This window comes from Saccopteryx bilineata, chromosome 6 (genome assembly GCF_036850765.1).
Source record: "Saccopteryx bilineata isolate mSacBil1 chromosome 6, mSacBil1_pri_phased_curated, whole genome shotgun sequence".
NCBI classification, from domain to species: Eukaryota; Metazoa; Chordata; class Mammalia; order Chiroptera; family Emballonuridae; genus Saccopteryx; species Saccopteryx bilineata.
In genome coordinates this window covers 130,975,973-132,122,527 of record NC_089495.1, presented here as the reverse complement: position 1 = coordinate 132,122,527, position 1,146,555 = coordinate 130,975,973, and the positions used below count along the sequence as shown (strand labels likewise).

The 1,146,555-nt window shown below is 49.2% G+C and overlaps 5 protein-coding genes, 1 long non-coding RNA gene and 2 other non-coding genes across 16 annotated transcripts; 4 read left to right on the top strand and 4 right to left on the bottom strand.

Annotated features, from left to right (window-relative positions):
* Positions 1 to 84,176: 84,176 nt before the first annotated feature.
* EN2 (engrailed homeobox 2) lies at positions 84,177 to 90,552 on the bottom strand. 2 transcript variants are annotated; one of them, XM_066235738.1, is made up of 3 exons: positions 89,866 to 90,552; positions 89,067 to 89,758; positions 84,177 to 85,706 (listed from the first exon to the last, which is right to left on the bottom strand). In XM_066235738.1, the coding sequence occupies exons 2-3, from the start codon at positions 89,755 to 89,757 to the stop codon at positions 85,390 to 85,392; spliced, it is 1,008 nt and encodes a 335-aa protein (XP_066091835.1). In that variant the 5' UTR covers position 89,758; positions 89,866 to 90,552; the 3' UTR covers positions 84,177 to 85,389. The 2 variants fall into 2 exon arrangements, with proteins under 2 accessions (XP_066091835.1, XP_066091834.1); XM_066235737.1 differs by having other exon boundaries at positions 89,067 to 90,552.
* A 65,865-nt stretch (positions 90,553 to 156,417) lies between these two features.
* INSIG1 (insulin induced gene 1) lies at positions 156,418 to 172,786 on the bottom strand. Of its 2 annotated transcripts, none has more exons than XM_066237968.1 (6): positions 172,594 to 172,786; positions 171,754 to 172,197; positions 169,053 to 169,177; positions 167,759 to 167,925; positions 167,420 to 167,531; positions 156,418 to 157,364 (listed from the first exon to the last, which is right to left on the bottom strand). In XM_066237968.1, exons 2-6 carry the CDS (start codon positions 172,169 to 172,171, stop codon positions 157,149 to 157,151), a joined length of 1,038 nt encoding a protein of 345 aa, XP_066094065.1. In that variant the 5' UTR covers positions 172,172 to 172,197; positions 172,594 to 172,786; the 3' UTR covers positions 156,418 to 157,148. The 2 variants fall into 2 exon arrangements, with proteins under 2 accessions (XP_066094065.1, XP_066094067.1); XM_066237970.1 differs by lacking the exon at positions 156,418 to 157,364 and adding an exon at positions 163,237 to 165,146 and having other exon boundaries at positions 167,432 to 167,531; positions 172,594 to 172,775.
* Positions 172,787 to 252,285: 79,499 nt separating this feature from the next.
* HTR5A (5-hydroxytryptamine receptor 5A) lies at positions 252,286 to 259,850 on the bottom strand. Its single transcript, XM_066237291.1, has 3 exons — positions 259,728 to 259,850; positions 258,251 to 259,460; positions 252,286 to 253,401 (listed from the first exon to the last, which is right to left on the bottom strand). Exons 2-3 carry the CDS (start codon positions 259,043 to 259,045, stop codon positions 253,057 to 253,059), a joined length of 1,140 nt encoding a protein of 379 aa, XP_066093388.1. The 5' UTR covers positions 259,046 to 259,460; positions 259,728 to 259,850; the 3' UTR covers positions 252,286 to 253,056.
* Positions 258,782 to 278,817, top strand: LOC136309184 (uncharacterized). The gene is made up of 6 exons (XR_010726255.1): positions 258,782 to 258,905; positions 267,243 to 267,474; positions 269,582 to 269,676; positions 275,544 to 275,824; positions 277,744 to 277,877; positions 278,667 to 278,817. It is a non-coding gene; the product is annotated as an uncharacterized lncRNA (long non-coding RNA).
* Positions 278,818 to 279,092: 275 nt separating this feature from the next.
* Positions 279,093 to 317,093, top strand: PAXIP1 (PAX interacting protein 1). 3 transcript variants are annotated; one of them, XM_066237289.1, is made up of 21 exons: positions 279,093 to 279,171; positions 284,006 to 284,140; positions 286,431 to 286,474; positions 288,065 to 288,128; positions 298,322 to 298,513; positions 300,438 to 301,067; positions 304,821 to 305,310; positions 305,697 to 305,791; positions 306,801 to 306,896; positions 307,638 to 307,775; positions 308,127 to 308,248; positions 308,634 to 308,818; positions 309,639 to 309,682; positions 310,215 to 310,285; positions 312,685 to 312,787; positions 313,606 to 313,774; positions 314,781 to 314,881; positions 315,867 to 316,001; positions 316,086 to 316,161; positions 316,245 to 316,305; positions 316,887 to 317,093. In XM_066237289.1, exons 1-21 carry the CDS (start codon positions 279,100 to 279,102, stop codon positions 316,900 to 316,902), a joined length of 3,039 nt encoding a protein of 1,012 aa, XP_066093386.1. In that variant the 5' UTR covers positions 279,093 to 279,099; the 3' UTR covers positions 316,903 to 317,093. The 3 variants fall into 3 exon arrangements, with proteins under 3 accessions (XP_066093386.1, XP_066093385.1, XP_066093387.1); XM_066237288.1 differs by lacking the exon at positions 279,093 to 279,171 and adding an exon at positions 279,787 to 280,031; XM_066237290.1 differs by lacking the exon at positions 279,093 to 279,171 and adding an exon at positions 279,796 to 280,031 and having other exon boundaries at positions 298,322 to 298,435.
* A 12,012-nt stretch (positions 317,094 to 329,105) lies between these two features.
* On the bottom strand, positions 329,106 to 919,113 carry DPP6 (dipeptidyl peptidase like 6). Of its 5 annotated transcripts, none has more exons than XM_066235792.1 (26): positions 918,762 to 919,113; positions 532,244 to 532,358; positions 520,201 to 520,299; positions 505,021 to 505,115; positions 480,380 to 480,454; positions 454,375 to 454,427; positions 438,043 to 438,124; positions 394,428 to 394,548; positions 379,277 to 379,431; positions 376,214 to 376,311; positions 369,760 to 369,883; positions 368,094 to 368,132; positions 366,292 to 366,399; positions 363,271 to 363,362; positions 362,157 to 362,204; positions 359,701 to 359,816; positions 352,240 to 352,287; positions 345,977 to 346,075; positions 343,004 to 343,073; positions 340,158 to 340,352; positions 337,017 to 337,071; positions 334,171 to 334,282; positions 332,535 to 332,593; positions 331,729 to 331,801; positions 331,545 to 331,618; positions 329,106 to 329,753 (listed from the first exon to the last, which is right to left on the bottom strand). In XM_066235792.1, the coding sequence occupies exons 1-26, from the start codon at positions 918,819 to 918,821 to the stop codon at positions 329,604 to 329,606; spliced, it is 2,415 nt and encodes an 804-aa protein (XP_066091889.1). In that variant the 5' UTR covers positions 918,822 to 919,113; the 3' UTR covers positions 329,106 to 329,603. The 5 variants fall into 5 exon arrangements, with proteins under 5 accessions (XP_066091889.1, XP_066091892.1, XP_066091888.1 ...); XM_066235795.1 differs by lacking the exon at positions 918,762 to 919,113 and adding an exon at positions 855,473 to 856,021; XM_066235791.1 differs by lacking the exon at positions 918,762 to 919,113 and adding an exon at positions 759,381 to 759,728.
* On the top strand, positions 334,717 to 334,791 carry TRNAT-UGU (transfer RNA threonine (anticodon UGU)). Its single transcript has one exon. It is a non-coding gene; the product is annotated as a tRNA-Thr (tRNA).
* Positions 447,701 to 447,776, top strand: TRNAS-CGA (transfer RNA serine (anticodon CGA)). The gene has a single exon. It is a non-coding gene; the product is annotated as a tRNA-Ser (tRNA).
* Positions 919,114 to 1,146,555: the final 227,442 nt, after the last annotated feature.

The window sequence follows — 1,146,555 nt, the reverse complement described above, 5'->3', positions numbered from 1 at the left end:
AAACCATTGTCACCCCAAGAAATTTAATTTTTTTTTAATTTAAGGCAAAGCTTAAATTTTTAAAGCTAACTTTCTAAAATCAATCTTTTCCAGCATTGGGTTAAGAAGAAATATATCATGAGCTAGCAGTTCCACATCAAGTATATTCAGTTTGTGTGGTAGGTAGCAGATACATTTAAAGGAATTTTATAAAATAGGGTACAATGACCAAAAGAAATAAATTAATGGTAGAATCTGGTGGCCAAAAGAATGTTTACTTTAAAACATGTTCAGTTTTTTTTATATGTTTGAAATTTTTCATAATAAAACATTTGAAGAAACAAACAATCCTGGCTTAATAAAGAATGTAATACTCATCTAAAATATAAAAACCAAAAAAAAAGTATTTAAAGACACTTCAGTTTGATTCAACTGCGTGTAATCACTACAAAAATAAATAAACAATATGTTTGGCAAGCAAGGTCAGATAACTGTCTCCATCCCAAAGCACATTAACATACACAGATTTAAAGTGGCTTGCATATTTAATTACCCTCCCTGATTTTTTTGAGCCATGAAGGATATAGAACTCCTAACTCAGAAGATATTTTCTAGAATGGTTTCACTGGTTATCTTGAGAAGGATGCTTCAAAAAAACTCATAGGGACAAAACAAGTTCATAGATACTTTGTAGCCGTATTGTACTTCAGGAAAACTATGTGTCTTGATTATAAGCTACTTGAAGCTAAGTTTTTCAGGGACAAGAATCTCTAAACATTTTTGGCCCAACACCCATTGGAAAAATGAGCATGGACATCAAATATTTGAAGATCTTGATAAATTATTGTGAGTAAAGGTTTAATAACCCCATTTTTCTTCTCTACTGACATATGGCTCTGCGGCTTGCCTTTCTACCTTCTTCCAGAAACCTGACAAAGGTGGAGTGTCAAGTGGGTTATAAAATAACATATGTGTCACCAGTGCCCTGTGGCTAGAAAACTGCTTTTCTGGTGTGGGAGGAATGAATACTTACTACACACTTGTCAGAAAGCCACACCTTTAGGCTGTCTTTTAACTGAGTGCAGCAATCTAATAAACTCAGGTAACTATTATACGAGATATGGGTTCCCATGGTTGAAGGGTTTCTAAGCCAGAGCAGCTCCCACACCCTAATCTTGCTCCTAAGTTGCATTTTGGGTGCCAGAAGACCCCTTCTGCATGGGGAGCTCATGCACACCTGTATGGATTGCAGCAGAGAGCACCTGGTGCTGCCCGGCCAGCATCAAGGGGTTCTTCTCTAACTTCCTAAATGAAGCTGCTACCACGTGGGCATGTAAATGCCTCCAAGTGAGCACTTAAAATTCCACGCACATCTGCCTGACCTGTGGTGGCACAGTGGATAAAGTGTCAACCTGGAAACTGAGGTCGCGGGTTCAAAACCCTGGGCTTGCCTGGTCAAGGCACATATGGGAGTTGATGCTTTCTGCTCCTCCCCCCTTTTCTCTCTCTCTCTCTCTCTCTCTCTCTCTCTCTCTCTCTCCTCTCTCTATAATGAATAAATAAAATCTTTAAAAAAAAAATTCCACGCACATCTTACTGGATTTTTAACAGCTTGGCTTTGGGTTTCTTGTTTTGTTTTTATGTTCAAAGTGAACAGAGAAGCTTTCCCCTTCTTGTCAATACGTTGAACTGAGAATTCTAGGCCCCCTCTCTTGCCCTACAAAACAGATGCTGCAGAAACCTTTGTCATTGTTGTGTTAGTGGGGTTTAGAAATTAGAACTCCAAGGGAGCAAGAAAGAAAGAAAAAAAATCCTGAGCAATATGTAGTGAGCATACAAGAAGAGGGGTCCCCTTTCCCTGGGGACTCCCCCTTTTAGTACTGCTGATAGGAAATAAATCCTTGGCCTCTGTTGTGGAGAGAGAAGATGAACATGGGTTCCCAGATTAAGCCAGAGAGATTCTGGAAGGGCTGCCTCCAAGGATAGTTCCCATGTTTTTCACGGTTTAAGATCAACTATGAACTTACAGCCAACTATCACAACACACACAAGGGAAGAAACTATGATAAGAGTAAAAAAACACAAAATACAGTATAGATTGACCTCTCAAGGACCTCAAATATTGGAATTATTCGACACTATATGAAATATTTTAGGAAATAAGAGATGGAAGTGAGAAATCAAGAGGAGACTCCGCACTGAGCAGAGAGCCTTGTAGCTTCCCTTTTTTCCAACCCTTCCCTCTCAATGGTCTCGTCCTAAAGCCGTTGGGAGGCACTGATGGCTAGAGAGCAGGTGTGAGGGTGATGGGAAGTGTGTGCTGGCCCAAACTAGAGAATCAGATCCCAAACCCTGTAAGATGGCTGCCCTGTATGGGTTATCAGAACTCCACACAGTGAGGAGCACATTCCTGCAGACTGGCAGGTTAGAGTGAGGCTTCCCTGGCCAGAGGAAGGGAGGGGTCCTCCCATGGGTGCTGTCCTGCACAGGGGTCACAAACTGGGCGGGTGACAAGAACATCACCCCCAGGTACTGTATTTGTATCCATGGCAGAAGTAAAATTGAGGAAGGAGAAGAAAGGAGTGCCTGATCTGACCTGTGGTGGCACAATGGGATAAAGTGTCAACCTGGAACACTGAGGTCACCGGTTCTAAACCCTGGGCTTGCCTGGTCAAGGCACATACAGGAGTTGATGCTTCCTGCTCCTCCCCCTTCTTTCTCTCTCTCTCTCTCTCTCTCTCTCTCTCTCTCTCTCTCTCCACTCTAAAAATTGAATGATGTCTTTTAAAAATATTTTTTTAAAAAGGAGTAAGGTCGGTTTTTCCCATTTTGGATATATTGAGTTCCCACTGGAAGAAAAACTCACAGGCATGATGTCGGGAAGGTAGACAGAAACACTGGACTTGGGTCCTGACCCTGTGTCTAGGCAGCAGAGGCACAAAAGTGATGAAGGTGCTGCCCTGCACAGCCCAGGGAACCCAAGTCTGGCTTCTGCCACAGCTCTGCATAGTCTCTGTGAGAACAGCCCAGTCCTGGAGTGAATCTGCAAAACCAAATCATTAACAGCTGTTCTCATTGAAAGAAGTCACTGAGCCCCCAGACAAAACATGCCGTGCTCCAAAGATGCCACTGTCGTTCTAACAATACCCATGCATTTAATTCGTCAGTCATTGACTGTTGATCAGTGGAGGAATAGGGCCATGGATTATTACAGCTAAAAGAAATTAAGCTTTTGTTTATCATTGTGATTTAAGGCAAGTCTCAGAAAGGCATGCCTCCACAGGAGCCCTGAGCATTTGTGGGTGCCTTTTATGGTGTCTGACCTCACAGCAGTCCTTAGCTGCCTCATTTACATGTGAAAGGGAGACACTAATGTTTTGAAGGCACCTAGCAATGGACCAGGGTCACCTAAGCGCACTATGGAGTTCCTGTGGCTTTGAAAACTTGAGGAAGGGAACATGCCCTGGAAAGCTTTTGAAAAAGGAAGAGACCCTGCCCTGGCCAGTTGGCTCAGCAGTAGAGGATTGGTCCAGCATATGGAAGTCCAGGGTTTGATTCCCAGCCAGGACACACAGGAGAAGCACCCATCTACTTCCCCTCTCCTTTCTCTCTATCTCTCTCTTCCCCTCCCACAGCCAAGGCTACATTGGAGCAAAGTTGGCCCAGGCGCTGAGGACAGCTCCATGGCCTCTGCCTTAGGCGCTAGAATGGCTCCAGCCACAATGGAGCAATGCCTCAGATAGAGCATCGCCCCCTGGTGAGCATGCCAGGTGAATCCTGGTTGGGTGCATGCGGGAGTCTGTCAGACTGCCTCCCACTTCTAACTTCAGAAAAATACAAAAAAACAAAAATTTTTTTTAAACAGGGAGAGACCCTTTGTCCCATTTCTTCTAGAAGATTAGGAGTGTGAAACAGAAGGCACCACCACATCTTACGCCCCTCCCACCATCATCTTTGGAGACTGCCCTTAGGGGTGAGCATGTAACCCAAGCAGGGTGGAAGCTGGGGGTGGAGGATGGCTTCCTCAGGACACTGGACAAGCTGGGAATGGAAGTCCCTTCCTTTCAAGCAGCGAGGCTGGAAGGAGTGTGGTCTGAAAGCTGGCCCTGGCCAAGTGCTTTCCCTAGGAACCCTAGGCTCCGCAGAGGGGAATGAAGAGGCAGGAAGGAGACACAGAGAGCCCAGAAATAATTTCTGGGAACTTCAAAGACAGGCTGATAACTTGTGCAACTTAGGGATGGAATTTTCACCAGCAGAAAATGAAAGGGAGGAGGGTCACGAGTTTCTCAGCAGAAGGTAAGTACCAGCTGTGTACAGTCTAAACAAACTTGTCCAAAAAGCATTCCCCTAATGTTTGTACAACATTTCACTGACCGCCAGCCACTTGTCACCCAGCACTTGCAGTGCTGGGTCGTAACAGCAGTGTGCGAGGACTCTGGCCAGAGGAGTCTTCACTGTGGCTAAAGAAAGGAGGAAAAAAAGAGACGGATACGGAGCAAGTGACATCAGTAGCGGCATGGCGGGGAGGTGTTTCAGGGGGTAACGGCACAACTGGGTAATCTGTGAAATCTCCAAACTCTGAAGTAACCCTCAAACAGGCCATGAAGGTCTTCTATGGGGAAAGTTGATCCAAAAAAGTTGGGGGTCCAAATTCTGTCCATCAAAACAAACAAACAACTTGTGCACCTTGCATGTTTGCCAAGCGAGGGCTTATATGCCAAGCACCTGAATAGGTGTGAAATGGACTAATAAGAACTTGTGCCATGGAGAATCACCAAGGTCACCCGGAGATAGACAAACAGGAAACAAATAGGGACACAATCCCAGCTTGATGGGAGCCTTAGGAGGCACCAACCCAACTGGGGCTGTCAAGAAAGGCTCCCAGAGGGTTTGAGGAACCGAGATTTGCAGAAAAGTTGTAAGCACCTGGATGGAGGGAAGGGCGGTCCAGTGCAGTGTTACGGGCATGGTAGACAGCCATCATTTCTCAACCCTGTGACCCAATATTTTTTAATACTTTAAAACAGGGGTCCCCAAACTTTTTACACAGGGGGCCAGTTCACTGGCCCTCAGACCGTTGGAGGGCCAGACTAAAAAAACTATGAATCTCTATGCACACCGCACACATCTTATTTTAAAGTAAAAAAACAAAACAGGAACAAATACAATATTTAAAATAAAGAACAAGTAAATTTTAATCAACAAACTTACCAACATTTCAATGGGAACTATGGGCTTGCTTTTGGCTAATCAGATAGTCAATGTCCGGTTCCATATTTGTCACTGCTAGCCGCAACAAATGATGCAAGTGTTCATTGGTTAGTCTAGATTGGGTTGGACATTTTAAATTTTTCATCCTAGAAAATGTCTGTTCGCAGACATAAGTGCTGCCAAAAATTGTTGACATTTTAAGAGCATGGTTCCTGATATTAGGATATGTCTCTGATGAGAGAGAGGCATAGAAATTAGGCAAGTTGTTTGACTTGAATGCGTCTTTCAGAGAGTCACAATTCTGCAGTTCAGCCAGTTCCATTTGGTAAATTGAATCCACATTTTCAATGTCAATAGAAAATGGGTTACGGAAAAGCTGAATGTCCTGTTCATGGAGATGAAGCTCTTTAAATCTAAATTGGAACTCCTTTTGCAACTTTTCCAGTGAATCCACACATACTTCTTTTGGGAATGCAATCAAGGGTTTTTCAGCTAACAGATTTTGAGTTAAGGGGAGATGGCAGAAATTTTTCTCCTTCACTTGTTTAATAAGGAGGCCTAATTTTACTTCAAATGCTTTTACATGTGATTGCATATCACAGATGAGCTTCCCTTTTCCTTGAAGTTGCACATTGAAACTGTTGAGTAGCTCTGTTACATCTGTCAGAAAGGCGAGGTGCCATTTCCATTCTGCATCATTGAGCTCTGGTACTTCTTTGTTTTTTGAAAGCATAAAAGCTGTAATCTGTGGAAGTAAGTCATAGAAATGTCTCAAAACTCTCCCTCGACTCAGCCAATGGACTTCGGTGTAGTACAGAACATCTTCATAGGCCACATTTAGCTCAGACAGAAATTTCTGAAATTGCCTGTGGTTTAGTGCATTAGTTCTAATGAAGTTAACACAACGTACCACAATTTTCATAACAGAGTCCCACTTCAGTGATTTACTACATAACGCTTGTTGGTGGATGAGGCAGTGTATGGTTATTGGATGAGAATGGTTAAGTTTGTCCATCTCTAGGTTAATGCGAGCAATTACTCCTTTCTTAGGCCCCACCATACTAGGCACACCATCAGTTGTCACACTGGATAGTTTAGCCCAGTCCAGCTCCAAATCCTTCACAGTTTGGGAAACCTTTTCATAGATATCCTTTCCCGTAGTTGTTCCTTTGATGCTTTGCAGTGAAGCAAGCTCTTCTGTGACTTCGAAATTGTCATTCATCCCACGAATAAAAATTAGAAGTTGTGCAGAATCACGAACATTATTGCTCTCATCGAGTGCCAAGGAAAAATAAGAAAGTTTTCTCGCAGAGTTTTGCCATTGCTGATGCAAATTGTCCCCCATTTCTTCAATCCTTCATGTTATTGTAGATCCTGAAAGACTAACTGTACTAAATAAGTCTTCCTTTTCTGGACACATCTCTTTGGCAACAGAAAGAAGGCACTCTTTAACAAATTCTCCCTCCACGAATGGTCTGCCAGTGCACGCTATTAGCTTGGCAACTTGAAAACTTACTCGCAGTGATGAAATATTTAGCTGCTTCTGCTTCACAAAAGTATTTTGCTGAGTTATAAATGAATTTTTCAGTTTTAATATTTTATCTTTTCTCATATCTCCAACCAAACAATCATATTTATCTTTATGTTGAGTTTGATAGTGTTGACGCAAATTATACTCTTTGAACACAGACACTATATTCTGACATATCAAACACACAGCTCTTTCCTTGTACTGCATGAAAAAGTAATCATAAGTCCACTGTTCTTTGAATATCCTACACTCTGAGTCAATTTTTCTCTTTCTTGACGTCATTGTTTCCTAGGGATTCCAAATTGATAATAGTTAAATACCAATATATATATATGCTCTCTGCCCTTCATGTAGGTCCAGGCCTCTGCCTCCCATGTAGGTCCAGGTTTCTGCCCACAATGTAGGTCCATGCCCTCTGCCCCCTCCCATGTAGGTCCATGCCCTCTGCCCCCCATGTAGGTCCAGGTCTCTGCCCTCATGTAGATCCAGGTCTCTGCCTCCCATGTAAGTCCATGCCCTCTGCCCCCTATGTAGGTCCATGCCCTCTGCCCCCTATGTAGGTCCATGACCTCTGCCCCCTATGTAGGTCCATGCCCTCTGTCCCCATATAGGTCCAGGTCTCTGCCCCCTCATGTAGATCTAGGTCTCTGCCCCTCATGTAGATCCAGGTCTCTGCCCCTCATGTAGGTCCAGGTCTCTGCCCCCCATGTAGATCCAGGTCTCTGCCTCCTATGTAGGTTCAGGTCTCTGCCCACAATGTAGGTCCATTTTTAAAATCCAATTAAAAAATAAATAAAAAATATACTTACCTAGTACGGCAGCCGCTGCCGCGCTATGGACCCAGCGCCTCAGTCTTCAGTCTGTCAGGCCTAGATACGCACGTCGCACTACAATGTTGCTACGTGATCATCTAGCTAGGACAGTAAGCGCCGAGCGCAATACAGGAAAGAGAGTTCCTGTATAGCCGCGGGAGCAAATGAATCAGGGAACCAGCTGAATCCCCGTAAGTGCGACAGGGGCCAGGTAAAAGGCCGTCGCGGGCCGCATACGGCCCACAGGCTGTAGTTTGGGGACCCCTGCTTTAAAATAATTTATTTAAGCCCTAGCCAGTTAGCTTAGTGAAGAACATCTTTCCGATATGCCAAGGTTGTGGGTTCGATCCCCAGGTAGGGCACAAACGGCAAGTGACCAATGAACGCACAACTAAGTGGAACAACAAATGAATACCTCTCTCTTCTCTCTCTCAAATAATAATAATTATTATTATTTATTTAAAGGAGGAACTGAGGCCTGCATGGTGGAGGTGTGAAGGCAACCACTCAGCCTCTGCTTCAGAGTTTAGGGCAACGTACAGCCCCCACAGGAGTGTATGTCTCACAGGCAGGTAAACTAGAATGACAGGAGCCAGGTGTTAGGTAGTTTTCTGGGTTGGGGAGGGAGTGGTTTGAGGATATCTGTATCTACAAGTAGTATTCATCTCTAGTGGAATTCTAGTAGACATGATTTTTGCCTACCCCTCGACATTTCTACTGAGGTTTTGTGTGTCTCAGATAGGTCAGCACCTCAGGATGGTGACCAGCTGGTCCACCCTACAGGCTGTGTGCCTCAGGCTTTCCTGTCAGCACAGTTATTCTTCATTGGTAATTACTAAGTATCTTGTGGGGAAATACTTGGAGACTGTACAAATATTTTGTTTCTGATCAAACACACACCCATTCATTTAGTATGTGTTGATGACTCTTGCCTGAATGGTAGTTATTATGTTTCCTGCTAAACCATGCTTTTGTAACTCATTGAAAGTCTACAGTTATTACTTGTAAGAAAGAGCTTTCCCAGTTTTCCATTTATTTGATTATTCAATCATTTATGGATGTCAGTATTGACTCATGGATTCTTATTCTACGAGTATAACCTATTATTATATTCAAATTGTCAAATATGGCCACTGAAAAACCCTTCAATGTGGCTCTGGAATCCTTTCACTTTTAGCTTTAGAATATGTTGTGAAGCAAATGTTTGTGTCCCCCCCCCAATGTATATGTTGACACCCTAACCCCCTGTGATATGGTATTAGGAGAAGGGAACTTCAGGAGGTGGTTAGGTTAGATGAGGTCATGAGTATGGGGTCCGCATGATGGGACTAATGTCCTCACAGAGAGAAGACACCAGAGCTCTGTCTCAGGCTTGCAAACACTCACAGGAAGGAGGCTGTCTGCAGCTAGAAGAGGGTCCTCACTGAGAACTGATTCTGCCCGCACCTTGATCTCAAACTTCCAGACCCGGGAGCAATAAATATGCCTATGTAGTGTAAGCCACCCAGATCTACAGCAGTCAAATTATTGTTGTCCAAAATTACTTGGGCAAGTTCTTTTCTCACCCACCCCCTTTCCACATCGCCATGTTGTTTGTTCGTAATGCACTCAGGTTCACGGTTTTTGTTTGTAGTTCATTGGGGTTCTTTCCAGTCTGTACTGATTGGTGGACTTTGGTGAAACACCCACTCATCTCTAGAGTCAGAGCCATACAAAGGGTGGACCCTGAGAGGGCTTCCGCCCCTCCTTGGCCGGGTCCCACTCCTCTATATTTTCACTCCCTCCACCATCTTCCATAGGAACAATCTCATTCAGTTCTGATTTCTCCTTCCTGCATTTCTTTCTTTCTTTTTTTTTATTTTTGCACCCATGAACAGATAACATTTTCTTTTTCTCCTTATTGCTTACGTGAAAGGAACTCCAGCATACACACAGACATACACACACACATGCACACATACACACACAGCACATACATGCATGCACACAATGCACAGTACACATATGCACACACATGCACACACACATGCACACATACGCACAAGTCCATACACACACATATTCACACTCATGTTCTCTCTCTCTTTTGCTAGCTCCCTGTGCTGTCGGGGATCTGGGAACTGTTGGTGGTACACTCCTCCCCCTCGGGTAGGTGACGGCCTGTGGGTCTCTGCCCCTTCTCCTGCTCTTTTCCTTGGGCACGCACCTCTGCCTTGGGTGCCATCAGCCCATGTGGGGAACACAGAGACCCCTCCGAGACATGAGAGCTGCAGTGGGACACTCCCTAGTGGGGCTCTTTAAAGCATAATGCTCCCAACAGCAGGAGAAGTACTCCGGGAGAAGTCCCATTATCTCGGAAGCCCTCCTACAGAATGATAGAAACAGATGGTTATGAGGCAGTGCCAGGGAAGCCCTCACCCTCAGCCCGATCTAGACACATGGTTGCACAATCCCATGCTGTTCGCACAGCGCTCAGCCACAGACCACGTGTCCTACTTACCCATGAAACCACGAGAGCGTGGAGATGAAGACTTCTAAGGAAGCAGAAGGGAGAGGGGTCCTGCAACCCATAAAACACTTTTAAGGTGTTTCCCAGCAGTGTCTACGGCTCCAGGATGGTGTCTGGACAGGTACTCTTGGTCATAGGGAGGTACTCCTGTCACCGCAGATACTTCGGGAGCTTAAAGCCACCAGACTTGTTCTTCAGTTGTGCATCACTTACTACTTGTACTTGTGAGTGATAAAATCAACCCAGTGGGTCACGACCAGCATTTTTTTTAAATGAAACAGTGTAGAACAGATTAAAATGGATCAGAGTTTATTGCATTCAACTATGATACTAGTTCATGAAAAACAATTGCTTCCTAGGTATAATGGAAAATTAACAGGACAGAGGCACTGGTCAAAAGTGAGCTTCGGATCCTACTACTCAAACCTCTGCTTGGGCTGCTGAATGAAATTAATTAGTGATCGGAACAGCTCTGTTTCCCCCCTCTCGCCCCCCAAAGTACACATTGTAACCTCAGACAACACCTCTGTCCTTACCCAACAAAGTGTAAGGAAGCCTTCCTTATCTTTTCTGGTGGTGAAAGGGGCCCTTTGGTGCTGATGACACGGAGGAGGAGGGCGCCACCTGCAAGCTGCCTGGGCAAGGTCACTGGGCCCCCAGGACTGTTTTCTGACCTGTTACAGGGGCTCATTCATGTAAAGCCCAGTGGACTACCTTGGAGTGGTATAAGGACCCATTATGAGACAGAGACAGATGTGCCTTCGAATAAAATTGCTGCCCAAAAGGAAAATAGGCTATGTTAAAAAAATTCATAACTAGCTATTGTGAAACTTCGCATACTGGTAAAATACACAAACCATAAAATCTCCATTTTAACTACTCTGAAATGGATAATTCAGTAGTATTATAAACATTCACATTGTTGTACGGCTGTCATCATCACCACCCATTTCCAGAACCTTTTCATCTTCCCAACCACCATGAAACTTTGGGAAGTTAACACATAGTGTGTACAAGTCTCTGAGTTCTGACAAATGCAAAGTTATATACCCACTGTGTCATTCAAGACGTAGAATAGTCCCCGATCTCCCCATATTCCTTGCCCAACCCCAGTCCTTGGCGACCACTGGTCTGCATTTTGTTTTGGTTTTTGTTTGCCTTTTCTAGGATGTCATGTAAAATGGAACTGTAGAAAATGACTCACACGCTACAGCATCTCCTGACTCTGGCCTTTTCTGCACAACATGGTGCATTTGAAACTCATCTGCATCGCTGGGCAGCTTTGTGTGGTATTGCACTTCATCAGAAAGATGAACCCTGGTTTTGTTTTGTGCTCACCGGCCGATGTGAGGGGTGTCCAGCGGTCGGTCGAGGATTAGGAGTAAATTGCGATGCACATTCACATAGAGGTTTTTTGGGTGAACATATGTTTTTCACTTCCCTTGGGTAAACAGGAGAGGAACCACTCTGTCATATTAGAAGCATATGCCTAACTATATAGAAAGTTCCATGCTGGCTTCTGGCATGGCCGGACCATTTTGTATTTTCAACAGCCGAGTATGAGCTGTACAGGTGCTCTGGGTCCTCCCTCGCACTTGGTATTGTGGTGTTTTTCTTTTCTTTTTCTTTTTTTAAATTTTTAACCATTCTAACAGATGTGTAGTGGTATTTCCTTATGGTTTTGTCTGCATTTTCCTAACATGCCTAAGGATGTTGAACATCCTCTCATGTGATTTCTGCACCACTCATATATCTTAGGTGTAAACCTTTTGACCTATTTTTAAACTGGGTTGTTTGTTTTTTAGTATCAAGTTTTGAGGGTTTTCTTTTTATATCACAGATGTAAACCACATTTGTGTTTTTCAAATACTTCCTCCCAGCCAGTGGCTTCCTGGTGTTTTCTAAGTCATCAGCCTCTTTCCAAAAGCAGTTCTGAATTCTGATGAGGTTTAATTTATCAGGTTTTTTTTTCTTTCATGGGTTTTGGTTTTGGTATCCTAAGTAATCTTGGCCTCACCCAAAGTCACAAAGATTTTCTCTTAGATGTTTTTATGCATTTAGGTTTTGTGTTTGTGTGTGTGTATGTGTGTGTGGCAGAGACAGAGAGAGTCAGAGAGTGGGACAGATAGGAGCAGACAGACAGGAAGGAAGAGTGATGAGAAACATCAATTCTTCATTGTGGCACCTTAGTTGTTCATTGATTGATTTCTCATATGTGCCTTGATTGGGGGGCTACAGCAGACCAAGCAATCTTGGGCTCAAGCTGGTGAGCCTTGCTCAAACCAGATAAGCCCACACTCAAGCTGTTGATCTCGGGGTCTCGAACCTGGGTCCTCGGCATCCCAGTCCTACACTCTATCCACTGCGCCACCGCCTGGTCAGGCTATGCATTTAGGTTTTAACATTTAAGTCCATCATCCATTTTGAGTCTGTATTTATTATGGTGCAAATTATGGGTCAAGGTCCATTTTTTATTTCATTAAAATATTTCTGATACTAGAAGCAATACATGCTCATTGTAGAAATTTTGAAAGAGTGAAAAGAATAAAATTACCTGCAATAATAATCACTGTCCAATTAGTGTATTTTCTTCCTTGCTGTATAGGATGTTTACAGTTGTAATAAAAATAAACAATACAATAATTAATATATAAAAATACAAGAATAAACTCTGTTTTGTTTACCTATAACTATAAGCCTATTTTTACCCAACCCAGGATATTATTTTCCCATAGCTGAGCTTATACTGTCGATAAAATTCTCTCTCCTTTACTTCCACATACTATTTCATCATAAGCACTTGTTCATAAACACTTAGTTAATATATTTCTTAAACATAGTCTCTTTTAAGAGTTTTCTTTATTACTGAAATAAACATGCTTATTGCATAAAACTGAAAACTATAGGTAGCAATAGAATCTCAGGAAAGATGTCCTTCCTCATACTTTTTGGTGACAACTTGCCTATCTCCTGTTAGGGGCTCATCTCTGAAAGTGTGTCTAGGCCAGGTGTCCCCAAACTATGGCCCGCGGGCCGCATGCGGCCCCCTGAGGCCATTTATCCGGCCCCCTGCCGTACTTTCACTTCTGGAAGGGGCACCTCTTTCATTGGTGGTCAGTGAGAGGAGCACTGTATGTGGCGGCCCTCCAACAGTCTGAAGGACAGTGAACTGGCCCCCTGTGTAAAAAGTTTGGGGACCCCTGGTAGACGTTACAGTATTGACTAATTACATATAACCCTATGACTATTTTATAATGTAGTTAACTATTCTGGCAGTGGTCATTAGAATGTGTCTTGTGTTTCTGCTACATATATCACTGGAATCAGCAACCTTGTCCGTGTATCTTTGGATTTTTTTTTTCTTTTTGTATTTTTCTGAAGCTGGAAACGGGGAGAGACAGTCAGACAGACTCCTGCATGCGCCGACCGGGATCCACCCGGCACGCCCACCAGGGGGCGATGCTCTGCCCCTCCGGGGCGTCGCTCTGCCGCGACCAGAGCCACTCTAGCGCCTGGGGCAAAGGCCAAGGAGCCATCCCCAGCGCCCGGGCCATCCTTGCTCCAATGGAGCCTTGGCTGCGGGAGGGGAAGAGAGAGACAGAGAGGAAGGAGAGGGGGAGGGGTGGAGAAGCAGATGGGCGCTTCTCCTGTGTGCCCTGGCCAGGAATCGAACCCGGGACTTCTGCACACCAGGCCGACGCTCTACAACTGAGCCAACCAGCCAGGGCATATCTTTGGATTTGAGATACTTTTTTTTCTTGAATTGGAGTCCCAAGAGGGTCACTCACAAGTCATAGCCTATGGACATTTTTAATGTTCTTGAATCACTGGCCACACACCCCCCAGAAAGGTTGGGTCAATTTATCCCCTCTCATACAGAAATGGTGATTAATATATATATATATTTTTTACGTGTGATACTTTGATTGGGGAATCATGACATCTCAGTTTAAACTTTCACTTGTATCTGATTGCTATTGAGGTCAAACATGTTTTCCAATGTTGGTTCTCCTTCGTAATGACCTCTCTTATGATTTCTGTTTGTCCTTTTACCTGCAAAGTAGTATCTCTTTTAGTTGTCATACTAAAGCACATTCACCTTTAATAGGAAACCATCATGAGGTCCTGTCAGCCTGACATCTTTTCTGGCTTAGTATACTGTACACAAGAGGTAAGGGAAATGTCTTTCTATCAATCTCTGTGTGGTTGGCCTCTTGGTTTCTTGAAAAATAAGAAAAACAAAGTAGCATTATTGACCTTTGAATTTTTCAATTACCATGCCAAGCTTTCAAGACAATTAAGACATAAATATTTTTTATGTAGGATCTGGTCCCTTCTTAGTCCATGATACCCAGTACAGAAGTAAGCACGGGATACAAAAATATCATCTCAAAGGAAGCAAATGTTAAAGGACGGGTTGTCCGGGTGCTGGGGATGGCTCTGTGGCCTCTGCCTCAGGCGCTAGAGTGGCTCTGGTCGCAACATGGCGACGCCCAGGATGGGCAGAGCATCGCCCCCTGGTGGGCAGAGCGTCGCCCCATGGTGGGCGTGCCGGGTGGATCTCGGTCGGGCGCATGCGGGAGTCTGTCTGACTGTCTCTCCCTGTTTCCAGCTTCAGAAAAGTGCAAAAAAAAAAAAAAAAAGGACGGGTTGTCAAATATGTTTAAAGAGAAAACAACAAAGAGAAAATGTAATTGGCCTTTCTCAGATATCCTGACAAATATCACAGTCAACACCTAACATCACCCGGACTTCCCTCTTGGTGACCGTCATGTGTGAGCCTTGGAGGTGGCTTCTACCGGCGGCCGTCAGCACTGCGTGTGGACAGCTCCCTGAGAAAGGCCCCGTTTTTGGAAACTTGGGCTGAAATGATGTTTGAGGGTTTAAGCCTATTTCGTATATCTGGGTAATATATGACAACATTTATGAACATAAATTGTCAAAGGCTTGTTCATTGGCTTAATAATTGAGTTAAAGCCCCCCAATTGCCTGGATAAAGTGTCGACCTGGAACCCTGAGGTCGCCGGTCTGAAACCCCAAGCTTGCCTGGTCAAGGCACATATGGGAGTTGATGCTTCCTGCTCCTCCTCCCTGCTCTTTCTCTCCTCTCTCTCTCTCTCTCTCTCTCTCTCTCTCTCTCTCTCTCTCTCTCTCTCTCCCCTCTCTAAAAATGAATAAATAAAGTCTTTTAAAAAAAACCAACAACAACTCCCAAACCAGCCAGGTCCACAACTTGATTTTCTAAACACTGCCAAGCTACTTTAGTGTTGATGATGATGATGATGATGAGGAGGAGGAGGAGGAGAAGGAGGAGAAGGAGGAGGAGGAGAAAAAACATCTAGAGAATTGTTGATGTTATAGGAAGGGTCCTTGAATAGCAGAGGCTTCCTGTGGTCCTTTGGAGAATGTCGAGAAATCTGAATGCCTGAACCAGCCATCGATCAGGTGGGAAGTTATCTGAGTTTAAGCCATGCAGTGTAGACTATTCTCTTCGGGAAAACAAGATTTCCAAATTTCACATTCATGAGGTGGATCATTGAAAAAATTAGAATCTAATGGATTGCATCACAAAGGAATTCTTCCATTTGCAAAAAGTACATATACATGTCTTCTAAAATCAGCTCTTCCTGTTTGTTTAAAACAACTCAGTTGACACGTTTTTCATAAGATCATTTTATTCCCCAGTGCATCAATGCCAGTATCTTGAAACTTATTAGAAATGCATAACCTTATAACCTGCTATTTTCTTTTCTGCTCACACACAAATTTTGCATGGGTTTCATGGTGAGAAAGAATGGGGACACACGCTGTAAGTCACTTTCTACCTGCAATATGACTCATCAGATATTTGTCTTCTAGTATTTAGTAAAAGTTGCTGCACATTTTCTGCCTTCCTTCCCATTCTGAATGATCTTTTTCTTTCGTGATACATTTCCTGCTGGCAGAGCAGGAGGCTAGAGGTACATGAGCAGGGCAGACCCAATTTAGGTCACATCAATCAATATGCTTGTCACAACCGCTGTGGGCCTGCTAATAATTAATTTGCCACTTATAAAGATACACCTATTTGGATGGACAAGTTCTAGGCTTAACAGTTCATTTTTTTGAAGGCTGTTCTTTTCATTAGGAGCTCTCAGTCCACCAAGTGGGTGCTCACCACAAAACAAAAGAGAAGTGAGTCCTGACCGGTTGGCTCAGCGGTAGAGTATCGGCCCGGCGTGTGGAATTTGGGGTTCGATTCCCAGCCAGAGCACACAGGAGAAGTGCCCATCTGCTTCGCCACCCTTCCCCCTCTCCTTTCTTTTTATCTCTCTCTTCCCCTCCCGCAGCCAAGGCTCCATTGGAGCAAAGTTGGCCCAGGCACTGAGGATGGCTCCATGGCCTCCGCTTCAGGTGCTAGAATGGCTCTGGTTGCAATAGAGTAATGGCCCAGATGAGCAGAGCATCGCCCCCTGGTGGGCATGCTGGGTAGATCCCAGTCGGGCACATGAGGGAGTCTGTCTCTCTGCCTTCCCGCTTCTAAGTTCGGAAAAATACAAAAAGAAAAGAAAAAAAAGAGAAGTGAGCTTTGCAGACCAAAGATCTATACAAGCTGGATGTTCCAATGGTCATGTGTTTTCAGGGCATGGAGAGCCCTTCCCTAGGGTACGTTTGGGGGATCCTGGGACCCAGGGGGTCAGTAAAGACACACCCTAACTGCACAGAACTGATGGGCACTGGTGGGTTCGCCCGTGTGGTGGTGAAGAAGCTCGAAGCTAGATGCCCTGTCTCTCTCTGACTGTGGTGTGATGTCTCTCCTGGGTGGGGACTGGGAGACTCTGGGGACACAGCAGCCTGTAAGTAGCATTTTGGCATTGAAGAAACTGTCATGACCATGAGTCGGAAACCTACCTGCTTCGTAAAGTAATAAACCGGCCACCTCCACCCTCTGGAGAGGAGGCTTTGACTGGCCTTGTCAACAGAGGGAAGAGCTGTGATCCCTTCAGATGTGCTCCTTTTGGGGGACTGGGAAGGTACATGAGTATGTACATATTTCAACTTGCAAAACATGTTGAAATAATTTCAAAATCTTTTTTTTTGCATCTCTCTGACTCCTTGAAGCTGCCACAGATGCCAATGCAGCCGTCTTCCTAGGCACTCGGGGAGTTTATTGATCTAGTTGGACAAAAGACAGAACGATGAAAAATTACTCCGACAAGCATTCCTTTCATCTTCAGGCAGCATGGCACCTTTAAAATCTGATTAAAACACGCTGAAACAAATAAAATTGCTTTTGGTTTAATGGCAGCCCTGGACGTGGCAATCTCACAGGAAAACCCTCCACAGATTCCCCACCCCCCACTCCCCAATGTGCTCAGTTCCAAGAATGCACATTGGAGAGTCATAAGACGGAGGTTGTAACATCACAAGCTTGAATTCTTGACTCTTTTTTTTTCCTCCGCTGCTCTTTGGCAACCCTTGTTGAAATCTATTTAACTGTATGTAACATTTCCAGTAACTGTCTCCTGCTTCTCCTCCTGGGTTCCATGCAACCCAGGTCCAGGCACCGCACCGGTCACTCTGAGGGTCCTAGCTTCCTTGCAATCCAAGAAATGGAGTCAAACTGTGTGAGTGACTAGGACTGAGGGGTGCGAGGGATGGTCCAGCACTAAAGGCGGGACCTGGCTGCAGAGAAGCAACCCCAGAGCTCATGCAAATGATGACAGTACGGGGGGGGGGGGGGGGGGGGTGTGTTAAATCCTTTAGTTGTAAAACGAACTGTTTGGAGCTTAAAATGAATGTTACCCAAGGAAAATGACTCCAAGTGTTGGGCGGGCTTCCTGCTGAGTGGGAAACCTGGTTGGCCCTTTAATCATTGGCAACCAGTGGCCAGAACTGACTGGGAGGAAACCACCCTGCTGTGCTCCTGGCCCGTGTGACTCTGTCAGGAGGGCTCAGAGAAGGACTGAGGGGCTGGCAGTCAGCCCTGCTCCTCTGTGGATGCAGTGACCTCAGGCAGAGGATGCTGGGAAAACCCCGGGCTGGAGCACCTGTGGAGCAGGACAGATTTCTGGTGGGAAAGGTGCAAAGGTGTGCCTGTTGGAGGCTGTTGCCTGGGGACCCTGGGCTGACTCGTAGGAGCGGGGCTGACTGTTGAGGGGAGCGTATTTGGCTCTCCTCAGCTGGAAGCAGGGACAAAAATATTAGGGAAGCTGGCAGTTATGGATCAAGTCCAACCATTTGGCCCAGTTGTTACAAGGTGATGGTGTGGCTTCCTGTGCTGGTCACCAAACAGTGGGTCGTCACCAGGCTGTCTGCTACGAGTTGTGGGCAGAGCCCTGTGCGTATACACAGTTTGTGTACACGTAGGTCCACTGACTGCTTCTTTGGCCTTCCATAAGCCACATGGTCACCCTGGCCCTCTGTCTTCTCATATATAAAATCCATATGTTGAGGATGCATGATCCCAAGATATTTGCTGTTTTCCAAATTTTATAAAAAATTAAAATAAAATCTTAGCCTGAGACAGGAAGAAACAGAAAATCTAAACAGACCAATGACTAGCAAAGAAATGGACTCAGTAATCAAAAAAAGAAAAGAAAAACTCCCAACAAAAAGAAATTCAGGACCAGACAGCTTCACGGGTAAATTCCATCAGACAGTGAAAGAAGAATAAATACCAATTTTTCTTAAATTATTCCAAAAACCTGAACTCATTCTGTACGGCCAGCACCACCATGATACCAAAACCAAGGGCCCACACACAAGAAAGAAGACAGGCCAATACCCCCAACAGAAACAGAGGACAACATTCTCCACAAAATATTAGTGAACCGAATTCTGAGTCTTCCATTGAAATGTCAGGACATGGCTGCAGCACGGAGTTATATAATCGGGAATCATGGAGCTCCACTGCGCAAGACACAACCCTTTAAGTTGGAGCCTCTAGGGGTGAGTGTTGCTGGGACACCGGGGGCAGAGTTACTGCTTCTTAGGGGCAGTCTTGAGGAGTGATTGGGTTTAAGCTGTTGACAGGTGCCTTTTTGATCAATGTTAAAAGAATATATAATATGCCCCCCCAAAAAAAAAACATGCAATATGGAACACCCACCTCTGGGTGCAGCATGGAAAATCAAAGGATCAGTGCAGAGAGAAGGTGAGCCCCACACCCTGCAAGCGGGACAACAATGGGTCCTGTTGGAGGAGAGAGGCTGGTACCCACCTGGGTTTCCTCCTGGCCGGCATGTGGCTGTGAGTCCTTTCTCTGGAGCCCACAGCCATTTCAGCAGTGTGTCACGCAGGACAGGTTTTCTTCCCTACATGCTCCGGGCAACACCGGGCAGGATGTATTTCCAGAAAAGACCATCCCAACGCTGTGGACTTTGATTATGTCCAGAGGACACCAGGAGAACATGCAGAATGCAAACGCAATGCAGTTTACAGGTCGATTTGCACACTGTCTTCCTGGTGTGAGCTTGTTAAACACCGCCCTGTGTGCTGCCTCGGGCACCGTGGCCCACATGGACGCAAATATCCATGGCAGCTGAGATCACAGTGCAGGTTCACGCCCATCATTTCCCTGTTTGGAGGATGCTTGATGATGCCCAGAGAGGCCTGGTAACTTGCCCTTTCTCCTCCTCCTCTCCTCCCCCTTCCTCTCTCTCTCTTTCTTTTTCTCTCTGTCTCTCTCTCTCTCTCCCTTTTCCCATTCCCCTCTAAATCCTCCCCCCTTTCATCTCCAATGGGCCAGCATTGTTTTTGTGCACAGGCTCTGACACCAAACCAGACAGAGTCAGCTGGTATCTTCTGTGCACTCACAAACAATGGACGGATGGCAGGTGCATCGGAAGCGAGGGAAGAACCCAGCTGACTTGGAGGAAATATGAAAAGCATTTTCCCCACTGCTGTCCTGAGATACTTATCCTCTCTCTGCCCTCACTCTGCCCTTCCATCACAGCTGGGGGGAGAGTGATGGGGCGGGGAATGGTGTAGGTGGAGATCCCCCATCCTGAGGCTCCCTGAGGCTTAGCTGCTTTTCATATTTGCATGTTCCTCAGACTCATTTGAGGGAAAGGGATGTTCTGTTGACTTTTTTAAGGCATTGTCCTATTAGAATACAAATGTGATCATTCATTCCACTGGTCCACTGTCTTCAGGTTATGGGTTGGGGGTGGGGATAAGGAGGGCAGGAACCAGCTAAGGGAAGGGTAGAGGGTGCAGTGGAGGGAGAGGCAGCCTTAGAGTCTGGAAAGAAAACCAGGCACTGGGGTGGGGGGATTGACCCTTACCAGGAGGGACTTCTCCTGCCTGTTTAGCCCTGTCCAGGACAAGACCCACAGGGATTCTGTGGCCTGTGGGAACTCACCGTCACCTGTAGAAGAGGCTCTGTGCCTGCCCCGAGCCAGCGGTAGCTCATATGGGCCATGGCCCCCGGAAGGCCAACCTGCCACAGCAGATGCACACAGGGCCAGGTGGGGGCGAGGGGGGGCAGGGACAGGGAAAGGACAGGGCCGTGACCAGCAGTGGGAGGAGGCAGCTTCGCGCACCTGGATGGACACAGGTGTAGCTGCTGCAAGATGGCTCTGGTCTCTGGGGCAACACAGCCGTGGCCAGGCCCGTGGCGGCCACTCCTTGCCAGTCACATGAGGCCAGTTAGAGCGATGGGGCCTGTGCTTCTGTCTGTGGTCCCTCTGGTGCTCCTAGTGTGGCCGGCGTCTGCCCAGGACTCTGCTGTGTTCTGCGGAGGTGAGTGTCAGTGAGGAGACAGTGCAGACTGCCCATCCCCACACGGGGCAGCTGCTGGACAGGCCACCCCACCTTGGGACACACAAACCTCTGGGATCTGACTCAGCCCCTGTCAGCTCAGCCTGGGTGTCCAGAGATTGCAGGAGCTGCTGGGAGCTGGCAGGGACTGAGTCCCCTCGGGCATCCCAGGTCTGGGGTCTGTGGCTCTACTTCTCTCTGAGCCTCATTTTGGGGGCATTGGCTGTGGGGATCAGGCTGGCATATCTACCGTTGGGCACTTTGGTGACATCTTGGGGCTTCTAGTTACAATTGACTTGATTAAATGCACCCCTCCCCTCCCAGTTTTCTGGCTGTAAATCTGCCCTTTGGAACAGAGAATCCACAGGTGGGTTTTGGTCACTTAGAATATAGAAAGGGGAGAAGAGGCATTCTTTCGGTCTTACTGGGGTAACGGGTGTCCGAAGCTGTCCGCCTCTCATCTCTGCCACTGCAACCCGGTGACGTCGCCATTAACTCATGCCCCGGTTAACTAGCCTCCACTCCATTCCTGCACCCTGCACCCCCGATGTCCCTGCGATGGGGGAGTCCTGAGAGAACAGGACCTGTGTCTCCTCGCCGTCACCTCTGAGCCTGGCCCCGTGCCGACGGGACAAGTGTGATGCAGTCAGGAGAACGGAGATGAGGGTCCACTGAGCCTGATCACCTGGTCTCTGATAAGAAGCAGTCCTCCTAAGGAGGACACCACAGGCCACAGAGGACAAGTCCTGCTCATGAATGTTCTTGCCTCGGTGTGCCTGGCTGGGACCTCCCCAGCCCCACACTCTTCCTCTCAGAATCCACTGCGGCCCAAGAACCACTCTCAGGCGATCAGCCCTTTCCGGCCAGCACTTCCTAACGGACTCTCTTAAGACAGCTGACAAAGGTGTGGCTTCCAGACCTGGTTTGGGCATTTCTGAAACCCACACTTCTGGTGGAGGTGTTAGCTGTTGTGGGGCGGGGGACTGCCCTTGGAGAGCAGAGCTTTGCATCGGCGCGTCCGCAGGGCTCACCTCTGGCCCCTACCTTCACCGTCCCTGTCTCCCAGCCCGCTCATTTGCAGAAGAGACAAGAGATTAAGGTGGAGAAAAAGGTGAAGACACCACTGGTATGCACACAGGACAAAGCCTGGTCTTGTCCTCTGCCTGAGTGGGGTCATCTGTACAGACCCCTCTCTTGACAAAGCACTGTCGCCCCCGCTCCCTGGGCCCGTAGACAGCCACCTTTCCCCTCTTCTCAGGGGCCTCAGATCGGCAGACATCACGGGCTTCATCTCCTGGAACTCCGGCCCTGCTGCCTGCCGCCCCTCGGCCCTCACCACAGCCACCTCGTAGAGGGTACCATTGTCTGCAGACCTTGCCTTGTGCGTGCGTGCGTGCGTGTTAGCCGTCAGCGTGATGGATGACCCAGGCTATTGATTTCATGACAACCATTACTGCTAGGAATTGATCTAATGTTTTCATTACACTAAAAATGCTTTAACAAGTTCATTTGGACTCAGGCCGCAGTGAGGATCTGCTGGGTTCTGGTCACGTTCCCTGAAAGGAGGGTGACTTTCAGAGGACCTTCTGGGATAGGAGCTGCCCCACCACATGGCCATGCTCAGATCACCCCCGCCACCCTCCTCCACACACACACACACACACACACACACACACACACACACACCAGATGCCCCCCCTTCCCTGTCAGACCTGTTTGTTTAGAAATAGGCAGTGTGGATGCCAGGACAAAGAGGCTCCCTTAGGGTCCCACTGTCCCTGTCCACGGGCCTTTCCAGCCCCTCCCCCAGCACACAAGCCTTCAGGTGGCCCCTGGAAGCCTGGGCTTCGGTTTTGCTGTCCAGTCTGCACCTGGGCGTTTAGCTTTTTCTACCTGGTGTCCTGTTCTTTCCAGCCAGCTTTTCCAGCCTGTGTGCCTCAGTTAAAGCCTGTTCTTTATATACCCCTAGGTCCCTGGTCAGGTCAGCAAACTGCGGCTCATGAGCCACATCTAGCTCTCTGGCCCCTTGAGTGTGGCTCTTCCACAAAACACCACATGCGAGTGCTACCTCGATAAGGAATGTACCTACCTATATAGTTTAAGTTTAAAAAATTTGGCTCTCAAAAGAAATTTCAATCGTACTGTTGATATTTGGCTCTATTGACTAATGGGTTTGCAGACCACAGTCCTAGGTAATGCCCGGGTTCATAGGGAAGGAAGAAGGAGTGTTGGGGGGGTGGAGCCTGGCTGGGCCCGCCCACCTACCAGGTGCCAGGTGGTGCCCTGACCCGGTACCCCCCCCACCTCCACCTCTCTGAGCTGCTAGTGTGATCACCGCTGGGCCTAGCAGAACCACAATGCCCGTCTTCCCTGCCTGGGTGCCCTCCTCTCCGAAGCCCAGGTCCGCAGCCCAGCCAGGTGCACAGGGCCAGCCTCTGGCTTTAACCCGTCCTGAGCTGTCAGCCAACTGGTCACTTTGTTCCATGACCATTGCAAAGGTCCAGGATGAAATGAAAATGCAGGGTCCCTGGTCACAGTCAGTAAGAACTTCAAGACAAGCAGAGGGCTGATGACGCCAGTCCTGCCGCGAGGCCCCCACTGGCCAGGGGTGGGGAGCTCTGGAGGCTCCTGGCCAGGACTGCAATGAGTGACCACCACACCTCCACCCACAGTTCACTGGTCGGGACAAGTCACATGCCAGGGACATGACAACTGTAAGGCTGGGGGTTGCCGCCTCCATCGTGGCCATTCACATGCAGGTTCTCACTGAATTCGGGCAGACGGTAAAGAAATGGCAGAGTGGGAGGATGGTGGGCCATTCTGTTTATTGGTGTCTCACCAAGACCGGCAAGCCACAAGAAAAGCCAAGGGGAAAGCAGAAAACCTGCTTTCCCATGGAGGGCAAGGGATCAGGGAGAAGAGAAAAAAGAAATCCTCCTGCACCTCTCCATGATGGAGCAGAATCTCTCTTCCAGTAAACATTAGCAAGACAATGGCCCCTCCCAGCAGGAAGGCGACCTGCAACTTCACAGACCACTATTGCTAGCATTGCCCAGCCCCCAATGCAAACTATAAGCAAGCAAACATATACATCGTATTTACCAACTTATTTGACCAACAACGACCCACACAATTGGCACTCATGACCCACCCATCTCTAGAGACGTGCCCAGGCCTAAGCACAGTCCCAGATGCCCATGTGACCCACGCCATTCCTGTGGACATCGGCGTGGACCAGCCTCCTCCACTTAAAGGAAATAAAGTCACATTGGGGGTCTTTCTGTGCAACCACTTTCCCTGTGTTGTCCTATAGCCTGCTGGATCTAAAAAAAAAAAAAAGGAAAGAAAAAACAAAACAAAAAAACAGAGCCCAGCCTCTAAGTGCTAAATTTTTCATTGATTTGGACATACACTTCAAAAGAGAGCTTTTCCAGGTGTGACCAATGAAATGTGTGTGAATTCAGGGTGGTGGTGGTGAGATGACACCGTCTACCTCACTTTCCCTCTTTTACTGTTGCTTCTGCTTGTGGCTCTATAGTCCCCTCCGGGAGATGTCTACACTCGACCTACGAACAGCCTCCGTGCCCTGGAATCTCATCATGGTGGTTAAAACTGACGGGGACCCCCTCCAAGGGCTCTGCCCCACACCTTGTGAGAACAGGTGTGGGAGGCACACTGTGCCATCTTTCCCAGATGGCTCCCGACATGGTCCAGCAGCGTTACAGAAGAAGGAAGTCCACACTCAGAAAATGTAGAATAACAAACCTTCCAAGTCGTCTGAAGAGAATTATCTGAAGAAAAAGAGATGGAAAAGGTATGCTAGATTTCTGGTGACCTGAAGGCTGATCGAAGACTCTCCCCTATTTTTTTTTTTTTGGGTGTATTTGTCCCCATCTCTTGTGGAGTAAAAAGCATTTGCTGAGCCCAGTGACACTCTCTCCTGGTGATAAGAGTCCGCTATTATCTTGAACACCAAGGAGGGCCGCGTTGAGCCTGAAGGTGAAGAGAATATTCCTGGAAAACGAGTGTTGCCACCACTGAACCTTAAGGTTGCTTCTCCTTCTTAAAAGAATATAGGAGGAAAATAAAAAAGAGCCTGTCTTGAGGGGGGGGGGGGCTGAGTATCCAGGGTTTGCCTGTTTAATTTTTTAAAAAACATATTATTTTTTAGCTCTTTCTTTTCTGCTGTCTACCTCTCCTCCTTGCCTCCCATCCAGGGCAGCCCGCATTCAGGTTGTTCACAGTGAGTTCTTCCTCTCACAGTGACTCCCGGTTTTTAGACCTGGAAAATGTAATTTGGGTTAAAACTCAATGGGGAGTCTCTGGCTGGCGGATGGGTTGCCGTGGTGATGGGCCAGGGAGGGGATGCATGGTTGGCGGGATTTGGGTATTTGCGGAGCCTCCAGGCTAGGCTTTGTCTCAGCACCAGCTGGTGGGCCTCCTCTTTCCACCCCCACCCTCCACCCGCTGCCTCCCTGAATCACTGCCCAGTGCTGAGATTAGCGCTGACCAGAGGGCACTTCCTGGGGTGTCGGCCTGCAGGCCCACATGCCTTCTTGCTCGTGGAACCCTGAATCTGCCTGGGGACGAAGAGTGGCCATGTGTGCTTCCTACGACAGGTTGTGCCCTTCCAAGCTGCGGAGGGGGCATCTCAACGAGTCTAAGCTGAACATAGTCATGTTGTGTCCCTGCCCAGGGAACTGGTTGGCTAGGCCGTGGTGGGGGGCAGTTCTGGCCAATGACAGTGGGAGGAAGCGTGCCAGGGGCACCTGAGACCGACCGTGTTCCCTACGAATAGGAGTGGACAGGTAAGGGGATGCTCATCTGCGACTTCAGATGTAGGAGTCTGAGGATTTGATGCTTAGAACTGCAGATTACATTTCACAAGCGTGCTGGGGAAGCCAAGAGCTTACAAGGAGGGAGAGCCAGAGGTGGGTAGCACCGAGGTGCCCAGTTAACCACCTGTGGGCACGCTGCCACGTGGAAATACACTGTTCCCCCCAGAATTTATACGTTGAAGTCCTGCCCCTTTCTACCTTACGAAATAATCCTATACGGGATAAGGTCTTCAAACAGATCATGAAGTTAAAATCTCTGCCTTGCTGTCTGTCACATGACACTCTCCCTGTATGCCTGCATGTCACCTCCCACTCTGGGCATCTATCGATTTCTGAGCCTCTCCTTTTTTATAAGGACGCCACTCATATTGATTAGGGTCTCCATTTTAATGTGACTATCTGCAAAGACCCTCTCTAGATAAGATCTCATTCACAGGAACCGGGGGTGAGGACAAACTCATACTTTTTGGGGGGAGAGGGACACAATTCCATCCTTATTGGAAAGGGAGGGAGAGAGGGAGGGGAGAAGCCACACAACCTGGGGGCTTGTGAAGCTGAGATTTGCTCCCTAACCCCAAGCTGCTCCCTGTGCCCACCTGGTTGGCATGCACCCCCATTCGAGGCTCTAGGCTACTCCTACAACACCCCGTCCTGAAGGGGACCCAGGCGTGGCAGCCTCAGACCACTGATCAAGTACCTCTGAGGCTGTGTGACCTGGCTCTACGTCTTAACTTCTTCCTGGGTTGAGTCTGGTGGTCACCTGTACTTGTAGCCAGAGGATCAACTACTGTGTGAGGTCTTTACATCATACTGGCTCCGGTTCACATCAATGCGTTCTCTGACCCCCAAGTCAGCTGATTCCCCCCTGGGCTGTGACTTCTTCTACCTGATCATCCCCATGAAGACAGCAGGTGCTTAAGCACTGGGGCCATTCACCAACCTCTTGGGCATGTGTGGAGCAGGGGTTGGGGTGGGAGGGGTGTCCCGATTGTGTGTAAACAAACTCATACCACGGTGGGTTCAGGCCACCTGTGTGATGTCCTTAACGGCAGGGCTGGAAGGAGATGTGCATACAATCTGCCCCTCTGAGCCTCTGTGCAGCCCCTGGGGACCATCCAAATCTCCCGTGACACCCGCTGCCATCTCTTCTCCATTTCCACATCTCAGAGAGAAAGTCAGAGACATAGAGACATAGAGACTGAGAGGTGAAGGGAGGAGGCAGACAGGCGGCAGAAGTGGGGGGTGGCCCAGCAGGGAGGAGGGCTCACCCCCACCCCTGGCAGACAACATGACCTGCCAACCCCCCAGGAGGCCCCACTGCTCTGCCTGCTCTAATAAACTCGAAACTCCAGTGACTGGAGTGAAGATTTCAGATTAACATTTAAATTAACACCGGACTAGAAGAAGTCTGGAGGCCCGGGTAGCTTGCTACAGTGACTCTGTTAACTTGTTCTGTGACCTGGGGCGGAAATTTAAAATGATCTTTTCTCATCAAGCCTCCTCCCCCCCTACCACCTCCCATCCCCTCACCCCTGCCTTCATGGGGAGGTCAGGGCGGCAGACCAGGTGGCAGACCTTCCATGTGGGTGGGGTCAGCTTTTCACCTGAGATGTTCCACTGGGCGAGTGACTATGGTCCCTCTTCTCCCCTTGGGGCTAGGACAGCAGGAAGCTGGTGCCAGAGAAGAAAAAGGCAAGTCCCCCCCCCCAATGACCAACCTAACCACCAAAGAAGTTTGGGGACATTGATGACACTGTCATCAATGGTCACCACAGGGGGAGCCTCACCTAGGAGCCCTCCATTGCTGACCTGGTGCTCAGAAAGCTGGGTGCTGAGCCCATGGGACCCCCAGACCACACCCACTGCCAGCCCTCCAGCCTCAGGGACTCCAGAGAGATCAGAGCTCATGAGATGCACCAGGGTCTGGGACACAGGTCAGCAGACTCAGCAGAGAGCTGCTCAGACCCAGGTTTCCAGGCAGGTCACCAGATCAAGTCAGGGATCCCAAGAACCTGGGCTCTTCCAGAGGAGGACAGTGGGGAAGGGACCTTCTGAGGGGCTGCATGCAGGTTGTAGGTGCTTTACAGACTCTTTTCCTCCCTGGGACGGGGACAGGGCTCAGCAGAGAGCAGCTGGACAAGAGCACAGAGCTGCCCAGCCCCCTGGTGGTGCCCTGAAACCCTGAACACCAGTCTGCCCTCCCCTTTCAGGTCAGCGCAACCCAGGGGCCAAAGCGGCCATGGCTCCTCACACCAACGCTCCCTTCTCTGCTTCTGAGGGACCTGTTCCCACAGTCTTCCCTCTTGTGGAACAGGAGTCAAGGATGTCAGAAACCTCCAGAAAGTCACGCCCCTCCCTCCCCCCACACCTGTCTGGCCTGGACACAGGCCCACACTCTTGTCTATCTGCAAGGACCGGGAATGGCTTTCAGTTTGCAGTGGTCACCTTCGCTTTCCCCCCAAGAGATCTCAGCAAGCCCTGCGGTGGCCCTGACAAATACTCTGCCCCTCAGCCCAGCCCGAACCGGTGGGCTTCCCATGGCTAGTTGGGGCTGACAGGGGGACATCGTACCTGATTCCGACCCTGGGGCAGAGGACTCCAGTGGTCTAAGGCGTCCAGTAAACTGAACAGAGCCATGCTGAGCAGTCTCACGGGTGGGGGGGACTCCCTGTCCAGGTGGGCATTGTTCATTCACTGGCCTTTGCTCGCTGTGCCTGGTCCTGGTGGCCCCAGCTGAGCTCCATTCAGGCTCTCTGTTTAGGAAATTTCCAGAATAGGTGATTATACAGCAACTTCTGTGGCCATGGCCGGCTCTGAGGCGCTGGTAAGGAAGTAGGTTCTCCAAACGTGTGAGTACACATTCCTTTACTGGGAATGAGGACTGGGTGCCCCTTGTCGGACTCACCATTCCCTCATATGTCATCACGTGACTGACTACAGCTCACACTGATCAGGAGCCATTCAGCCAGTAAGGGATGGAGTCAAAACAACCACCGGCGCTTGTCCCATCCTGGGCCTGAGCCCATGATCCAGGTGCTGAAATGGTGGTCAGACTACTGACTTCTGTGGACACACTCCTGGGCATGAACTGGGTACCTGGGGAGAGAGAGCTGGGGCAGGTTGTACATACCTGGAAGGCAGGAAGTTGTCAGCAGCTCTTGCAGTGATTTTTTTTTTTTTTTGTATTTTTTTGAAGTGAGAAGCAGGGAGGCAGTCAGACAGACTCCCACATGCACCCGACTGGGATCCACCCGGCATGCCCACCAGGGGGCGACGCTCTGCCCATCTGGGGTGTTGCTCTGTTGCGGCCAGAGCCATTCTAGTGCTTGAGGCGGAGGCCGTAGAGCCATCCTCAGCTCCCAGGCCAACTTTGCTCCAATGGAGCCTTGGCTGTGGGAGGGGAAGAGAGACACAGAGAGAAAGGAGAGGGGGCAGGGGGGAGAAGCAGATGGTTGCTTCTCCTGTGTGCCCTGACCGGGAATCGAACCTGGGACTTCCACACGCTGGGCCAACGCTCTACCACTGAGCCAACCGTCTTGCAGTGATTTTGATTGACCTTTTTGTTACCAGTGAGGCCTGAACCATCAGCCACTGAGTTCTGATGTATAATTAGGAAGTGGCACTAAAGGTCAGGGTCAGGTCAGCAGTCCTGAATTCCAATTCTGGGAATGTCAGGGTGATGCCGTTCTCACAAAAGGGCTCTGAAATGCAGTGGTTGGGGGAGGCAGACCATGTGAACATACATCTCAATTACACCCCGATGGTCCGTCATCTACAGTCAGGGGATGAGACAGCAAGTCCCAAATCAGCTTCCCGTTGAGCATTCTCAGCTGGGCCACGAGGCCTGGGAAGAGGGGGCAAGATCAGCCTCACGCGTGGCCCACAAGAGCTGAGTTTCAGAGGTCCCGGCGATTTCAAACCCAGTGAAAGTATATCTTCAGGAGCAGGGTCTCCTTGGGTATAATTAAGGCAACTCAGTGGGCGCTGGGATCTCTGAGAGACACAGAGCATGGGACTCTGTTCTTTGAAAAAGCCGATTTTTGATTGAAAAAGTAAAACATACTCAGTTTAAAGAAACACAAAGGCCACAGAAGAGAGGGTTGTGCCCAGAAGACTGGTCCCTCCACCATCCAATTCTCTTTGAAAGCCGCCCATTTCTGCCAGTACGGAGGCAGAAACGTGCGTGCCGTGCGTGCGGAGAAGGACAAGAGGGAGGAGGACAAGAGTCCGTCGGGTTCCCCCGGGGACCCCAGACCAGCGGAGGTTGCAAGTCAAGAGCCCTGCGTCTGGAGGTAACAGACGCTTTGTACCTTGTTCAGCCTTCGGGGCCCTGTGGGAGGAGGGGGAGCACGCTGTCACCCAGGCTCAGAGGACGCAGATCCAGGTGGGCTCCTTCCGAATAAATCCTGATGGGGCGCAGGAGAGGAGAAAGGTATATCACAGGAAGGAAATTCTGTGTCAGTGTATAATTGCGGATATGGGCAATTACCAACCATTTATCCAAACAGCAGTTGGTCTTAATCTTCTAACCTTTCTCTTGTTCAGGGTATCAGCTCTAAATTGCTTCTGAGTCCTAGGGGACCCAAAGTAATCTTTACGCTTGAAATTGAAGTATCTCTCCCAGCACCTAAATTTTGTGTCTTGTCAAATCGGAAGACGTTTCGGAACTATTGTTCATCAGAATAAATAATAAAAAAAAAAAGCCCTTCATGGTTCTTGGGCGAGGCCAGCAGGGTGCCCAGTGTTGGCCACAGGGGCTGCTCAGAGGTGCTCAAAGGCTGAGCACCTAACCCCTAAGCTCCCCACTAAGATCTGCAGAGATTTCTTGGGAGGTCAGGATGCAAGTTGCATCTCTGAGACAGATGCCAGGTCCCATGTCCTTCTTGGGGGACAGAAGGATTGTCTTCCTCCATGGGGACAGAACAGAGAGGGGCCCACCCCTGAGCATCTGATGGTGGGAGGCTTGGGGGACAGGTCTGAAACGTAAAAAGGTAAATTCGAGCTCCGGTCTCATCCCTCCATCACTCAGCACGCGGGTGCTAAGTGCTCAGAACAGGTAGGCTGATGTTGAAGTCATCCTAAGCAAAACATCATGGGGAACATTGTCCCATGACTTCTCCTCCCTCCCTCACTCAGAGCTAAGCAGAAACTGGTTTGGGGTTTCTTCCTGTTTTGTCCCGGCATGACCCCTCTCCCCACATTTTATAGCAAATCTTCGAGGCAAGCTGTTGACTCTCTCACCTCTCTCTGGAATCATGTGCCCTTCGAAAGGAACGGGAGTGAGCAGACCAAGTGGGATGTTTTAGTTTGCCTGAGTTAGGAGGGGTGCAAGGGACATTCCTCTCCACGGCAGCAGCATCAGAAGAGGAGGGTGGGAGCTCAGGGGTCTCTCTGGGGCTCATCGCCTCTCAAAGTCACACAGACCATTGAAATCTCTCGTTCAGACAGTTTCCTCGGACGGATGGTGAGGAGTCCTGACAGTTGGGCTCCGTCCTGACCTCTCCTCCCCGGGGTCTTTGTGGTCACGGTGACCCTCAGGGAAGAAGTAGCCTTGGCCCCCGACCCCAGCTGTGAAGCCCCAAGGTCAGGCAGGGCCTGCGAGGCCCCTGACCCCAGCTGTGAAGCCCCAAGGTCAGGCAGGGCCTGTGAGGATGGGTGTGCAGGCCAACACAGCTTCCACAGGGAATGGAGTGTTGATCGTACAAACTGGTTAAAATGTGGGTTGTCTGCCCTTCTCTGTTTATGCACCCGGACCAGGAGGGAGGAAGAAGACATCTTTCTCTAGAGGATTCAAGGGCGAGAGAGGGTCACGGATGGAAGGAGTAGGGGGGGCATAGGACATGGGTTCCTGAGGAAGGCGTAAGGGGAAGGAAACGGGGGTCCTTTCTTGAGAACCTGCTGTAGGGACAGGCAGCCCCTTTTTAAAAAGATTTTATTTATTCACTTTATTCATTTTATTTATTCATTTTATTTATTTATTTATTAGAGAGAGAGGAGAGAGAGAACAGGGAGAGGAGCTGGAAGCATCAACTCCCATATGTGCCTTGACCAGGCAAGCCTGGGATTTCAAACCGGCAACCTCAGCATTCTAGGTTGATGCTTTATCCACTGTGCCACCACAGGTCAGGCAGGATGGGCAGCCTTTAAGTAACTTTGCAGACCAATCAGCCAAGTAAACATGATGCTTGTTTTCAGATGAGCCCATGCAGAGCTGGCGGACATCCACGCAGAGGCTGGGCCGCTACAGGCCCAGGCCCTTCGTCCTCCCTGTGGCTTTGAGGTGGGGCCAGAGGTCAGTTTTCCTGCCTCTGGCCAAGTCACAGCCGAGCAGCCACAATGGCTTCTGCTCTTTAAAGAGCCCAGGGTCCTCCCCAGTAAACCACTGAATTTCTGGCTTTCCGGCCTCTCAGAAAACCCTCCCCTGCTGTGATTCAAACATATGGCCTTGTGTTCTTGGGCCAGCAGGCTGCCCAGCCAAACTTGAAATGCAGAGTTGGGTGGCAGCATAAAGTCGGGGCCTTGCGCTGCCTGTCCTGGCCTGGGGCCAGGCGGGTCTGCCCATGGAGTTTGATCTGGAGACACCTCTGTCTTTCTGCTGTGAGCTCCAGGGTGCGCATACTTCGCAGGGTAGTTGGGAGACAAAAGAACCACGTGGCCTGGGCTGGAGAGGCCTTCGATGCCAGGGGCATTTCCTGCATCCCAGCGACATGGCCAGCCAGAGGGGACAACGTACATCTTCCTCCTCAATTCTGCTTCTTTCTTTTCCTTGTCTGTTCTGTTTCCCCTGGGGATGGAAGGAAACACTGATCCATGCATGCACTGTGTCCTCAGAGCTGAGCGGCCACCCTCCTGTATCTATGCAGGGTCATTCCCACCATGTCTGCCGGGCAAAGTGGACAGAAGGGACCTGGTGACCAGCTGCACGGGGCTGGGTCTTGCTTGGTGAGGAGATTCGAGGGGGGTCCTATTGCATATTCTGCCCTGTGCAGTGGCCGCTGTCCCAGCTGCTGGTTCCCTCACCCCGGGGAATGTGGGCTTGGGAGGACACAAGTAGGAGTGGGAACAGATGCGCAAGGGGCCCACATGCCCTCCAATCAGCATGTGGATTCTATTGTCCCTGTTGGCAGAAGTGCCCTGTGACTGTGGGCTCCTGCCTCACCTCCTATCCCTCATATTTCTCTCTCTCTGTCTGTCTTTCTCTTTTTCTCTTCAGTGTTTTCTCCCTATCCATACTCAGATATGAGCAGCACTGTGGCCTGTCGAGAAATCTCTAGGCCAGTTCCCTTCCCTGCTTCCTGTCAGGGGGAGTCCAGGGGTCAGAAAGCCTGGGGGAGCCCTGGCGGCACACAGAGACCCCCAGGGGTTGGGGAGCTGCAAGCCCAAACTGCATGTAGGTCTGCCAAATTCTTCTTCACGTGAGGCTGGGGTTTCACCCACCCTACAAACCCCTGTCGGCCCCTCACCCTTGCTAGAAGAGACAACTCCTGAATGCCAGGACCAGCCCAGGGCTGTGTGCAGATCTGCACCCCAAGCTATAACTGCTATCTGTAGCCAAATCCTCTTCCTTCTCAGCCTGAGAGGGTTCCAGAGAGGCCAGGGTGAAAATGCAAGGCTGAGGGCAAGTGTTTCCATGCTGTGTGTTTGTGTGTGTGTGTGCAATTGTGCATGGGTGTGTGTGCACGTGCATGTGCGCACACAGGCGACCAGGAAACTGTGGCCTCGGAAAAGGCACATTTGTTCTGGTAACTGTTGCCACTGGCTGCCTGCGGCCCTGGTGGCGCTACGATGGACGGTCTTCATGGGGGCTCGGTGCTATTCCTGAAGGGGCCAGCAGGGGGACCTTTTCCCCCAGGGCTCCAGTCCTGGCCAGAGACTCAACAAGGGGTTAAGCCCCCTCTCCCGCCCCTAACCACAGGGATGAAAAATTCATGCAGTCCCCAGGGGACATGGAGAGGAGGGGTGAGCAAAATTAAAAGGGAGAGAGATTATTTTTCTTTTAATTAATTAATTTATTTTGTGACAGAGTCAGAGAGAGTAACAGACAGAGTGGAAGGGAGAGAGATGAGAAGCATCAACTCCTCGCTGCGGCACCTTAGTTTCTCAGCGACTGCTTTCTCACATGTGCCTTGACCAGGGGGCCACAGCAGACCGAGTGACCCCCTGCTCAGACCAGATGAGCCCACATTCAAACTGGCAACATTGGAGCCTCGAACCGGGGTCCTCCATGTCCCAGTCCGACGCTCCATCCACTGCGCCACTGCCCGATCAGGCAGGAGGGAAATTATTTTTAATCCTCTTGGTGGGTGTTGGGACAATGAAGGAAGAACAACCCCAGAAAGTCTGTCCCGTTGGCTTGAGTGAGGCATGAAGGACCGACAGCCACCAGGTCAACGAGAAAGCGGACTGACCCCATCAAGATTGCTTTTGTGGTCAGAGGTGCTCAGGTTGTCCTAACGCTTGACACAGGGGCCAGGGGAGGGTGGAGCTGACATCAGCTCTGCCTGCCCCAGACAAGAAACAGGCTGAGAGTCCTGACGGCACCGGTGAGGGTCCCCATGCTCATCGGGTCCTCACGCCTGGGTTTCTCTCTGCCTAGCTGTGAGCTGGGCGGTCTGCGGCCTCACTTACCCCCTCATCCAGGGCCTACACCTAAGAATGAAGCAAACAAACACTAGCTTTGCTTTAGGAATACTTCTGGAAAATGGCCCCGGCCACATTTCTCCTCCCTCTCTGATTAAGGAGAGTGTTCCAGGGTTGAATACAGAGTATTTCACTCGTTTGCCGACTAAAGGCATGTAAGGTTCTGAGGTGGACAGTTGGGGGGCTGAGAGGCACACGGACCTCGGACTAGAGGGCATAGCAGGTCAGGGGGTGCTTGCATAAGGCAAAGCCAGACACCCTATTTCCATAGTCACTGTAACTGGTGTGTGCACCAGTGGCCAGCTCCCTGCCACATTGCTCTGGTGGTTTATTCTCAGTCCCTCTCGTGGCAGCACCAGGTCCCTAGGGGTGTCCTGCCATCCTTTATCTGTAAGTAAGCACACCAGGATGGAGAGCCATCGGAGAATGGTGGGCGGTTACTGAGTGATAAAGGTGACATTTTGCGTACTCTGTGTTCTGAGGACAGACTGAGGTGGGCGATAGAGGAGGAAATGGATTTTCATATCTGATCCATGAGATGAACATTGTTCATGACGTTCCCCAAGGCCACCGAGCACCAGGAGGAAGCACACGCTTGCAGTCAGACGGAAAGGCACTCTGTTGGCCCGGCAAGCTTCCCACTTTTGAGGTAGGGGGTCATCTTTAGGGATAGCGTGGGATTTTTTTTTTGTAATGCAAACTCTCTGCAGTTGGATTAAAAAATTTTTATTTATCTATTCATTTTTAGAGAGTACAGAGAAAGAGAGAGAGAGAAGGGGGGGGGGAGCAGGAAGCATCAACTCCTGTATGTGCCTTGACCAGGGAAGCCCAGGATTTCAAACCGGTGACCTCAGCATTCCAGGTTGATGCTTTATCCACTGCGCCACCACAGGTCAGGCTACCATTGGATTTAAGGGGGAAAATTCCAGCTACCATAGCCCTGGCCAGGAGTCAGGTTGGTTAGAGCGCCGTCCTGACACGCCCAGGTTGCGGGTTTGATCTCCAGTCAGGGCACAGACAGTAATAACCAATGAATACATGAATAAGTGGGACCACAAATCCATGTTAAAAAAAAAAAGAAAGAAATTCCAGCAGCCTTTTTAGGAGGAGAAGGTCGGTGACATAATATAAAGCATTGCTACATAAAGGTGTCCTGGCTCCAAAACTGTGAAGAATTCCTTGCAAAGAACAACGTAAGAAAAAACAACCCATAGAAAGAAACAGCCCTCAGGACTGTCCACCCCTCTGACTCTTCTTCTGCGAGTGCACAGAGGAAACGTTATTTGTTATAAAGCAGCTATTTCAAAAACAATCCGGCTGAACTTTCAGGAACCAGTGGTTTTGTTTTTTTCTTCCCCAAAAGTTCAGTCTCGTTTTCACTTCCGGTGTCTCCTGCGGGACGCAGAACTGAGCGAACACCTTTGTGTCTTTTGGAACCGACGTTGACATACACACAGAGCCTGTTTTGTTTGCTCACGCTGTGGTCCAGACTCCACACTGGCTGGCTCAGTTCTCACCCTTTAACATACAATTCATAGCAGGAGAGAAGGGGCGCTAACTGTGAGGAGGCCACTGACCTCTCTGAGGCCCTTTCTAAAGGTTTCGGGCATCTGAGGCGAATAGCATTGATGGCTTAAGGCTCTGACTTCCAGGGAAGTGACCAGGCAGAACCCTCTTTCAGCACTCCCTGAGGCGTCTCCCTGGAACTCTGTCCCTGCAGCCAGCACCCACTGGCCAGACATCCTGGCTGGGAGGTCCTGCAGGAGTCCGCTTGCTGGATTGAGTTCCCCAAGGCTCTGCTGAGCAGGCTGTAGGACACAGAAATATGAAGAATGAATTGTGCCATCTCTGGACAGGGGGGAGCACATTTCCATCAGGCATAGAAGCGACCCACCCTAGAGTGCAGAGGGGCAGGATGGGAGAGGCAGCCTGCCAGAAACACGGGCCAGGCAGTGGAGGGCCAGGTAGTGGAGGGCCAGGCAGCTTGACATCGAGGTGCTGTCCGAGCACGCTGCCTCTGAAGTCTCCAGTGTCTGGTGGCTCCCGGCCATCCTTGATGTCTGTGGCTCGTCACTGCCTCATCTCCCTTGAATGGGCCTCTGAATCTGCAGACCTTCTTATCGAATGACACTCACCTTCTTCAGTGTTTGGGTCAGGGTTTGGGGAGTGGGGAGGTTCTTATTCATGATGTTCAAGTGTCGGATTTGAACTTCCCTTTGTTCCCATTCCAACATGACCTCCACGTTGGTGACAACAGCCGAGTCCCCACCAGCAGAGCTTAATGTGTGATGAAGAAATAGAGAAGACTCACAAGTGACAGAACCAGCATGTCAGAGCTGCGTGTGCCCACCTGTCTGAGTTCCAGCTGGTCCGGCCCCAGACCTGGCCCCCGAGGGGTCCTGCAGGCCAACAAAAGGAAACATTGGTATGGACAAAGGTCCACTTGTGACGCTTTTGTTCTCCAATTGACGACACTTACAGAAAGAGGGCCTTATGCCCCTGCCCACTGTTGAAGTCAAGTGAAACAAGAACTAGGCTCTTCGGGCCTGTCTTGTGGCCCTTCTTCCAGAAACTTCCAGAAACATCAGAAGGAAGGAGGCCTCTCCAGCTATGTTGAACTGAACTGTCCAAGTTTGGACTGTCTGGGTGCTCTGCTCTAACTTATATGTGAAAATGGAGAGTGAAGGGTCATCTCTAATATTTGAAAGGCCTAGTGGATCCCACTGAAATGATTATATATTTAGTTCTCAAGGTACCACATCCCCAACGACACAAGGAAAGATCCAAGTTGTGTGTGTGTGTGTGTTTCTGAAGTTAGATGTGGGGAGGCAGAGACAGACTCCTGCATGCACCAGACAGGGATCCACCCATCATGCCCACTAGGGGGCGATGCTCTGCCCATCTGGGGCATTTCTCCGATGCAACCAGAGCCATTCTAGTGCCTGAGGCGAATGCCACAGAGCCGTCTTCAGAGCCTGGTCAACTTGGTCCAGTGGAGCCTTGGCTGCAGGAGGGGAAGAGAGAGATAGAGAGAAAGGAGAGGGGGAGGGGTGGAGAAACAAATGGGTGCTGGCCAGGAATTGAGTCCAGGACACCTACATGCTGGGCCGACGCTCTACCACTGAGCCAAGCAGCCGGGGCCAAGATCGAAGTTCTTGATGAAAGAAGTCCAATGCTGCTGCCCAGAAGCTGCGTCCCCATGGGATCCTTGGATCCCCAGGCCATGGGCTCACAGGGGGGCCAGGAGTCCCCGTGGGCTTTGAGCAAATTCCAGGGGGATATAGGTCAGTTTAAGGGACACTCCTGGGTCTGATGGCTCTATTATGGGTTTTCAAATTTTTTCTTCATTAAAAATTTTAAATTACTACCCTGGCCAGATGTCTCAGCGGATAGAGCGTCGTCCTGGAGAGCTGAGGTCCCGGATTTGATCCCCGGTCAGGGGACTATGAGAAGCAATCAATGTGCTCCTAACTAAAAATAAAACAGCTAAGTAGAGCAATGAGTTGATGCTTCTCTCTCTCTCTCTCTCTCTTTCTCACAAATCAATGGAAAAACTAAAAAAAAAGCATTTTTTTTAATTCCCAAAGTAACGTGGCAATTTTAACTAAAAATACACAGAGAAAAAGGTTTTAATCCAATCATCCTCCACCCTACCCCACCCCATCCCTGGCCCCTCAGAAAGCGACAATAAGAACACACCCTCCCCAGCCTCCTCCATGTTCACTCAGACTTGCATAAACACACAGTCTCCTAATTTTATTTTTAGTTTCTGGATTTTCGTCATTTAAAACCATAGTAAAATCATGCTCTGACAGATGTGGAAACATTAAGCACACTTAAATCCTGTTTAAATGCGTTCCTGGTGCCACAGACTGAACTGCGTGTGTCCCGTCCCAAGCCCCCGACTGTACCTTACCAGAGATGGCACGTAAGGAGGTGATTCAGGTTAAATGAGTCAGGAGGGTGGAGCCTTCATCCAAAAGGACTGGTGTCCTCCCAAGAACTAGAACGACATTTTGTTGGCTTTTTTATTGAATACAAAGATGATGTTGCCACCAACTGAAAGGCAGACATGTCCCCTCCCACCACGTTTGGAACATCAGGAGAATCTTTGTACCTTTTTAGCTCAGGTGCTCCATTCTACAGTTTATTCTCATCATCTGTCTATAGTCGCTCCCCCCAACCCACGGTTTCGGTTACCTGTGATCAACAGTGGCCCCCAAATGGTAAACAGGAAATTCCAGAAGGAAACAGTTGGCGGATTCTAAGTCACATGACAAAATCTCGCACGGTCCCCTTCTGTCCCACCCATTTGTCTCCCAGTCCATTGCCTCCACCTGTAGCTGTTACCTGCCTCACCTTGGCGGCTGTCTTGGTCATCAGATAAGGTGAGGGGCTGTGGGAGAGAGAGAGAGAAGAGGGCAAGTTCTGATGATTTTTACTACAGCCTATTGTTATCACTGCTCTATGTTATTTCTCGTGGTTACTGTTAATCTCTTACTGTGCCTAACTTATGCATAAGAAAGAAACATAGTATATCTAGGGTTTGGTACTATCCATGGTTTGGGGCATCCACTGGGGTGTCTTGGCATGTATCCCCCATGGGGAAGGGGGGATTGTACATCTGCATCCCAAATTACATCTTTTATCTGCTACCCCAACCCCTATGCCACACAGCACAATAATTTGCCCGTAGCTCATTCTCAATTGAATGAATAAAAATAAATAAGTGTATGCTTGCTAGGTGTGTCACTTCTCTGATGGTTCTGCGAGAGGTTTAGACAAAATTTCCCCAATGTTGTGAAGACCTTAGGAAAGACCACGGAACATTGAAGAAGGAGGGGCTGCCACCTGTTAACTTCCTGGTGTGTCATTTGATGACACGATTGTGTCTGTGTGTTGGGCTCGTGTTGAGGAAGACTCACAGGGCATCCACAAGCCTGTAGGGTCCGAGCTGGAGTTTCTATATGAGACGCGGGCTGTGTGGCTCTGTGCTCTGGTCCATCCTGTCTCCCCAGCGAGCAGCTTCAAGCCCTATCCAGTCCCCTGGTCCAGGAGGAGAGCCTGTGATGGGTCTGTGTCCCTGGCATCGCCTTCTTTCCTTGGCTCTCTCACACACGCTGCTGTTCTCAGTGCCAGCCAGGGCTGTACTCAAAAACCAGTAACAGTGTCCACAACACAGAGGGAGGCACGATGTTCCAATTAAATCAAACATTCCGGTTAAGAGAGAGAAAACAGCGCCTTGGGCATCTGGGCTCACAGGAAGATGAGATGTTATTCTATCCTCGGGAGAGGAAAAAAACCAGGTGATTCCAAAGCCTCGAACAGAAAAAAATAAAAAAGCAATGATCAGAGGGCATTAAGTGATAGGAGAAAAATGACAGATCAGAGTAGCTCAGCCCAGAACTAGGGTCCCTTGACCACAGGCTGGCCGCACCTGCATTCCATTTTATCAATACGACGGAAAGGGGTGGTCGAAATCAGTCTGTGCTGGTGACCCCCTGGTGACAGTAGGAGGCCTGTTAACTGCTCCCTAACTGAGCAAAGTCCTCCCACAGGCCCCAGAGGAGGATGGAGACTCCTCCGGGTGTCACCCGGACCTCAAAGGGAGGGATCTAAGCCCCTGCACTGTGGCTGGAGCGTCCACACGGACAACCTACCTCCAGCCCCGACAGGGACTGGGCCCGAGCTCCATCCATGGGTTCTTCGTCTCTGGACCCAGACTTTGTGAAGCTTAAGGGTACTGTAACGGCACACCGGGCGTTTCGACAGAAACCAATTCTCCCAAGTTCAAGAAGCCAGGAATCCAGAACCAAGCTGTTGGCAGGGCTGCATCTTTCTCCGGGAGCATCGACTCTCTGCCCCTTTCAGCTGCTGGAGGTGCTGGCGACCCTCAGCACTCCTTGGCTTAGAGATGTCTCCCCTCTCTTCTGCCTTCCGGCTGGGTTTCTGTACCTTGTGTTCGGGTTTTAAGCGACAACGTCTTTTTTTTTTTTTTTTTTTTTTTTTTTGTGACAGGGACAGGGACAGAGAGAGACAGAGAGAGGGACAGGTAGGAACAGACAGACAGGAAGAGAGAGATGAGAAGCATCAATTCTTCATTGTGGCATCTTAGTTGTTCATTGTTTGCTTTTTCATATGTGCCTTGACCGTGGGCCTTCAGCAGACTGAGTAACCTCTTGCTCGAGCCAGCAACCTTGGGCTCAAGCTGGTGAACCTTGCTCAAACCAGATAAGCCCGTGCTCAACCTGACAACCGTGGGGTTTCGAACCTGGGTCCTCCACGTCCCAGTCCAACGCTCTATCCACTGTGCCACCGCCTGGTCAGGTGACACCGTCCTCTTGAACAAGGACCCACCTTATTTGAATATGACTCATGCTAACTCATTACATACACAGAGACCCTGTTGTGAAATGAGGCCACATTCCCAGATACCAGGGCTGAGATGTGGGGGACACAGTTGCCCCCGCTTTTTGGGGGGAGAGGGACAGAGTTGGACCCACCACAGGCTCTTGAGTTGATGACTCCAGCTCTGTCTTTCTGATTCCCTGAGGCTGAGTGGGTTCATCTTCTTACCACCTGTTCTTGGTGGTGGGGGTCCCACAAAGGTGGGGTGACCAGCTTTCTGTTGTACCTCCTATGTGTTCACAGGATGCTTTGTGGCTGCAGCCTCAGGGCCACCCCGTTGGGGCTGCACTTCCCCTCGCAGAGAGTGCAGTGGCCACTGTGCCCTCTCCCTCCAGCTCCATGATAAAGGTGTTCAGGAAACCACCCAAACAAATGCTGACCTGCATGGCCCCTTGTGAACCACCTGCCCCACTGCTGACCCCGGGGGGTGCACAGCTGAACCCCTGTCACCCCTTCCTCCTTGGCCCCGGAGTACATTTCCGGCACGTGCGACTCATTGTCATCCAGGCTGGCTCAGACCGTTTGGCAAGAACACTTCTGCAAGCGTGGAACGGTATTAGAGGCGGAGCGCGTGTCTTAAACCTATAATGCAGTTTTGTAATTCTGCCACACTCGAAACAAGCTGTCAAAACTGTCTGGCATGACTTATCCTTAATAAATCCCTCGTCCTGTTAATTGCTCCTTATCCCACTGACTAAGAATTGTGTGAATCCACAAATCGGATGCCGAATGGGGGGATAATGGGGACACAATCAGAGGGTGGGCACAGCGGCTCCCCCAGGGCGGAGAGCGTGGGGCCTGCCATGGTGCCGCTTGGCCCCCACAGAGGGAGGCTGCGTTGAATGTGCTGAAGCACTGAACCTTTGGGGTGAGGAGAGGGACGCATTGATTCTTCTTTTTTTTTTTTTTGTATTTTTCTGACGTGAGAAGTGGGGAGACAGAGAGACAGACTCCCTCATGCGCCTGACTGGGATCCACTGGCACGCCCACCAGGGACGATGCTCTGCCCATCTGGAGTGTTGCTCTGTTGCTGCTAGAGCCATTCTAGCGCCTGAGGCAGAGGCCATAAAGCCATCCTCAGCGCCTGGGCCAACTTTGCTCCAATGGAGCCTCGGCTGCAGGAGGAGAAGAGAGATACAGAGAGGAAGGAGAGGGGGAGGGGTGGAGAAGCAGATGGGCGCTTCTCCTGTGTGCCCTGGCCGGGATTTGAACCCGGGACTTCCACATGCCGGCCAATGCTCTACCACTGAGCCAACCGGCCAAGGCCATGTTGATTTCCCTTTTGAGAAAGATCACTAGGAGGAAAGACTGAGCTTCGTGAGAGTAACCATTCTAGGAACAGTGTGGCTCTGGGGACACCTTTGGGGAGGGAGAGGCAGCAGACACGCAGCGGTGTGGACACAGGCCGATGGCTCTTGGGAGGACACCCCCAGCCTGGAAGGGGCTCCCCTTGGCCCCGATGCCCAGAGAAGGGCTTTAGCATCAGATGGACCTGGTCGATCTCCAGTTTCAGCTACAGACATGCTGTGACCTTGAGCAAAAGACCTGCTGGGAGCAGGACAAGAGACAGGCTGGGGTCCTTGCTACTTTGCAAGGCTGCACACTTATATTGTTTTCACATCAGCAGAGACAAGTCTTGATGAGGAGCAGAGGGGCTTTCACTGCAACCAAGTTGATTCACTGATAGTCTCTTTTCCTTTGCTACAGATATAGGTTGGGTTTGGTCTTGGTCAGTCCTTACATTTTTCACACTTTTTTTGAGGCTATAAAAAAAATGATACAGACCTGGAACCGAAGAGTCATTAGAAAGGTGAAGACAGCCCCGGCCAGGTAGCTCGCTTAGTGGGAGCATTGTCCCAGAGCGCAGAGGTTGCCTATTTGATCCCAGGTCGGGGCACATAGAGGAACAGCTTGATATTCCTCTATCTCTCTCTCTCTCTCTCTCTCCCCCTGCCTCCCTCTGAATAAAAAACTTAATTAATTAAGTTAGGAAAGAAAAAAAGGTGAAGATACAGACAATCGCTTTTCTCTGGCCTAGGAGGGCCTGGTGTTCTTCTCACACAGCAGGAGTTGATCAAGGACCCGCCCCACTCCGCACCCGAAGCTGTAACAGGTCTGGTCGCTGCCCCCTCCCATGTTGAATGGGTCCAAACCGGATGTTTCTGAGACAAAGAAACTTCAGAACCAGGAGGAGAGGTGATCTTCCAGTGTTAAGTTTTTGCACTGCTTGGAGCGGGACCTGAATTCAGCGCAGCAGAGAAAACACTACCGTCTCCCCTTCCCAACCCTCTCAGCCGAGCGTGCCTCCCTCCGTCCCATGGGCAGCAGGCACTGGCAGCCCCCCACACCCACCAGCCCTGAAGCCCCTCCTGGCATCAGCTGGTCCAGCAGAGTCAGACATGGAACTCCACTTGACAGCCTGGTGCAGGGTCTGCAGAACGGGAGGAAGACCAGCAATCGCATGAGAAGAATCACATCGCAGAGAATGATTTTTCTTTAGAGCACTCCAAGCCCTGTAACGTCATAAAAGATCTTCCTCTCAAGACAGGTGCCAGGGATATGCTGTGAGGCCCTGTCTGAAGGCATCCTTCGTGGCTTCTCTCAGCTTTCTCTGGGTAGCGATGAAAGATCTGGAAACATGTACTCTGAGCAATGGGTGTCGCCCTAAGCTGAGCACTTGTCAAGATCACGGGAGTGTCTGGCTCTCCCAAAGGTGCTGCCATATGCGATTTGGGTCTGAGGACAGGCCATCTTTTTCAAATCGCAACACCTTGTGTTTCTAAGGACAAGGCTTTGGATTGGCGCCCACGCTGAATGGCCCGTCCTCCAGCCCGTCCTCAGTGGTCATGTTCTCTCTATGTCAAGCACAGCAACAGAAAATAAAAAAGGCAGCCCAGGTAGCTAGCTGCCCATGTGTCGTTGTCACCACCACGATCATCATCATCGGGAATCCAAGCCACTCTGCTTGAACTTGTCAGCACGCAGGATCTGACGTGGCAGGCCTGGGAGGCCACTGCCGCTGGTCCACAGACCATACTTTGAGCGCCAAGGGTTCCAGATGCCCGTCCTGGCCGCGTTCAGATTCTGAGGAGATGGGAAGGGAATGAGGGGTGGCAGCGAGCACATCACAGTAAACTTCTCAGGGCGCACTGCGTGGAAGTGGCCGGGCTGCCTCACTTCTCGAACAGGCAAAGGGGTTCGTCTCCTCTCTGTCTAGCCCATCGTCGGTAAGACAACAGAGATCCATCTGTGGTCCTTACGTCTGCATCACTTTCAAGGTGGTTATGCACTAACACAGGTAGCCTTTCTCCAAGGTGATCTATTAATAACACTTCACATTTATCTGCTGCTACTTGACCTGATCGGTTACAGGGGAGGAGTTGATCTTTGCCCCGGTTTCACAGGTAAGGTCTCTGGAGTCCCGGAGAGGCCACAGAAGTTGAGGGTGATGCACGATGTGCATGGAGGTGTTGGGAGGCCCTGGGCAGGGCTGCCCTGCCCAACATGACACCTTGAAAGATGGAGGAGGTAGGCTCACCTCCACGTGCACCAGCACGGACCAGTCTGCACTTGGCACCACTCAGTGGCCAGGGTCCCCGCCCTGTGACATAGGGGTCTCCAGCCCTCATCATCTCTTTGTAAATATTCGGTCTGATGGGCTCGGGTTGCCACTAGCAAGGCTCCCAGACGAGGACTTCGTGGTCTGTGAGTGAAGTGGTGGTACGGGCAGCCAAGACCAGGTACCACAGACCAGGAGGCTTAAACAGCACAGGGTTTCAGAGTCCTGGAGACTGGAATTCCACGATCACAGGGTGGGCAGGCTCGGTTCCTCCTGAGGCCTCTCTCTCCTTGGTGTGTAGACAGCCGTCCTCTCCCTGTGTCCTCACATGGTCATCCCTCTGTGTGTCTGTGTCCTAATCTTCTTTTCCTCTGAGGACACTGGTCAGATTGGATCAATGACTTCATGTGACCTTAATCACTTCTTTAAATGCCCTGTCTCCAAAGAAGGCCACATTCTGAGGTCCTAGGGCTTAGAGCTTCAACACAGACTTTTTGGGGGGACATAACTCACCCATAAGAATGGCCCTGTCTGTCCTTTGGTACAGGGAAATCAGATGTCCTAAGACCTAGCAGGTTTGTTGCACCACTGGGTTCCAACCTTGGTCCTCCCTGGGGCGCTTACTAGGGCAAGAGACTCCTCGTGTGCCTCAGTTTCCTTGCTCAGCATGTGAGCAGTACGCTGTGTGGTCTTCAAGATTCTTCGCAGCCCCACTCTCTGTGCTGTGTGTCCTCATGTCCAAGAGATGGAAGGATGTAGACAGCAGTGGCCAGTGTAATAACAGCCACAGAAGAAAGACTCTGGGGTCCAGGCCATGGTGGGACGGTCAACACCTGGGAAATGGACTTCAAAACAGTCACCCTAGCCCACTCAAAACTATTTATCCAAATAAGGAAACTTTATTCAAAAACGGATTTGTAACAAATATTTCAGAGAGGTCCTGTGGTAGCTCACAGCAGTAGGGACCAATCCTTGGGGTGAATTCTGCCCTGGGGGAGGGATGGGCATTCTGACACAACCACTATTGGTGTGCCTTCCTTCAGTGACTGGCCAGTAGATGGTCCCCAGCCTCCTGGACATGACTGAACACACTTATCCCAAGTGTGTGCTCTAGTCTGTATAAAAAAGGAGGGGGCACTCACACACGCATACACACACAGACACACGCAGTCATACACATGGACATATGTACGCACAAACACACATGGACACACACAGAGACACACATATGCACACATGGGCACACACAGGAACACAAGCATATGTGCATGCACGCACACACCTGGACATACACACACAGGAACACAAGAACGTGCAAGGGCACACATATGCACAGGAACATGCATGCTCACACACATGCACACATGGACATGCTGTGAATACACACATACTCATTCACACACATATAGCCATGCACTAGACTATTTCTAGACTATTTCGGGTGTGAGGACAGTGAGGCTGTAGGGTCTGGGATAATTATTGGCCTTACTTTTTACTCCACTCTTTAGTTTCTTTTGGATTTTTAAAAAAAAATTTAAATCAAGTGAGTATGTTACTTTTCCTATTAAAAGCTGTTCTTAAAGAGTACGAGTGCTTTCTGGCCAGTGAGCACCAGCGTGTGCATGTTTCCACATCTGGGGAGATGGAACCCAGAGCCTCTTCGCCTCCGTCTGGCTCACCTGTCCTGTTCCCCTCCGAGACCCCTCACATCTCCTAAGGAGATCTGACCACTGGCCCATAAGTCCACCCAGGGGAACATCGGAAAACTCCACAACAGTTTCCCAAATGTGACTTTTTATCTCTTCTTCTCTTTGGGGAAAGAAAGAGTTTTGCAGAGGCGGTTAGAAACAGGGCCAGTGCTGGACCATTCTGTGTTCCAGTAACACAGTGGCAGAAATGATGCGTCTTGTGGGGAGGGGAACAGAAAACCATAAGGTCAGCACAGAGACATGGCAGTATGTGACCTTCGGCTACACTGATAGACAAAGAGTCACGGAGCCCTCTAGGGAGCACTGAGCCTCCACCAGCCACATGGTCTTCTGCTGGTATTTTGTTTTCTTTTTCATTTGAACCCACAGAAAAATCCTCTTTCAAAGGTGTGAATGCGAGGGGTGTATTTGTCTGACATGAGAATGCAGTTCAGCAAGATTTATTGAAGGGAAAAAAATCCATGTTTACTCTATTCATTAGGCTTCTGCTTTCATAAGTGCTCTCACTTTATTATTATTATAATTATTTTACCTTTTTATTTAAATCTGCAAAATCTTTCCAGGGTATGCAGGGAGGGCAGAGCTCAGAGACAGTGAGTGTCAAAAGGGCGCCCACAGTCCCAGTAGAGAGTGATGTTTATCAAAGCCGACAAACTAACGTTTGTAGACAGATGCATTGCTTTGTGTCTTACCTAAAACGTTTAAAAAGTAAAGGTTTTGGAGGGAGGCTAACAGAGGGCTCTTTAAAATGAGAAACCAAAGGGCAGTGCTAACTTTATATTTAATCATGAGACTAAAGCATTTTTATGGGTTGTTTTATTTTAACTTTTGGAAAAAATCAAATGAGTCAGATGACCCCAATTTGGAGTTCATGCATGGAGATCTGTTATGCGATTTTTCTCGAATTCTGTTTTGTCACTGTTAAGTTGAAAATTGGCTCCAGGAAAATAAATGTAATTAAAACTTGAATAGTTTTGAAGTCTGGCAAAACTTCCCTCCAAAATCATATTGCTCTTTTCTTACTCTTTCTATTTTTCTCACATCCTGAGCATATACTTTGTGTTACCGACAGAATGCATCCATAAATAAGGACAGGAAAGGCGTGTAAAGTATTTTATTGTAAGCTTTTTTATTGTTCACATTAAAGGAGGCAACATTTTTACATTTTTTAAAAAATAAATGCACCGGGTTATTCATAGTAAATTATGCTGAAATCTTTGTATTTTTGTCCACAAAGTTTAATTGACTGCACAAAGTCAGCTGTTCTAACATCGAATTTGGTAACTGGAAAAGCTAATATTAATTCTGTCCTATGTTGGCTGGCTTTGGCTCCAGAAATGAAGGCTACGTGAAATCTCTCTTAATTGAGTAAGTCCAGGAACAAGTTGTTGTGTTTTTTTTGTGTGTGTTTTTCTGATATACAGAACACTAGAAAATGTTTCAGCCTTTATTACTCCTCAATGAAATGAGCACCTTTGGATTTGTAATTACATTGTCTAATAAAACTAAACAGTCAATGCTATTTGCATATTATATGAAGAAGTGTCATACAACAAACTCATAGCAGTCAATTAACATAAAAACTAATTATATATCTCATAAACTTACGAGAGTTTCTGAATTTGTGCTTCCCCTGTTGTACCCTAGAGCGAAGGGGAGGGAGTTTGAATTTTCACTTCTCAATACTGACTTTTAACTCATATATCAGAAGTGATTTCAATATTTTTATGGATGGAAAGTTAGTGATGAAACTAGATGCCATACTTACTATGATGCAATCACATTTTCTACATCAGCTGAACCTCTAAGGAAGAAATGTTTTTGCAATAATGTGAAATTAATTTATTGGTTCAAGGACTGGTTTCGTAGCTAAAGGACACTCTAAAATGACCATAAAGATAAGTGAGATTTATCAGAAACTGCCAGGCTACCATGAGAAAGACAGTTACACCACAAGGACGGTTGCTAGGCCCCACTGTACTCTGTGACATAATTGTATTCCTGCCTGATGCTGGTGGCTATCAAGCAAGAAATTTGAGACAAGATTAACAGAGACATAGTAATGAACAAACATGGAACCAGCCTGTAATTGACTGTTATTAAAGTGTTGTTGTAGAGGTCGGAAATAAACACTAACTCTAGCTTTCTAGGGAAACCAAAGCCGAAACTTTCCACTCCTTGTTTCTTGGTTTCAAGTTGGAATGGGGAGGAGGACTTCCTCCCATCCCCCCTGTCATTGCACATTAAGTAACAAGCACATGGTCAGAAGAAGCCTAAAGGGTAAAAAAAAAAAAAAAGACATTACATATACTAAGTATGATTTTGAGTGGTAGGTAGGTTTCCAAATGAGAAAAGTTAGGGTTTTCTTGGAGCAAGTTGCTTTGAGAAAGCAATGAAATTATAACCGATCATTTTTATATTTGTAACTCACACCAAGTGAGTCTGTGTGTAAAAGTCACGGCTATATATAAAAATCAAAAACAAACAAAAAAAAAACAGTACCAGGAAATCTGTTTCCTCCTGAGACAATGATGGCGGCCTTTTCTATTCATATTTTAATGAGGTTAGCATCTCTTGAGACAGTCATCCCAGGTCGGAGGCAACCATCCCCTAAGATTACAATAGGACTTGCTCTGCTGACAAGTACTATTCAGAATCGTCATAGTCCAGAGAGAAAGACTTGGTTTTATTCTACTTGTCCTAATACTGACTGCGTTCTTACAACTGAGACCATTTTGAGGGCTTGGTTCTTCCACAAACAACCTTTAAATTTACTGAAAGGCAGTTCAGCTAAGTGGAATCATTTAAACCTCTGACCCTATGCGTTTTGATAAACATCTGAAGAGCTGCAGTGCACACACGTCTTTTTCTTACCTTTTCTTCCTTGCAAAATTGGATGTTTTGGGATTTTTTTAAGATCAATTTTGTTTTGTTTTTTTGGATCTTCTGTAACATGAACTCTACTAAGTCTCATTCTGGGTGTTTTTCCTTTCTTGTTTTTAGTGAAGATTGTAATGTAGCATTTTCAGAGGTATCTACCAAGCAAACATTTCCTTACATTAAAGAATGCTTATTCAAAAGAGCCTGCTAATTACATCAAAAAAGCCAGTCCTTCTTTAAAGACAGAAAATTTACAAGTCGATCCCTTCTAATATAACATATCTGTGTTAAAACAGGCACAATCCTAGTGTATTCGCACGTGTGAAATTACACTTTCAAAATAAGAACAGCCTGGTTCGGTGGAAAGTTTTAACATAGGGGATCTGTTTTTGGAAAGCACCAACCCAGGAAATATGTAGATAAATGGCTGCCCAAAGTCAGTGTGGAAGGCAGGCATCTTCCTTGCAAAGGTCCTAATTTGCTCCAATATTATGAGGCTCAGCAATTTTGCACACAGCTCTGGCTGTTGCTCAAGTTTGGAAAAAAAAAAAAAATTCCAAGAGTGGTTTCACCTCCGAGTGAAATCCTGGGAAGTCTTAGGACAGGGTTGAGTTCCAAAGGCTCTCTACCACCGGCTGGCAGACAGAAGCTCACCCTCTGTGGTACACACTCCCCCCCCCCCCACCTCCTCCATGTATACTTTTCCGATTGGGGAGGGAGGAGGGAAAGATTGGGGGAGAATGGTTCCTGATTACTGTTAGATTTTATTTTTAAAATGAGAGTCTTCCCTTCTCTTTGAAGTAAAATGCTGCTTTGTGGGCATCCAAAAGATGCTCTTGAATATATTTCATGTACTTAAAGCACGAGCATGGCAGTGGGGAGAGAAAAATAAAAAGGAAAAAAAGAAAGAAAAACATGATTGTTCTGTTAACAACCTGCTTAACAGAAGAATCTAGCTCAGTGGATTGCCCCTTTTTTAGCCCAAATATGCATTTAATAAACCGTCGTTTCTGTAAGTGAACAGAACACGTTCAGTTTGTTTGCTAACCGGTGTTATTTTCTTCTTTTCCAACAACTTAGGAGGCTTGAGTGGCATCCTCAAATCTGTAAAGAAAATGCAACTTGCATGTGTGTGGATTGGGGGTTGGGGGGAGTGGGGGTGAGCTTTAAATCACTCCCTTTTGAAGGCAGCCATTAAAAAAAAAATAACAGGCTTAAAAAAAAAAAGTTGATATTTTGGTGAAGTAAAATGAGGTGCTTGTGTGCCCATTCCATAAACGATTTCATTGCAAAACCGGAATGCAAATGTATGTGTCTTGACAGCAAGTCAAACTCCAACTGAAGTCAAGTTTGGGGGGGGATAGGGAGGGATGCTGTTACCCAGCGCACTGGTGGGGCCGTTGGAAGTCAATCTGTTGTTTTTTCTTTTGCTTCTAGACTCTTCCCAAGTTTCTTTGAATTTTTTTCTTTTTTAACAAAGTTGATTCCTGAAGAGACGGAGGAGGGCGGTGGTGGTGTGGAGCGGTCTGCGGGAGACCTGGACCTCAGGCCGGGGCGCCGCCCGCCCGGCGCTCTGGCCGGGTCCCCAGCGCGGCCGTGTGACTGGCGGCCAGATGGCGGCGAGGCGCGGAGACCCTTTGTGAGCCCGGAGCGCGCCTGTGAATACCGCGCGATCGTCGGCACCGGAAGGGTTCACACTGCGTCTGAAAGGGGACAATGGAGGCTGCAGATAGTAAACATCGCCGAAATCGAGACCATTTGTGATTCAGCCCCTTTCACCATGGTTGTCATGCAAACTTCCTACTTTGATCAGCGGAGGGTGGAGAGGCAAGGAACCCGCGGAGGCCGGGCCACGGCGCGTTCGGGTGCCCTTGGCGGGTCCCCGCCCCCTTCCGGAAGGAGCCGGGGACAAGCCTCCTGCACTTTGACCTGTCTAGAGGGCCCCCAAGTTTTTGTCTCCGTTACCAAGAGCGAGGGGTGCTCTTTGACCCCCACGCGGGGCGTAGGTGGTGTCCAGAGGGTCCTCTGAATCCTCGCTGGATTCGGAGGGAGAGGGGCGCACGGCGACAGGCACCCGCTGTTCCACGGGGACTGGGGCATGTAAGCCTCTGTGCACCCCGCTCCTCGCCACGCGGGGGCCGTTCCACGGTGCAAGGGGAAGAGGCGGCAGAGAAGGACAAACTTGTGGTTTTGCCCAAGTTCTCCAGAATTGATGTAAAGTTCTGGAACCAGACAAGAGCAGCCGTCTCTTCTCTCTCTTTCTATTTCTCTTTCGTCTCTTCTTTTTTTTTCCTGTCTTCATCTTCCTCCTCCTCCTTCTCTATCTCTGCCAAGTGGCTGAATAAGAACAACCGTGTTCCATGCTTACTGCCTTATTCTGCCTGTGCGGTGACCTTTACATAGTATATAACTAAGCAGGGTCTGCAGTTGAACTCTGCCTTTTCCTGTCCCCTTGAAAAAACATACGCACTATTGAAACCAGATTTGAAGCTCACTTCTCAAATTATGTAAATAATGCAATCGCACAGACCGTTTTTATGTTAGGAACTGAATGCTGGTACCCGTTCTTGGAGGTGGGGGTGGGGTGGAATGGGGTGGGGTCGGGTAGGGGTTCCCTATGCTTTTACTGGAGTGTCTTTTGAAATAACATTCACATTTAGTTTTTCCTTCCGCGTGTTTTCCTTGGCCCGGTCGGAGGCGTTCCTCGCAAACCTGCTAGACACCGTGTGCGAATGGATGAATGACTACACGCTGCAGGAGGACCCTGGGACCAAGGAGAAGACGTTCAAGAGATTCGCTCCAAGGAAAGGAGACAAAATGTACCGAGAATTCAGAAGATTCTTCTTTTACTCGGATGCTTACAGACCTTTGAAATTTGCGGTAAGCTCCCTCTGCAAAGTCCTGTGCTCCGTAAACACGTTTCTGACTTTCTGGCTTTTTTTACTTTCTTTTCTTTTTTTTCCGTTTGTTTCGATGGCTGTTCAGTGTCAGGACGCTGAGTGCGTTTAAAAGGCTCTGTTTTGTCCTGCTGCGTTCCCCGTGGTGACGGTGCATTTAGTAATGTGCCTTTTTGAGACTACCTTAAGGGCTTTGGTATTTTGTCTCAGTGGAGACTTTGAAGTGATATTTCCCAGAAAGTGCTGTTACAAATCCCAGGGACTTTAAGACACAGTTTGCAGGTTGCTTTGCTCCCGCAGGGACTCAGGAGGGGCCTTAGTGTGTCCCGTGGCCCGAAGTACGTCCCTTACAAGTTCCCACATAGACTCAGAGGCTGCGTGGGTCCTGGGTTCACATCCAAATGAAAATGAATGTTGTTTTTTGAATATTTATGCCCAAATGGGGAGGGAGAGCAATGCACCCTGGCCTTTTCCCTCCCCCTCTGGTTTCACAGAAGATAGAATTTTCCCCTGAGTTAATTCAAGTATTTGAATTAACACAAACTAAGTTAAACAAAGGCGTAGGTATGGTGGTTGGCTTCATGCCAGACTTCTTCCCAGCATAATGTTTATTTTACATGAATGCCGGGCCCCGGGCCTCTCTGGCTTTACCAAAGTGTGTGCCTGGCAAACCGTATTGCAATATATTTCACTTTATTTAACGCTGTGGAATCAAAGTGATGGGAAAGCCTGTTTAAAAAATGTATTAAGTTCACGCATCGGCCAAAATGTCAGGCAGGCTGAAGCCCTGAAATGAGGACTTTAGCTGACTTGTGAAGATTTCATTTTAATTTAAAAAAAAAGAGTAAAGGCAATAATTCAGGGTTCAAAAGGACTGTGGAATAGAAATTTGCATTGAGTAAGAGTGCTTGTGTTTCATAGGCTGTAAATAAACGTAGCAGAGTGTAATTTAAATATTCTTAAATCCCATTATAAATTTTTTTAGAGTCTTGCTTAATGAATTCAGAAAATGATTTACAGGTCTCTAGCAGATGACCCTATCTGTAGCTTCTCAGTTCCTAAAAATGTAACCTTTGTGGTTCCCTAACACTGTCGCACAGACTCCAGGTAGAATCTAAGATTTTTAAACTCACGGGCAAATTTGAGCTGCCTCTTCACTGCAAAGTCAAATTTGGGGGGAGCAGCAGAGTGAAATTACGGCTGGATCTGGGAAAGGAACGAAAAGACAATTCCTTAAGTAACTATCAGGCATGTTGTCGACAGTGAAACTGAAGATGCATCCGTTTTGATTGCTGAGAAGCTTAATGATTATCACACTTCAGGTCCTGGTTTAAAACCACAGAATGGATGGATTATTATGTTCAGTCTGAGGGGAAACTGGTTTAACCATGTCAAGGAGCTGGCTTCCTGAAAATATTCTTTTTTTTAAAAAGGCAAAAACAAAAGCAGGAAGACTTTTCGGGTCCATCAGTAGGAAACGTGTTTCTTCCTACGTCTTGCATTCCAGTATAAGGAAGAGAAACAAATATAGAGAGCTGCTAGTTTACTTCCTCACCCCCCCCCCATCTTTCAACAGGACTAATCAGTTAGTTTAAGTCCGAGGAAAACCATGCCATTAATGGACGGGGGGGAGGGAGGGTTAATCTGGTGCAACAACGTCTTGAACGAAAGGTCTGATCAAAACAGACCACTTTGGAAATACGGTCATATATATATATATATTTAGCTAATAAGATGTTGCCACGATGTCCTGTGAGTGCATGTCTACCCACCCGTGTTGTGATGTTGTTTCCGCAGTGCGAAAATCCTCTCACTCATCGACCAGGAGGCACGCCACCTCGCCGACAAGCTGAGCGCTGAAAAGTCAGGTACTGTGTCTGATGTAACACGCGCTCTCTCTCACTCATCCACCCCTCCTCTCCCTCTCAGCATCTTTTTTTTTTTTTAAACTGAGCCTAGCTGTCTCCTGGCCACCAGAGCTCCTCCACTGTATCAGAAACAACACCCTAGGAGAGAAAACAAACCAGCACATTCACAGGGCTGCCTGGCCTGGCGGTTCAGACTTCCAGTCCCTCCACATGTTAAGGGGATTCAAAAGGACATGATTTCTTATTATTAAGGGGCACTGACTCGGTTAGCATCGGGTGAACCCAAAGCACTTTCTCAGTTTAAACTTGGAGAGATTGGCAGTCTTCAACCTGGACCTGGGAAAGGAATCTCTCTGACCTGCCTAGTCCCTACTCCAAGGGAAGGTGGGGGGTCTTTATTGACTAAGACATTTCAAATGTTTGCTTTGTTTATTTGGCAATGGTGCTGGATATATATATATATATATATATATATATATATATATATATATTTTAAGTTCTTTTCTCCAGAATATCTACTTCTTAAAAAAAAATTTTTTTTTCTAGCAGAGAGTGGAAAATAATTCTTGACTCATATTCTTAAACACACACACACACACACACACACACACGTGCGTGTGCGTGTGCGTGTGCGTGCACTCAGAAGCTAGAGAAAACATTGCCAGAACTTTACTGACCACAAACAGAGTTGAAACCTACTACCACCATTGACTCCCATCAGTTCGGTTGTACATGCAGCTTCTAACATTTTCATACTTGTTTAATAATTTACAAGAAATAATACACACTGTGCGTTCTTTTCAGATATTTTTAAATGAATTTTGTGTGTGTATATATAGTATATATGTATGGTGTATATATATATACTATATATATATATAATTCATCTTGTTCACATATGTATGTGTGTGATTTAGAGCCACGAGAGTACTTTTTATGCAATTGTGGAAGTTTGCAACATTTAGCATTTAGCAGTTGTTTATAGTCCAGTATAATACATCTCCATCCACATGATCAACTTTCTGACCAAAGTTCGTAAAATAATACTATACTTTTATAGCTAAATATCTTTATCATCACAAGTTATTAAACAAGGGAGTGAGTTACGCATCCCCATCAACAGGACAGAGTTTTCTTCTCCTGAGTAATTAATGGGATGGTTTTCTGTTTCGAGTACAGTTTGAGGAAAACAGTGAAACAACACAGTCAGGATTATTCAGGGGTTTGAGAGATCTTTTCTTGTTTTCTTTCCATTGATTTTGGACCTGTAATGTCATTTGGGAAATTCACATAAATGAGTGCATACCTGCAATTTCCCAAAGAAAGTATTTTTGAAGTTTTCCCCAACGATTCAGAGACACACATACACATTAAGGTATCAGCAGAAGTGTGGTGAGAAATATTGCAGATGCTCGTTTTCCTGTCCATCCTCACGAAGGGTTTGCACTTGTCCTGGGCATGCACGGCAAATGCAGATAATTTGCTGTAAGGATACCTCCTCAGATATTACGGAAAGAGTTGAGAAAGTTCCACCAACTCTATAGGGGCAGTCATTGCCCCAAACAACAAGACTTTAGGGAAAGACTTCGTCCCCAGGCGCAGCAATTTGACTATGTTTCAGTCATATGAAACAATCTCTTCCTCCCTTCTGCCTATTTATAGCTGGAAGTAAAAATTAACATAAACCTTAGGAAAATGCCTACCTACAGCATAACCCTGTGATTTGTGCACTATATTATTACCTAGTATACAATAAAAACATGATTGGATAATTAGTCCTTAATAGCATTTAACTTTTTAAAAACTAACTGGTTAGGTACTCACACTATAAAACAGAAATATCAGTACTGGGGAGAGAGTACAAGGTGACCATCCCAAGGAGGGGACAGTCACAGCTGCTGCAGCATAGTGGAGTGGAATGGGTTTCTTCACATTTTGTTTCTCTATTAAACATGTATGAATGTTCTAAACCATTTATATATTTCAAAATGAGGATATATATTAATTTGACAAAGAGCCCCCCAACCGCCTTACTGTTGAAGTGAGTTAACACCACAGAACAAGGCAAAAAGCATTTTCAAACTTCAAATTTATCACCAGAAAAGAATTCCAGTTAGTGACTACAGCAGCCGAGAATGGACGTGCTTTAGCATATTACAATGGTTTCAGATAACTGTGTCAAAGGTGAGACCCAACATATTGGAGAAAAATGCCAGATGCTTTCAAATATAATTAAAAATTCACATACAGTCATTTCCTGGGTTAGCGTGTCCCGCAGGCTGTGTTTTGTAAAGGCCATACTTGACCTGGCTCTGTTGTCCCAACACCTCTGCTGTGATTTAAATGATGTTTGCAAGATATGGCCGGTGTGTGCTTGTGTGTGTGAGATTATAAAAGTACATTAACCAATAACTCTGCCCAGTGAATACTCCATGCGAGGTGCTATACTCAGAGCTGTTAAAAGGTCTATGTTGTTACTTTTAGAGAGATAAATACTTTTTTCATAACTAGATAGTTCTCAAACTAGAGGTGTGATTGGAAAGGTTCTTTATACTTTTCACATACCTTACATGTATGTGTATGTATATAATATACCTTTATGAATTTTGCTTAATATTCCCTTCATTCCCTTAATTTCCCTTTATTTTTAACAATTACATGGGATCAGATGAGGGCACACTCGCAAACTTTTAAAAATTTCAACCTTATTGAGGTATAATGGACGTGTAAAGTTGTAAGGTAGTTAAAGGGTGTGTTGAAGTGACTTGCTATACGTAAGGCTATGATAAAAGGATCCCTCCTCATCCAGCTAATTAACACGTATGTGACTCTTTCAATTATTAAGATGCCAAGATGTATCCTCTCCACGCAAGCAAACAAATGGGGGAGAATAGAGAAAACATATCTTAAGTTAAATGTAAGATGTCTGTGGTTTGATTTGAAAGTAACACATCAATGAGATTTCCATAAACACTGTACGTCATTTTTCTTCCATCATTGAAGAAATCTCAGTGAAAATCAAGAGGGTTGCAGATGGGTCCGTGGATACCACTGCAGTCTGAATTACTGAGTAGAATAAAAGTTTTCCAACACACCTGTCTTTGGGGTGAGATGGAGTGGTGGGGGAGGGGCCATACCTATGTAATTTTTTTTTCAAGGAAAAAAATAATAAAAGTGAATGCATTCAATTTTCCTCACAGAATATTTTGGGGGCACATAACCCAGGCTTCTCCAGATCTTTATTTTAATGTCTTGAAGTCAAAAGGATGTTTTAAAATCTTAATAAGACATAAGAGAATGATTACAAGGATAGCTATATTCTATTTGAGTTAAATAGAGGACGTCAGCCCAGATTATGAATGAGTGAAGACGCTTAGGTTTGTGGAAGTATGTGTCAAGTCGAACATGTGAGGGTATAAATATAAAGGCATACACATGTCCTGTATACACATCACTTTGGCTTTGCTATCAGAGCTTAACATGGAAAGACATCAGGGAATACATTTCTCATATGATCATTTTTAATGCAACCTATGGAATACAAAGTAGCAAGTGTCTGTACATGTGTAGCCCACACTTAAGCTGAAAGCATTTTTAACCTTTCTCTATAGACTTGCTGGGGGTGTTAGATTCTAATGTACAAAATAATTGCTCTCAGGCCTCGCATATTTCCTATTTTAAATAATTGTGTAGCTAAATGAACCTGCAACCTTTCTAAAGAGAGATGGTGTGAACTGTTTCTAGTTGGTAAAGTTGTATGTATCAGAAACACCTCTGTGCCTTCGATTAAATGTCAAGTGCATCGTGTAAATGTCTTTTAAAGTGTCTCTTAAAGACTCCACAACCATGGATAAACAATACAGTCCCTAGGCTTGGCTTTAAAATACTTTAGGGGAAAAAATATATATATAAAAATAAAGTAAAATATATAAAATAAAATATTCCAGGAAAAACACTGAAGGATAAGGTGAGAATTACAAAGCATTGGCCAGCGTTGAGCCTGGGATTGGGGGTATAGGGGTGTAGGTGACATCTTTCTCTTTATTTTGTATATATTTGAAATTTCCCACAATATAAAAGTCTTAAAAATGTACTTCCACAAAAATGTGCTTTTTTGCAGAAAAGTTGACACATGGGCTAGTCTTATATTTGAGAGTGGTGCTGTCTATCTTTTATTTTTATTTTTTATTTTCCAGGTCTGTGTGCAATATCTACTAATCCTACTGAACTCTAGAAACAAACAACGTGCTGCTAGTTATGAAGGAGTCAAGTTCCAGCCCAAGGTCAATGTCTACATTTATGTCTTCCCATTTCTTCGTGGGAAGAAATGTTATGTCTCTTGTTTATATCATGTCGTCTCATACATGATATGTTGTTGAAAATCTGTTATTTGGCATCATAAAAAAATATACCTGATTCTTTCTATAAGTGAAGCTGAGAGCATAAAACAAATTACCTTGGTGGGTTTTGATAAAAATTGGCATAGCAGTAAAGCATTTAATTTGGTAATAAGAAAAAGGTGAAACAATTTCACAAATGAGACAAGGATTTAATAATGTGTACTGTGTATTTTATGTGCCAATACAAGTATTGTGTCCTATTTAGTAAGAACTTGATTTGATTTCTTAAATACTTGATGGGTCATGAAATTAATAAAACATACTGCCAAAAATGCCAGATTAGGTCTTCTGGGTTATATATGGCTGTCAGTGAAAGAAGCAAGCTCACTCTTATAAGGAATGAAATTTAAGTTTCTGGCCTGACCTGTGGTGGCACAGTGGATAAAGCGTCTACCTGGAAATGCAAAGGTTGCCGGTTCGAATCCCTGGGCTTGCCTGGTCAAGGCACATATGGGAGTTGATGCTTCCAGCTCCTCCCCCCCTTCTCTCTCTCTGTCTCTCTCTCCTCTCTCTCTCTCATCTCTAAAATGAATAAATAAAATAAAATAAAAAATTAAAAAAAAAAAAAGAAATTTAAGTTTCTAGAAACCGTAATTTTAAAAACTTTTTAATCTAACAAATTTAATTGAATGCATAAAAAGCAATGAATACTTTTACAGTGAACATGACGGTGGCCTTTCTTATGTGTATATTCTGAATTCAAATGATTTAAAAAGTTGATTAATTATTACATCATGGACTCTTAAAAGACAACACAAGGATCAAGTTCTGTCTTGCTGCAAAACTCTCCTGTTGTGTTTTTGTTCTTAAAAGACTTTCCGCTAACATGTTGTATGTAGATCTTACTCCTCCCTCTTCTAGACATGTGTTTTTGAAGGTGTGGAGATGGAAGGGGGGGTGGGGCCTTTGTCAAATTACCTTTTGACCACCCTTAATATCTGTGTATAATAATCACCTCACTCTTGAACATGTCATTGTTTCTGTTAAATTTACAGTCAGTGGAATCTGACTTTATTTAAAACGCCAGCGTGTAGTCTACACTTGCTTACTTAAGAAAGAAGTCCTCATTGTTGTCAGTGAGAATTGATTGGGAAGGATGATATAGATTCTTCCCAGAAAGAGTAAAAACTATTGGCCATGTTTCACAATTGCCTATGACGAACACTATTTACACCAGTCAACAACTGACTACTCTTCAGTAAGAAATAATTCTTAAATTTAGGAAAATTGACTGTTTCCGTCTTCCTCTCCCTGACTTCAGCTCTTCTTAAAGCCAGATTTTTACGTTAACGTCTCAGAACTGAGGAGGTATGTGCTGATTTGGTGTGTCATTAGCTGGTTAAGTAGTGGGGATCCCACACATCCTAACTCAAGGATAGAAAATAAAAACAGGATTTCAGAATAAAAATAAGCACCATTTTTCCAGTAGGGTAGTAAAATTGTTGTTTAAAGCATAGTCCCTACATCCCCTACATAAACTTTGTTTAAGATGAATGTAGCATTTCAGATAGTAGGTCATCCAACATTTTATTAACTTGGGCTTTCTTGGTAAAAACTGCACCAAAAAAAAAAAAAGAAAGAAAGAAAAGAAAAAGATAAAAAAACATTGTTTCTTCCTGGGACCATGGTCCCCTGGAGAGGCAGGCAAAAAAGCATCCCCTGAAACTGGAACATTTGTGGGAAAGTGTTAACCACAGTCCTTTTGAGAATGCCATTGATAATTGTTCTGAATTCTCAAATATAAACAGTATGTATGCTGACCGTTAAGATTGAAGAAAATGAGGCTACTGTTTCCAACCTGCGTTATGGTGGACAGGTGTGCTATGGCATGTGCCATGACCAGAGAGAACTGTGCCTCTTGCTTCTGCTAGCAAATAGCTAAGCTTTTGCTAAACATGGCTTTTCAGTTCTTTTTTCCCTTGCTGCCTAGTCAAAATAGCCTTGCCTCTTATAAGATTTTTGATATCTCAGGACTTATATATAGATTTTTTTCCAGCAATTTTTTTCCAGATCAAACTTTAATTAAAGTCGTGTAAGCTATTTGTGGTTGACAACCTTACCAACTGAAACTACATTTGAGTGATAGAAGAAACCATGGTTATTTCTTAATGGCCTCAGCGATTCCTAAGTTTCTTTCTGGGTCTCGGAGAGGTTGGGCTGCTTGTGCTAATGAGCAAACATGAGACATAGTAGTTGCTTGCTCTAGTGTCCCTCCTAACCGCATGCCTGCCTTTTTAAATGACATTATTGACCAAAAGCAAATGCAAAAAAAAAAAAAAAAGCCAGGAACAAGAGAACCAACGACACCTAAGATGTGACAGAAAAGTTTCTCAGAATCCAAGAAAAGCAACCTAATTCTAGGTAAAGATACAAATAAAAACTCCCGAAGGACAGGAGTAGGGGTGATGCTTATTAAAATAGCAAGGTAAGAAGACATGTTTGAGGGTGGATGGCTTCAAATTGTGCTTTTATGAGATGGTTTCTTTGAGTCTCCATGGAAGACTTCTGTGGACCTGTTTTCATAAAGAAAAGACAAAATTGGCTGAGATGAAGAGTGTATGTATGTTACGTGAGTTACTATTTGCTAAGAATAAGCCAAGACCAGTGAATCCATTTCACTGAGGAGTGTGGGGTGGAATTGAGCCCAAGTCCCAAATGAGAAAGATCAATACTTTATTTACTAAGACAGGCCCTTAAAAAAAAGAGTCAATATCTGGTTATATTTCTTTATACTTGTTTCTCTGCTTAGGTTGATTATGTATTCATGTCTGCAGTAGCTTGATCTAAATAAAACATTTTTAAATTACATATCAATCTTAAAATTCAGATGGTGATGGAATATGAAAGGCAAAGCTATTCTTTGATGTAGCTTTGTGGCCTGTTTTAAAATTGGATACAAATCTGCAAGCTAATCTTGAATCTTGACACCCGCTCCACGGCATATGGCGCAGCTTTGTGCCAACATGCAATTAACATTGATATTAAATTGTCACCACAAAAGGATACCTGTGTTAGAAGCAGGTGTGTTTTTATTATAGTTTCCTAACTAGGATTCAATGCCCCTTTATAAGTTGTTTAAATTCCTCAAATTATTTGCTTTTAGAACCAGGAACGAAAATAGTTGAAAGACCAAATGTGATCAACGAAATTTAAAGATGAAAGTTGTAAACAAAACAAAACTCATTGCCATTAAAACTGCCTAGGAAAAGATGCAGCAAATGACATTATTCTTTTGGGGACCAGACTTCCTGCCCTTTGCCCTACATTGTGCATTTGCTGAGGAGAAAGAAGGCTCCCCTCTTTTTGACCGTTCTTCATGGGAAGGAGGTGGCAATTACATTTAATATAATATTAGCTCATTTCTCTATAGGGCTAATCACCTGAAATATCAAACTCTGCTTCCTAAGGACAGTGTGGAGCACTGGGGTGTGCACACAAGACACAGCTCTTCAGCTTTGCGAAGGATTCTGGGGACTCGGGAGATGGATGGGTAGGTAGCAATGTACAGAGATGCTCACGTAGAAACCTACACTCACAGAAAGAAATCACGTTGGGACACAGGGAAGTCGCCCATAGCTTTGACCGCTGCTGGCGGAGATCTCAGAGGAAAAGGGTCTAAAATTTCGTTAGTTCCTCAAAGAAAAACAAAACAAAACATGTTATTTCTATGCACCTCATCTTACTTGTCAAGATGTTAAAAAAAGAAAATACCCTTAAGTTGCTTGCAGTACACATAGAAAATCATCTTCTCCACCGTGACAATGTCATTACAAAGCACATTCAACCTGTTAAGTTATTGGGGGAGGGGAAACAAACACCATGAGGTGACATTGGAAATGGAGTAGAATCTTATTATCATACGTTTCATTGTTAGGGAACACAGATTTCAAGATACCTGGAGTCAAAATTGTGTCCCCCCCAAAAAAAAACATTATAAGACCCAAGTAAAAGCCAATGCAAGGAGGGAAGCAATAATATAGTTAGAACAGAGAGGATTGTGTCTCATCATAGCACCGTGTAAGAGAAAGTTCCCAAACGGTGGGCTTGGTTAATCTAAGAAGCCACTCAGAGGCGTACATTTCTTCCCTCTCCTTCCAGGAATGTTAATAAACCTATATCTGAGTAATGCAAGGCACAAAATGAAGCGTTGGATGCCAATGTCACCTCATTAAACCTGGCTGAGACACGGGGGAAGATTCCATAACCGATAAGTTAAAATATTAATACCAATTTCAAACTTTATGAACAGCAAGGCTGTGGCACCCGAAGTGTTCGAATGTTCTCCTGACATTTTCTATGAAGGGTTTTTGCCCCAAAGCTGCTTTCTGAACAGGTAGGAAGGGATGTCTGTGCCTCGTCGTCTCTGATAGCAGCCAAGAGAGGGAGACGATAATCCTTGAGGTGGTGACACGCCGTTGTCAACGGAGAGGAGATTTCAATCGGGTGATTTTCGCCATCTGATAGAAATGATCTTTTGATTACAGCACCTTCATGCCCTGTGGTTTGTAGAAGAAAGCAGAGAACCAAAAAATAAGATTATTTGGTCCCCATTTAAAAAAAATGAAATGGGCCCTCATTAAAGTAACATGGTATTAAAACCCAGTGAAATCTAAGACAAGGTTCAATACATGTTGTTAAATGATTAGACCTTTAGGTGAAAATATACCCTTCAACTACCTTTATACGCAATCAAAGCCGTGATTAAATATTAATGCCCTAAGATGAAAGGGTCACTCGAATGGGTTGCTGTTTTTGTTTTTGTTTTTTTTAAAAAAGAGCAAACCCCCAAATGATGAACAGGAGGTGTGGTGAATGAGCTACATGGGTATCTTTTGTGGATGCTAAAATGTAGGCCAGTTTTGAGAGTAAGAACCCTTAGGCTCTGCACCAGCCCTGCATGGGCTGTAATCCTAAGTGCCCGAGGTGTGTTGAGATCCTTTCTTGCCAAGCCACGAAAAGCTTGGTGGCTCCGGGACCCATGCTCTGTCCATACCGCAGGGTCCTCTGCAGAAAGGTCTGAGCAGTTCGGAGAGGCATTTCTGTTGCAGCAAACACCCGTTAAACTAAGTTGAATTAGAGCAGCTGATTTTCCATGCTAATGGATCGAGCACATTGAACCTAAGAAAGAACTATTTAAAAAAATTTTTTTTAATTTTTCTTTTTTTTTTTTGTATTTTTCTTAAGCTGGAAACGGGGAGAGACAGTCAGACTCCAGCATGCGCCCGACCAGGATCCACCCAGCACGCCCACCAGGGGCGACGCTCTGCCCACCAGGGGTCAATGCTCTGCCCCTCCGAGGCGTCGCTCTGCCGTGACCAGAGCCACTCTAGCGCCTGGGGCAGAGGCCAAGGAGCCATCCCCAGCGCCCGGGCCATCTTTGCTCCAATGGAGCCCCGGCTGCGGGAGGGGAAGAGAGAGACAGAGAGGAAGGAGGGGGGGTGGAGAAGCAAATGGGCGCTTCTCCTATGTGCCCTGGCCGGGAATCGAACCCGGGTCCCCCGCACGCCAGGTCGACGCTCTACCGCTGAGCCAACCGGCCAGGGCCTAATTTTTCTTTAAGCAATGCCTTTCCCTCTTCTGATGCCTGCGTCTCAAATCCTGGACAAGGCTTAGTCCCTCTAGTGCAGCAGTTCTCAACCTGTGGGTCGCGACCCCTGTGTTTTGGTCGTTCGACCCCCGCCAGGGTCGCGACCCACAGGTTGAGAACTGCTGCTCTAGTGCCCCTAACGTATCTCCAAACCGTGGAAGTTTCCCCTTAGGTACAAACATGGTGCTGAGTCACTACATGGTCACCCATGACTCAGGGCGTCAAGCAGGAGGACCAAGGATGCTCCAGGTCTTCTCGTGCCTGGCACCCCAAGGGGCAGGCAGGTGGGGGCAGCTGGGCCAGGCCAGCAGCCCCTTTGTGGTGTCCAAGATTCCCACACTGTCCTGCCTCCTGGCTCTGAGCCAGCGTGCGCCTTGGAGCCCTGGCTGTCCCTCCCCTGGTCCCTGAGCAGCAAACACCTGGTACTGTTTGTTAGGCTGAAACAAAGCCTTATGGAGGGGAGAGGCGTGGTCAGCTGCTCCCCCCACCCATTTGTTCTCTCTGATGTGAACCTGGGGTGGGGAATGGGCTTCTCTTGGGCTGGCTGGTAAATCCAGTCTCCTGTTGAGATCTGACCTCGCAGCATGTGGCCCTGGAGAAATCTTTCCCCTGCAGCTCTCTCACCTAGCCTGGCAGGCTCCTGGGTAGGGGCATCAGGGGCCTCTCACCGCCTGCAGTAGCCCCCAGGTTGTGGGACACCCACGGGAGCCCTCACCACGGCTGGCTGAACACTTGGAACTTGCCTTTGCCTTCCTACCTTAAGGATGCCTCTTCTTCAACCCCACCCAGAGCTGAAACCCACGTGGTGCCCGAACACCTGGATGCACAGGGGGGCTTGGCCTACTCTCTCTGCATATGTGAGTTCTAAGGCCCCGTGGTGGGTGCTGAACAGGACAGGACAAAAAGGTGGAGGTGACCCTTCACATTCATAATGGATGCGGCAGCTACGCCATTTGGGGATTGGTTGTGGACAGGTGGAGATGTGGAGAGAGAGACCCCGCAGCGATGGTGAAAGCTGGTGCCACCTCTTGCTGGACAAGGACAGACTGCGATCTTCCGCCTCCCCTGTGGGCCACCTGTCCCATGCACAAAAAATACACGTCCAAGCTACTGTTCTGTGACCTGACCTTCCCGCTCAATAGATGAACTTTCCATGCTGTCCAATATTTCTTTCTACACCATAGATCCTAACGGCGGCAAGTGTGTTCATTTCGCATATTATGTCACACCGATTTTACTAATCTATATAAGGCTGTTTAGATTATTTTCACTTTTTTTGTCATTGTGAATAACGCGGAGATGAATCTTGTCCGCGGAACTTCTGAGACTCTCTTCAGAGGCACTTGGAGACGTAGGGTGCCAGGGACGTTGGGTCCACTCCGTAAACCAGTGCCATGGGGATGGGGGACGCTTCTGTCGAGCCCATCTGGGTTTATCGTCGTGCTGGAAGGTCTTAGGGAGACCTAGATCCATGTTCCGATGACGGTCTCAGAGTCTGGATCAGCGCCTGGCGTCCCAGGATGAATTGGCACCCCTGTAAAGTGAGATGTACAGAAAAATCCTTTCTGGTTTGGGAATGCCCTTGACTTTCAGTCCAAGGGCAAGAGAACCTGAACCAACCTAAGCTCCGCCTGGCATGGTTTTTGAGCTGCGGAGCGACGGGCTGGCTGAGCCCCCGGTGAGCACTGTGCTGCTCTAGTATTAGCTGCTGATGGACGTGAGTACAGCCCTTTACCGTTTGCAAATCTCCTCCACGGTCACCATTTCCTGTTGCCCTCACAGCAACCTCATGCAGAAATACAATTTTTATCTCCACCTTGTTGATGAGGAGACCAGGGTCTGGAGAAACATGAGTGACCAGGGTCAGAGGCCCAGGTGTCCTGGCTGTGGCCCCAGCAGGCTCTCAGGGGCTGTTTGGACAGGACAGTCCCCACGGTGCCCTGGGCTCTGATGCAGGCTGCTGGGCTTAGGGCTGAGTGCTGTGGACAGCCCTGTATCAGCGCACCCACCAGGAGTTTCCTGTGCAAAGAGCAGGACTTTAGGGGCAGCATTGCTGCTGCTCATTAAAGCCGATCAGACCTGGGCTTGTCCAAGGGTGACAGCTCTCTTCAAGATCATGACAGGGCAATGTATGCCCTCGAGGGGCAGACACAGCCCCAACATGTACAGTGTGGGTGCATGCGATTGAGCATGGGATGGAGTCACATGGCCACTTGCCGTCCTCCTGTGGCAGGTGGGGTGTATGGGTCCCTGAGACCAGATGTGGCAGGTGGTGGCCACACACAGTGTCCACGTCTGCCAGCACAGCCAGACTCTAGACTGGGGCAGCATAGCCCAGAAACCACCCATTAAATGACGGGCTGCTCTGAACACAGTAATGTAGGTGTTGCCCCAGGGCCAGCCTTTCCACACCTGGCCACTTCGTTGGTTATTGTCATTGAGAGGACAGCTCCATTCTTTGAACTTGCCTTTTCTTTCCAGCGAACCTCTGGTCCTTTAGCAAACGTTCCCATCCCTCTGCCGTGGAGCCTGCTGGCCACCCGGGGAAGTCTTGGCCATGCCCTTCTTTGATGATATATTTAAACACAGGCAATGACACACACATGATCATGAGGAAACCCATATGATGGAAATCGTTATCAAAGCCCTGGCTGGTTGGCTCAGCGGTAGAGCGTTGGCCTGATATATGGATGTCCCGGGTTTGATTCCCAGTTGGTGCACACAGGAGAAGTGACCATCTGCTTCTCTATCCCTCTTCCTCCCCCTTCTCTCTCTCTCTCTCTCTCTCTCTCTCTCTCTCCTTTTCTACTGCAGCTATGGCTCTCTTGATTGGAGCGAGTTGGCCCTGGGCGCTGAGGATGCCTCTGCCTCAGGTGCTAAGAAGAGCTCAGTTGCTGAGCAATGGAGGAGCAGCCCCAGATGGGCAGAGCATCGTCCCCTAGTGGGCTTGCCAGGTGGATCACGATCTGGGTACTTGCAGGAGTCTGTCTCTGCCTCCCCTCCTCTCACTGAGTGTTAAAAAAAAAAGAGGCCCTGGCCGGTTGGCTCAGTGGTAGAGCGTCGGCCTAGCGTGCAGAAGTCCCGGGTTCGATTCCCAGCCAGGGCACACAGGAGAAGTGCCCATCTGCTTCTCCACCCCTCCCCCTCTCCTTCCTCTCTGTCTCTCTCTTCCCCTCCCGCAGCCGAGGCTCCACTGGAGCAAAGATGGCCCGGGCGCTGGGAATGGCTCCTCGGCCTCTGCCCCAGGCGCTAGAGTGGCTCTGGTCGCAACAGAGCGATGCCCCAGAGGGGCAGAGCATCGCCCCCTGGTGGGCAGAGCCTCGCCCCCTGGTGGGTGTGCCGGTGGATCCCGGTCGGGCGCATGCGGGAGTCTGTCTGACTGTCTCTTCCCGTTTCCGGCTTCAGAAAAATACAGAAGAAAGAAAGAAGAAAGAAGAAAGAAAGAAAGAAAGAAAGAAAGAAAGAAAGAAAGAAAGAAAGAAAGAAGAAAGAAAGAAAGAAAGAAAGAAAGAAAGAAAGAAAGAAAGAAAGAGAAAGAAAGAAAGAAGAAAGAAAGAAAAGAAATCATTATCAAGTACATTTGAATTGAGATGCATGTTTCTTTCCTGGTATATTAACTAGCACAACCTAGCCGTGGGTCTAAATAACTGATTTTGAAGTGGGTGACGAGCAGAAAGGGTGTCCCGTGATACCTCCTGCAACAGTGGCATCATGTGAACGTGTCTATGATTTAAATGGGCAATTTCATCTGTGATTTAAACAGGCAATAGCTTCATGTCCATCTCGCAAGGAAAAGATCCAGTGCATTTCAGCTGGAGCTACACTAGCCAGAGTCTGAGGGCCCGGATGAATGTCTCCCACCCCCGTTCACAGAACCCCAATTCAGAACTCCCGCCCTAAAGTACACCGCACTAAGGAAAGGAATCCTGTGTAGAGGGGAAACTGAGGCACAGAGAGGCTAACGGCCACCCGGGGCCCCCATCCAGGATCACCTGCTGAATGCGTTGACTAGCTGGCCCTCCTTGGTGCCTCTGACTTAAAATGATAGCAGCCCAGAGATTTCATCTTTCCAAAAAGATTAGTTGGCAGCATTCACCACTCGGCAAAGGAGACTACCAGTAACACGACAGGATGTTCTGAAGAGCATGTTAAGAAAGGGTAAATATGAGACCCATACCCAAACCTTATGGTCAGAATTGTTCACCCAGGGAGAATGAGAAGCTTCATTTTACCTGAGAAACATCACAAAGATCCAATTTCCAGGGCTCGTTTTGGGGAGCACTATAGAATCAGTAATCAGACAGATAAGGTGCCCCAAGGGAACCAACACTCGTTCCCCTGCCGTCCAGACTGTCCTCCTTTCCCATGTCCCCTGGGACCTGCATCTCCACTGCCCTCACCCCAAGTCCACCACCTCTGCCACCAGACTGCTCCCTGCTCACCCAGGCTTCAAAGACCTAGGGCTCATAGACCAAGATGGTGCCCAATGCACCTTGACTTGCCCACTGTCCTCCCTGCAGGCCACCCCCTGATCAGCCCCAGGTCTCTGGCAGCCTCAGCTCTGCCTCTTCTTGCTTGTCACCCATGTTAACCCTTCCCACCCCTTCAACACCACTCCTGCCCCTCCCAGTTCTCCACACCCGTCTTCCCTGGGACCACGTGTTCAAAACGCAGGCAAATGGGTGGCAATCTGGTCGCCACAATATGTCTCCTTCGCCATCGTCAGCACACATGATGATTGCACTGCTTTCTGTGATGAGAATGTGTGGGATCTGCTCTCTCAGCAACATCCAAACATGCAACCCGCCGCTGTTAACTGTATTACCCCTTGCTGTCCAACCCATCATTTCTCAATGTTCACAAATCGCGATGCCTTATGTTGCATGCTGGAGACGGACATAACATCCTCTGTCAGTTATACTTCAATAAAAGTAGTGACTAAATAAATACTGAGTAGAGAAAGCCCGGGCCATGTGGCACCAGGGGAAGAGCTTGTGCAGAGGGGCCTGTGACCCGGCGGGGGGTGTCACCTCGGGCCAGCACCTTGCTCTTGTCAGGACTGAATGAACGCTAAGCTCTGTGGATTGTCGCCACTCTCCTGGTGGTGGGGGGGGGTTGTTGGCGTAGATGTTGCCTGCCTGTTTGTTTCGCTCAATCAACCCCCCCCCCCCCGCTCTTCTGTCTCCTCCACCCCAGTCCGGGGTTGTTGAGTCTGCTGGCTTCTGTCACTCTGCAGCCCCACGTTAACCCCCCCTGTGCCCGGGAGTCCCTCATGGATGCAATCCCGTTTTTCTCCTCCCTAATCTACACCCCTGCCCCTTCCCACCTCCCTCCCTTCCTTTCATCCCATCACTGCATCTGGTCGCCTCCGGGTCCCCCCACCCCCTTTGGCTCTTCTGGTCTTTGACGGATTTCCCCTTTTGTTTCTCTGGGCTTCTCTAAACTGTTTGCACATTTAAAAATAAAAGATTTCCGTCTTCCTCCTTCGCCCATTCTCCCCTGCCAGCACCCGAGCGCTGCGACCATGTTTCCTGTGACCCGCTGTGGCTGCCTGCAACTCACCATGGCAACGGCCGGGCCAGGCTGCTGTTGGACCGCCGCCTGCCTGTGCCCGCTTCCAGCCTCAGCGTCCCCTTCCTGGTGGAGGACAGGCTAGAAGGATCAGCCCAGGACTCCCCAGGCGACAAAGGAAGGACGTTCCAGATAGCTGGCCTCCACTTCAGGTGTGGAGGCAGCTCTGAGCTCAGGTGTGGCGAGGCCAGAGGACTGCTGGGCAGCAGAGGGGAGTTTGATGAACACAAAGGCCCTGGCTCATTCGTGACATGTATTGCTAATCATGAGCAGGCAGTTGATAAGTAGGTGAAAAGGACACCTTCACCCCAAGATGAAAAGGACCCCTTGTCCTGGGGAGTCCCAGGGCTGAGGGGGAGTTCGGTCTTGGCCAAAGAGCCCCATGTGTCCTCCATGCTAACTTTACCTCTGGCCCTTTTTTGTCCTCAGCCCCTGCGACCCTGCCTGGCCACACGGTTCCCTGGATCCTTGAGCTGGGGCAGGGGCAGGACAGTCCCTGCCTGGCCCCTGATGGAGAGTGAAACAGTGTCCCCAGTGAGAGCAGATGCCCTGCCCCCTGGGATGTGCCTGGTTTGCTCTGTAGCAGCAGCTTTGTCCACTTTTAAAGCTGGTCGCTCACAGAGAGCGCAGCCAAGCGTGCAGCGGGCGGCCCCTCGGGCCCCCGGACTCCGGGAGCAGCCACCGTTCTCCCCGCACCTCTGAAGCTTCTGAACCGTGAAGTCCTGGTCAGCGGCACTCAAGACAATTCCTGGGAGCCAGAGGGCTTCCCAGGCCATGCTTTCCGAGTCCTCACGGCTGGCCTGGGGCTGTGACCAGAAGAGGCTGAGGATGACACCCAACGACACTGCCCTCTGCTCACAGCGTTGCCACCCCTGGACCCTCGTCCTCCTGGGCTGTGTGGAAGCAGTGGGAAGGAGCTGGGGGTGGGCATGGGGTGCTCTGTCCCCAGCCCAAGGAGGACAGTCTGCACCCAGTGGGGACAGATGAAGGCCCGGTAGCCTACTCTGCCTGGTACGACTCCCTAGTGTCGCCCACATAAGTCGGGCCCTCTTGCCATCTTCCTGGCTTTATTTCCTCCGTGCCCCCACCTGCACCAGGCGCAGAGGCGCCCCTGCACTCCTACCCCACGCCTCGCTGGCACACACAAATTCTCATCGTGCTCCGTGTCCAGGGACCCACAGGAGATGCGGCCCTGCCCTGTTGTTGGGCACTTACCCAGAGCAGGGCAGACAAATGGACGGAGGATGACATTGCTCCAGGGAGTGTGACCTGGATGGGGGTCTGAGCTCCAGGCTGAGCACCGCACCAGGACCGCCCTGCGCGTGAGGCTTCTCCCTCCTGGAGAACCGGCCTCCCTCCCGTCCCTGCCTGGTGCTCTGCTTGTTGAAAGGAAACATGCTTGGACCTGAAATCCCAGCTCTACACTCTGAGCCTCAGTTTCTCCTCCTGTGACGTGGGTCTGAAATGGTATCAGGGCCTGACCTGTGGTGGCGCAGTGGATAAAGCGTCGACCTGGAAATGCTGAGGTCGCCGGTTCGAAACCCTGGGCTTGCCTGGTCAAGGCACATATGGGAGTTGATGCTTCCAGCTCCTCCCCACCTTCTCTGTCTCTCTCTCCTCTCTCTCTCCCTCTCTGTCTCTCTCTCTTCCTTTCTCTCTCCTCTCTAAAATGAATAAATAAAATTAAATTAAAGATTAAAAAAAAACTATATAAAAAAAAGAAATGGTATCAGCCACATAGTTCCTGCTGTGAGGGGTCGAGGAGTACCCTGAGAGGGCCTGTGTCACGTCAGTTACAAGGTGATCACAGAGCGAAGGACCAGGTGGTATGGGCACAGCAGGGTTCTGACCAGTGGTCTCAGATAGCGGGTCCTCGAGCCTGACTCTCAGAGTAGAGGACTCAAAGCAAGATGTGCAGGTGCCTTGCTCCGGGGTGCCATCAGTCATCCAACAACTTCATGAAGAAAGCACCATGAGGGGGAAACTGAGGCATGGGTAGGTTGAGAAACTTTCCCAGACTCACACACACTGGGCAGTGGCAGATTTGAGAGTCAAACCCAGCATCCTGCTCTCAGCCTTCCAGCTGTGCACCCTCCCAGAGGCACTGGGTAGGGGGACAGTGCGGACACTTTCCCCAGGCCTCCCATGCTGCCTTCCCCTGCGGCCTTTGTTCAGACTGTCAAATCATGGGGCGATTGTGTGCATCGTTCTCTCTGATGTGCAAACACATCCCCTGGGAGTCCCTATGACAGCCAAGAAATTCATCTTGTCTAGCTTACCCAACACCTTTCACGAAGTGACAATAAGTCACGGTCCTCCCTATGCCTCAGTGACGGAATGCCATGGGCAGGGTCCGACAGTGCTCAGCAAGGTCTACCATATGCGTGTGCCCCCTCCCGCAGCCCTGGACCCCCACAAGCAAGTGTGTTTGGGACAAAGAACCTGGTGTGTGACCTCCCTCACAGCCCTGGGAGAATTCTTTGCAGGAAGAGCCCCCTCCCTGATCTCCTGCTCAAGGTTCAAGCCAATCTGCTGAGAACAGGGACAGTGAGAAGCCTGAGCAGAGGACAGGGAGGGACCCTTGGGTGGGGGCAGGGGCTGGCGAATCCAGGTCAGAGTCCTGGAGGGGCTCCTGACTTTTCAGAGGGACTGTGGCCATAGGAGAGACAGGCAGCCCAATTGGGGTGGTGGGTTGTAAGAATGAGGGGAAGGACTTCCACAGAGGTTGGGCCAGCAACAAGGAAGGCGTGGGACCCAGGGCAGAGGGGCATTTGCTGTTTGAAAGGTCCAGGTGGTGGCTGCGCAGGACACTCAATTACCTGCAGGGTTCTAAAGCCAAGAGAGACCCAGTCACACCCTGCTCACGAGAATGGAGCACCCATCAGAGGAACTCCAGAGGTCGGCCAATTTTCGTTACAGCTGTGCCCTGAGGCAGATGGCCTGGAGCCCAGATAGTAAGAGGGTTTTTGCTCTTTCTTCCTGGAGTGAAAAGGGGGCTCTGGGGAATGGTGACAAGGGGCAGGGAGCTCGCCCGGGCATATCCATGGTTCTGTGACACCACGGTCCCCACCGGGGGCCTAAGACATTGGGGAACCTGCCTACTATCTTCCTGGGCTGGAGCTTCTAGGAATTCCTCACCCCACACTGGGGACCCTCAACTCCTTTGGTCTGGGGGACTCTCTGTGTTCTGCACCCTCCAGGTTCCCCTCATTCTTGCCACAGTGGGGCTGATGGTGCCCTGTCCCAGAGCGGCTGGTCAGAAACAGACCACATGCTTCCCAGCACTCAGACAGGGAGCTGGTATGGATTCCTGTCACACTGTCCATGTGAGGTTGAGCCAAGTCCCAGGCACAGCAGGACAGAGCCCCAAGATGCTATTGACTGTCCCCTGTCGCTGGGCTCAGAGGGCAGTCCCAGCACAGCTTCTCGATGCAGCAGTGTGGCCCCACGGCAGGCCACGGGGTTCTGCTCCCCACGGTGCTGGGTTTCGCTCCTCCTCCTCCTCCTCCATTCAGAAGAGGCTCTGCTACCTGCTGGGCTTTGAGAGCCAGACGCACCAAAGAGGAGTCATGGGAACTCACTTGCTGACCGTACGTGGGGGTGGGGGGGTCCCTGCTCTTACTGATGTTGGGAAAATCCCACCCTTCCTCCCTCCTTGAGGGTCTGTGTGGGGGAGATGAAACCCCGTCTCACACTCATACCCTGGTTGAGAGTGACAGAGAAGAGACCGCTCTTCCTGCCTTTTACCATTTCCACAAGTTTACATACAACAATGTTCCAAATCTGTGTAAAAAGACAGTAACAAAATGACCACTTATAGTAAAGGAGCCTGAGCTGTCATGGGCCCAGACAGAGCTGGGGCTGGGAGAGGGGGGGCATGACCTGCAGAGGGTTTTGCCTCCCCACCCCTCACTTCCTCATGGCCCTGATATCATGCCCCCAACCCCATGCTGTGTCTCCTTCCCCAGAATGAAGGCATTAGATCCCCAAAGGTCAGTGATGGGAGGGCCAGCTTGGCTCCACACAGTCATTTGGGGATCCAGGTGAATGCAAGCTTCACTGTTCTATGACATCACAGGCCAACCCGGGACATTCCGAGTTGTGGAGATGGGAAAGAGAGAACCTGGGGAACTCCCACCGCTCTTACGAGCCTTGGACCCGAGCATCTAAGTGGTTTACTTTGCCCCAAGATCGTCGATCAGTGCTAATCGGGTCTCTCACTTAACTACTAAGGAGGCTGGGAGATACATGGGCATCCCCCGTTCCCACCCCAGTCTTCCTGTCCAATCACAGTCCTCACAAGCTGACATCTAGCATCCATCACGGGAGGGGGGGGCTCGCTCTTTGGGATTAGCCAGCCGCACCTCTGCCTGCCTAGGGACCCTCCTTAATCAGACACCTACCTCCTGTTCTGTCTAAAACAATCTATAACACCGTGTCCTATTGGGCGTCTGACGCCAGGGGATAGGTCCCCGCTGTTTTCGTGCCTGTCAGGTCTCGCAGTGAGGACTGTAGCTTCCGGTTCAAGAACTTCGGCTGCAGACTTTACCGGACCATGTATGTGAACTAGATTCACTCACACGGGGGCAGGGGGGAGCTTGTAAGACAGTAAAAATGACAGTGATGACGACAGCTTCCTATTAACCCTATGTGCTTGGGACCTAACTGGGCACGGTGAACCAAGGGCAGAGTTCCTCTGAGCCCCACTGTTCACTTGCAGAATTTCAATCCCTCGGAGGCAGGTGGGATTCTTCCTTTCCCGGGGATAGCAGGGCACAGGGCAGACGAGGGTCTTGCCTGGGGTCCACGTGGCCTACTGCAAAGCCCACATTCCTCTAACCCTGTGGCCTGAGGCCTTGGGGAGGGCAGAGAAGGGGCTTGGAGGCTTACCTAAAACAGGAAAACCCAGAGGACAGCACACAACAGTTTATACCTCAACATGTTTACCATTAAAAAGAAACAACAAAACATGGGCAAGTTTAGCAAAGAGGAGTGGGAAGTCTGAGTATGAATTACAACTGACATCGGGGGCGCTCACGCACCATGGGGTGCCTCATGAGGCGGGGACAGGATGATGGGATAGGAAAGCAGCATGCTTTGCATCTGTGTTGCCCCGCAGGTGACAAAGCGAATTCATGTGAATTGTGTTGCTGAGTGACACAGAGGTGGGCTGGCTATGCCCCAACTAAAGTCAGGGTCATGTCGCCGATGGCACAGACCAGTAGAGGAAGCCAAAGGGCACCCTTTCCCACTGGGACCTCGCTTCTCGGTCCCTTCACCCCCGAAATGGTAGCAGTGACAGAATTCGCTCACTGTGTAGGGTTTCTGGTGAGAATTACTTAAGATAATTCATATTAAATGCTAAGTTTGGCTCTTGCCCCAAATTCATGGGCATGCATGAACCCCATGAGTGTGACCTGATTTGGAAATAGTCTTTGCAGATGGAATCAAATCAAGAGGAGGCCATGCAGTATGAATTGGGGGTCCCTAGTTCAATGGGACTGATGTCCTTATAAAAAGGGAAGTTTGGATGCACACACACACACACACACACACACACACACACACACTGGAAGCCATGTGAAGGTAAAGGCAGAGATGGAAATGGGTAGGAATTGATGGCCAGAGGCTGGAAGAGGTATAGGGCGGTCTCTCTGGGAGCCCTAGAAGTAACCAGCCAATACCTCCCCTTCTGGCTTCCAGTCCCTGGAACTATGACAGTAAATTCCAGTTGTTTTAAGCCTGCCAGTGTTTGGAACTTGTTGTGCAGCCCTGGGAAACACCAGCACCAGCACACCATAGGACCTTGGGACTTGTTAGATATGGCGGTTGTTAAAGACAGAAAGAGATCATAGACCAGATGTTTGGGAAACCTGACTACTAGAATAAAAAAGCACAAAGAGATGCCCTGAGCGAATAGCTCAGTAGGTTAGAGCATGTTCCCAAAGTATAGAAGCTGCCGGTTCGATCCCCAGTCAGGGCACATACAGGAACAGACATGTTCCTCTTTCTTTCTCTCCATCCAACTCTCTCTAAAAACAATAGATATTAAAAATTAAAACAACAACAACAAAAATAATCCACAAAGAAGTAATGGTCTGACCTGTGGTCACACAGTGGATGAGGTGTGACCTGGAATGCTGAGGTCCTGGGTTTGAAGCCCTGGGCTTGCCCCATCAGAGCACATGCAGGGAGCAGCTACAAGTTGGTGCTTCCTGTTCTTCCCCCCTTCTCTCTCTCTCTCTTTCTCCAAAAATTAATAAATAAAATCTTTAAACACACATACATACACACACACACACACACACAGAAGTCCTAAAGACATTCCTTTCAGGGAACCGAGAGAAATGTCAGAGAAAGGGAGGGACCCCAGGACATTTCTTTGCTGGTGTCTCTGGCTGCTGGCCCTGGAAATGTGACACATCCCACGTACCAACTGGGGACACGTACAGAAATTACAGCGCAGGTGAATGGCTTACTAACTTGAGAGAGACCCAAATGATGTCAGAAATGGAGATTCTGAAGTCCTGGAAACTAGTCTTGAGAAAAGGGAACGTGGAGGCAGCTGCAGGGGCGGGGTGGGGGGCAGGCCTTTCAAGTCCTGCGGTGGGGGCTGTTTCCAGGCTTTTCTTCTCCCGACTGTGTCACCTCCCCCACCTTTGTCTCCCCTGGGGAAGCTGGGTCAGCCGGGATCCAGCGGACCAAAGGCTCCTCTTTGGAATACAAGGATGTGATGCACCGTTAGTGGAAGTCAGGTTTTATGCCCCAGGCGGAGGGAATTCTAACACATACTAGAGCAGAGAAACAGAAATTGCCTTTTAGGTGGCTGCCATCAGCAATATTTAGCAGACAGGTACTGCGGGGCCGTTTAACCCCTGTAACCTTACAGTTCAGCTCCCTTAACACTCTCTCTCCCTCCCTCTCTCTCTCTCTCTCTCTCTCTCTCTCTCTCTCTCTCACACACACACACACACACACACACACACACACACACACACACCCATGCTCAGATATAATAGCATAGCTGCGGTTGTGGACAACCTTTGAACCATCACGATCTTCTTGGATGTGGTTTCTTCTATAGGGACTCACACCTGCCTGCACATCTCCTCCTACGGAGCCCCCACGCATCAGGAATTGAAACCTAGGGGAGGCGAGACCCTGGGAGTTTCTTGCTAACCAGGGTGACATGGCATGGACGTTTGGAGTTCAGCCAATAATTAATCGTAACGAAAATGGACGTTGTAAACATTGAAGTGAGGGGGGGAGGGCACGAGGACACAATCTGGTGGTCAAACCTGGGGACCAAAAGGGACACCGACAGCTTTGGAGAATCTTTCTGTTAATTCCAGAGTTTCCTGGTTTCTACCCCTCACCTCCCTCCCAAGGATCCCGAGTTTCTTTCTGGGCCCAGGGAAGATGCTTTGCAGAAAGACAGAAGTCACAGAGAGAAATGGTTGGTGTCAGAGATCATTCTATCCCAGCAGCCTCCGGAATTCCCCCCCCCCCCAGTGCGGAAAGCCCAAGGTGGGGGCGACTCAGACCCAAGAGGGGTTCAGTCTGTCGATTCACATTGACTACCTTAGGAACCAACCCAGGTCCACTGGCTGCGTTCGGTGCCAAAAATAAAAAATAGATCTCTACCATAAGTCTAACCAAGTTCAGCCACTGAGCTGCAGCATTAACTTGTATTCTAACAAGATTAAAATATATTTGTCCTGGGGATTAGCATACTTAAGGCCCCTTTTTGCCTTTTTAGTGGTTGCAGGGCACTTTGATCTGCCTTGCGTGGCCATAGCACGGCTTGGGCCCAGCTCTCCGACTGCCAAGTGTGAAATCGGTCTGATGTCATCCCTTCTCCCTCCTTTACTTCTTTCACCAGTTTAATTATATTTCCGCCACAAAGCTCTGGCATCTCATTGCATATTCAAGTTGGACTAGGAAGCATTAAAAAAAAAAGATGCGATTGAAATACCCCTTTGGAAGGGAAGGAGGGAGGAAGGAGTCCCCCCTATCATAAATCTCTTCTTGCAAAGGCAATGAGCCTCCCCCAACCCTCAGCTTGTCCTTCGTGGACATTCTTACCTGCGTGGAAATGTATGTCCCAACTCCAGCCCCAGCTCTGCACGGTGCCCAGTCCCCTCCTTCCTTCAATGCCTCATGGCACAAAGGCCACAGTCACGCCCAATGTTCTGTGTTTGGGGCTGTTTGGCTTGTGACTCCTGTGGGTCTGTACTATGTTGATCCTCTGATGCTAAGGTTCTGTTTCCTTTAGGCCCAGGAATCAACAGGGTGGCTCCTGTCCCTACATGAAGGCAGCCTTTCTCTGTCCCCAGTCAATCAGCACCCAGGTTGGGGACAATAGGGCAAAGGGTCCAGATAAAAATTCTAGGACCCACTCAGTGCCAGGAGGGAACATGTCTGGAAGATTTTCGATTACTTCAGAAGACTCAGACAACGTATCCCTCCCTCCAGACAAGATCTGCTGGCCTTCCAGTCTTTCGCAAATCCCCCAAGACCTGTTCAGACAGGTCAGCCTGCCCGCAGACTAGGCCTGGCGTTGGCCCCAGCATGGCACCTCCTCATGTATCTTGCTTCCAGTGCCACTGGGGGCCTCCTTCTGATGACTAGGGGGTTGGGGGACAGAGGGAGGGAGAAGGAAGGGGAGACTGATACAGAGTTACAGGGACAGCTCTCCCGGTCCTGCGGAATGCCATGCACCAGGGCACCCTCCGAGGGCACCAGGGTTTGGGACAGGAAATGAACCACCTGCAGAGGTGGCTGGGGTTTTGACCTTCACACCAGGCCCTGGCCCCAGGCTCCATTCACACACCCCACTGGAGTGTCTCAGAGACCCTGGGGCATTCTGCTGGGGGGGGGCCCTAGGGACGTTGGATGTGACTTCCACATACAAGTCGGACAGAATAGAAATGCAGATGGCCTTCTTTAGCATTTGAGAGCAGGTCAGTGCTGGGAAAGGAGCTCCTTGGACAGCCCCCTTTGTCTGAGATTATCCAGGGTTTTCTACTTTGGGGGAGGGAGTACCCGCAGGTAAAGAGACAATAGGTGGCCTGAGTTGACTGCCACTCTTTTGCCCTTTGGGGAAAATGGAGAGACAGCCCCTGTTTGGTCTTTTAAAAGATCCACATTGAGGAGCTTTTTTTTTTTAATTTAAAAAAAAATTTTTTTAATTTTGGATCCTCACACTCCTGTGAAAATGGGAGGTTAACAGCACACTGCTTCTCCAACTGAATGATAGAATTATAAAAATTATCTCCACATAATTAATTCAGGATTATGTTTCATTCTCGTTAGCATGTCATCAGAGCCTGTTATGCTTTTAGCTATAGGAACAGCAATTAATTTAAAAGCGTTACTTACACCCTCCGCGATTTAGACAAAATAAGCTCCAGCACCATTTAGGATGCCCACTTGCTCTCTCGGAGGAGGACGAACTCCGCACGGGGGAGACTGAATGGGGGTCCAGGGCCAGGGTGGGCCATATGCCCGGGCCAAGTGTGGCTTCCAAACCTCTCTGTCTACTTGGATGCCCCCACACACCCTTCTTCTGCTTTCCCTCAAACACATCTGGTGGCCATGGGACGCCAGGTGTAGTACAGTAACCTCAATTGGAACAGAAAATGGAGTGGTGTCCAGCTTGGGGGGTTCTATAGAAACCCAAGGCATGCCTAGCACCTCACATGTTTTGAGGTTCAGGAAGGGAGAAGGGTCCTGAGATAAAGATGTGTGTGCATCTGTTGGAGCCCTGAGATACAATGCCCAATTAGCAGTGTTTCAAAACAGGGGTGGGTGGGTGTTTCTGGAAAGTGCTAGAATCTTCAATCTGGACTGGCCCCCTGGTCTTCTGCTCCCCCTCAGCCACCATCACCATTCCAGTTTGTTATAGCCATGTGGATGTCGTCTCTTGTGATTTTTCTCCCCCCCTTTTCTCCCCTATTCTCTTAAACAACTAAGTAGAAATCAGGAAGGTGTGGTGGTCCTACCATCAATAGGACTGGGCTCATTTGTGGGGAGAGCGTTTCCCCCCCTAGAAAGCCTGCCCCCCAAAAAAACCACTCTCACAGAAGTCCTACTAGGTAAATGTCATTTCTACTCTAGAGTTGAATGATTGGTCTGGCAGTTCCGGTAGGGGGGTGTAAGTTACACCCTGAACTCCTGATTACAGAACTCATGTACTTTCTACTTTCTTTGGTGCTAGGTGATATTTTATAAGTATGTGCATGAAAAAACAAACAAAAAACCGAAACGTGAACCCTGAGCTGTTCCAGAGACAAGGTGCGTGAGGTGGACCTTGGGCCTCTCTCCGAACACTAGCTGGCCACAGTGCTTTCTTTGTAGGCTTCAGCCTTCCCCCCAAGACCAAGTAGGAGTTTGGCAGCCAGCATAGTCCTCCTGCGTTCCAGGGACAAAGAGCTTCCCAAACCCCATCCAGATGTTTTAGCACGGAAAGGCATAAATGTGATAGTTACCACCCAGCCATGGTGGAAGCAACCTGCTGGGCCACCTTACCTGCGGTAACACTCGCTGGACTCACCTTGGCAGTGGTCAAATTGTGCAACAGGCTGGGTGATCCTGCCCTGTCTCCCAACTGCCTGCATCTTAAAGAAATAAAAGCCACTTTGCAGGATTCACTTTTTTTTTTTTTTTGCTGAGGGGCGTGGGAGAGTAATCCTATCCAAAAGCTTGGGACAAAGTTTTGGCCCAAAAGCAAAAAAACTCAGAGGCTACGTGCCAGGGCCATGAAATCACTCCAGCGGGCGGCCGGGGCCAGGGCCGGGCCGGGGCCGGGGTCCTGGCAGAGTTGGAGGGAAGCGGCCAGTCTGCTGCCAGGAGGGGCAACAGACACACACAAGGACCGGGCAGCCGCTCTTCGGGCGCCTGTGATTAGCCATCCAAAGAGGAGAGAAAGGGAAGTTAGTGGAGGGGGTTAGGAGGAGGGCAAACTGCGGCGGCAGAGCCTGACAGTCCCCTTGCAGACAAAGGACTTGGCGGGAGCAGGGAGCCCCGAACGCGCCGCTCGCTGCAAGGCGTAGGCGGCCCTGCGGCGGGGCTGCGCGCTCGGACCTGTGCGGCCAAGTTTCCCAGCTGGACAGAGGGGGACGAGCTGTTGTCTGCCCGATTCTTCCGGACGCTCGGTGCTCTTGGTCATCACCACGCTCCTCGACCCCCCACGTAGGACCTCGGCTGTGTCAGGGTCTCTTCCGGGCCTTCCCACCCGCTCTCTCCTACCAGACCCCGCCACGGAGGAGGCAGCATAGCGAAAGGCTGCTACTGGGCAGCCCACTGGGTCCTGGCTCCTCTTCCCTCCCAGGACGCCTTCCAAGCCGAAGGGGAGGCTGATCGCGGCCACTCTTTGTTCCTGCTTGGGCAAAGCCCGGGGCTCACCAGGAAAGGGAGACAGAGCTAGTGGGGCCGGTCCCTGGCTCTGCACCCAAGATTCCCCCGTCCAGAAAACCGAGCCTGACGTCCCTAGGGGACACGGAAGGCTTAGAGGTCTGACTACACCCTTACCTGCACCCAGAGTCGTTGCCCAGAACTTGTACAGCCTGGCTGGGTCGGCGAAGGGCAGCAGGCCCGAGGCACACCTGTTCCGCGAGCCTCTGGAATCCTTGTATCCCCTCTTTCATTTTAGGGCTCCCCCAAATCTCCCTGCGGGGGGGGGGCTGGGCCTATGGGGTTAAGCTGCCGCGGTGGCCCTCACCACAGCGACTAAGCACGAGGCCGAATAGCAACAACAACGGTAATAATAACGCCCTCATCGTCAGCCTCACCAGCGCGCGCCGAGCGCGCCCGATCACACTTGATTAAATCTCGTAATTAACAGTCACTTTAATGAATATTATATTTCAGGCGATTTCAAGAATGGCCTTTTATTTCCTGTGGGCGGATAGCATAAAAAGAAGGGAGTATTCAAGGTGAATGAAACCGTGGATGGTGGGCTCGGGACTCGCGCGGCAAAGGCATCACCGGGCGGCGGAGCTTGCGGCATGAGGGATCCCGAGACCCTGAGCGCTGTCCTGCCTATGGCGGCCGCTCTCCACGCACCACCACCCTCCTCCGGTACTTGGAGAAGGCCTCGCCATGGAGAAGCGAGAGAAAGGGGCCCCTGGCCCCAGGCCAGGCTCGGGGGCTGCCAGCATGTGTGCAGCGGGTGTTGGGTGCGTTGTGTGATGGGGAGGCGGGGAGGAGAGGACACGGACACGTCAGTCTCCCCAGAGACCTTCGGCAGAGTGGCCCTCGGTCTCGCCAATTGCTACGAACTCCCCAGCTTGTGCGACTCGGCCGGGCCGACTGCAGTTTTCGGCGGAGCCGGGACCCTTCCGAGGGCGCTGAGGGAGCTGCTTGGCTGGCAGAGAATACAAAGGTCGCTTATTAAACCAGCGGGAGACAGAACGACTGTGTAGCCGAGAGCGAGGGAGCACCCGGGCACCTCCTAGCCGGCCCGGGGCGCTCTCGGGCGTATTTGCATAGATAGTGCCAAGGCGTTTGTGTGCGCGCGGTGTGCCCGGGCACACCTGTGCCGGGCGGTCCGGAAGCCCCATCGATTTGTCCTTTTCACTCAAGGGGGGAAAAAAGAAGACAGAGTCCTCTTGGCGATTAGACTTGTGTCATCCGTCTGGTTCCCTTCTTGCGTCCCTAAAGAAAGCACCCGGGCGGCCCGTCCTGCCCGTGTTGACCTTCCGACTCTGACCCCTTCTAACAGCGAAGGAGGAAGGCCTTCGGAGCACCCTGCAAGAGCGCAGGCCGGGGCAGGCCCGGGAGCGGCGGTCCTCGCCACTGGGCTTCCAGCCCTGGGCTAGTCTCAGCCCGGCTAGGGAGGACGATGGACGCAGCCAGGCTTCAGGGAGGAGACTGTTCAGCTCGCAAGAGCAAAGACCTTCCTTTATAAAAGAGCTTGCATCTGAGGAGCGGTTAGAAAACCGGCCTCCTGCGGGCGCGACAACCTGGTGGAGGGTGGGTTAAAGGGTTAGCCTCCTTTCCTGCTGCAGGCCCGGCCCAGATCCGAGGCACTCAGAGGTCCAGGGGGAACCGCTAAGGCCCCCCCAGGCTTCAGAAAGAGTCTCGCCTGCCGGATAGGCCTGGCTCTGGTATTCACTCGCCTCTCAGAAGGGGTTGGCTGGCACAGCAGGGAGTCTCCATGAATTGAGCTTAGCTGGTATGCTGTTGATTTTTTTCTAATGTAATAAACATAGGAGGGAAAACAGAATCTCAGGGTTTCAAGGTTCTGAAGTCTCATTCAGTTGAATCCCCCCCCCAAGACAAAAAGGAAAAAAAGAAAAATGTCCCAATGCCAGGGTAGGCCTAGTATCTGCTTGCATGCCTCTGGGGATGGGGATCTCATTACTTTGCAAACCTGTACCTTGCCCCTTAATGGTGTTATGATTTGCAAACACAGTTAAAAACCAAAATGATTGTTCAATGAGGTTATATCGTTCTTTTATTTTTTTAAAAAAGAGTCCAATAGGGTAATAGGAGTTATGCTAGTGAGTTCTTGTTTTTAGTCTGAGAAACCTTAGAAACGTGCAAAAGTGGGAAAGGGAGAGGGAGCGAAGCACTGGGAATGGCGCTCCATCCACGAAGGCCTCCGAAACTCTCCAGGACTGGCATCTGGTGTTCCTGGACCTCCGTGCTAAGACAGGTCTTTGCAAATCTGGGGAGCAGACGACTCCGGACAGGGGGTCCAGTGTTGGCTCAGGAAGCTGGAGTGGAACCGAAATCTCCTGAAAGTTCCCCTTTGGCAACACATGATCCTCTGAGTAGTCTCTGAGTTTCTTTTACTGGAAGAAGAAAACTTTTTTATTTTTCCAGGCAAGAAAGTTTGGCAATGGACAAGTGGGCCACGTGGGCTATTCTGCGTGGCCTTGCTGGGGTGGATCCCGCCGCCTCTCCGCTGGCTGGCCAAGGGGCCTCCGGGACCCAGGCATCCATCCGGTCAGCTGGACAAAGCTGGTCCTTTCCCTGCAGATGTCAAGAGATGTTGTCCCCCTCCTTTACTTTGCGGGTACATGCAACAACAAAATGTAAAATAGTAGAGCCTCCATGTGGGGTAGGACAAGTTCCTCCACCCCAGGCGGATGGATACCTGTTACTTTCTGCAGAATTCTAAACATTCAATGGAATGGCACCATACTTTTGAACACTTCTTTCTGGTCCAGAGACGTGTGCTTGAATTACTTTGGTTCTGCTCACAGAGGAAATATCCACAATGTCTTCGTTACTTTAAAAAAAAAAAAAAAAAGTACCTATGAAGGTGCGCTTGTGCACCCCTGGTCCGACTGAGGCAAAGGTCACCTGTGCCTGCGTGGTGGGAGGAGGCCAAAGGCAGTCACCTGGATTCAGAAACACGCCGAGAAAAACTAGTCCAATATTTTACCATAAAGTGGATTTATTATTATTTAGCGTAACTTCCAAGATTTTCAACACACAAAAAATGCAGAGGAAGTGTTCACAATGTCAGTAACCACAGCTAGAAAAAGAAACATTCATTTCTCATAAGATTATAAATACTTGATACTGGAACCGTAAAATGCACGTTTGGTCAACTAAAAAAAATTTTTTTAATTAAAAACCAAAAACTTTTGCTTTCTGCTAAAAAGAAAAGGCATATCATGTCATTGAGCCTCTGAAGCAGCAGACGGTTATTCACAGAACAAACGTTAAATTACAACATTTTGTTTATATAGTTCCCTTTTTAAAAAGGTTCACACTCGTACATAGAGTGAAGCTGTTGTCGCAGTGACATAAAGAGGTTTAAGGCAAAGAGAGAAGTTCACCTTCAGTCCTCAGGGGGACACCCATGACTTCTGCCTCAGCCATGGGCACACCCCACCCCGGGCTGTTCCAGCCACAGACAAACATTTTGACAGGATTCTTTCTTTCCCCTACACAAAACAGAAGACAGTGTGCAGTTCTATATAGAGATAATGTGTTCATATATATATATATATATATATATATATATATATAGTACCTGGCGGGGATATATTGATTATATTTAATTTACATTGTACCTTCAAAAAATAAAATGTATATTTTAAAAAGAAAAAAAAACAAGAAAAGACAAAAAGCGATCAGAAATGATTATTTACACATTTTCTTCCTTCCTCTGGATTCAGAGAGCCTTTGAAAGTCAAGATTAGCCACATGTTCCAAAACTGGGGGACCCGTGTACACCTGCCCGAACGTGGGCATGCAGCCATACACGAGTATACACACACATTGTACTCTCTGTAGCAGAAGTGGCCACATACAAAAAAGGAAGGGAAGAAAAAGAAAAAGGAAAGGAAGAAAAGGCCAACACTTGTCTGGAGCCCTCGGCCTGCTCAGAGGTGACGGACCTCTGCCCATCTCTGAGGCCTGAGCAGGCATCAAAGAGATGGTGGAGCCACCAGAGAAGCCTGGAGACACGAAGGTAGCACAGGCTGGAGAGTTGGTGCTGGTGGTTGCGGGTAGAGGGACAGGGGACAGTGACACAAATACAGACGCAGCACGCTGGTTCAGACGAGGAGGAAGTTGGACAGAGAGAGATGGCCAGGGGAGGGGTGGAGCGGCGTGGAGTGAGTCCAAGGACCCCTGTAGGCCCACTGCCCAGTGAAGGTCCTGGGCACGGCCACTCTCCAAGGCCAAGGTCCCACACGGCTGGCTCCTCAGAGGACCCTGGCAGCCCAGCCCCCTTCCAGGGACCTGGCTGAGGCTGGGGAGTGGCCCCTCCTGCCAACCTCACCAAGCCCACACAAACAAAGTGGCAGAAGTCATAGACCAAGTAGGAGCTATTTATTCGGTTCACAGTCATGTGAAATGCAGCAATAAAAAATCTTTGGACTTCAGCAAGTGGTTTTAATTTTTTTTCTTCTTTTGAAATTAAAAAAAGAAAAAAGTGTCCCATGTCCCATAATGATGAAGCTTAGGGGATTAAAAAAAAAAAGAAAAAAGAAAAAATAGGATACTCTAAGCAGCCCCCTTAGCAAAAATAAAAAAAAATCATAAAATTAGCATAATCTTATAAACACAAAAAAATTAAAAATTATTTTATAATCAGATAGTTTGGATTTCACATCACCTGTAAATTATATACACATAGAATATTGCAGAACCGTAGCTAATACATGATTTTTTTTCACTAGGAATGCTGGTATAATATTTATACACTGGCCCTTTTTTTAAAAAAAAAAGACTTTAAATTATTGCATTGTTCAGCGCACATGGAGACAGGCACCCTGCGCGGCCTACTCGCTATCCGACTTCCCCTCCTTGGCGGTGGTGGAATGGTTGTACAGGCCCTGTGCCATGAGGTGCACCGCCAGCGTGTTCTTGTTGCCCGTGGCCTTCTTGATCTTAGCGCGCTTGTTCTGGAACCAGATCTTGATCTGCGACTCGTTGAGGCTGAGCTCCTGGGCCAGGCTCTGCCGCCGCTGCTCTGTCAGGTACCTGTTGGTCTGAAACTCGGCCTTGAGCCTCTGCAGCTGCTCCGCCGTGAAAGCCGTGCGTGGCCGCTTGTCCTCTTTGTTGGGGTTCTTCTTCTTTGGTTTGCGGGACCTGGGGCCTGGGGAGGCAGGGAGGAGAGAGAAAACATGAGTTAGGAGGGCTGCCGTCTTGCCTGCTGGCTCAGACGTGGGTCACCCCCAGAGGCACCAAAGGATGCAGGCTGCGAGAGGGAGGTGCCCAAGGTCACCCAGATGACCTGAGGTGTGTGTGTGTGGGGGGGCTGGATTTGGGCGTGGATGTGGGGCAGACTGGAAGTGGGCTCAAACCCACCTCCCTGACCCACCCTTGGGGAGTGAGCCTATGGGCAGATGAAGTCTGGGTGAGGGTGGGAATGGGCCTATAGGGCCAACTTCATGGGAAACTCCTGCAGGAAAGCAAACCTCACAACTTCCTGGTGTAGCTTTTTCTAGCCCTTTCTGGGGCTCTGACTGGGAATCATGACAGCCTGGACATAGATGCTGCTCGAGAGGTGAGGGGAAAGAATGGGGGGGGGGCTAGAGTGGCAGGAAGCACCCACAGGAACCCTACAGGGTTCCCCCACAGGGTGCAAGGGCTGTGAGGGCCAGGGGCAGGTGGGTCTTGAGGATGGGAGGGTCCCAGAGATCCGCCTCCACCTCAAACCTCTTTCTGCCTGCCCCAACGGCCCTGTGGGCCCAAGTTCATTGTTTCCTTAAGGAACAGGCACACAGGCGTCCTCTGGGTGGGGAAGCAGCCCTGCCAGTCCCAGCCCCCCCTCCAGCAGCAGCAGCACCTAGTCCCCTCAGGCCCCCAGCATGGGAGAGTGAGCCTGTCCTTGCCCGGAAGCTGACCTCAGAGGTCTGTCCCTTTCCCAGGACTGCAGACCACAGGGAGCTGAGCTGCCTGGGAGCAGAAAATTCCCACTTCTGACCCTCATCCACACGCCCTCCCTCTAGGACACCTCACAGCACTTGGAGTTAGTTGGCTTGGGACTGTGGTAGTAAGGCATCCGAAAAGGCCGGAGCTAGGGGCTCAGAGGGAAGCATTTCCTTTTTGTTCCATTACGCTCAACTCCCTCCAAGAGAAGAGGCCATAAAGGTTGCTGGTCAGAGGTTGGGGTAAAGGAGGGAGCAGGACTGGACCCCTGGGTCTCAATCTGTTAAGTGAGTGAGTCAATCAGCTTTGGGAAGCTCCCGATTCCAACTTCTACTGAGGTGTCTGTGGCTGAGGACTGCAGAAGGCTAGAGACCTCAGGAAGCAAGAATTACAGGTTCTCACCTCCATCTCCAACCAACCTTGCAGGGCTGAGAGGGCTGCCCGGGGCCACCCTGAAAAGACTCAATATCTCACTGGGTGGGGCTCTCCAGCTACACCCTGACAGGAACGGTGTGTGTGTGTGTGTGTGTGTGTGTGTGAGAGAGAGAGAGAGAGAGAGAGAGAGAGTTCCGGATTGTGTTGAGGGGTTTGGGAGAGTCCGGGGACCCAGTGTGAGTGCAGAGAACTGCCTCGCCTTTGACCCAGCCAGCCAAGTGCACTCTCAGGGGAAAGCAAACTCCCAAAGAAGGGTTCTGAGCACCGGAGAGGGGACACCAAGAGCCGCTGAACTTAAACCCCCAGTCTTTTAGTATAAAACTCACTCACACTCCTGCCCGAATCCCAATGCGCCGAACACTCCCAGTCACCATCGCTCCCACCGAGGGTGCCAGCCCAGCGGCCGCGGGCCTGGCCTTGACCCGGAACGCACGGATTCCGGGCAGTAGGCCGGGCTCCGGAGCAGCGTAGTGAAAGCGGACAGGAGGTGGCTCTGCAAGGCCAGGGTGGCCCCCACTTGCTGAATGGACCACAGCCTCCAGCTCCAGCAGCCCCGTCCTGGGTCTCCAATCCCTCCCACCCTCCACCCACCCCCAGGATGGCATTCCTTATCCTCCATACCCTTATCCTGGGGTTCCTGCAGATACGCATCAGCCCGCAAACACACACAATTTTATGGAAAGGAAAATCTCCCGGAAAGCAGAATTTTGTTTCCTTTCTTCCTGGATTTTCTTTCAAAACGAAACACTTAGGAGTCTGGGAAGCAGAACCAAACCTCAGCAAGAAAACTCTCTGCCTTGCTCTTTTCTTAAACGCCAAGAAACATAAACACGATCTTACAGGGGGATTTTTTTTTTTTTTTTTTTTTAATTCCAGGAAGACCAGAGACTCAAACCAAAGCTACCTAGCTCCTGTGGGCCACTGGGGTCTGGCGGGCTGCGACTTGGGCCGCACAAAGCTGGCAGAGGCTCCTCGCCGCCGGCCCCATTGTGAGCCTATATGTTAATTAAATATTAACAAAGAAGGGAGGCAAGAACAATGGAGCAAATTTCAGATTTAACTAGAGAAATTCGGGTTTCATTAGAGACAGACACACAACATTTCTGTGGGAAGGCAGCCAAGGGGTGTCTCAGTTGTGCTGTGGTCTGGGTAAATGACCCCCGCAAAAACAGTTGAGGGTTCCAAGGGGGCAGGGAGTCCGGTTGGAGCTACCAGCTCGGGGACAAATGGAGTCTGTTCCTAAATGGCGGGTTGCAGCCGCAGACCCGCATCTCACGCGGCTGGCTGATGTTTTCACAGGACTTGGACTTCGCTTTTTAAAATCCCAGACCTATGAAAAAAAAAAATACACCCAGCACCTCTGCACACTTCCTCTCCGAAATCCGCTTTGTCTCAACCCTGGAGCAGCCCGGGAAACCTCACGGTTCCCTTCTACGAGAGTACTGCGCCCCCACACACACACATACACACGCTGTAGGAGAGATGGGTGCTGCACCTCTCCGTCACTGGCTTAGCAAATCCAACCCAGCTGAGCGCAACGGGCACCTCTGTCGTCCCCACCCCCCCGGGCCGGATCCCCTCCCCAACACACCCCCTCGGCAGCAGGCGAAGGGCGAGGAAGGAGCGGCAGCCACGCTCTTTCTTCCTTGGCCGCATCTGGGGTTTCTGGGTCGCAGGGTGAATCTAGGTCTGGGGGTGGGCTTCGCGTGGGTTCCGGGTCTGGGTGGAGTTGGAAGGACCCGAGAAGGGGTTGAGCGGTGCGCGTCTGGGACTGTCTTCCAGCCACCCCCTCACCCTATTCCCACCAAATAAACTCCATCCTGGGTAGGGGGCTAAGGGCTGCACCTAGAAGCCCCAAAGGCGAGAGAGAGAGAGAGAGAGAGAGAGAGAGAGAGAGAGAGAGAGAGAGAGAAAACAGGTCCTGTAGCTCCTGCCGTTCTAAAAAGTCTGTACACCCGGGCGAATCGATCCTGCCCCCTCTCCTCCTGGCCGAAGCCCGGGCCAGCGGTAGCCGCACACAATGTCGCTGTGTGTTCGTCTTTGTGTGTGTTGGGGGGAGGAGGGGACGGTGTCCTGGGGTCTTCTTCCTCCCGGTTAGATCCCGCACCAACGCCGCCCCCGCAGCGCCGCGGGCTCCCGGCGGGCTCACCTGAAGAAGGCCGGTCCGAGTAGCGCGTGCAGTAGACCCAAGCCGGCCAGAGCATGGGCTGCGCGCCCAGGTTGGCGCTGGCCTGCGAGCTGTCCGAGTCCGAGCTCAACGACAGGTCGCCGCCGCCCAAGCCGCGGGCCTTGAGCGCCCCGTCCAGGGAGCCAACGGGGTCGCCGCCTTTCTTGGCGCCGCCGTGCAGGGACAGCACCTTGGAGCCACCTTCCCCGTCTCCCGGAGAGTCGCCGCCACCGCCGCCGCCGGGCAGCGGTCCGCCGGCACTTGGCGTACAGGGTGCGCTCTGCCGGGGCTCCGGGCCGGACCCCAGGAGCTGTTCGGCGCTGCCCGCGCCGCCCGCGCCGCTGCCTCTCTCCGCACCTCCAGCGCCTCCTTCGCTGCAGCCTCCGCCGCTTCTTCCTCCTCCCGCGCCGGCACAGCACGTCCCTGCGTCCTTTCTTCGGCCGAACTCGGGCCTCAGGATGTTGTCGATGAAGAAGTTGGTGATGCGGTGCGGGTGCTGGTGGTTGCCGGGCGCCTGCAGGACCGCGGGCAGCATCAGAGCCCGCCGGCGGCCAGTGTCTGCGTCGCCCGGGCTGCCACCGCTGCCCGAGCCGCCGCTGGGGCTAGATTCCGGCTGCCGCTGCCCGTCCACCGCCTCCGCCGCTTCGCTGGGCTTGGGTTCATTCTCCTCCATGCTGTTCACAACAAATCCCAAATTCGTTCTCCGGGGACTCCCCTCCAATCAGCCCTCGGCCCGCCCGTGGCGCCCACGGAGATCCCCAAGGCCGGCCTGCGCCCCTACCCCTCCGAGTCTTCCGAGGACGTGCGCAGTGGTCACGGCCAGGGCTGGAGTTCGACAAGTCGCCAGCTGCGCTCAGAACCCAGCCGTTTCAATCCACGAGTTGAATTCGAAAATACCGAGAGTCGTCCCGCGCGCAGAGCCAGGAGATTCAAAAGAGTCCGGTTCCTCTCTCCTCTCCGGCGCACGCGGGCGCAGGACAGTCACAATGGTCCAGAGAGGACCCGGGGCGCCTCCGGGCTCCGCGCTCCTCTCCGCGCGCAGCCGCCTCCGGCTCTGGCGCTGCCGCCGCAGCAGCCCAGGGCTAGAGCTGCGCGCATGCAGGCAGCGCACTCCTCGGCGCTCACGCCCGCCGGGGCCCACTGGGTCCGCCGCCGCCTCCCGGCCGCCCCCGCCCGCGTGTCCGGGCCGGCCCTCGAGAGTGCGGGGCGCGAGTGGTCAGCGCGCCCGCCTCCGCCTGCATGCACATGGAAGCCCGCTGGCCTGCGCTGCGATCGGCCGCCGCCCCGCTGCGAGCCGGGGCGCCCCACCGGCGTGCGGCCGCGCCCCCGCCGAGCCCCACTGAGCCCCGCGGCCCGAGTCGCATGGGTAAGAGGCGGGAGGCCAGGCCGGGCCGGGCCGGGCTGGGCCGCCCGCGCTCCCTCGACGTCTGCGCGCCCTCGCCGCCAAGACCTCCGCGCGGGCTCGGAAATTTCCAGGCCACTTAGCTCAACCTGAGACACTTTCACTCTGGATTTTGTTCTTATTTTTAACAGAGCCCCCTCGAGTGACGTAGCAGGCCGGTCTCCTGGACACGTGCCTCTGGCCAATGGCCGCGTCGCCGCGCGCCCACGTGACGCGCAGGCTGCCGCTGGTGACAGGAGACTCCTCTCGCCCCTCCCCCCCTTAAAGCAGCCGCATTCTCCGGCTCCGGGTGCGGGAGTCCCGAACCCGCAAGACTGCGACCGCGTACCCTGCGCTTGATCGCGCTTTCCCGGTCGAAGTGCAGTTTGCAGTTCAGGGATCGAAGAAGCCCCGGCCGTAGTAGCCTCTTCGGGTCACCCTGGTGTGCGGCTGCAGACAAGCGCTGGGGGATTTGCTATTTTTGACATTTCCATATTGTTTACCGTGGGGGAAAATCCCACAATTCCTTGCACACAAAAGAAAATGCATAAATCATATTAAATGAGCTGCCGAGATACAAAGGGACTTTTGTAGCCCGCGCTCCTTGCTGCTGGAGAGGGAAGTTGTCACTTACATGTTTGACTTTGGTGACCCGGCAGATTTCCTGTGTTGAACGCAGAGCTGGCGCGCAAGACACTTATTGTAAGTGTGCATGTGTGTGCGTGTGCAGGGCGGCGCGTGCATACGGCAGGATCCCACCAGGGATCCCTCCTCATGATACATGCATGTGGATCCGGAAGAGCAGGGGTGGGGTGGGGTAGGGCACAATTTCGGGCTCTGCGTGGAGTGGCGGGGAATCAAGGAGTGTGGGGGTTATAGCTGAATCATCTTGTTTGGAAAGGAGAGGAGGGCTGACAGTTGAGCCAAACCTTGAAAACGGAAGAGAAAGTGCCACAGAGTAGTCCCCCCGCAACTACGTGCACATACACACAATTCCTAGCCAATCACACGCCCCCCCCCCCGCAGCCTCAACCCTAATTGAGGGGCTACCAGGCCTTTCTCCTCATTTTCTTTTTCCTTGTCTTAATATCCTTTAAACTAGTTTCACAGGAGAGCAGGGCCCATCTGGAAGGGGAGTTAGGAATTAAACGGTGGGGGTAGTTGTTTCTCCTCTTCCCTCCTTTCTCTATCCCTTTCTAAAATTCCTTTCCAGCTGCTGTCAGATGTCCACCTTGAACTTCTGTTTCCTCCTCTCTCCCTACTCCTCTCAAGCTCCTTCTTCTGTGCTCTTTTCTTCTTGCCTCAGCGGCAGACACACACACACACACACACACACACACACACATCTCCCCAACACCCTTGTTACCCCAGGTGTGCCTGTTCATCATTTAAAAGGCTTTTGTATGGACATTTGCAAACTTCCAAAAACACCCAACAGGGCAATTCTGGGGATGTGAGAGCTGCGGCATCATCAAAGTGCCCCTTGGTGGAAAGAGAGTTGGAAGGGGAGTCGGGTGCCCTAGTCCTGGCGGCCGCAGGGTGCCAAACAGCTGAGGCCCATTAATCTGGGCCTGGGCGGACACTGGGTGCTGGCAGGCCAGGAGAGATGGGCTAAGGTCTGGGCAAGCAACCCTCCGGGCCATGTAATTGTCAGGAGACCTCGAGGTCTGAAAGCCCCTTTAGCCTTCCCCAGCTCAGTTCTCCCTACCCAGGTCCTGTCTTCTCTCCACTCCGGCTCTGTTCACGCACGGCAGGCTCCAGGCGCAATGGTCACTACAGCCTCTCCGGGTGAAGTTAACTGAAGCAGGAGGAGAGGGGGTGGGGTGGGGTGGGGTGGGGGAATACCCCAAAGGTGGTAGAAGCAGGTTAGGTGCTGGGTGTGGGTAGGCTCTGGAGGCAGCTTAGGCGAGCCACTTCTCACATGGGGTGACTCACATCTCTTCCTTGTTGGTTCTCCCCACCCCATTTGGAGGGGTGTTTACCAAATTACCCAGCTTAGACACACACCTGCCAGGGACCCTGCCCGAGTCTCAAACACTGAGACCCTCATCGTTTGCTCGCCCCTGGGAAAATGGGTATGAGAAAGTTTGTGGGAAGACCCTATTGACCCATGTTTAGGGTTTAAGAGAAATTTCCTGCAGCTCCGGGAACCAAAATCATCACCAGCTAGGGAAGGTCCAACTACTTTGGGGTCTCCAGAAAGTGGAGTGGGTGAAGGTAGAGCCCAGGGCTCATCTGATTCCTGCAAACCCTCCAGAAGGTAAATTTCTTAGTCCTCCCTTGAAAACCAATTAGACTGCCTCCTGAGAAATATTTTCCAGTTACTTGGGCACTGTTGCTTCTGAGTGTCTTAGCATTAAATGAGCCCAAGGCAGAACTTCTGCTATGTGCTTTCCTGCGACCCGGACCCCAAATGATGGCTGCAACACAAATTCTGCCTACAGCAGAGTATTGCAAGGCCAACCTGGGCTGGGGGTCTCCAGGCTGCACCAGCATGCTGGTCTGAGGAAGGAGGGAAACTCCTAGATTACTATCCGTGTGGTGTGTGTTGGGGTGTTGTGTGGGGAGATCGATGTGTGGCACCGGAGGTGCAGAAGCAGAGGAAAGAGAAAGGAATGAAGATAGAAATAATTATGAAGGAGGGTGTCTCAGGCTTCCCATAGCCACCCAAACAGTGTAAAATAATCCCAGAGAAGCACCCCTTGAGAGTAGGCACTATCCAAACGGCCAGGTTTGGGGAGTCGGGTGGGGAAGAGGCTGTTGGCAATTTGGGCCAAAGCTGCACAGACCTAGTTTGCTCCGGGGCAGAGGGTGAAGCCCTTTCTTACACAGAGATCTCAAGCTGTTTCTGGAAGCTTCTAAAGCGTGTGTGCTTGGAGGCCCAGCTTGGCCTCCTGCGGGATCTGGGCGACTGCCCTAGATGAGCTTTCTGGGGGCTCGGACGGGTAGCCTGCATTTCCAAGTCTCTGTTTCCGAACCAGAGATGCGGCCCGTGTCCCCGCGGCTCTGTGCCCAGCCAGCCGCGCTGCCCTCTCTCCTACCTGGACCCACTGCGGCCCTCAGGGTCGGTCTCTCTGTGCAATCATGCAAGCCACCCCCCATGTGTGTGTCCCCAACACCCAGTGAGGTTCTGGCCAGGAAACCCCATCCTTTCTTCTCCTCTGGCGGGGTTCAGAGAGTGCCCGCTTACAGAGAACAGCCCTGCATTCTTCCTGGGGCCTCACAGAGCTGGGAGAGGCTTCTAGACTCCAGAGCAGGGGGTGGGGGGATTTGTAACCTCGGTGCTGCCGGCCACAAATAACATCTCACAACTGCGGGTGGCAGGGCACTTGCGGAGAATCCGGGTGCCTGGCTGCAGGTCCAGCCTCCCGCTTTTTCTCAAAGGGAAACTGGAGGAGGGTGGCCTTGCCCGCCACTCTGCTGTCCTCTCACTTCCCACACTCTAGATGCACGTGAGGACCCTTGGAGGAGAGGAGCGAACGCAATAACAGTAGGATTTGCTTGCGGGCATACAGGCGCCCGGCTGGTAGAGGTGCCCCACGATTCTGGAGAATGAAATCTCGACCCTACCAAACCCAGACTGGAGCACCGTTGGGCCACCTCGGCCCTGTGGGTGCTGGCTGAGACATTGGGGCTGGGCCGGGAGAAACATCTCCGGCCCTGCAGAGAGCCACCTTTGCTTACTTGGGAAGCACAGTGACCTAGCCTGTAGACAAAGGCCGAAAGGAGGGGCAGGACGTGGGCACCAAGATAGCGCTTCTGTGCTCGCCTTTGGACAAATCATAGGTCTGCAGACTTGGGGGTAAAGGTTGGGGACACATGGGGACCTGGGGTGAGGGACTGCCTACCAGTAACCCCAGGAAGAAAGGGGTTAAACACAGCAGTGGCAGGCAAGCCAGGAAAGGGGAGAGCAGCCATTCCCCTTGTTCTCTGGATGGGGGAGCCTCTCCCGCCCCAGGCGACCAAGGGTGCCCAGCTCCCCAGAGGCACCCTGTGGCCACAGAGAACCTGGTGGGTAGGTTGTCACCCATGAAGCCTGGCTTAGGCGAGTGGGGGAGGGCATTGGCACTGCCAGTCTAAGCCCTGCTCCAAGGGCTGGAGCAGAAGCAGCATGTGCTCAACCAAAGCTCCTAGGGTGCTGGGTGTGCAAGGTGAGTGAGGCATCCACTGGAGACTGCCTCTCCTGCCCATGCCACAGGGAAAAAACCAACTTTTCTGATGTCCAGCCCCCAGGATAACCTGGGCAAGCCAGGGAGCTGTGCTTAGCGTGGGCACGTCTTTAGTGGTGGAAGCTACGATGCACAATCACCTATAATATCCTGTTTTCTCCCGAAAACAGAGGCTTCTAAAGGAGATTCTGAAGAATGACTCTACTTGTGTCTGTGAACCCACACCCGAGAACTCACTTCTCTGTCTTGACCCCATGGCCCAACCTCCCTAAGGGTTTCTCCAGGGCTGGGGACTCTTGCCTTGAACATCTTGACTGTCCTTGGGAATCACCTCATACCCTGGGAACCCCTTTTGGGGGCTCTCACTCTGTTTCTCTGCTGTTCTTAATCCCAGTAAGATTTGGCCCCTCTGGAAACTGAGCGAGCCACTCCTGCAGGAGGTCCATCCTTGTGTCTTCCTGGGAGAGACCAGGGCTATGGGGTCTGGCTGGGGTCTTCTTTGATCAGCCTTTGCAGGATCATAGTTAGGAGTCATATGAACAATTCCACAACCAAACACCTCTCCTGGAAGGGGAATGTCCCCGGAGAGTGGCAGGGACCCAGAGAAAATGACACATTCTAAATAACCCAGAGGCAAACAGTAAGGCTAGTTTGGGGAAGGCACTAAGTACACCCAAACCAGAATAAAAACCTGTAAAGAGATAATGAATTGTGAGGAAAGTTTGACACTCTCTCCCATCTCACAATTACTTACAAACAATGCAAGAAATTCTGTAGCATCGATTCACCATCTTCCTTTGACCTTTGGAAGGAAAACAAGATTTTCAAAAGAACCTCGGGCAACACCTGCTACCCCTCACAGGGTACGAGGTTTCCTTTCTTCCTTTCCCCAACGGCACAGGTCAGCATAGAGGCTAGTGCACCATAAACTCTGGTCCCCAGACTTCACAGTATTTTCAGAAATACAGTTTGAGTGGCTGGAGAATTTTAGACCAATTCAGGAAGAAAATATCTAAACCGCGACCCCCTCCCCCAATTAACAACTGAATACTGTGTCACAGGGGTAATCCATGTCTTAAGAGTGTACTGAGTAGGCTGGGGGAGAATGGATTTCCTTGTTCCTTTACCAAATAGAAAGATATTAAGATAATAGGGTTGATGATAAAGTGTGGCACTGAATGGTGAACCCCACTTAGGATTCCTTGTACTGGATTAGAGTATTGATTGAATCCACTGAGTTGGACAAAGTTTGGCTGGCCATTTCTTTAGCATGCGTATCTCACTGGTAAATATTCACCATCTTTTTTTTATATAGTATAGTATGGGGGGAAAGGGGCTTTACCTCAATAGGGTCAATTCCAATGCAAAAAGTATAGAAGTGCTCTCAGTCCTAAGCTCCATGAATGCACACACCAGGATTCGTCAGGATTCATACTGGTATCAGCTAGCGTGACGGGTGCCTGCCCTATTTACTGCACTCAGGGTGTGTTGACTGAGGCCCAAAACACCCTTCCCAGGACAGCTATAGAGTTCGCTCCCTTTAGGGCCTGGACTCACTCTCAGTACCGTCCACCTGCAGCCCCCCCATGTCTCATCCACTTGGGAGAGGGGGGAGGAAAGCCCATCAAAGCAATTATTTTTTTAGTTTATTTATTTTAGACAGAAGAGAGAGAGAGAGAGAGAGAGAGAGAGAGAGAGAGAAGAGGGATAGGAGCGGGAAGCATCAACTCCCGTACGTGCCTTGACCGGGCAAGCCTGAGGTTTTGAACTGGTGATCTCAGCTTTCCAGGTCGAAGGTTTACCCACTGCACCACCGCAGGTCAGGCCAGAGCAATATTTTTAAGTTAAGACACACCGTAGAAATAATCTTTCTCCTCCGAAACCATCTTACCCCTTCCCGATGGCCCTATTTTTTTTCTTTTTTTCATTTCTCTACAAACAGCCTCTTTGTGGTGTTCTTCACGCGATAGAGTTTCGGACTTTTGTATGTGTCTCATATCCGTTAATCCCCTAAGACACAACAGCCTCTGGGACGATGGCAAAGTTCGGGAACTCTATACCCTCTGGAGTCTTAACACCGGCTAGCAGAGAGAAACGGGAGAGGCACGAGGATTTCCCACATATGTAGCTAATGCCCTGAAATTCCTGGGGATTTACATCTCTCCATCTACCGGGAGCCGGAACGGCGAAACTGCTCTAATTAAGCGCCTACTTTCGCATTGCCAGGGCTAACTTGGGCACGGGCGCCGCCTCGGGGTTCCTGAAGTTGGGGAGGGGGTGCTCCGCGCTTAGGAGGGGGACTGAGACCGCCTCAGTCGGAGACGTGCCCACAGGGCAAACCTCGGGTTCCCTCCAACAAGCGACACAGTTTCGCGACGCTTACGTTGTCTGTCTTTGCAGATCAACTTCAGCTGCTCCTCGTGGGACAGCAGCCACGGAAAAGTCCAGGCTTGAAAATCGTATGTAAAACCCAGTCGCGGGCGGTTGGAAACCTCGCTCCGCGGTCGCGGGTCAGAACGAATGTTTGATCAAGATCGCCAAACAGGCGGGCTTCTGCTCAGGTCCAAGACTGGCCCGAATGCAGGCCTCAGCCATCCTGCCCCGGCGGGAATCTCCTTATAGCAGCGGAAACAACCAGTACACACAAAATCGGGGGTGTGTGTGGGGGAAGACAGGACAACAACCCCACAAAATCGAGAGAAAAAGGAAGCAGTGACGCCCGCCTGCGCCAGGGCACAAGGAGAGCTCCGTCTCCGGGAACCGAGGCTCCTCGCGTTCTCTGGCTCCCGGGCTCGTGGGGGTGGGGAAGGCCTTGCTCGGGTCTGGAGAGAGCGAGGCACATTCCCGGGCACCCACGCGTCTAGTCCGTTCTGCGGAGCGGCAGAGGGGAGGATCCGCTCCGCGGCAACACCCAGGAGCGCCCTGGAGGTGTCTGTGGCGAGCGCGAGGACCGGGCTTTCCGCCCGGGGGAAAGAGGTCCCCGTGCCGGAGGAGGAGAGGGGAGCCCCACGTCGGCCTGGCCGAGCGCGCACGGGGGCCGGAGCGGGCTGTGTGCCGGTGGGATGAGTGGGCACGGGCCTTTGCTCGCTGAGGTGTGGCTGGGTCTCTTCCTTCCAAAATTGGCAGCCTTAGTTGGGGCGCGGCTACTCTACCCTTCCCCGAACTCCCCGCCCCACCTCGCGGCTGCAGCAGTTTGGGTGAGGGCATCCTTCAGGGGAGCTTCGAGTGCGAGCCTCCCCCTCAGGTAGCCCCAAGGCAAGTTTCCTCCCTTGGGCATCTGAATAAGCAGCGAGCCCCTAGAGGGAGAGAGGAGGCCGGGTGACTCCGGGCCTGCCCTGCCGGGGGAGGGGGGATCTACGCCCGCGATCGCTGGCGGGGACTAGGGCAAAGGGGTTGCGTCCTGGCCACGCTTCTGACGAGAAGGAGATCTCGGCCCCGGCGGGATTCTTGGGTCGACAGCCGAGGCCCGGGAATCAGAGCCCGGAGCCGTGGGGTGTACTCCTGGGGGCCGGGCTTTCTCTCGAAACTAAGAGCCTGTGCCCCCCCGCCCCGAGCTCCCGCGGGAGGCGCAGCCCCCGGGGGAGCGTCAGCCCGCCGGGCGCGCGATGTCAATGAGCCGCTGAGCTCTTCGCAGCTCAGAGATCAGAGGCCGCCCCCTTCGGCCGCCGTGGTCCACTGAGCCGCGGAAGTGAGCGCGCAGCGACAAAGCGGTGGCACGACCCGGGACGCGGATCCGCGAGGTGCGGGCGGGAACACGGGAGGGGGCCGAGTCCAGCAGCGACTTCAAAGCCGCTCGTCCCAGCTCAGCGAAAGAGTGGCCTCCCGGAGTGGGGGGCATGATCTGAAATTGCGTCCTCGGCTCCCTCCCCACTGGAATGCCCCTAGGCGGGCCTATACACAGTGACCCTGAGCTTCTGGCAACCTCGACCCCCGCGCGCGTTCTTGGCGTCCACGAACCCCTGGGCGCCATCACTTAGCCCTGGCCGGTGACTTCCCCGCGCGGGTCTCCGCCGCTAAGCAGCTCTGTTAGTCCAAAATCTCTCCCACTACCACTTTTTAAATTAAAGTCTACTACCCCTTTTTTAAGTAAAGTCTTCTGTCGCCTCCTTCTTGTTCCCGGTGCTCGGGAGGGGACTGGGGGGGTGGGGGGAGAATGGCGCGGGTCCGGGCAGGATCGTCAGCAAGGCCGGCCGCCCTGTCCACAAATGGCGACCTGCTTCCCCGCTACGAAGTCGGCACTGCGTTTCTGAAGCGCGCACCTTGAAGAGGTGCTGTCTCCGTGGGTGTCCTGAGCACCCCACACCCGCACTTGAAACGCCGGCGCTATATGCGCTATATTTCCGTCCAGGGGAGAAGGAGGAGGGGAGGCTGAGAGTGGGGGGCGGGCGCGGTGTGGGGCTGGGGAACTTGCTTCAAGGGATGGAAAAAGAGGTCAGAGGTTAGGTTAGGAGGGATTACCGCTCAGTGATCCCTCTCATCCTCCGTGGCCCAGGGAGGGAATCACTGAAGCAGGGTGTCTGGAACTGCACTCTCCCTCAGCCATATGTGGCGCTAGCCTTCATAAAAAAACCAAATCTGGGGGGAGGGCGTTGGTCCAGCACTGACACAGAAAAAAGTAGAAGTGATGTCAAGGTCTGAAATGGGAGAGAGAGAGCAGAGGACAGGGTCTAGGGGTGGAAGCCCAGGAAAACAGGGACTGAGTTCCCTTTTCTGCTGACTCTTTGGTTCATGGTGACAAGGGCACCCCCCCCCCCTGCAGAAGTGATAGCTCTTCTACTGGCTGGCATCTTTTGCACATTAGTGCCAATGTCTGAGCAGTGACAGGGGTAAATAAGGACTCAGCATCACTGTAAAAATAGTTGCATGTGGACCCTCTGAAGGGGTCTCAGAGACACCCCCCCCCAGGATGCACAGACCATATTTTGAGAACTGCTGCCCTGAGCAGTATTTCATGAACAACACATCGATGAATGAGTGAATAAATGCACAGATTGCACTACGGTCTGGTCTTGTGAGGCAGACGCTAGAGGCCCACGTCCCTTTGCTCTTGATGTGTTCCAGAACTCCCTTGATTTTGTAAAGGTAGCTCTGTGTGGGTACCGTGGAGGATCTGACCCAGTGGGTGCTGACTGTGCCCTGTGCCCATCATCAGACACAGTAACGGTTCCATAGTCAGAGGATCGTTACCTCAATGGTTCCCACCAGGCTTTGCCAGCAAATGAGATTTGAAAGTGACTTTTGGTTTTGAAACGTTTGGATATTTGGAATTGTAGGTGGTTTTGTTTATCTGCACCCCCCAGATGCAGCCGGGGACAGAAGGCTAACACTCACCAGTTGGAGGTCCACTGATGGTGAAGGGGAGGGACTGCTCTACTTTCCCTACACTGCCTTGAGCAAGCGGCCCTCCTGACCCATGGCTCTGATGGCAGCCTGGCCTGGCACCCAGGTCTAGGGGCTGCTCTCAAGGCCTTCCTAGCTGTGGGTGCCTCGGGCCATCTGATTCCTGAACACACCAGGCACTCTGCAGCTTCCAGACTCCCCCCACACACACACACACACCCCCATATTACCCCTGAGAACCCAAGTTCCACTGGGGCTTTGACAGCAGCGAAGACTGTAGCATCAGAGATTGAAAAGGAAATTTTTGCCTCTTGGCAAATTTGAGTTCCGCATGTCTGATCACTGCTTGCCTGGGAGACGGTGACGCTCTTCAAAATGTTAAGAAGTATAAATGTCATCCACTCAGATGGCTAGGAGAAACATCCACGAGTGACAATTGTGTGTGTGTCTGATCAAAAATTTGATTTCATATATTATTGACATGAGGTTAATTTTTTTTAAATTATGAATATATGTTTTGAATGTATCATCTTAATTCTTTTCAAAGCAGCAGCCCAATGACATCAAGCACAGTCGTACTGTTGTGCGGCCATCACCACCTTCATTTCCAGGACTTGATCTTCCCAAACTGAAACACTGTCCCCATTGAACTATAATTCCTTCTCAGATTTTATTATTGATTTTTAGAGAGAGAGAGAGAGAAAGGGGAAGGGGAGAAGCAGGATGCAACAAATCATAGCAGTTGCTCTGTATGTGTCTTGACCGGGCAAGCCCAGGGCTTCAAACTGGTGACCTCAGCATTCTAGGTCAACAGTTTATCCCACTGTGCCACCACAGGTCAGACAGTTTATGTCCTTTTGTGTCTGGCTTATTTTACTCAGTGTAATGTCCTGGAGATTCATCCATGTTATAGTATATGGTTGCATTTCCTTCCATTTTAAGACTGAATAATATTTCATTGTGTGTAGGTACCGCATTTTGTGTATCCATTCATTCATTAACGAATGCTTGGGTTGTTTCCACCTCTTGGCTATTATGAATAAAGCTGCTATAAACAGGGTGTGCAAATATTTCTTTGAGACCCTGTTCTCGATTTTGGGGGGTGTCCTATACCCAGAGGTGAGACTGCTGGATCATAAGGCAATTCTATTTTTAAAAATTTTAAATTAAAAAAAATTATTTTGGAGAGGGGGGGGAGAGAGAGAGAGAGAGAAAGAGAGAGAGAAGTAGGGGAGGAGCAGGAAGCAGCAACTTCCATATGTGCTTTGACCAGACAAGCCCAGGATTTTGAACTGATGACCTCAGCATTCCAGGTCGACATGTTATCCACTGTGCCACCACAGGCCAGGCGTAAGGTTATTCTACATATTTAAAAATTTCGGAAGAACTGCCATCCTGCTCTCCACTGCAGCTGCACCATTTTGCATTTCCACCAGCAGTGTACTGGGGGGTCCAATTTCTTCACATCCTTGACAACACTTATTATTGTCTGGTTTTTGTTTTTTTTTTTGCTTTCTTTCTATAGTAGCCATCCTAGTGGGTGGGAAATAATACTAGTTTCCAGGTTTTTGAAAAATGTTCCTTCCACCTAGACTACCCTCCCCAACACACACAGATATACCTACCTGAAGAACTCCCTAACCTGGCTCAGGGGCCCCGATTTAGTGTCAGTGCTGCCCCCCCCCCCACAGAGGAGTTTCCTTCTTCCTCTCCAGTGCCTCCCAAGCTCCTTATTGATCCCGGGCCACCGGCTGGGTGACAGCCAGAGCAGAGCTACATAGAGGGTGGGTTGTGCCTCAATGCCTTCAATGCCTCTGTCCCACTCACTTTTTTAGACAGAAGGATGATGGGAGGAGAGGTGGAGACATTAGGGATGTTGACACTTGAAGTGGCTGAGGAACTGCACTCTCCCTCAGCCATATGTGGCACTAGCCCTCAAAATTCAGCTAGAGGGGCCCTGGCCGGTTGGCTCAGCAGTAGAGCGTCGGCCTGGCGTGCGGGGGGACCTGGGTTCGATTCCCGGCCAGGGCACATAGGAGAAGCGCCCATTTGCTTCTCCACCCCCCCCTTCCTCTCTGTCTCTCTCTTCCCCTCCTGCAGCCAAGGCTCCATTGGAGCAAAGATGGCCCGGGCGCTGGGGATGGCTCCTTGGCCTCTGCCCCAGGCGCTAGAGTGGCTCTGGTCTCCGCAGAGCATCGCCCCCTGGTGGGCAGAGCATCGCCCCTGGTGGGTATGCCGGGTGGATCCCGGTCGGGCGCATGCGGGAGTCTGACTGTCTCTCCCCGTTTCCAGCTTCAGAAAAATACAAAAAAAAAAAAATTCAGCTAGAGGGACTGAGAAATTGAATTATTATTATTTTTTTATTGATTGATTTTAGAGAAAAAGGAAGGGTAGGGAGAGGAGAGAGAGAGAGAGAGAGAGATAGAACAAGGGAGATAAACATTGATCTGTTTCTGTATGTGCCTTGACCAGAGATTGAACTGGCAACCTCTGTATAACAGAACGACGCTCCAACCAACAGAGCTATCTGGCCAGGGCAAGAATGAAATTTTAATTTTAATGAACTGAAATGTCAATTTTTTAAAACATGATTTTCAGCTGCACTCCCGAGAAACACACACATACGTTTAAAACAACTTGGGTATGGGAATGCCTCCCAGCTAGAAACTACATCAATGTTAACTGCATGCATATCGGGTATTTCAGACGAATACTTAGAAGCGTGTACGTGTAAACTGCACAAGCTTGAGACTTACTGGAGGTGTAAAATGCACACTGAAATTTGAAGTTTTATGGCCAAAACCCTCCCCCCAAATACTATAAAATACTCTATTGATAATTACATGTTGAAATAGTATTTTGGATAGATCTAGCCAACTAAATATATTATTAAAATTTATTTCACTTGTTTCTTTTTCAGTTTTCTTCATGACTATGAGTGAACTTACAATTGCAGAGAGGTGGCATTTTATTTCTTTTGGACAGCTCTGGGGTCCAGAAGAATGAGTCTGAGTCCATCAGGGGAAGAGAAGGAAGGGAAGAAAAAGATTAAGCACCCCAGGCAACAGCAGAGGGAGGGGGAGCCCCTGAGGTGACCTCTAAGCAGTCAGTGACAGCAGGCTTCCTTACTTGCTTTTTTGAGGTGATGTGCAGGGTGGTCAGTGGCTGCTGGCACAAAATCCCACAACCTGGGGGTTTTAAACAATAGAGATTTGTTCTCTCATAGTTCTGGGGCCAGAAGTCTAAGATCATGTCCCTTTGATGACTCCAGGGGGATCCTTCCTGCCTCTTCCAGCTTCTTGTGTCACCTGCAATCCTCGGCATCCCTTGGCTTGTAGTCACATCACTCCATCTCTGCCTCTAGTGTCATGTGGCCATCTTTCTCTGTCCTTTTCTTATACAGACAGTCGTGTTGGAAGTGTCAGTGTTCACATTGTCCACTGCCTGCCTCCCCAACCCCCTCTCTGCACTGTCTCTGCCCCCAACCTCCATGCTCTCTGATCACAGCCCACCTGTCCTGTGGTTGATTCAGTTGTCCTCCACTCTGATCTAAGAAACAAATCCACACATGTTCAGCCCACATTTGCAGGCACTGGGGATTGGCACAGGAACATCTCTGGGGACTCACTGTCCTGTCTGATGTAGCAGGTCTGCCGGGATCCAGCGGGAATGTCCTGAGAGCCGCACACTTTACTTCAGGTTACAATGACCAGACTGCACCAGGAGCTGAGAGTCACTTCTCCGCCTCTAGACAAGAGAGAATCTTCTCTAGGCCATTGTTTCTCATGTTGCGAGGATCACCTGGGCAGCTGTCTACAAAGCACAGTCTCGGCTGCACAGGGGACCTTCTGAGTCAGGAGCTCCGCTTCCCAGAGTGGGCGTCTGCCTTTTTAATAAGTCCCTTGGGTGGTTTTCACACACACAAAGACCTGATCATCTCTCTTCTAGACAGAATGAGTTGTTGACTAGCAAACTGGGCACTAGCACAGCTGATGCTCCCTGACACCCTATGTTCATTCCCCAGCCACCAGGGGCCACCCCGTCCCCCTCACCCCACTACCTGTGTGTTGTTGGTCTCTGACTACACCATGAGGCCCAGGAGGGGAGGGCCTTTTCCACTCTGCCCCCAGCGGCAGCCCCTAGCTTGCTCCCGGTGAAGGAACACGCCGCCGCCGTCTGGCTGCGCGCCTGCTGAGTTGGCCAAACCTGGGGCACCCATGATACGCCCCGCTGACCTGAGGGGACTCCAAAAGCAAAACTGACCGTGATCTGTATTCAAAACTTCCTCCAGGCCCTGGCCGGTTGGCTCAGCGGTAGAGCGTCGGCCTAGCGTGCGGAGGACCCGGGTTCGATTCCTGGCCAGGGCACACAGGAGAAGCGCCCATTTGCTTCTCCGCCGCGCTTTCCTCTCTGTCTCTCTCTTCCCCTCCCGCAGCCAAGGCTCTATTGGAGCAAAGATGGCCCGGGCGCTGGGGATGGCTCTGTGGCCTCTGCCTCAGGCGCTAGAGTGGCTCTGGTAGCAATATGGCGACGCCCAGGATGGGCAGAGCATCGCCCCCTGGTGGGCAGAGCGTCGCCCCTGGTGGGCGTGCCGGGTGGATCCCGGTTGGGCGCATGCGGGAGTCTGTCTGACTGTCTCTCCCTGTTTCCAGCTTCAGAAAAATGGAAAAAAAAAAAAAAAAAAAAAAAAAAAAAAAAAAAAAAAACACTTCCTCCAGTTTGGAATGCCAGGTAGACTCCTGCTCCCTTATTTCAGGCTGATGTTAAAAATGTCTTGCGTACGGAACCCTTCCAAAATCTGCCTCCTCAGACAGGGGAGGTGCCCTGGGCTAGGGTCCAGAGGGGGCATCTAGTTAGGGCTGTTATTAAAAAGTGAGCAGCTTTGGGTGAATACCCACTCCTCCGTCAGCTTCCAGGAGAAAGGTGGGAGAAGACTCCCCTCTACTCTCTCTCTCCACCCCCACCCCAGGAATGCTCTCTTCCACAGGTGGCAGGTGGAGGGGATATTTTCTAGGCTAATTGAGCCTTGCTTCCAATTCCACCCTCTCCCAGAGAAGGCTCTTGTTATCCACGTATGAGAACTGGGCTTTAAATAGCACCTCAATTTTCTTCCTCACCCATCAAGCTGGGTCTCTGTGGAGAAGTTGTGGCCCATGGGAAACCCTCTCTAGTCACATCCAAGAAGAGTCCGGCGGTGGGAGCTGTCTCCCCCCTCCACACCTCCACCCCACCCCACCTCCGCCAGCCCCACCAGGGAAGGGACCTGCTACCATCTTATTTCCAGGTGGGGTGGTGAGTCTCATGCTATGACAATTAAAGAGAGGGGAGAAACCATTTGCATTTTTCCTGGGTGTTAATGACCTTCCAAACCAGTGTTCAATTGTCTAGTTTAAAGCGCACGTGGCATGAATTATTCAGCGGTGGCAGTAGAGTTCTCCTCTGCCCTGGCTGAGGGTGCCCGCCTCGTCTCTGACCTAGTTCCTGAAGTTGAATCCAGCATGTGTTATCTCCACATACATGCGGTCCCATGGGGGGGGGGGGGCTGAATGTTATTTTACTTCGATATACCGCATCCGAAGTAAACCTCGTTGTCAAGGTTGGGGGGGTTGTAAGTGGATGAAGCTGAGATCTCATTTGCATTACTGCACCCGAAGCTTTAAATTTAATTAACTTTCCATCTTGGGCACAGAGGTTGGTTGTCTGTGATCTGGCTCAAGTAGGCGTTGTAGGTGCACAGACAAAAGGGGATGCAGGAAGACAGGGGGTGGGGATTCAGGATTGACCTGGGGAGTCATGGTGGGTAGTGGTGGGGGGCTGCTGGTGGGCAGGTGGGTGAGAGTTGGGGGGTCAGGGCTGAGAAGGTGTGGGCTGAGAGGGTACCAACATCAGGGCCCTCACCGTCACTCTGCTGTTGCTCTCATCGTATAGATGAGGAAATGGTAAGTCACTTGACTTAGTGACACCACCACCAGGGAGTAGATGTCAACTGAGGTCCTTCCTGCTGGCTCACAGCTGAAGACCCCAATGGCTGTGTGTCCCTGTCATCTACTGCAAAGCTGCAAGAAACCAAGCACAGAACTGGCTGACATTCCCCACACCTGAGGAAAACATAAAGGCTTTCGTGTGCAGTCTCCCACTGTCCAGGTCAGACATCCGTCCCTGGTCCGGCCCGAGGGGATCCGAGGTTCCATGGGCACGTGGCAGGCAGGATGGGGAGACACAATAAAGCAGTATTGGGTGGTGTCTTCCTTTGTCCTTTTGGCTGGTGATAGCGCAGAACACTGCGGGGGGGGGGCATATGAACAGCAAAAGTTTTATGCTCAGAGTCTGCAAGCTAGACATTCAAGATCAGGGTGCCGGCAGGGTTGGGTTCCTGTGGGAGCTGCTTCTGGGCTGCAGATGGCCACCTTATCATTGTGTCCTCTGACAGTGGAAGGGGCGAGGGAGCTCTCTGGGATCCCTTTATAAAGGCACTGGTTGGATTTATGGGGGCTCCACCTGCATGACCTCATCACCTCCTAATATCATCACCTGGGAGGTTAGGATTCAACGTGAGAACATTGGGACAAAGGGGGGAAGGACAAGCATTCAGACCACCGCAGATGGGAGTTAGGATTGGGGGGAAATGGTATCAAGCACACTGTGATTTCAACCCAAAGGGAATGGGCTGGCAGGGCCATTGGCAGATGTGGATGGGCACCTGCAAGCAGAGGGCAGAGCCGGTGCAGCCCTGGCATCCGCCCCTGGCCGAGGAGCTGCAGGGAACCACAGAAGGCTGGAGGGCAGTTGAGAAGCATGCCCTCTGAGAGGGTGGCTCTGTGCGAACCATGGGCATCACCATGGTAAGGATGAGGGTGGCAGCCTGGAGACAGGCTGAGGGAGGGCCCTTGTGCCAAGGGCGAAGGGAGAGACAGTTCTCTCTCTCTCTCTCCATGTTAAGGCCTTGCGCTGCTTGCCTACTTGGGCACGGGCCCTGGGAGGACCTTGACGTGTGGGATCCTGGAATTGGAAGGCAAGCTGCCCTCACCTGAGGCAGGTTTGAGTGGGTGGGGAAATCCTCGGCACCTCTGAAAGAGCATGGTCTTGGCATTTCTCAACTGTAACGAGAGGACTTTCCACCCTGAGAGATTTCTTGGTAAAGCCTTCCTTGGCCCGGTTTCCTGCCAGGCAGCCTAGGTCTCAGCAGTTAATGCTCCCCTCCTGCCTGGGAGCTGGGGAGCTCAGCTTTGATAAATCTATCAGCTCTAACGGTGGATTCAGGCCACTTGTCAGATGAGTGGCAAGTCTGTGCACACGTCCTTAGCACTGAGTCCCAGTGAATCCACAGGTAAGCCCTGGGTACTTATTAAAACGGGAGGCCTTACAGGAAAAAGGCATCTTCTTTTCAATGCAATACAGTTCCTTATGAAACATCCCCCGTGTTGATTTGCCAAGTGGCTGGCAGCTGGGCCGCCGAAAGTGCTCCCGGCAAGTAGGTTGTCCTATTTCCCCACGGCCTTCAGCCTGCCTGTGGCAGCGCAGATTTAGCTGGTGTAAGAACTCCGGTGCCTTCCTCATTTTGTCCAATTCCTTTGCTTGCTTGTGCTTGGAGATTTATGGTGTGTGTGCATGCATGTGGGGGCGTGCAGGTGCAAGCTATTGCATGTGTGTGTACGGATCACTTCTAAAGGAATTGGGGGTGGGGGGGATACAGGAATTGGCCATGTGAGATCAGCCACATCCACCTTGCTCCACCCACATGCACAGCCCATGCCTGGCCTTCCACCAAAATCAAAGCCAACAGGTAGAGAGATCCGCCCACCTCCCCTCCCCCAGTCATCACAGACACGCAAGGAGGAGACCCTGTTTTTCACCCAACTGACTGATAATTGGTGACGAGAGCAATAGTGCATTTGCTGAGATGAAGAAATTTATCTTACCTTGAGGGCAGTAGTTATGTTGCTAACAAGTCTTTTGTTGCATTAGAAAGGCATGGGAACATATTGGAGGGGAATGCCTGCATGTGGGAGATTTGTCCTCAATGTGTTCCAACCAAAGATGGCAGATATTGTAGATGGAATGCCATTGGACCCATGCCAATGATGCTCAAAGCCAGTGATGAGCACCTTTCAGCTCCTTGTTCCATTTTCTGGACTTTAGTATATGCTTGGGATTGTCCTTAATAAGAGTTTTAAACAGATGGAAGAATCCCATGCATGTCTGGTTAGCCTGTGGGGACAGTATTCTCCCTTATGTCTGAACCACGTGCCTTATGGTTTTGGGGAAGTAGTTTGATCCTTTATTTTTTATTTATTTATTTTTTATTTTTCCGTAGGGGGGGAGGCAGACAGATCAATTCCCACATGCACCCGACCGGGATCCACCCAGCAAGCCCACCACGGTGCAATGCTCTGCCCATCTGGGCCCTTGCTCCGCTGCAACTGGAGCCATTCTAGTGCCTGAGGTGGAGGCTATGAGCCATCCTCAGCACTTGGGCCAACTTTGCTCCAATGGAGCCTTGGCTGCAGGAGGGGAAGAGAGAGATAGGGAGAAATGAGAGAGGGAGGGCTGGAGAAGCAGATGTGCACTTCTCCTGTGTGCCCTGGCTGGGAATCAAACCCGGGAGTTCCACACGCTAGGCCGATGCTTTACCACTGAGCCAACCAGCCAGGGCCGATCCTTTTTTATTAAATGAGAGGAAGGGAGTCAGAGAGACAGACGCTCACATGCACCCGGACCAGGATCCACCCAGCAAGCCCACTAGGGGGTGATGCTCTGCCCATCTGGAATGTTGCTCTATTGTTCAGCAACCAAGCTCTTCTTGGTGCCTGAGGTGGAAGCCATGAAGCCATCCTCAGCACCCAGGGTCAACTTGCTCAAACCAGTCGAGCCATGGCTGCAGAAAGGGAAGAGACAGAGAGAGAGAAAGAGAGAAAGAGGAGGGGTGGAGTAGCAGATGGTCACCTCTCCTGTGTGCCCTGGCAAGGAATCAAACCTGGGACATCACATGCCAGGCCAATGTTCTACCACTGAGCCAACTGGCCAGGGCCTAGTCTAGTCCTTTTAACAAGATATGTAAAAGAACACTTACCCCTTGGGGCAGAAATCCATTCTACTACAGTAAGTCATTCTGTAGAACAGAGGCATGGGCACCAGAGGACACGAACACAGGAGGCGAGTGGGTGCTGCCATGACAGACTGTTGGTAATATAGTTTGCCCCCCAAAAGGCTCACCTTTCACGTGGCTGCATCAGGGTGGATGGCAGGGGTGGGCTGGCCCAGAGGGGCATGTGGTGTGTGGTTCGGTAACATCCAACCTTGGGATGGATTCTCACTCCTCCTGGCTTTTGAAGCCATGCATGCCAGTCAAGTCTGGGAGTCTCTGTTTCCTCTCCCTTTGGAATGAACCCGTCCCTGCAAGTTCCCAGTCTCCTCCCCCAGAAGCCCCCCAGTCAGAGGGGGTTTGCCTTCCCAAGAGGGGTGACAGAGCCCGGGGGCAGACACACACCTGTCCTTTCTTAGGGGATCCAGCTCCTCTCCATGTTCACACACTTTAATAGCACACCGAGACTTTTCATGACAAAACCCTCCTAGCACAGAGTTGTTGTTTTTTAATCATATCTTGGGAATAAAGACCCAGACACAATATAGAACCAGCACATGCTAAACATGGAAATCAAAACTTGACAATGCAGAATGTGTCAGAGGGAGAATATGTTATGTTTTCATTTATTTCTAAGTGTTTATTTCTAGTTTGAGACACAACTTCACCCATAATTGGTCAGTTATTCTCCGGAGCTAATCAGGCAGCTAATTTGGTGTCTTTTTTTTTTTAATTTCTAAGTCGAGCATAGATTCATACCTGTTGTTGCTGGGAAAAGAAACAAGAGAATGCTGGTAATTGTTACCCGCATATTCATGGAGTTCAAGTCCCGGGGCAGACTTTTCCCTCTGTTCACTGCTGTATTCATAGTGCCCAGAATAGAGGAGGTCCCCAGGAAATGTCCATCATAGAAGTCAATGAATGAATGAATGAATACCAAATACATGAACAAGAGTGAGTTCTTTAAAAAGTATTGAATGCGCCTGACCTGTGGTGGTGCAGTGGGATAGAGCGTCAACCTGGAACACTGAGGTTGCCGGTTCGAAACCTTGGGCTTGCCTGGTCAAGGCACATATGGGAGTTGATGCTTCCTGCTCCTCCCCCTTCTCTCTCTCTCTCTCTTCTCTCTCTAAAAATCAATAAATAAAATATTTTAAAAAAGTATTGAATGCCGTATTATTCGTTTATTCATTCAGCCAGTGAGAGGAGATGGCACTCCGGTACCTGGCCCAGGGCTGGCAGGTGGTTGGCACTGACTGCTATTTGTGGAATGAAAGGACATTGTAAATTGGGTACAATCCCTAACCTCAACTGGCTCCTATCCTGGTGGGTGTCCCCAGCGTCCTGAAGAAGGTACAGGTGCACCTGGGGCCATAGCTGGAGCTTCTTTCCTACAGTCCTGCCTGGGGATGAGGTTGCTTTGGGAGGCAGATTGGTGCATGAACACCCATGTGCCCTCTGACCCTCTGTGACTTCGAATGGAGACCAAACTCTTGTCCCACCTGCTCTGCTTGACTCAGGCGTTCCTCCTCTGTGGTCCCTCCTGTGCCTCCAGTCCAGCCGCATGGGGTGCACACCCACCACAGCCTTGTATCCTGTGCCACACGTCCCCACTGGAGTCTGCCTCAGGGTGCTGAGGTTCCCCAGTGCAAGGACAGTGCCTGAGCCACCCTCACAGTCCTTCTCTGCAGATGGGGGTACTTCCAGGGACAAGGTGTGACAGAAGGAAGCAGGGATAGAATCTGGCACATGGAGCCCTGGCTTGGGGGGGGGGTCTTTGGGGTCAGCATAACTGGACATGGTCAGCAGAATAATGCTCCCCAACATGTCCACGGCCCACTCCCCAGAACCCCTGGCATTGTTGTGGCTTTGTTACTCTATGTGGCAAAGGGGACTTTGCATGTGTGGTCAAGGACTATGACTGGGAGAGGGCGCTGGGTTACCCAGGGGGCCCCATCTGGTCACCAGGGCCCTGGGAAGTACAGAGCCTTTCCCAGCTGTAGTCAGAGGGGAACATGATCAAAGCACAGAGGTCAAGGTCAGATGGATGCGGCTGGTGATGCTGACTTTGAGGATGGAGGAAGGGCCCCCGCCAAGGCATGTGGCCACTTCTAGAAGCTGAAAAGGACCTGACCAGGCGGTGGCACAGTGGATGGAGCATAGGACTGGGATGTGGAAGGACCCAGGTTCGAGACCCTGGGGTCGCTGACTTGAGCGCGGGTTCACCTGGTTTGAGCAAAAGCTCACCAGCTTGGACCCAAGGTCGCTGGCTCGAGCAGGGGTTACTCTGCTGAAGGCCCACGGTCAAGGCACATATGAGAAAGTAATCAATGAACAACTAAGGTGTCGCAGCGAAAAACTAATGATTGATGCTTCTCATCTCTCTGTTCCTGTCTATCTGTCCCTGACTATCCCTCTCTCTGACTCTCTCTGTCTCTGTAAAAAAATAAAATAAAATAAAAATATTTAAAAATAGAAGCTGAAAAGGACAGGATTCTACCCTTAACTTTGGCTCAGTGAAGTCAAGTCTGACTTCTGACCCACAGAACCACAAGATAAAAAACAAACAAACAAAAAACAATTGCCTTGTTTCAAGTCAGGAATTTGTTACAGTAGGAACCAGCAACAAATATAATATGGAGCTCACAGCCCAGAACGGTTCCTCCTGTGCCTTCTGCCAGGATTTGGAGAAGTTTACTGTATTCCTGGTAATTCCAAAGCTGGTAGGACTTGGGTGAGAAACCATTCCTTTCTCCCAAGGCAAGGCAGCTTCAAAGGATTCCTACCTTCCTCCGGAACAGGTGGGTACAGAAGGGCAGGTTACCCATTCCGTCTCTCCAGCCCCCAGGTCCAGGTGTGGGTTCAAGGAGAGATTTTATCTGAGCAATTTCCTCTGAGTGTGCCGCTTGGGTGGCTCACCGGCCAAGTGGTAGGGCAGGGGAGGCTCAGGGCTCTGTGATTTCCCAGGTCCTGCCTTCTCTCTGGGCCTCTCGAATGGGATCCACAATCCAGACCTCACACGGCAGTTGGGAGCCCTTGGGGAGGGCAGGGGCAGCCCTGGGGTCCCTGGTGGAGTGGAGTTTTGAGGTCGGAACTCTGGCCGTCTCTGGGGGGAGGGCACCGGTGTGTCTAGAGGAGGCTGATGGGACACAGCGGAGGGTTGTTTGAAAATGTGTCCAAGTCAACTACCCGACTGCGTTTCCTCCGAGTTTGGGACTTAGAGAGATTTGTGACAGAGACCAGCAGAACGGAGCCAACCTCCTTGTGATGGCAGGAACCCTCCCGTGCCCAGGTCGTCCCCAGCACTGGGCTTAGGGGATTGGCCAGCAGATGGGAATTCTCATTAGAGGAGACTTGTTCCTGAGACAAGGACTCGCTCACACACTCATGTATACACACTCACACCCGCTCCTGCCCATCCTGCAACCATCCTGAACCACGGAGCCGATAGGACCTTCGCTCAGCATCTGTGACCAAAGTCTCCATGCCAGAGGCCTGGGGTTCCTTCTTGATCTTTTGTAAATGAAGCAGCTGCACCCATAGGAATTCGATGTCTCACCCAGCTCCTGGGGCCCTGGGTTGGGTGCTGAACTCACCCAAGTCAGGTCAGAGTCTGGGGTGGGGCCCCCGACCACTGTTAAGGAATGACGTGACACAGTAACCCCGTCTACCGTGTGCCCAAGCCCTGAGCCCCTAGCCTTTCTCCTCCTTGCTCTCCAGGTGATGTGAGGTGACACTCTGGACCCTGAACCTCCCTGGATGAATTCTGGGCCTGTTTTCTTTGCTGTGCAGTGTTGGCGCCTCTACTGGGTGCCCCCAGGGATGATGGCACAGAGAGGACGCCAGTCCCCACCGGTCAGCACCAGTGGCCTGTAGTGGCCAGAGGACTCAGAGGAGTCTCAGGTCCTCCACCGCTAGTCTGGGGCCATGGCCGTGCACTGACCCCTCCCGCGGTCCCTGTCCTGCCTCCCACACTCCCCTCCCATGGCCTCACATGGTCCCTGCTCGGAGTCTCTGAAATGGTATGAAGTCATGTGCCCGAGGAGTTGACAGCAGCCTCCAGGCTCCGTGTTTGATCCGCCTGTCTGCTGACAGCTTCAAAACAGAGTGGCTTCTGACCCCTGTTCCCGCAGTCAGCAGTGGCGGCTCTCCGGAGGGGGTGTGGCAAGGACTTAAACTACCACCGGTAAGCACAGAAAGAGCCAGGAGGCTGCTGTCACATGCTCAGGGCCACTCTGCCTGGCAGAGAAGATTCGGGGGACAGCCACCCCTCTCTTCTCAGCCTCTTCTCTCCTGTCCGAGACTCCTACCTGTCCCTCCCTGGACGCTGGTGGCTCAGGCTCAGGAAGGCAGCTAGTGTGTAGGTGCAGGTCAGAGGGGGGGGGCCATGTGAATGAGCCTTCAAGTGGTGGCCTCTGGGGCGTGGGGTGGCAGGAAAGGGCTGACCCCAGGGTAAGTGTGCATTCTTGTGGCAGTTTAGGAGTATCTCCTGTGTCCTTGATAGGACGAAAGATGAAAGGGTCTGGCTGAGTGTGGTGGTGGGGATGTGGAGGGAAGGTGGGCGGGGATAGATGGTTGCGGGAAGTCTGCGCTCAAGGTGTCGGCAGGCTGCTTCCTCCTGAGGCCTCTCCCTGGCCTGGAGACAACTGTCCTCTCCCCGTGTCCTCACGTGGCCATCCCACGCGGAGGGAAGGTACACAGTTTGAACACCTTCCGCTGCCCGGGGAGCTGTGAGCATGGAGAGCTGGGAACGGGGCTCGCAGGGCGTGTGCAAGTGGGTCTTAGGGGGCGGTGGGCACTGTGCTGGGGCTGGAATTCGTGACTTATTTGGTTGCCAAGTGAGACCCCTGCTAGGAGATCTGGGGAGAGGGAAGGAAGCCAAAACAGTAACCAGTGGTCAACAGCCCTTCAAGGACGCTGGCTGGGGTCCGGGATGCAGACTGGTGTCCCCACCTGATGGATGGGCCCCAGCTGAAGCTGCCTGTCCTGGGCGGAAGTCTGCAGCTTGGACAACCATAACCATCATTGTTAGCACAGAAGAACGTTGTGCTTTAAGAGGAAGAGGAGAAGGGAGACCCAAGCGAAGGCAACTAGACTTCCTTCTGCAGCTGTAGGGACTGGTCAAAGGTTTGGTATAGAAGGTGGCGTTGTGAAGTTACGGGGGAATCAGTGTGCTGGGCTCTGTAGACCCAATGGGGGAGAGAACCTAGATTTTTATGACCTCTCTTAAGTTCAGTGGGATGCCCTACCTCTTCAAAGAATTTTCCTCTTTTTTAAAAAATTGATTTTAGCGAGAGAGAAGGGAGAGAGTCAGAGACAGGAACACTGAGCTGCTCCTGTATGTGCCCCAATCAAAATTCAAATTGGCAACCTCTGTGTTTCGGTACGGTGCTCTAACCAACCAAGCTGTCCGGCCAGGGTGCCTCTTTGGTTTTAATACTGTGTTTCCATCACACGTTGAATGATATTCAAAGCTGTCATTTCCAGCCACCAGCCGTGAGATCCTTAGCTGGTGGGCGGTGGGGTGAGGAGCAAGGCTGTGAACACACGGTCCAGCTCCACCCCTACCTGACCCATCACAGAGCCATAATCTGGTCCCCAGAATGGTGCCAACTTCTCTCTAAGACGTCCTGTTCCTCCTCCCATGGTCCCAGGGACAGTGAGTCCTGCTTTAGACCTCTACATCCACGCAGAGAATGCCTGAACACAGAAGGCTACTCCGGGCTAGACCGAAAGCCCGCATTCATGCCAGCTGGGCTCCTGACAGAAGTGCCACCAGCTGGCATCTGGCAGGGTTTCTGGGCTGGCAGAGTCGGAAAACTTTGATTCTGTGAAGGGTTCACAGTGGAGAGCCTTCAGTTTGTTCAGACTTTCTCACGTGACCTGCCGTTTTGAAAAATGAGCCAGCGGCCTGACCTGTGGTGGCGCAGTGGATAAAGCGTCGACCTGGAACACTGAGGTCGCCGGTTCGAAACCCTGGGCTTGCCTGGTCAAGGCACATGTGGGAGTTGATGCTTCCAGCTCCTACCCCCTTCTCTCTCTCTGTCTCTTTCTCCTCTCTCTCCCTCTCTGTCTCTCTCTCTTCTCTAAAAATGAATAAATAAAATAAAATAAATTAAAAAAAAAAAGAAAAAGAAAAAGAAAAATGAGCCAGCGTGGAAAGTCACGTGAGGTCACACCTATTGTGATTCAGAGGGAAGGGGGTGACTGGAGGTGCCAGGGGCATTTGAAGGGAACATGGCCAACTGCTGAAGGTCTCAGCCCACGTGCCGGGAGCCAGGATCCCTGCCCGTCAATCAGTAGATGCAGTTCATGTTGATTCTTCGAGGGAGGTCCCGGCACCCTGAGGAGTAGTCAGTGCAAGTTCAAATCCTGGCTCTCTTAAGGTATAGATCACTTGACCAGGAACAGGCAAGGTGCTCCCCTGTGAAAATCATCTCGGAAATGGGTTGCTCACTGAGCCTCCCGGGGGCAAGCAAGCATCTAACTGAGGACAGAGAGGCCAGCACGATGGCTGTTTGTGGACTGGCAGGCCGATGGGTGAGCAGACTCCGCTGATGAGAGGAATTCTCAGTAGGGGACATGTCACAGAGATGTAGAGTCCCCGGGCTAGGGCTGGACACCGGCCCACATTTCCTTTCCCCACAAGGCCATCCTCACCTTCAAGAGGGTGACACTTTTGTGCTTCCCACTCTGTGGCTGAGTTTGATTGTCCCCCAGGGTCTATCACTTCCTCTTCCATCAAATAACAGAGTCTCCACCCCAAGAAATGTTGGCGAGACCCTTGACCAGAGAGAGACCGTGACTGGGGTGGCCCGTGAGGGAGCTCTGACCCATGGGAAGAGCAGATGCTCATCACCCCCAGGACACGTCCTCACACAGGCAGCTGCTTGCCCGTGACTTCACTCTTCCTCCTTCCTCCACCTCAGACCAGTGACAAGTGCCACATAGGTATGAACAACACACGGGGGCAGGGCACACAGAGCAACAGGGCAGAGGGGCCCGGACACTGTGTGACCTCTGGGGAACAGCCACTGCTCCCAAGGGCCTCTTGCCTATTGGGGCCACTGGACGGGGGCACAGGGGGACGCACCTGTCCCAAAATACACAACCCTGGACAAGAACACCTCATCCAGGTGTTCATTACTACTCAATTGCTTGTCTGTTTGTTTAATGCATGGGAATATGAGCTTTCCATTCCCCAGCTCTTTGTAAATGTCCATCTTTTCCATCTCACAGGTCAGTACTATCACTATCCCCTCCATGAATGGAAACTGGGGCAGCATGGGTCCCATGACTTGTCTAAGGACACAGTGAGTTGGTGGCAGAGGCAGGACTTGGGTTCCTAAGCACCAGGCTCACCTTCCTTAAGCATCTTCCCATACCATCCCTGTGCAGCCCTCAGAAAACAAAGGTGAGCTCCCAGTGCCCGCATGCCACTGAGGGGAGACCCAGGCTGCTCTGGGGGACAGGGAGTGGGCAGCATTACAGCCGGGAGGGGACACAGCCTCCTGGGAATCCCTGCCTTTGTCTGTGCCCTGTCTCCGCGGTCACTCTGGGTTCTGTCGCTTAAACGAGAACTGATCAGATGTTAGATGAACATGTAAAATGGAGACGTCTTTTCTGGTCGGAAGAGAACCAAGTACAGACAGTTGCATGGAGAAAGACGTTTGAAAGACAGGAAAAATGGTCTATCTGTTCTTGGAATCCTGAGAGCCTGCAGAAATCCCTGAAAAGAGCCTGTAGGCAGGGCAGTGGGTGGGGACAGAGGCCAGACTTGGGAGCAGCAGGACGAATCAAATGTAGCCCAGGAGGGCATCTGGGACCCGGGACAGAGCCACCGAGGCAGGTTCCAGTGAGCAGGGCACAGCGCGGTGAGTCAGTCTAGAGTCTTAAATTCATGTTCTGGCCACCAGCCATGTGACACTTGGTGGGTCACGGCCGTGCCGAGCGTCAGTCTCTTCCCCGTAAATGCAGGGGCTGGACCGCAGGCTTCAGAAGGGCCCTCGGGTTCTCACACTCTGTGATCCTGTCTCCTGGGCTCCTGTGACAGGGCCGACCCTGCTGCCCTCTCCTCATCTCCAGCCTCTTGGATGCTTCACAGTCCCCTTATGGCTCTAAGTCCCCCACACACACCCCATGTTTGTTCCCAGGGCTGCGGCAGCAAAAGCCCACACACACCAGGGGGGCTTCAAACAACAGACATTTGGTCTCTCAGCTCTGGGGGCCAGAAGCCCAGGATTGAGGTGGTGGAAGGGCTGGTTCCTTCCGACGCTCCGAGGGACCATCTTCCCAGGCTTCTCTGTCAACCCTCGGCTTGTAGACGTATCACTCCATCCTCACATGGCCCCTCACTGTGTCTGTGTTCAGACTGTTCCCTTTTTAAAAGGATGTCAGTCCTGGCCCTGGCCGGTTGGCTCAGCAATAGAGAGTTAGCCTGGCATGTGGAAGTCCCGGGTTCGATTCCCGGCCAGGGCTCACAGGAGAAGCGCCCATCTGCTTCTCCACCCCTCCCCCTCTCCTTCCTCTCTGTCTCTCTCTTCCCCTCCCGCAGCCAAGGCTCCACTGGAGCAAAGTTGGCCCGGGCACTGAGGATGGCTCCATGGCCTCTGCCTCAGGCGCTATAATGGCTCAGGCAGCAACAGAGCAAAGGCCCAGAATGGGTAGAGCAAAGGCCCAGAATGGGTAATGTTGATCGCCCCCTGGTGGGCATGCAAGGTGGATCCTGGTCAGGTGCATGTGGTAGTCTGTCTCTCTGCCTCCCCACTTCTCACTTCAGAAAAATATTGATACAAGAATAAATAAATAAATAATAAAAAAATAAAAAGATGTCAGTCCTATCAGATGAAGGGCTCGCCTGTCCCTGGTCTACGCTCATCTGAACTAATTACATTTGGACCAGGACCTGGCATATAGTACGTGCTAAATAGACACTAGTTATTCATACTGTTGTCCTGTGAAGTTGTATGAGACTCCGTGCCGAGTCCACAGGGAGGTTGGGGTAAAGTGAATGGCCATCATCTGGCCACAGGGGACAAGACTGCTGGCTTAAATGGGGACAGAGGTCCAGTCAGGTGGTCAGGGTTAGCAAAATAGCAACCTCTCAAAGCCACATCCATGACAGGCTCAGGTGGTACCTTGAAAGCCAGTCCCAGAGGCTGGGAGGATGTCGGACAGCTCCTCGGGCAGCCCTGATGCTGGCTATGTGTGTGCTGATATCCGAGGTGGAAACATTTCCCCCCAAGGCCAACTTCAAAACTTGGAACAAAGAGCTACAAAAAGACAAGCATGAAGGAAACGTTGTTGGCCTGTTCTGTCTGAGGGACAGTCCCACCTGCATCCTTCTGGATCCCAGTGGGCACCAGGGTGCTGGGCAGGTGCCATGATTCACCGTCAAGTCCCTCTGTCTGGCATCTTCAGCACGTGGAAGTGTGGGTGGAGGTTGTCTGTGGTTTAAAGAAATGGCCCAGGTGGTGCGGACTCAACCTCCTTCTTTCCCTCCACCCCATCCTTTTCTTTCCTTCAGATGAGATCCGGGCCCCCACTCTCCATGGCTGCATTTTCGGGTTGAACGACCTGAGCTCAACCGCTTTCCAAAAATACTGAACAGAAAATCTCACCCACAAACAACACCTCGATTTTAAGTTTCTTGCTGGCCTGAGTAAAAGCGTGATGGACTCCCACACCCTCCCCATTGCATCCCATGCCCCGGGAACCAATCCTTTCCCTGTCCGGCCCCGCCACACTGTATATAGGGGACAGTGAGGTGATTCGACAGGGAGACCATTCACTGAACCTTGCTGGCAACCTCTTGTGATCATTGCTCTGCTTTATGGTCGGTTGTTGTTGATCTCTCCCTGCGCTGCGTTTATAAATTAAACCTCAGCGTCAGTGTGTGTGTTCACAGGAAGAGCCATGGCACATCTTGAACTTGGTGTGACAGTTGTGGAGGAAGCTACGGAGGTGGCAACACTGACCCCAGCTCTCACCTCCTGTTAAGACTAATAGTAAACTCTTAACTGTGGGGAGATAGATTTTAAAAGTACAGCCGAGTGGGACTGCTTCCCAGTGGAGGGGAGGTCGCCGATCCTGTTGAGATTAGGGCAGCAGGGACCCTCTGCCCACCACAGTCACACAGGCCTCCTGTTTAATCACAGCCAGCTCCAGGCTCCAGGCGCCCCACTAAAACCTTCCTCAGCGGCCCTCATTTTCCTCATGCCCCAAAAATCAAATATCATGCATTTGGGGCGACAGTGGGAGGCACGAAGGGGATCAGGGAAGCAGCCAGCGATGTCCTTGGACAAGGCTGATGCCATCTGGTCCTCTGTCAGCCCCCATGGGCAGACGGGCACCCTTTGAGCTGGCTTTCTGGGGTGGGATGGGAGCCAAAACATCCTCAGCAGAAAACAGCGTTGGGGTGATGCCTGCCCTGGGCACCTGCCCGAACCTCCCTCCCGGGCATCACCCCTCACCGGCTGCGTGGGAAAGAAACCAAGCTGCTGTTTCCAGAAGACCTCCTCAGAGAGACACCCTGTATGGGGCAGCCCTGCAGATCAGGGTGACGGTAAGCTGTGCCCACGCCCCAGGCCACCTGCGCCCCGGAGGTGACAGACTCAGGAATCAGCCCCAACTTCCGTCCCGACCCAAGTGACTTTGGATTCTCAATGCTGCTCAGCCTCTCCATTCGCCCCCTTGGGTTCCCGGGGAAGAGAACACTGGGCGCAGAGACTAGACACGTCGTCCTGGCTGCTGTTGCCCAGGTAGAAGGTCAGCATGAGACACTGCATCCCCGGGCGGGTCTGAGCTCAGGAAACTAGAATTAAGCAGCTGCTTTCAATGGATGCTGGGACGTCTGCTCCTGAAGCAACCCACCACCCCTGGGGTGGGGGAACTCCTCCGCCGTGACAACCTCCAGATCACCGGGGAGCACACCCCCACACATACACGGAGCCCTTCCAAAAGTGAGTCGGGAAAATGTGTCTCAGCCCCAGTTCTGTGCACAAACTGTGTTTTTCACCATCCCAGACACACGACAAAATGGCTGCCCATTGCCAGGACATGTCACAGGCTGTCGCTGAGTGAACCATGGAAGGAGGCCCCTGACCCTCCGGGGTGATTTCCTAGTTTCCAAGTCAAGCAATAAACTTGGTACCTCGGGAAAAGGGGACCCTGTGTGGGGCTAGGGCACTGGGCACCAAGTGCAGACCCTGGAGGAAGCATCTCTAATTTACAGTCGAATTTTAAATGATTTTTTTTCCCCCAGCTTTCAAAGTGCAGCCAGCCAATTCCTGAACAGACACACAGAGAACGGTTTTTCAGTTTTTCTTTCTTTCTTTTTTTTTTGGACTTTCTAAGGAAAATAGATGGTTCATTTTTTACTCCGTGTTTTGGGTGGCAGTGGACAATTCTTTCCTTGTTTTACTTTTCATATTCATTGCTGTTTCGAATATCTACTTTTTGACACTTCTTTCCACTGTTTAGGACATGCGTTCACAACCTTGGGGCAGAGCTTCCTTGCCCCCTGGCTTCCTCCTTTGAGAGCCTTTTAGAATGAACCCAGGACCCACGTGCCTCCTGTCTGAGTGTTTTCCTTTCCCTGAAGAACCCTTGGCACTCTTTCTGTTCTTCCCTGCAGAGGATTTCCTGCCCCCCCCAAACATACACACAGATCCCTTGTGGGGCCCTTTCAGCCAGCACCCAGAGAAGGAAGGGCTTTGGGATGGCACCCTGGGACCTTCCCGCATCTCACTGTGCTCATAAATGTTTGGGTTCTATCTAAAACCATCCTGCAGCCTTGGCTGGTTGGCTCAGCGTGTAGAAGTCCTGGGTTCAATACCTGGTCAGGGCACACAGGAGAAGCTCTCATCTGCTTCTCCACCTTCCCCTTCTCCTTCCTCTCTGTCTCTCTCTTCTCCTCCCGCAGCCAAGGCTCCATTGGAACAAAGTTGGCCCAGGTGCTGAGGACAGCTTCATGGCCTCTGCCTCAGGTGCTAGAATGACTCCGGTTGCAGCGGAGCAATGGCCCAGATGGGCAGAGCATCACCTCCTGGTGGGCATGCCAGGTGGATCCTGGTCGGCAGCATGCAGGAGTCTATCTGACTGCCTCCCCTCCCCCACCCCACTTCTCACTTAGGAAAAATACCAAAATAAATAAATAAATAAATAAAACAAAACCATCCTGCTTCCCTACCTACATCCACGCACCCCCAGATACACAGGGAGATGCAGAGAGACCTCAGGGTTTTTTAAAAACCTGCAGATTTTCTGAGGCCTCCCTCCCCCCACGTCTGACCCCTTCTGCTTGGGTCCCGCCATCTGACTCCTGGCCACTGGCTGGCATGGCAGTGACCTGGGCCTCCCTGGCTACACGGCCTTGGCAGCTTTAGGACCTGTGGCCTCGATGGACGCTGCAACAGCACTAACCCTGCATCCCAGGCTGAGCATACTGGACCTCGCTCTGTGACGTCTCAAAGACTGCAGCAGCCTTGGGCCCTTCCCAGAAGGTGGACCCGACTGTTGGACCACCGAGAGGGACTGTGGACTGTGAGCTCCCTGGTGCAGCAGCCTGCATGGTCAGCGTACTCCCCTCACATGTGCGGTGTGGGGGGGTCACACACATAATTTAGTGAAATCGGAAAATAGATGCCCTGTTCTTTTTGTCTCACAATATTTTTCAAGGGAGCCCATGCTGTGAGGTTCTTCTTCTGCTTAATGACTTTTCCACTTGAACATATGTGATCAGAGAAGATGCTCCTGCTGTTCCTATGAGGTAATGTTGTCCTCGTTTGCACATGGATGTCTGTTAGTCGCTCCATTGATTAGACTGCCCCACCCTCTGTCCTTGGTGCACAAGGCACAGAGCCGAGTACTGGTTTTGTGAAGGGTTCAGGCGTGTCTCTGTCCATTCACCCCGGTACCTCTGGAATGCTGAGGAGTGAGTGCACTCCATGTTGCTGATCTGAGGAGGAAGTGGAATGCTGTCAAACACACACAAGTGACCCAGAGAGCTTGGGTCTCCCTGCCTGAGTTCAGAGGGTGTGTCACTTCAGGGGCTGACATGGCGAAGGGTGATGGCATCACACGTGACAGTCTGGGACCCTGTGCTGCCCTCTCCCTGACATCTGTCACCTGTCACCTTTACTTTGCACCCCACCTCCAAGCCAATAAAGAAAGAGGAAGATAGGCACCTGCTGAGCTGGTCCAGGATGGGCAGAAGGTGCTGTGTGGTCCTGGGGAAAGCAGCTCCCAGGGGCTGGATCCTGCGTCCCTGTGCGAGAGCACCTGCCTGTATGCTGGCAGCAGGGTCAGGATGGTTGTCATAGCAATGACAAGGCAAATGACAAAGGTGACTGGAAAGATGTGGGTGGACAGGGCTCCTCCCCAGGGGCTGGTGCTCCTAGTGGTTTTCTCTGAGCAAGCCATTGAATGGTGTTTTTCTAGAAGGGTCATTCTTACGGCCAGCGGGTGACCTCCGGGATTGATCTCTTTTTGCATAGTGGGGACTGAGACCTGGCCAGGAGAAGAGACTTCCCTGTCACAGAGGCAGCCCCACAGGCTCTGAGCTGAGTCATTCCAACTTGCCTTCAGCACCCTTGTCCACCTGCTCCTACTCACCAAGAAGACTTACTTGGACACCACCAATGGCCTCCCTTGGTGGCTGTTTGGGGTCCCTAGACCACCCCCAGCCTGGATAAGGGGCACTTTCAGCCTCCACAGAGCATCCTGAAGACCCAGCACCAGAGATTTAGAACAGCGGCAGGGCCTGACCAGACAATGGCGCAGTGGATAGAGCATCGGACTGGGATACTGAGGACCCAGATTCGAAATCCCGAGGTCACCAACTTGAGCATGGGCTCATCTGGTTTGAGCAAGGCTCACCAGCTTGAGCCCAAGGTCGCTGGCTTGAGCAAGGAGTCACTTGGTCTGCTGTAGCCCCCCGGTCAAGACACATATGAGAAAGCAATCAATGAACAACTAAGATGCCGCAACAAAGAATTGATTCTTCTCAACTCTCTCCCTTCCGGTCTGTCTGTCCCTGTCTGCCCCTCTCTCCATCTCTCTCTGTCACACACACACACAAAAAGAACAGCAGCAGGGTGTCCCCCACAGGGAACCAGCCAGATGGAGGAAGTCCTGTCCCCTGTGGGTGAGGCAGGGGCGCTCAGAACAAAACACACGTTTATTTCATGAAGGCTTACAACTCATATGCCCAGTTGGCCCAGCAGATACGGGGAGCCACTCCAGCCCTGCCTCCTCTCTGGGCTGCAGTCTCCTGTCTCAGTCTGTCTCTGGTTTGGGTTTGTTTCATTTGGAGAAGTGATGTTGCTTTAGCTTAACTTCATTTGCTCATCTAAAAAAAATGTTTTTATTTATTGATGTTAGATAAGAAGGGAGAGAGACAGAGACAGAGATAGGAACATCAGTCTGTTCCTGTACGAGCCCTGACTGGGGATCGAACTGGCAGCCTTTGCGCTTTGGAACAATGCTCTAAGCAATCGAGCTAACTGGCTAGGACTGGTCATTTCTTAAGCAAGCTGTCCCCATTCCCAAGGTCATTTGCTATGTTGCTTCCCCCCATACATACGCACACACACATGCACACAAAGAGTCCAGGTGCCTGGGAACACATATGTCAGTGAAGTTGAACCAATATGAGCTCCCACCAGAAAATGTGTTCCAATCGGAAGACTCAGCTCCTCTACAGACGAGGCCATGGAGGACCAAAGTGCGGAGAGGACTGGCTCAAGGTCATGCTCAAGGTCATAGGGTAGTTAGCGGCAGAGCGTTGTCAATGGTGAATCTGTCCCTCCCCCCCCCCTCCTCCTCCTCCTCCTCCTCCTCTAGCCCTGGGGACCTCCACCCACTTGGGGCACCTTAGGAACTCCAGGGATGGAAAACAGGCCCCCAGGCCACAGGCCAGGTCCCAGTGCTGCCTGTCATGTCCAGGCCACCTGTGTGCCCGCTTCTCCTTCCCGTGGTTGGCTGCAGTGCGGAGGGGAGGCATATTCTTAGATGACACCTTTTCCTCCTTCCCCCCATCACAAAAACTCAACTGCAAGGTAAAGGAGGGCTGACAAGAACCTTTCCTGCCTCCTTACTGCTGAAATCCCTGTCCTCTGAGGCTTGCCTTCAGCCTCCCGCCTGCTGCATAGGGCCTGCTCACCAGCGTGCGCCCCAAAGGCACATGGCCCAGGTGTGGCTGGCGTGGGCTGCGGGCTCCCTGGCCACCCTTTTCCCCACCCAACTCCTGGTCCCGTCCAACATGACCGACTAGCTGCCCTTGACCATGAACTGGGACAGACTAGGAGCAACTTTCGGCCAAGAGCTTGGGTCCCTCTAGCTGGGTAGGTGGAGTGGGTGCCCTGGGGAGGTAAGCCATGAGCTCAGGGCTGAGAAGGGAGAGAGACAGCAGCCCAGCCCACCCCTACCACTGGCAATGGCACAGGGTATGGCTGCTAGAGAGAAACGCCCCAGACACTCACCGACGGCGCCTGGGTGGCGGAGTTCCAATTGGAGCATCAGGAACCATACATAGCAGGCTTGTTTTTCCCTCGGAGACCCTGTGAGAGTCAGCCTGACACCCCTGCACACACATACACGTACTTGCACACGCACACATCCACAGGTTCCTCCCAGGTCCCTGCACAGGACCCCAGGGACTTAGTCCTGGGAGATGTGGAAGGAGGGTCTACAGCTCCTTGGGGGCAGGGGTCACAGAAAGCAGGGCCACAGCCACTTCCATGTACCTAAAGGAACCCAGAGGCCTGGCCCAGGCTGATGACCCCGGAGCAGATGGGGCAGCAGCCTGGTGAGGGCATAGAAATGAGGTTGTCCTGGGAGATGAGGGGTGGTAGGAATGTCAGGGTGAGGCCAACGAGGTGGGGTAGGAGAGGACTGGGGAGGGGGCTGGGACCCCCACCTCCCCACCAGCCCTCACGCCATGGGGCGACCCACTGCCGTCTCCCGGCTTTGCTCAGAGCCCCTTGGAGGCGGAAGATGGAAGTTGGCTTTTGTCTGACCGGGTCAGACTCAGACGGGGCCGTTTTGTGGGATAAAGGCTTAACGCCGGGTGAGCACGCAGAAAAAGCTCAGTGCTGGCTCTCTGACAATCCCATTGTCTGGGGCCTGAGCCCAGGCGGGTTGGTTTGAAAGCGCCAAGTTCACGACATTTCAAAGAGAACTGATAGTGGAAAGAGGGTGGGGAGGGGAGGGGAGGGGAGGGGAGGGGAGGGGAGGGGAGGGGAGGGGAGGGGAGGGGAGGGTGGGCAGCAAGAAACAAAACCCTAAAACACCATGATCATATTTGACTCCTTCACTGAGGTGCCCCTGGGTTCCTCCTGGGCACACCTAATTCAGACCAAGTCCCTTTCTGGGACCAATCTGGGGACCCGGGCCTGGTAGCCAGGTGAAACAGTCACCAGGGGCAGCCATCTGCAAGGTAAAGGTGTGAAAAGCCAACCCAAGAAGCCATGTGGTGCTCCCAGGACTATGGGCAGAGTTGTTGTGGCCAGGCCATCAGCACAAACTCCCATTGTCCACCAGAAAGGGCTTTCGGTAGAGGCAAAACTAGTTTATCTTATGAGCGCCGGAGTGTTATTGTTATCTTTCATTTTTATTCTTTGTTATTATCATGGTCTTTAAAACAAAACGCACACACACACACACACACGCACACATGCACACACAAAGACTTTTCTGAGCCAGGGAGCAAAGAGGGACACCATGTTTAGTGTTTAATTTGTTTAATGTGGTTCTGCAAAAGCAAATAATTCCAGGAGAGAGAGAGAGCCAAGGAGTCAGGAAATTGAATGTGTTTTGTCTCCAGCAAAGTTTCCCTTGAGTGGTTTCGTTTGCTTTCTGTCTGGCTGGGCAGGCTGCATGGCGCTTGGACCCCCAGCGCGTTGCTCCCCACTTTCAGTGTGGGGGGGCCTCTGCTCCCCTTGGGCCCAGCAGCCACTAGAGCGTCCTCCCCAGAAGAACAAAACAGGGGCCTTGCAGAATCATTCTAATGTGAGGAGAAAATAGGATTAGGCCGGAGTATCAGCAAGGTAAGTCGGATTACCGGCAAGGTTCAATACCTTTTGGCAGCCTCATGCGTGCGGGTTTTTTTTTTTTTTTTTAATTTTAATTGTACAAAGGTAGATGTTTCCCTTCCTTGGTTTTATTTAAAGAGGCTGTTTTGTTTGTGCCCAAGAGGTAAAAGTCTGAGCGATAAGGCTGTGCGCGGAATTGGAAATGGATAACCTTGCAAAGTGACATTTCGCCTTGTAGCCCGGGACACGCACGGGCAGGCATGGGCCAAGCGCCGCGCTGCTCTTCATTAATGCCTCTTGCCCCCTGGCGTCGCTTTGATGGAAGGACACCCCAGGCTGCCGCCTTTTCTTCAGAGGAGGCTGCAAACCAGCTGCTTCCCCACTGGCCACAGGCAGGCCACAGGCAGGCCACCGCTAGTCCACTCATTCTTCAACACCCAATGCCGCTGTTGTAAAAACTCATGAACGAAGCCATAAGTCATTCAACAAGGGAGAAGAGTTTGATAGCCAAAACCGGTTTGTTTATACTATGGAAAAATTATATATATATATATGCACCTGTATTGCATTTTGCTACAGGCACATGTGGTCTCTATGTGTTACTCAGGCTTGTGCGTGTCTTAAATTCAAACAATGTCTTTAGGGGAAGGTGGCGAGGGAGCATATATGGGTGTTGATAATCATTTGGCCTTGAACTTTGGGAAGCAGAGGGCTGTCATTCTCTGGGTAACCAAAGCCTGTCTGTCAACTCTTGGGAAGTAATCGGCTCTGATTGTTGATGGCATTTGTGAAGGTCTTTTCCAGGATGCACTGCAGGCTTTCAAGAAAGCCAGAGGGGACAGAATCAATTCCAACGGGTTTTTTTTTGGGGGGGAGGGGTCGGCTGAGAGTGAGACACTTGGCAGAAGCTTGGAGCCAAAGGAGAAAAACTCATGGGGGGGATCCAGGTGCCCTGGTTTGGGGATAGGCTGGGAGAGGCCAGCAGTGGGGTTTTGGCTTACATTTCAAACTCTGCGTAAGGTGGTCAGCATGGTGTTGGAATATCCATTTCCACAAACAGAGACAGGCGACCGCCGAAGAATAGTGCAGGGCCGGAACTCTGGGAGAGTCGGGGTGAGGGGTGTCTGTGAGGGCCCCTGCCCACCCTCTGCCCCGGGAGGAAGAAGCATGCTGCTTTCTGCTGCAGGGACAGACCGAGAAGTTTGCTTCGCCTGCCCAGTGTAGCTGCTGTCTGAGAGCTTCTTGCAGCCCAACGAGAGTTGCCTCCCTATAGCTCGCTCTGCTCGGGTGATGCACTCAGACCAACGCAGGGCACCTGTCATTCCATTTTGGCTAATACCATAAAGGGGAAAGAGGCAGGGCTTTTCTCGTTTTCAAATTTTTCTTCCTCTTTTTCACATTTGAGGTACACATGTGGGTGTGCATCTAGCTGGGGCTGTAGGTGAGCGGCTTGGTGGGAGAATTCATGCGTCAGCGCTTCTTTCACAGCTGATCAATACTGAGCTCATTGCTCAGGTTATGGGAGCGGCGTCCTCTCCCGGGACCTGGCATTTTCTCTTAGAGGAGGATGAGATCCCCCCTGTCCTGTTTGGGCTCAACTCTGTTCTGGTTACTGGGCACAGTTCACTTCTAAAGTCCTAAAGGCCTTGGAGAGTCTGACCTCCTTGCCTCTCTGCTCCCTATCTATAAGCTATGAACACGAAAACTTTGAGGGGTTTTCCTTGACTTGAGACCATGTGCATGCATGGGATTTTCATTTTCCCAGGGGTCCCCTCCAGTGCCTGAGACAGGGGTGGGGGAGGAGCACAGGTATGTGTGGCAGCAGGGAGTGGACCCACCACTCCTGGTTCCTCCCTACCTGCACCCTGTTTTCCTCCTCTGGCTCATTTTTGCTGGAACCCTGAGCTTAATGGACTCGGAAGGGTCCCCAGAGCGGGAGGGGAGTGGGGAGGCACAGTGAATAAATGTCCCCAGGGAGAGCTGACCCAGAGAAGGGGAGTTCTAAAGCATCTGTGAGTTCAAATGTGAAGCAAACATCAACATGTATGTTCGTTTGGGCCAGGGGTGTGTAGCCGTCTGAGGATTCCCCTAGGTGTGTTCTTGCTGGCACACGCATTTATTAGGGGGAGAGTGTCCTTAGGCCTATTAATAGCATTCCTCATTTAGTTAGAAATTAAAAGTAGAGGGGAGCCACCCTCCAAGGGGAAGAAGGATCTGAGGAAACTCACTGAACAGAGACTAAGCGATGACTCCTCCCCGCCACACACACACACACACACACACACACACACACACACACACACACACACGTGTATTCTGAGCAGGACAAGCAGTGGGAAGAAGGGGTTTTCCTTACAAATGGGCACTGTAGAGACCCAGAAACCTGGCCCTTTTCTTGGGGCCTTTTAGTCTGCACCCTCCTCCGCCCCCATCTTCCACTATATGTGTGCCCGGGGGACAGGACCCGCCTGCAGGCACGCTCCAACAATCCTGGGCCTGGGGTCTGGACACCGGTTCGGCTGCCAGCGGCACCGTTGCGGCCCTGGGGAAGCGTGAGCTGCTACTGGGCGTGCCACGCACCAATAACCAAGGGGCTGGGGGTCCTAAGCAGCAAAGCGGCTCCTGTGTGCAGAGGCTCTCCCCCTGGATCAGGTCGGATCCTGAACCAATTCCTTCCCCTACGTCTGTCTGTCCTCTGTCATTAGGCTTTTGTTTTTGTTGGGAAAGGGGGTTTGGGAACGGGAAGTGCGCTGGTGAGTTGGGGACTAAAAGGAACCTATTAGAAAACACTTAGGAAGAATTCAGCTCCAGAGCCAGGAGGCCCACTAAGCCAGATTGTAAGGAAGCCCAGCCTAGTGTCTATACAGGGACGGGAAGGGACTAGTTAGGTCTTCCCAGTTGACACTTCAGGTGGCTGGCCACACATTAGAAACTGCCTTCCTTGGCGAGCCCCACGGATAAGCACGGAGCGCAGGAGAGGCTTGGGCAGCCCTCATGCCGGCTTCCCCGGCCAGCCTGGTCAGGGACAATGAGGAGACCCACAAAGCCATAGGCCCCTGTACCAGGGGAGAGCCCCACACAGAAAGGGAGAAACGAGAGGCTTTGGAAACCCACCACATTGCTGATGAGAGGTGGGAAGTGCGGATTCAGTCTCTGTAGACCATGGCAGAGGTAGCTTCGAAAGAAAACAAAGCAACACTGTTTTGTGTTGTCAGTTTCTATGTGCATTTCATAGCTGTCTTCTCTAAATATTGTTTCCATCTATGTCTAAAAAAACCCCAGACTGTGCAAAGTCCGAAAGTTGTCTTATGGCCAAGCTCGAGCTTACCAGCTTCTCCCTGGGCTTCCCCACATTTTATTTTCCCCTCACAGTTGACTCAGAATTATATTTGCACCACACAAAGGCCATATTTTGTTTGGCTAGGGGAAGATGGTGTTTTAACTCATTGCCTATGCATTGTCAAAGTTTCCCAGTCGAATAAATGCCAGTCTTGATTCCAAATTGGGAGGTTAAATATTTGTTTTTAATTTTCTGGTTCAAAAAATGTGAATGAACAGAAATGAATCTTTTCTGCTCTGAGGTTCTCGAACGTAAATGGGTTTATTTATTAGAACCTTCCGCTGGGCCAGCATGACTTCCTGTCTTGCCCCATGGTGCTGGGAAACTCCACTATCAGAAGAAATTTTAACTTGTATAAATCAAAGGCAAGTGCTTGATTTCGGTGCTATTCGGTACAGAGGCTTAGAGGACACAGGACAATGAGAACACGCATTCACAAAATTATTTGAGGAGCTCGATTACGGACAAGTTAACACGAAAGAATGTATTTTGGAGGGAGACATGGCACAAGAGCTTGCTTTACAGGAAATAGGGGCACCCAAGGATCCCCTCCTCTTAAATGATTGTCCTTTTTTTAATGTAATAACTGAAGGTTGAATAAATAACTTAAAATTTAGAATTTTGTAAAGAGCTTCCAGGTTTAATTTGCCAGACACCTTCCCTTCTTTGCATGGTTTTGCATCTTCCCATTTACACCTGCACTGTCTTAAAGGAAACAAATTGCTCTTTTCTTCACTGGACGCAACCGAATGACAGAGAATGTAGATGCGTTTGGAAATAACCTCACACTGGGCCCACACACCGTGTGGGGATCGCCTTCTTTGGTTCATTCCCAGGTACGTCAAACCACACAGTTTAAAACACCCTGCTCTAAGATCTGCAGACGGTGGTGTAAATCAATTTTCTGATCATAAACCAAGATGCGGCCCATAATAAAGAATTGGTATTTCAACAGTCCTCATACCTAACTTTAAAAAAAAAATGTGCTTTGGGGGAGTAAGTATGTCTAAAACTTGGGGAGATAAGAAACACACACCTGCAGCAAGCAAGTGCTAATCGTGCCCTCACCAGTGAGCCGCCTACTGCCTTTTGGCTTTATTCTCTTACACATAGTAAAGGAAGCCAAGATGCCTCCTACCTGAGTTGGGGTCTCCAACAGCGACCAGCCCAGGACCACAGCTGCCTCCCGTCTCTTGTGGACTGCAAGCACACCGAGTGCACACCTTTCCCTGAACTTGGTGCTAACTCCCCGAGAGAATGCCTCCTGCTCCTCCCAGAGTGACTCGAACTACTTACATTTTTTCAGCCTAGTAGTGTGTGTGTGTGTGTGTGTGTGTGTGTGTGTGTGAAGTCTGTCCTTTAAGGCATTCACTCATCTCCTATGGGAGACACGTGTGCACGTGTGTGGAAGGTGGCCACTTGGAACCACAGCTACACAGGTTGTAGCGGCCCCCAGGCCTCCTCCTCCTCACTGTGGGACTCCTGGAAAGGAAAGAGGCACGGCCTTCTGGTTGCCAAGGTGGGCAGGGATGGAGGGGTCTTCTAGGGGACGGGTCATTTCCTTTCAGCAAACTCAGGGATTTTAGGAGGTCACCGGGTAGTTCCTTCCTCAACCATGTCATTTATAGCAAGCATCATTTAGAATCTACCAGGAAGTGCTTTTTCCCTCCCTCCCTCCCTCTCTCTGAGCTCCGGGACCCCATTGGGGAAGCCCTGTCTACCACACAGCTGTGGAGGCAGCCTCCCTCTCTGGGCACCCGCTTCCTGGAGACAGCAAGTCCTGTGTGCTTCTCTCCTGTCCCTGTCCTGTCCTGGTGGGATTGGAGACAGAAAGATGGGGGGAGGGATCCAGTGGGAAGGGTAAAAGGGTGTTTCCCTTTTATTTTTACTTAGTGCTTTCTCTTAAAAACAGTGGAGAGGGTAGGTAGCAATCTTATCTATCAACTTTCAAGACCTTGCCGTACGTAGAAGACTCCTGTATTAAAAAAAAATAATAACATTAGCCCAGTCCTCTTCCCCACACTGAAACTCGGCTGTGAGGTTTGGGGGAACTGAGATGCATTTGCTCCTAGCACCTGCATGGATCCCAGGAGTGGGTGTGTCCTGTATCCACAGGAGTTGGGCTGCCTCTCTGAACCAGACCCCTTTCCCCACCAGAGAGAGCAGGGCACACTGGTCAAGGGAGAGCAGAAAAACAATTAGGACACTCGGGCACCTGCATTTCGCCGCCTTCCCTAAGTGACCTTTACGCTTGCGACAGCGAAGACACACCAGCATTAATTAAGTTCTTTCCTCCTTGGGTTTTGCGCGCCGCGCTCCGCTGTGCAGAATGAACCGTAGTGGACGCTACTGCCCCAGCGCGCTGGCAGCCTCTCGCCATTCACGTGTCCCCGCGTAATGAATTCCTCCATTTAGAAACATTACAAGGAATATTGGAGATTGATTGCCAGAGGAAGTGACACTTGACCCTTGCATCCTGCGCCCCAGAGGGGACAGCCGCCCTGTTTCAAAATAACAGTCTCCGAGCAGCGCCGCGAGGCGGTGATCCGCCGTCGCCCTCCCAAGCCTCTCCAGGGCCCCATCCCCATCCGGTTCTTCTTTCCTCTCTGCGTCCCCTTCCTCGCTCCTCCCGCCTTGCACGCCACGTTTCCTGCTCGACACCTTCTCGCAGCCGCGTTTCAATCAAACTCACTGGAATGGCACCGAGCAGGCGCCAGGGACAAGGAACACCGCGCGGGCGACAACGCGCGAACAAGCCCAGCCGCGCGCTCCAGCGCCCCCATCCACATACGCGCTGCTCACGCGGGGGGGGGGGGGGGGGGCTGCAGCACGCGCCGGTGGCAGAAATAGCTTGAGGCCCCTCAGAGTCTCCCTAGGCTTCGAGCTCTTTCTCCAGTCCGGTGGCTCCGGAACAAACCGTCCGAAAGCTTCCCCTTGGGGAGCCGCGGTCTGGGAAGGGGAGGACAGGAAAGGAGAAAAAGGGATGTCGCTCCCCAAGTGCCGCGTTTTTTAGTTCGTTCCCACAGGGACCCGCGCAAATAAAGGAACGAGGGGCAGAGAGGGTGGAGAGAGAGAAGAAAAGAGAGGAAACGGGAGAAAAGAAGGACCTCCGTGTGCATCCTTACCCTCGGGGCCCTAGACTCCGGCGTCTGGAGCTAGGCTGGGGAGTCTCGGAGACTGCAGGGAGCGGGTTTGGGGCACAGGGGAGGACATTCAAACTATAAACGGGAGCCAGAGTGGGCTTCTCAATTTCGATGTTGGGGCAGACAGGTGTGGCTGGGGCACACAGAGACCTGGAACCCGGTCGGTTTGCTCTGGTCCACTCAAATCTCCCGCTAGCAGCGCGACCTGCCAAGACCACTCGGCCTGGAAGTTCCGCTGCGCCTTTTGTTCTGGCCAGTGGCCGTAATTTAACATCAAATGCCTATTAGAATAACTGCTGCTGCAACACGAGTTTCTCCTTGTTTTGCTACCAAGTAACAGGGTTAGCCAACAAGAGTGAGATTTCAAATTAACCATAAAAAATTACAAATTGCAATTCATTTAGCTGCCCATTTACTACATTAAAAAAACATAAATAAATGAGTCCTTGTGTTTGGAGGATTGAGATGCCCGCGAGGAGGCCTGGACGGCAGAACCTAGGCCTCAAACCACAGAGCTAGGTCCTGGGGCAGGGAGTGCATGCTGCACACCACCGCCGGGCAGCGTCCTCCAAGGTTCAGGAGATAGGCCCTTTGGGCTTGGGGGGTCATCTGGGGACTCAGGTAGAGACTGGAGGCCGCTGAGTCAGAGCATTTTTAGCACTTGAGTTGTTCCTAGGAAGGGGCTGTGTGGTGGAGGAGCTGTGGGGTATTGAGGGGTGGTCTATGGCACAGGGCTGGACCCAAACCAAGCTCCTCAGAAGGAAAGTCCAGAAAACCGGCAAACTTGATCTAAAATTCTGGGTGAGGATGGTTCTCAGTGTAGGAGGGAAATGGCTGGCAAATTTTGGGCTGCATTGGGAAGTGGACATGCCCTGGCCACCTTATTCATTCCAGTCCATTTGCATGGTCACCCCAGGCCTTTATAAGGAAGTAAGGCCCTGTGGCCCTGCACTGCAGATGTGGGGAGCCCATGTGGCCCCTAAAACCCAGCTTCATCTCTCACTATTATTGAGGTTTCTCCTTACAGAGACCCAGAATGCCAAAGTTCTGTCTAAGTGGTAGACTCAGCAGGAAGCCTGATTTGTGGGGTCCAGAGGGATCACCGCTTTGCTGGAAATGGAGGCCTGGATGGGAGTCTCCATCTAACCCCCTGGCCAACCATCATTCAGCAGAACACTGACCATGCTTCACTCCCACCAGGTAAGTATTCTTTGTTTTTCGTTTGTTTGTTTACTTGGGGAGATTGCGTTCCAAAAGCAGGTGATTGTTGGTGACAGACATGTGTGGACTTTCTTCCACTCTGCTGCGGGCACCAGGCCTCCCCGGTGGAAGTGGCGTTGCCCCCAGTAAGGTGGGATCGGCAGGGGGCGCACTGGGATGCGCTCGGCTTGGGGAGCTGGCCTCCACTCCGGACGCCCTGCAGGCAGCAATGTGGTGGGAAGCCTTGCGCCTCTCTCTACCCAAGAAGAAAAGACCCCCGAGCAAGTAGACCTGCGCGCCCGGGGGTGCGGGGTTCTACCAGACCTCAAGGACCTGCCCTGAGCGGCAAGTCCCGGATGGCGAGGAGCGCTGGCCAGGGAGCCGCCGGCGGGTTTTGGGATCCGAGCTGGAGACGTGCGCAGTGTGGTCCCGGCTCCAGTGCCCGCGCCGTCTCAGGAAGGGAAGAAAGAGTGCTGGGTTCCCCTGGTCACCTCCAAGATGTGTGATTTCTTTCTCCCTCTCCCACTCTCGCCGCCACTCCTGCTCTACACTCCAAACCAAGTCCAGAGGCCGACGTTCTCGAATAAATCCGGGACGAATAGTCTGATTCCTGCCCGAGCACGGGACTCCAAGGGTAACGCCCGGGTAAGGAAGGCCCGGAGAGGAGAGAGACTCTTGGGGGTGCCAGGAGAGCCTGCGTGGAGGCGGCGCCGCCCGTGTTCCACCCAATCTGACCTTTTCGCCTTCCCGAACGTGCTCACGGGTTGGAGCAGGAAGGACGCCTCCAGCCTGGGGAGGCCGGGACGCAGGGGCCCAGACTTCTCCAGAAACTCTGCGGAGACGTGGAGCAGTTGGTATCGCGGTGGTGGAGGCCGTGGCGCCTTTGGTGATTCCCAGGAAAGGGTGGGCAGGCGCCCCGGGTGCGCCCCCCGCACCCAGCAGAGAGACGCGTTAAAGTGTTCCCCAACTGTTTCCACCCTCACCGCCCTACCGACCTCCGGGCCCCCGGAGAGAGGGGCGCGCCCAGCGAAACGCAGCGCAGAGCTGCGTGCTAGCCCTGGAAAAGCGGCGGCAGCGGCGGCGTGAGGCCACCAAACTGTTTTCCATTTTCCTGGCTCGTGTCCTCGTCCCCGTCCACGGAGCCAGATGACACAAAGGGGGTTTGTCCTTTAAGTCTCCGCCAACGACTGCAGCTCAGATTATGTATCTTCCTCTCTCCTTCGCCTGGCTCGCTGTGATCCAGGTCTCTGGCGCACGGAGCGGTGAAACGCCTTTGTTCGGCTGACAAAGACCAGAAAGCTCGCCAGCCAGGGTCGTCGCAGCCTGGATGGGGTCCCCGCAGCCCTCTGCAGGTCTCGGGGCTGCTGAGCTGAACCTTCGCGAGTGGGATACCTCCTTGGATCCGGACCGGGTTCTTCCGGGGCTGGAGCTGTCCCCCTTGAGCCTGCCACAATCCTTGCAGAATCCTAGCAAAAATACTTCGCCCATGCAAAACAGGGCCTTCCGCTGGGGTTGAGGGGTCTGGGAAAAATTCCTGTGGCCACAGGAGGGGTCTGCTTCCCAGTCACCAGGCAAAGGGTGAACAGTGATGGGGAAGGATGGAACCACCCTCTGTTAATAACAATGACAAGAGGTCATCCGCACCTGGAGCACAGGTGGCTTTTCATTCCTGAGTTAATGACTTCACTTAATCCTTCCAGCCACTCAAGGAGATAGGTTTGTTTATTACCTCCATTGTATCAACGAGGAAACTGAAGCACAGAGGAGTAAAATAACTTTTCCAAGGCCCCACAATCAGTCAACAGCCAAAAATGGACCAAGGTCTGCCTTTAGGACAGCTACAGTGTGCTGCTCACTCTTGTGTGCCCACCTTGCAGACCCCACAGGGAGCCTCCTCTGTACCCACCCTCCATCGCACAGGGGGCCTGCTCTGCACTGGGATTCCCAGCCATGATGAAGATGACCAGCCTACTTCATCGTGGAGCGAAGCCCAGACTAAAAGGAGGTGAGAGAATGCTCCGCAGAGGATGATAAGTATCTTATCAGACAGGATTTGCTCACAGGGGGATCACACAGGGTATGATTTGCATCTTGACTCCTGATGTCCAAGTGCGTGTTGGACTCCTCCCCGCAGCAGCTGCTGTGGCCCTGTCCCTCTGAGCAATGGAGTGCTTTGCACTCTGATGAATTTTAAACTGTTGGTGTGATCAAAGAATGTCTGTGGGAACTCCCCAGTCAGCACCTGAGTCAAGGGGCTGAGATGAAGAGAGGAGTGGTGGGATCAAGTGCTATTATAGGAGACGCAATGCTGGAACCGCAGAGATTTCTGGGGACCAGCCATCACCAGATTTTATTAAGCACGTGCTATGGGCCAAACATCGCATTAGGTGCACGGGGGCTGTGCACAGATGTTGGCGCAAGTGTTGGCCCTGTAGCGCCCACCCCCAAGCTTGTTCCAATGTCTGTTCTTTATTCAGAGAAGGTGCCTGTGAGCACAGCCTCCTAGTCACAGCTTAAATGAAGGCAGCTCCACAAGCCTATCTAGAACCTTACATGCTAAAGCAAAAACACCTGCCCATGTCCTGTTACTGGTCTAACAGAGTCCAGGTTGCCACCTGGATGAGTGAAAGACAAGCGAAGGGTGGTAGCCTGGGGGACATATGTGAGTGTATGGCACAAGACAGACGGTCACTTTCCGGAACATTCCGAGGAAGGCTGACCTTCGGGAATCTGTGTGCCGTGCCGCCTGGTGCTGCTTCTCTGGTTCCTAGTGGGGATTTACCTGTACCCTCCTCCACCTGCTCTACCTGAGTCTTGACCCCTCAAGACCACATCCACTGACCAGCCGCCTCTGGCCTGGGAAACAAAGATCTCCCCGTCTCCCGCCACTCCAAGTGCATCACCTATGGAAGTGAGCAGCCTGCCCAGGGCAGCAGCTGCAGAGAAATGAGCGGCAGACATGGAGGCAGCGGTCTCCCCGGCCCTTGCTGTGGGCCAGAGGATGCCTGTCCATGCATCTCCACTTCCTAGATGGAGAAGTGAGATCCTAGAAACACCCAAGGATGAATTTCCAGGGGCCTGGGGGAGCGGAGCCCTGTCAGCTGACAGGTATCTTTCTCGCCACTGTTTGAATGCAGCCCCACACTGAGCCCAGAGATAGGTTCTTGCCCACGCTTCCCATTTTACAGAGGAGAAAACCAAGGTACCACAAGGTTTGGTGACTGGTTCAGTGTGGGAGCCTTGATTAGTCACCAGACATCTGGCCCTGCACAGGGGCCACCTGTCAAAGAGATGGCTGGCCAGAGGAGGAGCCGTGCTCTCCAACGTGGAAAGATGAGAACAGAAAAGAGGACAAAGGAAGGTCCAGCCACCCCTATGGCTGCTGTGACCCGGCCCTAATCCCCCGAACCTGCCAGTCCCAGACCTGCAGACAGACTGGATGAAGAACACCTCAAATCTTCCCAGATAAAGGGCTGCAGCTGGCCCCACCTGCCATTGGCCCGTAACCCCTGAGGGGAGAGGTTCCAGATGCTGACCCCAACTCCACACCTCCTTTTCCTTAGCTTTGATCTAATGAGTCCTAATCCCAGTTGGCGACCTGACCTCCATCCATCTGTTTCCGCCCACTCTCTGGGCAGCCCCACCAGCCTCTGAGATTCTTTGGCTTAAACACCTGTTTCCAACAGTGACTTTTATTCCTGAGACTTCCAGCCTTCCCACAGGCTGGCACAGCTGGAGTGAAGCTGGCACTGTCCCCTAGGTGAGCTGTCCCCTGACCCATCGGGAAACAGTCAAGAGTTTTTGCTGCCCTGCAATGAAAAGTCAGGAGGCGTGTTTCATGGCACGTGAGCTATCTCCTCCAAAGTGGGTAAAGTGACTTTCCAAGTTGAGATGCTTTCTTGTGAGACATCTAGAAAACCTTCCTTCTTAAGCAACAAAGGGTTCTGCCATCATTCACACCAAGACCTTGTACCTGGAAACAACACAACCAGCAGAGACAGCCCCCTGGTGGTGGCCTTGAGTATGGCTATGGCCCTGGTTGGCACTCACTGGCTGTGCGGACTTGGACAAGTCTGCAGGCCTCTCTGAGCCTTGCTCTCCTGCCTCCACGTGGGGCAGTGAGAGTAACTAGAGGGCTGCTGGTGACACATGAGAGGCCATCATAAAATGCTTAGGACTTCGTCCCGGTCACAACGCCCATGTGCCGTCACAGGTGGGGGTCAGGGCCAGGCTGCAGGGGAGGAGAGGAACCAGGCAGGAGAGGGGTGTAGTAGAAGACCTGATGATGGAGAACACTGTGCTGCCGACTGTCATGTGGTTCTTTCGTGGGTGGACCCTCAGACCGCAGTGTCCGTTCCATTCTGCCTCCCCTGGATGTTGACAGACTTTGTGTGATATTTTACCTGCCTCCTGAGCCTTGCTTTATCTGCTATGTGTCTGTCCCTCCCCGGGAGCCCCGGGAGGTCAAGGTGCCGTCTTTATATCTGTGCTGAGATTGACATCTCATCCGTGTTTCTATGTTGTCTGCGTTGAGCAAAGGATCTACACCTCCCCCCCCCCCTCGTGTGACCAAGCCCTGAGGGTACCCACCTTACCTGCCTGGCTTGACAACTGCGTCCCAGTTGCCTAGAAAATGAAACTGCACTTTCTTTTTTAAAAAAAATTCCTAGAGCTTCAGATCCCTTGGAGTCTCAGGGACCTTTCATTTCATTTTTTTAGTTTTTTTTTTTCCTTCCACATCTCTCTGAAGCCGGAAATGGAGAGAGACAGTCAGACAGACTCCCGCATGCACCCGACCGGGATCCACCCAGCACGCCCACCAGGGGGCGATGCTCTGCCCTTCTGGGGCGTCGCTCTGTTGTGACCAGAGCCACTCCAGTGCCTGGGGCAGAGGCCGAGGAGCCATCCCCAGCGCCCGGGCCATCTTTGCTCCAGTGGAGCCTTGGCTGCAGGAGGGGAAGAGAGAGACAGAGAGGAAGGAGAGGGGGAGGGGTGGAGAAGCAGATGGGCGCTTCTCCTGTGTGCCCTGGCCAGGAATCAAACCCGGGACTTCTGCACGCCAGGCCGATGCTCTACCACTGAGCCAACTGGCCAGGGCCTGTTTTTTTAGTTTTTGAATTTACTTTTATTGGTTTTTACAGAGAGAGAAAGGGAAACATCAATTTGTTGTTCCACTCATCTATGCATTCATGGGTTGATTCTTGTATGTGCCTTGACTGGGGGTCAAACCTGCAACCTTGGCATATTGGGATGATGCTCTAACCAACTGAGCTACCCGGCTAGGGCATGAGACTGCACTTTTCATTAGGATTCAGGTTTCAAAACTTCAGAGACTGCGAGATGAAGGATATAAGGAAATTACATGCCTCAAACAAGCCTTTATCCATAGCTGCGTGAATGGGTGGGTTCCCCAGCTCCCTGCCTTTGGACTCTGTGTGTCTCCCTATCATCTAAAAGAAATGAAAACCCGTGGGCATCTACTCGACCTTCTTGCTTCTGGGGTCACCTGCCCCCAGCCTCCAATGACTTTTCCTGGGGAAAAAAAACAAACAAAAACCCTCTTGACATGGACTTCATCTAGAATTGCAAAATAAAAGTCCAAATCAGCCCTGGCCAGTTGGCTCAGTGGTAGAGCATCAGCCTGGCGTGTGGAAGTCCGGGTTCTATTTCTGTCCAGGGCACACAGGAGAATGCCCATGCTTCTCCACCCTTCCCCCTCTCCTTTCTCTCTCTTCCCCTCCCACAACCAAGGCTCCATTGGAGCAGAGTTGGCCAGGGCACTGAGGATGGCTCCATGGCTTCCACCCCAGGCACTAGAATGGCTCCAGCCACAATGGAGCAACACCCCAGGTGAGCAGAGCATCGCCCTCTGGTGGGCATGCCAGGTGGATCCTGGTCAGGTGCATGCGGGAATCTGTCTCTCTGCCTCTCCACTTCTCACTTTGGAAAAATACAAAAAAAAAAAAAAGTCCAAATCAAAAGGGCCAAGCTCTTGCTGTGAAGAGAAGGCACCTGCAAGGGGGCGGGGGGCTGGGGCCTTTGGCATTTGGGAGCTGAGTGCCATAGTCCCCTTGTAGGTGGCAAATGGACAATCATTCAGAGAAAGTCAAACTCCTTTGAGGGTGCCCGGTGTGAGGCAATGGGGCAGAGTCTGAAGTCTGGTCCTTTGGGTGGCATGTGGCGGTCTCCTAGTTAGGGATGTCCGGCTGAGGCTGTTTAGAAGCAATGCTCAGATGCCACCACCCTCTCTGCTCAGGGTCTCTCCCTCTCCTCCAGTCCCTGTCCCCTGGTGGCCAGCTTCCCTGCGGGGACTTGCTGACTCCTAAGGTGACCAATCATCCTCCTTTAGGAAGACAGTCCTTCTTTTGTAAGTTTTGTCCTCCCTGGAAAAGTGTACTCCTACATGTCCTCCTTTTTGATATTGGAAGACTAATCTGTCAATGTCCATATTCGATCGACGCAGAGTCGATTCACTGCATGTGATGTGACTAATCTGTATCTAAATGAGTACTTTTTTCTTACAATTATTTAAAATGAATAGGCATGTAAGCATAATTACAATATAAGATATTACAAATGTTTTTATTATGCATTTACCATATTATAGCGTATTACTGTTGCAATGAATAAAATGTTTCTTTTATTTACGGTATTGTTTTGTTCCATTTATTTTTGTCCTCTTTTTCATTGTAAAAAAAGTTGGTCACCTTATGACTCCACCCTGAGGTTGCTTACATTGAAACGCGGTCTGTAAATGCAGGCTGTTTCTTGAGATCCCTGGAGCTGCCGCCTGGTGGAGTCTGCCCCCCACCCCAGTGCAGCCGAGGGGCTGGCCTCTCTGCTTTTCGCCCCCTGGGCGTGTGCACTTCCAGAGGGCAGGTCCACCTCAGGCTATGAGGCTGGGTTGGAGAAGCAGCTGCATTTTTGTCATCTGGGCCATCCATGAGGGAACATCTAAGCCACTCAGGCTGAGCTCCTGCCGTCTGACCTGGAGGCTTGCTGCATACTCAGCTCGAGGTCCAAAGGGCAGCAGGAAGGCTGGGGTTTGCAGGCCCCCTGGAGTGCCTGATTACACGCATGCACCTGGTGCATGCTTCGGTGATTGACGGCACCCAGTCTGGCTCAGGAAAGTGATGAAGCCACACCCAGGAGCCTGGCACAAACAAGCAGGTGTAACCAGCATAGACTCAGGAAGAGAGAGTTGGGGCTTTTCCTCTTTCCTGAAACCTGGGGACTCTCTCCCTTTCCGGGAAGTTCTGTAGGAGTGGGAGTGGGGGGGGTGGCAAAGGCTATTCTGGATGATTCTGTCCTGTTGTTTGGACTGAACTGCTGCCCGTGTCCAGACAGACACTAGAAACACAGCAGAGGTGAGGGGTCACAGAGGGAGAGACAAGGACTGATGGAGCCAGGAGGGGAACCACTCCCTAAGGGCTTGTGTATGGGGGAGTGTCATGCCACAGTGAGCCAGCCCTTACCGCAACCTGAGAGGTCAGCGGTGTGCCTGCCCTGTGGAAGTTGACTGTGGAAGGGGACCTTGGACAAGGCAGTAACTTCTCTAACGCTGATGTGGTTAGAACTGTGAGTCTGGAGGAAATGGAGAAGTGATCACCTACTTCAACTTTCTCTTTTTCTAGGGGGGGCCCAGAGGAGTGGGGTTCACCTTCAGAAAGCCCGCTGCTGGTGATCCCCTGAACCCCTGCGCTTTTGGGCCCCGCTGACTCTGGTTTTGGTGGACATGGCTTGGCACTGAGTCCCACTTTTGGGTTTCTAACTTGCCCATCCCACAGAAGACGGCTTGTACAAGGGTGAATAATACCCCCCTCAAATCACATCCTTCCCAGAACCTCAGAGTGTGGCCTTATTTGGAAATAAGATCTTTGTTTTGTTTTTGTTTTAGTTTGTATTTTTTCAAAGTGAGAAGCAGAGAGGCAGTCAGACAGACTCCCACGTGCACCTGACCGGATTCCACCTGGCATGCCCACCAGGGGGCGATGCTCTGCCCATCTGGGCCGTTGCTCCATTAGGCAACCAGAGCCATTCTAGTGCCTGAGGCAGAAGCCATGGAGCCATCCTCAGTGCCTGGGCCAACTTTGCTCCCATGGAGCCTTGGCTGTGGGAGGGGAAGAGAGATAGAAAGGAGAGGGGAGGGGTGGAGAAGCAGATGGGCACTTCTCTTGTGTGCCCTGGCCAGGAATCAAACCCGGGACTTCCACACACCAGGCCAACACTCTACCTTTGAGCCAACCAGCCAGGGCTGATCTTTTTTTTTTTTTTTTTTTTTAAGAGAGAGGAAGGGGGAGAGAGAACTCTCACTGATCGCTTCTCATAGGCGCTCTGACTAGAACTCAAACTGGTGACTGTGGGGTTGAGCCAGAGATCACAGGAATGAACAGGTGACCTCAGAGCTCCAGGACGGTGCTCTATTCGCTGTGCCACTGGCTGGGGCAGAAGAGAATCTTTGCAGATGTCATTAATTAGGTTAGGATGAAGTCATCCTGGATTAGGATGGGGTCTAAATACACTGGTGTCCTTGTAAGAAAAGGACACAGAGCATTACCCAGAGGATAAGGTCACGTTACAACGAGGCAGAGATTGGGGTGACGCGTCCACAAGCCACGGAACACTGAGGGTCGCCAGCCCCCACCCGAAGCCCAGAGAGGCAGGAAGGACTGTGTCCTACAGGTGTCAGAGGGGGTGTGGCCTTGCCTACCCCTTGACCATGGACTTCCGCCTGCAGACCCTGCAGATGGGAGTGGGGTACGGGGGGGGGGGATTTACTTCCGCTGTCCCAGCCTCTCAGGGGTGTGTGGCTTTGTCACAGAGGCCTCGGAAAACAATGCCAAGGGGAATGGAGCCTGAAGTGCAGGGAAGCCAAGCCCGTGCTCCGGAGCCCCCTTCCTGGTGCGACGTCACTGTGCTGTGTCCTACCTGATGGAGGCAAGTGCCAGGCCCATGGCGGATGAGGAGGTGAGTCAAGATGCTGGCACCTCCCTCTGCTTTTGCCTTCCTCCAGCCCCCACCCAGAGACATGTGCCCGGCCTGCCTCAGTACTCCAGAGCGTCTGTTGGGTGTGGTGGGGTACAGCCCACAGGAAGAGACCTTTCTTTTTTTTTATTTTTTGTATTTTTCTGAAGTTGGAAACAGGGAGGCAGTCAGACAGACTCCCGCATGTTCCCGACCGGGATCCACCCAGCACGCCCACCAGGGGACGATGCTATGCCCCTCCGGGGAGTCACTCTGCTGCAATCAGAGCCATTCTAGCGCCTGAGGCAGAGGACACAGAACCATCCCCAGTGCCCGGGGCCAACTTTGCTCCAATGGAGCCTTGGCTGCGGGAGGGGAAGAGAGAGACAGAGAGGAAGGAGAGGTGGAGAAGCAGATGGGCGCTTCTCCTGTGTGCCCTGGCCGGGAATCGAACCCAGGACTCCAGCACGCCAGGCCAATGCTCTACCACTGAGCCAACCGGCCAGGGCCAGGAAGAGACGTTTCTTATACCCACAGGGCCCAGAGTGGGGTCACTGCATACCTCCCAGGGTCACTGGGGAAACACAGGGTATCAGAAGGCAGAGGCACCCAGGGAGGGCAGGGCAGGGGAACCTGCATAGGACTGGCTAGTTTGGTAATTCCAGTGGACTTGAAGCCACAGGGATGGTCCTGCTGGGCACGTGCCCCAGGGGTGCGTCACACAGAGGACTGTGGCCCTCCCGGGGTTTCCAGGGCAGATAAAGGAAACCTTGGACCTGGAGTGTTGGTTTGCTGGTCAGAGGGCCCTTGGCTGTCTCTCCCCAGCCAGGAAGGCTGTAAGATGCCAAACGCCATGATGGGCATAGTGCATACCGCCCAGGGCTCCTGCATGGGGGTGTCAGGGCTTTCGCCAGGACCTGCCCTGGAGCAGGGCTGTGGAGTCACGGGTGTGGTCACCCACCGGCACCCGTGTCGCCCGGCACGGCTTGCAGAGCTCTGCTGCCCACAGGGGAGGGCGTCCAAGGCCCATAGGAGCTGACTCCTGAGGGTATTCGAGGTCAGGGCAAGGAGGTGAGAGGGGGGGCCAGGGAACATGCCACGTGCCGGTGACATCTGCCGTGTCTGTAAAGCTCTGCTCGCAGACAAGAGTTGGGACTGCCCAGACGCACTCAGCATGCCCATGGTCCGGGTCCTCGTGCATCACCGGGTGCCCAAGAACGTGACATTGCTGCCCATCTGCTGCTGCCTGCTGCTTGGCCCCCTCCCAGCATTCAGAAGGAGGTTGCCCAGAGCAGGGAGAGCAAGCCCGTGACCTTGAAAGGAGGACACAGCCTCACAATATGCCAGGCTCCCTTCTGGAAGGGCAGGCTGGGTCTGGCTGCACATCTGTCCTGAAATAAGGGGATGAAAGGTGTTGTTGTAGGAGCAGTGACAGCACAGCAGGGAGGGGACCGAGCACACCGGGCCTCCAACCCTGGTACCTCCATGGCCAGACTGCTGTGGGCTTCAGGAGGGACAGGGGGCCAAGAACCAGGGAGGATAAGGGAGGTGCCCTGCTTCAGGGCAGCATAGGGGTGCCGGACACCCCACTGTGCCCAGCCTCCTCCACCCCCTCTCCTCTTGCCCCTCTTCCCTTCAGGAGGTGGAAACCGTGACCGAGCTGCATGTGCCACTTTTTTCTTTTTCATGTTTCTCGGGGTTGGCAGCGTCTTTGCAAAAATAACTGACACTGTCATTCAGAGTCAACATACACTCAGGTCACCCTGTGCCTAATTACCCAGAAGGGAGGCCAGGGGATGTTCCACTTGGTCTGAACCTCGGTGTTAGTATTTCCTGAACGGTGCTCCCCAGAATCTTCATCTCTCCAGCCATTAGTGTTGTATGCTCTGCGAAAACAAGGGCCAGGTCCCCTGGGAGGAATAGTCAGGGCAGGCCACCAGCTGAGGCTCCTCACGTGAGCATATTAAAGGCTCTGATAAGTTCTGAAGTAAATAAACCTGTGTGGCTTATGTTGCCTGGGCATGTCCCTTGGAATCTTGTTCCCGTGGGGCCCCTGACCCTTCAGTGGCTGGTGTCCTGGGACTTTTTAAGAGAATCCTGTTTTACAACATTGAGAGGAAGTGGTCTGGGAGCAAGCCACCAGGCCATATGGTTTCCATTTTTGTGGCCACAAGCAGTTTCCTGGAGAAAATGATGGAGAGACAGTTTGTCTTCCATGCCGGTGGCCCTTCCTTTTGTCCACTTCTTCCTTGTCAGTGTCCCCTCTCTGCCACCTGCTCAGCTACCTGGTGTTCCGATTCTGCCTGCTTTGAAATGATCTTTCATGACTGGAATGGAAAGCTTAGTTATACTAACGTGTGAATGACTATCCAGCCGATATCATTACAGTGCAGTGTGGGCAGGAAGCGTGGTGCACATTGCCCACCTGCCTTGGGACATTTGCTTTTCTGTCCTGCCCTCGGTGTCCTGGGAGGCAGCAGGGGTGCAAAAAGAAGCATCTGAGAGGGTTCAGTGAGAAGGTATGTGTGCACTGGGTGCACCTGTGTGCATGTGCATGCTCTTCCTCTTGGAGGCTGAAGATCCTGGGAATCAGACCAAGGAAAAAGTTAGTGGGGCAGCGATGAACAGAGTGCCACAAACTGAGGGGCTTAAGAGACAGAAACTCATTGTCTCAGAGTCTGGAGGCCAGAAGTCTGAGACCCAGGTGCTCACTGGGTCTCACTCCCTCCGAAAGCCCCAGGGAAAGATCTGTTCCTGTGTCCCTCCTGGCTCTTGTGGTCCCTTGGCTGATGATGGCAGAACTCCAACCCTTGGGAGACTTCTCCTTGTGTGTGTGTCTGTGGGTGTCCACATTTCCTCCTTTCTGTAAGGAGACCAGCCCAATGGACCAGGACCCGCCCTACTCCAGGGGGGTCCCATTTTAACTAATTATTGTATTCATCTGTAATGACACTAATTCCCAATAAGACCCTATTCTGAGGTACTTGGCGTTAGAGCATAAGCATATATCCATTTTGGGGGACACCTGTAACAATGGTTACATCCAGGTTGTTGGGAAGGTGGCCAGATGTGAACAGGGGAGCCCACAGGGGTTAAACTGTGTTGCAAAGTTTTATTTCTTAATGGGGTTGGGGATGTATATCTGTCTCAGGCCTTGCCCCTTGCCCCTTGCCTCTTTTTGGGAGAGGCAAGGTTGTCAGCCACCCAGGTAAGGCAGGAAGGGAAGAGGTTTGGGATGAGGAAACAACCTGAACACACAGCTGAGAGTATCTTTCTCATCTTTCCATGAGGCTTAGCCAGGGTCTTGATTTGTCCACACTGCTGGGCCTTGTGGGGCAGCCCCCACAGCAGGGTCTCTAGCCAGAAACTGACTCTGGACCCCTTGGGGTCTATATCTGAAACCACCCTCTCCCTGGCACACAGCTAGGCCTGTGTCAGTTTCCCCCTACGGGGGGCGTGGCTTGTGGAGACCTCAGGTGGCCTCAGTGTCCTCGGAGCCTGTGGGCAGTGCTTGGGGACCCTGACTCCTTTACTCTAAGAGCTCAACTTCCATTCCCAGCTCCTTCTACGGACCTCAAATAGCTAAGAGTGTCGGGCTCGGCAGACTCTGTCACTGTCTCCAGACCACTGATCTGTCCTTGGCTGTGAAGGGCAAAGAGCTTCAGAGTGACAGGGTGGGGACACAGAGAAATGCCAATGTGCCGAAGGGCTGGAGCCAGGTTGTCACCTCCCACTACCCTCCGGCACAACCAGGGCGCCTTGGCCTTTTCTCTTGTTCCCTTACTAATAGGATTTCCAGATGTTTAACCCCATGAATTAAAAAAAAAAGTAATGGTGTAGTTTTCTTCACTCATGTGCCTGCTACCCAGTGATTCATTTAAAATTCACTTGGCAAAGGCAGCAGCATCTGTTAGCATTTTCGCCGGGTCCCCGAGGGCAGAGGCACTTACCTCCCTGGCTTCAGGTGATACAGTGCAGAAGCATCTTCCTGCCCTTCCCAGGTTTTGACAGCGGGCGGGTGTGGCTGGGGACTCACGAAGGTCCTTTTCTCCACCAGGTCCAACAGACAACTTGGCAGCCAGAGACACCTGAAGGCAGGTGCACACACCTGGCGCCCTCCCCTTGTAGCTGAGCCCTGACAGTGCCCACTGCCATCGATTCCTTGGGGTAGAGCCCCTCAACATAAGCAACAGGGCTCTGGAGTCCCTGGAAACCTCCGGGAGGGAGAGGCTGCCAATTGTAAACAGGTGTGAGCATTCTAGTTAAAAACAAACAAACAAACAAAAAAACAACAGACTCGAAGGTGGCTGGGGAGGGTGTCTGGGTGGACCCAACGGCTATTTCCACTGCATTATTCATTCGACCTTCTGGTGGTTTGTGCTTTGGCCACTTCTGTGCCATTCCTTTTCTTAAAGCACTCATTTTTCCTCAATCTGGACAAGCAGCCCCAAGTCCCAGGCAGTGAATAAATTGCCCAGAGCTCCGTCTCATTTCCACGCAGCTTCAGAAAGAGGCCAGCTTGCGAGCAATGTTTGTCAACCTGCAAACGGCCAAGGCTTGGGGAAAGGCGCAGGGGCGGCCGCGGCCACCAGGGGGCGCGGGCGGGCACCGTTCAGTAGACATCACAAAGCGCATTGTGGAAACCCGGGCTCTCCTGTGTCTGTGGCAGGTGTTCAGATTGGGGAGGGCGGTGGGGGAATCGGTGGCAGGGTGGCGGAAGGAATGGAGAGAGATTCCTGGGCCTGACCTTCTCTGCTCAAATACAGCCAAGTCGTGTCCTGGAAAACCCCAACCAGGGGGCAACTTCTGATGTCTGTGGGAACATTTCAAAGCCAACCAAGTTCATTCAGGTCCCTCTCTGATGTGAGCAATTGTTTTCAGAGACCAGACTCATTCAGGGTGGTTCTGCCACTTATTGTTGGCTTTGGGTCTCCTGAGGAGGTACAGGTGATCCTGGAGCAGTTGTCATCGGGGTCAGCAGCAGGTTAGTTAACTGGAGGTTCACCTATCTCGGGCCGTATTGAAATTCTATCCGGTCTGTGCTGCTGTTCACCTAAGTCGGCCATGATTACACAAACGCTAGCCAATGTTTCCCTTGTTGACCGAATGGAGCCTCTGCTATGTTTGGCTGAGTGTCCTGTGGGGTATGCAGGTAGAGCTCTTCTACCATCTCCAGAGCTCCAGGGTAACACCTTGCCTCTCTCCTTCCTGGGAAAGAGAGAGGGTCCCTTTATGGCCAGGAGCCGCCATCATGGCCATTCATATGCAGGTTCCCATTGGATTCGGGCAGATGGTAAAGAAATGGCGGAGTCGGAGGATGGTGGGCCATTCTGTTTATTGGTGTCTCACCAAGACAGGCAAACCACAAGAGAAGACAAGGGAAAAGCAGGTTTTTTCATGAAGGGTAAGGGATCAGGGAGGCCCCTGCAATGGTGATAGAAGGAACTGAGAAAGAGTAAGCTTCCAGTCTGCCCCACTTTATAGTATAGAAATCAAAACCTTTAATCCAATATACAAACAAGGAAATCTCTGATACAAAGTCACTTATCTGTGGCATAATGGGATCCCTCATGACAGTGCACCGCCCACATCATGCAATCAGTCAAGGGTGTGGGGAAAAGCTTAGTCTTAAAATTAGCCTCAGGCTATAATGACCCGGCCTGCTTACAGCCTGTCCCCCACACACAATGCAAACTATAAGTGAGCAAACATATATATCAATTTACAAACTTATTTGACCAACATTCCACCCCTTTTGCTCACTTCACAATCTAAACCACAGGTATCTTCCATGATGGTCACTGTGCAAGGAATGGGGTACATTGCATAAACAGAAACAGTACCAACTACAGCAATAGGATTAACAAATCAAAAGCTATGGGCGAAATGAGAGAGCTGTCAGAGGCACTAAGGAGGCAAATCTTTTCCCACTGGCAGAATACAGGCCGGAGTTTTGTCTGCAGACAGCACCGTAGTTGGTGCCAGAGGCCGCCCTGAGAGGGCATACCAAACCTTATTGGCCAATACACCAGCATCTGCTAGTTCTATGTGTAGTAAAATAGGAGAACTCATTATTGGCCATAAAGAAATTACGAAGGTGCCCTTCATAATGCTGTCCCCCTGAGCACTCAAGGGGTAATTCAATTCTACCTTACTTAGGTGGCCAGGTGCTGGTTTCCCAAGGAGTTAACTGGAGGTCCACCTCTAGCCCCTTTCCCCATGGTGCCAACAAGGCCACTGTAAAGCCAGTAGCCACAGCCACCATCACAGCCACCTGGCCCATGCAGGTTCGCATTCGATTAGGACAGATGGTAATGAAACAATGGAGCCAAGAACTGGTGGACCATTAGCTTTAATCCTAGCTTGCACCCGGCGGGCAAGTAAAAACACACACTGGGCTCCAAAACCCACTCATTCAGTGCTCACAAAGCTACTGACTTATCTGAGTTTCCTAGAATCAAAGGTTTCTACCTCACCAGTCTTATTCACCTCTGTTTCCCATCTCCTTCTCTCTGCACAAACTGGCTTCTCCTTCAGCTCTCTGCCATCTTGGCTGCTTCTCCTGGCCTCCTCCACGTGGCTTTTCTCTGCTCTCCTACAGCATGGGCTCCTCCTAGAATGCAATCACTCTTCTCCCCAGAACAACGTGATCTCTCTTCCTTTTAAAACCTTTTGGCATGAAAGCCCTCCCACGACACACATTTATATAATCACTCCCATCCCAAGCAAGAAGGGCAAATAATATCACCTGGGCGACAGGCTTCCACGTGGGCAGCGCCATCTTTAACAAAGTGAGCATAATATATTTTATCTGCCCAACAGCCACCCATCTCAGATGGGGGGCCTGTATAGTCCAGGGCCATCCATTGAAGCTGTTGTCCTTTAAGAAGGGCTGTTGGGAAGGCAAGAGCATGTTGCCCTGCTGTCCAAAACCTGGCTTGAGTAAAATGTCCTTGGTGCATATCTGCAACTTAATGGGGGCAGCTGCCCCATGCAGGAGGGCCTCTACTGGAGCTGGGCTCCCCAGTCAAGGTCTCTCATTCAAAATCCGGAGTACTGTCTGTTAGGTTCGGGGAGGTGTGCTGTGGCTGCCAGAGTCTAATTCTTGGAGGAGCAGGAACAGGGAAGTGCTGACAGGGTCCCTGTGAGGCTGAGAACAAAGAGATCAGCACAAAGTTGGGCAAACATCCTGCATTCTATTGGTCAGAGACCCTTATCAGAAGTTTATGTTTGAAATTCACCACTGAGCTAAACCCTTCCCCTGTTGCTATGTTGTGCGCGACCCCCCCTAGCGAATAGCGAACCGCCACATCTGCTTCTGTATAATGCTTGCTCACTTAGGATATATAAGGACCTAGTTGTAAGCACCAGGCGCAACTCTCGTTTGCAGCCCCTTGTGGGTACGGTATCTCCGGACGCCTTGAGAGTTCGTCCCTGCGCAGGTTAAACTTGGCCAATAAAGTAAGATCTAACCCCCTGAAAGTCTCCAATGTTTGTTCTTGCGCTTGGTGGATGCAACACTGTCCATAAGCAGCATGTCCATCCAGTAAGGGGGTCAGTGCCCCCCTCCTATCGCAGTCCCTGCTTTAAGAGTCCATTATACCGCCCAATGATACTAGCAGCCTGGGAGTGGTAGGGAACATGGTACTTCCAGTCCACCCCTAGCTCTTGAACCCATTGCCTCACCACTGAACCAGTGAAATGGGTACCATTGTCACTTTCAAGGACCAGGAGTCACCCATATGCAGCACTCAGGTGGTCCAGAGCCTGTATGACTGCCCTCTGGTCAGGGTTATGGGCAGGGTAAGCAGCAAGCAGCCTGGTGGCAGTATCTACACAGGTGACTGCATACTGGTACCCTTCTGACTTTGGTAAGGATCCAATGATGTCTATCTGCCATCATGTCAGTGGAACATGACTCTTCTGTATCTGTCAGGTGACACCAGTGGTCTCCGAGGGTGCTCCTTGGAACACACTGCACATTGCTCACAGGCTGCAAGTACCTCTGCATAGGACATAAGCAAGTTCCACGCCTTAATCATAGCCCACATAGTTTTCTGTCCCGCATGGAGCAGGCACGGGTAGAGCCACTGCACCATATCACCAGCAGGTGCAGTCTCCAACCATCGCACCCTTGCCAACGTATCTGCCTCATCATTCCCAGGATGGGCTAGAGGGGCATGCCCCATGACATGGTATACTGTCATCTGCTCCTGGTGTCCTATTTCCCATAAGTCCTGCCACATGGCCTGACCCCATAGTGGACAATGCATTACCATCCACTGGTTAATGTACCAAGTAGCAATCCAAAGGGCCAGTCCATGATAGACAGCCCAACTGTCAGTACAGATCACCAGAGGTGAAGGTTCATTATGGGCAACTAGCCAAACAGCTCTTAATTCTGCCCATTGGCTGCTTTAGCCTATACCCATGTCCATCCAAATAGTCTCAGTGGCTGGATGGAAGGCGATAGCCGTTCATTTGGCAGGTTGGCCCCTGCTAGAACCATCAGTATATCAGGCATCCTCAGGGATGGGCACCCGCTCCTCCTGGTAGGGACTGACTTCAGGTTCTGCCTCCTGAGCCCCAGGTGCACCTGACTCTAAGGTCGCATAGGTGACTGGACCCAAGACTCCCTGCAGTTCTACCCTCAACAGGCTGGTGCTGAGAGCACAGCGTTGTTGCAGGTTGGTACCCCACTTGGCCAGGGTGGACATTTGGGCCATACCACTACGTGGTTTGGTCACCTAATCTCTCAGCCATCCTGCAATAGGGTATATTGTCTTGACTGTAACTGGTGTTGTGGTTGTAATGCTCTCAGTGGCCAGGGGGGCAGCATACACAGCTGCCAGCTGCTTCTCCACTAATGAGTAACGAACTTCAGCACCTTTCCACAATTGGTACCAAAACCCAATAGGTTGCCGTGAGCGCTCTGTCTACTGCCACAAGCCCCATCCAAACCCCTCCGAGGTTACATGAACATCCAGCTCACAGGGCCTGGCAGGATCAAACACATTCAAGGCCTGTGCCACCTTGACAGCTCTCTTAGCTGCTGCAAATGAACCTTACACCTGCTCAGTCCAATCCCAACGAACCCCCTTCCGAATAAGGTTGTACAAGGGGCGTAGTAACTGAGCCAAATGCGGTATAAATGCTCACCAATACCCCAACAAACCCTAGAATTCCTTTAACTGTTTTACTGTAGTGGGTACAGGGTATGCTTGGATCTTATCTATAACTGCATCAGGGATAACTTTTGTCTTACCCAATCAGACAACTCCCAAGAATTTAACAGATAATCCAGGTCCTTGTAATTTGTTCTCGTTGACTGCCCAGCCACATGCTTTCAAATGGGATAGCAGGGTAGGAACTGCTTGCTCCAATTCTGAAACAGAATCACTAGTTAGCAACATATCATCAATGTAATGGTTCCTGTGAACTGCCTCTGGCTGTTTCCATTTAGCCAGGTCAGCAGCCACCAGCCCATGGCACAAGCTGGGGCTATGCAAATAGCCCTGGGGTAACACTGTAAAGGTCCACTGTCTCCCTTCCCAACAGAAGGCAAACTGGTCTTGACTCTCTGCAGCTATATCAATAGAAAAAAGGCATTGGCCAAATCTGCCACAAAGTGGTATGTCCCTGTTGGGCAGATAAGATATATTATACTCACTTTGTTAAAGATGGCGCTGCCCACGTGGAAGCCCATGGCCCAGGTGATATTAATGTGTGTTGGGGGCGGGCTGTGGGCCGGCAGGATCCTTATAGCCTGGGGCTTGGTTGTAGGACTAAGTCTTTCCCATTCTTTTTGATGTGGGGTGGTGTAATCCCATCATGCCTCAGATAAGTGACTTTGTATTAGAGACTTTCCTATTTTGTATATTGGATTAAAGGTTTTGATTTCTGCACTATAAAGTGGGGCAGACCGGGAGGTTGCTCTCTCGGTTTCTGAGATTAGCATTAGAGAGGAGAGCAGAGAAAGGCCACATGGAGGAGGCCAGGAGAAGCAGCCAAGATGGCAGAATGCTAAAGGAGAAGCCAGTTTGTGCAGAGTTTGTGCAGGGAGAAGGAAGGAGATGGGGAACAGAGGTGAATAAGTCTGGTGAGCTAGAAATCTTTGATTCTAGGAAACTCGGATAAGTCAGTAGCTTTGTGAGCACTGAATGAGTGGGTTTTGGAGCCCAGTGTGTGTTTTTACTTGCCCGCCAGGTGCAAGCTAGGATTAAAGATAGTGACCCACCAGTTCTTGGCTCCATTGTTTCACTACCGACTGTCCGAATCTAATGTGAACCTGCATGGGCCAGGCAGCTGTGATGGTGGCCGTGTATACTGGCTTCACAGTCCCCAACTCATGGCTTAGCCGATCCATCATGTTAGCTATCGAGGAAACAGCAGTGTGCAAAGGGGAAACAACTTTATTAAGTTCTCTGTAATCTACTATCATTCTCCAGGTTCCGTCTGGTTTGCACACAGGCCATACCGGGGAATTGTAAAGACTGTGAGCTGGCCGGATGATCCCCACCTTTTCTAGGATTGTCCCTGTGACTTTTTCATAACCACCTGGCAGGCGGTACTGCTTAGTGTTAGTCACACGCCGAGGGACGGGTAATTGCAAAGGGGAATGTGATGCGTGTCCCCGCAACACTGCCTTCACAACCCTGATCCGCAGCCGGAACTCCCCAGCTGTAGTTTCCAACCACAGTCCTTGCAAGACATCTACCCTCAACATATATTCAGGAATAGGAGATACGTACACCTTATATGGCTTAGGAGGCAGTCTTCTTATCCCCAGTGGAATAGTTATTGGCTTCACTTGAACAGTTTGGCCCCCATAACCGTCAATGGCCACTGGGGTCCCAGCAAACTGCTCTGGGTTCCCATAGAGGAGGGACCATTCTGCATCTGTATCCACCAAGGCCAACACCCGTTGTACATTGTCTTAGGTTTCATTTCTTCAACCCTTCCAGCACGAGTTTCATTTCAGTGCTTGCAGCAGATGACCAGCCACAAAGGAATGTCTGATGTCACAAGCCGAGAAGTCCTGGATGATTGAAAACCGCTAGAAGTTAAACATACTCAAACTTCCATAAAAGACCATCCTTTGTCCAGCAGCCAATCGGCTAATGCCCCACAGCCCTTCCTACTCCTCCTCCTTAACCCTTAAAAAACCACGGTCCTAGCCTGTGCCTGGCGCGACTCTCCCTTACGAGACAGCCTGGCAGGTTTCCTTTCATAAAGCCTGTTACACTCGTCTTTTCGGATTCCGATTGATTCTAACACATTGGAAGGGGACCAGTGGATAGCCAGTTCCACGTGTGGCCTCCAGTCCCCGCCCATCCCCATTAGACGGGTCCCTTGGCCCTTTTCCTATTCAAACTGGTACAATGGATCTTGGGAGTTCTCCTCTCCCTCGGCCATCTCTATCATATAATCTTGTAACCGAACTGCCTGCACACCAAACGTTTTATTGGTAGCTGCTGGGGCCTTTCGTCTCAGTGGCTGGAACTTCTGTTCCGGTTTAAGCTGCCACCAAAGCTCCAAAAGAATTTGGAGCCACCCAACTTCCCCTTATCTACTCCAGCCGCAGTCAAATCTACCCACACCTGCATTCGGGTAACCTTTACAGGCCCGTTTCCCTTGTTAGTTGTGGGGACAACATAGGCAGCAGCCCTCACTGCTTTATGATCCCGAGCAGCCTCCAGCTCTCCCAAATCTGCTACCATCTGTGTAACTGCATTGATGGGCTGCCCCACATAGGGGCCCAGGATAGCCACAAGTGACCCAAAAAGGGCTGATGGGGCGCTAGCAAGGACAAATTCCCTCATTTTTGCCGTAAACACTTCCTCATCTGGCCCATGGGACCCAGGGTTGAAAACAGCATTCTTCATACCTAGTTCCCAAAGGACCTTTACTAACTCACTGTAACACTGCCACCGACTCATTGCCCCTGGCAATTCTCCAGCATTCTGCCAGACCATACGAATGGCAGCCATCACCCATTCTAATAGGGTATGGTCTCCTGGGTTGCCATGGCAGTTCTGAAGATGCTGCCTCAAGGAGGAGTGTGTGGTAATTGATAGATATATGGATTTACCAGAACTTCCAACTGCCCTTCTGTTGTCCCCCGCTGGCTGCCTGACCTCACCCTTACTTACTGGACTATCGCCCCTGAGGCAGAAAAGTTCCAGAAAGCTGATCAACCGTCCAAGGAGGAGCATTCCAGAAAGCTGAAATCCTAAAACTGCAGAAGGGAACATACCAAAACTTCTGTCTCAGTACCCCTCAGGATCTCTCAAACCCTATAAAATTTGCCTCATGATCTGTAACCGGTGCCCTTCTCCCCGGAGAAGTGCCCGGCAGGGTTCCTTTCTTCCTTTCAATAAAGCCTGTTGCTCTGGTCTTTTTGGACTCCCATGGATTCCAACAGTAATGGCAGCTAATTTCTCCACCTCTGTTCTGAAGAGCATGATGCCATCCACCCCTATGTCCCATAATCGTAGTAACCAGGCTACCAGGGATTCAGTAGGTTTCTGCCTAAATTGTGCCCCCAACTCCATCAGCTCTGCCTGAGAATAGGGCCGGACCACAGAGTGCTCCATTATCCGGGCAAGAGGCTGTGGTTGCCCCTGAGGAACTCTTTGCTGCTGGGTTTTTACCTTCTTGCAGACCACTGGTCGGGCTCTCAGTGTGCATATGGCAGCTTCAGCCTGAGCCTTCTCATCCTCAGAAGAGGAGTTGTAAGTGCCTGTTCCGCTGACTCAAAGCCAAACCACCGGCACGGATGCTGCTGCTCCTTTGGCGACCGTTTAGGCTCCTGTGGCAGCTGGCTTTTGGCCAGAAGCTGAGACTTGAGCTCTTGAATCCGCCGGTGCAAACGTTCAGCTTCCAGGGCAAACTACAACTCGTGAACACAATTCCTTCTCCAGTGCTCGCTCCAATTCCAGCCTTTTCTGCCGTTCGATTTGCAATTCATACTGAAGCTTTCGACCTTGGGCGGCTTCTTGCACAGAACTCCTGGTTTCCTCTTGAGTATAAAACACGTAGCCCATGGCCCCTAAAAGGACAGCCATAGGGAGCCAGAGCAGCAACCAGTCCTCTACCCCACCCCTCAAGGGTGATGGTCTCATACCGATCTCCAAATCTTGCTGCAAACTACACCAGCTGTAAGGCCAGGAGCCGCCATCGTGGCCATTTACATGCAGGTTCTCATTGGATTCGGGCAGATGGTAAAGAAATGGCGGAGTCGGAGGATGGTGGGCCATTCTGTTTATTGGTGTCTCACCAAGACAGGCAAACCACAAGAGAAGACAAGGGAAAAGCAGGTTTTTTCATGAAGGGTAAGGGATCAGGGAGGCCCCTGCAATGGTGATAGAAGGAACTGAGAATGAGTAAGCTTCCAGTCTGCCCCACTTTATAGTATAGAAATCAAAACCTTTAATCCAATATACAAACAAGGAAATCTCTGATGCAAAGTAACTTATCTGAGGCATAATGGGATTCCTCATAAGAGTGCACCTTCCACATCATGAAACAGTCAAGGGTGTGGGGAAAAGCTTAGTCTTAAAACTAAGCCTCAAGCTATAACCACCCGGCCTGCTTACAGCCTGTGCCTCATACACAATGCAAACTATAAGTGAGCAAACATATATATCAATTTACAAACTTATTTGACCAACAGTCCCCCTGTGAGAATTTCCCAAATTAACGGACATCTAGAACGATGAATTCTGTAGCAAATCTCAAACTGTCCTTGTCAACTCTCCTTGTAGTGTTCTAAGTAGCTCAATCCACAGGTTATATAGAGACACCAAGGCAGGATACAAAAGAAATTTTAGGAGATTTATTAATAAGCTGGCTACATATATGACTTACACGGGATATAGCCTACCCAAATCATGCAGCCTTGAATATAGCTCTGAGGCTAGTTATATAGACATGATCACATACAGGTTGGGGGGAAAAAGAGGGGGTGCCTCGATACAGAAGTTATTTACTGATTAGTTTGCAACATTTATCTGTAGGATCTGTTAAAAGGAAAAAACATTCCTACATATCAAAACTTACAAGATAACGCAATAGTGATAAATGTGTTACACAGTAGTGATAAATGTCATTTTACATATCAACACAGTAGGGATAAATATTGTTTTACATATCAAAGACATTCCCAAATCTTCTAGGGTATATACATTTATCCTTGTTGCCACAATAACGAAAAGTTTTAACTTAGGATAAGGAAATTATTTTTGCTAAAGTGTTGGGGCTTACTTTAGTTTACAAGTTTTATACATATAAAGAATTCCAAGAGGGATGATTATTAGAAAATATATAAAATGTTACAGAATGCAGGTTTTTCAAGCAAGGGGAGTGGGCTCGTGATCCCTTTGTCTAATGGTTTGTCTAGAGCAGTGATTTTCAACCTTTTTTGAGCCACGGCACATTTTTTACATTTACAATATCCTGGGGCACACCACCTGCCAAAATGACACAAGCCTGACCTGTGGTGGCGCAGTGGATGGAGTGTTGACCTGGAAGTGCTGAGGTCGCCGGTTCGGGGCCCTGGGCTTGCTTGGTTGGGGTGCGTGTGGGAGTTGATACTTCCGGCTCCTCCCCTCTTCTCTCTCTCTGTCTCTCTCTCCTCTCTCTCTCCTCTCTAAAATGAATAAATAAAAAAAAATGACACAAAATGACACTCTAACACAGTACATATTATGTATATAGTTAATAATATAGTTTCTAAATGTATTTATACTCACTTAGTGTGAAACCTGGGCCTGTTTTGATGAACACAAGAGGGATATCCTGGCAAGAATGGTAGAAGGACACACACGAAGCTCTTCCTCAACAGTTCTCAGTCTCTCTCTGTTTTTAGTTTTTATCTCAGTCAAGCTTGAGAAGCTCAGCTCACATAGATATGTGGTTGAAAACGGGAGCAATGTCAAAATAGCTTTGTTGGCCAGAATGGGGAACTCCTTGGCAATAGATAACCAAAAACTGTCCAAAGGAAGATCAGCAAACTTTAGCTTTAAAGTTAGATAACATTGTGATGCATTGTATATCACCCTCTGCAGGGGCCTCTTTTAAAAAGAAAAAGGTAAAATATCTATATACACCATCAGGATAGACATAACCAGCTGAGGCTGAGGCTTCATCTAGTGGTGGCAACATTTACCTCCAGTCCTGACCAGGATTAGAAATCTGGACCATGGGGAGGAGTAGCAACTTCAACTACTCGCCCCAGCCACACAATGACAAGTGTGCGGCAGCCGGAACGGGGACCTTCCTGGGTGTGGATGAGAGGCGGCCTGCTATTGGTTCATCACTAGTGGTCGGGATGAATCCTAGGAGGTGATTGGTCAGTGATCGTTCCCTGTGCCTCCACTCTTTCTGTCGCTGATAGCTGGAGGGATTGTGAGGGGAATGTTTATGTTTGGATGGAGGCGGCTGGCGGCAGGCCGGATAAATAGCCTCCGTGGGCCATATCCAGCACGCGGGCCGTAGTTTGGGGACCCATGTTTAATTTCCCCATGGCACACCTGACCATGTCTCACAGCACACTAGTGTGCCGTGGCACACTGGTTGAAAAACACTGGTCTAGAGGTATACGTCACTCTCAGGACTCCACGAGGGGAGGAAGAGTTTAGAATCAGTGTAAGATATGTAAACATTGTCTCCTAAAGGATCTTATTGAAGGGGAAGAGGAAGTTTTCAGATAACTTTTATCTTCCTTGCTGTCTAGCAAGTGGCCTTAGTCCTTCCAGAGAACTAACTATAGTTAAACTATGATTAGTTACTAACTTTTGCCCCTTTAATCTCTTTCTCTGGGTTGTTTTTTTTTTTTTTTTTCTGTTCAGAAAGGAGGGTTAAGGGGCCTGACTCTTCCTTTTTTTTTTTTTTTTTTTTTTTTTTGCATTTTTCTGAAGCTGGAAACAGGGAGAGACAGTCAGACAGACTCCCGCATGCGCCCGACCGGGATCCACCCGGCACGCCCACCAGGGGGCGACGCTCTGCCCATCCTGGGCGTCGCCATGTTGCGACCCTCCTGGGTGTCGCCATGTTGCGACCAGAGCCACTCTAGCGCCTGGGGCAGAGGCCACAGAGCCATCCCCAGCGCCCAGGCCATCTTTGCTCCAATGGAGCCTTGGCTGCGGGAGGGGAAGAGAGAGACAGAGAGGAAGGCGCGGCGGAGGGGTGGAGAAGCAAATGGGCGCTTCTCCTATGTGCCCTGGCCGGGAATCGAACCCCGGTCCTCCGCACGCTAGGCCGACACTCTACCGCTGAGCCAACCGGCCAGGGCCTGACTCTTCCTTTTTAAATACTAATGTTAACAATTTTTGCAATTCTTCAGCACCATATCACCGTCGGATGGCACGGAGGTCTGTCCTCGGGACACTGTGGATAGTGTGGGTGAGAGTTCGATACCCTGGGGGAGAGACAAGAAAGGAGTGTGGGCCCAGCTGGGGAAACTCCCAAAGTCCAGATGGAATGGGTCAGTAAAGAGGACCCTTTGGACCAGTATTGTCATAGGAAACAGCAAACGAACAAATAAATGACTGAGATATATTGTCTCCTGGTTCCGAAGGCCAGAAATGAGAAGTCCTGGTATGTGGGGACCCCACACACCTGAGGGGTATGTCCCCAGCTCCTCTCCTGTCTCTGCAGCCTCAGGCCTCTCTCACTTCAATTCTAGGTCTTTGTATCCTCTTCCCTTTGCCTATCTGTGTCCACGGTTTCCCTTGGACAGGCACACTAGTCCTATTAAATCCGAGCCAGCTGAAGACCTCATCCTTAACTTGCTTAAATCTGCAAAGATCCAGTTTCCAAATAAGGTCACATTGGGAGGTACTTTCTTTTTTTTTGGCGGGGGGGTTGGGGGGAAGTACTTTCTTATGGGAGTGAAGACCCAATTTAGCGCATGACACAATGACACGGAGGATACAGAACAGTGACCCCCTGGAGAAACAGCTGCAAGCGGAAGGAGAATTTGGGGGTGAAAACAATAGGCTGCATGATTTAGAAAAAGGAAGTTTTTCCTTGCTTTCTTTTTCTTCCTTGTTACTTCTGTAGAGAGCCAGGGTCCTCGATGGTAATTATCTGATGCTTTCTTCTGACAACCAGGTGCCGAGTTCAGGTGCTAAATTCCAAACCATAGATTCTATAATGCCTGGCACCCAAATGTTTGACTCCCCTTCCTTCCCTTTTCCTTCCTTCCTTCCTTCCTTCCTTCCTTCCTTCCTTCCTTCCTTCCTTCCTTCCTTCCTTCCTTTCTCCCTCCCTCCCTCCCTCCCTCCCTCCCTCCCTCCTTCCCTTCCTTCTTGTTTTCCTTCCTCTGAATACCAGTGATGGACAGGAATTGGGGTTACTAAGATGTAACAGAAACCTGTGGTCCCAAAGCACCGTGTCTCCCTAGTGGGCTTTGCCAGCTGCCATCAGGGCAGGAATTATTTTGTTCTCAGAGCACATTGAGCAGGTTCTGGCACACAGGTCTTCAGTAACATTTTGTCTAATGTGTTTTTTTGTTTGTTTGTTTTTGTGTTTGTGTTTTTAGAGTGGGAGAGAGGGACAGACAGGAAGGGAGAGAGATTAGAAGCATCAGCTCATAGTTGCGGCTCCTTAGTTGTTTATTGATTGCTTTCTCATATGTGTCTTGACTGGGGGGGCTACAGCAGAGCGAGTGACCCCGTGCTTAAGCTGGTGACCTTAGGGTTTCAAACCTTCAAACCTGGGTCCTCACCATCCCAGGCCAATGCTCTATCCACTGCGCCACTACCTGGTCAGGCTCGTCCAATGCTTTCAAATGATCAGTTGTACAATGGCGAATACCTGTATGCAGATCATGGGAAACACCACGATTGCACTAATGAGAAACCTCCCTATGGGGGTTTTCTCATGTACCCCGATTTCTAAAAGGACAAGACGCTTGTTCCTAAACCTGGAAGGTGTCATCAGGGCGGGCGCTGCCCCCTTTGGATGTGTGAAACTTTGATGTGATCTCTGAAACAATGCGTTGGCATGTTGACCTTCCTTCAAGTATCGGCAGTTGTCTGGAAGTTTGAGTGGTGACGGGTAGAGCAGTAGGTGAGCCCAGAGCTCGTCCAGTGGGTCAGTCTTGTGGAGAGCTTTGGATTACACAGCCCCTGCCCACACCTGGGCTGGCAGGACCAGGTGTCAGGAAGCTATCTGTGAGCAGCCCATGCTGACTTGCAGGGTCCCATCAAGTCTCTCTCTTCCCTATGGACCTGTCTCAGGCCTGCTCCATTCCCACTCACCCTGCCCCAGTTGGGTCTTTGCCGCTGATGTGACAGATGCAAAATTAGGGGAAAAGCTGATGCCAGCTGTTCCAGCTGGTGTGGGTCTAGAGGCCCCCTCTGGGCATGAAAGATTTGGTCTGAAAGCAGTCAGACGGCATGTGTCAGAGTACACAGCATTCCACCATGAAAAGACAACTCCTGGGGTGAAAATGTGCTCATGAGAAGGTCAGGCAAGTAGGAAGGGATGGACGCAAGGCGCTCACGATACCCACTGAGTTGGCAGCTGGTGTGGCCGGGCTGATCACTGCAGCCCAGTCCGCCTTGGCCAGCAGAGGCTAGTACCAGGGCACAGGGAAAGAGGGGGTGGATGGCCCAGTCACCCCGGGGAAATCGCCCAAGTGCTGACCAGCGCACTTGCATGAGACTCTGCCTGATGCAACTCGGTCACCCAAGACCAGACCCTCTTTGAGGTGAGGGAAGCACGCCAAGGTCACTGAGAGCCCAGCCTGCGCTGACACACGGCCCTCCTCCTAAGAGCCCGCCCCAAAGCACTTACTGGGATCTGTGTTCCTGTGGGATCCTATAGACTCTTCCATGCTCCATGCACAGCGGATCAGATCGAAGGCTGCACATCAGGGGGTTTAAATCGGTGGCCCTTCCTCATCCCTTTTACCACCCAATATGAGGGAAATGTCTATAGCTCAAGGGCGGGACCCAGGGCACAACATGGCTTGATTATTACTATATCTGATCCAAATCTTTAATCTGCTGAAAATGTCCTCCAGGTAAGACGGCAGATGACTTTGAAAACTGGCTAAACAAACAGCGTGCCCTGGGTTCATCCCAAGTTCCACTTCCTGCGCCTTCTGCGTCTTCACGCATGAAAAGAGGCCGGGAACCTTTTTGTAAACGCCACCCAGAACCTGTAACAGAATACTGTCGTTCAGTTACTTGCTCGGGGGTCAGAAAAATGCCAGGAAACATTCTACTCCCCAACTTTATTCTAAAACACGAATTTGGATGAGTTCTAAATAGGCATGGCTCGGTTAGATGCTCACATAGATGCACACGTATGGCATTAATCTCAGCCCAAATCTTCAGAATCCACACCCGTGACAAGGGGTGTTCTGGTCACCTTCCCTTTGTGTGACAGGTGGGAGGGACCGGTGGTTGTGAAATGCATTGGGCTGAGTGTGAGGCAGTGCTTTGTCCCTGTGGGCTGTCATTGGAATGTTGTTTCACAACTTCTAAGGCATTTTGCAAGACTTGTGTTAAACGCAGCCTGGTTGTTGGGGGAGCCCACAGCAGCTTTTCGGTTCTGAGGGCAACATGATTACTTTCTGGGCAATCTGCCACGTCCACACATACACAACCCCGGTGGCATCAACAGGGCAGTGGACCCCAGCCCCATATGGGCCAGATCCCTCTCTCTGCCCCCTCCCACTTCCCCCGCAGATCCCTTTCTGGGAAGCTTCCTGTCACAGCCAGGGGCAGGTCAAAAGCACAGGACAGAAAGATTCCTAAATGCTTCCTGGAGCATCCCTCGGGGAGTCCTGGTACCCCAAGGTCGGGTAAGGTCCATAACAAAATCAGGGATGATGCTCCCAAGCCCCGCAGTAAGGCTTCTCGGGCTGCTCTGCTCGAGGCAGCAGTTCCTGTTTAAAAATGAATGAAACGTCACTACACCCCCTTCTCCCTTATCAGCTGCTTGCTTTTCTCACAGACACTTGTCCCAGCTTGGCACGGTCTGCCTGACCCCTGCCACAAAGGCCTCTGAGGCCACCTCACTCTTCCCCAAGACCGTGAACCCCGCATCCAGCAGAGGAGGCACCCCTAGACCTGGGCAGCGACCGGATTTAGAAAGCGGCCTGCCCGATGGTGAAGAAGACACCTCCAGCCATCTGGTGCAACTTCCTATCCAGGTCTCCAGAGGGAGCACACCTCGCTGGGGGCTCCTGCATCCTGGTGTCCGGCCCATTTCCTGGGAGCCCGGAGGCCCCCAAATGCCCACCTAGACCAGGCAGAACGGGCCTCTCACTCCAGGACAGAGGGCAGAGGGCAGCATGCCTGGCGGGAGAGGACAGGGCAGGAGGGGTGAAACGTGGCTCCGACCACAAGGAAACAGCATCCTTGTGCGGTGTTTTCCCCCGAGAGTTTGTGTGGAAGCTGGAGTTTGAGGAGCTACCAAATTATTTCCATTCCAAATGCTGACACACCCCCACCTTTGAAAGAAAAGACCATCAAGACAAAGGTTGTTTTTTAACCTTTAATAGAAATTAAAAAATAAAATTAAATTAAATGAACGCCAAAAAGAAACAGCTCTGGAAACTTAGTGTGAATGTGAATCTTGCTGGCTGCTGCACTTGGTGTAGTGGAAACCGTTCATGTTTGTTTACGTCTCTGCAGACTCGGGGGCACACTCTGGTGCGTACACTTGCTATGGAGTACATTGGCAAAGGAAGTCTTCAGATTCACCTTTTTTTTGGGGGGGCTATATTATTTCTAGCAGATAGATTTACTTCCCGTTGAAGAGAAAAAAAATACTTGTCTGTTCGTCATCACCTGTATTGAAGGATTCGATGACTGCTTTCAACTAGCGGCTCCTGGATTCTCAGAATGCTGACACCTCCACAGAAAGTTATCTCCGCGTTCTAACTATTCACCTTCAGAAAATGCCACGAAGTGTCATTGCAAAGTTCAGAAAGATCTCATTTTCCTTTCAACAAAAGTCCCCTAAAATGAATTGGCCACAGGAACTTAAAATTTACTTGGAGAGATCCCCCCCCAAAAAAACAACAAAACCACCACAACAAGGCTCATCAGGAGAATCCGCGAGCTCTGTCTACATTGCTGGTGGGCCCGTCAGCCAGTCCACTGACGGCCCCGCTCACACCCAAGGAGTCTTTCGAGAATTAAGCCGCTTCCATACAATTTAAACCAAAAACATTTAAATTTCAAAATACAGAGAAAGATAAATTTGTAAGTAAAAAAAAAAAATTACATGTTTACTAAAACCCACCAAACTGGAGTATTTCAAAGGACTACGGCTCAGTGGAAGGCATGACACAAGACAGTCACTTCAAACCTGAAAGAAATTATTGCTGAATTCTTCCTCCATGCAGGAATGAAATGGATGGGGAACCCTCTCTTTAACATCTCAGATGTTAAAAAACAAACAATAAATATGTAAGAGAATACAAGGCTCAGATTGGTTTTTGTACACATTGCACTTGAAGTTAACGACCCAAACTGGGTCTGATGTGGCCTATGCCATTCAGTGAATATATTTTTGTGCTCACCAACACCCTTGGGATTAGAGACACCAAGTGCTCAATGCAGTAACGACACACTCCTTTTTACAAGGCAATCACAGATTGCAGATTGTTATAGGGCCATGGGAAACAGTCACCTCTCTGCCGGAGTTTCGAGAAACAAGTCTGGCTCACAAAGACGGAAGTGCAGGGCAGACAAAACTTGTAACCATGTTGCAGTGGAGCTAACCTTTTGCCGCCCTCAGCCCTTGGGGAGATTGTCTGCTTCAAGCCCCACCGCTGCATGGAGCCCAGCAGCGCTCTGAGACACACACGTGTGGCTGCACGAGCGCGATGGGCCCTGTGTGGCAACCGCTAGGTTCATCCCAGTTACTGTTTACTTTTCTTATTTTCTTTTTTTTTTAAAACACAACCCTATTTTTAAAGACCTTTTGGATAAATATCATTCCTATCTTATCACACTCACCTGTGGTAAGCACCACCAGTAAAACTCTCCCCCGTGGGCAGGACCCACAGTGAAGAGCTGTGACTTGGGCTTTAGTTCAAGGCTTTGAAATATGGCAGCTTGCTTTTTATGACATAAACGGTACCGAACACTCAGAAATTGCCCACCTGCTGCCCACCTGCCCCAGGGGGGCCCGGGGTCTGTGGGGCAGGTGCAGGCGTGAGGGCAGTAGAGATGGCGTTTCCAGGCGGGTCCTTCCCCTGTCCACCTGCTAATCTACATGGTGAGTTTCCCCGGCAGTCCCTTGTCAGCCCAATCCAAGCAGACCACAGGGGAGGACCATCTCCATCAGAGTCCAAAGCCCAAGGGTCTTGTTCCACACCTGGCTGTCCTTCAGGAGCAGTGGGCAGAGGACTCAGTCACTGTGTGGCTTCTCAGGGACACCCTAGAGTACAGGCAGAAAGAGCAACAAGATGAGCATCAGAGCACGTGGACTAGCTGGCAGGGAGGGGCCCTGGGAGGTGAGAGGATGGAGAGGAAGAGGGCCTGGATGGGGGGAGGTGATGGAGACGAGGTGACGAAGACAGGGAGACGAAGACAGGGTGACGGGGACGGGTGACGATGACAGGTGACAAAGACGGGGTGCTGGAGATGGGGAGAGGGGGATGAAGCCAGAGACGAGGTGACGGAGACGGGAAGCCAGAGATGAAGCTGGAGACGGGGTGACAGAGACAGGGATGGGGTGACAGAGACAGAGATGGAGTGACAGAGAGAGGGATGGGGTAACAGAGAGAGGGATGGGGTGACAGAGACAGGGATGTGGGGAATGCAGGCAGAAGACAAGCACCCGGCCCCGGTGACCTTCCTGGTGCCCCTAGCCCATGACGCCTCAGCCAGCAGAGCTGTACATTGGAAACCCCTCTCCATCCATATCCTGGGCCGACCCTCCCACACCTGAGCAGACCCTGCAGTCGTTACGGCTCTCCAGCCCTGCAGGAAATTCTGCTTCACTGAGGGAGGAGCACATTCCAAGAGCGAGTGACCTTCCTGAGGTTACAAAGCTGCTGGGGGACAGCTGAGGGACTGGCCAATAATCCAGCGCCTTTCTACTGCCCCCCACTTAAGCAATCATGCTGTGTGGTGAAGGAGCCAACTATGACGCATCTTATCTACAAAGGTAGACCTCTTCCTGGGAACAGGAGGTGTGCTGTCACCCAGGACTTATGGAGGCAACCTCTGCGCTGGGGACACACCCCTTGAAGAACTGGTCATCTGAAGGCATCACAAATATTATACAGGAAGAGGACAGTCCTGAGCAAACATCAACAGAGAACTTGAGTAGGAACCCTCAGCACAGCCCGGACACAAGTCTGTCTCACAAAGCGCTGACACACAGAGGGACCGGCACTTGTAGCTACGTGTGCAGGAACCAGTCAGGTCTGGCATTAGAGTGGGAGCACAGACGAGCAGCCAGGGGACACCAACCAGGGTACACGTCTGCATACGCTCTCCATTAGTTCCACCTGAAAGCAGTTTTCCAGTAGCGAGAGGGCATGGATCATGCAGCCAGCCCAGGACAGCGGAGCAAACTCCAAACATCTGCTTACAGGATGAATGACAGGTATGTGCTGTCCTTCAGGAGGCTATAGGGCATACTCGTGACAAGCACAGTCCCAACCCTCTCTGCACCCACTAGGGCCGGTTATCAACCTTCCAAGCATCTATCTCCCCACCTTGAAAATGGTAAGAACAGTCCCTGGTGTTGAGGCCTAAGTCAGCTAACAAATGTAGGAGAGTGTCCCGTGCACAGCTAGCTGGCACAGTAACCGCGCTGCCATCATGACCGTTAGCGGCAGAACTGGGTCAGTCATAGACAGGAAAGTGAATTCCGTCCTCAGCCAGGGACAAGCTGCAACCCGGTGACCTGGGGCCCTGGGAGGCAGAGACCATTCATGGCCACAGCAGCTGGAAAGCCTCACCTTTCCTGAGAAAAGACTTCAAGGCTACAAATAGCCACAGATGCAAATTCTATAAGATGATGCCACAGACTTGTGACTTCTTTCAGACACACTGGCTGACAGAAACCACAAAGATGGCCACTCAAACCATCACTGAAGCAAAGCCCATGTGCGGCTTTGTCCACTGCGGTCCCCACAGTAGCGACAGCTGACCTTCAAGAACCCTCATTATAGCACTGATGAGATAGGACCTTAACCCCTGTTTGTATTGGTTAGCCTGTGGTCAAACTGGAATCATCCTATGTCATGTGGCTCAAAGTCGCAGGACATGTCGAGAGTGTTAGGTGAGGACTGACTATGCTTCTGCGTAAGGGGAAGATACCTAGGCAAGGACAGACAGGCATTGTAAGAGGACTGAGAAGGAACAAGGGACAGGGATGCAGGGACCACAGAGAAGCATCTTCTGGGCAGTGACTCTAGTAGCTGGACTTTTGAGGAGCCGCTGTCTGGACCTGTGCCTCAAGGGGCTGCCCCACACGCTGCTCCTTCCTACATCTACTTATGGGTTACAGATCTCAGCATCTTTGCAATCTAGCAAAGAACTACCTGGGTATCTTTTTTTTTCCTTTTTAAATATATGCTTTTCTCAATAACTGTTGCTGTTGAGTCTCAACTAGACATTTGTCAAATCAATGGAAAATGTGTTATGTAAAACGATCCTAGCAAACTAAGGAAGTATGGGGTCAGGAGCGAATGTGACCATCTTATGTACCATAGCCAGCTGTCGTCCTATGTTCCCAACTGTCACGCCTCCCGAGAAGAAGATGCAGGGTAGCCAGGAGCGGATGTAGAGGAAGTCCGGGGATGTGTACCTGCGGGAGGAGAGCCAGTGGCCACTTGGTTTCTCTTTATGTTAAGTGGCAGACAGTGCGTTTTTAACACACGAGTCAGTAACAGGCAGCATTTCTGAGAATTTCATGCCTAAGTCTATGGCGTGCACATATAGATGAAACATGAACATCTCAACTAAGTGGGTGTTCTTAACTGGACTGAAGGAGCGGCCAGCGGACGGGGCTAACCACTGAGGGCGCGTGCTTACTGGTAGACGCCGTTGTATACCAGCAACTGGGTGATCAGCGTGGCGAGGAAGGCAACAGTGATCCCAAGCCCGAGGCCACTTCTTGAACGGTCAAACGTCCACCAGAGGCCCAGAGACAGGGCTGCTAATGTCAAGGACAGCTGAATGTTATTGGCAAAATCCAATTTCTGGTGATGCAGAAGTTAAGGAAACGTTAGCAATTTCTAATAAGATGAGAAAGCACAGAAGAACCCAGAGCCTACATGGCTTTCCTCTCATGCACACAATTCTCATTCATAAAAGCTGCCCAGGGCGCTGCACAGAGATCTGCTGGACACAAAGTGTCCCGTGATTAAGATGACCAGAAACTTCTCTGGAGTCACGGGGTAAAAACTCAGCTTCCTGGGCAAAGCCCTGTGTGAAATCCTTGCGTTTCAACCAGAGAAAAACAACTCTCCTGGGAAGTTATCAGCAGTCCTGTTCTTATCTCTCATTTTATCAGTGGCTTGAACTGCGTGAGCAAGGGGCTCTTCACATCTGCACAGGGGGCACTCAACAGGGCACACTGCTCTGTGGGAACACAGCCAACTTCCATCACAGCTCAGCTTGTCACCAGTGACAGAGGGAACTTGTGAAAGCAAGATACCCATGAAAACAGAGGGAGAGCAGATTTAACAACGGGCAACTCTAAGAATACCTCTCTCTAAGATCTGAGAATATAATCTAGTTGTGCAAAAGGAGCCATACATCTTCTGAGACCCGGGATACTATGGACCCTCGTCCTAAAATCCCACTTACATTCCATGTAACGTGCTCCACCTGGGGACACCAGAGGTTAGTGGCCTAGTAGTAAGAATCTTTTTCAAAGATGCCACTGTGACCGGCTCGGGGACCACCGTCGTGGTCACAGCCAGGCCTCTCAGCCTCTGGGAAGAACCTCAGAAAAAGTGACCCTGTCACTGCTTGTCACCACTGGGTCATACGAACCAGGTCTTCACGGTGTAAGGGCATCAGGTCAAAATGCAAAGGAAATTTATAGAACAGACTCTGAGGAGGCGAGATACTGTCTGACAGAGGAGGGAAAACAGTCCACTGGGCCTCAAGCAGTCCCACTGTCCACGAAGATAAACTGGAAACGCTCAGGACCACATTGACACCTCCTGCTGAGTGTAACTAAGCAGCCACTTTAGAATAAAACACACAAAAGGACAGTCCCATCAACCCATCAGACAGCACACACTCATCCAAAGTGCCTAAATGCTACCACACACAACCTGAGAGAACGCTCTGGATGCGGCACAGCCCAGAAGGATACAGCACTGGCGTGGTTGATGCCCACGAAGACTGCCACGCAGCGCATCACGCTGGCCCACTCCCTCTTAAACTTGTGGGGCTCCCCCAGGTGACTGTCAATGCAGGGGTACAGCAAGCCTACAACCGCTGTCAGACAAGAAGAGAGAACAGTGTCAGGATGACATGAACAACACAACACGAGAAATAACAGCTTAATACGTCATGCTTTCTGTGTGGCAGTTAACATATTATGTAAACCAGTTCTTTTTCTTACATTTATCTGCTATCACATAAATATTGAAATTCAGACTAACTGTATAGTTCTGTTCTCCCTAAGAGCAAACAAACAAAAATCACAGTTTTGAGAAGTTCAAAGCAAAACCACCATTCTTTGGTTTAAACACAGATGTGAGTTGAGCACGGGCTTAGCCACATGGGCCTCAAGTGCCGACCGTTTATCGGCCTGCGGAAATAGCTTTCCTCTGCTTTACCTATGTGACTGCCTCTTAATGTCGAAGAGGTAAGCTTCTACAAGCACTCAGGACACAAGTCCTGATAGTCCTCCCAGGCCAGCACTGAGGTGGGCACGTTTACACTGGACTAGAAGGCGAGGGGTGTCGGCAGTAACTAAACCACGCAGGAGCTGGCGCTGCGACAGGACAAGCAGACTCTTCTGTCCCCATGAGCCCATCAGGCCCTGGGCTGTGGCAGAAGTGGACCAGGCACCGGAGGCCAGGCCTCCGTTTCCCAGCCGCTGACGGGACCGCTCTCATGTTTGTTTCCTCATGTGTAAAATGAGAGTTATGTAACAAGAAGATGGGGGAGGAGGAGCTCGTGGGATATGAACAGTTAGGAAGTTTTCTGACACACGATTTTAAAGCGTGAGAGAGAAGAGAACTGAGACGGGGAAGATGTGGCATTCCAGGGGAGAAGCCGGTGGAGCCGGGGAGGCATGTGGGGACAGGTCAGGATGCCAGGACTTCATGCAAGACCCTGGCATGGACACTGGAGAACCAGGCAGAAGCTGCCCCATGCTGTCCTCTAGAAGAGGTAACCATTTTAGGTTCTTGAACGAAGAAACAAGAGACACGGCACTAGCCAAACATGCAAACAAGGAGATTTTCAGTTTCAATTTCATATTCCATTTCAGCAAGTTCTCATTTCGGTGCTTTGAAAAACAGAACCCCAAACTCTGTGACTTACTGCACTGTCACTGAACTTTGCCTTTCCAAGTTTAAGCAAAGTAGGTGAAAACTTCCTGTGGAATGTTTCCCTGTACTCTTGGCTGATGGTCAAAACAAACAAACAAAAAAAAAAACCATATATACACACAAAAAAAACAGAGGGTATGAGGAATTGTTTCTGGTATTCCTGGAATTTCCTGACCCTTCCATTACAAAGAAAACCTAAACTCAAGCTTTCGTTTTTAATATCAAGCTTTTGAGTCAAAGAAAAAAAACTATTGAGCTATTTCTCAAACAAGGTTTTTACCAATATAGCCGTATAGTTAAAGAGTTTAAAGAAACGAAGCAGGACCCGACCTCTAAGGACAAAGATGGAAACATCCTACCCCTGCTCAGAAACCAGTGTCCCCCGGCCCCCATGTGTCCTGCCTAGAACACACCTGCACACCAAGCCTCCCGCCTCCCTGCTGTCTTCCTGGAGTCTGCAGAGCAGGTGGGGTGTTCCCAGGGGGCAGGGGACACACTAGACTCCAGGGAGAGCATGCAGAGTTAAGAACACTGGCCCAGACACTTGCTAGCTATGTTCCCTGGACATGGCCGCCACACCTGTGGGTCAGTGTCTACATCTGTAACACTGGGCTGTAGCGGAGCATGCTGCAAGGACTCACCAGCACAGACAACAGAGGGAGCAGGCCAGAGGTGCGGGCTACCACACCATCACCCGGCACTCCTCCTCTGGGCTGTCCTCAGGAGTGCGAATGCCCACCAGACCCTAGGGTGCTCAGGCTGGCACAGCGGAGGCAGCGGGAAGGTCTTGTTAATGGGCAGATGCTGTGTGTGACAGGTACTACATATGTGATTTGGACCACGGACAATTCTACATTCCTACCGAGCCAGGTATATAACTAAGAATTCCACTATAAGAAGGGACTGTCCGCCTGTGCCCAGTTATGACTGGGCCTGCGTTCTGTTCAGAGTTCGGTGCCCAGCCAGGGGCACTGAGGCCCACACTCTGCACCAGGGGTCACTCCCCCTGGTGCAGAGTGGGGCGGGCCTGGCTTCCAGCCGCCTGAGGAAGTGGGGAGACAGCTCCCTGGCAACTCTCCTCTCTCTGTCCACCCACGTGACGGTTTGTTTTCAGTTACCAGCCGAGTAGCGTGTTTGCAGGCGTAGCCAATGGCCGCGCGGGGCCTCCGCTCACCAGTTCCCCAGGCCGCCAATCCGGGCGGTCTGCCCCGGGGGACAGCCCAGCGCGCCCCGAAACGCGGCCCTCGGTACCCAGGCAGCACTGGGAAGGGCTGGCCCCGGGTTATATCCTGCCCTCATCTCCATCACTGCCTGGTAGCCAGCGTTTGGGGGCCCAGAGTCCTCCCTATGCCCCGCCTTCCCCAAACACCAGCCGCGGAGACGCACACCTCCCCTCAGGATGGCTCCATTTTCAAATCAATGTTTCTCCCAGTCTGAAATGTTTCTGCCCTCCGTTTTTGATCAAACAGGCATTTTTTTTTAAAAAAAAAATTATTATTGGTTTCTACTCACCAGCTGCTGTCCCACAACAGGGGGGCACCCACCAGGCGGAGGAGAAGATGGTGGCGATCACCTCCTCGGGGAACAGGGTGACGTTCCTCTGCACCTGCAGCAGGTTGAGCACCAAGGCAAGCACGACCCCAACGGAGAAGAGTACCAGGCTCCTCTGCAGCAGGTGGTGGTGCCAGCTGGTGGTGTGGCCGCTGCCGCCCCCGTCGTCTCCCACGCCGGGGCCCCGGGCCCTGCGGGCGGGGTCAGTGACCGGGGCGCCGCGGGCCGCCAGCACCGAGGGGCCAGACACCGAGGAGCTGAGCATCTCGCCCACTTTGGCTGCCAGCCCTCCGGCGCGGACGCAGGAGGTCGGGTGGCCTCGGAGCCTGGCGCCCTGGGCACAGGAACAGCTCCAGAAGTGGTCGTCCAGTCTGGGCATCAGTCACCGCAGGAGGACGGGCTTTCCTGCCAGGGGACAGGGCGTCGGGGAGGCGGGGTCACCACCAAGTTCGTGTCCGAGGCGCAGGGCAGGCGCGCAGGGAGGCCCCCCGCGGGACGCTGCGGTCTCCTGCACCGCCGGCACGTCCAGGAAAACTCGGTCCCTACCCGGAGCCCAGGGGACCGGGCGCCCGGCGGCGGGGGGCGGGGTGGCACAGCTGCAGAGCCGCTCCGTTCTCGCCCGCGCGCGCCCCCTCCACGCCGCATCCGGTCCCAAACTTTCCCAGACCCCGCGTGCCCACGAGGGTCAGGGACGCAGCCCCTCCCGGGGAGGGGTCGGGAACGGGATCGGGGCCGCAGATCCCCCGCGAAACTGGCCGGCTGGATGTCCCGGCCCCGGGACCCCTGCGGCGCCCCGCCTACCTGGCCGAGAGGCGCCCGCCCGCGGGCTCGCCGACGGAGGAGGTTCTGGAGGAGACGGCGCGCAAGGGTCCTGGCCCCGGACCGCCTGGAGTTGGGCCCGTGGCGCCCCTTCGCGCACGCCGCGGCTTATAAGGCGGGCCGCGGGGGACCCGGGTCACATGACCCCCGGCGCGGCCCACCGTCCAGACCGCGTGCCTGAGGGGCGTGGCCTTCGCCAGCACCGCCCCGCCCGCGCGCCCGGGCGCTTGTGGTCTGGTGAGGCGGCGGTGGCCAATCGCGGCCGGGCGGGCCATTTGACGTCGGCACGCGCCACCGCCGGCCCGCGGGCTCGGGAGCGCGGACGGGCGCGCGCGGGCTCGCGAGCTGGGAGTCCGTGCGGTGCTGTGGGGGGAATACCGACGGACGCGGCGGAGGACACCAATGGGCTGGCGGAGCGCGGGCGTCGCGGGCCTCCCTCGCCGGCCCCCCCGTACAGCCGCGTCCCTCGGGCGCGGTGGGAGGCGGCGCTGCGCGGATCGCAAGGCGGGAGGGAAAATGCGCCGCCGCCGGCGGTCCCCGGGATTCAATCTCTGGAATCTCGACCCTGACCCGCACGTGGCCCGAACCTAAACTTGCCTTTTGACTTTTTCCCCTTCTCTCGGTCGTCGACAGGTGGGCGCTGCACCTGTCGGCTCACCTGATGGTGATGCTCCGACCTGGATTCTGCGCCCCGCCCGAGGCTGCCGCGGGTCACCGCACCTGCCGCTGGAAAGCAAGCTGTCTGCTGTCTGCGCAGGAGTGCACGGAGGGTGCAAGGCGCTTTGCGTTTGCGGGTGCGCCAAAGCGGTCCTGAAGCCCTTTGGGAACGCAAAGTCCTTGGTGAAAATGTCAATGAGAAAACTGTCTTTCATTCATACAGTCCTTTCTTTCCGTTCCCCCTTCTTTCCTCGCCATCAAAACCACTCAGGAAAAAAACAACAAAAACAAACCACTGTTTGGTCTGCCATGGAGTTGAGTCAGATTTGCAACACGGACCAACACCCACTAAATAGGAAGGCAGGCCCCATGCCAGTTGAAAACCCACGTGTCGTTGAGCAAGATCACTGTTCTTTAAGATGTTTTACATTAAAGAGTCTGTGGTCTTTTTGTACTGTCGCTAGATGAGCAGATATATATAGATGGGGTTTGCTCTAAATACCAGATGGTCTCAGTCAAGAGATGGTACAACCCCGGGCAGGTCTATAGCAAAGGGTAAAAAAAAATTTTTTTTGAAACTCTTCTTGACATATCCGTTTTTCACAAAGTTCATTTATTTGGGGGTAGGGTGTACGTGGATTTGTAATGGTTAAGCAGCAGACCTCCAGGAAAAGTAAAGCTTATAGTGGCTGTAAGGAAGTGGAGGAAACTGCAGGAAGCTTGAGAAGTGCTGTGTAAAGACGTTTGACGTTCATGAACTGGTCACTCTTGCTCAGGGTCAGTCCTGGCTTCTCTTTCTTGCCTGGCTGGGCTGTGGATGTCCAACACCTAGTGCGTGATGCCAACATGGCATGAACTTAACCTAACCTCTTCTGCTTCTCTGAGCACATGAGTTTTAGAAAGTGTTGTCACTCTAGGTAGTAACAGAAAATTGTTCTCAAACCCTTCTGTTCCAAGCAAGGCACAAGGCACGGTGTTTCTTTTCTTTTTTAATGTTATTTATTCATTTTAGAGAGGTGGGGGGGGAGGGCAGAGGGAGGAGCAGGAAGCATTGACTCCCCTATGTGCCTTGACTGGGCAAGCCCAGGGTTTTGAACCGGCGATCTCAGCGTTCCAGGTTGGCGCTTTATCTGCTGTGCCACCACAGATCAGGCCAAGGTACAGTGTTTCTAATAACTTTGTTACTTGTTTTCATTTCCTGAGCGCAATGCAGACAGCAGGGTTGACTGAAGTGGTGGACTTCCATCTTCACCTATCCCTGTGGCTTGGTCAGAGACCGGTTTCCACTCTCAATTTTCCTCTCTAAGCCCTGCTTACCATTATATCCTGTGTTCCTAAAGTTTCAGCACAGTTTTGACTTGAAGGAACATTGTAATCAGGTCTTGGTCATGATCTTCACTCCACCTCATGTAAGTGTATGAAGAGATATAGACTGATCATCTATCTATCATTTATCTATATATCTATTATCTATCTATCTTTCTGTCTATCATCACGCTAACATTGGAATGCTGTAATAGCAAAAAATAAACAATAGATGTACTATTTATTACACAAGGACCTCAAGGAACATTTACAAACTGATGCAAAACCATACAGTCTCCTCACATCACTTACCAAAGACAATATCTCCGTAGCTCTTTGGAGAAGGAAGAATCAAGGATCTTGGCAGAGGGGAAGGGTGAGCTGGGTGGGGAACAGTCCTAAGTACTTTGACACATCTGTCGTAAGCAACCTACTGCCCTCAGTCTGTATTCCTGCTAGTCTTTTTTTTTTAATTATAACACTAACAACCATATATAATAAATAGTTTTTAAAATAGAATAGATGACAAAGTATATTGCTTTGTGTGTCTGTGTGTGAAAGACAGAGAGAGGCAGGGACAGACAGACAGGAAGGAAGAGAGATGAGAAGCATCAGATTGTAGTTGTGGCACCTTAGTTGCTCATTGATTACTTTCTCATATGTGCCTTGAGGGGGAGGGAGGAGAAGGAAGGGAGGGGAGGGGAGGGGGTTGCTCCAGCTGAGACAGTGACCCTTTGCTCAAGTCAGTGACCTTTGGGCTCAAGCCAGTGACCATGGGGTCATGTCTATGATCCCACACTGAAGCCAGCAAACCTGCACTCAAGCTGGTGAGCTGCGCTCAAGTTGGGGACTTCTGGGTTTCGAATCTAGGTATCTGGGTCCTCAGCCTCCCAGGCTAATGTGTCCATCCATTGCGCCAACAACTGGTGAGGCAAGTCTATTGCCTTTTAATTAAAACATCACATGTTGATTATAAAACATTCAGGAAACATGGGAAATTATATCTTTTTTTATTTTTATTTTTTCTTTTTTTTTTCTGAAGTTGGAAACGGGGAGGCAGTCAGACAGGCTCCCGCTTGCGCCTGACCGGGATCCACCCGGCACGCCCACCAGGGGGCGTCACTCTGCCGCAATCAGAGCCATTCTAGTGCCTGAGGCAGAAGCCACAGAGCCATCCTCAGCACCTGGGCAAACTTTGCTACAATGGAGCCTTGGCTGCGGGAGGGGAAGAGAGAGACAGAGAGGAAGGAGAGGGGGAGGGGTGGAGAAGCAGATGGGCGCTTCTCCTGTGTGCACTGGCCGGGATTCAAACCCGGGACTCCCACACACCAGGCCAACACTCTACCACTGAGCCAACCGGCCAGGGCCGGGAAATTATATCTTTTTTAAATCCCTAATCCCATCACCTAGAGATTCTCATCTATAACATTTTGGGGTGTATATTTCCTGCTATTTTTCCTATGAATGCATGTGTGTATGTGGTTTTAAAAAACATAAGTAAGGTTACACTTCACATGTAAATGGAACTAGGTCTTCAGAGATCCTGATTACCCTATAAAGTCCATTGGTGTAGATGATGCCATTATTTTGGAATGACTTTATTGAGATATAATTCACAAACCATGCAGTTCACTCGAAGTGCACAAGTCAATGGCCTCTAGCCTGTTCACAGAGTTGGGCTACCATGGCCACAGTTGATTTTAGGACGTCTGCATAGACCCCTAAAGAAACTCCCCTCCCCACTTCCACTCCCAGCCCCAGGCAACACTAATCCACTTCTTGTCTGTGTAGGTTTCCTGTTCGGGCGTTTCACGTGAATAGGATTGCATAATATGTGGGCTTTAGTGTTTGCCTTCTTTAAAGCTCAGGGCAGTGAAACAAGGAAAGACCTAGGGTAGAAGAAACAACAGGAGAGAGAATCTCAGTGGGGCTGTCGTGGCTCTCGGGGAAGCCAGAGACAAGGGGGTCTTGGAGACAGGAGCAGGGGTTAACCCCTGGACCAGCCGCCCATGCCCACTGCTGCCCTGGTTGCACCTCGAGATGAGGACCTTTAGAGTTTAGGAGATGCACGCAGGTGGGGGAGGGAGAGGGGGAAGGGGGAAGGCACAGGAGTGCTCATGGGAGGGATAGCACCTGCCTTGCTGCAGTTAGCACAGTGCTCCCCGTCGCACCATCCGTCAGCATGCCTTCCTTTTTACCAACCAATAACATCCCAGCGCATGGAGATACCACCTGGTCTTGATCCATTCTCCGGCTGATGGCCTTGTTTTCACTTTCCAGTGATGATGAATAACGCGTCTGTGACCCTGTGTGGGTCAGTTTCTGTATGGACATACGTTTTCACGTCTCTGGGTGGACTGCCGGCAGGGGACTGGCCTGCTGTGTGGGGACTCCCGTTTTTAACCTCCTGTGGGGACAGCTGGCTGTCGTTTTTAACCTCCTGCCAGCCAGCTGTATGTGTGCGGGTTCTGACTTCCCTGCATCCCCGCCGCTAACACCCACTGTGATACGACCTTTTCTTTTTTTTCATTCTAGTCATCCCAGTGGATGTGGAGTGGTTAGGTCATCGTGGTTGAGAGCGGGATAGTATTTCTACACGTGGGGAGTCTCTTGGCTGTCTTGCTAAGACTTTATTGGTGTCACCTCCCTCCAAGTGTGAAGGAAAGAGTGAAGAAGGAAAGAGCAAATTCAAGGTGTTTGCTCCACAGTCTTAACTCCTCTGCTGTCCTGGGTCTGGTTCTCAGCATGTCCGTGCAGCTGCTGGGTGGCTGACAGCAGACACACATCAGGATTGGGGGCTGGAAGAGCCCAGAGCTGCTCTGTGGGTCCAGCTGGGTCACATGGTCCATTTCTATGACAGGGTGTAGGAGAGTGACGATTAGCCCAGAGACAGCTCCCTTGATGTGGGATATTGTGTTCTGGTGACTCTGCATTTCAGTGACAGAGACTGAGGAAGGAAGGGCAGGCCCCCTCCTCCCTGAGGAAGAAGAAATGAAAAGAATATGAGGGAAAGGAGCCAGCAGGAATAACTGAGTCAGCCAGTGATAAATTAACTACATCTTGTAGTTCTCTAAACGGTTGCTTAGAGTCACTTACAATACAAAGCAAGAGAAGCAGGATCTGTATGTAGCTATGACCAGTGATCTGGAAACCGCTTCCTCCTTGCTGATCCCACCAAAACTCCCCACCCCCTCTCCTTGAGTCCTGGGAAATTTTAAACAAAGAAATCACATGCCCATTGCTTAGATACTGTAAAGGCATATAACCTGTGAGAAAATCTAATTCGAGGAGCTCGTATCTTTGGAGCTACTAGTCCTAAGTGCTCTGCCGGCTTTTAATAAATTCTCTTTCTCCGATCAAGTTATGTGAGTGGTATCTTATCCTCCATTGGGTCACTTCCTGCTACAAGACCACTGCAAATGGTGACCAGACCCACTGGAGGAGGGGCCAGGGAAGAGGATGGGGGGTGGGTGACTGATCCGTGAGCTTTCGACAGCCCTGGCGAGGAGAAGGCACAGATGGAAGGGACAGGGGGTAAGAAGAAGAAGGTACCAATCACAGAACCCAGGGGCGCGTGTCCTGGAAGGAGGGTCAGCAGCAGCAGCAGCGGAGACCATGAAGCCTGCCACGATATGGGACGGGAACCCCAAGGACCAGGGGTAGGCAGGGAGATTGCTTTTGGTCTTGAACTTGGAAGAGGGACAGGAACAAATTTATTTTATTTACTGAATTTTCTTTCTTTATTTTTTTTTTACTGAGAGAGAGACAGGAAGGGAGAGGGATGAGAAGCATCAACTCATAGTTGTGTTAGATTAGTCGTTCATTGCTTGCTTTTGATATGTGCCTTGACTGGGGGACACAGGCCGAGTCAGTGACCCCTTGCTCAAGCCAGTGACCTTGTGCTTTGAACCAGCAACCATGGGATTGTGTTGATGATCCTATGCTCAAGACGGTGACCTCAAGGTTTCAAACCTGGCATCTCAGTGTCCCAGGTCAGTGCTCTATCCACTGCGCCACCACTGGTCAGGTGGGACGGGAACAAATTGTGACAGAAGATTCCAGGAGAAAGGGATTAAAATGAGACAATTCAGGCCAGGTGTCTGGGACCAGAGGCAGGTGTCTGATGACCAGGAGAGCCACTTCCGTCCAGAAGAGGAAGTCTGGAGGCCTTGCCTCAGGCAGTTTCAGTTTCTGCTGGAAGAGAAGTGGCGACAGTTAAGCTGATTAGAAGTGACAGCTTGTGTTGAGGACCTAGTTGAGTTTTGTGACAAGATTCTACAGGATCTGCAGGGTGAGAGACCTTCCTTGTTGCCTCACTCTGGGTAGGGAAGGTCCTCCATTTGGGGCATTGAGAACTGGGTTTTTCCAGGGGGACCGGAAGGAGAACAGGTCAAGACCTGGTGGCTGATGGAGCCATGGCATGCAGAGATGAGGATATTGGGTTTCCCTACAGGACCAGAGGGCATGCTGCCACTCTGGGCAGCAGCTCTGCCACAGCAGGCATCTTGTTTTGTTGACTGAGGTAGCCTGGCACCAACAAACTTGTCACTGGATATACAATGGGGAGGAGAAGAGAGTCCAGTCACATGGGAAGTTACGGTTTCCGGGGACAGCAGTTGTTGATAACAAAGTCTATGGATCAGCCCTCTGATTGGGTGGCTAAAGAGATGTTGAGATGGGATGTGTGTCAGGTGCCCAAGGGACTAAAGTCCCACAGATGACCTTCTGAAACCTCAGAATAATACAACCTCATTGGGTCATTGCACATGTGATTGGTCAAGACAAGTTCACACTGGAGTAGGACTGACCCTCAATTCACTCTGACTTGTGTCCTTACAAGAAGAGGAAGAGGCACACAGACAGGGGACACAGGAGAGGCCATCGGACAATGGGGATAGAGACTAGATGGATGTGTCTACAAGCCAAGGGGTGTTAGGATGTGCCAGAAGCCACCGAAAGCTGGAAGAGGCAGGAGAGCTCCTCCCCCAGAGCCGGCAGAGGGGGCGTGAAGCTGATGACACCTCCACCTAGGACACCTGGATTGCAGATTCTGGTTGCTACAACAAATGTCTATTGTTTTCAAGTCACCTCAGGACACTTTGCAGGCGGGGGTGGGGCAGGTGTCTACTGAAGAGCCAGGTTTCACTGGGGCCGGATGGTGTGGGAGAGTGTGGAGAAGAGGGCGAGATCGTGGGCCAGTTTATCTTCAGCAGCAGCATTTCTAGAGGAAGAGTGAGGAGAAGGAAAGGGGAAGTGGGGGGTAGACAGGGTAGGAAGGTCCCAGGGCACCTCACTGCCCCCTTTTTCCTTGGTCCCAGAGCACCTCACTGCCCCCTTTTTCCTTGGCTATCCTGCCAAATAGAAATGCCTTGATATTTCACTTTCACAGACAAGATGTTTAAACTGCTACATGGGGCATCTGGGTGCATGTATATGTGTGCGTGTGTGAGTGTGTGTGACAGATCTCATAGCCTATGTCAGGGGTCCCCAAACTATGGCCCGTGGGCCGCATGCGGCCCCCTGAGGCCATTTATCCAGCCCCGTCGCACTTCTGGAAGGGGCACCTCTTTCATTGGTGGTCACTGGAGTACTGTATGTGGTGGCGCCGCAAAGTGCGGTGTCACTTCCGGTGATGCGGGACGCACGCGTCACGTCATATCACTTGTTACGGCTAGCAATGACAAATATGGAACCGGACATTGACCATCTCATTAGCCAAAAGCAGGCCCATAGTTCCCATTGAAATAATTTGTTGATTTAAATTTACTTGTTCTTTATTTTAAATATTGTATTTGTTCCCATTTTGTTTTTTTTACTTTAAAGTAAGATATGTGCAGTGTACATAGGGATTTGTTCATAGTTTTTTTTTTATAGTCCGGCCCTCCAACGGTCTGAGGGACAGTGAACTGGTCCCCTGTGTAGAAAGTTTGGGACCCCTGGACTATGTCATCATTGGACATTTAGAGATCGCCTCCTCTTTTTTCAATATCATTCCCGAAGCATCAACAAACACCTTCATCGCTAACTGCTTACCCTGACTCTCTCACCTTAGGGTACATTGCCGCACGGTCCAGGTAAGATGATCCAGCTGCACAGTCCTCCCACGGTTTGTGCCATGCTTGACCACGTGTGACCATTCAAGGCAGATTTCTGATTCCGGAGTTTCTTAATAATTTGTATCCCCAGCTCAGTGCTCCTCAGGCTCCTCAGATGTGCAGATGATGTCATCAGGGATAATGTCCCTGTGCATTCTCATCTGACAAACACTCTTGCTCTGCTTTCACTCACAGTGATGTCCCGTGTCCCTCTATCTAACAACAACAACAACAACAACAACAAAAATCCTAGCTGAGCTTTGATCACTAAACCTGTGGTTTGACAAGAAACCCCGGGACAGTTTATACTTTTAAATATTCAGCTGCAGTTTTACAACAAGATTGTGGAGGAAGCTCGTGGCTCTGCGTGAACAGGACAGGCACACTTCACTGGTGTGGATTAAATCTGCTTTTGCTACATATGTAACTTTGCTGAATAACAAAAATCCAAGCTAGCTAATGGAATTCTTCCTCTTTTTTTTCTGCAATAAATGACATTTTAGGAAGTTTCACTTGGTAGGTCTGAGTATTGGCCTAATTTCCTCCTTAGATATGGGGGTTCTGGGTGTCAACTTCCTATGTCAAAGGTTGAGGAAAGAGGCGAATGTCTGCCTGGTTCACACTCAGGGTCATTGCTCCTCTCTGACTAGAGAGGGTTGCACCCAAAGGGGAGGCAACCATTAGGAGTGTGGGCGTGTGGGTACCGTGTGAACACATCACCAAAATAGCAGATAACCTTTAGGCTAAGGAACACTGGTCACCAGAGTGACTTGTGGCCGTGCCCAGAGTTTGTGTCAGCTTACCAGAAAGCCTGGTACAACCACGGTGACCCCACCTTGCATCTCTTGAAGATGCCAAATTTTCTCACTCACTTCTCTCACTCCTACCTTTAAAACCTCCCTTTTGGCTGGCTCATCTACCTGTGAGATTTTACTTCTAGGAAGGATAACAGAGGGTAGGAGAGTGGACGACTTTCTCCCTGGCCTGAGCCCTACTCACAACAGGGAGAACGGTTTTCTCTTGATTGGTGGGCGGCTTGGTGCAGGGCACACCACCAGCTACAGCCGCGGAACTCAGAGCTGTGTACCAGTGCGCAAGCGTGGGTGCCAGGGCAGCTGCCCCTTTTGGCTCTGTTCAGTGCTGTCGCTTGTATTTTGAAGCTCTGTTATTAGTCGTGTACACTTTTTGTTGTTGTTATTATTGGGACTGTGTGATAAATTGATCTTTTTTAAAAAAAAAATTTTTTCAGACTTTATTTGTGGCAGAGACAGAGAGAGTCAGAGAGAGGGACAGATAGGGACAGACAGACAGGAAGGGAGAGAGACGAGAAACATCAATTCTTCGTTGCAGCTCCTTAGTTGTTCATTGATTGATTTCTCATATGTGCCTTGACCGGGGGGCTGCAGCAGACCAAGTGACCCCTTGCTCAAGCCAGTGACCTTGGGCTTAAGCTGGTGAGCCTTGCTCAAACCAGATGAGCCCGCGCTCAAGCTGGCGACCTTGGAGTCTTGAACCTGTGTCCTCCACATCCCAGTCCGATGCTCTATCCACTGCACCTCCACCTGGACAGGTTCAGACTTTATTCATTTTAGAGAGGACTGTGAGAGAAAGGAAGGGGGAGGAGCAAGAAGCATCAACTCCTGTATCTGCCATGACAGACAAGTCCAGGGTTTCAAACCAGAGACCTCAGCGTTCCAGGTGTATGCTTTATCCACTGTGCCACCACAGGTCAGGGGTTGAGCCTCTTATTATCATGAAATGTCCCTCCTTATTTCTGGTAATGCTCTTGGTCTCTTCAGTGTCTCTGATCTGATGTTCATGTAGCAATTCCAGCCTGAGTTTTCCATCCCTTTTGCTTCTGGCTAATCTGTGTATTTATATCTAAAGTGCACTGTCTGTTGATAGCGTATTCCTGGGTCTTGCTTTTTTAAAACTCACTGTGCCTATCTCTCTGCCTTTTCTCTGGAGAATTTAACCTTCCACATTTATTGTAACGATTGACACCATTATGCCATGTGTCTTCGATTTGTCTTTCTTTTTCTTCTTCTTCTTCTCTTTTCTTCCTGTCCTATCTTTGGAGTTGGTTTACTTTTAAAAATTTGTTTTCAGTTATCTATTGTCTTTTGAAGCTCTCACTTTTTCTTCTTTTTTTTTTCTTTTGTTTGGTTGGCTGCTCTACAGATTGCATTATATGCCCTTCCCTTTAGGCACAGTCTGTTTGGAGTTCATATTGTATCATCTCCCATAAATGTACAAACTTAGCCACTGTGAAAAGAAAAAATCCATTCACCACCTGTCCCACTTATGCTACCATTGTCACGTGTGTTACATTTACATAGATAGCAACCGCATAATACATTGTAGCTTTTTGATTCCATACTCTGTTGAAGGCAAGAGGAACTATAAAGCCCTCCTCTGCGCTTGGTCTGTGCCTTGCACTGTGGCCTCATGCTATGTCCTCTGTTGTTGGCTCTGGCACGTTGTCACGGGTGTCCTGGAGGCTGTTCCCAGGGCTGGTGGATCTTACAGAACCTGTGATGACCACGTGGTTGGGGCACAAGTCAAGAGCGGCGGCTTCCCCACCCGTGAGCATTTGGGAAGTGTGTCTCAAAGTGATGTGATTGATCCACACTGGTTCTGAAACACGTGCCGTAAGAAAAGCACGTTATTCATAAGGCTGGAGACTGGTTTTGAATTCTTGCTGTCGATACGTTTTATTTTTAAACCGGGGTACACAAGCCTTTGATTTAGCAGCAGGAGTCTGAGGATACGGCTTGCGGTCTAGGATTTATGTCAGAAAACAAAAAGCAGCATCCCGCAAGCAAATGAAAAGATGAAACTAATAGAGGCATCAGAGCCATAAGCCAACCCCTAGTAAAGCCATGAATAATAGAACAGATGGGCGAGGGCATTTTTCTCACTAAAGAGGATTTTTAGATGCATTTGCTATGAAGTGGGGTACAACCGCCCCAGCAGAGCAGGCCGGGCTGCGCAGCAGGGCTGCTTTGAGTCCTTGCAACCAAAACCTTGGATTCATCACCTTGCAAAGCTGTCTGCGTTCTCACCTCTTGTGTCCAGTGTATGGCCAGTGGCCATCACTGTCGTGACCATGCAGGTTCTCATTGGATTCAGGCAGATAGTAAAGAAACAGTGGAGCCAAAAAATGGTGGGCCATTCCGTTTATTAAAGTCTCGCACCAGCCGACAAGCAAACAGGCAGGGAAAACACCTCCCTTTCACTCAGGGCTCCCAAAGCCCTGACACATTCTCCTGTTTCACAACCAGGAGAATCTCCAGTTTCTCCTTGAATCAAAGGCTCCACCAGTCTCAGCGGAGCTCACAAAGCCCCTCACCTCTGGTTCCCCATCTGCACACCTCTCTCTCTCTCTGCTAATTGGCTTCTTCCTCAACACTCTGCATTCTCTCTGCTCTCCCTACAAAACTGCCTGAGCCCTCAAAGACCCCTCCTCCAGGAATTAATAGCGAAACAACGGCCCCTCCCAAGCAGGAATGCAATCTGCAATTTGCAATTAACTGCCCTGCTCTGAGGGCAAGCACATACGTGGCTGCCCAGCACCATTTTTTTTAACAATAAAAGTGAGCAAACTCAAAAAAATAGAAATTTTACAAACTCATCTGCCCAACATCTAGGTAACAGGGCAGAGCCTAGGAAGTACCCGCAGGTCCCTGCTCTTGGTTAGCTCAGCCCCCACTGCTGAGTGGCACTCTTTCTGGGCCCTGACCCCAACCCCAGCCCCTCAGGGTCTGCTGAATGCACCACAGTCGTCACAAATGATCTCACCCTTTGACTTGACCAAATCAAGGCTGTAAAGCCAATAGTCGCGGCCGCCATCGTGGTTCTCACTGAGAACATGCAGGTTCTCATTGGATTCAGGCAGATGGTAAAGAAACAGTGGAGCCAAAGAATGGTAGTCCATTCCTTTATTCAAGTCTCATACCAGCCGGCAAGCAAACACATAGGGAAAAACACTTCCCTTTCACTCAGGGCTCCCAAAGCCACTGACACATTCTCCAGTTCCACAACCAGGAGAATCTTCTCTGGTTTCTCCTAGAATCAAAGGCCCCATCAGTCTCAGTGGAGCTCACAAAAGTCCCTCAGCTCTGTTCCCCATTTCCTTCTTCAAACTTTCTGCACAAACTCTGCAAAATGGCTTCTCTCTCTCTCTCTGCCTCTCCTCCAGCAAACATTAGCAAGATAATGGCTCTTCCCATTTGCAGTTTCACTAATCACATACTTGGCACTGCCCAGCGCCATTTTTTAACACTAAAAGTGAGCAAACTTGGCCCTGGCCGGTTGGCTCAGTGGTAGAGCGTCGGCCTGGCGTGCAGAAGTCCCTGGTTCGATTCCCAGCCACGGCACACAGGAGAAGCGCCCATCTGCTTCTCCACCCCTCCCCTTCTCCTTTCTCTCTGTCTCTCTCTTCCCCTCCCACAGCCAAGGCTCCATTGGAGCAAAGATGGCCCGGACGCGCTGGGGATGGCTCCTTGGCCTCTGCCCCAGGCGCTAGAGTGGCTCTGGTCGCCGCAGAGCGACGCCCCGGAGGGGCAGAGCATCGCCCCCTGGTGGGCAGAGCGTCGACCCCTGGTGGACGTGCCAGGTGGATCCCAGTCGGGCGCATGCAGGAGTCTGTCTGACTGTCTCTCCCCGTTTCCAGCTTCAGAAAAATACAAAAAAAAAAAAAAAAAGTGAGCAAACTTAAATAATACAAATTTTACAAACTCATTTGCCCAACATAGGCTGTTGACTCAGAGGGTAGCCTGTTTCCTCACTTCCCTCCTCAGCTCCCCCCCCCCAACACCCTCTACCTGTGTGCAGAGGCCTGAGGTGATCCCACCCGCATCTCGTGAAATGCCAAGTTTCCCCGGTCACCTCCGCACTCCTACCTTCAAAACCCCCCTTTCAGTGGCTCCTGAACATCATGTTCCCTTTTGCTTCAAGAAATTGGGCAAAGCCTTCTTTCTTCAAGAGACTTTTCAAAATCCCCCCCCCCCGCCCCATCCCCTCTGTGGCAGAGTAGCCAGTAGTTATTTTAATTGAAATCAATCTATTTGGGAAGTATGCATAGATTCCTCTTTTCTAAAAGTCACCTTCTCCAGCACCACACAGAAAGCCTTTTATCATTCATTGCTCAGTACTGACGTGGAGGATCCGGGTATACCTCATTAACAGCAGCTGGTTTTCCCTGGCATTCAAGATGCACCAGGGTAGGACATTCCACATCTCTAACCAGCATTTATCAAGCCCCATCTAATGCCTTACTTCTCGGATTTCAATGTGAATACAGTTCTCCTGGCCTCCTGTGAAAATGTACATTCTGACACCTGGGTCCCGGCCAGGGATCCTGGGACTCTGCACTCCTAGCAAACCCCAACCGATAGGCACTCTCTCCCAGGAACCAGGGAGCAGCCTCCAGATCTGGGCACCACAACACCCCCACCCCTAGGACGCTTCTCTTCAGAGCCTGAATTTTCAACTCTTGGCATGGAGCGAGGCAACATTTTTGTCACTGCATCGCTGTCTACATGGTTTGTTCCTTCCATACGTGATCCTGAGGCTCCTTCATGCCTCTAGATGACTATTTCACCTTCCTTTTGTGACAGATGGCTCCATCATGGGACCTGTCTGACGGCAATCTCTTAAGCAAAGAGAAGCCTGTGGTTCTCGCGGGGGTGAGGTGGTGGGTGATGGACGCCTGTGAAAAGGGTACCTCCAGAGGCTCTGGCCAGTTGGCTCAGCAGTAGAGCATTGGCCTAGCATGTGGAAGTCCCGGGTTCGATTCCCAGTCAGAGCACACAGGAGAAGTGCTCATTGCCTTTTCTACCCTCCGCCCTCTCCTCCCTCTCTATCTCTCTCTTCCCCTCCTGCAGTCACAGCTCCATGGGAGCAAAGTTGGCCTGGGCACTGAGGACGGCTCCATGGCCTCTGCTTTAGGCACTAGAATGACTCCAATTGCAGTGGAGCAATGCTCCAGGTGGGCAGAGCATCACCCTGTAGGGGGCTTGCCAGGTGGATCCCAGTCGGGCGCGTGTGAGAGTCTGTCTCTCTGACTCCCTGCTTCTTACTTCAGAAAAATACACACACACACACAAAAGGGTACACTCAGACCACGGGCATTTTTCTCAGACCCACCACATGCAGAAAGTGGAAACCTCACTAATATCAGGGCCACAGGTTCTCAAACTGGAGCCCACAGGGGGGACAACATCATGGGGTTTGGATGAGGCTCGTGACGACATAGGTGGAACTGGTCCCACGCTCAGCCTATCCCATCATTTCTGAAAAGCCCCACAAGGTGCATGGACCAGTCACTCAGGCCTGTTGCCTCCCAGGGCACTTGGCATAATTATTCCGCAACCTTCTGCTCATAAGCTCTCTCTCTCCGCTGCTACCTCAGATAGTGAATATTGGATGACAACTTCTTTCTCAGTGTTTAACCACATTCCTCTTTTCATGGCATGTCTGGAAAAGCTCTAAACATTTTTATTAATAAGTTTCCGACCTGATATTTTTGCAGAGGAAACAGAATCTCATGTTTAGTTCAGGATATACCCCTCATTTCCTGCTCTTAACAGAACAGGAAAACTAGGAAAGCAGGACTTATCTCTACTCTGCTGCTCCCTTGAGTATGTCTAAGAGTCAGGTGGTGTGTTATCCTTACTGACTAAAACATTGCTTTTATTCATTCAATCATTCATTAATTTTAAAGATTTTATGTATTACTTTCAGAGGGAAGGAGCAAGATCACAGTTGCTTTACTTTAGCTGTTCACTGATTGCTTCTTGTATGTGCCTTGACTGGGCAAGCCTGGGGTTTTGAACTGGTGACCTCAGCATTCCAGGTTGATGCTTTATCCTCTGCGCCACCACGTCTTTGGGTTTCTGTTTCCTCAAATATCAGGAGGCAACTTGGGAATCGTCAGATCAGGTTAATGACTGTGCCCAGCTCCAAGAATCTGTTTCTCTCACTCCACCCATTCTCAGGTGTGTGTGTGTGTGTGTGTGTGTGTGTGTGTGTGTGTGTGTGTGTGTTGGGGAGGCGCTAAGCATCTTTTACACAGATGTAGCTAGAGATAGATATATTTATGTGTTTTAAATTAAAAATAGTTAACGGAGGTCAGAAATACTTTTTTGGTTTTGCACTTGAGAAATGGACATACTGGAAGTCCTCATGTGCTGAACTTGACATCTGTGGTAGCCGGTCCCTTGGTTGTGTTATCCACTCCCTACTCTGCATGGGGGGTGTTGTCACTGTATTAAACAGGAACAGGTACAGGCACAAATACTGGCTCCCACATTCACCTGGGTGCCCCTGTGGACGAGCGAGTTCATCTGGCTGTCCTCTGAGAACTCATCTGTGTCTCAGAACGGTCCTGGGCTGAGGGAGGGGGCGTGGAGAATGGGGGGGGGGTTGGGGACAACTGGGAGGGGAAAGCCCTGATGCAAGCTAGCTCCTCCCCAAACCCCCTGTCTTCTCCCCCACTTGCTGCAAACCCCACCCCACTCCGCCTTCTCTCCCAGTAAAATGTAGCTGCAGAGACCAAAGCCCCTCTAACAGAGCAGAGCAGAGGGGCTCCGTGAAACATGACAGCGGCAGGCCCCAGGGGACTCTTAAGGGAGCACCTGTGTGTCTAGCAGGTGTGACCTTTCCTGCCCTCCGTCAGGTCATGACCCGCAGTTCCTGCGTCAGAGGGTTTATTTGGATCAGAGTTATCGATCAACCCCATGGAGTGTCTCTCTTGAGCTGGGAGAGCTTGAGAGGACAGATGCCTTCCAGGAGTTTGGCCCCAGAGTCCCCTTCTTGCCAATGGCACCGCAATCCTTCCGAATGTCCGCAGTGGGCATGACATTTGGGGGTCGACGGGGATGTCTGTGCTTCCCACGGCTTCTCCTCTCTCTCTCTCTCCTTCTTTTTTAGTAATGATAAGGGAGCAAACCTGGAAACGGAAGCTTTTTAAAATGGTGCGGTTCGCACACGTCAGGGTCCCTTCATGTGACCTGGTCAACCTGCAGTCTCAGTAAGCAGGTGCCACTTTCTGGCAGGTCCCCAGGACCATGCTTGGAGCAGCAAGCCTTTAGGAGAAGCCTCATCATAACCCTTGGCACTTTCCCCCCACCGTCTTTCCACTTTATGTGCTAGAGTACCATTTTGGTAAACATAAATGCTTGAATAAAAAAACCAACAAAACACTCATCCAAAAACCATAATGATGCTGTCTTCCCTGGATCTCATCTGACTTTTTCCTGGGTCTCTGTCCCTCTGACCTTCACAAGCAAGCTGGGAGATGATAAAAAGATCCTTGTCTGTGATGTATTTCCTTGTGAAGTAGCGAGTCCGGGAGGCCCTTCAATCCCACAGCATGTTTGCGCATCGACTGGAACCAAATCACAAACAGATAGAAGATGGGCACCTCCTCTGGGCTCAAGTCTGTGTCGGGGTGCAGGGTGCAGACCTGCCACAGCTCCCGATCCCAGGGAACTCCCCGAGAGGCACCCCATCAGGAGACAAAGAGTTATCACATCATGTTGGCTATTATGACAGAGATACACCCAGTTTCCCATGAACGTCCTCTATCAGGAGGCAGAAATGAAGAGTTCACTGACTGACCCGCGGTGGCGCAATGGAGAGAATGTCAACCTGGCATGCCCCGAGGTGTCTGGCTCAAGGGTGAGCTCACCATCTTGAGCGTGGCGTCGTCAACATGAGTGTGGGATCACAGACATGACCCCATGGTGGCTGGCTTGAGCAAGGTCACTGGCTTGAAGCCCAAGTTTACTGGCTTGAACAAGGGGTCACTCGCTCGGCTGTAGCCCCCCCCCCCAAGTCAAGGCACATATAAGAAAGCAATCAATGAACAACTAATGTGCCGCAACTACGAGTTGATGCTTTTCATCCCTCTTCCTTCCTGGCTCTCTCTCTCTCTCTTTCTCTCTCACTAAAAAAAAAAAAAAAAAAAAAAAAAGAGAGAGAGAGAGACAGAAAAACAAGATTTCACAGAGTTGATTAAAAGTGTGTTTCTAGAACCCGGGCTGGGCACAATGCACCAGGACTCAAGGCTCCGCTCAGCTGTCCTACTGGGATCCTCCTCCCAGATAAAATGGTTTTCCCTTCTGCCCTGACATCTTTCTATGCTCTTTTTGATCCTTAGGCATTTTTCAAACCAGCAATGGAAGTATGTGGTGCTTCCCTATTAAACCATAACCCCTTGGACAGCAGGGCTGATGTCTTAGCCATCTGTATTTCCCCACGATGCCCAGACAAAGACGAGCTCAAAATCCGTCGGGTGGCACCAGCTTGACCACAGAAGGGGAGAGGGCTCCCCTCCATCCTGCTCCCTGTGATCTTTAGGCCTAGTGAATGTTCAGAAACAGACACCTCCAAACTCAGTGCCATCTGCTGGAGATGCCGTCATTCTGGGTGGTGCGAGGCCGGCGGCCAGGAAGGGTGAGCAGAGTCTCGGGATGGGTTTGGTGTTAGTGGTTAAGTTACAACACCAAGGATTATTGACATTTTAAAGGAATGTACTCTCTTCTTTACCTTGATGGAGAAAAACAAGACATGGGGAGGTGTCTCAGAGCTCAGGTTGTTTTTAAGCACATATCTGTTGGCTTCGGGTCAACTTCTATAATCCCAATTCTAAGGGGGGGACAGTCACAGATTCAAAAACCTGTTTTCACTTAGAAGAGAGGAGAGAAAACCAAAGTGGGAAAGCACAGGCCATCTAAAGCTTGGAATTTCCTGTGTGGAGGTGGGGCAGAGTGACCAGAGGGGGTGGAGTGGGCACAAAAACAAAAGATGGGGAGTCCTAGGACACTGTGAGAGGGAACGTCTGGAAGAGGCGATGAGGGGTGTCAGACAAGCTCCATGCACCTGCCGCGTGTAGCTGGCCCAGCCCCACACTGGCAACAGGTGTTGGGTCAGTCATACCAGCTGGGCCTTGCTGAGCTGAGCCTATGCAGTCCGGTGGACCGTGGCTCAGAACTTTTTTGGAAAGACCTGGGGTTTCTCCTGAATAGCGCTGCTGGATGGTTCGGTGACCACGCCGTGGCTGAGAAGCTCAGCGTGTTCCTGCAGCCCTCACTCCATCCCGCTTCCGGCACTGTGGCCAGAGTGTCCTTCTGTGGTTTTGTTTACTCTCCCGGGAGCCCTCCCCGCTTACTTTCAGACCAGTGGTGCCTTTCCTTGTCCCATCCTTAGCCTGGTCTCTGGGAGACCTCTGGCAACATTGTAACACTTCTCCTCTCTGAACTTGCTTTCTCTTGCTCTGCTCAACTCCGCTCATGCCTGCCTCCTCTGACATTCCTGAGACAGAGACCGTGTGAAGTCTCGTCAGGGCGTGAAGGGTTAAGCCTGCTCAACTAGATTGGACTCAGTGGCCGGGGCAGTCATCAAGGGTGCAGGTTTAAGTTTTCCGTCCCCCATGCCAACAGAAACACGGAAGCTGTAGATCAGGTATATCAGATTGTGCTCGGATTAATCCTAGGGTCCTCTGTTTTTACTCAAGGACTTTTCCTGGTTCCCGGGCAGGTACTTCTTATTATTTGGGTTAATCATTTTCATATACATTTTATGAATCTAGAAGCACAGGCATCCCTCGACACGGCTCAGCCTGGTGTGCAGGAGGCACTGGTAACAACGGCCAGTGGTGATCATTTGAGACAAGCCTTTTCTAAGTTTGCCAGTTTTTTCTTCTGACTCACAAATCCTGACCTTGAGGAGGTTTGGGACCTTTCTGTCACTTAGGTCAAAACTAAGCAATTACATTTTTTAATGGTCTCAGGGCTGGGCATATTTATTTATTTATTTATTTATTTCCCCCCTTTTTTCTTATCAGTAGAAAGACATAGCAATGAAGAATATTAGGGAACAAATTGGTATGTGGCCCAGGGACAACTTGAAATAGTGGGTGAAGGGCCCTGGTCGGTTGGCTCAGTGGTAGAGCATTGGCCTGACACGTGGAAGTCCTGGATTTGATTTCCGGTCAGGGCACAAAGGTGAAGCAACCATCTGCTTCCCCACCCCACCCCCCCTCTCTCTATCTCTCTCTCCCCCTCTCCCTCCTGCAGCCATGGCTCATCTGGTTTGAGTGAGTTGGCCCCGGGCACTGAGAATGGCTCCATGGCCTCTGCCTCAGGTGCTAAGAAGAGTTCCATTGCTGAGCAACAGAGCAATGCCCCAGATGAGCAGAGTAAACCCCTAGTGGGCTTGCTGAGTAGATCCTGGTTGGGGCTCATTCGGGAGTCTGTCTCTCTGCCTCCCCTCTGTTCACTAAAACTACAAAATTAAAAGAAAAAAGAAATAGTGAGTGAAGGTAAAGTCCCATTTGATGTGACATCGTACTGTGGATGAGTCCTGCCTGGGGACATAGTTCTTACCTGTGCTGGCAGATGGCCTTTCAATGACATCTAACATTCTAGGTTGTCAATCGTAAGGGGCAGAAGCCGTGGGTTCCTTCCGCCTGACCCCTCAGATAATTCCATTTCCACCTGGATTCCTTACTACTTGTTTCCTTCCGGGAGCTGGTGGTCCCGTGGCCACCAGTCACACGGGGCTCTTCAGACTTCCATTCATGCAAACGGAATGAAATGGACGCTCCAGTCCTGAGTCACCCCAGCCACATTTCATGGACATAGAGGATCTAGAACATTCCTGTCATGGCAGAAGGTTCTGCTGGACAGGCTGCCCTCCAGTGTGTCCACTGCAATCTGCACCCAGGACCCACCTGTCAATTTCTCCCCAGTGCCTAGCTCTGCGTCCAGCCAGTGTGCACGAAGGTTCTGACCCACAAACTGGAGGCCCTTCCAGGGTCATTTTAGTTCCCCTTTGCTCCCTGCGACATGACAGTCCCACCCCAACCCTACCCACACCCCCCGCCACAAGTTCTGGTCAGAAATTCCTGAGGCTGGCAGCCAGTGGAAGATGTGGTTCTGGGCTGATGGTGGCACCACTGTGGTCTGGAATGTTCCGCCTCCCGGCATGAGGTTGGCTCAGAAGCAGGACCAGGCCAAGAAGGGGCCCCAGGGAACAGGCAGGAATCTGCAGTGCCTAGGATGCCTGGAACCGTCTGGTGGCAAACCTCCAGGGCCACACGCACCTGGAGCTGGAGCTCCCCCTTCCAGAAACATCTGGGAAGCCTGTCTCCACGCTCCTCACTAGGATCCCGCTAAGGGTGGAATGTCAAGCGTTTCGAACACTGTTTTGGGGGGAAGCCTGGTGCTTCCAGCTCATGGAGCTGTGTCTAGTCGCTTCTTTGTCTCATTCTTTGCGCTTAGGTGATTTTGTTCACAGCTGCCTGTGTTTTGTGGCGGTGACAAGTTAATCATGCAAATGAGGATATTATTAACGAAGGGGAAATTAATTCCTCAACAGCTTCTGGGTTCTCTGTAACAGCTTTGTTAATGCCCCCCCCCCGCCCGCTTACTTGTTGCTGACACTGCCAGCGACTTCTCCTTAACAACACATGACATTTTGGTGAAAGGTCAGGGGCCCGAGCACACAAGCCCTTCTCTCTGCGGAGTGGGTGTTGCAAGCGTGCATTGCGACACCTTCTTTTCCTGGGACCGCGTCCACAGTCTCTGGGTGGGAGGACTATGCCCCGCCAGCCAGCGTCTCCTCCTGGACCGCCCTGTGTATGCTGCCTCTAAGATGTCTGAGTCCTAGCCTTTTTGTGTGCTAAGCAAACATGGCCCCTCGTGTGTCCCCAGCAAGTACCCTGTCCCCTCCTGACCCCGCTGTGGGAATAGGAGCTGGGTGCAGCCAGCCTTCCCAGCTGTAGGGGTGTGTCCTCACGACACCAGAAAGGGCAGATAACTTCCCAGGTGCCCGTTTCCAGATGCTGCCCCTGTCTGTGTCAGTTGCTGCTCTGGCAGCGGCCCCCAGGTGGAATGCTGTGCTGTGTGTACCCATCTGTGTTTGCTGGTGTGAAGCTCCCGCTCTCTGGGGAGCCCAGTGTGGAAAGAGGATGTTTGGGAAATTTGGCTCTCACACACCCCTCCCCCCACTCCTGTGCAAAGCAGGAACACCCCCTCTGGAAGACTGTGCCACTGGGAAGCTGACTGAGTCACACTGCTCTTTGTCATGAGACTTGGCTGACCCTGAGCAAAGAAATAGTCACTCTGTTCTCCCTGCCCTGTAATCCCGAGAGTGCTGGGGGTGGTAGGGAGGCTGTTGGGCCCTGGGGAGACCTGTGGAAACCCCCAGAGTGTTCACCAGGTGGGCTGTCTGCTTGAGAGCAGGCTAGTGTCTGTGCTTCTCTGATCCTGCTAGGGGAGAACAGTCCCCTGGCTCCACCCCGAGGCCACCAGGCGCAAAAGGGAGGAGACAGACAGGTTGCAGGGAGCTGGCCCAGTCACCTGCTACCTGGAATCATCACTCTCTCCTTTCGATATTTTTCAAGGTGTCCAAAGCCTTGGCCCTGACCCTGTGTCACCCAGCTGTACGAATTCTCATAATTGTCCCCTTCCTGGGAGCATTCCACCCATTCCCCCATGGGTGTCACTTGCCAGAGCCCTGTCTTCCCCTCCTCCTGCCCCCTCTCCCATTTCATGGACCCTGTGTGGTCAGTCCCACACATGGACAGACTCACGGGTCCATGGGTATCCGTGGGGTAATTAATATGTAATTAAACCACTTATAAATTGAGAGAGCAACAGCTTGGCCTCTTTGGGGTGGGCACCGGAGACGTTGACACCTGTATGTCGTCCCTGTGATTGTCGCTGGGCTCCCACTTCCCTTTCCAGGTAGTGCCCGATGATGACAAGAATGATACTCACCAAAAGCGAGCTAGTGTGAGCTACCAGCTCAGCGGAGAGCAGGTGGACCCTGAACTTAGCCACTGCTGCTCAGCGTGTTGGGCAGTCTCAGGCCTCTAAGCGGGGATGAATGGCTCCGTCCTCTTTGCTCCTCCAACGTGACCAGGACACACAGCCTTTGCAGCTGTCCCCTACCCTGGAACCCTCTTTCTCCTGTCCCTAGAAGGGTTTCTCCCCATTGCTCCGTTCTGGCTCAGAAGATCTTTCCTCCGTGAGACCTTTTCTCCATCCTCCCTGCTCTACTCACTCACCTGGCTCCATTTTTCTTCTATTTTTAAAATTACATTATCTTATTTATTACTCTTTTTTATTTTGAGAGAGAGAGAGACAGGAAGGGAAGAGAGAAAGAGGAGAGAGATGAGAAGCATCACCTCCTAGTGGCTTCATTTTAGTTATTTACTGATTGCTTCTCATACCTAACTGGAATGGAGGGCTCAAGCCAAGCCGGTCGCCCCTTGCTCCACTAATTACCTCCTGATTGTACTGTACGACTCCACATACAGCAGTTCCTCATCCAACGCAGGGGTTAGGTTCTGGAACCCCCGCAATAGGGGGAAATCCGCAAAATAGCAACGTTATATTTATTTTATTATTTATATACATTTCAAGGTTTTATAAACCCTCCCCACACTCTTATAAACCTTTCCCACACTATTATTAACCTCTCCCACACTTATTTTGCTTATTTTACCACAAGAATAGTTAAAATAATAAATATATAATCCCACAATATAGCAAAAAATTCATGATACAAAATTAGATATATACAATTTAAAAATCCGCGATGCAGTGAGGCCGCAGAAAGTGAGCCGCACTATGGCGAGGGACGACTGTGTTGTAATTGTGTGACTTTCTCCATGAGTGCAAATGCTTCCTGAGCAAGGATGTTGTCTTGTCGCTGACATCTCTGGGTTCCTAGGATTTGCCTGGCGCGCAGTGGCAAGGAGGAGACCTCCCCCTGGAAAGATTGAGGGTGTCTGCCTCACTGGGGCACCATCACTGCCATCAGCCAGGACCCTGACCTCTGATCCCTCTGGCCCCAGCAGGTGCTCAGTGCCCCGCACGCTCTTGTAAGTGCCTGGGACAACCCCTAACATTGTCTGCTTTTAAGTGTCTCAAAAGAGCACTGCCCAGAGGTCTTTCATGTTGGATTCTGATCGTCGAAGCCACCACCTTGGGCTTTATACATTGGTGTGCTTTCTTAGCCCTCATGATCAAGATTGGCTTTAGGCCCTGGCTGGCTGGCTCAGTGGTAGAGTGTTGGCCCGGCATGTGGAAGTCCCAGGTTAGATTCCCAGGCAGGGCACATAGGAGAAGTACACATCTGCTTCTCCACCCCTCCCCCTCTCCTTCCTCTCTATCTCTCTCTTCCTCTCTTGCAGCCAAGGCTCCATTGGAGCAAAGTTGGCCCAGGCACTGAGGATGGCTCCATGGCCTCTGCCTCAGGCACTAGAATGGCTCCGGTTGCAGTGGAGCAATGCCCCAGATGGGCAGAGCATTGCCTCCTGGTGGGTATGCCGGGTGGATCCCGGTTGGATACATGTGGGAGTCTGTCTCTCTGCCTCTCTGCTTCTCACTTCAGAAAAAAAATTTTTTTTTAAAAAGATTGGCTTTTACATTTTAAGAGCACATGGGTTCTCTGAAGCTAGTGAATTTCTTTGAAGCCACACAGGAAAGATCCACACCGCTGGGAAGACACCTGGCCCCTCCATGGCCCTGAGGCGTGCAGAGCTTGTCTGGAACTCACCCAACAAGAGAACGATACTGATGGTGTGACATCGCCAGCCCTCGTCATCATCCCCGGCCCACCACTTCTTCAGAGGTCACTGAAGTGGTGGGACCCCAAGATGCAAGCCTTGGACCCTTCCTCCCAGGCCTGTCTCTGCAGAGAGCAGCTATGATTACTCGTTGGGGGAGTCAGACCACGGAAGCTGTGGGCAGAGAGCCCTTCCCCCTACCCCATCCTCTCTGGGGCAGCGATGCTTTCAGGAGTTAAGGAATTGACTCAGGAGAGAAATGGCATTCCGGGTGGAAGGCAGAGCACATGCAGGAAACAAAGACAGGAAGAGGAAGTGCACTCAGGGAGGGGTCAGTGGTGGGGAGGCCGGAGCTGCAGGGCCCAGACAAGCTGCAGGAGAGAACACAGTATGTGTGAGGAAGACCTCACAGGTGACTGTGTGACAAATAGAAGACGGCGGCAAGGGACCAGCTAAGAGGCTCCTGTGTGGTCTGGATGAGCAGATGAGAGCTGTACCCAGGATGGAGGGGACACATGCCACCTCCTGGGTGGCTGAGACCATGTGTGGACTTGGTGACCCGCTGGACATGGCAGAGGGGAGAGAGCAGATGAGTCTGGGATGACTGACCCCTGGCCTGAGCAAGCAGAAGCACGTAGCGCCATCCAGTGAGGTCAGAGGTGTAGGCAAGAAGCAAGTCTGGAGGGGAGCAGATGAGTTTTGGGTTTCTTTTGAAATTTTGATGAAATACACAGAATATAAAATTTACCAACTTGACCACTTTGAAGTGCACAGCGCATCAGCATGAAGCACACTTGCACAGTTGTACAGCCATCACCCCCATCATCTCCGGAAATTTTGTCATCTTCCCAAACTGCAACTCCATCCCCATTAACAACAACCCTCCCTTTCCCTCTGCCCAGTCTCGGGTTCCCCTCATCTATGTACACTCTGTCTATAAGCCATCAGTTCTACTGTGTGTGGCTTACACCCCACAATGTTACTTCATGGTCAATATTGCTGCCAGAGCACCAGCCATTACGTTTACATTCCAGGCAGAGGAAAGAAAGAGCAAGGAAAGCTATACCTTTAAGCACTTTCTGGAAGGTCTGCAGGCCCATTCTACTTTTACCTCATTGCCCTAAACTTGGACATAGCCATGAGTCACTACATGAGAAGCTGGGAAAGAAATCTTTATTCTTAGGTGGCCGTAGAGATCACGAGAAATCAAGCCTTCTCTCACCAAGGAAGGACGAGTAGAATGGATGTTAGAGACTATTGCCAAAAAAAGAGACTGGAAGAATGCAATGTGAACATGGTAGAAGGTGACTCCAAACAAAACACACACATAAAAATGCACTGTCGCTGCAAATTCTTTTTTGGAAAAAGGGCGATGGTTAAAAAAGGCAGGGATGGACGTTGACTCTGAAAAGAATTCGCCTGCCTGAGCCAACTCATACATGGGAAAATAACCTCCACGCCTAGGAAGGACGGGCGGCCCTCCAATGTCGGGTCTGCGATTCCCTCCGCAGCCAGCCATGAATGACGTGACAGGCCATGGGTCACCAGCCCAATGGCCCCACCAATGCCGCTCCTCTGGCGAGACCCCAAAGAATGTCTCCACATAATGGCCTGCCAAGGCTGGCTCCTTCCTGCCTGGCCCACAGAAGCTGTGGTCCCCTGCTGAGACCATCACTGCATCCATCCCTTTGGCTCTCCAAAGGGACTTGGGCGTGAGCCCTGACCAGCCGCTTCAGAAGCGCTGGGCATCTTTCCTGCTGACAAAGTCGATTTCTGGGTTCCAGCTCAGACAGGTCATCAGAACTTCCAGGTGTGCTGTCTGGCATGCTGCCTTTTAAACAAACAAGCGCCAAAGTTTGAGAACTCATGTTCCACCAGTCAACAGACGTAACTATAGACCACACGTGCGAGCGCGCTTGCACACACACACACACACACACACACCATATTTTCACTCCATAAGACACATCTGACCATAAGACACACCTAGGGTTTTAAGGAGGAAAAATAAGAAAAAAATATTCTGAACCAAATGGTGTGTTAAAATATTTAATAAACTATTACCACAATAATATTTCAACAATGTAAACTCAACAGTATATAATAACCGTTAGCACTGTTATTAACAAATGACAAGAGACTTTAATGTCCAAATACTCTTCTAGTTGTCTGGGAACCTGCAGCAGCTAAAAAAAAATGAACATTCACTCCATAAGACATGCAGGCATTTTCCCCTCCACTTTTGGGGGGGAAAAGTGTGTCTTATGGAGCAAAAAATATGTATATATATTTTTTAGGATAAGAAGAGAAGTCTAGAGTTAAGAGCCAGAACTGATGTCTCCTGCCTTTTATGCTAGAGCTTTTTCTCCTTATGGCTGTGTGACTGAGAAGGTTTAGGCTTGAGCCCAGGTGAACTGTGACCAGGGCCCTCAGAGGGAGCTGAAAAGGACCTCTACACTGTCACCTTGTGGGGTCACTGTCAAGGTCAGACGAGGTATCAATTTTAAAAGTGCTTTGCCACGTTCAAAGCTGTCCAGGGGGAGGGGGAGGGCTCCATGGTGATCATCCTGGTATTTTGTTGTTTAGATTTTTGTATTTATTCATTTGAGAGTGAGAGAGAGAGAGAGAGAGAGAGAGAGAGAAGGGGGAGGAGCAGGAAGCATCAACTCCCCTATGTGCCTTGACCGGGCAAGCCCAGGGTTTTGAACCGGCAACCTCAGCCTTCCAGGTCAACGCTTTATCCACTGCACCACCACAGGTCAGGCACATTCCGGTGTTTTTGAGGGTGGCTGCGTTTCTGCATATTTAACTTTTTCTTGAATGGCCTGAGTGAGAGGAAGAAATAACTTAGGCACACTGTTGGGTGTGCCCTGGAGTAGCCTTCTGGCTCTGTGTGCATTCCTCTGATGACTCAGAGGTCGAGGCTGATTACCCCAAGCCAAATGCTGGGCCGAGAGGTCACCGGGGCTGTGAAACCAGTTGGCCCACAGCCCAGCCTCATTACTGGGCTGGACATCCCCTCTAATTATCCATATAATTAGATACGCAGTGCCGCCGCCCAGGTCCTTTCAGGAGCCTGTCCTGGCACACGGTCCTGCCTCTCAGAGGTCTCAGCCAGGCCCTGGTTTGGTGCTGGGTTGGAGCTCAGTCCACAGGCCAGATCCCAGCCCCGTCTGCCTGCTCAGAGTACTCCTCGCGAACATCTCTTTTCTTCATCATTGTAAAGCCAGGAGCTGTGGCCAGGGCCACCATCACAGCAGCCTCCTGGCCCATGCGGGTTCGCATTGGATTCGGACAGTCGGTAAAGAAACAACGGAGCCAAAAACTGGTGGGCCATAGTCTTTAATCCTAGCTTGCACCCGGCGGGCAAGTAAAAACATATACTGGGCTCCAAAACCCACTCACATTCAGTGCTCACAAAGCCACTGACTTATCCGAGTTTCCTAGAATTAAAGGTTTCTAGCTTACCAGACTTATTCTCCTCAGTTCCCCATCTCCTTCCTTCTCTAGCATCAAACTGCACAAACTGGCATCTCACTCAGCACTCCGCCATCTTGGCTGCTTCTGGCCACATGGCCTCTTTCCGCTGCTCTCTGCTCTGCTCCCTCTGCTCTCTCATGCTAATCATCCCAGGAACCAAGAGAGCAAGCTCCTGTTCTGCCCCTATTTTATAGTGTAGAAATCCAAACCTTTAATCCAATATACAAAATAGGGAAGTCTCTAATACAAAGTCACTTATCTGAGGCATGATAGGATTGTACCACCTCACATCAAAAAGGGTGGGAAAGGCTTAGTTCTAAAACTAAACTCCAGGCTACAACGATCCCCAACACACATTAATATCACCTGGGCGACGGCCTCACGTGGGCAGCACCATCTTTAACAAAGTGAGCGTAATACATTTTATCTGCCCAACAATCATGAAAAGACAGTAACTTATTGGAGCTTCAGTCACTGAATGTAACCAGCAGTGACATTCCTGGGACAGCAAAGAGTCAGTAGAAAAAACTGATCAACATGGGTCTGTCTGGTGGAAATCCAAAAACTTCTGGAAGAAAGCTCTCTTTTTTTCCATTTGGTGAATGTTCAGTGAACATTCTAAAAAAATAATAAAATTTAGTAGGAAATAACTTGTTCTAGATGGCAGCACAGTCCTTCTTCCCAGAACCTCTGGACAAAGTCTCTGGTTACGAATCTGGGACTACTTTTATTGGGGAAGCCTCCGTGCACTGGACCAACATCAGAAGTTGTGATAATGCAGATACACGTTGATCTGAATTTGACTTTATCACTCCCGCTGACGTAAGAATCACCGGGCAAACATCTCAATGATCCGGCAGACAAAGGGCATTCAAGTACTTCAGAAAAAGCAGTTTTTTCAGAGCCCCAGCCAGTGGCACAATTGAGAGAATATCATCCCAAGCACAGAGATTGCCAGGTTCAAGCCCCGGTCAGGGCACAGATGAGAAGCAATCAATGGGCACACCACTAAGTAGAACGACGAGTTTATACTTCTCTCCCTCCCTTTCTCTCTGCCTCCTCCCCTTCCTCTCTCTCTGAAAAAAAAAAAATCTTTCAGTGTCAGAACTGGAATGTCACCTGATGAAAGGCCCTTGGTCACTTGATCCCTGGGCGCTGTTTACTCACCTGTCAGCTGGGAGGGCAGTCACTTCAAAGGCTGCTTTGTCACAGCTGAACTTAAGGCACCATAATAAATGTTCATGACCTCTGCTTCCACACCGTCCACAGGATTCTGTTTGTCTGAGCTGGGGACATCTAGAGGGGCCTTTATTCATTTCTGACACCAGTCATAGTGATGGTGTTGTTGTACTGAGTTAATCTAAAACCTCCAAGAGGCCCTGGCCGGTTGGCTCAGTGGTAGAGCATTGGCCCGGTGTGTGGATGTCCCAGATTCAATTCCTGATCATGGCACACAGAAGTGCCCATCTACTTCTCCACCCCTCCCTCTATCGCTCCTCTCTCCCTCTCTCGTCTCCTCCTGCAGCCATGGCTCAATTGGAGTGAGTTGGCCCCGGACACTGAGGATAGCTTCACGGCCTCCGCCTCAGGCACTAAGATGAGCTCAGTTGCTGAGCAACAGAGCAACATCCCAGATGGGCTTGCTGGGTGGATCCTGGTTGAGGAGTCTGTCCCTGCCTCCCTTTCATTCACTAAAAAAAAATAAAAAATAAAGAAATAAAACCTTTAAGAAACAAACAGGCTGCCAAGGAAAAAAGGAACACAAAACAAGCCAGCGGTCGATGCCGGGGCAGAACTGACCTATCGGGCACAGCCTCTGTCCTCATGGATATCCCTTTCATTTCAGCAACACAGCCCTGCTGGGAGCCAGGGCTTGGGAGCTCTCTCTCACCATTTTAGCAACAATCACAAATTAATAATCTTGCAGTTCTGAAGACCAGAGGTCCCAGAGGGCCTCGTTGGGCTAAAATCAGGGCATCAATAAGGCCAACTCCTTCGGGGACTCTAGTGAAGAATGCCTTTTTGACCTTCATCCAGCATGGAGAGGTGCCTGCATTCCTCGGAGTGCAGCCTGGTCCATCTTCAAAGCAGGCATGGCATCTCCTGGTCCTGCATCTGTTCCCTGCTCTTCCAGCCCCACCTCATGCTTCTCTGACTTCTCCTGCCTCCCTCTTCCACCCTGAAGGCCCCTGGCGATTCTGCCCATGTATGCCCCTCTGATTAGCACCCTCAACATTCCCTTCGCCTGTGAACCCCTAGGTATTCGGTTTCTGGCCTTGGGATGGGGACGTTGCTGGAGACCGTTATGCTGCTGGCCCCAGAGAGCAACCTTGTGTGAGCCGGTCGGCTTCCCGCTGGTCAGGGCAGAAACGCCACATGGCTTGGCCGCAGTCGCCAGCCAGGACCAACGGTGTGTGACCTTCACTTTGAGACTCTGGTTAAGTATTTCATTCCTCACTCTGGAGCAATCCTCAGTGACTGACCTAGTGTTTGATCTGGTAGGCCACCAGTGCCTGAATCCCACCTACCCCACTCCTGCCGCTACTTGGTCACCAGAGCCCTGCTCTCCATTCCAGCCCTGCAGACTCAGGGTCTCTGTTGGCGGGGCCTGGGGAGCGGCCACTTCTATCACCTTCCCGTGGGATCCTCACAGACGATGGAGTTGAAGGACCACCAGTGTACGGACAGAGCCCCCACCAGTCAGCAAGGCCGATGCACCGTGAAATGGGACAGAGGAAACCTCAGGAGCCGCGCCGGTATGCATCCACGTTGACACGCCTCTCCACCTCGCCTGGCTGGCACAACATTGACTTGGAGGAGGGTGACACCTCACCAGTTCCTGAACCTTGAATTGAGGTTAGAATAAAACCAATTTAAGGAACAAGGGTGGTATTGCAAAGAATGGGCCCTTGCTGTGGTTTTGATAGTGAGGGTTGGAGGTAGAATTAGCCATTCTGGACACTCCTAAGAGATGGACCACGTGCAAGACATCCTTCCACCTGCCCAGGTAGCCTTGTAGAGTCTGTGCGGTTTTCTTTCTTTTCTTTGTAGGTACCATTGTTTTCTTTTTCTTTTCTCTTTTTCCTTTTTGTGAGAAAGAGACAGGGACAGACAGACACGAAGGGAGAGAGATGAGAAGCATGAACTCAGATTCGTGGCACATTAGTTGTTAATTGATTGCTTTCTCATGCGTGCCTTGACGGGGAGGGGGGGCTCCAGCTAAGCCAGTGACCCCTTGCTCAAGCCAGCGACCTTGGGCTCAAGCCAGTGACCTTGGACTTCAAGCCAGTAACCATGGGGTCACGTCTATGATCCCATGTTCAAAACCAGTGGCCTGAGGGTTCAAACCTGGGTCCTCAGCCTCCCAGGCCAAAGCTCTCTATCCACTGTGCCACCACCTGATCAGGCTGTACCATTGTTTTCTAACCTTTTTTTTTTCTTTTTTAAAATTTATGGGCATTTCCCATGTCAACAAAACATCATCCTCAAACTAATCCCTAACAGCTGCCTAGTATATCATCGTGTGACTCTGCTATAATCGACCTAAATAAACATCCTCCTTCTGTTGGGCCCTTAGGTAACACCACACAGTCTTCCTGACCAAGGCCCTTTGGTAACAAGCGCACGTGGAAGTGATGGCCTGCAGATGGCGCTGTGACCTGCCAAATGCGGTGTTTGTTCCACGCTGTCTGGGAGACAACCTTGGGGAACCACCGTGTGGTGGTTTTGGATGTGTTACCGGTTCCTGCTGTTTTTCTGAACATTGCTGACGTCAACCCCCACAGAATATTCCTCCCCTCCACGAGTAAATAAATAGCAGACAGACGGCCTATGGGTGCCCGCGTGACTCTGCCAGCTTGTGGTTGGACGGCACACCCCACGTCCAGAGGCAACTGGATTTCGACCGAGTGGCACTGGGGGGGGGGATGATGACTTCGGTTTGGGGCAGGGGTGGAGAACTTCTGGGAAGGGTCAGAGAGTCGCTATTTGAGGCTTTTCTCTCCTTTTTCATGAATTCAGGATCAGACACTCAGAGTCCCTCCTGGCCCCTGTGGGTCAGCTCAGCTGCACCTCTGCAGGGAAAACCGATAGTCCACCTGGGTGGACTGCTGGTCACTGGGCTCTCATTACCACTCCTCGTTTCATTTTTAAATTGAGATCTAATCGACAGGTAGCACTGTATCTGTTGCAGATGTACAGTGTGATGCTCCAGTGTTTTTATAGACAGACGTACTGTGAAGTGATCACCACCACGGTCAGTTTATTTCACAGCCGTGACCCGTACAGTGACAAATTTAATTTTTCTTGTGATGAGAGCGTTTGAGATCTGGTCTCCTCGCAACTTCCAAATACACGAGATTGTATTGTTACTGTGATCACACCGCACATACATTCAGGGGCTGGAAGTCTGTCCTTTTCACACCTTTCTCCCCCTGTGTCACCCCTTACCAATGTCCTCGAGGTAGTCACTTGCAGGCCAGCAGCAGCTGTGGGAAGGATGCATGACGTGGTGGTGGGTGGTTCCAGAGCCCAGCGTGGGGCCCTGGGATTGGCTCCTGCAGGTGGAGGTGCGCGAGTTCACCTTTACGGCCTTCGTCTTTGCTCTCCAGAAAAAAAAAAAATCCAAATACCCCTCCTTCTGAGAGCCCAGCTCATCTCTGAGTTTCCAGTGCAAGTTCAGTGGGAAGATTCTGTTCATCTGCTTTGTTTTGTAGCTTATCCACAGTGACATGTCCTTCTGTGTCAGGAACTCCTAAAGAAAAAAAAGCAAATGGTAACACTTTATTTTTCTTTAACAGCCACAACAGAGTACAAGGTGGGACTTGGGTTTCTTGTGCCGGAAAAGCAGCCAGTCAGCGTGTCTCCGTGGTTCAGACAGATGTGAGAAGTTTATGCAACATGAACGAGGGTGCTTCTCCAGGGTGGCCAGTGCTCACAGACAGGCCTGGGAGGCCTCCAGAGAATGGAGTGACAGCCAGGCATCCCCTCCCCAGAGGCCATCGGCCATGATTTCTGGAATGTTCTTTCAGAGGCGGAACAAGGTCTTCCTCACCTTTTTCTGGCCGTGTTTTTTCAAGGCTCCCTTCTGCCTACCCTTCAAGGGTGGTTACAAGTGTCTAGAAGTCGACATGGCCCTGAGCAAAGATCCGACTGCTTGATTACCTTCACTAATTCCTCCACATCGACCAGGTAAAAATAGCTCGCAGGGCCAGGGGTGAGTGAGGGCCCCCCCATGCGGGTTAGCGGGGGTCGGGTGGAGGTCTCCCCAGCTCCTCAAGGCAGCCTGAAATCATCGCCCTAATTAAATAAACCAACCTGCACTGCCAGGGCTGTGCAAACATCTTAACACCAGGTTTTAGCTTATTTACTTAGAAGTGTAAAGCGAATGGGGGAGAAAAACTTCCTGATAAAAGTTCCAAGTTGTTTTTCCTAAGAGCTCTGCTCCCCAAGTGAGAAGGAGGCTCCCGTCTCTCTGTCTCTATCTCTGTCTCTCCTTCTCCCCTCTACCCTTCCCTCTCTCTCTTCTTTTAATATATATATATATTATTGATTTTAGAGAGAGGAAGGGAGACAATGAAAAGGAGACAGAAACGTTCATCTGTTCATCTGTTCCCGTATGTGCCCTGAGCAGGGTTCGAACCGGCAACCTCTGTGCTTCAAGATGATGCTCTAACCAACCAAGCTATCCAGCAGGGCCCCTCCCCTCTCTTAAAAGCACACTTCTGAATGAGACTTCTAATTCTGACTGCTGCCTATGGCCTCCTCCTCACTTTGGAATGCCCCTCTGGTCACCAGTTCATGTCCTGTAAAACCTAGCTTGAGACTCACCTCATGCAGGAAGGCTTCCAGGATTATTCTCATACGTCTGGGGTGAACTTGTCATCCCTTCTTCTCGGCCCTCAAATGCAGCCAGGCTGGAACAGGTTGTTTGGCACCGACAGGTTACTCACTTTAGCGGCTCAACAGGTGTGTCTCAGATCTGTCAGCAGAGGGCGCTCTACCCATCTGAAAGGATGTCTTCTGTCTCCTATTTCTCAGAACTGAACTCAGGTCACCTGCCACGGGGGCATCTTCCCTAGGAACCTTGGTATGCAGGTCTGTGGTGCTGTCATCTCCCAGCATCCCAGGCTCGAAACATCTCCCTCCATCTCCACACCCCCAGTCACCCCTTTCCTAGGATACTTAGTCCTCTCTGCCCCCGACACACCAAATCTCAGTGGTCAAGAGGATTTCCCCAGTCCAGCCGTCCCTGCCCCCATCACGCTGACTTTGGTCTAGGCTCCTGGACAACAATGACCCCTAGCCCTGGGCACTGGGCAGGCCCCACGGTGGGCACTGAGAAACGCTGCTCAGACGATGCCTTCTTCTCGCCCCCAGCATGGGGCTCTGCCATTTAAGAACTTCAATACCAGCTTCCTGACCTCCGAAAGCCAGTGACCTGAGTGGTTTCCCTGTTCTCAGGTGGCTGGGACTAGGGGCGCTCTTCTCAACCTGTAGGGGTTTGCAAATCTTTGACCACTCCCTCTGAACTTTCCCCGGGGCCACCCACAGAAGCGTTCCACAGCTTCTCCCCCTTTCCCATGAGCGTTCCACACCCTCAAACCCCCAAGGTCCTAACAGGGTCTCGCTTAATGAGCATGCATGGTCCCAGGATCTGAGACCACAGAGGTACAGGAGGCCGAGCTGAAACCGTTTGCAGGGGCCTGAGGGAACACCTCCCAGGGACCAAGTAGTGGTTGTCCGTCCACAAAGACGGACCTACTACCGATATTTATTTCACCGATATCTGCCGCAGCTTGCTGGGAATAGGCAGGAATTGTACCGGAATAATAAAGTATGCTGCACCGGAAGCAGCCACCCCAGCAGGCCGCCACCCCTGCGACCCCAGGAGCTAACCTCTTGCACCTCGACTACATGCCTTTCATCTACAGGCAACAAACGGCAAGTGAGCCCTGAACTTGACTTGTCGGTGTGATTGCACTGTGGTTACTTGGCAACCATGATGAACGTCTTTTCTGGGTGTTGCAGGACCGAACGAACCAGAATATTCTGGGGAGACTCCCACCCTTGGAGAAGAGGGGGTACCCTGCTGGGGTCTTCATTCTTTCCATAAGCAGTGTGTCAGCAAGCTGATCCAGGGTCTGTCTGTGAGCATCCCAAGGCTGAGATCAGGTTAGGGGGATCCAGGAATCGAGGGAACTCGCTACAAGTGACAGGAACACCCCATTCAAATGCATCTAAATAATTAAGGACAATGAGGTGTCAGGAGGCATCTTTGGCTTTGGGCGCAGCTGTGTCTAGGGCCTAGTCACCTGGCAGCTGGATAGACAGATAGACGGTGTGCGCAAAGGACCTCCAGAAGGCCACGCCCTGCGGAACTGGGTCATGGGCACGTTCTCTTGGCCACGGTAAACCATAGGACCAGCCCAGGTCAGCGGGTGGGGGAGCTGTGGGGTCCATTGCACAGATGAGGGCAGAGGGCAGGGAAGTGGGGACTTCTTGTTGCAACCTCTTGGGCCTAGGGTCCTGTGCTGGGCACTGTGGTAACAGCAGGACGTCCTGAGGACAGAGGTAGTTCCTAGGTAGCTCTCATCTCCTAGGTTTCTCCCTCACACCTCCCTGGGGGGAGAGAAGCAGCTTTCTGAACTGGGATGGTGTCTGTCCCCTCAGTAAGGTTGGCTACACACGTCAGCACATCGAAGGTGTGGTCTAGTTCTTTTTATTTTACTTTTGTTGTTGTTTTGAAGTCCACTGGGAAGCCCTGCCCACCTCCACAAGTCTCTCTTTCCTTACCAGTGGGGTCACCCACACCCTGAATGCCACCCTCACAACCAGGAGGGGCTTCCTTGTTCACAGGGGCCTCTCCCATTCATTAAGCAGCTCACCCAGAAAGTCAGCTGGTTGTTTGCACAAAAGGACACGTGAGAGGAACAGGAAGCTGGAGAAAGGAATGAGTTCATCTGCAAGGAGACCCATGGCTTTGACTGTGTTCCCAAGGGGAAAAAAATCGTCCCATCAGGCCAAGGTTTTAGATGAAGTGAGACTTCTACAAGGTTTCTCAGGGCGTGGCTGCCTGGCAGACGGGCCTTCGCGGAGGTGATCCAGGTAAAATGAGGTCCTACAGCTGGGTCTTGATCCACTCTGACTGGTGCTTTTATAAGAGGAGGAGGTGAGGACCCTGGCACACAGTAGGACAACCACATGAGGATGCAGGGAGGGGACAGCCATCTATATGCCAAGGAGAGAGGCCTCAGGAGGAACCAGCCCTGCCCACACCTGGACCTCAGACTTCCAGCTACCAGAATGGTGAGGAAACAAACGTCTGCTGTTTGAGCCTCCCCATCTGTGGCATTTGTGATGACAGCCTGAGCAGACCACACACACACACACACACACACATACACTTCATACATTTGGACACAGCATCTGTGTCTCAAAACCACTGAGCAGGACATCACAGACTGCTATTAAAATGCAAACGCAGTTGAAGAGGACGTGGGCTTGCGCACCCCAATACCCTATCATTTGGAGCGGGAGACAGCACAACCTAGAGGGTGGAGAGCCCGGACTCTGAAGCCCGATGGCCAGGATTGGGTTCTGACTCTGCCCTTTTGCTAGCTGTGTGATCATGGCCAAATGTCTCAACCTCTCTGTGTATCCTCTGGAAACAAGGGGGCGGTCCCAGTGCTTCCCTCGGGCATTATGTGAGGATGAAATGAGTTACTATTTGTGGAAGGGCTTAGAACAGTGTCCTGAAAGTGCTGGTGTGTCTGCTGTTCTATCTCTCACCTGAGAGGCCCGGGGGCAAGTGACAGGAACACAGGATGTTGGTTCTCTGGAGGGGCCACTGAGCAAGAACCCGGAGCACGAGACTCAGGCATTTGGTTTCAGGTCCTTGCCACACTCTCAGACATCCCAAAGGACCCCACAGAGCATGTGTCTCCATTGTGGCTACCCTCTGAGAAGTCACCGATGAAGACTCCTTACATGTTAGAAAAGAAAACCCAAAACAGGTCAAGATACGTGTTCATCCGTCTAAGAACAACGATTCCCAGCCACTTCTATACTAACATATGTGTGGCATGGCAAACCACTCTCCTGACATGTTGGCGGACCTCTTTGCTGTCTGGCTGTTGCAGACCACCAGCAGGGATTGGATGGAGGCCAACCTCCCTCCTAACCTGGGCCTTGTCTGCCGACCTGTACCCCTCACCAAGTCCCCGCCCTGCGTGATGAAGCTTGTGCCTGACTTGTTGGGGACCCCATGCTGAGCTGCTCTCTCCCGTGTGCACATCAGTGAGACCGAACGCAGAGAGAGTAGCCCAATACCGATAATGTTAGAGACAGTTCAGCCTCTGTGGATCAATCCTCTGGCAGTCAGCAGATGTCACTGTTGTATCTCTTGCCGCTCCAGGGACCAGCAGTAGGGGCCGAGAGCTTTCGACTACAATGGGGAAGCACAGGACAGCCCTCCCGGGGCCTGTGGCATCATTGTCTGTACATCAGCCTGGCTCCGGCTCTGTGGGGACATGGGCCCGACCCAGTGAAAGATGCTGATGTGTTTCTGTGCATTGTCAAGAATGGGCTCACATGTTTGGGAAGGCTGACAAGTCCCACAATTGGATGCCATCTGCAAGCTGGAGCCCCAGGAGGGCGGTGGTGTCAGATACAGTCTGGGTGCAGGAGGAGATGAGGTCCCCAGCTCCCAAACAGTCAGGCCAAGAGCGACATTCCGTCACCTGCTTTTGTTCTACTCAGAGCACCTCCCCACATGCCCCCCCCCAAGATCTGATGAGGCTCATGCACCTGCTTGGCTCGATCTACAGATTCTTCAAGTCCTGATCTCACCCAGAAACATCCTCTCAGACACACCCCATATAATGTCAGACCAGATGTCAGTGCCCGCCACCCAGCCCAGTGGAAACATAAAAAACCCCAGCTGCTGCACAGGCTGCCCACACCCACGTCCCTCCCTGGCCCTGGGTCCACACAGTGGGCTCGGCACAGAGCTAAGAAAACGCTGCCGTCCGGGAGGCAGGGAACTGGTCCCAGCCTCCATCTCTGTCCTCAGCAACTGGACTGAGGGTTTAGACTGACTGATCCCCCATCCTCCACCCCCACCGGGCTGACTCCAAAGTTCCTTCAGACTGAGAGGCATTGCAGAGGCCTCCCTGCTTCCCCCAGAAGGCCCCCCAGTGGGAACCGTAACCCCCAAATCCTCAGTCCCACTGAACGACCATCTAACTGTTTTTCATCACTTCCCCCCAGAAATCCGCTTCCTAGAGGTGCTGGCTGAGGTCAGTGCCAATGTTTTTGTAGTTCCTCCAAATGCAAAGGATATTTTGTTCTGCAGGCACTGTCATTCACCAACCTGGGGCAACGGGCCATGCTATCCCTCTCACTCTGCAACAGTGGGATGGTCACATGCCAGGAAGGAAGGGACCTTGGAGCCAACCACACAGGACACTGAAGCCCAAGGATACAAAGGGATGGAGCTGTGAGGACACTTTCCCAGTTGGGGACATGTCCTTCCAGCCAGGCCCAACCCAAGGCAAGGTCACCAAAGTGAGAGCCAACACCAAGCGAGCACCCATATGTCTAAGACAAGCATGAGGCTTTACTGACGTGGAACTCAAATACCAAATCAATATGTACTTCCCAGACTCGTGTAGCCTAACACTGGCATATGTTCTGCCTAAACACGGACCCCATCCCCCTGGGGTCTGACTTCGGTGGGCCCAGCCACACCGGTGACACTTCGACCCAAGAAAAAAAGACATGTGGTGGTGGAAGATTTCTAGACGCACCCACGTGGTGTCTCGGCAAGAAGTGATTGACCAGTCACAGAGAGAGAGAGAGAGAGAGAGAGAGAGAGGATTAGCAGAAACCATAACGATCAAGATCTAAAAAAACTGTGTCACTGCCCCAAAATGAACCAGGAAAGCAGCTGCTTCTTGGTTTTTTCCAGCCGGAAATGCACCAAGTTGAGGCCTGCCTGCCTGGTCTTGGCCATGACCGCTGGGTGTGTGTGTTCAGTGCCGGGCAGTATGCTGAGCACGGTGCCCCTGACCTTCCGCGTGGGCTTTCAGAGACCCCTGAGGATTGGGAGCACAGCTCTGTCACACATTACCTGCCCCCCGGCCTCCCCAGCCTTCTTGGAAGGAAGAAAGAGATGTTGATTGTTTGCTTTAGAAAGAGAGGCTGCAGCAGGTGTCCTGAGGCTTAAGGGAAGATTATCCAGGAAGAGAGACCAGAATTTAAAGTTGGGCTATTTAACCCATGAGCGTCCCTCCCACACCGTGATTCAGGGAAAGGTAGACATTACTCAGTTTGGAAGGGATGCTCCCCCTACCCCATCTCCCAGCAGTCCTGAGAGATTATCTGCCAACACTTCCTCTGTTCCCTCCCTTCGGGGGGCAGGTGGATGCTTAGGCTCAGAGAGTCGCCCTTGAGGTCACAGTCTCCTGCACAGAGTCACCAGAGACATTCCACGGGGACCCCCTGGGAACAGTAAAAAATGCTGATGCAACCACGCACTTCAGGGCCCCAAATGTCATCGGCTTGACTCTTCATAACAAACTTCGGAAGGCAGGGTGGCCAGAGCTTGTGCATGGACCAGGGGACTTTGGGCTCAGAGAGAGGGGACAAGCATGAAGGGCCCCCTCACCCACCTCCCCCATTCCCCTCACCCAGCGATCAGCCCTGATTACACTGCATGCATTCGCCGGAGGGGGGGGCAGCCCACCCCACAGATGACGTCTAACTGCTTTAACCGCAGTGTCTCCATAGCAACCTTATCACCATGGTAACGGGAGATGGGTCTGAAGAGTACTAGTTACAGTACTGCGGACCTCAGGGGTCATCGGGTACCACCCTGCAGTTCAAAGGGGGAGCAGAGACCAGCAGAAGCTGTCACCTCCCTGATTGCAGGCCACTGTGCCCCTCCGTGCAGACGGCAGCATGCGGGCCTGGCCCTGCCTGAGTCCTCAGAGCTGAGCAGGGTCCGGGTGGGCAGGTTATCTTCAACACTCCCCTCCTCTGACACCTACAGGGAACCCTATCTTGCTAATCTTGACTTGTGGTTGAAAGTGACCCATAACAGAAGCTCAAGAAGGGTTTGGGGCTAGGGAATGATGTAATCTGATTTATATATTAAAATAAAAAACAACAACAATAGCATTCAGGGGTGGGGGAACCCAGAGGATGCATGAGACAAGCATGGGGGCAGAAAGAACAGTTAAGAAGCTTCCGTGAGGGGCCAGAACAGAGGTGCTGGCAGTGGGGGGCGGGAAGATGGGTTGGTTTTGAAATTAGCACCAAAAGGACTTGCCCAGCATCGGATGTGGGACGTGGAAGAAAAAAGGGAGGACGAATACCAAGGTTTGGGTCCGAGCCATTGGCTGAATGGAGGTGCTTTTATAAACAGGCCCGTTTGAGCCTCTAGCTTTAGACGCGAGTTCCAGTGCATGTCTGTGTGGGGGAGGGGGAGACAAATTTGCAGGAAGCTTGCAGGACAAGAGTGTGAGCATTTCCGAGGGAAAGCGATGGCTGAGCAGAGGTCCTGGCTCCATCACTCCCCCTCAAAGTTCAAGTCTACGCCTCACTCCTCTTTCCTGATTTGGAAATAGGGTTCTTTTCAGAGGGAATCGGGCTAAAATGAGCTCCCACGAGATTAGGGAGGGCCCCCCAAATCCAATAACGGTGTCCTTATGAGGCGAGAGAGACACAGAGAGAGGTACACAGGGAGCCTGCATGAGGCTGGGGCAGAGACTGGCGTGACGAATCTACCAACTGAGGAACAGCAAGGGTCAGGGCCAACAGAAGCTGGCAGAGGTGGGGGCATCCCTTCCAGAACCTTCCATGCAGGGGCATGACAGCTCCATGATGTTTTGATCTTGGACTCTTGGCTTCCAGAACAGTGAGAGAATTTGCGCACACGCGCGCGCACACACACACACACACCGGGTTTGGCAGTGTGTTACATCAGCCCGAGTAGGCCAGTACAGGTAGGTGCCTTGGCCAAAGCTGGTTGTAGTCCAACTAACTTTCCTGCCCATACTGGCTGGGGGTTCTTGAGAGGTTGGTGACTATAATTTGCATTCACTGATTATTCTTTTTTTGTTTGTTTGTTTTTTGTTTTTGTATTTTTCTGAAGCTGGAAAGGGGAGAGACAGTCAGACAGACTCCCGCATGCGCCCGACCGGGATCCACCAGGCACACCCACCAGGGGCGATGCTCTGCCCACCAGGGGGCGATGCTCTGCCCCTCCGGGGTGTCGCTCTGCCGAGACCAGAGCCACTCTAGCGCCTGGGGCAGAGGCCAAGGAGCCATCCCCAGCGCCCGGGCCATCTTTGCTCTAATGGAGCCTTGGCTGCGGGAGGGGAAGAGAGAGACAGAGAGGAAGGAGGGGGTGGGGGTGGAGAAGCAAATGGGCGCTTCTCCTATGTGCCCTGGCCGGGAATTGAACCCAGGTCCCCCGCACGCCAGGCCGACGCTCTACCGCTGAGCCAACCGGCCAGGGCCTCACTGATTATTCTTGAGGTCGGGCAGCTAGCTCTTTCTCTGTTTATTGGGCAAAGGTCTGATTGTTTTCTTCTGGTTACCTAATCGTCTCTTGCTCATTTATTTTTTCTCTTTTGGGTTGTTTGTGTCTCCATTTGTAAACACGTCTATATTCATCCTTGCTTCGAGATAGATCTAGTTTCCTCTGGGGGATTTGAACCTCCGGTGTGGGTATTGCGTGTTCGGCTTCAATCGATCTGGAACAGTTTGGGGGGCATTGTGGGAAGTCGTTCTCTATTTTGTTTTTCCCAAACGGAGACGAGTGTTTCCAATACTGTCTGTTGAAAGGGTCTATCATAATCGCATCATGCAGCTGGCAACCGAGAGCCAAGGGCATTCACGCGTTTAATTTATTTTTCCCAGACCCAAGCCCCCCCCCCCACTCTGTCTCAATTAACTAAGCGAAGAGCAGTCTAAGACGGGCATCACGCCGTCCTCCAGGGTCAGTGCCTCACTAACCGCTTTCCTGCATGGGGAAGAAGTAGGGCTGTATTTAGAAGCCGGTGTCTGTAAGCACGTCGATCAGAGTGGTCCTGGACCCAGAGAGCGGGGAATGCCGCACTGAGAGAGGACCACATGAGGCAATCAGCCCCTTCTCCTACATCCAGTGTGTCACCATCCTTAGGATGGAGACTGTGGTATTCAAGCATCAGGGCATCAGCCAGATAGTGTGGGTTTGCGTTGCAGCTGGTAGTATTCTGGGATTGTTGGAGGAGTCTACACCATAGCATGTGGGAAGGTCAAGGGTTACATCACCCTTGTCATTCTTCCCTCCCTCCCTCCCTCCCTCCCTCCCTCCCTCCCTCCCTCCCTCCTTCCTTCCGACACTCGAATCAACTGAGCCCTTGGCTGTGGGAGAAGAAGAAGGAGAAAAAGGGGAAAGGGTAGGGGAGAGAAGTAAATGGTCACTTCTCCTGTGTGCCCGGACCAGGAATTGAACTTGGGACATCCACATACTAGGCTGATGCTCTAGCCACTGAGCCCACTGGCCAGGGCCACCCTTGTCATTTCTTGTTTGGTATTTCTAAATTCTCTCACTGTTTCTTTGATCAGGAATTAACCAGTGTTTTGATCCATTCACCATTCCTGTGTTCTAGGCGAGACCATTTCCTCCTCTATTATCGGCTCCTTATATTGCGGTCCCAACATTTTGAGCACAATAATGAGTTAATTTATTTTTCCTGATGGAGATATTCAAGTCTGCGAGCATGCTTTATTTGTATTCCGTAAAATCTCACTGCCTTGTTCGCTCTTACTGCTTCCCAGAAATTCTGCGATTCCATTTTGCATTTTCCCCCTGATTCAAAAGGTGATGGTTTCCATGGAACTGTGAAGGTTTCAGGTGAAAGCCTGTGTGGTTTTATCAATGCCTAGTTTTATTATGACACGATGACTTGAAACTCCTTTCTGTCTTCAACCACTGGCCCACGAACAGGTACTGGTCCACCAGAAATTCTGTCCCAGTCCGTGAAAGAGTTAATCACCCTGAGGCTGTATGTATGAAGATGACAGACCCCAGTAATCTTAGTCAAATTCATTTATGCTCAGAGTGATTTCTGCTTTTGCTGTCCCTGAAATAATTCTCCTATTTTTCACCAGTCCCCAGGAGTTAAAAAAAAAAGGGTTGAAAACCAACTGTTTTATGTTATTTCTCCTTCTTTGAAATTGTTCAGTGGTTTATAACTTGGCCAATTTTTGTGAATGAGGTTAGAGCAATAGAAAAGGTAAATAGACTAGACTGTGGGGTTTTCTTTCTTTCTTTCTTTCTTTCTTTCTTTCTTTCTTTCTTTCTTTCTTTCTTTCTTTCTTTCTTTCTTTCTTGAATTCCTTAGCATCTCCATGACTCTGAACAGCAAACGTTATCACATTTTCTGAGCTTATTAATTATGTGATGCTATAAATGGGACTGTATCGATTCGGGCAGGGGAAGGGGCCAGGGTGATGGCAAAGCTTCTGCAGTTTTTTAGAGATGGTAACATAGGAATGCTAATCGCCTGAAATGTTTGCTGAGTATTCTGCAATTGCCTAGAGAAATGGCAAATAAAATGATCTAAAAAGAGACAGCCCCGAAATGTCACTTACATTGAAAGACATGGGGGGGATTACATCCACATAATCCAAAGAAAGACAGGAAAAGGGGAGCAAGGGGAACTTAACCAGAGGGGCAAAGATAATCTTCTCTAAATCACCTGTCTGCCTGTTATCCTGGCATCTTCAGCAAGGTTAACCGTTTGAACATTCCTGGTACAATATAGGGCATTGTGAATGTTAACATTCACAATGGTGACATCTTTGTTGTCAATTCCATGCCGATGAGTTCGAGGTGCTTTTCTTTTGTCTCGTGTCTGTGTTTTGGCTGAGCAAAGACCTCATCTCACATGTTTTTGTTTTTTATTTAAGTGAGAGGAGAGGAGGTAGAGAGAAAGACTCCCGCTCGCGCCCCAACCAGCGACCCCGTTTGGAGCTGACACTTCGTCCATCTGGAGCTGCATATTTGTTTGTTTTTAAAGATTTTGTTTATTGATTTGAGAGAGAGAGAGAAAGAGGGGAACAGGAAGCATCAACTCATAGTAGTTGCTTCTCGTATGTGCCTTGACTGGGCAAACCCAGGGATTCGAACCTGTGACCTCAGCATTCCAGGTCCATGCTTTATCCACTGCACCCCCGCAGGTCAGGAGGACCTTATCTCATATTAAAGGGAGACCTCTGACATTTTTTTAATGCCTTTGCCTATCCTTTAATTTTTAGGCTGGAGCAGTTGCCATTTCGGTGACTCTCCTGACCAGGGCCATAGGGATGGCCTTGCTTCCTGACCACCATAGCCCACCTCCCATGGGCCCTAGTGAGCCTCTCCCTTTTGTTTTTACCCCCTCCTCATGTGATCTCTCCTCCTCCCCGGTCTGTGCCACCAGCCAGAGATGGCAGAAATAAATGACTGATGGCGTGTGACTCAGGTGAGGTGGTAAACATCACTGCTGCTGCTACTTAGAGCTCCGGCTTGCCCGTTCTGGGGACGGTGAGATGCCAGTGTCAGATCGTGTCGCTGCATTCACATAGCCATTTGCCATGCTCACGGGTCTTCCCATGCCCCTCACCGTTCAGCCCCTGACCAGTGGGAGACTGCTTCATGAGCCTCATCCCGGTGCGACTGGGGTGCTCGGCACCCAAACAGAGACCCTGCCACATTCATCCCACCTTCTTGGTCTCACTCTATTTCAGGCGGCTCTGCAAGACTTGTTCCATTTGGAAAGGTCTTCGACTTTGCAACTAACTCTTTTGCCCCAGCTTATTGGTAGAAAGTTCTGGCCCCTCCCAGACCCAGAACAGAGTCCTGAGCGACAGAGCCTCCTTTCTGGGGACAGCTGTCACTTAGCTAAGCTGATTATTCTCCCCTGGGTTGCAATTATTCCCCACTCCCTACCCCATTACAAGTGTGCCCCCACTCCCTGCCAGCCTGTCTCACCAGCTCATGGATACAGCTAGGATGCTCATTGAGTGTGTTGGACTGGAGGTTACGTGAGGTCCGCCCACATGGGCGTGAGCAATTAAATGTATTAACAACAGGTGGAGCACCTTCTGCTGGCTTTCTCAGCCTCGGTGGTACAGACACTTGGGGTCAGCAGCTCTTTGTTTGATTCTGGCTGGGATAAGGTCACTCTTAACGGGAACCACTGGGCTAAACCACTGGCATGGGGTTAGAGCTGCCATCTCCGTGCAAAACTGCTGTCGTGGTGGTAGGGCAGGCGGTCTTGTTCCTTTGTCCCTGCTGTCACTGATACTATTATGATGTTCCCATGTATCCACGCTTCCCCCGGCTGACAGGACTCGCCAAACATCTTGCTAAATCCAAGCGTCAGCCGCCACACTTGACATCTCTTGACCAAGCCCGTCGGCAGCCATCTTGCTCCACCCCACAGGTGGCCACATGGGCACAGAGCTCAGGTAAGACGTCAGGTGTGAAATCGCTCTAGTGCAGGAGGTGCCGTCCACACGTTTGTGCTGTTACTCAGCCCCGGACAGCGCTGGACAGAGTTGGGAGCAGAAAACACACCGCTTGGCTTGTTTCTCCAAGAAAAGTGGAGAGACTGCCACACAGTCTCCCGCTGAGAGTAACCAGGCCAGAGCAGCCAACCTCTTTGAAGATCCTGTCAGGTAAGCTGGGCACTTATTGAGCAGTAAAGCACCAAGCAGATGAGTTATAGACAGTCACACTCGGGTCTGTTCCCCAGAGGACCCCAGGCTTCCTGAGACCAAGTCGGAGAAAGTGCATTCAAATTGTTTCTTGTTGCTTTAGGGTTATGCCTCACAACCTCTGTCATGCCCAGACTAGATTTAATGCCACCAGATTCTTTATAAGCCAAGAATGATGGGGTTAACAGCTGTGGCGTGACCATGGGGTGGCAGGACCAGGACTGGGGACAGTGAGGGAAAGGCTTCCTGCTTCCTTGATGCTGTAGCTCAGAGCTCGCTGCTGCAAGCATCGGCCTTGGCGACCTGCCCTCTGTTACTTTGTCTCCTTGTTCAGTTTGGTGGACACAGTATCACTGTTATACCCTCTTCCACTTCCTTCTCGGGAAATGAATAAAATGTATCTATTAGAAAAGAAAACCCGGCAAGAATGTATCTGTCAGTCTGGGCTCAGGGCCTGTTCTATTCGTCCATGTCCTTAAAGGGGCCTGGGCAGTCAGAACTCACCCCCGTGGTTTTAGAGTAGAGGATGCTCTGCTGGCCAGAAGGCACAGTAGGGCGCGATGTGACCACCGGCGTGGGCCGGCCTGTGGTCAGAATGGCCACACAGAACCAGTGGGGCAGTCTTGGCTCCCATCCCTGTGTACGGGCTAACCCTGTAAACTGCTCGAGGGTAGGAGGGATGCTGTCAAAGTCCTCCTTCAGTGAGTGACCAGGGCTGTTTTCCACCCCTGGGGTCCTCTCATGGAGGCCAGCAGCTGTGTAAAACTGGAGGGCGCCATGCTGGGATGGAGCCCAGGCTAGCCACAGGGGGTGAGGCCATGTCCAGCCAGACCCCCTGCTGAGGAGCAGGCACAGAGTGAGCACTGTACAGATGGCCACAGTCAGCTTCAGAGTGAAGGGTGTGCAGTCTCCATTGGCCTCATTGCCAAGACCCTGAGCTGCCTTAGTTATTCAGGTCCTCTGACTTTATCTGACTTGTGTTTACTATTGATCAGGGCCCCACCTCTGTGATGTTACATGTTAATCTGTGGGAGTTTTGTCAGTAGAGAGGCCAGTGATGTCTGTCTGGTAGACAAGATGACTATGAAAGTGGCAGTCCCATTTCACTCTGACCTTTGATTCAGAAAGGCAGAGTGGGGTGAAGACCTGAGGAAAACTTCACAGGGGGTTCAGACCCAGGGCTGATATTCCAGATGCTGACAAGGACCCCTGAGAGGGAAAGAGCCAACCAGAAAGGACTCCCCTGTGGCCCAAGGCAGTCAAGGTTAACACTTGAGTTTCTGGATGATGAGTGGTGTGATGACAAATATTATGTGTCAACCTGACTGGACCACAGCTCCCAGATATTTGGCCAAACAGCAGTCTAGAAGTTTCTGTGAAGGTTTTATTTTTTAAAGATAAAATTAATCCTTAAATCAGTAGACTGAGGACAGCAGATTGCCCTCCATAATATGGGGTGGGCCTGGTCTAACCCGTCAAAGGAGCTAAGAGGAAAAGACTGAGGTCCCTGACGAAGGGGGATTTTTTCAGCAAGGGGGGGGCCTTCATACTGTAGCTGCAGTGCCACTCAGCTTTCCCTGGGGTCCCCAGCCTGCAGACCTGTCCTGCCAATCACAGACCCCCCCACAATCACACGAGCCAATTCCTTAAGATAAGCCCCCTCTGCCACCCTTTCCCTTCCTCCCTCTCTTTCTCTCTGGGTCTCCCACCCTCTCTGAGTACAGAGCCTTTCTTCCTGGCACAGGAGAAGGCCCTCTGTCTGCACCCCTGGCTTCGCCGGCTTCCAGCTGCCGCACTGCGACTTCAGAATTGGGTTTGTATTTCATCATTTCAGCCTCTCAATTCAAATGCTAAAATTTCAACCCCTAAAGGGAAATATAGTGGTTGCAGAACAATAAAGGTGCATTCGGAGGAAAAATAACTTATGCCGCCTCATCTGTCATGCTGAATGGATTGAAATGAAGAATTCAATGCAGCCCTTCCTAACCCAAGGTCTGGGCGATGGCTCCCAGGACCACCGTGCTGTGTGTGCACATGCTAGTCAGTGCAGGGTCCTCCCTGGGACGAACCCTTCTTGAAACCGGGGTGTGAACGGTTGTTCACTTGACTATCCATGAATATTTTTAGGGTGCAGGGAAAGAGCTGTGTAGAGGAGGAGAGTGCAAAAGAAGGATGTTTTGTGTGTGTTCACTTCAGTTCTGGTTCTTAAATCAACGTTGCGACAGTGGGTAGCATTGAATCAGTCACCTGATTATAGTAACTGTGACCTTCTGAACACCTGGAGGGCCCCTGAGCTCCCCGAAGACAGAGAGGGGCTCTCTCTACCAGCGTGCCTTCCCAAGTGCCCTGTGCAAACGGGGGAGGAGGGGAAAGATCACTCCAAACAGTGGAAGAAAACAATGGCTTAATTTGCTTACATTTTGTGGCCAGGGTCACGTTTTCTAAGAAACTCCTTGAGGACAAGACCTTGGGATTCCTGGGTCAGCTGTCTCCCCCCACTAAGCCCTGAGGAGGATGATTTTGTCCCTGTATCACTTGGTAAGAAATCTATAACCGTCGCAGGACCCGGAGTTCGGAGCCCAGGGAAATCAGGTTAATGAATATGCAGGGGGACTCAGTGTAAAGGTGACCCCCCCACACAGTCTCCTTGGCTTTCCCTTCGTGGTTGACTAGGACTCTCTCAGTGCTTTCAATGCCATTTAGGCCAGCTCTTGAATCTACTTTGTAATTCTCTTTGCAGAGTGAAACTTTGTTTTTTCACCCATGCTGTCTGGTCTTTTTGAGAAACTCTTCTGAGTTAATAACATTTCTTTAGTTCGTGTTTGTTAGATGGATGACTAAAATGTGAATAAAGGCGTTATTTTTGGCCGGTGCCGCTGTCACCAGCCTCCAGGGGTGAAGAGAGACGCACACGGTGACGATAGCTCCCTCCTCTAGAACAACACCAGGATGAGTCACTCGGGGAGAAACTCTCTGTGGCTTCAGAAGTCGTGATGGTGGCTAATTTCCTGGATCACTCAAGAGAGGGTGCAGCAGCAGAGCATTCTGGGGGCTTTTAGCCCACCTGCTGGTCACATTCCATTGTCTGCTGGGACCCTCCCCTGAGCCCCAGGGCCCCTATCTCTCCCTGATATGCTGTGAGGTGAGGGAAAGGGTCACAAGGATGAGACCAAGGCCATCGTCGCAAGGGGCCCTGAGCCCAAGCTGCTCCAAGGAACCCCTCCTGACCACACTGTCCCTCAGCTCAGCCTGATGCCATGTCTGTCTTCACACACACACACACACACACACACACACACACACACACACGGGGTTGTTTGAGTATCTCAGCACAGATACCCAATGCCATGCCAGTTTTAGGATTTTAGTATTTCTTCCAGGTAGGTATTGGGCACACGTCACCAGGGCTGAGCCAGGCTCACAAACTGGGCCTCGGGTCCTTGTATCAGTGTCTTTGCTGGCTCTGAGGGGCCACACATCCGCACTCCAGGGTCAGGTTGGGGATGCAGCTGTCTGGCCTCCTCTGCCCACTTCAGACGTCACCTCTGCAGCATATCTCTCATCCAGCTGGACCCAGAGGTGGCCCAGGATTCCTTCTCTAGCTCCATCTTGACAAGGGAGGCTCCTGGCAGCCCCACCAGCTGAGGGGGGTGCCCTCAAGTCTGCTTATCCTTCCTGGGCCAACGACCACTGAGGTTCCCTTGGGGTGACCACGTCACCATGTGTACTAGTGTTGTAGGAAGGCTGTAACAGACTACCGCAAACTGGGTGGCTTAAACCCACAGACTCACTCTCAGGGCTCTGCTGTCCTGACGCTGAAGTCCAGGTGTGGCAGGGCTGACTCCTTTTGGAGACTCGGAGGGGGACCTCTCTCTGCCTGGCCTCTCCTAGTTTCAGTAGTGGCCCACAATGCTTGGTGTTTGTTGGTCTGTCGATGTATCACTCTGCCCTCTGTCTCCATTACCACAGAACCTTCTCCTCTGTCATCTTCCTCCTGTCTCTTTGTTTATTAGGATACTTGTCATTGGATTTAGGGCCCACCCTAGTCCAGGGTAATCTCATGCCAAAACCCTTAACCTAGTCACATCCACAAAGACCCTTTTCCCAAATAAGGTCACGTGTGCAGATTCTGTGTGGACATACCTGATGGGGACACCTTTCTCCCTACCCATCGGGTCGGCACAGTGCTTAGAGAGTGGCTTGTCCACACCCCATAACCAGCGATGGCTGCAGTCGACCTTCAACTCACCATGAGGACTTAGTCTCTCTCTCATGGTTCTGTGGTTGGCTGGGGTGGCTGGACTGGTGGCTTTTCCCAGGGCACATTCTCCTGGGGGCATGAGAGGTGAAGACAAAATCCTCATGCTCACTGGAGCCTCTGCCTTTGCCATGTCCATTTTAGTCCACTGCCAAGGCAAGTGTCCACCACTGGACGTCCCCAAATCTCTAGCTTCGGCCGGTTAAGTGAGTGCAGACTATCATCACCACACTTCACTCTGGGTTTCTCTGATTTCTGGTAGCGTGGACACTTTTTTATTCGCTTGATGACTCTTGAATTCCTTTACTGCAAGTTAGCCTGGTAAAAGTCCTGGACCCATTCTTTTGCTGGAGTTACCACTCCTGTCCCAGGCCAAGAGTTCTTTTAAGTTGTTTGTCCCTTATGAATGTGGTGGTATCTTCCTCCCTTCCTTCTGCTGTGGCCGGCACTGCATCCTTTGTTAGGAGAAACTCTTACTTTTGAATCTAATCAAACACACATTTTCATGGTGTGTGTGTGCATGCGCGTGTGCATGGGGGGGGCATGCATGTGCCTTGTGGTTTTTGACTTGAGAATTTTGTTTAAGCAGTTTTTCCTCTCCCTTCAGGGTCCCAGAAACTGTCTCCTGAATTCTCAACAGTGAACTACAGACATGAACTTCCACCAGTAGATCACTCTATTCACATAGGTCCTTTTTCACAGGCAGGATTAGGTGGAGGGGGCAGGGGGGGCTACGGTGTTCATTTTCCTCTGGGAGAACCCATTTTAATTCACTTTAACTTCTCAATTGAGTCCTGGGGAGAGCATTTTCCCCACCGAACTCATTCAGTTGTGTCTCTCTGTGGCACTGTTTTTGCAGAAAAGCAAAGAAAGCTTGTCGCCGGCAGCTGCAATTTCTCGTGAAGATCCAGTGTCTGACGGCGACCCAGCAGTGTTACGATAAATGAGTTTTAAAAATTGATTTCCAGCTTCGTAGTAGGAGGGACCATTGAACTTGACATTTTGTTCTGTTTGAAGTCAGAGCCTCTGTGAAAACAAGAACAACTTCCCATTTACTTCCTGCCCTGTGACCTGGGAGGGTGACTTCATGGCCTAAATACAATGCAAGGAGATCACGTGGCATTCCCTGAGCCTAATGGCAGGGACGTCGTTTGATCCCAAGAGCTGCCGGGACACAGGACACAGGATTGCTTCCTTCTCCTTTGGTGTCTTAGGCTGTTTTGCTGCTTTCAGTAAAGATAGTGAATGAAAAAAATATTTTTTTCTCCCTTCTTTCTCTCTCTCTCTCTTTTTTTTACCCTTGGATGCACATATCAACCTCCCACTCTTTTCTCTCCAAATGGGTGAGTTAATTGTAGAATGTGGAGGAATTTGAGTAAGCACATGTCTGAGGGAGGATGTCTTCCCTTCCGTGGGCCTAAATTTAACTGCAGAGCAGCGTACACACGGGAAAGCACCCAAGTCATCAGTTTACACAACTCAGCGAATTTCACAAAAGTGAGCATGTCATCTAACGGGCTCCCTAGATCAAGAAACAGATGTGGCCTGACCAGGCGGTGGCATAGTGGATGGAAGCATTGGCCTGGGAGGCTGGGGACCCGGGTTCAAAATCCCAAGGTTGCCTGCTTGAACGTGAGCTCATCCAGCTTGAGCGTGGGGTCGCTGGCTTGAGCCCAAAGGTCACTGGCTTGAGCAAGGGTCACTGGCTTGGTTGGAGCCCCCGGGTCAAGGCACATATGAGAGAGCAATCAATGAACCACTAAGGTGCTGCAACTATGAATTGATGCTTCTCATCTCTTCCCCTTCCTGTCTGTCTGTCCCTCTCTCTTTCACACACACACACACACACACACACACACACACACACACACAAATAAATAATGAAAGAAAAAGAAACAGACATTAGCAACCTCTCAGCAGCTGTAGCTGACACCTTTTAGTAACTGCCCCTCCCCCAGGGGGCACTGTCCTGTTTGAGCAGCAGAGTTTAGCGTTGGCTGAGTTTTGAGCTTTATATCTAAGGAGAGTCATAGAATATGTCTCTCTCTGCACTTGGCTCCTTTTGCCTAATATGTTCGTGGAGTTCACCCATGTTTTCTTGTGAGTTGGCATTTTGGGGGACAGTCCTTGGCATGTGTGCCTGTGTGTACATGCGTGTGCATGTGCATGCACACCTCCGTAAGCAGGTGGATTTCACTAGATTGGTAGATGAATTACTTCACTAGATTCTCGGTGAGGTCTGAAACCCTTCTCCTCAAAGTTTATGAAACACCGCTTATATAGACATCCTAAGTCACCCTTCCCAAATATTTTATTTGTAGGGTGAAATGCTGAAGCTGTCAAGGGTCTCATAGGCCCTTTAATTAAAACATATATATATATTTAGTTCTTTTTTATTTTAAAATATTATTTTTATTGGTCAATTTTAGTAGACATTCAATATTATTTTGTTAGTTGCAAGTGTACGGCATCCTGATTGGACATTTATATAGTTTACAAAGAGACCACCGAATAAGTCTAGTCCCTGCCTGGCCCCATCCGTAGTTATTAGAATATTATTGACTGTCTTCCCGTGCTGGACTTGACATCCCCGTGACTATTTTGTAACATCCACTTTGGGCATCTTCACCCCTTTCTCCTTTCCACCCCGTTGATGGCCCTTCTCGACACACGCAAACCACTCCGGACATTCTGGGTGTGGATGACACTGAGAGGGTCCCTGCTTCCCAATGGCATGGGTGGTATCAGGTACTCATCCTATGGGAGCCCCTAACTGGAAAGACCCCTGACTCTTCCTCCCCACAGGCCCAGAGCAACCAGCAAACGAGGAGACTTGTGCATTACTTGGGGTGAGCTGCCCAGACCAGTGCCTGCAGACTCAGAGCTCAGTGTTGGGATGGACAAACCCAGCCAGGGCTCGGGATGGAGCTGGGTAAACAGGGCAGGCTGCGTGTGCCTCTATAGGAATGCAAGGTCAGAGGACTTGGGATTTCCCATGTATTTGCTTCCCACACAGCTTTGACAACTCTACCTTTATCACCAGCGGTGTCTACGCCAAGAGCAGGACCCGCCAGGGTTGACGAGCCCACAGGACCATGGCACTTCCTGAATCCTTCCCATGTGCAGTCTTTCTTATTTACCTTCTCCACTGCCTTCTGTGTGTAGAACTGTTGCTGCTGATTTTTTTTACAGATGAAGAACTGAGCCTTACAGGGGACAAGCAACTCGCTCGAGGTCATCCAGGGAGTGAGGGCACGTCCAGGGTAGGCGCCAGGCTGTGTCTGACATGCCGGCAAGCGGTTGGAAGGCCCCAGGCCCCAGGAGGAGGCCTGTCATCCCCGGAACCCCTGGAGTCATCTTCTATTTTTCATTTTTCCTTCTGTTGACTCCAGCAGCTTTGGCCATATGGTGACGTCAAGTTCCATGCAGGTTCATTTTCTTCTCAGGAAGGGGTGCTCATGTGCCAGGGGGCATTGATCACAGAGGCAAAGTGGAGGCAGTGCCCTGGGCGATGGGGACAGGGAGGGAAGGCTCAGGGCAGGGGCCCATCGGGGTATGGCCATAGACACATGGCATGCCACAGAAGAGGGGTGGGATGTCCCTGTCAGTCTGTCATCCAGGATCCAGTGGCTGACGAGAGTTGTGGCAGAATTAGGATGAAGGACCCAGGGTCCTGAGCCTTTCTGTACTCCATATTTTTTTATGTTTTTTGTATTTTTCCAAAGTGAGAAGCAGGGAGGAAGACAGACTTCTGCATGCGCTCAACCAGGATCCACCCGGCCTGTCCACCAGGGGGCGATACTCTGCCCATCTGGGGCATTGCTCTGTTGCAGCTGGAGCCATTCTAGCACTTGAGACAGAGGCCACTGAGCCATCCTTGGGGACCGGGCCAACTTTGCTCCAATGGAGTCTTGGCTGCGGGAGGGGAAGAAAGAGAGAGAGGAAGGAGGGGGGGAAGGGTGGAGAAGCAGATGGGCACTTCTCCTGTATGCCCTGGCTGGAAGTCGAACCCAGGACATCCACATGCCAGGCCAACACTCTACTGCTAAGCTAACCGGCCAGGGCCTCTACTCCATGTTTTTTGACTGGATGCTGGTGTGATCTGCTTGTCACCAAGACACAGCGAGTCCCAAAGATGAGACTGGCCAGCAAAGGTAGCCGAGCAGACCGCCAGCCATGCTCTGAACTAGGAAACTGGTCCAACCTGGGTCCTTCTAGCTATTCAGCACACATCATGGGCTCTGTCCCGTGTCCCCTTATGACTTGGGACCTTAGAGAGACTCTTGCTGAGGCCTGGCCCCCAATGCAGGGCAAGCAGAGTCACCAGAGAATGCCTTGGAGGAGGGTTGTGACCAGGGAAGGCAGATACTGGGTGCGTCTAGGCTTCCACGGGGGGGGAGGGGGCAGCTGCTCTGCCCACATGGAAGTCTCTACACTTAAAAGTCCGGGAAATGCACATGGGGTGCCCAGCTGAGGGCATGCAGGTTAAGGTGGGGAGTGGCTCTTTCCTGACCTTGCCTCACTGCTTCTATTGGAGCAGGTCCATGTCCTCATGGGCCTCGAGCACCCTGGCTTACGCCACTGTTCCCTTTTTGAGTCCTCCATTACCCTGGTCCTTCCTAGGACTTCAGGGTGGGCACCCAGGAACCAGACTGTGCCCGTCTTTTCTATGGCAAGTCTCAAGGGGAGTTGAGTGGGCATCTCTGCTGACGATCATTGCCTTTATTATCAAGGGTCTCTACCTGTGCCCATGGCAGTGGTGTGCCTGATGTATATAAGTGTTAGAACGTGGGGAAGGAAAGAAGGCTTATGGGTCAGCCAGCCAGTCCAGACAGGACCGGCGGCTTCATTGCCTGGCCCCCCCTGGAGTGGACTCAATTATGGTGCATTAGACTGTAACCTGCAGGGACATGTAAACAGTTCAGAGAGGTACGGTCCAAGTGATACCGGGGCTAATCAGTTCTTGCCATTTATGTAATTTCACATTCGGTTCCAAATGTTGCAATGACCGGCGGGCAGGAATCAGGACACCCCCCTCCTCTCCCCGCCCCTCCCGGCGACAGAGCCCGACACCAACTTTTTTTATAATTGCCTGCTTTTTGCCCATTATTTCCAACAATCAACTGACGCCCCTTAGCTCCCCAGCCTGGACATTTTCTGATGAAGTCAGGGGTGCCTGAGACTTGATGACTTAATTTTCTCAGAAATCGCCATACAGTCTGTCTCTGCCCAAAATGGTGGCAATCAGAGCAAACAGAACAATCACTTCTTTTTAAATTTTTTTTTTTATTCATTTTAGAGAGGAGAGGGAGAGACAGAGAGGGAGAGAGAGAGGAGAGACAGAGAGAGAGAAGGGGGAGGAGCTGGAAGCATCAACTCCCATATGTGCCTTGGCCAGGCAAGCCTAGGGTTTTGAACCGGCGACCTCAGCATTTCCAGGTCGATGCTTTATCCACTGCGCCACCACAGGTCAGGCCAGAACAATCACTTCTGATTTGAGGACGATGGGAAGTTGGGCACATCTGGATGGGTCTGGGCCAGCAGGAGTGATGGCAAAAGGTACAGGACAGCCCTGAGACCTGGAGCTGTTCCACATCCTGGTGAAACACTCCCCCTGCATCGAAACACACGCAGACCCCTGCGGGCCACCCAGAAGCAGAACAAGCAAGGGGCTGGGGGTGCTTTGTGCTTACTCAGAAAATGTTGATCATTGAAATATTGGTTTTCCTCATTGGTATCGACTCTGGGGGGGGAGGGGAGCATGGGGCAGAAGAGAGTTCCAAACACAGATTCCAAGTAAAGAATCTTCCCAGGACATTGTTGCTACCTCCAGAGCAGGACAGAGACATCCCAGTGGATGGCGATGCCTAGGGTGTGTGTGTGTGTGTGTGTGTGTGTGTGTAGTGGGTCCAGGAGGGCTATGGGCTGGACTCCAGACAGTATGATGGGCTGACCAGGCTGCATGAGGCCTGGATGTTGGGGCCACCCTTGGTCAGAGAGCCAGGATACTGTGAGAAGTCCTTCCAGTCATGGACAAGGTGGATTAGGACGTAGGAGTGAGAACATCCATGAAAACCTAACACGAGACCTGAAACAACTCCTAAGACCGGGTAGGTAGCATCCCCTTGCTTCTGTCACCCAGGCACTGACCTCCTGCAAGACCAGGAGGGTTTTACGCCAACATGTAAGGTGACCCTGTTTAGGTGGTAAGTGACAGAAACTGAAGTTGAACTAATTGAAGTAGAAAGAATTTATGCTTCCCACATGGAAGGCCCAGGGGGTGGTATTGGCCTCAGGCAGGTGTGGATGCCTCGGATATGACATCAGGGACACTTGTCGTACCTTGGTCCTGTTCCTTTCTGCATTAGCCTTGCTCCTGGGTGGTCCTGCCACACAGATGGGGACGTTGCCCACTGGAAGGACCAAACCTAAATCCTTCCACCTTGAAATCCAAAAAGGGAAGAGCCCTCCTTCTTCCTATCCACTGGGACAGGACTGGTCATCCTGCCACAGGTGGTCAGTTTTGTCAAAAGCCCCAAGGAAGAGAGATAGATGTCCAGTTACTGAAACAGGGCTTGATGCCACAACATTCCCTAGCAAGGAAGCATTTGTTGGGCCCTCGAATCCACTCATAGGAACAGTGTCCTGGGTTCAACACGAGGCCAATCTGTCACTGAGCCCATCATAGGGCGGAGACGATGCCCATGTGTGGTGATTTTGTGACCTCCCACCCCCCACCCCCCGTTGCTCGCATTGCCTAGAAGGGACAATTTCTTGCCCATATTTTTTTCCCTTTGAAAAACTGTTGAATTAAACGTCTAGTCACCTGAGACTGTCTCACCGAAATCAATAAGCCAGTATGTAACTTGAAGAGAGAAAAAGAAGTGTCATGATCAGATCCTATAGTCTTAGAGCCGAAGGGACTTTGAGTAGATTTTTATAAAATAGACAGTTGACCGGGAGTTGTTATTATCTTGGTGAGGAAAACAACAAAAACCTTCCCGGGTCTGTGGTTCCGTGAAGGGAAGGACTTGAAGACAGGCCTGTCGGACAGCTCAGTATGAAAGCACGGTGGCTACCATGGGCAGGCTCATCCACGGGCGTATCTTCCTACAAGACCAGCTTGTGTAGCCTGTTGAAGCGTCTCGCCCCAACATGGAAGGTAGGAATTCAGTCCTATCTGCATCTTCTGCAGAAGTCATCATAGAAGAGAAAAGCATGTATGGACTATGAGGCCATCACTTTGGAAAAACAGAGAACACCGTGTGCAGTCAATAATTCACTGAAGGCAATTATATTTGGGGACTCTAAATCTACTGTGCAGAAAAACAACCCACCACTGAAACTCTATATAAAACATAATGGGATGTTCTGTTCGATGACTGTCTCTTAAATTCAGGTGGCGAAAGGTGGTGATTGTGTTTGAAAACTCATCATCTCAGCCTGGGGGGTGGGGGAGCTAATAAGTCCTCAACTCATTTTCCATCTGAAAGCCAAGCCATTTGAATAATCAGGGAAAATAGGGCCGGATGGGAACCATTTAGAAGGTGTGCTCGGTGTTCATCAGAGAATAAAGTGGGTGTTTAGACTGCTTATGCTTCCACATTCGTAGCACGGGTTGCAACCTCGCAATTACGTACCGGGTTTGGCTACAGATAAATCTCAAATTGACTGAGTTTGATTACCTGAACAAAGATGTGTGTGTGTGTGTGTGTGTGTGTGTGTGTGTCAGAAAGAGAGAGAGAGACAAAGAGAAGTTGTGAGAAGTCAACAGAGGTAAAGATACTGAGAGTGTTATTCCCATAGAAATTCTCTAAATTCTTCCCAATGTCTCTGCTCTGAAGCTAGACATGTCTCCAATGAGCTGGAGCATGTTAGGCATTCAAGAGACATTATAAAGCGCCTGTGCTGATCAAGAAAACTTGCAAGGTGAATTGAGCTCCTCTGGTTCAAAACAAAGTGTTCGTCTCCCAGGAGATGTCCTCCTTCCGTGACCACACAACACAAATCCTTCCTTATGACTTGTTTTAAAGTGGGCCCTGTGGCTTCTTGGTGGGGCATGTAATTTAGCTCCGGGATTCTACTCCAGGTGTGAGCGTGGGTCATAAAAAATGAGGCATTGGGGTGGGTGAGCTGACCAGGGTGCATGGAATATTCTACATCACATGGAACTGGTTGGACGGGGTCTGCTCCCCCTAAATTCCCGGCTCTCTCTGGCCACCTGGGGAGTATGCTGACCATTGGAGAAAGAGAAGCCCAAGGATACAACTCATTCAGCCCCAACTTGGGCAGCCCTGATGTGCAAAGAACTGTCCACCTCGAGTGTATTTTTACAGAAATTCAGGTTCCATTTCAGCACTTTATGGGATAGGAATATAGTTGTTGTATTTTTTTTCCACCCATGGAAAAGAGGCATTTTTTAAAAAAAAATCTAGAGCCATAGGCACTGAGATCCATAAATTAGTCTGAAAGGTATGGCCCAATCACATCATGTCAGCGTCAAGTTTCGGGAGTGTGTGGATTTGTTGTGTTAATAATTCATCCTTGCAAGAGAAACTGTTTTCTACCCAACAACTCATCCCCATCATATTATCTCCCCCCTCCCCGGCTTTATTGAAATCTAACTGACAAACCAAAGTGTCATATATTTAAAGTGTACAATGTGATGATATATACGTACAGTTTTGAAGGGCTCCCACCATCGAGTGAATTAACGCATTCATCACCTCTCATAGTTACTTTCTTTTTTAATTTAGTGTGAACACATAAGTTCTACTCTCTTAGAAAATTTCCATTTCACAACACGGTGTGACCAACTGTAGTCACCGTGGCATGCATTAGATCCTTAGGACTGTGTTCATCTTATAACTGAAAGTTTGTACCTTTCACCAACCTCTCCCCAACTTCCTCAACCCCAGCCCCTGGCTACCACCAATCTGCTTTGTGTTTCTGAGTTCAATTATTTTTTTTTATTTCCACATATCAGTGAAACCAAGTAGTATCTGTGTCCCTACTATCCAAAAACTAGTTACAGATTCAATGCAATCTTTATCAAAATTCCAGTGGCGTTTTTTTTAATCTTAAAATTCTTCTGGAGTCATGAAAGACCTCCAAGTAGTCAAAATTATCTCAAGAAAGAGCAAAGTTGGAGGCATCACACTTCCTGATTTAAAACTATAGCACAGGGCTATAGTAATCAAAAAGCATGGTATTATTGGCCTATAGACAGACACATAGATTAATGGAACAGAATAGAAATCCCAGAAATAAAACTGTACATCCATGGTCAGTTAATTTTCAACAAAGGTGGCAGGAACATGCAGCAATGAAAGGACAGTCCCTTCAATACATGGTGTTAGGAAAACTGGACAGGCACGTGCCAAGAATGAAACCAGGCTCCGAGCTTACACTGTGCACAAAAATCAACTCAGAATGGCTTATGTGGTCTTCAGAGTGACTAAGACCAAGGTTTTAGGTAGTAAAATCATTTGACATTTTTAACAGCCAAAGAAAATTTACCAAACATATTGTCTGGCATAATTTCTACGATCAGGAATTCACCAATGACTTAGCTGAGTGGTTCTGACTCAGGTGGGTGGGTGGGCTCTCTCGTGAGGGTTGGTCAAGCTCCCAGACAGGGTTGCCAATTTTTGAAGACTGGGGCTGGGGAAATTTGTCCCCCCACCTCCAGGCTCACTCACGTGCGCCCGAGGGAATGGCTAGCAGTTGGTTGGTGGGAGGCCTCTGTTCCTCACCACCCGGTGTCTCCGCAGGGCACTTGAGCACCCTCACAGCGAGGCGCCTGGCTTCCCCCGCCACTCCCAGAGCCGAGATCCAGGATGAAACCCCGGCAGCGGCAGCGGCAGTGGCTGGCCATGCTTTCCTCCATGACTCGATCTCAAAAGTCACATCCTTGGTACCGTCAGCGAGAAGGGGAGCCCCTCGGTCTGACCCACCGTCCGGGGAGTGGCGCGTCCGTGTCCACCTTTGGAAGGGAGGACCGAGACGCATGAACAGAGGCGTTTTCACAACTCAGGGAGACAATGGGCAGACTGCTTGTAAAGCAATTAAGTCGGATTTGCTGCCGCACTCCCCCCCCCCCCTCCATTCCAGGATAAATTCCAAACGGATTAGGGACCTAAATGCAAAAGTAAGCCCTTAAATACTCGGAGAGTCAGCGGGAGAGTCCTGGGCTGGGCTGGAGGACACGCCTCAGTACCTAAAACCCAGAAAGCCATAAAACGAAATGAATAAACCCTACTGCTCACGGTGCTTGGTCATGCAGAAGCTTGCTCCTTTATAGACCCCGGAAAGATAGAGAGGGGAAACATGGGCTGGTTAATCCCCCAGACAAAAGGTTCGTTTTCCTCATCTATAGAGTGTCCAGACCATGTAGATAAAGACCTAGGACTCAATAGAAAAATGGAAAAAAAGGAAAAAAAGCACTTGAACTAGGGAAAACTACCAGCCAGCAATACTTATTAGATAGTTATACAGTGCTCCTTGACCTAAGAATTCTATTGGTAGGTTATTGATTGTCATGGCCCTATCCACCAATAGAAGAGATAATCTTGTGGCATTGAATATCCCACACTGCACACGCACACACACAAAGTTGGAATTCTTTATGTACCGATGTGGGAAGAGCACCCCAATTTAGGAACAAAAAAGGGGGAAAAGAAACATAAGAAAAAAATGTGAAGGCCCTGGCTGGGTTGCCCAATGGATAGAGCGTTGTCCCAGTGTGCCAAAGTCACGGTTTCGGTCCTTGGTCAGGGCACATATAGGACGCAACCAATGAGTGCACAACTAAATGGAACAAGTTGATGCTTCTCTCTCTCTCCTTCTCCTTCCTCCCTCCCTCCCCTCCTCTCCTCTCTCTCTCTCTTCTAAATCAATGGGGGAAAAAAGTGAAGGTGCCTGTCAGGATAAATTGACCACTCTCTGTAATGGGGCAGGTGAAGGACATGACTGCAAGTGTCTGTGGACAAAGCTAACTTGATTTTATTAAGAATGAAGTATCCCTGTCTACTTCAATGTCTGTGACTCAGGACTCATGTCCTAAGTCACTTTTATTTCTAGACAAGTAGGTTGTCATAAGAATTATTTCCCTTCGTTATTTATTTTTTAAAATTTATTGATGAGCCTGACCTGTGGTGGCGCAGTGGATAAAGCGTCGACCTGGAAATGCTGAGGTCGCTGGTTCGAAACCCTGGGCTTGCCTGGTCAAGGCACATATGGGAGTTGATGCTTCCAGCTCCTCCCCCTTTCTCTCTCTCTGTCTCTCCTCTCTGTCTCTCCCTCTCCTCTCTAAAAATGAATAATAATAATAAATAAATAAATAAATAAATAAATAAAATTTATTGATGAGGCCCTGGCCGGTTGGCTCAGCAGTAGAGCATCGGCCTGGCGTGCAGGGGACCCGGGTTCGATTCCCGGCCAGGGCACACAGGAGAAGCACCCATTTGCTTCTCCACGCCCCCCCTCCTTCCTCTCTGTCTCTCTCTTCCCCTCCCGCAGCCAAGGCTCCATTGGAGCAAAGATGGCCCGGGCGCTGGGGATGGCTCCTTGGCCTCTGCCCCAGGCGCTAGAGTGGCTGTGGTCGCGGGCAGAGCATCGCCCCCTGGTGGGCAGAGCGTAGCCCCTGGTGGGTGTGCCGGGTGGATCCCGGTCGGGCGCATGCGGGGGAGTCTGTCTGACTGTCTCTCCCCGTTTCCAGCTTCAGAAAAATACAAAAAAAAAAAAATTAAAAAAAATTTATTGATAAGAGAGAGAGAGATAGAGACTGATTTGTTGTTCTACTTAGTCATGCATTCATTGGTTGATTCTTGTATGTGTCCTGACTGGGGAACAAACCCACAATCTTGGCATCACGGGATGACACTTTATAACCAACTAAACTACCTGGCCAGGACATGAATTATTTCTCTTTAAGAGTCAGTACACCCTCTCTATGGACACACAGCCAGATCATTCCAGAATGAATGTTTAATTAAGAAATGTGTTCCTATCGATCTCTAAATTTTATTTATTTTTTAAAGAACGGAAAATGCCTGTATTCCCAATACCCAAAGTTAATCTATAGTCTTCTAATTCTTTTTCTGCGGTGTGTTCATGAGTTTTTGTTTTTTTAATTATAGTCGGTGTTAAATATTGTATTTGTTTCAGGTGTACAGCATAGCAGTTAGACGTTTATATAATTTACAAAGCAATCTCCCCCACCCTGCCTCAATATGTCAAGTACCCACCCGGCCCCACCCATAGTTACGACGACACTACGGACTGTATTCCCCGTGCTCTACTTTACATCCCTGTGGCGTGTCTCTGGATTTTAGACACGGCTTTGATGATGGATGAGTTAGATTGTATTTGCACGGACCGGAGGCTTCCGAACAAAGGAAGCCACACTTCTCTCTTCCTTGTGTCCCCCACAGGGCCAACGGTCACATCATCATGGGACCCTGATAACACCTCTCTCCACCGGGACTGTGGACGGTCGTTTAAGGTGGGGAGTGGCATGTTGCCATCGGTGTCTGATGGTGGTTAAGTCGTCAAAGGTTGGATCAAGGACTTTCTTTCCTCGGTGCTGTGATGGACACGAGCCAATACAAAAGAAGTCATGTTCCTCAGCAGAAAATGGGCAAAACATAATGGAAATTCACAGACGAGCAAATCAGTTGGGCCCTAACACCAGCACTGGTCGTTTTAGATGGTAACTTGAACTCACGGCTGGGTCAGTTTTCAAGTACCACCTCTCAGCCCCAACTATCCCCCTCGCTATAGGCTTCTGATAAGTGGGGGTCCTCCAAGTATTTCCCCTTTTAAGTCACGCAGTGGTCAGCTCTCCCAGTACTGGCTGATGGAAGCACGTGGCATGTGGGTACGTGGACTCTGGTGGGGCTGCCTCATGGTGGCCTGGACCATGGTCCTTCTGCAACCTGGCAGCCTCAGCCCAGTGGTAACATTTCTGCAGGTCTCTCTGCACTGAACCAGAGCCTCCGTGTGTCGCTTATAGCCACCTGGCCCCCACCCCACGTGGCTGTTTCTGCTTGCGCCCGCCTGTGCTCTGGACAGTGGCCCATTGCTTGTCCACAGCTCAGACCAGAGGCAGTGGGTCCTCAGGTAACAGTTCAGCTCCTGGGGGTGCTCTCTGGCTGGTGAGCAGGATCCAGCGCTCCCTAGAGACCCCTGCAGCACCCCCAGGGACAGAGTAGGAGCATAGAGGCGGCCAGTCCAAAGACGTGAGTCTTTCGGTGGGCAAGACATGTGGACAGGTGGCAGGGCTGCTTCTCTAATGCCTTGAACCATCTTTTCTTCCTTCCTTCCTTCCTTCCTTCCTTCCTTCCTTCCTTCCTTCCTTCCTTCCTTCCTTTCTTCCTGAAGCTGGAAACGGGGAGAGACAGTCAGACAGATTCCCACATGCGCCCGACCGGGATCCACCCGGCACGCCCACCAGGGGCGACCAGGGGGGCGATGCTCTGCCCCTCCTGGGCGTTGCTCTGCCGCGACCAGAGCCACTCTAGTGCCTGGGGCAGAGGCCAAGGAGCCATCCCCAGCGCCTGGGCCATCTTTGCTCCAATGGAGCCTTGGCTGCGGGAGGGGAAGAGAGAGACAGAGAGGAAGGAGGGGGGAGTGGGGGGGGTGGAGAAGCAAATGGGCGCTTCTCCTATGTGCCCTGGCCGGGAATCGAACCCAGGTCCCCCGCACACCAGGCCGACGCTCTACCGCTGAGCCAACCGGTCAGGGCCTGCCTTGGACCATCTTAAGATGCCAGGACTGTGAACAAAACAAACAAACAACAACAACAAAACAATAACAAACACATAATACTAATAACGTAGTGGCAACACAAGCATCTGTGTACAAAGGGACCACACTTCTGAAATCAGCACATTCTCCGTGAGGCCTGTTGAGCAGGTCCCTCTGGCTGGCCACCAGAGCAGGTCTAGAAGTGGTTGTTTCTCCTACGAAGAGACGGACCCCATCTGTTCCGCTGGCTCTCTGGCGCCAGGTAGACGCTCTGCTGGAATTTTAATTGCTCCCTCGGGATGGAGCAGCATCTCCCAGAAATGTCACTGAGTCTTGAATGGCTCAAAGAATAACTAATTTTGTCAAATTTACTTTGCCGTGGATGAGAGAAGTGCTTTTGTTCTTCAGGGGAGAGCAAAAACCAGCCTCTGGTTTTCATAGGGGACGCGAGCCCCAGGGGAAGGCAGAGAGGAGGCCGGATGACCAAAGATGTGCGGCCCACAGTCCCTTAACCACACAATGCGCTGAGCAAGGCCTGGAATGCCAGCTTCTGCATTCATCTAAACGCCACCAGGGCAGTCTGGGTTGGGCAGTGCCCCTGCTTTGGTGTCAGGGCAATGATGGAATCTCGTGGCTGCAAAACGAGAGGAGTTCAGATTGGAGTCTCTCTCTGCATGTGGAAACAAGGTAGCTGTTACCTAAACAGAGGGGAGACAGGCAGAGGGGACTGGGATGCAGGCGCTGCCTACCAGGTTGCCTGCCCTGCCACCTTCTAGGGCAGAGACTGCTTTGCATAGGTGGGTGTCTCGGGTTAACTAACCCCGTGGTTCCAAATCTCTCTCCCAGGCTCCTTACCAAAGCAGGAAGAGCGCAAGGTGGCAAGCCGGGTCTCCGCGGTTGTCAGAACCTCACTTCCTTCTGCGGGAGGGAGCCGGACCCCGCCACGTCCACCTACCCAAGTTCGCAGGCATGAGCGTGTGGAAGGGAACCGCAATGTCATTCGAAACGTACCTAAAACATAATGTTAACACTGCACCAGCTCCTTATAAGTCAGTTCTGGCTTATTTGGACCAGGGACGTGGAGCACAGACAGGCTGCAGAGCAGACTCCTCTGTAGGTAATTGGCGGAAGCCCATTAGGATGTGGGGGGGGGGCAACTTTCAGAGTATGACCAGAGAACGTAGCAACTGATGCCAGACGGTGGCCTAGGTCAGTTGCCGTGGCTCCAGGGTCCAGCATACAAGGCATCTAGCCAATATGGCAGCGTTCCAGCCAGCAGGCGCTTGACGAAATTCATGGTCATCACCTCAAGGGAAAATGTGTTCCTGCTGAAAGCCGAGAGAGTCCCTAAGTCTTCCTACCTCACTTCCCAAAGGCCGGATTCCACAGGAATCTGGTGTGGACAGGTTGGCCAGAAGCTGAGCCTCGATCTTTCCCACCCCAGACTAGAAACAGTCTTCCACGATGGGGGTGGAGGGTGGAAATGAGATTGTGTCTCTCAGGTTCCTGGCTGAGCCCCAGGAGTGGGGACAAGCCACAGACATGACTGGGGGCGGAGACAACCGGTCAGAGATGCTTACCTTAGGCTGCATATTATTATTGACTGGGAGGGGCTCTCTCTGAGTCAGTGACCAAGCTATCCACAATCAGTCAAGACAAAATTATATCAGTACAAAATTTCTCTCAGTACAAAAATGATATCCATACAAAAATTAACTAGAAATGGACCGATGACTACAACAGAAGGGCTTAAACTATGAAACACTTAGAAGAAAATGCAGGGGTATGTCTCCATGACCTTGGATTGGGTGGTGAGCTCCTAACAGCAGCACCACAAGCACAGAGGAAGAAAGAAAGAAAGAAAGAAAGAAAGAAAGAAAGAAAGAAAGAAAGAAAGAAAGCCATTAGACTTCATTGCAATGAAACACTTTTGTGTGTCAAAAGACATCCTCTGGAGAACAGAAAGAAGACAGCTACAGAATGGGAGAGAATATTTGTAAACTGTTTACTTGGAAAGGGGCTGTGATGCAGCCATCTGGGGGCTGGGCAACAATCTGTTTCCTCCTCTGTCTGTCCAACCTCTTTGATGCACAGAGATCACAATCACATATCTCCAAATTGAGGGGTTTTTGTTGTTGTTTGTTTTGAGGGCTTGGGGCATCGATTTATAAGCTCCTGTGTTCTGCAACCAGTAACATCTGCTTAAACATTAGGTTTAATTGGAATTTGTTGCTGTCCCTCTTCCAAGCCCTTTGAGGCTTGGATCCTCATCCAAATGTTTGAAGGCGAACTGTGTGGCTGGATGGGCGCCAGACGGAGGGGCCAGGGGCCACCTCTTTGAGGAAGCTCGCAGTCTACCGAGATCCCCGCTGGGAGCCGGGCTTGCTGGTGTCGGGAGCACAGACGGCCATCCGTGAGAGGAGCCTTTGTTGGGCTGCCAGGGTCCTCTCTGATCAGGTGACCTCCTCAGTGGTCCTGGGGGTCGCACACCCTCACATCCGGCCCCGGCGAGCTCTCGCTGTTAGCGTGGGTAGCTAAATTTTAACAAGGGAAGGGAATAGAGGGAATCAGACGTTGAGAGAAGGGGGCAGAAGGTGGCTTCAATAGGAAGTTATAGCATTTACTGGCTCATTCGCACACGGAGGGAGGCCATTGTGCCCTCAGGACTTAATCCCTGAGCTATTAAGGAAGAGTCCCCAGGGCGCAACTGCTCCACCCCCAGATGGGGGGGGGAGATGCTTCTATGCTTCTATGCTTCCACTTGGAGGCATTTCCAGTTGAAACCAGGATGGTGGGCACAGAGGCCTGTCAGTCTAACCCAGAAGAAAGATCTGATTGGTTAGTGGGAGGAACCAATGTCAGCCCCCACCCGCCAAAGATGAAGAAGTTTCACAGTTGGTTTCAGGAAAAGCTAGCCTTTTCAGCCCGAACAGATCAACACTGAGAACATGCACTTATCCCGTTTGCTCAGGTGTCCTCCAAGCAGTCATGCAGCCCTAATGGCCTCCTAGGGCCAGGCAGTGCCACGGGCTCCAAGCAGGGGCCAGAGGTGGATAGGGACCAACTGAGTTGAACCGTGGCACAGGATATCTGAACTCTGGTCTTTAATGAATACAGGAGTGGAGTTTGTCCTTGGTGGGATGGACGGCAATAAGACCCTAGGAGACTGTGGGCGGCCATCCAGCTCAACCTTGAATGAATCTTCCTGTGAAAGCCCCTTTCGACCATACGTCTGCAGTGATTTTTCTGCGGCTCTGTGGAAGAACTCCATTTCCACCTGTAACGTTATCACTAGAGAGCAGGACACACGGCTTTGTGTCCCCACACAGGGGCTCTGGGGGTGGAAGAAGGGAGGAGAGCGAGGAGGTATGGAAAAGTCAAGTGTCAATAATGTTAGTCTAGTCTAGTATCTCTCTACCTCCACACTATGACCTTCTGGGCCCAATACCATATTTTTCACTCCATAAGATGCACTTCCCCGCCCCCCGCCAAAAAGTGGAGGGGAAAATGCCTGTGCGTCTTATGGAGCGAAAAATATGGTAATTCACGGTGGGATGTTAGCCACATCTCTAGGCTCTACTCACTTGATCTCAGTAGAGCACCATTACCCCCATCAGCCCTGGTTTTCCATAGTGAAAACTGTCTTCACACTTACCCCCGGGGGGCATGCATTCTTTCACTCCCTTCAAGAGCCTTAGGGGTTCACAGTGCATGTTCTCATCTGTCTTCTCAGAGACCAGGAAGTCCTTGGTCCGGTGTCTCTGAAACTGACCTGATGATCGGACCCCCATGTCCATACAGCATCGATGAACAAACACTCCTTGGAAGTGGGGTCAGAGGAAACACACCTTGAACAAGGCTGGTTTTAAGCACCTTCCGTCCGTGATGGTCACGGCGGAGGATGTGGGATGAACCTTGAACATTGTTGAGTGCTGCACGGACAGTGTCCATCTGAGCACCACCCCAAGGCTGCCTCTACTCTGAGCCTGCTTCCCTTCAAACTGTCTCTTCTCATCGTCTTCTCCTCCTCTGGAGGGTGAGTTAAAGCAGAGACATGCCCTAGGGATGGAAGACCGTGGTATCTGGGCCATTTTTGTCACCTTCCTGGGATGGAAACCTGAAAGGAAGTGGTCTTGTTCAAGTCCTGGTGGGAGCCCAGTATCCCACTCTGCCCCCAGGGGCAGTCCTCTAACAGAAGAATGGGGGGCACTTCCTTTGCCCCTTCCCTCTTCTCAGGCTTCAAATGCATTGCGGGGAGGCAGATAGACTCCTCTATGCGCCTGACTGGGATCCACCTGGTATGCCCGCCAAAGGGCGATGCTCTGCCCATCTGGGGCATTGCTCTGTTGCAACTGGAGCCATTCTAGCACCTGAGGTGGAGGCCATGGAGCCGTCCTCAGCGTCCAGGCCAACTTTGCTCCAATGGAGCCTTGGCTGCAGGAGGGGAAGAGAGAGACAGAGAGGAAGGAGAGTGGAAAGGGTGGAGAATCAGATGGGCACTTCTCCTGTGTGCCCTGGCCGGGAATCGAACCCTGGACTTCAAATGCTTTCTTAATTCCCCTGCACAAACGGGTCCCAGCCCCTATGGGTGGCCTTTATCTACTGGAGGAGGGGGGATAATCCTGCAGACGCTCACACACCACTGAGTCTCAGCTGGACCCTCCTGCAACGTGTCAGGAGACTCCTCTGATTTCTCCTTGTGGAGCTTGGGCCCAGGCAGGAAGAGACTTGGGGTTGACAAGTTGTTCTTTTCAGGAGACTGTACTTTTTCTGCCCTACACCAAGCATCTGGGAAACACAGAAGTATCCCCTTGAATATTCATGGTCTCACAGCTCCGTCCATTAATAATTCATCGCACGTAGTAACGTCTTCGCATCACGGGGCCTCACCGGCAAGGAGAAAGGACAGAACAACACCCCCCATCCTCCCCATTCCCTGGAAGTCCCTGCTCCCGAAGCAGACAGATGGGGAGCCACATGACTTGTTTGGATCACCCTGTGAAATGATAACAACACACACTTTGTTGGAATTTTGTACAATGGGCCTTTATTACCTCAATTAATCATACGGGCAATCATCAGGAAAAGAAATAAGAGCCCTGGCCAGTCGGCTCAGTGGTAGAGCATTGGACTGGTGTGCAGGAGTCCTGGGTTTGATTCCGGCAAGGGCACACAGGAGAAGCACCCATCTGCTTCTCCACCCCTCCCCCTCTCCTTCCTCTCTGTCTCTCTCTTCCCCTCCCACAGCCTAGGCTCTATTGGAGCAAAGTTGGCCCAGGCGCTAGAATGGCTCTGGTCGCAACAGAACAACATCCCAGATGGGCAGAGCATCGCCCCCTGGTGGGCATGCCAGGTGGATCCCGGTTGGGCTCATGCGGGAGTCTGTCTGACTGCCTCCCCATTTCCAACTTCAGAAAAATACAAAAAAAAAGAAAGAAAGAAAGAAAGAAAGAAAGAAAGAAAGAAAGAAAGAAAGAAAGAAAGAAAGAAAGAGAGAGAGAGAGAGAGGAAGGAAGGAAGGAAGGAAGGAAGGAAGGAAGGAAGGAAGGAAGGAAGGAAGGAAGGAAAAGAAAGAAAGAAAGAAAGCAAACGTTGTTTTTCCAGCCAGACTTCTAAGAAGAGCATTTGGCGTGTTTTGTCACTCTGGGGCCACATAGTGTTTTGCTAAATCAGTCTCCATTTAATACACATGAAAGCATTCTGCCTCCTTGTGCGAGTGGCTTTGTGTCTCTGACTCTTAGCATCCTCCAAGGGACCAGCACCTCTGGGTCTGATTAAAATGCAAATTTATTGCAAGAATGTCAGAAGATAGGGAAAAGTTAAAAGAAGAAGTCCCCTGGGAGTGGAACGCATTAAGAGGACAGCAACACTCCCATCTTGCTGTGGAACCTTCCTGGAGGTGCCCACCTCCATATGGACCCGAGGGCTGAGGAGCAAAGGGGGTATCGGACGACTAGGTTTTGTCTTGTGAACGTCTTCTTTTAGGAGAAGCACACTGGAGGTTTTCCATTCTTGCACTGGACATGTCTGCCATGTCTTGGCTTCATGGTCTGTCACTGTGTGCATCATTCTGTGACATCTCATCAATTCCCTCCTGACTTAATAGTCACGCTGCTATTAAGTCAGCGTGACTATTACTTTTACTATTGGCAAAACTCTGTGTTTTCCTATTGCTAAGGAGAGTGTGGGGATGACCGCTCTTGTGTGGCCAATCCGCTTTCTCCTCGTCCCCCGTCCTGGTGGAAAATATCAATAGTCTGTGTCCACAGGTATGACCTCCCTGCTGTACTATTTCCAGTCAGTGATGATGTCATTGATGGTTCTACTTGAGGTTTCTGTTTTTCCTGCACTGTTAAGACCCAGGGTGGAGGACACAAAGGCAGGAAGAGTGACCACAGGACAGCCCCACCCAGAGCAGCTCCCTGGGGGCAGGGGGTCCTACTCAGTGGCCACACCACCACCACCACTGCCGTGGGAACCTTAAGGCGTAATGGATTTTTTTAAATTGGGGAGTTGGGAGCTTTGGGGCGTACCCCGTAAACCCTGGATGTGATGTTATAGTAAGTTTCCCTGACACATACGGCCCTCTGGATTGTTTTCTTAAGGGCGTCCATCAAAGAGCGCAGCCGAGCAGTCAGTGGCAGAGGCGCACAGGATAAGGTCACACAAGCCCAAGACAAGCCCCGAACACAGGCCCCGCTGCTGTCCTATGGGCTTCTTCCTGCTCTGTGTCCATCTGCTGTCCCCAGGCTACTCTGACCTCCCTGACTCTGCACATGGCTGCCAACTCCAGGCTGCAGGTCCACCAAATGGCTTTGCTATCCTCTGATGATGTTGTCACAGCTTCCGCAGCCTGTTGGTGAGGTACCTTCAGATGCAGGACTCCTGAAAGAGACCGGATCCTGGCTGGATTTCCTATTCTGGGGATGGGGGTGGGGGCCTCTAGCCAGCCAGTCTCCTCCACCTTGTCCTCAGCCCTCACTATGGGAAGGGAAGCCTCTGGGAGCTAAGGCTTTAATGTACGCACTTGTGTGCGTGTGTGTGTGTGTGGGCGGCACACAGAGTCAGTCCATCGGATTGGGATTTGCACCTTGGAAACGAATCTGAAAGTATCATTTACTGAAAACAGAGTAGGGGGGTGTAGAGGTGGAGGAGAAGATTTTCTCAGGCGACTTTTTTTTTTTTTTTGTATTTTTCTGAAGTTGGAAACGGGGAGGCAGTCAGACAGACTCCCGCATGCGCCCAGCCGGGATCCACCCGGCATGCCCACCAAGGGGCGATGCTCTGCCCATCTGGGGCGTCGCTCTGTTGCAACCAGAGCCATTCTAGCGCCTGAGGCAGAGGCCACAGAGCCATCCTCAGTGCCCGGGGCCAACTTTGCTCCAATGGAGTCTTGGCTGCGGGAGGGGAAGAGAGAGACAGAGAGGAAGGAGAGGGGGAGGGGGGAGAAGCAGATCGGCACTTCTCCTGTGTGCCCTAGCCGGGAATCGAACCCGGGACTCCTGTACGCCAGGCCAACGCTCTACCACTGAGGCAACCGGCCAGGGCCTCAGGTGACATTTTGATTGTTGTCTTTGCCTGGAACCCAGCAAGTCTCAATGAGCTCTGCAGAAGGTGGTTTTCAATATATTGTTGGAAATATCAGAGGCGAAAGTTTTACTTGCCTTTTTGTTTATTTATTTATTTTTAAAGACAGTTTATCTTGTTTGAAAGACCCTGTGAGCAGATAGATGTGAGGAGTTCAAAACAGAATAAACACATGAATCTTAAGACAAAAATGCCAGGTGCTCGAGCCGGTGGCCGAGGACAGCCTCATTGTACCTCCGTGGATGTGTGACTAGGGGGTGCGGGCAGGCTCTCTGTTCAGACAATAGCTCAGGAAGCTGTGTCACAATCTGTAAGTGGGACCTCAGTTAGCGAGCATGCCTGCCATCTTTGGAGAAAATTATCTGAGGCCCAGCATGTAGGGCACGACAGGACCTATGGTAAGGTGCTCTGAGAGGAGAGATTCGGCAGAAGTAGGAGTTGGAGCTCATCATAGCCTCACCGGAGCTGAAGACCGGCTTCCTGTCGGCACGACAAATATGTATACACTTAAAGTTCATCAAGATCCAGGTGGGTTTCCTGGAGTCATTCGAGGCATTGGCACAGCTGCGTGAGCCTGCACTTCTGTCTTATTCGTGGGCAATTGCGGCTCTCCCCGCACACCCTGGTCGGTTGGGGTTTCTGGCTGCTTCCAGGACCTAGTCTTGTGCCTCAGACTTTTCACCTGCGCTCTTTCGCGCCTTGGGGATGACTTATCAGCTTTTTCAGATGGTGAAGAGAATTTCTGAGTTGATAAGCGCCTCTTTACTCACCGAAAAGGCATTTTCCCTCCCCAGACTTGCTGGGAAGTCTTCTGACAACAATTATTTTGCTGTTTGGTATCCTCACAAGCTACTTACAAACCTTCCAAAGACCAAGGAGCACATAATAATTTTTTTTTTTTTGCAAACGTGATCATTGAGGGAAAGTGCAGAAGCATCCCAGGCTTGGCAAAGGAATCGGTTTATCATTTTTTCAAGGAGTCGGTGTGCGCCAGGAGGAAAGGAACAGGGCAGGCAAGTCCTCCCTTCCCCAGGCGTGCATGCCCGAGAACGGCTTTATTTTACACATGGAGAGATGAGACACTCAATATTGAGAACCTCATCACCCCGTCGGGCTGCTGCTGCTCAGAGCGGAGAACACAGTCAGGATTAGTGAGGAAGTGACCGGGGCCAGTGACCAGGGTCAATGACCGGGCTGGTGACTGAGCTGGCGAGCTCTAAGGCCCCCCAACCCTGAGAAGGGGGAACCCACCTGAACCAGACAGAGTCCAGTTTCTGCTGCTCAGAGTCTTTTAGAGAAAGCAACCGGCCCATCAGCACGGTGTTTCCGGACTCCGAGTCATGCAATGGATGGGATGCCTGCAGCTTCCTGGATGTTGGCTCTTCTGATTAAATCCAAAAAAACACATGACAGGGTGGGGTGGGGGTGGGGAGTCTGTTGTGAACCAGGTCACATGACTGAAAATGTTTCTAAGGCGCTGTCTCCATTGCACTGACATGACCCTCAAGCAGGGACTGTTTGAGCAGAACGAGGGACAGTGGGTATTTGTTGCCGTTAGGACAACCTTTCCATGGACCACTCAATGCACTGCTTTCCTTATGAAAGCGTGAAAACCTATCATTGTTTCCATCAATGGATTCTGGTTGTTTTCCGTTGTATTCTGTTTTTACACTGGTGGAACGTTCAGCAGACATTGTTCCAGTGCAGTAAGTGCTTTAATAAACGTCTATCCACTTGATAGGCAACAATGTCCTCTTCAGCTGCAACTGCGTCATTTCTAGAAACCCATTTAACTGGAACTAAAAAAAAATAAAACAAAAAAATCCCAACAAAAAACAAGGGTTTTTTTTGTTTGTTTGTTTTGTTTATTCATGCTCCTTATATACAAAATTATACTCTGGCTACAAGATATCAAGTGGGTGCCTTAATTATCAGAGCATTCTTTTTCTAAAGTGACTAATGCATTGACCCTCAAGTTAAAGAAGAAATACATATGTATTACTGGACCAAAAAAGAAAAAAGAAAAAAAAATATATATATATATTTAATTCACCAGGTAGACTTTGTATGTTTATCTTTTTGGACAAAAGGGGCAGTCCCTGCAGTGGGAGTTTGGAGAAAGAAGAAGGTCTGTAGAGAGGCCTGCATCAGCAGCTTGCCTGTGGGCACCGGGGATCTGGCTCCTGCACGTCATCAGGGGAAATCGCCACGCACAAGATGCATCGGGAAAGTGCTGGTTGTGAGCTCTAAAGAAAACCTTCCTGATTCCTATCTCACTCAGTTCCTGTTCTGAGAGCTGCCTCTGACCCGGGTCTCACTGGTGAAGGGTGAAACTCGCTGGTGGGGGGCATTCAGGCTTAGAATCTGTGTTTATTTACTTCTCCGCTTCTTGCAGAAAAGACTCAAGCAAGGCGGGGTTTGTGTGTGTGTGTGCATGTGAGTGTGCGTGTGTATGTGAGCGTGTGTGTGTGTGCATGTGTGTGTGCGTGTGAGTGTCTGTGCGTGTGTATGTGAGCGTGTGTGTGTGCGTGCATGTGTGTGTGCATGTGAGTGTGCATGTGTATGTGAGCGTGTGTGTGTGTGTGTGTGTGTGTGTGAAAAGCCGTGTGGATGAAGAAGGCTCTGTCCAGGAGAATGATGCCCACTGGGGGATTTGCAAACCCTGAGCTCCATCTCCCAGCCAGACACCTGAGTCAGTCCGTGAATCACCTGACGGGAGGTTTCAAACCCCTGACTCATTTTGCGGAGGTGGCCAGGCACGACGCAAAGTTAAGGAGGGATCAGGGGTGGATGCATTAAAAAAATAAAAAATAAATCATCTCATCAAAGACGTCTTTTGTTCTTGGACAGGATGACTCAACCTCACAGAGGGGACCGGCTCCCTTACGTCCCCTTGCGCATGCAGACACTGTGTGTAATCCTAATGAAGATGCCCCAGTCTTCTCCGGAGCTAGATGAGCTGGTAGTACAGTTGGTTGGAAAACGGTATTGAAGGGTCTCAGGGAACCATGACAGGGAGGAACAGGGAGGACAGGAGTTGTGTGAGACCTACAGGTATCATACATAGCAGATGCAGAAGGCCTCTGTGGGAAGGAGAGAGGGGAGGACCCAACTGCAGGAAGAGAAGAGAGGGAGGGTTGTGTGTGTTGGTGACCAGAATATGTGAGCAGGGCTGTCAGCCCTGCAGTGTGGTCTGCTTGTTGGCTCTGCTGGATTTAAGCTCCCAGAGCCCCGGGCCCTCTGGCTGGCTATTACATTTTACAGATAACAGCATGGTGGTGACCAGAGGGGGACAGCGTGGGCAGAGGTGGGGTTGGGGGGAAAGTCAGGAGAGGATAAACAGCAGGGGGGATGGTGACGGAAGGAGACCTGACTTGGAGTGGCAAACACACAATACAACCTAGAGACAATGCAGTATAGAACTGTACCCCTGAAACCTGTATGAGTTTATTAACCAGTGTCACCCCAATAAATGTTCATAAAAAAAAAACATGTGAAACCATTAAAAAAAATTGTGCAGGCTTGCACACGCTCATGTGCGCCACACACAGGCACACGCACACAGAGTCATCCGCAGAGTCCTGCTTGGTTGAAACCGCTCTTAGGGACGCTAAGAGGGCTCTCTCTCGTCCACCTGTCGGCCTTCATTGCAGCCACAACGGCAGGCACGGGGCAGCTGGGCCCTTGCTCCTGTTCCCTGAGGCTTGGCTCAGAGATGATGGACAGCTTGTTCTCCTGCCATGAGGCAGGAACCATTTCCCTGGACCCTTCCCCTCTTTGACCTCATGTGAACGTGGTATTGTTCCCAAAACACAGAAAGGAATTGAAGCTCGTGAGAGAAGCTATCTGTTGCCGAAAGGATTCTAAAAGATGGTCTTTGGTGACATCGGAAGAAAGCAGCCCCTCCTCCCCTCGCCCTTTGCGGTAAAACAGAAGGGAGGGTATTATCCAGGCGTGGTTTCTTGCCCATGCCGTCCCAGAGGGGCAGAGGTCAACGCTGCCTAGCTGTGACACTTCCTCATGGTCCAGTCTTAGGAAAACTAAATGGCCAGGGAGACCGCCCGCCTTGAGGAGCAGGAGGGATGAGGAAAGCCTGCAAGAGAGATGGTCCCTCTTCCTTCTTCCCCTCTGCTCTTGGCCCCCTTCTCCAACCTAGGGCTGGGACCTCCACCTCCACTTGAGGTGACTGGTCAAGATGGAGGTGCCCTCGAGGAGGGGCAGGGAGCTGTTTAGTGTCAGATGGCAGACCTGGCTTTGTCTGCCTTGGTACACCAGACCCTTCTCCTTTGCTGCCATTGGAGCTCTGCATGCTCCTGTAGGAAAAGTCACCTGCAGGCTCTGATCTACTCTTCTCGCCTGCAAGGCCACCCTCACCGCTGTGTTGGTGTATTAGCTGTTGTACCAAAGAACCACAGACAAGGCAGTTTAAACAACAAGTTAATTCTCTTTCCATCCCAGAGACTGGAAGTTCGGGCTCACGGGGTCAGGGGGCCGATTCCTCCTGAAGCCTCTCTCCTTGGACGGCTGTCCTTCCCCGATGTCCTCCTATGGCATCCCTCTGTGTGTGTCTGTGTCCTTATTTCCCTCTTCTGTGAAGATCAGGGGCCCCCTCTGTGACCTCATTTTACTGATGGCTCTCCAAATCCAGTACCACTGTGAGATGCTGGGAGTTAGAACGTCAACCTATGAATTCTGGGCCCCTCTCTTCCAAGTTCAGTTTCCCGAGAAGATGGAGGTCAGGAGACCGAAGTGACCGTTGCAGTAAGTGCCACCCTCTCGGAGTGTGCCCAGCCGGGTGGGCATGTGCTGCTCTGGACACAGAGTGTTTGTTATTGGTGCAGACCCCATGGCAGCCAGACTTGGCGTTGCCCACAGAGAACATAGCCCCCATTGGGGCGTGGCACACCGGGCCACAGATGGTTCCCAGGGCACTGAGGAGGCACACCTGTGAACTACGTGGCCCCACCCCCTGTACTGCACAGAAGCTTCTGGGGAAGGTAGAACACTGGCCTGGCAACAGGAAGAACTTAGTAGGAAGACTGCTTCGTCAAAGGCTGGTGGTGGAGCGACAGGGGCAGTAACTGGGGGGCAGGTACCCCCCTTCCCCCGAGTGCTGGGGCACAGGACCCACTGAGGTTCCTAAGATCTCCAAGCTCAGAGGAGGAGCAGCAGGAGATGCCCTGAGATGCCTTGAGGAGGGGCGTGCTATACAGGCAGTGAGACCCAACAGGAAGGGGGTGCTGGCCATTGGTGCTGCTACCCCAGGAGCTCAGGGGCCTCTGCAGATTCCTGGGAAGCTGGCTGGTGCTGGCATCTTTCAGAGACTGGTAAGACTCGGAAAACCAGCAAGAGGAACCCACAGCTCTATCTGAATCACCTGATGTGCCCAGGTGAGGAGCCACATGGTCATGGGGGCAGGCTCAGGAAGCCCTGGAGCCAAACTCGGTCGGGTAGTCCCGCTCACAGAGCAGGAGGGGGGGGCATTGTTCTCTGTCCTCTGCCAGTGCATTTGCCCAGCAATCCATTATTTAGGGACACCAGTCACAGGGCAGTGGGAGGATCTCAAGCCCAAGGATTCCCGGAAGTTAGGAAGGCAGCACAGCGCGCTTGGGCGAAGGTGAGCTTGCATGTTCTGTGCCTTAGCAGTGTCGACGTTAGTCACAAGGAGCTCCCCTTGATGGCACCAGTGGGCAAGCCAGGTTGGCACGCTCTCCAGGAGGGAACCAACCGAGGGTGTGTGGGAAGTGAGTGTGGGTGACCTTACCCGAAGGACCCGTGCTACCTCTCTAAGCTCTCCGCCCAAGAAAGGGGGTGATAGTAACAGTGACCTTCTGTTTGCGAGTCAGGGGCATGGCTTCCTTTCTCCTAGCAGCCAAGCATGAACATGATTCCCACAGGTTTGAATTGCACCCTGATGGGCCAAGCTCCACCAGCATTGGCCTCTTGGAGTAGGTCTGTCTCCTTTAGTCAGAAACAACCTTCCTGTGTTGGAATGGAAACACAGTAATTTATGATTTGCCACTTCCTCCCCCTCCTCCCCCCCCTCTTCCTCCCCCCTCCTCCCCCTCCCCCTCCTCCCCTTCCCCTCCTCCTCCCCTTCCTCCCCCTCCCCTCCCCTCCCCTCCCCTCCCCCTCCCCCTCCCCTCCTCCTCCTCCTCCAGCTGAATAGCTTTTGTGAAGTATGTTGATACAATGTGTAGCTATAGGCAGCCTTTGTCTGGTCAGAGACATCTTCCTAAAGCTGCACTATACTGAGAGTTTGGGAGGAAATAAGTCTCTCTCCTTTTTTTAAAATAGTAAGTGGAACACCAACATGATAAGAGTTAGAATAAAACACGTCGTGCGGACTTTTTCAGGGAGACTAGACTCTTAAACATTTTCCTGTGGGTGCTGGTGTCATCTCCCCGTGTGCCCTGCGCCTGGTCTTTGTTCTCTGCGCTCTCAGGCACTGAGAGAAGTTGTGGAAGCAGTCCCTGTGGTAACAGCAGGGGGACAGGACCATACACGGTGGTTTCCCTGGTTCCAGGTAATAGGGACCGAAGGTAATATGAGAGTGACCAGTCTGTATTTAAAAAAAACAGCAAACACCTTGTGGGTGTAGCACTTCTAGTGACAGAAAGAATATCTAAGGATGTTTCCAAAGAAAGGCTTGAATGAATTTGCTTCCTCAGATAATCTGTCTGCGGTATGATGGTGCCAACCTGTCACACCTTCCCAGCTGAAACTTGTCCTTATCTGCTCATGTGTGCCCCAAGATAAAGTTATTTTGGCAGTAAATGCAAGACTCCACATCAAACCAAAACCACACATGAACACAGAGTCCAGGTTGTCTATTTTTTTTGTCAGAATTCCCAAGTTCTTCTTTAAGTTTTTAAATGTAGTGTTAACATGAATTCAAGTGTCCCTCTGCCCCTAATAGCATGCCCCCCCTTACATCTGCTTTACCCCCCTACTCCTCCCTCCCCCCCTTTCCCTCTGGAATTTACAATCCTGTTATCTGTATCTATCTGCTATCTGTTACGTATGTATAATTTGGCTATTCCCTTCACTTTCTTTGATCCCATCCCCTATTTTTGACATTGTGATATAGTTTCCTCTATACAGCATAATTCATGTGCATGATTCTATATAATATTGTCAGGATTCAAGATGATTATACTACCTAATTTTTATTTTTTAAATTAATTTTCCTTCTTGTTTTTTTTTTCTTGTTTTATTTTTACAGAGACAGAGAGAGAGTCAGAGAGAGGGATAGATAGGGACAGACAGACAGGAATGAAGACAGATGAGAAGCATCAATCATTAGTTTTTTGTTGCGACACCTTAGTTGTTCATTGATTGCTTTCTCATATGTGCCTTGACTGCGGGCCTTCAGCAGACTGAGTAACCCCTTGCTCAAGCCAGTGACCTTGGGTCCACACTGGTGAGCTTTGCTCAAACTAGATGAGCCCACGCTCAAGCTGGCGACCTCCAGGTCTTGAACCTGGGTTCTCCGCATCCCAGTCTGACGCTCTATCTACTGCGCCACTGCCTGGTCAGGCTAAATTCTTTTTTTTTTTTTGTATTTTTCTAAAGTTGGAAACGGGGGAGGCAGTCAGACAGACTCCCATGTGCACCCAACAGGGATCCACCCGCATGCCCACCAGGGGGCGACTCTCTGCCCATCTGGGGTGCCGCTCCATTGCAACCAGAGCCATCCTCAGCACCCGGGCCAACTTTGCTCCAATGGAGCCTCGGCTGTGGGAGGGGAAGAGAGAGACAGAGAGGAAGGAGAGAGGGAGGAGTGGAGAAGCAGATGGGCGCCTCTCCTCTGTACCCTGGCTGGGGATCGAACCCGGGACTCCTGCATGCCAGGCCGATGCTCTACCACTGAGCCAACTGGCCAGGGCCTAAATTCATTTTTTTAATTAATTAATTAATTTATTTATTTTTAAACTTTATTTTATTTTTTTATTTTAGTAATTTTTTTTAATTTTATTTATTCATTTTAGAAAGGGGAGAGAGAGAGAGAGAGAGAGAGAGAGAGAGAGAGGAGAGAGAGAGAGAAGGGGGGAGGAGCAGAAAGCATCAACTCCCATATGTGCCTTGACCAGGCAAACCCAGGGTTTCGAACCGGTGACCTCAGCATTTCCAGGTCGACGCTTTATCCACTGCGCCACCACAGGTCAGGCCTAAATTCATTTTTTAAAGATTTTATTGATTTTTATGGGGGGAGAAGTATCAGCTCATAGCTGCTTGTCATATGTGCCTTGACCCTGCAAGCCCAGGGTTTCCAACTAGTGACCTCAGTGCTCCAGGTCAATGCTCTATCCATTGCACCACCACCAGTCAGGCTACACTACCCAACTTTTAAATTCATTCATTTGAGGTATCAGGGACATGGCAGAGCACAGGCTGTCCTAGTGCCTGAGATAGTTTTTAAACTTTATTTTTAAAAAGATTTTATTTATTAATTTTAGAAAGGAGATAGAGAGAGAAGCAAGAAGGGGAGGGGTAGAGAAGCAGATGGGCACTTCTGTGTGCCCTGACTGGGAATCAAACCCAGGACTTCCACATGCCCGGCGAAGCTCTACACTGAGCCAGCTGGCCAGGACCTAGTTCCTGAGATCGTTTTTTAAAGTTTTGCATAATGACCTGTTTTATGTGATCAGATAAATATGGCACCATCGCTCAATTGCCCTGCCTCACCTGTTTTAATGGAGGTATCCATTTGTGGAGGACTGAGGCCAGATTCTGCCATACTTCTGCCTGACTCCTCAGTTACCTGTGTTGGTACTCACATACCATAATAATAAAAAAAGCAATTAGCAAATTAATCTGCCCATTTCCTTAAAAGTGCACGTGCGAGGTGAATGTGCATCTTCCTCAGTCCTTGGTTATAAAACCACTATTTTAGAAGTCAACCCCTTATATGACAGCTGTTTCTCTCCAAACTCGTGATTCCCAGGATGATGAAGGTCCCAGTCCGGCAACATCTAAATACATGCCCTACCCATGGAACCAGAGCATGTGACGGACTCCTTGAAACCGGCAGGTTTTTCTATGGTTTGTGAACGGTTCCTTTGGAACAGAGGGAGGTATTTGATTTAACTTGGAGTAACTGTCCTAGGTTGGTGGATTGCATTTTAGGATCAACTAGCCATGAGAACATTTGCCTTGCCCATAGTTTTGTGTGTTCACGACAAAGAAAACCACAGTCAGGATTCACTGAAGCAAATAAGCACTTTATTTAGAAGCAATATTTAGCAGAGAAATAGTAGGGAATACACAATGAACACTGGAGTCTACTTACTAGAACCATGGAAAGGAAAGGTTGAAATAGGGGTTAATTCACAAACATTGGGGATGATGGTCCCATACCCCCCACCCTCTATATTCCCACTGTAATTTTTTTATTATTTTTTTTACATTTATTTTGGGGAGAGAGGGAGACAGACACAGAGAGAGAAACATCACTTTTTTAAACACTGTTTTTACACTCACTGATACTCTTGCCCTGAGGATCAAACCCGTAACCTTGACTATTGGGACAAGGCTCGAACCAAGTGGGCTACCCAGCTGGGGGCCCCTTCCCTGTCATGGCTTCCTGTTCCCTTTTCAAGTCCATTCCCCCCCTGCCGATCCAGTTTTACTTCCTCCCTCTCATCTGTCCTGCTGGGACATGGGAGGTTCCAGGGGGTAACGATCATGCTGGAGTGTGGCGAGAGGAGAGAGAGAGCACTTGTGGGTGTGTGTGTGGGGGGAGCCCTTGGTCATTAAGATGCACAGAGCTAGGTTAGGAGCAGTCACCAGAACAGCTCGTGGAGACCCACCTTCCTAGCTAGCAGTGGGGGCGTGGGGACCCTGGGAGCTCAGAAGGACTGATCCCTTTTTGGAGGAGCTGGCTGGGGAGAGCGGCAGAGGCAGTGGCACTAGACACGTCACTGGCTAGCGGGGGAGCTCCTTCTCATCCCAGGGCCCGGGGTGGGGGGGCTTTAGATCTTCCTGAAGAGGAGGTTCCGGAAGGCGGTGTTGTAGGTCTTGTTGAAGGCCGTGTAGACCAGGGGGTTGAAGAGCGAGTTGGAGTAGCCGAGCCACAGGAAGATGCTCTTCCACAGGTCGGGGATCTCGCAGGAGGAGCAGAGCGGCCCGATGAGCTCGGTGGTGAAGAAGGGGACCCAGCAGACAGCGAAGACCCCGATCAGGATGCCCACCATCAGGGCAGCCCTCTGCTCCTTGTGCTCCCTCCAGTGGTTTCTTTCCGCCTGCATGTTGGCGAAGGAGATGTTGCCGGTGCGGACTGTGAACACAGTGCGGGGCCCGGCGATGGGGGAGTCATCCTGGAAAAAGGGAAAGCAGAAGCTTCGTGAAGACACAACAGCCTCACCCCCTTCTGCATGGCTGAGGGGAATCGTCTATAATTTAGATCTTCCACCATACAACTCCCTGTTTCCACGGGTGTCACAGCACCTGCAACGATTCCCACTCGTGCAGAACAGTCTCCCGCCTGCAATTTTAGTTGTCCAAAGAGAAAAGCAAGCAAATTAACTGGCAATATGTTGAAAAAAAAAAGAAAGAAAGAAAGAAAAAATCTAAACAGAAGAAGTTTCTTAAAAAAAAAAAAAAAAAGGAATTATTATTTTTTTTTTACCAGACTTTGAAAGGAGACCACAATCTGTGGCCAGGGGAACAAACCTGCAAAGGCTCGGAAGGAAGGGAAATTTTACTTAATAGAAAACGTCGAGCAGTGACACTCTGGAGCAATCCTGCACGCCGGTGTGTAGCCGATCGTTTCCAAACCGTTATCCAAAGAACACCTGTGTAGTGTCTGCAGCACCCCTGAGAATTCAGCAGGTGGGGTCCACCTCCATATGGAATGTCCCCACTGGTCTCAGGCACGACCCCATTAGCTGAACTATGCAGGAGAATACCCCACACTGTGTGCAATCCAAGACATTCCCCGGGAAATAGCAAGGGTCCTAAAAGCCTTATGGGGTGGGTGTGTGGAAGACACTAGAGTCAGAAAGATAAACCAGACAGGACCACAGAAGAGCACAGACCGAGGCTCCCTGTGGTGTCGTGACTCTGCCTATTTGGATACCTAGGGACACTCTGGGCCATGTTCTAGGTGGATTTTGAGAAGCATGGCCCTATAGGAGCCCCCCCCCCCCACTTCAGCCCCAGTAATTAAGGCTTTGCCTCCTCGCCTCAGGGAAATTATAGGCATCAGTGGAATTAGTCAACACATCTTCCAGAATGTATATTAAAGCCTCCTAAATTGTACGTTTGCAGGGAGAGACAAAACCGCCGGCATCTTCCCCACTTGTCGGGTTCATTGTGAATCACCATCACGTCCGCCTCCCATTATCACCCGCCAGTTCAACAGCATGTACGTCACTTTGTGCTCCTTAGCTGATGGGGGGGGGGAGGGGGCAGGGGAGGATCTCTCCTGTTTGAGCTTCTAAAATTGAAGATGCGTCACTGCCCCAAACAGAACTTGGATACCCTAGGCACCAAATCCTAACTTATTAGGGGTTGTTGATGGGTATTATATAAAAAAGCAAAAGGGACAATACCAGATATGATATAGAATTACTCCAGTCTCTCTGCTAAAATCCAAATTATTTTTTTAAATCGGAAAGCCAGATTATTCAATGACAGAATGTGTAACATTGCTAAAACAACAACAACAAAAGAGGAGACAGGTATATAAACTGATTATGTTTCAGAATCACCCCTTTCTTTAACTTGGTATAGAAACATCAATTAATACTAATATTCTTTTAAAAATGAACCAGAAATGTATATGACTAGGTCCTTTGATGCTCCCTAAAATAGTCCTACACTGGGGTTCTTCAGAGAATGTTCAGGAACAAAAGCATGGATGCTGACTGTTAAACCAAGACCCTTGAGGCAAGCAGATGACCCCCATGACAGAGGTGACTGTCTAGACCATATACCTGCGGCTCTGCCAACGTTGATCACCTCTCCTGGGCAGCCTCTGGGTTCTTCATCCTGCGTTGAAATCGGGGTTTTCCCTGTCTACCCAGAACCAAGATTTAGGGTTCAGCAGGACCATTAGTTAGGACATCCCAAGGACTAAGTTCTCCCTTTCCCTCAATGGACTCTTATCTCCTGACAAAGAGTTCAGAGATAAAATTCTTTCAGGGAAGAGAGTCCTGGGGATAGTGACCATCTTGGTAATTAGCTTTTCATTTAAAAGAGAAAAGGTTGTAAGGACCATATCAGTTGGAGCTCCGGGGCATTAATTTAAATAGTTTAACCCAAGTAGTCCTGGCTAATGAATGTTCCTTGGGCCAAACAGGGAGGAGTCTACCTCATTAACACTACAGATTAGGCAAAAACAATCTCTTTTTAAACTAAAAGAAAAGGCAACCTCACTCCCTGAGATGGACACTGGGCATCTTTGGGACTGGCTGTCTGGAATCAGGACTGAAAAATCTTGGCTCACACCTTGGGGGGAAGCTTCCAGGCTATAAGAATTAGAAGTATTATAAGAATAATAACATTCTTATCATACTCTGCAGGGACCCTGGTTTGTCTCCTGAGAGGTGATGTAAAATCATGGGGCTCGGGGTTGGGGGTGGGGCAACCAGAACGTCGTTGTGTCTCCACAGATGAAAAGTACTGTCCCCACAGTACCTTGGGGATAGAGGCAGCTCCCTATTACCTGCAGAGCCTGGGGCCACTTAGAGGTCTTGCAAAGACAAGGGATGCCCCCCCCAAGTTATCTGGCAGAGAAAGAGAGTGAGAGAGAGAGAGAGAGAGAGAGAGAGAGAGAAAGAGAAAGAAAGAACAAAACAGTGCTGAAAAACATAATGAAAAGCACAAAGATGTCACAATACTTGGCTTCTGTTGTTTCCAAAGCAGAACAGTGAGCCCCCCAGACAGTACCACATTGCTCTTCCCTTTGGAAGAGTGTTGGATACTGAGTGTAAACTGACTTTACCTGCAGACCAGTAGGAGGGGGGTCCATGTAAGAAGGGCCTCGGGGAGTGGCTGGTCCTCTTGTTCCTGACCTGGGATTAGGGTGGAAGCTCACACACACATGGGCTCCAGGCAGGGTTGGTGGTACACCTGCCTCTCAACCCTTCTTGTTCAGTTTAGATATCTGATAGATCAGGGTCTCCCAAACCTGGCACTAGTGACTTTTCGGTCTGAGTAATTCTTTGCTCTGTGTGTGTGTGTGTGTTTGTTGGGGGGGGGGGTGCTGTCCTGGGCTTTGTACAAAATTTAGCCACACCCCTGGTCTCTGCACACCAGATGCCATTAGCAGTCCCCTCTCCCCCAAGTCCTGATCATCCAAAATGTGTCTTGACATCCCCATGTTCCCTGGAGGTGGGGGTGGGCAAAATCATCCCTGGCTGAGAACACTGTTCTAGAAGAAAAGGGGGCAGTAGCCTCTGACCCCTTTTCCCTTCTTTCTTCTCAAAGGATGGCTTTTCCTACCCTCCCCCTGACTCCCCACCTCCACCCCGGGCCCCTCTAGGCTTGATTGGCTGTTTAGGATTGGAATTAGCTGGAGGGTTTCGGAGCTCACAGTGGGTGCCTATCTCCTGCACTGGGCCCAACAATTCATGACAAAGATGACGTCTTCATCATTCTCCCACCCTTTGCACCAAGCACATACGTGCTCAGCATGCTTAACTGCTTTTACCTTGTCCTCCCAGAGCCGATAGGAGAAAATGGGGACCCTATTTCTGATTGCCTCAATCTGTGCATTAGGTCCAAAGGACCATCCTGGGGCAGGGGAGGGGTCCATCCACAGCCATGGGATTCAGGCCTTCACGTATCCTGAACCTTGAACCCCAGGATGAGAGGATTAGGAATACACATAGAAAGCAAGAAAGTGTGGATAGAGAAAATGAGGAAAGAGTCCTCAGTCTTGCTGTGTCAGCTGTCACATTATTTAAGGCCACTTGTAGATGGCTTGGGAGGGGGGCTGTCTGCCTTAGGGGGACTAGCCTTCCTCCTGATGATCTGCCCCTGTGCAGGAAGGTAAACAAGTGGATCTCAGCTCTACATCCAGCCAGAGGGCGTGGGGGGGGGGGGCTGCACCCAGAACGTAGCACAGAGAGTGGAAACAAAGGCCAGCTGTGGGCCAGGTGTGCACATTTATCTTGGGGTCAGGAGATGATGCACTCCATAATCTTGGAGATACCCTTAATAGTCTGCAGAATTAATTGCTTGAATTAGCAAAGGGGGGGAAAGGCTTGGGTTGCCACATGAACCTGTGTGGCCCTGCTATATGGTAGCTCTCCTGCCAAGTTACAACACCCTCTCCCCTTCGCTCCTGCCTGAGCACTCCCCCCCAGCAGGAGGGGGGGAGTTGCAGTTTTACCCAAGGTGGCCCCGGACACCAATTTCGTCGTCAGATTTCCTCCATTTTGGAGCCAAAGAGAACCCTGCAGAATTATGGGGTGCAGACCTCTCACTTTATATGTAAGGAAATAACCCCTCAGAGGTGGTTATTTTGGCTCTGGGTATTATTGGCTCTGGGCTACCGGGCATGTCAGAGTGAAGCCAGTCTGGTGCTTGTGGTCTCCCAGCCAACCCCCTCCCTACTCCCCCCCCACACCCCTTACTTCTCTCCCATCCACCACCCCACCTCTCCTCTTCCTCCCAACACCTTCCTCCCTCCCTTCCCCCCACCTCTCCTCTTCCTCCCAACACCTTCCTCCCTCCCTTCCCCCCACCTCTTCCCTTCCTCCCAACACTTTCCTCCCTCCCTTCCCCCACCTCTTCCCTTCCTCCCAACACCCTCCTTCCTCCCTTCCCCCACCTCTCCTCTTCCTCCCAACACCCTTCTCCCTCCCTTCCCCCACCTCTTCCCTTCCTCCCAACACCCTCCTCCCTCCCTTCCCCCCACCACTCCTCTTCCTCCCAACACCCTCCTCCTTCCCTTCCCCCACCTCTTCTCTTCCTCCCAACACCCTCCTCCTTCCCTTCCCCCACCTCTTCTCTTCCTCCCAACACCCTCCTCCTCTCCCTTCCCCCCACCTCTCCCTCGCCCTCCCCCAACCCTCTAGCCCTCTCTTCTCCCTCCTGCCCTCCTCCCCCCCAATATCCCAAGAAGTTCCACTTTCTAGAAACTTCAGGGGAAGTGTATTGGGCATAAAGCCTGTAACAGGTGCTACTAAAGGGTTTTGGAGGGGCTGTCATACCCACCTCCGCGACTTCCTGCGCGGCACGGAGCGCGCGGGCCGCGCGGGCGGCACGGGCGGCACGGGCTGGCCGGACGCTGTTGAGCTTCTTCCGGAAGGCCAGTCGGACCTTGGCGGCCTGGTAGATCCTCCAGTAGACGAACAGCACCACGCAGAGGGGCAGGTAGAAGGCGCCCACAGTGGAGAACACCACGTAGGAGGGGTCACGGCTCACGTGGCATTGCTCCTTGGCCTCTGAGTAGCTCTCCCCCCAGCTGAAGGGGAGAGGGGCCAGCGAGATGGCCGCCGAGAGCACCCACGTGAGCACGATCATGACGTTGGAGACGCGCCTGCGTGTGGCAAGCGTGTACTCCATGTGGCGCGTGATGGACCAATAGCGGTCCAGCGCGATGGCGGTGACGTTCCAGATGCTGGCGGTGCAGCAAAGGACGTCACTGGAGATCCAGAGCTGGCACAGCCGCCGGCCCAGGCGCCAGTGGCGGCCGGCCACCTCGTGTACCAGGCTCAGGGGCATGACCAGCGTGGCCACCAGCACATCCGAGATGGCCATGGACGCCACCAGGTTGTGCGGGACGCGATGGAAGGTGCGCACGCGAGCGATGGTGGTCAGCACCAGCAGGTTCCCGGCGAACGTCGCAGCCAGCAGCAAGCCCAGGAAGGTCAGGACGCTGACGCCGAAGATGGTGTGTTTGGGCATGCCGGTGTGCTGGTCTTCTGCATCCGGGATGAGGGTGGTCTCCAAAGGGGAAGGGGTATTGAGGGAGAGGTTGGGGTAGGTGAGATTCTCAGAGAAATTCATCTCTGAAGCCAGGAGACCAGCTCAGCGTGCGTGCAGAGGGGTCTTCAGGAGCCTCCAAGGTGAGCCACTCCTGATGTCTGCAACCCCTGGCCAGTGGCAGAGGTTTCTGAGAGTTGCCTGTGCAACCCGCCTGCCGGCGAGTCTGTGGGAGATTGCGTGGCAGAGAGGAGCGCACTGGGCTCCAAACAGAGGCAGTTCTGAACCCCTCCGAGGACCGCCTAAGCTGTCACATGCTCAGGGCTCTTCACTTTGGCGTAGAGAGCGTCTGTTCACTCACAGCCGTGCACCTCCCCAAGTCGGGGAGAATGTGAGCGGTCCAGAGCGTGTGGGTGCTTGGATAGGCTGGTGCGTCAGAGCAAGACTTCTAGGCGCGCTGCCTCTCTGCCCGCCCCTCTCTCCAAACAGCAGGCTGCGGCTTCAACAGCAAGCGGTGGGGGGGGGGGGGGGAGACAGGGGGGTAAGGGGAGGAGAAACCCGGCAGGGACTTGCTTTCTGGGACCTGCGTTCTGCTATTCCACCGCCCCCGCCAAACCTGGTCTGCGGCTGCAGCGCCTCCCCCCGCCGAATCTAGGGTTGCAGCTCCGGTGGACGACCCCTGGCAAGCCCACCAGGCCTGCCTTATCAAACGGGTGGGGGGATTCAACCTACATATCAGCTGATAAGGCTGCCTTCCCCTCCCCACCTCTCGCCTGGAGCGCGCAGCGTTGGCGCTGTCCGTGGTGCTGTCGCCTCTCCGAGCCTGGACGCGTCCCCGCTTTTGGCGCTGTCCATGGTTCCCCCCTTCCTCCTCCACCAAATGAATTCCCTGCGGCGAACAATTTACCAAAAAACTTTCCTTTGAAACGTTCCTCTTTTCCTACCCTCCTCCTTCTAGGGGTGGGTGGCCCGAGCGGGATCTCAGCTTTCCACAAGTGCCTGTCTGTAGTGCATGTGTTTGAGTTTAGGGTCTAAGGTGATACCGCTGGCCTTTCTCCTTTGGAGGATTTCAATTCATTACTGCCTCCCTCTTCCCCCACCTGGTGCTTCCCTTAAAAGGCTGATTTCTTTTAAGGAGAAAAGGCAAGGTATCTGCTTTTTCTAGGCCGGCTGAGGCATGTTTGATCTACTTTTCCAGAATCAGAGAAGGTATACAGATTCTGCAGTGGGCCCCACTAAATTTGCTGCCAGGAAATTTGGAGACAAGGTGTCCTATAAGCACCATCTCACTTAAAAAGGAGGGGGAAGGAAGCATTTAATTCTTCCCCCACACATATTCTCATTACTGTGCACGCATCCATAGGGGCTGAGAAACTATCAAAAACTCCTACCCAGAAGTTAGGATTGAAAGCACCTCACAAACAGACACGTGATGCAGCAAAATAAGTTGGAATAAGAATGAGATGACACGAATTAAGTGGCTTGAAGCATGTGAAGTGCATGTTAATGGGGTGTCATGAAATCCTGTGCATTTAAAATTGGTTGGCCACAAATCTGCCCAGGACCCTTGATGCTACTTGGAGACCTGTCTTGTTACAAGATTATGAGTTTCTAATGCTGTGAACAGAATACACTGAGGTGAGAGAAACTCCTGCACAGGGACCCAGAGGGGAGGATGCTGTTAGGAAACGTGGATGGGAATGGTGTTCATTCAATACAAGATGATTTGCAAAGGCGCTTCTCCAAATATCCCCTAAAAAACAGTGGATGGTGCCTATGTGCGGGGCTAATGCGTAGCTCTGGCCAAGGGGAAAGCATGTGCTTATTTCTGGCATGTAACCTTCTTGGGGTCGTAGAACCAACTGGAATGAGATGTAAACTATGAAACTTCTTTTTTGGGAAAAAAAATGAAAAAAGCTCTAGAGCAGCGCCCCCCCCCCCCCGTTTTGTGTCTCAGGGCCCCCGACCCAGAGGAGTGGGGCAGGAGCCACGTGTTTGGCAGGCAGGTAGGTAGGCCTTGCCGGTGGTATCTCTTGATTCGGATGTTCAAAGGCATCGCAGGCTTGCAATTATGCTCCCCACCGGCACTGTGTGGTGCGGCAGTCTTATTGATAGTTAAGTGAGCAGCTGTCTAACGGGACCAAGCCGAGGATAATTGAGAATGTTTTGTGGAAATTGGAGTGTCATAAAGTTAAGAACTAAGTAAGTAGGATGCTCTCACGGAGAAGACACCCAGTGGACTGTTTGTGTAAGAGCCAAAGTGTGCCGAGAAATTCTGATTTACCTGAGATGGATACAGATGAAAAATCAGAATGCTCCGGCTTTTCATCTTAAAGCCTGGCCATAACTTCAGCTTAAAAAGAAAGATGTAAACAGGTACATTTACCTTCCATAAAGTGCCTCAAGAATGCAGACTTCAAGGAACACAGTCTTGGCTTACCACTGATGGCTGAATTGTACCCCCCCCCAAAAAAAATCCCACAACTTACATGCTGAAGTCCTAACCCTGGCACTGCAGAACATGGCTGCATCTGGAAATAGGGCCGTTAAAGAGATGACTGCATTAAAGTGGAGTCGGACAAACAGTTTTTGTACAAAACAGTTTTTTACTTGATAGAACTCTGGATGATAAACTATCATTATTTGGTCTTGGGTACCTGGTGGATATTTTCTCAAGATAAACGCAGGGAGACTTCACTTCAAAGGGAAACAACTGATGGTGGTGTGTGACCCATGCTAAAATTTGAGCTTTCAAGTGAAGAATCAGGGTTATGGAAAACTCCTCTCTGCCACGGTGAACGTGACGGCTTCCCAATACTTCAAAGAACTTTCTGGCAAGAGTGGGGATGATTCTTTTTTTCTTTTTTCTTTGGAAACTGTACAATGACGTACCCAGATCTTGAAGGTCTGGATGACTCACTGAGCCACTATTATCCAAATGGCCAGGGCGTGATACTACAAAATCACAAGAACAGATCCATTTTAAAGTACAAAATGGACCAAATGGATTTTTTTTTTTTTGTATTTTTCTGAAGCTGGAAACGGGGAGAGACAGACAGTCAGACAGACTCCCGCATGCGCCCCACCGAGATCCACCTGGCACGCCCACCAGGGGGTGATGCTCTGCCCCTCTGGGGCGTGGCTGTGCCGCGACCAGAGCCACTCTAGCACCAGGGGCAGAGGCCAAGGAGCCATCCCCAGCGCCCGGGCCATCTTTGCTCCAATGGAGCCTCGGCTGCCGGAGGAGAAGAGAGAGACAGAGAGGAAGGAGGGTGGAGGTGGAGAAGCAGATGGGCGCTTCTCCTGTGTGCCCTGGCTGGGAATCAAACCCGGGACTTCTGCACACCAGGCCAACGCTCTACCACTGAGCCAACCGGCCAGGGCCGATCAAATGGATTTTAACCTAACGGAGCATAAAGATGCATGTGATTTCTGATTCCACGCTGCTGCAGACCTTGAAGGGACCGCCACTTATTAGGTTTTTGAAATACCATCACAGGATAATGTCTGCAATTATCTGAAAAGACTACTGCAATCCTACTTTACTTGTCAGCTACGTGTTCCTGAGGGGCTGGGTTTTCTTCATTTCCAGCCTTGGTATGTTGTTTTAAACGCAAGGACCATGTCACAACAAATGGGGTGCAGAAACAAGACATGAGATTCTAGCTGTCTGGAAGAGATTTGCAAAATTATTAAAACAATATCACTCAAAAAATTTGTTGGTTAAGATTTTTCATAAAGATGTCATTTATGTAAACATGTCATAGTTGATCCTTTTATTTTTTCATGGATTAATACACAAATATGTCTTAAACACTTCCACTTAAGTTTATGTTCCAGTAAACAGGCATAGATAAAACCTATGTAAACAAAATCTCTCTGAGATACTCAACAGTTCTGAAAAAACAGAAAGGAGCCCTGAGACCAAAACATTCAGCAACTGCTGCTATAGGTGCTGGAAGGAGTGGCATGCTGGCTCGCCATGTTGCTGCAGGGTGCACAGACCCGGGAGCAAGCCTGGTGGGGCCCTTGGTGAAAAACGTGTGCTCGGGGAGGGGGATGAACCCCATGAAGATTCAGGTACCTGTGGTGTCCATAGCCTAGGGCACAACAGGACCTTCTGTAAAATGTAGACTTACTGCACTGGGACTTCCCGCCTAGCTGCAAGGGAAGCATGTGCTTGGGTCCCCTTGGATGCCACAGGCAGCACATGCCCCATGCGAGAACTCTGCTCTGTCCGCTGACCAGCAACAGGTGAAGGCTGCCAGCTCAGGCCTGGAGGCTCAGCTGGCCCTGTTCCGGATGTGCCTGTGACGGGCAAGTCTCCGTGCAGACTGTATGAACGCCGGGAAGACAGGCACAGGACAGACCCTGGCATCCTGGTCAGGGGCGCCCCCTGTGCAGGAGACACTGCCCTGCGGGCCAGGCAGTGCGTGTGCCAGGGCTGTGGTGCGGACAGAGCACCCGAGCCTGAGGTGCTGGGTGGCCACGGAACGAGACACCACCAGCGCCCCCTGGATCCGAGACCACCGTGGACAGGCTCCAGGGGCAGAAGCACATCCCAGCAGCCACACAGCAAGGAAGGGAGGTCACTGCAGAGCCGGGGCAAGGTGGCTCCAGTGGCAGGTAGGCCAGACCACCTAGTCACCTGTCCCTGTGTGAGCAGCTGGCCCTTGGCTAAGAGCTGACAGGGTGCCAGGGAAGCTGGGAATAGTTCCCAGGGGGGCAGGGAGGCAGCGGGGCATGCTGGTCCCTGGCAGAGGAAAGCCTGCTGTGTGGCTTTCCTCCTCCCCGTGAACCGAGCTGTGGGTGCTATAAGAAGTGGCTCCAGCAGGACAATACAGACTTGTGGGCAGTGAAGATGGAGTCCTGAAAGGAAGGAGGTCTGGGGAGGAGGCGTGTGGATGAACCACAGGAAATATGCATAAAAAGCTCACTTGTCATGTCCTCAGGGAGCATCCCACAGGGCAGAGCCCTGACAGCACCCTAGGTTTCTCCTCCCCGCCCCCGCCCGCAGCACAGTGGCTGCACGTGGGGGGTAGGGGAGCAGCCCGGGTTCCCTCTCTTTGCCTTAATTTCTCTAACCTGACAGGTGAAAAGTCGCGTAACAGCCAAGGCTGGTCAGGGTGTGGCAAGAGGAGCTGCTGTCTTCACTGCTGACAGTCATGGAAAACACTGGTGGAAACGGGGTATTGGGAGGAAATAATCCGGCAGGATCTGTTCAAATGAAAAATGTGCATATTCCGTGATTTGGCAATGTTTCTCTGAGGATCAAAACTCGATCTTATGGAAAGAGAAGCACCAATTCTCAACTGTAAAACAAAGCTGTTTCCTGCTGCACTGTGGTGGCCAAACGCGGAAGCCGGCTCTGTGGTGGGCGCTCAGGTTAGGGCTCCACGCATTGCGGTAGAGCTGTGACATGGAATACATAAAATGCATGGTGTTTTTTTAAGTTAGACACATCCAAGCTGACAGGGAGGTATGCCATCATATATTAAATGGGAACTAATTGTGTAACTCCATTTTTGAACTAGAAGGGGAGAAATCTTCCCGACGATGCTCTCCATGTCTGCATAAGTGGAGGAAGGTGCAGCAGAGAGGCTAATTCTCCCTTCTGCAGAGACAATGCCGCTATGGGGGAGGGGATAATTGCTGTCCTCCACTGTTGCAGTTGTTAGGGGAACAAGAAACTGAGATACTAGAGACACTGGAAATCACAAAGAGGGGGTCCTTTCTCTCACCCTGACCAATGGGACAAGGAGGAGACAGGCCCTGATCCCTCTGGGGACTTTGAATCCTGAGAGAAAGGGGCCAGTGTGGGCAAAATGGCTGTCTTTTACGTGTCCCAGTGGCTTGGATGTAGGGGGGCACGGGCAGGACCAGCCCCTGGTTCATCTGCCTCACCTGTTGACAGCTGGCTGTGCTCCTGTGCACATCCATGCTTGTGTCTCCAGTCCTGCATTCGGGGGCTAGATTCTCTGGCAGCCTCCTCTGAAATTCCTGCAGCCTTTTCTGACTCACACGCCATCCCCTCGATGCGTTGTTCCTGTTGGACGTTATAAGGTGAGAATGTTCAAAAGCTTTTTGGAGGACCTAGTAACGAGGTGAGAATGAATGAAGGGCAAGTAACCACTGACAGGACACTGAGATGGAAAGCTCTGGAAGGCCAGAAGGCCGGTGTCTGGGTTGTCACCAGTCTGCACATGCAGGGAAGCCTTGCCCGCAGGCCCTGGTCTAGGTCTAATGATAGGCAGAGCCGCCTGCACACGACTAAGGAGTTCATTACAATGATGGGGCCTCCCACTGTGTCTGGGGCTGGGATCTGGAGGGGGAGAGGTGGAGAGGCTGCAGGAGGACCTGGCAGGGGCTGGAAGAGCCACAGGCCGGCCCGGCCACTCCCTGCCTGGGACGCAGCGAACACGACAATGTGCGTGAGCTACTGCAGGGCAGTGTGCCCCCGCCGCAGGGCTGTGTGTCCCTGCACCAGCCTTTGGGACATAAAAAGTAAATACCTTTCAAACCTTGAGCAAATGTCCCTTGTGCCCCTGTGCTAACCCCAAACTATGCAGGGGAGAGAAATATGTGAAGTGTAGTTCCTACAATTAAGTCAGTACAATTCTACCAAGGTCCCCCCTCTGCCAACTTGGCATTTGTGGACACTACTCTTAACCCTCCGAAACCCCCAAATAAGGACAGCAGCAAAACGTGCTTCCACCGTCTAAACATAAAGCAATTATGCTTCAGGCCACTAAAACATGCTTGCCCTCTCCCTGACTGGGTACACAAAGACCCTTTATTCCACTTTAGATGGTTCCTGCTATAATTGAGTCACATGTCACCTTGGATCTGGAAGCTAGACATAGGAGGTTAACTATGCATCTCATGTAAGACGGTAAGAAGGTGAGAGGGAGAAGAGAAAAACATGTTGGCTGACACATAAATATATTCATATCAGAGTAAGGAAGGAATACTTGTAAACTATCAGTCTTGTTTCTACAGCTGGTCACAAGGTCACAGCTGGAATCCACAGGCCCCCCCCCCCCCCCCCCGCGACCCACTCCATAATGCCTCTGCCCTCAGCAAGTGCCTGGGCTAGACCTGGGTTGCCATGGTTTCGGTGGGCTTTAATCACGGGGGGATGGGACTGAGGGTCTTCTGCATTCGAGAGTGAAGTGTGGCCGTAAAAGAAGAGGAAATATACAGGCCAGCTGTCGATGGCCACAAACTGTCATGTATGGAACAAGAGGAGGACGGGTCTGGGCCGTGATGTGAGGTAACAGAGGCCCATTGAGGAGCGTGGTAAATGGCACTGTGAATAAGCAAGAAACCTTTTTGGCCGATAAAAATGAGTATCTTCCCAAGGAATGAATTTCTTAACAAAATCTTTAATTATTATGAACCAAACCATGATCACAAGATACAAGGTGAAACAGGCACGTGTCCAACATCAAGTTCTCCCCAGGGAAACCTTCCTTTCGCAGGGTTTCCCCAAGCAAGTCCAACCTCTTCAAGTCTCCTTCCTAGGTTAGCAGTAAAGAGATGAGGACTAATTCTAAGCCAAGCAGGATGGAAGAATTAGAGCCAAAGGGGGGTGGGAAGGTATGGAAGAAAGTAATGGAGAGATAGAAAAAAGATTCTTGACACAGATCAGCTCAAGACCTGACAAAGTTTCTCATTTTCGTCTGCAGCCTGGAATCTTTGTTTAGCATTATGAAGGCTGGAATTAAAAATTTTACATCTGAAAGTATCTGGTCCAGGACATGAGCAACTCAAGAAAGGATCATCTAGAATAACACACTGTGGGAAACTGGCAAAATTGATGGGTTGATTTTCAACTACTAGGCTCTTCTCTGGTGAATATGTAAATACCGCTGCCCAGAAAGTCTAAATAAGCTTTTGTCTCTGAATCCAACGAATATGTTGTGGATTAAATGGCATGAATCATAGAAATTACGAAGGCCTGAAGGAGAGTGTAGACATTCGGTTTTCGGGACGCTGCCATCTATGCACATGTTCTCTAATACACCGGACGTTTTCCGTGGAAACAAAACATGGAACTCGACCCTGTCCACAGAGTCCTCTGATTTTTTTTTATACTTCCAGGAAAGTACCCATGGCTGCTATAAAATTCTCCTGTTTAGAAACATATTAGAATTACCCAGAACTCCACTAAATCATTTGATCACTAAAATGGTTGCCTGGGCAAAGGGCTATCAAAATGCTTTTGTGTTCACTGCGGTTCTTTGCTTTTCATGGTCTTTGTTTTCCTCTTTCTCCACAGATAGGGAGCAGACACTTTAATCTACGTGCGTATGTGATGGACACAGAAACAGGACGAACACAGGCATCTAGACCCTGAGGAGTGTTTCTGCTGTTACAACTGAAGGAGCAGGAAGTCAAGGCTGCCCAATCGAAGCCCGCCCACAGCATCTCTCCCGAGATGCTCTCCTGACAACGAACACACTTACCGCCATCTCTGTGGATGGTGGTTTTCAAGTTACAAGGAAAATGAGGTGATGTATAACTGAGGAGAGAATTTTTTTTTTTCTTTTCTTTTTCTTATTTTTAAAATTAAATAACTTCTGAAGCTGGAAACGGGGAGAGAAAGTCAGACTCCTGCATGCGCCCAACCAGGATCCACCCGGCACGCCCACCAGGGGCAATGCTCTGCCCCTCCGGGGCGTCGCTCTGCCGCGACCAGAGCCACTCTAGCGCCTGGGGCAGAGGCCAAGGAGCCATCCCCAGCGCCCGGGCCATCTTTGCTCCAATGGAGCCCCGGCTGCGGGAGGGGAAGAGAGAGACAGAGAGGAAGGGGGGGGGTGGAGAAGCAAATGGGTGCTTCTCCTATGTGTCCTGGCCGGGAATCGGACCCGGGTCCCCCGCACGCCAGGCCGACGCTCTACCGCCGAGCCAACCGGCCAGGGCCCTGAGGAGAGAATTATTTGTGAGCCCTACTCAGAAAATAAGAAGTCTTAGAACTTCTGTGTAGTGGGTTTATTATTTTTTCTTTTAGTTTAAAATTTTTTCTAAAAATTAACTGGGAGGGGGGTGCACTTGTTAATAAAATGATACAGGTTTCAGGGGCACAATTCTACAGTATGTCATCTTTGTGCTCGCCACCCCAAGTCAAGTCTCTCTCCATCACCATTTATCCTCCCCTTCAGGGAGCTGTTTCATCAGTTTCTTTAAAAAAATAAGGTGTTGGCCCTGGCCGGTTGGCTCAGTGGTAGAGCGTCGGCCTGGCGTGCGGGGGACCTGGGTTTGATTCCCGGCCAGGGCACATAGGAGAGGCGCCCATTTGCTTCTCCACCCCCCCCCCCTTCCTCTCTCTCTCTTCTCCTCCCGCAGCCAAGGCTCCATTGGAGCAAAGATGGCCCGGGCGCTGGGGATGGCTCCTTGGCCTCTGCCCCAGGCGCTGGAGTGGCTCTGGTCGCGGCAGAGCGTCGCCCCGGAGGGACAGAGCATCGCCCCCTGGTGGGCAGAGCATAGCCCCTGGCGGGCGTGCCGGGTGGATCCCGGTCAGGCCCGCATGCGGGAGTCTGTCTGACTGTCTCTCCCCGTTTCCAGCTTCAGAAAAAAAAAAAAAATAAAATAAAATAAGGTGTCTTCAGAATTGAGTGACACCCTCTTAGGTTGAATTTGTTCCAAAGTTAAAAATGCTTACTCATGTACAAGACAAAAAGAGGCATTTTAACGGATTCAAAGTACCACGTACCTAATTTTGAGACCATTATCTGCTGTGAACAAGTGTTCATAGGAAAGGTTACTGTATGTTGAAATGTCTTTTTTTTTTTTTGTCATAAAAAAGGTTGTTAATGACATCTTGGGAAAATGTCCCTAAAATCCCTATATTTATCTTGATAGACACTGGGAATTTTTTTTTTAAACTTCTTTGAGCTTAGTGCTGTTTTTTTTTCCATGAGCATCACTACACAACAGGCAACTAATACTTGATATACTGTGAACTGATTTCACTGAGACGTTCATTTTCACCTGGGCTGTGCTAATAAGCCTCAAATTAAACAGCTCCATCAAGACCCGGCAGCTGGCGCCGGCCCCACTGTGTATCACAAATAGGAAAATGATTATTTGGGGAGGTTTCATAATTACACAAGATGAAAATGTTGGCAACCAGGAGATCCATACTTTCCAAGATTCGAGAGAAATTTAATGAAAGTGCCACAAATATATTACTTAGGATGATTGTTTGCACTTAATGTGAAGCCCTGTTCTCTCTGGATTTCAAAGTCTGGACTAATTAATTAGCCCTAATTCCCATTTTCCTGATGGTCAAGTGTTCAGACAGGCCTCTGGGATTGGAGTTATCACGGTGAAGCAGAGACTGCTGACTGGGGGCCAGGAGGTGGGGTTCCGTGAGCACCTGTTGCGTGCCTGTCGTGGTTTCTCCACATGTGAGTCTGGGACCCTGGAGGTCCGGAGTCGGCACACCAGGGCGCATAGGGGAACTCTGGGCCGCTGCCTGCTTGTTAAGTGAAGTTCTCCTGGTCAGTTCATGTATTAATGACGGCTGTTTTCATGCTGCTATGGCCCTTCAGAACTCAGGGCGGGGGCCTTTATATACCAAAACATCTGAAATGTGTTCTGTCTGGCCCTCTGCAGGAAAAGCTTCCCAATCCCTGCACTTAACGGCTCCAGACCTGTTTCCCCCGTTTGTGAAACGCAACAGTTGCAACACAGCAACTCCATCAGAGCAGGTGAGTCTTACAATCTCACAGTGACGACTGTCTGGTGGCGCCTTAGAACCAGGGCGGCAGTACCCCAGCAGCAATGATAATCGACTCGGAAATGCATCTGTGTCTCCTCCTTAAATATCTACCCTACATCAAAATGGCACAAGGGACCCTACAAGCAGTGGGGGAACACTGTGAAGGGACTCATACCTGTTTCAGTTAGCAGTGGAGGGGTCACACGGGTGTGTGTGTGTTGGGTGTGTGAAATGGCCAAGTGTAAAGGCATGCTGGTATTTTCAGTGTGAGTATTGTAATGACGTCAAGTGCCCCTGTGTTAGGTCCCCCAGCCTTGTCTGTCCTCCTTGCCCGGTGAGGGTTCGGACACCTCACACCAGCCTTGATGCTGGTTTGAGATGGACACTCACACTCGGTTGGCTTAGTCATCTTTGACCCATGCCAGACAGCCTCCAAGTCACGTAACTTGCTTATGGCCATAACTAGAATGGACCAAAGACATTCTGTCTGCAGGCACCAGAGAGGTTTCATGAAACGGGACACTGGAGCCTGGCCAGAGGAAGAGGAGGCAAGACCCGTGCAGGCCACTGGGAGGGTTGCTGAGGATGGAGGGGCAGTCTAAGCAGAGCCATGGAGGTGAGACTGTCTGGGATGTGTCTGAAGAAAGCCAAGCCATCCAGGGGGTGGGAAGAGTGTGGGGGAAGGGCAGTGTCAGGAGATGAGCCTGGCCCCCTGGTTCTGGACTGTGGGGTGGGGATGTGGCAGAGAGTGGCAGGAGACCGTGGAGTTCACAGGTGGCTAGTTGGGCTGAACTGGGCTCTACGGGCAGGGAGAGGCTTCTGGAAGTTTGGGGCGCAGGCAGGAAGCACTGTCGGGCTGGGATGCCGAGTCTTGTGGCACTACCATGACTTGGCCTGCTACAGACTGAACAGGGACCGACATTTTCCAAAGGGAACAAATGAAAGACCAGCTTCTACTGTCTCAAGTTGAGCCATTTTTTTTTACTGTTTAAGTGGGTGATATGTTTTTTATTTTTCAGTGACAGTTGACATTCAATATTATTTTGTATGTTTCAGGTATACAGTATAGCAGTTAGACCTTACAGAGTGAGCCCCAGATAAATCTAGTGCCCAGCTGCTACCATACTTAGTTATTGCAATATTATTGACTGTATTTCCTGTGCTGCACTTTACATCTGGGCTGTTCTATAACTGCCGATCTGTACTTCTCAAACCTTTCTCCTTTTCCCCCCAGCCACCCCACCACTCTCCCCTCCGTCAGCCTGCACGGTTTTTGATAGGAGTCTATCTTAGGCAGATTCTCATCTATGAGAAACATAGTGGCTGTTGCTTCTTCATGCACAGCTTTCCCTGAGGGTCTCCGACCTGTTTCTGTGTCTTCCCCGGCTCCCCTCAGCACCTCCCTCTGGGCCGGGGTCTGTTCCTAGCCCCGCTGCCATGGTCATTCCAGGCTGCTCCTCCGCACGCCGGCTGGGGGTGTTCCCCGTTCCCGCTATCCTCAGAGCGCTTTCCAGGCACACAGCCTCCATCACCGGGTCCCCATGGTAGCTCCCTGCCCTGAGGCCCACCACTCTGTCCCACTCACGCTGGTGTCTGGCATGAGACTACAGGGCTAGACAGTGGCCCTCTGTCTCTCTGGGGGCACCCAGCTGCCAGGCCGCTTCACTTCACCAAACATGTTAGGTTTGGGTTTAAAGCTGTACCAACACCCAAGCTCTCCTCACAGGGTCACTCAGCGGGCTCCGGGACTGTCTGTCTCCGGTAGCTGTGGCCCTGCGGACAGGAGATGAGGAACTCTGTCCACAGTCTCTGTCCCACCAGGACTGACATTCAAATCTACATTAGAAGGTACTTCAAAAGTTGGGGGACAAAAGTAGTCATTTTGCAGATATAGCCTCATTTTTGTTCTCTAAAAAGTAATCAGTTGATCTTTCTGTATATCACTCCACTAAAACAGTGACCCACAGATCGTCTCTATTTATACATACATAAACACGCAGAACGAAGCCCTGTTTTATTTCCACAAGCCACACAGGATCCAGGGTAACGATGACCCTGTGTCTTCCCAAAATGTCATCTATTTAAGCCCATTGATGAGTCTGAGGAAAACCTGAGTATTGTATTAAAGCCACTGATTCCTGGTGATAATTTAAGAAAAATACCTTTCCTTATAATTATTTAGTATTTCTCAACGCTTGATGGTTAGTTAACTGAGATCATCTTGTAGGGCTACTTAGTATAAAACCCTGCGTTCTAGGATCTCTTTTAACTTTAAATAAAAGATATATCCACTGAGTTCTAATTTGATACAAAATGATTGAATCCCAAGTTAAGATTTTCCACATCCCACGTTTTAGAACAAGTAGGAAACAGCCTGGGCACCAGAGTATCTGACCTTTCCCCTGAAACTCCCTTCACTCAGCCCCTCCTGACTGGTCACAAAACAGTAAGTGAGCAACCTTGGCAACATTCCCTCTTGTCACGAGATTTCGAATTACTGGAAATTAAGTAACTCCCAACAGAGGAGAAATCATTAAGTATATAGTAAATAATGAGGTTAATTAATTTAACCCTTCTAATTAGGAAACTAATTAAATCAGAGAATTAAAACTGACACAAGACATCAACATCAGAAAGTTCTGAATTTAGACCTAAAAATCACCTCCTGGTCTTCAAGCGATTCCGAAAGAGAACTAGCAGCTTCAGAAATGTAAATCTGTGCACTTTCTTCAGCCTGTACGAAGTCTTCCGTACCATGAGCCTTATTGTCAGAAAATTTACCCTTTCTACTTCTGTTGTAAATGAAATTAAACCTTGATCCTTTTAGTTTTTTGGGGGGGAGGAATGAGTTGTCAGTTTATGCTTTTAAAGTTTATTTTTCAATTATAATTTACATTTAACATTTTTAAATTAGTTTCAGCTGTACAGCATAGTGGTTAAACACTTTTTGAAGTTTTTTTTTTGTTTGTTTTAAAGAATGAATTAGAGTAAGTCCAACAAGCTGGACTTAGCCCAAATCCTTCTAGCAACTGTGAACTCCCTGGGCCTCAATGTTCTTGTCCTCAGCGTGTTTTGTAAAATAATTGAGATTAACTCACAGCATTGTGGAGATGCAGACACATCTATGGAGGAGAACCTGACCCGGAAGCTGGGGCCGGGAAGCTGCTGAAATCCTTCAGCCCGCTGTGGTCCTGGAGCAGGGCGAGCATGGGATCTTCATTCCTTAGTTGGTAGCCATCTGAGACAAAAGGAAGGACACAGTTTTGCAAAGAAGCCCAAGTCTGTCTACAACCCTACACCGCGATGCCCAATCAACATCATCCTTGGATATAAATTTCTACACTCTGGGAAAAGTCGTAAGAGCCACAACAGAATGGAGAAGAAGGTTGTGGTGCTTTGTGTCATCGGCAATGGTGGTCCTAAGCTTAAAAATATCTGAGCAGGTATCCTGCTAGTTTTCGGCCTGTCCATCCTTTCTCCATTGTTCTCTTTCTATGTGCAATGGGTAGGGAGGGGCATGGGCACCATGCCAGGCCTTTCTGTGCTCACTCTGGGGAGGTGAGCCAATGTGGGCTCCTCAAACCCAGCAGCGGAAACCACTTTGCTGGAGATCTCTGATAGACATCTGATCTCACCCTACGGGAAAGTGTGCATCCCCAATATAAAGGGAGCCTTCCAGATGTCAGGGCTTGTGCTCTGGGGCGCACTCCCTGTACCCAGCGCAGGTGGACAAGGGCAAAGGCGAGGGCAGCCTGTCTGATCATGGTGACGCTCTGCACCAGCAGCAGCTGCCTGGGGCGTGATCTCACCCCCCAACTTTGGATGCTGGACTCTGTCTGTAAACTGATGTGCCCTCATTCCTGGGCGTGTTAAGGCTGTGGGGTCGCCAGTACAGTTCCCAACATCTTCAATGGCCACAAAGCGAGCCACAGTTAACCTCACTGCTGGCCTGTCTCAAAGTACTTTACTCTAAGTAGCTATTAAGCTATTTTTCGGGTATTACCACAGTGACGGGATTACACTGTGCCTGGAATCCAACAACCCACTCTGCTGACACACTGGGACTGGCATGTGCCTGCACACGGGGACCTCTTCCCTAAATCTCTGCTGCATTTAGGGTTAATCCTACAAGAATTGAGCTTGTGTATCTGCATATTGATTGCTGTTTTTTTTGGGCAGACACAATATCTTTTTAGAGAAAACATCTCTCAGTGTCCGGACCAAGGTGTCCTGTCCCTTAGGTCGGGGTCACAAAGGAAGCAGCACACTCAAGTTAGGATCATCTGGGAAAGCTGATCAATACAGGGAAACTGACCACGGTGGAGGAGGCAGGACGCACGGGCAGGTGTGAACTAGGTCTGAAGGGGAGAGAGGAAGCAGAGGTGACCAGAGCAGGAAGGAAGGAGATGGCTGTACAGAGGAGGTCCCTCAGCCAGCTCTGGGCACCCTAACCCACTCCCCTACTCCCCTCTCAGCTCTGCGGGGGTCCCTGTCCACTACATTCAACTGGAAGCCACAGTACAAGGGAGTCTGTTGATCAGATCCAGTTTGGTCAGCAGCCTGGGACCAAGGACAGGTGAAGACGGACTGTTGATCTCAGGGTGGGAGGGACGGGAGGAAGGTGCCCAGCGTGTCCAGTATAGGCCTGCAACACACACCTGATTGTTTTTTATGAACACTCAAGCCTTTCCAGGAAAGCCAATAACCCCAAACTCAACAAGTATCTATGGAGGAGCTATGGGCAAGCATCATTTTCTGAAATTATCTTTAAGAATTGTTTTATGTTTTGTTGCATTCTCTAATCTTCATTTGTAACTTTTTTTTTCTTTGAAAACTAGAAATGGCAGAAATTAGTGAGGATACCCTGCCTCCCATTTTCTTTTCCTGGACACATCGGAAGAGTGCATTTCCTAGCCTCCCTTGCAGTTGAGGTTAGCCTCAGGAGACTAAGTTCTGGCCAGTGGAAGAATGCTGTTCCCTCTTGACTTGGCTGTAGCACCTCCTGCGTGGTACTTCCACTTGCTTTCTCCCCGCCAGCAGAGCCACAAGCTCCTCTCTGGCAGAAGCCTGAGTGCCCATTCGGAGGAAAGCCATCTGAGGAAGCCACCGAGTTGTGTGCGAGAAACTTTCAGTGTTTTAATTCCCAGAAACGTGTAGTTTGCTCCAACAGCATCTTAAACTAGGGTATTCAACAGCAGTACTGGTGACATTTTTGTACAAAGTGACTCTGTTGTGGGAGTTGTCCTGTGCATCATCAGACGTTAAGCGGCTTCTTTGCTTGACCACTAGATGCCAGTAGTACTCTCTCCCTAGAATTATGGTGACCAAAAATGTCTCCAGACATTGCCAAATCATCCCTGGGGGGCAAAACTGCCCAGAGTTGAGAACCACTGACCTAAGCCCACCGACCTAAGCCTTCCTGTGTGCTAGGCATGTGCTCTGAGTGGCGGGGGACAGGCATGGGATATAGTTCACCCTAGAGCATGGAACAGGGTACTACATGACACATGTATGCTCATTTTAGGATGGGTGCTTCACTGCAGCACTGTAAATGTTAAACTGAAAACAACAAATGTGCAACACAAAATTGATAAAATGAAGGCACATTAAAAATGGAATATTATGTGCCCATTAAATGATGTTGACCTGTTATTCACTGACATGGAAGGACATTTGTGTGTGTGTGTGTGTGTGTGTGTGTGTGTGTGTGTGTTAGGCAGCAACAAAAGAGTGTGTGGTGTAATTTTTTTTTTTTTTAAGGAAATGTATATTTATATAAGACAATGTCTGAATGGATTTCAATAGTGTTGCTTCTGGGACAGGATTTGAGGTAATGTGTTTCTTTGCTTGTTTTAGTTTTCCTGCACTGGACAGATGACTCCGGCTAGCAGCTGTGCCCTGTGTGGGTCAGATGACTGACTCTTTCCTAGTAACAATGCCCCTGAAGTTTGCCAGTTCTCAAGTGATAAAACTCTGGCCTGTTCATACCTCTCAGCTAAGTATTTTTCCTTTTCACAAAAGGGTTAAATGTTGTACTCTATAAATTCAAACTGAAGGTTTACTAACCATTGATTAAACTCTAACTTTCAGGGGTGTGTGACTAGCTGAACAGAACAGAACATGAGAACAAGACTGAGGTGGTTGTATAAAAAATAGAGATTCTGTTTTGTTTTTGTATTTTTCTGAAGCTGGAAACGGGGAGAGACAGTCAGACAGACTCCCGCATGCGCCCGACCAGGATCCACCTAGCATGCCCACCAGGGGGCAACGCTCTGCCCACCAGGGGGAGATGCTCTGCCCCTCCGGGGCGTCGCTCTGCCGCGACCAGAGCCACTCTAGCGCCTGGGGCAGAGGCCAAGGAGCCATCCCCAGCGCCCGGGCCATCTTTGCTCCAATGGAGCCTCGGCTGCGGGAGGGGAAGAGAGAGACAGAGAGGAAGGAGAGGGGGAGGGGTGGAGAAGCAGATGGGCGCCTCTCCTGTGTGCCCTGGCCGGGAATCGAACCTGGGACTTCTGCACGCCAGGCCGACGCTCTACCACTGAGCCAACCGGCCAGGGCCTAGAGATTCTGTTTTTTAAAAAGCCATTTGGAAACGCCTACATATCTGCCTCAAATTCCCATCCATAGGTAAAATTTGGGTTAAACATTCCCAACTCTGATTTTACTTTTTGTAATTTCATACTTTTTTCTTCCAGCCTCAGAATAGCTCATTTTGCATAGCAGAAAGTAAGAAATGCTACTTATCAAACAGCATTAAACAGTCTGTTTATCCTCTGAAGATTGATAATCCACAAATGATCATACTTAGTTGGGAGAGATGTGAAAATATTAACGCTCACGGCGTCCAAGTTAAACAGACGCAAAGCTTCTAGTTAGTGAACTGATACTGTTATTACCCTAAAGTGGGTCCCCTTCTAAGGGCCACAAAAATCATTGATAAGAGAAATCTATTCGTGAACAATACACAGCAGTCTCGATGTGGTATTTTTTCCTATATGAATGGACAGTTCAGATGACAGTGAGGGGTTGACCTTTGCTGACAATCATTTTTATGGGTCTTGGTGCTGATTTCTACAAACTAAATTGCTATCTCTAAGTCTTCTGGCGGACGGCTTATTCTTCACGATGTCTTAGGTGTCAGTTCTACAGACTCCCTCAGAACACCCCTCTCTACCTGCAATCTGAGTTTACCTGAAGGTGCTTATTTCCTAGTACTGAACTGCTACATGTTTTATACACTCTGTGGAATGTTTTCTTGGTGTCAGTCCATGCCCTGGTACCTCCTGATGCTGGGCTGGGAGGCCCACCATGCTCTACACTGACCTTGCAGGTCCCATGGGCACTTTGTAATTTGTGAGTTTAGATAGCAGGTATCTTAGTTTCAGAATCTGACTGAATGAGTTCATTTTTTTTTTTTTTTTTTTTTTTTTTTGCATTTTTCTGAAGTGAGAAGCAGGGAGGCAGACAGAGAGACTTTTGCATGCGCCCAACCAGGATTCACCCGGCATGCCCACCAACAGGTGATGCTCTGCCCATCTGGGGCATTGCTCCGCTGCAACCAGAGCTATTCTAGCTTCTGAGGCAGAGGCCATGGGGCCGTCCTCAGCGGCTGGGCCAACTTTGCTCCAATGGAGCCTTGGCTGTGGGAGGGGAAGAGAGAGAGATGAAGGAGAGGGGGAAGGGTGTTGAAGCAGATGGGTGCTTCTCCTGTGTGCCCTGACTGGTAATTGAACCTGGGACTTCCACACGCCAGGCTGATGCTCTACCACTGAGCCAACCGGCCAGGGCCTATAAGTTCATTTCTAACTTACAAAATAAAATACCCATATCAGGTATGGGGTGTGTGTGTGTGTGTGTGTGTGTGGACTTTACAGAATGTCATATTGTACTGACTACTGAGACTGCTAGCTGTTACAAACTCTTTGACTAAAAAATGGTTATAGCCTAATTATAGAGAACATTGTTCCAATAATGAAACAGAAGAGCAACTGGAAATTTAACTTGTTCAATGTTCAGAGAATAAAGTTAACCACATGCTTTCCATTATTTTCTTCAGGGAAGTCCCCTTTCTATACTGAAATCTCATGGCAATGACATTCAGGCCATTTTCCAGCTACTGTAAGAAGAGAATGCTAATGCTGTCACTATACAGCACGTGCAACACAGGGACTCTCCGGCTCACTGGTTCTGGTGCGTGTCCAAAATACACCTACCCAACAGTACAGTTTGACTTCTGTGCCAGCGGCTGGGTGCCAAGGATTGGGCATAAGCACAGGCGCATGCAAGCAGCAACGCTACAGTCACCAGACTCTGAAACTCGAAAATGTCAGATGTAGAAAGGCCGGCAAAACCCCAGCCACGTCACCCTTATGAAGACTTCTAATATAAAATGACATGCTTATTCTGTGTTTCCCCAAGGAAGAAAAGAGCTAAACAGGTTTCCTCGCTCTGAGCCACGAAAGGGCATAATTTTGATTCTTATTCAGAACTAATTTATTACACTGCCATTTTCTTAACAATGAATGTGACAAGCCGTAAATGGTCAATACTTAATACGTTCTGGCGTATTCAACAGAAGGCCGGTCAATTCTTATTCAGGCAAGCCCTCAATGTTTTTTATTATCTGTAAAAGAAATCCGTTAGCTTTCGAATTAGGGTTCTTTTCAGATGGTTCAAATGACAGATAAAGAAGACAGAAACAAAACTTAAGAATGACAAAACCTAAGTCTAAGTAAAGGGCTTACTGTGTACTCACTCTGTGCCCAGACAGAAGTCACTCATTTACACAGGTGCCATAGGCAAGGCAAATCAGAACTACATTCACCTGGTGAGGGAGCCGGCACATGCCCACGGTGTCCTCATCACCGAACCACCACAATCAGCTTTTGCTTCTCTGTGCTCATGGGCTAAAAAAAGATGATGAATTAATGTTTCATGGGGATATCACCATAATTTTGAAAGTTTTTTTTTTTTTTCCAGCTTCACTCACAGGTACTCGGAAACGGCTTCCTGCTTAACGGGTAACAGCAGCCGTAAGTACACACTTAGGACACCGGGGGAGGGCAGTACCTAGTGCCCACAGCAGTGCTCAGTCACGCCGGCTCGGGCAGCAGTCCGCGGATTCCCGAGGACCGGCTCAGACTCACCTGTGCCTGGACGGCAGCTGTGCGGGCCGCGCACTCCCACGGCCCTTCTCCACCCACTGTAAAGGCCAGCGGGCAGCGTGTAGGGTGGATCTACTGAGGCCAACAGGGCAGTCTGTGTCTCCTCCAGTGGATGGGATGTCAGAGCAGAACACGTCACCACCAGGCGGATAAGTGATGTCAGAGCGAGGCCTGCGCAGACGTCACCACCGCTAGGATACTCTTACGTCAGAGCAGGAACACCGCCCCCTCCCTGCCAGGCAGACAGGATGACGTCAGAGCGGGAGACAGTTAACGCCGTGCGACCGGGTGACATCAGAGCTGGACGCCCGCGCGGACAGGTGACGTCAGAGCGCCGTGCCGTCCGGGGCTCTGCACGGAAACGAGCGGGGCCCAGGCCTACAGCCTAGGTCCCGGGACGAGTGGGGTTTGGGATGGTGGGAACGCCCACCGGCCCGGCCGGCCGGGGAAGCGGGGCACCTCGGCCTGCCCACGACGCTCGGACCCCGACCTGCCCCCGCACCCCGCCCTCAGCTGGGATGGGGCCGCTCGGCCGCAGCAGTGAGGCGTTACCTTGGGTCCGGTCGGGCAGCGGCCGGAGACGCTTGCTGCACTCGTTACCCTAAGTCCGCTCCCGCCGCCATTTCCACGGCCGCCCGGCGCCCCGCCCTCGCCGCTGCGCGCATGCGCCCCGCGGTGGCCGCGCGTGCTGACGGGAGGGGCCTTGCGTTCCCTCCTTCTTGGGACCGGCCCATTCCGACCGCACGTGGGGGGCGCGCGTCGCCCTGCGTCCCTAGAGCCCCCTCGCGAGGGAGCGGCGGGCACAGGACGCCTGTCCCGGGAACGGGGCGGGCGGAGGCCGTGCCCCCGTGTCCGCGCGCCGCAGAGGTGGCGCCGGGCGGTGTCGGCCGTGCGCCCCGCCCTCGGCGCTCCCCCCCACCGGCGGCCAGCGGATGGTGCGGCCCGCGGGGCGCGCGCGGCTCCCGCGCTCCGGCGGCTCGGCGCGGGCGGGGGAGCGGGCCCGATTCACACCACTGGGCCGGGGCCGCGCTGGAGGGGACCGACCAGGCCCCGCGGGCCGGGGCGGAAGCCGCCGCGGAGCCTTCCGACCACCGTGACCATGGCGGACCAGGCGCCGCCAGTGCCCGAGGACATGTTCCGGGAGGTCAAATACTACGCCGTGGGCGACCTAGACCCTCAGGTACCAAGCCGCCGCGTCCCGGCCCGGCCGCGCTCCGCTCTCGTCTCTCCGCGGGCGCGCGCCCGGGTGCCGAACGTCGGGACCCCACCGCCGCCGGGCTCCCGCCGGCCTGACTGCACGGAGGCTAGGCCACCTGGGGCGCAGCGGGCCTGGGGCCGCGCCGGGAATAGAGGGGGTGACTTGGGGGCATTCTGCAAGACCCGTGGAGGGGACCTGGGAGCCGGGCTGTGGGACGCAGGGAGAGGACCTGGGGGCCGGGCTGCGGGACGCAGGGAGGGGACCTGGGGCCCGGGCTGCGGGACCCGAGAAGGGGACGTGGTAAGGAGTCCGCCAGACCCTCGGGTATGTCCAAACTCGAGGGGAAGGGAGAGCACGTGGGTAGAGGTTAGTTAGTGCTTGAGTCCCTCTTGCTCGGTGTCTGTCTGCGGTGAAGTTTAGCTCGGGCCTAGTGGTGAGTGTCGCTGTCATTCGCCTGGGGGTGCCGGCGTCCTGTCGCTTGTCTGTAAGCCCCCCGCCCCCTGACCCCGGGACCTCTTCTGGAATAGCACTTCCCGCTCCTTTTCTGAGGGCGGGATTGGGACCGGGGTGCACCTCCTTGCTACCTGCTTGCTCCGGTGTCCGTGCCAAAGGGGGATGTTCCCAGCCTGGTGTGGCAGCCACCCAATTCTGTCATCTGGGTGCATCTGAGAAGCACTCATTCAGCACCAGAAATTAGAATTCCTCGCTTTTCCTGATTGGGTGAACTATACAGTAAATGCGGAAGATACCCAGGTAGCACCATCATGCTCAACATTTTAAGTTTTGTAGTGTGGGCTCATGCAAAAAGTTATTATGGCTTTTCCTAAACTTTTTTCTAAGCGACACATTTGTTCAAAAGTCAGAAGCTTATTCTTCTGCGGTGGGAGTGAATCTTATTTAAATAACCTCATCAGGTTAACTTTCTGAAACTTCCTTGTTAAAAGTATATCTGTGCAGTCATGTCACCTGGAGGACTCATCCCCGGTGAGTGCCCCGCCTGGAGGAAGGGCTTGAGGGGCCCGTGAAAAATGCAGACTGAGGTTTAGCAAATTTCACATGGCTGGCACAGAAGGAACATGGAGGTCCAGAGGTCTTGGTCTTCTAGAGGCCTGTGCCAGATCCTTCCACTGTACCTTTAGGGTGAAGAGACTTCTGGCTTTCGACTTAAACATACATAAACAGGTTCTAGACCCAGAGTGACAAGTGCAAGCCTGGAACAGCGTTAACTGTGTCTGGGACTGGTAAACACTTTCTCCACTGCTTTCCAGCTCCTCTCCTTCCTCCTGCTCATTTCACTCTAGGACTTGAAACTAGTGTTTCTTAAAACCTTGAACTGTATTTGCTCCATTACAAATCAAATCTAGGTGCTTTAAAATGTCCTTCACAAACCACTTGGATTTGCAGCAGTTTATTTCTCTAAATAAAGTTTAGAGCCGGGACATCTGATTCTCTGAATCCAGTAGGGAAGGATTCAGAAATTTGACGTGTTGGACATTTAGTGCATGCCAGGCAATAGGTCCTGATGTAATGGAAAGGCAGATCTCATGAGTGGCAGTGGGCGTAGCCGGTTGCACACCTGAGCACATAGTAGGAGGGTGCCAGGTGCCAGGGATGCATGGGAGGCACCACTGAAATGCTTCAGAGTAGGTGCCATTTCTACCGGCTCCCTAGATAAGTGGAAGTCAGGAAGAGGGTGAAAGATGCTTTCTTTTTTTGGGGGGGGGCGGTTGTATGCTGATGAGAGAAGTACTCATGTATTTAGGATACATCGGATGACTGGTATGTTGAGCAGAGTAAGCTGAGGTACATCTAGGAAGGTAGAGATGGGGCAGTGTGGAGACTGGACATGCTAGTGTAGGGGTCCCCAAACTTTTTACACAGGGGGCCAGTTCACTGTCCCTCAGACTGTTGGAGGGCTGGACTATAAAAAAAACTAGGAACAAATCCCTATGCACACTGCACATATCTTATTTTAAAGTAAAAAAACAAAACAGGAACAAATACAGTATTTAAAATAAAGAGCAAGTAAATTTAACTGACCAGTATTTCAATGGGAACTATGGGCCTGCTTTTGGCTAATGAGATGGTCAATGTCCGGTTCCATATTTGTCACTGCTAGTCATAACAAGTGATATGATGCACTTTCGGAGGCATGATGCGTGCATCCTGCGAGACCGGAAGTAGTACTGTATGTGAGTGATGCCGTGCTTTGCGGCGCCACCACGTACAGTACCCCAGGAGCACAGGATGCGGCAGATGCATCTCACTGACCACCAATGAAAGAGGTGCCCCTTCCGAAAGTGCAGCAGGGGCCGGATAAATGGCCTCAGGGGGCCACAGTTTGGGGACACCTGTGCTAGTGGTTTGGGCATCGTTGGAGTCCACATAAGCCCTCTAAGTATCATCAGAGAGGTTTCTGGGAGAGGCTGGGCGGCAGGGAGTTGAAGAGTGAGTTGGAAGTGAGGATGTAAAGACAGAAAGGCTGCCTGTTTCAAGAAGTCGTTGGGCGTTTGAAGGGAGCAGAGGAGACCCAGGGCACGGACCCGTGTGTCTGCAGCAGGTGCACAGGGTGTGGTGACTCAGTAGCTGTAGGCAGCGGGGAAAGGGTGCAGTCCCCAGATGCAGAAAAGGAATAGGGTCTGGAGCAGACTGGGAGGTAGCTAAAAGGAGGGCATTTCGCTCTGAGACATGTTGGGGACGTGTGAAACTCAAGATGCTTGGAAGTCCAGAGGAGAAAGAGAGGGAGCTGGCCGCTGTGCTTCCATCTTACTAAACAAATGTTGGTATCTGCTCCAGTTCTGTTGATAGTAAAATATCCTGGAGAGGTTGTCCCGCTTTGGGGTATACTCAGCTCTGTGGGCGCCCTATCCTTTTCCTGGGAGGTGCACATTGGGTGCTGCAGGTGCGTTCACCTAGTCCCGAGGTCTCTATGGTGGCTCACCCGCGCCCTGGAACTCCAGGAGCTCTGGCTGCCATCTCTCCAACTGCTGGTGACCCCTATCACGTGGGCCCTGGTCTCTTCTATTGTAGAAGGCACTGATTCTCGATCTTGTGCAGGCACCGGCACCAGAAGCAGGGTGGGCCTAACCTAAAGCTTGCTCCTGGCCCCTGCCCTGTGGATGGTGGGATGGATGGTCCCGCTGTTCCCCCACGCTTTGTTCTCTCTGCCTGTGCCTACGGCCCCAGCAGCCTCCACAGTCACCACGTCCTGTGCGCCCTCTCACACATCTCTTCTTCCTACACTGAGGGACACTCTTTAGGTCACCGTGTCCCTTCTCCTGGTTGTTGCAGCTGCTCCGGTCGCGCAGCCAGCCTAGTCCATTCTCCTGCCGCTGACTGGCATCCTTCTGGAGAGCGTGACTGTGACTTAATCTGTGACTTCTCCCAGACACTGTCCTTGATGTCAGGGTAGACTCACATAGCGCGGAGGAAAGGCCACGTGCAGCGGGGCCCCCGTGTACCACCCGCCCTGAGTGGGAATGCCACCCCACCCACAGCGGTTCCCCCCCCCCCCATGTGCTTGCCCAGCCCAGTCCTTGAAACTGACAAGGGTCTGCTCAACATCTAGCAAGTCCTCAGTGCTGTCAGCAGATCCTTGGACCTGCAGCCAGAGGACGGGTCACAAGACCAGTTAGAGCCCCCACTTGGGCCGGTTGATGGAAACTGGAGTTCTGTTCCTATGGTGTCCTTTCTTGCGACTGGCCCATTTATGAATACCCGTCCCCAAGGTATTCTGAGCTGGGTCTCCGCATGTGGTACTGCGTTCTCATTGTCTGTCAGTTCTTCCGTCTGAGTCGCTGCTTTTTATCGTCCCCAAATGTTTCGCTGACCATGTGTGGAGAGCACAGCGTGTTATTTATTAGAAGTTTTAGTGTTCACGATGATTTGTATAAACCGAGTATGATGTGGCAGTTATTTTCCATTTTAATTTGTCTGTGTGTGTGTGTTTTTTAAAGGTTATTCGGCTTCTGAAAGCCGGGAAGGCTAAGGAAGTGTCCTATAATGCCCTAGCCTCACACATCATTTCGGAAGATGGGGACAACCCGGAGGTCGGAGAGGCACGGGAAGTCTTTGATTTACCTGTTGTGAAGGTGGGTAGCAAATCTAATTGATTTTGTACCATCTCGTGAGTCTTGAAAGCAGCACGTTGAAGCTTTCAGTGGAACTTGTCAGAGTTTGTCAGGTTTTAGTAACACTTGTCCGAAGCGCTGTGTGTGTGTGTGTGTGTGTGTGTGTGTGTGTGTGTGTGTGTGATTGCAGCCACCGACTCAGTGACTTCAGGTTTAACCTCACTGTTGGAAGGTTTCTGTACGTTATGCAACTGGCATGGGACAGCGCAGCTCTCCCTCTCTGGATGCTCTCAGAGCCTGAAAACGCTTCTGGAAGCATCAGGCTTTGGTGAGTTCTCATAAGAAAGAGACTGGTTTCAAAAGCCAACGAGATCCGCTCAGGAGGCAGCCGCTGGAAAAAGGGTGCTGTCCACCCTCTCTGTGCCACGTGGTCCTAACTTCTACTAGGTGAAGAGTCCTGTCCCCATCGGCTCTCCCACAAGGTTCATAATGGCCATTTGTGACACTGTCCACCTGGTGGCCATATGTGTGGCTCTCAACTTGACCCGGGGGTCGTCTATTCTAGAAAGTGGGGCCTTCGCTGGTGGGAAGATTGTTCACATTTTGTTAGTTTGACTGATGTTGAATGTGTGTTTTAAAATCTTATTTTGTAATGTTGGTCCTTCAGTTTTTTCCCAATCTTTTGTATTGTATATTTGCTTTAAGATAGTTCTATTTTTTCTAGTGCCATTTTTCCCCTCTTTTCCATGCTTTTAAATGCTTTGCCTTCCATATAGTCAGTGTGAGCCTGGTTGTGGTTCAGTAACCACAGGGAGTCAGGATGTTGTGTTCTGTTGGATGGGGCTGGGAAGCAGAGGCTGCTCTGCTGCTGGGCATCTGACCCAGCTATCTGGGCTCTGAGACTGCCTTGTGGGCTCAGAACCTGATTTCTAAAACAAACCAGAAGCAGATCTGTCTCACAAAAGGGTTCTTGTAAATCAGACTCTCGTAAGACGGCTTTACAAGTCAGAACGGCTGTTAATTTGCAGTAGGGAAGCATGGTGGGCAGTTCCTGTCCCCCCATGGCCAGCGCGGCTCACGCCATCTGTAAGAGAGGGACTCACCACAGCACCAGGTATGGGCTCTGTGCCCTCTCCCCGAGCCTTTGCTTTTGTGTCTGGTGTGCATCCAGTTTTCTGTGCTGTGGGGACTAGGCCCCAGACTTCCTGCCTTTCTGCACATTTGTGTGGACAATAGCCAGGGTCTGTCTTACCGAGGTGGCTGCACACTGTGGGTTTCATCATGAACCTTAAAGCAACCTCATTAACAGATTTTGGGGGCCCAGGTCATTGTTACCAGACCAATGGGAGTGGTGGTCCTCCAGCCTGGAGACCCTCAGCCCTCTTTTATAACAGATTTTGTAATATCCCCTAAAATGAAATGTGTATGTAAGATAACATGACGTGATTTTATAATGTATGTTTATGTTTCTATACAAATTTTCCCAAACTGAAACATAAAGGAGAGAAGAGAGGAAAGTAGTAAGTTTGCCTTTCAGTGTGTAGGTACTTGGGCATGACACCCAGCCTGGAGGAAGTTGTCCCTGTGACCGTGATCGCTGCACGTGCAGGTGGAGCCCCAGCCCCGGGTGTGTGTATTTCGATGGACTCAAGGGTCTGGGAGTCAGCCGGCTACAAAGAATATCAGTAAAGTGTTATATAGTAATTTTGTGAAGCAGAGCTACTGGAATAAGGATTCATGTAATTTTTAGAATTAAATATAAAAATCTAAGGTAAGATGATTTTTAAGAAATGTAAATTACTCCAAAAGGTAGCAATTACCTTAAGGTTTTATAGTTAATCTGAGTTTTAGAATTCACAAAAAATTACCTTGGAGGGCTTGCTAACATTGCGTCTACATACCTGGCTCCGCTGGAGAAAGCTAACCATGAGTTTGTACCTGATTTGATTTAGGAGCAGGACGATACTGGCAGGGGCAGGTGCACGCTGTATGGCATGGAGCAGGGAGGGCTATCAGATCTCTGTCCCTCAGTTGGAAGGACACAGTTTCCTGCCAGCCTAGGGGTTAAGCAGTAATACATGTGTAAACCTGGAATTAAACTGTTAGACTTTTGTGCTTTTCTCTGTGGGCATTAACAGCGAATCTTTGACCCTGATTTTTCTGCTACCTAACAGCCCTCATTATCTGGGTGCCCTGGTGGGCAGTCACGCCCGAGCCTCTAGTTTCAGTAGCAGCAGCCCTACTGAAGTGACATCATGTAGATTGTAAGTTGGAAACGTGCTTTGACCTGAGTTACCATTGTCTCTTCTAGCCTTCCTGGGTGGTCCTGTCTGTGCAGTGTGGAGCCCTGCTGCCGTATCCTTTTTGGGGGAAGGAGGCGAGAAAGGAGACCTGAAGACTGAAAGGAGGACTACTGGGTGAAACGTGGGTTCAGGGGGCATATAGTGATGTGTGCACGCTCTGTTCCTCTCCTCCGTCCTGTGTCATGTGGATGTGCTGACCCTTGTCCTGACCCGTGGGATGCAGCCCCAGCTCTAGGAGTGACTGGCTGTGTGACTGCGGGCACTCTGCTTCTCCTGACCCCATATTTCCTGTCTGAGACCAGTCGTTTCTGCCGTGTCTAGTTAGGCGGGATATTTTTAAAATTCTAAGTCAGTGACCCAAACGATGAATTATTTGAAGAGGAACTGGGGGAAGAGAACACGAGAACATTTTAGTTGGACAACATCATTGTTGCTCTTTAATTACACCAGGTAGAGGCGTGCTGGTTGAGGACACGCCGCCAGCAGGTGGACCAGACCTCGTATCTGCCCCTTCCTCTGCCCTGACTGTGTTGCTGAGGCAGGGTCAGTCCCCAAGGCCCCTGCATGGCCCTGGTGGGCCTCCCAGGCCTCCTGGCTCCTGCTTCTTGCTGCAGGTGTGAGGCTTCCTCCCTTCGACAGTCACTCCAAGCAGAGCCTGGATTTGGAAGCCACCTTCCAAGGGTACCTGAGGGCATGTCAGTTATGATGTTAAAATGTTAGACCCTGGCAGGGGGTGATGTCATTCAGCCCTCTCTGACCTGTTGTTGGGCCATGCTGTTCTTGCAGATGGGTTTATTACCGAACTGATGGGGACAGAGGGCACCTTGTCACATTAAGTATTTATGGGGACCTCAGATAAGCAGAAAGTGTTCTTTGATGAGCAGTTCTGGTGAGATGTGCAGAACTTGAGCAAGTCCAACCCAGATACCTTAGATTTCTTTTCTACAGTGTGGAGAGAGTTAAAGGAAGTGGGATTTTGTTTTTGTTCTGGGGAGCTTTTCTTTACAAGCGTGGGCTATCTCAGGAGGCCTGGGGCAGAGACTTCTGAAGTGCCGTAGCGTTTTCAGTCTCATCAGTCTTAGCTCACCCGTCTTGGTGGGTGTGCGTGTCTTCTGTAGGGAAAAAGAAGTCACACTTGAACCCACTGAATTATCACACCAAATTCTTTCACAAAGCCCACGTCTGCTTTGGCCAGGCAGTAATAGTGGCATCCGCTCTGTGTCTGCTCAGGTGCAGCTGGGTACCTGCGTCCAGCTCGCAGTGAGCTCTAGGAATATTCTGAAAGTCAGCCTTAGAGATTTGCTGACACTCGTTTTAGCGGAGGGAGGGCTGGAGCTCAGATATTCTCACCCAAGTACACACAGTTAGTGGTTTTCAAACGAGTTCGGGCGAAAGCCGTCACACTCAGGACTGAGGGTTTGTTTCTGCGGCCGTCACTCTGCCCTGCGTGTGCTGTGCGTGCACAGGTGTGGCACTGGTCTGTCCGGTGGTTCCCGGGAGTGTGTTACCCTGCTTGGTTTTGGAAGTGCACTCTGGTCACCTTTAGTCTGTCTCTTCATTAAACACATGGTGGGGCGGTGTCCGTTAGGGCTGTGCAGGGTGCACTAAATCTGACTGTGTTGGAATCTTAACCATAAATCAGAGTGAATGGTTTTTCTCCCGAGTCCTGTCAGATCTTCTTTGGAATCACAGCGTGCCTATCCCAGGTAAGCGTGCTCACAGCGCCTCTCAGGCTGTCACACGGATGGGCCTTGGGACCTGTCCGTAACCAGTGTTAGAGAAGCTCTACACCAGACAGCATGTTCAGCGTGACCTGTGACAGGGAGTTCTTTAGATAGCCATGCTCAGTTTCAGTGTGTGAAAATGGTCCTTCTGATCTGAACATGGCCAAGGTCTAAAACTTGAAAATACAGTAAAAATGAAATGATAAGGTGATAAGGGTAATTCAGAAAGGAAAAGAATTCTCTTAATAAATAAAGGGCGCATACATGTCAATAAAATACATACATATACGTGTGACCTCAGTAGATAAGGCAGAAAAATGAACTTAAGGTTTTTACGAAGAGGAATTACAGTGATTAAAGCACATACTACACAATCTTCAGGGAGATAAATGTTTCAGTAGCATTGAGATAGCAATTTTGGCCTCTTGTGTGTGACCACTTGGACATTGTGCTGGTGGCAGTGACGACCCCTCACCTAGTGATTTGACCTGTGTCCACAGGCTTCTGATACAGTCCCGTCCCCTCCCCTCCACCCCCGCCCTGTAGTTCTCTCGTGGTTGGGAACGTGCCCCAGGTCGGTAGGAAAAAGGGCAGGTTAGGGCGCGAATGTGTCCAGCACAGCATTACTCATAAGAGGGTGAAATTGGAGACGGTCACTATTGGGGAGCAGTTCGGAAACCTGTGCTGGACGTGTACGCAGCAGTCTGGCCGTGTCATCAGCCCGAGTTAGGTCTCACAAATACATGAACGACACAGGAACTGTTTTCCGAGGAAAGAGAAGCAGGGATACCACAGGTGTGCATACCATGGGCGTGCATGGAATTATATCTCATGAAGCCTGAGAACTGGCTGACGGGGGCAGCTGTGGAGAGCGCAGGTTCATTCTGGGGAATGAGAGGCATGAACATTTAGTGCTATTTTTTGTGTTCTGTTCTCTCAGATCTCAGCCAAAAAAATACAAAAAACAAACGAACAACACAATCCTCAAGCTATAGAAAATGATTGTAAAAAATTAAGTTGGTATTATGTACACCAACTTAATATAAAGTTACGTAGTACAGTTTGTTTAAAACTCGTGGGCACTGGACAGCAATGGAGTGTGCTGCCACTTTCATGGGGCCGCAGGCCTGGTCCCCTGTGCATGTGGGTGCTCCCTGCTGTCTGTGAGGACATCTCAGTTCCCGTCTGAGGGAACCTCTGAGGAGGGGCGTGTCAAGTCAATTAGGTGAGATGGAAGGGAAGGTGACTGTAGCCATGCTTCTTAAGAAGTGCGCTGTTGACAGAAGATTATGGGACCACGTACTGTTTAGTTCGAAATGGTGAGGTTATTGGCCAGACTCAGTTCTTCATACAAATGGTCTCAGCTGTCTGTCCCTTTCCATGTTTGAGCAGTAAGTGAGCTTTGTTACGGACTCAGTGGTTTTCGAGTGCATCTCTTAAATTCTGGAAGTTCTTTAAGATGACAAATTTTCTCTTTTTGTTTTGGCCACATCCACTGAATATAGATCCTTGAAAAATTTGCTTTTATTTTTGCTCTTAACAGAAATTATGGTGGTATTGTATTTTTCGGCGTTTTTCACATCTGTGCTATAAATGGATAGTTACATGATGATCTTTGAAGTTGGCTAAAGTAAAAGCCTCTTAGGGATGGTTGGTATGGTGACGTGTAGGTTTTTATTGTTTTCTTCATACTTTTCTGTATGTTCCACATTTACAATAAATATCAAATTTTTAAAGAGGAAAACATTTTTAATGCTCATGCACAAACACAGTGCACTCTGGCTAAAATGGGAAATTTGCATTTACATATATTTATACTGATTGGGTTTCTGGGCTCAGGGCTCCAGAGCCCGCTGCCCAGAAGGGCCGGACAGCGTAAGGAGGAGAGAGAGGCGGGGTATGGGCCCCGTGGGCATGCCCAGGACCAGCTCGCAGAGCCTGGTAGCTCGCAGGGCTGACACGTGGAAAGACACAAATCAAAAATAGGTGAGCATGAGATGATGACAAGGTTTTAAATTAGGTAATTGGACGCTATTAAATATTAATTGTTCGTTGAGCACTTTCAGTCTTGAGAGGAAAAACTAATAGTGACACAGGACACGGAGGGTGCAGGGCACATGTTTCCTGCTGCGCGGCAAGCCTGGCAGGTGGGACAGGGGTTGGCGTCCGTGTGGACAGCGGGGTTAAGATGCCTTGGTGGAGGCGTCAGAGTTGAGTGGCCTGAAAGGAGGGCGGAATTGGGGCCCCCATGTAGGGGCAAGGGCGCCCCAGATAGAGCAGGGGGCTGGTCCTGGTGCTGTGGTGCGGCGCGGCCTGCATCTGGGCTTGGACCCGAGTGATAAGGTGCCCGCGGGAGGCCGCTCTCCTGACTTTCCCCTGAATATTTAATTTCGGGTCACCACCGTTCATAAGAACATTTGGGAAACGCAGGAGAAGCAGACAATCCAATCAGTGATCTTGTAGGTGACTCTGGTCTGGGCGGTCAGCTGCCAGAGGGCAGGCAGGGACAGGGGTCCATGGAAAAGGCCCAGTCTCTAGACTTGAGAGGACAGTTTGGGTTCGGGCCAGCCCTCTGGAGTGCAGGTGCAGCACAGGCCCTGGGACCCAGTGGGCATCCGTAGGGCTTGCTGACTAGAGCACTGTGGGCGGGGGGTGGAGGCAGCACTCGCCCTGTGCAGTGGGGTTGGGTTGGGGGGCTGTCACATTGAAATAATTGGTTACAGGTGGTTCCTGCTCCAGCTGGAGCTGGTCAATGGTCATGTCATGGCTGGGATGGAAATGGGCCTGGGTTCTGAGAGCAGATGAGAAAGTTGATGTGGAGCACGTGGCATTTGAGGTGACCAGCCATCCATGCAGAGGGCCTTAGAACTGTGGAAGAAGGGCTTGCTGGGCCTCACTGCCTTCTGCGGGGAGCCGGGACACAGCTGGGCTGGCGTGGCGTTGAGGACATGTGAGCACGTGAATGTGGTGTTGCAGGAGGAACACAGGCTCCCGGGACCAGTGCCAGGGTCGGCTCCCGGATTGGCATTTATTGCTGGGAAATGGCCCCCAGGTAAAGGTGAGGAGCGGTTCACTGTGGCAGGTAGTTGTCCTGTGACCCGGGATAGGGAGGATCCACAGTGACCGGTCTGTTGATGGGCTTGGTGGCTGTCGCACAGGCTTAGTCTCTAAGCAGATCTTGGGTTCTGGGCTGAGGAGAGGATGGTGTGGCTCTAGGTCAGGGGTGGAGGGGATGGAGGTGGTGGGGACCCTGCGGGGAGGGCAGAGCGCCCACATTTGCTGAGGAGCATGTGGGTCACTGCTCATGCGGCCTGGCACGTGGCCCAGCTGTGGGGGTAGTGCGGTGAGAGCCTCAGGCTGGGTAGTGGCTGGGTCAGTGGTGGACAGAACCATGAATTCAGAAGACATTGGATAGGACTTGATATCCTTGGAGCAAATTCGTTCAGTGATAAGAGAACCCAGAGTCCGTGTGACTGTCACGGATTACTTACTATGTTCACAGTTCACACTCACGGCGACTCGAGGTTCCCGTGTGCACCAGGGTGGATGATGAGAGCCCTGCGCTTTATGTTCAGAAAAGGTTGTTCCCGTGGGGATAGGACAGGCTTCACTTGTTAGTCATCTGTGTGAAGAAATCCCAGTTAACAGATATACTGGAAACACTAATATTTTGTGGCCACTAAAAATTAATTCAGTTTTAAGGTACGTTAATAAACACATACAGTGTGCAGCTGAGGGACTTTGGTTCAGCAAATACCTGATGACAGCCTCTTTTGTGATAAGAGCAGGGCTGGGAGTAGTTAGCTAGATTCCTGCCCTGGTGAGTCTAGAAGGGGTGCGGACATGTGAACACATGCATCACGCTGTAATGTGGCAGAGATCAAAGCGGGGACAAGTGTGGAAATGATTCCGGGAGGCAGTGACCAGTGACCACGATGGTCAGTCCGCATGAGTAGAGAGCCCCTGGTGTCTTGTTGTAAAGTAGTGTACTTTAATTCCATGGGTTATGTAGAGACGCTAAGGCAGGATACAGAAGAATTTTTCTTTCTGTATTTTTCTGAAGTTGGAAACAGGGAGGCAGTCAGACAGACTCCTGCATGCGCCCAACCGGGATCCACCTGGCATGCCCACCAGGGGGCAATGCTCTGTCCATCCGGGGCGTCGCTCTGCTGTAACCAGAGCCATTCTAGTGCCTGAGGCAGAGGGCACAGAGCCATCCTCAGTGCCCGGGCCAACTTTGCTCCAATGGAGCCTTGGCTGCGGGGGGGGGGGGGGGGGGGGGGGAGGGAGGGAGACTGAGAGGAAGGAGAGGGGGAGGGGTGGAGAAGCAGATGGGCGCTTCTCCTGTGTGCCCTGGCCGGGAATCAAACCCGGGACTTCACACGCCAGGCCGACGCTCTACCACTGAGCCAACTGGCCAGGGCCCAGAAGAATTTTTAAGAGGAGATTTATTAATAAGCCGGCTGCATATGACTTACACAGGGTATAGCTGAACTAAATCGTGTAGCCTCAAATACAGCTCTGAGGCTAGTTATATACACTTGATCACATATAAGTTGGGGGGAAAAAGAAGGGGAAATATGACACAATAATCAATCATTAACAAGCTTATAACATTTGTCTATAGTATCTATAAGGAACATTCCTACATATTAAAACTTACAAGGTAACACAATAGTGATGTCGTTTTACATATCAAAGACATTCACAAATGTCTTAATGTCTACCTCCCATTTCTTTAATTTTTTTATTTTTTTTATTTTTCTTATTCATTTTAGAAAGGAGAGAGAGAGAGAGAAGGGGGGAGGAGCAGGAAACATCAACTCCCATATGTGCCTTGACCAGGCAAGCCCAGGGTTTCGAACTGGCGACCTCAGCTTTTCCAGGTCGATGCTTTATCCACTGCGCCACCACAGGTCAGGCCACCTCCCATTTCTTTGTTTAGAGGTATATGTTACTCTCAGGATTCCAGGAAGGGAGGAAGAGTTAAAATCAGTGTAGGATATGCAAACATCGTCTCTTATTGAAAGGGAAAGGAAGTTCTTCAGATAACCTTTATTCTTTCAATGCCTGACTTTTCTTCTTTAAAATGGCGTTGCCAATACTAAGTTTTACAGTTCTTTGGCACCTTACCACAGTGTGTCCCTCTGGGTACCTGAGGACACCTGCCCCTATGTGCACGCGCACACCAGACCAGGCAGGACTCCACCTTATGAAAGGACTGTTTGCTCAGCGGTTCTCAGGGACCTGTCTTACTGTGAGGGTGTTGATATGAGTTGGCTCTTTGTTGGAGTCCACCAGGGCTCTCCAGGGTGAGGTAGGGAAGGGGCGTGGGCCAGCAGAGGTTGGGGAGCAGACACCAAGTCCTTCTGAGCCAGTGATGACGCAGGCTGGGCCTCTGTTGTAATATGCTGGCTAGGTTTTGGGGACTAGGTCAGGAGGCTGATGAAGAGCCTGGCCAGGGTCATGATTTCAGTCTGGAAGGTAAGAATGAAAGCTGTTTTCATTCTGTATTGCAATCCACAAGTATTTCTTGACCACTTCCTGATGTCCCTTGCACTGTACAAGGTACTGTGAAGGATGCCAGGGATGTTTAAGATGTCATTCTTATGTAAGACTTGAGGCATTGATAAACAGGGTTACAGTTCATAATCAGGCAAGGGCAAGGAGAGATTCATGTGACCTAGAACCAGAGAGCGTTCTCTGAGGTGGACGGGCTACACTCACTCAGGGGACTGGGGCAGGATGAGCACACAGGTGCCCATGAGTGGCTTGCCATGGTGGCCAGGGCGAGGGACAGCCAAGCTGACCGCTAGAGGGTTGGGGACCAGTGAGGTGGGTGAGGCTTGGGGACAGCAGCCAGGGGTGGGGAGTGTTCCTCTGTTCCAGGTACAGGTTGGGGCGCCTGTGTGGGAGTGGTACTAAGGTGAAGAGGTCACCTACAGCCAAATGGGTCAGGAAAGGCCTGAGACATCATGGCCAACTTTTTGGACTTTAGCCTCAAGACATTGAGGAGACATCCAGGCTTTATTAGCAGACACAATAGATGTTGAGTTTAGAAAGATTGCCTTTAAAAAAAAAAAAAAGTAGGCCCTGGCCGGTTGGCTCAGCAGTAGAGCGTCGGCCTGGCGTGCGGGGGACCCGGGTTCGATTCCCGGCCAGGGCACATAGGAGAAGCGCCCATTTGCTTCTCCACCCCCACCCCCTCCTTCCTCTCTGTCTCTCTCTTCCCCTCCCGCAGCCAAGGCTCCATTGGAGCAAAGATGGCCCGGGCACTGGGGATGGCTCCTTGGCCTCTGCCCCAGGCGCTAGAATGGCTCTGGTCGCGGCAGAGCGACGCCCCGGAGGGGCAGAGCATCGCCCCCTGGTGGGTAGAGCTTCGCCCCTGGTGGGAGTGCTGGGTGGATCCTGGTCGGGCGCATGCAGGAGTCTGTCTGACTGTTTCTCCCCTTTCCAGCTTCAGAAAAATACAAAAAAAAAAAAAAAAACGTTCCCAGTTATAAAATTTGTTAAATACAGTGGTGCCTTGAGATACGAGTTTAATTCGTTCTGTAACTGAGCTCATAAGTCAGTCAACTCGTATATCAAACAAATTTCTCCCATTTAAAATAACTGAAATAGATGTAATTCATTCCAGCCCTCAATTATGAAAAAAGACATTTTTAATTAAGAAACACACATGTATACTTTACCAATGCATAACAAAATATATGAAGTAAAATAAAAAAGTGTTATTTAGTACTGTATTCTTACCTTGGAGACAGATGAGTGCGGCTAACGGAGGTGAATGGCAGAGAAGGAGGGAGGGAGGAAGGGATGCAGGCACTGTAGGCATGTAAACTAAAACTGCACTTTCTTAACACTAAATGTAAACTAAAACTGCACTTTCTTTACTTAAAATGAAACTACAAAAACTTAATTGTAAAAAAAATGCACTTTCTTAACTTTAAACTTAACCTAAGTTTTAACATTACATATTTTTCATTTAATCATCACCTGTTTTTGCCTTTTTTTTGGCTGCACTTTTGGCACTTTCACTTGCAGGACTTTTGAATAAAAATCTATCCAAAGAGGTTTGCTTTTGCCTGGTTTTTAAAATGTTACAGAAATATGACAAGTGTCATTAAAAAAGTGCTGAAGCACGACCAGTTGAAACTTTTTCTGGGTGTTTCTTTTCAATGAAACTTAAAAGCTTCTCCCACATTGCCAGCATGTCTTTAATTTCACTTGTAGAAATCACTTCCTCTGACTGGACCTCCTCCTCACTACTAATCTCTTGCAGAAGCTCTGTATGTTGCATCATCTGTAGCTCCTTCAACTCCTCAGTTGAGAGTTCCTCCTCATGTTCCTCGACGAGCTCGTTTACGTCACCCTCTACCTCCAGACTCGTTGACTTTCTGAGGGACACAGTCTCCTCCAATGCTTCTACTTTGGTCTTGGTCTCTGGTTCGAATCCTTCGAAGTTCCTGTCTGCAACAACGTCAGGCCATAACTTTTTCTATGCCAAGTTCAAGGTTCTTCTTGTAACCTCTTGCCATGCCAAGTCAATAATGCGTAAACATATCACTCGCAGCTTCACTATGCCTCACCACTGAGTGGATGCCAGATCTCTTCTTGAAATTTTCAAACCAGCTTGTGACTTGCCTTAAACGTATCTTCTGCTTCCTCTTTTGAGGTTGATGGTTCTTTCTTCTTCAAGTCGCCATAAATAATACGTGCCTTTTCACATATTACAGTCTCTGTCACTGTATCTCCAGCCAGCTCTTTCTCTTTCACCCACACCAGCAGAAGCTTCTTCATTTCTTCATGGATATTTGTCCTTAATTGGGACAGAACTGTAGTTCCTTGCGCTAGATTTGCGCTTTTGATGGCATCCTTTTGTTTAAGGATGGTACAAATTGTAGATGTGTTGCGGTTGTACAGCCTTGCAGTTCAGTTACTCATACACCATGCTCATGTTTTTCTGTTATTTCTTGCTTTACTTCTATTGACATCATTCTTCTCACCACTGTCCTTTACACTCACTTTCTTTGGTCCTATGATAGCACACAAAAAAAGTTAGTAAAAAATGCAAAAATGATGCAAGAACGAGTACAGCGCACGAGATTCGACTTGATTCTGCAGATAACGTGAGAAAGAACAAGATGCTGATATTGTGCTGCCGATACTGGACCCGTGCGCCAATGCGCCAATTAGCGGCAGCTTCCCAAATCACGACTCGTATCTCGGAATTTCGCTCAGTTCTCTAACAAAAATACAGATCGAGTCACAGCTCATATCTTAAAAAATTCGTATGTTGGTCTGCTTGTATCTCAAAGTACCACTGTACAGAAAAGTTTAGAAAATGAGACTAGAAATATCCCCATTCTCTTATCACCACTACATAACCAGTGCCAACATCTTGGTGTGGAAAGAGCATTCCTAGTTACTAATTATGCCAATACAGATGCATTCAGTGAGCCACGATTGAAATCATTTAATCCAAACATTTGTGGATGGAGGTCTGGTTCACAGAAGTTGTCCCGGGTGGCATCCCGGCTTCCGGGGCTCCTGTTCCAACCCAGACCTCCCTCCCTCCCTCCTTCTCTCCCTCCTTCCCTCCCTCCCTCTATCTGACATTCCTTCCACAGCAGGTCCCTGCACTCTTGTTGACACAGGCCAGGCAGGGCTAGGGTTAGAGCTACGGCAGCTAGAGAGACAGAAACAGCACATCACTACCGGTGGTCAGGTCTTTTTTGTGAAGGCGAATCCAGATTATGTGTCTAATTTCATTTTTAATAAAGATGTAATGATTCATTGGGGTAATCTGTATTGTCACATAATTAAATCTTTCCTCTTCAGGGTGCTGCAGGATGTGATTGTTTCTGTGAAAGCCGCTAATAAAACTCTTGATTTCATCTTCTGAAATGTGATGTTGACTGAATTAAAAGAGATGCAAGATAATGATTTTTAAAGGTGGTTTCATAAAAATTAATGTGTTGTTGCTAGTAGTCATAGAGCAGTGTGGAATGTAAAATGACTTCTAGAATTATTTGTCAAAGGGCTGAGATTAACTGTTGAATGTTAGATTGTTGTCAAGCCGAATAATGGCAATCAAAAGGACAGCCCTGTGCTATTTGTCAATGCCTTTAAAAAATTAACTGGAGATGCAGTTCAGAATTCCTCATCATAATCTTCAATTTATAATAAATTATCCAGAAAAAGAATCTGACTTGGTTCAATGATATTTTAGAACGAACACTAACACCTTTATTTTTCTGAAATGTTTGCCTTTCAGACTTTCTAAAGTTTTATTTAGGAAATTGTTTCCGGTCGTTACTGCCCTTAGGGAAGCAGTTTAGAGCATGGGAGACGTGGTCTGAGGTCAAGTCTGGCTCAGGCAGGCCTGGTGGTTAGAGGCCAGCTCCCTCAATGGCTGTGAGCCTGCTTGCTTGTCCAAGGCCCAGGGTCACAGCTGCCCTTCCCCGTGGAGGTGCGGGTGGGGGCGTGGGCACTGCCCTGGCGCCCAGGAGGCAGGCAGCGGATGGGCCCTTCACACGAGCTGTCATGTTGGGGGCCTTCCTTCACCCCGCCTGCAAGCACGAGACTCGCTGCTTTGATGCTTGCCGTGTGTATACATACATACATACATACATACATGTATACATATATGTGTGGGTGTATATATATATGTATTCATTGTGGTTTTTGGTTAAGTAATATTTGTTCTCTCCTGAGCTTGCAAACCACTGTATTCTCTTTTTGTTTCTTTTACTTCATAATTAGTATTTACTTATCCATTACTGGTTAAGGAGCTCTTTACTGCTCTTAGTAAAATATTTAAATGACACACTTGGAAGATGGAACACATACCAGTTTTTTCTGCTTTCTCTCCCATATTTTTGTTAGAGAATGATGAACCCTCCAGTCTTTGGAGTGTGTACATAAGTATTTTTCATATTCATTTGGTGACTAGACACAAACACACACACAAAAAGTGATGTCTACACAGCTCTTTGTCAGATAAGCGCATAGCTAAGCAATCACACATGCTCTTATGTTCATTTTGTTTTCTGGGGGAGAGGCGTAGTTACACCTCTACGCTGTCTCAGCGCTGTCTCAGCAGGCTTAAAGGGTGACGTGGACGGACGTGCACAGACAGTGCGTGTGACCCGAGCCTGGTTTCTGGTTGTCAGGTGTCCTCCGAAGACAGAAGCGCCCTGTGGGCTTTGCTGACCTTCTACGGGGGCCAGTGCCAGCTGACCCTCACCAAGAAGTGCACCCACCTGGTGGTTCCAGAGCCGAAGGGGGTAAGCGTGTCTCATCCCCGCCCCTTCCTGCGCCGTTTTGGTACTGCTGGGAGCCTTGTCTGCTGTGAACCTCTCATGGTAACTACTGAGTTCTGTCCATACACACCGATTAGATTAGCCTGTGTTGGTTTTACCGGGCTTTATTCCATAAAGGATGTGAGCTAAGTTTTATTTTGAGCCAGAAGTGACTTCCAAATCTAAAGAAATCTGGGTTGGATATTTCATGGAGAAAAGCGGAAACTTTTTTGAATCACTGGAGTTCCCTTTCAAATCCAGTGAAACAGCTTCATTTCTGCTTGAGAAAAGACATCTTATTAGTCCTCATCACAGTGTTTGAAAAGGCCTTGACGTGAGTGTAATTATACACAATTAGTGCCTTTGAATAACTTTTTTCTTAATGACCTAGAACATGGAGAACCACATTTATCTTGATAAGCACAGGGCTCTTATCTCTAGACTCTTGAGGGCACAGGGGTTTGCTTCTAAGTGGATGCCAGGTCAGCCACATCGGCCCCCCAGGGACGGGCTGGAAATGTGGATGGCTCAGAACCTGCCAACCCTGCTAGGGAGTCTGGTGCTCTCTTGTTTTAGAGCTGCCCTGCTGTAGACATCAGACCTTCCTTCTCAGGTAGTGGCCTCTGCTAAGAACCATGGCTGGTCTGCTGGGAGTAGGGAAGTCGGACTGATCAGTGTTGCCACAGACTGGCTGTTGGCTCTAGTTTTCCTTGCTGCCGAGTGTTGTGTGAGCACTGTCATTGGGTGTGTTCCCTGAGTCCCTGGCTCAGGAGGGGGCTGTGTGTGGTGGAGAGGTGGGCATGCAGGCTGCCAGCTGTCCACCAGAGGCCCTGTGGCAACCTGTGTGTGACGCAGAGCAGGTCCCAGACTTGCTGCTCTCGAGCTGGTTTCCTGATGGGACGGGGTGAGTTGGTGAGCCATGCAGTCCTGGAAGGGACTTTCTGTGACAGTTTAGATGTGAGTTGTAAAATCTACTTAAGAACAAACTTGTATTTTGTATAAAAATTTAACAGAGCAGTAGCATGCTTTGTTTAAATAGTAGGGGCTTCTTTCTGTGGCTCAGGGTAAGTCATCTCCCTTGACGTGGCTGGTTTGCCCGAGAACTGCTCTCAATGTTGACCATCAGCCATGGACAGGTGGGACTCTGCTAGTTGCTGGAACCATCTTTTGTAGACTACTTGGCCACGTGACTCTTGTTTAAAATGTCCACTTTTTCTCTTCATCCTTGGCAGTCACTGTGCACCCTCACCAGTTGGAGAGCCCTCTGTGGACCCCCACCCTGTGCTCCACATGTCCTGCCCTCTGCTCTCTGGGGTCGTGCACCCTGCAGGGAGGCTCGCCCTGGGTCCCTTGTTACTGTAGACCCCTGTCTGATCATACCTGTGTCTATCAGCCCTGGTTTTACTTATTGTTTAAAAATTTATTTATTTATTTATTTATTTTAGAGAGAGGTAGGGAGAGACAGTGAGAGACAGGAACATCACTCTGTTCCTCTGTGTGCCCCAACCGGGTATTGAACCGGCATCCTTGGCACCTAGCCCTCGTTTATATTGTATTCTCATAGCCAAATGTGGCCCTCTTCAGGGCGGAGACTTGTTGAGTCTCAGGTGGCGTGAGCTCGGCAGACACTGGGTACCAGGCGGGGAGAGTGCCCGTGAGGCCCCGGCACCCTGCCCACACTCCCAGCGCTGGGCCATGGAGACCAGGTCAGGTGCAGCCATTCATTCCCTGCACAGGAGAACGTTCCGTAGGGTTCCAGGCTCTGCTCTTGCATCTGAAACATCCTTTATAAAAGTTAGTCTTAAACAAAGCCTTTTCACGAGACTCCCATCGCAGGCATGAAGCTGTCCTGCGGTCACTGAGACGTGGTTGTCGGGGCATTCCCCCGCTCCCCCCGGGTGGAGGATGACCTGGCCGGTGCCAAGCCCGCCGTGAGGCTTGGTTCCGGGGCATGCTGTGGCGCTCAGCTTCGTGTGCTTGCTCCTAGGAGAAGTACGAGTGTGCTCTGAAGAGGACAGGCATTAGGATCGTGACCCCCGATTGGGTCCTGGACTGCGTGTCTGAGAAAGCCAAAAAGGACGAAGCGTTTTATCACCCTCGCCTCATTATTTACGAGGAGGAGGAGGAGGACGAGGAGGAGGACGTGGAGAACGAGGAGCGTGACTCCCCGAATGAGGGCAGCTCTGACGACAAGTCGAGCCCCGCCAGCTCTCAGGACGGGTCCCCACCAGGCGGCCGTCGGTTCTCGCCCAAGGCGGACACCGAGAAGGCCAAGGGGGAGCTGATGTTTGACGATTCCTCAGATTCCTCCCCTGAGAAGCAGGAGAGGAACCTGAACTGGACCCCCGCGGAGGTCCCACAGGTGGCGGTGGCCAAGCGCAGGCTGCCTGTCGGCAAGGAACCCGGCCTCATCAACCTGTGTGCCAGTGTGCCACCTGTGCCCGGGGGCCTCCTGCCTCCCGACGGCCGTATGGGTCTGGGCGCCCCGGGCCCCGGCCTCCCAAGCTCTGACAGGTCCGACGTGATGGCTGCCTGGAGCCCTGCCGTGCGGACACTGCGCAACATCACCAACAGTACCGACATTTCTCAGATGAGCCGGCCGGCCAATGTCGCGCACGTGAGTTCGTTCTCGAATTCAGTTAACTTTCCCCTGATTCCAGTTTCTTTTCAGGGTCGTTTTTTGTAGGTTTCAGGTGCAGAACCTGGTGGGAGGCAGTCCCATGCTTGTAAAGTGCTCCCCCCATGTCCCCAGTGCCTTCCTGGCTCCGTCGTGGTCACTCCACCCTCATGGACTGTTCCCTGCGCTCTGCTCTTCGGTCTCGTGACCGTCCTCTCATCCCCAAGCTGCCCGTGGGCCTCCCTTACCCCTCCCTGCTCACCCTGCCCCCAACCCCATGTCCTGCCTCGGCTCAGCTCATGGTGTCTACCTGTGTGGGAACTTGCGCTATTTACATTCTTGTGGGCACTGGAACACGTGGTCAATAAGAAAGACCTGTCCCCTGCTGTTCTGGGTGCAGGAGACAGCAGACAGCCCTGAGCAAAGGGTTCCTGGTGGGTCAGGTGTTGTGGAGATGGTAGAAAGGGGTCACAGTGGAATCTTGGGGAGGGAGGCTGTTTTAGATTAGGTGGTCAGGGAGGGCTTCAGGGAGGAGGTGCCTTAAATCAGGGTGGGAGGACGAGGAGGCCAGGGAAGCTGTGAAGGGAGAGCATTCCAGACGAGAGGCCTGCAGCTGTGAAGACTGAAGAATGTGGGAGTTGACAGTGTTGTAGGGGGCGGTGTGACAGAGACTTGGGGAGGCATGGGGTGGGTGCTTGGGCAGACGCAGGGCTCTGACATACTTCCTGTTAGAAACAGCAGGGCCAGTTACAATGGTGATGGCGATGGTGGTGGGTTTTTTAAAAAAGATTTTATTTGTTGATTTTTCAGAAAGGAGGGGAAGGTGGGGGAGAGTGAGAAGTGTCAATTCATAGTTGCTTCACTTCATTGCTTCTTGCCCATGACACCAGGCAAGCCCAGGGATTTTAACCGGCAACCTTAGCATTCCAGATCCATGCTCAATCCACTGCACCACCGCAGGGCAGGCAGATAGCATTGGTAGTTCTAAAAAGTCTTTATTGGTTAGACGTGTAACTGTTCTTTTTTCTCCTCCCTGCCGTGGGTTAGGCAGTGATTGATGGGTAGATAGTACATGGTTCTCAAGATGATGGGAGGAGTGGGTCCAGAGTCAGGTGGGCGTGGGGCTGGGTGGTGGGGGGCAGTCAGGGATGTGAGGAGAATTGGGTGTTTTGGAACAGTTGAGGAAGAGGTTCCGGAAGATGGTACTGCTGGCCCTGGTTAGAACCCAGGTCTGGTCACCATGGTGACCATGGTGATCATGGTGACCATGGCTTAGGATAGAGCAAGGATGAACGGGACTGTAACCCAGATGGGAGGTGGTGGAGCTGAGGAAGGCAGGTGCACCTGCCGCCCAGAGGGTCAGGTGTGCGCATAGGGGTTCGCAGTTTGGGAGGTGCGGGGCTTTGCTGACGTGACAGGTCACGCTCTGCCCAATGCTTTTAATTTGGTCCAACTTGTTTTTTAAGATTCTATTTATTTGTCCACACCATGAGATTCTCCATGAAGAGGGGTTCCCTGCCTGAGGGACGGTGGTGTGATGGTGTGCAGTGTGGGTGGCGTCTGCTGCCTACGTCCCCGAGGCTCGCATGTTAACTGTGTCCCTTCGCACTGTCACCTGTCTGGGCCCTGGCTCTGGAGGGCAAGTGACTGAGGGGATGAGGAGCAGGGCCTGTTGTCCAGGGGGCGTCCGAGCTCCCAGTGAAAGGGAGGACATGGAGCCCCATGCAGTGCTCTCGGGGTGGGCAGGGCGGCCGCGGAGCTGTCCAGCACGGTGGAGCTCTCTGGAGAGCGGAGAGCAGCAGTCAGAAAGCAGCGGGGAGCACACGGCAGGGTGGAGTGGGACGTCCCTGTGGGCGAGGCCGTGAGAGGCACCCTGTGTGTCCAGGTGGACATCTGCCGGCCGCCAGCTGGTGTGAGAACCATGTGACGATCGGTTGTGCGCAGCCCCTGTACTCGGGAAGCGCCGTTTTTCTTCCCCTCGTAGAGGAATGAGGAAGGGAGTGTGTTTCTCAGGTACAGTGGGTCTTGGTTCGAATCCTAAGTTCCCTCAATTTCTGTTTGGATAGGGAGATCAAATGATGTCATTTGAAGTGAAATAAGTGACCAGCAGGAGCATGGGCACATCTCTGCAGGTGGGAGGACCCGTAGAGGACACTTGTGGAGGATGTGGTCAGTCCCTCCCTGAGGGGAGTGGGGAGGCTCGTCCAGTCTGCGTGGCTGGGTTTGATTGCGAGTGAGGCCGGAGCTCGGGTCTTCCAAGAGGTGTCAGCCATGTAGGATCCTTGGGCCGTTTGCTACTGGATGTGAAGGAAATGAATTCTTGATATGTTAGAAACAAGACAGATTTGGTGTAAAATTGGATCAGGGAGTTAGAAAAACATAGCTAGCCATCAGAGCCCTGTATAAACGGCTGCGGTTTAGTGGTCGGAGCCACGTGGCACATGCTTTTTGTATTGTGGCACCCGGAGTAAGGGATTTAAGTAAAGACTGGCTATTAAGAAGGAAAGAGTGTAACTTGACATTCATTCAAGTCGCTGTTTGCATGCAGCGGATGAGGATATCAAGCATGAGAGAGGGTTACTTTTTTCTTCGATTCTTCAGGATGAATCTGTTTTCCGTCCCGGTGGGCAAAGGGCTGGAAGTCCTCAGAGTATAGAGGTGTTCTCAAGGGTATCCACCCACCGCCGGTCGGCAGGTGATGGCTCTCCCACTTCCCTCTCCGTTCCAGCCGGGCTCTTGTGTTGAACTGCTGTCTGCTCACTGCCCCGGGCTCCTCGGCCTCTCAGGTCATGGCTACACGAAGCCATCCGGGCAGGCCTGGCCACTCTGAGAGCCCAGGGCTTGAGGGGACCAGCCTCTGGCTCCAGGCATCCCCGATGGCCCTCCCAACAAGCTCCATGTGTGAAGGACCCCTTTGGTCTGCAGTTGGGGTACAGGAAGTGCAGCAGGCGGTAGCCTGCTGGTTCGACCCTTCTTGTTGTACTGTATGGTGTTTATTCCCTTATTACCCATCAGTTGCCCAACATGGGTTACACGTACAAAGTAAAGAAACCTCAAATAGTCCCAGTGCTGTCAAGTGATAAACTCCCTCCCAGAGGCAGCCACCGTACTGACCAGTGGCGGGTGGTGCTTGGGGTGACCTGCAGAGACACACGCAGGGTCCCTCCCCGCCGTGCCCCACAACTCTGATGAGGCAGCAGCTGGCTGGCGGGGCCCATCCCACTGCATTCACTCGGGGTGGAGGATCTGGTCTGCATGTTCGGCTCTCACGGGGCCCTGCTGTGGGGAGGAAGTGTGGGTGAGAGGCTGGCCGGCACCTTCCCTGTCACTCCTGAGCATCACTGGTTCGTCTGCTTTGGGAAGGTCTGGGCCGCACGTGCCCGCACATGGCCAGGCTGCCTGAGGAGTCAGCGCAGCAGAACACGCATTTCTTGCTGCCGTCTGGCTGTCCAGTGACAGGTCAGCCGTGTAGGCTCTGCATCCGTCCACTCCAGTTCTGTAGCTTGTTTCCTGGCGCTTGGCTTTGGTTCCTGGTGGCCTCGGGTCAGGCGTCTTGCACTTGTGTTTTTGCAGCTGCTGATGCTTCTTTAACAAACGCTGGGGAAACCACGACATTTTTTGTGAGGCTTCCAGAGTGGCTGCTGGTTGCCATCGGTGACTGTTAAAGGACCATGCAGGGTCCACTGTCCCATTCTTGACTGACGTCAGCGCACATCAGGCGCTTCCAGTAACATGTCCTCACTGGTTTTGCAGATCCTGCAGTCTCTTTCGGCCCCCGCAAAAAGCATGGACCCACAGGTGAACCATAGCCAGCAGGGCCATGCCAGCGCCGGCTCCGTGCTCTTCAGCCAAGTGAAGGTGGCTCCGGAGCCGCCTCTGCCCCAGCCACCGCCACCACCGCACCCCGTCCTGCACCTGCCACCCCAGCAGGTCATGCAGCTCCAGCCGCCACCGCAAATCCCACAGCCGCAGCAGCACCCGTTCCCGCCACCACACCGCCCGCAGCAGCTCCAACCCCTGCAGCAGCAGCAGCAGCAGGCCCTACAGCAGCAGTTGCACCAACTGCAGCAGCAACAGCTGGCACAGCTGCAGCAGCAGCAGCTGCAGCGCCTGCACCAGCAGCAGCTGCAGACACACGCAGTGCAGACCCAGGTTCCGCCCCCGCAGTCCCTGCAGCGGCTGCCACACCCGCAGCTGCACCCGCCGCTGCAGCAGCTCTTTGGACACGACCCTGCGGTGGAGAGTTAGTAGTGTGGCTTCCTTCCTTCTTCCTCTGTAGAGTGTTGCCCTCATGGGAACGCCCTTAGGTTGCGAGGGCGGATGAGGGGTCATGTCATCATCATTTGCACGGCCCCTACAGAATGGAGCTGCGATGGCACAATGGGTGTCAGGTTTGGTGTGGGGCGCTGGACACCGGCACCGGTGTGAGCAGGCTGCCGTGGGGCTGACCCGGAGCTCCCACACCCGTTTCCTAGCGACAGTTAAGCACATGCACGGGCAGCGGCGCTGCATGTGCTCAGATGCTGTGGTGCGTCCTGGGCCGGTGTGACCTCCTGTGTTCTGACTGAGCGCAGCCAGGTTGCGTGTCCGTGGGCTTTAACCTCCGCTCCTTGCACCACTGTCTTCTAGTTCCAGAAGAAGGCTTCCTGCTGGGCTGCGTGTTTGCCATCGCTGATTACCCAGAGCAAATGTCCGACAAGCAGCTGCTGGCCACCTGGAAGAGGGTGAGGTGCCCAGGGTGGGAGGCTTTGCACTGATGGTTTCCTCTCCCAGCGTGGACGGTGGCGTGCCCGTGGCTGCCTTCGCCGAGACACGTGCACCGTGTCCTGAGTGTCCCAGGCTCTCATTGACATCTGGGTGGCCTTGGGCAGATCACCTTCCCGGGCATCAGCATTCTTAGCTGTGAAGAGAGGTGCCAGACTTGATCTTCTCAGGGTTCTGAGGGGCCTGGACTACTTGTATGAAAGTGGGGGTGTGGGAGTAGGGTCAGGGTTTGGTGACAGAGGTAGGGACTGTCACCTTCTCTGTGCTTTCACCACTTGTTCCTGCAGAGGTGAGCATTAGAAACCCCGAGGCCAGGTTAGGAGGGGCCACAGGCCGCTCGCCCACGTGTGGGACTGAGGTTCATTCCTTGATTTATTGTTTTGCATGAAGTTTTTGACCCAGTTCCATTTGTGGCGTTGCTAGGAAAGTTTTACTTTTCTTTAAAAGGCCACCATGCAAAACAATTTCTTTTTAAAGAAAAGAAAAGTAAAACTTTTCTAGCAACGCCACAAATGGAACTGGGTCAAAAACTTTTTTCCAAGAATGAGTCAAAGCGTGCTTCAGACACGTGTTGAGTTTCCCTCCTGGAGCATTCGTGGTGTCTAGACCCTGCTGTGTCCCAGGCATGTGCGGGACCCAGGGAATGCTGACGGACGAACTAGACCTTCTCCGTGTGTATGTCACGAACATTTTAAAGTTCGAAGATTAGTCCAAGAGAACCAGTGCTAAATAATGCGATGTCTCTTGTTCTGTCGTCTTCCCTCTGGACATTCAGATGAAATGTGTGTGGGGTCCATTTTCACGTCCTAGTGCTCTGTAGAGATGCTGTGAATATAACTGTCATGTGTCTTTCTACTTTGGGGAGATACCCTGTATAAACCTGCGATGAGGTCCTGGCACGCTGTGACTTGGTCGCACGACCCTCCCTCTTCCCAGCGCATGCTGACGGCCCGTCTTGTGTGCCGTCAGATCATCCAGGTTCACGGCGGCGCAGTCGACCCCGCGCTCTCCAGCCGCTGCACGCACTTGCTCTGCGAGAGCCAAGTCAGCGGGATGTACGCACAGGTGAGAGATTGTGGTTGGGAAGGGTTTGTCTACCCTCTGAAAACAATCTTCATTGCCCTTTGTTGGGTCCGTAACTTAGTGGACAGCAGACTTTTGTGTCTTTTCCCATGGAGAGACAGCAGGGTTCCACGTGGGCTTGAGGCAGCTGTGAGTGGGGGGTGGCCCTGGGACGTCCTGCTCAATGGGACTTTGTCTGCAGGGCCCAGCTAGGCACCCCACACACAACTTTTCTTCTCTTGTCTTAAAGACATGCTTATCTGTAGTCAGACCCATGTTAGTGTGCATGTGGTATGTGACCTCCGGGAAGCCCTCTTTACGAGAGTAGCCACTTCCTGTCGCTGGTCCACCACAGATGGGACAGCCTTGTGGGCCTTGTCCATGGTTCACTCTAGCTAGGTGGTTACCTTTTCTCTTAAGTTACCGTGTGCGGGACTGTGTTCTTGTATGGAAATTTTAACTTTCAGGATCGTACACGGCCCTCCCTCTATGAGACTGGTTTTTAGGGTGTGATAAGATCTGTTGCTTTTATCCCTTGCGACGGGCCCTTGTTCCTGTTTGATGCTGACATTCAAGTGGCATTGAACTTACCTGCCTTGCTGCTGTAGTTGGCTGCCCTGGTGAATAAGCCGTGGAATTCTGTGGTTTCTGGTGTGGGGTTGTGGCGTTGCTGGCTCACTGCTCGGTGGCCTGGCTGCGGCACACAGACAGCCCTGCCCCATGCCCTGTGCCCTGTGCCCACAGGCACTCCGGGAGCGGAAGCGCTGTGTCACTGCCCATTGGCTGAATGCCGTCCTGAAGAAGAAGAAGCTGCTGCCCCCTCATCGGGCCCTGCACTTCCCCGTGGCATTCCCCCCCGGAGGCAAGCCCTGCTCCCAGCACGTAAGACCTGAGTCCTGCTCGCTGCTCCCCTCGGGTCCTGGGCAGCATCTCCTGCCCATCAGGGCTGTGGCCCTGATTCTTCAGGCTCTGACACTGTTTGAAATTCTGAAATAAGCCGGTTTCTTGTAGCAGAAGTGGCCATTGGGCAGGACTGTGTCAGTAGTATGTTCTGTACTGGTCACCTCAGACTGGGTCAGGAAGGGGAATAGGGAACTGGCTGTGTCTACGCCCAGGTATCGCTCGTCATGACACAGAGAGTGAAAACACGCGTGTCCACAGGAAGCAGCCTTTGTGCGGGAGGAAGAGCCCATGGTTAAGTTCTTTTCCCATGTCTGCTCTTCTTTCCCTCAGATCATTTCTGTGACTGGGTTTGTTGACGGGGACAGAGATGACCTGAAGCTAATGACCTACCTGGCAGGTGCCAAGTACACGGGCTACCTGTGCCGCAGCAACACGGTCCTCATCTGCAAAGAGTAAGCCCGCCGCATGGCCACGCTGTGTCCTGAGTCCCCAGCGCACCCTGCCCTGCCGGCGGGATAGCTCTGTGCTTGTGTGGAGAAGTCAGGTGACCTCGTGGGATGTTAGCATTGGGGCCCATGAACACTTGAAAGAGAGGAGATGAGTAATGAAGCAGGAATGAGGTAGATGTAGGACCCGTAGAGGATGTTGCGTGGCCCTGCCTGAGTCTTAAAGTGACAGCCACCGCCAGCCAGGGCTCACCCTCCACTTGGCTGAGATGTCTCCGTTGTTTCTGACGAATGAGAAAACGTTCTTAGGTTCTTTTGTAGAAAACAAGGGGTCAGTTTGAACAGTCCGCAGTTCTAACATTTAATAAATGTGTTCTCTCCACCAAAAAAGACCCACTGGTCTCAAGTACGAAAAAGCCAAAGAGTGGAGGATCCCCTGCGTGAACGCGCAGTGGCTCGGGGACATCCTGCTGGGGAACTTCGAGGCCCTGCGGCAGGTCCAGTACAGTCGCTACACGGCCTTCAACCTGCCCGACCCGTTCGCCCCGACCCCGCACCTTGTGTTCAGTCTCCTGGGTGAGTGGGCCCCCTCGGCCCCTGCGGGGACCCCATGCCCACTGTGCAGGTTACAGCGCTTCATTTGACTACACTCTGCACTGCACGTGACTCCAAGAATGGTCGTTCAGAGACTGCTTCAGGATGTTGACTTTGGAAGTTCCGTTTTCATCGGCTTCGGTCACGAGAACATTTCTTGGTTCCGGCTGTTCTCTGCTTCCCTGTGGCTTCAGCTCTGAGGACTGTGTGTCCTTCCTTCATGGGCCAGAGGCCAGAGTGTGGCGCCTTGTGGGGAAGCGCATGCATGGCCCCTGATGACCTCTCGTCACAGGTGGTCTGTTAGAGGCCACACGTGGCTGTGCTGTGTCCTCATTGGGACCTGATGTAGGACCCGTGCAGCAGGCTGGACAGCGGGTGCTTGCCTGGGACAAGCTGTTGTACTATATGTACTCCTCCCTCGCCTGACTGGGAGGCTCCTTCATGTTCAGCCACTGTCCTCACATCTGTCCTGTGACGCCATCAGCTGAGCTGCCTGTGTCTGGGGCAACCAGCCCGAGACCGGTCTTCTAAAAGGTTCTATTTGCCCTGGTTGGCAAACTGCGGCTGGTGATCCACATGCGGCTCTTGGGCCCCTTGAGTGTGGCTCTTCCACAAAACACCACGTGCAGGCGCTACCTCGATAAGGAATGTACCTACTTATGTGGTTTAAGTTTAAAAAATTTGGCTCTCAAAAGAAATTCCAATTGTACTTTTGATATTTGGCTCTGTTGACTAATGAGTTTGCCGACCATGGTGTGAAACAACACAGTGTGTAAAAATAATGTATTTCTTTTCTCTTCAGAGGCGTGGAAGGTTCCCCTGAAAGTGTCAGCGGAGTTGTTGATGGTAGGTCATGTCCACACTGTACTGTGCTGTTCAAGTGCAGAACGGTGTTTTGCTTTTGCAAATTAAAACCTCTCAGTAGTTTGTCAACATGACTAATGAGGGCTCCCTGTGTGTGTCATGTCCCTGATGTTGCTTTTCCCTGAGTTGATGGCGTTATTGGTGTCCTGTGCTTCAGAGAGCACTGTGATGGTGACATTTCTGGTTCATGGATACTGTTGTTTTTTTTTAGAGAGTGTAATTACATTGACTATGTTTTCCAAATTCTGAGTTGGGATACATGATGAAAAACTTGATACGAAAACTAGGGAGTTCTGAGACGTGCTAGGAGGCAGCGGGGTTAGGAGAACACGGGAGCTAGGCTGGAGGCCTGCTGCTCCCGGCCCGCGGCATCTGTGCTATGTGTTCGCACAGACACCATTTGATGTGGGGAGCGTGTCCTGTGTGAGATGCTGGGCTCACTCGACACAGCTCTCTGGGAAGCCACTGCGTTGCGTAGGAGGGTTGACTGTGGGACATAATGTCTTCATTCCAGGGTGTGAGGTCGTCCCCCAAAGTGAAGCAGAGTGAAGTGACCAACATCCAGCCTTGCTCCAAGAGGGCCAGGTACGTACAGCGCTGCCTCCCTCTGCCAGCGTCCCGGGGCCGCACGAGGGCTGCCTGCGTTGGTGGGGGTGCGGTGGGCACGGCGTCGGCCTGCACCGCTGTGATCACTGATCTCAAACCCCGGGCTTGCCCGGTCAGGGCACACACGGGAAGAGTTGATGCTTCCTGCTCCTCCCTACTCCTTCTCTCTCAAATCAAAATATAAAATCCTTGGCCTGACCTGTGGTGGCGCAGTGGATAAAGCACCAATCTGGAATGCTGAGGTTGCTAGTTCGAAACCCTGAGCTTGCTCGGTGAAGGCACATATGGGAAGGAGTTGATGTTTCCTGCTCCTGCCCCTCACTTTCTCTTTCTCTCCTCCCTAAAATGAATAAATCTTAAAAAATAAATAAAATCCATAAGTGAAGCTATAATTTAAAATTTTTTAAAGGAAGAACTGGTGGTGATCAGGAACTTGCTGTCTCTGTCCTGGAGAGGAGGGTTGGAGGGTCTGCTCCCTGCTCAGGACTTGGCCCTGGTTTCGCTCTGTTGGGGAGATCAATGGTGAACAGGCCGGGCCCTGGCCGGTTGGCTCAGCGGTAGAGCATCGGCCTGGCGTGCGGGGGACCCAGGTTCGATTCCCGGCCAGGGCACATAGGAGAAGCGCCCATTTGCTTCTCCACTCCCCCCCCCCCCCCACTCCTTCCTCTCTGTCTCTCTCTTCCCCTCCCGCAGCCAAGGCTCCATTGGAGCAAAGATGGCCCGGGCGCTGGGGATGGCTCCTTGGCCTCTGCCCCAGACGCTAGAGTGGCTCTGGTCGAGGCAGAGCGATGCCCCGGAGGGGCAGAGCATCACCCCCTGGTGGGCAGAGCATCGCCCCTGGTGGGCGTGCCGGGTGGATCCCGGTCGGGCGCATGCGGGAGTCTGTCGGACTGTCTCTCCCTGTTTCCAGCTTCAGAAAAATACAAAAAAAAAAAATTAAATGGTGAACAGGCCGGTTTCTCCTTTCTGCTGTTAAAAAAACAGCCCAGTTGAATCCTGTTCTTCAAGCAGCACCGTGGCAGCCCCCTGGGATATGGTGGAGCTTAGCCCCAGGCACCCCCAGAGTGGGTGTGAGAGGCACGGGCTGCGTGTAGGGGCGGCCTGCCAGGGGCGGGGGTGTCCGTCGGCGCTGGTCCTCACTCTGGCACGGTGCGTGCACGCGCGGGTCTCAGAGCAGTGTTCTGCCTGCTCGGAGCAGGGTGACTTCGAGCACTCCCCTTTCTGTGGGCCGGGGTTGCAGCCCGAGCGCCTGCTGGTCTTTCCCCTCCCACTCGTCTGCTTCCCTCCTCCCTCCCCTGGCCACACCGTCCCAAGTCATGGAATTTCAGAGTAAAACCTGAATGACACAGTTACAGTTTTAAAGACTGTCACCAAAATGCCAGAAAGTTTGCCCTTCTTCCCTTCCTTCCCTTCCTTCCTTCCTTCCTTCCTTCCTTCCTTCCTTCCTTCCTTCCTTCCTTCCTTCCTCTCTCTCTCTCTCTCTCTCTCTCTCTCTCTCTCTCCCCCCTTTCTTTCTTGCACTGTCTCAATGAAACACAAGCTAAAAATAGGATCTGAAAAACTTAAGGACATTCAAGACGGAGGTTGCATGTAAAGTGTGTGTCTGAGTCACAGCTGGAGCTGCAGGGACACTGCTCTCGCTGACTCCTGACCCTGCTGGGAAGGTGGACAGGCCCACCCCAATGTTCACCTTCCCTTTAAAGTCAGTTTAAAAAAGAACTTTAATTGGGAGAGGAGGGACCCTGAGGCAGAGGAGGCTGTCCACCAGCCCGTGAGCCATCTGGCCCTGCCCTGCAGTGCCGTGGGCCGGGTGCAGTCTTTGTGGGCTGAGTCCCCCGAGGGGGAAAGGAAGGACAGTGACACCCCCCCCCTCTTTCCCTGAGGAGAACCACACCCACTGAGCTGAGGGCCGGTCATGCTCATTAAAGCCACTGACCTCCCTTCTAAAGAACTTTTTTATTGATTCTAACAAGAGAGGAAGGGAGCAAGAAAGAGAAAGATGGGAACATTAATCTGATCCTGTATGTTCTTACCGAGGATGGAACCGACAACTTCTGAGCTTCCAGATATGCTCTAACTCCCTGGTCGGCAAACTGCGACTGGCGAGCCACACGCGGCTCTTTGGCCCCTTGACTATGGCTCTTCCACAAAACACCACGTGTGGGCACTACCTTAATAAGGAATGTACCTATATAGTTTAAGTTTAAAAAATCTGGCTCTCAAAGGAAATTTCAATTGTACTGTTGATATTTGGCTCTGTTGACTAATGAGTTTGCCGACCACTGCTCTAATCAAACAAGCTATCTGGCTAGGGCTAAAGAACTTTTTTTAAAGGAAACAATAAAACCATCCTCGCGTTTTGTTTGTTTATTTTATAGAATTGAAGACATCCCGCCGCCCACTAAGAAGTTGGTGCCAGAACTGACCCCTTCTGTGCTGTTCACGGGGTTTGAGCATGCCCAGGTCCAGCAGTATGTCAAAGTGAGGGTTCATCCTGCTGTTGTGGGCTGCTGAGGGGTCCCGCCTCTGTCCCCTGCTTGTGAAGGGGTTGTGATGATAGGGGTTGTGATGATATTGATGAGAAGGGGCAGCTGTTAGGTGGCCAGTGCTGCCCGCCAGGTGTCCTGCAGACCGACAGCCATGTGGACGGTCAGTGTGCCCAGGGCCACAGTCCACTCAAGGTTGGTGTTCTTGGTCAGGAGGCCAAGCAGGGAAGGTGTGTGTCTTTGTTACAAAACCTCAGATGTGCTTTTAGAAACAAACAGCAGTGCAGGGGGTGTAGGATTATGTTCTTCTATTGATTCTTGTGGAGGGCTGTGTTGTGAGCCTACATTTCATTTGTAAATTTTTTTTAAGTAAAGAAAACTATAAATGCTACTATTACATATTGAGCGTAACTTCGTGTTTTTACCTTTAAAACTCAGTACAGTTCTGAGACCGTTTTATATGTTTGTGTCTTGTCGGTTGTCGGTTGTTCTTTGTGGACTGGAGAGGGGAGGTTAAGGACTTCAGTCATGTGCAGTGGCCCAGACGGCCAGGGTGTGTGCACGTGCCCCTCACCCCCAGGAGCTGACCCTGTTCTGATCCCAAGCTGTGTTGTTGGCGTCCGTGAAGAATTCCTGTTTGATTCTGATTTGTGGGAAACTGACCACAGAAGTGGACCTTGTCCATCTTGTCCAGTGTGGTGGGTGTGGTGTGACCAGTTGTCCACTTATGTGGCCGGACCTGTGTCCCCAGGCTTCCTCCTGGGCGCCTGGGCGCCGCTCCCTCACCATCGTCCCCTCTGTCCCAACCTGCAGAAGCTCTACATTCTGGGCGGGGACATTGCCGAGTCTGCACACAAGTGCACGCACCTCATCGCCAGCAAAGTGACTCGCACGGTCAAGTTCCTGACGGCCATCTCTGTGGTGAAGCACATTGTGACCCCCGACTGGCTGGATGAGAGCCTCAAGTGTCAGAAGTTCATTGGTGAGAGCGCGCTGGCCCTATGTAGCATCAGTGACAAGTCAACGTCAAGTGTTTGTCTGGAGTTTACCTCCGTTTTCACCCCAGCGACACCTCAGTGCCTCTGTCCTGCAGTTTCCCCTCTGCCCGCACAGTAGTGCCCCCCCCCCCCCCCCCCCCCCCCCGGCCCAGCGCTCTCGGTGTATAAAGGTGACTGGGCCTCCACCGTGCCTGGGAGCTTATGTCTCACGTATGTCACTTCCCGTGCTGCGGGCCTAGTTCATTTCTACGTCGTCCTTCTCCATTTCTCCCGTATTTAGACAGACTTGTCTTTTTCCACCTCGATCACCTGTGATCGGCTATGGATTGATTTTGTGTTCCTAGCAATTGATAAACAGACCCGAGCATGTCTCTGCAAATCACGGTTGCTCTTGTCCAGGGAAAGCAAACAGGCCTTGAACTGAGAATGGTCCTCGCATTTTTAAAGCACTGTTTGAAAAGAACAGGAAGGGAGGGTATGTGACAATTATCTTTGTGCAACAGGAAGACATTAAAGGGATTTAAATGGCAGAGGTGGGCACATGTCAGCCGTGATTTACTGCTTTTAAAAGATCACTGTGGGCGGAAAAAATGTCACAGGGGAAAAGCAGAAACAGGAAACTTGATGTTGACTGGGTAACCAGTCCGTTAACAATTTTCAGAAGTCTTCAAAGTTTGGTAAAACAATCCTCCATAAATCGCTTTATACTTTCAAGTACTTAAAAGAAATGTGCTCTGGTAAGTCGGTCACATCGAACTGATTACCAGCTGAGCCCAGTGTCCCTCAGGTCAGATGTGCCGGTGGCGTGACCTCCCCACTGTCGGGTTGCGGTCCTTCCCCTGGGTCTGAGGGTGTGGGGCGGGGTCCGTGGCTTCCCCACGTGTTTGTGAGGGTTTGGCCCTGACCTGAGAGGGGACATCTTCCTGCCCGTGTCATAGGCGAGATGCGGGTGCAATGGCCCTGAGCCGGCGTGTGTGCCCTGTTTTCCAGACGAGCAGAGCTACCTCCTTCGGGATGCAGAGGCTGAGGTGCTCTTCTCCTTCAGCCTGGAAGAGTCCCTGAAAAGGGCACACATCTCCCCACTCTTCAAGGTAACTTCGGGGAACACTGGTCAGGTCCACGTGGACAGGGCCACGCCTCGGTGGAAGCCTGAGCCGTGGTGTGGCCGGAACCCTGGGGCGTGCGTCGGGGCGCTGCGTAGACTGTCATCTGGAGAAGGCATCCGGGCTGAAGCAGCAGCCCTGCGAGATGGGCCTGTGCATGTGGGGCGTTCAGGGGTGCTTGTGAAGGACCCAACCGCTGCAGGCTGTCTGCATGGGTTTCTGCTTCTGACACACTGACACTATTGCCAGTCACTGTGTCCTTGGCTGGGGAACGGATGAGGGTTTTGTGAAAATACCAATTAGACTGTTCCTCAGTAATGTAGATAATGACTTTTAAGTGTTGGTTTTACAGCTTGGAATTGTCTTGTGTCAGCATGGCTCAGTCAATTAAGGAAGACTGTGTTCTGTCCACTTGTTAGGGGCCAGCTCAGAAACCTGACAGGATTGGCAGTTGTGAATTAAGATGGATCTTGCCTAAAACAGTCCGATTTTTAAATGTTCGGCATTTCTCCATGAATAGTTTAAAACAAAGTAATGTTTTGTAGTACACTTGGGAACAGGGTGATTAGAAAAATATACCTTAACCACCGAAGTTGTTTCCTACTTGTTTTGAGTCCAAATACTACATAGAGAATAGGAGTGCAGGACTGTGTCATTCTGTTGGACAGATAACCACAGATAATGGGATGCTAATTAGAATTTTGCAGCCATGGAGAAAAAAGTTAACTCTGGCTGTGTTACTGAGTCCTCCTGTCTTTGAGGACCGTTGGTTCTGGGTACTTCCGGTGACCACAAGTCAGACCTGACCGAAACGAATGTGCTTCAACTTCCCCGTTGACAGCCTGGGTGGCTGCAGGCCCGCGGCCTGGGGGATGGTGGGGCCTTCTCTCGGGTGTGTCAGGAGAGTGTACAGAAACGGCATGCTCTGAGAAGTCAGCATTCGAAAACGTCATGCCCGTGTGTTTATCTTTAGGCAAAATATTTTTACATCACCCCTGGGATTTGCCCCAGTCTGTCCACGATGAAAGCAATCGTAGAGTGTGCCGGCGGGAAGGTGCTGTCCAAACCACCATCCTTCCGGAAGCTGCTGGAACATAAGCAGAACAAGGTGGGCGCTGTGGACGTACTGCCTGCCCGGCCCCGTGGGCCACTGCAAGGACAGACAGGACCAACAGCCCCCTCTCTTCCCCAGAGTCTGTCCGAGATCATCCTGATCTCCTGTGAGAATGACCTGCACCTGTGCCGGGAGTACTTCGCGCGGGGCATAGGTACGTGCGCACTTGTGCTTGAGTGTCCCGGGGCATGTGCACCCTGTGCACAGTCACGCTGGGTCTGTTTTCACTGCTTTCAGATGTCCACAACGCGGAGTTTGTGCTCACTGGCGTGCTCACGCAGACGCTGGACTACGAGTCATATCCTTTTGGGGCGGGGTGGCGGCCCTCGCCTGCTCCAGCTCTGGCTCTGTCTCCTGGGCGGGGCGGCGGCCCTCGCCTGCTCCAGCTCTGGCTCTGTCTCCTGGGCGGGGCGGCGGCCCTCGCCTGCTCCAGCTCTGGCTCTGTCTCCTGGGCGGGGCGGCGGCCCTCGCCTGCTCCAGCTCTGGCTCTGTCTCCTGGGTGGGGCGGCGGGTTGTTGTGGAAACTGTGGGATGGCAGGTAGCGGGTAGCGTGGGAACCTGCAGGCGGCACCTGCTTTCAGGCTGCTCACCTTTGGGGGTGGGGCTAGCCTGGAGAGGGACTCATGGGTGTCCCCTGGGGGCCTTTCCCTTCCCTGTGGCCAGAGTGCGGCCTGATGCAGCTGCCCAGTGGGTGCACACGGGGTCCCCTGCATGGCTTCACCAGCATCTGTCCAGTGCCCCAGCTTGGCGCACTTGGGGGGGGGGTCCCCGTGAGGACGTGCCACAGGACGGGTGAGGGGAGATGCCATCCCCGGTCAGGGCCCTGCATGGCTGCTGTTCTGCTCGGTCTCGGGATGTTGTTTTCCTCAGCAAGCCCACGTATAAATTCAACTGAGCGCCTCGGCCGGGCCTGGTCTCGCGCGCAGCCTGCCCTCGGCCCCCACCACCTCGTTTTCCAGCTGCTTCCATGGGGGACAAGCGTTTGTAGCAGGAGAACAAGTGTAATTGTACTGCATCTTTTTAGGATGTGTGATTTTATTGAGGAACATAAATTATGTTTTGTATTAAATGACTTTTAAGAGCCCACATCAGGTTTTACAATTCCTTTGCCAGGTTTTTAAATGTTTCCACACACTGTTGAAGGAACTGGAGCTGTGTGCGAAGGGGTGTAAATAAGACTTGTCTCTAAATTATGGATTCACAGAGTTGAAATGTTTTGTACTTTAATTATTTTTATTCCTTATAGCTTCCTTTTTATATTGATGCCCTGCCGCGTTTTAAATAAATGTCCTTTTGAACTTTAGAGAATTGAGTGATTCTTCGTTTTCCCTTTTTTTTTTTTTGTCGGATAAATGACATGATTTCCACCAAACTTGGTCCGTTTTAAGGAAAATATTTCCAGTGACTTTGTTCCTAAGGAAATAACGTCTGGGAGGCACATTCAGAGAACCTAGCTGTGCCTGCGACCCAGCCCCACCCGTCGGGATGATTCACTCCCGAGTGGCCGCCACTCTCCCTTAGGCTCCTCTCGCAAGAGCTGCTGGGCCTTGCGCTTCGATACCGCTGGATGCCAGTGTCCTCCCAGGTCAGGGACCGCGGCCTGACTCCCCCTGTGGCCCCGTGCCTGTGTGCTGACACGCCACATGTGCCTGAGGCCCGGACCATGGGGTCGGGTGGCTCCCACATCACAGTGGTCGTTGCGTGCAGCCCTGAAGCTCTGAATTTGCTCCATAACCTAGTTCCTGAGACGTCTGCTGTGACACATCTGTGACACAGGAGTCTACAGTTGCACAGTTCCCGTGGTTTAATTCTCAGACACGTTTTGGGGGCCGTGCGTGTTAGGATTTGTTAGCAGAATGCATGCATGTTGGGGAGTTGTGTCTATGTGGGGCCGTGGTGTTGGGCGGGCACAGCCGGGTGTCTGTTTAGTGCAGGACCCCGTGGAGTCATTTCTGCCGATGGCAAGGAAGCCACCACCTGAGTTGTATTTGAAAAGGAAGGACCAGGCTCCTGACGTAACCACCCCACCTGAGTGGGACCTCACTGCAGACAGTTGGCTGTTGCGCTGCTGGGAATGCGAGGTGACTCTCTGTCGCCCCCTGCTGCTCCAGCGTGCACCTCCATAGACCTGTCTCCTCAGGCTCAGGCTGGAGCCACATCTGTGGGACTGACCTTCCCTCCTGTGCTCCGTCCCTGGTGTCAAGTGCTGGAGGGACAGATGGACAGACGGAGGAGTTTTCTAAGTCAGAGCACGGTTTAGGTCGCGGGGGACTGGGAATATGCCCCTGCTGCTTCAGCCTAAAGAGTGAGTGTGGAGGAACGCGGGGCCCTCCGGTCCAGGACGGTGGCCTGTGGGTCCCCCGTGCGGGGGTGGCCAAGGTGATGCACCTTTCCATTGGTGTTTTTTTCCAGATGCTGCCAAGGACTAATGCTCATCAGTGCCAGGAGCTGTCGTGGCACTGCTGTGCGGACAGATGAAGGTGTCTAGCGAAGGCTCCGTAGAGACCTGGGTCAGGTTAGGAAGTCCCGTCTCACCGGCAGAGGAAGTCTCTCACCTGTTGTGTCTGGCTGAGGTGGTGTAGAAATACAACATAAACCGCCTGTAATGTGAAGAGTCCTGGTAGCTACCATCAACAAGGTTTTAAATGTTAATTTTAATTTTCCTAACATGATCTTTAAAAATACTGCTTCAGCCACAAGTACTCAGGGTTTCAGAGATGAGCTCGTTTGACTTGGCTGGTGCTATCTTTGAGATGCCTGGCGCCCTGCGCTGAGCGCACCTGGACTCTGGCAGTGTTCCTGGGCGGTGTTTATTGCAGTTTAGATTTCATGCCACTTTGTGCTTGAAAGGCAGATCTTTGAGGTATTTTCTAGCACTTGAGCTGGTGTCAGTTTATAAGTGAATGTGAATCAGCGTTAAAGAATTGGTTGGCAGCCCTGGCCAGTTGTCTCAGTGGTAGAGCGTTGGCCTGGTGTGCAGGAGTCCTGGGTTCGATTCCCGGGCAGGGCACACAGGAGAGGCGCCCATCTGCTTCTCCGCCCCTCCCCCTCTCCTTCCTCTCTGTCTCTCTCTTCCCCTCCCACAGCCAAGGCTCCACTGGAGGAAAGATGGCCCGGGCGCTGGGGATGGCTCCATGGTCTCTGCCTCAGGTGCTAGAATGGCTCCAGTTACAGTGGAACAACGCCCCAGATGGGCAGAGCATCGCCCCCTGGTGGGTGTACCGGGTGGATCCCGGTCAGGCGCATGCGGGAGTCTGTCTGACTGCCTCCCGTTTCCAACTTTGGAAAATACAAAAAAAAACAAACCAAAAAACAAAAAAAGAATTGGTTGGAATGTCAGTCCTTGCACGGGGCTCACTGTGCAGAGCCAGTGTGGTGGTTGGGTTGGCGGCTCTGAGTGCGTGCACTCTCACGATGGATGAAGACGGCGCGCAGGGTGGTTCCCTTGCGTGGAATGAACTAGAATAGAATTGCATTCCCCGCCATGTGACGGGCTACCAAGCTGTGTCCCTTGCCAGCGCGGGCACGGAGCGGGGCAGAAAGGACCAGTGTCCTCGCACTAGAAAAAGTTCAAGAACTGTCTTAGTTCAGCGAATAATTGGGAATTGAAGGAAAACTACCTGAATGCAAATAGTTTGAAACATTGTAGCCTAGAGAACTGGGGTGGTGGGGGAGCTGGCCCACAGCTGGTGACCTGCTGCTGCACAATTTGCCTGCGCCTCCCTGGTGACCTGGTTGTCTTGAGTGTGGAAATTGGTGCAGCCTAGGTCTCCTGCCAGGGGGTCGTGGCCTCCATGCCTCCTGCGGGATTTGCCACGTCCCCCGGATGCTGTCTCCCAACCGCTCACTCCTTCCAGTCCTCCGTGTTCTTGTCACACACACCACAGCAACAGCCACCTCCCGTGCTGCGGCTGAAAGTGCTTCTCTTCCCCCGGCCCCTCCCGTCTTCCCTTTCTAGCCACCCTCTTTCCCGGTGTCCAAGTGAGTCCCTGAAGTGGATTCTGATTGGCACTCTCCTGCTAGAATGAAATATCACACTGTGTACCTAAATTTTCGTCTGATGTCTCTGGCCTACCCCTCGTTTCCGTTTGTCACGGGTACTTGTCCTCATTGCAGATGAGCTCCTGTGCCCGCCTGACACACACCCTGCCCACCAAGCTGCCTCTCTCTATAGCTCCAGCCACAATGACAAAAACCAGATAAATGGGATCACATTAAAATTTAAAACCCTGGCCGGGCCTGACCTGTGGTGGCGCAGTGGATAAAGCATCGACCTGGAAATGCTGAGGTCGCTGGTTCGAAACCCTGGGATTGCCTGGTCAAGGCACATATGGGAGTTGATGCTTCCAGCTCCTCCCCCCTCTCTCTCTCCTTTCTCTCTCTCTCTCTCTCTCTCTCTCTCTCCTCTCTAAAAAAAAAATGAATAAATTAAAAAAAAAAAAAAAAAACCCTTTCCTTTAAAAAAAAAAACAAAAACCCTGGCCGGTTGGCTCAGCGATAGTGTGTGGAAGTCCCGGGTTTGATTCCCGGCCAGGGCACACAGGAGAAGTGCCCATCTGCTTCTCTACCCTTCCCCCTCTCCTTCCTCTCTGTCTCTCTCTTCCCCTCCCACAGCCACAGCTCCATTGGAGCAAGGTTGGCCCGGGCGCTGAGGACGGCTCCATGGTTTCTGCCTCAGGTGCTAGAATGGCTCCAGCTGCAATGGAGCAATGGCCCAGATGGGCAGAGCATTGCCTCCTGGTGGGCATGCCCGGTGGATCCTGGTCGGGCGCATGTGGGAGTCTGTCTCTGCCTCCCTGCTTCTCACTTCAGAAAAATACCAACAACAAAAAAAAAATTTTAAACTTTTGTGTATCAGAAAACACCACAGTATAAAGGCAACCCACAGAAAGAAAAAAATATTTGTAAATTTTATAAGGGGCTATTACACAGAATGTATAAAGAACTATAACTCAACAACAACGAAAACCAACCTAATTAACAAGTGGGCAAAGGACTTGACATGTCTTCCAAGGCTTATTGCTGACCAGTAAGTGTGTGAAAACATGTCCAACATCACGACTCACCGGGGAAGTGCAAACCAATGGCACAGGGACCCCACCTCATACCTGTTAGGGTGGCTGCCCTCTAAATTCAAACAGTAACAGGTATCTGTGAGACTGGAGAGTGAAATCCTTGTGATGGGTAGGTGGAGATGTAAAATGGGCGCATTCTCCATTTCCGCATCCAGACCCCAAAGAATTGAGTGCTGCATGTCCATGAGGCGTTTCTGTACTGCCGTCTGTAGCAGCAGTCTTTACAAAGGCCAGAAGTGGGGAGCAAACCAAGTGTCCGTTGACAGGTGAACAGATAAGCAAAATGTGGTCTGTTCAGTGGAATAGTAGCCTTAAGAGGGAAGGAAATCTTTGCCCTGGCCAGTTGGCTCAGCAGTAGAGCATTGGCCTGGCATGTGGAAGTCCTGGGTTCAATTCCCAGTCAGGGCACACAGGAGAGGCGCCCATCTGCTTCTCCACTCCTCCCCTTCCTGCTTCTCTCTCTCTTTCTCTCCTCCCACCTCCTGCAGCCATCCTGCAGCCATGGCTCTATTAGAGCGAGTTGGCCCCAGGAGCTGAGAATGGCTCCATGGCCTCCACCTCAGGTGCTAAAAAATGGCTCCAGTTGCAGCAGAGCAAGGGCCTCAGATGGGCAGAGCAGCACCCCCTAGGGCAGGGGTCCCCAAACTTTTTACACAGAGGGCCAGTTCATTGTCCCTCAGACCGTTGGAGGGCCGCCACATACAGTGCTCCTCTCACTGACCACCAGTGAAAGAGGTGGCCCTTCCGGAAGTGCGGTGGGGGGCCGGATAAATGGCCTCAGGGGGCTGCATGCCGCCTGCGGGCCGTAGTTTGGGGATGCCTGCTAGGGGGCTTGTAGGGTGGATCCCAGTCTGGGCACATGTGGGCGTCTATATCTGCCTTCCCTACTCTAACTGAATTAAAAAAACAACAAAAAACAATAAAGCCTCCTCTCACCAGTGACCTCTGCCGTTTTTGAGATAGGTGTCCGCAGGTGAGTCCGAGACTCAGGGCTAGGCAGCTGAGGGTGCAGTGCGTGTTGACATCTGCCAGCACCAGCATCCGACCTGAGCTCGACTCGCACACTTCCCTTTGCACGCTTTTCCCAGCAGCCTCCCCCCCCCCTTTTTTTCATGTAGATATGTACTGGAGCACCTGACACGGAAGGATGAAGCTGCAAGGAGCACGTGGGATGAACCCCTCTCCTTTTGAGGGCCCCAGGGGTCCTGCCCTGCTGCCCATGGGCTTGGTCATTGGTAAATGTCCTGCAGGTGCACGTGAAATATTTTATTTCCATTTATGCCTGTTTCCAAATCTTTCCCTAATGGAAGGGACGTGTGATTGCGGCCATCAGTAGCCTCACCTGGTGTCATCAGGCGGCAGGAGGAAGAGGGAGGCAGGTTGGGCTGTGTGTAGGGACAGTCTACAGGGGAACAGCGTTTTCGTGCCCAGAGAATTAGCTACGGGAGGGATGCTGGTGGACTCGTTAGCTGGCACCTTTATTCCCCCCAACACATACACATACACATGTTCCCCAAGATGTGTTTGAACTTTTGAAAGCCCCACTGCTCGCATATAAAAAAGATCCAAGTTATTTTCTGAGCTTGGTGACCAGTGTTATTAAGAGCTCAGGAACTGGTGACTAGATTTGCACAATTAGCTCAACCGCGAATGCCCTCCTATAGTTGCAAAACAGCTCATTTTTAACAGCACTGGAAAATGAACAACACAGTTTGCTTTGGGACTCTCGGAAGCGCAGGAAACGGCAGCCTGCCCAGAATCATCTTCCTGGCCCGATGCCGCCACCTGCCGGCTGGCCGGCTTCCTACCGCCCCCTGGTCCCCGTGTCCAGCCGGGACATCGTCTGATTGGCTTCAGTACTGTCCACACCTGTTGACCTGAGCCACACTGACAGCCTGTGCTGGGGACGCTCCTGAGAATTAGTTTCTTTTTATGCCACTGAGATGGAGGGAACGTGAGAAGAAGCAAGGTGGGGGGGGGGGTTGGGGTACAGGCTAGTTGAGGTCAGGAGAGTGGTCACACCTGGGGGGGGGGTGACTTCTGGCGTCGCAAAGGCATGGTTACCAGGAGACACAGGAACAGCAGACAGGGCTTGCTTAAGGCCAAGGTCAGCCTTTTCCTTAAGAAGTCCTAGGCCGGAGGTGGGCAAGACTGCCCAAGTGGGGATTTATCAACACATCGCCCTATGAGGTCCTTAGGCTTCAGCCCCAGGTGCTCAAGAAGGTGGGGCAGAGCCGGGTGGGTGGAACCCCAGCGGCGTCTTTGGGCCCCTCCCACCCTGGACGTGGCTCTGAGCCTTGCCACCCTCTGTCCTCAGTTCTGCAGCCTGCCCACCCCCGTCCCCCGCACGAGAGCTCTGTGCTTTGAAGCTGTACCAATGTCACCTGCCTCCTGCTGTGCGGGCCCCCCCCCCACAGTGACCTGGAGGCCGTGCCCGTGGCCTCACTATCCTTCCCAGGCCCTGGCACACCTAGCCCTTGTCAGAGCTGCGGGCTGGACTCAGCCCAGCGTTTGTCCTCTGCTGCCCACTGCTGGCGGAGTCAGGAGCAGCAAGGAGGAGCTCTCGGGTGGAGGACCCTCCTTCCTCCTTCCCCTGGGGACATGGAGGCTAGGCAGCAGAGCCTGCATTTAGAACTGCCCAGCCCGCCTCACTTGGAGCAGCCAGCTCCATGCCACTGTCCCGCCCTGCCCCGCCCCGCCCGCTCTGGGTCTCCATAAAAGCTGAACAACACAACTTCAGAAAAGGCAGGGCAGCCCCTGAGGCTGAGGAAGTGGCTCGCCTGTTCACTACCTGACCAGGTCATGGTGGGCAGTCACACCCCAGCCATGTAACAATATCTTGTCTGTGCTTCTGGGCACCTACGTACCCGTGAAATAGAGTGCAAGGAGAGCACACAATCACGTTAGCTGTCCTGTGACCCACTCCCCACCTCCACGGTCGGTCCTTCTTAGAGTCCCGGCTGAACTCCAAATGCACAAAAGAAGCTGCAGACATATCCCCCAGAGCATCTGAGATCTTGCTCCCTGGCAGTTGTGGGTTTGGCTCAGAGAAACTCCAACAATTCGACAGAGACTCCGTCCGCCATCCGGAAGGGTGCTTGGCCACGTTCCTCCAGCCTGCGGGTGCCTCCTGGGGCTCGGGCCGAGTCTGAGTCTCCTCCCTGGCTGGCTGGCTCCAGAGGTCAGAGTCTGATGGCAGCACACCGCAGATAAGGCCTTTCCAGCCTCAGGGTCACTGAGTTCCTGGCCGCCACCGCCCTTCCCCCCCTCCCTGTGAGGGGGCGTCACTGGTAGAAGTGTGATATGAGGGAGACTGTGGGTGTCTGGCTGGCTGGTGGCACGTGAAGGGACTTGCCTTCCCATTTCCAGTTATTTGTTGGCAGCCATCTGTGCCCCGGCCGGGGGGGCCCTTACATGGCACAGTGGCACAGGGCAAGGCAGGCCGACCATCTGTCACCCCCTTTTCCCTGAGACACTACTTCTGCTGTGTCAGGACATTGCAGTCTAGCTGGAGAAGTAACACCAGCTCAAGACAAGCAGTGGGCCAGGCGTCACCCCTGCCGACCTACCGGGGCCAGGCGGGACAGTGACAAAGGGCAAGGTGACCGTGCAGGGCGGGTTCGGGCTGCAGACACAGGCGGGGGAAGGGGCAGCCCAGCCGGGCCCCCATAGCTTTCAGATCAGCCTCAGCTGGCCGTTTAGAGCCCAGGACCTGTGCTGAGCTGCTACCATGAGTGACCTTCAGCTGTGCGTGTGAACCAACAGGAGAGACGGCCCGGGGCCTGGGCCGGCTGGGCGCTGTCCCTCACTGGTCTGGCCCAGGGGTGAGTCCCATAAGGGACTTGCAGATGGGTCTCTAATTTTGGGGATGGGTGGGGGGGCAGTTTTTGCCCTCACAGGAGGCCCCAGGTCTCAGGACCAGACTCAGGGATTCATGGGACCAAGATTCCTTCCTGCTGTGTTGGGGGCTCAGGTGATGCAACTCCTGAGCTCAGTGCCCCCCCCCTCCACACTCCCCCAGGCCTGTTCCCGGCGCCAGGGAACAGGACCCCCCTCTTCCCGCAGACCCTGCTGTCGTGGCCAGAGGCAGAGTTTTCAGGCGTGGGGGGGACCCCTTCTCTGCCTATCAGGGAGTTTGTCCTGCTCTGTGTATAGGTTCATCAGAGAGGTCCATCTGGGAAGTGCCCTGTCCACCACAAACCTGCTGTTAGAGCCACATACAGCCACTATGGTGGGTGGCCCTGGGGTCCCCCCTTCCGTCAGGCTTTGGGTAAAAACCGAGTCTTGTGACTACACATGACCCCCTTTCTGAGAACGTCTTCCAACAGTGTCAGGAGTCACATCCCAGTGGGGACACTGGGCACGGTGCTTCTGATTGTGGCCCCTCCCTTGGCGTCTGCCTCCCAGACACGGGTGAGTTTCCCTCTCCCAACACCACCCAGGTTCTGACCAAGCTGCCCAGGCTGCAGACTCTGGGCTGCCAGGTGGCCCCAGATCCCCTGGACTCCTGGGGGATTCACTGGGCTGATGTCACCTGCCGTCCTGCTGACCTGGGGGGACGGCCCTGCTGTCCAGGTGATCGTGCCCACCCCTGCTCCCAGGAGACAAGCCCAAGGGCTCCGGCCTGAGCTCCTCACAGCGAGAGGCCTCCTCACTCCCTTCCACCCAGGACAAATCAACCAGCAGAACCAACACCCAGCCTGTCACTCTAACGCATGGCGGTCACACCAGGTCACCAGACATGGGTGACCTTTCGGGCTCTGTGGCGGCTGGTGCCCACATCCTCCTGTGCCTTCTGTGTCCCGTCTGCAACGTGCAGACAGCAGCTCGACGTCATGGGCTATTGTGGATCAAATGTGCTAGCCGTGTGACTGTGACCCGTGTCGCTCCACCTGGGACACTGAGACCAGTGCCTGGGACAAGCAGGCTCCCAGTGGGTGAGGACAGCTACTGTTTACTGTTAAGGTTATGTTAAGTTTGTAGGGAATGGACACCCTCAGTCATCTGCCCAATAAGGACGCCCAGCTGTGTTCAGGAACCAGCTCTTAACAAAGGTGGCTCACAGTGCCAGCAGGGGACGCCGGGCCCCCTGAAGGGGGTGCATCGTTGGTCATGTTGCCGGCTTCAGGTACATGGAGGGCAGTGAGCTGCCAGGAACCCCACAATGCACAGGACAGCTCCCCCCCCGAAAAGAAGGATCCAGCCCAGGTGTCGGAACACTGTTGCAGGCTGATGAAAGAGTAATGTTTCCACGTGTGAGCATGGGTGCGTGTGGGTGAGTGTGAGGGAGCAGCGGGCAGGTGTGGGGCGTGCACAGAGAGAGGGCGGTGTGTGCGTTTGCTAATCAAGACCTGGGGGTTGCGGGTGTTGCAAGTTACGTTTAAGGGGTTTGGAGCCTGGCCCACGGGGAAACGGGAGGCCCGAGAAATAGTTGCTTGTGACAGCTTCTTTCACCCCAGAAAGAGGGAACCCAGCATTGAGACGTAAAGGAAGGACAGGGAGGGAAGACTGTGGTGTGGAGCCGGCGGAGGCTGCCTCAGAGCCCGAGTGGCTCGGTGGATGTGCGGGAGGCCCGCGCCCTCAGGTCTGACGTGCCGCCGCCCAGGGGCCTGTTGTTACCGTCAGGAACAGTCCCCCCAGGATTCTGAATGTTTGAGGGCCAGAGCCTGTATCTGAAGGTCGTTTGCTCGGGTTTGTGGGGCCCAAAGAGGAGGCGGGCTCGGGTGTAGCCCCGGAATTCAGCGTGGTGCTTCTGGAGAGTGTGTGCGTGGGGCGGAGACGAGGACCACAGTGTGAGCTCATCTGTGCGTCCCAACACGAGGCCGCTCCCTGTCCTCACCCCACTGTTTTTCTCTGAGTTTAGAGGGCAAGGGAGAGACAGACAGAACATCTGTTCCTGTGTGTGCCCTGACTGGGAAACGAACCGGCAGCCTCTGTGCTTCGGGGCGATGCTCTCACTAACCCGGCCGTCTGGCCAGGGCTTTGCCCCCTCCCCTTTGTTGATGCCCATAGGCTGAGTCATTGAGAGATTTCCTAGGAAAGACCCTGAATTGAGCGGAAGTGGCAGACATTAGAAGCTTGGTTGTTTGCTCAGAATCTAGACCCAGAGCCCTGGTTCTGGCAAGCCCCGCTCCGTGTGGGCCAGGCTGTGCTGGGAGCCCCAGAATCTAGAGCCTGGAGGCCCAGAGCTCAGCATGGAGACCAAGTGAGGAGAAGGGGGACAGGGCGTAAGGCTGTGGCCGCCCTCCTGGGTGGTTCTGGGTGGCTTGCCTGCCTTCTCTGGGCTTTAGGTCCCCTCTGTGCAGTGGGCGGTGGGGGGGGGGGCGAAGTCAGGAAGCGAAGAGAGACTGTGGTTTGTGAAAGGGAGTCGGGCCTCCTGGGACCCTGTGCCCAGAGGGCTGCCCACCCAGACCCTGCTTGTTGAGAAGGGTGTGAGGTTCGCTGACCCAGCTGGGGTGCCCCTCCTACTCTAAGTGCCACCCCGCTTAGGGGCCCAGGTTTATTCCATCAGTCCCTCTGCTTTTCCGGCTCTGTTTACACTGGACTCACAAAACACGAGTGAGGGGATTCCCACAGGTTCTGTAGCATGTTGTCATGGGCAAAGCTGCCATGTCCACAGGGAACACGTCTCTCTTGTGTCGGGTGTGCCTGTTGTCACCTGGAGCGCCTCAGGTCAGCCTCAGGCTCATTCCCTCTGGTCTGGCCATCAGCGACCTGACCGGTCCTGTCCCCTCTACCGTCGGCACGGTTGGTGCCTTGGATGCAGGCTCTGGGGGATGTGCACCTGTCAGTTGGGGCTTGGGGGGCACCTGACAGGCTGCGACGCTCTGAACACTCCTGAAGGGGATGCGCTGGGGGTGGGTGGGGGGAAGCAAGGACAGGGCTCTCCACGTGGTAAAATAATGTTTTATTCCATGGATGAACAAATGCACCATGCCACGTTCTCGCGTCCCTCCCACCAATCTTGTGGCCAGAGCTGGCGCCCCCATCCGTCCACACCTCGTTGGCACTGCAGTCGGCTAGGGGCCTGCAATCACCTCGCATTCCCAGGGGTCCGCAGGTCAGCACGTCCTTCCTTGCCACCCACGGTGACTGTCACCCCAAGAAGACCCCGTGATGGCAAGCTCCAGGGGAACGGTCTGCTTGTGTGGATGAAAGCCACGTCCCCAACACCAACAAAGCGACCTGGACGTATCTCTGCGGACAAGGCGTCAAGGACCCCATGGCTCCCCCCGCCTCCGGAAGCTGGAGGAGCCAGGACTGACCTTCAAGCTGTGACCAGGCTTCTGAGGGGACCGTGGTGAGTGACCCATTTCAGACGGGCACTTGGAGAGCAAGCGCAGACCAGCCAGAGTTGGCATGCAGGTGACATGGGGCGGGGGCCGTGGGAGGGGACGGGGACACAGCGGGACACCTGGCACACATGCCTGGCTTTATATACAACAAAATGAGGTGCCCATGGGCCCTGAGGCCCCCGTTCCCCGGGCACATGTGAGAGACCTCGGGTGGAGTCGACACTTGGTCTTTTTTTTTTTTAACCAAATGGCACCTGAACAGACTGGACAACTCATCCAGGGTGGACAAGGGCAGGGTTCAGGACAGCAGTAAAGGGACAGTGAGAATCTAAGCCGAACCCTAACGCAGCTGGGTGGGAGGGAGCTTTTATTGACGCATGCCCCTGCCTCAGTAAGTAGTATTGGATGTTTTCTCTCCTCCCTGTTTTTAAAGCATCTCCCTGAAGCTTCACACCGACCTCGAGGCGACAAGGCGGGGCAGTCACTTCCCATCTGTTTCTGCAAACTGAGGGCCAAGCCAACACACCCACAGAAGGAAACAAAGCAAGAACCAAAGGAGAAGGAACAGAAAACAGCACAGAAACTCACCCCCCGTGACCGCGGGCAGTGTCAGGTAAAAACCATAGAAAAATACGAATCAATCCCATAAGGGTAACCATGACCACAGCCCTGCAGGGAGGCTCGGTCCGGCCTCTCGCCATGGCGCGCCCCCCCCCCCCCCCCCCCCCCCCCGTGACAGAAAGGAGCAAGCCAACCTAGGAAGAAGTACTGTTAAAACAATTGTGCTACAGTTGTTTCCATGGCGTGGTTATATCAGACGGGAGGAGAGGCTGCCGGCGTGTGTGTGTGTGTGTGTGTGTGTGGACACAACGCTCCAGACAGGACGGGTCCCAAACGGTGCAGCACAACAGCCTCGACCCTGCTGTCCCTCCTCTGTCCCCCAGGCAAGGAAATGCACCTGCAGCTCTGTGGCCAGCAGGAGGCATGCTGTGATGGCCCCGGGCTCCCTGGACAGACGCCCTCAGCAGCAATGAGGCATCTCTACCCGGGGAAGGAGCTGGTTTTCCGAAGCAGAACTGCCTTCAGGACCCAAGACACACACATGCTATGGAACAGGGACGCCCCCTGTCCCCCCACCCCAGCGCTGGCGGGAGAAGGGGGCGGGGTTCCCAATCCCACGCCGCCGGTCCAGGGAGAGCCACGCTGCGCTGGAGGCAGCCGGGAGCTCAGTCCTCCTCCTCCTCCTCCTCCTTGGCCGTGGCCGCTGGGAGTTTGTCCTGAACCCTGAAGCATTCTACGAAGAAGTTAATGAGGGCACGGTGCAGGTGCTGCCTGAGGGGGGTGCTGTGGAAGTAATGGCTGTCGTCCGGGTAGATCTGCAAGGAGGGCGAGAGGCAGCGGGGTGCACGTGAGAGGCACAGCTGGGCACCGCACAGATCCGAGGGCCCCTGCCCAGTGAAGCTCGTAGCTTATGCAAGGGCCTCTCCCTCCTGCAGGCTCAACCGGCGTAGGGGGGCACCTGGCCTTGCATAAGGAGACACTCTGCGGTCTTGAATCTGCACCACGCACACGCACGAACCCGAGTCAGCAGGGACCGCAGCTGTGTGCTCTCTAACCAGCGTGTGGAAAACTTCCCATGTTCCTGGGCCACCATCTGCCTTGGCATCCTGGCTGACCCCCCTGTGTGGCTGCGGACAGGTAAGGGTCCAGCTGTGCCAAGTGGAGGTGACCAGCATATGGTAGATAGAATCTAGCTGGTCACGTTCGGTGGGACTTCAAACCTCCAGTCCCTGGGCAGTGCCGATTGGTCTGTCGCTAAATGGAATGACATCTGTGTGCTGGGGAGGGGTGGCACTGCAGCGTGTTCCTGGCCAGACTCAAAGCCAAGTGTAAGGGACCCCGGAGTCCCCATTCTTCCCCCCAACACATGGCTGCCTGCTGCATTTTGAATTGTTTCTTCCTCTTATGTCTGTGAAGGATGGCAGTCACTTGAGAGTAGTCAGTGAAGGCATTGAGCTATTATACGTACGTTCAACTTCAAATAGTCCGAGAGGACTGTATTCAGAACAACAGAAAAGCAGTGAGGAAGTATGTCTCCTCCTGCCCTGGAGTGGATGACTGTTACAAATTCACTGAGTAGCCGCTGCAGTGTTTTTCAACTGCCAGTCTGGTTTCTGGGTCTAGAATCTTCATCCGACATCAGTATGGTTAACACTTTTGCAGACCAGCGGCTGGAAAACACTGAGCTAAGGTGTTCCTGTACAGGCAGGTGTGGCCTTGCACGTGGGTTCCTTTCGTTGACCCAGGTGGGGTCTGGGGCACGTGCTGCTTAGGCGCCTTGCTAAGGTAACAGCCTCTAGGTAGGGGCATGGTCCACGTCAGCCTGGAGAGCCCCCCCTTTCTGCCTGCCCATGGCACATCCTATGCGCCCAAGGCCATGGCAGGTGTGGAGTCTGTTACAATCTGTACATATCAGGAGGGGGCACACACATGTGACATGAACTGAGTCCTTCCTTCTGAATCAGCACCCGAACCAGACCCCTGAGCCGGGAGCGTTCCCAGCCGGCCCAGTCCACACACCACCCTCCCCGGGACAGTGACGCAGGGAGCAGGGAGGGGGGTTCACTGCCGGGCGCTCTCTGAGGGACAGGGAGGTAAGGAAATCTTCCATCTGTCGGGGCCATCCCTGCATTACCAAAGGAACCAGGAAGGAGGTGGGCGAAGTGTCTAGAATGTCACTGTGCATCATGGGAAAGAGCCTGACTTGGGGAGGGAGGGTTTCTAATGGCTGCTTAGCCATAGGTCCCTCTGGAGCACCTGGCAGGTAGTACCTAGTGACCGTGTGCGGCTGTCCAGAGGGTGGGTGAGGGGAGGCTCGCGACCCACCAACTCTGCTCTCCTCATCTGCACACCCCAGGTATCCCACGACCTCGTGCTGGGTGGCATGGCTGCTGGTTGGCCCTGCCTATTGCACAGGGCAGAGGGGACAGTGGGTGGGGGGGAGGTCTGAAGGCTTTAAACATCATATAAATTGTAGAAAAATAAGCCCATGCTGATTTGCCGCCCGTGTGCGCTGGCCCACGCCCTCCCGACAGCCATGCACAGGTGGGTCGGCAGCAGAACCAGACGGGACTGCACCCCAGTCAGAGGCGCAGGGCAGGCTGTACCTGTAAACTGTAGTTGGCTTTCCCCTTGATGAGCTGTGTGATGAGTTCTGCTGTGTGTTGGAAATGGATTTTTTCTGTTAGAAAAAGAAAGAAAAAAAAAAGAGGGAAGTGTCCAAACCCGTCATGCTGTATCTGTGTGTGGTTCTCACCGGATTCCTGGGGAGCCCCTGTCCTTGGTCCTCACCATCAGCAGTTGCGTGAATGATCAGAAACTGCTGTCCTTCCAGGGCCGACACCCGATGGGCCACCTTGGTCATCTGCATGCAGGGACACAGAGAGTTAGTGGTCGCAGGGAGGGGAGGGGCGGGGCATGAGTCGGGGGGACCCCTGAGAATTAAGGGTGGAATGCAGGAGAACTGGGGCTTCCTGCCTGCGACAAGCACGTGGCAGGTCTTGGGAGCCTTAGCCTTCCTCCCGTGAACCCCTTGATGAAGAGGAGGGGCTGGGGACAGGAATGAAGAAAGCTGGCCTCAGGAGATGACATCCTGGCTCGACAGTTTCTTCGTCCTAGACAAAGTTTGAGCCTTAGAGCCCGAGGCCCTGACCTGTCCCACAACTCTGGCCTTCTCGCTGGGCCCAGACGAAGAAGGGCTGTGTGTGACGTCCACGCACAGTCACCAGCTGGCTGTGACTTAGCGGGAAGCATCACAGGAGTTCTCTGTTCCCCGAGTGACAGCTTAGCCTCCCACCGCAGAACAGTCGTGGGTCCAGGGGAGCCAGGAGGCATCTACACCCAACATCTAAGGACCATGGGACAGACTCCTCTATCCAAAGACGTGCCCACTTTCTCCCTTGTTCCCCAAGTTCTGGAACGGGAAAGGACCCCAACCCAAGGGGGTCCCAGTCCCCTCCATTAACAGAACAGTAGCAGGGGGACCGGAAGGTGTTCCTGACGGGGAGGGAGTGTGGGTTGAACCAGAGGTAGGAGGGGAGGAAGAGAGAACTCTGAGAGGAGGCAGCCGGCTTCATCGAACTCTGTCCCAAACCTACCTCATACGCTCGGTTGTCCAGTCCATGGAGGCCCAAGTATCTCTCAGAGAATGCAGACGCTGGGCACAAGCAGAGGAAGAGAGTCACCCCACCTGTGCAGAGCCCGGACTCGGGGACGCCCTGGGGTGGGGTGGGGCGGGCTCACTTCCTCTTGCCCGGCAAACATTTGTCTTTAAAAAAAAAACCAAACTCCACCTGTCTGGTCTTGACACGGAAAGAAGAGGGTACCACAGTAAGCTTCAAACAGGTTAGTGTTGGGGACTCTTGTTTCAGGCAGAAAGGTGAAACAGTAATTAAGCAAAACATACTTTGTCTGAATCTTAGACTGGCTACCCCACTGCCTTCCACCAGGTGGGAGAGAAAAGAGGCGGAGCAAATCCCCACTAGGACTTCCTGTTCTAAAGTCTCTGCACGTCTCCCTGGCACCCTGCACCCTGCCCAAGTCCTGCGTGGGGCTCTGAGGGCTGCCCGTCTCTGCACGTCTCCCTGGCACCCTGCACCCTGACCAAGTCCTGCGTGGGGCTCTGAGGGCTGCCCGCCAGCCAAGTGCTCCGGAGCGTGTCCACGGGTTTCGGGGATGCCCTCAGTCGAGTAGCGGGGGCAGCGTCCCGCCTGGGGCTCGGGAACAAGTCAGGTGCGGGAGGGCAGCATTTAACGTGCACTCAAATCAGGCAGATTTTGAAATGGCATGATAAACAAAATTAAGAAAGACTGAGTTTTAAAAATGTAAAATATGCTCCACGTATTCCTGTGGGAGAACTAATTTAAATAATTAAAAATTTTGTGAGTTCTCAGAGAAGTTGAAATTCGCATTGGCGCCCTCTGTGAAGGTTAGCACAGTGAGCCTTCCGGCTGCAGGATGCCAGTGATCCCTGGGTCCCTCTGGGGTCCACTGGTGTGGAGATGGGGCACATGGGAGCTTTTAAAAAAGGGGGTTCACGTCATAAAGCTGTTCACATCCGAGAAAAAGGCTGCCCGTCCAGAGGGAGGACAGTGACAAGAGCCACCTTTGTGCCCAGGCAGCGGTCTGGTCCCTACACCTGGGAGGGTCATGTCCGTCTGGTCCCTGCAGCAAGTTATGCTGACACTTGACCCTGGTCTCACGCCTGCCGGTGAGAGAGCTACTCTCTCCAAGGACAGGTGCTGACCATACCTGCACGGCCCTGAGGAAAGCAGGTGGAGGGCAGAGAGGAGCTGAGTCCTCAGGTCTGCACCCGCTTACACCCCAGAGCACCTCCCGTCTGCCCACTAGACCCCCCGGGACACAGCCCATGCGGGGCTCCTGTCCAGAGGCTGGGAGCCGAGAGGCAGGGCAGCCCTGGGGGGTTCTAGGACAGCTCCTTCCCTCTGGCTGATGCCTCAGGATTTCCCACGCCCACTGCGGAGGCAGAACCATTGGCTGAGTCCGTACTCTGGTCACGTGTGCTGGGACTTGGTTTATGGGCACTTGGAGGAGTGGCTTGAAGGCCCCCCCCCCCCTTCTCTCTCTGAGCTCCACCTGAGAGCCTTACAGCCCCCTGTAGTTTATCAACTGTGGGTTCCTGAGGTGGGGGTGGGCAGGTGGGGATGCAGTTGAAGGGAAGGCTGTGGGGTCTCAGGGGGCTTGGCTGTGTGTGTGGTCAGGAGCATTGTTTACCGTAGAGCTTGAAGTCTGTTATTGGAGAGAGAGCAGAGCCGCAGGTGAAAATCTGACCCTGGTTCTCCGCCTTCGCTGGGAGGATGTAAGTGCTCAGGTACCCTCCGTAGTCCTGGAGGGGAGATGGGGAAGACAGACAGACAGACAGACGGCTCAGTGGGTGTGTCAACAATTCCGCCAGTGAAATAGCCTCAGGCATAGTGGCCTCTAGGGCCATGTTTTTCATGTAGCTGCTTTAAAAAAAAATCAACTTCAAAAATTTTAAGGGAGGGTAAACAATGAAAACTAAATAAATGCCCAACTAAGTCACCTGAGGCAAGACTGGCCCACTGGGGGGCAGTTTCCAGGGATACTAGGGCGACAGGTGAGAGTAAGTAGGAAGATTGGGGAGTGCTGTGTGGGCGCAGGGCTGTGACCAAGCCCCTCCCAACAGCACCTGTTTCTGGCCGACTCCCCGTCTACAGGCAAAGCCAGTCCATTTTGTATGATTCTGTGGGACTTGGACAGAGGGCCAACCAGCACCCAGCGAACAAGGGCTGGCTGTAAGCCCTGGCCGGTTGGCTCAGTGGTAGAGCATCAGCCCCTGTGTGGAAGTCCCGGGTTCAATTCCCGGTCAGGGCACACAAGAGGAGCGCCCATCTGCTTCTCCCCCTCTCCTTCCTCTCTGTCTCTCTCTTCCCCTCCTGCAGCCAAGGCTCCATTGGAGCAAAGTTGGCCTGGGGCACTGAGGATGGCTCTATGGCCTCTACCTCAGGCACTAGAACAGGGGTCAGGAACCTATGGCTCGAGAGCCAGACGTGGCTCTTTTGATGGCTGCATCTGGCTCACAGACAAATCTTTAATAAAAAAAACATTAAAAATATAAAACATTCTCATGTATTACAATTCGTTCATTTCCTACTGCTCATGTCCATGGTTGCGGGTGGCTGGAGGCAATCCTCCGTGACACCACCAAATTTTTATTGGATAATGCGTAATGTACACGTGTTGTTGTATGGCTCTCATGAAATTACATTTTAAAATATGTAGCGTTCTTGGCTCTCAGCCAAAAAGTTTCCCCGACCCCTGCACTAGAATGACTCTGGTTGCAGTGGAGCATCGCCCCCTGGTGGGCATGCTGTGTGGATCCCGGTCGGGTGCATGTGGGAGTCTGTCTCTCTGCCTCCCTGCTTCTCTTTAGGAAAAAAAAAAAAAGGTCTGGCTGGGATGACCAGTTCAGGGGCCGCGATGACACAGATACCCATGCATGGTCCATCCACGGGAATTCCTTAAATTCCTATATTGCCCTTCCTTGGGGCTGACACGCAGTTCCCGCTTCAATGTGGGCCTCCCAGAGAGATCAAAGCCTGACGCCCTCACCTGTCTTGGGTGCTTTCGAATGTCCTTGGTCCACGTATGCTGTGGTCTGCCAAAGGGTGGTCTTTTGACAAGCAAAGGTGGGCTTTGCTTTGACAAGCAAAGGGGGAGTAAAGGCTCAAGGGAGCCGGGCTATAGGGGAGACTGTTCTAGGTGTGTGTGTGTGTGCTTGTGTGTGTGTGTGTGTGTGTGTGCGTGAGCGTGTGCTTGTTCAGGAGCCGAGAACCCCATACCTGCTGGGCACTAGGTACAAAGCCCATGCTGACTCACTGCAGAACTGTGTGTGACCTACATGTTTAACCCTGTCATGTCATCATGGTATTCTTTCCACAGAACTGGACTATTTTGTTCTAATGACAATAAAAAAGTCTCTGTGGTTTCTGCAAAATACTATTTCTCGTCGCTGGAACCTACACATCCTCACAAGTTGTTTTGCAGTCTAGTTTCTGAAAAGGGATATTGAGACAACACCAAGGGCAGGTGAGACCGTGGGCCAGCAGGAGCCCTCACCCAGCATCGTGGGGAGCCACAGACTGGGGGGGGGGCACTCGGGAATGCAGCCTGGTGGCTTCCTACAAAATATGCTGTCACCACACACATGACTCAGCATTGTGCTCCTTGGTGTGTGCCCAAAGGAGCTGAAAACTTAGATCTTCACAAACACCTGTGCAGAGACATTTACAGCAGCTTCCAGTCAGAACTGCTTCAACTTGAAGGTGACCAAGACGCCTGTCAGCAGGTAATGGATAAATACATGGTGGTCCATCCAGGTAATGGGGTTTATCACTCAGCACCAAAAAGAAATGAGCAAAAAAGAAAAGACTGGGGCTGCCGCCCAGGGAGAAGGCCAGATGGTAAGGGCTACCCAGGGCCTGACCCCAGCTATGCGGCGCTCTGGACGGGGCACCACTGTGTAGACAGCACAAAGGTCTGCTTCCTGGAGGAGGGGTGAGGAGAGATGAGGGGGTGCATGCAGCTCCTCTGGACGATACTCTACTGATGGACAAGTGTCATTATACATCACTCCCGACCCACAGAGTGACCACCACTAGGAGCAAGCCCTCACACCAACTGTGGACACAGGGTGATTACATGTTGGCTTAGGTTCCATTTGTAACACATGCACCATTGGTGGGGGTGCGGAGAGTGGGGGAGACTATGCATGGGGGGGTGCAGCAGGGGGAAAACTCTACCTTCCTCTCAGCTTAGCTGTGACCCAGAACTGCTCCCCAATGTCAGTCCATCAAAGAGACTTGTGCCAGAGAACCCCATGGCCTCCCAGGGCTCGGATGAGGGCCACGGCTCTCAAGGCACCAGGAGAGAGGTCCCCACCCCACCCTTTCTCTCGCTCTGAAGAAAATAGCTGTTTGCGCACCACCAGACCACAGACACCCCAAGGAACTGGGATCAAGCCTGGGTGACGGACCACACAGCTACGGTCTTGAACGGGGCGGGGAGTGTGATCAGGCAGACAAGACGGCGCGGCTCACCTTCCCAAATACGGCCACGCGTGTCTTGTCGATGAATGGCTCTCTTAGCATCGTCCTGCAAAGCCCAAGCAGAGGGATTTAGCTTGCAGCGCAGGCTTGTCTGTTCCCTGGGGCGGGCGGGCTCCCCAGCAGTCTTCCCCAGCAGTCAGGAGAGTTGAGGACCACTATTTAAGCCAAGGAAATACCGGAATTCTGACCTATTTCCTGCGTAAATCTAGTAGGTGCCTAGGCATCTCTGCCCATGCACGTGAAAACTCCAGGCCGCCTGTGCGGAGGCTCCAAAGGGCATCACGGTGCAGAAAGCTCACCCTACTAGAACTGTGAGTGCAGAGCAGCTCTGGCATCCCTGGTCTCTGTCCTCAAGTTGTTACCGCCCTCACTTAAACCACGTGACTCCCAACCACCCCAGACACTGGGAAGATGCTCTGGTTCTGTGTAGCAGGGCTCGGAGTAAGGCAGCTGGGCTCTCACCCTACCTGAGCTGTCCTTTGCTCCCAACTCCTGAGATGGGATCCCTGGTCTCATGCATGTTGGGTGGCAGTTCACCCTGCCGTGTCCGCTGCTCCCCCAATGACCAATTGTGAGTGTTTCCTGCCCCATCCTGGTCTGCCGGCCCCTCCTGCTCCAACACGGCTCGTCCACCCTGGGCCCTGCATGACCCCTGACTTTGCTCACTACGTGTGCTGTCTGGAGCTTGCGGCTCCCACTTCCCGCCTGGACAATCCCTGCCTGCCCTCGGGGGTGAGGTCTCGGTCCCGCAAGGGCCTGTCCAGGAAGCTGCTTGCTCTGCATCCCGTGCTAGAACCCCTCGTGTGGCTGTGGGCTGAGCCCACACCATCCGTTCACATGACCGTCCTCTTCCCGTACACAGTGGCTTGGCCGGGGAGGGGACTTTGCGCATGTAACCTGCATGGAAAGTGCCACCCTGAGCCCCAGGATGACAGGGATGTGAATGCGTCAGAGCTTCAGGGAGCTGGCCTCATGGTTCCTTAAACTGATAAAGGGACGATCTCTCCTTCTCTGATGAATGGAAATAGCATCCCAGGTCCTAAGCAGAACTGCGGGGAGTTGTCCTGGGTTTGAACTGTTAGGGCCTCGGTTCCCTAAGAGCCTGCATGTTACGATGGCGGGCGTCCTGTGAAGGACACGTATTCTCTTGTTCTCATAAGCTGCAGCGGCCTTACAACCAGCCCTGTCGATTGTTTTCCCAGAACAGGTTCTGCCTTGTTTGCAAACAGATGGTGGATCAATTCCCTATTTTTAGAAAACACTGCAAATGAGAAATAGCCTGTTGCCCACTTGTCCCTGAGCTCAGGGGAGAGCAGTGAGACACAGTTAAGTGGTTGAAGGACGCTGTGACCTTTGGTGACCGGAGAGGCCTCTGTGCTCCACAGGGATGGGTCAGACCAGGGTGAGCAAGGTCAAGAGAAAGCAGTGGGCGGGTGGAAAGGCACGGAGGAGGTGGGATGGCGAGGTCGGAAGACCGCCACCATCTCTGCAGAGCAAGCCCCACATGTGAGTCCCCCCATCACTGCCAAGCACAGTCTGAGACCCTTCCATCATGGACGCTGTTGGCTGCTGACCCAGTGTCCACCTGCTCATCCTCCTGCTCAACAGAGCCCCAGGGTGCTTGCCCACACACCACTGGCAGGTTCTGGAGTTTGGAGCCATGCTGGGTGCTTCTGGGCTGCTCCTCCCTTCCTTTCTGGAAGTCTATGTAAGTGGTTCCCTGCTCCATCTGCTGGCGGGGGAATGAAGGAGTATGCAATGACCAGTTCCTGGCAGCCATTCTGTGTACATGAGGACAGTCAGCCCAGGATGAGGCCTTGTGGTTGGCTGAGCGGAGAGAGAGACCGAGGGCCTGGGTCTTCGGTAGCATTGCAGGCATTGAATCCAGCAGCCCCACGGCCTGCCACCCTTCTGAACTTCCAGAGCTGACACGGGCCCTTCTCATTAAAGCACATCCGATATTGTGTGCACCTGTGTTGTTAACATCCAGAAGCAAGCCTCTCACAGAAGCACCTTCCTGGACCATCTGGTCTGCAGACTCTTGTCCCTCCTCTGTCTGTGACACACACAGGGCTCTGGACATGCTGCCTACCTCTCCTCCACCAGCTCATAACTCCCTGGAGAGAGTAGGCGTCCACTCCCTCACTATTCATTGAAAAAAAAATCATTGACTTGGCACATGCCACCCACCTATCTTTTTAAAATGAGGGAAATGTTTTGAAAAAGCCAGTGGAGTGAAATCTTTTAAACCTGCAGAGCACACAGGCGTGAGAGCAGGGAAGCTGGGACGTGATGCTTACAGTCATCAAACACTTATCAGTATGGGTTTCGGTGCCGCCTCCGTGCATGCCCGGGGTGCCAGCATCCCGCTCCATGGTTCACGACAAAGGCCATTCCTTGGGTCCCTGGGAATGGTGTTTCCCTGGCCCTTCCTGTCCTTCTGGGTGTCTGTGTCTGTGGACTCAGCTGAGTTGTCTCTCAGGGGCGCTGCCCATTCGTGTTGCTGTTGCTGTACCTCATGTCTTTGCAAACTATTGCTACACAGCGTGCCTGCTGGCCAGGTGGAGCCCGCCCAGGGGCTTGATGTCTTTGTTTCTTGGGCAACGATAAAACTCAATACATAATTGTGAGCATCTGTCTTCCGGTGCCAGGCCCTTTCTGGTCTCCGTGACAATCGGTTGAGCTTGCTGGCTCTACAACAGGCATGTGGGGGGAAAGACGGACAAGGCTGTGTGCCACTCTTTGGGGCCGTACAGGCTCTCTGACTGTCCACGTGCAGGTGCACGTATCCTTGTCTCAGTCACGGGGGGGGGGGGGACACCCATCTCACACTTAAGTTCTCTTTCTCCCTCTTGGGAAGAGAGGCAACATGTCTGTGGATACTGGCTGAGGTCTGACTGTCTCTGCCCTGGTTTGAATTAAACAGACACGTGACTTAGCTAGACACAGAAAAACCACGGTTCTGGGAGGACACGACCCGTGGGGATGCTCCGTTTGGGCGATTCCGCACGCGGAATGTGCACACCGTTAGACCGATGTCAGAGAGGACCGGGGTGCGGCCGACAGGAGACGCGCCCTGCCCGGCCCCTCCTGTTGGGATGGGCCGCTGGTGGCGGGGGTGGGGGGTCTCACCTCACAGCCTCCAGCTGGTCTTTCTCCTCCAGGGAGCCCAGCCGCCGCCGTACCTCATGCAGGAGCTTGGTGCCTTGGAAGCCACTGCCACGGCCGTCGCACTTGAGCACCACGGCTCCATGGCTGCTCACCATCACCGTCTCCCAGGTCACCTCGAACTTCTCAACCACGCTCTGGCTGCCTGGGGTGCCGTCCCTGGAATAGACAACACATCTGGGTGTTGGGCTTCTCTCCTGAGGGGGCTGTGCCCACCCAGGAGGGGCCGCGACCCCTGGCTGCCACCCGCCAACTCCGTCGCAGTCTGGTCACCCAGGGTGGGTGAGGGGCATTGTCTCTACCGCCAGCAGGGGGTGATGAGGAATGTGAGTGCTCAGAGGGTCACTTGAAGCAGGTGGCACTCATTAGGACAGCCACCAAAGGACTTGTCTTCCCAACACTGAACGCCTCTTCCCTTTTCTCTCAGCTCCAGAGATCTCAGAGTGTCTCCCACCCTGTCCCCCAGCCCCCGTCCCCTGCGTGACAAAGACGTGTGTTTCTTTCTTTAGCAGAACCCCTGGTTTGAAGAAATTCTCTTTTTGATGAACTCAGCAGAGACAGCGCATGCGCTGGCCCAGATGGCCTGTTTCCTGCGAGGCGGAGTGTCCCCGAGTCCTGAGCTAGGCGGAGTGTCCCCGAGCCCTGAGCTAGGCGGAGTGTCCCCGAGCCCTGACCTAGGCGGTCCCACTGGGCCCCCGAGCCCTGACCTAGGCGGTTCCACTGGGCCCCCGAGCCCTGACCTAGGCGGTTCCACTGGGCCCCCGAGCCCTGACCTAGGCGGTTCCACTGGGCTCCCGAGCCCTGACCTAGGCGGTCCCACTGGGCCCCCGAGCCCTGACCTAGGCGGTCCCACTGGGCTCCCGAGCCCTGAGCTAGGCGGTCCCACTGGGCTCCCGAGCCCTGACCTAGGCGGTCCCACTGGGCCCCCGAGCCCTGACCTAGGCGGTCCCACTGGGCCCCCGAGCCCTGACCTAGGCGGTTCCACTGGGCTCCCGAGCCCTGACCTAGGCGGTTCCACTGGGCCCCCGAGCCCTGACCTAGGCGGTCCCACTGGGCTCCCGAGCCCTGAGCTAGGCGGTCCCACTGGGCTCCCGAGCCCTGACCTAGGCGGTCCCACTGGGCTCCCGAGCCCTGACCTAGGCGGTTCCACTGGGCTCCTGTCTTGCCCACCCCATGCAGGGACACCGCCCTGCCGGCTGTTGCCACCCGTGGCTCAGCATTTACACCATGGAAATTGGCCAGTGTTGCCAACAGGGCCCTCTGAAATGAAGACCTGGGGTCCCAGCACTGGCTGGCACACCAGTGGGCACAGGGGTGGCTTTGAAATGATCTTCCTCTCAGAGAGGACAGGATGAACTGGAGGGAAGGCCGGTGCCTCTCCAGCCTCCCTCCTGGGAACAGCAACATATAGATGGTGCTGCCCCACTTTGAGAGCCAGGTGCTGCCCCCACGGAGGTGACTGCCTCTGCTGTCACTGCCATCTGGGCTTCCTGCCAAGGATGGAGGGCAGGCAGGCAGGTGTGTGTGTGTGTGTGTGTGTGTGGCACCACATCTGAGGACTAAACATGGACCCTCTGTGATGTCATACACGCGAAGGGTGCGTGAGTCACTTTGGGGGGATTTTCTGTTTTATATCAGTACCGCCTGGCCCAGTTCCTTCGGCACCCTGAGGTCCCCCATCTGCACTGCTGTCATGTTTGCAGTCACAGTAAAAAGCCTCACCGGCAAGGTGACGGGCTGCCCAGCGGCCTGTGGGACATGGGCTCAGCGGTGGCTGGTCTTCAGGGAAGCGAGTTGTTTGCACACTGAGAACCCTGCCGGGGTCTCTCTCAGATTACTGAGGCAGCCGGCATTTGTGGAAAAAAGCTGTCATTAATGTCTTTTAGAAAGGATGAAGATCTGCATACTGGGGGCAGGATGGGAGATGTGTGCAGTGTGTGTGTTTGGAGTTGTTGCCAAAGGGCCAACCTGTCCAGATAGTGAGGAAAGTGGGTCAGAGCCTTGGTTCTGCGCCCCAGGTGTTCTGTCCCTGCAGACGGTCTCCAGGTCCGAGCAGGGCCACCAGGCTCTCTGACACTCAGTGAGGTAATCACTGTGGCCCCTGAAACACCCTAGGGCAGGCCCTTGCTCTTTCCTGACTGCTGACCGCTTACAAGTAAACACAGAAGTGCCTCTGCGTGGTGATGTGAACACCAGTGAACCCTTGCCCGGACCTCGGGGCTTGGAGGCACTGGGAACCCCAGGTTGATAGCCCTGGCAGGCCTGCACACACAGGTGGGACCCCTGGTCGCATGCCACACCTTCAGGGGAGGTTCAAGAGCTTTTAGAAAGCTGCTCCCAAAATCTAAACCTGGGGACCTGTTTGTGAGCACGAGGAATATCTGAAATAATCCTTTCTTGGCAAACAAATGGGGTTCAAGGCAGTTTCATAGCAGGAAACGCCGCTCAGGCTGTGGGCAGAGTGAGCTGCTTCTTGGGCCACCCCAGGCGAGCCTCAGAGCACACCTGACCTACCAGGTGCACGGCTTGACTTGGCCACTAGCCTTCAGGACTGTGTCTGAGCCTAACGATTGGCCGCAGCAGGGCCACAGGGAGTCTGACTGCAGCTCCGTTTGCCTGGGGACAAACCGCCCTAGGGGACCTGGAGCCCTCTGGCCTTCGACCCTGGTGTCACCGCCGACGGCTGAACTAAGCTTTTCCTTTGCAACATTTCTCCCTCTTGTTTTCTTAAGAGTTCAACATCCATTCACCACGGTGTGACAGAGCCCACAGCTAGCACCCCAAAAAAGGAAGAAGCAGGGGGTACTCACACCACCAGGAGAAGGGGGTAGTGGGTGTTCTCGCTGAAGGTTGCTGGTTTGAGAACCTGGATGGGCAGACCTGCGCAGACACAGAACAGGCAGCAGGTTACGGGCCATGTTGCTGGAGGAAGGGGAAGGACTTCAGGGCTGGCCCTGATGGTCACCTTGTGACTCCTGGGTGGTCTTGAGAAAGTCACCCACCATCTTTGAGCCTTAGTTTCGATCAGACACTTAGATTCAATCTTGCAGATGGAATAGGTTGGAAAGCAGAAACCACTGGATATTCCCGAGGCTTTGCTAACAGATGGCTACCCGGGCAGGGAGAGATGAAACCCCGAGGGCAGCGGTAGGGGCGTCCGGGGGAGCCCCAGGATGATGAGGAGAGAGAGAGAGAGAGATGGAAGGTCTGCTCATGAGGTTGGGCTGGCAGCTCCGAGGAGGGGGCTGAGGGAGGTGGAGACCCTCTGTGCAAAGCCAGGGGTGTTGAGCCAGCTTACGTGCAGGCTGGTGTTGAGCAAGAGTGTCTGTGGACTGTCTCTCTCTCTCTCTCTCTCTCTCTCTCTCTCACACACACACACACACACACACACACACACACACACACACACGGAGAGAGAGTTGGGAAGCCCAAGGCCATTAAACTCTGGTTCTTGGCAGTATGGCACAGTGAAGGTGTGGAATTTTCCTTACCAGTTTCTTCTGCGCCCCCATACCCCCAAACAAACCTTTCCACCCAGGACATTGTTTAGTGATAGTAACTATATCCCAGATTAGCAATTCAATCGGAATTAGCAGTTTTCCCAATAGAATGACTGCTGACGCTCCCCAGGCTGGCAGCCAGCCCTGGCCAGGGTCTCTCCTTCACTGGGGATGGTGACTGAATGTTAATGGCTTGCAAATTGGATCCATGGCCCGCAGAAAGACCATTCAGGCTTTATCAAGGAAAGATCCATAAAACATGGTCTGAGCTGCCCCCTGCCACCGATGATGATAAACCCACAGGCAGAACACGCCAGGACTGGCAGACTGTGTATCCCAGTTTCCCTGAGAGCAGGCTGCGTTGCTTCAGGGAAAACCGTAGCCTCCAATGGAAAAAACAAAAAACAAAAATCCCAACAAAACAAAAACAGGTCTGCAGAGCAACATCTTCCAGATTTTCTGTGGCCCCTTCACCTCCATCCGCACATCAAGCCAAACCTCAGACTAGCAAGAAGGAGGAGCAGGTGGATCACTGGTGTCTGGTCTTCTTTCTGCCCTTTTTGGGTAGGGGGTGGCATCGCCCGTTAGTGCCCCGGGACTGGGGAAATGTCGCCATGATGGCAGCGCACAGAGTGGATCGGGGAAGTGGGCACTGGCTTTTGGGGACGAGGAGGAACTGCACAAAGGAATGTGATGGGTCCTCACAGGCTGGGGTGGGAAGCAACGGATCTGAGAACACTGCAAGGGAGGGTTCAGGGACAGCTCCTGACTGCTGGCAAGGGGAGTCAGGAATCTGGAGTCTGGCCATGGAGGGCCACCGGTGGGTTTCCCAGTGTGTGACCGGTGCAGACCTGCGTGGTCCCTGGCGAGGGCCTTTTGTGGCTCTGTGGGTTGCGTGCTCTGCTGTCCTCATGACTGTCAGTGACCTGCCTCATGTGTTCATTTTGTACTGGGCTCTACAAATCATGGGGCCTGTCCTGAGGTGTGCAGACAGGCACAGAAGGGACAGCCAGGTCAGAAGAAATGTGGGTGTTGCTTATGTATTTGTCCACTCTTCCATCCATCTAACATCCATCCCTCAATCTATCCCTCAAGCCCTCCATCCATCCAACATCCATCCCTCATCCATCCATCCATCCATTCAACATCCATCCCTCATCCATCCATCCATCCATCCATCCAACATCCATCCCTCATCCATCCATCCATCCAACATTCATCTCTTCATCCATCCATCCATCCAACATCCATCCCTCATCCATCCATCCATCCATCCATCCATCCATTCAACATCCATCCCTCATCCATCCATCCATCCATCCAACATTCATCCCTTCATCCATCCATCCATCCATCCATCCATCCAACATCCATCCCTTATCCATCCATCCATCCATTCAACATTCATCCCTTCATCCATCCATCCATCCAACATCCATCCCTCATCCATCCATCCATCCATCCATTCAACATCCATCCCTCATCCATCCATCCAACATTCATCCCTTCATCCATCCATTCATCCATCCAACATCCATCCCTTATCCATCCATCCATCCATTCAACATTCATCCCTTCATCCATCCATCCATCCATCCCTTATCAACCCATTCATTCATCCAACATCCATCCATCCAACATCCATCCATCCAACATCCATCCCTCATCCATCCATCCATCCATCCATCCATCCAACATCCATCCCTCATCCATCCATACATCCAACATCCATCCATCCATCCATCCCTCAATCCATCCCTTCATTCCTCCTTCATCAATCCATTCATTCATCCAACATCCATCCATCCACCAATTCAACATCCATCCATCCATCCCTTATCAATCCATTCATTCATCCAACATCCATCCATCAATCCATCCATCCAACATTCCTCATGCATCCTCCATCCATCCCATCTGCCCACCCATCTAAAATTGTCTCATTTTCTTACCTGTTGGCTCATCCGTACAAAAGAACTGCACAAAAAATACATAACCAGTCAGTTTGAGGGTGCTCATACATTTGGGTCTGAATACCAGGACTCCAGGTTCCGTGTGGGAGTCTGAACTAGTGACCCATGTGGGTGGGCCAGATTTCCCTCCGAAATCTAAAAGTCTCTCCGCCGGGCTCTCTACACCAGACGGGACCCCTGTGTGCTCTAGAGTAACCCTCTATGTGGAAAGTGCCTCACTCAGTAGGGGGACGGAGGTGTGAGACTGTGGGGGGCCCCGTCCGCGCAAACCTCCGCCTCTTCCTGTTCAAGGGACGGACGCAGCGCTTACTGTAATCATCGATCCGGATCTGCCTGTATTCCACCTGCGGCATCTGCCGCTCGTTCACAGCCTTCTGCACGTGCTCATTCGTTTCCAGGTCAAACATTTCTGGAAGAGGAAGAGAAGAAATCACATGCTGAGATCCGGCTGCCGTGTATGGAAGCCACTGGCGTCCCCTGCGTCACAGATTCCCACACCATCCTGCGGGGGAGTCGTGTTGTTTCTATCACATGAACCGAGAGACGGAGACTTGGGATGCCTGCTGAGGGTCCAACCGGGAGCTTGGGCAGATGGAAGATCCTTCCCACTGTACTAGGGCCCTTACCTCTCCCCCTGACCAACCCCCAACCCCACAGAGTTTCGTTCTCCATGGTTTGGGTATGTTCAACCTCAAGACTGCTGATTTGGGGAGACAACCATCATTTTGTTGTTAGGACACATGGTTCTCCAAATACCACAATAACCAAGGGAGGAATGGAGGATAGCCACGTGGTCTTTACATTTTCCAGGAAAGTGTAAGATGCATAATTTCTTACCTCAATCATAAGGCCGCCTGGCTTTGGGACCCCTCAGTCTGGAGGAGCAAAGCAGTGGACAGCTCGATCCTAACCCTTCCGCCCCCCCTTGACATTAGAGATGTGGCCAAGCCCGTGTCTCCTCTCCCTGTGCCAAGTCCATTCCCTGGGGTTGTAACAACAGGGGGGTGCTCCCTGGGCCTGTGTCTCCAATTCCAAGAATGCCCCTCGCCCGCCCACGTGAAGCCCCTATGGAAATGGCCTTTTCACCTCATTTCATCATCAGATATATAAAAAACAAACAAGAAACTATCCAACTTCCCTTTGTTTTTCTCAGGGTAAGACTCCACAAGGGGACGATCTGTGGTCCATTATTCAAAAGGGAATTTTATCTTTGGGGGACTCCACTTTGGGCTCATCAAACCACGTGTGAAACCTTCACGAACCTTTCGAAGATGACACTGCCACCGTGGGCAGTGTCCCCATGAACATGAAGCAGTCCCTTTAGGAACAACAGGCACGTGCCAGGAACTCTGTCTGCAAAGGCACCCCGAAGCCTCAACCTTCCGACATGGGTGTGGTCTCTACCTCTCTGCCTATGAGGTGAACCCCGGTGTGACAGCAAAGGCCCTCGGGGGTGTGCGGACAGGGTTGGACCAGAGGACAGGACACCTACCAAGGTGCGCGCCATGAGCAGGCACGCCCGCATGACGTCTTCACCGAGAAGAACGGAGATGGGCCCATCCCTCTCACAGGAGCAGCCCTGCCTTTTGGGGACAGCTGCTGGTGGCCTCATGCCCCAACAAAAGAGGACAGAACGGGGCCCATGGCAGTTTCACGGTACCTGCCTCTCTCCCTCTGCTTGCACTTGAATTGGCTCTTTTGGACTTCCCCCTGCTAGCTCCAAGCCTGAGCCCGAAAGAGAAATGTCACACTCTGGGGGTATGTGTGTGGCTTTGCTACCTGCTGAGTTAAGCTGGTTGGGAGTTAACACAAACAGTCTTGTCACCAAAACACGCGTTTGCAAGTCCTGGACCTCAGAGCTCCAGCAGTCGGTGGGAGCACCCCGGGCTAATCACTCCTGGCACATCAACTGCCTTCAACTCCCACCCTTCCCAGACAGGCACCGAGGCAGGGGACGATCACATTTAGCCCAATATTAGATTTCTCATTTAATGACTGCCCACACAACTGGCTTTTATCAGCAGAGAGCTGGCTGTCCCACAGGGGAATCGAGTTAAGCCATGTTATCTGTCCCCGTAATTGCATTTGAAGGGGGCCGTGGCTCAGTGCAGGAACTAAGAGATTACCGCGTCCCCTGAAGGGGCTCTGCTTTTGACTTGGGGGCCCTGGGTACCTCCGGTCGCAGCCCACGAATGGCCACTCCTTAATTAAACGTCTGCCTCCTCTAACATTTGGTGGAATCAGCTGTTTCAGATCTGGGGGAACAAAGCCCGCTCCTGAGGGCTGCCTCCTGGGTGCCCAGAGGCAGACAAGGTGTGCCCCCTCCCCCCACCCCACTCCCAACTCCTGGCTCTCCCTAGACCCTGTTGGTTTGGGCATTGGGAAGTTACCACTATGCTGAATTTGGGGGGGGGATCAGTGAGCAGAGTCTTACAAAAGCCAACAGCAACCGACCTGTCAGCGAGGTGGGATGCCTGCTCTGTCCCCGTTTCTGTGGGATGTCACCAGGCAGGGCCAGGAGTGCGGGTGCCCAAGGTGGGTGCAGAGGTCACGCCGCGTCTGCAGGGGCACGCGGCCCGGCTGACTGCCCCACCTGGACTTTCTGTGCCTCCTGTCGCCTGGGCTGCTCCTGGTTACTCGGTGGCCTCCTGACGCACAGCCCCTGAACCCCCACCTCTGGCGTCAGGAGCCCCATCCTCCTGTGCTCTCATCGACCAGACGTCACAGATGCCATCCCCACCCCAGGGCGGCCGCACAGCTCAGCACACACACAGGCCCAGCACTGGCACCGATATCCTAGACTCCGCACCTCAGCTGAGCAGCCCTCACCATCAGAGCTGAGCTCTGATGTCCAACTGTTAGGTCAGTTGACACAGTTTGGGTAATTGCTGTTTACTTCCTCTCCAGCCAGATTTTAAGCAACTTGAAGGCCGGGCCTTATAATAGCACGAATTCACCTTTGGTTCCCTTTCAGCCTCAGGCATCATGCTAGGCAGGGGACCGGGTCAGCAACGGGCGACTGTGTCCCCCTATCAACTCCACCCCACCAAGAATGAGTGTGGTGACGGCAGCGCAGCCCCTGTCCCAGCATTCTCGGGTGCCGGAGGGGCGGACACGCCCCGTGCGGTGCCCAGCCCTCACTCTGCATCAATTGGACACCAGCGTGCCCCCAAACGTGCTGCCTTTGGACCCCAATGAGCCGTCTGCAGACTAGATCGTCACCCCAAACCCTCCAGAAAGGCTGCCCGGGGACCCTGGGGACTTTCCAGACACACGGACAACCAAGGGCTCAACGGGACCGTCATTCCACACCTGCTGACACCTCCTGGCATCTCCTGTGCCCCGTCTCACCTGCGGGCAGTCCTGTGACGCTTACTCGGGAAGAAGGTGGGGAGGGGCAGGGTGGCTCCCGCACAGGGAGAACCGGGCGAGGGAAGGGACGGACGCCGAACACACCATGTCCAGGACAACCCCAGGACGACCCCGTAAAAGCGCTGCCTCGATGCCGCCATGGGCGGGGGTGGGGGGGTTGGTTTTGCTTCTTTATAAAAACCCAACGGAAGAACGTGGGAGGGAGGGATGCTGATCTCTGAGGGTCACATCTTTGAGTTCATGAACAGGCCGATGGGACCCTGTGGGCTGTCAGTGGGCACACGTCACCCCTGGACTCCCCCAGCCCAGGTGCTCCCTCCGGGAGGCTGTGGAGCTGCGCGGTGAGTCACAGCGCTGCGACAGTCCCCTTACCCCTGGACCAGGTACCTGCACACCTTTTCTGCTGCACACACTCCCTCTCACACGCACAGGAGGACCAGCAGTGTGGCCGTGGGGACCGTGCTGGTTTCCTGCCCTAGCACCGGAGCTCTCTGAACACCCAGGCAGCACGATGGTCCTATCCGTAGTTATGTTCTTAAGGAGACAGCTCTTAACCAGTTCAGACTCACCTCTGCAGACACCCCGCGGGCTCTGTTTGTGGATCAGATGTTCTGAAGGGGAAGACGCCCCTGGGTCACAGGGATGGGGCAGGAAGGACAGAACAGCCTGAGACAGTAATTTCAAGTCCCAGAGCAGGTCTGGGGGAGATGGGCCATCAGCCGCCTTCAGAGCCAGACCTGTCACCTCCGCCAGGACCTCTCGGGCCACCCGTGCAGTGTCCCGTGGCTTCTAGTCTGTTCCCGTCACATAGGACAGGTGGCACGTCAGCTGGCAGGCGAGGCTTTCCACGCGCCCAAAGGCCACCTCCCCAGGCTCCCTTGCCCTCCCTCCACTCCGCCTGGGGCACAGGGCCCCCATGTCCCCTCCATTTAGGACAGTTGGTCACAGCTACCTTCCTGACTGAGGAGCGTGGGCTGTTGCTGGGCTGGCCCTGTTCAAACGCGGGGTGAGTCTCAACCACCATCAGGGACCCAGTGCCATGGCAGCCAGAATGGGGGGGGACCCTTGATCGGAGAGGCTGTGGCTGTGAGTGCCCTCCTCTGGTGACAAGGATGCAAAGCCCTAGAAGCTGCTGGGTCCCGGGGGCTGGCAGGGAGGCCCTGTGGCCAGGACCCTGTGCACGTGGCAATGAGACCTTGGGGACGCTGTTATCAGGCACCCATGGGGCCAGGTACGCAAAGCCTCAGGTGGCCGGCCCACGGGATAGGGTGGATACTCAACTGCGTTAAAGTGACGGATGGAATGGCTGGAATTTGAGGGACGTTTAAAGGCTCAGGGCTCCCAATCTCAGCGTCCTACCCCCCCGGATGCTGAGGCCAAGTAGAGCTCACCCCAGAATGGGGACCCTCTGTTCCTGCCGGCAGTGTGGCTCCCCCGAGCAGGGAAGTGGGGAGGCTGTGCCCTACGGGCTGGCTAGATGGGCTGGTTTCGGGGAGGGGGCCTCTGAGGCTGGATGGGGGCATGATCATCTGTCCCCCGCTGTCTCGGTTCGGGTCTAGGATCTTACAGCCAAGCTGAGCTGGACAGGGGACTGGAATGGGGGATCAGGCTCCACCAAGCCAGCTGCTGGGCTCCAAATGCTACCACCCTGTGTGGCCTGATCAATCCGGTCATGCTCCCTGGCCCTGGGGGTGACCACAGTTCCTGCCTCCCAGGCCCTGGGTGGGAAGGAAGGGAGTTAAGCCGTGTGAAGTACGTACAACAGTACAACAACCGCAGCCCCTAAAGTGCCTCAGGGGCGTGGGCTGTGGTCACTAATGCTGCCGCTACTACTCCTGGTGTCCACACCCCCCAGTCAGAGAGCCTGCCTCAGGGGCCCCCTCCTGCGGACCTCTCTGCAAGGAACGCACCTGTCTGCCCTCTGGCTCTGGAGGCCACCTTCACTGACGGCTACCCGGGAAGTACTGGGCAGCCACCCTGGACTCACTGTCCTTTTTCCTCATGGAGAGAGTGACCGCAGCCCTCGCCAATCTTCTCTCCTTCCATCTTCCTCCCTCCCTTGATTCCTCCCTGGTCACATGTGGCTTCTCCTGCAGGCAGGTGATGGAAATGACACACGCCACTGCCACTGCTCAGTCTCCACACAAGTTACACCTCTTTCTCTGCACCCACAGGACCCAGAGCGGAGGTGCTGACAATGGTGGGGACCACCCAGGGGTCCTCCCAGGGTAGCTACGAAAAACCGGTGGCTTTGTACGAGCAAAACCGGGACCCTGGGCTCTGCTACGAGCTGTGGGTTAACCTGTGTTCCCAGAAGAGGCTGAAAGCCTCACCCCCGGTACCTGTCAAGGTGACACTCATTGGGAAACGGTTTCCCAGTAGAATCAGGAAACACTCTCAGGGCTTTGAGAGCATCAGTTAGCGTGCTGTCCCTGGCTGGAGAGCGTTTGGTACATTTTCATCTGAACTCTCTCTAAAGCAGCCTCCCCCAGTCAGTCACAGGAACGTTCAGAAATGGCGCAGAGTTCGGGGCACTGTGCCCCGGCGTCCCTCCACCCCCACTGTGACACCCTGCAGTACGAAAGCAAAGTCTAGACCAGGAAAGTGACTCGACCATGCGTCCCACTCAGGTTTGCTCAGAACACAGAGAAAAACACCTCACCGGGAAAGGCAGGCAAAGTCCTCAGTTTTAACAAATGCTCAAAATGAAAAAAACATATTTTCTTAAGAGGAAACATAAAGAAAGATGTCCCACGTCTACCTGTGTGGGGTCCCTTCAAGCAAAAAAAAGAGTTACCCGTTCCTCAAGAGTCCCTGGAAGGCTCACGTCCCTGTAGCGACATGACGGTGTCCCCATACCCGCAAGGACAGATAAGCTCTGAAGTGTCACTGAGCCCTGGCCCCACGGCGGGGTCGTTTAAAGGGGGAAGGCAGGGCAGACAGCAGGGCTGATGCTCAGTGTTGTATATAAGGCACTTGTGGGGTGTGGGGCCTCCTGACTTGGGGACTGTCACTTTTCCTTCCACCGCCTTTAAGCAATATTGGCGATGGGGGGGGGGTGAGTATGTTCTGAACTGCAAGGACAGACCCATCTCTGTCTCTGCACAGGAAAATGCAGCTGGATGATGTCATCACCCTGTTCTGCTTCCTTCTCCTCCCTGAGTCGCAGGAATAGGCAAGACAAGACCACAGGGCACTTACTTTTCTTGTCTGTTGTGTTGTGGGCGGTCACCGTGGGGACTCCAGGACCTGCATCGTTGTCAGGCAGCGAAGCCAGAAAAGAAATAAGAACAGGCCGTTAGCTGATCTGAGAACAAAGGCGAGAGAACCCAAGGCTTGGCTACCACGTCAGCTGTTACCTCAACCCCGCGATGAGCATATATGTATATTTGACGTTACTGAAATACCACAACATGTGATGTCACAAAGAGCCATCTGCTTTCTGTCCTTTTATCACTTCATCCCCAGGGGACCAGATGCAAATCCACGCTGGCTGCACCCAGTTCACAGTCCCGAGTAGCCTCTCCTTGGCTGGCTCCCCGCCCCTCCTCGGGATGCTTTGTGGAAAATGGATTCACATAACAGGAGTGTTTGGCGAAGGTTAAAATTGTGTTACGGTTTTTCCCTCCCATCCCCTCAGCTTGTGGGTTTCTGGTTCCCAGGGCGGCCGTCTAAGTTCACGGCTCCAGGGAGGGGAAGGAAGGCACAGGTGTGGACACAGGGACCCTGGTCAGCTTTCTTCAGTCACTTTATAGCCCGAGGGGATCTCGGGAAGAACTATTTTTATATCACTGCGAGAGCATGACAGGCAGGGCCCTGGGGTCACCGCGGACTTCTACTCTCCTTGGCACTCCTTCTGTTCCCGCGAGCTGGACTTCCTGCAGGTCCCAAGGGACGCCCCGCTGTCCCCACTGGGCTGGTTCTCTCTGCCTGAACTCTCTGTCCCCAGACACCCCACAGTGCTCATCCTTCTTTGCTCAACCACCTTCCCCAAACCCCAGTCGCAAAGAACAGCCTGAACGCCCACACGATCAGCCTCTACCCCCCACCCTGCCTCCAGCTCCTCTAGAGGTCAGGGTAGTTGTACTGTCACATCAGGACCTCACCACCACGCGGATATTCTGTCTGCTCGCTCACTGAACTTCCTACTGCAACGCCCCCGATGACCAGACGTAAGCTCTGGTGAGCGTGCAGACAGACGCTGAGACGGTGCCTTCCTGCCATCATTCCCACACCCAGAACAGTGCCTAGGATACAGGCAGTGCTGGGTGACACATATCTGATGTGAATGCTGCATGTTCGATTGCAGAGAGTCCAGAAAGGGGCAGGGGAGGGCTGTCCTTTGGGCCCCAATGGACTTGAGAAAAGAGCCCCCCCCAGGCCTTGGCTAAACCGAGAGACAGACCTCACAACCAGTCCGTTCCCAGGGACTGGACCATGACACCATCCAGCGCAGAGGTCCAGGGGACTATTTCCCCCACCACACAGCCCCTCCCATGCACCCACAGATAGGATTGCCCAAATAGAACACAGAGTACCCAGCTACACTTGAATTTCAGATTAAACAACCTGCATTTTTTTTTGTATTTTTTCTGAAGTTAGAAGCGGGGAGGCAGAGAGACAGACTCCCGCATGCACCCAACTGGGATCCACCTGACATGCCCACCAGGGGGCGATGCTCTGCCCATTTGGGGCGTTGCTCCATTGCAGCCTGAGCCATTCTAGTGCCTGAGGCAGAGGCCACAGAGCCATCCTCAGTGCCCGGGCCAACTTTGCTCCAATGGAGCCTTGGCTGTGGGAGGGGAAGAGAGAGATAGAGAGGAAGGAGAGGGGGAGGGGTGGAGAAGCAGACGGGAACTTCTTCTGTGTGCCCCGACCGGAAATCGAATTCGGACTTCCACATGCCGGGCTGATGTTCTACTGCTGAACCAACTGGCAGGGCACCATGGTGTTCTATAACAACATGTAACAAGCAGATTGGAGGCGACCTTCTCAATGCTCAGCCCGCTCCCTTCCCAGAGGTAACTGTGACCTTGGGGTGAGTATTTTTCCCTTCCCTGCACACTGAGAAGATGCGGTCGCCACCTGGTGGGCATTCATAATGATACACATGCTGCCACAGCGTGTAATACATTGTGTTACCCGCTGTGGAGTCAGCTCCGACTCCTGGCAACCCCGTGAAAGAGTGACGCCCACCGTGTCCTGTCCTCAACTGGCCCGCTCTGCCATGTAGCTCTGTGTAACACATTTGGCATCTGAGTGCCTAGTCTAACACAGCCGGCAGAGAGGTGGGAGCACAGCCACTTCAGAGAGCAGCTCAACCATCGCTGGACTGTTCCACTTCTGGGAGGACCTCTGAGAGACTCCCATGCCTGTTGGCCAGGAGGCACGCAGTGACCGTAACAGCAGCAGTGTCCGAGTAACCAATCAGCCAGCTGGCCACTAGCAGGAGAGGGAATGGCTTAAATGGGACAATCACAGAGCATACAGAGCAAATGAGACGACACCTACCTGGCGACAGGGACAAACATGGAAAATGTCATGTTGCAGAATGGTCAGTATAGGAATATACAATTATATTCATACTTATAAAAAGCTATGGGCCCTGGCCGGCTGGCTCAGTGGTAGAGCATCGGCCTGGTGTGTAGAAGTCCCGGGTTCAATTCCCGGCCAGAGCACACAGGAGAAGCGCCCATCTGCTTCTCCACCCCTCCCCCTCTCCTTCCTCTCTGTCTCTCTCTATCTCTCTCTTCCCCTCCCACAGCCAAGGCTCCACTGGAGCAAAGTTGGCCCCAGCGCTGAGGATGGCTCCATGGCCTCTGCCTCAGGCGCTAGAATGGCCCAGCAACTCCCCAGATGGGCAGAGCATCGCCCCCTGGTGGGCATGCCGGGTGGATCCCAGTCAGGTGCATGCGGGAGTCTGTCTGACTGCCTCCCCACTTCTCACTTCAGAAAAGTACAAAAAAAAAAAGCTATAAAAACATTATTCTTACCAGATGTGTAGTATTCTATTATATGAACATATCACCCTTTCTTTTGGTCCATTCCCTACTGATGGATATTTAGGTTGGTTCTTTATTTTTCCTGTTACAATAAACAGAGCTGCAGAAAACCCTCTTATACACCTTCACACACAGGTAAGACCATGTGCATCAGGTAAGCCAGTTCCTAGCACTGCAATGACTTCATTAAAAAGGTTTTGGAGTCGGTTTTCACTAGACAAACCTATGGTTTCAAACATAAAACCCCCAAATCTCAATGCTTTAGGAAAACAAACATTTCTCTCTTGCTAACGTTACATTCTGGTGACCGGGCAGAGGCAGCCCTGCTGGATGCTCCTCCGTGCACCATCCACACTTGAGGCGCGGGTAGAGGGTCAGCCCCATCTGGAGCGTGCTGTGCTCATGGCAGAAGAAACTGAGCAGGGAGCTTGTGGAGCTTGTGTACGCGTGCGCATGCGCGTGCACGCGCGGCGGTTCAGTTCCCAGGACGTCCCGCCCCAGTGGTTCACAGTGATGGGGAAGCCTCCTGGGTGTGGGTGTGAAAAGGGAGACAATCCCTGTGTCCACACAAGGCGGAGATGTGCCCTCCAACTAACTGTGTATGGAGGTCTATGTTATAACTTGAAAAATGTTTGATTTTTAAATTTTTTTATTTTTACATATTAATGAGCAAATATTATATGTTGGTATTGTTTAATTGGTATTTTTCAAATATGGAGTGACACTGGACATCTTTTTTTTTTTTTGTATTTTTCTGAAGCTGGAAACGGGGAGAGACAGTCAGACAGACTCCCGCATGCGCCCGACCGGGATCCACCCGGCACGCCCACCAGGGGCGAGGCTCTGCCCACCAGGGGGCGATGCTCTGCCCCTCCGGGGTGTCACTCTGCCGAAACCAGAGTCACTCTAGCGCCTGGGGCAGAGGCCAAGGGCCATCTTTGCTCCAGTGGAGCCTCGGCTGCGGGAGGGGAAGAGAGAGACAGAGAGGAAGGAAGGTGGGGGTGGAGAAGCAGATGGGCGCTTCTCCTGTGTGCCCTGGCCGGGAATCGAACCCAGGTCCCCGCACGCCAGGCCGGCGCTCTGCCACTGAGCCAACCGGCCAAGGCCACTGGACATCTTTTCACCCTAATTTGACATTTGCGCACACGTGTGAGAGAGCGCGCACACACTGGCCCCTTTCCCAGCCTCTGTTTACTTCAGTTGCACGGTTGCCTGTCCTTACGTATTTAGGAATTAAGCTCTTATGAAGACTGTCTCCTGTTCTTTCTAATTTGTCACTCAAAAAAGTGCAGTAAGTACAGTTGGTAGCAACTGTCATGTTGAATTGCAATTAAAAAACAAAAACGTAAGTGCTTTGACCAGGTACCCACTGTACCCCAGACATGGCAGACACACAAACACACGCTGGAATCCTGGTCCCTACCCAGTGTGCAATAAAATATTGCAATTCTGGCACTGCCACAGGACATTGCTGTGCCCTGGTTTGCTCATCTGTGAAATGGGGCTGCAGTGCCCAGTTCACAGGGCTATCTTCAGGGCTAAAGGAGTTCATCTGTGTAAAATGCTTACAACAGTGAATTTTAAGATTTCCCTGCTGGTTTTGAGACTTCTAGGGTGGTAGGCTCCAGGACAAGTGGCAGTGCCCCGTGGCAGTGCCAGGATGGAGGCAGGCAGTCTGCCCACAGGACCCATCCTCTCACCCTGTAGCATCTCCACTTGGCTGCCATGTTTATCTATTTATCACAAAGCACAGTAGACCGCAGTGTTCATCTTAGCCCCACCATTTGCTAGCTGAGGGGATGTAGGCAAGTTACTTGAAGTAGCTCATCCTTAGATTTTTTTTGAGAGAGAGAGAGAGAGAATGGATAGATAGGAGGGGAGAGAGAAGCATCAACTCGTAGTTGTAGCACCTTAGTTGTCAATTGATGGCTTTCTCACATGTGCCCTGACCGGGGGGCTCCAGCTGAGCCAGTGACCTCTTGCTCAAGCCAGCAACCATGGGGCCACGTCTATGGTCCCATACTCCAGCTGGATGAGCCAGCACTCAAGCTGGTGACATTGGAGATTTGAACCTGGGACCTCAGTGTCCTAGGCCGATGCTCTATCCACGGTACTATCGCCTGGTCAGGCTCATTCTTAGATTCTTCATCTGTGAACTGGTGATTAAGAACCCCGCTCATTTTAAAGAGCTGTTCTGAGGGTTAAATGACGACACACACTGAATGCCTAGAATACGACGCATACATTACACACTCTCAATAGGTGTGCTGGTTTTGCCATTTCTATATTATTCTTATCGAGTTGGGGAGCTATGAACACCCACCCCCACACTCTTTTGCCTGGGCACCCCTGGGCAATGGTCACAATGGGGACATGGTTGGTGGGGGTGAGGGAAGGGCCCCAACTGGAACTCCCTCCCGTGCTACAGAACTCGTTTGCAGAAATCTTGTCCATGATAACAAACTTGTTCTGGGTCCAAGTGCCACCTGTCCCATCACAGGACTGATACTCTTGTCCCCTGTCCCCAAGCACCTGGCCAAGGGGGCTCCACATGCTGAGATGTGGGTCACAGACAAGGAAGCACCCCCCCCCCCCCAATGCACACGGAACTGACTGTCCAGCCTGGCTTGTGCTTCAAGGCAGCACTGAAGAGCCCTCCCAGGAGCCATGCCTGAGCTCTCCACTCCACCTCCGCTCCCGATGGCCCTGAGCCCAACAGCCCGGTCTCATCCTTGCAGCTAGAATATCAGGTCCCTGGGGAAGGACTACGCTGTGAGCATCTCGCTGAGTAACCTGCAGTTGGTCTACTTAAAACACGCCCAAGGCCGTTCCTATGCTGTTACTCCTAGGCTCTTGATAACATTGGTTTTTATTTTCTTCATAGACTTATTATTATTATGATGATGATGACTCTTTTCTCTCTCATTTTTTTTTGTACAGTTCAAACTATTTGCCCTCACATTTCTTTCATCTGTAAAATGAGGTGACAGAGAAATGGTTTAGAGACTTACAAAGGGGGCTCCTGGGAGCCCCTGGAGAGTGGCTGTTTCCATAACGCCTGTCCCTCGTCCCTCTGAGCATCCTGTGGGAGAACAGGGCTCCCTGTGGCTGGAGGCGTGTGGGATTTTAGAACGTCCCTCTGCCCTAATGGTCCATGAATCGAAAAATGTCTCCAGCACCCTCTAGCTAGAAGTAACGTTCTCTGAATTATTTAACAATTGTCTTACTGCCTTCATTATCCTTCCTGCTTTCTTCCTGAGTTAGCAGCCTCTGGAATGTACCAGCTCAGCCAGCTAAAGCCCCAAACCCCATAGGACAGGCGCCATAGTGGCCTGGCCTGCTGTGATCCAGGGGCCCCTGTGCATGGATGACCCTGACTACACATTCAAAATGAACAAATTCAAAAAGTGTAAAATCTCCTGGGAAGGTCTTGGGGAATGGAAATATAAGTCTTACTTTTTGGGTGGTGGACACGGTAGCAATGCCTGCCTTGTTGTGAGTGCTCTGAGGACATGCCTGACCCACCATCCGGAAAAGGACGGGATGTACTTTCTATCTCCCGATAGCGACTGTGAGTGACAACCACTTCATACAGTAAGAACAGTAATCACAGGGTCCCTTACTCTATTTTAAGCTCTGGTGGTTATAGCTTGTTTCAATTTGACTTCAAGAGGGAGATTGTTTTGATTAAGCTGCTGACATCTATGACCAAACATCTCCAATGCTGGGAAGGAGCCCCTGAACTCACAATGGAACCCCCGCAGGGGCTGACGACCCAGCTTGGCTGCCCTGGTTGCCTCAGCCATGTTTGTTGTCTTTGTAAACGTGCATCATTTTTAGAAAGTTCCTTTTCTCTCTGAAGTCTAGGATACATTGTCCATGAACTGGGTCATAGGAACATTTTCTTTTTTTCTTTTTATTATTAAATTGAGAAGCGGGGAGGCAGAGAGACAGAGTCCAGCATGCGCCCTGATTGCGATCCACCCAGCAAGCCCACCAAGGGGTGATGTTCTACCCATCTGGGGCTGATACTCTGTTACTCAGCCACCAAGCTATTTCAGCACCTGAGGCAGAGGCCATGGAGCCATCCTCAGTGCCCAGAGCCAATGTGCTCAGACCATTCAAGCCATAGCTGTGAGATAGGAAGAGAGAGACAGAGAGACAGAGAGAAGGGGGAGGGGTGGAGAAGCAGATGGGCGCTTCTCCTGTGTGCCCAGACTGGGGATCAAACCCGGGACTTCCATACGCTGGGCTGACGCTCTACCATTGAGCCAACTGGCCAGGGCAAGAACATTTTCTTTCTTTTCTCCTGTCTGAGACTTCTTTTATACAACCTCATTCCTTATATATGCTTAAGAAGTGGAGGCCCCACAGTATAGAAGATGCTAACCCCAAGTAGCTCGCAGGACAGTTTTCAAAGACGGAAAATGTCGACAGATTCTGGGATTCACTGACACAGCACTGATACAACCACCTGTCAACCTGACACGAGGTAGAAAGCCCATCTTGCCCCAGACCTGACCCTGTTCCCTCGGCTGGTGTCACGGGTCCGGCAGGACGCTTCCTTGTTCTAGAATAAACCCCTCCCTGCAGAGCGGGAAGTTGCCGGAGGTCCCGGTTGGGGGTCTCAGACACAGTTGTGAAACGGCACGGAACCCACCTTTGCACGTGAGCAGGAAGAAGTCTGCGTTGTGGCTGAAGGACGCGCTGAAGTAGGTGCAGTTGTCCACCAGGTCACAGGACAGGCACTGCCGGTTGAAGTCGTCTGTGTTGGCACTGGAGGGGCAGGGCGGGGGATTGTGAACTCAGGAAGGAGCCAGCCGCCAGAGGTCAAGATCCCATTCCACCCCCCACTGGCCGAGTTCTGTCCTATAAAGGAGTCCCAGCGTCCCTGCTCTCCCCATGGGTGGGATATTTGCCCCTGCTTTCCTGCTCCAGTCCCTCGGGGCACAGGGGCCTTCACCTCCCTAGCCTGCGGGTCCCTTCACCTGTGGAGAGCTCAGCACCGTCCCTCTCTGCCACAGTGCACTCGGTCACCTGCCCTGTGACACTCGCTCTCCATCTAGTACTTTGTATCCACTCCCATTTGTCCGACTACATGGTTAGTTCTTTGTTTTTTGTTTTTGTATTTTTCTGAAGTAAGAAGCAGGGAGGCAGAGAGTCTGACTCCTGCATATGCCCGACCGGGATCCACCTGGCATGCCCACCAGGTGGCAATGCTCTGCCCATCTGGGGCGTTGCTCTGTTGCAACCAGAGCCATTCTAGCGCCTAAGGCAGAGGCCATGGAGCCATCCTCAGTGCCTGGGCCAACTTTGCTCCCATAGAGCCTTGGCTGCGGGAGGGGAAGAGAGAGACAGAGAGAAAGGAGAGGGGGAAGGGTGGAGAAGCAGATGGGCGCTTCTCCTGTGTGCCCTGGCCGGGAATCGAACCGGGACTTCCACACAGCAGACTAATGCTCTACTGCTGAGCCAACTGGCCAGGACCATGATTAGCTTTGAGGACAGATGTTTTTCGCATCTTTTAACCCCTCGCAGGGACCTAACACTGGCACATGACAGGAGGGAACCCCAGCGACACCTCGTTCTGAGCTCTGCTGTTCCCAAAGCCAGGTATCCCTGCAGGGAAACGGCCAGACCTTGGGGCCATGCTGACCTGTGAGCTCATGTCAAATGGGCCTAAAATGTGTTCTCCAGAATCTAAAAGACACCGAGGTATCTTTCAATATACCTGTGAGAAGTTAACTTTGGGTGGGAAGGGTCTGCTCTAACTAAGCACAGATTCTGACAGGAAACCCGTCTGGAGACTGAAGCCGTTTCACAGGACAGAGAAAATCCCCTTCTCGTGGCATAAACTAGAGGGAAAGCTAGGTGGTCCCCCTCGACGGCCTTTGATTAATGTGGTGATGGGACTGAACTAAGTTATCCTGACACCCACACAGCAACGGATAGTCTACGGGGGCATAAGTCTGTCAACCCACGGAGTGGCCGGTTTCTCCCTGCCACAGGCAAGCCTCATACGGCCCCTTCCTCTCCCAATGGATGGAGACCAACGATGGGGGAGGGGACACAAGTCTACCTGGGGGAGGGGGAGGCCAGGCCTGGGCTCCACCAGGCCAGAACCCCCCCGCCTGAAGCCCTTAGGTCAAGGAATGATGCCCTTTTAAGTGGCCTCTGCCACAACCCCCTCATCTGGGAAGCCCCAAGCCCAGTAAGACACTGCCCCATGTCCACCTCTGTGAATCTCACTTCAGAACCAAAAGCTTTAAGCAGGACAATAACTGGGATTTATGCCGAAGAAAGACGGATCCTGGGAAAAACCTCGACCTGTGGTGGCGCAGTGGATAAAGCGTCAACCTGGAAATGCTGAGGTTGCCGGTTCAAAACCCTGGGCTTGCCTGGTCAAGGCACATATGGGAGTTGATGCTTCCTGCTCCTCCCCCCTTCTCTCTCTCTCTCTCCCCTCTCTATAATGAATAAATAAAATCTTAAAAAAAAAAAGTAAATAAAACTTGGGTTCAATAACTTTAAAAAAAAAAAAAAAAGGCAAACTACTGAAAGATCCAGTAAGCCAGCAGCTTGGAGCCCTATGTCTGAGGGAAAAACCTCATCTTTTTCCAGGACTCAGAGGTCACCCCACTCCGTCCTTGGCCTTCTTTGAGATGACCAAACTTGACCAGCGTCACACAGCAAGTTGGCCACGACGTGGAGCCGGTGGAGCAAGCCCCCTGCCCCAGACGGTGAGCGTCTTCCCAAACCGGGCCTTCCCCTCCGATAGAGCCCAGGTGAGAACACTCACTCCGGCCGTACTTGAGTAACGGTGAGAAGAAAAACCTGTTAGAAATCCTCCAGTTATCCCAGGAGAAAACAACGCAGCAGAAGGTAGGGTGGCGGGGGGGGGGGGTACTCAGTGTCACAAAAGCGGAAATGTAAATAAAGCCTCCACTTTGGTGGCCTAAGCTGTGTCATTTCTCTCTGGGCTGTACGGCGCCGCACCCTCCGGGGTCACTCTCTTTGCTGTCTACCCACACAGGCGTCGGACAGACGCCGGTCCGCCCAGCCAGACGTCCGCTCAAGCCAGGGAGCCCCGTGTCCGGGAGGAAGAAGGGTCCCACATACCTGTAGAGCTGCCGTCTCCGGGGCAGGTCCTCGGTGCTGAGGAAGTAGCTGCAGAGACAGGCAGATGTGCGGGGTTAGAGGGCTGCAGGCAGGTGTGTGCCTCTCAGCCCAGGGACCTGCCCCGTGCAGACACCTCGCAGGGACTCCCTCTCCTCCCCCATTCCCTGGCCATGGCGAGCACCACTCCTGCTTGCATCCAGCTACCGTTAGGCCGGGGTGAGCCTCTGCTGGCCCCAGGGTCCCCACACCTGCCCACAGGGCTCTCCTTGGTAGAGGTGAGGACCCTCAGGGCTCAGAGATGGGAGTTTCTTTACAGAATATTATTTCCTGGAGGGCAAGGGGCCCGAACAGAGCTCCTGGGCGGACAGCTCTCATTGGCTGCTTTTCACCTAGGGCCTCAAATAAGGGCACCTGGGTTCTCGTCATGTGATCAGGGAGGATGACCAGCACCTGGGCTCTCGTCATGTGATCAGGGAGGATGACCAGCACCTGGGCTCTCGTCATGTGATCAGGGAGGATGACCAGCACCTGGGCCTGGACCTGCATCGCCTGAGATGAATCCCGGCTCCGCCTGCTACTGACCAGCCAGCTGGGGCGAATCACTTCCTTCTGTCTTAGCGTCATCCATCCATCCATCCATCCCTCCATTTATCATTTATTCAGTGAGAAGTGGAGAGGCAGAGAGACAGACCCCCGCATGTGCCCTGACTGGGATCCCCCCACCCGCATGCCCACCGGGGGGTGATGCTCTGCCCATCTGGGGCCCTTGCTCCATTGCAACTGGAGCCATTTTTTAGCCAACTGGCCTGGGCCTTAGCTTACTTTATTTTTGAAACAAGGAAAGCTATAAGCCACTTAGCACCAAGCCTGAACTCACAGAGACCTCATCCTGCCTCTTCCAACCTGGGAGTAGGGGCTGCAGGATGGGGGATCTATGCAGGTTTCCATGGAGAAACCAGGACCTTGGGGCTCTAAACAGGAGGGGAAGGGCCGCTGGGCCGTGCTCTGTGCCCAAGGGCTCTGACTCATCTGAGAAACAGTGAGTATGTCGCAGCACAGCAGGGAGGCCCCCCCATCCCGGCCCCCGATTGCGGGGCTCCCTGCACACACTCACATCTTATTCCGCTTCTCGTCGTAGGACAGGATCTTGGTGACGTCCCAGTCCCCAGAGGTGATGGTCTGTATGTTGTCATTGCTGCTGTTGGGCTGTAACACATGGGCTGTGAGGGGCGAGAGCAAGGGAACCCTGGCCGGGCTGTGCTCCTTAAGGCCGAAGCCCCTAGGTACCGGGAATGTGGAGGTGCTGTCCACCCTGCCTGCTGAGTCTCTCCCAGGGTGGGCTGACCACCCGGCCCACAGACCTCCCTGCACTGAATGTCAATGCAGTCCTTGTCCCTGGTGCTTATCAGCTAGTGCCACCATCACCATGACTCCCATCATTGTAACTCCCATTGTTATGGCTCCCACCACCACCACCACGGTTCCCATCGCCGTGACTTCCACCACCATCACCATAGCTCCCATTGCCATCACCATGGCTCCCATCGAAATGACTCCCACCGCCATCGCCACGGCTCCCATCGCCATTGACTCCCACCGCCATCACCACGGCTCCCATCGCCATTGACTCCCACCGCCATCGCCAAGGCTCCCATTGCCATTGACTCCCACTGCCATCGCCACGGCTCCCATCGCCATTGACTCCCACCGCCATCGCCACGCTCCCATCGCCATTGACTCCCACCGCCATCGCCACGGCTCCCATCGCCATTGACTCCCACCGCCATCACCACGGCTCCCATTGCCATTGACTCCCACTGCCATCGCCACGGCTCCCATCGAAATGACTCCCACCGCCATCGCCACGGCTCCCATCACCATTGACTCCCACCGCCATCGCCACGGGAAGGAAAGGGAGGGAGAGAAGGAAGGAAGGAAGGAAGGAAGGAAGGAAGGAAGGAAGGGAGGGAGGGAGGGAGGGAGGGAAGGAAAACGAAGGAAGAAAGGCAGGAAAGAAGGAAAGAAGGAAAGAAGGAAGGGAAGGAAAGGGAGGGAGAGAAGGAAGGAAGGAAAGAAGGAAGGAAGGGAAGAAAAGGGAGGAAGAGAAGGAAGGAAGGAAAGAAGGAAGGGAAGGAAAGAAGGGGAGAAAGGAAAGAAGAAAGGGAGGGAAGGAAGGGAAAGAAGGAAGGAAGGGAGAGAAGTGAAGGAAGGAAAGAAAAGAAGGGAAGGAAAGGGAAGGAGAGAAGGAAGGAAGGAAGGAAGGAAGGAAAGAAGGAAGGAAGGGGAGAAAGGAAAGAAGAAAGAGAGGGAAGGAAGGAAGGGAAAGAAGGAAGAAAGGGAGAGAAGCGAAGGAAGGAAGGAAGGAAGAAAGGAAGGAAGAAAGGAAAGAAAGAAGGAAGGAAGGAAGGAAGGAAGGAAGGAAAGAAGGAAGGAAGGAAGGAAGGAAAGGAGGAAGGAGACATTCCTGTCATCCCCCACCATTATTTACAAGGACAGTCTGAAACTGTTTACTATTGCATTGGCACATACAATCTCCACGTGCCTCCCAGAGTAAAAGGCAAGTACAACAACAATTGTAACAGGACAGAGATGTGACTGTGTCAACAGGGCTGATGTGCACTGAAGTGGGGTATGCAGGTGCCCAGTCACCTGGGAGGCAGGGGTCAATCGGATGGTGGCTGAATCAGGCGAGACGTGGGGAGCCCAGACGGGGAAGTGGTAGGAAACGGGACGCCCACGAGGGCAGGCGGGTGTGCAAGAAGCTGGGGTGTGAGACACTCCTGGACGGAGGTGTGGGGGGTCTGCCCCTGCTGGGACGTTCCCTAGGGTCCCCAGCGCATGCCGATCGTGGGGTTGAATTCAGAGTCTGGGGCTGAATGGAGACATCGAAACGTCTGAATCTTGATGGAAGTGACCCAAAATGAGAAAGCCCAGGAATCCGGGCTGTACAAGGAAGACCACGGGGGTCAACAGACGGATGTCAGCTGGTCGGCAGGCCATCTGCATGATGGAATTAAGTGGGCCAAGCACAGAAACATCCATGCCGCACTTGGCCTTTGAGAAAAGGGCCACTGTCAGAGTCACACCCAGTCCCCTCCTGTCCTGTGGAAGCTGCTCTTCAGTAGGACATGCTTGGGGCTTTTCTTTTGAAACTGCCTTTTGGGCCGTATCATAAACATGAGCCTTCTGCGCTGATGTCCACAGATTATTTCTGATAACCTTATTTTAATTCATTTTATTCACCTGCCCCCATCCCCAATAGCTTGAGACCGTTTCACAAAAACGTGCCAAGCGAGGGTGAGGGCGGGCCTCCTGGAGGTGCCACCTGGGGGCACTAGTCCTGTCCCCAAGGACTAGTACCCTGGAAGAGCTCTGGGGAAGGGCAGGGGACACATTCACTAGGCCAGCGGTCAGCAAACTGCGGTTTGTGAGCCACATGCGGCTCTTTGGCCCCTTGAGCGTGGCTCTTCCACAAAATACCACATGCGAGCGCTACCTAGATAAGGAATGTACCTACTTATATAGTTTAAGATTAAAAAATTTGGCTCTCAAAAGAAATTTCAATTGTTGTACTGTTGATATTTGGCTCTGTTGATGAGTTTGCCTACCACTGCACTAGGCTGTCTGCGTTTGGTTCTAAAATCACGTACTGTTCAGGGTTGCTTTTCTCTTAGCCAGACCCAGGAGTCCAGGAGTGACCCTGGCCAGCGGCAGCGGAAGGGAGTAGTAATACCTGCATTTGGTTAAATGTGAAGAGGGACATCTCAGGAGGCTGGGTAATGGAGGCTACCGTGCACTGGGAACCCAGCCTCTAGGACAGAGTATAGGGGGACAGACATCCCACAGACAGAGAGCAGAGGCTAACAGGTGCAGGACCGTCCCACCAACCAAGTAGTCCACACGAGTCTTCGGGCTCACACCCCAGCCACAGACACCAGAGCCTCCTCTGATACTATCAGAAGTGTCACTTGTATTCTGGGTGACCACATAAGGGACAAGGTACCCTACCACCCCATTCTGCCCCACCGTCGGGAACCCCTCTTCCAGCTTAAGTACCCGGGGTCTCCTCAGAGCGCTTGGCCACGAGAGGCCATCGCTGACCCGGCACGGCAGTTTTGGAAGCTCGGGGACTTACCTGGGAAGAAGACATGGTGATATGGTAGAACTTGCCTTGTCCTCCCTGTGGGATCGCACGGACGAAGAAGAACTTCCGCCCGTCCCTGGAGAAAACCGGCTCTTCGTTCTGTGGGCGACAGCAACCCCGTAAGTCCCGTCAAGTCTTCACTAGTTTCAAAGAGGCTGGACTGGGACAAACGCGGGTGGGCGGGGCATTTTCTATGGAGTTTCTAATCAGATGCAGATCGGAGGGTCAGTGCTGGATGGGGCCTTCCCTTTCCTGGGAATCGGGAGTCTGGCCTTCAGTTTTCTAACATGGGAGGAATAGTGAGGAAAGCAGAGGGGATCCTCAACAAAACGTCACTGGAGACTGGACCTGTGTGTCACCATATCCTCCAGGTGGGGCCGGGAGGGAGTCTGGTGCTCAGGCAGTCCAGAGCAGTGTGTCCCCCCCACTGTCACTGAGGCCTGTTGAAACCAGGGTGTTCTGCAGAATTCCTCGGGGGGCATTCATGATCGACCATAAAGAACAGAATTCTGAACAACCCCACACCTGACTTTGCCTGCAAATTCTATTCTCTCCTTGCTGTCTTGATTTACCCTTTTTTTTACTTTTTTATTTGATCAAATCTCCCTGACACACAATAGCCAACCAAGAAACAAGGACACATTGTATCCATTCTAGGAAAGTCCGGGGAAGAAGGCTCCTCCTCCCAGGTGCTATCTTCTGAGAAACAAAACCAACCTTCCCACGTTTCCCTGGCCAGAAGTGGTTTTTTTGTTTTTTGTTTTTTGTTTCTTTTTTTAACCTGAGAAGCCGTCAATCATTGGAATGTCACCTTTCCATGAATCCACGGGCCATTCTGTGGCCCGCAGGACAAGGACCAGCCCTGGAACCTTCTCTGAGGCTTGGGATGTCGATGGATTTTTAGTGGGAAAGTGAAATGGACGGAAGACCAGAATTTTCATCCTGGTTCTGACGCTCATGGATTTGGGAGAGGGGGAGGAGCATTTTCTAGTCTCTCTGGGACCCAGGGAGTCTATCACACGTGATGGCCGTGAGCATCCCGTTAGGTTGGAGAAGGAGGAAGTAAACTTCCACACCATCCCCACCTGTGCTTTCTAAGGTCAAGTGTGGAAGGAGGAAAATAAAAAAAGAATATATTGTATTAATTTTAGGGTTTTATTTTTTGTGTAAGTTTAATGCTTTTTTCTTCTTTTTATTCCCCCCCCCCCTTTGTCATGGTGTGAGTTACTGCAGGCTTCTCATGGCTCCATCTAATCTCCAACTCCTGGAGCTGTCTTGAGTTAGAGACAGGCAAGCCAGGAATGGGTTCAAAGTCGGGTCCCCCAGAAGACTCCCGCCAGACCCTAGTGGCATCACCACAGATGAGACCCCTCGAAACCACACGGGGAAAACAGAAATAGTACCCAAGTTTCCGTTCTCTTCTACCGTCGTAGAAGTTCACGTCTAGTCACGTCTAGTAGGGACTCAGCATTTTGAATTCACCCAAAGGCCGTCACCTAACTAAGATCTCAAGTCTCACCAAACATTGTACATTGTCAAGAGCAGTGACGTTCACCCTCCACAGGGCCCGCCTCTGCTGGGGTGCCTCAGGGGGACACGGAGGGAGGCAGGGTGGGTAGGTGGGGCAGCCCCCCTCATCAGAGCCATGCATGCTTATGTGACGGGCTCAGGGTCCCCATAGGATATATTGTGAGACGCTGTTCTCTCTGTTACAAATGCCCCCAAAGCCACTGCGTGGTGGACCGGCTGGCTGGTGCCATGAAGAACGTAGAATTCCCTCGCAGGACTGTTACCTGTCTATGGAGCCAAGCCTCACTCTCGTCCTCGTGTTTCTGAAAAGAAACGAGAGCATCAGAGAGAGGACTCTGGAGTAAGTACTGACCGGTGCCCCACAGAGCAGAAGCGGTCGCCCCCCACATGGAGGCTGTGTCGGCAGAGACAGCACCGGGCTGCTCAGGAGGCGGCGGCCCGGCTCTGTTTGGTCTCATGGTGTGGCTCAGAGCTGAACCCAAGTGTCCCCGAATGAGAAAATGTCACTCTCCCTCAGCATTGAGGACAAACCCATGGCAGGAATCCTTTGAAAGATGGGGAACTTTTACCATTAGCTGGTCAGTCCTGACTGGCTGTGTGCCCATTAGATGGTCACTGGTCATCTCTGAGTGGCCATCTGCCCATTAGCTGGTCACCCCTGACCAGGCACATGCCCATTTAAAGGTAAATCTCAGGTGCTATTTTGCTTTAAGAATCTGCATGTGCACATGAGTGCGTATGTGGACATGGGTTAACTTTCTAGTTCACGACGCAGAGTGACAATCTGTATAGACCAAAACATAGAGAGGGGCTTAAAAACAGATGAAAAGTGGACCTCCCAAACCTGTGTGGAACGATGCACAACAGAAGCTCAAACCCCAGCAGACCCCCAGACACCAGGGCACAGCGACGCGGCCGAGGACGACACCCCGCAGTGCGGCGCGCCTGTCCCTGGGCTGACCTGGCCTGCACAGCCCGGGGCAGCTGTTGGCAACTGGGGTTTTCGTTGCTGATGCTCCCAACAGCAGAGGCCCAGGGAAGAGCAGTGCCCACCTCCCTTGCCAGGGGCCCCTCTCCCCTTCTGTCCCCTGGAAGCGAGCCCATCAGAATAACCTGGATCTGCTCTAAGTTCTGAGCAAACACCAGGTAAAAGTCACAGACCCAGATGCGGACCTGTCTCAGTAATGGATTGCTGCCACCCCCTCGGGCAACACAGTGAGGGCTGCTGTTTTGGGGATCTCCGGGACACAACCAAGCTTCTTCCCTGTCAGCTTGTTTTCTCCTCGGTTGTCAAAAATGGAAATTTAGGATCCACAGTGGGTGCACTCTGCTGGGAGGCACTGAACACATGAGCGCTGGGTTTATAGCAGTACTTCAGTCATCCACCAGGGGGCACCAAAGCGGACACCTGCAGGCATGCTGCCACCTTGACCGGCCAGGAGTCCAGCTTTTTTTTTTTTTTTTTTTTTTTGGTATTTTTTCTGAAGCTGGAAACGAGGAGAGACAGTCAGACAGACTCCCGCATGCGCCCAACCGGGATCCACCCGGCACGCCCACCAGGGGCGACGCTCTGCCCACCAGGGGGTGATGTTCTGCTGCGACCAGAGCCACTCCAGCGCCTGGGGCAGAGGCCAAGGAGCCATCCCCAGCGCCCGGGCCATCTTTGCTCCAATGGAGCCTTGGCTGTGGGAGGGGAAGAGAGAGACAGAGAGGAAGGAGGGGGTGGGGGTGGAGAAGCAAATGGGCGCTTCTCCTATGTGCCCTGGCTGGGAATCGAACCCAGGTCCCCCGCACGCCAGGCCGACGCTCTACCGCTGAGCCAACCAGCAGGGCGAGTCCAGCTATTTTTGCCCATAGTGACCAGTCCCCTAAGGGCTCCAAGACAGCCGTGATGACGCCATGGGTCCCTCCTGACGTTGGTTCCCATACCTTGGTGCAGACCCCTGTGGTGGCGTCGCAGAGGGTGAGGATGGACACGTTCTGCGCACGGTTGAGCCAGTTCACGGCGACCTTGGTGCTGGTGGCCCACTTCACCATCGTGATGTAGTATTCCCTAAAAACACACAGACACGAGCGCACACACACACACATGCACAGTGTGTGAGCGGCCTGGCAGGGACCGTGAGGACCGAAGATGGGCTCATCCCAGCCCTGCACACGGGGCCACGGCTGGAGAGCACGTGTGGGGGTGGTCACAGACCCCGATGGGAAGGCCCCGTCTGCGCTGAGGGAGACCCTGCTCTCCTTCTCTCTTCTGCAAACACAAAATGCCCAGACACGTCCTTTAGCTAATCCGGGAAACTGGCTCCTGCCTCAGGGAATCCGGGGGACCTGGTGTGACAGCCAAGAGGTCACCTGCCTGCTTTAACCTGAACCCAAAAGCACCCCAGAGCGAGCCCTGGGCTGACTAACGTTGGCACGAGGGGCATGGAGCATCTGGTAATTAATTCAGTTACACAGAGCCCTCCAACCCTGTTTGTTTTTTAATTTATTGATTTTAGAGAGGAGAGAGAGAGAGAGAAGGGGAGAGGAGCAGGAAGCATCAACTCCCATATGTGCCTTGACCAGGTAAGCCCGGAGTTGTGAACCATCAACCTCAGCGTTCCAGGTTGATGCTTTATCTGCTGCATCACCTCAGGTCAGGTTTATTTTTTTTGTTTTTAAAGGAAAAAAAAACCCCAGACATTTAAGAGGAAAAAGAAGATGTTAACAAAAATCAATGCACAAGGAGGACACCCTCAGATGAATTTGAAGAACCTTTGTGAGGCCAGTGGACACTCTTTCCATTGCCTCTTCCATATCCGTAATGAGATCTGTTGTCCAGGGCGGTTACTTTGTGGTCTTACAAGATCCTTTATTGCTAAAGATTACAGGACAGTTATTAGATAATTCCTAGCTGGGAAAACACCTTCGTACCTTTCGCAGTCACTTCCAACAGAAACGCCCAGACAGCCAGGGGCTTTGAACCAAGCTTCGGTTAACCAGGAGGTTAAATGGCCATGCCCGGTGTTCTCAACTCAACCTGTTATCAAAGTTTTTAATCACGTCGCCTGAGTCAGAGCAGACGGTGGGCAGGGCTGGGCTGTGTGGCACCTGCATGACTGTTATATTGTTCATGTTTTAAGTCCTTGGTCAGAAAGTGAGGAAGTGCGGTGGGGTGGCAAGCCTTCTTCACGGGCATTTCAGAAAGGACATGACCCTGGAGGAAATGACACCAGTTTCTCTCTGTAGGCAGAAGCATTTGGCCCATAAACACCTAGATTCATTCCAGGGGCACGGAGTCAGGGCTTAGTGTGTAGTAGGCGTGGCCCCGGATGCTGGCAGCCCACGGGGTCAAACCCTTGCCCTCAGGGGGGCTCGTGGTCAGTGATGAGACAGACTAACAAGCCCTTCATTCCGGCCCAGGGAAGGACAGCTGCCCTAGAAGGAAGCCCGTGGAGGAGCGTGCATCGAATGACGCACTTTGGCTGAGAGAATCCGATGGCACTCCCGTGAACCCCCAGCCAGAGCTGCCATCCAACAGGAAAAACCCAGTGACTCTTCCTGCTGGGCAGTCTGTGAATTTTTTATCAGTCCATTTGTTTGCCGTGAAATATTGATGGAGCCCTATCTCTCCTGCAGGGATTCTTGTGCCACATCTTGTACTTCCAAACTCTCAGCAAGCCTCTCGCAGTTGTGTGGCAATCAAGGGCCAGGGACAAAAAGGCTTGTGTGTCCACTAAAATAAAGAGCCTATGATTAACTCTAGCATATATATATATATTTTTTTTTAAAGTATTATTTATTCTAAGATCAAGCTATAGCAAAAAAAACAAAACAAAACAAAAACTGAGTGAAGAATTAAAAAAAAAAGAGAGATGTACTTGAATAAAAGGCCTCGTTGAGCACAATGAAATAGCAGCAAATCCCCAAAGTCCCTGGGATGAAGTATGTGCCTCCGCACCTGAGTGTGGCCTCAGTGCAGTCACGTAATTGTGTAAGGCCACCTGCGGGCGCACTGCACTGTGCAAAATGCACACAAGGCGTGACCGTGAGACCAACTACTGCTTGATGTATATTTCCTTAATCTCACTTTCAACGTAGGAAGAGACCAGGTTACTGTTTCCTTCTGGTATTAGGTGCTGGCTGTGATGCAGGGACAACTGTCAGGAGGAGGGAGAAGGGCATGCGGGTGTGTCATCTCAGGGACGATGCAGTCTTTTATTCAACGGCTTGTGTGCTTTGAACACGAAGGGGTCCGTTGAACAGAAGTGGAGGCCAACCTTGTGTTGTCGCTTTTCTAACCCTTCATTTTCACACACTGAGCACACACCATCTGTCCGTCTGTCCATCCATCTATCCATCCACTCATCTATCCACCCATCCGTCATCCATCCATTCACCATCCATCTATCCTTCCATCTACCCCCCCTATCCACCCACCATCTATCTATCCATCACCCATCGTCCCATACTCCATCAGCCTCCATCCACTCACCCACACCCTTGACTTGTCCACTCAATGTGGGTTCAGTGCCCTTGTGCACTGAGACTTCTGGTGTCACTTGAGGTTGGGCTGGATGTCTCCCTGTGACCCTGCAGGTCCCCTCCACCTTTCCCGCCATGCTCTGTCTGTGCTCAGAGAGGGGAAGGCCACCTGTCCAGGTGGCATTAGAGGCTCTGGCCTCCCCATCAGGGCACCCACAGGAGGTCAAAGAGGGAGAGAGAGGGGAGAGCAGTATTCGTTTCCATGACTCCCTGCAGACAGCCCGTCAAGCCCGGTTCTCAGCCCCTGCTGGGGACCAGGTCCACGTAGCTCTCTGTCCCTGGGTCCAGTCCCTGTTCCTCCCCTTGCTCCTTCAGGCCTGGGATGGTAGCAGAGACCCAGCCGTAACCAGCTCCTGGGTCCCAGCACATTGCTGGTGGGATTCCTCTCCCACCCTCTCCTGGCTCAACATGGTGGGAACTAATCCCTTTCTTTCCTGCTGGGGTGCTGACAGGCATGGAGAGGGGCCACTCCAGCCCCATGGACCACCGCAGACCTTCCTTTAGAAAGCTTCACTTGAGGTTAAGGCAACACCTGAGGCTTTGGCGGACTGAGCCGTGGTGGAACTCAGAGCCAGAAACATCCGAAGATGCCCACGGGGTCAATGTCACCTGTCATTTCTGCCCTCTGTAGTTATGGTTACCATCACCCGGCTCACCCTGCCTGGTGACGCGGCCTGGAGAGACCTTGTCTGGTGTGTCACTGACATCTTCCAATGTCAGCCCTGTTTTCCCGGCTGGAAGAGCTGTTGGCCGGCAAGAGGCATCCTATTGATTGGGACCGGGGAGGCCAAGTCCCATTGTACCTTCTGCCGTCTCCTGCTCCGCATGAGCCTGCCAAGCAGCTAGTCACATCTGGAGTGACTATTCACAGTGTCTTCCGAACAGCCTGGCAGCCTGCCCCAGACACAGGTCGCAACAACGCAGAACAGGCTCTCTTCCCCAGAAACCTGCTTGTCCAGACGTCCAAGGCTCTGGTTTTCAGGCTCCTGACCAGAGGCTGGAAGGAAGCCCTGAACTCCCAGGATCCTCTATGTCTTTCTAAACAGCTGTGCTGGGAGTCAGGGGCACCAGGAAGGTCCTCAGAACAGCCCCCGGGGTGTGTGTCCCAGCTGTGTGGGAGGTGACAGCTTCCCTGACCTGTTCGTAGCCCCATTCCTGGCACCTGGAGGACGGGAGACAATGGGGACCACGGCACAGCTTCCCTGCACGGCGTGTGATGGTGCCCCCAGCAGGGCTGTGCCTGAGGACCACCTGGGCTCACCTTCTCTTCCTAGCTGGATCCTGCAAGATCCTTCCTCCATTTCCCCATCCTGCCTGTGCCCGCAAACCCTCCTCTGCCCACCCTCCTCTCTGGAAGAGATGGCTCCTCCTTCCGCCGAAGCCTTAAAGGAGTGACACCTGCTTTGTGGCACCTGCTCTTGTGCTCAGGCGGAGACTCCCGGTCTGACCCCTTGAAGGGGTCACGGTGGGTGAGCAGTAGCTGTGTGAGCCAGAAGTTCCGAGGACAGCACCCAGCTGAGCTCCTGCAGGGAGGGGAGCCAGCTGCCAGGTGGCACGACTGCCGGGAGATGCGCTGATCCCACTAGCCAGCCCCGTGCAGAGCGCACGTTCTCATTTAATTCCCACACCCACCCATGAGAGCAAACACGCTCCACATCACCAGTCGCCTCCGGGAGCACCAACACCAGACCAGCATCTGAACCCAGACTGTTGGCTTGAGAACCTTCACCATTCGCCAGCAGTACTCAATCTGGGGACACTGCGCAGTGACTGGAGACACGGGTGATGGTCATGACTCAGGGAAGGGGCGGAGGCTGGGGGTGGGGAGGTGGGGGCTGCTCAATGCCCAGACGATGCTCAGGACGTCCCCACAGCGCCATCACCAGGTCCAAAAGGCCGACGGTGCCCACATGGCTCTGAACCACGCCGCCTCCCTCCCGGCGAGGTTGGCCACCTCTTCAACGCCCCTTCTCACACCCACAGTTATTCACGGGATCATGATGACGGGCTGCCCCCCTCGATCACCCTCCACGCGCTGTAACCTCTCCGTCTCCTCCCCCATGGACTTCTTGGTCTGAGGGTCGATCAATAACACATGCTCAATCAACACCCACTGTCAAGCGGTCGGCGATTTCGGATACGCCTGAGCGTATGGACCTTTGGACCTTAGAAACGTCCCGAGGGGGTGTGACAAGGAAGGGGTAAGACCAAGTGGGCCCGTTGGGTGGTGTGGCCTGGCACAGCATCCTCGCCGTTAGCTACGGAAACCAGAGCCAGCGGCAGCCGGAGGCTCATTTCTCATTGTCCTGGAAGCTAGTCAAGCCTGTGGAAACGGTGCCACAAAATTGACTCGAAGCGATTTTCAATTAACTCCAACAGTCTAACAGATGGCTTAAATTTTCCAGGTGACTTTCCATATTAATTCAGGGAGTTTGCTGGACCTGGCCCCGGGGAGGCTTTGGCGGAGGCAGGGGCCACAGGGAAGTGGTGACATCGATGGATGAACAGAGGGTCAGGAGAGAAGATGGAGCAGGAGGCCGCACGCTTCCCCCTCCCCCGGCAAAAATGGTACCAGCCAAGTCGATCTGCGGCCCCCAACCAGTTTACGTGAAAGGGCTCACTCCCCAAGGGGGTCCTGTAAGAGAGCGAGGCCTGGGGACTGGACATGGCAGGGAGGACATCAGTCCAGAGGGTGTGGGGGGACCCGTTGGGGGCTGGCCTGCCCACCTGAGGGCCTGAACACCTTTTGCATTTCACCCAAGAAGGAAGGGTTAAAAACACCCTGTGGAATTCTACCGAGACCCCAGGCTTTCTGGGATTGTGGGCGGATGGTCTGACCTTGGACGTCGCCGTGGGAGGACGACAACGCCACTTACAAAAGACCGGCAGTACCGAGGGCCGCCCCCTCCAGCCCTGAGTGGGGCCCGTAGAGGGGGAGCAGAGAGGCTGGGCCACAGTTCCTGCTCTTCCAGAAGCTGCCAGAAACTGCTAGTAACAGGGGGTGGGGCCTGGGTAGTCCAGCCCCAGACTAGAGTCCGGCAGAAGCTGGGTGGGGCACTGGCCGAGTCCCAGAAGGACTCACGCTTGGCTTCACGGTGCCCATTTATAGGCTCATGGGGACCTGAAAAGAAGGGGACCCTGTGGTCGATTCAACACCCTCCTCTTTTCCCCGCGCCCTCGCCAATATTCTCAGCAACAGCGACATCCACGGGCTCTGGAAGTTAATATGGCCCCAGGCTGCTTTGAACTCTGGGGACAAAATGAAACTGCTTCTCAGATCACTTCGCTTCAACAGATGTGACTCCCTTATTTTGGTTTGAACGAAACCAAAACCAAAAAAAAAAAAAAAATCCACTCAACCCAGATATGAATAGATACCAGGAGAGTTATCTGTGTCAGAATGTTCCCCTGGCCATGCCGCAGTTACCTTGCCATCTGGGGGAGCCAGCTTCTGGGCCGGGACCCGCTATTCGGATCCGGGAAGCAGCAGGGGACAGGGATGCTCTGAGACAATTCTCTAAAAATAGGACGTCACAGACGGTTCCATGACTTCTGCCGGGTTTTCTGGGGAAAGATGGCCCCAGCGCGCCCCCTGCTGGAGCTGGGCGGTGGACACAGGTAAGAAATCGTGGGACCCGTCCATCTGCTGGTGTCCTCGTCCCAGGAAACCTACTCCTGAAGCTTATGGGACACTTGACAAAGACCTTCTCCTTGGATGTTTACACTAGCAGTAAAATACACCGGAGCCGGAAGAGACCACCACGCAAATGCAACCGGAAGAACGCCTCTGATAATTGACATTTTCTGACGTAACAGAGAGAGAGAGAAAGAGAGAGGAAAAGAGAGAGAAGCAGACCTCATGCGCGGGTCGTCCGGGGGTGTCATCTCCAGGTCATGGGTGGGTCCGTTTAGGCCAATGACGTGCAGGGAAATGCTGGGGTTTTCACATCCGGCCTGGGAAGGTCAGAAAAGGACAGGGATGTGAGGAGGCAGTTACCTGCTGCCCAATGGACAGTGCTGGGCCCTGCAATGACGTCTGCCCAGGAGAGTCGCAGGCTGCGGCGTCCTGGGGCTCAGCGCCAAGGAGCAAAGCTGCTGAGGCTGGCCTTTCCTGCATGGACGGGAGGACAGGAGTCCTCCGTCCACTGAGTGACTGAGTCCTCCGCTGCCTGGGAGGCTCGCCCCTCCTCATTAAAACTTTTTTAAAAATTTATTAATTTGAGAGAGAGAGAGAGAGAGAGAGAAACATTGATTTGCTGTTCCAATTATTTATGCATTCATTGGTTGATTCTTGCATGTGCCCTGACCGGGGATCCAACCCACAATCTTGGCGTATCAGGATGATGCTCTAACTGACTGAGCTACCTGGTCAGGGCCTGCCCCCTTCTCACTGCTCCCAATGACCTCGTCTGTCAGTGCCAGGCGAGTGCCCCTCCACTCGCTTAGTCATCAGTGTCAGGAAAGAAACCAGGCAAAGAGCAGAACAGAACATTCTAGAAAAGACCATTAGTGAAGCTGGCTGGGCAGGAAAAACAAAGTTCTTTGGAAGGAACTGGACCCCCTTCCCTGCTCACTGCTCTGCTCCCTCTGCCCTGGGGACAAACGGCACCAGCCTGGAAGACGTAGGGGACGATGTGGCATTGCCTCGTCAGCAGGACAGTGGGCTGGACCGACACCCTCACTCCCTCTGCTCCCTGCAGAGGGTCAAGTTCAGGCTGAAGAAGGACACCCGCCCCACGATGGGGCAGCCCACCAGCTCAAGGCTTTGATTTGGGAGATGGCGGGATGGGGCAAAGAACATCCGAAGTCTGTTGGCCAGAATGGGGTGACTATTAACACACGAAACTGCAAACCCCGTGTGATCTAGGGTTTCGAGAATCTGATTTCTGAGCTCCTGTCCCAGGGCTGACTGTAAAATCAAGGACATCAACCATAAAAGGGTTCACCATCCCAACTGTGGGTAGTCCGGTGGAGGTCAGACAGCTCCCGGCTGTAATGTGTGTATGCGTGTGCACGTGTGCATGTGGCGGGCACGTCCTGCACACGTTGCTAAACCTTGTTTCCAACTCTAACCCTGGGCCTTTCGCAGGGTTTTAGTAAACGACAGGCTGGACCAGAAGTGAAGAAATTCCGTCAGCAGGCAAACCCGTGTCATGTGTTGACACGGAGGTGCCCCGAGAAGGGGAACATGGCAGAGACAAAGGCTTTGGCCTGAGAGGACTCACGCCTCTCCCTCTGGGACCTCCCAGGATACTGGCCACTCGGACCAAAGAGCTACAGAAAACCAGTCTGTCATACCAGCTGTTACGGGCTGAATGTCTACGTCTCTTCCAAATTACAATGTGAAGCCCTGATCCCTAAAGGGATGGTACTTGCAGATGGGGACTTGGAGAGGTAACGGGTTATCACCCCATGACAGGGTCAGTGCCCTTACAAGAAAAGGAAGAGACCAGAGCTCTCTCTCCGCCATGTGAGGGCGTAAGAGAAAGTCACTGTCTGTGACCTGGAAGGTCGGCTCTCCCCGACCACGTTGGCATCCTGATCATGGACTCCCAGCCTCCACTTTGTGCGAAGTTAAAGTCTGTTGTTGAAGCCTCTGGGTGTGTTGTGTCTGCTATAGCTACCCGAGCTGACCGAGACGAGAGGTGTCCTTTCTCTGCACCTGGTTGGTCACACCCGTACACTACCGTCCTTCCTGCTGCAAACTGTCGGCTGGCGTGACCAGGGGTGTGGCTTGTGTCCAAGGCACTTGGCTTTTCAGCTCCCAAGCCGTCTGATGGCTTGGGGGGCTGAGGCTCAGTGCTCCTGGGCAGAGGTTGGAGGGGTACTTCCCCCTGATGGGGGAAGAGGGTGTCGTTACCAGGTGGGTCTGGGGGTCTGGGGCAGTCTAGTGCAGCCCGTGGGCTTTGTAACAGCTGCTCGTGCGTGTCTACGGGAGCTGCATCCAACCTCTCAGACATCAGCTTTCTCCAACTGGATGGGCCATAGAGGTTTGGGGTCAGGTCCGCCCCTTGTGGCTGTGCTGCTCTAATTTGCTAACAGAAGGAGGGTGGACACTGGTCCCTGTCCCACTCACTGTGCCCTTGTCTTCTGCCAGCTCCCTATGCCAGCAACTTGGTCTGAAAAGCAGTTCAGACCCACTGCCAGCCAGAAAACGACCAAGCACAAAACAGCCCAGCTCGGACTTCGGGGCACAGTGGCGGACAGGTCCCTCTGACCTCTCAGAAACCTAATCCTAAAAACAGAGGGAGGAGAGAGTGTCCTAAGAGTGGGCAGTGTGAGTTTTTTTGTCACCCAGGAGCACGAGTGGAGGGAATGTATTTATTTTGGTTAGAATAAAGCCCAGCCTGACCAGGCAGTGATGCAGTGGGTAGAGCGTCGGATGGGATGCGGAGGACCCATTTTCGAGACCTCGAGGTTGCCAACTTGAGCGCGGGCTCATCTGGTTTGATCAAGGCTCACCAGCTTGGGCCCAAGGTCGCTGGCTTGAACAAGGGGTTACTCGGTCTGCTGTAGCCCCATGGTCAAGGCACATATGAGAAAGCAATCAATGAACAACTAAGGTGTTGCAACGAAAAACTAATGATTGATGCTTCTCAGCTCTCTCCGTTCCTGTCTGTCTGTCCCTATCTATCTATCCCTCTCTCTGTAAAAAAAAAAAAAAAAAAAAAAAAAAGAATAAAGCCCAGACAAAAGAAGAACGGAGGAACGGCTGTTCGATGAGTTAAGATAAAATAAATTTGCCGATACACTGAGCTCCACCGACAGGGACGGAACGCGGTGTCACGGGAAATGGTCAATCTGCCCCTGCTGACCGCACTGCTCCTGGCACGTCTGATGGTCACAGCACGTTTGTTCGGGGCGGCGGGGTGGGGGCGCGGGGGGACAGTGCAACCGGCCCCTGCTGCATCTGGCTCACCTTGGGGTAGTGGTAGGACTTCACTGTGGGGTACACGGCGCCCGTGTAGGTCGGGAGCTCCATCACGGGCACACGGGAGTCATTGATGGTGGCGTAGGCGAGCCGTGTGCCATCCGGAGACCACCAGTGGGCGATGTGGGTCTTCAGAATCTCCTCTACGGGGAAACAAAGTGGGGAGACGTGAGCACTCGGCACATATAGCGGGGGGTCCCTGTGAGCTGCCGGGATGTGAGTGTGTTCCCCGGACAGAGTTCCTGCAGCGGCTGAGCAGTCTCCCCAGGGCCCTGCGCAGGTCCTCATCCCATGGGGCTCGAGAAACGCCCAGTGCCGACACCAAGCTTGGTACCGTCAAACCCGGTCGACCCAGACCCAGCTGGATGGGGTCTATTTCCTGGAAACCATTTATTTGGACACAAATTTGAGCACTAGGAACCTAACATGTGCTCTCTGAATTAAATTATTATTGTCCTGTTGAGTTGATCTGAACACCAGAACCAGAAGGAAGTCCATTCACACTGAAGCAGGGCACACCCAGGCCGACCCACGAGAGAGAGAGAGGGCTGTGCTGGGGACCGAACCCCAGGAAATCCCCGCCCAGCCTCCTGGAGATGCCAGAGAGTCATGCCTACTGTGTGCATATACATTGTGTGTACCTCGTGTATACCATGTGTACACTGTGTCTATACCAAGTGTATACCGTGTTTAAACTCTACGTATATTGTGTGTACACTATGTATCTACCATTTATACAGAGTGCATACTGTGTGTCCTGTGTGCATACTATGTGCATACTGTGTGAGTACCGTGTATATAGTGTATCCTCTGTGTGTACCACGTGTATCCTGTGTATCCTGTGTGTAGCATGTGTATATTATGTATCCTCTGTGTGTACCACGTGTATACTGTGTATCCTGTGTGTGTAGCACGTGTATATTATGTATCCTCTGTGTGTACCATGTGTATACTGTGTATCCTGTGTGTGTGGCATGTGTATATTATGTATCCTCTGTGTGTACATGTGTATACTGTGTATCCTGTGTGTGTGGCATGTGTATATTATGTATCCTCTGTGTGTACCACGTGTATACTGTGTATCCTGTGTGTGTAGCACGTGTATATTATGTATCCTCTGTGTGTACATGTGTATACTGTGTATCTTGTGTGTGTAGCACGTGTATATTACTTATTCTGTGTAGTACGTGTATACTGTGTATCCTGTGGGTCCTCCTCTTCATGCCTACACATGGACTCCCTTGTGCACAGCCGTGCAGAAGGGAAAGGTGCTCACAGCCCAGGGCACCCCTAGCTCTGGAAGGAAGGACACAATTTCATCCATGTGGCAGAAGACAAAATGGCTTCATTTACACCAGAGCTGAAGCAGAAACTGCGATTCTCTGAGGTGTCCACAAGAAACACCCCTTACTCCCAACCTGTCCCACAAGCGTCTTGGCTAACTAGAGTTTTTAACTATGGATGAGTTCTGCAGGATCTGATATCTATTTCAGGAAGAACAATGCTGCTGTGTGTGTGTGTGTGTGTGTGTGTGTGTGTGTGTGTGTGTTAAGCTGCCAGGTCACACTCCCAGGTGCCACAGGTCAGAGACCTGGGGACCAGAGACTGCTGCCGGTGCCACCGGCTCCTAAATCAAGGGATGCTTTCTCATACATGGTCTCCACGTACTATAAACTAATTCCCTCCAGCGCTGTTTCTGAGATAACGGTCAACATGACTCCACAATCACACAACACGAGTCCCATTCCATGAAGTGTTATTAGGTGTTCATCACCGTAAACAAGCTCGTGCACCTGTCGTGACGGAGAGGTGGTCGAGGGACCTGGAACCAGAACGAGTGGCTGGAACCCGGCGGAGAACAACACAAACTGGAACAGAGCTTGGGGTGCTGGCCTGTGGGGAGAAGGGTCCTCCGTGGCCAGAAGCAAGGCTGGGTGGGGTGGGTGACCCTCAGCAGGGACCCGATGGCCGCGGAATGGAGATGGGGCTCTGGGCCATGCTGGGGAGACCCTGCTGCCATTCTGTCTCCTGAGGGGGTGCCAGAGGCAGTCTCTTGGGCCTGGGGACGCTGGCCAATGGTGCAGTGTGTCTCTCCATCACTGACCACTGTGAGAAGGTCTCCCATTGCCAAGTGACTTCTGCGTGGGGGCCCCCAATGCATTGTGGGACCTGTAGCAGCAACGCCAGGAGTCAGCCCCTTCACCATGTGTCACTGTCCTAAACACCTCTTCCCTGCTCTGTGTCCTTTCTCCAAGTGTGCCAGCAGCTAGTGGGGACCCTGACCCAATGTGACCTAGGCTTGCTGACAGACTCTGCAATCACACAGTGGGGTTCCATCCCCCACAAAGCCCTTGGTAGACTGTCTCTCCCCAGGCCTGGGGCACCACGGCTCAGTGACAGTGGGTGACAGGCCCCAGGGTCCTGGTGTCCAGCCCACTTCTGCTTCCCCCAGAGGCCCTGGATGAGTCCCTCTCTGTCCAAGGGGCCACCTCCACCAGCCCCTCCACGTCCAGCGTCTGGGATCTAGTGGCATCCCATGCATCGACTCAGAAGCTTTTCTGGCGCCAAAACAAAGCCCAAGGGTCTGTTAAAAGAAAAGAAAGGAAGGAAGACAGCCACCTCTCTGGGGCCTGTGATTTTCCAAGCGTCTTCAGCCGCCAGCAAAGTGACTTTCAGGTGCGTCTGGAATGAGGTGAGTCAGAAGCAACTCACCACAGAGCCATTTGCTCTGTCCAGACAGGGCGGCGAGTGACAGGCACCAGCAGATGGTCTGGTGGGAAAAACAGGCACCATGTGCCATGCACCCTGTGGGTGATTCTGCTTGGTCACGCCCGTACTGCAGGGCTGGAGGGAGGGGGCTGATCGGGGTGCCAGTGTCGTCCCCCGGGGAGTGAGGGGAATTAAGGGGCAGAGGGAGGGGGCGGATTGCACCCCGAACCAGCATGGGTCGCCTGGCGTGGGTCTCGCATGCACACACTCACAGAACTCTCTGCCCACCCAGGGAAGCCCCAGCAGAGGCACGGCAGTCTGCGGACAAGCCTCACAGACGGACGAAACTGATACCACAACCCTGAAGATACAACGTGGCTGTGTCTTCCCTGTGAACACAGAGCACCTCCTGAAAGGACAGAGGAGGCACTTCACCCCTGCCCCCAACCCCCATGTGCAAAGTCGAGCCACCCTTCTGGTCAGACAGGCCCTGCATGCTCGTGAGCAGGACCAGGAGCGGGAGGGCTCAGCTTGCTGCGATTCCCACCTGTGCGTGTCTATCTCATCTTCAGGCTTGTCCTAGGGCCTAATGGGAACCACAGCTTTGGTCAGGCCTGAGCAGGACGGGGGGAGGGGGAGCGAGAGAGAGAGAGAGAGAGAGATGGTGAAAGAGAGAGAGAGGGAGATGGTGAAAGAGAGATGGATGAGAGGGAAAGAGAGGGAGAGAGGGAGATGGTGAAAGAGAGAGATGGAGAGAGAGAGAGAGGGAGATGGTGAAAGAGAGATGGATGAGAGGGAAAGAGAGGGAGAGAGGGAGATGGTGAGAGAGAGAGATGGAGAGAGAGAGAGAGGGAGATGGTGAAAGAGAGATGGAAAGAGAGAGGGAGATGGAGAGAGAGTAGTGAAAGAGAGAGAGGGAGAGAGAGATAAAGAAATGGAGAGAGGGAGGGAGAGATGGAGAGAGAGAGATGAAGAAATGGAGAGGGAGAGAGAAATGGAGAGAGAGAGATGAAGAAATGGAGAGAGGGAGGTGGACAGAGGGAGGGAGGGATGGAGAGAGGGAGAGAGAGGGATTACGGGATGAAGGCTGAGCTGGGTTGAGGACAACATATTTCTGTCAGTTCCACCAGCAAACACCCATTCCCACTGAGCTCAATCACCACTGTTCAGAGAATTCAGGCGAAGGATGACTTCCAGCCATAAAATGTGCAGGCTGCAAGAGAGACGGGGACCGGGGCAGGCAACTATCTGGGGTGTTGACAACTGTTCGTCCCTTTCCATTTCATGCCATCCCAAGATGCCAGCAAGTACGAGACACTGTGCGCCCCGCGTACAGAACCAGGCGGCCTCTGCCCACCTTCCCCAACGCCGCTGGGCCACACGGCTCCTTGGTGTGCTTCCGCTGCTCACGGGAGAGAAATGAAATCTGAGAAACAGAGGGAAAAGGAGGCAGCAGGGGGAATCGTGACCTTTTTTTGGCACTAATTACAAAAGGGCCTGTTCTGCAAAAGTTTTCTTCAGGAACACCCGCTTAAATGCTTGCAGGCCGTGACCAGAGGTCGCTGAGGAACAGAAGTGCAGAGAAAAAGACCCTCTTTCACTGACTGAATGAATCGCGCAGTGGACCCTCGCCTGGAAACGCAGCGAGAAGCTTGCCGTCTTGAGCGAGCCCAGAGTACGTGTGAAAAAAGGGGGAATATGTACTCCCTCGCCTACCCCGACCTGTCCAGGGACCATGGAGGAGTCAAACGAGACATACACACTTGGGGACAGCCACTAGTCAAGGCCGATTCTCTCCTGAACGGGCATCTGTGTCACTTGAGCGCACAGTGGGATCGGGGCTGATGCTCCTCATTTCTGGTCCCCTGGATCTTGAAGAAGCCAAGTCCCCAATTTGGGGTGTCACTCCCTCATGCCTAGCAACATTAGGGCTCATCCAGTAGCGTTAGGTCCCCTTGGGATAGAAACCACTCCAGCAAGGAAAGGACAGTCTGGCAGAGGCAGCACGAGAGGGGTGTTGCTACTTGTCCCCCGAGAGTCACCTGGGGGCACTAGTTCTCACAGATGCCGAGGGCGTGGTGTGTGCGCTTTGTACCGATGCTCGGGTCCCACTCCAGGTAGAAGAGTCAGGATTTGCCGGGGTCAGGGGAGGGCCCTGGCCCCGATTCCACCGAAGCCCTGCAGGTGACTTTGGTGCACATTCTGGTTAAGGGTGACGAGTCAGCTCCACGGGGAGCAGCCGCTGAGCCCGATGCAAACACGGATAACGGTGACCGGATGGATGGGCTGAGGGGACGTCATGATGGAAGGTCAGGGAGGGTGTGGGGCCGACAGGGCGGCCTGGAGAGTCCCAGAAGCCACCAGGAGGCTGGAATCGGTATTGGATGCCTCACTGACAGCCACGCCCAGGGGCTCCCCGGACCAGAGACCAAGCACGGGACAGAAGTCTGGCTACAAAGAAACCCCAGGCAGGTTAGGGACACACAGACATGAGGTGGAAAAGGAAACAAAAGGCTTCCGAGTGCTCTGGGGAGCTTGAACGTGTGCATATTCTCAGTTACCCTGGCACGCATGATCCTGCAGGACACGCCTGGAAGGAGGTGTCTGCCTCATCTCCCTGGGCCGGGCGAGGTGAGGGCGGGGCCTGGGACTCCTTATGTCGGGGGCACATGGGCTGACCCCTCGCTTGTAAATCCCAGCATGCACACGTGTGGCTACCGGCTGTGTATGGCTTGGGGCTGGGCAGGGGGTGCAGACACCACGGCTGCATCTCTGCGACTCTGAGATGGCCCACAGAGACAGCGTCGCCTAGGAAAACATCTGGTTTCGGAGGCCGAGGGCTGTCCTGGGAGCCCAGGCTGCAGCCCCTCCTGCCTCCCCCACCCCCAAGCTTCTCCTTGACTGTCACAACGAGGGACTGGCTTCTGTCACCTTTTCTCAACCTTCCCACCTCGGAGCTCCTCTTCTCACGGCAGAACGTGGCAGCTCCCCTCCCCCATCTCAAATTCACCTCAAAACACCATGTCTCCTTGCAAACAACCTGCGGTTCATTCTGCATGACGGCACCTGCCTACGTCGGATCAACACAGCGCTGTGACCTACGCTCCTCTGCCCCATGTGTCACCGAGTGTGGCTGTGGACCCGTGAACCTCCTGACGTGGCCTCGGTCCCCTGGTCTGACTGACTCAGACGCTGACGAACCTCCTGCTGGGCAGATTCTGGAGTGCCGGTCAGCAGGGCACCACCATTTCCCCGAGGTCTCAGCGAGGTAACCACCAACTGCAATGCAGAGATTTGTCCCCCCAGGGGGGCGCCACATGGGTGGCAGAGAGATGCAGAGAGAAGCATGGTGCTTGGTAGGGACCCGCTCTGCCACGGGCTCCTGACGTCCCTGAGCCACCCTCGGGCCTGCTCACTGGCCTCCCAGACTGGAGGGGACCTTCAGGTAGCATGTGGCCACCAGTGAACCCTCATGTCCCCAACCCCCTGGCGTTACTGAGTGTGAGCAGGTAGACTGCTTGCTTTGCGGGGCAGAAAGGGTTGTAGGAAACGGTCTCCTGCCCGCAGGGTCCTAGTGACGTAAGGGGGTAAGTCTCGGCCGACACCAGGAGACACAAACAAGCCTGGCCGCCCTCGTCCTTGGGCAGGCGGCCCCGAGAAGAGGGGTCTTGCTGCAAAATGAGTTTGCGTACATTTAAAAATCATTCAAGGCCCTACGAAGGAAAGGCCCATTGGTCCGATTTCAGGTTTGCTCTGTTTTTGGGTGGGGAGGGACCTGCTTGTGCTGAGTGACAGGCCAGATGCCTCTGCTGACACCATCCAAGTGTCCCTCCAGGGAGGTCACACTCACAGCCCATGGGGAGGAGGCAGGTGGACAGGGAAGGACAAGTGGATGTGGGACTGACCTCACTCTCCTTTGTCCTTCCCTGACTCTTCTGAACGTCTTATTTCAGAGTGCTAACAGTCGGGAAAGTGACTCAGACCATCCTGGGGGGCTTCCTGGAGGGGGCTTTGGGAAGAGACCGAAGGCTTACAAAGTGGCGTGGACAGCACCCTGCCCTGCAGAGGTCAGCTGTGCGGCCAGTTGGTGCTCAGGACAGTGGACTCTGGAGCTAGAATTTCAAGATTCAAATAATGACACAGCCTCTCATTAGGGATGTCACCTTAGGCAAGCAGCTTAGCCTTTTAGTACCTCAGTTTCCCCATCTGTAAGACAGGGATGGGAACTGTATCGACTTCACTGGGCTGTGGTGGGGAGAGTTTTATGTCACTTATCACACACAGACTCACTAGGGCCTGCACTCGGTAAGCGTTGTCGAACATCTATGGTTACCATGGCGCTGCGTATCGACCAGGGGGCTTCGCAGATGGACCACTGGGGGCCCAGCCGAGAGAACAGAGAAGATCTAATGGTAGATGACCTTGGACCAGACCGTTTGGTGACAAGAATGAGTCACAGCCCACCGTCTGGTGAGCCCAGGAGCTGCTAACAGAATAACCTCGCTATCGGGGGATTTTGTTAATGATCCCCCTCGTTGGTCCCCTTGACAGGAGAAGAGAAAAAGGGCACATGGTCCCACACTTCTCTCAAGGGTCTCAGCAATTCCCGCTGCCTCATTAAGAACAGGAAGCCTCAGGGGACGCACGGAAAAGTCAAGAAACGCCATCCGGGGCACTTCATTTTTGGAATGCATCTGCAAAAATGTTCATTTCTTCTGCAACAAAACAGCTCAGACAGACGATCTCCCACTCAAGTCCTCATCCCCTTTCTTTGTGATATTTAACAGAAAGTTGGGGAGGACAGTAACTAGGGAATCAGGGCTGACCCAGGGCAAAATGGTAATCAAAGTGGAGGAGACCTCGCTGTGACGTCCCTGGTCGAGAAATCACTTCACTGTGACCTCCTTCCTTTCCCCAGGTCAGCCACAGGGCTGTTATCCTTCCTCCTTACAAAACGTACAGGCAGAATGCGAGGGTGCGTGCGTACTTTAGTAACTTTCACTTATTTTATTATTTTTATTCTTTGTTTTTTTTTCTGAAGTGAGAAGCGGGGAGGCAGAAAGACAGACTCCCACATGCGCCTGACCAGGATCCACCCAGCATGCCCACCAGGGGGCAATGCTCTGCCCATCTGGGGCGTTGCTCTGTTGCAACCAGGGCCATTCTAACACCTGAGTTAGAGGCCATGGAGCCATCCTCAGTGTCCGGGCCAACTTTGCTCCAATGGAGCCTTGGTTGTGGGAGGGGAAGAGAGAGACAGAGAGGAAAGAGAAGGGGAGGGGTGGAGAAGCAGATGGGCATTTCTCCTGTGTGCCCTGGCCAGGAATCAAACCCGGACTTCCACACTCCAGGCTGACGCTCTACCACTGAACCAGTCAGCCACGGCCAGTAACCTGTCATTTAATCTTGAATATAACCACTGCAAGTAGGTGCTATTGTTTTTTAAAAATTTTCCTTTGGCCCTGGCCAGTTGGCTCAGTGGTAGAGCGTCGGCCTGGCGTGCGGGGGACCCAGGTTCGATTCCCGGCCAGGGCACATAGGAGAAGCGCTCATTCTCCACCCCCTCTCCTTCCTCTCTGTCTCTCTCTTCCCCTCCCGCAGCCAAGGCTCCATTGGAGCAAAGATGGCCCGGGCACTGGGGATGGCTCCTTGGCCTCTGCCCCAGGCGCTACAGTGGCTCTGGTCTCAGCAGAGCAATGCCCCAGAGGGGCAGAGCTTCGCCCCTGGTGGGCGTGCCGGGTGGATCCCGGTAGGGCGTATGCGGGAGTCTGTCTGACTGTCTCTCCCAGTTTCCAGCTTCAGAAAAATACAAAAAAAAAAAAAAAATTTTTTTTCCTTTAAGGATATTAAAGGGGAATAAAGTTGAAATAATTTGTGTAAATGACCAGCTGGTAGTATGTGAAAGGTGTGGACCTACGGCAAATAAGGGAAGATGACGTGTATGTTTGGCTTCCCCTCCACTCTGCTTACCTCTGTCCACCATGACCCCAGTGCTCAAGGACAATGACCTTGGTCGGTGGGGGACACCTGTCTCCACTAGATCACCTGTCCAATGCCACCCTGTCCATGCCAGCTGCCTGGGGTCAGGCAGCCAACCAAACATTGTGTTTGAAATTCAGCTCCTGGAACATGTTCAGTTTACAGAACGGGGAAAATCCGTCTGTAACTCTTGACCTAGACATTAATTTAATAATCTACACAAGAGATTGGTTGAGTGTCTTTGGCAACAATGTATTATCAGCCCGGTAATGATTTCTAATTTCCTTAGACGGCCGTATTTTCTTCCTGGTGTTTTGCCAAAGGTGATCGTCGCATTCATAGTCGCAAGAAGGTTAAAATGATTGAGGTTCTGAAATTGGAATTTTAATTGGAGAGGGGCTTAACCACGGACTGAGATATACCACAGTTTGGATTTATGAAGGGATTCTTGAAAGTGCTGACTTTTAAAAAAATTTTATCTTCTCCGGAAAGTTAGAATTCATTTTTTAAAAAATCGTAGCACAAAGCAAAATTATCGCCTTAAAATTAAATGTAACATTTCTTTTAGACCCTGGCTTTAGTGTTAAAATTTTATGATGGGAACAATATTTCCTTTTCTGGTGCATCCCAGAAAAGCTCATCACGATACATATTTTCAAAAGAGAATTGGCCCAGAGCCGTCGTCACCTCAATCAGCCCGAGCCCTTCTGCCCAATTCTTTCTTAATATCAGTGAAAACATATTTTAAAAACAATGTGTATCAGACAAGAAATTAGTCTTCAAGTGCTTTCTTTCTTTCTTTTCTTTTTTTTTAAGAGGAAGGTTAATTGACTAAATTATAAACAACCCCAGAACAGTTTCTATGCTCAACTGCATTATGTGGTTCATTTTTGTCTGTTCTCGCTGTCTGACACGGACAGAGACAGTCTGGACTGCAGGGGAGCAGCTCCGAAATTCTATGTGAAGGAGGAGGGATGGGCGTCCCCGTTGCCAGGGTGTTTGTGGGATGCAGACGGAGTTGCCGGGGGAAACAGAGACGGCCAAGTCAGGCACATCTCAAGCTCAGCGCGAAGCCATTTCTGTCCCCACCCGCTCCATCCCTCTGAATTTTCTGGGACTGAGGTCATCGCCTCGAACTGGAGTTAGCTCCACAGACCGAACATCAGGCGAATGAGGTGAGGTCACTGTTCCACGGGACAGGACCCCGTACCTGAGCAGGGCGGCCCTTCCTCAAAGATGGGCTGTGTGTGGGAAGTGAAGAGGATGGGTGAGTGGCATAGCCCAGTGCAGGCCGCCTAGGCCCTTCCTTTGAGAACAGCTGCCTTGGTGGCCATCTGCTGCCCAAGGTGGATGATTCACGGATTGAACATGGGGATGTCACTGGTGACTCCGTGAGTACCGGCTGGGTCTCATGCATGCAGTACCCTCCCCGGAACAGGGGGGTGGTCTCCGCTTTCAAGTGAAAAAACAGACTGAGAGGGGACCCTTGGTGCCCATCTGTGCCCATTGATGACTGAGGAATGATCGAGTGCCCTAAGCCACCCGTGTATTCCTGTTGTGTAAAGAACGTCAGCGGCCCAGCACCGTAGGACCAGTTCGCCAGGTGTTTACAGGAAGATGCTGTGAGGCCTGCAGTCTGAGCAGGACCCCCAGAGGCAGAGGTGAACATCCTGATGGAACAGGGGAGTCAGGCTGCTTCCTGGGGCGACGCTTCCTGTGCGTCCAGAGCCACTCACATCCTGGAACGACAATGCTCGCCAGGCAACACCCCAACCTTGGGACGACGGTGCCCTGTGTCCTCAGAGTTCCCACCAGAGAGCAGGGCCATGTTCTCCGTCAGCTTCTCCGAGCCCACTTGACAGAGGAGAAAGTCAAGGCCCAGGGACCTTGGAAACTTGCTCCAAGTCAGTGTCAAAGTCTCTCTTCGATTGTGGCCGCAATGTCACGTCCACCCCGACCCTGAGTGGGTGGCGGCCTGGAGACCTTCTCCAGGTGACCCGTCATTTACCTGAAAGCCCGGAGCTGAGGGGGACAGAGCCAGGCTCGGGCTCCTAATTTCCGGCTCACAGCTGTTCCCAGGACCCAGTGGGGCCTGGCCAGCCCGAGAATCAGACCATGGCCGGTTTCCTGTCACACTCTGCGCGACCTGGTGGCTAAGGCCACCGTTCAACATTTGGAGACTCCATCTGCCCGAGTCACCTCGGTAGTGCCCACTGTCACCTTTCAATGAGACAAGAGACACGTTGAGACAGAATGCAGGCCAGGAGACGGGGCTTGGGGGTCACTCCTGAATAAAATGCCCCCCAGGTTCCTGACAGTTACGAAGCATCCGTGCCCCACACCCTGGTGCTGTCCATACTGGAGAAAACCGAAGTGTCTCGAGAAATCCGCGTCCCGGAAAATTGAGGGAGGCATAAATACATAATAACGCCCAACGGATCTGTATTCAGAAATAAATGGCCTCATTCTAAACACAGGAAATCTGCTCTATTCTCACTTGCACCTGCTGCCTTCTCCTGCTACTAAATATCTTACCCGAGGTGCAGAGAACCGAATTAAATCGGGGTGCGGGCGGTGAGGGGGGACAGTGGCGCTGAAAGAGAAATGGGCGCGGGTCAAAAAGAGCGACTACTTTGTGCTGCTCACAGCCTCCCTTGCCTGTCAGCGCCGTGATCTGCAAATGACACACCCAGCACCTCACGATCATCAGACACCTGCCTGCTCGATCATCAGACACCTGCCTGCCCGCGTGGGCGGACCCACTCCCGAGAACGGGGTCCAGGTGACCCAGGTATGCAGCCAGCCACCAGAGGGCAGCGTCACTCCTTGCACAGCTAGTGAGGAGAGAAGGACAGGTAGGTGTGAGTCTTCATCCCACCTCTGGATCACTCAGATTTTTGGTATGACCTCCCGGCTAATAACGTGCAGAGTCTCCAAGATACTCTGATACACGGTGTAAATACGACTGGCCTTCTTCCTCCCCCTCCCCCTTGTACTGGAAGAGAAAGATAACAAATGCTTCTCTCTGTGGCTGCAAACATCTGAGGGGGGCATTTTCATGGAGCTGTTTTTGTGGGGTGAGCTGTCCAAGGCCCTCCATGCTGCCCCATTAGCCCTACAGGTGCAGACCCACAGGGAGAGCCAAGGATGTGCCACTGGCTCCCTGCAAGTCCACGTGCCACTCCAAGACAACTCAGCTGCACACCATGCAGGGGGACAGGGTCCCTGGTCATTCTCCTACAGGAAGCACAATATTCTAAGACCATGGGGCAGTGGCAATGCGGGCAAACCAACTTTAGGTCCTCAAACTGTAGTCACAGTGGGGTTTGAATGGCTTGGCTGAAATCCACCATTACCTGTGTCCTTCCTCCATCTCCCTCTCTGTCTCTGATCTCTTTGTGTGTGTGTCTCTTTCTCTCTGACTCTGTGGTTCCTTCTTTCTGAAACCCCCCTTCACTAGCTAAGCATATCTGGTTTGGTGTCACCTGCTTTGGGGAGGACATGAAGGGACATCCCTGTGCCGTGTCCCTGTCTGCCCCTGTACAGCTGGGGCCCCTTTGTTCCAGCCCACCCACTAGGAAAATGTGAGGCGAAGTAAATATTTCATTATAAAGTCATCTGGTGTGAATTCAAACATCCTGCAGTCACGCTGTGCGTGCATGGCACTGACATTTATATAAATATGAAAATCTTAGCGGTGGAGGGGTCCTGGAGTCACCTGGTCCACCCCAGCCAGAATTTCAGAACCGGGACAAGGAACCAAGGCCCAAAGTGGCAAGAAAACAGGTTTTTAAAAGGGCTGAAGAGCAAAGGCTGGTGTGAGCGTCGGGGTCTCCAAGGAAGCCGGCCCCGCTGGTGCGCACGGGCAAGGAGCCTGTGGTCAAGAGACTCGTTATGCTCAAGATAAATATATCTTATTGTATAATCTCCAAGATTTATAATGAAATCTTGTCTTGGAGAGACAAGACTTAGAATCCTTGGTTATCACTATAAACACTATTGATCCAAACTGTGAGGATGGAAGAATGTTCAGTCCTCCAGATGTCAGCAACCCGATCAGCTAATGGGGAAGATCAAATTCATTGGGGCTGACACACGACGGCTTTGGGGACAAATCCATCACCTTTTGTATGACCCATGAACCGAGAATTGGTTTTGCATTCTTAAAACAGCCAAAAGAAAAAAAAAAAAGAAAAAAAAAGGAAAAAAACCCCTGAAAGAATAACGTTATATCCGCATGTGAGAATTACATGAAATTCAAATGTCAGTTTGCGGACACAGGGTTGTCTAACTGCTGCCTCTGGCTGCTTGGACACCGTGAGGACAGCAATGGGTAGTGGCGGCAGAGGCTGGCGGACCCACAGAGCCTAAAATGGTTACTACCTGGCCCTTTGCAGAGAAAGTTTGCCGACGCCTAAACGAGGTGACTGTCAAGGTTCATCTCTGCCCCCCAACCACAGTCCCTAAGTCTGTGATTAAAGAGCCAATAACCACGTGGTTGGTATTCTTCCAAGAAAACTCAGATGGGAGGCATCCGTGGGGTCAGGACACTTTGTGCATGTGACCTCCCAAAAGGGGAGAGGACGCGGCAGCAGGTGCCAGTGTTTACGAAAGCCCTACCTGCCTCCGAGTTTTGGCGCGGGGGCAGCATGTGAGGACAGGTGAGAATGGCCGTCCCTAGGGAACGTCATAGCCAAAGATGGGCCGGCAAGGTCTGATGGGACTTGAGGGGCACGTGAGGAGGCCGTGGGCCAGCCCGGTGGGCAAGGAAACCCCTGAGAGCCCATCTGAATGGCTACCACATGCTCCCGTGATTCGGACATTCCTAGCCCCTGCCTTAGCGCCCTGTTCCTGTGCCGACACACACAGAAATCCAGGAGCCCAAAGACGGCACTCACTGGGCCAGAGGGCACACAGAAGGGACGGGTCTGCAATAGGTCATCTCATCCATTTCCACATCAGAGTGTAACGAGTCTCTATTGAACAGTTCCAGCCTCTTCTCTGTGTCTCCCTGGATGTGGCAAAAATTTACACGCTCTCCAAGTCAAGGTTGTTAATACCTGATGGCGCTGGAGACAAGCAGTGTCACTCTGGTTACATGAAATACCAGATGCATTAAGTGAACTGCGCAGAGGCACGGCTCCCCATGTGAACCAGTTCCCCGTGGCCCGGTGCCACCAGGGCCTGCTGACTTTTCCTGACGCGGACAAAGCCGTCGATATTGTCAGCACTGGGCTCATGTTCATGGCCTCCCTGGGGAGTCATGGGTGACGTGGGATGAGACTTTTTTTAAAGCCAGTAACGGCTATACACGCTTACGAAGCATCGCTGGCCCCAAGGACGCGGTCTCTGGTGCTTATAAAAGAAGAGAGCTGGCTCTCTGTCAGGTGCCGTCAAGGGTGAGTGGTGGGACTCCAGCTGGGGGCTCTCCCTGTGGAGGGCAGGCCCCTGAGGTGAGGAACATCAATCTGTTCCTGTATGTGTCCTGATCAGGGATCGAACCAACAACCTCTGCGCTTCAGGATAATGCTCTAACCCACCGAGCTATCTAGCCAGGGCTCCTTCATCATCATCATCATCATCATTATTATTTTATTATTATTTTTTTTGTATTTTTCTGAAATTAGAAGCAGGGAGGCAGACAGACTCCCGCATGTGCCTGACCGGGATCCACCCGGCATGCCCACCAGGGGGTGATGCTCTGCCCATCTGAGGCGTTGCTCCGTTGCAACCAGAGCCATTCTAGCACCTGAGGCAGAGGCCATGGAGCCATCCTCAGCGCCCAGGCCAACTTTGCTCCAATGGAGCCTTGGCTGCAAGAGGGGAAGAGAGAGACAGAGAGGAAGGAGAGGGGGAGGGTAGAGAAGCAGATGGGTGCTTTTCCTATGTGCCCTGGCTGGAAATCGAACCCAGGACTTCCACACGCCGGGCCAATGCTCTATCACTGAGCCAACTGGCCAGGGCTCATTATTATTATTTTTAAAGGGAGCGTCTGGAAATGAAACTAACGCACAGATCAGAAATTGGCAATCTTTAAAGTTTACTTTCCCATTATTAAAAATAAAAATAAAGCCCAGATTCTGCGGGGCTCCCAACCTCATAAACCTGAGCATCAGCCTACAGACTCTTCCAGGGAATGGTACTGAGTCGATTAATGCTACATCGGCTGCCACGGCTGTTAAGTATTTGGGACACCACTGTCACACCAGCACCATGTCGTGCACCTGCCTCGTAGGAAAGTTTCCTTTCAGTTGATTTGCTAAAGCAGAAGCCAAACTTGACTTGCAAAGCAATGACCTTTGTATCGTGCAAGAAAGAGAAGCAGAAGATATTTGAAATCTCCTGGTTACAGATTCTGGAGGTTAGCTCCAGCGTGTGCTTGGATCTCGCAGGGGCAGCAGTGACCACGGCGCCCACAGGACCCCACCCCTGGCCCATGGGTGCGTCTCACCTTCATACAGCCAGTCACTGAGGCCGTTGTAAAGGACTCCCTCCTTCCCAGTCGAGACCACGCGGATGGCCTGCTTCCCGACGTGTGCACAGTAGTAGATGTTGTTTTCAAAGATAAATATCTAATTTGGGAAGACAGAAAACCAAACAAAACACCGTGGTTATAAATAGAGTGCTCTTAAAAACCCCCGAAAACAGTGTTGTTTTTTTGTTTGTTTTTTCACTTTCCTTGTGCGATTCTCTGGCAGGACAGAGGTCGTCCCAGGATCCCGTGAGTCCACCCATGTCTGGGTTAGCCGGAGGCTCAAACTCCACACCGAGCTCAACACATGTCACCTGATGTCATCCTTCGTTAGGACTGGACAGTCTGTCGCCTGATACTTTGGGGAACTTTGATGTCAAAGGGCATAGACCATTTTAGCAATCATATTTTTTTTCCTAGCAATTAAAACGAGCTGGGATACTGAGCATCTGGGTTCATCCACTTAATATTCGTTAACATTTATTCAGCGACACCTATGGACAGTGACACAGGAGGTGGGACACACAGCATGCTTTTATTCTACGGACAATCTGGTTAAAAAGAAAAGGACAAACTCATAGGAAAGAATCCCTATGGCAGGGGTCAGGAACCTATGGCTCGCGAGCCAGATGTGGCTCTTTTGATGGCTGCACCTGGCTCGCAGACAAATCTTTAATAAAGAAAAACAATAATGTTAAAAATATAAAACATTCTCATGTATTACAATCCATTCACCTCCTACTGCTCATGTTCATGGTTGCGGGTGGCTGGAGCCAATCACAGCTGTCCTCCAGGACAACACCAAATTTTTATTGGATAATGCATAACGGTACACGGGTCGTTGTATGGCTCTCACAAAATTACATTTTAAAATATATGGCGTTCATGGCTCTCTCAGACAAAAAGTTTCCCGATTCCTGCCCTATGGGGATAGGTGGAGCTCTGGGAACATAAAACAGGACCCCCTCTCATTTAGGCTAAAGGACAGGCAAGGAATCCCTGGGAGAGTGATTGAGAAGAAAATCGTTTTTTTTGTTTTGTTTTTTGTATTTTTCTGAAGTGAGAAGTGGGGAGGCAGTCAGACAGACTTCCACATGCGCCCGACCAGGATCCACCCAGCATGCCCACCAGGGGGCGATGCTCTGCCCATCTGGGGCGTCGCTCTGCCGCAATCAGAGCCATTCTAGCGCCTGAGGCAGACGCCACAGAGCCACCCTCAGCGCCCGGGCAAACTTTGCTCCAATGGAGCCTTGGCTGCGGGAGGGGAAGCGAGCGACAGAGAGGAAGCGACGAGGGGGCTGAGGTGTTGGAGAAGCAGTATCGGGCGCCTCTCCTGTGTGCCCTGGCCGGGAATCAAACCCAGGACTGCCGCACGCCAGGCCGACGCTCTACTGCTGAATCAATCGGCCAGGGCCGAAAATTGTTTTATTGTGGACAAACAGGCATGGCACAAACGTGACCGTCTCAGCCGTGCTCTGGGGCACAGTTTCGTGGTGTTGAGCACACGCACACTGTTGTGCAGATGTCACCCCCGTCACCGCTAAATCCTGCTCTGCTCCCCAAACTGAGACTCCACCCCCATGAACACTAACTCCCCCCACCCTGCCTCACCAGCTACTGCCACCCTCCACTCTATTCTCTGTCTCCATGAACTTGATGACACCAGGGACCCCACACAAGTGGAGTCGCATTTTGGTCCTTTTGCGACCGGCTTCTCTCACTATCCTCAAGGGGCCTCCGTGTGGCTTGGGTGTCAGTGTTGAGAAAGTGATTTTTAAGCTGGGATCTGAGCATGGGCAGGCTGGAGATGGGGGGGGTGCCGGGGCAGAGATGTTGGGGCACACAGAAGAAACAGTCTACGAGAAGAGTGGAGGCGGGCGTGGGCACAGCTGCCGCAGGAGCCTTGCAAAGGTCCCCTGTGGACTGTCCCGCCAGGGGCACGACAGAGGGGCTGGAATGGAGGCCAGAGGGGTGGCAGCAGGCAGTGGAGCGTCCGCCTATCAGGGAGCAGCTGGCAGACCTTGCCAGAGGCTTGGGAAGGAGTTCAGGTGAGTGAGATGGGAGCCTTCAGAAGGTGACCCGGCAGGAGTCAGCCCATTGTCAGAGGAACCGCTGAGGGTGCAGACCTCAGGGCTAGACCCGCCGCCAGGGCATGAGCAGAGTGCCGCCCGCCTGTGGGTGTGAACTGAGCTCCGGGAACACGGTGGGAATGGGCCAGGTCATTATCGAGACCTTCTCTTGGGAAGCTGGGGGGATGGTGACCCAGATGCAGAACGGGGGTCACTGGAGGACATTATGATTTGGATCCTGGGCCAGCCACAAACGCTCTGTGGAGAGGGACAGCCTCCATCAGTGGTTCTTGAATTTTGATCCATGCTCAAATGACCTGGGAGCTTTTAACCGCACCCCCCCCCCAGTCCCTCAGCTGGCCCAGCGGTCACTATCTAGGGGTGGGGGGTGAGAACCAGGCACCTGAATTTTTAGGGAACCGTCCACGTGATTACAACATGCCACCCAATGTACAAGGCTGTGGCCCGGGAAAAATTCCCAATTCTTCAAGGTCTCCCAGGTAAACGAGGCTGTGTCCTCAGACACATCGATGAGGTTTGCCCTGTGCTCCTGTGCTGTCTGTCTGTCCCTCTGATCCCTGCCCTACAGGGACTTCAGAACAAGCCCCTTGTAACACTCCACAAATGCCCGACGTCTGGGGGACCCGAGCTCTGTGCCCCACGAATGGCACTCAAACTGGCTTTGTGAAAGAAATCCCACAAAAAATATGGTCAGGGCAAGAGGCCAGGGAGAGATGGTATTTTGTGCAGTACAGGAAATGGTGGGGATATTGACTTTCTTTTTTGAATTGAAAACACAAAGAAGGCAGTTTCCCAAGATTCCTCTTCTTGGTGGGACGGCCCAAAAGGATGACCGGTGTCCGTTTTCTTCTTAGGCTTTCTGGAGCCAAACGAACGCACTTCCACCAGAAACATGCTAGAAACCTTCCAGACACAGGAGCCCTCCTCACTGAATTTCAGTCGCTGGCCTTACGCATTTGTTTGCCTGAGGGTAAGATGTATCACAAAACCTTAACTTCTTTGTATGGGTTCAAAGCCCAGCTGTCTGTCTTTGAATCCAATGAGGTGGAAGCCAATTAATATTATGAGAACACAAAATACGTTAGCATAGCTGTGACTCCTCTGCCCGCCGAGGCTTGCTTTCCCATGGAAGGAAACAGAAAGGCGGAAGGTTGCGGAAGGTTCTAAGGACAGCGTGCATCGCCTTGGGTGGAGGCTGTGGTACATTTTTCCTTCAGACCTTTCTGTCAAGACAGCCTCCTTAAAGACGGTGGCAGCTCCTGAGTTTTGTCTGTGGTTACAGAATGGCAAGCACAGAAAGGTTAGGAGACCTGGGGTGCCAGGCCTTGGCAAGATCGGATATGGAGGCGAGTGGCTGGCTGTTTCACTTTCTGTCCACAACCAGGCACACAGGCGGTGCACCTTGTCTCAGTGTTCAGTTCTTGTAGGAGTCCTTCACCTTCCCAGATGTGGCAGGTGACATCTGGCTCAGAGTCACACCAGCTTAGAACGTGAGGACAGCAAGCCCCTCCCCTGCACAGAACTTCTTTTTGTTAACTGAATTTATTGGGGTGACATTGTTTTTTTCTTTTTTCTTTTTTAGGAAGTGAGAAGTGGGGAGGCGGAGAGACAGACTCCCACATGTACCCAACTGGGATCCACCCGGCACGCCCACCAGGGGGCATTGCTCTGCTCATCTGGGGCATTGCTCTGTTGCAACTGGAGCCATTCTAGTGCTTGAGGTGGAGGCCATGGAGCTGTTCTTAGCGCCCCGGCAAACTTTGCTCCAATGGAACCTTGGCTGCGGGAGGGGAAGAGAGAGATAAAGGAGAGGGGAAGGGTGGAGAAGCAGATGGGCAGGCACTTCTCCTGTGTACCCTGGCTGGGAATCGAACCCGGGACATTCACACGCTGGGCTGATGCTCTATACTGAGCCAGCTAGCCAGGGCCATAAGTGTACATTTTTATTGCCCGGAATTATTGGTGTACTTGTTGGGGTAAAATCTATATCTACTCCTCAGAGCTGTTCTCCCTGATGTTGCGTGCATGTATCTCTCTTTTCTGTGTACGTGGTATAAAGAAAAGCTATCCCAATATTTACTCGGTGAGGTAGCCAGGGTTTTGACTAATTGAGGCTTTATTCGACTTTTCTGGGTATCTGGAAAGCTCATAGAACTTCAGGTAATTCACTCAGTAGGAATTAATATTCCCTCCCCTTCCCTCTTGTGTGTGTATGTAGATTAAGTGCTATTTATACCCTCAATATTTTAAAAACTGATTCAAAAGAGATGGCAGGGAAAGTATGCATCCCTATGCTCACAGGGAGGTTACGACAAAGCTCAGAGAGGTGGGTAATAATTATTTCAGGAACCAGGAAGGAGAGAGTTACCATCCTTGGGTCTAATGTTGCTTCTAGTTCCAGAAAATCAAGGCCAAAAGGGGAGCCCATGGAACAGCCCAGCACTTGACATAAAGCTAGCAACACAGCTCAGGGTGTGATGGGGAGACAGAAGGGATACTGGACTGGACGTGGAAACCCTCAATTCTAGTGGAGGCTCTAGCTCTGTGCTGGCGGCTAAACCTTACTGAATTTCACCTCCTTCTCTGCAAAACACCAGGCTGGTTGAGTCACTCTCCAAGATTTCCTCCATCATTAACATCATTGAATCTCAAAGTCTCATGAATATTTAGATCAGGAAAAGACCTTCAGCACATTAATTAGCCATGCTATTAACACACTTGTCTTTAAAAGGCGAACCACCAATCATGAAGTAGACATTGAACATTCATAGAAAAGCTCACAAGCTGCTATCAAGGAGAAAGCAGATTCCCTGCATGTCAACGACAATCCCCGATTATCATACCATCCTGGGTTTCTGTAACGGATGGAGTACACTGATGTCCCTCATCTTGAGAGACACATCTTGGCAAGCAGTGACTAACTATTCACTATAGCTTTATCTTTGTTTCCTGTTTCTTCTCTTGAGTTATTACATTTCTTGAGCCAGCATGGTTTTGCTAACATCTCCGTAGTAAATAAGAGTAAAACAGATCCTACTGACTGGTGGTGGCACAATGGACTGAGTGTTGACCTAGGATGCTGAGGTTCCAGATTCTTTGAGACCCAAAGGTCACCGGCGTGAGCGTGGGCTCACCAGCTTGAGTGCGGGGTTGCTGGCTTGAGCGTGGAATCATTGACAAGATTCCTATCACTGGCTTGAGCCCAAGGTTGCCAGCTTGAGTGAGGTGTCGCTGGCTCTATTTGAACTCTGTGGTCAAGGCATGTATGAGAAAGCCATCAATGAACAATTAAAGGGGGACCCGGGTTCGATTCCCGGCCAGGGCACATAGGAGAAGCGCCCATTTGCTTCTCCACCACCCCCTCTTCCTCTCTGTCTCTCTCTTCCCCTCCCGCAGCCAAGGCTCCATTGGAGCAAAGATGGTCTGGGCGCTGGGGATGGCTCCTTGGCCTCTGCCCCAGGCACTAGAGTGGCTCTGGTCGCGGCAGAGCGACGCCCCGGAGGGGCAGAGCATCGCCCCCTGGTGGGCAGAGCGTCGCCCCTGGTGGGCGTGCCGGGTGGATCCCGGTCGGGCGCATGCGGGAGTCTGTCTGACTGTCTCTCCCCGTTTCCAGCTTCAGAAAAATACAAAAAAAAAAAAAAAAAGATAAAGTGTGGAACAGAACAAGCTTGATGGTCCTAGTCGTGACTGTCACCACGGGTTCAGCAGTCGTCCTAAGAAGTTATGTATTCCTAAAACACACCGGAGAACCCTTATTTCAGACCATTCCAAACCCACAGGAAAAATCTCCATGGAGTTAATGCAAATCAGTGGAATACTCCACACCGGAAAGGTCAGTATGTCCTTGGGTGGCAGACATCGGTCAGGTGCATGTCTCTATCTGGCTTTAATTTCAAGGTGTGCTATAAATGTCACCTCTGGTCCCCCGAATGGTTTCAACAACAGGTCACAGAGCAAGCAGCAGGTTAGAATTTCCAAGTGGGCAATAAAAACAAAACAAAACACCCCTTCTGCATTCAGAACTTAACAGCTGGTCCTCCTCTGTCTAGAATTAGACTTTCCGCAAACTCTGTTTCTCTTGCCCTGGACGCCTGGTCTAGCAACGCCATTTCTGATACGCTGCCCCTGGACGAGGAGACTACGAACACCGCCAGAGGCCACGACTGTGACTTTTCGGAGGGCATGTGTCCTGTCACTGGCCCTTTCTCGGGGGCCGAGAAGCCATGCCCATGGTGTTGGAGGAGCGCACGTGGCAGGGCAGAGTCCACACCCACAGAGAGAAAACCGTCGAGGCGCGTTCTAACTCACACGGTTTTACACTGCGGTCAACCAACTCCAAAGACTCATCGGTTGCCAAAAGTAGCCTTCCAACTCCAACTCCAAAGGAGTGGATGGACTCCCAGACCTCTCTCTAAGGTGATGGAAAAATCCATTCACCCCTCGACCCCCATCGGAAGTTACGGGCACTTTTGTATGTAATCCAAACAGCAATGGCCTCTGGCTGTCAGCAAGAGGGGAGAGGACAGATTGTCCTGATCGAATCACCTGAGTCACACAGCAGGTAGGTATTTGTCATCTTCGGTGGGAGGGTTTATTAAAGCCAGAAACACCTTCTCCCTGGATGACGCCAGCCCAACCCATTCACATGCTTTGTCTGGGACATTGTTCCAGGGGTGACAGGTCTCAGAACTCTTCTTCTCCAAGGTGACGACTGATGAATGGCCCACCTTCTCCCCAGCCTCCAGGGACTCATTAGCTCGTCTGCTCTGTGGATTATTCCAGGCCTTTGAAGTTCCCATCTCCCCTGGCTCCCGATCTCCCATGCTGGTTAGGGCTCATTAGCAGCTCCCCGGAGGGTGAGCGGGCAAGTGGAAGAGCCTCTGGCTCTTTAGAAGACCACTATCTTTGGCATTCATGTCCACAAGACCTTTCCGGAGCTGCTGCGGCCAGGACTGGCTCCCCGCTCAGCTGTGGAACACCCCAGAGATCATCACTACCACCTTCCTACTCCCCCCCACCACTGTCTTTCCTGTTCTATTATTGACACACCAAGACGATAAAAGATCAATGGGCCAAGAATAACACCAGGCAATTTATCAGGATGAGATCTGGGGTATTAAAGTCATGGAAAATAATAGATGTCTTATCCAGTACAGGTTAATTTAATCAACTGTAGGGTAGAACTAAATTTATGCTGATTGCAATAATCCTGCAATTGAATATACGGGCAAAAATTTTTAATCCTAGAAAAAAAAATATATACACACACACATATATATATATTTAACCGATATAGCCTGGGGCTGGTGAATAAGCCCCAAAGACGTAGAAAATAATGTGTATACATGTATCAAGAGTCTCGGAGAAGTGTTTCTGTTTTTTCCACATGAGGACATTTTAGGGTCAAAGCTGTGCCACCTCATCAATTACAATATGGAATATTATAAATACGATAGGTTTCCAACAGGAAAATGGTGACCTAACTTTTTGTAACTCCAGTCAACCAAATACAACGTCAGTATTAAAAAAAATTATGTGCACAACAAGCATCTAGTTGCATAAAATGCTAATTGTCTTGTAGTTGGCAAAAAGTTGGGATATGAAACCAGTTATAACTATAAAAAAAGACATAGTTTAGAGCATTAATAATAATTGTCTATACACATTGGGTAGGTTGGTACTGCTAAAAAGGTTTCCTTTTCGGCCCTGGCCGGTTGGCTCAGTGGTAGAGTGTCGGCCTGGCGTGCGGGGGACCCGGGTTCGATTCCCAGCCAGGGCACATAGGAGAAGCGCCCATTTGCTTTCTCCACCCCCCCCCCTTCCTCATCTCTGTCTCTCTCTTCCCTCCCGACAGCCAAGGCTCCATTGGAGCAAAGATGGCCCGGGCGCTGGGGATGGCTCCTTGGCCTCTGCCCCAGGTGCTAGAGTGGCTCTGGTCGCGGCAGAGCATCGCCCCCTGGTGGGCAGAGAGTCGCCCCTGGTGGGCGTGCCGGGTGGATCCCGGTCGGGCGCATGCGGGAGTCTGTCTGACTGTCTCTCCCCGTTTCCAGCTTCAGAAAAAAAATACAAAAAAAAAAGGTTTCCTTTTCTTTTTTAAGCGCGCGTGAGAGAGACAGAGACAGACAGGAAGGGAGAGAGATGAGAAGCATCAACTTATAGTTGTGCTCTTTAGTTGTTCATTGATTGCTTCTCATATGTGCCTTGAGCGGGAGGCTACTGCCAAGCCAGTGACTTTTTGGCTCAAACCAGCATCCATGGGGTCATGTCTATGATCCCGTGCTCAAGCTGGTGACCCTGTGTTGAAGCAGGAGACCTCGGGGTTTCAAACCTGGGTCCTCAGTGCCCCAGGCCGATGCTCTATCCACTGTGCCACTGCCTGGTCAGGAGAGGTTTTCTTTTCTATTTCCTGTATTTTTTCTACTTTCTATGCTCTGTACTATTTTTACAATAGGGAAATCAATAAAAAATAAAAGTAAGTATCCAAAGGGTGCCTGGCGGCAGAAGTGGGAATCCCTCCCCAGTGGGAGGGACACCATGTGTCTGGGGGAAGGACGGGACACCAGTGTGCACCCCACAGACGGTGCACCCAGGGCCACGGGGGCACCACAGCCGACGGGGTGGATGCTGACCTGGGAGCCCCAGGGGCCCTCACAGAGCAGGGCTTTACCTGGACTCCACCCCCTTTCCTGGTGACTCTGTTATTTCTTTGTATTGCCTCTGTCTGAAAACAAGTCCCCTGGTCCATGGAGAATTAATATTCCAAGCAACCAGCAATGGTTCGTAGATGTGGAGGGGTCACAGAAATACCCACCCTGCCCTGGGCATTGAGGTGTTCCTTCATGAGAAAGGGACCCGCCCAGGTCCTACGTCACCTCACCATCTCCTTGTGGATGGATGTCCACAGGACAGTGGGTTGCACCCTCCATCTTGGGGCTGGGGTGTGGGGCCAGATGAGGACACACAGTCTGACCCTGGCTCTCGGGCACAGCCCTGGCTGAGGGTGGAAGGGCAGGCATGGGTCACGTTTACCTCCTGGGGGGGAGGCAGCTTTGGGCTCAGGCAGCCTGGACCTGACACAACCCTGAGTAGCCCGCAGGGCGCCCCCAAGACTGACTTCCTTGTCTACCAGACGGCCTGGTTAAGGCACTTGGGAAGAGCCACAGTTCATGGTGGACACGCATTCCATGTCCACTTCCCTTTTCGTCCCTAAATACCATGATCAGGGCCTTTGGGGAACCACTAACTCCAATGCCCACATTGTAAGAGTTGGTGACACAGGGTCAGGAACCTTCTAGAACCCAGTGTGACATCTTCTCTGCAATTCCCGATGGGCAGACTTCTCTTAAAGGCAGGTGTGGCTGTCACTGCTTTGGGAGAATGGCCTCTTAGGCACCAGTGCTCCATCTGGTTCAGAAGAGGCTCCGACTCTGTGAGCCACAGGGGCCAGGGGCGACCCCCATTCCCCTGCTCCCACCATCTGGACGGCTGGCTCGGCTGCATGAGGACATCTTTGAGCTCAGCGAGGAGCAGGTGATGAACTACTTTCATATGCAGCCGACCTTCTGCCGTGGGCCTGGTAATGAGCACTTCTGAAAAATCAGTGCTCTGAAATTTTAGTGAGCTGAAAATGTTCATCAAGACAAGGCAAAAATCTCTAACTCCTCGGAGCTGGTCTAGCCATGTGAGTGTCACTTACCACCGCAGAGACGGGACTTAGAGAGGACTCGAGGAGGCTCTCTCTGCCTCAGGGACACGGGGCACCTCTCTCGCTCCCCGGCCGCACCGCCACAGCTCTGCCCCAGTTCACATGCAATTTAGGAGCTACCGCCTTGCAAAACCTCCTCTCCAGAGACAAATGGCTGCTCTTTAATCCTTAAAAGAGATCCCTCTCACAAAAAGTAGAATGGAACAGTGACTAGAAAAACAAAGAGGAGAGGTAAACAGTTCCTGAATGAAAGTACCACCCAAGAAAAGGACGGTGAGCTCATGAGCGTCCAGTGCCCAGAACCTCGAATCCACAGGGCAAGAGCATCTGCAGCTGCTCCTGAACCCCCCAAATTACAATGGGAAAACCGAAATCTCCATGCTTTGAAGAGTGACCCCTATACAGGTCAGTGCTGCTTCACCCCAGATGGTTACACAATGACTTCCCTCCAAACAACGGGACTGTTTTCTGCACACGAGGACAACACCTGATGGATAGAGGCAGCTCCCACAGGAGGACAGGACCTCGGTAGTAATCCCCAAATCTGGACAGTGACAAAGAAGCCACTCTTTTTATGAGTGCCAATTACAGATGTGACGCACAGACCACGGTGTAATTTAATTCATATATATTTCCTTGGACCCCCCCCCCTCACCATGCAAAACCAGACTCTGGATCACCCTCCTGCGATGAAGAAAAAAACTCTGATGTTTCCGTGTTGAGGAAAGCTAATAGGGTGGTCCAGATCCAACGTCTATGTTTTCCCATTCTCTCCTATTCTCACCATTTGGGCAGAAGATAGTTATTATACCTTGGCCCAGACTCAAGACATTATTCAATGTCTCCTCCGCATCAGTGGCCAAGGAGAAGAACCGATATTTATGGCGTCAAGTAAGGAAGGCTGATGAAGGGTTGTCTCAGAAACCTTTACAGCACCCCCTGAGGGCTTTATACCCTGTTCACAGAGGGGGAAACTGAGGCTTGGGGCCATGGTTATGTACAGTCTTGTGGAGGTGGGGTGGGCGGATTCTTCCACTGTAGGGTTGCTTCCCAGCAGCTGCCAACCACCTGCAGAATTTGCTGAAGAACTGGAGCACCACTGCTACATTCATTTTATTTAAATTAAAAAAATAAAAGGATTCTATTTTTAGGTAAACAATGGTCATTAACGGAATTTTTTTTAATCGCTAGTGTAAAAGGAACTTCTGTCCACTCACCATGGAAAGGGCAGTAGGCACAGAATATGAAAAAAAAAAACCCAACAAAAAACAACAAACCCAAAATGTTATTAGTAATTCTGCCCAGGTCTATTGCCCGGTCCAGAGGCCAAGGCTGACACCCTCTTTGTTAAAAAGGGAGGTGAATAGGGGTTGGGCGAAGTCAGAGACTGTCCCCAGGTCAGTATGACCATGCTGGAAAGAGAACTGAACATGGATTTCTTTTCCTCACCCTCCCGGAGTTAGAAGTGGGGAGGTAGAGAGACAGACTCCTGCATGTGCTCGACCAGGATCCACCTGGCATGCCCACCAGGGGGTGATGCTCTGCCCATCTGGGGTGTTGCTCCGTTGCAACTGGAGCCATTCTAGCACCTGAGGCAGAGGCCATGGAGCCGTTCTCAGCGCCCAGGCCAACTCTGCTCCAATGGAGCCTTGGCTGCAGGAGGGGAAGAGAGAGACAGAGAGGAAAGAGAGGGGGAGGGGTGGAGAAGCAGATGGGCGCTTCTCCTGTGTGCCCTGGCCGGGAATCGAACCCGGGACTTCCATACGCTGGGCTGATGCTTTACCGCTGAGCCAACCGGCCAGGGCCTGGAGTGATTTCTTCATCGTATGCTTCAATTTCTCTCCCTACATGTGGCAAGCAGACCGCCTCCTGAACATGCATCACTATGCTCTGTAATGTCCAGGGATTCTGCCTGCGTCCCGTGGAGAAAAACAATTGCAGGAAACAGCATTGGAGTGGCATCAAGTGTCAAAACACCTCTGAGTTGTTCATTACGGGGACCCTGAGAGAGAAAATCTTATGTCTACCAGAGATGGTGCATTTTGAAACAGAAATTATGGGGTTTTACCAGTCTTGCTTAATCTGTTTAGGGTAAATATGGGAGCTCAGAATTCCCCTCCTCGCAAGCAGGGAGTCCTTCCTGTTAAGGCAAGTAGTAGCTGGGCGTGTGGAAGGCATCTGAATACTGTTGAGTGAATCGGGCTTAGGACCCTGGCCATAACAGGGCAGAGATCTCAGGAAATGAAAGCAGGGTTTTTTTGTTTTTTACCCTGTCCTCAAACTTTCTTTTTCTTTTTGCAAATTAGGTTAAAATGAGTATAAAGATAGCCATACGGAGGTCTTTCTGTAGGATGACAGGGGAGGCTCCCATTCACCTCCTGAAGGGAGGGTCCCGGTTGGAGGTGGCTTGTCCTGGTTGGACCACTTGACCACAGCTGGGGCAGTTCTGGGTGGGGGTCACCAGAGCAGCATGATCCCATGGACCCTTCTTTTCAGTTCACAGTGGGGGGTAGTTTCTGCGAGTCAGTTTGAAAAGTGGTGATGTCTACGAGTCGAGTCTTGGGTAGAGCCCCCCAGGTCAGGTGGGACTTGCCCAACACCCTTCTTATTATGCACAGGGTGGGGGTCTATCTATAGACTTATCACGCGAGCCTTCCTAGTGGAAGGCTGTTCATAGGCAGCCCAACCTACTTACTACAGTGCCTTCTGGAGAAACACTCCAGAGGGATGTCTCTTAAATGGAGTGATGACCACCAAGAATCTAATGTGCTTTTGGAAGTTTTTTTTTTTAAAGTTTCAGATGTTCATTTCGATGCAAATCTGAATAAAATGAATATGCGATGCTCTTGACCACCTGGAGGACTAACTAACCAAGTCCCGCCACCTACCTAATCTTAGTTTCTGAGTTGATGTCGACGAGGGCCTTGGTGCCAAGTGGTACCAGGTTGGTGGCTGTCGGCCGGTGAGGAGAGAAAGGACGTGAATGTGATGACATAAAGTCACGTCTTCCTGCCAAGCAACATGACAACAGGACCAGGCTGTGCTGTCCCAAAGAAGGACTTTGAGCAGGTCAGGTAAAGAGGAATTGCAGGAACCTGAGTCACCCCTTGGCACGGGGTGACAGGCCTCGTCAGTGCCAGCACTGTGGCTCGGTAGGCGTAGAGTTTCAGGACAAACGCAAGCACCGTCAATGGATATCACTGCTCTTCCGTGGGTTGGGTTGGTAGAACTGTGGGAGTTAATTGGTGAATGACAGCTGGCTTCCTAAGTCACATACACGGACACCTAGTTTTGTGTTGGTCCCTACATAAGTGCCATGTTAACAAAGTGACCTGTGTCAAATGCAATAATGTAATTTTCCACGAGTCCACTGATTTCACTCATGAACACAGAGGCGAAAAAAAAAGAATCCTTAAAAAATATTAGTGTTTGAAAATGCAGCACAATATACATCTACAAAGAAAATGCATCGTGACCAATTGTTTTGATCCTAGTAATGGAAGGCTGGTTTTCTATCGATCAAATACAACATGCCTCACGGACAGATTAGGGGAGAAAAGCCACACGATCATCTATCTCATTAGACACAGAAAACGTGCCAAACCTAGGATCCAGTCAACATTAAGGAAGACAGAACAGAAGCCACTAGAGCAACAACCGAACAAAAACAAAGAAACCAACCAAACCCTGAGCAAGACAGAACCGGAAATGACATTCCGTGGACAGACTGAGGGCGTCTCGCAAGTGAGCCGGCAGCACCTTCATTAACGGGTGAACCACGAATGCCTTTCTGTTAACGAGGGCCGGGCTCCCACACCACCATTCCGTTCAGTTGAGGACGGGGTCCCGGAGGGTGAGACGGGTCAAAGCAGCAGAGAGGGCACAATGAAAAAGGACGAAACAACTTTGTGGTCATCTAGAGAGGAGATGACTGCCCACATCCATCTTCCAGAAGAAACCATAGATAGACAGATTATTGGAATTAAATGAGTTTCAGCAAGGTGGCTGGATACAAAAGTCAATAGGGAAAAAAAATTCAATTGCAATTCTATCTGCCAGCAAATCACATTAGAAAGATGCTATTAAAAAAAAAAAGCATATAAAATAGTTCCCAAATTTTCCAATACCTAAGAATACACATAAACCAAACATTTGCCAGAAATTTATAGAGGATATGATAAAACTTTTGTAAAAGACCTTTTTTTTTGAAAAGTAGATAAATTAGCAACTACATGATGTACTGGAAATGTCAAAAGTGGGTTCACAAATTCTCGCTCAACTGGTGTAGACAGTGAATGCAATTACAACTGATCTCTCACAAGTGTTTTTAAAAGGGCTACAAACAAACTTGTTTTAAACTCTGTGTATGTGTGGGACTGCCTATGCATGTATGCTCACATATACACATGTGTGTGTGCAAAGTGCCAAAGACAGCCATGATGTCCCTTCAGATGGTGGGCAGAGGATGAGCTGTACCAACTAGTCCAATAGATGGAATACAGCTGTTGTCTAGTTCTCGTCCTACCTGTCCTAAAGCATGCGGGTTTGTTTTCCTGACAGAGCTATCTATCCTGCAGGGTCTGATAGCCAAACCCACACCTGCAGAGAGTTCAAGGACCAAGGCAGCCCTGAAGATTGGTCGGGAAATGGGGAGGGGGGTGCTTTTTCCGTAAACGCTCTGGGTCTGGGACAATCGGTTATTCCTATGAAAAAAAATAATTGTAAGTATGCTCCATGCCTTGCCCACAAATCAATGTCAGGCAGATTCAGGACAAAAAGGCAAAAGATGACGTCACAGAAATGTCGGAAGGGGACGTGAGAGACCACCTTCACACCCTCAGGGCGGGGAGGCATTTCCTTAAAAAGACACACAGAACGTCAACCACCAAGGAACAATAAATTGGAAGCCCCGGACATCACCCTCCTTTTCCTACCCGGGTATATCCAAACGAGAGCGGAGAGAGGAGCTAGAAAATGAGAGAAAATATTGGCAGTCATAAGCCAGACCAAATAATTAGAATCCAAAATATACGAAGAAACGGTGCATAAGAACAGCCAAGAGACAAGCAACCCTAAAGAAAAACAGGCAAAAGGCGCAGACAGGTCACGGGCCATGGACCAGGAGGTGTGGTGAACACACGAAAGACAGGCACCTCACTAGTAATCAGATACATGCAAATTCAAGCCCACAGGAACTGTGGCGAACAGGCGCTAAGGAGGCATGAACGAACATGTACACGGCACACACATTTAAAAACTCACAAGAAACAAGGAGCCCATCTGCAGACCGGGGGCCAGATGGACGTGCTGTGACAGACATGTTTGTATAACGGGGTGCCAGCCAGTACGGGGAAAGTCCCCGAGCACAGCAGCGTGGGGTCGACATCCACAAACAGCCCAAACGGTGCTGAGTGCGTTGAACACAGGGAGGGTACACCGTTAGCAGCAGCCACTCACATCCAGGTATGAAGAACAGGGATGACGGGTTATTTAGGGATTCACAGGTACGTGGTCAGGACTGTATTTGAAAAGCAGTCGAAGAGCAGGAAGCACGTTCAGAGCGGTGACTTGCCCCACGAGGGGAAGGGAAGGGGACCTGGGTGGGGGGCCAGTCTTGGTCACAGTCTCCATTGTGCGGCAAAGTGGACAGCATTGCTTGATTACCCTTCACCCTCCACGTGTCCTTTGGTCTTTGTAAAGCATTGCGTGAAGAACGGGAGGAGGATGTGACAACATTGTCCTCTATATTCTAAGAGTAGTTCAGATGCTATAACACATGTCTGAAACAAAAGAAATACTTACCTGTCGAACGTTAAAAAAAATGTTTCACTCCCTCCTCCCACCCCGTCCCTGGGGAAGGGAAAAGGGGGGGCGTTCAGAATTTTCTTTGTTTAATCCTCGCGTGAAAGGGCTCCAAGCGTCCCCTTCACGTGAGTCTGTCTTGCTGGATGCACGGACCCATCTCCCCAGGAGCCGGAGGCTCAGCGGGTCTTAATTGGGGCTCTGACAGCTCCTTTGTGGAAGCCATGGAGAACTTGGATGAAAATATCAGTCAGGTCAATGTTTCATTTCCTTTTAGGAGGCTAGTAGGGAGAAAGATAAGGGGCCCAGATTAATTACACCAGAGACTCTATTGGGAAACAGCCCCGTTTGTAGATTTTGCAAAAGAAAAAACAAGTTCTTATAATGGTCTCGAATACCAATGCAGTCCTTCACAGCCGTGATAATGCTTTCTATTTGTAGGGCATTTAAGAGATGTTGGTATTTTTTCTTCAAAGACTTTTCATAGACATGGGCTCATCTGGTCTTGAGATCAGTCGTTCTGGCTTTCCAATCGAGGACACAGAGCTCGGACACTTAGCAGTTTGGGGAGGAGAAAGTGGCCGGCACGTGGCCTTTCGTGCCACCACCCTCACCACTCGTCCGTGAATGATTCCCGTTTTTCTGAACTTTGATTTACCCACCGCAGAGTGCAGACACGGAGGACAAAATAGACAATGTAGGCGAAACGCCTCGCGTGACCATCAGCACACTAGGAGCAGCCCCAAATAAAGGGTATCAGTTATGACGTCCCAACAGATGCCGCCACCCAGTGACGACTGACTCGCTGTCTGAGACCCAACGTGTCAGCTGATAGATTCCTTAGTACGCTCCTGTTACTGGCAGGCATGATTGGAGAAAACCGCACACATGTGGTGGACATTGCGTAGAACATCTATCAACACGGGTGACGATTCTTCACCGAGGGCCGGAAGGAAGAGAAGACAGACACCTTCGTCGTCACACCCTGATCTCGACTTGGAACGGAACTGGTGGGCCTGGACCAATGGGAGCCGGCGTGTGGCTCTCATCTGCCCGGTGGACCCTCCAGAGCACAACAGCCTGTTTGCAGAGTGATGGTTTCACAGGAAAGAGTCTAATGACTAGCAATTTCACACGGATTGGATCGCGGGTCTTTGGTATTGGCCGGGGGGCTGAAAACAGAATCTCACAAGATTTTTTGTGGTGTGAAGTTGGGACGGTCGGTGATCATGAGGCTTCGAAGTTAATTAAAGAGGCATCTGGGCCCCCTCCTAGACCCATGATGCTCAATGTGCACTGCCCACTGGAGCACATGGAAGGGGGTGTTAAATATATGAACACCTACACCCCGCCCTCATCCAAATATGCCCAAAGCGCTGGGCACGGAGCCCGAGCAGTGGTCTCTATGAAAGCCAGGGTCACTGCGTTAGGAACCTTGCTCAACACTTACCTACCGCCATAAACCTCTCCCCTAAATGTGCACCAACCAAGTGGTCAAACCCTCAGCCAGTATCAGGGTCGTTGGAGGACAGGATTTTCACTGAGGAACTGTAATTCCGCCAGTACAATCTTTATGACAGAGCAACCAGTGTCTCTGCAGGCCAGCTCTGTTCTGACACCAAGTTTCCGTTCAGAAAAGATGTGACCGGGGCGTGGGGCATTGGCTAAAGTGACATTACCGTGGGGCGTGCTGCAGTGGGGGTCTGTTCTCCTTTGCCCATCTCCAATGGCTACTTCGCTTTCCCATGGAGGGGCTATTTGACACTTTTAGCATTCTGTGCCTTCTGACAGGAAGACTTTTTTTTTTTTTCCCCCCCATTTTCTGAAGCTGGAAACAGGGAGAGATAGTCAGACAGACTCCCGCATGCGCCCGACCGGGATCCACCCGGCACGCCTACCATGGGGCGACGCTCTGCCCACCAGGGGGCAATGCTCTGCCCATCCTGGGCGTCGCCATATTGCGACCAGAGCCACTCTAGCGCCTGAGGTAGAGGCCACAGAGCCATCCCCAGCGCCCGGGCCATCTTTGCTCCAATGGAGCCTTGGCTGCGGGAGGGGAAGAGAGAGACAGAGAGGAAAGCGCGGCGGAGGGGTGGAGAAGCAAATGGGTGCTTCTCCTGTGTGTCCTGGCCGGGAATCGAACCCAGGTCCTCCGCACGCTAGGCCGATGCTCTACCGCTGAGCCAACTGGCCAGGGCGGAAGACTTTTGAATCAGCTCATCTCGTCACACAGGGACCAAGGGAAATTAGAAGCAGGAACTTGCCAGGCCCAAGTCCGCCAGGAACCTGGTCCTGGGGCGAGTGGACTTAGGAGCAATCGCAGTGACTTCGGAAACCATTTAATAACGTGTGCTCCATTCAATAGACACATCTCTCAGCTAATGGAGAGAAAGATGACTTGCCTGGCTCAGGAGAAAATGAGGTTAATTAAAGAAGTGCAGGCACATGCAATTATAATTTATTTTCTTTAAAAAAAATCTGAAAGTTTACTGGAATCTCACTGAGCCTGAAGAGCTTGAACCTGATGTGATGGGTTATGACCTGTTCGGTGTCCGGGAAGGTGAAGGTGTCAGGGAGGGACATCACAAGTGATGGTCTACCCTAGTCAAGTCAGCCGCCTTCTGCAACAGGCGAAACTACAGAACAAGATGACCAGTGAGCCTGGGGTTTGTGCTTCGGGTGAGGAAAGGTAACCAATTTTCACCGCAGTTAAGTGCTTTGCCTTGAGTGAGTTCCTCAGTCCGCCTCTGATACTGATTGAATAGGTACTGAATGTCAAGTCCACACGATGGGGTGGAGACTAAATACATCAGTGACCGGAGGGGGTGCTCAGGAGCTCACAGGCGTCTGGGGAAGACAAGTAAGGATGCCGGGCACAACCTCATGCCGTGACCACAGAGGTGAGGACGGTAATGGCACTGTGGTGGACAAGCAGAGGGGTTCTCCTGCCCAATCCTGGCTGAAGGGTGTGGGTGGGTCCAGGGAGAATTTCCTGAAGACGGGGAAGACTAAGCTGAAATGTGAGAGGCAGAGGAGGTGGGGGGCCGGGGCAGGCACGGAACCGCGTTTGTTCCAGACGAAGGCACAGGGAACACAAAGGTGCCGAGGTGACCAAGGGTCTGGTACATTCGGGTCCTCAGACAGGGAGGGGTGCACAGCTGTCGATGTCAGGAAGAGCCCCTCCAGGAGGGTTAAGGGAAGATTTTCACATAGGAAAATGGATAACACATCCTCGGTCGCAGGACTGAGAGCATTCCGGGCAGATATGGGGAGTGAGAGTGAACAGGCAGCCATATAAAAATCCAAGTGTGAGGGGCTGGTGGGTGTGGGGAGGAGACATGGGTCTTCATGATGTCAAGAAAATAGATTCACAGGATGTGCGGGTGGGTCAAGTTGGGAGAATGCCAGCCTTCTGACTCAAGCACCAAAAAGACGGTGGGCATTCACTGGGTAGTAGCTATCACTGGGTAGTGGCGGCTTGCAAGCAGAGCTGCAGCAGGTATGGCGGAAGCAGGGGGCGGGCTCAGGTCAGGGCTAAGCCGAGTCCGGGTGCAGATGGAGGGCTCAGCCGGCGTGCCCACGGGGATGGATGTAGGACAGATCTGGGCTGCAGGCTCAGGTGGGCACCTCAGTGGGCAATGCTGTATAGGCGTGCTGGCCTGGATGTATGCGGTTTACATTCTCCAGTCAGGCCCAACTGAGGAAATTGTAAAACATAAATCCACCTGTGAATGGCCATTGAAGCCATGTAAGGTAAAAACTAAAACCATTCAGATAAGTGATTGGGGTTCCCAAACGGAAGGACAAACAGAAAAATCAATTCACTAATCTGCTAATTGTTCATCTTATGTGAAAAGCATTGAATAAGATCTTAGCCATAATGTACATAAGAACAAACAGTCTAACATTAATAAAACTGGGTTGTTTTTCTTTCTTTTTTTTAAACTCACTCATCAGTGACCTGTGCTTCCCAGTGTAACTGTTTATCGTGAGTAGATGCCCGTGTTCCCCAGGAGACAGATCAATGCAATGAAAGCCAAGTCCAAGGGCACAGAGACACCTGGATCAAGAAAGGTTGCTTAAAAAAAAAGGGAGGTGGAGATGACGTCAGAGTAATGGCGGGGTAGGAAGTGATACCGATAAATCTCCCCCAAAACTCAACAAGATCTTCAACCAGAAACAGAAAAACCTATCCTTGGAGCCTCCAGATGTTCCACAATACACCCGAAGGTATGGTTGAGCGAAAAATTGGCTAAATATATAACCAAACCCCGAAGGAAATAGGGAGTAAGAAATGCTCCACCTTCCTCACTAACCTAAACAGGGCGGCTTTCTCTGGGATCTGTGAATATAGAAACTGAGGCGGGTAAAGGGGGTGAATAGATCCAGGCCGCGGCACAAATGGCCGAACCAGGCTGTGGCACGGAGATCCAAGCCGAGGAAAAACTGTTCCTGTGGCAACCCGGGCAATATAAGCTAATACTCGTGCCAAACCCAGACAAAGAAAGACAAGCAGAGCAGCCATTTTCCCGATCCCCTGGTTGGTGCGCGCAGATAGTGGGCGAGAGATTCCTTCCAAAACCCTGAGAGTGTGCGCCCGTGTTGTCCCACAGAGAGGCAGAGGCAGAGGCCTTTGTGTGGGCCGAAAGCGGAATTTCTGGGCAGCCCCAGCGCCCTGGGAAAGCCACGCACGGGAGGGAGCGATAACTAATTCCAACGGTGGAACTTTTCCGTGCTGGTGGGGGTTTCACTCAGAGGGAAACGGGGCCGGCCTGATATCCTGGTCTGCGTGCGCAAATAGTGAGCAAGAAATTCCTCTGAGTGCCTCGGCAGTGCGCGCCCGTGTTATTGCACAGAGGGGCAGAGTCAGGGGCCTTGTGTGGGCCAAAGCGGAATCTCGGGCCGCCCCAGAACCTTGCAAAAGCCACGCACGGGGAAGGAGCGAGAGCCAATTCCAACGCTGGAACTTTTCCATGCGGTTGGGGGTTTCACTCAGAGCGTAAAACTGCCGGTCTGATATCCTGGTCTGCGCGCGCAGATAGTGAGCGGGAGTTTCCTCTAAGCGCCCCGGGAGTGGGCGCCCGCCTGTGTTACCGGACAGAGTGGCAGAGCCAGAGGTCTTTGAGTGGGCAGAAGCCCCGTCTGATTATGCTAGCAGCTCTGACTGACTGAGCCTTACCCAGAGCCCTGTGCTGAGTGGAAATAGAGTGGGGAGTTGCCAGTTCTTTGAGCCTCTTACTATCCAGGCAGAGGCAGAGGCAGAGGCAGCAGCAACCCCATAGCTGGATTATCAGGCTACTAATTGAGGAAGGAAAGACTAGGAGAAAGGCTCCAGGAACACGGACTCTCTCACTGTCGGACCCTATAAATGCTAATGAGCCTCGACTGCCAACGAGACTAAAGCACAATACATGACATCGCCATAGAGATTTATCAACTGCAAACCTCTACCTGAGTGTGCCAAAGGGGCAGAACCTGGGGTACAGAGTCACCGACCAGGAAGAGGGAGAGAAAAGAAAAAGCAAGAAGATAACCTCTCAAAATCAAGAATAATCTGCAGACTTTATAACCTATCCCATTTTATTATATTTGTTCGTTTGTTTCTCTTATCTTCATTCTTGATATATTTTTTTTTCCTCCTCCAATTTGGCCGATTAACTCTCTGCCGGTCTTACTCTCTCCTCTCCTTGAACTACACTACCCATAAGTGTTACATCTCCCATTATCTTTCTTTCCTCTTCCTTTCTCTCTATGAGGGTTGCACTCCAAAACCCTTAACTCTCTCTCTCTCTCTCTCTCTTCTCTTTTTTCTTTTTTCTTCTTTTAGTGGTTCCCTCTTTTTTTCTCTCTTTCTTTTCTCCCTCTATATTAGTTTCTTTCTCCTTTACATATCCTCTCATTCAAACCTCAATAACAAACAAATTATCTTATCTGGGACTCAAACTTATGTTTGTGGCATTTTGGGGGGTTTTTACTTCACCTTTTTAACTCACTAGCAGTGCTCCCATCCCTGGCTCTCCATTTTATCTAGTTCTTGTTCCACTAAATACAATAGTAATTGTTTAATTTGTCCCCCCATTTTTCTGTTTCCATCTTATTCCTCTCATCATAAATCTTAGTCAACCAACACCTAAAAGCAAATAATTTTATTCTTGACCCAAATTTTTTCCTTATTTGCTTTTTGTGGGTCCATACCCCCTTCTTTTTCTTTCTTTCTTTTTTTTTATCACTTTTCCCCAATTCAGGCCCTCCATTACAGGCATTGTTTGTTATAATTCACAGTTCACCACAAGATTTTATCAAGAAAGAGGGGAGAGGAGAGGAGAGGAAAAAAGGAGGGGGGGAATAATTTCCTTTTTAAAAAATTTTTATTTTATTTTATTATTATTTCATTATTCTCTATTTCATTATTAATTTTTAAAAAAAAACTCTTTTTGATTTTTTTAAACTTTTTATTCTTTATTAAATCTCATTAATACTATCAACAAAACTACCCTCAGATGCCATTAAGGAAGAGAAAATCGAATATCATGGATACAAAAGAAAGAGAGGTAACACAGCTAGATGAGGAAAAATCTATGGAGAAAAAATTTAATATATTGGAAACATTGGAGCTAAATAACAGAGAATTCAAGATAGAAATCCTAAAAATCCTCCAAGATATACAAGAAAACACAGAAAGGCAATTTAGGGAGCTCAGAAAACAACTCAATGAACACAAAGAATATATTTCCAAGGAAATTGAAACTATAAAAACAAATCAAACAGAGATGAAAAACTCAATTCACGAGTTGAAAAACGAAGTAACAAGCTTAGCTAATAGAACAGGTCAGATAGAAGAGAGGATTAGTGAAATAGAAGACAAGCAACTTGAGGCACAACAGAGAGAAGAAGAAAGAGACTCAAAAATTTAAAAAAATGAGATAGCCCTACAAGAATTATCTGACTCCATCAAAAAGAATAACATAAGAATAATAGGTATATCAGAGGGAGAAGAGAGAGAAAATGGAATGGAGAACATAAACAAATAATAGAGGAGAACTTCCCAAGCCTGTGGAAAGAACTAAAGCCTCAAGTTCAAGAAGCAAACAGAACTCCGAGTTTTCTTAACCCCAACAAACCTACTCCAAGGCATATCATAATGAAATTGGCACAAACCAACAGCAAAGAAAAAATTCTCAAGGCAGCCAGGGAAAAGAAGAATACAACATATAAAGGAAGGTCCATTAGATTATCATCAGATTCCTCAGCAGAAACTCTACAAGCTAGAAGAGAGTGGACCCCAATATTTAAAGTCCTGAAAGAGAGGAACTTTCAGCCACGAATACTATACCCATCAAAGCTATCCTTCAAATATGAAGGAGAAATAAAAACATTCACAGATACAGAAAAGATGAGGGACTTTATCATCAGAAAACCCCCACTCCAGGAATTACTAAAGGGGGTTCTCAAATCAGATACAAAGAACAAAAAAAAAAACAAAGCCACAAGTAAAAGCTCCAAGAAGAACACAATAAAACCAAATTTAAACTGTGACAACAACAAAGAGAAAAGGGGGAGAGGATGGAGATTAACAGTAGCAAAGGACGATGGAGTACAAAAGTACTCACAAAATAGTTCGCTACAATGAACAGGGTAGGAACCCTTTTCATTACTTAATGGTAACCACCATTGAAAAAACCACCACAGATGCACACGAGATAAAAAAGATAGCAACAGAGGAAAGATGTATGGAATACAACCAAATAAAAACAAAAGATAGAAAAACGAAAAAGAAGGATCAAACAAGACACAAAACTAACAGAAAGCAATATACACAATGGCAATAGGGAACTCACAAATGTCAATAATTACACTAAATGTAAACGGATTAAACTCACCAATAAAAAGGCACAGAGTAGCAGAATGGATTAAAAAAGAAAATCCAACTGTATGCTGCCTACAGGAAACTCATCTAAGTAACAAGGATAAAAACAAATTCAAAGTGAAAGGCTGGAAAACAATACTGCAAGCAAGTAACATCCAAAAAAAAGGAGGCGTAGCAATACTCATATCTGATAATGCTGACTACAAGACAGCAAAAGTACTCAGAGACAAAAATGGCCATTTCATAATGGCTAAGGGGACACTGAATCAAGAAGACATAACAATTCTTAATATATATGCACCAAACCAAGGAGCACCAAAATATATAAGACAGCTACTTATTGACCTTAAAACAAAAACTGACAAAAATACAATCATACTTGGAGACCTCAATACATCGCTGATGGCTCTAGATCAGTCATCCAAACAGAGAATCAATAAAGACATAGTGGCCTTAAACAAAACACTAGAGCACCTGGATATGATAGACATCTACAGGACATTTCATCCCAAAGTGACTGAGTATACATTTTTCTCCAGTGTACATGGATCATTCTCAAGAATTGACCATATGTTGGGCCACAAAAACAACATCAGCAAATTCAGAAAAATCGAAGTTGTACCAAGCATATTTTCTGATCATAAAGCCTTGAAACTAGAATTCAACTGCAAAAAAGAGGAAAAAAATCCCACAAAAATGTGGAAACTAAACAACATACTTTTAAAAAATGAATGGGTCAAAGAAGAAATAAGTGCAGAGATCAAAAGATATATACAGACTAATGAAAATAACAATACGATATATCAGAATCTATGGGATGCAACAAAAGCAGTGATAAGAGGTAAGTTCATATCACTTCAGGCATATATGAACAAACAAGAGAGAGCCCAAGTGAACCACTTAACTTCACACCTTAAGGAATTAGAAAAAGAAGGACAAAGACAACCCAAAAACAGCCGAAGAAAGGAGATAATAAAAATCAGAGCAGAAATAAATGAAATAGAGAACAGAAAAACTATAGAAAAAATTAATAGAACAAGGAGCTGGTTCTTTGAAAAGATCAACAAAATTGACAAACCCTTGGCAAGACTTACCAAGGAAAAAAGAGAAAGAATCATATAAACAAAATCCAAAATGAAAGAGGAGAAATCACCACGGACACCGTAGATATACAAAGAATTATTGTAGAATACTATGAAAAACTTTATGCCACTAAATTCAACAACCTAGAAGAAATGGATAAATTCTTAGAACAATACAACCTTCCTAGACTGAGTCAAGAAGAAGCAGAAAGCCTAAACAGACCTATTAGTAGAGAAGAAATAGAAAAAAACATTAAAAACCTCCCCAAAAATAAAAGTCCAGGCCCTGATGGCTATACCAGCTAATTTTATCAAACACTCAAAGAAGACCTGGTTCCTATTCTACTCAAAGTCTTCCAAAAAATTAAAGAAGAAGCAATACTTCCAAACACATTTTATGAGGCCAACATAACCCTCATATCAAAACCAGGCAAGGATGGCACAAAAAAAGAAAACTACAGACCAGTATCTCTAATGAATACAGATGCTAAAATACTAAACAAAATACTAGCAAATCGAATACAACAACATATTAAAAGAATAATACATCATGATCAAGTGGGATTCATCCCAGAATCTCAAGGATGGTTCAACATACATAAAACGGTTAACGTAATACACAATATCAACAAAACAAAGAACAAAAACCACATGATCTTATCAATAGACGCAGAAAAGGCTTTTGATAAAATACAACACAATTTTATGTTTAAGACTCTCAACAAAATGGGTATAGAAGGAAAATATCTCAACATGATAAAGGCCATATATGATAAACCATCAGTTGACATCATATTAAATGGCACTACACTGAAGGCTTTCCCTGTTAAATCAGGAACAAGACAGGGTGTCCACTCTCTCCACTCTTATTTAATGTGGTATTAGAGGTTCTAGCCAGAGCAATCAGACAAGACAAAGAAATAAAAGGCATCCAGCCCTGGCCGGTTGGCTCAGCAGTAGAGTGTCGGCCTAGCGTGCGGAGGACCCGGGTTGGATTCCTGGCCAGGACACACAGGAGAAGCGCCCATTTGCTTCTCCACCCCTTCGCTGCGCTTTCCTCTCTGTCTCTCTCTTCCCCTCCCGCAGCCAAGGCTCCATTGGAGCAAAGATGGCTTGGGCTCTGGGGATGGCTCTGTGGCCTCTGCCTCAGGCGCTAGAGTGGCTCTGGTCGCAACATGGTGACGCCCAGGATGGGCAGAGCATCGCCCCCTGGTGGGCAGAGCGTCGCCCCTGGTGGGCGTGCCAGGTGGATCCCGGTCGGGTGCATGCGGGAGTCTGTCTGACTGTCTCTCCCTGTTTCCAGCTTCAAAAAAATGAAAAAGAAAAAAAAAAAAGGCATCCATATAGGAAAAGAAGAAGTAAAGGTATCACTTTTTGCAAATGATATGATCCTATACATCGAAAACCCCAAAGAATCCACAAAAAGACTACTAGAAACAATAAGCCAATACAGTAAGGTCACAGGATACAAAATTAACATACAGAAGTCAATAGCCTTTCTATATGCCAACAATGTAACAATTGAGAACGAACTCAAAAGAATAATCCCCTTCACGATTGCAACAAAAAAATAAAATACTTAGGAATAAACATAACAAAGAATGTAAAGGACTTATATAATGAAAACTATAAACCATTGTTAAGGGAAATCAAAAAAGATATAATGAGATGGAAGAGTATACCTTGTTCTTGGTTAGGAAGAATAAATATAATCAAGATGGCTATATTACCCAAAGCAATATGCAAATTTAATGCAATTCCCATCAAAATTCCAATGACATTTTTTAAAGAAATAGAGCAAAAAATCATCAGATTTATATGGAACTATAAAAAACCCTGAATAGCCAAAGCAATCCTAAAAAAAAAGAATGAAGCTGGGGGCATTACAATACTTGACTTCAAACTATATTATAGGGCCACGACAATCAAAACAGCATGGTATTGGCAGAAAAATAGACACTCAGACCAATGGAACAGAATAGAAAGTCCAGAAATAAAACCACATAGATATAGTCAAATAATTTTTGATAAAGGGGCCAACAACACACAATGGAGAAAAGAAAGCCTCTTCAATAAATGGTGCTGGGAAAACTGGAAAGCCACATGCAAAAGAATGAAACTGGACTACAGTTTGTCCCCCTGTACTAAAATTAACTCAAAATGGATCAAAGATCTAAACATAAGACCTGAAACAATAGAGTACATAGAAGAAGACATAGGTTCTAAACTCATGGACCTGGGTTTTAAAGAACATTTTATGAATTTGACTCCACAGGCAAGAGAAGTGAAGGCAAAAATTAATGAATGGGACTACATCAGACTAAGAAGTTTTTGCTCAGCAAGAGAAACTGATAACAAAATAAACAGAAAGCCAACTAAATGGAAATGATATTTTCAAACAACAGCTCAGATAAGGGCCTAATATCCAAAATATACAAAGAACTCATAAAACTCAACAACAAACAAACAATCCAATAAAAAAATGGGAAGAGGATATGAACAGACACTTCTCCCAGGAAGAAATACAAATGGCCAACAGATATATGAAAAGATGCTCATCTTCTTTAGCTATTAGAGAAATGCAAATAAAAACTGCAATGAGATACCACCTCACACCTGTTCGATTAGCTATTATTAACAAGACAGGTAATAGCAAATGTTGGAGAGGCTGTGGAGAAAAAGGAACCCTCATCCACTATTGGTGGGAATGTAAAGTAGTACAACCATTATGGAAGAAAGTATGGTGGTTCCTCAAAAAACTGAAAATAGAACTACCTTATGATCCAGCAATCCCTCTACTGGGTATATACCCCCAAAACTCAGAAACATTGATACGTAAAGACACATGCAGCCCCATGTTTATTGCAGCACTGTTCACAGTGGCCAGGACATGGAAACAACCAAAAAGCCCGTCAATAGATGACTGGATAAAGAAGATGTGGCACATATACACTATGGAATACTACTCAGCCATAAGAAATGATGACATCGGATCATTTACAGCAAAATGGTGGGATCTTGATAACATGATACGAAGCGAAATAAATAAATCAGAAAAAACCAGGAACTGCATTATTCCATACGTAGGTGGGACATAAAATTGAAACTAAGAGACATTGATAAGAGTGTGGTGGTTACAGGGGGGAGGGGGAAAAGGGAGAGGGAAAGGGGGAGGGGGAGGGGCACAAAGAAAACTAGATAGAAGGTGACAGAGGACAATCTGATTTTGGGTGATGGGTATGCAACATAATTGAACGACAAGATAACCTGGACTTGTTATCTTTGAATATATGTATCCTGATTTATTGATGTCGCCCCATTAAAAAAATAAAATTAAAAAAAAAAGAGAGGTATGATGACCTCCCAGGATTGATAATTGATTTCTAATAATCAATAAGGGCTAAAGAAATGCCACAAAGGAGGAGCCCTGGGAAGTGTATATACAAGAAAAGGGGGGAGGCCAAGCAATGCCTTGGTTTGGCTTCTCAGTGGTTTCATCCCCTCTCTCATCTCAAAAGCTCAGACATGAAACTGCCCAAACCTGGCTTCTCAGAGAGTAAGAGAGAAGGGAAAAGCCGAGAAGTCTAAGGCAAAATTCCTTTTTCTTTTTCACAAAAAATCTTTATTGTCTGACTGGTAGTGGCACAGTGGATAGAGCATCGACCCTGAGCACCGAGATCGCTGGCTCGGGGTTGCCAGTTAGATCTCCAGTCAAGGCATGTATGAGAAGCAATCAACGAGGCACGGCTAAAGTGGAACCACAAGTGGATGTCTCTCACTCTCTCTCTCTCCCCACCTCCCTCCTCGCCTTCCACTCTCAAAAAAAAATTTTTGAGACGGACAAGATGGCGCTGGAGTAGGCGAACGTACCAGCATCTACCTCCCAGAACCAATGTGGATTACAAACTAATTTTATGAACTATCAACTGGAAAAACCAACTTTGGACTAAACTAAAAGGACTCTTCAACCCAGGAACGCTGAAGAAGCCACCCAGAGACTGGTAGGAAAAGCGGAAACGCGGAGAGGGCTGCCCAGCTTCTCGGAGCGAACGGCAGCAGGGAGAGACTCGCGTGGTGGGAAGTGAGTTTAGCAGAGGGGAAAGGGCCCTGAGCCCCAGGAACAAAGCCCCAGCCTGCAGCCCCAGAGCCCAGAAGAAGCATAAGGACAGTATTTAGCTGGAAACAAGTCAGGATACTGTTTGTGAGAGAGTCTGATTTCTCAGACCCAGGATCCTTTTTAAAGGGACCATGCAGAACATCTCTCTCACAAACACTCACCTGGGGCTCCTGGAGACGGAGGGAGAGGGGTGAGAACCACAGTAACAGGAAGAGAGTGCAATCTAGGAGGCATAGGGAGAAACATTTTTGGGAGATAGCCACTCTAACCCCTGGGACGAGTCACTCCCCAAAGCTGAAGTGAATATTTCCCCCGGAAACAGCAGTACCAGCAAAGGGAAGCAGGAGAGCAGCCAAACAAGCTCCCTCGCGGCATCCAGAGCAGAGTCGCATAGAAGGAGGGAGCTTTCGGGTCTACGGTAGTGAGTCTTAGGGTCCGAGCTGCAACGCCCCCACCCACACGGCTGAGGGCGCACCGGAGAGCGGGCGGCAGCAGGAGACAAAAGCGCGGTTCTGCTGGCAGGGGCGGAAGCCGGCTGGCCACCAGTGGGCTCAGGTGTGAGCTCAATCTTGCCCGGCTAGGGAGAAGGGGGCGTGCAAAAGCGGCTAAGCTCAGCTGCCGGCAGCCTGTAATCCAGCCTCCGGGAGAAGGGCGGGAAACCCAGAAAGGGTAGAAACCAGCCCCGGAGCAAGGGCAGAGGAGCACATCCCTGCCCCGCCTGTGCAACCCAGGCTTGCGGTCTGACGTGATAGCCAGCTCCTCCCGCGAGGGTGGAGCCAAAAGCCCAGAAGAGGCAGAGTTCCGCTACGAAGCTGAGCTTGGGCACGCAGCCTTTCCTGGTAGTAGAGCCAAGGCTAGCAGCTGTTCCTTGAGTGGGATCATCCTGCAAAGGCAGGGTGAAAGCTCGGAAACAGGCGGAGACCCGCAGCTGAGCAAAGGTGCTCGCCAGTGCCCTCAGGACCGAGCATAACATCACACACGGGGGCGGGGCAAAGGCCAAGGCCACCAACCCTTGTGCACCCGAGCACGTGATCACAGCCACTCTCGTGAAGAGAAAATGCGGAGGCAGAGAAATACAACACAAATAAACCAAGAGAAATCCCCAGAAAAGGACCTAAGTGAATCAGATATAACCAAATTACCAGATGCAGAGTTTAAAATAATGATTGTTAGGATGCTCAAAGATATTAGAACCACCATAGATGGCCATTACGAAAACCTAAATAAAGAGATAACAAATATAAAAAAGGACATTGAAATAATAAAAAAGAATCAGACAGAAATGACAAATACAATATCTGAAATAAAGAATACAGTGGAAGGAATTAAAAGCAGGATGGATGAAGCAGAGAATCGAATCAGTGAGTTAGAGGACACAATAAATAAAGGCATGGAAGCAGAGCAGAAAAAAGAAAAGAGACTCAAAAAGTCTGAGGAAACTCTAAGAGAGCTCTGTGACAACATGAAGAGAAATAACATCCGCATCATAGGGGTTCCTGAAGAAGAAGAGAAAGAACAAGGGATAGAGACTTTGTTCAAACATATTATAGCGGAAAACTTCCCCCAATTAAGGCAGGAAAATATTTCACATGTTCAGGAAGCACAGAGAACTCCATTAAGGAGAAATCCAAAGAAACCAACACCAAGACACATCATAATTAAATTACCAAAGCTAAATGATAAAGAGAAAATATTAAAAGCTGCTAGAGAAAAAAAGACAATCACCTACAAAGGAGCCCCCATAAGGATGACTTCTGACTTCTCAACAGAAACACTTGAGGCCAGAAGGGAATGGCAAGAAATATTCAAAGTAATGCAGAACAAGAACCTACAACCAAGACTACTTTATCCAGCAAGGCTATCATTTAAAATTGAAGGAGAAATAAAAAGCTTTACAGACAAAAAAAAACTAAAGGATTTCACTACAACCAAACCAAGGCTGCAAGAAATGCTAAGGGACCTGTTGTAAACAGATCAAAGGAAAAAAAGAATATAGCAAAAGAGAAAAACAGTTTTAAAGAAAAAAAATGGCAATAAACAATTACATATCAGTAATAACCTTAAATGTTAATGGATTAAATGATCCGATCAAGAGACATAGGGTAGCTGCGTGGATAAGAAAACAGGACCCATACATATGCTGTCTACAAGAGACACACCTTAAATCAAAAGATGCACACAGACTGAAGATAAAAGGATGGAAAAAAATATTTCACGCAAATGGAAATGAAAAAAAAGCTGGGGTAGCAATACTTATATCAGACAAAATGGACTTTAGAACAAAGACCATAGTTAGAGATAAAGAAGGTCACTACATAATGATAAAGGGAGCAATCCAAAAGGAAGATATAACCATTATAAATATCTACGCACCTAATATAGGAGCATCTAAATATATAAAGCAGACTTTGATAGACTTAAAGGGCGAGATCAACAGCAATACTATAATAGTAGGAGATTTCAATACCCCATTAACATCATTAGATAGGTCCTCAAGAAAGAAAATTAACAAAGAAACAGCAGACTTAAAGGACATATTAGATGAACTCGATTTAATAGATATCTTCAGAACCTTTCACCCTAAAAGAGCAGAATATACATTCTTTTCAAGCGCTCATGGGACATTCTCTAGAATAGACCACATGTTAGGGCACAAAAGCGGGCTCAACAAATTTAAGAAGATTGAAATCATATCGAACACTTTCTCTGATCACAATGGCATTAAACTAGAAATCAACCACAATAGAAAAATTGAAAAACATTCAAACACTTGGAAACTAAATAGCACGTTATTAAACAATGAATGGGTTAACATTGAGATCAAAGAAGAAATTAAAAAATTCCTAGAAACAAACGATAATGAGCATACATCAACTCAAAATTTATGGGACACAGCAAAAGCAGTCCTGAGAGGGAAGTTTATAGCATTACAGGCATACCTCAAGAAGCTAGAAAAAGCTCAAATTAGCAACTTAACCCTGCATCTAAAAGAACTAGAAAAAGAACAGCAAGTAAAGCCCAGAGCTAGTAGAAGGAAGGAAATAATAAAGATCAGAGCAGAAATAAGTGACATAGAGGCTAAAGAAACAATACAGAGGATCAATGAAACCAGGAGCTGGTTCTTTGAAAAGGTAAACAAGATCGATGAACCTTTAACAAGACTCACCAAGAAAAAAAGAGAGAGGACTCAAATAAATAAAATTAGAAACGAGAGTGGAGAAATAACAACTGACAAAACAGAAATACAAAATATTGTAAGAAAATACTATGAAGAACTGTACGCCAAAAAACTAGACAACCTAGATGAAATGGTCAAATTCCTTGAATCATATAATCTTCCAAAAATCAATCTGGAAGAATCAGAAAACCTAAACAGACCAATTACAACAAATGAGATTGAAACAGCTATCAAAAAACTCCCAAAAAAGAAAAGTCCTGGGCCTGATGGCTTCACAAGTGAATTCTACCAAATATTCAAAGAAGAACTAACTCCTATCCTTCTCAAGCTATTTCAAAAAATTCAAGAGGAAGGAAGACTTCCAAACTCCTTTTATGAGGCGAGCATAATTCTGATTCCAAAACCAGGCAAAGACAACACAAAAAAAGAAAATTATAGGCCAATATCCCTGATGAACTTAGATGCAAAAATCCTCAATAAAATATTAGCAAACCGGATCCAGCAATATATGGAAAAAATCATACACCATGATCAAGTAGGATTTATTCTTGGGAGGCAAGGCTGGTACAATATTCGCAAATCAATCAATGTGATTCATCACATAAACAAAAGAAAGGAGAAAAACCACATGATAATTTCAATAGATGCAGAAAAAGCATTTGATAAAGTCCAGCACCCATTCATGATCAAAACTCTCAGCAAAGTGGGAATACAGGGAACATACCTCAACATGATAAAGGCCATCTATGACAAACCCACAGCCAACATAATACTCAATGGGCAAAAATTAAAAGCTATCCCCTTAAGATCAGGAACAAGGCAGGGTTGCCCCCTTTCACCACTCTTATTCAACATAGTTCTGGAAGTCCTCGCCACAGCAATCAGACAAGAAAAAGAAATAAAAGGCATCCAAATTGGAAAAGAAGAAGTAAAACTATCATTATTTGCAGATGACATGATATTGTATATAGAAAACCCTAAAGTCTCAGTCAAAAAACTACTAGACCTGATAAAAGAATTTGGCAAGGTGGCAGGATATAAAATCAATACTCAGAAATCAGAGGCATTTTTATACACTAATAATGAACTGTCAGAAAGAGAAATCAGGGAATCAATCCCCTTTACCATTGCAACCAAAAAAATAAAGTACCTAGGAATAAATCTAACCAAGGAGATTAAAGACTTGTACTCAGAAAATTATAAAACATTGATAAAAGAAATCAGGGAAGATACGAATAAGTGGAGGCATATACTGTGCTCATGGTTAGGAAGAATAAACATCATTAAAATGTCTATATTACCCAAAGCAATTTATAAATTCAATGCAATACCAATGAAAATACCAATGACTTACTTCAAAGACATAGAACACATATTCCATAAATTTATATGGAACCAAAAAAGAACACGAATAGCCTCAGCAATCCTGAAAAGGAAGAAAAAAGCGGGAGGTATAACACTTCCAGATATCAAGTTATATTATAAGGCCATTGTACTCAAAACAGCATGGTACTGGCATAAGAACAGGCACATAGATCAATGGAACAGAACAGAGAACTCAGAAATAAACCCACAGCTCTATGGACAACTGATTTTTGACAAAGGAGGTAAGACAATACAATGGAGTAAAGACAGCCTCTTCAACAAATGGTGTTGGGAAAACTGGACAGCTACCTGCAAAAAAATGAAACTAGACCACCAACTTACACCACTCACAAAAATAAACTCAAAATGGATAAAAGACTTGAATGTAAGCCATGAAACCATAAGCATCTTAGAAGAAAACATAGGCAGTAAGCTCTCTGACATCTCTCGCAGCAATATATTTGCTGATTTGTCTCCACAGGCAAGTGAAATAAAAGACAGGATAAACAAATGGGACTTTATCAAACTAAAAAGCTTCTGCACAGCTAAAGACAATAAGAACAGAATAAAAAGACAAACTACACAATGGGAGAATATATTTGACATAGTGTCTGATAAGGGGTTAATAACCAAAATTTATAAAGAACTTGTAAAACTTAATACCAGGAAGACAAACAATCCAATCCAAAAATGGGCAAAAGAAATGAATAGACAATTCTCCAAAGAGGACACACAGATGGCCAATAGGCATATGAAAAAATGTTCAACATCATTAATGATTAGAGAAATGCAAATTAAAACCACAATGAGATATCACCTCACACCAGTCAGAATGGCGCTCATCAATAAAACAACACAGAATAAGTGCTGGCGAGGATGTGGAGAAAAGGGAACCCTCCTGCACTGCTGGTGGGAATGCAGACTGGTGCAGCCACTGTGGAAAACAGTATGGAGATACCTCAAGAAATTAAAAATCGAACTGCCTTTTGACCCAGCTATACCACTGTTAGGAATATACCCCAAGAACACCATAGCACTGTTTGAAAAGAAGAAATGCACCCCCATGTTTATGGCAGCATTGTTCACAATAGCAAAGATTTGGAAACAGCCCAAGTGTCCATCAGAGGATGAGTGGATTAAAAAGCTTTGGTATATATATACTATGGAATACTACTCAGCCATAAGAAATGATGACATAGGATCTTTTACAACAACATGGATGGGCCTTGATAACATTATACTGAGTGAAAGAAGTAAATCAGAAAAAACTAAGAACTATATGTTTCCACACATAGGTGGGACATAAAGATGAGACTCAGAGACATGAACAACAGTGTTGGGGTTACAGGGTGGGGGGAGGAGAGGGAGGGGGGTGGGGGAGGGGAGGGGCACAAAGATCATGGCTTTTCAGCATTGGCCATATTCCCCCCTTAATCTATAGACAGACAGCAAATATTTACGTATGGTGTTCCCACTATAAAGACTGCTGTCTTAGGGACAAATGCTGACAAACTATTTCAGCAGTTCCTCCTTCTTCAAAGACTTATATGTAAACATAGAGCTCCATGTTTCATAGGACATACTCAAGCTCACTCCATGCTTCCTGGTGCTTTAGCACAAGGGAATGCCCCCCCCCTTTTTTTTTTGTATTTTTTTTTGTATTTTTTCTTTTATTTATTTATTTTTTGTATATTTCTGAGGATGGGGATGGGGAGGCAAGCAGACAGACTCCTGCATGTGCCTGACTGGGATCCACCTGGCATGCCTACCGGGGGGAATGCTCTGCCCATCTGGGATGTTGCTCTGTTACAACCGGAGTCATTCTAGCAACTAGGGCGGAGGCCATGGGGCCATCCTTAGTGCCCGGGGTGGATTTGCTCCGGTGGAGCCTTGGCTGTGGGCGGGAGGAGAGAGACCGGGAGGGGGGAGAGGGGGAGGGGTGGAGAGGTAGATGGGCGCTTCTCCTGTGTGCTCTGGCCGGGAATCGAACCCGGGAATCCTGCACACCAGGCCAACGACTCCGACGGGTCTACCATATCATGCTTTTTACTTAAAAAAAAAAAATTTACATTTCTTTTGAAAGCTGATGAACAGGAGACACCAAATCTACCTTCTTTATTAGATCTAGCTAATAACACTGTTCTGTCTTTTTTCCAAATAGCTCCAGATATATGGAAAAGATTTATATAGGCGGATGGGGATCCTCAAACCCCTCAGCGAGATCTTCTGAGAGTGGCTTTTAAGATACCTAGAGGCAGAAAAAGCCCAATAGAGATCAGGGGGAACTACCAGCTTTTAGGATACACCCTTAAAGGCTCCAGCACCCCAAAGGGGTCTCATAGGATGCCATCTGGGTTCTGCTTCAATAGTGGAAAGGAAGGTCATTGAGCTAAAGCCTGCCAGGCTTACACACCTCTGCTGTGAGGAAACAGGGACACTGGAAGGTGGGCTTCCCCCTCGCTCCTCTAAGGGAGGGTTCAGTCTCTTCCAGGCCTGCTCCAGCCACCTATGACCTAACCTTGCCCAGAATGCTGGGGTTTGCCACTGAAGGCTGAAGGTGCCCAGGGCCGTCGACCCCATCTACGACACTGTGGACGAGCCTAGGGTATTTCTTCCAAGAAGCAGGTAAACTGATCTCATTTGCACAAGGGCCACTTAACTATGTTTTGCCTGAATAGTCAGGTTCTTTATTCTTCCCTCAAAGATCTCTGTTGTGGGTGTTGATAGTCCTATTTTCTGCTGCTTTGCTTAATATATAGTGTTTCCTTTATTCCTCCTACCTCAATGCCCCACTCATATTTCAGGCTGGGACCTACTCTTAATTTAGAGCTCTCTTTTCTCCTTTTGCCAACTTGTATTATGAATTTACCTTTGCCACCCAGCTTAGTGTATCCCAAGGTTCTCTTTACCAGGCCACAGTCACAGAGCTCCAGGGAAAAGCAACCTGGTCTCAACTCTCCAGGCAGAGGAGAACAGAAGCTCCATATCCACGCATGCTGCAAATGGCTTTTTCCAGTCTACCTGAATCATTACCAGCTAGAAGCAGCGGTCATTGGGACTTGGACATGAGCTGCAAAGTATAGAATGGTGACAACAATTCCAGTGCCATACGGACTTTTCCTGTGAGGAACTTTTCTGGACTCCTGCTCCCTGTGACAGCTCCTAACAGACTGAACTGTGGTTGGGTTGCATTTTTCAGGGATTTGGCATGGTGAGGGGGCCAACTTGGACTTGGGGAACATGTTAAGGACACTACTCATTTATGGATTCTTGCCGTATTGGCCAAGAGTTTGCTTAAAGGCTTTTAATCACTGTAAAAAAAAGAGAGGACTAGATGAAGAAGATGGGGCACATATACACCATGGTATATTATTCAGCTAGGAGAAATGGTGACATTGAATCACTTATAGCGGAATGGTGGAGTGTTGGTAGCATTGTGCGGAGTGAAATAAGCGAATCAGAAAAAAACAGGAACTGCAGGATTCCATACATTAGTGGGACATAAAAGCGAGACTGAGAGGCATGAACAGGAGTGTGGGGGCTATGGGGGGTGGGGGGAGGGAAGGAGGGAGAGGGGGGGGGGGGAGGGGGAGGGGTACAGAGAGAACTGGATGGAGGGTGGCAGAGGACGATCTCTCTTTGGGTGATGGGTATGCAACATAACTAAATGACAAGATAACCTGGAAATGTTTTCTTTGAATGTATGTACCCTGATTTATCGATGTCACCCCATTAAAATAAAAATTTATTTATATATATAAAAAAAAAAAAGAAAAAAAAAAAAAAAAGAAAAGGGGGGAGGAATCATTTGCAAATAGTTGACTTAGATGTTGCTACAATGTTTCCAAAAGGTTCTTGGGTGCCTCTTGTTTCCAGGGAGCTAAATAGTTTCTGTTGGGCACCTCGTCTCTGTGATGTGTATCAATCTGGACATAATCACCAGTGGAGAAGAAGCCGGAAGTGGGGGGACAGAGAAATGAGTGAGGGACACACTACAGTGAGGTCTGGCTCTTCCCTCTGATAGGAGGCAGGCTAGAATCACCTTCGGACAAGAATGGGGGTGCTTTTATCCTGGGAAATTCCCGCAGAGAAGCAAAGAGTCCAGAAGGCTCGGTTCAGCCATTCTTCCTGACATGATTTACTAGGGACAGCCCACATGTTTGTTCTGAGCTCTTTCACAGAGTAACGCACACTTTAGAAAAAAAAAACAAAATGTTTGACTCAAAAACCCACACTACTTCCACCACGCTGAGCATAACCTGAACGGCCAAGTTAGTTAAGCATCTGACGCGTAGTTTGTCTTTTCTAGGGGAGAACATGTCAAGTTTTCCTAGTTTCCGTGAATCCTGGGCCTTGTACCCATAAATCTGACATGTGCTTTTATTTATATCCCCTGTCGCAAACCTGCGCCACCCCCCCCCCCAGTTCAATACAGACAGAACCACGGGCCGCGGATGGTCCAAATGTAATGAAAACCATTTTTTCCCTCAAACAGCTTCCGCTGGTTTTGGGAAATAAAGTTATTCAGAGGTGAATGAAAACAAAGTAGCTGGTGATGAATGGTTACAGTAACTGGGACTGACAGCCTTATCATAGTTGAGCCACTGTTACTCCACATGGGTGAGGAGATGGGACCATTACCGTGGCATTTTTCAATTGTGCAACGTCTCAGGAATTACCACAAAGAGGTGCACTCTCCCCATCCAGAAGGGAACCATGCGCAAAACAGTCCATTAAAGCCCATGACGGGCACTGAGGAGAATTCTGAGCTGCATGTTCCAAGGCGACTGGATAAACCTCCCAACGCCTGGTCCCACGGTGGACATGACGGGTCTCTGCCCAGAGCTGCAATGTCACTGTGGTCTCCACCCTCCACCCTTGTTGTCCAAAAGGTTCTTTTAATTTATAACCACCTTGTTACATGATCTAAGGCAGGGGTCGGGAACTTATGGCTCGCGAGCCAGATGTGGCTCTTTTGATGGCTGCAACTGGCTGGCAAAAAATTTTTTAATAAAAAAAAATGTTAAAAATATAAAACATTCTCATGTATTACAATCCATTCATCTCCTACCGCTCATATTCATGGTTGCGGGTGGCTGGAGCCAATCACAGCCATCCAAATTTTTATTGGATAATGCATAACGTACACAGGTCGTGTATGGCTCTCATGGAATTCCATTTTAAAATATGTGGCGTTCATGGCTCTCTCAGCCAAAAAGGGGCCAACCCCTGATCTAAGGGATTGCTCATTCAAGGCACCCTTCTGTTAATGCAGAACTCGGGTCCTGTGTTTACATCTTTGATAGATCACCCTGAAATCCTCTAACCTAATATGGCCCAGGCGGATGTGAGCGCCCTTCTAAATTAGATTCTTCCTAGGAAATCATACACTGCTTCCAGCCCAATCGAATTAGGTAGTGCAATGGGAGGGGGGAGAGAATGCAGCTGGTCCCCAGTCCTGGCGTTCACCACAAGATCAGGCCCCAGTTTCCAAACCTCCGTCTGGCTTCCAACTGAGTTCTGGGAGAGACCTCTTACGGGTCTGCCGCGCAGACAGGGAGGAAGGTCACATTTGCATGGTGCTTTGAGGCCAACGGCATAGAAGGCACTGTCATGCCTAAGTATTGTTCGTGCGCCAACCCAACACTACCTCCAAAAAAACCCAAAAAACAAAAACAAACAGCTCTACCTTCCCCTCACATGCTCACATGGCTTGGGCATGTGTCTGTTGAGTGGAATTCCTAAAACCCATCCCAGACAACAATTTTCCTTTCCTTTTTCATTTTTAAATGAATGTACTATTGCTGCTGTATTCAAGAAAAAAATTTTATTATTTTTTATTCAGTGACAGGAAGGGAGGCAGAGAGACAGACTCCTGCATGCACCCTGACCAGGAACCTCCTGAAAGCCCACTAGAGGGGCAATGCTCTGCCCATCTAGAATGCTAGAATGTTGCTCTGTTGCTCAGCAACTGAGCTCTTCGTAGCACCTGAGGCAGAGGACATGGAGCCATCCTCAGTGACCGAGGCCAACTTGTGCCAATTGAGCCTTGGTTGCAGGAAGGGAAGAGAGAGAGAGAGAGAGAGAGAGAGAGAAAGAGAGAGAGAAGGGGAAGGGGGGGTGGAGAAGCAGATGGGCGCTTTTCCTGTGTGCTCTGACAGGGAATCAAACCTGGGACATCCACATGCCAGGTCAATGCTCTAATCACTGAGCCACTGACCAGGGCCTGAAGTAGCTTTTGTGTTTTGAAATCTCAGTTCTTCAGAGAGCCTATTGGGGGAAAGAGAAAGCCCAGTCATCTGTCCTGATTCTCTTCATTCCATAGTTATGGGCGGAGGTAGCTCTGCTCTGTTGGCCTGTCCATCCAGATTATTTACCAAAAACTCGGCTTATTTACTTGAGTGTAAGTGAATATTACAGCAGTGGGTTCCCACAGAGCCACGCAATGGTGCTATGTTGTGTTCTAGGCGAAGGGGACCCTCGGCAAGCTAGCGAGTCACCTGCCACGCCGGCTCCATCCCTTCCTGGAGGGTCACATGAAGTGACTTCCACCCCCAGGAATTAATTTCTTGGCTACTGTCATGGACTTTGGTGCCCATGATGAATGTTTTCTACAATGAATACTAAATTAACCCAAACTGATTAGAGGCCTTTCTACGTTATGAATGGGATGTCACTGCAGTCTGGTCCTCTCCATGGATGTGACATTTCATGATATCATTTCTTCTTGCTGGAAAAAATCAATCTTTCTCCCCTCACTGGGTTTGTCAATGCTGATAAGATATTCCCTGCCACTCCCAGCACCCCCCACCCCGTTACTGAGAACTGGCTGACAGGCAGTGCCCTTGAAGACAGCTGTGACCAAGGGGAGGTCGACCACGCCATTTCTACACTGGTCCCTGATGACCAGCGGGAGGTCCAGGGACGGGGCAACCCGCTCTACAGGAGGGCTTGGAGAAGGGAGCAGGAGGACCCACAGGCTTTTCTCAAGTTCACACCCCACCCCAACCCCCAGTTTAAATGAGATATAATCGACTCAGGACGACATACAAATTGCAGGTGTTATAAAACGATCACCATACCATGTTGCAACATACGACTACAAAGTGGAAGAACACACACCTCCTTCATCACATAACCAGCATTCTGTCAGTCAGACAGAGACAGACCAATTCTGCATGACCGCTCTCACCTGTGGCATCTAAGAAGCCATACCCGTGGCAACCGAGAGCAGGGTGGTGGTCGCTGGCGGCCGGGGCGAGGAGATAGCGTTGGAAGGGCACAGGCTTCCAGTTAGAAGATGGGCAAGGTCCAGGCCCTAGTGCCCAGCTGTTGTATAAGAAACACGTTCTCTCTGTTCAAGGGATGCTTTCGAGGGTGGCAGCCCAGGAGGGGGCTGTTGCTGTCACCCGATCTCGGCCTCTTCCAAAGAGACCGGCATTTGCAAACCAAGGTGAAGTTGAAGGCTGAGAAGAACAGCACTTGCCTGTTTGTTTTCTGAACCGCTCTTCCCTGACCCCCTATGCGCTGCAGGAGAGTCAGAGGAGAGACGGGCCTCTCTGCACACCTGCCCGGGCCCCTCACTTCACCTTCTGACACAAGCCACCCAGCTCTCCGTGGATACAGCTCTTATTTTTCTCTTCATTCAATCATCCTAAGAGCAGCAACAGGAACAAGCCGTCGCGAATCGAGTACTTACCTTCATACGAGACTCCAGGCCACGTACTCTCCATAGACTGGCCTAACCCCCACGGTGGTCCCCTATAGTGCACGCATTCCTGTCCCTTTAGTGAGATCCTGCCGCTCCCGAGGTGCCAGACTTCAGCTGAGAATGCTGCCTTTTTGACTCCCAAATCTGTTGTATGGACACAGCCCTTGCAAAACAGCAAACTCAATGAAACTTTCTTCTCCTTCTCAGGTTCAAATCGAGGGCCTTTAAATTGAGACCGATGATGTGTTTCCGAAGCGGGAGTTCTAGGTTCAAAGTCAGCTGGTCCTTGGGTTTCTGCTGCTCATTCCCAGCATGGAGGCGGGTGTTCTGGCTGCACCTGTCACCCTGCCCGCCTGTGGGCTGCCCCCGTGCCGCAGGGTGCATGGCACCCACTCGGTCCTTCTGTCTGCACTTCGCTGTCACCTGGGAGTTGATGGTGTCTCCGTCCCCAGCTCCCAACCTTTCCACAGACACCACACCTGGGAGACACAGAGGACAAGGGCATTCCTAAGGTCCAGGGCCTGTCTGCCCTTTGTTCCTGAGCACAGCACTGTGGTGTTCCAAGAACGAGCTTCTCATCGGACACCTCGTCTAGAGGTATGAAGATAAGTACTCAATATGCGACGGCTTGTTACTGTTGTTGCTGCAGCATGCATTTTTACAACGTTAATGGGCTCTTTAAAAAAACCACAACTTTTCTCCTTTGAAGCAGAAACCAGAACACTTAAAAAAAAAAAGCCTTTTTTTCTTTAAATGACCCAGTGTGAGCACCAGAAACATCTTCAACTTGGGAGTTTTCTGATTCCTTTATGATTCTTAAAAAAAAAATGTGTCAAAGCACCGTCCTGGATGTGTGTGTGTGTGTGTGTGTGTGTGCGCGCGTGCGTGCGCACGCACGCACGAATGCTACCAAGGGGGTGACGTCACCCGTGCTCTCTTTGGCCTGTTGACATGTTAGAAAGAAAAATAACCTCTTTTGATAAAATGGAGTGGTGAAGAAGGCAGAAAAACAATGCTGAGACTAAAAGACTCATAAGAATTTGATCTTTAAAATTTAGTTTTCTTACACCTGACCAGGTGGTGGCAAATGTGGATAGAACATTGGCCTGGGATGCAGAGGACCCAGGTTTGAAACCACAAGGCTTGAGCGTGGGACCATAGACATGACCCCATGGTCGTTGGCTTGCAGCCCAAGGTCGCTGGCTTGAGCAAGAGGTCACTGGCTCAGCTGCGGGCTCCCAGTCAAGGCACCTGAGAAAGCAGTCAACGAACAACTAAGGTGTCACGAAGCCATCCCAGTGACAGAGAGGGAGCCAATGCCGTGGGAGGTGCCTTTGCCTTCAGGAGCTGGACTCCGGGGGCTAGAGCCATACCTGCCCTCCGCACGCCGGGAGTCTGAGCTGGACTCCGTGGGCTAGAGCCATGCCTGCCCTCCGCACGCCGGGAGTCTGAGCTGGACTCCGTGGGCTAGAGCCATGCCTGCCCTCCGCACGCCGGGAGTCTGAGCTGGACTCCGTGGGCTAGAGCCATGCCTGCCCTCCGCACGCCGGGAGTCTGAGCTGGACTCCGTGGGCTAGAGCCATGCCTGCCCTCCGCACGCCGGGAGTCTGAGCTGGACTCCGTGGGCTAGAGCCATGCCTGCCCTCCGCACGCCGGGAGTCTGAGCTGGACTCCGTGGGCTAGAGTCATGCCTGCCCTCCGCACGCCGGGAGTCTGAGCTGGACTCCGTGGGCTAGAGCCATGCCTGCCCTCCGCACGCCGGGAGTCTGAGCTGGACTCCGTGGGCTAGAACCATGCCTGCCCTCCGCACGCCGGGAGTCTGGTGGGGCATTCAGATACAGGAAGTCTTCACGGGGAAATCGTGGCCACAGTCGAATGAGTGAAAAACAAGTGTTGACACTGGGCCCAAACTGCAGGACTGGCCTTCCCAGACTCTCTCATGGAGCACCGCTGACCACATCCGTCACCCCGGGAGCTCTCGGGCCTGGGCGAATGTCTGAGGATCCAGTCTGCCTGCCCTAGAGACCTTCTCGGGAGGGCAGCGATATGGACTCTTTTAGTGAAAAAGCCACTTAAACAAGGATTACTCATCTCTCCTTTATGGACCTTCTATATCCACGACTTTCCCTGGAAAAGCGTCGTAGGGTCTACCTCGCAAGCCGCAAGCGAGGTGAGTCTCCATCAGGTCTAGCTGAAGTCACCCCCATTTTGGTAGACATAGTTACTGTTATTCTCTTGTCTCCAGGGAGACCCAGACCTATCACCAACGGCCATCCACACCGCAGCTTTTGTGCCCTGGGAGATTACAAGTAAGTAAGTCGGCTTCCTCTTCTGGGTAGGAAAGCTGAGCCTATAAACACTCCTCAGGATCTTCCCCTGGGGCCGTTGTTCCCACCACCTCCGAGGACCCTCCCCGAGGACCCTCCAGCTCCCCTCAGCTCCACACAGCCCACCCCATAACGGCTGTGTTCGCCCGGCATTTTATGCCATCTGAAGCTGTCTCTGCCCTGAGGACTCCCTGGTGGACTGATTAAACGTTCATTTAGCAGCATCTTGGTGTCCTGTTACCCAAAACGTAACTCACACAACCTGGACCGGGGACAGTGAGCCACCGTCCGGCTATAAACATGCTAGTCCAACCAGTTCAAAACATGATCACCGATGGCGGTTTGCTTACCAGCTGCTGGCCCTTGGGGCCCCACCCGGCATACTGGAGCTTTGCGTTGCTGACTTCTGGCGGGTCGAGGCTCTGAGGATCCCTGGAAACAAGGCAAACAGAGTGGAACAGGGGGAAACAAGGATTTAAGATACCACAAGGCTGTGCTCCCGCCCAGCCTCTCCCCCACCCCTCGCTCCAGTGCGTCCCATTCAGGAGCTGTGTGCTTAACACAACCCATCTGGCTCAGACTCCACCAGGTTTCCTCAGATGGGTGTGCAATGGCTGGTGAGCCTGAATAGTAAGTATTCGCTAAGAGGGCATGTGCAGAGGAGTCCATAGATCAATTAAAAAACAAACAAACCCCAAAACATCCAGAACAGTCAAAATTAAAAATTAAAATGTATAGCTATGCAACAATAATTTATATCTCCATCTTTGGCTTTCTGGCAGATAAGTTTTTTTCCCCACTCTAAACAGAATGCCCGGTCATTCTGACCTCCCAAAACCATCGGCTTCAAGGACAGATTCCATCTTTTGGTTTGTTTGTTGATAAATACAACTCTCTACAGAGAGTGGGGGGGGGGGGGAGAATTAAGGGAAACATTTTTTTTTCCTTTTAAACATCACTTACATTTTTCATTCTTAATTTATTCCATGCAATGTACCATGCCAGCAAAATCCTGCCTATGTATTTAAAGGTCATAATGGATAAAAATCAGAATGAAAAATCAAGCCACTAAAAAAAGCACACACACACAAAAAAACCCTGAATGCTCTGTATAAGCGTTAACTATTTCAGGACATTGTGCGGCTACTGCTGTCTACGATGTAGAAAAGACCGAGGTTCCTATTTCCTTTAGATGATGTCGCTGCTCCGGGTGAAGAATTCTATCTGTGCTCTGCTGAACAGGCCCGAGTTCCTTGCCATGTGGCTACAATATTTCTGAAGCAGAAGACACCGGTATGGATGTGCTCACTCACTTACATGTGGCTAGATAGTCTTTGGGAAAGGAAGACACTGAATTTTTAGAGATGCCTGAACAAAACAGACAAGGCAAGAAAGGGAGGGGGCCTGACCAAGCGGTGGTGCAGTGGATAGAGCGTCAAACTGGGACACAGAGGACCCAGGTTCGAGACCCCGAGATCACCAGCTTGAGCGTGGGATCATCAGCTTAAGGAGCAGGGTCGCTAGCTTGAGCGTGGGATCAGAGACATGACCCCATGGTCGCTGGCTTGAGTCCAAGGCCGCTCGCCTGAAGCCCAAGGTAACTGGCTTGAGCAAAGGGTCACTAACTCTGCTGTACCTCCCCCGGTCAAGGCACATATGAGAAAGCAATCAATGAACAACTAAGGTGCCGCAACGAAGACTTAATGCGTCTCATCTTTCTCCCTTCCTGTCTGTCTGTCCCACTCTCTGTCTTTAATCTGTCTCTGTCAGGAAAAAAAAAAGGAAAGAAGGTGGGTGGGCAAGGATGTGCTGACTGAGGGCTTGGATCAGTAGGACATCCTAAAGTCAGTGCTTCCCAATCCTACGAGAACACCATGGGATATATTTCAGAGTCAAAATCATGGGAGCCCTGGCCGGTTGGCTCAGTGGTAGAGCGTCGGCCTAGCGTGCGGAGGACCCGGGTTCGATTCCTGGCCAGGGCACACGGGAGAAGCGCCCATTTGCTTCTCCATCCCTCCACCGCGCTTTCCTCTCTGTCTCTCTCTTCCCCTCCCGCAGCCGGGGCTCCATTGGAGCAGGGATGGCCCGGGCTCTGGGGATGGCTCTGTGGCCTCTGCCTCAGGCGCTGGAGTGGCTCTGGTCGCGACATGGTGACCCCCAGGATGGGCAGAGCATTGCCCCCTGGTGGGCAGAGCGTCGCCCCATGGTGAGCGTGGATCCCGGTCAGGCGCATGCGGGAGTCTGTCTGACTGTCTCTCCCTATTTCCAGCTTCAGAGAGGTGGAAAAAAAAACCCTAAAAAAATAAAGAAAAAAAATCATGGGAGAGGGGGGGCAGATAGTCAGCAGTGCCCCAGCCATTTCCAGGGAAACCTGAAGATGGGGGAGGAGCACCCAGTAAGGGATGGCACGGCCCTGGACCCAGCAGGCATGCCCGGGCAGTTAGAACAGTCACGGGGTGTGTTAACATCCCGGGTTCCAAATGCACTTTGGCCAAGCCTTCCACAGTCTGATATTACTGTTTCAAAATGTCTTCATAAACAAGGCTGATTTCCTCTCTGATGTTCATGTTGGGAAGGGTTTTCTACGGAAGACTCAAAATCCAGAAGTGATAAAAATAAGAGAGCCATCCATTTGACTACAGACTATTTTTTCTTAATTGCACGACAAAACGTTACAAAACTGAGGAACTGGGAGAAAATATTCACAACACATACAGCGGACAAATGGCTCATATCTCTGTTGTGTAACAATCTCTAAAATTAAGGTTACAAAAGACCATATATATACATATAAAATGAGAAAAAAACAGGAGCAGGCAAGTCTCCAGAAAAGGTATAAAAATAGCCCCTGAACACATGAAATAAGTACCCAACAGGCAAAACGAGAGAAATGCAAATAGAAGCTATACTGAGTTATTTCTCACTTATGGAACTTGCCAAAAAAAAAACCCAAAAAGGAAAGCCAGAAAAATATATAACACATGGTGTTGGTGAGGCTGTAGGGAAACAGGCAATCCCATGCTTTGCGGTGGGGACACAAACTGGTACAACCCTTTCTGAGGGAAAACTGGGCGATGGCCAATAGAATTACACGCTTAAGTTCTGACTCGGACCACTTCTGGGAAGACACACCTCGAAAGACAGGAAAACACACAGGCCGAAGGTTGTATTCATCGCAGCATTGTAATTACAGAACACAAGGAACAACGTGGGGGTGAGGAGGTAAACCATGGTACCTCCACGCTGTGAGAGACGACGCCATTGTAAAAAAGGGTGAAGGCCCTGGCCGGTTGGCTCAGCAGTAGAGCGTTGGCCTGGCGTGCGGGGGACCCGGGTTTGATTCCCGGCCAGGGCACATAGAAGAAGCGCCCATTTGCTTCTCCACCCCCCCTCCTTCCTCTCTGTCTCTCTCTTCCCCTCCCGCAGCCAAGGCTCCATTGGAGCAAAGATGGCCCGGGCGCTGGGGATGGCTCCTTGGCCTCTGCCCCAGGCACTAGAGTGGCTCTGGTCGCGGCAGAGTGACGCCCCGGAGGGGCAGAGCATCGCCCCCTGGTGGGCAGAGCATCGCCCCTGGTGGGCGTGCCGGGGTGGATCCTGGTCGGGCGCATGCGGGAGTCTGTCTGACTGTCTCTCCCCGTTTCCAGCTTCAGAAAAATACAAAAAAAAAAAAAAGGGTGAAGGTCTCCACAAACTGAGGTGGAGGGATTTCTGCGATGGAGCTACGCAAAGCCCAACGGAGTCACTATCGTGCGAGATCCATCATATATAAATAGAAAGGGACATAGGACAATAGACCTATATCTCCTCATTCGTATCAGGGTGCGTGGGAAGAAGGGGAGTTGGGGACAAAGTCACTGGGGTGAGTGAGGAAGGAGCCACATCTCTCTGGGTGTATTTCGTTGTTGGTATAACACCTGGTCTTAGACCACAATAGGGTTTCTCATACTGTTCAAACACCCCCCCAAAACAATCTGGATGCGCAGAAAGTCAAAACGGAACCGGAACTCCCAACTACGAACCAGAACCCTGGCACAAGCAAACCACAATACTATACCACACGGAAGGGAAGAAGAGAGCCAACATAAGAAACATCTGGAAACAGCATATCGACAAGATGCCGCAAAGCTAAGACAGAAGGGACTGCAGTCTGTGGCCTTGTGGGCACACGAGGGTCTTCTGGGGTGACCTACAGGTTAGCGATTCTGAAACCACTTTAGGTGTGCGCTAGAATGAACTCATGTGCCAACACATGGGGACACTGGGGGTGGTGGGCCAGGTGTCTCCTTGTTGGAGGACGTTACGAGGGTAAGGAAAGCGAGGGAGAACCCAGGGAAGTTTTATCTGCTGACCTCTGGCTGAGCTGTCAGTTTCTTTGGGGGGCATGTGCTTCTGCAGAGACACAATTTTGGGCACTGCCTTCCTATGGGGTGGACCACCAGCTCTGCCCTCTGCCCCATGGCCAAGACCTGCTTCACTGTCATCAATTGACTGAAATTATCAGGGGTGTGTGTGTTTGTATGTGTGTGTGTGTGAGAGAGAGAGAGAGGAAGAGATGGAGATGGAGAGGGAGAGAGAGAGAAAGAGAGAGAGAGAGAGAGAGAGAAGAAGGAGAAAGGGAGGGGGAGGAAGAGAGAGAATAAGACAGCAGCATGAAATTATGCGAGTATTTATTTTGGTGTTGGTCCATGCTCTCTCCCCAGTTTTCTGTCTTTCCTTTTATCTAGTCATTTATTTTAAAGATTCCATGCCAGGCTCTGTATGAATAATCTCAGGGTGGAGATAAATTGGTAAGAAAAAAAAAAAAGAAAGAAAAGAAAAAAGATTAAAGACACATATAACGATCTGGACTGAACTCTGCCTTCCAGTAATTGTGCGATCCACTCTGATTCTGCTTATTCGAGCAATAAATGAACTGGGCATAAATCACGTTGAGTTTTGAAGAGTAAATTAGTGGAGCAAAGTTTACTCATTTATCTTCCTAGGCTGGGTTAAGGGATTGAGAAGCTTTCCAACAACAACAAAAAAAGTCTTTGGGAAAAAAAAAGTTAAAAATTGCTTTTCTGGCTCCTGAACTTTCATGGCTAAGGACATTTAAAAAAATAGTAGCAGTTTCAATGTCAAATAAGATGTGCTTTCTGAATCTTTCTATATGCTTAGCCTGGTGGAAAATATAGAAATAAAAAAGACTGTTCCAGTCTTAATAGAGTATCTGACACATTGTAGATGCTTATACATATTAACTGAATAATGGATGGATGGATGGATGAATGAATGAAGAAATTGATGGATGGATGGATGGACAGACATATGGAATCCAGTCTAATCATCAACAGATGGCTGGTTGATTTCCGTCAAACCTTAAACTCACCCAGCATTTAAAGATCTGCATGATCATTTTTTCACGTATATCTTACGTCGCACAGTTAAATTCTTGAGGGCAGGGGTCTCCCTGGTGTAAATCTTTTGCGTGGCGGACTTCTGAGTTAAGTCAAGATGTCTGTGTGTACGTGGTACCAGAAGCTCCTTTTCCTGTCATGGATTTGGGTACAGAGGTCCGGCCACTGAGACTGACGGGAGTGGCGTGTGTGTGTGTGTGTGTGTGTGTGTGTGTGTGTGTGACTCATTCTGAAATGTTTATGACATGCCCTTTCTCCAATTTACAGGGATGTTCTAACAGGTATGGTCACAAATAGAAGTACTAAATAAAGTCACATAAAGAGATGCTTTTTCAGTAAAGGGGGACTTGTGTCTTATGTCACTGGGCACCCAGTGTTTTGACCAGACCAGGGCTCAGTGCACTTCTGCTAAAGGGGGAATGGAAAAGGAGAGGGGAGGACAGGGGCGGGGAGTAGATGGGAGAGGAGGAGAGGAGAGGGTCAGTAGGGGGGGGAGGGGGAGGAGAGAGCAGTCTGGAGTATTAACTGAAGAACAAAGCATACTTTGGGCATGATGGACAGTTCTAACGTTGAACGAGGGGATGGTTGCACAACTCTGGGAAGACACAAAAACCAGGGACTTGGACAATGTAAATGGATGAATTACATGGTGTGGGAATGACATCCCAATAAAGGTAAGAGAGAGGGGAGGAGGGGCAGAGGAAGGTCCCGCCCCTTACCCCGTTGTCCCACCTAAGCCTGCTCGCTCTCCCAGCTTGCTCTCCCAACTTTCCAGCTTGGGTTTTTTTTCTTTTTATTTGTTTGTTTGTTTTTTTGTATCATAGCTATTGCCCCTTGGTCCCATGCCCCCAGGCCCTGCTGTCTAAAGGCAGACATCTGATCAACACGATCAATACCTGCAACAAGCTCTCAGGAGCTGTTTGGAAGCAACACTGTGAACACTGTGGTTCCCAGGGTCAGACAGTGTGGCCTTTGGACCCAGAATTCCACGGAGCCCCGTACAAACTGTGTGGTCCTGGGGGAAATCACAGAACCTTCCCGAGTTTCCGTTTCCTTCTCTATGAGAGGGGCTAAGTCCTTATGGGTTATTGTAAGGCTTAAAATGAGAAGACGAATGGAAAAGCCTAGCCCAGCACCTGGGTCTGCATTATACCCAATATACCTAATTCTGGCTAGGTCCCTAAATAGGTATTTCTTAAAAAATAAGCGTTCCAACCTGACCAGGTGGTGGTGCAGTGGATAGAGTGTTGGACTGGGATGCGGTAGACTCAGGTTTGAAACCCAAGGTCGCCAACTGCTCAGGTAAGGAACGGAGCACAATAGGTTACAAAGCACAACAGCCCCAAATGGTGGGGAGGACAAAGGAAAAAAATAAACTGTGGAGTACAAACAATTCCGATTCTACAGCGAATTAGCAAAGCAGGACCCAGAAGGAGACTCCGAGTTTCCGAGTTCTCATTGCCTCCCTTCGGTCTCTCTCGACGCAATGGTGAGCTCCTGCATGTGAAGGCTGCGGAGAGGGTCCCCGTTTCCTGTAAGCTTTCCCCGCTAACTCTCAGCATGGTGTCCTGACTCCTCCTCTTTCTCCTCTCCTGGTGACACGTGCCCTTCAGCCTGCTCAGCCATCCCTCCCGATGTCGAAGGCACAGCTTAGAACTTCCACACACATTTTCTTTTCAGCTTCAGGCCTGAGCTCAGCCCTCTTGCTCAAGGTGACCGTTGATGTTCAATCTAAGCCGATATCACCAATGTTAATCAGGTCAGGGGCTTTCTGTTCAGCCCTCTGTCCAGGGACAGTCTGGAGCCCAGAGAAAGGAGATAGGGAGGGTGCAATGGCCTTTCCACCATCCACCCCGAGCTGGCACCGCCCTGGTGCACCTGCATGTTCAGTGTTCTCGTAGCAGGAACAGGTGCACAGCCCATGCTGCAAACAGCTGGCTGACGCCAATGCTTTCAGGGCATTTCTCCGCAGGAAGAGGTCTCTGCACAGGCGAGAGCTGACCTCAGGGATGCTTCTCAGTGGACGGACCCCCCACGCCTAGGCGACAGGGTCCTGCATACAGGCCTCTAATTTCCTGTGACGTGCACGTGGCTCTGTGGTTCTCTAACAGGAGACCACAGAGTCCCCCAGATGCACAAATAGAAGCGGTGACTTCACTGCTGAGCCCACTAGGTGGAGCTCAAGTCAAACTCCAGTCCAGGGCGGACCCAGACCCAGGACAAACCTGGGCACCACCACCGCCACCCGCCACCGCCACCGTCACCGTGTCTGTTCTTCCTGGGTTGGATTTGCATGACAAAGGAGCAGGCTCTACCCAGGGCCCCTTCCTGCAGACATCCACACGATGTGCCTTTATTGGACATCCTGAAGCAACTCTCCAAGACCACTGTGAAGCCGACACCTGCCTCTGCTTCGCGGAGTCCGCTGAGAGGATGGGAAAATACATCCATGTTTCAGGGGAAACCTTCCTCACGGGTTTCCAGAGATAGAAGGTCATTTCTCAGCTCCAGCTGACAATCCCGGGGGTCACCGAGGGATGGCAGCAAGTGAAGGAGGGGCAGGACCAGATGACCTTTGATGCAAACTAAAGTCACCCGAGTAATGAGTAATGTCCAACACTCTCCTGAGCCCCTCCCTCCTCCTCCACAGCTGCTCTGGGGCGGGGCCCTGCAGCGGCTCCCTAAGGTCAGCATGGCTTCATTATTTAATTCCTTTTCTCCAACTGCCGACCAACACCTACGGGAAGTCTCCCGAGCAGCGGACGCTTTGAGGGACATGCACGTGCATTTTAGGGTCAGCAAGGAGCCCGAGGAAAGGATGCCTTGTGCACCTGTCCACCTTTTCTGTCAGGTGTGTCTATGTGAAAACCCTGTAGGTTTGCCAAGGCGTCCTTGAAAACAGTAAATAATTCACAGGGAAGAGAATGGTGGAAATGGCTCTGTGTGTGTGTGCGTGCGGTAGATGGTGTCTCCTCCGCTGATGGACAAGTCCTGCTGGCCAGGTGGGACCTTCACATGGGGGAAGCAGAGCCAGACCTCTTCCACGATTTTAGACCATCCTGCCGTCGAACCCTGGGCATGGCTACTGGGTTCCCGAAGCTGTCCAAGCCCCTCCCAGCCCAACCCCTGGCTCTGACGCTTTGAGTGAGGGAGAGAGGATCGTGCCACACAGCAAATGCATTTTGAAAACACTTCTAAGGCCCTGGCCGGCTGGCTCAGCGGTAAAGCGTCGGCCTGGTGTGCGGGGGACCCGGGTTCGATTCCCAGCCAGGGCACATAGGAGAAGCACCCATTTGTTTCTCCACCCCCCCTCCTTCCTCTCTGTCTCTCTCTTCCCCTCCCACAGCCAAGGCTCCATTGGAGCAAAGATGGCCCGGGTGCTGGGGATGGTTCCTTGGCCTCTGCCCCAGGCGCTAGAGTAGCTCTGGTCGCGGCAGAGCATCGCCCTTGGTGGGCGTGCCGGGTGAATCCCGGTCGGGTGCATGCAGGAGTCTGTCTGACTGTCTGTCCCCGTTTCCAGCTTCAGAAAAAAAAAATACAAAAAAAACAACAACACTTCTAAACATCCGTTCGGGGCGTATGGACAGCCAGGTCACTGGAATTTCGGCTCAAGGGTACACGGCAGGGTGACATGAGAAGCACGCATCCCTGAGAGTCAGGCTGGGGAAGTTGCAGGTTCAGAGGGGTTTGGGTACCAGACACAGCGAGCAGGAGGCTTCTGGCACACGTGTGGCAGGTGCGGGAATGGAGCAGGGGAGGTGTGGACGCCTGGGAGCGCGTTCTGCTTGGGAGCAGTGATCCGACTTTCCACAGGACGGGCACTCCAAGGCATCACGTGCTCCTGCCTCCCTCTCCCTCGTGTGGGCACACGCATCCATCACAGCCTTTCCTGCGGGCGTAGCTTCGGACTCCTTTTAAACTCTGACCCCCATGAAGCCATTATCATCTATCAGCGTTGACACAGAGGTTGAAACGTATTTTCTGCTGAAATGCAAGGAGGAGTGTGGGGAGGGGCGGCGGATTCTATGGGGCCATAGTAAGGAAGGTCTCAGTCCCACCGCGACCTGGGCCTGGAGTGCTTCCCGCACACCAACGCGGGAAGGCACTTCAATGCACCAGCTCATTAGTTCCCAGTATTTCCCATAACCTCTGCACGAACCCTATGGATCAGACATTTTATTTCCACTACACATAGAGAGTAAGTGTGTCCAGGGAAGCCAAGTAATGTCTCCATGATGGTGCAGGCAGAGGTTGACTGGGGGTTCACTTCCAGGTCTGTTTGATTCTCAACTCCATGTTCTCTTGATAAAAAGCTTGCTAAGAGTCTTTTCCCCCAGCGGGAGGAAGGAGGACCAGTGGGGGATAGGGAGAAGGAGAGGGAGCCCCACAGGAAGATCGAGGAGCTGTCCAGGGTCCTGAAAACAGGTGCACGCAGGCAACAACAGGCTTCTGCCCCCCAGATGCCATGGTGGGGACACTTCAAGTGCCATTTTAAGAACATCTCTTTCTCCTACACGCTGGCTCACGTTGGCACGTCCCCAGAATCTACACACATCCATGTCCGTACACCCTTTGGCAGGATGCTCTGCAGAGTCCAAGAGTATTTCTGTGGGCCCTGGCCGGTTGGCTCAGTGGTAGAGTGTCGGCCTCGAGTGCAGAAGTCCCGGGTTTGATTCCTGGCCAGGGCACAAAGGAGAAGCGCCCATCTGCTTCTCCACCTCTCCCCCTCTCCTTCCTCTCTGTCTCTCTCTTCCCCTCCCGCAGCCGAGGCTCCAATGGAGCAAAGATGGCCGGGCGCTGGGGATGGCTCCTTGGCCTCTGCCCCAGGCGCTAGAGTGGCTCTGGTCCCGACGGAGCGACGCCCAGCATGGGCAGAGCATCACCCCCTGGTGGGCAGAGCGTCGCCCCTGGTGGGCGTGCCGGGTGGATCCTGGTCGGGCGCATGCGGGAGTCTGTCTGTCTCTCCCCGTTTCCAGCTTCAGAAAAATACAAAAAAAAAAAAAAAAAAGAGTATCTCTGTGGAAGACCTTGCGACAGCATCCCCGGGAGCTCACATGGACAGAAAAGGCTGGGGAAAAACTGTGTGTGCACTGAGCCACAGCGGCGCTGTCGCCGGCCCTGAGAATTCTCGCCACTGCCCCTGTGATCTCGCTACTTGGAATCTTCTCATGCTCCAGGTTCTCCTCACAATGGGGAGCAGGCTGCCAATGATTGAATTAGAGGGACACAGAACACCAACACTTGAAATCTGCCTTCATTTTCCACAAGAGCACCAGCTACCCACGGGCTCAGTGAGTGTGGTGGCTCCCACCCTGACATCCCACGCCTCCATGACTCCCCACCAGGCCTCCTAATTGAATCTGTGCTTTAAAGTTCCCCATTTCCTCCCATCTACTCAATACATGAGCATAAAACTAATTGAAGCTTGCCATTTCAATCTGCTCATAGTGTTCAGGATGTTCTTACGGCAAAGAGCCATCCCCTGGGGGAGTTTAGGGGTGGTGTTTGGGTCCTCCACGCACAGGATCACCCACCCTTATCTCTACCTGTGCAGAGTCCCAGGTGGATGCCCCCGCTCCAGCCTGGCACCCCATGAATTCCAGGAAGACGCCAGCTCACAACCAACAGCCAAGGCTGTTTAATGATTCATGTGCACTGGGTTATCTCCTCACTGTCTCCATCTATTCGAAAAACAAACAGACGGTAAACTTACTGATCTCTGAGGCCAGGCTAAGGCCCAGCGTACCTTAGGAGAGCCTTTACAACACCCCTAATGCCCACAGCTCTCTCTCTTCCGTTGTGTTCAGTGTTTGAAATACTCCTCTGGGGGCCCTGAATTATACATATCAGGCCATGTCTTTTATTTTCAACAGGACTTTTGAACTTCTCTGAGGAGAGCAACCGTTGCTTTTGTTACTCGATACATAATTGTTGACTTGTATCGTCTTTTCTGCTTCCCTGGGAGGCAGAAACAAGCGTGCCTGGCAATTAATTGCTATAGGTCAGATTGACATGCAATTACAAAAAATATATATATTGACCATTGAAAACCATAGTTATCTCAGCCTATGGACATCTCTTTTTAAAATATATCATTCGACTTAGTTTTTTTTTCTAGAAATGAGGGTAAATCACATGCAACTTACCTAAGTGTCAGGGAACAACCCTTAGATTTGAAAAATTATCAAAGGGAATTTTATGATAATAGTATAGCGTTCCTTTCCTTGTAACAGCAAAGGTTTGGGCAGCCTCAGAAAGTCAAGTGTGATCATATTTAATCAGGAGACCACAAATAAACATTGGGTACCTACTACAGAATTAAGAAAATAACATTCCCATGTGTTCAGTAAAAGCACAGTTCTCTGCCATGCCATTTGCATATATCATTCGACTTAGTTTTTTTTTCTAGTGTGCCTATAAGGTGGGCATTATTATACTCTTCTTAAAAAAATATGGAAATTAAGATTTGTGAAAGTACAAGTCTCAAGGCCACACAGCCAAAAGTCAACAGCAGCCTGAAGAATCAAATTCAGGGTTATGCTGACAACAAGGCCTTGAGTCTTCACTTCAGCATCATGACGTCAGGCAAGGTGATGGGCATGGTGGGTATGTAATCAGCCTAGATATCTATTTGCTAAATAAATAGTCTGCTCCTCTGCATCCCAGCCTACAAAGCTGGAAAGGAATTCTGGGCAGAAGGAACTCTGTATCTCAGTTGATTATTTTCACAGACGCAGAGTGTAACTTCCTAAGTTGGCCAGAATACCAAAGAAATACAGTTTTTATACAGCTTTGGTTGGTGCCTGAAAAAAAAATACTGGTAAATAAGCAAAGTTAGGGCAACAGTGTCCACAGAAGATGGCCTACTGTGAAAACAAAAATGCCTTCTCATCCCACTGTGTCTGTCCTGTTATTAATGTTTGCCAACCTCCAGAATGTCACCTAGTTAAGGGTTATGCCAGTTTTCTAAAAACCAATTTCTGTCACGGAAGGAGTTGATTTTCTCCAAGTCCATGAGCTTCCTAGAATGAGCCTAATAGATAGATCACACATTCAAAGTATGCCACTTCTTTTTAGAAAAGGACTCAAAGCAAAGAGAAAACTAATTCAAGCAAAAAAGTCAGGTCAGGAAAATGTCAAGAAGCAGCCAAGTGCGCGGAAAACTTCCACGCACATATGTAGCGGACCCTTAGTAGAGAACATTTAGTGGGCTCTCCTCTTCACTGCAGAAGATTGCTTCATTGTGTTGAGATCCTGATACAAAAACTTAGCGGGACAATTTATCTTCAACACAATGACCTTTAATTCTGGTTCGAGAAACAAGTTTGTGTGAAAGATGTATGTCCTATAAGAAGACAATTCTCCACCATGTGAAAGTCAAACCAAACCTATTCCCCCTCAACCCCATACTAGACCTTTGAATGCATGCAAATTCAGCCGCGTTCAAAGTTTCATTACATTGGCTCAGTGGTAGAGCGTCGATCTGGCATGCGGAAGTCCCAGGTTCGATTCCCGGCCAGGGCACACAGGAGAAGCGCCCATCTGCTTCTCCACCCCTCCCCCTCTCCTTCCTCTCTGTCTCTCTCTTCCCCTCCCACAGCCGAGGCTCCACTGGAGCAAAAAATGGCCCGGGCGCTGGGGATGGCTCCTTGGCCTCTGCCCCAGGCACTAGAGTGGCTCTGGTCGCAACAGAGCGATGCCCTAGATGGGCAGAACATCGCCCCCTGGTGGGCGTGCCGGGTGGATCCCGGTCGGGCGCATGCGGGAGTCTGTCTGACTGCTTCCCCGTTTCCAGCTTCAGGAAAAAAAAAAAGTTTCATTACAATTCGACCCATCACCTGCAGAAAAAGGCTTCTACCTGGCTCCACCAGAGGCCAGGACTGGAGAAGGTGGGAGTTCACGCATAGTTCAGAGAGTACCTCCTCTGGTTTGTGAAATACAAGGTGGGGCACAGGTCGGTTTACAGTTGTGAGTACACAAAACAGTTAAATCCTTCTATGAGTTCTGGCCGATTGGCTCAGTGGTAGCACAACAGCCTGGCTGGCATGTGGATGTCCCAGGTTCAATTCCCAGTCAGGGCACACAGGAGAAGCAATCATCTGCTTCTCCATCCCTCTCCCTTATCTCTCTCTCTTCCCCTCCCGCAGTCATGACTCAACTGAAGCAAGCTGGCCCTAGGCACTAAAGATGGCTCCATGGCCTCTGCCTCAGGTGCTAAGAAAAGCTTGGTTGCTGAGCAATGAAGCAACGCCCCAGATGGGCAGAGCATCGCCCCCTAGTGGGCTTACTGGTGGATCCTGGTTGGGGCACAGGCAGGAGTCTGTCTCTCTGCCTCCCCTCCTCTCACTGAATAAAAAAAATTCCTGTATGAGTATTTACTAATTGTGGTATTATCTTCCATAGGAACAACCGTATACCATTTGCCCCCACCCTGGATGTTTTTACCCTCTCCCCAAAGTCTTTCTGCCCCTGGCAGAGAAGAAGGCCACCCGCATTAACAGGGTATTGGGAATTGAATCCGAGCTTTCTCTGTGACTAGTTGGAAAGCCTGAAGCTAAGGGGGGAAGAAAATCCAGTCGTAAGTGACAGATACTCTCATCCTGCAGACTGAACAGCCTCCGGCATGGACTGAAGAACTGAGGGGAAAGAGTGATGATGAAACTTGTGAAAAAGGTATAATAGACCTGTGTCTTCAAAAGTGTCCAGGAAAGCCTTCAGGGCTTTCTTTTTCTTTTTGTACTATGAGTAATGTATATTAAAATGTTTTAATAGACCAATTTTTATTTTAAAGGGACGACTGTACTGTCCTCTCTGCCCCAAGCCCACCTGTGGCTGCGCTCTTGTTCTGACATCGGGGTGAGCACCTGCTGTGGCCACTGACACAGTTGCAGGGGTCGGAAAGCTCCTTAACAGTGCAAAAACCTGGGGCCTAAATTAGGCTCACTCAGCTCAGAAATCCACTGTCTTGATCATAGAAAGGAGATTCTGCCAGTATCTGAAATGAATTAGAATGATTCATTTTCCAAAAGCGATCTTATGATAGAGAGAAAGAGTTGGGTATCCAGCAGGACTGTTTTGGGGAGATGTTGTTTCAGTTTATGCGATGATGGGAAAAGGGTCACAAACTTTTCCTCATCCACCAGACACTGTTTCCAGTCAATGTAACAAGGCATCTGCTACATCTTTCAGTCATGTGAGTCCTTAGAGAAAAAAATAAATGAGCACAACAAAAAGTCTGATATTTACGGCTACCATGTAACCACCAGGAGGTCACTTTGAGAGCATGGGGCTGGGAGTCAGCCAGGCACGGGTGGGGGCTCTGCTGGGTGCTGGTTCTGAGATGTTATCCAGTCACTCAAGTGCTCGCTCGGGGTTCTCTCTGATGATTGGAGATAAGAATGCTTTTCTAGGAGGGCTGTTGTGCCAGGGTGCAGGTGCATGGACATCAACTGATAAATGATGGAAATGATTCTTACTGTGATTATTTTAGAAATACCCAAAGGAGCTTATTATCCATTGGCATCCTCTGTGGGGAGGGTTGTTGTCATTGTGAGACTGAAACCAACTCACCCATACAGACCAGACAGACTGTCCTCATGTGGGCGCTGCTGGTTTGGTCAACTTATGAGCCAGGTTCCCAGAATCCATTCCCCCTAAATTGCGACAGGGACAATGAAATAGTAGCACCGTGTATTGAGCACAAAACACTTTTTGAGTTTCGAGTTTTACAAATTTATAGAAGATGGCACGGAAGTTCCGTTGTCCACCATAAATCCTATTGTTCCCAGAAGGGGTAGATAAATCTTGAGGCATAATTACATGCTGCCTGTCGTGACCTTTGGAGATGCGTATCTGCTTGAAAAATGACGGGACGGTTCTTTCTCCCGAGCAGAAGACATTTGAGTTTCTCTTTGAAATATGCTTTCAGTGAAAAATGCTGGTGGATACTTTATTTTTTACTATGGTGGGTCATCTTTGGTTCCTCCGGGCTTGCTTTTCCCCATTGCCCCGGAGAAACTATGTGTCACATTTTCCTGCCTATCTACACATATTTGTCTGGAGTCCAGATGAAATGATTTTTTTCTCCATGTCTGTTTTCCAAAGTTGGCCCATATTCTACCTAAATAAACCCAGCAGGGAATGACGGCAGAGGCTGCGAACGCTCACACGGCATTGAACACTTCCCTATGGAACAATACTTGTTGGCAACGCCAGCTGTTGGTTTCAATTTTTTTTTTTTTGCGGGGAAAATTAGAAGGTGTCCTCGAAATAGTCACAGGGACCTAACACAACAGTGCCAGCAGCCCAACCCCAGGGCCTGGAACACTCCCCGAGTGCCTCACCTCGTCAAAACACGTGCAGGAAACCACTGAGGACGGCAGGGAGGAAGACAGGTGTGAAGGGCAAGGAGGCAGGGGTGGGGTTACGGGAGAATGGGGTCGGGGGAGAGAAGGAGGCAGGAGGAGGGGGGGAGAAGAAGAGAAAGAATAGAAAAGAAGACAATAAAACAGCCACCCTGCCCCACTTTCCTAGTTTGCTGACTGGTTATTTTTTTTTGCATGTCCCATTCAACAAATGGCCGTCCTAAACTTGAACCAGGTCTTACTGCCTTTGGGCTCCAAAGATGAACTTTTGATGACCAAGTCCCCGTACTATGCACGGGCATGTCCACCCAGCACTGCGAGCCTTCTGAAATCACCCTGGCTCTACGTCTCTTCCCCTACACACTTCTGGGTCGCCATGCGTTTTTGAGAGGCCATGTGAGCTTAGAGGTAACAACACCCTGTGATTATTTTAGGAATACCCAAAGCAGCTTATTATTTGATGGCGTCCTCTGTGAGGGGTTGTCATTGTGAGACTGAAACCAGCTCACCCACACAGACCAGACTGTCCTCACGCGGGCACTGCTGGTTTGTCAACTCGTGAGCTATTATGCAGGTAACCAGGAGCCCACCCGGGAGTTCCAGCACCACACCACACCCCCTCCCCCATCCTGTGGCTGGTAACAAAGCCCTGGGAACTACGACAAGGCTGGACGGAGTTGGTCTAGAAAGGAGGCGTCACAAGGGGGCAGGTGCTGAACTCGTGACCCCCTTGACCCTGGGTATCATGACCTGGAAAGGAGTCACAGAGGTCCCTGGGCTGTCAGAAGTTAAGATGTGTCCCCCCCACCCCACCCCCATTCCCTGACCTTAATTCCTAAGAATTAAGCAACTAGCTGGCGCTTTGCCTTGGGCACTGTTCTGCAGGTGACCCATTAAAAGGAAAATAAAAAGACAGTCTTACCCATGAGGAATTTTGCTCAGGACATAATATCCGGTATAGGAGTGCTGATGTATCTGAAACAAACAAACAAAAAAAAACAGAAAAAAATAACACAAGAAATGTTGAGACAGAGGTTGTGACTGTCACATTTTTCAAATCACCGTGAATGGTCACAAACACCGTTGGGCCAGAGGGTTTCTCAGGAACCCAGGGAGCAGAACCTTCTTACTGATTCAGAGAGTTCATTTGCATCTCCCATTATTTCCGTCCTTTGCAATGTGGTTCTCAAGGCAGCCAGAGGCTTGCTGCCAGTCTCCATGGCTACCTGGTTTGTGAGTAAATCGGGGGCAAGGATTTCCAGCTCACCCAGATGTAGCTCAGAACTAATGAGGACATCCTGGCCATCAGAGACCGTCAGGGACCCGTGCCTTTGGGGAGCTTTCTGTAAATTATGGCAAATTCCATAGCTTAGCCTCAGGGACTGATGATAACGAAGTCAACATGGGCTTCACCCGGGAGGACTCCTGACCCTCTGTGTGTCGTGTGAGGAGCATGTGTTAGACAAAAGGAGGGCTCACTGGGAGGGGGAGCGTAGCTTTCAAAACTAAGGTAAAAAAGAACAAAAAATGAAAACAGCGTTTCCTGAATCCTGCAGCCCCCAAATCTCGGCTGTCCCCCTGACATTTGCGAGGACTATGTTTCATTACCCTTTCCCTGTGCGACTTCTGTGAGTCGGCACCCTCTGTGGACAGGTGCTCAGGGACCAGCACAGAAAGCCACCTCCCTAAGGAGAGTCAGTGACGGACAGCAGCCCAGAGGAGAGAGCGAGTGCAGACATGTGTCCCAGGGGATGCATTTGGACACCAAGGAAACAGGACCTGAACCTTTTCGAGTAACATGAAAGTTCATGTACGTCCTCGTGCCTCATGGCCATCCAGAGCACGATCGATGTATTTTTAAAAATGTGTAAGGCAAGATTTAAAAAAGGCAAATGTATGTTCTTCTTTCCATAAATTGGTTATCAAAGCAACATGATTTTAAGTTAATAAAACTGGAACTGGAACTAATTTCATTTTTTGAAAACAACAACAACAAGACCTCACTCCCAGGGGGGTCAGTGAGCATGAAGAAACCAACAATAACTCACTACTCAAAGAGTTAAGGATTTTAAGTCCAACCCAAGGGAGAGCTGATCTGAGGTCTCTCTGTAAACTCTGTGGAAATGGCCTGAACAAAAAAGGGTGTGTGCTCTCAACTCTCCAGGTGCAAGCCCAACCTGGTGGCTGTGAACAGAAAAATTCCAAGAGACACAATAAACACACACACACACACACACACACCCCAACCAAAAAACCCCACACAACGTATGCTGCCTTTCTCGGTTACAGACCCATTTCTTTAATTCACACAGAAACAGGGATTTCAGTTATTTCCTGGCTATGGCATTCCCAAAGCAAACACCTAGATGTATCCCTCTGTGCCCCTCTCTCAATATACCCAGGGACCCTAACATTCAGCCCTGGAATCTCTGCTGGGTGCACACCATGAGAAAAAGGAAGACAGAAAAATGAAAATGAACTCACAAGGGCAACAACAAGAAATGGAGCAAACCATTCATTTTTCAGTGCTCCATCTATATTGTCAGAGGCCAAGAGGAGAAAACAAAAAAGACCTTAAATAGATGGGAAGTGTAATCGAGTATCTGGAAAACTGAACCACTAAAGTAGAAGGATTCAGAGAAAAATAAGAGAGAGAGAGAGAGGGTCCAGAAGTAGAGACCCGAGCTGCAGGGTCTGCCCAGAATGAGAGCGGAGCTTCCCAGGGCAAACTTAGTACAAACGGAAAACCATGAAAAGTGGTCATGACTCGCGGGCTACTCTTTCACAAACACGGAAAGTGGAGGAAGATGGGACAGTTTTCTCATTTCCCAGATGAAAGACTCTCACATTTCCTACCACAGAAGAGCCCCCCAACCACCAGGAGCCAAAGGAACCACAAGCCCCAAGAAGAACGGCTCTTTGGAGAGCACAGATTCCAGGGGTCTCGTCGACACAGCGCCTCATCGCAAGAGGCACAGGAAAAAAGCTACATCTCCCGGCAAAGATGCGTTCCTGAGAGAGAGAACATCTTTCTCTTCTATGTGATCCCTACTCATTGGGCGTATTTATGTATCTTTCTTGAACACGGGCGCCCAAGACTTCTGATCGTGGAAGAAAAGTGCTCAGAGTTGGAATCTGGCTTATTTCTCTAAGAGTGCCCGTGGACATGTTCGTGCATATGGACCGACTTTGGTTTCTTCCTACAACATTGAAGTTCCTTGGAAAAATAAATACATCATTCTTGGAGGGGAGGGGAAAAGAGTTTCAACAAGTTATTTTTTTCTAACTCTATCAAGCAAAAACAGTGGATACTGGCATTTACTAATTGGGGGGGAGGGAATCACCCGTGCAGCGTTTGTCCCAGGGTCAGTTTATAGACGGTCAGCTTTTTATACTTTGAAATGTAAAAACTTAGTTCAACTTGGATAGTTCTATTTTTGTGGGTGGTCCCATAACCCCCTCAAAACTGAGCTGAAAGTGTTATTTTCTTCAACTCTGGTTTTCTTTCTCTGCCCTTGTTTTCCTCAAGCCCACCACCCACGCTTCCTCCCTCGGTCAGGGGTCTCCCTGCTGACCTCCCCTCCATCCTCTGCCCCAGAGGAAGCTCCCGCAACCCTTCCCGAGACTCACATCCCCGGTCTCCACCCCCTTTCCTCTTGCATCTGGTTGAACTACATCCCATCCCCCGCCATGAGGGACCCATTTTCTCACCACCCCTCTGCACTGTTTCTTCTCCCAATTCTGTGGTCTAGAACTTAAGTCTCCCACATTAAAAAAAAAAAAATTCCTGCCTTGGCCAGTTTGCTCAGTGGTAGAGCGTCAGCCCAGCATGTAGATGTCCTGGACTCGATTCCTGGCCAGGGCACACAGGAGAAGCACCCATCTGCTTCTCCACCCTTCCCCCCTCTCCTTTCTCTCTATCTCTCTCTTCCCCTCCCGCAGCCAAGACTTCACTGGAGCAAAGTTGGCCTGGGCGTTTAGGACGGCTCCATGGCCTCTGCCTCAGGCACTAGAATGGTTCCGGTTGCAACAGAGCAATGGCCCAGATGGGCAGAGCGTGCCGGGTGGATCCTGGTTGGGCGCATGCGGGAGTCTGTCTCTCTGCCTCCCCGTTTCTCACTTCTAAAAGTTATCAAACAAAACAAAACAAAAAGAATTCCTAGCCACATTCCTCTTGAACTCCTTTTCTTTTTCTTTTTTTAAATTAAACTAGCATAGCAGCTCAGAAGAAACTCCACACCAACTCCCTTCCTGTTCATTCCCAGACTCCAAGTGACCTTCCCACTGGCTGCATAGAACGGGGGGCTTTCTCATTTCCACTCTGTTCCATCTCTGCAATCCCTTCCTGATTCGGTCCTATGCTCTATGCAGAGAGAAAATTAAACATGTCACAGGGTGGAGAAGAACTCAGAGGAACAGCTTCCCGAGCCAGGACCGAGGACACGCTGGCTGGAACACATGATTAAAGAAATACGATAGGTTGCCTACCCACCGTGCCATGTACCTGAAATGAATGTAAACTTTAATTAAAAAAAAACAACAACATTTTTTTAAAAGAAATAAGATAGGGTAACCTGATGTCAATGAAAGCTAACGTACCGGGAAAGGTAACAGGAAAAAGACAGGCCAGGAGGGGAAAGAAAATGAGATTTAGAAACCAAACAGTAAAATCATCATCATCATCATCATCATCATCATCACCATCTCTCCAAGATGTCAAGGATGATGAGTAAAAAAACAAAAACAAAAACCTAAAGGAGAAAAAAGAATTAAGAAGCTGGAATATGTGTGAGATTCCTTGGCTTTAAAAGTGAGAGTAACTGAAGTGTCTACCCTGCGGTCTGTCCCCTTAAGGTTTGGAAGCCTGTGCTCCCCAAACAGGAGAAGACCCCAGAGGGTCATAGCTAGCATATGACACCCACTCTGCTGGAGATGAACACACAAGTCAGGCCCCTGGGACAAGGGACACACCTGGCCGTGAAACAAGATCCCTTGTGAAGGCAATGCCCTGAAAATGTCCCTTCTGTTTCCTCAGGAACTTTTTAACAAAAAGCTTCATTGAGCTATAACCGCTATACCAAAGAACAGCCCATATGAGACATGTACAATTTCATGAGTCTGGACATGGGCCAGCACCTGGTGACACCATCATCACAGTCAAGGTGACAGACATGGCCGCCCCTCCCAGAGTGTCCTTGTGTCCTGATAACCTTTTAAGAAGGCAACGGAGATCAAACAACAAAGACTGAACCCTGCATCCCCCGCCTTCCAGTGGATGTGGGGGGCAAGACCAGGCAAAGAAATGGATGTCTTGTTTTCCAAAAATGCCTCCTGAATCGCCTCAATCTGGGTCTGGACACGTACTTCTACAAAACCCGCATCCTGGTCCTAAGTAATGAATCCCATCCGTTATCACAATCTCCCCCGTCACACAGTAGGGGGCCCCGCCTTTGAGGAGCCCGGAGGCCTGGCTCAGTGGAATGGCTGATTTTCAGGTGGGGCATCAGGGCAGGGGGAGCCTCCCCTGAATATTCCATCTGGGTCCTTCCCTGAATAATTAAAATGAAGAAGCACATCTTCCATCCTGTGCCCAAGAGCTGACCCGTTCGTGATGTCTTTCTTTTTTTTTTAATTTATTGATTTTTAGAGGGGGGGGGGAGAGAGAGAGAGAGAGAGAGAGAAAGAGAGAGAGAGAAGGGGGAGGAGCAGGAAGCATCAACTCCCATATGTGCCTTGACCAGGCAAGCCCAGGGTTTCGAACCAGCAACCTCAGTGTTCCAGGTTGACGCTTTATCCACTGCGCCACCACAGGTCAGGCCTCATGACGTCTTTCTGGGAAGAGATGGTGTATATCTTGTCTTAGAAGTCTTTCCCTTCACGTTTGGAGAAACAGGCCCTGCGGAGGGTGTCACTTTGGCCGAAGAGGAAAGACCAATGAGCCAAACAACTCCAGGGAAGATGACCAGGTTGGCTGGACTCTGGGAAGGAAGCCACCTGAGAGACATCAAGGGTGACCACAGGTGGTCCGCCTGGAAGAGAGAGGACTGAGGGGGATGGAGAGTTCTGTCTGAGGTTTCGAAGGGCTACAGGAGGAAGTGTGAGCAGGACTGTTTGTCACATGCTCCGAGGGGAAGAGTGATATTGATATGCACATAGTATGAGGGACCAACGATGCTAACTTTTGGTAATTAAAGCTATCCAGTGCTGAAAAGGCGTACATACCAGTCCCTGTTAATAAAACCATGGAAGCTGCGTGTACTGGAGCGACAAGGAGAATGTAGGGAGTCATGAAATTGAACCAGGTGGCTACTACCATTCCTTCCCATCCAGAGAATTCTTCATGTCCCCACGGAGGATTGGCTCCTGCCCTCTCCTCTGAGCTCTGGCTACAGGCAGAAGTTTAACGGCGTCTCAGTCTTGGGCACAGACGCCTAATCTTGATCAGTGAGCTCAGATCTTAGCAGGTCAAACCTGAAGAGCTCCGGCTGGTGCAGAAATTATTTATGTTCCTCGAGACTCCTTCCTTTCCAAGACTGCAGAAATCTCACCTCATGGCAGAGTCAGACCCTGCTAGATTCTTCTTTTCTTTCTTTTTAGATTTTACTTATTGATTTTTAGAGAGGAGGTTGAGGGGAGGGCCAAGCGGGTAACATCAACTCATCGTAGTTGCTTCCTGTGTGTGCCTTGACCCAGCAAGCCCGGAGTTTCAAACCAGTGACTTCAGCGTTCCAGGTCGAGGCTTCATCAACTGCACCACCACACCTGCTTAATTCTTCACCTCCCGCTTCATGTGCGTCTTTCATTGGGCACAACCCCAGAGTCCCAACATCTGGGCAGAATAATCTAGCTCCTTGCCTAGTCTTTGTCTCCACTCTAATGGCTGGTGGCCCCGTAAATTATAGGTCCCGATGTTGACTCTGAGAGGTGCCTTCCTCTCTCAAGCAGAAGGTCAAGATCACCCCCATGTTCCAATCATTTAATTTGGCACACCCATCCACAGACTCTGCCAGTTTATATCATTTTCATGAAGTCAAACACCCCTTGCTGTAATAATTTTAAAAAATTTATTTTTTCTAGAGGACCTCAAATAACTAGGGACAAATTTGAACTGCTTAATAAAAAGCGAAGCTCTTTAGCTCCTGTAATAGGAGACAATTATTAGGGAAATGAAATGAAATGTCCTTTGCTTTTTTCCCCTGGCCGCATAACTTTTCTTCCCAACTATACGGAACTTTCAATTTAGTGTGACGATCTAAGCAAGAGATGACATGCACGAGTCATAGTTGTCAGTTTCAGAGTACAAAAGTGATGTAAACTCCTTGGGATTCAGGATTTATATCTCAACTCCTCCTTTCCTCCTGGAAGAACTGGTCTCCACAACATTTTTCAGATTTAAGGGAGTATAGGTGGAGATGTCTTCTGGCACCTGTCACTTTGTCAATTGTCTGTGCTGTTCTCCCTACCACACCTTACCCTATAACACTCTAATTTGTACTTTTGTGACCAATTCCCATTCGTCTGGTTTGTTAAATAGAGAACGTTTCTCTCATCCTCTGTCTCCTTCACAGAAATGCCTTTATTTCTTTTCTTTATTCAGTGAGAGCTGGGGAACCAGAAAGACAGACTCCTGCATGTGCCCTGACTAAAATCCACCTGGCATGCCCACCAGGGGTCATTGCTCCATTGATCAGCAACTGAGCTCTTTTTAGCATCTGAGGTGGAGGTCATGGAGCCATCCTTAGTGCCCAGGGCCAATTTGCTCCCATCGAGCCATGGCTGCAGGACGGGAAGAGAAAGAGAGAGAAGCAAGGGGGGAAGGACGGAGAAGCAGATGGGTGCTTCTCCTGTGTGCTCTGACCAGGAATTGAACCTGGGACATCCACATACCTGGCTGATACCACTGAGCCAAACAGGCAGGGCCCAGAAATGCCTTTCGGTGATAAGTTCCTATGAGAACATCAAAGTATAAATACAACATAATTCAAAATGAGGGTGTGCCTAAAGAAAATATCATATATTTCAGAGATGAACAGCAAAAACTCCAACCATGATTCTAAGCAAGTTGCCCAACACCCACGTCAAGTGCATCTCTGACATCCAGAACCAGCTGATTTCATTTTTTCCTTTTTCTTTTTTCCCTATCATTTCCTCCCATCTCACTGGGACATTCCAATTCAAGTGGCCCTTCCATGTGTCTTATAGGTTCGCCTCTGGAAACCAGTAGAATCAGTCATGGTTTTGCTAAGAAGACATTCAAAGAAAGTGGTCCAGGAGAATGTCCTCCCTCACTGATTCTCAGAGGCACCCACCTGCGTTCCGTGACATCTTCCAAGCCCTATCACATCCCGTTCCCTGCTTGGCCGTCCGCTCGGAAATAGATTCTGGGAGTTCCTAGGAGTCCGGGCAACACGTTCCTTCCATTGTTGCCTTTACCATTTTGTTGCTTGGCCGGGGTGCTCTGCAGGTTCATTCCTGACTTTGCTTCAGGACACAGCACGTTCCATTTCTGGCTCTATTTTCTGTCTGTCTTCTTCTCACCTGAATCTGCTGCCCCTAGGACCGGCCTGGTTGGGAGGAGGAGGCTAGACCAAGATAAATACAACCTCCTTACCTTGTAGACATCTTTTGGATTTACTATTTTCCGATGTCCATTGCCTTGACCCTCACAACGCCTGCTCCTGCAGCTGGACCCTCCGGGCCCATCCACGTTGTTGCCAACGGTAAGCATTAATTATTCTTATGGCTGAGGTCTGTTCCATTGCGCTCAAGTACCATATTTTCTTTATCCACACATCGACCGTTGGGCACTGGGCTGCTTCCATGTCTTGGCTGTGATGGACATAAGGGTGCACTTATCTTTTCAGATCAGTGTTTCGGGATTTTCTTTCCCAATATATCCCTAGAAGTGGAATCACCGAGTCATAAGGAGGTTCCACTTTTAATTTTTTTAAAGCACCCAAATGGTCCAGCCCATCACCTTTGCATCTGTACATTGCACGGCTTTCCCAGAGCCTCAAAGTGGACGTCACACTCCAGTCTGCTGGCAGGAGCTCATGTCCATCTCGAGGTGATGGGGGGCACTTCTCAGTGGAGGGGAGAAAAGTGTGGTGGACAGACGGCAGACATGGACGGGGAGGGAAAACCTGGTGACAAGGGGCTGTCTGCTATCACGTCAAAGGAGGTAAAATAAAATTAAGAGTCCCTTAGCCCTGGCTGGTTGGCTCAGTAGTAGAATGTCAGCCCAGTGTGTGGAAGTCCCGGGTTCAATTCCCAGCCAGGGCACACAGGAGAAGTGCCCATTTGCTTCTCCACCCCTCCCTCTCTATCCTTTCTCTCTATCTCTCTCTTCCCCTCCCACAGCCAAGGCTCCATTGGAGCAAAGTTGGCCTGGGCGCTGAGAACGGCTCCATAGCCTCTGCCTCAGGCGCTAGAATGGCTCTGGTTGCAACAGAGTAACGGCCCAGATGGGCAGAGCATCGCCCCCTGGTGGGCATGCCGGGTGGATCCCGGTTGGGCACATGCGGGAGTCTGTCTCTTTGTCTCCTCACCTCTCATTTTGAAAAAATACAAAAAAATAAAACAAAACCAAGAGTCCATTTGTGCAGGACACAAAGTTTTAAGGAAAAAAATTAGAAACAAATGTTGGACACAAAATTTTAAGAAAAAAAAATTAGAAACAAATGTTGGAAAACCCATGTTAGAGCTGGTTGTACATAAGGTTATGTGGACGTGTAACAACCTCAGAGGTTCTCAGGGACACTGAGCATTTTTACAGACCCCTCTCATCTCAGTCGTCTGCCAAGTCAAGCTGCCAGGATCTGATACACAACTTCCCAGGAGGAGGAAGAGTTGAATGCAAACAACTTTTTTTTTTTTTAAATTCAGATCCAGGGTTGACTATCCCTGGGGCAAAAAGCCCCAAAACCTTTTGCCAGAGGGGGGGGGAGGATGGGGAACTGGGTGAGAAAGGAGAAGAGATTAAAAAGTACAAATTGGCAGTTATAACACAGTCACGGGGATGTAAAGCCCAACCTAGGAAATATCGTCAATAATGTTGTAATAATGACGTAAGGGCAAGGTGGGCACCAGACTTACTGAGGGACCCTCTTTTATAATAAGGCGTATACATGTCTAACCATGATGCTGAACACCTGGAACTAACATAACATTGAATGTCAACTGTCATTGCAAAATAACTTCTAAAAAAACTTTCGAAAATGTGGGGTCATAGGTGTAGTGGGTTTTTTATTTCTGGTTCTAAATATATACAGAATTTATTTCATCCATGAATGTCCCTGACTGTCTGTCTCCTAGCCTTAGTCAGTTTCAAAGTATTGGATACGAGTTGCCTGTGTGTCTCTGTGTGTGGACAGGCAGAATCCACCAAAACAAAACAGGAAGGGCCGCCCAATGTGTGTGTGCCTCCCTCTGGGTGTGAGGACAAAATTGTGCAAAAGGAGGTGTGAACCCCAAAGCACACACAGGTGGAAGAGTGCTCACCTCCCTACTCCCCAGCTGAGGACAGGGCAACAATGACTGCTTCTATCGCGGCGGAGAAGTTTCAATAGGCAGAGTCACATGAGAGAAAGGAAAAAAACTCATTTGGGGCGAATGCATCCTTAAAATTACTCTCACGATGAAAAAGAGGAAAACAGCCTTTTGCTTCATTAAAGATTGTTTCAGAGTCTCCCGGCCCGATCGGCACTTCTGCACTTTAGTGAAATGCTGCATTCCACACAAAAGAGCCTCTAAATAGATCTTTTGGTGTCGACAGATCCAAAAACATGAGCAGAACCCACAGCCTGCTTTGCCTTTGAAGGGGGCTTTAAAGCAGGGTTGGTCGGAGAAAAGGGAGGTGGTGTTTTCAGATGCCGCAGGAGGACCGGGAGACCGACATCACAAAGCGACCAGTAGGTACAGACCGTGTGTCTGCCACGTGCTCAAGGTCCTCCAACGGGCACAGAGGGAAGAGCCCTCCCAGACATGGAGCGGAGCGCTGAATTCTGCATGGCTTTTCTTGGAGCTAAAAACACTGAAGCTAATTAGGCAGCACGGCTCCTTGGGACCCACCCGATGGTGGCTCGGTGCTGTTGAAAGCCGGGTTCCACGGCAGAGGTTTTCAAGGTGTGGCCCAGAGCATGGACGGCATCAGAATCACCCCGGGTGCTTGTTCAGATGCATGTCCCCAGGCCCATCCCAGATTTGCTGACTCAGAATCTTTCAGGCCTTGATATGCATTTAAAATTTTTTTTCAAAAATGCTTCCACTGATTTGAGAGAGAAGAGAGAGAGAGAAACATCAGCTCGTTCCACTTAGTTGTGCTGTCATCAATGACTTCTCGTTTCTGCCCTGACCAGGGTCAAACCCATGACCCTGACACGGTGGGCCGACACTTTACCCACTGAGCCACCCGGCCAGGGCCTTGAGTCTGCATGTTGACAAAGCCGCACAGACATGTTAACAGGCGTGCGCATCAACACTGGAGGACCTCTGTCCAAGGGACTGAGTGCTGCTCACATCACCTGAGTCCTGAGTCTGCAGCTCTGACCACCTAATTTTGGACTGGTCAGTCATCCTCCCTCCGTTTCCACTGAAGCCACTTGGGGGGTGAGAGGGGCAAGCTTTCTGCACAGAAAGCATGACATGTGCCAACCACCCAGAGAGCCTCTGTGTTCACTCTGAAGCACCCCGAGGCTCTTTCCCCAGACTGTCTTCCCTTCGCGTGGGCCCTGAACTTCTCTCTCGTCTCCTAACCCAGCTGACCCACTGTTTCCTGAGAACAAGGCTGTGGAGCGAGCCCTAACTTCTTTATACATCAATGTGGATTCAAGTAACCAAGAGCCTTCACATGGACTTATTTATTAATTCGCGGAAGCATCCATCCGTCCAGGAAACAACTGCCGAGCTGTCGCCATCAGGCAGGTGGTGCGGTGGGTGGCGGGGTCCACTGCTGCCTGTCACCGATTGTGGTAGAGAAAACAGAACCCACTTTCCAATCTCAGTCTAGATCAGTCCATCTCGCCTGTGGTTCCTGAGCCCCGACCTTTCCACCATCACGTGGTGCAGGACCCTAAGGGTTCATCACTATGACAACAGTAGTATGGTTAGAACTCTGGACACCCCAATGCCAGGATCCCGACCACATGTGGCAACGATGACCAACAACGCATCGTGACTGTGGTGTCTCCCACGATCACATGCTCGGGGTGAAGCGTGTCAGCATGCAGCAGACAGGGACATCCCTGGGGGCTTGTTGACAGGGACCTTTCCTAGAACCAACATGCCCGGGCCCCACGGTGTCGATGTGAAGCCCACAGAGAACAGCCCCCCCTGGCCAGATACCCCAGGTGTAGCATCACGGAACTCAGAACTGCAGAAAGCTCAAAGTCAGGGATGTCTCTAGAGCCAGAAACAAAGCTGTCATTCCTGATAAGAACAGTGAGGTCAGCTGATGGGGGTGTCGGGCCGGGATTAGGCTCAGGTGAGGCCCAGGGTTTTGATGCCCTCATGGGGGCAGGGCAGGTACACTGGGCCCCGATGGGGTCATGAGCTGAAACTTTGGACTCCTGGAAAAAGCCAGCGGCCACATTTGGATTACGTTCCCTTGAAAGTAGGACCAGGAACTTCCACCTATGAGCCCTGCACAGGAACACTGTTTTCTGTCAAGCCAGGGCTCTGGGTGGGGTGGGCTCGAGTTTCCCTACAGGAATTTCAACCATAAGACATTGCCCTGTTCATCGGTGGAGTCACATCTGTACCATCTCGCTGTCAGCAAACCTCCAGACAGACATGAACACACACACAGTCCAGGGAACCGAACACTCCTACAGCCCAGCACACCCCGCCTTCCAGGGTCCCCTTGACCACGAAGGCCATGCAAAGCACGCTCAACTTGAGAAAGAGCTCTCAGCCAAAAAAATGATACAGAAGTAAACCAGCCCAAAGGCCAGCAGAGTCAATGAAAACAAACAAACAAAACACCAAAAACAAAACTTCACTCTCCACCCAATCGCTTTTTAAAGAAGCGAACAGTATTTCTAGATATTATAAAACTTATATCCACTGAAATAAACAAGTTAATGGACCCATTCTGCAACAGATTAAACATAACGGAAATGAAATTAATAAACTAGAATACAGATTAGAGCAAAGTGCACATGACACAGCGCTGAGAGGTAATGAGACAGAAACAAACATTATGGATACATACACTACTGTAAGAAGGCAATATACAAAGAAGACATCCCAGCAGGAAAGACTACAGAGAATGCGGTATGAATTCATTTAGACTTAAACCATGAGTCCTCAATATGAAGGACAACCAGTCAGGAGCAGCATAAATAAAAAACAAATACACACACACACACACACATACTAGTCAATGAAAATGGAAGATGCCCATTAAAGCCATCAGGGGGAAAAAAAAAGACTTCTTACAGAGGGAAAGTCAGAGCGTTAAGCAGAATGGCTATCCGCAACCGATGAGGCTCGGAAGAGATATGGACTATCACCTTTGAAAACGGAAGAAAAAAAGAAAAATGATCTTGGAGCTCAACTATTACCTAGAGGACAATGTCCAAACCAAACACCCATGGCGTCCTCACAGAGTTGCAGACGCGCCCGGACAAGAATGACAGGCAGCTGTCAGCGCTGAGCAAGGAGATGGCTGGACATGGAGGTCAAGCCAAGTAGCTTGCGTAAAGCAATGACAACCATCGCAGCTCATCAGGGAGGCATTCAGCCAGACGGGGCTGAACTACTAGACAGCCAGAACACCAGAAACGGGTCCGGAGATTACGGAGAGAAAAGAGCCACCAAGAACATGTGACTGATCCTAGAAAAATAAATTCAGTCAAGGATGATACGAGCACCATAGAAAACGCCCGCACACAGAAGAAACAAAATACAATGATCAGAAACCATGGTAATCAAGCCAATTGGCAAATTTTAGAGCCTATGGACTGTTACTAAGCTTGACCGAGGGGTAGACCAACCACGTCTCCAGGGCTCACCTAAGACTGCTCAGACAGGGTCCTCTCTCCAAAGCATCAGCGCCACACGGCTTCGTTTAGCCCACGGTTCCTGGTAACACTAATCATTAGCCAGCAGTTTCACGGGGCGGTCCCCAATGCCCAACACGACCTAGCAGCGCTTTGTAACTTTGTGGACAGTAGCCTCTCATTCTTGTCTGAACTCAGTCTCCTCTGCCAGGCAGCCCCCGTGACTGCCTGTGATGACAGACCACTTCAGTTTTTTTTTTTTTTATGCTTGTTTGTTGGTTTATTTGGACATCATCCTTTAGCGACATTAGCTTTCTTTCTTTTTCTTCCCCAGTTGAAGATGATACTCCATGTTTCTCCCAAGCCTCTTGTGATGCTGATAGTCAATTCTGTATGAGTTCTGACTTGCGTTCTGATGAACAATATCAGGAAGCCCTACCAAAGTCAAGACCCACCCCCCCACCCCCCAGAATTCTCAAAGCATTCCTGTTCCCTTAAAGATGTGAACAGCTTGTGCCTGCCCTGTCTCAGTGACCGCCTGGCAGAGTCCAGCGCCAGGACACAGAAAAGGGAGCCGGGCACCTAACTTGCCGGGTGAGACTCCTCTTCTCCAACATCACAAAGAGGGATTTGGCAAAGCTCGGCTGCAACTGTGTTCGATTACTGCCGGGGTTAACTACGGCCTTTGTCTGCTCAGAGCAGCTATAATCTGTGGACAATGTGGCTAATTTCATGCCCTGGTGTTTTTTGCTCTTAGAATCAGTCACATCGACAATGCGTGTGGGCAGCTGGTTGGAAAGCAGAAGATCATTTGGTTCCGGTGCCACAGTGCTCAGAATCCGGGCTGTGGCTCCAGAGGGGTGTGCGATAAATTATAGTGGCCGAGGAAAACTTCTGCGCACACTGCACAGTTCAAATTTGGTGAGTCCACTGTTACATTGTTGCCATTAGTCTTATTTCCTTTTTGCCTCGGAAGGTGGTTTCAACCTTGCGGACAGAGTGCCGACTCAGTGTTGTTTCTTGGTATAAAATTCTGGGACTTGAAATTGAAGCATATTTGTGACACACACAAGCTCCATTGCATAGATGAAACGATGTTGGTCCATGCTTTGTTTTAGTTTTGGTCAACAAAGTCTTCCTGTTTTGGAAGAAGTCCTAGTAACAGATGACAATGACCAAATTCGCCATTATTATTTTTTTCTTACCTGTTGGTTATGGGTGGAATGGCTGGCTCCCCTACAACATCTACTGGAATCCTAACTTCCAGGACCTCAGAATGGGGCTTGATTCGCAGACAAGGGCTTTCACAGATGTAAGCAAGGTTGTGGGGGTGGGTCCCCATACAGTATGACTGGTGTCCTGATAGAAAGGGGACGCAGAGACTTAGGACACAGGGAGACACCATGTGAAGCCGAAGGCAGAGATGAGGGTGATGTTTCTACCACCTAAGGCATACCAAAGATGGCCAGTGACCACCAGAGGCTGGGAGTGGGACTGCTGGGACAGACTGTCCCTCCTCATGGTCTCCGAAGCCAGCCCTGCACACTTCGATCTTGAACTTCCCATCTTCCAGACTGTGAGATATCCATCTCTGTTGTTTATCAACACAAACGGTGGTGCTCTGTGACAGCCGTCCCAGCAGAAAATGCAAATGAACTACTGAGGTCCTGACTTGCTGGGCGATGAGCTCTGAGACTGGCACCCCCTTCTGTCCATCTGCCTCTCACACACGTGTTCCCGTCACACCCGCCTCCAGTGCCCTTGGTGGAACCTGCATTCCTGCCTCTGCAAACACCCCCCCACCCCCCACCTCCGAGTCCTATGCAGTCCCGGCTGCTCCTTCCCCGTGCTCAGGACCAAAGGACGGTGAGCAGCTCCCAAGACAATCACCTCCTGGCCAGTTTCCTCAATAACTTCACAGACACGTGATTCACAGCCTCATTTACCCTTACGTTCAAGGGTCCTAAAAAAAACAGGCCCTGGTAGGGTCCTAAAAAAAACAGGCGTTGGCTCAGTGGTAGAGCGTCGGCCTGGCGTGCAGAAGTCCCGGGTTTGATTCCCGGCCAGGGCACACAGGAGAAGCGCCCATCTGCTTCTTCACCCCTCCCCCTCTCCTTCCTCTCTGTCTCTCTCTTTCCCTCCCGCAGCCAAGGCTCCATTGGAGCAAAGATGGCCCGGGCGCTGGGGATGGCTCCTTGGCCTCTGCCCCAGGCGCTAGAGTGGCTCTGGTCGCAACAGAGCCACGCCCCAGAGGGGCAGAGCATCGCCCCCTGGTGGGCAGAGCATCGCCTCTGGTGGGCGTGCTGGGTGGATCCCGGTCGGGCGCATGCGGGAGTCTGTCTGACTGTCTCTCCCCGTTTCCAGCTTCAGAAAAAAAAAAAATAATAATAATAAATAAATAAATAAATAAATAAATAAAACAAATGGGCCATAGACATAATTTCTCAGGCTGTCAGAAATCTGAAGAAATGCGCTTTCTCCTCAACGAAGCCTGAGTCGATTACGCCCCTGAAGTTGCTTGGCGTGGCCTCAGCCGTCCATTTGTAACAACGTCGTGGGGTGGGGTGGTGCCCTTGACTCTCTCGCTTTAGGAAATAGCTCACTCTTTTTTTTTTCCCCCTGAAGTGAGAAGTGGGAGGCAGAGAGACTCCCGCATACACCTGACTGGAGTCCACCCGACAAGCCCACCAGGGGGCAATGCTCTACCCATCTGGGGCATTGTTCCATTGTAGCCGGAGCCATTCTGAGGCGGAGACCATGGGGCCATCCTCAGTGCCCGGGCCAATTTTGCTCCAATGGAGCCTTGGCTGTGGGAGGGGAAGAGAGAGACAGAGAGGAAGAAGAGGGGGAGGGGTGGAGAAGCAGGTGGGCACTTCTCCTGTGTGCCCTGGCTGGGAATTGAACCTGGGGCTTCCACATGGCGGGCTGATGCTCTACAGCTCACTCTTGATGCAGTTTCCTTCTGTCTCCATGGAGGTGCAGCCGGTCTTGTCCCCTGAGCTCTTCGCTATCCATGTTCTTCTCTCGAGAAGGTTCTCCCGTGTTGATCTGGACTGCGGCTCGGTGTCCCTTGCTTTCCACGCCTCTCACACCTTCATGGAGAAGGAGGGGCATCTTGAAGGATTTCTCCAAGTTGTGCTGGCATCTGGCCACAAGTCACACAGTGACGGCAGCCAGGCGAGGAACAGGCACTGTGGGGTCAGTTCGAACACAAATTCCTTCCCTGCACCCCTCGGGGCACCCAGCTGAGCCCCTGGCCAGTCGGAGACTCCGGGCTCTGTTCGCTCTTCGTGTGGAGAAACACTGGACCAGTTTTATTTCAACGATTTTCGTAATTTTGGTCAAATGCTCTTTCTCTGCTCACAATGAAAATGAATACCTGATCTTGGGGAAAAGGGAGATCCACACTGGCTGTTCTAAATGTGAGATGAGGGCTTTTATGTACAAAGAACAACACTCCAAAGCGCCAACCCCGCCCGGTGTCAGAGTGTAACCGGTATAAGAGGGTGAGGAGAAATGCAGCCTTCCTCTTCCTCCGCAGAGGAAGGCCACGCTGGCCCCCACCGGCCACCTCCCCTACCCCGGAGGGGCTGGGGGAGACAAGAGCGTGTGCACTTAGCTAGCGCCCGAGGTTGTCATTCGCCCCCCAGTGCGGCGGGAAGGGCCACGGAGCAGAGCAGAGCTCGTCCAGCTCGCCATCACAGTGGAAACAACGGTCGTTAGCCAGCACTGACTTCCGATTTACACTTACGCAAACAGCGTGGAGTTGAACAAACCGCTTGCAGAAGCTGATGGATCCCCGGTCCCATCTCCGGGGTTCACGCCCGCTCTGAACAGCACGGCGAAGGAGGACAATCTGACTTCTAGAGTAATCGCTTCTCCAAGAGTCATAGAAGAGCACACAGGTCTGTGAGCCTAGGAATGGGGTTTCAGGCACCAAGAATCACTAACAATGCAAACACATCAGTTTTTGATTGAGATGGTGCCCAGAATCTAGCTGGACCGGTGATTTGTACTGGATCCTATTAACAGGAGTGCAGCAAGCCGCACTTATGCCTGATGTAAAGGCAGCCAGCAGTGCAGGAAAGGTGGCTCCCTGGCGGTGTCAGGAACACCTGTCAGGTGACCTCCCTGTGGGTCACGCCCTGGTGAAAATGATCTTCCACAATGAGCCAAGAGGCTGCAGATCTAACTGCACGGGGCGGGGAGTCCATTCCCAGTCCCGGACCCCTCAGAGCGCGGGTCAGACGGTGGCCTGAGTAACGTTGGTCACCAGAAGAGATGTGCCCCCTTTCTGTCAGCACCTGTTGTCAGCCTGTCTAAGGGGGCACTGACCGGGAAGCCCAGAGTGTGGGTGAGCCCCAGCTCGTTTGCTCCTTTAGTGAAGCTTTGTTTCTGGTGGTTTGTAGGGTGGGAGACAGCGGTGTGTGTCACTATCTATAAAGATGGCATGCTGGAATGCCATCCCGTGAGCCCCGCCTGGAACCCCTGCGCTGCGGGCCACACGGGCCTCCCGCCCCTCCTGCAGGGCCCGTCCTCCACCCACTGGGGTCCACTCCACTTCCTTCGGCCTCGGCCTCCACGGGACGGCCTCATAGGGCCCACTCTGATCAAGGCTCTCCCTTGGGGAGCCCCACTTTGGTGCCCTGTCTTCTACCCTACTTTCTATCCCTCCCGACATGTGATAAATACTGATTTTCTAATAGTGTCTTCCCCGTCGGAAGTAAGAGCTACCGGAGGGAGGACTTTGTTGGTTTCCTTCACTGCTGGTAGGAACGTGCTTGTTTGCTACTCATTCTGGGCTTCAGAAATAGTCATTGGATAAATGGTTGGGGGCCGAAAAGGATGAGAGGTGAATCCAACAGGCTGATGGTTTATTTCTCCTCTGTGCTATTTCTGGAAACGTGTTCCAAGCCTCCCTTTCCCCCCTGCCTCTTCCTCTGTACTCTTCCCCCGTCCAGGTGCTCATGAGCCGTGTTTTTCTTTCTTTTTAAATTATTCAGTGAGAGGAGAGGAGGCAGAGAAACAGATTCCAGCATGCGCCCCAACCAGGATCCACCGGCAAGCCCACTAGAGGGCGATTCTCTGCCCATCTGGGGCCGTTGCTCTGTTGCTCAGCAATTGAGCTCTTCTTAGCACCTTAGGCAAAGGCTATGGAGCCATCCTCAGTGCCCAGGGCCAACTCGCTCCAATCAAACCATGGCTGCAGGAGGGGAAAAAAGAGAGAGAGAGAGAGAGAGGCAAGAGGGGGAGGGGTGGAGAAGCAGATGGGTGCTTCTCCTGTGTGCCCTGACCGGGAATCCACATGCCAGGCCGATGCTCTATTGCTGAGCCAACCAGCCAGGACCATGAGCAGTGTTTTTCAACGGCACAGACAAGTACATATTTCTTGGGTCACTCTTATCACTGTTGTCTGGCAGGGGCACCCACTGTGGCCGCTGTTGGGACCCAGAGGTGAGGTGATAGAGCTAATCCCATGCTCAGGTCTGTGAGTCTGTCTAGAGGCCCCCACGCCAGGCACCTCCAACCGGCGGGAGTGACATCTGTCCCCTCTTTTTCTCTGCACACAGCCACCGCCACCTGCAATCTCACCAAGGGTTTCCTCCCCAGCAAGGAGCATGGACACAGGGGTCTGGGCACCCGCGGGCTCATCCCACACCCTCCGGACTGCCTGTGACTCCGAGCATGGACGCCTGTCTACAGTCTTTGAATTTGGGATTCCGGCCCCCGCTCAGGCCTTCCGGAATCCATTCATCATCCCAGGGCGGCCTTTCCTCCCTCAAGGCAGCCGAGCTGGGGCCTGCAGCTGGCGCTGGACCCGGAAGCTGTGATCTCCAATGCTGGCTCCGGGCCCGAGGCTGTTTCTGTCTGGTGGTGGGAACAGCAAAGCCCTTCATCCTGGCAGGTTTTCTCCCAGCATGCAGCAGGGCAGACAATGCCATCGGCTCGTCCCTCCACTGACACCCTCTGTTCCCCGGCTCCTTCCAGACTTTTAATTATCTCAGACTCTCTTCCCAGAGAGAGAGAGAGAGAGAGAGAAAGACAGCGTGCGCGTGAGAGGGGGCCACCGAGCAGTAATGACAGTGTGCCCTCTTCTCATGTTATCATTATCACCATCATAATAATCTTTGATGTTGGCGCCATAATTAACAGTCGTCATCACTGTCCTTGTCATTGCCTCCTCTTCCTTCATCCCCCTCCTGCTCCTTCTCTTCTTCCTCCTTTTCTTCTTTTATCATCACCATCAACACCAACATCATTGTCACCCTCATCATCATCATAAATCATCATCACCAGCACCACTGTGACCTCCGTCCTCAGTTGCTATCATAGTTTCTACAGCCACGATTCAACTCTTTGTTTTAACTCTAATCTCCAACAACAACCCCTTTTTATTTACCAAAAAACCTTTCTGAAAAGTGAAAACTCACCCTGGGCACATGTGGTGGTAAATTAACATCAGAGGGGAAGGATGTGGCTGTCCCTCTGTCTCTTGTTGTCACTTCTATTCCCCATTCCCCATGGTCTCTGCGTCTCTGACCTGCAACCTCGGGGCCAACAAATGCCAGTTCAGCAACCTCCGAGGGCCTCCTGCATGGCTTTATACACTGTACTTCAATAAGTGGATGAAGCCCTGGCTGGTTGGCTCAGTGGTAGAGCATCAGCCCAGCATGTGGAAATTCCGGGTTCAATTCCCAGCCAGGACACACAGTTTCCATCTGCTTCTCCATCCCTCCCCCTCTCCTTCCTCTCTGTCTCTCTCTTCCCTTCCTGCAGCCAAGGCTCCATTGGAGCAGAATTGGCCCAGGCACTGAGGACAGCTCCAGGGCTCTGCCTCAGGTGCTAGAATGGCTCTGGCCACAACAGAGCAACTCCCCAGATGGGCAGAGCATCAGTCCCTGGTGGGCATGCAGGTAGATCCTGGTCGGGCACAAGTGGGAGTCTGTCTGACTGCCTCCCTGCTTCTCACTTCAGAAAAATAAATAAATAAATAAATACATAAATAAATAAATAAATAAATAAATAAAATAAGCGAATGATACCTGAGAGCTAAAGGGGTTGTGTTTACCCTAATTTGTGGGGAGGGGGTCTTAAGGACACATGACCCCCTTTGTCTTGTCTTTCTCCTCCTCTGCATGCCCCTGCCCACCTCTTGCCAAGAAACCAAAACTCTGAGTTTATACAAGAAGACAAGATGATAGAGAGGGGTCATTGCCCCATGAAGAATGTCAACTCACTTGTTTACTGATGACTACCTTGTTTGTTCGTAATTAATCACATCATCATTAATGCAGAGACTTGACAAGGTGATTCAAGGGCGGCCAAGCGGTGGGGCATCTGCACACTGGTTCATCTGGACAAAGGACAGGCACAGGGTGTCTGACAGCTGTCTTCCAATACTTGAAGTTCACCAAGTGACACAGGGAAGCAGTTTTACTCCCTGCTGCCCTGAAGCCAGACTCTCATAGGAGGGCCGCTAGCTTTATGCAGCTATTTAAAATGCAAGTGAATAACGGTTAAGCAAAATTGTGCTTTCGGTCCCTGAGTTACACGTGCCGCATTTCAAGTGCTCCTGGTGGCCTCGTAGAGAGGACAGGCACACAGAGCACTTCCATCACCCTGGAAAGTACTGAGGGACCCTGGTGCACTAAAGGTGAGCAGCAGTATTCAGCAGCTGGGACGTTCTAAAAAGTAGACTTAAATCGGTCTAAGGGAAGACTTTGCACCAAAAGGAGAGAGTTGTCTCCCAGGGAAGGACCTTGTCAACAAAACTAATACCAAGACGGGAAAGATCTGCCCCATGAAATCCTGCTGTGTAGAGACACGGACACCCACCAACCTCCCTCTGTCGCAAAGTCTGATGATTCTACGAATCACAGACTGTGTTAAAATTGTCACCAGTGTCAAAATAGAAGGACACATTTTTGTTGAGCAAGGTCAAGACTGAGAGAGTTAGAAGACACCTGCTTGATACCCATTCGCTTACAAACCATAACACAAGCTGAAGACATCCTGGTGCTGATCCAAGCTCTTCACGGCTACTCCACACAACGGAAAAGCTGGTGTTTACGTGACCGCCCCCCCCAGCCCCACAGGTCAATGAAAATAGAATAAACACCAGACAAAAAATAACCAGCAATTTCCCAGGCACAAACATGCACAGGGGACAGCTAAAAGCCAGGTTTGGGTAAACTGATTCATACGGGCAGTTTTTACACTGAGATTCTGTCTTCCACTGATAAATGGCTTTTCCAAGACGGGACAAATCCATCACAGTTTAACGAGCCTCCTGCTCATTAACAGAAAAAATGTCAAGCCCACCAAGTTCCCAGGTGTGTCAGAGCCCACAGGACAATCACTGTGGGGCGATGACGAGCTGTAGGTGCAAAGATCAAGTCTGTGCGATTTTTTATTTAATTATGATTAAAATCTGAGTTAATTTATAAAACCATTTTTTTAAAGAAACACATACATTATTAATTCGATGTGGCTCACGGATATTTAGTTTCAAGAGAAACACCACCTCTTTCATTTTAGCCGAATGCTAGTCTAATATCCAAGAATAATCAGTCCTGAAATAAGTTGCAAGCGAATAGTGATGAAGGTGAGAAAAGTCTCGATAATGAGAAACCCGGGATCCGGATGACTTCTCGCACAATCACTTTTATTAACTATAATGAAAGTTAACCCGAGGGCAACTGAGACACCTAGGTGTATATTATGTTCCGAGGAAAGACAGAGCCAACTCCACATGCCCCTCAGAGGGACCCGGATGGAACCTAGGAGAACCAGAGCCTTCCTGTGATGAGGAATTTCGTTGACAGCATCTTCTAGAGCTATTTTAACCCAAGAAAGACCCCTCCACTGGTCCTCGGTGGGACACTTCTGGGGATGCAGAGAGGCAGCGCTGATTGAGCTGAGGGAGATAGCACATCGCTTCTCCACCGTGTTTAATGCACAGCCCGGGCCAGAGCAGAGGCTGCTGCTCGATGCTGACCTGAGGTCTGTCTGTAGCTAGCTGCTCCTCACCATCCTCTCGGGGAGCAGATGCGCTGCAGGAACACTACTGACCGGAGCCTGGTCCCCACCACACACGCTCTCCAGCTGACGACAGCTGTTCGGGGTGGCCGCGCGTGTTTGCAGAGCCCGGGGCTGCTGGCAGTCCTCCTCCTTGGATTCTGCCAGTTCCTCACACAGAATGTGTGACACGGACTGGCCCTGTGCATGTGCCAGTGGGCAGTCTCTGTAGCATCGTCCTACGGTGGCACAGCGCCGGAATTATGGGGTGAAGAGGAAGCCATAGTTACCAGATGGGGAAAAAAAAACAGTTCTGGGGTAAAGTGATGGGTGTGGTCTTGATTTTTACCAACAATGAGTCATAGACAGGGCTTCGGAGGAGTCAACTGCAGCTCTCCAAATTTCACTTTCCCAGAGTGTGCTGGGGGGGGGGCGGTGGGCTGGGCCGTCTTAGGACAGTCCATTCCAGCCCCATGATTCCCTGGTGCCATTCTGGCTAGAGGGGTGGGACACTGAGGGCTGAGAAATAAGACCCAGTGTGAGCTCCCTGGAGGAGCGTCACCTACACATTGGGTCACTGGGCACAGGTACGTGTCACGACTGGAGTCCTGTTAGGCAATATCACCCCAGGAGACTGAGGGGCAGCATTTTGAGGGATGGATCAGCTAGGGGGGCTGTGGCATTGGTCTCGACAAGAGTCAACAGGAGTCCAGACAAAGACAGCAGAGGTAGAAACAGAAAAACAAAACAAAACAAAAAAAACCGGGTTCCTCATCACTAGGGCAAATCATTCAATTTGGTTCGATTCAGGAACCTGAGAAAGCGGACGGCCCGTGATTTATGGGGAGAGGCCACCCAGACAAGCAAAACCGGCATCAGCCCACGAGGTGCGCATGCTAACCCTGCGGGGTGAATGGAGATGCCTCGAGACTAAATGACCAAACAGTGAGAATCACCCTCGAGTGGATGGAGTCAAATCCTCAACCATCCTGCCCTCCTTTTGTGGTGGAACAAAGGCCACACTTATGCACCAAGTTCTAGAAACCTTTCCTATCTTTCCCTCCCTGTGCATATGGCGTTCATTTATTATTTTATTTAGGCCAACAATATTCGCTGACCGTTTATTATCTGTCAGGTGCAAAGAGGAATAGAGAGTTGAGCAGGGAGACCCAGGCACACTGAGTGGTTTATGGAATTCCATGCAATGCCCAGGAATGGGGAAGCCTCCACAGAAGTTCAATTTCTGAACAGAAGACTGTGGGATCAAGGATGGCCATACCACTAGGAGGGACCAGACCTGCAGCTTCTGAAATAGCTCCCAATGAACCCCCATCCCCTTGTGGAATCCCCTCCCTTTAAGGGTGGGCGGGACCTGGTGACTTGCTTCTCACACACAGAACATGGTTAGCAGCAGGGATGTCACGGCTGACATTACATCCCAAGCACTGGGACTACTGTCTTGCTGACACTCTTTAGGGCAGGGGTCCCCAAACTACGGCCCACAGGCCGCATGTGGCCCCCTGAGGCCATTTATCCGGCCCCCGCTGCACTTCCGGAAGGGGCACCTCTTTCATTGGTGGTCAGTGAGAGGAGCATAGTTCCCACTGAAATACTGGTCAGTTTGTTTATTTAAATTTACTTGTTCTTTATTTTAAATATTGTATTTATTCCCGTTTTGTTTTTTTACTTTAAAATAAGATATGTGCAGTGTGCATAGGGATTTGTTCATAGTTTTTTTTATAGTCTGGCCCTCCAACGGTCTGAGGGACAGTGAACTGGCCCTCTGTGTAAAAAGTTTGGGGACCCCTGCTTTAGGGTCTGATAAACCAAACTGTCCTATGGAGAGAAAGGACCCAAGGACAGTCTCCGGCCAATGGCCGGCAAGAAACCCAACAGCCATGAGGAATGGAGCCTGGCCCACAACCACGCAGGCGAGCTTGAAGTGGGTCCTTCCCCGGTTGACCCTTGGGATGAGGCTGCAGCCCAGGTGACCCTTGGGTGGCAGCTGGTGAAAGACCCTAAGTTAGAGGACCCGACTCACCTGAGACACATTCTGACCCATAGAAACTGTGAGATAATAAGTGTTGTTTGCTTTAAGATACTACATTTGGGTCATCTTATATACATGTAACCCGTTTTGCTAATTCCTTGACTGTGTATGACTGACTTGGGTTTTAATAAGATCAGATCAGATTTTGGACAAGATTTTATCTGGAACCAGAACAAGGTTTTACCAGCTTTATAAGAACAATTATCCCAAATGACTCCTTTAAAGACTGCAATGAAATTCTTCACCAATACTCAGTGACTCTCCCAGGAAAGATTCTCCCAGAAGGAATATGTTTTGATGCCTAATTTCTCCAGCCCCTTGAACGTCACTAAACATACGAATATTTGCCAATGCCCCAATTCACCACTTTTCCAGTCTTTGTCCTCCTCCCAAAAGCTTCTTGAAAACGTTATGTGTTTGTCAACTGTACCTTGGGATAAAAGTACATGGCTGCTCTGATTAGATATGTTTGTTTTAGGGTACTCTCCCCTTATTATTATACTTTAATTGGTACAGTTCATCAAATAAAAAAATAAAAAAATGACTATTCCCTCAGGGGTTTGCTTAATTTCAAGAGAACTCTTTAGAAACTGCAGGGTTGAGAAATGTATGAAGTTCTCTCTATAAAAAAAAACCAAATAGAAACATTGGCTCTTTGGGAAGAAATGAAATGATGTAAAAAAGAAAAAAGAAGATTTTGCCAACCATAGGACTGGTATGGCCTAAGTACAAACCCAGTAAATGGAACGCTGAAGAGAAAAGATTCTCTCAGAAGAATGACACTGAAATCTCTAATAAAGAACCCAGAAGTCCAAAAGAGCTTTTAAAAGACATTGTAAGAATTCTACAACTGGACTTGCATCTCCAGGTAAGCCAATTCCCCCCTCCCTCAGTTCTCCAAAAGGGATGGAATTCAACAAAAGTACCCATCGCCTGCCCCGGACGATGTCCTCTAGCTCACCCAGGGGCTGCTTAGACACCTGAATCAGAAACGCAGGCGCCTGTCTGTCTCACAAAAGCTGCAGAAACTCTTAATTAGAATGATCTCAGAAGAATGAGAAAGGCGGCGAAATCCTACACATTGTCTGCTGGGAAAATCAAAGTTCCACAAAGGCACACTTCTAAAGTTGCTAATCTCTTACAAGGTGAACATCTGCTTCATAGATACAGATACATTTCACCTGCTGGCTCATTTACAATGAAAGAGCCAACCTTAATGTTCACATATGAGCATGTTAAAAGAAGAAAAGAGAGAGAGAGACATAGAGAGAGAGAGAAGAAAGACCCAGGTGTAGAGAGGCACCAAAGCCCAGGCTGAGACTGGATGGCAGATGGTGGTGACACTTCATGAGAGATTCCTATCCGAAATGCTAAAAACGGGGGTTTTATACAATGAAAGGGACAGCTCAACTTCTCTCCTGAAGAACAGGACGGCTAGGAGATAATGAGCATTTCGTTTCAGTTTAGGGAGAAACTGCCCATTGCTTTTTATTGTTGGGATAAAATTTATAATGTGAGGGAGAAAATGCAAAACAACAACAACAACAAAAAAAAAAACCCCAAAACTGCACGACAGGTTAAGGTAAATCTCTATTAAAAATACCACTTCTTACCATGTCTCTCCCAAGAAAACCTATGAACTAGATACTAAAAGGAATGTTATTTTACTTGACAAAGGGATTTTTTATCCCACTCCTCTCTCCTAGGTGGCAGTGTGGCATAAAAAAGAGATTTCCCCAGGACCCACTGTTTCAGTATTCAAAGATCACTAAGAATCAAGAGTCAAGGAAAAACATTGAATAAGGTATCAGAAATAGAGAAACAATTTTTTTAGACAGAAAAAAACACGTAGTACTCACAGGTTCCACGTTGTAGGAGAAAAGTGCATATTCTTTATCGGGAGATATGTCGTATCTGATGGCTCTTAACGATTCCTAGAAGAAGAAATAAAAAGAACAAAAGGACTTTCACATATCACATATAAAACAACATCACTCAGAATCTGGTAGAGGCACGCAGCAGGTAGGCGCCACTGTCAACCCACTAACAAACCCAAAGTGCCACCAACTTGTCCTTTTGTTGGTGGCATGATAGTTCACTGAGGCTTTCCCCCATTTTATTTTATATATTTTTTCAAATTTCAACCAAACAATATTTACTGTGTCAACAGAAACACACCAGTGGGAACAAACAACAAATGGCCTTTCCCCACAAGACTCCCAACCTCTCTCTGTTGTTACACAAACATTCCTTTGCTCATTTTACTTGTTAGGAAGCTTACAGTGAGCAGATCTGTCCCTAAAACAGAGGTTCCCCCCCCAGGCTATTTGGCATCTTCCTTCTTTTTTTTCTTTTTTTTTGGTTTTTTTCCAAAGTTAGATGCGGGGAGGCAGTCAGACAGACTCCTGCATGTGCCCGACCGGGATCCACCCGGCACGCCCACCAGGGGGTGATGCTTCGCCCATCTGGGGCGTTGCTCTGTTGCATCCAGAGCCATTCTAGCGCCTGAGGCAGAGCCATCCTCAGCCAACACAGAGCCATCACAGAGCCCGGGCCAACTTTGCTCCAATGGAGCCTTGGCTGTGGGAGGGGAAGAGAGAGACAGAGAGAAAGGAGAGGGGGGAGGGGTGGAGAAGCAGATGGGTGCTTCTCCTGTGTGCCCTGGCCAGGAATCGAACCCGGGACTTCCACACGCCAGGTCGATGCTCTACCACTGAGCCAACTGACCAGGGCCCATCTTCCTTAGCTGTCACGGACCCTGACCTACAAATCAGTGTATAGAGGGCTATCAGTTCTTTTTTTTCTCCTTCACAGTTTCCATAGTGCACAGGAAATTATGTAATTTTACATAAATAAATGAATCGAAAGTGCTGCCTGACCAGGTGGTGGCGCAGTGGACAGAGCATCAAACTGGGATGCGGAAAGTGCTGTTTCCTTTCAACTTACCTCTCCCTTCTGTGTGGCATTCACACTGCCACATGGATCCCCACACCCACTCGGAAGAGCCCTCGGTTGTCTGCCCAGTGTGTGTATATCCCTTTGATAAATGATCACGCAGCTACAAGCACACAGATAAATGTGTAACCCCAGCTGAAAATGACATCAATTACATGCCGCACCACTGTTTTCTTTCTCATGCAGCAAAAACCTTAGGAAATGACTTTAAAGCAATCGCTTTGGCTTGAGTTAGTGATCTTAAAAGCTTATGTAATACACTACGGTGAGGCTAGAACCAGGCGTCCCCAAACTACAGCCGGCGGGGCCACATGCGGCCCCCTGAGGCCATTTATCCGGCCCCCTGCTGCACTTCCGGAAGCGGCACCTCTTTCATTTGTGGTCAGTAAGAGGAGCACTGTATGTGACAGCCCTCCAACGGTCTGAGGGACAGTGAACTGGACCCCTGTGTAAAAAGTTTGGGGACCCTTGGTGCTAGACCATAGCTTTTTCACTCAATCTGTCCTACAGTGTAGTGACAGAAGATCCTTAGTATTCATGGCAGTTATGATGTAGAAAGTCTCCAAAAAACATACTGAATTAGTGAACACGGTTCCTATGGGAAATTCAGGGTTAGATTCCCTATGAGCCTCTGGCCACAATATTTTTGTGGAGTATACACTGCTCACAAAAATTAAGGATCAGGGAATGTGCAGATACTCCAGTACTTTCAGCCTTTGTATATATAGTGTATTTTCACCAATGAAATAAAAGTGGGTTTTGAATCTCATTTGCATATCAAACAACTTTCTTTGACTTGTTTTCTTTTCTGATATTCTTGTTTAATAAAAAAAATCAAATGCTTCTTTTCTTTGTCACTTCCTATTTATTTCAAAATATCCTCTAATTTTTGTGAGCACTATATCACCTTGTTTTATGTATATTTCTGTCTCAAGACATCTTATTCACTATCTATTGCTGATTCATTAACAGGAACTCATGATGAGACTATAACTCCTCCCTTTAAGAAGCTCATCTGACACAGGTGTTTTTCCTATGACACACAGCACAGCTTTCTTACTACGGGAACACAAGATGGTGCTAAACAATATTCCTGGGGGCTATTTTAAATGGCACAACCACCAGGAAAGTAACACAAAAATGTGAAAAAATGTGGTCCTACGTAGACCATAGAAAGACTTGTTTACAGTGTGAGCTGAAACCAGAAGACGGGACAACGTGAGTTTTTTGCCACCCTGCACATGTCCAAGAATGACCAAAGCACCAGGAGTGTTCACGTGTGAGGACACACATAAATTCTAGCACATAGGCTCAGAAAATACTGAAGTTGTCAATGATGAGGCTCGACTGTGTACACATGTTGCAATAAAGATCTTCACCTATGTATCCTTGCTGTGTGCATGCTTAGTTTTATAAAATTTTTGTTTGTTTTAGAATAGATAACTAAGGGATTGCTTAGATATCTAATAGATTGCTTATGTATGGTGTGTGCGATGAACTCTCGAAGATTTTCTATTTCTTTTTTCTTTTTTTTTTTTTTTTGTATTTTTCTAAAGCTGGAAATGGGGAGTGACAGTCAGACAGACTCCCGCATGCGCCCTACCGGGATCCACCCAGCACGCCCACCAGGGGGCGACGCTCTGCCCACCAGGGGGCGATGCTCTGCCCCTCCAGGGCGTCGCTCCGTTGTGACCAGAGCCACTCCAGCACCTGGGGCAGAGGCCAAGGAGCCATCCCCAGCGCCCGGGCCATCTTTGCTCCAATGGAGCCTCGGCTGCGGGAGGGGAAGAGAGAGACAGAGAGGAAGGAGAGGGGGAGGGGTGGAGAAGCAGATGGGTGCTTCTCCTGTGTGCCCTGGCCGGGAATCGAACCCGGGACTTCTGCACGCCAGCCTGACGCTCTACCACTGAGCCAACCGGCCAGGGCCTCGAAGATTTTCAAGGTCTTTATTTTATCTTTATTTTTTAAGAGATTTTTTTTTTTCATTTTTCCGAAGCTGGAAACGGGGAGGCATTCAGACAGACTCCTGCATGCGCCCGACTGGGATCCACCCGGCATGCCCACCAGGGGGCGATGCTCTGCCCCTGGGCGTTGCTCTGTTGCATCCAGAGCCATTCTAGCACCTGAGGCAGAGGCCACAGAGCCATCCCCGGCACCCAGGCCATCTTTACTCCAATGGAGCTTTGGCTGCGGGAGGGGAAGAGAGAGACAGAGAGGAAGGAGAGGGGGAGGGGTGGAGAAGCAGATGGGCGCCTCTCCTGTGTGCCCTGGCCGGGAATCGAACCCGGGACTCCTGCATGCCAGGCAGACATTTTACCGCTGAGCCAACCGGCCAGGGCCTAAGAGATATTTTTGATGCATATAGAGCTCTAGCTTTATTTTTCTCTTAGGATCCTAAAGATGTCACTCCACTGTCGCCTTGATTGCAGTGTCTTGTGAAGAGTCCACTGTCATTCTTTGTTTGCTTTTCGGTAGTGACTATGTCTCTTCCCTTTGGCTGCCAAGAAAATGGTGTATTTTTCACTGTTTTTCAAAAATTGACTGTAATATGCTTTGGTGTGGTCTATTTCTATTATGCTTGGGTTTGAGTTCTTGTATCAAATTTGGTAACAATCTATTCATTTTTTCCCCTTCAAATGTTTGTCTCCTTTTCTCTTTCTTTTACTCCTTATATTTTGTCCTGTTTTATAGTTTATGTTAGGAGGATATAATTATGATCCTCTTCTACTTGCTTGGCTGGGACCAAATGGCAAAAAGAGGATTTTAATTGGTTTTGTCACCTAGGTGCTTTTAGAACCCAACAGAGACCGGCACAGAATAGAAACTCCACAGATGTTTGCTGAATAAATGAATGACCTGATCCTCAGGTGTTACAAGAGTGTCAATAATGGTACCAACACCTAGACAATGCTGACAGAATCCAGCAAAGAGTGCAACTTTTCTACGCTCAGAAATCATTAGAGGTCATATTCCTTGTCGGAGGGTCAACTGCTAATGATACCACCTGAGACGGTGGGGATTTCATCGGCTCCTTGAGAAGCTTCTCACTGCCAGGCATAAGTACAGTTTTGTGAATTTCTGATCTTCCCAGTTCCCACGCCCACCCTCTATGGTGGTGGAAATAGTGAGGCTATCTGTCAGTACACATTTCCACAGGGTGAAAAGAATGAATGCAAAACTCACCTAACACCTTCCAAAACATTTCCTCCAAGATGGAAGCAAAGATAAATTTCCCAAGCAAGGCATGTCTTGGTTTCAGGTTTGCCCAAGGGCTATTTCTGCCCTATCCGTGCTCATTTTCTATTAGATTACTGGTCTTTCTTTGATTCGTTTAAAAGAGCTCTGTGTAGATTGTAGCTATGAGCCTTTTATTTGTTATCAGAATGGCAAATGTTGTCTATTAATTTTGATCTTTTAAACATTAAAATATAAAACGTTTTTGCCAGACCAGGCAGTGGCGCAGTGGACAGAGTGTCGGACTGGGACGCTGAGGACCCAGGTTCGAGACCCCAAGGTTGCTGGCTTGAGCACGAGTTCATCTGGTTTGAGCAGGGCTCACCAGCTTGAGTCCAAGGTCACTGGCTCGAGCAAGGTGTCACTCAGTCTGCTGTAGCCCCTTGGTCAAGGCACATATGAGAAAGCGATCAATGAACAACTAAAGGTGCTGCAATGAAGAACTGATGCTTCTCATCTCTTCCTTCCTGTCTGTCCCTATCTGTCTCTCTCTCTGACTCTCTCTGTCTCTGTCACAAAAAAACCCCCAAATATAAAACTTTTAGCTCTGGCCAGATAGCTTGGTTGGTTAGAGCATCGTCCTACACTACGGAGGTGGCTGGTTTGATCCTTGGTCGGGGCACATACAGGAGCAGATCGATTTCCCTGTCTTTTTCTCTCTCCTTTCCTCTCTCACTAAAATTAATAAAAGATAAACAAATGGGACTATATCAAACTAAAAAGCTTTTGCACAGCTAAAGACAACAAGAACAGAATAAAAAGACAAACTACACAATGGGAGAACATATTTGACAATACGTCTGATAAGGGGTTAATAACCAAAATTTATAAAGAACTTGTAAAACTCAACACCAGGAAGACAAACAACCCAATCCAAAAATGGGCAAAAGAGATGAATAGACACTTCTCCAAAGAGGACATACAGATGGCCAATAGGCATATGAAAAAATGCTCAACATCACTAATCATTAGAGAAATGCAAATTAAAACCACAATGAGATATCACCTTACACCAGTCAGAATGGCGCTTATCAACAAAACAACACAGAATAAGTGCTGGCGAGGATGTGGAGAAAAGGGAACCCTCCTGCACTGCTGGTGGGAATGCAGACTGGTGCAGCCACTGTGGAAAACAGTATGGAGATTCCTCAAAAAACTGAAAATCGAACTCCCTTTTGACCCAGCTATCCCACTTTTAGGAATATACCCCAAGGACACCATAGAACGGCTCGAAAAGGAGAAATGCACCCGCATGTTTGTGGCAGCATTGTTCACAATAGCGAAGATCTGCAAACAGCCCAAGTGTCCGTCAGAGGACGAGTGGATTAAAAAGCTTTGGTACATATATACTATGGAATACTACTCAGCCATAAGAAATGATGACATCGGATCATTTACAATAACATGGATGGACCTTGACAACATTATACAGAGTGAAATAAGTAAATCAGAAAAAAAAAATGAGATGAATCCATACATAGAAGGGACATAAAAATGAGACTCAGAGACATGAACAAGAATGTGATGGCAACAAGGGCGGGGGGTTGGGGGAGGGGGGATGGGGTGAAGAAGGAGAGAGGGGTTAGGGGAGGGGAGGGGCACAAAGAAAACCAGATAGAAGGTGACAGAAGACAATTTAACTTTGCGGGAGGGGTATACAGCACAATCAAATGTCAAAATAATCTAGAGATATTTTCTCTCAACATATGTACTCTGATTTATCAATGTCACTGCATTAAATTTAATAAAAAAACCCTGTATTTTTAAAAAAATATATAAAACTTTTATATGGCAAGTTAAACATGGGTATGTATATATATATTTATACTTTCTGAGTTTCTTATTTTGAAAAAATTCTCTCTCTTGTGGCTACATTCAGGTATTTATTCCTATGAATGACAATTAAGATAGTTTATCAAATAGTCAACACTGATTTTCTTTTTCAAAATTCTTATTAGGGTTGCATTAAAGTCTGATATCAATTTTAAGAGAATAAACATTATTAATAAATTGTCTTCTTATCGAGTATTATACTGTAGCATTACTTTTTTTCAGCTCAACAGGATTTTATAGTTCAGTCTTCTCTAAAGCCCAGGCTGTTGTTGGGTTTATTCTAGCTCTTTGCATCATTTTGTTCCTATTGTCAATGGAATATTTTCCCATTTCCACTTCTAGATACTTAGATGAGTGAAAAGAGAAGTTATTGATTTATTTGTCTGGTCATATTAAGAAATTTTCTGATTAAGTACAGTAGTTATTTTTAAAAAAACCTTTCTTTAGTTTTGCCAAGGAAAGAATTAGGTTATCAGAAAAAAGCAGGTAATTTTTTTTTCTTTTTCTTTCTAGTTCCGATTCCAATCACTTGGTTTGCTTGTTGCTGCACATCCTGTGGTCCCCAAGAACATGCTAATTATGAACAGTGGTGGGAAGTAGTCTCACCTGGCCATACTTGATAAGATTTTATTGTTTGCTGTTGACAATGGTTTTCTCTGCTAGTGGGTTCATGGCAAAAAGAAGTCTTTATCAAATTTAAGCAGTTTTTCATCCTTATTCTCACCTAGAATGGGAATTAGGAGTTTCTCATAAACTTCACGAGGTGCCTCTTTCGGCATCTTGGGATATAACCATAACAATTTTCTGGTATTATACAGTCGCAATGAGTTTTCTTGATTGATTTTCTGATATTTAAATCCTGTCATCACAGTCACAGTATCAGAGCACAGTATCATCCTGATTCATGACTGAACTCTACTTGCCAATATTTTATTTATTATTTTTGCATCTGTACTCACAAGGGAGATTGCTAAACAATTCACACTGCGTATCATTGGGGACTATTTAGTTACAAGGAAAACCCAGTTCTTTAAAACCCAGCATTATTCTGACTTTAAAAAGTGTTGGTCTATATATATGACAATCCCATATATACACATATGTAAAATTTCAGACACGTTTCTGGTGAGATATGGATCTAAAGGGTTGGCGTCTTATTATCATGTAATAGACAGATATGTCCATGACTGAGATGCAGAGAAGGGCAGGTGACCTCAGTGGAAGAGAGAGACATGACATGATACAATGTCCCAATTTATCAAGCAATAGAAGTGAAACAAAGAGTGGAAAGCATGGATGTATCCAGGGGTTGTTGTGTGAAAACAGTATCCTCATAAAGACGGAAAAGAATGGCTCACATAAGATTAGCAATGACAGCCCTGGCCTGGTAGCTCAGTTGGTTACAGTGTCCTCCTGATATGCCAAGGTCACAGGTTCGATTCCTGCTCAGGGAGCATACAAGAATCAACCAACAAAAGCATAAATAAGTGAAGCAACAAATGGATGTTTTTTTTCTCTTTCTCCCTTCCTCTCTCTAAAATCAACAATAAAAGAAGACCAGTAATGATAAAAACAAAGGCCGGTCACTGAAAGATTATGTGAGTGTAAGAAGTTGCTGGACAACCCTACTGGAAGACACCAGCAAACCTAAAGTAAAGGGAAAACAGTCCTCTCCTCCTTCCTGGTCAGTGAGGACTAAGGGGACACACGGGCCTGGTGGGGCTCCGAAGGACGTGGCCACAGCCTGCACCTCGGCCCTTCATGCTAAAAATCATGTCACCTGCCATCAACAGACCCAGGAACCATGCCCAGCACTGGCCACGAGAACCAAGGAAAAGTAGAAAATGCAGTTGCTATAGGAAGAAAACGGAGGATGATTAAACTTTCCAGATGGTCTCCCAAGCCCAAGTCTCACCGTGAAACTATGGATTTCCACACCCTCAGTTGCATCAGCACGCGCGCGCGCACTCGTTTGTGTGTGTGTGTGTGTGTGTGTGTGTGTCTAACCTGATGCACATTTGCACCTCTCATCTCTACAGTAGGGCCATATGCAGTGGCCACTGGCATTGGGGAATAACCTTGTGCTACGCAGTGACAGCCACAGGTAGAAAACAAATCCTGGCAGCTGGGGTGTCCTTCTCGGGCGCGGAACGCTGGCCTCAACCCTGTCTGAGCAGCTGCAGGGACAAAGGCTGCAGCTGGACCCTTTATGCAAATCTGGACACAATTTCACTTGGAATTGGGCAAAGCTGAGTCCAGCCCTCAAAACCCTCTGAGCTACCTGCTGTGTACAAGTAGACTCAGAAAACATCATTTTAACCTCCACCCAACTTTTGTCATCTGTAAAATAAGAATAATAAGGAACTGCCACTCCCAGGACCCCTCAGGATCTCAGTTAAATAAGACACATGTCCAGGGTCTAGGGAAGTCCTGGTCTTATCATTAGCACTCAACTATCCATTCTTAGTTCACTGAGACAGCCTGCACATTGCACCATTCTGTTCCTCACTGCTGCCTCAGTTTCCCCTCCACGATCCGTGACTTCTTCCACTTCAGGTCGTTGAGGTTATCACTTCTCTGTCAATGAGGCTCAAAATCCCAGGCACGCGACCCCAGTTCTCTGTTCCATCTCCATTATGTGACTGGAACCCGTTCCCCTCCCTGTCTGCCCCATCACCACCTTTTTTTTTTTTTTTTTTTTTTTCTGAAGCTGGAAACGGGGAGAGACAGTCAGACAGACTCCCGCATGCGCCCGACCGGGATCCACCTGGCACGCCCACCAGGGGCGACGCTCTGCCCACCAGGGGGCAATGCTCTGCCCCTCCGGGGCGTCGCTCTGCCGCGACCAGAGCCACTCTAGTGCCCGGGCCATCTTTGCTCCAATGGAGCCTTGGCTGCGGGAGGGGAAGAGAGAGACAGAGAGGAAGGAGGGGGTGGGGGTGGAGAAGCAAATGGGCGCCTCTCCTATGTGCCCTGGCCGGGAATCGAACCCGGGTCCCCCGCACGCCAGGCCGACGCTCTACCGCTGAGCCAACCGGCCAGGGCCCCCATCACCACCTTTACTCAGGGCCTTGATCACCCTCAGGGGGCCTGCGGCAGCCCCTGGGCCCCTTCCTATAAGCTTTCCCTTCCTCCCACCCTACCTTCACCTGGGCTGAGAGTTATTTCCCCACAGCGTACGGACTGGTCCTCTAAAATCCAGTCCCCTCCCATTTCCTCTGGAGTAGAGACTAGACCACCGAAGAAGGTTCTTGACGACCTGCTCTTTCTCCTGGGCCTTTAAACCAGAACCTCCCAATCCCTCCCAGACAACCTACAACTGGCAGGACAAACCAACGAGCTGCACTGTCCATCCAGGAAACACCCTCCGTGCAGCCTGTTCACTCTGCCGAGGATGATGCCATCTCCCGCTGACTCCAGGTGACAGTCACTCTCCATACGCTGCCGAACACCCCCCTCCCCACCAGACCTTCAACTGTCCCCAACATGCACAATCTTCTCTCTCCCTCTTCTCGTTCTCGTCATATGTGGCATCTCCCTAGCAGAACATATTTCATTTAAACCGTGACTTCTTTTAGATCTAGTCTGAATGCATCCCAACAGAGAAAACTAGGTCGTCTTCTTCCTTGTGTCCGCCTACCAACCAGGTCCAGCCCAAGGTCTTGCTAGGAAAAGACACTCACTTAATGTCTAATGACAGAGAGTCCAAGGGGGGCAGAGGAATGACACCAGACTTTCCTGAGCCTCCAGAGAACTACAGGTTCAGGGAAGAAAGGTTTAAGCTGCTACTGGGTGCCAAGTCAAGTCTTCAAAAGACATAGGCCTAACAATAGCTGACTCACCTCCTTTAAATGTTAAAAACAGGATAGCCTATACAGCGAGATTCAGAATGAAAACGAGGAAGAGATACTTTTGTTTTCTGTTCTCTGAGTTAAGAGAAGTAGGAAAAGAAAAGGAAAACTGAAAAGAAAAAGGAAAAAAAGGGGACGAAATAAAGAAAAGATCACCAGAGCCACAGGGGAAAAAAAGAAAGAAAAAAAAAACCACAGGGAGAAAGAGAATGAACAGAACCATATAGACACAGAAACAAACAGAGATGTAAAGAGATAGGGTGTGACAACTTTTTATAATATTGTTGCAAAAGACGTGGCCTTTTCACGCCATGCTATTGTTCCTAGGCCACGGGGGCTTGGAAATCAGAGGTGGGTTTGGTTAGACGCCGTGCGTGCGGTCACTGTAGGGGCCAGCCAGCTGCTGTCCGCGCCACCGGACAAAGTGGCAATCTGCAAGAAAATAAGGTCTTGCTGCCACCAGATCTTTTTTATTTTTTTGTTTTTTTCCTTCCAGAGAAGCCAAAAACCTGGATCTGAGTTTGTAAAAACCCACTCCTTGGGCCAAAAAAACAGCCCCATAGGCTCCGTGACTTGGATGCCTGCCTCTGCGATAACAGACCGGAGTGAGGCGACTTCTGTGTCATGCAGACGCATGTCCTATGTGTGGCAAGGCTCAGTGGGGGGTGCTCGCTGGCCATGCCACCTGCGGCTGCTGCAGATGCTGTCCAAGGTGCAGGTCTGGTGCACGGAAGTGTCCGCGCAGGCACGGAGGCAAAGTGGAGCCCATGGGAACGGAGGTTGGGCTGGTTACCCCACTGCCAAGATGGAAGGACCCCACTGGGAGCCAGGCCCTGAGCAGTCCCACGTTGGCTCCGAGGACAGATGGAGGACGTGCTCAGGAAGGTGGGCTTCCTCCTCCTCCGCATGTAAGACAGGAAGCACTCGATGGAAATGAAACGACAGGGAACGGAAGGGGGTGAAAACCAACAGGGAACGTCCCCTATCTTGGATGAAGTGGGGGGGGGGGATAAAAAAGTCGTCTCTAAGTGTCCTCCTTGGCCAAATCCCAGAGTTCCTTTGCCGCACACCAAGCCCATGCCGTCTCCCTAGAGTCCAGAACGGGTCTAATGATACTTGCGATCACGTCCCTCTCCACAAGGAGGCAGGATTCATTAAATTTTAGAGACCAAGATTTTAAAAAAATCAAATTAGGCCGTCTAATGATTATATAAAATCAAAAGAAGGGGGTGGGGAAAGAGGTACATAAGAGAAACAAAAAAGGCTTTATTTAAATGTTAATTTAGTCATTTAAATAAGTAATTTAAACAAGTAGATTAGTAATTAAAACAAGCACCGACATAAAAAGTGAGGGAAAAAAATTTACACAAAGTATAATAACAACAGGAGGCTTTTTTTTTAATGTACTAGTTTTCCCTTCTCAATATTTCCAGGCACGGCTGACATCTCTTCCACATTCATCACTGGAGGGGGTCTAATCTCTTCGAAACACAAGGCTGGATTTTTAAAATGTGATTAAAAGTATTGAATCAATGGCACTGGAAACAGCTATTATGAAAATCAGCCCCCTGGAAAATAATATACAAAATTTTTACCACCCACCAAGATGAACTATTTCATAGTCCAATGTTTACTTTATAGCCTTTCCAATACCCAGGGACGATATTATAGCTATTAATTAAAGTGTGAGTATAGTATCCGTGTCCTTCCAGGTTCATTTCATAGAACCTCGTAATGGTAACTATTTCTCATGTTCCTGGGTAGCCTTTGTCACTGTTATTTTAATGGCTAGACCAGGTTTTATCTATTTTTTTTAAATCTTATTTATCTAGATTTTGGTTGTTTTTTTTTTCTCTTTAGATTTACTAATGAAATATTCCCTGGAATGAGCCAAAATGCACACATATTGTCATCCATCTTGAATGAATGGCCCAGCGGCTTTCAAAACACCTGGAATCAATGTAGCCGATACAATGAAAGACTGTATCGGTCCCACCACGTCCTGTCATCCCGGGCACTGTCAGTACAAAGGGCATATAAAGTCTGAATGTCACACACAGGTCGACCCAGCGGAGTATCCTGAACACAGGTCTGTTAGGTCAACCATGCCCATTATGTGGTGGTCAAGCCAAAGTCCTGTTTGTGGACCTTCTCGGTTTCTTCATCTGAGGAAAAGGGTTTGAAGGACATCATCTTCAGAGACAACGCCAGCTTTAAATACCTAAATCCCAAGTGAAAGCTAACCATGCCATCCTCCTGAGAATGTCTGCTTTTATGTCTGAGAAGAATTGGAGGGTGGGCACCATGTTTTATAAGAATGTCATCTACCCCATCCCACCCCAGTGAAACATAATTAAACTCAGGAAGATGTAGGAAGTCTGTGTTAAATGCACTTCTACTGGAAAGAAGGAGCTAGAAGGAGAAAGGAAGGACAGAAGTACAAGAAAAAAGAAAGGAAAGAAGTGAAGGAAGAGAAAGAAAAAGAAGGAAGGAAAGAAGGGAGGGAGGGAGGGAGGGAGGGAGGGAGGGAGGGAGGAATGTAGTCAATGTTGGCCTGACCAGTGGTGGCACTGTGGGTATACCCTTGACTTGGGACACTGAGGTCCCAGGTTTGAAACCTTGAGGTTACTGGCTTGAGCATGGGCTCATCAGGCTTGAATGTGGGGTCACTGGTTTGGGCCTGGGCTCATCCACATGATCTCAAGATTGCTGGCTTGAAGCCTAAGGTCACTGGCTTGAAGCCCAAGGTCACTGGCTTGAGCAAAGGGTTACTGACTCAGCTGGAGCCTCCCAGTCAGGGCACAGATGAGAAAGCAATCAATGAACAACTAAGGTGCTGCAACTCATCTCTTTCTCATCCCATCTTTCTCCCCCCCCTCCTCTCTCAAAAAAAAAATCCCCCAAAAAACAAAAAATAAAGCAACAACAACAAAAAACGTCAATATGCTACGCAGTAAAAAATGTTTTAAAAGATTCTTCAGGAACTGGACAGCCACTGCCCAAAATACCCCAAAGCCCAGTTGGAGCATGAGAGATGCTGACCGGGAAAATAAACGGGAGGTGTAACATAACGAAGACCCTTTTCCAATTTGTTCAGTGACAAGAGGGGAGGCAGAGACAGACTCCTGCATGTATCCCAATCAGGATCTACCTGGCAAGCCCACTAAGGGGCGATGCACACTGCTCCATTGTTCAGTAATCAAGCTCTTCTTAAGGCCTGAGGCAGAAGCCATGGAGCCATCTTCAGTGCCCAGGGCCAACTTGCTCCAATCAAGCCATGGTTGCAGGAGAGGAAGAGAAAGAGACACAGAGACAGAGAGAGAAGCAAGAGGGGGAGGGAAGAAGAAGCAGATGGGCGCTTCTCCTGTGTGCCTTGACCTGGAATTGAACCTGGGACTTCCATATGCTGAGCCGACGCTCTATGACTGAGACAACCGGCCAGGGCTCAGCAGGATTTAATTAAATACTGCGTTTCTATGCTCTGAGTTAGAGTGCTGGCCCCTACCTGATGTTTCCCCTGTTCCTCTTCTCCTGAGGTCTGTTTGTATGAGCAAGAGCAGGTAAATGGAGTTTTCAGACAAGAATAAACCAGGCATGATTGTGAATCAGGCTGATCGGGTCGGACACATGTGGTGCCCAATAAACATTTGTAACGTGAGCGAATAAATGACATTTTTAGAAGAGAGAGGCTGCCTGACACGAAGCAAGCCCGCCGATTTGCAAGACGGGGTCTTCCCTTTTGTTTTTCTTTCCCCTAATGGGGTCTCTGAAGTTGCCTCATTACTTGGCTAAAACAGCTTCAGTTAAAATAGACGATGTATCACGAGCTATTGATGGGAGAAGAAGGCAGGTCCCAGGCTCACTTCCTCTCTAAGCGCTGCTAGGTGGTCAGTGCCCTGCTTTTTACTAAACTGCCACCCTCGCAGGAAATATCGATCACACGGTGACATGAAAATGCATTTACCGCCAGCCGCCATCTTATTGTGTGCGCTCTTGCTCTCTCTCTGCGATTCGTATCAGAAAACCACTTCTGCAATCTCAGAACTCTGACATTGGTTGGATCTAGCTTTCTTAGGGGAGCAATTTGACCCAAGATCAGTTTTTTTTTTTTTTTTTTTTTTTTTCCTGAAGTTGGAAACAGGGAGGCAGTCAGACAGACTCCCGCATGCGCCGGACCGGGATCCACCCGGCACGCCCACCAGGGGGCGACGCTCTGCCCACCAGGGGGCGATGCTCTGCCCCTCTGGGGCTTTGTTCTGTTGCGACCAGAGCCACTCTAGCAAATGAGGCAGAGGCCACAGAGCCATCCTCAGTGCTGGGGCCAACTTTGTTCCAGTGGCTGCAGGAGGGGAAGAGAGAAACAGAGAGGAAGGAGAGGGAGAGGGGGAGGGGCGGAGAAGCAGATGGGCGCTTCTCCTGTGTGCCCTGGCCGGAAATTGAACCCGGGACTCCCGCACGCCAGGCCGACGCTCTACCACTGAGCCAACCAGCCAGGGCTGAGTTTTTTTTTTTTTTCCTTTTGTTTTTTTTTTTAATAATTTTATTTTTTTAATGGGGTGACATCAATAAATCAGGATACATATATTCAAAGATAACAAGTCCAGGTTATCTTGTCGTTCAATTATATTGCATACCCACCACCCAAAGTCAGATTGTCCTCTGTCACCTTCTATCTTGTTTTCTTTGTGCCCCTCCCCACCCCCTATCCCTCTCCCATTCCCCCCTCCTCCCCCTAACCACCACACTCTTATCAATGTCTCTTAGTTTCACTATTATGTCCCACCTACGTATGGAATAATACAGTTCCTGTTTTTTTCTGATTTACTTATTTCGCTTGTATCATGTTATCAAGATCCCACCATTTTGCTGTAAATGATCCGATGTCATCATTTCTTATGGCTGAGTAGTATTCCATAGTGTATATGTGCCACATCTTCTTTATCCAGTCATCTATTGATGGGCTTTTTGGTTGTTTCCATGTCCTGGCCACTGTGAACAATGCTGCAATAAACATGGGGCTGCATGTGTCTTTACGTATCAATGTTTCTGAGTTTTTGGGGTATATACCCAGTAGAGGGATTGCTGGGTCATAAGGTAGTTCTATTTTCAGTTTTTTGAGGAACCACCATACTTTCTTCCATAATGGTTGTACTACTTTACATTCCCACCAACAGTGTATGAGGGTTCCTTTTTCTCCACAGCCTCTCCAACATTTGCTATTACCTGACTTGCTAATAACAGCTAATCGAACAGGTGTGAGGTGGTATCTCATTGCCGTTTTGATTTGCATTTCTCTAATAGCTAAAGAAGATGAGCATCTTTTCATATATCTGTTGGCCATTTGTATTTCTTCCTGGGAGAAGTGTCTATTCATATCCTCTTCCCATTTTTTTATTGGATTGTTTGTTTGTTTGTTGTTGAGTTTTATGAGTTCTTTGTATATTTTGGATATTAGGCCCTTATCTGAGCTGTTGTTTGAAAATATCATTTCCCATTTAGTTGGCTTTCTGTTTATTTTGTTATCAGTTTCTCTTGCTGAGCAAAAACTTCTTAGTCTGATGTAGTCCCATTCATTAATTTTTGCCTTCACTTCTCTTGCCTGTGGAGTCAAATTCATAAAATGCTCTTTAAAACCCAGGTCCATGAGTTGAGTACCTATGTCTTCTTCTATGTACTTAATTGTTTCAGGTCTTATGTTTAGATCTTTGATCCATTTTGAGTTAATTTTTGTACAGGGGGACAAACTGTAGTCCAGTTTCATTCTTTTGCATGTGGCTTTCCAGTTTTCCCAGCACCATTTATTGAAGAGGCTTTCTTTTCTCCATTGTGTGTTGTTGGCCCCTTTATCAAAAATTATTTGACTATATATATGTGGTTTTATTTCTGGACTTTCTATTCTGTTCCATTGGTCTGAGTGTCTATTTTTCTGCCAATACCATGCTGTTTTGATTGTCGTGGCCCTATAATAGAGTTTGAAGTCAGGTATTGTTATGCCCCCAGCTTCATTCTTTTTCTTTAGGATTGCTTTGGCTATTCGGGGCTTTTTATAGTTCCATATAAATCTGATGATTTTTTGCTCTATTTCTTTAAAAAATGTCATTGGAATTTTGATGGGAATTGCATTAAATTTGCATATTGCTTTGGGTAATATAGCCATCTTGATTATATTTATTCTTCCCAGCCAAGAACAAGGTATATTCTTCCATCTCATTATATCTTTTTTGATTTCCCTTAACAATGGTTTATAGTTTTCATTATATAAGTCCTTTACATTCTTTGTTATGTTTATTCCTAAGTATTTTATTTTTTTTGTTACAATCGTGAAGGGGATTATTCTTTTGAGTTCCTTCTCCGTTGTTTCATTGTTGGCATATAGAAAGGCTATTGACTTCTGTATGTTAATTTTGTATCCTGCGACCTTACTGTATTGGCTTATTGTTTCTAGTAGTCTTTTTGTGGATTCTTTGGGGTTTTCGATGTATAGGATCATATCATCTACAAAAAGTGATACCTTTACTTCTTCTTTTCCGATATGGATGCCTTTTATTTCTTTGTCTTGTCTGATTGCTCTGGCTAGAACCTCTAGTACCACATTAAATAAGAGTGGAGAGAGTGGACAACCCTGTCTTGTTCCTGATTTAAGGGGGAAAGCCTTCAGTTTAGTGCCATTTAATATGATGTTAGCTGATGGTTTATCATATATGGCCTTTATCATGTTGAGATATTTTCCTTCTATACCCATTTTGTTGAGAGTCTTAAACATAAAATTGTGTTGTATTTTATCAAAAGCCTTTTCTGCGTCTATTGATAAGATCATGTGGTTTTTGTTCTTTGTTTTGTTGATATGGTGTATTACATTAACCGTTTTACGTATGTTGAACCATCCTTGAGATTCTGGGATGAATCCCACTTGATCATGATGTATTATTTTTTTAATATGTTGTTGTATTCGATTTGCTAGTATTTTGTTTAGCATTTTAGCATCTGTATTCATTAGAGATATTGGTCTGTAGTTTTCTTTTTTTGTGCCATCCTTGCCTGGTTTTGGTATGAGGGTTATGTTGGCCTCATAAAATGTGTTTGGAAGTATAGCTCCTTCTTCAATTTTTTGGAAGACTTTCAGTAGAATAGGAACCAAGTCTTCTTTGAATGTTTGATAAAATTCGCTGGTATAGCCATCAGGGCCTGGACTTTTATTTTTGGGGAGGTTTTTAATGTTTTTTTCTATTTCTTCTCTACTGATAGGTCTGTTTAGGCTTTCTGCTTCTTCTTGACTCAGTCTAGGAAGGTTGTATTTTTCTAGGAATTTATCCATTTCTTCTAGGTTGTTGAATTTAGTGGCATAAAGTTTTTCATAGTATTCTACAATAATTCTTTGTATATCTACGGTGTCCGTGGTGATTTCTCCTCTTTCATTTTGGATTTTGTTTATATGATTCTTTCTCTTTTTTCCTTGGTAAGTCTTGCCAAGGGTTTGTCAATTTTGTTGATCTTTTCAAAGAACCAGCTCCTTGTTCTATTAATTTTTTCTATAGTTTTTCTGTTCTCTAATTCATTTATTTCTGCTCTGATTTTTATTATCTCCTTTCTTCGGCTGGTTTTGGGTTTTCTTTGTTCTTCTTTTTCTAGTTCCTTAAGGTGGGAAGTTAAGTGGTTCACTTGGGCTCTCTCTTGTTTGTTCATATATGCCTGAAGTGATATGAACTTCCCTCTTATCACTGCTTTTGCTGCATCCCATAGATTCTGATATGTCGTATTGTCATTTTCATTAGTCTGTATATATCTTTTGATCTCTGCACTTATTTCTTCTTTGACCCATTCATTTTTTAAAAGTATGTTGTTTAGTTTCCACATTTTTGTGGGTTTTTTTCCTCTTTTTTGCAGTTGAATTCTAGTTTCAAGGCTTTATGATCAGAAAATATGCTTGGTACAACTTTAATTTTTCTGAATTTGCTGATGTTGTTTTTGTGGCCCAACATATGGTCAATTCTTGAGAATGATCCATGTACACTGGAGAAAAATGTATACTCAGTCACTTTGGGATGAAATGTCCTGTAGATGCCTATCATATCCAGGTGCTCTAGTGTTTTGTTTAAGGCCACTATGTCTTTGTTGATTCTCTGTTTGGATGACCGATCTAGAGCCGTCAGTGGTGTATTGAGGTCTCCAAGTATGATTGTATTTTTGTCAGTTTTTGTTTTAAGATCAATAAGTAGCTGTCTTATATATTTTGGTGCTCCTTGGTTTGGTGCATATATATTAAGAATTGTTATGTCTTCTTGATTCAGTGTCCCCTTAGCCATTATGAAATGGCCATTTTTGTCTCTGAGTACTTTTCCTGTCTTGTAGTCAGCATTATCCGATATGAGTATTGCTACACCTGCTTTTTTTTGGATGTTATTTGCTTGGAGTATTGTTTTCCAGCCTTTCACTTTGAATTTGTTTTTATCCTTGTTACTTAGATGAGTTTCCTGTAGGCAGCATACAGTTGGATTTTCTTTTTTAATCCATTCTGCTACTCTGTGCCTTTTTATTGGTGAGTTTAATCCGTTTACATTTAGTGTAATTATTGATACTTGTGAGTTCCCTATTGCCATTTTATATCTTGCTTTCTGTTAGTTTTGTGTCTTGTTTGATCTTTCTCTTTCGTTTTTCTATCTTTTGTTTTTATTTGGTTGTATTCCATACATCTTTCCTCTGTTGCTATCTTTTTTATCTCGTGTGCTTCTGTGGTGGTTTTTTCAATGGTGGTTACCTCTGAGTAATGAAAAGGGTCCCTACCCTGTTCATTGTAGCGAACTATTTTGTGAGTACTTTTGCACTCCATCGTCCTTTGCTACTGTTAATCTCCATCTTCTCCCTCTCTTTCTTTTTGTTGTTGTCACAGTTTAAATTTGGTTTTATTGTGTTCTTCTTGGAGCTTTTACTTGTGGCTCTGTTTTTTTTTTTCTTTGTATCTGATTGGAGAACCCCCTTTAGTAATTCCTGGAGTGGGGGTTTTCTGATGATAAATTCCCTCATCTTTTCTGTATCTGTGAATGTTTTTATTTCTCCTTCGTATTTGAAGGATAGCTTTGATGGGTATAGTATTCGTGGCTGAAAGTTCCTCTCTTTCAGGACTTTAAATATTGGGGTCCACTCTCTTCTAGCTTGTAGAGTTTCTGCTGAGAAATCTGATGATAATCTAATGGGCCTTCCTTTATATGTTGTATTCTTCTTTTCCCTGGCTGCCTTGAGAATTTTTTCTTTGCTGTTGGTTTGTGTCAATTTCATTATGATATGCCTTGGAGTAGGTTTGTTGGGGTTAAGAAAACTTGGAGTTCTGTTTGCTTCTTGAACTTGAGGCTTTAGTTCTTTCCACAGGCTTGGGAAGTTCTCATCTATTATTTGTTTGAGTATGTTCTCCATTCCATTTTCTCTCTCTTCTCCCTCTGATATACCTATTATTCTTATGTTATTCTTTTTGATGGAGTCAGATAATTCTTCTAGGGCTATCTCATTTTTTTAAATTTTTGAGTCTCTTTCTTCTTCTCTCTGTTGTGCCTCAAGTTGCTTGTCTTCTATTTCACTAATCCTCTCTTCTATCTGACCTGTTCTATTAGCTAAGCTTGTTACTTCATTTTTCAGCTCGTGAATTGAGTTTTTCATCTCTGTTTGATTTGTTTTTATAGTTTCAATTTCCTTGGACATATATTCTTTGTGTTCATTGAGTTGTTTTCTGAGCTCCCTAAATTGCCTTTCTGTGTTTTCTTGTATATCTCGGAGGATTTTTAGGATTTCTATCTTGAATTCTCTGTCATTTAGCTCCATTGTTTCCAATATATTAAATTTTTTCTCCATAGATTTTTCCTCATCTAGCTGTGTTACCTCTCTTTCTTTTGTACCCATGATATTCGATTTTCTCTTCCTTAATGGCATCTGAGGGTGGTTTTGTTGATAGTATTAATGAGATTTAATAAAGAATAAAAAGTTAAAAAAAATAAAATAAAAAATAAAAAATCGAAGAGTTGTTTTTTTTTAAAAAAAATTAATAATGAAATAAAGAAAAATTAAATAAAATAAAAATTTTTTAAAAAAGGAAATTATTCCCCCCCCTCCTTTTTTCCTCTCCTCTCCTCTCCCCTCTTTCTTGAGAAAATCTTGTGGTGGACTGTGAATTATAACAAACAATGCCTGTCATGGAGGGCCTGAATTGGGGAAAAGTAATAAAGGGGGGGAAAAAAAAAAGAAAAAAGAAAAAAGAGCGTATGGACCCACAAAAAGCAAATAAGGAAAAAATTTGGGTCAAGAATAAAATTATTTGCTTTTAGGTGTTAGTTGTCTAAGAGTTATGATGAGAGGAATAAGAGGAAAACGGAAAAATGGGGGGACAAATTAAAAAATTACTATTGTATTTAGTGGAACAAGAACTAGATAATATGGAGAGCCAGGGATGGGAGCACTGCTAGTGAGTTAAAAAGGTGAAGTAAAAAACCCCCAAAATGCCACAAACATAGGTTTGAGTCCCAGATAAGATAATTTGTTTGTTATTGAGGTTTGAATGAGAGGAGATGTAAAGGAGAAAGGAAGAAACTAATATAGAGGGAGAAAAGAAAGAGAGAGAGAGAAAAAAAGAGGGAACCACTAAAAGAAGAAAAAAGAAAGGAGAGAGAGAGAGAGAGAGTTAAGGGTTTTGGAGTGCAACCCTCATAGAAAGGAAGAGAAGAGAAAAGATAATGGGAGATGTAACACTTATGGGTAGTGTAGTTCAAGGAGAGGAGAGAGTAAGACCAGTAGAGAGTTAATCGGCCAAATTGGAGGAGGAAAAAAAAGTATCAAGAATGAAGATAAGAGAAACAAACGAACAAATATAATAAAATGGGATAGGTTATAAAGTCTGCAGATTATTCTTGATTTTGAGAGGTTATCTTCTTGCTTTTTCTTTTCTCTCCCTCTTCCTGGTCGGTGACTCTGTACCCCGGGTTCTGCCCCTTTGGCACGCTCAGGTAGAGGTTTGCAGTTGATAAGTCTCTATGGCAATGTCATGTATTGTGCTTTAGTCTCGTTGGCAGTCGAAGCTCATTAGCATTTATAGGCTCCAACAGTGACAGAGTCCGTGTTCCTGGAGCCTTTCTCCTAGTCTTTCCTTCCTCAATTAGTAGCCTGATAATCCAGCTATGGGGTTGCTGCTGCCTCTGCCTGGATAGTAAGAGGCTCAAAGAGCTGGCAACTCCCCACTCTATTCCCACTCAGCACAGGGCTCTGGGTAAGGCTCAGTCAGTCAGAGCTGCTAGCATAATCAGGCGGGCTTTCCACCCACTCAAAGACCTCTGGCTCTGCCACTCTGTCCGGTAACACAAGCGGGCGCCCACTTCCGGGGCGCTTGGAGGAAACTCTCACTCACTGTCTGCGCGCGTAGACCAGGATATCCAGCCAGCAGTCTCACGCTCTGAGTGAAACCCCCAACCGCAGGGAAAAGTTGCAGCGTTGGAATTGAGTCTCGCTCTGTCCCCGTGCGCGGCTTTTGCAAGGTGCTGGGGCGGCTCGAGATTCCGCTTTGGCCCACACAAAGGCCCCTGACTCTGCCCCTCTGTGCGATAACACGGGCGCGCACTGCCGAGGCACTCGGAGGAATTGCTCACTCCTTATCTGCACGCGCAAACCAGGATATGAGGCCGGCCACGTTTCCCTCTGAGTGAAACACCCTCCAGCACGGAAAATCTCCACCGTTGGAATTAGTTCTCACTCCCTCCCGTGCGTGGCTTTCCCAGGGCGCTGGGGCTGCCCAGAGACTCTGCCCTCGGCCCACAGAAAGGCCTCTGACCCTGCCTCTCCGTGGGGCAACACAGGCACCCACTCTCGGGGCCTAGGAAGAAATTCTCGCCCACTAACTGTGCACCGACCAGGAGACCGGGTAAAATGGCCGCTCCGCTTTTCTTTCTTTGTTTGGGTTTGGCGCGAGTGTTAGCTTGTATTGCCCGGGTTGCCACAGGATCAGATTTTCCTCGGCTTGGATCTCCGTGCCACAGCCTGGTTCGGCCGTTTGTGCCGCGGCGGCCTGGATCTATTCACCCCCTTTGCCCGCCTCAGTTTCTATATTCACAGTTACCAGAGAAAGCTGCCCTGTTTAGGTTAGTGAGGAAGGCGGAGCATTTCTTATTCCCTATTTCCTTCGGGGTTTGGTTATATATTTAGCCAATTTTTCACTCAATAATACCTTTGGGTGTATTGCGAAGAATCTGGAAGCTCCAAGTATAGGTTTTTCTGTTTCTGGTTGAAGATCTTGTTGAGTTTAGGGGGAGATTTATCGGTATCGCTTCCTACCCCGCCATTACTCTGACGTCATCCTCCGAGTTGTTTTTTTTTTTTTTTTTTTTTTAATGCAAAAATGAAGCCATGTCCATTCTTTCTGGGGCTTACTTCGCTGGATATGATTTAATTCCATGAAGCTATTGTTTGGGGGAGCTGTCATTTTTATTTTTAAAGAAAAAGCAATCATTCCACTAGAAAAGAAATGAAAGGTATTGAAACAGTGAGTGATATGTTCCCGAGGAGGAAAAAGAAGAATGAGCCCCTTTGGAATGGGTGTGGGAGAAGTACCAAGGTGGAGCCAACCTTTCTTGTCCCTGGGACAGAACAAAGGTTCCAGGGACCTGCCTGAGCCCCCACCCCCCCCCCCAAGAGATTCTGACGAGGCTCAGGACCCTTACCTGTAAAAGCAGGTGACTTGTTTTCCCACTACGGTCTCCTCTATTCCCCAGAGTTTAGAATTCTAGGCTTTCCACATTCCTCATCCTCACCAGAGGCGTGTTATGACCAGTGGTAGGAGTCAAATAATTTAACAACCGGTTCTCTGCCCTAATGACTGTTTTAAGTATAAAAAGACAATATACCAAAGGGTAGTACACTGTCTCATGTATTTAATACTGAAATAAGAATAAAAGAGGTCCGTAAAACTAGATTATGTTATATGAAAGTTTCAAAATATTAAATAATACCTGACAAAAAAACAATAAAACTGTTATTTAAGATATTTCCATACTGCTTCTTGATTGGCGTCCTCACTTGCAATGGTTTTCACCTATGGACAGAATGAACATTCCTATGGGCTGTTGCTCAGATAACATTAAAAAAGAGTAAGGAATGTTGATTTGTGATTTCCGTTGGGCAGCTGCCCAGGTGCCCACCTTACAGAGAACCCTGATGACAACAGCCATTTTAACAACCGGTTCGCCAAACTCAATCAAAAAATAGGTATCGGTTCTGGCTGAATCCCACTACTGGTTATGACCCTTCTGATTTCAAATTTGCCTTCGTGTTTTCTATCAACGTCCCCAAAGTATTGGATAAGAATATGATCAAGTCCCTAAACGTGGAGATACAGTCTTTGTAAGAATGAGAATGAATAGATTGTAAAAAAAATAAAAACAATTCTCTTTAAATTGATTTTGGGTATAACACTTCAATGTTTTCTAATAAATACCTTGAACTGTACAGAAACTCCACATCTCAATGCCTACATCTCTGGGAAAATGGGTTTCCCCAGATTACAGAGCAGTACTCAGCATTCACGTGGGCTGAGTCCTTGCTTTAAAGCATAAACATCACTTACAGTCATTAGAGCAAACGCAGCCAGTGCCTACCTAAAAATTCCCTGGCTGGTAGTTTTGTTGTTTTTAAGATGAAACTGAGCAAGTCTTCCTGAACTACATTGCTCACAAAAACTAGAGGATCAGGGAAGGTGCAGATACTCCGGAACTTTCAGCTTTTTGTCTAGTGCATTTTCACCAATGAAATAAAAGTTGGTTTTACATCTCATTTACACCATCAAACAACTTTGACTTCTTGTTTGCTTTCCTGATATTCTTGTTTAATAAAAAATCAAATGCTTTTTTATGCTTCATATTCATTTTGAAATATCCCCTAATTTTTGTGTGCAGTGTATTTTCTACATGTGAGTGCAATTGTTCTGCGAATGTGCAAAGCCTTGGGATTCTATCTTTCAATGACGTAGGATCTACCACACTTCTTTGAAAAACCTGCAGAGATATCTCCCGAACACAGGGAGAAACTGGGCTTTTTTTTTTCTTTTTTTTTTTTTGTATTTTTCTGAAGTTGGAAACAGGCAGGCAGTCAGACAGACTCCTGCATGCACCCGACTGGGATCCACCCAGCATGCCCACCAGGAGGCGATGCTCTGCCCATCTGGGGCATCGCTCTGCTGCAACCAGAGCCATTCTAGCGCCTGAGACAGAGGCCATGGAGCCATCCTCAGCGCCCGGGCCAACTTTGCTCCAGTGGAGCCTTGGCTGCGGGAGGGGAAGAGAGAGACAGAGAGGAAGGAGAGGGGGAGGGATGGAGAAGCAGATGGGCGCTTCTCCTGTGTGCCCTGGCCGAGAATCGAACCCGAGACTCCTGCACGCCAGGCTGACGCTCTACCACTGAGCCAACTGGCCAGGGCCAGAAACTGGGCTTTTATCTTACTAAATGACTGTCACATGGTCCGTTGTTGCTCAGCCCAGAGTATTACAAGTTCACGGCTCTGCCGGCCTGTTTCAAAAGTTGAAACGCCAAATCTTTTTCTATGTTATTGACTTGAGGGAGAGACTATGGAAAAAATGGTCCTGGTTACGGAAGAGAGTACTCACGATTTTCTTGCCTTCTATCAACACAGTAGATGTATTTGTTTCAACATTCCGCAGTATCACACTTCCTTGCTTTTCTCTGTAGATGAATTCTTTATCTACAAGAGAGGAAATTTTAAAAAAGAAACATGAGATGTCAAAAAACCCACCGAGCCTTTGACAGATGTGAGTGTAAAATGAATGGACTACTTCAGGGAAAAAAGAATTGGTCCTACATTCCATCAAAGGGTCCTTTGAATGTGGGGAAATATATTTCGTTTCTCTGAACGTAACCTCCTATGAAGCTCATCTCTGATCCTAGCTCCTAGTCTACACACTGACATTAAACGCAAGCATATATATGCAAAATATTGTTGAACGATTCTATATCTTTTTTGGGTAGGACACACAGGGTGGACACAAACAACAGGTTAAGAAGGTAACTGGCACCATTAGACCGATTTCTTGTATCTGAAACTCGAGTGTGAAATCTGTATCCATGCACACATGTATTCCAGCACCTCCATCCTTGTGTTCATTTTGTGACATTATTTTCACCCAAGACTCTATGGTCCACACGATTGCCACTCAAGTACGTCTTCTCGTGTGCAGTCCAATGAGTGAGGTCTCAATGCGCCCGGCCGTTTTTGTCCCCGCAAAACGTATCGGCTCACAGACGAAACTGTGTTCACAGACCACGCTCTGCCAACCGCAGGGCATCTACTCAGCATGAAGTCATCTGTCCTCAGCTAGAATTCTGTCACTGCCTACAAAGATGACCTCGTTCCCTGCCCGTTCCACACGATTTCTGCTTGGCAGCGTCCACACTGAGACCTTGTTCGCACAGGACGGGGTGGCTGGGTACCAGCGTTCTCGCTGTGCTCACGTTCTATAGAGAACCCCCCCCCATCATCCTTTCTCCACTAGGACGCCCGCTTCCACAAACGGGGCCAACTCCTCTCAGTGGCAAGGAGAATCAAATTGTTATTCCAAGCTTATCACTCTCTTTTCTTCACCCGTGAGCAAGAAATTCAAATAGTAAAAAGCTTTATGAATGTGGAGAAAAAAAAAAGGCTTTATGAATGTGGCATGATGCCTGGAGGCTACCAGGGTGAAGAAAAAAAAAAGGACTATTAGAATTAGCAGTGATTTTCTCATGAAAAATAATATACAACCTTTAAAGTATTTTATGTAACATTATAAATAGAAGTACGTGGAAGGAGACGCGGTTTGGTTCACCAAGAACAGAAAACAACAAACACTTTTTTAAAAAACTATCATTTCTGTGATAGGATTATCTGAATGCCAAAATAGATTTCAGAATGCTACAAGCAGGGACCTATCTCACAGATTCAAAAGCTTCTTCCATTAACCAGATAAAGGTAAATAAAACACAATTATGCTTAGAAGTACAAAGCGCTCAGAAGAAAAAAAAAATGGATCCCATTTATGAATGGGGTGCGATGATGTTGATGGATAAAAAATAAAAAAAAGGCAGCTTTCTAACAGAGGACCTTAATGACTTAACTTTTTTCATGACTCACTGGACAACTCTGTGGATCCCCGAAAAACCTTGGAATGGATGGCGTGAACGATTACGGTGCGTGTTAATCCAGCATAGACAGAGGGTTGCATTGCGTTAATAATTGACATGTTTTCACAAGTTCTAGGAGGACTATTTACAGCATGAGGGAAATGACATTACCAACGGATGTCTGACCTCATCAGTTTCCTGTGAGAATAGTACAAGCTGTTAAAACAACAACAAATACCCTAGCAGGATCATAGTAAGTCTCGCTATAAAAAGGACGATGGAAGGTGTGTAGAGTCCTTGATTCATTATACCAAGATGTATTTGTGTAGGTTTAGAAATGCATTCTAGAATTTTTCCAAATTTTACTGTTTGATGATGGATACAGTTAAGCTTTTTTTTTTCTTTTATGCATCTTGATGCTCCTCTGACTTTGCCCTCACGTTGTTATGTTTACAAGGATTCTGTAATTTCCCTGACAAATTGATGTGGGTTAGGAAGAGCGTATGAGACTTTGTAACAAAACATCATGGTGCAAACCTGGCCTTGTCTTCCTGCTAGTAATTCCTAAACATGGCTCAGCCTTTGAACTCTGACTCCAGAGTTTAGAAGAGTTTTTCAGACTGGCTTTGGACCTGGCGTGTACATGACTCTGAGTAAGGCACCTACTTCCGTAATAACAATAACTACTCTGACCCATGCTGAGATAATTTGTGAACAGGGTGTGAGGTGAAGGGTCCCACACTTCATTCTTTTCATGTGTGGCTGTCTAGTTTTCCCAAAGCCATGGCTAACGCTGCCCTACCATACTTTAAGCCATTGCACATGCGTGATCTTACAGAATTTTACTCCACGACACAGAAAACCGATGCAACCATCCACCTCTGGGGTTGACAGGGTTGGAAAGTTCCATTTCTGTCTTTTCCTCCTGGGCCTTCAACCAGCCTACACGTCCAGTGGTGGGATTCAAATAATTTAACACCCGGTTCTCTGCCCTAATGACAATGTCTAAGTATAAAAAAATGATATACTGAAAGGTAGTTTATTATTTCATGCATTTAATACTGAAATAAGAATAAAAGAAGTAGATAAAACTAGACTATGTTATGAGAGTTTTTAAAATATTAATGAGAAAATATTAAATAATACCTGACAAAAAAATAATAAAACTGTTATTTAAGACATTTCCATATTGTTTCTTGATTGACATCCTCACTTGCAATATTTTCCACCTACGGACAGAATGGACATTACTATAGGAAGTTAGAACACGCTGTTGCGCAGATGAAAGTTAAAAAGGAGTAAGGAATGTCAATTTGTAATTTCCACATTGGGTGGCTGCCCAGGGGCCCCCTTAGAGAGAACCCTAAAGACAAGTGCCATTTTAACAACCGGTTCACCGAACTCAACCAAAAACTAGGTGTCGGTTCTGTCGAACCCGAATCGGTGCAAACGGGCTGAATCCCACCACTGTACACGTCCTAGATTCCTCTGAGGTCAGGCAGGGCTAGAGGCCTGATGTCTAGCACCAGTTGGGTCAGAAGCGATGTGCGCTACTTCTAGGTTTGGCTTTTTTCCTCCTAGCCGCTCAACTAGAATACATTTTCCAGCCTCTTGGGCCATTAGACGGGGCCATGTGACTGACTCCACGCCAAGGGGAAACACAGGTAGACGAGATGTAGCTTTCTTTCAGTGCCAGCCTCCCAAAAACCCCTAGGAGAAACTCTCTGTCCTCTTCCTGACGCTGCCATCACATTGCAGACGACTCAGAGCCCTTACAGAACCCGCTCCCCTCCAGAGGACAGAATCCCACTCCCCCCAAATGACCATATGATATAATGGTCACAGCCGGCCTAATCCACACTAATGCAACCGGAGAAGCAATAATAACACCCGAGCTGTCAAGAGCCCAGGCAGACCCGGAGGATTCAGGTACAAGATGAAACTGAGCTCCTGTGGCAGAAACTGGAGACTTCAAAAGGGGTTGTGGCAAATAGTCCCAAGCTGGGAAGCAAGATTCAGACTGGATTTCTTTTTTTTTGTATTTTTCCGAAGTGAGAAGCAGGGAGGCAGTCAGACTCCCACATGCTCTGCCCATCTGGGGCCATTCTAGCACCTGAGGCAGAGGCAATGGAGCCATCCTCAGTGCCCGGGGTCAACTTTGCTCCAATGGAGCCTTGGCTGTGGAAGGGGGGGAGAGAGAGAGAGAGAGAGAGAGAGAGAGAGAGAGAAAGGAGAGGGGGAAGGGTGGAGAAGCGGATGGATGTTTCTCCTGTGTGCCCTGACCAGGAACTGAACCAAGGACTTTCACAGGCCTGGCTGACATTCTACCACTGAGCTAACCAGGGCCCTGAGGTGCACTTATTTTTTTAAAAAAAAAGGAAAGAAAGAAAGGCTGAATCTCGCTCAGGTCAGCTACTGTGTGGCTGTGACTTGTCACATTTGCATCTTCTCTCCCCTGTTCCTTGGTGGTCTTAAAAAGCAACACAGCTTTGCAATCAGGGTAGTCATTAAATCCACCAGTGCAGAAGCTACTGAGGGGACAGAACAGCTTTATAGATCTCCCGGAGCCCCCATTCTGTAGGACTGCCATTCCTTCATCTGTCTGACAGTTTCCTGGAAACCCACACGCTGCTGGGCTTGTCATTATTTGATTGACTCAGGGCTTGCTCACCACAAAAGCCTTTTCCCTGGGGCGTTTGTCAAACACAATCCGTGACAATTGTTTAAAACAGCAACTGCCTGAGGTGATAACGGTTGCAGTAAATGAAACGTTGACCGAAAAAGAAAAGAAAAAAACCAACCTACCAGGGAAAGCTAGGGAACAAGATGTCCGGGAGAGTTTTGGAAAACTTGGACATATTACTGAGACTGCACAAGGCTGTGTTCACATGCGGAGCGTCTGCATGCAGCCTAGGGTATTTGGGAGAATGCCCTGATTTCTCTCCCCTCTGGCTGACCTTGAGACTCCAGAGAGCAGGAAACAAAGACCCAGCAGGGTTGTCCCCTGCGTGCTGCGGCTGTGCCCGGAAGTGCACACAGGGCTTGCTGGCAAAGGCTGGGAGCTTTATGGGTTCCAGGAACTTAAGGAAATCATCTCTGTTTCATAATTCTAGAGCCACTAAGCTAACCCAGCAGAGACTTCTGTGGCTGCCCGCGAAAAGAAGGCAGACTTTATTAAATTAGTTCAGGAGGCCATTAGACACACAAACAGCAACAAACAACAGGCAGCAATAAGCACTAAGGAGAAAGATGATTTGATTTCCAGAGTCACCCCACGGGATTGTGGAAAAATATACAGTATTTAACCAAAACCATGGGACACGCAGAGAAAGAAGACGGTTGGTCCATATGTGGGAAGAAAAACAAAAAAAACTCAGCAGTTAATAAAACAGTTCCTGGGGCAGTTCAGACATTAGACATGTTAGGAAGAAGGTTCTTTTTTATTATTCATTTTTATTTTTTTGACAAAGAGAGAGAGAAAGTCAGAAAGAGGGACAGACAGGAAGGGAAAGAGATGAGAAGCATCAATTCTTTGTTGCGACTCCTTAGTTGTTCATTGATTGCTTTCTCATATGTGCCTTGATCGGGGGCTAGAGCAGACCGAGTGACTCCTTGCTCAAGCCAGAGACCTTGGGCTTCGAGCCAGCAACCATGGGGTCATGTCTATGATCCCATGCTCAAGCCAGATGAGCCTGCACTCAAACTGGTGACCTCAGGGTTTCAAACCTGGGTCCTCCACATCCCAACCCTATGCTCTGTCCACTGTGCCACCACCTGGTCAGGTGGAAGAGGACTCTGGAATGAACTATTAGGTAAGTGAAATGAGGCAGTCAGAGAAAGACAGGTACCTTATAATTTCACTCCTATGTGGAATCTAATGAACGAAATAGAAACTGACTCATAGATGGAAAACAGAATGACAGCTGTCAGAGAAGAGGGGGTTCGGGGGCTGGTTGAAAAGGTGAAGGGACTAAGCAAAGAATAAAACCGCCTAGACAAAGACAACAGTGTGGGGACTGCAGGAGGGAGTAGGGGAGGGGGAGGTGGATGTGGGAGGAAGGGGGATAAGTGGTGATGAGAGGAGACTTTATTTGGGGTGGTGAATATACAATACAATGTATAGATGGTGCATTATAGAATTGGACACCTGAAACCTATGTAATTTTATTCACCTATGTCACCCCAATAAATGCAATAAAAATTTTTTAAAAAGAGAAAAGAAATAAATTAGTTATATGTTTAAAGAACTAAACAATGCCATGTCTCAAAAACTAAGAAAAAAAGAGAGAGAGAGAAAGGGAGAGAGAGAAAGTGATGTGTCACTGAATAGAAAATATCAATGAAGAAACAAAAATGACTGAAAATAGCCCAACAGAAAATCTGGAGTTGAATGCCCAGTAATTGAAATAAGTCATTCAAGGGTGCAAAAAATAATATTTGATCAGGCAGCAAGGAAGACGCAGGGAACTTGATTATAACTGAGATCATCCCATCTGAGGAGCAGGGAGGAAAACGAGAGTTTCAGAGACCAGTGGGACGCCGGGCATGACAACATACACGTCACAGGAGCCCACAAGGAGGGGTGAAAGGGGAAAGGGCAGAGGTTACAGCTGAAAAATGATGACAAAACACAGAAGAGAAGGGAACCCTGCTGGACTCATTCTGTGGGGCCAGTTTCACCCAGACACAGAGACAGCACAGGAACACAGCTGACCAATCTCTCTTACGAATACAGATGTGGTTTAAGAACAGGTTTCCAGAGACCCAACCAACAATCCCCAAAACACCTGACTTGGACTCCTATGAAGGTCATCAAAACCAGGAACATCTGAGAAATTTTCACAGCAAGAGGAGCCTCAGGAGACTTGAGGACTGAGTATAACATGATAACCTGGATGAGACCCCAACATAAAAATGGACATTATTATTATCATTATCTATCTATCTATCTATCTATCTATCTATTTATTTATTTTTAAGTGAGAGGAGGGGAGATAGTGAGGTGGACTACCTCATCTGCCCCAGGATCCACCAAGCAATATCATCTGGGGCCAATGTTCAAGTACTGAGCTATTTTTAGTGCCTGAGGCTGACCAAGCCATCCTTAGTACCTAGGGCTATGCTCAAACCAATTTGAGCCACTGGCTGTGGGAGGGAAGAGGCAGAGAAGGAGAAGCAGATAGTTGCTTCTTTACTGTGCCCTGAACTTCTTTTTAGTTCCCTCACTGGGAACTGTACCCAAGACATCCACACACTAGGCCAACATTCTATCCACTGAGCCACCAGCCAGGAGGAAAAGGGACATTAAAAGTCAGGAAATCTGCCCTGGCCGGTTGGCTCAGTGGTAGAGCGTTGGCTTGGCGTGCAGAAGTCCTGGGTTCGATTCTCGGCCAGAGCACACAGGAGAGGCTCCCATCTGCTTCTCCACTCCTCCCCCTCTCCTTCCTCTCTGTTTCTCTCTTCCCCTCCCGCAGCAAGGCTCCACTGGAGCAAAGATGGCCTGGGCGCTGGGGATGGCTCCTTGGCCTCTGCCCCAGGCGCTAGAGTGGCTCTGGTCGCAGCAGAGTGATGCCCCGGAGGGGCAGAGCATCGCCCCCTGGTGGGCAGAGCATCGCCCCCTGGTGGGCAGAGCGTCGCCCCCTGGTGGGCGTGCTGGGTGGATCCTGGTCGGGCGCATGCGGGAGTCTGTCTGACTCTCTCTCCCTGTTTCCAGCTTCAGAAAAATACAAAAAAAAAAAAAAAAAAATCAAAAAGTCAGGAAATCTGGCCTGACCTATGGTAGCACAGTGCACAGAGTGTTGACCTGGAATGCTGAGGTTGCCAGTTTGAAACCCTGGGCTTACCTGGTCAAGGCACATATGGGAATTGATGCTTCCTGCTCCTCCCCCTTCTCTCTCTCTTTTCTCTCTCATTCTCTCTCTCTAAAAATGAATAAATAAAATCTAAAAAAAAATGTCCGGAAATCTGAATTAAGCATGAATTTCAGTGAATAATGATGCATTGATATTGGTTGGTCAAGGGTGATAAATGCACCGTCTTAATTTAAGAATGGGGAAGTCTGAGTTGGAAGTCTCCTAAGACTTTGATGTTGAGATGTTTCAGATGCTGCCACCCAGAATGTAGTGTGTGTGGGGGGAGATAAAAACAAAAGCATACATTCTTGGTCAGCAAGGGACCGTTCTCTGGTTTCTGACTCTGTGATGACAGAATGCCATGGGTTTTCAATCCCATTCTATTCACCAAACATTTATGGCTCCTAGTCTCCCAAACTGCAGTCTCTTTTCACATATTCCCTTGGACTGCACATCCCCAGGTACAAGTGCAGGCAGGGGCCAGGGGTTAACCCCACAAACTTCAGGTTCCAAAAACTCATCCAATTTTCATAGAGTCCCACAGTACACACACACAAAAATTAATGCTATGTATTCTCCCTTTGCTGTGTCATCTTTTAACCGAAACCTAACTACAATTGAAAAGATAAACTTAGGTATGTGTCATTTAGAGAGGCTCTTTCCAGATGCCGTGTTGCATGGTCATGCTCAGCCACATGGTCTTGAGGTTTTGGGGCTGTTAATGATCTGTTGGACGGAAAAGAAAGAAGGACCAGACGAGAGTCATACATCATACAAATGAGGTCCCGTCTGTGGACCCTTTGACTTAGCTATTTCTGGATTCCATCTCTCTTCTTCCACATCGCACCTGACTACATTAAAAAAAGAAAGAAAGAAAGAAAGAAATCAAATCGTTGAGGCTCTTGGCTTTTGGCAGAAAGCACCGTTCCTGCTCCAACGATCCTGTGTCACGTTGCTAATGTTATTATAACTGGGAGGCGGCTAAATTTACACCCAAGGTAACATCCCCTGTGAACACGCGAATGAATAATAAATAGTTCAGCGATCAGGAAATCGCACGCCCCCCATTAACAAGCCAGATGGCATCTGTCTCCGCCTCTGCCCATGTGCCGCAGGCATGTGGTAGATCCCATGGAGACATAGGCCATGGGAGCAATCAATCTCTTCGCCCGCTGACCTTACAGTCAACCAATCAATTCTCTGGACAAGACGAACAGGAGCACCCACCATCGTTGTGATGTGCATCCTTCGACACAAGGGGGCGCTACTTCAACACTCCTCTAAGCACAACTGAGGCTTCTAAAGCTAATTAAAAATAATAGCGACGGAGGACTACACAGTTCTTCTGTGTTCGTAGGTGTTGGCCAGCAGGGACTGTTCCGAAATGTTAACATTTTACTGTTCATATCACTGATGATCCACCAATTAGGAGCACCGGATTTTAATCCCAGTCTGGGGGTGGGGGGGGAGGTTGATGAGGAGAGGGGAGAAAGAGGGAGAGGGAGACAGAAACCTCATGCTGCTCCTGTAGGTGCCCCGACCGGGGATCAAACCAGCCACCTCTGCATTTTGGGACGATGCTCTAACCCACTGAGCTATTGGCCAGGACACCTTTTATATATAGTCTTTGAAAATGTAATCCTACAGGTTCAACGATAAAAACATATTCCAAAAGTTCCTTATCTAGAATCATGGCTGGGTGACGTGCATTGGGTGTTTAAAGGCAATTGGGTGTCACGAGTGCGTGTCTCAGTTTGGAAGCGTAAGCGAAGAAGCCCCATCACCTGCCTCCCTGTGCCCTCTGGAGTTGACGTAAGAGGAGGCAACAGCCCATCCTGTTGGCTCAAAGTACTAGGGGATGGTAAGGGGGTATCCGGTCTCAATGGGACCTTTCCTGGTTTTTCTGAAAGAGCCCCCCTCACAAAGCTTATAATATGGTCAAAGACCCCCAGTGTTGCCATGAATCTAAGGGAACTCACCTTCTTTGTTGGGTCTACCCAGGTGGGCATATCATCCCCTGTGCTCACGGGCACCCCCTGGTGAAGAATCACCCTCCAGTAAAAGTGCTGAAGATCCCGGGATAAATGCGTACGTAATACACCTGGGTAATGACACGTCCCCATACAGTAAAAACCCTCCATCTCTAGTCTCCTTCCGTCCTCATCCCCCTTTTTTGGGTCAAGTTAATTATGTTAAATGAATTCTCAGAGCTTTCATGTTCGTAACATTGTCCTGCCGCTTTTCAAAAATTAATTCATTCCTTCCAGACAGGGACGCGCAGAGCGGCTCGACTCTCGGAAAAGGGATGCTAGTCAGCACCTTGAAGAGGTCCACTTATGTCGGCTTCTTTTTTTCTTCCTGAAATATATTAAGCTTTCCAGTGTTTATCCCTGACAGAGAAATGCTGAACAACACATCTTCTGTATCTCATGAACAATTAAGACGGGATACCTGTGATGTTAAACCTTCACAAAGCCTTCCTTAGGAGAATTTTAAGACTCCGGCTGGTAAGTCACGTCCTAGGAATAACTGTTCAGTCATAGCAGGGAGACATGTGCTCTCACAGGGTCAACGGAACACCGCGCCCACGGTCCCTTGTCGCTGCTCTGCTGAGCCCGATGTTTGGTGATTTTTCTCTTGTCTTGCCCTTTCCGCGTTCAAAGGTGTGTGTGCCTGACTCACATCTCTGTTGGATTCCCATCTTATTAGCAGGAGCAGCCTTGCTCAAGTCCCCTGCTGTCCCCTGCAAACAGCTCTGCACAAGGAACGGGGCTCCTAAGAACACACCACCCAGCCGGGGGAGGGATGGAGAAGAACCAGGTTGGCAGCTTCAGAACAGTCACGGGGGTGTGACGTGCAGCCCAGGGAAAACAGTCCATAATAATGTCATAAGTATGAACAGTGTCAGGTGGGTACCCGAATTATCGGTGGGGGCGGGGGATCCCTCCCTCAGGCCCGTAGGTGTCTAACCACTGTGCTACGCTGCACACCCGGAACTAATCAATGATTGAACACTGACTGTAATTGAAAAAGAACAGACGCAGGTCCTTTCCTAGCCCGGGTCTACCCTCCGTCCACATGGACCCGAGAAATAAACCAGAGTCGGTCTCGCCCCTCGAGGACCACATGGGAGTCGTCTGCAGCAGGGTCATCAAGGTCCGACCCTGACCCACACTACGGCCTCGACTCCTACCCTCCCCCCCAGTATTCCCAACCTTCGGACCCATTCCTGTATTTGCCTCAATTCCTTTCCTAGCTTCTATTGTTGTTATTTTTTTTTCCTGCGTAGTTAACAAAACTCCCTGCTCCCTTACAGAGCCCAAACATTCTACTTGACAGAGCCCTACCCGATTCAAACGTCACTTCCCAGGGACCCTCCCTGATCTCCCAAAGCAAGAAGCTGATGCTCCTGTGTCCTGGCAATATCCTCATGGTCCCTGAGGTCATTTAACTATTTATTACAATATCGCCCCCTGAGGAAGATGTCTTATTTTTCTTTTTTATACCCTTTTCCAATTATTGACAGAAATAAATGAAAGAGTGAAATTGATTAGTCTGTTGGAGACAGAATGGTGTGGAAAACACTGGACTGGGAACCACGAGGCTGATGTATGAACTTGGATGGACTGGCCTCCCCGGGCCTCAGTCTCTCCAGTGAAGGGACGTGGGGCCCCGTGAGGTGGCGCCCCAGGTGGCTCATCTCGCACCACACAACTCCTTGGAGAAGTCCAGGGCTCCTTATAGGAAAGACCCCCCCCCTACCCAACTGAATGGCTGATTCAGGCCCGTGACACATGTTGCTCAATGTGAAGCAATCCCTGGCTTGCCTCTATATAAAGAAGGTTGTCAATCACTCTGGTGGCCCTGGCCGGTTGGCTCAGTGATAGAGCATCGGCCCGGTGTGTAGAAGTCCCAGGTTCGATTCCCAGTCAGGGCACACAGAAGAAGTGACCATCTGCTTCTCCCCTCCCCCCCTCTTCCCTCCCACAGCCAGTGGCTTGTTCTGAGCATATGCCTCAGGTGCTAAAAATAGCTGAGCAGATTTAAACATCATCCCCAGATGGGGGCTGCCAGGTAGATTCCGGTTGGGGTGCATGAGGGAGTCTGTCTCTCTATTTCCTTGCCTTTCACTTAAAAAAATTATGAGTGTGAACAAATTTAGTGTCAGAGCTCTCCTCACCATCTTCCCTATCACCGCAGGAAAATGAAATCAGATACGTATTAATCATGATAAATGTTCCTAAAATGCCAAGAGTTCCAACAAATAAAGAACCTGGCTAGCCTCCCATCAGCTGGAAAACTTGGTCACCCTAAGTCCTCTTCCACGAACGCTCGATTTGCCGGATTGCTGAACCATTCATTCAGCTGGTTAGGGAGACCTGATGACATACCTGGCACTCAGGTCTACGAGGAAAGCGGAGCAGTCACTGTAACACGATTGCGGCCTCGAGAAGTGCACCATCACAGGGCAAGACACAGATGTAACCCAACATGTAGACATAAAATTAGACATGCCGTGGGTGTACAGGATCACCGGGTTGTCTAGGATCGTTCTCAACAATGAAAGAGACCAAGCGATGCTTTAAAAAAAAATTAATTAAGAAGGCTATTGATGTTCGAGAAGACGTCAATGATAATTAGCCCCTCGTAGGTCGCTGCGGTTAAGCATTCCACAGGACTCATTTAATTGAAACAATAAAGATAGTGTCAGGCTCATGTGAGGGTCACCACCTTAGAGGACGCTGTGTCTAATTAATGGGTTTCCCACTCTGCTTCAGAAAGACCGTTCTATAGTAAGAGACCCCCCAGAGATACCCTTGGGCTCTCTACAGACCCAGGAAAGTGAGGCTTCAGTAACATCTCTCTTAATTGGCATAAATGTCAAATAAAATGAGGTTTTGTGAGTCCTGGTCTGTGGGCTAATGGGGGTGGCGGTTGGTACTCTTTTCTTTTTCCTTTCTTTTCCAAGTGAGAGGAGGGAAGACAGAGAGATGGACTCTCACATGCACCCTGACCCGGATCCACCCGGTAACCCCCGTCTGGGGCTGATGCTCTTTAGAGTCATCTTCAGCACCCAGGGCCGATGCCCTCAAACCAACTGAGCCATGGCCACGAGAAGAGAGGAGAGAACGAGAAAAAAAGAGAAGGGGAAGGGGAAGGGTGAAGAAGCAGATGGTCGCCTCTCCTGTGTGCCCTGACTGAGAACTGAAAAACCAGGACATCCACATGCTGGGCCAACGCTCTTACCACTAAGCCAACCAGCCAGGGTTGCTGGGCAGTATCCTCAATGCCCAGGCAGAGCCGTCAGGTGGATCGCCTGCCTGCCCATGGATGGAGAAGGAAGATCTGCTGTAGGGCTGTGTCCGGCCTCACTCATAACGTGCTTGTCAGCCCCGCTGGATGGGAAGACCGGAGGAGCTATGTATGTGTCATAAGAGGGGTCTCCAGAAAAAGACCTAAAGAGCCAAGGCGGGAGTCCACTTCACAGGCGGACTCCTTCCCACCCCCACCACCTAACCCCACGAGGGTTATTCAAACACCCATCTGGTGTTTCAGAATAACAAAAGAGGGGCAGAGAAAGCGAAGGCAGAGAATCAGATGTGGGATTTGTGGCGAGCCCTGTGCCCCATCCGCAATTTTATCTTCTACGCCAAAGGGGGCCTGCAGTAACCTTAGGACATCCTGGAAGATGTCGATCTCACCGAGGAAGAAAAGTAACATGTAGCTCTCACCTGAGCTCCCCTTCTCAAGAAGACAAAACACACGCATACGTGGATACATGCAATACATGTGTATTTCCCTATATCCGAAAGGGGGCAAATAAGCCTGTCCCCTCATAAGGCAGACAAGCACATAGCAATAGGATGCCACTCCTGGCCGGCATCTGCATTTGATTCAACAGAGTCGGAGGTCCTATTTGCCAGGGAGACAGAGGAGCACTTGTCAAAGGGACAGCGATTCAAAGATTCAGAACCCGCCTCCTCATGCCAGACAACGGGGCTCCTCTGCTCCTGAGCAAAGAGGGGAATCGTGAGGACAACAGAAGAGGGGGAAGGAAACACATGGCTGGCTTGCACCAACGTGCTCTCTCATTCCACCCCGGCTCCTCCCAGAGGGCTCCGACACGGCGCGGGGTGCTCCTCAGCGTGCATGTGATGCCATGACTTCAAATGATGGCTATCACGCTCGCCGCCAACTCCTGGTGCCATGGAGAACGTTTTCCCTCTTTGAAATCTGTCTTTCCTGGGCGTCTCTCTGTGGTTCACTGTTGCCAATTGCTCCAGGGCTGCACAAATGACCCTGGGGAACTTGCTTAGTCTTGACAATTCTAAGGCGTAATGGCTTTGATTAGAAAAAATGTGGCCTTCAAACAGCCGCAAAAACACTCCGAATGACCACTTCACAGGCGGACTCCTTCCACTCCCCACCTAGCCACCTAACCCCAGGAGGGTTATTCAAACGCCCATCTGGTGTTTCAGAATAACAAAAGAGGGGCGGAGAAAGCAAGGCAAAGGCAGAGAACCAGATGTGGGATTTGTGGCGAGCCCTGTGCCCCATCCGCAATTTTATCTTCTACAGCACATACTTTCCTGGGGTCAACCCGCCAGCTGACACTTCCCTACACTCAAAGGAAGCAATTTCCTCCAATTTTACAGTCTTTCCCATCTCTCGCGGGAGAGGCGCGGAGGGCTAACTGCTCACAAGTGGCGGAATGAATGGAAAGGAGCGTAAATAACACAGACAGGCGGGATTCTGGATCCAGACCCCTGGTCTTCCATTGCGGACTCACTGATGGGGAACACGCCTTGGGGGGGAGGAGAGGGAGAGAGAAAGAGAGAGCAGTGAGGATGCCAAGCCCTGCTCAGAGCTAGCAGACCAGCTAATCCCTCCTTACCTGCATCCTAAAGACAATGGGGAGGGATGGCAGGTCCCCTGAAGACTGCCGGTGTCTCCAGCTTGCTCAGAGCACAGTGCATGGGGCTTATCAGACCATTTCCAGGGGCTGACCCGGGCTGCCTTTGTGAGATGCTCCCTGAGACTATGTGTCATCCGAGGTGTCGCCAGGAACTGCAGCATCAGACGCCCTGTGCAGGGGGGTCGGCTCCCCAGGACACAGAGCAGACAGGACAGTTGTGGGAAGCACACTAAGCAGGAGGTAGGCTCGCAGCCATCTCTGGGTCCCTGATCAGCCCTGTGACCACAGAAAAGTCGCTGAACCTCTCTGCACTTCACTGACTGCAAGAGCTGGCATTGGAACGAGACCTCTAGCATTTCCTGACAAAGGGTCCCTTGATCCGAGAGTGCCTTTTCCAGTGTGTCCCACTGAGGCTGAGACACGCTGCACAGCAGCCACTGAGGCTGGACGAGTGGTCTCCAGTGACTCTTCCTGCAGAGCCAACCCTCCCAGACACAACGGGAGAAAAGCGGTTACGTCCTGCAGTGCAAGGAGACATTCTAGAACAATCTTTCAACCCCTCAACCCCTCTACCCAGTGCCAGGCGGCACAATGGACAAGAAGAACCCAGGGAAGGAAGGGTAGCTCATCTGTGTCTCTCCCCCAACCCCCTGCTGGTTGCTTAGCAACATCTCCCATCTCCGTGGGATGCACAAAGATTCCGGGAGGTGATGCAGAGGACCTGTTTCTCAGGAAGGCGCAGCCCCATGTCAGTGGCTAACCTATTTTCTTAGAACAATAGTGCGATTTATCACAGCGAGAGCTCCATGGAGCTAGCTATGTCCATGGCCAAGTGGGACCGCACAGAGCACTGGGAAAGACAAGCTGCCCAGAAGTGGCCAGGAGCTGGGAAGGGGACTCACCGCTTATCCACTTTGCCTCAGGGTCGTGAACTTTGAACTCGTCACTGGTGAGGTCTTCCACCGTGACTTTCTTCTTCTGAGACAGACTGTTATCTTCCGCTAGAAAACAAAGAAACAAACCAACGTAAAAAATGAGGCAGGGATACTTCTTATTTTTTATGTGTTTTGGTAAAAAAGGAGCAAGCGTTAAACATTCTGACTGCCCTTCAGAAATAGTACACACGGTGAGACAACTCCCACAAACACATGCCGAACAAAAGCCCGGTGTGATGTATTTTAATTAAACCATCATGAGTGGCAGTGAGAGGACCATGGTTCAGTAAAGTAACACCATCTAATGTACCCCCACTTGCAATATCTCAGTAGTCGTACCTCTCAGGTCTTATTTCTATACTGATTTATGAGCCATGGGTGGGGGGGAGCCATCAAAAGATGACTAGAGGCCCTGGCCAGTTGGCTCAGCTGTAGGGCATCAGCCCAGTGTGTGGAAGTTCCAGGTTCGATTCCTGGTCAAGGCACACAGGAGAAGTACTCATCTGCTTCTCCATCCTTCCCCCTCTCCTTCCTCTCTGTCTCTCTCTTCGCCTCCCGCAGCCAAGGCTCCATTGAAGCAAAGTTGGCCCAGGTGCTGGGGACGGCTCCATGGCTTCTGCCTCAGGCGCTAGAATGGCTCTGGATGCAACAGAGCAATGTCCCAGATGGGCAGAGCATCGCCCCCTGGTGGGCATGCCGGGTGGATCCCAGTCGGGCGCATGTGGGAGTCTGTCTGACTGCCTCCCCACTTCTCATTTCGGAAAAATACCCCTCCCCAAAAAAAGATGGATAGAAAGGAATGTCTAGGAAGGTTCTCAACTGTATTATATAATAAATCACTCATTCTTCCTTTATTCAATGCCAACTCTGGGCAGCAGGGTACGTACAGGAACGTATTCCTTAGGTATTTATTCTCCACATGCCTGTGATGGTCAGGAGGAGCCCCAGCTGTCTGAGTGAGGCTCAAGTGGGCGCTGGGTATTTTGGAGTTTCATCTGTTTAATGCAGGTAACCCCTTCTTCCCTCTGTCTGTGTCAAACCTCATCTCCCTCTGTCTCCTCCTCATGAAGACATGTGTGGTCAGTGCTGGCCGGCTGGCTCAGGGCTGGAGCACGGGCCCAGTGTGCAGACATCTCAGGTTCAATTCCCAGTCAGGGCACACAGGAGAAGTGAACATCTGCTTCTCTCCCCCTCCTTCTCCCCCTTCTCTCTCTCTCCTCCTCTCACAGTCATGGCTCAATTGGTTCTAGCATCGTCCCCAGATGGGGGTTGCGGGGTGGATCCGGTTGGGGCACACATGGGAGTCTGTCTCTCTACCTACCCTCCTCTCACTTATAAAAAAAATAAAAGACACATGATTCCACACAGGACCTGCTGGAAGGTCCAGGAAAACCCCCTACCTCAAAATGCTTATGGTACCCACTTCTGCGATGACCCTTTTCTTGCCACACAAGGTAACAGACCCAGGTCCAGGCATTAGGACACGGATATTGTCCAGGAGACATTTTTTGTACCTGCCATACCCCTCAAGACCCTTTCTCTCACTTCCAATGAACCCACAATGTTAGAGGACATCCTCTGAAAATACTAACCACATATTTGCACCACACATTTGCTAAGTTTAAAAAAAATTTTGTGTGTGTCACGAAATCACAACTAGATGGATTAAATCTGAGGTTCTGCCAAGCATCACTTTACCTCATTTCCGGTAATCTTTAATACTTCACATAAAAGCACTGAGTCCATTTGGGGGTTGGGAGATGATGAAATAATCAAAAAAACGTGCACCTCTCTGTGACGTCTTCCCAAGTGATCACAGTGGTTCGAGCAGGGGCGTACAGTGCAAGCTCTGCCGCCGAGAGAGCAGGGGGACAGTTCCAGCCTGGAATCTAATCTCTCTTGCTTCCCTGACCTGCCCAATCCATTCCGTTCAACTTCTCTTCAGGTCTCCACTTTTATTATCATATCATCGACTTCTTTGTTCCTGATCCTGATCTGCTAACCCAACCTAGACCCCTGAATTGACGTCTTTGGCTCCTCCTGACAGGTCAGAGTGTCCCTAAATATAAAAACAACCAGACCAGCCGGCCTCTCGTACCAGACGGTCGCGAGTCTCCCAACACTCACTTAGAATTTTCCAAGAGGCTCTCGTTGAAACCCGGTAATAGACTCCGGGAAAAACCAGGGCGCTGGATGAGATTTACTCTTTCATGGTTCGTATAACAACTAAGCTTTTTAAGATGCGATGCATAATGTTGCGCTGCTTTGAAAAAGTGCCCTTTTATGGGAAAAACATGTAGGCACACTTGCCTTTGCTTACAGTCTTAATGCACCCATGAATAATAAACAGCCTCTGCTGTCCTCTAGATAAGTGGGCTCTTTAGGGTGAGGATTCAGTAGGTAAGCAGGACGCACCTCACAATCCTTCCAGAACTAATGCTGGGAAGTCAAAAGAGAGACGGTGAAGATACCCCTGGGAACCTGCTTCTCGCTGCTCTGGAAGTTTGCTACTAAATATAAGGTGAGTAGCAGTGTAAATTAATTCTCTCTTTTATAAGACTCTGTCAGAACTGCCTCTTTTCAGATGTTTCCCTCTAGATGGTGGTGCAATCTCTCTGTTCCAAAGCAAGGAAAGCAGTCGGCATTCCTGGAGTATTTCGTAAATCAAGGGGTCCTGTGCCTTGGGGCAGACGTGGGCACTCTTCCAAGGTGGTACGGGTGGACTCCTCTAGAACCTTCTGTCTCGATCACCCTCGACAGCTAAGGGTGGCCTGCCGTATTATTTGTTATAGCCAATACGCAGCTGTTTTCAGGGAAGGATGGAAACACACGAGGGGAATTCTGAGGTTCTCTTTCTTCCTGTGATCATACGAGAGATGATGTGTACTGTGACTGTACCCACGGCCACCACGACGGAGAAGGTGGCAGGAAAAAGAGGTAAACTTTGAGCCACTGAGTCACCCTGGGACAGCTTATGTCTGGACTTCTTGCTAGGCGAAATGACAACCAGCATCGGCAGTTTGAATTACTGGAGTTAGGCGTTCTGTAACTCGCAGACTAAAGCTCTCTAACGAATTTGTTGTATATAACATCTGGGTTTTAGACAAAGGCGCAAGTCCATGCCCAAAGTGGTTCATGGATGGGTTGACCCAGTCCATGAACTTCATGAAATGTATCCCAGTTTTTATGAGTACATATATGTCCTTTTCCCCCTTCCATTGATAAGATGACTCAAGACTGTCATCAGCTTCTAAAAATAGCTACAATTGACACCTTGTTACAGACAGTGGGAGCCATTAGACTGCAATCTCAAACCCAGCACGGGGCGTCCCAGACTCTTCCACTGTGAAACCCATGTGATCTTATGGATCAAAGTCACCCCATTAAATTTAACCCTATTGGCTCAGCAGTAGAGCGTTGGCCTGGCATGTGGAAGTCCCAAGTTTGATTCCCAGCCAGGGCACACAGGAGAAGTGCCCATCTGCTTCTCCACCCCTCCTCCTCTCCTTTCTCTCTATCTCTCTCTTCCTCTCCCGCAGCCAAGGCTCCACTGGAGCAAAGTTGGCCCGAGCGCTGAGGACAGCTCCATGGCCTCCACCTCAGGCGCTAGAATGGCTCTGGCCGCAATGGAGAAATGGCCCAGATGGGCATAACATCGCCCCCTGGTGGGCATGCTGGGTGGATCCCGGTCGGGCGCATGCGGGAGTCTCTCTCTGCCTCCCCACTTCTCACTTCAGAAAAAAAAATTAACCCTAAATTTAAGAAAAAGTAGGTTCATTCATTGAAACAAATGTACCACTTGGGTGGGCGATGTTGATACTTGGGGGGGGGCTGTGTGGGTCTTGGGGGCAGAAGTTTATATGGAAAACATCGACCCTTCCATTCAATTTTGCTCTGAACCTAAAATGCCATTTTGAAAATCCATGACCATATTATTACAGAACAAGCTACATTCACTAGCGGTAACAATTCTTAAGTGAGGGGATACTCTTTCAAATGTAATTATAATGTAGCCCCCCCCCCATAGAGCCATTTCATCTTGTTTTGAATCCACTATGAACTCAGAACACTTGGTGAAGTTTCCCACTTGTGTGCCCCATACTATCTTCTTTTCTTTTCTTTTCTTCCTGAAGTGAGAAGCGAGGAGGCAGACAGACGGACCCCCGCATGCGCCTGACCGGAATCCACCCAGCATGCCCATCAGGGGGCGATGCTCTGTCCATCTGGGGTGTTGCTCCATTGCAGCAGGAGACATTCTAGTGCCTGAGGTGGAGGCCATGGAGCCGTCCTCAGCACCTCGGCCAACTTTGCTCCAATGGAGCCTTGGAGGAGGGAGGGGAGAGAGAGATAGAGAGGAAGGAGAGGGGGAGGGGTGGAGAAGCAGATGGGTGCTTGTCCTGTGTGCCCTGGCTGGAAATCGAACCTGGGACTTCCACATGCTGGGCTGATGCTTTTACTTCTTAGCCAGCCAGCCAGGGCTCCGATACTATATTCTGAGAGAATCTGACTGATAAGCTGTAAACTGCCACTTAGCAAGATTTCTCTTCTCCATAAAGTCTATTGAGTCCAGTTGGAAACTCCAAACTGTTTTTAAAACAACGACAAGCAGACAGCTCGCAACACAGTTGCAGACATCCAACCAAAATAAAACAGTGATGACATTTCAATTCCCTAAAAATAATCTCTGTGTTAACATTCCTACCCCGGAAGACGAGTGAGTCATAGATTCTTGATCACCTCTGTGCGGCCTTAACCCCCTCAATCTACCTTCCCTATGACTTTCCAAGACCCACGACTTTTCATTTACATATGCCCGACCTGAAAGCATTCTCCCATCACAACCACCCCCCCATCACTCGGTCTCTAATGAGAGAAATCTATAAAAGCCAAATGTCAGCGTTGTTTTAATGCAAATACTAGCCTTCTCATCTCCCAGTGAGATGATAACAATAACTGTGGCATTGGAGACGACAAGAGTTCTTTTCGTCAGAATTTAACGGCCCCTAACAGGCGTATGCTGTGTGTGACCTAGCGTACGCTCCCTTTTATTATCAGGAAAAAATATATATATAAGGTAACTTGGAGTCTATTATACCAAAGAGAAATTTAGGAAAGAGCCCAGGCTAGCAAGGGAGACATGAATGGCAGACTTGAAAAGGACACGTTCTCATTTGGGTAATCCGTGTGGAGTGAAGACTGCCTTCAACCCTTTTAATTTGCTCTTCAAAGACATCAATTGTGTGTAACTGGCGGTAATTAGACTGAAGCACAGAGCAAGGGAGCTGTGACTCAGAATGATCACCACAAGCCCTTTGGGGTCCTGAGGCATCAACAGGGCATCCCCCCCCACTGCTTCGAACCAACATGGAGAGGGGACCCACATGTCCCTGGAAATATTTTCACCAGAAGACAGAACCCAGTGAGTCCAGGATAGGTTTTTTGGGGGGGCAAGTAGCAAGTGAGGACATTTATCAGTGTTTTGATAAACCAGAGCTCAAGACTAGGGACAACAGGTAGCACTTGAAAAAGGATTATTTTTTTTAAAAAAAATAACAGACAACAATGCAATCTCTAAGCGGTTCTAACACCACGGAAGCAAGGCGGGATGGGAAGCCTGGTGCTGTGGAAAGGGACCCATGACGGAGCAAGTCCGCACAGGTGTTGAGATTACCAGGACTCCCCGGAGTTGAGGCTAAACAGGAAAGCCAGGCCCGCCCTGGGTCTGCCCCCAGGCTGCAGGTCAGCAATTCAGCTGCTGTCCCAAAGCAACAGACTTGGAACCAAACCCTGCCCATGACTTCTCTTTTACTTTTTGCTTGATGAGGACATGCTGGTGACATTCTCCTTTGTGAGTGGCCTCTCCACTCCCCTGGGCAGCCCGTGTTCACACTTCACCCGGCACTTAGCCCTCTGCTCTCTGCCCCTAACGGGATCATTCACATTTGATCAATGGACAGGCACTGCTGGTCCACATCAGGGCACTGGTGCTTGAGGCATGGTGGATGATTTGACAGCCTCCTCGGCCTCCTGGAGTTCTGAACACCCAAATCAAAGCCGTCACTCCATCCAGGAAGGTGAAGGGAAGGGATGCAGAAAGCCCGTGATCGGAGGGGACCGAAGTGGACATGCAGCCTTCGAGTGTAGCAACCCGGAGAAAGAACAGTGACCGTGGAAACCCAACAGAACCCAATGGTCAAGTCGGGCAAGGCACAGCCGCACTTGAATTTCAGCAGAAGAGAATAAAGCCCATTCTTCCGAGCCTTTTCTGGAATTCAGGGAGTCCACAGGAGTCCCACGTCCTGGGAGTGTCTGGCTCTCTGTTGCCATGACAACAGGCCATCGGCATTCAGAGAGAACGGTTTACGACAACTGTATTTATTCTGTTTACAGAAGTAAGAAGGCCACTGTGATAGGGCCTGCTGCACCAGAACAGAATTGTAAAGCACATCCAAGATCAGAGGCTGCGTGTGGGAGATGGCCGACCACTGACATGTTTCCCGAGACAGTGGAGAATCCTGAAAGACCGCTCTCCAAACGGCGTGGACTTGGGCATGTGGAGGGAAGCGTCCCAGATGTGGGTCTTAGCCCTCAGTTCAGATGTTTCCCACCCAGTCCTGACCTGGCTGGAGCCATCTAGTCTACCCGGAAATGTGGCCAGCAAGAGCCCGAGTATGCTCACAGGGTGACTGGGGAGAGTGGGGTAACTTCATGCCGCCTAAAAAATATCCTTGCTTTCTAAGTCCCACTGTCAGGGCTGGACAAACACAGCGTCCGATCTTCAATCACCACTGTCTTACAGGGAGCACTGCTCTGTTCAAAGAAAAGCGAAGGCGGGAACACCCCCAAGGAGCCCTGCTTCTCTTATGTCCATTTAAAACATGGATTCGCTCATGTTTCCAGCTAAGCCACACCATGGGAAGCTTACTCACAAAACACAACCGGTACAGGGGCAGGGCAAACGTAGGTTTCCAGTTGCCGGTACATGAAACACAGAGTTTACTCTTGCATTTGTGTTTATGACTTAAACTGCTTTATTTTCCATACAAACAACTACACCGACTCTGTCCACGCTGCTGCATCTGCCCCCAGGACACCTCCCCAAATTCTTTCCAGCGCTACCATTTAAATTTCAGCGGGTGAATCCCCCCCCCCCCAGTCAGATGCACTGTGAAGAACACAGAGGGCAACGATCTTGAGGCAACTCTGGCTTACGTATCAGCCGCGCTCCAGCGAGGCTACGCGGTCCTGTACAGACCTGCTGCTGAAACGCCTTCAACGTGAGGCAGGTTGTTAGGTCACGTGCATGTATCAACAGCCAGCTCACACCTTTTCCTTCTCTCTCTCTCTCTACAAGGTTCTCAACATTGTTTAAACAAACAGCAGACACTGAGATAAAATTCACTTTTCAGAAAGACTGGCAGTGCATCCGTCACCCACGATCCGATTCCAGAGCAGTCTCACTGCCCTAGGAGAGAAACCTCATCAGGACCCGTCAACGCAGGTGCACGGTGTCAACGTCTACTCGCGGGTGTGGATGGACGCTGCTGACTGGGGGGCTCTGTGTGTGGGGGCGGGTGAGGCCTGGAGGGGAAACTTCTCCACCTCCCTCTCCATGTTGCGGTGAGCCTAACACTTCTCTAAATCTCTTATTATGTCTTTAAAAATAAAAGGAGGCTCATACTTATTAGCGGTCATTTGCTGTTCTGCCAACCTCCAGCCTCTGTTAACCGTTACTTGGATTTGCCTGTTCTGGAATCCAAGTAGCTTTATACGTCCGTCTTTCACTCAACTCTGAGTGGTGAGGTTTCTTTTCATGCTCGCTGACCCCTGGGAGTGGGGTTTTTTTTTCTTTCAAAAAATAAAATTAGTTCCAGTTACAGCTTTATTAACTTAAAACCATGTTTGTTTGATAATCAATTTATGGAGACAAGAAGAACATACATTGGCCTTTTTTTAATGTTGCCTTACATGTTTTTAAAATAAAAATTTTTGTTACGATTGTACTCTGGATGGTCAAGAAGCATAAGGACGTACATGCACGTTCATACTGCTCAAAGGGTTAAGTATAACGCATGTTTTCTGCACACTGCAGTGGGATCAGCATTTCATTCCACTTCACCGCTGAGCAATACTCCACTGTTTGATGCACCACCTCTGTGTGTCTATGCACCACCAGGTGAGGAACCCTTTTGGGGTGTTCCCACTCTTTGGCTTATGAATAATGTTGCTGTGGGCATCGTGTACAAGTTTCCGTACAGCATATATTTCTACTTTCTCGGGAATATATACCCGGAGTGGAATTACTGTATCATATGCTTAACTTAATTACTGAATAAGTTTACACTTAACTTTTAGAGGAAATTACCAAACTATTCTCCACAGAGGTTACATGATTTTATGCTTCTACTAATAATGTATGAAGGCTCCAATTTTTCCACATTGTAATACTAGTGTTTTTCCTCCTTCTTTTTTTTTTAAATAAATGTAGTCCTCCCAGGGGGTGTAAAGTGATTTCTCACTGTGGTTTTGATTTGCATTTCCCTTGTAATTAATGATGTTGAGTGCTTTTTCTTACGTTTATTGGCCTTTTGTATTTTGTTGGACAAATGTTATTCAAATTCTTTGCATTTGAAGATTAACTTTTTTGTCTCTTCTTTATTTTATTTTATTTTTTGCGTTGTGAGAGTTCCTTATACACCCCAGATACTAGACTTTCATTAAATCTATGATTTGTAAATAGTTTCTCCCATGAGGTGGGCTCTCCTCTCAATTTCTTGATTGCACCCTTTGAGGCACGGAAGTTTTTAAGTTCGATGCAGTCCATTTACCATCCCCCCCCCCGTGGTTGCTTGTGATTTTGATGTTCAAGGTTAAAAAAAACAGTTACCTGATACAAAGTCACAACAATTTACCTGTACGTTTTCTTTTAAGAGTTTTATCGTTTTAGCTCTTGTATGAGGTTGTTGATTCACACTGAGTGGATTCACATTGAGATAAGACAGCAACCTGGTTCTTCTGTATGTGGATACCCCATTGTGGAAAAGACTATTTTCTTCCATTGAACAGTCTCAGCACTCTTGTCAAAAACGAGTGGACCATAGCTGTACAGGTTTATTTCTGAACTCTCAATTCTGTTCCATTGATCTGCTATTGATCCTTACGAGAGTACCGCCATATTTTTTTTGAAGTGGTTTTCCAGTATGTTTTAAAACAAATATATGTAAGTCCTTTAAAACGAGATTGTTTTAGCTAGTCTACATCCCTAACATTTTCACATAAATTTTGTTTATTGATTTATGATTTTTACAATTAATTTATTTTTCTTTTTCATTGACTTTATTGGGGGTGACACTGGTCAACAAAATTCACAGGTTTCAGGTGCACAGTTCTTCAACACATACATCGTCTGTGCCCTGTGTTGTGTGTTCACCCTCAAGTCAAGTCTCCTTCCATCACCATTTATCCCTTATAACCTCCTTCATCCCCCACCCCCGGCAATCATCACACTGTGGTCCCTGTCCATGAGCTTCGTTTCTTTTTCATTAAAAATGCATATTCATTTTAGAAACAGCATGTCCATTTCTGCAATAAAAACAGTTGGGATTTTGACAGATCAACTTGAGAAGTGTGGCCGTGCTACTAACGACATTCCATCTTCCAACCCATGGACACGGCGTGTCTTTCCATGGACACAGGTCTTCTTTAATTCCTCTCGATTGTGTTTGGTGTTCTCAGTGGACACGTCTTATACTCCTTTTGTTAAATTGATTCCTCAGTATCTTACACTTTTCATAAACTACTGTAAATGGAATCACTTCTTAATTTCATCTCTACATTGTTCAGGGCTGGTGTATAGAAAGGCAAATGATTTTTTGCAAAGACGCTGTACCTTCCAAAGTTGCTGAACTCATTTGTTACTTATAATGGTGTGTATGTGTGTGTGTGTGCGTGCGTGTCCCTTAAGATTTTTTACAGACAACATCTTGTCATCTCGTGAATCAAGATAATTTAACTTCTTTCTTCCCCGTCTGGGTGTCATTATTTTCCTTGCCTAACTGCCTTGGTTGAAAGTCTCCAATACAATGTGTAATATATACAGTAAAACCGCAGATCCCCGGGTTATCCCTGATTTTAAAGAGACTGTTGTCAGTATTTTGGCATTAAGTACGGTATTAGCTATCAGTTATTCACAAGTGTTTTTTTTTTATCAGTTTGGGGAAGTTTTTTCCTAATTCTAGCTTGTTGAGTGTTTCATCACAAGAGGAATTTGGATTTTTGTCAAATGCTTATCTTGCATCCCCTGAAATCATCATTCTCTCTCCCTCGCCCCCTTTATTCTATTAACATGAGTGTATGACATTGCTTTTTTATACATTAAACCAAATTTCCTTTCCTGGGATATAACCCATTTGGTCATGGTGTGCAATCCTTTTTATAAGTTGCTGGTTTCAGCTTGCTAGTAAGTTACTGAAATGTTTACGTCTCTAGTCACAAGAAACCTTGCTCTACAGTTTCCTTTCTTTGTGGTAACTTGATCCGGTTTGGGTCTCAGGCTGTTTTCTATTTTCCTTTTAAATTTTGTTATGATCGTTTAAACAGACATCAGAATTTATCTGCACCTTTTGTACCTACTAAGATTTCTTTTTTTACATTGTATTTTTTTTCTTCTTAAAGGTCTAATACCTGTGTGGTCTATTTATTGAGGACCGAAGCTTGTTCCTGTTCATGTAAACAGGCACCTACTACAGTGGATAAAGCCCCCCGCTCGCTGTTTCCCTGTGGTTGTCTCCCCTCATCTCATTGCTCTGTTAGAGCCCCCTTCACAGGGTACCTTACCCGTGACTTTCCTCCCCAAGGGTCTCCCTCCTCCAAGCTTCTATGCCCCCTCCTGTTGGAACATTCAGCGTCTATAGATATGCATGTTTTTGCTGCAGGGATCTGCTGATAATTTTGGTGGGTTTATTTTTCCCTTCTTCGAGAGATTTTTGACACTGTTTAAACTTCTTTTTATTTCATCAGTAGTACTAATATATACTTTATTTATTTTATTTTATTTATTTTTTGTATTTTTCTGAAACTGGAAACAGGAGAGACAGTCAGACAGACTCCCGCATGCGCCCGACAGGGATCCACCCGGCACGCCCACCAGGGGGCGATGCTCTGCCCCTCCAGGGCGTCGCTCTGTTGCGACCAGAGCCACTCTAGCACCTGGGGCAGAGGCCAAGGAGCCATCCCCAGCACCTGGGCCATCTTTGCTCCAATGGAGCCTCGGCTGCGAGAGGGGAAGAGAGAGACAGAGAGGAAGGAGAGGGGGAGGGGTGGAGAAGCAGATGGGCGCTTCTCCTGTGTGCCGTGGCTGGGAATCGAACCCGAGACTTCTGCACACCAGGCCGATGCTCTACCACTGAGCCAACCGGCCAGGGCCTATACTTTATTTTTTGTCCACACTCAATATATGTTGTTTCAATAATGTCTTTAATTCATCTCTGATATAATAGCCACAATACTATGGGATATCCAGAATTATTAGATTTATCATGCCAGTGTCTTTTCTTAAAATTAAAACAAGTTTTCTAATTTATTGATTTGAGAGAGAGAGAGGAACAGGGATGTGATGTTCCACTTAGTTATGCATTCATTGGTTGACGTGACTGGGGGATAGAACCCACGGCCTTGGCACATCACTCTAACCAACCCAGCTCCCTGGCCAGGGCTGCCATGCCCGCATCTTTACGCTCACCAAGCATTAATTAATTATGAATTATCATAGATGCCAAGCATTTCCTGCTGGTCAACAGTTATATAAACAAACCCAAAAGCATACCCCATGGGTCTTACTGACCAATAGCCGGTCCCGTCGTTTTCCCCACGTGGCACACTTAAAGCGAGAGCTTGGGAAACATGAATTATGGAACAGGCTGTCCCTTAAAAATAACACAGGCAAGGTACATCGCACTCTCCCTTCCCCCCTCAGCATATGACTCACTGCTCCAAGAACAGCGAGAAGTACCTGGTGTCAGCAGGATGACCGAGGTGACAATCAAAGAGCAGATGACCAGGATGACGAGCAGCGCGATGGCTATGCCCTTCCAGTTTCTCTGGGGAGGGTTGCTCCCTACCAGCTCCTGAAAGCAGCAAACAGGAGAGAGAGAGGGGAACGTGGTGAGTAAGGCGAAGATGCGAAGCGCGTGACCCGAGGACATGGGACTGTGAACAAGGCATCCTATGTCTCATCCCTGGAGACACGATGAGCTCTCCTCTCTACCCTCTGCCCTCCCTGCACCCCAGCAGGCCCTGGAGACGGCATCTGACATTCTATGACATGTGCCGCTTTGGCGAGAGAGGAAGGATTCTCCACCCGATCAGCCAGGTTATCAGCCACCCTGCAGCACCGGGTGATAACTGTAGGGTTTTCTCTCCGTGACAGCCAACCTGTCAACCCCCGTAGGATTAACCCGAGTGTGTTGTATTTTCCACAGTCCTCAGTCTCTTCTCTCTCTTTACTTGTATCACTCTGTTAACCTCAGACCACTGAATTTAAGCATCGACGGAGCATATACCACATTCCAGTTCTAATCCCCTGTCTGCCCACGGCTCACCATGGCAACCCTTCCCCTCCTTCTGTGGCTCTCATGCCAGGCTTCAAGACACCCAGGTCTGTCTTCACAGGGTCGCTCACCTACCCTTACGCTAGGTTTTAGCCCCTGCCAGGGAAGCAGGTAGCAGGGATTGAGGGGTGGGAGGTGATACATGGAGACATTGCAAAAGGGAAGCTGAAGGGTGGGTCCACCTAGGAATTTAATCGGCCATACTTTCTGCCGGGACCCAATTTTTAGTTCCTTTCCGATTATTGTGAGGACATCCATGGCAGTTCAAGCTGGGATCCGTGGAGATGCAGAGGAAGTAATGTTGATAATTAATAGTGAGCTAGAAACATCACAGTGATAGATGAATAATTATAATTATTAGTTATGCAAGGGCCACGGGGACAAATATTAAGACAGATGGTCGCATTGCAAATGGCATGTTGTTACTTCTGCCTATAAGCAGGTCACAGAATATTCGCTGACAGCCCACAAATGCAACTCAGATGAATGCCAAGTCAAGATGAAACAGAATGGAGGTGACCTCAACGAGTAGATGACGTAATACATTAATACTTCTTCTGCTGAGGTGGCAAGGTCTCAGTACGTTATCAAATTGCTGCAAGTTGAAATAAAGACGAGACTCAACTCTAGGCTGGTGGATAATTAAACCCTGGCATCCAAATATCTAATATCGACTCTCTCTCGGTTATCAAATCAAGACAAATCGGACTCCAAACAATCCATTCCGGCTTATCTAGGTTATCGAATTAAGAAAAATTCAACTCTCCACAATGCACATCTGCTTTCAAGGTGATGAACTACAGAGGACTCTGAAAGCCATTATCGTCGTCGCAGGAAACAGTTCTGCAGCTGTTTAGAAATGTCGACCCATATTTCTATTTGCCGTACAGGGTGAAATCTAGCTATTAAAAAGTAGCTTTTCAGCACTTAAAAATAAGACTGAACATATGCGTGGAATCATGACAAGATGTCATATTGAGACAATCTCGCTACCTAAGGGGTTGAGTTTTCCATAAGAGAACGTCAATGCCTAGAAGTGACAAGATCTTGCTGACTCAGCAGCTTTTCACTTTCCCCATGCTCGCAAAGACAGTAAGCTTTTCCCCCCCCCCCCCCATCAAATCTGTGGATACAGGCCCTGGCCGGTTACCTCAGCGGTACAGTGTTGGCCCAGCATTTGGAAGTTCCAGGTTCAATTCCCAGCCAGGACACACAGCAAAAACGCCCATCTGCTTCTCCACCCTTACCCCTCTCCTCCCTCTCTATCTCTCTCTTCTCCTCCTGCAGCCAAGGCTCCATTGAAGCAAAGTTGGCCCAGATGCTGAGGACGGCTCCATGGCCTCTGCCTCAGGCGCTAGAATGGCTCCAGTTGCAGCAGAGCAATGTCCCAGATGGGCAGAGCATTGCCCCCTGGTGGGCGTGCCGGGTGGATCCCGATTGGGCACATGCGGGAATCTGTCTCTCTGCCTCCCTGCTTCTTACTTCAGAAATATATATATATATATATATATATATATATATATATATATATATATATTGTATTTTTCTGAAGCTGGAAACCGGGAGAGACAGTCAGACAGACTCCCGCATGCGCCCGATCGGGATCCACCCGGCACGCCCACCAGGGGCGACGCTCTGCCCACCATGGGGCGATGATCTGCCCCTCCGGGGCGTTGCTCTGCCGCAACCAGAGCCACTCTAGCGCCTGGGGCAGAGGCCAAGGAGCCATTCCCAGCACCCCGGCCATCTTTGCTCCAATGGAGCCTTGGCTGCGGGAGGGGAAGAGAGAGACAGAGAGGAAGGAGGGGGGGTTAGAGAAGCAAATGGGCGCTTCTCCTGTGTGCCCTGGCCGGGAATCGAACCCGGGTCCCCCGCACACCAGGCCGACGCTCTACCACTGAGCCAACCGGCCAGGGCTCAGAAAAATATTTTAAAATATCTGTGGATACATAGACTTGAAGACAGTGCAATCTCTACAGCCAACATAGAGAGTATAAATAATTCTCTTGCAGACCCCAGCAGACAGACATATCCTGTATACTAATCTGATTAAATCCTAGGGTCACCATCAAAAAACATAGGATCCCGAGATCGCTGGCTTGAGCCTGGGGTCACTGGTTCAATTCCTGGTCAAAGGACATATGGAAAGTATGCACAACTATGTGAAACAATGAGTTGTTCTCTCTCCTTTCCTCCATATAAAATTTTTTTAAAAACTGAAATGTGTTAATAGTCAATGAATCTTAATCAAGATCTGGAAAGATTCAATCAGTGTTATGTCTTCATCAGCCCAAACAAGTGATATATATTGAATCTTGTTTCTAATAAGAATAGTCTGGAATTCTAAATTCTATTTTAAACACGTCTACTAGCTGTTTATTTGCCAAAAAATTCCCACAAAAAGCCCTCCAAGGACTTTTGCTTTCGGTCAATTTCTTGACCAGCTAGGAGTGTTTTAGCTGAATCCCATGAGATATTAATGCCCCTAGTATTTTTGGCAGCAAGAAGTAATTTATTTCTTAATTAGGATATAGGTACAGCCTTTAACTAAATGTTTCAGCTGCTTTGGTTGTCACATAACTTATAGTCCAAGATTAAGAAGGTATGTGTTCTGTTCCACAGGCCTGCTCACAGAGCAAGGCCCAGGAGGAATGTTTCAAAGCACATTTTTCTCAAGGTAATAGAAAACTATAGCTAGTTAAGCACAAATTGGTAACAATGGCGACAGTTACAAGATGTTGGCTTTCTGCTTTTTTTAAATTTTTATTTTTTGGCTTTTAAAGAGGACGTCACTGATGCACAACTGTGAGATGTTTTGCAGAATGTTGGTTCTCCAGCCCGGCACCCTTGTCCTCGTACTATAATTTTGTGTTTCTGTGACCAGCAGGGGGAGGTAACTCTAGGGCCACAAGGAGAAGGAGTCTGATGTGGGGGGGGAAAATGTTGTATGTTCTCTGTGAGTAAAGAAACAGCCTTCTCCTCCATTGGAGCAAAGATGGCCCGGGCGCTGGGGATGGCTCTGTGGCCTCTGCCTCAGGCGCTAGAGTGGCTCTGGTCGCAACATGGCGACGCCCAGGATGGGCAGAGCATCGCCCCCTGGTGGGCAGAGCGTCGCCCCTGGTGGGCGTGCCGGGTGGATCCCGGTCGGGCGCATGCGGGAGTCTGTCTGACTGTCTCTCCCTGTTTCCAGCTTCAGAAAAATGAAAAAAAAAAAAAAAAAAAAAAAAAAGAAACAGCCTTCTCTTTCACAGTTTCCTAAAGTTCCCCCTCTCTTATTTCTCAGCAGCATAAAAACGCTTTTGGAGGAGGCAGATATGGGGGAGATCTTGCTCCCCTGTCCTCACGCCTCATTCAAATAGAAAAAACCTTTTTCTATTGCCAAACCCAGGAGTTTCCATGTTGTGGTTCCTCCTGCGTATCAGGCACATGAACCTGAATTGGGGGGGGGGGGGTGCTTCTGCAGCAGTGGAATGGGTTTACTTGTAAAAGTGCTCCTGAACACATGCAGCAGTGACCCCGAGCTCTGACATAGGCAGTGTGCCCCTCCCTGGCCCAACCACGTCCACGATGTGACATCTAGGGTGAGGCGGGGTACCACCAGAGGGCGAGTCTGCCCATGCCATTATCAGAAGACGGAGACGTTTACAAAACATGTCAAGGGGAATAAGTTTAAAGGGAGGGCTCAGACCTGAAAGCCCAGTCATACTTAGTCTTCTTGTATTGGAAGTGGCCTGTGGAGAAGACGTAGGCTGACCAGCCCAGGGAGGTAGAGGGGGAACCAGGCACAGAATGGTGTATCAAGGACAACTTCAGCATTTCTAACTATCCGTGTAGCATTGCCTCGGCGTGGAGGGGGCTGCTTCCCCAGAGAGTGAGACAGATGGATGAGTGAACACCCCACGGGCAGTCTGGAGGGTCAGTCCTCCAGGGAGGAAGATGAAAATGAGTAATCTGGAAAATGCCCAGCAGGGAAAACACTCTGCGGACACACGGAGGGCAGCAAAGAAAGACACCAAACTGAGTTGCCACTGGGGTTGGAACATAAATGAGAAACAGGGCAAATGCTGCTTCCTCCACGCTCAGTGGACTCAGAAAAGATTCTGTAGAAAACGCCAGTTCAGTTTTGATCATCGGATGGGCGAATACGCGAGGCAGTAACCAAACGGATGCCAATAGCAGGGTCCGCGTCATCAACACAATTCTGGGTCATTTACGACATTTCTGACAGACGCTTCATACGGCTTTCAGGTGACATTCTTACTTAAACAAAACAAAACAGGGCAATTTGACCCACAGGAAAGCAGACCTTTTTGTCATTAAATGGCATTTTTGTTTGCCAAGTTTCACTTATCAGACTGAAGGTGATTTTTCTTTTTCCTACACAGGCAGTCTTGGAACAATAATAATAGGAAAAGAATTAAAGAAGAAACAAAATCACAAACTATCTAGGTGATTCACGAGCACAAAACTGCCCGTACTTCCCAGCTTTCTAGTTCCGGTCTACACGTACAGACATGGTGCTTTTGGGTTGAATGCCGGTGTAACATATGTCTCTTTGAACATCTAATTCAGCTCCCCACCTTCAGACTTCCTCATCTTAACTTGCAGGAGCTGAATTATTAAAAATTTGAGTGAAAATGACCCTGCTTCCCATGAAGGGCAAAGGAAGTTAATAAATTATCCCCTGAAATGTGAGCCTCAGGAATGCATTTCTCAGCAGATATGTAGATTTTTACCTAGAATGGTCAAAATAAGGCTATAATAGATCCCCTGGTTCTGTTTGGCGCCACATATGTGGCTTAGAGGTCCAGAAGATGGAAAAGGTTGTTTACAATGAACCATTTGCTCTAAGAAGGTGAACATATCTTCCATTTATTATCCACCCATCCACCCACCCACCCACTCACCTATCCATCCACCCATCATCCATCTTTCTTTCCTTCCCTTCCTTCCTTCCTCCTTCTTTCCTCACTTCCTTCCTCCTTTCCTTTCCTTTCCTTCCTCCCTCCCTTTCCCCTCCATATCCCCTCCCCCCACCGCTTTGAATATACACCTTTGTTTCCTGATACTCCCCTCCGTCTTCATCTCATCAGGCAAACCCATTCCCCTTCTTTAGTTTCCATCTTTGACACCTTGGGGAGCCTCGCCTGGTTTCATTGGCAGAGCTCATTCATTCTTCTCTCATCTGGACACAACTGTGATATTTTGCAAATTCTTTTCAGTTACATTATGGCAACTACTAAATTATGCATCCAATGCCTGCCTCAGCACTAAACCACAAGCTACCGGAGCACAGTTGCCTGGATGTGTCCCTGCTCCCAGTGCCTGGTACAGAACGGGGCACTCTCTGCTGAGTGAACACATCTGTGAATGCCTTTCCAGGGATCACTTTGTTATCGGCTGACCTGTCCGGCTGACCTGTCCGGCAGGAACAAGCAATTGTTGACAGGTACAGGAAGCAAAGCGTTAACACCATCCCAGCTGCGTTAACAGGGTGGCCACAAAGAGCCATTGGTCCTAAAAGACAGACCCTGGCAAGCTGACATCCACAGCAGGCAACTGCTCTGTCCCCAGTGACAGAGTTGTTGCTCTCACACTTATTTTTAACTCGGGCTAGGAGAAAAGCAAACAAGGACGCTGAAGACAAGACTCGGCCTTTTCCTAGGTGGCTAATGTTTTAAATATTAAAATTCATCTCTGCAGAAGGCTGTTGTTCTCTTAGTCATCTGGGATCCGGGCTTGCTACTTTCTGTGGGGGTTGCAACAACTGAAAGAGAAAGCATGCAAATTAAATAAAGACACCATGGTGCTTGAAAGCAAGCATGACCCCTGTGGCCTGTTGTCTTTGCTCATCCAAGCCCTCCCCTCTCTGGGTTAAAATCTACTGCATCTTATATCCTGGCTTCAGACGTAGCCCAGAACATCTCTTGCTACCACCTCATGTCTTAGGATCAGGAGTAGAGATCCCAGTTAAAAGCCTAGGCTACAAACGTGGAAAACCAGGGGCAGAAGGGTGGGAGACAGAAAGGGACCTATGGATGAGGTGTCAGGATCAAATGCACATGAGTTGGAAAACACGTGACCATCTATAAAAATGACAGAAACAGACGAGAGGGCTTGGCTGTTTGTTGCTGTCACTACCAAACGATGTTTCAGTAACACCTGATAGGCAGTGTGGGAAGACCTCAGAGGCATATTCCATGTCCTACCCCACTTAAAGAAAGTCAAGGACACGGAGGAACCACGTCCCTCCTGCAAAGGAAGGTGACCCAGGAGGGCACGCAGCTCTGTGACCCCAGGATGAAGCGGTGCATCGACTCCTACGGCAGCCGGCAGCCACCTCGGACGTCTTGGGTACACATCACGGGGCACGCCTGTCTGACACGGGGCGAGCCTAGTCCCCACGCCACTCGAGACATGGAAGGAGTAAGCAGGAAGTGATTTTCGCAGAAGTGAGAGCAGAAGGTGATTTTTGCAGCAAAGGACAGAGTCTTCTCCCCTAAGGATGCTACGACCATGGGAGACTGGACCTCAGGGGAAAAGGCAGTAACAGGAGTGGTCAGGGTGACCGGGAGGAGGGCCAAGACCACCATGACAGCCGTGAAGGGGACAGCTGGCCATTCTGCATGTTATTTCCCTTTGTTCATGGCAGAGAGGTCAACCAGATGGCCCTCTCACTCGGGGAGGAGGAAGTGCCTTCAATTATTATTCTTTCTTTCTCTCTCTCTCTCTCTCTCTCTCTCTCTCTCTCTCACACACACACACACACACACACACACACACACACACACAAACAATCCATTTCTCAGCCAGCCACGCTCATCCATGGGGCAGCTTTTGGTGGACGGTAAGACAAGAAGACCGATTCTGGTTCCCAAACTGGAGGAGGCCTTTCCTAATACAGTGTTAGACTCACATATTGGTTCATTGATAGTATAAACATTTTTGGAAGATATCTGTGCCTTGGCCACTGGCTGGGCTTCCTGGGTTAGGCTGGGGTGATGTCACAAGCCAGTGTTGTTTGGGGGTGGGGGGGAGGCGGAACGTAACTCATCCATCTGCACAGTGTCGTGTCGTCACAGCTGGGAGAGTTTTTCTCATTCTATGAACATCCGTCCTCCTCTATGAATGCTGTTTTGGGGGCCACATGATACTCTTTAATGTAATTCCAGGTCAGAGATCGCAGGGTGAGCTTGGAGGGGGGAGCAGCCTGGGCCGTGTGTGACAGGTGGCTGGCAACAGGCAAACAGAATCCGTCCGCTCAGAAAACTTCCGCTGATGTCACCAAGGAGAAATTAAGTCTGGTTGACAGGCTCTATTTTCGAGGCCTGGTGACTTATTAGGAGTCATCCTTATCTCAGTGACAGACAGGAGTTGACGTTCCCCCCCACAATGACAGGCCCACTCTGGGGGTGTCCCTCTTCCACATGACAACCCCCTACGGGACTTTGATGGCTGTCCCCACCACTCAGGTTTCCCGGGGCTCTCTACCATCTGGTCTATTTCTGCCATGCTCCTTTACTATGGATTTGGAAACTTGTGAAGTTGACTATTTTACATAACAGGGCTTTATATTCCTGCCCTAGGGCACAGCCCTTTGGAATCACACCCACTGCCAGTTACAAGGCAGCTGTCAACCCCACACCTGCAGCTCCACAGTAATACACGCAGAGAGTGGGCACCTGCCCTATCCATCCTTTCGGTGGCGGTGGGAACCAGGCACATGATGAACGATAATTAGACATATTTAACCATTTCTTCTTCATTATGTTTTACCTGTTTAAGTTCAACACCAGATCTGAAATTACTTTAGGGTCTTCAGTTTAATTGGCTGGGTCTGATAGCTTCTAGATGAAGTCCCTTCTGAGCATGGTTTAACTTGTCTTGTTTATACAGTCTGTCTTGACCTCATGTTTGAAAGATACCATGTTGCTCCATAAATTATAGAGAGCAAGCAACCACTGTGACCTGACGCAGTCAGAACATGCTCACAATGTATCATGCCCAGAGAGATCCCAGTTCAGTGAAAATCTGGCCATGCAAATAAGTTGCAGAATGTAAAACATGAGCATGTGTATCTCCCGCACTGCTGTTTATGGTAACAATGTTTTCTTTTAAAATAATCATCTTCAGATAATGGGTGTCTTTGCCTAGACTCAGTGAGACCCACAGGCAATTTTGCGACAAGTTTGCAACTGGGCAGCTTTTTGGCCCTCCCCACACACATCACCTCTCGACATCAGAAATGCTCCCCAGGCTCTCCATAAATATTAAGTCGCTAACCAACATGTCTCAAAGGGGAGACCCGCCAGCAATCTCATGGCAGACATTAAAATAATTTGAACTCATTTTTTTTTCTCCCAAAGGGCTTACCGTCCTGCTACCACCTGCCAGCATGACATAGGTGTAGATGCCCAGTGAAAAGTGTCCAGGTCACAGTGAGCCCTGACACCCTCCCCCACCCGTGGCTCCCAGGGTCACGCACTCCTCTTCCACCAGCCCTCTCCGCGTCCCCTCGGCCTCACTTAATTGGACCGACACCTGGGTCAGAAGTCCGCTCCAGGATTTCAGGGACGGGATGAAAATGTTCCAGCTTATTCCTGACCTCTGTCATGAAGTGCGAGAAAGAAAGGAGGGAGGGAAGGGGCAGAGGAGTCGTGAGCCTGTCCGCTTCCCACAGCTGACACGGGGCGGGGGGGGGGTTCAGAAGAAAGCAGGGCAGGTTTACCGAACAAACAAGGAAAAAGGAACAGCAGAGATGAGGAGAAAGAAGAGGCAGGAAGCAGACACTGAGAGGAGACCCCCCCCCCCCCCCCCCCCCGCAATCTGCCTATTTCTTGACTTCATCTTCCTCCTGAGGCCTAACTGGATTTTTCCCATTTGATTTAAGAAGACACTTCCCCATTTCCTGACGAAGTAGTTTAGTTCCCATTTTACTTAAAACTAGCGGAAGTAGCTTCCTGGAACTTGAGGACAAAAAAGCTGACCACAGGGCATGCACAGATACCGGTCTGTCGGCCCTGTGCCCCCTTGGAGTCTCTTTGGGGTCCCCTGTCTGAGAAGCCACTCCATGTTTATTAGGGAAGGACACATGCTCCCCTTTCTGTGGTGCCTTTGGGCCACTCAAACACCAGGTGAAAATTTTGACTTCTTGTTTGGTTTTTACCATTTCAAGTATTTTTAATTGGACATATAATGTTCTTTGAAAAGACCGCTTTTGTTTTATTTCTCCCCTACCAGTATGTAGAGTTACTTTTCCAAAGAAAGTCTGAGAGAAATTTAGCAACTACCTTCACAAACCCTCAGGAATCCACACATGGGTCATCACTGATCATTGTCGGAGTGCCGCCCCCTCAGTGACAGGAGGGAACCCGTTCAAGCTCAAGCAGGTGCCAGCAAGACAGCTGGCATGACAGAATGTCCAGGAGGGTGTGCTCCCGAGATAGTCACTGTTTTAGGGACCGACCGACCGGCTCAAAAAGTGCACTTGTATTTGTCAAGTCTAGCTGGCCTAGAATAAGCCTACTTTTTTTCTTTAAACAGTTACTTTCGTTATCCAGGATGGTCTAACACTGGTGTTTTTAGATAATTTGGTCTAACAGAAAGACCACATCAGAGAGGTTACAAATTAACCACAGGATTACAGAGAAACAAATAACCACAGGAATTAGTGGTCTTAATTACAACCTCCACTTCCCCTGCCCTGAGACCTAACACTCAGAGGTTCTGGACACTGGGTGTGACATCTTGGGAGGAGGAGGGTGTCACTATTTTGCCTACTGAAGTGAACAGATATTCCATGTGATACAATGTTATACATTAGTGACACCCTGGCCGGATAGCTCGATTAGTTAGAGCATCATCCCGAAGCACAGAGGCTGCTGGTTTGGTCCCTGGTCAGGGTACATATAAGAAAAGATCGATGTTCCTGTTTCTCTCTCTCTCTCTCTCTCTCTCTCTCTCTCTCTCAACAAACATTAAAAAAGAAAAAAATAACCTATGACAACATGCACAGCATAGGTGAGTATCACAAACATAATTTTGAGTGACATGGGTCAGATGTTAGTTGTATAGACCGATTTCCATTTTTATCAAGTTCACCTATGGGCAAACTACAAGCAAAGCGTTTATACTTAAATCTATAAAGATATGCAAAAAAAAAGATTTCCATAAAATACAGGATGATGTGTAAGTTGGCGGGGAGAGAAGAGTCACAGTTGGAAAGGGGGGCAGGAGCTTTGGGGGTGCAGGATCCGGATGGAGGTTACGGGGCTGTTTCAGGCTGTCTTAATCTGTTAGGCTTGCATGAGCTATATAGTTTTTGTACTGCAAAGTTCACAACGGCCAGCGTGAGGCACGTGAAGCGTCTAAGTCTGTGACATCCCTGGCCAAGGGTGGTAAGAGAGAGAGATACTCCTGCCCTAACGCCCAGGAGGAGAGAGAGAAAGGGACATCAAAGGGATGCCAACGGGGACACCACGAGACAAGGGAGACGGGCTACCAGTCACGGGATGGGGGGGAGTATAGAACGGGGAGATGCCAGTCTTGATGGGAGGGGGCCAAGGGGGCCGGCTGGGCGCTCTGCGGAAGTGGAATTTAATTTGGCTGCTGAAGGATATGCCGGAACCAGCCGGCTGCCGAGCTGGGATGGTTTTTGGCTTGGAGGCAGCTCTGTACCGAGCGCAGTGAGCCCCGTGCCCACATGGCTCACAGACCCGGTCACAGTGTCCCATGATGAGATGGCAGCGGAGGCACAGAGAGAACCAGGCCAATTTGGCAGACACAGTCATGCATTTTGCGTTTAATCTCGAATGCAACACAGGGTCACGCAGCATACTGTCACCACCACCTTGGATAACTTCTGGAAGAAGGCAGGCACTCACGAACGGTTCCATCTGTTTATGGATATCAGAGAAAGGGCAATATGACTGGGACTGGTTACTTCTCCCCCTCCCCTACCTCCTGTGCCTTAAAACATGTCAAGTATCAGGCCACAGCAGGATCAAACACTCTAAAAGAAAGGAAAAATATTTACACAGCAACTGTGAGAATGACCAGGAGAAAATGAACAAGGCAGCCTGCACACAGGCGGCACCACGCCCTTCCGTCTCAGCTCTGAATGCCTTTTCTTCTAATACTTACCCGCCACAGGAAGCTCCAACGTAAATTTCCTTTATGTATCATGGGCCATTTACGATAAGTAGAAGGTAGCAGCAAATCACAAAATCAATGGCGCCTACACCTCAGGACGATGGAAATAGCCTCCTAATCGTTGTATTTCCATATTCAGTGGGGGGTGGGGAGACAACAAACGACTCGGAGGGGGAAGAGCACATTTTAAATAACGTTTAAGGCAAATGATACATGTCTGTCATTAGTCATCGCAATGGCCTGTTGGACACAACATCCCGTTTCCTGGCTCCCTTAATTAATCTGCATTAATGATGGCTCTTATCTGTTCATAAAGATATAAGAGTGGTGATATCTGGCCAGAGGAACCTAAGAATAGGCCCTCACCCCACCGACCCACCTCACCCCATAGAAAGCAGAACTATGCCTGGCCCCAACCTCAGAAGATGGCAGTAAGAGGCCACTGAGGCCGATCCCCACCAGTGACATCACTGCAGGATCAGCCCCAATACAGCCCCAGGAGTGATTCCTCGAGACACTCGAGAGGTTTGGTGTCCTCTAGCGGTGTCTTTCTCGGTGACCACGACCATCTCGCAAACTTTTTTTTTTTTAATAATTTTTTTTTTTTTGGTCTTTTAAATTTTATTTATTTATTTTTTACAGAGACAGAGAGTGAGTCAGAGAGAGGGATAGACAGGGACAGACAGACAGTAACGAAGAGAGATGAGAAGCATCAATCATTAGTTTTTCATTGAGTATAGCAACACCTTAGTTGTTCATTGATTGCTCTCTCACATGTGCCTTGACCGCGGGCCTTCAGCAGATCGAGTAACCCCTTGCTGGAGCCAGCGACCCTGGGTTCAAGCTGGTGGGTTTTTTCCTCAAACCAGATTAGCCCGCACTCAAGCTGGCGACCTCGGAGTTCTGAACCCGGGTCCTCTGCATTGCAGTCCGATGCTCTATCCACTGCGCCACCGCCTGGTCAGGCCATCTCGCAAACTTAATACCCCTTGAGTCCAGGGTTTAATTGAAATTCTCTCCCTGGCCCTGGCCAGTTGGCTCAGTGGTAGAGCATCGGCTTGGCGTGTAGAAGTCCCGGGTTCGATTCCCGGCCAGGGCACACAGGAGAAGCGCCCATTTGCTTCTCCACCCCTCCCCCTCTCCTTCCTCTCTGTCTCTCTCTTCCCCTCCTGCAGCCAAGGCTCCATTGGAACAAAGATGGCCCAAGCACTGGGGATGGCTCCTTGGCCTCTGCCCCAGGCGCTAGAGTGGCTCTGGTCGTGGCAGAGTGACGCCCTAGAGGGGCAGAGCATCTCCCCCTGGTGGGCGTGCCGGGTGGATCCCGGTCGGGTGCATGCGGGAGTCTGTCTGACTGTCTCTCCCGATTTCTAGCTTCAGAAAAATACAAAAAAAAAAAAAAAATTCTCTCCCTTCTGACATCGCACAAGAGCGACAGACAAGAAGTCTCCGAGTGACACAAGCACTAATCAAACATGCCGGAGAGACGCTGGCATCCAGAGGGGACTCTTGCTATCTCTTTGATGAACTCCTTTGCAGACCAAACCGCATCTGGATTAGCAAACGCGCATAATCTAAATAACCCCCCAGCTCAACACAGGGGAGAGGAAGGAAAGAAAGAAAGAAGGAAAGAAGGAAAGAAAGAAAGAAAGAAAGAAAGAAAGAAAGAGAGAGAGAGAGAAAGAGAGAGAGAGAAAGAGAGAGAGAGAGGGAGAGGAAGGAAGGAAGGAAGGAAGGAAGGAAGGAAGGAAGGAAGGAAGGAAAAAAAAGAGAAAGAAAGAAAAAGGGAGAGAGAGATTGGGAGGCAAACAGAAAAAAGAGAAGACAGAGAAAGACAGAAAGAAGAGAAAGAAGACAGACAGAAAGACAGAGAGAGAAAGACAAAGAGAAAGAGAGAAAGAGAGAGAGAGAAAGAGAAAGAAAAAAAGAAAGAAAGAAAGAAAGAAAGAAAGAAAGAAAGAAAGAAAGAAAGAAAGAAAAAAGGAAAGGAAGGAAGAAAGAAAGAAGAGAAAAATAATGTAGAAGGCACCGAGTGGGAAACAGAAGGGAACAGCAGCTTTGGGGAGAGTGAGAAGCAACGTGAGACCCGTCAGGAGGAAGCCCCATTTGAAGAGGCCACAGGCTGGAGCTGGGGCACAGCACACAGCCAACGCACCAAGGCGCCTGTGGGGACCACGTGGGTGCATGTGGAATCATGCCCCTGCATTCATGAGAAAAGGGGAAAGTGGGTCATGGAGGCCTTCTGGGGGACAGCTAAGTTCCATGGCACATCCTCAAATAAGTTCTACCGAAAACTACAAAACACAGACTCTGCACGTTTAAGCAGCAACATTTTAGTAGTGATCATCGGGAAGTGGCCCACATGAGGGACACGCCAGGTATGTTTCTGTTGTAAACTAGATTCCCATGAATCTGTGACTCTGATGTTATCAGTCCCGTTGAAGTCGTTATTTTATGACCTAATGTCTTGTAATACGACTGTTTAAAATAAAACAAAACGCCTTTATTAATGTGATAGCTAAAACTCCTTAAAAAAATAATAACCTCCGTTGTGATAACGCCGCAGAGACCCGAGGCGCGCCTCAACCAGGACGTGTGCACGTGACCGGCTGAGACGGAGGTGTTTATTTCACGTGGGGACTCAGCGGCAGACGAAGAGAACTTGTCAGGAGCCCAGAGGAAAGAGAACACAGTAAATATTTTATTGGAAAATTGGACCCACAAGGAAATGTCAAGATAATTAGCCTACTTATCTGAAGAAAAATGGCTCGGGCCAGAACTTAATTACTGCCTCCATATATAGTAAGCCAAAGATTTTTTTTTGGACAAAAGGAAGAAATTATCTAGTCTGAGGGACGGAAGGGGGGGGAAATAAAAAAACAAAACAAAACTAGTGGATATGACAAGGCTCTTTGAAACAATTCAAACCAATGCTGTGGAGGCCTCATTAGGATCTTCTGGGTAAACTGGTCAAAACGCAGATTCCCGGCCCTCAGACACCTCCTGACCTAAGGGGCAGGAACAGAGAACATCTGGGACTTTAGCATCCGCCTGGGTGACGCTGACAGATACTGATGTGTGAGGACCACCAACTACAGGAACAGCTCATCATATACCTGTAACCCCACAAATCAGTCCAGCAAACTCCCTCATAGTTAGTTTATAAATGGGAGGCTCCAGCTGTCAGGATAAGACCGGCCGCTTTGAGACAAGGACTGGAGTGTTAACGTCCAGCACGGGGTCTCTGATCCCTAGTCCCACCGGGTCTTCCTCATACCACCCCCTCCTCTCATACAGTTTCTCCCAAAGCTGGAAAGCTCAACGGTGCCGGGCTGGGTGTTCTCTCTCTGACCCTCCCCAAACATCGCTCTGTCCCCTCCTTAGCCCCATCCAGAGTCCTGGGAGACTAGCTCTGCCCCCCAACACACTGCAGCCCCTTCCATACCTTTGCTCTTGGCTTCAGCTTGGCCAAACAAGGGGAGGCCCTGGTGGAGACATCTGGGAAGGAGGAGAGTTCCAGGGCTTTCTCTGTGGGGCTCTCCTTGCCCTGCACAGCTTGCCTGCCAGAGGCCACTCCCCTCCACCACCATCCAGTCCTTAGGGCCGCCTGTGCCCCTTCAGGCTTAGTTCAGGGAGGTATTTGTCTCAGGTGGGCCCCCACCTCTCTGATTGCTCCCTTGACCCTGTCCACACCTCCACAGACAGTCCTTCCTGACCGGCTTTTGCACCCCCTGAGCTGGATTAGGTCTGTCTTTGACATGAGTTTGCAAAGGGGGCACACCTTTCTATGATCACGCTATTCATGACAACTCTCCAATCTTGGGACGGGATCTTCCACAGGCTCCTGTGTATGGTGCCTGAACGGGTAGTATGGGCACCTTTCCCTGGGTCAGCTGAGAGAGAACCTATATTTTAACAAGATCCTCGGGCATGCAAGCTGGTGAAGCCTTACCATCACCACAAAAGTCCAAGGCAAAAAAAAAAAAAAAAAAAAAAGCTAATCGAAGAATTCCAGGTGTCCCCGAGCCACTTTGACCGACAACTGGTGATGTTCCTAAAATCAAGGTGCCCGGGCACCTTGGCCATACTCCATTCACATCCTAGACAACAGGCAGTGTATTCTGAGGACAAGTCTAGAAAACGACCGCTCAGATCAGCCTCCAGGGATCTGACATAGCGTCACCTGATCCGTGTCATGACTGATTCTGAGCCTCTGACTGAAAAGGCGTGGGAAGAGAGGGGAGCCAATCCTGTCGGACGGGACTTTCAGAAACCTGCTTAACTCGTTGGAGAATGGAGTTGCTTAAGAGATTTTGCAGTGACTGTCGGCAGGAATACAGAAAGTGATGGGGGACCACATGCTTCCCAGAAGCTGTTCCTGAGTGAGACAGACTTTCTGAGGTCCACTGAGCTTACTGTTTGCATTTGAAAGCAGGAGTCTGACTCTGACTTACATTAGTAAACGTGAACTTCAGTGAGGGGCTAGAATTCAGCCCGCAAAACAGCCATGGGAACAGTTCTTCCCAAAGAGTTCTGAAGCTCCGCTCCTGGGGCGCGGAGGGGGGCAGGGGAGAGGCTCTCTGCCCCACGCCAAGTCCACCCAACGCCGTTCTTGGCCTGGCTCCATCCATCGCTGTGGATTTTGGACACTAGGGAGGAGATGCCAAAATTCAATCCAGACGATAACTACCTCTAATGTGGGGAAATGGCTCAGTCTCGCCAATACTAAAAACGCGTTTCTCTGGCCCATTCAGGGACTTGAACGTGCCCAATACCATCACGTTCAGTGATTTTCTAAACTGAAGCCTAAGTTCAACTACCAGGTCAAACACACCTAACAATGAAATCATTCCGAGTTTCATTTTACTCTCCTCTGACTGATTCAGAACAGAACCCAGGTTGCACAGGGACCTACTCCAGGGACCTCAATGCCGAGTGGATCTCCCATCCACATGGTGCCTCGGATCTCACGACCTAGAGAATCTGCATCATCAGACCAGTTCGCCAAAAACAGAACAACAAGAACAACAAAAAAAACTCAGCCACATTGCAACACACTCACCCATCACGGCAAATTCAAGCATACCGGGGGAACACAAGTTAACTTTAGCCAAGATAAACAGCATCGATGGTGTGGAATAGATTATACTCGGCAGAGTTAGCCTCTTAATTCTGAGTAATGACCGTTTAGACATCTTTATAAGAACCGGACACACGAAGGGTGTTCTAGGAGTTAGAACTTGCCCTTGAGTGATTTATATAGAGTCTAACTCAACTTAAGAGGCAAATCTTCTATATGCAAATATGGCACGGGGACCTGGCTGGTGTAGATACCACACACCAAAGTGTTTCATTTTATCTTGGGTGGGGCATGGAGATCCGCAAAGGAAGGGGGATTGATCTGTGGAGGGGAGGGAAGGATGGAAAGGGTGGGCTAGGGTAAGCATGGCTGGTGTGAGAAAAACTCCACGGCAGCCGGCCGGCAAGAGACCTGTGACGTACACCTCTTGTTATTGATCCCCATGCAGTCAACTTCGAAACAAAGGCAGTGCTGGCTGGGAAGTGACCACATGTGACTTCCACGGTTGGGATATCAAAGCCATCACAGCATCTGCTTTTGCCAAAGACCCAGGCTGCTTCCTATGGAAGAAGATAGACATTGTGCCATGGGAACACTCAAGCAACCTTGTGGAGAGAGACTGAGGCTTCCAGCAAGACGCCGGCATGGACTTGCAGGCCAAGCAAGTGAGCTGAGTGGGGGTCTTCCAGCCTATGCCAATGTCTGACCCTTCTCCCAAGCTCATGAGAGGGGTCAAGTCAGCACCCAGTGGGCAGGTTACTCCCAATCTTCTGACCCCAAAAAATCTATGCGAGATGATTAAGGACCAATGTTGTTTTCAGTTTAGGGGAGATCTGTGTGGCAGCCAAATGAGTAAGGAATAACTAAGACTGGTTATATGATGTGTAGGTTATTTGGAAGAGTGTTTGTTAAGGGGAATAGAGAGAGGGGGGATAACAGAAGTATTAGGGGAGCCAGGTTCCGCTTAAGATTCTTTAAATATCAACATAGGAAACTTATTTTGTCTGACGGGAAATTGAGAACCACGAAAGGGTTTACAAAGGCGATTAAGTAAAAGACATTGGGAAGATTGACTCGGAAATGACGGATCATAAAAGAAAGACATGCCTTTTTCACTTTAATGATTAACTTTGTAATTCACCTAAAAGACATGGGAGAGGAAACTCAAAAGCTGAAAATCATTTATTTCTGATAGAGAAGCTCTTTCTTCCGTTTTCCAAGTGCATCTGAGCTGGTGGAGTTCAGCGGGAACACTCTTGGGCTACGTTCACAGGAGCTTAAATCGTTTGTCTAAAACTTGAAAGCCAATATTCTTTTTTTGTTTGTTTGTTTGTTTTCATTTTTCCAAAGCTGAAAATGGGGAGGCAGTCAGACAGACTCCCGCATGCGCCCGACCGGGATCCACCCAGTATGCCCACCCGGGGGCGATGTTCTTGCCCCTCTGGGGCGTCGCTCTGTTGCAACCAGAGCCACTCTAGCACCTGAGGCAGAGGCCACAGAGCCATCCCCAGCGCCTGGGCCATCCTTGCTCCAGTGGAGCCTCGGCTGTGGGAGGGGAAGAGAGAGACAGAGAGGAAGGAGAGGGGGAGGGGTGGAGAAGCAGATGGGCGCTTCTCCTGTGTGCCCTGGCCGGGAATTGAACCCGGGACTCCTGCACGCCAGGCCGACGCTCTACCGCTGAGCCAACCGGCCAGGGCGAAAGCCAATATTCTAATGATGGCACACCAAAGGGCGTTTTAAGTGTCTCTTTGGAAAGCTGGGGGGTGCTATGACACTACAGAGACTAACAATGTCTGGAAGGAAGAGGCGTCAGAACATGTTTCTCTCTATAAAATGTTGGGCATAATGGCTTCAAAAACCTAGGAAATTTATACACCATACACTTCATTTATTCTCACTGATCTCTATTTAAAGTTCTATGTGATAGTCCTGCCCAAGTTCTACCAAGTGCTTTCCGATTGTTATAGTAGAACCTGCATTCATTTTCATGACAAAGCAGATTATTGTTACTTGGATCAGTGGTGTGTGCATGATTGGTGGAGGGGTCAAAAACACAAACCTCACTTTATACTCATTTTGATTTTCACTTAATTTTCAATTAGTTTAAATAATTGGTTATTGGATTTCTCAAGCTGGGGCAAGGACAGCATTTCTTTCATATCACCGTATTCATTTGCCTAAAAGGCCAAAAATAAGGCAATAAAAAAATTCATCCGCTAGACGACAGATTGCAATTTGAAGCCCTTCTTTATAAAAACATTCTGTGTGTATTTCATAGAAAATAAATGCCTCAAATAAGAAATACTTAAAATGTGGCTTCAGGTCAAGGGATTCAAATACTACTCCGTATTTTTTTTTCCCTCCAGAAAACCAAATTGGCACATGAATAAAAAGAGCTACCACAGAAGAAGCATGACCACAGACCTCCGACTAAGAGTGACTGTACTGTCTGCATTTTGTATTTCGGTCTCGCAGTTCATCCTGGGCCCCCTTCCCTTCAAAGAGATTCCTGCAATACACCACAGGCTCCACCTGGGGACACAGGTCGGTCACCTCAGAATAACTGAATAGAAAGCCAGGAAGTATGGAAACACCAGGTACCCTGTTCAGGGAAATGCGTCCTGTGAGAAAACCCCGGTGTGGCTCAGGTTTATTTAAACTAAGTCGCAGACCGGCCCTGGCCAGTTGGCTCAGTGGTAGAGCGTTGGCTTGGCGTGCAGAAGTCCCAGGTTCGATTTCCAGCCAGGGCACACAGGAGAGGCGCCCATCTGCTTCTCCCTCCCCCTCTCCTTCCTCTCTATCTTTCTCTTCCCCTCCCGCAGCGAGGCTCCATTGGAGTAAAGATGGCCCGGGCGCTGGGGATGGCTCCTCGACCTCTGCCCCAGGCGCTAGAGTGGCTCTGGTCTCAACAGAGCGACGCCCCGGAGGGGCAGAGCATCGCCCCCTGGTGGGCAGAGAGTCACCCCCTGGTGGGCAGAGCGTCAGTCACCCCCTGGTGGGCAGAGCGTCACCCCCTGGTGGGCGTGCTGGGTGGATCTCGGTCAGGCGCATGCGGGAGTCTGTCTGACTGTCTCACCCCGTTTCCAGCTTCAGAAAAATACAAAAACTAAGTCGCAGAGGCCGAAAGGGAATAGAATGAGTCCAAGTCGCCTAGGTGACGGAGTGGTTGCTGTTTGGTTTTTTTTTCTTTCATTTTTATATCAGGGAACAACCCAGGGCAGCATTTCTCAAACTCCAATATCTTTAAGGACCAGCTGAGGATCTTGTGTGAAAATGTGATTCTGATTCCAGAGGTCAGGGGTGGGGGCAGGGGGCAGAGTCTGCATTCCTAGTAACATCCCAGGTGACCCCGACGTTGCTCAGATTCCACTTTGCGTGGCCTAAGTGCCCACCTGTAGGGTTCAGCCTGTGTCCTAGAGCATGCTCTCTAAGAGCCGAAGCTGAAAGCTCGGCGGACCCCAGAACCAAGAGTGACAAGGAGTCACTTGCAGGTGACTGACACAAAGTTTGTTCCCACAAAAGCAGGGCAGCAGGTGTTTCAAAATTAAGCATGGCCAAGAAACACAGGTAAGAGATTAAGCAAGAAGTGTTACATAGTCTGGAGAGAGAACACAGAGTTCACGAGTGTCTTTTGTGGGCACGGCTGACTTTGGCTTACATGACTGCGCTTCAGGAGGGGCTGGTTATCAGACATATCCAGGTTTTCAACCTGCATTAAGGGAGAATCACTACAAATGTCCCAGGGGGGATGAGAGCCCACTCAAGCTTTTAACAACAGGCGAGGAGGACAAAGGCAATGAGAGTGATTACAAACTGGAGAAGAAACTTAAGTAAGGATTTATTGAATCTCCATCTCCATGACATTTCTGCTAAACATCAAGAGGTGTTCTTTGTGGAAAGGTCACTTAGAAACGAACCAAAGATGAAGAAGACTGTCCTCTGTGACCTTTTAAGGATAGACCCAGACCTAGAAATATCTGATTTGATGGGAATTTTTTTTTTTTTATATTTTTCTGAAGCTGGAAACGGGGAGAGACAGTCAGACAGACTCCCGCATGCGCCCAACCGGGATCCACCCGGCACGCCCACCAGGGGCGAAGCTCTGCCCACCTGGGCATCGCTATGCTGCGACCAGAGCCACTCTAGCGCCTGAGGCAGAGGCCACAGAGCCATCCCCAGCGCCCGGGCCATCTTTGCTCCAGTGGAGCCTTAGCTATGGGAGGGGAAGAAAGAGACAGAGAGGAAGGAGAGGGGGAGGGGTGGAGAAGCAGATGGGCACCTCTCCTGTGTGCCCTGGCCGGGAATCGAACCCGGGACTTCCGCACGCCAGGCCGACGCTCTACCACTGAGCCAACTGGCCAGGGCGGGAATTTTTTTTTTAAACAGGATTGGGGCAGGAGACATTCTCAGACCAAGACTACCTACCTCTTGTAGGGCTTGGTCACATATGTCTTCATTCCTGAAAGCCAACTATAAAAGTTCATATTGTTTCAGGGAACCAAAGGTGCACTTATTTCTTTATAAAAAGAAGGAACTGCAACTACCAGTGGTTTCTTTCCATGTGCTCAGCAATGATTTTATTTTATTATGTGATAGGAGAGGAAGCAGAGACAGACTCCCACATGTGCCTTGACCAACTGGGATCTACCTGGCAAACCCACTAGAAGGTGATGCTCTGCCCATCTGGGGCTGTTGCTCCATTGCTCAGCAACTGAACTTTTCTTAACCCCTTGAGGCAGAAGCTGTGGAGCCATTCTCAGTGCCCAGGGCCAACTCACTTCAATGGAGCCATGGCTGCAGGAGGGGGGAGGGGGGGAGGAAGCAGATGGTCGCTTCTCCTGTGTGCCCTGACTGGAAATCAAACCTGGGACATTCACATGCTGGGCTGATCGATGCTCTACCACTGAGCCAAGCAGCCAGGGCTCAACAGTGATTTTATTTTATTTTATTTTATTTTCATTTTTCTGAAGCTGGAAACAGGGAGAGACAGTCTGACAGACTCCCGCATGCGCCCGACCGGGATCCACCCGGCACGCCCACCAGGGGCGAAGCTCTGCCCACCAGGGGGCGATGCTCTGCCCATCCTGGGCGTCGCCATGTTGCGACCAGAGCCACTCTAGCGCCTGAGGCAGAGGCCACAGAGCCATCCCCAGCGCCCGGGCCATCTTTGCTCCAATGGAGCCTTGGCTGCGGGAGGGGAAGAGAGAGGGAGGAAAGCGCAGCGGAGGGGTGGAGAAGCAAATGGGCGCTTCTCCTGTGTGCCCTGGCCGGGAATCGAACCCGGGTCCTCCGCACGCTAGGCCGACGCTCTACCGCTGAGCCAACCGGCCAGGGCCTCAACAGTGATTTTAAATGCTTGCTACTGTAGCAAATAAACCAGGTACTAAGGGAAAACAGTAAACTTAGTGTTTTTTTGTTTGTTTTTCTATTTTTCTGAAGTTGGAAACAGGGAGGCAGTCAGACAGACTCCAGCATGCGCCCGACCGGGATCCATCCGGCATGCCCACCAGGGGGCGATGCTCTGCCCATCTGGGACATTGCTCCGTTGCAACCAGAGCCATTCTAGCGCTGAGGCAGAGGCCATGGAGCCATCCTCAGTGCCCAGGCCAACTTTGCTCCAATGGAGCCTTGGCTGCAGGAGGGGAAGAGAGAGACAGAGAGGAAGGAGAGGGGGAGGGGTGGAGAAGCAGATGGGCGCTTCTCCTGTGTGCCCTGGCCGGGAATCGAACCTGGGACTCCTGCACGCCAGGGCTGACGCTCTACCACTGAGCCAACCGGCCAGGGCCAACTTAGTGTTTTTTTAAAGAAACAAAATATCTTAAAGTATGAGACTTTGATGCTTATTATAAGTAAAATGAAAAAAATTCTTAACATTTATTGATTGAAGATTCTGAAGTGAAAAACCATGTTTTGTTATTTAGTTATATAACTAGCGCTGGCTCTCACCCCTATCTCCAGAGATAAATATATCAGGGAGATACAGGAAGAAAGTGCAGTACAGTACAATATTGGTTACCCAAAGGTACACAAACCCCATCAAACATGTGCACAAATCTAGAAGAATCTCGCTAGTTCATATGCTTCAATGATCGGGGGGAAAAACAAAACGAACCTGAAATCCAACAAAATACTGAATCTAAAATATTTCAGTCCATGCAGACATTTAAGGCAATTTGCACCTGCAGAGTTAGAAGGAAATTCTGCCAAATTCATTATTGCTTTCTCCAAAATCCACTAAGCATACGTGTGAGGAAATGCACACATCCAAACAAAGCCATTCAAGCGGTAGCAGCAGTGCATTTCTAAATGGCCATCCCTGAGACACGGTGTTAGGAAAATCGGAGGTTGTGTGATCCGTGTTGGCACGCCACACTGTGGACAGTTCCTTGTGTTTTCTCTCTAAAGAGACTCTCTTGTCCTTTTCAAGGGATGAATTTGCAGAGACAGGTCCTAATCATTAAATTCTAAGATCTCTGAATGTATTTCACCCACATGATACAGTGTCCTTCCTTTATTAATATCATAGATGTGAGCAGGGATGGACTGTAACTGTGCTGAAATGTGATACTGCTGTATTTTCTCTTTCTATTCAATATCCCCCCCACCCTGCCACCCCATCACAAAAGTCTCTTTCCGATCAGCACCTTGGAGAGTGACAGGCTTCCCACAGGGGAGAAAGAAAGTTGGCGGGTCAGGCACCAGTCCAGCCTCCTAGCTGCTATTGCTACCTAACCACATGTTAGAGCTGGTGCCACAGGCCAGGAAATCCAAACCCGATAACCCCTAGATCTTGGTTTCTAAATGCACTTTTCAAATAAGAAGGAGCTACGCTCTTTGGAGGAATGCCCGTTTCTTGGAGCCGGGTGAAGAAAAGTACACAATGAGCCCGAAGGAGTTTGCGTTACCAGAAAAGCAGGGCTCACATCTTAAAAGCCTGAGGCACACTGAAGGAACACAGAAAGCAACCTGAAGGAGCATCTCAGTGGCTAAAGCAGGGACTATCTGAGAAACAGTATAAATAACAGAATCAAATTTTAATGAAAAGTAAAAAAAGAAACCTATGTGAGTCCACACTTGGATGAGTTTGCTAAGGCTGACATAACAAATGTCACAGGCTGAGGGCAGGGAGTGGGGGGGGAGACGGCTGGACAACAGAACTGTACTTTTGTAAAGTTCTGGAGTCTAGAACCCTGAGCTCTGGGTGTGGGCAGGGCTGGCTCCTCTTGAGGCCTCTCTCTCCTTTGCTTGTAGACCACTGTCCTGTCCCTGCATCCCCATGGGGCCATCCCTCTGTGGGCGCCTATGTCTTCATCTTATCAAGACCCAAGTTATAGTCAAGTAAGCCCTCCCACAGGACCTCATTTGAATGTAATTACTTCATTGAAGACTCTCAACCCAAACACAGTCATGTTCCGAGGTACCAGTGTGTGTGTGGGGGGGGGGGGGGAGGGTAGGAAGCCACCATGTCCATTTGAGGGGATAGGACTCGGCCAATAACAATAATGATCCAAACAAATGATCCAAGGTCAGGAGAAATATAAGGCAAGACTGAGAAATTGTCCCAGACCACGGAACGCCAGTGAGACAAGACAACTCAACGCACAGTGAGACTCGGGGCTGGATTCCGGAACAAAAAGAGGGTCGTCCATGCAAAAAGCTGGCAAAACCCACGCAAAGTCTACAGTGTCATATTCACAGTCACTGACCAACCTCAGGGGCTTTAATTTTGGGCTTGTGGGCCACAGAAAGGTTAGCTGTTAACCATGGGGAAACGGGGTCAGGGGTTTAAAAGGATTCTCTCATCACTGCCTTTACTGTGTTTTGTAATCTAAAATCATGTCCCAACTTAAAAAAAAATAAATATTGTATTTTAAAAGATCAAACAAACCAAAAACTGCAAACCGTTCCAACTGAGTCCTCGGTTTGGCTCAAGGAAATCAAGCACTAACCTGCTTCTCCAATCGCAATTTAACAAACACTCAAGCAGGTAATGGATAGAACACTACATCCCCTGGACACTGAAACACTGTGTGTACACATTAAACGTAGAAGAGAATTTCTTTACTCTAAATGGAGAAATGTGCTCCGTCTCATCTTTGTTGACACACAGGACTTCTTAGTCTATCTCTGACTCTTCCACTTAGAAGAGAAACATGGGTCAATACTGTTCCTCCTACTGCTACCCTGACTCGCCCCAAGCACCATGAGAACAATAGTAGCAAACACTTAATCTCCAAAGGACGATAATAACAATAATGGCAAACACTGAGCACTCAGGATGTGTGACAGGTTTGTTTTAACCACTGCGTATCTATCGACTCACTCAATCCTCACAGCCTACCACATGTGGGGGACCATGGCTACCCCCAGCTTACAAAAGGGAAACTGAGGGACAAGAGGAACCACACGGATCTTCCACCGGGCTGCGTACACACAGCTAGGAAGTTGCAGAGGCAGCAGCAGAAACCAGGCAGTTCTTACAGAAAACGGTCTCCGATTTAAGAACACTGACCACGTACATCCGATGACTAACAGGTGGTCGCTCTCCAAATTGGACCCAGCCTGGGAAATACTGGGGACTGGGGATAGCCTGGGAAATGCATACCACCCCTTAAAGGGACATAACTAACCAACTCCTACGGGGAGGTAAGGCGCAGGAGTGGCACCTTCTATTACGTCAGAGGAAGCCATACATTATACTTTGTACCTGACATCCCCCTGATTTTTACATTGAGATTCCAAAGGGAAGCCAACCAGGTGGGCCGGCCAAACCAAACACATCCCCCGTGATCCACCCGCCTGCGGCACCTGCTGAGAGGAAACACAATGTTGCAGTAAAACATATAGAAATATACAAAAATATGGAAGATATATAGAAATAATTGGGATATGATATTAAAAGCAATTAAGGAAATTAAATAAAGTTATGCCATCTGGATAGGAATAAATATAGTGTGTACAGATATAATAGACTATCATGCAGGGCTCAGTTAGTGTGTGTGTGAAGTTATACGTAGATAAGAAGTGGCTTGATATCATAACTCTGTAGGTTAATGTAAACAAGAAGCTTTCCTAGGAATATCTTAAAAGTGGCTTGATGTGACATTTCAGTAGATGTGACATTTCAGGTACTAAAGCTGAGGGCCCCCTGCTGTGGTAGCCACCCAGAGGTGATTGTCTCCCTCCACTCCGCTCTGACCAAAGACAGCTGAGAGGAGCATGCCTACGGGGACCCCTTAAGCTGTACCCAGGCACACCAAAAGGATTTGTGAGTAACTGCCTGTGTGAATCTTGCAACTAACTTGCATGTGGTTGTGTCTTTCTTCCAGTGGCAGTTAGTGTCGGCACTGATCAGTAGCATCCTCATAGCTGCCTCAAGAGTATGCCAGGCTTGCTGATAAGCAGGAGTGTCCCACTGTGCGGGGAAGTCGAATCAGGGATGCCTGATTGATGTAGAGCTGGGGCTCTACTGGGACACACAGGCAGCAGAGTGGGACCAAAAATAAATATGGTGGAGGACACCCTGGCAAAACCATGGCAGGGAAAGGCTACACCTACGTCAGGGGCATTCAAGTATACTCCATAAACGATGGCTTGTTGGCACTTGGCTGGATCCTTGAAAGAAACAGAGAAATGGGAGATTGGAGTCTTTCTCTCAAAATCCTTCTTTTTTTCCCCCAATAAGTTTGGGGCAGTCACAATAAAACACACATAAAATGATTTTTAAAAAATGATGTGTGAGGAACCACACAACTGTGGCAGAAAGAAGAGTCCCATGCCATTAGGGAAAGGGAACTATTGGGTACATCATCTCAGAGGTCTCTAACTTTTTTTTTAAGTGACAGGAGTGAAGATAGTGAGACAGACTCCTGCATGTACCCCGACTGGGATCCACCCAGCAAACCATATCTGGGGCTGATGCTCGAATCAACCGAGCTACTTTTAGTGCCTGAGGCCGACACTTGGACCAATTGAGCCATGCCTGTGGGAGGGGAAGAGGGAAAAAAGGGGGAGAGGGAGAGAGAAGAAAGCAGATGGTCACTTCTCTTGTGTGCCCTGACCAGGAATCGAACCTGGGACATCCATACATTGGGCCTATGCTCTATCTATCCACTGTACCACTGGCCAGGGATGATTTTAACTTTTAAATTGGAAATTTAGATACCAGGAGGACTTCTAGTTGGGGCTGAAGGTTGGCAGCAAAACCATCCATGTCAGGGATCTGCAACAGTGTCCACTGCACGGAGAGTCTGTTACCTGCCCACGGGGAGTGGAGGAAATTCACAGGATGTACAACCACAGATAAAGGACTTGGGATCTGGAAGATGTGAGGATAACGGCTAATGTGTGTGCCCTGCCAGCAAAGGGAACATCTGCCCGGGCGATCAGCAGACGATCAGGTGATGCTGATAAGGAGTGACTGATCTGCATTACGCTTGCACGACTCCTCCTTTCCCCAGAACAGATGCATGTTCAGGGCCAAAGACAGCGCATCTGGTATCCCGGATACAACATCCTGACATCCACCTCGCTTTCTTTGACTGTCCTCAGTGCACACAGAACTGTGTTGTGGAAATGTACAAAAGGGATCACAGGGACCTATTCGGACCCAGCAGGTCTGGGATGCGTCCCAAGTGGGGTTGACAGTGCTGTTCTGAAAACCGGGCTTCGAGAACCATCGGTCCAGAGGTCAGCTGCTCCTCCACAGTCCCCCTGGACCTGTCTGCGTGACCTGCCCATGTTCAATGCCAAGTCAAAGCGTGGGTGTGTGTCCACATGGGCGTGTCCACTGCTCACTCTCTGTCCTCCCCATGGGCTGGTTCGAGAGCCAGTTCTTAGGAGGAGCTGTGACGTAGTGAAGTCACTGAGAAAAGACCGGTCCTCGAGACTAAGAACTATGGAGGCCCAGAGCATGAAACCGAGGAGAGATTCAGGGGGTCTGGTACCATGCCTTCCCTCCCTGCACCCAAATGATTTCCTGAGCCCATGTTCACGGGAAGCAGGACCTGCAGGTAGCTTCCTCCCTCACACCCCGTCTCTTCCCTCCCCTCACGTGCCTCCAACAAGTTCGGTGACACAACAGCCTCTCACTGTCGCCTCCCAAAGGTTTGCCTTCTCTTTTCCCTCTTTTCCACGCCCAGGTTTTGGAAATGCCTGGGAACTCCTGCAACAGGTGGGGATAGAGACGAAGAAATACCAGGAAAGATTCACCTGCTGCCTTCTGTATACTGTGCTCACTTCACACCTGTCCCAAGTTCCCTTGCAACTCCCTGCTGCTCTGAATCTTTCTGCTCCTTCCAAACCTGGGACGCATCAGTGACAGCCCCACCCACTACAGGGTCTCTTTCCTCTAAACTCCTTTTTTTTTTTGTATTTTTCTGAAGTGAGAAGTGGGGAGGCAGAGAGACTCCGCATGTGCCCAACTGGGATCCACTAGGCATCATACCCACCAGAAGGTGATGCTCTGCCCCTCTGGGGTGTTGCTCCATTGCAACCGGAGCCATTCTAGCGCCTGAGGCAGAGGCCATAGAGCCTTGGCTGCGGGAAGGGAAGAAAGAGACAGAGAGGAAGGAGAGGGGGTGGAGTGGAGAAGCAGATGGGCGCTTCTGTGTGCCCTGGCCGGGAATCAAACCCAGGACTTCCACACTCCGGGCCGACGCTCTACTACTGAGCCAACCGGCCAGGGCCTTCTTTCTTTTAAACTCCTTTCTAAAAGCATGCTCCTTTCTCAGTCGGGATTTAGATCAGACAGCAGTGATCAACATCTCGCATCCTCTCTCTGGTGAGGCTATACAGGAGGGACAGTGTGTTTTGTCACCTGTCCCCTCCCTGACAGTGAGAAGTAGGACAGACTGAAGGCCACCAGTGACCCCACTATTGGACCAGGACTGGTGAGTGCTCTTAGAGAGCCCGGGACCCACGGGGAAGCCATTTTTTGCAGTGCTCTCCATGAATGAAGAGTGTCAGGCATTCTCAGGCACGTCTCTGGCCCAATCCTATAAACCGCTCTGATGATTCACTCGTAGGACCTCCGTCCCGCACAGAACAAAACTCAGTGACAATCCTGTCACTATGGCCAGATGCCCGATCCCTCCTCAGCCTAAGAACGTGAGTTGTTACATGAACAAGATGTCGGCATCTTTCAAATTTTTGCGCCTCCTACACGCGTCACGCTTCACGCTTCCCTACCATCTGTCACTGACGGCTCTTCCCTGCTTGCCCCTCATGCGTGTCCCAAATCGAATACTGTGAAATGATCACCGCCTGTTTGTCTACGAACACCAACCAGGAGTAGCGGTAACCAGGCTGCCTATGGAGTGTCCTGAGCGGGGGAGGGGAGAGGGGGGAGGGGGAGGGGGGAGGGGGAGAGGGGCTTGCAATTATTAGTAAGCATCAGTTATGATGCTCAAACTGTGCTCAGAGAGGTGCAGCCGAGACACGCAAGAGCGCTACTCCTGTTCCCCCCCACAACCCCCCAAAAATGTGGCGGCACAAGAGTCAGTCTGCACCTGCTGGTCCCCTGTGCGTCCCAGAGGGTCATGCCTCCTCCGGGTCTTTCGCACGCCACCACGTTGCTCCTGCGCAGAGACAGGTTCATTTTCCATGGCACGATAGACACTGTTCTTTGCTCAGAATGAGCCCTCAATGGAAATGTTCAAAACAAACAAACAAAAAAACCCCACTCTGTTGATTTACTGACTGCAGCCACCGTGTGCACAAGCTGACACCTGGCACCTGGCACCTGGCCTGAGGGGTCTTTCCGAGTTCTAAGCTGTGTGCCGCTTTATGTTGTCCTCCTAAGAGGTCTGTGAGGCTCACAGAGAAGACTGGGTGATCCCCATTTTACAGACTGTCCTCGAACGCCAGACTCTGGAATCGATACCACACAGCCGCACGTGAGTTTGATATGACACCCGGGAAGCCACTGTGGCCATGGTCCCCCCCCCCCCCGGGAAGTAAACATTCCTTAGGAGAGTCTGTCTTCCTGTACCTTCCAAAACGTCTCTTTAGAAATGGTAATGGTTTCCGTTGAATTCCCAGAATCCAAAGATTCATTCATTGTTGCTTTGTTCTCTCTCAACCTAAGACACTGTGAAAGGAACAACACGGGGAGGGGGAGGGGCTTAACGTCTTCAATACGCCACTCGCCACGCCACTCCGCCACTCCGTGTTCATTAGAAAGCAGCTACTATTCAGTTACTAAAGCCCTGGGGCTCACATCAAAGCGGGGCTATTCAGAAACAGCACCCCACAAGCGTCTGGTTGAAACATTGTACCTTGGAGAAATGATGTCTTCCTCCAAAAGAAAGGGCTCTCAACCTGCATTTGCCTAAGCAGTCAAGTGTGCCATATAAAAATGACCCATGGTGGGCCGGAGTCTTGCTGTCTTAAGAAGAGAACTTAGAGGAGACAGAATTGATAAATGAACAAGGTCTGCAAAACCTAATTTTCTCTCCAAGAGAATTATGCCTCCGTGACACCAGAATTTGATGCCCCAGGAGAGGAGTGACACGTGGACGCAGGGAAGCACTTGATTTCCTCCTGGTGGGGAAAATTTTTCACCTTGCAAGATTGGAAACAGTATAACCAGAACAGAGAGAGAGAGAGGGAGGGAGGGAGAGAGAGAGAGAGAGAGATGGAAAGAAGGGAAGGTCACCCACTTGCTTGAAACAGAGGGGGAAATAAAATGCAATCATAACATTGAAAGGAAGACAAATAAGATAATGAGAGATGCTTTGCTTCCAGTGGTCACTTTTAGTGCCTACACACAGGGTGGTTCAGTCGGGTCAGGACGTCTTCGAAGTGCAAATGAGAAAAGGAGATACCATCATTCTTGCAACAACCTATAAAATGCATTTGAAAGATAAATCTGGCAGTGTGGTGGATGGGATGCATGGCGCCATGCCGATTGGGGAGTCACATTCCACCAGGACTCCATCCAGGTTTTTTTTTTTTTGCTGATTAGCTGAAATATCTCAGGACAGGCGCTTCCTCCCTTTTTAAGACTGGGTTAATGATCATGGAGATATCAAGAAGATGAGTAAGTTATGTAAGTGCAAAGCCTGGTGCACCGGAAGGCAGATCACAGGTGCTCAGCATCTCTGCACCTTGTCACTACCCACTCCCCTAACCCCTGCCCACAAGGTCACACTCTGACATATCCAGGAAGAATGTGTTGATTTTCACTAATAGTTTTGCCATGCCTGGAATGACTATGTTTTACGGCATCACAACCGTTGGGTAATAAATCTGCAAATGTATGTTCAGAGAAAGATTAAGTTGGAATGATTACGCCCCCTGAGCACCGAAAGATGGGCTATCCTGCGCACATGCACCAAGAGCCAGACGTATATGAAAACAAGAAGAAGAAAGAGAACAGTTTATTAGAATAGATTTTTTTTTTCCTTCCTGGTCTCCTCTCCCCACAGACAGGACAGAGCAAATAAACATCACGCAGTGGCTGGTCAACCTACCCATCTGCATTCCAGGAGTGTTTTAAAAATGAACATATTAGCACTCATCCAACACCCAGCAATAAATACCACCGTTTCCATTAGAATTCGAGCAGTTTCTGCCATCGGAAGACAATTACTCTTGGTATTAGCAGCTTGCCATGGTGGGATATGATTTATTACGGGTCATTTGCTTATAATTTCTTTCCACTGCAATCACACACAATGCGGGTAAACTGAATTCAATAATGCAGGTGCTATTTTATAAGAAAGATATCCCCCCCTTTTTTGCAGGGGACTGTTCTTTTCCATCATTTTGATGATCCTAGAACTCTCTCTCCATAAGCATGTGGATGAGGAATTAACACCGAAATAGGATTCCTGTACTCCTCTCTCAGCAGATTTCCGCCTCCATGACCATGTCACGGGCGGGCTCATGTTTAGCATTGCACCAACTTTCCGTCATGTGATGGGGCCGCCCTAGACTGGCATTCGGTTGGTGCTCACCGCTCGACGGCCATGAGAAAGACCATCAGACACGGCTTGGTTTTGCTCTAAAATAATGAGATAATTCTACTCATTCCTCTTTTCTGTACAGTTAGTGGTTTATTGTAATTTACTGTAAAGCCCTGCTTCTGCTTGCAGGAATATCTTCTGCCTTGTGCCCTAACTAACCAGTGGAAATGGTATAGCAAAACAAGTAGAAAATCAAGGTTACTCTACAGGCCCTTTGGGATACATTGTCTCCTTCACTGTTGTTGTAGTTGATCAAGGGCTACTGTTTCCTCCCTATTTCCCCGTGAGCGTGGAGCGTTTCTTTATGCATAACAAGGTGCTACCTGGTCAGGTTTTCTCCAGGAAGTTACAAGAAAAAGAGGAGCATTCTCTTTCCTTCCCTCTTGCTCTTTCTACCTTCCTTCTCCCACAGAAGCAGAACCCCATGGACAGTTCAGAATCGGGGTCTCTTCCCCCCACTGCAGTCACAAGAAGGGTTCGGGGTATGACAGACAGAGTTTGAATCCCAATCCTACCGCTTGCTGGCTGGCCACCGTGAGCAAGTCCCCAAAGTGGTGTGAGCCTCTGTTCCCCACCTGTGGCGTGGGGACTCTGATAGCTCCGCCCCACCAGGTGTTCTGAGCACGAAGACTATAACGAACATGAACTGTTTAGGGGAGACAGAGAGACGGTACGCACACACCATCACAGCCATGATTATTTTAATTTGTGCTGTTATTTCAGCGGCTGGAGAGTCAAATCATCTCAATTCAAAAGTTTCAGCGTAGCCAAGTCTAGTCTCACCCCAAAGGTATAAGATGTTTTTGAAAAAGCAACCTGAAGAGTGGCAAAACTTAAGAGTTATCGGGTCCTGCAGGAGAAGTAGGAACGGAGCAGTTTCCTGTCCACGGGCCAATTCCTGAGCTCTCCTCCGCCACCAGCCACCCTGTCCCTTCCGGAGGCCGACATTCCCCCGAACAACAGAGCAAGACTCTGCATCACAACTGGAAGCTACTCTTTACTTAATAAACACTCCCCTGAGACCCAAGTGTGTTCCCACTGTGGTAACTATGGTTGGTTGTCCCACATACCAACCCCGGTCTGCACTAGAAGCTTCCAAGGCAAGTGCTATTGTAGGAAGTTGAACAGTTCCCACTGATGGGCGTGAAACTTTAGCATGAGTCACCCCAACTGTAATCTGTCTCCTGGCAGAAGTTTCCCCATGTGGGACAGTTAACACGTTAACCGAAGACCATAAAGATCCCCCCCTCAAATCCTCCGCCATGTAGACTTGGGCCTCTCTCGAGTTTAAACTGTCCCTCCCTTGGGCTGTGTCTCAGTAAGTCTAGTCCACACACATGTGGAGACCACAGAGAATGACAGATATTTGAGGGAAGAGACACATTTTTCTATTTTAAATGCAAACTGTGTCACAATGACTCTCTAATTGTAGAGTTTCCACTTTAGATTTATTTTCTCCCGATGAAAAGTGGAAGGCCACGCATGCCTCCCCTTAGGTCTCTTTGCAAAGCCGCTAACCCCACAGCTGGCGCGCCCTCCCCCGCCCCATCACTCAGACTCTGGCCCACATTCTTACAAAGCCACCCCCTACCCTCCCCACCCCCTACCCCCCGTCACGGGATGTGTGCTTGGAACGCAGCAAATGGTCCGTGCCACCTTCCTGCCTCGATTCTCTAACTCTACCCCGTTATAACCTTGTGCCTCTCGGGGCCTTCTCTCACCCCCAATACGGTAAAATATCCATTAACCAGAATGCCCTGAAAATGAGGGTTGTAGTTAATTTAATTTTCTAATTAACCGAGGAATGACCAGAAACGCCGTGCGGTCTCAGGTCTCCGTTCAAGTATTCTTAAGGTGTCTTGGCCCAACCTTTGCCCTTGGTGCTGGTCAATAAACAAAATCCGCCTTGGATGCAGGAAGAGTTCATTGCCTGGAAGCCCAAGACCACCACCCACTGAGCTGGAAGGGTGTGATCGAGGTGGGTCAGTCCACAGTTCACCCCCATGATAAAGCTCCGAGAGGTCACCTGATGGTCAGCTGAGTTAATGAACATCACTTGACTACCAATAAAACACCCCAGGGAGGGGCCTGTATTTGAATGTATACCTTCCGTTTTGTAGGGGAATAAAGAAACAAGACCATTTTCGAATCATGCATGGTACACATCTATTTGCAATAATAGCTCTTCTGACAAGGCTCCTGGTAATACCACTCACTGTCTGGAAATGAGGTCAGATTGTATTAATCTAGCTCCAGTAATAATCACCCATCGACTTCAAAGCTTTACTATTTAATTCTTTCGGTGGAAAAAACAAAACAAAAAACAATCCAACTGCTACATAAGAAAAGTTACCATGGGGAATTGGATGAAAATTAATTTCGTCTAAGAATAAACTTGCCAATTATATTTTGGGGGAAGGTCGGCACGCAAGGAAAATCAATGCGCGGTGTGGTGCATCTTCAAGGATCACCGAGCTCAAGAACGTGAAAACAAAACCCTGCTCCCCCTCCCCTTAGTGTCCTAAATGTTTAGGCACTCCAATAAAATCCTCGAACAAAAACACTATAAAACAGGATTGTTTGACACTAATTCCAAGACACAAAAGGTTAATTTTCAAGGGCGACACGACAGTGAAATCATAAAAGGCCACTTCACAAAATGATAAAAACCCTGATGTCTGTAATTGAGAGGGAATTTGAGTAACACTCTCTTGAAATGATGAGCACACCCTAGATTGATGATAAAAAAAAATCAGCTCTACTTTACCAATCTATTTTTTTTATGTATAAAAGTAAAATTTCTAAATAAAATAAAAAAAAATTAAATTTAACTGGGTGACATCGCTCAATAAGAGTACACAGGTTTCAGGAGAACATTTCTATAGCCTTTGAACTGTTGATTATGTTGTAATTACCCAAAGTCAAATCATTTTCCGTCACCCTCTCTCCACCCCCCCACACCCCGTGTCCCTGTCCCCCTTTCCCCACCCCTCCCCCCCACGCCATGTCCCTGTCCCCCGTCCCCTCCCCCACCCCCCATGTCCCTGGCCCCCTGGCCCCTCCCCCACCCTCCATGTCCCTGTCCCCCTGGCCCCTCCCCCACATCCCGTGTCCCTGTCCCCCTGGCAACCACTGCACTTTTTTCCATGTCCATGAATCTCACTATTAAATCCCACCTCTTTGTGAAATCATACAGTTCTTAGCTTTCTCCAATTTACTTATTTCACTCCCTAGAATGTTCTCAATTCACCCTGAAATAAAAAAGATCGACATTTCAAGGCACAACCACCCTGCAGGAAGGTGACAGCATCCATTTAGCTTCCCTGTCTTATCCCTGTGGGCGAGGGTCCCTGGGTGAAGCTGTGGAACGGCCTATGCCACCCGTGACTTTCAAAGTCCTCCCTGCGTCGCCCCTACACCCCCTTTCTCCCATCACCCTGGAGTTGCTGAAATCGGCAGGAATGTCCACCTCAATACCTGATTGACGTTTCTGCATAACACGGCTGCTCAGGTGAGGGAGATGTGAGCTTGGTGGGGTGGCGTGCTCACTACCGGTCATCCGTCAGCGTGGAGGACAGTTCCCCAGACCAGCCCACGCGGGAGGGCAGCAGGGTTGCTGGCTGGGAAGAACTCAGATGGATGCTCTGGGGACTAAAATGGGATGTCACTCTCCGTAGAGAGTACACTTGAGAAGGAAACAAATCGTTCTCAGAAATAAGACCTAAGCCTTTGACAAATGGGAAATGATATTAAATTAGCCGGGTCCTCAAAGATCTTGACGGGAATGGCAACAGAGGGACATTTTCCTTCACTAGAATCAACTCCCCAAGTCCATCCTGAGCCGTATGTAAGCCTGCATTTCTCTGAAGAGCCTATTCAGGACTCAGCCCTGCAAGCCACCGCCGGGGTGACACCTTGCTCCATATGCATGTTAGACACGGGCCAGGGAGCAGAGACGTGCACCAGCCTGGTGGGTTGGGGGGGAAGGTGTCCCAGGACAGCATCCAGAAAGGGTGAGTCTCTGGGCCAACACGCTCCCCTGCAAAGCGGAGAAGCTAGACTAGATCTGGGCTTCCCCAGCCTTGACTGTCACATGAGTCATAGAGAGAAAACCCCTGGGTCCTACCTCCAGAGGTCAGGACCCCACATCTTGGGGGTGGAAGGAGACCTAGATACTTACGTGTTCCAAGTATGTTTGGAAGATCATCCCAACTTGGAAACAAGTGGACGTGAAGATGACCATTGCCTTCAAAGTCCCCGCATATCTACATTCTGAGACTACCAATATCTCAGGACCGGGTTTGGGGAGTCACTTCGCATTATAATCCATTTCATGCAACAGACATTTTCTGAGAAACTGCTGCCTGTGGGCATCATTCTTGGTGCCGAGCATGTAACCGTAGGAACAAAGTAGGAAACCCCTGCCCCTTACGGAGCTCACCTACCAGTGTTGGACAACAGGGACGAGGGTGTTGGAAAAACTAAGTGACAAAGAAAGACAGGAAATGCATGTGCCGCATGGGGTCGGTCAGGGGCTCCTGTGTTGACCAGTGTCCAAGTCAAGAGCACAAGTCCTGAATGTCCTCATGCCGATGACTGGGTCGTGGTCAAGAACCACAGGGGCCGTGATGCTAAACTCGGGGGTGGGGGTGGCGGCAGGGAAAACACCGGAAATGAACATGGGCTTCCTGCTGCCCCCACCACGGGCAGGCTGCTGCAGCGGCTGTCCTGGCTCAGAAGACAGAATAAATGGCAGGCGCCTACATGCTGAAAACAAGGTGCGCGCCCTAAGTTTTGACTCCATCATCTCTGGAAGACGCTGTTGCCGTGGGCACTTGGAGCTACAGCCAAACAAGAGTCACCATGGGCCTGGACCCGCTCATGGGACACCCTGATCTTCCTGGACCTTGCTCTAGGGCCCCAAAGGAAAATGAAGACATGTGTGTGGAACTGGACGTGGGGGGGGGGGGAGTGCTGTCCTGAATCTTTAAGGATTCAGTTTGGAGAGGCCAGGGAGCAAACCATTCAGGGAAAGAAGACAGGGAGTCCATGTATTTGCCCATTTTCTTCAACTTTAGCCTGAGAACGAATTTACCATTTCCTGACTGTTCACCCCAGGGCTTGTCAGACACAGCTACACGTGAATAACAGCTGCGGTCCATGACTTATGTCCCACGTTGTCACCCAGCTCCTTTCCATATACTGGACCTGATGAGCTAATAATTCTCCCTTCACTCGGGCTTGGCAGGTTTGTGATTTCTCAGAAGGAATTCTTAAATTCACACCAGCAGCCCCACGTGGGAAAGGCAGGGGACACGTGACGGCAGGAGGGGGACACGTGACGGCAGGAGGGGGACATGTGACGGCAGGAGGGAGACACGTGACAGCAGGAGGGAGACACGTGACAGCAGGAGGGGGACACGTGAAGGCAAAGTGGAGTTTGCTCTCTACCAGTGACGCAGGACAAGACGTGCATGACGCACATGGTGGTGAGGTGAGCTCCTCGTGAGGGTGTCACTGCTGTTTCTGTCATTCCCATGGCTTCTATTACTGTGTCCACTGTCAGGTGACCAGGGACAAATCCTCGGACTAGGGAGAGTGAAAATTCCTAACAACGTGGCCATGTTGCCTCAATGGCTAAATGAAGTTCAATGAACACTTGACCAAGACACGCAATACACACTTTGCACCCTACCAGTCCGTCACCTCCACTCCGTAAGAGAGGAACGCCCAGGGAGGCCGCCGTTGCCCACGGACGCTGCCCAGCGCCAGACGCAGACTTGGGGCCTGCCACTCGACCGCTGAACTCTGGCTGCAGACCACCCCTTGCTTGTGACTTCCAGCCACAGCTGTCCCCAATGAGCCGGCTGCTTTACAGATACACATGCTCCTGCTGTTTCAGTCCAGATGAGTGCAGGAAAATATGAGCTTCCTAAAAGAAAAAGGCCCCACTGAACGGAGACAGCAAACCTGGTTTGCTGGTGATGTCAGAGGCACCACCTGTCCTCCGGACCCTGCTCCTGGCTGGCCGCACAGCCAGCCGCTGTGTTTGGGGTGGAGCACGGGACCTCTGTACAAGTCACATGAGCTCTGGGAGGAAGCACACGGAAGCCCAAGCAGCGGTGATAACTGCCCCCCAACAAGCCCCTCCTCCTGACGACTGGAGATTTACGGCCCAGAGAAATGAAAAACCTCAATAAATGCTTTCTTCGCAACCCCGAAAGCATGAAACTCATCCATCACCTGAGAAGAGGGTGTTCTTAGAGAAGACAGGTGAGATGAGCAGACCCAGCATAACATTTTCTCGTAATTGGCTCCACCTGGTGCGCACAGATGCTGTCCCCTCCCACAGGCACCGACACTTCTTATTTTGAAGAATCACAGTGCTAGGGAAAGTTGAAGAAAGGGTACAATGAACCCCTGATGCGCTTCATGTAGACATCACCAATTGTTAACATTGTGCCGTGTTCGGCTCTCTCTCTCTCTCTAGACAGACGTACTATCTGCACACGTATGTATCTGTACAGACATACACACGAGCATTTTTGATAAATCACTTGAAACTCACTGGGTAACAACACCCGGAGGCACTGGAAGAGGTATTTCCTTCAGAACGTTCTCCGACAGGATCGCACCGTGGACTGCCGTCCATAGTACATCATAATGCCGAGTATCTTTACCACGAACCTTGCAGAGCCCTATTCAAATTCCTGAATTTTCCCAACGTGTCTTTTCACAAATATTTTTTAATTCTATTTATTTATTTATTCATCTATTTATTTATTTATTACAGAGACAGAGAGTGAGTCAGAGTGAGGGACAGACAGACAGGAACGAAGAGAGATGAGAAGCATCAATCATTAGATTTTCATTGTGCGTTGCAACACCTTAGTTGTTCATTGATTGCTTTCTCATACGTGCCTTGACCGTGGGCCTTCAGCAGACCGAGTAACCCCTTGCTGGAGCCAGTCACCTTGGGTCCAAGCTGGTGAGCTTTTTGCTCAAACAGATGAGCCCACGCTCAAGCTGGCGACCTCGGGGTCTCGAACCCGGGTCCTCTGCATCCCAGTCTGATGCTCTATCCATTGCACCACCGCCTGGTCAAGCAAATATATTTTTTTAAACCACAGATCCGATCAAAATGAATGATTTGCGTGTGCTCTTATCTCTATTCGATCTCTTTTCATTTAACAGATCCTCCTTCTACCTCCCCATTTTTTTCTTTTCTGGTGTATTTGTTTTCCATGATAACACTGTTTTTTGTTTTTGTTTAGTTTTGTGAGTAGGAATCTAGCATTCCTTGTCTTTGAGAAAGTCCCACAATCTGGATTCACCTTATTATTTTCTCGTGATTGGATTCACTAAGACCATTTTAGGGGGCTGCCTGCTGCATCATAGTAAGAGGCACACATGTTGTCCCGACCCTGGTGACCCCGAGTTGGTGGCCATTTGGTTAAGTGGCGTTTGTGAGATCTCTCCATGAGGACATTCATGTTATCTTCCCATTTTTAATGAGTAAGATTCCAGGGGCTTATCATCCCTGAGGATTTGGGTGGCGATTGTATTCCCCAACAACCTTGCCACTTAACGATGCGAACCGTCCGTGCTCTGGTCATGTTTGCCTGGGTCGATTACGATGTTAGGAATTGTGAGATCAGGACTGGCCAAGCCCATCAGACTTCTCTGGTTATTAGAAAATGTTCTTCCAAACCAGAGGGCATCCCCTTCTCTTCTCATTCCCTCCCACCATTTTAAAGGGAAAGTCTAACAGCAAAATTTAGATTTAGAAATTCACTGTTGTCACTAAGGCAGCAGTGGGGAAGTGTCTCCAGGACCTCTGACCAGTTGTCACGTCCACACGTTTTCAAGAGGGACTTAAATCCGTTTCTTACTTTTTGATGGTAGTTGGACAATACAATATGCCTATATTTACACCACGACCTCCAATTCCTTTACTTCTCCTTCTGCAATGACATAATGGCTTATTCTACTTCGCTGCCTTCACATGGTGAAGAAAATATCTATATAAAAGATGTCTGACTGTTTATAGAAAATGATGTACGAAACCCGGCAGCTTTGAAAAAAAAATGACAAGCACTGACTCAAAGACACTTGAGCAGCCATGTGATTTTGCTGGGCTCCTGGGCACGAACGCACAAGGAAGACACAGCCTCCACTCTCAACAACCCCTCACCGTGCCCATGCCTATGTTCATACAAGAACTGATTTGAAATTATTCAGAGATACTTCTAGTGTGTGCAGAAGATACTCCTAAGATCCCCACCTAGACTTAAGGCGAAGTTCTTCTTTTTACCACACCCACAGCAGGATTGGTATCTGCACGTGGCTGTTCTGAGCTGTTCTGTTCACTTGGCAATCCAACACAGGTGACCCCATAGCTCAGTAGCCAGGTCAACAAGGAGCAACTCATTCCAATGTATGTCCTAGAAGTCCTATTACACAGTGATCAAGAATGTGGACTCTAAATCCCACTGCTTGGATTTTTGTCCCGCTTTGGTGACGGACTGTTGAAACGGAACCACTCTGGTTCTTCATTTGTAAAATGTGAGTAAGATGACGGTACCTCGCTGGATTGTTATAAAAACTGTGAGTTGATACAATAAAACAGCTTGTAACTCTTCTTTGCACGCATGGCCTATTCAACTATTAGCTGTTATGATCATGATTATAATCACTACTACCATCAATGATGTGTCACCAAACGTGTTTGACAGAAGACCAACTGATAAGACCCCTCCCCCAAATTTGAGGGCTTCCTTCCGAGATAAGGAATTGAATACTGAATCACTGACTTTTCCTCAAAAGCAAAAAAATGCTGTAGGAAAACTTTCACTCCTCTAACTGGACCAATACAACGAAAGGAGAAAATCCTAGAGTCAGAAGCCAAATGACAACATATTAACACAGAGGATTACAGCCTGTTGTATGGGCATGAGTTCTCCGAATTAATGAGGCCCAGAGAGCAAGCTATGAACCAGAGAGATCAGCCATAGGGACCAGTGGGCGCACAGACCGTTCCAGTGAGAGCCCTGAGTTTGGAAACAGATGGGCTGAGGTTTGGGCACCTGAAACTACCAACTGCAAGGCAATCGACAGAGGGAGTCTTTGCACACACGAAGAACCGATGGATGTTTCTTCTAAATGTCGCAGGGCCTTCCTTACACACTCCTCAGACTCACGGGGCGCTGCACTGGGCAAGGCCAGCACAGCTGCAGGCTTTCTACGCCCCGTCCCGCTCAGCGTTCACTCCCCTGAGAAAACGAACCCGCCCACCTCGCTCTCCACCCCACGATGACAGACGAGGGGGCATGGTATTTCTGAGCCGGAGACCCAGTTGTCAGAACGCGGGCAGCGGAACGGCACTTCTTGACAGTCCGGTATGTCACATGCCAGCGCCGCCTCACGTACGTAATGCTTCCCCGCCGCAAAAAGTGCTTTTACAGGAAGGTCTGAGGACAGAACGCCCATCAACAGCCTCAGCCCTTCCATCACAATTAGGCTGGGTTGCACGTTGGCACCAGTAATGACCACCATCTGCTCAAGTCCATGGCCGGCAGCCTTCACTACCACCCATCCACGTGTCCAGCAATCTCCGTGTGTCCAGCAAATTGTCCGATGCTGGCAGAGTCTCCAGAGCACCATATGAGCAACAAAAAAAACAAAAAAAAAAAGGAAAAAAAGAAGCTGTCTAACGTGTATTCTACAGTTGAATGCAAATGCATATGGCTTCTAAGAAGGCTGGTGGGGCAAGGCAGCTCTGCGCAGGGGCAGGGGGCATGGGGAGTGAGCGGCCAACCTGGGACTGACCCGGCTGGTCTCAAGGTGGTCAGGCAGCTGAACGTATCTGTCCATAGCAGGAAGGTATCTGACTCTTCCTCACTCAGGAAGACACAGCTTTGTCTGAACATGACTCCCAAACAACAGTACCAACAACAACTGCCACACCACTAGCAGGACCAGTACTCAGGTAAGCCACCCTCTAACTGGCCAGCCACGTGCTCAATGAACCTTATAGCTCACGGGGCCCGTGCAACCGCACGATGAGGCGATGAGGCATTTACTAGGATTGTCCTAATTTTATAAACATGAAACTGAAGAGGTCAAAGAACTTCTCCAAGGTCCCCTCGCTGGTCGTCCTGGGGCACCTCAGGAACATTTTATTTTATAGAACCGCACTGGTCGGGACCAAGACAGGTTTGCTCACATTTCTGGAAGCGCACAGACTCTCTTGCATAAGAAAAAAAAAGGCTGGTTTCCAGAATTTTTGTTTATAAGTCAATCGGTTAAAAACCAGTGCGTATGACTTTAAGAAACATAAATAAATAAAAAAGGGGAGATTCTGACACACACTGCAGCGTGACTGGACCTTGACAACATCATGCTGAATGAATAAACCAGTCACCAAAGAAGAACTTCTGAATGATGACACCTGTCTTGAGGTCCTAGAGTCATCACAGAACACAGGAGAATGGGGAGGGGTGGGGAGTTAGTACTCCATGGGGACAGAGTTTCAGTTTTGCAAGATTAAAGAGTTCTGCCTGACCAGGTGGTGGTGCAGTGGGTAGAGCATCAGACTGGGATGCAGAGGACCCAGGTTTGAGACCCTGAGGTCGCCAGCTTGAGTGCGGGCTCATCTGGGTTGAGCAAGGCTCACCAGCTTGAGCCCAAGGTCATTGGCTTGAGCAAGGGGGTCACTCACTCTGCTGTAGCCCCCCAGTCAAGGCACATGTGAGAAAGCAATCAATGAATAACTAAGGTACTGCAACAAAGAATTGGTGCTTCCCATCTCTCTCCCTTCCTGTTTGTCTGTCCTTATCTGTCCCTCTCTGTCTGTCACAAAAAAAAAGATTGAAGAGTTCTGGAGAAGGCCAGTGATAATAGTCGCACAACCATGTGAACATCCTGAATGCCTCTGAACTGCACACTTAAAACGGCAATTAAAGTGATAAATTTATGCTGTATACATTCTACCACAATAAAACCTTTTCCAAAAAACAAACAAAAAAATGAGCACCTGTAAAAATACTGTTGAAGAATGTATGGTCCCCCTGGAAATGCCACATGGGCTCCAGACGCAGTGGGCACGGTGTCCCCGTACAGCAAGTGAGAAGGGGACGGCGTTCGTGATCCCCAGGCGGTAAGCCAGAGGCCCAATCATCCCTCACGGACGAAATCCTGGACACAGCCTTCCCAAGTGGACCCAAGACCTCCTCTTTACTTGAAGAGATAGCATTGGGGTTAGGGGTCAGGAGTCGGAGGCTCTGGTCTGTGCTCGTAACAATCGACCAAAGTCGATACTTATTTTAAAAGGTCTTCCTGACGTGTGGCCCTCAAAGATAACGGAGTTAATTAGGAAGAGCTGCTGTTTGGATGATGAATGTTAAGAGTCTCTGGTTCTTTGTTTCCCAAGTCCCTCCCTGAAGGCAGACAGCTAATACAATCCTCCATTTTATTCATCCCATTAAGTCTTTTATTTTCCCCTGCTCATCCTTGGAGGCAAAGAGGTGGGAGACAGAAAACAAAGGATGCAGAGAAAGGAAGGTAAGAACTTACGGAGGACAAACACAGACGGTGAAGACACTTGCACTCCATTCCCCAAGTCAACCCTGGAGGCTCCGCCCATCTGGGCAAGTTTTTCTTTTTTAAAAAATTTATTTATTGACTGATTTCAGAGAGAGCTGGTAGCTCGAGCATCATCCCTGATAAGCCAAGGTGGTGGGTTCCATCCCCGGTCAGGGCACATACAAGGATCAACCAATGAATGCATAAGTAAGTGGAACAACAAATTGTTGTTTCTTTCTTTTTCTCTCTCTCTCTCTCTGCCTCCCTTCCTCCTTCTATAAAATAATAATAATAATAATTATTATTATTATTATTTTAAAAGCCATGGTTTTAAGAGGTAGCTTCCCATTATCCTGTCTTCGATACCCGACCCATAAACTGTTCTAAGTTCTACATTGCAAAGGTCAACGTTCACTGTTTGGTTCTGCTGCTCATCGGGTGGCAAACCCCCTCTTCAGTTTGGTCACACCGGACCCTCCCCAACCGTCATCTGTCTACCTGTGCATCACCTTCTCACGCCAACCGAAACCGCGTCCTTCCCGGAGTTCACCATCTCCCTTGACGTGTGCTCATGAATGACACATTGACTACTTGAAGAAATGCATTCATGACAACTCCTTTTTATTATATCTTTTCTTTTTTCCCCACGAGAAAGTCATTTTTTAAAAAGCACCTTCAGACATCCACAGCATCTTGGCTCCACATCCCAGTAGGTAAATCAACGGGGCTCCACACTGTGTCTGCCCCCCCAGTTAGGAATGCAGGCCGCAGACTTGATGTCCTGTCCCTGCCACACGCAGGACGGTCCACGCCCTGTGGCGGGACAGGTGTGGCCCCGCGGATGGGAGGGAGTGGTGAGGTCCGCCCGGGGGACCATGCACCTGCCTCTCCAGACATCCTGAGGTTGCCCTTTCGGATCCCCAAGGAGATGCGCCCGACTGCTCTGCACATCAGGCGTTTGCGCATGTTCATGGTCATCAGGCTGAGCCGGCCTTCAAAGTGCGGGAGACTTGAAACGATTTCTGCCTGAGGAATGCGACCTGGACATGAAAGCCCACGCAGCAGCAACAGCCCGCACGTGGGCAGGCCCTGGGGACACAGCCTGCCTCTGCTGCTGGCTCAGCCCAGTCTCTCTCTCTCTCTCTCTCAGGCTCTGCTGCCCAGTGCATTCTCAGCTCAGCTGGCGGGGGCAGGGGGAGGAGGAGGGGGAGGGGGAGGGGAGGGGGACGGGGGCCCTCCCGTCGCCCCGGGGCGTGCTCACCTCTCTTCCCTCCTCTACACCCTGCTGATGAAAGTCTGTTTTCAGAAGAGAGGGCTTGATAACTTCATCTGCACTGCTGCACTGCCCCACGCCAGGGGGGCCCCGTGCCCCCGCGAGCACTTGTATTGGCCCGGATGGCCTCGTTTCACAGACAAGGAAGAACCTGCAACAGGAAGACCCGGCCGGCAGGTCAGAGGGGTAGGTCTGCATTGTGCAGGTTCAGCGTTAGACCATGTGCTGGTTTTTCTGTCACCCTTGAAGTCACATGGTGTACATGTCTGCCCCGGGGGGGGGGGAGGGGTGGCACACCAGGCTGTCTATTCCTCTGTTCCATTTTTATACCCAGACTGGCAATCGGTCCCCAAACCCCACACACAGGTCCCTGTTTTCTGCTCAGAGATCCCAGGAGGGGATCTGTCTAGAGGCCTCCCCTAGCCCTCAGGCCTGCCAACCTAGGACCCCTGGGCCCCGGGCCAGCCAGGTGAACGCCAGAAATCACCCACCTGTTCCTGCTGTCTCTCTCCCCACGGGCGGGAGCCTGCTCCAGAGACTGGCAGAAACAGCCCTGAGGAAAACACGAGGTGATCTTCCATCTCAGCGTTCCTTTTTTCTTGTTTTCTATCATCTATTTTATTTAACAATTTTTGTCAATGATAGCTGACACTCAGTATCAAATTAGTTACAGGTCTACAGCTCTGCGGTTGGACATTTATATAAATTATGACATGACCCCCCCATCCCCGCTAAACCTCGCACACACACACCCACTCATCCCCAACACAGTCTGTAGTTATCACAGGATTATTGCCTCTAGTCCCTGTGCTGAAATTGACATCCCACAACAATTCTGTAGCTGCCAATCACGCCAGCACATTTGCTTGAAGCGGAACAAGGCATTCTTTGGCAGACGGTTGCAAACCTGCCCTGAATCAGGAGCAGACCCCGGACGCTGACAAGCAGGGAGTTCTAGAACGGCCCCAAGAAAGCCAAGCTCGGGCATGTGGAGCGGGGTGCATTCCAGCCGCTTCCTGATGCGAGGCTGAGAGGTGCCTTGTCCCGGGTACGACGAGAAACCGGTTGTCCCGAAGGCGTCAGATTGGGGCACATGGCTTCCTACAGGTACACTTCCCGTCTGCTGGGCTCCCCAACATGAAGGATAATAAGACAAAACTCCGACAGGAAAACCCCACAAGTATTTTATCTGGGTTTGAGGTGAGACTCCTTGAAAGTACTCACGTCTGTTCTTTCCACAAAGAAACAGAAGAGAGTTCTCAGTGAGACACATTCAGAAGCTGAAATGCTTTTTTTGGGATGAGTAAACATCCAATTTTCATTCAGAGGCGAATGTGGCCGAGCTAACGTTTTCCAAAAGAGATGGGGTGGGGGTCTGGGAACAGGCTCACACGCAGATGAACAAAGAGTCTGAAATCGGCCAAGGACTGTCATGTCATTTGTCAAGGGACAGCCACCTCCATCCACATTGTCACGAAGTCTGACCCAGCTGAGACCGGGCAGAGGGAGCACTGATCCACCTGGCTGGGATCTGATGACAGGCATGAGGTCATGCCACGCTCCAATCTGGTTCCCTGTCCAAAAAAGAAATAAGGGAAGAAAAAAATCCACCTGCAGACCTGCCCATGGGTCTAAAAAATGGCTAGCACGTGCCTCCGGGCGTGAGATTCTGAGATGGCATCTGTCTGCTCCCTCCCTCATGAAGGCGTTGCCGTGAGCATTTGTTGGACAGTGACAGGCACCCGGAGGATGACACGCTGGGTACCGTGCAGAGGAGTCAGGAAAGCTCAGGGGTCTGGACTGTGACCAGTCAGGCAGAGTGTGTCGTCTACAAAAAGAGTGGGTGGTGGCTTGGGGCAGAGGCTTGCTAGGGAGAGAGGGGGACAGGAAAGGGGGCACACCAGCAGTTCCCCACTTCCAAATGCGGCTGAGGGCTCCAAGCAGTCGGCCCAAAATCAATGACAGGGTGTGAGGACCCAAGTGAAAAGAACAGAAAACAGGAACACCCCCCACCCATCAGTTCATTTGTAGACACAAGTGCCGATGGAGCTCACTGACACTGCAGAGAAGGATCTCATGTGCTAAGGGATTTGCAGGGCGTCCTGGCACCTTGACTGGTCCGATGTCCCCAATGCGGCGACCAAGTTAGGAAAGAAATAGCCGGGGTGGCTTGTTCAGCATGATCCTCTGAGCCCCACACCCAGAGTTTCTGAGCCGTAGATGTCGGGAAGGAACCCCCCCATACACACACCGAGAAACTTGCTTTGCTGACTAATTCCCAAGGGATGCCAAACTGTTCCTGCTTCCGGTCCGGGACCAGACATTTGAGACGAGGACAGTGAGATGAGCTGATACCGTTCTCCAATAGCTTCCCAAGTTTTATCCACATCCCGCCCTACAAAATAAACTTGACACAACAACCCAATTACATACACACACACACACACACACACACACACACGCACAACAGAGCGGAAGGTTTTCAGAGACACTACGTACCCTCCTCTGGCTATGCACCTGCGATTTTCTATAGTTTTCTTTTTTTTCCCCCTCTTCTACTCAGTTTCACCAAAAAAAGATGTTAGACATACTCATCTTCAATGTTCTTTTAAATGAGATTCTAGGGGGAAAAAGTCAAGAAAACAAAACCGTCAGCATTAAAAAAAAAAAAAAAAGACTAGTGGCTTTAAAAGTCAGTAAGAAATGGATACGTAGGGAATACATAAGTTTGTAACAACTGTTGATCCCAGATTTTTTACAGGTTCATGCGTCCCAAATTGTTGGCGGCATTCAAAGTGGAAATGTCAGAAGCTCGGTACAGACATACTTGTTGGTCGCTGGAGAAATCATGGCTGGTAAGACTTGAAATAGAAAATGATGTTCCAACTTGGTGAACTGTCAACACCAACGTTCCACTAACTACTGACACACTGAGGACTTTTTCTTTTCATTGGGGTGTGGCTCGACCTCAGTGTCAATAAAGGCCATGCAGGAGCGGACCCTGTGGCTGGTGCCGGGACACCTTGCCGTGAGGACCTGTTGTGGTCCCTGTCCCCAGCTGTCACTGCCCTCACATTGGCAAGTAACCCTGGGAGACATGGCATGGAACAATTACTGATGACGTCCGTTCTTGTCTCTCAATTACTCTGTGGACCTCAGGAACCTTCATCCTTCCCTGGGAAAGGCAGAACCTTTGCCCTGGCTGGGTAGCTCAGTTGGTGAGAGCATCGTCCCAATATACCAGGGGTCGGGAACCTTTTTGGATGAGAGAGCCATGAACGCCACATATTTTAAAATGTAATTCCGTGAGAGCCATACAATATGTTTAACACTAAATACAAGTAAATGTGTGCATTTTATGTAAGACCAACACTTTTAAAGTACAATAAATCTCTAAATTCTTTTTAATAACATCTTTATGCTGTTGCTAACCAATGATGAATAAAGTACTTCTTACCATTAATGCGACTTCTGGTGCTGCATGGTTTTGTAGTCTGGTTGATACGTGGTAAGGTTAAACTTCATGCAGGCATTGAGACTTCCATTCGTTAAACGTGATCATAGGCTGGTCTTAATGTTCTTTAGATGTGAGAAAGACTGCTCACATTGCATACATAGAGCCAAACACTGTCAGTACAGCAATACTCACACGCTGCAGTGTGTGGTATGTGATGGGAAGTGCGTTCCAAGTTTTGACAATCAGCTGGTCCATGGGTTGAAGTTTTTCCATTTCTCCCCACTTGTGTTTGCTCGCCAACTGTGCTTGCTGTCGTGCAAGTCTTTCCAGATCTTCATTCAGTGACTTGAACTTATTCACCCACATGTCTGGGGCCTTCAGGTCAGCAGCTTGTAGCTCAAAATCTCTAATGGAGACACCGGGGATGTAACTCAGGTCGGTGCTGTCCACTGCACACTCGTGTGGATGGGTGATGAACTTAAAAAGACAAGTGCGCTCACGAAATTCTCCAAAGTGCGCTTTGAATGAATGCAGGAGATTAGATGTGAAGCCTGCTAGCTGCTGGAGATCAAGATGTTGAGCAGGGTCACTTGCTGTACATGCATCTTTAAACTCTCCCAGTTTTCCAAAGTGTAGTAAACGACCTGTTTCAATGTCGGCAATAAAGAGTTCCAGCTTGTTTTCAAATGCGAACACTGCTTGTTGAAGGGATAAGACTGTATTTCCAACGCCTTGCATTTTCACATTGAACTGGTTCAGATGTTCAGTCATGTCCACGAGATAGTAGAACTTCAGAAGCCACTCAGTGTTAGCTAACTCAGGATGCTCGACATTTTTCATTTCAAGAAAAGTCCGGATTTCGCTCAGACAATCCGCAAAGTGGCTGAACACCTTCCCTCAACAACCAATGCACATTGCTGTGCAGAAGCAGACCAGAATAATTATTCCCAACTTCATCCAGCAGTGTTTTAAACTGGTGATCATTTAAAGCTCAGGCAACAATAAAGTTGACCACCAGAATGACCAGCGACATCACCTCACCAAGCTGCTCGCCACACATCTGAGCACAAAGCGCCTCCTGATGTAGGATGCAGTGAAAACTTAGGATGGGTCTCTTTTCATGTTCACGAAGAAGCGCTACGAATCCTCTGTTTTTCCCCACCACGCACGGAGCACCATCAGTACACACCGAAATAAGTTTATCCATCGGTAGATTTTTTTCTTTAGTGAACTCAGTAAAAGACTTGAATAAATCCTCCCCTCTAGTTGTCTCTTTCATAGGCAAAACAGCAAGACTTTTCTCATGTAGTGTGTCACCGACAGCATACCTTGCAATCATGCTGAATTGGGATAAATGGCTTACATCTGTTGACTCATCCAAAGCGAGAGAAAAGAATGGTGCTGCATTTATGTCCTTCACTTGTGTTGCCTCAATTTGATTTGCCATCATGATGGTACAATCGTGAATAGTTCTTGCTGACAGAGGCATGTCTTTTATTCATTTGATTTTCTTGTCTTTATCCAAAAAGTCGTCAAAAAGTTCACTGGCAACATCAACCATGAATGTTCTGGCATACTCCCCATCTGTGAATGGCTTTCCGTTGTTCACAATTATTAAAGCACCAGCAAAGCTAGCCGAATTCCAGTCACTTTGTTGGGTCCAAACACGGAGTTGCTGCTGACTAGCTTGCTCTCTGCATAGTAGCTCTTGACGTGCTTTCTTCCTGCTGTCCTCCGCTGGATATTTCGATGCAAATGTAGTATGGCGTGTGTCAAAGTGCCACTTTATATTTGACCGTTTCATCGATGCAATTTTATCATTGCATATTAGACACACTGCAGAACCTGCTCTCTCTACAAAGGCAAATTCCTCTGTCCATTCCTACTGAAAAGTATGATACTCCTCATCTTTTTTTCTTTTAGCCATCTTTGTCAAAAGGGTTTCTGCAATTAGTTAGCTGACTACTTGATTAAAAGGAGCGAAGTTTACTTCCTGACCTCACAACGACCCGTGTACATTACGCATTATCCAATAAAAATTTGGTGTTGTCCCGGAGGACAGCTGTGATTGGCTCCAGCCACATGCAACCATGAACATGTGCGGTAGGAAATGAATGGATTGTAATACATGAGAATGTTTTCTATTTTTAACGTTATTATTATTTTTTTTTTCATTTTAGAGAGGAGAGGGAGAGACACAGAGAGAGAGAGAGAGAGAGAGAGAGAGAGAGAGAGAGAGAGAGAGGAGAGACAGAGAGAGAGAAGGGGGAGGAGCTAGAAGCATCAACTCCCTTATGTGCCTTGACCAGGCAAGCCCAGGGTTTTGAACCGGTGACCTCAGCATTTCCAGGTCAACGCTTTATCCACTGTGCCACCACAGGTCAGGCCTAACGTTATTATTTTTTATTAAAGATTTGTCTGCGAACCAGATGCAGCCATCAAAAGAGCCACATCTGGCTCGTGAGCCATAGGTTCCTGACCCCTGTGATATACCAAAGTTGCAAGTTTGATCCCTGGTCAGGGCATGTACAAGAATCAACCAGTGGATGCATAAGTAAGTAGAACAACAAATCAATGTCCTCCTCCTCTCTCAAATCAATCAATTAACTTTAATAAAAAAGAAAGGAAGTCAGAGTTCTCCCACAAAACAGGACAGCCATATTGACAACACATGCCTTTCTATCACACAAGAGTGTCTTCCAGGGAAATTGATACAATCAGAGTGTGTTCCACGCACATCCAAACCCGTTAAATAATTCTGACAACCTCATCATACATCTCTGTTACCAAAACAACCCCGAGAAATGTTAAGGCGTCACGGGGAGTAAATTACACGAAGGTTCAGACAAAACCAAATGTCTTGATTAGAAACTGATGCCTGCCTTTAGTTCTTTCGATCCTAATGTTGGCAACCCCTCGAATTATCATAGTGGGTTCTACCCACCTGGTTCCTCAATCTCATTCCCATGACGCCTGTTGATTCGAAAAATTCTGATGTGGTCGTGCACCTTGAGGTCGTGGCCCCTAATCGTGGTGGCTCATTAGAATCGTCTGGGAGAGCCATTGAGTGACCCAGGAGTGACCAATGACATCAGCACCTCTGTAGGTGGGCACTGGCCCCTGCCCTTTTAAAAGCTTTTTCCATGGGACACACCTAACTAGGGACGAATCATTGTTTCTCTGGTTGGGCAAACATGCGCCCTGCACACTGGGTGTGTCTGTGTCCTGCTGTCCCTAAGAATAAAAGCTTCGTACCCAAGAGAAAGTGGGCACCACCCAGGATACCAGGGATGGATTCCTGGTGGAAGAGAACTATCACTATACAGCTTCCTGATATTTTTAAAGCGCCGTACGCACTCTCTACTGACTTATGCTACATAATTTAATTTTCTCTAATACAGTAATAAATCACACATGTGGTCACTTAGCAACAACCCCGCGCTATGCCAGGCTTGTGTTCAACCGGGCGGTGGTTTCCTGCCTTGCGTTCGGCTTTGTATACAGAGCCAGAGCAACACCCGATGTGTGGAGCGAAGACTTGGCTATAAAGCACCTGATGCAGGTGTTTCTGGAGGTATCAATACACTGCGTGCACTATTCTATTTAGGTCCATTCTAGTTATTTGGGGCGGGGGTCTTAGGAGTCTGTGCCTTTGAAAGATCATCTTGTCCCGGGTTTGGGAGCAGGTTGGACCTAGAAATAGGGATACTCCTTGGATCTGTGAAAAGAAGGAATTGAGGGAAGGCATTGGAGATGCTGGATCAAATTTTAGAGACTTACCAGACAAACGGGGATTGGGATCTGGAGATAGCCCCATTTCCCCAAGAATCTCCACAGATCAGGCCCCCCGACCGAGAGCTCCCTATTCAGAGGGTCATCCAGGGCACCCGAGATAACAGTTGAAGAACGAGTCAAGTTAACTAACATACAACAGTGTCCCAGCCGCTAAGTGACAGCTGGACAGCAGACTCACGCCGGCTTCAACCCAGGGTCACAACCAAGTCAAGCGCTCCTGCCCTCGTGCCCCCTGAATCGGCATCTCTGACATCCTGTCCTCGATTTCTGGCTTTCTCTGTAGTGCGCCCCAGAGAACAGGACCTCTGCTGTCCCAGAAACACCACACACTCACACCCAGGGGCATTAAGTTTACACATCAGGCCTGACCAGACGGTGGCGCAGTGGATAGAGCGTCGGACTGGGATGCAGAGGACCCAGGTTCGAGACCCTGCGGTCACCAGTTTGAACGTGGGCTCATCTGGTTTGAGCAAGGCTCACCAGCTTGAGCCCAAGGTCACTGGCTCGAGCAACGGGTTACTCTGTCTGCTGAAAGCTCGTGGTCAAGGCACATATGAGAAATCAATCAATAAACAACTAAGGAACCGCAATGAAGAATTGATGTTTCTCATCTCTCTCCCTTCCTGTCTGTCTGTCCCTATCTGTCCCTCTCTCTGTCTCTGCCAAAATAATAATAATAATAATAATAATAATGATAATAATAAAATTTTTAAAAAAGTTTACACATCGAAGTTATTAGACACGTGCACTCACTGAAGATTTGGTCCCGTCCTAAGGACGGTGTCAGGTCTGCAGAATTACAGAGGCCCCTGCAAGACCCCGAGCGCCCGCGAGACCCAGGTACTTTCTCCACTCACTCCACTGGTGCTTGGGCTGCCCGCTCCCCATGGCCGCCAGTTTGCCCACCTCCCACTTTGAGTCAAGTTGAGGGGACTTGCAAACACTTACTGCGCCTAACAGGGGAACTTACTGAAAGGGTGACGTGGCCCAGCCAAATGGGCATCCAAAGAGAAGAAGGTGAATGGGCATCCAAAGAGAAGAAAGTGAATGGGCATCCAAAGAGAAGAAGGTGAATGGGCATCCAAAGAGAAGAAGGTGAATGGGCATCCAAAGAGAAGAAGGTGAATGGGCATCCAAAGAGAAGAAGGTGAATGGGCATCCAAAGAGAAGAAGGTGAATGGGCATCCAAAGAGAAGAAGGTGAAGTCCACCCTCTTTACGGAGACGCACGCAGTTGAAGCCAGTCTCTGTGTGAGAGACGCATGCCACCACCCCTGCGCGAGTCCCCCAGAAGACCTGTGGACTCATGTGCCATCTAAATGTGCTTGGGTGACACCCGTCCCTCCTGCCACACACTTTAGAAACAGAATGCTTTTGAATCAGGTAACGAAACACCCAATGGCTCACCTGCAACAAGCTTCCCCAAACCCAGATGCATCACAGAGCAAAGAAGTTTACTTTCTGCCATTTTCAAGAGAGAGAGAGAGAAAGATAAAAAGGCAACACGCATGGACTTTACCAAAGCCTTTGATGCAATTAACAGCAATTTGGGCTGGAGCAAAAACTTCCTGCAATTGACCTTACTTGGTTAGTCTGAAGATTGTTTTACAAATGGGGAACAGAGCACTATAATTTAACAGATGAACTGCATGAGCTGTATCCAATGAGATCTTATTTCAGTTCCAACAAGAAACGGGGCTACTTTCTGAAGATAAGACATTAAAGAGCGAGGAGGCACTTTATGTGTTAGGTATAAGATCAAAGAGTACTAATGTGATTTTTTTTAAAAAAATTTTTTTTTGTTTAAATTTTAGATGAATTTCTTTTTTACTTTAACCTCCCACTTTCCATCTTAAGGTCAGATACTCAGGAGTTCACGGTTCATTTCAAATAGACCGTGGCAGTGGCACAAAGGGCCAGAGGAGAATTCTTTCATTCGAACAAAGGGTTTCCTGTTCAAATGAGAGGTTGGCACAAGACTTTTGTCCAACAAACTGTTATTTATCCTTTAAACGAAACAGAACAGACTCATAGATTTAGAGAACAAATGGGTGCTTTTCAGAAGGAAAGAGGTGAGAAATGGATAAAAAAGGGGGGGAGGTACTAAGAAGTACAAGCTGCTAATTATAAAATAGTCATGGGGATGTAAAGTGTAACACAGGGAATACAGTCAGTAATATTGTAACAACTGTGGATGGGGCCAGGGAATATTGGGGGGGACGACACTTTGTAAGGTACATAGATGTCTAATCAATATGTTGTACACTTGAAACTAACGTAATGTTGTATGTTATCCACTATTTAAAAAGAAAATGGGCCCTGGCCGGTTGGCTCAGCGGTAGTGTCGGCCCGGCGTGCAGGGGATCTGGGTTCGATTCCCGGCCAGGGCACATAGGAGAAGCACCCATTTGCTTCTCCACCCCCACCTTCCTCTCTGTCTTTCTCTTCCCCTCCCGCAGCCGAGGCTCCATTGGAGCAAAGATGGCCTGGGCGCTGGGGATGGCTTCTTGGCCTCTGCCCCAGGCGCTGGAGTGGCTCTGGTGGCGACAGAGCGACGCCCCGGAGGGGCAGAGCACTGCCCCCTGGTGGGCAGAGCCTCGCCCCTGGTGGGCATGCCGGGTGGATCCCGGTCGGGCACATGCGGGAGTCTGTCTGACTTTCTCTCCCCGTTTCCAGCTTCGGAAAAATACAAAAAAAAAAAGAAAGAAAGAAAATGGAAAAGAACGAAAGCATTTATATTAGCATCAACAAACCCGACATGCTTACGAGACAACCTTATAAAATCGTGCGCCATCTCTACATAAAATACTTTAAAACATCCTTAGGAGAAATAAAAGATCTAAAAAATAAGTGGAGAGTTAGATGGCATTTATGGAAAATTTTATACTTTAAATATGTCAATACTCATCAATTTTATCTTCTAGAGACAGAATGCAATCTCAATCAAAAACTGCAGTTGTCCTGTGTGTGTGTGCACACACGTATACAATTTTATAAGCTGATTCTAACTGCAGTTGTTCTGTGTGTGGTGTGTATGCACACAGGTGTACAATTTTATAAGCTGATTGTGTGTGGTGTGTGTGCACACAGGTGTACAATTTTATAAGCTGATTCTAACTGCAGTTGTTCTGTGTGTGTGCGTGCACATAGGTGTACAATTTTATAAGCTGATTCTAACTGCAGTTGTTCTGTGTGTGGTGTGCGTGCACACAGGTGTACAATTTTATAAGCTGATTGTGGTGTGTGTGCACACAGGTGTACAATTTTATAAGATGATTCTAACTGCAGTTGTTCTGTGTGTGTGTGTGCATGCACACAGGTGTACAATTTTATAAGCTGATTCTAACTGCAGTTGTTCTGTGTGCGTGCACACATGTGTACAATTTTATAAGCTGATTCTAACTGCAGTTGTTCTTTGTGTGTGGTGTGTGTGCACACAGGTGTACAATTTTATAAGCTGATTCTAACTGTAGTTATTCTGTGTATGCATGCACACACGTGTACAATTTATAAGCTGATTCTAACTGCAGTTGTTCTGTGTGGTGTGTGCGTGTATACACGTGTACAATTTTATAAGCTGATTCTAAAATCTTTAAGAAAATGTACAGGGAAAAGAACAGTAAACATTATCTTGCAGCTGATATCTGAAGCACTCAACCTCTCAACCAGCAGTTGGCAAGACTCATTTGTAAAGGTGCAGTAATTAAACAGCACGATTTCAGTTTAAGACTATTTCTGGAACAGAGGGTTCAGATACGCTCACATGTCTGCTAACTTTTAAGAAAGCACTATTGTGGGGGAAATGATGGTGTTTTCATTACCTACCGCTGTACTCTGTACTAATTCAGCACCCACACGGAAATAAATAAATAAATCATGACCCCTACCTCACATCACATTCAAAAGCACTTCTGGATCAATCACAGATCTCAATGGCAAAATAATAAAGCTCCAATACAATGACAAAGGAACATACTGTTACAGCCTTGAAGAAGGTAAATATGTCATCATGTGGTAACAAAAATAAGACACTAAATTAAAAAATGGACAAATTTATCTTATCAAACTTAATATTCTATAATTCGAAAGACATTGTAAAAAACATGGCAAGCTACAGAGAAAGCACATCTGCAATTACATATCTGGCAGAGGTCTCCGATCCAGAATATGTAAATAGCACTGAAAAATCAACAAGTGAAAGAGAAACAAGTCAGACCTCCCCAAGGCAATAAAAATGGGTCAACAACTTAAACAAGCACTCAACCACACACACATAAAAAATGTTCCAGCTCTCTGGACCGCTGCCCTGAAATGGAAATCAAAATGACAATGAGGTTCCATCACACCTGCTCGAATGTCACCAACAGCCTCCACCAAAACATAGCCTGAACCCCTCATTCCAAGTGCTGTTGGGGAGAGGACATCCTTAAAGACAATGATCTCCTTTTCCACAGGTGACCGTAGAGCATGAGTTGGAATAACTACTTTGGAAGTCTCTGGAGGAAGCACACCCATAGCTTGCAATCCTCAATATGAATGCCTGTGTTCAGGCACTGAGATAACATCCAGGAAATGTTCCTGGCATGGCGCAGGGGAAACGAATCTCAAAACATTCACACACGGAACGCCCCTCCACACAAGGAGGCGCCGGGTTCCTCTAAGAAACCCTCCACAGAAGTACAGAAGAGTTATTACCCCCCCCCCCACGGCATCAGAGTGGACTCTCGCTCAGACATCATCCTGAGCAAATTAAACTGGACACATAGAAAAGAAGATGCATTTGACCCTGAGCCAGGGCTGGTGTACACAGACTCATGGATGGTGGCTGCCTCATTGTTTCTAACCCCCCATTCCTCTACCCCTGCCTCGTGCTGGACGCAAGATGAAGGCGTAACAAATAATCCCTTCCTCATGGACTTCAGTGGAAATTCCCCACGGACACTAAAGGACAGGACAGAATGTGTACGAGAACCGACAAGGGGGTTATTGTCTCTTTGGAGAAGGGCTTTGCAATGGTAGCACGTTATTTGCTCTGTGTGCCACAGAGACTCTGCCTGTCATTTCCACACACAGCCAGAAGCCCTCCCTCAGATTAATTCTAACTGCCGGCTCCCTGCCCCTCCATCAGCGTGACTGTCAGAGCTGCCCTCCAGTCACAAGGAGGTCTGTTGTCGGTTGACGGCCGGGAATCATCTCTTATTTAGATCGAGTTCAGCTCTAATAGGTTAGATGTCTGGTACATTTTTTTTTTTGTCTCTCGCATGAAAAGACCCTGTAATCAGACCCAGGGTTCACCGAAAGGCCTGTTCACTTGCCAGAAGGAACACAGAGGAAAAAAACAACATTAAATTCCCTCCTCTTGTCTGTCCATCGTCACAGAGAATTCTGTCATCGGAGCAGAATGGCAGGCTGGTTCCTCCAGGCTGTGGGTCAACCTGGCATGCTCACCCTCTCCGAATGCCCTTCTGTTTTCATTATCCAGTGATTCAATATGATCACAATTATATCCTGACACATGGCTAGCCCATTTTGGTGCAAGCGCATCCTTGACACAGTTTTGAACATTCAGAAGAATTAGTCCAAACTCTCATTGTAGAAAAAGTAAATGCAGTTTAACCAGGACAAAGAAAGAAACCACTAAAAAGTCCACCAAATAGATGATCGCAGTCCCGCCCCGCTTTATCTGTGGGGATAAGACCCCTCCCCAACCCAGTGAATGCCTCCACCCACAGAGTACTGACCTGCATATATACTATGCTTTGTCCTATATATACCTATCATCAAGTTTAACATATCAATTAGGCACAGGAAGAGATGACCAAGAATTACTACTAATACAATAGAGTGGTGTAAACAATATCCCGTATTAAAAGTTATGTGAATGCTGTTTCTCGCTGACTGACAGTGGCACACAACTCACTCACGAGCTGGCCTGCGTCCACTCAGAGACATACTATTGCTTCTTCCACTGCAGAGTCCCATGAGACTTCTGACCAGGGGAACATCGGGCGGCAGGTCAGACCCAGGTGCACCCCGTGGTCCTGTCTCCTAGCTTCTTTTTCTCTACCTGAATAAAACCTGCTTTTGCTTACACTTCTGCATTCCAGGATGACGCTCTAACCAACTAAGCTATCTGGCCAGGGCTTTATTTTTTCATTTACTGACTGATTCTTAGAGAGACAGAGAGAAGCACGGAGAGAGGGGGTGGAGGAAGGGAAGCATTCATCTGTTGTTCCACTCAGTCGAGCATTCGTTGGTTGCTTCCCCGGAGTGTCCTGACTGGGGATCAAACACGCAACCTTGTCATTTCCAGACAATGGTTTTATTTATTTTTTATAGAGACAGTGAGTCAGAGGGATAGACAGGGACAGACAGACAGGAACAGAGAGAGATGAGAAACATCAATCAATCAATCATCAGCTTTTCGTTGCGCATTGCAACACCTTAGTTGTTCATTGATTGCTTTCTCACATGTGCCTTGTCCGCGGGCCTTCAGCAGACCGAGTAACCCCTTGCTGGAGCCAGCGACCTTGGGTTCAAGCTGGTGGGCTTTTTGCTCAAACCAGATGAGCCTGTGCTCAAGCTGGCGACCTCGGGGTCTCAAACCTGGGTCCTCTGCATCCTAGTCCAATGCTCCATCCACTGCGCCACCACTTGGTCAGGCCAGACAATGGTTTTAAATTACTGAGCTAACTGGCCAGGGCTTCGTTCTTGATTTCTTTCTTGTGTAAGTCAAGAGACCGGAGGTACCAGATTGTGCAGAGGCAGTGCCACCTGAGTTTGCAACCAATCTGCTGACACGCCTTTTCACTAACCAACTTATTTCTTCTTTCTGTTTTTCTTTTTTTTTTTTTTATTCAGGGAGAGGAGGGGAGGCAGAGAGACAGACTCCCACATGCACTCTGACCAGTATCCACCTAGCAAGCCCACTAGGGTGGCAATGCTTTGCCCCTCTGGGGCATTGTTCCATCGCTCAGCAATCAAGCTATTTTAGCACCTGAGGCAGAGGCCATGAAGCCACCCTCAGGGCTCAGGGCCAACTCCCTCCAATAGAGCTATGGCTGCAGGAGGAGAAGAGATAAAGAGAAATGATAGGAGGAGGGATGGAGAAGCAGATGGGGACTTCTCCTGTGTGCCCTGAGCAGGAATAGAACTGGGGACATCCACACACCAGACTGATGCTCTACCACTGAGCTAACCAGCCAGGGCCCAACTTACCTTTTAACTTTCCTGTCCTTAAACTGGCCCATTACCTGTGCTTACCTCACAGTCCACCTGAGTGCTGGGAGAGCATATGCCCAGGGCTCACCCACACCTGTCCCAGGTACACCCTACCTGGGCGCTGTCTCGGTCACAGCTGTGCACAGGCAGGCAGAGGAAGGAGAGATGACTGGGAAGTAGCAGAGGGAAATGCTTCCAGAGAACCACTGCCACCTTTAACAAATCATTAAGAATAGTTTCCCTCTTTTTAATCTCCACCCGGCGACGTCTGGAAATATTGTCAGAAGTCATTATGTTGGAGAAGCTCCAATTAGGCCATACGGTTCTGCAACGAGGAAGAACGAGAGTAATAAAACAGGCCAATCTTGGCACCAACGTTGTCCCCGAAATGAAGACACCGCCGAGTGAGACTCTTTTATCTGCAATGTTCTTGCGCGAGGCCAAAAAAAAAGATATCTATTTGCTCTGGGTTCATTTCGATGATCCTACCCTTTAAATAATTGCCCATTTCACCACTTACACTCTCCTTTCATCATCGAGGATGAAACATTCAACACTGGAGACCTCAGGCCCGGGGAGTAGCATTTCGGATTTAATTAAGATTTTCATTTCTTTTGGGGATTTGGATGAGAACCTGAAATGCTTCTCCAAAAAATAATATTTCAGTCCAATTATTCATACGCATGTGACAGAACTTTTGGTAGGTCTGCTGTTCGAATAAGGGAGGCCTCCTTGATTGCAAGAACAGCTTCTGATGATGCTTGGATCACTTGAGAAAATTAAGATGTTTCTTTACTCACAGCTCCTCACAGAGGGAGGTGATTTCATCTCATGGCTGTGGAGGAGGCACATGTGGCAGGGACACTCGGATGGAGCACCCATGTGGGTGAGAACAGAGTTTCCCAAGACCTCCTCTGCCTCTGGTTGGACAGTCACCCCGCTGACCCGCAGAGGACATGTTCCAAACCCTCCTCTGCCTCTGCTTGGACAGTCGTCCCCGCTGACCCGCAGAGGACATGTTCCAAACCCTCCTCTGCCTCTGCTTGGACAGTCGTCCCCGCTGACCCGCAGAGGACATGTTCCAAGACCCCAATGGGTGCCTGAAACCTCAGCTGGCACCAAACACAATTGTTTCCTAGATACTCATTCAAGATAAAGTCTGATATGTAAATTAGGCACATTAAGGCATTAACCATCATCACAAACAAGAAAATAGAACAATCAGAGCACCACACTGCCATAAACGCCACATGAGTGTGGTCTCTCCTTCTTGCTCTGGTAACAGAGATGGTCGCTAGGTGACTGACAGGTGGGAAAAGCGTACTGCATGTAGGAGGAGCTGGACAGAGGAAGGGCCCAATTCCTGGAGGGAGGGGGCTGTGGGGTACCAGATTCCATTATATGACCCGGGAGGGGGCTCAACTAAAAAGTCATGAGTTGTGGCCCTGGCCAGTTGGCTCAGCAGTAGAGCATCGGCCGGGCGTGTAGAAGTCCCGGGTTTGATTCCCAGCCAGGGCACACTGGAGAAGTGCCCATCTGCTTCTCCACCCTTCCCCCTATCCTTTCTCTCTATCTCTCTCTTCCCCTCCTGCAGCTAAGGCTCCACTGGAGCAAAGTTGGCCTGGACACTGAGGATGGCTCCACGGCCTCCACCTCAGGGGCTAGAATGGCTCCGACTGCTATGGAGCAATGCCCCAGATGGGCATGCTGGGTGGATCCCAGGTAGGCACATGCGGGAGTCTGTCTCTCTGCCTCCCTGCTTCTCACTTCAGAAAAATACAGAAAAAAATAAAGTTGTGAGTTATTTCTGAATTTTATTTTTTTATCTAATATATTTTAACTCCCCGTTGGCTGGAGGTCACTGAAACCTTGGGAAGCCAGACCAGAGGTAAAGGGGAGGAAGGATGACATTTACTGCTCAGCTCTGCAAATCCTAAACAGGGCATCTGCCCAATTAATATGCCTGACAGCAAGTAACTCTGAGGGTTTCAAAGGATCCTCGTTCTATCAAAGCCCATCTGCCTCAGAGGGGAGGGGTGGTTCGCCCCACAAGTTGGCTCTCTTCTACACTAAGAATTAAAAAAAGAAAAGTACTTTGTCATAAACACCTTCTTCTCCTTCTCCTTCTCCTTCCTCTTTTTTATTAATGAGTGACAGGAAAGCAGGGAGGCAGAGAGACAGACTCCTGCATGCACTCTGACTGGGATCCACCCAGCAAGCCCAATAGGGGCCATGCTCTGCCCATCTGGAGCTGCTGCTCCATTGCTTGGCAACCGAGCTATTTTCAGGACCCGAGGCAGAGGCTGAACAGAACCATCCTCAGTGCCCAGAGCCAACTTGCTCAAACCATTGGAGCCATGGCTGTTGGAGGAGGGGGGGAAGAGGTGGAGAAGCAGATGGTCGCTTCTCCTGTGTGCCCTGACTGGGAATTGAACCCGGGACTTCCATATGCTGGGCTAACATTCTACTGCTGAGCCAACTGGCCAGGACCAAACACCCTATTCATGCACTAACAAGATCTTCTCCTCTATTGGGTTCAATGCACCAACACCTGTTACCATTGTTACTGAAAATGCCCATTCTTCTAATGTTGTTCTCAGTTTGGCAACATTGGAATGGGACAAAATAAAAGTGGTAATTTATTTCTATCAATGTTCGTGGAGAAGAGGAGATGGACATATTTACATGTACACAGATGGAACAGCAAAATCCTAATTAAGTAAATTTAGTTTTCCCTTTCATCAGATTTCCAGGTAATTAGCTGTCAGTGGAGATAAATTATAGTTTATTCCATTTTTTTTATAGCCTGCTTTGGTTAAATAAAGATAACTCGTTAACAGCTCAGATTTGGTTGCTAATTTTTCACACATATGAGAGGATTTGCAAATACGATAACTGGAATCTTTTAATGTTCTGAAAACCGAGTTTCTGCCTCAAACATCACACTCTTTAAACAAACAGTTTTATTCAACAATGATCTGTTGGATCCATCTCATTGATGGCATCACCACTCCGATGTTCAAATCCCAAGATCAAGAGTGTAAGGAAGGGTCTCTGTCAGTATGTCTCCCCCCGAGTCAAGGCAGGAAGGTCACTGACAACCTCGTCCTCTGTGTCCTGTGTCCTCTCAGATGGGAACAGGGGAAACCATTCAGGAGTGAAGACCCAGAGATTTTTCCTTTATCCTGGGAACCTGAGCTCACATCTGGGAAAAGAGTGAGATATACAAGACTTGCAAATGATGTCACTGTGAGGAATTCGGAGAGGCCGGAAGACAGGAAGGGTACAGAACTCAGACCAACACGGGCAGTGCGTCCTCCAAGGTGATGGATGGCGTGGAGGAGGGCCGTTTCCTCTCTGAGAACGGCCGTCCCACTCGCTGGGAGTCAATGGGAAGAAGCAGCTGTCCCTTGCTCTTTCCTTTGATCGAAGTTTTTCTATTGCCCCCGTTAACAACGACGCCTATGTTAAGTCACATAAACGTCCTGCGACCTTGAGATGGTGCTTGGCCTGGAAAGAAATGAGGTGCAGACGGAGTGGGAGGCAGGGCTCGTCCTGACATTCCAAACATCCTTTCGCCCTCAGCGGCGGGAGAGACGACCAGCCCAGACAGGGTGGGCCGGACATGCAGACCCCCTCTGGTTTAGGAACCAGAGAGGGACCAGCGGATGAGCTTGGCAATGAAGGATCTATGCTGTGGAATCCACACGGGAACAGAAAGGACAGCTGGCAGCAGGAAGAGCCCTCTGTGGGGCAGAAGGGGACACAGTCACACCCGGCAGGGGGAGAGAACGGTGACACTTCCCACAACACACTGGGCACATCCAGCTCTATTTGCAGGGCTGAAGTGACCAGACGGCCTGACCAGTGGCTGCTTTAGAGGATTTCTCTTTCATGGTCCTGTGGGTGGTGGAGGGGACGCATCTGAAACACAGCCTCTGGCGTAGTTTCCACAGCAACCCTGGGAGGTTTCAATTCACCTTCTATATGTGACAGGAGGGATATAGAGGTTCCCAGAGATCACCCCCCCCCCATGTCATGTGTCCACAAGGCATGGAGCTGGGTCGAACCTCAAGCAGTTCCAACATGATGCCCAGGTCCTTCCAAAACCCACGCCCACTTGGCTGGTAGCAGCACTCATTTGAAAACCTTTCACTCATAGGAGATTAACCGTGGACACTTACATATTCCACGTATTGTTGAGAGAAGGCTGATGAAAGGAGGGTGTTGGAATACTGACGTGGAGGCAGGCTTGAGACAGTTACAGAGCAGGGGGTGGGAGGGGAGGGTTTGCCCAGCAATGTTGCCTTCACAGGCGTGAATGGGGTTCAAGGGCCAGCAGGAGGGACCCAGGACAGAGCAGGGTCCTTCCCACCCCATGCCGTCAGTCTTCTCGTCTCCCCTCTAACCGCTCTTTAAAAAGGCCTTAGGACAGACAAGCCAAACTGGTACCCAAGCCCCGCGGGGGGATGCGGGACCTCTGGTACGTGAGCCCACAACCCCGCGGGGGGATGCGGGACCTCTGGTACGTGAGCCCACAACCCCGCGGGGGGATGCGGGACCTCTGGTACGTGAGCCCACAACCCCACGCCCACGCCAATGTGACTTCAGACTCAAGACTGAGCTGCCAGGCTGTCCAAGGCGAATGCTGCCTCCAAATCAGACGCGACTGCTGCCTGTGCCTCTCTGAAGACACCGCGTTACTGGTGTCCATGGAGACAGGCGGCCTCCATTGGGGGAGGGGCTCCTCTGTGTGTTACCTGCACAGGTGTCATGGTGACGGAAACAATGGCACAGGCTTCGCGCTCAGGCAGGAGACCCCTTTCCTCTTCGCAGGGCATTCCAACCTGTTCCGTTTTTTAATAACTTACACATCCTCCACCCCAATGGGGACACACCTTAGGTCACCACAGTGAAGCGAAACAGTTTGGTGGCATCTCAGCGGGTTAGCAAGGTGAATTCTGCACAACGCCTTGGCCCTCACTGTGGTTTCTCTTTTAGGTGAACCACTGGCTACCTTATCGTTCTAATGTCCAATTTACCCTAAAGTCCGTCCAACCAGCAGTGATCGGCTTGCTGTTAATGGCACCGGGGGAGTTGACCTGCCCTCAGCGATTAAGAAATGGATGGTGATTCTGCCGTCTCACTCATTGACAGTTCCCTGTAAATCAGAACGCTCACCTCGCAGTCCTTGATTGAAAGGTCCAGAGGCCACCGGGTAATCACATCTGTTTCTGGAGAGACAGCAGCCATGCTATCAGCTCCCAGACCTACGGGTTTGCCTCCAGGAGAAGAGTCCTCATTCTCCAGTGTGACAAAGCCTCCATTCGTTCCCAGAGCCCCCTGCATCCGCACCTCGGTGCCAAGGCAACGCTGCGAGGATGCTCTGATGTCACAATGCAACCTGGTTACTTCGCCCAAGGATACAGTGTCGGGAACAGGAGAGCGAGACAGACCCCACTGACTCCTTGTCCCCGCCCTACCTCCTCCCCGCCTCTCAGAGGGTGATGCTCCTCCCTCCGGCCACGTCCAGCCCCGGCCAAACCCTGGTGCATGTCCCTGCGGCATCAGAGCACCTACACGGTGGCAGACTCAGTCTGCCTTTCTCAGCAAGCCTTCTCCTTACAGGATTCCAGTCCTTCCCGACTGGCCGGCTGGCTGGCCTTGACCTGCCCCTCCGACCCTGTCCTTGTAACGACAGCCTTGACCTTCGTTTCTTTTGTTTTTCAAGAAGGAGCAATTCTTTTTCTTTTATAATTTTTTAAAGACTTTATTTAATTTTTTTCCAGAAGGTAGATGAGGAGCCACTGTGCCACCTCACCCGCAGGTGTTGTAAAGTACCAAAAGCTACAGAATCAATATTCATATTCTAAAAGGCTTGAAGAACATTTTATTAATTTGGGTTAAGGTGTGCAGAAAAATTGTGAGAAATAGTCTCTGTACTGCATAACTGGCATAAAACCAGGATGGCCCCTGGCATTGTATTGTAAATGCAAGGGGAGGAAAACATGGATCCCCAGACATTCCACCACACCTGTCGGGAAAGGGGTGAATGGCTAGCCAGGTACAGGGAGAGAAAAGCCAAAATAAACCTTTTCTCATAGCAATGAGCCATTTGCGGGCATTTGTCCCCACGGAAACTACCTCTCCTATGTAAATGCGTGTGGTTAACACGTGTGACTCTGGACAGAGAGATGGCAGATAAACACTAGATAATATAGGAATGCCTTTAATATGTAAAGAGACATCTTTCCATCATTGTGTTGACTTGTAAATTTTGTTTTCTCCAAAATGATGTATGGCTTGCAAATTGAACATGGTCCTATCATGTTAAAGGACATATGACTATAACCAATAGCGGTAAAGGGCTCCTAATTGCAATTTTTTACTTCTGTACTTCCCACTTACAAAACTATAAAAACTAAGTAGAACAAAGGGCCGGCGCGCTCTCCCTCAGATTTCTGTCGGAGTTGACACCGCTTGGCCAAGCTAGACAATAAACCTTTGGTGTGTAATCGACGGATTTTGTTCGTGTCTTCCATGTTTCAGGTCCCTCTGGATTAGGCTTAACAGGAGGGAGGGAGAGAGAGAGAGAGAGAGAGAGAGAGAGGGAGGGAGGGAGGGAGGGAAAGAGGGAGAGAGAGAGAGAGAGAGAGAGAAGGAGGAGGAGCAGGAAGCATCAACTCCCATATGTTCCTTGACCAGGCAAGCCCAGGGTTTCGAACGGGCGACCTCAGTGTTCCAGGTCGATGCTTTATCTACTGTGCCACCACAGGTCAGGCCAGCCTTGACCTTCTTAACCAGAAAACTCCTCCACCTTCTGATCACCCTACCATAATTCCTTTCCTTCTTCAGCTTTTAACTATCAGCCAAATATTAACTCCATGTTCCCAAACGGAACATATATCAGCAGCACATTTTCCCTCTGAAAACGAGAAGACTCCTGAGGACTCAGGTTCTGAGACGATGCCAACCCAAGAAGGACCCGCGCACAGCCTCCAGGGCACACTTCTCAACGGAGGTCGATGGCGACTCTGTCCCCAAGAGGCACCTTCTGCTCCAGTGAACACTCTGCATGGAAATCTTCCCTTCCACTGGCTCTAAAGCCTTTTTAATTCAAAAATTGCTGTCTATTTATATGACAGGTGAAGGCAACTGAGGACCACCCAGTCACTTCGGCAAGAACTATGGCACCCGGAACATGGAAATGAATGCCGTTCAATGTCATCGAGGGGGGTCGTTACACAGGCACACCTCACGACTGAACATCAGGGATGGGAAGTTTATACAGAAACAGGATGTTCCGTTCCTTTAGAGCAGGCGTCCCCAAACTACGGCCCGCAGGCCACACGTGGCCCTCTGAGGCCATTTATCCGGCCCCCGCAGCACTTCCAGAAGGGGCACCTCTTTCATTGGTAGTCAGTGAGAGGAGCACTGTATGTGGCGGCCCTCCAACGGTCTGAGGAACTGTGAACTGGCCCCCTGTGTAAAAAGTTTGGGGACCCCTGCTTTAGAGCGTTCACTTCCGGGAAAGAGCGAAATGCTCACAGCTGTACTTTCTGGGCAGGAAGTAAGAAAACAGGGCGTGCATCCTGACCCTGAGATGAGGGGTGTCCCTCTCTGGCTACCTGCCTCTGGCTCTGTTCATCGGATATGTGAAGATGGAATGTTGGAAGTCACCGACAAGGGTGGGTTTCGTCTCTAAAACTGGAAAGGATGGAATTTTCAAAAGGATTCATTTCCCTGAGTCCTGAATGAACCTGCCTCCTCATCTGGACCACAGTCACCAAATAAGGTGAGCAGGACAGAGCCCGGGGGCATCCCTACCAATAATCATCCACTTCGAAGGGGAGGTCCCCATGACCTTCTAGCACTTGTTCAATCTCGTTATCTAGAAACTCTATTTGACCTAGTTCAGAAACGTTCTTTCTCCCTCCTGCGTTTTCCAAATACCAAAAGGACAATACTTTATTAGAATTTATAGTAAGGGTATTTAAGGGTAATTTATGACTCGTGCTAAGAGCTTAAAATAAAATAAAATAAATCAGTGTCTAGGCTAACAGCCGTGAAATCATGCATGAGAGAAGGCCCATCTCTATGTTGATACGACGAGAAATGGAAAGAAGTCCAAACAGGATCAGGAAAGGAAGCCTCACGGAATGTGTTTTTTGAAAAATCGCAAACAGCCTCAGCCACGAAGAGTGGCCACCCTTCTCTGCGCGGTGAATGTAGACGGTGTAATCAACCAGGCTCACACCGGCCACTGTCCCCCTCGAACACCTCAAGCCAGACATACACACGGCCCAATCATCACATTTCTCAACGGTAAAGTGGGAATAATAATAGTCACAGAGATGACTGTGGTGTCGATTCAGGTAAGCGGGTAAAACACACCATGAGCTAATCGGCACCTACTACAGGATAAATATGTGTCAGCGACCACTCCGACCACCCATACTGCTCGATGCCTGGAAATCTTTTTCCAGAACCCCTTTTACAAAGAGACCTTGTGACCAGCCGTTTGGGTCTTCAGTCTTTAACGCACGCGCGCGCGTGCACACACATGCACACACACAGACTGCATTCAATTCAGAGGAATAAATTATTCATAGTCGCTGGAGAACCAGGAAACCGGGATGAAGGTCGTGAGTGCTGAGGACATATCTGCAGGCCGGCCGGCTCTGTGACAGCCCATCAAGGCGGGGGACAGAACAGAACTGAAGAGGCTCAGACTGGCATTTGTGGGCTGTTCTGCTTGCTGAAGGTGTGGTTGGGGATTGGTGATGGTAACATTTCACTGTTGTTACATTGCTCACTGCCACTGTTCACAAACTCAAAATCACATTAGTGATGTCAGTGTATCCGTGTCTGTCCCATTAAGGCATTAAGACTTTTTTTTTTCTTTTTTGGCAACTCTGTATCTACAACAGAGTAACAAAGACCTATAATGGGCCCTCTGACAGGTACCAAATGTAGCATTTGGTCTTTGCATATTAATCTCGATCGACTGACACGGCTCTGAAGAAATTTTGATGTTGTGCATCTAATGATCAAACACATTAGCTGCTGACCCCACTTCAGCAGGGCGGCCGTCAGTCACAGGGGCACCCCGAAAAATCGCACAGAAGACTGGTTACATCCCTTTCAATTTGCCATGTGCAAAAATCCCTAACCTCGTTGCAATGAAAGAAGAAAAAAATAGAAAGAAGAATGGTGCGTCAAAGCAACCATCCCTTGGATGGGGACTGGATTTTATTCAGTATTAATGACTCGACACATCATTGCCAAATTCAAAGGACGGTTATGCAAAACACATTTGTTGACGGCAAGAAGCTTCTCGGGAACTTGTGGGAAGTGAGGATTCTCTGTCCTCGGCAGGCTCATTACGGAAGGCCACATGCTAGACATCAGTTCTGTCTAGAGAGCTCAGAGCCCTCTCCCACTGGGACCAGCATGCTGTACTCTCACTAACCAAATGAAAGTATTACAGTAAATCGACCTGAAACTCTGTTCCGACTGCCCCATGGGCCCCCCCACTCCCCTTCTTCTCCCTGTAAATTCCGAAATAGTAGCCTTTTCCATGCAACGCACATGCAGCCGAAAACATCTCCAAAAAGAGCAGCACCACGCTTTATTAAATCCCGTGTCTATACAGCATCCGCATGTTTCAGACTCCGGCAGGGACGCCCAAGGACCAACCCCACACAGCCCCACAATCAAGCAATCTGTTTACAAGGAAACAAATCACGAGGACTGTGCACATCGGGTCCGGGGCAAGTTTAGAGATCTGGAGTTTCAACAGCAACTTCGGATGCCGTGCGAGTGCGGCAAAGGGGTCCCCAGACGTTTGCTTTCAGATCCTGTTTAGAAGGGGGAAAGGAAACCACGGGCAACAGAGAGCACGGGGGAGAGGCGGCGGCCCTGAGTGAGTGTGAAAGGACAGGTGTGTGGCTGTCCCCAATGTCAACGAGGTTTCTGTTCCTGAATGCGCCCCGACCTCCGGGAAAGGCCGATGGGATGGGAGCAGCGTGGTCCCACTCTCCGAGACTAAGAGCAGAGATAGCATGTTAACTCCAGGCAGGCTCACTCACACAAAGATCCTGATGGACAGGTGTGTAGATGTGAGTCCTGACCCCGACCTAAGTGTGTGGACTCGTATTACAGGTTCAAGTTCTTTGTATCTTCTTCTGACTCCTTTTCTTTTCCTTTCTTTTTTTTTTCAGACCTTGTCTCTGCCAATTTTTTTGCTTTATTGTGTATTTCCAATTTTAAATGTCTGTGAACAAAATAAACTAACAAACAAAACTGAGACAGACTCATGGAGACAGAGAACAGAGTGAAAGCAGTCAGAGGGGAGGGTGTGGGGGGCTGAGTGAACAAGGTGAAGGGACTAAGCAAAATAATAATAAATAATAATAATAAAAATCTCATAAACACAGACAACAGCATGGTGATAACCAGAGGAGCAGGAGGACATGGGGGGAGGTAGGAGAGGGTTAAGGGGGATAAATGGTGATGGGAGGAGACGGGACTTGGGGTGGGGACACGCAATACACAGACGATGTCTTATGGAATTGTGCACCTGAAACCCATAGGATTTTATTAACCAATGTTACCCCCATAAAATCAGTAAAAAAGAAAAACAAATATCTGTAATTTGTAAGTCACATCCAGGTTTTCCTGAGGTCATTGCTTGTTTCATGACGCTTGACTGGGTTTTATCACCACAGGGACATCGGCCTTTGTAACAAAGAGATCGGCAGCCCCTCAGACCACAGAACTCCTCCTCCGTCCAGCCTTCCAGGGGAGGGTGGACTTTCAGGCACCAGCTGTAAGTGACCTTCCTGAGTCTCTGTACACCTCTGCAGCCAGAGTGACACCCAGGACCTTCCAAAATGTGTCCCAGGACCCTGTGAAACCATTCCACAAGCCATGCAAGATGGAAAAAGTAACCCCTTTCAGCATTTCTGTGGGGACAAAGGCCATGGCCTGGGAGAGAGGGGAGCAGAGAGGGTAGTGGAATTTCAAGCATCAGTTGTAAGTGGCTTTTTTTTTTTTTTGGTGACCCTGAGGGTTTGTGGTTTGGGGACTCTCGTCGGTGCCTGAGATCGTGCCACACTGAACGTCAGCCCATCCCACTCCTGACCCTGGGGGTTGGGCAGGAGCAGGTGAATGTGGACCAGGCCCTTTGCTGATGGCAGTATGGTCCTGCCTCCTGCCCAGACACTCCATATGGCACCAGGCTTATTTTTATCCTGGATCCAAGTTCTTTCCTGTAGAAGATAAGACTCTTTGCCAAGATGTCACATAGAAAGAAAGCTGGGTGATAACATCAGACGTCACTTACATTTTTCTGAAGGTCCCTGAGCATGGATGGTGTTACGCCAGCGGCTTGGTCATTCCGACCTTGACTGTTCACCTGGCTTGAGAATGTTGATTTGGATCCTCAATTCTTGAGTCGGACGTGGAAGCTTTTGTTGTCCTGATTCCAATTTTCACAGCGATCTATAAAAAGCCTGTGGTTTTCAACCACCATCAGCAGGTCTGGTGCCGATCCACACAACAGTGGACCACCCTGATGTTGTATGAAGATGACAGAGTCTAAATCACTGGTGGTTGGAAAAAAACTGAAAGCAGTCTCTACGTTCCTGGTGCATCTTATCATAGAAGCTCTGTTCCATCAACGCCCTCTACAGCAATCTATGTGCGGTAGCAATTAGCCAACCGTCTCCATGTCTGGGCAGCCAACATCCTCCAAGTTGTCAGGGAGTGAAATCAATGCTCTACGCCCCCTGCATGCAGCTCAGAGCTCAGCCCTGGAACAGCGTCAAGCGCCCAACGACACTGTGAGCTGCTCACGACTCAAGCACGAGAATTGCTGTGCAGTAAAATGTCACTCGGCTGCTCTCCTGACAGGACCAGTCTTAGAGGTTTCCAAATGAGGAACATTTCCCAGGAATTGATTTTTTTAAATAAATAAATGTGTGCATCTTTCTCATTAATGACTGCCTAGAAATCAAATATCACAGTTTAATAACACTCAATTGGAGAGGGAAAAGAAAAAAGAAAAGACCCTGAGAAATATGTACATTGCCTCCTAGAGTCAAACAGGTCCTTTTTCTCTTTCTCTCTCTCCACACAGAGTTGTAGAATAGGAGATAGATTTTCCTCAAAGATGTTGGGAAATAAGGGAAAACAAATATGCTTGAAGCAGAACTATTAAAACAGCCAAAAGGGAATGTCTGCCATCATTCTACGGAGGCAGGGAGCCGCTGTCTCTAATGAGACGGGGACAGCGGCCACGGCATCCATCATCAGCTTGCCGACGTCGGGTGCTGCCTCCTGCAGGGGCGAACATCTGTTCCTGGGACGCACCGCCTGCCTCTGGCCCCTCCTGCAATCCTCCAGTGCCCAAGACCTGGAGAAGCCTCTAGCTTCCAAGGCCAGAGTTTTCGCCTATTTCTAATCACAGCAATGCTGGGGTGTCGTCGGGGGACACTGAGTGTGTGTGTGTGGGCAACGTGAGTGTTAAAGGGTCTAATGCACATTCTCAAGGATGTCGTTGACATGAAACAGATCATGTCACTTGACCTAGGATGCCTTCACTGTGCATCTCTTCAGGGAAAAACAACAACAAAAAACAACAAAAAGCAGAAGCCCCAAATGTCTGCACATTCTCCAAACCCGGGCCCTTACTCTGAAATTTTCAGACTCCATTGGTCTTAGAGCTGTGATCTCTAAGAGGGTCCCACCTAAACTCGGACAACTGTGTGACAGTGGGCAGACAGTGGGGGGGCACACATCCAAAGACCCCGAAGCCTTACTCCCCAAACCCTTATGATGAGAACGAGCGGCAGCTGCATCACAAGAGAACTTGTTGGACACGCAGAATCCGGGGACCCACACCCAACCCGCCGAGTCTGAGTCTGCATTCTGACGAGACCTCCAGGCGATGTGGGAGTGTAACCCACGCTGGAAGAGCTCAGAATACGACAGCACAAGGGACACGGTTTTGATCCCGTCAGTATGAAAGGTATATGTTTTGCCCGTGGCCCAAAACACCTAATATATGCAAAGTGTGGCTATTTCGAGACACATACCAGAATTAAACATCCTGGAATTTGCTAGGCACATGCATGGGAACCCTATCTGGGGAAATAGAAAGAGAGCTGTTTATTATGAACCCTGAGAGTGTGTCTATTCTTCTAGTAGACTATTGACTTCACAACTAGATGGCTATATTTAACCTGTTGCATTACCAATCCCATCATGTGTGTGTGTGCGTGCGATGCAGTGTTCACCTGACGGGGGGGCGGGGGGAGATGGCGTGCCCTGTGTTGCTGTGAACAGGAGAGGCCGCAAGAATGATGGAGTGATGACTCTTCTCCCCCACGAACATCTTCACAAGTCAGATCCTCTGACAGCCACGCCCTCCTCCTTCCATTTCCTCTAAAACCAGCTTCCCCACAGATTAGCATGGCCATTCCAGAAAAAGAGAGGCTATTCAAGGGCCGCATAATCAAAGGGCTGAGAGGTTCGTTTATAAAAGTGAGCTCTCTCTTCTCGTCGGCAGTCTTCTGGTCTACCAGTGCTCCATCTGCCTATTAGCAGAGCTCCCGTGAGGTCCCTCGGGGCTTGGCGAAGATATTTTGTACCTCGCCAGCAGGTAGGTCATGGGGGGAAAATAGTCTATTCTTCTCACAAAAAAGCCACACAGATTACCTCTGTGTCCTGGGGACAGCCGATGAAGGTAAGGTAACGGTCGATGAATGAATAGATCTCCAAAGTCATAGCGCTGCCCGCTAGCTCTAACGCCCCTCAGTCTTTATATGTGCTCTACAGAAAGCCCTTTATCTTTGAGGTATCAGATACCAGAAAGAGGAGGAAATAGCGCAGGTAGGGTACACACGCGCAGCGCACGAAACTGTTGGGTTAGCTGGCGCTGGTCGACCACCCTGAACAATGGGGCGGTTCATTCAACTTCTCAGAGATCTCCAGGGACCCTCTGATAACTACTCCCCAGGGTCAAAGACGACACCACGGTTTTCATGGTCTCGAAGTGAGGCTATCACGGGAACTAGCGAATGAAGAAGCTACCTACGGCTCAGTCGACTGAAGCTAAATATTACGTGATCTTGAGGTAGGAAGGAATCACCCAACTGTCCCATCCCTGCCCCAGGCTTTAAGTCACAATTCCTCACATCCAGAAGAGGAGCCTGAAGTCCAAAATGGTACCTGTTCACCATAGAAAAGGGGCTAAAATGTGCAGAATAGTGCAAGGTGACTTCTCACCTGAGCCAGCAACTCATTCACCTCCTATGGGGAGAAGGAGGTGGAGAACACACACACACACACACACACACACCAATCACTCTGGGTCTCTGTTCCTCCACACCACGATGAATTTTTATACATTTTCCCCATTGATAAAAGTTTTTTCATCTTTATCTTTATCTCTGATGTATATAGAGCAGACTTAGCTCAATTATCAAGATTTTCAAATATCTGTTCTTTGTCAAAATTTCCCTAATGCTTTCCATGCCAACCCACAGGACATGGTCCTGACTCGCAACCTGACACCGGTCCTGTTTTAGTCATGCTCAGTTTACCCATCTCCCGCCCTTCCCACCACTCAGAGGTCATGACAGGTCTTTTTAGCCACCCAATACCAGTGTGCCTGGAACTGCGGTGTACTAATGGCTTAGGGCTAGCCGTCCGCGGCTATTTTTTTTTAATTTATTATTATTATTATTTATTCATTTTAGAGAGGAGAGGGAGAGACAGAGAGAGAGAGAGAGAGAGAGAGAGAGAGAGAGAAGGGGGGGAGGAGCTGGAAGCATCAACTCCCATATGTGCCTTGACCAGGCAAGCCCAGGGTTTTGAACCGGCGACCTCAGCATTTCCAGGTTGACGCTTTATCCACTGCACCACCACAGGTCAGGCGGCTATTTTAATAAAATGGAATGAGACAGAATTTAACATTCCATTTTTCAGCCATACGAGCCACATTTTAAGAACTCAACAGCAGTGTCACTAAGGGCGGCCATATAGGTCACTGAAGATATAGAACACCTGTCATTGCATTAAGCTCCATTGGACCACGTTGATCTAGAAACTTCTGTATTTGGTGCATTTGTTGAAATCCTACAATGTCAGCAACAAATGTTCACACCAAAGCCTAAATGGGGGACATTGAAATAAAGCAAAAAAACAAAGAAAACGTCCGTGTCCTATGAGCTATGCTTCCCTAAGAGATAGCGAAGGCTGAAACCAGCGGTGTTAACGCCCCATCCAAAACTGTTATCGCGAGTAATAATAATAATAACAATAACAAGTGTCAGAAAGATACAAGACCCTATTCAGAAAAATTTCAGGTGTTTCTAAACAACGCTGGCTGTGCTCCCGTAGGGAGTTCAGAAGACAGTTCTGGATGAGAAGTAGGAAGTGACCCCCGTGGGTAACTCTAGATTTTGTTAATGACCACAAAGTGATAGGTTTTGGATCTGGACTGGCCCCTCCTGTGTCTCTGTCCCACTGTGACCACAGGCTGCCCTCTGCTCTCTGGGCAGATGAGCTGACGTCGGGAGTGGGGGGACAACGGGGCTGTGCAAACCTGGTTCTTGTCACGAACTAGCATGTAACCTCAGGGTCACGCTAAACCCCGCGTCTCTACAGTGCAGTATTTCCCCCTTCCAGAATGAACAGCATGATCACCGAGGCTTTTTTCTGATTTAATACGATACACTGTGGTTCCCTGATACTAACTAGAAATCGAGACAACTTCCAAGGACTCCCCTTCTACGTCAGACCGCACCAGGCAGACCCACCAAGAGTATATAGTATTTCCGAGGGCCACGTCTACGCCAAAACAGTTACTCCCCTGTCCCTGCGTCTTCCTCCAGCCTAGCTCAACGCACAGACACCATTGATCACATTAACGACCGTCGCGCTAACTGAATAGGAATCTCTCCCAGGACCAACCCCTGCCAGGAGAGTTTTTCCTTCTCCCACTTCAGGATGGAACATTCCAGCTCTTCCAGGGCTCGGTTTTCACAAGCCGTTATTATGTTTGTTCTGGCCTTCGTCACCTCCTCACCCTTGGGCTCACTGGCTCTCACAGACTAAATCACTGGCTCTCACAGACTATCTCCCAAGGAGCTCCCATGTGCCAAAAGCAACGCCTGTCCCTGCAGACTGCTTCCTGACCCTCGTCACAGACCACACTCCGAGGGAGGATGCAGGGAGCTGGAGACATGAGGGATATATTTCTTTCCCTTCTCTTTCCTGTCTGACTCCAAACACTCTGGGATTCTGAGACCGTGACCTCCCTGAGCTCATGGACCTCACGAATGTTGTTTCAGCAAACGAGATGCTAACCAGTGCCATCAGAGGGACCCTGGGAAAGACCCACAAATGGTGCTCTTGTTTTAAAAGCTGTAGCGTGTCGGGCGTACACAGTAATGCATGTTTCCGTGGGAGGCAGAAACAGACACGTAATGGCCCGGGCAGATGAGATTTCTTCTGCAAGTTACCACGAGGCTCATAATCATTCTTTTTTCTTGGCAGTCCTGGCACAACAAGTCTTATATCCAGTGTGCACGGGGAGAGTTAAGAAGCGAACTCATAACAGAGGGAGGGGACGCATGCATTTCACACTCGATTATGTCTCTGGCTTCTCCCGGTTCCCCAAGCTTGTGGGGTGGGCGTCAGCACAGACCCTGAAGGGCTTGGGTTCTGCATTCCAGTTCCACCGTGGCAAGAAAATGTCACCACCACAATGTGGGCAAAGGTTTGTCCTTTCTCTTACCTTTGTTTTTCTTCCAAGAAATGCAGTCTGGGAAAAACTAGAAATCAACATAGATATCAGGTTGAAGTACATAGTAAAAGGGGATCTCAGAATTAATGTTACCCAAATTCTCCATTTCAATCACTGCCGTGTCAGATACTGATTTTTCTTTCTTAAATTTTTTGTGAGAGGAGGGGAGGCAGGGAGCCATTTTTTAGTGCCTGAGACGGAGGCCATGGAGCCATCCTCAAGTGCCCGAGGACAACTTGCTCAAGCCAATTGAGCCATGACTGTGGGAGGGAAAGAGAAAGGAGAGGGGGAGAAGTGGAGAAGCAGATGGGCGCTATTCCTGTGTGCCCTGATTGGGACTCAAACCCAGGACATCCAAATACCAGGCTGACACTCTCCACTGAGCCAACCGGCCAGGGTCAATCCATGTATTTCTTCTCTTTCTAAAAATACTGTGAATTTCTCAGGCAACGTGCTCTGACCAACATGCTCCTCTGCACTGTTACATAAACCCACCCTCGGGGGACTCACTGGACACCATCCAGACCAGAGGAGAAAACTACCTCCCATTTCTTCACTCCTTGCTTGTGGAAAATTAGGAGGTTATTTTATTGGCCTTCTACCTCAGGAAAGGTTATGAATAACAGATGAACAGCCAGTTCTCTAGAGAAAGCCATGATGGGAAAACAAAGTATAACTTCAATGCAACAATGAAACAAATTATATAACTACTGACCATAACAGCAGATTACAAGGACGGTGGGGTGTTGATACACGTCCAGGCTACAAGTCACAATGAAAACGATGCCGGAATGATGCCCGCTTGATAAGCAGGGAGGGCTGAGCAGACACCAGCCTTTCTGGGTATGGACAGGAGATACTGAGGTATCCACGGGCATCAGGCACAGTCCTCACATTTTCTAAATCGTTCCTCTGGGGAGGGGGGTGTCATAGGTTCAATTTTGTCATAATTATATCTGTGTTCTTTCTTTTCTTTCTTTTTCATTGACATACAGATCTTGAGCTCTGATTTGATGCCCCAGGGATGACAGAAGAATATGAAAGGCTAATCTGACATGAATTAGGAACCACCCAAGATGAAACCCCATCATGTTTCCGGTAGGGACAAAAGCCACACAAGGATGATGTCCCCATAAACAGAAAGAACCCCAGGCTCAAACGCCGCAGACATCTCAGACACAGGGTCACACATATTCTGATGACCTGAACTAGAGACAGAACATTTTATTATAGCTCTTTGGAGGGGTAATTGATCAATTTTTGCCAAATCTCAAGGATACGCAATAGAGAGGCTTTATTTATTTATTTATTCCTGGAAACAGAGTGCTGTAAGGCCGTCTCAACCTGAGGTAGCTTTCACCAGCAGCGTTTGTGTACAAAAAAATTACTTGAAATCTATTTTTTTTCAAATAAAAACGTCAGGCTTAAGGTTCAATTCAAATGATGCATGACTGTTATTTGGCAGTTTCTGATAAAAAAAAAAGCACAAAAAAACCCTATAAACTGGTAAGATATTCAGGCAACAGAGAGGCAACAGTTATAATGGTTATTTGAACTCATTAAAAACTGTGCTCTTGGCCTAAACATTTAGAAATATGTGTATGATGGAAATATGAGTGTCCACCCTCTGGTTATTAATATTTATTGACTACTGACGATACAATTCTCAATAAATCATAAAAGCCCCATCCAAAATCTTTAGTTCGTAACAAAAATGAAACAAACGAGATCAAGTGACTCCCTTTCTAATCATTCAAGTAAGAGGGGACGGGGAAACACGTGTGACAGAGGGAGACTTAGGCACCTGAAACCTGTATAATTTTGTTAACAAGTGTCACCTCCATAAAGTCAATGAAAAAAAGATTGTCACTCCCCTTCTTTGGAATGAAAATTCCATCCCAGAAGAGAGACTCCAGCGAACGTCTTGGGTTTCAAACGCGATTCCTAAGCCGGTGAGTGCGGAAAGACAGCAACTCTGAACAGGAACCATGAGAACGCGCCATTTAAAACGAAGCTCTGGAGTCGGTCCTAGAGGCCATGGTGGCCCGTGGGGATACCTGATTATCATGGCCAGGCATGAATGTTCTGGAATGGAAGATGTTCTCATTGTAAAGAGCTTCCCTGAAACATGTGATTGGCAATACTGGCCCGAAGTCCCTCCTAAGCAGAGGGCTGGCACAGAGGGCATGGAGGGAGGAGCCGTCCCCTGCGCCTCCCCGGTGACCAGGGTCCCCAGGCACATTCGCTCAATGAGCTTCCTACTCCTCACGTGGAAATGGGGACAGGAAATCACACCCCAAGGATTTGGGAGGACCAAATAAATGCTTGCCCAAGGGAGACCGAGTAACCTGTAAAGTTCCCTGCAGGGTCGGGTGGCAATATGGTTTCTAAATCGTGTTAAAATGCAGGACATTCGTGAAAGGACAACACCTTCTGCCTGGGTAAAAACAGTGCTTGTCAGACCAGGGACACCGAGGGTGACAGGGAACACGGTGACCTGGAGAAGACTGAGAAGATGTGGTTGTGATCACACGGGGTCAACAGGGACAAACCTGGGAAGAAAGGTCATACCCTGGGATGTCTGTGGTCAGAGAAAAAACAGCAGAGTGTGTGTGTGAGAGTGTAAGTATATGGGAGTGTGAGTGTGTGAAAAACATATGTGGTGTTTGGCTATTTGTATGTGTGTTTGTGTGTGCATGAAAGGATATGTGTATATGTGTCTGAGTATGTGTATGTGTGCTTATGGGATACGTGTGTGTGATGTGCATTTGTTACACCAGAGTTCTTGTAACATTTTCACCTGAAAGGATCTCACTTGTGCCCTCTCAATAGCCTCACACCCAAACCAAACCCAGCTGACATTTGGTATAACAACACCGGACTGGTGTTATCTACGATCAGCTTCCACTAGCAAACTTGCAAAATATTGCAAACTCATGGGTACCCGCTAGGAAGGACAGAACCGTGAGGAGATTCCCACTGACCCTAAAGAGAGCATGCCCACCCTCCCTCACCAGGCCCTACGGTCCCAAGAGGAAGGAGGGAGCTAACCCTGGAACCGGTGAGAACTGCCAGCGCGCACGCTCAGACACGTGACACTGTCTCGGAGTTCTCCTGTTGAGACGGATAACTCCATCCACTTATACGGGAGATGGCAGACGGGTCAATAAAATGTCACGGTTGGGGGAACTGAAGAAAGCAGCAAGTGCTCCAGAGACATCAGTTGATGATGAAAATAGACATGTACCTTTCGTAGAGAGCTTGACAAAATCATCTGTCACCCAGGTCAGAACCTGCCCCAAACACGGGCCAAACGCCCAGGGGCGGTTGGATTCCCCACCCCCACGCACAGTCACATGACCCAACGGTCTCCACGCAGCCCCTACCTCCCATGAACTTTGTGCAACATAGCTCCTCCCACTCGTCCCTCTTCCAACATACTGCAGAGTTTCAGCTGTAGCTAGCTGTGCTGATTTGAAGAACTTGAACTCCAAGAGAACGTTCATGTTCGAGTCATCTTAGAAAAGCAAGTCTTCCCTCAAGCCACTGAGACTACTGCCTTACTCCTCTGAGCTTGGGTTCATCTTAAACGGACACAGGAAAACAGGGTTTTATAAAATCACCATGCTTTTTTTTTTTTAAGTAAAAGTCTAGGCAAGAAGAGCCAATTCTATCAGTGCAGGGAATAATGCCTAGCACCTAATTAAAACCTACTACATCACATATTCTTATATTTCCTCTGGGTTCAATGTTTCCCGAGTATGTTTTCACACCCGGTCCATACCCAGAAAAATATTTATACTGAATACAAGCGACCCTTTCCCTCAATGAGTTTGCGGAAAATATTTATATAGAAACAATACTATCTCTTCTGAAACTTTAAGAAATGATTCCCTTTGGCAGTGGTAAGTTCAAACAGAAGTACCATTGGCTAGTTTTTCTCTTCCTAATTATGGACCTTGTTGTATACAATTTCTATTTCCTAGAGACAAATCTTTCACGCTTGCCAGTAGAACTGAAGACAGTAGAAGAAGATATGAGATAGTTTAGGTGAAACCCAAGTACAGTGTCGAGTCGCTAATCGAAATGTTAAGACACTGACCACCTATGGAAATTTAGCTCTCGAAATGTGTTTGTTCATCTGAATTCTGAGATCGCGTGGGCACAAAACACGCATCCTGTTTTAAACACTCAGGACAAAGAAATGTAAAAGGTGTCATTAAAATTTTTTGATCCTGGTTTCTTGTTAGAGTAATAAGATTTAGGATATATAGGGTTAAATAAGATATCTATCTTATAAAATGAATTCCAGATTTTGGATATATTGGGTTAAATAAGATATCTTATAAAATGAATTCCATCTATTTCTCTTTTCAGTGTTTTTTTTTCAGCCTGGCTATTAAAATGTTTTCATCGAATAGGTAGCTTCTGTTACATTTTATTTTATTTTATTTATTCATTTTAGAGAGGAGAGAGGGAGAGAGAGAGAGAGAGAGAGAGAGAGAGAAAGAGAAAGAGAGAGAAGGGGGGAGGAGCTGGAAGCATCAACTCCCATATGTGCCTTGACCAGGCAAGCCCAGGGTTTCGAACCGGCGACCTCAGCATTTCCAGGTCGACACTTTATCCACTGCGCCACCACAGGTCAGGCCATCTGTTACATTTTTTTATTTGCACGGAGGGCAAATGTTGTACAGATATGTAACAATTCTATTCCTCTTGTCTAGAGGTTTCAATTATACAAAGAACGACTAGGGGTTTATTCTTGTCCACAGAAATAAATATGTCACCTGCATAAGAGCAAAACTTATTTGAGGGCCAAAAAATTAAAACAACGTGATTGCTTTATTTCAAGCCTTACATCAAGGTTGTCTTCGTGCTGTTACATGAAATACTCATCAAATATAAGTTCTGCTTTAAAAAAAGAAATCAGGATAACTGTTGAAGTAACCCATGATGACAGCATTCCAGAGAGAGTACATTCAGGCAGTCCTCAGGTATTTGTCCTTTATTCCTTTCTCTGACAGCACAACCTTAACCCTTCGCCACCAACTCGAGGGACCAAGATCAGTCCACAGACCAGAATGACATGCATTCAGACCAGAGGGGTAGGGGAGGGCAGGATGGACGGACACGCACATGCATACCTTCCCATCAGTGATTCCAACAGATGACAAAGAACATGTCTCTAAAATGTTCAACAACAGGAAAGCTGTTTCTCTGTTTCCTTACCTAAGTGCTCATGCATAGGGCTGGGGGCACAGGATCCTGGACTGATTTTTTTCTTTTTTAAGTGAGAGAGGGCAGATAGTGAGACAGACTCCTGCATGAACCCTGACTGGGATCCACCCAGTAACCCCCATCTGGGTCCAATGCTCAAATCAACTGAGCTATTTTTAGCACCTGAGGCTGGTGCTCAAACCAACTGAGCTACTGTCTGCAAGAGGAGAAGAGAGAGAGAAGAGGGAGAGAAAAGGAGGGAAAGAGAAAGCAGTTAGTTCCTTCTCCTGTGTGCCCTGACCAGGAATCAAATCCAGGATGTCCATATGCCAGACTGATGTTCTACCCACTGAGCAATCTGTCCAGGGCCAGGATTCTGAAATGTAACTACACTCTACTGACAAGAAGAACTAAACGAATGAATCCTGATGGTCAAAGGAACAGAAAGAAACCTCTTTGTCTCTACCCTGCAGGTAGAACAGACAGTCTGTCCGTGACCTCTATCTAGTAAGGCTGTAATTGGCCTGAAATGAGAAACTTCAAAGCTGTTCAAGCTGTTCACAGACATCCATCGGGTGATTTACCTTTCTAGAAAGTTTTATCGGGGTACAAATCGCTTGCAAAGAACCTCGTTTTTAGGTCTTTAATTCAAGGTCTGGGAGGGGGTGTGGGAAGAGAAGTGGGGTGTACAGAATACAGGTCTAATTGATTCCCTGGTTGATCACTTTCCCCCAAGATTGCTCCCTGACCTCTACATGCCCTCACCTGCTATTCGGGATAACATTACAAAAGAACAGCCGCCCCCAAGCGTCGAAAGTGAGTAAAAAAAGGTAAGAAATGAGTCTGATGTCGCCAAAAACGCATGCACATTCTAAAGAAAACCACGTGACCTGCAGTCCCCGTGACTATTTTCAGGGCCTCCACAGAAGGGAGCTGAGGGGAGACGGAAGGAGTCCCCTGCAAGGGAAAAGCTCGTAATGTTCTACTTTCTTGAAAATCTAAAATCTGATGGTTTTCTGAATTTTCTGTAGAATCCTTACATTCAAGACATTAAATCTGCTCAGAGGCTAGTAGAGAATTAAAGGTGCCTGGTGTTTCTATCGTGAAATTAAGACCTAAGTGGAAAACTCAGTATTCTCTTTTCTGGGGATTAACTTGGTAACGTTTTCTGAGCCACCGTGACCTCCACAAAAGGCACAGGCCGACCTCTTGGGCACAGAGATCTTTAATTTCTTAAGTGTTTTTCTTGGACTTGATTACCATCTGTTTCTTCAAGTATAATTTTTTCATTCAAGCAATGACAACATAGTCCATGAATCTGAAAGTAGCAACAGAGATTATTACTGCACAGAAGTACACGAACAGAAAACCTCTCCTCAGATATCCACTTGTCCCCCAAAACCATAATTCTTCAGAGCCAAAATGCAGAACCTGGCCATGCTGTAAGGTTTTATTTTATTTAGTACATTTAAAATACAGCTTCTACTTTGTGTGCAAAGGGACACGCGTCAGCGGCTTGACAGCTCCAAGCTCATTATAGCCTCCCTACTGTCCTAAATTAGATGAGCAGCTAATCCGCAAATAAAATATGATACATTTCTGACAACTAATAAGCCACAACTAGGCTAGAAGTACCTTCGCATAACTATTCAGCCCCATGCCTAAGTGAATTTAATAGTCCAAAGCTGCAAACTAATTGCTTCAAATGTGGCTTATTATTAGTGCAACTTCCAGCATGGCAGCAGTTAAGGAAAAATAAACTGCACCATTCCACACGGCAAACATGCTTTCTTTGAAATGTACTTTGGCCTCCATCTGTCTTTGTCTCTCTCCTACTGTCAGAACGGTGGGGGTCACGGGAACAGTGGGAACCTTGACCCAACTCTCACCATGTCATCATCATGTCTCAACTTCTTTACAAGGGATGCTACCATCCGGACAGCATGTGCAGTTATTATAACTGGAACACTGGCTCATTGGCTCAGTGGTAGAGCATCGACCCAGTGTATGAATGTTCCCGGTTCAATTCCCGGTCAGGGCACACAGACAAAGCGATTCTCTCTCCCTCCCTCTCCTCCTACTCTCCCTCTTTCCCTCTCACAGTCAATGGCTCATTGGTCCAATAATCAGCCTCAGACACTAAAAATAGCTTGGTTGATTCAAACATTGGCCCAAGATAGGGCTTGCCAGGTGCATTCCAGTCGGAGTGCACATGGGTCTGTCTCTCTAGTTCCCCTCAGAAAGAAAAAGAAAGAGAGAGAGAGAGAGAGAGAGAGAAAGAAAAGAAAAGAAAAGAGAAGAGAAAGAAAGTATTTCATCTGTTAGTCCCTCCAGAAGTCACTCTTGAACCTCTGGTGTCCAGCAAAGTGGGCTGATCCACACCACACAGAGGGCAAATAAGGCAGACATTTCAGAACTTTTTATTCGTGGCAAGCCTGAATGCTGATGCGTGAGATGTTCCTGTGACAAATAGTGGGTGCACGTGTGGCAGAGACACAGTTTCAGGCAGGTCAGTACAGGCAGAACTTTGGGGCAGGAATGTGCTCATGACATGTCTAACATCAGGGAACACAAGGTGAGCTGGTTATTCGGGAACTTGGGTTTTATTTTCCTCTAGGGCTTTGAAGATTTGATCCATTTGTGGAATAAAAAAAAAATGAATAAAACTGCAGACCCCTGAGCTCTGCAGACCATCCACTAGAGGTCCAGAGAGGGTACAACTCATGCGTTCACTGATATGTTTTATACATGGATCGCAATGTGCATGGTATTGGAGACACACAGGGGCAGACACGTTTTGTGTCCCTCAAGGCTCATAACTGGGTATCGAGGAAGGTGAAACAGGTTCCACATTCAAGTCTCAAGGTGTTCAAGCAGAAGTTTCATTTGTCACATTCACCTCTTTTGGAGGAAGACTACAGATGAGTGTCCCCAGCTGAAGATGGCCAGTGTGCGTATTCCCAGGTGGTTCCAGTGATGAGGAGATGGCCAGAAGGTCAGCCAGGACTTGAACACTATGTGATAACCCTCAGTGAAAGCTGCTGTCTAGGAACCGGCATCCATAAACTCCCAGTCTGCCTTTTAGACCAATCCGGAGAACAAAAAAAGGATCAAAATGCTATCTCTTCTTCTAATAACATCAAACAGGTCCTTAAACAGTAATTTAAAATAGCACAACCTGGCCCTGGCTGGTTGGCTCAGTGGTAGAGTGTCGGACTGGCGTGCAGGAGTCCCGGGTTTGATTCCTGGCCAGGGCACACAGGAGAAGCGCCCATCTGCTTCTCCACCCCTCCCCCTCTCCTTCCTCTCTGTCTCTCTCTTCCCCTCTCGCAGCCAAGGCTCCATTGGAGCAAAGTTTGCCCGGGCGCTGAGGATGGCTCTGTGGCCTCTGCCTCAGGCGCTAAAATGGTTCTGGTTGCAACAGAGCAACGCCCCAGATGGGCAGAGCATCGCCCCCTGGTGGGTGTGCCGGGTGGATCCCAGTCGGGTGCATACGGGAGTCTGTCTCTCTGCCTCCCTGCTTCTAACTTTGGTGAAGAAAAAAAATTTTAAATAGCACAACCTATTTTTGTTTCCCCTTCATTCTCCAAGTGCCTCCTTTCGACTCTGTCACTTGTGGGGCTCACAAGTCCTTCACCTGTCACTTTTGGGGTGTCATACCCATTTGTCCCGATGACTTGTTCCCAGTTCCCCTACCCCAATTTCATTGCCTCCACTGTACCCTGCAGAGCACCCAAATGTTGACAGCTACTTGGTCGATATTTCCGTAAGATTTGAACACATTTCGACAAACGCATGTAAGGACTGTGCTCACCGGCTGGGCAACCTGGAGTCTGCAGATAGACAGATAATGTCCGTGAGCCTCAGGTAATCTACAAACTCTGAGACTGTTTTCTGCAAGCAAGTCCCTGGCTTTCATCAGACCCTCAGCAGGCATCTCTAACCCAAGGGTAAGACGCAGCCTCCTACTGATCTGGCATAAGCGTTGTGAACTCGTAGCATGTCTGGGTTTACAACAGCTGCTCTCCTGCTGGGCCAAACTGCCCACCCCACCCCACACACAGGTGATAGATATGTTGGGACACCTCGCTCTCGTGCCATCTTCCCACACCTGAAAGGTAGCCACCGCCTTCGAAAATCATTCACAGGGAAGACGAAACAGAAAACGACTGGCTACATACCCCCCGACCATGCAGCATGGATTTGTTGTGGCTTACTTCTAAAAATCAGGGAGAAAAAACACTAGTCACACCCTAATTTTCCTTGTTTCCACAGCAACTCATCAGATACCTAACTGCTCAACCATGAAAAGTTGCCATGAACAGCCGTCTCCAGGAATGGGACGAGGAGAGAAGAAACAGCCGTCCACTTGTAGATCGGTGACAGAAAGCTACAGGAGATCTCGCTAGGCCCAAGGCGTATACCTTTCCCCACCCGATCACCACACAAGAGTTTTATATTTTTTAATTTTTTTAATGCATCTGCAATGTTTAATTTGTTTACTTCCTTTGCCGTCTAAGTTAATGTCAGTGCTCATATTCGTCTTCTTGGTATATTATTATTATTCAGCATGTCTCACCTGGGATTGCATGATTTAGCACACGCCCTCATGCGCACGCGAGCGCACACACACACACACACACACAGAAGCTAATTTGCACTGTGAATGTGTGATTTTCCAGCTACATTTATCAAAGGCTTGCCTTATTTCCTGAGGAGGTGGGGGGCAGAGGAAAGGTTTCTGTCCCTAAAACTAAAATCCAAAAACCTCAGGACTATACGACATCTTCATACCAAACAGGTGGTGATTTGAGAGAACGGCCCATTTTAGAACGGGATGCACAAATCTTCGCCATTTGCTGTAAAGAAGACTCTTTCAGAAGGACACCCTCCCCAGCACGGTCTTCCCTATGCTAGCCAGCAGGCCATGCGGTGCCTATAGCCCGTGTCTGCCTCCACACACGCAGGCACACGCACTGACAGTCCCTAGAAGCGCACCTTCCAGATTAACAACCTAGCAGTGCGAGGGGTGCTCAGAATCATGGGCAGTTTTTCCCGTGTTCTGGCAAGCGAAGTTAAATCTCTTTTCAAAAAAAAAAACTGATCAGATACGAGGAAGGGAATAATGTATACGTTGCCACGAAAACTTCTATTATAGGACTCGATTCTATCAGGAATGTGTTGCACAAAACCATCTAGGGAGGGCGGCGTTCCAGGTCCTACGGCTTCCAGGCCACCTCTGCTGACAAACACAGACCCCCCTGTGGCAGGGGACCCACTGCTCCGACTCAATGTCTGTCCTTATGCAAACAATTTTTCTTTAAGAAGGAGTTGCAGCCTGACCTGTGGTGGCGCAGTGGATAAAGCGTCAACCTGGAACACTGAGGTCACCGGTTCAAAACCCTGACTTCCCTGGTCAAGACACATATAGGAGTTGATGTTTCCTACTCCTACCCCCTTCTCTCTCTCTCTTTCTCTCTCTTCTCTAAAATGAATAAATTTTAAAAAATCTTAAAAAAAAAAAAGGAGTTGCAGCATATTTCAACTACATCACCATAAAATCTCCCAGGAATTGGGAGCCAAGACAGGACAACTGTATCCGCTACTTGCTACTTGCCCAGTACAAGACCAGCTCTAATATAAATGCAGAATTCTCAGGATGGTGACTGGGGGGGGGGGAGGGGGGAGACTCACACTATCCTCACTGTGACCTCAACTTATTTATTTTTTTGCTAATGATTCTGACTAAACACCGTTCATTTTTCTTATAATCATAAATTGACTCCACTTTAACCTCATACCTGAAATTCTAATCGTGAATAATTCCATGGGGTTGCATCTCAAACTGTTTGTTGTTAGAATTATGAATTCTCTAATGCAAGGGTCGGGAACCTTTTTGGCTGAGACAGCCATGAATGCCACATATTTTAAAATGTAATTCCATGAGAGCCATACAATGACCCATGTACGTTATGCATTACCCAATAAAAATTTGTACCGAAGGACAGCTCTGATTGGCTCTAGCCAACCGCAACCATGAACATGAGTGGTAGGAAATGAATGGATTGTAACACATGAGAATGTTTTGTATTTTTAATGTTATTATTTTTATATTAAAGATTTGTCTGTGAGCCAGATACAGCCATCAAAAGAGCCACATCTGGCTCGCGAGCCATAGGTTCCCGACCTCTGCTCTAAAAGAAAGTATCACACTGCATGGACCTTATATGTATTTTTAGTGATCTGATTTGCCTCTGTCATGTAGCAAGGCCCAGGTAGCACAGAATATGAAAGGGTTTTAACAGGGAGAGTCAGCTACGAGCGAATATGGTATGTTACAGGTACTAGTGGTTGTTAAAGACGTACATGGGAGAAGGGAGCAAAGAGCCCTGAAGAGCCCAGGACATGTGGAGGAGGAGGAGAACTGACAATGAACTTCTGATTCAATTACCTTACCTCTTTTTTTTTTTTTCCTGAAGTGAGAAGCAGAGAGACAGAGAGACAGATTCCCGCATGTGCCGGACCAGGATCTACCGGGCACGCCCACCAAGGGGCGATGCTCTGCCCATCTGGGGCATTGCTATGTTGCAGCCAAAGCCATTCTAGCGCCTGAGGCAGAGGCCACTGAGCCATCCTCAGCACAGAGGCCACCTTTGCTCCAATGGAGCCTTGGCTGCAGGAGGGGAAGAGAGAGATTTTAAAAGAAAGGAGAGGGGGAAGGGTGGAGAAACAGATGGGCGCTTCTCCTGTGTGCCTTGGCCGGGAATCAAACCCAGGAGTTCCACACACTGGGCCGACGCTCTACCACTGACCCAACGGGCCAGGGCCCTGACCTCTTTTTCTTGAACCCTCTCCACTCCTCCCACACCCACCCACCAAATCTTCTCTTATTCATTCCCTCACTTCAAGGAACACGGGCTGCCTGAGCCAGGACAGGACATGAGAACACCAGCCTCACGCAGACCAAGGACAAATAGGAGTCAGGCTTCAACTCCACCCAAACTGACGTGGTTATCTACCCTTGTCCCCACCCTACTTTACAGCCACAAGGTAACCAAACTTAACTCCTGAAATAAGAACATTGTACCTCATGTGGGTTTTTCCAAAATGATACATGTCTGATCTGTTGAAAGCCGGGGGTTCACACAACCCTCCCAAAGCACCCGCAGGACCACGCTTTTCTCCAGGGAGACCCTCTGCCCTGGCCTTCACACGTCTGGGTCTGCTAGCTCGCTCTGCCTTCTCTCTTTCCCGCGGTGGTGAGAAGGCACACGGGGCAGACGGCAACAAAGAATCAGTTAATGTCAAACAACAGGGCACGGCTCATTTCCGTAGATGATATAATATGGCAACAGCTCCCAGGGAGGCAGAAACCTGGTGACTGTTCATTACTATAAGTGATAAGCATCTCAACATTCTCCACCATGGGCATGCTGGCGCTGGGGAGGCACTGGTGAAGGTTAATGGAGGGCACTCTCCAGCCGGCCAAGTCCCCCAGGGTCCCCTCTGGAGGGAACTTGAAAGGTCTTGGCTAAGTGTTCTGTGGACAACTCCAGGATTAAACAGCCATTTCTGTGACATGATGGCCTCGCCCAGGAAAACATGGCTGACGCAGAGAAAGCTCATCTTGGGGAGAAAAGTCAGCTGCCTCTCGTTTGTGCTGAGTCTGGGCTCCGCATACAGCCCCCCCCCCCCCGCATTGTTGAGTCTGGGTTCCTCGTACAGCTCCCTCCCCCCCACATTGTTTGGGTTCTCATAAAGCCTCTTAAGTGACACCCGCCTACTGACTTCTTGTCATGTATCGTGGGACTGGCATTTCAGAACTACCTGTGGACGCCGGAGCACAATAGATTATGGCTTCAAGGGCACTGCTAGTTTTTGTTGCCACCTTGGTGGCTCCGGTGACAGCACCAAATGTCCCTCTACAAAGAAGAGTACCACACCGGCCAGTCACGTTCCTCTCCTCAGATTTTTCATGCTGCTAGCTCCCTCCCCCTCTCCCTCTCATCTTCTCCAGGTCAGGCGCTCGGACCCCTCCACAGCTTCTGAGCCACCCTGGAGTTCCCAGGCACGGACTTCTTTCTTGTTTTGCACATGCTCCCTCCCGAGTGCCCAGGACTGCAGGCCTCCCCTCAAAGCCTTCACACACCAGCCCCTTCAGCAGCCACGGAGCTCCCCTTTCCCTGTCCTGAAGATCACGGGTACTAGATGCACCTGTACACAGTCCTAACAACCTGCCATCCCTTCTTTTCCACCCAGTTCTTGCCAGATTCCTTTCCATCGCAAGAGCCTTACATGACTTAGCTCACGGCCAGGATGGAATGTAATCTACACCAGTGCATGTACTGACTCCGTGGCCCCTTTCTGAACCTCCAGAGGACCCCTTGCCTGTGGAAGGCTCATTAAAAAAAAAAGTCATAATACTGAATCTCCCTTTTCCTCAGTTTCCTTCCACTTCTTGTCTTTATATAACACCGCATTTATCGTCATTGAAGAGGCCGTTGTGCCTTTTCCTTTAACATGATTACATTAAAAAATATTAATTAGGCCCTGGCCGGTTGCCTCAGTGGTAGAGCGTCGGCCTGGCGTGCAGGAGTCCTGAGTTCGATTCCCGGCCAGGGCACACAGGAGAAGCGCCCATCTGCTTCTCCACCCCTCCCCCTCTCCTTCCTCTCTGTCTCTCTCTTCCCCTCCCACAGCCAAGGCTCCATTGGAGCAAAGTTGGCCCCGCGCTGAGGATGGCTCTGTGGCCTCTGCCTCAGGCGCTAGAGTGGCTCTGGATGCAACAGAGCAACACCCCAGATGGGCAGAGCGCCGCCCCCTGGTGGGCACGCCGGGTGGATCCCAATTGGGCACATGCGGGAGTCTGTCTGACTGCCTTCCGGTTTCCAACTTCAGAAAAATACAAAAAAAAAAAAAAAAGATTAACTTATAACGCTCCATGCTAGGTCTCCTGGTTTGGTGTCTAACGTCACCACGGAATGCCCAGAACCCTGGACAGGGAATGTCAGAGGTCCTGCGCTGGGTCCTCACCTCAGTGCCCCTGGGAAGGTCTGTTCTGGCTCAGAATCCCAATATCCATTCTGTGTGCATCTGAACGAGCACCTTACAGAACACACTGTTGGTGACAATGCCCTCACTTCCGAAAACTGTTCTGTGATGGCATTACCATCATAACAGTTCAGGTAAATAATATCCCTTATCTGTCAACACTCAGTCCTGGGGCCCATAATTTAATAGAAGAGACATTATCAGGGCTACATATTAGGACACGTGCAATGAAGAAGAAGAGAAAAACAAAAAATAATTGTTATACAAAGTACCGTCAGACCAGCTGGTTCTGGGGTCTGAAGAAGCTACAGAGGTCACTTCACTGGACATATAGCAAAAAGAGCCAAGCTGGTCAACAGCACACAGAATATCTCCAATACATAAAGACGATCTTCTAAGGAAAGGAACATTCTATTTGTAAGATTCCTGAGCCCAAATGGGGGGACCAGGTCATGTGTGCACCTGCAAGGCCGCTTCCCACGCTCTGATTGGGAGGTAGGGGCCCCTGACTGTGTGTGTGTGTGTGTGTGTGTGTGTGTGTGTGTGTGTGTGTGTTTGTGTGTGTCCACACTCATATACATACAGAAATGACCACTAAAAACAGACTCCCACTCACAGAGCAAAAATGTGTCATGACTCGCTGGCAGCATGGAGGGTTCACCTTCCTGATGCCTCTACTTCTCCACAACACACCGGTCCCTGCTTTCCAATGTTAGGTCCCTTGACATGAGGACAGCTGGGTTTAAAACAGATTTCTACTTTGGTTGATTAAAAAAAAATTATTGATAGCTTTTAGAGCGAGAGGAAGGGAGAGACAGAGTCGGAAACACCTATCTGGTTCCTGTATATGTCCTGACTGGGGATCGAACCCGCAGCCCCTGCACATTAGGACGACGCTCTTACCAATCGGGTCAGCCAGCCAGGGCTTTTTTTGTGAATTTTTAATTTGATGTTCTAAAGAGGGATTCTAATTGTTTTGAGACATTCTAAATGTAAATCAAACTAATCTCAGTTTTTTCTTACTATCTTATCTACTGGGCTTAACTCTGGGCAGGAGGAGGTGAAGTTTGCGTAACCAACACAGACTTGGTTTCCACCGAGGGACCCCCGTCATCCGACCAGATTCCGAACATTTCTGGGCTGTTCATACATCATTTAAAAAGAATCTATTTTAGCATCTCCGAAAAGAGCAAGTGCAATGGTCTTCTAGAAGTCTGTCCCCGCCTTTGGTTTATTCCCACATGTGCGTTCACACAGCAACCGTCCCACAGACAGCATGCGTCTATTTTTAGTACACAGTTTGGCAGCAAACTGGAAAAAAACAACAGCAGCAATCTCTAATTAACAGGTACAACCCTTTGGTTTCACACCTTTTCTCAGGTTTTGCTCATCAGCGGGCAGTAACCCTCAGTGTACAAAAGTTCCTTCCGGCCACGACATGCCCAGCTCCCCAGGCCATGGCAGGAAGGAACAGTGCCACGCCTCGGCTGGCCTGCCAAGGTGGTGAGCCGGGTGAGAGAACCATCAATTGTAAAAGCGTGTCAGACATTAGAACCAGGCTCCTCGCAACCCAAACCCCCAGATTAATGCCTCATGTAGGAGCCGGAGGGGGCCGCGACCATGGAGTTCCCACTAAGAAGCAAAGCTTGGTGATTGAGGAGGAAGCCGTAAAGTTCGTGCAATTAATGATCCCCAACTTAAAAGCCAAACCAAACCACAAACCAGCATCGATTTCTCTTTCTCTCTCTTAAAAAAAAAAGAAAAGAAACATTTCCCTCTCATTTCCCTCTGTCCTGGTCTCCTTGTACACCCCCAACAACCTGAGTAGGGGACTACCCCCAGAGCTTTGGGGGGGGGGGGAATAATGAAATGAAGAATTGGAGAATTCATCCAGAGCTTCGCCATCTAAGCACACAGAATAAATGGTTTAACTGCCCTTTAAAAACTGGTAATCCGGGGAGAAGAGACAGTTTTGGTGAACTCAGTGTTTTTTATCTGCCTCTCTGCATTCTGAGGCGTGTGTTAGGGTTTTAACCACAGCCCCCAAAGGTGCGTTTGTTGGAGACAGAAGCTCTCCGGGTTCCACCCCTGCCCGTTGGGCTTCTTCTATCCTAGTTCTGCTGTTGATCCTCAATTTGTTCCACTTCACAGGGTGGGCTTGGTGTACTTCTTTGGTGTCAGATGCCAACTGAGATTGCCAGAGGGTCAGGGCCTTGCCCAGTGGCTCCTGGAGCCACAGCGACCCTGGCCGGCATGGTCACCCCTGCTGAAGTCTTCCAAGATGGACCTCCTTTTATCAGAAGACCAAATGGGCACCAGGCACGGACCCTGGCCGGCATGGTCACCCCTGCTGAAGTCTTCCAAGACTGAAGCAGGTGCACATATGGGAGATTTCCAATAATCCAAAAGGTAAGGAGTGAAACAAGAGCTTATACATCCTTCCCACACCCACAGCCTGCTGACCTCTGCTCTCCTGGCATGTGGAGGTATCAGAAGACCAAATGGGCAACAGCCAGGGCCTTGGAGTGTCCACCCTGGGTTTGGGACCTATAAATAGGCATGCGCTCTTTCCCTAATGAGTACCTCGGTCCCACAGTCAGAAATGTGACCGGAGTCCTTGCCAGAGCCTGTGAACCTGGAGGCACATTCGTGTCCTTGCTAGAGTAGGAGCCCCTTGAGTCACAGGGTGCTGTCTCTGGGGTGGACATGTTTCTCTATTTGAATCAAGACTCAGTCAGAATGTTTTTTAAAGGAGGAGGCTCGGCGTGCCTACGGGGAGCCTCCCGGTCTGCACGCCACACTGAACATTAACCCTCATACAAGTTCTGCCCTGAGCATCCGCACTCTCAGATGCCTGTGTTCTCCAAACCTCCTTCGCAGGAGAAACAAAACTAGACTCAAGTTCTTTGGCTGATGGTGGTGATGATGATGATGACAGTAATGAGATGATTTTTTTCTTTTTTTGCATCAAAATTGACTTTGAGGAAATGACCAAAAGAAAAGAAAAGAAAACCAAAAAACTGCAGTTCACACAAAATACAGATCCCACATTGCCTGCATATGGTCTGGGAATAACTGATGATAGGATTGCCACACAGCTGTCCCCCCCACCTCAAAAGCTTTTTGCTTTCCCGAACTCTATAGAGGAGTCTCTTCTTTCCAGGTCCCCAATCCTAGCAAGCACAGCCCTCAAATAAATCAGAGCCTACTATGCTGTTGATGTAACTTAGCACAGAGCAAACTGCTTTTGAATCTACTGGGGTCTCCTGGGGTCTGATTCTCTGACCTGCCCGAGGAAAATGCAGCAGTGAAAAAAAGATAAGCATCCACCAGACCCCCCCTCTGGGAAGGGAATCGCATCTACCCAAGTGTTAAAACCCAGCTGCTGACTCCCTGAGATCCTGCTGATGGTGGGCCTCTCTGGGCAGGGTGAGCGCGGACTGCCCTCTGCCACACAGGGACCCCGATGCAGTCTGGTCACCCCCAGGCAGCCTTTTAAGACCTGCTGTGAGCTAGGGACCCCACTTGGCCCCGTCCCTGCACCCTGCAGCTTGTCTGCAGGGGAGAGCCTGCACTCCCTAAATACCCGGGGATGAGCTGCCACTCTGTGTTAAGTCCTCCAGAAATACTTAGGGCAAAAAAAAGATGAATGGGGGAGGCAGTTACCCAAAAAACAGTCCTTTAAGCACATCTTCCTCTGGCTTACATTAGAACCAAAGCAAAATCCTCCTGCAGCGTCAGAGTCAGAATAAGCCAAAATTGAAGGGGGGGGGGCTTTACATACCTCCTTCACCCCCCCCCCCCAAATTATAAGTACTTGGGAAGCTTCAGGACTGACACATGATAATTCGGCAGCTCAGCCCGGTCAGGCCATTGTCCCAAGTCCCTTCACATCAAGTTGACCTCAGCAGATGCCCCCTGAGCCGCACGCATGATAGATAGACCGATTTTTTATTCTGAAGGGAGATGTGGCGGGGGGGGGGGGGGGGGGGGGGGGGGGGGGCGCGCCTGGTGAGGGGAAGGCAGACCCGCAGCACGACTCAGCTCTTGGTCTCACCTGCCTGCTCGGTGGCTCAGGTGGCCAGAGTCACCACAAACACCAAACCCTTCCAGAAACACCGTTTCCTCTGTGTCGCGGGCACACGGGCGCGCACACGCACACAGGTCCCCCGGCAGCGTTACCTGTTCCTGCTGCTGCACGGATTTCGCTGAAGCGTTGGGCTCCTTGGCCGTGGTCATGATCTCCGGTCCCGGGCGCTCACCGGCTCGGGGGCAGGTGCGATCGGACGGTGAGTTTGGGGCCACCAAAGCGCAATCGGCGGCGAGCCCTGAAGGTTCACTCCATACTTCGGAAAGCAGAAAATCACACGGCTATTTTGGGGAGGGTGGGGGAGGGAGGGAAGGAAGGTGGGCAGAGAGCAGCCTAGTTTCCCCTTCCAAGGCCAAGAGCAGGGAGCGGATCCGAGGACGGGAGATGCTGCGGCTTCCCGGGGCTTCTCCAATTAGCAACAGCCTCTGCAATCTCACAGAAACAACGAGGACTGCTTAGCAACCGGCAACTGGCGGCGCGGTGCAGGAAGGGGACCCGAGTGTGCGCGCCGCTCCTGCCCGCCTCCCTGCGCTTGGCGCATGCTCGGCTGCGGCTCGGCGGGGCTGGGGAGGGGGCGCGCCTGGAGAAAAGAGGCTGGAGAGGGGGCGTCGGAGATGGGGGGGGCCAAGGCGGATGAGGGGGCGGTACCAGGGACAGAGAGCAGCGGGGGGGGGGGCGCGCCATGGGAAAGGAGGCTGAAGAGGGGGTTCCGGGGCGCCCGGGACCTGGGGGAGGAGGCGCATGGGATGGCGGAGGGACCCAGACCAGGAACCCAAGCGGTGTGCCTAAGGGCAGCGGCGGGAACTTGTCCCCACCCTCTCCGCCCTGCCCAGGTGGCCGAACCTGCTCCCCGCGCAGCAGCTAAGCTGGCCTGCGGGTCGCACCTGGGCTGGGGCACTGAGGAGCCGCGGGAGGGATGTCCTTTGTTTTCCCTTCCACCGAGCGCTCCGGGGGCGTCTGAGAAGGCAGGTTATCCCCTGGGCATCTTTTCTGTGCGCCGGGTGGGTCGTGCCGGAAGCTAGTGGTGGAAATCATGGCCTTCATTTTCCTTACATTTCAGAAAACTTATCTTTCGTCTTTGAACTCAACGACTCTCCTGTTTGTCTTTGAAAATCAACCAGGACCTCCTGGGCGCGTGGGTTAAAAGACAAGAGCCTGGTGGGAAGGCCAAGGCTGCCTTCTGAGTCCTGAGCTCAAGGACGAGCAGGGACAGAGCTGGGGGAAGGCCGTGCCATTCTTCCTGCTCTGCTCCTTGCTGCCTGGTCCAGACTGGGGCTGCTGCATCGCCCCCCCCCCTTCCCCCAGGACACAGGGGTCTGGGGAAAAGGAAGCCATGTGGGCGGGTCTAGGACCAATGTAGGGCCAGAGGTCTCTGCTGCCCGTCTGTGTATGAAGTGCCCTCTGTTCATACTTCTCCAAGTCCTCCTAGCCTTGACCTGCTACCTGCACTGAAAGGCTTTCGGTGGGGCAGAGTGAAGCCACTCTACAAACAGCAGGACAAACGTTCTGCAGTGGGCTCTCCCCTTGCGCCCCTGTAAGACTTCTAGTAGTTCCTTGCAGAAACAAGGCAAAGGAGATACATTTCCATTGTCCATATTGTCCATTTCAAGGCTGTTTCAAGGAAAACTTTCCTTCCCAAAGGGCCTCCCCACCCCCTGCACCCCAGTCATCTTGTTAGTGAAAAGAATCAGACACTGAGGAGCCTGTGTTTCGTAAAGGCTAACAGCTTTACGAAACACACATTGGCTGAATTCAGGGCTCTGTGCCATCTAGGGTTGACAGATGAAATCCCAAGAGTGACCAAGGTGCCTGGACGCCCTGGTCCCTTCTGCCACAGGCCCACCCACACTCTGCTCTGAGCCTCTCCGTGGCACAGCCGGCAGGTGTGTGGTTCCGCCGAGGGTGCAACAGAGCGCCCAGATGAAACCTCTCCTAGAGGAAGGCTGTGCTCTGTGTCGAGTTTCCCTGTGTCTAGACCCCCACCTCCCTGCAGGACAGAGAAGTGTCTGGGCTGGGAAGTTCAGTGGTGAGGATCCCCACCAATGCAACCCTGTGGCTCTGCTCTCAGAGCATGTGGAACAGGAGTGATCAGTGGTCGTGTTGAGGGGAGTGCACCACCCAGACCATGGCGGGGGGATCCTCACGCAGTTACAAGTTTCCTAAAGGGTAAGTGAAGCCACGGAGGACCCCAAGCGATGGAGGCTCCAGTAGCAAAGGCTCAGAGAATAGGCCTGGGCAGTGAAGTTAGGGATCACTGTCACCTCACATCTCTGGACCACAGCAGCCCCAGGAGAACAGTGGTGACAGGTGAGATCGCAGTCTCTGGTTCAGTCTGAGATGCCTGAGCATCTCAGAACCGGTCTGTCTTCCAGTTTCTATGTCAGTTAAAACCCCCAAGGTGGATTGGACCTTAAACCATTATCTGTTAAAATTTCCAAAAGGGTCCATTGCTAACGTGCTCTCGCTCTAGGAGGTCATGGCCATGGCCACCCCCCAGGACTGACACCCTGACACCCAAGGGCGGGGAAACAACAGGGGGAGGAGTCCCAGGTCTAAGCTGAGCTGGTGGTACCCCCTGGGTGCTCAGGTGTGCCTGTGCGGTAGGGGACAACATGAAACTCCTTCCTTCAAGCCTTCTGTGTTACAACCCAGTAAAAGACCTCAGATATTACTTTACATCTAAAATGAATATGGATATAATGTAAAGTTTGCACACATTTGCAAGATGCTACTTGATACTTCAAAGGAGTCTCCTGCTGACATTCGATCAGATCACTGGGGCCTTGCTCTGGCCAGCACCCCCCAAAGTCCCCTCAACCTCATTCATTCACACTGCTTTTCAAGAGCCCTTGGGTGGGAACAGGCGGGGAGACCTGGTCTAGGGACAGACAGATTGTGCCGCCCAGACCTTTCCCGGGGGTATTCTGGCACAGGGTCCCCCATGACCAACTTTTCTACATACCTGACCTTGACTGCTTTTAAAACAGAGAAAGGGCTGGACTTCTGTGAAACATGAAGACACGGATGGACCCGGAGGTCATCAGGGCGAAGTAAGGAAGTCACAAGAGGACAAATTCTGCAGGATTCCGCTGCTCTGAGGAATCTCAAATAGTCCAACTCCTAGAGGCAGGGAACGGAATGGTTGGTGGCCACCTGGGGTTGGGGAGCGGGTGGAGGGGGAATAGGGAAGATGTACCCTCTGTGGGTATCCCATTTCCATCATGCAGATTTTCATTATGCAGATTTTTATCATGCCAATTTCCCATCAGTTCCAGAGCTCTGCTCTACAACACGGTGCCTCTCGTCAACAATGCTGCGTCATCCACTTAAAAACCGGTTAAGAGGGTAGCTCCAGTAAGAGAGAGAAAGAGCCCCCTTTTATCCGCATTTTAAAAGTAGGTAGTATCCCTCCAGAGGACAAACACTCGGCTCAAGTTTACCCTTCAAGTTAAAGGTCTGGGACTATTGCTGTTGACACAGAGAGAGACCCCGCCTCCTGGGAGTGACTCAAACTCAACTCCCCTGTGTGTGTTATCAGCACTATTGTCTAAAATTCATCGGGCAGAGGAGAGATGAACAACTGGCCAATGGAGGACACAGTGCCCACCCTACCCCCCCACGACTGTGCAGACAAAAAAAATTAAAAATAAAACAAGGATGGATACATTTCTTGAAAATAGCCTATAGACATAGTATGGCTTTCACTAATTCTAGACTGCAGGAATACAGCATAATAAAAAAAAAAAGAATTAGGGTGAATCCAGTAGGGACAAGAGTGTCGCAAAAAGTATCTCTGTACCCCTTCCCACCCCTTCCTCAATGGGGATTTAATTGCTAATTAGATATACTGTATTTCCCCATGTATAAGACGCACCCTTTTCCAAAAAATTTGGGGTCTAAAAACTGGGTGCGTCTAATACAGTGGTGATGGTGGCATTTTCAGTGCCATCGATGGAACTGAGGATGAGGCAATCTATGAAGACAGTGATTCATCATCAGACATAGATGAGGACAAGCTCACAGATGGGAGTTTTGACAGTGATGAGGAGTTGTATGAATGTTAAGATGAATAAAACTTGAGTTCAAGCCTGACCAGGCGGTGGTGCGGTGAATAGAGCATCGGACTGGGACGCGGAGGACCCAGGTTCAAGACCCCAAGGTTGCCAGCTTGAGTGAGCACGGGCTCATCTGTTTTGAGCAAAGCTCACCAGCTCAAGCTCGAGGTCGCTGGCTTGAGCAAGGGGTCATTTGGTCTGCTGTAGCCCCCTCACCCCCGGTCAAGGCACATATGAGAAAGCAATCAATGAACAACTAAGGTGCTGCAATGAGGAATTGATGCTTCTCATCTCTCTCCCTTCCTGTCTGCCCTATCTGTCCCTCTCTCTGTCTCTCTCTGTCTTTCTCACAAAACAAACAAAAATAATTTGAATTCAATAACTTTATGTAATACATTTTTTTTCAAATTTTGGGCCCCAAAATTAAGGTACATCTTATACATGGGGAACTATGGTATTTTGCAAAGGGAGCCGTTCAACGCTTTCTCGCCCCAATAACAACAGCGTGGCGATGGCATTCCAATGCCCAGCAACTCTGCGAGGCAGGCTCTCCTCTTCCCTCATTTCGCAAAGGGAAAATGATATTTGGAGAATTGAAAATATGAGACCCGGCCCTGGCCGGTTGGCTCAGTGGTAGAGCATCGGCCTGGCGTGCAAGAGTCCCGGGTTCGATTCCCAGCCAGGGCACACAGGAGAAGCGCCCATCTGCTTCTCCACCCCTCCCCCTCTCCTTCCTCTCTGTCTCTCTCTTCCCCTCCCGCAGCCGAGGCTCCATTGGAGCAAAGATGGCCTGGGCGCTGAGGATGACTCTGTGGCCTCTGCCTCAGGCACTAGAATGGCTCTGGATGCGACAGAGCGACGCCCCAGAGGGGCAGAGCATCACCCCCTGGTGGGCATGCCGGGTGGATCCTGGTCGGGCGCATGCGGGAGTCTGTCTGACTGCCTCCCCGTTTCCAGCTTCAGAAAAATGAAAAAAAAAGAAAATATGAGACCCATAGTTCCCCCGGCCAGGAGATAGCCACACCAGAACTTGGACCTCAGTGGTTCGTGCCCCTGGGACCACCGTACTGCTATCAATGCCTGGAGATGGGACTATTGAGAATATGTCACTGGTCTCTGTGAGCACTTGACTGTACGGTAGCTCAGTTAATCCTTAAAGGTCTCTGAGATACATATTTCAGACATTTATCAACGCTGCCACAACCATGTAGCACGGACTTGGTGCCTTCTACAACAGAGATGTCCTTTCTCACAGCTCCAGGGACCAGAAGTTCAAGACAGAGGCGTCGGCCCCTTTAGAGACCTTTCTCCACGGCTGTCCTCTCCGGGTGACCTCATAGGGCACCCCTCCGTGCTTGTTGCCTGTGTCCAGCTCTGCTCTCCTTACAAAGACACCAATCAGGCTGGACAAGGGCCTGCCCAGATTACCTCATTTTACCATAATCCCCCTTTCATTCTATTTATTTTTTATTTTACCGGGTAGCGTATGACTTTTAAAGAAAATGGAAGGGCATGTCATTTCCAGATACTACACAGATGACTCAGTAAACAATCTCCTGTCCCAAACAACTTGGTTAACTTTTTTCTCTTATTTTTGGCAAACCCTCCTCATTTATTTAGGTTAACTTATTTTTAACCATCGCCCCACCCCCTCCCATCTGAAACATCAGCTTGCTGTCTATATCCATAGCTCTGTTTCTGTTTTGTTTATTGATTTTACCTCTTTTAGGTTCTACATATAAATGACTTACTTTACTTATCATAGTGCCCTCTAGGACTGTACAGATTGTCACACATGCCATGACTTTACCCTTTTTCATGGCCAAGTCATATTCCATAGTATCGCTGTGCCACCTCATCTTCATCCGTTCATTCATCTATGGACATTTAGGTTGCTTCCACATCTTGGCTACTGTAAATAATGTTGCAGCGAACACAGGAGTGCAGGTATCTTTTCAAATTAGTGCTGTTGTTTTCTCTGCGTAAATATCCGGAAGTGGAATGGCTGGGTATTTCATATATGGTAATTGTATTTTTAACCTTTCAAGGAAACTCCATACTGCTTTCCACAGGTGGCCACACCAATCTGCATGCCCACCAATAGGGCATGAGGGTTTTCCCTTTTCTCCACACCCTCGCCAACACATGTTGTTTGTTGATTGACTGATGACGGCTATTCTGACAGGTGTGAGGTGACATCTGGAGGTGGTTTTAATCGGCATGTCCCTGATAATAAGCGGGGTTGAGCATCATTTCCCAGGTCTGTCGGCCATCTGCAAATCTTCCTAGAAGAAGTGTCCATTATTAATCACCCCCTTTTTAAAGCTTACCTCTCCAAACACAGCCACATCCTGAGGCACCGGGGTCAGTACTTCAACAAAAATTTGGAGGAAGGACATAAGTCGGTCTGTAACACTAATGGCCCCATTTTACGTAGGAGGAAACTGAGCTTGAATTAATCAGGAAGCTCAGCCCTGGCCGGTTGGCTCAGTGGTAGAGCGTCGGCCTGGTGTGAAGGAGTCCCGGGTTCGATTCCCGGCCAGGGCACACAGGAGAGGCGCCCATTTGCTTCTCCACCCCTCCCCCTCTCCTTCCTCTCTGTCTCTCTCTTCCCCTCCCGCAGCAAGGCTCCATTGGAGCAAAGATGGCCTGGGCGCTGGGGATGGCTCCTTGGCCTCTGCCTCAGGCGCTAGAATGGCTCTGGACGCAACAGAGCGACGCCCCAGAGGGGCAGAGCATCGCCCCCTGGTGGGCATTCCGGGTGGACCCCGGTTGGGCGCATGCGGGAGTCTGTCTGACTGCCTCCCCATTTCCAGCTTTGGAAAAATGAAAAAAAAAAAAAATCAGGAAGCCCAAAGTCAGATGGTAGCAGCCAAAGGCAGAGTTGGTGTTTAGATCGCACTGTGCTGATCAAGCCTGGGTTACACACCACAAATGCGCCCATGTGTCTGCACACACACTCTTCCTGCGTCTCTGCAAACACCTGCCCAGTGCCTGAGCAGAAGCCGCCTTCCTAATTCTCCAGACAGGAGGCTCCTGAGGACTGGTCTGGCACGGGCAGCGGGAGGGTCCGGTGCAGGCCTTGGTTTGGGAGAGCCCCGCCCTTTGTGTCTAGGATGGACCCCGTTGGAAGGAGCTCAGGGCCTTCCCAGCATCTCAGCCTTTGCCAGAGGCAACTTGCCCTTCATGCCCAGGAAGCAGGGAGAAAAGCAGCTGCTGTCAGCCACGGACCTTCAATCCGCACCTAAGCACATCCAAAGAGGCTGCAACCCTGCGCAGGGACAGCGCTGGTGCTCGGTCCTTGGCCAAGCCGGCCCTTCCCTACACCTGCCGGGGTCAAGGGCAGCCGGAGCCTGGCGGAGCACAGGGCGGGCAGGCCTGCCTGCCAGCCAGGACACTACCAGCTGCTGACCTGGCCCCGTTACCCATCTCCCAGTTCTCACTGGAAACCTCTTCGAATGGACCAGAGGCACAGCAGTCCTTCTGCAGGTGTTCCCGGACACGGGGCTGCTCACATGGGTCTGCTGCATCAGCCCAGGGCTTTCCGTCCCCTCCTGGTGTGTCCACTGAGGTCAGGCTTCAGACCCCCAGGCCTAGGTCCCGCCGCAGCTAGGGGGCCATCTCTCCCTCCTCCCATTTCCGCTCCCCTGGCCCTGAGTAGCCAATCGGCTAAAGCGGCTTCAGTCCAAGCACCCTTCCATCACCTACTATGTGCAGACAGCAAAAGCACCTAGGGGAAACGGCATGCCGGCTGCCTTGTTGCTACAAGGTCAAGGTCAGGTCTTTAGGTAGGGTCATGAAGATTTTTTGAAGATTTTAGCATGAACCACCTGCAAGAAAAGCTACTTCTAACTTACAATCCTCTAAAAAGAAAAGAAAAGGAATGTATCGGCAGCAAGGTAAGAATCTCTGGAGGAAAAACAAATGGAGAAAAAAAGAGAGAGGGAGGGAGAAAGATTTATATTAAAGAATGGGCTCATTTGACTCCTACCAGTCACCTAGAGAGCATCCTCCTGATATATGGCCAATTAAATCAGAAAGGAACAGGTTGCTGATCTGTCTCATTAGATCTATCCGATGGATATGGATTTCTCCCGGCAGCAAATAGTCAAGCATCTCAATCAGGATCACAGACCTTGCTCCATAGGGCCGACACCCACCCACTTCCTGCTTTTTAAATAAAGTTTTATTGGAACACAGCTGTGCCACCCCTTATGTATTTTATCTAGTGGCTGCTTGTGCACTAAAACACAGAGCGGACACAGTGACAAAAACCATGTAACCGGCGAAAAGTAGGAGGTATTTACTATCTGTTTGTTTTTGGTTTTGCTGGGAAGAAAAGCTGGCAGATCCTGGTCTAGAGTGATTCTGTCCCATGTCAATTTATGCACGTTGATGTGTTCAGAATTAAAAAGACAAAAGTCTTCCACTATCCAGGTAGAGACTATCTCCCCTACCCCCCAAAAAAGGAAAAATAATTGGGGAGAAAAACACTGACACAATATTAATACTTCTATCTTGATACTAACTAAAATATTCATCAGCCTAGCTGATGTGACTCGCAGGAATAATAGTATCTGTGCTCAGTACCACGGTTCCCCAGCCACACGTTGTCAGGGTGACTGTCCTGTCTTAGACGACAAGCATCACGCGCTCCCATACACACACCTTTGGCACAGGCCACAACGGTTCCGGGGAACAGAGACTCAGTGTCCTGGCAGCAGGGATCTCCTACAACAGGTTTGGGATACACTGGGAACGTTCTAATGACCTTTGCTGCGTGCCATGATAACAAAAGGCTCCACAGCTTAAAGCAACCCGGGGACCACCATGTCCTGCCCCCCTAATTACAGACGGCCAATTCTCAAAGGAGGGGGATGAAAAAGAAAGAACCACAACCATGCACAAAAAAAAGAAAAAACGCTTCTGACATTTTGAAAACCAGAGACGAAATGTGCAAGGTGGACACATCCTCATCAACTCATCAGACAGGCTTCAGAGGTTCTCCGTGAGTTATTTTATGTCTTTTTTTAAGAGTCTTTTTGCCTAACCAGGTGGTGGCACAGTGGATAGAGTGGTGGTCCAGGACATGGAGAGCTCAGGTTCAAAACCCCGAGGTCGCCGGCTTGAGCGGAGGCTTACCAGCTTGAGCAAGGGGTCTCTGGCTTAGCGTATGTTCACAGACATGACCCTATGCTTGCTGGTTTAAAGCCCATACTCGCTGGCTTGAAGCCCATGGTCACTGGCTTGGGCAAGGGGTCGCTCACTCTGCTATAGCCCCCTGGTCAAGGCACATAGGAGAAAGCAATCACTAAACAACTAAGGTGCCGCAATGAAGAATTGATGCTTCTCATCTCTCTCCTTTCCTGTCTGTCTGTCCCTATCTTTCCCTCTCTCTGATTCTCTGTCAAAAAAGAAAAAGGGTCTCTTTGGCTGAAACTTAGAACTAAGTGACAGTTCTTCACAATTACAGCCCAGCCTATCCAATAATAATAATAATAATAATAATAATAATAATAATAAAAAAAAAGAGAATACCTCCTCTGTGAATATTGAATGGGAAGTCAGACCCTCCGCCGGCCTCTGCAAAAAGCTGGAAAGACTGACCACTTGGTGGGGACATGGAAACCAGCAAATGAGGACAACTACCCTCCTAAGATCATAAAAAGCAGGATTTACGTTATGCAATGAACTGATCCTGTCACCAATGGCATGCCAAGCAGCATTAAAAAGAGACAGAGTAGAATAACGTAGGAAACCCAGGCGAATGCAGCTCTTTGTCAGGGCAGGGTTATTTTGCACAACTTTTGTGACACATGTCACCTGTGAAATACGAGAAAGGCACAGTGCCTTTCTTTGAGAAGCTGGACGAGAGGCGGTCTGGGCCTGTGGTTTCCTTTCTTTCCAGAGCAAGTTTCTTTCTCTTCCTGAGAATGCTCTGAACCCTCGGCTTCCACAGGGAACTGTTGGAAGCTGACCCCAGAGCCAGCTCCTTAAGTGTCCTCAGCTCGGACACCCTATCACGTCCCGTCCCCTTTTTAAACACATCTGTCACTGGAGAACTCATCATTTGGAGAGGTATCATATTATTTATTTATTTTTAAATTTATTATTATTTTTTATGTTTTTTTCAAAGTTAGAAGTGGGGAGGCAGACAGACTTCCGTATGTGCCAACCAGTCACCTGGCATGCCCAGCAGGGGGTGATGCTCTGCCCATCTGAGGATTGCAACCAGAGCCATTCTAGCACCTGAGGCGGAGGCCATGGAACCGTCCTCAGCTCCCAGGCCAACTTTGCTCCAATGGAGCCTTGGCTGTGGGAGGGGAAGAGAGAAAGAGAGAGAGAGGGAGAGAGAGAGAAAGGAGAGGGAGAAGGGTGGAGAAGCAGATGGGTGCTTCCCCTGTGTGCCCTGGCCAAGAATCGAACCCAGGACTTCCACACACCAGGTTGACACTCTACCACTGAGCCAACCGGCCAGGGCCTGGAGAGGTCTCATTTTAGACTGAGGACAGTGAACAGAGACACAGATCCCCATGGAGGAGGTTTCTGGAGCCATCCAAGCAAGAAAGAAGGCGTGCCCATGCCCTCGCGTGCGGGTGGGGTGGGTGAGATAGAGACGTTAAAGTACACATCAGGGTAGATTGAGAAAGAACGTGTCGACCGATGACGTTCTGCTGTGGGGACACGAGTTGTTCTCTGGCAGGCCCAGAACAAGGTGCCTTCAGCGTCAAAAACACCTGCCCCTGTTTCATCCCTGCCAGCATTCTTTCCGGGCACTCTCTGTGCCCAAGTAGAACTTACTAACAAGCCGTGGCAGAAGAACGGGGAGACCCTGCAGTGATCACACACCCCTTAGGTTTTGGCGTCCTCTCCACGGGGTCGTTCTCTCAAGCCTCAGATCCCCCCCACCCTGTGTCGGACGTGGGTTAACCTGGGTAGGACGTGACCAGGAGGCAGAGGCATCTCGACTCAGCACCTGCTACGGAGTGAACGTCGGTGTGCCCCCCCCACCCCCGCTCCAAGTCACACGTCCAACTCTCACAGCATGAGGCGACGGGCCTTTGGTGTGATCCCTTAGGTCACAAGGGCAGAGCCGTCACACGTGGGGTCAGTGCCCTTATCAAAGAGATGCTCACGCATCACCCTCACTAGCTGGGGACAGCGGCATGGCCGGACCCCGTGTCCAGTTCCAAGTCCCTCCACCTGGTTCTGCCTTGTGTGCCTTGATCCTTGAGGTCTTTCCATCCGGCACCCACCAGCCCTTCTGACTCCCAGTCCTCAGCTCCAGCTGAAGGCTCACACAGCCAAACTCACTAGCCCAGCTGCTGGGTTACCATGAGGAACAAACAAGGAAAGACCCCCTCCCCTGTCACACCCCCTTGATTCGGAAGAGAAGCAAAGTACCAAAGTCAGAGGAGGAGTTCTTTTTTTTTTTTTTTTTGCATTTTTCTGAAGCTGGAAACAGGGAGAAACAGTCAGACAGACTCCCGCATGCGCCCGACCGGGATCCACCCGGCACGCCCACCATGGGGCGATGCTCTGCCCACCAGGGGGCGATGCTCTGCCCATCCTGGGCGTCACCATGTTGTGACCAGAGCCACTCTAGCGCCTGAGGCAGAGGCCACAGAGCCATCCCCAGCGCCCGGGCCATCTTTGCTCCAATGGAGCCTTGGCTGCGGGAGGGGAAGAGAGAGACAGAGAGGAAGGAGAGGGGGAGGGGTGGAGAAGCAGATGGGCGCTTCTCCTGTGTGTCCTGGCCGGGAATCGAACCCGGGTCCTCTGCACGCTAGGCCGACACTCTACCGCTGAGCCAACCGGCCAGGGCCCAGAGGAGGAGTTCTCAGGATCACAGACCACGAGTTTGGGGGGGGGGACATGTAGCCCGGAGGGGGACCACATGTCCTACAGGCACAGCGGCCTGGGCACCATGTGACAGACACGGTGGGTGAAGACCAATGACGTCGCCCAAGAACGCATGCTCCACCTCATCTTACCAGACTAACTTTCTGTAGGAGAGGGTCTCTACTTAGATGGTGGTTACATCCTGCAGAACTATGCAGACACCTTCCAGATGGATTCTGCCCTGCTCCCTGAGCCTGAGTCACGGGGGCACAGAAACGGCCAGAGCATTTTGGTACAACCTTCCCCCACACAAGGCAGAGCTGGCCCCTCCTCCCGGGTTATGGCCGGCTGGCCAGTCTTGCTCTCCTGCTCTGCCAGACCCGCTGTTTAATCAGGAAAGGTGGGAAGTGACAAGAGCCCCTTCTGGTGGCCCGTTGGGGAGTCCGGTTCTCATAAGCACGGCCGGGCCACGGTCTCAGCCGCCAAGCAGATGGACCCTGTGGGAGGCAGACGGCGTGCCTGTCTCTCTCTCGCTCCAGCATTCATCTGCTGCGTGGCTTCTGTCCTTCCTTTTTCTTCTCCTCGGGACAGAATTCTTGGGTAAGAGATGATGACAAGCAGAGCTACATAATCTCCCCCACCCCCAGATCTGTCCATCTGCACAATAACACAACCGTCCCTAAACCAGGTGACATTGCCGGTTAACTTGGGAGTGGTTTTTTTTGTTTTTTGTTTTTTTGTTTTTTGCTTTTTTTTTTGCAGCAAGTAGAATTTCTTTGAACCCAAGGAAGGAAATTCAGCCACGGGGAACGAACCCGCCCTCTGCCCTCTCCAACGCGAGCTGATCTGCTCTGAAACTTCATACGCTTGAGGGTCAGCAAAGGTGAATTTTTTTGTTGTTGTTCTCCACCGTTTTTCAACATTTTCACAGCCTGACCCGCCGAGGAGACCTGGGCCTCACCGCGCGCACACCTCTCGCTCTGTTTAAGCTCTAGACCAGAGGTCCCCAAACTTTTTACACAGAGGGCCAGTTCACTGTCCCTCAGACCGTTGGAGGGCCAGACTATAAAAATACTATGAATAAATCCCTATGCACACTGCACATATCTTATTTTAAAGTAAAAAAACAAAACGGGAACAAATACAATATTTAAAATAAAGAACAAGTAAATTTAAATCAACAAACTGACCAGTATTTCAATGGGAACTATGCTCCTCTCACTGACCACCAATGAAAGAGGTGCCCCTTCCAGAAGTGCGGCGGGGGCCGGATAAATGGCCTCAGGGGGCCACATGCAGCCCGCGGGCTGTAGTTTGGGGACCCCTGCTCTAGATCTTGCGGGGACGGAAACTCCAGCTAGACACAGGACGTGTTTTCTTTTTCCAAAGTCAAGGAATCGCTGGAGCGTAGCTGGTTGGCTGGGGTGGGCAGTGGGTAACGGCCTTGGGAGGCCAGAGAGGGCCAGGTGAAAGCAGCTGCTCCTGCGATGCTCTGGCTGGACCGTTCCCAAGGCCGCAGGGAAAGGTCAGGGCTGAAAGGCCAACTGGCCGCCAACTCTGAACCACCCAGGGACCCTTGCAGTCACGTTGGGGACTTCTCAACAATCCCCTTGCCTGGAGGGGAACATGTTTTCCAAAGTCACTCACAGAGGAGGCCATATTCGTGCATGGCCATCAGAGGGACAGATGACTCTGCTGTGTCCCACTTAGCGAGCATTCTGTCACAGTGTCCGGGGCTGGATGTCCCACCTGGCCTGAGGCAGGGTACCTACCTGCCTGCGTGTCCTCAGGCACGCCGGGCTCAGTGTCCCCCCTCCACACACAGCCGGGGATTAAGTATCACAGACCGCTGACTCACAGCCGCATCGAGGTGCACCCAGGTGATGACATGGCCCAAGGCTGGAGATGTCGCCAGGGCTGACTTGGCACAAGGACCCGGGATCACTTCCTCCTTTCCCCTCATCCCTCCACTCAACCCCATTCCGCCTCGGTGAACACTCGTTCCGTGAAATGTAAGCGCTCTCGCTGGTCCCACGGTTTTGGAAAATTCAATCTGTTCTCTTCCAATGTACGGCATACAAACCAACGGTGAACTACCTGGAACAGTGATCAACAGTGTGTGTGTGTGTATAAAACCCAACACAACAACATGGAGAAATTACCTCTGCTTTCTTAGAGATGTATTTCAGTATGACAGGAAATCTGGATGGCAAATGGTTCTGAAGAACAGAAGGATAAAGGAGTTTACAAAGGCAGCCCCTCTCATCTCTCTCTTATCGCCGGTTCATTTGTCAGAATGAAAAGCACGCCAGGCTGCCCACGCACCGTTCCACACTTATCTTGTTACACACTCTATCTGTTCGGCTGTAGCGTCCACTCGGGATTCTGCGTGGGCTTCAGAAACGCAGAGCAGTGGTCATCAGTGTTCAGATTCTACGGAGATTCCCTCCGTGTGGTGCTAGTCGTACTTCTCCCGTGGAAAATACAAGAACCTATCACGCCTCTCATAATGGTTCATATGCCTTATGTTGCCACCGCCTTTCTTTTTAAAAAAAACAACACAAAACAAAAAAACAAAACACTTCCTCCCGGAGAGTTACTGTAGCTGTATTCTTAAGTTGTAGCTATATAAATTTTATGTATCATAAACATGCAACCCTGGAACCAGTGTCAAGTGTATAATTCGGTGGTGGTGAGTATGTTTGCCATGGTGTGCAACCGTGACCACTTATCTATATTCAAAACATTTTCAGCACCCCAAGCAGAAACTCTGGAACCATCAAGCTTAGATAAGACCCTACGACTCTGTCCCGCGTCCCCGTGGCCCCTGGCCAGCAGGTCAACAGAATGAGGCAGAGTCCATTCAGAGAGGGCTTGCTGTGAACGTCACCCGTGCTCAACCACGCAGCAGGGACTGGGGCCAGGATGCAGGCAATTCTGAACCTACAGACACATACAGGGATTGCCCCTGAGACCAGAGTGGGATGTCAGGTGCGCTCCGGCTGGGACAGGCGGCCCAGGGAAGTGTGGGCGTGGCCCCCGGGTCCCCAGTGCTCACTGGACGTCCTGTTCCAAACCGAGCATTTATGATCGCTTCTAACTTAACACCCTGACCAACTGCCCTCTATGTGTCTGCCCAGACACACACGACAGCTTCTTTCTCTGTTGGGGCTGTTTCCTAGGGAAAGGCTGAGAGCAAAGGACACTCATGTGAGTTCTTCTAAATGAGTGTGCCGCTGGGTCAGCAATGTATGTGCCGTGGACCTTTCGTCAAGTTCCTTAACCTGCCTCAGTTTCCTCATCCATAAAAACGGTGTCATAACTGTCCTTGCCTCACAGGGCGGTGGTGAGGACCCCGTATATTTGGCACAGGAGAGCACGGAGAACACGGCGGCTCAACCCAGAATCATCATCAGCGTAGACTCCGAAACGGTGTCCTTGGAACAAGGAGGGGCCAGGGAAACAGAAAAGCGACTGGCCTTGAGATCGTTTCTATCCGCCCGCACACATGCTGCTCTTGGAGCGGTAATGAAGCCGCCCATGACCATAGTCATTAAACCCAAATGCAAACTGAAATCATGACTCATTCATTGTGACTTGGCGTAATCCTGGCTGATCGTGTCTTCAACAGCTCTGTGAGCTGTGTGCCAACCCAGGCGTCCCGTGGTTCCCACAGCCAAGGAACTTCCTGCCCCCATGCCAGGAGCAGACCTGAGTTTCCACCCCGGAAGCACGTGGGTGTCAGAGATAGTTCCCCGAAAAGTTCCTGCCTTCTGAGTCTTTGCCAAGCCCAAAGGAATATAGTCAATGATTGACATTGGCAGGTATTATATCTCCAGAGCTCTGTGATAGGAACCTTTAAAAAAACATGAACATAACAGAGTGATAAATACGCTTTTCTAACAGTAATGACAGGCTTTGCTACACTTGTCATATTGCAGTGATTTCTCCTGCTGTTGGCCCATTTAAATGTTGGTTATGGGGGGCGGAGGGGAGTAAATAATGATTTTACTTGCGTCTATGCTGAATGCAACTTTTCTCTCAAAATATCCTGCTGAGTATGCTTAACGTGTATCAAGAGTTATAAAATGTTCTGAGCTTTGAATAAGAGATAAGTGTTATTATTCAAAACAATGACCAATACGCTTATTATCTCAATAGGACACCAGACATGACCTGTTGAAGGGGTTTTCGGAACTGTGTTTTCAAAGGCTCACCCCCTGAGCTGTTATTGATAAAGCCCTCTTCACCGAAGGCTAAATCCATCTGAGGACAAATAGTCTAAGATTGAGACCCACGTATAGGCACCAGCAACACCCTAGCGGACCAGCAAGTCCTTTAAGCCACGTGTCCCCCATGCAGTGACGTTTGGTTCCCATCGCACCTCCCTCGGGTTCCATGGACACATTAATATCCTTTTCTAAGAGTTTATCTTGCATTCAAAAATCAAACTAATGGGACTACCATCTAAACACAATTACCATCAGCACCACAATAAGAAAGGCTACCTCCCGTTCACGTGATGCTTCCCCCCAATCCATCTGCACAGCCCCCTACCCGGAACACTGCTGTGTGTGCCAATGGCATCACCTCGGAGAGCCAGAGGCTTAACCTGTCACCCTGCCACTGAAGGTGACCTGAGCACACTGAGACCAGGGCCAGTCTGGCGACCACATAAGAAAACCAACCACAGAGGTTTATAATCACACACCTAATGGTTTAGCTCCACAGAAAACTATCCAGATTGATCAACTATGGTGTTCACCACACTGGCCTCCAAATGATTGGATCCACACACACACCTATACAAACTATACAGATCGCAAAGACATACAACAAACACAACATGCAAATCACAGACATGCAATCACACATGCACCACACAAATCACACACACAACACGCATCCACCTATGAATCACACAGACATAACACACATGCAGTACACAGCACACAAACACACACATCATACCACATACAACACACACAAACCACATTCATACAGAATATACAGAAACCATAACAATATACCACACACCACACACAAAAGAGACACACAGTATATACAAACCATACAGATACACACAACAGACAAACCACATACACAACACACAACATATACCACACACCCAAACACACATGCAAACACTACAGTCAAACACACCACATGAGTGCACTGCACACACACATGACTTAATTTAAAGGGCTGTGATTTAATGTTATTAAGTATTTTCAGAAAATGTCAGGAATGCAGGTAGTTTACACAGACTCTGTCTGGAGCTTGAAACTTTGAGCTGTCGTCCTTCTGATCAGCGACAGGGATGGCACAGTAGCCTGCTGAGTCAGCATGACAGAAACGGGCAGCCCAGGGCCCAGGAAACTTCCCGGGAAGGGGCTTGTGACATTGACCATGAAGCCGCCCTTCCTCACAGTTCATTCTTCTTGCTCTATACCGTTTCCACCTCACTGAAGAAACCCTCTTTCTTTCGGAATCGAGGTTCTCCATCAAGGGAGCAGTGAGTCACACAGCTGGGCAGGGTGGGGGCTGCAGGAGGGACAGGTGCTCAGGGTGGGAGGGCCCCAGGTGTGCACTCGGGACTGGGCTGAGCTCAGAGCCGGGGCGGCGCCCCCCACAGGCCGTCCAGGAGGGGACAGCCTTCTGAGGACGGACAGCAAGTCCATGTCCTGTAACCCTGGAGGACACAACTTTGCTGGGGAAGTTTGTAGCCGGTGGAGAGGGGCCCAGCCAGGCGCCCACCCACCCAGGCGCCAACATAAAGATTCATGAGACAGGGCACGATTCTGTTTCTGTTACAGAAATGAGAGGAACAGTTCCCGCCCTTACTCTTATGCCTGCCATTTTCTAAAATACACCTGGACTCTCCGGAGGGATCTGGGAATGGAAATACAGTAGCCATTCAAAGCCAGAATCCTACCGACCAACTCATCGGAACCCACGGTCAGCACCTGAAATGCACAAGGCTGTGCCACAGGGACCAACCGGCTGGCACTTAGCAAGTGTTCGCTAACCACGGGCCCCTGAGAACACACATTCTCATTTTCTCTTCTTTCTACCAAGATGACTCTAACCACGGACACACCACAGCACACGATAGCCCCATGGTTTCTCTCTGTCATTGGGTGACGGCCTGAGCAGAGAGAACAACAACAAACACCCATAAAACAGAAGCAAGGGGACAGCAGAGCTACTGGCGGCCAAAACCTGAAATCCGTAGTGGCTCATTCTGTAACCTGGAGGGGACAGCTAGGTAGGGGAGCTCGAGTTCAAAAATCTTTTCAAGATCTTGGCAGGAAATGTGTTTTCAAATGTCATGCTTCATTTCCCGGCACCTGTGATGCAGAAAGATCATTTTTCCATTACAGTACCGGGTCCTTCTATGTCCTGCGACGGTGATGGAATACACCCAGCTGTGAGCTGCCCTCCGCGAAGCCAGCAATGTCCGTCCGGCTGAGGAGGAGCGCCCCGCACCGCAACACTTACCGAGCGGATCAATCTTTTGCATATTCTGGTTGATGAAACCTTTCTACTAATCAAGATAAATTATAACCACTCTTGGATTTCTAAAAAAAAACACAAAAAAACTACTAGTCCAATAATTTATTCTGCAATTCATCAGGAAGGGATTTCCCTCTGGTAGTCAGACTTTAATTATAGAACTTTAGCATCTTACAGCAGAATAGATCTTTCTCTTATCAATTCTTGGATTTCAGACACAAATGACAGTTTTGGCTTGGTCCTTAATACTCATCAGTTGTAAACCATGTCAGGCTTTTCATGGGATGTGTCCCATATTTCTCTCCTGCGGTCGGTCCATCGGAAAACTGGTGAAGACAGCAGATAATTCTGCTCTGATTTTACAGGTGGGGAAAGCAAGAGGCAGAGATGTTAAGAGGAGTGAATAAAATGATGCCACAAGCTTCTGTTGGGTAGAGGAATCTGGTGTTCTCATTCACGGGACAATTGTTTTTCATGCTATTGTAAGTCTTGACTGTATCACGTTGTCTCTTACAAGCATTATGAAATCAAAGAATTTTCAAGTACTGTGGCATTAAAAAAAATTCTGCAAACATCTAGCCTCTGTTCTATGATTGGATACCAGTGGTCGGCAAACTCATTAGTCAAAAGAGCCAAAAATCAACAGTACGATTAAAATTTCTTTTGAGAGCCAAGTTTTTTAAACTTAAACTATATAGGTAGGTACATTCCTTATTGAGGTAGCGCCCACACGTGGTGTTTTGTGGAAGAGTCACACTCAAGAGGCCAAAGAGCCGCATGTGGCTTGTGAGCTGCAGTTTGCCAACCAGGGGGATAGACCAACCATGTACCTGTCAGGGAGAACAATGGACACATAGAAGGATTAAAAAAAAGGATGAGAGGGACACAGTTCTTCCCAGGGGGCAGGAGAAAGCTAGAGGTGAGATGCCTTGACCTGTCCTCAGACCCACCTGACTGGGTAAACACCTACAACCTTCTGGCTTCGACCTCAGCCCACACCCAGTGCTCAGACAGCTTGTCGGTCCCCTGTTTCCCTCCCACTGTTCTGGGGAGTGGGTCCCCCCATCCAAATTTCACATCTCACTTGCTTTTTCTCTTCCCACTTTCTGGGATATAATTCACCTAAGCCTCCTGCCTTGTCAACCTTTAAATAGTTCTAACTGTCTAACCTAGATACTCAGGCCTTGTAAAACCTTTTAGCCTTTCACACTATCCCCAGGAAATGTATTTCAGCTGCCAGAACGTGACATCAGTTCTCCTTGTCCAACAGGGAGGCAGGAGCTCACTCAGGTCTCCTCTGCATCCCTTCCTCCATTGGCTCCTGTCCCCGACACCCCAACAATCTTCTTCCTCCCCCACCTGATGGAGGAGTCTCCCTAAACAAACCACAAACAGGAATCTTTTTTTTTGTGACAGAGACAGAGAGAGAAAGAGACAAAGAGAGGGACAGATAGGGACAGACAGACAGGAAGGGAGAGAGATGAGAAGCATCAATTCTTCGTTGCAGCTCCTTAGTTGTTCATTGATTACTTTCTTATATGTGCCTTGACTGGGGGACTACAGAAGAGCAAGTGACCCTTTGCTCAAGCCAGTGACCTTTGGGTTAAAGCCAGCAACCATGGCGTCATGTCTATGATCCTACGCTCAAGCTAGCGACCCTGCGCTCAAGCTGGTGAGCCCATGCTCAAGCTAGATGAGCCCGTGCTCAAGCTGGCGACCTTGAGGTTTAGAACCTGGGTCCTCTGCATCCCAGTCCGATGCTCTATCCACTGAACCACCGCCTGGTCAGGCACAAATAGGAATCTTTATTCATGTGTTGATATTACCAGGAACTTCCACACATCTTGAGTTTCTTGGTCCACCCTCCCTTCCTTCAGATTTGCAATGATCTGCTTCCTTCTCTGTAGCATGAATTCCTCCTACATATATTTCTCTCTCATTAGCTCCAACACCCTCATGCCGCTGCCTTTGAATCTTCCTGCAAAACTTCCTCTGACACTCTAGCCTTCATGCCCAATCAAATGTGTGATTTGTGCTCTTTCCCGCATGGGTGTGTTTTGTTGATTTTTGTTTTAATCCCTAATGCATTGAAAATGTGACTGCATTTCTCCTACCCTGCCTGCTCTGAGGTCTTCTATTCCAGCCCTCAGTACTAGTACACATTGAGGTGTGTCAGTCCCTGGAATCCCACATGGAATTAACACTCTGCCCCCCACCTGCCCCGCTTACACACAAAATAGACAAAGGAAGCATCTTAAGTAATTTAACTAAGATTGTGCCTTCAAGTTTACAGAACTTTTGCTTCCCTGCTTTGATTTTTCTTAGGAACTCAGAATAGCTACTGTTTGTTCCACCAGAATTAATGACGGGCTTTGACATCTGGCAACACTCCATCAACTATAAATTGTAAGCCAAGCTTGTAAATAAATGAACAAAGCAGACCTACCACTAATTACACCTGTGATATATAGATCTACAATAAGATTCTTTAAAACTGGGCTGGTGATAGTAAAAAGCAAGCAATGATTTAAAATAACTCTTCCACTTCAAGAGGGGTCAGGGCACAGAGGTAGCCTTGGTGGGCAGGATGGTTGGACTAGGTATCAGTGAGGGCAAAACTGTCCTCTTCGGCAATTTCTTCAACCTCTCCAAATTCTATTTCTTCAACTACAGGAGGAGAATAATCACAGCTGCCAAGTAGGACTGTCATAATAACTAAATTAAAGAATATATCAAAATACCTGGAACATTGTTCCTCTTTACAGAGAACAAATCATCATCATCATCATCTTCATCATCAACATTGTCATAGTCATCACCATCACCATCATCTTTCTGTCACCATTACCATAGTCATCATCACCACCACCATAACCATCATCACCGTCATCATCACCATCACCACCGTCAACACCACCATCATTACCATCATCATCATCATTGCCATCATCATCATCACCATCGTCACCATCAACATCGCCATCATCATCACCATCATCACTGTTTTTATTATCAGCAGGCTAAGAGCATACAATTCTAGTCATATACAGATTCCTAGAAAATTGCAAATATATTTTTCTAAATAAAGATACACTTCAACTTATTTCCAAATTTAAATCAGCATGCAAAGGCAAGAGTTAGAGAATTGTTACCACGTAAGATTAGGAAGTAGACCGCAGGGAGCATTATCTAAATACTATGCTTTATCTTCCTGCTTATCTACATCTTCACCCATTTCTGCTCCTTTGGCTGAAAGAGTCGAGTGACACATTACCACCACCCTCAGAACAATCTCTCCAAGGGGACCCAATCCGCGCCTTCCCTTTCTTTTTAGTCAACGCATCTGCAAGGAAAATGAGACTATTATCTTTTTTCTTTTTTTTTTTTGGCAGAGAAGGGTCACTGTGAAAGTGATACTGATACCTCGTGGTCACTCGTTCCCATCTTCCCTGTATTTATTGCATAGCTGTGGGTTTACACTGCATGGAGTGTTCGAGATTATTTTTGCTGATTACACTGATCAGCCCTTTTGCCCTATGCTCCCTCAGTTTCCTCTCGATCTTCTTCCAACCTGGCTCCTGACGAGAGCTGTCCCTGAATCTTGATTATGTGTTCATCTTATTTTGAATGTGGCAGATCAGAATCCTCTCACACAGAAGGGAACCACTTTGAGCTGCCAAGTAGCCTGTTCCTAGGAGGTCAAGTTTTTACGATTTCATCTGGGGACTGATGGGTCTCAAGAACAGTTTTGAAAATACTATAGTTTCAGCTGACTCTGTCCAAGGGTCTGGGGGACTGGCAGAATCAGTCACTCGGTTTTGGATGCTGTTACCTTTCCAACTAGCACAGGCATTCTGCACACATAAAGCAAAGTCTTTCCTCAGTGTCCATTTTTGGTTTTTAAGTCTGATATCACCTTCAACACTAAACATTTTCCTTCTTTGACAGGAGGCCAACAATTGGTCAAGAACTGTTTTAGTGAAATCTGTTCATAAGCTATTGACAGAAACAGTGCGGTGAGTATGTGTGTTGGGGAGGCAGGCATAAAATGGGGCTTGTGGGGGGAGAAGCCCATCCAGGTTTAGAAAATAAGAAAGCACGTTGTCTACAGAAACTTAAAAGCATGACAGATGGGCCAGTATGGGCAGGTTCTGGAGAGACCACAGGCCACAAACAACACGAGCTAAGAATGTCCCATACACGTTTCTGTCCCAGCCCGGGGGCTCCACTGGATAGAAGGACTATTTTCCCCAACAATGAGTTTTACCTTAAAATTCTTCCTCCATGAGGCTGTGGAGAAAAAGGAACCCTCATACACTGTTGGTGGGAATGTAAAGTAGTACAACCACTATGGAGGAAAGTATGGTGGTTCCTCAAAAAACTGCAAATAGAACTACCTTATGACCCAGCAATCCCTCTACTGGGTATATACCCCAAAACCTCAGAATCATTGATACGTAAAGACACATGTAGCCCCATGTTCATTGCAGCACTGTTCACAGTGGCCAAGACATGGAAACAACCAAAAAGCCCTTCAATAGAAGACTGGATAAAGAAGATGTGGCACATATACACTATGGAATACTACTCAGCCATAAGAAATTATGACATCAGATCATTTACAGCAAAATGGTGGGATCTTGATAACATTATAAGGAGTGAAATAAGTAAATCAGAAAAAAACAAGAACTACATGATTCCATAAATTGGTGGAACATAAAAACGAGACTAAGAGACATGGACAAGAGTGTGGTGGTTACCAGGGGTGGGGGGAGGGAGGACGCAGGAGGGAGGGAGGGAGAGATTTAGGGGGAGGGGGAGGGGCACAGAGAAAACTAGATAGAGGGTGACAGAGGACAATCTGACTCTGGGCGAGGGGTATGCAACATAATTTAATGAGAAGATAACCTAGACATGTTTTCTTTGAATATATGTACCCTGAATTATTAATGTCATCCCATTAACATTAATAAAAATTTATTAAAAATAAAAATAAAAATAAAAAAAAATAAAATTCTTCCTCCATTTCCACGGCACTCACCCCCCTCCCAACACACATGACATTGTGAACGACAGGGCCTTGATTTTCAACTTAACTGGAGTCAATACGTCTGCTCTCCCCCTGCTGTGGACATCCAGTCAAACCCACTAGCTGGTGGTCGTTTCCCTTTCTACCCAAGACAGCATCCCTGTGCAGTTGGGAGGCCAATGTCAGGCTGTGCACATCACAAACCTTAACTTGTACACGTTACGCTGCAAGCCCCCGTGTCCTTGCTAGAACTACATCATCGCCTGCACTCCCTTCTCACCGGCCCCGTCTGAAAGGTGGTCCACTCCATCTGGGTCTTGTGCCATTGCTCTGTCCTTGGTGCCCTTTCTACCCCGCTCCCCAGGGCACGCCCAGCTCCAAAGCTCTCCACCCCCCAAACCATCTGCAGATTTTCCCCAGAAACAAACAGCTCTTGTGAAACACCCGTCTGATCACTTGAGCGCACACCCTTCTCCTTTCCCTGAGTCTCTCCCCCTTCGAGGCAGGAAGGCCTTCGGCAGCTTGACTTTATGGCTCAGGGCTGGGGAAGGAGCTGGTAGTGTGGTTTCTGCAGTAATTCACACTGTTGTGGATATTTGCACCTGGACTCCAAAAAGCACTACAGGAATCACTCTCATCAACACATGGAGAGATGGAGCCTCAGAAAGGGAACCTCCTGTTGCACAAATCCAGCCAGTTGTTTGTGAGCCTCGGGTTTTGAATCGCATGCCTCCCACGTGCCACCCCTCAGTCTCGTTCTTTGCACATCCATGCATTCGCGTTTGAGAGTGGCTTCGCAGATAGGCATTCCTCTGGGCGATGTTCTCCCTCTGCCTGGCCACTGCTCCCCCTCCCTCACCTCTCCTCCCCCACCCCGCCTCTCTCCCTTGCTTCATCTCGACACAGACTCCTTTCCGTCGAGAGACTAATTTTTCTCTTTTGCCAGGTGGAACCCACCAGGAAAACGGCCGTTTTGAGACAGACGAGCTCGTTTTTCCATTAAATAAAGCTGTCTGAATTCATCTTGGAGAAGGCATTTCTTTCTAATGAGGTAGAAACACCCATTTTTCTGGCGTTCCTATGAAGGATCAGGAGGAAGGAAGAAACCCATTTGTCTCCTACTTGGATTCGCAGAGCCAAGAATGAATCCAGCAGTGTTTTCTTTCAAAGACTCATGAGAAGGATCCTCCGGCCAGCCCCTCGAGCCTGCCCGGACGAGCGCCCCCAGCACCCAGCTGTGAAGACCCACAGTCCAGGTGTCAATGCAGCGGACTGCTCCGTGTGTTTGTTTCTTTTTAAAGAAGATTGCATGACAAATGCAATTCTGTACTTTTAATCCAGACTTCAGTAACCCCCTCAAGAAGACAAGGCAAAACTCTAGGGGTCCACAAACCTTAAAGCATGCGTCTATTCACAGGGGATGGCACTTGTCACATTCTCAAGGAGGTATGACCCACAACAGGCTCTGAAGGAGGAAACCAATGCCTGGAATCCCGTAAAAGTCCCCCCTCCCCCAGCTAAGACAAAATCAAGCAAACTCCTGGAAACACAGACGTATCATCTATTCAAGCTGGAGGCATTAGTCAGGGAAGGATCAGAGTTCTCGGACAGTTAGATTCCTCAAGTATCTCAGAGAGAAAAGAGGGACAGTAGGGGTTTGCTGAAGTCCCTGCTTGTGTAGGGTCTCTGCTGTTGGGTAATCTTTTTAAAAAGCAATGTGATGATCTCCCTGGTTCAGAGTTTCCTGGAGTGGCCTGACCAGTGCTGGCACAGTGGATAAAGCATCAACCTGGAACGCTAAGTTGCCAGTTCGAAACCCTGGGCTTGCCTGGTCAAGACATATATGGGAGTTGATGCTTCTTACTCCTGTCCTCCTTCTCTCTCTAAAAATAAATAAATAAAATTTAAATAATAAAGTTTCCCTGAGTGAATTGATAGGTTAGTCGGTATTTTCCCTTCTCTATCCAATGCAAACTGCATTCCTCAAGTCTGACTGGCTTTCTGGAAATGAACAGCATGCTAGTCTGAGGTGCACAGAACCAGAAGGCGGCCTCTTGCTCACACATTCAAAGAGAGAATGCCTCGTGTCTCGTTAAGCTCTTTGCCCCATGCTCACAAGCTCTTCTGGGTAAAAACACCAACATCAGACGTCAATATGAAGATAAGGACCATGGTCAGCTTCACCGTGAGTCTTCGACACCCCTAGGATCCGGGATTCATGTCTACACCTGTCAGGCAGCCCGGTTCACAGCTGTGCCCTAGGGTCTGAGTAACCCAGGGGTATCATTAAGATGCTTAAAGACTAAGAGCTCACATTGAGATACGCCCCATTTTCTCCCATTGGGGAAACTCATAGTAAAAGGTACAGTAAAATGCACAGGCCTTATGCATACACATGGCTGAGTTTTGACAAATGGATCTACTTATGAAGATACAGGACATGGTCATCATCAGCCAAATTTCCTTTTCTCTTCTAAGTGTGTACAGCCCCCCACACACACACTCTCCCATAAGTAACCACCGTTCTGAATTCTTCCTCTGCTCTTGAAGTCCTTACACACTGAATTGTAAGTGTGGGCTTTCAGCACAACTTCATCCACGCCAGATTTGAGTGAGATTCATGTCGGAGATTCACCCTTACTGCGGGTGTGCTTGGAACTGGGTCAAGTTATCTTCATTGCTTGCAAATAGCTCCTTATTTGAGCAAAGCACCGTTCATCTTTTCATTATCTTGTGGAAGGTTATCTTCAATTCTTTCTAGTTTTGGGGTTTGATGGATGGAACTGCTACAAACATAACCGCACAAGCCCTTTTGTGGTCTGGTGCAGTCACTGCCGTTGGGTAGGCAGTTGATTGCCGTTGGAAGCTCCAAGCTTAGCTTTGCAAGAAACTTCCCAAGAGTCATTCCAATAGTCCTACCTGCTGTACACTTCTGACCAAAGAAGCATTTGGAGTCGGTGTGGTTTCACATTCCTGCCAACACTTGATACCATTGACCTTTTGGCTGTAGCCATTCCAGCGGGCTGTAAAACGAGTTTTAACTGGCATTTCCTAATAAAGAATGATGCTAGGCACCATTTTGCATGTGTAGTGACCATTTACATACCCTCTTGTGTGAAGTACCTCTTTAAATCTCATGTCCGTGCTTTCATTATTCACGTGTAGGCATTTTTATATATGGTGCATGCCAGTCCTTTATCAAGAGGGATGGAATTAAATACAATTCTTCCAATCTTTTGCTGGATGCTTCATTTTCTTAACATTGCCTTTTGATGAGCGAAAATGTTTATTTATTTTAGTGAAGTCCGATGGATCAATGTTCATGGTAGGTGAGTTCTGACTCCTAGGTACGGAGTCTCTCAACTCCTCAGTCATGGTATCTCCCAGCATTTTCTTCCAGGGGCATCTCAGCTCTCATAGTTTGATCCACCTCAAATGGATTGTTGTTGATGATAAGAGATAGGGGCTCCAGTGTACCTTTCCTCCAAATTTTATTCCCGTCTTCTCTTTTACCAAGAATCGACTGTGTACATGCGTGTCTAATTCTGGACTCTCCACAAAGACGCTCCATTGATTGTCTTTCGGGTCCTTGAAATGTGCAGCTCTTTCTGGAGTTTGTTTTAGCTATTCTAGGTCCCTGGCCTTCCCATGTATGCATTTTAGAATCAGCTTGTCCGTTTCTACCTCTGGGTTTCGGTTTTCACTGGACTTGTTTTCAATTAATTAATCTGGAGAGAACTGACATGTTAACACTATTCATTCTCATTTAGGTACGTTGCCTCTATTCTTTGTGCTTTTCCTATTTTAATATTTGTTTCTGTATTATTTCCACCTTACTACTTACTTGGGGTCTTTTTTTTATTTCTTGAAGAAGATTTAGATCACTGATTTTATTCTTTTTCCCCCTCTATAAAATCCCTCAAAGCTATAAATTTCCCAACAAGCACTACGTTAGCTACATACAAAAAGCTTTGATGTATATTGTTTTTATTTCCATTTCACTTAAGATATTTATCAACTTACCTCTTTGTTTTCTATGACCCTTGGGTTAAAGGAGTATTATTTATTTTCTAGACGTTTTGTACTTTTAATAAATATCTTATTGTTTTTTACTTATCGTGCAATTGTCTTACAGTCAAAGAATATATACTCTGTTAGATTTAATCTTCTAAGGTTCTTTAAGACATATTATAGGCTCCACACAATGTGAGTTCTACAATAATACTTGTAGTTTTAAAAGAATATATATTCTATGGTAGTTGGGCTATGTTTCATAAACGTCAGTTAGATCAACAATGTATCTTAAATCTACATGTTTCCTGAAATTTTGCCTCACTATTCTATCAATTCTTGAGAAAAGGAAGTTAAACTCTCTAACAATTTAAGATCACTTTAGTTCCGACAGCTTTCTGTTTTATGTATTTCAAAGCTTTGTCACTAGATACATGTATGTTTATTATATTATGACTTTCTAATAAGTTAACTATTTTACTATTATCAAGAATCGGTCTTTGTCTTCAACAATGTTCCTTGTCTTGAAGTCTACCTTGTTTGATGTTAATACAGCCATAGCCACTTTTTAAAAAAATATTTTGTCTCCATGGTATATCTTTTACGCTTCTTTCCTGTTCAACCTACTTGTGTCTTTGTGTTTAAAGTGAATTCAATATGATAATCACTAGATAATAATTACATTGAATGTAATTATTGATAAATTTAGTGTTAGGTTACCATATTGATATATGTCTGTGTGTCCTGTTTAACTCTTTGTTTTTCTATTATTTCTTTTCTAATTTCCTTGAAGACTTTTTGAGTAGATGGGAGTGGAGTTGGATCTTTAAGGATGTTGACGGTTTGGATAAAATCGGGAAAAGAAGGAAGACTCGCTTATTCAATACATTTTGAAGGAAAACATAATTAAGAATGTTTGTTTTCCCACTGGACAAAAATACAACATATATATATATATATACACAAGCTCAATGAATCACCTCTTTTGTAATATGTTTGTGTGTGTGTGTGTGCGTGTTTCACCAATGGTGTAAAATACAGTGTGCTGAAATTATAAAGAAGGGGGTCTTAACCCACATTTTCAATCAACAAAACTGCCCAGTGTTCTAACCAATGAAGTCATGGGTCCCTAGAAGAAGCTAGCTTGTCACTCTGACTTCTGAATTCCTTTGAGTCACAGCCCATTACCCAAAGGTGAGGTATGGGCTCAGGCCCTGTACATCATGGAGAAGCCAACACAGTCACATCTTTTCCAGGTGGAAACACCACCCACTTCAAATGACTCAAATGTCTGAACCTCAACAGCCCATCAAAGGATCCAAAGGCAGCAAGGAAACAATGGTCACCATGGATGTGCCAGGAAGAAAACATCGCAATAATCATTACGCCGCCTCGCGCGACCTGATGGAACGGCAGTGCTAGTCTCTGAAGACATCAGGTGAAAACTTGAGTCTAGGGCTGGACCCTCTGCCCATGCGGCTACACTTGCATCTAGGAACAGGGAGGGAACGGGCATAGCAAAAAACCCATGAACGTTAAGAACACAGGATGTGAACACCTCTAACTTCTTCTTTCTCCCCTTTTCATAGGAGACAGTGGTTTCTACCACGTGAGCAATGACTTCCCTCAATCCTGTGTTGCTTTGGATGCAGGGGAGGCTTGGAGGGGGCACAAGACGGAAGCTGGAGAGCTCAGCAGTCATCTTCTATTCCCATTCTTAACACAGAAGGAAGAGTCATCCCCAAAGGCCTGCGGATTGTATTCAGATCAAAGTAGCGAGCCCCACTGCTTGCAGTATTAAGCAAACACCTTCTAAGGAGTGGTGCTCAGAGATAATGACGAGCTATGTAGGAAGTGTCTTAAAATGTTACCAGAATTGCATCATGGAGCATCAACTTTGCTAAATACAGAGACAAAAATAGCAGAGTTGATCCCTTTCCTTTTAAAATCTACAGGATAAATAGACCCTAAGTGGAGTTCTGAAATATTCCCGCACCACTGAAAGATGCATGTATAAAGAAGGAATTAAGAGCTATTGTAGCCCTAGTCAGTTGGCTCAGCGGTAGAGCATCAACCGGTATGTGGATGTCCTGGGTTCGATTCCTGGTCAGGGCACACAGGAGAAGAGACCATGTGCTTCTCCACCCCTCCCCCTCTCGCTTCTCTCTCAACCTCTCTCTCTCTCTCTCTCCCCCCCTCCCACAGCCATGGCTCATTAGAGCAAGTCAGCCCTGGGCACTGAGGATGGCACCATGGCCTCACCTCAGGCACTAAAACAGCTCAGTTGGCAAGCAATGGAGCAACAGCCCCGGATGGGCAGAGCATCGCCCCCTACTAGGCTTGCCAGGTGGGTCCTGGTCAGGGTGCATGCGGGAGTCTGCCTCTCTGCCTCTTCTCCTCTCACTTAATAAAAAGAAAAAAAAAGAACTATGGTACTAGAAGGCAGGAGGTTATTTTTGGAGGGGGGGTAGCTTTGTCATTTCTCTTCAAAACACAGGGGGTCGATTACCTATGAGATACCAGACATTCTCTGGGGAACACATCTGATCTGTGGGAACGTATCTCAAGCCCAGTCCCGTGAGAGGGATGAGTTTCAGCATCCTTCTTGGGAAGAGGTAGAGAAACAGTCCCCAAAATGCTCCTCCACCCCAACAGAAAATAAGGAAAACATTCTTTCAGAAATCGCTGGCACAGACCTGGCTAGACCTCCTCCACAAGCTCTCTCCAGAGAAATGCACGGCTTCCGGTTGTTGTTGACCTGTAACCACAGTCACTTGTCAGTAATGACAATCCTGGTCCTAATTCTTCAGGGCTCCCAACAAAGCAGTCCATGCATTTGAGAGACGTGATCTATGTTGGAGTCCTCATATGTTGTGAACTTCTACATGGCTTTGGGGAAGCCCTTTAACAGCAGCTCCGAGCCTCGGGCCTTGGACTTGCAAGACCGGGATAATAATATTTGTCCTGTGCACTTCAAAGGCTTTTTGTAAGGATCAAAGGAGAGAAGAAAAACATATAAAATAAAAATATTAAGGATACTGAAAGCATGATAATAATAATAATGATAGCATCAATACACATATACCTTAGCTATACTTGCGTTAAGTGTGCATTATCATATACACAAATAAAATATACAATATAATAATAAGTTGTGGTAATCACACTAGTTATTTCCTCGTAGGCTGTTGTAAGGCTTCAATCAGATACTCTGTCCTGACTCCAAGGTAGGGTGTCCATCAGGGACTGCTGTTATCAATTGATACTATCATCTACTTAATTTTAAAGGAGAAAAAATTATTTTTTTCCACGTCCTTTGAGCTGTTTCTGTTTCAGACTAAAATCTCACTCCTTAATGCTTCTCAGTAGCGTTTCTGAATTCAGGATACAGACCTCAAGAAAAAAGCACCGATCTTCCTACCTGATAAGAAATGACATTCTTGGGCTTGGCTGTCAAACACAACCTGAGAGTGGTAACGCGGCAAATGAAAATGTTATTTATAATCTCGAATAGCAAACTGCTCCCCAACGTGACAAGATCGATACTCCTGCTCAGAGCTTTTCCCTGGCTGACAGCCAGTGTGCTCTTAAAAATACCAAACATAGCATGTCTCTTTGGTGAGGAAAAGACTCCTTCAGACCATCTGCAACGTCCACATGAAGTCAGACCTTCCCTACTATCTCCCCACACTTTGAGGTGACAGGCCAGGCCATCAGGAATGCCCTGGGGTTCTCCCAAAAAGAGCTTCTAATAGGGGGTGTCACTCATTATTAACCCCCAGCTAGCAAGACCCTGCAGACAGGCCCATTCTCCCCCTCCCCATCCACTTACTATGTATGTCAACACCTATGTCTCTCTGGTCAGCTGACAGCCCTTCAGTGAAACGATGGGTGCCCTGGCCGCCATCCCACACTGGGGTGTGACATTTCTTTCTTACAACGTACATTTCAGTATACAGATTAAGGGACATTGACGATGGACCCAATACTTCTATTTCTCCTACACGTCCCATAGTGGGGCAGTGAATGCCTGAACCCTCAGGAGCAGGAACCCGACCTCTGAGGTGGCTGCTGCCCAGGACCACACTGACCCCTATCGCGAGGTGGCAGGTCTGTCCTTGGCCACCAAGGAGGAGAGAAAACGGACAACAGCACAAAGAGGAGAGTTTCCAGATGAAAATGACCCCTGTGACTCCCTAGTGACCATAAGCAGACAGGGAGCAGTTATTCCCCAGAGCAGGGCAGTCCACGGGGTCCCTGACGGGGACAGAGGTGACCAGGCACCTGGGCATCGAGCGGCCCATCACGGACACGTCCCCGGTTCTGAGCACAACAGAGTCCAGCTGAACTACCTGCAGCAAAATGCGTGTCTGACACCAAAGGAGATGGACCACTGAAAAGGGGGGGCTCCCCTCACCTGGAATTTAATTTTAAGGCTTTTTCTGTCAAGAGTTGGACTCACCACCAGAAACTGTTAGCAGCGGCCCTTTAAAGTGATTTGGTTCATCTTCCCCTCATTCGGCTTTTCGATGAACTTGCCTGTGCGGTATCATGCCAACTAAGCTCCTAAGGAAGTCTCCAAGATGTCCTCCCCCCCAAAAATAAATCCCCAACTTGGACTCTGAAAGCCAGACACGTGTGGGGCAGGTTTAAAGGGTCACAGGGAAAAATGCTGCCCCCAAACCCACTGCCCACGCCCGCTGCCATAAAAAATGCGGCCACCGGCTTCAGGGAGAGATGTCTATCAGGTGTCTGTCCCCTGTCGCCCCCTGCCCCGCCCAGTCATCATCGTTTACTTCCTCACTGGTCATCTGAACCTCACAGGGACCGGACGTTGCATTTACCCACACGGGGCTGGAAGGGTTGGGAAGGGGATGAGATCCCGGACCAGACTTGGGAAGAGCGTGGACCTCTGTTTCCTTTCTTCCTTCCTCATTAGCCTGAGGTCTTTCCATCTTCTCAGCCAGGGGTCCCAGTGTGAGTGCAGGAAAAGAACCACAGGACAGAAAACACGGGTCGGTGATGCACACCTCACAGGCCAGTGTCATTCACCGGCGCAGACGGTGGGGGACGCACTCAGGGCCGCATATTTCTCTCCTTCAGGGTGGACTCTGAGGGTTCCCCGAGAGTCCATGCACAGGGTGAAGGAGCCAAACAGGCAGGCTAACTGGGAATCACCCCCAACTCAGAGTAAGGGCCCAATGAGAAAAATAAAAAGGCTGTATTTCCCCTAAAATCCCACTGAATTTTCTTTATTATTATTTTTTTCAAGTGAAGCTCGTCTTAAGAACTTCGTGGGGGGCCCACAAGGACCCCCCAGACTCAGGGCAAGACATCTCTGCTTCTTACCAACCAAAACTAAATGATGGCTTTACTTGAAACAGAAGTTGTGTCAACCACCCATGTTCCTCATGTACAGTGAGGAACAGACCACCTTTCCCACTGCCTCCTCTGGTGGACATTAAATAAAGAAGCACTTCAAAGGGGTGTGATGCACTTGTCGAGGAACCCCAGTGAGGTGCAGAAAAAAAATAATTGACCGTCTGACTATACACAGCCTCTTCAGGGCTGGGTTTAAACTACCAATTATTTCAAACTATCAATTTGGAATCTTTTTTTAGACTGCCAGATTCGGTCTGCAGGATTCACTGGGAGTTACAGCACTACAGAAAACCATTTGAGGATTATTGATCATCAGATCCCGTTAAATTATTAATTCTATTAAAGCTTGGGCTCTCAAGTTGATGATGATACCATCGTTTAAAATGTGCTGCTGCTCCTGGGACAAGGGGACATAATCCCTAATGATATTCCTGAATGGGGGACTGTCCATTAGTATTGATTTCTCATCAGCATGATTCCCTCCCGAACCTTCTAGGCAGGTTGAAGAAATTAGACCCGTGGTGAGTGAGAGCCAACGGGAACCACAGGATAAAAGACAGATGTTGAATGACACACGGTGCCCGCTGGTTTTGTCTGACACGTAATGGGGCTTCCACCCCTTGATCTAATAATGACAATCCTGGTACATAGTGCCCACACCCCTTTTGAATCACAATCCCCTCCATACCCAGCTTTGGCACCCCTAAAATCTCCCCTTGAGTGGTCAGCTGAGAAAAGTTTGGGGGAAACACTGAACCCAGGGCGGGAGGGTGGAGTGAAGGGTTTGGGGGGGAACGCCTCCTGGGTACATCTAGAAATGTGCTTGAGGATTAGATAAAACGTTACCCACCCTCTTAACAAAGTTTTACATGTTCAGAACAGCATCACTAGCCTTAATGGCAAAGCCGTACATACCCATTTTGCATAACTGAATCTTTCACCCACTGAACAAGTCAACCAAACAGATTGACTCATAGACACAGGCGACAGTGTGGTGCTTACCAGCGGGACAGGCGGGTGAGAGGGGAGGTAGAAAAAGGCAGAGAAGGTCAAATATACGGGGACGAAAGGAGATGTGACCTCGGGTGGTGAACACACAACGCACTTATACAGGTGATGGGTTATAGGATTAAAACCTATATAATTTTATTAACCAATGTCACCTCGATAGATTAAATACAATTTTAAAGGAAGAAAGACACAGTGCTAGCTGTCTCTGTCACTCAGCTGCTATGGCTTTATTATTCTGTTTTCTCATTCACGTAAATAGGGTAATTACAATCGCCTACAAATGTAAGAGCGATTGGGACTAAAGCCATGAGGTTGCTTTAAAACACGACTTCCAGTCAAAGTTCGAGTGTTACCATCTTCATGGAGAGAGGATCGTATAAATCTGCTGGGAGATGAGAGAGCCCGGTGATCGGGAGAAATAATTCTGTCTTTGAAGCCAGATAATTCTACATTTATATCCCGCCTTGAGTAACTTTCAAGAAATTAATAAATATCTCTGTTCTTTACTTAGTCATACATGGGGAATAATGAAACATTCCCTACGCAAGTGTTGCAGATGTTGCGATTACTAATGAGGTTTTACACACACGCGCGTGCACACACACACACACACACAGAGCCTGTCACATCGTAGACGCGCAAACTAGTAAGATTTTCTTTTCCTCCAAATACTTTTTATTTTATGATAAAGGGGCAAACATCAATTAGCATTCTTTTATTGCTGGGGAGAAGCAGTTAACCTTAAAATCGTTGAATTAAAAAAGAAACAAAACCTGGAAAGCTACAGAGAATTTAGATAACACGTAATCCCAGTCCTTCATTATGAAAGAAGGGGAGGTCATGAGAAGTATATGTGCTTTATTTAAAATCGCATGCCCCTTCTTCATGCATCTCTATAAATACACTGATGCACATACTATATGTATAGAGGTATATATGACATACCATATTTTTCACTCCATATGATGCGGTTTTTCCCCCCAAAGGTGGAGGAGAAAATGCCTGTGCGTGTTATGGAGAAAAAACTATGGTATTTTATTAAATATCTTAACACACCATTTGATTCAGAATATTTTTTTTTCTTATTTTCCTATTTAAAACCCTAAGTGTGTCTTATGGTCAGGTGCATCTTATGGAGCGAAAAATCAGTATGTCCACATGAATAATTTATAGATATATAATACAGTCTCTGTAAGGAAACGATTACGTTCTTAATTTTCTTTCAGACTCTTAAGAGAGAAAATATCTTTCCTAAAAATGAGACAGGATGAAAGGTTTAAGTCATTTCTTGGTTACGATATGCTTCCTCTGGTATCAAAGTCTTTTTTAAAATGCCAAAGGTCAAGGAACTAATCGTGGATTGCAAAACACCTCTTCTGTCCTCAATTTGAGCTGCGGGTGTGAATTTCCTCTGCATATAACTGGAAACCTTTTTTTTTTTTTTTTTTTGCAGTTGATTATTCGTAACTTGTGATATCTAACTCTACCCCTTGCAGTGATTTTCAACCTTTTTTTTTTTCATGGAACAAACACATACTAATTACTAAGGTCAGTGCCCCTGACTAAATACAATCATTTTCATCTCATGGCACAAATAAATTAGTTACTGAAGAAGAAGAGGTCAGGACCCCTTTTTCTTTAGTAATTAGTTTATGAGTGCGTGAGAAGGATGTCTGCTTTGAAAACAAAACACCGCTCAAGCAGTCACCGTAAAACAGGGAATCTGAAAATGCTTGTTTTCAGATAAATAACTACGTTGTTCCATGTCCGTGGCCAGTTCAACATGAGTTAGATCTTCATTTTACGCCACGTTTCGTGAGGTGAAGCTTGGCTGTTGACTGGGGTGACCTGGGGGCTGACTCGGAAACACTGGGAGTTCACAGCTTCCTCCCAGTGGGCTCCATGCTTACCTTGGGGCACAGAGCTCAACCCTCATCCGGGGCCCCTTGCTTTTCCTAACCCCAGGACCCTGTCACGTGGGTTTCCCGCTGTAGGACCTCAGCATTCTCTGTCTTTCTGGGTAAAATGATGGCCCCTGCCATCATGGTATGCCTGCGTTCCTGGCCCGGGTACCAATGGTCACAGTCACCTCTGAGCTGCTCTACCCCTGCACACTGAGTCCCAGCCTCCTGCTCTCCACTCCAAAGAAGAAGGGACATTTTTCTGTTATGCAGATGGGACCTCATCCCATCCAAATCAGATACTCTGACCCACCTTGTCATGGTTCCCATTGCCCTCAGGATGGTATCAAACTCCACAACCTGGTCCGTGGGACAGTGCAGGGCCCCACACACATATCGCTCTCTCTATCTCTCTCTCTCTGGTCCCTCCCCCATACAGGGCTGGGCACCTCCTTTCTGCCTGGAGTAGTCTCCCCACCCTCCTTCAGTTACCCTCTGAGCACTCTCCAGGTCTCCCCAGGCCGCAGCTGGGCTCCTCAGGGGAGTCTGCCTTCAATTTGCGATCCCAGACCCCAGCCGGCCCCTGGCCCCTCCTTCACAGGCTCAGGACTCGGGTCCCAGTTACTATTTTCCATTCAGTTGTGGTGTGACGTTTGGTTCTCATCCGTCCCTCTAATTACATATTATTAGCATTATTTGTGCTTGCCATGGAATCCCTGGTCCTTAGACACAGTGGATGCTCAAGGAATATTTGCGGAAGGTGTTCACAGATGAATGAATAACAGAATGTACCACTGATGGTCCGCCATCAAGGAAGCTGCCCGGTGAGCTGCGCTTCCACAGGTGGAGAAGGTGTTCACGCCTTGCTCTGCTTGCCCTGTGCCACTGTATCGAGCTGACCAAGCAAGGCACCTGTCTAATGGATAGCCAAGGGCTGGGGCCGGGGGCGGGGGGGTTTGTCTATCGTGTAGCTTGCTGAGCAAAACTTAGCTTATGCAAATGGTCTACTGCCTTCCAGAACAAAGATTCTTCTCATTAGCAATCTGCACAATTGTACACCTCAGGTTGCAGGACCTCACCTCGTTGTCCCAGTGTTCTCAAGGATTACTGGTTGAAAAAAATAATTATACGGTATTATAAAAAATAATAATAATAATAGACGGAGCCATTTTCCTGCAGAGTCATTGGAGTTGCTGTCCCCAGAGGACTGGCCTGGCGTGTCTTATGCCTCAGACCTTTGGCTGTGAAGACATGGAGATGTTCGGAGCCCTTCACAAGGAAAACAAGAAGCAGGTCGATGACTCCAGACAGGCTGCTGGGCTGAGAATTAAAACACTGTTTAGAATCAGCATCATGACTCCGTGTTATCTGCACTGACAGGGATGCCTTCCCGCTGTGCATGTCATTTCTTCTTCTCACAGATGTCCCTCGCTTTGTCCCATCCTCGGAGCACTACCAAGGCATCAGCCAGAATCAGGGCTTCCTGGAGAGCTTTTATTCTTTTGGCTCCTGATAAATACTGGTTGCCTCCCTCCCTTTGGCCTTTGATTTTTAGGTTGAGCGTCTAGTATTTGTGGAAGGGGTATTCAGAGCTGGGGGGATAGTCCGCCTTTCCGTGACCTACAAGGCTCCGGAGTCACCATGCTGCCCTCCCACCCCCACTGCTAACCCTCAAAGCTCCCCGATGGATCACGCGCGCCTTTGACCCTAACCTGGAGGTGAATAAAACATGCAGGACACGACTCCCCCTGAACTGGAGGAAGGTTTCCCTCGGTCGCCAGGTGCGCTGTTCTATTTCATTACAGGTCTCTCGGTGTGTCTTGATCCCCAAACTCGAGTGTGAAGAGCTGGAGCGTCCCAGGGGACCAAGGCGGGTGGTGGCCTGTGGTGTTGGGAGGGCACAGGGGGAGCTGTGGGCTTGGAGCTGTGCTTTGGAAGATGAGCAAGACTGGGTTTGTGGGAGGAGAGGGGGGTCATGGGCAGTAGGGAGCCAAGGCTTCGCAAGGACACCAGATGCAGAACAAACGCGGGTCGGAGGAGACGCACAGTGGCACGGACGCTGGGACAGGTTCCCGGGGAAGAGCGGTCACGTGACACACAGCCGAAGCTCTTCCACAACTATTCCCCACCACCCAATTAGGCGTAGCAAGAGGCTTCCCTTCTTTCAACTCATTTAGGGAAAATTAAATTAATATGCCTCTTTTTTTGTTTAAATAATGCAAAAGACTTCTACTTACACAGGGATGCCACAGGACCATTTCTCCCATAAGGGCCTGGCCCGCCTGCAGCATGGGTCACCCACCCCTCTGTTTAGTTTAGCTGAGGTGGACAGCGGTTCTCAGATGGCCTCGCATGGCCGGCCTCCCCGCGACGAGGCAGGGACCATCTGCAGACCTCAGAGAGTAATAAAATCACCAACATCACCATTTTATACAATCCTCGATAGCGAAGCTATTTTTGTGAGATTTATTGTTAAAAACAACAACACGAAGCCACTTAGCCACAGGTCTGAAAAGATCACCGCATCGGCTGTTTAACAGAAGTAATGAAGGAAGGGCAGTGAGCTGCTGGGGGGGAGAGGGGAGCCTGAACAGGAGTAAGGAGGGGGGGGGTCCCCGCACCACGTCTCCGTTCCAGGAACCTGGTCCTGCTCTTTCAAGTCGACTTTCAACCAAGAACTGTCTACACGAACGGCAGGACCCTACCAGTCCCTGTCCACTAAGACAAAGGGCCTCTCGATCTAAAAAAACAGCTAGGCTAAGACTGGTTCACAGAAGCTTCACACTAGACTCTGCATGAAGAGACTCACTCACTGCTGCCTCAGGGTGCAGCAGCTCCTAATTGGAGCCCAGCCAGCTAGCCCTTGGAACAGGCCCGATGGGAGGCGCAGACAAAGGCCAGGTGGGCTCCGAGGCAAGCACCTGAGGGTCTATCGTGGGACCCACGCAGTCGTAACAATGACCCACAGCATCAAAGAATGAAACAAGACTGTGTTTGGTGCTCCCCGCTTCTGGAAGTAGGCAAGGACAGCATGGGGTTTAGAAAGACCCCAATGAAACAGCTGTGACACTAAACAACAAAAGCTATAAAAATGGGTGAACCCAGAAAGAATGCCTGGTAAAGGGAGGGTGTGTGGGCATGTGTGTGCGCACGCCAGGGTGCATGTTATCTACAACCTCAGTTCAATCAGACGATGCCAAACTCATGAGAGTGCAGGGGCTGAGTTGCTTCCTGGACAAGGAAACAGTGACTGGGCACCAATGTTTCTGAAACGTCTAAATCCCCCTCCTCCGTCGTACGTGGGTTGGGTACTTTATCTTGGTTTGGAGGTTAACGGTTGAGTCTGCCGTCTCCCTGAACATTCTTGGCTTCGTGTTCCCAACCTGAGAGTGAAAGTCAAGGACATGGCGGACAGCACCCTCATGAGACGAGACGCTAAGCCCAGAGTTTAAGCAGAACCCCCCACCCCTGCCGTCCATCTGCTTTTTAACATAGCCTGGTGGAGTGGGGGGGGGGGGAATCCTACAAAGTAAAATTTCAGAATAATCAAGATATAGTGTCCCAAGAATTCTGCAAAACATATACCTGTCCCCAAATATATCTGTGCGTCTCTTTCAATACATGCGCAGAGATGCAAATGTCGGATGTCCTTGAGCCAAAGAATTCATTCATCAAATCCTGGCACTTCTTGCTTTAAAAAAATTGTAATTATAATCCATTTATTTTGGCTCAACCACCAGGAACTGAAGATGGCGACGTATTGAAAGTACATATGTTTGCATTTTCTCAGCCCTGCTGTGGAACAGAAAGGTGATTTATGCCGTCAGATGGGAAAAAGCAGATGTCACCAGGCTAAAGCAAGTCGAGAGCTCCTAGAAAAGCTGAAGGGTGGACCCTGGGCATAAGAATTCTGTGCCCACCCGCGCAAACATGGGCGAGGGAAGTGACGAATTACCTCTGGCCGGCGCCTGGCACAAAACTGCAGACTACATTGTTTAAAATCTACTGCCCGCCACCCCGTGCCCAGGGAGTGGGATCATCCACTGAGAGCCTATCCATTCGCTCCATTAGGGAGAGAAGCAAAAAGCTACACTCAGGTTTCCTGCAACCCTGGGAAAGCCCATGAATAATTCATGTCGCCATGTATTAGGGCCTCTTAAAAGGTGGGCACAGAACGCCGCGCCCTCCGTCCTGAGGATAGCCGGGTGAACTAGCGTAATAATTTGATTTCATGTCCACCTGCCGTTGCAGTTACGTGGGGAGATCAAGTGGTCTTCTCGGGTTGCCTCTTCGGAGGGAATCTGGGAGTCTGCGCCGCCTGAGGGGGCGGCCACTGTCGGAAGGCTGTGTGACTTGGGTGAGGTAAGGTGGGTGGGGACGCGGCCAACGTGAGAATTAGAAAACCAGCTTTGTGATAAAAATGATAATGGCTCTGTCTGCGTCCCTTCTGCTCCCTTTGATAGGCAGGTGGACAGGCATCCCCGGGACCCCAACTGACCATATAACCAAAAAAAGCCGATTAAGTGCAAACTCCACCTCTGCACAAGAGGGCCAAGATCATTTGTTTTCCGTTGATAAAATGGGAAAGCCGACGACATTAGATGGGTTTTAAATGTGAAGCGCTTCTCTACTCTTTGATTGCTCTTACTTCTTTTTCTTTTCTATTAATCATTTTCAGGGTGCTCGATAAACGTTAATGCCCAGGAAGCTGCAGAGGAGAGTGTATCCTGAGTCATAGCTCACTCCCTCAGGCCTGGCTTCTCCGCCCCCCCAGACCCACGTGAGCTTGGAGATCGATGACTCAGCACACACGCTGCGTGTGGGCAATGCATGAACCCCGCCTCCCATTTCATCTTCCCCTGTGGTCACATCAGTGCTTTTTATCGTTAGCCTCTCTATCCTGAGCCGGGCAGAAGGGAAAGGAACAGACGAAGAACTTCACTGATACCTTTATCTGGGTGAGGAAGGGACAAAGCAGGAACCCCTCTCGTGACTCCAGGTCAACTGGGTATACAACCCACATCCCTTTGCCCCGCTTCCAACGGAGAGTCTGCTGACGGGGCTAGCATTCATAAGCCTGCTTCTGGAGACCAAGAAATAACTCCAAGGTGAGCCTCCCCGTGAGACTCGGAGAGATGCATTTTATTCCTAGCTCAATGCAAAGGAAGCAATGACCCAAGACTTGTAACATTGAAGTAATGTAGGCCTAGGAGTCACTGCTGCTGTTACAGCCACCATGCCGATGCAGGTTCGCATTAGATTCGGATAGATGGTAGAGAAACCGCGGAGCTGAGAACTGGTGGGCTGTGCCTTTATTCCAGCCTCGCACCCGGTGGGCGAGTCAATGCACACAGCAGGAAAACACTTCCTTTTCCATTCAGGGCTCCCAAAGCCACTGACTTTCTCCCAGTTTTCCTAGAATCAAAGGTCCCCATTAGCTCAGTCCCCTCTGGTTCCCCATCTCCTTCTCTCTGCACAAACTCTGCACAAACTGGCTTCTCCTTCAGCACCCCGCCATCTTGGCTGCTTTCTCTACAAAAAAATGTGGTCTCTTCTTCTTAAAACTTTTTGGCACTACAACCCCTCCTCCAGCACACACGAGCATAACCAAGCCCCTTCCCAAGCAGGAAGGTAATCAGCAGTATCACCTGGTAGCATCATCACGTGGGAAGCGGCCATTTTTAACAATAAAAGTGAGCAAAATCAAATAACACAAATTTTACAAACTTATTTGTCCAAAAAGTAATTTGCTAACAATACCGGTGAACCGTGGACAGGTTGGCACCTGAGCCACGGTGTGCTCGACTCCAAAGCCTGCAGGCTTTCCTATACCTTGGTGAACGACTTTGGTGACTAGCTGTGATGAGCCTGGCACCGGGCTAGGGCAGGTTCACACTCTGCAGAAAAGTCCTTGGCTGGTCTTTAGAATCCAGGAGCCTATCAAGCCTTTCCCTGGAGGCCTCACTCACAGGAGAGCACGCCTGGCATCTCCATTTCAAAGGGTGCAATGTCAAAGAGGCATCACTGCTTCAGGCTCAGGTGGGTAGACTGGGTGGCGGCAACTTCAGAAAGCCTTTTATGTTGAAATCACCATCATTTAGCGTCTAAACACCTGTGTGAAATGTGTGAAGCGCGCTGAGAGCTGTTGTCAGGGACCCTGTCACCATCTCAAATAAAGAGTGACTTTGATCCTCATGAGAGGTTGTGCCGGTAAAGCTTTCAGGGTTCCCAGCCGCCTGGCTGCGGGTGCTTAGAACTGACACTTTGGAGGCACGAGCTAGCTGCAAGGTGAGGAGGAAAGAAGTGAACAACCCTCAAAGACCAACTAACCAGAGGCTCGGCCCTGGAGTGATCAGTGAGAAGGGCAGAGAGCCACCTTCGTCCAGACACATGGCCCCTCTGCTGGAAAATCCGTCTCTGGTTTCCCATTGGCCTGTACTCTGGTTACCTCATGTTGTGGGTCACTAACTGCCCTGTCTCCTGGAGGTGCCTGTGGGGTCCAAGGAAGCAACAGAGGAGGGGGGAGGGCGTGGACATCAGCCAGTGGAAGATTTTTCAAATCCTAATTCCTGAAAGTCCCACACCACACACACCTGACAGAGACTCACAGAAGGTCTGCCTTTCGGTCTCACTGTAAGACTGGGCACCTGCTTCGGTGTTTGGAGGCCGGGGCAGTGTCTCCCCTCTCTGCTCTGTCTAGCCTGGCAGAGTCCCGAGGAAGAGACAGGAGGGTCTCCTCCATGGGAAAGGACAGCCTCCGGGCATGTCACACTTGAGCTTTATAAACAGGGTCAGATGGGCAGGACCTCAGTCTCCCTTTCAGTGCCACGCCTGTGGGATGTTGTTCATCCCTTCCTTTCCAAGAGCACTGAGGAAGCTGACTGGTCCCTTCTGAGCCTCAGCTGCACTCTGCACACGTGGCCAGTGCAGGAATTCCTTCTCCTGTGATAAAAGAAAATGCGAAGAAGGGGGTGTGGCCATGGGAACACGTGCCTAGATACAAGGGCAGCAACACAACGAGTAGGCGACGTAGGCGTCGCCGGGGCCCCAGACGCCACAGGAATTCAGTTTGGTGGTTTACGTTTATGTAGATGTCAAACAATTTCCCCTCAGCAGTCATTCTGAAGAACAAAGGTTTGGATTCTCTTCCCGGGATCCTCGTCCTCCCTGGGCGGGTCCTTTCCATGGCCGCAGGTCTGGCTCATGAAACCACACCCCACCCCAGGACAGTCTAAAGGAAGCACAGTGCTATGCTTGGGGTCATGCTTGCTCCCTGGTGCCCAGTGCCTGTGGCTTGACCTGCACCTGCCCTGACCACCCTAGTGAGCTCCCACACTCTCATCCCTGGAGAGGACAGTCCACTCCCGGTGAGCTGTCACTGACGCCTGGTAAGTACCGACATGGGCTTCCTGCATCGTCACGGGCCCCCATTCCAAAATTCACCTCCAAAATGGGGAGAAGCCATTCATTCTTCTTGCTCTGGGGCTGACCTGTCCTTGGAAAGCCAGCTCCAGAATCTCTCCTGGATGAAGACGTCTGGTGCCCTGCATGAGGCTGACATAGCACCCCTGCCCCGCGCCTTGTGGCATCCACGGTGCTCCTGTCCCTGCCCTCTTGCATCATAACCACTTCCATGCGCTCTCCTCCCACTGGTGGCGACTTTCAACGGCAAGGGGGTGACTTGGCCGGCACACGGAAGGTCCTCAACAAATCAGCTCTCCAAGAAATGCAGGAATTGAATGTCCATGCTGAACTGATTATCATAGCAGGTGCTGAAGACACACCTGATGAGTGATGAACAGTCCAGCCCCGAGACCTTGGCGGGTCTCAAGCTTCCCTCCCTGGGCCCGGCCCCTGTCCTGCGGCATCTCGCACCACACCGGGTGCGTGGGCTGACGGACCCTTGGCCACCGGGACCCCACGGTCCTGCCTGGGGTTGTTCTAACAAGAAAGGAAGACTTGCCCAGGCTGGAATTCTTGACATTAATTATTTAAGGCAAACAGAGTCTCTGTTTCAAGAGCATGTAAAGCCTCGTTCGTTTTCTTACTGATCTCCCTGGAATCCCCACAAGCTAGATGTTCTTGTTTTCTTAGGGAATTCTGCCACAATGCCGGTCATGCATCCTGGGTCTATTTTAAATTATTAGAAGTAGCAGAGGAAAAAAAGCTACAAAGTATAAATGAAACTGCCTGGGAAACCATCCTAAAACTGGAAACTCAGTGTCTTGTGACCGAGGTGCCTGCCGGAAGTCCTTACATTTCCTTAGAGTTTTCAGACATGACATCATCTCTTTACAGAAGAGGCCATCAGACTGGCGTGATGGCCACTGCGTCCTTGGAAGTCCACGACTCACTGGCCATGTGACCATGACCGTGGGCTTCTCTATGCCTTGCTCCTTCCGGTCACAGATGAAGACTAACCCGCCTGCCACAGAGAGCCCGATGAGGACAGCGATGGTGCAGAGCACCGAGCAGATAGGGCACTCACGGGAGGAGCTCGGTAAACAGTCATTCCCAGAGATCCATCGACACGCTTTCCTCCCCAGATGCTCGTGACAGACTCAGCAAGAAGTCCCACAAGCCAAAACTTGTTTTCTTTATTTTGTTTCTTTATTTAATTTTTTTACATTTTATTTTATTGATTTGAGAATGAGACAGAGAGAGAACTCAGGTATTCTCCAGCAGCACCCTCGAGGTCCCGAGGCAATGAGAGAGACGTGAGCACCGAGGTCTTAATACACACCCATTCACCTCTTCAATCAGGGGCCAAAGGTCGGTGACATTCGTCTGGGGCCGGCCCTCCCTTCGAGGAGAATGAAACTATCAACGCAGTCCTCACGTTTCCATTCTGGAGACGCTCGCTGCCGTGAGCAGGGCACTGAGGACGGGTCGCCAGAAGGGGGAAGGGGTTCCCGCGGGGCTCACAGCCAGCGCTATGGAGCAAGAAGCCCTTCTGAACTGCCCGTCAGCAGCAAGGCTGCTAACTCAGCAGCGGTTGAAAGTGGGGAGCTCGACCCCTAGGCTATGGGAAGTTAGGCGCAGTTTGTGTCGCCAGATCTTTCCGGTCAGGGCTGAGGAAGGCTCATCGGGTTCCGTCATCAGCTTGCTCGCAACGCTGGGCACACGAGATGGTGTAATGACCTGCTAGAACCACCACCATCACCCCTTGTGCCAACGCTCACAGGATGGTCGGACACAGAAAAGAAAGAAATCACAGAAGGACACACCTAGCCAGGTGACGTGGTGCAGATCCCGAGGCAGGAAGCTGTTTGTGAATGCAGGCACCCAGTGGGAAGGCCAGGGGATCACGCTCTGCTCTGCCAGGGCAGCAAGCCACCGGAGGTCGCTGCTGGGATGACTTTGCTTGAATGGGACGCAGTTCTGAAACGCAACGGGTCTGTCTCTCTGGAGACCAGACAGATCTGCGACCTCTTTGCATTGCCTGGAGCGAGGTGTCCAGCTCACCAACCGGAACCTCTCCCCCCGCCCCATCAACACGGGAGGGCAAGGACAACCCTTCACTTAACTGTCCACAGGAGGGGGTGTGACAACCTGTATTGTAATTTCCTTCAGGGCCCTCTCTTAAAATTGTGAAGCCTGAGCAGGCGGTGGTGCAGTGGACAGAGCATCGGACTGGGACGCTGAGGACCCAGGTTCAAACTCCGAGGTTGCTGGCTTGAGTGTGGGGTTGCCGGCTCGAGCGTGGGATCATAGACATGACCCCATGGTCACTGGCTCGGCTGGAGCCCCCCAGGCAAGGCACGTGTGAGAAAACAATCAGTGAACAACTAAGGTGTCTCAACTATGAGTTGATGCTTCTCATCTGTCTCCCTTCCTTTCTGTCCCTGTCGGTCTCTCAATCTCTCAAAAAAAAATTTTTTTTTAAGGATATCACCTTCGTAAAATGCTCTCACTCAATCCAAATTAGCTGCACACAACTTTGCTAGATTTCCACATCCTTCAACTTAAATGGCGAATACCCAACATCTCTGAGATAACGTGTGTGTGTGTGTGTGTGTGTGTGTGTGTGTAATTTAACAATTTGCTAGGATTTTGAATTAATCATTTAGGCAGGGAAAGAACCTTTAGAATCTGCCTATTTAACATGTTCTAAATCCTGAGTTAGGAGGAGGTGTGTAGGAGGAAGAAAATTACATCCCGGGGAGACAGTTATCCAGACTGAGGCTGCCCCATTTTTAAAAAATTTTATTTCAATTCCTGAACCTGATTTTTTGTTGTTTTTTTAACGGTCCAAAGGGAACACCTATTTCCTTGACTCCTATCCAGAGTGTCCCCTCCACCTGCAATGGTGTTGCCAGCAGGCTCCTAATGCATCAGCCGTCACTTAAAGCGCCCATCTCCCCTTCACACAAGGCACCCCCCTTTCCCTCTGTTGGGGAACCAGGCTTGTAGGTCAGCTGATCGGTTAGAGCCACGGTTGCAGGTTCCATCCCCAGTCAGGGCTGATGTAAGAAACAACCAGTGAATGCATAAATAATTGGAACAACAAATCGATGTTTCTCTCCCTATCTCTTTTCTTCTCAAATCAATAAACTTTAAAAAAAAAAAAAGCTTGTTTTGTAGTTGAATGAAAAGCATCTTTGCCTCTATCACACCTGATTCCTTGCAGATTACAAGTTACTAGGATGCAAGATTTGGGGGTTCTGCTCTCTGGAGAACAAACACAGCCATGCAGCCTTAGCAAATAATGACTGTATCCACATGTGTCCAATTCCACTGTGGAAAGGCTACAGAGTACCCACTATGGAAACTGGTTGGATTTAATAGCACTGACATTATATACATTTGCATATATTTGCTGTTCATATTGTATATCGTTTGTTTGTTTGTTTTTCAAAGTCATGCACGTTGATAGTATGCTGTATAAAATCTAAAAGTAAAACAGACACCCTCCACGGACCTGGATGCTTTCGCTACATGGCAATGAAGGACCCTTCTGTTGCAGAAAGGCCAGCACAGGGCACGTGAGCAGGCTGTCATGGTTCCAATGATTTAACAGAGCTGTCCGTATGGAACCCTGGGATTTTAAGTAGCAGATCATCACTGGGAACTTTCCTGTGTGCTATGTGGGTGTGTTAATGTTGCTATATCAACAACAGCTTTCATATTCTCCACTTGATATTTTCCCCAATAAAATCTTCCCAATCTGAACATACAAAAGCCTCCTGTTTTGAGTTTCTAGTTAAATGTCATTTCTTTTTTTTCCTTTTTTTTCCAAGTGAGGGAACAGGAGATAGAGAGATAGACTCCAGCATGCTCCCTAACAGGGATGCATACCCTCAGCAACCCCTGTCTGGGGCCAGTGCTCTGCTCATCTGGGGCCATGCTTGCAACAGAGCTATTTTTTGCACCTGAGGCAGAGCCATCTTCAGTGCCTGGGGCCAATGCACTCAAACCAATTGAGCCATGGCTGCAAGAGGTTAAGAGAGAGAGAGAGAGAGAGAAAGGGGAAGGGTCGCTTCTCCTGTGTGCCCTGACCAGAAATTGGAACCAGGACTTCCACACGCTGGGCCAATGCTCTCTACCACTGAGCCAACTGGCCAGGGTCTAATCCCATTTCAAGGAGCTGACGACACCCCCCTTTCCTTCCTCTCTCTGTGGCTCCCCTGGCTGTTGACTGGACACACTCAAGGATGCTCTACTTACCCCCAAGTCTGAGAGAACACTGGGTGCTTTACCTTGGAAGGGCTGTCCTGGAAGCTGAAAGAGTCATTTATTCACGTGAAACCCACACGACATAAAACCAATCAGTTTAAAGTGAACGGCACAGGGTCATGCAGTACAATCACAGTCTTGGGTGACCAGCACCTCTATCCATTTCTAAAACATTTCTATTTATGTAACAGTCTTAAATTTTTTTTTTAAATGATAGATATGAAGAACAGCTTAGTAGATGCCAGGGTGAGGGTGGTGGGAGAGGAGGGGAGGGTGTGGCTGGGGCTAGAGAAGAGCAACACAAGCATCCTCGCGGGGCCGGAAATGTATCCATGTAAGCAGCCAGGCTATCACCTTGTGCTGCAGATTTGCAAGAGAGTTGGAGAGCACACAGGGTCTTTCTGCGTGATTCCGGACCAGCGCATGTGAACCTACCATGATCTCAAATAAAAGAAAAGAAAAGCTCAATTAAAGAAAAGGGCAAAACCCAGTGACTCACAGGGCAGAGTAAACACTTGAAAAAAAATATTATCACCGTAGTGATCAATAAAGGGACCGTGTACGGTCTCCAGGTGGCATTGGGAACATGTGCTTCTTAAACTATCAATATCAGAATACGCAGCTGATCTAAGCCATGACCGAATACCTGTGACAGGCAAAGTGGAATTCAGCACAGGCTGGAGTTAGTCAACACAGTTTGCGATTAAATAAAGGTTCTGTCTATCTGTCTATCTATCTATCTATCCATCTGGAATTCCAGGGAGTCACCAGATACACGTATATGGTACACACACACACAAGAAGTGAAGAAATCTGTCCAGTCTCCCACCCTCTGCATGAGCAAGAGAGGACAGGCAAGAGGTGACACGAGGTGACAAAACACCCCTTTTTACGCACAAAGAAAGGACAAGAGACAGTGTGACAGGCACACCCAGAGGCGGCCCTTCCTCACACAGGGTTCCGGGCTCCCGGATGGTGGCTGCTTCAAACATCTGCACCGGACTCCATCCGTAAGACCCACCATGGCTTTGCGCCCTTCCCAGGTGCCACCGATGTCATTATAGAGACCGAGCCCTGACCATTCCACAACGAGGAGAGAGAGGCGTGCGCTGGGCACTCCTATTGGAATGAAATGCGCGTCTAGGAGGTGGTTCAATTCAGTGCTCTGGCCGTTCCTATCCTGAGGCCGTGGGGCCTCAGACAGCCAGGCTCTAAACTCCATGGCCACAGCATTCTAAATTAACTGTGTGGTGATGTAATCTATATCAAGTAAACATTAACATTATTTTTATTTGGAACAAATGGGCATCTTGGCACAGAGATTCCGACATACCGAAGGGCTTTGTTACAGGACCTTGTCGTCCTTGTCGTCGATGGCGACAGTGACCTGGACTGAGCCTGTGGGGACTGCCTCCAGCCGCCCCCAGTGTGATGGCATCAGTGTGTCTGCCCAAAGCAGATAGTACGAGGCAGAGTTCAGGGAGGGGGTGCTCCCTTTATTTTTGTCTCCCTCCAGCTGGGCTCCCTGCAGCTTGCAAAGGCGCAAGTTAGAGATGTCCTGTGTGTGGAGGGACGGGTCTCCACCTGGACGTTGGTGACAGGTACAGAAAGGTCTCTTTAGAGACGTTCCCATTGTCCCATCTGTGGTATGCAAGCATGAACTGGGGGCAGTGTCCAAAGGTCCCTGAGTGCCTCCACCTAGAAGGAAGCCACGGTCTACATAGCCCCCATGGATTCCCTTAACTAACCCCTCTCCACAGTAACAGCTTTTGCTTATGGTGTGCTTGGCGGTCAGGACCCAAGTTCCCTGCCGTCCTATGGAGATCACGGCCGTGTGGCACACTGGGCTCTGCCTGGGGCTACAGAAACACACACCACAGGCCGGACCACCAAGCTCAGCAACACGGAAGGCAGGGTCGGTTAGATGTCGAAGCGGCAGGATGGGAAAGATGTTCAGAAGAGGGGGAGGGCCTTGTGGAGAGGATGGGACCCAAACAGGCCCCCAAACAGGGAGACAGGCAGACTCAGAGGAGCAGAGGGATGATTGAGCCTCAGGGAATTTCTAGGCTGGACGTCAAGGAAGTGGGAAAGGACAGGACTGATTGGGAAGAGAGACGGGTTTTAATTAAGAAAACTATTCCATGAGGAAGAGTAAGTAGGACAGGGCACCCAGCATGGGAGGCCTTGCAAAGCCAGCCTGGGGAGGTGGACCTGGGTCCTGGAGGACGAACGGTGGTGTCCTGCAGTTTTCACAGAGGCTAGGAAAGGGGTTAGCCAGGTTCGATTGAGATTAGTCCAAAGGCCTTTGCAGAGACTTGGCTCTTGGCCGTGGTGCTCGTCATCTTCTTAAAAACCATCCCTCGCCTGAGCAGGTGGTGGTGCAGCGGATAGACCATCAGACTGGGATGCTGAGGACCCAGGTTTGAAACCCCGAGGTCACCGGCTTGAGCGGGGGCTTAGCAACTTGAGCATGGGGTCGCTGGCTTAAGTGTGGGATCACAGACATGACCCGTGGTCACTGGCTTGAGCCCAAGGTCACTGGGTTGAGGAAGGGGTCACTCGCTCTGCTGTAGCCCCCTCCAGTCAAGGCATGTGTGAGAAAGCAATCAGTGAACAACTAAGGAGCCGCAACAAAGAATTGATGCTTCTCATCTCTCTCCCTTCCTGTCTGTCTCTATCTGTCCCTCTCTCTGTCTCTCTGTCACAAAAAAATAAATAAAAAATAAATAAATAAAAAACACTCAACAGAAAAATAAAGGCACTCCAAGACATTCAGTTGAGTACGCACAACACGAACATCCACTAACTTCATTCATTCACTCACTCAACAAACAATTTGTGAGTCCTTATCCCCCGGGGGATGGCACAATAGCCACAGCAGATCTAGGAACTTGCAGACGGCAGGGAAAGCCCACGGACCCGGTCTGATATGCCACGTGCCACACTGAGAGACAGGAACTGATCTGATCACACACGTGAGGAGGTGGTGATCCTGTTGGCATGGCTGATGTTCTCACAGAGGGGTCTTGAAAAGGATGGAGGGAACTGTTTGCCAAACAGAGAAAGGGAAGAGGCCACGTGGAGAGAGTCCACAGCTCCTGCCCGGACAGCATGGCCCTAGGGGTGTGATGAGCAGTGAAGTCGGGCCACCAGGTCCCACTGGAAAAGGAAGCAACCTTGGTCATGGGTGGGTGTCTAGGATTTTGAACGAAGAGGAGCAGTTGGAGGTTTCTAATAAATTTAAAGAAACAAAAAAATAGGGATAGAATAATTTTTGTCTTTTGGAGATCCCTACCACCTTCTAAACCACCATGGACAGTAAAATGTGAGCAGGGTGGGAGATCACTTCAGCACAATCATCTCGCACGTTGCTGAAGGTAGTGAGGGCACTTCTCTGGTGTCACATGGGACGTGAGAAAACTCTCAGGGTTGAGGACCCTTCATCATCTTGATCCTGGGGCTGGTGTGTGGGTGTACACCTAAGCCGCAGCTTATGGAACTGCACACTACTGTAAACAGTGTCACTGTGTGTCACTCATTTGTCAATAAAGGTGCTCAAAAAGGTAAGATATCTAAGGCATAGAACCCCCCACCACAAACCTCTAATCTTGATTTTCAATGATGATTCCCTCTCGTTTCACCCTCAGGATGTACTCAGACACCTTCACCTTCCCTGCCTGGGCTTTGGACCAACAGAAACACAGAAGCTGCCCTTGTCATAAGGAAATAACCTACATTGACTTTTCAGCTGACACCGGCACTTACTTATGGCACCTGGAAACGGGCTAGGTTTCAGGTTTCATAATGACGAGCGAATCTTATCAAGGTGGACTGAGGGCCACAGCTTTTCCCTGGAGTCAAGCGGCTTCCCTTTGGATGAGTCATCTTTCTCTTAGATGTCACTGATGATCATCTTTCTCCTAGACCTCATCACCAAAAGCTCACTCAAAGTGGACATAATACCTTCCTTTAGAAGGAAGGCTGCCATCCATGCTAAGGTAGGATTGTTACAGTGACATTTCTGAGGCTTAGCAGGCTTCTGTTTCCCTCTCTCTCTCTCTCTCTTTGTATTTTTCTGAAGTTTGAGGTGGGGAGGCAGTCAGATTCCGGCATGCGCTCAACCAGGATCCACCTGACATGCCCACTAGGGGGCGATGCTCTGCCCATCTGGGACACTGCTCTGCTGCAACCTGAGCCATTCTAGCGCCTGAGGTGGAGGCCACGGAGCCATCCTCAGATCCTGGATCAACGTTGCTCCAATGGAGCCTTGGCTGCAGGAGTGGAAGAGAGAGAGAGAGAAAGGAGAGGGGAAGGGTGGAGAAACAGATGGGCAACAGATGGGCGCTTCTCCTGTGTGCCCTGACCGGGAATCGAACCAGGACTTCCACATACCGGGCCAATGCTCTCTAGCCCCTGAGGCCAGTCCCTCCCTGTGCGGGGTCAGGATGCTGGAATTCTCACAACCGGCCTAGCGGGGGTGGGGTGGGGTGGGGTGAGGTGGTCCTGTTTTAATAACGATGCTTCCACTTCACAGTGTTATTCCTGGTTATCCCAGGAAGGCACTGCTTTCCAGGTCAAAGCACACTGCCAATGAGAAGAGGGAAGGGCTTTAAAGCCTCTCACACTCATGGCAGCCCAGTGTTTCAAACCTGAATACCAGTCCTTCGCCAACCGGTAACAACTGCTTCAGGCGACCTTGTCCCAACCCCTCATTCAGCCTGCCTCCTCCCCTCGCTCCCTCCAGATTTATGTTTATGCAAATGTTTCTCCACCAGGCAAGGCTTCCACCCGAACCTTGTCCCTCTCTCTACTTAAATTTTGGCCAAGTACGCCTCCAACAAGTATCCAACTCTTGCTTCCCCATGAAAAATACAGGAGCGTATGGTATCAAAGGGAAACATATGGAGGAAACAGTATGTATAACAGGAGACTCGTTTGTTTTTTATATATATATACATATAGATGTGAATTTTTTTCCTATTCCTGCATCACCCTCAAGATTTCCAGCACGTAGCCACATACCCAGGTAATGCTCAACCGCATGGCCTGCCGAGAATCTGAAAGTATAATTCGCCTTTTATTTATAGCAAACTCATTCCAACATTTTCCATCTGGTTTTAAAATCTGCATGCAAATAGCCTCCAAGCAGGACTCCTGCAACCCAGAGGCAATAGCTGGTTAGCTCCTTCAATGGCAGTAACAGGTAAAAAAAAATGCCCAAGAACCTCTAGCTTTGCTCACCTTAATACACCCATCTAGAGGAAGAATCATCTCCAAGTGTTATTTACCGAACGCTCCGAACAGAAAATGCATTCATTTCTAGGTTTCCTGTTGGAAAGAATTCATGCGTTCACTACCACCTGGCCCCAGGGTGTCTCAGGCAACCTCCCCCTCCACCCCCCCCCCCCCCACACACACACCAATCTCGCTCTAGCTGGAGAGAAATATTCCTGTCTGTATAAGAGCCCGTCAACGTTCATGTCTCCAAGCCTTGGACGCTGTTCTCTCTGCTTGGAATCCATTGGGTCCACATGGGAATCTCTGTACTTGTTTTGAAACCTCTAATTGACATACCCCCTCTTTGCGGTCTTCCTCCAAATTCCCTGCCTTCCAGGTAAAATTAAGTTGCTCTGGTGGAGTTGTCCGACAGCACCTTGTCCCCATCTCAGCCTGACACCTTGCACACTATGCGACGCTTTCTTCTACTAAATTCTGGTGCCAGGCAGCATGTCTGATAAGAGCCATATGGACACCTCCATCTGAACCTGTCCCACTGTGCCTGGTGCCCAGACAGTCAGGACATGGAAATGTCAATTAGATTAACCAGCTCTTAGCTGAATTTTGGGGGTGGGATAGATTTTAGAGGTGGGAGACGTTTGTTATTTGTAGGTGAGTTCACCATTCAGGAAATAAAAAGTTTTCAGTAATTTCTACAACCAAGGAGGGAAAAATGGAAATTCTAATGATAACTGCCCTACACAGCTGAAGACGTCATTTCCCCTTTCGGTCCTTGACAAAGACAAGGCATCATGAGCCAAAAGTCTCCTTTACATCCATCTTCATCCTCTCTGTCCTCTGGCAGCTGGAGAGAAGGGAAGATATTCCAGCACTGAGGAATCCACACCGTCAGTCCCCTAAAAGGCTTAGGCTGTATGTTGTTGTCTTCCCCCTTCTTTTTCTGACGAATTGTAGAACAGAATTCTACTTCCTCTATCGAAGGGCCGTCTTAAATTCAAAGGTGGACAAACAATGCATGTACAATGACCATATATATATATAAAATGACTAGCAGCCAAACTACTGTGTAATGTGCATATTCCTAATGAGGACCAGGCAAGAAAAAACCAAGAGAAGGAAGGAGTCTTCTCTCATGTTCTCAGGTGGTTTCATCATGCTCATACCAGCAGTGTGGCAGAAATACATGCAAGCTAATTAAACACAGACTGGAGGTCTTCCTAAGAGATTCACAGTCCATCATAAATTAATATAGACATGAACTGGATTTAAGCTCACTTCATCCATCCATCCATCCATCCATCCACCATCCACCCATCCATTCACCCATCCATCCATCATCCATCCATCCATCCATCCACCATCCACCCATCCATCTACCCATCCATCTATCCACCCATCCATCCATCCATCCATCTACCCACTCACTCACCCACCCACCCATCCATCCATCCAATACATAGTCAATTAGCACACAACCCTTAGTCTTTATGCCGTAAACACTAAAACACAGACTAGTGCCTAAAAAGGGAGAAAACAGAAAAAAGAAAAAGGCCTTTGTTCGGAGTGACAGACTCTTTGCCTGCGGTTCCAATTGGGATCTCATTTACAGCTCACAAACTCTTACAGGGTAAGTCATCTTCCCACGCTTTTATAGGTAAGGCAACTGAGACCAGGGTATTAAAGAGCCACTTCAAGGTACTTTAACAAAGCCATCTTTGTATGAAAGCGGGTTCTCCTCATAGTCACAGCCAAGGATAAGTATCCATCTCTTCTCCATTAAGAAGCTGAGACCAATGTTTCACACGGCCACATTTTAAAAATCTTACAAACACGTTTGTAATTCTTTCCAGATAGTGGCTTGGTTCAGACAATAGTGGAAGAATCAAAGCACAAGATCTCAATCTAGCAAATATCTCCCCTGATAATGAAATACCCCCTGACCCCTCCCCCCACCCACCCAGGCTCACAGGTCTGTTCACTGGGCTCCTCTGCCATCAACATCCGTTGCTGTTTGCTTACTAGCTACCAAGCGAGGGTGAGAATTTGTATCTCACATGGGCATGTCGTCCCTTTGTAAAACAGCCAGCACATTTTATTTTAACCTACCCGATAAGGAGAACTTTCTAGGTTCCTCCATGAGGACAAGGCAACCCAACCTTAAAGATTCTGTTGGCAATGAAGAATGCCTCGGAAGACCACCCCATGAAAAATAACTACACGGTGCCCCTTTTGTCTTTGGGAAGCAACAGCTCTCGCCAGCGCACAAGGTGAACTCCGTGCTTTGTGAGCCCTTTGGGAAAGAGAGGGACTCTGTTTACCCCAGGTTTGTTCTTTCAGAAGGGTTCCTTCATCTGTTTAATCTAGTGGTTCTCAAAGTGTGCACCCTAGAAGATTTCCAGCTGGGCCCAATGGTATTCCAGAGAAATATGTGCCTGTTGGGGGCCAAAAAACCAACAGGGTTTTTGGAGTTTAGATTTTGGGGGAATAGAGGTGTAAGGAATTAACTGTAAGCTGACAGTCTGACCAACCCCCCACCTCACTTGCCTGATTAGGTTGCAAAAGGCTGTTAAGCTGTGGTGCTGGATTGTTTACACTACCCCCCCATGTTCCCCGGAAAGACTGGAGGCAAGTTTCTTCTATCCTTTGTTTGGTGTCAAGTTAAGATGATATGTATGGTAGGGGTTTTCTGTACTCAAGACAATTAAGAGTAAAAAGAGAGGAATTCGTCAAGGTATTGACAAGGAAATGAGAGTTTGCCTTTCAAATATATGCCCAAACATTGAAGAAATCCCTAGGACACATCAGGCTCATGTTTCTCATAAACACAAGAATGAAAAAACAACACATCGGGCTGGGACCTGCCTAATTTACTAAATCTTACTAAGAATCTATCTATATATATATATATATATATATATATATATATATATATATATATATAAAGATAACTTTTTTGTTGTTTTTTAAATTTTTTAACCTCTTTTTTATGAATTCTAAAAAGCATAATAACTCAAAAAATGTAACATAAGAATGTTTTTTAATGTCAGAATAAATTTAATTTTGTCGTATTTATTTCATTTAATTACCATAAAAGCACACTTGAACTTTATATATTTTTCTTTAACATTTGACTTAATTAGTATAACATATTTCTCAGAAATTTGTATATAGTCCATCTACAATTATTTCTAGGATTTTAAATGTGCCCCGACTTTAAAAAGTTTGAGAACCATTGGTTTAATCTATCACAAACCCAAAGAATCTCTTCTAGTTCAGTAGTGGGAGGTGCTCAGGGGAAAAAAATCTTTAAAGAATACAGACTACAGGCTGAGTTCTTCACCATATTTGCAGGAAAAAAAATAAGATGATACAGTACGAGCTAAATGCATACCTTTGACCCTTTTCATACCAGCAGTGGCTACGAGAAAGACATGCCCCTTTTATTTCCAGGAGTGACATCTGATTTTCTAAAGGCACGTGCTAGACCAGGAACCCCTTGCCCCGTTTGAGAAAGAAAGAGAGCTACTTATAGATTTCTTTGAAGCTGGAACATTTCTGATCAACTGGTGGTGTGACTATCACTCTGTTTATGCTGCCCTGGGAATTTGGAATTCTAGCCCGCTCTGCCTGGAAGAGGAGGGAGAGGTGTACGATGCTCTCTGATTAACCTGGAGGCCTTCTGGAGGCAACAGCCCGGTTTCCAGGCAGCAACCGTTCCATCAGAGGGCGGCTGCCCCAGCCAATGTGCGTCACACTTTGATAGGTGAGCGCGAACCCACTTGACATCGATTTTTGTGAATTCTGTTAAGTCCCCGCCCTCGATGTCTTCAACCCTCAATATCCATCAGAGATGCATTTTGCGCTTTGGGGTCATAAAATATTTATTAACTTCCAGCTTTTAATGTTCATGCATAAAGAGCCAAATTAATAATTTTTGAGTGTTGGTTAAAAAAGGCACTAAGAACATTCTCTGAAGGGACAGCATGCAAGGCGAAAGAGAGCCAGGGGCCGCTCCTGCCCCCGGATGTCAGGAGGCCCCTGCCTGCAAACCGCCCTCGGTGACTTGCATCACAGAGACGTTGAGAAGTAAAATTGTTTGAGTGCATGGCGCATGGCATTTTGTTCCTTTGTTTTCTTCTCTTTAATCTGCTTTGTGTGGGAAGTTACACACACACACACACACACACACACACTGTCAGACCACGAAGAGATGTCAACACAAAGCTTCACTGGTCTCCACCCAGAAGAAATACAAGGGAGGAGAAAAATACAAGACGAACTGGCTGACATAAACCCACGGAATGACATCACTTGCTCCACTATCTCGGAAGGCTAAGATGCCATGTTTTCCTTTTTCAAAATACACCAATGCCATGCTGGGGACCTCTCCCACGTCCCATTGTGGGGTGCCCTTGGCCACCCTCAGCGGTGAGCAGGGGTCCCAGACATCGCCAATCAAGCACCCATGCTGTGCTTGTATTTTCACAGGTGCTGCATGAACACCATCAGGGTTCATCTTTGTCCCAAAACACCATGTGGCAGACCGAGCGGCTTCATCTGATGTAGGAGAAAATGTGGGACCGTGAGCGCCCCTCACATAGGGTGTGGCATTTGAACTCTGCAATGCCAACGCCCTTCTCCTGAACCACCAGTGGGCACAGCCTGGTCCCCGGGGGAGAAGGAATCGTTCTCCTGTCCGATTTCTCCTTTAGGTGAACGGCTTTAGAGTAGACCTCCGTACTTCCTAACAACATGGAGACAACGGTTCGAGGTAGACCCAGGAAAGCCAGATGAGAAACACAGAAGGCTGGTCCAAACTCACCACATCTCAGGAAAGGACAAAGGTCCCCAGAGGAACATCTCATGTGCTGTCTCACCTGACTCCTGAGACAAAGCTGGAACTAGAACCCAAGCCCCAGGTCACCATCTCCGTCCGAGATCTGAAGAAATCCGACTGTAGGTCAGAGACTGAGGCCACAGCCCGGGGCAGAAAGAGTCAATATCATGACCTCAGAGTGGGAGGGTCGTTGTCTGGGCCTGCTCGGAACGCAAGTCAAAAGCAAGCACATGCATTAAACGGCTTCCTCGCTTGTATCACAACTTATAGGAAACATCCCTGTTTCTTCTCCTACTGAAATGGATCAACGTAGGTCGCTCACTTCTATGAGCAAGTATATATGATATATCGCTTGAGGATCGATATAGACACTTTCTGCAATCGGCACATCTGGGGGTAAGGGTCCAGGAGTCAATGTGCCTCTGAGACATCTCTGTGTCTCAAAAGCCCAGTGAAACCTTCACCCACCCAACTCAGCAAAGGATGGGGGTTGGGGGCGGGCAGGTCTTCTTTCTAGTTCAGAATGAGTAAGAAGAGTTCTCAAGGCTGAAAAACTGCAAAGACAGCAACATCAGCTTCAGACACCCCCGACACACAGAGCCACCCCGATGTCCCCCTCACCTTCCCCGAGACAATAGATGACCTGGAGCGAGGGCAGTGGTGTCTTAGATGCTCTGCACAGCTGGCCTCTTATCCGATCTTGGTGGCGCCCGAGACAAGCTGATATTGGAGGGAGAAGTATTGTGTTCACCCTTGAAACTAGAAGTCATGGCTCGGAGGACCCAACATGTCCCACGAGGGACTTAAAAATTCAGATGGCCACCAGAAACTCCACGCTGCTGGCATGAGAAGCGCTCTGGGGTGGGGGAAGGGGCGAAGGTCTTTGGTCTCCACTGACCGCCTGCCTTAAGTTCACTGTCAGGCGCAGAGACGCGAACAGCAGGCAGAAACCGCACAATCACAACGTGAGCTGTGTCATGCTGTCACCCGGAGACGTAACCATTAGAGTCTTCGTACAGAACGCTGGGGCCAGAAGGGACCTTCGGCTCAGAGGGCGTGATTGTTCTCAACCTGGCTGCCCATTAGACTGACCAGTGGAGGTTAAAATATGTAATGTTATTGGGAGGCCCCGCCCACTGTGACTCAGCCTTTGCTGGAACCGGGGGCAGAGTCTGGGCAGGGACCATTCTAAGAAGCTACCCTACATCCTACTCCCCGATTTCATAGATGAGAATAACTGAGCTTCCGAGAGGAAAAGTGACTGCTTTGGGGCAAAACCATGGGAAAGGTGGAATTTCCTGTGAGCCTGCTTGCTCTACTAAATCCCACATGGCTACGTTCCTGTGGTCCTGTCTGGGTGGGTTCATGTCATTGTATCAACAATAGAGAGTCCATAGGAGTAAAAAGAAAACAACAAAACTAATCTCTTTTGCCTCCTCTGGAAAACTTGGATGCGCTTTTCTAGAGCACAGCTTTCTGTTGTTGGACATCTGGGCTCCCAAACGGTCTCACCCAGAATCCTTGAACTGGAACAACAGATTTCCTGGTGACACCGATTATGTCGTCTGGCTACGGTCCACATGCTCTATAAACAGCAAAGCCATTTAAAGCACTGATTCTAACTCTTTTTTGTTTCTGATGACCGCAGGTAGACCAGTTCTGGGTATGTTTAAATAATACCTCTCTTATTTCCACTTGCAACCAATATAATATATATGTATGTGTGCGTGTGCGTGTGTGTGTGTGTGTATGTATGTATGTATATGTATATATGCTACCCAAATCATGGGTAAGACTGCTGTTGTTTTGAATGGTCATTAACAAGTTGTACCAAGGTCTTCCTTTGCTCAGATTCTAAAATTCTACACCGATCTCTTGAAAGGAACCCTGCCAGGCCGCAGACTCACATGGATGGATGGGCTGGCCTCGAAGTTACCCTGAACGTGAACAGGCGTGTTCACGGGGTCTCTAGTGACCGCTCCAGGGTCAGGAAACGAGGCAGACAGACTGAAGGAAGGCAAACCCTTGGCTTTGACTTTGGCTATGGGAATATCGGCTGCATGGCCACACACACACCCGCCCCCGCCCCACTCAGAGGCTTTTAAATGTCTTCTCTGAAATTGTTTTCTCATCTGTCTCTGATTTTTAAAAGTTTTATTATCCAAACAGTCTGGAGTGACTCATGTCAAATCGCCATGAGAGAGGGGATGAATAATTCAAGAACGGAGACTACAGAGTAATCACACCACCCATTTAAATCCCTCTCCCACCATCCCTAAATAATTAAGGCATTCTCTAGATTATTTAAGAGTGCACTGCCCTATTCTGGACTGTGCTGCCGGCTGGTGAAATCCTGGGTGTCTATTTACACCCAAGGGAGTCCTCCTCCCAGGGTGCAGGGCTGACATAGGTGCTGTGAGTTCGAGAACCCGGGCATCACACACTCTCTCAGCGAATGCCATGGGTCCTGCAACTCCCTTCCAGACACCACTGGGGTGGGGGGAGGATTCATCTGAAACTCTGGGGTGTCATGGGTCACAACGTTTCCGGTCATCAGGAATGTTAAGGGCTCGAACAAAGAAGCTTCGTCTGGGCAAGAGAAAAATACGGATTATCCTCCTGCTCCTATCTCCACAGGAACGCCCACCCAGCCCACCTGACGCCGCAGGGAAAGAACTTCTCAGATCTGAGTACGGTCCCTACGAAACCACCTTGGAGCCACCGTGACACTCACCAGATGCAATCAGATGTTTTGCTTTTTGTTTTTCCAGACACAATGTAGACAGATAACCAGGTAAACGTAGAGTACGGAGTAATCTGTGTCCCATGGGCTCTGATGAAATCACAGTGCTGGGAGCCAACACTCTCTTTACAGAGGAAAAATGAAGGGCACATAGCAATAGAACCCCAGGGTGGGTGGGTGTCCAGACGGACCTGCAGCCCAGGGCTGTGCAAAACCACAGAAGGTGCCTCCATTAGAGAGCATCATCGTTCACAGGGTGGTTTTTTTAAATATTATTATTACATTCTTGTTTAATCAGATGAAACACCCATTTACACACTATCCATACGCCACAATTTGGGAAGAAATTATTTTGGTTCTACTCAGTTGAATGTGGATCTTTGCTTAAGACGTAATTTTCAAAATGACTGGCAAACTCATTCATGGGCATTAGAAGTCCAATTAAGGAGATGCCATGATTCACTAAGTAATTGACGGAGTCCGTCTATAACCCCAGGCCCCTCTTAAATGACTCAGAGCGGTTCACGTAGTCACAGAAATAAATGCCTCTATATACCGTCCGCCTGTTATTTATTCATCTACGGAAGACTAATGGTTTGGGCACTAATGTAATATTAGCATAACCAAAATCATCATCATCATCATCATCATCATCACATCATAATAATAATAGAGTCAAATAAGGTCAAAGCATGATGGAAACTTACCCATGATTTAACCCCAGATCTGCATTATATATTGGGGGGGGGAGAAAGTCACTGAAAATCAGCTCTAGGGTCATTCCTTCCTTCCTAAATCTTAAACACTAAGGGGCTTAACTCTAACACTGCCACGCGGCACGGACAGCCCCTACCTGAGTCCTGCCCACGTTGACTGTCCAGGAAAGAATTCCTTACTTGTTGCTCTGAATTTCTACCCACCCCTGACAATAAACAGGCCTGGGTTCCCATCAGTGTCTCCTCATTCATGGGGAGAGAGGCACAAGTGGAAATTCCAGACACCCCAGTCTGTCTGCTCTGAGCCCAGCTTGTCGCTAATCTCCTCATTACTGAGGATTATGGTAATAATCTACCATACACATTGTCCCCCTGAAAGGTTTGTGACCACAACTGCCTGACTAATTTCTAAATGCTTCCATAGGGCAAGGCAACGAGCATCTCATGGCTTTCCTCTGTCTAGCCACAGAGGGCTTAGGATGGACCCAGGAGTCCAGGAGAAATACACAGATTTAGTTAGGTTCAGGAGTCCATCAGCCATCACATTGAGCTCTGTTCCTAGAGGCGAAAACCAGAGTGAGCTGCTGGCTATCCGGGTGGCAGTCAATCTAGTTAGTTACCTTGCCACCCTGGGGCTCCTAAGCTAAACTGACTTTTTCGGGGGGGGGGGGGGGAGAAAGAAAGAAAACAAAACAAACAAACAAAAAAAAAAACTTTGTCTGTCTCTGAGTAAATATCCAAAGCTGAACTGGAAGCTGATCGTATCTGCTACAGATTAGTTAAAATTAAATTCTCAGCCATTGGCAAGGCATCAGAAGGCACGGCTGAATCTCCCCACGGGAGTCTGCAAGACAACGCCAGCATCACGCAGCCGTCTGCAACAGCAGGTCAGAGTGTTCTGCCCCCACCCCAAGTTAAACTCTTCCCCTCCCTCCCCCAAGAAGTGGATCTCTCTCCTTTGACTCACCCTCCAAAACTGCTTTAATCTGTCGACCCCAGGCAGCCTGGACGTATTCATCCCTGCCGGTGGCGGGTCAGTGTGTGCCCTCCGCAGCGGCAGCCAGAACGGACGTCTGTGGGCTCTGCCGGTGGATCCGCGGCAACGGATGCCCGGTGCCTGGCGTTCTTGTGCCCAGTCACTCCCGGCTTTTAACACAGCTTGCCAATGACCACAGTGCTCCCCGCTCAGCACACGGAACCAATCACTGGCTGCACATGCCAATCTCAGCCTCTGGGGATCAGAGGGCAGGGGAGATGTCCTTCTCGCAAGGGGCTGCAGGCACAGGGGAGACCCAGGTGTCTGGGAATGCCCCTAAACCAGCCTCCCGGGGGGGGGGGGGACTGGCTTCGTTTTCTAAACGGCCTTTTCTCTTCTTACTTCACCAGGGCTGGATCAAAGATCACATTCTGCTCTGAGAGAGACAGATGGCAATGTTGTCTGGGCCCAGCGTGACCAGCCTGCCCCACGCGGAGGGTCCCCACTGTACCTGCGGGTCGACCCCTTCCTTCTTGTTCGGGGCTCTCACCATGGACAGGTGTGTGTCTGGGATGTTGAAGGACAAGGCTTTCTGTTCATGATTCCTAATAAAAGGTCAATGCTGGTCACTCAAAGAAACAGAGATCTGGCTACTGTCCACATAATCTTACACTAAGGGGACAAATGGGTATTTCTGAGTGGCATTAAGCAACTGTTGGGGGTAGTATTAGGATCACGTCTACAGATGCCCCTTCAACGTGCAGTGAACCGCCCCCCCCCCAGAAAGCAGCACGCGGGTGGACACCACAGCTCACCACACCCATTTACGCTACAGGCATGATGCTCACGGATCCATTCACCACACGGTTCTCGAGGACAGGCCCGACGCCAGGCACTATGGAAGGTTCTAGGTAAGCCAGGCAGGTGCCCACTCTGTGCCTATGACGTTGGCAACCCAGGGATATGGTTTCCTTATCGGCGACTGTCCCCAGGAACAGACCATCTCACCACCCGAGACCGATAGCTTCTCGGGCCGAGACCGGGCCACCCTCTCGTTAGTACCTGGCTCGGCACCCAGCGCCCTGTGGGGAACCTCACGGGCTCTCAGGGGCTGACTGACGCGGTGAGGAAGAACCACCACGATGAGCCCGAGAGTGAAACCCGGGCTGGCCGTGCAGCACGCAAGTATCCCCGTCACTTACCTGGAAGCTGATTCTACCTTTACAGAAACATAGCAGGAGGAGGGGGCATGTTCACCCCTCTACTCAGGCACCTGTTACGAGAGGAGGAGCCTCATCTACACCATTCCGTCCACTCGCCCACACATGCCTATCACGTCAGCACTGGGAGGACCATGGGCTATCACCCAGAAGCAGGGGGTGGACACCTTTCCGGGATTTTCTCGTTATAAATTATTTCAGCATCATGCCAGTAATGCACTCCAAAGGCAACTCAGGGGCCAGGGAGAAATGAATGTACCGAAGAGCAGGTCAGTTCAACCAAACCCAACAGGAAGTCGGTAGAGAGATGTAAGGAATGTTGACAAAACCACTACCCCCTACAGCACCTTACATACTAAATACATCCATAAAACAAGATATATACATTTTCTGTCAGTGTAAATGAAAAGTCTTGGTTTTCTTGATTTTCCTCCCACCACACAGACCATCAGAGCTTTATTTACAAACATTAAGGACTGGCTATTGCTAACGAAGCCATTCCTATTGGAGGCAGGGTGAGGTCAAGCTCGCAACCTTCAAAACACTGGAGACTCCCAGCACCAGAATAGGCAGATGCAAACAGGCACCGCAGGGGTGGGGCAGGCTGGAGGCGCCTCTCCCCCCAATCACACCCTGCCCCCACCATCTGGATGGTCACCGTTCCCCCACTGATCTGAAGGGCAGTCCATTATTTTCTTCAACTGGAAAACCAAGGCAAAGACGTGGTCATTGCCTTCGGAGAGCTTAAAAGCTTTGCTGAAACTCAGAGCCGCGCACCAGCAGTTTTCGGGTGGGGGGTGGGGGAGCATGTTCCCATCCTCTGGAATCTAAATGTCTCCGATCTGGGCATAGGGCTATCGATCACCTCATTATGGAAACCAAGGGAGCTAGCTCTGAGACTTGTCCACTTAAGGGAAGTCGCAAGTTCGGCGGCACGGAGCGGCTCCCACCCTGGGATCCCCAGCGAAATTTTTCCAAGGCAATGAGTCTCACCTGGCGGGGCACCTCGTGCCCCCCACCCCTGCAACCAAGGGTCTCATGAGACCTACGGGCTGAGGACCAAGCGGAGCTGATGAATGAATATTTAACTGATAGCTGTTAAAAAGTAATGTGGACTTGAATTTATGTGCTTTGGGGAAAGGTAGGCAGGATGGATCTGTAGCCCGGGAAATAGACCAGTGAGAACTTTCGCAACAGAAAAAAAACACAAAAAACAACAAAAAAAACAAAACTTAATCACTAGAGAAGGTGGGTAAGAAAATACAGGTTTCTGACACCTCTTTACTAGGCAAAGCTTTTCTAAAAAAATTAGATTCTCTCATGCTTCTCATACATTTTCCAAGTCATCTGAAGCTTTGTTATCCATGTTCCTTAAAAGAAATTTTAAAAAGGATGTTCATGGACTTTAGTATTTGGGGTAAAAGGGGTAGTCGTTGAAGTTTCACCAATACTGACATCAGCTCAAGTATTTTGTTAAGAAGTCACATTCTAAAGATACTTTGCACCTTCTTATATTTCTATATAACAAGGTTCCCCCCCACCCAGCCCCTAGTGTTTGAAACCAGAATCCCCTTGTCAGAGTCCAAATCTTTATGACCCTGTTGGCAAACCTCAAGAGCCGTAATATCATTTTGGTTTAAACTACGCCAAAAGTGACATTAACACCGCATTGATTTTTCAATAAATGGAGGAGTCTGCGTTCACTTAATATTTGCTTTCTGAAAACAGTAAGCACGGTGCCGTGAGAAAGAGCCAGGAGCAAGAGGGTACACAGAAAATCAGCAACGATGAACATAGTTTTTACACTTTTTTAAAAAGATTATATTTATTAATTTTAGAGAGGAGAGAGAGAGAAAAGTGAGAGAGGAATAGGAAGCATCAACTCCCATATGTGACTCGACAGGGCAAGCACGGGGTTTCGAACCACAACCTCAGCATTCCTGGTCGATGCTTTATCCACTGCACCACCACAGGTCAGGCCACAGATGATGTGTAGTTTTTACACTTTAAAAAGGTGAAAAAAAATTTTTTTATTGAGTGAGAGGCGATTAGGCAGAAAGACAGACTCCTGCATGTGCCCTGACCAGGATCCACCCGGCTCTGCCCATCTGGGACACTGCTCTGTTGTTCAGCAACCGAGCTGTTCTTAACACCTGAGGCAGAGGCCATGGAGCCAGCCTCAGTGCCCAGGACCAACTTGCTCAAATGAGCCATGGTTGTGGGGGAGAGAGAAAGGGAGATGGAGACGGAGACGGAGAGGAAGAGGGAGAGGGAGAGAAAGGGGAGAGGTAGGCGGAAGGGTGGAAAAGCAGATGGGCGCTTCTCCTGTGTGCCCTGACTGGGAATCAAACCAGGGACTTCCACATGCCCGCCTGGTGCTCTACCGCTGAGCCAACCGGCCAGGGCCAGAAAGGTAAAAAATTTAAATAGAAACACAGGCCAACTCCGCAGAGTGAGCAAGTGAGTCTCCACCATGGGTGCGTCTGACAAGACAAAACCAAACCCGGGGTCTGATTCGGGGGTACCAACAGTGACAACATCTCTGGTGCTGGCTCATGGCCTGGGTGTGGGGACGTCATGACGCACAACCCTGCAGAGTCTCCGTGGGTCACAGATGATGACAGATGATCACTTGATTTTCAGGGCCAGCATTCTCGAGGCGACAGTCCCTCATTCGTGTCAGGGCGATCAGGAGCTCAGCTTCAGAAGACACTCAGTCTCCAGGCTCCTAACGCAAACATCTTCACACTGACTAGTCTGACCCCAGATGGTGCCCCCCACCCAGTCTTCACTCTGGTTCCCTGAAACTGGCCGTAAACACGTGGCATGACCGTCTTGCACCCTTGTTCTGTTGGTGGACAAAGACAGCGCCCCCCTCTGAAGAGGCTCTGGGGAAGAGCGTGCCTCCTGGACCCATCTTTTGGAAAAAGTCCCTTTGCTTTCAAGGGCTCCTGTGGTCACAAAGGCCCACCCAGTTAGTAAATTTAATTCCATCGGCAACACCCCTTGTGCCCTGACCATGGGGACAGAGATCATAAAAGCCAAAATTCTGTCAATCACAGTGCGTCAGTAACATCGTCTGGTGTGTGTGTATGCGTGCGTGCGTGCATGTGTGTGCATGTGTGTGCATGTGTGTGTGTATGGACAGCAGTATCAAATATTAAAAAGAATTCAAGCATGAGACATTTTAACTGGGAAATAGCTCCATGTTAGGTGATATTAAAACTAAATAAAAGTTAAGTGAATGAGGGTTTGCGCCATTGAGCATCGATCCATCGAGAAGCCTTCCCGCAGATGACTAAATGACTCAAGCACCGTGTCTAGTTCTAGTTTCAGAGGTTGGGAGTCAGCAAGAATCCTCTGAAACTTTCTTGAGTCATTGATTTCCATCACTGGCTTTGCCAAGAGGAAGCTGAGAGATGGGGTCACGTTGGTCAAAAGCACCCCTCTGCCATGAAGGTCATCTCCCTTCGCACCTGAGTGACTGCAGCCTGATCTGCCTCCACCCCACCCTCACCCCCAACCCCGTTCTGCTATGGCTCAGAACTGTTCTTTTTTTTTTTTTTTGTATTTTTCTGAAGCTGGAAACGGGGAGAGACAGTCAGACAGACTCCTGCATGCGCCCGACCGGGATCTACCCGGCACGCCCACCAGGGGTGCCGCTCTGCCCACCAGGGGGCGATGCTCTGCCCCTCTGGGGCGTCGCTCTGTTGCGACCAGAGCCACTCTAGCACCTGGGGCAGAGGCCGAGGAGCCATCCCCAGCGACCGGGCCATCCTTGCTCCAATGGAGCCTCGCTGCGGGAGGGGAAGAGAGAGACAGAGAGGAAGGAGAGGGGGAGGGGTGGAGAAGCAGATGGGCGCTTCTCCTGTTTGCCCTGGCCAGGAATCGAACCTGGGACTTCTGCACACCAGGCCAATGCTCTACCACTGAGCCAACCGGCCAGGGCCCAGAAGTATTCTTAATGGAAAATCAAACTCTTAAGATTTAAGATGCCCAATGGGCCAAATCACCATCCATTCCAACCTCACTGAATTAAACATGAGGCAGTGGATTGAAGAAGGGAGTCTAGAAAAGATGGAAAGGGAGAGAAGAAAATATATATATACAAGAGAAAATGGGGAGAGGTTATGAGAGATGATGAAAACCATAGAAGGGGGACAGGACCGGAGTGGGGAGGAGAGGAGACGGGAGGAACAGAGAAAGGATGGAAGGGAAGACCGACTAAAAATTAACAACTTGTATTCATTACAGGGATCAACATCTCCAGTGGAATATACACAAGTAAGTGACTTCACCTTGGGGATATTGATTTCTCTACAAAGAAGCCAGGTTTGCAGCCATGGAGAAAGGATGATGGTAAAAGAAAATTTTAAAGAAAACAGCAAATAACTTCCAGGCAGCTCTGTGACCATGGTGGTGGGGAGGGGACTCACACTAACATGCTAAACATCTGGTCTCTGTTTCATACCAAGAGATGAGAGACAGTTTCTGAACATGTACCAATGACAACATGCGTCTCTCCATTGCACAAACAGATGCTTCCCTGGAGATATGCTTCACAACCGGTCTCTCTCAGAGAGAGAGAGAGGGAGAGAGAGAGAGAGAGAGAAACATCAATGTGTTGTTCCATTTATTCATGCATTCATCGGTTGATTCTTGTATGCGCCCTGACCGGGATCCAACCCACAACTTTGGTGTATCAGAACAAGGCTCTAACCAATGAAACTACCCATAGGCCAGGTAGCTTTTTAAAAAAACTGTGGCCTGACCTGGCGGTGGCGCAGTGGATAGAGTGTCGGACTGGGATGCGGAGGACTCAGGTTCGAAACCCCAAGGTTGCCAGCTTGAGTGCGGGTTCATCTGGTTTGAGCAAGGCTCACCAGCTTGAGCCCAAGGTTGCTGACTTGAGCAAGGGGTCACTCGCTCTGCTGTAGCTTCCCCCAGTCAAGGCACATATGAGAAAGCAATCAATAAACAACTAAGGAGCCACAACAAAGAACTGATGCTTCTCATCTCTCTCCCTTCCTGTCTGTCCCTATCTGTCCCTTTCTCTGTCTCTCTCTGTCTCTATCACACACACACACATGCACACACACAAAAAAACTGTGTATTTATTTCACTTGAGAGTTTTCTTAATCATCTAAATCCATTACTTCAAACAAACTATGATGACGCTTACTTCAACGGGTAGTGATGATGTTTAATAGCTAATACCTAGGTTTGCTTAGTTAGTCTAGTGCCTGGTTCATGGTGAATGTTACTGTCATTGTTAGGGAAATGAGTTTCGTAGCCCCTGACAAGTCATTGAAATCCCTGCCATCCTACCGGTCACCACCTCAATGGAACATAAGTCAAATTAAATCCAGTGATTAAGAGCCCACTCGATAGTTCAAATGCTATAAAAATGTTTACCTGAAACCTATGCACTCTTATTGATCCATGTCACCCTGGTAAATGTAATTTTTTTAAATAAAATTAAAACACAAATAAATAAAAGAGAGAGGCGACTGACTCTCAAGACCTGCACCAAGCCTCTGGCCAGCACCGCGGCCTTAGCCCACGATGCATACTCCTGGGGGACAACTGGGGCCTCTGGCCAGCACCGCTGCCTTAGCCCACGATGCATACTCCTGGGGGACAACTGGGGCCTCTGGCCAGCACCGCTGCCTTAGCCCACGATGCATACTCCTGGGGGACAACTGGGGCCTCTGGCCAGCACCGCTGCCTTAGCCCACGATGCATACTCCTGGGGGACAACTGGGGCCTCTGGCCAGCACCGCTGCCTTAGCCCACGATGCATACTCCTGGGGGACAACTGGGGCCTCTGCCAGTCTTAAAGGGCGGCTGACAGGGTGCACCGCCCTTCTTTAGAGTGAAGGGGGTGATGCTGGTCAGGTCTGTGGTTCAAGCTCCATGTAGCTGATTGCCTTCATGTTCTTCCCAGCAGGATTTGCCTTGAAGGGTAGACCAATCGGATCTAGCAGGGCAATCAGTGCGTGTGTGTGTGTGTGTGTGTGTGTGTGTGTCTCAGTGCTCCTGGGCTAGAATGGCTGGCGTGCACAGATCAGCTCATTCATTTCATCGATCCCGTGTAGAACGGCTGCAATAATAAGGCCTCCCGGGGCTCTTCCTCTCTCCCCTCCGTTGTTGGCTCTGCCACCACCTTGGACGCTCAGGACCCCGAACAGCTTTCCGGTTCACTCCACCGTGTCTGGGCAGCGGGGCTGTCCTCCTGGGGAGGCGGCCCCCCTGCTGTGATCTGCAGCCAGCTGGCTGTCTGCTCCTGCATCTCTCTGCCTCTAACGTAGCCGCCAAAGGGGAGAAACAGATTTGCTCCCTGACAATGGCTCCAGAGGAGGTTGGACGGGGGCCCAGGGAGCACCATCCCGACAGGTGTGAGATGGGCCAGGCTGTCCTGGGCGAGGGCGGCAACGGCCCTCGCTCCGAGTTGACATCGCGCTGACCGCCCCGCGGAGACGGACAGGCGCCATGCAAAGTCCAGGCCATGACACGGGCATGAGTCTGCGCCGTGCCAGCTGCCAGCTCCCTGCCTTCGGGCCACGCTGCTCCTCCCACCCGAGCCTCAGTTTACTCTCCTAAACGTTAAGCAGAAGGATAACTATCTTGCAGGCATTTTGTAGAGATGAAAGCAAATCATTTTGTGCCGGCCAGTCTATCAACAGAATAATGGAGACACTAACTCAACTGAAAATTTTGAACTCTTTGTGCCAAGGCAACCATGAGCTCATGTTGTAGGACCTGAGTAGTTCGAGTGCCCCTTAAAAAAAGGCTACCAAGTCCTCCAAGGGTCAGAACCCCAGGAAGGCTCTGCATTTACCGGGACGTAGCAAGTCTCACCATGAAGAAAGCGTCCCGAAAACACCAGGCAGGTAGCTGGTGAGCACCCCCGAGGATGGCAGCTCCTTTTGGCAACAGTAAGATGTGGATGCCGAGAGGTTAGCTCCTCAAAATTCAAGATCTGGCTTAAACTAGGAAGCATTTCCAAGCGATCGCTGGCCCTGAGCAAAACGCATCCCTTCCGTGGGCTGGCTCGCGCTCTGGAACGGAAGCATCAGCTTACCACGCGCGGAACACAGCTTTTTACCTGAACTAACGCCAAAGTCGGGTACTAATTGAGCAGCTTCCTGGAAAATGCCACTTGCTAAGAATTCGTTTTCCCATATGGCTAACGCTCTCAAGTCAAGGGTGATTTCTTTTATTAATTGCCTTTTTACTTATCTCCACCCAGTGCCTTCCCTACCAACTCCTGTCAGGTGCCTTGGAACAACTGAATGCTTCCCAGTTGTTAATTAACTGACATGAAGGCAGGGCTGACACCAAGACAGACTGTGAGCGAAGGGTGGTCTCCTCCCCTGTTTTTCCCGAAGACCAGGCGTACCTGGGAAGAGACCTCCCTCACTAGAATCCACACACAAACACCCAAGTGCATGTGGTGCGATTGTCAACTTGCGCGGACAATACCTCCCTCCTCTCTGTGTCACTGCCCCAAACCCCAGAAACTGGTCAGGTTTCGAAGGGATCCTCATTTGACTTTTTCTGACAAGTGTCAAAATGGGTGAGGCTGCCCGCAAAGGCAAACAGATGAGTGACTTGCTTTCATCGGCTACAGGAAGAAATCTTTATTTCATCTTACACAAACGCGGGGACTAGATGTCCCAGAAGGTAACCGTTGGTCCCGCAGGAGTGCACTCAGAGAAAAATCAGAATCTCTAATGAACTCTAGTTTGTCCAGACCACAATGTTCTCTTCTGTCAGGCCAAAAGTGTCCTCTGTGTATGGCAGAGGAAACTGGTCCTGGTCCTACTCCTGGTCCTGGTCCTGGTATGGGGGATGGGAGGGAGGGAGGGAAGGAGAGAGAAAAGCTTGGGTCTCACCGGCTGTTGGGAAGGGAAGAAATGGCGCTGAATGGAAAAGACTGGCCATTTCCCTTTCCCGGGAGACTGGAAACCACTTCCCCATCTTTACAAGAACCAGAGCTCAACGTGTGCCTGTGACTGTCTCCCCGTAACCCCCTCCATAGATTGCTTCATGCTTATGTTTGGTCTACTGAAGTCACCCACTACGAATCCCACTCAAAGTTACAAGAAGAAACATCAAAGAAAGGAGGAGGCGCATCACAGGACAGGGAGGAGTTGACATGTCACCCCAACCAATTTTATTTATGCCTTTATTTCAACTATTTTCAGCATGCACTTGTTTATTTATTTGAATTTACTGGGGTGACACTGTCAACAAGAATGACACAGGTTTCAGGTGCCCGATTCCACGACACATCCTCTGTACACAGCACTGTGCGTCCACTGCCCTCCCCACCCTGCTACCAAGTCAGGTCTTTGTCCAAAGAGAATTGAAACCCAGGAAGAACAAGATAGGCTGACGGACTAGGAAGGGAGCGTTCAAGTGGACTAGGCTGCAAGGAAAAGGAATAAGGAGAAAACTCAGAAAGGCGAGGCTCTCAGTGATCTGGCAACTCTCGCCCATCACTGTTCCAATCCACACCCAAGCCATGAAACCCACTCTGGGGAAGCCGGTGGGTGACCCTTCCTCCGTGCACACGTCCCTTGTGTTGTGACGTCATCAACAACAAAGGAAACCAGGGATACCACCGTGCTCTCCTTGCCGCTTCCGTCCAGCCGTGGGCGCGCTAAAGAGACCTCTTATGGCTGGGATCCGAGACAGCGCCGGGCAGATAGATGGTGCTCTCTATGGACTTCCCTGTCGAGTGGATGAATAGATGGGCTGGACAGGCAGGAGGAAGCATCTACATTGGAGAGATCACACCTTCAGGGGCAAACCCATCACCCACCTCTCACACCAAGACTCCTTGACCGCTGGGTCTCTAGACAGTGCTCTCTCCTTCCCCAGGTCATCTAGAAACTGAGTGCCTTCGCTGTCCTTGAACACTTGCCACATAGATAATTGTGTCTCTAATGGGTGAACACCCTCCCTGCCTGTCCCCAACGAGATTATACACTGTGTGACGGTACGTGCTTCCTGCCAAAATTTTTTCTCCTTTTCACATACAGCCCTCACACTGGACCACCAGTTATTTGGGGAGGGGGGCTGGTGGGGGGAGGGGAGAGCAAGCCAAGGCTTATATCAAGTGGTAGATGCCTACCTCCAAGTCACAACCCCAAACAAATCCCATTCTCAGGAAAAGAGGATCTTAACCACCTGTGAAGCTTTGTATCGACACGCACACCTGTGCTCCACCCTTAGGGGGTGATGGACCCTGGAGATCAGAGTCGGTATCTAAGGTGCACAAGGTCTGTAATCTCATAAGTCCTCCAGGTGACCACTGGCATTCTGGTCCAGCCCTTCGTGGCTCCCGAGCTTGCATTCCATTCTCTTGGCTCTGTATCCGCTCATCTTCTGACAAAGGATCCCTCTAAAGGGACCTCATGCACAGCTTTCCCTCCCGCCAAGGACACTGTCTCCTCCTAGGGAACACCTGAGTGGGGATGCAATCTTTCGGACTGAGCCAGGCCATTCCCTGAGCACCGAGCAGGGAGGGGGCTTTGCATGGACTGGCTTCTTAGTCGAGACAGATCCAAAAACACAGACTGAGCATGAGTCTCGGACTGGGAGAGTTGAATAAGGCTGCAGCCTCGAACTGTGATTAAAAGCGGGAAGAAGAAACCAGATCCCCATTAGAGAAACAAAGTGCTTCTTTAACATGCTGCAGACAAGACTGCTTCAGGGATGCGGGGGGGGGGGGGGAGAGAAATTTGAAGAGACACACACACACACTGACCAAGAAAATAAAATAAAATAAAACACACCAGGAGAGAGGCATTTGCTGGTGCAAAGCCCAGGATCTCGAAATTGCTTCTTCTAAATGAGCGTCCGACGCCTGCAGGAGGAGACGCAGAGATTCTCAAACAAACACAATTTACTTGTAGAAATAAGGAGCGTCTCTCCTCTCCAAGGGTAATAAAGCGCCCAGTTTGACGTAAAAGCAGAGACGTGGCTCATTAAAAGCATCTCTCAAATCCAGTCAAGTGCCCCCAGCAAACAGCGTTCCCGGTTCACCCGCGGGAAAAACAAATGCAGGAGACAGGAAAGAAGAGGGAGAAACAGGGTGGTGGGCAGAACCTCTAACAAAGAGAGAGAGAGCGCGGTCTTCACAGGGAAGGCTCAGTGCCAACTTCTCACCCCAAGACTGCCAGACCCCCGGCTCTCCAGACAGCCCATTCTACAAAACTGAACGGTCCCATCCTCACCGAGACTTAGGTGTGCCTGCTCACAGCAGCCTTATTCACCAGACCCCCAGAGGGAAAGGGGAACCCCTCCCCCAAACAGCCGTCCAATGATGAGTGCAGGAGCAGAACGTGGTGTTCTGTCCATGCGGAAAGGTGTGGCTCGGCCACAGGTAGAGATGCAGTTCTGGTACGTGCTACCATGTGGGCGAACTTTCATTATCCCGATTATGAAAGACGCTGGTCACACAAGACCACATGTCACATGAGTGCATTTATAGGATGGGACCGGAACAGGCAAAGAGTGACCACACATCGGGAGTTTCCGCAACAGCTGCAGGGAGGTTTGAACGAAAAGTGACTGCGAACAGACGTTGGGGTTCTTTCTGGGGTCACGGAAATGCTGTCAAATTAGAGGAGGCGACTGTTGCCCAGTCCCGTGACTACACTGGAGACCACTGAACGGCACTCTCTAGAAGGGTGGGTTTGACCGTATTCAATTACACCTCAGTGAGGCCGTAGACAAATGTGATGGTCAGCCTGAGGGACCAGACTGAGTCAAACAAACGAGGACGTTCTCAACAGGAGAGGAGGTAATTCCACAGTTCCTCATTGTGGGCAGTTACCAAGTTTCTGTGTTTATCAAAAGCAAGATAAAGAAAATGGAGTCACGGAGCCCTGTTGGCTGACTGCAGGCTCCTCGGCTCTGAGTGAGCCCCGACATCAGAGCCACCTGCAGACGCACTCCCAGGGGCAGCCTGCAGGTGAGCATGCCAGCGACAGAAAGTCCCTCTGTGTTGGGCCCCTGTCTTCTTAGAACTTACCCTCTCTGACTTATCCTTGGACCCTAACCAAAAGAACTGGGGGAAAGGTGGGGGGAGCAGAGACGCGGTCCATTCCCATGAGGCCTCCTCCTCCAGGAAGTACTCGGAGATGGCAATGTACCCAGAACCGCTGGGGAGGGTTCCAGAGTCTAACACATAAGCAGAGGTAAGGTCTAGAAATACCAAGGTCACATAAACAGCAAAGAACACCAAGGCCTGGGACAAAGGAAGACTTGGAGCTTCAGGGTCATTCAAGGTGGCTCTGGTCACAAAAAAGGCAAAAGCAAGGGACACAAAAGGGAACACTGGGCCTATGGGAGTGATGGGGCAGGGCTGAGCTGTGGCATTTTTAGGTGACTCTGCACTTTCCCTCAGTGGACTGGCCTTTGCTGGTTTTAAAGCAATGCGCATCCCAGGCACTTGATTATGCATGATGCTTCTCAGAAGACCAGGAACTTCCCGAGGTCAGAAGGCTTCCACGTTTTTAGCCTACCCTCCCCTCCTCCTGGGCTAAGCAGGGTACTAGTAAAGTCCTCTCGTATTAAGAGAGTAATTCCATTTGCCAAAAATGATAAAGAGAAGCAGGTTCAGGATTGATTAACTCTCCACCTTTCAAGTTGTTTTTCCAAAAGTAATCTTCCTGCCTTCCAAAAGCAGGGTCTAACATCTTTGTGCTAGAAACACCCACGCTTCAGCTGACACCAAAGCTCGGTGTGCTATGGATTTGGGGGGATGACCTCTATAAATTCCCCTGTGTTCTTCCTCGCCACTCAGCAGTGATGGGGGACCAGGTGACGGATGGGGTGTTGGCAGGACAAATCCTGTCCTGGCTATCGGCACACCCGATAGCCAAGGCGCTCGTAAGTTGGTGTTTCCATGACAGCACGCACTGCACAGACCAGGCGGGAGCAACTCGCTTCTCTGAAGATTGCTTTTCAGCAAAATCAATGACTTCCACTTTGCAAGCCTGAGAGATCTAGAAGCACTTGTGCAAATATATAGGTTACCTTTTTTTTTTACTCAATCCTTCCATGCCCTCCCCCCACAGGTTACTTTTTTGAAGACAATAAAATAATGCACTGAATAACTAAATAACACACTAAAAGAGTTCATGGATGTCCTTGACGATTGTGGCTTCATGTTTCAGTGATCATCTGTCTCCTGACACAGGAGGGAGGAGCTCAGGGAGACCAAATGCAGAGTGAAGTCCTGGGTTCAAGTCCTATATCTGCCCCTTAGTGCTCCGGACTGGGTAGGCCGTTACCCTCACCACATGTGGTTTACAACCCGAGACAGCAGACAGACGGATGAAGGCTGGTGAAGATGAGGGCAAACACCCCATGTGGAGTGCTCAGCCCGGGAAGCACTTGGCCAGTTCCTTACATTGATTCGCGGCGTTTAAGCGGGCGTGCCGTGCACCGACTCTCCCCGACTCCTCTGTGCCCATGTGGGTTCACGTGTGTCAGGGAGGCTGAGTAAGGTGAAGAGTGGAGATGTCATTGTTGCTGGGGATACGGAGAGGTCCTCCTCCGTCATACATGTCACCCTTTGATCTAAGTCGTCTGAGTCGTTCGATCAGAAAGAGCAGAAGGGATCAGGCTGCCACTGGAGCCTTCGGCTTGGGTTCACTGAGGAAGGCAAGACCTGAGCTGCAGACAACACTGCGTCTGTTTTCTTTGCTTAAAAAAAAGTATAGAGGTATTTAATGTGGGTTGTAAAAAAAAAAATGTATCAAATGCAAAAATGAGCAAATACGTAGTAAAAGCTCCTGTAACCCAACCTACAGGTTAAAGAAATGATAATGTTTTGGTTATTTCCTTTCAAAGGTTTTCTTTATGCTGGGCTTAGGCATGTGTTCAGTCTCAGAAAGAAAAGAGTGGGAGAGACAGACAGACACAAGGGTTGGAACGGATGGGAAACAATGACAGGGAGAAAGAACCAGGGAAGTAGAAGGACAGAGATAGAGACCTCTCCCGCGCGCGCGCTCTCTCTCTCTCTCTCTCTCTCTCTCTCTCTCTCTCTCTCCAGCTAAGACCTGTGCACAATACACAGTCTCCCGTGATTGCACACAGGGCCACTCAAGAACAGTCCAGACCTAAGGAGATGGGAAGACAGCGTGTGGAACATCCATGACCTTCACCGGGAAGCCCTGGTTGTCAGACGGGGGAGAGAGAAAGGCCGCGGTGGCAACAGGGGCGAGGAGAAAAAACTATCTTGAAATCTGCTGCACAATAGTACAGTTTCTTCTTCTCATTTGGATTGCCTCAGACATGTGGAGATGAACAAGGCTGCCTGGGGCAAAATGAGACAGGCGTGACATGTGCCACCAGCCTGGCTTGCCAAAGTGGGTGCTCCAGGTGGAGGACACAGCCTGAATCAGAGGCAGAGATACCACTTTGCCATCCCTTTGGACTACCCCTCCAGCCCTCGTGTGTGTGTGTGTGTATGTGTGTGTGTGTGTGTGTTTTATAAACATGTTAACTGGTTGCCCTTGAATCAGTCTCTCTCCAATACCAGCCGCTCTGACAGGTCCATAGATGTATACGGAGAGTGGAAGCCAAACCCAGAGGCCATGTGAAATTATCACACGCGGGCGTTCCGTTATGGTCCTGTATTCTTGCACACCCATTCTGTTTAGAAAAGGCACCACGGGACCAGCGTTGGCTACATGTGTGTTCACTGTTCATCGGCCTGTGGATTTCTACGTTCAGGCTGGAAACGCAGATCGCAAACCAAGCGAGTTACCTGATGCCGACCAAACACGAGTCTCTTGCCCATTCTTTGGCAGCACATTGTGTTCAACTTGCTTAAATCCAAACATCCTTCCAATAATACACCTGGAAATAACACCCTGTCCCGCTGATTGAAACCGCTGAATTGCATATGTGGGGGATGCATCGAGGACCAGATCATCATCCACGTGTCCCGCGTTCATCTTCACATGTCTCCTTGGAGTCCGGCATTGCTCCGCTCTAAGCCGCAAGTAGGCATGCACTCCGGATAGGTGATGCTTCTTTAGTTAGTTGCACAGACTCCACCAGACTCCTTCAACCCCTCCATCTCAGCTTTGGTATTCACTCTTTTTTGTTGGCTCTGCTGTGGGCAAACGGCGGGCATCAATAGCCTGCCGGGAAGCGACACAAACCCATCTGTAACACGAGCCCATCGCTGCATTACACCACAGGTGCTCACTGCGCTGGTCCCTTCTTCCTCTTGAGCTACCCTTCCTTCAAGGATTGCCTTGAATGTGGGTCCTCTTGTGGAGACCTCTGAGGCACAGTCTGCTGAGGGTGCCTCTTCGTGACATAAAGGATAAGCCACCTACTTCGAACGGCCCTGGACAGAAACCCGCATCCAGTGCAAGCGCGACTCTCTCTCCAGTGAGGAGCACTATCCATGTGGGCTGTGTGAGCCGACTGACCGTCGAGTTTGGAAAGGTTCCCTCTGACAGATGCAGAAGCAATGGGAGTGTTAAAAAACACATATGGGGCCCAAAGGCATTTAGAAACGTACCCCATTCATTCATTCGTTCATTTGAGTATCTACTGACCACCTACTGTGTGCCAAGCACCGTGCCAGGTCATAGGGATATAGCCGCAAACAGCCCAGAATTAAAACTGCACTGTTTCCAGGAGCTCAGGGGTGAGCGATGCAGAACCTCTGGTGCCCCCGTCTGTGAAATGAGGGGCTGTTCCTGGGGTGGGAGAGGAGACGAGAGTCAGGAAACACATTTGGTGCTTTCACAACAAACTGCACTTTTCCGACCGCGACGCTGGCTGAGATTCCAACGTGTCAGACAGCAGCAGGCTGAGCTCCGTGGAAGGAAGAAGAAAATGAACTGTGTTAATCACGGCTTCCTGAAAACAGATGCCTCTTTCCACGCACACATGGCATGCACGTCGTCGACTCACAGGTGTTGCAGCCAAAAATAGCCGGCCCTATCTCCCGGAGCGGAGCAGGAGGGTTGGTCTGCGAATGACCCTAGAGTCCTTCAAAGCCTGGATGTGAAACACTCATCCCAGCTCACTGAACTGAGCAGGAGAGTCCTGCATTTCCAAAACACTGTCAAACCAACGCAAAAGCCATCTGGCCTCCAACGTTAAGACTCACCGAAAATTCAAGAGAATTCTACACTGAAGAGGCTTGAGAGAGAATGTGGAGGGGTCAGTCTCTACTTCGACATTCAGAAACCCGCGGACCCGAGGGTTCACAGTGCTCCAAGCGTTTTATTTAAGTCTGACCTGATTTATTTATGTCCTTCCTACTTCCAGAAAAGGTTTTGAGGCAGTTCTCCAATTGCTGTGGTTAAAGGCTGTGTTATTAATAGAAATGAACTTTTAAAAAAAATGGTTCCAAAAACACCATGGATTTAGATTACTCTAGGTAAATAATTCCAGTCACAGTGCACACAGCTGACATTTTGCAAGAAATGCTATCAGGCTGAATCCTCTTGGTATTTTGAAGGCGTCCTAAAATCAGCTCCGTGGGTTTGCATAGGGCAAGTGGCGTGAGGGACCCTACGGCGAAGGGTTACCTGTCTTTACGTGACGGGCTTCCATAATCCTCCAGAGCAAACTGGATGTGGATAAAAGTAATTACTCGGGGATATGCGGGCTCTCTTTTCTAATATGTGGACTGAGGTGTGCGAACAGAATCAACGGTTGTTTAATCAGATGGGGCCCTTTTCCTAAAAACACCTATCAACGGCGAGCTCTCTGGTTGGGGCATATACAGCCAAAATATGGGGCGTCCAACGTTGATGGGGCTCCTCGGGAGGGGCACGTTTAAGATCCAAGAAGGTGGTGCAGAGGCGTTCAGAAGCACAAACTGCAAGATTTCAGCCAGCCACTGGGCTGCTCCCCCCACCCAGCACCTCATCCATCCATCTACCCATTCATTCACTCATTCATTCATTCATTTGAATACTATCTATTGACCCCCTACTGCACACCAAGCACAGCGGTGGGTCATGTTGGATGAACCCAATGGCTACTGTCCCATGGGCTACTTACTCCCTGACACTTTCAACGCCATAAGACTCTGTGTGTCGCCGCTCAGTCCTGCTTGACCCCTCAGTGGGTCAAGCAATCTGAACAGGAGACCCGGGTGGCTTTCTCACGTGAATGGGGTCGGCTGCGCAGCGAGGCGGAGGATGGGGGCTCGGGACGATGAGATGGGACAGACGAGACGATGGGCGACCTGCCTCCCTCGTGCAGGGTTGAGGGCAAAGGAGTGTCGGCATCTGTCTCTCCTTGGCCCAAGGTCAACGCTATTATCTCCTTTTCTTGGGCCAACAGACCGAGGGAGCTGTAGGGCCATCAAGTTGGGGCAATGGACAGGGGTGAAACTAGTCCACGGGTCAGACGTGTTTCACTGGACCTGAGGATGGGTGGGGGGCCATGTTCCCTCCAACCCCGCCAACTGCCTGAGACTCTCACTGGGGTCTGGCCGCCCCCACTTCCTCTTCTCTCAGGAGAAAAGAAAGGGCTCTTTGTGTTATAGAAGAAAATGACACATCCAGTAATTTCGGCCGCACTCACTATGACATGACAGGAGATGTTTCCCAGGTAACTGTTGTGTCCTTGTCTGGCCTGAGTAGACGAGGCACCTGCTAAGTGATGTCCATTCACTTCGGTCCCTTGATTGACCTGAATGTTATGTGTGTCGAGCTAGGTTCATCTCCGTGGTTGCCTTGTCCAAATAATATTAAAAAGAACAACCAGTGCAGGAAAATACCTGCTCAAACTCATTGTTCAGTGGCAGAAGTCCCCCGCAACTTGTGGTGACATTTTCCCCTTTTCCAGCCTCTGTTATTTTCCCTGGTGTAGTCATAGGTGTAAGTGCTGGTGTCAGAGCTGACCCAACATGCTCACACCCACAGGAATCTGCATCCATCCTCACAGCCAAACAGCTCAAGTGACAGCCATGGTCCACTGTCAACCAATGAAAGGGATGGGGGGCTTGGCCTGTGGGTCTGAGCCTTCTGGGTGAGCTGGACCGGCACACAACTAGAGGCCTGATCCAGGTCTATGACAGGGAGTGGCTCCCGCTCGATCCCGGCTTTGCACCAGCTTGGAGCATCTGGAAGTTTTCCAAATGTCTTCATTCCAGAAAGCACCTTCAATGCCATCATCAAACATTACCTACCCCGCTCCCTTCCATTCACTTGAACTAAGCATCTTCTTTACATAAATAATACAGGTTGGTTCCTTTCAGAGAAGTGTGTCTCCAGGCTGAACATGCCTGAAGCCTCCTGGCTGTGACTCATAAAAAAAAAAAAAAAGCCTTGATTGGTGCGCATGCAAGCTTTGGATGACTTTGAGAATGTCCCTGTAGCAATCAAGTGCACATATTTTCTGTTCACAGAAACACCTCACTTGTTAAGAAGAAGTATGCCTTCAGGAAGAAATAAAAAAGTAAACAAACAAATAAATACAAACAAGGGAGCAGAAGCCAAGTTGGCAATTTATGAAGATCGGTCTACTCCTTTGATCTGAGAGCAACTCTGGACTTTGGAGAGCAGGATCCCTCACCCCAGGAATGTCCCCCAGGCTAAGGCCTCTAGGACACCGCCAGGCACACAGGCCTCAAACCTCAGATGAGGAGGTGAAGGCAGCCCAGTATTTCGGAGGAAGAAGCCACATTGATCACCCCCCTACTGGCCAGAGTAATTTTCAATTTGAATCACTAACAATGTTCCCTGTAATGTATGTTGGCTCCATGCCCCGTGAGAGGAAAAATGAAGGTTATGGCAGCTGTGACTATGACCGCCCCCTGAGCACAGTCTTCCGCAGGGAAGGCATGTGTTCATGCAAGGGTCTTGGGCCCTTTCCAACATTGATCATCACCTTTCACTGGCCGCCTGTCCTGCTGTATCACCGCCCTCTGCATTACTTACTCTCCCGGTGGCAGAAGCCACAGACCCTCGGCCAGGAATCTGACAATAGCCACGTAGCTCTTCCCCGCTCTGCGATGTATTTCTCACTGTAACCCGTTCTTTACGGGTCTCAGTTCTGCAGAGAAAGACCACATTTCATTACTGGGATGGGGTTTGGAGAGGAGGCACCCACTGGACTCACATGTCACCAAGATGCATCCACGTCGCAAGACTGTGAGTGTGCTTTGGTAAGACAGCCCTAGAGCATGAGATGTACACAATCTGAATACATTTTTTAAAATTAACTTTTAGAAAGAAAGAGAGGAAGGGGGGATGGAGGGAGAGAGACAGAGATAGAGAGAGAGAGAAACTGATTTATTGTTCCACTTCTTCATGCATTCACTGGTTGACTCTTGTATGTGCCTTGATCAGGGATTGAACCCACAACCTTGGTGTATTGGGACGACTCTAACCAACTGAGCTACCTGGTCCGGGCTTAGTCTGAACATATTTTAAAGAGGAGGGCATGCAGAGGTTGTGGAGACAGGTGGACTATGACAGAAAGAGGGTGGCTTCCAGAAGGGATGACACTCAAAGAAGGCTTATTCAGGGGCATGGCAAGAGGTAGCCCCCAAACTGGACAGTCCAGAGGCAGGTAATCAACAATCTAGAGATCTTAAAAACACGATCAGGAGACAGAGACACTCAGGGTTCACAAGCACATCGCCCGAGGGTGACCTTCCCAGGTCCCTGCAGTGGTTTGCGTGAATTCACATTGCGACTAGACAGGGCGATCAGGCCACCTCTGTCTACAGGTAAATCACAGCACTCACGGTTCTGCAACTACACCGCATGCTACAATATTTAGGGAGTAGATCTTAATAGACCACACTTACCAGTTGGAATAATGTGCTGTTTGCAGCCATTTTTTTGCAAATCATCCTCTATTAGACAAATTAGTTGATTAATGTTTTCCAGAACTCTGCTTAAATTATTGGTTTTTCTTGGATCTTCTTTGCATAAGGTTCTAAGGTTAACATGAAAACATCTTATGGGAGCTTACTTTTCTCAAGAAAAGTGCCTTTGAGGAATTATACATCAAGATTTCTAAAAGTAGTCCTCTAGGGCTGAAGTGTCAGAGCAGCAAGAGAGAAGCAACGGGTTCAAGGGGCTATGAGAGCCTTTGGAAAGGATTTTTGGAGTTTCCCAAGTGAAGTGTGTCTGAAAACATACCAAACAAGGGATACAAAATCCTGCTACTAGTCTCAATGAACGTAAAAGAAATATGACTCTCAACCTTTCCAAAAAAACTGGAATCAAGATGCTATAATGTGGCTAAGAAGCACTGCAGAGAAATTGACACGTTGCACGCATCTACACAAACCTCACTCGTGAAAGACAAATAAGAAAAATATCCCGAACACACATTCTAATGTTACTAGGTCTCCTAAAGAGGGAGACCCCAGCTGTACTAGATCCAATTCAGTTAAGAAACATTTGGTGAGCACCAAGGATGGCTGACCCTGAAGAGTGTGCAAAGAACAACGTCTTCTTGGTGCTGCTATCTTGGAACTTGCCATCAACCAGGGAAGGTATCAACTGTCATTAAATAATGATCCTTCCAACTAAGTGCCACAGGGAAAACACACACGGGTCTAGATGAAAGCCCACCACAAGGAGACCAACAGCAGTTGAGGAGAAGTCTGCAGGGTGAGCTGGTAATGGAGGCTAAGAGAGGAAAAGTCTGAAGCAGCAGCTTGTCCAAAGGCTCTGGGGCAGAAAGGAATCTGGTGTGTCCGAAGAACCAAAACTCCAGTGTCACTGGAGTGAGTGGGCTGGGAAGAGTGCATACAGGAAGTGAGCACCACAGGATGTGTTTGCACACAGGAAGTGCCCACAGAGGAAGTGTGCACTCACTCACAGGAAGTGTATGCTCACAGGAAGAGCCCACACAGGAAGTGTGCACTCACAAGAAGCGTATGTACATAGGAAGTGCTCACAAAGTAAGTGTGCACTCACAGCAAGTTGAGTACTCACAGGAAGTGAGCTCTCATAGTAAATATAATATATATGCACACAGGAAATGTGCACTTGTTTACAGGAAGTGAGCACTCACCAGAAGTATATGTACACAGGAAGTGCCCCCACAGGAAGTATGCACTCACAGGAAGCATATATAAACAGGAAGTGCCCACATAGGAAGTGTGTACACTCACACACAGGAAATGTGCACTTGCTTACAGGAAGTGTACACTCACAGGAAGTATATGCACAAAGGAAGTAGTCACACAGGAAGTATGCACTTACTCCCGGAAACTGTGAAGTCACAGGAAGTGGGATCAAAGAAAGCTCATGCTCACAGAAAGTACATGTACACGGGAAGCATGTACTCATAGGAAGTAGAAGCTGGAGATACTCAGGAGCCAGGTCACACAAGGTGACTGGCAGAAAAGAAACAGCATCATATTCACACACCACCGGGGTTCTTTCCACACCTGACCACAGCAAGTCATCCGCATGGAGGTGCCAGGATGTGTCCTGGAATTGAATCAGACCGCGGGGAAGGGAGCTCGTAGGAACCAGCAAGTCTGGGAGTTGAGCCATCTTCTCCGGGCATCTCCCTCCTTCCCCTTAAGCAATGCCAAACCCCACGCTGCTCTCCCTGCTCCACCACCTCTCTGTGCAAGCACCTGGGAACCAACCTCGCTGCATCACTGAGACTTCCGGCCCTAAATTCCTCTCCAATTTCTACACCAGAGAGACTAGTCTCAGCCCCACAGGGGAAGGAGTGTCCAGGGAGCTAACAGCAAAGGAAGCATCTGCCTTGTTTCCTTTCTCCTCGGAGTTCCCCCAGGAGACATACAGAAACTGCACAGGTCACCGGTTCACAGCCGAACTGACACAGACGGAGGAAGGAGGTCTAAACACAAAGATTGCACTGAGCCACAACACTGCCCAGTATGAAACCAAATCAGTGTTTCTTTAACTTTCAGGCATGAGATTCCGTAAACTCTGGGGTTGGATGTTCCCCCGCGTGGGGTGTGTCTGGTCACATTAGCAGGCAGCTGAGCAGAGGTGTGTACCTAATTAGCAGGGGCAACGGGAGGTCCATGTAGCCTATGGGAAACGAGCTTGGCCCTGTAGGTACCGCTGAATTGGTCCTCTGCCTCCCTGGGAAAATGTCAAGTCTACGCCGGGAGCATGAGTCACTGAGAGGATGGAAGAGAAAGATCAAGCGCGTCCCATAGATTCAAAAGCCGTGGTTGGAAATAACTTCCTCTGTCCCAGATACAGTGGGGAACCTGCCACCTCAGACTTAGGACAGTCACACCATATCATTTATTCCTGTTAAAGACCCCCTATTATTTCTACTGTAGCAACTCCTTGTTGGCCTCTAAACCAGGGGTCCCCAAACTACGGCCCACGGGCCGCATGCGGCCCCCTGAGGCCTTTTATCCGCCCCCCGCCACACTTCTGGAAGGGGCACCTCTTTCATTGGTGGTCAGTGAGAGGAGCATAGTTCCCATTGAAATACTGGTCAGTTTGTTGATTTAAATTTACTTGTTCTTTATTTTAAATATTGTATTTATTTCAGTTTTGTCTTTTTACTTTAAAATAAGATATGTGCAGTGTGCATAGGGATTTTTTCATAGTTTTTTTTATAGTCCGGCCCTCCAACGGTCTGAGGCACAGTGAACTGGCCCCCTGTGAAAAAAGTTTGGGGACCCCTGCTCTAAACTGTACAAAAGCTATGAAGTCAGGAAGTTGAAGGAGAAGAGTGTTTCCGGCTTCTCCTAGCGGTATGATGCTTAGTGCTTGACTGGTGTCATCCTGTGTCCCCTTTATCAACACGCTCACTCATCTCTCTCCGGCTCCCGAGCCCCAGGAGGACTAGCATCCTATCTCTTGTTCCCGTGGAGTGTCTTATATCTCCTCAAGGAGTTCTCCTGCTGACTAGAAGCCCATTGGTTCTGCTCAGAAACCTGAGTAGTCATGAAGTACAGGGAATGATTTCTGGGCACACAGGATTGGGCAGGTTACTCCTCGGAGAAGAAGCAGGAAGGGGTACAGCCTCTAGCCCCAGCTGACTCACTGCGGGAATTTGGGGATTGTTGTTCACTTTTTTTTTTAATTGCACCTTCTTGAACCTATTTCTTTATCTGTAAGGTAGGATTAAAATGACATTTTTAATGATGAAATAAGATACCATTTTAAAGGGAACTAAGTAGCCCTGTCTCAGAGCTCCATTTTTGGTGCCTATTTCTATCCATTATAATGAAGATGGTGACTATTATGATAACATACTCTATCTCTGTCTATGTTGGTCTCTCTCTCTCTCTCTGTCCAGGGTTCATAATATAAGGACAGACAGGAGGTGCACAAGTCTGCACGCAGTGCTGGTACACATGAATGATACACAGAGAGGGGAGTGATTGTGTCACACAGAGTAGGGATGCATCACAGAAGAGCAAACATGATCCAGGACTTGAATGGTGAGCAATGCTTCTGCTAGCGGAGAGGTGTGGGAAAATCTTCCTGGGAAACATACTAACATGGAACAACAGGGGAAGACATGCTAGTGCATGGTAACACACCAGGAGCGGCACGCTGTGTCCTGTGGTTTGTGTGTGGCATGTATCAGTGGCATGGCGAAGAGTGACACCAGATGGCTGGGGCCAATGAAAACTCAGAGAGACATGAACTAGCCTTTTTGGATGCCAAGGATGACGTGCCTAGGGAGAGAAGCACGGGAAATGGGCCACCTCTTTCATCTGCTCCCGTCTTTTGTTCTGGAATAATAATGCGCATCAGGAAAGTTATCAACATCCAACTGGAAGAGGGGGCAATAGATCCTCTTACAATACTAGTGAGATGGAGGGAGGCCCCCAGGCAGGAGAGCGGCCAGGGGACATGAGGAAACAGAGCAGGAGGAGAGAGTCGCTAGGGGACCACAGAGTTGAGGTCTTAGGGAAAGAGAGAGTGGGGTAAGAAATGCATCCAGTTTGCAGTGTGAGGTGTGGAGAAGATGCACCATTCACTGACCCACCATAATTCCCCGGGGCATTAAGTATTGGATCCTAGGCAATCCCTATAGCAGTGGTTCTCAAACTTTTTGAAGTTGGGGCGCATTTAAAATTCTACAAATAATTATAGGTGCACTATATACAAATTTCTGAGAAATATGTTATAATAATTAAGTCAAATATTAAAGGAAAAAATATAAATTCCAAGCTTTTATGGTAAATAAATAAAATAAATACGACAAAATTAAAATTATTCTGACATTAAAAAACATTTTTGTTACATTTTTTGAGTTATGCATTTTAGAATTCATAAAAAAGGTGTTAAAAAATTTTTAAAAAACGACAAAAAAGTTATCTTTTTATATATATACAAATATTGATCGACTTATGACCTATGCAACTTACAACCATTCGACTTTACTACCACAATCGCTAGCCACGACTGCTCCACATCTGACAGCGCAAGCGTTGCCCAACTGGGCGTACAACAGTGCGGACCAGCTTCTGGCAGCACTACCATCTCCGCGTGCACCATTTCAACTGTTATCCCAGACTCGGTACAGCAATTTGTGTTTTGTTTTTTGGATATTTTTCATCAAACCACTCCCAAGATGTCTACCAAGAGGAAATTGTTTTTGCAAATATTAAACCAGTTGTACTGGTAATGCAGTTTTACTTAAACCTGATAAATGTAAAAATAAGAAACAAAATGGTGTAGAGATGATACAAATGGCATAAAATGAAAAAAATTATGATATATTGATATAACAATGAAAGAAAATTATGATAAAATATGACTTAAAGATTTTTATACCGGCCAGGGCACACAGGAGAAGTGCCCATTTGCTTCTCCACCCTTCCGCCGTGCTTTCCTCTCTGTCTCTCTCTTCCCCTCCCAATGCAGCCAAGGCTCCATTGGAGCAAAGATGGCCCGGGCGCTGGGGATGGCTCTGTGGCCTCTGCCTCAGGCGCTAGAGTGGCTCTGGTCGCAACATGGCGACGCCCAGGATGGGCAGAGCATCGCCCCCTGGTGGGCGTGCCGGGTGGATCCCGGTCGGGCGCATGCGGGAGTCTGTCTGACTGTCTCTCCCTGTTTCCAGCTTCAGAAAAAAAGATTTTTATAACATCATTTCATAGTACTGTACATATAGCCTACTCAACTTACGACCAAATCATGTTATAAACAGTCTGTCGGAACCAATCATGGTCATAAGTCGAGCACTAGCTGTAGATACGTTCTTAGTAAGATTTAATAAATTCAGCAGGTCCTGGCGCAAATGTGTTAAGTTTTTCCATTCTTCTGTTTATGAGAAACATCAGCCTGATGTGTCCTAGCGATTTCTTCAATGTTTGGGCATATATTTGAAAGGCAAACTCTCATTTCCTTGGCAAAACCTTAACGAATTCCTCTCTTTTTCCTCTTTAATTGTGTTGAGTGCAGAAAACCCCTACCATACATATCATCTTAACTTGACACCAAACAAAGGATAGAAGAAACTTGCCTCCAGTCTTTCCGGGGAACATGGGGGGTAGTGTAAACAATCCAGCACCACAGCTTAACAGCCTTTTGCGACCTAATCAGGCAAGTGAGGTGAGGTGTTGGGCAGACTGTCAGCTTACAGCCAATTCCCCATATCTCTGTCCCCCAAAAATCTAAACTGTTTTTTGGTCCCCAACAGGCACATATTTCTATAGAATACCATAGGGCACACCTGGAAATCTAGGGTGCACCAGTGTGCCCTGGTGCACACTTTGAGAACCACTGCCTTACAGTCTCATTTTCTTTTAAGACATCAAAACGCTCACTGGCTGTATGTGGAATATATCTAGCAAGCCATGGGGAACACTCAGCCAGACCAGGGATGAGCCGGAGGTAAACCTGGCCTATTAATCCACTGTCCACCCTGAGTGGTGTAGACCAGTGGTGCCCAACCCCCAGGCTGTGGACCAGTGCCGGTCCATGGGCCATTTGGTACTGGTCTGCAGAGAAAGAATAAATAACTTACATTATTTTTGTTTTATTTATATTTAAGTCTGAACGATGTTTTATTTTTAAAAAAATGACCAGATTCCCTCTGTTAAATCCGTCTAAGACTCACTCTTGACGCTTCTCTCGGTCACGTGATACATTTATCCATCCCACCCTAAAGGCCGGTCTGTGAAAATATTTTCTGACATTAAATAGGTCCGTGGCCCAAAAAAGGTTGGGGACCACTGGTGTAGAGCACCCCGAGTCCTCTGGTGGTGGGGTGGTGACAGAGACTAGAGGTTACTGATTCCTGTCTTGGGACATTTTGTGACCAGGAAGAACCTCTGGAATCCCACTTATAAAATCTTGAAACAAGTCCTTTCACCTAGCTTCCATGTGGTGGTGGGGGGGAGAAGAATGAATAAGGCCTGCTCCCAATTTTGCAAATATATTCCAGCTTGTCATAGTTTTCCTTCAGGGATATTGTGCTTTATTTATCGAGAGGGGAAGAAAGAACCCTGTGTGTGCGTGTGTGTGCGCGCACACAAGTAAAAATGAAAGAGCCCATTTTTTTTATATTTTCGGGCTGATGTTTACCTTTCCAGAGTACCCATGTTATGAACTTGAACGGCGTTTCTGGTACGTCATTAGCATTTATACAGAGTGTCATGAGCCCGTTCATACGCTTTCTCCTTGAGAACCTCTCCATTAGACACATCCACGCCAGAGTCCTAACATTAGGACTAACCTTAGGACTCAAAACATTTCTTTTTCTCCTCCTTGTGTTTATCTCCATTTGCATAATGAACAAAGCCTCTCATTTTATCCCCACAGACATTAGTTCTTCTTGATGTAATTAGGCCAGGGGGTGGGGAGGTCCCTCACCACTCCAATTATTGATTTAATCAAACACTATGCTAATCCAATATTCCACAAATAGGATTTTGATAGCATTTCCCGATGCACGTTATAATTACAGAACAAAAGACAGGATGTTCAGCAAAGGAGACAGTGACCCTTCGCCAAACTGGTCGGATGAATGACACTCTGCTTCTCCTCGATGGAGCGAGGACTACCCCTGACCTGAAACTCTAATTCCGGCTCCTTCTCTGTCACTGCCAGGGAGGCTAGAAGGGACAGGGCCCGTGATGTCATCTCTTCCGTTTTCCTAACAGAGGTTTGGTGCAAGACATCCATCCGTCACACAGACACCCCTTGAGGACGAGAGGTCACGACTATGTCAGCTGGGGCTGCATTGTGGGCCACACGCCCTTCTGGAAGCTTCCTATTTTGACATTAGCATCAAACTGGTTCTAAGTCTCACAACAGAGAAGTCCATGTGATCATGCAGAATCCAGGATTACTCCCTTTTTGTGATCATCTTTTTCCACCTGGTAACAGCACTAACCACACCCTCTCCCTCCCGTTACCCCCCCCCAGTGCGTCTGAACCCCTGATCTCTATGGTGACAGGAACGAGGACCTCAATGTCTTCCTACCTAGTGGAGCTGGCTTGGAACTCTGGCTGGAGACAGGCATGGCTCAGCCTGCTGCCCAGAGAGCACAGGAGGGCAGAGTCTGACACCGCTTGCAAACTGAGGGGTCCACAAGGAACAGCTTAGGAGGGGCAGAAACAGAGCCTAGCCTGGCCCCTGGCATGTGACTGTGACAATGAGGGGAACAGTTTCTTCCCACCCGTGGAGGAAGCTGTTTCTGGGGATGCTGCCCCTGTCCTTCCTCTCCTCTCCGCAAGCCCCTCAGCACCCTAGCAGGGGACAGAAGGCAGAAGCAGACATCAGACCTTCAGACGGAGCTTGACTGCACAGGGGTCACCTGGATCCACAGGTGACAGGCCTGGTGTTCCCTTCACAATGACGAAAGCCCTTTTATGATTCAACTTCCTCCTCGTCAAAGACTGTAATTCTGTTTTTGGTTTTTTAATCTTACCTAAGTAAATGTCACGGGTTCCTGGCATAGGGGAAAATAAAAAAACAAATACATGTTTCAGTTGATACCCCTTTCTATTTTCTTCAGAAGCCCCCCCCCCAAGCAAGCGGAGAGGGATTAGTTTTTGTTTCTGTTTTCAGCTGAGCTATTCACTTAATCGCTTTAAAACAACATAAAGCAGTACCCACCCAATGCCCAAACCATAGGGATTACAGCTGACGCGACTGTAGGATTAGCATGACATGTAATCTCCTGCCACTACAGACGGCATCAGAAGCAACAGAGCAGACACAAGAAGACAGATCAAACCATCTCCGTCTTCAGGGTTTGAGCTGGGGTGGGGGGAGGTTCTTGGCATACAAACCCTTTTTCATACATATATATTTAAGATAATTGTTTAATATAGTCACCTATTTTAGCCAGGTTTGAAATATCACAGTTCTGCACCCCATACATTTTGACCACATCTCCAGGTGCAAATTCAAGCAAAGGGCAGACCACATAGCAATTAGACGAGGGGAAAAAGAAAATCAGAAAATCTGTGCAGAAAGTTGCAAAGCAAACTGCTAGAAACTGCAGTCATGTTGCTCTTGACAAAGGAAACCCGGAGAACAGGTTTAACTATTCTACAGAGAAACCTCAGTAAGGTGTCAACACACCCTGGCTTCTTCTAGGGCCGACCAAGTCCATGTCTGTGGTCTTCAGACACATATTCATAGCTTCCCAACCCCCTTGATGTGCCCCATTTGGATGATTAACTAACTGGTTGCTTGATTTATAGGTCAATGTCTGCTTATATCAATTCTCCTTAGCTTCATCTCACTATTTTTTAATCCACAAAAATGTATAAATTCTGTTTACATGAATGCTTGCGAGTTGACCACCTTTAGCTATTTAGCTAGTTCAGCGACCTCTCCTGGAGCCAAAAAGAGTTGCAAAAGGTCACAGATTTCCAGCCGGTAAGACTGACCGGCAAGTGTTCAAGGTCAACAACCCGTCTCTGTCTACATAACAAATGGCCCTTTTGCTAATATATTCCTGGGTTTGTCTTCCAAGGGGGTAGAGATACTTACCAGTGAATACCTAATGATTAAGCAACTGGAAAGCCTGAGTTTTAACCCCATAAAAATCATAGCCACAAAAACAGTCTCACAAAATTCCTGGCACAGCCACATAACGAATCTATAATGTGGATTTACAGACAGAAAAAAAAACTGAATTATTCTTGGTGTGTTGTTCAGTCGACTGAGAAGGTGCGTGTGCTGGTTGGAAAGCCTGTTAGAGACTCAGGTCCCCTGTAAAGTCTCAGACACTCGTGAAATCCCCCACCCAACTGCAGCAGCACACACACTCCTCGCAGGTGCACAGGGAACGTTATCCTGCCACAGCGGTCTCCATCATACGTCTGAATGTGGTTTGGAAGATGCAAATCCTAGACAATATCTTTTCTGATCGGAGTGGCATGAGTCTAGAAATCTACACAGGCAGAAAACTGGAAAATTCAAGTGACTCTGTGTAGATCAAACAACACACTTGTCCATAACCAAGTGATTAAAGAAGAAGTCACAAGGGAAATTTAAGAAAAAAAAAAAGACTTTGAGCTGAATGAACACGGAAATAGAACATGGCAAAATGTACAGGAAGCAGAGAAAGTGTGCTTGGAGGGGAAAGTATAGCTGTTACACCTATGTTTTAAAAAAATGATCTCAAATCAATAAGCTAACACTCTGTATTAAGAGCGCCTGGATTGGTTTGCGTGGACACTGTCAGAGGGACCACGTTGCGACTGGCTGCTTCTGACGTCCACAGCTGGTCCTGCTGTCCAGGTGTTTCCCTTCCCCTAGGGCAGGTCTGCATGGCGTCCCCGTTGCAGACAACACTGTGTGTCTCCGTGCCTGTGAAGCTATCAAAAGCACGTGACCCTCTCCAAAAGACACTCATGACCTCCACAGGTCACTGCCACCTGTCCTTGATATCAAAGACCACCAGTCCTCAGGAAAGTATTCACGTCTTATAAAGATGCCACCGATCGTCCCGAAACAAGGACACCAGATTTCACCACGTTATCTTGAGACTGTCCATTCTCTGCTCCAAATCAGGGCTGGTCTAAATAAAATTTAAACAAAACTTTAAAATTTTTTAGACATATATGCACGTCACCATTTTGTTGTTGTTGTTGTTGAGGAAAAGAATCCTGCTTTATGCCTAAAAATATTTTAACGATGTGGGGAAATTACCCTTCCTTACACAACGCACCTATACACCATCACTTTGGAGGTCCATCATACACTTCTACCGGTAACCCTACAGGTTGAGTCCCTTCAGTTAAATTCCGACGGGACTGCACAGTCCAGTCTGAGGACAGAGAAACAACCCATAGGCAGAGACGTCTCATTTCATCAATGAGTCTGTACTTGCAAACAAAGAGAAAACACCTGCTTGCTTTTATTTTTATACCTCCCCTCCAGCACTGCCCAGACAAGAAAATCACTGAAATAAATATCTCCCATTAGCCTCCAGCATAAATCGTGATTCGTTCTGACAGGTGCCTCCAGAGCAGAAACACCCGTGACAATAATCACAGTTAATGTCTGCTGAGCTCTTACTTATTCTGTGCCGGGCGCTCTGAGGAGAGCCGGATACAGGCTGTCTTACGTGGTTCTCACCAAGGTCTCAGGAGGGAGAGACAGACGTACCCCTAGGTTGCAGATGAGGACACTGAGAGGTCACAGGGGGAGGTGGCTGAGCCCAGGAGTGGAACTATCAAGTCCACTCCCTTCACCCTGAGCCACGGAAGCTGGGGGTAGAGCCCCACTCAGAAAAATACACTCAGCTCCACGGGGGATGGAGCTGGAAAGAACCCCAATCACACAAATGGGTGGGTCTGTCCTTCCAATCAAGCCTCCTGCCTGACACTTGTCCAAACCTTCTTTCCCACCCAACACCTATTTTTATACTTGAATTCGGATCCCTCACTCTGAAAGGGTGTTTGGTGACCTGCACTTCTCTCTGGTGCCTCACAGAACCCTGCAGTCAACTTAAAAAAAAAATTACAGTCATAAGCATTTAGTTCAAGTTTTAAGAACTGTGTTTTACGTTTTGTGGGCCCCCTCTTCCTCCCCATCTGCCCTTGATGTGGACCCTCCAGGAACCCGGGTCCACTGGCCTTGCAGACCCCTCCCCATGAAAAAAGACTCTGAGTTCAGAGGGCCCCCTCTCCCAGTTCCACTATAAAAACATGCCTATCCACATATCTGTTGGCTATATCTGTTTGCTTCCTTGGGAAAAGTGTCTGTTCAGGTCCTCTGCCCATTTTAAAAATTGGATTGTTTTTTCATTGTTAAGTTGTATGTGTTGATAGCTGGACATGGACATGGACATGGACATGGACATGGATTGGATATTAGCCCCTTATGAGAGGTATCGTTTACAAATATCTCCTTCCATTTTGTTGGTTGCCTTTTGGTTTTGTTGTCGGTTTCCCATCTGAGACAATTATGACCACGTTTAATAGATGTTTACCGGTGTTTGCTTGACCCTTTCATGAGAATCTAAGTCACATCTGTTCCGCTCACCCCTGGAAAGTTCATGCCTACCATCGTGTCCATGGAAATGGCGTCTCTCAGGCCTGAGGGTGGTCTGGAGGTTCAGAGAGAGATGGTCTCCCTACTCCTGCTGTAAAGGGAGTTTCACAACAGAAAACTGTCGTCACGGGTGATGGTCTGGGGAACCAAGGTGTTTCCCGAAAGCAGTTAACTCTAAGTCTCAAGGATGAGGGTGCACAGTGAGAAAGCCTTTGTTCCTCCCGCGTGGGGTGCTAAGGACAGAATGTGTAAAGGCGCTCCGTAGGTTCGGGGGGCTGTCCATCCCAAGGGGTCAGAGCTGGACCATAAGATGCATGCCGGAAAGGGTGAGAGGCACACCTGCACAGGTGTCAGCCATGCCCGGAACAGCCTGTTGAGTTGTGATGAGCCCTGAGGACCCATCTGGAAGATGTGGCTATTGGAAACTTTGAGTTCAGATTCAGAGGACCACCAACTGGGGCGGGGCAGGGTGTTTGCTGGAGACTTATGACCTGGGGCTCCATGCTGCTCTGAGCCCAGCCTCTGGTCACACAGAATCCAAGGGTAGGCTCATCCCCAGAGGGACTGGCCAGGATGGGGAACCCCAGAGTGAGATGCTCCACTGATTGCTTCTTTGATTAGATCGCTTCCCAATTTGGATTTTTTTTTGGCCGGTTCTCCACATTAACGATACCATCAAACAGAGGAGGGGCCATGGGCCGACACCAGGACCTCCCGTCTCCCTCTGCCTTTCCTTACGCAAGAACTTCCGACATATCAGCCTGCCTGTCGGAGGGAAGCAGGGTACGAAATGGGATCCCATGTTGGGCGTTTATTCCTACCGATGTTGGATGAATTATTCACAGGTTAAGAGCGACAACACGCAGAAGCCGATAAGGGAACAGCATAGACACAGCCCAAGGTGTCTGGGAGCTGACAGGTCCCTGAGGAAGGTCCCAAGTGTGCCCCGCACCCCCGGCCCCAGAGGCAGTCAGGCTAGTAGCAGACTGTTTCCAGAAGCCTCCAGAGCCTGCAATAGCACGCACTTTCTTAACCCCCCGACACACATGCCGGGTTACTATAGCTCGTTCTAATCTGGGCGCCGCGCCTGACTTTGACAGAGCAGCTGAGGAGGAGCTCATCTGTCCTCTCCAGCCACAGAGCGCACGTGTCCAATTTCCTAGCCACTGACAAATGAGCTTCATAAAATATGACTCAACTGTCCAGGAAGCAAAATGTCTCCAGGAGGTCTAGCCAAAAAAGAAAAAGAAAAAATCAGGAAAGCACAGCCCCTGAGCATCCATCCAGATGCAGTGCCCCATGATTATCCATCAGCTGCCAACGGGCATCGCGGGCTGAGGGGGTGTGGACCCAGTCCGAGGGAGAAGTGACCATGGGTCACGTGAACATGTAGGTGGCAACGAAGGGACCAGCCCGGGGTCCATGCGCTGGGCAAGCAACATCGTGGAAACCAGAGGGTCAGGGTCGGGGTCCTAGGAGCTCGGCACACCCAGGGAAGGAGCACAGAACAGCCACACCCCCGGCCCTAGGAGTGCGGTTTCCCCTGCAGTCGAGGAGGTCCTCACGTGGAGGACCACCACCATCGAAACTCACTGCGGGGCTTTCTGCCCACAAAGGAAACCCAGATGTTTCAGGAAAACCGAATACAGCCTCAGTACGGCTACCATTTCCTGCGAAGATGGAGACGCAGGCTGTGTAAGTGATGGGGATGAGGAGGGGTCTGCGGAGCAGACAGCGCCCCTCTTAGCATCAGCTTGACTGCCAGGCTGAGTGGGTGGGGGAATTCTCACTTCCGATCCCTTTTGGAGCCACGGGGGTTGTGATGATGAAAGAACCAGCATGGGACAGAGACACACATCCACTTGGAGACACGGGGCTGGACAAGGTTATCCAGGTCAGACACCTGTGCCCCGAGGAGACTGGCCTCAACTCAGACAAGCACACGAGCCCGCAACGGGACACCCTGTTTACTATTCTTCGAGTTCCTGTCGCATGTCAACCGCAATGGGACACCAGCCAGCCCTTTCTAAACGTCGGCGGATGGCTGGGAACGGTTGGACTTTGGAGATGACATCAAGTGGGCATGCTAATCACTGTAAGAAGAACAACAGTGATTAAGACATTAGAAACAAGAGGTTAAGAGGAAAGGTCAGGGAGGCGGGGTGTTTGCCGTGGAACAGAGAAAAGAGGTAGTGTCGCTGTTCATTCATTCTCCTCTTGTTATTTTTTGGGGGAATTGGAATGTGTGGAGATGTATGATTTATACTGAGGACAATCTTACAAAGTCTGAAAGATTTTTACACACTCAAGCCGAGGAGACTACTTGAGAGCCAAGAACACAGGTGCGCCTTTTAACATGAAGGAACCATCCTATCTGCAGAGCTGAGGCTATGTGAGCCGATCCCCGGAGGGTCAGGAAGATGAGGAGAGAGGCTTCCGGAAGCCTGGCACTCATGCTGCCGGGCCCCACAGCTCAAGGAGGTCTCATGTTCCTGTGTCCACCTGGGACAGGGAGAAGGGCTTTGTCTCTGGGTTCCTGGTGCCTCGAAAAGCCCAGAGGGGCCAGGCAGCCGCAAGCACCTGCTCCCTGAGGGGATGAGTGGAGGGACCAATGAGTGAGAAGCATAACATGCTCAGACTTGATGGGCACGGCTCCCAAGCCCGGTCCGAAGGACACACATCTGCAGGCGTTTGCTGACTGCACCATTCTTATCTTCGTTTCAACATTAAACCTTGCCCATCACTCCCTCCTCTGAGAAGTGTCTCCCCCACCCTTTTCCTCTTCTGGTCTCCCTTCCACATGTTTTGCTTTGTTTAACGCCTCTCTTCTCATCATTCGGGATGATACATGTGCATACTGGAGAAAGAAAAGGAACAAGGAAAGGGAGAAGGAAGGGACGAAAGCAGAGAAGAGAGAAGAGAAGAAGGAAAAAGACTGAGGTCCAGCGAGGTACTAAGACTGCCCACAACCAAGCCCTCCCCTATGGAGTCCTCCCAGACCCCACAGAGATCTGTACGGACGATGCTACATGCAGAGTCACACGTGAAAGTGGAACTAAGCCGAGGGACCTGCAGAGCACGCAGGATGGAACAGGTCACCCAGAGCGGGTGAAACAGTGTTCGGAGCCCGTCAGAGCTCTGGTTCCCGGTCAGTATTCACCGATGAACACACGTCTCGTGGAGATCTCCAATTCCATTTCTAACGTGAGGCGATACTGCTCTCGTCCGTAACTGGTAGGAGGACAGAAGAGGACAATTCCCACTCTCCTCTGGGTCCAGCCTGGCCCTCTCTTAGTTAGGGGGGCAGACTCCAACGTTATCCCACCAGACTCATCGTTACTACACAAAGGGTGTGCTTATGTCTGGCCACCCTTCCTATAAAAATCATCCATCTCTCAACTGTATCAGCGCATTATGACAGGTGCTAACATTCCTGTCTATATGGCCGGCCCCTAGAAGGGCATGGCCCCTTCTAGGGCTCAGGCAGTTTACAGGGCAAGAATGAGTTGACACTTGATTTATTCACACTGATGTTTAGAATGGGACTTTTATGAGCTCCACGTCATAACAAATCCCTCCACGGGATGACCTTCTCCTCCTCGCTAACTTGTAAAATATAGAAAATGGAGAAACAATAAAATACAAATCATTCTTTAACCATAATCTCACCCTCAGAGACAGCCAACAGAGGACACAGTCCCAATATTGTTTTTCTTGTCCTCTCTACAACATTCGGACTCTATATCTCATTTTAGATGTTATTTTCCCACATTTTCACGTCATGTTATAATACAGAGATTTTGTTTTATAACAAGTAATTCTTCCACAATATGGTTTTAAAGATGATAGAATATTTCATGACGTGGACAGAGCACACGTCCCAAGAGTTACGATGTTTTACTTTCCAGCCCGAAAAGCACAGGATGGCCTCATAACATCTCACCCACGTTAATGGTTTCATTGTCCCATCTTGCTTAATCTATACATGGTTATTCCTATGCAAATACCCCTGTTGGTATTCAAGTCTTTTCATTCATAGGTCTCAAATTACCAGGTCGATAATGAGAGAGAATTTTATCGACTCACTCATGTCTCTGAGGAATTTTTCTTATCTGTACAAGGGGCTAGGAAATGACCTACAACTTTTCACTAAAACACATATGCCGAACTGATTTCTCTGTGTCCATCAGACGGCCCAGGGAGAACTTGACCCCAACCTCACCCTCTTTCCACTACTCACCAGCCTTCTCGTCTCATTAATATAACTCATGAAAGGTCTTTTGAAAGGTTTAACTATATCACCCCTGAAGTCAGTACAACCCCAGACACAGCCAATGGGGACAACTCACAACAGCCCCCCATCCGCTCTCTTCCCCTTTGTGGTCCCCAGGATTCTACCCCTGCACTCACGGCTCCCACCCCTGCACTCATGGCTCACCAGCCTGGAGTCAGGCTGGTGGGCGAGGTGGAGAGCAGCCACACGGGGATGCTGTGAACCTCAAAAGATGACCTTGAGATAAGACCCACAAACAGCTGCAATCTGGACCGCTCTGCCAGCCGAAGTCTTCCAGCCCCCAAACCCCCGTTCCCGCCAACGAGCTCATTACAGGGATAATTTATAACCGAGAGCCCGGCGTCCTGACCTGCAGGAAACACAAGCAGAACCACGCAGCTCTTCCAGGAACTGAACTGAGCCCCTCTGCACTCACAACTCCAGATCGGCAGATGTCACATGTGAGCACAAAGTCCTGCCAGGCTGACATCTCTTCTGCAAGGAGTAACCTGCCGGGGTGCCAGCCAGCCAGCCGACCACGTTGCATGTTGATGGAAATTTCCCTCCACATGTTCAATCAGTTTATGGATTTGTATTCTAAAGGAACCCCAGGAAACTCTGCCCGGGAACAGACCTTAAGGGTGATATTGTATCTATCATGATGCAAATGACTCGCTCCTGAGGAGGAACATACACACACACACACACACACACACACTCACACTCACACATGATACAATACACATATTTATATGTACTGTGTATCCTATTATTATACTGTGCTACTATGTACCCCATCATTGTACTATAATACTATGTATCATCCCCGTCTCTTCAACATTCTCATCTTTCCAGAGTTAGAAATTGTTCAGGAAGAACTCATTCTTTTATGCCGAGAGTGATTAAAAAAAATGACCTTCACTGGCACGTGAATGATACTTCAACACAAAACACAGTAAAATGAGAAAGAATGAACGAGGAGTTGGGAGGGACTCACACGACCTAGCTGTGTGAACTCCAGCAAATTCCAGAAACAACCTGGGCCATGATGTCCTCACCTCTAGAATACAGAGGTGAAACTTGACCTCTGTGTCTCCATATATAAAATAGGGATCCTTGTACCAGACTCTTCAGAGTCTCTCTTTACAAATGGTTCTCCTAGCGCAGAACTCAGTGCAGAGGAGGTGACCTGCAGTCCCTCCCTTTCCACCGGGTCTGGCTTTCAATGGAGTTAGCGCCCCTGGTGGCCACGTCACCCAGATGACACATCCTACACTGAGAATCAATTACAACCTGAAAAGACTTCCGCACAAAGTCACATCTCTCTCACCCTTACTTCCCGCGTCCTGACAGCAAGCATTCTTGGGGTTTCCACACGGGCCACCAAGAAAGGAAGTCTCTGGCACGGCTTGGGGGAGTTGTTTGAATTGTACTGACACTGCCTACTCAGTGAGCAGAGAGCGGGCTTCCCATGTGTCCTGCTGTTATAAGACAACCCTTAAAGGCTGGGGTTTGCCGAGCAGCCATCCTCAGAACTGTCTCAGAAGAGATGGCATTAAATGTCAGGGAGCCCTGTCTAGCTGGCTCAGCGGTAGAGTGTCAGCCCGGCATGTGGATGTTTCAGGTTCGATTCCCAGTCAGGGCACACAGGAGAAGCGCCCATCTGCTTCTCCAACCTTCCCCCTCACCATTCTCTCTGTCTCTCTCTTCCCCTCCCGCAGCCAAAGCTCTACTGGAGCAAAGTTTGCCCAGGTGCTGAGGATGGCTCCATGGCCTCCACCTCAGGCACTAGAATGGCTGTGGTTGCAACGGAGCAACACTCTAATAGGCAGCGTAACGCCCCCTAGTGGGCACGCCGGGTGGATCCCAGTTGGGCACATGTGGGAGTCTGTCTGCCTCCCGCTTCTAACTTCAGAAAAATACAAAAAAAATGTTGGGGAGACAGCATCAGTTGTGGCTCGGTCATTAACCCACAAGAGAGAATGGGACACGGCTGCTGGAGTCCCAGGCCACATGTCCACATGCATCCTGGACTGGGAGGGGCTGATAGCCAAGGATCACAGGCCTCTCCAAGGGCGAAGTTGTCAGAGACTCAAGTTGTTGACCAGCAGGGTTGTTTCAATGGCAGCGGACGGCGCTGGCTGGGCTGTGTGCCAGGGGAGGTCCCACCACACCAAAGTTGGAGCTAACAATGGCTGAGTGAGCAGGTTCCAACAACAAAAAAATAATGTAGGAATTCATTACCACCCTAGCCCACCTGAAGGAAGTGAACAGGGGTCCAAGGACCCACTTCCCCACAGCTCTGGGCACTCAGCAAGTGCCCCCTAGACTGCCAACAGCACTGAGTGCATCAGGCAGGCTCAACGGGAGCAGACGAAGGTGTCTGTTCTCGGGTAAGAATGTCACTTCAGTGACACTGTGTGTGTGTCTGTGTGTGTGTGTGTGTGCGCGCGCGCGCTCAGTGACCTCCACCCAAAGTGGCATCTTTGAGTCATAGACACCATTGAGCTTCAGGGACCACCTATTTGTACTTGACCACTGAGCTCCAAGATTCCCTGACTGCCCACAGTTCATGTTCCGAGAACCAAGACCCGGTGGGTCTTGCACCAATAGGCATCACATGGTCAACCAGGGAGCCTTTCAAATAAAGAGCTCTTGTACTCTCCTGGTCTGGCTTAGGAACGGGCAGGAGAGAGACCAGAGAAAATGACTGCCCACGTCAGAGAAGGCTGTCCCGTGCACCTGCGTGCCCCTCGGGCGGAAGTCCCCGGGTACAGCCCGAGGCAGCGGCACGGCTGCCTGCTCGTTCACGTCCCTCCATATTTACTCCCAATTACCCTCGCTCTCCGCGCAGCGGTCCTTCTCCCTACTGTAGGCAGTGGACAAGTTAATCTCTTTAAAAGCACATTTCAGATCTTGTCACTTTCCTGTTTCAACACTTTAGTTCTGTGACAGCTAATTGTACGTGTCACCCTGACCGGCCAAGGGCCGCCCAGATTCAGCACGATCCCCAGTGTGTCTGTGAACGTGTTTCCAGGTGAGGGTGGCGTTTGTGTCAATAGACTTGGGAAGTTAGGGGCCCTCCACGGCGCGGGCGGGCCCTGTCCCATCAGTGGAGGGCTGGCCTAGAAATAAAAAGCTGTGGAAGAAGGAATCTGCTCCCTTTTCCGACCTCACAGACTGAGAGGACGTGTCACCTCCCACCTCTCAGACTGAATCACACTGCCGGCTCTCGGGTCTGCAGGTGGCAGATGGTGTTGACGCTCCGGAGCTCCCCAGTTACCTTTCCCTGCCGGCTGTCACTTCCCTTCTGTACTAAGCTGATCATGTGCGAGGTCGGCACAGAATGAAAGCCAGAGAAAAAGATGTCTGCACCCTTTGCACGCACCCTGTCCTCACGGGGCCACGTCTTCCACCCTCAGCCGGGGCTCAGCGTCTCCCGCGCCCACAACATTTCTCCAAGTCCACACCTGCTCACGCTTGGTCCCCTCTGAACCTCTGAGTTGTGCTCACTGCATCTTGCTCCGTCTTGTCTCGAATCAGCCGGATTCCAGGAGATCACAACATATTTATGTATCTCTTTCCAGATAAACGCAATATTGTCTTAAAGCTTTAACCAAAGGCTTGTATTCTGTTTTGGGTGAGAAACAAAAGCTCACCGTGCTATGAAAGCTAGACTAGAAAGCCATAGCTTTATTTCTCTTTTTTCTTTTTTTTTTAATGGCCTGATTTTCAGCTATGACAGACGTGAGGAGCTGGCTTCCCACTTCCTCTCTGCCTGACCTTATGTGGCTACAATACAATCAGACAGCAAAGTTCCAGGGAACAGGGATTAAGTCAGAGAACTTAACTTTTCGTTCCATAAGCTCTCAAAGGCTTATTTAGTAAGAATTGTACATAGGTAAAAAAAAAAAATAGTAGAAACTAAAAAAAAGATAAAATATGTAGTTGGGAATACACATTAAATATTAGGCACTATCTGAGAGATGTCACAAGACAGTGTGACAAAGGTCACCTGAGGTGAGTGGACAAAAGCTTTGTGTCAGATAAGGTGGCAATGGGGCACTCCTGGGGATGGGAAGGGATAGGATGTTGGAATATGGATAAAATAAACTGTAAGAGAACATTCTAAATGGAGATAAGAGTATCAGCCCCAGGCAAACTAAGTCAGTAACTGCTTACATGCCAGTCCGTGAATTGCCATACCTTAATGAAGATTTTTTTGTTTCCAATTTGTGGTAAGATTTCAAAAAGCTAGAGATTATGAGTCTTTGGTAAAGGTAAGGTTTTCTATGATTAAGAACCACGGTACTTATTCAAAATGCAACATGGGCTTCCTTCTGTGACATCATGGTGACAGACAGTGGGAGCCTGCATTTTATTTCCAAGCAAGCTCAGTTTAGGAGCGTTGGCTGAGTTCAGTTAGGTGGGTGGTCCCATCGAGTCTGGAGAGGCCACCACTAGGAGATCCACTGCTGAGGCCGGCCTCCCCGGAGGTGGGTCTTTGGACGTGGAGGCTGGAAAGGCTGAGGGACCAGCCGATGGCGATCTAGACCAAGGCATCCCTGTCTATGCAGAGTGTTAGAAACACTCTTGAGGCCCTGGCCAGTTGGCTCAGTGGTAGAGCGTTGGCCCAGCGTGTGGAAGTCTTGGGTTTGATTCCCAGCCAGGGCACACAGGAGAAGTGCCTACCTGCTTCTCCACCCCTCCCCCTCTCCTTTTTCTCTGTCTCTCTCTTCTCCTCCTGCAGCCAAGGCTCCATTGGAGCAAAGTTGGCCCAGGCACTGAGGACGGCTCCATGGCCTCCGTCACAGGTGCTAGAATGGCTCCGGCCGCAACGCAGCAATGGCCCAGATGGGCAGAGCATTGCCCTCTGGTGGGCATGCCAGGTGGATCCTGGTCAGGCACATGTAGGAGTCTGTCTCTCTGCCTCCTTGTTTCTCACTTCAGAAAAAAATACAAAAAAAAAAAGAAAGAAAAGAAATGCTCTTCAGAACAGAGTAACGTGATATAAACAGAGTCTGGGGGGAACACACTGGCCCTTAGAAGATGTCCCTTGCAGAGAAATCTTGTCCATGACCAACCCCTTGTCTTACATCAATGGCCTGTGTCTTGACTGTTCAGGGTTCTTGTCACAATCTTCCTCCTCCTGCTGCTGCGAGGTGGAGACCATGTGCCTCTCTGCTCTATCAGTGGACAGAGCCCACACCCCTGCTCTCGCTCCTCGACCATCGGGAATCACCCACTCCCACTGCCCCTCCCGAGTCCCCTTGGCGAGAAACATCCCAACCCCTTGGACCTTCCTCTCGAAGCCGTGTGTCCCTTCTCCCGGGAGCAGTGTCTCCTGGCCACCTGCTGACTACTTTATTCTCTCCAAGGTTCCTGAGAGCTGTGTCTCTTCAGCCACCTGCACCAAAACTGCTCAAAAGCCAAAGTCGTGCAAGCGGGTCCCCCTTGAAGGCAGGCGCAGAGAGGGGACCAGGTGCTGCAGGAGCAAGTACATGAAGGGGTGGGGGCCGAGGGCAGCCCCCTTCTCTAGAGAAGAGGGAACAGCCACCCGCTGTCATTTCCTGTGGGATTCCCATTGGTGTTTTGAATCTCAGCCTCGAGAGAAACTTCCTGTAATTATCTCGGAAGGAAAACAGAAGCATTTGCGTTTAATAATCACTTTGGGGTGAATGAACATCTCTTCGTGAAATGTAAAGTCTTTTAAAACCAGGTGGCTTTCTCGTGTTCTTCTGTGTGGGTACTGGGAAGGCCCCGTTGCTACAGGCAACCACTCATTATTTCTCAGGAGTCTGCTAGATGCTGTTAACAACAACAGCAGCTCCCCCAAATCTTTCTAGCCTAGGCTGGTTCTCAATTCTCCCCAATTCCTTCTGGAAACTTCTTGCTGCAGCTTTTTACGAGCCTGATGCAGCCTCTCCCAACCCCCCTACCCCCCCCATCACAAAAATGAGCTTTGGGGAATAAGTTCAATCGCCTGACTCTTCCCCGACTGCACATGATCTAAGAGAATTTCAACGTTTTCTGACATTTGGAAATCTTTCTCCGTCTTCAAGGTGGAAGACGTTCTCAGGCTTAATGAAGCCTTGCCGAGACCGGGGTGTGCACAGGTGCGTCGAAGTTCAAGACCGTGCTGCCATATGAATTCAGGAAGACAGAATGTGTTCTTTAATCATCCTATCTGCATACTGTGGTTTTTTTTCCCTGCCCCCTCGAGAGCATTTATCCCATTTTCGGCTGGGTGCTAGAATTTCTCAAAGATTCAGGGGAGGCAGATGACATCATCTTCCTACTCCAGCACACTGAATGGCTGGTTGCGGGGGGGAAAAAAGAAATGAAAACCGAAGGTCAGAAGACAGACCCACAAGCTCTTACCGTACAGCCGGGAGCTCATCCGTGTGGACATCAGAGGAAGACTTGAGAAGAGAAAGGGCAGACGTGGGCAGGGCCAGGGTAGTGTCAAACAAAAACAGAAGAATTAGGTTTCCGGGTCTATTTAGGGTTCACAAGTGGAGCATGAACTACCTCAGTAAGTTTCTGCTGAGCACCTGTTATCATCAGCTGGGTGGCAGCGACTTCTATTCTTTTTATTTATTTATTTATTGACTTAGTTCTTCAATTACAATTGACATGCAATATTATCCTGTAGTCGTTTCAGGTGGACAAGCATTGTGGTTACATAATTATGTCATTTATGAAGTGATTCCTCCCCCCCCCCCCAACAAATCTGGTCACTACCTGGCTTCATACATAGTTGTGACAATATTATCAACTATATTCCCTGTGCTGGTTTTGACATTCCCCATGATTATTCTGTAACTACCTATCTGTACTTTTCAATTCCTTCCCCTCTTCCTACAGCCCCCTCACAACCTCTCACACCCCCTGCCATCTGGCAATTCTCAGTCTAATCTCTTTATTTATGAGTCTATTTCCATGAAGTGTGTTGGTTTATTCCGTTCTTTAGAGTCCACATATAAGAGAAATCAGGTGGTATTTCTCCTTCTCTGCCCAAACTCTTCAAGGAGTTCCATCATAACTTAATCCTCACAGTCTTCACGTTAAAAAGTCACCACTCACAAAGGACAGATCATAATATACCATAAAAAGACAATCTTCACCTTTCCTTGACCATCTAAGGAAAAAGAGGCCAGTGGCCCCGGCTGTAGAGTCAGGTAGGGCATGTTTTCAAAGTTATTGCGGCACACCGGTTCAAAAATCACGGGTCTGCAAGTGTCCTGCCACTGACTGGCTCTGTGGTATTTGTCACGAAAATAAACACCACCAAAAAGCATTCAAGTTTCCAAAGAAGACACACACACACCCTAATCCCCATCATGAAAGTCCTGAAATGAAGTACAGAATTTAAGGGGGGCTAACAGAACAGAAGCATTCCCTGATACGGTTATTTCTCTCCACCCGCAAAGGGAACAATGTTGCTCTCTCCAGGGACTTGAAGAAACAATGTTGTTGCACAGGCCTCCTCACCGCAGCAAATCCGGACACCGCTTATCTAACCAGCAGACAGCGCCCTCTGCTGTCCACACTGAAGAAGTACATAAACCTATCAGCACGTGGATAGACAGTATTAGCTACCTCAGGGATGCTATTCACTTGCTCATTTTTCTGTTTTCAAGGGATTCCGATTTTACTTTTTTGAAGCTAATTTCACTAGCTGGGTTTTTTTCCTTCTGATACCTAGGAACGTTGCAGAGAGAAGGACTATCCCACCCCATTTCCCCCAATACTGTTTTCTATTTTAACCTAAAGAAAATGCTGCCAGGTGTCGATGGCACATGGTCCCACAACTTCCCCTCGCCTTGAAAAAGATCCTCCATGGTCTGAACACCACGTGGGAGCCCCAGACACCCAGCTGGTCTCCAGGACCTATTCCCAATCTCTCTGTGTGTTGTCCTCCCCCCCCCCCGCCACCCGCCCCAAACACAGCTCTGTGAGACCCCGGTACTTGCTTTGAGCCTTCTATGTCGCTGTGAATTGGAAAGGGCTATTGCCCTCACCCTAAATAGCTTTTTCCTTTTTACCATGTTTATCTCCCATGAATCCATCAAGCACCTTCGCAAGCCCTCCCGTTTCCCAGGATGCATTCCCTGACACCCTTGAAGCCAAATGAAGTCTCTCCTCTTGCTCCCAAAGGGTTTCTGCATATTCCGTCAAATGACAATACGATGGGTGAAGGGCAGCACATTCAACTGGAAGGTAAGGACCGTTTCACTGATGGGAGTGCCCCCTACTTAATCCCCTGCACTTGTAAAGAGAATAATAAAGAAATAGTCAAACAAAGGAATAAATCAACATCTCTTCCTACGACTAATGTGAATATGAATTTCTTACTCCGAACCTGTCCAATCCGCCACCTGTGGCTTTATAAGTAGGTTCAGGTGACATAAAATGGACAACTATTCAGTGGCTCCACAGCCCCAGGGGACCACTGGCTGCTGGACTGGACAGCACTGGTGGAGAGTAGTCCCATCATCACAGAGAGTTCCAGTGAGACTCTGATTAGGAGACACCCGGGCTCACATATCTGTCTGTCTGTCTCTCCCACAGGGATGACACGCACAAGACTCCTGTATCCGACGGCATCAGCCCTGCACTGGTCCCGGGCGTGCCTAGTATTCAGTACAAGTCTGCCTCTGCCACCCAACTTCTGTCTGGTCGGGTGGAAGAAGGGTTCAGCCTGGTCTTTGAAGGCTCAGTGAGATGTTAAAGCCAAGACGGTGGCATACGCCTCTGGCTGGTGACATGGCCCGGCATGGTTGGGGAAGAGCCAGGAACGCCGGGCGAAGTCTCCGCTTATCCGTCTTCATCGGGCTTGCTAATAAAGTCAAGTGGGAGTGCTTTGGGCTCATTATGCGAACAAGCTTTGAAATTGCCTTATTAGCGTGGTATTAATATGCCCTTGGAAAATGAAGGCCCCAAACGACAGATCTTTCCTCTTCCCCCGCCCCCATCTCTTACACTCAGTGCCATAGGTTAGAGACAGGAATAGAAGAAAACCTTGAATTTTCCCCATAATTGAACTCGAGTACACAGGATAGACTGGGGACGTAGTCAGAGTGTCCCCCTCCACTTGTCAGCCGGGCCTGTCTGTGGCTGGGTCATAACAAACCGCGGACTCTCCTTAGCCAGAGCCCCGCATCCGGGGTCTCCCCTCGCCTTGGGGTCTCCTCATTTCTCTGAGGCACCTGGCTTCTCTCATGGGACCTGGGACCTTCTCACTGGGCCGCTCTTCAGTTCCTGATGGGATGTCTCCCCCCTGGCAACTTTGTTGCTTTTCACACTGACTTCCTTCTCACGTGACCCAGGAGCCCTGACGGCCCCTTCTGTTGTTCCACCTCCATGCCTTGCTGTGTAGGGTTACTCACTGCCCTTCTGGTCCCCCCTCTCATTTCTCAAAAAAAAAACCCCATTCAGTCATCCCCCAAGCCGGCACAATGTCCCCTTCTCTGTGAGCTAAGCTCTGGAAGTGGGGAGAAGCCGGCTGGTGGCTCCTTGTCCTCCACTCCTGGGCACCGTGCCCCACGGCAGGTGCCCCTTCTGCTGGTTTCCCTGGCAACCAGCATCCCAGGCCCGTCCTGCTCTGGGTGCTGCACACCTGCTGGGAGATTCTGTACTCTCCGGGTCACCAGCATGACCCAAGGAACCCTCTAAAATGTACCTTGGTCTGCAGAAAACCATCCCCTTACATTCTAGGTTCTGTTTTCAGTCCTCCCAACTCAGGGGTCTGCGAAGTGCCTCCCGAGGGAGACTGCGGCCCACTGCCCATTTACGTCAATCAAGTTCTGTTGGAACAAGGCTACATCCGCGTGTTCACACGTGGTCTGCAGCGGCTTCCCTCCCAGAACGGCTTGAACGCCTGGAGCAGAGACCACACAGCCCACGAAGCCAAAGCATATTCATGACCTGGCTCTTCCTAAAAATCATGCCAGTCCCTGGACCAGACCAATGGCCCAGACGTCAGTTTTACCTGCTTCACTACAGGTTTTACCAATGGTGCCTATTCCAGAAAGCGGACAGGGGTAGACGCTCAGAAACCACGTCCCCCAGTGCCGCTGTTGTGCCGACACTCTGGAGATGTATCCGACGTGCCGTGCTGAGCACTGTCTGACTTGGTGGCTGCGCTGGATATGGGAGGAGGTCGTCTCGGGGCAGAAACCCCAGGTTCCGGACCCGCCGTGGGGCACGGTGCCCAGGAGTGGAGGACAAGGAGCCACTGGCCGGCTTCTCCCCACTTCCAGAGCTTAGCTCACAGAGAAGGGGACACTGTGCTGGCTTGCAGGATGACTGAACGGGTTTTTTGAGAAATGGGGGGACCAGAGGGGCAGGGAGTAACCCTACACAGCAAGGCACGGAGGTGAGACAGAGCACGGGAGGTCAAACGAAGGGCCACAGGGTTGGGCCATTGAGATGAGGGACCACAAAGGCCTCAGGACAGTGACTGCACAGGAAAGATGCTGAAACCCAAGCCAGGCCGTCCCGACAACACTCGGGTCCCAAAGGCAGACAGAAACGGGTCACTGTGGAAAGCAAACTGACAGCAACATGTCCCCTGAGGCTACACTCGGTCAACTGACCTAATGGACCATGAGAGCGATGAAGGCAATGATGGTGCTTTAATGGCTTGAGATATTTTCCATGGTTTTTTTCCCCTTCCTGGCAAAACCCTTTCCTTTTATTGTTCACTCCACAAACACGAAGTTGTTGTTTTGTTTTTTATCCACTGCCCGGGAAGGAACTGGAAACCCCAAGAGAGATCCTGCTGTCGCTTTTTGAATAACGTCTTAAAAATAACCTCGTTTCTGGCCCTGGCCAGTTGGCTCAGTGGTAGAGCATCGGCCTGGTGTGCAGAAGTCCCGGGTTCAATTCCCGGCCAGGGCACACAGGAGAAGCACCCATCTGCTTCTCCACCCCTCCCTCTCTCCTTCCTCTCTGTCTCTCTCTTCCCCTCCCGCAGCCAAGGCTCCATTGGAGCAAACATGGCCCAGGCGCTGGGGATGGCTCCTTGGCCTCTGTCCCAGGCACTAGGTGTGCTGGGTGGATCCCGGTCGGGTGCATGCGAGAGTCTGTCTGACTGTCTCTCCCTGTTTCCAGCTTCAGAAAAATACCAAAAAAATAATAATAATAACCTCGTTTCTTTTAAATTGGATGCAGCGTGAAACGAGGTGTCTGGGAAGTCTTGGAAGGAAATAATGAATAATGGAGAAATGTCAGCAACCTGGGGCTAGAGGGGAGTGTGGCAGAAGCTGCTGCTGCTTCTTCTTCTTCTTCTTCTTCTTCTTCTTATTCCTCCTCCTCTTCCTCTTCAGGTTTGACTGTGGGGATTTATTATTTATGCCTTCAGTTCCCATCCTGGAATGTTCACTGATGCACTAATGAGTAACCAGCATGACAAGCAGAGGGAGACAACATGCATTTGGAATCAGCACCACAGAACAAGCCAAGGGCTGGGTCCCAGAGGCACCAGGAGGACAAGGCATGGCTCCCCACCCTGTCCCCCAGAAGCTCTAATTCCAGTGCAAAAAGAAAGGAGGACAATTTCCTCCGACATGTGATACGTGCTGTCCCAGCCGGTGCACACGGGATGTTCCCAGAGCCCCGTCGCAGAGACCTAGGGCTTCAGGTAGCTTTCAGGAACAGGGGCCGTAACATGGGGTTCTGTCCCCTGAAATCTTCCACCAAAGCAGCACAGGCTGAACTGTAACCAACACATAAGGGACAAGGGCACAATGCAGTTCAACCAGAACATCTGTAGGTATCTATCTGCAGCACTAACTGCAGGTAGATGTTAGTGACTGCCAGCATGAGGTCAATGACAAGGTTCAGGACCAAGGTTCAGGACCAGAGGCGTGGGAGGTGCACAATGGAGCAGCTAAAACCATCTCCCTGCCGCCCCAGGGCATCCCCTAACCAGGGTCCTCACAGAAACCCCTTGCCACAGCCACCAAGCTTCAGCACACCAGGGTGGCATTGGACATCACCCAGCCTCTCCTCTCCTCACTAGATCTTGCTCCTGGATCCTCTACTCCTTACGCACGTGGTGAGTACACACGTGTCTCCTACCCTCCTTGGGCTCCTGGGAGCCCAGGTCCTATGCCTTAGGGGCAAGAGGAGAAATAATGCCAATGACTTGATGACTTGGCCCACTGAGGCCCCAGCCTGGTTGTAGGCAAGGTAGCGGTGTTGTCTGGGCACCTGCACAGCCTGGTCACCTTCATGTTGTGACAGCACACATTACGCAGAGGGTTTCTGTTTGCAGTCCGGCAACTGTCTACTTTTATCTTACGTTCAATTTTCCCCACCACTTGTGGGAGAGAGGGAGGTGAGGAGGGAGGGAGTTTATTAAGGAGGGAAGGAGGGAGAGGGAGAGGGAGGGGGAGGAGGGAGGGAAGAAGGGAGGGAGGGATGGATTAAAACCTGTCACCCTCGGCCAATAGTGACCCTGCCAGAGGCTGGCTTGCCAGTTCTCAGTACAACAGAATGACAGAAACAGGTGTGTACATCCTGGGGTCTCAGGTGTCACATAATTTAGCTGTGCCTTTGCTCCCGGGCCAACACAGCTACAGCGTCTCAGAAGATGGCCTATCAGAAGTCTGTACAGAAGGAGTGAGCTGTCTGTAGAGAAGAGACTGCTCTAGATACCTCTGGGTTTGGGATGTCTCACCACCATTCTCCAGGGTCCAGTGGCATGCTCACTGACCTAGGGCAGTGCCCCCCTCTGCTACGTCACTCCTCTAGCTGTAAGGTGTCCCTGTTTGATGTAGACCCTCCCCCAGAGCACAATGCCTGAGACCACGTCATTTTTCCTGTCTTCGTTATTTACAGTTGAGATCAGTGTCCCTGTTTCCTCCTGCTATGGCTTCCCACAAAGGAATCGTCACCTGGAACAGGAAGCCCCAATACATTGGCAATCATGACTCACACACACCTAGTTCACTACACAAAGCAGGAGTCAAGTTTAGTGACAAACATTATTCCTTTCACATTTCAACCGGACAGGCAGCAATTCTCCAAATCGTCTGACATGACCAAAAATCCAGATGCTTTGAGACAAACGTCAGTATGTCAGTGCTATGAGTTGAATTCTCCCCTTCCCCCAGAAAGATGTGCTGTCCTAGACCCCAGTATCTCCGACGACACCCTATTGGGAACTAGGGTTGTTGGAGATGTAATTAGTTAAGATGAGGTCATGTTGGGGTCAGGGGACCCCTAATTCAATATGGCGGATGTCCTTAGAAAGAGACATATAGCAAGAAGACGGTCATGTGTCGACAGAGTCAGAGATTGAAGCCACCAAAGCCACAAGCCAAAGACCCTCTGGGGCCACCAGAAGCTGGAAGAGACCCTCCTCTGCAGGTTTCAGAGGAGCATGGACCTGCCCAAACCTCTTGGTCCAATCCACCCACATCAATGTACTTTGTAAAAGTAGCCCTGAGAAATTAATAACGCCGCAGGTAAGCCGGCTCCTTAATCCAGATATGACAAAATGTAACCTACAGAGTCAACAGAAGCCTGAAATGGAGATTTCCTCTTCTTGCTGAAGGAAGGAGGAGAGGGACACTCCCTGTACCCCCCAAAATACCGCCACTGTCACAAAATGACACCGACATGCGAGAATTCCTGCCACAGACACATCTACAGAATATGCACCTGTTCTACCGTGAAACTCATTTTTTTCTTTTTCTGAAGCTGGAAACGGGAGAGACAGTCAGACAGACTCCCGCATGCCCCCGACCAGGATCCACCCGGCACACCCACCAGGGGCGATGCTCTGCCCACCAGGGGGCGATGCTCTGCCGCGACCAGAGCCACTCTAGCGCCTGGGGCAGAGGCCAAGGAGCCATCCCCAGCGCCTGGGCCATCTTTGCTCCAATGGAGCCTTGGCTGCAGGAGGGGAAGAGAGAGACAGAGAGGAAGGAGAGGGGGAGGGGTGGAGAAGCAGATGGGCGCTTCTCCTATGTGCCCTGGCCGGGAATTGAACCCGGGGCCCCCGCACGCCAGGCCGACGCTCTACCGCTGAGCCAACCGGGCAGGGCCCCGTGAAACTCATTTAAAGCCAGTAAGACAACTTTTAAGAACTCAAGGTTTCCCACACGTTTTGACCATGAACTCTTCTCCAGACAAGAACAGGTGTTTTGTTGTGTTTTTTTTTTAAAGGACAGCTTGGAAAATGGTTCTGTGCAGCTGGCTTCCCCAGAGCTCCGAGCTAACGAGGACCCAATCTGATTTCAAAGGAACTGTAGAGCTGACTGTTCAATATCTAGACACAGCACTGATGTTAAAAGAATGAGATTCAATTCGGTTTCTCCTAATGGTCTTTTTCAGCGAAGTTTCATATTCTACAAGTCAACAGATTTTATCAGAACTCGGTGAATGTGAAAACAGGCCAGTCTCAGAGCCACAGAGACTTGGACAAATGCCAGGAGCTGATGATGACTAATCAGAATGACCAGATGGGCTCTTGAGTGTTCAATGCCGGACTGAAATTGCATCATAAAAGGAAGCAAGGGATAGTCTCAGCCCGAAGAGAGAGGCTGTCAGATGGTGGTGGTGATGGGGGCCTTTTCCAAACATGGGCACCGGTTTTCCCTCCGTGTTCAGCCTAGGACACGCTGAAGTTTGCATCCTGCCTCTGCGTGGAGCTGGATCCCCTGGAGAAGACACGTTTCTGCTCTGGCTGCATTGGGGTGCGCGCCTCCTGGGGGAAGGCCCTTCTCTGTAAACATCAGCGCAGGGAAGGCATGGAGCTTTGCGTACCACTGACTCCGACAGCAAGCCAAGAGCCCCGGAGTGTTACCATGTCTTTCTGGGACCCTGCCGTGTTCCTAAGTTACACCAACCGCATGTCAACTCCTGCAAGGTCAATGATCAGCAGGCGAACTTAGAACCCTTGAGGCCAACAAGCTGACTCCAAGATGTCTTTGGTCACAGCGTTGACCATGAGGTGTTTCGTGAGACCTGACACCTCTCCAAGGGTTTCACTGACCCACCGAGTCGATCTCATTGCATTTTGGTCCTTAAGATTTTTGAGTTTTTGTGGAAAACACTCCGAAGATAGTCTTTCCCTCTCTTTCTCTCTCTCTCTCTCTCTCTCTCTCTCTCTCTCTCCCTCTCTTTTTCCACTCTGCAGTGGTATTGCCCTCTGGCACGTTACTCGAGGAGCACCTCTGAGGTTAGGAAGCTCAGGACGGCTGCCCAACCAGCGAGAGACCCCTCAGCAATCTCAGAAGTGATGGGACCATTCTGCACTCACAGCAGCACCTGAATATTGTGAAGGAATAGTCAAGTCGCCCAGGTGATTGCCCATAGAGAGACAGGTCACTCAAAGTCAAGGATGATGAAAAAGTGACATTTTGTGAGAGACAGAATGAGAAGGGGGGATCAGTGTTTTCCATTTTAATTTATTGTAGTCAAGGCCCTGGCCAGTTGGCTCACTGGTAGAGCGTCAGCCCAGTGTGTGGAAGTTCTGGGTATAATTCCCGGTCAGGGAAAACAGGAAAAGTGACCATCTGCTTCACCACCCTTCCCCCTCTCCTTTCTATCTCTCTCTTTTCTCCTCCCAAAGCCAGGGCTCCACTGGAGCAAAGTTGGCCCAGGTGCTGAGGATGACTCCATGGCCTCCGGCTCAAAAGCTAGAATGGCTCCGGCCACAGCAGAGCAATATCCCAGATGGGTGGCGCAATACCAGGAACTGAAGAGCAGCCCCGTGAGAAGGTCCCAGGTCCCATGAAAGAAGCCAGGTGCCCCAGAAAAATGAGGAGACCCTGAGGGAAGGGGAGACCCCGAACACGGGGCTCTGGCTAAGGAGAGTCCGCTAAGGTCTGTTATGACCCAGCCACAGACAGGCCCGGATGACAAGTGGACGGGGACACTCGGACTACATCCCCAGTCTATCCTGTGCACTCGAATTCAATTCTGGGGAAAATTCAAGGTTTTCTTCTATTCCTGTCACTAACCTATGGCACTGAGTGTAAGAGATGGGGGTGGAGGAAAGATCTGTCGTTTGGGGCCTTCATTTTCCAAGGGCATATTAATACCACGCTAATAAGGCAATTTCAAAGCTTGTTCGCATAATGAGCCCAAAGCGCTCCCACTTGACTTTATTAGCAAGCCCGATGAAGACGGATAAGCAGAGACTTTGCCCGGCGTTCCTGGCTCTTCCCCAACCATGCCGGGCCATGTCGGGCCATGTCACCAGCCAGAAAGATACAAAAAAAAAAAATTGCTTTTGTCAAAACCATACCTGGACGTGTTTTTTTTTCACTGTTTTCCTAACTAGTGCCACCAATTCCACACTTTTTTTTTTCACTCTGTATCTTAGGAGGCTGTGCTTGCTAGCATCTTATTATAATATATACATTCTCAGGCTGAGTGATCAGTGTGTATGCCTTCTCTTCACCTAGCTGTGGAAGACTGCAAGTAGCAAAAAGCCTTTGTAAATTCCAGGCTTAGCAAAAGGCTGAATTCTCCCCCACACACACACACCTCCATATTGGCTACGAAGCTGAGTATTTGCACCCACTTCACTTGCTTGCTTTAAGTTGCTGGAAGCAATTTACATGCCCTTCCTCTCACCCTTTGTTTGTTCAGATGTTGGTTGATTTCACTTATGCATGGTGGGGGGATTCCTGTTTTTGCCTCAGATGTGTGACTTTGTATCAAAGACTTCCTTATTTGCATATGGCTAAATAATAAAGCAAACTGGGGCTATGGGGCGCTAGGATATTGCCATCAGCATTGAAGAGTCCTCCGGGTCCCATCCTCTTTTCTAGGTGAGTCTATTTTCTTAATTCCGCACCATTCTCCCTCAGGATCCAGAATTACTAGCCACACTGGTCTGCGCACCTAGTGGCTTCAATAACACTGTCGACGTCTTCTGACACTGCCAGGGAATGATTGTTTACCGAGCATTTACCGTGCGTCATATATCAAGTTCTCCATCCTGGGGTGGACCCCGAGAAATGTTTTTCCACAACCATTTTCTAATCTAACTGCAAGGAATCGAGCACTGGGGTCTCTCCGTGAACACCCTCGGTGAGCATGTCTGTGCTCTTGGTTGATATACGAGGTGCTGGGAAGGAATGTGGGGGTCACACCTCCTCAGCTGTCCCCTCAAGAGGAGAGGGAGGCCTAGAACCTACTGTCAGAAAGCTCCACAGGTCCCCTCTCCATGAATGTCAGCGCAGGGGTGGCGATGGGGTATGGCCATAGTACAGAAGACCTTGGTTATCTGTCGTCATCGGCTTCCCCTCAAACCATGCGCCCGTCAGAACACCCCTGTCATCACCAAACCGCTCGATTACCTTCCACATCGAGATTACGGCTAAATCATAACTACAGCTCAGTAATGAATGCCCATGTGACCACGGGGGTTTATGACGGTCTCTTCCTGTCAAGAGCAATCGGATCTTGCCATGAGGACTTTATGATAAGACTGTATTTATTTATGGTACACCAGGCACTTTTAACCTGTATGTCAACTTGTGTTAACTCCACCTTCCCCATAAATTGATCAAAAAGGCACCATAATCCAACCCCCTCAATTTTACAAATGAGGAAGCTGAAGTCCAAAAACCATTCGGTAACTTTAAGGCTAAATGATGAGTGAATGGTAGGTCGAGTCAGTAGTCAAGCTCAGGCGGTCTGAGTCTGGGGGGCCGCCCACCCACCCACGGTGATGCTCTAGAGAACCCCTGAGTCAGCTGTCAACAACCCCCCAGCCTGGGTCACTGTGATAACAGCATCGGATGCAGTTGTGACAGAACTCTACGTGCAACAGTTTTATGAACCAGAACAAGAACAACTTATGACAGAAACCTGCTGGTATTTTTGAGTTTTCTGGTTGATGGGGGTGGTCCTCAACAAGAGATCCTTAATACCCAAATCTCTGTTCATGCAGAATTGTGTAGACAGGCAACATGTTTTAAAAGGGTAATGGCTTCCAGGAAGGGGCCACGTTCAGTTGGTTCCGTCTCCCCCTCCTCCTCCGTGGGGTGGCTCCTGTCAACAACGACATGACTCTGAGCACTGCAGTTTCAAAAATCACAACAGCACAGCCCTGGCCAGCTGGCTCAGCGGAAGAGCATCAGCCCGGCTTGTGGAAGTCAGGGTTCAATTCCCAGCCAGGGCACACAGGAGAAGCGCCCATCTGCTTCTCCACCCCTCCTCCTCTCCTTTCTCTCTATCTCTCTCTTCCCCTCCTGCAGCCAAGGCTCCATTGGAGCAAAGATGGCCCAGGCACTGAGGATGGCTCCATGGCCTCTGCCTCAGGTGCTAGAATGGTTCCGGTTGCAGCATTGCAATGCCCCAGATGGGCAGAGCATCACCCACTGGGGGACATGTTGGGTGGATCCTGGTCAGGTGCATGTGGGAGTCTGTTTCTCTGCCTCCCTGCTTCTTGCTTCAGAAAAATACAAAAAAAAATCACAGCAACATAGCCAAGCCTGGAGTCTGGTGGCTGAAAGCCAGTCGCTGGTGGACATCACTGGTGGACACAGCATGAGATGAATGCTGCCACATGGATACCCCTGACCTTCCAGGATGAATGCCATCTGCTCCTCAGTCATGTGAACTTCTCTTCCACCTGCTGGGCTGAGCTCGGCTTCTCCTCCAAGGTCATGCTCTCTAGACCCCTACCCGAATGCCCAGTAACCTCATTCCTCCTCTTCCAGCCGTTTATGTCCCCAGTGACCAGCACATGACTGGGCTGTGACCATGAGAGGCAGAGTGTGGTGGCCCGGGATCATTCCATAGCCCCTGAACTCGTCCACCCTGACCCCTCAGAGACACACAGGAAGGAACAAGGGACCACCTTACTGGGTGGATCCTGCCTGAGCTGCTGTGGGTGGTCGGTATCTCTAGGTGTCCAGGACTCACTGGGTCCTCCCAGCGCAGGGAACTGGGGGGAGGGGTGCATGTGCACCATTAACCCCTCTCTCCCCACCTGAACTTGACCACATGCTGAGCTTTATGGAATCACAGCAGAAAGTGTGCTTTTGGGGGTCTCTCGCCCTTCAGCATGCTTACCTACTGGTTGGTTACTTAAATTCAGTGGCCAGTAGAGCTCAACATCTGCAGCCAAGCATCTCCTCATGCTCTGCTGCATTATCGTTACCTAATTGCGTGCACTTGGGTGCCATCTGACAAACGCAGAAACACATGCGCCTATTAGCGCGTCTTTAGGTGAAGCACGGAGCCAGCCTGCAGGTCCTTGATTACCCATCTAAGTACTGCCTGTGACCTGGACCGGACCCTGCAAGAGGGCTGGTGTGACTCCCTCCAGCGTCAGCATTCAACACAGCTCAGGCCAGTGGGGGAGAAGAGAGTTCCCCACACAGATCCACATTCTCACCTCGTCTGGCTGCCAGCCGGCAGTGAAAACTGTATCTTCACTCCGCATAATTTCAAGTGTCTGGGGTCAAAGTCTCACTGCAGCCCTGAGACACCCTCCCTCCCTTAGAAGGGAAATATCACCAGGTCATTTTGTGGATGGGCGGAGCCAACGTGATCAGACCTAAAATTTTCGGTCTGCTGTTCCAGGTCCCTGCCTCCTTAAATGCCATAGTTCTGATCATATTGTCATAACAGTGTGTGCTGTCGGTACCCAAAGCGCCTCCGGTGGTTTCACACGGATTATAGAAGCCAGAAACTGTTCTTTTCTGGCAGGAACTGTGTGCACTTTGGTCTGGAAACTTTAGTTTTCCTCTAACGACACCCAGTTCAACAATACTCAAATTTGACTTCCCCTTCCCTGTCAGATCGAGATAATCAGAATGTCATGCAAAAAAAAAAAAAAAAAAGCTTCAATCTTTCTTTCACTTAAATTGAAAATGAGCTCATGGGCCCTGGCCGGTTGGCTCAGTGGTAGAGCGTCGGCCTGGCGTGTGGAAGTCCTGGGTTCGATTCCTGGCCAGGGCATACAGGAGAAGCGCCCATCTGCTTCTCTACCCCTCCCCCTCTCCTTCCTCTCTGTCTCTCTCTTCCCCTCCCGCAGCCGAGGCTCCATTGGAGCAAAGATGGCCCGGGCGCTGGGGATGGCTCCTTGGCCTCTGCCCCAGGCACTAGACTGGCTCTGGTCGCAACAGAGCAACGCCCCAGATGGGCAGAGCATCGCCCCCTGGTGGGCGTGCCAGGTGGATCCCGGTCGGGCACATGCGGGAGTCTGTCTGACTGCCTCCCTGTTTCCAGCTTCAGAAAAGTACAAAAGAAGAAAAAAAAGAAAAAGAAAATGAGCTCATGCAAATTTCTATTCCAAAGCAATCTATCTGCTCCCCAGATGTACAGAAACCTCTCCTTTTCAAAGATGTGCATTCTCTCCAGCGGAGACCTTCTTTTCCACGACTCTTTCCCATAACCGCGGAAACGGCAGCAAAAGTCAGACGTAGAAAAACACATTTCACTCCCATGCAGTTTTACAGTCACGTGGAACAGCACGTTCCACGTGTTACGCAGGTCCTACAAAAGTACCTTCGACGGTTCCCTAGGAATGGACTTGTCCCCTCCACCACCATCTGAAGTTCGACCATCGCGGGGTGACTGTGCATAATCACATGGAAGGAATTCTGAAAAGAAGAGAGTCCACGTGCAGACACACGCACAAGCAGCAACAACATCAAAGGTTCCAAGTTCGAATTCCAGAAATCTCTCCGTTTCAAAGACCGTTTGGAGAATGGGGTTAAAGGAACCGGGATAAATCAAGAGAGAAGCAAAGAGATTTTTCAGGGGGGATACCATTCATCATTCATTTATTCATTCATTCATCTGTTAAATGAATATTTACGGAGCACCCTGGATGTGCCAGGCACTGACCTGGGAACCTGAGTACATCAGAGGGCAGATCAGCCAAAGATCCTTATATGATCTTTATTATGTAAAGATCAGTTACTATGTTGACAGAGGGAGACGCGAATGAGGCAGCCCCGGAAGAAAGGTATCCATCAGCAGGTGGTAAATACTGGGGGAAGAGAAAGGGCCCATTCATCAGGGTGGGTGGGGCATGTTGTGAGTGATGGGTGGAGTGAGAGGCAATTTTAAATGTGGTGGCTAACACAGATGTTATTAAAACACAATACTGCAGTTACTTCTAACTTTGGAAAAATACAAAAAATAAAAACAAAACAAAACAAAAAAACATAACAGTGGAGCAGACATGAAGGAGCCGGACAAGGGGATACCCAGGGAACAGTGTCCGGGCAGGGGGAACAGCCAATGCAGAATAGGTACGGTGAGAGCCAGGAGGGCCTCCCCGTCTCCAGAGGACCCTGGCAGGGCCCTCGCCCAGAGTGGGGTCAGAGCAGCAGGGAACAGACTTGACCCGCATGCAGAAGGGTGAGCTGGGTGGGGACAAAAGGCCGCCTGTGGAGGGCGATCCTGGGAAAGTCCTTCCTGGGCACGTGTGGGAGCCTAGGATGCTTCCCAGGGGTCCGAGGGAGTGGCGGGTCCTGAGGACTGCAAATGACTGCTCAGGGTCCTCTCCCCCTGTGAACTCTGTCATCCTCCCCACCCTACCCCACCCCCCAGGAACAAGACGAGGCTGGAGGGCAGGAACCAGTTTTCTGCCATCGTGGTGTGACGAGGCCCCGTGACGGCAGATGCCACGGGACCGGAAAGGTCCCGATGGGGATGTTAGGACTCTGCGCGGGCACTCCCTGGAACCCAAGGAAACGAAGCCACACTGACAAGAGGCCAGGGTGCAGCCCCAAGACGGCAGAGAAGGAGAATATCAATGACTGCCTGATGTAGATAAGGCCAGCGCCCAACAAGGAGCTGGACGGCCCTGCTCCTCGGTCAGCTCCGTTGCTATAGCAACATGGTCCCTGTCTTTGACTGGCTTCCCCTTCTCCCTTTAAATGGATAATCAGTCGTTTAGGGGCTGAATCTCCAGACCCTCAGAGAGATAAAACACACCCCAAAGTACCTTTCCACCCTCAGACACACTGGATGGAGGCTAACTGGTCACCGGCAGGATGCTAATCAGGAGAGAAACAAGGTTGTACTAGACCAGTGGTTCTCAACCTGTGGGTCGCGACCCCGGCGGGGGTCGAACGACCAAAACACAGGGGTTGCCTAAAGCCATGTCGCAACCCACAGGTTGAGAACCGCTATACTAGATGGAGAGGTGTCTGCGGACACATCCCATCGTTTCGATAAGACTTGTACCCTTCTATTACTACAATGAAAGTAACCTCGTCCTGAAATCACAGAAGGGCACAGCCCACACCAAGGACAGGGACTCAGACTGAGGCTTTTCTCCACACGGGCAGCTGCTGAAGGCTCTGGCTGCGGACCTCTGCTTCTGTAACTTGAAGGGTCTCCCGTCAGAGGCCCGGAGGCCTCATTTCTAAGGCTTTCCTTTAGCAACATTCTGGATTCTGTACCATTGGTCTCCATCACCTTTACCCTGCAACCCGTCTGTCTGCTCATCCAGCCCCTGCCGGTCCCTCCGCCGCCATCCCGACTCCCAAGAAGGAAAGCGAGGGAACTGATAAGACCTCTGCTCCCCAACATCTGTTGCCCTCCCCAGGGGAATGTCCCTTTCGGTCCCCTCAAGAACTGAAAGGTTTTAAGTGAGACACACGAAGGCAGAGTCGTCAAACTTCCCGTAGAAGTTTAGAAGGCACCATTTGTATCCATTGACAAGGACGCGATGGAGACCCAGTTACAACACACGGCAACTCACCCACGGTACAGTTGAACCCACTCGGTCCATCAGTTCCGTGGGGGGTGGGGGGTTGTGCTGCAGTAACATAATCTCAGCGACTGACAGACCGAAGATCGTGTCTCGCTCACTGAACAGACATGGACTGCAGGACTGATCAGTGGTGGCCATGGCACAAGAAGGGTCCGCCACACACCCTGTGGCTCACGAAGCCCCACGTATGTGTACTTGACTCACTCACACCCCCATTTCCACCAGCCAAGGAAACACAGGGCCACACCGACCTCTTAGGGACGGAGGAACAGAACCTGATGATTTGAAATACCAGCAGAGCCCCACCCACAACCCCACATCTACCCGCGTAAGAAGCCAGCCCCCTCCCAACACTTAGCATGAGTTCCGGTTCCAAAACTCTGAGCCCGACTTGACGTCTGCACACCACTCCTCCGCCCAGCAGGGTGCCCCCGGCATCCCTCCACCTAACCCCATCATCTTCCGAACTCCCGCAGAGGCTGTCTTCCTTTCGAAGGGCTGTTGGAGACAGCAGTGCTCCCCGGAGTGGAAGGAGACGTGTGTGCAGCGCAGCGGTTACCAATCTGTACTCCTGAACCCTCTCACCTGTCTCACCCAGTCTCCCAGAGCCCCATCCCATCTGGCAGCCACCAGTCTGTTCTCTGAGGCTACGAGTCTGTGTCTGTTTTGCTTGTTCATTTATTTTGCCTGTTAGGATTCCACATGTAAAGGATGTCATAGGGCATTTGTCTTTCTGTTACTGACTTACTTCACTGAGCATAGTACCTCCTAGGTCTACCCGTGTTGTCACAAATGGTAACCTTTCCTTTTTTATGACCTAGTCGTAGCCCAGGGCGTACATGTACCACATCTTCTATTGCACCCAGTCATCTAATGATGAAAACCTGGGGTGCTCTCGTGTCTTGGCTATTGTAAATCACGCCACAGTGAACACAGGGGTGCATTACTTTGCATAAATCATATGAGGGTCTGAATACAGTTCAAACACTGAGGGATTTGAAGGGACTGTCTGGAGGGACTGGAGGCCGGTGATTCTCTGAGCTTTCCACCTATAATTTCTCCTTCATCCTCCCTTATTCCCTTATTCCCTTCCCGCTCCCCTTCTGGCTGATGCACTGCAAACATGCTACATGATGTTCAATATATAAAATATAATGGAGGCCCTAGTCGGTTGGCTCAGTGGTAGAGCGTCGGCCTGGCATGTGGAAGTCCAGGGTTCGATTCCCGGCCAGGGCACACAGGAGAAGTGCCCATCTGCTTCTCCACCCTTCCCCCTCTCCTTCCTCTCTATCTCTCTCTTCCTCTCTCACAACCAAGGCTCCACTGGAGCAAAGTTGGCCCGGGTGCTGAGGATGGCTCCATGGCCTCTGCCTCAGGCGCTAGAATGGCTCTGGCTGCAGTGGAACAACCCCCAAAATGGGCAGAGCATCACCCCCTGGTGGGCATGTCAGGTGGATCCTAGTCAGGTGCATGCAGGAGTCTGACTGCCTCCTTGCTTCTCATTTCAGGAAAAAAAAAAATATATATATATATATATATATATATATATTACCATATATAACCATATCGTGGACAGTATAACCGAGAGCTCATGGCTACATGCTCTCTTCATAGCCTTTCATACCCACAGCTCACATTTTTCTAAACACAGCAATGGAATGAAGTTCACTGTGGTACCACGGAGCATCCTTGGGACGCCGGACATCATGGGGACCAGAGACCACAAGCCATCTGTCAAACCGCCATCTCAGACTCATTCCTTGTCTTCTCATTTGTACCATGAGATATGTTATCACATTTTTATTTTTTTTTATTTTTAACTTTTATTTTAAATTACAGTTTACATGAAATATATTAATTTCAGGTGTATAGCATTGTGGTTAGACAATCATATACTTTACAAAGTGATCCACCAAATATTTCAAATACCCACTGAACACCATACTTAGTTATTACAATATTATTGACTATATTCCCTATGCTAGACTTTATATCCCATGGTTATTTTGTAACTAATAATTTGTACATCATAAAATGACCTTTTCACCCAGGCTCCCCACCCCTTTCTATCTGGAAACTATCAGTCTGTTCTTTGTGTCTATGAGTCTATTTCTGTTTTGTTTGTTTATTTTGTTTTTCAGCTATTTAATATAAGTAAAATAGTAGGTATTTGCATTTCTCTAACTTATTTCACTTAGCATTATACTGTCTATGTCAAACCAAACTATCAGAAATTATAAGATTTTATTATTTTTTATGACCCAGTAATATCCCATTTATTCATATAAACCACTACTTCATTATCCCCTTGCTTACTGATCCCCTTGCCTTCATGTCTTGGTAATTGTAAATAATGCTGCAATAAACATAGAAATATATATCATTTTTTGACTTAGTGCTGCAGGTTCTTCAAATATATGCCAGAGGAGTTGCTATGTCATAAAAGAGTTTTATTTTTAATTTTTTGAGGACCCTCCATACTATTTTCAAAAGTGGCTGCACCAATTTGCATTCCCGCCTTTAGTGCAAAAGAGTTCCCTTTTCTCTATATCTTTACTAACAGTCGTTGTTGGGTGAGGTGATATCTCATTGTGGCTTCAATTTGCATTTCACTGATGATTAGTGATGTTGAGCATCTTTACATATGTCTATTGGCCATCTGTATATCGTCCCTGGAGAAGTGTCTATTAAGATCCTTTGCTCTTGTATTAATTAGATTTTTAGTTATTTTGGTGTTGAGTTGTATAACTTCTTTATAAATGTTGGATTTTAACCCCTTATCAGATGTACTAGTGAATATTTTCTCCCATTGAATGGGCTGTCCTTCTATTTTGTTAATTGTCTTTCACTGTGCAAAAGCTTTTTAGTTTGATATAGTCCCACTTGTTTATTTTGTCCTGTATTTCACTTACCCACAGAGGTATATTGGCAAAAATATAGCTATGAGTGATGTCTGAGGGTCTATTTCCTATGTTTTCTTCCAAGATTTTTATGGTTTTGAGTCTAACATTTCAGTCATTCATCCATTTTGAGTTTGTTTTTGTGAATGATGTAAGTTGGTAGTCTAGTTTCATTTATAGCATGTGCCTGTCCAGTTTTCCCAACACCATTTATTAAACTGTCTTGACTCTATTGTATACTCTTGCCTCCTTGTCAAATATTAATTGACCATAAAGGTGTATTTCTTGGATCTCTGTTCTGTTCCATTGATCTGTATGCCTGTTCTTATGCCGATATCAAGCTGTTTTGAGTACAATGAACTTGTAGTATAACTTGATATCAGGAAGTGTGATACCTCCCACTTTATTCTTCATCTTCAAGATTGCTAAGGTTATTTGAGTTCTTTTTTGGTTCCATATAAATTTTTGGAATATTAGTTATAGATCTGTGAAGTATGCCAGTAGTATTTTAATAGGAACTGCATTGAATCTATAGATTGCTTGGGGTAGTATAGACAATTTAATGATGTTAATTCTTTTTATCCATGAACACGGTATATGCTTCCACTTGTTTGCATCTGCCTTGATATACTTTTTCAATGACCTATAATTTTCTGAGTACAGGGCTTTTAATTCCTTGGTTAAATTTATTCCTAGGTACTTTACTTATTTACATTTGTTGCAATAGTAAATATACATTTTCCATAATTTGTCTTTCTGACAGTTTATTGTTGTATAAAAATTCCACTGATTTCTGAATATTAATTTTATACCCTGTCACCTTGCTAAATTTATTTATCAGGTCTAGTAGTTTTTTTACTTGAAATTTTAGGATATTCTATGTACAGTACCATGTCATCAGGAAATAATGACAGTTTTACTTCTTTTCCAATTTGGATGCCATTTATTTCTTCTTGTTATCTTATTTCTGCGATTAGGACTTCCAAAACTATGTTGAATAAGAGTAGTGAAAGGGAAAAACTTTGTCTTGTTCCTGATCTCAAGGAAATAGCTTTTATTTTTTGCCTACTGAGTGTGAGGTTGCCTGTTGGTTTGTCATACATGGCCTTTATTATGTTGAGGTATGTTCCCTGAATTCCCACTTTTCTGAGAGTTTTGATCATAAATGGATACTGGATTTTATGAAACATTTTTCTGCATCTATTGAGATGATCCGGTTTTTTTTTTTATTAATTGATAAATCAGGGTACATATGTTCCGAGAAAACATCTCCAGATTATTTTGACATTTGATTATGCTGCATACCCCTCACTCAAAGTCAAATCGTCCTCTGTCACCTTCTATCTGGTTTTCTTTGTGCCCCTACCCTCCCCCCACTCCATCCCTCTCCTTCCTTGCTCCCTCCCCACCCCTCCACCCCACTCCCTGTTACCATCACATTCTTGTCCATGTCTCTAAGTCTCATTTTTATGTCCCATCTATGCATTGGTTCATATAGTTCTTAGTTTTTTTTCTAATTTACTTATTTCACTCCGTATAATGTTATCAAGGTCCATCCATGTTATTGTAAATGATCCAATGTCATCATTTCTTATGGCTGAGTAGTATTCCATAGTATATATGTACCAAAGCTTTTTAATCCACTCGTCCTCTGATGGACACTTGGGCTGATTCCAGATCTTCGCTATTGTGAACAATGCTGCCATAAACATGGGGGTGCATTTCTCCTTCTGGAACCCTTCTATGGTGTCCTTGGGGTATATTCCTAAAAGTGGGATGGCTGGGTCAAAAGGCAGTTCAATTTTCAATTTTTTGAGGAATCTCCATACTGTTTGTTTGTTTTGGGTTGGGTTTTTTTGGCAGATGATGTCACAATGCTTGGTCATTATATAAAGTAAATTCCACAGGTCATTAACCAGGAAAGTTGAGGAGTTTTAGTTGTTTGGTGTAGTATTGTTGTTGTTTTTTATACATACAATGAAATCAAACTAACGTGCGTAACGCCAAAGCAAGCCATGAAAGAACACGCAGGCACTCAATGTCCTTAACACCAAATCAAGCAGGGTTTCATTTTAAAAAGACGACTGTATATACTGTTTTTAAGGGCAAATGCCCCACACAGGGGATCAACAATGTATGCCGCAGAGAGCGTTCAGTGTACGCTGATAAGCACTTTGTTATCATCGGGTAATTAAAAGGAGCAGAGTTTTTATCCAGTCAGCATGTACGTCTTACTCAGCAAGTCCTGCCAGTTGCTTGCAAAAATTAAAGTCATTAATCATTCTGACTCTAAAGGAGAAAAAGCTTTGGGTACAAAATAAAAAAAAAGATGAAGAATAAGAAAAAACACTATTTTAGGAAGAAAAAATATCCAAGGCCAACAACATCTAAAGAAATTCCTGTCTACACAGTGATCCTAGCCTATTAAGGTCATGCAGAAAAAAAGAAAAACAAAAGAGTTGGTTCCAGTGTCAAAAGTATAAATTAATATTCTGTTATTCTAACGTGTCAGGCTTCCTCAGACCTACAGGTAATACAGCCAAATAGTTATTTGAAAAAAGTCTACACCAGCAACAATAAAAACATCAAGTAGTCTTCCACGCCCACCTCAAACACCTTCCTGCACCACAGAGTTCAAACCCACAGGGAAGGCAGAATTTTCATTTTTCGCAAACAAATTTGGCTTCAAGCAAACACATACTTTTTTTTTTCTTTTTGGCTGGCTCTAGAGAGCACAGGCTTGTTAACACAGTGAAACTTGTTTGCTGCAGTTCACAGCTGACACTCAACACATTCGAATGCAAAGAAATTAGCCTTCCGCCTTATTAATTTTTCAAGCTAACAGATGAGCCCTTTGTTACAGTTTTCCTCCCCAGCCAAGGTCATGGTAAAGGTGATGTGAGGCACACGGAACCCTGCTTTAAAAGACCACAAGGTGTAGGGCAGAGGACAGGTATCCTGATGCCTCCGTGGGTTGTGCCCCTTGTCACCTAACGCCCTTTGTGGATACCACTGGTCCTACTTCTTATCACAAAGACGACTTCCTACTTATGAGAACATCCTCTGTGCTGAGACATACCCCACCATGGGTAACTTGACTGCAGTTATAATTTCAGCAAATTCTTTGAGTGCTGAACTGTGCTCTTACAAGTGAAGTGACCGTGTTTCCGGTGTTGTATTTGACAACCCCGTGACTCTAGTTTTCATTGAGGTTGTTGGGGTGACACTGGTTCACAAAACCATACACAGGTTTCAACGAAACCTCATCTGCACACTGCATCCATCAGTTGCCCACCACCCAAAGCACAGTCTCTTCCCATCCTCCGTTCTCCCCCTTTGCCCACCTCCACCTACCCTCCCAACCCCCTTTTCCACACTGTCGTCTGTGTCTACATGCTTGTATAGCTATGTCAGAAAGTGCAAGGATTGGCAATACCAGTCATAGAAATAAGGAGATTAAGCAGAATGTAATTTAGACCGAACAGATGTAGAGAGAAGGGGAAATGACAATGTTAGGGATCTAGTCCATGTGGACATACTGCTGCCACCACAGAAACGATCTAGTGTCTAGCTGCCTTCTGTGCGTGGCAGCACCCTGGAAGACAGCTTAAGGTGCCGATCACCAAGGCCTTTCCAATTCTCCAGTTCTCCAAATTATCTTTATTTTTAATATTTATTTTATTATTATTATTTTTATTTTTCTGAAGCTGGAAACGGGGAGAGACAGTCAGACAGACTCCCGCATGCGCCCGACCGGGATCCACCCAGCACACCTACCAGGGGTGATGCTCTGCCCACCAGGGGGCGATGCTCTGCCCCTCTGGGGCATCGCTCTACCGTGACCAGAGCCACTCCAGTGCCTGGGGCAGAGGCCAAGGAGCCATCCCCAGCGCCCGGGCCATCTTTGCTCCAATGGAGCCTTGGCTGCAGGAGGGGAAGAGAGAGACAGAGGGTGGAGAAGCAAATGGGCGCTTCTCCTATGTGCCCTGGCCGGGAATCGAACCCGGACCCCCCGCACGCCAGGCCAACGCTCTACCGCTGAGCCAACCGGCCAGGGCCTCTCCAAACTATCTTTAGAAGAATCACCTCTCTGCCCAATAAAGCTGCTGTCGTGACCTCCTGAGGCAGAAGCCACAGCATAGTCTCAGCTTCCTTTATCCTCGTTCTAATTTCTCTCGCACCTCGTTGTTGAGCTGAACAGGGAAGCATGGAAGGGAAGAAGAGAAGAGTGGTGACCCAAACTCTGGACTGCAGGTTCTTCTTACCCTCCTACATCGAGGGGAGGAAGAGGAATGATTTATCAAAGAACTGAAAGCCACGTTCGGACAGACAAGTCATGAGACAGACAGTCCAAGAGAGGCCAACAAGACGTGAATTTATGGAGCATCAAGAAGGACGCACGGTAACAGGCAAAAGCGCACGTGTTGACAGGCAGGGTGACCGTCATCGAGAGCAAAGGCTGGGAACAGCAAAGGCTAAGGAGGTATCAGACAGGTCATTCCAAGAAGCAATTAAGAAGACACAGATGACGTGTTGTGCGGCTTCTGCAGAGAAGACTGTAAGGGTGGCAAGTCTGACACCAGGCTAAGTAAGGAAGGGAGGACTGTGGGAACAAACCAGGGGAGTCGGCTGTCGAGAAGCTGCAAAGGAAAAGGAGGCAGAAAAGCAGGACAAGTGGCCAGAGGTGTGGCCATTGGAACCAACAAAGATGACCTTTGTGTCTGTTTGCAGAAAAAGAAGAAAGAACTGGTGGAGAAGGGAAAAGATTCAGGGGCAATATGATTAGTAATAGCAGCAACACCTATGTACCACACAGGTCCCCAGTGCCCAATACATAACAGCACCTGCCTGTACCTACTATGATGAGGGGTTGGGGTTGCAGCCCTACATGCTTATTCTCAGTAAAACCTCCAAACCACCCTGTGCTACCCATCACCATTCTGTCAGTGAGCGCACTGAGCACCGCCAAGTTAGCCGTGGGGGGACGGGATGAAGCAGGTAGTTGTACGTTTCAGCCTCTTCCTCACAGGTTAGCAAAACAATGTGAAACTGAATATGTAAAAGCAACCTGGAAAACTGAACAGAAACACTAACAGGGCACAGAAACACATCTGTGGAGCCAAGCTACTTAAAAAACACTCAAGTCAATCAATGCACGAAGAAATAAATGATCAGGATGCTGACATCAAACCAACGTAAAAATCAAGGGGGAGAGAAAAGATGAGATGGCTAGTGGTGGAAGGACCATGGCATTGACCTTATGGGGTCGATGGACATCACACGCAGTGCTTCCTTGCTCGAGTCTTGTGTTGGCCAACTCTCCTGTTCTGAAATCCTGTCATTACCCCATTTGTATTCTTAGGAAATCATGTGTTACCAAACATGAAGACTATAGAAAAGCTGTTGATGTGACCTCAAAAAATAATGTGGCCCTAATAAGAGCCAAGGTTTCCAAAAGTCCTTTAAGACAAATCAAAAAATCCTGAAATGAATATAATAGTCTATGCCAACAATATTTTCATAAAATTTTTTTATCTAAAAGAAATGCTCTAGAAAGGGGCATGACAAAGTTCAGTATTTTAATATTAGTCACAGCTCATTCCCACTGAAGTGACTGAATTTCATTAAAGGTCCCTTCCAGCAACATTTCCTTTTAAGAGTCAAGGTATTTCTAAGCCTGCACAATGAATTTTAAGTCAAAATAGCTATTGATTCCTCAGAGGGGAGGCTCAGGAAATTGACTTCATACTTAAAGGGATCTAAGATTGATGAGGAAAGTCTCATAGGGGAAGTACTCTGGCCTTCTTTCCATATCAACTCTGCATCTTAGAACGAGCCCACCCAAAACAGGCTTTTCTGGGGTGTTACACGGCAGCAGGGAAGGACCCTTCCACGTGTACCCTGAGCAGAAATTTAACACATTGCTAGTTAAATTACCTGCCACGCAACCTCAGCCTTTGAGTTATCTCTGCTAGACCATGTGATTACCTTCAACTTTATTTTTTATTTTTTGGAAGGGCGGTGGGGTCATGACCCATTCCCAATGATATTTGGGCATGCATCTGTACCCACACAGAGAGGTCAAGAACTCCCAATTTAATATCCCCTTTCTGGATGCAAGGACAAGAGGCACACAGCCCGTTGGGTTTTAAATGTATGCCGGCTATCAATCAACCACAGTGAAGAAGGCAGGAAAACTGGGTATTTTTGTTTTGTTTTGTTTTCGTAGCACAGGACAGCTGACTGACAAGTCACAGAAGAGCAGTTAAGCCACCAGCCTTAGTGTTGGGACGGAACTGCCGGAGAGTTCTGAGCGCTAACGCAGGACCACGTCAGCACCTTGGACAGCTCCCACCTGAGGCAGAGGGCGCTCCCAGCTAAGTCAGTCAGTGTTTCAAATGGATGCGATCCACATGAAGGCAATGTGTTCCTCATCTGTCTTGATCTTCTGGTGACTACTCAAGTCTCTTTCATCGTGACCAGGGCTGGTATCAGGAAAGCAGTTTTCATCACAACTGTGCTTTCTTTCACTAGGACCTTGTATGTAAAGCTAATGACATACACCCTGCTCCTGGAGGAATAGTGATTCCTTCACTACTTAAATCTCTCTTCGAGTAAATTTTTGGACAGAACTTTTCCAAGTGCGAAAGACTTTTTTCTGGGCAAAGCACGTCAATGTTTTAAGAAACAGATGCTACAGCTTTTAGCCCTGTGACATTGGTTTAATCACATATTTTTACTATGTGTGTGTGTGCATGTGTGTATGTGTATACACACATGCACACACACACTACATACAATATATTTAAGGCTACACCTACACCACACACACACGTCTCTGTAGTTTCTAAAAAAAAAACAAAACACTGATGTCCAGACCTGATGAAATTAGGTTAGGTATGTTCAGAGCCCTATCACAGGTGCAACTCACTGGCAAATGTGACATTGCCAACTTGCTCCTCCCTTCAACCATTCTGCTTATCTGGGAAAGTCAAACTGCAAAGCAACCGATACATTGCCCAGGTGCAGATAGAGAGGGAAATGAGGGATGGGTGGAAACCCGGTGAAACCCTACTCGCAACCTGACCTTTCTCCTAGCGACACCTAGAGGCCACTGAGGAGCAATTGCACGTTGTTCTCCAAGCATAACACAATTCCTCAGTTTTAAGTCAGATTTAAGACAAAAAAAAAGTGCATCATTTCTGTCTGCATTGCAGCTCAAGTGTCTTTCCCAAGATTCTCAGTGGTTTAATCCTCCCAGGATTGTCCCCTAGCCCCAATGAAACTCTTCCTCCAAGACTTCTGGTGCCCGAGGCAGATGCCTGAAGGATTCCAGCATTTCCCTCGGGACCTGGCCCAGTGAAGTGAGACACCTCTCCAATAGCTCTCCCTGTAACTGGGGTGTGTGTGTGTGTGTCTGTCTGTCTGTCTTGTGCAAGGGAGCCGAGGGAAAAGAACCTCATGAAAAATCTGAGGGGAGCCCTGGCCGGTTGGCTCAGAGGTAGAGCATCGGCCTAGCGTGCGGAGGACCCGGGTTCGATTCCGGCCAGGGCACACAGGAGAAGCGCCCATTTGCTTCTCCACCCCTCCGCCGCGCTTTCCTCTCTGTCTGTCTCCTCCCCTCCCGCAGCCAAGGCTCCATTGGAGCAAAGATGGCCCAGGCGCTGGGGATGGCTCTGTGGCCTCTGCCTCAGGCGCTAGAGTGGCTCTGGTCGCAACATGGCGACGCCCAGGGTGGGCAGAGCATCGCCCCCTGGTGGGCAGAGCGTCGCCCCTGGTGGGCGTGCCGGGTGGATCCCGGTCGGGCGCATGCGGGAGTCTGTCTGACTGTCTCTCCCTGTTTCCAGCTTCAGAAAAATGAAAAAAAAAAAAAAAAAAGAAAAAGAAAAATCTGATACAGGGTGTGGGTGCATGTGCGTGCATACCCACGCACACACCCAAACCCATCTCCATCTCCCAGAAATTTCGCTTAACTCCACTCCACTCTCCACATCCTCCATTCATAAAACAAAACAAAAATGACCAGTCACAACAAAACCTCAGTAGGTTTTACACACACCTTGTACTCTAAAAGAAATGCCCGGTAGTGAGGCAGTGTGACCCTGGCAGGATGTGTGTAAGGACTACAACCTCTTGCTTCGTGTAGGGATGCGTACTGCCCTGGCTATGTCAGGGGAGACTGAGAGGCTTGTGTGTGGACCTGTGTGCAGGAGTGCCCCAGGTGGGCACTCCTTAAAGGTATACACCTTGTGTGCTACAAACCCACACACCCTGCATCCCTGGGGGGGGGGGGGGCACAGCAGCTCTGCTGCCTGCCTGAGAGCTTGTCTTGGATTTTTTTTTTCTCTTTTCCCTGGGAAGAGAAGGTCTCAAAAAATGGCAGTGCCCTCTCTTCGTGGTCCACCCTAGCTGTCCCTCTGAATACATGGCTGAGATCAACAGAAGTGATCGCACAGATGGGTTTCATCAGCTCCCCTGGTGTCCCGCCTGAGTCATCGGTTATTAAGGCGAAGTGAAAATCCAACCTTTGAGACCAAGGCTTCCTGCCCTGAAAAGAGTAAGAAACCCACTCCTGGAGAAGTTTTTAGCCAACACAGTCTAGGAAAGAGTTGCTAGTTCAAGGTCAAACATGATAGGCCGCCTGATGCCCATCAGCAATACAAACAGTGTGCTGGTCCCTGAGACAGGTGGCTGGGTCTTAGATGCTAGTGCTTTTATTTTATTTTTTCTCTTTTTCGTTAGAGAAAATCACCATGACCGGCAGTGGGGGAATAAGTGCCTTGGAGAAGTGAGAAGTGGAGGCATACGAGTGAAGGGACAGTGTGGGGGGGGGGGAGGAAGGCACATTGGATAGATTCCAGTGACAGGTGGGGGTAGGTTGGGAGGGAAGAACCTGGGACACGATCTTCCCCGAGTCTTAAAGCAGAAACAAAGAAAAATCAACTTGTAAGCACAGCCAGACCGAATTCTCGGCTTGGGATCCACAGACCCATGCGGTGAACAACAGACATGCACATCTGCGACCCTCCTACCCAATCCCCATTCCTGGGAGGCAGCCCCACAAACGCTACTCTCCCGAGCCAACTCCTGGCCGCCGCCGCCGCCGCCGCGGCAGACACAGGCACCGGCTCCAGGGCAGCGGTGACCGAGGTCGCTGCTCAGGAGTGTACGTATTTGATTTAGAGGCGCTCGCAGGAGCGGTGGGGGAGGGGAGGGGAGGGGAGGGGAGAGGAGAGGAGAGGAGAGGAAGACAGCGGAAGACCATCAGAGAACGCAGGAACTCTGTCTCCGCGTGTGCTCGGCCCCCAAGCCCGCACCGCCCCACAACCACCCACCCACCAAGAAGCTCTTACGTCCTCGTCTTCACAGTCGCTCCGTGCCTGGTACTGGTACCGGGGTCGGCCACCCGCGCCACCGCCGCCGCGCTCCTGGGACACCACGGTGGGCGCCTGGGCTACGAGGGGCTTCGGCCCCGCGCCGTCGTCCTCGGGTCCCTGGCCGCCCAGGAGGTGACTCGCCTCCGGGGGCGCCGGGAAAGACCTCGAGGTGTTGATCTTGCCCGTGAACCTCTGGTACAGCGAAGCCATGGGTCCCCGCGCGCTCTCGCTGGATGTCTGCGGGGCGGTTCGCTGTTTCGCGTTCTCTCTCTCTCTCTCTCTCTCTCGGCCCCCGCTGCCCACCCCCTCCACAGGAAAAGCGAAGAAGACAAGGCTGGAGGAAGGCGAGCGGCCGTGGACTGTGGGTCGCTCCTCCGCGCACCACGCTCCAGTCCCCGCCGGGCTCAGCCTCCTCGGCCCCCTCCCTGGCGCTCTGTGAGGCCCGGGGCTGGGGGCGTGTTCTCTTTCTCTTTCCTTTTCTTTTTTCTTTTTTTTTCCCCCCCAACTCCTCGCCACGGCCACAAAGGGCCTACTCAGCTCCACGAAAGGAAGGAAAATACGAAACAAGATAAAGGGAGGGAAATGTCTAGGCCCCAGCACTGGCACCACCTAGAGTGCAGCGAACCTCCGCGCTCTCGCCCGGCCCCCGCGCGGCTCCTCCTCCCCACGCGGCCCGCCACCCGCCCCCGGTAATGGCGCCTGGGTGGCGGGGGGCTGGCGGCGAGGAGGCGCGGGCTGCTTGGGGCGCGATGGGAGGGGTTGGCTGGCAGGTGGTGGGTGCCGCCTGGGAGCGGGGTCAAGGGGTGGGTGCGTACTGGGGGCTCTGGGCGCTGTGGCCCCACTTGGAGGTGGCGCCCCACGGCCCGGGAACAGAATGCGTGAGAAGAGGCCGATCGTGAGGAGGAGGGCGTGGGGGGACAGGGGGCAGCACCCCAAGGCGCCCGTCCTCTGAGCAGCGCTGCGTCCCGGGCAGTCTCCGCTCCCTCCGGCGCGCTCCCCTTCCTGCTCTCCCCAGCTTGTCTTTCTAATTTGAAACAGCAACGTGGTCAGGACCCCTGGGGTGCGCATGGGGGGGGGGTCGGGGGGGGAAACGGCAGGGCTGGGAGGGAGGGCTTTCTATGCTCCTTCCTTCCTTCCTTCCTTCCTTCCTTCCTTCCTTCCTTCCTTCCTTCCTTCCTTCCTCCCTCCCTCCCTCCCTTCCTCCCTTCCTTCCTTCCCAAAAAAGCCTCTGCTCCTCCAAAGACACCCATTTCCAGACGCCCGGCTTCAAAAGGAAAGGAAGGGAAGGAAGGTCAGGGGAGACAGGCGCGCGGGCTTCCGGGAGCCTCCGAGCATCCCGGTCCTTCGCTCCTCCTCCCCACACTCCCGGATTCCTGTGTGTCGCCAGCCCCTTGCCCTTGGTGGCTTTCAATAAATACTGGCGGAGTCCGGAGCGTCGGGATGTGGGCAACTTTTCCAAAGCGTGCCCTGCCGCCGCCCCCTGGGGGCCGGCGGTAGAGGAGAAAGGACGCCGCCGAACGGGTGCGGGACCCGGGTGCTCATTCTTCCCGGTGCTGCATGACAACGTGCTCCAGCGCCCCTGTGTGGAGGGACGCGAGGCGGCCTCGGTGCTCCGCTCCCCCTCTCGGCCGCAGGCAGGCGCTGGGGTTTCTCCCTCCGCTCTGGCCTCCAGGGTCCCCTCCCTGCTCTGGTCCTTCTTCCTCTATCTAGAGGCTCTGGGGGCTCTTGCTTCTCAGCCAGCATCCTCCCCCCCCCTCCGGGGCCCCCTTTCCGTCCTGTGTGCATTCATTCCAAACGGGATGATCTTTTCCCATTCTGAGCCCTAGCAGAACTAAGGCCCCAAACTCCAGAGGAGGGGATAGGTGGGGCACCGCACCTGAAGAGACCCTGTGCTGCTGCTCCTTCCACACCAGGACAAAGTGGACATCCGCATTTTCCCCTCCTCCCGGGCTATGTGGGGTCCCTGCTCCACGGAGGCTCTGGGACAACCTCCATTGGTGTTGTCAGAAAAATGGGTGAGGCCACTGCTCAGGAGGCCATGTTGTGGGCTCCCAGCCTCAGTTCGGTCCCCAGTCCAGGGCCATCTCCTGGCACCCCTGCCCAAGCCCAATAATCCCAGGGACCCTGCGTGGTCTGGCACTTTCCTCTGCCCTCTGTCTCCTTAACCTGGGTGGGTAGATGGGTGGGTGGGGAGGAGAAACTGGGTGCCAGTGAATACCATCTCCCTGGACAGGGTACCTTCTGGTCCCTTCCACCCACTTCCCAAACTCTGAGCCCCGGTGTGCCGTTTTCCATTTCAATCAGAACATATGCCACAAGCATCCAGGGTGACTCCCTCATACCCCTTCACCGTGTACAGAGTGCCACTGTTTATTTATTTATTATTTATTCATTTCAGAGAGGAGAGAGAGAGAGAAGGAGGAGAAGCAGGAAGCATCAACTCACATATGTGCCTTGACCAGGCAAGCACAGAGTTTCAAACTGGCGATCTCAGCGTTCCAGGTCAAGGCTTTAATCCATTGCACCACCACAGGTCAGGCAGAGTGCGATTGTTAAGGTAGTTCAAAAACACGTTCCCTTTACAGCAACTATAAACAGCAAGCAGCATCCGTGTTCCCGATAGGTAAAGAGGCTCTCTGGGGTTGGGGGGGGGAGGACCAAGGCCTCCCCTACAAGCTGAGGCCCCACCATAGAGTCTGGGGGGGTAGAGTTTGGTGTAGAGGTGAAAGTGATTGCCCCCCACTTTCCTTTGCATACTGAGGGGACAGTGATGAGAGCCATAAAACTCAGCTTTAAAAGTCATCACATTTAGGCCCTGGCCGGTTGGCTCAGCGGTAGAGCGTCGGCCTGGTTGTGGGGGACCCGGGTTCGATTCCCGGCCAGGGCACATAGGAGAAGTGCCCATCTGCTTCTCTACCCCTCCCCTCCTTCCTCTCTGTCTCTCTCTTCCCCTCCCGCAGCCAAGGCTCCATTGGAGCAAAGATGGCCCGGGCGCTGAGGATGGCTCCTTGGCCGCTGCCCCAGGCGCTAGAGTGGCTCTGGTGGCGGCAGAGCGACACCCCGGAGGGGCAGAGCCTCACCCCTGGTGGGCGTGCCGGGTGGATCCCGGTCGGGCGCATGCAGGAATCTGACTGTCTCTCCCCGTTTCCAGCTTCAGAAAAATTTAAAAAAATAAAAAAAGTCATCACATTTAGAGCGACAGTAAAGCTTGCTATCATCCCGCAACCCCGGTACCAGCTGGGCCTTTGATCCCAGGAGGCCTCCTTTCCTGACAGGGACATGAAAGGACCCTTCACGCTGCTGCCTTTGGCTCCAGATCCTGACATTTCCATAAATATAGCCTCTGTTAGGGCCCCACTTATGCCGTGCGTGTGCGTGTGTGTGCATGTATGTCATGCGTGTGCGTGTATGAAATATGCATGTATATATTCCACAAACCAAGAATAAGAAGCACCAGGCCTTGGCCGGTTGGCTCAGCGGTAGAGCATCGGCCTGGCGTGTGGGGTACCCGGGTTCGATTCCCGGCCAGGGCACACAGGAGAAGCACCCATCTGCTTCTCCACCCCTCCCCCTCTCCTTCCTCTCTGTCTCTCTCTTCCCCTCCCGCAGCCGAGGCTCCATTGGAGCAAAGATGGCCCGGGCGCTGGGGATGGCTCCTTGGCCTCTGTCCCAGGCGCTGGAGTGGCTCTGGTCGCAAAAGAGCGCCGCCCTGGAGGGGCAGAGTATCGCCCCCTGGTGGGCAGAGCATTGCCCCCTGGTGGGCAGAGCGTTGCCCCCTGGTGGGCGTGCCGGGTGGATCCTGGTCAGGCACATGCTGGAGTCTGTCTGACTGTCTCTCCCCGTTTCCAGCTTCAGAAAAATACAAAAAAAAATAAAATAAAATAAGAAGCACCAGATACACTTTGTGCAGCAAGATATTTTATACAAAGTATGGTGTTTCTATGGAAATAGTCTGTGTATTGCTGTGCTTTGCAGATCAACGGGGCATCAACAATTGTAAATGAAAGGTGAGATAAAAGCACACGTGTCCCTACGTGTTTTTTTTTAATAAATAATATTCTCAAGTGAGCTTGTAAGCATTCAAATGAAAGTCCTCGCCCCTCACCCCCGCCTAACCTTGGGGAGTGTGATGTGCACTGTTGGGAATTATACTGACATCCTCATAGAGCTGTGCCCCTATATCAGCTAAATTCAAGCCTGGATTGCTGGGGCAACCAAGTGGCTTTAACCTCTCCCCCTACACCCCCCAGGGAGGCTAGGGAGAAAAGCTAGATTTTGTATTCAGTGTGTGTGTGTATCTGTATTTTGGGGGATTTTAAGATCTGTTTTTTGGAGGAAGCATAACCTGTGTTCTACTTCCATAACCATAAAATTTAGGAAGACTTCAAAAACAAAAGTATTCAGACCACAGGCTGAGCAATTTCTATTTAAAATTATTTTTAAACTGAAAAAATAAAGAAAAACCAAAGGGAAGCAGAGGTACAAGTTTGTGTTGAGAGAAGCAAATCTGAAAATTAAACAGGAGATGTAGGAGTAGGAGGTGGGGGTTAGGACAAGCAGGAGCCCCTCAGAGGCAGGACTGAAGGAAACCAGTCCCCAGCAAAAGACCTCGTCGCCACCCTGGGAGGGTCCTTGGGTGCAGTCTGGGGTGGGGTGGGGGCATGAACTGACTCAGGAACAACCTGGCACATGGAGCACAACTCATTTGAAAGGACGTTTTAGACTCGGGGTACAAGTCTGTGCATGCATGTTAGCGACCACATGTGAACTCATGTCCGAATTTACCCTAAATATTGATACACGGACCACAGGGTTTCTTAGATAACAAACACAGTCTGGACTCTCACATCCCCAGTACAAATGAGTAAACTGGTGAGTATTTCTGAATAAGGCAAGTTAAACAACGGCAGAGAACTGCAGGCTAAGGCTTTGAACGTATGTGACACATCATTAACTCACCTATTGCCCTCCATAACCTTTTCAGAACCCTATGTACCCCACCCACAAAAAAAGAAAAAGACAGTCGGAGGAGGAGTAAAACTCCGCAACAGGCATTAACCACAGCTGTAACATCACAGAAGGGAATGTGTCGATAACGCCTCCCATCAGCCCACCTCGGCACAGGACTAACAAGCTCAATTGAAGTGGATTTCTATTCCTGAATACTGGGGCTCCGTAGGCGAAAGGATTTTTGAAAACCTTTCATGGATTATTTCACATCAAGATTTTAATTCCCTCATACTAAAAATCACGTCCACAAACCCAACATGTGTTCCACCAAGTTTCATAGAATTATTTCTTCCCCATCATGAGAAACAGAGACAAAGGTGTGAGTGTGTGTTCATGTTCCCTGCAATCAACTTACAAAACAAATATAGTAAGTGATTGGAATTAGGCAGACGCTGCAAAATACGTCCTTGGTTTGTTTGTTTTTTAAATGACAAGGAAAGGCAATTTTGGGGGGTCTCGTGCAAGCTAAGCATTATAAAAATACCAAAAGCACATTGAGTTCAGCCGCCTAAGCGTGATTTTTATTAGCTAAGAGGGTTTCCTATTTCTAGGAGAGAATTATACCCTGTAATTTACTTCCTCTGTCTCTTGGAGAGGAGGGAGGAGGGTAGAGAACCTCGTTTCAGGTTTTCATTCATTTCTCAACAGTCGTAGTTGGAGAGACACAACGGCCAACTTTGCAAACTCTAGAAGGAAGGGATTCCTAAAACTCAGGGTGCCTGTGTGTCTTGTAAATATTCTTACCTTGAACTCCTATCAATGGGGAGAAATAAAACACATCATTGGGCAGCTTGAGAAATCTAGTGCTAAATACATAAATACAAAGCATATTCTAACTCAACTCTCTCCATCTTTATCTCGACCTCTCTTTTTTATTTTTGTATTTTTATTTTTTGCAAGATGACCACCAATTGCGGTCTAGGCAGTGTGACTTCTTTACAGACCTAACAAATGTCCAGCATAATAAAAAAGAATGGGCTGTCCTGGGCTTTCAAAAACCACGACGTTCAAGTATGAATGGTGTTTGCTTTGAGCTTTCCAAACAGACACTGAAGAATCAACCCAATGAAAAAAAAGGCTCCCTGGAACATGAAGGAAGTTCAATGTGAATCCCCCCAACAGCACTCTTCTCGGGGGGGTTTTAGTACTGCCACGGGGCAACTGCCAGGTTCTCACACAGAGTTCAAGATGTGCGGGGCTGGGTGGCTAACGGCCCCAGCCTGGGGCACAGGTGGGTAACAAACACAAGCACTAAAGCTGATCACCACATAAATTAAATGATCGACCGTTGACCCCACTCAATGGCTGCTGTCCACCTGGTAAAAAATATTTTATTCCTAGCCCGGTGTGTGTGGGCATGGGGGGATGGTCAGAACCTTCCCTCCCTTCCTTAGGGATCTGTCCTCTCATTCACCACCTCCCCCCACCTTGGACACCAGATGAAAGCCCTTTCCTCTTCTCTCTCCTTTTTACCCTCCTTTCTTCCCTTTCTCTTCCTTGCCTTTCATTCTTGTCCTTGCTCTGAATTAATAGCAGTACGCTCAGTGCTTTTCCCCCCTCCAAAAATTCCTCACCGCCCTCTGAATACTTCTTACCAAACCTTACTTTTAAGTACCAACGTTGCACTGGAAAGTATCCCAACAGTCACGTTACCTCCCAGAGGAGATGCCAATGTCTGTCTCTTCAGACTCTCCAATGGCGCAGTGATGGCATCTGTGACATTCACCAAGCAAGGGCTCTTACGATTTTTATTTATTTATTTTTATTTATTTATTTTTTCTTTTTGTATTTTTCTGAAGCTGGAAACGGGATAGACAGTCAGACAGACTCCCGCATGCGCCCGACCGGGATCCACCCGGCACGCCCACCAGGGGGGCCACGCTCTGCCCACCAGGGGGCGATGCTCTGCCCCTCCAGGGCGTCGCTCTGTCACGACCAGAGCCACTCTAGTGCCTGGGGCAGAGGGCAAGGAGCCATCCCCAGCGCCCCAGCGCCCGGGCCATCCTTGGGGAGGGGATGGCTCCTTGGATGCGGGAGGGGAAGAGAGAGACAGAGAGGAAGGAGAGGGGGAGGGGTGGAGAAGTAGATGGGTGCCTCTCCTGTGTGCCCTGGCTGGGAATCGAACCCGGGACTCCCGCACGCCAGGCCAACGCTCTACCACTGAGCCAACCGGCCAGGGCCTTGTGATTTTTATTTTTGGGCACAAGACACAGCAGAGAGTCTGTTGTGCCTGGGTGTTTCCCCGTGATCTCTTGAACATAACCAAGTCGTTATCCAAAATGTCTCAACTCATACATACATCAAGCGCAGGCACTTACAAAGGAAGGTGACACTGCCCCGAACGGCTCAGAGAGCTCCGTGCTCCGTCCAAGGGGCACCCTCTCAGCCCAGTGAATTATGTGACACCTGCTCCCCTTCAATGTTCAAGTCATGCTAACAAGCCTCTGCGATCCGGTGCTCCCGTTTCCTAACCAACAGAGGTAACAGGCATATCGTGGGAGACAAGAAAGCTTCCTATCTGCTCTCTCGTGACCGAAAGCGAGCATCTTCAAAGACCAGGTTGGCCGTGGTACTACATGTGAAACAGACTAGACTGGACCCTCACTTGGAGTGTCTGATTTTTGCATCGTGTCACCTACAGTGATCCTTAAAAGCAAGAGCAGAATGGAACAGACAGAAATACAAGTTATTCAAAAACACTGATTCATTCGGTTATCCAGGCTTGCATGCCCATAGAAACAGATACAGAAAATAAAAAAATAAAAAAAACCGTGACTCCACTAACAGGGACTTCCATTGGAAAGAGCAGAAGGGGACGTGGTGATCTCCCGGAATGCGGGACAGAACCGAAATTCAGGGAGGCGGAGTGAGCCGTCGATGAATCCGCCCTGACAGACAGGACCCGCCAGCCCGAAGACAGCGGGAAAGGAAGCCCAGCCCAGCCAACTGGCCTCCAGGTCCCCATGTCGGTTCTTGCGTCCAGCTGTGAGGCACAAGGAGGGAAGAGGAGAAAGAAGGCTTCTTCTAAATTGGCAGAGAATGACTAGGACACGGATGAGAGAGGCCGGGCCAGGAACCGTCCCTGAGGCAGGCCAGGGTAGGAGACAGGTCACCGCTTCCCAGACACTTCTGTCCAACAGAAATGTCTGCCATCTAAGCCACCAAGTCTGGGACGCATTGTTAGAGAAGTGCTTGTGTCGTCGGCTCACCAAAACGCATATCCATGCGTGAAGAAGGGTACAGCAGATGCCCAGGTGATGGTAAACCTGTCACTCACTCAGGGACTGTCTGGATGCCAATGACGGGTCGGTCCCCGTGTGGTGGTCTAAGGATGAAAGGGTGAACCAACGTAAATACAGCCCTCGCTTCTCACAGGGGAGAGCCCAATGCTTCTCACAGGAACCAAGACGGAGGCCACGTCAATCCCACGGCCAGACTGAAAACTCTCCCCTTCCGTGCACGATGTCGTTCTCTCCGTGCCTTGTCCATGTTGGCACGCACGCACACACACAGCCATGCTTGACCAAGGCTGTTAGGAACCACTAGATCTCGTGTGTTCATCACCACGCCCTCCTTACTTACTGTAGGAGGACTAAGTAGTCATTTCCACCCACGTAACAGTGGCCCTTGAACAGCTGTCCCAGGACCAGCAGGGGCAGGATCGCGTAGGCATTTGTTAGAAATGAAATTTCAGGGCCCTCGCCCTAAACCTACTGAACCTGAACTCGGGGGGCCAGAGGTTAGACGCCCCCCCCAAAGTTAAGTCTGACAGACACTCCAGTGTGAGACTCGCTGGCCCGGAATGACGCACGCACGAGGCTGCTCTTCCAGATGGCACCAAGGGGACCCCAACGGTTCCCAAAATGTTGGCTTCTTGTCAGGGAATGGCTAACCATTCTCTGGAGGGTGCGGACTTTTCTGAGTGGGCACCAACGCCCGCCTTCCCCTTTTTCACAGAGGGTTATCTTCGCAGTTCCCGGAAAGCCAGACTGGAATGGTTGACGGTCGGTCTCACTGGGTTTGTTCCCAGAACGCTGCTTCTCCCTCGAACTGAGCGAGATGTTTAAGGCTAATCTCAGGAAGAAGAGACAGTGACCAAAGGCAAGAAGCAAATGACAAAAGCAGAGGCCAAAGTCATGACCAAAGCTAAAACAGCATCCCAGCAGGGGTTGATCTCAGGGATGCTTTGATTTTGCACTTGAGCAAAGAGACTCTCCCTTCCTGCCAGAAAAGAAGCAATTTGGCCAATTGGCTTTGCAGAACTGCAAGGAGAAGGAAAAGAAAAGGAAAAAGAAAAAGAAAAAGCCTTACTTTCAAAAATTGATTTCATTAATAAAAAACCTCCTTGATTTTTTTTTTTGGTTAAATGCAATTAAAAATGCAATTAAATGCAATAAAAAAGACCTTCCTGTGAATTAAAAATCAATGAAGTTAATAAACACATTTCAGCAGAGAAGTGACTTTTATGAACTTAATTTTCCTGAGCCTACTCCTTTAAGGCACATTAAAATGCTCATTATAAAATCCATTTCATTATTATAATTTGGGTGGGCCATCAATTAAGCATTCCTCCAAATTTCCATGAGATACCCCAATACATTTAAAAATGAGCCGATGTTATGTTTAGCTGGCTCAGCAGATTTTCTTGAAGTTTAACACATTCTCTGGACCACAAGCACCCCTTTAACGCATAGTCAACACCGACAGATACACCATAGGTCCTAAATATGAAGGACGGGGCTTAACCCTGGGGGAAAGGAAGTAAACGTCAAGCCTGACACTCTGTCTTCACGTTGTCTCGAGCTAATAACAAGAGGTATCTGTTCAAAACCCTGACTCGTGCACCTGTGGTGTGTCAGACCGGAGAAGCCGTGGGATCCCTCTGTAACACATTACATCATGAGCACCATAGCTGAAAGGAAACCACTCATTTGACCAGGCGGGTCACTCAGTTTTCCGTGGGCACAGTCACTCCATCCATTCCACTCGACCCAGTCCCGAACGAGTCCCTTTCCGTCAAGGGGAAAGATAGGTTTGTCTATAGACTCACTGCACTTGACATCACTGCACTGTGGGACTCAAGGAGCTCCTCGGACCAACTGCTTATATTTCTATTTTGCTCGACAGGTACGCAGAGATGGCCCATTGGCTAAATAAATCCATGGATCCTATGAGCCCACCATTCGAACAGTATTTTTTCTTTCCCTCGCTCACAGCAAAACACAAAATTGACTCTACTACAATAGGCTGGCGTGGTCCGATGCGTTCCTTGGGTGGCATTTTGAGTCCCCGATGGGTCCCATTATCTCAGTCCTCAGTGTTGCATCCACAATCACCATCATTTCATTTCTTTATAAGCCAACGATACCCAAATTGCATCCTTTACACAGAATGTTTTCACTCTCCAGGGAAGAAGGATGGAGAGATCGATGCTTTCACAGGACTCTGAAGGGTTTCTTTGCTTCTCTCTTAGCAGTAAGAGAGGCAGCAGCACAGGCTGAATCCACATCTGTCTGCCAGGACTCCTGACTCCTCTCTCTCAGAGCTGCAGCACCAGGCACAGCCCCAAGTTCAACTCCAAATGAGATGTAAGAGGCTGATGGTGATCTGCATAAATTCTGGGTTTTTGCGTTGAAATATTCAAATGCACAAGATAAATATTTTTCTTGAGTACGTGCATTTTTTTTTTTAGAGAGAGAGAGAGAAAGAAAAAGAAAGACAGATATACAGAAACAGACAGACAGGAAGGGAGAGAGATGAGAAGCATCACTTCTTCATTGCAGCTCCTTAGTTATTCATTGATTGCTTTCTCATATGTGCTTTGACCGGGGGGACTCCAACCGAGTCAGTGACCCCTTGTTCAAGCCAGCGACCTTTGGGCTTCAAGCCAGAGACTTTGGGCTCAAGCCAGCAACCATGGGGTCATGTCTATGATTCCATACTCAAGCCAGCGACCCTGTGCTCAAGCTGGTGACCCTGTGCTCAAGCCAGCGACCTCACGGTTAAGAATCTGGGTCCTCAGCATCCCAGGCTGACACTCTATCCACTGCGCCACCGCCTGGTCAGGCACTGAGTACTTAATTTACTCAGAGAAACTTAATACAGAATCATTCAGTCCAAATACACCAGGAGACAGAAGACAATTCACGATAAAACATAAGACCTCCTATGAGTGACCCATGCATACCACAGACACTCAGAGGTTCTCCTTATTCATGACAAGCACCTTACTGGAAAACTCGAAGTAGGTATACCCACACGTTCCTGTCTTCCAATCAAAAACTGGGAAGGCCAAGCCCTGAACTGAGCAATTCCCCAGGAAGGCAGCCTGCTCAGATGTACTTCAGGATGAAAAACGGCCTCCTGAAATAATGGCCTCTCCCCAGCACGGAGCATCTGGTTGATGAAGCCACGCCCAGCCCTCGGTTTCTATGTATTTGTAACTCAAGCACATTGAGGATCATCTTGTAGCACAGAGCTAAAGGAAGAGGAAAAATAAAGGTCTCTTCCTTCTCTCATTCTGACTCTGATCTTTGAGGGGGAAAAAGAAAAATCACCATCATGAGGACGATTGCAGTTGTGGTTCCTTCGACAGCCTCATAGGCGAAAATGGGATTGGAGATGCTCACGTTAACGAACCCTTGCTTACTCCCAGGTTCTGTGACTTTCCGTACCATGTCCCTAGATGGAATAGGTCAGATCTAACTGCTCAAAGCATGAAGCAAGATTCTACAGAGACATCTCCTTCTTGATTTTTGACTTAAAAAAAATCAACCTGCTTTTTTTTTTGGGGGGGGGGCACCTGCATTGCATGCTGAGAAATAATTCAATTGTTTGTCAAATTAATGCTTTGTAGAAAGCCAAAGCAGTTTTTGCTCTGTTTTTGGAGGAAATTATGTGACATTTTTCTGTACATATATCCTTATACATGTTTTTCATTCTCACGACAAGAACTGTCACCAACCTTCCCTTGCTTATCCAAAAACTACCCCTCAGCCCTTCTCACTTTTTGTCACCAGTGTAGAATGCCTGTTTCCAAGGGAAGGGTGTCTACTTGGCTAACGACGTCATGTTTTCTGAGCGGCTATTAGAAAGTGTTTTCCTTTCTGATAACAGAGTCGTAAAAGAGGAAGGACCCTATCTCCACTCCCTCCCAGCATTGCCTCCTCTGTTTTTCTGTCCCTGAACAGAAGATCTGACAGCTCAGAGATTCTCTGGCCACTTGCAGACATGAGGAAAAAACAAAACACAACCACCTACCCTTCCAAAAACACGGTGCTGGTGAGGACGCTGACCAGAGCCCTCACAGCTAGAGCTACTGAGCCGAAACCAGGACCCCCCCACCCGAGACGAAACCCCTCCATCTTAGCCCTTCTCCCTCAGAAATTGGCATGAAGACACAACGGTTCCTAGCGGCCACCAATGGCCCCTGGCTGCCCACTGCTGAGCTCTCTGCGCAAGGAGAACACACGAAGCATCCGTTTTCCCACCACCAACATGGAGACTTTTGTTGTGACAGGGACCCATCCCATCAGCTCCGCCCATGACACAGCATTCTGGAGAGGTTCAGGTGATGTGTTATTTGGGGGGGGGGGAGACAAACTTTTTACGTCTACCTAACCCTTGGGAAAACGGCAGCTGGCTCTCATTAGTAAGCCACCCACCGCAACAGGAAGCGGTCCTACCTGACTCTGCTTTGCTCCTGTCTATGGTCCTGGCGGAAGCCTCTGTGTCCTGGGAGTTCCCGCTGACTGCCCCACATCCCCCCAACGGCTGTGCGTGGAAGGAAATGTGTAGCGCTCCAAGGCCCCTTGTGTGTGCGTGTGAAGAAGGAGGAGACGCATCCTGGGAAGCGCTCTCTCCGCAAGGACACCAAACCCAGAGAAGAAATGTGCATCCACAACAGGAGGGGATGGGGAGGAGGCCATCACTGCCCCAGCAAATTAAAGAGAATAATAAACTCATAGGTTCATCAGCACTTTACACACAAAGGACTTTCAAAGATGCAATCTCATGGCGCTAAATAGGCCCCTTAGGACAGTGGTCGGCAAACTCATTAGTCAACAGAGCCAAATATCAACAGTACAACGATTGAAATTTCTTTTGAGAGCCAAATTTTTTAAACTTAAACTATATAGGTAGGTACATTCCTTATCGAGGTAGCGCCTGCACGTGGTATTTTGTGGAAGAGCCACACTCAAGGGGCCAAAGAGCCGCATGTGGCTCGCAAGCTGCAGTTTGCAGACCACTGCTAGGAGGATACCTTGAGCTGGTAGCCAAAGAGCCCGTTTGGAATCCATCTCCCAACGCTGCTGTGAGCCAGGAGGGGCAGGACCCAAAGCCTCAGGCCCCCAGGAGGAGGGGCACTGGCCGAGCAGCCGAGGGGGGGGACACATGCCCAATACACGAGGAATCAGAATGAGGATTAAAGAAAGACCAACCAGCTCTGATGAACGCAAGGAACCTGGCGCTCAGACTAGTAGCTGGGAAGAAACTTAATTTCCAGGCCACCTACGCATTTCTTCTGTTTCATAAAACACCATAGCATTTCGGATTGGCACATGGAAGGGGCGAGGGTTGGGGTCTCAACCCCAGCCCCGCAGAAGGGCACCCCTGAAAGTCGTCTGAATGTGAATGCCACTCCATGATGAATGGCCCTGTTTATCAAAGGCAGCAGCGTGTCAGATGATGTATAAAGAATGGGGAGAAAAGTCAGAAACAGCAGGCTCATACAGCGTGAACCCCTTTCTCTCACAGTCTGTCTTGACTGTTGGACCCTGTGTGTTTGGGATCTCTGCCTTGATCCAGGAGGGGAAAAAACAACAACATGCGGGAAATGGACAGAGACACCCTCACAGTCTCGCTGATTGCTCTCCCTGCCCCCACCCTGTCAGCACCAAGGGCACCCTGCGATCACGTCCCCATGTCCCGTGTCTGACAGCGCTATTCCTGACAACGCTCTGATGAGCTCACCCACCCACAAGCAGAAAAGCAACAAAACAAACCAAGAAGAGGAAGCAAAGCAAAGCAGAGAGTGCAGCAGACGGCCGCCCGGAGCCACAGGCGCTCAGAGTCTGATCCGGCCGCTTGGGGGTGCTGTGGGCACTCAGATGTGCGGGCCTGGCTCACGCAGCCCCTCAGACTCGGGGCGGCCAGCCCTTCCCAGCGGGGGGCACCCTGTCAGCGTTTGTTCCGGGTCACTGAAACCGGGCAGTCTTTTTAGAAGGCGCTTGTTTCCTATGCAAAGGAAGATGGCCGAGTCACCAGTGCTTGAAGCGCTCTCAGGAATGTTCCCACGGGTCCGTGAATGAGCCAGACCTCTGTCTTCTCACTTATTCAAGACTGAGAGGTTCTGGCGGGGGCCGGGGGATGGGGGGGGGGGTGCGTGGTGGGGGAGAGTAATGAACTAAATGTCCATTCATCGTGGAAGACAGGCATATCTGCCAGGTGGGTTCCTGGGCCCAGAGTTCTGTGATTCAGAAGGGATCCTGGATCGCCTTTGGATCTCTGGTGGATGGCATACTGAGCTGGCAATGGCCCAGTGGGAACCCAGCAAGGGACCTCTAGGGATGGGGAGGTGGCTGGGTGATAAGCAAGCTGAGTTTGGCCTGGGTTGGCTTCTTCCACCTAGACTTCCTCTCCTCCTCCACCACTTCCTCCTCCTCTTTTTCTTCCTCTTCCTTCTCTTCTTCCTCCTCTTCCTCCTCCTCCTCTTCCTTTTTCTCGGATACAAAGACACTGGGAGGCTAGAGACCACATCACTAAAGTTGACACCATCTCCAAGGAAACAGGAAATAAATTTATGGCCTTGGGTAGCAGCCCTGATGATGCCCAAGTCAGTCTTCCTGCAGAACAGAAATGTTATGCTCTTTGAAAAGCTACTTGTGAATTGGGGGGGTGGGGGGTGGAAATCAGCTTTCGATTTATTTTCGGTCCCCTTTTAAAACAGGCATGTTCTTGGGGTATATTCCTAAAAGTGGGATAGCTGGGTCAAAAGGCAGTTCGATTTTCAATTTTTTGAGGAATCTCCATACTGTTTTCCACAGTGGCTGCACCAGTCTGCATTCCCATCAGCAGTGCAGGAGGGTTCCCTTTTCTCCACATCCTCGCCAGCACTTATTCTGTGTTGTTTTGTTGATGAGCGCCATTCTAACCGGTGTGAGATGATATCTCATTGTGGTTTTAATTTGCATTTCTCTAATGATTAGTGATGTTGAGCATTTTTTCATATGCCTATTGGCCATTTGTATGTCCTCTTTGGAGAAGTATCGATTCATTTCTTTTGCCCATTTTTGGATTGGATTGTTTGTCTTCCTGGTGTTGAGATTTACAAGTTCTTTATAAATTTTGGTTATTAACCCCTTATCAGACGTATTGTCAAATATGTTCTCCCATTGTGTAGTTTGTCTTTTTATTCTGTTCTTATTGTCTTTAGCTGTGCAAAAGCTTTTTAGTTTGATATAGTCCCATTTGTTTATCCTGTCTTTTATTTCACTTGCCCGTGGAGATAAATCAGCAAATATATTGCTCCAAGAGATGTCGGAGAGCTTACTGCCTATGTTTTCTTCTAAGATGCTTATGGTTTCACGGCTTACATTTAAGTCTTTTATCCATTTTGAGTTTATTTTTGTGAATGGTGTAAGCTGGTGGTCTAGTTTCATTTTTTTGCAGGTAGCTGTCCAATTTTCCCAACACCATTTGTTAAAGAGGCTATCTTTACTCCATTGTATTTCCTTACCTCCTTTGTCAAATATCAGTTGTCCATAGAGCTGTGTGTTTATTTCTGGGTTCTCTGTTCTGTTCCATTGATCTATATGCCTGTTCTTATGCTGTTTTGAGTACAATGGCCTTGTAGTATAACTTGGTATCAAGAAGTGTGATACCTCCCACTTTATTCTTCTTTTTTAAGATTGCTGAGGCTATTCGTGTTCTTTTTTGGTTCCATATAAATTTTTGGAATATGTGATCTATATCTTTGAAGTATGTCATTGGTATTTTAATTGGTATTGCATTGAATTTATAGATTGCTTTGGGTAATATAGACATTTTAATGATGTTTATTCTTCCTAACCCAAGAACACCATAGAACTGCTCCAAAAAGAGAAATGCACCCCCATGTTTGTGGCAGCATTGTTTACAATAGCAAAGATCTTGAAACAGCCCAAGTGTCCGTCAGAGGATGAGTGGATTAAAAAGCTTTGGTACATATATACTATGGAATACTACTCAGCCATAAGAAATGATGACATCGGATCATTTACATGGATGGAACTTGATAACATTATATGGAGTGAAATAAGTAAATCAGAAAAAACTAAGAACTATATCAGGTGTCCCCAAACTACGGCCCGTGGGCCACATGCAGCCCCCTGAGGCCATTTATCTGGCCCCTGCTGCACTTCCGGAAGGGGCACCTCTTTCATTGGTGGTCAATGAAAGGAGCACATTGACCATCTCATCAGCCAAAAGCAGGCCCATAGTTCCCATTGAAATACTGGTCAGTTTCTTGATTTAAATTTACTTGTTTTTTATTTTAAATATTGTATTTGTTCCCGTTTTGTTTTTTTACTTTAAAATAAGATATGTGCAGTATGCATAGGGATTTGTTCATAGTTTTTTTATAGCCCGGCCCTCCAACGGTCTGAGGGACAGTGAACTGGCCCCCTGTGTAAAAAGTTTGGGGACCCCTGAACTATATGATTCCATACATAGATGGGACATAAAAATGAGACTCAGAGACATGAACAAGAATGTGATGGTAACGGCGGTGGCAGGGGAGGGGGAGGGGAGGGGCACAAAGAAAACCAGATAGAAGGTAACAGAAGACAATTTGACTTTGGGGGAGGGGTATACAGCATAATCAAATGTCAAAATAATCTGGAGATGTTTTCTCTCAACATATGTACCCTGATTTATCAATGTCGCTGCATTAAATGTAATAAAAACAGACAAACAAAAAAAACCAGGCATGTGTGTACACCAACAGGCAACGGCTCCGGGAAGCTCTGACATCAACAGGTCCATCGGGCAGCTCCCAGTGAACGATGAAGGCGTTTGTGAATTTTTCATCCCCAAGGCGTTTTGTCAATGAATTATAACAGTGTACTTTCACACATCGTCTTATTGAATAATGGCACAAGTCCCGTGGGGGAGGTGTTATAGAGCTGGTATTCCAATCCAGGTCAGTCTGAGTGTCACATTCCCTGGGGTTCCCCCACTAGTGTTCTGTACGCCGCCGTCTTGATGAGTCCGGCGCTTACGTCGCATCCTAAGATGTTGTGGAATCTGATTTCCTGCTGGCAGGATCGTAGCCTTGCTTCAAAGCTCAGCTCAAAAGCCACCCTCTCCCAGAGGCCTTCCATGATTTTGTGGAAGTTACTCCTCGCCTTGCTGAGCCCTCCTGATGTTCACAAGTACCCTCTTTACGCATCACACGACTGTCTACCTTCATTGATTCATGCAATACACATTACTGAGCATTCACAATGGCCGATCCTGTCTTTTCTCCCCCATGACAAGCTCCTTCATGAGAAGACAGGTGTCTGATTCAAGTACATCCAAGGAAGTCTCTGGTATACAGAGCAGGTGTTCCAAGCAGAAGAAAATTCATTTCAGCCACCCTTATCCACAGTCTGTCCTCCCAGAGGCAGCCTCCTGGGAGACACCGCATGAGGGTCCATGAGAAGGTGCTCTGCTTGGTAACCATGGAGACATCAGGGATATGAAAGATGCTATGTTGTCCACAACTGTGCCTTGCAGAAATCATGGACCATGACCCACTGGTAGGTCATGTTGGTTATGACATTCACGTATGCTTTTAAAGAAAAAAATTGAAAACTCTGCCACCTTGTGCATGTCTTCCTCCTGCAGAAACCTTGGACCCCACCTGTCCCCATGGATGCCTCCCTGGGGTGTCCTCCCCCAGAGGACATGCTCCTTGAAGACAAGTTTCCATTTCCTTCACTGTTTACAACCAGTGTCCACCCCAGATCTTGGCCATAATCTTTATGACGTATACCACCAGCAACAGAAACACTTTTCCCGCTACAAAAGCATCTGACCAGGTCCCTCTCTGTCTTCAGATGAAACTTAAAACTGCAAGCTATCAGAGAAGTAACAAACACAACTTCAGAACAAAGACAGATGGACAACAATGAATGTAAAAGCAGCAGGGCTATGTAACAGGCCCCAGAGTTGAGAAGGCACAGTTCAATTCAGCTACAAGCACGATCACTACAATCTCAGAGCTCACACATCATCATAGCTATTGTCTTGCTGAACTTCCTACCAACATCACCGTGGCGACGTACTCTGCCAGGTGTCTCTGGAAACTGTTCTGTTGGGTTCCCAGACATGAACTCTGATGAATCAACCACATTCAAATCGCAAAGGGGTCTAGAAACCCAGTCGTATTAAGAAGGAACTCAAGAAGCCACCATTCATAATCGATACTGCCTGTTCCTCTTTGCACAGGCATGGGCCCCAAGTAAAAAGAGGCATTTTGTATGAGTGTGCAGGGTATACACTGAGATACCGCTGGTGTTCAAGCCTGACCAGGTGGTGGCACAGTGGATTGAGCGTCAGACTGGGGATGCAGAGGACCCAGGTTTAAAACCTCATGGTCACTGGCTTGAGCATGGGGTCATATACATGAACCCATGGTTGTTGGCTTGAGCTCAAGGTCGCTGGCTTGAGCAAGGGGTCACTCGCTCTGCTGTACCACCTCCCCCATCAAGGCACATATGAGAAAGCAATCAATGAACAACTAAGGAGCCGCAACAAAGAATTGATGCTTCTCATCTCTCTCCCTTCCTGTCTGTCAGTCCCTATCTGTCCCTCTCTCTGACTGTCTCTGTCACACACACACTCACACAAAAAGAACTGTGGTCATGAAAGGGGCTCTTACTTTTCTAGAAAATTAACCAGGGGAATAGGGGCAAAAGCCGGGTGAGCTTATGGCATCATTAGAGGACACAAACAACAGCCACACTAGAGACACACCATGATGAAGGGTTGATGGTTTCAAGGTCACCTCTTCCTGGGGGAAGATTTAGAGCCTCACAGGACATTCTGGGACAGCATGGTCAGTGTAAAGAATGATTGCTTCCCAGCCAGGGAACAAGACCACTATGAGCGGAAGTCCCATCTCACACTGAATTTCGACAGGAACGTTGACACCAGAAGAGGCCCTGGAGATGACCTTCTTCATCTGGACACAAGGAGATCACCCTGGGGATGCAAGAGACGTCCCTGCAGAGTCAGGTCCCAGCGCAGAAAGACAAAAACAAAGAAAAAAGAACGGAAGAGAGACAGAGAGAGAAAGAACATTTTCCTTTTGTTAGCTGCAGATGTGGACACATTCTAAGGACGAAGGAGAAGGAATACAGGTATAGATGAATTTATTTCCCAAGACATTTCAATGAGTGCCTAACACAGAAAAGAGTTGTTAAAATCACATACCCTCGAGTTCCCAGGACCAGAGTCTCTGGATACATTCTCCACTCCCCCCTTCCCTGGAATGAGGGTTCTGGGCCAACAATTTAAGATTTAACAACCAGGTAAGATATTCCAGGTAAGTCACTTTCTCCACAGCAACGTTATCAAATTAGCGGCGATTAGCAATGTCATTGATCAGCTTGGGAGCGGCCTCAGAGATACATACAGGCATGGACGGGGCGGGGGGGGGGGGGGGAACACAGAGGTAAGCTGGTTCACATAACAAAGTGACCACTAACTGGAGAAAGGATAGAGATAACTTTTAAAGAAAACAGGGGTGGAGACCCTAAAATGTAGTGAGGAAGAGAAAAGAAGGATCCTGTCTCTCTAGCACAGAGGTTCTAGACTTTTGTCTCTTTCAGACTTAAATGAGACAAGAAATGGCCTGGCCTGTGATGGCTCAGTGGATAAAGCGTCGGCCTGGAACACTGAGTCGCTGGTTTGAAACCCCGGGCTTGCCTAGTCAAGGCACACATAGGAGTTGATGCTTCCTGCTCCTCCCCCCTTCTATCTCTCTCTCCTCCCACCCCCCCAAAGTGAAGAAATACAATCAAGGAAGGAAGGAAGGAAAGGAAGAAGGGAGGAAGGGAGGGAGGAAGGGAGGGAGGAAGGGAGGAAGGGAGAAAGGGAGAAAGAGAGAAAGGGAGAAAGGGAGAAAGGGAGAAAGGGAGGAAGGGAGAAAGGGAGGAAGGGAGGAAGGGAGAAAGGGAGGAAAGGAGGAAGGGAGGAAGGGAGAAAGGGAGAAAGGGAGAAAGGGAGAAAGGGAGGAAGGGAGGAAGGGAGAAAGGGAGAAAGGGAGAAAGGGAGGAAGGGAGAAAGGGAGAAAGGGAGGAAGGGAGGAAGGGAGAAAGGGAGAAAGGGAGGAAGGGAGGAAGGGAGAAAGGGAGAAAGGGAGAAAGGGAGGAAGGGAGAAAGGGAGGAAGGGAGGAAGGGAGGAAGGGAGGAAGGAAGGGAGAAATGAACCCCTATGACAATCCAGGAAAGTCTGTGTCCTTTTCTCAGAACTTACATTTAAATATACAAAATAGTCTGACCTGTGGTGGCGCAGTGGGATAAAGCATCGACCTGGAACACTGAGGTTGCCGGTTCTAAACCCTGGGCTTGCCTGGTCAAGGCACATATGGGAGTTGATGCTTCCTGCTCCTCCCCCTTCTCTCTCTCTCTCTCTCTCACTCACTCACTCCTCTCTCTCTAAAAATCAATAAATAAAATAAAATAAATATACAAAATAGCACACATCAGATGACCAAGAAAAATCATCATTCTTAAAAACAGCTACAAAAACATACAAAATATAAAATCTATTTATACTGGTCCACTGATGATTCACATTATATAATGCATTTAAGACACTGGTTAAAGTACATTTTTGTTTTTAAAGCTATACAAGCATAATGGCTGTTTTTGGCTTAGATAACTTAATAATATGTAACCATGTGGGGTCGTCTTTGGCCAGAAAACATGCCTGTTGGGTTCATGGCCAATTCTGACTTTTTCGTTTGGTGATGATGAGAATCAAACTCCTGTTCTGCAAAGATACATGGTTCTACATGGAATAAAGGTTTTCCTAACTTCACAAGGAAAAGACATCCAGTCTCCAGGTACACGAGGGTCTCCAAAGGCTTTGAGTGACACCGCAACTTGAGTGAGCCATGCAACTGGAAGTTTGTGGCTGAATGGCCACAGTGAAGAACGCTGCGTCCGGCCTTCTGTGACCGTACCCAGGATCGTGAATTGCTAGGGTTTTGAATTCATGGTGACAGTCACCAACACCCCGAGGTGACTTCAATTGTCACTGTGATATGAAAGAAAGCCTGTGATGTCTCTTGGTCACAGGTGCCATCCAAGCCACTGGGGTTCTTCAGACAGACAGACCAAAGGAAGCGATGTTTCAGTTAGATGATGGTCACAATAATTATGACCTTGGTTCCTTTCATCCCTGAGATCCCGGGTGAAGAACTCTTGCCTTCAAGTCCGAGATGAGGGACAGATCTGAGCCTAAAGGATAATGGGGAGAATTCCTCGGTACAGGGGAGACCTACAAACTGTAAGAACAGACAAGCCTGGTACTCAGACCTAAGATTTTCCTATTAGAAACTGTTTCTTTAAAACACTTTAGAAGGTGGTCAGAAGGCAGAAACATTCAGTCACAGGAAACACAAGTACTCGTGACGTCATGTATGTGAGCAATGATGACTGCCATTAAACTGCCATGCAATCCTCAGAAAAGCTGTTGAGAGGGTGAGACCTGAGAGTTTCTGTCACAAGCAAAAAAGCATTTTTTTCTTCTTTTCCCTTTTGTGTCTACTGGAGGTGACGAATGTTAACTGAATGTATGTGATAACCATTTCACCATATATAGAATTCTAATCATCATGCTATGCACCTTAAACTTATACGGTGCCGTGTGTCAGTTATATCTTAATAAAATAGAAAAAACTGGAAAAGAATTTCAGTTGGTGAAACCTAATACACACCTTGTCATTGTGTTTCTAGAGTGAGTGGGGGGGGGGGCATAAAGACATGAAGGAGAGGTACCAGCAGAGGGATGCAAAGTGCCGGTGGGCTGAGCCCATGAAAGTGGTCAAGTGACAGACTCAGTTCCCGAGAGCCGGGGGTGGGGGTCTGAGTTCGGTTGTTTGTCCATAAACATCTCCGAGACACTCTGGTCCTCTGATATAGAGTTCAGAGTTGGCAAGTTAGAAACAGAAGAGAAACCGCTGGTCTCCTCAGGCCGTGAGTGGCTGTCACCTTGGGCCTGCAGAGGGGAGTTTCCAGGACAATGGTTATAGCTGGGGAGGGGACATCCTAGCATTCAGGGAGAGCCGTGTCCACCAAGGAGCCTGAGACAGGAGCCGGGCACCTAAAAAGGCTGAGCCTCAGTCTGCAAGGCAGCACAGGGACCAGGTGCCCACCTGACCTGGCGAGCTGTCAGAGACATTGCATTTTATAGCCTCCCAGCGGTGGAAGCGCCACTGGGCACATTGGCATGCCCCCAGGCTTTGCTCGTGAACCTGCTGCCATCCTCACGGGGACACATAGTGTCAGCATCTTGACCTGAGCGTCAGGGCCAGTCTCTGATCACAGGTGGACATGTCTGCAGCCCCGCGGAGGGCTCCCGACCACGTCTACCCTGTGTGCACAGAGGGACCGAAACCAGCAACCCCTGCCGTTCCGGTGAACTGACCTCCAGGAAGAAGAAAGAGGGACGAGGAAGACCGAACAGGAAACGTGAGACTTCACAGGTAAGCCCTCCACGGGTTCAAATGCTACATCGCAGCCTGGTCACAACCTAATCAGAAACGCAGGGTGGAGTGGCACAAGGTGCCACTAAGAAGCCTCGCCCATGGCATCTAGCGACAAGAGGGACCTGGGTTAATCTCCGGACGAGAGGCACGGAGGAGCAGGAGAAGGGCGACGCGCCATGGACAGAATAAAGGTCACGCGTCCGGGAGTCCTGACACTTCTGAGCGAGAACACACTGCCCACATGGGTGGCACTTCGGGTTGATAAATGAGACAGAGACGTTATTTGTCCTCAAACAGAAAGGTCTGTGCTCGGGAGCGTGATAGATTATACAGACTCGGAAGGAATGAGGAAAAAACAACAAAACTATTTCAAAGCACAGCATTTTGGGTAAGAAAGGGAGGGTTTCATTGGGTTTCAGTAAAAGGATAACGCGTTCAGAAGAAATAAAAGGAGACAAAGAGACCTACGAGACCAAACACTTAGATTCGGGCTGGTAAGAACGGAGGGCGGAGGGAGGCGACTGAGGTGGAAAAGCAGGATGTGTGGATGTAAGGGAGGGAAGCAGACCCGCAGCACTGACAGGATTCCCGGACAAGGAAGAAGGCAGGTGTGGTGTGGGCAGTTAGAGGGAGACGCTGCGTCCTCTCAGACCGCGCGGTGTGCTGACAGCCACAATGAATCGATCGAAACCAGAGAAATTCAGCACGGCGAGGAGAAGAGGAGCAAGTTCCTGCTGGCATAGGGAAAAAAACGGTGAAAAGTCCAGCCCTTTGAAGACCAGGGCAGATTCTCCTGAGCGTGAAGACCAAAGGTCTCCACTGACTCTCACCATCTCAGAACTCCATCTCCCCCGCGGAGGGTTTCACTTATTAGTTTTTGGGGGTTTTTTATAGCAATTTCTTTTTGGACACTCTGGGAGATGTCAAAGGTAAGGAAAACAGGCTTGACTATTTCACCATCTCCCCCCCACACTCTGCCTTAGCTGGGACCTTCCACTGAAGACCTGCGGCTGTTCAAACGCAGAAGACGGTCCCAGGTCTGTTCACACACCGCGCCTAGCCTGAGAAGGGCTGCAGTGACACGTAAAACCTGGGAGGGCCGAGCCAGCCAGCGGCAATACATGAGAACGTTGAGAAATGTAAAGTGTTGTGAAAGTCCAGACATGCTTACCAGGCAATGAGAGGCCCCAGAAACCCTCCTTTCCTGCCCCTGATGGAGGATCAGGACTCCTATGAAGAGGTGGCATTACATTTATATTTGTCAAAAGTAACCATCCCTGTCAGAACTCCCTCATCATAATGCAATCCCCACACTTTTAAAGGCTCACTTCGGGCATTATTTTTTCCCCGAACAAAACAAGAAAAGGCAACAAACAGCAAGTCCTGCTACTGAAAGTGGAGCAGCCCTTGGTCCACTTTCTTCTCCCATCTCACATTCGAATTCTGTATTGATTTTAATTCCTGCGGATGCTGGTGAGGTACCCCAGTTAGTGTTCAGTTACCGATCAGCCCAGAAGTACCACTTGCGTTCATGACTCCCCCCAAAATAAAATCATGTCTTCTGGAGTCTGGCCAACATGTCACGGGAAAGCCAAGAATGCTTAAATCTTCTCAGGCGGGTTTATAATCTAGAGAAAGAGCTCTTGGGTGAAGATGCAACCCCTGGAGGACTCCAATTCATGCACAGGGAAAAGTTTGAAACAATGTATCAATGTTACAATGTATCAGCCTGCAAAGGTCTCATTGGTGTCTCATTCTTAAGACCTTAAGGGCAGCAACACCCAGACCTGATTGCTACCAGCTGGCATTCTACGTACAAGGCAAGGCAATTATCTACATAGGAACCAACCCTCCAAAAATGCTGTAAACAAGAACTGCGTTGCGGAACCACACAAAATGGACGCACTCCAAAGGACGCTCAGAATGACAGAAGTCAAGGGAGGTGCCACCAGTGGCAACCGCGGGATGCAGGCCTGATTCCCAGGGCAACGTTGTCCCCAATGTCTCATGGCCTCCCCAAGCCCCCCCTGCGAACCACAGCCTGTTGTCTAGCTTCCTGTGTTTGGAGGCGTGGTGTTCCGACCAGCACTTGGCTCCGAGGGGAGAAATGAAATTGACCCTCCGATAAATCTGTTCTGCCTCCAACAAGCCCCGTCTTTTAAGTACCCAGGGCCATTTTATTCAACTACCATCCGTCCTTTTGCAACATGATTTGTGAGTGACAAGAAAAAATCATGCACAGGAGAGTGGCTCGGATGGTCTGGATGCTCACATATAAATACATCAACTCATCAAGTTCTATGAATTATAAGCATCTCACAACAGGCACGACTTGTGGATGGAGTGCTGGCTGGCTGGCTGGTATGCCAGGGGGTTAGTCTTCTCATTCAAGTGAGAAATACCATGCTTGCTCCCATAACTCCTTTTCCATGTTTAAAAAAAAAAAGAAGTATTTTGCAGCCGAGAAGGAAATTATGCAGCCTGGCGGTTTAACTTCCTCCCATGGCAGATGGAGCGAATACAAGCACCAGAACCTCTCAGAATAGTCAGAACATCAAAGGTCACACATAAGCATGTACGAGGAGTGAGGACTCAACCTAAAAATCACCCCAGTGAAGGTGTCTGGGCGGACCTAACTTCTAATAACTGTGTGGAGGCTATTTTTAACAGAGACAGACAAATCTGCTCTGAATCACTTTCTCTATTTGTGTGTGTATGTGTGTGGGTAACCGAAAAAACAATCTAAAATATTGTCGGAGGGATGTCGGGCTTGGTACAATCTTATTTTTAAAACGCAAAGGCTCGTCCATTAAGCCACACGGCATAGCCCGCAGGCTCGGGGATGCAGAGGGCTTTGAAGATGCGCACCCCTTACGGTGAGCTGGGGAGCACAGGCTTCAGGAATGTGAATGTGCACGTGTGCGTTCACGTGTGCATGTGTCCGTGTGTGTCTGTGCCCGCGCGTGCGCGCGCGCGCGCGTGTGTGTACAGAACAGTCCCCAGCACACACTTTATTACTCCTCCTTATATTTAGTCACACAACTCTTGACTCTCAGACCCGGAGCTGCACTCCATGTGGACTCCATGGATCCAGGTGCCAGGCTAAGGAGCAGTCTTTACAAATGCAAGTGGTAAGACGGGTGCCATCCCTACCAGGTGCCCTGGAATCCCGCAAGGTCCGCTCATGGAGTCCCGCACACATGAAGCGTAACACCAAGATGATGAGTTCACGGAGGCCAAGGTAATTCCAGCTGTCATCAGACCAACAAGCGTCTGGGGCCTCTGCTCAGGGGCCCCTCCCCTGGAGGAATCAGGGAAAGGGTCCGGCATTGACACAGGGGCTAGGAGCTGTGGGCGCCACCTACCACGTGCAAACCAAGCCAGAGGGTAGCTGGGTCCTCCCCACACTCTGAGGTCTGAGGACGACCAGCTCTAACTGCTCTGTCTTTCCCGGTGGAAGTCTGAAATCCTCACTAGGATGTTTTTTCTAAATGCTCGAGGTACTTCCTGGGCAAGCTCCTCTGCCCACCCTGCTTCTTTGTGTACTCTACAGACTCACAGTCGCGCAGACACACATCACATTGGATGTAAAATCAGGTTTGTCCTTCAATCTCATTCTAGACACAGACACACACACACACACACACACACACACACACACACGCTAGACAACTCAGCTGTTTGTCTGCATGACTTGGCTTCCCAGTTGAGGGGGGAGGGGCGTGGCAGGAAGCGTAAGGGCCCTAGTTTCTATCTTGTATTAGGTGATGCTAGAATGTCTCCTCCCACCTCATCACTGGGCTCTCCCCCCCACCCCTCAGCGTTAGCCCTTCCTTCCACATCGTGCTCACCATCTTGTTAGTTCTTCCCTCACCCCTTCTCTTCTCTCTCTCTCTCTCTCTCTGTTCACTCCTCTCTCCTCTTCTTCCTCCCTAAGAACACCATCCCCAGAATCCACAGAAAGCCACATGATAAAAGTGCTTCCTCGAGACATGGTCCCTCAGTGGCTGTGTTCACAGAAGAGGGAGTTTGAAAAAAAACACAACTCACTTCTTTGTACGCACTCCCTGCCTTCTCCAAAACCATCTCCACAGAAACTGGCAACAGGAGCCAGTTACCCTGCACGCACGCCACACAATGCTAGTGCCCACAGTTAAGGCAGAAAACAAATGCGGCAGGACAGGGCAGAGGGCGGACACCCATGTGAGGGAGGTCGGAAGGGAACAAAGGAAGCCTGGTGTTGTCAGCTGGGGTGTCGCTTTTCCTCTTTGAAACACAACCTCCTTCCCAAAATTAAATTTACAAATAATAATAATAATAATAATAATAATAAAAGGTAAACCCTTAATAAGATGGGCATGTTAGGAAGGAATATAGCGAGCTCATGGACACTTTGTAGCGAGGATGCAAGATGTGTGGCGTTGTCCACGACCGGTGATGGGCCATTTTCCTCAGCGATTGATTACTATTCAATGGCCACCTCTCACGTCACCAACACAGCGGATGCTGGCATTATTCATCCGTGCTGGAGTCTTCTGCAGCGGTGTTCCTTTTGTTATTCCATGTGTCCTGCAGGTTCCCTCACTGCCCCCTTACCAGCTTGCTTTCCGGGCAGGTGGGCATGTGAACCTCTGAAGAGATGGGCAAAGGCGACATGGGAGATGCTGAGGGAGGCGAGCAACGCCATCACGAGCCCCTTCTTGGCCCCAGAGGACCCCTCCTGAGGAAGGACAAGCATGCAGACGCAGGAGGGGGCTTGCTGCCTCCCTCACCCCTTCCACTCATGCAGATGCGCTCAGCCCCCGCTCCTAACGAGCTTGAGTTCACCCTGATTTCCTCCGAGAACAAAGAGCAACAGTGGCTCATTTTCATGTCACCATCACCCGGTGCCCTCGGCATGAGAACGACCTGGAATGTTCCCCTCTCCCCAGCGTGAGTTAGGGAATGTCATGGCAACCACCCGATTGAAAAGCCAGACACGCGGGTTGCAAGTTGACAAAGCTTGGGAACTGCTCTTTCTTTTCTCAAGCACAGGGAGAAGTGGCCCTAATGACAGACCCATCCGAAGGGTGGCGGGGGGCCTTCCACATGGTCAGGTGAAATGCAAAAAAACCGAGGCAGGGACCTTGAGATTCTCTGGAGACTGGATGAAATGCTTATCGAGGGGGCCTCGATGTTCATGCCTCATCTCTTCCCAGGCCCTTCTCCCATTTCTTAACGTCAGCAGCCATTCCCCACGCCCTTATTGAACTTATACTCAGTGAGTGTCTAGCTTGTGCCAGGCACGGCACTGGGCTGTGCGGGTCCTGCAGGGGACCACACGGAAGTCAAAGTCAATGCCAAAAGATGGCAATCTCTAATGGGACAGGGAACAGCCAGAGGGAGAATATCAAGGTACTGGCACCTGGATGGGTATGAGCATGCTGGTTGTAACTCGTCCTGCTCTGGCTACCACCTGCAGTACTGGGCACCCGGTGGATCCTGTGGGCATGCACGGTGACACCGGGGGCCATCAAGACCAGATGTCTTTTGTCCACATGAATTTCACTGTTCTATGTTCTGCCGGAGAACAGTTTTCAGGAGGCTAGGCCAACATACCAGAAACAAAAACCCAAACGTTCACGCGGTGATTTGCACACACCCTGTGTTTGATGACGACACCTTATTTCCTCTGGCCATCTCACCAACTCAACCGAGGAGACAAGGAAGGTGTTCAGAATATCTGACAGATGGGTCCCTGGAAGCCCAGGGTCACCCTTGGTAATGGCAAAGTGCTGGCTACGTTTCAAGCCTTCTGATTCTTATAATTCAGATGTTTGATGACTATGCACGCCAGCTACTTGGCAACACTGAGACCAAATTAAAAAAAAAAAAGCCCACATTGAACACTGAACATTTCAATTTTTAAAATTGAAATATACTTATTTCATAAATATTCATGGAGCCCGGGTTTCAGAAAATCAAAGCAAAACACAACAGGCAAAGCCCTTCCGCACTCTGACGGGGAAACTGCAATGATCATTCGTGATGATTTCCTCGCCTAACAATGACACGTGCTTGGCAGGAATAAAACAGAAGAAGATAACAGGGCGTCTAAGGGGTAGCGGGAAAGATGTTAGTCGCGGTGGTCGGGTCAAGGCTCTCAGAGGAGGTGATGATTGGGTTGACGGAATGACGGGAAGGACAGCCACGAGAAGGTCTGAGACAGGGCGTTCCAGGATGAGGAAACAGCAGAGACAGGCTGCAATGCGAAGCCGGACTTGGCCCATTTGAGAAACAGAGGACCCGTGCAGCCAGAGCATGGCCAGAGCAGGGCTGAGGACTCAGGTGAGGGCAGACAGGGCACGGGCACCTGCAGACCCTTGCAGGGAGCTTTCATCCGTGCAGGTGTGCACACAGAAGGCAAACAAAGCAGAGGAGTGATCTGGTCAGATTTACATTTTACAGGGTCCCTCTGGCTTCCTGGGGGAGAGAATGGATTATAGAAGGGAAGAATGGGCCCTGGCCAGTTGGCTCAGTGGTAGAGCATCAGAGCAATGTGTAGATCTCCCAGGTTCGATTCCCGGTCAGGGCACACAGGAGAAGTGACCACCTGCTTCTCCACCCCTCCCCCTCCTCTCTCTCTCTCTCTCTCTCTCTGTTTCTTTCTTCCCCTCCTGCAGCCATGGCTCAAGTGGAGTGATTTGGCCCCAGACACTGAGGATGGCTCCATGGCCTCTGCCTCAGGTGCTAAGAAGAGCTCAGTTGCTGAGTAATGGAGCAGCAGCCCCAGATGGGCAGAGCATTGCCCCCAAAAGGGCTTGCCAGTGGATCCTGGTCAGGGCACATGTGGAAGTCTGTCTCTGTCTCCCCTCCTCTCACTGAATAAAAAAAAAATTCAAAAAAGATAATAGAAAGGCAATCTCATGTAATGAAAAACCAAAAAACACAGATAAGACCAGACTCAAACCTCACAACGCTCTTTTCACTGTGACACCAGGACATTTAGGTACTTACTGTCTCTAAGCCTGAGTTTTTTTTTTTGTTTTTTTGTTTTTTTTTTTTCATTTTTCTGAAGCTGGAAACAGGGAGAGACAGACAGACTCCCGCATGCGCCCGACTGGGATCCACCCGGCACGCCCACCAGGGGCGGTGCTCCGCCCCCCAGGGGGCGATGCTCTGCTCATCCTGGGCGTCGCCATATTGCGACCAGAGCCACTCTAGCGCCTGAGGCAGAGGCCACAGAGCCATGCCCAGCGCCCGGGCCATCTTGGCTCCAATGGAGCCTTGGCTGCGGGAGGGGAAGAGAGAGACAGAGAGGAAAGCGCGGCGGAGGGGTGGAGAAGCAAATGGGCGCTTCTCCTATGTGCCCTGGCCGGGAATCGAACCCGGGTCCTCCGCACGCTAAGCCGACGCTCTACCGCTGAGCCAACCGGCCAGGGCTAAGCCTGAGTTTTACCATCTGGAAAGTGGAATTGGCAATATCTACCTTGTCGACAGGTGTTTCTATGTTTTCCCATCATTTTGTCCCGTTTCATCCCAAAAACATTAGCTTGAGTATCACTGTAATAGAAGACCAGCCTCCACCTCAAGAGCTCCCCCCCACACACAAGAAGAGAGTTTGCCTCTCTGACCTCTGTTTCTCACCTGTGACGTGAAGGGTGTGTCAGCTCATTGTGCGGGTCCCTCCCAACACTTGCTGCTACCATCGCAAGAATGCATTTGGCAAACTGTTCAGCTTCAGCCTCAGGGAATAACCTTCTGTTTAATAACCTGCTTTATTGTTTGATGGGCTTGGGTTACTGGCAGGAACCATAGCTTCTAAAATGTGTACGTGTATATGTATATGTGTATGTATATGTATATCTGTGTACACACACACACAAACACACACACACACACAATATTTGCCTTAAGTGTGAGAGAACACTTCGGGTAGAAGTAACACTATATGAAATTGGCATCTCCTGGGACGGTATTTTCTCAGTGGAAAAAAAGCAAATACAATTTGTATCATGTCTGTGTTTTTCAAGTTCATGAACTGAAGTTAGTTTTTTTTTGTTTTTTTGGTCTCATGGCCTGCTTAAAAACAATGTATTTTTTGATTCCCTGGTGAGATAAGCCTAGCTCTCAGCCACTGGCTGTGTTGTGTGGAATCAGCCAGAGTAGCAGCTCAGAGTCCGTCTGGCACACTACGCTTCGAGGGTGAGCTCTCCTGACAGACACACCAGCTGAGCGGACGCGTTCCCATGATCCTTGGGCGCCAGGCGCCTGCACACTCATCTATCACGGCGAGAAAGCGGGATGTGATGGGTGTCTCCATCACCCCGCCTCCCGAGTGGGAATTCGTGCTGTGTCGTGAGCCCTGGGGTCCTGACTTGGCCAGATCTTTCTTCTGTGGGGGTGGGGGGTTGGTAGGGTTATCAGTAGCCTCTGGGAAGATGACCATATCAAGGGAAAGTAAGGGGAGAGGACAAAGAGACACTGCACCCGTTCGAAGGCTCACCCTGCGCGCGCCAGGATGCTTGATGGCACCCTAGGACCTGGTCTCTCTAGGTGTTGTCACGCTCAAGGGTCGTCCCTCTGCTGCCACTGAAGTGCCCACTTCCGGCCCTGACTGCTCCTGACCAGGATGGATGCCAGACGTATCAGCACTGGAAACGCCAACTAAGCCAAACCAAATACCATTTTTCTAGGGTTCTGTGCCAGAAACCAAATAGAACTGGGCACAGGACTGGCATGGAAGCTTGTTCTCAGCACAAGTGCCATCCAACTGTACAGTTGGGTTTTGTATAAAAATGTCCTAACTGTGGGTTAACTCCAATGACTTCTCTCGAACTCTTCCCCAAGCCAGGGTCCTTTGTTCATCATGGATAAAACCCACTTACAAAGCAGGCAGGTGGTGGTGGTGGTGGAGGGGGAGGGGTTAAAGAAAAAACCCATCGTGGGGCTCAGGCTTTAGTTGCCACCGGGGTCAGTACGATAAAAAAAATAGAACATTGAGGACAAAATGTAACCCTGCGTTTTATTCTCTGGTTTGAAACAAAACAAGGTACGGATAGGCAAGTGGATGGGCTCATGAATTCCTGAGGAGTCGTGTGAGGCAGCCGGTCACCAGCGATGTGGTGAATCAATGATTCAGGCTGAATTCATGAGTTCGGCTCTGACTTCCATTCTTTCCTGATCCCTGAGGAGTGGGTCTGGGGTGGTGAGTTTTCTGGACTCTGTGTGGTGCAAGAACACGCTAGGGCCCCCGAGCCGCGGTTGGATCTCTCTGGAGACCGCCTTCAAACTGCTGCGATGGACAGAAACAGTATGCCCATGTCCCCTGAGGCCAAGTTGTTGCGTTCTCTTCCTGCGAAGGCGGGAGGCAAAGCCAGGCCTCGGAGAAGTTAAGCTGATTTGTAGTCTTTATGTAGAGGCTTTTGACTCAAGGCGAAAATCGATCATTCCTGAAGCTGCTGCACTGACCTCCTCGGAGGGCCAGCAATCTCGGGGCAGGAAAGTCAAATAGGGAACAGAGCTCGGAAGGACAAGTGTGCAACTCCTGTTCCTCTTCCACAGACTCTCCCCGTCCTCAGCTGCGTGTGACAGCAGGGGGACACGCCTGCTCTCAGATCTGTCCAGTTTTAATTACCCAGGCGACCTCCTCAAGTGAGCCGTGAGCCGTCAGCTTCCTAATGTAAGACAGATAAATTGGATGGATTAACCTAATAACAAAACACAGGTGCCTGAGAACACTTGAAATGTTTGCATGCTCGAGTTATACAACATAGCTGCATCCTTAACTCAGCAAGGGGACAATTCTGGGGGGACAAAGTGGCAACCACCCCTGCAGGGAGGCAAGGCAGCTCCTCTGTGCCCTGAGGGCTCAGTGCCCCACAGAGCGGGAATTAACGAGCAGACACAGTTGTCACAGGGAACTGTGGCATCAGTGTCAGAGGAAACCCTGGTGACTCTCACGGAGCAGTCGGGGTCCTGCTTTCCTTTTCAGAGCAGGAGGCCAGCCAGGCATAGAGCCAGGGCAAAGGGTCAGGGCAAAACGCGGGGCCTGAAGACCTGAGCCATTCTCCTGGAGTCTCATCGCTCCAAAGGTCACCAGGCCAAAGTGAGCACTGGCTGAAACCCATCTATCTTCCCAAGAAGGATAAGCTAGCTCACGGTTCAAAGCCCTGGGCTGGCTGGTCATGCAGGAGCTGCCACGTGCCCTCAGACCATATGCTGTGACAGTTGGTGGCTCCCTGCTGGTGGCTGGGGCCGCCTGGCTCCCAGAGGCACCAGCTTCTGCTGGGTTCAGCTTGAACAAGCTCCAGCATCAGGGACAGGCAGACGCAATTGGGCAAGACAGATTCCCTCCTGATCACTGGCTTCCAAAACTTCCCATTTACAGCCGGGGCACACCTTCTTTGGAAATAACAGACAGTGCGTGTTGAAGAGCACAAAGGAGGGGAGGGCATTTTCTCTGGAAGGAGGCCGTTGGACGGTCGTCTTCTTGTGTGTTGTAAATAGCACTCATTCTTGCATCTCCCATGCTGCTGTACACACTTCCGTTCCCTGCTTCCCAGATCCGGGACAGCCACCCAGGGGTGACCCCATGCCAGCGCTCCAGGAGAGCCTCCCTCTTGGATTTCCCCATTGAATGTTTGCACGCCCTAGGAGGTATGAAGGGCAACCATGGCCTCCGTTTGCAGGTGAGGAACTGAGGCACGACAGGTCCATGAACTTGGGCCACATGTCACGAGTGGTGAGGCTGGAACTGGAGGCGTGGGGGTCACGTGGCTGCCCAGCCGCTCCGCAGCTGATTTTATGTAAGCTTCGGCTTTGCTGTGTGGAAGAGACCAGGCCAGCTCAGCCCTTTTTGTGATTTCAAAAGCAGCTAAATTTAGCCCTTGTGCTCAACAAACATGGACACCCAGAGCCTGGAAAAGACCACAGGTAACAGGACCTACAATAAAACCTGCTTCTGTGTCCATCCACTTAACTGCATCTCTCGCTACAACCAAGGTCTAGAGAGAGGACCAATTCTAGTCAAATTAGATATAATAAAAATGATGAACCCTAGCCCTTGCTGGTTGGCTCAGTGGTATAGAGCATCAGCTCAGAATGTGGATGTCTCAGGTTCAATTCCCGATCAGAGCATACAGGACAAGTACCCATCTGCTTCTCCCCTTTTTCCCTCCCCCTCTTCTCTCTCTCTCTCTCTCTCTCTCTTCTCCTCCCGCAGCTATTGGAGCAAGTTGATCCTGGGTGCTGAGGATGGCTCCATGGCCTCAGCCTCAGGCACTAAGAAGAGCTCGGTTGCTGAGCAATGGAGCAATGCCCCAGATGGGCAGAGCATTGCCCCTTAGTAGGCTTGCCAGGTGGATCAGTGTATGCAGGAGTCTGTCTCTGCCTCCCCTCCTCTCACTAAATAAAAAAAAAAAGATGAATTCCAACATCAAGGGAAACCATCCAAGATGTCTGCCCACTGGTACCTATCATCATCGGTTTGTTGTTGATGATATGTGTGTCACCACAAGACCAAGGATGGCGTGGAGGCTCCTATCTCCTGCGAGCTGTGTTCCTTGTCAATGTGGCTCACTGGCCAGTGGGGACCTGTTGGCACTAAACCCCTCAGATAGGACTTTAATGGCCAGATTCTCCCCAAGGTCTGCCATCCCCCACCCCTGCCTCTGCTCATGCCCTACCCAGGGCCAGCCTGCCCACGACCCCAAAGAGCCTCCAGATCTGCCTGCTCAACTGCTGTAAGGTGGCAGGTGGCAGTCCTTTCAGTCAGCACAGTGCCCGTCCCGTGCGTGCCAAATGCTAAGATGACCAATTTTGTTACAATGAAAAGGACAAAAATAAATTGAAGAAAACAATACCGTAAATAAAAGAAACACTTTATTCATTGCAATGATAATACACTATAATATAATAAGTGAATAATAAAAACATTTGTAATATTTTATATTGTAATTATGCTTACATGCCTGTTAATTTTTAATAATAATTGTAAGAAAAAAGTACTCATTTAGATGCAAAGATGACACATCACACGCAATGGATCAACTCTGCATCGATCGAATACAGACATTTACAGATTAGTCTTCCAGTATCAAAAAGGAGGACATGGGCTATTTCCAGATCTTCGCTATTGTGAACAATGCTGCCATGAATATGGGGGTGCATTTCTTCTTTTCAGTTGGTGATATGGTGTTCTTGTGATATATTCCTATAAGTGGGATGGCTGGGTCAAAAGGCAGTTCCATTTCTAAGTTTTTGAGGAATCTCCATATTGTTTTCCATAGTGGCTGCACCAGTCTGCATTCCCACCAGCAGTGCAGGAGGGTTCCCTTTTCTCCACATCCTCACCAGCACCTATTGTGTGTTGTTCGGTCAATGAGCGCCATTCTGACTGGTGTGAGGTGGTATCTCATTGTGGTTTTAATTTGCATTTCTCTAATGATTAGTGAAGTTGAACATTTTTTCATTTGTCTATTGGCCATCTGTATGTCCTCTTTGGAGAAGTGTCTATTCATTTCAAGTGTCCATCAGTGGACGAGTGGATTAAAAAGCTGTGGTACATATATACAATGGAATACTATGGGGCCATGAAAAAGAAGGAAATCTTGCCTTTTGCAACAATATGGAGGGACTTGGAAACTATTATGTTGAGTGAAATAAGCCAGGCAGAGAAAGAAAAATATCATATGACCTCACTCATTTGAGGAATCCAAGGAATAATGAGAACTGAGGAATGGAATTGAGACAGAAGAGGGATCAAAGGGACTAGAGGAAAAGAGGACAGAGGGAAAAGGGATGAGAGGATGGAATAATCCTGAAGGGAAGGAGGGAGGATGCTGTAGGGAGGGGGGCAAGGGAGATGTTGAGGGGAATATGGGGGAGGGGGATGCATTTGGGGTGACCCTACAATCTATGTAAACAATTAATTAATTAAATTAAAAAAGAGGACATGTAGGAGGACACTTTTTGAGGGAGGACAGAACTTACAAAAAAGGACTGTCCTCCCTAAAGGAGGATGATTGGTCACCTTACAAATGCACATGATGAAGGGTAGTTGCCTGCCACATGTCCATGGTCACCAGCCCTGGAAACGCACCCACACCATCTGTCCAACTGGGGTGGCGTGGGAGTCCAAGGACAACGCTGCCCCTGTCTCCATTCACTCCTCCCTCCAGGTGCATGCAGGGCACACCATGCACCCCAGAACCATCCTCTCCTGGTAGGACGGCAATCCACCAGGTCCAGCCTCCAACTGGGCAACAGCTGGCCCAAGTGGGCTCCCTCTGCCGGGCCCCTGGGGCTCTCCCTCTCGGTGTCCCTTCTTTTAGCCTCTTTCTGGGCTCTCCCAGCCCCCAAACCGTATTCTTGATGTGCGATTCATTCATGTTAATGATTCACCCACTTCCTCCCCAGGCAAATCAATTTGCACTTAATGGGGCTCCAACTCCGGATTCCAGGTCTGACCACAGGAACTGACCACCAAGTATCTCGCCGCTCATCTGCTGAGCTCCCATCAGAGCATGTACAACCAATCGAGTGAGGGTCCCTGGGGGCAAACCCAGGACAGAGTGCTGGAGCCCCTGAACAGAGCTGGCCGCCTCCTCCTCCTCCTCCTCCTCCTCCACTGGGAGCCCAGGCAGCCCTCTCAAATGATTTGATCAGGGTAGAGCAGAGTCTAAGCAAATCTGTTCCTTTCTTGGGGTAAGCATTATAATTAAAGACCTCCAAGAGTCAATCCAAAACCAAAAAAAACCCAGGTCTTTTTATTTCATCTCGACTTCTTTCCATTGTTTGCCAATGTACAGACTTGGACAATCTGTATCATGAATGCTCCACGCCGCTTTTTTTGTAGGTCAGGAAATAAAGTTATTCTTTTTTTCAGGTCTGATTGTACCCCCATTTTTAACACACAGAAAAAAGGCAGAAGCAAAATGATACCTTTAGACATAACAGACCATAATGACCCCTTTCAAACCAGCAGCGACCATCACGGGACAGCAAGGTGCAAGGAGCATGTTAGGGAAGCACGCCTGTGAACGCCTGAGCTCCACCTGCAGACCCAGCGAAGGAGCAAAAAATGGCAACGTTCCGAACAACTGAAAACTGTGTAACAAAATTCTCCCTGTAAGAACGACAACCACTGCAAGCCCCCTTCCCTCCAAAGCCAATGGCACAATTCAGACAATCTCACGGAAGCAAGGAGGAAACGGCTTCGTCCGCACCGAAAGCCGTCACAGTGGAGCCAGACTCTGCACCCAGACGGCCTTGGAAACTCAGTTCAGATTTGAGAAGACCATGCCATTGTTTTCTACGGGTCCCAACTAGTTACATATAAACTTTCCACCTTTGAGAAGTGTCTGTTTTTTTAAATGGATTTCAGTCTTTTTCCCCAGTATAGTATTAAAGAATGCTATGAAGTAGGGAAGAATCCCACTATGAAAAAGGCTCTGTTTTGGAGCTCATGGCCCTTAATTATGACTGTTCCCATTACACGGGACAGAGTGGGCACTTGGGAAACATTCACTGAAAGAATCAATAGGCTGAAATAGTAAATGTCACCCAGATTTAGAGAAGCAAGAAGCCGGTGGTGAGCAGCCCTGAGGTCCAGCAAGGCTTTTAACAGATTTGGTGAGAGAAGGCAGAAGACATGAACATCATCACAGAAGCAAGTCTCCCTGAGAAGTCGATGTTTGTGCACAGGGCTCTTGCACGAACTGCAGGATGAACCACATTTGCACGTGAGGCAGGGGTCCTCCAGGAGACAATGCCGCCTCAGAGCTGTGCAGACATTGCAGGCCCATGTCGTGAGCTTGGCAAGCCGCAGCTCAAGGTGGGCACCTCTGCCATTACCCTCCTGATCCTCCAGTACCGGCAGCGTTCGCAAAGGCTGCCGCACCCGCATGACCCAGGACAGGCTCTGGCTCGCAGCGCGCGGCTCTCCATCCAGGGGAGGGTTGAGGTTCTTGAGCTGGTGTGGAGGACCGTCTGGATTCCCACCTTCGCTCAGCAGAGGTGCAAAATGATTCAGCGCTTCGTGGCGCTGGAATCATCATCAACCACCTTTATGACTCTGGAGTCCCTCCCAGGGGTCCCCTTGGCTCTCACTCTGCCTGCTCCTGACGGTGTTTAAGTTCACAGACAAAAGAGAGAACATCTGTCCATGCAGATGTGTAACTGACTCTGTGGATGGGATCACCTTTGTCAAATTAAAAAAAGTACGATGCATTTGATAAAGGTCGGGGTAGGGCGACACACGATGGATGCCCTTGCGCAGCTAACAGTCCAAGAGAAAGGACAGGCAACTCCACAAGCACCAGTTGTTACAAACGTTCTAACAGAAAAGTGTGAGTTGCTGAGGACATCGAACTCATAGGAAAAAAGTTTTTAAAACCACAAATTCTATGTGGAAGAACAACAGGACCACTTCCTGCCTCACTGCAGGTGAGCTGAGTAGTTGGCTGTGTGCAAAGCTCTCTCAGACCCATGGCCGCTGCTGTTTGGTCATTCCTCCTGGACACTAAGGTCTAGAGTATACTGCCAGAAGCAGGCATCTGAAAGTGGTCTGAGCCTAGGCTCCACAGGATCGGTTGCATTTAAAGGTCTGGGATGATGGTTCCTCTGACATTTTTTTTTTTTTACAACCTAAGGATACCATATGGATCAATACATAATCTTTTTTATTTTAAATTATGATTCCTGAGAGCTCAGAGCAAACATGTAATATATCCCCACCTTCCTATAGCAGGAAATCAAGTATACAGTATTCAGGAACTTACCTTTCAGATAGCTCATCACACATTTTGCTAAATGTTTTGGTAGATCCTCTGCATAGCCAGCATGCGAAGTTTTTCTTCCTCCCACTTCCACACCTCCTAACTAGAGATGTATCTTTGTGAAGCTGATCTGAGAGAGACACTGTTTCAGGTAAGCAAGATGGGCGCATGGAAACAAGTCTTGACTGATCGCCAGGTGTGCGCAAGGCTTAGCGGAGGTGCTCGATAAACAGGCATCAAACGAAACGGACATGCAGACGGCACGCAGGGCCCTCATTCCCCAGATAAACAGAGATGACGCGGAATGGATGTCTCAAAAGGAAACGGAGGAACGGGGTTCCCACGGGGTTCCCAGGCAGGAGTGCGGATCAGTGTCACCTGGGAGTTGACACCTGGACAGGGGAGTGAGGGAGGGAGCGGTGACCCCAAATCCAGCCTGGTGGGGACAGGGGCGACTAGTGAGTGTCCCATGGTGCATGGAGTGATGATCCAAGGGGCGGAGGCTGTGTCCCAGGCCAACGTTCCCTTTGGTTCGACCTGGCGAGACCGAGCCATGATTTCCTTCAGGAGAGCGGCTGGATTCCACTGCCACGTGGGCTGCAACACAATCTGGAGAGGCGTACGACATGACACTCGGACTTCCCGGGCAGGCGAGCGTCAGTGCAGCCAAAGGGACAAGCACGTGTGACTGCAGGACCCGACGGGGTGCCTACACCTCATTACTTCAGAGTGAAGACACCGTCCCCACAAGGTGCCCTGTCACTATGTCAGTGACCCTGCCGTGGTTGAGAGCATGCTGGCTCTGAAGGTTGTTATAAAAGGGACTCTACATTTATGAAACACATGGGCACGGTCAGTTTGCTTACTTTTAAGACATTATTATTATTATTTTGGAAACAAAGCCTCCTATCCTCACATCCTCCCATTTGAATCTTTTTTCTTTGTGATTCTTAGCACCAAACTATTTTCCGTGAGGCGCAAATTGTGTGCGAAAATTATCCATTGGGGGTGATTTAAAAACTTGAAAAGCCTAAAATTTACTGAAAAGGCTTGGAAGGAACTCATCCAAGACAACTACTGAAGTAATGAGTTTGAAGGGGAAAATATGCATCCTAGTGTGCACATCTATGGTCCGTTTCCCCCCCATAAACCATTCATGATATAACAGAGGTATACAATATTTATACCAAAAATATGACTTATTTCAATCACCCTCCCCCCACGTGGCTAAGGCCTCTGTTGGGGATGGGGGTGCCTGCGCAGGGATAGCCAGAGAGCAGAGAGGGTTTTCTGCAGGAAAAGACCGCAGGATGGCACCTCTGAAGGGTGAATCGAATGTCCATGCTTCCTCTCTTGCTACATCATCACACCACACACACACACACACACACACCTTGACGTCGCACTGCCAACACCCCGCTGAAGTCAAGCCGCCCACACTCCTGATGTCACACCACCCACACCCCCTGATGTCACACCACCCACAACCCCTGATGTCACACCACCCACACTCCTGACGGCACACCGCCCACACCCCCTGATGTCACACCACCCACACCCCCTGATGTCACACCACCCACACTCCTGATGTCACACCACCCACACCCCCTGATGTCACACCACCCACACCCCCTGATGTCACACCACCCACACTCCTGACGGCACACCACCCACATCCCCTGATGTCACACCACCCACACTCCTGATGTCATACCACCCACACTCCTGACGGCACACCACCCACACCCCCTGATGTCACACCACCCACACTCCTGACGGCACACCGCCCACACCCCCTGATGTCACACCACCCACACTCCTGACGGCACACCGCCCACACCCCCTGACGGCACACCGCCCACACCCCCTGATGTCATACCACCCACACTCCTGACGGCACACCACCCACACCCCCTGATGTCACACCACCCACACTCCTGATGTCACACCACCCACACTCCTGATGTCACACCACCCACACCCCCTGATGTCACACCACCCACACTCCTGACGGCACACCACCCACATCCCCTGATGTCACACCACCCACACTCCTGATGTCATACCACCCACACTCCTGACGGCACACCACCCACACTCCTGATGTCACACCACCCACACTCCTGACGGCACACTGATCACATCCCCTGACGGCACACCACCCACACCCCCTGATGTCATACCGCCCACACCCCCTGACGGCACACCGCCTACACCCCCTGATGTCACACCACCCACACTCCTGATGGCACACTGACCATATCCCCTGACGGCACACCACCCACACCCCCTGATGTCACACCACCCACACCCCCTGATGTCACACCACCCACACCCCCTCTAGCGTCACACCGCCCACAGCCTTGACGTCACACTGCCCGCACCTCTGGGAGCCCCCTGCTCTCTTGTCCTGGGAAAGCAGGGCGGCCGCCATGCCCATCTGGAAGCCAGGCGTTTCCAGGACTCCCCACTCCTCTGCCTGTGGAGTGTCCGTCCGTCCTCATGCCCTGGGTTCCCGTCCGCGTTACAAGCACCCATCTCCACTGGCAGGTGATAAGGACGCCACGTCAAGCCCCGTTCTCCCAGGTTTGCCTGGGCTTCCCAGTGCCCATGCCCCCGTGTCCCCAGGTCCCCCCGGCTGGGGGCCCGGGAAAGACTCCGTCCCCAGCCCCTCTCCTCCGTGCTTCCTCAGCAGACTGGGTTCCCTGCAAGTTTGGAAAGCAGATGGGTGAGATCCAAACTTGAAAGAAAGACTTACAAAAAAACAACCACAAGCCTCCATCCTCAGTTCCAGTGAATAAAGTCAAACTGACCCTCTCTTCCCCTGCCCACATACAGCCGCAGACATGCCCTAACCAGCACTCTGGGGAAACCGCAGGGCACCGTGGTTGCCACCTTCGGAGGGGCGGTGATCAGGAGGGACATTGCGGCCGTGCCCGTCGTCCACCTACAGCGCCCGGCCGCCAGCGCTGCTCGGACACACCCCACCCGCGCACGGCCAGCCCTCCTGGCCAGAAGTGCAGCCCCGGCTGCCAGCTCCTGTCTCCCTGTCTGATGTATCACCACCCTCCCATGCCCTCCCTCCTCAAACAAGGGGGAAAGAATGGGGGGTGGGGGGGAGAAAACCACCCCCCTAAGACCATGTCCCCTGAGAACATTGCCACCTAGGGTCCTCAAGGAACAGTTACTGAGTAACTCTCAGCATGGGTATGTTGGGGCTGCCTCCCAAGGTTTGGGCCTCCAGTCTGCTTCCGTCTGCGCCCCACCCTCCCCTTCCTGCTCATCCCCTCCAAGCTCAAGTTTTTGACCAGTCCTTTGCATCCTGCCCGTTGGCTCTGAAAGAGGACTCTCATGTATGCTGCTTGTCCACACCTGCCCAGTGCATTCCCTGTTGACACCAGCCAGCAGATGGATGGCACCAAGGGGCAGTGGACGATGAGAGCCCTGCACGGCCACCAGGAACCTGGGATGACCCCCTCCCCTCCCCCCAGGAAGGAAGTTCAGCGCTGAGAAGCACCCACATGCACCTGGCCACTGTGCCTGGCCCAATGTCCCTCCCTGTTCTAGCTTGGGCAATTAACCACTGAGACCCAACAGAAAACAGGACGGGACTGACATTTAGTTTAGCTTTCCATGGGCCAAAAAGGGGGGGAAAAATGATGATCTGACTTCATCCCTTCTTGTGCCTGTTAATGACATGTGGCAATTACGAAGAAGATACTCCTGGGCTGACTGGATTAGGAATTCTTCCTCACCTCCCTGTTACATCCCAGGAGACAGGCCACAGCAGACCCAAAGTGAATTTTATAAGTTTTATTGCAGACCTGCACAGGGACTGCAGGCAACCCATGCAAGGGAGCACTGCAGCCCCCCAAACCTGTGCAGGGACTGCAGGTAACCCACACAGGGGAACACTGCAGCCCCCCAAACCTGCGCAGGGATGCAGTTAACCCACACAGGGGAACACTGCAGCCCCCCAAACCTGCACAGGGACTGCAGGCAACCCACGCCTCCGAAGAGACTGGAGCACTGCAGCCCCCCAAACCTGTGCAGGGACTGCAGGTAACCCACACAGGGGAACACTGCAGCCCCCCAAACCTGCACAGGGACTGCAGCCCCGAGCTTCTAAAATGGCTCCTTTTTATAGGGTGGCTGTCTAGGATGAGCAAGCATCATACAGAAGCTGATGTGGCTGTTAGTCATTGACTAGGGAGGTCGTGCGCAGTTACAGGGGGGGGGTATTACTCAGTGGAGAATTTCAAACATAAACTTCTGATAAGGGTCTCTGACTCAATGCAGGATGTTGCTGAACTCTTTGTTCTCAGCGTCACAGGGACCTTGTACACTCTTGGCAGCCCCAGCATGTCAGTACTCCCTGAATCTAACACTCCCCACCTATGGGGGGGATAAGCTTCCAGGGGTTTTTTCTAAAACTGTGTGACACATAACTACTTTGGGATGACTTCTCACCCCTGCTCAGTTTACAAAGGGAGACCTGGAGCGACTCCATGGAAGGAAAAGGCACCTCAGCCGCAGAGGCAACCACGGCAGCCTTCTTCAGCTATGCAGCTCATGAATGGCCAGTGTTTAAAAACCATCTCTGGTTTAATCTGCTTGTTGTCACTGAGTTTCCTAGTCACGAACAAATCCGCAGGGGTGCTGCCACGCCACTCCTCAAAGGTACGAGTTCTCACATCTCAGTGGTAACAACTTCTACCAACAACAAATAACATTCCGCCAGATTAAACTATGTCTTTATTTTCTTTCTTTCTTTCTTTTTTTTTTTTTTTGTATTTTTCTGAAGCCGGAAACGGGGAGAGACAGTCAGACAGACTCCCGCATGCGCGTGACCGGGATCCACCTGGCACGCCCACCAGGGGCGAGGCTTTGCCCACCAGGGGGCAATGCTCTGCCCTTCCGGGGCGACGCTCTGCCGCGACCAGAGCCACTCTAGCGCCTGGGGCAGAGGCCAAGGAGCCATCCCCAGCGCCCGGGCCATCTTTGCTCCAATGGAGCCTTGGCTGCGGGAGGGGAAGAGAGAGACAGAGAGGAAGGAGGGGGGGTGGAGAAGCAAATGGGTGCTTCTCCTATGTGCCCTGGCCGGGAATCGAACCCGGGTCCCCCACATGCCAGGCCGACGCTCTACCGCTGAGCCAACCGGCCAGGGCCATGTCTTTATTTTCTAAATCACCCGTGCTCGTCTAAGAGTTAAAACAAACCAAACCAAACCAAACTTTGCTCTGGGACAATGTAACCTGACTCCAAACTCGTTGATACATAAGTCTTTCTTTCTTTCCTTTTTCTAAGGCTTCATTGACATTACACCATGTGACTGGAACTTTCCGAGCACCCACGTCTCTGTGCAAAGTGTTGTGTGAGAAGAAATAGGAGGCATTCACGCCACCTGCCCCTAGGAGTGACAAAATCCTTTATCAGTTTTTCTCATGAGAAGTCAATGGGAAGTCAGGCAGAGAAAGACAGATACTATACAATTTTGCTTGTATGTAGAATCTAAAGAACAAAATAAAGAAAACAGAAAACAGAATCATAGATACAGAGAACAGACTGACAGTTGCCAGGTGGGAAAGGGGTTGAGAGACTAGGTAAAAAAGTGGAAGGGGTTAAGAAGTATAAATCAGTAGTTACGAAACAGTCACAGGAATGTAAAGTACAGTATAGGAAATGTAGTCAATAATATTGTAATAACCATTATGGTGTCAGATGGGGACTGGAAATATCGGGGTGATTGCTTTGTACGTTATGTAAGTGTCTGATGACTGCGTCGCACACCTGAAGCTAATATAATACTGTATGCCGACTGTAATTGAAAAGTTAAAATTAATTCAAAAAGGAAACCAACCAAAAATAAAATTTATCCTTGTTATAAAAAAAGAGAGAGAGAGAGAGAAGTCAATGGTATTTCTTGCTGAAATTTCAATCACCTATGAAGCTTTTGCATAACTTCACCTGTGCCTTAAAAAAACCCAAAAAACCAAAAATCAAGAACTCACAGGATTGTAAAGGACAAGCTCAGCACCAATTCCCGCTGAATTCAACGCGGCTGCACACCAATGACCTTGGGAGCAATCACACGCGATTCCAGCGTGATTCTCGTGGTTTCCACTACTCGCTCCAGCTGGCCATCTCTAATGAATCCCTTTCACGTCTGGGCTGAGACAAGGCGGCTGAATTCTTTCTAAATAGAATGCAAATGCCCAATCTTTTCTTAAGGGCACTGCCTCAGGTCTGCAAAAATCTAAGCAAATGCCTGGTGGGGATCACATCTTAATTAAAAATACCGAATCCAGAGTGGGGCCAGCAGGGGTGAGAGGCACAAATCACGATGGAGTTCACAGAAAGCTATAAAAAAATAAAATAAAATCAGGAAGACAAGGTATCTCTCTACCTAGACAAACAGACCAAAGGCAGTGAGAATTTCTGAGGAAGATGGGACCTCATGGCATGTCTTTAAAAGCCTTTTTTATTTTTTTTACATGAAGACATCTTTAAAGAGTAGCAGTATCTATTTTCTGTTTCCAATCGAGGACTGGGAATGAAAGGACTGGACTCAACTTGCAGCAGAAGGCAGGTTGGTCAGTCCCTGGAATGGGCAACCATTGGAACCTAGGGAGTGTTTCTCTGTCTCTCTTTAGAGAATGTTTAAACAATGTATTGAGCGTTTGCTTTGTTTTGAAAGAGAAGTTACATAGCTGACCCTTAAATAAAACAGGGATTGGGGCGTCAACCTCTTGTGCAGTCAAAAACCATGTATAACTTCTGACTCTCCCAAAACTTAACTACTAACAACCTTCCATTGAAGGGAAGCCATGGGGATGTCATCAATGAACACATGTTTTGTAAGTTCTGTGTGTTATAGGCTATATTCTTGAAATCAAGTACACTAGAGAAAAGAAAATGTGATTTAAAAAATCATGAGGAAGAACCTGACCAGGCAGTGGTGCAGTGGATAGAACATCAATATGGGATGCGGAAGACCCAGGTTCAAAACCCCAAGGTCGCCGGCTTGAGTGTGGGCTCACCAGCTTGAGCGCAGAGTCACTGGCTTGACATGATACCTTGGTCACACCTTTGGGTTGAACCCAAAGGTCACTGGTTTGGGCTCAAAAGTCACTGGCTTGAAGCCCAAGGTTGCTGGCTTGAGCCCAAAGGTCACTGGCTTGAAGTTCAAGGTCACTGGCTTGAGCCCAAAGTCACTGGCTTGAGCAGGTGGTCACTGGCTCAGCTGGAGCTCCCCGGTCAACGCACATATGAGAAAGCAATTAATGAACAACTAAATTGCCACAATGAAGAGTTGATGCTTCTCATCTCTGTCCCTTCCTGTCTGTCTGTCTGTCTGTCTGTCTCTCTCTCTCACTAAAAGAAAATAAGAAAATAAAATCACAAGGAAGAGAAAATACATTTATAGTGCTTATTGAAAAAAAAAAACCATGTATGCGTGGACCTGCGCCAGGGGGGTCCCATTGTTGTTTAAGGGTTAACTGTAATTTACCTTTACAGTTAATCAGGTACCCAGAAATAAGGGGTCACTACATATTAGACTGCCTGGTTAGGCCTTTTATATTTTCCTCCTCAAAGATTTTCCCTCACAGGACAATTACGAACTTGAAGCAAAGGATTTTCACACTCTGGCGGTTGCTATAATAGATCTTGTTCCAGAAACCCAATTTTACCAATTTCAAAGCAATATGAAAAGTTCATTTTCCATCCACCCCAAATCATCCAAACACCATGTCTAAGAAATTGAGTTTATCTGTTCCCTAAAAGGTGACACGATCTCTTCTCCTTTATCTCTGCTACCTCTGCTCAGTCACTCCACCTCTATTAGAATACAGAATGTTCCGTTTGCCCACTAGCCATGTTTTGTTGGAGTTTTTTTTTTCTATGAAGATCATCTCTTGCCCTCCCAACCCTGGTACAACCTCAGAGTTCTCCCTCTCTGATAAAATTACCTCCTAGACATATTTTGATTGAAGCTCTTGCTGTTGTTAACAAAATTCATTGCCCATGATTAGTGTTTAAATGCGTGAGGGCACTTGTCCCCAAAGCATTGTCATGATTGCCTCTTGGAGTCCCCTGAGGAGAGAATCTATTGTTCCAGAACTCCGTGGGGAGCCCCACCTGCATCCCCGGTTAGGGAGTAGCAAATGGAATATTCCGGTAGCAAATGGAATATTCCGGTTGGCAGGTGGCCGTTGGTGAGACCAGGTCTCCTCATTGTCATCTTTTGGAGAAAAGTCCCCAAGAGGATTAGTTCCGTGGCACCTTAATATTTAGGACCAGAGAACCCTGCAGACACTACAGGACCTGCAATTCCAAGGCTCCTGCCCAGTGCCATGGGGACCTGGCTTCTCTTTCTTCCATAAACAGTGACTTTGGATCTTGTTTGTAAGCGCACCATGTCCCAAGCACCATCCAATGCCTAGCGCAGAGTAGGTCATCATAATAGAAATAAAAACAAAAATAATAGTCACTTAAAGTCTCACTTGTTCAACAGCTTTTTGAGTTTGAACGAGTTTGCTTCTCGTAACAACCCTGCAAAGTAGCATCTGTTTGTTACTGTTCCCATTTCACAGAGGCCAGGAGACGTTAGGCAAACTGCCCAGATCATGCATCTAGCGGATTTAGAGACGTTATTTGATTGCAGGTGCTTTGATTTCAAAGCCCCTCCATTTCATGTGTGTGTTTTGTGGCTTTTATCTTTTGTGTGTGTGTGACAGAGACAGAGAGAGACAGAGAGAAAGACAGATAGGGACAGACGGATAGGAAGAGAGAGAGATGAGAAGCATCAATTCTTCGTGTGGCACCTTAGTTATTCATTGATTGCTTTCTCATATGTGCCTTGACTGGGGGGCTACAGCAGAGCGAGTGACCCCTTGCTCAAGCCAGCGACTTTGGACTCAAGCCAGTGACCCCACGCTCAAGCCAGCAACCTCAGGGTTTGGAACCTGGGTCCTCAGCATCCCAGCCCAACGCTCTATCCACTGCACCACCACCTGGTCAGGCTATCACTTTTTTTTTAAGGCTATGTGATGAAGACTTAAATACAATTATTATCTTCACTTCTAGTTCATGGGTTTTGTTTTTGTTTTTTTCACTGCTCTGATGTTGAGTCAAAGGGATAAGAAAACTCATTTCTGCCAAGGCCTCAGAAGGAAATTTTAGGGATGACTTACTTGGTGAGCCAAGTAGAGAAACAGGACTGTGATTCCAGTATTTTTCAGAAAACAACGTATTTCCTCTTTTAGTTCAAGCCACCGCAATTCCCTGCAGACCCATAACGACGAGACTTCGCGAAGAAACATGCCAGAGCCCCTAGGCACGGTGATCCCCACATTTTCCTCAGATAACCTTTTGGTAAAAATTTCTCTAACATAGAGTCTAAAAAAGTCTCTATAGGCTGAAGTTCCCAGGCATTCTGTGGGGCTTTTTTCTTTTTGTTTTGTTCTATTTCCAATGATCCAGCCTTACAAGGTGTGCCTAAGGGTGGTCTCCCAGATGACTCCTTTCATAAAGAGAAGAATTCTTCAGGAAAGCCAAGCATCCTTGCATTTTCACATCTGATGTTTCTTCTGCCAGATTTCCTTCATTGGACAGACGCATCTGAATTCTCCAGGTGCAGGAAGTTCACCCTTCCCACCGTGGACTTGAACTTGGTGCCTCGCAGTTCACCCACCTCCCGTGTCCAGCACCTAGTAGGTATGAAGAGGTTGCTATGCAAAGAGGAGCGTTGAATGAGTTGAATTCCTTGAAAGAAGACTCAGAAGTATCCATCCAAACGGGAGTCCCCTCCATGAACATGCTTTAGAATGGATTACCTCTGTCTTCAGCAACCAAGATAATCGCAGGACAGCTTAGCCGCGTCCTTCGTGGGCTCGGCTCTGGTCTGCGGCACTGAGCACCCGCCTCTCTGGCTGAGGTGGAGCAGAGTGCTCACCTCCACAAACAGCCGGCTGCTGGAGTCCAGTCTCTCTCACCACAGGGACCTTGATGGCAAGGGCCAACCCACTGCCCCGAAACGACACTAGATGTCCTCATAAAGACATCGATGTGCATTTGGTCTCTTTGCAACTGACCTTCGGGGCAGAGCGCTGGAGTGAGTGAGTCTTGGAGACAGGAGGAAAGAGCTGAGAGAAAAGGAGATGGAGGAATATTTCCTTGCTTAAATTTATTTGGGTACCGGGTACGTGTGCATGTGCGCGTGTGCGTGTGTGCACACACTGTCTAGTCTGCTGTTCCTCTGCACGCCTGTGGCCCTGAGCAGGACGTGCTGCAGACTCAGACAGAGGGAGCTGAGGAGCCACTTAACCCAAACTCTCTTTTCGGAGGAAGGAATCATCAAAGTTAACAAGCAAGTTAAAATATTTTCTCCTCTAGGGAGGGGTATACAGCACAATTAAATGTCAAAATAATCTAGAGATGTTTTCTCTCAACATATGTACCCTGATTTATCAATGTCATTGCATTAAATTTAATAAATAAATTTAAAAAAATATTTTCTCCTCTAAAAATGGAATCTTTGGAAAACACGAAGCCCATGGTCACACTGCCACATGAGCAAACCAGACAGCCCACCTTAGTGTAATATGAAGGCACCTGCCACCATCAGATACACCCTGAATTAGGTCTTTGTCACAAGAACGCTTATTAAGAAAGGTGCAAGGTGCTGACCTGGGAGAGACACCAGTCGAAGCTGTGTTTTTTGCTACAGTCTGACAAGGACTTTGTGCCCAGCCCTGGGCAGAAAAAGCCAATGGCATTGCTGGAAGAAAGATCAACATCGCCCTGTGGTCTGCAGATGTCTCAGGCAGACCAAGCCCCCATGTGTCCAATTCTTTCCAGATTACTGGACTTACATAGGAAAGTCACCTCCCGAGTACTTTGTCAGTGGTCATATGCAGGACTATTGTGGCTGGATGAAGCCCATTTGGGTCAAAATTACCAAAATGAAAATGTACCAGCCTTTGCCTGAGACGCCCTGTCCTCCCCAGAATAAGCCCAGGGATAAAGTTGATAAGCAAAGACTGATCAGGACCAATCACTAGAGTAACTCTTTTTCATGAAGACAATAAGTGTTTCCTAGCCTGTATTCTCTCATCAACCGCTGGGAAGAATTCTCATTCCTCTGTCACCGCCTACACTTGTATATACTTCACTCTGGGTAGTCTAGACACAGCAACCTCGATGATCTTGTTTGAGAGAAGTCAGCATCATCCTACCAGAGCTAGCCCAGTGGTTCTCAGCCTAGCAGCACGTCAGGTTATCTGGAGTAACCTTTATAAAGTACCAAGGTCTGTGCCCAACGCCGGGTATTCTGACTTAGTTTGTCTGAGACGGGGAAGACCACAGTGTTTTCTAAATCCGTGGGTCAATCTAACGTGTAAATGAGTACAGGAGCACCGGAACACTTGTCTCTGCCGCATACTCTCTATCTGCTCGTGGCTTACCATTTCTTACCTTTCCTTGTCTTCTGCTTCTGGAAGTTTCTATCTAATTCACATTGCCTACTGGAAGTCACAGACTCAGAATCACATTCAGGCTTTAAATGTGCCCTGAGTTAATTCATAGACTTCTGTTTTAGATCATAATGGAAAAAAGGGACTGGGTGGAATCTCCTTGCTACAACTATAAAACTGGGGGGAAAAACATGAAATAATAATTTTAGGGTTTAGACAAGAGGCAGTACAAGAGAGTAACCCCTGAGGAGTAAGAAAAAACCCTCAAGCTTCCAACTGCCCAGCTCACTGCCTGGAGGAAGCTTTTAGGCCAAAGCATGAGAAGGGAGACCTACATAAAACTTGGCTGTCTCACAAGAACAGAATAAAAAGACAAACTACACAATGGGAGAACATATTTGACAATACGTCTGATAAGGGGTTAATAACCAAAATTTATAAAGAACTTGTAAATCTCAACACCAGGAAGACAAACAACCCAATCCAAAAATGGGCAAAAGAGATGAATAGACACTTCTCCAAAGAGGACATACAGATGGCCAATAGGCATATGAAAAAATGCTCAACATCACTAATCATTAGAGAAATGCAAATTAAAACCACAATGAGATATCACCTCACATAAATCAGAATAGCGTTTATCAACAAAACAACACAGAATAAGTGCTGGCGAGGATGTGGAGAAAAGGGAACCCTCCTGCATTGCTGGTGGGAATGCAGACTGGTGCAGCCACTGTGGAAAACAGTATGGAGATTCCTCAAAAAATTGAAAATCGAACTGCCTTTTGACCCAGCTATCCCACTTTTAGGAATATACCCCAAGAACACCATAGAACGGCTCCAAAAGGAGAATGCACCCCCATGTTTGTGGCAGCATTGTTCACAATAGCAAACATCTGGAAACAGCCCAAGTGTCCGTCAGAGGACGAGTGGATTAAAAAGCTTTGGTACATATATACTATGGATACTACTCAGCCATAAGAAATGATGACATTGGATCATTTACAATAACATGGATGGACCTTGACAACATTATACGGAGTGAAATAAGTAAATCAGAAAAAAAACTAAGATGAATCCATACATAGAAGGGACATAAAAATGAGACTCAGAGACATGAACAAGAATGTGATGGCAACAGGGGTGGGGGTGGGGGAAGGGGGGATGGGGTAAAGAAGGAGAGAGGGGTTGGGGGAAGGGAAGGGCACAAAGAAAACCAGATAGAAGGTGACATAAGACAGTTTAACTTTGGGGGAGGGGTATACAGCACAATCAAATGTCAAAATAATCTAGAGATGTTTTCTCTCAACATATGTACCCTGATTTATCAATGTCACTGCATTAAATTTAATAAAAAAACAAAAAAAAACTTGGCTGTCTCTGTGGAGGTCAATGAAGCTAGAATTTTTGGAGCAGAAGGCTGTAGAGGAAGTTAGTGTCACAGAAAAGATGAAGTCTGCAGACTTCCACCGGTATTTCCTGGAGCCTGTCGCTGAATACCTACCTGCACACAGGTGTGAGCATGAACTGCACAAAAGAAAAGCCACACATCAGGATCTGTGGGGTGCAGGTAAAGGTATGGTAAGAGGGAATGGCAACTTCCAGAGCCTGACAGAGAGTGCCTGTGAACCGCCCACAAGTGACATATTTAATCGTTAAAACTGAACACTTTCTCCCTAAGATCAAGGACCAGGCAAGGATTTCCTCTCTCCCACATTTATACACCTTTGTACTGGAGGTCCTAGCAAGTGTAATACGGCAAGAAAAAAAATGAAAGCCATATATATCGGAGAGGGGTAATAAAAACTGGCTTTATTTGCAAGTGGTATGATCAACTATATAGAAAATACTTCTAAAAATCTATGGAAAAGCCACAAAAAATAATAAGTCAGTTTTGCAGGGCTGTAGATAAAAGGTCAATGTACAAAAACAAATTATATTTCTATATCTTAATAGCAAGCAATAGGAATTGGAATTAAAGTTTTAAAATTCAAAGAAAATTGACCCTGGCCGGTTGGCTCAGTGGTAGAGCGTCAGCCTGGCGTGCAGAGGTCCCGGGTTCAATTCCCGGCCAGGGCACACAAGAGAAGCGCCCATCTGCTTCTCCGCCCCTCCCCCTCTCCTTCCTCTCTGTCTCTCTCTTCCCCTCCCGCAGCCGAGGCTCAATTGGAGCGGGGATGGCCCGGGCGCTGGGGATGGCTCCTTGGCCTCTGCCCCAGGCGCTAGAGTGGCTCTGGTCGCAACGGAGTGATGCCCCGGAGGGGCAGAGCGTCACCCCCTGGTGGGCAGAGCGTCGCCCCTGGTGGGTGTGCCGGGTGGATCCCGGTCGGGCGCATGCGGGAGTCTGTCTGACTGTCTCTCCCCGTTTCCAGCTTCAGAAAAATGCAAAAAAAAAAAAAAAAAAAAAAAATTCAAAGAAAATTAAACTAATTACCAAAATATGAACAAAAAAAAGAAGTTTATCAGGAAATGTGGAATTCTTAAGAGACTGAAAGCTATATAACATTGTAGGGAGAAAATTTAAAAGACTTAAACTAAGGGATACATGTACATGAATAGGCTTGACAGCACTAACATGCCAACTGATCTAGAGAGCCAGTGCAGTCCCCATCAGTAGCCCAGATGGAATGAATGTCTGTACACATTGACAAGCTCATCCTAAAATGTATCTTGAAATACAAAGAACCAAGAACAAGCCAAACCCGAGGGCTTAAACTACTACCTGACTTCAAGATGTTTTATCAAGCAACAGTAATCAAGATCGTGCAATCGTGGTGAGAAGGTCGTCAAACTCACCATCAGAACAGAACAGAGCCTAAATAAAGACCCATATGCCAATAGCCAACTGATTTCCAACAAGGAGACCAGTAAAAGGCAACACCCTGGAGAAATAATCATCGTTTCAACATATTGTGCTGAGACACCCAAACAACGATCCTAGGACTTTCTTCACACTATTTATGAAAATTAACATGAAATGGAATAACCAAAATGTAAGAAACTCTACCATTTTGAGAAATAGATAGAGGAGAAAGAAAAAAAAACTCATTGACCTTGGGTGAGAGAAATGTTTCTTAAATAGGGCACAAAAGCAAAATTCATGACAGAAAAAAAAATTAATGCATTAGACTTCATCTGAATAAAAAGGTTTTTGCTTTTCAAGAGACACTATTAAAGCTGTTAAGAAAATTAAATCAAGCTGCATGCTGGAAGCAACTACTTGTAAAACATTTCTTTTACGAGGGGCCACTTAGAAATCGTACCATTCAATAACACAACACAGCCTAAGAATAAATTAGCAAAGGATCTGCACAGTCCCTTTGCCAAAGAAGTCACAGATGGCAAATAAAATCACAAAACATACTTGGCATCATTATTCACAATTTGTCAGTTTCTCATGAAGTCAAATATGCACTTCGGACCAGCACAGTTCCACCCCTGGGGTATTTTCCCCCAAAGAAAGAAAAACTCCTGCTCACAAATGTACCTACACAGGAGGAATGCTCATAGCTTTATTCAGAATAGGCCTTCTGACTACGTTCCCAGGAGACCAGACAGAGGGACACCCAACCCACCCTCTGAAGTGTCCACAGACCTGAAGACATGATGTATTACCCTCCCCTCTCCTCTGCCAATTAAGGTCCCAGTACGACCCCAAACACTCTAACCCACAGTGTCTGGTCATTGTGCCCCGTATCATGCGTGACCCACACGCCACAGGGAGTCGGGTCCTCACAGCATCTCTCCCCATCTCTCTGCTGCAAACTCTTGCGTTTCTTTGGGCCCCTGTGCTGCTAGCCGGTGGACTCCATGTCACGGTCCCAGTAACACATGTATTTCTTCCCCTCCCCCTCCAGATCTTCTGTGTGACAAGTGCTGGTTCAGAAGATTGGCCACAACTACAATGCAGGGGGCTATCCACGTGCAGGCAATGGACACACTCGGACGGCAGAGAGCCTCCCCTTGCAGAAGGAGTGTTTTCAGAATCCCAGAACTGTGCCCATGTGCTGCAGCCCAGGTCTCCTGGTAAAACCAGCCCCAGCAAGGAGAAGGAAGATTCAGCATCTTCCCACTCCCCTGGAGAGGAGAAGCAGATGAGGTTTCAACTCTCCACTTTTGGATTCCCGAGCTGGGGCGGCCAGGTGAGCTGAGTCCACATCTGAGCCGCAGGAACAGGGGAGCTGGGTGGATGCCAGAGGGGGCCATTGTTCTTGGGCAGCATGCAGGCATCCTCATCTCCTACCCTCCTGGTGGATCTCTTTTTAGTCTGAGATGCCTTAAAAAATAGCTCTGAGCAATTTTCCAAGGCTAATTGTATCAAAGGGGTATTGGGAAGACTCCCATCTACGGAACCCTAAAGTATTGCGGGATTTTTGCATCCACCTTGTTAACATGGCGCCATGCCCGTGCGGGAGTGAGAAGCACAGGGGGGTTCCCCTGCAAACGTTCCCCATCCTTCCGGAAGGCTTTAGAATGGAGGGAGCGCCCTTTGGAAAGCATCTGTGAAAACAGAACTCTTTCCTGAAGGGGTGCCGATAAAATGGTACCTGTGTTCTCAGGCTGTGTACCACCCAATGACACATGCAAGCAGGTAATAAACTCAGTGGCCACCCCACCCCCCATGTACACACACACACACACCTGGCAAACAGGTACCTGGATAGATAACCCTCCACCCTTCCAACTGTGAGCTGGATATGGACTATGGGATTTGCCTTCAAGTCTCAACCAGCGACTGATAATGCTCAGTGAAGAAAAGACTGCATTTTGCCCTGGGACAAAATCAAGTTCGACATTGCTCAAACTTTGCAATTTCCACTGCCCTTCCCACATCTCCCATCACTGATCTCTTCCAATAATGAGAGAGGCCAAAGCCCCAGGTGCCTCCCACACAAGCTTTTCCTGACTTAGATGGTGGGGGACCAGTCACGATTGGGACCGATTTGTTTTGAAAACCTGAGATGATTCAAGGAACCTGATGCCATCTACACAAAGACATCAACCTCATTCCGCTGCCCACCTCTGGCTATCTGAGCCGGTAACAGTAGGACCACATACCTCCTTTGGCAGATTTGGTCTGAAAGGCTTATGACTGCCCCAGTTTCTAAAGAGATGCACAAGAACTTAGAGAATTACAAAGAAGATCATTAGAACCGTTCACACCATGGCCACAGCATCCGAATGCCTCAGAGACAGCACTCTGTGGGTGCTATAAAATTGTTTATAGCAAATTTCATAGACAATAGTGTCGTTAGGACATGGTCTTGCCTCCAAGTCCTTTAGAGAACAGTACGCACTGTCTAAAGAAAAAAAGAAAAAGATACTTCAAGTTGTATTTCACAGTGTATTCAGCATAAGAAGATAAAAATTCTGGCAAACACATACATACACACACACACACACAGACAAAATTTAAAATTCTGAAAAAGTACCACAAATGCTGATGTGTCTTTCCAGATATTGCCATAAGACTCTAAGTGTTTTGCAAAAATATTCTATCAGGAAAGGTGAGGAGCATGGGTGTCTTCACACGCCATCGGAGGGACAATATCAGTGCAGCCATGCCTTTGGAATGCGATTTGCCACTTACAATTTAAATGTAACTTGTATGTAGCATCTCTGTGTAAACATCTTTCCACTGTCCATGTATCTATCCCTTAAAAAAAAACACGCGCGCGCTCTCTCACACACACACACACACACACACACACACATGAGTCAGGTGCCCATGAGTTGGGGACAGAAGCCACCTTCAAAGTGATCTTGTCTATTGTCGTGCAACTTGGGGGCCTCGCCAAGCACTCACATGACTCACTCAACACCAACGGGGCCCTCCCATTTCTTGAACACACACACACACCAATTTTAGGTCACACAAAAGTGGGAAAAGGGGTGGTCAAAGAACAAGGACAGGGATAAACACCCTGTTTCCTAGTAACCGTGCCCAGAAGAACAGTTTGTTGTTGGGGTCGGTACCAATCTCATTGCCGCCAGCTCTCCCGGCACCGAAATGGAGTAGAGAGCAAACTCTGGGTCATTCTCCCATAAGAGAATTAATCAGGAGGGAGTGAACAATTGATGTTTTCCACCCACCATGTCTGTCCATCACATGCTTCTTTTTACTGAATAAACAAATCAGATCCATTCGCCACAGGAAGCTACAATAAGGGGGGAAAAGGCAATGATTTGAGTCTCTCCAAAATGTGACCCCAGCATAAAAGGACGTCCCCCGCGCTGAGCCTGTGTGCACCAGCTCACACAGGGTCATCCAGGATCCAGGATAACAAGAACGCGGCAGCCGGGGCTCAAAGGCATGGCAGTCTGATGCTAGGACCTTGGGTAGGAAGCTGTTTGCGCTCCAGGATAAAGAAAAATCATCACTTATTGCTATTGTCATTTTCTGACCCTCGGCGAGCACCAGCCTCCGAGGAGCCACCAAGTCCAAAGAGGCCAGGTTCTTGGCTTGCCTTTGAACTGAACCATAATTAATGTTTGCCACCCATGGCCTTTGCTTAGCACATCTCCAAACGCATCACAGCAGGTGGACACCTGTGCTCCCTTCCCGGGGATCCGTCACAGCAGGTAGACACCTGTCCTCTCTTCCCGGGATCCATCACAGCAGGGAGATGTTATCAGTAGGGGAGGAGACAGGCAGGGGCGCCCAGGGCAGAGTGTGTTCCGAGTGCCTGGGAAGCAGTTTCTGGTTTGTCCGTCTGCCCTTGCTCACGACTGCTGAGCTGGGGTGCCGAGGGACAGAGGGCCTCTCTCTACACACCGCAGGAAATGGGCCAGGTGTGTGGGGACAATGGGGCTTCCAGGGACAAAGCCAAGGGAGCTGACGTTAGCTGTACAATCTGCTCCTGCTGTCCCCCAGCGCCCAGAGACCCTCCTATGGCTTAGAAAGAAATCAGACAACAGACACCTAAGAATAGGTGTGGCTAGTTCCATGCAAACCCCTCAGCTCTTGGCTGAACCAGCATGTGCAGCTAGGACAAGGCCAGGTCTCCCCTTCATCTGGGCTCACCCACATCGACCACATTTCCCAGCATGCCTTGCAGCTGGGCAGGGTCACATGGTTGTAGTTGCCCAGCAGGAAGAACCTTCCAAACCTCCCACAGTGAACAAAGCATCCTTCAAGGAAGATGGCCAAGGCAGCCCAGAGGTAGCTATCCCTGCCCCGCCACCCCACGGCGCCAGCATCATGAGGACAATTATTGTGTTTGAGCTGTTATTTTTCCTCAGTTCTATTTGCTACAGCCCATTCCCCTGCCCTCACCACTGAGAGGTAACCAGCCTGTTTACAATCGTCAACCAAAGAGTATATGACCATGAGAACGCACACAGACACACTTCTCCACATCAGAAAGGAAGCAGAGATATAGAATCTCCTGGCCTGTGCTCGCTCAGCAAGACCAGTGTTTCTCAATCAGCCACCCGTCTGCAGTCTGGTGCGCCAGAAATTCCATGACCGTCTGCAGAAAGAGTGCACTACACTGATGTTGTATGAAGATGACAGAACCAGCGATCTCAGTCGCACTCGCTTATGCTCAGGGTGATTTCTGCCTTCACTGTCCCCGAAATAATTCTCCTATTTTCACTGGTCCCTCCTAACTGTAAAAAGGTTGAAAAGTGGCGGAGATGACGTCAGAGTAATGGCGGAGTAGGAAGCGATACCGATAAATCTCCCCCAAAACTCAACAAGATCTTCAACCAGAAACAGAAAAACCTATACTTGGAGCTTCCAGATTCTTCGCAATACACCCAAAGGTATGATTGAGTGAAAAATTGGCTAAATATATAACCAAACCCCGAAGGAAATAGGGAGTAAGAAATGCTCCGCCTTCCTCACTAACCTAAACAGGGCGGCTTTTTCTGGTAACTGTGAATAAAAGGTTGAAAACGGTTGATGTAGAGCAGTGGTAGCCAACCTGGTCCCTACCGCCCACTAGTGGACGTTCCAGCTTTCATGGTGGGCGGTAGCAGAGCAACCAAAGTATAAATAAAAAGATAGATTTAACTATAGTAAGTTGTTTTATAAAGATTTATTCTGCCAAACTTAGTGAAAATCTGACATAAAGTACTTGGTAAGTAATTATTATTATATGCTTTAACTTGCTTTAACTCTGCTTTATAAATTTATAAAGTAAAGTTACTTCCCTACTTTATAAATCACCATTACTGTGGAACCGGTGGGCGGTTAGAAAATTTTACTACTAACAGAGATACAAAAGTGGGCGGTAGGTATGAAAAGGTTGACTACCTAGACGATGGGCACGGCCACATTCTGCTCTCCATCTGGGGACAAATCGGTTTGATCGTCTGTGGATATCGCCATTGGGAGACTCCGACTGCAATGGGCATGGGAAGTCCTTTGAATCCTCACGCACATGCTCTCGACGCCCATCCTGTCCTGACAGCTCTGAAATGTGACTTCCGCGTCATTTGTAGTTTTCCCCCTCTTGCCCTTGCTTGAACCACTGTCTCTTGAATGTCCCTAGTGATGGGGAACTCATTACCTCCTCAGACGATCTCTTCCATTTAGGAACCAGGAAGAAATTACAAGGAGATGCCTCTGAAGTCTTTTTTATCCGTCTGAATTTAGAACCAAGATCAAATGTTTGATAATTATTATTTTTTTAACTGTGAAAATCCTAAGGGCGGCCATGCCGAAGGACGTTTTGAAGGCATCAACCAGTTAGAACTGATTCCAGAGAATGGCCAGGATTAGGCTGCAGTTAGGGAATCAGCCCAAGGACTGGCTCAAAGTATAGAATTCTTGGAAAAGACAGAGAGCTATGGTTTGCCCATCACCACCACCACCAGCTGAATGAAGATGGTCCATCCTCATGGTCACTGCTGAAGGAAATGCCAGGCTGGGCAGCGAGGAGGCCCAGGTCACACTGGCTGGACCCAGCAGATCCACACGAGGGACCTATTTGAGTGGGTGGATGCCCTGTGCCCGTCTTTAGGCTTGAACGTATCTGGTCACAGTGACTATGCAACTTATGTGTTTTTCATCCAAAGGGACACACATCATAGTAGTGCTGGCTGTTTCACAGACACACGTCACACACAGCCCAAGGGGACACCTCATCACAGCTGGGACAGCTGATCCTATGTGTCCGCTTGGCTACACTCTGGTGCCAGGCTGTTTGGTCAGACACAAGTCTAGATGTTTCTGTGAAGGAATTTTTTTGTTGACGTGGTTAAAATCTGCAGTCCGTGGACTTCTATGTCAAGCAGCGTACTCTCAATGATCTGGCTGGGCATCCTGGGCTTCATGGAAGGCGTGAAGAATAAAAGCTAAGGAATTCTGCGCCCAGGCAAACACAGAATGCACCCCTGACCTTCCAGGTTACTGGCTGGCCCTACAGAGTTTAGACTTACCTGCCAGTCTCACAGAGAATTCTTTGAAAACCGAACTGTGTAACTAAGAAAATCTAAATTTCTAAACACACACACACATGTGCGCACACACGCCCATTGGTTCTGTCCGTCTGGAGAAACCCCGGCTGACAGAACAGCATAACACAAACCTCAGTTCTTAGTTGAGCCCCGGCGGTCAGGTGACCCTCCTTTCCCAGGTCTGTCCTTCAAAGGAGAAGGAAACGAGGACTTGGAAAAAAAAACAAAAACTCGCCCACGCAGCGCCGCACATCCGTGGGGGAGGCCGATCTCGGTCCCACCCGCAATCCACCTCCTGCTCATCATCTGTCCTGAACCACTACCATCCGCAAAGGAGTGAGAACATACAGTGTATTATATTTTGAGAGCACATAGAAAAGAGACAGAAACATTTTATTTTTTTACTTAGGTAAAAAAAAAAAAAAAAAGAATCGCAAGGAGACGCGACCGGGCTGTCCCTGTTCCCTCTCTAAGCAGCCTGGCAGCCCCAGGCAGATTAGATTACACCAAACTCCCTTGTCTTCGAACTCCTTATCTGCCAGGAAGCGCAGTGATAAAACACAAGCCCTATCTCATTCTTGTGGTGTTTGAGGATAACATAAAATATAGATGTGAGGTCACTCTGGAAATTTAAAGGGAGATGGAAAACACATTTTGAGAAGCGGGGGACGGAAAGGGTGGTGGTGAGACGACACCAAATCAAAAGAGATAATAGGAGGAGGACTCACAGTTATTTTCTGTGTGTCTCAAGAAATGCCAGGTGAACACCCTCAACTTCAGAGCACTGGGCTTCGGCGAGAGGTAGACTTTTATCTCTCTCCGACCTTGCTGCATTATAAGATTATGGAAAAGGACACAAAAATTCCACCAGGGAAAAAGATTTACAGAAATAATTTTCTCCCGTGTGAAGATATACATGTAGACTCGACCACGCGAAGATCTGGAGCTTGTCTAGCGGGGAGTCTTTTAAAACCGCGGCCGACTTCTGTACTTGACAAGACCTTGGGCAACATCGGGGTAGGACTTGTTTGAAGCTTTCTCCATAAATTGTGATAACCAAATGCTTATTTTCACCGCAGTTTCTTGTGGTGAATGAAGGATGTGATTGATCTCGCCCTGGTGATTTCGCGGAGACATAAAATATTAATACAATAAGGAGGCAGCATAATTAGGGGATAAATAGGCCTTTGATGATGTCCTTTCCTCACTAGGAGGTGTCAAGATGACCATCCAAGGGGCATACCTACCCTTGGTCCCCTAGTGCTTTTTGGGGGGGAGGGTTTGGGGGTGGACACCTTTCTGATAAGCTCAGTGCAGATCACAATCCTCCATGGGCAAAATCAAATTTTCCTGGCCCTGGCCAGTTAGCTCAGTCAATTAGAGCGTAGTCCAGAAACAACAAGGTCACAGGTTCGATTCCCGGTCAGGGCACACACAGGAAGCGACCAGTGAATCCACAACTAAGTGGAACAACAAATGAATGCTTCCTTCTCTCTCTGTTTCTTTAAAATCAATCCATCAGGAAAAAAAACCAAATTGCCCTTCTTGCTGAAATCCTCTCAAGGGGGAAAAAAAAACTTAAACATTTTATTGGATTTCTATCTACTTTGGAGAATTAACCTCTGGATTTGAATCTCCAGGTTCATTCAGTGCGATGTCAGCAGCCCACACGACTTGGACACAGTTGCTGAAACTTTCGCGGCTTCGTTTAATCCTCTGGAATGCGGGAATGATAAAATCTACTTCTCAGCATGGTTACCAGGAACGCATGAGTAGCGACATAGGGGAAAAAAATGGCAGTAAATGTAACTTCACAAGAGGAAGAGAAAAGCAGTTGTCTGGGTTTTTGTTTGTTTGTTTGGTTTTTGTATTTTTCTGAAGTGAGAAGTGGGAGGGGGAGGAGACAGACTCCACATGCACCTGACCAGGATCCACCCAGCAGGCCCACCAGGGGGCGATGCTCTGCCCATCTAAGGTGTTGCTCCATTGCGGCCGGAACCATTCTAGTGCCTGAGGCAGAGGCCACAGAGCCATCCTCAACACCCGGGCCAACTTTGCTCCAATGGAGCCTCAGCTGCAGGAGGGGAAGAGCGAGACAGAGACGAAAGAGAGGGGGAGGGGTGAAGAAGCAGATGGGCGCTTCTCCTGTGTGTCCTGACCAGGAATCGAACTTGGGACTCCTGCACACCAGGCCAATGTTCTACCACTGAGCCAACCAACCAGGGCAGCAGTTGTCTGTTCTTAATGTTCTTCTTTTGTTGTCTCTGGAGGACAGAAACGCTTGGTGCTTAAAGGGTGACAGAAAACAATATGGCCACAGCATTGAAACTGGTGGGTTCTTTTAATAATCAGCAACTTATTTGAAAAAAAAATAAGTCATGGTGAATGTTACAGGTTGACTTGTGTTCCCCTCCCCCAATTCATACCTTGCAGTCTTCACACCCCAAACCTCCACATATGATAAATATGGAGATGGAGTCCATTCAGAGGTCCTTGAAGTTGAGATGAGGTCAGTAGGGTGGACCCTAATTCCATATGACTGATGACCTTACAAAAAGGGACACTGGACAGAAAGACAAGTGCAGATGCAGGACTCCAGGTGGACAAGAAAAGGTGGGGAGACCTGGTATGGACCCCTCACCCCCCACAGCCCTGTGGCTTCCTTCAGCTAAAAGGGAAATTAGGTTTTGTGTTTTTTTTTTTAAGTGGCTCCTGTGAAAGAGACCCACTCCTGGCATGCCGCGTGACTTATCCCGACTGCCTGAAGATTATCATACCTGGGACAGAGATAGGGAAGTTACTGGGTTTAGGGAGGAATTTGCTGGCCTTGCTCTCTGGTTGTCCGTCCAGAAATTAGCATTTTCCTCAGAGAAAGCATGATTGCCCCAGAGTCAGCCCCACCACCATATTTTGCCCAAATCACTCCCTTCTCTGCCTCAAACCTTACACCCCTCAGCGGGGTGCCCCATCTCTGACAGACGGCACACCCTCACCGGTCCTCCCCCACGCACCCTCGTGCCTGTGACATCTGACACAAAGCCACTTCCTGGTCACACCCTGGAGGCTGCACCGAGCTCGTTGTTTACGTCCCTGCCCTCCCAAGTGGCTCCAAGGTCCTTGGAGCTGACACCCTAGACCTGGATGTGGACAACTGTGCTTCCTTTGGGAATTTGATGAACTGATTAAAAATCGAGACTGTTAGACTTCCCACAAAAACAGGGATCCGAGACAAGCTCAACGGTCAGTCCCCAGAGCAGGCGGGTTGGGGAAATGGCACAACCTAATGTCCCAAAGGCACCTGCCGCCTCTCCCTCCTGGCCCTCAGAGGTTTCCTCACGCTTCCCGACAGGAAAACTGCGCTGGGAAACCACCTTTGGCTTGGCAGGTTCACCGACAGGAGTGAGACCTTCTTTGAGCACATCCTCTGGGAGTGACCATGAGGAAGGAAGGGGAAGGCCTCCCAGGTTCATGTCTCCAGGAGTCTGCGCCTCCCCCGTCCTGCCACTGCCCCCATCGTCTGCTTCTCCAAGCTGCCTACAGACTTTCTGGACACACACTCTGCTCACACTGCCTGAAATGTCTGTCCCCGCCCCTTTCCTTCACACAACTGCCACCTCTTGTCTTTCAGAAGTCAGCTTCAAGGTCACATAGACTGGGCGGGGGCCAAGTCACCCCCCCATCTCTCCACAGACAAATCCAAGTACGTCTCAGTGTGAAGTACACATTCACACAGATGGCTGAAAACCACCATCCTAGTGGTGAATGGGCGCACACATGTACATTACACATGTGCATGTACAAGTGTGTACATGCACACACACACATTTGCTGACCGTGGGCAGGAGCCCACACTGATTGCCAACGACTGGCCAGACAGCCGGGAGCCTGGGAAGCACCAGAGTCAGCGAAAGCACTGGGCTCTTCCCAGCAGGCCTTTGTTATGCAACCCTGTTTGCTACCCATGCCAGCAGCAGCAGCTGCATCAGCGGCATCCTCCACCACCTCACTCAGACCATCTGCCATGGACGCAGTGGATGCCCCTGAGCCTGAGTGGAAACCATGTAGCCAGCCTGTGTCTGAGGAGTGAATGTGGCTTGCGGTGGGTGGGGTAGGTGGTGAGACATGAAGGTACTTGGTATCAATTCTCCGTGGCCAGCCGTGGAGATACTTAGTATCAATTCTCCGTTATGTGTTTAATAAACACTGCTGGTTTATGTAGAAGCAGAACTGCTTCTTATAAACCCTGACACTGGCAGGCACTTTTTTTGTTCTGGCAATAACCTAGGGGGTGAAGGAAAAGAAAAAAAAAAAAAACTCGTCTGAGCTCCTTATTTATTCATACGCCAGCAGGAACTGAATGGACCGAGTATGTGGCTTACTGGGTATCCACCATGGAGAGTGACTCTGGGAGGGGAAGAAAATCAGGGGCCACTCATTAAAAAGTAAATAAAGACCCGACACCAGCGGCATGTGCCAAGAGGAATCCTGATGAGGCGCACAGTCCTTGCCTTCCCTGCCCGCCAGCCAGGCACCAGCAGCTTGGGCAAATGGATGAGACGAGGTTGGCAGGAGGCGGCATGCGCTGGGTTTGGCCAACGGTCCCAAAGGGCCCCCTAACGTGGGCAGAAAGGACTGAGTCAACCTAACATCTGCAATTTCCATGATTCATCATTCTTTAAGGGCAGATTGCACCTATAAAATCAGCGGGCGTTTATTTATAGGACGTGGGAGACCGAGGAAGGTCTCTTGGCCTCGACATACCTCCCTCCCTACAGAGGGGAGGGCCCACGGGGGGGCCTTCAGAGGTCTGTGCCTTTAGCTCCTTAGGTTTCTGTATTTAGGAGTTCCCTAATTAATAACATTAACTACCCTCTGGGTCCTTTTGAACAAGACTTGATTAGGAGATGTGTTGATATTTAGGGAAGAACGAAGCTCTTGCAAAATTAGAAGTCTAACGGGGAACCGGAGAGCCAATGAGAAAGGAGGGGGACGGCTGTGAGACACCCACCGTCTCCCTCCCTCCAGCTGGCTTGCCGTTGGGCATTCTGCCAGCCCTGTCCCCAAGGAAGTCTTTGCCAGCTGTTTACAAAGGTCAGCTCTAGGAAAGTGGGTGTGCGGCCGTTAGCGGAGGGCTTGTCCATCAAACGCTCTATGACTGCCGCACAGGGTGCCTAAATAGGGAGCAAAAATAAAGGTCTGGGGAGGGTGGACGGGAAGACACAGACTCAGGGGCAACCGGAATTGGTCTCCCGAAGCTGGTAGATACAGGAACAGCCCAAGGACCCCACCCTCCGGGAAGACAGAAAGAGAAACATCAACTTGTTGTTCCACTTATTTATGCATTCACTGGTTGACTCTTGTATGTACCCTGATTGGGGAGTGAACCCACAAACTTGGTGTATTGGGACGACGCTCTAACCAGCGGAGCTACCAGGCCAGGGCCAATAAAGGTTTGTTGAATAAATAAGGGACTATCTCTTGGTCATCGGAAGAGAAGTGCGCACAGCTACAATGTAACACTTGTACCTTACAGACCCTGTATGGTCCCTAGAACACATTTAGCATTGAGTCTAAACGATAATAATGAGTTTGTACTATATACTTAAGCATGTGAGTAACAGCACCGCTTCTAACGTAATGGATGGAGATCTTAATGCAGCTTCTCCTGGGCACCGAAAAATAAACATTCTCCAAAATGACATCATTCTACCTCCTACCGAAGGGTTTTTATTACGATTGTAAAGAATCACAGTGATGGCCCGGGGGGGGGGGGTGCATTTTATTTAGGGAAAGAGAAAAAAAACAAAACAAAACAACCTCTGTATCATAAGAACACAGAAATGGAATAAAGCCCACCTTGGCGCTGGCCTCGATGGATGTTGAGAAAACGTGCTTTTGTGCCTCCAGCCTGGGGCTTTGTCATGAAAGGACTTGCTTGGGCACCCTGAGGACGTCTAACCCCCGTCCCACTGATGACATTCAATCAGGGGTCGTGCTCAGATGGCCAAGCAGAGTTTCCTGTTGCTAGAACAGTCGTTTCTGTGTTTGTAGCTTTTTATACCATGTTTTTGTTTTTGCTTCCCTTCTTCAAGCGATAAAACTTCAACAACAGAAAACTAGAAAGTGAAGGAAGGTGGGGAGACGTGAGGAAGCCACGCACACTGGGACGGTGCTGGTGTCCCAGGGCCGAGCGTCGGCACCGGCGAGAGGCAGAGCGCACGCAGGACATGCGGCCAAGGCACCACCGACGTCGGCTCCTGCTGGCTCCCCTCGACTTGTCCATTAGGCTTTTTCTAGTGTCCAGTCACCTCCACGCGGGAGATCTTCATGTTCTTCTGACAGGTGGGACATCATTTCCCTTGCTGTGCCCTCTTAAGACACAGGGTTTGGTTTTCTCCTCTAAAAACCCCCATTTTTTCATAAAGAGGTTGAATGCCCACTCTAGACTTCCAGGCAGTAAGTCTGACTGATGGCTATGTGGCTCTTTAGGAGACAGAGCTCCAGTGATAGAGCCCCAGTGATAGAGCCCCAGTGATAGAGCTCTGTATCAATGATAAGTCCCGAATCCCCACATATGAAAAGCTCACCTGCTCATCTGAGGCAAAGGTCTAAATAGGAGAAAGATAAAAGAGACAGGCAAGAACCAGTGATATATCAGGTGGCCGGGCACACGGAGAATGCCATGTGCTTCCGGGTCCACTCACTGAGAGACCAGACATGAGAGAGAGAGAGAGAGAGAGAGAGAGAGAGAGAGAGAGAGAGGGAGAACGAACCCTGGGCAGAACACAATACGTAGGAGAACAGCCCTCCCTCTCTCTCCTCCCCGCTACTGTTCTGAATACAGGGACTAGGTCAGCCCTTGACGTCCCTGGAGTGATCTTGTCACCTTATGCCCCTTGATCATAACCTGTGTCACCTTTTCTCTTAGCAGAGTGCACTTAGCGTCTGTCATTTCCTTGGCTTTAACCAAAAGGTGTGCATCCTTGCTCTAGTTGCCGCTGGGTCAAGTACTATCCCTAGAGCCCCCCCTCCGACCCCAGGGACACATCTGTCTTCCGCCAGGTCCAGTCAAATGCCAGCGGGCAGCAAGGGAAGCTCAGAAGGAGAAAGAAAAGATAACAGAGCAAACCGAAGGAAGGAAGAGGTGAGTGTTCTCAAGAATTGGTACCACAAACCCTTTGTTACAGTGACAACTAGGAGGGAGCAGGGCTGCCTTTATGTAATAAACCTGTGTTTGAGGGCCATGCTGGCTCGCAGAATCTTACAGCCCCATCTCACGTGGGTGGCCAGGAGCAGGAGGCCCACGGGACTTGCTAGACGCCCCTCTGTCTATCTAAAGAATGGCTCTAGAATTTAAGGCAAGACACTATTTTTAAGTCAGGAGGTCTCACCCAGGCACCTTGCCCCACCCCATGCTGTTGTCACCGATGAAGCCGTCCCAGAGCCACTGTCATGTGGGACTGTATCCACTGCCAACTGCACTGTGCAGAAAGCCAGGGTCAGCTTGACCCCGTTGTCAAGATGTCTGGGTGCCTCCACGCGAAGTCCCCCCCACCCCAAGGAATTACATGGCCTTTGGATGGTGCGTGGCTTGGCTCAAGCTGCACAGACATGCCACACACTGGGCAACTTGCACAACAGACATCCTCCTCACTGTCCGGAGGCGGTGTTGTTGGAAGCCACCCACATCACTCCCGTCTCACATCCAGGGCCTTAACTCAGTCACAGGGCTACATGCACCTGCAGGGAGACGGGGGGAGGGGATGTCAGGAGCCCGTGTACCCAGGAAGGGTGGGCGCTGAGCTTGCAGCCTCCCCCCCCCCACGTGCTGCGTCTGACCCATTCTCCATCCTCAGCCTCGCCGGGGCCGCTCCCACCCCCACGCCTGCCTTCACTCAATCCGCAGCACAAACATCCGACCCCGTCTCGGCGTTTCCTGCATCGGCAGCTGATGTCTCCTGTGCTGTCGCCCTCGCTTCTAACCGTGATGGTCTCAGAGTTGACGCCCTGACTCCACTGCCTAGCTCAGGGCCTTCTAAAGCAAGCTTGCATCCTATTGCACTTGATGGTGAAACCCACATATTTTCTGGATAAAGGTAGAGTTCAGAAGCCAGGACAGAGAGACCATTTCCAGGGCACAGGCCCCTGGCCCACCCCCACCCTACAAGCCCCCCCACACACACAACTAGCAGCCTCCCTCCACCGCCCACATCCCAGAAGCGACGACTTTATCTGGCTGTCACTGTCCCCACAGTCAGCCCTTCTTTTGTTTCCGCGTCCCCACCCCCACAGGACTGGCTCAGGACCAGCTCAACCTTGGTCAGGACGTCCACCGCCATCCCTGGGCCCCTCTGGCGGCCCAGCCTCCTCCCAGTCACTTGCCACCCTGCCAGGACAGCAGGACTTCCTAGGACTGTTTTCACCTCCATCTAGGTGCAGGACCACGTCTACGTGTCCCAGAGTCCCGGGACCCACTGACCGGTGTCCATCAAGGGCACAGAGGGCTCCTGCATTCCTGACTCACCAACCATGGGGTTTGCACAGCCTCTACGTGGTCCTAGGAACCGTCTCTTCATGGACCCCACGCGAGTGAGTGTGTGAGACAGAGAGGCAGAGAGGCAGAGGATGAGAGTGTAAGTGTGTGGGACGTTCAAACTACTTTGAGAGAGGGTACAGAATGGCCGTGTGGAGAGAAAGACCCATCTGCGTTGTCTGAAAGGAAACTCCTCCCGATCCCCATACTGCACGTGGGCAGCTGGTGCCAGAGGTCACACGGGAAGAAGGAAGTTCACTCATTCACGACGGTACCAGTGTTCCTAGTGCCGACAGACACTGAGACTATTCCTGCACGCCTTCTCCTTCTAGTCATCAGAAACTTAATTAGATTTTCAACACAGAAGAAGGTTTACCTGAGTCAGACTGAGCAAGAGGCGGGCATAGACCCCTTTGGAAGAGGAGCTCCCACAGGACACTTCCTAGGTTCCAGACAGAGGCCAAGGAGGCAGCTAAATGCTTCCCAAGCAAACGGATAGCAGTTTCCATGGAACCACCGAAGGTCCAAGCATCATGAGATGTTGCAGATCACCAGGTCAAAACACAACCTTGCTCCCAGTTGAGGAAACGGGGGCCTTCCACAGGTCAACGTCAGCATCCAGGGAACAAAGGCAGTGATGGGAGATCTTGGTGAGAAAGAAGCAAGGCTTCCGCCCCATCCCCCACCCCCTTTTGGCACATAAACCTCAATGACCTCCCACTGGCCGGATCTGTGGAACAGGTCACCTGTGCCTTCCTTTCCCAGGCATGCAGCAAGTCGATCGGGCATGGCCCCTTCCTTGAAAGCTGGTCCTTGGTCTCACTTGCCTTTGGCTATGGCCATCCCTGTGTCTGTTTCTCATGTGTGTGTGTGTGTGTGTGTGTGTGTGAGAGAGAGAGAGAGAGAGAGAGAGAGAGAGAGTTCTTTTTCAGGAGGAAAGAAATCTGTATCAATCAGAAAATACCTTCTCCTTGTGGATGCTGGTGGCCCACACTTGACAGAAACACAATGTTATACGCAAAGCAAGTTGCAACAAATAAAAGAGGGGGCTTCCTCTTGCCTTTTCCAGCTCTTGGGTTTTGTGGTTCTGTTTTGTTTTGTTTTTGTCATTTGTAAATGACCAGCCTTTCCTTTCATAAGTTCTGATTGGAAAATCAATGAGCAGGAACTGTCTTCTTACCCACTGCTGGGGGAAGGTTGCGTTAGGCAATCAGCCAGCCAGGGAAGGGATGCAAATTAGGGAGCACAAAGCCAGAAACAGTGTGATCTGTCTGTCCGTGCGGCACTTGGATTTCACACGTCCATCAGAGACAGTTTTAAGAGGCTATTGAAATGCCGTGCTCTGGCCAGCAGCCCTAATACAAGTTCAAGATAAACATATTAAAATTCTATTGTGGTCCAAGGGGGGGGTGGTGAGTCATTTGTAGAAAGAATGCATGTCTTCGGGGTATATGCCAACAACCAGGAGAGAGGCTGCTACAGATAACCTGGGAGGGCCTCAGACGAAGCTGGCAGCATATATTACATTTAAATCGTTTTTCTTTGTCCACAAAACACTTTTAACTGTTTTGTTCAGCCAAGAACAGTATTTTTCTTCCCAGATGTTTACAGGAAGACAGAAAAGTTGCACGGTGGCCATGAGCCTGAAGAGGCAGCCCAACCTGTCTCATCCACCACGGCAGAAAGACCGAGTCATGGCCACCAGCAGGCGCCACCGCCGCTTCACGCAGCTGTGTCCTCTTGGTGCAGATGCACTGATGATGACGCCCTGTTTTTTCTTCCTACGAGTGGCAGATCTTTTAAGCACCTCCATTCTGACCTCAAGGGCCAACACACACGTTCTTAAGGAAAACGGGTGATCCGATCGCGTCCTTCCATGTGGTTCTCGGCCATGCTGACAGCAAACGCATCACTTCTGCTCATTTTACTCACTGTGTTTAATTCCACGGGGAAGCTCCACATACACAATGGTGACTATCATCCTACAAGACCACCAACACACACGTATCTGAGCAGGTGTCACGTCCGGACGGGTCACCTGGGTATGGAACACGGCTCAGCTTCACAGTGCCACCGCCATTCACAGCACGTCTTGAAATTCCTGTGTGAGTTGCTTTCAGAATCACCGAGGAAAGTTCGTCGTACCACCTAAAAGAAGCTCTGTGCACGCAGAAGCATGGTGGCCATCACTAGCTTACTTGAAGCCAAGGTTAATAAATATTTCCCCAAGTTGAACTCATACTATTTGCTACCACTGAATGACTCTCTCTCTCTCTCTCTCTCCTTTCCTCTCTCTCCCTGTCTCTCTCCCCTTCTCTCAAGCAGATTCAAAATATTGAAGCAAACATATTCCTAGATTATGCCCCAGGCTCTAAAGGCAATTCGACAGCTGCAGGTTGCCTCTCTGAGCTACCTACCCAATGGTTTTCAGAGTTATCATGTGAGATTTCATGATAGCCAGGCAGAGTGGATCTGTGATGGGTGTTTATGCTTCTAAGAAGTCCTTGGGGACCACATTTCATGGAGACCGCTGCAGGGGCAGTGGATGACCCTAAGCATGAAAGCCACGCCATCTTCCCTGAAGACAATGACCCAAAAGTGACGACTGTGACAGCCTATTGTTTAAGTTGAAAATGAATGATGCTGTCTATCTCTTCCTGCTTCCTGACAGGGGGTGGAGAAAGGGGGGTCTCCTTGGCTTTCAGAAGAAAAGCAAACGAGAATGGACGCTCTGTCTCCTACGCTCTGTGTCCTGATTTCAAGGCTGACAGACGACCTCAAGTGCTCACTCCACACTGCAGCCAGCGGGAAGTGCAGGGGTCTCAGCCCCTTCCAGATGCTGTGGACACGCTCACCACTGACCCACACCCATCCAAAGCCAGGTTTTCCAAGCTTTTCAGAAAACTGAAACTCCAGGGTCTCCATTCCTTATCGACAGAGTTAAAGAGAGGACACAAGGATGGAAAGTCTCTCCTGCCAACATGCCAAACGGCCCCTGCCCACCTTATTAGGCTCTGCTCTTTAATAAAACGTCCAATGACAGAATAAAACACTATCTCCATGACTAGGAATCACAGGAAGATGAACAGATAATTCCCACTTCAGTCTGAGCAACACAAATGGCTGATACAGTTAGGAAAATTCACCCTTGTTCCAGGAGCAAAAATAAACTGCTATTCAAATTCAGTGATTTGGCCAGAAAATGATTCCTTGACTTGGGCCACAATCTAAAAATCGCTAAGGGGGGAGGCCAGGTGAGGGTAGAATGAAGCGATCTATTCTACCTGCTGGTGGGAAAACACCCTGGTTCCTCTCCTCAGGGCGATAACAGGTGTGCCCACCAGCCGCGAGGTCTGCCTTTGGCCCCCGGGCCTGAAGGGGCTACATCAGGATCCTTGCTTCGCTGCTGCCCCCTAAAACAGTGCCCCAGACTCTCCCGGAAGGGGCTACATCAGGATCCTTGCTTCGCTGCTGCCCCCTAAAACAGTGCCCCAGACTCTCCCGCCTGCTCTCTGAACCCATACCCAATGATCCGACATGACACCTCCTTTTGGAAGTCTAACAGACGCTCTGAGCTCAACATGCATGAAACGGAAAACGCCAGCCCCAACAGCTCCACCCACAGCCTTCCCAATCAAAAATAAAAGGCCTGGGCCGAACCGGAACTGTGATGTCGTCCTTGGCCCCGTCTTCGCACCCCCCCCCCCCCCATCTCATCGGCAGAACTCCTGTCCCTCATACCTGAGCACGGCCTTCCTGGGCTGGGTCACCACGCATCCCTTCTTGGTTGATTTACAGAAACAGCCTCCCACGAGGTGCCCTGGTGCGTCCCCTGGCCCGGCACGCTCTTGTTCCAAACCAGCAGATGGCGGGTCCCCCCCAATCCAAGTCAGACTGCCTCACATCTCTGCTCAAGGCCTTCCGATCGCCCCCCCCCATTTCACTGGACAAAAAGTCTTTACGAAGCCAGGAGCCCTAGTGACCCTCTCCCCTTCATCCTAGGGGCCTCTCCTACCAGATCTCCTCAGTCCGTCCTCTCTGCCTGCTGACCCTCAACCTGTCCGGCACCTTCCTGCATGGGGTCCCCGTTCTACAGCTGCCCCTCCATGTGGACTCGCCCAGTAAGCTACAGCCTGTTTCTCAAATAACTGTACCTTCCAACTAAGTTTTATGTATGCATATGGCCTGAGGAAAAAAATATAGATGATATTGACACTGGAAGTCTTCCCTTGGGTGGCAGAATTACAGGGGTGGGACCTCCTCTCTCTCTTCTCCACGTTTTTTTGGGGTTTTTTTTATTTTTTATTTTTCTGAAGCTGGAAACCAGGAGAGACAGTCAGACAGAATCCCGCATGCGCCTGACCAGGATCCACCCGGCACGCCCACCAGGGGCGACACTCTGCCCACCAGGGGGCGATGCTCTACCCCTCCGGGGCGTCTCTCTGTTGCGACCAGAGCCACTCTAGCGCCTGGGGCAGAGGCCAAGGAGCCATCCCCAGCGCCCGGGCCATCTTTGCTCCAATGGAGCCTCACTTGCGGGAGGGGAAGAGAGAGACAGAGAGGAAGGAGAGGGGGAGGGGTGGAGAAGCAGATGGGCGCTTCTCCTGTGTGCCCTGGCTGGGAATCGAACCCGGGACTTCTGCACGCCAGGCCGACATTCTACCACTGAGCCAACCGGCCAGGGCCAACATTTTCTTAACTCACCCGCAGTGAAAATGTGTGAGAATCAAATCATCCATGACGACGTGCTTGCTTGTGTGCATGGTTCCTGAGTTGGCCGAATCTCTTGGGCCACCTCACACATTCACCGTGGGAATTATAATGACTACTAACATTTTTTGTGTGTGTATTTTTCCTAAGCTGGAAACGGGGAGGCAGTCAGACAGACTCCCACATGCGCTCGACCGGAATCCACCTGGCACGCCCACCAGAGGTCGATGCTCTGCCCATCTTGGGGCGTCGCTCTGCCGCAATCAGAGCCATTCGAGCGCCTAAGGCAGAGGCCACAGAGCCGCCCTCAGCGCCTGGGCCAACTTTGCTCCAGTGGAGCCCTGGCTGCGGGAGGGGAAGAGAGAGACAGAGAGGAAGGAGAGGGGGAGGGATGGAAAAGCAGATGGGTGCTTCTCCTGTGTGCCCTGGCCGGAAATTGAACCCAGGACTCCTGCACGCCAGGCCGACGCTCTACCACTGAGCCAACTGGCCAGGGCCACTACTAACATTATATAGAATGCATGCTCTCACTCACGACATGCACATTCTACCCTATCTTTGCATTAGCGCAGCACACATGAACTGAACAGTGCTTGGGCAAATGCTGAAGGTGACCGCGTCAGCAGGGCTGGACTCGGGGGACATTTCCCTTTGGAATGTCGCACCACAAGTACACGTCAGTATTCGTTTATTTGCCGAGAGAGCTTTATTTAACAACATGACATTTTCCTGTAAGATAAAATCTTACCCAGGAAACTTTTTTTGTGATAAATACTGTTTTTAGTTTTGGGTTGTTTATTTTGTTTGTTTGTTTGTTTGTTTAATTTGCATTGTCCCTGGGGACCTGTTAATTTGGTGGAATGCTCTATGAGGAGAAATTCTAAACAGCAAATGATTCCTCCTGTTCCCCCTGTCTGTGCAACAACCAGTTTTCTGCCACAAAGAAACTATGTAACTCTGCATCACCCGGTAAGGAAAAAATAGGATGGGACAAAATCGTGTCTCTGACTTTTTTGATGCTTTACTTGTCCTTCGATCAAGTGACAATTAGTTGTCAACATCCATCAAACCTCCCCACTGTAGACATGGGCATCACCATAAAAAATAAAAACCCACCTGTCTTCCTAAACTCTGTCCACAGCCCAGTGGAGAAAAGCCTACTGCTCGGTGGGTGATGAAGGCTGTTGAGTCTGGCATCCACCTGCCCCCGCTGGATTCAGGGCATGGTTTCTCCTCCATAACACATCCATTTCCCAAAATAAAAGTTGACCACCTGGTGTTTTTGTTTTTTCTTCTTCTCCTCTCTCTTTCTTTCACATTAGAATGGAAATGTGATTTCAACCCGTTTGTAAGACAATCTCACAAAGCAATGAAGCAGTTCCCATGCTGAAATGACTTGCCTTGTCATGTGGGCACCAGATGCCATAGAGAGACACATGGGCGTGACCAGGGATCGGCAGGTGACAGATGACATAGGGACCCAGCAGCTATGAATCAGGACTGTGAGCGTCAAAACCCTTGGAGGAGTGGCTGGTACTTCCTGGGAGGTGGGGTAGGGTTTGGGGGCTGATAACTGTGTGTGAGATGAATGAGCGACTGAGTTCAACGGGGCAGGCGACATGGAGACAGCTTCAGTAGAGAACGGCTCAGTTGTGGGTCCTGGGAGTTTACCCTGAGAAACACCAGGGACTGCGGGTCCCTTGCCGTGGTGGGAGGTGGGTGGAGAATGACGTCACCGTCACATCACATCACACGAGGAACACCAATGGTGTACCCGGAACATAACAGGCACACCATTGAGCAAGTGTCAATATTTACTGTCCCCTAATGGGGAGGCATGTTAAGGTTCGTAGGAACAGAAGTACAGACAGAGAAGGGAGCCCGTCTTAGGTCCCCACACTAGGTGAGACCATCCACCAGGTTGCACTGCTGTCCTCGCTCAGAACCTAGGACTGAACCCAGCCGCATCAGAGACTAGCATCTTAGGGCATCAGAGCTCTCTCGCCGAGCTCCCATTTACTGGGCTCCTTCCGTCCCTGCCCTCACGTTGTTCCACAGGTTCCACTGTCCACCCTCGGGGCCAGTCCACAGGCTTCTGTCCTCAGCCAAGAAAACCCACGGCCCTCCCTTCTTCCCTCCCTCCCTCGCTAACAATTCAAAGACCATTTGTAGCACCTGCTTCTACAAATCAGTGGCTTTGGCCATTGTGAGCCCTGTAGTTTAGTAAAAGTGATCAGCACCCCAACCATTATGAGCCACTAACGTCGGGGGCGTTTCTGTGTCACCTCCCTTGCCATGTGTCCGTGGCAGACCTTCCCATTTCTGCTTGCCCTCCAGGCCAAATGCCAGACACACTGGGAGCACAGGCGACTTGGGAAAGCCCCTTCACAAATCCTGCCAAGTCCTCTGTCCCCTAGCGAGGGTGGCATTTCTGCCACGACAAACACGTTAGCATCCTCCTTCACTCAATCTAGGGAATCCCTGACTGTAACAAGCAGCATGACATGACAAAGAAGACTTACTTCCCATCAAAATAAGGGCACACTATTATTTATAAGACACACCACAATATTAAAAATAGAAAAACGTGAATGATCTGCCCCTTAGACCTGAAGACACACAGTGTTAAGTCCGTGACAGGGGGCTGGGATTGTTGTTTTGTTTTGGGGTTTTTTTTGTTAACAAGAGAAAATAAACCCTCGTGGGTCCTGCAGTCTGTGTGGGGGTTGGAGTGTCTCCAGGTCATTGTGGTCACTAACGACGCTACACTTGGAGCTCCTATATCTTAAGTCCCACCGGAGACCAAACTATTAATTGAACCAGATGAACAGGGCGCCTGGGGTTGTCCAGTCAGCAGTGCCATTGTCACCACCCTTCCTTCTTGGTGTCCTGTTCCACAAAGTGAACAGGGGGGTTTGGGGGGCTCCTGCGGTGACTTTGCTTTGCCACGGTCCTTCTCCAAGGACACAGCTGGGACTGTGAGGGTGGCCAGAGCCTGCTCCTCGGGCCCACTACCCTTCTCTCCCAGCAGCACGTGTGACCCTCCTGGAGTCGAGACGTAAGACTTGGGGGCTGGCACAGAGCAGAGGGAGACAGCAGGACCCCCTGCGCCTGCAGACCTCAGTGGACTGCCTGGACCCAGCGCTGGGTTTCTGCAGCTCCTGCCAACCTGCTCAGCTGACGATGAAGCAGATTTTAATCCTCACCCTGCTGTGGCCCGCGCAGAGTGCGTTGCAGTGAAAGCACTTGGCATGTAAAAGCGTGGACACTGTGTTCCCTCTCTGTAATTGCTTCTCGAATGAGCCAAGCCCACGGACGGCTCACCTTGGGTGGACAGACACCTCACCACCACATGCATTCGAGTCAACAGTATCGGGGTGGCCCAGGATTTATTTCTCTGATCTCATGTTCTCTTACTCAAATACGTACATGTGTGTTTTTTTTTAATTTTGTGCATTTTAATTGCATTGAGCTGAGTGTGTCTTGTCAGCTGCATTGGGTCCTTTTTTGGAGGAACAATGTAACACACACATTTATAAATAAGCACAAACCTGGTATGCAGAGTGTTAGTACTAAAGACTTCCAGTATCAGGAAACCGGCTGGGTTATGCTGTGTAACAACCAAGCCCAGAATCTCGAAGTCTCACAAGAACACACAGGCTGGCTTCCTGCTCTTGCTGATTGTCCACCATGGTCAGCAGCTGCTCTGCTGGGTGTCTGCTCCACCCTGGGCCCCGGGGCCATCAGCACAGCCTCTTCGCAGAGCATATGCTGACCTGGCCAAAGGGAAAGAGGGACACAGAGAAGTACCACAGGCTGGTGGCTCATGCTTCTGTTTGGAAGGAAAACAGATCACATTCTCCTACATCTCGTTGGTCAGTGTCGCAGCTGGATGCCCAGCCATACCTACTACCTTTAGAGCAAGGGACTGAATATCTGTGAAAGAAAAAATACCATCGGCCACATTTGAGTCAACATCCTTACTTAAGCCTCCTAAGCCTGTGAAGGGGACTGGCTCAGTGTGCACTATGTGCCAGAGGTGTTGACAACATCAACACTATTAATAACGATAGTCAACCAAAGGCGATGTAATATGTATCAGTAATATATCTGCTCTCTCTATATATATATCTCATGGGATAGTACTGAGGCATAAAGAGAAGAAGGAAATCTTACCATGTATGGCAACAAATGGATGACCTAGAAGGTATTATGCTGAGTAAAAGTCGTCAGACAGGGAAAGGCAAATACCAGACAATGTCACTGAGACATGGGTTCTAAAAACAAATAAATAACTGAACCAACAGAACAGAAACAGACTCGGAGACACAGACAACAGATTGGTGACTGGTAGAAGGGGAGGGGTTGGGCAGGGGGGAAGGGGTGAGAAGAGGGTGAAGAGATTGAGAGGTGGAAACTGGCTATTAGAGAAGAGCCATGGGGAGAGGCCAGGGACAGCACAGGGAATATGGTCAATCCCACTGTAATAATCGTGTGTGGTTTCAGGAACCTGGATATGGTTCCTGTGGGGCAGGGGGACAAGTCTCTAAGTTATAAGGATGGCTAATCACAAAGGGGCACACCTGAAACTACTTATAATATCATAGATGAACTGTCACTCACTGAAATTGTTTGCAATTTTAAAAAAAATGCTAAGGACTGCCTGACCAGGCGGTGGCGCAGTGGATAGAGCATCAGACTGGAATGCGGAGGACCCAGGTTGGAGACCCCAAGGTCGCCAGCTTGTGCGCAGGCTCATCTGGTTTGAGCAAAGCTCACCAGCTTGAGCCCAAGGTCACTGACTTGAGCAATGGATCACTCGGTCTGCTGTAGCGCCCCCCCCCCCCCAAGGCACATACGAGAAAGCAATCAATGAACAACTAAGGAGCCGCAACAAAGAACTGATGCTTCTCATCTCTCTCCCTTCCTGTCTGTCTGTCCCTATCTGTCCCTCTCTCTGTTTCTGTCACAAATGATAAAAAAAAAGGATAAGGACTGACTACTTGAATATGAACTGAGGTAGGGCTTCAGCCACTATGTGTTGCTGGACCTATAACGATTAGGGGATATTTTATCACTTCCTGTGCATTTTGAAATATCCCCTGATTTTTGTGAGCAATATGCTTTGGAAGCATGTGTCGCTTCAGGGAACTGAGATCTCCCTCCCTTCCCTCCCCTTCCCTCTGTTTCCTCTTGCTTTTTTCCTCTCACTTATATCCCTCATCTTTCTCTCCTTTCTTCCTTTCTCCCCGGTTCTCACAGTCTCCAAAACCTGACAGGTGTACTCCTCCCCGACGACATCACAACGTTCTTCAGCATCCCAAGGAGCGAATGGGCTGCATCCTGACTCTCTTGGCCAATCATGGCAAAGACCTGACATGTATGAAACAGCTTGCTTGAAAGGGAGTTTTAAAAAAAACAACCCAGATACTATTCACCCAGTGAGACGTCTATGGTTGCTCATGCTCCTACATTTCTTTTCCAGAAGCTCCTTACAGGCAAGAACTGAGAGGCTTGTTGGCTACGTCTGCTGGGAGCCTGCCCGTTTCCTGTTCTTTCTGGGACCTCGATTGGCCTCCCAGGAGGGGCACTGGACTCATTCTTACTGTAAAACATTCTGCAGGAAGGAAATGTGGCCTCCGACTGCCATCAACATCCATTAAGAAGATCCTGCGACCTCCGGATCCTGTTAACCGTTCACAGGCATCTCCTTGGCCAATCAGAGGGGTTGTTTTTCCAGACAGATGTTATGGAGGGCTCAACAAGCATGGTCACCCACACAGACATGCGACCCGATCCACGCATCCAGACAGTTACAACATCGACCACTCCCCGTTGGCGGTCTCTGCTCAGAACAGATGCCGCGGCTGATCATCAATCTTGCGCGCGTGGTTAAATCTCTCTCCCCACGTCCACTGGCTCTGTCTCTCTCCCCAGGGAATGAGAACCTCCCTTTGCAAATGAACGGGGTGGAGCGACAGCCTCCCACAATCCATTCACCCAAGGGTCTGTTTGTTTGAGCAGAGTAGATTTTTTTTTTTTGAATCCTCTGAAAATCAGGAATGCCTGTTACATACCTTTGTCTTCATCAAAGTAGACAACAGCACAACAGCTGAGAGATTAAGGTTTCATGTGGGATTAAATGTACAGATAAGGGCTGGTAAGCACACACTCGTGAGAGTGAGGCAGAAAATGAGGGCAGGGTCGATCCCGTTGGCGCTGACCCGTGTTTGCGCCCTTCTCTGTCTTTTCATCCCAGCCCCGGCCTCCTGCAAGCCAGTGCCGTGGGCTCCCCCGGGAGACTGCGTGAGAAGCTGCTCGCGGAAATGCATGCGCCTGCCGTCCAGTGAGGGGACAGAGACGCAGGGCCAGCTCCCGGGGTACCCGGACAACACACAGTCCTCATCACCCAGCGTCTCCCCGCACTGAGCTCACAGCTTTCCGGCCAGTATGGACAGTACATTGGTGAGTCCAGGGAACTCCGTCTGGGTGGGTTCAAACTCATTTTCCACCATGAGTTCTGCAGCTGTCCTCACTTGGGGACACAGCCCAGGTCTGACTTCATCCCTCCAAACTTCTGAGTGAAGATAAGACCTCAGTTGATTGGCACGGCTTCGTGGAGATCATATCACACTCAGACGTGTTTAAAAAAATACTGCCTCTTCCCTTCTCCTTGGTAGAAATGGCCTAAGTGATTAATATGATCAATCATGGGAAGACAGCAAAAGATACTCAGCCACATGGAGTCTTTAGTGACACATTATCCCTACAGTTTATAATGACAAATAATAAAGAAATCTTCACACGGGCAATTTAAAATTATATTTCTCTTCGAATTCAATGCCAATCTCCCTAGCAGTCGGCGTACCCTGAGATCGTGGGGTGGGGACCCGCAGGACGCGGTGAATGACGATTATCACAGGAGACGGTGTCTGCCGTGGAGCTCTGGGAGCAGACCGACGCCCAGAAGGGTAACTAAGGCAACAGCCCCGCCCTCAAGGCCCCGGCGCTTGCTGCACCGTGTCCTCATTTCAGCTTCACACTAACAACCAATTTATCAGCTACCCGTCCTGCAGTCTTGGATAACTCTTCCAGGATGACAGAAAATAAATGATCAAATAAGCTGTTTGCGCAGAAATCGGCAATTTCTTGAAGGGTGTGACTAAGGGTGTTAAAATTAAGATCAAACAACAAAAATCCCAAACAAAACCAAACTCGTCAATACAGAGGACAGACTGCCAGTTATCAGAAGGGAAGAGGGGCTAGGGGAGGGGGTGGATTGGGAGGGGGTCAACCACATAGTGACAGACTGTAACCAGGCTTTTGGTGGTGATGACCTTGTAGCATATACAGATGTCAAAGGTCAATGTTAGACCCCGGAAACTTATATAATGTTATCTTCCAATTCTACCTCGATTAAAAATAAAAATCTTTGAAATTTTTTCCTTTGTTTTCCCATCAATAGAAAGAGAAAAGCAATTTACACTTAAGGCAGATGCAATCTGAGATGAGGGCAATGTGAGAGGTCAAAAGTCCTATTTTCAAACAGGAGGCTTAGCCCCCTGGATGAGAATAGTCACATATTTATTAACCCATGGAAGGTATATGAATCAATGCTAAGGTTTCATAAACTGTTCTTCTGAATGAAAGTATTTTATGTCTGTCTTCCTGGGACCACTAGATAACTGGAAGGGAACCTCGGAGACTGAGAGGGGACAGGTGTGGCAGCCCCCCTGTCCATAATGTGCAGTGGATCAGGGAGATAGAGGGGCCTGACTCAACCCTTCTATCTGTAAAACATCCAGGGGGTGAAAATTAAAATTTTCTCCAGGTTACATGCCTCACCTACCCTATATCCCGTCACATGCTGAATGCATTTAAAAATTGGTAAATTGGGCCCTGGCCGGTTGGCTCAGCGGTAGAGCGTCGGTCCAATGTGTGAAAGTCCTGGATTTGATTCCCGGTCAGGGCACACAGGAGAAGCACCCATCTGCTTCTCCATCCTTCCCCCTCTCCTTCCTCTCTGTCTCTCTCTTCCCCTCTCGCAGCCAAGGCTCCATTGGAGCAAAGTTGGCCTGGGCACTGAGGATGGTTCTGTGGCCTCTGCCTCAGGGGCTAGAATGGCTTTGGTTGCAACAGAGCAACGGCCCAGATGGGCAGAGCATCGCCCCCTGGTGGGCATGCCAGGTGGATCCCAGTTTGGTGCTTGCAAGAATCTGTCTGCCACCCCACTTCTCACTTTGGAAAAATACAAAAAAAAAATTAGTAAATTGCAGGTCTCTAAGCAGACCACCCCTCCCAGACTCTGCCCCCCCCACCCCGATCCACCTGCAGTAGACAAGGAGAAGGCACTCCTAACCGAGAACCACACTCCTTCCGGATGAAACAATTCCAACATGTGCCACCGCCTCCAGCAGGTAAGTAAGACAGACAGGAATTCCGGTACGCAGGGACTGACAAAGTCTGTTTTCAGTGAAGACATAACCCAGGCTTTATCTCTGCCAGTTCAGACCACACGAGACACGACTCACTGCGTAGCATGTGTAAGGAACGCCATCTTTCTAGCCCATTGCTCCCAAAGGGAAACGTTCTGGTAACACGTTGCAAAGAAGACCATCCCAGAAGAGCTGACCGCTTCCCCATTGTTACTGTTCAGTTGGAGACATGGACAGACCACAGCTCTGAAGTTGAGGTTGCAGGGGCCTGCCAGCCATGTGGTGACAAAGGGCTCGCTCCCCTGCAATGCTTCAAAATGTTTCTAAAGGTGTAAAAAGAAAAGGCAACATGTAACTATGGCCCCCACGACTGAATGGGGCCCACAGCCTGCTCCCTTGCAAAGGGGGTGTCAAAGGGAGACCTGATGGGTGTCCTCAGACAGGGACTACTACCCAGTGAGGGAAGGGGAGACCTACTTGATGCCGGTCCAAACTGCAGCTCTAGAACCCATGTGCAGACGTTACAGGGAGGTAGAAATTCAGGTCAATAAATGGATTTTTAAAATCCAGGGGAGGCAATAGCAGACAACTTCAAATCCAGCCGGTTTCCCAGTTTTGAGACGGCAGTACGACCCGTTGCTTACAGAAATGCGAAGAAACCACGGGAGTCTCCGTTTTTAAGAGTTGTTTTGATACATTCTACATCAACTCAAAGACCTGACATGTGAAGAACTAGAGAGAACCCTGCTTTTATTTTCATCAAACCCCATTATTGGGTGAAAATTGGGTCAGAACTCCAAAAAGACAGCTGTACGCAGAAAAAGTTTTCTAATAAAACACAATTACTACTGGAAGACAGACCTCCACCCCCCCACACACACCCCGGTTACCAACTGACACAACAGCAGGGTTTTCAACAGACCCTGTGATGTTCCAAAGCTGGACGGAGATGTGCACACCCACCCTTCTCGGGTTATTGCGTTGGTTTAGTATGTATTTTCTGGAGTTAGAACAGCTGCAAATGGGCTCATGAGACTGGGTGGACGTGGGAGAGATTACCTGGTCAATGAACAGCTCAACCATCCCTGCCCGCAGAAGAAAAATGTCTGGAGATACAGATGATCATTTTGAAAGTTGGTTGAACTACCCCTCAAGAAAAAAAAAAATGAGAGTCAAACAGCTTAGAGAACATGGCATCGGAGACGTTTCCAAATGAGGCACATGGGCCCATCTTTTCATCACTTTCTTTTCCCCTTTCCTCCTTTTCAAGTTCACCCTATTATTTTCAATAACCCTCTTCACAGCTCGCTCTCTCTGCAAACAGCTCTGCGGGAAACGCTGCAATTTTTAGTCTCTCTGAATCCCTTCTACTAAGCACTGAATTCAAAGGGCTAGATGGGCTGCGGTCATGTCCCGGAAAGAGAGGATCGGGGTCCAGGCTGAGAAGGAGGCAGCGTTGCCCGGAGGGTCCTGGGTCTGAAGTCCACGCCCAGGTGCACTTTCTGCAGGAGGTCCTGGCAGCCTGGGGGCTCTCACAGGCCTCCCCTCCTCGCCCAATGCCACCAACTCCTGGGTGCCCTGCCTGCAGCCAACACGCTGACACTTATTCATTGTAGCTGAAGTGTATCTACGCCTGGACTTCCCAACACTTTCAACCTATATAGGCCACCAGTTCGTAATCCACAGAGCTCTCTGAAACTCATGTGGGGACAAAGATCCGATCTGACCTGGGCTTGCTGGGTTGCAAAATTCCCCCCTGCCCCCAAAACAAATGGGAAGCAACCGATACTTTTCATTTTTCCCACTTAGGATGGATATTCTTTTTTTTTTTTTACAGTACCCCAGCCACCACAGAGGGTGTTACCTAACATAAAATGACAGACATGAGTTCATTTCCGAAATTTCCTAACAGAGCCCAGGGTTCTCGGAGACGCGGTCTGGATCCGCGCCTCTGGCGTGGGCAGCATAGCACTGAGCTCGGCAGGACTGCCGTGGAAGTGTTGAGTGAAGGTCATCGCCCCAGCAATGCTGGTCGCAAGACAGAGGGCAGGACAGGGAAATTACTTTAAAAAAAAGGTGTCCCACACCACAGCACTGAGACAGCATTGGTGACCCCGATGTTAACGCAACACGTACATCTCTCTCTGGGGTCTAGGCATGCGGAAGGAACTTCTTCAGACCCCAGTTTATGAATCTGAATGTTATGATGTTGTCACCGCAAGTGGGGATGGACGCAGACATCGTCGTGTTCCCACACGCCAGTCCGCACGGGACCTTCTCAATAACACTGCCACAGCCAGTGTGTACCATCTTGGCCTCACAATTGCTTTCCATGGAAAACTTAAAAAAGAGAGACACCCGAAAAAGCCTTCCGCAAAAGATCACGTCCTGAGGAACCCGTGGCACATTCATTCATCCGGTCTGGATTCCCAGGGCACCTGCTGGGCCAGGAAAGGGCCCCATGGGGGGAGGGAGCTTAGGTTCAAGTTTGGGAATGGAAATCCAACTGGTAAATAAATAATGTGATTGCAAGAGACAGTGGAGAATGATGTTGTGTAAATGTCTAGAGGAAGAGCAAAGAGTATCCCAGGAACCGGGAGCCAACACCCAGGAAGAAAAAGTTGCAGATGAAGGGAACGGAGGCTCACAAGGCTGACAAGTTCCAGGAACCCCTGGGAGGCTAGAGCGGGGTGCCCGAGGCCGGGGAAGAGCACAGGTGAGGTTCTAGGCATCCCCAGCAGGCAGGCGGTATCCTGGGAAGCACACAGGTTTTATTCTAGTACAGTGAGAAGCTACTCGTTAATCTGACCTGCATCTAAAAAAGATCTCTAAAGATGACTGAGTTAGTCACCCTCCCCCACCCCGAGCTGGACACTGGCTGCTACCTACTACCTAGGTGACCGTGGGCAATTTTCCCGATGGGACTTCTTGGAGCCTCATTGATAAGAGGAGACAATACTATGGCCTCCACCCAGGGGCTGTTATGGGAATTCAGTGGGATGCAGGATGCAAAGTGCAACCTCATGATCGGCACACGGGAACAAGCACTGAATAGGTAAGAGCTCTCTTGGAAGTAAGGCAGCTGGAGATGCTGCTCCCGGACGGGAAGGTCCCCAGGACAGTGACGGCCTCTCCCTCCCACACAGGGCAGGGACCCTGAACTCCTCTAGTTCACAGTAGGAAGTCAGTGATTTAAGAGACTCTGTTGAGTGTTTCCTGCTCTTAGATTCTTGGAAGAGGCTCTAGGCCGGTAGACTCAGTGGTAAAGCATGGGCCCAGTGTGTGGATGTCCCAGGTTCAATTCCCGATTAGGGCACACAGGAGAAGCACCCATCTGCTTCTCCTCCCCTCTCTCTCTTTTCCCCTCCTGTAGCCATGGCTTGATTGGAGCAAGTTGACCCCAGGTGCTGAGGATGGCTTCATGGCCTCTGTCTCAGGTGCTAAGAAGAGCTCAGTTGCTGAGCAACAAAGCAATGCCCCAGATGGGCAGAGCATTGTCCCCTAGTGGGCTTTCCAGGTGGATGCAGGAGTCTGTCTCTCTGCCGCCCTGCTTCTCACTGAATAAAGAAAAGACAAGAAAAACTCTTGGAAGAAGGAATGACTCCATGCAGCCCTGCTGTCCCTGGCCATCTTCCTAGGGCTACATCTCACCTAAATTTGTCTCCATCCCAAGCACTCGGCTGCCCTGAGCCCGGGCCAAGCTCCAGTCCTTTTCATCAAGTGTCTGTGGTTTTGCTGGTGGCCACAAAGGTTATCCATTTGAACACTCTGGCATTAAGGACACATATAAATTAAAAAAAAAAAGACATGTCATTCTCCCAGTTGAAAATAAAGAAAAACACTTCCCTCCTCTCTTTTTTCTCAGACCATTTTCCTTAGAAAACCTGTCATCATGGGCTTAGAAACTCCGTCTTGTCGGGAATGTATGCTTCTGAAGACAAGGTAGGGCCTTCGGTCAGTTTTATGACCCAGGAATGGCATTCCCAGGAACCCAGGCGTCCTTGCTCCAATATGCAGAGGTCCCTTGCTGTCCAGCAGACCCTGGGCATGCCTCCCCTCCGGATAAGGCCAGCACTGCTGTCATGGACAGTCACCCCAACTGCCAGGTCACGTGAGGATGAGCCAGGTGACAAATGGTCCAGTAAAGGCCACGCGTTTGAGGACGGGGTGCTGAGAGTCATGGAAACACGTATGGTCTGGGCTGCACTGCCCGGCACATGGGAGTGAGGTTTCTCTCCCCCCACCCTGTGTGGTTTCTCAGCGGATGGCGTGGAATGAGCTTCACCTTTGGGTCCCAAGCGTACGCAAATAGTGTTTTCTTTAAGATTTTGCTTTTCAGTATATTTCCCAATGTAAAGGTTTCATGGGGGAACGCCCAGCAGGGGCCCGAGCGAGCGGCGTTCGTGCTGGAACGACACAGGGCGTGAGCCCACACGCCTCTGCCTGTCCATGTTTGATGTGGAGGGTGCGAGGAAGAGAGGGAGAGACTCAAGAGAGGCTGATGTGGGCAGGAGCCTAGAGAACATAGCAGCCTGTGCCAAGGCCTTGTGGCAACCAGCACAAACCGACGTAAAGTGACCCGCCAAGAGTCTGGATCTTTATTCCTTCCAGGAAGCGTGTGCTAGGTCAGCAGAGAGTCACCAGCCAGCCAGTGGTCTTTTGTTATTTGAGCTGAATGTGTAATCTGACTGAACAATGCCATTCTTGTGGGCATTCCAGGTGAGCCTGGTGGGAGTGCCACATGATTCTCATCAATTCTTCATTATCGCCATTAACCTATGCTTGTGACAGCCCTTCCTCACCTCCTGTGATATCCCTTCCTCACCTCCTACCTATGACATTCTCTCCTCACCTCCTGTAACATCCCTCCCCTCACATCCTGTGACAGCCCTTCCCCATCTCCTCACCTCCTGTGACACCCTCTCCTCACCTCTTGTGACATCCCTCACCTCCTGTGACATCCCTTCCTCACCTCCTCACCTCCTGTGACACCCTCCCCTCACCTCCTGTGACACCCTCTCCTCACCTCTTGTGACATCCCTCACCTCCTGTGACATCCCTTCCTCACCTCCTCACCTCCTGTGACACCCTCCCCTCACCTCCTGTGACATCCCTCCCCTCACCTCCTATGACATCCCTTCCTCACCTCCTGTGACATCCCTCCCCTCACCTCCTGTGACACCCTCCCCTCACCTCCTGTGACATCCCTCCCCTCACCTCCTGTGACATCCCTTCCTCACCTCCTGTGACATCCCTCCCCTCACCTCCTGTGACACCCTCCCCTCACCTCCTGTGACATCCTCCCCTCACCTCCTGTGACATCCCTCCCCTCCCCTTCTTCTGTCTTGCATTCTGAAGGACAATTTCTCCTCTGGCTCAAGGGCAATGACCGTGCACCTGAGTCTCTGCAGTCCGCCCACCCCCACCATGATGGTCACCAGAGAAGTTGGTCAGCCTTTCCCACAGAGGCCTCTGCATGCCATAGAAATCTGGCTCCCCTTACATTCATATGGAACCATTTTTGAGGAACTAGCCTCTATGAGAAACCCCGCCTCTCGCCTCTTCGCAGGGTGGTCCGGAATGCTGCTCAGTGCCTGGAATGTTCCAGACCACACAGACACACCGGGAAGTGCATCTGCTCTCGTGAGCATTATTAATGTAACAGGGAATTCTAAAATCTGCATAAGAGCATTTTAACATCATCTCCTTTTACATGTTTTAAAGAAGAAAGAAAGACAGCCTTCCATGGTAGGTTCTAGAATGGTCTGATTCACAGTAATTAGTATCGCCTGGGTGTCTGAGGAAATAAATAATTTTTAAATCCTCATGGCCAAAACGCCCTTGAGAGCAAAGTGAGACGATACCCAATTCTTTCTTGATAACGAAACTCAAACAAAAGTCATCACTTTGACTCTATGGCAACCCATAGCCACACACCCCACCCTGAAGCGAACTGAAAGTGAAATAGTCACACTGGAGAAAGTAAAATTATTTGGGGGTGGGGGTCATAACTCACAGACTGGCTTGCTTGCCAAAAGGCATTCTATAGATGAGGCCAAAAAGAAAGAACTAAGGCACAACACCATCAGAATTGGAGGGCATACAGGCAAATACAATTTTAAAATAAGAGGCTCAGTTGTCCCCTTTTAAAATAATGAAAGAGACACCACACTTTGAGAACTGCTTTCCAGAATACACTTCGGAGCAGTGGCGAGCTCTGGTTAACCTTCCAAAACCGAGCTGGGACCTGCCATCCAGCTCCCTGTCCTTCCTTCCGTCCCCATAGTCAGAGGACAGCAGATGGTCTGGGACTGCTGTCACAAGAAGGATGCAAAGTCCAGCCGCCTGGCATCTGTGCACATGTGAGCATGCACAGGCAGCCCCACGCGCACTCACGTAGACACTCAAGCAGAGTCGGCGGGTGCTGATGAGTTCCACGTCCTTGGTTTTCTTGTATGCTTGAGCACTCTGTGTGGAACCCAAGTCTCAGCAGCACAGCGGAGAGAAGAACTAGGAGTAACAGCGGTGCTCTGCCCAGCAGCAGCGTGCAAAGTGCCTGGAGAATCTGAATGGTGTTCAAAATCCAATGCTGAGGTGGATCTATTTTTTCCAGGAACTGTACAAACAAAAATGGCCTGTGGCCACCTCATCTGGCCAAGCTGACCAACCCTAGCCCCCTCCTAGGAGGAGGAAGAGGAAGAAGAGGAAGAGAGCAGTAGGCCGTGGAGAAGGCTATTCTCTCCGTTCGCCTTGGCACTTCTCTGTGGCTGTGGTTCTGAACTTGATTGGAAGCCCAGGGCCTGTTTCTCTTCTCTTCCTTTTCATATAATGTGACTCATCAGCAAGACTGCGTAAAGCCAACTATTCAGAATGCATAAAAACCCACTCTATTAGAGCAAAGGCTCTCTCAGTAAAAGGCATGTAAGGCTTTCTCAGCAAAAGGTCAGCAAAGCCCACACCCTCCGGGTACCGACCTTTCAGGGCTACCTGCCCACCCAGCTTTTGGGGACATCATTTTCTCTTGCTTTTTCTATCTGTTTACCGGTGGCGGCACAGAGTAGCATTAACAAAGACCTTTGGATACGGGCACACACCCTGCCTTTGCAGGTGAAGGGACCCTAGGGACTCTAATGGTCTCCACTGTCCTCCACAGGAAAAAGCAGCCTGAGCCCAACACATGGCACAGTGTGTTCACCCCACCAATGCACACGATACATTTCACAGTCTGTCTCTAAGCATCATGGAATGCCGCTCAGGTACAGAAACACACACCCAACGCCCGTGTACAGACAGGACGAAGGTGACCGTGCAGCAAACAGCCTGTGGAGACCCCAGCCAAGCAGAAAAGGTGAGACACCCCACCAGGAGAGCAGTTAAAGAGCTGATGTGCTAGGACCCTTCTAGATTCTCTTCTGACTGCCGGGCTCTCTGTTCCACTCTTCCAGTTGGGACCAGAAGGAACAGCATTTCTGAAAGAATAGACATTCTACAACAGGGAACCTGGCCCCAACCAAAATGGACCGGCATCATCAAAGCCCGGCTCCTTCCACAAAGTCCTCCTCGCTCCGGGTCTCCGCTCCTCCAGTCACAAAAAAGAAATAATATTTGTCCTCCTAACCCCAAGGGGGTTGTTCTAACCCAACAAAAGAGTGTACACAGAATGACTTCGCAGCCGGTAAAGGTGCTGTGCAAACCGTACATTAACAACATTGCTGGCTTCGGACTGAAAGGACGGGGACTTTTAAAACAGAGGAACAGGCCCTAGCCAGTTGGCTCAGCAGTAAAGCATTAGCCTGGCATGTGGAAGTCTCGGGTTCAATTCCTCGTCAGAGCACACAGGAGAAGTGCCCATCTGCTTCTCCACCCCTCCCTCTCTCCTTCCTCTCTGTCTCTCATTGGAGCAAAGATGGCCCGGGCGCTGAGGATGGCTCTGTGGCCTCTGCCTCAGACACTAGAGTGGCTCTGGTTGCAACAGAGCGATGCCCCAGATGGGCAGAGCATCGCCCCCTGGTGGGCATGCCGGGTAGATCCTGGTCCAGTGCATGTGGGAGTCTCTCTGTCTGCCCCCCCAGCCACTTCTCACTTCAGAGGGAAAAAAAACTTAAAAACAAAACAAAACAGAGGAACAATCTGTAGAGTCACGGGAAGAAAAACAGCAGGGGCGAAAAAAGTCCTCTCATAAAAGTGTTCTCAGGATATTTGATTTGGTCTGATAAAGTGAAATTCCTGGCAAGGTAGTATTGAACCTGAAAAGCCTTGGTTTTCTGTTATAGATAATTACAGATGGTTTTTGTTGAGTGTATTTATTTACTTACTTACTTACTGATTGATTAATTGATTGATTTCACCTGTGCACAGAAAACTACTCTGTGAGTGAATCCTTTTGGTAAGAATGAAAGGATTTTGGCTTGAGGACCATTTATGTTCATCTCCCCCCAAAAATATAAAATTAAAGGTGTAGGAAATGGATCTGAATGGATATGGTGGCAAGGGTGCCCCCTCAAAGGGCCATTTTTAGCTCCAAGTCTCGGGAGTCCTATAAGATTGTGAGTCTCCTTTGCTCAAGTTCATAACTGGGTTCTTCCGGGTCGAGGTTTTCCTACATGCTCCTACATTACCAAAGTAGTTAAAATGAGAACAATTTGCAGTAGAATTATCTGTTGCCTAACAGAGGCATTAGCCTAAGGGGCTGGGGAAAAGAGAGAAGAGGGGGGAATCTTGCTTTTTAAATGCCGTTATGATGAAGAAAATGGGGTCCACCCCATGCTTCACCCAGGACAGCTCACCCCCACCCCGTCTAGCCATAGGTGCATTGCCAACCCATCTTGTGTCCAGCAATTCCTCTTCTTCTCATAGGTGAGTAACACCTTGACTGGAAACAAGAACAGCCTTGAACTCCTGCTGTATTACAGCCTGTTGGGTTTTTGGTTGTTTTTTTTTTTTTTTAATAGCTAAGGAAGTCAAGCCAGCAAAGGGATCCCTGATGGATCTACAGTCCAGCCACAGTGAAGACCCGCTGCTCTGGGTGGGGCTCTGGACCTCCTACCTTTTGAATGAAAGCCTGCCCCCCCCTCACAGGAAGCCACGGTGATAAAGAGGGTGGCTCTGATTGGTTCTGGCCACCTCTGGGCTGTCAGCTCTGCAAGCACAGGGGTCTCCCCCCACCCCCGCCTGGAGGGCCGGGACTCGCAATTTCTCCAGTTCTAAAATGGGGCCCTGCTGGTCAAATTCATCAAATAAAACTGGCTCCTGTGTTTGGGACTGTCAGGGTGGGGGCGCTCACCCTCAGTGTCTCTTTGTCTGGCTGCTTGTTCACACCCTTTAATATCCGTTGTAATAAACCGGGTTGCCTAGGATGTGGCTTCCTGAGTTCTGCGAGGGTCTCTGAGCGAAGCCATTGAACTCGAGGAGGGGGTCATGCCAACCTTCGATTCCAGCGGATCCTTCAGAAGCACAGAGCTCCCTGAACTTGAGACCAGCGGCTGAAGCAGGGGCAGTTTTGTGGGACTGAGTGCCCTCACCAGCGCCTCCAGGTAGACAGCATTGGAATGGAGCTGAATTTGTGGGACACCCAGCTGGTGTTGGAGAATTGTTGGGTGGCGTTGAAAACAAAAATAAATAAAACAACCTCTCGTCCTTAACGTGAGCATCAGCTTCTATTTTACTGTAGCGAAAGTGGAAAATACTCTGAATGAAAGTCTCTCTCGGCCCTGGCTGGTTGGCTCAGCAGTAGAGCGTCGGCCTGGCGTGCGGGGGACCCAGGTTCAATTCTCGGCCAGGGCACATAGGAGAAGCGCCCATTTGCTTCTCCACCCCCCCTCCTTCCTCTCTGTCTCTCTCTTCCCCTCCCGCAGCCAAGGCTCCATTGGAGCAAAGATGGCCCGGGCACTGGGGATGGCTCCTTGGCCTCTGCCCCAGGCGCTAGAGTGGCTCTGGTCACGGCAGAGCGACGCCCCGAAGGGGCAGAGCATCGCCCCCTGGTGGGCAGAGCGTGGCCCCTGGTGGGCGTGCCGGGTGGATCCCGGATCCTGGTCGGGCACATGCGGGAGTCTGTCTGACTGTCTCTCCCCATTTCCAGCTTCAGAAAAAAGAAAAAAAATAAAGTCTCTCTCATGTTACCTGATGCATTCAAACTTGAATGAGTTCTCGAAACAAAATAAAGAAACATACGGCTGAAATCATGGACCTTTCCCACAAAAGCACAGTTGACGCACAGAAATGAACACCTGTCCGTTTACTTAGCACACTCATCCATCTGAGGGCTCCCGTGTGCACAGCTCTCGACGTGAGTGCAAAAAAAAAGAGTGCTGATATTTCAGAATGCCACCACATTCTCTTGTGAATAACACAGAGAGTCCAAAGGGTGCACGATGAACAAGTTTGGGGTAATGTATCTAGAGGCCAAGAAAGGTCCCAGAAATGGAGGAAATGATCTTGGTACAAAAAAGACCAACCGAGTGCATTTCTACGTCCCAACACAAACACCCCAGTGGATCCCTGACTCAGGACCCACCCAGGGGACTCTGGAAAAACAGGACAGTCCTATGCAGCAAAGCATTAGTTAAGACATTTTATACAACATCCCCAACAGACTACTCCTTTCTAAGCTTAGGTAACTTCTTCCTGGAAATTTTTAAAGCAATTTGTACATATTTTATTGGCAATTTATTGAAAACCTTCCTGATCCTATAAATCCTTTGAATGAAAATGCATGCAGACTTCAGGTAGGCAGATGGAGGCCAGTTACCAGGCTGACAATTTTATGAAGGGATGTTGAACAACAAGGAGGTAGAGAAATACCAACACAGGTACCACCACACGGGATGCAGTGACAGCTCGCAAACCTGGGACCCGAGAAGTAACTTTTGGAACCCCTTCAAGAAGGTAACCCCCACCCCACCTCCAGAAAAAAACATGCTATAAAGCTCATTTAGAATCAATATCAAGGCTTTTGATGTCACCAGGGGCCAACCAGTCAAAGACACAACAGGAGTTGTGGTTCCAGATTTTACCTAACGCAGGAAGGTCAAGACCAGATCTGAAAAGATCCTTGGCTCATACCATCACAGACACATCCCACCAGGGACCAAAAACACCTCAAGTCAGTTCCAAGGACCATAAAAGAAAAAACCTCCAGCTTTCTCTGTAAAAGGGAAATTCCCAGACTCAATGTTTATTAAAACCCAACAACAAGTAACCACGAGATTCTCCAGCATCCCTGTGGCTTGCAGACCTTTGATCCTCTAGGTCTGTTTTCAGAACTTCCCGTGACATGACTCTGGTCACCACCCTCAGGTACCCCACCATCTATTTTAGAGCCCCCAACACACACAACACGCACCAAGGCAGTGTCCCATGGGCACGGGGTGGCACTCAACACTTCCTTTTTTTTTTTTAAGCAACCTATAACTTAGTCTCCATTCAGCAACACAATGCCCAGGAAAAGCTTCTACGGACAGAGTCAAGGGGATTATTGGGATAATGATATTTTCCATCGACGCTAGAACCTCCTGCAAGAGGATACTCCTCTCGAAACCAGACAATTCCATTTCAACCACAGGCAAGGAAGGAGGATGTCAACATATTAGTGACCGAGGAAGATTGGGCTTGAGAAAACAGGCATGTCAACCCCCACGGATTCTCAAAGGTTTCATGAAAATATGGCTGTTTGCGAATAACTTTTGTTGTAAAAGAAGTGAAAAAAATTTCCATTCTCAATGTATTAATTAATAAACAGCAGGGGAAATGGGTCTGCTTAGTGATAAGAGAAGTAAGACACAACAGATCTCTGTCAAGAACCAAAATACAACTTGTGAATGAATTCCATCCATTATTCCCTTTTATTTACCAGAAAGGGGACCAGACAGTATGCCAACAAGTCTGCCTTCTCTTAATCACCTCATCATCCATCAGAGATAAACTTCTAATGCAGTGTGTAAGGGGGTAGTGCCTGGGCCAACTTTGCTCCAATGGAGCCTTGGCTGTGGGAGGGGAAGAGAGAGATAGAGAGAAAGGAGAGGGGGAAGGGTGGAGAAGCAGATGGGCGCTTCTCCTGTGTGCCCAAGCCAGGAATTGAACCTGGGTCTTCCACACTCTGGGCCGATGCTCTACCGCTGAGCCAACCAGCCAGGGCCCTAAAAATTCATTTTCAATTAAACAACGCGGCAAGGGGCAAAGGGAGGTCAGGGCACTAATGTCACAGGTCTTGTAAACACCTAACCAGAGGTCCAGGAGGATCACACCATGTGAGTATAAGTGAATGACAAAACAGTGACCTGCAGGGCTGTCACTTCTGTAGCCATCCAGGCGGTGCCAAGGGGGGGTTGCTCTTTCAAAACAACAAACCTCACACGTGAGCCCAGATGGCCAGCTCCGCGTGCTCCTGCTCCCCTACGTGGGAGCCAAGGTCTGTGTCTGCATGTCGCAGTCTCGCCCACGCTGCTACCTCTCCCAGCAGACATGTGTGCACCCCACCCACTCTCAGCGACCAGGGTAGACAATCCCGGCCTCATTTCGGATGCAAAATAGCACCTGAACTGCAATCAAGCTGCTGCAAGAGTGAAGAATACGTGAGCTTCTCTAATCCGAAAGAGGCTGTGTGATTAGCAAGAGCCTTCCCAAACCCCTGTTGACAAAAAAAAAATCAGGGATCAGAAAAGTCCCAAAATAATGACTTAAGTGCAGCATGCTCGCTGGGTGACGGCTGCGTGGACCGCGTCTCAGAGCACAGAATTTCAAAGCAAGGTAGGAAGCAGACCGCAGCACGGGCATGATCGGTTCCAGGGTTGGTAGGGCATTTCAAAGGTGAGTTAAGTCTGAGTCTCATTTCCCTCCCATCGGGTGATCCTAAGAAAAAATGATGGGTTGCTGTAGAATCCTCTAGGCTGTGTTCGACTTGCTCTAATTATACTTATAGACAGCAGAGAGGTGTGCGTACAAGGGACACAACGTGGGACGTTCTTACGCAGAGCGTGAGCAAAAATGGCATGAGCTTTCTTTCTCTTCCTTCTCCATTTTCTGGAAATCAAGGCACAGATGGGGTCGCGGATACACCACAAATGTCGCTAATAATCAAGACAAGATACAAAGACATGCTGTGTCAAAATGAATTGTCCAAGGTGTAAGATGAAATACTCAACTGGACAGCAGACTGAGGTCATGAGTCAACAATATATCCCTATTATTACTATTATTATTATCATCGTTATCATGAACCCGACTCCTTTTTTGCGCCCCAGTCCTGAACATGCAGGTTTGATTAGCACTTTACAAGGCCTGACATAAAAGAGGCATCGTGGGTGTGGACGGGGATTTTGTCGGAAAGTATCACTCCATGCACGTTCCTGCCCTGTTTGTACGAGAAATTTCGCTGAACAGCACCCGGACTAAAATGGGAGTGGGGAAATTAGAGAAGCAGATGTATTTACACAGACATGCAGTTAGGTCAGCCGCCAGCCAGAGAATCCACAGACTAGTGCAGGACTCTAAATGGGAAGCATGTTGTCTGGCAGAAGGTTGCAGTGGAGGGCGGGGGGGGGGGCTGCAAATTAACCCCTGGATACAGTCACTGCGCTCCTACAGCTATAGCAAATGCAGTGGTGCACACCTCATGCCAGAAGTCAGCTTCTGAACAGATGGGGCCCCTTCCTCCTCCTCCTCCTCCTCCTCCTCCCCCTCCTCCTCCTCCTCCTCCCCCTCCCCCTCCTCCTCCTCCTCCTCCAGCAACAAGTGTCATGCTGTGGGTGTGGTTAAAGCCCTCTGAGAATTTTTGGTCAATCTGAATCAATCCATCATATCTTGTCTCTTCTTGTTTAAAGCAAGACCTCAACTTGGGTCCCTGATAGGGTTATCTCAAACACGCACCTGTGCCCCTCTGCTGGTCTACCCAGCCACCTCATCACATGGACCCAACCCACCTTGGAAACAACACCCAACCTTGAAGAAGTCCCACACTGCCGGCTGTACCTTCAAAAAGTAAGGGGGGTGACCCTATCTCATGGTCGCTCCCTTACCCAAAAGTTACCCTAAAGCAAAAGAAAAATAGACACCCTCATCCCAGTCATCCCACACCAACTCGAAGGGGTTAAAACATCACCCAAACAAATAAGCACAAGCACATGCTAATTTCAATAGGACAAGATGGCAACTTCTGCGTCCTCGCCAGGATGTGCCAGCACCCTGACCCTCAGCCCCAAGTGGGGAAAGGGAAATTGGACCACAGAAACCCAGAGACAGCAGGTCCCTGGGGCAAATGAGGGGTGGGCTCCTTGCACAAGTGGGATGCCGGGGTCCTGAGTTAGCAAAGTTGTCCACACTGAGATACCCCTTAGCCTGCAGCCCCCAGCCTCCTGCGACCAGAAGTGTTTCCCAGGCACACGGTGATTCTCAGAGGACAACATGCCACAATTACATTCACTGGCACTGTCACCCTTGGGGGAGGGGGCATCTTTTTTAAATCCAGGGCACACGGCCCTGTCCAGTGGTGGCCACCGTGACAGCAGAGGACTGATGTGCCCTGAGTGGACCAAAGGCTCAGCCAATCATAACAAGTCTGGGCTCTGGGGACTCAAGCCAGAAGCCAGAGTGGGCATCAGGTCCCTGGTGGCCCTCCTCTGGCCCTGGTGATCTCCCCTCACGGCGTTTCCCCCAGCACAACCATGGGGGGTCTGCTTGGAACTGGGACAGGGCCCCTTCCTCACCACGCACACCCCACCCCTCTCCCAGATACCAGCCACATGCCCAAAACAGAGGGACGTGAAACTGCAAAGTTGCAATTTTTGCAAATGACCGCCTGATTCTCTGCACCTCCACCCCCCCCCCAGCAGTCACCAGCAGGTTGGAATGAGAAGTGGGGGAGGCGTCTCCGCTGGCAGCACGGGGGTCTCAGTCACTGCCAAAGGGTCAGGACTCACGAGGCCAAGACCCCCACCGCCATCGGCCCCAGTCACTGCTCCCCACAGCGGTCCTCCTGGGCCCCACGCCTCTCCGCGTGCACTCACCATCACGTTCCCCTGCATCTTAGCGGTCTTAATCATCGCCTTTTCCTTCATCTTGCCCCAAGTCTGAACACGACTCCTGGCCCGGGGAAGAGTAACTTAATCCATCGTCTCGGTGGGGATCTAAGCAGAGACTGGACTGGCCAGCTGGCGACGGGGCGGAGTTGGCTTTTAAAGAGAAGATTCTACTGGGTCTTGGGGTTGCCCACCTGCGCGCGTCCTGCCGTCGCCTCTCCCAAGCAGATCACAATAGCAATCAACTCTTTGGGGGGGGGGGGGAGCGCTGCCGAGAAAGAAAATAAAAACTGGAGAGGAGGGTGTGAGCTTCCAGCTGCCTTAAACAAAAGCGGGAGCCGGGGAGGAGCACGGGCCGTGGGACCGGCTTCCACAGTCTGCGTGTCCGGCTGGCTCGCAGTCAGCGCTCACAGCTTGAGACAGTGTCGCGACGCGCGCGAAGCGCACTGGAGGACCCTGGCGGCTCGGGGGCTCCTCCGGCAGGCAGCGCGGGGTGCAGCGGTCTCCGCACTTGTCCCTGGGAGTGGGGGCCCGGGTGGGGCGGCAGCCAAGCCAGGGGCAGGCGCGAGGGGCGTGTGCGCGCGCGCGTGGTGCGCGTGCGCGCGCGTACACACGGGTGCTCTGCCTGGACTGGGCTGGACCAGAAAGGCTCCGGCACACGGAGGTTAAGAAAGCCCCAACTGTTTGGGGAGAGTTGGGAGGCCCTGGGTTAACAGCCGCTCCGAGGCAAACGTCCCCTCCCCATGGGGCCATGTGTTCTACTCTGGGTTTTACAAACACGCACCACCGTGATTTGTGATTTCCGCGGTGGAGCCGCCCTCTCCTGCCCGCGGGTGACTTGGATCGCGCCAAAGGGGTGGGGGAGACAAGGAGAGCCAGGCGCGCTGTGCTCCCCCGCCGCCAGTGTGGCGAGGCCGAGGGAGGGGGGCAGACCGCGGGCGGTGGGGACGGCAGCTAATAAATATGTTGTTTCAGGGTTACTAGGGGACACACGGCGCGTCTCCATGGTTGCACCCGGGTTTGCACCGGAATTTGCGGTTGCGGCAGCCCCACGACACCTACACCTTGCTGGACAGCTCCCGCGCCGGCTGGCACGCAGCCCTCCGCCTTGCATCTGGTTTCCCCGGCTCCGCTTCTTTCCCCTCCAGACACTCCCCCCTCCCCTCCGCCGCCGCCGCAGCGCCCCAGGCTGCTTCCTCCAATCCAGCCCGGCACCAAGGGGTGTGCATGGCCCCAGAGCCACGGGGCTTTCGCCCGGACCCAAACCAGCTCCGATTCCCTGTCCCAGCCTCCACCCTCTAGCAGCAAGGGGCCGAGAGACCGCGCCTTGGGTGCCCCGATCGATCGCCACCCCTGGGTGCTCCTAGGATTAATCAGTCACAGCCACGGTTCGCTCCACTCCCAGACCACACAGGAACGCGCCCTCCCGAGAGCGCGCACGCAGAGGATGGTCAAATTCTAAAGCTGACCAACCCAGGTGCCTGGATGAACAGACGGATAAGGCCTCCCCATGCGCGCTTTTCTCCACCAGGGCCCAGGCCACCCCAAAGCTGGGACTTGGAGCTGTTTCAAAGGGCATGGGCGCAACAGGCTTGAACTCACGCGTGTGTGTGTGTGTGTGTGTGTGTGTGTGTGTGTGTGTGTGTAACAGTGCGCCCTCCACCGGGGGACAGTGGCAGGCCCAGAAGCTGGAGGGGTTTGGGTTTGAGAAGCCTTTCTTTTTTTTTTACATTTACAAAATAGCACGTGCAAGAATAAGTAAGTATGAGGCCAGTTTTGAACCCGCGTGCAGGCAGAAAATTCGGAGCCCTGACAAGAGTAATCAAACTTCAATTACCCACAATGCCTACACACATGCACATATTATATAAATACATTATATGCTCAGTATGTGTGTGTAAATATATATACATATATATGACACATACTCATAATATATGTATATATGAGCACCCACAACAACTGGTTTGCAGGTGAAATTGACTTATAACTATTGATGTGGAAGAAAGAGGAAAATAAAGTTCAGTGTTTGAAAAAGAGCTTTTAAAGGAATGTGGCTTTGATTTGCTAAGAAAGTGGCAGGCGGACGATCCTTCCTTTCGAAGCACTCTCCTTCTGTAGAAGGATTCTGACAACTTTTCCATAGAGGTGAATGTCCTTGTCCAAGTGACTAAGAAACCCAGCCTCACATGGACCAAAAACCCCGCCCATCTAAATTGTTTTTAAACAGCACTGAGCTGTTCTCTCTCTTCTTCATTTTAAGAGGACACTAATTTATTTGGGATCTTCTCTCCTTTCTTACCCAACAAAGACCAGCCCAGGTTAGAACTGCTTCCTCACACCCCGCCTTTCCCTTCCCATCACCACGTGATGGAGTGGAGAGGGGAAAAAGAAGAAGAAAAAACAGGACCGCATGATAGTTTTTTTTTGGTTTTTTGTGGGTTTTTTTTTTCTTTCTGAAGTTGGAAACCGGGAGGCAGTCAGACAGACTCTCGCATGTGCCCGACCGGGATGTACCCAGCATGTCCACCAGGGGGCGATGCTCTGCCCATCTGGGGCGTCACTCCACCACAATCAGAGCCATACAGCGCCCGGGGCCATCTTTGCTCCAATGGAGCCTTGGCTGCAGGAGGGCAAGAGAGAGACAGAGAGGAAGGAGAGGGGGAGGGGTGGAGAAGCAGATGGGCGTTTCTCCTGTGTGCCCTGACCAGGAATCGAACCCGGGACTCCCGCATGCCAGGACGACGCTCTACCATGGAGTGTGGACTGATACGGATGTAACTTTCTAAGTTGATGAATGAATTACTCTGTTAGTACACTAAAGATGTTTCCCAACACTCGCCCAACAGCCAAGGGTCAAAAACTATTTCTGATTGGGGTGGTCGTATGCCCTTGTCCCCGCCTGGTCACAGGCAGAAAGGCCCATGGAGAGGGACCACTCTATGGAATAAGTGAGCAAAACAACTCTGAGCCTTTCAGATCTTTGCAGCTCCTCTGCATTTAGCCACTGACCTACGGAATCCTGGGAAAGCCATGGATCTGCCTGTCCCTCCGCTGCCTCCTGACTTTATGTGTTGTGGCCTTCAGAGTCCCCTCCAATCAAAGGAGCTTTAACTGAAGTCGGGGCCTTCGACAAAATGTTGGGTTTCACATTGGACATTAGGTTGTGTTTACAGCAGAAGAGAGACAATAACGGATGGGAGACGAGCGGGGAGAGAAGGAGACAAGGCTACTTTAAAGAGCGCTTGAACAAGGAGGGTACTCAGTTGCCATGTTATTTGGGGGATATTGAGTCCTATGTGCTAATTAGGTTCCCAAAATATCTAAAGGTGGCACAGCCATCAGAACTTCCCCCCCTCCTCCAAACGTCCCCTCCTGTGCTGTACTAGACTTTTGGGGTGGGGGGGCAGTGACGAAATGCTCTCAGGTTAGATTAAGGTGATGGTGGCACAACTGTGTAAACAGACTAAAAATTACTGAATTGTACATGTTAAGTGGGTGGACTGTTTTGTATGAAGATTATAACTTAACAAAACTGTCTTTTAAAAGACTGTTAAGGAGGAGAGGAGTAAATCCCTAAAAGGATTCCACACTCAAAATTTTTTTCAAGTTTTAATTTAAAGAAACTAAAATGGAAAATGAAAGGCAGTATGGGCAGGGCTTACGGTTCTATAATTTAAAGACGTGAAAATCCAATTATGACAAAAGTTTTAAAAATGTGCATTTATATGATAATCCAATTATGTCAAAAGATTAAGAAATGTGCATTTAGATGATTTTTAGGTAGAAATAAAACTAAGATAAAGTCTTATTGAATTAATATTATTTCAGATAAATCCATTTTCTTACAGATTTTTTTTTGCCCTAGTCAATTGTCTGCCCCTCCCCCACGGCCCTGTGAACTTCTTCCCTTGGCTCTCTGGGAGTGTTCTCAACCTGACCCTTTATAAAGAACCAGAAATGTTAGCAAGGCCTTTCCCTGAGTTCTGTGAGCTATTATACCAAGTCCACGGAACCCGAGAAGGGCCTTCAGTCAAGGTGGACACAGGTACGAACAACCTGATCATCACTGACGATGACCTCTGACATTGTGGACTGAGCCCTACCGACCCCAGGGAGACTGGGGCAGCTGGTGTCCCAGGGAGGGGACAATTGACGGGTATGAGTGAAACCCCACCCATTGGCTGTCAGACTTGTTTTTCCTGAGAAGGAGAAACATTTGTTCCCTTTCAGGTCCGTCTCTCTACAGAACTGCTAACAACCATGCTGTCCTTTGGGCGAGGTCATCTGCCTCGCTTTTGATTTAAAAAAATAAGAGTCCTCACCTCTATGCAGAATCTAATGAACAAAATAAACTAACAAACCAAATCGAAACAGACTCATCCATACAGAGAACAGACTGACAGCCGTCAGAGGGGAGGGGGGTTGAAGAGGGAGCACTGGTGAAAAAGGTGAAAGGATAAAGCGAAGAAAACAAACCTCATAGACACAGACAACAGCACGATGATGACCAGAGGGAAAGGGGAGTGGGAGGGACAGAAGAGGGTAAAGGAAGGATAGATGGTGATGGAAGGAGATGTGACTTGGGGGGTGAACACACAATACAATCTGCAGATGACGTATTCTAGAATCGTACACCTGAAAACCCATATCATTTTATTAATCAATGTCCACCCAATAAATTCAATAATTTTTTTTCCAGAAAAAACTAGTCCTGGGAAACCAGTCTCATGACGTCAGCAAGACCATTCTTCCTTACATAGCCATGGGGCCCCTTTGGGTGAGTTCACTTCTCTTTGTCTCAGTACCAGACAGATACCTGCCTTTCCTGACCGGGGTGGGGAGGGGGGAATTGATCCCATGTGGATAAAGGACACAGGGTGGGTAACTCTTACCCTCACTGTGCCGAGCGCACAGTTCATTGCAGAAGGCTTTGGACATGTCCCATAGCGTCAAACCCTTCTCTTCGGGTCTCCGTTTCCCAACTCCTATTCACTCTCCCTTCCTCATCTGATTTGATAGTGCAGTTTCTGGGACACTACAGCTCTTATTGTGAGGAGCCCTGAGGAGCCACTGCGCCACATCACCCGCAGGTGTTGTAAAGTACTAAAAGCTACAGAATCAACATTAATATTTAAAAAAGCTTAAAGAACATTTTATTAATTTGGGTTAAGGTGTGCAGAGAAATTTTGTGAATGATCTCTGTACTATGTGATTGGCATAAAACCAGGATGGCCCTTGGCATTGTATTGTAAATGCAAAGGGAAGGAAAACATGGATTCCCTGACATTCTACCACACCTGTGGGGAAAGGGATGAATGGCTAGCCAGGTGCAGGAAGAGAAAAGCCAAAATAAACCTTTTCTTATAGTAATGAGCCATTTGCGGGCATTTGTCCCCATGGAAACTACCTCTCCCATGTGAATGCATGCAGTTAATGTGTGTGACTCTGGACAAAGAGATACTGGATAAACATTAGAAAATATAGGAATGTCTTTTAATATGTAAAGAGACATCTTTCTATGATTGTGTTGACTTGTAAATTTTGTTTTCTCCAAAATGATGTATGGCTTGCAAATTGAACATGGTCCTATCATGTTAAAGGGCATATGACTATAATCAATAGTGGTAAAGGGCATTTAATTGCAATTTTTGCTTCTATAATTCCCGCTTGCAAAACTATAAAAACCAGGTAGAACAAAGAGCCGGCACGCTCTCCTTCAGATTTCTGTCTGAGTTGCCGTCACTTGGCCAAGCTAGACAATAAAGCTTTGGTGTGTAATCTAAGGATTTTGTTCATGTCTTCAATGTTTCGAGTCCCTCCATATTAGGCTTAACAATTGGATATACTAGGTACTAGATTGGACATACTATATTAGAACAAAATGGTATGTATAGATAAGCAATTATCATTTGGTTCTCTTAAGCCCTTCGCCAGATACGTCTTACTTACAAAGTGTAGCCAGGTAAGAAGTTTTAATTTGGAGGTTGCAAATTGTATTAACTATAATTTTCAATATATTGTTTTTTCTTATAGCAAGGACTCCATTTTTATGCCTATAAATAAATGATAAACAAGACTACCCAAGATGGCAGCGGAGTAGGCGGACACACAGATGCCCAGCTCTTACCACCAAACTGGAATACAAATCAATTTAGGAAAAATCAGCGTGAAAAACCAACTCTGGACTACAAGAACAGCTCTCAAAAACCAAGGAGCAAAGAAGAAGCCACAACAAACCTGGTAAGGAGCGCCTGAATCTACTCTGCTTACAGGAATGGAGGGGAGGGGGAAGCTAAGAGCCCAGAAGGGATCTCACCCAAGGGAAAAGAGCAGAAAATACTGCTTACAGCCACTTGCCTGGCGACCAGGGAGTGAGGTGTGTTGAAAAGACCAGCTTATCTCCCAAGTGGAAAGGACAGAAAGAGGGACAGACTGTGAGGGGCTAAGGAATGCAGGAAACCAATGAAAAAAGCTGACTCATCCATGCTGGAAGAGGCCATAGCTGGGGGAGAGACTGAGCCTTCCACAAAACAGCACTGAATTGCTTCCTGATCAGAGATCTCCAGACATCTCTCCAGCTCCAATCAGCGCAACAAGACTCAGCTGAAAACAAGAAGTGGGGAGAAGAGGCAGTAACTCAGGTCTCCATGGAGATCTGAGATACACCTCCCCCTACTGAAGCTGAGAAAACACCCTGCCCCCTGAGAGATTAGTTGGCTGAAGAGGTCTTCAGAGTCTCAGGTTACACCCATCACATACACTTTCAAGGAAGCCCCCTGCTGAAATCAATAAACAAGACTATCACTTGTTAAGAAAACAAACAAATCAAGACTTCAAAGCTGCCCAAATCCGAAAGTGGATTACAAATAATAGCTGATACCAACCCAAGAAGACCTAGAAATAACACAACTGAAAACTGGAGGCAGACAACACCAAGCCTAGACTCAACCAACTCTACAAATAAAACACCCAAACACAATGAGAAGACAAAAAAGTGCAATCCAAATGAAACCACAAGAGAGACCTTCAGGAGATGAACTGAGTGATATGGAATTAATCAAACTTCCAGATGCGGAGTTCAAAATAATGATTGTAAGGATGCTTAGGGATCTTAGAACAACAATGGATGGTCATTATGAACACCTAAATAAAAAAATAGCAAGTATAAAAAAGAATCAGATGGAGATGACAAATACAATATCAGAAATAACGACCACAATGGAAGGGATTAAAAACAGGATAGATAAAGCTGAGGATCAAATCAGCAAGTTGAAGGACAACTGGAATGAAGGCATGAAAGCAGAGAAGAAAAAAGAAAAGAGACTCAAAAAGTCTGAGGAAACTCTTAGAGAGCTCTGTGACAACATGAAGAGAAATAACATCCACATCATAGGGGTTCCTGAAGAAGAAGAAAAAGTACAAGGGATAGAGACTTTGTTCAATCATATTATAGCTGAAAACTTCCCTAAATTAATGCAGGAGAAACTCTCACAAGTTCAAGAAGCACAGAGGACTCCATTAAAGAGAAACCCAAAGAAACCTACACCAAGACACATCATAATTAAAATACCAAAGCTAAGCGATAAAGAGAAAATATGAAAAGCTGCAAGAGAAAAAAAAGCTATCACCTACAAAGGAGCCCCCATAAGGATGACATCTGACTACTCAACAGAAACACGTGAGGCCAGAAGGGAATGGCAAGAAATATTCAAAGTAATGCAGAACAAGAACCTACAACCAAGACTACTTTATCCAGCAAGGCTATCATTTAAAATTGAAGGAGAAATAAAAAGGTTCCCAGACAAAAAACAACTCAAGGAATTCATTACAACCAAACCAATGCTGCAGGAAATGTTAAGGGGCCTGTTGTAAACAGATCAAAGTGGGAAAAGAATATAGCAAAAAAGGAATTACAGCTTAAAAGAATAAAATGGCAATAAACAACTACATATCAATAATAACCATAAATGTAAATGGATTAAATGATCCAATCAAAAGACACAGGGTAGCTGCATGGATAAGAAAACAGGACCCGTACATATGCTGTCTACAAGAGACACCCCTTACAACAAAAGATACACATAAATTGAAGGTAAAAGGATAGAAAAAACCATTTCATGCAAATGGAAATAAAAAAAAGCTGGGGTAGCAATACTTATATCAGACAAATTGGACTTTAAAACAAAGGATATAGTAAGAGATAAAGAAGGCCACTACATAATGATAAAGGGAGTAATTCAACAGGAAGATATAACTATTATAAACATCTATGCACCTAATATAGGAGCACCTAAATATATAAAGCAGAATTTGGTGGATTTAAAGGGCGAGATCAACAGCAATACTATAATAGTAGGGGATTTCAATACTCCACTAACATCACTAGATAGATCCTCAAGAAAGAAAATTAACAAAGAAACAGCAGACTTATTGGAAACACTAGATCAACTCGATTTAATAGATATCTTCAGAACCTTTCACCCTAAAGCAGCAGAATATACATTCTTTTCAAGTGCTCATGGTACATCCTCTAGGAAAGACCACATGTTAGGGCACAAAAGTGCTCTCCACAAATTTAAGAAGATTGAAATCATATCAAGCACTTTCTCCGATCACAACGGCATGAAACAAGAAATGAACCACAACAGAAAAGCTCAAAAATTCTCAAACACATGGAAACTAAATAGCAGGTTGTTAAATAATGAATGGATTAAAAATGAGATCAAGGAAGAAATAAAAAAATTCCTAGAAATGAATGACAATGAGCATACAATAACTCAAAATTTATGGGACACAGCAAAAGCAGTACTGAGAGGGAAGTTCATAGCACTACAGGCACACTTTAAGAAGCTAAAAAAGCTCAAATAAACAACTTAACCCTGCATCTAAAAGAACTAGAAAAAGAACAGCAAGTAAAGCCCAGAGCTAGTAGAAGGAAGGAAATAATAAAGATCAGAGCAGAAATAAATGACATAGAGGCTAAAGAAACCATACAGAGGATCAATGAAACTAGGAGCTGGTTCCTTGAAAAGGTAAACAAGATTGATGAACCTTTAACTAGACTCACCAAGAAAAAGAGAGAGATGACTCAAATAAATAAAATTAGAAATGAGAGTGGAGAAATAACAACTGACACAACAGAAATACAAAATATTGTAAGAAAATACTATGAAGAACTGTATGCCAAAAACCTACACAACGTAGATGAAATGGACAAATTCCTTGAAACATACAATCTTCCAAAAATCAATCTGGAAGAATCAGAAAACCTAAACAGACCGATTACAACAAATGAGATCGAAACAGTTATCAAAAAACTCCCAACAAAGAAAATTCCGGGGCCTGATGGCTTCACCACTGAATTCTACCAAATATTCAAAGAAGAACTAACTCCTATCCTTCTCAAAGTATTTCAAAAAATTCAAGAGGAAGGAAGACTTCCAAACTCCTTTTATGAGGCGAGTATAATTCTGATTCCAAAACCAGGCAAAGACAACACAAAGAAAGAAAATTATAGGCCAATATCTCTGATGAATATAGATGCTAAAATCCTCAACAAAATATTAGCAAACCGGATCCAACAATATATAGAAAAAATCATACACCATGACCAAGTGGGATTTATTCTGGGGAGGCAAGGCTGGTACAATATTCATAAATCAATCAATGTGATTCATCACATAAACAAAAAGAAGGAGAAAAACCATATGATAATTTCAATAGATGCAGAAAAAGCATTTGATAAAATCCAGCACCCTTTCATGATCAAAACTCTCAGCAAAGTGGGAATACAGGGAACATACCTCAACATGGTAAAAGCCATCTATGAGAAACCCACAGCCGACATCATACTCAATGGGCAAAAATTAAAAGCAATACCCTTAAGATCAGGAACAAGGCAAGGGTGCCCCCTTTCACCACTCTTATTTAACATGGTCCTGGAAGTCCTAGCCACAGCAATCAGACAAGAAGAAGTAAAAGGCATTCAAGTTGGAAAAGAAGAAGTAAAACTATCATTATTTACAGATGATATGATATTGTATAAAGAAAACCCTAAAGTCTCAGTCAAAAAACTACTGGACCTGATAAATGAATTCAGCAAAGTGGCAGGATATAAAATCAATATTCAGAAATCAGAGGCATTTTTATACGCCAACAATGAACAGTCAGAAAGAGAAATTAAGGAAACAATCCCCTTCACAATTACAACCAAAAAAATAAAGTACCTAGGAGTAAACTTAAGCAAGGAGACTAAAGACTTGTACTCGGAAAATTACAAAGTATTGATAAAAGAAATCAAGGAAGATACAAACAAGTGGAAGCATATACCATGCTCATGGTTAGGAAGAATAAACATCATTAAAATGTCTATATTACCCAAAGCAATCTATAAATTCAATGCAATACCAATTAAAATACCAATGACATACTTCAAAGGTATAAACCACATATTCCAAAAATTTATATGGAACCAAACAAGAACACAAATAGCCTTGGCAATCTTAAAAAAGAAGAATAAAGGAGGTATCACACTTCTTGATATCAAGTTGTACTACAAGGCCATTGTACTCAAAACAGCCTGGTACTGGCATAAGAACAGGCATATAGATCAATGGAACAGAACAGAGAACCCAGAAATAAACCCACAGTTATATGGACAACTGATATTTGACAAAGGAGGTAAGGAAATACAATGAAGTAAAGACAGCCTCTTTAACAAATGGTGTTGGGAAAATTGGACAGCTACCTGCAAAAAAATGAAACTAGATCACCAGCTTACACCACTCACAAAAATAAACTCAAAATGGATAAAAGACTTAAATGTAGGCCGTGAAACCATAAGCATCTTAGAAGAAAACATAGGCAATAAGCTCTCGGACATCTCTTGGAACAATATATTTGCTGATTTATCTCCACGGGGAAGTGAAATAAAAGACAGGATAAACAAATGGAACTATATCAAACTAAAAAGCTTTTGCACAACTAAAGACAACAAGAACAGAATAAAAAGACAAACTACACAATGGGAGAATATATTTGACATAGCGTCTGATAAGGGGTAAATAACCAAAATTTATAAAGAACTTGTAAAACTTAATACCAGGAAGACAAACAATCCAATCCAAAAATGGCAAAAGAAATGAATAGATACTTATCCAAAGAGGACATACAGATGGCCAATAGGCATATGAAAAAATGCTCAACATCACTAATCATTAGAGAAATGCAAATTAAAACCACAATGAGATATCACCTCACACCAGTCAGAATGGCGCTCATCAATTAAACAACACAGAATAAGTGCTGGCCAGGATGTGGAAAAAAGGGAACCTTCCTGCACTGCTGATGGGAATGCAGACTGGTGCAGCCACTGTGGAAAACAGTATGGAGATTCCTCAAGAAATTAAAAATCGACTGCCTTTTGACCCAGCTATCCCCCTGTTAGGAATATACCCCAAAACACCATAGCACTGTTTGAAAAGAAGAAATGCACCCCCATGTTTGTAGCAGCATTGTTCACAATAGCGAAGATCTGTAAACAGCCCAATTGTCTATCAGTGGACAAGTGGACTAAAAAGCTTTGGTACATATATACTATGGAATACTACTCAGCCATAAGAAATGATGACATCGGATCATTTACAATAACATGGATGGACCTTGATAACATTATACGGAATGAAATAAGTAAATCAGAAAAAACTAAGAACTATATAAATCCATACCTAGATGGGACATAAAAATGAGACTCAGAGACATGAACAAGAATGTGATGGCAACAGGGGTGGGAGGGTGCGGGGAGGGGGGATGGGGCGAGGAAGGAGAGGGGGTTGGAGGAGGGGAGGGGCACAAAAAAAACCAGATAGAAGGTGACAGAAGACAATTTGACTTTGGGGGAGGGGTATACAGCACAATCAAATGTCAAAATAATCTGGAGATGTTTTCTCTCAAAATATGTACCCTGATTTATCAATGTCACTGCCTTAAATTTAATAAATAAATTTTAAAAGGGAGAGACAAGATGGCACTGGAGTAGGCGGACGTACCAGCATCTACCTCTGAGAACCAAAGTGGATTACAAACTAATTTTATGAACTATCAGCTGGAAAAACCAACTTTGGACTAAACTAAAAGGACTCCTCAACCAAGGAATGCTGAAGAAGCCACACAGAGACTGGTAGGAAAAGCAGAAACGCGGAGAGGGCTAACCAGCTTCTCGGAGCAAACGGCAGCAGGGAGAGACTGCATGGCGGGAAGTGAGTTTAGCAGACGGGAAAGGGTCCTGAGCCCCAGGAACAAAGCCCAAGCCTGCAGCCCCAGAGCCCAGAAGAAGCATAAGGACAGTATTTAGCTGGAAACAAGTCAGGATACTGTTTGTGAGAGAGTCTGATTTCTCAGACCCAGGATCCTTCTTAAAGGGACCACGCAGAACATCTCTCTCACAAACACTCACCCGGGGCTCCTGGCTACAGAGGGAGAGGGGAGAGAACCACAGTAACAGAAAGAGAGTGCAATCTAGGAGGCATAGGGAGAAACATTTTGGGAGATAGCCACCCTAACCCCTGGGACGAGTCACTCCCCAAAGCTGAAGTGAATATTTCCCCCGGAAACAGCAATACCAGCAAAGGGAAGCAGGAGAGCAGCCAAACAAGCTCCCCCGCAGCATTCAGAGCAGAGTCACATAGAAGGAGGGAGCTTTTGGGTCTACAGTAGTGAGTCTTAGGGTCCGAGCTGAAACGCCCCCACCCACGCAGCTGAGGGCGCGTGAGAGGGCCGGCGGCAGCGGGAGACAAAAGCGCGGTTCTGCTGGCAGGGTTGGAAGCCGGCTGGCCACCACTGGGCTCAGGTGTGAGCTCAATCTTGCCCGGCTAGGGAGAAGGGGGCGTGCAAAAGCGGTCAAGCTCAGCTGCCGGCAGCCTGTAATCCAGCCTCTGGGAGAAGGGCGGGAAACCCAGAAAGAGTAGAAACCAGCCCCGGAGCAAGGGCAGAAGAGCACATCCCTGCCCCACCTGTGCAACCCAGGTTTGCGGTCTGACTTGGTAGCCGGCTCCTCCCGCGGGGGTGGAGCCAAAAGCCCGGAAGAGGCGGAGTTCCGCTACGGAGCTGAGCTCCGCACGCAGCCCTGCCTGGTGGTAGAGCCAAGACTAGCAGCTGTTCCTTGAGTGGGATCATCCTGCAAAGGCAGGCGAAAGCTCGGAAACAGGCGGAGACCTGCAGCTGAGCAAAGGTGCTCGCCAGTGCCCTCAGGACAGAGCATAAGGTCACACACAGGGGCGGGGCAAAGGCCAAGGCCATCAACCCTTGTGCACCCGAGCACGTGATCACAGCCACTCCCGTGAAGAGAAAATGCGGAGGCAGAGAAATACAACACAAATAAACCAAGAGAAATCCCCAGAAAAGGACCTAAGTGAATCAGATATAGCCAAATTACCAGAAGTAGAGTTTAAAATAATGATTGTTAGGATGCTCAAAGATATTAGAACCACCATAGATGGCCATTACGAAAACCTAAATAAAGAGATAACAAATATAAAAAAGGACATTGAAATAATAAAAAAGAATCAGACAGAAATGACAAATACAATATCTGAAATAAAGAATACAATGGAAGGAATTAAAAGCAGGATGGATGAAGCAGAGAATCGAATCAGCGAGTTAGAGGACACAATAAATAAAGGCAAGGAAACAGAGCAGAAAAAAGAAAAGAGACTCAAAAAGTCTGAGGAAACTCTAAGAGAGCTCTGTGACAACATGAAGAGAAATAACATCCGCATCATAGGGGTTCCTGAAGAAGAAGAGAAAGAACAAGGGATAGAGACTTTGTTCAAACATATTATAGCGGAAAACTTCCCCCAATTAAGGCAGGAAAACGTTTCACATGTTCAGGAAGCACAGAGAACTCCATTAAGGAGAAACCCAGAGAAACCAACACCAAGACACATCATAATTAAATTACCAAAGCTAAATTATAAAGAGAAAATATTAAAAGCTGCTAGAGAAAAAAAGACTATCACTTACAAAGGAGCCCCCATAAGGATGACTTCTGACTTCTCAACAGAAACACTTGAGGCCAGAAGGGAATGGCAAGAAATATTCAAAGTAATGCAGAACAAAAACCTACAACCAAGACTACTTTATCCAGCAAGGCTATCATTTAAAATTGAAGGAGAAATAAAAAGCTTTACAGACAAAAAAAAAAACTCAAGGATTTCCCTGCAACCAAACCAAGGCTGTAAGAAATACTAAGGGACCTGTTGTAAACAGATCAAAGGAAAAAAAGAATATAGCAAAAGAGAAAAACAGTTTTAAAAAAAATGGCAATAAACAATTACATATCAGTAATAACCTTAAATGTTAATGGATTAAATGATCCAATCAAGAGACATAGGGTAGCTGCGTGGATAAGAAAACAAGACCCATACATATGCTGTCTACAAGAGACACACCTTAAATCAAAAGATGCACACAGACTGAAGATAAAAGGATGGAAAAAAATATTTCACGCAAATGGAAATGAAAAAAAAGCTAGGGTAGCAATACTGTTATCAGACAAAATGGACTTTAGAACAAAGACCATAGTTAGAGATAAAGAAGGTCACTACATAATGATAAAGGGAGCAATCGAAAAGGAAGATATAACCATTATAAATATCTACGCACCTAATATAGGAGCACCTAAATATATAAAGCAGACTTTGATAGACTTAAAGGGCGAGATCAACAGCAATACTATAATAGTAGGAGATTTCAATACCCCATTAACATCATTAGATAGATCCTCAAGAAAGAAAATTAACAAAGAAACAGCAGACTTAAAGGACATATTAGATCAACTCGATTTAATAGATATCTTCAGAAACTTTCACCCTAAAACAGCAGAATATACATTCTTTTCAAGCGCTTATGGTACATTCTCTAGAATCGACCACATGTTAGGGCACAAAAGCGGGCTCAACAAATTTAAGAAGATTGAAATCATATCGAGCACTTTCTCTGATCACAATGGCATCAAACTAGAAATCAACCACAATAGAAAAATTGAAAAACATTCAAACACGTGGAAACTAAATAGCACGTTATTAAACAATGAATGGGTTAACATTGAGATCAAAGAAGAAATTTAAAAATTCCTAGAAACAAACGATAATGAGCATACATCAACTCAAAATCTATGGGACACAGCAAAAGCAGTCCTGAGAGGGAAGTTTATAGCATTACAGGCATACCTCAAGAAGCTAGAAAAAGCTCAAATAAACAACTTAACCCTGCATCTAAAAGAACTAGAAAAAGAACAGCAAGTAAAGCCCAGAGCTAGTAGAAGGAAGGAAATAATAAAGATCAGAGCAGAAATAAATGACATAGAGGCTAAAGAAACAATACAGAGGATCAATGAAACCAGGATCTGGTTCTTTGAAAAGGTAAACAAGATCGATGAACCTTTAACAAGACTCACCAAGAAAAAAAGAGAGAGGACTCAAATAAATAAAATTAGAAACAAGAGTGGAGAAATAACAACTGACACAACAGAAATACAAAATATTGTAAGAAAATACTATGAAGAACTGTACGCCAAAAAACTAGACAACCTAGATGAAATGGACAAATTTCTTGAATCATATAATCTTCCAAAAATCAATCTGGAAGAATCAGAAAACCTAAACAGACCAATTACAACAAATGAGATTGAAACAGCTATCAAAAAACTCCCAAAAAAGAAAAGTCCTGGGCCTGATGGCTTCACAAGTGAATTCTACCAAATATTCAAAGAAGAACTAACTCCTATCCTTCTCAAGCTATTTCAAAAAATTCAAGAGGAAGGAAGACTTCCAAACTCCTTTTATGAGGCGAGCATAATTCTGATTCCAAAACCAGGCAAAGACAACACAAAAAAAGAAAATTATAGGCCAATATCCCTGATGAACTTAGATGCAAAAATCCTCAATAAAATATTAGCAAACCGGATCCAGCAATATATGGAAAAAATCATACACCATGATCAAGTAGGATTTATTCTTGGGAGGCAAGGCTGGTACAATATTCGCAAATCAATCAATGTGATTCATCACATAAACAAAAGAAAGGAGAAAAACCACATGATAATTTCAATAGATGCAGAAAAAGCATTTGATAAAGTCCAGCACCCATTCATGATCAAAACTCTCTGCAAAGTGGGAATACAGGGAACATACCTCAACATGATAAAGGCCATCTATGACAAACCCACAGCCAACATCATACTCAATGGGCAAAAATTAAAAGCAATCCCCTTAAGATCAGGAACAAGGCAGGGGTGCCCCCTTTCACCACTCTTATTCAACATAGTTCTGGAAGTCCTCGCCACAGCAATCAGACAAGAAAAAGAAATAAAAGGCATCCGAATTGGAAAAGAAGAAGTAAAACTATCATTATTTGCAGATGACATGATATTGTATATAGAAAACCCTAAAGTCTCAGTCAAAAAACTACTAGACCTGATAAAAGAATTTGGCAAGGTGGCAGGATATAAAATCAATATTCAGAAATCAGAGGCATTTTTATACACTAATATGAACTGTCAGAAAGAGAAATCAGGGAATCAATCCCCTTTACCATTGCAACCAAAAAAATAAAGTACCTAGGAATAAATCTAACCAAGGAGATTAAAGACTTCTACTCAGAAAATTATAAAACATTGATAAAAGAAATCAGGGAAGATACGAATAAGTGGAGGCATATACCGTGCTCATGGTTAGGAAGAATAAACATCATTAAAATGTCTATATTACCCAAAGCAATTTATAAATTTAATGCAATACCAATGAAAATACCAATGACTTACTTCAAAGACATAGAACACATATTCCAAAAATTTATATGGAACCAAAAAAGAACACAAATAGCCTCAGCAATCCTGAAAAGGAAGAAAAAAGCGGGAGGTATCACATTTCCAGATATCAAGATATATTATAAGGCCATTGTACTCAAAACAGCATGGTACTGGCATAAGAACAGGCACATAGATCAATAGAACAGAACAGAGAACTCAGAAATAAACCCACAGCTCTATGGACAACTGATATTTAACAAAGGAGGTAAGACAATACAATGGAATAAAGACAGCCTCTTCAACAAATGGTGTTGGGAAAACTGGACAGCTACCTGCAAAAAAATGAAACCAGACCACCAACTTACACCACTCTCAAAAATAAACTCATAATGGATAAAAGACTTGAATGTAAGCCGTGAAACCATAAGCATCTTAGAAGAAAACATAGGCAGTAAGCTCTCTGACATCTATCGCAGCAATATATTTGCTGATTTGTCTCCACAGGCAAGTGAAATAAAAGACAGGATAAACAAATGGGACTTTATCAAACTAAAAAGCTTCTGCACAGCTAAAGACAGTAAGAACAGAATAAAAAGACAAACTACACAATGGGAGAATATATTTGACATAGCGTCTGACAAGAGGTTAATAACCAAAATTTATAAAGAACTTGTAAAACTTAATACCAGGAAGACAAACAATCCAATCCAAAAATGGGCAAAAGAAATGAATAGACACTTCTCCAAAGAGGACACACAGATGGCCAACAGGCATATGAAAAAATGTTCAACATCACTAATGATTAGAGAATTGCAAATTAAAACCACAATGAGATATCACCTCACACCAGTCAGAATGGTGCTCATCAATAAAACAACACAGAATAAGTGCTGGCGAGGATGTGGAGAAAAGGGAACCCTCCTGCACTGCTGGTGGGAATGCAGACTGGTGCAGCCACTGTGGAAAACAGTATGGAGATTCCTCAAGAAATTAAAAATCGAACTGCCTTTTGACCCAGCTATACCACTGTTAGGAATATACCCCAAGAACACCATAGCACTGTTTGAAAAGAAGAAATGCACCCCCATGTTTATGGCAGCATTGTTCACAATAGCAAAGATTTGGAAACAGCCCAAGTGTCCATCAGAGGACGAGTGGATTAAAAAGCTTTTAATTCCATATACTATGGAATACTACTCAGCCATAAGAAATGATGACATAGGATCTTTTACAACAACATGGAAGGGCCTTGATAACATTATACTGAGTGAAAGAAGTAAATCAGAAAAAACTAAGGACTATATGTTTCCATACATAGGTGGGACATAAAGATGAGACTCAGAGACATGAACAACAGTGTTGGGGTTACAGGGTGGGGGGAGGAGAGGGAGGGGGTTGGGGGAGGGGAGGGGCACAAAGATCATGGCTTTTCAGCATTTGCCATATTCCCCCCTTAATCTATAGACAGACAGCAAATATTTACTTATGGTGTTCCCACTATAAAAACTGCTGTCTTAGGGACAAATGCTGATAAACTATTTCAGCAGTTCCTCCTTCTTCAAAGACTTATATATAAACATAGAGCTCCGTGTTTCATAGGACATACTCAAGCTCACTCCATGCTCCCTGGAGCTTTAGCACAAGGGAATGCCCCCCCCCTTTTTTTTAGTATTTTTTCTTTTATTTATTTATTTTTTGTATATTTCTAAAGATGGGGATGGGGAGGCAGTCAGACAGACTCCTGCAGGTGCCTGACTGGGATCCACCTGGCATGCCTACCGGGGGGAATGCTCTGCCCATCTGGGATGTTGCTCTGTTACATCCGGAGCCATTCTAGCGACTAAGGCGGAGGCCATGGGGCTATCCTTAGTGCCCAGGGTGGATTTGCTCCAGTGGAGCCTTGGCTGCGGGAGGGAGGAGAGAGACGAAGAGGAAGGAGAGGGGGAGGAGTGGAGAGGTAGATGGGCGCTTCTCCTGTGTGCTCTGGCCAGGAATTGAACCCGGGAATCCTGCACACCAGGCCAATGACTCCGACGGGTCTACCATATCATGCTTTTTACATTTCTTTGGAATGCTGATGAACAGGAGACACCAAATCTTTTTCGCCTGCAAACTACTACCTTCTTTATTAGATCTAGCTAATAACACTGTTCTGTCTTTTTTCCAAATAGCTCCAGATATATGGAAAAGATTTATATAGGTGGATGGGGATCCTCAAACCCCTCAGCAAGATCTTCTGAGAATGGCTTTTAAGATACCTAGAGGCAGAAAAAGCCCAATAGAGATCAGGGGAACTACCAGCTTTTAGGATACACCCTTAAAGGCTCCAATGCCCCAAAGGGGTCTCATAGGATGCCATCTGGGTCCTGCTTCAATAGTGGAAAGGAAGGTCATTGAGCTAAAGCCTGCCAGGCTTACATGCCTCTGCTGTGAGGAAACAGGGGCACTGGAAGGTAGGCTTCCCCTCGCTCCTCTAAGGGAGGGTTCAGTCTCTTCCAGCCCTGCTCCAGCCACCTATGACCTAACCTTGCCCAGAAAGCTGGGGTTTGCCACTGAAGGCTGAAGGTGCCCAGGGCCATCGGCCCCATCTACGACACTGTGGACGAGCCTAGGGTATTTCTTCCAAGAAGCAGATAAACTGATCTCATTCGCACAAGGGCCACTTAACTATGTTTTGCCTGAATAGTCAGGTTTTTTTTTTTGTTTTGTTTTGTTCTTTTTTTGTTTTTTTTTTTTTTATTTCTGAAGCTGGAAACAGGGAGAGACAGTCAGACAGACTCCCGCATGCGCCCGACCGGGATCCACCCGGCACGCCCACCATGGGGCGACGCTCTGCCCACCAGGGGGCGATGCTCTGCCCATCCTGGGCGTCGCCATGTTGCGACCAGAGCCACTCTAGCGCCTGGGGCGGAGGCCACAGAGCCATCCCCAGCGCCCGGGCCATCTTTGCTCCAATGGAGCCTTGGCTGCGGGAGGGGAAGAGAGAGACAGAGAGGAAGGCGCGGCGGAGGGGTGGAGAAGCAAATGGGCGCTTCTCCTGTGTGCCCTGGCCGGGAATCGAACCCGGGTCCTCCGCACGCTAGGCCGACGCTCTACCGCTGAGCCAACCGGCCAGGGCCAATAGTCAGGTTTTTTATTCTTCCCTCAAAGATCTCTGTTGTGGGTGTTGATAGTCCTATTTTCTGCAGCTTTGCTTAATATATAGTGTTTCCTTTATCCCTCCTACCTCAATGCCCCACTCATATTTCAGGCTGGGACCTACTCCTAATTTAGAGCTCTCTTTCCTCCTTTTGCCAACTTGTATTATGAATTTACCTTTGCCACCCAGCTTAGTGTATCCCAAGGTTCTCTTTACCAGGCCACAGTCGCAGAGCTCCAGGGAAAAGCAACCTGGTCTCAACTCTCCAGGCAGAGGAGAACAGAAGCTCCATATCCACGCATGCTGCAAATGGCTTTTCCAGTCTACCTGAATCATTACCAGCTAGAAGCAGTGGTCATTGGGACTTGGACATGAGCTGCAAAGTATAGAATGGTGACAACAACTCCAGTGCCATGCGGACTTTTCCTGTGGGGAAATTTCCTGGACTCCTGCTCCCTGTGACAGCTCCTAACAGACTGAACTGTGGTTGGGTTGCAGTTTTCAGGGATTTGGCATGGTGATGGGGCCAAGTTGGACTTGGGGAACATGTTAAGGACACTAATCTTTAGGCATTCTTGCTGTATTGGCCAAGAGTTTGCTTAAAGGCTTTTAATCACTGTAAAAAAAATAGAGGGTTGGATGAAGAAGAAGATGGGGCACATATACACCATGGTATATTATTCAGCTAGGAGAAATAGTGACATCGGATCCCTTATAGAGGAATGGTGGAGTCTTGGTAGCATTGTGCGGGGTGAAATAAGCGAATCAGAAAAAAAACAGGAACTGCAGGATTCCATACATTGGTGGGACATAAAAGCGAGACCAAGAGGCATGGACAGGAGTGTGGTGGCTATGGGGGTGGGGGGAGGGAAGGAGGGAGAGGGGGAGGGGGAGGGGTACAGAGAGAACTGGATGGAGGGTGGCGGAGGATGATCTCTCTTCGGGTGATGGGTATGCAACAGAACTAAATGACAAGATAACCTGGAAATGTTTTCTTTCAATGTATGTACCCTGATTTATTGATGTCACCCCATTAAAATAAAAATTTACTTATAAAAAAAATAAAAAATAAATTTTAAAAAATAAATGATAAACATATTTATGTTGTGTGATAACTCTAAATAATAATATTAATCCCTTTGCCTTGAGTTTGTGTAATTTTTCCCCCTTCTAATATGGAAAATTAATTAACCTAAATGTCTCTCATTGTGAGCGTTATGATTTAAAAAGAAGCATTATCTATGATAACCGACCAGCAACATTTAAACCACTGGTAAAATAGCTTGAGAGGCTATATATGGGGAAGGATAATAAAAATGCAATGCTGTAACACCTGCTACCTGACTAAGCATCTCCAGAATGCTTTTTTTAAATTACCATATTCTGCATAATTATTACAGGGTATGTGTGGGCACAGAGCTATGAGCGCTGCCCTCCCCCACTTTGTGAATTAAGTGCGTCTTTCAGGCTCAACATGCCAAGGGTTAAGCCCATAGGCTGTGTTAGGGGTGAGAAACAAACAGAGGGACCCAGGCAGAATGCGCCCTGTGTGGCTGCACAGCTGGGACGCCTTGGGAATGATGACTAGGGTGGGCTCTGCAGGACAAGAAGTGCCCACAGGAAGCATAGGGGCACTGGCACAGGAAATGGGGGGAAAGTTGAATAAAGGGACATTTTTAAACTTCCTTTGATTGGGAAGGGAGAGGGAGAAAGTGGGAGAAAGGGGGAAGGAAGGAGAGAACAGGGAAGCATCAACGTATTGCTCCACTTAGTTGCTCCATTGAATTGTGCACTCATCTGTTGTTTCTCATATAGGCACTGACCAAAAATCGAACCCATGACCTCGGTGCACCAGGATGGCACTCTAGCCACTGAGTAACCTGGCCAGAGCCTAAATGGACATTTTTTGGTAAGATGTAGGCCAAGACTAGGGAAAACCGACCAAAGATGGCGACATCCCCATGGCTGGTGCCTGGGAGCCATTCCCCATCCGATGCTTACAGAGGCTGGAGGCGGGGAGCAGGGACCCTGCCCCAGGAGGGGTGGTGGCAGTCGGTGGCCGCCAGACAGCAGAGGGAAGAAACGCTGTGACCTCAAAGCCCCCACCCTCCACCTCCTGCAGGTGCCACCACGGGCCCATCCCAGTCAGGAGCCACAGGGCAAGAATGCTCACCAAACAAGTCAGCCTCCGGGGGCACTGAGCCGGGGAGAAGAGGGTGGGAGGCACCAGAAGGGTAAGTGGGGCTGCCCTGTCTGCAGCCCCACCTCCCTCAACATGGGGTGGGGGGAAGGGGAACGGGTCCACAGGGCCCTAAGTATGTGAAATCAAATCCTTCACGAACCATTTCTCCAGACTGAAACAGCGGTCCATCCTCAGAAACCTCGCCACACCCGCACACAGTGCCACCTTTGGGCACCCTGTACCACAAGAAGGGTTTATACAATGAAAATGGCAAGACCGACAGCAGCCTCTGTTTGGTGGTCAATGTGTAGCAGGCATGCCCTGAGCATCCAGGCATGGCCCTCCTCTGCAGGTGCCCTGTCACCTCCCTTGTCAAAGGAAGAACTCGACTGGGGTACAACCATTTTAGGCTTGCTGTTCCATCCAGCCCAGAGCACTGGTTGCAGGCTTCCCTGCACCAGGCGGTCTAGACAGCCACCTCTCACAGAGCTGAGGGGTCTCCGCCTTTTGTCACTGACATCAGACCCTTGGCTTTCTTTATCTTGTTCCCTGGGAGGTCAGCCTCCCGGATCCTTGCCCGGCCCCCAGCTTTGGATCACAGTTGGAACACATGTCCTAAGTTGGAGCTGGATAAAGAGTCAGGTGAAGTCGGTCGCAGTCAGCTTGGGCTGCTGTGACAAAAGACCACTGGCTGGGAGGCTTCTAGACCCTAGAGGTCTGTTTTCCCCAGTACTGGAGGCTGGAAGTCCAAAATCAAGGCGCTGACAGAGGATCCTTCCTCCTGGTGTCAGACTGGACGTCTCCACTGGTAGAGACCAGGGAGGGAAGGCAAGCTCTCCAGACTCTTACTTATAAGAGCACAAATCTCTTCCATGTGGGCTCCACCCTTGTGACCCCATCAAAATCCTAATCACCTCCCAGAGGCTACCTCCAAATCCGGTCACTTTGGGGTAGGGCTGCAACACGGACACAAATATCTGGTCCATACAAACTCTCCGTCATCCCTCAAATGGGATGTCCCCTGCCCCAGCTGCACCTGTCCCCACTCCGCCCCCAGCACCTCTGCTGTGTCTGTTCCGTCACCGGCACCAGCCTCACACCCTGCAGAGCATCCACTGTGGAGCAACTTGTCACGTTCTGATCTGTCCTCCAGATCTATCCCCACCTGGTGGGCCACATTCCCAATCCGCAGAGCCAGCCTGCTAGACAAATGCTGGAGGCATACACTTGACCCACAGAGCGGGTATATTTACCCCATGGTGAATTTCTCAATGGCAAAGCCATGGTGGTGGGCGTGTCGACGCCACTCTGCGATATGGTGGTATGGCGCATGCACCACGCTGCGAGCTGTCACAACACAGCCTGACGCCACCCTGATTGTCGAGGATGACGATAATCACAGGCTAGCCGCATACACGCCACCAGACCCCAGCCACATCCTTCCCCTCATTCTCTGAGCTCCCGTGTATGCAAAAGGAAACAAAAACCTCCTCCTCGGGAAACATCTGTTTTAAAGCTGAAGGAATAAAACCCAAGTCAATAGAGTAGCATGTGGGGACCTCTAGGAAGGAGATCCCGTGGACGGAGTCCCCACACAGCGGACTGGAGATGTCTCCGCGCGGGTCAGGCTTTCCAAGGAAGCAAATTGTTCCGGGAACACCTGGCTCGGGAGTGACACAATCCTGTGCAGCCTCTTCTGTAACCTGGAGCGGCTGGGGGTGGAAGGGGGGAACCACAGGAGGACATGCATGTCAGATTCAGGGAGTACTGGGGCTGCCAAAGAGTGTAACTATTGAAGGAACAGGGAGTGCTGCAAAGAGTGTAACTATTGAAGGAACAGTAAGTGCTGATATGGCTCCTGTGAGGCTTGGAACAAAGAAAGTCAGAGACCCTTATCAGAAGTTTAGGTTTGAAATTCGCCACTAAGCTAAAACCGGCCCCTGTTGCTATGCTGCGTGTGACCTCCTAGCCAATAGCTAAACTGCCACATCTGCTTCTGTCTATGCTTGCTCACTTAGGATATATAAGGACCTGGCTGTAAGCTCCAGGTGCGGCTCCCATTTGCAGCTCCTTGTGAGCACGGTGTCTCCGGACATCTCGGGAGTTCACCCCTGCGCAGGTTAAACTGGCCAATAAAGTAACATCTTAACTCCTGAAAGTCTCCGACGTTTGTTCTCGTACCCAGTGGATGCTACATTTTGGGGGCTCGCCCGGGATTCTCCCTTGGCGGAGTTTTGGGTCGGAGACCGGAAGGACAGCTCGAGCTGAGTAAGCATTCACGGAGGATCCTCATTTGGTTTGGCTTTTGGGCTCCGGAGCACACATTCCTGAGGTGGTAGGTGGGACGCTGCCGGTAACCCACCCAGGGCTTTCAGAAGCGGGACGCCGCTCTCTGAAATTTGGATATTTGGATTTGTTAACTTTGGAGTGACTGGTCACATTAGGAATCCGTTTTGCGCTGCGCTGCATTTTGTCTGAGCTCAAATGACTGAGTTGAGTGTGAGAGAGACAAGTGTGTTCTTTGTGTTAATAGTGTGTGTTGCCTGTATCTTACCCTTTCTCATTATTCCTGAGTCATCTAGGATGGGACAACAGGAGTCTGTGCCAGGATCCCTGCTCGAGTGCCTGTTGAAGAATTTTTCTGATTTCCAGAAGAGGGCTCAGGGGTACGGAAGTCCGCAGCCGAGTCCAGGTTTCCTCTGGACATTGAGCCAGCTGGAACAGCCTGCATTTAATGTACGATGGCCCACAGAGGGCACTTTTGACCTTCCAATTTTGTTTGCTGTCAGAGCCACGGTCTATAGGGCTCCTCACCCAGACCAATATGGATATATATGGCTGTGTGGGTAGATACAGCCATTTTGCCTCTCCGGGAGGTGCCGCCAGCACCAGATGCTGGTCCATGGGCACTTCCTCGCCTCATCTACGTGTCTTTTTCCACTAGTGATTTATACGATTGGAAACATCAGAATCCCCCATTTTCCGAGAAACCTCAGGAACTAATATCTCTCCTTGAGACCATTTTTAGGACCCATCAGCCCACATCTGCTGATGATTGTCAGCAGATTTTACAAACCCTCTGAAGAAAGGGACAGAATAATGAGAGAAGCTGCTAAGGTGGTATTAGGAGAAGAAATGGAAACTTGGGAGGGAAGAAGGGAAATAGAAGATGTTCTCCCGTCTCAACCTCCTACCTGGGACCCTAATACCACTGGGGGAAGGGACGCGCTCCTCCAATATCGCCAGGCTCTGTTGAGGGGGCTCAAGGCAGCAGCTAGAAAGTCAACCAACTTTAGCAAGGTAAGTGAAGTCATCCAGGGAAGAGAGGAATCCCCAGCAGCCTTTCTAGAGAGACTCATAGAGGCTTATAGAGTATATACCCCTCTAGATCCTGAGGCAGAAGAGAACAGGAGACTAGTAAATATAGCCTTTGTGACTCAGGCCGCTTCAGACATTAGGAAAAAGCTTCAGAAGATAGAGGGATTTAAAGGAGAGAATAGAAGCAAGCTATTAGAGATAGCCCAGAAGGTGTATGTCAATAGGGATGATCCGGAGGTTGGCAGGGTGAAGGAAGTTGCCAAAATTCTGATTGCTGCCCAGAAACCTCCTCCCAAAGGGAAAGGGGGACAGCAAAAGGGCCAGGGACGGCAAATAGCAAAAGATCAATGTGCCTATTGTAAGGAGAAAGGGCACTGGAAAAGAGAGTGTCCAAGGTTGAAGGCCGACAGCCAAGGGCCAAGACAGGGCCCAGAGGTCTTGCTCCAAACCTTAGACTGCCTGGACCAGGGCTCCATTCCTGCCAGTTCCCAGGAGCCCATGGTCACCTTAACAGTCAAAGGAAAGCCAATAGACTTCCTAGTCGACATGGGAGCCACCTACTCAGTCCTAAAGAAACCACAGGGTCAGATGCAGAAGACAACTACTAAGATAATAGGGCAACGGGCAAAGCAGAAGCCTACCCAAGGGCCACCGCAAGAATTATTGACTTAGGTCGAGGCACCATCACCCACTGCTTGGAAGGGACTTATTGCAGAAACTTCAGGCCACTATAACCTTCCAACGGGAGGAAAGCCCTATGGGGAACAAAGAGGCAGAGGTCAGCATGGAAGTAACTGTCCCACTGTCTGAAGAACACTTAATTGCCACCGTCCTAGAATGTAAGGAGGCCGAGGAAGGGGTTCCAGACGCCCTGCGTGCCTGGGTACCTGAGGTTTGGGCGGAAACCAAGCCCCTAGGTTTGGCTGCTCACCAACCACCTGTCCTGGTGCAACTGCTTAGCACTGCTAGACTGGTTAGGATCAGGCAGTACCAGGTCCCAGCCCGAGCTAGACAGAAAATCACCTGGCACTTGCAACACCTGCTGGAGGCAGGCATCCTTCCAAGGTGCCAATCAGCCTAGAACACCCCACTGCTTCCCGTCCAGAAAACGGGGAGCCAAGACTATCGTCCGGTCCAGGACTTGGGGGAGGTGAATGCGCAGGTAGAGACTATTCATTCCACGGTGCCCAATCCGTATACCTTAATGAGCTCATTGCCCCAACCCATACCTATTATTCTGTCCTGGATTTGAAGGATGCCTTCTTTTGTATTCCCCTGGTGCCTCAGAGCCAAGGGATCTTTGCCTTTGAATGGAATGACCCAGATAATGGACTGGTGGGGCAGTTCACTTGGACTGCCACAAGGGTTTAAGAATTCCCCCACCATTTTTAATGAAGCCCTCAGAAAAGATCTGCAGGCTTTCCGCTCCTCCCATCCGTCAATCGTACTGCTCCAGTATCTGGATGACATCCTCATAGCTGCCAAGGATGAAGGAGAGTGTGAGGAAGCTACCTCGGACCTGCTTCAAGATCTCGGGCGAATAGGGTATTGAGTCTCCGCCAAGAAGGCCCAGATTGTGACGCAAACTGTAAGTTATTTGGGGTCTAACTTACAGGGAGGGCAAAGGACATTGTCCAGCCAGCGAATTCAGACAGTCTTGCAGATCCCCGAGCCTACTAACAAGAGACAGGTATGAGAATTCCTGGGTGCAGTAGGATACTGCCGACTGTGGATATTAGGCTTTGCAGAACTAGCTAGACCCCTACATGAACTAACCAGGGGTAAGGAAGAGCAGTTCACATGGACAGATAAGAAGAAGCAAGTGTTCCAAGCGCTGAAAGAGGCCCTGGTGGCTGCCCCAGCTTTGGCCCTGCCAGATCTGGCCAAACACTTTCAGCTATTTATAGCAGAAAAGGGAGGTGTAGCTTTAGGGGTACTGAGCCAGGAACTTGGGCCATGGAAGAGGCCTGTCGCCTATCTGTCCAAGAAACTTGATCCTGTAGCCTCGGATGGCCAACATGTCTGAGGGCACTTGCTGCCACCTCCATACTAGTCAAGGAGGCTAGTAAATTAACTTTAGGGCAGGACATCAAAGTCATTGAGGAACACTACGTAAAGCAAGTGCTGCGAGCACCTCCTGACAGGTGGCTATCTAATGTGCGGCTAACGCAGTATCAGGCTCAGCTGCTGAACCCTCCATCTGTTCAGTTCCTCAAAACTGCTGCCCTGAACCCAGCAACTCCACTTTGGTCCACAGTTGCAAACAAATCCTTGACATAGTAACTGGCTCCCGCCCGGACTTAAGGGATCAAGCATATGGGAAGGCAGACCTGACCCTCTTTACAGACGGGAGCAGTTTTATTAAGGATGGACAGCGACATGCAGGGGCAGCAGTAGCCATAGAAAATAAGGTCCTGTGGCAGAAAGCACTGCCCGCAGGAACATCTGCACAAAGGGCAGAGCTAATAGGACTAACCCGAGCCTTACAAATAGCAGAGGGAAAAGTTGCCAACATCTACACTGACAGCCGGTATGCATTCGCCACTGCCCATGTCCACGGAGCCATATACAAGGAGAGAGGCTTACTGACAGCAGGGGGGAAAGACATTAAAAATTGCAATGAAATTCTTGCCCTCCTAAACGCCATTTGGCTACCTACCAAAGTTGCCATCATCCACTGCAAAGGACACCAGAGAGGGGACTCGCCTATTGTAAAGGGTAACAACCTAGCAGACTCAGCTGCAAGAGAGGCAGCCACTGGGCCACAAGAAAGCCTTCTGCCATTGCTGCCTAAACCAACACTACCTCTGGATCCTAGATATTCCCCAGAAGAAGAGCAGGAAGGGATGCAGTTGAAAGGGAAGAAAAATCAGCAGGGATAGATAGAGCTTCCTGACTCCCGGCTCTATTTACCCCAGGGAATAGTAGAAGATATTCATACTAGTACCCATCTAGGACAAAACAAGCTAGAATATCTTATCAGGAAGTATTATGTAGGGCCCAACATCAGGGATATTATCCACTCCATTGTCTCGAGGTGCAGCATCTGTGCCAGAGTAAATGCACAGAATAAGAAGCTACCCCCTTTATGAGGTATCAGGGGAAAGCTCCGGGAGAACTGTAGGAAATACAGAGATGACCCCTGGGAAGTCAGGTTATAAGTATCTATTAGTATTAGTAGACACCTTCTCAGGATAGGTAGAAGCATTCCCCACGCGAGGAGAGGCTGCTTCCACAGTCTGCAAAGTCTTATTAAGGGAAATCACACCTAGATACGGCATTCCCCTAGCCCTAGGGTCAGACAATAGACCTGCATTCATATCCAGGATATCTCAAGAATTAGCCACTAAGTTAGGTATTAATTAGAAATTGCATTGCATTTATAGGCCCCCAAGTTCAGCACAGGTAGAAAGAATGAACAGGATTCTGAAGGAAACTATAATTAAGCTGAGAGAGGAAACCGGCGAAAACTAGGTTGAGCTCCTCCCTTTCGCCCTTTTTAGAACCAGATGTACCCCCTATCTCAATAAATAGACCCCTTATGAAATCTTATTTGGGCAACCTGTGCCCCTTGTACCTCGATTGACCAGAGGGGAACTAGAGATTTCTAATCATAATTTCCTCAAGTCCTTGCAGGCCCTGCTCCAGAGTAGAAAGAAAGGTCATTGAACTGAAGCCTGCCAGGCTTCCCGGCCCCATCAAGGGACACGTCTGTGCTGTGGAAAGAGGGACATGAGGAGGTTTTACAGGTTACTCAGCAAACTGTTCAAAGACTGTCCAAGAGGCACTTCTAGCAGTACACCACCCAAGGACTGACTCCCATGTAGACGGGTCCACACACCATGATCCTGAGCACCCCCACTACTGCCAAGGTAGAAGGCATACCCGCCTGGGTCCACCGCAGCTGGCTGAAGCTTGCAGTCCCAGCAGAGACACCTTTGTGAACAGTGAAGACTGACCCCGCCAACCCTTGTAAGCTGACCCTGAGAAGGACAGCATGCCCTGCTTTAGCCACAAACCAGAAGTTAACTGGTCCACGCATGGCTAATGCCTAGAGGAACTAACTAAGGACTCTTTTAATCAGGCTTTAGGAAAAGGGAAACTAGGATAAAAAGAAAGTCAACTTAATTGTCACTAAAGGTTAAAGATTTTTAAATCAAGAGTTTTGACTAGAAAGGAATTGTAGTTTTGATAATAGAAAATATGAAGTGTAGAGTACTTTTGAAAAGAAAAGGGAAAAGCAAGTTGTTATGAAGGCCAGTTATTTCTGGATAAGAAAGTTCATAAAAGTTGAAGGTTTATGTAAGTTGCAGAAGGTTTGTGTAAGTTGCAGAAGGTTTGTGCAAGTTGTAAGAAGTTAGTGCAGAGAAGAAAAATACAAGGCAGGACACGTTCCTTGTGTATCAGCCCTGCAGATATTGCAGGAAAGTAGTTTATTATCTTAAAACAGGGTGTGCTTGTGTACTTTTGCAAAGATACTGTACAAATGTGCTGAAAACATTGTAACCTTGTAGGTTTCGCCTATAAATACCCCTCTCCCCCTGAACTCATCGCTGACCATTGTGAGAGGCGTAGTAGGCTAATCACTAGCCAGTGTATAAGACCCAATTAGCTTATAGCTACAGCTAAAGTAGAAAATTCTCATGAGCCCCAGCCTTATACCCAGAAGAGATGGGGGAATGTTAGATTCAGGGAGTACCGGGGCTGCCAAAGAGTGTAACTATTGAAGGAACAGTAAGTGCTGATATGGCTCCTGTGAGGCTGGGAACAAAGAAGGTCAGAGACTCTTATCAGAAGTTTAGGTTTGAAATTCGCCACTAAGCTAAAACCGGCCCCTGTTGCTATGCCGGCCCCTGTTGCTAATAGCTAAACTGCCACATCTGCTTCTGTCTATGCTTGCTCACTTAGGATATATAAGGGCCTGGCTGTAAGCTCCAGGTGCGGCTTCCATTTGCAGCTCCTTGTGGGCACGGTGTCTCTGGACATCTTGGGAGTTCACCCCTGCGCAGGTTAAACTGGCCAATAAAGTAACATTTTAACTCCTGAAAGTCTCCGATGTTTGTTCTCATACCTGGTGGATGCTACAGTGCAGGGAAGGGGACAGGAGAACAAGTGTCCCGTGTTGGCCAAACCCAGTGTTTCCTTGAAGAAAACAATGTGCACCCTCCTCAAATCTCTGTTTCCCCTTCACCCTGAGAACTGAGCTGTCAGCAGGCTGCAGCAGAGCCAGCCCCCCAGGGAGATGTCCCCAAACTCGGGAACTAGAACCTCATCCCCAGCGGCCACACTCATCAATGCCGAGCCTGTCTCACCAACATTGACCACGCCTCGGTTCCCTCTGACCTTGCTGGGTCTTTCTTGACTGGTTGCCGAGAAAATGACTTGTCATTTTCAAGCACAAAAGAGAAGAAGAACCAACCACAGGTGGAAAGCCGGAAGGGAACCCCAGCCAGGCCGGTGGAGTATCTCCGACATTGTCCTTAGAACATGTTAGACGTATGTTAACAACTGATTAGAATGAGACGGAACACAATTAGTATGTAAATTGTGCTTGGAAGAAAAAAAAATCACATCGTTACCCTTTGAGAGCTAATGAGAACCCTGGAGTCAACCGAGAACTTAATGGATATTTTTATACAACGTGTTGACTGTGTGCGCCTGTTCTTCATATAGAGAAAGGACAGCATACCTGTAGTCTATCCAAATCATCCCAGGTTTCAGATGTGTGACAGTGTCTGCGGTGAGCTCTTAACACCATGCAGATCAGATCTGAATTACACCAGGCAAACCAAACGTTCCTAAATCTCCACAACCATAGTTTTATCAGGAGGTATTCTAGAAAGAGGTTTATGTGCAAGCATCGTGGCTAGGGTAGCTATAACATCTATTTTGCATTCTCCTTGGGTCAACTAATGTCTTAATACTGCAGCTACAGTGGATGTTAGTAGCATCGAATGGGAGGGAAGAAAAAAAGAAAGAAAGAAAACAAAGCATCCCAACTGACTTAGCATTCAAAATCTACCTCAGACTTTCTCTGGGAGAATAATCATGGCTTTGTTCCAACGTCACAGCTAGAAACCTGTGAGCAGAGGCTGGGCAGAGAGGACATTTTTCAAGTGGTAGAAATAGCTCCTTCCCGATAGAATTTTAGATTTTGTGTTGAGCTTAGCAGTTTAAATATTGACTGGAGGAACTAATGCCAGCAGTTTTATATGCAGGGACACACACACACACACTCACACACACACACAGCAAGAGAGAGAGAGAGACAAAGAGAGAACATTTCTGGTTTTTAAGGACACATATACTAATAAGCTTAAATTGGCATGATGGCCAATATTTTCCAAATGAACTACAAAGGATTGTGTAGTTTAAAAAAAAGGGGGAAATGATTAAAAATTTTAGACGAAAACTTTGGTCCAGTGTGTGACTGAACATGTGGTCTTGAAGGAAGCCAAAGATTTCCGTTTTTAAAATCTACCTCAGAACAGAAAAGGAATTCGACAGGAGCCCGTGTTACGTTTGTCACCGACGTGTAAAGGAACTGGAGAGAGGAGGCAGTGAATCCTATTGGGGGATAGGAACACCCGCCCACCCGTGGTGGAGACGTAGGGCCACCACTGCGCTTGGCGCGTTCTGCAGAAGAAGTTCTAGCTCCACACGTGGGCCTGACTCGTCCTCACCTCCACATACAGAAGACCCAGCCTCCTGAGGGGTCAAGAACCCTCACTCCACCCTCTCCCTCACCTTAAAGCACAGAGACAGAGGTCGCCTTGAGAATGCCACTTGGACAACTACCTAAAAAAGACATGACCAGTCATTCACCCCTGAATCTAAACCAATGCTTCTCATCAGTTAGCAGACTTGTGAGCAAACAAGGTCCCTTGAGACAGGGACACGAGGGGAAGGGGGGCAGGACTGTGTCTATATGGGCTCAGAAGTAAGTGACAACACAGAGGACGCCGCTCCAAGGGTCAATCGCACAGGCAGCCACAGGGAAGCATCCCTCCAAAATCAGAGTTACGCTGAGGGCCTCCTCTCCTGATCACAACTCACACCCCAGACTTGCACAAATACATGTTTTTGTTGTTGTCATGCAAAATATTATGCATGAAATGCCTCAGCTCATTCAGCAGGAAAATGTATATACACATTCAGCTCCAGACACACCGCTGGGGATGTACAAGTGTACGTAGGAATGTTAAAATAGAAATAACCCAAACCACAAAAATAAATGTGACCAGAAAAAATGCTTCAAAGCCAGACAAGGGGGTGAAGGGGAATGGTGGTGGCCAGACCTGCAGCCGGTCACCACGACTGCTGATCAATTAATTCAGTCTCCTCCCAAACTTGCTCAGCCTACTTTCTCAAATACCTTCTGTTCATGGCCAATGCTCACAATGTTTCTTTTCTTTTTTTTTTTCCTGCTGACTCTGGTTATTTTAAGACTTAGGCACTAGCTCACAATATATTAGCAAAATGCGAAAATACTTTAAAATGCGGGCAAAAACCAATTTGGTTGGCACGCCATTCCTGCAAAAATGCTATTGGACTCACACCATTATATTGTTTAACGAGACACAGATCTTCCCGGTAATACAGAGATACCCTTTAATTTGTATTTAGAAAATTTAATTCAATGCCTCATTCAGCACGAGAAAAATGAGTCTGAGCTGCCTGAATGTCAAGTCCAGAAAGTGAGCGGGCAGCCGACGAGACAAGACGGCGTGACGAAGGGAGCCTTGATTAATTCAGACCGTCTGCCACGTGTGACTTGAGATTTTTTTTCCACGGTGGAACATCCTGGAGGTGACTCGTGTAATGAAGTGATAAAATAATAATAATAATAATAATAATAATAATAAGTGATATTCTGACTTTCAAACGAAGAACACCTCTTGGCGTATAAGCAATGTTACTAAAAAAGTGTTCAAGGAGATGCACAACCAAGTGATACTTCATAGAAGGGGGGACCGATTAGTGCTACACTATCCTGTGCCTGGGGTTACCTGTCAGCACCTTACCTTCTTGATCTTGCTTATTTGTGAGTTCTATCCCCCTCTAGAGTCTCCCAGCCTGTAACCACCACTGGCACCAGTCCAGCGGCAGGTGCCACGACACCACCACCTCCTAGACTACTGGATCAGTAATGCTCAAAACCAATAACCCGGGAGTGCGGGCTCCCCCAAAGGTGAGTGACCAGCACCCTGCCCCCACCCCCACCTTTCCCTTTAACCCTCAGGTCCACCCTCACAAGCCACGGCTTCGATGCTTTCAATTCCGGCATGGTTTTATTCCCCTGAGGGACCTATTAGTTCCTCGCATCCTAATGGCCTGCTGGTTGATAATCCCTATTTTGCAACATGCATGGAGAGCAGAAATGACCGCTGTGGTCACGTGGCCGGCTGCCCCTGGTCACTTGAGATCCTGAGCCGTCCTCTGAGGGAGCCGAGGTCCTGCCTGGAAGACAGGAGTTGGAGCTTAGGACGGATGCTGATGTGCAATCACCAACTTGGTCAAAGGAGGCTCGGATGTTAAAGGTGCAAAGCAAAACTGTACAGATCCTTCCTTCCGCTTGCCCAGCTGCCAGTGGTGTGACTCAGCGCTCCAGCAGGGGGCAGGCTTAGTCTTTCAGTTCTCAGGTTATCTGAACCACACCAGGAAGATGGCCTTTTTACTCTGAACACCATGCTCCCCATTCCTTAAATGCCACAGCAGCGTGGATCACACCCCTCCCTAAGTCTCTTGTCAGGCATTCCATTTAAAAGTATATCACAAAGGACAAAGACGCGAGGTGAAAATAAATTCAGTTTTCTTAGATCGGTTCATCTCTGAACTCATCAGACTCCCACCTGTCAACACCCCTCTCTGCGTCCCTAACCAAATGGGGATACCTTCCTGTCCTTGTAATCCAGAGACAGGCGGGCCCTGTGGGTTTATCTAGCTTTCCTCTTATTCCGTGTCACGTCACGACCCAACAGGGCACTCATTGGGTTACTGGGAATAAGTGTGTGGAGCATGTTTCATGGTTATTGTAGGAAAACACAAGTGTTCCACCCTGACTTACCTAAAGAATCAAAACTGGAACTCAGCATGAACTGTAGCTACTGAATGTAACGGGACTCACATTTGTAATGGGACTCACATCTGTCCGCCACATTGTCTCTCTGTATGAAAAGACACACCCTTTCTTCCCGCCCCACGGTTGTTTATTCATGCAACAATTAGTCAACAGACAAATGGACCAAAGTGTGCTTAAAATCCCGGAGTTGCAGCAAATTCCGCTTTGCTAACAGGGTATTCCTGTGTAAAGTATTTGACCATGCTATGCTGCCCAGCTAAAATTAATACAGTATTGAATGTCAACTAAAATTGAAAAATAAAGTTCCTGCCTGACCAGGCAGTGGCGCAGTGGATAGAGCATCGGACTGGGACGTGAAGGACCCAGGTTCGAAACCCTATGGTCGCCAGCTTGAGTGCAGGCTCATCCGGCTTGAGCAAGGCCCACCAGCTTGAGCCTAAGGTCGCTGGCTTGAGCAAGGGGTCACTCGCTCTACTGTAGCCCCCTGGTCAAGGCACATATGAGAAATCAATCAATGAACAATGAAGGTGCTGCAACAAAGAATTGCTTCTCATCTCCCTTCCTTTCTGTCCTTAACTGTCCCTCTCTCTGCCTCTCTCTCTGCCTCTGTCAAAAAAAAAAGTTTCTAAAAAAATGAAGAAGCTGACTTAACACACACAGACAGACACCCCTAAACTGCAGCAACTTGGTAACAATGATGGAAGACATGCCCACCAGTGCCAGCCCTCCACTCCTGTCCTGATCCTTCCTCTCAGCTGCCCTCTTCCTAACTGCTGTGGGAAGATTTGCCAGCACACACTGCCTCATCTACCCAAGTTCGGCTCACGTGGGTCCCGTGGGTCTCTTTTTCAAGAGAACTTGAAAAAATTCTCAAGAACGTTCATCCAAGTCCACTGTTCACTCAGGGCAATCATGGCTTCATTTAAAAAACAATAATAATACAATGCGCACCCAGGTCAGTCCTACGACAGAAGATGAGGCAGCCTGAGGCGTCCTTTTTGCAGGTCCAGCTGTGATGAAGACACAGATGTCCAGCGAGGAAAGCTTGGAAGGCCATCCAAGGCCACCCCAGAGAAGTGTCTGACAGCTCTTTCCATGCTGCTCCCTTTGCCGGGAGGCTCTCGGCCAACAGCTGGGACTGAGAACATTTCCAGCGCCCACCCACTGCCCTTGATTGAACGGGGCCGAGGCAATTTAACAGATGATGAAAGCTGTCACAACCGCAGGCAGGTTCGTGAGCAAATCTATCTTCCCCGTGTGCTGTCTCGGTGTCCTGTAAGCACGGCAGAAGTGGAGTGCACGTTCCAAAACACGCTCTGTGCACCAGTTCGCTTCTCGGATGGAACACCTGCCTTGTTTCATGTGGTTTGCCTGGCGGCAGACCTCACGATAAGAAGCGGTTGATTTCCCTGGATATGCAGGCAGGAGCCTCCCGGAAGCTATAAGAAGGGTTTCCACGGTCCCCATAATTCAGGTTGCATATAAAGAACGTCCTGCCTCAGCCCCATCACACAGGGTTTCTGTGTGTCCTGCTGGAAATCTCCCACATTATTACATATTTCCTTTTTCTTTTGCACATAACTATATTCTCAAATTGGATATTAAGGCCTTTCCTAATTGAACATTTCTTATCTTGATCACATTTAGTGATAAATTAATAAGAATAATATTAATAATAATATGCTGTCTCTAGTTTTCACTCTTTTTCTACTTATTTCTATATGGCATATACTTTCTAAAAGCTCTTTTTTTTTTAAATGATTACAGATTTACAGGGAATTGCAACGGTAGGCGAGAGAGGTCCCATGTACCCCTCACTCGACTCAGTTTCTCCCAATGGTTAACTCTCCGAAGTTCCCTTGCCCTAGAAAAGTCCAGGACAATGCAGGCCACCTCAACTCCATCTGCAGACACGCATCCACTGCGGGTGGGTGGTCTGCTTCGCTGTCCCCCACTCTGCGGGCCTCCTTCCCAGCACGGATGTTTCTCTGTGTCTTCCTTCAGTTTGCAATGTCTTGTATCCGATTCTCCGTCTCCTCAAACCCCTTTCACTTCCCAAGGCTTTGCCTTCCTTGCCCAGGACCCTGTGCCCCACTTGCTAGCGCCATAACCATTTTCAGACACTAGAGTGACATGTGTCCCGTGACCCCTGCTGTCCTCTGTCCTCCAGTGGCTGCCTTGATCAGACGCACACTTCTTCGGAAGGCTGGTGAGGGCCAGTTCATATTTCTTCGCAGAACCAGCTGTGCATGCCTAACCATTTCCACATACTGGCAAAGCTGTAGTTGATCTAACAAAAGGTGGTTTACCTGGGGACAAATCCCACGCCCTCGATGTCATCAGCGGAGCTTCCTGAGCAGACCTGGGGGGAGCCGGAGGGGACTCTGCGGAGGATGCGGAGCCAGGAGGGGGAGGGTGCAGGAAGCAGTGTTTACACCAACAATAGAGCCTTCTGACATAAATCACCAACAGGGACCTGGAGAGGCATCCTCCCAACAGAGAAAGCAGAATCACAAACGAACACAAATTCACATGAGCCATCCACGAGTGCCAGGAAGAGTCAGACCACACACAAAGTGACAAAAAGGTTAGTGTCAAGCCAGGCTTGGGGAGAGGGGGTGTCCAGAAAAGCCAGCTGCTTCTTGAGCCCCAACAGAAAACAATGGGTTTCCAAAGGTTTTACCCGACAGGGCCTCCTGCCGCTACTCCATGAACGTGGGGCAGAGGACACTGTCCCGCCTTCCGAGGACATCCTGCTCTAAATCTCGAACCGGTTACAAACTTCCCGATAGAAAGCAAAGGGTGGGGAGGGGTGGCCAGTCTTGGGACGAGTTGGGCTGCACAGCGTGAAAACAGGACTTCTAGGTATGGAAGGGATGGCAAACAGCTTCATCAGACATCCGTTACCCGTTTTGAGAAACTGTATCATCCCCAAAGAAATCACAAGCCCTTGACTCCTTGGCCCTTCCAACAAAGACCTCACAGGGAGGAATCTGGTTGTGAAAGCTCCCCAGCCCCAGACAAGGACATCACATCCCCACAGACGTTTCAGACGTGAACATGGAGGAAACGGAAGAAGGCAGAACTTCCCCGAGGGGGGACAGTCTTGGTGAACATGGATGTGTGGGCTTCTCCTGGAACACATTCTGTTTAAGCAAAAGGGACTGAGTTATTCAGCCCATAAATACTGACAACCTGCGGAACAGCCCAAGAGAGACGGCAGTTGGGGAGCCCTTCTCGACATCCTCTCACGATATTAGGCGAGTGTGCAGGGCCTCAGATGTCACACAATGACCGAAGACACTTGTCACCTTCGAAAGGTGGCTTTCACATAGCATCCTTTCCATGCAAGAAGACTCGCCCTTCGAAGGGCACAGTGGGAGGAGCTTTAACCACTGGATGTAGTCGCAGAACAGCGACCCCCGACCCAAAGACCACCCCCAAGGTCTCCTCAGGTTCCTGCGCAGCCAATCGCAGCCTCTTTCCCCAGTGAGGGTATCTCCCCCCCTCCATTTATGTGATTTTCTGGGAGATGCAAAGCGTAAGAGCAGAAATTAAACCCGCGGTTGCCAGGGCCTAGGGGAATTTCATCGCGTGTTGATGATCCTTTCTGCTGCCCAATCATAGCATTAGGCACTCTCTACAGGTGGGACCTCCGACCTCTCTCTCATCTTCCACTGAGGACTCCTATGGACAGCCTGAACCAGAACAAGAGCCTAAAAGCACCCCCCTGGAAGGTTAAGAGAGGGGGAACCTCAGGAAGTTACAAGAAGAAAAATGTATCAAGTCTGATGTCGTACAGCAAGACTTCTCAGGTCCAACTTTCGTGGGGGATCCCACTGAGCAAAGCAAACACCCCGCTGCAGTGTGCAAATCACACCCGATGTGTCTACTAGGTCCCCTGAAACCCGAGAGCTGTCCTTTTTGCCGGGGTGGCAAGTGGGCTTTGAGGAAGAGGGTGGTCATCAGGTCAAAGTCTGCAAGGTCAAGGACTTCAGTGACCGGTGCTAAGAGTTATGAAACTCAGCAGGAACTCACGGGGGGGGGGGCCTTCTCAGGGGGGGTCAGCTCAAAAACCTCTAAAACAGCACTAGACGGAAACTCTAACAACTAGAAAAAACAAACACTGTGTTGAACATATATTTTAACTCAACACTGTGAAGATTGTGGGATGAGCCCTCATTTAAGTTAGACATAAAAGGTGATTTCCTTGCAATCTCTGAGAGGAGAAAGATGTCGGCAATCGGTAAAAGAACGCTACCATTTATATTTTATTACTAGGAGTATTTCTGGCTGGGGTCTTACAAATATTTTGTTGTTGTTGCTGCACTTGTTAGATCAGGGAAATGCATATAAACAAGTAGATAATATGTATCAGCTCTGTCCTGCACAGTGGAGTTGGATCATCCTCATCCCACTGGGTATATATAGACTGTTAGTTGTATTTCTGGAATGCTTTCTGGGAAATGAGAAACGGAGGCACTGCTAACGTGACTTACATAAGATCATGCATTTAGGATATTGCATATTTCTGTGCATACAAATGAGGCTTTCCTAACATGTATGCACTGCAGGTTAGCAACCCAGGGTGGTTTGCTGGCCTGGGGGGAGACCCCAGGCAGTTTCTGAAGCACATTCCTTCTTGGAGAAGTTGAGGTCCCCGAGATGCCAGGAATCTTGAGCCAACCCTGACCCTGGTCACTTTCTCTGGCATCAGGTTTCTTGGTTTGACACCAGGCCAAGAACATAGAGCTTGGCTCATTCATCCTTTAAAAAAAAAAAAGTCAAACACTGTCGGGAGCCAACCCACTAATGCTGGCTAACTAGGTCACAGCAGGAGAAGATCCACAACTGCTGATTGACAAAGTCACAGCAAAAGAAGATCGATGGCTACTGGTTGATAGTCTTCAGTGGTTGATAGACTGGTTGATAGTCTTCACTGCAGTGAAGACCAACAGCTGCAGGTTGACAAAGTCACCGCAAAGGAAAGGCACAACGATACTTCCCCCTTTGACCTTTTGAATTAATCTGGCCTTATATTCCCCCCTTTTCTGGGTGTGTGCTATTATTTATGGCACAGGGATAATAGTACCGTGCTTTCCCTGTAGATTTGTAGTAATTTCTTTGGAAATGAGACAGAAGGTGTAAGTTCCACAGAAAAGCCTGTAAGCCCCTTGAACTGGGCTCATAAACATAAAAGGCTGGCCATGATATCCCCCATAAAGGGTTAAGTTTGTAAAAGAATTTCTTCTTATTAATCATGTTAGAAAGAATAAAGTTAGAACTTAACTAGTGTATGAATATAGTAAATGTATAAAGTTTAACTAGACATTAGAATCTTAGGTAAGGTGTAGTAGAGTGGCCTGTTGCGTGGCCTTGGATGGGAGTACAGCTGGCAAGTAAAGAATGTTTTGTTAAAAGACTTGTTTTGTGACTGAAGGAAGTTGCTGGGCTTTTCTCAGTAAAACATTCTCATGAGATTTTTGTATTTTCCAAGAATAAGGAGAGGAATGTAGTGAAATTCATAGCAGCAATAGCAATTAATGCCTTCTGATATTATGTTGCTACTAGCTATCTTGCAGGTGCACTCTATGTATCTTTAAGTAAAAGTTACTCTTAATGCTATGTCAGTTTCTTAAATAGCAAGCCTTTTGTAGTCTTGTGAAAAAAGAATTAGGACACTACATGAACTCAAGGCTATTTGCCTGAGTAAGCGGTGGTCCTTTGCTAGTCCTTGATGATTTCGTCTGCTATCTCTCTCTGCGCCCTTGACTCACAACAACAGTAAAATAGAGTTATTAATTAGTACTAATCTTTTAGAAGTTTGTACCGATATTGTTATTACTATTCAAGTTATTGTATAACTGTACTTTGAATGACTTACCACCTGATTTGTAGCTTATAGATATAAATTAACTGTTATCTGGAAATATGTAACCATAGTGAAACTAAAACAATGATGTATTCAAAATACCATGTGATTGTAACTTAGTGTGTGTGCATAAAAAGTAAAGTTAGACCAGCCATTGGCGGAGATGCCTGGCAGTAAATGCTAACTAGAGAATAAAGAGAAAGAAAAGAATTCAGCTCTCTCACTCGATTCGTGCCGATGCCGTCTCTTCCTGTGGGACCCCTGGATCCCTCCCGGGGCTGGACCCTGGCAAAACACCACATTTCCAAGGGGTTCTGCTGGTGCTTTTCAGAACCAAAGACTTACATATCTCCTAAATCATCATCCCGAACTGTCTCCCAGACTTAGCCTTTAGCCACACCGAGTCCCCGCCCACACACACGGGACCCCCCTCCAGACACCAGACTCAGACCACAGCTCCCTGCATTGCAAAGTCGGGGTAAGCCAGCTGCGTGAGGCGATCAGACAGAAGGAATGTGGAGCAAAGCTACAAAAACCTATTTATTTAAAGGTCCTCGGAGGCGGGCACAGAGAGCGTGTTTCAGGGCTCGTGTTCCCAGCCTGGCCCCATCTTTAAAAGGTGAGCACAGCGCCAGGAGGCAAAGACCTGTCTGGAAAAGTGAAACTGGATTGGGGACAGGAACCAGGGAAACCACACCGCTCCCTGCAGGAAGACAAATAGAACCAATTTCCCGGTTGCTCTTCTGAGCAGGAGGGAAAGGGGGTGCCCGAGAAAGAATTGTGTGGGGGGAGTTGGGGAGAAGAGAGGACAAGGCAGGGTCTAGGAGGTCCAGGCATCCGGGGTCTGGACTAGGCTGCACATCTGCGGCGGAAACAGCCGCACCTCGGCTTGCGTTAAGCATCTCTCCGTGTGACCCTGACCGCTTCCTGAGGCCATTGGCGCCCTGTGGTCAGCACACTCCTTCCTGACGACTGACTGACCACTACGCACAGAACAGAACCCAGCGCATCCACTGACGCTATACACCGTCCTCCTCTGCGAGGGTCAAGAATTCACATGAGCTCTGGCCGGTTGGCTCAGCGGTAGAGCGTCGGCCTGGCGTGCGGGGGACCCGGGTTCGATTCCTGGCCAGGGCACATAGGAGAAGCGCCCATCTGCTTCTCCACCCCTTTCCCTCTCCTTCCTCTCTGTCTCTCTTCCCCTCCCGCAGCCAAGGCTCCATTGGAGCAAAGATGGCCCAGGCGCTGGGGATGGCTCCTTAGCCTCTGCCCCAGGCGCTGGAGTGGCTCTGGTCGCGGAAGAACGACGCCCCGGAGGGGCAGAGCATCGCCCCCTGGTGGGCAGAGCATCGCCCCCTGGTGGGCGTGCCGGGTGGATCCCGGTCGGGCGCATGCAGGAGTCTGTCTGACTGTCTCTCCCCGTTTCCAGCTTCAGAAAAATACAAAAAAAAAAAAAAAAAAAGAATTCACATGAAGGATCACTGGCTAGGACTTGGGGGACGGCCCACCAAAAAAAAAAAAAAAAACAGCAGTGACCTGAGCCTCAAAATGGCCTTTGAGCACAAAATGTAAGGTTTGTAGAACAGCCCTGATGCTCAAAGAGAAGAGCGCTAAGATCTATGTTCCTGTGGGGAGGGGTGTGGGTGAATATTTTCAAGGGTCTCTCTGACGCCAAGCCTGTCAAGCCTCCGCGGTTCCCTGCTCCTAGCGTTTCTTAGAGCAGCTTTCTAGAAAGAATGCACCTCCCCAGAGAGGGGCCCCGAAGAATGACCAAGCAACCCCCACAACATAGAAAACAATCAGGAAGCAGGTGACTCTGCCCTCTGGGTGTCCCCTCTTCATTCCTCCTCACTCAGCACTCTCTCCCTCTCTCCTCATCTAATCCCTCCGGGGCGCCTGCTTTCCCAAGGCCAGGAAGCACACCTCCACCACAAAGATTCACTCGAGGTGTCCCACCCCAGATAGGTCTGTGTGCCAAGCAGGTGCCCGAGGGGGCAGGGCTCCACCTGGTGAGATGCTATGGTTCAGAACGAAGGATCAGATACGAACAGGAACCTGGTGAGCATCCTCTGACTCAAGTCTTGCAGGCGACCACTAGGTCAGGACAGGCACTGGCCACCTGCTGCCTCCCTGTGGTGATTCTTTACCTCCTGGCTGTTCATCTGCCAGTTCATGGACAGAGGCCCCAGGCCCCTGGGGAGCTTTCATCCTGGCTTACTGTTAGAAGGGCTCTGCTGGAGGCTGGTGCATCCCGAGTTCCAGTCCCGACCGCACAAACAAGACGCCCGCTCCGGGGTGCGGGTTGAGACTCCAGTCCTAGTGATGGCACAGGCAGACCGCATGGGGAAATCGTGTTCTAGAACACCAGCTCATCAACAGAAGGGCATCCCGGTTATCACAGGCCCCTCCCTTCCATGCATCCTGGGGGTGAGGCCAACGACGGGCAGTCATGAAAGTCAACACATTACCAACAAGAAAATCAACTGCATCCCCACGCTGCATTGTATCAACACCGTCTGTCTCCTCGTTATGAAAGTAATGTGCTCGCCTGACCAGGCAGTGGCGCAGTGGATAGAATGTCGAACTGGGATGCTGAGGACCCAGGTTTGAAACCCTGAGGTTGCCAGCCTGAGGGCGGGCTCATCCACCTTGAGACCAGGGTCACTGGCTTGAGCATAGGATCGTAGACAATGACCCCATGGTCGCTGGCTTGAATCCAAACGTCACTGGCTTGAAGCTCAAGGTCACTGGCTTGAGTCCAAGGTCACTGGCTTGAGCAAAGGGTCACTTGGTCTGCTGGAGCCCCCTGGTCAAGGCACATATGAGAAAGCAATGAATAAGCAACTAAGAAGCCACAATGAAGAAATGATGCTTCTCATCTCTCTCCCTTCCTGTCTATCTGCTATTATCTGCCCCGCCTCTCTCTGTCTTCTGTCACAAGAAAAAGAAAGTAATGCGCTCAATTTCTTTATTTCTTTTCTTGCTGCCAGCCACCTATCATCCTTGTCGATGATGGAAAAGGAAAATACCAAGGAACAGACTAGTGGTGCATTCCTAGAATGCCTTCGCACCCAGGGCCAGCCCTATTGAATCAATTCCTACGCAGACTGAGGCGGTGCCATCTCTTCCCAGCACGAGCTTGGCACCTGGACCGTTTCACCGTGTTCACGGGGTTCTCAGAAGCTCTGACCCCCATGCTGTATGTTTTCATGTGAATCTAGAAAGAACAGCGATGATCTGCCACCACCTCTCCCGAACCACAGAGGGGAGAGAGATGCACCCCACTTCTAGAGAGATAAAATCTGTAACATGACCTCTGCGTCGAAACTGTAGAATGACGGGATCGTGAGAAAATGACACAAGAAGAGGTTGAGACGGGCAATCAGGAAGATTCGGGGGGGGGGGGCTTCAGATGGGGAGACAGGGTGGGGGGAGGCCTCCCTGAGAAGTGAGCATGTGAGCCAGATTCGGAGCAGAGGAGTCATAGGGTACAACTTCTAGGGCCACTTGGCTGCCATGCAGAGCAAGACAGAAGAGCAGTTGGCTCAGCGGTAGAGCATCGGCTTGGCTTGGGGAAGTCCCAAGTTTGATTCCCAGTCAGGGCACACAGGAGAAACTCCTATCTGCTTCTCCACCCCTCCCCCTCTCCTTCCTCTCTGTCTCTCTCTTCCCCTCCCACAGCCATGGCTCAATTGGAGTGAGTTGGACCCGGGTGCTGAGAATGGCTCCATGGCCTCTGCCTCAGGTGCTAAAATAGCTTGGTTGCCAAGCAACAAGCAGCAACCCCAGATGGGCAAAGAATTGCCTGGTAGTGAGCTTGCTGGGTGGATTCCAGTCAGGGCACATGCAGGAATCTGTCTCTGCCTCCCCTTCTCTCAATGAATAAAAAAATAAAAAGTTAAGCATGCTAATTCAGTCTTTGCTCTGGTCTAATATTTGAAGGATTGACTTAACATTATTTTATTCAGACCTAGTAAGTGGGAATAAACTTTATATCTGTGTCTCATTATTCTCTGTTTGTTCCCTATAAAATCGAGCACTTCAGGGGAAAAAAGACAAGACGTTTTTAGTCGTCTATTAATAATGAACCAGGAGATGCTTCCAGACTCCCAGTGATACATTAGAACTGCAATGCCCCATCAATTACTAACCGTGGTTTTTATGAGCTTCAATGCAATTTAACTCAGTGGGTGTTTAAATTTTTAAATGAAAGTCATAAGGCGTCTCTTCACCTGGAATTAAGTCATTTTTTATGACAGCGTATCATCCAAAACTAATTCTCTTCAAAAACAAGAAGACCAACCTCAGACATTCAGGATCATCAACAACCTGCCTTTTAAAACAATTTGGTTCTTCTCAATGATATTACAAAAGAAGAAAAAGATCACAGGCTGAAATGCAAATTATATATTCATGAACAAGATAGAAATCAGTTCTGGAAATTGAGGAATAATATCCTTTTAATCATTTTCATGATCACATACGTAACTTCAAATTCAGAAGCTCCACCCTCTAGACCAGGGGTCCCCAAACTACGGCCTGCGGGCCGCATGCAGCTCCCTGAGGCCATTTATCCGACCCCACCGCACTTCCAGAAGGGGCACCTCTTTCATTGGTGGTCAGTGAGAGGAGCATAGTTCCCATTGAAATACTGGTCAGTTTGTTGATTTAAATTTACTTGTTCTTTATTTTAAATAGTGTATTTGTTCCCGTTTTCTTTTTTTACTTTAAAATAAGACATGTGCAGTGTACATAGGGATTTGTTCATAGGTTTTTTTATAGTCCGGCCCTCCAACGGTCTGAGGGACACTGAACTGGCCCCCTGTGTAAAAAGTTTGGGGACCCTTGCTCTAGACTTATATTAATGCTAAAATAGAGACTGCATATGTTGGCTTCCAGACTGATGAATTTGGATTTGCAAAACAGGCCGGAGTCCATGATCGCAATGTTCTTTGCAAAGTGCTGATTAGACATTTGTTATGCTTATTGATGTATGTGCTTTGATTATACATGCGACACCAGCTGTACAGAGAGAACTAGGAAAACCCATTTAATTTACTTCCTGAGAACTAATTGTACCTTCTCATCTACTTTCAATATCAAGGGGAATGACCAACGAACATTTATGGAGTAACTACCCCATCCTAGATTCTTTCCCCTCAAAAAAAAGAAATAGAATTGTGAAATCCATCTATGTTGCTGCATGTAGCTACACTTCGTTCTTGTATGGCATTCCAGGGCATATAAAAGTATAACGATATATTTTATCCAGTCTACTGCAATAGACATCCCAGTTGTTTCCCATTGGGGACTGACAACAATGTTGCTAGGAACATTCTTGTATTCTTCTGATGCATGTATGGACACTTAGAAGTGAGATTATAGGGGGGAAGGGTACAGTCACACTCAGCTTTGCTACATAAGGGCAGTTTTCCAAGAGAGCTCATTTACACTCCTGTTATCAGAGTATTCAAGTTCCTACTGCCATTTTAATTTTTTCCAACAGGGTTTGAGGCGTAAAAAAAAAAGGTGAATGTACTCTGTCAACTTCCATATCTCTCCATCTGACGTAGAGTCTACGGCTCACCCCAAACTGCACTTGGGTGTGGTTTAAAAAATAGCATCTGGATCAGAACCCCCCCCCCCCAACGCACATCCCCGCGGGGCCTCGCCTTGCACTCCGTGAACGCACCTGTCACCTGTGACACTTCGCACCTGCTCCTTAGAAGGTTTTACTGGTTTTGCAGTCACTCGGTGAAGTTTCCTTACAAGGTAAAGCTGGACCATCAAGCAGATGCTCCCTGAGCACCACCGCAGGCCGCACCCCACATTTCAGGGAGCGACGCCATCCCGTGGACAGCAGCATGTGGGGCAAGCTGACCTCCTCTCTTCCCCAAGAGATTCCCTTAGAAAGAACAGAAAAGCTTTCATGGGAGGCAAAAAAATCTCCAACACCTGAGTTTTCTCAAATGGACTGACCTGGAGGGGGTCAGGGTACGGACGGGGAGACAGAGCTTTTGTCAGCACTTTGCACAGGAGCTGCGCCTGGTCCTAGAGAAGCTGCCAGTCCGGAGTTCTTCACAGGGTCTGCCCAGCTGAAGAAAGAGCACATGGGCACAGCTCTCACCGGAGTATCTTCCAGGCTGATCACGTCCTGCCCGCATCTGCCTCTGCCAGCCATGGTCCAGGATGAATGAGGGGCCCGGGCTAGTTGCTGGGCTATTTCTCACCTCAGACACCAGCTTCAGGGACCTAATGCAACAGCCGGCTGGCTGGCGAACCCAAAGCCGGTGGAGGGCTCCGGTCTGCACAGGTGAGATGAGAATAGGACCCAGAAGTGATTGTAAGGCTTCATTATTCCGGCTTCCACAGATACTCTATTAATATGCACTGGGGCGGGGGCGGAGCGGGGGGACTCCTGCTAAAACAATTCAAAGAATGTGCCTACATATAAAAAATGGCCCCAGCCTCAGCAATATCTCCCTTACAAATGTTGCAAGAAGGAACAGTAACAACTATGTCAGGGAAATTGATCGTGGCAATCATTTTTCGTTCTTTCCTTATTCCTCTTCGAGCAGTTGGAAATATATATGTATACGTATTTCCTTTCCTCCAAGTCCAAGGTTAGGAGGGGACATCAAGTTATGAGCCATTCAATGGGGAAAACATCTTTGCTGAAAGCTCACGTTTCTGCATCGACACCAACAAGAGTTCTAGAGGACCAGTAGGTAGAAAGCAGTCGATCGATCTGAAAACTGTATTCTGGCTGCCACATGCTTCCTTCTCTGGCCCTGCTCCTGAACTAGATTCTATCTTCATCCTTCTTATCAGCAGCTGGGGAGGGAATTGTTCCTTATTTTTCTATCCCCAGACCTCTCAGAGTGGTTTGCCTCAAAGCCAGTACAAATACGTATTGTGACAATTCAGCCTTTCCCCCAGTGTACTGCTCAGAGCCCAAGGTCTAAGGGAGGTTTCCAGATGTGTAAAAACACTTGTTGGATATAGAAACACCTATTATGTGCTGTGAGTTGTACCTGGGTAACTCGTATCATGAAGACCTCGATCCTGGTTTCCTGAAGTTATCAGAGGGCGAATTAAAAATAAAAACATGTGCACAGCTAAACGATCTTGGGGAATATTACACTGGGTTGTTTGTTTTTTAAGAGACATTTGGTTGTTTGTTTTTTAAGAGTTTAGCAGTCATGTCTTCCTCAAACTCTTTGTTGTGCTTCGATAAACCATGGATTCCAAGAAGATCGACTATTCCACCAACTGATATAATCACAAAATCACTCCTTTATTCAGAGGGGTGAGTTCTTGGAAGGACTGCAAAAAAAAAAAAAATGCATTTTGAGCCATGCTGGTGTCCGAGATTGCTGCTTGACTTCTCCAAACCTTCACTCTCCTTTTCGGTGAAGGATCCAATCCAGTGCTGACATGTTTTTTGTTTTGAATGATAACCCATTGTCCCTGCTCCTTTGTACGCTAGTCTCTGTAATCCCTGAACTCCTGTTTTTCAAACTCTTCCTTCTGAAACAGGTTTAGACTCACGAGAAGTGGCAAATACAGGAGAGAATTCCTGTCTACCCTTCACGCATCTTCCAGGGAACGGCGTCCGTGCAAGCAGCAAAGTCAAGAAGTTCATGTTGCTCGCAGAGGCCGAACGAGGGAATGTGCTGGATGTGCCCGGCTTCTCCACCAATGTCCCCTTTCTGTGCCAGGATCCAATCTCGGATCCCGTGTGGCACTGACGTATCACTCGTGAGATAACATAGTCTCCTTCATGAGAGTGTAAACCTCCCCCTCTCACACACACACAGGCAGCCCACACTTGGCCTCCAACCGATTCACCGACATTCCCGGCTGAATTCTTCCTGCTATGTCGGACAACGTCAGAATCAAGTAAGCAGGTGTCCACCTCCTCCATTACCTGCACTCTCCTGTCTCTCCCAGAGGTGGGTTGGTGGGTTGTCCTGAAACCTCATCCCACTCATGGATCCAAAAATAAGTGGGGAGGGCGCTGCATTTGCATGTTGACTGGTTTCGTCCAGCTCTTCACATCCCTGAGCAGAAATACAAAAGTCATCTCACAGTTTAAATGAATGCCTGTAAGCTGATGGCTTCCGAACCTAAATCTCCTAAAATAATTTCTTTCCAGAGCAAGGGACATCATACAGAGTTGGATACGTCATAGCAGTGAGTATCTTTGCCTCCAAACAGCTGCCTCTCATTCTTCCCTATCTCAGTAAGCAACACCATATGCACCCCGGTTGTACTGGAATATTGAGTAACTCTCCCTAGAAACGCAACCAGTTCAACAGGTACCAGAGGCCCTGGCTGGCAGAGAACATAAGAAAAGATAAATAAACAGGAACACTAAGGCATAGAAGTAAGAGCAATGGCTGCCATTATGTGTGGGCAATATGATCAAAAGCACAGAATCAGGCCCTGGCCAGCTGGCTCAAGGGTACAGTGTCAGCCTGGTGTATGGATGTACGTCCTCAGATCGATTCCCAGCCAGGGCACACAGGAGAAAAGCCCATCTGCTTCTCCACCCTTCCCCCTCTCCTTCCTCTCTTTCTCTTTCTTCCCCTCCTGCAGCCATGGCTCGATTGGAGCAAGTTGGCCCGGGCACTGAGGACTGCTCCATGGCCTCCACCTCAGGCATTAAAATAACTTGTTGCCGAACAATGAAGCAGTGGTCCCAGATGGGCAGAGCATCGCCCCCTAGTGGGCATGCTGGGTGGATCCCGGTTGGGGTGCACATGGGAGTCTGTCTCCACCTCTCTGCCTCTCACTAAGAAAAAAAAAAAAAAAGGAAATAAAAACCAGAATCAGCAAAAACGAATCATTAGAACTAAGAGGACTGTGTGATGAATGGATATCGTATCAATTTGTGAAAATGAATGATCATTCCACAAATAGACCGGAGCCATAATTTCTAGCAGGCTACTGCTGTTGTAAGATTCTTCCCCCTTAATGTAAGGAAGAGTGCTTGCTTCTTGGCTGGTCCAGCTAATGACCAAATTGCTAAATGACCATTTTGATTAATTTACTTCTTTTCTACCATGGACTCTCCAGTGGGGTATTAGAATTAAGTAGCTAGACCCAGACTCCCAGATCTGCATCTTAATGGACATCTGACCTCAGGCAAGTTACTTAATATCACCTAGTCCTCTTTGCAAAAGCACAACACGATCGCTTCCAGCAATCACGCCCCCTTTGAATCCACAGATAAACCTTTTCCTGTTCTTCCCTAATTATGGCCAAAGGGACACGTTCTCCTTGTCCGGGTTGCTGGCTCTTGACCAAAGAAAGTTAAAAACAAACAAAACACTTTTGTTCCAGAGTAAATGTGCATTATTTTTTTAAATGAGAAGAAGGGAGACAGACTCCCTCATGCGCCCCAGTGGGGATCCACCTGGCAACCCCAATCTGGGGCTGATGCTCAAATCAATCGACCTATCCTCAGTACCTGGGGCTGACATTCGAACTATTCGAGCCACTGGCTGCGGGAGGGGAAGAGAGAAAGAAAAGGAAAGAGGGAGGGAGAAAAGCAGATGATCACCTCTCATGTGCTCTGACCAGAAATCAAACCCAGGATGTCTGCACCCCGGGCTGACACTCTACCCACTGAACCAACTGGCCAAGGATGTAAATGTGCATTATTTATTTTAAACTATATTTTCACTACTGCATAGTTACTGCTTCAGATATCAGATTAACTTATTTTATTTCCCATAACATCTCACCCAGATCCAAATAATTTTTCCTCCCACAACCCTAATCCCATCACTGGTGTTTTCTAACTTCAGGTCTCTGGCCTCAGGTATGAAAATATACCGAGACAGTGTTGCAAGGGCTCCTGCCAGCCTCGGGTTTTCACTCAGCACCATGTTTTTATACCCCACCTCATCCCGGGACACTTCCATTCCAAGTCTCTATTTTAGAAGAAACGCCACAGAAAATAGACATCAACGGAGCCATCAAAAGGCTGGCGTCACAAAGTGGAGGTCAACGTGGAGCCATGTAAATTTAAAATGTTTCTTGTATTGCTATATCTGTCCAGAAGAAGACTGCAAATCCCCCACCCCCACCCCGTCATACCTAAGACATGTATTTTGGAGGTCTTTTCCCTCTCCTGAAAACCGAGTGAGACCCGAGTTTTACACGTGGAATGGGCTATCTTCAAAGCTACTTTGGGTAAATCAATTCACTCAATCTGTGCCTTAAAGTGAGAGCTACAATGTAACAGGTGCAATAACAATGGGTGTTCTTCTGCTCTTCTTGATAAACAGAAACCTCCATCTCATTGCATCACCTGGCTACATCAAGGATGTGTCATCGGGCATCCCTAAGGAGTTCACGGCTCCTCCCTGCCCCCTCCCCCTTCCTCTCTGCCTGCTAGTAAATGTTAGAGTGACATTTCCTTGCCTGCAATAACCTGTTGTTCAAAAACTATGACTGGGTGTCTTTTCCACCAGGCTTGACTATCCTCCACCCAGTGACACAACGTGACTCTCCTCCACAACATGACAGCTCATCGCTCAAGTGATGGTTTTGCCAACCAAGTGGGTTCTACAGTGGATAGAACTGACACAGCTACTGGAGGAAGTCAGAATACAGGGGACTCTTTGGAAAGAGCGGGTGGTTTCAATAATGTCTCCGTGAATTTTATCTTCAGGCAAGCAGGCGGTTTTGTTGATACGGCATCACTAAAATGCATGGGCAAAGAAATAAGAGGTTTTCTTTGCCTTTTTTCCTCAAAAGAAAAAACCCCCAAAAAATATTGCATTGTATTTATAAAGATAAGGCATAGAGGTCTTTTACTCTCCTGATCCTATCAGATTTTGGGAGGGTGGCATCTATTAGCCGCCCCCATCAAAGTCAGAGATGAGAAAGTCAACGCGCCCAAGTATGACCAAATTTGTCATTTTCACTTTAGGAAGTCAGCGTCCTTCAGCAACAGAGATCTGCTGTTTTTTTAAAACCTCATGGAGTCCTTACTATTTGAATCCCGGCTCGTGTACCCCCACGGTCACAGGTCCTCTGTGTCATCGACACTCACAAATATTTATTGAGCATGTACTCCAGGTGACACTCCATCTTCTGTTCCAAAGATAAATATATGTGCAAACATACAGACTTAGGTCCCAAGTTGTTTTTGTAAAATAATGTAACTGAGTAGATAAGCACACACTATATTTACAAATATAATATTAGTATTTTCCAGACCCCCAGAGACCACCTAACACAACAGTCCGTCTTTAATCCAAGTGGTCGATCCTTTGGAGACAGCCACAAAGCCCATCAATGATGTAGTGGACAATAGAGGCCCCATTCTCGCTCTCTCTTTTTATTTATTTTTCCATGTCAATCCTTCTTTCCAAAGGAATGGCACCAAAATTTCTAATTACAGTTCAAAAAAAGGAGAAACCGTTCTGGGGTAACAACTACTAAGATTATTTTCCCAAAATGGGCAGACTTCCAATAAGATGTCATAGGGACATCATGAAATGTACGACAGACGATGTTTTATGCGACTCGGCAGAAGCTGCAAAGCCTTGCACCTGTCGTCTGAAGGCCAGCGGTGGTAGCATCATTTGGCATTCTTTGAAGGAATGCAAAATCTTGGGCTCCACCCCAAAATGACTCAGTGAGAATCTGCGTTTTAATGAGAACTCCCAAGTGACTACTATGTATGGGAATATCTGACAAACACTACATGTTGGGAGAATTCCAGTGTGCAGGGTGAAGTCATCCAAGAGTTCCCTCTTTCCCATGTGAGCCCATAAACAGTACCTAATGTGTGAAGGAGATAGGAGACGTTCCACCTTCATGAGGCTGTGTGTGGTCCTGAGGTGAAACACGGTCCCAACCAAAACGCCACATCCCCACTGCCCCGCCGAAACCCCAACTCTTCCAGGATCCTTTCTAAACCACGTGAACCAAAATAGATTCTCCCCACATTCACGCACACATGCACCCCGCTTAGATCTCCCTTGACAGGTCCCATCACCTCCCGCCTGCTATTCTGAGAGACGCAAGATCACCTCAAGTAGAAAGGTAACCAAGTTTAACAGGGTTGCCCTACATCCCTTTCCACAGAGACATCGAAGGTGAAGAACCCTAAAAATGGAGTAACCCTCCAGCCTAAAGTGGTCTGTTAGTATATTCATCAAGAAAATGACAAAAGGGTTCAGAATGGCTGAGCACGCCTTACCTGTCCCTCACCCGGGAGGGAGCCTCGGGTGGAGAGCGTTGGTAGAACGCTCTCCATGTTTTGGGTGGAGGAGGAAGGGAGGGGTCGCGGGCTGAGGAGAAGGGAAGTGTGTAGGCTGCCTCTCAACACAAGGCATGTGAAACGGGGCCCCAGAAGGCCCTGGGGGCAGAGCAGTGGTCGCTAGACCCCACCTGAAGCCAGCCAGCCTCTCCAGCAGCCAGATGTGAAGAGAGGGGGTCGTACTGGGAGCACATCTACCAGTAACAGTGAGGGTGGGGAACGCGGGTGTTTCCCCTGAACCAGGAATGGACGAGAGCCAGCTAGGAAGGAACTCCACCCACCTGAGCAATGTAACTAGCAGAAGGTGACCAAAGGAAGCATGAGGGGGAGAGATGGTGTCACCACTAGAGGACAAGCTACCCTCACCTTACAATAAATACCCTGTGTGCAGGACCCACAGGAAACAGTCAACAAGCTCCCCACGAGGACAGGGTCAGCTCTGTGCACTCGTCACTTCCAGGGAGCCCTGCAGGACCTTTGCTCCTCTCCAGAGTGTCGAAGGAGTCACATGGTCCATGCCCAGTGGACCAAGTCTGTTCACAGACGTTCTCATAGGGCCACATATTCAAGGACCTCTTGCATTGGGCAAACTGTGTAAGCAGATGTTTTGGATAGAACCAAGTGTCCGCTAATTCTGGGGAGACCTATCACCAGAACACAACTGCACCCACACTCTGCCTTTCCCCCGCCCCATTTCTTCTCCACCTGCACCCAGTCTTGGAGAAGTAAAACACAGGAACAGGAAGAGACAGGAGAAGCCCCTCCCACTCCCACTTCCCGCCGGAAGCTTCCAGACCTGAAGCAGCTCACACTGGGCGGAGGAGACACCAGCCTCTGCACGAGTTTTGGAGTTAACCTTGTTACATTAGACTGAGCTGAGCATTTTAACTTCCGAAATCACACTGCTTGTAAAGCAAAAGGACCAAGAAAAGAAGAAGAAAAAAAAGCTGTAATATCTTCACATACCTGGCTACTAACAGCTAACTGTTTCTTCTGATGGCATAATTCAGGGAAGGGGGGTGCGGGTAAGAAAGGCTGTTCATGACCATCCCGTGAATCTAACCTATGCCCTATAACACGGGTCAATTCATGGCAGAGGGGGCAGGAGGTCACGGCTGTGCTTTCTGAAGCCTCTGGGGAGCTTTTCCACGTTACATGCCATTTTTTGCCAAAGCTCATTTGATTGCAAAGTGGGGCCAGCCAGTCAGAGGAATTCAGATAAAATAAAACCAACAACAAGCAAATGTAGGAAGGATACAATCTAGATTTTTTGCATCCCCCCCTCCACCTTGTCCCCTCTAGACTCTCTTCCTACACTTATCATATTCAATGTTACATCCAACCACCCAGCTCCACTGCTCCCCAAAGCCCAGGCCTAGCACCTAACACATTAGCCAACCCCCAAGGGTTTATATTGACACTTTGTATTGAAGCAAGATACAAGAAAACAAAAACATGTCTATCCTGTTCCCCAGTGGCTCTCTTCTGGCCACCTACGACACCATCTCTTCCGTCTTGTTCCCTTTTATCTCTTGCCACAAAGCCTGGCAGACACCCCTTATTTTTCTGATCAATTCAGCTCCGCGTACTTCAGCCAAGAACAACAACCTGGAAGGTAGCCATCTCTCCGACGCCTGCTTCGAAAGCAATGCAGTGACATTTTTTTTCCTCCTTCTCACTGGTCCTTCTTGGGACACACGGGTCAGAACACAAAGCTGCTTATTAGCAAAAAGCATGTTCAACAAAACACAGTGTGACTGGGTGGCGAGGAGAGGTGGAAGAGGTAAGGGCCAATCCTACTCGGAATGAGAAACCTTTCTTGATTTTCTGCCAGTTTTACATAACAGCACACACGTCTCCAAATACTAAAAAAGAAAAGAAAAGAAAAGAAATAAAGAGAAGTAGAGATGAGCTTCACAAGAACTAGAATCAGAAAGCCTGAAAGTGAGGCCATGTTCCCCACATTTCCGGGACCCCGGAATGTATATATTATATTACCCCTGCTGCTTCTTGGATTCCCTCTCCACCATTGTCCGTAGCTGACCACGCATGGCGATGTGCTCTTCTACATAAAGACCCCCCACCCGTCCCCTTATGACGATGTCTCTGTGTCTCTTGGTTCAAATTCCCAAAAAGAGGGGGTTCAATTGGCTCAGCCTAGCCTGCGAATCTATTCCCCTAGTGACACGTGGTCAGCTTGGGTCTGGTCAGCTGTCCCCAGGAGAGGACAGAGTCCTGCACCACAAACAGGAGAGGTGAGGCTGTGGAAAGGGAAAGGGAAAGGGAAGGGGAAGGGGAAGGGGAAGGGGAAAGGGAAAGGGAAGGGGAAGGGGAAAGGGAAGGGGAAGGGGAAAGGGAAGGGGAAGAGGAAGGGAAGGGAAAGGGAAAGGGAAGGGAAGGGAAAGGGAAGGGGAAGAGAAAGGGAAGGGAAGGGAAAGGGAAGGGGAAGGGGAAGGGGAAGAGGAAGGGGAAGGGGAAAGGGAAGGGGAAGAGGAAGGGAAGGGAAAGGAAAGGAAAAGGGATGGGAAGGGAAAGGGAAGGGGAAGGAAAGGGGAAGGAAAAGGGAAGGGAAGGGGAAGGGAAAGGGAAAGAGAAGGGGAAGGGGAAGGGAAGGGAAGGGAAAGGAAAGGGGAAGGGAAAGGGAAAAAGAAGGGGAAGGGAAGGGAAAGGGAAGGGAAAGGAAAGGGGAAGGGAAAGGGAAAAGAAAGGGGAAGGGAAGGGAAAGGGAAGGGGAAGGGAAAGGGAAGGGAAAGGGAAGGGAAAGGGAAAGGGAGGGGAAGGGAAGGGGAAGGGAAGGGAAAGGGAAAGGGAAAGGGAAGGGGAAGGGAAAGGGAAGGGAAGGGAAGGTGCCCAGGAGGGAATGGCAGGCAGGACAGCACCTCTGTTACCCAGAGGTTCAACAGGCAGGTGATGAATGACTCAGGAAAGAAACAATGGGCTTCCCCAAAAGCCTATACACTATCACTTATTATTTCTCTTTTTTAAATAAACAAAATGTCTGTTTTTATGAGTTCTCAAACTTTGGACTATTCTGCAGAGGAAGTTAAGCCACATTGCCCCAGGGCTGGAAGGAATTAGAATCTATTTCCAGTGGTCCCAAGTAAAAAACAGCCAGAAGTAAATATAGAAAATGTTACATAATAACTGTCTACAGTATACAATAGCCCATGGGTGCCTGGGTTGGCAGGGATTACAGTTATCATTTGGGGAAGCGGACAGCTTTGTTCCTTTAGGCCTTTATCCGCATGGCTTTCCGACAATCACGGGCATGTCATGAGAACACCCAGCGATGCATACTACTTCCAGAGAAGCCGTCACTAACTAATCTTGCACTGACCACTTCCTTCTCTGACTGCAGTCTCATAACTCGGTTCACATCCTTAGGGCCCTGGCCAGTTAGCTCATCTGTAGAGCGTTGGCCCAACATGTGGAAGTCTCGGGTTCGATTCCCAGCCAGGGCACACAGGATAAGTGACCATCTGCTTCTCCACCCCTCCCCCATCTCTCTCCTCCCCTCTCACAGTCATGGCTTGAATGGTTCAAGCAATCTGGACCTGGGCACTGAGAAGGGCTCCATGGCCTCTGCCTCAGGTGCTGAAGTAGCTCGGTTGCGGAGTGACAGAGCAGCAGCCCCAGATGGGCAGAGCAGCATCGCCCTGTAGGGGGTTCACTGGGTGGATCCCAGGTGGGGTGCATGTGGGAGTCTGTCTCTCTGCCTCCCGGCCTCTCACTTAATAATTAAAAAAAAAAACAGTGCAAACATTCCTAAGGCCCTAAAAATGTGGCAGGAGATGAGCCGAAGGGGGGTGGTCTGTAGAATTCCAGTCTATTGCCTCCATGAGGCACAAGATGTCAGGTCATTAAAATCCTGCATTTGAGCTACAGTTTTCAACTTAAAAAAAAAGAAAATAATTCAACAAGCTAAACCAGAAAAATAATTACTATCCTTTTTCTGCCCCGTCTTCCTGGAAACTTAACTTATGCATGAGCTTACAAATGTTTTATGTATTTTACTGAGAGAAGAATTTTACTGAGAGAGTACAATTAAAATTTTAAAAGTCAGTAAAAATGCAAAACCAATGATTGCATCCATACATGTTCAGCTAATACCCTGGCAGACACTGGAGTGATATATAATATATTGCACACCTGACACTAAATTTGCTAAAATTCTTCTGGATGATTTAGATTCTGCATAGGAAGAAAAAATATTTTTTTATTTCTTTAGATGGGTTCCCTTTTCTACTTCTTTCAGAAGGTCCCCACCAAACAAGCAAGCTTCCTTGTTTAGCAGGAAGAGTCATGGTGGGCCAGGCAGAGTGTGAGCTCTCGCTGATGTGACATCTTAGTGATGCATCCCACAGGCGTCATGTGCACATGTCTAGCAGACAGGGTCCCCGATGTGTGCTCAAGCCGAGAGCGCGGACCAGGAAGCAGCCTGGTATGAACTAGTATGCCAAGAGCGAGGAATCAGGAACAAGAGTCCTGCCCGTATTTCACTGCATCTCCATTTTTATCAAATGTATGCACTTAATGTCACCCCCTGAAACTAGACCCTGTTTAAACGTCTCAGGGATGGATGCTTCTCCCTGCGAAGGGAGACCAGGTGCTACCTCAGATGATGACGGCTGTCCATGGTCAGGATGAGTGAAGCTGGTCAGTCAGGAAGCAGAAGGAGGTCAGGAACAGGGATGGACAGGGACCGGAGCAGGTGGAAGGGTCTGAAACTCCATCCACAAAAGCAAACTGGAGCATGAGAGGTTCAGCCACGCAGTATGATGGAACAGCTCCTTCTCAGCAGAATTCCGGCTCTGCGAAGCCTCCGTCCTGGCACAGCGGTGTGGTTGGTTGTACAGCATAATGTGTGAGGGAAGGGGAAAGGGCAGGACTGGAACCGTGTTAGGGCGGGCTCAGCCATCTGCAGGGCTTGCTTGAGTTGGTCACAGCAGCTGTGAGTCAGCGGCTGACCTGATTCTGAGGGAGGGCTTCCCACAGGAGAGGCGTGGGTGGCCCAGCTGTGTCATGAAATCAAAGTGGGAAATCCTTTAACTCGTGAAAATGGGGGGGGGGGGGGCTTCATCCCAAAGACATGCAGACCGAGGGAAAGTCTGCTGACCTCAGTCGAAAGAGGAAGGGCAGAGTGGGAAGGAGACAGGTGGCATCTTGGAGAGAGGATATAGGAAACTGGTGTTTGCTTTTCTGTAAGAGTTTAAAAAAAAAGAACCAATGAGAGCCTTTGGATTTATAAATTCTAATTTATCAAACGGTGCTATGGTTTTTAAGTGATAAGGTCTTTGTCTCTTTAATGTCCTACAGGGAAAAGGACAGAGACCTTGAGGCCCTTGGCCATACCCCTGCTGTCCCTGTCCCTGTGGTAAAGTAAGCACTCCAAGAAGGTAGGAGTTGGTGGAAAGTGAAAGGCAGAAACCGTGGGCCAAACCGAAAACATAAGGCTAGTGCGTTCCAAAAGGAAAATTTATTTTATTTTATTTTTTATTTATTTTTTAGTTTGTTTGTATTTTTCCAAAGTGAGAAGCAGGGGGAGGCAGACAGACTCCTGCATGCGCCCGACCAGGATTCACCCAGCATGCCCACCAGGGGGCAATGCTCTGCCCATCTGGGGTGTTGCTCCATTGCAACTGGATCCATTCTAGCGCCTGAGGTGGAGGCCATAGAGCCGTCCTCAGCACCCGGGCCAACTTTGTTCCAATGGAGCCTCGGCTGCGGGAGGGGAAGAGAGAGACAGAGAGGAAGGAGAGGGGGAGGGGTGGAGAAGCAGATGGGTGCTTCTCCTGTGTGCCCTGACTGGAAATCCACACGCCAGGCTGACACTCTACCGCTGAGCCAACCAGTCAGGGCCTGGGAAAATTTATTTTAAAAGATGCCTGAGTGCAGGTGGGCTGAGACCAGCAAAGGGTGTCAGCCCCAAGGGAGGGATAGAAGAGAGGTTATAAGGATTCGTCAAAGGGCCTTGGGCGAAGGCAGCTGCAAGATCGCTTCTTCTGTTTGTGGTTGGGAGGGGTGCCCCAGTTCCTCAAAATTGTCTGCACCCTGATCCAATGGTCCCTTATCAGCATCCAGGAGCTGCAAGGGGGGTCTGAGCCGGCTCACTGTGTAGGCAGGTCCTCCTTCATCCTTCAAGCCTGCATTGTGCTTAAGAAAGACAGTGACTGAGTAGCCGTTTTATCTATCATTCCCATCTTGTTCTGGTATTAAAAGAGAAGGGGTATTGTTCCCTTAAGACTGCTCCAAGCTGAGAAGGGGCATTGCGGACACCTAAGAGAGAAAGCCTATACTTGCTGGGGTATTCGTTGGTCTCTGTGCGAGGCCTGGAGGAAGAATAATTGGCCCGCAGTTTTATTGGTGAGAGTCTAGGCTCAATTCTGTATGAAGCACATGAAAATCCTGAAAAGACAGGGGCCAAAGAGAAGTATGAATAGGAGGGTTACTAGTGGGCCTATGAAAGGTAACAACCAGTTTAACTTTGGCAGAGACTTCTGTAGAGCTGACCAGATGGGAGTCCTCAAGCCTCAAGCCCTTCTTGGCTGGAAGCTTTGAGCCAGGCTGCATTCTCTAAGACCTTTAGGGTTCTTTCTTCTACTTGTCCTGTAGAGTCACATAAAAACAGCACAAGGTGTTAGCGATCCTACAGACTCCCCCTTCTCTGGCTAAGAGATGGTCTAAGGCTATTCAACTGGCCGTCACCATGCCGGCAAGGGAGTCCAGGGAACATGTAAGAAGCCAGAATTTCTGTCCTGTACCCTGTCCTATGGCGCATGGTGGCTGTGATGTTTTTTGCAGTTAGAGCATTGGAGGTGATGCCCCCCCACCCCCCACTAGGCTGGCGGCAGTAGTATCCACAATGTTTCCTGCGATTATTACTACAACAGCACAGTTTGACCTATTTGGGTTAAAGCTGGGGGGTTTATCTTGGGTTTTTTTTGGGGGGGTTGTATTTTTCTGAAGTGAGAAGTGGGGAGGCAGACAGAAAGACTACCACATACATCCTGACCGGGATTCACCCAGCAAGCCCACCAGGGGGTGATGCTCTGCCCATCTGGGGCGTTGCTCTGTTGTGGCAGAGCCATTCTAGCACCTGAGGTGGAAGCCATGGAGTCATCCTCAGCACCCAGGCCAACTTTATTCCAGTGGAGCCTTGGCTGTGGGAAGGGAAGACAGAGACAGAGAGAAAGGAGGGGGGGAAGGGTAGAGAAGCAGATGGGCGCTTCTCCTGTGTGCCCTGACTGGGAATTGAACCCAGGACTTCCACAGCCGAGCCAACACTCTACCGCTGAGCCAACCAGCCAGGGCCAGGTTTTTTTTACATAAAAGTTACACTGGATTTTAAAACATTCTTATACGGTGGCATATTAAGTTTTCAAAACCAAAATGTTAAATGTTCATAACATTCATATTATCACAAAATCTATTTGTTCAGCATTAAACACACACACACACACACACACACACACTACATTTTGATTGCAGAAAATATAGTGAAAAGAGTTTCCTAATTCTGAGTTCAACACAGGTAGCAGTTTGGTTAACTATCTTTTCTCTTCACATGTGGATTTCTGTAATCATTAGTATCCTAAAGTGTCTATCATTCTGTGGTTTAAAAAAGAAACGAAAAAGAAAAAACAAAGACAGACACTTAGTACATTGCAGAGAGCAGCATGTCAGAGCTGGCCAAGGCAGCCAGCACCTGTGGCACAGAGCCTGCTGCCGTGAAAATGCTCCAGGTGGGTCTTTGATTGGCAGTGTCCAATTACCAGTCAGGCCTTGACCAGTAGTAGAACAGAGGTAGTTGTCAGCTAGCTGTCCCTGTGCCCAGCACCAGACCAATGTGGCATAGCTATGACGGCAGGATCCCACAGGGACCTTTTATTTCTTCATCCCCTGGGAGACAACTCCAGAAACTGTCATCTCAGGGACAGTGGCTCCCACTCATGCTGGGAAAGGCAATGGTGTTAGTTCACCTGTGACTGATCCGTAACAGTGATTAGCCGATGGTCAGTTACCCCTGAAGGAGGTAGCAAGGAAGCGACAATGAACCTAATGGTCAATAAGCACATCTAAAGATGTCTACACTCACCCACTGAGTAGCCATCCTAAAACAGAAAAACGATAAATGTTTCCCAAGCAATGTCCGCACAAGAACAAATCATAATGTGCCCAAGAGAAACTGATTTCACAGTGACCAGTAAACAAGAAGACAGCACAAATCTGAGGCCAGCTGGAACGTTTCCCCCCACGGGGTCTCCCAGATGAACCCCCAGAACAGCAGGGAACATGGAAACACCCTTATTCAACCTCCAAATACAATAATAAACTGGAGTTATTGAGTTTTATATTCCATGAAACACTGTTGCAGCCTAAGTCTCCTGTGGTCTTTCTGGTACTTTTCAAAGATGATTGCTAACCCCCCCCCTTGCTATGTATGTGTCCTTCATTCATCCCAGAATACTCACTGACCCCCCAACATCAAGTTCATCTCCAGCACTGACATTTCATCACAGTGACCCTCAAGACAGACTGCACCCTACAAACTCACAAACTTTGAAAGCAAACTACAGCTTCGGTGGATTCTTCTTTGAGGAAAAGAAATTTGAATATATATGTGTGTGTGTGTGTGTGTGTGTGTGTGTGTGTGTGTGTATGGTCTTTTTTCTAATTTTGGCAGATGGAGAGCAATACCTCGCTTCCGGCAATGGGGACCATCAACGATTTGAAAGTCCAAGGAGTGAGCATGAATAGAGAGCTATGTTCTATATTAGAGAGAGAGGGTAATGTCTAAACTTGCATTTGGGTGCTCAGACCTTGAGACTTAATAGGAGTTGTCAATATTTGCCAAATAAGACACTGATGATGACAGTTTACTGCATTAATATGATATCATGGAACAAGCTATCTGCATAGGGTGATTCCCACCTCCTGACAAACAGGTTCCCTAGGACCTTCTAAGTTGTTGCTGTCTGTTCAAACGCTTCCTGGAAACATTTATTGATGTCAATACCCTGCAATACAATTCGTGTTGACACCGGAACCAAAGGCATTTTAAAAAGAAACGACTGAATCTTCTTTGAACTCCAAAAGATATCTCTACTATACACTCACAGACGTGTGAAACTTTATTATTTTTCATTTAAAATCTTTTACTACCGGCTCCTACATATTAAAAAAGATATTTCCCCTGGATGTTAAAGTAAATGTGAAAAGCGTTAGTTAACTAGTGGAATCACAGTTCACAAGAATGGAGGCCGGAGCTATGACCTGCTTATTAAGTTATCTGACCCAAGAACTAATTGAAGTAGCAAATTCTGTGTATTACTCAGCTGAAATAAAGGCGTCCGGTCCCAAATCCTCATCTCACATAACTCAGCAGATCAGAGGTTCCTCTATTCACCAGATAAATTCAATAGCATTGTGAACTCCAACTGCACATACGTCCGACCCCCAGTGAATAGATTAATGACAACAATCTTCTAATAAACACATACACCTGTCTGCATATAAAATGTATAAGGCAAAGCTAGGGATAGCCAACAGCAGCTAAAAGACACAGCATAGATTGGGGGGGGGGGAGGGTACATACCGAATCTAAGATTCAAAACACTCGTCTTCCTTCGTTTTTTAAAAAATAATAGGGAGGGAGGGAGAGAGTTAGGGGGAGGGGGAGGGGCACAGAGAACTAGATAGAGGGTGGCGGAGGACAATCTGACTTTGGGCGAAGGGTACGCAACATAATTTAATGACAAAATAACCTAGACATGTTTTCTTTGAATATATGTACCCTGATTTATTAATGTCATCCCATTACCATTAATAAAAATTTATTTAAAAAAATAATAATAGAAATGGTTTTTAATGTGTAACAAATCCATGTACTGCTGCAGGGCTCCCCTAGGTAACCCAGGGGAGGATTTCCCTGCACACTAACCACAAGCTAAGGTCAGCCACAGAGGCGAATGGCCAAGCCAGGCTGCGCGCACACGATCCGCGTGGACACGGGACCCCTGTGGAGAGCGAGTGCACTGCGCGGGGAAGCGACACACTCGGAGCCACCAGAGGATTCTGCCTCGACTACTAAGGCCGCTGCCTGCTCTTCTTTGTCCGACTGTCCGTCATGTCCTGGAAACCACTCCAGGTTCGCTGCAACGGGTTGAAATGAATGGAGCGCGCGTCCGCGGCACGGGCTGGAGTGCGCGCGCAGAGCCAGAGCGCGTCCCGAGGAATTTCCCGCCAACTTCCGCCCAGCCAGCTTCCTCCGCTGTTCCCCTCCCGGGAAGCCCGGCGACCCGGGGACCGCTGCCCCACCCACCCGCAGAGCTGGCGCAGCGCTCCCGGAGCTTCACGGGCCGGGTCGCCCGAGAAGGTGCAGCGCAGACAAGGCGTTGGCTCTGGGTTCAGGAACCAGTGCCTCTCCTCACCGTTCCCGCGACCCGTCAGCCGTCGGGACCCGAGGACTCCACGCACGCCGAGGGACCGGCACCTCTCAGTCCCCAAACCGGCGAGGGCCACTTCGTCGCGCATGACTGCCTCACTCTGCCCTCCAAGTCCCGCACCAGGTCCTCTGTCGCTGGTCGCTTACCTTGTGGCCTTTGCCCGGGGGACACCTGACGCTGTTGGAGACGCCCGCGGTTTGATTCATGTTCGGAGAAGTTGGGGGTCCGCTTCTCCACCTTCAAAACTTCCGGGCGCGAGGCAGCGAGTAGGCCGTCTTCCGCCGAAGGGACCGGGAGCCGAAGGCCGTCGCTGCGCGCTGGCTCCGCGGGGCTCGCCGGCCGCTCCGAGGGCGCTGTACCCGGCGCTGCTTTCCTGGGAACCCGTCCAGAACTCTCCCGACCAGAAGCGCCAGCAAGTCCCAGGGGAGCCCCGAGCAGGGCCGACGAGGTTGGTGATGGGTAGCAGGGGGTGGGGACACCGCGGCAGCTTGGGGCCCTGCGCCCGACGCCTGCGGGCAGAGCCGGTGCTCACCGTCGTCAGTGCTGTCCAGCCCCAGCCCGCCCGGCACGCGGTAGTTATCCGCAGGTCTGAGAGGCGGGCGCGCTCCTGGCCGCTCCCACCCACGCCTGCGTTTGCCCAGTCTTCCCGGGTGGTCCGGAGATGGCAGCGAGGCTCTGCCTGGCGCTGGCGCACGGGGAGGCGAGGGGGTGGCGGGGGCGGAGAAGGATCGGGACAGTTGCCCGGCTCTTTGGCAGAGTCCCCACCACTCACAGCGCAGGACGTCGGCCCCCTTCCCCTCGGCGGCACGCCGGAAGGGTCTACCGGGCCGTCTCCGCGGGACGCGCGCTAGGGGAGGGCACAGGACGCACCCACTCCGGTCTGCGGTACGGCTGTGTGCAGCGTCCGGGGGCCTCCGCTGTTTCTTTCCTTCTTTCTTTTTTTCTTTTTTGCACCTGTCAAGTCATGACCTAATTAAGCAGCATTGAGAGAGAAATGGAAAGCCGACCCTGGGGAACTTGAGACAAACCAAGAAAGGACCACTGCGCGGTGGAGACTGCATTGCAACAGTTTAGAATCCCAAGTCGGAATAAAGGACCAGGAGCACGTTAGGCTGCAGCTACAGTCCTTAACCCAGAGTGCAGTTTTGTGGGGTGTGGGGGGGGGGTCTGGATTTATCCTGGCAGAGAGTTGAGATGGAATGTTCTGGGTGGACTATCCAGCCACGTGATTGGGTTTCTGGTTTCCTAGCCCCACCTGCTTACCTTTCACCATCTCTACAGTGAAGGAAGGATTTGGGTTCATCTGTGAGACCCAGCATTCTCCGTTACTCCCCAGGCCACACTGGGTCCCTAACATTACATCCGCAGCGTGTTTGTTTGTGGGTGTTGTGTTTCCTTCCTATTCCCAAGTCCCAATGAGAATCGTCTCCATTTTGTAAAAATAAGCAACTGTGTTTGGTGGCTTTTGCCCACTAGAGAAGTTCAACAGCAACTCGTGACACTTTGTCCTATGACTGTGGGGCACAATTGGGGCATCGGTGTGACCGATGGATGGAGCATGTACCGCTTAGAATTCGGGGTTTGTTCTCCCTAGTGGACATCTTTGGGCAAGTTATTTCCCATGTCTTTTCCAGCTCAGGAGGTTGGTGTTACGGGGCTATCTTGCAGGTAAAGAAAACTGAGGTTCCAAAATATTGGTTGGCGTGTACAAGATGCTTAGCACAGCGAAGGGGGAGTCATCAGATGGTGATATGACTTCACGTTTGCTTACAGATGCTATTGGTCAATTCTGGTGTTTCTGGAGGTAAAAATCCACACGTGCATGATGCCTGCCCCCCCCCCCCCCCCCCCCCGCAGAGTGTTGCCAAGGAGTTTCTTGCTCCCACACTGCCCCTCTGTGAGTCCTAAAGGGTCATCAACATTATCAAGGAACAGCTCTTCCCCGTGTGTCTCCCCTGGGCTTCCTCTCTAGGTCAGCAGTGTCTTTGCAGGTCTCGGGGAGCTGTGCACCCTGGGACCCCTCTTCCCTTCGGAATCTGAGAAACATCACTGATGTTGAGTCTGTGTGGGTTTTTCTTGTCATAGGGGTGGGCATGATGACTTCTAAGCTCTTTCCTCATTGGAGCTAAAACCGGATAGCTCAGAGTATATTTTCCTATTTGCAGGGTGTCCTGTTTTCTTTCTTTTTGTTTAATAATTTTTCCCTTGGTTCACCTCCCCCTTCTCTCATATACCATGAGGAGCAAACAGACAAACAAACAAAAACAGGCCACACCTTTCACACTGCTCAGAAATCCCTTTCGCTGCATAACTAAGTTTATTAAGGCAACACCAGAAAAATCTTCTGTTTGGGGGTGCCCCTGCAGACTGCCCTCACACTAAGCAGTCTGCATTTCCTAATAAACGTGCCACTTCCAGCGGGATCGTTTCAGAGAGCCGCTGACCATAACCCACACCACTGCTTTTTAATAGTTAATGAGAAGGCTAGAACATTTCATGCAGTGAGGCCAGCTTCACTAATGCATCCTACTTGTTTAATAGTAGAAAGTGGAGCTTCCAGATCTGGCCATGTTTTCAGGAGTGACCCCGCGTTTCAATCCTGGGCTGTCAGGGTCTAAGAAGCAAGCCAAAGGGAATGAACGTACATGTGGTCCTTCTCTCCTTTCTGCCGCTGCTGTCCCCTCCCGGGACCCTCCAGCCACAGCTCTCTTTCCTTCTGGACGCAGGTGGGCTGTGTCTTTGCTCACTGCAGGGTAGATGCTGTTGTCAAGCCTCTAGGTCATCTTCCAAGGGGGCCTCATGTTGGAGCAAATGCCGACCACTGAGATCCCAAAGGGAAAATCCAAGCAGTTTGTCCGAACGTCTGGCTTCCTTCCTATCGTGCGAATCAGCGCACGGAGCAAGTCAAATATGACATCACCTTTACAGAGTTAAACACGGCCTCGCATGATGGCCCTTGTTCGGCTACTGGTTTGGGGTTTTTGTTTTTTAATATAACTTTCATTCGAAGTGTAAAGACACACAGGGTTGAGGGTCCATATCCAAGGGGAAAGTGGCTACCTGAGAGCAGCTGTTGGCTTTCTGCTAATGTGCTCCCAGTGAGTGCGCTGTGAGGTCCCTGCCGGGCCACCAAACGCTGTGAGTTATTTAAAATTGCATTTGAGAGGCGATGCCACATCCTTGGTAGGAAGGCTTCACCTTTCCTGACCCCTCCCCGTCTTCCAAGGTTGTCCGCCCTCACAGTCCCAAGCCTGGCTGCCACCACAAAGGCGTTGTGGGCCTTGTCCTGTTATGGACTGAATGTCCCTGCCTCTGGTAGTCTGCTTCAGAAGAGGGGCTCATTTCAGCAATGTCGCAGCCAGCCCTTCCTGTAGCAGAGGGAGGCAGACACGAACACCGGGGATGTTTCTAACGGGTGACTGAAATGCGGGCTGGTGACCTCGCCTCCCACCCGGAATCTGAGACAGCAGTGAATGGAATTTACTATATAGCTCATTCCTTTCCCTCAGCGACCGCGCAGGATGGAGAAACATGCACGCAGGGTAATGAAGGTTTTCCAGGGATGGGCCCCTACCACTTCCATAATTCATGGCGCGTCTGTTACTATGACTGAACACCTCACTGAATTCTCAGTGGGCGCTCCACGGGGCAGGCGTCTCTGCTCCAACAAAGTGCGTGTGTGTCACCAAGGCATCCAGAGACCTTCTGGAATGCTCCTGAATTCCACAGTGTCCTGAGACGCTCTCCAGCCGCTCCAGGCTCCGGGGTGGGAGCTCTGCTCTCCGAGGAACAAGGACTCAGGTCCCCTGTGCTTGCGGGGTCGCCGTGTACTCCTTGCCCGTCGACCAGCCAGACTTGTTCTCCTGATGGCGTTGGCACTTGGGGCCATTATGAAAAGACGGTGGATTATGTAACCCTGGGATAACTGTGAAGCAGTCCAAGGTGGCTTTCGGCAAACAAGGCCCACCGATTAGAAGTCTGTTCTAGGTGCCACCTTGCTCTCTGGAACCGTTCTCCTGCCGTGGGAGACTCTTGTCATCATCTCTCGTTCTTGGTGACTCCAGTGAGTCCTGCTGGCTCCCTCCCTGGGGTCATGCCAGCTCTGCTCTGCTCTGACATATACCTGTCTTGATACTTTGTCTCCTCACCTACCTCCAGTCTGTTCAGTCTTCTCGATTGACAGCCTGATTCTTTCACTTTCAAATGTTCTTCTCAAGCATGTCATAAAGAAAGGGAAAAGGGGCTATTAAAATCTTAGGGTGAGCAGGGACAGGCATAATGATGACTCCCGTGTTTCCTGTTGGAAAGACAGGCAGTGTGGAGAGACGTCCACAGTATGTCCACTTTGTGAAAAGCATCCACGCACAATGCAAGTCCCAGCGGAGCCTTGTCTTCCCGGGGTGTCCTGAGTGCCCTTGATGCTGGAGGGAGGGGTTTGAGGTGGGGCCAGCTAAGTCCCCATGGTTCCGCTGTCCGGCAAAAAGGGCAGCAGGCTCTGTGGGCACCCTGCCTGTGTCTTCTTGGCCGTTTCTGGTCCTAGCAGCCTGACTTGCAACCACAGGCTTGAGGCTTGAATTGATGGCTTGAAGCCTCTTTCTGCACTCTGGGCGTGTGGGGAGCTGGAAGCGCCCTGGAATTCTTGTCCCTCCCCCTGTGGCAATCCAGAATAACTGACCTATGGGACTTGCAGATAAATGCCCTCCAGCAGTTAAACCGGGAGCAAGAACCCAGGATGAGATAGCTTTGAGGTGTTGTCGACTCTTTCTCTCCAAGTCTGCAGAGCCCACCCTGGAAGTGGACTCTGCTGGCTTCTCTTTCCTTCTGGGTCTCATGAGGTGACCACAAGGACGCCCTGGCCGACCTCCAACCACAAGCAGCCACGCTGGCAGAGGCACCAGCTGGTATGTGGAGAGCCCGCCTCCCTCCTCCCAGCCTAAGGCAGCACAGCAGGGATGGTGAGGATGGAGGCCTGCCGCGGGAGGTGTGGGACCTTGCAGATGGCCCAACTTGTATTCAAGAATATCCCGAGACCCTGCCAGGCCTCTGTGGACAAGGCCCACCAGGGGTGAGGACAACGGAAACACAGAGACCCGACTCGGGGACCAGGTTCAGTGACGCAGATCCACTTTATGCAGGAAGTAAGCTAGCTTATTATATACACAGGTTCAGCCTATAGGGTGTTACAGCGTGTTCTTCAAAGCCAATGGCTAAAAAGGTCAGAGAGCTGCCTGGTTGGTGCTGAGTCACTTCCTTATAGCAGGCGAGCTCCTTCCTGGGCGTGCCTAGGAGGGTTTCAGGTGCTGGAATGTTCTCACAGCATTGCATCAGCCACAGCTGTTAGGAACACGCTCTGCGCTCCACCCACAGGCCTCCTTCACAGCTTCCTGGAGTCAGACGTGCACGGCGGTCTAGTAGCTCCTCACTAATGAAGTGTTTCCTGTAATGGGGCATTTTCCCTCATCAAATCCCCCCGTGGTCATTACCAACATGGAGCCTGTGTCCTGAGGAATGGGCCTAATGCATCTCAAACCTCACCTTCCATGGTCCCAGGGATGTTCCTGGCACCAACGTCCACCTTAACCTCTTGCACACAGTCGGCCTGGATTTGGAGTCTGTTTCTAAGGGGCACCCCAACCCAAGAGGCATTCGGAGGTACAACCTAACAACCATCAACTCTGTCTGGTTTCAGGACATTAGAACATCCCGTAATGATGGGAACAAGGAGAGGTCTCAGAGGGGACATAGCCCGGCACACTCAGGTCTCATCTGAAGGGTGGGAGAAATCAGTCCCCCCTCGCTGTCCCCCCACCCCCATTTTCTGGCAAGGCCCAGGCAGGAACTGATAAGGACTGTGAACCTAAGCCTTATGGATTGATGCTGTGGGTTCTGAAAGGAACCATCCCAAACAGGGGATACAAAACAACTCGCATTGACAGCTCCCTTCACGGCAGTGTATTTACAAACACTGGCCGGGGAAGCCGGGCATCCCCTGGCGCTCGGAGCTACGGGTTTGCACGCTGCTCACCGTGTGTGCGCGCCAGAACCTGAAGTCTTGCAGAAGCAAAAACAGTCCACTCACCTGTGCACAGCTGCTTCCCAGAGGCACTTACAAGCTGCTATACATGACACAGTGTGCTCCCTTGCTCACCAACTCCCCGGCAAGGCTGTGCAGAGGGATCTGATGTGTATGGAAGGGGGCAAGGTATTAGGAGACTTCGTGAGAGGGTGATCTGTTCCCTTTCCCTGCCAGAAGGATACTGGCCGATTGTGATGAAGTGAATTCCCACCCCATCACTTTTGGACGGATAAAATCCCGAGTCTCAGTTTCCGTCCTACGGGTCTGAAGAGTCTGTCGCTCCCGACAACAGGTGCATGCTCTTCATTGACTGTGGGTGGTCACTTCAGGGTACCCAATTATTATTTCCAAACTTCTACACAATATTCCTAGGACAACGTCTGTCCTCTAGGTTTAACCGTGTATATAATTCGGTGTTAAAATCAGGCTGGGTAAATTCAGCAGAGTGACATTGAAGACAACTGCTTTTTTTTCCTTGGCTTGTTTTTTTCTCTCTCTCCACCATCCTTCTCTGCCCTTTCTCTACACTGACTCAGAAGTTATTTCTGATGGTCCCTATATCTTGGGCATGCGGCTGTCACACTTGGAACCTGCTGGAATCCCTCTCTGTTCCTTCCCAGCAGCTCAGCCTTATTCTAGCAACAACGGTTTTGCAGAGAAAAATAAATAGCAGGCTGGATCTTTGAATGCCTGACTGTGGAGCTTGGACTTGATCTCATGGTGATTCAGCGGGAATTGTTTCACAACCACTGGGTCTTAGCGGGAAGGGAGGGTGTGCTGTCAGGTGTCTGTAGAACTAGTTTCACTCTCCGTCTGGATTTGCAGATTTTGCCTCTGTGCCGTTTTTCTCGCGTTCTCGAAGTTCAAGAGCAAGTGCTCGGGAGAGGGAGTTGGCCGTGCGTGGCTGCAGGGATTTTCTGAGACAGACCCCCTGGGGGATTCAGAAGATCCTGGCCGACGGGGTGCTCTGAGCCATGGAGGGTAGACACAGCCATGCCAGAGGCAGGACGGCTGTGTGTTTGTGACTGCCGAGTTCCAGACCCTGAGAGGGCAGGAAAGCGTTACTGTCGGGATGGTGTGGCCACGCCCGTCGTCCGAGCCACCAGTCTCTTTTGGTTTGGGGCAGGGGACTTATAGCATCACTTTGATTTGTGATAGTAACACAGCCCATGACAATGAACAAGATAAAAGTGAAATGTTCCCAAATACGGTAGATTAACAGAACTTCCTCTTCCAAAACAACCCACGTGCATTTTCAGAGCAGGCAAATGACAATAATACCAGTAATCGTGGTCAAACGGCCCCGCGTGTGCTTGGCTGGCAATACCAGCAAGCCTCCGGGGAATGGTAAGGGCGCATGAACTGGATGAGAGATGCCTCGTAGTGTTTGCTTTTTATGCTGGCGTTGTTCATAACCTGAAAGGTCATGGTTAAGTTCTAAAAGAGCAAGTTTTTTTTATTTTTATTTTTTTTACTTGTCACCCTGGCTAGTCCTTAAAGAATGGAGGGTTTTTTATATATAAAGAAAAGGAGAGGAAGAGAACATTGATGTGCGTAGAAAGGACACACTTTTCAAGGTGGGAAGAAGATACGTGCTCCTTGAACATGAAAGGAAATAAGGACATTGTCAGGAAACAGAAAACAAAAGGAATTTGTGGCTAGGAAATCTACCCTGAAACGTTGGCTCATGGAAATTTTTAAAAATATATATATATTTTTTATGATTGACTGATTTTAGAGAGAGAAAAAAAACCCATCAATTTATTGTTCCACTTATTTATGCATTCCTTGGCTGATTCTTGCAGGTCCCCTGAGCAGGGGTCAAACCCACAACCTTGGAGTAGATAGTTGGATTAGTCACCCAACCCCCCCAATCCCTCTCTCTTCTGGCAGCCATAAATTTGTTCTCTGTACTTATGAGTTTGTTTCTGTTTTGTTTGTTTCTTTATGTTGTTTTTTTAGATTCTACATATAAGTGAAATCAAATGGTATTTTTCTTTCTTCCTTTGACTGACTTATTTCACTTAGCATAATACCCTCTGGGTCCATCCAGGCTGTCACAAATGGTAAGATTTCCTTCTTTTTATGGCCGAGTAATATTCCACATCTTTATCCAGTTGCCTATTGCTGGGCACTTAGGTTGTGTCTGTATTTCGGCAATTGTAAATAATGCTGCCGTGAAGATTGGGAGACACGTACCTTTTTGAATTAGTGTTTCGGATTTCTTCAAATAGATCCCCAGAAGTGGTATTGCAGGGTCAGAAGGCAGTTCTGTGTTTAATGGTTTTTAAGGAACCTCCGTACTCTTTTCCATAGTGGACACACCAATTTGTATTCTCACCAGTATTTTGGATTTCTTCAAATAAATCCCCAGAGGTGGAACTGCTGGGTCAGAAGGCAGTTCTGTGTTTAATGGTTTATGGAACCTCCATACTATTTTCCATAGCAGCTGCACCAATTTGTATTCTCACCAGTAGTCATCTGCATTTTGGTTTGGTTTAAAATATTCTTTTCACCTGCATGTATGTGTTTGTGTTTACAATAAAAGAAATAACTAGACTCATTCTCCCAACTTGCTACGGATTATTTAATCCACACACACATTTCTAAAGCTCCTACTTTGCATCAACATTTCCTTACTATTGTAAGGAATGTGCCGTGAAGATTGGGAGACACGTACCTTTTTGAATTAGTGTTTCGGATTTCTTCAAATCCCCAGAAGTGGTATTGCAGGGTCAGAGAATATCCAGAGAATATGCAATAATAAAGTATTCATCTCCCTGACTCCCCTCCAAAAAAAAAAAAAAAAGCATTCTGACGCTGCTGACATTACACACAAAAATCTAAGGAATACCACGTTATAGCAGAGCCGAGAAGGGCTACAGGAATGTATTAGCTTACTCCTGCCCTGAAGATCAGTGTGGTCAAACCAAAAGGCTACTTGGAAGATACAAGGCTAAAGATGGCAAAGGTTTGGACAGGTGTGGAAGTGGGCGGTTTATTTGGGGAGAAAACCATATAATAACAGGTACAGTGTAAACATCCGGGAAAGTAAAATAAGGAGAGAGTAGACTAGGAATGTATAGACTATTTTAGAGTAATTTTCAACTTATAGCTCATAGGGAAAGACTACTAAGTCGCGCAAGAATAAACGATATGTTAAGATATCTGCAATGAGGGTCACATGATATAGAAGTATCCATGACTCCTAAGGGCAACGGGCCTCATGCAGTGATTGGTTGTGAGTATACTGTATTCACAATCAAAGGAGATGCTAAATTTCAGTCGGTGGTGAAAGAAACTGAAGGCACAAATTTTCTTCCACTGTCTGCCATGACCCTCCTTCCCTGCCTGGAGCATGAAACGTCTCATGTACTGTGTGGTCTGCTCCTTCTCTCCAGTGTACACCTCAGTCTAACTGTTGGGTTAACTTAAGCCTATATATTTTATCACCCAGAGAGAGGGTCCCTTTTAAACTCTACCTGTTAATCACAAGGGCGATCTTATTTTCTTTGTAAACAAATTTTGGGGGGGGGTGAGCAATGGCCCCTGAAATCTCAGTACCGCTGTAGCAGGGAACTATACTTATGCCAACAATCAGCCTGGCTTTGCCTTTAGTCAGTTTGGCCCGAGCTAGTGCACATCCTGAAAGCTGATGAGATAAATCAAACCGCAAAATCTGCAATTAATCTGTTCGGCTACAGTGGGCCCTTTGCGAAATAATTCATGCAGCATTCTGAGAATCTGTCTTCCACGTTGCCTTCCCTCCGGCTCCCTGCCCCCCGGCCATCAGCCTTGCTTTCAGGTGCACATATTACTCAGACGTTGTTCTAATGAAGGATTGCGTTATTACTGTTGATAAACTAATAACGGTGATTCCCAGCCCCCCCCCCCCGCCCCTTCCTTTGTTCCCTGACTTTGTTTGTGCAGGGAAATTAAAGGAACAAATTGCCACTCGGTGCTCACCCACCTCTGCGGTCTAGATTGGCAGGAGGCTGCCCGCTCAGAATTATCTGTGAGTGGATGCCAACAGGTTATGAAACTATGCAAATCAGGGCACACTTGAATAAATGAGCCAAGGGCTGCTGCTCTGTTTACGTAAACCCAGGCTTGTGGAATTCAATAACCGGAGTTAGGGGGAAATATTGAAAGTAGGAGGGAAAGAAATGTCGATAGTATCTTCCTCCTCCAAACTAAGCCGTTTCTGGGCGAGCAGAATTGCTAAGACATGGAAAAACCCCTGTGTCTTATTTACCTGTTGGCCATTTCTCTCCCTTCTTTTTTCCCCTTACTGGTAGATAGATACTTGCCTCCCTTCTTCCCAAGAAACGAACTCTTAAACGCTTAAACCTGTGGTGGTCCCTGTACGAAGCGTGCATGCGGCTTTGGAGAACCTCTTGGATTACTGCAGCTTGAAAATTCAATGATTTTTATGACAAAGGACCTGAATTTCCAAAAGGTGAGTTCTGACACTGATTTTGAAGTCATCGAATTCTATCGGCTGTTTGTCAACAAGTCAACTCCGTTAGACCTGCGGAGTGAGACAGTGTGTCGGTCCTGAAGACAATGGTCTGTGTGTTTATTCACCGGTGCCAGATGAGAGCCATCCCTCACTTCATGGGACTGGATTTGTTTCCCATTCCCCCGAGCCTCTTGTTCAGTTTTGTAAACCATCGTACCCGTTCATGGAGAAGTCCCTTCTGTCAAGGGACCCAGGCGTACCGAAACAAATGCAGGTTTAGAATGACTTGAGAAGCTGTTTCTCTTCCCATTAAAAAGTAAATAAATAAAAGGTCATTATCTTTTATTGTCTTTTGCTCACAAGAAACTTGGTGTTTGCTCACACGAAACCTTGGGGCAGCCAAATGACACATGCAGACGCCTTGCCAATAAAGCCCCTAACGAGAATACAAAACAAACCATCATATGTCATTTAGATGAACAGAGGGAACAAACAATACAGGAAAAAAAAAGTCTTGGAGCTGCAGAATAATAAACCCTCACAGCTATCACTACAATAAAATATAAATGAACTCATCGGGACTGCTGACATATACAGCAACAATAACACACCAACTGCCTTGAAGTCCTGTTTGGAATGACTCCTGGAGGAGGAAAACAAAACAAACAAAAGAAAAAAAAACGAGGGCATAATTACACGCCTTCAGAACACAGAGGTATCTCTATAGACATAATTATACAATTGTTTCAGTGCCCACTTACTTTCCCTGAGCGGTTCCCAGCTGAGCCAGTGCCGTGTTTCACGGTGACCCTTGTCTTCACAGATGCCTGAACACTTGTCTGTCAATTACACATACATCTACCTGTGACCTTTGCGTTACCTACGCACTGCCAATCCAGGATCAGAGCACCACGGAACCAGCTAATTTTCATCTCTATATGTATGTATGTATCTATCTATGTATCTGTCTATCTCTCTATTCTTTCTCTCTTATCTATCATCTCTTTAACCTATCATTTATCTCTCTATGATAGCTTTCATCTCGCTATACTCTATATCCTATCTATTGATATTTGTCTATGTATCTGTCTAGCTAATCTATTTTTTCATCTATCTGTCATCTCTCTCTAATCCATCATTTCTCTCTCACAGAGCTGTCATCTATCTCTCTATATCTTATCTATCTATATCCTTTTATCTATCTGGGTATCTAGCTATCTAAGATATTTTCCTCTTATCTCTCGGCCATCTCTCTAATCCATCATTTATTCCTCAGAGCTCTTGTCAATCTCTCTGCACTCTTCCTATCTATCTATCTATCTAATCATCTATCTGATGGTAGCATCCTGGCGTATATAGTTATGCACAGAGGCTACTCTGTCGTTATGGCACTAATTTGGGGAAAAGGAAGAGAAGAGTAGAGCATTTGACACACAGACACACATCTGTATCCTGTTACCCATTAACACACACCATGATTCCAGGCTCCGTATTCACCCCTCTTGACCTGTCGCCTGGCGTCTCCTCTCCTGATACCCAGTGACTACCTTCATCACTGCACAGACCACAGGTGAGGATCAGCAGTGGTAACAGGTGCTGCTGTTTATCTCAGCAGGAAGAATCTAGGTCCCCCCCACCCCCTGACCGTGTGGATTACAGACTGTGTGGGAGAAGCAGTCTGTAGTCTCCATGCCTCTCACTGCCAACCCTGATGCATTTGAGGATTAAAACACCATCTATGTCATGGGCGTTTCTATTCTAGATTGTTTCTTAGGGTTAAAAAAATAATAACATTTGCCTTTAAAAATAGGTACTGTTCAAATACCAATGAAACAGATCATCGTGTGTTAGAAAATCAGCGTCCAGTGGACGCGTTCAACACCAATCTGGTGTGGTTCTTAGCACAGGGCTTTTATTCCTGAACTTTCGAGGGCCTCTCTGTTTAAAGATAATCCAGAAGTAATGAATTCAGAACTTAGATACACCTCAAGAACCTTCCGGCGACTATTCAGCAAAGCTCTTTAATGCTAATTACACATAATTTATTTGTAGCTTTGCTTATGGGAGGATTTGCAGTTAGGTCTTATGTTGACTTTTAGTACTGTCGGGATTTACTACACCCGTGCCCATCCCCGGTGACTAATCACCTGAGTTCTCCATTCCCTCCTCCCTCCTTCCATTCTTGCTGCTGCAATGAGTTGATTTATTCAGTTCCATGTCGCTGAGCCCCGCTGTAAACCAGCCATAACCTGCAGGCGGCAGGAAGGTATTCGTAGAGATGGAAGGAGAACCCTAAAGGTTGGTGGGCTTCTGAGGGGTGGGAGGGGGTGTGTGTCATTCTGGGACAACTCCTGGGAGGGAAGGACAGCTTCCTCAAGTAGGAACAGGCATCAGTCACAGAAATGAAAGGAGGAAGAGACGGCCTGGAGGATCAGCAGAGGAGACGGACGCAGAGCCATGAGGCTCAGAGACCTGATTTGTGAGTGGGGGGTTCGTCCTGAGAACAACACACTGGGCAGGGGTGGGAGTGGGGAGGTTGTTTGTGCGTCTCAGATACCAAAGCAGCGTGGCTGAGTCTGTCTGCCGCATGGGGAGTAACCGCAGGAAGAGGAGAGGAAACTGTCTCTGGAACTAAACGTTTCTGGGTAGCAATTTGATGACTATATCCAATTACAGACCCGCACATCGGAGCTCTGCTACTTCCCAGTCATCTCCCCATGGCACTGACTCAGCAGAGATGTGCTCTGCTCCCCAAGCTGCGGCAGGCCACGGTTTTAGTCAACATTTGTCACAACACGCATTGCGTACGCCAGTGTTCTCTTCCCATGCAGCCCGTCAGAGTGCTGTTGTCTCATGTCTTAGATTTTCATGTTGTCCCTCCCTCCCTCCCTCCCTCCCTCCCTCCCTCCCTCCCTTCCTTCCTTCCCTTCCTCACTCCCTTCCTTCTTTCATCCTTCCCTCCTTCCCTCCTTTCTTCCTCCCTTTCTAAAACCACACTCCAAGTTCAAATTTATATAGTAGTTGGTATAAACTCACTGCTGTAACCAGCCATCCTAAATCTCAATGGTTTAGTCCAAAGTACATTTCTCATTTGTGAACATTGCAGTGCAGACATTCTTCCACAGATCTACTCAAAAGGGGCAATCTGAAGTCCAAGTTCCTTCCCTTGCGATGTCCAGGCTCCTGGGCTGCAGGGTCTGGTGTTGGGTCCCCAGCAACCAACTGTCCAGTGAGCAAGGAGTGGGTACTGCCTGAGTCCTATGTGTCGGTTCTTTACAGTACCCCCCAGATGAGTTTAGTATCGCCAATCTCTTAACAATCATAAGCTCGGTGTTTGGTGATTGATACTCTTCTGAAATGCAGCAGGTAGCATATAAGTGAACTACCATTTTTAATCAGTGAGGGGAAGGCAGGGGCCAAATGGATGCTGGGAGTCTTGGGAGATCATGTAGGAGGGATAAAAAATAATTTAAGAGTCCTATTTAGAACCCTAGCCAGTTGGCTCAGTGGTAAAATGTCAGCCCAGCATGTGGATGTCCTGGTTTTGATTCCTGGCCTAGGCACACAGGAGAAGCAACCATCTGCTTCTCCACGCCTCCCCCCTTTCTCTTCTCTCTCCCTCTCTCTACCCCTCCTGCAGCCATGGCTCAATTGGTTCTAGTAAATTGGCCCTGGCTGCTGAGGATGGCTCTGTGGAGCCTCTGCTTCAGGCACTAAAAATAGCTCAGTTGCTGAGCAACATCCCTAGATGGGCAGAGCATCACCAATAGGGGACTTGCCAGGTGGATCCAAATTAGGTGCATACAGGAATATGTCTCTCTGCCTCCTCTCCTCTCACAAAGAAGAAAATAAAAAGTCCTATTTAGTACTACATAGTCACCTGCCTTGTTCATTCATAAGACAATGCCATCTTTGTACAAAGACTGGGTCCAAATCAGAGCTAATGATATTCCCCGAACCAAAACTACTCAAAGGACACACAATACAATAATTTCTAGAAGCTGGACGAACACAGGTAAGCCTAAGAGTAGTCTAAATAAAACATAATTATGAAAAGATTTTTTGTGTTTTTTTTTTATATTATCCTAACAAGCCCACCAATTCATCCACATCAAGATAAGAAAAGAGCCTTGTTGTGACTGCACCTGCCCCTGTTAAAAATAAGAAGCTATATAAATATTTAAGTGAGTATTCTTAACGATATGGCTAATGCTCTCGGGCAGGGAGCTCTCTTGGCAGTATCTGTAGTGTACCTACTCGTAATGCTGCTCCCATTAGTACCTAGACCCTTTCCAAGTAATTGGAAGACAACAGAATCCTCTCCATCGATAGAATGTCTTACTTGATCAGCATCCTCTAAGCGCTTAGACTAAAAATAACAAAGCACAGACAAGAGGCACATGTTATGTCATTCTCACGGTTTTCCAAAAAAAAAAAAAAAGAGCACCCTTGCTTCCCCCACTTTCCTGCCCTCTTAGTTTCATGTTTGGGTGAACCTCGCAGTTCCGTTTGGAGACAGGAGATGCGGCCTGTATCTGACCCAGAACATAGCACTATAATTCTTGAAACACAGAGGTTCCTGATCTTTCAGTCTTCCTACAGCCAGAATTTTAAAATGTGTTCATTTATACAACAACTCGTTATGGCATGCCCAACAGGTGGAAGGTGCTATAGGTTGAAGGGACAGTAACACAGAGTCCCTGCAAGGAGTGGACAGGCGGGAGGGGGATAGGGACCATGGAGAGGACATAGTAACATAAGGAGACAGTTCCAGACCACGTGTGATGTGCAGGAGGAAGTTGGCCGGGTGGAGACACCACAGTGGGGTGAGTGTGAGAGGGTCATTCCTGAGGTGGTGGCGTCTGAGCTGGACCTAAAGGCTAGAAGGAGTCAACCATCTAAAGCGGAAGCCCTGTTAAAATTGGAATGACTTCCCTTCAACGCATACATGTTAAAGCATGTTGTGACTGGGCATTTGAAGACTTGACTTGGGGTGGAGGGGGGTGGGGAGTGAACTGCGATGCGTTGTAGAATTGTGCGCCTGAAACCTGTGTGGTTGTGTCAACCAGGGCCACCTCCACCCCCAATAAATTCAATTAAGAAAAAAATATTAAATAAAATACATGAGCCTTATTCAGGAATCAGAAACCCTGAACACAGAATGTCTGGTCATCTAACATCCCTGCAGTTGCCATAGGTAAAATTATATATATATATTGGATAAATTGTAACACGATTCACAACCTCTTTCTTGTCCCTCCTCCTCTCGGGTCCCCTATCTCTCAGCCCTCAGTTCTTTCTGTGCTTTGTGCACCTGACCCAGGACCCGCTATATGTTGGGAGGGGGTTACCCCAGAATCTTGTATTCAGACTCACATAGATCACCATTGCTGAGGGTTGAGTCTCTCCTCCCACCGGTCACTCTAGCTTTAAATATTCCTTGTATGCCTGTGTCTTTACTGGTGTGAGTCTATGGATCAATGAGCATTCTTTGGTGACAAACTCCTACTAGTTATTGAAAACCCAGCTAAGGTATGTTTCACTCTGAAAACTGCTTCTCTGCATGTCTCTCTCTTTTCCTCTCCCTTTCCGTCAGAAGTCCTCCCTGAATTGAATATGAAATGAACATAAAAGGTCCAAGACAAACAAAGCTAATGGATGTATTTGAGGGAATACATACATATTTGGTAAAACTACCAGAAAAAAATGAAGAGAGGGAGGGAGGAAGGGAGGGAGGGAGGGAGGGAGGAAAGGAAGGAAGGGAAGGAGGGAGGGAGGGAGGGAGGAAAGGAAGGAAGAAAGGAAGGAAGGGAGGGAGGGAGGGAGGGAGGGAGGAAAGGAAGGAAGAAAGGAAGGAAGGGAAGGAGGGAGGGAGGGAGGGAGGGAGGGAGGGAAGGAAGGAAGGAAGGAAGGAAGGAAGGAAGGAAGGAAGGAAGGATCCAAAATTTGCAATTATCTTCATTTTTAAGAAGAAAGCCAGTTGAGTCAGGGTGAGTTCAAAATCATTAGTATCATTAGTGACCATCTATTCCTCAGCTGTGGTGTGCACATGGGCTTTTATCCTCTGGATCTCGTATTCCTTTACGTTTTATAAAAATTTCAAAAGGAACTCAGGACGGCAAATGGTTCTCAGTCTCATTAACAATTTGCTCATCCCAATGAATTAAACATGCCACACTGAAATCCACAGAGAAAGTGGTTCCCAGAACACCGTTCCCAGAACCCAGCTCGGGCACATGACGGGAAATTTGGCAGTTTCCCCAGGAGAGTAACTCTTCCTCGGACTGAGTTCCGCTCCAGAAGAGAGAACCACGGCAGAACTGAGGGCCCGGGAGCTCGACGGCCTTTCTGCTGAATTCTCAGATTAGTTGTGATGTCCCCTGCTTGCTTCATCCAGAACCTTCTTCTTCCCAAACCAATGGTTCTTGGAGACACCAAGTGTTCCCCCATCAACAATGCATGCCCAGTAGAGGCCAGGACAGGTCCAGAAAGAACCAGGAAGGATACAAAGTGGTGGTCAAGAGGGGAGTCTTGGCTGTTCCCACCCCTTCTAGAGTGTTCTTTCTAGCAATTTCCATGCTGTGGTCCCTCCTGACCCATCAGATCTTATCTCCACGGCTCTCCAGTACCAACACTCTGTCCCTGCCGGGTGCTTTCTGTCACCTTCCCCAGACTTCACATTTCCACCTGAGACTGTGCTCAGACCCTTGCCGCAGCTAAAAATGTTTTTGCTCTCTCTACTGGACTTAGGTCACGTCTAACCTCGGGCAACGTTCAGTCCAAGTCAGTCAGTCACCAATCAGTCAATCAATCAATCCAACTGCCTGGTTCTGAACGCTTCCATGAAGCTCAGACGAATCTAATCTCCATGGACCTCATCACCATGTAGTTGTTTAGTCTAACTACACAGCAAGTGCTTACATCGTCTTGTGTCTTCTAATGCCATCACTACCAAATGCTTTTCACTCGTGACCCTGTGACCCCGTCATGGTTCAGTGGCGGGAGGCGGACCTCACTGTCAACCAGTCTAGAGTCGACTTGGTGTGGAAAGAAAAAAAAAAAAGCGACAACGACAAGCCAATGGTTCCTGAATATTTTAGTGGGTAATTTGTTGTGGGCAACCTGGAGGTGGTGATTAATTCTTGCATTCTAATATGGATGCGCTTAAGGTCAATTTATGGTCAAGTCAGGAGGCACGGATTCCACTAATGCCGACGGTCATCCCTGTTAATTGTACGTTCGCCAAGCACCGCTCAAAGCCCGAGCTGCTAATGAATGTAAATGAATAGGACTTTGTGAGTGGAAAGCAAAAGGAACAGCCCGAACACCCACTGTCATTAACATTGAATGTTACAATGATTACAGTGTCCTTCCTGAGAACACAGAAGTGTACCAACATCTGCTGCTTCCTGTTCCGCTAGAAGCTTTGCAGACAGATTCAAACATGTCAGGGCAGCCAGACGTCCGTGTGGAACACGGAATCGTGTTGTCAGGCAAGAGACTGCCGCTGAGCTCATTTTCATTATAGATGTTCATTTTAATGACCCCTAATGATTTGCTTCTTAGGTAATGGGTAAAAAGTTTTTAGTCACAAGTAAAAAAAAAAAAAGAAAAGAAAAAATGGCCCTGGCCGGTTGGCTCAGCGGCAGAGCGTCGGCCTGGTTTGCAGGAGTCCCAGGTTCGATTCCCGGCCAGGGCACTCAGGAGAGGCGCCCATCTGCTTCTCCACCCCTCCCCCTCTCCTTCCTCTCTGTCTCTCTCTTCCCCTCCCACAGTGAGGCTCCATTGGAGCAAAGATGGCCCCGGGCGCTGGGGATAGCTCTGTGGTCTCTGCCTCAGGCGCTAGAATGGCTCTGGATGCAACAGAGTGACAATCCAGGTGGGCAGAACATCACCCCCTGGTGGGCATGCCGGGTGGATCCCGGTTGGGCACATGCGGGAGTCTGTCTGACTGCCTCCCCGTTTACAGCTTCGGAAAAATGAAGAAAAAAAAATTGTTTTTTTAAAGAAAAGAAAAGAAAAAATGGAAGTGCCCAGAATGGCATAGGTTTTCCTGATAATTCTAGATGAAACAGTTTCATAGTTTTGAAAAATTTCACGGCCCGTCGCAAAAGCCACCGATGACAGTCTGAAACTCAGCGCTCTGACCCCACGTGCTCTGTGTGGCCTGGATGTTGTGTTTGGTCACTGTTAACCCACGCTGGCATTGTCACTGTTTACAGTTCTTCAGGACCCACCTGCAGGCTAGTGATCAGAGGGACCAAGGTTAGATTGCAGCTTCACAACTTACTAGCTAGGTGACCTTGAACAAGCCACTTAAATGTTTTGGAGCCTCGGTCTACTGATCTATAGAAGGGGAATGATATCTCATAGAAGTGTTGCAAGAATGATCAGGGTTGGGGACACAGAATCAAGCTTTAAGAACTACGACACAGCTTCTGACCTCGAGGAGCTCAAAGGTTAGTGGGAGAGTGACGTGGGAGCACAGGGCCATTTGCCCTGACCTCGCCCAGAAAACTCAGCCTGGGTCTGAAGGAGGTTACACCCTCTTTTCTATGGCCTGTTCCTCCCTCTTCAAGGCCCGGGTTGCTCCTCACTGATCAAGTCGTGTGTATGAAGTCCTCCTTCGGGCCTGACTCATGGCAGGGGTTCGCTTTCAAAGCCTGCTTCTGGAGATAGTAAGATGTTAATGTACAGGAAAACTGTCCCCATCAGCGGGTTCTTGCCGGGGTCCAGCCCCGGGGGGGGGGGGGAATCCAGGGGTCCCACAGGAAGAGACGGCGTCGGCGAAAATAGAGTGAGAGAGCCGAATTCTTTATTTTCCGGTTAGCATTTACTGCCAGGCATCTCCGCTAAACGCTAGTACAGCTCCTTTTTTATACACACACACTAAGTTACAATCACATGGTATTTTGAATACATCGTTGTTCTAATTTCACTGTGGTTACATATTTCCAGATAACAGTTAATTCATATCTATAAACTACAAATCAGGTGGTAAGTTATTCAAAGTACAGTTATACAATAACTTGAATAGTAATAACAATATTGGTACAAAATTCTAAAAGATTAGTACTAATTAATAACTCTATATTACTGTTGTTGTGAGTCGAGGGCGCAGAAAGAGTTAGCAGACGAAATCATCAAGGGCTAGCAAAAGGACCACCGCTTGCTCAGGCAAATGGCCTTGAGTTCATGCAGTGTCCTAATTCTTTTCCCACGAGACTACAAAAGGCTTGCTATTTAAGAAACTGACATAGTATCAAGAGTAACTTTCATTCAAAGATACATAGAGCGCATTTGCAAGATAGCTAGCAGCAACATAATATTAGTTGCTATTGCTGCTATGAATCCCACCACATTTCTCTCCTTATTCTTGGAAAATACAAAAATCTCATGAGAATGTTTTACTGAGAAAAGCCCAGCAACTTCCCCTAGTCACAAAACAAGTCTTTTAACAAAGCATTCTTTACTTGCCAGCTGCACTCCTATCCAAGGCCACGCAACAGGCCACTCCACTACACTTTACCTAAGATTCTAATGTCTAGTTAAACTTTATTCATTTACTATATTCATACACTAGTTAAGTTCTAACTATTCTTTCTAACATGATTAATAAGAAGAAATTCTTTTACAAACTTAACCCTTTATGAGGGATATCATGGCCAGCCTCTTATGTTTATGAGCCCAGTTCAAGGGGCTTACAGGCTTTTCTGTGGAACTTACACCTTCTGTCTCATTTCCAAAGAAATTACTACAAATCTACAGGGAAAGCATGGTACTATTATCCCTGTGCTACAAATAATAGCACACACCCAGAAAAGGGGGGATATAAGGCCAGATTAATTCAAAAAGGTCAAAGGGGGGAGTATCATTGTGCCTTTCCTTTGTGGTGACTTTGTCACCCCACAGCCATTGGTCTTCACTGCAGTGACTTTGTCACCCCGCAGCCATTGGTCTTCTCTGCTGTGACTTTGTCAATCAGCAGTTTTTGATCTTCTTCTGCTGTGACCTTGTCAGCCAGCAGTTGTGGGTCTTCTCCTGCTGTGGCCTTGCCAGCCAGCAGTCGTTGATCGGCTCCCGACAGGTTCTGAATTTGGGGGACACACCCTGGATCTGTACATAGAGTCCTGGGTGCATGCATACTTAGTTTATGGGCACGCTGACATTTTTTAGAGACGGTCTACGAGTTCACCCACATTCCAAAGGGCTCCTTCACCCTAAGATGGTTAAAAGCCAAGTCGACGTGAGAACAGACCACACACGGCAGGACCACGTGGGAGGTACATCCGCCTGGGGCAGACATTGTCCTCCATCAAGTCAGTTTCATGGTGGCCTCACCCCGCGAACAGTGGTGGTCCTTTACGAAGAAGTGAGGCCCAGGTGGGGTGTTTTCCCAGTGACTTTGCGGCTGACAAAGACCTGTGTGGCCTCCTGCAGAATTCCCTACAATGGAAGCTCCCAGACCACTCTGAGCTGCAGCCCAGACGATGCTTAGCAACCATCCTCGGCGAAGCACAAACATTTCCTCCCTGGAAAACTGGTCTTCCTTCTTTGAGACACTTTTACAGGCTTGACTCCTACGGAAGCCCGTGCTCCTGGGTCCCACAGGAGGCCAGATTTACTTGTCCGGGGACACCTCAGGCCCTTTGTGAAACATTCCTGGGATCTTGTGCCAGGCACAGGGGTTTTTAAGGAGTGACTCAATTCTCAGCGGTGAAGAAGAAGAAGAAAGACTAAAAGCTAAAAAGTCTGCTGTGTGTAAGAAAGTAGGAATTAATTTCAGATTAGTTCCTTTTATTTATTTATATATTTTTTGTGACAGAGACAGAGAGAAGGACAGATAGGGACAGACAGACAGGAAGGAAGAAAGATGAGAAGCATCAATTCTTCATTGTGGCACCTTAGTTATTCATTGATTGCTTTCTCATGTGTGCTTTGACCAGGGGGCTACAGCAGACCAAGTGACCCCTTGCTCAAGCCAACAACCTTGGGCTCAAGCTGGTGAGCCTTGCTCAAACCAGATGAGCCCTTGCTCAAGCTGGCGACCTCGGGTCTCGAACCTGGGTCCTCCGCGTCAGTTCAATGCTCTGTCCACTGTGCCACCTCCTGGTCAGGAGGATTAGGTCCTTTTAATTCAGAAACCACATCCTACAGGGTCTGGAAACATATAGCAGTAACTCTAAATACTGCCAATGACCCTGGGAACCCTTCCTGGGAGCCAAACTAGAAAATCAATTTAGAGTCAATCAGAAAAATACATTACCTAAAAGACTTCGAGGCCAAGATTTGAACTATAGTCTGATTAGTCCTGGGTATCAATCCCAGCCCCTGTGTGAAACCTGGGACAAGTCTGGCACTCCGTGCCTTCGTTTCCTCACTAAAGAAGTTGATATGAAAATTATTTGAGCTAATGTAGGTAAAGCACTTAGAACAAGACCTCAGATAGAAAAGGCTCAATGAAGACAGTCTCTTTTTTACTGTGATGATTTTTTTAAGAGACGCATATTTTTCTTAAGTTAATAACTGTAGTCCTGTAGGAATTATTCCCACAAATGTAGAAGCCGTGTTGGTCCATCGGAATGCAGCCCGGGCCAGACAGTGAGATTCAGGCTCCAAGTCCAAGTAGCAGATGCGTCCTCATCTGTGACCTTCAGGAGAGGACATCAGCCACTCACACTTCTTTTCACTCCCCTGGATGTGTGACACGTTGAGTCTGCGTGTAGACTGGCACAACGTCGTGACACATTACAGGGGAACCCAAGTTCACTTGACACATTGTGAGCTAAGCCGTTATTATTCTGAGTCTTCTACCTTCTTCTCTTTTTTTTTATTATTCATTTTTAGAGAGAGGAGAGAGAGAGAGAGAAGGGAGGAGGAGCAGGAAGCATCAACTCCCATATGTGCCCTGACCAGGCAAGTCCAGGGTTTCGAACCAGCGACCTCAGCATTCCAGGTCAACACTTTATCCGCTGTGCCACCACAGGTCAGGCTGCCTCCTTCTCTTTTAAGTTTACTTAATGTTGGTTGGTGACCCACAATTCCATGACCTCTGGATAGCTTATCACATTTCGTTTGGGGTCATGAAGTCCTAAGAACCAAAATCTCATGGCTGCATTCCCATTCTAGTTCTCCGTGTGCACTGTGGGCCCTGAGGGCACCTCTTGGTGTAACTCCTGCTGTGTGGCAGAAACTATTCCCCAAGGTATGACATCTGAAATGAAGGCATCAGAGAACCGTGATGTTCTGTTTCCATTCTGCTATGTGTCCTTTCAATGTGCTAGTATTGGTGGGAATGGAGTTGTTAGTCAATGACCCGTCAACTAGAGCCAGTTGGCAGGTGGGTCTGTGGGCATGAAGCTAAAGAGCGAGTGGACCCTCACCAAAGGCAGAGGGGAGGTTGCCTGTGGGGGTTTCCTTCTGAGCATCACTCCCCTCTTCACACTCGGGTCACCATCGCTGTGTCAGGACACCAAGCTTTTCTCTGGGCGGTGTCTGTGGACCGGTTTCGGTGAGTTTCTGTGGTGTGCACAATGGAGTTGCCCTCCAGCTGCTGGTGCCACAGAGTGGAAGGAAGAGGGGGTGAGGATAGAGTGAAGCACCTTCCAACAGCTGCCAGGAGATAAATGCATCATATTGTCTCCTTCTCGTATCCATTTAGTCAGTGACAGGCAAGGGAATAATATGGCTGCCACCATTTCACTTTGCATTTTTAATGCGTGGCCAGGAAGAGTGGCAGGAGAGTGCAGCAAACATGCACTCTTCTTCCTCCTGAGAACGCGAGTTGGTGACGGGATGCTGAGCATCTCAACGTCCACCTGAGAGCCGTGTAACAAGTCTCCCCGTCTTGAATGAGCAGGTGTGGAATTTTTTAAAAAACAGCCTGCCTTGGCCAAGGGGGGTAGGGGGCTTAGTAGATAGATAGCCTCCCAGAGCCTCAAAGTCATGAGTTTGATCCCCCATCAGGGCATATGGGAGAAGCCACCAATGAGTGCACAACTAAATGGAACAATGAGTTGATGCTTTTCTATCCTTCTCTTTCTCTATTGCTCTCCCCCCCCAAATCAATAGGAAAAAAGATAGAGCCATGACCCTTATTGATAATTATTAAGACCATTATTGGTGATTACAAAACAGTAATCTGCAATTCCCTTTTTGTGGTCTAGAATAACGTGTGATGTCCTAAAGCCATGCTGCGGCTGCTGGTGGATGGCGATGGCCACACCGAGAGGGGACAAAGAACTATGGGGAATTTTTTAGGGGCGAATGTGCTCATAAATTCAATTGTGGCCATGATAGTTTTCTTTGTCCAAATCGATCTAATCATACACCTTAAGTCCTGATTTCATTTTATATCAACTATTTCTAGATCACGCTGTTCCAAACTTATACATGCGATAGTAGACGTTAGGGCAGGGGTCCCCAAACTTTTTACACAGGGGGCCAGTTCACTGTCCCTCAGACCGTTGGAGGACCGGACTATAAAAATACTATGAACAAATCCTTATGCACACTGCACATATCTTATTTTAAAGTAAAAAAACAAAACGGGAACAAATACACTATTTAAAATAAAGAACAAGTAAATTTAAATCAACAAACTGACCAGTATTTCAATGGGAACTATGCTCTTCTCACTGACCACCAGTGAAAGAGGTGCCCCTTCCAGAAGTGTGGCGGGGGCGGATAAATGGCCTCAGGGGGCCGTAGTTTGGGGACCCCTGCGTTAGGATGTACTCTACCTACTGCATGCATAAAAACGTTCGTAGCACTTTTAATCTAAAGAACCCCAAACAGGAAATAATTCAAATGCCCTTTAACAGAAAAATGGATTTTTTTAAGTTGGATCTTTATAAAAACATATTAAACATATTACAGCAAATATAAGGATCAGACAATTGATATAGGGCAACACTAGGGGTGAATGTCAAACACAAGGCAATCAGAAACAATAGCACAATTCTATTTCTGTTGGATCATAAGAACTGGCAAAAAACGATTTATGATGACGGATCTCGGAAAGTGGTTGCTTCTGGGAGGGGGAGGTTGACCAGAATGGGTGGGAAAGGCACTCCCTGGGGACTGGATGTTTCGGGTGCCGCTTTAACAGTGATTACACAGCTCTACGCAAAGCACATGGGATGCTTGAAGTTAATTAGTGTCTCTTATATTTTAATTGTAGACGGAACTTCGTTTAACTTCCATGTTTCAACATGCTGTAGAAACCACGGAAGTATCGTCAAGAGTGAAAGCAAGTGTTCCTCGTCCCTGTCTGGCAGGTAGGACGAAAGTCAGAGAAAATACGTTTGTGGCGCCGCAGGAGCGGACGCCTCTGTGTCCATCGTCTGGCCTTCCTGGGTCTGGAGGGATAGCGAACATGACCACTACTCCCTACTCTCTGGGATGCTCTCGCTCCTGCTTGGTGGTTGAGAAAATGCCCAAGACTGTTGTGGACCGTAAATGGCAAAAAGCCATTGTTATATTCGAGGCTTAGCAAAAGGCTAAGTTCTCCCCCCTTCACCTCCATATTGGCTATGTTGCTGAGTACTTGCACCCACTCTACTTGCTTCCTTCTGTTGCTGGAATATACGTGCCCTTCCTCTGACTCTTTGTTTGTTCAGATGTTGGTAGATTTCACTAATGTATCCTGTTTTTGCCTTGGGAGAGTTCCTGTCTTAGCCTTGGATGTGTAACTTTGTATCAGGGTCCTTGATTTGTATAGGTCTATATAATAAAGGGAACTGGGGCTCTGGGGCACTTGGATACTGCCAGGCATTTTGAAGAGTCCTCCCGGTCTCATCGTTTTTGTTTTGATAAGTGTGTTTCCTTAATTCCGCACCGGTATTTGGAGCCGTGCAGGTCTGCGGCAAGTGGCGCCCGAACAGATGACGTGAGTACAAGGAAACTAAAACTGAAAGAAGGTGTCGGAACTCCCCAAAGTGAAGTGTGCACAGTGAGTAAAGAAAGTTTTGGGGGAAAGTGTAGTTGGGAGCAAAAGAATATGGGACAGATAGGGTAAAAAATAAGGGAACTTTATGTAGAAATGTTTCTGTATGAAGACAAATCGTTGTCTGAAGAGTATCAGGGTGAGCTGGAAACAGAGTGAATACAAGGATAACTTGGAGTCTGAGGATGACTCAGTAGATAAAATATCCGCGGCTATGGCTGCCTTACCCCGGGGCCTCTGCTGCCCTCAGCTCCTTCCTAGGTTCAACCCTCTGCTCCTCCGTTCCCTTATCAGGCTGATTTGCGGAGTCTATAGCTCAAAATCTGGGAAATCCCCTATCCAACAATCTATAGTCCTGGCTCAAAATGTAGGGGAAACTATAAATAGCTCTACCCGTTTTCTTGTAGAAATACAGGATGATACAGGGAGACTAGTGTGAGAACATGAACCTGTACCTTTTAGAGCTCTGAAAGAGCTTAAAATTGCTTGTGTTCAGTATGGGCCTACTGCCCCTTTTTCACTTGGTTTATTAGATACTATTAGGACAAAGGCTCTTCCCCCAAATGACTGGAAGGTGATTGCTTGTGCTTGTCTCTCTGGGGGTGATTATTTGCTGTGGAAGTTGGACTTTCTTAAGAATGGAAAGGAGACTCAGGTATTAGGAAGATTGCAGCTTTTCCTGTCGTGGTCTGATTTTCTTTAATGTTTTAACTACAATCTTCTGAACTATCATTTTGTTTCTTTCTTGTTCTTTGCCTGGAGGTTGAGGCAGGGGACCTGTGTTGGATCTGAATATAGAAAATATCCCAGCAGCTGCCAAGAGCAAATTTTCTCGGGGAGATTTTGTTTAGTCACATCCTTCAGTTCCTGTGTCTGAAAATGCCCTGACTAATATCAGGCAGGCATCTTTCTTGTTCTTTTTTTTTTTTTTTTTTTTTTTTTTTGTATTTTTCTGAAGCTGGAAATGGAGAGGCAGTCAGGCAGACTCCTGCATGTGCCCGACCAGAATCCACCCGGCACGCCCACCAGGGGGCGATGCTCTGCCCATCCGGGGCGACCAGAGCCACTCTAGCGCCTGGGGCAGAGGCCAAGGAGCCATCCCCAGCACCCAGGCCATCTTTTGCTCCAATGGAGCCTTGGCTGTGGGAGGGGAAGAGAGAGACAGAGAGGAAGGAGAGGGGGAGGGGTGGAGAAGCAGATGGGCACTTCTCCTGTGTGCCCCGGCCGGGAATCGAACCCGGGACTTCCGCACGCCAGGCCGACGCTCTATCACTGAGCCAACTGGCCAGGGCCAGGCAGACATCTTTCTCATCTGGACGTGCTCTGAAATCCTGGGTTTCTCTCTGGTTTGTCTGGTTCGTCTAATTCTTGTTTCTGTTTAGTCTTTGTTTAATGTCAAAATGTGTCTGTTTTTAAGGCTGAATTAAGGTTTTTTTGCAAGCAAAAATTGGAAATACTGGCTCTAATATTTAGAAAAAATAAAATATTTTTAGAACTTGTAAGGAGCTCTCATTTAAATTTAAATGGAATAGAATGTAGATCCTTAAGACTTACTGATTTGGTTAGTACATTGTGAGGTGTGTTCAGAGTTAGGAGCCAAATAGCAACTTAAGTATTAGGATTGATCAAAGTTATATGTTATACTTTATATTTTGTGCATAAATTGTCTTGTTTATGTGTAAGGTTATACTCAGGCAAAACAAAGGAATTGAGAACAAAATTAAGCAGGGCCCTAATAAGTCATTTCAGGAATTTGTCTCACAGCTAATTCAAGCAGTTAGAAGAATAGTATAAGGATGCTAATTCTGCTTCTCAGGCCACATCCTGCAAAGGGGCCTCAAGGAAACCGGTGATTTGGCTCCTCTGATTTTGCCAATTGGATCCAAAAAATAGGTCAGGAATGCCCTGAAATGGAACTAACAATACAAGGGTGTAAATTTAAAGGAATTTTAGATACTGGAGCTGATGTATCTGTTGTTGCAAAGCTACACTGGCCTCCTTCCTGGCCCACTTATGCAGCAGCCACAGAATTATAAGGTATAGGGCAGAGTAAATCCCCTCAACAAAGTTCTAATTTTTTACAATGGGAAGATAAAGAAGGTCATTCTGGATTTTTTCAGCCTTATGTGCTCCCTGGATTGCCAGTTAATTTGTGGGGTAGAGATGTTTTGAAAAATATGGGAGCGTTGCTTGTCAGTCCTAATAATTTAGTCAGCACTCAAATGCTTGATCAGGAATTTTTTGCCCACTAAGGGTCTAGGGAAAAGAACAGCAGGGAATTCTTCTCACCCTCATAGAAGTGGCACCCAATACCAGAAGGTGTGGATTAGGATATCAAAATTTAGCATAGCCCTTGGTAGCTCCTGCTACCCCAATAATGCATTGTGCAGACCCAATTACTTGGAAATCAGATAATCCTGTATGGGTAGACCAATGGCCCCTTTCTCAGGAGAAACTTAAGGCAGCTGCTCAATTGGTACAAGAGCAGTTACAGCTTGGGCACATTGAACCATCTAATAGTCCATGGAATACGCCTATATTTGTCATTAAAAATAAATCAGGAAACTGGATACTATTACAAGATTTGAGAGCAATAAATAAGACTATGGAAATTATGGGTCCTCTCCAGCTTTTTCTACTGCCATCCCATGGAATTATCACCTTGTAATTATTGATTTGAAGGATTGCTTTTTTACTATTCCTTTAAGCCCGCATGATTGCAAGCGTTTTGCATTCAGTATTCCTTCACTTAATTTCCAGGCTCCCATGGAGCGATACCAGTGGAGAGTTCTGCCTCAAGGTAAGACTAACAGTCCCACCTTGTGCCAAAAATACATTTCTCAAGCTATCTCTCCAGTATGAAGGCAGCACCCTAAGATGTACATAATTCATTATATGAGTAATATTCTTATTACTCATTCAGATAAAGACACTGTGTTGACCATTTTGCAACAATTAGAATATCCTCTGAAAGAATTAGAACTTTATATAGCTCCTGAAAAGGTACAGCAATCCTTACCTTTTTCTTGTTTAGGACAAATTATTGAGGGACAACAAATTCGCCCACAGAAAATAGAAATCAGGACAGATCATTTGCGAACTTTAAATGATTTCCAGAAACTGTTAGGAGACATTAATTGGCTTAGACCTTCCTTGAAATTAACTACCGGGGAACTGAAGCTGTTTTTTGATATTCTTAGAGGCTCAGCTGAACCAGCTTCTCCTTGGCTACTTACACCTGCGGGATAACAAGCTTTAAAGCTTGTAGAAAAGGCCTTGCAACAAGCACAACTAAAACGCATAAATCCTGAAGAATCAATGGCCTTACTAATGTGTCCCTCAAGGAGACTATTGTGGCAAGCTTCAGGTCCTACTGAATAGATTCATTTGGCTGTTACTTCTAAAAAAGTTTTATCTCCGTATTTTGATCTTGTCGCCTCCTTGATTATCAAGGGGCATTGGCGACCCTTACAGCTTATAGGTTTTGAGCCTCAAATTATTGTTGTTCCTTTTTTCAAAGGATCAACAACAATGGCTCTGGGAAACTTCCACTAAATGGCAAATTGCTCTTGCAAATTGTACAGGCCAAACTGATTCTCACTATTTACTTACGGTTGTTTCCACTATAGAGACTGCTGTCGTAGGGACAACTGCTGATGAACTATTTCAGCAATTTCTCCTTCTTCAAAGACTTGTATGTCAACATAGAGCTCCATGTTTTATAAGAAATATTTGAGCTCACTCCATGCTCCCCGGAGCTTTAGCACAAGGGAACGCCCTTGTTGATCAAGCTACCCAAAAGAAAATTATTTGGAGCAACCGTGACAGATTGAGCAATTTAGTCTCATACTATTCATCACCAGAACGCTGCAGCCCTGTGTAAACAGTTTCAACTTTCTCAGGAAGCAGCATGGCAGATTGGTAAATCCTGTCCAAGGGGTCCTATACTGCAATCTTTCCCTTCATTTGAAGTTAACCCTCAAGGACCCCTACCAGGACAACTTTGGCAAATGGATGTTACTCATATACCTTCATTTGGCAAACAGTCCTATGTCCACGTTACAGTGGATACTTATTCTGGATTTACAGTACCCTCTGCTAGGACAGGAGAGGCTGCTAAGCATGTTATAGCTCATTGTCTGTATGCATTTTCTATTATTGGACTTCTTGATGTGATTAAAACTGACAATGCTCCTGCATATACAGCAGAAGCATTTACTGTATTTTGTCAAACCTTTTGAATTATGGGTATTTCTTACAATCTTTAAAGTCAGGGTATTATTAAGGTGTACCCAGAAAATATTTTAAGATCAATTTAAAAAAAATTTAAAAGGGGGAGTCATATCCTGGAACTCCTACGGGTCTACCTTATCATGCTCCTTATCTTAAAAAAAAATTTTTTTTTGAATGCTAATGAACAGGAGATGCCAAATCTTTTTCTCCTGCAAACTTCTACCCTCTTTTATTTGATTCAGCTAATAACACTGTTTTGTCTTTTTCCAAATAGCTCCAGATATAGGGAAAAGGTTTATATAGGCGAATAGGGATCCTCAAACTCCTCAGCGAGATCTTCTGAGCATGGCTTTTAAGGTACCAAGAGGCAGAAAAAGCCCAAAAGAGATCAGGTGAAATACTAGCTCTTGGCATACACCCTAAAAGGCTCCAGTGCCCCAATGGGGCCTCATAGGACTCCTTCTGGGCCCTGCTTCAATAGTGGAAAGGATGGTCATTTAAGCCAAAGGCTGCCAGACTTACATACCTTTGCTGTGAGGAAACAGGGACACTGGAAGGTAGGCTTCCCCCTCGCTCCTGTAAGGGAGGGTTCAGTCTCTTCCAGCCCTGCTCCAGCCACCTGTGACCTAACCTTGCCCAGAATGCTGGGATTTGCCACTGAAGGCTAATAGGTGCCCAGGGCCGTCAGCCCCATCTACGACACTGTGGATGAGCCTGGGGTATTTCTTCCAAGTAGCTGGTAGACTGGTCTCATTTACACAAGGGCCACTTAACTATGTCTTGTCTGAATATTCAGGTTTTTTATTCTCCCCTCGAAATTCTCTGTAGTGGGTATTGATAGTCCTATTTTCTGCTTCTTTGTTTAATATATAGTCTTTCCTTTATTCCTCCTGCCTCAATGCCCCACTCATATTTTAGGCTAGAACCTACTCCTAATTTAGAGCTCCTTTTTTCCTTTTTTGCCAACTTACAAATTTACCTCTGACACCCAGCTTAGTGTATCCCAAGGTTCTCCTTACCACCCCATGGCTGTAAAACTCCAGTATAAGGCCCCCTAGGTTCATCTTTCCAGTTTAAAGAAAACGGAAGTTCTGTCTTCATGCATGCTGCGGATGGCTTTCCCAGTCTACCTGGGTCATTACCAGCTAGAAGCAGTGGTCTTTGGGACTTGGACGCGAGCTGCAAAGTATAGAAGTGTGACAGCAATTCCAGTACCATGTGGTCTTTTCCTGGATATGTTTCCTGGACTCCTGCTCCTGTGACAGCTCCTAATGGACTGAACTGGGGTTGGGTTACATTTTCAGGGATTTGGAATGGTGTTGGTGCCAACTTGGACTTGGTGAACATGTTAAGGACATTACTCTTTTATAGATTCTTGTTGTATTGGCCAAGAGTTTGCTTAAAGGCTTTAATCACTTTTTATTAGTATTAGAATTAGTATTAGTATTAGAATTAGGGTATTAGAATGTTTGTTTAGGTATCTGTTAGCACTGACTATACTAATTTTGTGTTTGTTCTGTATTTTTTTAGTCTGCCTCCAAATTAGAATCTAGGAAACTAGGAAATCAGATATGTGCTTCAAATCTCAGCACACAAATTAAAAAGAAAAAAGAAAAGGGGGATATGTTGTGGACCGTAAATGGCAAAAAGCCATTGTTAGATTCGAGGCTTAGCAAAAGGCTGAGTTCTCCCCCCCTCCACCTCCATATTGGCTATGATGCTGAGTATTTGCACCCACTCTACTTGCTTCCTTCCCTTGCTGGAACCAATATACATGCCCTTCCTCTGACTCTTTGTTTAGATGTTGGTAGATTTCACTAATGTATCCTGTCTTAGCCGTGGATGTGCAACATTGTATCAGGGTCCTTGATTTGCATAGGTCTATATAATAAAGTAAACTGGGGCTCTGGGGCACTCGGATACTGCCAGACATTTTGAAGAGTCCTCCCGGTCTCATCGTTTTCGTTTTGATAAGTGTGTTTCCTTAATTCCCCACCGTTATTTGGAGCTGTGCTGGTCCACGGCACAAGACCAAACCTGTCAGCCCCTGCTCTTCAAAGGGATGGGGGAGGCTGTGGGCATCCAACCTGTCTTCGTGCATTTCTTCCCCCCCACCACCCTTCCCTGCTCATGGAGGCTTCATGCTCCACAAGCTCAGAGAGAGCACAGGTTGGAGACACACCTGAATGTTCACAATCTAGCTCTGCCCACCCATTTGGTCCTTGACCTTGGTAAGTGAGTTACCATTCTGGTGGCTGTCATGTGTATGTGATAAACATTTATGCCTAGGATTCAAATTGTCATGGTAACAATAGTAACAGATTTAAAGCTACTAGTACTGGGCTACACACTTAATCTATGCTATAACTGGCACAATTTCATTATTATCCTCCCAGAAAATAGCCTGTCCCTCCCTGAAGGGACAATAGTAATGAGGGTGTGGCTAAGGGTGCATCTCACACATCAGATGATCGTTTAGGAGGTGAGGAAGCAGGAGACTAGCAAGTTCCATGACTAACCCTGGCCGGGTAGCTCCACTGGTTGGAACATCATTCTGATATGCCAGAGCTGCAGGTTTGATCCCCAGTCAGGGCACATGCTGGAGTCAGCTGGTGGGCAGGTAGATGAGTGGAACAGAAAATAGATCTTTTGCTCTCTCTCTCTCTCCCTTCCTCTCTCTCTCTGTGCCCCCATCCCTTTCTCTCTTACTCTCTCTCTCTCTAGAATCAATGAATAAACATTTTAAAAAAAGAAAAACATGTAAAGTAAGTTCTATGACTGAATAATTGAACAAGGGAAAGCGACTTCCTAAAACAAAATCCAGGATTTTCAAAAGTAGGTGAGTGTATACATTATACATGGAAAGATGAAGATGACAGGTGTGCATGTTACAGGTATGCATGTTACAGGTGTACATGTTACAGGTGTGCATGTCTTACCTGCTCACTGGTGATGGATAAGGAGTTTACACACAGCCTGCCGGATTCCTCAGTGCTTTTGTTCCCTTCTCAAAGACTGCTGGGAGAGAATAAAATTGCCTAAATATTCTGCCTAATGTCAGGAATCTGGCGCGAGAGCTGGGGGACTGTCATTTCCTGCACCCACCGAGGAACCCAGGAGAGACTCACAGCATTTGCAGCCCCGACTTCCTTGGAGCAAAGCAACAAGGAGAGCAACCTCTCGCCTCCACTCCCCTGGCACCACCGTGTGTGCCTAGGGTCTCATCTCCTGTGACATCCATGGCAGAGGAAGGGATTGAGCTGTTTTACATTTGTGCCTGTTTCCTGCTTAACCTCCACCCCGGAGTCCCCATGTCCATTAATGCAGCAGCCCGTGAAGCAGGGCGTACAGGGTTCAGATGTCAACGTCAGGGGAACCCCTGGGAACCGATGTGGGGCTTTACGTTTTTTAACTCTGCCCTCTGAATGACTATTGTGTTCCGCTGAAACATTTCAAACTAATTTTGCTCTCCTGTGAGGAAGGAAAGCCAGCTTCAGAGAAATAATAGTTCCACCAATTTTCAGGGTAGCGCTGGGACCAAATAATTTTGCATTTATCATGGAAGTTAATTGTAATGAGCCAACGTCTAATGAGCCTTACCTCCAAACCCCATTTAAAACAATAGTTAATGGCTTCATTTTAATAAATGCTGTCAGGGTAGTGAACAGAGCAATGACTGAGCACTCAATTACCACCGAGGCTAGAAAATGAAGATACACAAAGCTTAATGACATACAGAATCTGAAAAGGCAATTAGCACCCAGAGGGCGTAGGATGTTCTACTGAGAGCTGCATAACACAGAGAGATGTGTTTGAAATAAACACAGGGCTTCAGATCCCGTCAACAGGGCTGGGCACCCACGGTGTATGCCAGGAGGGTATTCCCATGTTTGTGTCAGCTGGTCTTTACTTCATCTGATGGGAAACTGAGGCTTGGAAAGGTTGTGCAGGTCGCATGGGGAACACAGCTACTCAAGCAGTTTCACAATTCTAAGCCTTTCCTCCAGGGGCGGTCGTGAGGATTGTTGTCCTGAATCTCCTTCACTAACTTGGTGAATGGAGATAGACAGGTAGGAAGTCAGAGGACCAGAAGGAAAAACACTACTACGTGCCCATTTCGCTTAGCACAATACTCTCGTGGTCCATCCATGCAGTCACAAACGGCAGTATTTCGCCTTTCTTATGGCTGAGTAGTATTCCGTTGTATATATGCAAGATGGCTTCTTTATCCAGCCATCCATTGAAGAGCACTATGGTTGTCTCCACTGTCTTGGCCACCATGAATAATGGTGCAGTGAATGAAGGTGTGCATATATCTTTACAAATAAACGTTTTCTAGTTATTCAGGTAGATACCCAGAAGAGAGATTGCTGGACCACATGGTGACTCTATTCTTAATTCTTGAGGACACTCCATACTGTTTTCCATAGTGGCTATACCAGCTTACATTCCCACCAGCAGTGAATGAGGGTTCCTTTTTCTCCGCAGCCTCTCCAACACTTGTTATTACCAAGCTAACAGGTGTGAGGTGGTCTCTCATTGTGGTTTTGATTTGCATTTCTCTCATAGCCAGTGAAGTTGACCATGCACCTTTTCATATATCTGTTGGCCATTTGTATGTCTTCTTGGGAGAAGAACAATGTGATTTCACTCACATGTGGGATATACAACACAAAGCAACAAACAAGCAAACAGAAAAACTCGTGGGTACAGACAACAGTATGGTGGTTACAGGGGCGGGGCAGGGAGACGGGAAGGAGGTTGAAGAGGGTAAAGGGGGTCAAATAGATGGTGGCGGGAGGAGACTAGCCTTTGGGTGATGAACACACAGTGCAATATGCAGATGATGTGGTTCTTGATGACCCAGCTCAAGAAGATGCCACAATACAGAGTAAGCACAATGACTTGATCATTCTGCACTATAGAGGATTTTTTTACTGAGTAAACTGGGATGCAAGAAGCTGGGGGCTAGATTGGAATAGACACATGACCACAACACATTGCTGACATAAGTGTTACGGAAGGAGGGGTCGGAGGTCTGCCCGCACTCTTAGGACACCAAAGGTGAATGGAAATCATTGCAGACTACCCAGCCCCAACCCATATCAACTCCTCCTTTGGAAAGCAGAAAGCGGAGTCTAACCCTGGTTGCCTGACAGAGCAAACAGTGAGCCTTTATGAGGGAAGAATACTGTCCACGTCCGTCTTTACTGTCCTCTTTTTCACAATTTCCAGCATGCAATAAAAAATAACTATGCAACATGAAGAAGCAGAAAAACATGACTCACGATTACAAGAAAAATTTGACCATGGACACAGAGTCAGAGATGAACCAGATTGTGGAATCAGGAGACAGGGACTTATGATAGTTATTTTAATTATGTTAAAGAACTTAATGACAGGATGATCAAATTAGGCAAAAAGATGGTACATTTCAGCAAGAATGAAAGGAAGGAAGAAAGAGATGAAGGGAAGGAGGAAGGGAGGGAGGAGGGACAGAGGGACAAAGGAGGAAGAAAAAAGGAAACTATCAAATACTATAAAGACTAGAATTGAATTTAAAGAATACTTGAAATGAAGAGTTAATTGCAGAAGAAAAGATGATTAAATTAAAAGGTAGGTCAATAAAAACTATACAACCCATCAACTCCTGGTTCATTTCTAGTGCCTCTTTCATATTTTATTGTAAGTCACTTTTTTCTGCTATTATCATATCCAGTAAGTTTTTTAGTGTCAGCTAGAGACTGTAGATTATATATTGTAGAGTGTCATTATGACCTTTTTTTCCCCACTCTGAAGTGTACTAAATTTTATTTGAGCAGACAGTTAAATTACTTCAAAGTAGATCACATTTTTTTTCTTATGAAACCTTGACTTAAGGATTCGTCAAGGTGTGTTTAATTCAGTTTCCCTATCCCCTTTTCTTTTCTCCCTAGGGAGTGGCCTTTCTAACATCTCAGCGAAATAGTCCATTGAGGTCTCTACTCTCTGTCTAGGCACAAATTCCAACATCTCACCACCACTCTTGGTGATTTCTCTCTCTTTTTTTTTTTTTTCTTAAGTGAGAAGCAGGGAGACTCCCGCATGCGCCCTGACTGGGATACACCCGGCACACCCACTAGGGGGAGATGCTCTGCCCATCTGGGGCATTGCTCTGTTGCCCAGCAAATGAGCTCTTCTTAGTGGCTGGGGCGGAGGCCATGGAGCCATCTTCAGTGCCTAAGGCCAACTCGGTCCAACAGAGCCATGGCTACAGGAGAGGAAGAGAGAGAGAAAAGGGAAGGGGAAAGGGGAAGGGGTAGAAAATCAGGTGGTTGCTTCTGTGTGCCCTGATTGGGAATCGAACCATGAACATCCACACACTGGACTGACACCCTACCACTGAGCCAACCAGCCAGGGCCACGGTGTGATTTCTCATTTCTGTTCACCATGGGTACCAGATGGCTTCTCTTTGCTTTCCTTGTGATCACCCTGATAAACCAGACATTGGAACCCCTGCTTCTAGGTTCTACGATGGTTCTATGACAGTTCACGCTGTTCTTTGCAGCCTGACTTGGATTCCTTGCACTCAGCCAACATTGGATGGTTTCTGTCCTTGGAGTGAAGTTTAATTTGACACAGAGAAAACCATGACAGAGCCATGTGAGCAGCTCACGGCTGTCCCAGGTGCAATTTCATTATATTTGCTTTAATTCGAGCGAGAGTAAAATTCAAAGAATCTTTAATGAGCAGGTGACACATCGCCCCCCTTTTTTTTTTCTTTTTTCTTTTTTTTTTTCCTGCAAAGCTCACACTCATTATGGAAATGAGGTTCCTAGAATTCATTGCCTTTACTCCAAAGACTGATTAATACCTGGTACCAAAGTCTGTTTTCATGGAAAGGCAAAGAAAATATATTGCCTGACACCTCCGCCCCCTCATCCCTGGGCCATCTCCATCCAAGTCAAAGACTGGGTTTTCAGGAAAAAAAAAAGAAAAAGAAAAAAAGAGTCTGAGTAATGGGCAAATGAGTCTTTTTTTACTAAAGTCTCCTGGCTGAATGCTCCACTGTCTCTCAGAATAGTTATTTGCACACTGAGCTTCACTAATAATAATCCGTTGGCATAACAGTGGTGGAGGGAAGGGGAAGGTAAGAATCGTATGTTTTCTCACAGCGGTGACATTGTCTTGCCTTTCCACTTAGAGGGAGATGGTGGCCACGTGGCATGAGTGGATCGGGCGACGTTTTTATTTGGTTGCTCCTATGTGTGTCCTTGTAGCACATCTGCCATCACCAGATGCTGGTTAGCGGCGGGTTCCAGGTACCCCCAGGGTGAGGAGTTGCCAGTGAGGCCATTGCCTTCCCCCGCACCCAGTGCTGGCGGTGACGAGTTGTGGTTGGAAAGCTCCTTTCACAAAGAGCGAACCTTCAACCAACTGGACATGCTGTCCGAGTTCCTGCCGTGAGAGGGGATTAGGCATCCCAGTTCCTGGGACGGAGAAGAGAAGACAGGATGTGGACAAAGCACTGTTCTGGGAGCCAAGTCCAAGTCGCAGTTATCATCATATTCGATTCCATTTCAGCACAGAGAGAGGAATGGGGAGAAGGGTAGGCAAGCTGATTCATTCATTTGAAGGGAGAGGGGACTAAACATGGGGTCTGGTTTCCAAAGGTGGCATAAAAGGAGGGGCCCCAGGGGCCAACAGCATCACATCACTATTGTGTCAAAGGAAATAGAGGCTGTGTTGTTTATAGTATAAACTATGCTAGAACAGTATTCAGGATTTCGGGATTCAAATTCAGCTTCCTAAAACTTAGAGGCAGACATTTGCACAAGTCATTCCTTGTCTTCTCACCTGTACACATAGGGAACTTTTTTTGATGAAGCCATCTAAATGGTCTCCCAGCTCTGAGGATGCACAATGACCTACAACTTGTGACTACGACCCAACTAGGATCAACAGTGATCTCCATCAAAACGAGCAAAACAAACTTGGCAAGAGCTCAATGTGTTTGATCGTGAGTCACAAAACATAATGTCAGGGAAGGTTGTTGAAGTCCACGTGGGTCGGCCCTATGGGAGCCCAGCAGTGCAGCAGGTTGTAAGGTGACTTCACCCGGATGAGGCTGCCACATGACTGCAGACCTGGAGAAAGAACACTCCAGAAATACGAGAGGTGACAGAAGAGAGGAGGGCCCAAGGATGCCCCGACATGCAAATGATAGATGGTGGCACACTGGTTTAGTAGACTTGGGGGAGTCAGCTCAGTGGGGGTGGCAGAGGAAATGGACCAACGAGTCATAAGATGACAAAGGTTGAGGGCAGAGGAGCAGAGACCACAAGGAAGAGTCAGCCAAGCCCATATAGAGACAGATGTGTCTGAGCAGGAAGCCACGCATGGTAGGGACCAGCAGGTGGAAGCATGACTCCACTGCATCTTTAATTGTTGACCTAGAACTGCAGATCTTCTATCAGAAAGTTGGACAAGAATTTTATGAACTATCATCTGGAAAAACCAACTTTGGACTAAACTAAGAGGACTCTTCAACCAAGGAACACTGAAGAAGCCACACAGAGACTGGTAGGAAAAGCGGAAACGGGGAAACGCGGAGAGGGCTGCCCAGCTCCCTGGAGCGAACGGCAGCAGGGAGAGACTCATGTGGCGGGAAGTGAGTTTAGCAGAGGGGGAAGGGTCCTGAGCCCCAGGAACAAAGCCCCAGCCTGTAGCCCCAGAGCCCAGAAGAGGCGTAAGGACAGTATTTAGCTGGAAACAAGTCAGGATACTGTTTTTGAGAAAGAGTCTGATTTCTCAGACCCAGGATCCTTCTTAAAGGGACCGCGCAGAACATTTCTCTCATAACCACCCACCCGGGGCTCCTGGGGACGGGGGGAGAGAGGAGAGGACCAGAGTAAGAGGAAGAGAGTGTAATCTAGGAGGCACAGGGAGAAGCATTTTGGGAGATAGCCACCCTAACCCCTGGGACGAGTCACCCCCCAAAGCTGAAGTGAATATTTCCCCCAGAAACAGCAATACTAGCAAAGGGAAGCAGGAGAGCAGCCAAACAAGCTCCCCCGCAGCACACAGAGCAGAGTTGCATAGAAGAAGGGAGCTTTTGGGTCTACAGTAGTGAGTCTTAGGGTCCGAGCTGCAACGCCCCCACCCAAGCGGCTGAGGGCGCGCCGGAGGTCGAGCAGCAGCAGGAGACAAAAGTGCGGTTGCGCTGGCAGGGGCGGAAGCCAGCTGGCCACCACTGGGCTCAGGTGTGAGCTCAATCTTGCCCGGCTGGGGAGAAGGGGGCGTGCAAAAGCGGTCAAGCTCAGCTGCCGGCAGCCTGTAATCCAGCCTGTGGGGGAAAAGGGCGGGAACCCCAGAAAGGGTGGATACCAGCCCCTGAGCAAGGGTAGAGGAGCACAGCCTTGCCCCGCTGGTGCAACCCAGGCTTGCAGTCTGACTTGGTAGCCGGCTCCTCCCGCAGGGGTGGAGCCAAAAGCCCAGTAGAGGCAGAGTTCCGTTACTGAGCTGAGCTTGGGAAGCAGTCCTGCCCGGCGGTAGAGCCAAGGCTAGCAGCCGTTCCTCGAGTGGGCTCCTCCTGCAAGGGCAGGGCGAAAGCCCGGAAACAGGCGGAGACCCGCAGCTGAGCAAAGGTGCTCACCAGTGCCCTCAGGACCGAGCATAATGTCACACATGGGGGCGGGGCAAAGGCCAAGGCCACCAACGCTTGGGCACCCAAGCACGTGATCACAGCCACTCCTGTAAAGAGAAAATGCGGAGGCAGAGAAATACAACACAAATAAACCAAGAGAAATCCCCAGAAAAGGACCTAAGTGAATCAGATATAACCAAATTACCAGATGCAGAGTTTAAAATAATGATTGTTAGGATGCTCAAAGATATCAGAACAACCATAGATGGCCATTACGAAAACCTAAATAAAGAGATAACAAATATAAAAAAGGACATCGAAATAATAAAAAGGAATCAGTCAGAAATGACAAATACAATATCTGAAATAAAAAATACAATGGAAGGAATTAAAAGCAGGATGGATGAAGCAGAGAATCGAATCAGTGAGTTAGAGGACACAATAAATAAAGGCACGGAAGCAGAGCAGAAAAAAGAAAAGACACTCAAAAAGTCTGAGGAAACTCTAAGAGAGCTCTGTGACAACATGAAGAGAAATAACATCCGCATCATAGGGGTTCCTGAAGAAGAAGAGAAAGAACAAGGGATAGAGACTTTGTTCAAACATATTATAGCGGAAAACTTCCCCCAATTAAGGCAGGAAAACATTACACATGTTCAGGAAGCACAGAGAACTCCATTAAGGAGAAACCCAAAGAAACCAACACCAAGACACATCATAATTAAAATACCAAAGCTAAATGATAAAGAGAAAATATTAAAAGCTGCTAGAGAAAAAAAGACTATCACCTACAAAGGAGCTCCCATAAGGATGACTTCTGACTTCTCAACAGAAACACTTGAGGCCAGAAGGGAATGGCAAGAAATATTCAAAGTAATGCAGAACAAGAACCTACAACTAAGACTACTTTATCCAGCAAGGCTATCATTTAAAATTGAAGGAGAAATAAAAAGCTTTACAGACAAAAAAAAACTCAAGGAATTCACTGCAACCAAACCAAAGCTGCAAGAAATGCTAAGGGACCTGTTGTAAACAGATCAAAGGAAAAAAAGAATATAGCAAAAGAGGAATACAGTTTCAAAGAAAAAAAAATGGCAATAAACAATTACATATCAGTAATAACCTTAAATGTTAATGGATTAAATGATCCGATCAAGAAACATAGGGTAGCTGCGTAGATAAGAAAACAGGACCCATACATATGCTGTCTACAAGAGACCTACCTTAAATCAAAAGATGCACACAGACTGAAGATAAAAGGATGGAAAAAAATATTTCACGCAAATGGAAATGAAAAAAAAGCTGGGGTAGCAATACTTATATCAGACAAAATGGACGTGAAGACAAAGACCATAGTTAGAGATAAAGAAGGTCACTACATAATGATAAAGAGAGCAATCCAAAAGGAAGATATAACCATTATAAATATCTACACACCTAATATAGGAGCACCTAAATATATAAAGCAGACTTTGATGGACTTAAAGGGTGAGATCAACAGCAATACTATAATAGTAGGAGATTTCAATACCCCATTAACATCATTAGATAGATCCTCAAGAAAGAAAATCAACAAAGAAACAGCAGACGTAAAGGACATATTAGATCAACTTGATTTAATAGATATCTTCAGAACCTTTCACCCTAAAACAGCAGAATATACATTCTTTTCAAGCGCTCATGGTACATTCTCTAGAATAGACCACATGTTAGGGCACAAAAGCAGGCTCAACAAATTTAAGAAGATTGAAATCATATCGAGCACTTTCTCTGATCACAATGGCATTAAACTAGAAATCAACCACAATAGAAAAATTGAAAAACATTCAAACACTTGGAAACTAAATAGCACGTTATTAAATAACGAATGGGTTAACATTGAGATCAAAGAAGAAATTTAAAAATTCCTAGAAACAAACGATAATGAGCATACATCAACTCAAAATTTATGGGACACAGCAAAAGCAGTCCTGAGAGGGAAGTTTATAGCATTACAGGCATACCTCAAGAAGCTAGAAAAAGCTCAAATAAACAACTTAACCCTGCATCTAAAAGAACTAGAAAAAGAACAGCAAGTAAAGCCCAGAACTAGTAAAAGGAAGGAAATAATAAAGATCAGAGCACAAATAAATGACATAGAGGCTAAATAAACAATACAGAGGATCAATGAAACTAGGAGCTGGTTCTTTGAAAAGGTGAACAAGATCGATGAACCTTTAACGAGACTCACCAAGAAAAAGAGAGAGGACTCAAATAAATAAAATTAGAAACAAGAGGGGAGAAATAACAACTGACACAACAGAAATACAAAATATTGTAAGAAAATACTATGAAGAACTGTACGCCAAAAAACTAGACAACCTAGATGAAATGGACAAATTCCTTGAATCATATAATATTCCAAAAATCAATCTGGAAGAATCAGAAAACCTAAACAGACCAATTACAACAAATGAGATTGAAACAGCTATCAAAAAACTCCCAAAAAAGAAAAGTCCTGGGCCTGATGGCTTCACAAGTGAATTCTACCAAATATTCAAAGAAGAACTAACTCCTATCCTTCTCAAGCTATTTCAAAAAATTCAAGAGGAAGGAAGACTTCCAAACTCCTTTTATGAGGCGAGCATAATTCTGATTCCAAAACCAGGCAAAGACAACACAAAAAAAGAAAATTATAGGCCAATATCCCTGATGAACTTAGATACAAAAATTCTCAACAAAATATTAGCAAACCAGATCCAGCAATATATGAAAAAAATCATACACCATGATCAAGTGGGATTTATTCTTGGGCGGCAAGGCTGGTACAATATTCGCAAATCAATCAATGTGATTCATCACATAAACAGAAGAAAGGAGAAAAAACCACATGATAATTTCAATAGATGCAGAAAAAGCATTTGATAAAGTCCAGCACCCATTCATGATCAAAACTCTCTGCAAAGTGGGAATACAGGGAACATACCTCAACATGATAAAGGCCATCTATGACAAACCCACAGCCAACATCATACTCAATGGGCAAAAATTAAAAGCAATCCCCTTAAGATCAGGAACAAGGCAGGGGTGCCCCCTTTCACCACTCTTATTCAACATAGTTCTGGAAGTCCTCGCCACAGCAATCAGACAAGAAAAAGAAATAAAAGGCATCCGAATTGGAAAAGAAGAAGTAAAACTATCATTATTTGCAGATGACATGATATTGTATATAGAAAACCCTAAAGTCTCAGTCAAAAAACTACTAGACCTGATAAAAGAATTTGGCAAGGTGGCAGGATATAAAATCAATATTCAGAAATCAGAGGCATTTTTATACACTAATAATGAACTGTCAGAAAGAGAAATCAGGGAATCAATCCCCTTTACCATTGCAACCAAAAAAATAAAGTACCTAGGAATAAATCTAACCAAGGAGATTAAAGACTTGTACTTGAAAATTATAAAACATTGATAAAAGAAATCAGGGAAGATATGAATAATTGGAGGCATATACCGTGCTCATGGTTAGGAAGAATAAACATCATTAAAATGTCTATATTACCCAAAGCAATTTATAAATTCAATGCAATACCAACTAAAATACTGATGACTTACTTAAAAGATTTAGAACACATATTCCAAAAATTTATATGGAACGAAAAGAGAACACGAATAGCCTCAGCAATCTTGAAAAGGAAGAATAAAGCGGGAGGTATCACACTTCCGGATATCAAGTTATATTATAAGGCCATTGTACTCAAAACAGCATGGTACTGGCATAAGAACAGGCATATAGATCAATGGAACAGAACAGAGAACCCAGAAATAAACCCACAGCTCTATGAAAAACTGATATTTGATAAAGGAGGTAAGGAAATACAATGGAGTAAAGACAGCCTCTTCAACAAATGGTGTTGGGAAAATTGGACAGCTACCTGCAAAAAAATGAAACTAGACCACCAACTTACACCACTCACAAAAATAAACTCAAAATGGATAAAAGACTTGAATGTAAGCCGTGAAACCATAAGCATCTTAGAAGAAAACATAGGCAGTAAGCTCTCTGACATCTCTCGCAGCAATATATTTGCTGATTTGTCTCCACAGGCAAGTGAAATAAAAAGCAGGATAAACAAATGGGACTTTATCAAACTAAAAAGCTTCTGCACAGCTAAAGACAATAAGAACAGAATAAAAAGACAAACTACACAATGGGAGAATATATTTGACATTGCGTCTGATAAGGGGTTAATAACCAAAATTTATAAAGAACTTGTAAAACTTAATACCAGGAAGACAAACAATCCAATCCAAAAATGGGCAAAAGAAATGAATAGACACTTCTCAAAAGAGGACACACAGATGGCCAATAGGCATATGAAAAAATGTTCAACATCACTAATGATTAGAGAAATGCAAATTAAAACCACAATGAGATATCACCTTACACCAGTCAGAATGGCGCTCATCAATAAAACAACACAGAATAAGTGCTGGCGAGGATGTGGAGAAAAGGGAACCCTCCTGCACTGCTGGTGGGAATGCAGACTGGTGCAGCCACTGTGGAAAACAGTATGGAGATTCCTCAAGAAGTTAAAAATCGAACTCCCTTTTGACCCAGCTATACCACTGTTAGGAATATACCCCAAGAACACCATAGCACTGTTTGAAAAGAAGAAATGCACCCCCATGTTTGTGGCAGCATTGTTCACAATAGCAAAGATCTGGAAACAGCCCAAGTGTCCATTAGAGGACGAGTGGATTAAAAAGCTTTGGTATATATATACTATGGAATACTACTCAGCCATAAGAAATGATGACATAGGATCTTTTATAACAACATGGATGGGCCTTGATAACATTATACTGAGCGAAAGAAGTAAATCAGAAAAAACTAAGAACTATATGATTCCATACATAGGTGGGACATAAAGATGAGACTCAGAGACATGGACAACAGTGTTGGGGTTACAGGGTGGGGGGAGGAGAGGGAGGGGGTTGGGGGAGGGGAGGGGCACAAAGAGCATGGCTTTTCAGCATTTGCCATATTCCCCCTTTAATCTATAGACAGACAGCAAATATTTACTTATGGTGTTTCCACTATAAAGACTGCTGTCTTAGGGACAAATGCTGATGAACTATTTCAGCAGTTCCTCCTTCTTCAAAGACTTATATGTCAACATAGAGCTTCATGTTTCATAGGACATACTCAAGCTCACTCCATGCTCCCTGGAGCTTTAACACAAGGGAATGCCCTTTTTTTTTTTCTTTTTTCCTATTTTCTTTTTTCTTTTTTTTGTATTTTTTCTTTTAATTTATTTATTTATTGTATTTTTCTGAGGATGGAAATGGGGAGGCAGTCAGGCAGACTCCCGCATGCTCCGGACCGTGATCCACCCGGCATGCCTACCAGGGGGGGATGCTATGCCCATCTGGGGTGTAGAGCCATTCTAGCGACTGGGGCAGAGGCCATGGGACCATCCTTAGTGCCCGGGGTGGGTGGAGCCTTGGCTGTGGGAGGCGAAGTGAGAGACAGAGAGGAGGGAGAGGAGGGAGAGGGGGAGGGGTGGATGGGCGCTTCTCCTGTGTGCCCTGGAATCGAACCCGGGAATCCTTCACACCAGGCCAATGACTCCTACGGGTCTACCATATCATGCTTTTTACTTAAAAAAAAAAAATTTACATTTCTTTTGAAGGCTGATGAACAGGAGACACCAAATCTTTTTTGCCTGCAAACTACTACCTTCTTTATTAGATCCAGCTAATAACACTGTTTTGTCTTTTTCCAAATAGCTCCAGATATATAGAAAAGATTTATATAGGTGGATGGGGATCCTCAAACCCCTCAGCGAGATCTTCTGAGCATGGCTTTTAAGATACCTAGAGGCAGAAAAAGCCCAATAGAGATCAGGGGAACTACCAGCTTTTAGGATACACCCTTAAAGGCTCCAACACCCCAAAGGGGTCTCATAGGATGCCAACTGGGTCCTGCTTCAATAGTGGAAAGGAAGGTCATTGAGCTAAAGCCTGCCAGGCTTACATGCCTCTGCTGTGAGGAAACAGGGACACTGGAAGGTAGGCTTCCCCCTCGCTCCTCTAAGGGAGGGTTCAGTCTCTTCCAGCCCTGCTCCAGCCACCTGTGACCTAATCTTGCCCAGAAAGCTGGGGTTTGCCACTGAAGGCTGAAGGTGCCCAGGGCCGTCAGCCCCATCTATGACACTGTGGATGAGCCTAGGGTATTTCTTCCAAGAAGCAGGTAAATTGATCTCATTTGCACAAGGGCCACTTAACTATGTTTTGCCTGAATAGTCAGGTTTTTTATTCTTCCCTCAAAGATCTCTGTTGTGGGTGTTGATAGTCCTATTTTCTGCTGCTTTGCTTAGTATATAGTGTTTCCTTTATTCCTCCTACCTCAAAGCCCCACTCATATTTCAGGCTGGGACCTACTCCTAATGTAGAGCTCTCCTTCCCCCTTTTGCCAACTTGTATTATGAATTTACCTTTGCCACCCAGCTTAGTGTATTCCAAGGTTCTCTTTACCAAGCCACAGTCGCAGAGCTCCAGGGAAAAGCAACCTGGTCTCAACTCTCCAGGCAGAGGAGAACAGAAGCTCCATATGCACGCATGCTGCAAATGGCTTTTCTAGTCTACCTGAATCATTACCAGCTAGAAGCAGTTGTCATTGGGACTTGGACATGAGCTGCAAAGCATAGAATGGTGACAACAATTCCAGTGCCATGCAGACTTTTCCTGGATGTGGACTTTTCCTGGACTCCTGCTCCCTGTGACAGCTCCCAACAGACTGAACTGTAGTTGGGTTGCATTTCTCAGGGATTTGGCATGGTGATGGGGCCAACTTGGACTTGGTGAACATGTGAAGGACACTACTCTTTTATGGATTCTTGCTGTATTGGCCAAGAGTTTGCTTAAAGGTTTTTAATCACTGTAAAAAAAAAAATAGAAGACTGGATAAAGAAGATGGGGCACATATACACCATGGTATACTATTCAGCTAGAAGAAATGATGACATCGGATCACTTACAGCAGAATGGTGGAATCTTGATAACATTATGCAGAGTGAAATAAGCAAATCAGAAAAAAACAAGAACTGCAGGATTCCATACATTGGTGGGACATAAAAGCGAGACTAAGAGACATGGACAGGAGTGTGGTGGTTACGGGGGGAGGGGGGAGGGAAGGAGGGAGAGGGGAACGGGAGGGGGAGGGGTACAAAAAAAACTGGATAGAAGGTGACGGAGGACGATCTCTCTTTTGGTGATGGGTATGCAGCAGAACTGAATGACAAGATAACCTGGAAATGTTTTCTTTGAATATATGTACCCTGATTTATTGATGTCACCCTATTAAAATAAAAATTTATTTATAAAAAAAGAAAAGAAAAGAAAAGAAAGTTGGACAAAGTGACCCATTCAGGTTTTGGACTTTTGGGATAGAGCTGCATTTTCGAAGACTCTCTCCCCAAAACTGAAGGAATTTAGAAAGGGAGAAAAAGTATTTAAAATAATTTAATATTTGCTGTTTCAAGAAAATGAATGTGCCCTGGCTGGTTGGCTCAGTGGTACAGCATCAGCCCAGCATGTGGATGTCCCAGGTTCGATTCCTAGTCTGGGCACACAGGAGAAACGAGTATCTGCTTCTCTCCCCTTCCCTTTCCCCCTCTCTCCATCTTTCCTTACCGCAGCCAGTGGCTCAATTGGTTCAAGTGTCGCTCTGGGTGCTGAGGATGGCTCGGTTGGTCCAAGCACATTGGCCTCAGGTGCTAAAAATAGCTTGGTTGATTCAAGCATCGGCCCTAGACAGGAGTTGCTGGGTGGATCCTGGTCAAGGCGCATGCAGGAGTCTGTCTCTCTATCTCCCCTCCTCTCACTTTAAAAAAATCACAAACATCTTGGCAATTCTTCACCTGCCAAGAGTGTTTCCCATGGGAAGTAAAGTGGAATTTGGGTGGTTGATATTGATATTGATCAAAGGACATCTAGGTTGTCTTCTTTTTATTCTTATCATTTCACCTCCATAATAGCATAAAAGTTAACATCAGCGGGGGAACCATTTGCCCACTAAATGTTCATTGGGCGTGCATCATCTGGACATTACAAGGGGATCCAACACGGTATCGCTCAAATGTCATGTTTCAGGTGGAGGTCGGCGGCGAGGATATGTGTGACTTTAGAGGCATCCAGAACCGACGGTTCCAGAAACATGGCTCTGTCTTAAGGGGCATCCTCATCCTCCCTTGAGACCCTGAAAACTTCCTCAGACAGAATGAAATGACTCCTGGAGTGTCCGGCATGGAAATTAGTGTCTTCAGGAGGACAGAGATAGAGCGAGAGAAAAACCTGTGTTGTTGCCATGTTACATCTCTGGAGGTAAACACTGGTTCCCCATCCGTCTTGTGGGGTAGATGTGGAGGGAAAAGGCAAAAAGAAGAAAGCGGGAACTGTAGCCGTGGGGACAGGACCCCAAGGCAGAGAAAGCAGAGAGCTGGCAATTTATTATGTGTTTGTTTTGAATTCAGATGTCATATTGACACAGGATGTATGTTAGTTTCTGGTGTGCAACATAATGACTCAACATTTGTGTATATTACAAAATCATCAGCACAATAAATCTGGTTAACATCTGTCACCCTACAGCAGCAGTTCTCAACCTGTGGGTCGCGACCCCGGCAGGGGTCGAACGACCAAAACACAGGGGTCGCCTAAAGCCATCGCGACCCACAGGTTGAGAACCGCTGCCCTACAGAGTTATAATTTGGTTGCGTGTGTGTGAGATATGAGACATTTATTGAGTTCTATTCTCTTAGCCACTTTTAAATATATAATCCAGGCTTGACCAAGCAGTGGTGCAGGAGACAGAGTGTCGGGCTGGGATGCGGAGGACCCAGGTTCAAACCCCTGAGGTGGCCGGCTAGAGCACGGGTTCATTTAGTTTGAGCAAGGCTCACCAGCTTGAGCACAGGGTTGCTGGCTTGACCATGGGATCATAGACATGACCCTATGGTCGCTGGCTTGAGCCCAAGGTCGCTGGCTTGAGCAAGGGGTCACTCGCTCTGCTGTAGACCCCCCCCCCCACCATCAAGGCATATATCAGAAAGAAATCAAGGAACTAAGGTGCCACATGAAGAATTGATGCTTCTCATCTCTCTCCCTTCCTGTCCCTATCTGTCTCTGTCACAAAATATATATATCAGTGTGTGTGTATGTGTGTGTGTGTATGTGTGTGTGTGTGTGTGTGTATATATATACATACACACACACACAGTCCAGAATTATTAACTAGGGTCACCATGCTGCACATCACATCCCTGGGACTTATTTACTTATTAAATCAGAACTTGTACCTTCTGACCCATGTCACCTATTTGCTCACCCTCCACCTCACACCTCTGATGACCATCATTCTGTTTTCTCTGTATCTATGAGCTCAGTTTACACACACACGCACACTCCACATAAGTGAGATCATACAGTATTTGTCTTTCTCTGACATATTTTGTTAGCCTAATGCCCTCAAGGTCCACCCATGCTGTCACAAATGGCAAGATTTCCTTCTTTTTTATGGCTGAGTAACATTCCATTGTATGTCTTTGTGCGCCATCTTCTTTATTCGTTCATCTATTGGTGGGCACTTGGGTTGCTGCCAGAGTGTGGCCATTGTAAATAATGTTGCAATGAACATAGGGGCGCATATATCTTTTCAAATTAGTGCTCTCATATTCCTTGGATAAATACAAAAAAATGGAATTATGGGATTGCACGATGGTAGTTTTATGTTTAATTTTTTTTTTCCTAATTTTTTTTTTTTTTCTGAAGCTGGAAACGGGGAGAGACAGTCAGACAGACTCCCGCATGCGCCCGACCGGGATCCACCCGGCACGCCCACCAGGGGCGACGCTCTGCCCACCAGGGGGCGATGCTCTGCCCCTCTGGGGCGTCGCTCTGCAGCGACCAGAGCCACTCTAGCGCCTGGGGCAGAGGCCAAGGAGCCATCCCCAGCGCCCGGGCCATCTTTGCTCCAATGGAGCCTTGGCTGCGGGAGGGGAAGAGAGAGACAGAGAGGAAGGAGGGGGTGGGGGTGGAGAAGCAAATGGGCGCTTCTCCTATGTGCCCTGGCTGGGAATCGAACCCGGGTCCCCCGCATGCCAGGCCGACGCTCTACCGCTGAGCCAACCAGCCAGGGCATGTTTAATTTTTTGAGGACCGTCCGTACTGCTCTCCACAGTGGCTGCACCAGTCTGTATTCCCCTCAACAATACACGAGGGTCCCCTTTTCTCCATAGCCTCACCAACACTGGCTGCTTGCTGATTTATCGATCATAGCCATTCTGACAGGTGCGAGGTGACCTCTCATGGTGGTTTTAATTGGCATGTCCCTAATGATCAGTGACATGCCTGTTGTCCATCTGTGTGTCTTCTTGGGGAAAACATATATTCAGATCCTCTATCCATCCTTTAACTGAATTGTCCAGTTTTCATTTTTGTGCTATTACTCTGGTTTCTCTTCAGATCGCATAAATCATTTTTGCGCTATTGAGTTGTACAAATTCTTCATCTATTTTGGATGTTAACCTCTTATCGGATATCTCATTTGCAAATATTTTCTTCCTTTAGGTAGGTTGCTGTTCATGTGTGTATTTAAATATATATATATCTTTAATTCATTTTTGAACATTTCCTGGCACAGAATAAGGGCTATAGAATTTTAGCAAGTGTAGTCAATGTCTTAATATACCCAAGGTGAATTAATACATTATAATCAATTCCACATACAGCCATTACTGTAACTGTATGATGGTGAAGGTTATAACGATCATACATTTACAACAGTGGCTAAAATCCTATAGCATTTCTTCTGTGCCAGGCACTGTTTCAAGTGACTTATATAAAAATCAACTGATTGAATTCTCATGCCCATGAGCAGGGTCATTGTTTCTAGCATTCCAGTTTCATTGAGCCTATCTCATTGTATTATCATCCCCCATTCTCACAGACAACAACCCTGAGGCTCAGCTCCCCCGCTGGGCTGGTGAACCACCAGGTTCTGTAATAAACCAGCACAACTGGAATTCAAACCCAGATGGTCTGGCCCCTGCATCTCCGTTGTGACCCCTTCCACACCCAGGAACATGGGTGCATATATATATATATATATATATATATATATACACACACACATATATATACATATATATATGTATATATGTGTGTGTGTGTGGTATGGTGTGTGTGTGTGTTCACTAAACGCATAAATGCAGATGGCAGTTGCAGACTCAGATGTGCCTTACAGAGGACACAATATTAACGACGTTATCGACTGTCGCTATGGGGGAGAAACACACCTGTCGCTTCTGGACGTGACACACATTTGCAAATAACAATTGAATTCCTCCTAACGCCTACGTGGATCTCTGGCCAATGACAGAAACCGGGGGTTTTGTTCTGTTTTGTTGTGTTTGCTTGTTTGTTTGTTTGTCCTTGACTTGAGTTGGACTTAAGTCAAGCAAATGACGTGATGAATATTATTTGTGTGAGCTTATGACTTCTCCAACTACTCTCGCTGAAGCCGCAGTCTCCTTCCAGACCTTTCTAAACTTATATTGTTATTCTGGGACCCACATCAGGTCTCTGCGGCCGACCAGCCCCCATCCCTTGGCCATTTGGACTTCTTTTTCTCGACTCTGATAGAAGGGGAGAGGAGTATGATTATTCCAGTAAAAAAAAAAAAAAAAAAAAAAATATATATATATATATATATATATATATATATATATCTGAGATGCTCCTTCAAGTTGCTGAGTGGGTGGATGAGAGAGGGAACCAGATGCATGTGTCAGGTTTTGCAAGAAAATCCCGTGGTGTCTTATTGTCCCTACTCTGAGTGCCCAGCGTCCCAGACCCTCATTTTCAAAGCTGTTGCTGTGGGGGTTGGGGGTGGCAGAGAGGGAGAAGCAGGAGGCTTAGGGTATGATTCAATGAGGATCAAGGTTGGATTGGAAACAAGGTCTGTCCAAGACCGACTATTCTCACTAATAACGTAAGAAAAAAAAATCGAAACAGTCATTTGTGGCCACTGCTTAAGTGTCCTTTCCGGGGGCGCACTTGAGTTTCACATTCCCTGTGACAACCTTCGCGAGAACGGTTTCAACGGCAGCGACTGTCACTTTTCTGGCAAGAAACTCCTGATTGGGACAAGGGGGGAAGGGAGGATTTCCCTGCCAGGAAAATGCATTAATTTCTTCATTTAGCTCTTGACTACAGGTCTCTCTCATGAGGATTGTATTGCCCTGGTGAAATATGTTTGATTGAGAACACTCACTTCAGCCATTCAACGATGTCTCTCGGTCACTTCCCTGTGTGAAGCGAACAAAAACGGTGCAAGCAGTCTTCCATGGCCATTCAACAATAAACACATGGCAAGCGGTTAGTTAGCCCAGTGCCTGGCGTGGAGTAAATACCATATTTTTTGCTCCATAAGATACACCTGACCATAAGACACACCCTAGGGTTTTAAGGAGGAAAATAAGAAAAAAAAAAATTCTGAACCAAATGATGTGTTAAAATATTTAATAAAACACTGTATTTTTCGCTCCATAAGATGCATGGGCATTTCCCCCTCCACTTTGGGGGGTAAAAAAGTACATCTTATGAAGCAAAAAATACAGTACTTCATAATGAGCCAGCTAGTGTTATTGTTGTTGTTTCAATACTTTTCATTGCCAATGACTACATTCATCTGCGTTCTGCCATCCGAGACTTCGTTTGATGAGATGTATATATAGTATTTTGGCCTCTAGACACAATGTTATTCCTTGAGCTTCTCGGAGATTCTATGTGGTGAGGGGTAGGGGGTTTGGTTGAAGAGAAGTTACCTAGAAACTCAGTCTTGCCAAAGAGAGGCCAGTTTGGGGAATGCTCCATGTTTGGGGAAGAATACCGGGACTGGAGGAGCTTAGCAAAGAAGCACAGGAATATGTGTTGAGGTCCAGCAGCTCCTAACATCTAAAGTCAGTGTCTTTAAATGCGCTCTTCTGAAGTGAGAAGAGAGTTTGTATCTGAGTTACACAACCAAGGTGATCGAGCTCTAGTCAAAGGTGGAATACTGGATGGTGTGGTCTTGTTGGGCCGCCATGGTGTGCGTAGTTTTTCCAAGAGTCTCATTCATTTATATAAACCTTCTCAGACCTGTGTGGCCCGTGTAGATTGAAAAGGAAGCAATCTGGCCACAGACTCATCTCCACTCTTTTCTTTCTTTCTCCTGCCTCCTTCCTCCTCCTCTGCAGTTGAGTCCTCTCTCCATTTTTTTTTTCTTAAGTGGAAGCGGGGATGCAGAGAGACAGACTCCCACATGCGCCCTCATGGCAATCCACCCAGAAAACCCCCTACAGGGAGAGGCTCTGCCCATCTAGAGCCACTGCTCCATTGCTTGGCAACCAAGCTATTTCAGCACCTGAAGTGAGGCCCCAGAGCCATTCTTAGTGCCTAGGGCCAACTTGCTCAAACCATTCAAGCCATGGCTGTAGGAGAGAGAGAGAGAGATAAAAAGAAGCAAGAGGGGGAAGGGTGGAGAAGCAGATGGTCGCTTTTCCTATGTGCCCTAACTGGGAATTGAACCTGGGATATCCATATGCCGGGTTGACCCTCTATCACTGAGCCAACCAGCTAGGACCTTTTTTTTCTTTTTACTACAAAATATGAACCACTCTGTTCAGTCTTTGGCCAAGGTATAATGAAAACAGTTTTCGGTTTTCTTTTTTTCCCCTGAAGGACTTTCTCGTTAACACCCTTGGTCTGTAGTCATTTCTCCTTTGTTTCTGACAACAGGCTGTTGAATCCTCTGTTTCCTGACACCAATTAAATGAAGAGGTCAAGACCAGCCAGCCAGTCCACCACAAGGGGACAAGTTCATCATTGGGAATGTCTACCCCTCAGTGCTGCTCCTTAAAAACCCTTCCTACGAAAAAGTGTTCTGGCTGAGATGTCCCAAAGAAACCAACTTGTCATCCAGACAGAGCAGGCTCTGTTTTGGGGTCCCCACCTGACCACTTATATCTTCTAGGACCCCTCAAGTATTTCCCATTGTTAATTTATCAGCTGAGGTGTTAGAAATAGATTACTATACAAAAAAAAAGATTCACATGCGTCTCTTTGTGTGTCCGTGTATATGTCTCTGTGTGTCTCTATGTTGTGTGTGTGCTCTGTGTCTATATGTCTGTGTATGTGTATCTGTGTGTTGCTGTCTCTGTGTATGTCCGTGAGTGTGTATTCCCACGTTTAGCTCTGTGAATCTGTGTGTGTGTGATCCTGAACTAGATTTTAAATTTTCTTAACCACAGAAATTTTACGCATTCCTCTTGTATCTATAGAAGTGCCCACCACAGTAGAAAGGACAGATCAGACTTCAAATACATGTATATTGAATTACCCAATTGGTGGTCAGTAACAATATATCTTTATGTAGCAGGTGTTCATTAAACGTGCCAGTCTCTTAATTTACATACATCTATGTAACGTATGTGATAATGTGCCTGCAATCCACTCGTAATTGCTGGGGCGAGGTGGGGGGAAATATGCCTTCCCTACTGAATTGATATCTTAAACATGCAAAATAACAACATTAGTTTGTGTTCTATAGAAGCTGGACATTTTAATAACCCATTTTATTCTGTCAGACTCCAATATTACCTGAATTTTGCAGGGTTTCTAACTTTACTTATGCCTAGTCAAGAGCTCTCAGTTTCATAGCTAATGACCTCAGAATCTATACTGAGCAGGGACTTTGTAGGAAGTTCCTCACACAGCCATCGAGCGTGGTTTCTAAAAATCAGATCTGCCGTTGAGCAAAATGCCTATGGTTTTGAGCTTTAATCTCATCATTGGAGGGCGGTGCAGCTTAGGGTCTTCAGAATCCCCAGAGCCCCATTGTTTTACATTCTTTCTGATCACCAGCCATCGACAAGGAACGACTCGTGTCAGCAGAGGCTACACGCCACGTGGGGGAGGGGGACTGGCTTCTCTCAGGTGCCAGAGCCAATGTCCTCACTGCCCCTGGACAGTCTGCTTCTACCACACCGTGTACTGGATCCCCTGCCCTGACTTTAAGACTTTCCTGCTCCTTACGGCCCAGTGGGTGTGGAATGATTCTAGGATTCAGGTCAACGCCAACCACGGGACACACAGAGGAAATGCTACAAGTGTGCCTGAGTTCTTGAAAAAATTGGCTTATGTTGTTAAAAACACGTAATTTTTTGTTTGTCATCATGATTTTCTAACTTGACCCATGCCTGCCAAGTGTTTTTGTTTGGTTTTTTTTGTTTGTTTGTTTTGGGGTTTTTAAATATTTTTCTGGAGAAACAGGGAGGCAGACAAGCAAACTCCCGCATGCACCTGACCGAGATCCATCCGGCATGCCCACTACGGGGCAATGCTCTGCCTATCTGAGGTGTTGCTCCATTGCAACCAGAGCCATTCTAGCACCTGAGGCAGAGGCCATGGAGCTGTCCTCAGCACCCAGGCCAATTTTGCTCCAGTGGAGCCTTGGCTGTGGGAGGGGAAGAGAGAGACAGAGAGAAAGGAGAGGGAGGAGGATAGCGAAGCAGATGGGTGCTTCTCCTGTGTGCCCTGACCAGGAATTGAACCTGGGACTTCCACACACCAGGCCGATGCTGTACCGCTGAGCCAGCCGGCCAGGGCCCGCCAGGTGTTTTATAGGCGTGAAGGGTATGGGCAAGGAAGGTGGATCCCACTTACAGCCTTAAAGACGATGGGATGGAAACTGAGAATGTGCAGAGGATGGATATGCCCATTTCAGGGAACTTAAGGACAGGTGTCTGTCCTGTGACTTCTGTCTGTACATGACCTTCTCTCATTCGGGAGAGAGAACAACACTCCCCTCACCAGAAGGGATCTCTTGCTCACGAAAGCGGATCAGCAACGTCCTGCCCTAATCTTCCTGCAGGAACGAGTGGATTACAAAACACCCTGCAAGCCAAGGGGGTGGGACACACTATCCATCTTGACACAATCACACACGTTGTCAAGTTTTTAAGAAGTTAAACGTTTGATGTCTACTTAAAAGTTAATGATGTAAAACAAATGTTGCTAGTTTCACCTGAAGCCCAATGGCACACGAGTTCTACTTATGTTGTAGGCTGAATTGTGACACCCTCCAAAAAAATTATAAGCATGTGTAAGTCCTAACCTCCAGTACCTCAGAGTGTGACTGTATTTTTAAGGTTAAACAACATCATCAGGTTGTACCCTGACCTAACATGACTGGTGTCCCTGCAGGAGGACATTGGGACACAGGCGTGTGCAGAAGGAAAGTCACGTGAAGACACCGGGAGAAGGTGACCATCTATCCAGCAGGAAGAGGTGGGCTCAGAGGGAACCAACCCCACTGACACCTTGATCTCAGACTTCCAGCCTCTAGAACTGTGCCAAAGTAGATGGCTGCTGGGCAAGCCGCCCAGTGGGTGGCACTTTGTTAAGGTAGCCCCAGAGAAGTAACACAGGTTCCCCGAGAGTTCTGAATGATCTTGTTAATGAGGCTTTTGTTGTTCTCTCTGGGGCTACCTTAACCCCCCCCTCTCCCCCCCCCCCCCCCCCGTGCCATCTACTTCTAACCAAAGGATGGCTCTGAGCACAGGTGATGAAGAGTAAGACTCCATCCGTGGCCGGGCGTTGATACACAGATCTGAGCACAGTTTGTATTCAAAGGTTCCTTTGAATTCTCTTTGTGTCTAAAGAAAGACGGGTCTTCCCCAGATGTGCCAAAGTGTGGCAAGTGTGACGGATAGATAAAAGGTTACAAAATACTGATGAGGATCTGTCTTTACATTGATATCACATACCTCCCCCCACCTCCACCTTACTGTGTTCCAGGTTCCTATTCTAACCAAAACACAACATACACAACATACTCATCGCCGTTGTGGACCTGGAGGGGGGACTAGAGAATGATACCTACATTGACATGGTGACACTAGAATCATAAAAACGTTCAACTTTTCATCCATGATAGGCTTATAAAAGTATTATTTGCCATGATCTTTTAAAATTAAACCGGTTTCTGTATGTTCTTACAGGGTAGAAAGCCCGAAATGAACTTTGGGAACCAATAAATAAAGCAAAAAAAAAAAAATGCTTGTTGCACTGTAAAATGTCTCTTCTCAAGAGGTTGGGGATGTCGGGTCTTGCAAATAAAAATGTGGAACACCAGTTAAAATTGAGTTTCAGGAAAACAAGGGAGCCGGTTTTGGTAATTGTGATATGTGGGACATGATTATACAAACTAATATGCTTGCTAGTTGTCGAGATTTGGATTTAACTGGGCGTGTCGTACTAGATCCAGGAGAGCTCCCGTCAGCCCAGGCCAACAGAAGACATCAAGGCTCATGAGCTGCCTGCCCTCCCACGCTGGTCTCCCCACCGTCTGGCTCCCCTGCTGTCACTGTACAGGGCATGTGTGCATTTCTCTCCACCTAATTTTCCTTTAGGATGAGTTTTATACATGTATATATACTGAGGTGAAAAAAAGAGGGTGGGGATCCTAAAGGATAATGATAATCTACTGACCTAGTATAGTGTGAATTTTTTAAAAAATTCTTCTTAAATGAGAAGCAGGAAGGAAGAGAGACAGATTCCTGCATGTGCCTGACTGGGATCCACCTGGAATTCCCACTAGGGGACGATGCTCTGCCCGTCTGGGGCACTGCTCTGTTGCTCAGCAATGGAACTATTTTAGCACCTGAGGTGGAGGCCATGGAGCCATCTTCAGTGCCCGGGGCCAACTTGCTCCAACCAAGCCATATGCGAGAGGGGAGAAGAGAGAGAGAGAGAAGGAGAGGGGGAAGGATAGAGAAGCAGATGGGCGCTTCTCCTGTGTGCCCTGACCAGGAATCAAACCTGGGACATCCACACACCAGGCCAATGCTCTAGAGCCAACCAACCAGGGCCAGAATGTGAGTTTTAACAAGAGAAATCATTCTAATTTCAGTAAGGTCACTGATGACCAAGGGACATGGGTCCAAAAGAACAGGTTCATCAGGGAGGTGGTGCTGCTAGAACCTCTTCCAAATCCCCCCATACACGGCCCCACTCCACCAGAGCCCAGAGAGAAGCAACGCTGCTTTGTGCCTCTCCACACCAGTGGTTCTCAAACACTGGTCTCATGACCCGTCTACCCTCTGAAAAACTACTGAAGACAGCACAGACCTTTAGAACATATAGGCTACCTCAATCACTCTTTACCGTACTGGAATTAAAATCAGAAAATTTGAAGGTGCTCACTGATTCACTTAAAGTAACCATAATAACGCCATCCTACGTCCATACAAGTAATTTTATGTTTTCTAAAACAAAACAGCAACAGGAATGGAATTGCTTTATAGTTTTGCAAGACCCTCATTGATAATCGGGCTTAACAGGAGATGACTAGACTCTCCCACTTACTTCTGAATTCAGTCTCTTGCAATGTGTTGTTTTGGCTGAAGAGTACTGAAGAAAACCTCACCCAGACACAATATTAGAGAAGGAGAGACTATTTTCATAAGCTCCTAAGAAAACTGCACATATCTGTCCTTGATCATACACCAAAGAAGGGCAAGCAGTCATTTCTTCAAGGTTCGTTGCCGTGTGGAAACAGATCACATTAATGAAACTCCAGTGGTACAACTCACGAGACAGTGAAAGCAAAGAAAACCAACACATCGTAGTATTCCTATGAAAATAATGCTGACTTTGTGGGTCCCCATGAGTCAAGGGCTTTGAGAAGCCCAGGGTTTCCCATGCCTCACGTTGAGAACGGCTGCCCCATGCCAAGGTGACCAATGTCAGCTTTTAAACACCAGGAAGGTGAAGAAGAGGCAAAAGGACAATGACATCCCCCTTCTGTTGTGCAAAATAAGAGCAAAGATCCTTCGGAGCCTGGGAGCCTGAGTTAGGTGCATGTTCTGCCCTTACCTGCTCGGGGTCTGCACATTCTGCCAACAGCACATTCTCCAGCTCCTCAGGGCCCTCCCTTCCTCTCCTCTCCTTTCCTCTCCTCTTGGCTCTTTGCCCAGCCTTCACCAACTTCTGCCACGGCACCTGTGGGGATTAACTCAACTCAACACAGACACAACAATATGGCCCCCCCAAAAAATTTTGAATATCAACACCAGATCAATATTTTTTTCTTTCCATTATATTGTCCTGAAAAAAAATTAATCAAGGCAGGCCCTGGCTAGTTGGCTCAGCAGTAGAACATCAGCCCAGCATGTGGAATTCCCAGGTTTGATTCCTGACCAGGGCACACAGGAGAAGCGCCCATCTGCTTCTCCACCCCTCCCCCTCTCTTTCTTCTCTGTCTCTCTCTTCCCCTCCCGCAGCCATAGCTCCGTTGGAACAAAGTTGGCCCAGGTGCTGAGGTTGGCTCCATGGCCGCTGCCTCAGGTGCTAGAATGGCTCCAGTTGCAGCGAGCAACGCCTCAGATGGGCAGAGCATCACCCCGTGGTAGGCATGCTGGGTGGATCCTGGTCGGGTGCATGCGGGAGTCTGTCTCTCTGCCTTCCTGCTTCTCACTTCAGAGAAATACAAAAAAAGAAAGAAAGAAAGAAAGAAAGAAAGAAAGAAAGAAAGAAAGAAAGAAAGAAAGAAAGAAGAGAGAGAGAGAGAGAAGGAAGGGAAGGAAGGGAAGGGAGGAAGGAAGGAAGGAAGGAAGGAAGGAAGGAAGGAAGGAAGGAAGGAAGGAAGGAAGGAAGGAAAAAAGGAAGGGAAGGGAGGGAGGGAGGGAGGGAGGGAGGAAGGAAGGAAGGAAGGAAGGAAGGAAGGAAGGAAGGAAGGAAAAAAGGAAGGGAAGGGAGGGAGGGAGGGAGGGAGGGAGGGAGGAAGGAAGGAAGGAAGGAAGGAAGGAAGGAAGGAAGGAAAAAAGGAAGGGAAGGGAGGGAGGGAGGGAGGGAGGAAGGAAGGAAGGAAGGAAGGAAGGAAGGAAGGAAGGAAGGAAAAAAGGAAGGGAAGGGAGGGAGGGAGGGAGGAAGGAAGGAAGGAAGGAAGGAAGGAAGGAAAAAAGGAAGGGAAGGGAGGGAGGGAGGGAGGAAGGAAGGAAGGAAGGAAGGAAGGAAGGAAGGAAGGAAGGAAGGAAGGAAGGAAGGAAAAAAGGAAGGGAAGGGAGGGAGGGAGGAAGGAAGGAAGGAAGGAAGGAAGGAAGGAAGGAAGGAAGGAAGGAATCAAGTCAGTTTCCAGGTCTTCAGAGGTGACAGAGCAGTTTAGATAAATTTTCTTGTCTTAATGGGAATAAAAAACAATTTCCTGCACATGACCCTGAATTGATAAGCAATGTGCTTATCAAACGTGATGTGCTAGGATGCCGACTCTGCCCTAGGAGTCCTGGGGGGTGGGGGGTGGGGATTTGTGTTGAGGGTAGGGGGTGTTTGCACATACACACACTCACACGCATGCACACACACAGTCACACACGCATGCACACTCACACACCTGGGACCTGCTTCCCTGCCGAGAAGGGTCCCCTCTCCTACCGCTTCAGCCCTTCATCATAGGTGTTTAATCTGATGCTGAGAACATGTGACAAGATGCACCTACACCAACAGCCCACATTTTGTCCTGCCCTTTTGTGCTGGCATTCCATTGTCTCCATCTTAAATACCACAGGTGTGTCACATCAGGGCGCTTCCTCTGCTGGAGGTGACGGCAACGAGAGTGCCATGGCCTCGGGCTTCCCGTTTGTTTCCATACTTAGCCGTCACCACCGTCCACACGGGGAGAAGTCCCTGCGGGTTCCTGCCATGCGCACCCTCACCAGGGTGGGTGGGGGTGTGGCCTGCCCAGCCAAGCCCACCAGGAGCAGGGGCAGCCAGTGAGAGGTTTGTTCTCAGCCAAGAGACACAGTGGCCGGGCCAGGACCCCTGTCTTTCCATTCGGAGCCTTTTATGGGAGAACCATACATGGGCTTTGGTCAACTGCCCAACATAAAGCATGAAAACCGACTGTAAGTGCCCAGTAATGAGTATTGTGTTGTTTCATTAACCAATCATCTCTAGTTCTCGAAATCTGTGCCTTTCCCCTAAAAATCACACCCTATATTTCCACAGCGGCAGAACTCTCGTGACTGAGAGCCATGTTTCAGAAAGGGTGGCCCCCAGGCGGCATCGGTGCCCCCTCTGAAACCTGTTAGAAACACAAAATGTTGGACTTGGTACTAGGATCAGACACCCAAGGGCACCCCACCGAGGGCGGCGTCAAGAAAACTGTGTGAAACAAGATGATTTTGAGTCTAGGCGATTCTGATGAAGCTGGTTTTAGATGGCAACGGACCTAAATTACTGAAACTACAGGAGTGGGGTGTCCAGTGGACAGGGTGGAGGATCACCTGGATCCAGGACCCCGGGTGACGGGGAACTCACCAGTCCTTCCTACTTCTGTTCATCCGTGTACCACGCAGACTCGATGGTAGAAATATACTAAGGATGGTCTTCTCAACAGTCTCTTATTCGGACCAATCCCCTTTCCAATACGCGGCTCGCTGAAAGCTATCAGAAGTCCAGAAATGTCACCGCTGCGTAAAACGGTCCACCTTACAGATAATGCACGAGGTTTTATGAGGGAGCCCAACCGACTTGCCAGCCTCCCCCACCCACGCTTGGGTCTGGTGCCCTCCGGGAGATCTCTTTCATTCTTGAGGGATCCTTTTGCAAACCCAAACACTTAGGGACTTGGAAAATGAAGGGAAAAAGCTGTGTGTCAGTGACCAAAATGAACGTCAGTCTCTCCTTGGAGGCAAGGCATAAAAGTCACAAGTAAACTTGGTGGTTTTCCCAAAGGGTAATGTCTCACTTAGCCGCCCCCCCCCCCCGTTAGCCCCTTAGTGTGAACGCGTTAAGTCCTGGTTACCAATGACCAACGGCTAACAAACACGGGTTCAGGAGAAAGCAGGGAGGGGAAGAGGAGGAGGAGGAGGAGGAGGAACAGGTTTGATTCCCTGGCTGCTGGCAAGAACATGAAACACGGAACAGGCAGTGGTGAGTGCCTGGCCCTCTCGCCTTCCTGTTGGTCTGTTTGGTCTTCTTCTCAACCCCCTTTCTTCCCAAGAACAGTGGGAAGGTCTTGGAGTGAAAAAACATGAGAGTTTCTGATTCCCAAGAATGATTTTTTTTTAAGTAGGGGCTTCCGCGGAGATGTTTGAAGAGTCCAAAGATAACTCATCAAGAAAAGAAGATATATGTGGAAAGGAGGGAAGAAACATTTGCAGTCGTCATCTCATTAAATAAGGGTTTTGACTGTGGAAAATACATCAAACTCACCGTAGAGGTCCACCCGGAAGAAAGAAAACCAACAGGTAGTGGTAACAGGAATCCACGGTTGGGGTCCGTGGGTCAACATGTGCGAAGTGACCTGTGTCCCCTGTGATGCGGAGGGTGGCCCCCAGGTGGAAATGTTCTGGCAGCCCTGGTCCTGGGCACAGGCTCTTTATATTTTCCCTTGGTTGGACATCTGGCTCCCACTTTAAGGCCCCTTCTGATGTATAGAGTATTTTAATAATGAGGACGGTGGCTTTCTCTCTGTGTGATCAGAAGTCTGAAACTGCTCCCCCACACAGCTGCCTGTGAGGGCTTTTGTGGGTGATGAACAGGCAGCATAGGGCATCCATCCCATCGAAATGCTGAAACCGCAGAGACCCCATTTCCCCTCACACGTCTCACTGATGTAAGCATTCACGGGGCGGGGCCCTCGCCTGCCGCAGCCATTAGCCTTGTGTTCTAAAGGTGAGTGTCTGCTTCCCTCTGTCCTGTCTTCCCCTGTTCATTGACATTCCTCTCTGAGGAAGAGTTTTCCTTTCTTCTCCATTTACTTACCCATTCAAACGTTTCCAGATTTCAGCATGGAGTCAGAAATGGTTTTTGTTGTTGTTTTTCTGTGTGTGTGTGTGTGTGTGTGTGTGTGTGTGTGTGTGTGTGTGTGTGTGACAGAGACAGAGAGAGAAACAGATAGGGACAGACAGACAGGAAAGGAGAGAGATGAGAAGCATCAACTCTTCGTTGCAGCACCTAAGTTGGTCATTGATTGCTTTTTCATACATGCCTTGACTGTGGGCCTTCAGCAGACCAAGTGACCCCTTGCTCGAGCCAGCGACCTTGGGTCCAAGCTGGTAAGCTGTGCTCAAACCAGATGAGCCCATGCTCAATCTAGCGACCTCGGGGTCTTGAACCTGGGTCCTCCGCATCTCAGTCCAATGCTCTATCCACTGCACTATCACCTGGTCAGGCTGAAGTTATAAATGGTTATTCTATACTTTCGGCTGTAAGCAAATACCCTCAATATCTATTTTCTTTCTGAAATCGTTTTGAGTATTATCATGGGGAATGGGTCCCTCTGACCTTTGGACAAGCACTTATCCGTTTTGTTTTGTTTTTTCACTTTCTTAGTTTTTGACTTCACAAGATGTCCCAGGTTCATCCTGTAAATTTTTTTAGGCAGACGTGACTGTCTCATTGGGGTTCAAGTTCTCAATTTCACATTTGAGGAGGAATATTGTCTCCATCTGAGGTCTTCCAGACGGTGACAAATAGAATGCTATCGAGGGTATAAAAATTGTCTTCTTGGTTATTTTCATTTGGAAGTTTCATTTCCAAATGAAAGCTCATACCCATCTAGAGGGAGAATGGGAGGGAAAGGGTAATTACCAGTAGGTCACCTGAAGGTCGTGTTCATGATAGAATTTCATTTCTGAAACGTAGTGATGTAGAAGTCACAAAGCCTCAGAGGAGGCACAGGAAATGTATTTGGAAAAGAGCCCTGATCAAACCCTTTTTGCCCTGATGAGGTGGCATGTGTAAATGCCCAGCCCTGGGTGTTGGAGTTAAGGGTAGGATGCTTACAAAATCAGAAGCCACTCACTCCCCACCGAGGAATGGTCCCAACATCTTTCCAAGGAGACCGCTCGGGAAACGCACCGATCTACAAAACCAGGCTGGCTTTCTCTCAAGAGCAAAAGGCGCGGGCTGCCCCTGCCTGGGGTTTGGAGGGAGACTATCGTGATGGGTTATGCAGTTTCCTTTTAAATATGCAGAAAACCATATCTGCTCGTATATTTTTCAGAATGTTTCCTGCTCTTGCCTTAAAAGAAGGGAAGTTATTGTGGCACAGAGGGACAGAATGTATCTAAAATAACTTCTTTTCTTCTTTCTCAGAAGAATTAAGAAGATAATTAAATTCAACAACATAAAACTTATTTGTAGCAGTTTTATTCAAGTCTTCCAACTACAGCAATGTACTCTAGTTCACAGAGGGTTCTGAAGTCCAGTGGAAGCCTAGTTACTGTTAGTTTGCTATTTCTGTAGCAATAACAACAACAAACAAAAATAAAACACAATTTCATGGCTTGTCTCATTATGAACCTTAATATTCATAATGCGAATTGATGGAGGGGGAAAAAAAGTTTCCCTATAATCTTAAATGTTTTCATCTCTGGTGTATTTAAAATTGATCAGCTGTGCATTGCCAGAATGTTTATTCATATAGAACAACCAATGTCTCAGCTCTGCGAATCTGATGGAGAGGCCATGTGATGGCTATGTCTTCTTCAGACAGGAGGGTGAAAGTGGGGTTGGTCGGGAATGTAGAGGGTTGAGCAGATCGCTCCCTGACAGGCCAGACACGAGACTCACGGTGCTGGCCTGGAGGTCAAGGGGGCATTCCAAGAAGATACTAAAAATTTACCACCGGCTTTAACCTGATAGATGACCTAGCTGTGGAAAACCTCACCAGAGCCTCACTAAATCAGACCACACCTGCTCTCTTAAAATTCTCCCATCAAAGAAGTATCAAGAATGACCATCTAAGATGGATAGCTACCACTTTGAGAAACTCCCTGTACCAGCTGACAGTCTAACAACTGAGCTAGTTTCTTTGCTCAGCGAGCAGCCACCCAACCCGACAGAGAAAAATGTCTCTATGTCAATCAACATTTTCATGTGATGTATGTGACCTCTCAGCAGGTCATAAAATCAGGTCTGTGAGTCAAAGTGAATATTTTCTTTAAGACAAAATATAATGTAAAATATCAGGCCCTGGCTGGTTGGCTCAGTGGTAGAGCATTGGCCCGGCATGTGAAAGTCCTAGGTTCAATTCCCAGCCAGGGCACACAGGAGAAGCACCCATCTGCTTCTCCACACTTCTCCCTCTCCTTTCTCTCCATCTCTCTCTTCTCCTCCCACAGCCAAGGCTCCACTGGAGCAAAGCTGCCCTGGGTGCTAAGGACGGCTCCATGGCCTCCACCGCAGGCACTAGAATGGCTCCCTGATGGGCATGCTGGGTGTATCCCGGTTGGGCGCATGCGGGAGTCCATCTGTCTGCCTTCCTCCCTCCCCCCTGCACCCACTTCTCATTTCAGAAAAATACAAAATAAATAAACAGTATCAACCAAAAAAGGGGGGGGAGGTTTGGAGCTGTTAAGAGTTTGGATCCAGGCCCTGGCCAGTTGGCTCAGTGGTAGAGAGTCGGCCTGGCGTGCAGAAGTCCCGGGTTCAATTCCTGGCCAGGGCACACAGGAGAAGCGCCCATCTGCTTTTCCACCCCTCCCCTTCTCCTTCCTCTCTGTCTTTCTCTTCCCCTCTCGCAGCGAGGCTCCATTGGAGCAAAGATGGCCTGGGTGCGCTGGCGATGGCTCCTTGGCTTCTGCCCCAGGCGCTAGAGTGGCTCTGGTCGCAGCAGAGCGACACCCCAGAGGGGCAGAGCATCGCCCCCTGGTGGGCAGAGCGTCGCCCCCTGGTGGGTGTGCCGGGTGGATCCCGGTCGGGTGCATGCGGGAGTCTGTCTGACTGTCTCTCCCCGTTTCCAACTTCAGAAAAATACCAAAAAAAAAAAAAAAAGAGTTTGGATTCATTTGCTAATATTTCTCAGTCTAATATATGGCTCAGAAAAAATTAGGGGATGTTTTATCACTTCAGATTCATTGTGAAATATCCCTCAATTTTTGTGAGCTGTCTGTTTCTCTTCTTTGAAGCAACGATGTTTCATGAATCAGTACCCAAACATCAAAGGGATACCTCCTGCTTTTGATACAACCAATCAGCTTCTTTGATGTTTATGGTATGAGAAGCATTCATTTGCTTTTTAAAACTTTTCCCCCCTAGAAGACTCCCCCACGTCAGTTTATCAAAGGACGAGGTCGTGTCCCCCTGCCATGCTGAATAACTGGCCACACTCGTCCTCTGTACCACCGCCATGAACAGCCATGTGACATCCTGGTGTGTGCCGTGCTTTCCACGTGACCATGCCTTTGCACACGTGGCTTCCTCTGCCTGTAATGTGTGCTCATAGTCATGTCCTTTCTACCCAGCCTACTCCTGTTAGACTTTGCAGGCTCAGCTCCATGTCAAACAGCTTAGGATGCTTTTCCCACCACACCCTTGTTCTGGGCTCGTTGGTCCCCTTCAGTATTTCCGAGGCATTTGAAGACACCTTCTGAATGGGTACTGATCAGATAGCATGGAGAGTGTGTCTATTTCCTTGTTGATCTCCCCAACTGATGTGTGGAAGACTTGTGGGCAGAGATCTCTTATATCTTAATCCTCAGAACCTATCAGAATGTGCTGCAACTGAGAATCTCTAGTTAGCTCAAGTTTATGTTGAAATAACGTTGTTACATGAAGGGGATGCACTTGCAGAACTCTGAGGCTTAGAACGTTGAAGACATTGTCCCGTGGCTTCCCAGCTCCTGTGGGACCAAGGCTGTCCGTCTCTCTGCTGTCCCCACCTGTTCCATCCCAGGCGCCTTTCCCGCGTCTCTCCAGATTCCGCTGTTATAAGTCAGATCAGGTCTAATATTCAGTTCCGTGAAGTTAGATTTGTCTGAATGGATATTCCATTCTCCCTCAATTCTCTGAGTTTTCTTCAATATGTTGTACATGCCACCGCCACTAACAATCAACAATATACTCTCATGCGTTGTTTCTGCCATGTTTATGTGAGATCATCCTAGCCGCGAAGGGCCTGTGACCTTGTGAGGAGGGACCATGCCTTTCTCCTTCTCAGCATTGACCGCTCACTCCTACCCCCACCTCCGCCCCAGGTAGCCAGTGTGATGCAAGTTCCTGGTCATTGTGTGCAAATGAGGGAGGGGAGATGTTTTGCTCAGAGATGAACGTCTGTATAAACCACTTTGTGTCACCTGTAATCCATCCTCGATGTTCCAGGTTTGGTCCCTGCTTTTGTCTCTAAAGAGACAGTGATGCCCTGAAAGTCTGCAATTCAGTGCTTTGCTTTTCCTGAGGTTGCCATCGCCCTAAACCGGTCCTCTCCCATGGGGATGTGACAGCCTGTCGTCTGTGTCACACTGAGTTAACAGGAAGGAAGAGAGCTGCAGGAATAGCGTTCCAGCTTTTCCTCCAAGTCCCTTTTCTGCCTGTTTTGTGAGAAAACGTCCAGAGGAGGGTGGTGGGACTAATGACTATCTACCTGTGCTCATAAAGATGTGTATACCCCAGGGCTGGGGCTCTCTTGACCAATCACAGTATCCAGCTCTCCCTACCCCTTTTATAAAAGTTCTCTGTGGTGCCTGGTGCAAAAATAAAAGCTGACTTATGAGGAAGGTTGTTTTTCTTAATAGCAGTCATTCAGGTCAACATTCCTAGTATGGGAAGGTTGATTAAGGTGTGGTTCTCCCAAGAATATCTCAGCAGCCTACACTGGCTGCAGTGAGGTTATAATGCGGTTATGTGACTAGTGCATCCAAAATAAATGGTGACTTTAGGTGAGGGCTGGCTCGGGATATGGTCAACTAGTAGTTCAACTTTGAGCCATTCACTAACTCTTTCTAAGTTTAAGCTTTGACTACTGAGCTTTTTCTCTACACAAAGTTTTTTCTTTTTTAAGGCAGCTGAAGAAATAGAAGTCACACAGGCTGGAGAGAAAGAAGTAAAACCTTCATTCTCAGCAGATGACATGGTCTCTTCTCTACAAAATACTCAGGAACTTACAAACTACTCTTAGAACTAATGAACACATTTAGAAAGTGGTAGAGTATAATGCCAATATTCAGAAATCAATTGTATGTTTATAATAGCAACAACAACAAAAAACCCTGGATGACATAAAAGCTATTTCCAATAGCATCAAAACCACAATTTTCAAAAATCAATTGTATGCCCACAACATCAAGGAAAAAATTGGATGACACAAAAGCTATGTACAATAGCATTAAAAACCTGACATGAGTAGAGATGAATATAACAAAGTACAGGGGGAAGCTGTAAAAAATTATAAATTATAAAACCCTTCAGAGATTTTATTAGAGAATGCCTAAGCACATGAAGACAGATACATTCTACATGAATAGAAAGGGCTCGACATCAAGAGGTCAGTTCTACCCAAACGGACATGAAGCGACCAGGCACACCCCTACCGAATCCCAGCAGGCTTATTTGTAGAAATTGACAAGCCCTTTCTACCATTGATCAGGAAATAAAAGGCCCTGGAAGACCAAAATAATTTTGAAGAAGACAAGGAAAGTTGGAGAACACTGGCTGGTTGATAGGCTTTCGTGAAGCTGTCCTCTCGAAACCAGAGGGAGCTGGGACTCAGGATGGGCATATAGGTCATGGAATGGAACAGAACTCAGAAACAGATCCATATATTTATGGCCAACTTGATACCATAATGTACCAAAATGAAACCAAGGTCATCAACGTGGAAAAGACAGAGAAAGAGCCTGACCAGGCAGTGGCGCAGTGGATAGAGCGTAGGACTGGGATACGAAGGGCCCAGATTCGAGACCCCGAGGTTGCCAGCTTGAGCGCAAGCTCCCCTGGTTTGAGCAAAAGCTCACCAGCTTGAGCCCAGGGTTGCTGGCTTGAGCAAGGGGTCACTCAGTTTGCTATAGCCCCCTCCCGGTCAAGGCACATATGAGAAATTAATCAATGAGCAACTTAGGTGTCACAACGAAGAGTTGATGCTTCTTATCTCTCTTCCTTCCTGTCTGTCCCTCTTTCTGACTCTCTCTGTCTCTGTCACAAAAAAAGAAAAAAAGGAGAGAAAGCAATCCTGAGAATGGGCACAGCATTTTCGTGGAAGGAGGAGGGAAATCACGCAGTCCGAGTACAAAAGAGTCCGCAGTTGGGTGTGAAGAGGGAGAGATGCTGAACAGGCAGATCTGTGGGTCTCTCTGATGCTTTTCCTCGCAGCAGGGCACGAGGTCTATCGCATAACCCTCGTGAACGTCATCTTCCCGTAGCTCCGATTTCACACGTGGGAGGCAACCTGAGTTTGTGGGTTCTTCGATGCGTTGCTGAATTTTTCCTTCTGGGGTCTTCTCTTCACAGTCCCTCTCGGGTGGTTTCTACAACCACACCTTCAATTTCTCAATCTTCCCGCGATGCCTGATCCTGCCACTCATCTCTTTTTGTGTGCTTTATTATTTTCCATATTGTAGCTTATATCTCTAGAAATTTCAAGTTTGTTTGTTTTTATTTTCTTTTTTTTTCTTTTATTATTATTATTATTATTATTATTATTATTTTGTATTTTTCTGAAGCTGGAAACGGGGAGAGAAAGTCAGACTCCCGCATGCGCCCGACCGGGATGCACCCGGCACGCCCACCAGGGGCGACGCTCTGCCCACCAGGGGGCGATGCTCTGCCCCTCCGGGGTGTCGCTCTGCCGAGACCAGAGCCACTCTAGCACCTGGGGCAGAGGCCAAGAAGCCATCCCCAGCGCCCGGGCCATCTTTGCTCCAATGGAGCCTTGGCTGCAGGAGGGGAAGAGAGAGACAGAGAGGAAGGAGGGGGGGTGGAGAAGCAAATGGGCGCTTCTCCTATGTGCCCTGGCTGGGAATCAAACCCGGGTCCCCCGAACACCAGGCCAACACTCTACCGCTGAGCCAACCGGCCAGGGCCTGCTTTTATTTTCTTATCACTTCCCTGCCTCACTCTTTAGCTTTTTGAATGCAAGGAACACAGTCATAAAAAGGATTTCAACGTCTTCTTCGGCGATTTCAAACATTCATGTCTTTTTTTGAGTTCGTTTCAGTTGGTGGATTATTTTCCTTACAATGGGAATGTAATTTTTCTGCATCTCTTCATGCTTTAATGGCCTTTGATTGGATGCCAGGCTTGTGAATGTGAGCGGGTTGCAAGCTGAATATATGTTTATAGTCTTAGGAATATATTGGAGTTTCCTTCCCTCCCCGCCCCCTCTCCCCACGCCATAATGCAATTATGTTTCTTGGAAGCAAGTCTGATCTTTCCGGGTCTTGTTTTGAAAACGGATTGGGTGTGAGGAGTGCAGGGCTAATCGCTTCCCAAGCCTGGGGAGCCCCTTTCCAAATATTGGTATCCAGTTCCCGATAAATGACGAAACTCTCCAGTCTGGATGGTGGGGCCATCTCTGGTCCAGGCCCTGTGTGAGCGCTGAGCCGGTCACTGCTGGCTGCCAGCTGTTTGTGTTGTTTCTAGTCCCAGCCTTTGGTAGCATCCTCAGGCGCACGTGCTCATCAGCTCGTAGGTGAGTATTTGAAGGGAGCCTTCCGCAGGACCTCTGATATCCGTTTTTGTGAGGCCCTGTTGTTTCTGGTCATTGGGCCGTGTATACTGTAAGCACCTCAGTCTCACCAGGGTCCTAGATCCTGCTGCTCATCTTGGGAAGTTGGCTGGTCAGTGCCTCCTATCCACTTCCCACACTGTGGCCGGGTAGCACCCTCAGGGCGAGAATCCACAGAAGCAAGAGGACTCTTCCACTGGCTTCCCACTTTTCGGGTTTCACTTTTCTCCATGGCCTGATGTCCTCGTTCCTTAAAGCCATTGCCTCGTGGATTTTTTTTTTCAGTTTCCCCATTTCGCAGGCAGGATGGTAAATTCAGTCTTTCTTAAATCATTGTGGCCCATGAGCCCACAGCTCCTTGGTCAAAGTCCAGAATACCCCATATGGCCTTTATAAAACTGAGATGCAATTTACAGTTCAGTGGTTTTCAGTACAGTCGCTAGTATGTATGTTGAGTATATCCATTCTGATCATTTAATGCCACAACATTTTTCACCACCGGAAATGAGAAATCCCTTACCTCTTAGGAGCCCCTGCTTCCCACTGTCGCCACGGGGCCACACCACTGCAGACCTATTTTGTGTCCCTATGGGTTTGCCTGTTATAGATGCTGCGTGCTGGGAATTCTCTTGCTCCGGGTCTCCATGCTCAGCAGAAAGCGAAGGCTAAGGCAAGAGTAGTCAACCGCCTGACTGTGTGTTGTTGGAGGTGTTTCCCCTACACACACACACACACACACACACACACGTGTGCACGGAGACACTCAGCAGAGCCTGGAAGACTTACTGTTCCAGGACATTTAAGGACATCTTCATGTGATCATGAGATGACCAATAAGCTCACCGAACAGAGACCCCAGCAGCTGTGTGTGGACAGGCTAACAGACCTGACAGAAAAGTCACTGAGCCAGCGAACAGCAAAACAACCACAAACAGGAACAACAACAGACCCTGGGACAGGGAGGGGGGCGGGGGGAGGGGGACCCTGACTCCCAGAGTTACCACGGTCTGTTATCTAAGAGATTCCATTTTCGACACTGTCCCCCACCCCCGACTGCAAGGGAGGTGGTCGGTGAGGCAGTGTGAGGGTGCGGAGTAGAAGACGGTTCCTTTTAAAATCGCTGTCCTTGGCCCTGGCCGGTTGGCTCAGTGGTAGAGCGTTGGCCTGGCATGCAGAAGTCCTGGGTTCGATTCCCAGCCAGGGCACACAGGAGAAGCGCCCATCTGCTTCTCCACCCCTCCCCCTCTCCTTCCTCTCTGTCTCTCTCTTCCCCTCCTGCAGCTAAGGCTCCATTGGAGCAAAGATAGCCAGGGTGCTGGGGATGGCTCTGTGGCCTCTGCCTCAGGCACTAGAGTGGCTCTGGTCACAACAGAGCGACGCCCAGGATGGGCAGAACATCGCCCCCTGGTGGGCAGAGCGTCGCCCTTGGTGGGCGTGCTGGGTGGATCCCGGTCAGGCGCATGCAGGAGTCTGTCTGACTGTCTCTCCCCATTTCCAGCTTCAGAAAAATGCAAAAAATAATAATAATAATAATAATAAATAAATAAAATAAAATCGCTGTCTGTACGATGTGTTCTGCCCTCGTGTGGACACCTCTGGGAACACCTTAGTGCAGTTGCCCAGAGAATGTTCAGTAGAGCGGATCCTTTATGAAGGCGGCGTTCAGTCTTTTGTTCAGGTGTGCTTTATGTCATTGAGAGTTTCTGTTACAGAGTTTATGTGAAATGCATGAAAAGTAGGAACACCCGGGTCCATACAACTCAACGAGACCAGAGGACTTGCCTTTGTGATATGGACAACTGTGACAGTGCTGCCTCCTAGCCCTTCTGTATGTGTGAGATCATTTTCTAGCACAGGGGAGACCTGAAGATGACAGCGGAGTAGGCAGACGCACAGACTCCCAGCTCACACCACCGAACTGGATTATAAACTAATTTATGAACAATCAGTGTGAAAAAACAAATCTGGACTACAAGAACAGCTTTCAAAAATCAAGGAGCAAAGAAGAAGCCACAACAAACCAGGTAAGGAGCACCTGAATCTCCCCTGCTTATAGGAACAGAGGGGGGGGTGAGGCTGGGCTCTCAATTCCAAGGAGGAGAGCAGTAAGTACTGCTCACAGCCACTTACCTGGCGACCAGGGAACGAGGTGTGTTGAAAGGGCCCACTTGTCTTCCAAGAAGAGGAGAAAGAGAGAGATGGATGGTGAGGGGGAGAGGAATATAGGTGATGACATAAAACGCTGACTCATTCAGTGCTGGAGGCGGCCATAACTGGGGGAGGGGCCGATCCTTCTACAAAGCAAAATACAAAAGTACTTCCAGGTCACAGAGATACAGACATCTCTCCAGCTCCAATCAGTGCAACAAGACACAGCTGAAAACAAGAAGTGGGGAGGAGGGGCAGTAACTCAGGTCTCCTTGAAGATCTGAGATACACCTCCCCCTACTGAAGCTGAGAAAGCAACCCACCCCCAGAGAGATTAACTGGCAGAAGAGGACTTCAGAGCCTCAGGTCACACCCACCGCATTTCTGGATACAGTTTCAAATAAGCTGTATCCAGCAAACAAGACAATCACCTGTTAAGAAAACAAACAAATCAAGACTTCAAAGCGGTCCAAATCCTAAAGTGGATTACAAATAATAGCTGATGCCAACCCAAGAAGACTTAGAAACAACACAAGTAAAAACTGGAGGCAGACAACACCAAGCCTAGACTCAACCAGCTCTACAAAGAAAACACCCTGGGTAGGCACAATGAGAAGACAAAGAAGTGCAATCCAAATGAAACCACAAGAGAGACCTTCAGGAGATGAACTGAGTGATATGGAAATAATCAAACTTCTGGATGTGGAGTTTAAAATAATGATTGTAAGGATGCTTAGGGATCTTAGAACAACAATGGAGGGTCAGTATGAAAACCTAAATAAAGAAATAGCAGGCCCTGGCCGGTTGGCTCAGCAGTAGAGCGTCGGCCTAGTGTGTGGAGGACCCGGGTTCGATTCCCGGCCAGGGCACACAGGAGAAGCGCCCATTTGCTTCTCCACCCCTCCGCCGTGCTTTCCTCTCTGTCTCTCTCTTCCCCTCCCGCAGCCAAGGCTCCATTGGAGCAAAGATGGCCCGGGCGCTGGGCATGGCTCTGTGGCCTCTGCCTCAGGCACTAGAGTGGCTCTGGTCACAACATGGCGACGCCCAGGATGGGCAGAGCATTGCCCCCTGGTGGGCAGAGTGTCGCCCCTGGTGGGCGCGCCGGGTGGATCCCGGTCGGGCACATGCGGGAGTCTGTCTGACTATCTCTCCCTGTTTCCAGCTTCAGAAAAATGAAAAAAAAAAAAGAAATAGCAAATATAAAAAAGGATATTGAAATATTAAAAAAGAATCAGTCGGAGATAACAAATACAATATCAGAAATGAAGACCACAATGGAAGGAATTAAAAACAGAATGGATGAAGCTGAGGATCAAATCAGTGAGTTGGAGGACAACTGGAATGAAGGCATGAAAGCAGAGAAGAAAAAAGAAAAGAGACTCAAAAAGTCTGAGGAAACTCTTAGAGAGCTCTGTGACAACATAAAGAGAAATAACATCCGCATCATAGGGGTTCCTGAAGAAGAAGAGAAAGAACAAGGGATAGAGACATTGTTCAAACATATCATAGTTGAAAACTTCCCTCAATTAATGCAGAAGAAACTCTCACAAATTCAAGAAGCACAGAGAACTCCACTAAAAAGAAACCCAAAGAAACCTACACCAAGACACATCATAACTAAAATACCAAAGCTGTGAGAGAAAAAAAGGCTATCACCTACAAAGGAGCCCCCATAAGGATGACATCAGACTTCTCAACAGAAACACTTGAAGCCAGAAGGGAATGGCAAGAAATATTCAAAGTAATGCAGAACAAGAACCTACAACCAAGACTACTTTATCCAGCAAGACTATCATTTAAAATTGAAGGAGAAATAAAAAGGTTCCCAGACAAAAAACAACTCAAGGAATTCATTACAACCAAACCAATGCTGCAGGAAATGTTAAGGGGCCTGTTGTAAACAGATCAAGTGGGAAAAGAATATAGCAAAAGAGGAATATAGCTTTAAGAGATTCCATTTTCAACAGGACACCATGAGTACACCAGGAAAGTACTGCAGAGCCTCATGCTTGGCAGAACTGAAGGTTGCAGGCCCCTCAGGTCCCGAGGGATATCAGAGTCCTGCGAAGATATCAGAGCCTTTGGACCCTCTCTGGGCATGGCATCCATAGATTTTCCTGTGAAGTTTTCGGTTATAGCCTGTTCCTTGCCTGCTGTAATCCACCTAGCACCTACAATCCAGCCTCTGTCCACTGTTAGGTAAGCAATAGCCTCTATTGTTGTTGACAAATGCCCCAGGGAAAAGGTTTTGGGGACAGGCCAGGTTTTTAAATAAAAGAAGAGGGATAAAAAGCTACCCAAGAGATGTCCTCAGAAAGTTGTCCTGTTCCTTAAATAATGACAATCCCCTTGAGGTTAGGCTGAGAGGGGCTTCACCACTGCTCTGCCCACTCCAAGATCCACTCATTGTCACCACAATGAGAGCTGTTGGTCTTCAAGGCCCCCAGGGAGCTGCAGAGAGGGGCACCTGAACGGAGAGAGCGAGAATGCCCCAAAGCTTGCTGTGGTTGCTAGGATTCAACTGGCTTTCTTGCATGAAGAGCCTGGGATCTCTGTAAGTCCCCAATTCAGGTCAAGAGGGCTGGAGATGTCGGTGCAGACACGGCTACCAGTTCTGTCGGTCGTTCGGGGAAGACAGGAGGCAGAACGTCTGCAGGAAGGGATCTGTCCTGCCATCTGTCGCCTCATTTCTTTCCCCTCAGCTGGAACATGGTGCCCGGGCAACGGGCAACCCCTCGAACTGACAACTAAAAACTCTCAGCACCAATCAGGGTGACTTGGACAAAGCACAAGCTGGAGAAATATTTTTACTTGCTGGATAAACAAATGGATGAACTGCAGGGCAGACTCTCTGTCATGACCCCGATAAAATGGGACCTCAGCACTTTTGGTCTGTGGGGGCTGTTTTTTCATGATCATTGTTTTCTTTTCCTTTCCTGACAGTAGGATTCCACTCGCACACCTTCACATCCTCATCCCGGAGTCTTCATTTCATCCTGGCCTGTGACATGGAAGGACCCCCTCCCACCGCCACCGGCTCACAACAGTTTCCTGAGCAATTATCCAACGTGCTCGCTGGGCAGTCTCGGACTGCGTTTATACAATGAAAGAAAGCACCTCTTTAGAAAGACTCCACCTGACAGAGTCTAGTGTTTGTCCCTCCCAGGACCAGCCGGGAGCTTCCTGGTTCCCAGCAACACGTCTCCGAAAGTCAGGGTTCCAGATAAAGGTGCATGGTCACACAGGGATTTGTGCCTCTGCCAAGAGTACGCAGCATGTTTAGTTTAATAAGGGATGCCGTGCACCTGGATATCTTTCCCTGAAAAATACTAGGAATGAGGAGGGGTTGCTGCTCCTGATGGGATGGTGGCTCTTGCTGGGGGGATGGTGGCTCTTGCTGAGGCATCAGGTGCCCTAGTCCTGTAGTGACATCTCCCTCATCGTCCCCCTCAAAGCTTCCCTGAAGTCAAAGATCATTATCTGGACACAATGCATGTCCTTATCTCTCTTTCAATCTTCATTTCAATGATGTCCTTGCCCATGTCTTCCTGGCCTTTCTCATTTCCCCAGAGTTAAAAAATAATAATAATAAAATAAAAAGACTCCTATTCTTTTGTTAACCAGAAGCACAGGTGGGGAGGGTAACACAGGATTTTGAGGTTGAACTCACACCATTCGTACGGAGCCTCATTCTCCAGGGGAAGTAAAACCCATCCACATGTGAACATACTGATGTGTCCCAAGTTGGCTTCAGTTTGTTTTATGCGACCTTCTGTTGCCCCTAGAGGGAAGTCAGTACCCAATTCGGGTCACCTGACGGACCTTGACTGCCTAAAAATAAAAAAATAAAAAAATACAGGCCACTTCCTCCAGCCCTCCTGTCCACTAAAGCACAATAACATTTCCCCAGGACAAACGGCCCATGAATCTTTGAGCCAGAGTGTCTATTTATGCATCCGTTCTGGCTGTCAGTTGGAGTGGCTTCATTCCAAACCTCCTTCCCTCCTTCTGGGAATGCTGGTGAGGGTGACAATGAGCTTGCATCTAATGCCAGCAAGGCAGAGGGACATCAGTAAGGCCCTGGGGTCTTTTGAATTCATTTGCATATGTTTATGCATATATATATATATATATATATATATATATATATATATGATTAGTTATTCCAAGACAGGGTCCATAGCTTTCATCAAGTGCTCCAAAGGGGCCTGGTATTCAAAAGAGGTTAAGAACCAGCACTTTAAATAATTTAAAATGACCAACGATTTACTGAGCTTCTTACGCCTGCTTCCCAGAATGGGAAGCACTCACCGCACTTGTTCACGCCTCCCAGGGCATCTAAACAGCCAGCTTCTTGGAGAAGAAGTTCTCTCACTTCCTCTTTTCCCCTGAATGGTCTGCAGTAAGTTCTTCTCCACAGCGGCTCCCAAACGGGTCCTCCTCTCTCTACTAAATAACTCCCGATAACCAAGAGAATGGAAATGTAGTAGCCAGAACCTCTGAGCCTGTCTGCATTGATTACCCCACCCAGGTGGCACAGCCCTCCGCCCTCAAGAAGGTTACAACCTAACCAACAAGAGAACTGAAGAAGGTTACAACCTAACCAACAAGAGAAGACTGAAGACTAACAACTCCTTGGACACTTTACTCTCAAGTTGTTTCTTCAGTGGAAGTGACCACAGGCATTGGACAAAGTGCAGGATGGAGAAATATCTTTACTGGCTGGATAAACACAAAGATACATTTCAAAGACTCCTCAGAGAGAGAATTCTGCAGAGGGAGAAATAGCAGGCAGGACTCAGGACAAGGGCTGGGGAGGAAGGGAGGTACCCGTCAGGCCAGAAAGAGTGGATGGCAACTATGTCTCTAAATATTCCAGACCCATGTTTGCTTTATAGAGTTGTTATGTTGTTGTTTTTTCCCAGTGCAGCAAAATGAAGTTCGTGACTTGACTACTTTCTCTGCAGGGGCACAAATGGCAACAAGATGGTGAAAAACCGAGATCTCAAGGGACCGGGACCATGGCTCTGACAGGACCCTCTGCTTTTGGATGCTAGTAACAACCCTCCCACATGCTCCGTTTCAAGACTGGGAAGGCGGGATGGAGTTATCCAGGAGGGCCCCACGCGCCCCAACCTCCCTCAACTCTGACAAGTTCACTCCATGATCAGTACCGGTCACGAGGACAGAAAGCGTGGACAGTCACCCAACAGGCAAGAGCACAGAGGCACCTCATCCATTCTGACACCAGACATCATCCACCCAGTCTGCCTGAAACTTCACAATTTGTCATTGCACTGCGGCCCTGGAGGGCTCCACACCCCCGCTGTGAAGGAAGGTAGCGTCAAGCCTTATCTGCCATTCACAACTTAGTAAGAATGAGTTCAGTTGGCCCCGGCAGGTGGAATACAGAGCTGGAAACTGGGGAGGCCAAAGAGACAGGGGGACCTAAGTGGGAACGGTGGTCGAGGGGAAAGGCATCAGGCACGGAGAGGGAAGAAGGGGTGGTTGAAAGGAGCCGCAATGAGAAGACCGGTGACTGTCGAAGACGGACTAGCCAATCCCGTGAAGTCTCAGAAGGGGCAGGAGTTGTAATTACAGACAAGGGTCAAGAGAGACAGAGACGTTAAGACAAATTCTTAGCTTTAAGACTCCCTCCTCCACCCTTTCCCCTCCACCCCCCAAAAATCTGGGACACCAGTTTAAACAGGAAGTGGCATTTCTGGCTCCACTTTTCTCAGCCTTTAGGATATTTTTATCGCTGAACCCCCACAACAGCCCACATGTGAAGGGGGCAAGGGCCATAGCCAGTGAGCATGTCACAGAACACAGAAATGGGTCAAACAAACGTGCAGATTTTCCACGCTCTGCCCCCATATCCCCACACCAGCTTCTGTCGAATGCGATCTAGTCAGCTCATGTATTTTCCAGGGTTACTGAAAAATGATTGACACATGTATGTCACTGTGTAAGGTTAGGGAGTACAGCATGAGCATGATGGTTTGCCTACATGGTGAAATGACGACCACCAGAAGTCCAGCTCACATCCGTCCTCCTGTATACATACAGTCAAAAGAAAAGAAAATCAATGTCTTTTTGTAATGACAACTCTTAAGACTCGCTCTCTTCACAGCTTTCCAAACCCGTCTCGCAGCAGGGCAGCTCCAGTCGCCGTGGTGTACATGACATCTGCAGTTCTAGTTCTGTTGCAACCAGAAGTCTGTACCTGTGCTCACCTCCCCCAGTTCTGCCGCTGCATATGCCCGGTGCCCTGGTAACCGTGTCTGATCTTCCTTTACGAATTGGGTTTTCATGGAGAGGGTTTTTTATTTGTTTGTTTTTAGACTCCACATATAAGTGACATTGTCTAGCATTTGTCTTTCGCTGTCTGACTTATTTCATTTAACAGAGTGCCTTCATAATCTATGTTGTGAAAAGTGGATGATTTCTTTATTTTTTTATGGCTGAATAATATTATAGGGAATAGAAGATGATAGATAGATAGATAGATTATAGATAGATATATAGATAGATTATATAGATATAGATATCATTTTATTGGTTTATCTATCAATAGACACTGAGCTTGTCCCCACTTCTCGGCTACTGAGAGTCATGCTGCCATGAGTATGGGAATGCAGGTATCTTCCGAGACCCTGACTTTATGTCCTTTGGATAAACACCCAGAAGTGGCATTGCTGGATCCTATGGTAGTTCAACTTTTAATTCTTCAAGGAACTGCCCTGCCATTTCCCACAGCGGCTGCACAACTGACGTTCCCACCAGCGTCGCACAAGGGCTCCCCTTCCTCCACACCCTTGCCAGCATTTGTTATCTCTTATCTTTTTGATAACAGACATTTTAACGGGCATGGGGTGACATCTCATTGTGGTCTTAATTTGCATTTCTCTGATGATTAGTGATATGGAGCATCTGTGCGTGTACCTATTGGCCTTGTGTATGTCTTCTTTGCAGAAAATAAATGTCTATTCATGTCCTTTGCTGATTCTTTTTAATTGGGTTATTTGGAGGGATTTTTGTGTTTTTGTGTCTTTTTTTTTTTTTTACAATTGAGTTGTATGAGTTCTTCTATGTAGAGTTTAAAGCAAACAATAACCCATGCTTTTGTGATGTCTCTCAGGTAAATTGAAAGCTTGTTTCTCTCTCTCTCTCTCTCTCTCTCTCTCTCTCTCCATGCCCAGAGCCCTGCACAATTGAGAGACAGGCTGATGAGTCAGCAGAGAAGTCTCGGTGTCTGTTTCTTCCCAGGTGCCCTCCCAAGCCTGAGAAGCAACTTCTATTGTCACCAGCCCTCCTTGGCCTTCTGGGGTTCCGAGTTTTTACTCCTCCTAACTGCAATGGAGGAAGGAAGGAAGGAAGGAAGGAAGGAAAGAAGGAAGGAAGGAAGGAAGGAAGGAAGGAAGGAAGGAAGGAAGGAAAAAGGAGGGAGGGAGGGAGGGAAGAGAGAGAGAAAGAAAGAAAAAAGAAAGAAAAAGAAAGAAAGAAAGAAAGAAAGAAAGAAAGAAAGAAAGAAAGAAAGAAAGAAAGAAAGAAGGAAGGAAGGAAGGAAGGAAGGAAGGAAGGAAGGAAGGAAGGAAGGAAGGAAAGAAAGAAAGAAAGAAAGAAAGAAAGAAAGAAAGAAAGAAAGAAAGAAAGAAAGAGGGAGGGAGGGAGGGAGGGAGGGAGGGAGGGAGGGAGGGAGGGAGGGAGGGAGGGAGGGAAGGAGGAAGGAAGATCATTTATCTTAAAGAGCCAGGGCTTCTCTTATCTGATTAGTGTAACAATTGGTTTCTCAGCCCCAGACGTTTTCCTGGGAGTGTTGTAACCTGTAGAAAATGTTTTAAGAAACTCTGAGATATTAATAATTTAAACAGGAAATGAATGACATTTCATCTCTCTGCTCCTGGGTTGAGGTCAAGGAATCAGTTAACCAGGAGGAGACGTTATGGGTTAAGAGAGACTGGGTGGAATGCTCTGAGTTCCATAATCTGCAAAAGTCATGACGTTTGGGAACCTCCAACTCTGTCCCAGCATTAAATGGGGAACCTCTAGCAAAATGTTGTGCAAGGGAGCAAATTGCAGTGAGCTGGGTAAGAATGATTTCAAATTAATACAGGAATTAATTTTTATGTCCATAGATTTTCCAGTAGTAATTGAGAACAAATGCTTTCCCAAGCAGAGATAAATGGCTTATTTGCAATGTGGTTTTGTTTTTCAGAGAATCGTTTTGTGTTTTGTTTTGTTTTTTTCCTCACAAAACCTTGAAGCAATTTTTTGCACAACCTTTTAGACAAATTATCACACAATGTAACTAGTCAACTCTGATTGACTAGAGTTTTATTATGCTAAGAATTAAATTTATTTTAAAGGATAAATTATGAACACACACACACAGGATAATATACCTCACAAAATAATTTTTTAAAGGAGTTGCTCTCATTTTTTTTAATGTAACTCATACTAAATTTGGCTTTGAAAGGATTGCAAGTCGATATTCTGAGGCTTTGAAATAGGTAGGCTACCAGGAACCTACTCAGATCTGTAAAATGATAGGCTAGATGAGCCCTTAAAATCACCCATTCATAATGCAATCATAATGCAAATTCTTCTTCCCCTTCCTACAGGAGCCCATTTTACAGGTGTGAAAACTTAAGGACAGCGATGTGATCGAGATCACACAATTTGTCAAGTAGAACTTAGCCGCCGAGAGGACAAAACCTCATCTCACAGCATCTTAAACACGGGAGGGCATGTTTTGGGGTCCTGGCTGGGTGGGGGACGGGGTATGGAAGTCCATGTGCCTTTGGTTTGGGGTGGTGCGGCCCTCACTCCCAGGGCTTCCCGGGAGCCCCTGCAGGGGCACAGCGCTTCTTCCACCGGCCAGAGCACAACATGGGAAGAACAAACAAAGAACCGAGGGTGAGCTCACACTTGGTCCCGCCTGAGGGAGCCTTTGCCAAGTTCCAACCAAGGACACCTCACGAGTCACAACAGTCACAGTCTAGCTTGGGCTGAGAAATATCATCTTTTGCCTGACCTGTGGTGGTGCAGTGGATAAAGCGTCAACCTGGAAATGCTGAGGTCGCCGGTTTGAAACCCTGGGCTTGCCCAGTCAAGGCACATATGGGAGTTGATGCTTCCTGCTCCTCCCCCCCTTCTCTCTCTCTTCTCTCTCTCTCCCCCTCTCTCTCTCCTTTCTAAAATGAATAAATAAAAAAAATTTTTTTAAATGTTCTTTAAAAAAACAAAAAAAGAAAAAAAAAGAAATATCATCTTTTAGCTGAATGCATTTGGTAACCTAAAGCCACACACCATACACATATATCCACATACACCCTACACACATATCCACACACCCATACACACATATCCATACCATACACACATATCTACACACACAATCTATACAGAATGTACACACTACTCACACACTAGCTTTGGGAAGGGTTTGAGGAAATGGCCAGTGGTAGTTTGAGCATGAATCAGCACAATCTTTAAAAAAAAATCTTGGCCCTGGCCGGTTGGCTCAGTGGTAGAGAGTCGGCCTGGCGTGCAGAAGTCCCGGGTTCGATTCCCGGCCAGGGCACACAGGAGAGGCGCCCATCTGCTTTTCCACCCCTCCCCTCTCCTTCCTCTCTGTCTCTCTCTTCCCCTCCCGCAGCCGAGGCTCCATTGGAGCAAAGATGGCCAGGACGCTGGGGATGGCTCCTTGGCCTCTGCCCCAGGCACTAGAGTGGCTCTGGTCGTGACAGAGCAACGCCCTGGAGGGGCAGAGCATTGCCCCCTGGTGGGCAGAGCGTCGCCCCCTGGTAGGCGTGCCAGTTGGATCCCCGTCGGGTGCATGCGGGAGTCTATCTGACTGTCTCTCCCCATTTCTAGCTTCAGAGAAATACAAAAAAAAAAAAAAAAAAATCTTGCAGCCTGACCTGTGGTGGCGCAGTGGATAAAGCGTCGACCTGGAACACTGAGGTCGCCGGTTCGAAACACTGGGCTTGCCTGGTCAAAGCATATATGGGAGTTGATGCTTCCTGCTCCTCCCCCCTTCTCTCTCTTGCTCTCTATTCCTCTTTCCCTCTCTCTCTCTCTCTCTCTCTCTCTCTCTCTCTCCTCTCTGAAAAATTAATAAAGTCCTTAAAAAAAAGTTCTATTAAAAAAAATCTTGCAGCACATATGAAAAGAATTCCGAGGTACATTCTTCTTAACACGGCAAACCTACTTGTAAGAATTTTATCTAAAGAAAAAATCAGGTTTGCGTGTAGAAATATACCAGTGTGCCGCTCAGCGGGGAGCTGCGTACAATTGTGTAATTAAGTGCAATCTCAAATGAAAACAATCTAATTATTTAACACTATGTCATTGGTTAAAGACATTAGAACAGCTCCAAAGAGAGAATTCTATGCATTTCTTAACACGTTTAAGGTATAAAAAGACATTGGATGACATAGAAAAATAGTTACAATGTATTAAATCACAAGGTATGATTTAAAATAGACTGCCCAGCCCTGGCCAGGTAGCTCTAGGTTGGCTGGAGCATCATCCCAATACATCAAGGTTGTAGGTTTGATCCCCAGACAGGACACACAAGAATCAACCAATGAATGCATAAATAAGTGGAACAACAAATCTGTCTCTCTCTCTCTAAAATCAACCAATAAAGAAATTCTCTTTAAGATAGACTGCACAGTAAGTCTTTGTGTAAATTACATGCACAGGTATGTATGTATGTATGTGTGTGTATATATACATATATATACACATATATATACACACACACACATATATATATGCTACACAGGAGAAAAAGCTAAAACAATTTATATCACGCTGGTTAAAGACGGTTGCCTCAGTGGCTAGAATTATAGTATTGTGGATGATTTTTATTTTCCTATTTGATCTTCCTTACATTTTCCACCTTTAAAAAAATGATTATAGGTTGTCCTCGTTATTAGGAAAACATAATGTTTTATTGCTAACGCAATCACTCATTGCATGGTGCGAGGCAGATAATATGTGACTGTATGTTCATATTTTTAGAATTCCATAGACAGAGGACCCAGCCAAATACATTAAATCAAGAAAATGCTGATGATACATTGTCTCTGGGAAGCAATGAAGTTAATCTTTCATTTTGCTCCCGCTAGCTAATTTATTTCTGCATGTTCATTGCCACGGCCATCCATCAGAGCCGCGCCAGGGCTGCTGGAAGCCAAATGATATCTTAGTACGGGCAGTAGATAAGAACTGCTGAACTATTAAGTAAAAAAAAAGTATGAAGTAATCAAAAGCCATTTATTTCTCAAATATTGAGCCCATGAAATGTTCTCGCAAACTTCTAGGAGAAGGGGGGGAGATCTACCACCTGTGGGGGCATTTCATTTCTGCCCAAATGTTTCCCAGAACAGATACTTTCTTGGTCATCGACGTTTCAACCTGAGCCCTGGATGACAGGAGCAAGCAACTCTGAACACTAATGCATCAGATCCCGAGAATTGCACCGCTATGCGGTTTAATTCGTTTAAAGGTCACTGAGACGGGTTATTGCGTCCCAGACTGCTTGTGTCTGTGGACTATCTCACGCCCGTTGGAATGAGGGGCGTGTCGCCACTGTTGGGCAGGATGTCCATGGGGTAGATCATAGATCGCTCCAACTGACAGTGCTGCCCACGCGCTCTGGGCTCCTGCTGGTTTTCCGTGACTTGTCCTGTCCGTTACTGAAAAGTGAGTAAGTGTTGGAGTTCCAGCCACAACGGTCCATTCATCAATTGCCGGTCTCAGTTCTCCCAGTTCTTACTCTGTCTCTGAAGCTCTGAGAGGCGCACACACATTTAGGGTTGTGATGTCTTCTTCCTGGATTCCCCCACGTGTCAAGATAGGATCTCTCCCTTCGCCCACGGTAACAGCCCTTATTCTGAAGTCCCCTCGGGTGGCACAGTTCTGACCACTCCGCTGTCTTAGGGTCCTGTTCCCCTCTTGTTTTTACTCTTAACTTACCTGTGTCTTTATAATGGAAGTGTGGCCTGCAGACGGACGTGTAAGTGATAGCACGTTTATAATTAATTTCTCTGCCTCCCGCCTCTCAATTGGAGTGCTGAGACTGTCTCCATGCAGGGCAGGCCACCTTGGCTTTAAATCGGCCTTCTGGCTATTTGCACACTGTCCACGGTTGCCTTTTTTTTCCTTTGCCTCTCGGGTAGAGTATATTTTCAAGTCTATTTTGTTGCTACTCCAAGCTTAAGAGCTATCCGTCTAATTCTAGGGATTGTGCTCTAGTTTAGAAAATACAGCTTTTACTGATCACAGCCTGCCTTCAAATGCTACTATGCTGTTTCCCATTTAATGTATGCATCTTATAACTTTTGTTTCTGCACAAACTGCACAAAGCATTAATTTTTTCTTTAAACACCCAGTTATATCTTTAAAGAATCTCTGAAAAAGAAAAGGGTTTTTAAATTTTTATTTTATTATTATTATTTTTTACTCAATGAGAGAAGGGGAGGCAAAGACAGACTCCCACATGCACCCTGACATGGATCCACCTGGCATGCTCACTAGAAGGCGATGCTCAGCCCATCTGGGGCATTGCTCTGTTGCAACTAGAGCCATTCTAGCACCTGAGGCAGAGGCCATGGAGCCATCCTCAGTGTCCAGAGCCAATTCACTCCAATTGAGCCTTGGCTGTGGGAGGAGAAAAGAGAGGGGAAGACAGTGGAGAAACAGATGGGCACTTCTTCCCTGTGCCCTGACTGGGAATCAAACCCAGGACATCCACATGAGCAGCAGATGCTCTACCACTGAGCCAACTGGCCAGGGCCTGGGATGTCTTTTTAATTGCTGATTTTTGCATTTACTGAAGTAGATACAATACTTGGTGTTCTCCATTTCCTTCTGTAGCCACACCTTCCCATCTGGGACCAACTTTCCTCCATCTGAACAATTTCCTGTAACATTTTTTATTCTGCAGGGAGCTGAAGAATTGCCTAGTCTGATACCTGTGCAGAGGTCCAATTCGTGATTCTTTGAGCTAGAGCCTAGAATGCTTTCCAAATTTGAAACAAATCAGCCCTTGGACCCCCTGCCCCTCTGCTTCTCCCACTTGTTAGAACACCCAGGGAGGGCCCCTTGCTCTCTCAGATGGCTTTTTCCCTGAAACTCCACACTGGATTGTGTGGGTGCTTACAGGATAAGTGACCCATGCAGAGAGGGACACCAGCACTGTTGACAAGCTCACAGGGAGATGTGGTTTTATCGAACTAGATTCACTATCATTAACGGAAATGATGGGATTTCTAAGTAATAGGAACATGGTGACAGGATTCATCCACCAGGAGCAAAATAGAACAAGTATTGAATGAGTAGCATAGTTGAAGTGGCGGTCAAAGTCTCTGATACCAAAACATACCATGGACGTGGTGAATAGAATACCATGTCCTTCCAGTCAAGGTGGATGGACAACCACAAGGGTGTTTATTAATCCAGAAATCAAGGATAAGTGACCAGAAGACAGAGGGAAGCTATTCTAATAAAAAACCATAGTCCATGGCCCAGTGTCTAGACCTGAATCATTTTTCAGCCCAAGTTCATGGATGGAGAGTCCCGGTGTCTGGGTAAAAGGACTTTGAATGCCTCAGCAACTGTGGGCATGAATGATTCACCCCATCTTTCCCCAAAGGGGATCATGGCCATTTATGTAGGTAGCACATGTTGGGGTAAAGGGCATATGCATACATTTCAGTGGGTCCTGAAGACATAAGTGTCACCATAACTCTCCCTACTAATAGATGACATTGTGTGTGTCAGGGGAACAGGCAGCAAGTGGAGTTCTGAGGCCAGACGGGATCACGGTGCCATCATTGGGCCCACAGATACAGCTAGTGGTATTTCCTGGTCCCTGGATGGATAATTGGACATAGGGCATGTCGTAGTTGGCAGAACCACTATGTTATTTGGGGCTTAAAGCAGATTAACTTAGATTGATTGGGTACTTGAATCTTCCGGCATTAGTTTGAAATTTTTATATTGTTGAAGAAGATTCCCTTCCATACCACTTTAAAAGTGAACTATTTTTATTCTCTCTCCCATTCCTTTTAAGAGGGGAGGTGTGGGTCCAGTGGAACATAACCAGGCATTTAAGATGAGACCAAAGGGTAAACACCCAGGCCCTGGCCGGTTGGCTCAGCGATAGAGCGTTGGCCTGGCGTGCAGGGGACCCGGGTTCGATTCCCGACCAGGGCACATAGGAGAAGCGCCCATTTGCTTCTCCACCCCACCTCCTTCCTCTCTGTCTCTCTCTTCCCCTCCCGCAGCCAAGGCTCCATTGGAGCAAAGATGGCCTGGGTGCTGGGGATGGCTCCTTTGCCTCTGCCCCAGGTGCTAGAGTGGCTCTGGTCGTGCAGAGCATCGCCCCCTGGTGGGCAGAGCGTCACCCCTGGTGGGCGTGCCGGGTGGATCCTGGTCGGGTGCATGCGGGAGTCTGTCTGACTGTCTCTCCCCGTTTCCAGCTTCGAAAAAATACAAAAACAAACAAACAAACAAACAAAGGGTAAACACCCACCCACGAATTCCATGGGCTGGTGTTGGAGATCTGTTTTCAGAGGCTCTCTAGCGGTGCATTATTCAAATCCCATTAGAGGGCTAGCTTGGGGGGGCGGGGAGAGGGCTTTGATGGAACAGAAACATTCAGGTTACATTTAACTACATTAAGGAAGGGAAATAGAAATCTCTTTAACCATAACATGGACCAAGGCAATGTCTCCTCATGCAGCCCAAAGAAAGAAGGAGGAAAAGTAGCAAACGGCTTTAAGGCAAGAATCACCATAATTTGCCATGTAGACCTCTCTGGCCAATCTCTTGAATTTTAATCGGTTTTTACAAAGTGTCTTGTTCAAAAAAACAAAACAAAACAAAAAGGAGTAGATCACAAGGGATAGCCTAGAAAGCACACTGGTGTCATTGCATCGTCATTGTTGCTGTGCTACTTCATGTACACATGATCCAAGCTCGACGGTTCCATCATGAGGAGAGCTCATACCTTTTTTTTTTTATTTTACTTCTTTTTAGTATTTTTACATTCAATTCTATGTCTTTATAGCCTGGACTGTGATGTGGAAATAAGCTCAAAGGGCAGGTGGACATTCTAGGAAGAAGGAACCCATCACAGTCCTACTGAGAGTCCCACCTATTGAACCTATTCTTACTCACCTCGAACGCTGCCTCCTACGGTGACCATTTCTTTTTGTTTGTTTGTTTGATCACATTAGTAAACTATTCATTCTCCAGGGTAGAGGCCAAGTTTCGTCTTTCTCTAGAGTTCTCTAGAAGCAGGGTTGGGTGCATGATTTACTGAAGAAGTCCTCTGGGGGAGAGGGGCCAAGGAGGGTGCCGAGGGCTGTGTAAACCAGCCGAGCAAGCGGGCATGGTCCCACTGGAAATGAGCTAGAAGCAGAGGCTGGGGGGAGGCGACACCACCCAGGATCTCACCATGTTGTCTTGATGCTAAAGGACTCCTGAGCCCCCCGGCGGGGGGGAGCCCCAAACTGAGGGTGGGGATGAAGAGGAAATGGTCCCTCTGGTTCTGCAAGTGATTTATCTGTCCTCAGTCTGAGGGGCGATGCTTCCCAAAAGGGGGCACATAAAAGCATTGGGAGCTGCAAGCCATTCAGCATCGTGTGCAAGTCACGTGTGAGCGGAAACTGGTGGAAAGTGACATTGCGGGCCAAGTGAATGCCTGGAACCCCAGAACAGCCTGGTGTATCCAGGTAGTGACGCCAGGGTCAGCATTGTTAAAAACACCTGAGCTTGGCCCTGGCCGGTTGGCTCAGCGGTAGAGCGTCGGCCTAGCGTGCGGAGGGCCCGGGTTCGATTCCCGGCCAGGGCACACAGGAGAAGTGCCCATTTGCTTCTCCACCCCTCCACCGCGCTTTCCTCTCTGTCTCTCTCTTCCCCTCCCGCAGCCAAGGCTCCTTTGGAGCAAAGATGGCCCGGGTGCTGGGGATGGCTCTGTGGCCTCTGCCCCAGGCGCTAGAGTGGCTCTGGTCGCAACATGGCGACGCCCAGGATGGGCAGAGCATCGCCCCCTGGTGGGCAGAGCGTCGCCCCTGGTGGGCGTGCCGGGTGGATCCCGGTCAGGCTCATGCGGGAGTCTGTCTGACTGTCTCTCCCTGTTTCCAGCTTCAGAAAAATGAAAAAGAAAAAAAAAACAAAAAAAAAAACACCTGAGCTTGTTAAAAAAAAAAAAAAAGAAGAAGAACAGATCACAAGGGATGACCCAGAAAACACACTGGTATTGTTATGTTCAGTAGGAATAGCGCTGCTGCTGTTTAATTAATCTACAGATAATCAAAGATCTACCATTCCATCATGGGAGCAGGAGGCCTGAGAGGCCATGACCAAAAGGGTTCCACGTGCCAGGCGAAGAAGCTCGGATGCTACCCTGCAGTCTTAGAGGCTCATGTGGTGGACACACCATCCAAACGCTGAGCCTTCTCTACCTCTACGTCCGTAGGGAAAATGACTTCACCCTCTTTTTCTAAAGACACAGCACCTTCTCAGTGCTGTGGGCCCTGACTCCCTTGGGTCTGCGCTGAGTCTCCCTGGACAAGCTTTGCCTTCTTCGCTGAGGACGGGGGTCCCCTCCAAGGCTGGTCCGGGTGCATCTGAGCGAACCCTTCCATCTCAAATGGGACCTTCAAAAGGAGCGCTCTAGGGAGCACCCTCCTGCCATAAGAAACTGGCCCTGCCTGTGCCCCACCCACGTGACACAGGAGGTCTCCGAAACCACTCTGTCCCCTCCCCAGAGAAGGAAGAGACTGGGCCCCACCAGAAGGATACAGTTAAAGGTCACACATCTCCAGAGTGGACCACATATTTTTTATTCATGACTCACATTAAAGACACATGAAATCTCTACCCTCCATTCACAGTAATATATATTCATCTCTGATAAGTAGAGAGAGGACTTGAGAACTAACAGCGGGAAGGAGAGGACATTGAATTCTGCTCATTGCCAAAGCTGGGAGGACAAAGAACGTCCTGTTACTAACACAACGAGGCCAAAGACCCGAAATATTGTCCATTCACAAGGAAGGGCTTAGTGGTGGAAGTTTTCTGGAATTACTTAGTTTTCACGTCGACACAGGAGGCCCATATAGTGAAGACATGTTCGTAAAACACCTGTTACGTGTTACCGACAGGGCATATCAGACGTGAGTTTTGTTAAGGATAAAGGAAATAAGCATTTGACACGTGTCTGGAGAGAAGCAAAGTGTCTTCAAAATAACAGCGTTCCACACGGGACCTGCTCCCCACACATCCGCCGCCGCCTGTCCTTGGCTTCTCTGCTCTTTTTCGTGAATTCTGACAAAGGGAGGCTAACGGGAAAGTCGTACTTTGGTGTCATTTCTTTGCTGAAAGCATCTCTCTCCCGGCCACCTTGGCAGTCGTAACAAGGAGGGAAAATGTCTGACGGAGCGTGCAGGGGGGTCATCTTCCGGGAGGCTGTCATCACAGCTTGGGCAGGAGGTGACAGGACCCAGAATGGACAATGGGGTCATGGTAGAGTGCGCAGGATGGGTTCGAGAATGATGCAAGCCGCAATAGTCTTTAACTGACGGGGTAGTGGGTGACACTCAGGATTTGAGCTTGAGTTGCTAGAATGACAGCTAATGACCAGCAGAATCAGGCCCTGGCCGGTTGACTCAGTTGTAGAGCATCAGCCTGGCGTGTGGAAGTCCTGGGTTTGATTCCCGGTCAGGGCACACAGGAGAAGCGTCCATCTGCTTCTCCACCCATCCCCCTCTCCTTTCTCTCTATCTCTCTCTTCCCCTCCCGCAGCCAAGGCTCCATTGGAGCAAAGTTGGCCTGGGTGTTCAGGATGGCTCCACGGCCTCCACCTCAGGTACTAGAATGGCTCCAGTTGCAACAGAGCAACACCCCAGATGGGCAGAGCGTCACCCCCTGGTGGGCATGCTGTGTGGATCCCAGTCGGGTACATGCGGGAGTCTGTCTTTCTACCTCCCCACTTCTCACTTTGGAAAAATTTGTATTATAAATAAATAAATAAACTCCAAAGCATAGTACATACACAGCATGAGAACTAGTTTACAAATCTGTTAATTAGCTACCAGCTTGGTTCTGACTGTCCCTTGCCCCTATAAATGTCAGAGAAGCAAGTAGTCATGATGGTCTCATGGGTATAAATAGAACAAAAATTATCCAATGGTACATTCTACAGCTTCCTATAAGTAAATTGTACCTCAATGTAGCTGTTTTCAAAGGGGCACTTAAAAAAAAAAAGCAGGGTGAGTCAGCATCAGAAGGTTCTGGAAGGGGACTGAGCTCCTCCACATGTCCTGGTGGAACCTGTCACCTTCTTGTGAAATTTGCTGACCCCTCAGCTCAACTTCATCTGCAGCTAAAGACAGTGTTGAGTCTGGGTTGGTTCAGTGGGGCTTGGGTTGATAGGCTATTTGAATTTTTCTAGCTTACAAGCTCAAACTGATTTGCTTGAAAACTTGGGACTGCACCAGAAAGAAAAATTAGATCTGCCCTGTGGGAACAGTGAAATGGAATTGTCACAAATATGCCCCGTCTCGGTGACACTGTATCTCAGGGAAATGTCACCGCCATCCCCGAGCAGGTCCAGACCTGGCCAGGTGGCCTCCTGGGATGACCATCAATCGTTTGGCAGAGTCACTGAGGGGTGTTTCTAGGGGGATCATCATGGCATGGTTTCCAATGAAACTTGGACCCCCTCGTGAGATCAAACATCCACAGCTCTTCCTTTGTGGAAAGGCTCGGTTTTGACAGCCAAGAACAGAGACCGTTGTAACACCCTCTTCCGCTGGGAGGCCCTGTCAGTTCCGTTGGGTTCTTTTACTCTATTGTCTCATGCCGTCTTCATCCTCCTAACAACCCTGTCAAGGGCAGACTGTCCCCTGCGGGGGAGTAACAGAAGCAGACAGCCCTCCCCTGGGGACAGCCGGGCATGCCCCCACCTCCACGGTCCCCTCCACCCAGTTTCAAAAACAAATCTTGTTGACGAAGATGAGATTTATACATTCAAGGCAGGAGAAATGGTCATCAGACTGCAGGCTTTCTAATTCTTCTTAGATCTCGGGTCAAGCCGTCTGACCTCAGATTCAGAGCTATGTCCGGTGAGCGGCGTCCCTGCTGGGTACCGAGTGAAGCCCGGTGCCTGGCCCATCACTTACAGCTGCTCCAATCACCCAGCATATGTTTGTTTCTTTTCTCTGCATGCTAAGACCTGACCCATGTTTCAACAACTAACGCAAGCCCGACGCCTTCCTGGAGGTAGCCCCCACCTGCCTCGCCAGCCCAAGCAAGGCTCGGTGCTGGGACACCAGGAGGCAGCTCGGGCTTGGGCTCCATTATTGCTATGTAGGTGTCTTCTCAAGGATGGGACAGAGTAGTAAGTGACCAGTATACAGCAGGTTGGCTACAGTATAAAGTCCTATCACAACATGGAGTACCTCGGAGACAAGAAATGCAATAACGTGCGCATAAGACTTCTCACAAGACATAGTGACAATGGCACAATGAAGCCAGGTCACACCACTACCATCCCACAAGTGCTTCATGAATAAATAAACACCCATCAAAAATTCAACAGGGACAAGCAGGCAGGAAAGAGGTCCAAGAGAATGCACAATGTATAACCTATGGGCGATGCCCACAGAGGACAGGAAAAATATTAGATTATAACGTGGGGGCTCTGTGTCGCCCCAGGGTCCCGCCAACCCCCCATCCTCACCCCAGGAACATAGGTAAAGAAGAATAAGACAACAAAATCCTAAAAATTCTTCCTAATAACCTACAGTTTGGAGCAGCCTGTTCAAAAGAGCAAGGGGCTAAATGAAAGCTCCAGTTTCCCACGGCAACAGCTGAAGAGGAAGACTCAGGGACATAGCACTTGACGAAGCCCCACTGAGAGTCGGAAGGAGGAAGGCTACTTACTGTTACTACTTTTCACATCGAACCTGTATTGCCTGCTAACTCCGAGCACCACTTACAGGCATTGCTCTGGATTATCTCACGACTTCTCAGAGCAGGACTGTGGTAGGCTACAGGCTCAGCGGAATAAAGTCACCTAGGTCGTCGCGGGCATTTGTCCATATGCTCATTCAGCACACAGGCACTGAATCCCGGGAGATTCGACAACAGGGAGAGAGCTGGGCTCAACGCCCCACATGGCAAGGATAGGTGAGGACTTATAGCCGCGGGGCAGGTGGACCTCGGTGGAGGGAAAATGGCTAAGAGGCAACGTCAAAGGTGTGGAGAGATTTGCCCCACATCAACCTGACAGGATTCGTGCTGAAGGCACCCAAGGACTGAGACATCAAACATGAAGGATGAGGGTTTTGACCTGATATCTACATTGGGGGGGGGGGGTTCTCACTAAACTGACTTGGCAGGATTCCTGCTACGACCTAGTGAGAAAGACCAAAGACCGGGTCCAAGGGTGAGTCAAGTCTGAAAGAGGGCTCCAAGGAGCCTGTTTAAAACTTAGTATCAATATCTTAGAATGAACTCAATGCTGAAAGTGTCCTGAGGCCAGAATGTGCACCGTTATTATTTATTTATTTTACTTTTTGTATTTTTCTGAAGTGAGAAGCGGGGAGGCAGAGAAACAGACTCCCGCATGTGCCCTACCAGGATCCACCTGGCATGCCCACCAGGGGGTGATGCTCTGCCCATCTGGGATGTTGCTCTGTTGCAATCGGAGCCATTCTAGTGCCTGAGGCAGAGGCCATGGAGCCATCCTCAGCTCCCGGGCCAACTTTGCTCCAATGGAGCTTTGGCTACAGGAGGGGGAAAGAGACAGAAAGAAAGGACAGTGGGAAGGGTGGAGAAGCAGATGGGAGCTTCTCCTATGTGCCCTGGTCGGAAATCAAACCCAGGACTCCTGCACACCAGGCCGATGCTCTACCACTGAGCCAACCAGCCAGGGCCCTTTATTGATTTCTTTAAACTTATCTGAATTGCTTGAACATTTCCAAATGAACATGCATCATCTTTATAAAGGCCATAAAGTCAGGGTGCAGATCATAATGCTGACACCAGACTCGCTGATGTCACCATGGGTAAGGAACTCTCCAATAAGTAAATTCAACTAAATTACACCCTGAGCAGAAAAAAAATGCACCTGGTATTTATAATTATAGGCAGTGTGGCAGGCAATGCTCCAACAACTGCTCTAGATGCATGCCTGGAATCTCTCTGTGTCATTTGGGCTAATTGCTATGCTAAAGGGGCAGAATATGGGACTCACAGGTCAAGCATCCATTATTCCATTTTTTTTTTTTAATGCTCAAACTCAGGGTTGGGAATTAGCTCATAGCTTATAGCTTATCAGAAGAATAAAAATATGTCTAGTTATCTATTTGACAAATCGAGTGGAGATATAGGACCAAGGCCAGAAAAGAGCAGCATGGATTTTTAGAAGCATTTGGAACCCGTCTTTGAAACAAAAGTGTGCCCACTGTACGCTCCTACACATTTCAGAAGTGATCATTGTCCGCATGAGCTAGGCACTGCTGCCCGATCAACTCTAAAACTCAATGACCAAGGTTCCTCATTGGTTGTTTCTCAAGAGTCCATGGGCCACCTGGGGGGTTCCCACCTGGCCACACTCTCTTGCATCTGTGAATCGGATACATCTTCCAATGGCTTTAGGGTGTTCCTGGCTGGGATGCTGGCTGTGCTCTACAAGGTCCCTCGTGCTCCAGCAGGCTGGCCTGCACAAACGCTGGACAGATTCCCATGAGCAAAGGCATAAGTATGCAAATTCTCCTAAGGAATAGACTTAGACTTACCACCCCATGGCTTTCTCCCTGTTGCAATGCAAGCCACAAGTTCCAGCATAGATGCAAGATAGGGGAAACAGGCTCACCTCCTCATGAGAAGAGCTATAAGGATACATTGCACAGGAAAGGAAAGACAGGAGGCCATGCTTAAGGATAATCTGTCATAAAATTAGAAAACTGGACATTTCTCTTTTAAAAAAAGTTTTTTTAAGTGAGAGGAGGGGAAATAGTGAGACAGACACCCACATGCACCCCAACTGGGATCCACCTGGCAGCCCTCATCTGGGGCTGATGCTTAAATCAACTAAGCTATTTTTAGCACCTGAGGTCAACATGCTCAGACCAACTGAGCTATTCTCAGCACCCGGGCCAACGCTCAAACCAGGAAGGGTACAGAGAGAGAGAAGGGAGAGTGGGTGGTGGGGGGAAAAGCAGATGGTCACTTCTCCTGTGTGCCCTGACCAGGAACCAAACTCAGGACGTCCATATGCTAGGCCAACACTCTATCCGCTGAGCCAACCGGCCAGAGCCCAGAGATTTCTCTAATGCGTCACGTAAGTGCCCTTCTGTATAGATGAGCAAACCAAGTACTCAAGAACTTCTGAAGCTTCTTCCATGGGACAGAGCTCACCTGTTACAGCCACAGAAGACCAGCTTCACCTATTTCCATCAAAATGCCAGCAGGAGGCAGGATTTTATTATTTTACCTAAAACATGGATGAAGTGCCCAAAAAATGCTCAAGTCCACATCACCTTTCTCATTACTTCTAATGAAGCCATGTCTTCGGTGGCTCACCCTTTCTGGGGGGTTCATCTCTTTGGTGGCCAGGCCTCCCATGGGCCTTAGTGCTGCTCCACACGGTGAGCCACGGCAGCCCCTCCTGCACACGGGGCGGCCAACGCACCTGACTTCCCTCAACCAGGGCTTATGTCCCGGTTACTCTGCTCCCTCTGCCCCCTGGTTTACATTTCAAATGGTGATGAGGTCACAGGACGACGGCATTCCTTCCACCCTTGCTGTTATGACTGGTCTGCGCTGGTCAGGCCAACACAGGCAACGAGTGACTCTCTCTCTTGTTGGAGAGAAAGGTTTGCTTCCCGCGAGGTGGCAACCACCATGCAGGACCAACAGGAACATTCTGGAAGAGAATGGTGCCTAGAGGGAGGGAGGGAGGGAGGGAGGGAGGAGGAGAGGGAAAGGGGGACGAGAGTGTGGAAGGGGGAGATGGGAGGGTCTACTGGAATCCTGGAGAGATCCCAGACATTATTTCATACTCAATACACCACCTTTTCTTAGTGGTTTAAACAAACCCAGAACCAGCTGACGGTAATATGTTTACCTGTAGGGGACCCTATTGAGGGTCCGGTTTATTCTTTGATTTTTTATTTATTTTTTTATTTTTATTTTTAGACAGAGAGAGAGACAGAGAGAGAGAAGGGGGGGAGGAGCTGGAAGCATCAACTCCCATATGTGCCTTGACCAGGCAAGCCCAGGGTTTTGAACCGGCGACCTCAGCATTTCCAGGTCGACGCTTTATCCACTGCGCCACCACAGGTCAGGCCTATTCTTTGATTTTGAATTCCTTCTCTTTAGTGGTAGGTTTGATAAATGGCGATTTCCAGACACGTGATAAGAAAAGAATAATTGATTTCTGTAATGGACTTTTTTTAAGCAGTAATTCAAGTGCAAATTAAAATGTGTGGTTGCTGCAGTTCTCATGAAGGAAAAAGAGGCTCAGAGGATTCAGAAATTAATTTATCTTGCGAGTGTCTGGCCCTAGCTTCGGCCTCTGCTCTGACCCAGCTGCTGTCTGCTGAGTGGCCAGAAGCATGGAAGGCTTCCCACCCCCACCTCCACGGTGGAATGACCACCCCTCTGCTCATTCCTACCCCCACCTCCAGGCTGTCCTCTTGGCTTATCCCCGGTCACTTGCCATGAGTTCAACCAAAATGAGCCAACAAATAAACACAAGAGGGCATCTCCTTGCTTCATGTGTGAACAGCCCACAGCCAGAATTTGAATGCAAGAATGAGAGAAGCATCTAAGAACAATATCATCATCGTGTCCTTGTGTGTCGGACGGAAGTACAATCGAGAAAACTTTTGGAAAGAAAATTCTTCACATCTCAACCTAGACGTCAGCTACTTTGGGCTGACATTTTGGAACTCGAGTGGCCTGCTCTGAGGTGTCCTTAGGTGGGTGGATGATGCCTAGGTTATAATCTCAGTTTGCAAATGTCTCCCTAACCGCACATCAGGAGGCCGGCTCAGAAGGGAGCCCTCAAAGAGTTTCCGCACCATCGTCTATCTTAGTTGTGAAGCATGTTTACTCCTCTTAGCTCACAGACAGACCTCATGGGAGTGGAGAAAATGTCCACTTAAATCTATATTATTTACCTTACAGTGTACACATGAAAAATTTTTTAAATAGTAATTTAAGGGTAATACATTACTAATAGGTAATCATATCTCATTTTCAATGACACAGAGCCTGTAGATTTTTAAATGTAGAAGTCCCCAGAGGGGACTGTTTACCAAATTGTATTCTCACTCTATCTCACATAGAGTTTTGGCCCAATGACCCATGCTATTGGGAGCTTTTGTACCATTGAAAAGCTGATGAGTCTCACTTCATTGTGGTGATAACTGAAGTACAGTCACACCCTGCCCAACCCCAAGATACAGGAACCACATGTGTTCCAACACCCTCTGTGGATGTCTGAGACCGCGGATAATACCAAAATCTACATATGCTGCGTTTTTCTCTCTGCAGACGTATCAATGATAACATTTAGTTACGTTTAGGCACAGGGAAGAGATGAACAACAATAACTAATAATAAAATAAAACAACAGTAGACTGTAACAAACAATAAAAGTTATATGGATGTGGTCTTTCTCTCTCTGACAATTGTCCAGAAGACCCACACAGCTGCTGAGTGACTAAGGGGCTGGAACATCTACATCGTGAAGACACTGGACAAAGAGACAAAGAACAGGATGGAGCAGGACAGTGAGGGGCTCCATCATGCTGCTAAGAATACAGAAAGCGTTTGGTTCTGGAACTTTCCATTGAATGTTTTTGGACGTCAGTTGACTGCATGTAACTGAAACCTCAGAGAGTGAAACCAGAGATAAAAAGGAAACTACTCTGCTAGACCAGCTCTAGCTCTTTCCATGAGCTACTTTGTCAAGCCCCGTAAGTTACTTTTGTTCTTTGTCAAGCTGGCTTAGAGAGGTGAGGCCATCTGAACTGGGTCTCACCACTCACGAGTGGTGAGGGCCAGCTACGAACTCGGGCAGCCTTGTAACAGGGATGCTCCACTTCCCAGAGTGGGGCCTGTGGACTAGCGTGCGCTTTGGGGGAGCGCCCAAACCCGTGGGGCTCTGTGGGGACGCCAGGGTCGCGGCCACAGACAGGCGATGCTTTCGGCAGCAGAACACAGAAAGACAGCTCTCCCACCCTCCCCACTTTAATAATAAAGTCCCGTGTAAAATTTAATTTCAACAATACTTCTAGGACTAAAAAAGAAAAAATTAGTTTGGCCTGACCAGGTGGTGGCACAGTGGATAGAGTGTCGGACTGGGATTCAGAGGACCCAGGTTCCAAACCCCGAAGTCGCAGGCTTGAGCACAGGGTCACTGGCTTGAGAGTGGGATCATAAACATGACCCCATGGTCACTGGCTTGAGCCCAAAGGTCACTGGCTTGAAGCCCAAGGTCGTTGGCTTGAGACCAAGGTCGCTAGCTTGAGCAAGGGGTCACTCTCTCTGCTGTAGCCCCCCAGTCAAGGCACATATAAGAAAGCAATCAATGAACAACTAAGGTGCCACAGCGAAAAGTTGATGCTTCTGATCTCTCTCCCTTCCTGTCTGTCTGTCCCTATCTATCCCTTTCTCTGTTTCTCGCTGTCACTGTCACACACAAAAAAAAATAGTTTGGAAAAAAGTTTGAAAGAAACAAAGAGTTGCATTTTTCTCTAACAATTCTTGCTTATGCTACTGTCTATAGCGATTACATGTAATGTTACGTTGTGTTATATTTAGTCAGCTGAATGGTTACAATTTATGTCCCTGGAAATAAAACACAATAATTATGTCAACATAAAAATGCCATTTCCCCCCCTTCATTGCTCTGTCCTGGGAGACGTGGTAATTTCCAGTTAGCAACAAGACTTCCTGGAGATGTTACACTCCTATTGTTCAAGATTAGAGGAACCTGCCTCATGCCCTGCTGCAGCCATTGCTATGTGGGCAGAGTGTCTCAGACAGTTCTGACTTCCCTGCCTTCCCATGAGCTCCTGAGAGCAGGGACCATGCTGTCATTTGTGTTCCGTCCCTGACCCCCAGCAGAACACCTGGAACACAGTGGAGTCCAAAGAAATTTTTTTTTATTTGTTTTTTTGACTTGAAATGAATCAACTGGTCCTGGCCATTTGGCTCAGTGGATGGAGCGTCAGCCTGGTGTATGGGTGTGCAGGGTTCAATTCCTGGTCAGGGCGCACAGAAGAAGTGACCATCTGCTTCTCTGCCCCACCCTCTCCCCATTCTCTCCCTCTTCCCCTCCCGCAGCAAGTGGCTCAATTGGTTCAAGCATTGGCCCCAGGCACTCAGGATGGCCCAATTGGTTTAAGCATGTTAGCCTCAGGCACTAAAAGAGCTCTGTTGGTTCGAGCATCAGTCCCAGATGGGAAAGGAACTGTTAAAAGACTATTTCAAAAACACTAGAAAGTCCGTGCTAAAGAATCATCCTCCAAAATAATTATATAAAATATAAATAAATAACTTAAAACACCAAGCACCTTAAGGAGAGGCAATTCACCCAACCCGGTAAGAAGATCATGCGTGGCTGGAAATTAACCTGAGTTGGAGATCTCATGAGCGGGTCGATTTTAGGTGCAACATCCTGATCTGATAGAAACTGCACACGCAGACCATCAAAGTTCACTTTGAAATGCCCAGAATTAGAGGCAACACCTATACAATGTAAAGGGGGTGATGGTCTCAGAAAGAGCATGATTTCTATCAGTCTTTGTAAACACGAGCTCCCCCCCACTGCATGCATGACGGTTGAGGAAAATGCAGGATGGAGAAGGCTTGTCAAACATCAGGTCAAGGATTTGCTAAGTGCTTACTGTCAATCAATCGGCCAGTCATTTGACACAAATGAATTAAATGTTTAGTATGGATAAAGTATTCGTTGGGGGGTGGGGGATGGCATGAGGAGGTCACAATCGGGTTGGACTTGGTCTGACACAGTGTAGGTGGGGAGACTGGTTTGTAAAGTCAACACACTGGTGGGTTGCTACATCACGTTAACAGCAATACATAAGTTGTCACAATGTACCTGAATGTTTCATTTCTGTGGTGTGCCTTAGACAGGCAGAGATTTTAAGAGAGTGGTGGCCAAGGGCACTTCCTGGTTCCCTGTGGAGCTGGTCCTACATTGTGAGGAAGGCCGGCGGGAGCCATACGCTGGGGCCACTGAGGGGGACCCCAAATGTCTGGAAGAGGCATTCCAATGGAAAACCCCCAAAACCAGAAGCTGATAGAGGGATGTGCCCGAAGGAACATCTCCAGGGATCTTTATTCAGAAGCAGAGACCGAGACAGGGCACCTCAGAAGCAGTAAATATTACAGACATCTCTCAAGAGAGAGGCATGCTGCAGAGGTGGGATGTGATCATGACTGTCATCCATCCGTCAGAGAAAAATCCCAGTCTGTCACCGTGATTCAGTAGACTGGGTCCTGTACGTGTGCGAGGGATACCTCAAAGGAGGTGAAAGGGGGGTGATTGGTGAAGATCTGAGAATTGAGCTTGCCATCCAATCAATCAATACATTTGTGTTTTAAAGAAAAACACCTTAGCCCTGGCCGGTTGGCTCAGCGGTAGAGCGTCAGCCTAGCGTGCGGAGGACCCGGGTTCGATTCCCGGCCAGGGCACACAGGAGAAGCGCCCATTTGCTTCTCCACCCCTCCGCCGCGCTTTCCTCTCTGTCTCTCTCTTCCCCTTCCGCAGCCAAGGCTCCATTGGAGCAAAGATGGCCCGGGCGCTGGGGATGGCTCTGTGGCCTCTGCCTCAGGCGCTAGAGTGGCTCTGGTCGCAACATGGCGACGCCCAGGATGGGCAGAGCATCGCCCCCTGGTGGGCAGAGCATCGCCCCTGGTGGGCATGCCAGGTGGATCCCGGTCGGGCGCATGCGGGAGTCTGTCTGACTGTCTCTCCCTGTTTCCAGCTTCAGAAAAATGAAAAAAAAAAAAAAAAAAAAGAAAAGAAAAACACCTTAGGCCCTGGCTGGTTGGCTCAGAGGTAGAGCCTCGGCCCGGCATGTGGAAGTCCTGGGTTCAATTCCCAGCCAGGGCACACAGGAAAAGCACCCATCTGCTTCTCCACCCTTCTCCCTCTCCTTTCTCTCTGTCTCTCTCTTCCCCTCCTGCAGCCAAGGCTCCATTGGAGCAAAGTTGGCCCGGGCACTGAGGACAGCTCCATGGCTTCTGCCTCAGGTGCTAGAATGGCTCGGAATGCATCGAAGCAATGGCCCAGATGGGGCCGAGCATCACCCTCTGGTGGGCATGCTGGTCCGGCACATGCAGGAGTCTGTCTGACTGCCTCCCCACTTCTCACTTTGGAAAAATACAAACAAAACGAAAGAAGGAAGGAAGGAAGGGAGGGAGGGAGGGAGGGAGGGAGGGAAGAAGGAAGGAAGGAAGGAAGGAAGGAAGGAAGGAAGGAAGGAAGGAAGGAAGGAAGGAAGGAAGGAAGGAAGGAAGGAAAAAAAAGAATGCCGCACCTAAACCTGTAAGTAATCGGTTTATTCTGTGGACATAATCGGAGCAGCGGCTTCAACCTACATGCTGAAAACTCCATTAGCTGAGTACCAAGGATACAACCATGAATAAAACTCAGACTTGGCCCTCACCAGACACATGGTGTTGTTGTGGAGACTGGGTTGTAAAGGGCTATTCAGCATGCGGAAGCCGATGACCGAAGGATGAGGGTTGGGGATAGAGGCTTTGGGACTTGGGGGCCAATTATGGGATGTGGGAAATGAGATAGGATGTTGGGTCCTGGGTTTTTGAGCCGGGACACTGGATGCCTGGTGCTGGTTGATGCTACAGGAAGTCCTTCATCTGTTTCCTCTCTCATGTCGCCAGCAACGGGAAGGACTGGGACAAGGTGAGTTTTTCGGGAACTGTTTAAATCGCAACATGAAGCTACATTATAGTCTGCCTGTCTTCACGCTAACCCTGAAGAAGGCCAAAGTAACTACCTGCCGAGGTCAACCAATCAAGACCAAGGTAACCCGGACCCTGGGACAAGTCGGCCCTGGGGGATAGGGGGGTTCAAATCCAACCCTCTCTGCCTCCCCTTAAACTTCTGCCGGATGGAATCACGCATTTCCCTAAATAATACTTGCAACACCCAAAGCCGGGTGGTGCGTGTCTCTCCGTCAGTTCAAAAGAGAAAGGAGGTTGTGGAGAATCAAAAGGCTGCTAGGAAAGAAATTCAATTACCGGCAGAAGCCCAGGCCACAGGGGGAACCCAGGCTTGGAAGGTGTGCGCGGAGGAGTGTGCGGCCAAGGAGGTGACTGAGCTCTGTGGTTTCTCTCTGGCTCACCTGCCCCCCATCCTTCACGACCACCCCCCGTCTGTGGATCCCACAGCAGAGCCCCCCCCAGTCCACAGAGAGCTCAGTCCTTGCATAGCCACTTTACCAGGGGTCCCACTGACTTCTGCAATGGTGGTGGGCGTCTGAAACCTCCTCCCAGGGCTCTTGGACCCTGCCTCCCAGCCCTGGTCTTGCCGGTCCGATGCCTCCCCATCATCTTGCTCTTGGAAGCATAGATGAGACTGATTCCAACAGAAAAGACTTGTGCTTTTTTTTTTCCTGCCTTAGGATGGTTCCTGAATTACACACGTTCCGCTATGATGGATGGCGCCTGAATTCCTAATTATCCTCGGAGGGACCCGTTTCTCAGTTAGGGACAACTCTGAAAAATGACTTCCCCCTAGAAGTCACAGGTGGGTAATGATGGGAACCATGCGGCCGGAGTGGTACCAAACACAAACTTAATGGGAGAGCAGGGAGCCCGGGTCAGCAATGAGAAGGGAAGACAGGAGCTGCTGGTGGGGGGTGGAGGGGTAGCATCTTCTAATGTACTATGAACTATATGTACACACACATATGCACATAGATACACACACACATCTATTTTAGATGCTACACACTATATACGTAGTATCCCTTAAGTTGTCACACCCCTGAGAGTTTCCAAAGCTTTTTGATGAGCAGTTTGGAGGCAATGAATGAAATATTCATGGTGGAATGGTCATGGGTTACTGTGATGGATCGGAGAGCTATTGTCAACATTCAGAAGTTGAAGCTCCTCACCCCCGGTCATCCGTCCGTCTGTCCATCCATGCAATCACGCCTTCGCCGATGCACTCTTCATTGCTTCAGTCAGCAAATGTCTGGATCCTCGCCATGTACGTGGTGGGGGTGGGGACCACAGGAGCCAGGGTGCATCCCCAGCCACCACATGTAAAGCTGATCTCTGACTGGGGACACCCTCAAGCTTTAAATTAAAAATGGATGAGGATACTCGGTCTGCTGAAGGCCCACGGTCAAGGCACATATGAGAAAGCAATCAATGAACAACTAAGGTGTCGCAATGCACAACGAAAAACTAATGATTGATGCTTCTCATCTCTCTGCCCCTGTTATCCTTCTCTTTGACTCTCTCTTTCTCTGTAAAAAAAAAAAATGGATGAGGAAAATGAAGCGGCCATCAAGTTGAGTCCTCACTATGGGGTTGTTCTTTTGTGCAACGATCTTTCTGAAAAGGACATATTTGCAGGTGTCCGGAAGGCTCTGGCTGAGCCACCTCTGCAGAGCCCGGAGTTCGGGGGCCACTGGGTGGTCATCCCAGCTTAGACCCAGTCCTCTGTCCTAGTGAGACAGTCTGTGCACGTGCCTCTAATTCCCCAGTATCCGTTCCTGCTCCCCCCTCCCCCGTTAGGCATCTAAACAATGAGACGTGGAACCCCTCAATTCCCTGAAAGAGAAATATCCAAGGTTCATTTTACACATCTGACCGTTGGAGCAAGAGAGACCCTCGGGGACAGCAGGCGTGCCCACTGAGAGGGAGAGACCCTCGGGGACAGCAGGCGTGCCCACTGAGAGGGAGAGACCCTCGGGGACAGCAGGCGTGCCCACTGAGAGGGAGAGACCCTCAGGGACAGCAGGCGCGCCCACTGAGAGGGAGAGACCCTCAGGGACAGCAGGCGCGCCCACTGAGAGGGAGAGACCCTCAGGGACAGCAGGCGCGCCCACTGAGAGGGAGAGACCCTCGGGGACAGCAGGCGCGCCCACTGAGAGGGAGAGACCCTCGGGGACAGCAGGCGCGCCCACTGAGAGGGAGAGACCCTCGGGGACAGCAGGCGCGCCCACTGAGAGGGAGAGACCCTCGGGGACAGCAGGCGCGCCCACTGAGAGGGAGAGACCCTCGGGGACAGCAGGCGCGCCCACTGAGAGGGAGAGACCCTCGGGGACAGCAGGCGCGCCCACTGAGAGGGAGAGACCCTCGGGGACAGCAGGCGTGCCCACTGAGAGGGAGAGACCCTCGGGGACAGCAGGCGCGCCCACTGAGAGGGAGAGACCCTCGGGGACAGCAGGCGCGCCCACTGAGAGGGAGAGACCCTCGGGGACAGCAGGCGCGCCCACTGAGAGGGAGAGACCCTCGGGGACAGCAGGCGTGCCCACTGAGAGGGAGAGACCCTCGGGGACAGCAGGCGTGCCCACTGAGAGGGAGAGACCCTCGGGGACAGCAGGCGCGCCCACTGAGAGGGAGAGACCCTCGGGGACAGCAGGCGTGCCCACTGAGAGGGAGAGACCCTCGGGGACAGCAGGCGCGCCCACTGAGAGGGAGAGACCCTCGGGGACAGCAGGCGTGCCCACTGAGAGGGAGAGACCCTCGGGGACAGCAGGCGTGCCCACTGAGAGGGAGAGACCCTCAGGGACAGCAGGCGTGCCCACTGAGAGGGAGAGACTTGAGGAGGAAGAGGAGGAAGAGGAGGATGTGGGTGGAGAGACACAGTCGTGATAATCCCAACATGTATTTTTTATGTCAACATAGACTCCAATGACTCTACCAAGCAGGGAGCGGTTCTCAGCATAAAATCTGCGCATGCCTTCATATTTCCCCCCAACCCATTGTTAACGGATGGAAATTTCCTTCATATAACTTAACACCCCAGTGCTGGTCTTCACAGGGGCGGGGGGCATGCTGGGGACAGGGCCAGCCATTGATGGGTCCTGTTTGTTGTCATCTGTCCTTAGATCCCTGGTGGTACACACTGCCAGGGAACACGAGCAACATGGTAGCACCCAAGGGTTAATTTCTGTGTCACATGCATAGATAAAAGTGAAGTGGTTAACAGAGGGAGGGGGACGTAGGGCAGAGGTAAGGGGGAAGGGTAAAGAGGGACAAATAGAAGGTGACAGAAAATGACTTGACTTTGGGCAATGGGTACACAACATAATCAACACTTCAAATGCTATAGAAATACTCACCTGAAACCTATGTACCCTTATTGATCAGTGTCACCCAGTTAAAGTTTCTGAATAAAATTTAAAATAATAATAAGTTCTGTGTGGTGTCAGCAAGACTCAGCAGAAAACGCCCTGTGGAAAGGCAGATATTTGGGAAACGTTTGTGGACATGAGCCACTTGGGGTGACTCACTGGGTCAGTTTACCCCAAACACCTCGCCACAGTCCCTAAAGGTGTTGGCTCAGCCTGGGGGTGGAAGGAAAGAGATTCTGCTGTCAAAATGACACGAAGGGGCATGTGTGTGTGAGAATGTGTGTGTGAGTGAGGGTGAGTGTGTGTATGTGAGCATGAGTGTGTGACTGCACATGGTGAGGAGGGTGAGTTGAGAGGGGGCAGTGGGGAGACCAGGACAATCTGTCCCCAGAGCAGCACAGCTCACAGGTGATGACATCCCGGGCTTGGCCCTTGGCCGCGGGCTGTGCCCACACATCTGCGAGGGGCAGTAGCAGGTGGCAGAGGGCCGCGGGCCTTTGTCAGCGCACAGATGGACTCACAGGTGGCTGTCGATACAACAATATGCAAAAGAAGCTCTCAGAGGGAGGGAGCCAGCCAGCGGAGGCATGAGCAGTCAGGACAAACCGTGGGCAGTCAGGACAAACCGTGGGCAGTCAGGACAAACCTGTGATGGAAACACGGCCGCCTCCAACCCAGGGACCAGGCTCACCCAGCTTGTCCAAGATGCCACATCATCACATGCTGCCTAGGCCTCCAGACCCCCAGAGACCAGGCCCCTGCAGTGATTGCTCACCCCAGATCCCATAGACACCCTGCTCCCACCCGCTGCCAGCCCACTTCTGGGATTTCTGTCACATCCATCCTCTTCCTGCACACCTCCGCCTTCTCGCTCCCCTCTCGCCAAACCCACCTGTGTTCAAGGCCAAGCCAGGTGTCACCTTTCCTGCCAAGCATCCCTTAACTCCCTCTGAAAGAACTCTGTGCAGAAGAACCTCTCGACACTTCACATTAACCCTCGGGGTTGGCCACTGCTCTCTCTCTTCTCCCCACGCTCGGATCCCACTCTCCGTAAGCACAGCTGGCATACTCCCCGGGTTGCTGAGTCTCCAGAGCTGAGAACAAAGCCAAGAGGGCAGACACAAGCCTTCCTGGGTCTCCAACGCCAGAGCACCAACGTCTTCAGTCGCAGGCATGAGTATTAGAGACTGAACTGGTGTTCCTTCAAGTTCATAGATCGAACCCTAACCCCCCAAGACCTCAGAATGAGACTGTAGATTGGGAGAAAGAGCCTTTGAACAAGTGATCAAGTCAAAATGAGGTCAGTAGGGGAGGGGGGCCCTAACCTACTCTGACTGTGCTCAGAAGAGGAGGTGATTAGGACACAGACACACACAGGGATAGCCAGGTGAGCACACTGGGAGAAGGCGACCATCTACACACCACGGAGAGAGGCTCCAGAAGAACCAAGCCTGGCAGAAACACTTTGGACTCGTGGTGACAAAAGGCCCGAGAGTACTCAGACCTGGAGCCAGCCAAAGGCCACAAGAAATGCCCTTTGACAAACAGGGTTTCCTAATCACTTGAAGGAAAGCAGTTTTCAGAATGAGGAACAGATTGTTCTAAATGGGGTGTGGGATACTGAGGAACCTAACAAGAAATAGATCCACAGGCTGCCCAGAAGCGGGCAGCGGGCAGGGGGGTCTTTAAGAGCAATCAACAGACAAGAGAGGAGGCCGGGGTCGTGTCAACGGAAGGGGTGGGGTCCGGTTACAGCAACTCGAGGTAGCACATGCCATATTCACAGCTCCACTGGGTGCAACTCCATCCTGCTTTCCCCGCGGCAAGTGAACAATCCAGTAATGGTCAGTACACTTGTCAATTGGACCCGTTATTGCTACAAGTGAGTTTGAGAACACTTCCATCACCCACCCACCCCATATACACACAATTTCCCCGAAAGTGACCTGTGGTCAGTCAGCACTCCCCTCCGATAACTACTCCTCTGTGCTCTGGCTCTAGTAATTTACTTTTGTCCAGGAGTCTTTGCGAAGATAAGAACACTGATATGGAAAGATATAGACACCCCTGTGTTCACTGCAGCATTATTTACAATAGCCAAGATGTGGAATGTGGAAGCAGCCCAAGTGTCCATCAATAGATGGATAAAGAAGATGTGAGGTGTGTGTGTGTGTGTATAAAATATTCCACTCATTCTAGCAATCATCTGTCACCGTGCAAACTTGTCACAATCCTGAATTTTACACATCAAAATGCCCGCTTGTCCTCACATGTGATGGGTGTGAAAACACGAGTCATGTATATGAGTGAGCCACAGTGACTTCCAGTGCCGCGGGCACTTGCTGGACAGAGAATTCAGATAATGAACAGGCGGTGATCCTTGCCACCGCCAGCCCACTTGCATCATCTGATGTTTGAGAAGGGCCACCTAATGCAGACGTTCAGCCACGGTCGAATAGGTTAATTATGTCTGTTCTTTGGCTAGACGAAGTTGGCACAATAGGATAGCCGAGGATACAGACTGTATTACAACCTTGTAGAAAACCCATCTCATCAGCAACTGAGATCACTGACTGGCGCGCCCTCTTCCATGGGAATGGCATGCGTGCATGTTTTCAAAAGCTGCATTCACATGCCTCGTCTGTGATGGTATCCAGAATTCTCTCTGTCCGGTCTGCATTCCGTAACAGGGAAAAGCTTGATCAGTAAAGCAGAACGTTTGTCTTCAGTGAATAGCAGGAATATAAATCAATGCTTTTTTCTTTTCGCCTCAGCAACAAGGACAGGAAGAAGAATAAAGACTTCAATTAACACAAGTCAAAGGGTTCTCATGCAGCAACAGGAGAATTATTACAATTTTTACAATGTTTTGTAGCCCCCATATTTTCCCTTAATGTTTAAGATGTCTCAACGCTGGTTCAGTGGCAGACGGAGGATGCATGTGAGCTAAGACATAAGAAATAAACTAGGGTAATGGGCAAAATGAAGGTTTTGAGAGCTTGTCCTGGTCCGAATTGGTATCTAAGCCTTAAGGAATGAGAAGAAATGTTTGCCTTCTCGAGTCTGCGTGTTCTCTCCGAATCTGCCTCAGCGGATATATTTATCTGCGTGTCCCTCTGGGATAAAGACAGGGTTTTAGAGCTGACTATTAATTCTTCAAGATCCATTTCAGATCTTACGTCCTCCACTAAAAACTCCTGGTCAAATCCAACCCATGGTGATTCTTCTGGCTTGGGACTTTCTGCAGAAGACGTCATCTGTATCTCACATTATGTCGCTCGGCGTTAGTTTTGTACTTCGTTCCCTATAAATGGTTTGAGAGTAGAAGTTGTATCTCAGGTTTTCCTTCTCTCCTTTGATGGTATGCAGGGAAGGTGCACGAGGCGATGGTCCAGTGTGCATGTGAACGGGGACCTGGTCGTCGCCATTCAGCAAATTAATGCGCCCATCTATCTCCTCACTTGGTTCCTTTTCAGTTGGTTGGTTGGTTTTGAGGACATTTAGGATCTAGCCTCCTTGAAAATTTCAGGTACTCGGTACAGAAGACTGTCGTCATGATGTTGCATATTAGATCTCCAGACTGGATTGATCCTGCATAACTGAGAATTTGTACCCTCGACCAACAGGTCCCCATGGCCTCCCCTCCCCCCCAGCCTTCAGCAACCAGCATTCACTCTCTGATTCCAGGAGTTTGACCATCTTGTGTTCCACATGTGAGACTCTTAGGTGTCTGTCCTGCAGGAAGACTCATGCAGGAGAGCACTGAAGGAGAGCCATGCAGGAGACCCAGGCAGGGAGCCATGCAGGAGAGCCATGCAGGGGAGCCATGAAGGAGAGCCAGGCAGGGAGCCATGAAGGAGAGCCATGCAGGAGACCCAGGCAGGGAGCCATGCAGGAGAGCCATGCAGGGGAGCCATAAAAGAGAGCCAGGCAGGGAGCCATGCAGGAGAGCCATGCAGGGGAGCCAGGCAGGGAGCCATGCAGGGGAGCCATGAAGGAGAGCCAGGCAGGGAGCCATGAAGGAGAGCCATGCAGGGGAGTCATGAAGGAGAGCCATGCAGGGGAGCCGTGAAGGAGAGCCATGCAGGGAGCCATGAAGGAGAGCCATGCAGGGAGCCATGAAGGAGAGCCATGCAGGGAAGCCATGAAGGAGAGCCATGCAGGGGAGCCATGCAGGGAGCCATGCAGGAGAGCCATGCAGGGGAGTCATGAAGGAGAGCCATGCAGGGGAGCCATGAAGGAGAGCCATGCAGGAGACCCAGGCAGGGAGCCATGCAGGAGAGCCATGCAGGGGAGCCATGAAAGAGAGCCAGGCAGGGAGCCATGCAGGAGAGCCATGCAGGGGAGCCAGGCAGGGAGCCATGCAGGGGAGTCATGAAGGAGAGCCAGGCAGGGAGCCATGAAGGAGAGCCATGCAGGGAAGCCATGAAGGAGAGCCATGCAGGGGAGTCATGAAGGAGAGCCATGCAGGAGAGCACTGAAGGAGAGCCACGCAGGGGAGCCATGAAGGAGAGCCATGCAGGGGAGCCATGAAGGAGAGCCATGCAGGGGAGCCATGAAGGAGAGCCATGCAGGGAGCCATGAAGGAGAGCCATGCAGGGGAGCCATGAAGGAGAGCCATGCAGGAAGCCATGAAGGAGAGCCATGCAGGGGAGCCATGAAGGAGACCCAGGCAGGGAGCCATGCAGGAGAGCCATGCAGGGGAGTCATGCAGGGGACCCATGCATGAGATTCATTCAACCCACACAGACTGTGTTGTGAGTGAGAAACAGGATCTCTACCCATCCAAGGGTTGGGGTGCTAGGGCTCATTTCCTGCTGCAGTATAGCTCATTCCATTTTCACTAATATACACTGAGGATCCTGAAATGTGGCCCCAACAGAGAGAGGCGAGTGAGGAGCGCATTCCAGATGGAGAAAATTGCAGGTGCAAAGAGGTGTACCTCCGCGGAGAGCAGCAAAGTGATGGCAGACCTCTTTTCTCGGTCACTTGGAAGACTCCTCACCAACATCAAATCCTCCACCACAAGCCATAAATCATTTTGGCGCATTCTTCATCCCGATGACTTTTCAGTCCAGTGTGACATATTTCTAGCATCTCCATCAAATGCCAAGAAATGAAGTGTCAAACTCTGAGTCACTCTGCCCACGTGAGAGCAATGCAAAGACGTCTCTGGCATAGAGTGCCAACCCGAAGGGAGCTCGGGCTGGGGTTCAGGCTGTCAGTTCCAGTCCTGGCTCTGGCCCAAGGTCACCAGCACGCGGCCGGTGGGCCATTTCTGTGAACAATCGAGTTGGAAAAGATGATCTGACCGGTTTCCTCCAGGTGTGATGTTAGGGATTGCTGGGGTCCTAAAGGTTGTCGCACTGTGTTGCCCCAAGGAAGCTCAACAAACCAAACAGATTGAACATGTCTGCAATCATATGACAGTAACTTAAAGGCTCCCGGACACACTGATGGGGTGTCCACACCCCTGTCCTGGATGGGACTCTGGGGCAGCTGGCGTTGGCCTTGAGAGGTCCTGGCAGATGTGCTGAATTAATTCAGCCTTGGGGATAGAGCTTCTCTCTCTCAAAAGAGAGAGAAAGAGAGGAGAACCTTCTCTCTTTGCTTCTAACAACACTCCCGGTCTGCCGCATGGACACCCCGCTCCACATTCCGTCCTCTGCAAAGACCACCAGCCTTAGTCAAAATGCCTGGAACGTAACACTAAGCTCTGACGTGACTCGCTAGCCAAGTAAATTCAGACATGCGGGACATGCCACGTAACCTCTCTGAACCTAGTTCCCCGTCTGTAAAATAGATGTGATTGTAATCTACTTGGCAAGATCATTGTGAGTAGATTCAAGGACAGTCTACATATTCAAACCTCTCCAGAAGCCTATTTCGCTGAGTGGCCTCTTCCAAAATTTGATAGACAGATGGATAGATGAATGGATGGATAAACGAATGGATGGACGAATGGGTGGATGGATGGATGGGTGGATGGATGGATGGATGGACGGATGGATGAATGAAGAGATTGATGGATGGATGGATAGATGGATGGATGGACGGACGGGCAGATGGAAAGTGTCCTTTCTGAAACCAAACCAAACTGCTTGCTAAGGAGATATGGGATGTTTCAGGGAATTGTGAGATGTCACAGCTCACACCAGAACATTGCTGGGTTTGCTGGAGTTATCTCCTCTATAGCACGAGGTGTTCTCTAACTTCTGTCTCTGCTGCCTATACAAGTAATGGTGTTTTTTTTTCTCAGTATGTATCCAAAAGCTAACCATTTCCAGCTCTCCCATCTGCCTCACTGTTCCCTCTCTGGATATCATGTTCACCCATTCCATTGATCTCAGAACTTTATAGACTTTGATCACCTGTACTTTTCAGCCTTCTTTTCCAAGCATGGAGAGTTATTATTTTTTTTCAACCTACTCTCCTCTGACAGCCTCCTTTTCCCCTTGATCATTTAAACTTTTCTTCGGATCGTCTCCAGCACCATTATGTCATTCTTAAATGCCCTGGCTGTCAGCTTAAAAAACACACACACTGAAGATGGAGGGAGAGATTAGATAAGTTATGAAATTGATGTTCTGAAAATATGAACATGTTCTTTGTCAGTTGAAGGGGGGCCCATTGACATGTTTGCTCCCCCCCCCATGCTCTAACAGAATATTAGAACTGTCTGGTTCTTCCCACACTCACTTGGACATAAGAATTCCCTGGACCACTTGTTCAACGTACAGGTTCATAGGCTCTGCATGGACCTCTGCTCCAGCCTGGTGGTCACCGAGTGCTTGAAATGTGGCTACTCCAAATTGAGTTGTGCTGTCATGTACAATACTCATGACATTTTGAGGAATTTAGTACCAAAAAAAATGTAAAAAGATCTCATGCCGGCCTGACCAGTGGTGGCGCAATGGATAGAGCATCAACCTGGAATGCTGAGGATGAAGTTTTGAAACCCCGAGGTCAGACATCAGAGAAATGGCGCCATAAGGAGCGATACCGATGACTCTCTCAAAAAATTCAACAAGATCTTCAACCAGAGACAGAAAAATCTAACCTTGGAGCCTCCAGGAGTTCCACAATAAATGCGAAGGTATGATCGAGCGAAAAAATGACTAAATATATAATCAACCCCGAAGGAAATAAGACAGAGGAAGAAATACTCCACCTTCCTCACTAACCTAAATAAGGGCTGCTTTCACTGGGAACTGAGAGTATAAGAACTAAGGCGGGCATAGGGTGTGAATAGAACCAGACTGCGGCACAAACGTCCAAACCAGGCTGTGGCACGGACATCCAAGCTGAGGAAAAGCTGTGCTTGTGGCAATCCAGTCAACACAAGCTAACGCTCGTGCCAAACCCAGACAAAGAAAGGCACTCGGGACAGCCATCCTCTCCAATCTCCTGGTCGGTGCGTGCAGATATTGGGCGAGAGATTCCTCCTAGAGCCCCGGGAGTGGGAGCTCGTGTTACTGGACAGAGGGGCAGGTTTTTTTTTTTTTTTTTTGTATTTTTCTGAAGCTGGAAATGGGGAGAGACAGTCAGACAGACTCCTGCATGCGCCCGACCGGGATCCACCCGGCACGCTCACCAGGGGCAACGCTCTGCCCACCAGGGGGCGATGCTCTGCCCCTCCGAGGCATTGCTCTGCCGCGACCAGAGCCACTCTAGCGCCTGGGGCAGAGGCCAAGGAGCCATCCCCAGCGCCCGGGCCATCTTTGCTCCAATGGAGCCTTGGCTGCGGGAGGGGAAGAAAGAGACAGAGAGGAAGGGGGGGTGGAGAAGCAAATAGGCACTTCTCCTATGTGCCCTGGCTGGGAATCGAACCCAGGTCCCCCGCACGCCAGGCCAACGCTCTACCGCTGAGCCAACCGGCCAGGGCCAGAGGCCTTTTTGTGGGCCGAAACTGGAGTATTGGGGTCGCCCCTGTGCCCCGAAAAACAGTGCGTGGGGAGTGAGTGGGAGCGAAATTCCCTACGCTGGAACTTTTCCGTGCAGGCGGGGCACCTCACCGGGAGTGAGAGGCGGCTGTCCGGATATCCTGGTTGGCAAGTGCAGATAGTGGGTGAGAGATTCCTGAGGAGTGGGTGCCCGTGTTCCTGGACAGAGGGGCAGAGTCAGAGGTCTTTGAGTGGGCCAAAGCCCCGCCTGATTATGCTAGGGGCTCTGACTGATTGAGCCTTACCCAGTGCAGAGCCCTGCACTGAGTGGGAATAGAGTGGGGATTTGCCAGCTCGTTGAGCCTCTTACTCTCCAGGCAGAGGCAGCAGCAACCCCATAGCTGGATCATCAGGCTACTAATTCAGGAAGGAAAGACTAGGAGAGAGGCTCCGGGAATACGGACTCTCTCATTGGCGGAGTCTGCAAATACTAATGAGCCTCGACTGCCAACAAGACTGAAGCCCAATATATGACATCACCATAGAGACTTATCAACTGCAAACCTCTACCTAAGTGTGCCACAGGGGCAGAACCTGGGGTACAGAGTCACCGACCAGGAAGAGGCAGAGAAAAGAAAAAGCAAGAAGATAACCTATCAAAATCAAGAATAATCCACAGACTGCCCTGGCCGGTTGGTTCAGCGGTAGAGCGTCGGCCTAGCGTGCGGAGGACCCGGGTTCGATTCCCGGCCAGGGCACATAGGAGAAGCGCCCATTTGCTTCTCCACCCCTCCGCCGCGCTTTCCCTCTCTGTCTCTCTCTTCCCCTCCCGCAGCCAAGGCTCCATTGGAGCAAAGATGGCCCGGGCGCTGGGGATGGCTCTGTGGCCTCCGCCCCAGGCGCTAGAGTGGCTCTGGTCGCAACATGGCGACGCCCAGGATGGGCAGAGCATCGCCCCCTGGTGGGCAGAGCGTCGCCCCATGGTGGGCGTGCCGGGTGGATCCCGGTCGGGCGCATGCGGGAGTCTGTCTGACTGTCTCTCCCTGTTTCCAGCTTCAGAAATATAAAAAAATAAAAAAAAATAAAAAAAAAAAAGAATAATCCACAGACTTTATAACCTATCCCATTGTATTATATTTGTTCATTTGTTTCTCTTATCTTCTTGTCTTGATTATTTTCTTCCTCTTCCAATTTGGTCATTTAATTCTCTGCCGGTCTTACTGTTTCCTCTCCTTGAACTACACTACCCATAAGTGTTACATCTCTCATTATCTTTCATTTCCTCTTCCTTTCTCTCTATGAGGGTTGCACTCCAAAACCCTTAACTCTCTCTCTCTCTCTCCTTTTATTTTTAATTCTTTTTGTGTTTTCCTCTTTCATTTTTTTTTCCTCCCTCTATATTAGTTTCTTCTTTTCTCCTTTACATTTCCTCTTATTCAATCCTCAATCATGAACAAATTACTTTATCTGGGACTCAAATTTTTCTTTGTGGTGCTTTGGGGTTTTTTTACTTCACTTTTTTAACTCACTAGCAGTGCTCCCAACCCTGGCTCTCTATTTTATCTAGTTCTTGTTCCACTAAATACAATAGTAATTTTTTAATTTTCCCCCTTTTTCCTGTTTCCCTCTTATTCCTCTCATCATATCTCTTAGTCAACCATCATCTAAAAGCAAATCATTTTATTCTTGACCCAAATTTTTTCCTTTTTTGCATTTTGTGGGTGCGTACCCCTTTTTTGCCCCTTTATCACTTCTCCCCAACTCAGGCCCTCCATTTTGGTAGTTTTTGTTCTATTTAGCACAATGTAATTCACAGTTCACCACAAGATTTTCTCAAGAAGGAGGGGAAAGGAGAGGAGAGGGAAAAAAAGGGGAGGAATAATAATTCTTTTTAATTTATTCTTTTTTATTTTTATTTTTTAACTTTTTATTCTTTATTAATTCTCATTAATACTATCAACAAAACCACCCTCAGATGCCATTAAGGAAAAAGAAATAGAATATTATGGATACAAAAGACAGAGAGGTAGCACAGATAAATGAAGAAAAATCTATGGAGAAAAAATTTAATATATTGGAAACCTTGGAGCTAAATGACAAAGAATTTAAAATAGAAATCCTAAAAATACTCAAAGATATATAAGAAAACACAGAAAGGCAATTTAGGGAGCTCAGAAAACAACTCAATGAACACAAAGAAAGTATTACCAAGGAAATTGAAACTATAAAAACAAATCAAACAGAGATGAAAAACTCAATTCATAAGCTGAAAAATATGGTAACAAGCTTAGCTAATAGAAGAGGCCAGTTAGAAGGTAGGATTAGTGAAATAGAAGACAAGCAACTTGAGGTACAACAGAGAGAAGAAGAAAGAGACTCAAAAATTTTAAAAAATGAGAAAGCCCTACAGCAGGGGTCCCCAAACTTTTTACACAGGGGGCCAGTTCACTGTCCCTCAGACCATTGGAGGGCTCCCACATACAGTGCTCCTCTCACTGACCACCAATGAGAGAGTTGCCCCTTCTGGAAGTGCGGCAGGAGCTGGATAAATGGCCTTAGGGGGCCAAATTGCGGCCTGCGGGCCATAGTTTGGGGACACCTGCCCTACAGGAATTGTCTGACTCCATCAAAAAGAATAACATAAGAATAATAGGTATATCAGAGGGAGAAGAGAGAGAAAATCGAATGGAGAACATATTGAAACAAATAATAGATGAGAACTTCCCAAGCCTGTGGAAAGAACTAAAGCCTCAAATTCAAGAAGCAAACAGAACTCTGAGTTTTCTTAACCCCAACAAACCTATTCCAAGGCACATCATAATGAAATTGGCACAAACCAACGACAAAGAAAAAATTCTCAAGGCAGCCAGGGAAAAGAAGAATACAACATATAAAGGAAGGCCCATTAGATTATCATCAGATTTCTCAACAGAAACTCTACAAGCTAGAAGAGAGTGGACCCCAATATTTAAAGTCCTGAAAGAGAGGAACTTTCAGCCATGAATACTATACCCATCAAAGCTATCCTTCAAATACGAAGGAGAAATAAAAACATTCACAGATAAAGAAAAGATGAGGAAATTTATCATTAGAAAACCCCCACTAGAGGAATTACTAAAGGGGCTTTTCCAACCAGATACAAAGAACAAAACAAAACCACAAGTAAAAGCTCCACCAAGAACACAATAAAACCAAATTTAAACTGAAAACAACAAAAAAAAGAGGGTGAGAGAATGGAGATTAACAGTAGAAAAGGACGATGGAGTGCAAAAGTACTCACAAGATAGTGCACTACAATGAACAGGGTAGGAACCCTTTTCATTACTTAATGGTAACCACCATTAAAAAAACCACCACAGAAGCACATGATTTAAAAAAGATAGCAACAGAAGAAAGATGTATAGAATACAATCAAACAAAAACAAAAGATAAGAAAAACGAAAGAGAAGAATCAAACAAGACACAAAACTAACAGAAAGCAATCTATAAAATGGCAATAGGGGCCCTGGCCGGTTGGCTCAGTGATAGAGCGTTAGTCTGGCGTGCAGGAGTCCTGGGTTTGATTCCTGGCCAGGGCACACAGGAGAAGCGCCCATATGCTTCTTCACCCCTCCCCCTCTCTTTCCTCTCTGTCTCTCTCTTCCCCTCCCGCAGCCAAGGCTCCATTGGAGCGAAGTTTGCCCAGGTACAGAGGATGGCTCTGTGGTCTCTGCCTCAGGTGCTAGAATGGCTCTAATTGCGGCAGAGCAACGCCCCAAGATGGGCAGAGCATCGCCCCCTGGTGGGCATGCCAGGTGGATCCCAGTCAGGTGCATGTGGGAGTCTGTCTGACTGCCTCCGCATTTCCAACTTCGGAAAAAAAAAATGGCAATAGGGAACTCACAAGTGTCAATAATTACACTAAATGTAAATGGATTAAACTCACCAATAAAAAGGCACAGAGTAGAAGAATGGATTAAAAAAGAAAATCCAGCCCTGGCCGGTTGGCTCAGCGGTAGAGCGTCGGCCTAGCGTGTGGAGGACCCGGGTTCGATTCCCGGCCAGGGCACACAGGAGAGGCGCCCATTTGCCTCTCCACCCCTCCGCCGCGCTTTCCTCTCTGTCTCTCTCTTCCCCTCCCGCAGCCAAGGCTCCATTGGAGCAAAGATGGCCCGGGCGCTGGGGATGGCTCTGTGGCCTCTGCCTCAGGCGCTGGAGTGGCTCTGGTCGCAACATGGCGACACCCAGAATGGGCAGAGCATCGCCCCCTGGTGGGCAGAGCTTTGCCCCTGGTGGGTGTGCCGGGTGGATCCCGGTCGGGCGCATGCGGGAGTCTGTCTGACTGTCTCTCCCTGTTTCCAGCTTCAGAAAAATGAAATAAATAAATAAATAAATAAATAAAAATAAAAAAATAAAAGAAAATCCAACTGTATGCTGCCTACAAGAAATTCATCTAAGCAACAAGGATAAAAACAAATTCAAAGTGAAAGGCTGGAAAACAATACTCCAAGCAAATAAAATCCAAAAAAAATCAGGCATAGCAATACTCATATCTGATAATGCTGACTACAAGATAGCAAAAGTACTCAGAGACAAAAATGGTCATTTTATAATGATTAAGGAGACGCTGAATCAAGAAGACATAACAGGCCCTGGCCGGTTGGCTCAGTGGTAGAGCGTCGGCCTGGTGTGCAGAAGTCCCGGGTTCGATTCCTAGCCAGGGCACACAGGAGAAGCGCCCATCTGCTTCTCCACCCCTCCCCCTCTCCTTCTTCTCTGTCTCTCTCCTCCTCCCGCAGCCGAGGCTCCATTGGAGCAGAGATGGCCCGGGCGCTGGGGATGGCTCCTTGGCCTCTGCCCCAGGCGCTAGAGTGGCTCTGGTTGCAACAGAGCGACGCCCCGGAGGGGCAGAGCATCGCCCCCTGGTGGGCAGAGCGTCGCCCCCTGGTGAGCATGCCGGGTGGATGCCGGTCGGGCGCATGTGGGAGTCTGTCTGACTGTCTCTCCTCGTTTCCAGCTTTGGAAAAATTAAAAAAAAAAAAAAGACATAACAATTCTTAATATATATGCACCAAACCAAGGAGCACCAAAATATATAAGACAGCTACTTATTGACCTTAAAACAAAAACTGACAAAAATACAATCATACTTGGAGACCTCAATACACCGCTGACGGCTCTAGATCGGTCATCCAAACAGAGAATCAATAAAGATATATTGGCTTTAAACAAAACACTAGAGCACCTGGATATGATAGACATCTACAGGACATTTCATCCCAAAGTGACAGAGTATACATTTTTCTCCAGTGTACATGGATCATTCTCAAGAATTGACCATATGTTGGGCCACAAAAACAACATCAGCAAATTCAGAAAAATCGAAGTTATACCAAGCGTATTTCTGATCATAAAGCCTTGAAACTAGAATTCAACTGCAAAAAAGAGGAAAAAAATCCCACAAAAATGTGGAAACTAAACAACATACTTTTAAAAAATGAATGGGTCAAAGAAGAAATAAGTGCAGAGATCAAAAGATATATACAGACAAATGGAAATGACAACACGACATATCAGAATCTATGGGATGCAGCAAAAGCAGTGATAAGAGGGAAGTTCATATCACTTCAGGCCTATATGAACAAACAAGAGAGCACCCAAGTGAACCACTTAACTTCCCACCTTAAGGAACTAGAAAAAGAAGAACAAAGACAACCCAAAATCAGCCAAAGAAAGGAAATAATAAAAATCAGAGCAGAAATAAACAAAACAGAGAACAGAAAAACTATAGAAAAAATTAATAGAACAAGGAGCTGGTTCTTTGAAAAGATCAACAAAATTGACTAACCCTTGGCAAGACTTACCAAGGAAAAAAGAGAAAGAACTCATATAAACAAAATCCAAAATGAAAGAGAAGAAATCACCGCAGACATCATAGAAAGAATTATTGTAGAATACTATGAAGAATTTTATGCCACTAAATTCAACAATCTAGAAGAAATGGATAAATTCCTAGAACAGTACAACCTTCCTAGACTGAGTCAAGGAAGAAAGCTTAAATAGACCAATTAGTAGGGAAGAAATAGAAAAAAACTATTAAAAACCTCCCCAAAAATAAAAGTCCAGGCCCAGACGGTTATACTAGCGAATTCTATCAAACATTCAAAGAAGACTTGGTTCCTATTCTACTCAAAGTCTTCCAAAAAATTGAAGAAGAAGCAATACTTCCAAACACATTTTATGAGGCCAACATAAATGTGGCCTGATACCGAAACTGGGCAAGGACAGCACAAAAAAAGAAAACTACAGACCAATATCTCTAATGAATACAGATGCTAAAATACTAAACAAAATACTAGCAAATCGGATACAACAACATACTAAAAAAAATACATCATGATCAAGTGGGATTCATCCCAGAATCTCAAGGATGGTTCAACATACATAAAACGGTTAACGTAATAAACCATATCAACGAAACAAAGAACAAAAGCCACATGATCTTATCAATAGATGCAGAAAAGGCATTTGATAAAATACAACACAATTTTATGTTTAAGACTTTCAACAAAATGGGTATAGAAGAAAAATATCTCAACATGATAAAGGCCATATATGATAAACCATCAGCTAACATCATATTAAATGGCACAAAACTGAAGGCTTTCCCCTTAAATCAGGAACAAGACAGGGTTGTCCACTCTCTCCACTCTTATTTAATGTGGTGCTAGAGGTTCTAGCCAGAGCAATCAGACAAGACAAAGAAATAAAAGGTATCCATATCGGAAAAGAAGAAGTAAAGGTATCACTTTTTGCAGATGATATGATCCTATACATCAAAAACCCCAAAGAATCTACAAAAAGACTACTAGAAACAATAAGCCAATACAGTAAGGTCGCAGGATACAAAATTAACATACAAAAGTCCATAGCCTTTCTATATGCCAATAATGAAACATTTGAGAACAAACTCAAAAAAATAATCCCCTTCACTATTGCAACGAAAAATAATAAAATACCTAGGAATAAACATAACAAAGAATGTAAAGGATTTATATAATGAAAACTACAAACCATTGTTAAGAGAAATCGAAAAAGATACAATGAGATGGAAGAATATTCCTTGTTCTTGGATAGGATGAATAAATATAATCAAGATGGCCATATTACCCAAAGCAATATACAAATTTAATGCAATTCCCATCAAAATTCCAATGACACTTTTTAAAGAAATGGAACAAAAAATCATCAGATTTATATGGAACTATAAAAAACCCCGAATAGCCAAAGCCTAAAGAAAAAGAACGAAGCTGGGGGCATTACAATACCTGACTTCAAACTATATTATAGAGCCACGACAATCAAAACAGTATAGTATTGCCAGAAAAATAGACACCCAGACCAATGGAACAGAATAGAAAGTCCAGAAATAAAACCACATATATATGATCAAATAATTTTTGATAAAGGGGCCAACAACACACAATGGAGAAAAGAAAGTCTCTTCAACAAATGGTGCTGGGACAACTGGAAAGCCATATGCAAAAGAATGAAACTCAACTACAGTTTGTCTCTTGTACTAAAATTAATTCAAAATGGATCAAAGACCTAAATATAAGACCTGAAACAATAAAGTACATAGAAGAAGACATAGGTTCTAAACTCATGGACCTTGGTTTTAAAGAGCATTTTATGAATTTGACTCCAAAGGCAAGGGAAGTGAAGGCAAAAATAAATGAATGGGACTACATCAGACTAAGAAGTTTTTGTTCAGCAAGAGAAACTGACAACCAAATAAACAGCCAACTAAGTGGGAAATGATATTTTCAAACAACAGCTCAGATAAGGGCCTAATATCCAAAATATACAAAGAACTCATAAAACTCAACAACAAACAAACAAACCAATAAAAATATGGGAAGAGGACATGAACAGACACTTCTCTCAGGAAGAAATACAAATGGCCAACAGATATATGAAAAGATGTTCATCTTCATTAGTTATTAGAGAAATGCAAATCAGAACTGCAATGAGATACCACCTCACACCTGTTAGATTAACTATTATTAACAAGACAGGTAATAGCAAATGTTGGAGAGGCTGTGGAGAAAAAGGAACCCTCATTCACTGTTGGTGGGAATGTAAAATAGTACAACCATTATGGAAGAAAGTATGGTGGTTCCTCAAAAAACTGAAAATAGAACTACCTTATGACCCAGCAATCCCTCTACTGGGTATATACCCCAAAAACTCAGAAACATTGATACGTAAAGACACATGCAGCCCCATGTTCATTGCAGCATTGTTCACAGTGGCCAGGACATGGAAACAACCAGAAAAGCCCTTCAGTAGAAAACTGGATAAAGAAGATGTGGTACATATACACTATGGAATACTACTCAGCCATAAGAAATGATGACATTGGATCATTTACAACAAAATGGTGGGATCTTGATAACATTATACAAAGTGAAATAAGTAAATCAGAAAAAAACCAAGAAGTGCATTATTCCATACTTAGGTGGGACATAAAAACGAGACTAAGAGACATTGATAAGAGTGTAGTGATTATGGGGGGTGGGGGGAAGGAGAGGAAAAGGGCAAGGGGGGGGCCACAAAGAAAACTAGATAGAAGGTGATGAAGGACAATCTGACTTTGGGTGATGGGTATGCAACTTGATTGACAAGATAACCTGGACATGTTTTCTTTGAACATATGTACCCTGATTTATTGATGTCACCCTAGTAAAATTAAAAAAAAAAACAAAAAAACAAAAACCCGAGGTCACTGGCTTGAGCACAGGGTAGCTAGCTGGCTTGAGCGTGGGATCTTAGACATGACCCCATGGTTTCTGGCTTGAGCCCAATGTCACTGGCTTGAGCAAGGGATACCCTGCTGTAGCTCCCTCAGTCAAGATACATATGAGAAAGCAATCAATGAACAACAAACTAAAGTGCCACACAACAAAGTTGATTCTTCTCCTCTCTCCCTTTCTTTCTGACCCTCTCTCTGTCTTGTCTCTCTCTCTCACTCTCTCTTTCGCTAAAAAAATGAAATAAAATAATAAAAAAAGAAGATCCTATGTCCATTTTTATGTAGATCACATGTTGAAGGGACATAATTTTGAATATGCAGGATTAAATTAAATATATTAGAATTGAATTCACTTATACTTTTATTTCAAATGCGGCTGCTAGAAGATTGTAAATTCCACATGGGGCTCATGTCACATTTCTGCCAAACAAGCCTGGTCCAGATGCACTGAATCGGTGTCTCTGTGGGGACCTCTGCTTCCCATGCATTTCCGGACACTCTTATGACAAGGAAAATTTGGGGCGCACTAATAGCACCAAGAAACTCATGTGCCAGGTGAGGAAATTCAGATTCACAGAGGTTCTTTCAGGTTTTCCAAAGTCATACCTACACCAGTTTAGGAAGGGCCCAGGAGTCAGATGACACCCTCATCAGAATGCAAGCTGCATAGGTGCAGAAAACTGACCTTGGTTCACTGGTACATCCACCGTGCTTAGACTAGAATATGGCATAGAGCTATTATAAACATATGTCGAATGAATGAAGAAATGCGTGAATGAATGAGTCCCTTTAGCCCCCAGCACTCAGGAAGCTGAATGCACAATTCCAATCTCACCACAGGCTGGTCTGCTTTGTTCTCCTCCTTGAGGCTGTGGATTACAAGAGTATTGTTATCAGCCTTGGCCGGTTGGTTCAGTCGTAGAGCATCAGCCCAGCATGTGGAAGTCCCAGGTTCAATTCCTGGTCAGGGCACACAGAAGTAGCGACCATCTGCTTCTACCTCCCTCCCCCCTCCTCCTTCTCTCTCTCCCTCTCTCGCTCTCTCTTCCCCTCCCGCAGCCATGGATGGAGTGAGTTGGCCCTGGGCACTGAGGATGGCTCCATGGCCTCTGCCTCAGGTGCTAAGAAGAGCTCAGTTGCTGAGCAACAAAGCAGCAGCCCCCAGATGGGCAGAGCATCGCCCCCTAGTGGGCTTGCTGGGTCGATCTCAATCCAGGTACTTGAGGGAGTCTGTCTCTCTGCCTCCCCTGGAAGGAAGGAAGGAAGGAAGGAAGGAAGGAAGGAAGGAAGGAAGGAAGGAAGGAAGGAAGGAAGGGAGGGAGGGAGGGAGGGAGGGAGGGAGGGAGGGAGGTAGGAAGGGAGGGAGGGAGGAAGAGGAAATTAAACAACTGCAAACCCCATCAGCCTCTGCAATAGCATCTTCTCTACCTGCACATATGGCGTTCAAGCCAGCCCTTCAGTGAGTAACCCAATTTGCACCACTAAGAAATGGCTAATTCACCCCCAGGTTTGGTTTGGGGTTTTGTTTTTCTCCCCAAACTCCACCTGTCAGAAACACTGCCTCCTCTAACAAAAAATAAAGAAGAGACTGGGCTTGTTTTGTTTTGTTTTGTTTCCTAACCCACCTAAGCTGTTGAGGCCCAGAGGAGGTACACTCAACTCCCTCTGGTGCTAATGGTTTCTATTTTTAATCACTGCCGATTGCAAAAAGAAAAACAGCTTTTGAAGGAAGTTGTTTTGCAGAGGAACTGTCAACATTCTCTGGCTTCTTCTACATGTGATGGTGATGGAGCGGGTGCACTTTTCAGAAACCCAGGAATGACAGGAAAACAACCGCATTCAGGTCGCCCAGTGAAAACACACACAACAAAGCCTCATCACGGTTCTCATCCCACTGTTTCATCCCACTGTGACTCTGTGGGCAGCCCCAAGAGGAGCCTCAATTTCCACAGCTTGTTACCAAGTTCTGGGGCAAGTCTTCCGTGTGGGCAAACATTTAGCGGGGACGCGGAGGGGGTGACTCATCGGCCATTCTGCCCATTGTCACGCCTCCGGCCCCCACCTGGCTCTCTGCAGGCGGAAATAACCCGTTGTCATGCCGGGAGCCAGAGGAAATCTAATTGCCGCCTTGGTTCCCCAAGCCCCTCCCCAATGGCTCACTCATGGGCTCTGCTTTAATGACAGCATGCTCAGAATGAGGAGCACCACAGAGACGAAGTCCACGTCCAGCTTCGAGCGAAATGGACATGGGCTGGAGTATATGGTCCCGTGCCAGTAGTGCCCGGTGGAGCCTGTCTCGTGCAGAGCAGCTCGGAGCTGGAGGGACCGTAGGGACCTGCCGACACAGTTCATTTGACAGCGAGGGAATGGAGGCTCTGTGGCATTCCCCTGTCTCGCCCTGAGTCTCGTCATTGATCACCAGCCACCCAGGTTCGGTGCTCGTCCTGTCACACGAGGTGTCAGGGAATGTGCCGAGCCCCGCCCCACCCCCTGGGGAGTGGGGCACGCTCAGAAGACGCATGTTTCATCTACTCCACTAGACAGACATCACCTGCACAGCGTCCACAGGGTGGGGGGCCCACAGGGACACAGGAACCTCTGAGGATACAGCGCCAGAAGAGAGACGTCCACAGCGTTCCAGCTGACGACACAAGACAAGTGCCTGAGGTGGTTAATAATGTATCAGAGAGGGAACGCTGAAACCCCATCTCCCGCAGAGGAGGGCCGCGATCAGGAAGCGAGGCAGCCCACGCCACCAAGGCACCAGCGACCGTCGAAGTTGGCACGGTGGTGGGCTGGGCACAAAGGGAGAGGAAAGTGGGGACAAGGGACACTTCAAACCCCAGGTCCTCTGTCCCGGCACCCAGCCAGTGGGCCAGCTCAGCCTCCACATGTCCTAAGTGAACACCTATAACCTCGAACAGAATTCCTCCCAACCACAGCCCCTGGGAACCAGCGTTTTACTCTGTATTCACGGGTTCGGCATCTTTCGGATCCCACGGCTAAGTGAGACCCCATGCTCTGCCATTGGTTGTCGCTGCCTTTTCTCCCCACGTTCCTGTTCCTAACTCTTTTTGATGAATCTTTGCCAACCCCTCCCATTTCTCACTTCTTCTGTCCTTAATAGCTTCCACTTCCGTGTCCCCTCTCACTGTCTCAGCCACAGGGCCGCTGTCATCTCGGAGGGGCTGGTCCAGCTAATGTCCTCCTCCTGCTGGGCACAGATGCCACACATCCACCCTCATCCTCCTCCCAATGAACCGATGCAGAAAGTGTTCACTGAGTGCTTCGTCTGTGCGCCAAGCACTGAGGTGGCAGGCCAGGGCAGAGAGTTTCCTTCCCTGGGTGCCAGAGAGCTGACAAAGTGAGCAAGATTCTTGGGTTGGGGTGGGCATGGGTGTGAGCCTGGAAATATCCTTGGTTAGCCATCCGTGTCTTTATTCAAAGGGTTCGCCTTCTGCAAGCCTAGGTTTTCCTCATCCGGAAGATGGGAGTGTTAGAAGAGGCCCGACATTAGAAAGTGCTAAAGGGAGTCATTAACACGAAACGTGCATCCCAGGGCGAGCTGCAGAGCCTTCACAACCACCATGCCCTGAGATCTGGCCATATCCTCAAATTAACACTTAAGTAGCCACGTGACAACACCAATCACCTTGACAATGGTGGAACACTTGCCGGCTTTTGACCCTCATCTGCCACGTAAAGGCTGCCGATTCCTGAAACCACAACGGACCACTGCTCCAACCTCCCTCCCGTCAAAGGTGTCACATCTTCTGTGGCACCTGAGTGAGAAGGACAAAGCAGCACGGACCACGTAGCCAGTGAGACGCTCCAGGAACCCAGCCCCTGACGGGAGGTCTGCCTAATTGAAAGCCACAGGGTCGGCGGGGTACTTGTACTCTTGGCACCTGTTAGGAAGCCTGAACACAGTGGTGGCCACATGGTCCCATGGGTGGCGCTTATGTATACGATGGCCGGCTGGTGAACACCTCCTCCCCCAGCCAGGGAACTGAGGATGACGCTTACCGACCACACATGGCTACGTCTGAACTATAATTTTTATGAGGCTTATGTCATTTGGTGGCAAGTTCTTGGGGGAGAGATTGCTCTTTTGTATTGTTTTGCCTGGAAATCAGAGACTCCCTTCCTGAGGGTTGCAAAGCAGCCTTTTGATCTTTCTCCAGGAGGGCCACGTGCTGGGGGACCTCACCGCCGCCCCTCCCAGCGCCTGCCTGGGAACAACGTACACACAAAAGGACTGGGTCAGGAGGCTCCTGGTGGCCCCGTGAGGGCGATGACTTCAGTGCTACTTGTAACTTTACAGAACCTTTTCTTCTCAATTTTTGTTAAGTCTTCAAGGACACTGGAGAAGCCACAGCCGATGTTAGAGTTGCTTCTCTCTGCTGTAACTGAACGGTGGTGGCCAACGCTTCTCACTCACTGTACTCGGCATGTTCAATGAATAATGGGTGAATCCAAGCTTCCGTTAGGACACTTAGTGGTTTTTATTTTCCTTTGCATTTGATTACTATTGTCACTGGTCAAATGTGGGGTTTATAGAAACAGCCAAGACTCTGCAGTGTGGCCCCCAAACACCCTGTGGCCGTGGCAGCAAAGAAGGTTCTGCTATGAATAATCTTGTCTCCAAGGGCATGGAGTTTTTGACCAGGCTGAACAATTCTGGGAAATGAACACTCACATGGGGCAGAGGATGCTGGCTGTCTGGAGGTCGCTAACTAAGAAGCACACGTCATAGCAGCCCACATCTGCCGGCTCTCCACTACAAGCCTGGCACTGGGCAGCACCCAGTCTCCAAACTCAGGCTACAATCCTGTGAGTTAGTTACAATTGTCCTTTTAAAGGTGGTGAAATGCACTGGCTCCCTTTCCTCCCAAACTTGCCAGCAAATGCCCACACTCAACATCCCTGTGCTACCCTACCCTTTCCAGAAGGAATTGCTGTTTTCTGCCACCAAAGACCATGTACAAAACGTTGCCTTAAAGAGGGAGGAATTTGGCATTAGGGAGGGTCTTTGCTGCCCAGATGTCTGTCAGCTGACACCACCCCTCCCTGGACAGCGGTCCCTTCCGAGGAGTTTCCGAGTGGCACGTAGACTGCCAGAGAACATGTAAGAGGTTGCACCTGCCCAGAGGGAGCACAGAAGGATCGGCTACCACGGCCCCACTCCTGAGAGCAGTGGAGAGTCAACAGCCACCCGCTTCCCCAGCGGGAGGAGAGAGGATGAGTGTGTGTCACAGATGCCGGAGCGGTGCTGACTTAACTGCCTCCCCGCGTTACGAACCCGGAACAGCAGGGCAGAGCCCCGGGGATGGCGTTAAAATTCTCCAGCGGTGGTGGTCATCAATAAACACTAAGGACGCACACACAGCTGGGGAAAACAATCTCTCCACAGTCATCACGAGGCTGAACAAGAGGCCGACAACAACAGAAAAAGCCACACCCCTGAGCAAACAAGGGACAAACTGATCGTGTTCACTGAGTGTGGAAACCGTGTGCTTTAGGACAGCATTGCCTACCTGAGTGGTGAGATGTGAGGATGGGGAGCTTCCATATGGTCACACAGGAACACGGAGCCCGCGGGCCCGGGGAGAACAGGAGGGTGAACCCAGTCAGTGTGAGTCTCCTGCGGGCCAGCGTGGAAAGGTCCGGACCCTCAGAGTCGGGGAGAACTTCAGGATTTTCCCATTTCTGCTTTCAATTAGAAAATAGAGTCCAGAGTCGGTTTTGAGTGACCACTGGTTATTTTCTCGATACTAACAAGCCGTTGATGGAGAAGTTCATCTTGTATTCCCTAGCAGTGTTTCTTCTCCATCCTGCCTTCTTACAAGAACTGCCGCACTGTTCAACACGGGCGGTCGAGGGTGCATGGGGGTGGGGGTGCCCTTTCCATGCCCTTGCCCCTGGGGGACTTTGCAATAACACAAGGGACATAAAATTCTTTGACGTTCTTGAGTGTATATCATTTCCTCATGAATGGATTTGTCTCTTGAAAGCCCCTCCCTCCACCCCACTCCACCCCCGCAAGAAAACACTAACTTGAAACAGCAGTTAACAGAAAACTATGACAGTATCTTTCCCCAAAAAGGTTACCAAGAAGTGGCAAAACAGTGTGGAAGCCCCTCTTGGGGACAGGTTGGGATCAGCAGCCCCGGGCAGTGACAGAGCTCCGTCCTTTTCCAGTGCTGTGTCCTGGGATGTAACATGTGCTTTTCCCTTCTGTTCAGACTGTCCCCTGTGGTTCATGAAATGAGGGAAGACACTGAGTTTGCACACACTCCGCTGGGGTGAGGGGTTCCTCTGCCTGTGGCACTCGCAGAAGCTCTCCCTTTGAAATCGGCCCTGCACACGCCATTGACACTCATCCACACAACGACGGGCTCTCGCCCCCACACACCCTCCAGGAGCATGCCTCATGAGCCTCGGCGTGTCAGCCGTAAATCTCACCGGCAGTGTCGCACAAAGGAGCCATGCCTCTCTTTCAGCAAATACAACCTCTGCCCTGGATCTTTGGGATAGCTGTTCAATACGTTTGTGTTCATTATCTATGGCTGCATAAAAAATTAAGGCAACCCTCAGACCGAAGCAGGAAAGGTTTACCATCTCACAGGTTCACAAGGGCGGTGGCACAAGGGCCATCCCGCTGTGGCTGTCAGATGTCAGCTGGACGGACCCAGGAGACCCTCTTCCAAGACGGTGGCTCACACCGCTGACAAGGTAACACTGGCTGTTGGCAGGAGGCCTCCCTTCCTCGCCAGGTGGACCCCTCCCTGGGACTGTGACATCCTCACGATATTGGGGCTCGTTTCCCCAAAAGCAGTGACCCATGAGAAAGCAAAGGAGAAGCCACAAAGCATGAACATTCCATTTCATCATTCCCACAATATATTCTGGGTGACATGGGTCATTCCTATTTGGTGTGTGTGTCCTGGGGGGGGGGGGGGCAGGGGGGAGTGGCTACCAGGAGATGAGAACCGTTGGGATTAGTTAGAAGCTGGGTGCTCCAAGTTTGGGAAAAGAAAGTCGTGATAAAGCCAGAATTTGGTGGTTGGTAAGATGCCCGCACTTTTCCATCTTCGTGTAGACTTGTCCTAAGAGTGTCACGAGTGTCACAGTAAGTCAGTCACACCGGGACTCTACTTTCCCAACTGCGATGTCGTGACAACTGCCCCTGACCACACCATCCTTCTCTTTCACCTGTGATTCAGAGGTTACCATCCATTGGTTGGTAGCAGAGCTTGATTGATGGGTGGGGAGAGGCAATGGATGGCAGTATTCATGACAGACTCAAACCATTGCTAAGTCAATTTCTCAAACCTCCAAACTTCTTCTAATGCTCAGGGCGGTGGGATCACCCATCAGACCCCCTAAGAGATGAAGGACTTTGCATGTGATCTACCCCCACATAGACATCAGCTTGGCAGACGGGTTGAAGACCTCCTACAAATTTGATTTGGCAAAAATCACTTTCGACTCAATTGCTGAGTTCACTCATCTGTTGAACAGGAGTGGAATAGATCAGCGGTTCTTTGAACTTGACAGATTAATCTCATTCTTCTCTGTTGAAAGGAGGTTCCCAAACCCTATCCATCACCATTATGATTTAATGAGTATATGATAAGGTCCTAGAATTTATACTTAATATATTTCAGATGATCAGATGGTTTAGGGACCATTGAACTAGCTCAGGGTTTTCTTGACTGGAGGGAGCTAGACCCGCTGACTTTGGGGAGGGAGAAACATAGTGCTATTTTTTTCCCTTGAAAACAGTTTCTGCATTATTGTGAATGGGCTAAATGACCTAGAAGGTGATAGTCTAGCTATAAGTATCTAAAATTTTATGCATCTAAGTAGAAAAAGCAAATTTTGTCTATGGTGGTCAAAATCTTACTACAGTAGATCAGGGCTAGTGACTTATTCCTGAGTTCACAGTTATTATCATTTTCTTCTAGGACAACAGTTCTTGACTTCTAGTGTCAAAAAGAATCACCCAGATGCCTGACCAAGTGGTGGTGCAGTGGATAGAGCATCGGCCTGGGATCCTAAGCACCTAGGTTCAAAACCCTGAGGTCGCCAGGTTGAGCACAGACTCATCTGGCTTGAGTGTGGGATCACCAGCTTAAATGTAAGATCATAGACATGACTCCATGGTCACTGGTTTGAGCCCAAAGGTCACTGGCTTAAAGCCCAGGGTCACTGGCTTGAGCCCTAGGTCACTGGCTTGAGCAAGGGGTCACTTGCTCTGCTGTAGCCCCCCAGTCAAGGCATATATGAGAAAGTAATCAGTGAATAACTAAGGTGCCGCAACAAAGAGTTGATGCTTCTCATTTCTCTCCCATCTTGTTCATCCCTGTCTGTCCCTCTCCTCACCCTCTCTCTTGCTAAAAAGAAAAAAAAAAAGAGAAAAGAAAAAAAAGTCATCCAGAACATGTGTTTAAAATGGGAACTCCTGGCTCCTTCTCCAGATATCATAATTCAACAGGTGGGCTCGCACAGAACGAAAGGCTAGACCACACCAACGCCACGCTCCCCAAAGTGACCGCTAAGAGGGACAACACTCCCTTAAAAACAAAGACACCAGACTCATAAATCTGAAGTCATGTTAACTCGCCTTCACACCTGGGACCTGCATAGCCCTGTTTTCCCATTTCTGAATATGACTCTCACAACACCTCCTAAACCAGGGTTTCCAAAATTTCCCCCCTGACAATAAGAACCAACCAGAGGGTGCTTGCAAAAGGCGGTACAGAGAAGCTAGATCTCTTCCCTAACTCCACTTCGAAATATCTACATCATTCTGTAAAATAATTACAATAAATAAATAAATAAATAAATAAATAAAATCCAGGTAAGTTTGGAAGGTTCTGTTCTTAGCAGCCACAGGTGGAGGGAATCTGGAGGTGATACACCCCCACATCTCACATGAGGGGAGAGGGGCCACCAGCCTGGCCAAGCCTCCCCCTCTGGGCAGCCCCCCACCCGCCTCGCACTGTGTCTTTAAAAGTTGTTTGAATGCTGGGTCTTTCAGAGCAAGCAACGTGGGTTTAACAAAGCTGTTGGTGTCCCTGGGGACACGTCAATAAGAGAATGCCAGTCAGGAAGAGAAAACTAACAAGCAAATTCATTTTATGTCCTGTCAAAAAAAAATTTTTTTTAAGGATAAAGGAAAGCCAATTTAAAAAAACCTTTAAAAGCCGTTATTTAACTCCATGAACGAGGGAGCTCTCTCAGAGCCCAGACACCGGGCAGTCCCCACGGTAATTAGGGGAAGACAAATAATCTATTCACGTTTTATAAAGAGGGAACAGGGCTCCTAAGCACCAGCCACTTTCTCTCCACAGGGTTTCCAGGATGAGCAATGCCAGTTGTAGGTGCAGGGCGCCCCACTGGAGGGAGCTCAGACGGCTGTAAGTTACGGCGTGTTATGACAAGAGGATCAGACAGTTGCTAGATGGTTCCATGGAGACCATGTCGACAGAGCAAGAAGATACTGAAAAGTGTTTATGAGGAGCCGTCAAGAAATTAAACCCCTTAATTCCAGAATTGGTTGGGGGGGAGGGGACATTGCTGAAACTGGGGCCCCTCTCCAAGCCTCGCTCCTGACACCCAACAGCCTGATGCAGGGTTCCTGACAGACGTTCCTAATACCGAGGCTCCCTCCCCGGACCGAGGAGAGCCTGTAAGTTGGGGCAACAGTCCACACTAGGAAGGAGAGCACTGACAAAACAGGCTGCCATGTGGTTCTGTCCTGGGTTTCAGGGCGGGGAGGCCCCAGGAGCTCAGATCTGCAGCACCGGGAGCTCCTTAGGATTGGAAGAGTGGCCTCCCATTCCCACTTGTCCTCCCCTCCCCATTCCTACTTATGCCTCCCCGGGGAATGTAACTGGCCCCCACTTAACCTAGGTTGATGCCCGTGCACAGAACACTGCCTTCCGCTGAGACCCCTTCTGTTCCACTGTCTGCCTCCAGGCACATGGGCACCCTCCACTCACCCTCCAGGAGGGTGAGGAAGGAGGGATCTCTGCTTGGACAACCCTCCCACCCCATTCTCTCTCTTTTCTACCCCTCCTCAAATAAGCCATCCTTCCCACATCCTGTCTGTGTCGCTGGTTAGAAAATGGACTAGAACCCTACTAACCTCAGTTCTCTGTGACCAGTTATTGCAAGCCTTACGTTTGGGTGATAACGGGGTTATTCTCAGTTGCTCCACTCTTAGGTGACCCATAAAATTGACCCATATATCCTCAGCTGTTCAGAGCCCAAAAGGGCAGAGAGTGCAAGACACACTTTGAGGGTTTAACAAGTAACCTCCAAGGGCTGTGGGCTCTGCAGACAGGCTCCCTCGTGCGGAACCGTGACATTGTCTTTACTGGTTGTGTGACCTTGGACACACGCCTTCCCTGGCCTCAGTTTCCCCATCTGTATATTAGAGGAGTATGATGGTAACTGACTCGGAAGACAACTGTGAAGATTACATCAGTTACTGCACATGAATAAAGCATGATGTTTCCAGCTCCTGGGACACAGGAAACAAGGGCTGTTGGGTTTTTATTACTATTCTCTGATTATTATTGACCTCAAGACAAGACGTTAGCATTTTAAGAATCCGTGTTGAAGTTGATACTAGGCTTTTTAAGCACAGAGTAGACACGTGGGATTTAGCGGATATTCACATGTTCAGGTCAAGGCTGATCAGCAACCGCAAAAGCTGACCTGCCCGTCGATCGTATCTGTAGATGTGTCTCCTCCGGATTGAGAGGAACCAGGCTAGATTCCTCTCACCAGGGAACAGCATGTCCCAGGCACTGTCCCTCTGGAATGCCACAAAATGGGGGAGCATTAATTAGCGAGTGAGCCCAGGGTCCGAGGACAGTCATCAGGATTAAACACTGGAAACCGCGACCACTATCACGGCTCTCGGTTCCTCCCGGCATTCATGTCCCAGGACGCCAAAGGTGACATTAGGTTTGGACCCCAAATCCTCCCATTTGCTGACCCTCCCTTTTTTCTCTCATTTCAGATCTCTGGCTGCTGGGATGGTACCCATTGTCCACCAAGCTGTACAGGATATATGACCGCGGCTATGCTGACGGCAAAGCCAGTCATCTGGAGAACAGAGCCCGGCACTGACACTGATCTAAGCTGATGTGTCGGCTGACCTGCTCCCAGGTGGACAGGTCTGATCTGGGAGGGTCCAACTTTTGCACAAGGGCTCAACAAGACAGCACTGGGTGCGTGGTGGGGGGCATAGATCACCCCATCTCTTAAAAGACTCTGTGTTCTCCTCAGAATCCTATGCGATTATTTTCTGGAGTCCTTTTGATGAGAAAAGTGTGATGACATCAAGGTATTTTGATTTTTATCCCTTGAGGTCCCCCACAGCTTTATTAACTTCTTGGTTATTTCTCATATACGGTGGCGGCATCGGTCTGATCATATCCGGTGTGTTGATTACACTAATGTAACTCACGGGGGTGGGGTAACTCAGAGAGCAGTTGGAGGGGGAAGAATGATGACTACCCAGCCCTCTCCTCTCTGCAGGAAGACTCGAAGAACAACCAAAGTATAAAGCCTTTAAATAGATGCTCTTTCTTCTTCCGCCTTCTTGAAGGAAGTCTTTTCTAACTATCTGAAATTCTCCAGCCCAGGCAAATGGGCCACAGTGTGCTAAGAGACACAGAAGTCTGGGGACGAGACATTTTTTCCTGCGTGGCACAGATTTTCCATGGGAATTTATGGCACCACAGCCCCAGGGCTCAGGTAAACACTCACTTCGCAAGCTCAGACCTTAGACTCCAAACCACAATGCCACTTGTGGTTCAATGCCCACATCAGCAAGAATAGATAGATGTCCCACACGGCCCTCAGAGATTCCGTGGGTGACCATCGGATAACAGATCATCCAGCCCATTCTTCCCTTCATCACCAAAGATTCCCACCATAGCCCTTCCCGCCTTGTCTTTGACAATGAGCCTCTCAGCAAATATTCACCAGGAATGTGTTCTGTGTTCAAAACGGCACTTTCCAATCAGATGGCAAAATCAGTGGTAAGAGCAGAACCCTCCCTCCCTCGTCTTGTTGACTTGACCTGTTAGAGAAGAAATGTAATGAGGACGAGTCATCAGGGAAGCCTGGGGAGAGGAAGCAAGATTGGGATGAGACCCAGGAGGGGGGCGTTGTAGATTTGGGGATAGACCCTCAAGAGGGACCACAAGCTTCCACAACGCTCAGCCCTGGAGAAGGGGAAGTGGGGGAGAGAGAAGCAGAGGGCAGCCTAGCGGCCGTAAGATCGTGTGGGTTCACCCCAGCAAGGGCACTCGGGGATCAGTCTGGAGGCGATGCAGACGGAACCAGGCCCTCTGCTCACGCTGTCTCTGGTGGCTTATGTTCCCTGACTTGTGCCAAACACACACTTTATTGCTCTGCAGCTCCAGGGCATAATGGATCCTGCCTGATCTACACCTCATCCTTCATCCCTCCCACCCAATGTTTCTGGAACACCATCCAAAAATCCAAATAGCATCACACAGTGTTAGCAGGATCAACCCCGTCCTGTCCCAATAATGGCACACACATGCATGCAAAAATCTTCAAATCATTGTATCTACAAGCTAAACCAAGGGCATGATGTTTATTTCAGAAATCCCTTCTTTCCCCCATAAACATTCTCTATTTGCAGGTCTCAAACACCTTCCACAGACATCTATCAGGATGCCTGTAGGAAAACTAGCATAGGGCAATTTTTTTAAATGTTTCCATTGATTGGGGGGGGGGGGAAGGATGGAGAGAGGGAGGGGAACATCAACTCATTCTGCCACTTGGTTGTTCCACTTATTTGTGCATTCACTGGTTGCTTCTCATATGTGCCCTGATCAGGGATCAAACCCATGACCTCGGTGGACCAAATGGCATTCTCTTATTGACGTGTCCCCAGGGACACCAACAGCTTTGTTAAACCCACGTTGCTTGCTCTGAAAGACCCAGCATTCAAACAACTTTTAAAGACACAGTGCGAGGCGGGTGGGGGGCTGCCCAGAGGGGGAGGCTTGGCCAGGCTGGTGGCCCCTCTCCCCTCATGTGAGATGTGGGGGTGTATCACCTCCAGATTCCCTCCACCTGTGGCTGCTAAGAACAGAACCTTCCAAACTTACCTGGATTTTATTTATTTATTTATTTATTTATTGTAATTATTTTACAGAATGATGTAGATATTTCGAAGTGGAGTTAGGGAAGAGATCTAGCTTCTCTGTACCGCCTTTTGCAAGCACCCTCTGGTTGGTTCTTATTGTCAGGGGGGAAATTTTGGAAACCCTGGTTTAGGAGGTGTTGTGAGAGTCATATTCAGAAATGGGAAAACAGGGCTATGCGGGTCCCAGGTGTGAAGGCGAGTTAACATGACTTCAGATTTATGAGTCTGGTGTCTTTGTTTTTAAGGGAGTGTTGTCCCTCTTAGCGGTCACTTTGGGGAGCGTGGCGTTGGTGTGGTCTAGCCTTTCGTTCTGTGCGAGCCCACCTGTTGAATTATGATATCTGGAGAAGGAGCCAGGAGTTCCCATTTTAAACACATGTTCTGGATGACTTTTTTTTCTTTTCTCTTTTTTTTTTCTTTTTAGCAAGAGAGAGGGTGAGGAGAGGGACAGACAGGGACAAACAGGATGGGTGTTCTCCCCCTCCACCTCCACTGCCCCGAGAAACATAGTCCCTGAAGACTTAATTTCAATTCCTGCCCAGGAAAGGAATGGCGTGGTCCCATCTCACAAATGTTTGCAGTTGATGGAAGATGAGCTGCACCCCACAGAAAATCTCTAGACAGCCTCCAATTTCTCACCCATCCTCCCACTAGATTGCAAATCCCAGAGAGGCAGAGGTTTCTGTCTCTTTCATCTCCCCCTGTGACCTACACTTGGAATAATAGAAGTTCAAAAGCCATCTCTTCAGTGAAGGGAGAAATGAATGCAACATCAGTGAGACTTCCTCCTCTATAAAGACACACTGTTTGTCATATGTGTCACAATATACAATAGATTCGGAGTCCATTTCCTAGATGTCCCAATGTCAACTCCCCCAACATGACTGATAGCTGCTGACCTCCTCGCACACGTTTGACCTCAACTCTTCATCCAAACCAAGAAGCACTTAAAATCCCAACGGACACAGGCTGAACTAGCTTTCTCCAGAGGGGATTCCCTCTTCCTCTCTTCCTCCACTAGACCAAAGACAGAGGACATGCTCCCTACTTGTTCATGGGCCCCTAATCTAGATTTAACAAGGATGACACTGTGCACCTTTTGGAACAGGAAATATTTATGCCACAGTTATCCGTGTCCCGGAAAGGTCGGTGCCACTTGCTGGACCAGCCAGCCACTGTCCTAACGAGAGAGACCAAGAAAGGCAACTGCAAAAATATTCTGAGCACGGTTGTATGGCAAGCCCATTAAGAAGGATCGTTCTAGATGCTAAGGGTTTTACCCTCACCTCCCGCAGTGCACACACGCATGCCCACAGCAAGACAGGTCCCTATGTGGCTCCCTCCTAGTCTGTCTAAGACATTTCACCTAGATACCCCAACAAGGAAATAAACAAGACCCCCCAGTGGGTGCCTTTGCAAATGTAAATATGAGGTTTTGCAACAAACAAATACACTCCTAGCAAAGGCAATACTGGTTTTCAAAATAAATAAATAAATAAATAAATAAATAAATAAATAAATAAATAAATAAAATATTTCTTTCTCTTTTTTCTTGCCTAGAGCAGGCTTACAAATAAATACTGAGTGTGCCAGGAAGTCACTCAATTATTCATGTCCTAAACTTTTTAAGCGCAGCTGGGAAAAACAATCTCCTTGAATTTACCTACGTGCCCAAAAGCAACGTGTTACTCATTGGCAGGGAAGAGGTTTCTCTCCGTATTTATTTTCTCTACCTGTCAGGAGCATGGCTCCAGGGGAAGTTATCTCAGAATGCCTTTTAAACCACTTAATTTTACCCAAGTTAGTGTCTGTCTTTGTTAAACCCAAATGCAAAGGATTCTTCCCCCATCAATTGCTGGAACAGGGGCTCAGCGTTATAACTTTAAAAGAACCCCCGAGGGCCAACATCCATCCTTCATTCACTCCACCGGTCTGAGGAGGTGGTGCGCTGAGAAATCAGCACAGCGGCCAGCGCCAGGAAATCCTCTCTCTTGCCATGCACAATCACTGTCACATAGCTATGTGACCCTGGCCATTGCTCAACCCCGCTGAGGCTCAATTTTTCTCACCTTACAACTAAATCCTGAGAAGAGCAGCATTTGCTCTGCCCGCCTCATGAGGCTGAGGTTGCATCTACCCAAGTGTTCTTGTCTGCCTTTAAGAGGTGACTTTACAGAAGCACATGCCCATGACCGTGCCTACTTCCCCCAAGGAGGAATTAGCATGCATTTCCTGAAGAGCAAAGGCAGTAAGCACTTCTCAGGGACCCCTAGCTAACATGGCCGGGCCGAGACGGACCCCTGCATCCCAGACTTCCAAACGCACCATCTCAGCCGCGGTCAGATGCTTTATAGAAAGCATTCCTTGGACAGCTTGTTGAGATTTAGACACCGGCTGGCTGCCCCGTCTTCGCGGAACTTACTTGACCGAACTGTTTGAACATCAGGTGCTTCCTGGTAAACCGCCAAATGCCAACGTCTGCCAGGGAGACTTCAATCTGCCTGGCTGGGGGGTGAGGGGGAGCATCTAATCTCTCTGCTTCAGTGGGAGACCAGAACTCACCAGCGTCCCAGAGAGCCCATTTCACTACATCAGAATGCTTAAAGAAAGGCTTTTTTTGTCTGGTCTTTCTCTGTCTTCATCCCTCCCACACTTCTCCCAACCCCTCATTACTCCTCTGTCTCTTCTAACAACACCTCTATAACCCCTGCCTGGCTGGTGGCAGGTGAGACCTTCTAACCTTGTGCGAGAGAAGAGACATTGCCTCTTGGTGGCCCATTCCAGGATCTACAGAGGGACAAGCCCATCAGAGCCACCTGTCTATGGAGGTATTTCCCTGGTTCTTTGGTAAATAAGTGTGTGTGTGTGTGTGTGTGTGTGTGTGTGTGTGTGTGTGTGTGTTTTGGTGGAAGGGATCGGAGTGGGGGACAAACCAAGCTTAAGTGAGTTTATGCCACAACAACTCTTGTCACAGGTATGTTGAAAACATCACACAAATGGGAAAAATTAATTAAGGGAGAATGAATTTCAGTCTTTGGGGGAGACTCTCAACATTGTTAAAGATGATCTAATTTCTCATACCTCACAATACTTTAAATCCTTTCTTATCGCCTCCCAAATCGTCCCTCATCCCTTCCCCCTTCACACTAGGCTCAGTCATCCCACTGCCATGGCCAGAACAAAATGGCCCGTCCCACTCTGATTCCCTGCCTCCCCCCCCCCGCAAGTCCTGACCTGCCCCAGCCCTGGAACTCCCTCCCAGTTCTTCGGTTTGAATGCAGCCCCGTTCCCTGCATTCCTACCCTCTCTTCTCCCAACTCCTGTCCTGGACATCTCTGTCCTCGCTTACCTGTGACCTCGAGTGTCCAAAGCACCCTGTAACCCTGGGTGCCCAGGTGTAAACAGCCTCTTCATTGAACTCTCCTGCATCTATCCGTTTGAGAGAGGCATCCGTTGGCTACCGGGCCTGTAAGTGAGACACATTCTGATTGGATTCTCAAAGCAAAACTTCAAAGAGTTTAGAAGTGAGCAATAAACCTAGACTTCAAATCACACACGACACCTCCTGAATAACGCATGATTGAATCAGTTATTCACATAGGAAGCCATGAAATATTTAGCACCGAATGACAAGAAGTGAACCACATCCCAGCTCCCTGAAAGTGGAACCCAAAAAGCGGGGGGGGGGGGGATTTTGTGCATATAGGGAAACTGAAAATAAATGTCTAAAGGAGTTAAAAGCTTAGAAGGGGCTTTTAAAATTAAGGCAGACATAATAGGTTATTATTAATAAAATGGAAGTAGAAACAAATAAGCATCCACAGAACAATATTTTGTGCTTTTTTTTTTTAAACCCCCAGGAATAAAGATCAAGAAAAGAGGAGAAAAAATGGACCAAAAATATTTCTCACCAGACTTATTCTAAAACTGTAGCAATGAAAACTCTCTGGCCTCAGTGCCAAGTTGATCCTGGAAAAGAATGCAGCTTACTGACAGTTACCTAGTAACACACAGGACTTTGATAAATGGCGTTACAAATCAAAGACGTGCCCAGCTAGTCAATAAATCGTGTTGGGAAAATAGATTATGCGTATGTAAAAAGGCTAATGCCTGTGTCAAACCGTAAATAAAAATAACATTTTAATGAGGTAAGTAGGAATATGTAAAAATCAGACCCTCATATCATACCTCCCCCCAAAATTGATGACAATGCCTTGTGATAAAGTAGGAATTTATTAAACAAGACACCAAAAATCGCAGTCAATGAAGAAAAAGATGGCTAAGTTTATGTGTGTGTATATATAATGTTGGCACAACTGTAGCTATATTATATAATCAACATAAACATGTGCTCATTCATTCAACAAATTGGACAACTGCAGTAACTCTCCAACTGCTGTTGGTGGTACAACAAAGTTGACCCAACCACTACCCTCACCATGTATCTGCAGACACACAAACAATTTGAACAATCCTGCATTTAAAAGCACAATGACAATACTGCTTTTCCTAGATCAGGGCTTGGAAACCTTTTTGGCTGAGAAAGCCATGAATGCTACATATTTTAAAATGTAATTCCATGAGAGCCATACTAAATACAAGTAAATGTGTGCATTTTATGTAAGACCAACACTTTTAAAGTACAATAAATCTCTGAATTCTTTTTAGTAATGTTGTTATGCTGTTGCTAACCAATGATGAATAGAGTACTTCTTACCATTAATGTGACTTCTGGTGCTGCATGGTTTTGCTGATGGCTTTGTAGTCTGGTTGATATGTGGTGAGGTTAAGCTTCATGCAGGCATTGAGATCGTAGTTTGGTCTTAACGTTCTTTAGATGTGAGAAAGACTTCTCACATGCATACATAGAGCCAAACATTGTCAGTACAGAAATACTCACACGCTGCAGTGTGTGGTATGTGACGGGAAGCGCTTTCCAAGTTTTGACAATCAGCTGGTCCACGGGTTGAAGTTTTTTCATTTCTCCCCACTTGTGTTTGCTCGCCAACTCTGCTTGCTGTTGTGCAAGTCTTTCCAAATCTTCATTCAGTGACTTGAACTTATTCACCCACATGTCTGAGGCCTTCAGGTCAGCAGCTTGTAGCTCAAAATCTCTGACGGAGACACCGGGGATGTAACTCAGGTCGGTGCTGTCCACTGCACACTCACGTGGATGGGTGATGAACTTAAAAAGACGAGTCGCTCACGAAATTCTCCAAAGTGCACTTTGAATGACTGCAGGAGATTAGATGTGAAGCCCGCTAGCTGCTGGAGATCAAAATGTTGAGCAGGGTCACTTGCTGTACATGTATCTTTAAACTCTTCCAGTTTTTCAAAGTGTAGTAAACGACCTGTGTCAATGTCAGCGATGAAGAGTTCCAGCTTGTTTTCAAATGCAAACACTGCTTGTTGAAGGGATAAGACTGTATTTCCAACGCCTTGCATTTTTACATTGAGCTGGTTCAGATGTTCAGTCATGTCCACAAGATAGTAGAACTTCAGAAGCCACTCAGTGTTAGCTAACTCAGGATGCTCGACGTTTTTCATTTCAAGAAAAGTCCGGATTTCACTCAGACAAGCCATGAAACAGCAGAGCACCTTCCCTCTTGACAACCAACACACATTGCTGTGCAGAAGCAGACCAGGATAATTATTCCCAACTTCATCCAACAGTGTTCTAAACTGGTGATCATTTAAAGCTCGGGCAACAATAAAGTTGACCACCCGAATGACCAGTGACATCACCTCACCAAGCTGCTCGCCACACATCTGAGCACAAAGCACCTCCTGATGTAGGATGCAGTGAAACTTAGGATGGGTCTCTCTTTTTTTTTTTTTTTTTCTGAAGCTGGAAACGGAGGCAGTCAGACAGACTCCCGCATGCGCCCAACCGGGATCCACCCGGCATGCTCACCAGGGGGCGATGCTCTGCCCATCCGGGGCATCGCTCTGTTGCGACCAGAGCCACTCTAGCACCTGAGGCAGAGGCCATGGAGCCATCCCCAGCGCCCGGGCCATCTTTGCTCCAATGGAGCCTTGGCTGCGGGAGGGGAAGAGAGAGACAGAGAGGAAGGAGAGGGGGAGGGGTGGAGAAGCAGATGGGTGCTTCTCCTGTGTGCCCTGGCCGGAAATTGAATCCAGGACTCCCGCACGCCAGGCCGATGCTCTACCACTGAGCCAACCAGCCAGGGCCAGGATGGGTCTCTTTTTATGTTCACGAAGAAGCACTACAAATCCTCTGTTTTTCCCCACCATGCACGAAGCACCATCAGTACACACCGAAATAAGTTTATCCATTGGTAGATCTTTTTCTTTAGTGAACTCAGTGAAAGACTTGAATAAATCCTCCCCTCTTGTTGTCTCTTTCATAGGCAAAACAGCAAGACTTTCCTCATGCAGTGTGTCACCGACAGCAGACCTTGCAATCACACTGAACTGGGATAAACGGCTTATGTCTGTTGACTCATCCAAAATGAGAGAAAAGAATGGTGCTTCATTTATGTCCTTCACTGGTGTTGCCTCAATTTGATTTGCCATCATGATGGTACAATCGTGAATAGTTCTTGCCGACAGAGGCATGTCTTTTATTCATTTGATTATCTTGTCTTTATCCAAAAAGTCGTCCAAAAGTTCTTTGGCAACATCAAGCATGAATGTTTTGGCATACTCCCCATCTGTGAATGGCTTTCCATTTCTCACAATTGCTAAAGCACCAGCAAAGCTAGCCGAATTCCAGTCACCTTGTTGGGTCCAAACACGGAGTTGCTGCTGACTAGCTTGCACTCTGCACAGTAGCTCTTGACATGCTTTCTTCCTGCTGTCCCCCGCTGGATATTTCAATGCAAATGCAGAATGATGTGTATCGAAGTGCTGCTTTATATTTGACCATTTCATTGATGTAATTTTATCATTGCATATTAGACACACTGCAGAACCTGCTCTCTCCACAAAGGCAAATTACTCTGTCCATTCCTGCTGAAAAGTACGATACTCCTCATCTTTTTTTCTTTCAGCCATCTTCTTCGTCAAAAGGGTTTCTGCAACTAGCTAGCTGACTACTTGATTAAAAGGAAGGAAGTTTACTTCCTGACCTCACAACAACCCATGTACATTATGCATTATCCAATAAAAATTTGGTGTTGTCCCAGAGGACAGCTGTGATTGGCTCCAGCCACCCGCAACCATGAACATGAGCGGTAGGAAATGAATTGATTGTAATACATGAGAATGTTTTATATTTTTAACGTTATTTTTTTTATTAAAGATTTGTCTGCGAGCCAGATGTAGCCATCAAAAGAGCCACATCTGGCTCATGAGCCATAGGTTCCCGACTTCTATCCTAGATCATCAACTCCATCATAAAGGGTCTTTATTCCCAGACAAATCATTAATCAATGTATCAATATATTTATGGCAATATATGGCAGAGATATGGGGAGAGAGGGTGGGAACTACTTTTCCCGAGGCATTTGTCCCACTGGTTCATAATCACTTCATTTCATTTCTATTATAGCTGAATTTTAAACAAAGACCAAAAATATAGGTAAACAAGCTTCCAGTTATAAGATTGACAAGTTATGGCCTGACCTGTGGTGGCGCAGTGGAGAAAGCATTGACCTGGAATGCTGAGGTCCCCGGTTCAAAACCCTGGGCTTGCCTGGTCAAGGCACATATGGGAATTGATGCTTCCTGCTCCTCCCTTATCTCTCTCTCTCTCTCTCTCTCTCTCTCTCTCTCTCCCTCTCTCTTCTCTAAAATGAATAAATAACATCTTTAAAAAAAACCAAATAACTTAAAAAAAAAAGATTGACAAGTTATGTGGGGTTCTACTGGACACCCCAGAGATTGTGGTTCACCATTGCTAAGAAAGTAGATCTTAAATTTTCTCACCACACACAAAAGAAATAATGGGCATTATGTGTTTAGGATGCAGGTTTTAGCTAAGGTTATGTGGTAATTATTTTGCAGTATATAAATGTATCAAGTCAACACAAGGTCCATTTACACAATGTTACGTGTTAATTATATCTCCACAGAGCTAGGGGAAATATATAAACAAACAAATAAAATATAGAGAAAAAAAGAAAGCCTGCAAAAAAAAGTTATAACCAAAAAAATGTTTGAGTAGGTGTTAATTATGAAAAAGTACAAATGTGATAATATGTATTTCATATTCTGAGGCAATGATTAAGCATTAAAAAAATGATAGCTTAGCCAGAAGAAAGCGTGTATTTCCTAGAAATATCTAGAAGAGGATCTCCCCTTGTAAACACTTGGGGAGAACCCGGGGGGCTCCTCCCTGGAGAGCTAGCGAGTGCCTGCCCTCCCCTTGAACCTGGGCAAGCTTGTGACTCGTCCGGAAGCAGCAGATGTACTCCATCACCTAAGGATGCCACAGAAGCTTTGGGGTAATTCTTATGAGATGATAAATAACTAGAAGTGCAGGTGTTATTCTCTATCCATGGATGTCAGAGAGAAATGAAATACCTTTCCTGGTGATCACAGTTTTATCCGATACCGGATGAGAGGTCAGCCCTCCTGACATTTAATTCAGCCTGATTTTCAGGGCAGCTGCCGCGGGCGCCGCAAGAAACCATCGTCACCGGTTCCTCCTGTCTCGACCACACCGTTAACTGGGCTTTAGATCAAGCCGCTGCTTGTTTGGGTCATCTGTTCTTTTTTTTCTCCCCACATTTTGTTGGTCATGCGTAAATGGTATGCAGCCAGAACCTGTTATAAAAAGGAGAGTTTTAAAGGCGGGGTGGGGTGGGGGTGAATTGCCTCTGTTCTTCCATGCATTTCCCTGAAAGAGATCCATCCAGTCTATCCACTCATCATAATAACGCTCCAGGCCCTGGCCGGTTGGCTCAGTGGTAGAGCGTCGGCCTGGCGTGCAGAAGTCCCGGGTTCGATTCCCAGCCAGGGCACACAGGAGAAGCGCCCATCTGCTTCTCCACTCCTCCCCCTCTCCTTCCTCTCTGTCTCTCTCTTCCCCTCCCGCAGCCGAGGCTCCATTGGAGCAAACATGGCCCGGGTGCTGGGGATGGCTCCTTGGCTTCTGCCCTGGGTGCTGGAGTGGCTCTGGTCACGATGGAGCAATGCCCCAGAGGGGCAGAGCATCGCCCCCTGGTGGGCAGAGCGTCGTCCCCTGGTGGGCGTGCCGGGTGGATCCCGGTCAGGTGCATGCAGGAATATGTCTGACTGTCTCTCCCCATTTCTAGCTTCAGAAAAATAAAAAATAAAAAAAATAACGCTCCATGTGTGCCTTTATCGAAGTTCTAATTAGTTGTTATTAATTTTTTTTTTTGTATTTTTCTGAAGCTGGAAACTGGGAGGCAGTCAGACAGAGTCCCGCATATGCCCGACCAGGATCCACCTGGCACGCCCACCAGGGAGTGATGCTCTGCCCATCCGGGGCATTGCTCTGTTGTGACCAGAGCCAGTCTAGTGCCTGAGGCAGAGGCCACAGAGCCATCCTCAGCGCCCAGGCCAACTTTGCTCCAATGGAGCCTCGGCTGCAGGAGGGGAAGAGAGAGACAGAGAGAAAGGAGAGGGGGAGGGGTGGAGAAGCAGATGGGCGCCTCTCCTGTGTGCCCTGGCCGGGAATTGAACCCGAGACTTCCGCACGCCAGGCCAACGCTCTACCACTGAGCCAACCGGCCAGGGCCTATTAAATTTTTAAAAAAGAAATTAACCTCTTGCTTTCTGAAATGGAGAACGTGGGAAGGGAGTCCAAGACTGAAAACAACCCTGGCAGGACACGTCACGTGGGACGTGCCGAGGCTACGTTCCAAGAGACGGAACGCAGGGAGCACTGCTGACCAAATGGGGGCTCCTCTCTGCCAGTCTTCCCCACTGGGCCGGTCCTCTGTAGAAGAAAGTGGAGAGACTGGAACAGGTTTAATGGAGGGCGAGCATTACACAAGGCTGAGCAACATCAACAGAGGAAAAAACAGGAAAAAATGACCCCCAAAATGAGAAAGATAAGCAACAGGCCCAGAATTAAAGGTGAGAAACTGGAATCCCCATGTTTTTTTCTCTTCAGTTATAACATTTAAAGACATATATACACACACACACACACACACACACACACACACACACACACACACATACACACACATACAGGAAAACTCTCCCAGTTTCATACCTATTCAGTGCAGTTCGATGTGGGCTCACGCACATATTTTTTAGGGCTCCTTAGGTAGCTATCCCATATAGCCTCTACAGACTCGTCACTGACTGATGGCCTACCAGAACGGGGTTTCTCCACCAAACTGCCAGTTTCCTTCAACTGCTTATCCCATCGAGTAATGTTACTCCTATGTGGTGGTGCTTTGTTATAAATGCGCCGATATTCACGTTGCACTTTGGTCACAGATTCAAATTTAGCGAGCCACAGAACACACTGAACTTTCCTCTGTACCGTCCACATCTCCACTAGCATGGCCGTGGGCTGCTCCGCTGTATACACGGTGTTATGTCATCATCTGCGCATGCGCACTTGCTGCCACATCATCCTACAGAAACTGGGAGGGTTTTCCTTTTATTTGGTACAGATTTCACATTTCTAACATCTTTTGTTGCTTTCCTGTGACCGGTCAAAAGTGCACCATGACTTTACAGACACACCGTATATATAAATTTTTTTGAGAGGAGGGGAGATAGTGAGACAGACTCCCACATGTGCCCCAACCAGGATCCACCTGGCAACCCCTGTCTTGGACCAATGCTTGGATCAATCGAACTATTTTTAGCACCTGAGGTTGACATGCTTGGATTAACTGAGCTCCCCTGAGCACCTGGGGTTGATGCTGAAACCAATCAAGCCACTGGCTGTGGGAGGAGAAAAGGGAGAGAAGGGTAAGAGGGAGAGAAAGAAAAGCAGATGGTCACTTCTCCAGTGTTCCCTGACTGGGAATTGGACCTGGGACATCTGTACACCGAACCGATGCTCTATCCACTGAGTCAGCTGGCCAGGACACACACATGGTAGAATTTTAGGGCTGAATTAGCCCTTGAGGTCCCTTTAAATCCCTTCATGTGATGACTGAGGACACCGAGCCTAGAGGTCCTTTTAATCATCTGCCCAGAGGCACCTGCTATCCAGTGGCCCTAAGACCCTGTCCTCAGCCCCGGTCTCCCTGCTTCACCGCAGCCTGGTCAACTGCATCCCAACGCTGGAAAGTGCTTTGGCCATGCTCCCCCACACCGAACCCAGATCCTGTCTCCAGGGTTAGGCTCTCAGTCCTCACACCCTGTCAAATGACCAGCTGTCGATCTCACCACATGGGTGACAGTTCTGCTGCATGCCTCTCTTTCTGCACCAGAACCAGTGCCGCGTGCAGCAGGAGGGACGGTGATGAACGCTTGGTCTGAGGGTGGAGGAAAAATAAGACAGAACTGTCATCTGTATGCACCTTTGGCTGAAAATTGGACGCCCTGTGACGGTGCAGGAACAGTTACAAGTGAGACTGAGCCACAGCTTTATAAATGTCCCCTGCCAGCCCTCTGGCCTCACCGTTCCCTCACTCTAAGCCCCTCCACACACCTTTGGGGAGCAGACTGAAGCCATGTGACCATGGCAGGGAGACTATGAGGACTCTGCCATTCCAGCAACAACCAGCAAACTCCGCACCAGAAACTGCTGAAGGGTTCGGAGTTCCCTGGTGACTATAAACATGCTGAGAAAGGAGGGAGGTTACGTGCAAAAGAAAGAAAGATGATAAAAGGGTACTCAGCTATTCCTCCTGTTGGTTGTGTGCCAAAGAGATGAAAATTGGGCTAAAACCCAGATGCACCCTTGATCCCTCTCTGGCCTTCCCTACATCTCCTTACATGACAACTTAGAGTTCTTATTCACCTTGGAAAAGAGACATCACAGAAACTATGTGCACACGCACACACACATGCACACACACATGCACACGCACACACACACACAGCCACAGATGGATCCAAATTTCCTTGTAAAAGTCATTGCCAGCCCTGGCCGGTTGGTACATTGGTAGAGCATCAGTCCAGAGCATGGATATCGCAGGTTCGATTCCCAGTCAGGGCACACAGGAGAAGCGCTTATCTGCTTCTCCACCCTTCCCCCTCTCCTTCCTCTCTGTCTCTCTCTTCTCTTCTTGCAGCCAAGGCTCCATTGGAGCAAAGTTGGTCCCAGCGCTGAGAATGGTTTTGTGGCCTCCACCTCAGTCTCTAGAATGGCTCCAGTTGCAGTGGAACAATGCCCCAGAGGGGCCGAGCATCGCCCCCTGGTGGGCGTGCTGGGTGGATCCCAGTCAGGCGCATGCAGAAGTCTGTCTGACTGCCTCCCCACTTCTTCTAACTTTGGAAAAATACAAAAGAAAAAGGCATTGCCTTATTTTCCTGAATCCCCTCAACATTATGTATTTACCTCTGTGATTAACACATTATAATGTGCGATTCGTTGGAAAAGATGAGAAAATGGTCTTTCCCAAAAAATATTCCAGTACAATAAATACATTTAACACTTTCTATCTGGTTATTGCAGGAAGAAATGTCACTTTTAACGTCTTGTCTCTTATCAAATGAATGAATTCTGCAACATCTCCACATAGGAAAAAAAAAAAAGTCCTTGGGGGAGAAAGCTGAAGTCCAAAAGTGTGATGGTATATAGCCCTTTGATTACATTTGCAAGAGAAAATGTTTCACTTTAGGTTGACAGCAGGGAGATTATGTATTTCTGAGAGTAATGAATCTCTTTTCTGTACCCCTGCCACTTGCCTATTTAGGGTGGATTTTCTCCCTCCAAGAAGCCCGCATAATAAGGCCAGGAGAGACGTCCCCCCCTACTCCCCCCCTTACCACCACCACCACCACCACCACCACCACCACCCCCCCGCTCAGGATCGGAGACTCTATAGTGAGATGTTATGCGTGAGCAGTTGTGCGTGAGTCCCGGGTTCCAGGGTGCCCACTGGCTTTGCTTCACTGTTTCTCCTTCACTCTGATTTCCACAATGCCCTTCTTGGCTTTTCCAGCCCACTATTCCGATGTTAGCCTTTATTTTTCAAGCATGGGGCTATCGTTGTCTCCTTGGATGCCAGCCACGGCTGCCCAATCCAGCACCTCTGAAGACAGGTACAAGGGACCGTTTCTACAAGACAGGTATTTATATCATGGTGTTCCAACAATGTCGGAGTCACTCCTCAATCTCCGCTGTTCCTAACTGCTTTTTAAGAGAAGTTAGCAAATCTTTCCTTGACTGGAAGCAGACTCCATCTCCCCGAGCCTCTGACAACCTCCAGCCCCATGGTTACTATGTCGCTAAGGGAACTTGTAAGACAGGAACTCCCTATAACAGCCACTATTCAAGTTGTGACTAAACTGCCCTTGTTCAGGGGTGCTTTAGAAAGCTTCTAACCATGGGCCCTCACCGGTTGGCTCAGTGGTACAGCGTCGGCCCAGCATGTGGAAGTTATGGGTTCGATTCCTGGCCAGGGCACACAGGAGAAGCGCCCATCTGCTTCTTCACTTTCCTCCCCTCCTTTTTCTCTGTGTCTCTCTTCTCCTCTGCAGCCAAGGCTCCATTGGAGAAAAGTTGGCCCGGGCGCTGAGGATGGCTCCATGGCCTCTGCCTCAGGTGCTAAAATGGCTCCAGCCACAATGGAGCAACAGCCCAGATGGGCATAGCATTGCCCCCTGGTGGGCATGCCGGATGCACCCGATCAGGTGCATGTAGGAGTCTGTCTGATTGTCTCCCCACTTCTCACTTCAGAAAAATAGAAAAAAAAGAAAAGAAAAGAAAGCTTCTAACCATGAACACTACCGGGCCATACCCACCTCCAGAGAGAGCCCAACTTTTGCAAGGATGTGGGGTACCTTGGTGTGAAGTCACTGAGTCTCTGGGGCCTCACTTTAACCATCTGTAACATAAGCAACTTGACCATGAGTCTTCTTGCTCACCCCAGAGGCTGCCCAAGGACTGTCAGGACCATGTGAATGGTGCGTTTAAGCACAGCTGTCGGCTGACCAGCCCACACGCGTTCAGGTAGATAAAATCTGGATCGAGAGCTGAGGAAGAATGAGACGCAAGCAGGTTCCGACAGACGGCAGTCAAACCTGTGCTTTGTTAAAGGAAAAAGAGATGTTTAGGGACTCTTTTTAAAAAACAGTTCCAAGTGGACATGGAGAAGAAAGACATCAAGTGGTGATGCAGTCGCTTATTTCTCATGGCGTCCTGGAGAAGCTCCATAGAGTAAAGGAAGAAGTCGTCGCGGCTTTATTTGGCCTGATGAGCCCAGAGTACCATGGCCGTCCATCCAAGACAAGGCCGGCTCCTCAGGGCTGGACAGACTGCGGGTTGCCGGTGCCGATGCCTGCTCTGGGGAAGTGAGACTGTCCTGGGTCTGCTCTGATCCCCGGTGTTCCCTTCGAAGTCTGGAGCTCATTAAACACACTAGAAACTTCTAGTGAGGGCAGGAGTGGGGGGGGTCCCACCAGGTCCTTCTGAAACTCCACTCAGGAAATAGAAGGGCAGCTGAGTTGTGAACGTGAAGAAAGATAAAGATTGCCGCTGATCAGCGCAGCTCCTAATATCGGTGCGGAATTAAGGAAACATACTCATCAAGAAAAAATGGGACCGGAAGGACTTTTCAAATGCCGATGGCAATATCCCAAGTGTCCCATAGCCCCACTTTGCTTTATTATATAAGCCATATGCAAATTAAGGAAGTCCTTGATACAAGTCACACATCCAAGGCTAAGACAGGAACTCTCCCAAGGCATAAACAGGATGCATTAGTGAAATCTACCAACAGCTGAAACAAACAAAGAGTCAGAGGAAGGGCATGTAAATTGCTTCCAGCAAGTTAAGGAAGCAAGTGAAGTGGGTGCAAATACTCAGCATCATAGCCAATATGGAGGTGAAGGGGGGAAAACTTAGCCTTTTGCTAAGCCTCGAATCTACAAAGGCTTTTTTGCCATTTACGGTCCACAACATATCCCCCTCTTCTTTTTTTTTTTTTTCTTTTCTGAAGCTGGAATTGGGGAGAGAAAGTCAGACAGACTCCTGCATGCGCCCGACCAGGATCCACCTGGCACGCCCACCAGGGGGTGACGCTCTGCCCACCAGGGGGCGATGCTCTGCCCCTCCGGGGTGTTGCTCTGTTGCGACCAGAGCCACTCTAGTGCCTGGGGCAGAGGCCGAGGAGCCATCCCCAGTGCCCGGGCCATCTTCACTCCAATGGAGCCTCGGCTGCATTAAGACAGAGAGGAAGGAGAGGGGGAGGGGTGGAGAAGCAGATAGGCGCTTCTCCTGTGTGCCCTGGCCGGGAATCAAACCCGGGACTTCTACACGCCAGGCCAACGCTCTACCACTGAGCCAACCGGCCAGGGCCTCCCCCTCTTCTTTTTATTTTTAATTTGTGTGCTGAGATTTGCACTCATCTGATTTCCTAGTTTCCCATATTCTAATTTGGAGGCAGACTGAAAAAATACAGAATAAACACAAAATTAGGATAGCCAATACTAACAGATACCCAAATATTCTAAAACATTACAGTAATTAAAGACTTTAAGCAAACTCTTGGCCAATACAACAAGAATCCATAAAAGAATAATGTCCTTAACATGTTCACCAAGTCCAAGTTGGTACCAACACCATTCCAAATCCCTGCAAATGCAACCCAACCCCAGTTCAGTCCATTAGGAGCTGTCACAGGAGCAGGAGTCCAGGAAAGGTCCACATTCAGGAAAAGTCCACATGGCACTGGAATTGTTGTCATATTTCTATACTTTGCAGCTTGCATCCAAGTCCCAAACACCGCTGCTTCTAGCTGGTAATGACCCAGGTAGACTGGAAAAGCCATCCACAGCACGCATGAAGATGGAGCTTCCGTTTTCTTTAAACTGGAAAGATGAACCCAGGGGACCTTACACTGGAGCTTTACAGCCATGGGGTGGTAAGGAGAACCTTGGGATACACTAAGCTGGGTGTCAGAGGTAAATTTATAAGTTGGCAGAAAAGGAAAAAGAAGCTCTAAATCAGGAGTAGGTCCTAGCCTAAAATATGAGTGGGGCATTGAGGCAGGAGGAATAAAGAAAACACTATATATTAAACAAAACAACAGAAAATAGGACTATTAACACCCACAACAGAGATCTTCGAGGGAAGAATAAAAAACCTGAATATTCAGGCAAGACATAGTTAAGTGGCCCTTGTGTAAATGAGATCAGTTTACCTGCTACTTGGAAGAAATACCCTAGGCTCGTCCACAGTATCATAGATGGGGTCGATGGCCCTGGGCACCTTCAGCCTTCAGTGGCAAATCTCAGCATTCTGGGCAAGGTTAGGTCACAGCTGGCTGGAGCAGGGCTAGAAGAGACTGAACCCTCCCTTAGAGGAGCGAGGGGGAAGCCTACCTTCCAGTGTCCCTGTTTCCTCACAGCAAAGGCATGTAAGCCTGTCAGGTTTTGGCTTAAATGACCATCCTTTCCACTACTGAAGCAGGACCCAGATGGAATCCTATGAAGCCCCATTGAGGTGTTGGAGCCTTTGAGGGCATATGCCAATAGCTAGTATTTCACCTGATCTCTTTTGGGCTTTTTCTGCCTCTTGGTACCTTAAAAGCCATGCTCAGAAGATCTCACTGAGGGGTTTGAGGATCCCCATCCACCTATATAAACCTTTTCCGTATATCTGGAGCTATTTGGAAAAGACAAAATAGTGTTATTAGCTGGATCAAATAAAAGAAGGTAGAAGTTTACAGGAGAAAAAGATTTGGTGTATCCTGTTCATCAGCATTCAAAAGAAATTTTTTAAAGGTAAGGGAGATTGCAGGAGTTCCAGGATATAACTCCCCCTTTTATATTTTTTTAAATTGACCTTAAATATTCACTAGGTACATTTTAATAATACCTTGACTTTAAAGATTGTAAGAAATACCCGTAATTTGAAAGGTTTACAAAATATAGTAAATGCCTTTTTTTTTTTTTACATATGTAGGAGTATTGTGAGTTTTAACCAGTTTAGGAAGTCCAATAATAAAAATACATACAAACAATGAGCTATAACATGCTTAGCAGCCTCTCTTGTTCTGGCAGAGGTTACTATAAATCCAGAATATGTATCCACTGTAAGATGAACAAAGGACTGTTTGCCAAATGAAGGTATATGAATAACATCCATTTGCCAAAGTTGTCCTAGAGTCCTCGAAGGTTAACTCCAAATAAAGGGACAGATTGTAGTATAGGACCCCTTGGACAGGATTTACCAATCTGCCATGCTGCTTCCCGAGAAAGTTGAAACTGTTTACACAGGGCTGCAGCGTTCTGGTGACGAATAGTATGAGACTGAATTGCTTGATCTGTCATGGTTGCTCCAATGATTTTCTTTTGGGTAGCTTGATCAACAAGAACATTCTCTTGTGCTAAATCTCCAGGGAGCATGGAGTGAGCTTGAATATGTCCTATAAAACATGGAGTTCTATGTTGACGTACAAGTCTTTGAAGGAGAAATTGCTGAAATAGTTCATCAGCAGTTGTCTCTAAGTGGAAACAACCTAAGACAGCAGTCTCTATAATGGAAACAACCATAAGTAAAAATTTGCTGTCTGTATATAGATTAAGGGAGGAATGTGGCAAATGCTAAAAAGCCATGATAATGGCATGTAATTCTACTCTTTGAGCTAATTTTAAGGTGACTGTTTCAGTATAAACTTGTCCATTGATTATTAAGCCTGCTATTCCTGAGCTGGACCCATTAGTAAAGACTGTAGGTGCTTCAGGAATGGGCTCATTAACAATTGTTTTAGAAAATACAAATGTAGTAATTAATGAAAATTGAACTATTTTATCAGCTGGGTAGTGAGAATCAATTTGGCCTGTACAATTTGCAAGAGCAATTTGCCATTTAGTGGAAGTTTCCCAGAGCCTTTGTTCTTGATCCTTTGAAAAAAGGAACAACAATAATTTGAGGCTCAAAACCTATAAGCTGTAAGGGTCGCCAATGCCCTTTGATAATCAAGGAGGCGACAAGATCAAAATATGGAGATAAAAATTTTTTAGAAGTAACAGCCAAATGAATCTATTCAATAGGACCTGAAGCTTGCCACAATAGTGCCGTTGGAGTGTAACTCGAGGGACAAATTAGTAAGGCAATGGATTCTTCAGGATTTATGCAGTTTAGTTGTGCTTGCTGCAAGGCCTTTTCTACAAGCTTTAAAGCTTGTTGTCCCACAGCTGTAAGTAGCCGAGGAGAAGTTGGTTCAGCCAAGCCTCTAAGAATATCAAAAAGTGGCTTCAGTTCTCTAGTAGTTAATTTCAAGGAAGGTCTAAGCCAATTAATGTCTCCTAACAGTTTCTGGAAATCGTTTAAAGTTTGTAAATGATCTGTCCTGATTTCTATTTTCTGTGGACGAATTTGTTGTCCCTCAATAATTTGTCCTAAATAAGAAAAAGGTAAAGATTGCTGTACCGTTTCAGGAGCTATATAAAGTCCTGATTCTTTCAAAGAATATTCTAGTTGTTGCACAGAATTCTAGTTGATAAACACAGTGTCTTTATCTGGATGAATGATAAGAATATTATCCATATAATGAATTATGTATGCCTTAGGGGCTGCCTTCACAAGGTAGGACTGTTAGTCATACCTTGAGGCAAAACTCTCCACTGGTATTGCTCCATGGGAGCCTGGAAATTAAGTGAAGGAACACTGAATGCAAAAGGCTTGCAATCATGAGCGCTTAAAGCAGTGTTTCCCAACGTGGGGCCCACGCCCCACAGGGGGGGCAATTCGATAGTTAAGGGGGACAATTTGAAAATGGACTTGACATGACTTTAACTCTTTCGCCCGGGGCCATTTAAATGCAATGCTAGATATCGGTGCCAAATTTAACAAAAAATGCAATTCTTAAATAATTGCGGTAAATAATTATTAAGAATAATTTCGTTTGACGAGACCAAAATATCAACTGGGTGATTGGCGTCATCAAGTAAACTTCGTCCTGGGTTCACCGCGGAGCATGCCATCTGCCGCGGGGAACCCTGGACGTTGTAAAAACTCGCTAAACAACGCAGTTATTCTCACCTAATTGGCCCATCGCAACTTCTGTAGTGTTTCACATCATTCAGTTGTTGTTAATTTGAAATAAGTGTCAGTCAAAACTGTTGTAAAAGCTCGTTGATTTAATAAATATACATATATATTGTATAGATATAATTGGTAAGTATTTGATTTTATTTTTATCAATATTAAACTCTTTATTAAGTACTTCTTGCATCGGGGCTAGAAAGCACTAATATTTTATAAATATTATTGGGGCTATAATAGTGCATGCATGACAATTTTAATTTTAGAAGCATAATTTTCCAGAAAATTTTGTCAAGTGGAAAAAATATAGATACCTTTTGATTTGCGGTGGTAGTGTAGTAAATGTGTTATATACATTTAAATAAATATGAATTTTTAGTATACGTTTACTCTATGTCACATTGAATATATTTTAACACATATTTTAATATTAGTTTTTAATTGATCTTATTTTTATTTCTTATAGCCCATAATAAAATGAGTGGTGCAAGCAAGAAAAAACTCGTCAATATTCAGAGGAATATTTAAAATTTGGGTTCATACCGGCTGTTCACGATGAGCGGATTCCTTTTCGTCTTTTATGCCAGCAATGCTTGACCAACGAATCAATGAAACGAGTTCGTCTTGAGGTGCATATGAAGGCGAAACATAGTGCTCATATTAATTCAGATTTGAGTTACTTTAAAACTTTAAAGAAAAATTTTGAAAAAAGAACAACATTAAAGTCTCTATTTACTGCTCATACTTCAACTAATAATCGTGTTCTTGAGGCTAGTTATCAAATTTCTTTATTCATCGCTAAAACTGGAGAAAATCACACTATAGGAGAGAATTTAATAAAACCGTCAATACCAGCATTTCTTAAAATGGTTCTTGAAAAAGATGACAAAGATGTAAAAGCTATGCCACTCAGTGACAATACTGTTAGCAGAAGAATAGACGAAATGAGTGAGGATATTGAAAAACAACTTATTGAAAAGCTGAAAACAAGAAAATTCTCCTTGCAAATGGATGAATCAACTTTGAGAGACAGAGAGGCAGTATTGATAACTTACGTAAGATATATTGATAAAGAACATTTTGCTGAAGAAATGTTGTTCTGTAAAAGATTAGAAAGCACCACTACCTCCAAAGATATATATAATAAGCTAAAAAACTACTTAGATGTCAATGATATACCAATGAAAAATATAACATCTTGTGCTGCAGATGGTGCTCCCAATATGACGGGCAAGAAAAATGGCTGCTTAAAATTGATGAAAGATGCGAATCCAGAAATGATTCTTGTGCATTGTGTTATTCATAGGGAAAACTTGGTAGCTAAAAACATCTCGCCTGTTCTGAATCAAGTATTACATACAGTAATAAAGTGTGTTAATGCTATTAAAGCTAGTGCCAAATGTGAGCGTCTTTTCAAGCTATTTTGTAAAGAACAAAATGAAGACCATGTGAGACTTTTACTTCATACTGAAGTAAGATGGCTATCTAAAGGAAACTGTTTGAAAAGATTTATGGAAGTGTTTGATACTCTTAGTGATTTTTTAAGCGACAAACCTGAAATGAAGTATCTGTTAACAATAGATGGTAAAGCATTTGTGAGTTATTTAGTCGTTATCTTTGAAAAACTAAATATATTAAATAAGCAACTTCAAGGAACAAATAAAACTCTTGTTGATGCAAAAGCAAAGATATTTGGTTTCATTACCAAGATTGAGTTATGTCAGAAACATATTAACAACAAAAACTTTAAACAGTTTCATTGGCTCCAAAAATGTGAAGTAACTGATACCACTTTACCTGTTATTGTCAATCATTTGAATATTCTATCGGCTGATTTAAAAGAAAGATTTTCTGATTTAAAACAAATTGATTTCCCAACATGGATGATGCAGCCAATGTTAGTGGATTTGTCTGATATATCAAATAATGCAGTATCAAGAAGAACTCGCAGAATTGCAAAATGATGAGTCAGTTAAAGCTTTATTTAATATCAAAGGAGCGATGGCATGCTTTGTGAGGAAACAGAAATCAAATACCCAAATTCAACCAAATGTGCAAGAAAACTATTGCTACCGTTTCCATCTTCATTTTTAGCTGAATGTGGATTTAGTGCTATAAATGATTTACTGGTAAAAAAAAAAAAGAAATCGGCTGGATATAACACAACGTGGAGACTTGAGACTAAAGCTAACCAAATTGGAACCTAATATAAAATCTCTGTGCAGCAAGCATCAAGCGCAAGGATCACACTAAATTAAAATAATAAATTAATATAGAAAAATCTGTATTAAAATTATTTGGAATTTAAATTTCTGTTTTTCATTATATGTTTTGAAATTTTACTCACTGTGTTTTGTTAACAATTTCATAGTGATTTCTTCCTAGAACCTATCATTTATGTTTATTAAGTGAACAAATCAATTTTTTAATGTTAAAAATTATGTATGTTACATGGGGGGGCATAAAAATTTTAGAAAGGTTAAGGTGGGGCATGGCACAAAAAAGATTGGGAAACACTGGCTTAAAGGAATAGTAAAAAAGCAATCCTTCAAATCAATAATTACAAGGTGATAATTTCATGGAATGGTGGTAGAAGAAGTAACTCCTAGCTGGAGAGGACCCATAATTTCCATAGTCTTATTTATTGCTCTCAAATCTTGTAATAGTCTCTAGTTTCCTGATTTCTTTTTAATGACAAATATAGGCATATTCCATGGGCTATTAGATGGTTCAATGTGCCCAAGCTGTAACTGCTCTTGTACCAATTGAGCAGCTGCCTTAAGTTTCTCCTGAGAAAGGGGCCATTGGTCTACCCATACAGGATTATCTGATTTCCAAGTAATTGGGTCTGCACAATGCATTATTGGGGTAGCAGGAGCTACCAAGAGCTATGCTAAATTTTGATATCCTAATCCACACCTTCTGGTATTGGGTGCCACTTCTATGAGGGTGAGAATTCCCCACTGTTCTTTTCACTAGACCCTTAGTGGGCAAAAATCCCTAATCAAAGTAATTGAGTACTGACTAAACCATTAGGACTGACAAGCAATGCTTTCATATTTTTCAAAACATCTCTACCCCACAAATTAACTGGCCATCCAGGGAGCACATAAGGCTGAAAAAATCCAGAATGACCTTCTTTATCTTCCCATTGTAAAAAATTAGAACTTTGTTGAGGGGATTTACTCTGCCCTATACCTGTAATTCTGTGGCTGCTGCATGAGTGGGTCAGGAAGGAGGCCAATGTAGCTTAGCAATAACAGATACATCAGCCCCAGTATCTAAAATTCCTTTAAATTTACACCCTTGTATTGTTAGTTCCATTTCAGGGCATTCCTGACCTATTTTTTGAATCCAATTGGCAAAGTCAGAGGAGCCAAATCACCAGTTTCCTCGGGCCCCCTTTGCAGGATGTGGCCTGAGAAGCAGAATTAGCATCCTTATACTATTCTTCTAACTGCTTGAATTAGCTGTGAGACAAATTCCTGAAGTGACTTATTAGGGCCCTGCTTAATTTTGCTCAATTCCTTTGCTTTGCTTAATTGAGTTATTATAACTTTACACAGAAGACAATTTACGCACAAAAAAACACAAGTATAACATATAACTTTGATCAATCCTAATACTTGAATTGCTATTTGGCTCCTAACTCTGAACACACCTCACAATGCACTACCAAACCAGTAAGTCTTAAGGATCTACATTCTATTCTATTTAAATTTAAATGAGTGCTCCTTATAAGTTCTAAAAACATTTTATTTCTTTTAAATGTTAGAGCCAGCATTTCCAATTTTTGCATGCAAAAAAAGAGAACTTAATTCAGGCCTTAAACACAGACACACATTAGACAACATTAAACAAAAGACTAAACAGAAACAAGAATTAGACCAGGCTTGAGGTCAGAAGATGGCAGCGGAGTAGGCGGACGCCCAGACGCCCAGCTCTCAACACCAAACTGGAATACAAATCAATTTAGAAAAAATCAGCATGAAAAACCAACTCTGAACTGCAAGAACAGCTCTCAAAAACCAAGGAGCAAAGAGGAAGCCACAATAATCCTGGTAAGGAGTGGCTGAATCTCCCCTGCTTACAGGAACGGAAGGGGGGGGTGAGGCTGAGAGCCCAGAGAGGATTTCACAGAGGAAAAAGAGCAGAAACTACTGCTCACAGCCACTTACCTGGCGACCAGGGAGCAAGGTGGGTTGAAAAGACCAGCTTATCTCCCAAGTGGAAAGGACAGGGAGAGGGACAGACTGTGAGGGGCTAAGGTATGCAAGAAATGAAATAAAAAAGTTGACTCATTCGTGCTAGAGGCGGCCATAGCTGGGCGAGGGACTGAACCTTTCACAAAACATAGCTGAAGTGCTTCCGGATCAGAGATCTCCGGACATCTCTCCAGCTCCAATCAGCGCAACAAGACACAGCTGAAAACAAGAAGTGGGGAGGAGGGGCAGTAACTCAGGTCTCCATGGAGATCTGAGATACACCTCCCCCTACTGAAGCTGAGAAAAAACCCTGCCCCTAGTGAGATTAGTTGGTGGAAGAGACCTTCAGCATCTCCGGTTACACCCACAGCATTCCTGGTTACAGTTTCAAGGAAGCCCCCTGCTGAGATCAGTTAACAAGACTATCACCTCTTAAGAAAACAAACAAATCAAGACTTCAAAGCTGCCCATATCCGAAAGTGGATTACAAATAATAGCTGATACCAACCCACGAAGACCTAAAAATAACACAACTGAAAACTGGAGGCAGACAACACCAAGCCTAGACTCAACCAACTCTACAAATAAAATAAAAAAAAGAAAATGAGAAGACAAAGGAGTGCAATCCAAATGAAACCACAAGAGACACCTTCGAGAGATGAACTGAATGATATGGAAATAATCAAACTTCCAGATGCGGAGTTCAAAATAATGATTGTAAGGATGCTTAGGGATATTAGAACAACAATGGAGGGACAGTTTGAAAACCTAAACAAAGAAATAGCAAGTATAAAAAAGAATCAGTTGGAGACGACAAATACAATATCAGAAATAAAGACCACAATGGAAGGAATTAAAAACAGGATAGATAGAGCAGAGGATCGAATCAGCGAGTTAGAGGACAACTGGAATGAAGGTATGAAAGCAGAGAAGAAAAGAGAAAAAAGACTCAAAAAGTCAGAGGAAACTCTTAGAGAGCTCTGTGACAACATGAAGAGAAATAACATCCGCATCATAGGGGTTCCTGAAGAAGAAGAAAAAGAACAAGGGATAGAGACTTTGTTCAATCATATCATAGCTGAAAACTTCCCTAAATTAATGCAAGAGAAACTCTCACAAATCCAAGAAGCACAGAGGACTCCATTAAAGAGAAACCCAAACAAACCTACACCAAGACACATCATAATTAAAATACCAAAGCTAAGCGATAAAGAGAAAATATTAAAAGCTGCAAGAGAAAAAAAAGTTATCACCTACAAAGGAGCCCCCATAAGGATGACATCTGACTTCTCAACAGAAACACTTGAGGCCAGAAGGGAATGGCAAGAAATATTCAAAGTAATGCAGAACAAGAACCTACAACCAAGACTACTTTATCCAGCAAGGCTATCATTTAAAATAGAAGGAGAAATAAAAAGCTTCCCAGACAAAAAACAACTCAAGGAATTCATTACAACCAAACCAATGCTGCAGGAAATATTAAGGGGCCTGGTGTAAACAGACAAAGTGGGAAAAGAATACAGAAAAAAAAAAAAAAAAGGAATACACCTTTAAAGAAGAAAATGGCAATGAACAACTACATATCAATAATAACTTTAAATGTAAATGGATTAAATGATCTGATCAAAAGACATAGGGTAGCTGCATGGATAAGAAAACAGGACCCATACATATGTTGTCTACAAGAGACACACCTTAGAACAAAAGACACACATAGATTGAAGGTAAAAGGATGGAAAAAAACGTTTCATGCAAACGGAAATGAAAAAAAAGCTGGGGTAGCAATACTTATATCAGACAAATTGGACTTTAAAACAAAGGATATAGTAAGAGATAAAGAAGGCCACTACATAATGATAAAGGGAGTAATCCAACAGGAAGATATAACTATTATAAATATCTATGCACCTAATATAGGAGCACCCAAATATATAAAACAGACTTTGATGGATTTAAAGGGCGAGATCAACAGCAATACTATAATAGTAGGGGATTTCAATACCCCACTAACATCACTAGATAGATCCTCAAGAAAGAAAATTAACAAAGAAACAGCAGACTTATTGGAAACACTAGATCAACTCGATTTAATAGATATCTTCAGAACCTTTCATCCTAAAGAAGCAGAATATACATTCTTTTCAAGTGCTCATGGTACATTCTCTAGGATAGACCACATGTTAGGGCACAAAAGTGCTTTCAACAAATTTAAGAAGACTGAAATCATATCAAGCACTTTCTCCAATCACAATGGCATGGAACTAGAAATGAATCACAGCAGAAAAGCTCAAAAATTCTCAAACACATGGAAACTAAATAGCAAGGTGTTAAATAATGAATGGATTAAGAATGAGATCAAAGAAGAAATAAAAAAATTCCTAGAAACGAATGACAATGAGCATACAACAACTCAAAATTTATGGGACACAGTGAAAGCAGTGCTGAGAGGGAAGTTCATAGCACTACAGGCACACTTTCAGAAGCTAGAAAAAGCTCAAATAAACAACTTAACCCTGCATCTAAAAGAACTAGAAAAAGAACAGCAAGTAAAACCCAAATGTAGTAGAAGGAAGGAAATAATAAAGATCAGAGCAGAAATAAATGACATAGAGGCTAAAGAAACAATACAGAGGATCAATGAAACTAGGAGCTGGTTCTTTGAAAAAGTAAACAAGATTGATGAACCTTTAAGTAGACTCACCAAGAAAAAGAGAGAGAGGACTCAAATAAATAAAATTAGAAATGAGAGAGGAGAAATAACAACTGACACAACAGAAATACAAAATATTGTAAGAAAATAACTATGAAGAACTGTATGCCAAAAAACTAGACAACCTAGATGAAATGGACAAATTCCTTGAAACATACAATCTTCCAAAAATCAATCTGGAAGAATCAGAAAACCTAAACAGACCGATTACACCAAATGAGATCGAAACAGTTATCAAAAAACTCCCAACAAAGAAAAGTCCGGGGCCCGATGGCTTCACAACGGAATTCTACCAAATATTCAAAGAAGAACTAACTCCTATCCTTCTCAAACTATTTCAAAAAATTCAAGAGGAAGGAAGACTTCCAAGCTCCTTTTATGAGGCGAACATAATTCTGATTCCAAAACCAGGCAAAGACAATACAAAGAAAGAAAATTATAGGCCAATATCTCTGATGAATATAGATGCTAAAATCCTCAACAAAAATGCCTGACCAGGTGGTGGCGCACTGGATAGAGCGTCGGACTGGGATGCGGAAGGACCCAGGTTCGAGACCCCGAGGTCACCAGCTTGAGCGCGGGCTCATCTGGCTTGAGCAAAGAGCTCACCAGCTTGGACCCAGGGTCGCTGGCTCCAGCAGGGGGTTACTCGGTCTGCTGAAGGCCCACAGTCAAGGCACATGTGAGAAAGCAATCAATGAACAACTAAGAAGTCGCAACGCGCACTACGAGAAACTGATGATTGATGCTTCTCATCTCTCTCCGTTCCTGTCTGTCTGTCCCTGTCTATCTCTGCCTCTGTAAAAAAAAAAAAAAAAAAAAAAATCCTCAACAAAATATTAGCAAACCGGATCCAACAATATATGGAAAAAGTCATACACCTTGATCAAGTGGGATTTATTCTGGGGAGGCAAGGCTGGTACAATATTCGTAAATCAATCAATGTGATTCATCACATAAACAAAAAGAAGGAGAAAAACCACATGATAATTTCAATAGATGCAGAAAAAGCATTTGATAAAATCCAGCACCCATTCATGATCAAAACTCTCAGCAAAGTGGGAATACAGGGAACATACCTCAACATGATAAAAAGCCATCTATGAGAAACCCACAGCCAACATCATACTCAATGGGCAAAAATTAAAAGCAATCCCCTTAAGATCAGGAACAAGGCAGGGGTGCCCCCTTTCACCACTCTTATTTAACATAGTCCTGGAAGTCCTAGCCACAGCAATCAGACAAGAAGAAGAAATAAAAGGCATTCAAGTTGGAAAAGAAGAAGTAAAACTATCATTATTTGCAGATGATATGATATTGTATATAGAAAACCCTAAAGTCTCAGTCAAAAAACTACTGGACCTGATAAATAAATTCAGCAAAGTGGCAGGATATAAAATCAATACACAGAAATCAGAAGCATTTTTATACACCAACAATGAACAGTCAGAAAGAGAAATTAAGGAAACAATCCCCTTCACAATTACAACCAAAAAAATAAAGTACCTAGGAGTAAACTTAACCAAGGAGACTAAAGACTTGTACTCGGAAAATTACAAAGCATTGATAAAAGAAATCAAGGAAGATACAAACAAGTGGAAGCATATACCGTGCTCATGGTTAGGAAGAATAAACATCATTAAAATGTCTATATAACCCAAAGCAATCTATAAATTCAATGCAATACCAATTAAAATACCAATGACATACTTCAAAGATATAGAACACATATTCCAAAAATTTATATGGAACCAAAAAAGGACACGAATAGCCTCAGCAATCTTAAAAAAGAAGAATAAAGTGGGAGGTATCACACTTCCTAATATCAAGTTATACTACAAGGCCATTGTACTCAAAACAGCCTGGTACTGGCATAAGAACAGGCATATAGATCAATGGAACAGAACAGAGAACCCAGAAATAAACCCACAGTTCTATGGACAACTGATATTTGACAAAGGAGGTAAGGAAATACAATGGAGTAAAGACAGCCTCTTTAACAAATGGTGTTGGGAAAATTGGACAGCTACCTGCAAAAAAATGAAACTAGATCACCAGCTTACACCACTCACAAAAATAAACTCAAAATGGATAAAAGACTTGAATGTAGGCCGTGAAACCATAAGCATCTTAGAAGAAAACATAGGCAGTAAGCTCTCGGACATCTCTCGGAGCAATATATTTGCTGATTTATCTCCACGGGGAAGTGAATTAAAAGACAGGATAAACAAATGGGACTATATCAAACTAAAAAGCTTTTGCACAGCTAAAGACAACAAGAACAGAATAAAAAGACAAACTACACAATGGGAGAACATATTTGACAGTACTTCTGGTAAGGGGTTAATAACCAAAATTTATAAAGAACTTGTAAAACTCAACACCAGGAAGACAAACAATCCAATCCAAAAATGGGCAAAAGAGGTGAATAGACACTTCTCCAAAGAGGACATACAGATGGCCAATAGGCATATGAAAAAATGCTCAACATCACTAATCATTAGAGAAATGCAAATTAAAACCACAATGAGATATCACCTTACACCAGTCAGAATGGCGCTTATCAACAAAACAACACAGAATAAGTGCTGGCGAGGATGTGGAGAAAAGGGAACCCTCCTGCACTGCTGGTGGGAATGCAGACTGGTGCAGCCACTGTGGAAAACAGTATGGAGATTCCTCAAAAAACTGAAAATCGAACTGCCTTTTGACCCAGCTATACCACTTTTAGGAATATACCCCAAGGACACCATAGAACGGCTCGAAAAGGAGAAATGCACCCGCATGTTTGTGGCAGTATTGTTCACAATAGCGAAGATCTGGAAACAACCCAAGTGTCCATCAGAGGACGAGTGGATTAAAAAACTTTGGTACATATATACTATGGAATACTACTCAGCCATAAGAAATGATGACATTGGATAATTTACAATAACATGGATGGACCTTGACAACATTATACAGAGTGAAATAAGTAAATCAGAAAAAAAACTAAGATGAATCCATACATAGAAGGGACATAAAAATGAGACTCAGAGACATGAACAAGAATGTGATGGCAACAGGGGCGGGGGGTTGGGGGAGGGGGGATGGGGTGAAGAAGGAGAGAGGGGTTAGGGGAGGGGAGGGGCACAAAGAAAACCAGATAGAAGGTGACAGAAGACAATTTAACTTTGCGGGAGGGGTATATAGCACAATCAAATGTCAAAATAATCTAGAGATATTTTCTCTCAACATATGTACCCTGATTTATCAATGTCACTGCATTAAATTTAATAAAATTAAAAAAAAAAAAAAACTAAGTATTTTGCTTAACAAAAAAAAAAAAGAATTAGACCAGGCTTCCCCAAACTACGGCCCACGGGCCACATGCGGCCCCCTGAGGCCATTTATCCGGCCCCCCCACCACACTTCCAGAAGGGGCTCCTCTTTCATTGGTGGTCAGTGAGAGGAGCACTGTATGTGGTGACCCTCCAATGGTCTGAGGGACAGTGAACTGGTTCCCTGTGTAAAAAGTTTGGGGACCCCTGAGATGAACCAAACAAACCAGAGAGAAACCCAGGATTTCAGAGCACATCCAGATTAGAAAGATGCCTGCCTGACATTAATAAGGGCATTTTCAGACAGAGAGACTGAAGGATGTGACTAAACAAAATCTCCCCAAGAAAATTTGTTCTCGGCAGTGGCTGGAATATTTTCTATAGTCAGATCCAACACAGGTCCCCTGCCTCAATTTCCAGGCAAAGAATAAGAAAAAAACAAAGATTCAATCTTCTAGCTCAGAAGATTGTAGTTAAAACATTAAAGAAAATCAGACCATAACAGAAAAAGCTGTAACTTTCCTAATACCCGAGTTTCCTATATATTCTATAGTTGCTGTAATTGGCGGCTCAGGTTGACTATGCTGAAGATTTCTCCCCTACCTCAACAGCCCCTACATGAAAGTCTGACTTCCACAGCAAATAATCACCCCCGGAGAGACAAGCAAAAGCAATCACCTTCCGGTCATTTGGGGGAAGAGCCTTTGTCCTAATAGTATCTAATAAACCAAGTGAAAAGGGGGCAGTAGGCTCATACTGAACACAAGCAAGTTTAGGCTCTTTCAGAGCTCTAAAAGGTACAGGTTCATGTTCTCGCACTGGTCTCCCTGTATCATCCTGTCTTTCTACAACAGGAAAATAGGTAAAGCCATTTATAGTTTCCCCTACATTTCGAGCCTGGTCTATAGATTGTTGGAGAGGGGATTTCCCAGATTTTGAGCTATAGACTCCGCAATTAGCCTGATAAGGGAACGGAGGAGCAGAGGGTTGAATGTAGGAAGGAGCTGAGGGCAGCAGAGACCCCGCGGCTAAAGCAGCCATAGCCACGGATTTTTTATCCCCCAAGTCATCCTCAGACTCCAAGTTATCCTCATATTCACATCCCTCTGTTTCCAGCTCACCCTGATACTCTTCAGACAACGATTTGTCTTCATACAGAAACATTTCTACAAAAAGCTCCCTTATCTTTTACCCTATCTGTCCCATATTCTTTTACTCCCGACTATACTTTCCCCAAAAACTTTCTTTACTCATTGTGCACACTTCACTTTGGGGAGTTCCATCACCTGCCTTCAGTTTTAGTTTCCTCATACTCATACTCAAGTCTTCTGTTCAGGCGCCACTTGCCACTGACCAGCGCAGCTCCTAATAACAGTGCGGAATTAAGGAAACATATTTATCAAGAAAAAATGGGACAGGGAGGACTCTTCAAATGCCGATGGCAATATCCGAGTGCCCCATAGCCCCAGTTTGCTTTATTATATAGCCATATGCAAATCAAGGAAGTCCTTGATACAAAGTTACACATCCAAGGCTAAGACAAGAACTCTCCCAAGGCATAAACAGGATGCATTAGTGAAATCTACCAACATCTGAAAACAAAGAGTCAGAGGGAGGGCATGTAAATTGCTTCCAGCAACCCAAGGAAGCAAGTGAAGTGGGTGCAAATACTCAACATCATAGCCAATATGGAGATGGAGGGGGAAGAACGTAGCCTTTTGCTAAGCCTCGAATCTACAAAGGCTTTTTGCCATTTATGGTCCACAACATAAGACAAAGTGTATTAACAAAGGTCAAGGGATTAAGCAAAAAAATAATAATAAAACCTCACAGACACAGATAACAGTGTGGTGATGATGATCAGAGGAAAAGAGGGAAGGGGGGAGGTAGGGAGGATAAAGGGGGTAAGTGGTGATGGAAGGAGATGGGACTTGGGGTGGTGAGCACACAGTACAGTCCACAGAGGATGCATCATAGAATTGTACCCCTGAAACCTATATAATTTTATTAACCAATATCACCCCCAATGAATTCAATTAAAAAAAGTTTAAATGAAATAAATTTATTTTGGCACACTGAGTGATTCTACTAAGAAACACTTAAAACTTGGCTTTCAGAAGGTGCCCTCTTAGCCCATTGGGGAACGCCCACGGAAACCAACCAACCTGCCTCCACCTACTTCAGTGGTTATGTAGGTTCTGCAGGTTCTTTCATTTTAAATCTCAAAGTTTTCAAACAACTTCAATCAAGCCCCAAACAACATCCCACCTTAATTAAACCCACCAAAGAGCAAAAGAAAATAAACTTGAAAGGTCCCCTGTTTGGCTCACAAAACCTCGGCACCACAAACCAGGAAATATTCAATTATTCCTGGGATGCCATAAAGATTTTATGACTCAATCACATCGTTTCTTGCTGGTCTCTCTCTCAGGCATGGGTGTTAGGTCTGCGTCAACGTCTCCCTCCCCACCTGCTCTTCTTGCATTTAATCTCTGTTATGTTACTTGAAGGAGTCCTCTCTCCCTTCCCTCCCTCCAGCAATCTGGGGACAGGGTGTGTGGGTGGTGTGGGTGTGGTATGTGATGTGAGTGTGATGTGTGGTGTTTGTGTGATATCAGATTTGTGTGTGATGTGGAATGTGTGTGTAGTGTGTATAATGTGTGGTGTGTGTGTGTGATGTGTGGTATGTGGTGTGTGATGTGTGGTATGTGTGTGATGTGTGGGGTGTGTGTAATGTGGTATGTGTGTGATGTGTGGTGTGTGTGATGTGTGGTGTGTGTATGATATGTGATGTGTGTGTGGTGTGTGATGTGTGTATGATGTGTGTGTAATATGTGGTGTATATGTGATGTGGTATGTGTGATGATGTGTGGTGTGTGTGTAATGTGTGGTATGTGTGTAATGTGTAGGTAATGAGTGGTGTGTGTGATGTATAGTGTGTGGTGTGTGTGTAATGTGTAGGTAATGAGTGGTGTGTGTGATGTATAGTGTGTGCTGTGTGTGTCTGTGTGATATAGTGTGTGTGGTGTGTGGTTTGTAGTGTGTGAAGTGTGATATATGTGTGGTGTGTATGTGATATGTGCATGTGTGTATGTGTGTGATGTGTGTATGATGTGTGATGTGGGGGGGTGTAATGTGTGTATGATGTGTGTGTGATGTGTGGTATGTGTGTGGTGTGTGTGGGGTGTGTAATGTGTGGGGTGAGTGATGTGTGTGTGATGTGTATGCTGTCCAGCAAGTGTGGAACAGGCACAAGATGGACATGGGAGGGCCCTGGTGCTGGACTTCCCTTCCATCAGAACGGCTCTGAATAAACAGGGAGGTGAGCAGAATAGAGCTAACCCTGATATTTTTACCTTCAATTCCACAGGAATGAGCTAATTTCCAAGCCCCCACGTGGCCGGGATTTGGACAGACAAGCCGTGCTGGTCTCAGGTATCCACCATACCTACATGGCAGGAACCTGCAGCAACACCATGTGCCGCATGCCCACTTGTCACGGTGCCTCTGGAGCCCCAGCCAGCACACAGGACAGCGGGTGGAAGCCCGTCCCGTACAGGCTGAGGTGACAGCGGACCCTTCACTTCCCAACACCTTGCTGCCTTCCCCTGACGACAGGATTGGACAGTAAGCTCTAAAGCTCTTCTCCTGCGCGAACCTGTCGGACGCTAAAGTCTCCCAGGACCCCACCACTGAGCCTACCCAAGTCCTTAAACGATTCCATGGTGGGTGGAGAGTTAAAGACAAAAACCTCCGTGAACATGGCTTTGTGAGCTCCCATCACACTTGCATCAGGTTTGACACCAAGAACCTTCACCCTGGCCCAGACTTCTTGTCAGCCCTGGCATTTTTAATCTGAGATGTGTGCACATCGTCAAGTCCTGACTGTACATAAACTGGCTTCAGAAATGGGGATGTAAGCAGATATTTAGGAGGTAGGTGGTGCCAATTTGCTGACTTTATTTTTAGAAGGGGGAGGAACACTTGCAGAATTGTTAATTAGGTGTTTTGTGAACACAGAGATAATGTGCTGATAGCGTCCCGTTGCCCCCCCCAGACAATGGCTTGGCACATTAAGCCAAACACCTAAAGAATAGAGTTTCCAATTAATCTTCCCAGTACACAGCGCTGACAGTCTGATTTTTATCTGTACTGCATTCTCAAGGTAACACAAGCCAACACTCACTTAATTTGCTCTTGGCTTTGGGAGGGTAGATCAATATGATAAATAAATCACGTTGAACAAGGACTTGATTGGTACCTGACTGAATATTAATAGGCTTATTTGGGCCGCCGCAACCTGTCCATCAGGGGACAGCAGTCAGCGTTGGTTGACGGACGGTGACCTGCAGAGCACCAGTGTGGGGCTCACCACACACGGGGTCCCAGGAGCCAGCACTGCAGTGACTGCAAACAGGCATGCTGAGCACAGCGGCATGGGATTTAAGGGTCAACAATGGTGTCGGTGTGTGGTACGGAACCAAAGCTAAACGGAGCCTGAGCCACGTCCACGGTCTCATTGGAGACTGGCTTATTATGCTGAGCATAATCATCTCCAGGTCTGAGAAATACATGTACCCTATGATTACCTGTAAACGTGGAAACTAATGGACAAAATAAACCAACAAACCAACTAGAAACAGGCTCATAGAGACAGAGAATAGACTGACAGCTGACAGAAAATGCTGACAATAACGGTCACAACAAATGTGTATCACGTGTGTGTCAGTCTTGTCTGCCAATCTGGAATCGTCCATTCATCTGGAAATGGAACCAGTTATGGTCACTTTCTGGACAGAGTCCTGTTTGCAGTCCCCTGAGACTTGGCCAGCATTGGCAGGACCAGGTGTCCCTGTGACCACCACCCACACAGCCAGATCTACAACACCCTCTCCCCAGCAGCTAAAATGGTAACAAGGGCTCAATGCCATTTGGTTCAAGAGCAAGCCTGATTTCTTTTTCTGGCATCAAAAGTTCATTGACCTATTTCATATCTTTTTCTTTGTTTCTCACACTCGTCCTTGAGAGAGAGAGAGAGCACTTGAACTTTCCACTTTCTGTCCTCCTATGTCAGGAGAAGGAGAGCCCACCACAACTGCAGAAAACACGGAAATGCGAGATCTATTTACTCATCATTGCATTCCTGGTCCATCACCTGCCCCACAGTATTTGTCTTGCTGAGTCATAATGCCTCTAAGGGAAGGTGCCAGGCGTGCCAACGTGGATTAAGCGAGCATCGTTTACAAGTTCTAATAAAATCGCTTTTATTTACACATGAGCACTCATGCCTCCGACACGCTCCTAATTTCTGCTTTGTTATTTATGAGAGAGAGACCTGGCAGGTCGCTAAATCACCATGAGCCATGCCTCTGAAATTCTGCTTCGTTTGCTGGACATGTGTTACGTTTTCCGGAAGAGCCGCGCTGGGCTTCCACCACGCAAAGGGTGCAACGAAGAACTCATAGAGACAGAGAACAAACTGATGGTCTCCAGACGGGAGGGAGATTGGGGGAGAAGGGTGGAAAAGGTGAAGGGGTTAAGAAATGCAATTATAAAAACAGTCACGGGGATGTCAAGTCCCAGCATAGGGAGCAGAGTCAGTAATATTGGAATGACCGTGGATGGGGCCAGATGGGGACCGGACTTCTCAGAGGGAATCACTTCTTAAGGTATATAAATGTCTAATCACTATGCCGTACACCTGAAACTGATAAAAAATATTATATGTCGACTGTAATTGAAAAAAAAAGAGAGAGAGAAATTAAAATAAATAAATAAATAAATAAAAAGATCAACCTCCCAGAACTTGGTGTGGCCAGAGAGAGCCCTGGCCGGGACCCACGGGCTGGTCCTTACTGAGCATTCACACTTCAGGGCCTATCCGATTGGACTGGGTTGACAGGGGAGAAAAGCAATGTGATTTGAAGTCCTTTTAGTCCTTTACAGGGAGAAAATGAACTGTTGTGTATAGTCCTCCTTCCTTCATAAGGAGGGTAGGAACCCGGAAACCCACAGCCCGGTTTCCTTCTTACTGTCTCCGATGGATAGCACACTTTTTTTTTAAGATTTATTCATTTTTAGAGAAAGAAGAGAGAAAAAGAAAGAGAAGTGGAGAGGAGCAGGAAGCATCAACTCCCATATGTGCCTTGACCAGGCAAGCCCTGGGTTTTGAACTGGCAACCTCAGCGTTCCAGTTGACACTTTATCCACTGCGCCACCACAGGTCAGGCAGATAGCACACTTTCATAGGTAAATATGTGCGAAGTTTGGTGTCTAACCAGCTTTCTCTCTCTGTCTCTCTCTCTCTCTCTCTCTCTCTGTCTCTCTCTCTCTTTTGAGGGATACCATTTGTATTTTATTTCTTTCCATATGCCAATATTCTTGTATTTGATTATTTTTTTCAATTACAATTGATATTCAACGTCAGGTTGGTTTCAGGTGTAACAGCAGAGTGGTTAGACACTTATGTCCCTTCCAGGGTAACCCCCTCAATAAGTGCCGTACACCTCTGACACTACCCAAAGTTATGACAATTTTATGGACTCTCTTCCCTGTGCTGAACTTTATACCCTGAACTCTCCCTCAGGAGAAACGCTGTTATATTCTGAACCTCCCCCACCCCAGGGAGTATAACTGTGCAGATTTTCATCTTGGTTGGTGAATATTGGCTCATTGACAAAAGGGAGAGGTAACAATTTTCATTTGAGTGACAAAAAGTCTAAACTATTTTTAAAAACTAGCGCTTTTTTTTTTTGCCATTGAGAATAAAGTAGCCCAATACGTATTAACAAAAGTTACAACTTAGAGGGTTTTATTTTAACCTACTTTCTTGGAAGAGATAAGAGTCCTGTTGTTTTTGTTTTTCAATAACTCATGTGAATATTCTTTGGTGATGCAAAGGGATTTCATATGCAGGTCTTATGACGAAGGCTGAGCCTCTCTCTGAGGCCTCCATTTTGAGGACTAACTGGTTTTTTACGCCCCTCTTTTTCAGAAAACGACAAAGCTAACCCTCAGTTTCTTGCCTCGCGTTTGGTACACAAATCGGAGGTTGCTGAAGAGGGCAGGCAACTTACTTGCTTCCAAAACTTGATGTAAAGTAGCAGGTCCACACTGATGAGACTCCGCTGTGATCTCTGACGAAGGGACTGAGCCCGGCAGGGAAGAGCAAAGGGTTTATAATTGACTCTCCTCCATAAAAATACAGGGGATGAGCCCCGCAGAATGAAAACTGGAGTCAGGGAGAGCTGGGAGTGATCATCAACACAGCCCAGACGTGCAAGCTCGAGTCCTGTGACGCTCCCAGATATGGGGGTGTCTCCCACCCCATCGCACCCCCCACCGCCAGGCTTCTGTCGGTGATCATAGCCACACAAAGACATTTTCTGCTAACTCCTTTTTCAGCCCAGAAATCACTTTTTCCCCCCATAGATCAAGAACATCTTCCCAACTCTCCCCCCAACATGACTCTCCTTCCTTTCTTCCCCAGTGGACGCAGTAGCTAGAACTCAGGCCGGTCTATTTCCTTCCACCCTGGACATGCAGGGGAAAAGCAAGCCATGAAACCGCTGGACGTGTGGCAGCTGCCTTCAGAAAGCCGCCGAACACTTCCGTTAACTGGCCAGAGGGAAGGACCCACTGGAAGGGGGCGTGACAACGACCCTGAGACGCTGTCTCATTGAACTGCTCCAGACGCAGAAAACAGGGTCCTTCGCGGCATTAAAAGCCCTTACTAATGTCATTCCTCTCTCGTTCATTTGACAGTGTCGTCTATCGGCACTGTCCTCTGAAGTCACCCTCTGGCTGTCCTCTGTGGCCTCCATTCTACATCCCATCTTGTCAGTTTTACAAAACCTGGGTCATCTGGGTATTAACCCTGACTCTCAGAACCATCGAAACCCACAACGTATTCTGTATGTCCATGGGCTTCAAAGTGGTACTCTCCTGCCACCCAAGGGATCTGATTCCCCGAGCTGGTTCAGAGTCCACTAGACCACCCCAATGACCCTCCTTGGCTCTGTGGACCCTTCCTTAATTTACAACTGAGTAGTCCCATCCATCAAATCTCCATCAACTTCTGCTAGTTTTACCCTCTCTTCCAGAGACACAAGAGGTGTGAAGGCCCTGGCCATTGGCTCAGCGGTAGAGCATCGGCCCGGTGTGTGGAAGTCCCAGGTTCAATTCCCGGCCAAGGCACACAGGAGAAGTGCCCATCTGCTTCTCCACCCCTCCCCCTCTCCTTCCTTTCTGTCTCTCTCTTCCCCTCCCGCAGCCAAGGCTCCATTGGAGCAAAGTTGGCCTGGGCGCTGAGAACGGCTCCATGGCCTCTGCCTCAGGCACTAGAATGACTCCAATAGCAGCAGAGCAACACCCCAGATGGGCAGAACATCGCCCCCTGGTGGGCATGCCGGGTGGATCCCGGTCAGGTGCATGCGGGAGTCTGTCTCTCTGCCTCCCCGCTTCTCACTTTGGAAAAATACAAAAAAAAAAAAGAGCTATGGAGGTCCCCATGTGGTGGGGATGTTGGTGGCCCTGGATGTGATGAGAGCCCCAGGCGCACTTAGAAAACCAGTAAAGAAATTCCTAGCAAAGAGCTCATCTCAGAACCAAAGTCACGGTTCTCAAGTCGGGTCTCCAAAGAGCAAGCGTGGCCAAAGATAGAAGGAAAAGGCTCTGACCACGCACGCACACGGTGCCCTCTGTCCCTGAGGTGGCCTATCCTGTTCCTTCCTGACACGAACCACTCCCGCCCGGGTGCTGTGGCTGCCGTGATTATCTGGGTGAGAACCAGATTTGGATGTCAGCAGAATGGCCCCCAGCAGCTGTGGCAGCGACGAGAGGCAGTGTCCTTGGTGTAGACACGAGCCTCCTGACCTCCGGCATGGCTGCCGCCATTTGAGCGAGGACAGTAGCATCTCCCGTGGGCATGTTGACGCAGAGGCTGGATTGGCAATGACAACGCCCTCAAGAGCCAGGCAGGGGCCAGGAAGGTGAGAAATGGGTGATGACTGATTATAACTGAGGCCAAGTACTACGTAAAACACGGGAGAGGCCCTGGCCGGTTGGCTCAGAGGTAGAGTGTCGGCCTGGCGTGCGGAGGACCCGGGTTCGATTCCCGGCCAGGGCACACAGGAGAGGCGCCCATTTGCTTCTCCACCCCTCCGCCGCACTTTCCCTCTCTGTCTCTCTCTTCCCCTCCCGCAGCCAGGGCTCCATTGGAGCAAAGATGGCCCGGGCGCTGGGGATGGCTCTGTGGCCTCTGCCCCAGGCGCTAGAGTGGCTCTGGTCACGGCATGGCGACGCCCAGGATGGGCGGAGCATCGCCCCCTGGTGGGCAGAGCGTCACCCCTGGTGGGCGTGCCGGGTGGATCCCGGTCGGGCGCATGCGGGAGTCTGTCTGACTGTCTCTCCCTGTTTCCAGCTTCAGAAAAATGAAAAAAAAAAAAAAAAAAAAAAAAAACACGGGAGAGTTCCGAGGACAGTTGAGTAACGGTGGCCGCATCTCGTGGGCAGGTAAAGCGTACCTGATTAGAGGAGGTGTCTTTTGTCTTTGTGCGAATAGGGTTTCGAGTAATTTCAGAAGTGAGGTTGCTCTTGTGCATTAAAAACCTGATTGTGTCATCTCCACACTTGTCCCAAAACTTGACCTTTTTTATATGATGCCCAGCACTGGATTAACTTCGGTTTGACTTTCAAGGTTACACTGGCCGCACTAAAGTTGTTTAAGAGAACACTGCAAAACTCAGGTACAGCGGCTGGGTGAGGGAGGTGGATGGATAGAGCAAAAAAAAAAAGGACAAAAAATACCCAACAACACCAAAAAAAAACCTCAGTTGCTTATAACATGCAGTTCTATTTTTTCTTGCTCATGAGATGCCCAGTCACCCAGAGCAGCCCTGCTTTTCTGGCTGTGAGTCAGCTGACGCGGGTTCCAGGCTTTCGGTCGAGTTTGGTTCTGTTCCATTTGTCTCCAAATTCTCTCTGGACCAGCTGCCATTTGGGGTGTGTGCTATTCTCACCATGGATCACGGGATTGCAAGAGGCCAAGCCAACCACTGGAGCACATTGTGAAGGTCACTGCTCACACTGAGTCCAGGAAGATGCCACTGGCCAAAGCAAGTCGTGAAGCCCAACAACAACAGACAGGTGAAGAAATAACAGCCTCCTCTTCCAGGACCCAGAAAGACCACTTGCAGGCGGTGGGGGGAGGGACAGAGTATAGAAGTGAGACCCACCAGGCAATGAACCACAAAAAGATCTAATTAACAATTACGACCTCAGTGGAAACGCCTTTCATCCCAAGCACAGTGGGCTAACTTAGCCTTCATTTACAGTATCTGGCTTGGCACAGATCCAGTTTAATCATGTTTGTCAGGTAAACACAAGTATTAGAGCGAAGCGTCCTCCTGATTTTATTGCCTCCAATGTTTCTCCCCCCTCCCACTGACTCCCTGCCATTTGGTTGCCTTCTCTCAAAAAATGCCCTGTTGTCTTTTCAAACCTCAACCTAATTCGGTGATACCCCCTCGAGGGAAAAAGAGTTGACTTAGAAAAGACATCACTGCCACCAACCACCTGAACCACCCTCAAGGTCAGATTCCCACCGACGGCGTTCTTGCTTTCCAAAGCCACGAGATCCTTTTATTTATTTTATTTTTTTAATGGAAAGACAAGTCTATCAAAAGCCTTCACTTGGCCCTGGCCGGTTGGCTCAGTGGTAGAGCGTCAGCCTGGCGTGCGGAAGTCGGGGTTCAATTCCCGGCCAGGGCACATAGGAGAAGCGCCCATCTGCTTCTCCACCCCTCCCCCTCTCCTTCCTCTCTGTCTCTCTCTTCCCCTCCCGCTGCCAAGGCTCCATTGGAGCAGAGATGGCCCGGGTGCTGAGGATGGCTCTGTGGCCTCTGCCTCAGGTGCTAGAATGGCTCTGGTCACAACGGAGCAATGCCCCGGATGGGTAGAGCATCACCCCCTGGTGGGCATGCCGGGTGGATCCTGGTCGGGCATATGCGGGAGTCTGTCTGACTGCCTCCCCGTTTCCAGCTTCAGAAAAATGCAAAAAGGAAAAAAAAAAGCCTTCACTCACCTGAGTTCTCATCTTAGGAAAGTGAGCCGCTAGGAGAACCTCGCCAAATGGGCCAGCCGGAGCCGGGAACACAGCAAACGTCCATGGGACTAATCGGTCCAGTCACGGCCTCTCCACACCAAAGCAGTCGCCATCTCCACCAGGAAGATGAGAGAAGTCACAGGGACACACCAAACACCTGTGAAGCCAGGGGTGGGGGCTTCTCTGAAGCAGCCCCACAATCACCCATGGAAAAAAAAATGTATCTGGTCAAAGACGGAAAATCGATAGCCACTGTTTCCCCAAAGGGCTTTTGATGTCCCCTAATCTGACTGGATTATATTAGCGACCTCGCCTCATGCGCCCTACAAGCCCTACACCCCACCACGGTAGAGTTGGCATTTGCTGATCAGCTCCGACTAGGTGATAGGTTCTGACCTGACTGAGGTCAGCAAGGACCTTGCCCGATTTGGTAAGGGAGCTGCCACCACAGCCATGGAGAGCAGATGTCACTTGGCGGCTCCTCCTGCACCCCAGGGCTTCAGGTGTTCCCTGAAAGGGGCACCCCGCCACCCGCCGCATTGCTCAATGCCTCGGTCCCAAACACAGCTCAGCACGATTAGGCAGTGAGCACGACACACTTATGAGGGTTTTATTTCCCCAATATATATTATTCGTTTTTTTCTGGAATCCTGAAAAGCTCTTTTAAAAAACAAACAGAGGGGAAAGAGTAAAAGAAAGAAAACTCATTCACCACTTTAACAAAATGTGAGACAAACCCAGGCAGGGTCCAGCTGCTGTAGCGTTGTGATGCTGCTGAACATGGTCACGGGGTCACCTTCCTACTGATCTCCTCCTTCAGTTCACAGGGCTCTCCAACTCAGTCTCCTTTTCTCTGTCTTGGACCCCCAAAAGGTACCCAACTACTGGCCTGAAAAGGTAAGTGGTCAGAGAAGTAAACTAAATGCTAAACACACGCGAGCACCTCACAGACAGGGTCTTCCCACCTGGTGAAGGTGCAAGTGAGGAAAATGGGTCCCAGCCTCTGCCCACCTCTCAGAGACTCCCCAGACCTCTGGTCCGAGGATGGAACTCTCACCAGAAATTCCTGAGGGTGACTATCCAAGCCGTAAAGAGAGAGAAAGAGAGGCCAGACTGGAAACAAGAAACGAGATCTCTGCGCATCACACAACAGGTTCAGGATGTAGAAGGGTTCCATCATCATCCTGGGGGGGGGGCTCAGATGACTCATAATATAGAGATAGGACTTGGGTGTTTTAGTAAGTCTCTGTCACATGCCAGGCATGTGGGTAGCGCTTTGTTGAACCAAGACTTCTACGAGCAAAAAACATCACAGAGCAGGACAGCCTTGTGAGGAATGACTTCGTTTCTCTGTGAGGGAGTTTGAGACCAGTAACCTCAAAGTAAACAGGAAATCTGGGAAGGTCGCTTCCATTTCCAGGCAAAACCTGAGAACCTGCCGGGTGAACAAGGGGGCCGATTGTGAGTCAAGTCAGGAGGACTGCATGGCAGAGGAGAGATGGGCACACACGGGAGTCTGTGGTTAAGGAAGCCCACATCAGAGAAAGGCATAACCTGACTCACTGTCAAGGTTAAGGTTGCTTAGCTACACCTGGCTTTCCCTCCGCTGTAGAGTTCCACAGAGAGGTTGAACATAATCTCTTTCCTGGATGACACTGTCTAAACTTGGAAGGTTGATGTCTTTAAGAGAAGCCTGAGAAAGAGCCCCCCACCACGGCTGCCCCCACTGGAACCAGATGGACTCAGTCTCATTGGATACTGTGAAGTATCAAAGCAAGAAAATGCCAAGGGGTGGATCCCTGGGGACACACTTGTCCCCATCCCCCCCTTCCCCACCCCCACTTCAAAACAAAGACAGAGGAAATATTTCCAATCAGTGAAAATCTGTCCTGTCGGGAGCCCTCAAACTGCCCAGGACTTGGACTTCTCCAAAAGCAGGTACCCCCAGCCAAAAACAGCTCCCATCAAAGACTGCCAGATCAAGTGGATGTCTGCGTGAAGCCGGCAAACTCCACCCAGTACCCACAGAACGAGATTCTCGGTAACTGGAGCCACAAGGGGTGGGGGTGGGCGGCTCGCATGCTAATTTGCAAGCTCCTGTGTTTCTCTCTCTCTTTTGTATTTGCTGACTGCAAGGCTCTGGCTTAAGAAACAGCCTTTTGTCCCTTAGCCATGGTGCTTGTGAGATCCTCACCATTCCCTGTGTGTGTTGCCTCCCCAGCCACTCTGCGGTCGGAGTCTCATTAGGAGATAGAATGTGTGAACAATTTAGCCTAGATACACAAAGCAAATACATCTGTTTGGTCTGTATTCACCATGTCCTGGTCCCCTGGTTTCCTTTGATTCCATTTTTCTCTTAATAGGTCCATTGGAGTCCCTGGGAATGGATTCACATCTGAGAGCACTCCTTAGATGACAAGCAACACAAACAGGACAGCCCATGGGAGATCTGAAATCCCGTCTCCTATCAGAAGTAGAAAGTGAGTTTTTTGTCTCCACAGAAACGGCATTCTTGCCCTGGCCGGTTGGCTCAGTGGTAGAGTGTCGGCCTGGCATGCAGAAGTCCCGGGTTCGATTCCCGGCCAGGGCACACAGGAGAAGCACCCATCTGCTTCTCCACCCCTCCCCCTCTCCTTCCTCTCTGTCTCAATGCAGCCGAGGCTCCATTGGAGTGAAGATGGCCCGGGCACTGGGGATGGCTCCTCGGCCTCTGCCCCAGGCGCTAGAGTGACTCTGGTCGCAACAGAGCAACGCCCCGGAGGGGCAGAGCATCGCCCCCTGGTGGGCAGAGTGTCGCCCCCTGGTGGGCATGCCGGGTGGATCCCGGTCGGGCGCATGCGGGAGTCTGTCTGTCTATCCCCGTTTCCAGCTTCAGAAAAATACAAAAAAATAAAAATTTAAAAAAAAAAAACCGGCATTCTGGTGGAGGCGCCTTGCCCAAGAGATGCCTTGTGATTGAACTTCCTCTACAAGAAGAAAAAGAAAGGTCTGTAAGTGAGCTGGAGGCGGTTGCTGTGTGTTTGGAAGCCATCCCACTAGGAGGGACCCAAGAAAGGAGGATTATTTAACTCAGTTCTGAGCAACTTGGCTTTAGGTCCATCTGATGACGTCTGCTTCAGAAAGCCCATCTCCTGGCTGGAACTGCCTTCAGTGAGTGTTCTCAAACACATCACCATCCTCTACCATGGTGGGGACACGTCATCAGACAGGTGTGAGCTCACTGTCATCACCCGACCTGTTCATCACCAGGTTCTCCCTGATGACTGGTTTTGGATTTGTAACACAGAAGCCTAAAGGGTCTGAGCCATCCACTGTCTGGGAATCTGTGTTCTGTACACCGAGTCCCGCCTTCAGGACAGTGCTGTCTCGAGAGGGCTCCTACAAAGACGAACAGGTGCTGGTTTTGCAATAGACTGGCCTCTCGGGGTGGATGAAACTTGTCCTCGCAAGCCTGGGTGCTCAAACCCTATGACTTTGTCTGCTTTGACTCTTTTCCTTCTGGGACACTTAGACTGGTGCTCTCCCTGACTGTCACAAGGCTAACAAACGTCGTTTTCTAGTTCAACGCATCTTACTGATGGTGTTTTGAGGGTGCCGACAGCTGACCGACCTCATGAATCCCTTCGGCATGTGGCCATAGGAACCCAAACCTGGCATGGGGGTATGACACTCCTTCCTGAAACCGTCCCCAGGGGTATGAATGTTCTCTCTTAAGGTCACTCTAGAATCTATTCCTGTGTCAATGGGAATTTGGATTGGGTCCAGTTCTTTTTTTTTATTTCCACATTATAGGTAGCATTGCTATCCACATTCTGGTGCCTGCCTCCTGGTGCACGCGTCAAAGATGTTTTCGTGAGTATAGATCTAGGAACAGGATGCATTCAGAGGCATGCAAACATTCACCTTATGAGAAACATGACTCTTGCTCTTTCTAAAGCAATCATCCCAGATAAAGCTCCCACCAGCAATGAGCACGACCAGTTCTTGGCTCACGTCCTTCCTGCCATTTAATTCTCCCAAGTTTCCTTAAAGTGGCCAGACCGATTAATGAGAAGATGGAAGATGCTGTCGCATACATATCGGCCACGTTGTGTCTCCCCCCCACAGCAAAATGCCTGTTTTCCTACCTGACCTCTTTCTTCATCTCCTACAAAGTTTTATAAGAGAGTCTGAGGATGATACGTTATTCCTTGTGTATTCAAAATATTGCCTCTTGGTCTGTGATTTTTTTTTAATCTTTATCATGCTTTTTCATGGACAGACATTATTCAATGTTAAAGTAATTAAGGGTATCATTTTTATTTATTTATTTTTGTTGTGAGCATTTCTGGTCTTTGTTTAAAGCACCTTTTTCCCTAATTGAGGTAAAAAAAATATTGCATGTTTTGCTTTCAAAAAGTGCAAATAGTGCTACACAAAGTCCTTTATCTATTGGCTTTTGATGGGTGGAGAGAATGGACCAGACAGGAATCATACCGCATGGCCCACTTGGAACCAGAGAGATGTCTCCATGTTGTCGCTTTCAAAGCTGAAGTATGAGTAGGATTATTAGCTGATGGTCTTCTGCCTGACCCTCCTCAGTAGGGGTTGTGTAATGCTGAAGCTCCGTTTTTTGTTTGTTTACCAAATATAGCATGACTTGCAGCAGCAAAACTTGGGGAGCACCTTCACCTCAAGTCTTCTTCCCTGTGACCTGCACCTGGAGTGTGACATTCCTACATAACATGCAAACCGATCAAAGCATCATTAAATAAAGCTGTGTGCGACACTGCCACCTTGTGGTCATGTCTTGTCCCTCATGCTTCAAACCTGCTCCAGGCAGGTGAGCGGCCAGTTACCTGCAGGACGTTGGCCCATAAGCTGCTCATGTTTTCACCGGGGTCTGAGGTCCATCTGCTCAAACATCTGCCCACAGCCAGATTCAAAATTCTACATATCCAATTATTTTTGTGAAGTCTTGAAGTGACACAGCAGATCCGTTGACGTGAGATGTCATGTTCCTGGGATGGGCGGTACAGAGACATCACGCCTCATGTTGTCTCTCCTCCGGGCTGTCTCTCATCTTCTGTTTTCAACTGGTCAAAATCCGTCCAGTGGGGAGTTAACTCCTCTGCACACTCTCATTGAATTATCCGGTTGCTCCTACAGCCGCGCAAGACACCAGAGGTGGCCGAAGGAGCCTGCAGTGCTTGGGGGCGCACTGGCTGGCTGCAGGTGCAAAGGGGAGGGTTGTAGGTGAGCCCCGAGCCGCAGAGCCATGTAGGTCCAAAGAGGACCTGTTGGCAGCTATGGATTCAGGAGGCAGACAAGAGAGTCTAAGTCTAAGAAGTCGTGTTAAATGGGTTGGGTACATGGATCTACATTGCAGTGTTGGCGGGGAGGAAGCAAGTGGCAAAAAAGAAGTATAACATGATCATCGCAATTTTGGTATGTATCCTTTATTCCTAAGCTTTTTCTAAGCAGGTGAAAACTGTTTGCAGTCATTACCCTGGGGAGTGGGGAATTTTACACTGTTACTTTTTTTTTTTTAATTAACAGAGTAACGTATCCTTGGTGAATTTTTAAAAATGGAATGTGTGTGTGTGTGTGTGTGTGTGTGTGTGTATAAATGGAATGTATAAAAGTAAAAAAGTGACTGTGATCCAAGTTTTAGGGGCTGAGTGTTGAGTTCTATCAAATACAGGGTATGTCTTGATGTTTGTCAAAGATCACCTTTAGAGGACTCCTGCCCATGACCCTCCTCCCACCCCACACAGAAGGCTCAACTCTGCACCAGAAATCAAAGACTGTGTGTGACACCCACCACTGCACACAGACCCTGGCGGGACAGCTCTCCCTGCCTATGATGAACAGTGAAGCCTCCCCTCCTTAAAACTAGCGAGTGTGCACGCTCCCCAAACCAGCACCATACTTAATTGTGAGCTCAGCTGGATGTTGGGCAGAAAAATCTCTAAAATAGAGCACACACACCTGTCAGGAAAGGGCTGGTCATCGCTTTCCAGAAAGCCACAAGGACTGAGTGCCAATATTTGTTTGTGCTTTCAGAATTATTGTTGGAAAACACCACCTAAATCACGAAGAGGTCTTGGCTGAAACTAAGAGCAGACTCACAACGCGGCAAGCTGCTGGCATCTTGACCCTGAAAGAGCAGGGGAGTCTAGCACCCCCATCCCCCGGATAACAAATGATGCCTGTGAACTTCGGCAGATGAAACATGACTGGGGCGGGGGCCAGCCCAGGAAGACCGGGGACAGAAGACAGTGATGCTTAGCTTGGCAATCCAGCTGGGACATTTGAGCCTATACTAGTCTGCCTTTCCTATCCGAGACAGTGGCACTTCTGAGAGCAAAGGCAGATACTCCAAACGAACCTGTCCAGGGCAAATCTGGACATAAGGTTCCCCCACTGTGAGATGCTGACCAATGTCCCGCTCCCAGCAAGCAGAGACTACCACAATCTAGCCGCACACTCCCTATCCTTGTGTGGTCACCTCAGGGCCCTCGGGCTGGTCACCTGCCGGTCCTGATGACTATCCACAGCCCAATTCCCTGTCCTACCTCCCATGTGCACACACATGTGTGTCTGCATACACACAAGCACACACGTACTCACATGAACATGCGCTAGGCACATCCTTCTGACCCCAGACTCTTTGGTTGTTTCTCTGGAGTTCCATGTGCCCCTGCTTGAGCTGATCCAAATATTCCACACTCTTCACCGTAGAACAAGTCCATTCCCGTCCCTGTATCTGTCCCCACCTGCTTTCTCAAGGAGGGACCAGTGAGACTTCCACAAATGCCACAGAATGACAGAGACTTTGGTCCTGTTTGTCCCAGTCAGGAGCTGTTACCATCCCTGCTCCTGTCTGGTCCCACAGCCACGAACTCAGAAATCACATCCGAACATGAACACATGGTGTCAGCCTGGCGACTCCACGCCCTCTGTCCTGGCTCCTGGGAGTCACCGGGACTTCTTTACCAACTAGAACTCAACCTCAGCTTTGCGGCCCCTTTCTTGATAAGATTTATCACACTACCCCATCAGAGAACTTCCTCCTGACAACATCTGATCTGCTGTGGAGCTTCACTGCCTTAAACCATCCCCCAAATCACCGGGCATGGGCCTTCTCGCTGAGACGCCCCCTGGATGGACAGTTCTCTCCATCACAGGTGCGTCCTCCTTCCTGACCACGGGCTCCCTCAGCCCTCTGCTCAGACACGCTCCCTTGGCTTTGGGCTGGAGGACTCTGATGAGGGTCAGCTTGGACTTGGCAGACACAGAGCGGGGCAGGACTTGCAAGCCAGGACAAGCAGCTGGCATGGGGAATAAGCAAGGTGAGTCCTGAGAATGACAAGATTGAACTTTGCTTAAATGTATCGCTGTTGGCACCGAGCTGCTCTCCTTTCCGGACAATCTGCTTCCAAAGACTCATCCGTCATCCCTGGGCTCCTACCACCTCAACCGTAACTCATGAAGGACAAGCCTCAAATGGATTGTCACATCCCAGAAAACACCGGGATGGGCTCTCATGGTCCGGTGTTCAGCTAATTTCACCGGTTCAGCTAATTTCATCGGATTGTCAGCAAGCTAACTTTGATCCATGGTTCAACGGCATCCTCCACATGATGTTAACTCTCCTTGCAGTCACAAGATGTGACTTGAGGATGTATCCCAAGGTCACTGGGCGTGATCTTGACTCACCCCCCCCCAGGAAAGGCTCCAAGGCTCACTGACATCACATTGCCCGCAGCGAGCTGCCGGCCCTGCACCAGGCACTACAACCACCAGACTGAGGCTCACCGACAGTCCCACAAAAAAAAAACACCGTCGGTAGATAATGAGGAAGGGAGCCCTCTCTCAACCCACCTGGGCTCAGTTCTATATTAGCATTCCCAGAGAGAAAAGGCACGGGGGCTGGGCAGAAAAAGCAGAGGCAGGCGAGATCTCCTGGGTCGCACCAGACGACAGGTGTGCACAGGGTCCTGATCGTGTCCGCAGCCTGGTACTCTGTGATGGGGGGATACGGACTTGCCCAAGACGTGACAAGTGGCCTCAAAGAGGTCACTGTGCATCCAAGAAAGACGACGTTAACTTGGAGTCACACTGCAGCACACGATAGGGACTCAGGGGAAAAAAAGATGCTCTAACCTCTGAGAAACGAGGTTGGCGTTGGCTTCCAAAGCCGCGCCGGGCTCAGATCAGCAGCAGAAGGAAACAGGTATGGGTGAAGTGCCCGTAAGGAGCTGTGAGACTAGAGAGTGAGTGAGAAACAATATCCATTTCCAGGGTCGGTTGCCCCTACTGCGTCCCCGGCTGCCAGCATCTACGGTGCCCATGCCTTTCCGTTTATTTTGGCAAGCTCGGTTCATGTGGGCAGAAGGAACATCTCTGAATTGCAATAGGAAGGACCAGGGCCGTCAATTTCCCGTGACCAGTTTTCTCATCCAGGGAAAGCCATGAGTCAATCAGTGAGAAAGGGGTTGGGGGAGACCAGAGCTCCACTGGGCTGGCTGGTGACAGACACATGAAGGCCTTCACTCTGGTATGCCACTTGCCTAACCAGCAGCAGATATGCACTGTGCTGAAGATTGTGCCCTCGTGGCCGCGGCGGCCGTCTAGGAGAGGTAACGTGGGGTGGTTGGAAGGGCGAAGGCTACAGACGTAAAAGAACACAGCTCAGCGTGCGGCACGACCCCTACTGCAGTAACCCAGACGCTGGCTGCGGGCCCGGAACTCGTCAGTCCTTCCTGCTTCTCTGCATAGCTGGAAGGACAACCCAGAATGCGTCTTCTTCAAAGGATCTGCCATTGCACCCTCCTGCTCACGAACATTCAGTGGCTCCCTGACTTCTCCACGAAGGTCACGTACTTCCCTGGCTGAGAGACGCCCAGGTTGTTAGGGCCACCTGGCGGGTGTCGCCCTGGGTGCAGGCCACGTGTAAATCCGGATAGTTCCAGGTATAGAACACTGACACACGACACGGAAGAAGGGGAGTGGACAGCAGCACCAACTGGGGGGTTTCTTTGGCATGCTCAGCGGGGACCTTGGCAGACGAGTCTGATCTGCTTCCTAAACCCGTCTACTCCGTTTGGAAAGACTTTGCACAGAAGTGATGGGTCAGCGTCGTCGTTTTACTGGGGGGGGGGGGGTGTCAGATGGGTTCCAGCCCAGGGTGTGACGGCCATGATGGTCTCTGCCACCCACACTCAGCAGGGACAGCCGTGGGCCTTCCTGACACCGTTTTGTTTTTTTTTTCCTGACACCATTTTTAATGGATCCTTCAGGTTATCGTTTATCTACCTCAGTAGACTTCCTTTTTTTTTTTTTTTTTGGTGTGGTTTTTTTGTGTGTTTTTTTCTGAAGTGAGAAGCAGGGAAGAGAGACTCCCGCAAGTGCCCAACCGGGATCCACCTGGCATGCCCACCAGGGGGCGATGCTCTGCCCATCTGGGGCGTCGCTCCACTGTGACCAGAGCCATCCTCAGCACCTGAGGTGGAGATCATGGAGCCTTGGCTGCTGGAGGGGAAGAGAGAGACAGAGAGGAAGGAGAGGGGGAAGGGCGGAGAAGCAGATGGGTGCTTCTCCTGTGTGCCCTGGCCAGAAATTGAACCCAGGACTTCCACACACCGGGCCAATAATCTACCGCTGAGCCAACTAGCCAGGGCCCTCAGTAGACTTCTTAATGACAGCTGATCTTGGTGACATGGCCAAAAGCCACAGGGCCAAAAGAAAATATATAATTCTATCCTCGCTATGGCCAGGACTCTGTTCGCAGATAAGATATTAAGGATCCTTGTGAGGCAAGACATCGTAGAAGTGCAGAAAAATGCAAAGAAATGCACTTTTCTGTGGATTCCCCCGCCCAAGGTGTGTCCTTCCCAGTGGGCCCAGCTTCCCGGCACCCACCCCCAGCCCTAAGGATGCCCCTTGCCAGCGAACCCCCCAAACAAATAGCGCTCCACTCTGTTATGTAGGATGGTGTTCTCCCCCTCCAAAAAAAAATGTTGGTCCTCACCCCCAGGACCTGGGGGTGTGCCCTTATTTGGAAATAGTGTCTTCGTAACAGGTCATCAAGTTAAAATGAGGTTCATTACAGTGGGCCCGAACTGTCCTTTGAAAAAGTGGAAACCCAAGATGCAGACCTGAACATGCACATGAGAGGGGAGGCCCTGCGAAGGTGGAGGCAGGGCGAGAGCTGCTTCAGTGCACCAGGGGGCTCCAAAAGGTGGAGGCAGGGTGAGAGCTGCTTCAGTGTACTAGGGGGCCCTGCGAAGGTGGAGGCAGGGTGAGAGCTGCTTCAGTGCACCAGGGGGCCCTGCGAAGGTGGAGGCAGGGTGAGAGCTGCTTCAGTGCACCAGGGGGCCCTGCGAAGGTGGAGGCAGGGTGAGAGCTGCTTCAGTGCACCAGGGAGCCCCAAAGGTGGAGGCAGGGTGAGAGCTGCTTCAGTGCACCAGGGAGCCCCAAAGGTGGAGGCAGGGTGAGAACTGCTTCAGTGCACCAGGGAGCCCCAAAGGTGGAGGCAGGGTGAGAGCTGCTTCAGTGCACCAGAGAGCCCCAAAGGTGGAGGCAGGGTGAGAGCTGCTTCAGTGAACCAGGGAGCCCCAAAGGTGGAGGCAGGGTGAGAGCTGCTTCAGTGCACCAGGGGGCCCTGCGAAGGTGGAGGCAGGGTGAGAGCTGCTTCAGTGCACCAGGGGGCTCCAAAAGGTGGAGGCAGGGTGAGAGCTGCTTCAGTGCACCAGGGGGCTCCAAAAGGTGGAGGCAGGGTGAGAGCTGCTTCAGTGCACCAGGGGGCTCCAAAAGGTGGAGGCAGGGTGAGAGCTGCTTCAGTGCACCAGGGGGCCCCAAAGGTGGAGGCAGGGTAAGAGCTGCTTCAATGCACCAGGGGGCCCCAAATGTGGAGGAAGGGCGAGAGCTGCTTCAGTGCACCAGGGAGCCCTGGGAAGGTGGAGGCAGGGTGAGAGCTGCTTCAATGCACCAGGGGGCCCCAAATGTGGAGGAAGGGTGAGAGCTGCTTCAGTGCACCAGGGGGCCCCAAAGGTGGAGGCAGGGTGAGAGCTGCTTCAGTGCACCAGGGAGCCCCAAAGATGGAGGCAGGGTGAGAGCTGCTTCAGTGCACCAGGGAGCCCCAAAGATGTAGGCAGGGTGAGAGCTGCTTCAGTGCACCAGGGAGCCCTGCGAAGGTGGAGGCAGGGTGAGAGCTGCTTCAGTGAACCAGGGAGGCCCTGCGAAGGTGGAGGCTGGGTGAGAGCTGCTTCAGTGCACCAGGGGGCCCCAAATGTGGAGGCAGGGCGAGAGCTGCTTCAGTGCACCAGGGGGCCCCAAAGGTGGAGGCAGGGTGAGAGCTGCTTCAGTGCACCAGGGGGCCCCAAAGATGGAGGCAGGGTGAGAGCTGCTTCAGTGCACCAGGGAGCCCCAAAGATGTAGGCAGGGTGAGAGCTGCTTCAGTGCACCAGGGAGCCCTGCGAAGGTGGAGGCAGGGTGAGAGCTGCTTCAGTGAACCAGGGAGGCCCTGCGAAGGTGGAGGCTGGGTGAGAGCTGCTTCAGTGCACCAGGGGGCCCCAAATGTGGAGGCAGGGCGAGAGCTGCTTCAGTGCACCAGGGGGCCCCAAAGATGGAGGCAGGGTGAGAGCTGCTTCAGTGCACCAGGGAGCCCCAAAGATGGAGGCAGGGCGAGAGCTGCTTCAGTGCACCAGGGAGCCCTGGGAAGGTGGAGGCAGGGTGAGAGCTGCTTCAGTGAACCAGGGAGGCCCTGGGAAGGTGGAGGCAGGGTGAGAGCTGCTTCAATGCACCAGGGGGCCCCAAATGTGGAGGAAGGGTGAGAGCTGCTTCAGTGCACCAGGGGGCCCCAAAGGTGGAGGCAGGGTGAGAGCTGCTTCAGTGCACCAGGGAGCCCCAAAGATGGAGGCAGGGTGAGAGCTGCTTCAGTGCACCAGGGAGCCCCAAAGATGTAGGCAGGGTGAGAGCTGCTTCAGTGCACCAGGGAGCCCTGCGAAGGTGGAGGCAGGGTGAGAGCTGCTTCAGTGAACCAGGGAGGCCCTGCGAAGGTGGAGGCTGGGTGAGAGCTGCTTCAGTGCACCAGGGGGCCCCAAATGTGGAGGCTGGGTGAGAGCTGCTTCAGTGCACCAGGGGGCCCCAAAGGTGGAGGCAGGGTGAGAGCTGCTTCAGTGCACCAGGGGGCCCCAAAGATGGAGGCAGGGTGAGAGCTGCTTCAGTGCACCAGGGGGCCCCAAAGATGTAGGCAGGGTGAGAGCTGCCTCAGTGCACCAGGGAGCCCCAAAGATGTAGGCAGGGTGAGAGCTGCTTCAGTGCACCAGGGAGCCCTGCGAAGGTGGAGGCAGGGTGAGAGCTGCTTCAGTGAACCAGGGAGGCCCTGCGAAGGTGGAGGCTGGGTGAGAGCTGCTTCAGTGCACCAGGGGGCCCCAAAGGTGGAGGCAGGGCGAGAGCTGCTTCAGTGCACCAGGGAGCCCCAATGGTGGAGGCAGGGTGACAGCTGCTTCAGTGCACCAGGGAGCCCCAAAGGTGGAGGCAGGGCGAGAGCTGCTTCAGTGCACCAGGGGGCCCCAAAGGTGGAGGCAGGGTGACAGCTGCTTCAGTGCACCAGGGGGCCCCAAAGATGGAGGCAGGGTGAGAGCTGCTTCAGTGCACCAGGGAGCCCCAAAGATGTAGGCAGGGTGAGAGCTGCTTCAGTGCACCAGGGAGCCCCAAAGATGGAGGCAGGGCGAGAGCTGCTTCAGTGCACCAGGGAGCCCTGGGAAGGTGGAGGCAGGGTGAGAGCTGCTTCAGTGCACCAGGGGGCCCCAAAGGTGGAGGCAGGGCGAGAGCTGCTTCAGTGCACCAGGGGGCCCCAAAGGTGGAGGCAGGGTGACAGCTGCTTCAGTGCACCAGGGAGCCCCAAAGATGGAGGCAGGGCGAGAGCTGCTTCAGTGCACCAGGGGGCCCCAAAGATGGAGGCAGGGCGAGAGCTGCTTCAGTGCACCAGGGGGCCCCAAAGGTGGAGGCAGGGTGAGAGCTGCTTCAGTGCACCAGGGGGCCCCAAAGGTGGAGGCAGGGTGAGAGCTGCTTCAGTGCACCAGGGAGCCCCAAAGATGGCCAGCGGCCACCAGCTGCCAGATTTCTGTGGCTTTTAGCCACCAGTTTGCGGTGCCTTGTTACAGCGGCTGGAGCGGATTCATGCACTCCTTCCCTACTGGGGTAGGTCCACAGGCTGACAGGGACTTAACCACCACACGAGGCCCCCTCTGCTCCCCGGATGATGCATCTAAGGGGCAACCACGTCAGGAAGGCCCCAAAAGCAAGTGAGCTTGGAAAGCAGACCCTTCAGCCCCAGGAGACATGACCGCCGTCCTGGCCGATGGCTTGACCGGCAACCCTGTGACCAGCCCAAGCCACATCACGCCTGTGTGTAGGTTTATGCCACTAAGACTTGGGAGTAATTTCTTGTGCTGTGATCGTACTCCAGGCGGCTTACAGTGGGGGAGGGGGGGTCAGAGACTGAAGATGTCTTCATGCAGAGACCTCGTCCACAAGCTCACCAGAAGATAGCGCAGGGTGGAGCCAACTCCACAGGAACAGCTGTACACATTGCGACAAGTTCCTGTTTGAACACAAGAGAATGAAGAGCCAAGGCCTGACACCGCTGATCTTATAGTAGCTGCCACTCCTCCAAGACACCTCTTCAGGTCCTTCTGACATCTTCCCTCATCTTTCTTCCCTGTGCTGCTTACTTCCTGCGTTTCTTCAGTGCCCCTGGGGACCTCTCGGCATGTCCCCTTCACTGCTGAGATGGTTTTGTCTTTTTCTCTCATTTCTTTCCTGAGTTCAATCAACTATTTGTTTTTTGTTGTTGTTTGTTTTCTGCTTGTCTGTGTTTTTTTTTTCCTGAAGTTGGAAACGGGGAGGCAGTCAGACAGACCCAACCAGGATCCACCCAGCATGCCCACCAGGGGGCGATGCTCTGCCCCTCTGGGGCGTTGCTCTGTTGCAACCAGGGCCACTCTAGCGCCTGGGGCAGAGGCCATGGAGCCATCCTCAGCGCCCGGGCCATCTTTGCTCCAGTGGAGCCTCGGCTGCGGGAGGGGAAGAGAGAGACAGAGAGGAAGGAGGGGGGGTGGAGAAGCAGATGGGCGCTTCTCCTGTGTGCCCTGGCCGGGAATCGAACCCAGGACTCCTGCACACCAGGCCAACACTCCCTTTCATATTTGCTTTCTGAATCAGAGTGGTTTTTCATGGTATAAATGTCTGTTTAATATATTTTAATTCACCTGGACCACATCTTACAGTTTGGGAGGGTTTTTGTTCATTCATTTGTTTTTGTTTGTTTGGGGGGATATTTTTCTTTTTCTTCGTGGTTATCTTTACGGGAGGAGGCTTCACTGCCCTGTCAGTGAGAAAGAACTTATGTCTGCCAGGTTTCCTACTCCCGAATCCTATTTTTATTTGAGCAGAAAAGAAAAACAAACACAAACAAACAAACAAAAAGACACTTGTGTTTTAAAATTACACCATGTCACTCATGTTCACAAGCCTACAACCAGCCCAGAATCCCTCTGAGGAGAACTGCACGGCTTTGCTCTTCCATAATTAATAGCTTAAAATGTACGAGGCATGTTGACACTTGCTCACTGAACTCTACAAGCTAAGTGTCCAGGGAACTGAATACCTGGCAGGCAGTTCCACAGGCCTGACCAAGGAAGCTTTTGGTCATCACTGAGCAAGACTTGCTTTAGCATTTTTTTTAAGACTGAGCTCTAGCCCAGAATGCAGCAGCGCAGTGGATGAAGCATTGACCTGTAACACTGAGGTCGCCAGTTTGAAACGCTGGGCTTGCCTGGTCAAGGCACATACGACAAACAATCAATGAGCAATTAAAGTGAAGCAACTATGACTTGATACTTCTTGCTTCTCCCCTGCCAACACCCCGTAAAATCAATAAATAAAATCTTTTTTAAAAAATAAGTAAATGGCCCTGGCTGGTTGGCTTAGTCGGCGAAGAGTGTCATCCTGAAATGACAAAGTTACGGGTTCGATCCACAGTCAGGGCACACACAGGAAGGAACTAAGGAATGCACAACTGAGTAGAACAACAAATAAATGTCTCCCTTCCTCCTCTCCTCTCTCTCCCTTCCTCTCTCTGTCTCTCTAGAAATAAAATAATAATAATAATAATAATAAGCCCTGGCCAGATAGCTCAGTTGGCTGGAGCATGATCCCAGAGCACAGAGGTTGCTGGTTCAATTCCCCAGTCAGGGCACATACAGGAGCAGATTGAGGTTCCTCTCTCTCTCCCCTGCCTCTCTCATAAACAAACAAATAAAAAGACTGAGCTTTAAAGCCAAGATGTTAGGAGCACTCTTCACACCACATTAACACCTGGACACCAATAACCTCACACCTGACATTTTGTGGCGGTTGTGTTTAAGCCTGAAGGAAGAGTCTGTTGCAAAAAAATAAAGAGTGATCACCTGTTTCTTCAACACACTCTGAATTACTTTCCTGTCAGGTTTCAGGCAGGACTCCAAGTAAAAGTCAATCCCGGAGGGAAGAAAGGTAAACAAGGCTTACTTGGCTTGGTGTCTCTTCTAATTAGAGATACCATTATCCTCCCATTGTTTCATTCGCTCAGCTATGGCCGAGGAGCAAGCCAAGCTCTTTGGGAAATCGTGTGTATTTGTAGAAGCGATGGAGGCCACATTTAGTCAGTTACTGACACTAAGCAATAATGGTAGCTTGGGATGGTTCTCCAGATCCGTTGGAATGACAGAATTCTACCTGGGCTGAAAACTGGCTTGGATGCATTTCACACCAGTGACAGCAGGAATCTCCCCGCTCCTGTCCTCGTTCACGCCGTGGCTCGTAGCTCCAGGCCATGCGAGAAGCCATCCCAAAAGCTTAGTCTACTGAGCTCCCAGTATTTAACACACGTGTAGGAGGCGCTCACAAAACATCGGGTAAAGCGCATGTCCTAGAAGCAGACTGAGGGAGGCGTGTGGAGGCAAAGGAGAGGACACAGAAGATGACATGCCTATACAATGTTGGGCCCCTGCTCTCTGGCAGCTCGTAATCGGATTGGAGAGGTAAGGCAGCATACGGGCATGAAAATTCCTTTTTAGCATTCTTCTCTAGCCCCAGAGAAGAAGAGCCTCACATATCAGGAAGGAAGGAAGGAAGGAAGGAAGGAAGGAAGGAAGGAAGGGAGGGAGGGAGGGAGGGAGGGAGGGAGGGAGGGAGGGAGGGAGGGAGGGAGGGAGAAACCCACTGAGCCTGGCTACAGCAGAGCACAGAACTTGAGTGTATGAGACAGGCCGATGATGGAAGCCACTGGGACCCTGGGAGGGAGCCCCTCCCATGTTCTGGAAAGTAAACAATGCCCGTTTGTATTCACGAAGGTCTCTGTGGTTGGTGGCAGTGTGATTGGGAAGGTCAAAGAGGAACAGGGAGACCCATGGGGAAGTCTCCGCGTCACTCCAGATGGGAGGAGAAGATGGCTTTGTCCAGAGTAACACAAAGGGAGAAAGCCAACAGAAGAGTGATCTACCTGGGAGGCAGATCCCAGGCTGGGTTTTCAGAAAGACTGGGCAATCAAGACAAAGAAACAGGAAAACCATGAAGGGTGGTCCTGTACCCGTTCCGCTTGACAGCTGGTCCTCCCCTTCCCCCACCCCTGGAACCCCAGACGGCTCCCTTTGGTGTCTCCGTCCTCAGAAACATTGGCGTCTTGTTGCAGCTGTGAACTTCATTTGGACCTATCCATTCTGAGATGCCCATTCACCCAGGCAGGGGTGCCAGGTGAGGGGCCAGAACTCAGAGCATCAGAACTCAGAGCAGAGACGCTGCCAACACCACATCCAAATACAAACATTTCAAGTGGGGGCCTGTTGCTTTCATCAAATTCTCGGTGAAGTCATGACGTCCCCTCAAAAAAGAAAAATAAATAAGAATTCTGTTTCACACCAAAGGAACTGGACAGCTCACCAGACCAAGAGAGACCTTCCCTGAGATCAAGTGACTGAAAAAGCATCATTTATCATCAGGCACTAGGCAACATCTGGACCACTATCATGGAAATGGCGGACGCCCAACAGCTTAATAAGTTGCCTGTTTGTCACATCGAGCACCTCATGAGCATTGAAAGGTTCTGACTTGGGGAAATGTCATTTCTGGGCACGGAGATGATAAACGCCAAACCACCCACCAGGTGGTAGGACCATGCAGAGCTTTAGAGCAAGGCCACGCGATGTCCTACGTACAGATTCACCATCAAATCACAGGGCAGTGTCTAACCAGAGTACTCCTCCTAACCCGGTTTCGGGGTCAGTTCCCATCAGGAACTCCCGCTGTGGGTGAACCATGGTGGCAGTGCTCAGCACGCTGAGTGGATCAAAGCCATCGCCAGGGTTTCACACCCTCGGACCACACGGGCATTGGCCGCCAGAAGTGCTCAGTGGTGATATTAAACCTTCTTCTTCTGAGACTATAAAGGAACTCTGAGACATTTGTGCTCTTAATGGTGCAAGACGTGGAGCAGAGAGTGTCTCTGCACACTCAGAGCACAGGGCACTCCTGACAGGACACCATGAGAGGTCGGATGTAAAATGTCCACCTGGCACAAAATTCAGGTTTCGCTGTTTGGCTGTCACCACTGTATGTGGTCACAACAGAGCCAGAACAGCGGCTGTCACTAGACCATGATATCAACACCAGGAGATTGGCACTGGGAGGAGTCATTCGGATGTCACCGGTTAACGAACGCACTCGTCTGTGTGTGCAGCTCTGTGACAGTTTATCACACGTGTAGCTTTTGGGCTGATTGTGTAGAACAGGAAAATATGAAAATGAAACAGTGTCCTTCACACCACATTCGTGGTAGAGCTTAGATGTGCGGTTCTGGCTCATTTGGATTGTGCTGTCCGAGGTTCCGAGGAGAAATGAAATCCTCTTACCTCGGGGGAACCATGGGCACCGGGTAGGCGGCTTCTCCATGGCCCCTCTCCAAGGTGCCACGTACACTCCTGACGACGCAGGAGGGAAGAGGGCCAGCAGATTCCTCGTCTGTCGGGTGGCTCAGCCCAAACTCCCACGTGTTTGTTTCCCTAAAACTCAATTATTCCGTGGCTTGTCCTCTATTGAATTACACATCTCACAGCCTCCGAAATGGCTCATTTGTTCTGGGAATTACATGTCTCTAATTGCATCGCAAAAAAAATGCTGATGACCAATAAGCAGAAAGAAGTGTAATGAAATGCCGTGAAACGCAGTGCAATGCCGTGCACCTCCGGCTGCGGTCTCTGGGATGCAGGGCCACTCAGTGGGTCTGAACGCTGACCCCAGCAGTCAAGCGCCGAATGCCAGGAGCTGGGAGCCAGTGCTGGGAGGAGGGTAGCAATGACTCCAGGCTCAGCGGCCCACCTGCCCACCCATGCAGGGAGCCCTGCCGCCAAGCTGCAGGCTTCTTCGGTCAGCTCCCTATCCCCCAGCCCCAAGCCCTGCCTCCGCCATGACTTCAAAGATGCCCGCCACTTCCAAGTCGCCCTGTGGCCCCTGGCAGAGGGGAGTCCTTAAGAAACAGCAGGACTCCCATAATGGACATCAAGGGGTGCCCCCCAGGTCTTCCTTCAGGATGGAAGGAGCTGGTTCCTCTGGCTGCTGAGACCCCCTCCTACTGACACCCCTTCCCTGTCTCCCTCTCTGCCAATCACCCTCTAATGAAGAGAGTGCCTTCTCCCTGGTCCCACCACGGGGAGCAGGGGCAACCCACACCTGATGGCTGCACAACAGGGGAGGAGGGAGGCAGGCCCATCTGGGCACCATGGGACCTCCCGCACAGCCCCAGCTTCAGAGCATCCTGGGCACCATGGGACCTCCCCGCACAGCCCCAGCTTCAGAGCATCCTGGGCACCATGGGACCTCCCCGCACAGCCCCAGCTTCAGAGCATCCTGGGCACCATGGGACCCCCCGCACAGCCCCAGCTTCAGAGCATCCTGGGCACCATGGGACCCCCCGCACAGCCCCAGCTTCAGAGCATCCTGGGCACCATGGGACCTCCCCGCACAGCCCCAGCTTCAGAGCATCCTGGGCACCATGGGACCCCCCGCACAGCCCCAGCTTCAGAGCATCCTGGGCACCATGGGACCCCCCGCACAGCCCCAGCTTCAGAGCATCCTGGGCACCATGGGACCCCCCGCACAGCCCCAGCTTCAGAGCATCCTGGGGCCATGAGTGGAGGCTGTTATTGAGATGCTCAGTGTCAGCTCGGCCTCCGCAGACCAGTCCACAGGGGCTGATCGGGAGAGTGCTCCCTGCCCACTGGCCTCCGCCCTGGAGCATGCCTGGCTCCATGATCCCTCTTCTTTCAAAGTCAAACTGCTTGCGCTGACTCTCATGGCCCCCGAATCCAGCCCTCCCCTCTCCCAGTGCACGGGTTTAATTATGCCAGATTCCTCAATCGCCCCCGTTCGGGCCCTCCGCTTCTCTGCTCTGCGTCCCTCCTCTCTCTTCCAACACGGGTGATCTTTTTTTTACCCTCGGTGTTCATGGCTAAACATGAGCATGATAAATTCAGCAAGGAAAGAGAGCTCCAAGGTCCCCAGGACATCAGTGCAGGTGAGAAGGGAACTAACTGGTAAGGGTGGATATAAAGATGTAAAATATCACCTGACCAGGTGGTGGTGCAGTGGATGGAGCATCGGACCGGGATGCTGAGGACCCAGGTTCAAAACCCAGAGGTTGCTGGCTTGAGCTTGGGATCAAAAACACGACCCCTGGTCGCTGGCTTGAGCAAGGGGTCACTCAGTCTGCTGTAGCTCCCTGGTCAAGGCACATATGAGAAAGCAATCAATGAACAACTAAGGTGTTACAACGCTCAATGAAAAACTAATGAGTGATGCTTCTCATCTCTCCGTTCCTGTCTGTCTCCTCTCCCCATTTCTCTCTTGCTTAAAAAAATAAATAAATGCAAATGTACCAATTATAGTAATATTTATACAGGGAATAGGGCAAAAGCAGATTTATAGTGCTGAATACGTGAAACACAGAGTTTGTTCTCATTATTATTGATTTATCAATTATTGTACACTTCTAACTACCGTTATTAATCTCCTTGTGCCCACTCCTGTACATAACTCACATAGAAAGAGGACAGCCAGTCTGAGTGGAAGCTATACCCCCATCGCCCCTTCTCAAAGAATGTTTTTTTGGGGGAGGTTATCACAGTGCTGGTCTCTGTCCCAGCCCTGAGCTCTGGGAAGAGGAGAGACGAGACAGGAAAGGGGATGGGGACACACCAGAGGAGAGGAGGAGACAGGTCCTCACGCCAACAACGGCACTGCCTCCTCATCCACCAGGCCGGCCCCCGCCCCCACCACCTCCAGTGGCTGCTCTGGAGAAAAACGACGTGTCCACATTCCTGAGAAGACCCTACCTCTGTTACTGAATACGAATTTGCTTTTCTACGGGGAGAAGGAAAGGGGGGTTATTAGACACTTCTGCACCCCTACTGGGTTCTCGACTTCCCTGCCCTGCCCTGCCCTGCCCTGGCTCGGAGAAGTCCAAGGACTTAGCTGAAATCTCAAAGCTGTTCACAGCAAATCCTTCCCATTTCGATGCCGCTGCCTTTCCACAGAACTGCAATATCTTCCCAAAGATCACTGGGCTGACATCAAACAGCCCTTGTACCGGGACAGAGAGACACCAGGGGCCCTCAGTTAAATGAAAGGATTAAGCCAGTAATGGGGACGTTTCAGGCTGCTGTGCAGAATCTCTGCTCCCATTTAGAAAATGCCAATCCTCCCTAATCCTTTTCTCAAAAACACTTCAAACCAATCTTTCATTCTAATAAAAGCCGAGTTCCCCCAAATTGATGTTATAATTCAAAACACTCGTCTTAATTACGTTTTCTTGAGGATACTCATTCTTTCAGATCATTTTCCCTGTGGGGTAGAGGGGGCGTGAACACCTCTCACACGGGGTCGAGCTAGCCCAGGACAGGTCCTTGGGGCTGTATTGATCTGACAAGAGTCCACCCCCCCCAGTCATAGCAACAATTGAACAGTGAGTGTTGTCATACAGCATCTCTGTGTCGCGGCCCACCGAACAAAGGCTGTTAACACTTACTAAGATACTAAAATATTTTGTCTCTAGTGGAAGTGACCCACTGGGTTGTTGAGCAGAATTAGGAACTTCCATTTAAAGCTCCCATACATGAGTAGCGTTGAGCTCCGCTGTCCGGAGTCTCCAAGGATTTGACAGGAAGAGGTAGGATCAGGAGCGCTGGACAACAGACCCATTGATTTCCACCATCAAAGTGTTCAGGATGTGGCTCTTTGGAAATTACAGTAATTGAACACAGGAAGACTCACAAACGACAGACAGACTGTGGATCAGGAGTGTCTGAGGCATGCTGCTATACAATAAATCAACAACTATGTACAGTTGCCTGAGCCCGCCACAGACATTCTTAATCGTGAGTAGACCCATCAAGGATCAATCCAAACATCTGCTTTTTCTTTTCTTTTCTTTTCTTAGAGTATGTATATGTTTATAACCACTTGGCTGGTGGATAGAAATACAGACACAAAGCTTTCTGTCTGACCTTCCATTCTTAAAGCTCATTATTGATATACCCACAGTTGTCCCATTCTTTTAAATGAGGAACTACGGGCCTCTCTGCTTTTTAATAAGTTCTCCAGGTGGATCAGCGGAAGAGCCGCCTTTCAGAGCCGCCACGGTGATGACATCATATCCCTAACCTTGGGAACAACCGCTTCTCCTGCCCTCTTAGGGCTTTCTCCCACTCTGAGACCTCTGGACAGCTTACGTCCTGTTCTATAGGAAGCCTTCGTGTGTCCGTGGGGAAAAACGGCACTTGCTAGGACCACATGCCAACCATGGTACATATTCGAACCCTGAGGTACATCCTAACGTGCACCCTGTCCATGAAACACTCTACGAGAAAAGACCTACGCACGGTTCTGCCCTCAAGGAGGTCTTGGCTTGAATGGCATACTCGGTGTGTCTGGTATGTCTTTGTACTCTTGGGGGATTGGGTGGAATTAAACCTGTTTCAGGGAATGGTAGGAGCTCCCAGAAATATCCATTCCTATTTCTATTCCCCTTTTGTAAAAGGGGAATTTTCATTACAAATGAAAATCATTGGGCTGAAAAAACAAAATTTACAAAAACAGAATTCTCGGCATCACTGTTTACTATTTCCATTGTTAGAATAAACAGGAGAGAGCTTGTTGCTTCAGGAAGGGCAGGGAAGAAGGTTCCCTAGGCAGCGTGTGTAGCAATGTGGTGATTAGTGGCTGCCGGAACTCATTCTTTTGGAATACAACCACAACCAGAGTTCTGCAACACCTTGCCATGTACAATTCTAATCGCCAAGAGTTTTTTGCTACCATTAGGTTCGCTTTGCATAATGAGTCTGGTCTCTCCAACACAATGGGAGCCAAGTAAGCATCTTTGGAACTGTTTCAAAAGTTATAGAAATAGGCCTGACCAGGCGGTAGCGCAGTGGATAGAGCATCGGACTGGGATGCAGAAGGACCCAGGTTCAAGATCCCGGGGTTGCCGGCTTGAGTGCGGGCTCATCTGGCTTGAGCAAAAAGCTCACCAGCTTGAACCCAAGGTCACTGACTCGAGCGGGGGGTTACTCAGTCTGCTGAAGGCCCACAGTCAAGGCACATATGAGAAAGCAATCAATGAACAACTAAGGTGTCACAACGAAAAACTGATGATTGATGCTTCTCATCTTTCTCCGTTCCTGTCTGTCTGTCCCTATCTATCCCTCTATCTGAATCTCTCTCTTATCCTGTAAAAAAAAAAAAAAATTATAGAAATAAGAGACAACAACAACAAAATGTCCTACTCCATAGTACAAGGTCATAAAAACCATTGGCTCTCTCCAAACTTTGCTGCTGCTAATTGTGTATAAATCCTCAAGATAGACTCAAACAGAGGCAACGACAGAGTCATTCTCTCTCTCTCTCTCTCTCTCTCTCTCCCCCTCTCCTCTCCTCTCCTCTATTCTTTCTAGCAGCCAGGCATTGTGGAAGGGAGAGAATCATATCCTGGGACACAGTGACACCCTCTGGTCATGGATTCCTAAGAAATACTAAACTGGAAAGGAAGGCCGAGCTGCCCACGGGTATGCTGAGGGCATGGTCACCATTTTTATGGTCAGAAGAACACCAGCTAGAGCTAAGAGATGCCCAAGGTATATGTCATGCTCCCAGAGATGCCCCCAACACCACGCTTCTCTCTCGACCCTGCCTATAGGCCAGGGGTCCCCAAACTACGGCCCACGGGCCACATGTGGCCCCCTGAGGCCATTTATCCGGCCCCCGCCGCACTTCCGGAAGGGGCACCTCTTTCATTGGTGGTCAGTGAGAGGAGCATAGTTTCCATTGAAATACTGGTCAGTTTGTTGATTTAAATTTACTTGTTCTCTATTTTATATATTATATTTGTTCCCGTTGTTTTTTTGTTTTGTTTTGTTTTTTACTTTAAAATAAGATATGTGCAGTGTGCATAGGGATTTGTTCATAGTTTTTTTTTTATAGTCCGGCCCTCCAATGGTCTGAGGGACAGTGAACTGGCCCCCTGTGTAAAAAGTTTGGGGACCCCGCTATAGGCTTTGCTTCTGATGCCAGTAAGAATTCAAGTTTCCTTGCATTCTCTCTCCCCTCTCCTTTGGTCAAAAGGGAAGCCATCATTCAGTTTCCACAAAAGGCCCAGGTACAGGTGTGCCATGGCTTTCCCAGTTCAACTGCAGTTTTCTCTCATTGTCTCACCTTAGACTTGAGAGGCTGAGGCTGACACCGGGGGTGCTGGGTGATGGTTCAGCTTCAGCTGACCATCCTCTTCGTTCAGGTCCCTGCTGGGCGCCCAAGGGGATACTTTTCATCAATGTCTTGGACTCCAGGTGCCCGGTTCTGATCCTAGTGATCACCTATACCTAGATTTGTCCTTTCCCCAGTCCCTGTCTTGGCCAAGGTCACTGACATCCATCACCCGTCAGACGGAAACAGTGGCCCTCACCTAGGGCTTTCATGGAACTTCAACTTAGTGGGAGCGGCCGAGCCAGCCTTACTCTGAAGCCCCGGCCACCTTTCTCCATTCTACAGAAACAGCGTGTCCCTGAAGTCCCAACAGCTACAAAGGAACATCTTCTTGTAGCCAGATGGATCAGAAGCCAATAATCGGTTTTACATTAGAGAATAATACCGGTAACACAAGATAAAGCGTGACTTTTAATTAACAAAAGCAATAGCGCTCATTTAAAAGCTCTCACATTAGCCCTGGCCGGTTGGCTCAGCGGTGGAGCGTCGGCCTGGCGTGCGAGGGACCCGGGTTCGATTCCCGGCCAGGGCACATAGGAGAAGCGCCCATCTGCTTCTCCACCCCTCCCCTTCTCCTTCCTCTCTGTCTCTCTCTTCCCCTCCCGCAGCCAACGCTCCATTGGAGCAAAGATGGCCCGGGCGCTGGGGATGGCTCCTTGGCCTCTGCCCCAGGCGCTGGAGTGGCTCTGGTCGCGGCAGGGCGACGCCCCAGAGGGGCAGAGCATCGCCCCCTGGTGGGCAGAGCGTCGCCCCCTGGTGGGCGTGCCGGGTGGATCCCGGTTGGGCGCATGCGGGAGTCTGTCTGACTGTCTCTCCCTGTTTCCAGCTTCAGAAAAATACAAAAAAAAAAAGAAAAAAATAAAATAAAATAAATAAAAGCTCTCACATTTGTCCAGGAGCCTTGTCACCTCAGGTCACCAGGTGTGTTAAACAAGCAATTCAAAAGAAATGAAAATGAAGATCGTTGGTAAAAGGGAGGCCGGCAGAGGACACAGCCCCAGCAGCCAGAATGGGAACACCCCTCCACGCCCCTGCGTAGCAGAACAGCACCCCAGACACACGCTGGGGGGTGAGTTGGGGTTAAGTCTGTGAAGTCGGCAAATATGAATTTGGTGCGGGAAGGTCAAGTCCTTTCTGAACTTCTGTGCACTCCACCAGTGAGTCCTTACTCGCTGTCTCCTTTGCCAAGTTGGACAAGGAGCATTGAATGTCGTTGTACCCTCCGGGGCTCAGCCACGCTATCTTGTAAGATCCTGTTTTCATGGCTCACATGGACGGCAAAGGCATTTGGATGCGGTCAGGACGTCCAGTAAAATAGCTCAATAAAGCGCATCGTAACCAGACAGGGTTTAATGGAAGAGTTAGCATTGATGTCAGACCTTGACCCAGGAGTAGGAATTGTTTCAGATAGGAATAAAGAAGCGAGGTCATTCGAGGCATAAAGGATAGTACAAGCAAGGACGTGGAAATCGGAACCGAAAGCCATTGGTCGTGCGCTGCTGCTGCCTCACGGACAGACAGAAAGGCAAAGTCTGGAGGCTTTGAAGCTCTATTTCAGTTGGTGATGTTTAGCGAAAAGCAAGAAAAGTCCCAACTTCATTATTTTGAAAAGGCATGACCAACCAACCCAAATGAAAAATGTCCACCCAAAGGGATTTCTGCATCTTGCAGGACCATTGCCGTAAAAGCAACCATGAGGCTACTATTTGGTTAGGGGGAAAGCACTTAAGATGCCAAGTCCAGAACTCAACAGTTTCTCACTCTGAATGAAGGAACCAAGTGGATGTTTTTCCATAGCACTCACACTCCTAAGGCCAATTCTGTGACCCAGAAAAAACTGACAGATGAATAGGGTACAGGGAGGAGGGAGTCACACCCATATCTCCAAAAAAAACAAAAAAAAACCCAGCTGCCAAGCTCTGATCCTGAAAAGATATATATCTCATACCCCAAGCCCATGCGTGTCTTGTAATGGTTGACAAAGAGAATTGGTAGAGGGTGGTACCTACACAAGGGACATTGGGAAAGAGTAGGGACTTGTTTAGAATAGGAGTGTGGAGCAAACTAGATGTCCGTGTGGGGAAACCAGGGACACTAAACATTCACCAGATAAACCAATCCAAGGAGAGCTGTCCCACCCAAAATGCCAACAGTGTCCCATTAAGAAATACCATGATAGGCCTGACCTGCGGTGGCGCAGTGGATAAAGCGTCGTCCTGGGAATGCTGAGGTCGCCGGTTCAAAACCCTGGGCTTGCCCGGTCAAGGCACATATGGGAGTTGATGCTTCCTTCTCTCTCTCTCTCTCTCTCTCTCTCTCATTCTCTCTCTCTCTCTCCTGTCTAAAATGAATAAAGTCTTTTAAAAAAATTAAAGAAAAAAAAAGATATACCGTGATAGTAGCTCTGACTCCATTCAGCCGAGTCCTCTCATGACCAAACAACTCTCTACCTCCTGTTTGCTTCAACCTCAAAAAAGTCAAAAGCTTCATACCAAAAGAAAGAGGACAAAAGAGGCCACCAGGTACACGTGTTCTGCTCACAAGAGTGACTGTGGCATTCTTCTCTTAACAGAGATTCCAGGGACGGATGGAGCAGACACCAGGCAACCCCCTTCCCACTGAAGCCCAATCCCCAAATGGGAGTCAGGTCAGGGTTAGATCACGTCAGTTCTTCCGCAATTCTAGATTATCAAGCTTTGGGGTGGGATAGCCAAAGACTATGGAGTTTCTTTTGAAGTGATTGTGCTCTGGTTCTGGCTCCGTGTGGTGGCCTCCTGGTGGCCCAGACCATCAGCTCTGTGGATGTACATGGCCACTGTCACTTACAAGCAATGCCTACAGATGAGGCTCAACCTGGGACCATAACGAAACCCAAGAGCTCTCTTCTTTCTAAAAGCAAAACTGCCCAGACTTCTTACCTATCCAACATCATTCTTCCTTTTTACCTTTCTCAATAAAAATCTGTTTCCTCCAATAAATGCTAGAAAAGCTGTGTAGGTCTTATTCCTTTTTAAAAAAATTTTTTTAGATGAAAGGAGGGGAGAAAGTGAAGCAGACTCCTGCATGCACCCCAAGAGAAATCCACCCAGCAACCCCATCAAGAGCCAATACTAGGGTACCAAGCTATTCTTAGCAACTGAAGCTGATGTGCTAGGACCAACCGAGCTATCCTCAGTGCCCAGGGCCACACTCAAATCAATCAAGCCACTGGCTGCGGGAGGGGAAGAGGGAGAGAGGGCGGGAGAGAGAAGCAGGTGGTCGCTTCTCCTGTGTGCCCTGACCAGGAATCGAACCTGGGACATCCATACGCCAGTCTGACGCTCTATCCACTGAGTCACTGGCCAGGGACCTTTTTCTTTTCTTGAAAGTGAACTTGTTTCATCCAGGCTGTGCTTACTTTTAAAACAAGCCTATTAGAAGCGTTTCCTGACATGATGTATATCCAGGGCTGTTTTCTTTGGGAGAAGCGCGTAGTAAGCGCCCCCCCCCCAATTTTTTTAATTCTTGCTTCCTCCTGGAAGTTTCTTCCGCACCCCCTGCTGCATGGAGATCTTGGAGGCAGCACATTAGCTGACGAAGTAGGAGGGTAGAGGTTCTCACTTCCGAAGGGAGAAACTTAAATGGGATTTTTCAGTGGTGCAGAAACATTTCAAAAATGATTTTCACAGGTAATTTCTCCGTTCCCAACTCTTCCACCTGCTGAAGGAGACTCCGGAGGCCTGGGCGCTATAACTCAATTGATAAGACCGCATATGTATCTGGAAAATTACTCGTGAGGATCTATCTCATCGCAAGGCTTGACTGGGGGGATGCATTTCGCCTTGCATTTCTGGGACACACAGGCAGCTCCGCTGTGAAACCTTAGGCATGGGGGGTTGATTGAAATTGATTTCAGTAGCCACTCAGGGCCATTGATCAAGTTCAATGTTCCTCAAAGTCTGGCCTAAGCATAACCTCTGTCAGAATCACTTGGATTGCTTGTTAAAAAAAAACACACAAACCTGCTGGTGCTTACTACTCCAGACCCGTTGAATCCAAGTCTCTGAGGGGGGCCCTGAAAACCTGTGCACATTCCTCCTGCATGACTCATCAACACAGTCAAGTGTGACTGCCTTCGCCCTACATGGCAATGACTCATCAACACAGTCAAGTGTGACTGCCTTCGCCCTACATGGCAGTGACTCATCAACACAGTCAAGTGTGACTGCCTTCGCCCTACATGGCAGTGACTCATCAACACAGTCAAGTGTGACTGCCTTCGCCCTACATGGCAGTGACTCATCAACACAGTCAAGTGTGACTGCCTTCGCCCTACATGGCAGTGACTCATCAACACAGTCAAGTGTGACTGCCTTCGCCCTACATGGCAGTGACTCATCAACACAGTCAAGTGTGACTGCCTTCGCCCTACATGGCAGTGACTCATCAACACAGTCAAGTGTGACTGCCTTCGCCCTACATGGCAGTGACTCATCAACACAGTCAAGTGTGACTGCCTTCGCCCTACATGGCAGTGACTCCTCGGCCGCAGTCTCTCATCCTAGTCTGATTCCTTGGGCACAGCCCTCACGGACAGGGCCAAGAATACGGCGGACTTTGACACAGCGAATAATATCAAGTTGGAAGACTCGGGGTGAGGTGCTGGCCCAGCCTCAAATGTGCTGCTCAACGTCTTCACAGACCCTCTCTCCTGATGTCCAAAACAGCAATGATGACATCACCTTGAGAAGGGTGGTTGCAAACGGTCGAAGACAGGAAGTATAAAACCGTTTTTTATCTACCTGCTTTTATCTGTTACACGATCCGAAATTTACCAACCTACAAACCAGATGCTGTCCTACAAAAGTATAACATAACCCTCGAAATCAGGCAAGAATGGGCCCTGGCTGGTTGGCTCAGTGGTAGAGCGTCAGCCCGGCGTGTGGAAGTCCGGGTTCAATTCAGGAATCTGGCCAGAGCACACAGGAGAAGCGCCTATCTGCTTCTCCTCCCTCCCCTTCTACTCTCTCTTTCTCTCTCTTCCCCTCCTGCAGCCAAGGCTCCATTGGAGCAAAGTTGGCCTGGGCACTGAGGATGGCTCCATGGCCTCTGCCTCAGCTGCTAGAATGGCTCCAGTTGCAAAGGAGCAACACCCCAGATGGGCAGAGCATTGCCCCCTGGTGGGCATGTAGGGTGGATCCCAGTCAGGCACATATGGGAGTCTGTCTCTCTCTGCCTCCCTGCTTCTCACTTCAGAAAAATACAAAAAAATAAAAAATCAGGCAAGAACACAGCTATGTGACCAACATCTCATTCTTTGCCTGCACTCAAGTCTTGCTGGTTGGCCTCATCATTTTTTATTTACTTATTCTTTTTTTAGGGCCCAAGAGATCCTGCTTGAATTCATGGGTTATGTTTAGTTGTTCTTCGGCCTCGGGGGTTCTGAGTCTTCTTTGATGGAAACGGTTCTTCTATCCTCCCTTGAATGCTCGCAACCTCGACCCTTTCCAAGAGGACAGGTTAGTTTTTTTTGTAGCCTGTCCTTCACGTTGAGTTTGCTAGGGTGTCCTTGTGATGACATCATGGTTGCACGTCCTTGGCAGGAATGCCACTGAAACGGCCCGATCTGTGTTCTCGCTGTCTTCTGTCAGGTGACAACAAGAGTCTGAATTCCTCCATGACTTACTGAAGATGTTGCCTCTGGTTTGGGTTAAGGGAATGTCTTCCCTTCTGTGTAAGAAGAAATAAGACCAAGCACGAAGTGCCTTTTAAGTATGCATTTCTGACAGAGGTCAGGAGTCAGGGGAAATTTTCCAGCGTAAAATTTGCTCCAAGTCTGGAGAAGATGTGAGTGACTGAGTAATTTGTGGGGCAGGCATGGAGACTGGCCTGGGGGGGGGGGCACTCTGAGTTGGGTTTTACCTTCCCTGGGGGCCGGTCACAAGTGGTCTGCCTGCATTGTTGGGCCCATGCTAATGGGGAGCCAGCACCCCTGCCAGTCCCATGGGCTGTGTCAGCACCCAGAGGTGGCCGCATTTATGGCTGAGATAGACCCAGCCCCTACCTCTGCCCAGGCAGGCCAGGAGCCAGCACCCACCCCAGGGACCAACCACATGACAAATCACGAGTGATCCTGTATCGTGGGCTCCCTGCTGCTCTGCACCTGTACCTGCAGCTTCCAAAGCATTTAACACACACACACACACACACACACACCATAAAACTACTGGTTGGCATTTTTCAGGCTCACAAAGGTTGTTCTCTGCTCCTGGACTCCATAATGGACAAAAAAAAAGAAATACAACATAAGCTCCCCTGTTTTCAGGGGCAGGAACAGGAAAATCTGATTCTATCTTTACAAAAACGCACCGCTGCTGCCACAGCAACCCAAACTCTCTGCTGAGGAAACAGCCTCTGGGCTGGAAAGAGCTGCCGGGTGCCGCGTGGACTATGTTCAAACTGGTGTTCTGTTCCGCAAGTCAGTGTGCTCAACTGGGAGGGCGAGGAGGTTTTCCTTGTCCCAAGCTCGTCAGGCATTTGGGGAGTTCTCAGACGACTGTTACACGTGCCCAACCTTTCATGTTTCATGCTCTAAATTTCAATGGCATTGATTTTTTGAGATGACACCTACGTCTTTCTCTAGGCATCTGTCCCTTTCTCTGCTCATACAAACACAAACAGGTGCACTTAATTTACAGAACTAAAGCTCAGTCTTGATTGGAAGGTTTTAATATTGCTTCAGAAATCACTCATGAGCCTGACCAAGTTGGAAGACTCGGGGTGAGGTGCTGGCCCAGCCTCAAATGTGCTGCTCAACATCTTCACAGACCCTCTCTCCTGATGTCCAAAAGCAGGGGTGGCGCAGTGGATAAAGCATCAACCTGGAACGCTGAGGTCACTGGTTCAAAACCCTGGGCTTGCCTGGTCAAGGCACATACGAGAAACAGCTATGCGTTGATGCTTTCTGCTCCTCCTCCATACCTTTCCCTCTCTCTTTATCTCTCTCCCTCCTCCCTAAAATCAATAAATAAAATCTTTAAAAGGGAGGCAAAGAGCTGTGACCATTGAACACAAAAAAAGGATCTTTGAATTAAAATCTGAAGTTGTATCTGGCCCATTGTTTACTCTGGTCCTATTGTGACTTTTCCATCCGGTTCTTTGGAGAGGATATTTTTCAAGGAGAAAATAAGGAAAACCCTAAGCATTAACTTGTCTTTCCTACGACCAGGGGCTCAGTCCTTATACCCACCTGGCAATAGGCAGGGGACGTGGGGTGGACTCACAGCTGAGCAGGGAACGCCTAAGTCAGATCTGTCCGGTCCCTGCTCACAGGGTGGACTTGGAAACGTTCATGCCTGGCTGTCAAGCAGAATGAAAATTTCAGATTTGAACAACTCCATGCAGCCGGCTTCCAGCTCCTGACGGGAGCACTTTCTGTGTTTAATGACCTGCTTTCTGGATTTATGTCGCCATCGATCTTTGTCATTGCCACGATCTTCTGGGGAAGGAACGGCTCAGGTTTAAGGCCTGAAATTGAGACTCACTGGGTACACTGACTTGACAGTTGGTCAAAGTGGGAGCCCTCCAGTGGCCCAACTCTGAGTGTCTCTACCCACTCTGGGTATGAGATTCTCTTGTCAAACAACCTCCCACAACAGGGACCCGGCACCGTGCCAGCTTAGCCATCAGGAGTGGGTTTGGGTTCCCTACCAGCCTGTGGAATCATTCAGACACACCAATCCCATCCGCCTGTGGGGACCAGGGACATCCCACCTCTGGTTACGACAGAGCCTGCCTCCCACGAGCCCCCGCATGGTCACTCTGTCCCCAAGGGCCCCTCCTGTGTGGCCTCCATAGCGGGTGGCATCATCCTTCTACCATGGTGAGTACAAGGGATGGATAAATTTCTGTCATGCTCACTGTCCAGTATCTGTGATGACCATTCCATCTTGATCACCATCTCTCTGTGGTTATTGATCACCCATCATTTGCCTCCATTTCTCTCTTTCTAACCCTGACCTTTCCTCTCATTCTATTATCCAGGGCTTTCTTCCTTCACATGATGGGCATCACGTTAAATTTGCCAAACTGCCATGCTGAGATTCTTATGGGCACTCACATGCACATGTTGTATAATGTTCCTTCCGGAGGCCGTTACAGGTGGTCCCCCGCAAGTCTCCTAATAGGACTTTCTTCCTCTGGTGGAGGATGGGCAGGGAATGGCAGTCTTCAACCAGAAGACCTGGGTTCAAACCTCGATGCCTGCTTACTGTTTATGTCATCGTGGTCAAGTGATTAAACCTCTGTGGGTCTCGGTTTCCCTATCCGTGGAGCAAGGGTAGCAATACTCGTGGTATGGGGATCTTGTTCTATTTTAAAAGGTAATGCATGAAGAGCCTCACCCAGGACTCGCCCCTCAGTATCTATTCGGTGCTTCCTGCTAGAATATGGGACAGGCCAGCCACACCGCCTCCGGCTTCGTGCCCCTTTCCCACAGCTTGAGTTCACCTCCCGCGGATGGAACCTCAACCTGGGGTTTTCAAACCTAGAGGAACACAAGAATCCTCTGCCGGGCTTTCAAGATGCACAGATGCTAGAACGCCACTCTTGATGCTCAGAATCATGGTCCCCCAAGAATCGGTGTCGTGAAGCCAGAGGGAAGGGGCCACTAGGCTGGTCTAGGTCGCCTTTACCTACACACACACACACACACACACACACCACCCCACACGAGTTGTGATGTGATTCCAGACTCGGTCTGGCTCCGTCTGGCTGTCTGGAGTCCAATCATTTTACACTCAGCAATATGAGGGCCAAGGCCACTTACATAAAAGGAATTCCATCCCGCCTGGTGAACTTGTGCATCGTTCTCCAAAAAAACTCCCTGTCCTAGAAATGAAACTCTCTTGAGTGGAAAGAGTGTGTTTTTAACTTCGCTTGCAGGGGAGAAGAAACGAGAGTTGGAAAATCAGTCCCAAATTTCCAAACTCCCCTTCCAAACCCTCCCCCAACCCTCCCACCCACCCAAGGGAAAACTTAAGAGGAACAAGGGCTTGTTTATTAAGAAGCTTTCTGGAAACTTTGCACAACATTCATCTCAGGCAAAAATTTTAAAAAAAGAGAAAAAAGATGCTGAACAGGCAGACAAGTTGTTTGCGGTCTCTCGCATGTGGGATGAAGCGAGGTCTCTATAAATCTGTTAGACATGAGCAGACAGCATCGTGAGCTTGAGTGATGGCCCGGCAGTAACATAATTAAGAAGAATTAATCCCACAGACTCTGCAGTGGCCGGTGTGTTGCCCGCAAGGGCCTCGTCAGCGCCCCAAATATTTCACAACTGACAGGAGAGATTAGACATTTGGGAAGGACAGGACAGATGGAGTCAGACACCATCCGAGAAGATCCGCTGAGACAGATCCACCTCCCCCACTCTGAAGAGGAAAAAAGAAAGGAAAAAAGTCCGTTAGGGAGAGCAGGAGTCAGCAGAGCATTTGGTCCCCCCACACTCCAGGCGTCAGAGAAAGACTGACTTCACGGAGAGAGGGGCCGAGGGGATGAGTCTCCCGCGGAGACGCGCCTGTGTAACCGGGACAGAGCTAGTTTTCAGCGTGAGCCTCCCTCTGAGCAGCCTGGGGACTGGTGCCTATTTGCAAATGGTCCCAGTTCACTGAAAGATCAGGGGCTGGTGCCTGAATTCCAAGTCGACTCCCTTGCAGGGGGCACCAGCTGCCGTTTAGTCAGCCGATTTCTTTCTCACGGAGAGATGTTTTGATGCAGGAAGCGGCAGCATTGCCTTTTTTTTTTTTTTTTTTTTTTTTTAGTGAGAAGCAGGGAGACAGAGGAGAGACAGACTCCTGCATGCACCCAACCAGGATCCACCTAGCATGCCCACCAGGGGGCAATGCTCTGCCCATCTGAGGCGTAGCTCTGTTGCAACCAGAGCCATTCTAGCACCTGAGGCAGAGGCCATAGAGCCATCCTTAGCGCCCGGTCCAACTTTGCTCCAATGGAGCCTTGGCTGTGGGAGGGGAAGAGAGAAACAGAGAGGAAGGAGAGGGGGAAGGGTGGAGAAGCAGATGGGCGCTTCTCCTGTGTGCCCTGGCCAGGAATCAAACCCGGGACTCCTGCACGCCGGGCCGACACTCTACTGCTGAGCCAACTGGCCAGGGCCCATTTTTTTTCTTTTTAATTGAATTTTATTGGGGCAGCACTGGTTAACATAATCATACATGGTCCAGTTGCCCAACTGCATTGCTTTTACACTTTGACACAAGCCCCTGACCTCAGCGAGGACAGGGACAATATGCGGACCAGACACTCTGAGACGCACCGGTAGACAGTCACCTCCCGCTCTGATGATCTCACCCTTCCCAATGGCGGTGCCGTGGTGTACAAGCCTCATCGCAACCTCTGCCCTCACGGTCACGAGGCACCCTTCCCATACATCACCTCCCCTCCATGCATATCTCTTTGTCCGAGTTTACCCTTTCTTATAAGGACATCTGTCACAGCTGATCACGTTCTACCCAAGGACCTCCTCCTAACTTGACACCTACAAAGACCCTATTTCCAAATAAGGTCACCTCCTGAGGTTCTGGGGGGGTTGGTACTTGAATGTATATTTTTAGGAGGGGGTGGGCAGGGGGCACACAATTCAACCCATGACCAAAGTGATTCAGAGAGGAAGGTCTAAAGACCAGCACAGAGGGGCATCTACTTGGGAGTTAATGCTTTTAGAGTCACTATTTCTAGGTGGGTACCCCTAGAAGTTTGGGTGACCATGGGGCGGCACTATGGAGCTCGCTGCTGGAAGTGAAGGGCGGTGCCCAGACCAGCCATGGCAGCGTCACCGAGGAGCTTGTTGGAAAGGCAGCATCTCAGGCCTTGCCCTGAAGGTCCTCCCCAACTGTCCTCCCCCCACTGGGTGGGAAGAGGAAGCAGGCAGCCGTGCATGTCACTGACCCCCACCAGGTTTCTGTTTGACGTGGGCAGGGGGAGTCACGGGCAGATCGGAGAAGCATAGAGGAGTCTCTGGCTGGGGGTGGTTACGGCTTGGCTTCCTCTCTCTGGGTCACCAAGGGTGTGTCAGCCGGGAACCCCTCCCTAGTATCTCTGCCCACGCTCTCCCCCACCCTCAAAGGCTTCAGGATGGCGGGGGCTCCACACCGCGGCCTGCCCTAGGGTCCCGCTCTTCCCTCAGCTTCCCAAAGCTTGCCCACGTCTTCTCTAACCAGTCCCTTGGGAAAATTCTCCTCCTTCCCCCCAAGTCGAATGGGTGTCCATTTCCAGCCATGACCCAACCAAGACGCCTTCCTTGTTTGTGCGTTTACGTCATTCATCTGTAAACAAGTTCATGACAAATGGTTTCTTCCACACCTTACAACAGAGAGAGATCTGAGGCGGAGACATATCTTCATGTCTTCACTTACCCTCCCCCCTAAGCCACCATGCCAGGGGCTGCTCCAACCCCTGGGAATGTAAAAACAAATAAGGAAATCTTCTCTTTCTGATAGGAGCTCCCAGCCTGGCAGAGAAGACAGTCACACTGACGTGACATGTGTTATAGTATCAATAGAAATGGCCCAGAGTTACCCAGGGGCAGAGTGCTAGGGACATTGGTGTCTACCTACAAGAACCGGGGAAGTCACATCACCAGAGCAGGTGGAACAGCTGAGCTTTAGAGAGCAGGGGGAGGCCAAGAGAATGAGCGAGAGACCTGAGCATTTCAGAGCCCTGCCCGGTCCCAGGAAGGAGGAAGAGAAGGAGGACGGAGAGGGGGCGAGGTGGGGAGCCAAGCATCCCTCTCGGGAGACCCATGTCATTCAGGCCCGGTGGATGTTGCTCTGGACTGTAATGCCTACCAGGCTTTTCAGCCAACTAGAACGAAATGAAGACGAGAAGTGTCAGCTGAGTGACCCACTGTGACATCACACCCCAAATGTCCCTTTTAAGTTTCAATATTCAGCTTTTTCTCCCTTCCAAGCCATTTCAGGAAACTTATTCCTGCGGCTTTACAAATGAAGCCGAAAGATGAGGAATTGGTCTCTGCTGTCTTACGCGTCCTCAGCGGTTTCTCCCTGTGGAGAGAGCCCTGGGAAGCGGCCCGGGGAACAGAGAGGTCATGAAGGCAATAATTCTTCGGGCAACCTCAGGAAGCCACCGCAACGGCCACAGAGAGCTAGAGGGGCAATGTGCCAGGAGCGGTGTGATCACTCTCCGGTGGCGCAGGCTCGTGGGTAGACAGCTGGAGCAGAGACTGGGAGATGAATGAGACGTCACTGACGGGCAGGAACATCGGTCCTTCTGTGTCAGGGGTGGACGCTAGGCCTTGATGGGGACTCATGGGTGACGGGGGCTTCTTGTTCAATCGCCTGTCAGCCATTAGTGGTTTAAGCAGTTGCACTAGGCTGCATCACTCTGGTTAAAACTGCTGCGAGGATGGCGAAGCTCAGCTGCCGGGGTGAGGCGTGAGAAACGACGGGGGAACCACTGGGGTCCCGCCAGGCAGAGGCAGGTACAGGAATCGGTGAGCCGAAACACACAGGGAAAAGCCAGGGAAATGGACCCGCACCTGCACCCCACTCAGCGGTACTCGGGGATCAATAGCCCAGCAATGCCTGATCCAACAAATGCTGAAGGAACAGAATCAAACCAACGGGCAGTCTGGGAGGACATGTCTGTGGACAGGCCACCAAGCAGTCCCCCAAGGGCCCAGCGCTCTGGTTCGGGCTTCCGAGCGCCCTGTCACCCTGTGCCTGGTGCCTCGAGACAGCAACCCTGGAAGCCAGTGATCCCCCAACTACAGCTGGGACTGTCCCTCCCCTGTACCCGGAACTGTTCTCCCTCGGTGGGAAAGTGGGTGTCCCAAAGATATGTGCCCAGTCCTTACGTTGCCTTGTCAATGATGGGGACCTGCAAGACGGGCATCCACCCCCCCCCAGTCTCCGTGGTCGCCCTTGGAAGCCTCTGAAATGAGGAAGAACCCGGTGGAAGTTTCCACAAGGCTCCATTCTGTCCCTACTGTAGATGAGTCTCACCTTGCACCAACTGTTCCCTCAGTCACGATAAAGGGAGGCTACACTAAGTCACAACGATGACAACAACAATTCCAAAATCTCATTTGTTTACCCCACAGAAATGCATCTGCCTTCCACATCACATCCTCTGTGACTATGGGTGACAGTCCAGGAGACCCAACAGGCAGCTCCGGCTTGGGCGGGGGGGGGGGGGGGGGACTCAGGAATCTCAGCTGCTGCTCCTGTCTTGTCCCACCCATGAGGCATGAGACCCCAGTGCCCCACGGGGTCCCAGCCCGCAGTCCGGCGGTCCCAGATGAGGGGTGACAGGCAAGCTCTGGGGCAGCTGCATCTGGCTAGAAACAGCTCATCCCACGGGCTCACAGCTCATTGACTGGGGTCAGTCACGTGCCCAGCTGCGAGGTCTGGAAGGCTGGTCTTCCAGGGGCCCGGGAAGGAGAGCGATGAGTGGCAGTTGTGCTGGCAACCAGAGCCGAGAAGCTGAGAGCGGCATGACCCATCCAGCCCGCCATACATCGAAGGGTCTTTATAGAATACATGCCTCCCGGGCACTGTGAGAGCCCAAAGGTTCCCGACATGAACTGACCATCCACTGCTTTCTCCCCCCATACACACACACACACACACACACACACTGTTTCTGCCTGGGGAGTGTGGCTGAGGTCTCTGGACAGAGCCCTGTTTTCTCTGCAGTGATGGTCACCCCAAGAACAGATGTTGTATAAATCAACCCCGGATATAAACTACTCCAAGTCGTCTAGGGCTGGTGCCCGGGCCCTTGCACTGGGCACGGCATGATATCATTGGCCTCCATACCAACCCCACATTAAGACAGTGCATAGGCCTGACCTGTGGTGGTGGCACAGTGGATAAAACGTCAACCTGGAATGCTGAGGTCACCGGTTCGAAACCCCATGCCTGCCTGGTCGAGGTATATACAAGAATCCAGTTGACGGTTGGCTCAGTGGTAGAGCGTCGGCCTGGCGTGCAGGGGACCCGGGTTCGATTCCCGGCCAGGACACATAGGAGGAGCGCCCATTTGCTTCTCCACCCCCTCCTTCCTTCCTCTCTGTCTCTCTCCTCCCCTCCCACAGCCAAGGCTCCACTGGAGCAAAGTTGGCCTGGGTGCTGAGGACAGCTCCATGGCCTCTGCCTCAGGTGCTAGGATGGCTCTGGTTGCAACAGAGCAACGCCCCAGATGGGCAGAGCATCGCCCCCTGGTGGGCATGCCAGGTGGATCCTGGTCGGGCACATATGGGAGTCTGTCTTGACTGCCTCTCAGTTTCTCACTTAGGAAAAATACAAAAAGAACAGACACTTATTTCTCACGGTCCGGAGGCTGAGAAGTTCATTATCAAGGTATTAGCCAATTTCGTTTTCTGGTGAGAGCCCTTGTCCTGGTTTTCAGACAGATACTTTCTCCCTGTGTCCTTATATGGTAAGAAGGGACAGGGAAAGAGAGAGGGAGAGAAGGGGGAGAAGAGAAGAGAGGAGGAGAGAGAGGAAGAAAGAGAGAGAGAGAGAGAGAGAGCGCGCGCGCTCCGGATTCTTCCTCTTCTTACAAGGACACAAATCCCATCCTGGGCATCTCACCTGCCTGACTTCATCTAAATCCAATCGCTTCCCAGATGGGTTCCTCCTGAGTCTTCAGAAAGGAACGCTTCCTGCTGATCCCTTCATTTCAGGCTGATGAGCCGCGTGTGGAACTTCTGACCCGCGGACACAGTGAGATAATAAGTCTGTGTCATTCGGTGCTGCAAACGGTGCAGTTTGTTGGAGCAGCAAATGAAGCCCAAGGCTGTCCCCAGGGCAGCTCCAGGAAAGCTCCAGGCCCACATCAGGGATTTGGAGCTCTGGGCCTTACCGTCCACGTCCAGTTTTTAGCTGGTCTCTCTCTCGGCCCTTCTGAGGGTTCCATTAGGGGTCTGTCCTGTCCCCGCATTACCTCCTCACCCTGTAGGTCTGTTCTTGAAGACTAGGATCCTGGCTCTGCTGTGTCTGACTTCTCTGTGAGGTCATCATTCTCACCTTCTCTCCTACACCAGGTCTTGCCCACCCCAGTGAAGGCGTCTCCAGGACAAGGCTCGCGATACTTCTGGTCACAGAAAGCTCCTTGGACGAGGTGAACTTCGACCTGAAAACACTCAGAGAGAGACCCCACCCGCACGGAAAATGGCCTGAGCAACAGCGTCCAGGAGGCGAGATCAAGATGGGAGCGAAGTGTCTCCCATCTCTCTTGGGAAAGGGGAGATAGATGGACCTTAGGAAGTTTGGGGGTGACCAGATTTGTGGGGTGCGGGGGCTTCTCTAGGTAGAGGCAAGGTAAGAAGGTCACCCACCTGGCCAGCTAGAGTGAAGGGCTTACTTCCGAGTCACAGACACGGAGAGTCAGAAGGGAAAGCACTTCACGCAGGAAGCACAACAGATGCAAGGCTGGGCGCGCTGGATTGAACAGCAGAGGAGGTGACCTGGGCACATGGAAGACAGGCAGATAAGAAATAGGGGCCCTGGCTCTGGCCGGCTGGCTCAAGGGTAGAGCATCAGCCCAGTGTGTGGAAGTCCCAGGTTCGATTCCCAGTCAGGGCACACAGGAGAAGCGCCCATCTGCTTCTCCACCCTCTCCTCCCTCTCTTCTCCTTCCGCAGCCAAGGCTCCATTGGAGCAAAGTTGGCCCGGGCTCTGAGGATGGCTCTGTAGCCTCTGCCTCAGGCACTAGAATGGCTCCGATTGCAATGGAGCAATGGCCCAGATGGGCAGAGCATCACCCCCTGGTGGGTGTGCCGGATGGATCTGGTCAGGCGCATGCAGGAGTCTGTCTGCTGCCCCACTTCTCACTTCAGAAAAAAAATAGAAAAAATAAAAAAGAAGTAGAAAGACGTGACAGAATTAAAAGGGAAAGTTACATTTAGTTGCATGCCTGCCGCGCTGGGTGTTGCACCTGTTCTCGTTTGGTCCTCCCAACCTCACACTGCAAGGTGGACAGAACTGCTTCTCCTTCACGAGCAGGCTCAGGGTCGAAAGCTCTGAAGAGGCCAGGCCAGGAGAGGGAACAAGAAAAACAAAAGAAAGAGAATAGAAAACAGCTTTAGGGATGTACAGTCAAGGAGAAAGTAAAGAGAACCTTAGCTGAGTCCTCGCGAGGTACACACTTCCTGCCCTATCCTGCTACGCAGTGTCCCAACCTGCCCCTTGACTCACAGCCATCTGTAGCGTTGCTTCTCCCATCGATATGCATGCACGCAAACACGCACCCACAAGCACGCACACACGGGCACTCCCACCCAGAAAGCCTGGGTGGTCCATGGTCTTGTAAAAACTAATTATAGTCGCTTATGAGCCGCTTATCACTCACACCTAATTACCAAGTAGCATAAAAGCCATGTAGCGTATCATCAATTGCATGTCTGATTAGCTTTGCGGTGAGCCTCACTTACCGTGGACACTGAGCTCTGCTCCGTGAGCTCGGTCTGTTGCCGGGAGAGCAGCAGGTAAGAAAGGGATAACATTCCGTCCGGCAGGGTCATGGCCACAGAGACATCCGACAGCAGACAGAGCGGCCGGATGGAGTTTATGGACAGAATTGAGGGGCTAGGCGCAGACCTGGAGATGGGGGAGCAAAGCCAGGGCCTTGGGAAGTGGGGGGGGGGACACAGGAACAAGGAGGGGAACTGAGCGAGGGCCTAGCTGGGTGGAAAGCAACCCCCCCCCAGGGCAGGGCAGGCGAAAGGGGAGGCCCAAGCAGGGCCGACACGGCCAGGGCATCTGGTCAGCAGGTGGATGTTTAAGAAGCCAAAGGCGATATTGGTCCACAGGACAAACAACGCATTTGAACAGGTTCGGAGGTGGCCCATGTAGCCTTCGAGCATCGACACTGATGGAACGCACACCTGTATCCGCAGCCCTAACGTTCCCGAGAGACAGTGACCCAGACGCCCTTCGGTGAATGAGTAGATACACAAAACATGCTCTACTCCTGCAATGCGATGTTCTTCAGCCTAAACAAGAAACAAAGTCCTTCCTTTCCCCTACCATGAGAACCCCTCGTTAAACATCTCACAGCAGGCTGACCTGTGGTGGCGCAGTGGATAAAGCGTAGACCTGCAATGCTGAGGTCGCCGGTTCAAAACCCCAGGCTGACTAGGTCAAGGCACATAGAAATGGTTCTCCCTCCCTCTCCCCCCAGCCCCTAAAAATCAATAAATAAAATCTTAGAAAAAGAAAAAAACCCACATTTCCCAGCACACCCCTAGAGATTTTACTCTAAATGCACAAAAGAGGAAGAGGATGTTTCAGAAGAAGACAGAGAGTTCAGCTTCAGACTTCAGGGGTGACGGTGCTTCGCGACCAGTCAGTGCCCAGCCCCTTGGGAAAAGGCAGCAGTCCTCACTGGATGATGCTCGTAGTCTTCAGTCCAGGAGGACACGAGGAGCGACCCGGACCCACCTTCGTTTGGGTTCTCCCCTTGTGGTGGCTTCCCTCTCTCAACACCGCCCTTCAACAGCATCAAGGCATGCCTGGCACACAGTAGGCTCTTCAAGGTGCTCTTCTGAATGACGGGGATGCCCTAGGGTTACAGGACATGTGGTCCGCACATGGAGAAGGGTCAGAGGTGACGCAGAAGCACGAGGCACTCCCAGCCTGGCGCCCCCAGCAGCCGCGGGGCTCGCTCTGGGTTGACTTGGAAGCCAGCAGGCTGCGGACTCAGACGTGGCCCCACACGGGTGCCACTCCCTAATGAGGTCCCCCCCACAGGCACACATCCGTCACTGTCTCCCCAACAGTGGCTGCACTTCATGCTGGGAGAAAGGATTAAGTTAACGGGAACACATTAAGCGCTGGTGTAAATTAAAAGCCAAATCACTCCATAATCAAATAGTCATTATTCCAGAAAGGAATGACTCACTTGGGGACACTTTCATGAGTATTTATTGCTCTATTATATGAAAATAGGCTATTTAAGAATAAAAAAATACATTGTATTAAGGAGAAGCCAGTGTTTGGTTCAGACAGGACCACCGAGGTCCTGTGTATATTTCCATCCACCCCACAGATTCATTCCTCGTGGACCTGGTTTGTACCTTGCCCTCATCCACAGGAACCGTTAGGGACACAGAGATAGATCAGCCCGCCCCCATGAGGACCAAACAAGCCCACTGTAAGCCGGGCATTATTCTCCGCTTTACTCGTTGAAATCAAATGTCACTCCTTGCGTACACCCCACCTCTCTGAGTCTCAACTCCACCTGCCAAGCTCACTCAGCTTGGTGGCAAGATTCCACTCCTGACGGGCCAGGACTGTGTCCCCGGCACCTTGCTGGCGGCTGGCTGGAAGCCACCCTAGGTTCCCTGTCATGTGACTTCTCCTGATGTCATCTCATCCGTCCGGGTCAGCCATGGGGAGAGCCCACGGAGGTCTGCCGGCAAGACAGAAGTCAGATGCTTCTGAAATGGTGTCAGGGAGGTGGCATCATGCCATTCTAACTGTGAGAAGTGGTCATGGGGAAGAATCACACCAGCTGTGAGTACCGGGAGGTGGAGAGCGGCCACCACAACGTCCAGCAAGGCAGCTCCTAGGAAACAGCCCATGTCCACTTAAACCACTGATGGCCGGGCAGAAGCCCTAGTCTGCAGCGTCTATGTGCATTGGCTGAATGCATCCTGCCCTCTCTCTGCACCCCTTTCTCAGCCCTTGGAGCAAGACCCACGGATTGGTGAGCGGGAGGCGGGACGCACAGCTGTGCCTCCTGTCGAGGCCCCTGTCCCGCCTCGTGCGAGGTCCTGCTCTCAGCACCGAGGACACATAGGTCAGTAAGACAGTGTCTTCGAGCCCTGAGGTTGAGCTGGTGGATTTCAGGGAGGAAGATGGTCCACGTCACTGGGCAATCTGTATTTGCTGATTGGCACATACTGCACATGGGCTTCTACCCTTTCCCAGAGACCGGGAAGTAAGGGTGTGATCTTTCCAGATTTTTCAAGGGGATGGCTCCCTGCCCCTCCTGGAAAGACAGGCTCAGGCTGTTAAAGTGGCCAGTGGCTGGGGGGCTCACATCTCAAGGAGCAGACAAGGAATTTACAATTAGAAGCTCTCAGGACAAGGGGACAGTATCCCTCACCCCGCAGTGAGGCAGCAAGCAGTCCAAAGCTCACTGTATCAGTGAAACCTGGACAGTTCGACAAACCATGTCACCCCAATAAATGTTTTGAATTACTTAATTAGTAATTAAAAAAAATTTTTTTTTCTGAAGTTGGAAACAGGGAGGCAGTCAAACTCCTGCATGTGCCCGACCGGGATCCACCCAGCACACCCACCAGGGGGCGTCTGGGGTGTCGCTCTGTTGCATCCAGAGCCATTCTAGCAGCTGAGGCAGAGGCCATGGAGCCATCCTCAGTGCACAGGCCAACTTTGCTCCAATGGAGCCTTGGCTGCAGGAGGCAAAGAGAGAGACAGAGAGGAAGGAGAGGGGGAGGGGTGGAGAAGCAGATGGGCACTTCTCCTGTGTGCCCTGGCCGGAAATCGAACCCGGGACTCCTGCACGCCAGGCCAACGCTCTACCACTGAGCCAACCGGCCAGGGCAAGTAATTAGTAATTTTTAAAAAAATGAAGCTTGGTTAAGTTGACGGGAATGGGAAGGCCTTCTTGAGCTGCCACGCTGGACCTCCCAAATCAGATCTATGCCAACATGCCCGGGACATTGTGTTTTGACAAGTTACCCAAATGTTTCCAGAAGGTACCCCAACTCCCAATCCTTAGATCGAATACTGTACCCTCGATAGCTAGGGACCCGGCAATACAATGGACCGAGCTTGACCGGAGGTCAGTTTTTGGATGAACTCGCTTCCCCCACGAAATAGAGCAGGCCAGGGGAGAACCCGGTAGGGGGACCTCCACTGTCAGAGAACAACATTCTATCGCCTTCTTCGGCGACTCAGGAGTCGGGCAGCATCCCACCTAGTGACTGGAAGGATGCTCAGAGGCGTTCGCATGGAGTGGGAGGGTTTTCACAAGTAGAGGGAGTGGGGCAAGGGTGTTGTTTATCCAGCCAAAGAAGAGACGGTTTCAGGCAGGATGTATTTGCAGGGAAAGAGACCTGCCTGGTGTAATATCACACAGGCAACCTCTCTAGTGGTAACCGGACGTTTCAGACAGACTGTTTGAAGGTCACATTCTTGGGACAGGCTGACAACTGCCATCTAGTCTCAGTTTGCTGCCCTCGTAGGGAGAAATGACTTCATTCTGGGTAACAGGTTTTGTTTCTTAAATACTGTTAGCTTTCAGAAGATAACACCAAACCAGGAATTCAGAGGAGCCCTAAGTGGGTTTTTTATTATTATTATTATTATTGTTTTTATTTTTGCTTGTTTTGTATTTTGTTTCAATGAGAAACCACCCAAGAAAATTTACAATCCTTCAAACAGGGACCCTGGATGCCCACACATTGGTAAAGGCTTTTTTTTTTTATAGAGACAGAGAGAGAGGGATAGACAGGGACAGACAGGAATGGAGAGATGAGTAGCATCAATCATTAGTTTTTCATTGCGCATAGCGACATCTTAGTTGTTCATTGATTGCCCTCTCATATGTGCCTTGACCGCGGGCCTTCAGCAGACCAAGTAAACCCTTGCTCGAGGCAGCGACCTTGGGTCCAAGCTGGTGAACTTTTGCTCAAACCAGATGAGCCCACACTCAAGCTGGCAACCTCGGGGTCTGGAACCTGGGTCCTCAGCATCCCAGTCTGATGCTCTATCCACTGCGCCACTTCCCGGTCAGGCAAAGGAGAGGGGAAATGGTGGAGAAGCAGATGGGTGCTTCTCCTGTGTGCCCTGACCGGGAATCAAACCCAGAACTTCCACATGCCGGGCCAACGCTCTACCGCTGAGCCAACTGGCCAGGGCTATTTTTTTTTAATGTTCTGTGTTCCTCTTAGTACATTAAGGGTATGACTTCCCGAGCAGAACAGGAAGATGCTCTTTACAGGCCCAGTAAATCACAGGGTAAGAACTAATTGAAACTTGCCTGCTGCACTTTAGTGGGCTGAGTCTTGCACCAGGAAAGCAATTGGCAGGCAGGCAGGCAATTAAAATGCTAATGTAGGGCTCACCCCTGCCGGTAGCTCTTGCCAAATGCAATGAGAAGCTTCAGCAGAATTCCTAACAGCCAGGCTGGGACTGGACTTAATAAGGAAGCTATATATCCATCATCTATCTATCTATCTATCTATCTATCTATCTATCTATCTATCTATCTATCTATCGGAGCTGCTAGTAACACCAGGGAGACAGAACTAACAAAAACAGTAATAATAATAAAAGAACTGACTTACAACACAAACAAAAGAGACATAATTGTAGAAGCCATCCATTTATCAGAGCTGCAAGTAACACTGTAGAAAAATAATTTTATAATAAATGTGTATGAAGCCATGATGCTGGATAGGCTAAGCTGACACGGAGCTGTGTGTCAATTTTATCTCAGCTAAACTGGAAATAACACCATAAGAGATGTTTTGCCAATGGGAAAGGACAACCACAAGGATAATAATGAAGGAACTTATCGTTACAATGCAAACAAAGTTCTTCTCAATGATCTGAGGGTCATCAGCTCAGTTGTTTAGAATTTACTGCAACAAAACCAGTGCTGCCTGACCAGGCGGTGGCACAGTAGATAGAGCATCAACCCGGGATGCTGAGGACCCAGGTTTGAAACCCTGAGGTCAACGGAGTGCGGGCTCAACAGGTTGAGCACAGGGTGACTGGCTTGAGCATAGAACCATCGACATGATCCCAAGGTCACTCACTGGCTTGAGCCCAAGGTTGCTGGCTTGAGCCCAAGGTCGCTGGCTTGAGCAAGGAGTCACTGGCTCAGCTTTAGCCCCAGGGTCAAGGCACATATGAGAAAGCAAGTCACGAACAACTAAGGTGCCACAACTATAAGATGATGCTTCTCATCTCTCTTCTCTCTCTCTTCCTATCTCTTTCTCTAAAATAAAAAAGAAAGAGAAAGACTTCAGTCTTGACTCTGTGGTAGTGCTTAGTAAACATTTGAATGAATGAATGAGTAAATGAATGAGGCAGGTGGTCAGAACCAATCATATGTTACCTACCTGTGACCGTGGGGACCTCATCAAAGTGTAAGGATTTCTACCACAGTCACCAAAGCTCAACTGTCTCACCAGCAGAGCTAGAAACTGTTTTCCTACCCGTCCAATCCGCAAAAGTCCCTCCCTCTAGAAACTCTTCCTGGTCACCGGGCGCCAAGAGGAGTCCACCATTTGTTCCATAAAGTTTTCTGGCCATGGTGGGGGTAGGCCATCCTCAAGGTGCCCATTCCACTCTCTCCAGCCCGCTGTCAAATAATGGCGAACTGAAACCACCTCTCTGCCTCCATGCCACCTTCACCTCCCCAGTCCCCAACATATGCAGTTATATGCCCAACACATGCTTGAGCAGACATGAGAGAATAAATTCCAGGAGCACTCCCAAAATGATCACCTCACAACCTGGCCCATACTGACAGCGTAATCGGTGGCTCACGGGGATGCTGGACACAGATTTAATACTGTACCATTGGCCCTGGTAGGTCAGCCTGGTGTATGGATGTCCCGGGTTCTATTCCTGGTCAGGGCACACAGGAGAAGTGACCATCTACTTCTCTCCCTCTTCCCCTCTTGCAGCCAGTGGCACTGAGGATAGCTCAGTTGGTCCCAGCACATCAGCCTCAGGTGCTTAAAATAGCTCAGTTGATTCAAGCATCGTCCCCTAGTGGGCTTGCTCGGTGGATCCTGGTCGGGGCGCATGTGGGAGTCTCTCTACTCCCCTCCTTTCACTTAAAAAAAATAAAATAAAACTGTACGATCTTAGAAAAGGCAAAACATTCTAGAAATGCCAACAGGTACATGTTTTTTCACATCTTCACCGCACCAAGATCGGGATTTCTTACAGACCTACTGGGGTTTCTTACAGCTGCTGGAACAAACAACCACAGACTCGGGATTTAAAGCAACACCAATTCTCATATGGTTCTGGAACGTCAGAGGTGTCTACACTGGTGTCATGGGACCACAGCCGGGGTGGTGGCAGGGCACACGCTGTCTGTTCCAGCTTGTAGGGCCACCTTCCTCACATTCTCTGACTCACGGCCCCTTCCGCTCATCCTCAAAGCCAGCAGTATAGCGTCGAGGGCCATAGGCCCAGCTTCTCTAACCAAATCTCCTGTTGCCTCCCTTCAGTAATAATGACACACACAGTGATGACAGGGGGGACAGAAAATCTGGGACAAACTCCCTAACTTCAGACCCCCTAGTCATCGCATCTGCTAGCTAAGACTCCTTCACAATAGAATAGTCACAGGACCAGGACCCCTTTGGGGGCCGCTACTGGGCTGACCGTACTGTCCAATGAGACAATGAGCTCCTTCAGACTCTCCACTGTGGGGAGCTTGTCCAGAGCCTGGTAATGTGAACAGAGCTCAGCGAAGTCGGCCAAAGGAACGAATGATCAACCTACCCCACATCCGCAGTCACTCCTGAGTTGCTGTGGCTACTGCTGGACCACTCTTTTCATACGAATGTATCCTCCTTGCTTTAGACCTTGTTTTGCACAGTTGCTTTTACAACAGCAAGGTGTGCGTTTTCATCTCAAAGTTCCCCTTAAACTCTGGCTCTCAATGGTTTTGCAATGAGGATTTATTTATTTATTTCATTTCATTTCATCTCATTTCCATCCACTTTCTTTGTTTTTTCCACCCATTCATTCATCCTATGAGTTTCTGCAGCATACCTGTCGCAGGGTCAGCCGGCACCTCGTGGAGAATATCTGTCCCGGTCCTGTGCCTTCCCCCAATCAGAATCACCCCATATCCTACGCCTGCGCTTAGCTGGTCTAATTATATCATCCCTTCTGCCAGGGAAAGTTTGGGTTAGCAGATAAATCAAAGCAGATTTGTGATGCGTCAGGGACAGACTAACTTCCTGGGAAGAAAACTGCACCTTGCAGATATACGGCTCTCTCAGTCATACGTAAGGCCACCGACAGTACCTTGTGCCTTCGTGAGAAATTCAGAATTTCACGAGAAAAAATTGCCCTGCCGGCAAAGGCATGTTAGCTCATTTCATGAGGTCTGTGTTTTTTTTAAAGTATAATATCTTCATCATAAATTTATCCTGGTTAAGCCAAGGAGACTTGCAGTTTTTGATTTATAGGTCCAAATGTCTTAAATCTCGCTGTGAGCTACGAGTGCCTAAACCTAACAGTGTTTGCTGACAAGGGTAGGAAATCCAGAAGACCCGGACCTTACAGACACTGTTCTTGGCTTTGGCGTTTCCCACCGGGGGCTGTCAAGCTGAAATTTCTTTCTTTGATCATTATGTTTGAACATGAGAGTCTAAAAAAAACAACAGGCAAATGATGTAAGCCCGTCTGTCCTGGGAGGCGGAGACATCATCAGCAATGCACGAGAGAACAACCACCCTGCCGGTACAAGTGAATGCTACACAGAAAGGCCACCATTTTGTCAAAGATTGTACCATTTACTAGTCCAACAAAAAAAAACAAAACAAATAAAACATGATATACCGCCCTGACCAGTTAGTTCAGTCAGTTAGAGCTTCGTCCCAAAACACCAAGGTTGTGGGTTTGATCCCCGGTCAGGGCACATGTGGGAAGCGACCAATGAACTCACAACTAAGTGGAACAAATGAATGCTTCTCTCTCTCTCTCTCCCCCTCTCTCTCTTTATGTCTTTCTAAAATAAATCAATAAAAAAGAACAAGAAAAAGAAAACTCTACAGTTTTCTTAATTACATCTAGCACTAGATTGATAACAGGGCATAGCTTAAAGATCAGCCAGGTCAAATCCAAGTTCGAGCACAGCTCTGCTGTTTGTTATGCCTATAACCTTGGAAAATCCACTTAGATCCCACAGACTGTGAGTAACCGTCTGTGGGGATGAGATGGGGTTTAGCCCCGGGTCTGACACATAGGAACTTCTCAGTGCTTGCCAGTTACTATCAGCAGAAGTGTCCCGTTCCTGGGCAAGGGCACTGCTGTCCCACATGCCTTCCGTGAACAGGGTTCTTGCAAAAAAAAAAATATGGCATTTAGATGCTTCCCGCAAGTAATGATACTAATTCCTCTGAAAAGAAATCACATGCTCAACACTGTAATTATGACAACGCTCATGGTGTCCTGGGACGTTGTTCAGAATTACAGATATTATTTTACCTCTCCTGGATAACCAGAGGAGAGATGTCTCATGATTATCCCCAATTTGCTGGTGAGAAAAAAAACTTGAGAACAGAGAAACTAATTCGCCAAGATCACGCGGTGAGTAGGGAATGAGGGCTCCAACCCAGGCAGTCTGACCACGGACTTCTGTAATTTACTCTCACTGATCTGTTATGTTACACCACCCCCTGCCACCTACGTGGTAGACATTTGGATTTTGTTTCCATTGCTCAGAAGAATAAAATGAAGCTTATTACGTTCCGGCATCAGGCAGAGAGATAGTTAGAAAACACTCCATCTGTTTGTGTCTCAATCCAGTCAGGAGATAAGAAAAAGAAATTCAAGAAAGGTGGGGGAAAAAAACAAAACCACTTAAAATGTTTGACTGCCAAGAGCTCTACATGACTTAAAAGAGCCTCCAACAAGAAACAATCATGGGATCTCATCTCCAGTTACAAAGGGAAGGGTTCCTTCCCTCCGAGCTGCAGCAAAACAGAAAGCCATCCCCGTCAGCCCTGTTATTTTTGTGTTTTTTTTTTCAATCCGTTAGACTGAAAACAAACCAAAACTCTACCAAAAAAAAAATTATTTCAGACGTCTTACTGCTGTGAAATACAGCCGCATCAGGGGCAAGGCTACTTCCGTCTGTTTCCACAGCCGTGCTGCTGGAGAGGCAGCCCCGGGCCGAACAGCAGGCAGGCCAGCACGCGTGGACAGGGTGAGGCTTCCGGGGACACGCGTGCAAGCCGGTGTGGCCGGTTCCGGGAATTCACACACACAAACCCTCGGGATGGGTCCGTCCAGGAGGGCAACGCGGGGAGTTGGGGATGTGGGAGCACACGGAGCAGTGGTGGTGATGGTGGTACCCATGGTAGGAGCAGCAATAGTGTACTGGTGGTCGTCACAGTGGTGGTTAACAGTCTAGTGGGAAAAGAGCCAGCACAGGGGCTCCAGACATGGCCCCAGACACAACTGAACACACACAGGCACAGGTCCCACCCGCCCCTGCCCGGACTCCAGTCTCCTTAACCCGGGGGAACAGGTTCCTCTTGCTGACTGAGCCTCCCACCGGCCCCCCTGACGGCTGCATCCTGGCCGACCGTCTCTCCTCACCTCTGCTGCTGGCTGGTGGACAGAGCCGTCTCCGGCACGCACCTGGAACACGTGCATAGCAACAGGTGCAATTTCTAGCGGGCACCCCCATGCCCCCCGCACCCAGCTGGATGAACCACACCCCTCTCGGAGCACCTGATCACCCCAGAAATGCAAATGATGGGGAGGACTGAAAAAAGAAAGAAGCTTAATTTCAAGCCCCAATAACAACCACAAAAACGTATTTTTTAAAATTGAGGTTATTTATTTACTCCGCTGCTAAGAGGCTATTACACACAGAGGGAAGAAAGACTTATTTCAAATAGGCTATGTAGATGTGACACCATAAAAGACAGCTGCAACTGAAAAACAAATAAATTAAAATAATGTGATGATTCTGTTGGAGAGCCACTTACATGCCTCTGCTGAGAGTGGCATGTAATCGTCGACCTCAGTTCCAGATCGGAGCCCAAATCACCCTGTGCTTGGTTCTTCACTGGAATGTCCCACGGTGCTGTCCTGTGGTTGCCTGGCCAGGGTCAGGGACCAGGTCCCCGCCACGCTTTGCTCAGAACACTTCTCTACCCAGGACATGAGGAGAGAGCCGGAGCCAAATCCAGCACCTCCCCAAGCAGACCCAATGACGTGAATGGCTCAGGTGTTTGAATATTGCCGTGTCCGAGGGGAAGCCCATGTCACCAGCACAGATCTCCCAGAAAGCCAGGAGCAGCCACGTGATCTCAATGGGTCTTCAGCCCAGCTATGACTGTGTATCATCCGATGGCCAGGGTCCTTTTTGGAGCAGATAGGAACAGAAACAGTCTAGGTGTCTGTGGCTGCTGATACTTGGCACACAGGAGCAACAGTAACCAACCACCTTCCTGTTTGTACTGCCCAACACGTAGAAATGGAGCCACAGAATTTCGAGGGACGTAGGGGCTCACCCATTTCTCCGCTGCCCGAAAGGAAAGTTATCTGTCCTGTCCCCCCCCCCCCCCGCTGCCCCGGGTGTGTGTGGTCCACCCCCTTGGTCCAAAAAAATACTGTGCAAAGTTAACCAGGAAGACTTTATTCGAGACTATTGCAATGAAGGAGAGAGACCAGAACTCTGCTTCAGCCCAACTCCACTGGACCGAAGGGTGGGGGCGGTGGGGGGTTAAGAGTTGGAACTAAAGGGGGGGAGGAGGAATAGCAGAGTCCATCTGTGTGCCAACTGTTTTTGCCAAAAAGGAAAGGAACCGTTTACCTTTACCAAAGGAGGGAGCTCTGAACCTGGAGCCAGGTGTCCTCAGAAATTAGGCTCCTGCCCTTGATGTCTACGTACATTTCAAAGAGATGGCTGTAGGTCTCTGAGGCAGACCGCCCTGGGTTGTGAAAACCAGAAGGCTTTCAGAAGGTTCATGTCTCACACGGTGTAGAGAAAGCACCTGTTACAAGTTTCTAAGTAAATGCTCCCTGAGAGGGAAGTCGTGAGGGGGCCAATAATCTGGAAGCATTTTGTATCCCATATTTAGTTGTCTCAGTCACCTCTCCAGCCTTCTTCCTTAGGCTCTCTTCTCCACATCTCACCTCCTGGAGTAGAAGAACTGCAGGGAGAGGAAGGGGACACGATGTGGAAGGGGAACCAGCATACGAAGGCGTCCAGGCAGAGGGCAGAGGCGGGGTCCGATGAGCAGGGGGTTTTACGGATGGCGGGCGTGGAAGCCATGTCAACCTGCACACATGGCATATCCCTCCCGAGCCGAGCAACCCAGGCCTGTGCAGCCCAGATGTGGCCCTTGCTGTCATAGTTTGACACCAGGGCACCCAGGGGCCACTCAGGAGTGCCCTCAGATCCAGGCAGGGGGATCAGATGCTCAGAAAAGTCTGAGCACAGTGTGGCCAAGGAGGAGAGTGAGTCAGGAGCCAGCAGACCAAACTGTGCGTGTGCACATGTGTGTGTGTGTGCACTTGGGCACAGATGTTGGTGCACGTGCATGTGTACGAGCGTGTGTATGTGAGAAGTATGTTGTGTGCAAGGTGTGCATGCATGACCATGTGTGTGTGTGTGTGTGTGTGTGTGTGTGTGTGTGTGTGTGTGTCTGAACAGCCAGGAAGGAAGAAGAAGAAAACATTTAGAAACACTTACTTTGGCCAGAAAACCATGTCTGAAAGCAATCTGGCCGGAAGTGAATTAATCAACACGGTAATCTTTATTTCAAAAATTAATAGCCCTACCTCTGGTTTTCCACGTGTCTCAGCCATGATGAAAATTTGCACGCAGTTAGCTGATTTAGAAAGCAGCCGGGGTGCAGGAGGAAAGGACCAGGCAAAAAGGCAGAGCAACCAACACCAGGGTGTGTGACCGCATCACCAACGCCATCTGCAGCTGCTGCTCCATTCCACTGGAACCTTCTGAGAAGAAGCCCGAACACACCTCAGCGTGTCCCTGACCTGAGAGGTGAGAAGGAGGAGCCCCCTGCATAGGCTCCCCCTTCCAATGGGCTAATGGGGCTGCCGGGATGTCAGAGGGCCTTTTCTGTTTGCACAGACACAAGTGTTTCCTGCACCAGATGTGAGAGGGTCACCCAGGGCACGGAGCCCCGGGCAACATGTCAGATCACCTGCCCGAGGACAGCAGGAACGCCTGCTTAGCACCACCGCTGGCATGGCGGGGCCTGGACTCAGAGCCAGGCCTGGGGGTGCCAGGCAATGTACCAGCGGGTCTGAGGAAGCAGGATTTGTTAACTGTGCAGTCCTGTGTGTGGTGAGGGACGGCGACACAGGGGCCAGAGTGGACGGAGCCAAGTGGGCAAGAGGCTGCCGAGATGCAGGGGGGTGGGGGGAGACAGCATGATAGAAACCGAGGACAACAGGGACACAGAGGAGCTGAGTTGCTAGTGCCCCCACTTGGGCGTGGTTTGGCAGGTCCTCACCAAGCAGGCCGAGGGCCCCACCCCAGGCTGTGTTAAAAGGCTGTCTGTAGGTTAAAAACACTTTAGGAAGGCCCTGGCCGGTTGGCTCAGTGGTAGAGCGTCGGCCTGGCGTGCAGAAGTCCCGGGTTCGATTCTCGGCCAGGCCACA

Coding starts and splice junctions, on each gene's coding strand:
- HTR5A (XM_066237291.1), bottom strand. CDS start 259,045: ATGAATTTCTCTGAGAATCTCACCTACCCCAACCTCTCCCTCAATACC. Junction 253,402..258,250: donor CCGCGCAGGAAGTCGCGGAG/GTGGGTATGACA, acceptor CCCTTTTTCCAG/GATGACTCCCCCATCGCCGG.
- INSIG1 (XM_066237968.1), bottom strand. CDS start 172,171: ATGCCCAGACTGGACGACCACTTCTGGAGCTGTTCCTGTGCCCAGGGC. Junction 167,926..169,052: donor GCATCAACCACGCCAGTGCT/GTATCCTTCTGG, acceptor CTGCATCACCAG/AAATTGGATTTTGCCAATAA. Junction 157,365..167,419: donor TGGCTATGGTACATAAGATG/GTCACATTCGCT, acceptor GAGAGGAGAGAG/AGACAGAGAGAGAGAAGAGG.
- PAXIP1 (XM_066237288.1), top strand. CDS start 279,951: ATGGCGGACCAGGCGCCGCCAGTGCCCGAGGACATGTTCCGGGAGGTC. Junction 309,683..310,214: donor TGTCAGCGGAGTTGTTGATG/GTAGGTCATGTC, acceptor TCTTCATTCCAG/GGTGTGAGGTCGTCCCCCAA. Junction 312,788..313,605: donor AGGTCCAGCAGTATGTCAAA/GTGAGGGTTCAT, acceptor CCCAACCTGCAG/AAGCTCTACATTCTGGGCGG.
- EN2 (XM_066235737.1), bottom strand. CDS start 89,757: ATGGAGGAGAATGAACCCAAGCCCAGCGAAGCGGCGGAGGCGGTGGAC. Junction 85,707..89,066: donor CTCGGACCGGCCTTCTTCAG/GTGAGCCCGCCG, acceptor CTGCCTCCCCAG/GCCCCAGGTCCCGCAAACCA.
- DPP6 (XM_066235791.1), bottom strand. CDS start 759,614: ATGGCTTCGCTGTACCAGAGGTTCACGGGCAAGATCAACACCTCGAGG. Junction 366,400..368,093: donor AGGCTTGGCTCCATAGACAG/GTAACAGTCCTG, acceptor TGTCGCCCACAG/AACGAAGAGCCGGTTTTCTC. Junction 359,817..362,156: donor CGGAGACGGCAGCTCTACAG/GTATGTGGGACC, acceptor CTGCCCCTCCAG/TGCCAACACAGACGACTTCA.